Source organism: Triturus cristatus, chromosome 8 (genome assembly GCF_964204655.1).
Source record: "Triturus cristatus chromosome 8, aTriCri1.1, whole genome shotgun sequence".
Classification (NCBI taxonomy): Eukaryota; Metazoa; Chordata; class Amphibia; order Caudata; family Salamandridae; genus Triturus; species Triturus cristatus.
In genome coordinates, this window is record NC_140591.1 from 1,075,567,142 (window position 1) to 1,076,720,574 (window position 1,153,433).

Sequence of the window (1,153,433 nt, forward strand, 5' to 3'; positions counted from 1 at the left end):
CTAACTTGTTTCTGTGTAGGTTTATTTTGACATGTTTTATGCATGTGTATTGCATTTCTCTCCTGTTCTGCTGTACTTTTGACTGTCTTGTGTCTGTCCTTCCCAGGGTACTTTGCCTGTTGTTTGGTCAACACTGACCCCCAACACCCAGAATCCAACACCAGGTTAGAAGTTTTCAATTCCCATCAAGTGATGTACCACACACCCCTGGACTTCAATTCTCCGACACTTTGTGACAGTGTGTCCACTGAAACGTAGAATTACCTTGCAACTGTTGTGGAATAAACATGTTGCTGATGTGTAATGAACCTGTGCTACGCTTTGTTATGTGCGTTGTCTGTCTTCCCACATCTGACTGACATTTGCTTACCTCACCTGTGGGATTGTTACCACTGACTGTGGATAGGTGTGGTGTCTGTGCATTCCAATGTATTTCAGGTCCACATCATTGTGTGGGATGAGTTACATGGCCATGGTGAGTATGTGTTGTGGTGCCATAGTGGTGTGTCTCCCTCACATGTGTCACATCACCATGACTCACATAACAGTGATCACATTGCTGTAGTATTTGGCATGCACTGTGTTGTTTAGCAGATCAACATCTCCATGACACATAACTAGTTGGAATCACAACAGAGGCAAGTTTAGTGTACTGGTGAGTTTATATACAAACATTTGTGAGGATAGTGCACAGGATGGTGGGTGCTGTACATTGGGTTTGAATCTAAAGTTCACAGTAGAGTTGGAAGTGTTGGTAGCTGAAATGTCCAGAGTAAAGTCCACAGTCATCTGCTACATTGGACCAACATGAACCCTCCATGTCATGTAGGCGAGTTGTGTTAGATACGACAAGGTGAATGGTTTGCGCACAAAGAACATTTTCCAGAACAGGTTCTGAGGCCCTGGGGGATGTGCATGGACATCTGCGTCTCACTTGTCCTTCTTCGAATGACCCCTCTTCTTCTTCGGGGGGGGGACCGTCAGGTGCAGGCAACTGCGGTGCAGAGGACTCTCCGCCAGAGTCATCCTCCCTCCCTGTGGCACTGGCAGATCTTGCTTGTGGCCACACAGGGAGGTCTGGACATGTTGGGTGCTTATCTGGCGGAGGCATGTGAGTATGTCCCGATGCACCGCAGTAAGTGCATCCCACTTTGCCTCCATGCGGGCATGATGGGCAGCCTGTTCCTGTTGAATGTCCTTGAGGATTCGCACTACCTGGCCGAATCCCCTCCGGTGCTAGCCTGGTATGCATCTAGGATGCATGCCAGTGGGGGGTCATCATGCAGTCCAGACCCCTCTGCAAGCCGCGCCTTCTGCCTAACACCCCTCCCAGCACCCCTAGCCACACGGGCAGGACCTGCAGTGGCACACACAGGTGACACTGGGCCCCCTTGGGTTTTGTTACTGGTGGTGTTGTCCGTAGCTTCCTGGGTGTCCTGTTTCCCTGTGCTGTCGGTATTCTGTGTCTTTGGTCTGTCCGTGTTGGCGGGGGTGCCCTGTCTGTTGCCAGATGCTGGAGGCGTGGGTACAGGGGGTGCAGATGTTTGTACTGCTGGTGCTGCATGATGACTCACACCGGAGGTACCAGGTTGTTCTTCGTCATCCAAAGAGGACAGAGACGGATCCACACCAGAGAGCTGAGAGTTCACCAGAGTCTGGGACAGGGACTTCTCTTCATTTGCTGCTGTGCCCCCAGCACCACCTGTGTTCAGAAGAGACACACAATGTAAGTTATGTTTCTACAGGCATCAATGGTTCACATACATGAATTTTTTTTACTGTACGTCAGGATGCGTGCTTGTACACTGTTTTGTCCAAAGTTGTCACGGACAGAGATTGATATTGTTGTGGCACAATGCACAGCCAACATGAAACATTTCAATGTGCATGTCGAAGTGTGTGCATGCCCAGCTCATGTATAGATTTGGCTGTACATGGCCATTGCTACTCAAGGGCCATCACGATGCTGACTCAGGTGTGTCATCCCTGTAGACATTTGACCTTTAACAAGGACATATGTGCAATTCCACTGATGATATGTTGTAAGATTAGGGCATGTGTGGTAGCAGATTTTGCTAGTCTTTGTGTGTCACATTGGTGTATTGGTACGACATGGTCACAGTCCGGTATGCCTGTGATCTCTTGGGAGAAAGTGTTTTTTTACAGTGTTCCTAGTTCCCATCTCATTTCATACAAGTGATGATGTCACCATCGTTAATGAGTCTGGTGCTGAGTTTTGTACGTGCATATGTGATTTGACTTGTCAATGTTCTCCATGGTGACATGGATTTGGCAAGGAAGCACTCTGGCTTTTCAATGCTCATGACAGTGAGAGACGGTGGTGTGTGTGTTGCGGTTTGTCTGCTGTGAGTAGCATGTCTCCTCCAATGCAGTCCAGGTTAGACCTTGTGTCTACAGTGTCTATGTCAGTGAGTGGTGTGTTGTTTGAAGGATGCATATGTTGCAGCACGATATAGGAGTGGAATGCAGCTCACAACAGCACCAAGTGTGAATGAGACCATGCTATGGTGTCGGCTATATTGGTGTGTCCATTCCATTCACTGTCAGATGTCCCCTGTCAATGATGTATATGTGAGTTCCTGTGTGTTTTGTGCAATGTACTATATATGGATCTCCACACTTGTCATCTGCAAGACACACCTCCACAACCAGGCCAGGGGGCACCCCTGGACACTGCATCCCCAGACAGTGAGTTTGAACATATGGTTGCAATGGTTGTGTGTGCGACCGTGTTTGGGTTGGCCAGTGCATATGTGTGATTTTCATCCACATCATTTATCAGGCCCATGTGTCAGACATCTTGCCCAGGCATTATCTTTGTGAGTGACTGGTACCACGTGTGCAATGTGTTTTAGCATAGAAGGAGTGTGTATGGCCAGCATTGGTGTTATTTGTTTTCAAGTCAGGACCTCCTTCTCCCCCAGGCCAGTTAGCCCAACATGAAGAGTGCCACCATTGCAGTGGGTGCAGGTTAACGTTCAGGATGTCAGTCAGTGCAGTCCTGGTGTTTGTTGGTGCCCAGTTCCCAGCAGGGTCTTGTGCTCCCCACAACGGAGCCCAATGTCAGACATTTTGTCAGTCCATTCCCACTCCCTGTGAGGCGAGCATGGTTCAGTGTGAGCTTGCTGGGCCATGTGGGTGGGTGGGGAATGTCTGTGACTGCAACTCCCATCATGCTTTTGGCTACACCCCCCTTCCCAGCATGCCCATACTTCCTTCCTTTTGACTCTGCTTCCCTGTGAGGGAGTGTGACAGCAATGGCAAGATGACTGACTGTGCAGTCCTGGTGTTTTTTGGTGCCCAGTTCCCAGCAGGGCCTTGTGCTCCCCACAACAGAGCCCAGTATCAGACATCTTGTCAGTCGATTCCCACTCCCTGTGAGGCGAGCATGGTTCAGTGTGAGCTTGCTGGGCCATGTGGGTGGGGGGGAATGTCTGTGACTGCAACTCCCATCATGCTTTTGGCTACACCCCCTTCCCAGCATGCCCATACTTCCTTCCTTTTGGCTTCTCTGTGAGGGAGTGTGACAGCAATGGCAAGATGGCTGACTGTGAAGTCTTGGTGTTTGTTTGGCTACAAGTCCAAAGATTGCCCCTGTCCTTCACACGGCAGAACCCAGTGCGGTGTATCTTTGGGTGAAATTTCACTACAGTGTGAGTCAATGCATTATACCCAGTGAGTTGTGTGGAGTTTGTGTTGAGGGGTGTGTGTGTCTCCACATGCTGGTAAGTATGGTCAGAGGTGTCAGTCCTCCTTCCCACCCAGCCAGACAGCCCACCATGAAACGTGCTTCCATTGGAGGGCGCGCAAGTTGGCTTTCAGGATGTCAGGCAGTGGTGTCCTGCTTCTGATTTGCGCACAACCCCTACCAGCACCTTGTGCTCCCCACAGCAGGACCCAGTGTTAGCCATCTTGTCAGTCATTTTCCACTCCCTGTGATGTGGGCATGGTTCAGAGAGGTCTTGATGGGCCAATTGGGAGGGGGAGCATTATCTGTGACTACAAACCCCATCATGCTTTTGGATACACTCACATCACCTGCATACTCACTATTCCTTCCTGTCAGTCAGCTGCACTGTGAGGTAGTGTGTTTGTGTTGGCAAACTGTCTGACAGTGTTTATTTAGATTTGTGCCACTGCCTTGCTCTATTTGTTGGTAGGTTTGTCCATGTCATGACACAGTTACAAGTCACTATGAGATGGCAGGTATTGTGTTTGTCTGACTAGCATTCACATCTTGGGATGATTATCTATTGGTTACTGTGGCTTTGCTAATGTTGCATGGTTTCCCTGTCCCCTTGCCACACAATATTGTGTATATTGGTTGTGTACTCACAAGGCTCTGGTATATCTGATAGACCATGGACACTCTCTGGTGGTAGAATGTCCCGCACCTTTTCCTCCCAGGACCTGAAGTATACTGGTTTGGCAGGAGGGCCACCACCAGTGCGCTGACTCAAGGCGTGATCTTTCTCGATGAGTTTCTTGACCCTCCTGCCACGTCATACCACCTGTTCTGGATATCATCCTTTGTGCGCAACATTGGTGCTTGTGCGTTCACCTTGTCCACGATCCTCACCCACATCTTTGTTTTCTGTGTCATGGGGGTCCTTTGGACCAATGTACCAAACAAATGTGGCTCTACTCTGATAATCTTGTCTACCAGCACTTCTAACTCACTATCTGTGAACTTTGGATTCTTCTTTGGGGGCATAGTGATGGGTAGTGGTGGTGAGTGATGTGTATGTGAGGGTGCAAGTGAGGGTGGGTGAGTGTCAGTTTTGCTAGGTGTATGTGTGAGTGCTTTTGTTGAGGTGCTAATGGTGAGAAAGTTGTGTGATGGGTAAGTTGTGAGTGTGTCTGTGGTTGCTGTCTGATGGTGTTCTGTGCTGGCTGTTGTCTTGAATTTGCAAAGGATCATGGTAGTGATTGGTGTCCTTTATATAGGTGGAGCTGTGGGAGTGTCTTTGTTCAAAGTTTTTTTGGGGATATTTAATGAATTTGTCATTGATTGTTTGGTCCTTTTTTTTTATTTTTTCCTTTGGGTTTTCTAGGCATGAAGGAGACGTTCTTCTGATCGAGACGGACGCTGATGTTGGCTCGTGTGTGCTTCTCCGGGTCTTTCACGCTGACTTTCTTCTGTGTTTCATACGCGTCGGACGCGGAGATCTCTATTGCTTCAGGTCCCTGTTTTCTGTGCGTGTCGGTCATGCGGCTTGGGTCGGTCTGGTTTTACACGCATTGCATCGTACTGCGCGGATCGGACATCGCAGGTACGTGTCAGTCGGGTTCATTCCTGCTGCTTGTCGGTCGGTGCGAATCGCGTCCGGTTTCCGGGCGAATCATTGTTTTCCCTACGGCTCGGTCGTACTGCTTGTATTCCGTACGTGTCGGTTGTAATTCAAAGGCGTTGCATCGTACTGCACGGGTCGTACTGCACCGGTCCGTGTCGGTCGGTCTCCGTTCCAGGTCCGTGTTGGTCGGTACGTTTTGCGGCTGGATTCGGAATTGGCCCCTATGTAGAATAATTTCAAGAAATATATTGGAAGCATCATATATCACCTGAGGCGTCAGCTAATAGAAAGTAACCTAGAGGGACTGTAGTCTGTTTTCAAACCTTGGTACTATGAGAAAAAAAGAAAAAGCGTTCTCGCAAACTACTCAAAAATGCTTGTTTAGTCACCACAGTTGTATAATATGACAGCAATGGCACAGTGATGAGCGGCAATGGCTCAATTAATAGAACACTTTTGGACTACATCCATTGACATCGAAGAGCTTGTTCCTGACAAATTAAAGGTAATGAATAGTAATAAATTGCAAACATTTGCCATTATTAAAATGGAGAGGTATTATTGTCATCTTGCTCGGGTGTTAGGCCTGCAAAGTATTCCAATGGGGGTCTGTTTTAAATGGCTTAGTAGATTGACTGCATGGCTAGCTACTATACCAGAAGCCTCCGGCCGATAACTGCATTGCAGTCTCTGTTCCACTTGTAAAGCTGCACACAACAATTTCATGATCTCTATTAAAATGAGACCCTCAGTCTAACCCCAAAGTAGTCGGAGATCCGAATCTTGGGATAATTTCCCTCAACAGTAATTTGGCCACTGTAAGACTGTCAGATCTTCTTGTAGGATAGGCTTCTACTCACCGAAAAAATATGCACACCACCACCAAAATACACCTCTGTTCATTAAGAACAGGCATCTCAACAAAGTCCAATTGCATCCGAATAAACGGCCCTCCAGACCTTCCAATATGACTCAGAGTAACTGCGGTCCTTTTACCCATATTCAATAGCTGACAAGTCACACATCTGTGACACAACGCCTCAGCAATCACTCAAAATCTGAGCTTAAACCATGTATGCCTTAAAAACGTAACCATTGCATCCCTTCCCACATGTGTCAGTCCATGGATATGCCTAGCCATTGGATGTAACAAACTATTGGGCAACACTGGTCTCCCATCTTCAGATACACAAATGCCATCCTCCATCTATAGATATCCTTCCCTGATCCAGCCCGATTGTACTTCCTCAGCAACCTCCTCTTCAACCTCTTCACCTCATTCCAAGTATCAGCAACTGTCATTAACAGGTTGAGAACAGAGTCTTCGTTCTGTTCATTTGCATATTCCCCATTGAAACTGCAAGCAATCAGAGCACAATAACGTGCAATTCATCAGAGTATCCATTTCCAAGAGTGACAGAATAATTTCTTCTACATTGAGCTTAACACTTAACAATTGCAAACTCCCGCAGCAATTGTAAAGCCTCCAACAGCTTTCTCACACCCTACGCATTATGGATGGGGGATCCTGATGAGGTAATAAAACATCTATGGGACCATAACTACCCGAAGTCATGCACCGCACCAAAGTGGTAAGTAGACATAATATTGGGTTTTTATATTGATATGCATTAATATCGAGATTAGAATATCGAATGTACTAAATATTGATGTTAAGTATATCGATGTAAAAAATATCGATTTTTTGTGTAGTAAGAAATATCGTTGTGTGAAATATTGATTGTTAAAATATTGTTATGTTAAAATATCATTCTAGTATTTTATTTTTTGCTATATGTTTGTTTTTGGTATAATAATAGTTAATTAATGGTATACATTTTTGTATTGTAATATAATTTTTAGGAGCGGGATGTTGGGTTTATAGAGGGTGATGAGTGTTTTAAAAAAGTTGTTCAAAAATTAGAACAATTTAAAAAATTTGTAAATTTATTTAAAAATGTTGTTTCAGGAGCGTGATGTTGGGTATATAGGGGATAAGGGTGGGAGTGTTTTAAAAAATGTGTTTTAAAATATAAAAAATAAACAAAATAAATGTAAATTGTTGTTTTAGGAGTGGGATGTTGGGTTTATAGGGGAAAGGTTGGGGAGTGTTTTAAAATATTTTTAAGAATACTTAAGAAAATAGAAAGTTATTTAGAAATTTAAAAAAATAGTTTTTTAGGCGTGTTATGTTGTGTTTATATTGAATAAAGGTGTGGAATTTTATCTATTTTTTTGTTAAATAAAAAAATGTGCACAAATTTATATAAATGATTAAGTTGTAATTACACAATTTTTAAATCTTGTGTTAGGTGATGTTTGATTAATTTGTTTACGTTTTTTTATTTTAAAATATATATATTTCAAATTAAAAAATTGAAAATTTTTTAATAAATAAGAGATATTAATTTTTAAATTTTAATTATATGTGTGAAATTGAAAACAAGATTCAATTATTTATAATAATGTATAATTATTAAAAAAACAATTATTAATTGTGATTAAATATTATATATACAATTATGTTTTATGTTCTATAATTATTAAAAAATATTAGTTAGATGTAAAATATAGTAAACTTTTATTTTTTAATAATAATGTTACATTTTTTTATTTTCATTTTTATGAATATGATTTTTAAATTTGATATTGAATAACCTATTTACATATTGTATGATTTTGTAATTGTGAAATATTAAAACAAATATGTTTAGTGTCAAGCACATTTTCAGGTTTAATAATAATTGGAGAGGGAATAGTAAATTATATATGTTTAGTGTCCAGCATTTACCCTGATTTAATAGTAATTGGAGTAGGAATAGTTAATTAAATATGCTTAGTGGTAAACACCTTCCCTGATTTTTTAAATAATTGGAGTGGGAATAATAATTTATATATGTTTAATGTCCAGCACCTTCCCTGATTTAATACTAATTGGAGTGGGAATAGTAAATTATATATGTTTAGTGTCCAGCACCTACCCTGATTTGATAGTAACTGGAGTGGGAATAGTAAATTATATATGTTTAGTGTCCAGCACCTACTCTGATTTAATACTAATTGGAGTGGGAATAGTAAATTAGATATGTTTAGAGTCCTGCACCTTCCCTGATTCAATACTAATTGGAGTGGAAGTAGTAAATAAAATATTTTTAGTGTCCAGCACCTTCCCTGATTTTTTCTTTTTAATTGGAGTGTGAATAGTAAATTATATATTTTTAGTGCCCAGCACCTCCCCTGATTTAATAGTAATTGGAGTGGGAATAGTAAATTATGTATGTTTAGTGTCCAGCACCTTCCCTGATTTAATACTAATTGGAGTGGGAATAGTAAATTATATATGTTTAGTGCCCAGCACCTACCCTGATTTAATACTAATTGGAGTGTGAATAGTAAATTAGATATGTTTAGAGTCCAGCACCTTCCCTGATTTAATACTAATTGGAGTGGGAATAGCAAATAAAATATTTTTAGTGTCCAGCACCTTCCCTGATTTTTTCTTTTTAATTGGAGTGAGAATCAACATTGTGTCATACGCAAATGACACCCAACTCATCCTCTCCCTATCCAACGAACCCAACACCGCCAGACACAACTTTCGAGAAGGCATGGAAGCCGTCGCCAAATGGATGAAAAACAGCTGCCACAACTAAACACCCAAAAAAACGGAAGTGCTCATCATGGGCCCAAACCACCACACCTGGAACTACACCTGGTGGCCCCCCACCCTCGGAAGCCCGCCCACCCCCACGGACCATGCACGCAACCTGGTAATCATCCTGGACTCAGAGCTCGAAATGGACTGCCAGATCAACTCCGTCTCATCCTCCAGCTTCCACACCCTTCGCCTCCTACGTAAGACCTTCAAATGGACCCATCTCGAACACAGAAAGACCGTCACTCACACCCTGGTCACCAGCAGGCTTGACTACGGCAATGCACTCTATGCCGGAATAAACAAAAACCTCACCCGCAAGCTACAGAACATCCAAAACGCCACCGCAAGACTGGTCCTCAACCTGCCAAGATACTGTGGCATCTCCCAGCACCTGCTTACACTCCACTGGCTCCCCATCGAAGCTAGAGTCACTTTCAAGATGCTAACCCACGCTCACAAGGCCATTCATGACACCGGACCAGCATACCTGAACACCAACTCAAATTCTACGCACCTCAAAGGACCCTACGAACAGCCAAGCTCTCCTATGCCGTGGTCCTCCACACCAGAAAGAACAGATCAGGAGGCCGATCCTTCTCCTTCCGCGCGGCCAGAGCCTGGAACGACCTTCCGCTCCACCTCAGACAGACAACATCGCTCTCCATCTTCACAAGAAACCTCAAAACCTGGCTCTTCAATAGACCCCCTCCTTGATGGGCTGGAACCTGCGACCCCCCCCACCCCCCAGCACCTTGAGACCCTTACGGGTGAGTAGCCATGCTTAACAAACACCTGATTGATTGATTGATTGATTGAATTGTAAATTACATATTTTTAGTGTCCAGCACCTTCCCTGATTTAATAGTAATTGGAGTGGGAATAGAAAATTATGTATGTTTAGTGTCTAGCACCTTCCCTGATGTAATACCAATTGGAGTGGGAATAGTAAAATATGTATGTTTAGTGCCCAGCACCTTCCCTGATTTAATACTAATTGAAGTGGGAATAGTAATTGTGATTAAATTTTATATATAAAATTATGTTTTACATTCTATAATTATCAAAAATTTATTAGTTAGATGCAAAGTATAGTCAACGTTTATTTTTTAATAATAAAGTCAAATTTTTTGATTTTCATTTTTATGAATATGATTTTTAAATTTGATATTGAATAACCTATTTACATATTTTATGATTTTGTAATTGTGATAATTAAAATAAATTTGTTTAGTGTCAAGCACATTTTCAGATTTAATATTAATTGGAGTGCGAATAGTAAATTATATATGTTTAGTGCCCAGCACCTACCCTGCTTTAATACTAATTGGAGTGGGAATAGTAAATCATATATGTTTAGTGTCCATCACCTTCCCTGACTTAATATAAATTGGAGTGGGAGTAGTAAATTAGATATGTTGACAGTTTTTTTCAAATAAAATAATTAATGTAGTGTAGAGTGGGTATGTGTATAAATAATAACAGATTGAATTAATAAAAAATCCAAACATTATATAATTAATAAATAAATACTGAGATGTGTAATTTTTTAATTGATATTTTCTTTATTGTCAAACATATAGGGACCCATTAGGATGGAGGGCGGATCACCCCCGCTGGGCCAGCGGTAGACACCGCTAGCTCCGCGGGGGTGATCCACCCACCATCCACACTTCAAAGACCCCCCGCCATATTATGATGGCTGGGGGGGGGGTCCGCGGCAGACGGAAAGACCATCCGCTGCTTTTCCGACGGTCGACTTGTCAACCGGGCGGAAAACATGCATAATATGGTGCCATCCATATTATGATGATAGTAGAAATCAGTCCTTCCATGGCATGCGGTCTTCGCTGTTGGGGGCTCGTAGCGGGCACCCAGGGTGTTGGGGGTGGAGGGTGCACATGGGGTACCTAAGGTACCCCCCTGCATTGGCATGGGCAAAGTGGCAGGCACTGCACGGTGCCTGTCATCTTGTGCATGTCAATGCACAACGTGCATTGCCAGCATTGTGGCGGGTGGTGCTGTTAGCTCCACTCGCAACTATGATGGGAATGAGAGATGCCAATGCCACCGTGGCGGTGGCATCCTAATTGCAGGTGCAGGACTGCCGCACCCCTGGCGGACGGTCCCACATTCCATTAAACGTAATAGACCCCATAGTAATGAAAAAAGTAAAAAAAATGTGTATTAAGTATGTTTAATATATGTTGTTAGACATACAGAAAATGAATACCATCTTTATTTTTCAGACTTTATATATTTGACACATATGTATACTTTTATACATATTAATTATTACATTGAATTATTTAATATAAACATTTTTCATAACATGTATACATTTTATTAACATTTATTTCACTTATAAAATATTTGTTTGCATTGTAGAAAAAATATAACATCATTTTTCAAATGTAAGTAATAATTTGTAGTATATTTACATTTCTTTTTAGTAATGTATTCATCATGTTATAACAGTTTATTAAAGTAATAGATTATTCTTTATTGTTTAAAGCAGCCATACTTTGTTTATAACTTGTATTTTGTAACCGCTCGCATTTGTTTTAGGTCTTTTCTGAGGGGAGAAGCTCGCGGTCGGAAGCTGCGTCGCATCGGGGAAGGTAAGTTTAATTTTCTTTATTTAAAGTTTACTGTTAGATTAATTTGAAGGTGCTAGGTAGTGTGTCTAGTGTTAGGTTTTTGAAGGTTTGGTGAGTTTTATGTGTTAGTTATGCTTGTGGGATATGTCGTCAGTTTGTTTAGCGGCCTAGGTTAGAAATATCTAAATATGTGAAAATGAGTTTAAATATAATGTAAGTAATGTTTGTATTAGTATTATAGTTTATGTGTATGTCTGTGTTGGTGGGATTGTTAGATTTTTTTACAGGTTTTGGTTGTTTGAAGATGCGATTGGAAAAGATTGTGTTTTTTTTTAGTTAAGGAATGTGTATTAGTTCGGTCGCATCGTACTAGGAGGGCCGTAACCCACGACAGCATGTCAGTCGGTTACGGCTTCTGACCGATGTCGGATGGACCTGAGTCCATCCGACCTCGGAATCGGCCCCTTATTAGAATAGTATTTACTACATTTCTAGTTTACTTTCAGTCCAGTTTGTTTTTCCTGGGTATACACATAACCCGTGTAACATAGTAAAAATATTCCTTTTTGTAAAGGTATGAATTGGGCGCCTTCAGTCATTGTGATGTTTCTTATGTTAAGAAAAATGTATTTAAAAATTACTATAAATATTACTGTACTGTTTTATTTATTTATATATATATACATTGTTATTTATATACTTACAATGTTGAATTTGAAGTTGTTTTCAATGTTGATGCACTTTATTTGCTGTTTGATTTCAGTTGTGTTAATGATATTTCTGTTGATACAAAAAAAAGTAATTTTAATAATTTTGCACAAAGTGGGGGGGAAGTTGGGATAAAGTTGGACTTTAGTTGTGTATTTTAACTAATTGTTTTAGTATAATTTATTTTGATACTTACTTTATTTCCAAGTCGGTTTCTCACAGTGTTCTGTAGCAATTTGGATGTTTTCAGAATTGTCTGTAGAGGAGACATAGATTGAAAATATATATATTAATTATTTTGTTAGAATAAATATTTCTTTTAGAACATTAGCAGTAGCATCAGATTACAAATGTTATTTTACTTACTTTCTGTAGTAGGAAATAGTATTTTCTTTCATGAAGTCCTGTGTTCTGGCAGCAATCGGGCAGAGTTTCACCTTGTTGTTTCTTTTTGTTTGAGGTGTAGAATACTGATACATTTTTGTGTATTTATATAGTGTTTAATTAATAGTTTGTTTAATTTCATTGGTGTATTTTCATAGTGTGTGCATTTCATTGGTTGTCATTTATTGTTTTAATTGTTTTGGTTGTTGCATTTCATATATGGAAAAAGCTAATTAAGATTCAGTTATTGCATTTTTTTTACTGCTTTGCTCTAGTAAATGTGATTTATATTGTTTTAGATGTTAAATAATATGTGCTTTTTATTTAGGTATAATATTTATATAGTTATTGTGTGTTTTTAGTATATTTTATGATAATATTTTTAAATAATTTAAAAAAGGTTGTATTACATTTATTTTGTATGTTGTGTATGTTTATTGATAAATATATATTTTCGGGGTTACGTTTTGTATGTTTATAAATGTTTTCAACATGTTGATATTTTTTTTAACAATATTATTGCTGTCTATATTCTTGTTATCGATATTATTGATATATTGTAATTTTTTTAAACATGTTCGATATTTTTTATAACTATTTTTTAGTTCGATAATACTGATATCGACGTAAGTGTTTGATGATATTTTGGGTCGATATTAGTGGGTTTTCTTAAAAAAGTATAGGATGTCGATATTAGTGTGATCGATATTTTTGTGGCGATAATGTGGTAGGTCGAAATTGTGTCTTTCGATATTATGTCAGTGATTCCACCAAAGCCATACTTACTGTCAGTAAACATTGTCACTCTCAGTTCTGAGACACATCATGTGGTCCCAGGCCAATCAAAACAGCCACTTTTGTGGAGCATACTCCTTGAAGACAAGCAGCTTTTGCCCTGAAACAGTGCAGACAGCATAGGCAGCCCTCAGATTTCCTTTATAGTCCCTTAAACATGAGCCATCCACAAATTGGATTTGGTCAGACTCGGCTAATGGCTCGTCCGCAATGTCAGGACATGCTTTGGCGCATCGTTCAGAACACAAAGGCAGTCATGCTCGCCCTCGGTCTCTTTCCCCTCACAATCTGACAATGGTATCAATGTAGCAGGATTGAGTATAGTACATTACTTCAAAGTGACATTCCCAGCTGCCAATATGGCCTGCTCATAATGTGTAAGCACGTCTGGACTGAGAACAGAAACCAGCCCTGGCAATTCTGCCAAACTGGCCACCGGGGGGCGGGTGTTTGGCCGCTTTTGGTACAGGGGGACGAATTGCAGCACTGCTGCAAAATCGGCCCCAGTAACCAAACTGGCCTCCACGGGTCAAAAACCAGCCCCCACCCTTCCATTCCACCGGGAAAATGCCCCATGCCTGCTACAGCCAGATCGGCCCAGGGTGTAAGCCTGCTGTTCGTCATGTGTTGAGTTTGAGTGTGAGTTAGAAATGTAAACCGTAAGCAGATGACCCATCACAATGCCTTCGCATCTCTCTAAGCTGACACCAGATGCAACAACGGGTTTGAGACATCCAGGGGACGCAGATGCTTCTGGATCTAGAGCAGCTGACAAGTATGCAACTGGTCTACGGGCACCTCCATGGTACTCAGTCAACACTTAGAGAGCACAGCCCTCACTTTCACGGCAGAAGAGCGAAAACACTTTGTCGTAATCTGGCATTCCCAGTGCTGGAGCATGGCAGAGGCTGTCTCTCAACTCCAGGAATGCATTCAAACAAACTTTGTCCCAGGGCACTAAATCGGACACATCCTAGTGTGTCAAACTCTGGAGAGGTTTGGTCACTAGGGAAAACCTGGGTATCAACTGGCGACAGTAGCTCACCATTCCCAGAAACATCCTAACTTCCTTCTGTGTACATGGCGGATTAATTTGCATGATCGCCGATATTCTCTCTTGCAACACTTTTCTGACACCTTTCCAATTCACTGTCCTAAAATAAGACTTTGGTCAGACAGTACTGCAACTTACTTGGGGACAACTTATGATGGTTCTCAACCAGATGGATCAACAAAGCAATAGTATCGATTCTGCAAGCATCCTATATATTCGAGGCAACCAAGAGGTTGTCGATATACTGCGCCAGGACTGAATTACAAAGCATGGCCAGAGACAATGTAAGGGCTCTTTGTGTACCCTTGTGGGACATGACACCCCGTTAAAACACAGTCCCTCAAATGATCGATTATTCTCAAATTAAATGTGCCATGGTGTGGAAATGTCAATGCACCGTCTTTTTCTGTGATCTTATGCCAATTCGTAAGCCAAATTACACCGTGAAGCCCTATGTTTATCGCCATATAGTGAGCTGGCGTGTCCTCCAGGGATGCCTCTTCACCCATTCTAGTAGGAACATGTACATCTCCTCTAAAAAGCTCTCTTATCGCTTTAAAACACCTCATTATGCCTTCATCATTAGCATTCCACAATTAAACTTTATATTTAAATCATCGGAGTTCCAACAACAATACAATTTCAAATATTTGATCCAACCTCTCCCTGTGCAGCACACTCTGATGTCACTCTCACTCCTCACAGCAGCTCACCCTCCTTCTAAATTCCTTCACACATGCATTTCCTTTCAAACAACAATTGTCTGCTTCATTAAAAGAATCAATAGAATTCAATCATTCAAAGAATGCACACTCGCAAATGAAACCTAAATCAGTATAGTTTCCCTTCTGAGCAAAAAGGTCCATCACACTGTTCACAATTGTCCCATTCATCAAAGTTCCCTATCTCAGTTGGGGTCATCAACGTCGTCTCACAACAAACCCCCACAAAGAAAGCACAGTGGACAAATAAAACATGGTGTCTTCTGCACCTTACTATATGTCCCTGGATCTTAGGTCATGTCAGACCTGATAACAACTTCGAACACAAATTATCACCATAGTCACACAACTCTCACAAAATCTCTGCCAGACATCACACAACCAATTTTTCACCTCAATCTAGCATAACTGTAACACACGTAGAACCCTGCTAATACTCACTTGTCCTCTGCCACTGGGTTCACTGGAATTTTTCTTGTCCTCCAATACTCGATCGTAAGCTCTAGAGTAGAGACGATGGGGTAAGGATCTAAAGCTATTCTAGATTTATTTCCAAGTTGTCCCTTACTTCAAGTGCAGAAAAATCTTCTGTAACAACCACTTGGGAAAGCTGGAACCCGTACTCCTCAATGATCTGGTCCATGGTTCTTATTTTGCAGCATGAGCGGTTACGACACAATTCCTTTCACTACAGCTAAATTTGAAAGTATTCAATATACCAAGAACTCAGGTTGAGAACTAAATTCAACTTAGTTCATTTATTTCAAATTTTGAAACAGATTAATGTACATCAATCTAAGCATTATGGTGTAGAAATTCAAAGAAAATAAGAGGAAGCCAAATCCGGAACCGATTCACCCCATATAACAAAAAGAAAATGACGAACACGATCACCGCAACATATGTTATCAGAAAGCAAAAATGCACGTTGGATTGCATCAGAATTTCATGCAAAAGGCCCTACAAATCCCTAACTGTCCCTACACAACTTTAAAGTGGCAATCTTAACCTAAAGTAACCTTCAGTAGAGATGAGAAAAGGTGTTAGCCGTTAGAACCTCCTAAGAAGTTCTCCAACCAGGGTCATGTAGAATAAAGTCAGAAAGCCAAAGATGAGGTCTGTACCTCAAGGTTTCCTAAAGCTAGAGTGTCAGCTGTCCCTAACTATGCTACAACATAAGCAATTGCTGAATTAAGGCACCTCCCACAGTGTTACTGGTATTTTCCATTAATCCAGCATCTTCCTGCTGTCATTCTCTGCCCACGTGTTCACACGTTGGTTTACTACACACATACTTGGTGCCATCTTCTTCTCCCACAAGAACTCGCCCTCCATCTGTAATCGCATTTCTTCTTCTCAGGCCTCTCTATCTACTAGGAACAATAACTCTTTCTCTCAACTAACAAAGGCGTGTCCACCTGAAGAGGGAACAAATGACACATGCAAAATCCACGTTGGTAAGAAAATGTGAATTTAAATGTTAGATAAAAAATATATTGAGAATGCATTTCAGGCCTACAGTTAGGCTAAATTAATAATGCCGAGGTTACATTATTTGCGCCCTTTTTCAAGCAACTAAGCCATATTATATTTCAACAGTTCTAAATGGCACATCTTAAATTATTAGTGTCATGATGGTAATATTAAACAAATAAGTAAACATATGTAGTTTGTTGTCTTTTAACAATATATTTTTTAATGCACACATTTGTGAGTTACTTCTCTAAAGTACACATGAGATTTGCATTAATCATGAGGATAACTTTTACATCTCGTACTCCTCTTTCTTCTTTTTCATACATTAGTCACACAGAACATATGTGAGTGCAGTCTAACCATGCATCCTACTGCAAATTCAAAAAGGGGTCCAAAGCTACTTTCCTCCAGGGTCCTAGAGACAAGTGAGTTTAAAAAGAAGATGGCTCCACAGGAGTGAAGTGAGATTTTGTTTGATAGGATAGGGCATTTTCCAGGTGTGGAATTTTTTACCAAGCGATATATTACTGTAGTACTTTAGGAAGCAGAATACAGTGCCATGGTATTTGGGTAGAGGCATGTATCAAAGTGGTTTATAGTTTTTTCTATCTAATTTGATTTATCTTGTGAAACATCAGAGGGTGTAAGTTATTGCTTAAAGAATGAATATTTTGACACCAGATATAGAGGGAAAGAGGAGAATCTGTTTTTGTAAAAGTGTTGTGAGAAGTACGCATTTTAACTTCAATGGATAACTCTAAAGGAGGAATCAGCTTGATGTTTAAAGGGTCCATCTTAAACTAATAACTGTAAAACACCCTAATCTTTATGAGAGAACATGTTATTACCCTGTTTCAGAGGTACAAGGTTACTGTAACTTTATCTTACCTATGAGTTTCAATCTCCTAATAGACCCACATTTAGACAAGGCTGCTAAACTATCTTTTATACACCTCTCATGAGTTAGGCCTGGTATCAGATATTTGACTGAGGATCCAGAACTAGAAGATATCTGACATATTATCCATGAGGAAAGCAAATAATATATATTTTTCTGGTAAACATATGTGTAAGATAGTCTTTTCTCAAAGATAGATGTTTATGTATTGGGGTACAATTAGTGGGGAAATTAACATAATGAATAATTTCTGCTTTGTGCTGACTAGATTTAGAAGAGTTGACGGCTATATTGAAAGAAATTTGAAAGGTTAATGCAAGTTGAAGAAAGCAATAAATAGATTAAAGACCCTCTCAAAGTATGTGATTTTATATAGTGGAAGTACTTTTCACTTCTATATTGACATTTGATTTTTGGAACTGGTTAGGTATGACTAAGTTAGATAGAGACTTGGGGTGTTTTGGAATGCTGCAGTACAAAAGTGACATTTTTATTTGCGATGAAAGCAGAAGAATGGGAAGGCTGCTGGAACAACAAGATCCCAATCAAGATCAATACAATTTGTAGGGGTCCTGATTAGCTGTTTTTAAATATGCTTAACCACATCTTTCAGAAAGAGATTACACCTTGTGTTGGCAAAGAGGGTTAATAATTATAATCAAGACAAGGAAAGATCTTAAACAATGCTGCTCCAACTGCCTGATATAACTGCTGAATTTTGACATGAATATTTAGTCTCATAACATTGTAGACGGTAAACTACCTTCACCCCGCATCCGTGACCCCGCATGCTGTCACAACGCGGTCGTAACAACGACCGTGTTGTGACAACGCATACCATTACTCCGCAAGTCGTTACAACGACTTGCGGAGGGGGGAGAAGGTTTTGGATTTAAAATCCAACACCTTCCCTACAGTCCGCACAGACTGGAGTTGGAATAGTAAATTTTACAATTCCAACATCCAGCGCCCCCCCTCCGCAAATCGTTGTAACGACTTGCGGGGTAATGGTATGCGTTGTCACAACGCGGTCGTTGTTACGACCGCGTTGTGACAGCATGCGGTATAATGGTATGCGGAGTGAAGAGGCATATTCATTTTAGACATATCAAATGGAGAGGTGGTCTCCCTTGCACAAATAATTTAGCAGGGGATTACCTCATCTGCAAACTTGCTCCTTTTCACATTTAGTTCATGCTACAAATATTGTCACTTCATGGAGCAATTTTAAGAAATCTGCTTTATATGCATGGTAGCCCCAGATTCCACATCATTTTTTGGACTCTCTTTTGCTGTCTTGAGAACTCTGTACACTTTACTGCTGCTAACCAGGAATAAAGCACCTGCACTCTCCCTCTAAATATGGTTAAATTGGCTAATCCCTCATTGACTTATTTAACTTGCATATAAGTCCCTAATATATGGTAAAAGAAATGTACACAGGCCCTGGAAGTCAAATGCACCCTGTGGACTGCAGCACCTATTGTACCAGTTTTAACCCTGCAGCACACACTTGTCATTTTGACATGTAGAAAAACCACAATATGAAATATTAAAAGATAACCCTAAGACAACCTTGATGTAGGCCTGGGCAAAAATTTCGTTCCGGTCGCGGAAATTGCGATAATTTGACATTTTTGCGTTCCGCGGAGAGCGCGAAAATGTCAAAAATTCCGGTTTCCGCAGCTTGGCGATAATTTGTTTCTTGCTCGCGCTGTAAAATGATACATTCTCGCGCGCGCGCGATCGCCTTACCTGAATCCCTGCGTTCGCCGACAAGTTTTCTTGATCCGGTCGCGTTCTCCATGAGATGTTGTATTGTTTTTAGCCATTTGCGCTGTCTCGCGACAGTTCGCGCCCGCAGTGACGTCATGCGTCGCGCGATCACGTCTTTCTTCTCGCGATCATGCACCGCGAGAACAACTCAAAACAAGATGGCCGCGCCCGCAAGCAGCCACATGGGTAAGTTGGCGACCCGCAACCATGCAGAAAATCGCGCGAACATGCCGGAAAAAAACTTCCGCATCTTCGCGATATTTCTGCTTGTTTGCGATAATTTTAAACATTCTCGCGATAATTTGCGAAGGTTAATTCCGCAAATTCCGCCCACCCCTACCTTGATGGCCACAAGGTAGGGTGTATAATATTTATGAGTGGAACATGTATGATATTAGAAATGGCTTGTCTTCCCAGTGACTAGGCCAAAATGACATTGTCACTGGTCAGGCTGCAACTGGCACAAAGGGAACATCAAAGTATAGATTATACACTTTAATCTATGTTTGACCGTTACTAGTTATAGACTTCATTCAATTACTTATATTATATTTAATAAAATCCCAGTTTAATGGTGAAGTTCGATTTTTATAAAATGCACTGGCAGTGTAACTTTTAGTAAGTTGCCTTCACCCTACCTTATTTTGCTGGAAACTAATTTGCTTTAGCTGTCCAGCAACTGCCCAGCCTGTATTTGGCCTGAATAAGGTGTGAAAGAGGTGTGAAAACTGCTCCCAGAGCAGAGACCTGGATGTTGGGGTGATTTTCTTGCTGTTGCAGGCTGGCCATTTAGGGTGGAGTCAGGAACTGCATTAACTTCAAAAAGGCTTGCCCTATCACAACCAAATATTAGGTGGCACCAGGAAAGGTAAAGCCTTTGTCCCCCTAATCATGCTGACACCAAGCCCTATGGGATGAAAGCTAACCACAGCAACGGTTTTGAGTGATCACAGAGGATGGGACTGCTCATCACTCAGGCCACACCTCTGGAACAGAACAATAGGAGAAAGGTTTCTTGGGTTTTGAGAGTGAAGGGCACTTTGGGACTGTTTCCAGTATCGAAAACAGAAACTGATTAACAGGTGGATAGGGTTGCCCCTGGGAAGTTTTACCCCATTGGTTAAGGAGTGCACAGGAGTCGCCCCCACCTTCTAACTGATGCCAGGAATAAATGTTGCAGCCCAAGGCACATCCTTAGAATACTTACAGGATCTGGGGAAGATCAGAAAGAAGACTGTACCTGTTGTCTGTGACATTAAAGAAGTCCAGAAGGACTGGACCTGCTCCCTCTTGTGCTCAGTACAAAGAAGTGGATTCCAAGAGTCCGTTGGATGGCCATCTGTATGGCTACGGGGACACAACAAGCTACAAGATGCTTTTCCCTTAAGTGCCCAGCTGAACCGTGTCAACTGGATCTGAACTAGATTTTGCTTTTGCCACTGCCTGACACCCTGAGTATCTCTAAGGGCCTTCCCATGAGGTCCTGGGGGTCTTAAAAGTGTAACCCTGTGGTTGATTGGGCATCAGAAGAAAGTAGAGAAACTTTTGAAAACTTTTACTTCAGAGTTCAGACGATTCAGTGGAACCCAATGTAAAAAGTATTCTAATGGCAATTCCACACCATCTGATTGAATTTCAGCTTTGCCCCGCTCAAAGGTCTCTAAACATTTGAAAAATGATTACATTTCATTATGCATTGAGACATAGAAGAAATGTTCACGATTTTCTTCACAAAAGTGTCAAACTCACTTTCTGAAGTGATACTTAGATATTTTTTAATCTTTTTGACTTCCAGACATTCACTGGGATCAATCCACTTGACGTACCTGACCAAGGTTCCATATGGATGGGTCCAGTTGGCCTATGTCCCGGTCTTCTGCTTCTATAGAATATCATTGGCACTCAGTGCCTTTTCACACTATTTTTGCTTATAACTTTAAAAATTCATATCTCGACTTAGTGCTTTTTTGTATTGTTTTAGGTAAAACTTTGAACATATATATCTTCGGTTCGGTTTATAGATTTTACTCTATTTTTATAATCCAGTTTGGGATTTTTCTTGCTTGGTGTTTTGACTTTATTACTGTTTTGGTACTGCCTGAATACTTTACACATTGCCCAAAATTAATCCTGACTGCCCTGCACCATAGCTGCCAGCAGTTTAAGCTCATGTTAGTTTAATGTCACAAAGTAGACAGCTAGGAGATTCTCTCTGGCTGCTTCATTTTCTGGGCATCTTGCTCTGTACATTACTTAGTCTGTCAGCGGTATGGGCGCCCCCTTCCAGTAGCCTCAATGCCACTGACCCTAGTGGCACATAGTAGTTGGTGCCTTCCAGAAGGAGACACAAGGAGGGTAAAAGCCTAAAGGTATAAGCCTCTGAATGTGGCAAGTGAGACTGTAGAACTAGTCTGCAGCATTGCTATTTCAGCACATACAGCCTATTATTTTATCAAATCTCCCCTCCGCTTGGGACTCTGAGCTGCTCTTCAGGATCCCAATTTTTTTACTATTAGCTGTTTAACCAAAAGTAGAGTTAGGTCTATCACCTTGCAATGTGATTTATCATTTTCGCGTCATTAGACCCAACAGAAACATTTCTGGCATATATGTCGGTTATCCATCAGTAGCATGATTTGGTCTGTTACTTTTGTTGAAAACAACCTAATGTCATATACCTCCCCCCAAAATTAGATCCATCACTATAAAATGATATTCCTGGAACGTAAAGTGGGGAAGAATCGTAGACATATTATTAAAAATCATAACCTAACAGTCTATCCATTGTGGTAAGTTCACAGCCCGCCCCTTCAGATCCATAGCAGGGCTCTAGAGACACTGCCTGCCATGATGCCTGCATCCCAATGGTGAACCTGAACATATAGGTAAATAAAAGTGTCCCCCCCCAGCAAAGATTTGTGTTTGTTTGTCATAGATTCCATACTTGTTTCCACATTGCATATGTTTAACAACATTTCGTCTGCATGAGAGATATCAGGACCCGTCAAAAGCATTTAAAAACCACCTCTCATTCCAGATTTAAATGCCACCATCCCGACGTGTGCATCTACCATTAATCTACCATCTAACTCAAAATAAACAATTATAGAGTCTCTTTGTGTTCCTCTGAATCTGAATTGTGCAGTGCTTCTGCTTGTAATAGCCAGCTGACAACACATGCTGGTTCTCCCTTAGTCATGGACAGGGCCACTGGAATTATGTAATTCTTCGATTGAGGCATTTTTAGCATAACTATGGATTTGCCGCATTTGTCACATAATCCATCATCTGCTTCATAACCTGCTGATTTTAACAAACAAAAACGTTGTTTCTAGCTGAAACGGATCAAACGTTACTGAAAACGTGGCAACGTCTTGGCGGGCAGTGGAAGTCCCTCAGCAAAGCTTAGCTGGTCATCTTCCATTTGCTTATTTCTGTATTTGGCTGTAGACTGGTACTGATAAGGTGAAATCTTTTTCAACACAGTATTATCATGTGCAAAAATGACGAAATAATGAAATAATACTATCAAATAAGTGCTGCATAATGCTACACAATTTGCCTTTTATTGCCCCACAATTTAGTCAACACTGATGCCTAATTCAACTCCCACCCGCCATATAATTCTAGTGGCACTGCTCATGGCTATGAACAAGGGATTGTGGGCTGACATCTTTTTTACAGAAGCATTCAATGAATGTGTGGTCCATCATAAGGGCTTGCCAAGAATATTTTGCAACAACCCTTTCCCAGAGCTGTGGCAAAACATGATAAAACACAAACCAACTAAAAGAAACAAATGGACTGTTAATCGGTTCCCTTATAAGCTGGGAATATGCAAGGCAAAAGTAGAAAAAGAGGGAGGGTTAGTTAAGAGCTGATATCCCCACCCCGCCTTTTTTCACCATCGAGAATTCACACCTTAGCCAAAAATAACAGCATATATACCCGAAACCCTTATATAATGATACATTGCTTTCAAAGGAAAGCCTTGTTACAGACAATTTAGAATCAAATAAATACAAAGACTTTGAACATAAGCACAAAAAATACATATTTGGTAGACACAGATAAAATTGGGTGCCTGGGAGCTCAAGATGGCAAGCAATATATTAGCTTTAATTCAATGTACAGAGAATAAATAGAAGCCCAATAAAACACAAATATATAAAAATATATACAATCCCATTATAATTTATACAAGGAGATTTGGACAGAGTTTTAAATATAAACATGAGCTTGCTAGCTAAACAAGCTACACAGTATATGCAGATAGATGGTGATCATATAATACGTTTCAAATGATAGGAAGGATTACAGGCTACCCCAATCCATGCAAACAATTTAAAGATCCAGGGACTGCATCCGGTATCAGTAGATCAAAACCAGAAACGTGCTAAATTCACCTTTTATACAGCTACAGCAACATGCACAGCGATGATCAGAGGACCGAACCTAGCAAATATTTGTTTTGTGAATATGTGAGTTGATATGTAGCCTTTGTGTTCACTGACCTGTAGGAAGTAACTTCAATCAGTAGCAGTTGGAGATCATGCCCTTTATTTATTTATAAAAAGTTTCACATAGAGTGTGCGTGACCCTAGGGTATCAGCGCGCTATACAATACAAGAGAGCGGTCATTTATATAAAAGTGTTTTCAGACATTCTGTTACAGGCATTTCTCAGCATTTTATATCCATCCGTCAAGTTTGTTGTTCTGTTTCATTCTTTCTTGGGTTGATTGTTGGCGGGGTTATATGGTTGGACAGTCTTTGATGAGGCGATGGTTTCTTATATGCATATATAGGTCTGTCAGTGTATGGCCTCTATGTTATCCTTAGGTGAAAAGTTCCCTGGGGGTTCCTGGTTTTTACCAGTTGTTCTTTGAGTTGTGTAGCTTCATGGCAATAACACACACGGAGGAGTAGGGAAATGTAATCAAAAAGTGGAAATGTGATCCAAAGGTGGCACATGCTCTATGTGAAAATACTGCCTTCACCCACAAAACTGTGACATGTTTTATCATTAGGCTTGCTTCAGTACACCCCTGTGCAGACCAACGCCTGGGGTGAAGCAAAGGGGGGGAGACAATATAAATGTAAAAATATATATTTTGAGATTGTGATCACCGAAAGAAAAGTGCAGTGAAGGTTAAAACTAGCTCAGTGATGTCACCCTCAACAATTTATTCCTGGGCCCACCGACTAGGTCTAAAAACTTGAAGAATGGTGGTGATAGGAGAAGAAAAAGAGTTCCTTTACCCCTCCTTACTGCCAAAGTGTCAACATGTTTCAGGCCGTTTTCCAAGTGCCCACAGTGTTGGGTCACACCGGCATTCCTCAGGACCCTTCGGATCCCAAAAATGTGTTACCCACTATACCTGAGTTAGGTATCTCCAAGCATAGCGTACCCCTATGTAACTCACACTCGATAATCTCGATAATCTGTAGGGGAAGACACAGAAAAAGGTGGAATAAATGTATTTGTACATGGGTTCCTAACGAGTGTTCGTGCTCTGACACTTAACATCCCTACCCGTAAACTCTCATCTCTCAAAGCAGATGCGTACCACCAAATGAATTCCTATAACCAACTTGTTATGGAATGTTATCGCAATGTCCATGTTAGGACCCACCATTCAATCATGGAATAACTTTCCTGTCTCATTCGCAGGTAATCGACTTGTGTGAAGTATTCATGATCCAGTCTATGCCCAATAAAAAGAGAAAAGGTGAGAAAAACTACCCTGGCAGATTCTGGTATTCACTTGGAAGGCTACTGTGAGTTGTCCTCGTAAGAGTTCCTGCTGATTCTTATAAAGTTATCTGGCACACCGTAGTGGCGGAGGAATTTCCAAAGGGTTCCCTCTTTGTCCACGCTGTCAAATGACTTTTCATAGTCGATGATGTTGACATGGAGGGGGGGTTAATTCCATCAACTACTGAATGATAATGCACAGTGTTGCAATCTGGTCTGCGGAAGCCAGCTTGCCGGTCTTGCAACTGAATGTTGATGTGTTTTTTCATTCTGTTCAGGAGGACTCTGTTGAACAGTTTGCCTGGGGTTCTTGGAAGAGTTATCCCTCTGTTGTTTGTGCAGTTACTCAGGTCACCTTTCTTGCAGATCTAGATGAGATATCCCTCCTTCCAGTCTGATGGTACCTTTCCCTCTTTCCAGATCCTTCCAAACATGGGGTAGAGCATGTCAACTGATGTTTCAATGTTTGCCTTTAGTGCCTCTGCATGCATGTTGTCATGTCCTCCTGCCTTCCTATTTCGCAGATGTTAGATGGCTTACCGTATTTCTTCCTTGGTTGGTCAGCTGCAATTAGCAAGTCCTTGTCAGCTGGCTGTATGTCTAGTGGAGACTGCCACACAGGCTGGTTCAGCAGCTCTTCAAAGTGCTCCACCCATCTTCATTGTTGGCCTTCATTACCCATGACTGTCTTCCCAGCTTTGCATTTAACAGGTCTTGCTGGCATCCTGCATCTGCCGCAGAGATTGCTTGTTGTGTCATAGAGTTCTTTCAAGTTTCCATGTCTTGCTGCTTCCTGTGCGTCTATGGCAAGACCATCAATAAACCTTCACTTGTTTGCTCTTAAGCTTCTCCTGCCTTTCTTGTTGGTTTTGGTGCAATCGTCATGAGCTTTCACTTTTTCTGCTTGTGTTTGGCTGGTGTTGACAGCAGCTTCCTTTTTCTTTTTCTCTTGGATTTGCGGAGAGTCTCAGTAGGATTCTATTCTTTATGCTGGTATTTCTTCAGACCCAGTACTTCCTTGGAGGTTGATTTCCCTGTTTATTTGATCTTCTCCCACTGATTTTCTGCTGGGTCTCTGTCATCCTCTAGTTCTTGCAGGACTTGAAACTAGTTTCTGAAGGTGAATAAGTATTCACTCTGTTTCTGTGCATCTTTGAAGAGGGTGGTGTTATATCACTGGCAGTTCCATCCAAGCTTTCCTCAGCTTTATCTTTAGACTGTCCACGACAAGGTGATTGTCTGATGCCACGTCCATTCCTCTCATCACTCTCATACTCTGAAGGGACCTATGGAACTTTTTGCCAATTCAGACATGGTCGATATGATTCTCTGTTGAATGGTCTGGTGACTTGCATGTTGCTTTGTGTATTCTTTTGTGTGGGGAATACACTACCACCTCTGACCAGACTGCTCAGGGTACAGAGATCTGCAAGCCTTTGACCATTCTAGTTCATGTCATCAAGGCCATGGTTGTCCATGACTTCTTCCAACCCAGTGTTGTCACTACCAATCTTGGCATTGAGGGCCCCCATCAGTATGGTGATGTCTCTCTCAAGGCATCCCTCCAGGATGGATTGGAGTCTGTTGTAAAACTGTTATTTTCCTTTTCTTTGCTGTCATTTGTAGGTGCATAGCACTGGCTAACATTCATGTTGATCCTCTTTTTCTTTGTGTGGAAGGTCCCTGTGATGATTCTGGGGAGTGGACTTCCCAAACAATCAGCGATCTCTTGGATGCTGGCATTATCATCGGTGCAACTTCCTGAGTATGTTGGGGGGTTCTCTTTCTCGTGGCCAGAGTACAGCAGCATTCCACCTGGAGCTAATATTTTCTGTTCGTACTGTGTCCATCTGGTCTTGCTCATAACAAGCAGGGCCTGGTTGCATTGTTTTTTATTTCCTCTGCCACTTGGGCTGTCTTGCCTGTCTCGTTCATGGTCCTAAGGTTCCATGTCCCGATGCTGATGGTCTTATTCGAAAGCAGGTAGATGGGCTTTGTGGTTTCCAGGGATCTCTGGCTTTCACCACAATGTGTCATAGCTCTCTGTGAAGGAGATTTTACTCTTTCTCTTGGTCTTTTAGTTGAAGTTTCTGCAGCTAGAATCTTTTTTACAAGGTGGAGTAGCTAGCCCCAGCTAGACCAGTCCCAAGCTGGGTTTGGGACAGGTCATCGAGCAATTATTTGGCGGTACTTCTTATATTGTAGGTGATGTAAGGTGGAGACGAGTGGGTTGCATTGCTGGGGAAGTAAGTGATAGTGTTTTTATTTGGGTGTGAAATGGGTGAGGTGGTGTGTTCTGGGGTGCTTTGATAGTGATTTTGATTGGTGTGCATCAGCTCCCTTAGTGAGGAAAAGTATAGATCAAATTCATAGCAGTTGTGTTCAGTTACTTGCATCAGGATGTTGCCATTTTTCTATATTTATACAAATCCTCCTTTGAAGTTTCTTGATGGTGCTATTGTTAGCTGTGGACCATATGGTATTATATTTGAGTTGATAATGTGTATTTTGTATGTAAAGACTACTTTCAATTTTGCAGGCCTACACGTGTGGAAGATAAGGTCCATTTACTGACTGCCTTTTTGGGTACAGTAGTGGATGCCAGAGACTAGGTTCTTTGAAGTTCTTTTATCCGTTTATATTTCAGGGTTCTTTGCTGCATATTTGGAGAGATTTGGTGGTTGTTTGGTTTTGAATGCGTTAGGACTATTTTGATGTAGTCTTTTTGTCTGGGCTATGATCTAATAGGATTCACGTTGCATTTTTCCACTTTGTGTGTGTGTGTGTGTGTGTGTCAGGGTGCTTCTTATTTGGTGTTCATGCAGGGTTCAGTGTGATCTGTCTCTCTTTGAGTGATCAAATGTGATTGTCTCCTTAGTTGTTGTCCTGTGCAGTGCTTCTCTCTTCTTAGTCCTGGTTTGATGTTCATCTATTTTCTGAGGTTTCTGTCTACCCTGTTGTTGATATGTCTTGGATCAATCGATGAGTTTGTGTTAGATGCCTGGGTGTTAGTCTTTGCGATTGCTTGCCTTCTCTGTGGAGTCTTATCATTAATGTGCATGGTAGTTTGGGTGATAATTTTTCCCTCTTGAATGTCCTGTTTGGTGAGCCTTTTGTTGGTTGCTCGCTGTTATGTCATACTGTTGGTTTGAGTTCAGGCTTGTGAGTGGTTAAGGTGGGTCTGCCCTTTATAGGGGTCCTGAGAGCTATAAATGCACATTTAGGTACGTTTGTTTGATTGGCACCTTATTCTACGATCTTTTTTCGGTCCCCTCATGGATTATTGTTTAAATGCAAAGGCTGATGCCTTATGGCCTCTCAGTCTGTTGTGCCTGTTATAAATCTCTTCAGTCACCTCATGAGGTAGGGTAGAGGGTCCCAAGTTAGCTGTCTGTCTCTCTTCACTCAGACTTCCCCCACCAAAACATCGTTTACTTGAAACCAAGGAAGCAGGAAGGGAACACTGGACCCAAGTCAAGCCAAGCATCTCTGCACTGTGTCCTCTGCCAAATGACAGTGGTGCAACAGCATTTTCCATCACACAGGATCCTTCAAAGAAACCTGGGAAGAATATGGGCGTCCTACCATACCTCTCCAGCTTAATGACCACTAAGGAGAAATAGAACCTTGAGCAAGGCCCCTCTCCGAAGAATTCACAACTCTGTTTCCGGTAGACATCCCACGTTGCCTTCTCAGCCTTGATCTGGAGTACACTGATTAAGGCCTCACCCCATTCCGTGACTGGGCACCAGGAGCGGCTCCTCCACAAAGGCGGAGGAGCATCGCCCCACTGCTCTTTAAGCAGGAAAAATAAACGATAATACCTGAGTTATTATTGTTTTATTTCTCCCAGGATCTGGGCTGGATTAGGGCGGGACGGGGCTCGAGGCACAGAGGGAGAAGTGGTTTGCACACTCCAAGTGTGCCGATTATCCCGATCACCATATTAAAAGTGCCAAAAGATATAATGCAAATGTCAGTGGCGTAGCTCGCTCTCTTGTCGCCCGTGCCGGACCCTGCATTTGCTGATCCGCTGCTGCCTCATTGAGAAGCGTGGGGGGGCTTGCTGTTGCCGCCAAAGATGACAGTTGATAGCATGGGGGAGTCTGCTGCCCCAAAACTCATGCCACCCGGGGCGGACCGTCCCCTTCCCTCCCCGAGCTACGCCACTGGCAAATGTAATGCGCGGGCGAGATATTTGTGACAGAGTATCCCTTCTGCCAAGCCCTAAATCATGCCCCTACTTGCAATTTAGAATTCACACCAGAACTTCAGAATTACTCTTGAGAAACCGCCACTATTTCAGTTTTCCGGGAGTTAAAGGTCGACGTTTCAAGACTTTTGACACAAAACACTGGTGCCTCTTGTGGGCTACCACACCTCCTAAGAAGCGAATGTGCCAAACATTTGAGAAGGTTATTTTAGGTCATTTAAATGTAAATCCACTGGATACATTTCTAAGTCTTCCGCTAAACGTATTATGGTAAGGAACTGCCAAGTGTCATTGCGTGTTAGAATACAGCAGCGGATGGGCCCGCATTAGTTCCTCTCAGACGGTTTAATGTCTGAAAGGAATCATGCACATAATAGAAGCTACAGGATGCACATGGATTTTGAAAGGCTTTCAGCAAAGACTTAATTACTCGTGACTAGAGAAAGGACGCACGCGTTTGTTTTGTCTTACAGCATAAACGAATGTCATTTCAAACGACGTAACTGCACAAAGCGCAGGGGCCTTTCACTGGGCGAGCAGGTACCACAGCGTTAAAATATTATGTTATGGCGGCGACGTGAAAAACGTCAACCAGCTCGTGGAAAAACGAGGCTTGTGGAAGGGTTATTCACACCTTCCGTGATCATGCATTCATTAATAGTTCAGTTTAAATGTGTTATGTTTATTTTCTGTAATCCTCCTTATTCCGTAGCTTTTTAATGAACTGAGTCATTCTGGTCTTGTCTGTTGAATAATGTATTTTTTTTCTTATGGGACTGCAGTCTCTCTGGGGAGAATATTAGAAGAGATTTGCTGCCATGATGCACAGATGCTACGCAAATATATTCAGTACGGTTTCTGTGTTTATTTCAGTTTGCTAGAACAAATGAGGGAGTAACAAGTTAGGGGTATTTATTGAGATGAAAGGGATAATTTTTTTCGAAGTTTAAAATATACTTAACACAAGGCCCTAAAATAGGGTGAAATAGGTCTACTTTTAAAGTTGCATGGAAATGATGGGTTTACCGCAAAATGGTTACAGAGGGATAACGGAGCTACCATTACCATCGTGTCAAAAGTAAAAAAAAAAAAAAAAAGTGCATCGAAGGCCTTTGGAACAAACATCCCAGGGCATTTCTACCTGGTGCAATTTGCTCCTTTTTTGTGTGTATAAATTGTCCTAAAATGATGCCGATTGCACCTACAATAATACCCTGCAGTGGAAAAGATGTCATAATAAACTACTATACATAAATCAAAAGGGAACAGCATTTTCGTATGTTTATGAATATTTGTAAAGCATGCATCTCACCTGGGAGGGTATCCTGGCGCCTATAGGAAGGAGATGTGGTCCTGACTGAGGCCTATTATTAGAGCCAGGTTTGCAGTTTCTTACGAAGTTCAAGGAGTGAGTTGGCTGCTCTGATGTCTAAGGGAGTAGTTCCAAGCATTGGGGGCCAGGAACGAGGGCCGAGCTGTTTGGATGCAGGGAGTGTGGGTGAACAGGAGGCTAGCCAGGAGGAGGTTTCTTGTCAGAGCATAGAATCTAACACAGCTGTTCAAGTTACTGGGCCCATATATTGAGCAGGGTTTTGCATGTGTGTGTTAGGTGTGTGAAGAGTGCATGTTTTTGAACTTGATGCCAGTGAAGGTCTTTCAGTTGTGTGGAGATGTGAGTGTAGCATGGAAGGTTTTTATTTTTTTAATGTTGACAGTTATAATTTTATTTTATACATCTCTGACAGTGCATCCATATGGCATGGCATTAATAAACACACAATTATTTTAACCAGGACTAACCGTTTCATCTCTGGCCTCAGTTCAAGAAAAAACAGGTAACAGCTTAGTTAAAATAGTTAGACTAGACACTTAGGGGCATATTTACAATAACTGGCGCATCCCTGCATATCAGCAGGGATGCGCCAGTTATTGTGCGCCACAGCTCCGCCACCATGGATGCGCCGCATTTACAATGCGGCGCACCATGGGGCAAAAACGGCACAGATGCGTGACACATCTTTGATGTAAAAGTGGAGCATTGCTGGAGTTGCATCGCAAGCGCGATGCAGCTCTAGCAATGCTCTGGGGGGGCCCTATCTTGTGAATGCTGCGTGAATCCTTACGCCTGTTTCAAGCAGGCGCAGTGTTTTGACGCAGCATGGGCCGAAAAGTGACTGAGTGAAATCTTGTAGATTTCACTTGGCCACTTTTAGGAGGTGTTCCTGCGCCGGAACGCCCCCCCCTGCGCAGGAACGCCTACATGTGACGCAGGGCTTTACAACGTGACGCATCTCCCAGATGCGTCACGTTGTAAGTACCCTTCACCATGGCGCAGGATTTGCGCCGCCACTGCGTCACAAAAGTGACGCAGCGGCGGCGTAAAACAGGCGCAAGGGGCTTGTAAATCTGCCCCTTTAATCACAATTTAATTGGTTGCTCGACGTTTTCTGCCCGCACAGACCAACATGTGCCAAGCATCAAGGTTCAAGTTTGTAAACAACTCATAAATTGTGAAAAATATAGATATGTAATGAAACACAGAAAATAAGAAGTATTTCCCTATTTGACTGTGTAAAATATTGTGGGTGTCATTTTTTAGAGGCCGGTCTTTTCACAGTGAATAAATTAGAGATGTATTTATGTAGCATGAAAATTTTAATGTCAGTTGGGCAGCAGTGTTTTGGATGATGTGGAGTCTTTTGGTGAGGTGTGCAGAAATACTCCCAAAGAGAGTGTCCCCATAGGCCAGATTGCTGGAAAACAGGGCCTTCTCCACATGTTGAGTGGGAGCCATCTGAGGAGTTTGAGCGTGGGGAAGCAGGATGAGACGGCTGCATTGGTCTGGCTGGTTATTGAGAGTTCATTGTCCACCTCTATCCCGAGATTCCTAGCTTGGTTAGAAGTGTTGGGTTTTGACCTCAGTTCGGTAGGCCACCTGGCTAGTGTCCACAGCCAGGTGTCCTTATCGAAGAGGACCCCTTCTGTCTTGGTGGAGTTGAGCTTTAGTCAATTGGTCTTGAAAGTATGAATGAATCAATGTCATTTGTAAAGCACACAGCTGCTTCCCAAGAAGGATTCTGATGCTGAACATGCATATAGAGCATTACAGAAACTTAGAATTCCCTTAAAAAGTGTGTTTTTAAAGATGCCTTAAACGTATTTTCCAAATCTAGATCTCTCAGCGCTTTAGGAAGCAACTTCCGGTTTTAAGAGGCCAAATATGCAAAAGACCATCCACGTAGCCTGCCCTTATGTATCTTGGGAATACACACCAGTCCCAGGTTGGAGGAGCATAAAGTCCTACTAGTGTCATATTTCTGGAATCTCCTTGTAAAGAGAGGCCCAAATTGATGCAAAGCCCTATGCGTAACTGTCAAGGCTTTAAGCATTATCTTTTGTTTGCTCGGGAGCCAGTTAAAAGTCTTCAGATTTTGCCCAGTGGATTATCCTCTGGGACAATTCAAAATAAATTATGTGGTGGCACTTGAACCTGATATAATTTATTGCAGAGCCCAGCTGGTAATCCAAGGTACATCACATTCCCATAGTCCAGCTTCACAGTGATCACTGCTAGGTAGAAATAAGAATTTAGGAATCAGAGGTGGACCCATGTCATCCAGCCACAGCAATGTGGCAGAAGGAGAGCCAGTTAATCCAAAAAATCAAGATTTCGGATTTGGCCGAGTTTAACTTTAAGTGACTGTTTCATCCATTTCATAACAGCAGTCAGACAACTATGGGCATTTTGCATCACTGAGCTTTCCATTTGCTGAGAGGATAGCATCAGCCGGGTGTCATCAGAATAGGAAACAAGATTGAAACACCAATTCTCCACTTTCTTGCCCAGTGGCACCAAATAGATGGTGAATACAGTCATACTGTTAATAACTGCACCCTTACAACGCCCAGCAAGTTACGTAATTCCTCTGCTGAGTCCAGTCAGAACCACAAGCGTCCTAGCACACATAGTCTCCTGACACTACAAGGTCAAGTATTATAAAGGAGTAAAGTATCCTTTGATGTACTTCATAAGGATATTGAAGTCACCTTGGAGCTCCATGACCTTCTGCCTTTTTCCTCCATATGGTCATAGAACTTCTTTGTAATTTCCGTATGATGTGCTGCAGGGGACACTGCATCTCATATTTATATTCATATATTCCCTCATTCTTCTTTCAATTTATTACACATAAACTACAATCCATTATGCCAATTTGGGTGCCACCTACATACACAATCTATGGGCATGCATTTAGAATGAAGCAAACACAAGAAGATGATGGACGGAGCGCTGAAACGTTTCAGACTCCCCCAGTCACAGATCTGGGTGGAATCCATCATCGTTCTTTAGCTCACTCCATCACCCCAGGTCAGACCCAGCTATATGCAAATCAGTCTTGACCCTGTGCCTCATGAGAACAGTCCAGACCGAACTGCCAAGCCATGTCTTCCCTGGACCGGAAAAAAGCATCCTGGGACCGGTTTGGGGCTAACAGCCCTCGTCAGCCAGGATAGCTTGAACCCAGTGGCAAAGTGAGCAAAGGACCCACGTCTGGGCATACCCTGGCAACTTAGGGTGAATAAAGCAAACACAAGGAGATGATGGACGGAGAGCTGAAACTTTTCAGACACTTACCGCTCTGTCCATCATCTTCTTGTGTTTGCTTTGTTCGAAAAAGTTGTGTTTCTGATGTGGGTTTTCATTTCCCCATAAAGGTAAATGTCCACCCATAGGACAGACATGGAAAGGTTGTGGCAAACAAAACACTTCATAACAGTTTGCAAGGCAAAAGAGAAACCAACTGCATCATGGTGAGAAGAGAAAATGGATGCCAGAAGATTCCAGAAGTGTTCTAGCTATGCCCACAAGGCCAAAAAGCAGCAAACCAGACAAAGTCGATCATCATAAATTTCATTCTACAAAGGCTCTTCAACATTATTATTAATCGCCAGTGAAGAAGATAGATGTGTAATGATGATATTGACCGAAAAATGACATGCACATGCAGGTTTGACTGCTTGCAGAGAAGAACAAAGTTCAAAGGCAAACCAACAAACAAAACCACTGAATTTATTTAAACACCGACCCAAGATTACCATAAAGGTCAAAGGTGGCCCCATAACCTGTATCATGGACAGTGGTGTGTCAATTAAAATCTTGCAAGCTGAAAAGTTTAACAGCCTATCTCCTGTGCCATGCCTCAACCCGTCACACACAAAGTTTACACGTGGGCTGCCGCCAAATTGCTGCAGCGTCAAGGGACGTTCATAGCAACCATGCGACATAAAACAACATCAGTGCAAGCGCCAATTCACGTTCTTCAAGGAACTTCATCTAGTGCATACCTGCTCAATTTTGCTTCTGCTGTAGACATAGGACTGATATCCCTCAACTATTACCTCCATACTGAAATCTGAAATTGTGAGTTAGTTCCTGTCATTGTTTTATGGCCTGGGAAGGCATAAGAAAATGAATGTGTAACTTCATATCAACGAGGATGTTCACCCACTTGCCACGTGGCTATAGAGTCACTTTTCACTTGCAAGAAGTTGTTAAGAAGGAACTGAAAATGCTGTTGAAGGATGATATCATTGAGCACTCCATAAGTCCTACGCTCTGGGTCTCTCCCATAGTGGTGGTGCCAAAAAAGGACAATGGGGTGCAGTGCACATCGGTGTTGATATGTGCCAGGCAAGCAAAGCAATTGAAAAAGAAAGACATCCTATACCACACATAGCGGACATGATCATGCAGCTGAACTGAGCCAAAGTCTTCTCCCATCTTGACCTGAACAAAAGATACCATTAACTTGAACTAGAAGAGAACTGTAGGTACATTACTACTTTTTCAACTCATGGTGGTTTGTTCAGATAGAAAAGATTGAGTTTTGGAATGTTGTCGGCTGCAGAAATATTTCAGGATGTTATACGTCGAATACTTGAACCTGTTACACATTCTTTTACGTACAGTGATGACATACTGGTATTTAGGACAATGCAAGGAGCATGATAAGGCTCTTACACAAGTGTGCCAGCTACTTGCACATGCAGGTCTCACTCTGAACGCAGCAAAGTTTGAGTTTTACAAGAACAAACTTAAGTTCTTTCGGCATACATTCTTTGATGGGGGAATTAATCCTGATCCAGAAATAGTGCAAGCACTGTCAGCTACTTACCCCCCCACAAGATGTCAACATGCTGCTATCCTTCTTAAGGTAAATTTGAGACTTTGCTATGTGAGTACACCATTGAGAAACTTGAAAAATGAAATGTCCCTTTTCAGTGGTCTCCTGAATATGATCAAAGTTTCAAAAGGATAAAACATGCAATGGCCTATTTTGACCCCAAGTTATATACTGAGATACTAGTCGATACGAGCCCTGAGGGGCTGGGGGCCATCCTTAATCATCATAATTGTCATCCAAATGCTCAGAGATGGTAAGCAATTATTACAACGCATGAGATACAACGCTTGCAATTACAATGCAGTCACTACAACGACTGCGTTGTTACATCACCTACCATTAAAACGCAAGTCATTACAACAACTTGCTGTAGGGGACAGAAGGTGTTGGATTTAAAATCCAACACCTTCCCTACTGTTGCACAGGCTGACGTTGGAATAGTAAATTATACTTTTCCACAATCCAGTGCCCCCCCTACAGCAAGTCGTTGTAATGACTTGCGTTGTAATGGTATGCAACGCAATGGTTTTGCATATTCCTGACTTACGCTTTGCTCACTGTTATTCTCGCCTATTTTACAATGCTATCTGCTTTAGTGTGGTTTTCCCCTCGCTGTACTTCCATAGTTGTTTGGTTTTGCTTTTCACCTCTGTTCCCACCGCTACTGCCCCAGCGTCCCCGCCCCCGACTCAGCCGCTCCCGCCTCCCTGCCCCTGCTCCCGGCCCCCTCCCCTACATATGGCAACCGCTGTGGGGTCGCGCCGCTGGCATGCCGAAGGTGCGCCTAACGCAAGCCTGTCTGCGACCGTCCGCGACCCGACCACGACCAGCACCAGAAACCCTAGTTCACCTGGACCCCACCGCTATGACACAGCCACCCTGCATGCTCACAATCCTGGAAGACACGCCGACTGCGTAAGATCCTTGCGGACCATGACACATGGGCAGTTCTCGTGCAGGCACTGCCTCAGATCTTTCTCCATCGACAAAGCTCCCGCAGCCACAGAAGGACAGCCTGAAGCACGCACCGCCGAAACCCTAACATGCATCCTTCTCAACGTGCGCTCCCTGCACCCCCACGCCATCGAAATTTGGGACCTGATCGACACCCTCTCGCCCGATATCGCCTTCTTCTCAGAAACCTGGACCAGCGCCACCTCCGGCCCTGACTTTGCCACTGCCATCCCCGGTGGCTACAAGATCCAGAGAAAGGACCGCCCGCACCGCCCAGGAGGTGGACTCGCCATCGCACACAAGACCCCCCTCCGAATCTCCACATCCAGCACGTACGACCCCCCCTCAAACACAGTACACCTCCACTTCCAGATCCAGACCAGCCCCAGGACTCTTCTTCGTGGCACCCTCATCTACAGACCTCCAGGACCTCACACCCAGCCCACAACCACCATCGCCGAGCTCGCCGCACCCCATGCCATCACCTCCACCGACTACATTCTACTCAGGGACCAGAACTTTCACCTCGACAACAGCAACGACCCCGACTCTACCACTCTCCTCGACAACCTCGCCAACCTAGGACTGAAACAGCTCGTCAACACGCCCACCCACAGAGCGGGTCACAACCTCGACCCCATCTTCGCAGGAGGATCAAACATCAGTTTTAGCCACACCACCCAGCCCGCCTGGATGGAACACCACTGTGTCCATTTCACCTTCAACTCCTCCACCGCACCAAAGCCCGCCCCGCGCCCACCACGACGGAACTGGAGCAAGTTCACAGAGGAACACCTCAACTCCACCCTCCTCCAAGACCACCCTGCACCACCACTGTCACCAAGACCGCAGCCAGGGAATTTAATCGCTGGGTCTGCTGCTGTGCTGACAAACTGGCACCCCTCCGCCACCCTGCCAAACAGTGCCCCCTGAAGGCCGCCTGGTTCACTACTGAACTACAAGAAGCGAGACGCTCCTGCAGATGCCTAGAGAAAACCTGTTGAAACCAGAAAACCACGGAAGCACGGAACAACCACAAGAGCGCCCTGAAGGAATACCACCAGCGCATAATAGACACCAAACGGATCTTCATAAGAGACAAATTCCAGACCAACGGGACCAACGCCAAGGAACTGTTTAACTTCATTCAACAGTTCGCAAAAACCACCTGCGAGGCCACCGACATCACACCCTGAAGATCAAGGCCCTCTATGACAACTTCAGCGAACAAGCGCCAGTCAACAGCCCCCTACCTACCACCGCTGATAAGCCAACCATCACTTCCTGGAACCCCACCACCGTCGAGCACATCACCGCAACCATGAAGGAAACTCACTCAGGAGCCCCAACGGACCCCTGCCCACCCCATATCTTCCACAGGGCCACCGCTGCCATAGCGCCTGATCTAGGACAGACGATCAACACCTCCCTCAGATCCGGCACCTGCCCTGATGACTGGAAACAGGCCAAAGTGAAACCCCTCCTCAAGAAACCTACGGTAGACCCAACGGACCTGAAAAACTACTGACCCATCTCTCTCCTCCCCTTCGCAGCCAAAGTCACCGAGAGACTTGTGAACGCCCAGCTGACTGCCTTCATCGAAGAGAACTCCAACCTAGACACCTCCCAGTTGGGTTTCCGGAGCAACCACAGCACCGAGACCGCCCTGCTCGCTGCCACGGACGACATCCGCATGCTACTAGACCAGGGACACTCCGTGGCCCTCATCCTTCTAGACCTCTCCGCAGCCTTCAACACCGACTCACATTGCACGCTCTCAGCCAGACTCCACGACACAGGGATACAGGGAGCCACCCTCCAATGGATCCAATCCTTCCTCTCCGGTAGAACCCAGAGAATCAGACTCCCTTCCTTCCTCTCCGAACCCACTGACATCAACTGCGGAGTACTCCAAGGATCATCGCTCAGCCCGAAGCTCTTCAACATCTACATGGCCCCCCTTGCCACCATCGTCAGACAGCATGGACTCAGCATCATATCCTACGCCGACGATACCCAGCTCATCCTCTCACTCACAAAGAATCCCGAAGACACCAGACGCTGCTTCCATGAATGAAGAACGTGGCAGCCTGGATGAGGGACAGCTGCCTGAAGCTCAACTCAGAGAAGACCAAAATCATCATCCTCGGACCCTGCACCTCTGCTTGGGACAACACCTGGTGGCCCTCCGCCCTCGAGAACCCACCTACCTCGACAGATCATGCTCGGAACCTTAGAATCATCCTTGACTCCTCCCTCTCCATGACCCGCCAGATCAACGCCGTCGCAGCCACCAGTTTCAGCTGCCCTCGCATCCTCCGTAAGACTTTCAAATGGATCCCCCCAAATGCAGAAAGACTGTCACCCATGCACTCTTCTACACAAACTCCAAATCATCCAGATTGCCGCAGCCAGACTCGTACTTGGGACACCGCGTCACAAGCACATGACCCAACACCAACAAGGCCTCCACTGGCTACCCGTCGAAAAGAGGATCACCTTCAAACTCCTCACCCACACCTACAAATCCCTCAACAAAATCGGACCCAAATACCTCAATGACAGAGTATCATTCCATGTACCCAAGAGGAGCCTCCGCTCCGCCGACCTAGCCCTGGCAGAGGTCCCCTGCATTTGCAGACACAGAACTGGTGGGAGAGCCTTCTCTTACATCACAGCCAGGACCTTGAACGAGCTGCCTGTGAACATCAGGCACTCCCCGACCCTACACACGTTCAGGAAGGACCTCAAGACCAAGCTCTTCGACTGATCTGGAGCCGCCCCCCCTTCCCAGCGCCTTGAGTAGCGCCCTCTACAAACCCCTGATTGATTGATTGAATGTAGCAACGTGGTCGTTGTAATGACCATGTTACAATTGCATGCGTTGTAAACGTATGCGATGTAATATGGCCTATTCCTCAGAGACACATTGTGGTCTATGCCAGTCGAAGCCTGTCTGACACAGAATTTGCCTATTCTCAGCCAGAGAAGGAGAGTCTGGCTGTATTGTGGTCCTGAAAACTTTTTCATATGCTTCTATATTGAAAACGTTTCACTATCGTTATAGACCACCAAGCTTGGCTCATTATTTTTGTAGAACCAAAAGCCAAGGTGCCCTGTCGCATTGAGAGGTGGGGGTTGTGACTGCAAGAGTACGACTATGCAACTGTACACAAGCCAAGTAAAGATCAGAACCCTGCTGATTACGTTTCACGAGTACCGCTACATCATCACAGTTTGGCATCTAAAACGGCTGAGGAGTACATCAACTTCATTGTGAGGTCCACCATGCCAGCAGCCGTCTCAGTCAAACAGATTATCATTGCTGCCACTAATGCTGACAACAACATGCTTATCCTCAAAGACATTATTTCACCTCAGTCCTTAAAGAAAAGTACTCAACCTTTTGCTGATGATGTTGAAGTTCAAAAATTAAGAAATGTACAAGATGAACTGTCCTTTACCAGGGAAGGTGTTATGTTGAGAGGCTTGAGAATTGTCTTACCTGAGAGTCTAAGACAGCAAGTCATTGAACTAGCCCATGAAGAACATCATGGCACTGTAGCCACCAAAGTAGCCCTAAGAGACTTCATGTGGTTCCCGCACCTAGATAAGTGAGTTGAGAGGGAAAGAAAAGAGTGCCATCTTTGTAAATCCCTTTCCGAAAGTAACAGAGCATCCATTGACAATGTCCGACCTTCCTGCTGATGCCTTCGAAAAAGTTGCAGTTGATTTATTTTGGCCATAGGAAATGGGTATCAATCTTTGGTAGTCATTGATGAGTATTCTCGTTTTTCTTTAGTAGAGGAGTTATCATCAACAACCCATGGCAAGGTCATCAAGCAGCTGCACGATATGTGTGTAGCATGGGGTATCCCTCCATTCTAAAATCTGACAATGGTCCACCATTCAATAGCAAAGAAATCTAGGACTTATAGTCAGACTCAATGTCAAGCATCAAAAGAGTACACCTATGTGCCCCAAACCAATGGTGTTGTGGAACGATTCATGTGTACCCTTCAAAAGGGTAGTTCAACGAGCATCAATGGAGGGAATTGAATTAAATCAGGCCCTGTGTCAAGCCCTTATGCTTATCATTTAACTCCTCAATCCACAACTGGGGAGAGTCCTGCCCCTTTGCTATTTGGGAAAGCCATTGGAACCAAACTGCCACAGTGGATATCTGACCGATCCATGAATGCTGAAAAGGTTCATGTCACAGACACTTTCGAAAGTGCTAAATGAAAAAGTATACTGATCGGCATCAACAAGCTCAGGAAACAGTCTTCGATGAATGTGACTGGGTCCTTGTCAAGCAGAAATGAAAGCGGAAAACAGACACTCCGTGTACGGTCGATCCTCTGAGGGTTGTGACGTGCAAAGGACACGTGGTGATGGTGCATAGTCCCAGAAAGTCCATCACATGGAACTTGTCACACTTTAAGCACCTACCTCGACATTTGTCAGCTCCTGCAATCCTGAATGAGGTGACCCCGCCTGATAGACCAGATCAAGCACAAGAACCTGTGTCATCGGTGCCCAATCAGAGTGCACCTCAACTACATTATACAACTAGATTTGGCTGACTAGTGCCAGAGCCTGAATGATTTATTGAAGAACTAAGATGTGACTGTTGTTCATACTTTTTATTCAACAAAGGAGGAGATGAAGTGTCGTGAGACTATGTGTGCTAGGACCCTTATACTTGTGGGCAGACTCAACAGAGGAATTACATAACTTGATGGGAGATGTTAAGGTGTGGTTATTAACGGCTATGAGAATGGAGTTTGTGATTGTATGCAGAGGAATAAAGACTGTGTGGTTTATTCATTTTGCCTGCTCCTGGGCTGGGAAGGATGCTACAGACCACACCATCAGCCTTCCCACAAACTTATTTTATTCTTGATGTCACCCTCTTTCATATGAAAGAGATAGTATTGTTACAGATCTAAAGAATAAAAGCAGAACAAGTGGTTCAAAATAACCCACTAAAAAGCAATCAGTACTTTGTTGCAAAAAAGATATTAGAATCAGTTTGTGGAAATCAGATTACAATGATGTAACTTAGTATGAGTAATAACATGCAGAGGGATTGTATGTATCCTATAATGAACCAGAGTGTTAAAAAAGAAATAAACTTGTTGCATAAATATCTCCTTTCTGACCCACTGTTTATTCTAGAAAAACAGATCAGAAGGGAAAACCAATTTCTTTTTTACTTGCAGTGATGTTCCATTACCTGCCTTTCATCTTAGCTGCAGGCAGCAAGCATTATGATATCGCAACTTGAGCATCTACATTATTTTGTTTACTCCAGGAAGGTCACAATTCAACCGCAATAAGGAAAATAGAGACCAGGGGCCAGATGTACGACCATTTGATTTTGCGCCTCGCAATTTGCAAGGAATTGCGAGTCGCAAATTGCGAGGCACAAAATCAAATGTACAACAGTGTGTTTAAAACTGTTTGCGATTCCCAATGGGGTCTCAAATTGTGAGGCTCATTAATATTAATGAGCCTCTCTCAATTTGCGCGCCCATTGGGAATGACAGGCCCTCCCAGGGATGGTGGCCTGCTCAGCTTAGCAGACCACCATGTCTGGTACTGCTTTTAAATAAAGCAGTATTTTTTAATTAAATGCAGCCCGTTTTCCTTAAAGGAAAAAGGGATGCCTTTATAAAAAAAAAAGAAACATTTTCATTTCATTTTTTAAGGGCAGGCAGTGGTTCCTGGGACCACTGCCTGCCCTTAAAATATAATTTTGGATGCATTTGCAAAGGGTAAGAGGTCCCCTGGCACCTCTTCCTATCTGCGAATGCATTACCACCTACTTGAAGTAGGTGGTAATTGCGAGTGTTTTGCAAACGTAATTGCGGTCGCAAAACATTAGTACATGGGTTTGAGACTCGCTATTTGGAAGGGAACGCCCCTTCCAAATAACGAGTCGCAAAACCTATTTAGCGGGTCGCAAATAAATTGGGACTCGCTAAGTAGGCTTTGTAAATGGCCCATGATGTTTTTTGCATGCGAAAACGGGTTCACATACCCGTTTGCGCATGCAAAAACGGGTCGTACATCTGGCCCCAGATTTTTTATGTGGATTGCAGGCTACCATGTATAACATATTAGAATATAGATTGGTAACAGAGAATAACAGGGATATTTTTTAACAAGGGTTTCTGAGTGACATCAAAAAGACAACAAGAGTGAAGTTCAGGTTGTTTATGATGTCACTAAGAGCCCCAGGTGAAAAACAACCCCATAACTTACAGTATTACATAATGCCAACCTCATGCATGTACTCAAAACAAAGATCTGCTGAGTATGTAGTATCCAAGGCCACATGATCCCACTACTCAGTCCATTAAAAAAAGGCAAGGTTGCTTGGCCATGTAGGCACCATGAGCATATTTTGCTGTATAAAATATAAGGGCATGTTGTTCTGGTGAATTGAGTTCCGGACACATTTCCCTGCCTTTTTTATGGCTAGGGCAGTAGCACCATGTGGCTTTCATATACTACATCCTCAGCAGGTATTTGTATTGAAAATATGTATGTGGCTAGCATGACGGATGGCACTCTTCTGGACTAATAAGACCCATATGATTCTATAAGTGGTCAAAACATTGACATTTCCAAAGAGGGCTGTCCCATTAGGAATTCACACAAACAAGGATCAATGTACTCATTGCTCAATAATATATTGGAGCTAAGGGCCACTCCTTCTTGGATATATGATTATCATATTGTATCTCACCGCACCTTCACTATTGAGCACTGCACCATCTTCACTACTATCAATTGTTATACCAACCCATGAAAATAAAACTGATCTGCTTTCTGAAACTTCTTGATGGATTTTTTCATGATAGCAAAAAGGAAGTTCACACAAATGGAATAGACCTATATGAGAGTCTCAAGTTAATTTTCTATCTCTGTACCTCCATTTCTGTGAACCTTTCTTTGTCTCCTAGTCACGCTTTATATCTATGAGCCTCTTTGCTGTCTCTGCCACTACGCCTCTCTGAGCCTCCTACTCTGTGAGACCCTTCAGGATAATCCCAAGTCATGCCCTATGTGCACCTTCTCCATAGAAGCCATTCATCTCATCATAGGAAAGCATTCTTTGTAGCCATTCTTTTGCTGCTGAGCTCACAATAAACAGGGTGAGCTGTTGTTTTTTAAATATTACTTTTAAGTTTCAATACTTTTACTTCCAGATCAATAATAATGAGTACGACATGTAGCTCAGCACCAGAATGTTTCAGTACTAATGTATATCCCAGTACATTTCCCTTCGATACTTTCAGAAACCACTCTTTCTGGGGCAGTAAGTCAGAATCTAATCATTCATGGGCTAATACCCATCAAGAGCCAACAGTCGTTACCATAGCAATTTATGTGCGCATTTACAGGATCCTGACAAGTTGGTGTTTAACTTTATCCTATCACATTGAGATCTTTGCTAACTACTTCCACTAGTAACTCCTAGCAAGAATCAGTGCAGTCAACACCATATATCTTTAGGACATGAGGTTCATGGAACCAACTGTGCATAAATATCACCTGTGTCATTGCAGGGCTCCAGATCCCTCATCCATGGTTTAACTATGAGTACCGGTCCTGACCTCAAACATGAAGCCATGCTGTTCTTAGCCAGTAAAAGCACCAGTGCCATGAATAATTGGACCATCGTTGGAGCATTCATTTACATAATATAAAGAGTCAACAATTGGACAGGTTCCGGTTATATACCATCATGATAGCTAAAGTTGAGAACACAGCTTTCCAAAACTTTACAAGCCAAGGACAAGCAATAAATCAGAGTCTCCTAAAGTGGGTCTACTCACCCGTGAGGTGGGGAGGATCTGGTGCCAGGTCTTGAGGTCCTTCCTGAATTGTGGCAGTGATGGTGATTGCCTGAGTTGCAGAGGCATGGAGTTCCAAGTGTTCGCAGTGAGGTAGGAGAAGGCTCTTCCTCCAGCCATGGTTTTGTGGATCCTTGGGGCAGTGGCCCGGGCCAGTTGGGTGGAGCGGATATGTCTGGTTGGAGTGTAGAAGGAAAGGTGGTGAATCAATCAATCAGAGTACACGGCCATGCATAAGGCAGAAAATCTGTATCTGGGTAGTGACACCTGGTGCAACATGTAAGCACATCTAGCCAAATGTATTTCGATCTAACTGGAGTATAATAAACCCTATTGATAACTGTATAGTGCAGTGACCTCTGCGCAATGTTCAGTAAAACATCACCTTTCTGTAGGCAGCACAACAGCTACTATTCTTCAGTTAGCAGAGACCCTAGGTTTCCATCCCAGCATCAGCTGGCATGCTTTAGTAATCATAGTTATGGCATAAATTTGCACCACCAAAGGCAAGAACTACTGGCGGAAGCCCCTGTGAGAGCACCTAACTTATTGTTGGTTCCATTGAAAAGATGGGTGCTTTGCCAATAGCTCATTTATCATACTTAGGGGCCGATTCCGATTTCGGTCGGAGCACTTTACGACCGATTCGGATCATGTCGGACGGATTCCTTTCCGATCGAGTCATTCCGATGGGCTCGGTCGGAAAGGAATCCGACACGGATTTCAGGATTGTGGACAACAGCCTCGGAGAGCCCGTCCGCCGTCCGGAAATCTCCCAGTCCTCCCCCGGCCACCTCTTTCCGACGAGGGAGTACGATGGCAGTTTTTCACTGCCTTTTCGTGCCGGTTTTTCCGGCATGAAAAGGCAGTCGGAAACTGTCTTTGGGGGCCCCCAGTAGGGCCCCCATGGGTGCGAGGCTGCCGTATGGCGGCCTGGGGGCACCTATGGTGCCCCTCTGTGGATCCCTGCACCCGGTGGCAGGCACCTTGGGGTGCCACCCACATAGTGCAGGGATGAACTGCACCCCTGCTTGCCACGATGCAGGCATGCATTCTGCTCGGAATGCATGCTTGCATTGTGTTGTATACGAGTGCGACCTAACACTGTTCGGTCGCATCGTACTAGCAGGAAAGATTTTTTCGGGTCTAAGGTTTAGGAGATACAGATCAATGCCAGTGCTGGTAGACCTCACCCCATCCTTTGTGTCTAGTGTTCTATTTTCTCATTGGAAAGGGCAGAATGGGAAACCATCTTGCAATCTGCTCAACCTCCACAGGGCAAAAAGACTGTTTTTTTGTCTGGGGTGGGGGGTGTTGCCTATAGCCAGGACAAGCCTTCTCCACTTCAATGATAAAATATGGACCCCCAAAATATCCCCGTCTACAAATATAGAGTTATAAATATCAATGTCAAAAATATCGACATCCTATATTTATAATGGTAAATACAAAAATGTTGAAACAAATATATTGATGTCAAAAATATAGTTGTACAAAATATCGATTTTAATATATGTATAATAAATAATATTAAATATATTAAATAATAAAATTACCTTTAAAAAATAAACTAGTTTTAATATACATTTTAACAGATATAGTGTAATTTACATTTTTTAACATACACATATAAATGTAATATATATGTATTTACTTTAAAACAATGAATAAACTATTAATTGTAATATATTTTTTAACTGTACATACACCAATAAAATAAAATCTAATAAAAAAACATTATATTATAAATTAAAACAAACAACTATTTAAAAGTCTATAAACTTAATTTTTCAACTTCAGTGAGTGCAACAGTGTTGGATAGCGGAGTGGTAGAAACTACTATTCCCACTCCAGTGAGTGCAACTGTAGGGAAAGTGTTGGATAGCGGAAGAATAAAAATGATTATTCCCACTCCAGTCAGTGCAACAGTAGGCAAAGTGTTGGATAGCGGACGGGTACAAATTACTATTTCCATTCCAGTGAGTGCAACAGTAGCCAAAGTGTTAGCTAGAGGAGGGGTAAAAATTACTATTCCCACTCCAGTGAGTGCAACAGTAGGGAAAGTGTTGGATAGCGGAGGGGTAAAAGTTACTATTTCCAATCCAGTGATGCAACAGTAGGGAAAGTGTTGGATAGCGGAGGGGTAAAAATTACTATTTCCACTCCAGTGAGTGCAACAGTAGGGAAAGTGTTGGATAGCAGAGGGGTAAAAAATACACCGCACAATTCACAACACACATCTAAATTTTAAAAAAATGTACCTCCATAATTAACATAATTAATTATCAATTAAAGAAATATTATTAATTAAAAAAGAAATTAAAAGAGATACAAATTAATTTACTCCCCAAACCTTACCTCTATAAAACCAAAACTCACACACAAAAAACTGACACAATTAACATAATTAACAACCAATTAATAATTACTTAGTAAATTACTTCCTACAATTAGCACTCTAAAATCTAAATCAAATACACATTAAAACATTTTAAAAAATCAGTAATTTATGATAATTAAATTACTTCTCACCATTACTCATATAAACCCCACAACCCACTCCTAAAAAAATAACACAATTACCATAATTAATTACCAATTAATTAATTAATGATTGGCTCCTTACTGGAGTTACTGTCTGATGACCCCTGCCGGAAACACTTGCACTGTAAAAGTTAGACTTAACTTGAAAATACTTTGAGCTGCATTTCCAAGCACTCCCAAAGCGACGTGTTACTCTATGTTGATGAAGGACAATAATCGAGAAACATGTGCCCAGACATACAAAGCATTGGCTGCCCCAACAATAGCAAACACTTTAATAGCTGTGAGTAATGAAAGTGATTTCCCAAAAGGTGTCAGCACGTGTTCACCTCCTACGAAGTACACACACGTCAAATGGATCAAGTAGCATAAAGCCACAGAGCTCATTCTAAGATGCTCTCCTTCCTCAGTCAAAAGTTGAAGTCCTGCAAATCTGTCCCTGTGCCTAAAAAAAAAGACAAAGTTACACCTTTAACGGGTCACATGGTACATTATTATGTGAACACCTTCTTGAGTAACTTTGCACAAAGTCCAATTCATTTCACAGCCTTGTCCGTCGTCCTTGGTTCCCAAGTTTCACTAGGCACTGAAGGTGTCCTCCCTTCTCTTTGTCTGAGCCCTTCAAAGGCATTCCGTTCCTCCCATGTATCTCCTTAAATCTAAAATAACAAGGTCAAATTCCTGCATCTGCAGTAGGGGTGAAAAGAAAACTTTCAAGACAGATACATTTTAATTAGCTCCTGACCTAAGAGCAAGCAAAGAGAAATGAAACCTTAAGAAAAACGAAAGTTAGGCCTACAATTCTAGCTAACCTAAGAACGTCATTTAATATGCACTCGTTAGACAGGCCTTTATATGAATTTTATAACAGTGAATACATTAGGTTTACCTACTATATACTTGCACAATTACGATTTCTCTAAACACGTGTAAAATACTAATCAATCCTGCAAAAATGCCACAATTTCACTCTACAAATTCTAAAATGAGAATACATAAACTTTGTTTTAATAAGCACAAAGTTCAACAAAACATCAAATATATGAGTGCAGTTCGTACATGCGTATAATGCACCCATTACAAATTTCAGAGCGTCAAGCGCTCTATCAGTTCCCCCCTCTGATGACAAGTGTCATCAAACATAACACTTTTCACTGCCTTGTTCTCCTCGCAAAAAAGACTGACCTAAACAGAAGTTGTAGCCTGTATTTCCCTGCTTGAAATTTTCCAGATTTTAAGGTTCTGATAGTGACTGTCCTGTCTTCTCCTGTCCTGCCTTTATTGTCTTCTAATGGAACTCTCAGCCTGTCTTGCTCTGTGCCACTTAAAAGCTCTAAAGGCACCCAGGCACAAAGGCACCCAGCAATACAACAATACAAATCACAACTATTAGGTTTCTAAAATGTAACTAATAAATCCTTATCCCAAACTTACGAACCAACTTTCAACTCTTCCAAATCCTTTGCCAATTTTATCCCAAATCCCATCTGTTGCCAAATCATGTATGTTGTGATGTATCTCAGTGATATTACTTATATACTTCTTTAATCCTTTCTGTTGTCCGGTATTTAAGTACAGGACTGTTGAACACTCAATAATTTACAGACTACGCCTTTTTTTGCCATTAGAACATCTAACGCAAGACGGTTCTGAAGCACCGTAGCCCTTATAGAGACCATCTCCCCATCAACAAGCAATAAAGCTTGCGCTGTATTCACTGACAACTTGTCCACCAATGTTGACAACCGTCTAATCTTTACATCATTCAGAATCACTCCTAGACTGGGTATCATTGCACCAAACACATCACCAACAGCTTTTTCCTGCACTCATGCCACGTTTCTCTCTACACGCTTGTTTCCCTTCCAATGGCCACAAATCATCCACTTGGAATATTTTTGGAAATACCACTGCCAAATAACATGTTCCATACCAATTTGGAGGCAGTTGAACATATGCATTTTTTCCACATACAAAATACACATTGGGCACTATGGTCAATTTATCCAGTAGTGCCTTCTTTATGGATTCTTAAATCAGAAAGATGTGCTCACATTCACTTTCTCCTACAATACTTTATCATAATATGTCTGTGTCTGTCTAATACATAGTTTTCCTTTTTGCTGCAAATCTAAAGGTATTGGACTTGAACTTCCCTTTGTCTTATGATCCAATTCTTCTTGGGTTCATGGAACCACCTCATGTTTAGGGTCAGGCCTAAATAATGCCTGTCTGTGTCTATCCTCTATTTGATCTACAAATTTCTTTTCTATGTCGGATAACATACATGTCAAATTGTGTCTATTAGCATATGCTGTGTGTAGTATTACTGTGGGCACAAAATATTTTGACATCATGTCTTCTTTCTTAAAATAATCATACTTGTTTAAATATTTTAATACAGGAACTTCAGGGAGTACTACATCATAATTAGAGAAATAGTACTCAAAATGATCTTTGTCACAGAACATACTCAACAACACGCTACACGTGATGCCATAAGTCAGAGGTAAATTATGATATCTAATACCCTCTTCCACTGATGCTGGCAAATGCATACACACATAGCAATCCTTTGCTTCCATCGTGTCCACATACTAGTACCACAACCGTGCATATGCATTCAGAGTAAAGTCACCTTTAGAAAGGTCCACATGTAATAGACGACTAGTTTCTCTTATCATCTCCTCATCTGACTCTGATGCACCTTCCCATATCTCTGGTGCAGAAGGTGTAGGTATCCCTTGTTCCCCTTCTTCCACCACATTGGACTCAACTATGGATTTGATAATCACAACTGTAATAACTACGATTACCCCCATTATAAGTGTGCCTATCATGCATTTCTGCCTACGGCTCGAATTTCCAGACTCCATTGTGATTTGGTTCTCCAATTTAGTGCAGGAGTCATATAACAAAGTCTCTTTGTTTCTGCTTAAGAGTTTTTGTACACCAAGTTCTTAATCGACTCCCTTTGGATGTCTGTAATTCTTCTGTATTCAGTTTAACAACGATAGTCTATAGTTTGTGAATAGCCATCCCTCTCCATCTTTCTTCTTCTACTGATAAGTCCCTAAATGTATTCTTCTTCCACTCGGACCTAAGTTATCATATTTACAGTACAATTTCATAGACTTTCTTGTCCCTTATTCAGTTCAGTTTTCATTATAGATCATATCAGTGCCCAGAGCATCAACAACGAGTTCCAAGATTTCCATCAGAAACGCTGCCAATTCTTGAGCTGAAGGCTGGCAGCCAAACATTGGGAATGCAAGTTGGTTTAGGATCAGGAGTCTCAATCCACTCAGCCTTGAAGGATCAGGTACCGTCAGGGTCAAAAGCCAGAGAGCCTCAACTCCTGAAACCAAAAATTCAATTTCAATAATCAAGGTGGTCTCTCCGCGTATCACTCTCCCGGACCTCAGCCTCCTGGACCTCCCCGGTCTCTGCATCTGTAACTAGGTATGTCCATGCGGGAGCAGCGTACTATCGACATGGCACTCATTCTCTTTTTGATCTTCTTAGACCCTCTTTTATTCTTAGATGAGTGTCTTTGATCGAGGGGAGCTGTTTCCTCTGAGGGTGCTGGAACTCTGTGGGTGTGAAAGGCATGGATCCAATTCGGCAAGCCTCCACAATTCACAGTTGTACTGGTCTCTAAAATCACCTGGTAGGGTCTGCGCCAAAGTGCATCAAGGCAACTCTTCCTCACGTGCTTCTGTACCAACACCCAGTTCCTCCGGCTCAAGTCATGCAGAAGTTCTCTCGAGGTGGGTGCAGTCGCAGCCTCGACCTGGTAAGACACAGAATTAATCACATCAGCCAAGCCCTTGCAATAGTCAAGAACTAGATCATCGGTGATGTTTGTTTATCAATGCTGCCACTGGCACTGCAGGCAAATGCATCGCCCTCCCCATCAGTATCTCGTGGGGGGGTAGTCCTGTTCTATCTGGAGTGCTACGCAAACTCATCAGCACCAAGGGCAACACATCTTGCCATTTCAAAGACGTTGACGAGCAAACCTTTGCCACTCTCATCTTGATACTCCCATTTATCTGCTCCACTATGCCAGACGCCTCCAGTCTGTAGCTACAATGCAGTCTCTGATCCACTTGTAAGGCAGCACACAAAAGCTTCATGATCTCACTATGAAAGTGAGTTCCTCTGTCCGATTCCAAATGAGGTCGGAAATCTGAACTGTGGTATAACCTCTCCAAGCAACAATTTTGCCACTGTGAGACAGTCACACCTCCTGGTCGGGTATGCCTCTACACTCCGTGAAAAGACACACACCACCACCAAAACGTATCTCAGTCCATTGCACCTGGGCATTTCTATAAAGTCTAACTGCATCCGATTGAAAGGACCTCCCGACCTTCCAATGTGACTCAAAGCAACCAATGTCTTCTTTCCTGCATTCATCTGCTAACACGTAACACACCTATGACACACTGCCTCAGCATACACACGGAACCGTGGATTGAACCATGTCTGACGAATCACCCTCACCATGGCGTCTCTTCCTAGGTGAACTGCTCTATGTATATGCCTCACAATAGGACTTAATAAATAGTTAGGTAACACTGTTCTTTCATCTGTTGACACCCACATGCCATCGCCATCTTTTCTCACAACCTGCTCTAACCCATGCTGCTTCCTCCTCTTCAGGGAACTCTTCCTGCAGTCTCCTAATCTGATCCCAGGTATCGGCCATAGCCAACATCATGCTGAGCTCGGTCTTTTTTGTGCTCTCTCCCACATATTCTCCATTTAAAATACAAGCATGTATAGCACAAAAACGATCCACTTCGTCAGCATAGCGGTTTCCTTTGGTGATTAAATCCTCCCCCTTCCTGTGAGCTGCACATTTCACCACTGTTATTTCCTTCGGTTTCTGTAATGCTTCTAACAGTTGTCTCACACATTTCCCATTTCTGATAGGAGATCCTGATGACGTTAAGAACCCCTTTGTGACCATAACTGCCCGAAGTTGGTAACTACTCCGAACCCATACTGACTATCTGTGAAGATAGTCACTCGGACTCGGTCAGAGATGAGGCATGCACGTATCAGGGCAATAATTTCCACCAATTGTGCAGAGTATACTCCTTGTAAACAATCGGCTTCCACAACTCCAGAAATAGTACAAACAGCAAAAGCTGCTCTCGAACAACCTTCATTGTCTCTTAAACATGAACTATTAACAAAAAGGTTCATCGACAATGTCGGGTCTGGGTTAAGTTGAGAGCTCAGTAGCATCTAGGCAGTCATGCTCCTCACAATCTTCTCCTTCAATAAGTGGGTATGGCATCAACGTGACAGGGTTTAACAAAGAACATCTTTTCAACGTAACATTCTCAGATGCCAGTATAACTTGCTCATACTTGGTGAGCCTATTATTAGTCTTGTACTGAGTTTTGGTTCTCGTCATCAGGAGTGCCACTGAGTGTGGGACATATACCATAAGGAGATGACCCATCACAATGCTTTCACACCTCTCAATGCTGACACCTGTTGCAGCAACAGATCTGAGACATCCAGGCAACACAGAAGCCACTGGATCTAGGGTGGCTGAAAAATAGGCCACTGGTCTACGGGCACCCCCATGTGTCTGAATTAATACTGCCAATGCACACCCCTCCCTCTCATGGCAGAAAAGCAAAAAAGTTTTATTATAATCAGGCATTCCCAGAGCTGGAGCCCGACATAAGCTTTCCCTTAGCTCCCAGAAAACCCTTAAACAATCATCATCACAATGTACTGGATCACTACCATCCTTCAGTGTTAATCTTAACAAAGGTTTCACTTGCAGAGAAAAGTTTGGGATCCACTGTCGACAATAGCCGACCATCCCCAAAAATATTCAGACTTCCTTCTGTGTTTTTGGAGTGCCCATTTGCAAAATCGCCTCTATGTGATCTGGTGACACCTCAACCAAATACTGAACTTCAGACATACAGTACTGAAGTTTACCTGGGGACACCTTGTGTCCATTCATGTCAGGTGATTCATCAAAGCCACAGTATCTATCCTGCAAGCATCTTTTGTCTCTGTAGCAACCAGAAGGTCATATATATACTGGACGAGGACCAAATTCTGTGGCATTGTTAGACCCTCGAGATTCTTTTTGAGAATTTGGTTGAAAATAGACGGACTTTCGGTATACCCTTGTGGGATACGACACCATGTTAACACCGGGTTCTCCAGCCGGAAAGCAAACAAAAATTGCCTCTCCTCATGAAGAGATATCGAGAAGAATGCTTGACATAGGTCAATTACCTTAAACCATTCAGCTTCACAGGGTATTTGAAACTAGAACAGCTGGATTTGGTACCACAGGACAACATGGAATCACGATCTCATTAACCCGTCGCAAGTCCTGCACTATTCTATACTTGCCACTAGGTTTTTGCAGCCCCATTATGGGTTAATTACAGGGGCAATTCCACCTATGACACACAGGGAGAGGGAACTCCCTGTGTCTGAAGGGTCGAGAGGCTGCCTATAGTGGGAGTACGTCCTCCTGTGTATAAACACTTCTTCACAAAAAAGTACTCTACACTCTTATCACCAAAGTTCACGAATTCCTGAGGGTGACCCTGGTTAGTATGAGATGGGATGGACCTTCTTGATGTTATGAGCTGAACTCCACTAGAGAGTGGGGAAGGACGGACATTCTTATGTTTATATTACCCTCACACACCCTAGTGGTGTCATGCTTCATCATCGGTTCACCCTGATGCTTGAAAGACAGGGTGGGCTCGACCGTATTTCAGGGTGCTCTTAGATAGATATGGCCAGGGGGAATTAGAGATTAAAATCCGCTGTCAGACCCCAGTTTCCCTTTATTCGTGGATCTGACGTTGATATTAAAAAAAACAATTACTGGGGGTCAACCAGGAGATTTATGGTCCTATGACCCTAGTGCCAACATGTTTCAGTACTACCTTGGCCAAAACGGTCCTGGACTTTCTTCACGGCTTAGAGTACAATCCTCCCTGTGTAGTGCGGGAAAGGGGGGGGAAGTCCCTACCCTGTTTGTATATTTAGGGCAGATAGTTGCTCCTAAAACCATAACGTCAAGAAGGTCCGCCCCATCTCATACTAACCAGGGTCACCCTCAGGAATTCGTGAACTTTGGTCATAAGAGTGTAGAGTACTTTTTTGTGAAGAATTATTTACAGGGGCTTCCTCTAATCTCTTTTAGTATGCCCTGAGCAATCATAGATTCTATCACTGGCGTTATTCCTGCCACTGTCTCCGGTGTTAACTTGTACTGTGGTGTCCTTGGAAAGTCGTTTTCAACAACAGTGGTCCCCAGAAAGTGAAATGGAAACCAAAGTAATGAATATAGATTCAATCGTAGCTGTATTTAGTGGACTTGTCCAGCCGGACACAGGTCTGATATTTACTTGTAGGTTTAGGATATAATCATACAAAACAATACATAAAATGGGACACAGTCCTGTGTCCTACTTAGCCAGTAGAGTACATAAACAAGGGAGAAAACGAACAACAGGAGGCTCAGGCAAAGCTTTTGCGGTTGTTACACAAGGAGGATATACAGTGTTACAAGAACAAATCACTACAAAACACTATTTTGAAATTGTAAATTATATGTCATCATAACTCTGTTTATAAACTACAGGTCACTCTCCTCTATGCACAACCAACACTTCCAAAATGGCGTCTTCACCTTGTCTCTTGCACACGTCCTTCTTCTATTAACACTCATTGGGGTCTTGTCCCGTAGTCCCTTACCAGTTTCTAGTACCCTCCCACCTGACCCAATTGCTGCCATCACTGCTCCCGCAGGGTTAACAAAGTTGGTCATGTGATGCACGCTCTGGAATCACACCCGGAAGAATCCTGGTATTGAGCAACTTCCCTGCAACATACTGGTAAGCACTGACCCAGCTTCCCCCGTTTATACCTCCTAATTGCTGACTGCACACTAACTTGCCTCCCCTTCAATAGGCGACTGAGCCCCCGTATCCGAGCTGGAATTCATCATATCTGGTGAGTTTCTTTCCCTTCACTCGGTCCCTCAACCATGTAGATCCGCGTTAAAACTTAGTTTCTTCCTTTAGGAGCCACCATTATAGCAGCCCTCTTCTCCCCGCTCAAGTTCCCTCATTCTGGAATTGCGGTAAGACATGACTTCACGAGCCCTGGTGCATGCTTTTCTCCTCACGTTAGCGCCTCCCCCTCACTTCTGATCACTTCTGACCACGCCATCCCTTATACTTATGTACTGTACTCTATATGCACTGGCTATTCTCCATAATCCTATTGATGTTAATGTCCTCATCTCGAATTTATACTATACTGAAGTTCTTTATTTAGCACGTGATTGAGACTATATATGCAACTGGCTATTCTCCTTAATACAAGTGATTCTAATACCGCCATCTCGAATTTTCACCGTACTGAGGTTCTTTATTTAGTATATAACTGAGCCTATGTATGCAACTGTCAGAATGTTACAACCGTCCAATTGTTTCTGAATGACTGCCTATATGCTACCTGCGCACTATTTTACCCTCCCACACTCCTTGGTTAGACTCAACATCACCGCCAATACTATCGCACTAAGACGCTTGACTACTTATGGGACCAGGTCCTACTCAGCATTGCAGCCTCCAATGTTTAATTGAGTAGCCCCCACAGTTTAAGCATGTTCCACAACCCTCCACCCTCACGCGTCATGATTTTAACCTATTTGCAGCGATTGCATTGGCTTCGGTTGACACTACTGCATGCGCTTGTCTGTGCGCTTAACTATTTAGCATGGCTCATGATTTTAACCTATTTTGCAGCAATTGCACTCGCCTTGGTTGACACTCCTGCATATGCTTGTCTGTGCGCTTAACTATTTAGCATGGCTCAAAGACTTGTCTAACCCTTTGTCTCAATGCCCCATCGTGGCCTTACCTTACTAGGTTAACCACCACACCTTGTCTACACACCATATTATATACATGGTCCATATACCCCTTGAGCACACCAGCCTTTTTTCACGTCCCATACTACTCACCTACCTCTTCTTATGTTGCTCTCGTATCTTAATGCATGCTAATCAGAACTTTTAGAGTCTGAAATGCATGCTTTTGTCACTGCGTTGCCACTATTGAGTTTCCTAGTTATCTTTAATACTCCTAACTGTTTTCGCTTATGTATCTTCCTTCCCCCCTTGCTTCCCCAGGCTAATGAGGCTCTATTTAACAGGCATGTTATTAAAGTCCTGATGATGATCCGCTCATCCTTTAAACGGATCGAAATGCAGTCGACACCATAATACACCTTATACACAAAAAACCTTTAGTTCATTCCGCTGTAAAGGTGTTTTGTAGTGATTTGTTCTTGTTACACTGTATATCCTCCTTGTGTAACAAACCGGAAAAGCTTTACCTGACCCCCCCTGTTGTTCGTTTTCTCCCTTGTTTATGTACTCTACTGACTAAGTAGGACACAGGACTGTGTCCCATTTTATGTATTGCTTTGTACGATTATATCCTAAACCTACAAGTAAATATCAGACCTCTGTCCGGCTGTACAAATCCACTAAATATAGCTACGATTGAGTCTATATTCATTCCTTTGGTTTCCATTTCACTTTCTGGGGACCACTGTTGTTGAAAACAATTGTCTCCCAAGGTCCCTGGTCGACTTCTCTTGGGTTCCCTTGTGGTTGCAGAATATGTCCTTGGAAAGTCGGCATTCGGCTTGAACTATATTTTGACAGGATCGACTCCTCGCACTAAACCTATCTCTTCTCCCGTAAAATCCCACACAACGGGATTCACAGAGTGCCTCAAATCCATTAGTAATTCACTCTTTAGTTAGTACGATGAACATTTCTGCACACAAATTCCGACTTACCACCTTAAAGGCAGTATCGTCATCACAGGTCTATAATTCCACCCCCCTTAGAGTACAATAGATGGTACAATTTAATTTGCACAAGAAGTCACGTCCTAATAGACAAACCGGACTCGAATCACACACTACAAAATGGTGTTGGTCCTGGAAGGTTCCTAGTCTCATAGGTAGCTCATTGGTAAGAGGATTGGTCATCTGATTGGTGACTCCTACCACTTGGATCGATTGTCCAGAAAGGGACAAATTGGGAACTACTGCTGACCTCACAGTAGATCAGGATGCACCAGTATCAGTCAGAAACGTAATGGGATGACCATTGACATACCCTCCACAAATGGTCCCCGCTGATCTACCTCTAAGACTGCTCCTATAAGGCATTCCTCCCGCCCTCCCACTTTCCTTCTGATGAGTTCTGATCATAGCTGTCAGTCAATTCAATGAAAAGCATTTGCTGGTACACATAGGTGCCGATCACGATCCGGTAAAAACCGGGTACGAACCGTCGGACGGAGCATAATCTCCGCCCGACGCGTACCCGGTCGTCAATTTTTACAAACAAGGAATTACGATTCGCACGGGTACACCATTACCGTACGATTCGTAAAAAAGCCCGACCGAACAAAAAACACCTACCAATGCGATCCGGGAAAGCGCCGACCTGACGTCGGGACGCACGCAGCCAGCCATTCACGACCCAGGAATCACGATTCGCACCGACGTCACCCCGCACGGTGAATATTTTGCGGCAGCCAAAAACTGCCGGGAAATCAGGACGACGCGAACAAGGACCACCAGTACGCGACGGACAGACGACGCCGCGAACAAGGAGGACCAGTACGCGACGGACAGACATGGACCCGAACCTACGAGTCATCCCTGCCCTCATAGCAGTCCACCTCCTCTACAGGTTACGACGCAGACGCCGCAGAAGGTCAGAATAACTAAGGGAGGGGGGAAAGTGGGGTGGGGTGGGGGTGGCACGACCAGGGCAGGCCACAAAACAACCACATGAGTCACACACCACACATGGCCTGGACATACCTGACTCCCATGCCCTGGTCACCACGAGGGGGTGGGGGCGTGTCCTGATAAGCCAGCGACCGCCACAACGGAAGTCCGTCACCACGCGAACCGGCAACACAACCAGACAGGTACGTCCCGTACCCACGCCTGAAGAGCGTGGGTACGAGTCGGACCACGCCCACACACGTCACCCCAACAATGGCGGGACGGATCGCACCCACGTGGCAAAGGCCTGGGTACGGGCCGCGCAAACATCACATAGCGTGGGGACGGATATGTATGGACCCTACCCCCACCCCGTATGCAAGGAGCGTACCCCCCACCCCAACAGTGAAAGTACGACCCGTACCCCCACCCGCGTATGCATGGAGCGTACCCCCACCCCAACAGTGTAAGTTCGACCCGTACCCTCACCCGCGTATGCATGCAGCGTACCCCCCATGCCAACAGTGTAAGTACGACTCGAACCCCCACCCACGAATGCAAGGAGCGTACCCCCCAGCCCAACAGTGTAAGTACGACCCGTACCCCCACCCGCGTATGCATGGAGCGTACCCCCCATGCCAACAGTGTAAGTACGACTCGAACCCCCACCCACGAATGCAAGGAGCGTACCCCCCACCCCAACAGTGTAAGTACGACCCGTACCCCCACCCGCGAATGCAAGGAGCGTACCCCCCATGCCAACAGTGTAAGTACGACCCGTACCCCCACCCGCAAATGCAAGGAGCGTACCCCCCATGCCAACAGTGTAAGTACGACCCGTACCCCCACCCGCAAATGCAAGGAGTGTACCCCCCAGCCCAACAGTGCAAGTACGACCCGTACCCCCACCCGCGTATGCAAGGAGCGTACCCCCCATGCCAACAGTGTAAGAACGACCCGTACCCCCACCCGCGGACGTACGGAGCGTACCCCCCATGCCAACAGTGCAAGTACGACCCGTACCCCCACCCGCAAATGCAAGGAGCGTACCCCCCTGCCCAACAGTGCAAGTACGACCCGTACCCCCACCCGCGTATGCAAGGAGTGTACCCCCCATGCCAACAGTGTAAGAACGACCCGTACCCCCACCCGCGGACGTACGGAGCGTACCCCCACCACACCAGTGTCAGTAGACTCGTACCCTCACCTCGAATGCATTGTGCGTACCCCCACCGTGTATGTGCCAAGCGCACATATCCAGAAATCGGAGGTGTGTGTGCAGAGTCCACCCAGCAGTGCCCTGAGACAGGAGTGGTGGGTGTGGAGTCCTCCCAGCAGTGCCCTGAGACAGGAGGGGTGGGTGCAGAGTCCTCCCAGCAGTGCCCTGACACAGGAGGGGTGGGTGCCTATCACTCCCAGCAGTGCCCTGAGACAGGAGGGGTGGGTGTGGAGTCCCCCCAGCAGTGCCCTGACACAGGAGGGGTGGGTGCAGAGTCCTCCCAGCAGTGCCCTGAGACAGGAGGGGTGGGTGCCTATCACTCCCAGCAGTGCCCAGACACAGGAGGGGTGGGTGTGGAGTCCTCCCAGCAGTGCCCTGACACAGGAGGGGTGGGTGCAGAGTCCTCCCAGCAGTGCCCTGAGACAGGAGGGGTGGGTGTGGAGTCCCCCCAGCAGTGCCCTGACACAGGAGGGGTGGGTGCAGAGTCCTCCCAGCAGTGCCCTGAGACAGGAGGGGTGGGTGCCTATCACTCCCAGCAGTGCCCAGACACAGGAGGGGTGGGTGTGGAGTCCTCCCAGCAGTGCCCTGACACAGGAGGGGTGGGTGCAGAGTCCTCCCAGCAGTGCCCTGAGACAGGAGGGGTGGGTGTGGAGTCCTCCCAGCAGTGCCCAGACACAGGAGGGGTGGGTGTGGAGTCCTCCCAGCAGTGCCCTGACACAGGAGGGGTGGGTGCAGAGTCCTCCCAGCAGTGCCCTGAGACAGGAGGGGTGGGTGTGGAGTCCTCCCAGCAGTGCCCAGACACAGGAGGGGTGGGTGTGGAGTCCTCCCAGCAGTGCCCTGAGACAGGAGGGGTGGGTGCCTATCACTCCCAGCAGTGCCCAGAGACAGGAGGGGTGTGTGCAGAGTCCTCCCAGCAGTGCCCTGAGACAGGAGGGGTGGGTGCCCATCACTCCCAGCAGTGCCCTGACACAGGAGGGGTGGGTGTGGAGTCCTCCCAGCAGTGCCCTGACACAGGAGGGGTGGGTGCAGAGTCCTCCCAGCAGTGCCCTGAGACAGGAGGGGTGGGTGCCTATCACTCCCAGCAGTGCCCAGAGACAGGAGGGGTGTGTGCAGAGTCCTCCCAGCAGTGCCCTGAGACAGGAGGGGTGGGTGCCTATCACTCCCAGCAGTGCCCAGAGACAGGAGGGGTGTGTGCAGAGTCCTCCCAGCAGTGCCCTGAGACAGGAGGGGTGGGTGCCCATCACTCCCAGCAGTGCCCTGACACAGGAGGGGTGGGTGTGGAGTCCTCCCAGCAGTGCCCTGACACAGGAGGGGTGGGTGCAGAGTCCTCCCAGCAGTGCCCTGAGACAGGAGGGGTGGGTGCCTATCACTCCCAGCAGTGCACAGAGACAGGAGGGGTGTGTGCAGAGTCCTCCCAGCAGTGCCCTGAGACAGGAGGGGTGGGTGCCCATCACTCCCAGCAGTGCCCTGAGACTGGAGGGGTGTAACACATGTGTGTGAGGCCAGAATTATCCACATGCATACTGGCTACAAGGGAACATGTCCCCATGAACTCATGTCAACAGACTCCACACACAAGTACAGTGATCACCAAGGATGCCACGATTGTCGCAGGTGGAGACATGGCCCTGCATGCATGGCCAAAGTAGAAGGGCTCCGTCACACACACAGCTCATGTAGACACAGCTCTGCGCTAAACATTGGGAACACCCTGCAGGGAAGAAAGCTGGGTACACAGAGGAAGGAATACACCCTTGGACAAGTGCACCATGCAGTAACTGCCTACATGAACAAAGAAAGTTAGCCAACACCTTGTGATGGCACACAGATCACAGGGTCCCACCAATGAGCAGTACACTACTACATATCCCACACACCCAAACCCTTACACACCACCCAAAACCATGTAGCAGCCCCACCAACACCAATACCAGCATAGCAGTAGTGTGATAATGAAAACAAAATTAAGCTTTATTCAGCAGGAGCACAATGTCCGTGGATCGCAGGCAGTTCAATCTTCACAAAGCCCATAGGGCAGTCAATGATTCTCAGCTGGATGGGGGACACAGTGGGATGCGTGTCCCCTACCTTGCCTGCACAGTCAAATGGCATCGTCTTCCACACTGGTGAGGGCATCAGGGGGGGGGGGAGCAACAGGCACCGCAGGGACATCAGGGCAAAGGGGCGGCGTTGTGGGTGCAGGGATGGAGGAGTCCACCACAGGGGGTGGGTCAGTGCCAAAGGCGGAGGCCAGGATGGCACTACACACCTTTGCAAGGTCCTCCAGGGAGTCCCCTGCACCCGAAGGGACCTCAGGCCCCAAGGAGGGGGGGGGGTCAGAGGGATGGGTCGCAGCGCCACCGGGGGAGGGTGGAGACAGGGGGGGAGACTCAACCACCCTGACCGGGGACCTCCTTGACCGCTTGCGTGGTGGTGTAACTGTGGGGCTCAGGGACAGAGCGGCCATGAAGGAGTCCTTGGGGGAGATGTGGCCAGGAGAGCTGAGGGGAGGGGATTTGGAGGGAGTGGACTGGGTGGAATGCGGACTCCCACTATGGCTGCGTGTCACACGTTTGCCCCCCGACCCAGTGGGTGTGCCTACCTCACCCTGTGTGTGCGTGTCAGGAGGAGTGCGGTGGACCTTCCCTGCTGGTGTGGTGCCCGTGTCCGTTGATGTGGGTGCATGCCGACGTCTGGGTGTACGTGTGACAGGCATGGGAGTGGGAAGTGTGGATGGGGCAGGGGTAGGTGGGGGGAGGTCGCGCTGCAGGAGACCCACTGCTGCAGTCAGTGTGGAGTCGATGGACCTCAGCAAGTTGCGTTGGTCAGCCTGCGATGAATGAATGCCCTCCAAGAAAGCCTCGATGTTGGTGAGGGTTTTGCCGTGGGCATGGAGGACATTAAGGATCGCAGCCTGACCAACCTGCAGTTGCCGCTGGATGTCCACAGACTCAGCATTGGCGGCAGCAGTGGAGACAGGGGCAGGGGGTGCGGTGCCTGGCAGGAAGGAGACATGCTGTGACCGGGCACGCTGGGAAGGGACACGAGCAAGTGGGAGGCGGCTGGTGGAAACTGAGGGGGCGGTGCGAGGTGTTGTTCCGCTGTCAGCTGCTGGTGCAGCCTCCGCCCACTCGGAGACATCGTCCCCGGACCTGTCAGCTTCGTAGTCTGATGTGCCAGTCGACAGGTCCTCGGCCACACTCTCCTCCGCCTCTGTCCCACTCGATGTGCCAGACCCGATGTCACGGCTGGCACTGGTGCTCGGTCCCTCCGCCTGGTCTGTGTCCATGTCTCCCTCTGTGTCCCCCGACGATGCTGTGGGCAGGGTGGAGAGACAGAAATTATTCAGACACCTGTACACATCTGTCACATGAGTCCAATCTACATAGGTAACATTGCATGGCCTGAAAAGGAAGATCCCTAACATCTACTGAACAGGGTACCGATGTAGGGCATGAAACACACAGTTGGTTGAGCCACCATGCCACTGAAATACCATGGAGAGCATGAGACAATAGCTAAACACAGGAAAAGGAGTCTGACATAGCACCCAGGCCCTGGGGACAATCCAGCACTGCATCTGCACCACACAGCGTTGGCGAAAATACCGATGACCAGGGACCATATCCATGAACTTGAGACACATGCTGCATAGGTAATGCTGAAAACATGCACAACATGACTCGGTCACTGCACATTGCGTGTGTGTCCAGGCACATCACACACTGCCCAGACCCAGCAAGTGGTAATCAGGATTTAACACATAGGCATTGCCCGCCCCAACAAGACCCTACACGAGGCAAATTGTGGAGACACAGGTGGCACCAACATCTCATGGTCTGGGTGATACACACAGGGGCAGGCAAAAAGCAAGATTGGACGCCAAACAGCCAAGGTGCGCCTGTACAAATAATGAGGTACCAGTGCCCATCCTCAGATGAGTATAACAAGACACACAGGCACTGGCAACTGTGAGTATGAAGAAGGACAATCAGGTCAGGCTGCACAGTGGACACCTGTACAAATTAGCACGTCTATATACATGGTGACAGGGGACAATGGCACAGAGCACAACTTACGCTGTAGACACTGACAGTGGCCACGTTTATGATGACACATACACCACTGAGGAAAAGGTGCCCCAGGGGACAGTAGTGGGCACGCAACTACATGCTACTGAATGGTAATGACTGCAACACACGTCACCATCCCTGCACTATGTGTATCGCACACTCATGCACATCATGTCACAGGCCACTACATAGGACATGCGCGCTGTAAGGCATGACACATGAGAGACCAACTCCCATGTCTGGAGTCAGCATCAGTGCCAACTGACATGGAACCCACATGCAGTGAACTTGACAGTGCACAGGCAAGGTCCCACAACCTGTTACACACCACCCCCACACATGATGCTACAGACATTGTTCCCGTGGACAAAGCGCCAGCCTACATTACCCTGTGAAGGAGTGACTACACACAGACCAGGGAACACATTGCAAGGAGGGGAAGGGTGGCAGGGGCACAGCGCTATACTGGGGCAAACAGGATCTGCACAGCACCTTTAAACCCTGCCAGTGGATTCATGCTACTGTGCCCTTACAAATGCCGGTGACACACAACAAACACACATGTACCTACCCCCTTCCGGCTGCTGCATCGCCTGTAAGCGCCTCTCAAGGTCTGGAAAGACCACCGGCAGCACACGCCTGTGGAGGTGGCTCAGACGGCGGCGGCCGCGGTTCTTGTGGCTCTCAGGTGAGTCCCCCAGCAGGAGCCGTGCAATCCTCCGCGTCCAGCACCGGATATCCTGCCAGCGTTTCCTCACCTGGGGCAGGCTCCGCCTCCGACCATCCACACCCCTCACGGCACTGACGGCGGTCAGCCAGATCTGCTCCTTGGCAGTGGCGCCTACCTGTGAGGAGGAACAAGTGACACCACATCAATACACCAGCCACATGTCACAGAGAGACATATGGGTACAAATTAGCTGGTAACAACAAGGCATGTCATGCAGCCAACGCATTGCACCTTTGTCATAGGGACATCATCCCCTGGTGAGGGAAAAAGCACTACGTGCCACAGTGGGTACACAGGTGGAATGATGGCAATGTCACAATCAATGATCAAGGCTCACACTGTGCATCACACCCACCCCTCCTGGCTCAGGGCACTGCTGGGAGGACTCCACACCCACCCCTCCTGTCTCAGGGCACTGCTTGGAGGACTCTGCACCCACCCCTCCTGTGTCAGGGCACTGCTGGGAGGACTCCACACCCACCCCTCCTGTCTCAGGGCACTGCTGGGAGTGATGGGCACCCACCCCTCCTGTCTCAGGGCACTGCTGGGAGTGATGGGCACCCACCCCACCTGTCTCAGGGCACTGCTGGGAGGACTCCACACCCACCCCTCCTGTCTCAGGGCAATGCTGGGAGGACTCTGCACCCACCCCTCCTGTCTCAGGGCACTGCTGGGAGGACTCTGCACCCACCCCTCCTGTCTCAGGGCACTGCTGGGAGGACTCTGCACCCACCCCTCCTGTCTCAGGGCAATGCTGGGAGGACTCTGCACACACCCCTCCTGGCTCAGGGCACTGCTGTGAGTGATAGGCCCCCACCCCTCCTGTCTCAGGGCACTGCTGGGAGACATCAGGCACCCCCCCCTGGGACCCCCCCCGACAGTACATGGCATGTGTGTTACACCTGGACGCAATGGCAGAAGTCACAGTCACCACATAGGGACAGTCTGTGGCAGTGGCCTATGCACTCACCTGATAACCTGGTCGCCCATACAGCATGGAGTACTGTGGGAGGATCACATCCAGCAGAGCCATGTTCTCCTCCAGGGTGAATGGCTGTGTCCTCTCCACAGCCCTTGACATGGTTCCAGGGAATCAGTAGCAGCAGCTGGGTCGACGAATGCAAAGATGTGCAGGCAAGTGCTCCCTCATGGGACCTGGCTGCCTTATATGTGCCCTTCTGCCCAGTCTCATGCACAGGAGTACAGAGAGATTGGTCACTCACATTTGCATCCTATGTTTCCACCAATCCCTTCAAACCTAGCAGTCTGTGGGTTCTCGATCGGTTTCATTCTCCTGCATGATGTCAGCCCCACAAACACATTGCAACAAAGTAGACAAATCCCAACTGACTTCTGCTGTGCACCTTCCAGAACAATTTCGAATTTTGAACTTGGTCTCCATGACAACCAGCATGCATGTAGGCCTTAATACTTGTCCCCTATGTAATTTGGAGCATCACACACAGGTACGGTGCGTGTGGGGGCCCTAGGGCACCCCAAATGCATGGCAACGGCCCGTACATGCATGCCTACGCTCTCCATCACTTTTGGTCTGCACGCGTATGCGTACCCGTAGTGGTACGGACCGTACACTCGCATCTACGCTCTCCATCACTATGGGTCTGCACGCGTATGCGTACTCGTAGTGATAGTGAGCGTAGATGTGAGTGTACGGTCCGTACCACTACGGGTACGCATACGCGTGCAGACCCATAGTGATGGTGAGCGTAGATGCGAGTGTTCGGTCCGTACCACTACGGGTACGCATACGCGTGCAGACCCATAGTGATGGTGAGCGTAGATGCGAGTGTTCGGTCCGTACCACTACGGGTACGCATACGCGTGCAGACCCATAGTGATGGAGAGCGTAGATGCGAGTGTTCGGTCCGTACCACTACGGGTACGCATACGCGTGCAGACCCATAGTGATAGAGAGCGTAGATGCGAGTGTACGGCCCTATCACTATGGGTCTGCACGCGTATGCGTACCCGTAGTGGTACGGACCGAACACTCGCATCTACGCTCACTATCACTACGAGTACGCATACGCGTGCAGACCCATAGTGATAGTGAGCGTAGATGCGAGTGTACGGTCCGTACCACTACGGGTACGCATACGCGTGCAGACCCATAGTGATGGTGAGCGTAGATGCGAGTGTACGGTCCGTACCACTACGGGTACGCATACGCGTGCAGACCCATAGTGATGGTGAGCGTAGATGCGAGTGTTCGGTCCGTACCACTACGGGTACGCATACGCGTGCAGACCCATAGTGATGGTGAGCGTAGATGCGAGTGTTCGGTCCGTACCACTACGGGTACGCATACGCGTGCAGACCCATAGTGATAGAGAGCGTAGATGCGAGTGTTCGGTCCGTACCACTACGGGTACGCATACGCGTGCAGACCCATAGTGATGGTGAGCGTAGATGCGAGTGTTCGGTCCGTACCACTACGGGTACGCATACGCGTGCAGACCCATAGTGATAGAGAGCGTAGATGCGAGTGTACGGCCCTATCACTATGGGTCTGCACGCGTATGCGTACCCGTAGTGGTACGGACCGAACACTCGCATCTACGCTCACTATCACTACGAGTACGCATACGCGTGCAGACCCATAGTGTTAGTGAGCGTAGATGCGAGTGTACGGTCCGTACCACTACGGGTACGCATACGCGTGCAGACCCATAGTGATAGAGAGCGTAGATGCGAGTGTACGGTCCGTACCACTACTGGTACGCATACGCGTGCAGACCCATAGTGATAGGGCCGTACACTCGCATCTACGCTCTCTATCACTATGGGTCTGCACGCGTATGCGTACTCGTAGTGGTACGGACCGTACACTCGCATCTACGCTCGCCATCACGATGGGTACACATACGGCAGCACTCCCACAGTGATTTGGGAACATGCACAGGCCCTCTCAGCAGCAGTACGGCGGATTTTACACATCACTGTGGTGATAGGCGACACACATGTAGGAATAGGGCGGACATACTTGTCCATGGATGGACATACTTGTCCAGGAATGGACATCAAGGCATCGTCTGTGCATTACCACATGTGTGGGGCACAGGTGTCACAGGCTGTGATGTGGAACATGCCTCCTGAGTGGAGAAGGCACCAGATGTATGATGAGATGTGTACATGTGTACTGTGTGAGGGTGCAATGTGTGCCAGGCATGCCCTTGACTCCTTTGACATGTGTGCATGTGGGACTGCGCACTTGGGGTGAGCGTCACTGGCATGGCACGGACACCAACACACGGAAGTGTCCCATGATGCCCGGTACAGGGGTCATGACACATGACTCATCACTACCCACAGTGCACAATGTGACTATGCCATATATGTGTCCGGGATTTACATCGGGTTGATGTTGTAGCACCCTCAAAAGCTGCAGCCGTTGCAGCAACCAACATGTGGCTGTGTGTAGATTGTCATTGCACACTGTTCCCAACACCATGCCACATGTGTTATCGGATGTGAGGTGCACATGTATGCAAGGGACACGGAGTAGCGTGACAAGGCCATGTCAGCAAACTCACAAGGAATGTGTGGGGAGTCATGACATGTGCACCTTCATGGCAAGGTGTGTGGGCTGGACTAGTGTAATGTCATGTGACCTGTGGCTCAAGTGTTCCGCTGCCAGTCTCTGCAATCGGCATCACACTTCTGCTGATGTGTGGGTGTATGTCACTCCTGTCTTGCGTCGGGCAGTGCACTTGCACTGGGACACAGCTATTTTCATGGCGTGGCATGGGGAGGTTCTCAATCACCGTGTGTAGCTGGGTCTTGGAAGGAGTGTCACCTTGCATCCATACGTGTCCTGGGCATGTAGCACATGCCTGACTCCCTATGTGGCATGTGTGTATTGCCAGATTTACATGTGCTCAGTAGACATGAGTTGTTCTCGTAGTGCACTCACTCTTCCTTGACACTTCCAAATTACTGCAGAGCGCCTCCTGTTGCCCGAAGAATTCCAGACTTGGCCACCATGCAGGAGAATGACAGGATCCGGCTCTACCGCTTCACCCAACCGTTGATTCTGGAGCTGACGGCGAGACTGGCACCACACCTTCAACCGCAGCACAGGTATCCTACGGCACTGACACCCCAGCTGAAGGTAATGGCTGCCCTACATTTCCTTGCCACGGGTACCTTCCAATATACCATAGCTCATGTTGGTGGCATGTCCCAGAGCATGTTCAGCGGTGTGCTGCATGATTTCTTGGAGGCCATGTTGATTCACCTGGATGACTTCATCAAGTTCCCAACCCCTGAACAGATGACTGAGGTCAAGCGTGGTTTCTATGCCCTGGGAGGGATGCCCCATGTCATTGGGTCCATAGATGGGACACATGTAGGTTTGGTACCACCACACGCACGGGAGGTGGCGTACCGCAATCGGAAGCACTACCACTCCATCAATGCCCTTGTGGTGTGTCTGTCCAACATGGTGATTTCACATGTCTGTGCTCGTTTTCCAGGATCAGCACACGATGCCTACATCATGAGGCGTAGCGGGATGCCTGATATGATGATGCAGCTGCGCAACGAACGGGCATGTGTTGTTGGTGGGTACAGTCTGTCTGTCCTGTATTCTGTTTGGCCGAGCAGCACTACCGCTTCGCCAGTTCTAACGATATCCATGTGCTTTCCATTTAGGGGACGCTGGCTATCCCAACATGCCTTGGCTGCTGACACCTCTCCGCAACCCCATCTCGCCGGCCCAGCTCCGCTACAACACCGCCCATGGCCGGACAAGGCGAGTGATAGAGAGGACGTTTGGCATGCTGAAGAGCCGATTCAGGTGCCTCCACAAGACCGGCGGCGCACTCCCATATGCCCCGGCGAAGGTCTGCAAGATCTTCATGGTCTGCTGCATGCTGCACAACATGGCAGTTGAAAGAGCTGTGCCACTCATCCTGAATCAACATGACGAGGACCATCCACCCGTGGAGGATGAAGGGCTTGGCAATGGGGCTAGTGATGTGGAGGATGTGGAGCCGCAAGAGGACATCCGGACTCGGCTCATACGCGACTTCTTTGCTTAGTGGTGAGTACCAGTGTCTGAGTGTGCACGCCTTGGTCCCCGTGTGGCATGTGTTGTGATGCGTGTCTCCACCTGCATGTATGGCACGTGAGTCAGAGGTGTGTGTGGGTGTGTCACTGGAGTGATGGTGGCAGTGATGGTAGTATTTCCCCACTCATAATTGTGACCTAGCATGTTGTCATCCATACATGTGTCGAGTCAATGCACATGCAAGTGGCTGTGCTTTTTGTGGCTGACTTCTTGTGTGTCTCTCTTCCCCAGGTACCTGCGCATGCCGTCTTCTGGTTGCATTGTTGTGGCACTGCTATTCCTCATGGACATGGCATCGTGGGCTGACTCAGCGTTACAGGCACGGACACGTTTGGAAGTCTCCATGGGGTAAGGGATGCATCTGGGGTGTATTGGGTGTGGCAGTTGTTCACGATGTGTGCACACTGCCCCGGTCGGGGTTTGGTTCCTCTGCAGACATGTGGCATCCCCATGGGACACGACATGCAGCTGGGTACACCTGAATAGATGGGCTGCCTGGTTGTCAGTCATCAGTGATGGGATAGTGGATTGTGATGAAGGCATCAATGTGTGTGACACTGCCCTCGGACACATACGGTTAACATTGTCTTGACATGGCGTGGGACTTCCACATCAGCGGATGTATGGTGTATGGCAGTCTCTCCGTGAGCAGCTGTGGGTATTTAGCTGTTATCCGACACTTGTGTGCCAGTTCCATGGCTATCACGCATTTGTGCTGCAGAAGGGGGGTGCCAGTGTTGGAGCCACATGTTACTCCACATGATGTGTTCATGTGTACTTCAAGTTGCCTCTGCAATCCCAAAAACATGACTATTAAAGGTGTCCCTATGCCTCCAAGGTGCCTCTTCTCAGTCAATGCTGGTGTGTTGGCACGGTGCATCCTGCATGTCTGGCATGGTATTCCCTGATTGTGGCTATGTGTCAATGTGTCGAGTGGCAAGATGCAAGCTGTGTGTGTGTGCTGAGACTGTGTAATGGGCATGATGTCCATGACTGTGTGGGTATTGTGACATGTGCCATCCCCATGCATCCAACGTTGTCCATGACCCCATTCTCTGCATCCACCGGACTCAAGCTTGCAGGACATGGTTCTGCCACCTGTCTACACGTACCTGGGTGCCCCCCAGGACACGGGCCAGGATCCCTGACCTCTGCGCATGACTGTTGCTGTACTCAATGTGTCTGTCAGCACGGTTGTTCGGCCACCCCCTCAGCTGGTTCTGACCATCACGGGTGTGTATGGTGCTCCATGTCTGTCTTGCCTAGAAAACTGTGACCCATGTGTCCTGTGCCAGACTCAGGCCCCAGGGTGTGGATGGTTGAAGTGAACAGATGACTCAGGCATGTTTAGACTGTACAAGACACATGTTAGGTAATAATGCTACCAGCAGGCATCTACTCTTAATAGTGTGATTTATTATTGGGGGGGGGGGGCAAAGTGAGGGCCTTTCCGGGATTAGGGAATCCAAAGTTCAGTAGGGGAGTTGGTGTCCTTGCCATTGGAAATCCTCAGAGTCCATGCCACAGTCTTTGTCAACATTGGTCAGCCAGTGACCAGCAGGGCCATGTGGCAGAGAATGTCTCTTGATGCTGTGATGCTGTTGCTCCAGTGGGCCAGGTGCCAGGCCAGGTGTCCTGGGAGATGGTGATGTAGCAGCCACCCTCACGGTCCTTTCCGTGGACGACCCGGCTTCCTGCGGGGAACCTCAGCAGCAGGCCGTGACGACGTCTGGGATGCTCCGTCGGATGTTTCCTCCTCCTCCTCATGATCCCTCCCTGTGGGTGGTGATGTTCTCCGCCTTCTGGCACAGGGAGGGTCGGCCATGGTGTCGGCCATCCGACGGAGTTCAGCGTGAATCCCCTGGGACGCCGTCACTTGCTGAGCCTGTCTGTCCTCCATCCTCCGTTGGTGTAGCTGTAGACAGGCTATTAGCTCCGCATGTTGCTGGGCCTGCTGGACCTTGATCCCCTCGAGGACGGACACAACCTGGGCCATGCCCGTGGTGTCCTGCCGGTATGAGTCCAGGATGTTACGGACATGGGAAAATACTGGATCCCAAGCCAACTGGTCAGGCTCGCGCCTCCGCCGTCCTCCACTCCCACCACCCCTGCCCACTTGCGTCTGGCCTGCACTTGTGGGCACATCGGGTCTCCGGGACCCCTGAGGGGTGGCATTGGCGTTGTCGCCTGCCTCCTCCTGGGTGCCCGGGACACCGTGTCCCTCCTGGCGAGCCTGGCTGCATTGTGGTGTTGGGGCAGGGATCCTGGGTGTCTCCTGGGATGTGGCAGGAGTGGGGGTGGTGGTTGGCACGGTTGTACCTGACGCAGGTGCTGCAGGTGGTTGGACACCAGAGGGGCCAGGTCGGTCGGGGTCGTCCGCAGAGTGGTGAGAGTGGTCGCTGCCGGTGGGATCGGTCTCCTGCAGATCCGGGTCCTGTGAGTGTTCCCCCCCAGTGTTGGGGGGTGCAGCACGACGTTGACCTGTGTGTGAGAGAGACAATGTTAATTTTGATCCATGCAACATCCATGTTTCATCCGTTACAAAGTTGGCACATTTCCTCTTGGAATTAGGATCTGTCTTGCATTCCACTCACAGTGCACTTGTGCATGTGTGTGTCCCTTGGGCACCAATTTGGCCCCTTTAACTATGTGTGGCACAGTCTTACTTGCTGCGTCAAGTGTGACTGCAGTCAGCAGTGGAGTGTGCATGTGTGCCGAGCTATGCATTTGCGCCTTCCTTGTAGCACTGTACATGTGCACATGGAGTGGATCCACACACTTATATGATGCAGGTGGCTGTCCTTGTGCTCGTGTACAGGTTGTAACATGGCCCTGCGTTTTGCCATGATGAAGAGGGGGGGTTCTGGCACTGGCCACCCTTGTCTACATGCACGCAGTCCACCTGCTGACGAGCAGACATTCCCACACACCAAAGGACTGATTTGCTCTCCCTGTGTCTCCCTCCTTCTCTGTCCCCCTCTCCCTCCCTCTCTGTCCCCCTCTCCCTCCCTCTGTGTGTCAGCCTCCTCCCTGTGTCCATCTTCCTGTGTCTCCCTCTCTCTCTGTCCCCCTCTCCCTCCCTCTCTGTCCCCCTCTCCCTCCCTCTGTGTGTCAGCCTCCTCCCTCTGTCCGTCTCCCTCCCTCTCAGTCCCCCTCTCCCTCCCTCTCTGTCCCCCTCTCCCACCCTCTGTGTCCCCCTCTCCCTCCCTCCGTGTGTCAGCCTCCTCCCTCTGTCCGTCTCCCTCCCTCTCAGTCCCCCTCTCCCTCCCTCCCTGTCCCCCTCTCCCACCCTCTGTGTCCCCCTCTCCCTCCCTCCGTGTGTCAGCCTCCTCCCTCTGTCCGTCTCCCTCCCTCTCAGTCCCCCTCTCCCTCCCTCCCTGTCCCCCTCTCCCACCCTCTGTGTCCCCCTCTCCCTCCCTCCGTGTGTCAGCCTCCTCCCTCTGTCCGTCTCCCTCCCTCTCAGTCCCCCTCTCCCTCCCTCTCTGTCCCCCTCTCCCTCCCTCTCTGTCCCCCTCTCCCTCCCTCCGTGTGTCACCCTCTGTCACCTTGGCCCAGCTTCCTGGGCACACACTGTTAGCAGATCTTTGAGTGGCCCTTGGCCTGTTGATGTGAGTTTGTTTCTGATCTCCAGGCACCCATTTTGTCTGCTGTGTGTCTGTGCGCTGCTGCTGTGGTGGTGTGTGCTGCCACTCTTTCACACTGTTGGCTGTTCATTAGCTGCTGGCATGTGCAAAACAGTGCCTTCACCCCCATGTGTTGATGCAAGGCGTCCGCCATTTGCTGGCAAGTCATTCCTGTGTTGGGACACAGTGTTTGTCTGGCTGTGACCTAGGCCATATGGGCAGAGGGCATTGTTGTCTGCTTTGGAGTCGCACTATGTGATTCTTGGTGCCCAGCCTCCCGCCATCCGGGTTACCGTGTCATGTGTTGTTGTCTTCTGTGGCCTGTGACTTGACATTGTCCAGCTGGGTGCATGGGGCATGGTGGCAGCAGTGGCATGTGCCTGCTCATGGAGTGTGGTTGAGTAATGCGATGGCTTGTGGTGGTTGCGTGCCTGTTATTAATTTTGGTTGTGGTTGCAGTTCCCCCCATGTGAGGTGCGTTGTTTGTGTACTCACCCGGGTCTCGGAGTCCTTCTACTCCTTCAACTGCCTCCACCGGCAGTATGGCCATCACCCTCTCCTCCCAGGGATGGTACTGTACGGCTCTGCGGGAGGGCCCTCCTCCGGTGGCGTTGGCCTGGTCGTGTTCCTCCTGCCTCTTGGCTCTGACCCTCCTCCGCAGATCGTACCACCTGTTCTGGCAATCCTGCTTGGTCCTCCTGGTGTCCGCAACAGCATTCACAGCATCGACGATGGTCTGCCACATGGCTGTTTTGGCTGCCTGGCTGGTGCTTCTGACCAATGTTCCAAAGATCTGTGGCTCGACTCTGAGGATTTGATCAACAAGGACCTCCAACTCTCGGTGACTGAACTTTGGATTCTTGGTAGTGGGCATGGTGAGGGGTGTGGGTGGGGATGGTGTGGGTGTGGGGGGGGGTGTGGATGTTGGGGGGGGGGGGTGGATGGTTGTGTGTGTGTGTGAATGTGATGAGAGGGTGTTTGAGAGGGTGGTCGTGTGAAGGTGTGCAAGTGTAAGATGTGGTGTCGCTTGTAGTCTGGTTCTGTGGTGTCTGGCAGCAGTGGGTCTGTTGCAAAGGCTCATGGTTTGTGTGTGTGGGCCCTTTTCATTGGTCCATGGGTGGGTGTGGCAGTGTTTGAATTTTGGGTGGGTGTGTTATAAGGAGTGGTGGTGTATTGGCCCTCTGTTTGTTTTTGACAGTTGCAGGTCAGTGATTGTGTTATTTTAGTGGTTGTTGGCCATGTTTAGTGGCTGTGTGCCTTTCGAATGGTGTATTGTTGAGTTGTTTTGTTTTGTCCTTGTTGTGTACGTGCGTTTTGAGCGTGTGTACGGTGTGTACATGGGCCATTTGGTTGTACGATTTTGTCCTTGTGTGTGGCTTTGTAAGACTCGTACATGCGGTTGTGATGTTGGGGCATGGGGTGCGCTCCGTACTTAGGAGGTTGTGTTGGGGGTGCGCCAGGAACGTACTGGGGTGGGGGTACGACTGGAACGTACTGGGGTGTGGGTAGACGGGGCTACGACACGTCCAGGGGTGGGGGTACGACTGGAACGTACTGGGGTGTAGGTACAGGGGGGTACGACACGTCCAGGGGTGGGGGTACGACTGGAACGTACTGGGGTGTAGGTACAGGGGGGTACGACACGTACTGGGGTGGGGGTACGACTCGAACGTACTGGGGTGTAGGTTCACGGTGGTACGACACGTCCAGGGGTGGGGGTACGACTGGAACGTACTGGGGTGTAGGTACACGGGGGGTACGACACGTACAGGGGTGGGGGGTGTACATTGACGGTGGTACGATACGTACTGGGGTGGGGGGGTGTACATTGACGGTGGTACGACACGTACTGGGGTGGGGGTACGACTCGAACGTACTGGGGTGTAGGTTCACGGTGGTACGACACGTCCAGGGGTGGGGGTACGACTGGAACGTACTGGGGTGTAGGTACACGGGGGTACGACACGTACTGGGGTGGGGGGGTGTACATTGACGGTGGTACGACACGTACTGGGGTGGGGGGGTGTACATTGACGGTGGTACGACACGTACTGGGGTGGGGGTACGACTGGAACGTACTGGGGTGTACATGGACGGTGGTACGACACGTACAGGGGTGGGGGGTGTACATTGACGGTGGTACGACACGTACTGGGGTGGGGGTACGACTGGAACGTACTGGGGTGTAGGTACAGGGGGGTACGACACGTCCAGGGGTGGGGGTACGACTGGAACGTACTGGGGTGTAGGTACAGGGGGGTACGACACGTCCAGGGGTGGGGGTACGACTGGAACGTACTGGGGTGTAGGTACAGGGGGGTACGACACGTACTGGGGTGGGGGTACGACTCGAACGTACTGGGGTGTAGGTTCACGGTGGTACGACACGTCCAGGGGTGGGGGTACGACTGGAACGTACTGGGGTGTAGGTACACGGGGGGTACGACACGTACAGGGGTGGGGGGTGTACATTGACGGTGGTACGACACGTACTGGGGTGGGGGGGTGTACATTGACGGTGGTACGACACGTACTGGGGTGGGGGTACGACTCGAACGTACTGGGGTGTAGGTTCACGGTGGTACGACACGTCCAGGGGTGGGGGTACGACTGGAACGTACTGGGGTGTAGGTACACGGGGGGTACGACACGTACTGGGGTGGGGGGGTGTACATTGACGGTGGTACGACACGTACTGGGGTGGGGGGGTGTACATTGACGGTGGTACGACACGTCCAGGGGTGGGGGTACGACTGGAACGTACTGGGGTGTGGGTGGACGGGGCTATGACACGTACTGGGGTGGGGGTGTGGCTCAAACGTACTGGGGTGTAGGTACACTGGGGTACGACACGTACTGGGGTGGGGGTACGACTGGGACGTACTGGGGTGTAGGTAGACGGGGCTATGACACGTACTGGGGTGGGGGTTCGACTGGAACGTACTGGGGTGTACCTAGACGGGTGGGGGTATACATATACGGGGGGTACGTGTCGGACGTACGGGGGCTGGGGGGAGTGTTGGGCGCGTATGCGGGCACATGTCTCCATGGTTGCTGTAGGAGTTCGGTGCGGACGGTGTTTTTTCCATACGGTTGTAACCTCGGACGCACGGGATGGATCGTGATTCCTCGGTCGGACTTGGATTTTCACGTTTGTACGGTAAATCGTCCGAGGACGTGTCGGACACATTTTCCGACCCGAGGACGTGTGGGGAATGATTCCCAGTGCGGTTCGTATGGACTTTTTACCATGCGAATCGTGATTGCCAGTTCGTACGGCACTTGTACGATTCGTACGGTAAAAAGACCCGATACGAGTCGCACGGGGGAATTTTTTACCGGATCGTGATCGGCACCATAGTCTCCAGCAGCAATCCTTGGGGTTTGGAAAACCTGCACCTGAGGTTCTAAACCTCCCCCTAGGTCTAGTCACCTGCCCAGTTTCCTCATTTTGTATTTGATTGGCAGGATTTGAGTGACACTCGAGCTTCCAATGCTTGATTTTGTGAAAATAATGACAGACAGTGTTTCTCCTCGGGGTAACCCATTCTGTTCCTGTCCCTGCATCCATTCTCCATTCTTTTCCCTATCCTGGGGGAACCGTCATGTTTTGTCCCATTCCACGACCACTCCCTTGCTGTCGACCCATTGTACCTCCACTCCCCTGCATTAGGTCTGGCCTCTCAGCATTCCTCAACTGCACCATCATCAACTTATCCTTCAAGGGCATCTAAGCCACTATGCTTTTTAAAGGCCAATAAGAGTCTCTCGTAATAATTATGCACTGATTCCTGCGGCTCCTGGTTTGTACGATCAATCTTGAGCCAATCAATAGTTAGACTGGAGCAATGTGATAGCCTGTTCATATTTTTTCATTACTTCTGTCGATAGCCATGTGTTATGGGATCCCTAGCTGGTTCTGAAGTGGACCTCTCAAATGCAATCTTGCAAACCACCCACAAATACCCTGGAACCCCAATATCAAGTAGGGTATTCAAATCTATCAACAAAACCTCAGAGATTTTCACAAACTGATCAATTTGTTTGTACCATTCGTCAGGCTTCTCCCTCAGCTGAGGGAAATCATTTGTAAAGGACGCTAAGTCACCCCTGCCCCAAGCCACATGTACATACCCTCCATTCTGCACTTCCCATAGCTGGAAGTTTCCTACTCTCTCCGACCCCCCTCCGGGTGGCGGAGTATCTCCTATTCCTTTCTTTACATTCTTTTTCTTAGACCACTTCTCTTCCCACCAATCCAGTTCTCTCCATGCCCTCATTTCTATGACTAATTCTCGAATATGAGCTTTCAGCCGTACGATTCTCTTCACCTCCAATTCCAGATCTGTATAATTTAACCTGTGATTTCCCTGCAACATTTTCGTTTTCTGTCAAATCCACATCATACTTCTGCGCCAACTGAACCAATGCTTCATGTACTCTTTTCGTCTTCCTAGTGACATCCTTAGCCACAAATAGAAATTCATCTGGCTCATAGAGATAAATTCTTTCCACTGGCAGATTCCCATCGATCACCTCATCGACCACTGCCTTCAATTTCAGCACATCCAATAATTTTCCTTTCACTGCAACTTCAATTCTTCCTCGATTTGTCACATTACACAGTCCTTCTCTATCACAACTTTGACTTCTCCAACCCTCTTCCATCCCTTCAACTTGGATACTGAGCTGGCCTTCCTGTTCCCATCTCTTACTCCTCAATCGACTTTCCAATCCCACATTCGAGGCACCAGGTCGTGTTCTAAACGCCTCTTGTCTCATTCCCGTTTCAGCTGAACTCCTCATACTCTCCTGTACTGGTGTAACCCACATTGGTATTTCTGACCTAGAATTTGCCAGTGCTCCTGTTTGTCTGACTTCCGATCCTGTACTCACCCTTGAAGGTTCTGCCGTTGCTGCCAACAGGGTACTAGTTTCCACAGGCCCCACGGAAGCGCTTGTTCCCATTGTAAGACTTCCTCCTGAGATAGAGTCCTCACTCATTCCCTTTTGATGTTGACCCCCTCTCTCTCCCATACTTGTATTGTATATCAAGACTACAGGTCCAATGGTAACCGGCACCGTAAGGGCTTTTGGTAACCGTATGTCACATTTATTTTCCCTCATCTCAGTATTCCCTGCTTCTGATCCTAGTGAAATTTTTCCCACCACTCTCGAACTTACGCCAGTCGGGTCAGATCCCACTCCGTCTAGGCTTCCCTCTGCCAATCCTTGCCTTCCCTCCTCTGACTGAGGATTGTAAGGTGGAGGACGCTCTGCCAACAATCTGTTTAACAGGCTATCATCCGTGCCACTGTCATCTTCTGTATTTACTGTCCGTGCACTAGCTCCTTGTAGTAACAATGGATACAGCCTCTCTCCCTCTATGGTATATACCCTCCATTTCTTCAACTGCGCATCCCACCTAGCATCGTGATACGACTTCATTGCTTTTCTCATCCTTCCCTGAGAATTTTCTCTTTACCTAGCTTGTGTCGCCCGCATCCGTGCATCTAGTGCCACAAATAGTGTGGGTCTAGGTGGAGGTTTAAATGAAGACATCACCGTCTCAATTGATGCAGCACATCCAATCAAAATGACCCATATCGTGGAAAAGCCAATCCTCCTTCCTTTTCTGTAATCTTATGCCAATTTTGGAGCCACACTATGGTATGCAATCCTACATTCTTTGCCATATAGTACAACAGGGTATCCTCTGGCGGGGCTTCTTCCCCAACCCGAGTCACTACACCTGAATCTCCCCTACATAGGTCTCGCAATACCTTAAAACATCACATTTTTTAACTCAATCGTTACAAAACACAATTTTCTCCTTTTACAAAAGTTTGCCGAAAACCCTCCAATCCCAGCTCGGTGTTACACCAACCAGCCTATCACAGCGCGGCACTCTGTGATGTCACCGTTCCGTCTCCGCAGTGGTTCACCCTCCTTCACAATTTCACCTCGTACGTTTGCTCTCACATTCACATAACCAAGTAACTGATTACACAAAAAGGTACTTAACCAAGTAACTACCTATCAGGCAGCTACAGTAACTCACAGTTACATAAAACCAAGTAATCGTCTGTCATCTAAAAGATAGATAGTATGCACCCACTCAAGAACTCTTTCATTCCGTGACCCACGACCTGCGTCAGTCACGAGAATCGCTGTAGTCCACCCATGGCCTTAGGTTTTCCACATGCAACTCTATGAAATCCACTCACACAAAGTTCCCTACCCCAAGTAAGCTGTTGATAGCGCTCCACGACACCCAAATTAATGATCTGACAATTACAGTACAAAACTATCCCGGGATCTTGGACTTCTCCTGAGTCCGATCTCCATGTGTTCAGACCAGTAAACCAATAACCTCAAGTTCACTCGACTATCATTCCAACTCCGCAAGACATCACACAATCAATTCACTGCAATCTAACACACACACTATTCATACTCACACTACCGCTGTCTCCGCCACACCATCAGCTTCCGCCGATCGAGGTCAATGCCCGCCGTCCTCTGCTCTCAATCATGGGTTCTATTTTGGGCTCTGTAAGTCTAATTCCGTACTAAATTTTCTAAAATCTCCCCTCACTTCTAGAGGCAACCATTCTCGTTTGCTACCAATTGATGGTGCCAAATTTCCTCTTCCTAACTTTATTCAGAGATGTCCGGCCGATGGTCTTTGTTGCCTGCTAAGAAGTGTGAAGGGAAGAAAACAAGTTACCGATTATGCTTTTCCCTTCCCATCAACGTAAATAATTACCAACTCCGTATTCCAATTTTTGTTAGTGTATTACAAAGCCAGAAACAACAGAATATAGACACACCTCAAAATCAAGGCATAAATTTACATAAAGATTAATACAGAGCCCAATTTACAAATATAGTTCATACGGCACTATAGGCACAGAACAATGAATTCCAAAATCAGAACACAGCTGAGTATAGATACTGCGTCCAAATCCTTCATTTGTATTTCTGAATTACAGGATAATCTGTCCCTACTCTACTTTTAAAGTGACATCCCTTACTAATCTCCCAGAAGAATTTCCCAAACGGTGTCAGCACGTGTTGACTCCCTAAGAAGTACACTCACGTCAAACGGGTCATGTAGCGTAAAGCCACAGAGCTCGTTCTAAGATGCTCTCCTTCCTCAGTCAAAAGCAGCAGTCCTGCAAATCGGTCCCTGTGCCTAATATAAAAAGACAAAGTTACACCCCTAATGGGTCACATGGTACATTATTTCGTGAACACCTTCTTGAGTAACTTTCCACAAAGTCCAATTAATTTTACAGCCTTGTCCGCCGACCTTGGTTCCCAAGTTTCACCAGGCACTTATGGTGTCCTCCCTTCTCTTTGTCCGAGCTCTTCAAAGGCATTCCGTTCCTCCCATGTATCTCACTAAATCTAAAATAACTAGGTCAAATTCCTGCACCTGCAGTAAGGGTGAAAAGAAAACTTTCTCCCCAATACATTTTAATTAGCTCCTGACCTAAGAGCAAACGAGGAGAAATGAAACCTTAAGAAAAGCAAAATTTAGGCCTACAATTCTGGCTAACCTAAGAACGTCCTTTAATATGCACTTGTTATGCAGGCCTTTATATGAATCTTATAACAGTGAATACATTTGGTTTACCTACTAATCATTATATACGTGCACAATTACATGTTTTCTCTAAACACGTGTAAAATATTAATCAATCCTGCAAAAACGCCACAATTTCACTCTCGAGATTCTAACATGAGCATACATAAACTTTGTTTTAATATGCACAAATTTCAACAAAACATGGAATATATATGAGTGCAGTTCGTACATGAGTATAATGCACCCATTACAAATTTCAGAGCATCAAGCGCTCTATCACAGCTTTTTAGCCAATATATTTGAAAAATTGTGCAGGTGTCAGAAAGGCCCAAGGCTTAAAATATGTTGGGTGGGCTGAGGAGGTGGGCAGTGAAAGGGCCTACATTGCCCCAGCATTCTGGCAGGCTGCACACCAAACAACCTCTTTGTCTCTGGTGGTGTAGTCTTATAATCTGATAATTACTGCCCTTCCCTCAGGCTGCCAATTTGTTTCCATCACTTAAAGAACTCACACTGTCTTCTTTTTTCCAAGACTAATGGCGGTCTGTTGATAAATCATGTGGGTGTTTGTAAAACAGCTTTTCTAAGAAATGCTCATTTGCCTCTCCAAGGATAAGGGATTTTCTTTCGTCCGCGGCACCTGCAATGACATTTGTTCCAAATCCAACCCTGTCATCCTCTTGCTTGTATATATTACAGGCATCCAACAAAACATTTGAAAGTTTAAATATCAGTTATTTTGGTGTGTGAGCTTTGGTAGATTAGCAAAGTCATTTATGTTCTGTGTGTAATAAATGGCCTTTCTTGTAGCTTTTGCAGCTTTACATTTCTTCTTCTTAATTTTCTGCCACGATAAAACATCAAAGGATGATTATTTCTGGAAAAATTAGCATCAGTTTAACTGTATATGTGAACTTTGCTAAACACAAAAGGTAATAGTAAATCAGATCAGCAATGAGTAGCTTTTGCTGCAGCCAGTCACTTTAAAAGAAATAAAAATACACAGATTTCAAAGGTGTATGCCTACGTTGCCATGCATTTATGTGGGAGCAGAAAGTGGTTGGGGATAGGAATGGTGCTTCCCTGTCTTTTGTTTTTACATTTCTCACCAATTTGTAGTACAATGAAAATTTTCACAGGTCTTTTGTCCCTAGTCTCTATGGAACTGCCTTTTGGTATTGACACTGGGTTCCAGGCTCTTAGGGACTGCCTTGGAAACTCAACTTGGGATTGGTCTCTGGGATTTGACTCTTATCTAGAGTTTGACAGAACACGTGCTCTTCCTTAAAACGTTTAGGATGTTCTAGCTGATGTATTACAAGTACATTATAGCCACTGGAACTCTAATATGTCAGATGGTACACCTGCCTTGTTTTGGTTTGATTGGGTACCCTGCCCACCAAACCCTAAATAAAGCCACTGATATGTGATCACTTGCTTTGGGTCAGACCCCTCGTCCTACTGATCTTAGAGAACTGGCCTTTTTATAGAGTGACTTTGGAACTGGACGCAGTGCCAAGGACATTTTGAACTTCCCTTTCAACAGTGACCAATGCCACCGTCTGGTAACAGTGGGCTCTATAAATCCCCCTAACATTAACATTAACCTTGGAGCATAAATCTCCGGGAATTGACCTTAGGTTCCAGGTTTTTAGGTGTGTTCGGCACAACAATCTGAAATGACAAGCATCAGTCAAGACAGCTGACAAAGTTTGCAAAGTTTGGCCTATGATTTTTGGAAATTGACATCCTTAGAACACAAAATGTAGAACAGCTTGTATTCATGCTAGAGCAGATTGTATAGTGGTGGCAGGTACAGGGCTGAAAAATCCTCACAAAATGCACCCAAGATCGGTACAAAGAGAAATTAAACTGAGCCTCAAAATATGTAGGTCGAGAAAAAATACGGGGATATTTATGACATTTGTGACACAGTGCAAAGCAGCAAATCACCTTGCTGTGCTGCTCTGGGTCACAGGAAAAGGGCAGGAGTGCGCCATATTTATCCAATAAGGTTAATTCTTGTCATTTTCCCTTTCGCTGGTGCCATTTTAGCAGCCTAGCGCCAATGCAGGCATCCCTGCACCATGGTACAAGGGTGCCTGCGTTGCATGCAGGATTGTTTTTTATGTAGGAAGGGGCCCCTTCCTGCACAAAAACAATCCTGTAATGCTTTTTCCTCGATCTATGTGTGCTGCAAAATGCAGCACACATGGAAAGGGGAAAACACGAGGAGATGTAAAGATATTTCTCCTCATTATGCCTATCCTGGAGAGGCGTATCTATTTGGCACATTCCCAGGTTTACAAGTTCTTGTAAATTAGAGAATGTGTCAAAATACATGGATGTTGTGAGGGAACACCCATGCAACACTTACAGTCCCTGGTGCAGAGTAATGCAAAGCAGTAATTTGCTCGTGTTACTTTACTCGAGATTTATGAAGCCACACAAGGTGACCTTCTGCACTTTCATGAATCTCATTTTACATTGGCGTCACTCTTGCACCACATTGCTTGGTGCAAGAGCGACACAAAGGGGCTCACAAATATGCCCCTACAGGCATTAGGCATTCACGACTGGAGCGTACTACCGCCTCTGTTTGAAAAAGTATGATATAAAAGGCAATATTCTGAAACACTATTCACAAGCACTCAGCGCCACTGGAGCGTCACTCTTTTTTAGACGCTCCGTGATACTGTGTAATTTTCCATATTTACAAGGTAACACTAAGACACTTTGCAATGCTTTGCACCACTTGTAAATATGTCCCACTCTGCCTCAGTCCTCTGTGGCAAAAGGGCGTGCAATGGGTGTTGCAGTGGGCTTTCCACTGCAATACTCATTGCTGTTTGACGCTGTCACAGATTTACAAGACTGAGCAAGCACCAAAAACTAACACCATGGAATATCAGAAGTTAGAATGGCACAACTAGGAGAAAGTATTGATTTCTCCTCATTCTTTGATCTTCACATGTGTGCTGCATTCTGCAGCTAACATAGAAGGTGCAAATCGTCATTACTGATTGTTTATGTGCAGGAAGTTTCCCTTCCTAAACATATACAATTGTCCCTGCTGCGCAGACACCCTTGCCACATAGTGGCAGGGTGCATGAACTGGCAATATGCAGCTTTTTCTGCGCCAGCACTAGGGGAAACACAGGGGTGCGCCGTATTTTTGTGAATATGGCGCATCCCTGCATTTTGAAAATGTCGGGGCGCGATGCTGCAAAATTTGGCGCAGCTCCACGCTCTGACATTTTCTTGTGAAAATGCCCCACATTGTCATACATTTAACAAAAAGCTGCTAAAATGCTTCCAAACGAGGGCAATTTTGTCAATATTCCAGAGAGATTGTAAAGCTTTGCTAAACAGAAATTATAAATAGAAAGCAATGGTCGAAAGATGTATTTTTAGTACATGTATCCTTAAGTAGTTGTAAGGTATGGAATTCAAGTGTATATGTGACCTGGTGTACTATTACCATTCAAAAAGTAGTGCTGTGCAATTTGCATTCCTGTTGTGAATGGTTATACAATTTGCGATGTGGCCTATGTACTAATAGGTCTCTTTACAAATTGCATATTCTACTGGCATCGCAAAATAACCTGCGTAATGAATATTATTTGAGCAGGTCGCAGTTGAATACCCCTATGATGGGCTGCAAATGGCTGAAGTGCATGGATAGAGGTCTGCAAGGACAGCAGCCTGTCCCTCGCTGCACTTGCATACCCACATGGGAAAACATTTTGTTTTATAAATCAACCAATTAAGGGAGTGGTGCCGCTTTATAAAATCAGGGGCATATTAACAATGCCCCTGTGGCACTTTTATGCTACAGAAGCGTCACTTTTGCGAGGCGCAGTGAGCAGGCCCATATTTACAAGGCCAAGGAAAGCCACCCTGCATGGCTTTTCATGGCCTCGTAAATATGGCGTGAGCCAATGCTTTACTCTGCGTATAAGGGTCGTTCCATGGGTTTTGCTGTGGGTGGTCCCACTCAACATCCACGGTGTTTGACTCTGCCCCAGATTTACAACATTTAGAACACAACTAATACCTTTCAAAAGCAGGCGTAACAAGCAGAAATGTTGACATTTCTCCTCGTTTTTTCCTCTCTTCGTGTATGCTGAATTCTGCAGCACACATAGAACGAGGAAAATGCCTCCTTTGATTGTTTTTGTGCACAAAGGTGTCCCTTCCTGCACAAAACAATCATACAAGCAGCTCAGATATCTTTCACCATGATGCAAGGGTGCCAGCTTTGGCACTCGGCTGCAGTGCACTAGCAGAAAGGACAGGAATGTGCCGTATCTTGTAGATGCAGTACATTCCTGCCCTTTTCTTTTGACATAAGGCAGCACAGCCTAAAGGCTTGTGGCACTGCCCTACGCCAAAATATTGTAAATCTGCCCCTCAGTTTGTGAAGACAACAGAGAGTGTATGTAATGGTCCTTTTGACCACTGCATGCCTCCCTAAGACCACCATTCCCATTTCCTAAGGGGAAGATGTCCAACGGGGACAGCTTTCCCTTTGCAAATCAGATACCAGACCCTTTAAGGTGTCAGTATCTGACCAATAGTTTGGGACTGCAATGGCAGTAATACAATACTGATACTTTTCTCTTCAAATCGCAGATAGGAGCCGGTGCCCCTTTTGTGCCGTTTCCTATTTGCAATTCAGAAAGGAATGCAAAAGCCTTTTTACAAGGGGGACTCATGAAAGGAGTTTTGTAAATACTAAAGGTATAAAGTCACAAACCCTGTGAATTTATGAATTGCAGCACTTTCATAATATAGGTGCAAGATATTTAGCTGTCACTAAATATCTGTAATACTCAGCTTTTTAAAAAGATATAAACCTACAGTCTGAAAACATTCTGCTAGTCGGCCTTGATGCAAATTGAGTCCACCTCCAAACAGTTTCTGCCATAATCCAACCGTCTTCTTCGGGGTGTCATTCTCCTTTATTAAAGTCAATCATTGAGCCTGTATTTTACGTATATCTTCGATGGAAATATCTTGTAGCATTTGCTTGGCTAGCTAGTCCTACATGTGCTTATTTTAAAAATATAATCAAATCAGAATCAGAAAAACTTTATTCTGTAAACATAAAAGTTAACCATAAAAGTACAATACACAATCCAGCTAGTACATGAGCTTAATCTGATATACAAGTATGACTCTCGCATTTACACTAAAATGGTTTTACGATATTTAAAATTTTAAATTCATCATCTAAGGTTTGTAACGCTAAAAATATAATCAAATCATTGCAAGAAGGAAAAGACTAGACTTGATGCACTGTGTAAGACAAATACCTCCATATATTGGTGGTGCAAGTTACTCAAGTGGTGTTACTAGGATGCACTCATAGAAATCCCTGAGAGGATTTTTCTCATGGGTAGATCTAGTGGTGGAATTGATTCCTTACTGTTTATGATACCTAGGTAGAACTGGTTGGAAAAGTCATGTAAAAGCCATGGGGTGTATAAATACATGTAGTGGCAGAGCTACTCCATGGGGAAATGGGTTCCTTGTTGTGGCTTGATAACAGATAATGTACTACCTAATCAAAATGCCTTCCACTTGTAAGTAATTTGTTTCGGCCCTCATATCACGATGAAAGTTATTTCACAGCAAACTGCAACTTGTCCCAAAGCCTGTTTTTTTTTCTTTCAAACCTCAGATGGGAAGCCGTTTAGGGGTGTTTTGCCTGGAGTACTGGATGTGGGTTTAATCAGTAACCCATTCAAACTGGAAAAAAGGACTTTTATAAATCATATTTTGACTTGCAGCCCATGTTAGAATTGCACTTTAGAATTTGTTTAAAGTGCTTCAGAAATGTTTTCACATTAGAAAATGACACAAACAAAAATATGCCTGCTCTATATCATGAAAGAATACTTTTAAGATACATTATTAAGGCTGCAAACAATATATTAATTGCTCATGCATAGGAGAAGAAAGTGTTTACTAAAATGAATACTGAATAAATGTAAAATAATTTGTTTTGTACATGGCCATCATTCTTAAATGCTCCCCTTTGGTTAGGCCTAAAAGCCTTTTTCACTCGACTCATAGCTTAATAGACATTTATTCAGAACATTTTGCCTAGCACCAGCAACTCGCTTAAGACTGTGCTGACTTAAAACTGATGTTTCTTTAGCTTCATAACACCACATTAGGTTACCTACCCTTATACAAAGAGCTTTGCTGTAACTGTTGAATACATAATCATATAGATATATTTTATGAATGCTTCACAGAATATGATTGCTAGTTTCCCTTATCATATCTGACTTGATTTTGTATTCACAATGAACACAGCGTGCATCTTTTAGCTTAGGTATGAAGGTTCACATGAGAACTGTCCTCCGTGTAACAAAGCCATGAAACAATGTTTTACACTATATCTGCGTGAATGTTTAGCATGGGAATCGAGAGATGACGCATTCGAAGTTGACGACCATCAGATGAGCGGTCACTATTGGATGAAAGTAGCTAACGTCTAGCAAACTTTAATACATTATTGTGTGATTTTATATTAATGAGTGTTCCTAGCTAGTTAGAAGGAGACTCCCTCAGACTCTGATCCAGATCCCTTTCCCTGCCTTGCAACTCTTCTATCGAAGAGTTGTTCCTTTCTACTTTGTCACTGACAGCTATTGCTAAAGCTGACTTTATTCTTCTTCATCCAAAGACCCTTTTCTGATCAATGCTGCTGCAAATAATATTCTAATATTGATGGTTGCTGCAGTAGCTGTAAGGAACTTGGCTGAGTTTCTAGAACAACTCTTTATGAGAAGTTCTTTTTATATTCTAATTCTTGCTCTTCCCCAAAAAGGAACTCCTCATGGGTTCAATTAGAATAGGTTTGGATCCTTAGCTAGTTTAGTGAAAATGTCCTTTATGGAAGATTTTCATTTGATTTATGCTATCACTAATCAATCTTTTTATTGATCTTTTTGCAGTTCAACTAATCCGAATAAAGAAGACAAAGCAATACTATTGCTAAAGCTGACTTTATTCTTCTTCATCCAAAGACCCTTTTCTGATCAATGCTGCTGCAAATATCATTCTAATATTGATGGTTGCTGCAGTAGCTGTAAGGAACTTGGCTGAGTTTCTAGAACAACTCTTTATGAGAAGTTCTTTTTATATTCTAATTCTTGCTCTTCCCCAAAAAGGAACTCCTCATGGGTTCAATTAGAATAGGTTTGGCTCCTTAGCTAGTTTAGTGAAAATGTCCTTTATGGAAGATTTTCATTTGATTTATGCTATCACTAATCAATCTTTTTATTGATCTTTTTGCAGTTCAACTAATCCGAATAAAGAAGACAAAGCAATACTAATGCTTTAAGATAAATAAAGGTGTTGAAACTTTACCAACCTCTCATCATTGACTGAACATTAATATGCAAATCAATGATCAAAATATCTAAAAAAAAAGGTACTATTCATACAGAATTCAAAATGCTAAATGTGCAAATAAAGAATTTTATAAAATTCTCACCCAATTTGGTGAACCTAAATGCACAGAAGGAACTCTTCCCAATTTAAGCAAAGGAAAACCACCAGCACCAATCAATTTCCCCAAATTCCCTCCAAGAGTAGGCTTACCCAGCCTCTGCATACCTTCAAACAAATATCACAAAAATAGTTTATGGATCTGGTCAAAGCAAGGAGGCCTTCTGGCTGGCCTTCTGACCCTTGTTCGAACGTTTCGAGAACATTCTTTTATCTACCTTTGCTGCCACACCAGTAATAAGAATCATCAGTAATTATTTAACTATGGGAATCTTTCCAGAAGACCTAAAAACTTCATACATATGCCCATCATTAAATTAAAAAAACCTGGACCTGTATGACCCCAACAACTACTGACCAATTACAAGTGGACCTTTCCTGGGCGTACTGATTCAAAGAGCAGTATTTGCCCGATGTCACAATTCAGTGAAGATAACTCTATACTTTCAGACAACCAAACTGTATTCCACCCAGTAAGAGGCACAGAATCTGCCCTCATCGCCATCTTATATGACCTTAAAAACACAGTAGACTGGAACAGGGTTGTTGCACTACTTCTCTTGGACCTCTCAGCTGCCTTTGACATGGTGGACCATGACACCCTAATACAAAGACTCTACGAAGCTGGCATAGAGGGAACTGCTCTCCACTAGATCACATCCTACCTTCAAAACAAAAGAAATGTCATCCATACTCCCCCTGTCTCATCCAAACCATCCTTCACAAAAGCAGGGGTCCCTCAAGGCTCTATCATCTCACCGATGCTTTTCAACATCTACATGGAGTCATTACCGGCAATGAATTTCAGCTCACATGTTATAACTATGCAAATGACACACAAATTCCCCTTAAAGTGAAAGCCCCAAAGACATTGGAAACTGAAAAATCTTCAGTTGCCTCAGAATCTTTGATCAGTGGATGGCATGGAGCCATCTCAAATTGAATGAATATAGGTGCAAGATATTTAGCTGTCATTAAATAGCTGTAAGACTCATCTTTTTAAAAGGATATAAACCTACAGTCTGAAAACATTCTGCTAGTCGGCCTTGATGCACATTGAGTCCACCTCCAAACAGTTTCTGCCATAATTCAACCGTCTTCTTCGGGGTGTCATTCTCCTTTATTAAAGTCAATCATTGAGCCTGTATTTTACGTACATCTTCGATGGAAATATCTTGTAGCATTTGCTTGGCTAGCTAGTCCTACATGTGCTTATCTTAAAAATATAATCAAATCAGAATCAGAAAAACTTTATTCTGTAAACATAAAAGTTAACCATAAAAGTACAATACACAATCCAGCTAGTACATGAGCTTAATCTGATATACAAGTATGACTCTCGCATTTACACTAAAATGGTTTTACGATATTTAAAATTTTAAATTCATCATCTAAGGTTTGTAACGCTAAGAATATAATCAAATCATTGCAAGAACGGAAAGACTAGACTTGATGCACTGTGTAAGACAAATACCTCCATATATTGGTGGTGCAAGTTACTCAAGTGGTGTTACTAGGATGCACTCATAGAAATCCCTGAGAGGATTTTTCTCATGGGTAGATCTAGTGGTGGAATTGATTCCTTACTTTTTATGATACCTAGGTAGAACTGGTTGGAAAAGTCATGTAAAAGCCATGGGGTGTATAAATACATGTAGTGGCAGAGCTACTCCATGGGGAAATGGGTTCCTTGTTGTGGCTTGATAACAGATAATGTACTGCCTAATCAAAATGCCTTCCACTTGTAAGTAATTTGTTTCGGGCCTCATATCATGATGAAAGTTATTTCACAGCAAACTGCAACTTGTCCCAAAGCCTGTTTTTTTTTCTTTCAAACCTCAGATGGGAAGCCGTTTAGGGGTGTTTTGCCTGGAGTACTGGATGTGGGTTTAATCAGTAACCCATTCAAACTGGAAGAAAGGACTTTTATAAAACATATTTTGACTTGCAGCCCATGTTAGAATTGCACTTTAGAATTTGTTTAAAGCGCTTCAGAAATGTTTTCACATTAGAAAATGACACAAACAAAAATATGCCTGCTCTATATCATGAAAGAATACTTTTAAGATACATTATTAAGGATGCAAACAATATATTAATTGCTCATGCATAGGAGAAGAAAGTGTTTACTAAAATGAATACTGAATAAATATAAAATAATTTGTTTTGTACATGGCCATCATTCTTAAATGCTCCCCTTCGGTTAGGCCTAAAAGCCTTTTTCACTCGACTCATAGCTTAATAGACATTTATTCAGAACATTTTGCCTAGCACCAGCAACTCGCTTAAGAATGTGCTGACTTAAAACTGATGTTTCTTTAGCTTCATAACACCACATTGGGTTACCTACCCTTATACAAAGAGCTTTGCTGTAACTGTTGAATACATAATCATATAGATATATTTTATGAATGATTCACAGAATATGATTGCTAGTTTCCCTTATCATATCTGACTTGATTTTGTATTCACAATGAACATAGCGTGCATCTTTTAGCTTAGGTATGAAGGTTCACATGAGAACTGTCCTCCGTGTAACAAAGTACTGAAACAATGTTTTACACTATATCTGCGTGAATGTTTAGCATGGGAATTGAGAGATGACGCATTCGAAGTTGTCAACCATCAGATGAGCGGTCTCTATTGGATGAAAGTAGCTAACGTCTAGCAAGCTTTAATACATTATTGTGTAATTTTATATTAATGAGTGTTCCTAGCTAGTTAGGAGACTCCCTCAGACTCTGATCCAGATCCCTTTCCCTGCCTTGCAACTCTTCTATCGAAGAGTTGTTCCTTTCTACTTTGTTACTGACAGCTATTGCTAAAGCTGACTTTATTCTTCTTCATCCAAAGACCCTTTTCTGATCAATGCTGCTGCAAATATCATTCTATTATTGATGGTTGCTGCAGTAGCTGTAAGGAACTTGGCTGAGTTTCTAGAACAACTCTTTATGAGAAGTTCTTTTTATATTCTAATTCTTGCTCTTCCCCAAAAAGGAACTCCTCATGGGTTCAATTAGAATAGGTTTGGCTCCTTAGCTAGTTTAGTGAAAATTTCCTTTACGGAAGATTTTCATTTGATTTATGCTATCACTAATCAATCTTTTTATTGATCTTTTTGCAGTTCAACTAATCCGAATAAAGAAGACAAAGCAATACTAATGCTTTAAGATAAATAAAGGTGTTGAAACTTTACCAACCTCTCATCATTGACTGAACATTAATATGCAAATCAATGATCAAAAAATCTAAAAAAAAAGGTACTATTCATACAGAATTCAAAATGCCTCCAAGAGTAGGCTTACCCAGCCTCTGCATAGCTTCAAACAAATATCACAAAAATAGTTTATGGATCTGGTCAAAGCAAGGAGGCCTTCTGGATGGCCTTCTGACCCTTGTTCGAACGTTTCGAGAACATTCTTTTATCTACCTTTGCTGCCACACCAGTAATAAGAATCAGCAGTAATTATTCAACTATGGAAATCTTTCCAGAAGACCTAAAAACTTCATACATATGCCCATCATTAAATTAAAAAAACCTGGACCTGTATGACCCCAACAACTACTGACCAATTACAAATGGACCTTTCCTGGGCGAACTGATTCAAAGAGCAGTATTCGCCCGATGTCACAATTCAGTGAAGATAACTCTATGCTTTCAGACAACCAAACTGTATTCCACCCAGTAAGAGGCACAGAATCTGCCCTCATCACCATCTTATATGACCTTAAATGCACAGTAGACTGGAACAGGTTTGCTGCACTACTTCTCTTGGACCTCTCAGCTGCCTTCGACACGGTGGACCATGACACCCTAATACAAAGACTCTACGAAGCTGGCATAGAGGGAACTGCTCTCCACTGGATCACATCCTACCTTCAAAACAAAAGAAATGTCATCCATCCTCCCCCTGTCTCATCCAAACCATCCTTCACAAAAGCAGGGGTCCCTCAAGGCTCTATCATCTCACCGATGCTTTTCAACATCTACATGAAGTCATTACCGGCAATGAATTTCAGTTCACATGTTATAACTATGCAAATGACAAACAAATTCTTCTTAAAGTGAAAGCCCCAAAGACATTGGAAACTGAAAAATCTTCAGTTGCCTCAGAATCTTTGATCAGTGGATGGCATGGAGCCATCTCAAATTGAATGCTTCCAAAACTGAAATACTCACACGGGGCAATTGGAAAATTTATGACCCCTCTGCACCTGGCCTGACGATCTTGGGCCACCTCCTAAAGTGTCAAAGGAAGTAAAAAACCTTGAAATTACCATGGACAGCAAGTTATCAATGAATGCCCAAGTGGACAAATTAGCAAGATCAAGCTTCATTATTATGAAAATTCTGCGACGCATCTTCCCCCACCTGGGATTTCCACAAAAGGTCCAGGCCACTATCTCTCTTGCACTGTCTAAACTTGATTATGCCAATGGCCTCTACCATGGATCATGTTTATCATCTATGAAAAAACTACAACAAATTCAGAACTCTGCTTCCAGACTACTCCTACACGTAAAGCCACAAGCTAATTTTCATCAGGAATAAAATCACCAAAGACATTCAACAAAGGAACCTTCTATCAAGATTGGCACTTTTTCCTCAAAATCCCACCATACAAGAAAGAAACATAGGTGGTACATCTTTTTTTGTTCAAACAGCCAAACTGTGGAATTTATTACCCCCAAACATAAGATCAATGGATAACTATCTTATCATCAGAAGACTTCTCAATGTTGTCTCTTTCCTACATTACCAATATACTCAAGCACTAATGTACAGCATATCCCTGAATATGTAAACATTTATAATTTGATTATATGTATGCATCTAGATATGTGTATTTCTTTGTACAGATATGTATAATACTATGGTTTTTCAAATATAGAGATATCCTTTAGGTCTGCCTAACAAATGTATATATTACTTATGGTTTTATAACTATATATATCTATATTCACTTAAAAAACCATAGGTTTCACACATGTTATAGTTAGCTGTACATTTCACTCGTAAAAAACCAATGAAATTCCACGTTATAGTTAGATCAGGTAACTATAACTTGCGCGCCCACAATAAACTGCTGATGACGTCACATATTACATCACTCATGACATGGTCAGTGACATCACTCTTCACATCAATGATGACATCTGAAATGACACATTGTGGATTGCGGTCGCGCAAGTTATAGTTACCTGATCGAACTATAACGTGGAATTTCATTGGTTTTTTAAGAGTGAAATGTACAGCTAACTATAACATGTGTGAAACCTATGGTTTTTTAAGTGAATTTGCAAGGTTTTTTAAATGCTAATTCCTAACTATAACGTGTGTGAAACCTATGGTTTTTTCAGTGAATTTGTACGGTTTTTTAAATGCTAAGTTATGTATTTATTTTTTATTTTTTTTTCTGGTTTTTCACCGTGCGCACACCCTGCGCGGACGGTGCGCTTCGCGCACCGTGCGAGCGCTGTGGGCACTCGGTGCGCTTCGCGCACCGAGCGCCCACGTTGCACAGTTCATACCGTGCGCGCCTCGCCTTTTTTTACACAGTAACAATTTTTTTTTCTCCGTTGCGGGTCCTTCAATTTATTTAATAAATGTGATTGTTATTTCTTTTTTTTTAAAAAATTTTTTTTTTGCCGTGCGCGTACGGTAAGCTTACCGTACGCGCACTCCGCGATTTTATTTTAAAATTATTAAATGCATTTTTCGTACTTTTTGGTCCTTCGTGGACCCCCTGACAAACGCTAGGGGGTCTGCAACTCTCTTCGATGCCCCCTTTTCACGTTATCCACCTTTGTTTTTCAGTGCGAGAGACAGAAAATGGCGGCCGACACTTTCTGATTTCGACCGATTCGAATGTTTACAGTCATGTAACCACCAATCAGAATTGAGCTCGCGCACGGCACCGTACGCGTACGGTAACCTTACCGTAAGCGCACGGAGCGCGCTTACATATATATATATTGATTTAAATGCTATTTTCTCAGGACCTACTGAACAGATTTACACCAGACCTGCAAAAGGCACATCTCTGACCTGAGGACTACCTCTCTGCCAAATTTCAAGTAATTCTGTTCAGCCGTTCGGGCTGTAGCTCGGACTAAAGGTCCTATGGGAAAATGCATGGGGAAAATGCGTTTTGGGACCCCCCTTTTTTCTCAGCCCCCACTTGACGAATTCCCCCGAGACTTTCAGGGTAGGAGCGGAGCGGAGCGCCCCACCTATTTTGAAAATTTCGCGAGGATTCGTCAACCGGCGCCAAAGTTATTCCAAATAGAATGTTGCGGATTTCCTATGGAAACACGGTCCTAACTATAACTTTCTACTGGCGACCGCCAGTAGATAATATACATATATATATATATATATATATATATATATATATATATATATATATATATATTATTCAATGCTCAACAAATATGTTTATAGGTCACAGCATAGTTTATTTAATTTGATTGGATGCTGCTAATAGGTCTCTGTTTTATTGAACTTTCACAATATGTAAATATTATCATAACTATTTCATCTACAAGTGCCTTACTGTTAATATATTGATCAAAAGATAAACAATTTTAAAAAGAATTGAGTTATAAAAAATACACAAATATATCAGCTTCAAGTACAGCAACACTTGAAAGTCTGAATTTATACAATACAACTTTAAATCTCAATATGGTATCTTTCTTATACATGTATGCCTTTCTATGTAGTCATGTATCTACATATTTAATACTTTTCTCCTACTGCAGAACAAAGATAAAAACAAAAAAACATTTCCCTCTCTCCAATGCACTACTCTGTCTCACCCTATGCCTCTCTCAAAATATCCGCTACCTTTTCTCTCTGACTCATCCCAAAACGTATTCTACTACTATAATCTCCAAAATAACCCTTTCTAGACTCTTGCCTCCTCTATCCCTCCTGGCTCACCCCAAACCACATTTTACTACTATGATCTCCTTAATCCCTTTCTAGAGACTCTACCCTCTGCCATCTCTCCTTTTACTTATCCCAAACCTCATCTTGCTACTATGATCTCCCAAATAACACTTTCTAGACACTTCCCTCTTCTATTCTACCATTATCCTATTCAAGCCAACTAAGACTTACATGTTCACCTTTCATATATACTCATATTTCCCTATACTAATCCACCACTAATCCTTTTGGGTTCCAGAGCAGAGTGCTACTCTCCAAAAAGCACTTTGATGTCTCGTCTGGGCTAGTAAGCACTATATAAATAAAATTACAATTGCAACTATTCTCCACCCAGTCATCTGAGCTATGTTTGGGAAACAAATAGTTTTTTCTTATAGGATATTACTGCTTGGGGAGGATGCTGGAGAGTACCTGAAGTATTTTGGAGTGGGTCTATTTGCTTTGAATGTAGAGAAATGGAGTGGCAGGAGAAGTGATTTTGATTTCTACCTCTCCACTTAGAAATGGCAAGACTGCTGACCTGGAATGTAAGTGGTCTAATCTTCACATTGAAAAGGTTTAAACCCTGAATTTGGCGGTCACTCCTCCGCTAAGGTGGGGGAGTATCGCCAAACTGCTTTGCAGCATTGACATAAAGGAAAAATAAAATCATAATATTTCGACGTTATTATCATTTTAGTTTTTTCTGCTGCAGGGGTAGGAGTGGTGGGCACACTCTGTAAGTGTGCATGAATGTTTGGCTGGCCGTCTTGGACCAGCCAAACATTCATGAGCACTTTGTATGTTTTCCACCCAGGCTGCATTACAGCTGGGTGGAGAACATGCCCAGGCGCCCATTTCCTGGCTGAGCGCCGAACCATGGTGCTTAAACCAATCACAACACTGCATTGCAGTGTTTTGCTTTGCTTAGGGGAGACTGGGGGCTTTCTGTTCCGGCCTGACTCGGAGTAGAGCGGAAGAAAGAAGCGGCATTGAGGTAACATATATAGACATCCAGCTGATAGGTATAATGCCAGTGGCCTATCACATTTAGTGCAACAAAGGGTACTCAACATGGTATTGTGCAATGTATGGATGGAGGAACAGGCACCCAACAGAGAAGGACTATTCCTTTTTTTATAAAGTCATCTCACAGTCTCTAGGACTAACTTAATATGGAGTGTCAGTGACCGGCTGGATCTGATAGACAAGATAGATGTAAGTCTAATGGATATCTCAGACCATGCTCCTAATTTGGGATTGCCACCTGGGTGACACTCAAGAGATGGAGAGGTTGACAGCTTGACCCTATATAATTGAGGAAAAGAATAAACAAACAATAATTGAGGGAGCAAATAGGTAAATAATTTGCTCGGAATTAACTATATAGAATAACATAAAGTGTGTTGTGGGACGCCTTCAAGGTAATAATCGAAGCAGGTGTATCATAGTGAGCACTCACCAGAGATATAGAAGGTTGCTAATGCTTGAAAAGATCCAACTGCCTGCAGGAGGCGCAGCAGAAGTATAGATATTTGGCTCCTTTAAGACATTGAGGGAAATGGTCATGTTGAGGGGCCATATTAACATGATGCTATCAGAGATATCCAAAAGGGCTCTCCTTTGCATTAAACAAAATTTTGATAAAGAAGTTGTTAAATAAAACAGACTAGGTGCTGGCTGTCCGGATAAGAGCAGCAAAATAGGAAATTGAGGACCCCCATATACTGACAAATACAGCATTATTGTGAAAGACAGGAAAAGGGAAGATAGAGGACTTTGTTGAAGTATTTAGCAAATTACATACTAAGGCCCTGATTACGAGTTTAGGTGTTATTTATTGCACATGATAAATAACGATACCACGGGGTACGTTATACAAATACCACCTATCACAGGTTTGTGGGAAATGACATGCAGATTTTGTGTTTAATGCACTAAAATATGCATGGTATAGTAAATACCATACATTTACCCCTATTACATTTCAGAAAGGATTAACCAGCCAAATTGTAATGACAGCTGAGGTATTTAATGCATCCGATAATCACCGGATGCGTTAAATACAGTCAAACAGGGGTTTATGCATGGGTCGGCATTTACTGGCTCACTTGTAATCATGGCCTAAGAGTTTAATATGCCAACATATATAGATTACATTCTCCAGGCTCCCAGTTTACTATTTTTGGACTCTTGGAGAAAACAGTCTGGAGCAAAAAATCACAACAGAAGATGTACTTATGTGGGGCCATATTATCAAGGACGGCATTAAAATTATCGCCGCTTTAGCGGCAGGAAACTGCCGCTAAAGCGGCGATAATGGGCTTGATAATATGCCCTTGAGAATTCCCATAGAAGCCCAGGTTCACACCAGAACCTGGGCTTCTATGGGAATTCACAAGGGCATATTATCAAGCCCATTATTGCCACTTTAGCGGCAGTTTCCTACCGCTAAAGCGGCGATAATGTTATCGCCGTTCCTTGATAATATGGCCCTTATTTGCAGAGTTTTATGTAGCGCTGGCTAGACCCGGAGGTATCAGAGCGCTTTACATGAGGATCAGCGAGTTACAAGTTAAAAAATTACATCAGTTACAGGAGCCAAGTATAACATAGGAGAGAAACAGTGCATACACAATAACATGGGTTATTAGCGCATAGCAAAGCCAAGAGACACGTCTAATGGTCATAGAAGGAAGGGGGGGAAATGGTAAAAAGGGGTAAGGAATGCATAATCGGGTCAGGCAGACCAGCAAGAGGGAAAGAACTTACAAAAAAGTCACAGTAAAAGACATACAAACTGGCTAGGGACCAACAATCATAAACATCCCGTGAATCGGTAATAGTATAAGATGGGAGGTGAGTAAGAGACCAAAGGAGGGGGGAATTGAGGAAAAGAACAGACAGGCGTACAAGGGGCAGTCCAGCAACAATGAGGATTGGTCGAAACCGCCAAGATGAAGGACCCAGGCCATGGGAACCAACAGCATCATCCCAAAATGGCGGAACACACAAAAATCCATTTAGTCCTCTCCGGTTCGCAGTTCGGAAGCAAGGGCTTTCTCTGAGCCAACTCTCTTCCCTAATCCAGACGCTGCTCTCATGCTGTTAACCTGGATGAGAGCAGTGCCAGGATTGACCTAATCGGGTTGGTTTAGCTCTCCTAGAGGCACTGGAGGCCTGTGCCTGTTCTCTACCCAGTGGTCTGAGACAGCTCGGGTGGAGAGGTTGTTAGGCTGGCTGTTGCAAGACAGGCGGCCAAAGTGACATGGGCACTTTAAACTTTCGGTGTGCACCATTCCTCTTCCCCTGCTGCCAGTCAGCAGTGCTGGCCCCGCCCCAACACTTGAATCAGGCTGCACTGAAAAATCAAACGGTAATAAAACCATTTTATTACCATTTCAGCTTTCATGTTTGCTGCCCTGGCAGCAGGGAGGGCGATGCTCCTGCGCCTTAGCAGACGCACCGCCGCTGTCTACAAATAATTTTGCATGAAATTGGCCCATAGTCGGATTAAACTATGTAACTAATTTAGGGAATCAAAATCATCAACAGAAACTATGTTCGAAGTTGATATAGCATTAAGCTATAACTAGTAAAACCGAAAGCACCCTGTGCCTCCTTTAGGCCTACTTTATTTTTGAATACCACTTATATGATCCTTAACTTGGTAACAACTGGGTCATAAAATACTGGATACCAGATCTACACAAGATAAAATCAAGGAATAGAATTTCACATACATCAAGCAATGAAGCCCAAATAATGATATAACCGTGTATACGTTTCCAATTATAGAACTACGTACGCATTGAATTACCTATTTATTTGACGGGGTCATTTTAAACTGCATATGGCAAAGAAGGCATCACAATTCAAAAATATAACCCTCAAGAGTGAGACAATTTTATGTGAAATATACACAGATGCAAAAAAGAATCGGTATAATCAGAACGAGAACCCTAGCTTTAAATGTCATTAGGCCTTCTGGTGGAGCTACACCCTTTCTACCAGTTGAAAGCATAACTGGAACTAACATTGCACCGACTACGTGATTGAGATTTGAAGGAAATAACAGCAATATAAGATGGGACAAAATAGAACCACAATGAAAACTAAGATAAACATCCACACTCTACATGCTTTTTATTTTTAATGTCAATTTCCCCTTGTTTTCTGAGACTTAAGCCACATTGAGTGAGGCAAATGCACAGGTACACAGCAGACCATATCAGGCTCAAGACCAAGGCCACTGTGAAAATATGGATTTCCTCTTTTATGGATTTCGATTACACATGCCTGGTAACTGAGTGTTGTTTATCGCACCTGGAAAACAACAATACCATCTGGATTGTTATTGATCTGATGCTATAAATGACATATATCCCAAGTGTATGCATTTAAATGAGGAATATCATTAGGATTTAGGAGATTACTACACTAAAATGTGCATGTTCCTGCATTTACAAGGCATTTTTAACTAGTAAATGTCCGCAGATGTTACCTGCTGAAATTTATCAGAGGAAAAAATCTGACTGTCTGATTTTACTGACAAACTAATAATTCTTAAACTCATGCAAACAGTGATTGGCATGGACATTGTAAAATTACGATGGCCATAACAGAAATTCACATTGTTAATAAAGAAAGACACAGGGGAATATTCTCAAGGAGCTATCGCCAAGTTAACGGCACTTCAGCGCAGCCAAAGTCGCGATTAATCTTCCGCCACGTTCCCAAGCTGGTGCTAACAGCCGATATCACCAGTATTCCGGCGATAGCATCCTCAAAAAATATTGCCTCAGATGACCCCGGCAACTATCACTAATGAGATGCAAAGTAGGCATTCCCGTGCCAAAAGCCGCGACAACACCACACCGCAACATTCTCAGCGACCTGCCACATCTGTGATAAGATCACAAAACATGCGATAAGGCGCGTTAGCCCCAGGAAACTAACATCTGCTCAGACCTGGTGCAAAGTTGGACGACAGCCTGCACCACAAAAGCGAGCCCAGCCCTGAGCCACACCTGAAGAACAACAGATGCCATGGAGCCACTGAACATGCATGCCGGACACCCAAGAGGCCCACAACACCCATTGCCACCGCCCCAGGACCCCAACCCCCACCCAAAACCCCCCCGACCACCACAGAGGCAGCTCAGACAAAGACAGCGGAACCCCAGGAAATGCACCAGCCCCACAGACCCAACACCTGACAATGTCATCGCCCACTACAAGCTCAAAAGGACAACCATCCTACGCATCCTGACCATCATCGCCTAACAAGCCGACGGCACCAAACACAGCGGACAATCAACATCCAACCCCACACAAAGCTGCTGGCTGTGCTGCAACTGTTGGCCTTTGGTGCCCCCCAAACAACACCCGCCAGAGTCGGAGGAGTCACACAGCCAGCCACATCCAAGTCCCTCAAACCTGTTCTGGATGCCATCATCAGCCTGGTCCCCTGCTCAGCACTCCAGGTGCCACTAGCTCTGTGCACCATGAATCATCATCCATTACCGTTTTTGGTATGTGCTGTGGAGAGCTCACGCTGCAATGTCAGCTCAGGAAGTGTGGGAGACCTGTGACGACGATGAGGAAGATGATGCAGGTGTGACACCCCCCACTGCAGCTGCATCAGGAATTTCCAGAAGGGACACAATCGTAGACATTTTCTTCACATGAGCACGCTCAGTTCTGGTGCCCCAAACTGAGTGCACTGCAACTCACGGACACTTCTGTTTGCTCATTGTGTGTCCTCTGGACTTGCTCCGGCTACCTCCATGATGCTCAGCTGTTGACCCTGTAATGCTGGTGTTGTCTGTTTCTGTATTTATAGTGTTCACTGTTGTATTTGTTGCCAGCACCAACAACTCCCTGAGGGCTGGCTTGCACTCAACCCCACACACATCCAGCACAGGCGTCACTGTACATGTGGCCCTGCGAATAAAGGGTCCGGGCGCACGTGCCCGTAGCCAGTTCAACATGAGATCTGCGTGTGTCCCTGTGGTCTTGTTGTATGCATGAGGGCCCTTGGCACTACGACATTACATTGTGCTGTGTACAGCGGATGCTGACATGTCACCGCAGGCAGCGGGTTAGAGCTTGGACATGTAGCTTTGCCGTCACCCACTCAAATCATAAGGGAAGTGGACTGGGCCGTCGTACGCAGAGACAACGTGGGTGTGTGACTGATATATGCGTGCCCCTGGGCGTGGTTCTATACTGGGAATGTGCATCTGCATGTGTCTCTATGGCAGTGTGGGTCTCCTTTGTGGGGTGTAGGTGGTCCCTGAAGGGTGATGGACACTCACGTATGTTCTGCCACCTGGCATTGGGGTGCCATGTGTGGGTCGGTGAAGTGTTGTGTGCCAGCCTTGCTTGCAGGTGCTTCATGCTGTGTGGTCTGTTGCAGGGGCTGGGTTCCCCTCTAAGTAGCTTGTCTGCCCTGGTCCTGGTGGTGGGTTGCGTGGGATGTCCATGGGCTCTTATAGGGCGTCGGTGTCGAAGGTGTGGTGGTCGTCTCCGGCATCACTGATGGGTTGTCTGGTCTGAGCTGCTGGAGGTGTTGTATGTCCCTCTGCAATGTGAAGGAGAGTTGCATGTTGACATTATGTTGACATTTATGTTGGCGCATTGTTTGGTCGGTGCTGGCAATTTGAGTTGGGACAGTGGACATTTGGACTACATGAGGTTGTACCCGTACATATGCACAGTTCCCTGCTCTGTCCAATGTGATTGGCCTGTTTCTGCGCATGGGCGGACCCAGTTGTGTCCCCTGTTCTGCGGTGTGGGTGTTGCACTTTGTGCCACATTGTCAATGGATGTACTGTGATTGCTATGTGTGTGTGCTGCAGTGTGCCACGGGGATGGGGGACATGTACCTGGGTAATTGTGGTTGTGCAGTGTGCTACACATCGTTGTGCATGTGTGCCATTGTGCTCATCTCCCCCAGTCGCCACAGTCCATGTTAGTTATTCACCCTGTTGTTGTTGTGTCAGGTCCTCTCGAGCTGTGTCCGTACTCTCACCTCCTTGCACCGTCTCCACACTGATGACTGGCCTCAATTTCCTCCAGCTCCTCCTGTGGCGCAGGACTCCCACCTCCTGTCGCCATTGCTGCCTTCCTGTTGGCAGCGGCTCTGAGCCTGGTTTAGGTTTTCACATCATGCCAGTGCCTCTTGGCCTACTCCATTGGCCTCCTCGACACTCCGGCTGCCTTCACGGTAGTCTGGTTGTGGGTTAGTTGCTGGTAGTGTTCTGTCACTTCCGTGACGCTAGTCTTGTTTTCCTGCGGACTGCACCCCGTCTTCCTCTTCCTCTTCTCCTTGGCCTTCCCCGACCCCGTTGTTCCTTGCTGGTGGTCTGTGGGGCTTGTGAGGTTCGCGTTGGCCTCTGCGATGGGTCAGGGTGCATCCATGTTGCTATGCGCTTTGGTTTGTTTCTGGTGTATTGTTTTTGTTGCTTTCATAGTGCATTTTCCCGCCAGACATGTGGGATTTGCAGACCTGCCTCTGGTTTTCGCAGATTTTTGTATCACAATTGGCCTCATCGCAGCTTTATTGGCGTTTGTGTTTCGCATTTTTTCAACGCGGCGTTCATTTTATCGTGGACATTTGACGTGTTATCTGGGGACTATCGCACGGTGCTGCCGTGTTGTGAATACTTGGTTAAGTATTAGTACAGTGGTCCATAAACGCAACAGTTGAGTAAATAGGATAATTATAGACTTGAATCAGTACTATAATGCGAGTGTCCAGCCGGACAATCAATTTAATAAATCAAAAATGTCAAAGAACAAAATACAAACGTAGCAATTACATGGGACACAATCATGCATTCTCCATGAACACATGACAAATACATTTAGAACAAAAACATATCATTCAAGAAGGGGTAGCTTGTGGAATATTGAGCACAATTTCTAACGTTAGAGAAACAGTATCTGCACTTTTTTATCATGTGCGATTAACGTGCACACCGTTTACATTAGTCGATGACGTTTCGATCCTTTAAAAACAATAATAGGATCATCATCAGGACAGTTAAGGTGCAAGCCTGAATCAATGAAAATAGCCTGTGCAAAATGAGGAAAAGGGAAGGATGGAGATTAGGGAACGTCTAATACTGAGCTGTAAAACATTGTCCCAGCCGTGGGGCAGTCAAGGTGTGAAGCAAATGCAACACGCACGTGGTTAAGTGCACTCCGATCATGAAATGGCGAAAGGTTAGACTTAGGAAGGTGATGCACGGTGACAATTAATGGAGTGCCTATATAAAGGATAAAGGATAAAATCACCAGAATGCTTGCAGCAAAAGATATACAGCAAGCACATGGTACGTCTGCCAAGAAGGTGATGGACAGAGGGCTTTCTTGTGAGCGAGTGAACACCGCCAAGCGGGAAACGGAGAACTACAGACATAGCCCACACTACCTGTAGTTCTTCATTTCCTGCTTGACTGTGTTCACTCGCTCACAACCAAGCCCTCTGTCCATCAGCTACTCGTACCTTCTTGGGCAGGGAGCAGGGCTCACTCCAATTTGCTTGAGCTCACTAGATACCAGGGATTTCAAGTTTTTCTAGTTAGTTTTAATGTTTTACTTGGTTATAATAACCCTAAACATTTACACAGCAAATACACATAAAGATAACATTTTCATAATAACATAAACACAATTTTAAAGTAGTTCCACATCAAAAGAAAGCAGACTAGATCACAATGATCATAAAATACCAATAGGTTCTCAAATGCATTGAAACAGTGTGCAAAAATAGCTAGATTTTAAAATGGCCCCAAAACAAACAAAAATGATGGAGAGGCCTACCATGGCATTGAGCCATACTGCCACCCCAGAGGGGACAAAATAGTCTTTCTGACTAGTGGGGGGCAGATCAGTGGTTTATGCTGAATGGGAAGGGTACCCAAATCCACCCCCTCGGAGGGTATAAAGGCCAATTGACACCAACGACTTTGCAGTAGGGACAAAAGAAAGGGGTGTGGGCATCCCATCCTAGCATTGGGTCATAATCCATCCCAAAAGTATTTTTGACCCCTGGAGGGCAGAGAAGGGGTAGGCCCCAAATTTGCCCCTTGGAGAAGAAAGCATACTAGACACCAGGGATTTCAAAATGGCACCAAATCAAACAAAAGGATACGGGCTACATACCCTGACTTCAAAACAGATGACAATCCAAAAGGGTCATTAAAATCTTTCTGCTCCTCCCGTGGAAGTTTGTCCTGATTGGGTGGTTGCCCCAAATCTGCTCCAACGTGGGGTGTAGAAGGCCCACTATATCCCAATAGACACCAGGGATATTGCATCGGGGCAAAAGAAAGGGGTAGGGGCATGGAGTCATACCCCTGCTCCAAAAAGGGCAAATCAGTCTTTCTACCCCTTCTGTGGGGCAAAGAGGTGGTTGCTCCCAGTTTGCCCACTGGGTACGGGTAGAAATCTCACTGGATGCCAGGAATATTTGTTACATTAAATAATGTGGTGGTGTCTGGCCCATCCTGACTTCAGGCCGCACCCTCACCTCTAAAGCCTCAGCAATTTTCTGCTCTGCTGGGGACTAAAGCATCCCCATTCCAATGACAAGTGAAAGGAAATCTTAATTATTTTGGGTACTGTTTTTACATATGGGCCAGCAGAGTAGGGCTAAATCCCATAATCGTCCCACTTGCCATGTTGAACTGTAGCTCTTTTCGGGCTGGGGTCGGCTGCCACCTGAGAAAGCCTACGAAACCCAGATAGTTCAGAAAACGAAACACCCGGTGCAGTCTATGGTAGTGTGGCTCGAATAAATACTACATTGTTTGCTTACACACAATGCCCTGAAAACTTTGCGCAAAATGTACGCCAAAAACCAAAATGAAGTGAAATTGTATCTATTTTCTCATCTCCATCCTGGGGAAACCTTAGATGACTTTAGAATCCCCAGAACGTCGTGAAAAATTGTATGCCTATTTGACATATATACTTTTTATGGAAAAAAGTTAAGAAGGATTAAACACCAGGCACCCTCAACAGGCCAAAAAAGGGGGATGGAGAGGGGTCTGCTGGAGGAGTCCAGACATTAATGTGCCAAAAGCCAGCAGCACTACTGATTCAAAGATAATCAAAACATATGATATGGAATTTGTATTTATTTATTTCGAGTTTTATATAGCTCAAACATGACCCACGAGGGTATCAGAGTGCTTTACACATGAACAGGGTGAAGGAAGTAAGAAAAGTAGACAATGAATGCAATCATAATAGTAAAAAAAACAGTACATGAAGTCAATTAAATAATGGTACGTTGGCGGGGTGAAGAATTACCTCTAGACCCACTAAAAGACAGAAAAATATATAACACGCTATGGTGTCGAAATATATATCGCAAGTATAGCCAGTGTAAATAGTTAACCCGTTCATTGCGCCTGTCAGCCAATGGCCGTCGCAGCACTACCACGGTAGTGCTGCGCAAGTCCATTGGCCGACACGGCCCTGCCCACTCAATGGAATGCCCTGCTCCGCTGCAGAATTGCCACCGCGGTAAACGGGTTAAAGTCGATGAGTCGACGTCATGTGGGCTAGGGCAAGTATTTGTCCATCAATACCAATTTCACTTGTGTTTTGAAAGATGCAAGTGATGGATTAACTCTGATTTAAAAAAGTAGGGAATTCCAAATTCTTGGGGCAGTGCCAGAAAAGGCCTGATTGTAGGTTTTGTTCTTCTTAAATTTCTGTGGTTTCAATAGTAGAGCTGAAGTGCTTCTTGAGGATCTAGATCCACCAGATAGCTCCTGTTTTTGTACAACGTACCTCGGGGTGTCGGAGTTTAAGGCTTTGTGTGTCATGGAACCATTTTTAGTTGAATTCTTGCCTCAAGAGTGAGCCAGTTTAGAGATTTCAGGTTCAGTGTGATGTGGTTGTAGCATCTGGATCCAGTAATGAGCCTAGCAGCTGAATTAATTTAGGCCCTAAGGGAGACCAACTTTGATCTTGGAAGGCCAGAAAGGGTTGCATTTCCATAGTCCAGCCTGGAGATTACTAGGGCTTGAACAACTGACTTGAAATCCTTGAAGGGGAGGAAGGGTTTAATTTTTCTTTGGATGCTCATTTGGAAGTTAGCTGCTCTGGTAGCTAAGCTGATATGTTCCTGCATGTTCAAGTTCTTGTCAAGCATTATTCCCAGTGATTTTGTGGAGTCAATCACATGTGGAGTGCAATTGAGGGCTGTTAGATGTTTCAATCAATCCGCAATGTCGAGTGAAAGTTAGGGGGGTGCAATTAAGAGGAATTCTGTTTTGAGAGTGTTTAGTTTAAGGTGGTTGCAAGTCAACCAATTCTGAGTTTTTTGTAGAATAGCATTAAGAGATATTGGGCCAGATGTATGACCATTGTAAATTGCGAGTCGGAATTTGTGCTCGATTGCGAGTCGCAAATTGTGAGTCACAATTTCCAACGTACAACAGTGTCTGAGACACTGTTTGCGATTCTCAATGTGGGCGCAAATTGCATGCCTCATGAATATTAATGAGGCACTCGCAATTTGCGACCCCATTGAGAATGGCAGGCCCTCCTAGGTATGGTGGCCTGCTGGGCTCAGCAGACCTCCATGTCTGGGACTGCTTTTAAATAAAGCAGTTTTGTTTTTCAAATGCAGCCCGTTTTCCTGAAAGACAAATTAGATGCATTTTAAAAAAACAACAAAAAAACATTTTGTTTAATTTTTTAAGAGCAGGTAGTGGTCCCTAGGACCACTGACTGCCCCTAAAAAATATTTTCCCCCGCATTTGCAAAGGGGAAGGGATCCCCTGGGGACCATTACCCATTTGCGACTGCTTCACCACCCTCTTGAAGAGGGCGGTAAATTGCGAGTGTTTTGCAACCGCAATTTCGTTTGCAAAACATTCATACATAGGGCTGCGATTCGCTAAACACTATTTTTGCGACTCACAAAATAGTGTTAGTACATGGCCCACAGGGATTTTGCATGCACAAACATGTCGAAAACCCATTTGCACATGCAAACGTATATCTGGCCCTTTATGTCTTCAGGAGAGGAGATTTTCAGGGAAAGTTGGGTGTCATCCACCTACATATGATACTTGATGTTTGATGTTTTCAGAATTTCAGTTAATGGTTTCATGAACAGGTTAAAGAGAGTGGGCTAATATGTGGAACCCTGTGGAACACCTACTTTGACAGGCATGGGGTTAGATAGGGAATGATTAGTCTTTATTCTTTGTGATATATTGTGGAGGGAGGAGGCAAACCCGTCTAGGACAGAACCAGAAAGTCCCATCCTGCATTCCAATAATTGAATGTGTGTGACCGTATCGATTGCTGATGAGAGGTCAAGGAGGAATCACATCACAAATGACATCATATACCTACAAAAGCAGTCACTGCCAAAGGTTCTCATGTCTTTTGTTCTGGGAGGTAATCTGAATGAATAATCTGGTGAATAGGTGAGGAACATGAAACTGCAATATCGAAGATGAAGAACACAAGTTCAAGATCATGCTATGTCGCACAAGGAAGGTGGAAGGAGCTGCGAAGGAGTGTTTAGGAGATATAAACACATTAATTTTGGGTATACATGGGAAGGATAATATTAGCCTCTGTATCTTACTTAAAATTATGATTTCCTACTCAATAGGAGTGAAATCAGCATTTCAGTTTAAACCATGGAGACTAAATTGTAAATTTGAAACCTTTCAGTAACATTTGTGGTATCAACAATCAGTCAGGAGGAAAAGCTCTTAAGGTAGAAGCATAGGACCAGTCTGCAGCATTAAGTATATGTTGGAGACAACCACTTAAAATAAAGGTCTGTGAGAATATAGACTAGAGTCGAGTGTGTGAATGTGTGTCTCATATTAATCTAGGCTCATTTCGACCAATAAAAGAAGCACTGAATCCAGGGCGCCACATTAAATTGATAAATTACCCTAAATAGGGGGCAAAAGGAAATCACAAGTTGATGAGAAGACCTCAGGGTCTTCATAATCTATTTGGAGACCCAGGCGGACTGGCCGATGCACAATTCATGCTTGCCTAGAAATGATAAATAGAGGAAGGCAATATTATGTTTCGCCTTGTCAGAAAAAGAGCACATTAACATTCCAGACCTACAAGTGGGATAATCATGAAAGGATTCCTCTGGAGCATCCTGGTTGAGGGGTAAATGATAGTAGGTTAGTAGTAAGTAGGTTATTCCCACTCAACGATGAGAGCCATTGAAGTGGTGTAGAACACTATAATGGAGTGGGGCTGTAAAAGTGGCCTAAATGGGAAAGAGGGGCACCAATCTGTGAGCTTTCTCTCGGCAGAAAGAGAAAGGCTTTCATGCCTATGATGTGAACCATGCTAATATTTGCCAATTTGAAGGGATGAGATTTAGCTGGCACAAGACAGTATTGACTATGATGCCCAGGAACAATACATCAACAAGGATGGTCAACGTCTTGTAGCTGGCAAGGGTTCCAAGTAATTTGAGAAAGCAGATTACTCGATCAGGTGCAAAACAAAGATTACTGACAGGATTGAGCCTTAATCGACAACACAAGTGAAAAGCCAGGCAACAGGACAGTGCATCTCCTTATTAAAACACCACTGGGCTAATATGTTTTTGTTTTTGTTTTTTAATTAGTTTTTACCTATCGAAGAGCAATGACAAATTTGGATGTTTGGTTACTGAAAACCATTACAATAACACATTTGCAATCTAACAACACCAAAATAAAAACAATTTGATATACGCTGTTATTTCCTCATAGTCCAAAAACATTCAGTCAGTGATACCTTTTATCAAGTTTATATTTAATAGAACCTGACTGTATGCATGGGTAAAATACATCAGTATTGTTATGTTATGCTTATTTGTATAGCACACTAATTACTCCAGAAGATATCCTGGTGCTTGGGCAAAGTGTGTAGGTGTGTGGTCCCAAGGTGCTTATATGAAAATCCAGGCCTTCACCTTCTTGCAGAACTTAGTAAGTGAGGAGGAGTCTCTGATGTCTTGAGGGAGGTTGTGCCATGTCTTGGGTGTGTTGTAAGAGTTGAGCGTCATCCGGTTTTGCTTTTGTGGATGCGGGCATGTGTGCATGTGAGAGTGAGGCAGAGCAAAGGTGTCTAGTGGGTTGGCGAAAGTGTATGTGGCTGTTCAGCTATTCTGGACCTGGGTTGTGTAAGAATTTGTATGTGTGCCTGAGAAGTTTGAATTGCCTGTGCTTGTGAATGGTGAGCCAGTGAAGTTTCCAGTAGTGTGATGTCGGTGTGGCATGGGAGGTTGAGTATGAGTCTTGTGGCTGCGTTCTGGATGGCCTAGAGTCTGCGTAGAAGTCCTTTGGAGATTCAGGTGTAGAGGGTATTGCTGTAGTCCAGACTGCTAGTGATGAGTGCTTGTTCGATGGTCCGTCTGGTGTTCTGATGCAACTATTTGAAGATCTTTCACAGCGTCATTGGATGTGGAAGTAGAAGGTGCACACTGCATTGACTAGAGCCACCATGTTGAGCTGGTCACCTATAATGATCCCTAGATTTCTTGTGTGGTCTGTGGGTGGTGTTCCTAGCTCCGACGCCCACTAGATGGAATCCCATGGGGAGGACTTGTTGTCAAAGACCAGTATTTCCATCTTGTTGGAGTTGAGCTTCAGGTAATTGGTTCGCATCCAGTCTGCTGCATTGGTCATGCAGCTGGTGAAGTTGATTCTAGTGGTGTTTAAAGTATAAAAAAATGTGTACCTTATGGATACTTGTCAGAAATTACTATTCTTTCAATCGTCACACATACTCATATCCACACTTCCTCGACCCGCTTCGCTCTGAATATGTCTGAAGCACTTATCATGAAACCAATTTTTATCAAATATATCTGTATTTTAATAGTTAATGCAAATTCATAAAAAGTCTTTTATAAAAAACAAATCATACACAATTAAAATGATAAAATCGCAAAATATTTTTGCAGTTACTAAAATTACATATCACAGAAAGGAGAACACAAATGGACAAACAATGTGTCATACATATGTTAATTTGGATGTGCGAAAAGACAGTGTTAGACACAAGTCACTAATCCCTGTCTACCACTAACTAAAGCAAATTTAACCAACACAAAAACACAGGCGTCGACGCGTTTCGGTGCCGAAAACTCCACATAGGACCACCTTCTTCAGGACACAAGATATTTTCTCCTTAATGTATATATTCAAATATGGTGCCAAATTCACCGGTACTACAGTACTTCGGCAAGAGTGTACCCTCTCATAGGGAGTGCATCTAGCGTCCTTCACGGATAGCTGAAATCTTGCAATGAAAACTTACTCCTTATCACTTAGAGAATAGACAAAATAATCTTCAATCCTTGTATTGCTTCATCAATCATGTTAGTGGCCGGATTCAATCTCGGTCTTTCATTTATCTGGAACAGCATCTAGTCCCTCTAGATATTAAACCGTATAACTCGTTTCCTTATTACAACTAGGGGCGATCATACAGTTTATCGTCTCCCTGGATCATCGCTCGTCGGGGTCGCGTATCCGTCCCGCCGTTCGCGTCTGATCATGAAACTAGTGGTGTTTGCCTTGTCTTTCAGGGAGAGGATGAGTTGGGTGTCATTGGCATAGGTAATGATGGTGATGTCTTTTGATTGGTATGTTGAAAAGAGTGCTAGTGAGAGACAATCATGTGGGGCACCACATATCAGTTTCTTGGTCTCTGATGTGAAGGGTGGCAGCCTGGTGCTTTGGGTTCTTCTCATGGAGTCTTCTGATGAGGGTGTTGGGGGAGACAGTGTCGAAGGCCACAGAGAGGTCAAGCAGGATGATGGCTGCTGTTTCTCCTCAGGCAGAATGCTTTGAATGTCATCGGTGACTGAGATGAGTGCTTTAAGTGGAATAATAAGGAACTATTCCTAAACTGGACTGGGTAGTATTAGAGATGCATTAATATTCACATTAGAGTAGCAGGAAAATATTAGCAACTTAGCTGCCATAGATAGTATAAAGTGCATTGATTCAACATTTTCTGTGAAAAAGAAATAGTTAACATTTTTTTACATAACTGAAACAAGTCAAAACCATTTACAGGGGAGTTACATAAACCTGTGTAAAAAATTACAAGATGTGGCGTCAATGCAGATCTTTGTTTTCATGTAGTTGTAATGACTATTAAATGTTTTGATATACTGCATGGAGAAAATGTCTTTATGGTTTTATTTACACAATACACATATCACTTTATTTATTCCCAGTTATGTGTTTTTAATGTAGTTGTGATATTTTTTCTACCTTTTTTTTAGGTTTTGTGCAACTCTCTAGAACAGATCACTGGAGTCTTGCCCTAATATATTTATGAAATTGTCTGCGGTGCGAAAGGTGGAGATTATTGAACTATACCACTGAAATGCCCACAATACAGCAGAGACATTACAGTGCTGAACTTTTTAAAAAATTACTGTTTACACAATGCAGAGTATTTCTGGATGAATATGAAGGTCACTAATAAAATGTAACAACAAAATGTGTTTATTAATTTGTTTAATATTATTCATAAACTGGTATTTTCTGTATTTTATCAACATATTTTATATATTTCAAGACTTTTATGGAGTAATGCATTATATTATTTTTCAATTTCTGTGAATTCTGTGTCTTGTGTTATGCATTGTTTTCAATTTTTCTTTTCTTACAGGAGTTTCTGTTTTGAGGACATTGTTATAATGTTTTGTAGTTGATGCTAGTGTAGGAGCAAATGGATACCCCAAAATGGAGACACCTCTAAATTTACATCAATCGGATTTCCTGCATTTCACTGGGTTGAAGACAGTGTTAAACCTCATTTTCATGAGGCAATGTGTCCCCTTATTAAAGCACCCGCCAGAACGTCAAAAATCAGAAATATGCCTTTCTGTTCTTTGTCCGAACTGCTGTCATGAGTATGTTTCGGCTTCGAAAGAGGCTTGCCTCCAATGTCTTGCACTGCGGCATGAAAAAGTATGGCTCGATCGTAATGAAACAACTGGGAACACCAACGCAAACTCTTGTCAGCATACCAGAAAGCAAGTTAGAGATAGTCTGATTATCTGCAAACCTGAAATAGTTCACTCCCATGCCTGCTGCAAGAAGAACATGATTGCTCGCAGAAAGAGCAGGGACATGGGCATTGGTAAGAGAAAGAGAACTGCCAATGCGCATATGCCAGAGAAGCTCTCATGGATGAGGAGAATGAGAATCCTGTGCCGTCTTCTCCGCAGATACCGTGACTCCAAGAAGATTGACCAGCATATGTGCCACAGTCTTTATATGGAAGTCAAGGGTAATGTGTTAAAAAAGAAGCACATCCTAATAGAGTACATTCACAAGCTGAAGGCAGAAAAAGACTGCAAGAAGCTCTTGGCTGACCGGACTAAAGCTCGCAGTTCGAACACCAAGGAGGCTTGCAAGAGAAACAAAGAACTCTTACAAGCCAAGAAGAAAGAGATCATAAAGACATGCTCAAAGGAGGAAGAGACCAAGAAGTAGTCAGTCATACCAGTGTGTAAATAGTGATCTTCTATCAGTGTCAATAAAACATTCAATACTAAAAAATAGATCAGAAATAGAAGTTATTTGATAATAAGATTGATTAAGTGGACCTATTCAATAAATGAGCTCTAGATCAATGAAAAGTTATAGTGTTTTATTACAGAATTCATCAATAAGTGGTACAGTCAATGCAATGAAGGTACTCATACACAAAGTTATACAGATTATGTTAAAATAAGAAACTATCCTAAGTCCCAAACGGGCAGCAAAATCCAGGAAGAATTAGACAGCATCCCCAGAAAACTAGGAAAGTCCACTGGCTCACCTCGAGGACTTTTATATATTATTTTCAGTCATGAAATTATAAAAAAAAAACACTCTATGGTGTGAGCAGAAGTATCACTTCATCAGCAAATCAGAGCACATGAAAAATAAACGGCACATTGCCTAAGCAGTCAATTACTAACCCATTACATGAATAAATAATCCACAACCTCTATGCTAATGTAGCCTGGAGATGCTGGAACAAAACTAGATACATTAACAATAACATGTTTTATGAATGAATAGAGCACAGACGAGCAACAGAAAACCCTTGTGAATCTTAGTGGAACAGGGACAGTTCATCAAGAGTAGAATGTAATAACAGTGGAAATAAACCATTACATTTCAGCCTGACTGACTGCTGCAGATTTGTGGGGAAAGAAGGTGTGATGGGGTAAAAGAACAAGATGAGTGACAGAGATGACTTCCTTCTTGGACAAGATGGCGTTTGCCCTAAATTGTGGTCTATTTAACATAAACCGTAAAAACACACTTCTACATAAGTTAGAATATTTGTTTAAAATAATTTGCATTACATCAGTATAGAAAATCAGTGTAAAATCAATCATGAAATTTCACTCTTCTCTTTCTTAATATGCACAAAAAATTATAAACCCATAAAAATCTCGTACACTAGTGCCAGATAGTTATCAGAAGATAGTTACCTTTCAGATCCGTTCTTCTATTAGAGTCTCAGACGAAGTGAACACTTGCCATCTTCAACAGAGCCTAAGCAACCTATTAGCCTTGGACTTGTGGCTTGATAACTGGATGCATACATGCATTGTCTTTATGTTTAACAGAAAAGCAGTGTACAGCAATCCAGGAGCCTTCTGCTTACCTAGTCGTTTGTAATTGAGATGCTCTACTTTTCAGTCAACCATAGCTGATACTGTATATGTGTGTTTTTTGTTCTCCCTTTCTTTTTTTTACTATAATTTGAACACTGTCTAATTGATATGATCTGGATTGTTGTAGGAAATTGGATTACTGGTTGAGGGGGTGAAACCCTTTTCAAGAAGCAACCACAATTCTTAGGTTGAAGTCACAAGCACACCCTAAATTAATCGGTGCTCAAACCTTTGGTAGCTTGGCACAGACCAGTCAGGCTTAACTCAGTGCCAATGTATAAAAGTATTTGTGCAACACTTCAAACAGCAACACAGTGAAAACACACCACAAAAGGAGCTCACAACAGAGTTAGAAAAATAGAATATTTTTATTTAATAAAACAAAAACATGACAAAACCCCAATAAGTCGAACCGGACATATTCAGTTTTGAAGATTTTTGTGAAAATAGTGCCAAAAGGCATGTAGCGCCAACGGTGGATATCTGGTAGCGCTGAAATGGGACAAAGTCACAAGTTCAGGCCAACCGAGATGAAGTGCGGGCCAGCTACAGGGAGCCAGTTAGGGCCGCTGAATAAAGTACCTTCATTCCTGGTTTGGAGCGCACTACAAGGATCCGGGTCAAAGATGTGTTTCTGCTGCGGTAAAAGGTCCTGTTGGATCGTTGTGGAAGGTCCCATCAATGAGGGCTTGCAATGCAAAGTTCGGAGTCATTGATGCGTCACGCAGTCGGAGTGCCGCGTAAATTCTGAGCGGTACAAAAGGGGGTGGTGATGGACGGAGCATCAGAACCAATCAAACACTCACACCCAGTCAACAGATCTGGGTTTGATCCATCACCGTTCTTTAGCCCACTCTGCCACCCCAGTTCAGACATGGCCATATGCAAATCAGACTGACCCTGTGCCTCATGGGAACAGTCCAGCACGAACTGCCAAGCCATGCCTTCCCTGGACCGGAAACAAGCTTCCTAGGACCGATTTCTGGCATTTCAGCTGTCTTCAGCCAGGCTTGCTTGAATCCAGTGGCAAAGTGAGCAAGGGACTCACGTCTGAGCATACCCTGCCAACTTATGGCGAACAAAGCGGTACAAAAGGGGGTGGTGATGGACGGAGCATCAGAACCAATCAAACACTCACACCCAGTCAACAGATCTGGGTTTGATCCATCACCGTTCTTTAGCCCACTCTGCCACCCCAGTTCAGACATGGCCATATGCAAATCAGTCTGACCCTGTGCCTCATGGGAACAGTCCAGCACGAACTGCCAAGTCATGCCTTCCCTGGACCGGAAACAAGCTTCCTAGTACCGATTTCTGGCATTTCAGCTGTCTTCAGCCAGGCTTGCTTGAATCCAGTGGCAAAGTGAGCAAGGGACTCACGTCTGAGCATACCCTGCCAACTTATGGCAAACAAAGCGGTACAAAAGGGGGTGGTGATGGACGGAGCATCAGAACCAATCAAACACTCACACCCAGTCAACAGATCTGGGTTTGATCCATCACCGTTCTTTAGCCCACTCTGCCACCCCAGTTCAGACATGGCCATATGCAAATCAGTCTGACCCTGTGCCTCATGGGAACAGTCCAGCACGAACTGCCAAGCCATGCCTTCCCTGGACCGGAAACAAGCTTCCTAGGACCGATTTCTGGCATTTCAGCTGTCTTCAGCCAGGCTTGCTTGAATCCAGTGGCAAAGTGAGCAAGGGACTCACGTCTGAGCATACCCTGCCAACTTATGGCGAACAAAGCGGTACAAAAGGGGGTGGTGATGGACGGAGCATCAGAACCAATCAAACACTCACACCCAGTCAACAGATCTGGGTTTGATCCATCACCGTTCTTCAGCCCACTCTGCCACCCCAGTTCAGACATGGCCATATGCAAATCAGTCTGACCCTGTGCCTCATGGGAACAGTCCAGCACAAACTGCCAAGCCATGCCTTCCCTGGACCGGAAACAAGCTTCCTAGGACCGATTTCTGGCATTTCAGCTGTCTTCAGCCAGGCTTGCTTGAATCCAGTGGCAAAGTGAGCAAGGGACTCACGTCTGAGCATACCCTGCCAACTTCTGATGCTCCGTCCATCACCACCCCCTTTTGTACCGCTTTGTTCGCCAGAAGTTGGCAGGGTATGCTCAGACGTGAGTCCCTTGCTCACTTTGCCACTGGATTCAAGCAAGCCTGGCTGAAGACGGCTGAAATGCCAGAAACCGGTCCTAGGAAGCTTGTTTCCGGTCCAGGGAAGACATGGCTTGGCAGTTCGGGCTGGACTGTTCCCATGAGGCACAGGGTCAGGCTGATTTGCATATGGCCATGTCTGAACTGGGGTGGCAGAGTGGGCTAAAGAACGGTGATGGAACAAACCCAGATCTGTTGACTGGGTGTGAGTGTTTGATTGGTTCTGATGCTCCGTCCATCACCACCCCCTTTTGTACCGCTTTGTTCGCCATAAGTTGGCAGGGTATGCTCAGACGTGAGTCCCTTGCTCACTTTGCCACTGGATTCAAGCAAGCCTGGCTGAAGACGGCTGAAATGCCAGAAACCGGTCCTAGGAAGCTTGTTTCCGGTCCAGGGAAGACATGGCTTGGCAGTTCGGGCTGGACTGTTCCCATGAGGCACAAGGTCAGGCTGATTTGCATATGGCCATGTCTGAACTGGGGTGGCAGAGTGGGCTAAAGAACGGTGATGGAACAAACCCAGATCTGTTGACTGGGTGTGAGTGTTTGATTGGTTCTGATGCTCCGTCCATCACCACCCCCTTTTGTACCGCTTTGTTCGCCATGAGTTGGCAGGGTATGCTCAGACGTGAGTCCCTTGCTCACTTTGCCACTGGATTCAAGCAAGCCTGGCTGAAGACGGCTGAAATGCCAGAAACCGGTCCTAGGAAGCTTGTTTCCGGTCCAGGGAAGACATGGCTTGGCAGTTCGGGCTGGACTGTTCCCATGAGGCACAAGGTCAGGCTGATTTGCATATGGCCATGTCTGAACTGGGGTGGCAGAGTGGGCTAAAGAACGGTGATGGAACAAACCCAGATCTGTTGACTGGGTGTGAGTGTTTGATTGGTTCTGATGCTCCGTCCATCACCACCCCCTTTTGTACCGCTTTGTTCGCCATGAGTTGGCAGGGTATGCTCAGACGTGAGTCCCTTGCTCACTTTGCCACTGGATTCAAGCAAGCCTGGCTGAAGACGGCTGAAATGCCAGAAACCGGTCCTAGGAAGCTTGTTTCCGGTCCAGGGAAGACATGGCTTGACAGTTCGGGCTGGACTGTTCCCATGAGGCACAGGGTCAGGCTGATTTGCATATGGCCATGTCTGAACTGGGGTGGCAGAGTGGGCTAAAGAACGGTGATGGAACAAACCCAGATCTGTTGACTGGGTGTGAGTGTTTGATTGGTTCTGATGCTCCGTCCATCACCACCCCCTTTTGTACCGCTAAATTCTGAGCAGCTGCGAGTCTGGCATGCGGAGTCTGTCGTCATCGTCAAGGCTGAGAGAATAAGAGGAGTTGGCCTAACGACTATGGCGGTCGACCTCAAATCTGGGGTACTGGGTTCAAGTCTTGTCAATGACGCTGAACATCCTGTGATTCTGGGCAAATCACTTAATCTCCCCGTGCCTAACCAAAATGAATGTTTGTCTTCATGTAACGTAACTGGTGCTACGTAAAGCGCTCTGATACCCGATTCGGGTCAAGTTTGCGCTATATAAAACTCTGCAACATAGAAAAAAGGCTGCTGTTGATGAGAGATGCGAGGGCCTGCACCTCGGATGCAGTGCGGAGTGGCAGTTCTGATGCAGCGATGGGCTGCAATGCGATGCGGGTCTTTGTGGTGGTTCCAATCCATGCAGCAGTGGCAATGTGTTGGTTCTGCTCCGAGTTGCGTGATGCAACAGGAGATCAGTTGGTTCTGTTGGGTCCATAAAGGCTGACAGACCTCAGGCTCACTTCCAAGGGTCCAGGACTGAGGTGGCATCACTTGACGGGGTTGACTCAGGAATGGGGCAGAGTCCAGGTACAGTTTCAAGGTTGTTGGTGCCTTCTTTCCTCAAGGCTCAAGTCGGGAGGTCAGACAACGAGCCCTTGGAGTCACTCTGAAGTTCTGGATTCAGAGAAGTAGGTCCTGTCCTTCTCACCAAGGCAGCAGAGCAGCAGGTGACCACAGTAAAGCAGCAACACAGCAAGGCAGTGGTCTAGCAGAGTGCAGTACAGCAGAGTGGCAGTCCTTCATCAGTAAAGCAGCCCTTCTTCCTGGCAAAATATCCACAGGTACAGAAGTGAACTCTAGGGGTTGTGTCTGAGGTCCAGTATGTATGTGCGGTTGTGCCTTTAAAGTGGGGTAGATGCTTCTAGAGGTTTCCCTTTGAAGTCCTCAGTCATCCTGCCTCCCCTGCCCTGGCTTCAGGCTAACTACAGGTGGGTATGCTGCCCTTTGTGTGGAGGCAGGACACAGCTTTTTCAAATGTAAATGAATCTGTGCCCATCTCCTCCCTCCTATCCTGCCAGTGATCGCTCATCCAGGCACACCTAAGTCCCCTATTGTGTGGGACTGTCTAGGAGGAATACACAAAGCTAACATGTTAGATACATCCAGTCATGTGACCCACACACAGGCTACAGGCACTACATGGCTAAAGCAGAAAAATGCCACATTTCTAGAAGTGCAATTTTCAAAACTGTGATTTAAAATTTTACTTTGCCATAAGTTAGGATTTTAAATTAGGATTTCAGAAACACCAAACATGAACTGAGTATCTATTCCCATTTGTAAATTATGCTTACAAAATATAATAAGGTTACTGCAGTTTTATCCTATAGGAGATCACACATTGTGTCAGCAGTGCTAGGACTGTGACTGAAGTTCAAGGTGTTGGCAGTACATCTCCATCCACCTCCATCCTCTGTGTCACCCATTTACCTGCATCAGCAGTAGGCAAATATACTGAGAACACGTTCCTGCTCAGTGGTACTTATTTAATCAACTCTGAAATGGTGAAATGCGACATCTGAAACAACTGACGCCATGACCTACTGACTGTGCATGCCTCTACAGTAGGCGCATTATTCTGCAGAGCACTCTCACCGCCTTTAAAGGCTGGCCGGGTGAATCAAAGCACACAGGGCTGCCCGAGCACAAACTCTCCTTCTAATAGGAGCTGCCCAGGCACAGGTGGGAAGAGGAAGGATGGGTAGCTTCCCGGCTTTACACTCTGTGTGTACTGTCCTGGAGTTTCCACATGGATGAGTGCAAGACAACCTAAGCATGCAGTGAAACAGATTACATCAACCAGGCATTTGAACACATAGATTTACAACAAGCACCAGCCACTGCAACAAAAGGAAGCACTAGAGGAGGTGCATGTTTCCATTTGTGGGACTTTGTGTGCGCGCTGCCTAAGGGGGACTGTCTAGTGCTGTTGCGATCGATTTCCACAAAGCACGCAGAACTTGAATCACAAGGTCTCCACTGAGACCAGCGCACTGAGCCCACAACACTCTGGAGCACTGTTGTATCAAAGCAAGGATGTAGATTTTGGAATGACAGCAGGGGTGCTGACAGATTAAAGAAGTTCCACCAGAGCAAATGGAAACAATACTTTGGCCATGGGACACTGATAAGAGCAAACACAAGAGGAATAACAAGAAATGTATGCTACAGCCAATCTAACCAGTGGAAAATTAAGTAGCAAACACAGGAACCAATAATAAACCAAGGGGGCAGGATGTAAGCCCCCTTTTTTTCAGGCGAATTTTATTCAGCACATTTTTCATAAACAAATGAACAGAGGGAAAAAAAAGAACAATCAGAGGATACAAGGGTCCAATTTAAGGTATACAGTTCTGGTGCGTAGAGTCCTGGAGCGTTGATCATGACATGAGGGTCTAGATCACAGAGCAAAATCCAGGTAGCAGATGTTAAGTGAGAGCAAAACCACATATGGAGATTAGATAAACCCATAGGATGTGTGATATGGCATAAAATTAAGCAATAGAAGAAAAGTAAAAGAAGCAAGATGAAAGAGGAAAGAAGGGGCACTAGTAGGTATAGCTACAAAACACATGTTTCAGCGTGTAAAATCCAAGGAGGTTCTAATGAATATAAGTGCAGGTGCATTCCAAGTCATAAGCTCCACTCGACCCAAGAGTTCAGTTCAGGGTTTTGGAAGGAGGTGATATCAGTTCTGAATATCACTCTTATTTGTACCCATATTTGTAGCCATGTGAGAGAGGACAGATGTATAGGGGTATTGGGGGTGGAGAACAGAGAATCACGGTGGTTTGGAAGTGGCAAAATAGTTATCAAAAGAGTACCAGATAGATGTATTGCGTGTAATCCAAGGGGAGTTTTGTAATGAGATGTTATCTGCCCCTCTCAGAAAGGAGATCCAGTTTATCAAGGGGTGGTAGGAGGTGGCGGCTGTGTTTTTCCAGTTAGTTAAAATAGATTTGCAGGCAGCAGGAAGTAGGATATCAATTATTAGACTGTCATTGAGGGATCTGGTGTACGGGTCTAAAAATCCCTTGAGTAGTGTTAAAAACGAATGTTCCAGAGGGACTCTGCAGATAGAGAGAATAAAGTTAAACACTGAATCCCAAAATGGAGCGACCGCTCTGCAGTAAAAGAGAAGGTGAGAGAGATCCCCCACAGGGTCATTACAGTTCCAGCAACTTGGAGACTCTCTTAGGGAGAGTTTGCGGAAGTGTGCTGGGGTCCAGAAGGCCCTGTGTATAGTAACCAGAATTGTGTCTGTGCAAGGGAGGGGGAAATTTTATACGAGACTACTGACCTCCGGATCTGATTCCAAGATTGTCACAAAATCATTCCGTTGGGGTCCCATATAGCTTGGAGTCTAGAGGATGTGTTGAAGGACTTTGGTTGTATAAGATGGTAGAGCTTGGAGGACCGGTGGCCGGATTTATTAAAGGATAGGATGATCCTGATGAGGGAAGGGTCATTTTTTGAAAACTTTAGTTTAGAAAGTGCGACCTTAAACTTCCAAAAATCGTAAAAGTCTACATTTTGCAGGTTGAAGTGCTTTTGCAAGTCTCTAAAGGATAGCGGATTTTGGGAGGGCCCTTGGTCTTTTAGGAAGTGAATGCCCTTAGAGGCCCAGTGAGACGAGCAGGCTGGAGAGCTTTGGATTCTAATTTTAGAGTTGTTTCAAAGGGAGGTCATATTCGAGTTAGAAATTGGGATTTCTAGGCTTATATCAATTTTCAAGAGGGCCCTTTTGGTGTTTTGTAAAATATATTTACCCGAGGACGGGGGTTTGGGGTTACAGGATAGGAGAGAGATCGAGTGTAATTCTCCTAGAAGCTCCCTTTCTACCACTAACCACGTGGGGGTATAGTCTGGAGATTGAGTGAACCAAAAAAAGCCCTGTCTGGCCAGGAAGGCGGTTTGGTAGTTCTTGAAGTCCGCTAGATTAATAGTGCCGAGGTGAACTGGAATGCATAGTTTTTTTATCGAGATTCTTGGTCTTTTGTTTTGCCAAAGAAATGTATTTAGTAATTTGTTAATCTTTTGATGAAATTCCTCTGACAGCTAAACGGAAGCATATTTGAAAGGTAATTGACTATGGGGGTGATCATCATTTTAATGGTCTCAACTCGGCCCCACCACCTCAGGAATTTAGGGTTCCAGCCCTCGAGAAGGGAATCTATCTTTCTTAAATTATGTGCCTCATTATGTTTTAGGGATTCCAATAAGTCAGAGTTGAACTCCAACCCCAAATATTTTGCAAATCTAGGCTGCCAGGTAAGACCCATGGTGGTGTCACAGAGCCCTGGAACAGAGACTATTTAGAGCCAGGCTTTCAGATTTGTCTTTGTTAAGTTTATAGTTAGAGACTTGGGTGTATTCATCAATGGTTTGGAGTAGGGCAGGGATAGATTGGGTAGCCCTTTCTGACATTATTAAGATATCGTTCGCATATGCCGTGACTTTTACCATGAGATTATTGAAGGTGATACCATGAATGTGGGGATTGGATCTGATCTTGTGTAGTAAGGGTTGAAGACTTAGGATGAATAATGAAGGGGAGAGGAGGCAGCCTTGCCTTGTGCCTCTTTGTAGCTTAATTGCAGAGGAAAGTAAACCACCAAACCTGACCTTAGCAGACAGACCCCTGTATTGGACCATGATCATTTTGTGAAGGTATCCCCTACATTAAATTTCTTGAGAGCTTCACAGAGAAATGTCCATGCGCCCCTATTGAATGCTTTTTCAGCATCTAGGGTAATCGCTACTGTTTCAGAGGGGGACAATTTAGTCTTTTCAATAATATGGGTGAGGAGCCGGGTGTTATAATTGGAAAATCTATGTTTCATGAAGCCCACTTGTGAATTCCCATCTAGTCGAGGAATAAGAGGATCCGGTCTCTTATAGAGAATCTTAGCGTAAATCTTTGCATCCAAATTAATTAGGGATATTGGTCTGTAATTTTTTACTTGAGTTGGGTCTTTCCCTTCTTTGGGGATTACAATGATAGTGGCTTGACTGGTGGTGCCGGATATGGTTCCAGAGTTGGCAAAATGTTGAAAAAGAGACAAGAGAGTTGGTTTAAGTACATGGGTAAATGTCTTTAAAACATTGGCCATATAGCTATCTGGGCCAGGGGCTTTGTTAATTTTTAACGAGTGAATTGCTAAGTCTATCTCTTCCAGAGAAAAAGGAGAGCTTAGGCTAGCTTTTTTTTTTATCCGTGATGGGCGGGAGTGTGATGTCTCTAAGATAATCTGCACAGGCAGAAGAATCTATCTCAGAGTTGTCTGTGTAAAGGGACTGGTAAAAATCTTTTCGTTTTTCTAATATTTTCTGGGGTCTGGTGTGTGTGATGTTAGATGTATCCGTGAGGGAACCAATTCCCTTGTGGTTTTGTTTATGTTTTACGTAAGAGGCCAGAATTTTCCCAGCTCTGTTTGCATTGCACAGATTTAAGCTTTTGTATTTGTTGTCCCATATGCCCACTCTCTCACTCAGGATTTTGTTGAACTCATACTTTTTGTTGGTGAGTTTAGAAAGGGTTTGCAGACCCATGTCAGATCTGTGGGCAGCCTTCAGAGATTTAGTGCCTTGTTCCAGGGTTAGGAGCTCCTTGTTATGTTCTTTGCTGATCTTAGTTTGTATATTAATAAGGGTGCCCCTTACCGTGGCTTTCAGGGTTTCCCAGTGGGTGGGGGGATGGTGTCAGAGCAGATATTGTCTTCCAGGTAGTTTAAGATGGTTTTCTCGATCTTCTCTTTTGAGGCAGTGTTTCTGATCGAGTCATGATTGAATCTCCAGATCTTACTCAGGGTATTAGCATTGGTACCAGTGAGGGACAGAGTTATAGCTGAGTGGTCCGAGACTAACCCCATTAGTATATCTTTTTGGTCGATTAGATGTATATGAGGTTTGGATATCATTAGGTAGTCAATTCTGGAGTAGGATTTATGGGGGCAGGAAAAGAAGGTATAGTCTCTAGTGTCTGGGTTCGGGAGCCTCCAGGAGTCGTGTAAGCTTGGGCATAGTTTGTGTAGCGATTTGTGTGCCTTAGAGGGGTTAAAAATGGACCTGGATTGTCTATCTAGCATTACATCCATGGGGAGGTTAAAGCCGCCCCCCAAGATAATGAGGTCATTGTTGGGAATTTTACTTAGGGGTAGAGATAATGAATCCCACAATTCTGGGTCGTCTGTATTCAGGCCATATATATTGAAGACATGAAAGTGTCCTGTGTATTTAGGGAATTTAGATAGGACCCATCCGCTCTCATCAGCCACTGGGCGGGCTAATAATGTCAGTGATCCTGCTCATGCCAAAGTTCCTTAGCCCATCTTGAGACATCTTAGTTTCCTGTAACAGGATAACATCTGGTTTCATTTTAAAAAGGTAATTTTCTATTTTTGTTCGTTTGATCGGGTGGTTAGGGCCCTTCACATTTAGAGATACAATTTTAAAATTATCATCAAAAGGGGAATTGTTCATGTATTGGCGGGCAAATATGGCTAAATGAGTGTGAGGCTAGCCAGAGTTTTGAAATGGGAGAGAACCATTGGGAAGCATTATGGAAGAATTGTGAGGGAGGTATAAAGGCCCTGAACCCAGTGTTGATAAGAGTGGATGATACTGAGTGAGGGAAACAATACTTTTCAGGAGTTACCTTGGGATGTGAGTAAGCACCTGCGGTGGCGGTATACCTACAGTGGGAAGAGAATAGAATAAAAAAAGCAGGACATAAAAGTGAGAAAAAACAAGAGACAAAATGTAGACCCAGACTCCTAACCGCCTTAACCCTCTAACCCCCCCACCCCATCCACCCCAGCCACCCATCCAAAGCCTTAAAAGAGAGAGAGATGACAGCAGGCGAAGGCCGCCATGACTGGCAACAACAAGGTGCAAGCGAATAACAGTAACATGTAAACTTGCAAACGGATAATGAACGCAAGCCAAATAGGCTTATTAAGGATGACACAGAGGTGGGCCATAGGCCCAAAAACTTTAAAAATAGCTGCAGTAACACCTCACATAAGAGGAATCGCAGGTACAGCATCTATGAAAAGTATAGGTGAGGAGCCTAGGGAATTACAACTTATGTCGATTTGTTAAGTAGATTTGATGTGGTGCTGGAGTTATATGGTATCGTGATGCGATATGATATGATGTGGTATGATATGATGTGATGTGATGTAGTAGTATTCAGAAACAAGAAGGAGTGGAGAAACGGCATGATGTGATGTGAAGTGATGCGTTGTGGTGTGAAATGGTGTGAAGTGACATTATACGGTAGGATACGTGCTGTGTTGTGTTATTTTGTGTAATAAGCATTATGATAAATGTTCTGATATGATATGGTGTGTGTTAAGGTGAGTGTTAAGGTATGAAATGAAATGAGGAGCAGTGAAGTAAGGTAATATAAGGAAACATCAGAGGTAATATCAAGTAATATCAGGCACCCTCAGGAAACACCAGGTAACCTCAGAGGTAATATCAAGTAAAATCAGGTAACATCAGGTAACCTCAGAGGTAATATCAGAGTAAAGCTGCTTCTCAGGTTCTCCTTATAATCTGAGATTCTATAGATCAGACATTACACATTTTCCAGAGTCTGTACGGAGTACATTAGATAGAATCCGGATATGGCCTTTGAAAAGGATATAGCGTGGGAAGTTCTGTAGTAATATAGGTTCATGGATTTGCAAAGGCAGTACTGGCAGATGAAACAGATTTCACAAGCACAGCTCAAGCACTGTGCAGGCGAAATCTAAAAAAGAATACTGCTTGCTTTCCATGTAAAACCTGTTTTAAACCTTGTTCCCTTATTTTGTGGAACTGAATCATTGCATTCACATCATGCATAAAACGCAACATTAATTATGCCATTGATTTAATTTAGCATAGTGAAGGCTTCAATAACAGTCAAGAAATGTATTAGGGTGGCAGCAGTAGTGCAATCTTTTCTAACTCAACACAAAGTAGGTACAGATGGCTAGGCCTAGTCAATTTGTTTTTCATTCTATGATAAGTGGAAGCTGATGGTAGTGCAAATTAGTGAAATTTCCATTATCCAGTTCTGTTTTCCAGAAAAGAAACAGGGAGACAGAAAACAAACTGCCAACAAACGGTGAACTGCCTTTTTCGTATGCAGTTTTTGCAGTTGTTCCTTTCACGTGGTTCTGACTGGACCATATTTGGCTACAAGGGAGAACAACAAAACATTCATGCACGTCATAAAACACCTGACACCCACCAATATCTCTGGATCTCCTGCAGAGAGAATTTCATTAGTGGCTGGCAAGGAACTATAGTGAAGGGGAGGAAGGGTTTGGTACAAAATAAAAAAAAAACCTTACCACCTTGCAGCATCTCGAGCCCTCTCAGTCGTCTCTCCTCCGTCATCCCTCGTTGTCTCTCTGTGGCCGGAACCAGGAAGCACACAGGCTCCCTCCCCTAAGCCAATAACGACGCTGCATGCAGCATTGTGATTGGTCTGAGAACTGTGGCTCGGCACTCAGACGGGGAATGGGAGGCTGGGCATGTGCCCCACCAGGCTCTGTAATGCAGCCTGTTGGGGAAGTGTGCATGACGGTTTGGTCGGACCAATAGCGCCGGCCGAGCAGTCTTGCCCTCTTTGGAATGTAGCAACCACTCCTCCTCCCGGACGTCACAGAACTCAGCCCCGCCACGCCCAAACTGGCTGATACTAAAAATAAAATGATAACAGAAATAACTTCTGTTATTATCATTTTATTTTTGCTTTTGTGCTGCTCCAAGAGCAGTGAGGCAAAGCTCTTTTGTCTTAGCGGAGGAGCCGCCACTGTTAAATTTGGGAACTTTCATAGCATGCTTTCTCTCTGCAATTGGAAAGGAAAACGGGTGGCATTCACTCACTTTTTTCAGTTGGCAAATTGTTTTGCCCACCTCAGAAATGATACCAGAGGCGCTCCTTCAAATTGACACTAGGTTTCAATCAGTACTCCAATTTTCACAATTCCTCATAACTCCAATGGGCCTGGTAACTACTGTTACCGGCCTCATCAGAATTAAGTTCTCACTCATACTGTGGGCCTAAATGTTGATGCGGCAAGGGGCAGAGTAGCTATGTGTGAGCGGAAGAGAAAGGGAGCAGAGACAGCAGTGAGGGCTCACAAGACATGGAGCAAGGGCACAGTTTGTCAGCAGATGGGTAAGGGAGCAGAGAGATCAGTGTGCTAGTAGAAGAGGCAGGACGTGGAGATAGCGTAACAGACACAGCTGTCGACTTTGGAGCTGGGGAACCAGGTTGTAGTCTTCCTCTTGAGCTCAACATCAAGTGAAATCATGTAATCACCCCGTCTCTACTTATAATAAATGTGCCCTTGTGTAACGTAACTGGTGCTCATGTAAAGCACTTCAATACCTTGGAGCAGGGACGGCTCCTCCACTAGGGCGCAGGAGCATCGCCCCACTGCTTTCTCGCAGTGCAAGAAAGCCAAAACATAAAATAGCAATAACTAAATGTTTTTTCCATTTTATTTTTGCTTTGAGCATTGCAGGTGGGTGTGGCTGCTCTGCTCTTTGAGCAAGGCAGGGGAGGAGTGGCTTGACCACTACTGAGTACGCAAAGACTGTTTGGTCGGTCCTCTCGGGCCACCCAAACCAGTCATGCGCACTCTGCCCTTTTCCATGCAGGCTGCATGGAGAACATGGCCACCCCAATAGCCCCTGGCTGGGCGGCGTCCTGACCAATCACAACGCTGTTTGCAGCGTTGTGATTGGCTTATGGCAGGGAGCCTGGCTGGCTGCTTCCTGTTCCTGCCGGAGGCAGGAGAGCAGGAGCCGAGAAGACGTGGGACCCGGCAAAAAGGTAGGTTTAATTTAATTAGTATTATTTTTTTCATTTCCCTACGATCCACCCCTCTAGCGACACCCCCCGTAAATCCCTCCCCCCACCCCTCACGCCCGCCCCCCTACCCACAAGCAAAGCCGGCCCCTACTGCCTTAGGTTCGAGTTAGCGCTATATAAAACTGCAACAAAAGAAAACAATGTTAGTGAGGGCCCTGGAGGGATAACGATTAGAGGCCAGTGTAAGCAGTGTTTGAGTGCAGGGGTGGCCGTGTCTGAGCAGAGGGAGCAAGTAGCAAAGGGGTCCCTGTATTACCAGAAGGGAGAGGAAGACGAGAAGGCAGTGCATGTGCAGAGCGTGCAGTATTTGAGTAGAAGTACTAGGGAGCAGAGGACAGCCTGTACACAGACGGACCAATTACTGTGTGAGCCCTGCTCTGGAGTGAGTAACTCAATATAGTGCTCTCCCCCGTGGCGGGAGATTGATGTAAATCATGACTTCTGTCCAATTGCAAATTGCCAGTGATCTTTAAAGTTTAAAAAGCTTACAACATCAACTTAACAACATATGCCGACGACACCCAGTTGGTACTATCCATACATAAAAACGGTTCTCAGATAGCAGCAAACTTCAAAGATGGCATGAGGGCTATCAGCAGTTGGATGGCCTCCGACTGTCTAAAACTTAATTCATCAAAGACGGAGGTCATGCTTTTTGGTAAGATTGAGCCTCTGTGGTCTCCTCTATGGTGGCCGGAGGAAATGGGGACCCCACCCCAACCAGTCAGTAAAGTAAGAAACTTGGGAGTAATATTTGATGACAAACTCTCTTTCCATCATCATGTGAACGCTGTAGTTTCATCATCATTCAACATCTTAAGGAAAATAAAGAAACTTCTCCCATATCTTCCTACATCTACAGGAAAAACACTAATCTCTACATTGGTGTTTTCACGCACTGACTATTGTAATGCCCTCTTCCTCAATGCTAAAAAAAAAATCATTTCCAAACTTCAAATGATACAAAATGCTTCAGCCAGAGTTCTACTAGGCATTCCAAAATTTAGCTCTGTCTCAAGACATTTGGACCAGCTGCATTGGCTTCCGGTTAGAAGTCGGACGAAATTCAAGGCCCTTTGTATTGTCTACAAGGCAGTAAACAACATGGGACCAAAATTTCTTAGGACTTCACTTAAGCCTCTATCAACCTCCAGAACGCTTCGCTCCAACACTGCTCATCTGCTTCACATACCCAGAACAAGGAAAGTTAATTGGGGAGACAGATGCTTTACCATCGCAGCTGCAAAATTATGGAACTCCCTTCCTCTTAATATAAAATCCAGCCCTACGTTGATTATCTTTAGAAGGCAGCTAAAAACATGGCTGTTTTCTCAAAGAAACGATGGTTCTTAAATTATTCTAAAACTGCCCCAGAGTTCTACTTCATTGGTATCAGTCATAGCTCCTAGCGCCGAGACACCCATGGGTAATTGTAGCACTTTAAAAATCGCATAAATAAATAAATAAATAAATAAATAAATAACTCAAAGAGTCTTAAGGCACCAACAAAGAGAGTGAAATGAATTCGAAAAACTTTTAACAAGCCTGAAAGTACTGCTTATTTTTTTTATAATAGTTTTCAAACCTTCCCGCAAAGTCGATATTTTCCCCAGTATCATATTTTCAGGATAATGCACAGAAGGCTGAGTGTTTCCTACATTTATCATTTTCATATCCATACCCAAGTGAAAATGAATGTCGAAACAGCAGGGAAGCATCTAACCCTGCCATTTACAGTGATCTGATGACGTAGGGGATAATGTATTCAGCAGCTGGGTGGAACAGTATGCTGGCGCCGCTTGCATCTGGCAGCAGTGGGGGCAAGGACAAGCTACCGTGGAGCGCATCAGTCAAGCGATTACATCACGGGCGCAGTACAGGGAACAGATGTGGAAGATGTTCTGCGTCGTGATTGATTTCAGAAACTTTACACTTATTAAAAAATCTTTCCGACTGAAAAGCCAAGCAAATTACAGCCCAAAACTAACTTGGCTTCTGCATTCATATTTTGTTTTTATTTTAGATTATTTTCAATTTAGAGACATAATAGTCCTCTATGGTAGTCATTTATGTGTTCCCAGAGCGCTTGAAATTACTTTTCCTTCCGTAAAACGCAACCCCCCGAAGACAAACATGCGTTCCAGTGAAATTTGTACGTCTCCCTGTTCGGTTGTCTCATATGATGAGTTTTCTGTTTTCAGTGAAAATGAGAACATCCGAAACAATGAATGTCTGATGAACCGTGCACCGTTGTGAATGCCAGAAGTAAGCAGAAAACCGTTTTTCTAACAGGAAATAACTGTGTGCTATATAGCCACATAATGGAGCTGAGAGATGGTATTTTTTTTTCACACATGCAGACCAAAAAGCAAAATTTACGACTGTAAAAATTACTAACTTAAGTTTCTCCCAAAATGCAAAACGCATCAACAAGAATTAGATCAATGACAATAAGACGCTCAACGATGACCACCTTAGTTAACCACAGTCCTACACGCGGTGTTATCAAAACAAGGGGACACCTTTAAGCGGGCCGGTTCCTGCCAGTGCGCAGCACCAGCAGTTTTTAGGTCTCGCCTGAGCCAGCGCTTTAGCGCTGCTCTCGCGAGAGCTTTAGTAAACAGGGGGATTTGGAAGTGCAAACTAGTGCTTTCAGGCCTCCAAATACAGTGCATGTGCGCCGGGCGTGCGCACCATTTGGCAGCCTGCGTGATCATTTCGCGGCCGCTTTGATGTTCTCAGTGAGCAGCGCGGCCACTGAGAACATCAAAGCGGCCGCGAAAGTGCTCACCATTTGCCAGCCTGCGTGCCTCTCTCCCCTACCCCCTCCCTAATCCCACTTCCTTATAGCGCGAGGAGCTGTCTATCCCTAGCGCGCGCTTCAACGTTCCTCCCCACCACAGAGTGCAAATCGCGGCCGAGCGTCTTCCACAACTCCCGGGTTTGTTCTAGTACCCGTGCATATATTTCTCTGCTCTGTCCCTCTAAGTACCCCCAACCCATCCCTTCTGCGGCCACTGCTGCTGTGTGGAAGGGTATATATGTTTATAAACTGCTACTTTATCAATAATCTAGTCTTAGTAACAGTCGCAATAAACTAACCACCGAGACCTGGACTGAATATAAACTGAATACAACATATTGTCTGTGATCACTAACTGACACTCAGCAGCATTATCACAGGTATAGTGTATGGAACAGCAGCCCATGCTTTCTTCACACATACATGAGGCACACCACATGCAGGAGTTGTGCACGCTTTGTTTGGAGGCAGAACAGGTACAATACACCCAGCTGTGCCAAGAGTCAAACGGAACAGTTTCAGCCCAGCAGATGCAAAATGCTCTCCCAACTCAGAACAAACTTAGAAAGGGTAACAGTCAAAGCTTCTCTTACATGAAAATATGCATTTCACTGTCACAGAAATCTAGAGTAAAACTGTTAACGATGCAGAGACTCGAATCCCGTTCCCAACGTCCAAAGTCGGCAGCTCCGGAGGTTACTCCAGTCTCTCACCTGCTAGACATCAGTGTGTTTGGCTGCAACTTTCATATTGTTTTCCGCCCTCGCTTAAAGCGAGCTGTCGATGGAAAAGCCTGCTTTCGGGGCTGGCCTTGATTATCCTTCCAGCGCCATGCAGCCAATCTATCTTTTTACCTCCACCCAGACCTACTCCCCCCGCCGATATCCTGCTGTCCATACTAGGCGCCTTCATAGCAACATAGCGGTAGCTTAAGTCAAGAGCTCTCGTAGGCGGGAGGGTTCGAGGCTCACCACAATCCAGGGCAGCTCCCATGTGCGGGGGCCGCCCCCGAGACCACAGAGGCTGCTCTCACCTTGAGGTTGTGCCGTCAGAGAGCGCATAGATGGCTCTTGACTTTAAGAAAGCCCCATCCCTGTTAAGAGATCCGCAAATTCACCCCACAAGCCTCTGGTGGTTCGGAGGGTTTGTGAAGGCGGTGCATTTACTCACAAGGTAATGACTTTCACTCGCACCGCAACTGCACATTTTTACAGTTTGCGATATCTTTTGTACCACTAGTCACCTTAACTGGAGTTAATTTCAGCCACAGCTCCTGCCTCCTAGGGGCATGGATATTTAATTCATTCAGGTACCGCCGCCAGCGGCGAGTTGTGTAATGTTGCAATCTTCGCGTTGCGGAGCAATAATTTTCTAGCAGTTTAACTCGCCATCTTTGTTTATGCCACAGCTTCTGCCTTTATTAGGCACAGCTGTTTTGACCATTACGGTTGCAGTGGCTTATTTAAGCAGGACCCACGGAGCCTACTTCTTTCGTGCACTAGTTTTCACTTTGTGCCCGTGTGAATGGCTGGTGCCGAGGCAGTTTACTACTCCACTGCCTAGAGGTGATATGGAACTGATTTCTTCGCATGCAGTGATCATTAAAGAGGGGCATCAAATTATTTCCGTCTGGCTGCTAGAGCCACGGCAACGCTGAGCCGAGCTGGTGTGCTGCAACCCGCACCGCCTCAGCTGGCTCAACCCTTGACACTAACCCTTTAACAAGCATTGGCATAGCCAATAGGTCTCGCCTTTGGGACCTTATAAGTGTTTAGCCATGCAACAGTTGCATAACTAAATTCTTATAAGGTCCCAAAAGCGAGACCTATTGGCTATGCCAATGCTTGTTTAAAAGCTGATGCCCAGACGGTCCCCTATTGGGCTGTTCATTTTTACCTTCAGGGTGAAAAAAAACGTAACTGCAATAGTACAACCTGTCCCTGCCCTTGTTATACCTTCAGAGACTAGTTTTTCAGTTTTATATAGCAAACTTGGAGAGCTTTACATGAGCACCAGTAACTTTACACAAGGACATATTTATCTTTTGAACCACACAGGAGGTCAGGCTGGAACCTGCTTTCTGAGCTCAAAGGTCGGCTGCTCTAGCCTTAGGCCACAACTTCGCCCACAAGAGCGAATAGCATTTTCAATTATATATACAACAAAGTGATAGTTGTTTCTTATTTATCTTATGCAGCTTACAACTATTGAGAAAGCCAGTAGTCCTGGCTTGTTGTAGGTGTAATGTTACTTGTCGTTTTATATATCTGGATGAATGGACAGAAGCAGCAAAATACAAGTGGGGCAGCACACTATGCTAAGCACAGATTTTTAGCTTAAGTGTTTTAAGCCATGCCCTTAATTACAGCGGCCATGCCCCTAAGAGAGACCCCCCAGTTTTTTCATCCTACTTAAAGCCCTGGCGTCCTGATTGTGCTGGGTCTAGGCTGGGCATTAGTTTTCTTTGCACAGGGGCTGCTGTGCTGATGAGCGGCGTCTGGGCCACAATAGTGCCCCTGGGACTGGCCGTGTGAACAACTCTACAAGAACCTGTGACCCGGGCAAAAATCTGTTTCTCACAGGGGAGCTGCCATACTGTAGAGCGGCATCCTGACTGCGACAACACCTCTACCTCCAGCTGCGGACTGGCTGCGTGGCAACTTGGGACCTGAGTCAGACACTGCTCTCTACTGTGGGATCACCGTGCCGGTAAGCAGCGCCCCGATTGCAGCACCAGCTCTGCTTTAGGCCGCAGGAGTGGCTGCTCAGTGATTCGAGGCCTGGGCCTGACCCCACTACAGCGGTGCAGGCTATCTCCTGATATGTGCTGTGGCCCTGGATTGGGACGCTCTACATTAGCCTGCGGTGCTTGCGTTTTTCTCCCCAGGCCCGTTATTGACTGCAGCGGTGGGAGGTTAGTGCCTAGAGACGCCATATTGTGCTGGGGCCTACGGTGATTGCGACACTGCAGCATTCTCCTGTGGGCCCTCGTGTGCTGCTGGGATATATCAGGCTCCTTATAGTTATTGTGGAGATGGTAGCCCTACCCCCGCATTGACGTTAATCTATACAGTGACTGGTATACATGCTGGGGGAATGCAGGCCAGATAACAACAAGTGGTCGCTGGCTGCTAGAAGGAGAGTGGCATAACTGAAGGTTGCCTGATGGAGAGGCTCATTACAAGCAAGCGCTGGGATTGGTGCATGACAAGCTAGGTTGCTCTTGCGACTGGAGTGGCTTGCGGGAAGGCCGAGGCAAAGTTGGACTGGGAGGAGACCACACTTCGAGTGCACTCACTACAGGCCTGTGCCCTGTGTGAGCAACTACAACATGGGGAATCCTGACAAAACCCAATCAAACGTACAATTTGACCAGTGCAAATCCAACAGACTTCGAGAGGATGGTGCAGATACTGATCAAGTGGAGCTAGGGGCCACTGGTCCCGAACCGAGTGAAGATTTATGATGGATTCTGGAAGCCATGCAGCAGAGCCTCTCCAGAATAGATGGTAAGATAGATTCCCTCTTCTATCGCATGGATCGCATGTCGGAGGGGCTGGATAAACATGCTGAAAGAATTGACACCATGGAGAGACGTGTATCTGATATGGAGGACCAACAAGTAGAGTCCCCGGGCGCACATAAACAAGTGGCAAAGATTGTCAAGGCCCTACAGGCGAAAGACGAAGACCTTGAAGTGCGCTCCAGGCACAACAATCTGCGCATAGTGGGTCTTCCGGAGTACACCGCCACAGGAGTAATGGAACTCTATGTGGAGAATTTACTTACCACTCTTAAGTGGCAGGGAGGGCCCCCCTGGGCCCCTCCCTGCCCCATCATAGCCCACATACTTAATCAACAGGACAGGGAAGCCGCACTGCGGAGACGGAGACGGTTCTGTGTTGTCATTGTATCCAGACTTCACCCCGCAGGTTCAGGAGGCGCATAGATGTTTTGTGCCTGTCAAGCGCAAACTCAGAGAGATGAACATTGACTACGTCATGCTCTATCCCGCATGTCTGAAGATCACAGTAGGTGGGAAATCTAGGGTATATGCTGACCCGGGTAGTGCCCAGCAGGCACTGAAAGGCTACACTAAGGGGCAGAATAAAACTCAGGCAACTGAGGGTGCAGAAGAGGAACATCACTCCGGAAGTCCACTGGACCAGAACGATTGACACATGCACATGAGCGAGCTAAGTGCTACAGCATTGGGGATGTTCCCAGCAATGGGATTATTTGTTAAGCGCAGCTCCTTCTTCTTTATTGTTCCATTGCTCCGTAGATTTCGATGTTCTATACCACAACTCTTGAGGATGCTGTGCCTTTTTCTTGGAGTTGACGGGCGAGTTGGGTGGTGATGGGTGGAGGTCACATGCCTGGGATTGTATATCATTTTCCCAGTGGTAGTATGTATTGTTGTTAGACCGTCCTACTGGTTCATAGTCAACTTTTGATTGCTCTGTGGGCACTCAGTTAGAAATTAATACATGTAGCGGTTTTAGAGTTTACCATAGCTGGTTGGGCACTCCCGCCACACAATGTAATACACACAGTTCAATAGTGTTTTTTTATTTTGTTCTCTTGGGGGATTATTGTGAGATGTTGGCCTGGCATATGCTGGTCACTAGTTATAGTGGCCACCTTGCACCAGTCCAATTCGACTCTTATAGTAGATAGGTTTAAGACAACCTTTTAAAGAAAGCTATCCTAGTGGTAGCTGTGGAGAGCAGCCTTCAGGCTAAGTCTCAGAGGAATGTAAAGCAGCTTGTTTTACCTTATAATCTCTTGAATTACCAAATGAAAGGACACCACACAGGTATATATATCAAATATATATGTATTTATTTCTAGACACACTCTACTAATCTCTTTATGAGATTAGAAGCCAGGAACACATTGAAATATCAACATTTCACAATAAGTTAAGCACAAATATGGCTGGGGCCCTAGGGGCGTACCAGACCATGTACTAAATAAGAGGTGTAGGAAAGTCGACTTGCAGAATGACAAGGCTTAGGGCCTGTAGAATCGCTGGGGCTTCACTACTGCAATGAAAGCAGGTAAGTAACAGACCCACGGGAGACGCATGCAGTGTGTGAACACAGCCGCTGGTTCCCTATTGATTATAATGGAGCAAGTCGCGGTTTGATTTTTAAAGTTTTAAGGTACTTCAAGGAAGTCTACAAGCAAGCCACTTACAAGGTAAGTAATTCGAGGACCAACACACACTAGGGCACCAGAGTGCACGAGTTACCTCACCCAGGGAAGCCGGATGCATAGGTGTCTTTTGGTGTCGGGTCGCGTCGCTGTTTTCTATGGAGACCAAAGAAGACTTGCTGCTTGCGAAGACTGAAGAAATGTCCGGTGGAATCCAAGGCTCGATTCTAGATGCAGATGACCTGAAAATTGAAGGTACAGTGTTCACAGTCATTTGCCAGTGACCCGGGGCCAGGAAGATGGATGCCCACGGATGTTGGGTGATTTCAGGTGATCAAGGGTGTTTTGACTCTTTGCTCACGAGGTCCAGTAAGGATCGACGATGAGCAGCTGGATTCAGAGTATCCCAAAATGTCTGCAGCTGACTATGGTGTTGGCAATCGGATTGGAGTCAACAAGCCTTGGCAACAGCAAGTCTCGTGTAGAGTGAAGAAAGTCGATGGTGCAGATCAGCAAGGTCTGAGGGACTCACCCAGTGAGGGTGAGTGAGGGCAGGCCTGGAGCAACCGGGGGAGCCCTTTGAGTTGATCAGAAAGTCTTCGGGGGAACCCACAAGCCAATGGGCAAGGGGTCGCAAAGACGCCTCTTGAGGAAATGCTTCACAGGATCCCACGGTCACTCGAGATGGAGTAGGCCTCTGATATTCATTGCAAAACCAGCTGGAGGCTTGGGCCACAACTGGTCCAAAGCACAAGTTCTTAGAATATCGTGAATGGGTTGCACTTGACAATAGTGCATGGTACCTGGGTATTGCTGTTCCTCGTCACTCGTGGGGTCCACTCACCTCAGTTCTGCTGGGGACTCACAATGGCCATCGAGAAGTCAGGAAATCTACTTCTGGGGCTGCAGGGACTTCGAACTCCGGCGGGAGTGGGAAAGTTTGCAACCATTGATTAGAGTTTCTGGTGCCTGCCAAGCAGGGGAGTCACTCCTTGACTCCAAGGGAGATTCTTCTGTCTTCCAAAGGTAGTGGAACGTCGAAGGGCCAAGATTCTTCTTTGTAGAGCGTCGTCCAGGGTAATCTGTTTTGCAATGGCAAGGTTTCCTATCTTATACTGAAGATAGGGGAGGGACTTGCTCTAGGACCACTCCTCTGGGAGGGTCAGGGTAGGGGGTGGTTACACCCACTTCCCTTTGTCCAGTTTCACGCCAGAGCAGGGACAGGTAGCCCCTGAACCGGTTTGAGCTGGCATATGCACAGAGGAGCCTACTGCTCCCCAGTGCAGGACTTCAAAGCACTCTAGAAGTGCACCCACCCAGTCCCAATACACTAAATCCTGTCTGGAAGGTAGTGACACCTCCCTGTGACAGGATGCCTATTGTTGGGCCTCCTCCACTGCGAGTTTCAGTCAGCAGCAGGAGGGCAGCCCAGTGTCTGTGCTGGTGGCATCCACTTTGTGATGCCAGAGCTCTTTCAAATTTCTACCGTGTTACCATAGTAGGTACATGTCGTCCCCTCTAGAAGGGTGGGATCATACTCCCACACCAGTTACTGGTGTGGGGGTATGATTCCAAGTTGTTTGACAGCAAACACAACCTGTTTTGATGCAGTCATTCCAAAGTTAGCATTAACCGGGAGGTTATAATGCACTTAAGAGTATATGGTTTAACCGCATCCACAAACAGCCACAAGGAATAGACCCTGCCAGCTGCAGAGGGGCCCTGCTCAGGCAGAGGCACCCCCTCACATTGTAAACCAAGCACCCTGCCCTCAGGATTGATAGGGCCTGCCATAGGGGTGGCTGATAGGTTTATATGTGTGTGTATGGTGAGATATAGGAACCTATACCTCTGGGAGGAGTGCTAACACTACCTCACCCAGGCTGTAGTAGCAGGCCTGTGGTGTCAGATTTAGTCTGCTTGCCAGGGGGGCATAATACATGCTTCAGCCCCTGGTAGGCCTGTGAAGTACCTATGCCCTTGGTACCTAGGGTACCATGTACTAGGGGCTCATAAGGTACCACAGTATCCAATCACTAGTGCATCTAGTATGCACTCCAGTCATTTTAAGGGAGTAAGCAGATAGGCTGGGGTCCTGGATAGCAGGATCCCAGCCAGACTAGTCAAAAACCCTTCAAACAGCAGGAAAAAAGTGGGGGCAACCATGCATTCAGATTCCACCTTCCTATGATTATGTTGTCATGTCAAATGTTGGGGGACGCGACGTGGGTGGAGGTGGGAGGGAGAGAAACTCGTGCATTTGGATTCAGCGGCAGTGTTTATGTTGAGCAGTGTATTTATTCAGACAGTTATCGATTTCAGGTATATGGCATTTTAGCGTACAACTGAGTGTGTGTAGTCACTGCACAGACACTCAAGGGGATCACATACTCAGCTTTCTCACTTGGAACATCATGGGATTGAATTGTGAGAAGTTGGCCTGGTATATGCTGTCCACTAGTTCTAGTGGGCACCTTGCACCAGTCCAAACAACCCTTATTGATGATTAGGTTTAAGACAACCTTTATTGAAAGCTATCCTATTGGTAGCTATGGGGAGCAGCCTTCAGGCTAAGTCTTGAAGGAATGTAAAGCAGCTTGTTTTACCAGTCTATAATCTCTTGAGTGGCTAAATGAAAGGAGACCACACCAGGTATATATATAAAATATATGTATTTATTAGACACACCCTACTAGTCTCTTTATGAGGCTAGAGGTAAAAGCACAGAAGTTACACTTCAAATATTACAGTAAAATAGCACGATACACATTAGGTCCTAGGGGCGGACCAAACCATATACTAAGAAAGTGGTATAAGAACCACGACTTAAGTAGACACAAGGCCTAAAGCCTGTAGAATCGCTGGGACCCCAAGGAACCACCCAAGGTAGTGACACAGGGGACCCACGGGGGCCGTGTACAGTGTGAGAATACAGCCACGAGCTCCTGTTAGCTTCTATGGGGAAAGTCTTGGTTAGATTTTTAAAGTTAAAGGACACTTAGAAATGGACTAGGACCAAACCTTCTTGGACTTAGCCAGTTCTAGGGTCAACACCCACAGGAGCACTGGAGTACTCGAGTTACCTCACCCAGGGAAGCCTGGTGCATAGGTGTCAAATGGTGTCGGGTCGCGTCATCGTTTTCAATGGCAGCTTGCAGAGAAGTGCTGCTGCCGGGAAGATGCGCAGTGTCCCAAGAGATCCAAGCCTGGATCGGAGATGTGAAGAACCTGAAAGCAGAGGGGACAGAGTCTTGGTCACTTGTCAGTGACCACGGGCATGATAGACGAATGCCCACCGATGTCGGGTGTTTCAGGTGCGAAGAGGTGAAGCTTGACTCTTCAGCCACGAGGACCAGGAGATGTTGAGGACAACCAGGAGCTGGATTATAGCTGTCCCACAAAGGATGTCGAGTGCTGCAGCGACGGTGCCCGGATTGGACACAACAAGACTTGGCAACTGCAACCCATGCAGAAAGGAGAAAGATGCTTCGGTGCGGACCAGCAAGGTCCTGAGGACTCCCCAAGTGATGGAGAGTCAGGGCACGTCTGGGGCAACCAGGGAAGCCCTATTTAAGTAAGATTGCCTTCACAGGGACGGAACAGGGATCGCGAAGGGACCTCAAGAGGAATCACAAAAAGGTGGCCCACGGGTCACTCAGAGTGCGAAGGCCGACAATCTTCGGTGGATTCTCTGCTCGAGGTCTGGACTGCAAGTTTCCCAATGCACAGCCTCGAGAGACATTGGAAACCTGATGCACTTGCAAATGTGCACGGTGTCCAGGGGTTCTGGTTCCACAGTACCCACGAGGGCTACGGGTCTCTTTGCTGGGGTCTCGGTTCGGCCTCTGGGAAGTCTGGAAATCCACCTCTGGTGTTGCAAAGCCTTTGGCGTCCAGTGGGAGCTTCAGAGATGCAGACCGGGCAGATGCGTCTTTGGTGCCTGCCAAGCAGGGGAGTAACTCCTTTGCTCCAAAGGAGATTCTTCAGTCATCTTGTCAGAGCCCCCCAAGTCTTACCTTTCACTTGAGAGACGATTCTGCAGAGGCGACAAGAACCACCACCCCCGTCTCCCACCTCACCCTAGTAGGGTACAAATACTGACTAGGATAGAGGGGGTATCAGGGGTAGGAGCCAGACTAGGAACAAGTCAGGGGAAGGGGGGGGGGGTTCCACTACGTCTCGGAAGTCTTCCTCGACACCGGTCTGTGTGGGGAAGAAGGGAACACCGTTATCTTACTGCATACCCCACCTCTTCACCACTCTGTGTAGCACCAACCCACTGACCCTGGGATTACCTTGTGGGGGGTTTTGCGTTGCGGTATCCGTGGAACTTGACACCAGCACCCCTGTTCCAGTGCGATTTGTGGACCCCAAATAGGCGTCCGGGAAGTATTTCAGCGGGTGTGAACCAAAATAAGTAAAACGAAACCAGCGCTCCTGCGCAAATAATAAAGTAGACCTTCTGCGTAGCCACTCCACACACTCTGGTGTGCCGTGGCTAGGAACAGGGAATAGGACTTCCCCCAAAATGTTTCAGGCTTGTAAAACGCCTGCACAGTGTTACAAGTCCGGCCAGTCAGGAAAGAGAAAAAAAATCATAAAACCCGCGCTCCTGCGCAAATAATAAAGGAAGCAATAAGGAGCCCAGCCCACCGTACACTGGGGAACTAGGTAAGGCTTATGCTGGGCACCATTGGCGCGAGGCAAACAGCAGACGGGCATCCCAACGGCCCTCGAGAACGGTTCGCAGGTTTCGATACCTGAACGAGGCAGAGGTCCGGAGCAGCGTCTCTTCGTCGGCGGGGGCGAGAATCCAAAGTGCTGGAGCAGCCTGAGTTCTCGGCTGTTAAGCGCGTCCGCCCGGAAGTGAGTCAGTACGACTTCCGCTTCCGCCTCTTGGAGTCTAGACCGCTAACCCGAATTCCCTCGGGTAGCGGTACGGCACTCGGGATCATGACACATCTGGCGTTGAACAGATTGTCGAAGGTCAAGGATTCAGTTTCAGAGTTTCATCCAGGGATATCTAAAGTTCTGGTTACAAAGGTTCCTTCTTTATACCCAAGGAAGGGGTTAGATTAACTCAGGGGACCCACCTATGGGAGGGTTTGGAAAGAGGGGTGGCTACACCCATTTCCTTTGTCCAGTTTCACGCCAGAGCAGGGGCTAGTAGCCCCTGCAACCGGTTTGAGCTGGACTATGCACAGGGACACCAAATGTGCCCCAAGTGCAGGACTTCAAAGCAAGCCTGGAGTGCTCCCACTCAGCCCTAATCCACTAAGGCCTGTCTGGGAGGTGGTAACACCTCCCTGTGACAGGAAACCTATTGTCCAGGCCTCCCATGATGGAGTTTCGGTCAGCAGCAGGAGGCCAGACCTGTGTCTGTGGCTGCAGCATCCATTTTGTGATGCCAGGGCTCTTTTAAGCTGGTACCGGGTATACCGGTGCTGTCATGTCTCTCCCTCTAGAAGGGTGGGATCATACTCCCACACCATTTACTGGTGTGTGGGGATGATTCCAAGGTGTTTGACACCAAACACGACATGTTTCCGTGCAGCCAGTCCAAAGGTAGCATTTACCGTTTGGTTATAATGCACTTAAGAGTATATGGTCAGGATGCATCACAGACAACCCCGGAGAAGAGATTCCGAAGGCTGCAGAGGGGCTCTGCTCATGCAGGGGAACCCTCTCACACAAAACCAAACACCCTGCCTTCAGGATTGATAAGGCCTGCCATAGGGGTGACTGATAGGTTTATATGTGCAGTGATAAGTGAGATATAGGGAACCTATATCTCTGTAAGGGGTGCATGCACCACCTTACCCAGGCTGCAGTAGCAGACCTGTGGTATCATTTTGGAGGGCTTCCCAGGGGTGGTATATTACACGCTTCAGCCCCTTGTAGGCCTCTGGGGTACATATGCCCTGGGTACATAGTATACCATATTCTAGGGAGTTATAAGGGCACCCCAGAATCCAATCTGTTGTGTACCTAAGGTACTAGGAATCCATTTAGAGAGAAGCAGCTAGTCTGGGGTCCTGAATAGCAGGGCCCCAGCCAGACTAAAGTAAAAAAACAGTGTTACATCAGCAAAAAGTGGGGGTAACCATAAGAAGCAGCTCTTACTCTCCTACACCCTCGATATATAGTATAGGGCTGTTTCACTAACAACCCGGTAGAATGGACTCCGTAGGCTGCAAGGGTGTCCTGCTCATGCAGGGGCACCCTCTCACTTAGAACTAAGCACCCTGCTGTCAAGATTGGTAAGGCCTGCTATGGGGTGACTTATAGGTTTTAAGTGCATTCAGCTTAAGATATAGTAAACCTATATCTTTAGTAAGTGGTGCACACACCAACTTACACAGGCTTCAATGGCAGGCCTGCAGTTCCGTTTTGAATGTTCTCTCATGGGTGGCATAATACATGCTGCAGCCCATGGGAGACCTCAGGGGTACCTATGCCCTGGGTACATGGGTACCATATACTAGGGAATGACAAGGTTATCCCAGTATCCAATCTGGGGTGTAGCTAAGTATACAATACAACAGTTTAGGGAGAAAGCAGATAGACTGGGGTCTTGATTAGCAGGATCCCAGTCAGACTAGTCAAAAAACAATATAGCACCAGGCAAAAAGTGGAGGTAACCATGCAGAAGGAAGCTACTTTCCTATATAACCCCCAAATGAAAGGAGATAAGGCTAACCTTGCGCAGTTGAGACTTTATTTCCTACAAGACCATATAAGGAAGGTCCTTAGCTATCTTATGGACCACTGGGAATTTCCTCACCTGTAGGGTCTTGGATCTTCTCCAAAGGTTGGGATGACTAACTGTAGTCTGGTTGGCAAAGAAAGAGGCTGGTGAGGTGCCTGATTAGTGAAGTCAGGCTCTAATAGGATTGGTCTCAGCTTCCTAAGAGCACTGGCCACCATGAAGGCCCTTCTTTACATGACTGTCATATATATAACCCTAGGGGTCAACCACTGGCTGCCTACAGCTTTTGGTTGCACCCCTCTGCTTGGAACAATGGCGGGCCAGGGAAGATTTGGGACAGCCTTGTGCCAGGTTTTCCTTTACCCAACAGAGTCCATCTGTGGCAAGGATGATAGGGATCCCTCAGAGTGTTGAGGATTATCCACCTGGCTAATACTGCTAGACTGGGTGTCCATAATCTGATGATGAGGGGGTTCCTCTGGGCAGTGGGTCCCTAGGGGTCCACTGACATCCCTGAAGTTTGTAGCCCTAGGCTGACTGAGGCTGGGTAGAGAGGGGCAGGATACCTGCTCCAGACTTGGCAAGGGTCCCCTGCCCTCAGTGGTGGAGACAGTACAGGCCTGACCACCTCTGGGGCAGTTTCTTCACAAGGGATAGGGTCAGTTCCCTGAGGAAGCTGACCCTTACCTATAGTCTGGGGGGAAAATACTTTGCTTCCTCCCCTGTGCACTCTTGCACTCTGGTGGAGCAGAGCGGGCCATTCTTTCACGCTCCAGTATTTCCCTGGGGTTGAACTGGGACTCTAAGGGTCACACTAACTTTCTCAGGGAGGCCTAACATCTCTAGATGAGCCATCAGTTCTACTTCAGCCCAGGCTGAAGTTTCTAAATCATTGACCAAGAGGCAATCTACAGGCAAGTTTGGGGACACTGCCACTCTTTTTGGACCAGTGACCCCTCCCCAGCTGAGCTTGACTATTGCCATAGGATGATCTGTCCTAACACCATCAGTGTTGGTCACCTGGTGCTTGTACTTAGGTAAAAGCTGAAGTGAGAGCACTAGTTTTCCTGTCACCATGGTGACACTTGCCCCTGTGTCCCCATAGGCTACATCTTTCTGACCATTTATCAGAGGCTCCTGTCTGTACTTGCTCAAGAAATTGGGACTGGCAGTAAAAGTGGCAAACCCCATGCCACCATCACAGACTAAGGTGGCCTGTATGGGGGTCCTGGCAAAGCCAGTATCCACTCCAGTTCCCCATGAGAACCCAACTAAATATTTGGGTGTACTACCACCACCTGGGGGATTACTACTTGTAGTACCAGGGTAGTGGTAGTAGTGGTAGGAGGAACATTTTCCTTATTGCTGGCCTTAGGGCAATTGGCATCATTTTTCCTGGGGCCTTGTTTTTTACAGACAAAGCAATAAGGTTTCTTGTTAGGGAAGTAAGGAGTTTGGGACCCACCCCCAGAGGAGGACTTTTGGGGACCTTCAGAGGACTTCTCTTTAGACTTAACCCCACCTTTATCTTGGGTTGTGGAAGATTTTTTCTTCTGGTCACCACCACCCTGGTTCTTCTGTTTGATTCTGGTTCTGAGTCCCATTTATCTGCCTTCTTTCCCAATTCTTGGTGAGAAGTCAGATCTGAGTCCACCAGATACTGGTGCAAAAGTTGGGTTTGACAATTATTAAGGATATGCTAAGTAGTCATGCACTTTGCTGCCAAGTAGCCAACCTCCCAGAGCCTTTAGCACTATCTACAAAATCCTGATTCTGTGTCTTCTGGGTGTCTCAGAGCTTAGTCCTGTTCAGTTAAGGCAAACCCAACAATGAGAGCACTCTTCAAAATTGAGCAATTGTCAGCATCCTCTTCTCTAACAGTGAGGAACTTATCTCAACCTTTGTCAGCAAAGAAGAGCCACAAGATTGCTGCCCACTGCTCTGGAGGGACCCTTTGAACTTTACAGGCCCTCTCTAAAGCAGTTATCAATTTAAGGATGTCATCCCCAGCATGGTAGTGTGGGACAATCTTGCTCAGGTTCCTATTATCAAAGGAATGTTCCTTAACTCTAGGGACACTGTTGTTGCCACCATGGGACTCTAGTCCCAACTTTTTTCCAGGTCTCTGGACTTCTAGGGAATCATTGTCAAGGGCCAATAGTTCTTTCCTGAACCTAAGCCTAGCTTTCTCAAGTTCAAGCAGTTGGTATTCCCTATCAAAAGAGTGGCCCGTCTTGCTAGATATGCTGGGGCAGAGTTTTCTGTTGAAAATTTATCGAGTTTTAAGCTCCAGTTTCGTCTATATGTTATGATTTAAAATCACTAATTTGAAACGACTAATTAATAGTTTGTTTTGTCCGGATTAACCAACATTTACTAATGAGAGAAACTACACGTGGGTTGCATATATGTTGCTTAATAATAATGTGCAGGTTTATTAAATGAGTGCTGTAAGTGCTATTTGTTTTGTGTTTGTGCGTTTAAAATAACGTGTACTAATGCTTTATTGCGTTGCTGAAGGCTAGATAATTACATACACATGAGGGTATTAGTGGGGTTTAACACTGTACAATCATTATGATGTGGTAACGTTGTTTGTGTCTCTTTTAATTAAGATGGTCCGTTTTGGCCTAAAACAAGATGGCTGCAATTTACAGCTTGCACTCGAGTGATCGAATTTTGACGAGAGGCCTTGCTGAACATGGTCGAGAGTCACCTGACCGTAGCCTTTGCCTGGTTAGAAAGTTTTCCGTCAGGACAGCAGCTCCGGGAACGAATCCAACTGTCCTTGGACAAGGATAAAGCCACAATGAACAATGACCAGTCTGCGGTGGCTCTGCTAAGATATCAAGGAAGAGCATTTACGAAAGAAACATTTGCAAACTCGAGTTTCCTTCTTCCGTATTTTTTATTTTTGTGATTTTTCCTGAGCGGAGGTTTTCTAAATGTAACCAAGAGACTTCCTTTCCTGCTCGCTCTGCTCAGCGGCTCAACGGATATTCGACATTTGTTTGTAACTTTTATTTTGTTATTTTCCCTATAAAAATGTTAGACTAGAGAGGGTCCATGTTCATTGCGCTCTTTACATTCATCTCGTTCCTTGTGGTCATCGCGCTCTGGACTTCATGCTGAGGACGGCAGCTCGAGAGACTTTACTGAGAGACCAGTCCTGACCCATTTAGCTAGAATAGGTAATTATGAGAACAATGATTTTGCTAATTGACTTTCATTTTGACTAATTTAGATAAATAAGCATTTGTTCGAATATCTGTGTCTGGTGGTTATTTCTTTGTCATTTATTGAGCTTCAGATGTATTTCCTATGTTTTAAATCATGACTCAGGACAATGTCATTAAGGTCGCATTGACCTCATTGTATATGCAGATTGGTTTAGGTTTTCCTCTCCTATATTCAGTGTGGATAGAGTAATAGCGTGAATTTAGTGTCATGGGCCCTAGTGTATGATGAGTGATTGCGTGTGTGACTGTAGATTTACTCTATCTGTGGAAGCGGGGAGAATTTATATGCGCCGATCTGCAGCGGATACAGAGGTCCCTACATACTGTTCTGAGTGATTAGACTCTGCAGAGGGAGATATAGATCTCCTTGGTAAATGCTGCACTCTTCCAGGAGGAACAAAGAGGGGGCCCTCAAGGCCCTCTCCATTTATCTCTTGAAGATCGGAGTTGTCCAGGTGGGAGCCATCAGTTTCCCCCTGGTCAGGGTTAGATTCTAGGTAATAGAGGGGGCCCCCTCCTGTCCTATCCTCATTCCCTGCCCCACCCACTCTGTCCTGTTCATCTGACCCAGGGGTTTTCTTTACGTCATCTAACAGTAGCACCTCTACCAGGCGTTGAGTGTTGGCACCACTCTCTGTCTTCAGCTTCCTAGTGGCACACAGTGCTTTCACTTCCTGGAACGAAAGGATCACTGTATCTAGAAGGCAGAGAGCCACTGGCATCTCCTTTAGTAGACATACTAAGTGTGGTGTTGTTGTAAATAAAACAGCGATATGATTAAGCATTTACTGAAGACATGTGCTCTTCATGTCTGAAGTTACGTTTTCTGCCTTATATTGACCAATGTTCAGACTCCATTATGTATAGCTGTCCGCCATTTTGTATGACCATGAAACCATGTGCTTTGCACGAGAAGAGTCCTACCTCTTCGCCAGTCACTCCTGAGATCTGCCTAGCAACAGTCTATAAATAACCCCTTTGTGTGTTTGGCGCATGTCCAGAACTGATCACATCTGCCACTAATTAGGCCTTACTCCAATATGTTTTTACTGGTTTCAAGTAACTGTTAACTCCGCCCACATATTGATCATGCACTGAACATGTCCATATAAGGTCATAAATCTTGCTTCGTGTTGTATCCGCCTACTTATGAGCCCCTCTATTGTGTATAAAAGGGGACCATGTGCACAAGTTCTTTGCGCTACTCTGTGCAATACTGTAGAGTGTTGCGTAGGTTGTAGGACCACCTTTGAAGGTTAATAAACTTTGTCTTTGTATTTGCAGTTTCCGTGCCAACTTCCTTCTAGTATTTTGTACGCAGAAGGGCGAACCCTTTGTACTTGCGGGCCTAGCTGGGGCCTGTATTCATCAATTGGCGCCCGTCACGTGGGGCTCATCGGCGACTCGGATACTCGAAGGATTGGTCGTGACGAAGGAGTGGAACCTTGCCGGGGATGTGATCACTGCCAGCGGCGGTTTTAGTCCTGGCATCCCGAGGCTTTCTTCCTTCCCTTCCGAGCTGACCATCTGGGTGGCGCCGGTCCTCGACTGAGACCCCTTCTGTCGATCCTGCCGTGCAATGGCCGTTTGGGCGAATTTGGAACTTGGCAGTTGGAATCTTGGCGCTGTTGATTGGTAAGAACCGTTGTACGGTGCTTGCTGCAAGCTTTTTGAAGCCTGAGTGGACCAGGCTATTTGATTTGATTTGTGATGACCGGTCATGTTTTGAGATAAGTAATGTGGAAATATATGCGTTGCAACACATATAGGCAGGTAATGTGGAGATATTTCTCCGGGGGCGTTTGAATTTGAACGGCGCAACGTTTAAGTGCCATTTGTTTTGATAATATTGCATATTTTGCACTATTCTTGAACATGCCTGCTTTGAGCGCACTCCGTAAGTGGTGCTGCTGTTTTGGAAACCGATTAAGTCTTGAGGAATCTGAACCAGCCCCCCCAGAGGGGACTCCTAATAGGGACATGTATGTGAAATACGGTCTTTCCCCTATAATGTACAGCACATTGTGGAGGAAATATACCAAGAAGGTTCCTGAGTTGCAATGGCCTTTGTACGGATCGTTTGATATGCGTAAGATTGAGTATGTGGAGCAGTGTATATGTAAGCGGCGTGCGAGACAAGACATGTTTGAATGTATACGATTGTGGGCGAAAGAAGTACGTGAGCGCGAGAAAGGTGAAAAAGCGCTGAGTGACAAAGAACGACGGAAAAAGGATCATGTGATAGCACAGGAAGCGAGACAGCGTGAGGGAAAAGAACTGGCGGAAAAGCAGGAGAAAGAGCATAGGTTGCAGATATCGGGTCAATATGCTGTTCGGCAGCCTCTTTATCCTGTCCTTACTGATCTTGAAGATGATTTTTCTCTGTTAGATCGCTCTCCGCCACCTTATGTTGGCCCGTCCGCTCTGGGAGTCAAGGATCCTGGATTGCTTAAGGAACAGGTAGACACGCGGTCCATGTTATCAACTGATCGTATGGGTGAGCTTCGGAAAATTTATTTTCGTGCGCTTAAAGATAAGCTATCTCTTACTGAATTATTGGCATCTTTGAAAGGTTGGCAGGATAGGGAAAAGTTATACTTTGCTGAAACTTTTTCTGACGAAGTGGTTACTGCCTTTCGGAAATATTCTGATGTTCTTGAGTCTGATGATATAGTATTAGATTCTAAAGCGTTACGTAACGGTGTCTTTTCTCCCTCTACGGTACCCGATGCGGTTCGACGGCTGTTTGCGTTACGGGATGCGACGTTTGAATTCAAAGAGAAAGCGCGCCAAAAGAAAGGGGAGGAGGAGCAATCGAATCCAAATGCCGGCGGAAAACAGTCGTCTATCCTTAAGTCAGATAAGATTGAATTAGTGCATGCTAAGCCGGTGCGAGAGGCAGCGCCTCTGTACGTTCCTCCCAAAGGGGCAGGTACTAGTTCGGATATGTCTTCCCCTGATGCTCGAGGATATTTTGTGTACAATTGGGTTTATACTCATTGGCATAGGGCTGATGTTATGGCATTGAAGAAAGCGCTACCTGATCCCCGAAAGAATCCAGCCGCCTTTTACGAGGAAGTTGATTGGGCTTTAAATTCTTGTACTATGACCTTAGCGGACATAGATTTGTTCTTTGGGCTTATTTTACCACCGGATATGTGGAGATCCGTACGGAAAGTAGATGATCTGACTGTTTTCAAGGCGAAATGGTCTGACATAGAAGATGAGGATAGAGACAGAAAACCCGCGCAAAAGCCGCCTCAGCTTATTTTAGATCTTCCAACTGCTATTTTGACTAAGCTGAAAACGATTATCCCCCCTAAAAAGATTGATTGGAATATGTTAGCCTCATGTAAACAGAAGGTTGATGAATCCGTATCTGATTTCTTTACGCGCTTTGAGGAAACAATTCATGATTTTAGCGGTCAGTCACTTATGGATGATACGGGTCGCCATCTTTTTGTTGATAAATATGTGTCGAATTTATTACCAGGAGTAGCAGCTCGATTAAAAGCGAGTGAAAGCTCTTGGACCACATCGTCTCCGGCATCCCTCCTGACGATGGCTCAGTATTATGAGCGTCAGGAACAAGAAGCGAAGGGTAACGAAGAAAAGAAGTCGAAAGACTTAAAAACGAAGGTGATGCTAGCGCAAGTGTATGGTCCGCCTCGCCGGGGTGCTGAGAGAGGTGGAAGAGAATTTTATGGGCCCCCTTTTGGTCGCCCAGATGTAACTAAGGATCAATGTGCGTATTGTAAACAGTTGGGTCATTGGGCCCAGGATTGTCCGGTATTGCAGGCACAGTGCCAGGGGCGTGGCCAGGGGCCGATGAGAGGTAGAGGAGGTTTCTCGGGACCTAGAGGATATTTAACTGATCGTGCTCGATTTGACTCTAATATGCGGCCACGTGATGGGCCTAATGTGTTTGATCGACAAAACCAGTATCAAATGTCCGATTGTGACCGCCCTGGGTATCACGATTCACGGCATGCATAGGAGTGCGTAGGATGGGGAGAGGAATCAGTTGAAGTGCCAGTAGATCAGAGGGGTCCTTATTTTACAGCACGTGTGATGGGTTCTACTGATCGGTTTCTGGTTGATACAGGAGCTACTCGTAGCGCTTTGTCCAAACAATTGGTTCCGAGGGCTCCCCTGTCTGGCTTAACGGTTACATCGATAGGGTTCGATGGCACACCTTCACTTAGCCCATTATCACAACCCCTTGCATTTCATGTTAATAAGTTTTCTACACCTTGTCCGTTTTTGCTTTCCCCGAACACGCCTGATAACATTGTGGGTCTGGATATGCTTAAACATTTCAGAGCCACAATCCGTTGCTCCCCTGAAGGAGTGGGTGTGATTCTAAACGATAACTATCCGAGAGCCACAATCCGTTGCTCCCCTGAAGGAGTGCGTGTGATTCTAAACGATAACTATCCGAGGACAGGAAGGATGTGTGTGGTTGCGGAGGATACCGCATTGGCTTCGCTACCCCGCACTCTGTGGGCCACCTCGGATACTGATGTGGGACGGATGGTTATACCCCCGGTACACATTAGGGTAAAGGAGGGAGCTGTGTTACCACGCCTACCTCAATATCGTATTTCGCAGGAGGGGAAGGAGGCACTCACACTGATAGTGCAGGATCTCATTAAGGCGGGGGTAGTGGAGGAGGTTTCCTATAATGTATGCAATAGTCCTATCCTTCCGATTTTGAAAAAAGATACTGATACTCGGATTTATCGCTTCATTATTGATTTGAGGGAGGTGAATAAGATAGTGATACCCCAATACCCAGTGGTTTCTGACATTATGACATTACTTACTATGGTCCCGCCAACGGCCACCACGTTCTCTGTTATTGATTTGAAAAATGCCTTCTTTTTGATTCCCATTCATCCTGATAGCCGATATCTTTTCGGTTTCACTTTGAATAATCGTTCATATCGATTTTGTAGAGTTCCTCAAGGTTACACAGAAAGTCCTAGCATTTATAGTCAAGCATTGAAAAGACAGTTAGATTCCTTTGTTTTACCTGAAGGGGTGGCCCTCATACAATATGTCGATGACATCTTGTTGGCGGCCGATACTCATGAGCAATGTGAGACGTGCACATTATCCTTGCTTTCCTTTTTGGCATCGCACAATCACAAAGTATCGAAGAAAAAATTACAATTCTGTAGACCAAAGGTAACCTACCTAGGTCACCTTTTGTCTACGGAGGGGTGTGCACTCACATTAGATCGCATCCAAGCGATTTTGGACACTCCAGTACCTTCCACACAGAAAGACGTGCGTGCCTTTTTGGGACTCACTTCTTTCTGTAGGCAATGGATATTGGGTTTTTCACGCATAGTTAAACCATTGTGGGCACTTTTGACGAAAGACACTCCAACTCCCCTTCCCTGGTCAGACGAGTGTGGAAATGCTTTTCAACAATTACGACAAGCCCTTTGTTCAGCACCAGTGTTAGGCACCCCTGACTATACGAAGCCCTTTACATTGTATATACATGAAAGAGATGGATTTGCGTTATCAGTTTTAGTACAGATGCACGGTGACAAGCAGCGCCCTTGTGCATATTTTTCGGCAGTACTTGATCCTGTCGCCCGAGCACTGCCTGGATGTTTTCGCTCGGTTGCGGCGACAGCTGTGTCAATACGCCAAAGTGAAGGAATTGTGTTATCTCATAAGCTATTGGTGTTGGTTCCCCATGCTGTTGATGCTCTGCTGAATCAGACAAAGACGCAGCACTTAACTAATGCTCGTCTAACAGGATATGAACTAACATTGTTGGCTCCTCATATCACATTGAAGAGATGCGCAACACTAAATCCGGCCACATTATTGCCGTTTCCGGAGACTCAGTCTGAGGCACAGGAAACACATGATTGCATTTTCGTAACTGAGGAACAGACAAAGGGTCGTAATGATCTCCAGGATACGCCCTTTACGGATGTAGATGGAGAATTGTGGGTAGATGGGTCGTGCCTGAAGCTACCAGATGGTACGACCTCAGCAGCATATGCAATCACCACGCTACAAACAATAGTGGAGACAGCACGCATACCGCAGAAATCAGCTCAAGCAGCGGAACTGATAGCTTTAACACGAGCATGTGAGCTTAGTGCAGGATTGTGTGTAAATGTCTATACGGATAGCCGCTATGCCTTCGGGGTAGCGCATGACTTTGGGTTGCTCTGGAAGGAGAGAGGGTTTCTAACGTCACATGGAGCACAGATAATGCATGGAGAGTTAGTCCACAACCTCTTGACTGCATTAACATATCCAAAGAAGATTGCCATAGTTAAATGCAATGCACATAAGAAAGAGATAGATAGAGTGGGGTAAGGGAATGCTCTGGCGGATCGAGTAGCAAGAGATACTGCGATGCAGCCTGACACTACTGCAATGTATGTTGTGAAGTCGCAGGCAGAAAGATGGCACGATGCTAGGAGAGAAGTGTTAGAGATACAGAGGACAGCTTCCGACAAAGAACGGGAGCAATGGTCTACTGACGGAGAATTGGATGATGAAGGTTGTTGGAGAAATAAGCAAATGGATAAATGGAAGTTACCCATAGCTTTTGTACAACCTATGGTTCAGATGGCACATGGGCTAGCACATGTTGGTGCTTCCGCAATTGTAAAATTGCTCACCCAAGTTTGGGAGCATCCAGAGATTGCTAGCACGGCAAAGAGAGTGGTGCAAACTTGTATGATTTGCCTAAAGTACAATCCAGGAAAAGGGACACAAACTCCAGCAGGAGGATTTGCAACACCCGCTGCACCTTTTGAAGTTTTGCAAATGGATTATATTCAGCTTGAACGCTGTAATAATCTGAAGTATGTTCTAGTAGTGGTTTGTGCCTTCAGCAAGTGGATTGAGGCATACCCTACGAAAGACAATACTGCAATTACTACAGCTAAGGTGTTATTGAAGGAGTTCTTCCCTCGATATGGTGTTTGCAGATTGTTGTGGAGTGATAACGGACCTCATTTTATAGCGGACGTTATCAAATATGTCCTGAAAGGATTAGGAATTACGCAGACATTCCACGCAGTGTTTCACCCTCAGTCTGCGGGATTGGTTGAGAAGTATAATGGGATTTTGAAACTTAAATTAGCGAAGATACAAGCCTCCACTTACCTGACTTGGCCAGATGCTTTACCTCTGGCATTATTGTCAATCAGATCAGTGCCACATTCTCGCACCGGTCTCACGCCATATGAGATTGTGTCTGGGCGTCCGATGAATATTTGGGGTCCACCAAAACCGAAGTCAGTGTATGATGTACCTTGTGTAATGATGAGTGATTATTTGGCATAGTTAACTGATAAGTTGGTCTCTATTCATCAACAGGTTCGAGAAGCGCTCCCTGACCGGTCCACAGGTGAAGGCCACGATCTTCGGCCCGGCGATTTTGTTTTGATCAAAACTTTTGAAAGGACGAGCAGTTTAGAACCAAGATGGTGCGGTCCTGAGCAGGTTTTGCTTGCAACGAGAACTTCTGTCCGGGTCTCTAACTGCAAAAATTGGATTCACTCCATACATTGTCGTAGAGTGCCACCCGGATTGGTGGAGCCTGCTGTATTGACCGACCATCGAGACATCCTGACTGTGAAGAAAGGCCATGCTGTGGACCCGGACGACGCTGAGGAGCTCTTCCCGGACCAATCGACCCCTGGAGTAAGAAGATATCACCTCAGACCGAGGAAGTGAATTTCTGAAGTATTTAAATATGTTGTCAGAGCAGCCCCTAGGTTAGTGAAACGGAGAGCCAATGAGGCAAGGGGGGGGGATCAGCCCTGCATTAGTGTAGTGACACCCGTCTTGGCCCGATGGTGAAGAAATCAACCGCTGCCTAGGGGGAAGAGTTCTGACAACCTTTTCTAAGTTTCAGGAAGATATTGATATTTGTTTTGAAAATGAAGAAGAAGAACATTTTCTGTGTGATAGGTTTTGTTGCTGCTATAGCAATTGCTGCTACAACCACGTGGTTTGTTGAGGATGTAATTCCTGCCCGTGAGTTGCTTGTTGTGTCTACTTCAGTGCCTGAGGAGCACTATTTCTACACCCTTCCATATCAAGAATTGAAGCATCGGCAATCCTATCTGGATAATACTTTCATCCAGATGCTGCATCATACCCACGTTGCTACAAATGCTACCAATTGTTGGATATGCCGGCACATCAGAAGAAAGGGGGAACACCATTTATACCTCTCCCTTTCTCGCACAATGGCTCTTGTAGGGCATGGTATACTTTGCTTTTTGCCACACGCAAACCTACAGTGGGACGATTACTCTTCAGACTTAACAAAGAGTGTCATCCGGATAAAGAAGGCTATCCACATGCCAATGGAACAATATGGGAATGGGAAGAATACCGACCAGACAATGAATCAATTCCCTGTATCTTCACGAACACTAGAGACACTAATGGAAATGAGAAATTTGTAATTTCAGTGGCACAAGCCCAAGAAGACTTGTGTATCCAAAGTGTTGGTTATATTCCTGTTGGTGTTAGTGACTGCATAGTTGTGCTAAATATCGGCGGATTAAATAACAGTACCTTTCTGGCCTCCCACAATACTTATTTTGTGTGCGGCAATAAAGGTTACTATCGTTTGCCTGCCGGATGGTCCGGGGTATGCTATGTGGCCTTTTTATTACCCCATGTATTCTTAGCACCTGCGTCTTATCACAAAAACTTGAAGTTGTTAAACAATGTGACTGTAAACAGGTATAAACGCACTCTATCTGTTGATGATGTTGATTAGACGGATACCAGTTTGCAACAGTATATTGATTTTAATCTAGGACTGTTTTTCTTCGTTGGAGCTGCCTTGAATAGTAGGAAGGTTCGACGATTAACCAGGGTTGTTGAGGCTGTAACGAATCAAACTGCTGCTGCTCTCGGGAACATTACAGAAGAATTACAAATCACAAGAATTGTTGCATTACAGAATCGTATGGTCCTAGATGTTATGTTAGCAGATAGGGGTGGAGCCTGTAGAATTATAGGGAGTAGTTGTTGTGTATTCATCCTTGATCATACAGCATCAGTTTATCAAGCTATTAATAAATTGCATAAAATTGCTGCTGACCTTCATACAGAAAACGGTACTTGGACCTTTTCAGGATGGTTTTGGACTTTAATTACTACGTGGGGATGGAAAGTCCTTACTGGTCTATGCATTATTGTAGCAATATTGTTCACGTGTTGTATGTGTATTCAATGCGGTCCTATGATATGTACTCTATGTGTTTCATTCTGCATCCCCAATAAGAAAGCTGTTGCTGATGTTACCTATCAAAAGAGCATAAACAAAGAAATAACCGAGATGATGAGAATAGATATAAATGATGATTATCTCGACTATCCTAGTAGGCCGAGTGTCTTCAGCAAATGCTGAAAGGGTCGTCTGTTGTAAATAAAACAGCGATATGATTAAGCATTTACTGAAGACATGTGCTCTTCATGTCTGAAGTTACGTTTTCTGCCTTATATTGACCAATGTTCAGACTCCATTATGTATAGCTGTCCGCCATTTTGTATGACCATGAAACGATGTGCTTTGCACGAGAAGAGTCCTACCTCTTGGCCAGTCACTCCTGAGATCTGCCTAGCAACAGTCTATAAATAACCCCTTTGTGTGTTTGGCGCATGTCCAGAACTGATCACACCTGCCACTAATTAGGCCTTGCTCCAATATGTTTTAACGGGTTTCAAGTAACTGTTAACTCCGCCCACATATTGATCATGCACTGAACATGTCCATATAAGGTCATAAATCTTGCTTCGTGTTGTATCCGCCTACTTATGAGCCCCTCTATTGTGTATAAAAGGGGACCATGTGCACAAGTTCTTTGTGCTACTCTGTGCAATACTGTAGAGTGTTGCGTAGGTTGTAGGACCACCTTTGAAGGTAATAAACTTTGTCTTTGTATTTGCAGTTTCCGTGCCAACTTCCTTCTAGTATTTTGTACGCAGAAGGGCGAACCCTTTGTACTTGCGGGCCTAGCTGGGGCCCTGTATTCATCAGTGTGGTGTTACACCTACCTAACCTAGTGGGAGCTCAACTCTCTTAAGTTGGAGAAAGGGTGTGCTAGACCCTTAACTTACCCAACCCCAAGTTCAGTAGAACTTACTTATTCTAAGCTTGTATTACATGAGCCTAGTATTAGTGGTTTTTCAGTTAATCACTACAAAATGATTTATCTGGTAAACCTATGCAGGCTTGAATCTCAACCTCTGCACATTAATGTGAAAAGCTGGCAAGGTATTTGATGTCCGCTAATGTAAGTGGGCACCTTGCACAATCCAGACAACCCTTATGGTGATTTAAGAGGTCTCAGACAACCTTAGAAAACTATCTAAGTAGTAGCTGTGTAGAGCAGCCTCAGGCTTAGGCTTGAAGGAGTGTAAAGCAGCTTGTTTTACCAGAATGCAATCTTATGGTATAGATTAAATGAAAGAGAACCACACAGTAGTTATAAAAATATATATTTATTATATAACACTATCTAGTACATTACATTATCTCCTACACGGACACAGACACAAAGCACGCAATACTTTAGCAAAGAAATTACAGTAAATAGCACTAGTACACAATGGGCCCCAGGGGGGGACCAAACCATATACTAAGAATGAAGTTGAAGAACCACGACTCGAGTCAGGATGATGTTGAGAGGATGTAGAATTGTTAGGACCCCAAGGAACCACCCAAGGTGAGTAGATAGGGACCCCACGAGGACGTGTGCAGTGTGCGAGCACGACCACTTGCTCTGTACAACTCTATGTGAAAGATGCATTTGGAGTTTTAAAGATTAAGGACCCTTCAGAGTGGACCCTGAAGAAACCCTGTGGAAGACAAGGTTGGAGAGCCCTCCCACCTGTGGATGCCGTAGTACCCAATTACCTATCCTAGGGAAGCCGGGTGCATAGGTGGTAAACAGACATAATATCGAATAAAAAATATCGCCAGGACAGAATATGGAGTTTTTAATATAGAATGGACAGAATATCGAATTGCCAAAATATAGTGGTGAAGAATATCGAAAATCAGGTAAGACATATCGATTTAAATAATGTAGAAGTAAGTAATATCGACAGTCATAATAGAGTTGTTAAAAATATCTAATTATTTTATAGTGTTTTAAGTGTTAGTATATGTGTTAAAAGTATGTATTAATTTTGGAATGTATGTTTGAATATTTTTAAAGTAATTAATTTTATGTTATTAAATTTTTGTGTAATTTAATTCCGTAGCGGGTTGTGGGTTTATAGGGGATTAGGGTAGGAAGTAATTTAATTATAGTACATTAAATAATAATTTTTAGGAATTATTAATTATTTTTAATTTAATTTTGCGTTTTACTTCTGTAGCGGGTTGTGGGTTTATAGGAGAATAGGGTGGGAAGTACTTTAATTGGTATTAGGTAATTAATAATTGGTATTGAAAATTAATTGGTTGTTGATTAAATATTAATTGGTAAATAATTTGTATTAATTGGTAATTTGTATTAATTGTTTAATTGATAATTATGTTAATTGTATTAATTTATTATTTGTAGCGGGTTGTGGGTTTATAGGGAAATATGGCGGGAATTAATTTAATTGTGAATAATTAATTATTGAAATACTTTTAGTATATTGCTAATTAATGTATTATTAATTAATTATTAATTGGTATTATTTTATTTATTAATTTTTGGCATTGAAAATTAATTGGCTGTTAATTAATTACTAATAGGTAATTAATAATAAAAAAATTGGTATTTATAATTAATTAATTATTAAATATTGTGTGATTGGTAATTAATTTTAATACTTTTTTTGGTATTGATAATTTATTTATTTTTAATAAAATATTAAATTATTATTTTCCCTACTATTGCACTCACTGGAGTGGGAATAGTAATTTTTACCCCTATGCTCTCCAACGCTTTCCCTACTATTGCACTCACTGGAGTGGGAATAATAATTTTTACCCCTACGCTATCCAACGCTTTCCCTACTGTTGCACTCTTTGGAGTGGGAATAATAATTGTTACCCCTACGCTATCCAACGCTTTCCCTACAGTTGCACTCACTGGAGTGGGAATAGTAAATTTTACCCTCCCGCTATCCAACGCTTTCCCTACTGTTGTACTCTCTGGAGTGGGAATAGTAATTTTTACCCCTACACTATCCAACGCTTTCCCTACTGTTGCACTCTTTGGAGTGGGAATAGTAATTTTTACCCCTACACCATCTGACGTTTTCCCTACTGTTGCACTGACTGGAGTGGGAATAGTAAATGTTGCCCTCCCGCTATCCAACGCTTTCCCTACTGTTGCACTCTCTGGAGTGGGAATAGTAATTTTTACCCCTACGCTATCCAACGCTTTCCCTACTGTTGCACTCTCTGGAGAGGGAATAGTAAATTTTACCCCTACGCTATCCAACGCTTGCCCTACTGTTGCACTCTCTGGAGTGGAAATAGTAATTTTTACCCCTACGCTATCCAATGCTTTCCCTATTATTGCACTGTCTGGAGTGGGAATAGTAATTTTTACCCCTACGCTATCCAACGCTTTCCCTACTGTTGCACTCTCTGAAGTGGGAATAGTAATTTTTACCCTCCCGCTATCCAACGCTTTCCCTACTATTGCACTTACTGGAGTGGTAATAATAAATTTTACCCGCCCGCTATTCTACGCAAAAAATATTGCATATTTTTAATTAATATTACGTTAATATATATGTATTATTATTTTTTACTTACATTAATTATTTATTAATTTTAAAGTTATTTAAGTATTTTTAAGTATGTTTCAGTTAATTATATGTATTATTTCATGAATTTTACATTCATTTTAAGACATTTAAAAAATTCGATATTTTGACTAACTATATTTTTTACAACGATATTTTGGATTCTATATTTTTGTACTTACCTGTTTGGAGATAGGGCTTCGATATTTTGGCATTCTATATTTTTATCTCGATAATTTGTCAATTCGATATTCTCCTTCTCGATATTTCGTCAGTGATCCGCATAGGATATAAAGTGGCGTCGGAAACCGCCATCGAACCCAATGGAGGACTTCAGGAAAGTGCAGCTGCTGGAGGAGGAGAAAGTGTTGGTTAGAATCCAAATGTGGATTCTTGCCGAGGAGTACCTGAAAGCAGAGGGGACAGAGTCTGGGCCACTTGAGAGTGAACAGGGGCTCGGTAGACGAATGCCCACCAATGACGGATGCTTCAGGATAGTTGACGGTGACCTTGACTCTGCAGCTGCCGTGACCATACTATATTGAGGATGACCAGGAGTTGGGTGTGAGCTTTCCCACAAAGGATGACGAGTATTGAGGGGTCAGTGCACACACCAACTTACACAGGCTTCAATGGCAGGCCTGCAGTTCCGTTTTGAATGTTCTCTCATGGGTGGCATAATACATGCTGCAGCCCATGGGAGACCTCAGGGGTACCTATGCCCTGGGTACATGGGTACCATATACTAGGGAATGACAAGGTTATCCCAGTATCCAATCTGGGGTGTAGCTAAGTATACAATACAACAGTTTAGGGAGAAAGCAGATAGACTGGGGTCTTGATTAGCAGGATCCCAGTCAGACTAGTCAAAAAACAATATAGCACCAGGCAAAAAGTGGAGGTAACCATGCAGAAGGAAGCTACTTTCCTATATAACCCCCAAATGAAAGGAGATAAGGCTAACCTTGCGCAGTTGAGACTTTATTTCCTACAAGACCATATAAGGAAGGTCCTTAGCTATCTTATGGACCACTGGGAATTTCCTCACCTGTAGGGTCTTGGATCTTCTCCAAAGTTTGGGATGACTAACTGTAGTCTGGTTGGCAAAGAAAGAGGCTGGTGAGGTGCCTGATTAGTGAAGTCAGGCTCTAATAGGATTGGTCTCAGCTTCCTAAGAGCACTGGCCACCATGAAGGCCCTTCTTTACATGACTGTCATATATATAACCCTAGGGGTCAACCACTGGCTGCCTACAGCTTTTGGTTGCACCCCTCTGCTTGGAACAATGGCGGGCCAGGGAAGATTTGGGACAGCCTTGTGCCAGGTTTTCCTTTACCCAACAGAGTCCATCTGTGGCAAGGATGATAGGGATCCCTCAGAGTGTTGAGGATTATCCACCTGGCTAATACTGCTAGACTGGGTGTCCATAATCTGATGATGAGGGGGTTCCTCTGGGCAGTGGGTCCCTAGGGGTCCACTGACATCCCTGAAGTTTGTAGCCCTAGGCTGACTGAGGCTGGGTAGAGAGGGGCAGGATACCTGCTCCAGACTTGGCAAGGGTCCCCTGCCCTCAGTGGTGGAGACAGTACAGGCCTGACCACCTCTGGGGCAGTTTCTTCACAAGGGATAGGGTCAGTTCCCTGAGGAAGCTGACCCTTACCTATAGTCTGGGGGGAAAATACTTTGCTTCCTCCCCTGTGCACTCTTGCACTCTGGTGGAGCAGAGTGGGCCATTCTTTCACGCTCCAGTATTTCCCTGGGGTTGAACTGGGACTCTAAGGGTCACACTAACTTTCTCAGGGAGGCCTAACATCTCTAGATGAGCCATCAGTTCTACTTCAGCCCAGGCTGAAGTTTCTAAATCATTGACCAAGAGGCAATCTACAGGCAAGTTTGGGGACACTGCCACTCTTTTTGGACCAGTGACCCCTCCCCAGCTGAGCTTGACTATTGCCATAGGATGATCTGTCCTAACACCATCAGTGTTGGTCACCTGGTGCTTGTACTTAGGTAAAAGCTGAAGTGAGAGCACTAGTTTTCCTGTCACCATGGTGACACTTGCCCCTGTGTCCCCATAGGCTACATCTTTCTGACCATTTATCAGAGGCTCCTGTCTTTACTTGCTCAAGAAATTGGGACTGGCAGTAAAAGTGGCAAACCCCATGCCACCATCACAGACTAAGGTGGCCTGTATGGGGGTCCTGGCAAAGCCAGTATCCACTCCAGTTCCCCATGAGAACCCAACTAAATATTTGGGTGTACTACCACCACCTGGGGGATTACTACTTGTAGTACCAGGGTAGTGGTAGTAGTGGTAGGAGGAACATTTTCCTTATTGCTGGCCTTAGGGCAATTGGCATCATTTTTCCTGGGGCCTTGTTTTTTACAGACAAAGCAATAAGGTTTCTTGTTAGGGAAGTAAGGAGTTTGGGACCCACCCCCAGAGGAGGACTTTTGGGGACCTTCAGAGGACTTCTCTTTAGACTTAACCCCACCTTTATCTTGGGTTGTGGAAGATTTTTTCTTCTGGTCACCACCACCCTGGTTCTTCTGTTTGATTCTGGTTCTGAGTCCCATTTATCTGCCTTCTTTCCCAATTCTTGGTGAGAAGTCAGATCTGAGTCCACCAGATACTGGTGCAAAAGTTGGGTTTGACAATTATTAAGGATATGCTAAGTAGTCATGCACTTTGCTGCCAAGTAGCCAACCTCCCAGAGCCTTTAGCACTATCTACAAAATCCTGATTCTGTGTCTTCTGGGTGTCTCAGAGCTTAGTCCTGTTCAGTTAAGGCAAACCCAACAATGAGAGCACTCTTCAAAATTGAGCAATTGTCAGCATCCTCTTCTCTAACAGTGAGGAACTTATCTCAACCTTTGTCAGCAAAGAAGAGCCACAAGATTGCTGCCCACTGCTCTGGAGGGACCCTTTGAACTTTACAGGCCCTCTCTAAAGCAGTTATCAATTTAAGGATGTCATCCCCAGCATGGTAGTGTGGGACAATCTTGCTCAGGTTCCTATTATCAAAGGAATGTTCCTTAACTCTAGGGACACTGTTGTTGCCACCATGGGACTCTAGTCCCAACTTTTTTCCAGGTCTCTGGACTTCTAGGGAATCATTGTCAAGGGCCAATAGTTCTTTCCTGAACCTAAGCCTAGCTTTCTCAAGTTCAAGCAGTTGGTATTCCCTATCAAAAGAGTGGTCCGTCTTGCTAGATATGCTGGGGCAGAGTTTTCTGTTGAAAATTTATCGAGTTTTAAGCTCCAGTTTCGTCTATATGTTATGATTTAAAATCACTAATTTGAAACGACTAATTAATAGTTTGTTTTGTCCGGATTAACCAACATTTACTAATGAGAGAAACTACACGTGGGTTGCATATATGTTGCTTAATAATAATGTGCAGGTTTATTAAATGAGTGCTGTAAGTGCTATTTGTTTTGTGTTTGTGCGTTTAAAATAACGTGTACTAATGCTTTATTGCGTTGCTGAAGGCTAGATAATTACATACACATGAGGGTATTAGTGGGGTTTAACACTGTACAATCATTATGATGTGGTAACGTTGTTTGTGTCTCTTTTTAATTAAGATGGTCCGTTTTGGCCTAAAACAAGATGGCTGCAATTTACAGCTTGCACTCGAGTGATCGAATTTTGACGAGAGGCCTTGCTGAACATGGTCGAGAGTCACCTGACCGTAGCCTTTGCCTGGTTAGAAAGTTTTCCGTCAGGACAGCAGCTCCGGGAACGAATCCAACTGTCCTTGGACAAGGATAAAGCCACAATGAACAATGACCAGTCTGCGGTGGCTCTGCTAAGATATCAAGGAAGAGCATTTACGAAAGAAACATTTGCAAACTCGAGTTTCCTTCTTCCGTATTTTTTATTTTTGTGATTTTTCCTGAGCGGAGGTTTTCTAAATGTAACCAAGAGACTTCCTTTCCTGCTCGCTCTGCTCAGCGGCTCAACGGATATTCGACATTTGTTTGTAACTTTTATTTTGTTATTTTCCCTATAAAAATGTTAGACTAGAGAGGGTCCATGTTCATTGCGCTCTTTACATTCATCTCGTTCCTTGTGGTCATCGCGCTCTGGACTTCATGCTGAGGACGGCAGCTCGAGAGACTTTACTGAGAGACCAGTCCTGACCCATTTAGCTAGAATAGGTAATTATGAGAACAATGATTTTGCTAATTGACTTTCATTTTGACTAATTTAGATAAATAAGCATTTGTTCGAATATCTGTGTCTGGTGGTTATTTCTTTGTCATTTATTGAGCTTCAGATGTATTTCCTATGTTTTAAATCATGACTCAGGACAATGTCATTAAGGTCGCATTGACCTCATTGTATATGCAGATTGGTTTAGGTTTTCCTCTCCTATATTCAGTGTGGATAGAGTAATAGCGTGAATTTAGTGTCATGGGCCCTAGTGTATGATGAGTGATTGCGTGTGTGACTGTAGATTTACTCTATCTGTGGAAGCGGGGAGAATTTATATGCGCCGATCTGCAGCAGATACAGAGGTCCCTACATACTGTTCTGAGTGATTAGACTCTGCAGAGGGAGATATAGATCTCCTTGGTAAATGCTGCACTCTTCCAGGAGGAACAAAGAGGGGGCCCTCAAGGCCCTCTCCATTTATCTCTTGAAGATCGGAGTTGTCCAGGTGGGAGCCATCAGTTTCCCCCTGGTCAGGGTTAGATTCTAGGTAATAGAGGGGGCCCCCTCCTGTCCTATCCTCATTCCCTGCCCCACCCACTCTGTCCTGTTCATCTGACCCAGGGGTTTTCTTTACGTCATCTAACAGTAGCACCTCTACCAGGCGTTGAGTGTTGGCACCACTCTCTGTCTTCAGCTTCCTAGTGGCACACAGTGCTTTCACTTCCTGGAACGAAAGGATCACTGTATCTAGAAGGCAGAGAGCCACTGGCATCTCCTTTAGTAGACATACTAAGTGTGGTGTTGTTGTAAATAAAACAGCGATATGATTAAGCATTTACTGAAGACATGTGCTCTTCATGTCTGAAGTTACGTTTTCTGCCTTATATTGACCAATGTTCAGACTCCATTATGTATAGCTGTCCGCCATTTTGTATGACCATGAAACCATGTGCTTTGCACGAGAAGAGTCCTACCTCTTCGCCAGTCACTCCTGAGATCTGCCTAGCAACAGTCTATAAATAACCCCTTTGTGTGTTTGGCGCATGTCCAGAACTGATCACATCTGCCACTAATTAGGCCTTACTCCAATATGTTTTTACGGGTTTCAAGTAACTGTTAACTCCGCCCACATATTGATCATGCACTGAACATGTCCATATAAGGTCATAAATCTTGCTTCGTGTTGTATCCGCCTACTTATGAGCCCCTCTATTGTGTATAAAAGGGGACCATGTGCACAAGTTCTTTGCGCTACTCTGTGCAATACTGTAGAGTGTTGCGTAGGTTGTAGGACCACCTTTGAAGGTTAATAAACTTTGTCTTTGTATTTGCAGTTTCCGTGCCAACTTCCTTCTAGTATTTTGTACGCAGAAGGGCGAACCCTTTGTACTTGCGGGCCTAGCTGGGGCCTGTATTCATCAATTGGCGCCCGTCACGTGGGGCTCATCGGCGACTCGGATACTCGAAGGATTGGTCGTGACGAAGGAGTGGAACCTTGCCGGGGATGTGATCACTGCCAGCGGCGGTTTTAGTCCTGGCATCCCGAGGCTTTCTTCCTTCCCTTCCGAGCTGACCATCTGGGTGGCGCCGGTCCTTGACTGAGACCCCTTCTGTCGATCCTGCCGTGCAATGGCCGTTTGGGCGAATTTGGAACTTGGCAGTTGGAATCTTGGCGCTGTTGATTGGTAAGAACCGTTGTACGGTGCTTGCTGCAAGCTTTTTGAAGCCTGAGTGGACCAGGCTATTTGATTTGATTTGTGATGACCGGTCATGTTTTGAGATAAGTAATGTGGAAATATATGCGTTGCAACACATATAGGCAGGTAATGTGGAGATATTTCTCCGGGGGCGTTTGAATTTGAACGGCGCAACGTTTAAGTGCCATTTGTTTTGATAATATTGCATATTTTGCACTATTCTTGAACATGCCTGCTTTGAGCGCACTCCGTAAGTGGTGCTGCTGTTTTGGAAACCGATTAAGTCTTGAGGAATCTGAACCAGCCCCCCCAGAGGGGACTCCTAATAGGGACATGTATGTGAAATACGGTCTTTCCCCTATAATGTACAGCACATTGTGGAGGAAATATACCAAGAAGGTTCCTGAGTTGCGATGGCCTTTGTACGGATCGTTTGATATGCGTAAGATTGAGTATGTGGAGCAGTGTATATGTAAGCGGCGTGCGAGACAAGACATGTTTGAATGTATACGATTGTGGGCGAAAGAAGTACGTGAGCGCGAGAAAGGTGAAAAAGCGCTGAGTGACAAAGAACGACGGAAAAAGGATCATGTGATAGCACAGGAAGCGAGACAGCGTGAGGGAAAAGAACTGGCGGAAAAGCAGGAGAAAGAGCATAGGTTGCAGATATCGGGTCAATATGCTGTTCGGCAGCCTCTTTATCCTGTCCTTACTGATCTTGAAGATGATTTTTCTCTGTTAGATCGCTCTCCGCCACCTTATGTTGGCCCGTCCGCTCTGGGAGTCAAGGATCCTGGATTGCTTAAGGAACAGGTAGACACGCGGTCCATGTTATCAACTGATCGTATGGGTGAGCTTCGGAAAATTTATTTTCGTGCGCTTAAAGATAAGCTATCTCTTACTGAATTATTGGCATAATTGAAAGTTTGGCAGGATAGGGAAAAGTTATACTTTGCTGAAACTTTTTCTGACGAAGTGGTTACTGCCTTTCGGAAATATTCTGATGTTCTTGAGTCTGATGATATAGTATTAGATTCTAAAGCGTTACGTAACGGTGTCTTTTCTCCCTCTACGGTACCCGATGCGGTTCGACGGCTGTTTGCGTTACGGGATGCGACGTTTGAATTCAAAGAGAAAGCGCGCCAAAAGAAAGGGGAGGAGGAGCAATCGAATCCAAATGCCGGCGGAAAACAGTCGTCTATCCTTAAGTCAGATAAGATTGAATTAGTGCATGCTAAGCCGGTGCGAGAGGCAGCGCCTCTGTACGTTCCTCCCAAAGGGGCAGGTACTAGTTCGGATATGTCTTCCCCTGATGCTCGAGGATATTTTGTGTACAATTGGGTTTATACTCATTGGCATAGGGCTGATGTTATGGCATTGAAGAAAGCGCTACCTGATCCCCGAAAGAATCCAGCCGCCTTTTACGAGGAAGTTGATTGGGCTTTAAATTCTTGTACTATGACCTTAGCGGACATAGATTTGTTCTTTGGGCTTATTTTACCACCGGATATGTGGAGATCCGTACGGAAAGTAGATGATCTGACTGTTTTCAAGGCGAAATGGTCTGACATAGAAGATGAGGATAGAGACAGAAAACCCGCGCAAAAGCCGCCTCAGCTTATTTTAGATCTTCCAACTGCTATTTTGACTAAGCTGAAAACGATTATCCCCCCTAAAAAGATTGATTGGAATATGTTAGCCTCATGTAAACAGAAGGTTGATGAATCCGTATCTGATTTCTTTACGCGCTTTGAGGAAACAATTCATGATTTTAGCGGTCAGTCACTTATGGATGATACGGGTCGCCATCTTTTTGTTGATAAATATGTGTCGAATTTATTACCAGGAGTAGCAGCTCGATTAAAAGCGAGTGAAAGCTCTTGGACCACATCGTCTCCGGCATCCCTCCTGACGATGGCTCAGTATTATGAGCGTCAGGAACAAGAAGCGAAGGGTAACGAAGAAAAGAAGTCGAAAGACTTAAAAACGAAGGTGATGCTAGCGCAAGTGTATGGTCCGCCTCGCCGGGGTGCTGAGAGAGGTGGAAGAGAATTTTATGGGCCCCCTTTTGGTCGCCCAGATGTAACTAAGGATCAATGTGCGTATTGTAAACAGTTGGGTCATTGGGCCCAGGATTGTCCGGTATTGCAGGCACAGTGCCAGGGGCGTGGCCAGGGGCCGATGAGAGGTAGAGGAGGTTTCTCGGGACCTAGAGGATATTTAACTGATCGTGCTCGATTTGACTCTAATATGCGGCCACGTGATGGGCTTAATGTGTTTGATCGACAAAACCAGTATCAAATGTCCGATTGTGACCGCCCTGGGTATCACGATTCACGGCATGCATAGGAGTGCGTAGGATGGGGGGAGGAATCAGTTGAAGTGCCAGTAGATCAGAGGGGTCCTTATTTTACAGCACGTGTGATGGGTTCTACTGATCGGTTTCTGGTTGATACAGGAGCTACTCGTAGCGCTTTGTCCAAACAATTGGTTCCGAGGGCTCCCCTGTCTGGCTTAACGGTTACATCGATAGGGTTCGATGGCACACCTTCACTTAGCCCATTATCACAACCCCTTGCATTTCATGTTAATAAGTTTTCTACACCTTGTCCGTTTTTGCTTTCCCCGAACACGCCTGATAACATTGTGGGTCTGGATATGCTTAAACATTTCAGAGCCACAATCCGTTGCTCCCCTGAAGGAGTGGGTGTGATTCTAAACGATAACTATCCGAGAGCCACAATCCGTTGCTCCCCTGAAGGAGTGCGTGTGATTCTAAACGATAACTATCCGAGGACAGGAAGGATGTGTGTGGTTGCGGAGGATACCGCATTGGCTTCGCTACCCCGCACTCTGTGGGCCACCTCGGATACTGATGTGGGACGGATGGTTATACCCCCGGTACACATTAGGGTAAAGGAGGGAGCTGTGTTACCACGCCTACCTCAATATCGTATTTCGCAGGAGGGGAAGGAGGCACTCACACTGATAGTGCAGGATCTCATTAAGGCGGGGGTAGTGGAGGAGGTTTCCTATAATGTATGCAATAGTCCTATCCTTCCGATTTTGAAAAAAGATACTGATACTCGGATTTATCGCTTCATTATTGATTTGAGGGAGGTGAATAAGATAGTGATACCCCAATACCCAGTGGTTTCTGACATTATGACATTACTTACTATGGTCCCGCCAACGGCCACCACGTTCTCTGTTATTGATTTGAAAAATGCCTTCTTTTTGATTCCCATTCATCCTGATAGCCGATATCTTTTCGGTTTCACTTTGAATAATCGTTCATATCGATTTTGTAGAGTTCCTCAAGGTTACACAGAAAGTCCTAGCATTTATAGTCAAGCATTGAAAAGACAGTTAGATTCCTTTGTTTTACCTGAAGGGGTGGCCCTCATACAATATGTCGATGACATCTTGTTGGCGGCCGATACTCCTGAGCAATGTGAGACGTGCACATTATCCTTGCTTTCCTTTTTGGCATCGCACAATCACAAAGTATCGAAGAAAAAATTACAATTCTGTAGACCAAAGGTAACCTACCTAGGTCACCTTTTGTCTACGGAGGGGTGTGCACTCACATTAGATCGCATCCAAGCGATTTTGGACACTCCAGTACCTTCCACACAGAAAGACGTGCGTGCCTTTTTGGGACTCACTTCTTTCTGTAGGCAATGGATATTGGGTTTTTCACGCATAGTTAAACCATTGTTGGCACTTTTGACGAAAGACACTCCAACTCCCCTTCCCTGGTCAGACGAGTGTGGAAATGCTTTTCAACAATTACGACAAGCCCTTTGTTCAGCACCAGTGTTAGGCACCCCTGACTATACGAAGCCCTTTACATTGTATGTACATGAAAGAGATGGATTTGCGTTATCAGTTTTAGTACAGATGCACGGTGACAAGCAGCGCCCTTGTGCATATTTTTCGGCAGTACTTGATCCTGTCGCCCGAGCACTGCCTGGATGTTTTCGCTCGGTTGCGGCGACAGCTGTGTCAATACGCCAAAGTGAAGGAATTGTGTTATCTCATAAGCTATTGGTGTTGGTTCCCCATGCTGTTGATGCTCTGCTGAATCAGACAAAGACGCAGCACTTAACTAATGCTCGTCTAACAGGATATGAACTAACATTGTTGGCTCCTCATATCACATTGAAGAGATGCGCAACACTAAATCCGGCCACATTATTGCCGTTTCCGGAGACTCAGTCTGAGGCACAGGAAACACATGATTGCATTTTCGTAACTGAGGAACAGACAAAGGGTCGTAATGATCTCCAGGATACGCCCTTTACGGATGTAGATGGAGAATTGTGGGTAGATGGGTCGTGCCTGAAGCTACCAGATGGTACGACCTCAGCAGCATATGCAATCACCACGCTACAAACAATAGTGGAGACAGCACGCATACCGCAGAAATCAGCTCAAGCAGCGGAACTGATAGCTTTAACACGAGCATGTGAGCTTAGTGCAGGATTGTGTGTAAATGTCTATACGGATAGCCGCTATGCCTTCGGGGTAGCGCATGACTTTGGGTTGCTCTGGAAGGAGAGAGGGTTTCTAACGTCACATGGAGCACAGATAATGCATGGAGAGTTAGTCCACAACCTCTTGACTGCATTAACATATCCAAAGAAGATTGCCATAGTTAAATGCAATGCACATAAGAAAGAGATAGATAGAGTGGGGTAAGGGAATGCTCTGGCGGATCGAGTAGCAAGAGATACTGCGATGCAGCCTGACACTACTGCAATGTATGTTGTGAAGTCGCAGGCAGAAAGATGGCACGATGCTAGGAGAGAAGTGTTAGAGATACAGAGGACAGCTTCCGACAAAGAACGGGAGCAATGGTCTACTGACGGAGAATTGGATGATGAAGGTTGTTGGAGAAATAAGCAAATGGATAAATGGAAGTTACCCATAGCTTTTGTACAACCTATGGTTCAGATGGCACATGGGCTAGCACATGTTGGTGCTTCCGCAATTGTAAAATTGCTCACCCAAGTTTGGGAGCATCCAGAGATTGCTAGCACGGCAAAGAGAGTGGTGCAAACTTGTATGATTTGCCTAAAGTACAATCCAGGAAAAGGGACACGAACTCCAGCAGGAGGATTTGCAACACCCGCTGCACCTTTTGAAGTTTTGCAAATGGATTATATTCAGCTTGAACGCTGTAATAATCTGAAGTATGTTCTAGTAGTGGTTTGTGCCTTCAGCAAGTGGATTGAGGCATACCCTACGAAAGACAATACTGCAATTACTACAGCTAAGGTGTTATTGAAGGAGTTCTTCCCTCGATATGGTGTTTGCAGATTGTTGTGGAGTGATAACGGACCTCATTTTATAGCGGACGTTATCAAATATGTCCTGAAGGATTAGGAATTACGCAGAAATTCCACGCAGTGTTTCACCCTCAGTCTGCGGGATTGGTTGAGAAGTATAATGGGATTTTGAAACTTAAATTAGCGAAGATACAAGCCTCCACTTACCTGACTTGGCCAGATGCTTTACCTCTGGCATTATTGTCAATCAGATCAGTGCCACATTCTCGCACCGGTCTCACGCCATATGAGATTGTGTCTGGGCGTCCGATGAATATTTGGGGTCCACCAAAACCGAAGTCAGTGTATGATGTACCTTGTGTAATGATGAGTGATTATTTGGCACAGTTAACTGATAAGTTGGTCTCTATTCATCAACAGGTTCGAGAAGCGCTCCCTGACCGGTCCACAGGTGAAGGCCACGATCTTCGGCCCGGCGATTTTGTTTTGATCAAAACTTTTGAAAGGACGAGCAGTTTAGAACCAAGATGGTGCGGTCCTGAGCAGGTTTTGCTTGCAACGAGAACTTCTGTCCGGGTCTCTAACTGCAAAAATTGGATTCACTCCATACATTGTCGTAGAGTGCCACCCGGATTGGTGGAGCCTGCTGTATTGACCGACCATCGAGACATCCTGACTGTGAAGAAAGGCCATGCTGTGGACCCGGACGACGCTGAGGAGCTCTTCCCGGACCAATCGACCCCTGGAGTAAGAAGATATCACCTCAGACCGAGGAAGTGAATTTCTGAAGTATTTAAATATGTTGTCAGAGCAGCCCCTAGGTTAGTGAAACGGAGAGCCAATGAGGCAAGGGGGGGGGATCAGCCCTGCATTAGTGTAGTGACACCCGTCTTGGCCCGATGGTGAAGAAATCAACCGCTGCCTAGGGGGAAGAGTTCTGACAACCTTTTCTAAGTTTCAGGAAGATATTGATATTTGTTTTGAAAATGAAGAAGAAGAACATTTTCTGTGTGATAGGTTTTGTTGCTGCTATAGCAATTGCTGCTACAACCACGTGGTTTGTTGAGGATGTAATTCCTGCCCGTGAGTTGCTTGTTGTGTCTACTCCAGTGCCTGAGGAGCACTATTTCTACACCCTTCCATATCAAGAATTGAAGCATCGGCAATCCTATCTGGATAATACTTTCATCCAGATGCTGCATCATACCCACGTTGCTACAAATGCTACCAATTGTTGGATATGCCGGCACATCAGAAGAAAGGGGGAACACCATTTATACCTCTCCCTTTCTCGCACAATGGCTCTTGTAGGGCATGGTATACTTTGCTTTTTGCCACACGCAAACCTACAGTGGGACGATTACTCTTCAGACTTAACAAAGAGTGTCATCCGGATAAAGAAGGCTATCCACATGCCAATGGAACAAAATGGGAATGGGAAGAATACCGACCAGACAATGAATCAATTCCCTGTATCTTCACGAACACTAGAGACACTAATGGAAATTAGAAATTTGTAATTTCAGTGGCACAAGCCCAAGCAGACTTGTGTATCCAAAGTGTTGGTTATATTCCTGTTGGTGTTAGTGACTGCATTGTTGTGCTAAATATCGGCGGATTAAATAACAGTACCTTTCTGGCCTCCCACAATACTTATTTTGTGTGCGGCAATAAAGGTTACTATCGTTTGCCTGCCGGATGGTCCGGGGTATGCTATGTGGCCTTTTTATTACCCCATGTATTCTTAGCACCTGCGTCTTATCACAAAAACTTGAAGTTGTTAAACAATGTGACTGTAAACAGGTATAAACGCACTCTATCTGTTGATGATGTTGATCAGACGGATACCAGTTTGCAACAGTATATTGATTTTAATCTAGGACTGTTTTTCTTCGTTGGAGCTGCCTTGAATAGTAGGAAGGTTCGACGATTAACCAGGGTTGTTGAGGCTGTAACGAATCAAACTGCTGCTGCTCTCGGGAACATTACAGAAGAATTACAAATCACAAGAATTGTTGCATTACAGAATCGTATGGTCCTAGATGTTATGTTAGCAGATAGGGGTGGAGCCTGTAGAATTATAGGGAGTAGTTGTTGTGTATTCATCCTTGATCATACAGCATCAGTTTATCAAGCTATTAATAAATTGCATAAAATTGCTGCTGACCTTCATACAGAAAACGGTACTTGGACCTTTTCAGGATGGTTTTGGACTTTAATTACTACGTGGGGATGGAAAGTCCTTACTGGTCTATGCATTATTGTAGCAATATTGTTCACGTGTTGTATGTGTATTCAATGCGGTCCTATGATATGTACTCTATGTGTTTCATTCTGCATCCCCAATAAGAAAGCTGTTGCTGATGTTACCTATCAAAAGAGCATAAACAAAGAAATAACCGAGATGATGAGAATAGATATAAATGATGATTATCTCGACTATCCTAGTAGGCCGAGTGTCTTCAGCAAATGCTGAAAGGGTCGTCTGTTGTAAATAAAACAGCGATATGATTAAGCATTTACTGAAGACATGTGCTCTTCATGTCTGAAGTTACGTTTTCTGCCTTATATTGACCAATGTTCAGACTCCATTATGTATAGCTGTCCGCCATTTTGTATGACCATGAAACGATGTGCTTTGCACGAGAAGAGTCCTACCTCTTGGCCAGTCACTCCTGAGATCTGCCTAGCAACAGTCTATAAATAACCCCTTTGTGTGTTTGGCGCATGTCCAGAACTGATCACACCTGCCACTAATTAGGCCTTGCTCCAATATGTTTTAACGGGTTTCAAGTAACTGTTAACTCCGCCCACATATTGATCATGCACTGAACATGTCCATATAAGGTCATAAATCTTGCTTCGTGTTGTATCCGCCTACTTATGAGCCCCTCTATTGTGTATAAAAGGGGACCATGTGCACAAGTTCTTTGTGCTACTCTGTGCAATACTGTAGAGTGTTGCGTAGGTTGTAGGACCACCTTTGAAGGTAATAAACTTTGTCTTTGTATTTGCAGTTTCCGTGCCAACTTCCTTCTAGTATTTTGTACGCAGAAGGGCGAACCCTTTGTACTTGCGGGCCTAGCTGGGGCCCTGTATTCATCAGTGTGGTGTTACACCTACCTAACCTAGTGGGAGCTCAACTCTCTTAAGTTGGAGAAAGGGTGTGCTAGACCCTTAACTTACCCAACCCCAAGTTCAGTAGAACTTGCTTATTCTAAGCTTGTATTACATGAGCCTAGTATTAGTGGTTTTTCAGTTAATCACTACAAAATGATTTATCTGGTAAACCTATGCAGGCTTGAATCTCAACCTCTGCACATTAATGTGAAAAGCTGGCAAGGTATTTGATGTCCGCTAATGTAAGTGGGCACCTTGCACAATCCAGACAACCCTTATGGTGATTTAAGAGGTCTCAGACAACCTTAGAAAACTATCTAAGTAGTAGCTGTGTAGAGCAGCCTCAGGCTTAGGCTTGAAGGAGTGTAAAGCAGCTTGTTTTACCAGAATGCAATCTTATGGTATAGATTAAATGAAAGAGAACCACACAGTAGTTATAAAAATATATATTTATTATATAACACTATCTAGTACATTACATTATCTCCTACACGGACACAGACACAAAGCACGCAATACTTTAGCAAAGAAATTACAGTAAATAGCACTAGTACACAATGGGCCCCAGGGGGGGACCAAACCATATACTAAGAATGAAGTTGAAGAACCACGACTCGAGTCAGGATGATGTTGAGAGGATGTAGAATTGTTAGGACCCCAAGGAACCACCCAAGGTGAGTAGATAGGGACCCCACGAGGACGTGTGCAGTGTGCGAGCACGACCACTTGCTCTGTACAACTCTATGTGAAAGATGCATTTGGAGTTTTAAAGATTAAGGACCCTTCAGAGTGGACCCTGAAGAAACCCTGTGGAAGACAAGGTTGGAGAGCCCTCCCACCTGTGGATGCCGTAGTACCCAATTACCTATCCTAGGGAAGCCGGGTGCATAGGTGGTAAACAGACATAATATCGAATAAAAAATATCGCCAGGACAGAATATGGAGTTTTTAATATAGAATGGACAGAATATCGAATTGCCAAAATATAGTGGTGAAGAATATCGAAAATCAGGTAAGACATATCGATTTAAATAATGTAGAAGTAAGTAATATCGACAGTCATAATAGAGTTGTTAAAAATATCTAATTATTTTATAGTGTTTTAAGTGTTAGTATATGTGTTAAAAGTATGTATTAATTTTGGAATGTATGTTTGAATATTTTTAAAGTAATTAATTTTATGTTATTAAATTTTTGTGTAATTTAATTCCGTAGCGGGTTGTGGGTTTATAGGGGATTAGGGTAGGAAGTAATTTAATTATAGTACATTAAATAATAATTTTTAGGAATTATTAATTATTTTTAATTTAATTTTGCGTTTTACTTCTGTAGCGGGTTGTGGGTTTATAGGAGAATAGGGTGGGAAGTACTTTAATTGGTATTAGGTAATTAATAATTGGTATTGAAAATTAATTGGTTGTTGATTAAATATTAATTGGTAAATAATTTGTATTAATTGGTAATTTGTATTAATTGTTTAATTGATAATTATGTTAATTGTATTAATTTATTATTTGTAGCGGGTTGTGGGTTTATAGGGAAATATGGCGGGAATTAATTTAATTGTGAATAATTAATTATTGAAATACTTTTAGTATATTGCTAATTAATGTATTATTAATTAATTATTAATTGGTATTATTTTATTTATTAATTTTTGGCATTGAAAATTAATTGGCTGTTAATTAATTACTAATAGGTAATTAAAAATAAAAAATTGGTATTTATAATTAATTAATTATTAAATATTGTGTGATTGGTAATTAATTTTAATACTTTTTTTGGTATTGATAATTTATTTATTTTTAATAAAATATTAAATTATTATTTTCCCTACTATTGCACTCACTGGAGTGGGAATAGTAATTTTTACCCCTATGCTCTCCAACGCTTTCCCTACTATTGCACTCACTGGAGTGGGAATAATAATTTTTACCCCTACGCTATCCAACGCTTTCCCTACTGTTGCACTCTTTGGAGTGGGAATAATAATTTTTACCCCTACGCTATCCAACGCTTTCCCTACAGTTGCACTCACTGGAGTGGGAATAGTAAATTTTACCCTCCCGCTATCCAACGCTTTCCCTACTGTTGTACTCTCTGGAGTGGGAATAGTAATTTTTACCCCTACACTATCCAACGCTTTCCCTACTGTTGCACTCTTTGGAGTGGGAATAGTAATGTTTACCCCTACACCATCTGACGTTTTCCCTACTGTTGCACTGACTGGATTGGGAATAGTAAATGTTGCCCTCCCGCTATCCAACGCTTTCCCTACTGTTGCACTCTCTGGAGTGGGAATAGTAATTTTTACCCCTACGCTATCCAACGCTTTCCCTACTGTTGCACTCTCTGGAGAGGGAATAGTAAATTTTACCCCTACGCTATCCAACGCTTGCCCTACTGTTGCACTCTCTGGAGTGGAAATAGTAATTTTTACCCCTACGCTATCCAATGCTTTCCCTATTATTGCACTGTCTGGAGTGGGAATAGTAATTTTTACCCCTACGCTATCCAACGCTTTCCCTACTGTTGCACTCTCTGAAGTGGGAATAGTAATTTTTACCCTCCCGCTATCCAACGCTTTCCCTACTATTGCACTTACTGGAGTGGTAATAATAAATTTTACCCGCCCGCTATTCTACGCAAAAAATATTGCATATTTTTAATTAATATTACGTTAATATATATGTATTATTATTTTTTACTTACATTAATTATTTATTAATTTTAAAGTTATTTAAGTATTTTTAAGTATGTTTCAGTTAATTATATGTATTATTTCATGAATTTTACATTCATTTTAAGACATTTAAAAAATTCGATATTTTGACTAACTATATTTTTTACAACGATATTTTGGATTCTATATTTTTGTACTTACCTGTTTGGAGATAGGGCTTCGATATTTTGGCATTCTATATTTTTATCTCGATATTTTGTCAATTCGATATTCTCCTTCTCGATATTTCGTCAGTGATCCGCATAGGATATAAAGTGGCGTCGGAAACCGCCATCGAACCCAATGGAGGACTTCAGGAAAGTGCAGCTGCTGGAGGAGGAGAAAGTGTTGGTTAGAATCCAAATGTGGATTCTTGCCGAGGAGTACCTGAAAGCAGAGGGGACAGAGACAGTTGACGGTGACCTTGACTCTGCAGCTGCCGTGACCATACTATATTGAGGATGACCAGGAGTTGGGTGTGAGCTTTCCCACAAAGGATGACGAGTATTGAGGGGTCAGTGTCAGGCGGGAGCACCAACAAGCCTTGGCAAAAGCAATCCATGCAGAAGGTCAAGGAAGCGTACGGTTCGGACAGCAAGGTCGAGGAAACTCACCACAAGCAGGGCAGTCAGGGTAAGCCAGGAGCAACCAGGGAAGCCCAGGAAAAGCAAAGTTGCCCCTCAATTGGACTCACAGACTGGAGACACAGGAGTCACGAGAGGACATCAAGCAGCTTTACACAACAACAGGCCACTGAGCACTCGGTGCGAGGTGGTTGAAGATCTTTGTATGGAAAGGTGCCAGAGGTTGGGGCTACTCAAAGCCTAATGCACTTTTTGCTGCAGAATTTCCAACAAGCATATGCACTTGAAAAAGTATGTGGTGCACAGGGGTTCTAGTATTGCAGCCCCTACAAGGTCTTGTGACCTCAGACTTGTAAAGAGGGTAGCTCAGGCCTTGAGGGATGAAGAAACCTACCTCTTGTGTTGCTGAACCTTTTGGAGCCCGGAGCAGCTCGGGATCAGCAGACCTGTCAGGAGTGTTGTGGTGCCTGCGAATGCAGGGGAGTGACTTGTTAACTCCAATGGAGATTATCTTCCGGTGTCTTGGATGCTCCACAAGTCCTACACAGATCCTGTACAGTGCACAGGCACAGATGATGCAGTAGACAGAGAGGGAGACAAAGTCAGGCCCAAACGAAGTCCAGCAAAGTCGAGAGTGCCCACACTGTCGAAGTGTAGTGATTTCAGTTCTGAATCTTGTCCAAGTCGAATCATAGGTCCTACAGCCAGGTAAACCCTTAAGTACCCACGGGAGAGGGTTGGAAAGATTCAGGGGCCCCTTCCAGGGGACGGTATGGACATGGGAGAGGTTACCCCCATGTCTTTTGTCCAGTTTTGCGCCAATTCGGCGATGCAGCGAGCGCAAGGTAAATAGTTTTATTTATTTATTTACTTACCTTACTCCATGTCGTCGTATGTCCGACTCCACTACACCCCACCCTGCCCACCCCACTCCACTGCCCGCAGCACTCCCTCTGCGAGCCGCCACTGGATTTAACCAGATAACCTTTGGAGTAAGAGTCAGAGACCTTAACCACTGGTTCACAGTGACTCATGAGCACTTTGCACGAAAACCTATATATGACATTTGAATCAAATACTCCAGTGTATGAAGTGCCGTAGGTTAGAGTTCCCCTATATTGACATCATTGACAGTGTTAAATGGAAGGAATGAGGGAGAGAGAGAGAGAAAAAGAAAGAGCAACTGAGGGAGTGAGAAGATATGTATTCTTTGGGGTAAGACATACTTATTAAGAGAGATCTTCAAACAAGGAAAAAAAAAAACATTTTCCAAAGAAAGGGCCATTGCCTATACTTCTTAACACAGTGACTACAACCACTGAAACACCAAGATTTGAACATATAACCTTTGGAGTAAGAGTCAGTGACCTTAACCACTAGGCCACAGTAACTTAAGAGTAAATTGAAAGAAAACGTATAAATGACATTCAAATCAAACACTCCAGTGTATGCAGTGCTGTAGGTTAGAGTTCACCTATGTTGACATCATTGACAGTGTTGAATGAAAGGAAAGCCGGTGACAGAGAGAAAAAGAAAGCGTAAAAGAAGGAGAAAGAGGATTTGTATTCCTTGGGGTGAGACATACTTGTAAAGATAGATATTCAAACAAGGAGAAATGAAAAAATGTTTTCAACATCTATCAGAGAAGGTATCATTGCCTATAATTTTAGTTCAGAAACCACTCCCAAAAAAGTGGCCCATATTACACATCTGGTTAGTCTCACTGTAATCTGGCTAGTTATGTTTTTGTTATAGTTTTGTATAGGGTGAACTCAGCCCAAAGTCATAGGAGACAAGAGCACCAGTTACATTACACATGATCAAATTCATTTTCATTTTCAGTATGGAGATTAAGTGAAGATTAAGTGATGTGCCCAGATTAAAAGATTGTTGAGCTGGCGCTGGGACTCAAACCCAGTTTCAACGCCTGCAGCTCTGACCATGGTGCTACTTTCAATTAATGCAACCCTCTCCTCACCACCAGCAAGGCTTAAAAGACACTGGGGCTGAGGTGTCAGCAGGTGGCTGCTAAGGAGGCCTCTTGTCTAACCCCCTCCCCAGCGCATTATAGCCTCAGGGCATTTAGCTGGGAAGGGAGGTGTCAAAAAGCATATTGCTGCTGCTCAGGAGGGTGGGAGTAAGGGGGGTTAGGTGAGATTGGCCAAATATCACCTGCGCCCCCTGCGAGGCCCCTGCATACAACACATCCTCATTGCACCCCCCTATGTGATGGCCTGGCGGGAACACTGCTTCTTTTTGACACCTCCCTGCCAGCTAAATGCCCTGAGGCTATAATGGGCTGGGGAGGGGGTAAAGGAAGTGGACTCTGGCTGAGCACGCAAGGCAGTGCACCGAGGTGAGAATGCCCCTAAGGCTAAAGCAACACCTGGACCCCAGCCTCAGTTTACAGCATGTCAGGGGAGTGCTTTATGATGCTGGCATCAGATTAAAGTGGACTGGCAAGGAGTGGGGAAATGTCTTTTTTGCCCGCTTACAGAGGCCCCAAAACCGAACCTTAGGTGACCCTGAGGCACTGGCCCATCGAACAATGCCTGATTCCCAATCCGACCCTGCCTACACCTTCAAGTCTTACTACAGTAGGCAGAAGTGTGCAGTGGTGCATAAAAGGTGTAAGGACCTATCTAGCACATCCATTTTTATGGCAGCCTATAGCTGCCTTTATGTTGGAATTAGACAATGAAATAGGGCATATTCATTAATTTTGGGCTAAGCTTCCACCTAATCAGTCGTCAGGGATGCCGCGTGCATTAATGAGAAGTGTTCACATTGCATAGAACTTGTTCGCAATACATTGTTTATACTGAGCTCTTGTGCACAATGACTATGTGGTGCGCATGTGCAATTGGACATCGATAAAAGCGCACCATGCGTACCATATTGAGGCAACAGTTTCTGTTTTCTTGATTACCCTTCACTTTAGTTTTCTAACACATAACAGTGCATATGTGTTCATTCCCACACGTTTTGATATGATTATTGCCTGTTTTCTTTTTTCATACCTTGACAGGTTCATGTGAAGGAACTGGGTAGTCACATGTCTTTCTCCCTCTGTGGTTTTAAAAGCCATTTCACACAGCAGGGATTGTAGCTTTGAAACCAAAGATGTGTATGCACTTTTGTTTGAAAAACATACCCCAGCAAGAGTATCTCACGCAAGAGGTCTTTAAAACACATTGCATCTTCTCTCCGTTGTCTGTTCATGTTTCCTGCAACTTTTTATAGAAATTCTTCACCACTTATCTGCACAGGCAATTTGCTATCTGATTATTTTACTTGATCTTTTTTTGACCTCGTCTGATGAACTTTCTCGGTTATTATTTCACGGCTGTAGTATGCTCTTCTGTGGTAAATATTCTTTTACCTAGACTGAATTTCATACGGAATCTAAAATAAAGTAAAATAGCTCAGAATAATAAGAGGCAGAATCCGTGGTATAAGAGGTTTTCTGAATGGGCTTTATTCCAAAATGGCCGACTCGAGTGGCGGCCTTCAGGTTCCGTCACCACGAGGGTTCAGGAAGTGAAGTACAATACTTTATTGACAAGAAGTAACTTTTATAGGTCATACATTACAATGAAACGAATGTAGAAGGCGTAACAATTGATAAGAGAAATGACATAGTAAATATGTAATCGAAACTAGGCGTAATAAGGAGCAAAAAGAAACATGATTGGCTCTGATTATCATACATAGGTGGATCTATAAGATAATACTTAACATAGATGCGCGCGCAGCAGCATGACGTGTAATTGACGTGCAACTAGGGGGTGAAGGGGACTTGACATTTAGCTCTACATGTGGAGACGAAAAGTCTGGGGGGGTCAAGTCAACCTAATCCCAAATCATATCTAACATCCTATGTTTAGAGAACTATGTTATCCACAAGGAAGGACTCTCGGGCAGAATCTATTCTATACTGACTGTGCGTGTGTGTACAAGCGTCTAAGTGTCTACACTGAATGGCGAGAGGATGGGAATATTCCATGGTGACAGGGCTATGAATTACTTGCATGAGGACGGAAAGGCCGAGTCCTTTGCTTGGGAGCTAAAGGAAATGTTTACCTAAATCACTAGACAGGAATGCATCGGCTGAAAAGCAAAGTAGATAATTCGAAGGTGAAATACAGCTTCTTGGCAGGCAGGCGAAACTGGCCGAGGCAGGCACCGTTAGCTGCACAGGGAGTAGGACAAAGTTCATGGATACAGATGCGAGCTCAAGCTGAAGCTGTCAGAGACAGAAAGCAGGGAAAGGCTTTGAGGACAGAATCGGGCCTACTCTGCCTGAACTGTAAAAATAGAGTAACTTAGCCATATAAAGTCGGTGGCCTTTCATACTTAGGAATCGAATATCCAGCCCATTGATGGCGGATCTGACAGAGAACATGTTGACGGTGGACGCACATATGTTTGCGTCTTGGAAACTGGAATTGGAGGGAACATACATGTACTTGTAACATGCATATAGAACCGTTGGGGTCCAAGATAGGGGACATAACTGATCAGGAAAATCCACATTTCCACATTCCCTCCTTGTCCCCTACTTGCCCTTCAAGAGATATCAATCTTCATTATTCCATCGATTTGCTCATGGAGCATCATTTCTTCTTCCTTCTTCTTCCGGCATTTTGAACGAAAACCTTGATATGGAATGCACGATGTGGCACACAGACCACAAATTGCTGGTCCACATTGCAGGCATAAACAGCAACTGAAGAGCATAAGAAGGCCAATACCTAGGAATGATAGAACTCTCAATCCCCAGGCTGATATCACACTCCAAAACCACCCGGACCACGTCCAAGTGCCTGGATTCTCGTGTATCTGGCTCACAATCTTATGAAGGCGTGTTATAGCTTTATATACAGATGGCGAATTTTCTGGTATGAATATGCAGCAGCTGGATCCGATGACCCTGCAAGCTCCGCCCCTATCGGCCAGGATGACGTCAAGGACAAGACGATTCTGGAGAACAACAATTCTCATCACTGATTGTTCCTCTGTCAGATTGCCTAGGGCGGCTATAGTCTCGTTTACTACAGCTTCAAGAGTCTTGGTTAGTCTACGTATCAGCTTACTATTTGATATTGTACCTATATAGGGAAAGATACCTTTATTGAAATCTACATACTTGTCCCATGCCGTCTCAGTATAATCGACAACTGGGAGATCTCTTCGCTCTCTATTGTGTACTAAATGAACATTTCGATAATAATCAGGAGGAGCTAGGAAAACAGGTGGTAAAAGGAATGCTATGTAACAGGTACCATCCCAATCTAGAGGCAGACGCATATATGCCGTCTGACCACATATAAAGTAAGAATGGCGAGAAGCTCTAAATGAAGATTTACCTTGATCACTATATTCTACTGTAGTAACGCATTTGCTGTGGCCCATATGTATGGAACCAACTTTTCTTACACATAATTCACCCTTAACTGGAAATACTGACATAGTGGGCAGAATTAGTTCAACTTCGGATTTGACATTCAGAATCATAAGATTAGGTGTAAAATTACCTAATTTATACACTTCATTTTCTAGATCAGTTCCTGTTCTACTGGGGTGACCCTCCTTATTAGGGTGACAGACTTTGAATAAAACTAGATTCAGATTTCCCCATATCCAATGTTGTTGATAAACTGCTGTGTCTGGGTCTATGGAATTTAGTAAACTAAACCATGCTCCACAGGAGCCATTATGTGTGAACGGATGTGGAAAGAAAGGCAGAACTCCTTTGTTATTCTGATAGGGAGGGAGTCGGCCACACACCCAACAATTAGTGGCATTACTAGTCTGATGGGAATGATGTAACATACTAATGAAAGTGTTATTGCGCAGCGCAAGTCTATAAGATAATTCATGTGGCGGTAGGTCACTAAAAGAATGTTCAGCAGCAACATTATAAACATGTCTAGAAATAGGATAATATATGTGCAAAATCACACTCGTAATAATTATTAAAAAACTCAATAAAAACAGAATTAATAATGTCCTCATACAGTAGCTACGCAGTGATTTACAATACGCCTGTCGTTTCAACATTTCTCGGGTATTTTCTCTACTCAGGTCCAAGGGATACATGTCAGAGACAATTCAACCGCTTCACCTTGGAGAGGACTTAAACAATCAAATTGCTCGACTGTTTGGGCCTAAGCTTTAATTTATAGTTCTGAGAGTCATTCTGCTCAACAAAGGGAAGTTTTGAATCAGTCTGTGAGGGAGTGCAGGGCACAGTGTCTATATCCGAGGATAGTCCATGAAATTTCTTGATGTGGCTGGAATGTATCCAGCCCTTGCGGCCCTCAACTTTCACGGCTGTTCTTGTGGTCAGCAGGACTAGCTTCGGTGCTTTCCACCTGGGCTCCAACTGGGTCTTTCGATCGAAATTCCTCACAAACACCAGATCACCCGGAGCAACGTCATGGGGTTTCACCTCAGTGTTGTCAGGAAAGGCTGCAGCTACCTGTGAACGACAAGATTGTAGTGCAGACATCAAGGAAGCCAAGTAATCTGTCAGCATATTACAATTAACATCAGTTATTTTACGTGGTATAGGCGTCCCCCACATATTTGGTGGTCTTCCGAAGATCACCTCATACGGGGATAGCCCTGTTCGAGAGTGTGCTACCATTCTTATGTAAAATAGTGCAACTGGTAAGGCTACTATCCAGTCAACACCTTTCTCCTTACATATTTTAGACAATCTGATTTTCAAAATTTGATTATGTCGTTCCACGAGACCTGCTGCCTCGGGGTGTCGGACACAGTGGAATTTCCACTGATATCCCAACAAAAGTGAGACATGTTTCATTAATTCGGATGAGAAAGGCTGGCCGTTATCTGAATATACAACACGTGGTAAACCGTACCGTGGGAAGAATTCTCGAACTAACTGTTTGGCAGTAGTCGGGGCCGTGTAATCTGATACTGGGTACGCCTCAGTCCATCGGGAGAGAGCGCAGACAACTACAAGAACATATTTGAATCCTCGACATCGTTCCATCTGGATATAATCCATTTGGAGCACTTCAAAAGGATGATCAGGAGTCTGGAATCCACCCTGTTCTACGGGAACACTTTTTCCTGGGTTGAACTGACAACATATCATACAGGTACGGACTTTTTGTTTAGCTGCTGCTCGTAAATGTTTATTGAACCAAATGTGTTGAATGCTATCTAGCATGGCTTTCTCCCCTAAATGCGCCGGACTGTGAATTGTAGCTATAATGGCTTGGACCATAGAGTCAGGAAGAAACCATACAGATTTCTCCTTCGTCATCCATCCCTGATCTGTCTGGATCCCTCCTAGTTCAGTCCATTTCTTTAATTCTTCTGCAGTAGCATGTGTCTGTATGTCAATTACGTCAAGTGCGGGATCCTTAATTGTCATACACTGTGTTGGTGTCTGAACTATTGGCTTTGTCATGTCTAATGTACGAGTCTGAGCAGTCTGTTTAGCTGTTCTGTCAGCTAAATCATTGCCTTGAGAGATGATATCAGTAACCTTCGTGTGTGCTTTACATTTCATAATCGATATAGCAGTGGGTAGATGTATTGCGTCTAACAAGGCATGAATGAGGGGTCCGTGCTGAATGTGGGCACCATGGGAAGTTAAATAACCTCTCTCTCGCCACAGCACGCCGAAGTCGTGTACAACTCCGAATGCATAACGTGAGTCAGTGTATACATTAACTTTCTTATTTGTGGCTTGAATACAGGCTTGTGTTAGAGCAATAAGTTCTGCTGCTTGGGCTGACAAAATATCTATACAGTTTGTCTCAATAACTTCAGTGTCTGTTGTGACTGCATACGCGGCCACTAAATCTCCTGTACTTGTTCTCATGCACGATCCGTCTACATACAACGTCAAGTCTGGATCTAACAATGGAACGTCTGTCAAGTCTTGTCTAGGTTTCGTCTTTATTTCAATAATTTCAACACAATCATGAGCTAGTGGGTCTGTTCCAATTACAGGTAACAGTGTAGCAGGATTCAATGTATTACACCGTCGGATCTCTATGTGTGGCTGAAACAATGTCAGTTCATAACCGGTAAGTCTTGCTATGGTCAAGTGTTGTGTTTGTGTTCGGTTCACAAGAACTTCTACTGCATGTGGTACTTGTACTGTCAATGGATGTCCTAACACTATGGCATCGCTTTGTCTGATTGCTAAAGCTGTTGCTGCCACTGATTTCAGGCACGCAGGCAAAGCCTGAGCTACGGGATCTAATGTACTGGAAAAATAATCACATGGCTTGCGTGATCCTGCTTGTTCCTGAGTGAGTACTGACAAGGCAGTACCTTCGCGTTCTGTAACAAAGAGTGTAAAATGTTTGCTATAACATGGTGTTGCTAAAACAGGTGCTTGACATAAAGCTTTCTTTAAGCTTTCAAAAGCTTGTGTATGTTCCTGAGTCCAAGGGAGAACAGTCGATGTGGCTGCCTCCTGTGTGGTTAACTGAATGAGTGGTTTTGCTAGAAATGCGTACTGAGGGATCCACTGCCTACAATATGAAGTGAGGCCTATGAAAGCCCGCACCTCCTTTTGTGTCTGGGGTATTGACATGTTAGCAATTAACTGGATGCGATCTGGTGTAAGCTGCCTTCCCTCCTTGGACAGCGAGTGACCAAGATAAATAACTCGCTGGACACAGAATTGCAGCTTAGAAGGAGACACCTTGTGCCCCTTGTCGGCTAGAAAATGTAAAACTGTCAGAGAAGCCTTTTCGCATTCGGGTTCGCTTCTCGCGGTGATCAGCAGATCATCGACATATTGAAGTAGTGCAGTATTGACTGGCATGTGGATACTGTCAAGTTCTCGTTTCAGTGCTTGGCTGTAGATGCTGGGGCTTTCTGTGAATCCTTGGGGAGCGCGTGAGAATTTAAAGCTGCGCCCATTTAAACTGAATCCGAACAAATATTGGCTTTCCGGATCTATTGGGACGCTGAAAAAGGCATTCTTGAGATCAATTACAGTAAAGAATGTTGCTTCGGAATCAATTGCTGTCAATAATGATGATATATCGGGGACCACAGGAAATTGTGGCACAATGCACTTGTTTAGTTCACGCAAATCAATAACCAATCGGTATACTGGTGGAGCAGTAGGATCAGTTCGTTTAAGAATCGGAATTATCGGTGAATTACATACATTGGAGTCTGTTTCTACAACTACTCCTTGGACAATTAGCTCATCAATGATTTTCAGCAAAGCCACTACAGCATCTTGCGGTAACTTGTATTGTCGCATTCGTGGTAGTACCACTCCTGCTTTCAATGTGACTCGGTATGGTGTAATGTTCATGCAACCAACATCAGTAGGGCCTTGTGCCCATAGATGCGCTGGTAAAGTCTGTAGTCGGGGATCCATGTCTCTAGACACATAGTGACCTTTAAAATCACGTAAAAACAACCTTACTCCTTCCGGAGAACAACAGATAATAGCCCCTAGGGCTTTTAATGTCTTGATACCTAACAAGTTTTCTGGACAGGATTTGGTAAGTAATAAATCAGTAGTTCGTGTCAGGGGACCAATCGTAAGTGGAAGTGGCTGTGATACCTCATTAACGATAGGCTTTCCTGAAAAACCAAGGGAAACATTTTGGGAGCCTGAGAGGGGTGCCCCTGGAACTTCACTACGTTTTATAGTTGTTCGACTTGCCCCTGTATCGAGTAAGAATTTTCTATCTTGACCTAATAATTCACTATGTACATAAGGTCCTTCTTGATCTACAGGAATCTCGATAAGGGGTAAGTCAACTTCCCTCTCTAGGCTGGTTCATGCGTAACGCTGATACTCAGGATATTCATACTGTGCAGTCTGATACATTTGTCGTGTTGTGGTTTGTGTGGCAGTAGCAGGCAACGGTGGTGCAGCTGGCACAAACTGTATTGGCTGTTGTGCGGCTGGCATGGCCTGGGCATGCTGCATAGCTCCTTGTTCATTCTGATCCTGTCTGAGTGGCCGTTGTCTTTCCTGTGTTTTACCTATGGCGATATTATGTTTTAAAACTGGACAATCGTGTACGTAATGACCTGGCTTCTTACAATAATTGCATGTCCCTTTTACCGGTCCTGCTGAATCGGAATGTGTCATACCCTTTTTATGTCCTTCAGCTGGTACTGTCTGAGACACTAGCATTTTCATTTTTGTATCTTTCATACGTCTTTGTTCGTGTTCTTGTTCATCTCTAATTCTATTGTGATGATACTGTAACATTTGTAGCATTTGTGACGGAGTGTTACTTTGCCAGGTACTCTCGAATTTCAATATTCTATTCTTTACTGGAGGTAATGCATTTTCTACTAATTTTGTCACAAATAAATGTGGATACGACTCACTACTTGTTTTTATACCACTATTTATTCCAAAACATTTTTCAAATCGGGCATAATAATCACTTGTGTCTTCATCATGCTTTTGTTTACAGGCTGAGATTGCACCCCAATCTTCCTTTTTCGTAGTTAATAAACGTGGCAGTACTTGTACTAGTAAACCTGGTAATGCTTTAACTTTATCCCCGAGCCCTGAACCTGCAGTTCGGGCCTTTTCTTCCGTTTCTAATGCTGTCCAATCTATCTTTTGGTCTCCCACTTCCCACTCTTTTTCTTTCAGTTTTTCATAAATGCCAGCAGGCAAGAGCACCTTTAGTATCGTCATAATATCAGGATAGGTATACTCTCCCATCAGTAACATGTCCTTAATTTCTCGGTGGAAACCCGCTGGGTCTTTGTCATGACTGGGTACTACTTTCTTCATTTCTAACAATTCAATTTTTGTTATGGGTGTGTATACAAATACACGGTGAAACTGATTGTCTTCGCCTTTTATTGGGTGCACTTCTCGTAAGGGATTTTGTCTATCCATATAATACGGCGTTCTTTCTTTGCGGGGCAGCGAGAAAGAATCCGGACTTACAAAAAGAACATACTGTTTACGTGACACTAATATTTCTTTAATTAACTTGTTACTAGAACCTCTCCATCTGTTCGCGAGTAGTTCCGTTAATATATCAGGTAAAGGACCAGGGTCAGCATGTTGGCTCTTATATAATATAAGGAGTTGCTGAACCATATAGATTCCAGCTAAACGTTGTTCATCTGCACTGAGGTTAAAAAACGTGTGTGCTACGGTCTCATCACCGTATTTTTCAGGACTGTCAATCCAGTGAACGGCTGATCTGGCTAATTCTTGCTCATCCATGGAGTCGAGGAGGTGGTAACCCCTTCGTTCTCGTAGTATTTTATCTGCGGCTTGAAACAAATGTTCAGGAGATTTCAGATTTATTACAGGCGTCGGATACGTTCTGCTATTATTTGGACATACAGAGTGTATGGGATCAGAAAAACATCTAGTATTATTACAGGATCTTCCTCTGCCTACGTAGGCTATGGTCTCTGACTGTCTTGCGGAATTCCCTGATTCGGACACTTCATCTTGCTCGAACTCGTCTGTTTCCAATCTTTCTTCATGAATACGTTCTATTTCTTTACGGATTTTTCGGCACATGGCTATTATACAGTTTTTCTTATCGTGTCTCCCTTCTGATATATTCTGGCTCCATCTTGTAAGAATAAGCATTGCATTCGGGTCTACCCCCGGTCGGTCTTGATTTCTGATCATACAGTTTATGAGGAAACGTAACAGTTCCCCCTGTATCTCTACTTTCTGGAATTCCATAGCTCTGTTAATACATTCTGGGTCTCGCCCTGTTTGGACAAAATGATATATTTTATCTAGATGCGTAGTCATTCCTGGTAACCTCGCTAAATACTCTGCGGCTCGTCTGATACGTAATGATGCCAGGACCATTTCGTCCTCTTTACCGACCACCGGGTCATATCTACAATCTATAAGGAGTTCCTTAAGCGTACGTTCACTTACGAATTTGGGTGTACGTGAATGCGCTGACTCTTGAAAAACAAGTTTATTTATTCTAGGTGGCGTAAAAGTATTGCTAGCACCTCCCGTGGCCCCATCTGGGGCGTCGGGTGTGAATGGATTCGTCGAACGTGACACAGCAACTATAGGTGTCGATACCACTGTAGAATCGATTGCGGAGACAGTTGCGGAAACAGATGTGCTTGCCGGAGCTTGTGTCGGGACTTGCTGTTGCACGGGGACAGATACCTGATCCTGACGTTGAACCCCTCCGCCAGACGGTCTATGTGGTGCGGGGTTAGCATACTCGGGAGCTGCGTCATCTAGATATGAGGAAAGAAAAACATCTTCTGCGGTTCTGGGATGCCCTTTAGGATGTACCTTAATTGGAAATAATGGGGGTGGCAAGTCTTTTGGCATCTCTGGAACAGCCTTAGGTAGTCCTTCGGCTAGAAGGGGATACATACCATTCATAAGAGCATTTCTTTGTCTATCTACTTGTTCTGATTTCACTCGGATACCTTCCTCAATTAATAGATTTTCTTGAACTTTCTTTGAACTTTCTTTACTCCTCTCTTCTTGTCTACGTGCTTTTTCTGTACGTCTATGAGATTCTTTACGCCATAACTCAACAGCGTCTTTCTGTGACTGTCTGACTTTTCTTTTCCATAACTCTTCCTCCACTTTCATGATGCACTCTGCATCCCAGGTTCCCGCTGCGGGCCACCTTTGACTTTCTGGCAATCCCTTGGTATAATCTACCCATAAATCAAGAAATAATATGGCATCTAAGCCATGCTTGTGATACATAAAATGCCCTGGAGTGTCCCTAGGAGGAATAGGAACTGCTTCTTCAAGCACCCCTTTTCTGGTAGTAATCTGTCTTAACTTCGAGAAGAGCGGCATATTGACAACTGATCTGATACTTACTCTTGAACTCACTTAATACGAAAAAAACACAATAATGAACAGTGAACAATGAACAATCATTCATACCACAATATGCAAGACATTTGAACACTTTAAACATTAAACATTAAACATTTTAAAAATGACCGACAATGATGACAGTCTGCATAACTAATCACCAAGCTGAATTCTTGACAATAACTGAATACTTCGGAATACTTGATATACTGCTAAACAGTACATATACACTGCTAAACAGTGCAGACCGGATTTGTGTACCCAAATCCGTCTTGACCGGCACAACCTATGTGCGTGTCAACACGCCTCCCCGGCGATGGTACTCACCGAGTAGCTCCTTGAAACGGAAGGCCTCAGAGAATGGACGGGACTCGATGACTGCGGACAGCGGACCCTCTGGACATCGGGATTTCGGAAACCTGGTGGGCCTCTGTATACCTCGGATCTTGCTCTCTCAGCTAGGCTCTGGTCGGGATACTTCGCACTTCTCACCGCCTCGTCTGGGTTGATCGCAGCCTCAGTCGCCCCCGCTTGACCGGAGGGAGCTACAGGAAATCCTGCTGGTACGCGTTATGGTCCGTCCAGCTGTGGCAGGAGACCGGGCCTGCAACGCACCGCCGGCGCGTGAGATGAGAAAGTGTCCCTGTTCGGGCGCCATTATGTGGTAAATATTCTTTTACCTAGACTGAATTTCATACGGAATCTAAAATAAAGTAAAATAGCTCAGAATAATAAGAGGCAGAATCCGTGGTATAAGAGGTTTTCTGAATGGGCTTTATTCCAAAATGGCCGACTCGAGTGGCGGCCTTCAGGTTCCGTCACCACGAGGGTTCAGGAAGTGAAGTACAATACTTTATTGACAAGAAGTAACTTTTATAGGTCATACATTACAATGAAACGAATGTAGAAGGCGTAACAATTGATAAGAGAAATGACATAGTAAATATGTAATCGAAACTAGGCGTAATAAGGAGCAAAAAGAAACATGATTGGCTCTGATTATCATACATAGGTGGATCTATAAGATAATACTTAACATAGATGCGCGCGCAGCAGCATGACGTGTAATTGACGTGCAACTAGGGGGTGAAGGGGACTTGACATTTAGCTCTACATGTGGAGACGAAAAGTCTGGGGGGGTCAAGTCAACCTAATCCCAAATCATATCTAACATCCTATGTTTAGAGAACTATGTTATCCACAAGGAAGGACTCTCGGGCAGAATCTATTCTATACTGACTGTGCGTGTGTGTACAAGCGTCTAAGTGTCTACACTGAATGGCGAGAGGATGGGAATATTCCATGGTGACAGGGCTATGAATTACTTGCATGAGGACGGAAAGGCCGAGTCCTTTGCTTGGGAGCTAAAGGAAATGTTTACCTAAATCACTAGACAGGAATGCATCGGCTGAAAAGCAAAGTAGATAATTCGAAGGTGAAATACAGCTTCTTGGCAGGCAGGCGAAACTGGCCGAGGCAGGCACCGTTAGCTGCACAGGGAGTAGGACAAAGTTCATGGATACAGATGCGAGCTCAAGCTGAAGCTGTCAGAGACAGAAAGCAGGGAAAGGCTTTGAGGACAGAATCGGGCCTACTCTGCCTGAACTGTAAAAATAGAGTAACTTAGCCATATAAAGTCGGTGGCCTTTCATACTTAGGAATCGAATATCCAGCCCATTGATGGCGGATCTGACAGAGAACATGTTGACGGTGGACGCACATATGTTTGCGTCTTGGAAACTGGAATTGGAGGGAACATACATGTACTTGTAACATGCATATAGAACCGTTGGGGTCCAAGATAGGGGACATAACTGATCAGGAAAATCCACATTTCCACACTTCCATGGAAAGTTTCAGATATTTTATTCATTTCCTTAACTCTTAAAATCTGAATTTCTCACACATTGCGCTGTCTTTATATGCACATTGCATAACTCCATCCACTCGCGGAACTCCACAGAATTTGTCGGAGTTTCTCAGTAACTCCCTGAAATTCCACAGAGTGAAACTGCACAATCTCCACCCAGGCCTATCTATGAACACTCCTCTTTTCATTTATTTTTTACTACTCAGACTGTAGTGAAGACAGGGTTTTGCCTGCACACATTGCTCTGTTAGCATAAGCATTTTTAGAAGTTAAACGCCATCTTGCCAATTTGCTGCTTTTGCACACGACACTACAGGTAGTTGTTATTACAAGTAAAACTGTTTGCTTGCTTTTATTTCACATGAGAACGGTCTGTTGTTCACATCACTAGACGTGCACCGCGACCTTAGTCTGAACACTGTGTGCAAAAACCGTCAATGTCAAATAACAATGTATGCTGTTGAATTCAGGTTGATCGGCCCACACTCTAGACACAACAAGCACACAGCTGCAAGTATCTGAAACTCGGGTGCCTTTAATATTGCTTCTGCATGCATGATTCAGACATTTGGAGAAAACCTTTCCAGACATAGAGAGCAGAGCTGATCCTATGATGTGAGTCACCTAAGCTGATGTTTGAGGTATGGGGTTCCCCATTCAAACCTAGAAACCTTCTATTATTATATAAAACTAGCTTACTAGCCAGGGGAGGGTGGTGCACAAGGTATTATAGGACCTGCTTCCACTATCATTGATATATGATTTCTCCCTTCATTTTCAATGGAATTATAACAATGCTGATGGTTTTATTTTTGATCATTTGTCTGCTTATGTTAGCCAAAGTACTGCACCTTAGAGCACGTAGTTAAAAATAAACATTTTAAAGTTTTCTGTGTCTCTGATTACTCACGTTGTGGACTGATATGAGAATAACAACGAAAAGGTGTTTCTGATTCCCACCATTCCTGAAATTACTCTAAGTCGCTTGTTCTGGGTTGTCTAATCATTGGTAGCTTCAAGATGATACGGAGAACGAATGAGACACTGATGCTAGTCGGATAAGGGTTTCTGGGTACTGAGGTGAGTTTTTTGGTACACCACAATTCACTGAGGTCCTGGTTTCCTGCACATGGTTCTGTGCATGAGTAGAATCCCAGCAACATGGTGCACCTAACGTTTTGGTCTTATGATTGAGATGCCTCAGTAGTGCTTATATTTGTCCACAACACCCTCACTCTTGTTTCCGGATGACGGGAGTGACGGTTTAAACCTACCTATATAGTTAACTTATAGGTTCATTCAAGCTTGACAATTAAAAACGTTTCTTTTTGAACTACTGACCCTTTTTGTGCTATGGGTTAATATAGATTGTTTTTCTTCTCTGCGTCCTTATGGCTGAAGTTGCAATTGCAGTGCATAGTCGCGCACCTCTCCGGCGTCATTTGGCACTGTTCGGGGTCCCTGACGATGGAATGTCTATAATCTTTGTAGTGAGAGCCAATGTGTCGTTCCCCTATGAGCTTTTCTACTCTTGGGTTACTTTTCCGGAGGTGAATGCGGACGATAAGACGTTTCACGCATACACTCCTATGGCAGCTCCAGCTAATTACACGCCATATAGGACGCAGGAAATTCCTATTTCCGCTTGGCAGCATCGTATTTGGTTCAATGGCGCCCTCCCCCACACTGAAATCCCAGTTCAGTGAGGTCCCTTGTCCATTCCTGGGGCCACTTGGCCAGTCTTGGCCGGGTTCACACCACATCCACGATATTTGCACGCCCCGGTGGATGACTTACGTCAAATCCATACCGCCTTGATTGCGGTGCATCGGGCTTTAGTTCAATAAGTCTCTCACAATGTACAGGTGGGGGCACCTGGGGTTGCGATGCAACCAGCTGGCCCGGCCGGGATTACTATTAGTCCAGTCATCGTTAATTCGGTATTGGGCAAGCGCCCCCAGAATAAAGACGATATGCCTTATTGGCTTGCTGAGAAATTTGACCAGCTGGAAGCAGTGTTTCCTAACTCTACTCCTGTGGAAAAACACAGGATCCTTACCATTAGTTTGCAGAAAGACTTAGTCCCAGAGGTAACCGATTATGAGAACTGGGGTAAAGTGTTTGCAGCAGTCTAAGCGAAGTGCTTCGGCACACCATCTATGACTGTACTGCCCTCCGTGATCAAGCGTGTTCAGGATGAGCACGGTCCGGAGGCGGCGGTGGAGCTGGGAATGAGGCTTGTCGGCGTGTTCGATGTAGTTGCTGATCTCATCCTTGCTAACGTCAAGGGAGATGCAGTTAACTTTCAGGTGTCGAATAAGCTGTGCCTCGTCGCCGACGTCGATAAACCCCGGCAGTTACCAAGGATTATTGTGGAGGCATATAAGACCATTGGCCGCAATAGTTTGGGCGTTAAGCCTTTTGCTAAAACAGCAGCGCAACCGCAAACTCAGACGGTTAAGTCTACTAAAGACGACCATCCAGCTTTTCCTAAACAAAATTGGAAAACTAAGAAACAGGGGAAGCAGGAACAGAAACAGGGATCTCGTCCCGCGTCACCGGTACAAGTGACTACTGAACGCACTTATGAATTGCGCGAACGCACTAGAATTAGGTCTCCTGATAGATTTCAGGTTCCTGAACAATGTTCTCCTCGTTCTTCACAGGAAACATCAGTCTCACAATCCGGTGGAGGAGAACGTGACAAAGGTCGGGGTGCCCCTCAAGGACGCGAGCAGCCCCTCCCGGCTGATGGTAAAGGCAAGCAGGACGAATTTGCACGTCAACGACCCCCATTTCAGAAAAAGAAAGTTGCTGCACTAACAGCAAGGTATGCCACAGATAATGAGAACACAGCTTCAGAACCTGACATGAGCACTAATGCTGCTAGATAGCACAGCGGAGGTTACAGTAGTGCAGCAAGCACTGCGTCCATATCTGAAGGCGACAGCAACTGACACATTTGTTACTGTAGAAACTGCTGACACTAGAGTGGCTCCTCCTGACAGACTATATGACATAGTCCTTTTAATTGAAGGTGGCATACAACGTACCATAAAAGGGATTTTTTGGGAAAATCTGACCTCTACGTATGACATTTTACTAGCAGAGGTGGACTGGCCCCCAACTTTCGTTTTGGCCGGAGGAGGTAATCCTTCCATCTTTTGCGCACACTGTGCCGAAGGAGCAAGCTCAGAACTTTGCAGAAGAGTGGGCACAGGTGCTTGATCCGGCGTTGTACTGTACTCAGGCCGGGTGGGATAAATTATCACCAAGCCATGAGATTCCATTACGGTCTATGCCACAGCCACAACCCCAATATCCCATGCGCCGCGAAGCTAGATCTCACGTCGCAGAAATCCTTCAACAATTGGAGTATCAAGGTGTAATTGAAACATGTGTATCACCCATGAATAATCTTATTTTCACTTTTACCAAACCTGATATGTCGTACCGCCTAGTTTTGGATTATCAACATTTGAACTCTCATTGTTGGACGTGTGCGGTACAGAATACCCATAGTTCTGCCCTCGTTGATAGTCTCATGAGAAAAAGGTTTAAGACCACACTTGACATCTCCAATGGCTTTTATAGCCATAAACTGTCCTCTATTAGTAGTCAGTGGATAGCCTTTACTTCTGGCGGCAAAAAAAACAGTTTAAAAGCTTGGCCATGGGCTATAAAAACAGTTCTGGTGTCTTTGCCTCATGTGTAGTCTCTCTGTTGGAGAGCATTGACCCTGATGCATACTCGTATGTTGATGATATCTATCTCGCAGACGATGAATTATGGCTGCATCTGTGTCACTTTGACCGCATCATTGTCATGTTTGAGGACTTCGGTTACAAATTTAACTTTGCTAAATCACACATTGCAGAGTATACAGTGTTGTTTTTGGGCTATGAACTCAACAACGAGGGTCGAGATTTAGCACCTCACTTCCTGGAGAAATACACATGTTTGCGCGCTCCTACAACTCTGAAAAAACTACAATCTTTGCTGGGTTTTTAAAAATTTCGGGCGTACTTACATTCCCGATTATGCCCAGCGTATCAAGCCGCTATATGCCTTGGTACAACCAACTTTTTCCAAATCGAGCTGGCTGCCAGAACATTCAGCTATCCTGCAACCTTTGCAGGCTGATCTTCTTGCTTCTAAATACTTACTGACGTGTGATAACCACACAAACCTCATAATAAGAATTGTGCCTGGCGCAGTGGGTTTCACTTACTTTTAGTGAGGGAGACAGTCCCTATTGCTTACAAGTCACACTGCCGAAAAAGTTTTGACTGCAGTGCAGATAGCGATTCTAAAAGAGAGAGCGTTGTTGCAAGGGAAAAGCATGTTGGTTGTCACACCGTAACCTGCCATAGAGGCAGTGACGAAAGCCAACGCACCAAATTCTAAAGCTCTGCATCTGCGTTGAATACAATTGGCCACTTCTTTGACGTCTCCGGATGTCACTTTCATCTTTGATGCCTCATTGCAGACTCAGGAGTATTTACAGTATGAATTTGTTCATCCAGCTCCTCTGTCCTTGCGCACGCTCGAGGATTACCATTGTATCATTTACACTGACGGTTCGGTGCAACCGGCGATGGAGTCAAAGCATGCTTATTCAGCGGCCTGCGCAATAGTGGCTGGTACGTTTGTGAATGGAGAATTCAAGTCTGATGTCGTGCACACGCAGACATTGGGTGATTGTACCGCTCAGTTGGCAGAGCTTCGTGCTCTGGTGCTTGCACAGGAATTTGCTGATCCTCGAGTGACTACTATTATAGTGAGTGACTCTTTTTACTGTGTTCTGTCTTTCAACGACAATTTATTATTTTGTCTCAAAATGAGTATCGTGATTCCAAGGTAGCACAATCAAACATAAAATGCTTTGGGTTTGAGTCGCAGAACCTAAACAACGTCTGCCGCTCGTAAATGTAATTCACACTCTTGGTCACCAGCGCATTGGGGTACACGCTGTTGGCAACAGTTTAGCTGACCAAGCAGCGAAAACAGCAGTGGCAACATATCTAGTAGCAGTAGTGACAAGATCCAAAAGTAAGATTGATGATGACATCTTCAGAGCTATTGCTGCTATAGAGAAGGGTGATAATTACCCTCAAGGTTTCCCTTCTAAATACTCTCATCATTTAAGTCCTGATAAATTTCCCTATGTGAGAATTAACTACGTTGGTGACAGGTTGATTCCCAATGCGGACTGCAGACTTTCCTTGATAACAGCCGCTCACGAAGGTATGGCTTCTGCCCATACAGGCGTTTCAGCGACTGTTACTCTCTTACAACAACGTTACTGGTGACTCGGATTGTACGAACAGACTCGTGCTTATGTCCTTAATTGTGACATTTGCCAGCAGATTAAACCTTCGACTGCTACGCGGCCACCTCAAACACAGTTGTATATATCTAATAAACCGCTTGGGTGTGTTTATTTGGATCACTGCGGTCCTTTCTCCTCGGATACTGCGTACAAGTACATCTTAGTTGCAGTGGATTTGTGCACACATTTTCTATGGGTCTGGACACAAATGAGTGCTGATGCTTGAACTGTCATCAGGGATTTGCGTGTCTTTGTGGGAATTTTTGCATGTGGTACTCTCCATTCAGACCAGGGTCCAGCATTCGCCTCTAAGGCGTACAAGGATGCCATGAGGTCTTTGGGGGTCCAAGTCAAATTTTCGTCTCCATACCGGCCTGAGGGCAATAGTGTTGTGGAACGAATGAACCGTGACTTAAAGCAATCCTTGACAGCTAGGGTTTTAGGTACTGGCAGGAACTGGTTGGCCCATTTGTATAGCGCTCAACGTGCACTTAATATTCTCCCTAGAAGGTCTCTGGGTGGGCGGACCCCATACGAAATGCTCTTTGGCATAAAAATGTTTGTCCCAGACCTTGATGGTCTAGACATGGCGGCATCCGCCGCACCCTCTGACGTAGATGATCATTCTGCTATATTACAGAATCTACAAGAGACTCAAGACAGTCTTGCAAAGGAACACTTGCCTTCCACAACTGATGCTGCACTTCGGATTCCGGTAGTTGGCTGGCTACCTTGAGATGGAGGCCTGGTCCATGAGAAGGTGGAGAACAAGAAGGAGTTTGCCCCCTCTTATCGTGCACCGGTTCCAGTGCTTGACGTACAGGTACAAGAACAGTCATTTTACCACCACTTCCTGGTCACAAGGATAACAGGTACATCTCCATTGACAATGTCAAACTACAACGAGTGGCCTATTCTTCTTAGTATGACTCCAGCGGTCTCTTGTCCAGCAATTCTGTTTTGGCTCCGGCAAATACCAACAGGCCTGACATTGCCATCGAGATGCATACAGTTACTAATCCTTTATTGACTCCATCGGCTGGTAGTCTCCACGAAGATACTGAGTATGCCTATCCCACAGATGTGTTGTTGTCTGGTGTGCAATCAAGTGCAGTTGACCAGTCACGTTGTTCATTTGACACTAACTTTACAACATAGAATGCCCCATCGAAAATTTCTATTTTTTCTGTTTGGTTTAAAAGAAATTTTTTAATCCCCCCTTGGACTTACATTTGGCTGGTGCTCATATCTATTTTTTTGTTTATGTCGATTGGATTTGTGGTTGTATTTTTTCGTCTAGTGAATGGACACTATCTAACCGGAAGATCTGCAATTAATTGATGGAACTTTGGCACCCCACTCCTCATCACACATCATGATGAGAGACCAGACTTTTGTTAATATTACTGCCTGGCCTGTGTTAGATGGGATTGTATGGGATGCTGTAAAATTTCAAATTCATGGCCCCACAGAGGTGATTAATGTCCCCGATGTACTTCGTGTTTCTATGGGGGATGTTGTGAAACAAAACATACGCTCTGATGATTGGGAAGTCCAAGCCGTCGAGGCTCTTCTTTCTGATTTGAAATATTATGCTGCTTTTGATGCTGAAGATTTGTATTTAGACACAGCAAATTATGGAGAGTTGTTTTGCTACCGACATTATGGCAATCACTTCCTGCATAAAGCGAATACATTTAGAAATGTCGTTAATTATACACAATGGGAACATTGTCCAGCTCCCGTTGAAGGCAGCTCCAAAACTCTAGTGAAAACATTTACATATTTTACTGATTTCGGTGTATCCAAACCTGAAGCCTTTTATTTTAAAAAGACTGCTGAGTCAGCTTCAAAAGTTAGACTGACCCACACTAAATTACTGTATTCAAAGTCCTTTATGGATGAATTAACTATAGAGGGCTATGAGCTGTGGAAAGATACCATTGATCTTAACCCCTTCCATGCTGCGCAGATTCCGCCGCTGTGCTGACGGAATCTTGCGCGGGCGTGGTCATGACGGAACGGTTCCGTCATGAGCACAGCTCAACCGTGGCTCATGACGGAACCGTTCCGTCATGAGCACCGAAGGGGTTAAATCTGTTTGGGGTTCTAAAACTTGGCAGGTACAAGGTACAGAAGCACTGCATCGTGCATGCCTTATCCCTAACCACATGTTGTTTTTGAATTCCATTATTTTTCAGACCACCTGTTTTGGATTGGCTACTTCTAAAAAGATGAATTCCCCTTCAATTCCTGATTTGGGCGCTTATCCAACATGGGATAATCACACAGATCTATCCCTTGATGAATTGCAGTCATTCATTACTAATACATCCTTCAATATTTCCAACTTAGATCCCGAAGGATGGTTATTATGACAGAAAAGTTCTGATTCCTGTCAACATCGTTTTCTGGGTCTGCTCCCCGGGTATACACTGGTTAGAATAGACCCCCGATTTGAATATTCCCATTCTGTTACTACCTATTCTGTAGCAAAGTCATGTCAAAACTGGATGCAACATTCCCCCTTGGCATCTGTTAAACTTAATTTATCCAAATTAAATGACAAAGTAGATTTGAATGATTTTGTTAAGGGCCCTGTGGGTGGCAGGTCCAAAAGATGGGTGTATGCTGTTTACAACGAAGTTTGGAAATTATCTCAAATTGAAGCTGCATCAAGTTTAAGAGCTATTGATCAAGCAACTTTGGAAAAAGTGCTTTCTCTCATTGATAATAACATTAACACCCTTTCTTCAGGAATTTACACATTAGATAATATTTTTTCAGCTGTTGTGGACATTGTTCAGGATGATATGTCTGTTTTATACCATGGTCACAATCAGTTGCGTTCTATAATGCAATTATAGGTAAGTTAACATATAAATTATTAAAACAAATTTTGTTGCGTGCACTGCATCCCCAAATGCGATGCTGTGCACGCAACGAAATTTGTTTTATTAATTTATATGTTAACTTACCTGTAAACCTCCGTAATCCATAGTTTACTACCCCCCACCCTGGCCCTCCCCCTCCCCATGTCACCGCCCTGCAGTTACTCCTACTACCGACCGCGGCTGGTCCTATGTGTTTCCGACATATGTCCCTGCATACTTGAGTAGGAAATCGGCAGCCTTTGCATGCCCATGGAACAATGAATAATACACTGTCCAGGGCTTACTGTATTGATGTGGGTGAAACCACAACTTGACTTTGGTGCCTACTTTTTCATTGCAACAGGTGTTTCCATGCTGCCACCTCATTACTTCTTGCTGGAAAGCTCAATGATAAGGTTTGTCATTATCAGAGACTTGGCTGCTACTCCACCTAGTCCCAGGAGCTTTTAGGGGTGTCAAAATCTGAATTTTGTCCTTACATATCACTTTGAGGCATGCTGAAAACAAAAGCATGTATTGAATTTGCATTGCATGCAGTTTCTGTTTTACCTCCAGGAAGGAACGCTGCCTTTGCAGCACTTTAAAGTTGCCGTAAGGAAAGATCACAACTGGTCAGGAGCTGCAGAGCAATTTGCTCTGTTTGCAGACAGCTAGCTGGATAGTGTCCCTGTCTGCAAAGTTAAAGATTCAGGCTCTCTTGAGCCGCATTGGTGTCATCGGTGGCATAGGTGGCAGACGTGCGGCCAGAGATGGATGGGCCTTCTCAATTTTGAAACACAGTGACACTTCAGCCATTGGGGCCCATGACTTCAACCACATTGTGATGAATTGCATTGGAAGGGACCCCTCCAGCCCCTCTGGGATGCACTCGATCCTGATGTTATTTCTTCTAGAGGGCCCCTCAGTATCCTCAGATGGAGCCTCCAGCTGCTGGATCACTTTCTGGAGGCAGGGGATCTTGGTTTGGAATGTTTGAATAGAGTCTATGCTTTTTGGCCTCTGCAAGTCTGTCCACATTGTTTCTCAGTTAATGCTGGAGCAGGGAGAGATCCAGACACAGATCTCCAATCTGACTCTGAATCGATTGCCACGAGTCATGAATGCCCTGTAGGATGGGGCCGTAAATGCTGACCATCCATCATTCATTGACATTGCTGTTGTGGGTAACACCTGTGTACTTGGGGTGGAGGTTGGTTTCATGAACTTACCGATTTTCCCCTGTGAGATCTAAGGGGCATGTTTGTCCTTGTCCAAATCTGCAGTTAATTGAAACATTCATGATCACGGAGAGTGAGGATGTGAGAGTGTGCTCATCAGGGCAACAATTTAATCGTTATAATCCCCCCCCACACCCCTTTGATCATTTGCAGGATGATCAAATCTCCCTTAGACAATTCTCAGGGTGAGCAACTAGCTGTTTAAGTATCTTTCTCAGCTGATTATGATCTGACAACCAAGGCATCCACAACTCCAATGACAGGGTAGTCAAAATGAAGGTTGTCCCCAATCCTCCTCTATGCAGGGCCCCTTCTACATCCACAGTGGCCAAGGTAGTGTACTCATCACTTCAGGTGAGCTGCAATCCTCTGTGCTTCCAGCACACTAACCATAGAACTGTTCTCTACCTCTCTGCCCTGTTGTTTCTACTTCCAGTCCACAGTACAGCAGAGCTGCTTGCACAGAGCTGCAGTGCAGGCCAAAGTCACACCCCAAAACACCAGAGGGTGGGGGAGATGCCCAGGACGGTACCAGTGTCTCCCATGTTTTGTCCACCTAGTGTGGGACTATCCAGCCCAAGACAGTCATCTTGGTCACTCCTCAAATTACCATGCACTCCTCGCCATTACCTCCTTCTCACTGTCTGTGGTGCTCCGGGCTCTTCAGGGGCTCTCCTAGCTGTGGTCATGCATGGTCCACCCACCAAACCATAGGAGGCCTTGTCAGTCCAGGCAGCTCCATAGTTGGATTGCTGCAGTGAGTCCCTCAGTGGTCCAATGTAGTCAGCGGATTTTTTCTGCAACTTAACTACAGCCTAGAAAAAAGGCCTCACAACACTGCCCACACCTCAGGCAGCACTGATCACGTCTCCTCGCTGCATAATAGGCATTTCCGGGATCGACAGCACTGACAGTGAGCCCATAAGTGTTGTTAAATGCTGTCTGGGTCCGAGTACAGCCTTCAAGGGGTGAATGCACAGTTGTTCATGTCAGATTGGTCGGGGTTGAAGCGGTGCTCAAGAGAGAAGGCATGCCACCTTTGGATGCTCAGCCACGCCCCTCATTGCTAAAATCATTAACATGCGCAAAGCCTTTAGCAAGGTTTTGCAAACTGTGATTAATGATCGCAACTGGAAAGCTATAACACTTGTGAAATTTGATAGTGCATACTAAGGAAAAAAAACTAAAATGTACTTCAATCGAAAATATTCAGGATGTCTGTGGCAATATTTAGTCCATTCACTTGCATCTGAATCAGTCAATCAACTAACTTGCCCCCTTGGAGACTAAAATAGTAAAACATAAATATCTCCTTAATCCTTGGAACACAGAGACCCATAAAGAGGAAAAGAAACTGTTATAAACATGACATATTGACAATAATATATAATACTCTTAATAAACACTTTTACAACAAATGCGTAAGTACAACCACTTGGTTAGAAAAACAAAAACAATTTTAATATCAAGATCTTTCATGGCAAATTAAATTTTGAAGAATTTATTCAAAGTTTCTCATACTCTTATTCATGCCTAGCAATGATATCATTACAAAACAATGGGGAAACCCAGCAGACCATAGGACCTGGGTGAGATATGGTACAAAACACAGTTGGTACAACTGGAAATATTGAATTGTTTGTATACACTGTGTATATTGGCACTTGAATTTCCTATTCCTTTCTTATCTACTCACGAGCACTCTAATTACCACTTTCTTACCACTCACGAGCACTATAATTATCCCTTTCTTTCCACTCACTATGGAACAACTTTATTATATAATATATTGTATAATTTGATATTCAATACAAATAATTTAGAATTTAATTAATTGAAGTGTATGTCCTTCGTTATATTGGTTACAACTTATATGACTTAAACAATTCTTGTTGGACCAAATGTGTTTTGTACCACGGCAGTGATATCAAGCCACACAAACATTAGTAGACTCCCTTGCAAAGAATTACCACCCAAAATAAAAATAATTAGGGATTAACAGCACAAAGACTTGGCAACCACTACTTAGGGATGAGCAGCACAAAGACTTGGCAACCAATACTTCCAACATAGATCCTTCCCTCATATATACAATTACGGACAGTGCTATGATCTTATCAGCTCAAGCAAACTGTCCAACTCTGACATTTGCCCCGACCCGCAGCTTACAATATTTGGCTCTTATATATATAGTACGGTGATAGTTTCCATAAGAAGAGCGTTTTGTTTTTACCTAATAGCTTTGAGGCTGTTTGACAAATCTTTACGAAACTTTCCCAAAAAAGGTCATCTACCTCAGCATCTTCCTAGAAAGATTTGGGGTGATTCATCAAGTGGCGTTTGAGAAAAGGGGGGTTCTAAAACAGAGTTTTCTCACATTCATTCAAATAGGAAATTTTGGGAAGCAAAATAGAAAAGAACAGTTGAACGGATTTTCACTCCAAATTTGGCAGACAGTTATAAAATGCTTTTTAAAATTGATGTAAATCCATACAGCCATTTTTGAGAAATTTGCGAGAAACTTGTGCTTAAAGAGGTGCACGAGATGATCATGAAGAGGTTAAAACATTTGGTATATCATTACGCTGGCCAGGCCCTGTGACTAAACCCTGCCACACAGAGTCAAATGCCTTGCATGGGGGCGTTAGCCACCCATGGGGAGTTTGGTACAGGGCCAGGGCAAGCCCTTCGACCAACACTCTGCTGGGCATGGGCAAAGGAAACAGAAAACATATGGCTCCTGCCTGGAGGAAGCAAGTATATATAGCTGCTCCATCCGTGCAGGAGCAAAGATAGCTCCTGCACCATGCAGGGAGATGGCTGGTGTCAGGGGGGCCTCGGGTTCCCCTTGTCCCCTCAACGTCTTCATTGGTGGGTACCCTGGTGGACACCATGACACACACCTATAATTGATGCAGGCCCCAAGGGTGGGGTCTCCAAGCCCAAAATGGGCTTATGGAGGGGAGGCCATGCAGCCCCCCTCCCTCTTTAAATAAGATACAGCCCAGGGGATGGGTTCCCAGGGGTCTATAAATGGTCATGGAGTGGGACCACGCATGTCCTCCCCTTAGAATGTTGCTCTGGGGTATGTGGTCAAAGGCAATGCACATCATGAGTTGGCTGTCTGCGGCCAACCCCTGCTCGTTTGGCTGTGCACAGCATGAGGGTGGGTGCCTGTGGGGTTCATGGCCCCAAGGCGTGGCCTGCTGCAAGGTTCTGTGGCCAACCCCCCACTGCGCACGGCTGAAAGCCTTGCGCAACGTGGGGTTGGCTGCTTGCGGGGAGGTGTGGACAAAGGGCCTGGTCTATGCGACCAACCTTCCACCGTTCCAGGTCAAAGGTTGTGCACAGCGGGGGATGGGTTTACATACATTACTTAATTTTTTTTCAAAAACACACAGAGTGCGGTTGGCTGCCTGCTGGTTTTTTGCTTTGCGTATGGTAACAGAATATTACTGTATGTTAAAAAAAAAACTAGAAATTCACTGAAAAAAGCAATGGTTAACGTAACATGAGAGGTGAAATATTCAGTAGCAACATAATGTTTTAATCTAAAAAAATAAAACACAGAAAGTCAACAATTATTGTAATCTCAATTAACTATAGCTCGTGCTCTAAGGTAACTATAGCTTGTGCCCTCGCCATGTGCTGCTATCGACCCCACAAATTACATCACTCCTGACATCTTTTATGACATCATTGATAATATCACTGCGACATTTGCAATGAAATTATTGCTAAGAATAATGCACATGTAATTCAAGTAACGTAGATGTATGTGTGGGTAGGAATAGTAAAGCAATACTTCCCAATATGCACTTACCTTTTGATATTTTTCTCCTCGATACTCTTATACAACGATATTTTGGAGTTGATATTCAATGATGCAACCATGCACCCTGAAGATAATTGCAAAAAATTGATGCATCACATACCTGCATTGCACAGGACACTCTCTATTACACTCACAAAACATTGTGCCCCACAGGCGCAAATTGTCCTCAACTGCACAATCCGGAAGCTTCCAACAATTACTTTAAAAGCCACGTTTGCATTTAATGTATCTGCCTATATTTAATCCTGGAGCCAGGAAAACTATTCAACACAATCTGTTGATGTCTATTATTTTGCACCTCCCTCACCACTTGCTGTTTTATTAAGTTTTTTCGGTTTGATGAGAAAAATGCAGATAGCCGTGCATTTCATTATCTGGATAGTGCACGCTGCTAAAACTAATCTCCGGTGAAGCAGGGGAGCCATTTTCTCACCCTCTGCCAGTTTATTAGGTTTCAAAATAGGAAAACGCAAGCTCTTTTGCTTGCCAAGCACTGATGCATTAGATAATCCTGGAAGTCCTTGTTTGAATATACACTTAATAATGCGTGGCACAAAACAGTCCCCTTTTTGCGCGTATTAGCGACAAAGGTTTGGCTTGTAATCTTTTCCAGATAAATATTTTTGCTCCTACTGCCAAGAAACGAGACCCCGACATTTCTCCCCTTCAACTGAAGAGATGTCTCATCTAATTCGCTGAAACACAACAGCTCCAAGAAATATTGTTTCTGACAGTGCTGCACATCATTCTCTGCCAGTTATCTCCTTTCTGCTCTCCCTTAATTTCTCTCCATCTGCTTTAATTTCAGGCCTGCACAGCATTCACAGGCGTGATTGACGTTTCAGCTGAATTCCAGATGGATTTCCTTGTACTCTTTACCCTTTTTCTCTTCCTTTTAAAAAAAAATACTATTTAATTAAAACCATAAAGCTGCTGCACAAAGTATGACATGATGGCTCATTTTAACTGCAGTGAAAAATAAACTAGAATGCAACCTGTTTCATAAAATTGTTAAGGTTTGCAAGGCGTGTCCACATAGGCCAGGTCGGTTTATTTTATAAGACCACCTTTAAGAATAATTGCATTTTGTGACTGGTTGGCTCTGTCTCTTAAAAAAATTTACCATGTCTGCACCACAAAAAAAAAAAAAAAGGCAAATCATTTTGTAGTTTAATACTTTCTATTGAGATTAGTGGTATCACATCAGGTAAAAGAAAATGCATAACTAGCGACTAATATCAAATATCCTGGGTCATCCATCCTGAGGGGCTCCTCTCCCTTCCGAACTCCCGCCTTTGTAAAATGAATATATTTTCAATGGACCTAAAAATGAAATTATGGCAAAGCACGGTCAAACTCGTCCATCATATTGGCACAGATAAATCTATATTAAGGAGGCTCCTCTGTCACAAGACCAGATAGGAACCGTCTGCCTTCCTTGAGTAATGAGAAGGAACAGCTCTCTGTTCCACTGCAATATTATCTATGTTTCATTTACTCTAATTCTAGGTAGAGACAGAGGAAAAGCTAAAGAGCCCTGCTTACTGAAACACATCTTTGTCAGAAAAGTAAAAACGTGGAGTGGAATCTGGTGTGATCCGCTGGGCACGAGTCGACCTCCATCAATGATAACTCAGCATTTTCACCTTTATGGAGTCATTCCAGTAAATACTTATAAATGGCGTAATAGTAAGTATTTCAGTACTTACAAATGACGAACACAAATATGAAGCACTATATAAAAAATGTAGTGTGTGTCAGAAGATTCACAACTCTGTATAGGTACAGGGCAAGCAGGGGATTCTGGGATCCCAAAAGAGAAGTTTGAAAAAAAAGATTGTTTATGTACAGGAAGGGGGACCTTCCTGCACATAAACAATAATTTCCCCCAACGCAGACACCCGTGCACTATGGTGCAAGGGTGCCTGCATTGGCGCTCGGCAGCTGAACTCAGCACTTGGGGAAATGTGGGGGTGCGCCGCATTCTTGTGAATGCGTCGCATCCCTGCATTTTCAGAATGGAGAAGCATGGCGCTAGCAATGTTTGCTTAACTCCACGCTTCTCTATTCTGTTGTGAATATGCCCTACAGTGTTTTGTATACATTTCCTAATTCTACAGTGAATGCACTTCAATCATTAGGTCAAGTGCAACATTTCATATTAATGTCATAAGGTCACACAGAAAACATTTGCAAAGTACACGTTTAGGTTATGTATTTGTGACTTGTAAAGGCGGGGTCAAAATTACCCTTTATCAGTCTTCACCATGATAATTGCAGGTGGGCGACCTCATCTCTTTTTTGATGGTGCCAGGGAAGAGCCAGGTGTCAATCAGTGGCAATGCTGAGGAGGACATACTATAACTCTTAGGTCAGTACTTGCTATGTCCCACTGGTACAAGAGGGTTTTACTATTCTCAAAAGCCATGCTCTCTTGCTTCTCTTCAATACAGGGCATGTAGATTACAGGGATAGAGGGGCACCCATTCCAGCATTTAGGTCAGCTCCTTTGTTTCCCCTTGGTGAGTTGCCACTCCTAGGCAGGTCCCTCATCCCAGGCAGTGGTGCTGGGCTTCTCTTTTCAACAGTTCTCTGAGTTCAGAAACAGAAAGAGGCAAACATTGCTCAGTGTTACAGAGCTGTTCATCTCCAAAAATGAAGCTTTACCCCGGAGAAATATTGGGTTACATTATTTGACTTTATTCTGTGCATATTATTAGACCTGTCAGCCTTAGGGTGATCTTCCCCCAAATGTTTGCCCACACCCCTTCTACTTGCTGCTGATTTTTTTTCTGTTGACCTTAGGACACTGTGTACTTTACCACTGCTAACCACTGCTAAAGTGCATTTGCTGTCTTCTTTAAGAATGGTTACACTGGCTTACACCTGATTGGCATAGGTAATTTAATTTTAAGTCCCTTGTAGAGTGGAATACCATATACCCAGGGCCTGTAATTAAATGCTACTTGGTGGCCTGCAGCACTTATTGTGCCACCCACTTAACTAACCCTTTTAAACAAGCCCTAGGCCTGCCATTGCCACATAAATTCAGATTTAAACTTCCAATTCGATTTGACAATATGACCCCCTTGTCAAGCCTAAAACGCCCTTTTTTATTATATGTAGGTCACTCCTAATGTAGGCCCTAGGTAGCCCATAGGGATGCATTGTAATTAAGAGGTTGGGCAAGAATGTTTAAGTTTTGCATGACCTGGTATGAAAATCTCTTAAATTCATTTTTCACTACAGTGAGGCCAATCTCTCCCATAGGATAAACTTGGGTTGCCTTATTACATTTAATAAGTGCTAACTTTTGATTGGGGAAAGGTCAGCATCTCATGCTTGGTGTCTGAGAAATTGTAATAGAAAATCCTCTTAAGTGGTAAAGTCAGATTTTAAGTTACAATTTTGAAAATGCCACTTTTGGAAATTTGCAAAACGAGCAACTGATTGACAGAATGCTGAACAATGTCAAACATTCATTCCAGTGCAGAGATCTGGGCATAAATCAATTTTTTTGTTGCTCCCTATGCCATTCTAGTTTAGACCCTGCCATATGCAAATCAGTCTTGACCCTGCTCCCCATGGGAACAGTCCAGCCTGAATTGCCAGGCCAGGTCTTCCCTGGACCAGAAACAAGCATCCTGGGACCAATTTTGGGGTATCACCCCTTCTCAGCCAGGCTAGTTTGACTCCAGTGGCATGGAGAGCATGGGACCCACATCTGGGCATACCCAATCCACTCTGGGTGACAAATGCAAAAAGAACAATTGATGGACAGAATGCTCAAACATTTACCCCAGTTTAGAGATCTGTGCCTAAATCCATCATTTTATTGCTCCCCATGCCATTCCAGTTTAGACCCAGCCATATTCAAATCAGTCTGGGTCCCTGGTCTTAATGGCCCTAGTCCACCTGCTCCAGACCTGACAAGTTCTTCGAGTCCTCCTCCAACATGCCATGATACTCTTGGCATTGATCCGCTTACTCATTGTTATCCTGGACTAACTTGTCCTCTTTGCCCTAATCCTCTTTGTTAAAGTCATCCTGCTCTTATCCACCTGGCTTGGTCATCATGGCTAATGTCATCCTGCCTTTCCTTGTTGTGTTCCTCCTTTTTCTCCTTGTCCTGCTTGTCCTGATATGGCAGATCCTGATACCCTTGTGCCCCTGTGACTTGAGCTTCCTTTTACCCTTGGTTCTGGTCCCACTTGTCTTCCTTGTCCTCTTAGCACTTGTCCTGCTAACTCTGATTCTTCAGGTCCTGTTCTCCTAGTCTTCCTCACACTCAGCCTGGTTTGCATAGCAATGTTCTTCCTATTCCTGGTGCTCATAGTCTGAGTTCTCTATCTGGTTTTGTAGTCACTAGACTTGATCCTTTTGTTACTGGTTCTCCTTGTTTTGATATTGGTATGCCTAATCCTCTTGGCTCTGGTCATTCTGGCCATCCTCGTTCTTTCAGGTCCGTTTCCCTTAACTCTACCTTTTCTTTCCTGATACTCTTGACACTCATCCATTTCACCTGGTTCTTCTGATACTTCTCACCCTGTTCATCTGATTCCTAGTACATCCATTCCTGGTCTGGCTAGTTCCCCCAGTCTACCTGGCCTCTTGTGTCCTGAACCCCTTAGGCCTTACACTCTTAGCCCTTGCCTTCCTGGTTTGGATCACTCTTGTCCTCCTGGTCCTGAGACTTGTCCTCATGGTCCTCACTGCACCCAATAGTCTGTGCCCTCTTGGTCTTAGTTTTCTTTGTAGTTGGTCCTTCACAGCCTTTTCATTTTGGTCCTGGTCCTCTTGGACATCCATGTCCAGTCTCCACAGTCTTCTTGCCCTCCTGATCCTTTCACCTTGGCTCTGCTACCTACCCCCAGGTCCTGGTCTTTCAGCTCCACTTGATACTCTGGGCCCTGATCCCATGGTTTTGTCCCACTGCTACTTCTAGGACTATTACTGGTTGTCTTGGTGCTGATCTGTCTAATCCTCCTTGCTTTTGTCCTGGTCCTCCTGGCTGTGGTCCTCTTGATAATCTTGGTACTGCCTCCTAATTGTTCTTGCTTATTCTGGTTCTCTGGTCCTATTGGCCTTGATTGGGTCTTCCTGGATCTGGTCCTGATCCTTCTGGTCCTGGCCTACCTGCTCCTTATCCTTGTGCTTCTACACAAACTCATAATGGTCTCCATTTATCTGACTCTCCTCGGCCTAACCATCCTGTTGCTCATCTTCCTATTTCTGGCCCTGTGGCCTTGGCCTCCAGGCTATGATCATCCTGGTCCTGCTATCCCTAGTCCTGATTCTTCTTACCCAGGGCCTTCTGGTACTCAAGGTCCTGATTCTCTTTTCCCTAATCTTCCTGGTACCTTAGTCCCTTGTTTCCTGGTCTTCTTAGGACTTTTCCTTCTAGCTCGGGTTGCCTGTGACCCTGGACTAACCTCCATGACACTCTGGACCATGGTCATGCTATTCTTGTTTTTAATGGTTCTTATTTCTCTTCAGATTATGTGCCTGTTGGTCCTGACCCTCTTGTTACTGGTCCTTATAGTTTGGTTTCTCCTAGGCTTAGTTCTCATGGACCTGGTTCATCGACCATCCTAGCTTTGGTCTCCTTGGTCCTGGCTGTGTTGGTCCTTCTTGATCTATTGTGCTTGTTATCTTAAACCATTCACCTTAGCCGTCCAGGGGCAAATTTACAATGAATTGGCGTAGGGCAGCACCACAAGTCATTTTTCCGCACTGCATTACGCCAATGTGAAAGGACAGAAATGTACTGTATTTACAAGATACGGTGCATTTGTGTCCTTTTAGCCGGCGCACAAATTTCCCCTGTGAGCCAGTGCAGGCACCCTTGCACAATAGTGTCTGTGTTGTTGACATTACTGTTTTTGTGCAGGAAGTGGCACCTTCCTGTACAAAAACAATCAAGAGAGGCATTTTCCTCATTCTATGTGTGCTGTAGAATGTAGCACACGTGGAAAAGGGAAAAAACAATGTTATGCCTGCTCTGGAGAGGCGTACGTTTTTGGTGCTGCCCCAGATTCACTTTATGTTGTAAATCTGGGGCAGTGCCAATGACCATGTCATGAGTGATGTAATATGTAGGTCTTAAGCAGTGGATTGCAGCGGAGTGAGTTATAGTTAGCTCAATTAACTATAATTGCTTAATTCCCTTAGTTTTGTATGAGTGAAACTTGAGCCTAACTATAACGTCTCTGTAACCTTTTTTTTTTCAGTGAATATATATATATATATTCACTAAAAAACCATAGGTTTCACACATGTTATAGTTAGCGGAAATTTTACTGATAAAAAACCAATGAAATTCCCCCGTTATAGTTAGTGCAGGCAACTATAACTCACGCGACCGCAATCTTCTGCTGATGCTAATACTGTATTTAGACACTTATTTGCCCATGTCTTCTTCCATACATTTTTAGCTATACATATATTACAAATATTTTTTTTTCATAAAGACACATATGTCATCAGCAGAAGATTGCGGTCGCGTGAGTTATAGTTGCCTGCACTAACTATAACGGGGGAATTTCATTGGTTTTTTATCAGTAAAATTTCCGCTAACTATAACATGTGTGAAACCTATGGTTTTTTCGGTGAATTTGCAAGGTTTTTTAAATGCTAATTCCTAACTATAACGTGTGTGAAACCTATGGTTTTTTCAGTGAATTTGTACGGTTTTTTAAATGCTAAGTTACTTTACGCCATTCGTGGCGTGCGCGCCCACTTAACGCAGTTCGTTCCGTGCGCGCACGGTGCGCTTCGCGCACCGTGCGCGCACATTCAGCACGCGGTGCGCTTCGCGCACCGCGCGCCCACTTTACGCAGTTAGTGCCGTGCACGCACGGTGGGCACGCGGTGCACTACGCGCACCGCGTGCCCACGTTACGCTAGATGGCCATGTACGCACGATGCGCTTCGCGCACCGTGCGCACATGGAGGACATATGATGCACTTCGTTTTGAAAGGTAATATTTTAATTTTTCGTATATGTTATAAGCCATGCACAAATGGTGCCCTTCGGGCACCATTTGCACAAGGGGTGGAGAGAGTGTGGATCATTTTTTTTTTTATTATTATTTTTTTTAATATTTTAGTTTAACTCATCTTTAATAAGCCATGCACAATTGGTGCTCTTCGGGCACCAATTGCACACGGGGTGGGGAGAGTGTGGATAATTGTTTTTTTTTTCTAAATTTTTTTACCGTACGCGTACGGTAAGCGTAATCAGCGAAATTCGCGAAATAATAAAAATTCCGTTTTTGGCCTTGGGGGATCTTTGGGGACTCCCTCAACATTGCTATGTGTGTGGGAGATGTCTAAACAGCCCCTTTACATGTTTTTGTGCTTTATATTTTAAACATCACTCTCAGTGCAAGAGAGAAAATGGCGGCCGCCGCTTCCTGGTTTCGGCCGATTCGAATGTTTACTAAGATCTAAGAGCCAATCAGAATCGCGCTCGCGCACGCCACCGTACGCGTACGGTAAGCGTACCGTAAGCGCACCGTAAGCTGGCTCAGATATATATATTGATTTAAAGGCTATTTTCTCAGAATCTACTGAACAGATTTACACCAAATCTACAAAAGGCACTTCCTTGACCTGAGGACTACCTCTCTGCCAAATTTCTAGTAATTCTGTTCAGCTGTTCGGGCTGTAGCCCTGTCTAAAGGTCCTATGGAAAAATGCATGGGAAAAACGCGTTTTGGGACCCCCCTTTTATCTCAGCCCCCGCTTGACGAATCCCCCCGAGACTTTCAGGGTAGGAGCGGAGCGCAGCGCCCCACCTATTTTGAAAAATTTGCGAGGATTCGTCATCCGGCGCCAAAGTTATTCAAAATAGAATGTTGCGGATTTCCTATGGAAACGTGGTCCTAACTATAACTACCTACTGGCGACCGCCAGTAGGTAATATATATATATATATATATATATATATATATATATATATATATATATATATTCCTGCCCAGATTTCTTTGTTTCCACAAAGGTACGCGGTGCACTCACGAGTCGTTTTCAAAAGGTTTTACTGTTTCCAATCCACGATAGCTAACAAACGCATTTCGGCTGTCTTGCCTTTGTCAATGTCAGTGTGCTCCCCTTCTTTAACCCATTATGTACTTTGTGTGCATTTCATTTCAGTAGAAAACGGACTTGCCAAGTATTTCATTAACAACAATTCATTGATATTGAAAGTGGACTCATTGAAGATGCGGTAATCGTGGTGGCCATCTTTGAATGTGCATTTTTACAGATGAAACAACTTGTCGCAATTGTGCCATTCATTTGTTACTGTGCCAAATGGAATTCTTAAAAGCTCATCAAATGTTTTGGTTTGTTCTCACTGTCATCACAATTGTTATCATGCCCTGAATGGGCAGTCATCTCAATAATGTCATGATATAAAGTCCTGAATGGACAAATAATCTGTTTTCAGGGTTTCGTCGACCTCTCATGTCAACAGACACCTTATCATCTGTAATATTTCAGCACACATTTTCACAAATTCATTATTGTGTAAATTCTTATTTGATGTTTTCCTATAAAATCCAATGTAGTCCGTTAAAATAATACTTTAGCACATTCTCTCAACAATTCAGAAATTCAAAAATTCATGGTTTAGCAAAAATCAGTGGAGGGCATTATTCTGCTGCTTAGAGAAATGTACTTTTGTACCTTATATACAGAGAATTCTTCTTTATCCGACATGCACCCATAGCTCCTCTTCAGTGTTGAGGCCATATGGGGCTACTGTTCTTAATTATACAATGTATTTTGACTCTAATTGACGTAGGGTTTTAACTCTGTCACCTCTTCTTTCCTACACCTGTACCTGATCTATACAGAACAAACTCAGCAGTTTGCGATCACTTTGATGATATGTTGCGAAGTGTCTGGCAACTGGGTAGATTTAATATATGTTCGTTATCGCCCGCATATGTTCCAGAACTCTCTTCTTTGCCTGATGTACCGTGCCACCCACATATAGTAAGCTGCACGGACACATCAGACAATAAACCACAAATTCAGTATTTCAGTTTAGTAGTTTCAAAATCATTTTCTTGGATTTTCGTCCTGGAACTGAATATTCCTTTACTTTTACACTTTTCTTGCAGGCTTTGCAATTAAGGCAGGGATACAAGCCTCTTATTTCTGATGTATCCTTACACTTATTGTAAAAATGGCTGTGCACTAATAAATCTTTTAGGGATGTGTTCTTCCTATAGGTAATGCTCGGATGTTGTGGGAGTTTTTTACCAATTACCCCATCTGCTTTAAAGTTATGCCAGTGCGTTGTCACTATCCTGCAGATCTCAGTAGAGTCCGTAGAATATGTAAAAATTAACCTTGTTACTTCATCGTGTTTTCTATCAGCTCTCTCATTTAGGAGTTCTTCTCGGATCCTCTGATCAGCTCTGTCTGCTGCTATTCTTAAGGTTTTTTGGGGGTAGCCTCTTGCATTGAAGCGCTGGAGTGCCTCACTTTTTGCTACTTCATAGCTTTGCGCTAGTGGTGCTGTTACATTTAATTCGAAGTAGCTCCCCATAGGGGATACTGTTCACTAGGCATTTAAGATGTTGGCTTGTAGAGTGAAGGACCGCGTTGCCCGCAGTAGGCTTGCGATACAGTCTCGTCATCAGTTGTTTATCTTTCACATATACTAGCAAATCCAGGAACGCTACCTCAGAATCACTAATGTTGATTGTAAAATGCAAATTGTAGGGGTTGATATTCAGAATCCCTAGATATAGGTCAAATTCCCTCTTGGACCCTCGCCAGACGATAAAAATGTTGTCTATATACTGGGTCCAGATTGCAATTTTTTGTGCCCAAACTTCATTGGGCCCAGCCCAGGCCACGTGCTTCTCCCACCAGCCCACAAATAAATTCACGTAGCTAGGGGCGAAGCACGTGCCCATCGCTGTACCCTGTTTTTGGATGTTTAACTGGTCTCCAAATACAAAGATATTATTGTTCAAACAAAACAATATGAATTGCAGTCTCATGTGATTGTGTTCTGCATATTTCAAAGGTCTAGTTTTCAAAAATACATTCACTGCCTCCATGCCCTGTGTATGGTTGATACTTGTGTAGAGACTTGTAATATCAAGTGTAACCAAGAGAAACTCATCCTCCCATGGTATATCAGCAATTGATCTTATAAAATCTGTGCTGTCTTTAACATATGATACTAAGTCATACACAAATGGACTTAACACTGTATTAACCAATACAGACGTGTTCTCTAAAAGACTGCCTTTTGAGGACACAATCTGGCGTCCTGGGGGTTTGTTCTCGTCTTTGTGGAGTTTTGGGATATGGTAGAACGTGGGGGTTATTGGATGGTCTACCTTTACAAAGTCATGTTAATCCTGATGAAGTATCCCTCTGTCCTTTCACATAGTGATCATTTGATAGAAGGCCAAAATACTGTCATTGTACTCTCTCTTAGTGATTTTCATGTAGCCTGTCTTATCGTTTAATTGCCTCATCGCTTCCTTTTGGTAAGACAATTTATCCTGTACAACAACATTGCCACCTTTGTCAGATGGTTTGATTTCTATCGATGTGTCCTCTTGAAGAACCTTTATTGCTTCTCGTTGTTTCATAGTTATATTCTGTGGCATGACTTTTCTTTCAACTTGGGAGGTTCTTAGTTTGTCTAGGTCCTTGATGATGGCCTCATGGAAACTGTCGATCATATCGAAAGCTGTTTTGGGAAAATATTTCCTTTTGAGATTACTCGTAGCTCCTGCTTGAGGTAAGTCTATTTGTTCCAGAAATTCTAGTCCTTCTTCTAGTGTTTCCTCCTGCATCGGAGTTGCTTTGTCTCAGAGTTCATGTAAAGTTTTTAATGTTGTCAGATCTCCTACTGTTAAAATGTCTGTGGACATAGTTGGTCTGTCTGTACTTTCCATTGCCCTCTTAGATCTACCCGAGAACATTTTTTTCAATTTTAATTTACGAATGAAGTGATACATGTCTATTCTGGTCTGAACATAGTCCTATTCCGCTGTCGGACAAAAAGTAAGTCCTATTCTAAGAACTTGTTTTTCAACTATTGTGAGTTGCCTGTTTGAAAGATTTACAACTGTTAGGACCTTTACTAATTTCTGAAGGTGACTCTCTTGCTCCTCGTGACCCTGGGGATATATTATTGTTTTACTTCTTTTGTTGCTCTGTCTGGTTTTCCTTTTTCTTGTTCCGGAGGTTTGGTTCTGTGGGGATTTTACCGCCAGGACTGTTGTATGACTTGGTATTCTTGGGGAAAATTTATTCTGCCACCAAGATAGTCCGATGGTCTATATATTCACTGAAAAAAACCACAGGTTTCAGGGACGTTATAGTTAGTTGGACATTTCACTCGTATAAAACCAGAAAAATTTGGCCGTTATAGTTAGTAGAGCTAACTATAGCTCGCCCCCCCACAATGCTCTGCTGATGATGTCACATATTACATCACTCATGACATGGTCAGTGACATCACTCATGACATCACTGATGACATCTCAAATGACATCACTGATGACATCATCCAGTGAATGTGTGTTTCTTTAAAGTTTAAATATGTTTTATATATATATGTCAAGGTGTATTGAAGAATGAGTGGGTGTATAAGTGTCTGAATGGATGATTTAGTAGGTGAGTGAGTGATTGTATAAGTGACTGATTAAGCATATCTTACTGAAAGCATGGGTTAGTGAGTAAACTGTGTAAATGTCTGTATCAGTCTGTCAGTTGGTGTATAAGCGGCTGCTAGGTTGGTGAGTAGCTACATGACTGTCTATATGGGTTATTGATTGGTTGTCAGAGTATCTGTATGGGTGCCTGAGTGTCTGTGTGAGTGGGTGGGGGTGGGTGACTCTGTGCATAGATGTGCATAGATGTGTGAGTGGGTGAATCACTGGGTGTATGGGTGGGTGAGTGTGGTATGGGTGTATTGGTGAGTGAATGGATGTCTCTGTGGTATATGTGTGAGCAACTACATATGTGAAAGGCAGTATATGTGAGTGTTGGAGTATATAAATGACTACACGTGAGAGTGAGTGATTGTGAGAGTGGCTTAATGGATGAGTGTGTGCTTGTATCAGTGATTGTATAAGAGAGTAAGTATGTGTTAGTATTTGTATAATTGAGGTAGTATGTCTATAACTTTATTGGTGAGTAAATGGGTGTGACTGATTCTTTGCATGACTGAGTAGCTGTGTGAGTAAGTCTATGGATGAGTGGCGGTGTCTGAGTGTTTGTATAGGTTTATGAGTGCATATGATAGTGCTGTATTGATGAGTGACTGCATGTATGAGTGACTGTATGGGAATGAGTGGATGGGTGTGTGTAGACCTAGGAAACACTGAGCGGGTATTTACTAACTGCTATTGGTCTCTCTATGGTTTCGATATTGGCAGTCTGTATTTTAGAGTGGGTGTATAAAAGGTTTTATTAGGGTGTGAGGAGGTTTATCAGATTATCACATGGATGATGTCATCAGTGATGTCATTTGAAATGTCATCAGTGATATCATCAGTGATGTCACTGACCATGTCATGAGTGATATAATATGTGACACCATCAGCAGTGCATAGCGGGGGCGCAAGTTATAGTTAGCTCTACTAACTATAACGGCCAAATTTCTCTGGTTTTGTACGAGTTAAATGTCAACTAATTATAAGGTCCCTGAAACCTGTGTTTTTTTGCAGTGAATTTCTAAGGTTTTTCAAATGTTATTTTATAACTATAACGACCCTGAAACCTGTTTTTTTCAGTGAATTTCTATGGTTTTTTAAATGTGAATTTTGAACTATAATGTCCCTGAAACGTTTTGTTTTTTAAGTGAATTGTTAAGGCTTTTTAAATGCAAAATTCAAACTATAACGTCCCTAAAACCGATTAATTTTTCTGTGAATTTCTAAGGTTTTTTAAAGGCTAATTTCTAACTATAACGTCCCTATTAAGCCCCCTTGAATCCTGAGGGTCCCTGGGGGCCAACAAGCCCACCAGGTACCTCCAGTAAGCACCACAGAACTGCGTTGCAGAGAGATGTAAAAAGGGGCGTGGCCTCGGCCCACCTCTCTGCAATGTAGCTCTGTGGCACTTACTGGAGGTACCCGGTGGGCAAGTTGGCACCCAGGGACCCTTAGTATTGAAGGAGACTTAATCCCCAATTTACAACATGCCAGGGGGATGTTTGCACACTTGTTATGTCAGGCCCCGCCCCCTACCTGCACCACTGTGCAAATGTGGCCATAGCAAATGGCAATGTCCCGGGGTGGGCACCCCGGGACATTGCAGGAGCTGGCCCTGGGGGGTGGCGGTCCCCAGGGCCATCAAGGGCTCCAGGAGGGGGGCCGCATGGCCTCCCTCCCTTAAAGTACACAGCCCCAGGGAGGTGGTGGTCCCCGAGCCTTGGGGGTTCTATGAGGCCCCCATTAATAAAAATAAAAGCCCTGGGGAGGTGGTGTTCCCTGGGGTTTGGGGGGGCCTGCGAGGTCCTCATTAATAAAGAAAGCCCCGGGGTGGTGGCAGTCCCCGAGGCTTGGGAGGGCCCACAAGGCCCCCGCACTTATTTAGGCATGCCCCAGGGAGGTGGTGGTACCCGGGGCAGCGTGGGGGGCAGGAGACCCCCACGCTTTTTTCAAAACAAAGCCCCGGGGAGGTGGCTGTCCTCGGGGCTGTGGGGGCCCCCGTGGTCCCCCTTAATTAAATAGGCATTGCCCCTGGGACCTGGCCCACCCGGGGCTTAAGATTAACGAAGCACGGGAACCTGCGCTTCATTGTTTTTTTTTCTCGCCCGGATTCGCAAGCCCAGTGTGAATTCAGCTGATTTTTTAAAAACAAAAATGCTTTTTTGGCCCTGGGGGTACTTGTGGGACCCCCTGAGCAGGTCTAGGGGGTCAGGGTGTTAATTAAAATGGGGAAAATGCATTTTGGGACCCCCTTTTCTCTCAGCCCCCGCTACATGAATCACCCCAAAAATTTCAAGACCGGAGCTGACTGGAGCGGCCCACTAGTTATGAAAATTTCACAAAGATTCATCAACTGGAGCCAAAAATATTGGCAAGTGAAAAAATTGCTATTTGAATGGAAACGAGGTCCTAACTATAACTACCTACTGGCGTCCGCCAGTAGGTAATACATATATATATATATATACATATATACACACATATATATATATATATATATATATATATATATATATATATATATATATATATATATATATATTCACTGAAAAAACCATAGGTTTCACACACGTTATAGTTAGGAATTAGCATTTAAAAAACCTTAGAAATTCATTGAAAAAACCATAGGTTTCACACATGTTATAGTTAGCTGGACATTTTACTCGTAAAAAACCAATGAAATTGCCCCGTTATAGTTAGTTCAGCTAACTATAACTCACGCGCCCGCAATGCACTGCTGATGACGTCACATATTACATCACTCATGACATGGTCAGTGACATCACTCATGACATCACTGATGACATCTCAAATGACATCACTGATGACCTCACTGATGACATCATCCAGTGAATGTGTGTTTTTCTGAAAATTAAATATGTTTTATATATGTATATCTCAAGGTCGATGGAAGAATAAATGGGTATATAAGTGTCTAAATGGATGATTCGTTTTTAAAAAATTGATTGTGTAACTGACTGATTAAGTGTATCTCTCACTTTGTGTATAAGTGGCTGCATGGGTTGGTGAGTAGCTACATGGGTGTCTATATAGGTTAGTAGTTGTTTTTTTGAGTATCAGTCTGAGTGTCTGTATGGTTCGGTGGGGGGTATTACGTAGTGCATAGGTGCATGAATGAGTGACTCACTGTTCGTATGTGTTGAAGACAGCATGTGTGCAGGACTGTATGGGTGGATGAGTGTGTGTATGGGTGTGTTAGTGAGTGAATGACTGTCCCAAAAGTGTCTTCAGGAGTAACTACATATGTTTTAAACTAGTATATGTGACTATTGGTGTATATATGTGAGTATATGTGAGAGGGAGAGATTGAAAGAGTTCCTGTATGAATAAGTATGTGTTTCTATAAGTGATTGTTTAAAAGACTAAGTATGTGTAAGTTTCCGTAGAAGTAAGTGTGGTGGTGTGTGTATAACTGTATATGCAGGTGAATGTATGTTTGATTCTTTATTAGCATGAGTGACTATGTGTGTGAGTAACTCTATGGATGAGTGGCATTATGTAACAGGATGTATAGGTGTATGAGTACATATGATGAGTGAGTACATGTATGAGTGACTGTATAGGACTGTTGGTGAATGAGTGGATGTGTATGTGGATCTTAGAATTACTGAAGAGGTTGTTGTAACTGGTATTGGTATGTCCATTGTTTTGAAAATTTTAGTCTCTATTTTTGAATGTGTGTATCAAAGCTTATATTAAGGTGAGAGGAGGTCTGCCACTCTATCACAAGGATGATGTCATCAGTGATGTCATCAGTGATGTCATTTGAGATGTCATCAGTGATGTCATGAGTGATGTCACTGACCATGTCATGAGTGATGTAATATGTGACGTCATCAGCAGTGCATTGCGGGCGCGTGAGTTATAGTTAGCTGAACTAACTATAACGGGGCAATTTCATTGGTTTTTTACGAGTAAAATGTCCAGCTAACTATAACATGTGTGAAACCTATGGTTTTTTCAATGAATTTCTAAGGTTTTTTAAATGCTAATTCCTAACTATAACGTGTGTGAAACCTATGGTTTTTTCAGTGAATTTCTAAGGTTTTTTAAATGCTAATTCCTAACTATAACGTGTGTGAAACCCATGGTTTTTTCAGTGAATTTGCAAGGTTTTTTAAATGCTAATTCCTAACTATAACGTGTGTGTAACCCATGGTTTTTTCAGTGAATTTGCAAGGTTTTTTAAATGCTAATTTTTTTTTTTATTCTTCATTTTTTTCAAACATATTTTTAATTTAATTTTCTTTCATTTTATAAAGACTATGCTTAAATTTTTAAAATCCTTAAATATTTTTTTTTAATATATTTTTTAAAATAAACATGTAAAATTTATTACCAGATTTATTTATTTATTTATTTTTTTTTTTTTTATAGTACGCGTACCGTAAGCTCACGGTAAGCGTACGGTTTACGCAACGTCCGTAATCTATCTACGCTGCTTGCGTATAGTTACGCACTTTGCGTAGCCGCACGTACTGCGCGTGGGACGCGTGCGCGCTTACGCCACACGCGCACGTTACGCGGAAGTGCCGGGAAATGACTGTTATGCGCATGCGCGCAAGCGCGTGTCTTTTTTACGCGCACGCGTACTTTTTGCCGTAAGCGTACCGTAAGCGTACCGTAAGCGTACGGTAGGTCATGTGATCTTGAAACACAACTTTTGATTGGTTGAAACTACTTTCAGTTCTAGAACTCTCCTACACCACACCCATTCCCCTCATTTCTGCTTGTGATCCCTTGGGAGAAGGAGCTGGTTTGTCTTTGGGATACGATGGCAGAACAGCAGAGCTCTTCTGAGAGTGAGGCTAGCACCAGCAGCACTGTCTTGAGGCAGAGATCGAGGAAACAAAAGCCTTCTTATGTTTGGGATTATTTTACTTTTCCAGAAGGCCAGCAAAAGGTGAATGCACCCTTAGTTACTTGCAAGCTGTGTCAGCGTGTACTTTCTAGAGGTAATCCTAACAGGAAGTATTCCTTTGGGAATCACACCATGAAGAGACACCTCCAGGATGTACACAGAAGGACACATGGTCATCTTTTTGGAGGTAACTCTTCAGAAAGACGAGCCAGTACATCCACAGCAGCTCAGCCTGGACCATCATCTGCAGGGCTGACTCCTTCTTCTGCAGGTCAGGTGAGCCCTTCATCTGTGAGGGGAGAATCTCCTTTTGCTGGCCCTCTGGAAATGAACCTTCGATTTCGGAAGGTTGATATTCATTGCACATTTTGTAAAGGTCTAATTTGTCATAGGGAGACCAGTGTTTCCCTAGTGAACAACAAAATAGATCAGCACATTTGTAGCTTTGAATGATTTTCCCATGCTTCCTTTCCTCTGTCCCTGCATGAACACAACGGTTCTTTTAAGAGCCAACCTTATCTTTCATCTTTTTTTTACATATGTTTTTTAAAACTTTTTTTTTTTTTTTTACCGTACGCGTACGGTGCGCGTACCTTTTTTTTATTTTTTAAAAAAAACACTAAAAATCAATTATCATATTACAAGGTCCTTGAGAGACTACAATTATTATTATTGACTTACCATACTCACTCAAAAAAATATTTATTCATTTGTTTTTTTAAAAAATAGTTTTAAAAATGGTTGTAGTTTTCGAAAATTTTCTATATCGATCTGAAAAAAAAGAAAAAAGTATTAATATTTTTTTAACAATTTATAATACAGTATACATATTTACATTTTTTTCAAAAAAATATTTTTGCCTTATTTTTGCTGTTTTCAGAATATATTGCATTTCACTATAAATTACAATTCACTATAATTTTTTTTCTTTTATTTAAATGCACATGTCCAAGCTGTTTTTTCAGACCACCACCATGTGCATTCTCTGTGACTGCCTACACTCCAGCAAGGGCAACCAGCCTTAGTGATGCTGAATGTATTTGCATTACAGACTTAAACCTGAAAACCCCACTGGCTTCTAAATACTGTGCATGACTATACATGGCAAGCACATGGGTGTGTGCTAAGCCTCTGCTTCTTCCCCAAAAAATTCGCTCCCCCTTTCCATCTAATGCAACTGTGAAATCACCAGAGCAAGACGCAATAAATCTCTGCCTATAATTCCTCTATGCACACAGAGTCATGTTTTCACATTAGTCCCAAAACGAAATTTCTTTGCCATTTTGAAAGCACACTTACTGCTCTTTTTTTTTCGGGCCGAGTGAAAATCACTTTTACAGACTGACACATTATGAAACCTTTTTTAAAAATTTATTTAATTGCACATGTCCAAGCTGTTTTTTTTTCAGACCACCACCATGTGCATTCTCTGTGACTGCCTACACTCCACCAAGGGCAACCAGCCTTAGTGATGCTGAATGTATTTGCATTACAGACTTAAACCTGAAAACCCCACTGGCTTCTAAATACTGTGCATGACTATACATGGCAAGCACATGGGTGTGTGCTAAGCCTCTGCTTCTTCCCCAAAAAATTCGCTCCCCCTTTCCATCTAATGCAACTGTGAAATCACCAGAGCAAGACACAATAAATCTCTGCCTATAATTCTTCTATGCACACAGAGTCATGTTTTCACATTAGTCCCAAAACGAAATTTCTTTGCCAATTTGAAAGCACACTTACTGCTCTTTTTTTTTTCGGGGCAAGTGTAAATCACTTTTACACACTGTCACATTATGAAACCACCATGTGTAACTACAACAAAAACAATTCCCATTTCTATTATTCATTTCTTAAGTTACCACATACATCCCCTCTCAAACTCTAAACTCACCTTTAAAATTAGTTAGTTGTGAAAGAAATGTGACACTCAAACAGCAGATTATCAGAGCCAGGATCTCTGTTGTGTTCACCTCTCTCCTCTCAGCAGAACCAGATAATGGCAAACTTTCCCTCTATTTTTCCACACATATACATGTAAGTTTCAAATCTCAGTGCTTCCCCCTTTTTTTCAAATGTAATCACACATTTCTATTGGTTGAAAACCAACCCTTTTCCAAAAGTACCCTGCCCCCAACTTGACTTCTGCCTAGTACCCTTCCCCCAACTTGACTTCTGCCTGCTACCATAGCAACAGCTCATGGAACACTGCTGTGTGCAGTTAGGTCAGAAGTTCGACACACAATGTTTCAATTCCACAGAGCAAGAGTGCTTGACTTTTCAAACCTTACAGCAAATCCATAGTACTGTTCTTTGGTTACACATTTTTTTGTACCAATACAAAACATGCTTCTATTAATTTTCACATACAGCCTAGTTTTTATTCTAGAATGGTATGAAACAGCCAATCAGTTCTTTTTGTTTTAAAAAAATATGTATGCCTCCATTTCCAAACTGTCTTTCTTTTCATATTGCCATTCTACTGAAAGACACCTCCTGAGTGCATCCAGTTCTCCTTTGAAGATGTTCACAGTGTGGATTGTAGGGCACAGCTATGTCTTCTGGAGTGAAAAGTTTGCAGAGAAAACAGATATGGTGAGAGACCTTGCTTTGCCAAATGTAGACATTAAATGGATTGGTCAGAGAGGGTTAAAGTGGCACCAATTGATGCCATTGGTGAAATCCTTCATTCAAATCCAACACCCTGACCTCATAATAGTGCACTGTGGTGGCAATGACCTAGGCACTTTGACTGGGGTAGGTCTGGAAATGCTTATGAAGGACACCTTTGCACAACTGTTTACACTTTTCCCTAAAACTGCCTTTGTGTTTTCCAACATATGCCAAAGGCAAAAATGGAACTGGTCCAATCATTTCTGTCCACAGATTGACAAAGCAAGAAAGCACGTCAACAAATCTGTTTCTGCTTTCCTCCGTGACTATGGTATGGGTGCCATTTACCACAACAACTTGCGTTATGACATGCAAGACATTTATAGAGGAGATGGTGTGCACTTCAATGATGAAGGGAACAGAGTCTTCCTCTTGAACCTTAGACTCTGCATCGGTACTTACTTGTAGGTACCACTAAAAAAATGACTTCATAAACACAACAGCTCTTTTTAGAGCTCCCTAATTTCTAAACTCTTAAATCTGCTTTTCATTTATCTATTTTTATTTTTTTACCGTACGCTTACCGTAAGCTTACCGTACGCGTACCCCGTGATTTTTTTTAAAATCAATAAATGTTTTTTTTGTACTTTTCTGTCCTTCTTTGACCCCCTTACAAATGTTAGGGGGTCTGTAACTCTCCTCATTGCCCCCTTTCCTTGTTTTCACTCTTTTTTTTCAGAGTGAAATACACAAAATGGCGGCCGCCGCTTCCTGGTTTCGGCCGATTCGAATGTTTACTAAGATCTAACAGCCAATCAGAATCGCGCTCGCGCACGCCGCCGTACGCTTACCGTAAGCGTACGGTAAGCGTACCGTAAGCGGGCTCAGATATATATATTGATTTAAAGGCTATTTTCTCAGAATCTACTGAACAGATTTACACCAAACCTACAAAAGGCACTTCCTTGACCTAGGGACTACCTCTCTGCCAAATTTTGAGTAATTCTGTTCAGCCGTTCGGGCTGTAGCTCGTTCTAAAGGTCCTATGGAAAAATGCATGGGAAAAACGCGTTTTGGGACCCCCCTTTTATCTCAGCCCCCGCTTGACGGATCCCCCCGAGACTTTCAGGGTAGGAGCGGAGCGTAGCGCCCCACCTATTTTGAGAAATTCGCGAGGATTCGTCGACCGGCGCCAAAGTTATTCAAAATAGAATGTTGAGGTTTTCCTATGGAAACGTGGTCCTAACTATAACTACCTACTGGCGACCGCCAGTAGGTAATATATATATATATATATATATATATCCAGGCTCCAAGTCCCACCTTATTGCTGAACTCTTCAGGCGGGTGCTGTAGTTCGCGAGGTGGGGATCGCGATTAAATGTTCCAGCTCAGTCACAATGATGTGAAGCACTCACGGGGCAACAGGTAGGTTGTTAGGCATTTCTTTATTGAAAGACGCGTTTCGGCGGGATGCCTCATCAGTTTCACGAAATGCTCAATATTCCCGGTCTAATCGTTGGTATAAATATACTGTCCTTGATTCTCATTGGATATTGACGGGCCAATGGCAAAGCTGCTCTCACTGTCTTCAGCCAATGCAGCGATCTTTCTGTGCGTTGCCCTCTTGGCCCCTGGAATTGAACACCATGTCCCCCTCGCCAGCTGGTGCATCTGCGATATAGCCGCAGGCGTCGGTCGAATGGCTCGGCGTCATCAAGCTTGTATAGCTTACGACCTAAATGGTCGAAGGTGCACGCATTGCAGCAGCGGTTCAAGCAAGAATAAATCCAGGCTCCAAGTCCCACCTTATTGCTGAACTCTTCAGGCGGGTGCTGTAGTTCGCGAGGTGGGGATCGCGATTAAATGTTCCAGCTCAGTCACAAAGATGTGAAGCACTCACGGGGCAACAGGTAGGTTGTTAGGCATTTCTTTATTGAAAGACGCGTTTCGGCAGGATGCCTCATCAGTTTCACGAAATGCTCAATATTCCCGGTCTAATCGTTGGTATAAATATACTGTCCTTGATTCTCATTGGATATTGACGGGCCAATGGCAAAGCTGCTCTCACTGTCTTCAGCCAATGCAGCGATCTTTCTGTGCGTTGCCCTCTTGGCCCCTGGAATTGAACACCATGTACCCCTCGCCAGCTGGTGCATCTGCGATATAGCCGCAGGCGTCGGTCGAATGGCTCGGCGTCATCAAGCTTGTATAGCTTACGACCTAAATGGTCGACGGTGCACGCATTGCAGCAGCGGTTCAAGCAAGAATAAATCCAGGCTCCAAGTCCCACCTTATTGCTGAACTCTTCAGGCGGGTGCTGTAGATCGCGAGGTGGGGATCGCGATTAAATGTTCCAGCTCAGTCACAATGATGTGAAGCACTCACGGGGCAACAGGTAGGTTGTTAGGCATTTCTTTATTGAAAGACGCGTTTCGGCGGGATGCCTCATCAGTTTCACGAAATGCTCAATATTCCCGGTCTAATCGTTGGTATAAATATAATGTCCTTGATTCTCATTGGATATTGACGGGCCAATGGCAAAGCTGCTCTCACTGTCTTCAGCCAATGCAGCGATCTTTCTGTGCGTTGCCCTCTTGGCCCCTGGAATTGAACACCATGTCCCCCTCGCCAGCTGGTGCATCTGCGATATAGCCGCAGGCGTCGGTCGAATGGCTCGGCGTCATCAAGCTTGTATAGCTTACGACCTAAATGGTCGACGGTGCACGCATTGCAGCAGCGGTTCAAGCAAGAATAAATCCAGGCTCCAAGTCCCACCTTATTGCTGAACTCTTCAGGCGGGTGCTGTAGTTCACGAGGTGGGGATCGCGATTAAATGTTACAGCTCAGTCACAATGATGTGAAGCACTCACGGGGCAACAGGTAGGTTGTTAGGCATTTCTTTATTGAAAGACGCGTTTCGGCGGGATGCCTCATCAGTTTCACGAAATGCTCAATATTCCCGGTCTAATCGTTGGTATAAATATACTGTCCTTGATTCTCATTGGATATTGACGGGCCAATGGCAAAGCTGCTCTCACTGTCTTCAGCCAATGCAGCGATCTTTCTGTGCGTTGCCCTCTTGGCCCCTGGAATTGAACACCATGTCCCCCTCGCCAGCTGGTGCATCTGCGATATAGCCGCAGGCGTCGGTCGAATGGCTCGGCGTCATCAAGCTTGTATAGCTTACGACCTAAATGGTCGACGGTGCACGCATTGCAGCAGCGGTTCAAGCAAGAATAAATCCAGGCTCCAAGTCCCACCTTATTGCTGAACTCTTCAGGCGGGTGCTGTAGTTCGCGAGGTGGGGATCGCGATTAAATGTTCCAGCTCGGTCACAATGATGTGAAGCACTCACAGGGCAACAGGTAGGTTGTTAGGCATTTCTTTATTGAAAGACGCATTTCGGCGGGATGCCTCATCAGTTTCACGAAATGCTCAATATTCCCGGTCTAATCGTTGGTATAAATATACTGTCCTTGATTCTCATTGGATCGCTGCATTGGCTGAAGACAGTGAGAGCAGCTTTGCCATTGGCCCGTCAATATCCAATGAGAATCAAGGACAGTATATTTATACCAACGATTAGAACGGGAATATTGAGCATTTCGTGAAACTGATGAGGCATCCCGCCGAAATGCGTCTTTCAATAAAGAAATGCCTAACAACCTACCTGTTGCCCCGTGAGTGCTTCACATCATTGTGACTGAGCTGGAACATTTAATCGCGATCCCCACCTCGCGAACTACAGCACCCGCCTGAAGAGTTCAGCAATAAGGTGGGACTTGGAGCCTGGATTTATTCTTGCTTGAACCGCTGCTGCAATGCGTGCACCGTCGACCATTTAGGTCGTAAGCTATACAAGCTTGATGACGCCGAGCCATTCGACCGACGCCTGCGGCTATATCGCAGATGCACCAGCTGGCGAGGGGGACATGGTGTTCAATTCCAGGGGCCAAGAGGGCAACGCACAGAAAGATCGCTGCATTGGCTGAAGACAGTGAGAGCAGCTTTGCCATTGGCCCTTCAATATCCAATGAGAATCAAGGACAGTATATTTATACCAACGATTAGACCGGGAATATTGAGCATTTCGTGAAACTGATGAGGCATCCCGCCGAAACGCGTCTTTCAATAAAGAAATGCCTAACAACCTACCTGTTGCCCCGTGAGTGCTTCACATCATTGTGACTGAGCTGGAACATTTAATCGCGATCCCCACCTCGCGAACTACAGCACCCACCTGAAGAGTTCAGCAATAAGGTGGGACTTGGAGCCTGGATTTATTCTTGCTTGAACCGCTGCTGCAATGCGTGCACCGTCGACCATTTTGGTCGTAAGCTATACAAGCTTGATGACGCCGAGCCATTCGACCGACGCCTGCGGCTATATCGCAGATGCACCAGCTGGCGAGGGGGACATGGTGTTCAATTCCAGGGGCCAAGAGGGCAACGCACAGAAAGATCGCTGCATTGGCTGAAGACAGTGAGAGCAGCTTTGCCATTGGCCCGTCAATATCCAATGAGAATCAAGGACAGTATATTTATACCAACGATTAGACCGGGAATATTGAGCATTTCGTGAAACTGATGAGGCATCCCGCCGAAACGCGTCTTTCAATAAAGAAATGCCTAACAACCTACCTGTTGCCCCGTGAGTGCTTCACATCATTGTGACTGAGCTGGAACATTTAATCGCGATCCCCACCTCGCGAACTACAGCACCCGCCTGAAGAGTTCAGCAATAAGGTGGGACTTGGAGCCTGGATTTATTCTTGCTTGAACCGCTGCTGCAATGCGTGCACCGTCGACCATTTAGGTCGTAAGCTATACAAGCTTGATGACGCCGAGCCATTCGACCGACGCCTGCGGCTATATCGCAGATGCACCAGCTGGCGAGGGGGACATGGTGTTCAATTCCAGGGGCCAAGAGGGCAACACACAGAAAGATCGCTGCATTGGCTGAAGACAGTGAGAGCAGCTTTGCCATTGGCCCGTCAATATCCAATGAGAATCAAGGACAGTATATTTATACCAACGATTAGACCGGGAATATTGAGCATTTCGTGAAACTGATGAGGCATCCCGCCGAAACGCGTCTTTCAATAAAGAAATGCCTAACAACCTACCTGTTGCCCCGTGAGTGCTTCACATCATTGTGACTGAGCTGGAACATTTAATCGCGATCCCCACCTCGCGAACTACAGCACCCGCCTGAAAAGTTCAGCAATAAGGTGGGACTTGGAGCCTGGATTTATTCTTGCTTGAACCGCTGCTGCAATGCGTGCACCGTCGACCATTTAGGTCGTAAGCTATACAAGCTTGATGACGCCGAGCCATTCGACCGACGCCTGCGGCTATATCGCAGATGCACCAGCTGGCGAGGGGGACATGGTGTTCAATTCCAGGGGCCAAGAGGGCAACGCACAGAAAGATCGCTGCATTGGCTGAAGACAGTGAGAGCAGCTTTGCCATTGGCCCGTCAATATCCAATGAGAATCAAGGACAGTATATTTATACCAACGATTAGACTGGGAATATTGAGCATTTCGGGAAACTGATGAGGCATCCCGCCGAAACGCGTCTTTCAATAAAGAAATGCCTAACAACCTACCTGTTGCCCCGTGAGTGCTTCACATCATTGTGACTGAGCTGGAACATTTAATCGCGATCCCCACCTCGCGAACTACAGCACCCGCCTGAAGAGTTCAGCAATAAGGTGGGACTTGGAGCCTGGATTTATTCTTGCTTGAACCGCTGCTGCAATGCGTGCACCGTCGACCATTTAGGTCGTAAGCTATACAAGCTTGATGACGCCGAGCCATTCGACCGACGCCTGCGGCTATATCGCAGATGCACCAGCTGGCGAGGGGGACATGGGGTTCAATTCCAGGGGCCAAGAGGGCAACGCACAGAAAGATCGCTGCATTGGCTGAAGACAGTGAGAGCAGCTTTGCCATTGGCCCGTCAATATCCAATGAGAATCAAGGACAGTATATTTATACCAACGATTAGACCGGGAATATTGAGCATTTCGTGAAACTGATGAGGCATCCCGCCGAAACGCATCTTTCAATAAAGAAATGCCTAACAACCTACCTGTTGCCCCGTGAGTGCTTCACATCATTGTGACTGAGCTGGAACATTTAATCGCGATCCCCACCTCGCGAACTACAGCACCCGCCTGAAGAGTTCAGCAATAAGGTGGGACTTGGAGCCTGGATGTATTCTTGCTTGAACCGCTGCTGCAATGCGTGCACCGTCGACCATTTAGGTCGTAAGCTATACAAGCTTGGTGACGCCGAGCCATTCGACCGACGCCTGCGGCTATATCGCAGATGCACCAGCTGGCGAGGGGGACATGGTGTTCAATTCCAGGGGCCAAGAGGGCAACGCACAGAAAGATCGCTGTATTGGCTGAAGACAGTGAGAGCAGCTTTGCCATTGGCCCGTCAATATCCAATGAGAATCAAGGACAGTATATTTATACCAACGATTAGACCGGGAATATTGAGCATTTCGTGAAACTGATGAGGCATCCCGCCGAAACGCGTCTTTCAATAAAGAAATGCCTAACAACCTACCTGTTGCCCCGTGAGTGCTTCACATCATTGTGACTGAGCTGGAACATTTAATCGCGATCCCCACCTCGCGAACTACAGCACCCGCCTGAAGAGTTCAGCAATAAGGTGGGACTTGGAGCCTGGATTTATTCTTGCTTGAACCGCTGCTGCAATGCGTGCACCGTCGACCATTTAGGTCGTAAGCTATACAAGCTTGATGACGCCGAGCCATTCGACCGACGCCTGCGGCTATATCGCAGATGCACCAGCTGGCGAGGGGGACATGGTGTTCAATTCCAGGGGCCAAGAGGGCAACGCACAGAAAGATCGCTGCATTGGCTGAAGACAGTGAGAGCAGCTTTGCCATTGGCCCGTCAATATCCAATGAGAATCAAGGACAGTATATTTATACCAACGATTAGACCGGGAATATTGAGCATTTCGTGAAACTGATGAGGCATCCCGCCGAAACGCGTCTTTCAATAAAGAAATGCCTAACAACCTACCTGTTGCCCCGTGAGTGCTTCACATCATTGTGACTGAGCTGGAACATTTAATCGCGATCCCCACCTCGCGAACTACAGCACCCGCCTGAAGAGTTCAGCAATAAGGTGGGACTTGGAGCCTGGATTTATTCTTGCTTGAACCACTGCTGCAATGCGTGCACCGTCGACCATTTAGGTCGTAAGCTATACAAGCTTGATGACGCCGAGCCATTCGACCGACGCCTGCGGCTATATCGCAGATGCACCAGCTGGCGAGGGGGTCATGGTGTTCAATTCCAGGGGCCAAGAGGGCAACGCACAGAAAGATCGCTGCATTGGCTGAAGACAGTGAGAGCAGCTTTGCCATTGGCCCGTCAATATCCAATGAGAATCAAGGACAGTATATTTATACCAACGATTAGACCGGGAATATTGAGCATTTCGTGAAACTGATGAGGCATCCCGCCGAAACGCGTCTTTCAATAAAGAAATGCCTAACAACCTACCTGTTGCCCCGTGAGTGCTTCACATCATTGTGACTGAGCTGGAATATATATATATATATATAAATATCCCATCTTTCCGTTGCTGGCAGAATTTTCTTCAAAAGACGGACACAGACCCAGCATTGGTGCTTACGATGAAATTTTAATGCTTCTCACCAGTCGCCATGACGCGTTTCGGCTTCCTTGAGCCTTGATCACATGACAGTGGTAAGTTCAAACAACGCGATATTTAAAGTGCCAGTGCTACAACCAATAACTTCTCACGTGTGCCTCGCATTCCTAGACAGAAAAGACAGACTAAAAGCATTGCAAATCTCACTTTCATTTCGGATTAGTTCTCAATATATCCAAGTATATTTAGTCTCAGACAGTGAATATTACACAATTCTGACTGAGTACATATACGAATGGACCTGTGTACATTCTTCAATATTGAGATTGTAAAATCACAGTTGCATTACTGGCATTTTGGGTCCCTTCATTATCACGAGAATTGCTTTTACTTAGATTGTTTTGCCTAGTTTGAAAACCAAGGCTTTGAACTATCATACACGGGTTAAATCCCTATTAGTAAGTCTATTTTTCCTATGTTATATCTTTGAAAATGGCAACAATGTGAGTTGATACAACATAGTGCAAAGAAGAACCATAAAGTGCTAGTGTTGTGAAAAAAAAAATATATATAAAATAGACTAAACATATGTATAAATAATCAGTACAACTATCTATGTTGAGATCTATTTCAAAAACTCGGAATTGATATGCTGGTGGGGATTAATCGCATAATATTTACAACCAGTGATTTGTTGTGACAGGTATCCAAGATAAATAAATGAATAAATATATATATGAATTGATGATAATCTTAAACTAGAGATAAAGTTCACATAAGATTTTTCACATAAGATTTTTCACATTAGATTATTTTATTGCCACTCATCCGCTACTATCGAAAAAAAAGGGGCCCTAGTCTTGGCCACCTGTAAAATCTTTAAAAAATGCCAGATTATAAGATGTTTGATAAAAGGTTATTACAGTCTATATAAATACAATGGTCTTAATAAAAATAATAATAATGATGATGGTCTTGGTAATAAATACATAAATAAATAGATGAATAAATAAGTTGATTTATAGTTCCATTTATAACAGCCTAAATAGTTAAAAAGATGTTATTTTCTATAAATAGAAAAATAAAGAATAAAACAAGGTGTAAATCTTGTAAAATTCTAGTATAAAAAGAGAATTTGTGCTTAAATGGTGTAAATCCATTCAGTTGCTCCTGAGAAAATCAAAATCACATACATATCTGGGCGGAGCCTAACCACACATCTCATCATGAGATATGATTGGCTGTCAGCACTTCATCCAAGAAGTGTTGGCAGCCATCTTGGGACCAATACACATGATAGCACCTCATTAAAAAGCATTGCAGTTAATAGAAGGTTTTAAGACTTCAGTTACATTATAAATCATTTGTTGATGGTACCATACTCATTTTAGGAATTGTGGTGTGTTCCAAGGTGATTTTGTCATGTGAAAAAGCCTTCTGCTGGGATATCATGAATCATGTTTGAGAGAAAAAATATTTTCTCATGCTTTTTCCACAGAGGTTTGGAAGGTGATCTATAAGCTAAACTGAGATCATATTTTCTGTAAATTCACATTATCTTTCTCAGTCATGTGAGAATGAAGCCCGATATTCTCAGTAAAACATATACATCCAACAAGGGCAGAGACTGTCAGTTGATTCCTTTGTGTTCTACTGCACCTTCCCAGAGTGTTCTAAAGAACAACTAGAGCACTAACAGTCCTACTTATGACAAATGTATGGCACACCTGAAGGCATCTTGATTGGAATAAAGTGGTAACTCTTAAAACATTTAATTTAAAAAGGAACAACATGAGGGGGTTCATTTTGCCATAGAAAGTATGATTAGTGCTGCAGAAAGAAAAATTGGTGCACATTTTGAGTGACTTCTCAAATCCTCTTCTATTTCATTTAAAAATTCTGACATGCAGACTGAAGCATGCACTTTCAATACCAGCAGCAGACTTCCCTGGTGAGCAGTAGCTTTACTACAGTGATCTAATGAGCAACTAGACTGCTAACATTCTGAAATTATGGCAAATGTGTGAGACATCTGGAATGCCTTCTTGATGGAATCAAAGTAAAACACTGAAAGTATTCCTACTGAGGAGACTGTAGTAAATGAGGAAATTGGGAAATTTCATAACAAATAAGTCTCCCAAGATGGCCACCAGAGACAAAAGAGCCCAAATGTAGCACAAATATCACCCAGATGTAGCCCAAGTATAGCCCAATAACAGAATGTCCCAGAGTGTTCTAAAGAACAACTAGAGCGCTAACAGTCTTACCGATGACAAAAGTAGGGCACACCTGAAGCCATCTTGATTGGAATAAAGTGGTAACACTTAAAACATTTAATTTGCAAAGGAACCAAATGAGGGGGTTCATTTTGCCATAGAAATTATGATTAGTGCTGCAGAAAGAAGGGCACATTTTGACTTCTCAAATCCTCTTCTATTTCATAAAAAAATTCTGACATGCAGACTGAAACATGCACTTTGAATACCAGCAACAGACTTCCCTGGTGAGCAGTAGCTTTACTACAGTGATCTAATGAGCAACTAGAGTGCTAACATTCAGAATTTATGACAACTGTGTGACACATCTGAATGCCTTCTTGATGGAACCAAAGTAAACAAGCATTGAAAATGCAATAGGTCTCGCCCTCGTTTAAGTTAAAGCAATTCTGTTTGTAATTAGGTGGATTTTTAGCTTTACTTTTATTAGTGTTTTTCAAACTTTCATGTACATAACATGCATATGTATGCATATATGTGTATGTATATGTATGCATGCATTTATATTTGTATTTATATAGATATGCAGATTATATATATGTTTATATATGTATGTATATATATAAATTCACTTAAAAAACCATAGGTTTCACACATGTTATAGTTAGGAGGATATTTCACTCGTAAAAAACCAATGAAATTCCCCCGTTATAGTTAGTTGAGATAACTATAACTCGCGCGCCCGCAATCCTCTGCTCATGACGTCACATATTATATCACTCATGACATGGTCAGTGGCATCACTCATGACATCACTGATGACATCATCCTTGTGATAGAGTGGCGGTCGCGCGAGTTATAGTTATCTCAACTAACTATAACGGGGGAATTTCATTGGTTGGAGTGAAATATCAACCTAACTATAACATGTGTGAAACCTATGGTTTTTTAAGTGAATTTGCAAGGTTTTTTAAATGCTAATTCCTAACTATAACGTGTGTGAAACCTATGGTTTTTTCAGAGAATTTGTACGTTTTTTAAAATGCTAAGTTATGTATGTATTATAATTTTTTTATATATTTATTTTTCAAAAAAATACTTATACATTTTTTTTTATGGTTTTTCACCGTGCGCGCACAAAAAATTAAATGTTTATTTCTGCCTTCGGGGTCCTTCAGGGACCCCCTGACCAAGGCTAGGGGGTCAGGAACTCTCTACCCTGCCCCCTTTTCACGTTCGCCACCTTCCTTTTCCACTCTCGCACTGAAAACAAACAAAATGGCGGCCGACACTTCCTGATTTCGACCGATTCGAACGTTGACTGACATGTAACAACCAATCAGAATTACGCTCGCGCACGGTGCGCGCACGGCTATAGATATGTATGTGCTTTTAACTGCAATTTTCTCAGGAACTACTGAACAGATTGACTCCATATATGCAAAAGGCACATCCCTGACCTGAGGACTACCTCTCTGCCAAATTTCAAGTAATTCTGTTCAGCCGTTCGGGCTGTACCTTCGACTAAAGGTCCTATGGGAAAATTCATGGGAAAAATGCGTTTTGGGACCCCCCTTTATTCTCGGCCCCCGCTTGACGAATCCCCCCGAGACTTTCAGGGTAGGAGCTGAGCGGAGCGCCCCATTAGTTTTGAAAATTTCGCGAAGATTCGTCAACCGGCGCCAAAGTTATTCAAAATAGAATTTTGAGATTTCCTATGGAAACACGGTCCTAACTATAACTATCTACTGGCGACCGCCAGTAGATAATATACACATGCATATATATAAATGCATCAACCAACGACCACTCCGATAGAAAGAGATCAGAGGACACAGCGGGGCTTTTCCGGAAGATTCTTTATTGAAGGATGCAGGGCATAATGCATTTCGGCGTGTGTGTGCCTTCATCAGACGCCCTTCGCAAGACCAGGATTACACCAACCCCTTCCCCTTTGTACTGCTAAGGTCCTTCCCCCTGGGCGGGAAGTCAGCTGGCTCCTCCAGATTGTTTGCAGCTGTAGTCGAGTGGATGTAGACTACAGCACCCATCATGCAATGTAATGGTAAGTACCCATTGCGGAGTCCATGCTCGAATGAGCGCTGTAATACCTAGCAAAGGGGGGGCTTGTAGTCTTGGTGAATCCCAAATATGTCGATCCAAGTCTTCCTTAGGTCCCCAAACGTTCTGCCTCATACACCAGGTCGAAACCGGACCATACAACACGGATACAGTGATCCTGCTGTCACGTGAAGTCACGAGCTGCTGATAGCAGTGGCCTTTTGCCCGGCCTTGTTTCTGAGGCGGTTCTGCATTATCTGATACCTCGGAGGAGAAAAGACAGTGTTGCCACTGGAACCAGCAAAACGCAGTCCTCTTGTAGAACGGGTCCTCAACAAATGCGTTGCCAGCAGCCGTGTTTTTCACATCAACCAACGACCACTCCGATAGAAAGAGATCAGAGGACACAGCGGGGCTTTTCCGGAAGATTCTTTATTGAAGGATGCAGGGCATAATGCATTTCGGAGTGTGTGTGCCTTCATCAGACGCCCTTCGCAAGACCAGGATTACACCAACCCCTTCCCCTTTGTACTGCTAAGGTCCTCCCCCTGGGCGGGAAGTCAGCTGGCTCCTCCAGATTGTTTGCAGCTGTAGTCGAGTGGATGTAGACTACAGCACCCATCATGCAATGTAATGGTAAGTACCCATTGCGGAGTCCATGCTCGAATGAGCGCTGTAATACCTAGCAAAGGGGGGGCTTGTTGTCCTTGGTGAATCCCAAATATATAAATGCATATGCATATATATATGTGTCTATGTGTGCGTGAGAGGTAGAGAGAGGTAGAGAGGTAGAGGTGTAGAGGTAGAGGTGTAGAGGTAGAGGTAGAGAGGTAGTGAGTAGTAGAGAGAGAGGTAGAGAGAGGTAGAGAGGTAGAGAGTAGAGGATGAGTAATAGAGAGTAGAGAGTAGAGAGTGAGTAGTAGAGAGAGTAGCGGAGAGTGAGTAGTAGAGAGTAGTAGAGTGAGTAGTAGAGTGAGTAGTAGAGAGTAGTAGAGAGTGATTAGTAGAGAGTGAGTAGTAAAGAGTAGTAGAGAGTGAGTAGTAGAGAGTGAGTAGCAGAGAGAGAGAGAGAGTAGTAGAGAGTAGTAGAGAGTGAGTAGTAGACTGAGTAGTAGAGAGTAGTAGAGAGAGAGTAGTAGAGATAGAGTAGTAGAGAGTGAGTAGTATAGAGTGAGTAGTAGAGTGAGTAATAGAGAGTAGTAGAGAGTAGTAGAGAGAGAGTAGTAGAGAGTGAGTAGTAGAGAGAGAGTAAAAGAGAGTGAGTATTGGAGAGTGAGTATTAGAGAGAGAGTAGTAGGGAGTAGTAGAGAGTGAGTAGTAGAGGGTAGTGGAGTAGTGGAGAGTGAGTAGTAGAGAGTAGTAGAGAGTGAGTAGTAGAGTGTGTAGTAGGGAGTAGTAGAGAGTGAGTAGTAGAGAGTGAGTAGTAGAGAGAGAGTAGTAGAGAGTTAGTAGTAGAGAGTAGTAGAGAGTGAGTAGTAGAGTGAGTGAGTAACAGAGAGAGAGTAGTAGGGAGTAGTAGAGTAGTAGAGTAGTAGAGAGTGAGTAGTTCGAGAGTGAGTAGTAGAGGGTAGTGGAGTAGTAGAGAGTAGTAGAGAGTGAGTAGCAGAGTGTGTAGTAGGGAGTAGTAGAGAGTGAGTAGTAGAGTGAGTAGTAGAGAGTAGTACAGAGTGAGTAGTAGAGAGAGTAGTAGAGAGTGAGTGGTAGAGAGAATAGGAGAGAGTAGTAGAGAGTGAGTAGTAGAGTGAGTAGTCGAAAGTAGTAGAGAGCGAGTAGTAGAGACTGAGTAGTGGAGAGTGAGTAGTAGAGAGTAGTAGAGAGTGAGTAGTAGAGAGTGAGTAGTAGAGAGTGAGTAGTAGAGAGAGAGTAGTAGAGAGTGATTAGTAGAGAGTAGTAGAGTGAGTAGTAGAGAGTGAGTAGTAGAGAGAGAGTAGTAGAGAGTAGTAGAGAGAGTAGTACAGAGTGAGTAGTATAGAGTAGTAGAGTGAGTAGTAGAGAGTGAGTAGTAGAGAGAGAGTAGTAGAGAGTGAGTAGTAGAGTAGTAGAGAGTGAGTGGTAGAGAGTAGTAGAGTGAGTAGTAGAGAATAGTAGAGAGTGAGTAGTAGAGCGAGTAGTAGAGAGTAGTAGAGTAGTAGAGAGTGAGTAGTAGAGAGTGAGTAGCAGAGAGAGTAGTAGAGAGTAGTAGAGAGTGAGTAGTAGAGAGTGAGTAGTAGAGAGCGAGTAGTAGAGAGTGAGTAGTGGAGAGTAGTAGAGAGTAGTACAGTGAGTAGTAGAGAGTAGGAGAGTGAGTAGTAGAGAGTAGTAGAGAGAGAGTAGCAGAGAGAGTAGTAGAGAGTAGTGGAGTAGTAGAGAGTGAGTAGTAGAGAGTGAGTAGTAGAGAGTGAGTAGTAGAGAGAGTAGTAGAGTAGTAGAGAGTGAGTAGTAGAGAGTGAGTAGTAGAGAGTAGTAGAGAGCGAGTAGTAGAGAGTGAGTAGTGGAGAGTGAGTAGTAGAGAGTTGTAGAGAGAGAGTAGTAGAGAGTGAATAGTAGAGAGTGAGTAGTAGAGAGTGCGTAGTAGAGAGTAGTTGAGTGAGCAGTAGAGAGTGAGTAGTAGAGAGAGAGAGTAGTAGAGAGCGAGTAGTAGAGAGTGAGTAGTAGGGAGTGAGTAGTAGAGAGTAGTAGAGTGAGAAGTAGAGAGTGAGTAGTAGAGAGAGAGTAGAGAGTGAGTAGTAGAATAGTAAAGAGTAATAGAGTGAGTGGTAGAGTGTAGTAGAGAGTGAGTAGTAGAGAGTGAGTAGTAGAGAGTAGTAGCGAGTGAGTAGTAGAGAGTGAGTAGTAGAGAGAGTAGTAGAGAGTAGTAGAGAGTGAGTAGTAGAGAGTGAATAGTAGAGAGTAGTAGAGAGTAGTAGAGAGTGAGTAGTAGAGAGTGAATTGTAGAGAGTAGCAGAGAGTGAGTAGTAGAGAGAGAGTAGTAGAGCATAGTAGAGAGTGAGTAGTAGAGTAGTAGACAGTAGTCAGTCAGTGTCAGTCAGTCAGTGACAGTCAGTGTCAGTCAATCAGCGTCAGTCAGTGTCAGTCAGTCAGTGTCAGTCAATCAGTGTCAGTCAGTGTCAGTCAGTGTCGGTCAGTCAGTGTCAGTCAATCAGTGTCAGTCATTGTCAGTCAGTCAGTGTCAGTCAATCAGTGTCAGTCAGTGTCAGTCAGTGTCAGTCAGTGTCAGTCAATCAGTGTCAGTCAGTGTCAATCTGTCAGTGTCAGTCAGTCAGTCAGTGTCATCTAGAGCAGCTCTGCTGACCTGGTTCTCTGGCTCTAAAGCAGCCCTGCTGACCTGGTTCTCTCCCTCTAAAGCAGCTCTGCTGACCTGGTTTCTCTGGCTCTACAGCAGACCTGCTGACCTGGTTCTCTGGCTCTAGAGCAGCTCTACTGACATGGTTCTCTGGCTCTACAGCAGCTCTGCTGACCCGGTTCTATGGCTCTAAAGCAGTTCTGCTGACATGGTTCTCTGGCTCTAGAGCAGCTCTACTGACCTGGTTCTCTCCCTCTAGAGCAGCTCTGCTGACCTGGTTCTCTCCCTCTAAAGCAGCTCGACTGACCTGGTTTCTCTGGCTCTACAGCAGCTCTGCTGACCTGGTTCTCTGGCTCTAGAGCAGCTCTGCTGAGCTGGTTCTTAGGCTCTAGAGCAGCTCTGTTGCCCTGGTTCTCTGGCTCTAAAGCAGCTCTGCTGACCTGGTTCTATGGCTCTAAAGCATCTCTGCTGACTTGGTTCTCTGGCTCTAGAGCAGCTCTGTTGACCTAGTTCTTAGGCTACAGAGCAGCTCTGCTGATCTGGTTCTCTGGCTCTACAACAGCTCTGCTGAACTGATTCTCTGGCTCTAAAGCAGCTCTGCTGACCCGGTTCTATGGCTCTAAAGCAGTTCTGCCGACATGGTTCTCTGGCTCTAGAGCAGCTCTGCTGACCTGGTTCTTTCCCTCTAGAGCAGCTCTGCTGACCTGGTTCTCTTCCTCTAAAGCAGCTCTACTGACCTGGTTTCTCTGGCTCTACAGCAGCTCTGCTGACCTGGTTCTCTGGCTCTAGAGCAGCTCTGCTGACCTGGTTCTTAGGCTCTAGAGAAGCTCTGCCGACCTAGTTCTTAGGCTCTAGACCAGCTCTGCTGACCTGGTTCTATGGCTCTAAAGCAGCTCTGCTGACCCAGTTCTATGGCTCTAAAGCAGTTCTGCTGACCTGGTTCTCTGGCTCTAAAGCAGCTCTGCTGCCCTGCTCGCTTGGCTCTAAAGCAGCTCTGCTGACCTGGTTCTCTCCCTCTAAAGCAGCTCTGCTGACCTGGTTCTCTTGCTCTAAAGCAGCTCAACTGACCTGGTTTCTCTGTCTCTACAGCAGCTCTGCTGACCTGGTTCTCTGGCTCTAGAGCAGGTCTGCTGACCTGGTTTCTCTGGCTCTACAGCAGCTCTGCTGACCTGGTTCTCGGCCTCTAGAGCAGCTCTGCTGACCTGGTTCTCTGCCTCAAGAGCAGCTCTGCTGACCTGGTTCTATGGCTCTAAAGCAGCTCTGCTGACCTGGTTCTCTGGCTCTAGAGCAGCTCTGCTGACCTGGTTCTTGTCCTCTAGAGCAGCTCTGCTGACCTGGTTCTCTGGCTCTAAATCAGCTCTGCTGACCTCGTTCTCCGGCTCTAGAGCAGCTCTGCTGACCTGGTTCTCTGGCTCTAAAGCAGCTCTGCTGACCTGGTTCTCTCCCTCTAAAGAGCCCAGCTGACCTGGTTCTCTGGCTCTAAAGCAGTTCTGCTGACCTGGTTGTCTTCCTCTAGAGCAGCTCTGCTGACCTGGTTCTATGGCTCTAAAGCAGCTCTGCTGACCTGGTTCTCTGGCTCTAGAGCAGCTCTGCTGACCTGGTTCTCTGGCTCTAAAGCAGTTCTGCTGACCTGGTTCTCTCCCTCTAAAGCAGCTCTGCTGACCTGGTTTCTCTGGCTCTAGAGCAGCTCTGCTGACCTGGTTCTCGGCCTCTAGAGCTGCTCTGCTGATCTGGGTCTCTGGCTCTAGAGCAGCTTTGCTGACCTGGGTCTCTGGTTCTAGAGCAGCTCTGCTGACCTGCTTCTTAGGCTCTAGACCAGCTCTGCTGACCTGGTTCTCTGGCTCTACAACGGCTCTGCTGACCTGGTTTCTCTGGCTCTACAGCACCTCTGCTGACCTGGTTCTCTGCACTCACGATGCATGCACCCAACTTCGTGAAAATATATTTAAAAATAATATAAGTTTATTATAAGTACAAATGTTATTTTTATGAATATCTTAGATAATCTCTTGCCCTAATATGTATATTAAAGACACATACATATCATTTTGGAATATAATTTTTTTGGCGGGAGTCGCGCACCCAGCGCGCCCCAGCATGTATATGACTTCACACGGGACCCACTACCGCGCAAGCATCTCGTACCGTAATGCGCATGTGTCGTGAATGCGCGGGAGCAGGAGTCGCGGACTGGTCGCATACCAATCGCGCACATCACATAATATTAAATGTATATGATGCAACTGAAAAACACTCAGCCGTCGCACACCGTACGCGGATGCTTCACAACTTTTCTAAAATAGCAGCTAGAATCCATGCACCCACCTTGATGTGTACGCTTTGAGGTGCGCGACTCAAAATAATATAAATATATTAAAATAAAAAATGAAAACAAAAAAATTAATCAATATTTGAGTTTGAATTTGTTTTTTGTTTTTTTTCAATTTTCAGAAAAATATATAATGTTATTTAATGACTAACATATTTATAAATAAACAGTTAAAAAACTGTAGAAAATCAGTGCAAAAAATAGGTATAACTACTATCACTCTTAAAAATTAGCATTTAAAAAACCTTTGAAATTAACTGAAAAAACCATAGGTTTCAGAGATGTTATAGTTAGAAATTAGCATTTAAAAAAGCTTTGAAATTCACTGAAAAAAACATAGGTTTCAGAGATGTTATAGTTAGAAATTAGCATTTAAAAAACCTTAGAAATTCACAGAAAAAAACATTGGTTTCAGGGGTGTTATAGTTAGCTGGCCATTTCACTCATACAAAACCATAGAAATTCCTCCATTATTGTTAGTTCTGCTAACTATAACTCGCGAGTTCGCAATGCACTGCTGATGATGTCACATATTGCATCATTCATGACATGGTCAGTGACATCAGTGATGACATCACTGATGACATCTCAAATGACATCACTGATGAAATCACTGATGACATCATCCACGTGACAATCTGATACACCTCATCATACACTAGTATAACCTTTCATCACTCACTGTAAAATACAGAGTACCATATTTGAAACCATTGACATACCAATACCAGTTACTACATACCCACTCACTGATTCCTAAGTCTACACACACAACTACCCATTCAACAACAGAATCATTTATACATGCAGTCACTAATTAATAGAACACTATCAAATGCACTTATACACATATATAGAAATTGACACATCAGCAGTCATCTTAGTTGGTTATGCAGTCATCCTACTCACTCATGAAAAAGATTAATCACACTTACATTTACTCACTTACACAATTATCCAACAACACCTCATTTATTCAAACACATAGTAACTCATAGTTAATATGTTAAAAAAATCACCATTACAATTATACACTCATTTATATAGTTACTCTCACAATCACTGACTCTTACACATACTTATTTATATACACCAGCTCTCACATACAATGCCTTTTATTTTTTTACTTTGTTGAAGATGTACAACTAAAACAAATATTCGCTCAACAACACACAAATAAATACACTCAGTCACCCAAACAACTGTTTCCACATGCACTCTTAAACCTATACACCTAGTCAATCAACCATTCATACATCTATGCATACAGTTACACGCACCCCATCCAACCACACACAAACTCAGTGTCCCATACAAATACTCACCCAACTAATCAATAACTAATATATATATATACTCATGTAGTTAGTGACCAACTGATGCAGCATGTCATACAACAACAGAGACAGTGATGCACACATTCACATTGTTTAGTTACTAATCCATGTATTAAGTGAGACATTTTTAATTACTTACTTAAACAGACATTCAGACAGCTACTAAATCCTCCATCCAGACAGTTATATATCCACTCACCCTTAAATACAGATTGGTATATATATAATACATATTTAAATTTCAAACTAAAATACATTCACTGGATGATGTCATCAGTAATGTCATCAGTGATGTCATTTGATATGTCATCAGTGATTTCATCGGTGATGTCACTGACCATGTCATGAATGATGCAATATGGGACATCATCAGCAGTGCATTGCGGGCGGGCGAGTTATAGTTAGCAGAACTAACTATAACGGAGGAATTTTTATGGTTTTGTACGAGTAAAATAGCCCTAACTATAACACCCCTGAAACCTATGTTTTTTTCTGTATATTTCTAAGGTCTTTTAAATGCTAATTTCTCACTATAACGTCTCTGAAACCTATGTTTTTTCTGTGAACATACATATATGTACATATATATATATATATATATATATATATATATATCGCGCTTAGTCTCCAAAAGCAGCCCTGATTTTCACTGCCTCAAATCAGAGTGCGGACCACAAAATCCTTTACGCCATTAAAAGTTTTTATTCAGCCTCAGCTCACACGATCGACATGACGCGTTTCGGTCCCAAAAGGACCTTGATCACATCAGTGATGTCACTGACCATGTCTTGAATGATGTAATATGTGACGTCATCAGCAGTGCATTGCGGGGGCGTGAGTTATAGCTAGCTGAACTAAATATAACGGGGGAATTTCTCTGGTTCTGTATGAGTGAAATGTCCAACTAACTATAACGTCCCTGAAACCTATGGTTTTTTCAGTAAATTTCTAAGGTTTTTTAAATGCTAATTTCTAACTATAATGTGTCTGAAACCTATGGTTTTTTCAGAGAATTTCAAAGGTTTTTTTAAATGTTAATTTCGAATTAAAATGTTCATTAAAGCTATGGCTTTTTCAGTAATTTAGATTTTTTTGTGTGATATTTTGTAACTTTATTATTCCAAAAATAGTTTTTGTATTTTTTTTTTGTTTGTTAATAAAATAATATAAGGTCTGCTGTTTTCTTGAATATTAATATATATATATATTTTTTTTTTATTGAGAAAAAGTGGAGTCGCGCACCCATTGTGTACCTATCTCGCAGGGTGTGCGGATTCAAACCGCCATATTGGTAGAGTCCTGAAGGATGCATGTTTCAGCCAGCCCACTCCGCTTACGCTTACATGGAGGGAACTACAACGCTACATGTCCCAGGTCTTCCCTGTAGTGATCTGCTGAACACAGGTCTCGTTGTCAGCATGCCACAGCCACTCCCTCATGGCTGCTTTACACCCATACCACAACCATGCAGCACAGGCGTCACAGAACATTTGACCCTGCCAATAAAAATGGCCGGGCGCACGTGCTCGATGCCATTTCCACTCTCTATCTGGGTGTATCTGTGTGCTTATTATGTGGATGGCCTCTGAGGCACTTTGACCGACGCAGGCCTCCGGCAACCTCGCGATGAGTTGAGGTGCACAGAGATGGTGGCAGCCGAAGCACTTTGCAAGAAACTGGCCTCCTGCCACGTGACGATGACTTGAGGTGCACAGAGTTCGTGGCAGCCGAGGCATTTTGGCCGACATGGGCCTCCCGCCACATGGAGATGACTTGAGCTGCACTGAGTTAGTGCCACCAGAGCTGAGTGGGTGTGCAGCCTGCAATGATGCGCGGCCTCGATATGCTATCCTGGCAATCAAGACCCGATTTGAATTGTGAGCTCGGCTGATCACGTGCACGCCAAAGGCAGCTGGCTGTACAGACATGACTCCTCAGCGCAGTGCAGCAGGATGCGCTGGGGACCTGTGCTACGGAATCCAGCGACAGCTGAGGAGGTTGCTCAGGCACGTGGTGTGCCCTCTTGGAAACACGCCAGTGGTGCCAGGTGAGCATTGAGGTCTAGGTGCGTAGGGTCGGGCAGTCATTGCTCGGCGGCGGACTGGTCTGGGGACCAGGGCTGGGATGCTTGCGAAAGATGTAAGAATCATGCACAATGCCTGAGAATTTTGCGACGACGTTAGTGTACAGGCCCCGGTGGTCCAGTTTTGCCTGCACATTGTTGGAATGCGTGTGGTTTCTGTTGCGGTGATTGGGTGCAGTGTCGGCAGGGGGCACAAATAGTACATGTGTGCAGTCAATTGCGCCCAACACGAGCAGGAAGGCTGCTATGGCGTGGTTCCCTTGCTTGGCCTCCAGTTGTTTCTGCTCAGTTTAGGTGAAGTGAACATGCATGTGTATCAAGCTGAAATGAACCCTGATGATTACATGTGTGATAAATCCTGCATAATAAGACCGTAACAGAAGTTTGTGTGGTTGTAACATTCCTTTTCTGTCCTATTAAGGTTACGACCACACAAGCTTCTGTTACGGTCATTTTGTGTAGGATTGATCATACCTGTAAGCATTCCGGTTTGTCCAAGTGCAATACAGTGTACCATATTACTTTTGTGACCATACTAATGCTTGACCATTATCATCATCTATCCAACAGGTTTCTGAATACGTACTTTTGGGATTTCCAGGACGATCTACAGTTATTTCGATCCACAAGTTGATGTTCCCCGTTGGCAATGTCACTTGTTGTTTGATGTTTTTGTGTTGTTAATTTATGTTTTTCTAATAAAGTACTGTTTTCCCACTACTGTTGACTACTAGACTTCATGACCTGGCGCACCCCCATTTCAGTGACTACGATCTTGGATCTGGAGCACAGAGGCATCAAGCAACGGCTGGGGTTGGTTGTGCAGGAATACTCCAAATTGGGATGAGCGGGTGGTGCAGATGCAGGGGCCCTAAGTTGCTTTTGTAGACATGCATCAAGGACATGTGAGGAAGTTTAATATGGCTGGCTGTGAGACTCCTCTGACTCTCGTAGTTGTTAGTTGGAAGATACCAGAGGCCAACAGGTGCAGCACAGCCAGCAGCTTTGTCTGCGTAACAATGTTGATTGTCTGCTATGTTGGCACCATCAGCCTGTGGGCAATGTGGCAGTGTGCACCAACTTGAGAATGGGGCGGTGATTCTTTCGCCACTTTTGCTGCTCTAAATTGCCAATAACTCGGCGATGAGGCCCAACTGTTGGGTTATAGGGTGACTCTAAAACGAGCCCTGGTGTTTATTAGGACTTTGTTGTAGCTACATGCGAATCACAAGAAAAAAGATGAAAAAACAAAAATCCCCAGTGCCAAAAAATGATTACTACTTCTTTTATAAAAAAGCGGCTGGGTGCAAGAATCCGGACCAAAAAAAACAAACTATGGGGTGTATTCTCAAGAACTTATCGCTGAGTTATCGGCACTTTACCGCAGCAAAAAGAATTATCATCCCATTCTTAACCTGGTGAAAACTGCAGATATATTAAGGTTTACTTAACCGTCCGGTCACTTTGATTCTCCCGTCCCCGAGGAGTTTACATCTTTGCCGGAGTCTCGCGCTCTGACGGTGTTGCCTTTCCGCGTGACGTTCGTGCTATCAGGCTTTCAATTATTCGCCTCACTGAAATCTACCGCAGCAACCCGAGTTTGCTCCTGCTTTTTTCTTCTATTGTGGCATAAATCCCTGTTCCCCCAGGCATTGGGTTTTCCAGCTGCATCGGGGATCCTCATCTCACTATTATGCGGGCGAAAATTTATGATCAAAAAGATTCGACTCTGACGGTGAGTCTAAAACTCCCCCTACAGCAGGTTCTATTCAAGTGAACATTCTTGACCTCCGTTTTTCGCTCGAGATCAGAGATTCTTCTTGCCTATGTCCTCACTTGGACTTATTTGCCACACCTAGATTTCTCACAGGTCCCAGCAAAAACGCCAAAACCATTTCATTGTTAGCCCTGAGGAAGGTGGCACCTGCATTTCGGTGCGTTCACCGAAACGCGCGTCGGCGCTCCCAAGGGGTCCACTCAAGCCCTAAATCTTGTATTTTGAACATGTATTCTTTAGCACAGCATTGAATGCTCATATGCTTTTGCTTATATATTGATTAACGAGGCAATGCTTTGGACCCCCACTCGACTAGTGGCATTTTTATGAGTAGATGTATGAGTTTTGTTTTTAAGGTGTGATATGATACCGGTATAAGTTTGTGTGTTTGTGTGTGCGTGATTGTTATTGGGACCTATCTATCATCGTTATTTGTGTTTTGTTTCACAATATTGTTTGTTATTCCTATAAATTATTGCAAATTTCATTAATTTTTTGAATTCCTTTGTCTATAATTGACTAAAACAAAAAATACAAATATAAATGAATTTTTCTTTGACCATGTGCTGAAAGTTCTTTGCTCTGTATAGGTCTAGCTTAAGTGTCAGTATATTAATGACATGATACACTGTACATTTAGAAAAATATAGGTAGATTACCTTCCTTTCTCTATTGAAAACTGCAGATATTGCCAGTTTTCCAGCGATAGCTTCCTCAAAAAAACATTGCCACCAATGAGAGCGACAACTAACACTAAGGATATGCAGAATAGGCGTTGCCGTGCAAAGAAAAACATGAAAACACCACTTCTCGATATTTTCAACAACCAGCGAAATCTACGAATGCGATCCAAAAACAGGCGATAAGCAGTGTTAGCAGTAGGAATTTAACATCTGCCTTTTACTGGTGTAAATCAGGACGACTACCTACAGTATGAAAGGGAGCCCAGCCCAGAACCACATCTGAAGACCAACACATGTCATAGAGCTACTGACCATGCAACTCCGACACCCAAGAAGGCCACAACACCCACCGCCACCACCCCCAGGACCTCCCCCTCGGACCACCCTTCTACTTCCCCCGAGGCAGTGCAGAACAGAACAGCGGACCTTCCCAAAATGGCATGGCCCCTCAGCCACACAACAGCTGAATGTTGGGAGACGTGGGAACCAAGTATGTGTGAAGGAGGAGTCACCCATCAATAACAATGCACACAATGACAGGTGTAGCGGTAATCTCTGGACAGACCGCACTATACAGAGCACAGACCTCTCCATGTGTAGATATACTGCTAGTGCTTGTACTGTTGTGGACAGTGGGGAAGATCTCGGTCATGTAGCTCTGTCCCCCCCTGTAAGCGGAACCAGAAGCGGAGTTGGCTGGTCCAACGTACGCCACTCCAGCTTAGGAGTGTGAATAAATAGGCCGGGGCTCTGGGCGTGGTTCACTTCTGTGAAGGCTAACGCGTCTACCAGAGTGGCGGCCCTCACCCTGCCATGAGGCTGCCGCCGTGACCGCCAGCCTCCTCCACACAGGCCCCCTGCGAACTCAGCAGCACAGCACTGCAGAGTTATGTCTGTACAGACTACTGCCTTTGGTGTACACTGCAGACAGCAGGGCTCACAATTCAGATCGACTCGCGATTGCATATGACGCTGTCCAGTAGGCAAGAGACATTGCTCCCAGTGCGGCCTGCCCGGACCACGCATCATCACAGGCTGTGCACACACTGAGTGCTTCAGGTTCCACTAACTCAGTGCACCACAAGTCATCGCCAAGTTGCCTTATTAAGGCAGAATTCATTAGGCAAAAGACTTTGCTACCAGTGCGGCCCGCCCGAACCATGCATCCTTGCTGGCTGCGCACACACTGAGTGCTTCAGGTACCACTAACTCTGTGCAGCTCAAGTGAATGCCACGTGGCTGTTGGCCCTTCCTGTCCACTGCCTCCGGACTACAATGCGGTTAGCAGGGCTGACAATTCAGATAGAGTCGCAATTGCAGATGATGCAGTCCAGTAGGCAACAGACATTGCTACCAGTGCGGCCTGCCCAGACCACACATCATCGCTGGCTGCGCACACGCTGAGTGCTTCAGGTACCACTAAATCTGTGCAGCTCAAGTCAACGGCACATGTATGTGGGCCCTTGCTGACCGCTGCCTCCGGCCTACACTGTGGTCATCAGGGCTCACATTTAAAATTGAGTCTTGATTCATTAATTTCAGAGTCCAGTAGACAACTAACTATAACGTCCCTGAAACCTACATATTTCGACAATATATTCCATACATATTTGATCTTTTGTTCCATACGCCTACAATGTGGTCAGCAGGCCTCACAATTTGAATTCAGTCTTGATTTATTAATTGCAGAGAGAATTGTACTCTAGGTCCTCGGATTTTGTCAAGAAGAAGTGACAAAAAGCATTCCTCGATGTCTGTGCTGACTACTACCTTCCATCTACACTGCGGACAGCAGGGCTCACAATTCAGGTCAAGTTGCAATTGCAGATGACGCAGTCCAGTAGGCAACAGACATTGCACCCAGTGCGGCCCGTCCACACCATGTATCATCGCTGGCTGCGCACATGCTGAGTGCTTCAGGTGCCACTAACTCAGTGCACTGCAAGTCACCGCCACGTGGCCTTATTGACGCAGAATTCATTAGGCAAAAGACTTTGCTCCCTTTGTAGCCCGCCCCGACCACGCATCATCGCTGGCTGCGCATACAACGAGTGCTTCAGGTACTATTAACAGTGTGCAGCTCAAGTGAACGCCACATGGCTATTGGCCCTTCCTGTCCACTACCTCTGGCCTACACTGCGGTTAGTAGGGCTGACAATTCAGATAGAGTCGCGATTGCAGATGACGCCGTCCAGTAGGCATCAGACATTGCATCTAGTGCGCCCCGCCCGGACCACACATCATCGCTGGCTGTGCACACGCTAAGTGCTTCCGGTACCCCTAACTCTGTGCAGCTCAAGTCAATGCCACGTGGCTGTGGGCCCTTGCTGACCGCTGCCTCCAGACTACACTGCAGTCATCAGGGCTCACAATTCAAATTCCGTCTTGATTCATTCATTTTAGAGTCCAATAGGCAACTAACTATAACGTCCTTGAAACCTACATATTTCAACAATATATTCCATACATATTTCATCTTTTGTTCCATAAGCTTACACTGTGGTCAGCAGAGCTCAAAATTCGAATTCAATCTTGATTTATTAATTGCAGAGCCAAGTAGGCAACAGACATTACATCCACTGCTGCCTGCCCGCACAACGTATCATCGCTGGCTGCGCACACGGTGAGTGCTTCAGGTGCCACTAACTCTGTGCAGCTCGAGTCAACGTCACGTAGCTGTGGGCCTTTACTGACCGCTGCCTCCGGCCTACACTGCGGTTTGCAGGACTCACAATTCTGATCGAGTCGTGATTGCAGATGACGCAGTCCAGTAGGCAACAGACATTGCTCCCAGTGCGGCCCGCCCGAACTACGTATCATCGCTGGCTGCGCACACGCTGAGCGCCACGGTTGCCACTAACTCAATGCACCACAAGTCAACACCACATAGTTGTAGGCCCTTGCTGACCGTTGCCTCCGGCCTACGCTGCGGTCAGCAGGTCTCACACAATCTAATTCTGTCCTGCAAGGACACGCCATCATCTCTGGCTGCGCACACGCTGAGCTCTTCAGGTACCACTAACTCTGTGCATCACAACTCATGGACCCTTTATGATTGACTTTCGTGCTGTAGACACTGGACACATCAATGTCACCTCATGCAGCAGGAATATCCCAAAGGGACGTTCACAATTTCTTCACATCAGCTTGCTCATCCTTGGTGCCCCTACCTCAGTGCACCACAAGTCATGGACCCTTTACGATACAATCTTTTTGTGTGTGATTTAAGATCTGGTACCCCTACCTTAGTGCACCACAAGTCATGGACCCTTTATGATTGAATCTCTGTGTGTGATCCAATTATCACTGTTCTAGTTGTTGGCAGCACCAACCATTCCCTGAGGGCTGGCTTACACTCACCCCACTTAGCTCTTTATCATTACCCTCTTTATTTGAACCATTTAGTTGAGACACTATTTTGAATTTGTCTCTCATAAAGGTATATTTTCTGTTTCAGAATAGTCGTTCTTGAAATACTTTTTGAAATTCAACTATATCATAATAACAGCGTTTATCTTCACAACTACGCCCTCGAGTTATGGTTAGTCCGTTTTTTCCTTAAAATCGGTTATATGTATGAAGGTTAGTTATCTTAATTTTATGATAACTGCTTTCTTCTTCCTTAGAAATCCTGCTTCAATCTCGTATAATTCAGATAATTAAAGCACACAAGTATGCTGATTAGTGTTCAGTTCGGACCAGCGTTCTCCTTTTAACCAGAAGGGATATACAAAGGTAGTTTTTTCACGTCATCTGTAAACTATTTACATTAACATCAGTATCTATAACTATTATTAACAGAATATATAACTATGATGTTTTGATTTTAGAGTCTTTAACAAATTCGCGGCAAAATAAGGTTGCTCTTTAGAAGATTCCGTGATCCAATTATTCGTGGAAGTAAGTCATGTTATCGTAATATAGAATAATACTAAGTTCCATGAATATTTTGTGGAACTTTCTGTACTACCATAGTTTAGACCATAGGTATACGTATGCGTATATGAATAACAAGGCGTTTATGTCATTGTTATACTTACAGCAACTATCAAAATCGGAAAGACAACATCTGAAGTGCAGTCTTCCTTTAAATGACTGATTTATGATACTATAAGTAAGTCCTTCTTGCAATACTACTCACCCTATTCTATCTAGTTTCTTTTCTTTTGTCACTATTTATCTTTTCTTTCCCTTTTCGATTCTCCTCAGTTTCAATTCACAACAGAAATACTTTGTAGCTTTATGTAGATTAGCTTATATTAGCATTCTATTATTACAGACATTATATCTTGATATGAATAAATCTGCTCACATAGGGAATCTGAGAATAGAATTTAACTGAATGTGTTTATTATACAGAGATTGTAATAAGATGATTTTAAGAAAATGTTGATAAAATATAAATATTAGATTGTTATTTATGATTATATGTTTTTTAACTATTGTAGATACTTTTTGTGGCTACTCCTGATGAAGGCGTCGTGAACGCCGAAACGCGCGTCGATTACTCAAAATAAGCTGCCACCGATTTTATATTTTATGTTGTATGGGTTTTTACGATTGTTGATCCATCTCTTTTAACTAGAATTGTATGTAATGTGTGACATGATTCTCTTTTTTATCAAATGAACAATGAAAAAATAAAATTTATAATATTGACAATATATTTTTATGTAAAAATTCCTTTCTTGTTTCCCTATAACGAAATATGATAGATGTTCATTTATGATATGTAATTGCCTAGGAGTTTATTTCACTATACCAATATTACCCTGTCCTAGGAATGGAATTATTTACTGTTCAGGGGGTCCTTGTTTTTTCCTCTTGTTTAACCCACAGCTTGACTGTGTAGGGCTTGTGCTATGCATTTTGCGATTATCCATCAAACCTGTCTGTGATAATTTGAGTGTTTTTTAATTATCATTATACTCTGACTTACTATTCTCTATTTCTTTTTTTCTAACTAATTTCTTTTTCTTTTTCCATTTTCGCCATCTTTGATATTGAACCTCCCTAATATGGCTCAATTAAAAACTTTTGGCTTCTCAGATGAGGAGTTTGCGTTACTTGTAGGAACTAGTAATACCTTTGGTAATAGTTCTAAAGAAAGTATACATAATAACGAAGATTTACGGAAATTAATAGATCTAAAGAAGAAATTAAAACGAATGGAAGCACACGGAGAATTCATGTTGGAATACTTAAAAGCAGGTATTATTCCCACTGGTCTCCGTGTCCGCAACATCCCAGGGCTATTTGTCCACCACAAACCATTTCTAGAAAAGTGGAGTATGATAGCGAATAGGTGCTCTAGAGACTTCATGATATTAATAATTGAAACTGCTAAGGAACTTGCTGCTTCAGTTAAAATAGAGCTAGATGAACTAGAAGATAAAATTAAAAGAATGAACAGTATAGATGAGGCAAAGAAAAAATTGGAGGATTCAAATAAAGAGCTAGAATCCTTTGCCAACTATCTAAATAAACGCAAAACTGACAAGTTCATGAAAGATAAAAGATTTTGTTCACTAGAGAACACCTATCCTTACCTGGGAGATAATTTCTATAAACAAAATCACTATTTAGATGAAAATAGATCTAAGCAACAACGAGTAACCACCTTTTCTGATACTTCAGAATCAGAAGGAGAAGGAAGTGCCGAATATTATGAACCTGAAGAGAATTACAATTCTTTTGCAGCAAAACATAATACGCCACAAACTTTTTTAGCCAATCGAGGGTCACGCAGAGGACGATCGAGAGTAAGATTCCAGTCTCAAAACAGAGGCAATTATCAGCCCCAACACCATCAGCGTCAGGATGCTCAATATCTGTTGGAAACACGCAACAGACAATACTGGAAACAGGGGATATAATCCCCATATTTAATTTATCATCCCATAATTTAGATAGACATTGTGTTAATTTGCTATCTAAAGGTCTATCTTACGTGCCTCATACTAATGCTAATAAATTCGATTTATATCAAGACATCATTTCATTTTTTCGTAAAATTAGATTAAAAAAATATTTTGAACATGATACGAATATAAACTCTGATTATGTTACTATTAGATCTCTAGCCCTTCCATCTACCTTTTGTCCTTCTCTTGAACAATTAGGACCTGAAGTAGCAACATTTGAATTAGTTGTTCTACAAAGGTTAGAACAAGCACTGCATTTTATTCCAAAACCACTATACAATCTTGATAGAGATGAATTCTTAGCATTACATTCTCTAGCTCAAAATAAGGTTTTGATAATAAAAAGCTGCGACAAAGGAGGCGGTATAGTAGTCATTAATACTCATGATTATGAGCAAAAAATGGCTACCATGCTTAATGACAATGATTTTTACTGTAGAATATCGTCTAATCCCTCAGCTACAATATCTAAAAAGATCCAAACTCTAACCTATCATGCTCTGGTTGCAGGTGAAATCACAAATAAGGAATATGATTTTTTAAATTTTAATAAAAATAAAATAGCATGTATCTATGGGTTGCCCAAAATACATAAGAACACTAAAGATCCCCCCTATAGACCCATAGTTTCCACAATTGGAACCATTACTGAACCTCTATCTAAATTTGTTGACTCTAAATTACGTCCCTATATTCCGAGAATTATTTCTTATATTAAAGATACTAGGGATATGATTAATAAAATAAAAAAAATTAGATTTAATCCTCAGAGAGACATTTTAGTGACTCTTGACATAGAGTCATTATATAGCAATATCCCTTTAGATGGAGCTTTGAAAGCTACAAATTGGTTCATTGACGAATTTGCTATACCTTGTTCCAAAACATTTATTCTTGCATGTCTTGATATAATACTGACTGAAAACATCTTTGAATTTGGTGACACCTTATTTCGACAAGTGAAAGGCGTCAGTATGGGTGCATCGGTTGCACCATCGATAGCTAATATCTATATGGCCGCCTTTGAAACTAAATTCATATATAATGAAATTGCACCATTTTTTGAGTCTATCTCCCTTTGGTCCAGATATATAGATGATATCTTTTTTATCTGGAGTGATGGAGAAGACTCACTATCCGAATTTTTTAGATAAAAATCTAAGATTCACAGCTCAAAAGAGTATTGAAAAAGTAGAATTTTTGGACATTATAATAAGACATGCACAAGGTAAATTAGAAATAGATCTATTTGTAAAACCAACAGCAAGGAACACTTTGTTACATTTTAATAGTTTTCATCCGCGGAGCCAAAAACAAAGTATTCCGTTCTTCACAATTTTTGAGAGTTCGAAGAAACTGCACGAATTTGAATGATTTTGATAGACAGGCAGCTGTCATGAGAAATTTTATTTTAGATAGAGGCTATCCCCACCCTTTGGTAAGGGACTCTTACAAACGTGCAAGGTTTTATGATCGGGATCATCTCCTTAAATCTAGAGATAATAGTGAAAAAACACAACTGGTATGTATTACTAGACACTCACCTTTGGATTGTAAAGTAAAACAAATCATTAATGCCAATTGGCATATTCTTAATAGTAATCCTGAACATCAAAAATTAGCAAAACCTTTGTTCGCCCATAGACGAAATAAAAACATTAAGGATTTAATTGTCCATTCTAGGTTTGACAAAAAGTCACATAGCCCAGCTTTTATTCAGAAATCTATTGATGGCAACTTGCCTATTAAAGGAACAGTTAAATGTTTGTCATGTAAATCTTGTGACTCAATTCTAGATGGAGAAACATTTGTCCATAATGGTTTTACCATACAAGCGACAGAAATGTGGAATTGTAGAACACAGAATACTGTATATTTCATTCTCTGTCCATGTCATCTTGGATATGTCGGAGAAACATCTAGAGCCATCCATACTAGGATCACTGAACACCGCTCTGCCATTAGGACAGCTAAACTCACGGCACCTCTAGTGAAGCACTTCATTGAAATGAATCACAAACCAGAAGATCTCCGGTGGAGAATTTTGGAAAAAATCAGAACTCCTAATAATAAGGGTGGCGAGAAAATACGCAGAAAACGTGAGGTTTTTTGGATTTTTTCTCTTAACACCTTTAAGAAAGGATTAAATAATGAGATACCCTGGGAAAATGCCATCATTTAATAATTTCTTATTGATTATCTTCTTATTCAGAAAACTAGGTATTAATACATTGTTTACTTCTATCTCATTGTACACATTAGAGTTCGATAATGGATTTCTCAATAATATCGCTTCTCGGTTTGCTGAAATAACGATCTTCTGAGCTAACTATTGCGCGTGTGTATCTATAAAGTTTCTTGAAAAATTCGTAGATTCAGGTGAATAGTCCTTCTACGATTTTGCTTGCTCCCTCACTATTATAGCAAGGTTCTTTCCTCCAAAAACATGGTTGAACGCTCATAATAAATAGTTTGCTTTCTATATTTTCTTTTAGGGTTGGTGATCATTATTTTTCAGTCATAACCCTTATTTAAAATATGGAAGCATTGATAATTTAGCGTTTACCCTTATATATTAACCTTCATAGTTCTTTCTAAAGGATAAACATACGCTAGTAAAGAATGACACATGACTCGTCACATGATTTCACTACTAGTAAAAAAGAGGTATCACGTGATTCGTCACATGATATACCAACGAGTATTTATTCATATGGCCAGCTGGTATACCGTGTTATCCCGCCTTCCTTTCTGTGCGCGATACGCCGGAGGCCATTTTCAGCCTGACCAGAACAGAACCAGGTAAATTTAGCTCTTTATCATTACCCTCTTTACTTGAACCATTTAGTTGAGACACTATTTTGAATTTGTCTCTCATATACGTATATTTTGTGTTTCAGAATAGTCGTTCTTGAAATACTTTTTGAAATTCAACTATATCATAATAACAGCTTTTATCTTCACAACTACGCCCTCGAGTTATGGTTACTCCGTTTTTTCCTTAAAATCGGTTATATGTATGAAGGTTAGTTATCTTAATTTTATGATAACTGCTTTCTTCTTCCTTAGAAATCCTGCTTCAATCTCGTATAATTCAGATAATTAAAGCACACAAGTATGCTGATTAGTGTTCAGTTCGGACCAGCGTTCTCCTTTTAACCAGAAGGGATATACAAAGGTAGTTTTTTAACGTCATCTGTAAACTATTTACATTAACATCAGTATCTATAACTATTATTAACAGAATATATAACTATGATGTTTTGATTTTAGAGTCTTTAACAAATTCGCGGCAAAATAAGGTTGCTCTTTAGAAGATTCCGTGATCCAATTATTCGTGGAAGTAAGTCATGTTATCGTAATATAGAATAATACTAAGTTCCATGAATATTTTGTGGAACTTTCTGTACTACCATAGTTTAGACCATAGGTATACGTATGCGTATATGAATAACAAGGAGTTTATGTCATTGTTATACTTACAGCAACTATCAAAATCGGAAAGACAACATCTGAAGTGCAGTCTTCCTTAAATGACTGATTTATGATACTATAAGTAAGTCCTTCTTGCAATACTACTCACCCTATTCTATCTAGTTTCTTTTCTTTTGTCACTATTTATCTTTTCTTTCCCTTTTCGATTCTCCTCAGTTTCAATTCACAACAGAAATACTTTGTAGCTTTATGTAGATTAGCTTATATTAGCATTCTATTATTACAGACATTATATCTTGATATGAATAAATCTGCTCACATAGGGAATCTGAGAATAGAATTTAACTGAATGTGTTTATTATACAGAGATTGTAATAAGATGATTTTAAGAAAATGTTGATAAAATATAAATATTAGATTGTTATTTATGATTATATGTTTTTTTACTATTGTAGATACTTTTTGTGGCTACTCCTGATGAAGGCGTCGTGAACGCCGAAACGCGCGTCAATTACTCAAAATAAGCTGCCACCGATTTTATATTTTATGTTTTATGGGTTTTTACGATTGTTGATCCATCTCTTTTAACTAGAATTGTATGTAATGTGTGACATGATTCTCTTTTTTATCAAATGAACAATGAAAAAATAAAAATTATAATATTGACAATATATTTGTATGTAAAAATTCCTTTCTTGTTTCCCTATAAGGAAATACGATAGATGTTCATTTATGATATGTAATTGCCTAGGAGTTTATTTCACTATACCAATATTACCCTGTCCTAGGAATTGAACTATTTACTGTTCAGGGGGTCCTTGTTTTTTCCTCTTGTTTTACACTCACCCCACATGCATCCAGCACAGATGTCACTGGACATGTGACCCTGGTTATAAAAAGGGGCCGAACGCACGTGCCCGTAGCCAGTTCCACTATCTAGCTAACTGTGTCCGTGTGTTCATTATGTATGCATGATGGAACTGGTCCCTACCAAATTACATTGTGCTTTTGACTCCTCATGCAACCATGTTACCTCTGGCAGCGGGGAAGACCTTGGTTATGTAACTTTGTCTGGGTCATTCTATGAGTACATTGGTAGAGACTGGATGATTAGAGTACTGCAAGGAGAGTGTATAGTGAATTTATAAGTGCTTGGGGATTGGTGGAGTGACTGGATAAGTACATATGTTGGCGGAGCCTAACCCCCGAGCATGAGCTTGGCTCTAATTGGCTGCCAACCAGTGGCAACCCCGGCGGAGTGTCAGTACTGCAAACCAAGCCTCGGGAAAGGCCCAGAATCCTGTCTGCAAGATACTCCCAGCCCCACAGCTGGATCATTGACATAGATAGAATCTACGGAATTCTGTAAGCGTAAGCGGAGTGGGCTGAGCCGGCATATGCCAGTCTGGCGTGAAACTAGAGCCAAATTTTGGGGGAGGCTGATAAAAATGTCAGGGGGAGGGCTAATTGTGTCAGTCATAGGCAGAGTGTAGATGCAGGGGCTCTAAGAAGAGGTGAAATCACAACAAAGCCTCATATACAGGTAAATGGTCTTTTAAAGACCTGTGAATTACTCAGGGTGCCGCGCAGAGAGCTGCGCACCCAGCGCGTTCACACTAGGGTGTCGCGCTTAGTGCCATGCACCCAGCTCGTTCACACTAGGAGGCCATGCTGAAGCTGCCGTAGGATCGCCACTCCAAACTTTTCACACAAAAAAACAGTACACTTCCATTAATTTATATTCGCCCCGAGGACCCCATCCCCCAGGGCATGCCCAATTATTGAATGTTTTTATTAAACAATAGGAAGGGGGGCCGTGTGGTTCCCCCTCCCTTGTCCACTTCTGGCCCCGGGGACCCCATCCCTCGTGGCCTGGCCTCTTTGTTTGGGACCGCGGGGGGAGGTCCAATGCCCCCACGCTCCTGCAGGCTCCACATCTCCTGCGGGAATCGGCATTGCTTTTGGGCAAGGGGAGTTGCTAACATACAGCTACCCTTGCCCAAAAGCAATCCTATTTTGCTTCATTGAAGTGAGGGCAGGTTTTCCTTGTCTCGCTTCAATGAAGCTATGGCATGCTTCCACCCTGTCATAGCAAACAACAATGTCCCAGGGTGGGCTCCATGGGACATTGCATGAGCCGGCCGTGGGTGGTGGCTGTGCCCAGGGCCATCAAGGCCTCCTTCTACTTTCAAAGCCCCGGGGAGGTGGTGGTCTCCAGGGCTTTGGGGGGCCCGCGAGGCCCCCCTGCCTATTTAATAAAGCCCCAGGGGGTGGCGATCCCCGGGTCTTGGGTGGCCCTCGGAGGCCCCACAGCAGGACTAGGGGGTCAGGGTGTTTCTACCCTGCCCCCTTTTCTTCTTTTTTAATCTTTTTTGCATTGTTTTCCTACCGAGTCACAAGATGGGTGCCAACACTTCCTGGTTTGGAGTGTTGGCAGCCTATCACAGTGAAGCTCGTGGTCATGGCAGCCAATCACAGTGAAGCACATGGTGGGGAGGGTGCGCGAGCCCTCCGTTGTCCCTGATATCGATACTTTTATTTTTTTAGTTTCTCAGCAACTACTTAACAGATTTACACCATTTAAGAAAAAGTTGCTTTCTGAATCAAGCACTACCTTTTTGTCAAATTTGGTGTAAATCCGTTCAGCAGTTGTGCCTGTAGACTTAGCTAAAGTTTCCTATGGGCAATTGATTTTTTGACTTTTATTTTTTGAATTTCTCAGCAACTTCTGAATGGATTTACACCATTTAAAAAAAGTTTTTTTCTGAACCAAGCTCTATTTTTTTTCCAAATTTGGTGTAAATCCATTCAGCAGTTGGGCCTGTAGACTTAGCTAAAGTTTCCTATGGGAAATTGATTTTTTGACTTTTATTTTTTGAATTTCTCAGCAACTTCTGAATGGATTTACACCATTTAAAAAAAGGTTTTTTTCTGAACCAAGCTCTACCTTTTTTCCAAATTTGGTGTAATTCCGTTCAGCAGGTCGGGCTGTATCTTGTAATAAAATTTCCTATGGAGAAAACACTTTTTGGGACCCACCTTTTTTCTCAGCCCCCGCTTGACGAATCACCCCCAAACTTTCAGGATAGGAGCTGACCTGGATAGACCTTTTTTTTGAGAATTTCGCGAACATTCCTCAAACGATGACAAAGTTATTAGCAAATCAAAAAATGCTTTTCCTATGGAAACTAGGTTCTAACTATAACTACCTACTGGTGACCGCCAGTAGGTAACATATATATATATATATATATATATATATATATATATATATATATATATATATATATATATATATATATATATATATATATTCACTGAAAAAACCATAGGTTTCACACACGTTATAGTTACGAATTAGCATTTAAAAAACTTTGCAAATTCACTTAAAAAACCATAGGTTTGACACATGTTATAGTTAGCTGGACATTTCACTTGTAAAAAACCAATGAAATTCCCCCGTTATAGTTAGTGCAGGCAACTATAACTCACGCGACCGCAATCCTCTGCTGATGACGTCAGATATATGGTTTTTTCAGTGAATTTGTACGGTTTTTTAAATGCTAAGTTATGTATTTAATAATTTTTTTTTTTTCAGGTTTTTCACCGTGCGCGCACCGTGTGCGCGCTGTTCGCACGGTTCGCTGTGCGTGCCGTGCGCGCGCGGTGTGCGCACCTCGCGATTTAAAAAAAAAAATAATTATTTTTTTCTCCCTTGGGGGTCCTTCTGTGACCCCCTCACCAAGGCTAGGGGGTCAGGAACTGTCCACTCTGCCCCCTTTTCACGTTCTCCACCTTTTTTTTTCACCCCCTCAGACTGCGAGAGACAAAATGGCGGCCGACACTTCCTGGTTTCGACCGATTCGAATGTTTACCGACATCTAACAACCAATCAGAATTGCGCTCGCGCACGGCAGGGTGCGCGCACAGTGCGCGCATGGTGCGCGAGTATAGATATTGATATGCTTTTAAATGCGAATTTCTCAGGAAATACTGAACAGATTCACACCAGACCTGCAAAAGGCACTTCCTTGACCTTATGGCTACCTCTCTGCCAAATTTCACGTAATTCTGTTCAGCCGTTCGGGCTGTAGCTGCGACTAAAGGTCCTATGGAAAAATGCATGGGGAAAACGTGTTTTGAGACCCCCCCTTTTTCTCGGCCCCCGCTTGATGAATCACCCCGAGAATTTCAGGGTAGGAGCTGAACGGAGCGCCCCATTTGTTTTGAAAATTTCGCGAGGATTCGTCAACCGGCGCCAAAGTTATTCAAAATAGAATTTTGAGATTTCCTATGGAAACTAGGTTGTAACTATAACTATCTACTGGCGACCGCCAGTAGATAATATATATATATATATATATATATATATATATATATATATATATATATATATATATATATATATATATATATGAAAAACATCCTCCTCCAAACGAAGAAGCAGAGACCTCACAGGGGAACGTTTGGAAGACCTTTAATATAGCAGATAATTTGGGCATAATGCATTTCGGCTTACAAGCCTTCTTCAGATGCCGCCATGTTTAGGGTACTGCTCCACCCCACATTTAAATAGTACATGCCTCTCCCATAGGCGGTAGTCCGCTTGACCACAGGTCACATGGTAACAGCTTCGCCGGAGACTACAGTTCCCAGAAGGGAGCTGGATCAGGTAAGTGTTGCCTGGGGAGAGCTTTTCACGATGTTAACTCCTGTGGGCGTTGATGTCAACACAAAATGCGGAGTGTCCGATTAAAAGTCCCTGATGAAATATCAGCTGTCAGGCTTCCTCTGCTCCCCAAACGCTCAAGCCCCATATACAAAGTCCAGCCGTGCCGTAAATCAAAATTTAAGTAAACTTGATTACCCGTGAAGTCACGCGCTGCACAAGACAACCACCCATGGCTTGGTCTGCGTTGCGGGGCGGGCCGGAATCCTTCCGATCCCTCGGACAAAGCAAGAACTGCAGCAGCAGGTACCAGCATCGATCCGGCCTCAAATTGAACGGGGTCTCCAACGCGCCACTGGTAAGCGCGAAACTATGAAAAACATCCTCCTCCAAACGAAGAAGCAGAGACCTCACAGGGGAACTTTGGAAGACCTTTAATATAGCAGATAATTTGGGCATAATGCATTTCGGCTTACGAGCCTTCTTCAGATGCGCCATGTTTAGGGTACTGCTCCACCCCACATTTAAATAGTACATGCCTCTCCCATAGGCGGTAGTCCGCTTGACCACAGGTCACATGGTAACAGCTTCGCCGGAGTCTACAGTTCCCAGAAGGGAGCTGGATCAGGTAAGTGTTGCCTGGGGAGAGCTTTTCACGATGTTAACTGCTCTGGGCGTTGATGTCAACACAAAATGCGGAGTGTCCGATTAAAAGTCCCTGATGAAATATCAGCTGTCAGGCTTCCTCTGCTCCCCAAACGCTCAAGCCCCATATACAAAGTCCAGCCGGGCCGTAAATCAAAATTTAAGTAAACTTGATTACCCGTGAAGTCACGCGCTGCACAAGACAGCCACCCATGGCTTGGTCTGCGTTGCGGGGCGGGCCGGAATCCTTCCGATCCCTCGGACAAAGCAAGAACTGCAGCAGCAGGTACCAGCATCGATCCGGCCTCAAATTGAACGGGGTCTCCAACGCGCCACTGGTAAGCGCGAAACTGTGAAAAACATCCTCCTCCAAACGAAGAAGCAGAGACCTCACAGGGGAACGTTTTGAAGACCTTTAATATAGCAGATAATTTGGGCATAATGCATTTCGGCTTACGAGCCTTCTTCAGATGCCGCCATGTTTAGGGTATATGCATATGTATATATATGCATATAAATATATATTTATATATATATATATCAACAAACTCCTCGTAAGTCTCCTCGTCTCTTTGAGCAAAAAAAGGAGCGTAGACCACAGCAAATTGGCGGTAGAGTGCGTTTATTGTTCCTCCTTACAGCGATGTAGCAGCCATTACGCGTTTCAGCCCCGGAGGGCCTTGATCACATGACACGCTGGTCATTGGTCACATGCTTTTTAAACCATTTTTTCATTGCTGTTTTTTATAATTTAAAGTGCAAGTGTGCTTCAAAGTGACAGTGCTTTATACCACATAAATAAAGTGACAACAAAGCATTAGCTTACTGACATTATCCCAAATATTGAAAGCACTCACAAAATACGATATCCATAATGTGAATATCTTCTCAGGGGCAAGAAATATTAATTCAGTGCAAAATTCGCAATACAGTACAGTCAGGATAAATCCTTAGTGCAAATTACATGGAGTCAAACTGTGCAAACATTGCAAATTAAAAAACAAGTTGCCCACAAATAGTTACTTTACTTAAAATCATAGCATAAATGCCGTGTAAAGTAGCTAGTTAAAAACCCAACTTGGTGCGGTATTGGGAATCTAAGATGGATAGTAAAAATTGTAAAAGAGATGCAAATTAAACATACAGATTTCTAAAAGTGTTTGTTAAAAGAACTGTATTATAACGCATAGACAATTTTTATTATGTGCAATTGTTCTACGGGATTTGGTCTAAATCAATCGTCTATCTAGTGGTTGATTATGAATGGACGTAAACTTGTCAAAGTAATGCTGATCACCCAAATTAGAGTGTTAAGTGTTAAGTGCAAAGCAGCTATTTATTAAAAAATAAATAAATAGAATGCTAAAAGAGTAGTAAGTTTAAAAACATGTCATGATAAAATAATAACCTTAATGGTTTTATTTATCTAGGATCAAGGAGAACAGCTGTCAAAACGGCCTGTTCATGTGCTCATTTAAATGTTTGAGTGAGCAATGATTTTGGTATTTAGATTAAAAACAGGCCACTGTTGGAACTATAAAAATGTATGGAGGTCTTCAGTCATGTTAAGACCCCCTGGATGTTTACAATCTAGTTCCAAAATATATCTGGTTTCGAGTTTGCGTAGTGATTTTTCCCTGTCGCCACCTCTTCTAGAGATAGGGATTGCATCAATAATAAAAAAAGTTAAAAACTTTGGATCTGATTGATGCTTCTCCTTAAAGTGGCGAGCCACTGGGTAAGATTGATCAGCATGTTTAATTGCCCGAATATGTTGCAAGATTCTCTTGTGTCCCTGAAGTTTAGTGCTGCCCACATATCTTAGGCCGCATGGACACAGGAGAACATATATCACATGATCAGTTTTGCATGTGAGGGCTTTGTCAATCTTAATTGCCTGCGTCTTAAAGGGTGTGGTGTAAGATGTAGTGTTTACACCGTTTTGACATGCCTTGCAGGTTTTGCATTTGGTGAAGCCTAGTCTGCTGGAGAGCCAATTGGATGCTGGTTTGTCAACTGGGTTATTTTGAACCAAGATATCCTTCATTGAGGGTGCTTTGCTGTAAGTGATGGAAGGTTTCAAGGGCAACAGATGGCCTATTATTGGGTCATTTAATAAAATAGGCCAGTTCTTTTTAATAATCTGGTAGATTTCTTTTTCCTGATTACTGAAGCCCAGGATAATTCTGAAATCCTCTCTTAGGGGAGTAGTTTTAAGAGATAGGGGATCTGTTTCAGTAAGCTGTGATTTAGGTTGGAGCAATTGAGCCCTGGTTTGCTTCATGCTTTTCTGAATTGCTGTTTTGATGCAATTTTGGGAGTACCCCCTCTCTATGAACCTATCTTGACTTGCTTGTTGTGCCGCTGATAGGTCAGTTGGATTACTGCAAATTCTACGCAACCTAATCATCTCACCGTAAGGGATACTTTGGATTAGGTGTTGGGGGTGGGCATTAGAAGCGTGTAGTAGGGAATTTCCCGCTGTTGGTTTCCTATGCATTTTGGTTACCAATAACCCATCATTGATATAAACTTCAACATCCAGAAAAATGACTTTGTCAGAACTTATTTCAGCCGTGAATTCAAGATTAAGATCACTCTTATTCAAAGACTTGATAAATTCTTCAGCTTCGGTTTTAGTACCATCCCACACAACAAAGAGATCATCTATATATCTCAGCCAGAGTTTTACATTGTTACGGAGAGTGGACTCATGTTGGCTCTTGAGGACCAGCTCCTCCCACCAGCCCATGTGTAAACAGGCATAGCTTGGGGAGAAGCTGGCCCCCATAGCCACTCCGCGAATTTGCTGGAACAAGGCACTCTGAAAGAGAAAAATATTGTTGTGCAAGCAAAATTCAATCATTTGAACCAGCATTTTATTGTGTTGTTCTTGTTCCGGGGGTCTTTTGTTGAGATAGAATTGAACAGCTCTTAACCCATCTTGATGATTGATGCTGGTATATAGTGATGTAATGTCCATCGTTATAAGTAGAAATTGTTTTTGCCAGACAAAGTCATTGATTTTTAGAAGAAAGTCACTAGTGTCTCTGAGGTAGGAGGGTAGACCTTGCACGAATTCCTGTAAGAAGTAGTCTATGTACTGGGATGTCTTTTCCATCAGGCTGTTTCGAGCAGAAATTATGGGTCTTCCTGGAGGTCGAAATGGGTCTTTGTGTAGTTTAGGCAGAAAATAAATGACTGGTGTCGTGGGTGAATCATTTTTGAGGAATTTGTATTCATCCACTGAAACGAGTCCTGCACTTTTCCATGAAAGGAGCTTTGTGTAGTATACATTGTATGTTGTTTTCAGACTTAGATTATCACTGCGACCATAGCATTTGCGGTCTGAAAGTTGCCTCATGGCTTCCTCAATGTACTTTGTTTTCTCCCAGATCACCAAGTTTCCTCCTTTGTCAGCATTCCGAATGATCAGATCTGAATTAGATTTGAGTTTTTTCATTAGTTGATGGTATTGGATATCAGATTTATTCATTTTGTATTTGGATGTTTTCTGTAATTTGAAATTTAGCATTTTAATGCCCACTGTAATCTATTCGTTGAAGATGTCAATTGCATCTCGCAAAGCTATTGGGGTAAAGGTAGATCTTGGTTTGAATGGAGTTGTAGCCTTTAACTGGTTTCCAGCCGTGTTAACAGAGTCACTAGAGAAAGAGGTCATATTTGGTTGAGAAGGCGTTTGTGCCAGATCTTCCATAGCTCTCAGGATAGGCATGTCAGATCCTGTGAGATTGAAGGGAGGCGAGATTTGTTGATCCATTGTCATATTCTCTTCGTGTGGTGGTGTCTCAGATTTCTTGTTGATCAAATGAAATTTTTTGAGTTTCAATTTCCGAATTCCTTTAAAGAAATCTATTCTAGTAAAGGCGTAGTTGAAATTGTTTTTTGGACAGTATGAAAGCCCCAGAGACAGAATCCTTTTCTCCGATTCATTAAGATGGATATTGGAAAAGTTAACAACCGTGTTGTTGTTCGCACTTAGTTCTTTTGCGGTTTGCGCTTCCATTTCCTTTGATTCTGTCTTTTTAGATTTCCATTGTCTTGCTTTTCGCCTCTCCCTTCTTTTGATGGTATTTGTCTTTCCTGCTGTGTCTGTTGATGGTTCCGTGGGCGAAGTGTTTGACGTCGTTCTACGCATAAAAAACCAACCTCTTGTTCAAGAGTATGTTTAACTGCAGTCTGTGCCAGGCTGAGAGCTCTTGATTCTTGTTCTGTTTCGCTTTCAATAGCTGAGCTGAGGTCTGAAGTGGAAGAGTATTCCAGTGTAGATCGACTGGTGCTTGCCATTACTTTTGGTTTCACTGTTTGTGCACCCGTGTCCTTGGGATTTCTGAGGGAATCGTATTTTCGCACAAAGGTAAAAATGCGTCCGCATTCATAATCGACTTTGTCGCGATGGAATTTGAAAGTTTTGCGTTCCCTTATTTTTTCTTCTTCCTTACGAAGATGCTTCATCATTTCAGCTCGTAGTTTGGTTTCTTCTTCTTTGAGGTTCATTGATTCGATCTCTGTATTTAGTTGATCAATCTGTTCCTGCGCCTTGAGACGGTCACTTTCAGCGTACTTGACTAAAATTGTGACTAGCTTCCTTGAGGATTCAAGGTTGGTCTCTGCCCACTCCTTCATCATCCTGGGGTCAGGGGTCTCATAGCTGGGGGCTATTAAAATTCTCAATCCCCGTGGGACTCTTCCTACATCCAAATAGCTCTGGAGGGACTTGGCTTCCCACCATTTACTTTGTTCGCCTTTCATCAATTTTTCCAGATAACGCATTTTATCCTTTAAACCAGTTCCTGAAATGTTTGTGTCAGTATTTTGATTGATGGCTTGTGTTCTGGGATTATGTGCATCATTAAACATTTCAAGGGCAGCTGTCTCCCGATCATGGAGCATGTCGGCTGACATCTTTGCTGTTTGAGGATTCAAATAATAATAATTGGTTGGGACTTTAGAAGTGGCAGAGAGTTTGTAACCGGTTAGTTCAACACAAAGTATCTCCCTTCTCACTCGTCCCCGCTAAACTTCTCACCCAGCGCGTTCTGTTTGAACTGATCCTACCTTCACTCATGCGCATGCGTAGCTCCGCGTCCTCCGACCCGGTGACGCCGCACTTCGAGCTCGGCTTCGGATCCTTCGAATAGCGGCTGGGGGGCAAAACTGCAGAAAATCCTCCCGGATTGTAACATCAGTGTTCGAAAAACGGACGTTGTCTTCCTTGTCTGTGTGTTCGCCCTCGATGAGAAGGGGTCTACGTTGAGCCGGGGACGACAAAAACCGGCTCCATATATCAACAAACTCCTCGTAAGTCTCCTCGTCTCTTTGAGCAAAAAAAGGAGCGTAGACCACAGCAAATTGGCGGTAGAGTGCGTTTATTGTTCCTCCTTACAGCGATGTAGCAGCCATTACGCGTTTCAGCCCCGGAGGGCCTTGATCACATGACACGCTGGTCATTGGTCACATGCTTTTTAAACCATTTTTTCATTGCTGTTTTTTATAATTTAAAGTGCAAGTGTGCTTCAAAGTGACAGTGCTTTATACCACATAAATAAAGTGACAACAAAGCATTAGCTTACTGACATTATCCCAAATATTGAAAGCACTCACAAAATACGATATCCATAATGTGAATATCTTCTCAGGGGCAAGAAATATTAATTCAGTGCAAAATTCGCAATACAGTACAGTCAGGATAAATCCTTAGTGCAAATTACATGGAGTCAAACTGTGCAAACATTGCAAATTAAAAAACAAGTTGCCCACAAATAGTTACTTTACTTAAAATCATAGCATAAATGCCGTGTAAAGTAGCTAGTTAAAAACCCAACTTGGTGCGGTATTGGGAATCTAAGATGGATAGTAAAAATTGTAAAAGAGATGCAAATTAAACATACAGATTTCTAAAAGTGTTTGTTAAAAGAACTGTATTATAACGCATAGACAATTTTTATTATGTGCAGTTGTTCTACGGGATTTGGTCTAAATCAATCGTCTATCTAGTGGTTGATTATGGATGGACGTAAACTTGTCAAAGTAATGCTGATCACCCAAATTAGAGTGTTAAGTGTTAAGTGCAAAGCAGCTATTTATTAAAAAATATATATATTCAGTGAAAAAACCATAGGTTTCACACACGTTATAGTTAGCGGACATTTCACTCATAAAAAACCATTGAAATTCCCCCGTTATAGTTAGTTAAGCTAACTATAACTCGCGCACCCGCAATCCACTGCTGATGACGTAACATATTACATCACTCATGACATGGTCAGTGACATCACTCATGACATCACTGATGACATCTCAAATGACATCACTGATGACATCATCCAGTGAATGTGTGTTTTTCTGAAAATTAAATATGTTTTATGTATGTATATCTCAAGGTCGATGGAAGAATAAATGGGTATATAAGTGTCTAAAAGGATGATTTGTTTTTGAAAAATTGATTGTGTAACTGACTGATTAAGTGTATCTTAGTGAATACATGGCTTAATGAGTAATGTTTAAATATGTAAATATCTGTATCAGTCTCTCACTTTGTGTATAAGTGGCTGCATGGGTTGGTGAGTAGCTACATGGGTGTCTATATAGGTTATTAGTTGGTTTTTTGAGTATCAGTCTGAGTGTCTGCATGGTTCGGTGTGGGGTATTACGTAGTGCATAGGTGCATGAATGAGTGACTCACTGTTTGTATGTGTTGAAGACAGCATGTGCAGAAAGAGGCGTGGGTGGTGCACTGCATAAGCTAGGTGAAAGGTATTTTCGTTCAATAAGGTCTGGGTGCGCAATCAGGGTGGTGTTATCCGTCCTAACACCATCAATGAACAGCTGAGTAGTGTCTTGCAGAGATCTGCAAGTACATCCCCTGGGTAGGCACTCCAATGGGTAATCAAACTAAGTTGATTCATACAAAAGTGAATCCTTTTAAGATACGTGTTTTTAAATGCTTTTATTCAGCAAATTAGTTCAATTCGATATTGTTTGGCATATCAAATGTTCATTTGTAATCCATACTAGCAGATCTATGAATCTTGATCTCCTATGCATTTCAGGCTGGGACGCCCTTGGTCACGGAGCACTGTTGAGGAAGGGAGGGAGGGATGAGTCAGTGAGGGTATACCGCCTGGATTTACACGTGCTTAATGTGACTAAGTGCAACAATAACTAAAACGGGTGTGTTTGCTAACGTTTTAGTGACTGAGTGAAGGTACTGGGTAGTGCAATGGAAATTACTGCGTGTGTTGGTTGAATGCGCGCTGCGCAATGACATGCTGGGTTCTGTAGCGCTGTGGGCGAAGAACACTTACTTCATAGATACCGGTGGCAAAGCGTGCCGTCCATTGCTTAGTCGGGGGGTCTGCGTGTGGTACGGGCGGGTGCTCGTTATGTTTAAACACTCGGTGATGTGACGTGAAGAAACGTAAACATAAACAAAGGACTACTCACCAGAGAAGATAGCCTTTTGAAAAGCAATAGAGTGCAAGAACAACGTATGGTGATAGTATCCAAATACTCCACAGCCAGCCCCACATACAAGAAGATTATACGGAAGCACTGGCCCATCTTACAAAGTGAACCCGACTTCAAGGGCATTTTTGAGAAACCACCAATTTTTGCACACACAAGAAGCAGAAATTTCAAGGAAATTTTGTCTAAACCCACTGAAACCCACACACAACACCGTGGCACCATACGTTGCTTCAATTGCAATCACTGCAATAGTATCATCAAAGGCAACAGTATCCAGCACCCAATGAAAGGTCACAACATTAAACTTCAAGTTGATGCTACCTGTGACTCGATGAATTTGATATATGCTTTGAAATGTCCCTGTGGAAAGCTGTACATCGGTAAAACCGAACGGAAAATTAAAACTCGCCTCAACAAGCATAAATCTAACATCAGGCTGAAAGTTGAGAAATCCAACATCGCCATGCATTTTGCTGAGGCTCGGCATTCCATCGCCCAATTAAAATTCTTAGTACTTGAAACCCTCACCAAACGAGAAGGGATTGACAATCATAAACTCTTGTTAAAAAGAGAACTTGAATGGATTTATCTGTTACAGACTCTGAAGCCGCATGGTCTTAATGACCGTATTGAGTATAGTTGTTACCTGTAATACTAATATGATGCATTGCTTATTATGTTACTGTTTATTCACGTAATACTACTTCTGCTTTCTGACATTGTCTCTCTGCATTCTCCCCAGTTTGCATTACCTGCACTCTATCTCCCCACATTCTAAGATGGCCGCCACCGTGCATACTTCCGAGTAGTCCTTTGTTTATGTTTACGTTTCTTCACGTCACATCACCGAGTGTTTAAACATAACGAGCACCCGCCCGTACCACACGCAGACCCCCCGACTAAGCAATGGACGGCACGCTTTGCCACCGGTATCTATGAAGTAAGTGTTCTTCCCCCACAGCGCTACAGAACCCAGCATGTCATTGCGCAGCGCGCATTCAACCAACACACGCAGTAATTTCCATTGCACTACCCAGTACCTTCACTCAGTCACTAAAACGTTAGCAAACACACCCGTTTTAGTTATTGTTGCACTTAGTCACATTAAGCACGTGTAAATCCAGGCGGTATACCCTCACTGACTCATCCCTCCCTCCCTTCCTCAACAGTGCTCCGTGACCAAGGGCGTCCCAGCCCGAAATGCATAGGAGATCAAGATTCATAGATCTGCTAGTATGGATTACAAATGAACATTTGATATGCCAAACAATATCGAATTGAACTAATTTGCTGAATAAAAGCATTTAAAAACACGCATCTTAAAAGGATTCACTTTTGTATGAATCAACTTAGTTTGATTACCCATTGGAGTGCCTACCCAGGGGATGTACTTGCAGATCTCTGCAAGACACTACTCAGCTGAAGACAGCATGTGTGCATGACTGTATGGTTTGATGAGTGTGTGTATGGGTGTGTTAGTGAGTGAATGACTGTCTCAATAGTGTATTTATGAGTTACATAATATGTTTTAAAGAAGTATATTTGACTATTGTTGTATATAAGTGAGTATATGTGAGAGTGAGAGATTGAAATAGTTCCTGTATGAATAAGTATGTGTTTTTATTAGTGATTATTTAAAAGAGTAAGTATGTGTAAGTTTCTGTAGAAGTATGTGTTGAGGTGTGTGTATAACTGAATATGCAAGTAAATGGGTGTTTTATTGTTTATTAGCATGAGTGACTATGTGTGTGAGTAACTCTATGGATGAGTGGCAATGTGTAACAGGATGTATAGGTGTATGAGTACATATGATGAGTGAGTACATGTATGAGTGACTGTACAGGACTGTTGGTGAATGAGTGGATGTGTATGTGGATCTTAGAGTTACTGAATAGGTTGTTGTAACTGGTATTGGTATGTCCATTGTTTTCAAAATTGTAGTCTCTATTTTTGAATGTGTGTATCAAAGGTTATATTAGGGTCAGAGGAGGTCTACCACTCTGTCACAAGGATGATGTCATCAGTGATGTCATTTGAGATGTCATCAGTGATGTCACTGACCATGTCATGAGTGATGTAATATGTTACGTCATCAGCAGTGGATTGCGGGTGCGCGAGTTATAGTTAGCTTAACTAACTATAACGGGGGAATTTCAATGGTTTTTTATGAGTGAAATGTCCGCTAACTATAACGTGTGTGAAACCTATGTTTTTTTCACTGAATTTGCAAGGTTTTTTAAATGCTAAATCCTAACTATAACGTGTGTGAAACCTATGGTTTTTTCAGTGAATTTGCAAGGTTTTTTAAATGATAATTCCTAACTGTAACATGTGTGAAACCTATGGTTTTTTCAGTGAATTTGCAAGGTTTTTTAAATGCTAATTTCTAACTATAACGTGTGTGAAACCCATGGTTTTTTCAGTGAATTTGTATGGTTTTTTAAATGCTAATTCTTACCTATAACATATGTGATTCCCATGTTTTTTTTTTTGATTTTGTATGATTTTTTTATTATAAATTCTTATATTAAATATTAAATGTGTGTTTTTTTTTAAAAAAGCAAGTTTTTTTTTTTTAAACTTTATATTCTCTTAAAATACTATGTTTTTTTTAAAAAAAAAATCTGCAATATATTAATTTTTCTCTTTTTTTTTTTACCAAACAGGTAAGATATATTAGTATAACATACAAAATCTTTTTTTCTCTTATTTTTTTTTTTTTTAAGTGCGCGTCCTTGAGGAATTAATAACTAAATACTAAAAATCTGTTTGAGATAAAGTGGAAGAAAGGGACCATCTAATTTCTGACTTACCTGACCCACCCAACAATTTAATTTTTAATTAAAATGTAATTGAAATTACTTGAAAAAATGGTTGGTTTTTTTCGAAAATTTTATTTCACAATCTGAAAAAAAAGAAAAAAGTATTAATATTTAATAAATCATTATATAACACAGTACACGTATTTACATATTTTCCCCCAAAAATTTTTTGCCTTTTTTTTGCTGTTTTCAGAATATATTGCATTTCACTATAAATTGTGAAAGCAATTGCATTCATCACTTAACAGCGGGCAAAAAAAAAATAACAATCTCAAAGATTGTTTTAAAAAAGCCCAGAATCTCTTTTTACTTAAACATAACATTTTAGAAATGCATAATATTCTATAAAAATATCATCTAATAACAATAATTATTTCTTTAAAATACCGTCTGACAATTTTGCTTTCAGAAGCATAATCACAAAAATATTATATCTCAAATAACTCCACAATACATCTGGTTCCATTTGCTTTAGGCCAAATAGTAATTTTAAAATTCTTTTTTGATTAAATTTCCAATGGTAATCTAATAAAATTCCAAAATTTAAATTGTACAGATCTTACCGATTCTCTCTAACATTTTGGTTTCCGAAAGATTAATTCATATTTAAATAAGTCCACAATACAATTGGTTACCTTTCCTTATGGTCAAATAGTAATTTTAAAAATCTTTTTGGAATAAATTTCCAATGGTAATCCAATAAAATTCCAAAATTTAAATTGTGCAGATGTTACCGATTTTCTCTAAATTTTTGGTTTCCAAAAGATTCATTAAAAATTAAATAAGTCCACATTACAATTGGTTACCTTTCCATTAGGCCAAATGGTAATTTGAAAAATCTTTTTTTTTGAAAATTCCAATGGTAATCCAATAAAATGGTAAAATTGTTTTGTACAGATCTTGCCAAGTCTCTCTAAAATTTTGGTTTCAGGAAGATTAGATAGGAATTTGCTAAATCAAAAGGCAAACGTTGCTTGAAAATCAATTGGGAATCATTACACAGTGTCCAGCCTTTTTCACATTTAAGATAAACTGTGTAATGTCCAGAAGTAACAGTAGGTCCTTCATGGAAAATTATTGCAACTGTTACAAAAGTTTTTCCTGAAATTGATAATTGCTGTCCTATAAACTTCTTTATTAAAGTATCCAATTTTGAACCATCAGCTTTACATCGTTGCATCATTAAAATTACATACTGTCCGTATTCCTTTAAAATTAACGTTGAAAACATGTCAGATTTACACTCAATGCATTCCATGCTATGATTAGCATCTTTAACTAATTTAGCAAAAGTGACTGTTTTACTGTCTGGCAATGTTAAATAAATAAACCTTTCAGAATCAACATTAGAGCCACATGTATTGTAACAGTTTTCACAACTATGTTCCCATTTATAAGAGACACCAAACATATTTTCAATGGGAACCCCTTCTTCTTCCAGTACCTGAAGAAAATACATCAAGAATTCCTGTGCGTCTTGCTGTACATTTTGAGAAAACTGTGTTCGTCCTGAACATACATCTAAAAGTTTTCTAATTTCAGTAGCACTTTCTATTTGAGTTTTATCATTACTCAGCTTTTGAAAAAGGAGATTCAACTCAGAACAGAATCTTTTTCTCTGATTTACTTTTATCTGCTCTTGCAAACTTTCCAGATAAGATGCAACATTCAGCACTACATTAGCGTAGCAGTTGACACCAGAGCTATTTTCAAAATGACATCCTACAACCTCTTCTTCATTTTCCTTTTTCTTTTTGCTTGCAATTACATCACTCCTCTTTTTTTTCCTCCTCTCTACATCCTCATTACAGATATTCTCAATTCTCCTTTTACGAGAAACTACACGTTTCTCTAACACAGGATACTGACCTAAATGAGGAGCATAGGTTCTTCTTAATCTATTATACTCCTTTACACAGTTTGCATCAGCACTAACTTTTGAATCATCAAAGTCTATCATGAATAAACCAGATAATGTTTTCACTCGTGACAAAGCTACATAAGCCATACCTTCTTTGAACACAGTTGAACCAATGTTTACAAATGCACAATCTACAGTCAATCCTTGAGACTTATGAATAGTTACAGCATATGCTAGAGAAAACGGAAACTGTTTCCTTTGTACATATAAGTCTTTCACAAGCATGAAACGAACTGTACAACGACAAATGTCTATAACTTCTTCTATCTGATCAAATTTTATTTTTAAACATTCTATTCCATCTTTTTTCTGATAATTAATAAAACCCACAACTCTTCCCATAGCTCCATTAACTAAACCTTTTTCAACATCCAAATTTCTCCTTAAAAATACTCTACAGTTCATGCAAACATATAGATTTTTTTCTAATCCAGCAGTTTTGGAAATGTTCTTCTCTAGTGAATCCAATTTATTTTTCAGTTTGCCTGTTAATGTGATAGTAATTCTTCCATCCTGAATTTTGTCCACTGCTTCCAATTTCCTGATATCTTCCTTTTCCAATTTCAAAAGCTCCTCATTAAATATTGAGCATTCACGTAGAGTTGGCATTAAGCAGATGACACTTTTCTTTTCTGCAATGTTCTTGTATATCTTCTCTGCAACTATTTCTTCCTTTGGAAATAAATTATGTAGCAACCGACTCTGTAATGCTTTTGTGCCAGCTTCAGTCAGTAGTCCAATCCTGATATCTTTCAGAATACTTCCATATTCTTCATCGTTTGCTTGCCTCATATTAGTAGTAAGTTCCTTGTACTCAAAGAAGGACCAAATATTTGCATTACCAATGCTTCCCAATGACTTCTTTGTGTCTTCATGTGTCACAGTATTAAACACTGGTTGTCCTTTAACTGGAGTAAGCTGTAGAAGATCCCCAAAAACTATGACATGTTTTCCACCAAATAACACGTCATAGTCTGTCCTTAGAATTTGCTGCATTCTTAAATGCACAAAGGCAAGCATTTCGTTTGATACCATGCTCACCTCATCAATAATGAGAACTTGCATCTTCTTCAATACTCTTGAAACTTCCAAGCATGCTTCTCCAGTTAGCTTGTGGTATTGTATTTTGTTCTCATGCTCCACTGGTAACATTAGCAAACGATGTAAGGTGATTCCTTTTATGTTATATGCTGCTAACCCAGTTGGAGCAGTAACCACACAAGACAAAGTAGAATCCGTTTTTTGCTGTAGGTAGCTTCTGATGACTTTTATTAAGAAACTTTTTCCAGTTCCAGCTTGTCCGCTTACATACATCCTGATTGGATGAAATGATGTGCATGAGCACTCTTTTTTTTCATGTAGTAATCCGTGATCAATTTTGTTTCTGATCTCTTCATAAATTTGTTGCTGCTCTTCATTCAGTTGTCTTTCCAAATTTGGTAAGTCTATAAATTCTTCTTGAGCTTGATTCATAGCCGTTTCCACTTCATTCATGGCTATTGCAGCTTCATTTTCAACGATTGGTTGTCCTAGGGGATCTTGACTGAGTGTTCCTGAACTTTGGCTGTCTTGAGAACTGTCTCTAGCTACTTCAGCTGCAATTGTAGTTTCCTGTTCAATTTCTTCATTTAACATTTGCACATAAGTTGTGAATGTACTGCATTGTATGCTGTCTTTGCAAGCATTAAATGAATCTTCATAGCTTTGAAATTCTCCCAGTAGTTCATCCTCTGTACGCCATGGTTTAAACAGCTGTAAAAGAGCCAAGTAGTAAAATTCCTTTTTGTCAGTAGTGTCGCAACTCCGCTTCCTGTGATTTATCAAACTTCCTTTTGTTTGCTTCACCAAACATCCTTCCTCACCAATGACTTTATATTTTCCATTGTTGATGTCTTCTGCGGCTTTCCGTGAATAAATGTAGTTCTGCAGCACTTCATAGAGACACATGTTCTCCAGATGATGACTTCTCTTGGGATAATATGTGTCCAACATGTTTGATTTCAAAATATCTGTACTTTCTGGGTCATTCTCGGCCAAATATTCAATTTCTCCAACAGATTTCAGTACCCGATTTCTCATTGCTGCAAGGCCTAAACTTGCCCAAATTATTCTTCTTGATTTCGAGTAGAGACTTGCAGCAGATAACCTAGCTGAACATTCGTAGGATCCAATTTCTCGATGCGATAACATCTTTAAACTGAAACTGTACAGCTTCTTACTGACAGTCTTCTCGTGAGAAATCTCTTCCCACATTTCTTTCAATTCAGTTTTTTCAGATTTAGTAATGTAAGACGTTACATATCGAGCAACAGCAATGGAATTGTCAGCTACATACTGTATATCCATGTTAGCATTCCACATGGATAAAATGACTGGGTTGTAGTCATTTATATTTTTTGATTCTTCTTTTCTTTTAAGGTTGTAGGTATTCTTAGGTGATTTTCTTGTAATAGTGTGTCTCACAGATGACATAAAACTGTTTACTCTTCCATTTGAAAGAACAGGTCTAGGAAATCCAAATCGACATTTAGTGTAGTATTTATCTTTGCTCTTGTATTTCCGTCGACAGTATTTTCCACACCGATGACTTTGGAAACGTAAAACTTGCTTCTTTAACTTTTTCTCTTCTGTGCTTTTTGGTATAGCACATGTTGCATATTCTTCAATGAAAGATAACACTGCTTCATCAGTATCTGTTCCAAACTTTGGGGCATCCTTGATCCACAACAGCATATGAATATGAGGAGCACCTCTTGCCTGGTACTCTTTTCTCCAAAAGAAATCTTCTACTTCTCCAAGAGGTGGATTTTTTTTATTGCAGATGAAGGACATCATAGCCTCAAATCTATGATTGAAATATCTGCAAACATTAACCGGATCCAATGAGCACAGTTCTCCTGCTGCCTTGTATTCGATGTTTTTAATGTTTGAATTTGCCTCTCGTAGAAAATCCAGTAAATCATCCCAAGCGTACTCAGCACAGCTTAGGGTAAGGAACCATGTTGGTGTTCCTAAATTCCGTAACATGCATTTTAATTCACCATGGCGTCGGTACCAATATTCATTTGTCCCACGCTGACAAGCCATCAGATTGATCAGTTGTGTTTCCAAATGATCATCTCGGTGCTGCACTTTCTCCATAAAATCCTTAGCAGACACATTTTGTAAATGTACTCCACTTTTTAAAATGTGATTTACTGCATATGATAATGCAGACAAGTCGCTTTCAAATAAAAGATGGAACAAATGAGGAATACTTTGTCGAAATCTGGGATCTTCTGCATATAGTCTTGTAGTTCGATACTCAGAAGCTGGAATCTGTTCTGGACGTTCATCGTATCGTCCTCCTTTTCCTGTAGGAAACAGCTGGGGAAAACATCGAGCTTCCAAGCTCTCCTCCCATACACTCACGGGAGTTCCTTTTGCTTTCTTCATCTGAAACAGATCAATATTGTCTCCCATAACTTCTTTTGAATGAAGAGGATGTATGCTAAAATGTTCATAAATTTCTTCTTCCTTTGACTTGTCCACTTTTTCAATTTGTCCAGTTGGTGCTTCTGTGTCTTCTTGTAAATCTTCTTCTTCTTCTTCTATATAAATTGATTCATACCATTTGTTATTCCTTTTCAAATACAAATTTGCTCTTTGTACTTTCCGTACATCTACCAGCTCCTGCCAAATCTTCTTATTCTTTGTAGGTACACCATTAACCAGAATAACTAATGGTTCAGTTTCCAAAGTATCTGCATCAATAGTTTCCATATTTTTTTTCAAATCCAAGGGCAAATACACCACTCTTCCTTTTAAACCTCTCAGTAAATCTGAAGGAGGTAATTTACCAGTTTTGGGCTCCATACGTACTATGGTCTGGAACGGATGAACACATTGAATAAGTATTCGGCAGGAATAACATCCAATTCTAAATTATTATGTACAGCTCTGGTCGGCATTCTATTTTCCTCTAACTTGTTGTAACAGTATTTACAAATACGCTGATCTTCACCCAATTCAAAACAATTTTCAAGAAATATATATGTGGCAAAATCCTTCCACTTATAATTATCTTCATTTTCACTTTTTCTGTAGAGATCAACATTCCTGGTTTGTTTTCTATAATGAGTTCTGCGACAACAAATACAAGTAATATTTGGTCTTTCATTAGAGGTTATTGCAAATTTTCTTATGTGATCATTAAATGTCTTACTTACAGAGGGTTCTACATTCTCTTCCACTTCTTCCTCATTTACTGTGTCCTTTTCTGCACTGTCTTGTTCAGGACCTAAGTAACAAAACTGAATTTCATCAGTAACCTTCTCTACATCTGATACCGATCCACGGAACAGAGCCCTATTCAATTCATCTAACTTTATTGCTGGACTTTTAGCAAAATACAACCGTCTCACAAACTTTCTCATTTCAGTATGATGAACAGCCAGCATCCTAAAATGATGAAAAACACTTTTACACACTTTTCTAGATAGACAAGCCAGAGAATGACCCTGCAAACCAGTATTCTCTCTCACTCTGCATGGATCTAGACTTTGAAGCACCTTAATCTTCTGTTTAACACTTTTTTTACTATATTCTCTTAGAAACTCACGAAATTTATCAATAGATTCCTGACGCACAGTGCAAATACTACTACAATTCCAAGTGTACACTGGGGCTTTAGGACGTCTCCCCATAGCCTCATCCGCCATCACTTGTACCTCATCTCTTGGAACCATTTTCTCCTTCTCCATTATACAACCATTTTTCACTTCATAAGCACGACCTCTGGTGTCAACTGCATGCAGCAAACTATTACTTTGAAAATAGCTCTCTTCATTAAAAAAAGGTTCACTAATTGAACTATGCATCCATTTTCCTAAAAACACTTTACAAAAGTTTGTTCTGTTCACTACTCGCTTTTGAAATCCATTTCGTACCTGTTTTACGAAGGCTCGCCGTGAGGGGAACGGCTTCTTGAGGGGAGAGACGCTCTTTCGAACTCTTGCGAACTGGGACGCCGCCGTGAGGTAAACGGCTTCAAGACCACAAGCCCCAGCATCCTCAGCTCCGGGCGCCTGCCGCTGATGTCATCAGGCAGCGCCCGGGCTGCTCATAAACCCCCCAGGCTTCATGCAGCGCGGGACACGCTTTTGAAATCCATTTCGTACCTGTTTTACGAAGGCTCGCTGTGAGGGGAACGGCTTCTTGAGGGGAGAGACGCTCTTTCGAACTCTTGCGAACTGGGATGCCGCCGTGAGGTAAACGGCTTCAAGACCACAAGCCCCAGCATCCTCAGCTCCGGGCGCCTGCCGCTGACGTCATCAGGCAGCGCCCGGGCTGCTCATAAACCCCCCAGGCTTCACGCAGCGCGGGACGCGCTTTTGAAATCCATTTCGTACCTGTTTTACGAAGGCTCGCCGTGAGGGGAACGGCTTCTTGAGGGGAGAGACGCTCTTTCGAACTCTTGCGAACTGGGACGCCGCCGTGAGGTAAACGGCTTCAAGACCACAAGCCCCAGCATCCTCAGCTCCGGGCGCCTGCCGCTGACGTCATCAGGCAGCGCCCGGGCTGCTCATAAACCCCCCAGGCTTCACGTAGCGCGGGACGCGCTTTTGAAATCCATTTCGTACCTGTTTTATGAAGGCTCGCCGTGAGGGGAACGGCTTCTTGAGGGGAGAGACGCTCTTTCGAACTCTTGCGAACTGGGACGCCGCCGTGAGGTAAACGGCTTCAAGACCACAAGCCCCAGCATCCTCAGCTCCGGGCGCCTGCGGCTGACGTCATCAGGCAGCGCCCGGGCTGCTCATAAACCCCCCAGGCTTCACGCAGCGCGGGACGCGCTTTTGAAATCCATTTCGTACCTGTTTTACGAAGGCTCGCCGTGAGGGGAACGGCTTCTTGAGGGGAGAGACGCTCTTTCGAACTCTTGCGAACTGGGACTCTGCCGTGAGGTAAACGGCTTCAAGACCACAAGCCCCAGCATCCTCAGCTCCGGGCGCCTGCCGCTGACGTCATCAGGCAGCGCCCGGGCTGCTCATAAACCCCCCAGGCTTCACGCAGCGCGGGACGCGCTTTTGAAATCCATTTCGTACCTGTTTTACGAAGGCTCGCCGTGAGGGGAACGGCTTCTTGAGGGGAGAGACGCTCTTTCGAACTCTTGCGAACTGGGACGCCGCCGTGAGGTAAACGGCTTCAAGACCACAAGCCCCAGCATCCTCAGCTCCGGGCGCCTGCCGCTGACGTCATCAGGCAGCGCCCGGGCTGCTCATAAACCCCCCAGGCTTCACGCAGCGCGGGACGCGCTTTTGAAATCCATTTCGTACCTGTTTTACGAAGGCTCGCCGTGAGGGGAACGGCTTCTTGAGGGGAAAGACGCTCTTTTGAACTCTTGCGAACTGGGACGCCGCCGTGAGGTAAACGGCTTCAAGACCACAAGCCCCAGCATCCTCAGCTCCGGGTGCCTGCCGCTGACGTCATCAGGCAGCGCCCGGGCTGCTCATAAACCCCCCAGGCTTCACGCAGCGCGGGACGCGCTTTTGAAATCCATTTCGTACCTGTTTTACGAAGGCTCGCCGTGAGGGGAACGGCTTCTTGAGGGGAGAGACGCTCTTTCGAACTCTTGCGAACTGGGACGCCGCCGTGAGGTAAACGGCTTCAAGACCACAAGCCCCAGCATCCTCAGCTCCGGGCGCCTGCCGCTGACATCATCAGGCAGCGCCCGGGCTGCTCATAAACCCCCCAGGCTTCACGCAGCGCGGGACGCGCGCGGGCAGCGCCCGGGCGAAGCCTGGGCCAAGGGCGGGCCCGTCCTTGCCCGTCATCGCCAGTCGGAGCCAGGGCAGGGCCACCCCCCTTAACTTGTGTGTTCCTGGATTCTGCCCTTCCACTAGAACTGTTGACTAAGGTACTGTGATAATTTCTGTTGCCCCTCATTGTGGGAGCATTTTACACTCCTTTGTTCCCTCCTTTCTTTGCTTGTTGACATTAATTTCAGCTTCCTTTACGCTGTGTGGGCATTGCCTCATAGAGGGGCGCTTTTCTTTTCTTTTCTTTTCTTCTCTTCTTTGGTCGAAGCCGCTGTTGGGATATAACAGGGGTTGAGGGTTGAGGGCTGCGAGCAAGAGGGCTGGGACTCCATTCTCTAGGAGCCCCAGGTACCCGCGCCCGCTCCATCTGGGCTGCTCTCCCTCCTTCCCCACCCCCGCCCCCAAAGACCGGGTGAGCGAATACCGGCTTACCTCGTACTCTGTGGGACCTCGTAGCAAACCTGGTACTGCCATCTTGGATTCCTTGAGGTCACTTAACGCAATTCTGCCCACGCCTCGCGGAAACCGGAGTCCGGATTCCGCTGTGCAGAGGGGCGCTTTCCCCACTGGATTAAAGCTGCTGTTGGGGAAAAACAGGGGCAGAGGGCTGCGAGCAAGTGGGCTGTGACTCCATTCTCTAGGTGTCCCAGGTACCCACGCCCGCTCCATCTGGGCTGCTCTCCCTCTCCATCCCAGACTTCTCATTTTAAACTGTTTGATTGTAAGTTATAGTACTATTATTCATTTAGTTGTTTCCTAGAACCCATATGATGTCCTTGCGTTCAGGGAAGGGTAGACAGGTTACTGTAAAAACGAACAATGGGAAAGCCACTGGAACCTTAGACGATTTCATAACTCGGGCAACTGTTATCCTGGAAAAAGAAATAATCCTTACCGAAAAGCGCTTGTCCTTAGATCTAATAACAGGCAAACGCTCATCCTTGGGAGATATTGCCTTTAAAATTACACCCAATAAGGCACCCACTCCCGAGAAGAATGCTGATAGTGCAGATAGCAACCTAGAGGCTAGTCCAAATCTAGTGGCACTCTCTGACTCTCAGATAATCATGATAGCAGACCCAGGGGATTCCCAAATTGAAGCATCCACATCTACTCTTATACCTATTTCATCAGGTACTATGGGGGATAATGCCTTAGACGGCAATTTGAGCAGTAATGGGCCCATCCATATACAAGATCAAGTAGTAGACTGCGAGCGGGAATCAAACAATCTGAACAAACGTAAAAGAGGGGGAAACCATAGAAAAGGAACTAGAACTAAGTTAGCGAAGCCAGCGCCATCTAAAGTCCCGACAAATCCAACCAAACAAAAGGGCACTCACCCAGTTGATGCGGGACAGAAAATCTTCTCATTCAACACCAATAATAATGATCGTCTCTTGGGGGTAATTGCGAAATCGGTTCAGATGCTTTTGCTGCCTGTTTTAGAGAAAATTCAAATTGTTAATCTAAAATTAGACCAACTGGAACACCTTATCTCTCTTAATGCTAACTCCCTTGAAACTCTAGTAACTAAAAACAAATCACCCGAGGCGGGGGGTACTAATAACTATAATAAAAACAGTATCGCCAATAATAGTAATTCAAAGAAAGGGGGAGAGAATAAAAATGCCAGCAAATCACCCGATACATTTATTCCTGCTGACCCTAAGGCAGCATCGGTCCCCTTAGCACGAACAAAACCTGTTCCTTTAGCTCGTACCAAACCTGCAGTGGCGGGCATTGCGGGGCCCCCTAACCAAAATATGGGCTGCACAGCACTAACATCAGAAGTTCTTACTTCTAAACAGGGAACCACCCAAGGGTCAAAACAAACATCTCTGCAGGGGCCTGCAGGAAATAATGATAACGATAGAGCACTTAAAAGGAAACCACCACCTGTAAATTTGCCCCCAGATTCAGCTCCTTATATGGCAATACTCACAGGAGTACCCCCAGTTTTGTTTAACAAAATGGAATCAAACCAGGAACTAAAAAACAAAGTAATATACTGGCTCAATAATAACAGACCACTCCCTCCCGAATCTAAAACAAAAATACTTAGCGTACGCAGAGTTCCCTGGGTAGGCCCAAGTGATAAGGACCTAGAGGGGGACTGTATTCTGATTAACTTCAGTGATACTTGGGTAAAAAACATCATCTGCAGTAAACCAAGATTTGCTAGAGCTGGGGATATTCAATGCATAGGTCTAGAATATTTTTATCCAAATTTGTATCTTCCTCCCGCAACTTTGCTTTATAAAAACACTGGGCAGACATCAAACAGTGAAACACACCATGGGTGGGCCCGGAGAAATAGAGCCGATTGGCCAATCCAAAACAACTGGGGCCCCCGGCAACAGTGTGATGGTTTCTTTAGGGGATCAATTTATAACAATAACATCTCCTTGCAAACCCGGCATAATGATCTAAGACCACGATTCCAAGGGGAAGACTATCTAGGACGGTTTTCCAGTAATATCCCCCTAAGAAACCGTTTTGATGCACTTGCAGGGTTGGAAGAGATAGACTGACTATCATTAAGTTCTCCCGGCGACACAAATGCTCTGATATCAGGAGAGCCGAGCCAGAGGGAGAAGGGAGAAAACTGTGTTGATAATTCACGGGAAAATGTTTCTGTTGGTGACGATTGTACATCTAACCCCCAAGTCCCTGAGGCTGGCCACACTAAAGAAAGCGAATCAAGTCCAATCATCTTAAGGCATAATCCGGAAGTACTAATTGAATTAGGTAGACAAAATCAAAGCGCTGTAAGGATGCGCCTTATTTCCTGGAATATCGCTGGGCTCGCCTCAAGATTGGAGGACGAGGCATGGCTAGATTTTGTGGGTTACTATGACATCCTGTGCTTTCAGGAAACTTGGAGCCGATCCACTCAGAACATCGAGGGCTTTCAAGCTTTTAATACACTTGCGATACCCTCACAAGCGGGTAGGGCAAAAGGGGGCCTAATGATGGCAACATCCTTAAAACTATGTAAACTTGTAATTTCTAAGATAGTTGACTCCCCATGGTTTCAAGTGTTAATGTTGGTTAATTTGTTTCCTGAACCATTGCTGCTGATTAATTGGTATTACAACATCTTTGACAACAAAGAGACAAGTGTAATGTTGAATTTGGAGGAGGCCAGAGCCAGGGCACGCCTCGCGCAACCCCTACTATTTGTCATCTGGGTGGGCGATTTTAACTGCTCATTATGCACCTACGGGGACTCGAAGGCGTGTGGTTTAAGTGACTCCCATGACCAACCCCTGTTACACTTCAAACATACACCACAGGGGGACGCTTTAAACAACATCATTATCTTAAATGATCTATGTATAGTGGAACCCTGGGTTGGTCCAAATTCTGCTCCAATACCGACGTTTCAGGGAAGTAGAGGTATGATGAGTTTTATTGATTTTGTAATTGTTTCTAGTGGACACCTCCATCATGTTGATAAGCTGGAAGTAATCGCTAATGCTGCCAGTGATCACAATCCTCTAAATTTATCCTTGCTTTGTCCCGTTAAACCCAAACACTCTGTCTGGGAGCAACCTGTAAAGTATGATAGGAACAAAGGTATTACACTTAAATGGGGCAAAATAGATGCGGTAGGTCTTGAGGCTGAGATCCTAAATAGATATAGCTCTGAGTACGAGGCATGTTTAACACCTACAACCACACCTGAAAAGGTTATAGGGAATTTTGAATCTTTATGTGGGTATGTAGCCGAACGCCTCACAAAACCAATTGGTAAAAGCAAAATGCTTGGTCCTAGATGGTTTGACGCCGCATGTTCGGCAACACACAGATCCTTGAAAGCGGCATTAAAACAAAAACCCAGGGACACAGAAGTGGTTAGAGCATCTAGACTGGCATATAAAGAAGCCATAAGAACAAGGAAGCTGGACTTAAAAAAACAAGCTTTGGAAGATTTAGAGAAGGCCTCGGAATTGAAGGACAGCAGGCTCTTTTGGGAAGTTATTAATCGCCCCCTTTTTACAAGTAATGGCAAGGATAACATTGTGATGCAGATTGCATGTGAAACATGGGAATCACACTTTGGGAAGATCTTTAACCCACATGGTACTCTATCTAATGAACCTTCACTAGGAGACGTTAGGGATTTGATGGTCTCTCAGTCTTCCTTGTCCTTGAGCGCGTCGTTCACCTTACAGGAAGTGGAAGATGCTCTGTCGAAAGGCATACCATTAAAAGCACCCGGCCCTGATCTAGTGCCTTTGGACTTTTTTAAACATAACATTAAGGTTTGGGCCCCCCTGTTATTAAATGTTTTTAGAGCAGTCGTTATTAGCCGTATTCCGGCATCATGGAAGGAGGCAATAGTGGTGCCAATTTTTAAGAAGGGCGATAGATCAGATCCCCGATGCTATCGCCCAATTTCATTAATTGATGCATCATGTAAGATATTGGGTAGGGTCATTTTAGCTAGACTGGAAACTTGGGCAGATTCGGTGGGCCTTATTGTGGATTCCCAATATGGGTTCAGAAAAGGTAAAGGTACTGTAGAACAGTGCCTGAACCTGGCCCTGATCATAGGCAAATACATGAAGGCAAGGAAATCCTCCATCCACCTTGCCTTCATGGACCTTTCAAGTGCATTTGACACTGTGTGTCGGAGCAAGTTGTGGCAAATGATGGAGGTCATGGGCTTCGAGGAACCCTTGGTCACCTTGCTCCGTAGACTCCATGAATCAACTACTGTAGCCATAAGGTTTGGGCCAGGGGGAGAGAAAACTAAGTCTATCCTCTCAACTGAGGGCGTCCGACAAGGATGCATATTAGCTCCTTTTCTGTTTCTTGTGTACACCAATGGCCTGGAAAAATATCTGTTGGATAACTGTTATGACTTTCCAAAGGTCAACGGCAGGAGCATTCCAATGCTTTCTTACGCCGACGATACGGTACTTATGACACTCACAGGAAACAGTATGCAGCACTGTCTTGATGCCTTCCACAAATTCATGTTGGACCTAGACCTTAAGGTAAACTTTGCCAAATCCTTTGCCATGGTCGGTGGCCCAAAGGGCACTAAGACTAGAAAGTTTGTAGTTAACAACTCTACCATTGAAAAGGTTGAAAACTTTAATTATCTGGGTAACCTTTTCAACAACAAACTAAGTTGGGCCCCGTTAATGCAGACCCGAGTTCAAAGTGCTAGTCGCTCGATAGAGAGTCTGTTCCGTTTCTGTGGCAAATTAGGACAAAAACCTGTCATACATTTAAAAACTTTGTATAAAGCTAAATGTTTGTCGGTTGCTACTTATGGGGCAGGAGTTTGGGGGACTGAAAGCCCTGACTCACTACAGATTATGGAGAATAAATTTTTAAAGCGTGTATTGGCTACTCCATCAGGCTCCTCAAACAGATTTGTCCACAACGAATTAGGTCTAAATTATGTGAGTGACACCATTCGCCTTTCCCCTTTATTGTTATGGGGCAAAATATGGCAATCAGAGGACTTACAGCTTACTAGAGATATCCTCCGGGATTGTTTAAAGTTGGCAAACATGAAACATATCCCCTGGCTATCTTATGTAAATGAAATGTTTCATAAATTAGGCCTGGGTGACATTTTCGACAACCCCGAAAATATACAGGGAAACATCAAAGCTGTAATTAAAACAACTTATTGGAAATCACCGTTTGTGAATTCCCTGGTTAGCCCTCATGCTCCTAAGGCTACTTTGCTGCACCAGTTTTATTTATCTTTTACAAACCATGTGCAATGGCGATTCTACTTGACAAGGTTTAGGTTACACACCCTGCATTTTCTCTTTGCGTTTCCTAAACAGGGGGGTTGGTGTGAGAGACTGCCCCCCTGTCCTTGTAATGACAAAGATAGCCAAAGCACGATGCACATGGTTCTTTTCTGTTCCCTATACAAGGACCCGAGAATCAGGTTTATTAAGCCGATCCTTAAGGAAAAGCAACCATGCCATTATGAAGAGGGCTATGATCATTTACTATCCCTATCTTCACCTGGTGTTTGCTGTGCAATGCTAAATTTTATACGGATCTCACTTCTGATCAGGAAACGTTACGGCTAAATCTGGCACCATGAAGTTGACCCTTGATTATCTATATTGTATATCATTGCATCGTGATTTTCTGATTTTCTATTTGTTTTGACCGGCACTTTAATGTATGCCCTGGCATGAAGAACTAATGAAATTATCTAATTTGATTGGAAGTAACAGCTATGGGGTTTTATTTGTGATTATTTTAGCTAATGAATTTTAACAGTTTAGTGTTATAATTGTAAGAATGCTTTTTTAAAATGATTTTGAAATAATGTTTGTAAATGAAATTGTTTGACTTTTATGATTCCTTTGTTCTGAATCGAATAAAGTTTTGAAATGAACTGCATGCAGCAAACTATTACTTTGAAAATAACTCTCTTCATTAAAAAAAGGTTCACTACTTGAACTATGCATCCATTCTCCTAAAAACACTTTACAAAAGTTTGTTCTTTTCACTACTCTTTTCCTTTTGCTTTGTGATTTCAGTACATTAAACATTTTATCTAATGTACGCATCCTATTCAAAATTAAAATGAATAGTTTCCTTTTTAATTCTAATGCCTTTGCTGCAATGGCTTCAATTTCTTTTTTTCTCTTATAAAATTTAGCCTTTTGCTTATATTTCTTCACATCCTTTATCAAATTGGACATAACTCTTCTCTGAAACATTTTTCTACGTATCTCTTTAAACGCTGTTTTTCTGTTTAAGTTAATCTTTATTGTTTCTGAAGGTATATTTGCATTAACTAAATGCTCAATTTTTTCCTGTTGTTTTTTATTTAAAACATTCTTTCCAGTACAGACATTTTGTACATTTTTCCTTTTTTTGAAGATGTTCTTAAAAAATCTTTTGTCTGCTTACCAGAAGACTTTCTCTTTTTCCCAACATGAGCATCTCCAACTAACTTAGGTCCTCCAGTTGTCTTCAAATATAGTTTTTTTTTGTGGTTTTTCCTTAGTCTGGATTTTGTAGGCATCTTAAATTTTGTTCACTGCTCTTCAGCAATACCTGAAAAAAACAAAAAAAAAATTCCTTTATTTTATTTAAATATATTACTACATTTTTTATGATCTTTTCAAATCTTAAAATACTAAGTACCCCTTTCCTACAAGTGAAAATCACAATAACACCTTCACAAATTAAATATCAAAAAACAATTCCTGTGTGCACACAGAGTCATGGTTTGAAATTAGGCAGAAAACGAAATTTCTTTGCCAATTGGAAAGCACACTTACTACTCTTTTTTTTTGCAAGTGATAAGTACTTTTACAGTCTGACACATTTTGAATCCACTTTTCAGATTCTGAAAAAAGCACATGTCCAAACTGCTTTTTGAGACCAGCAACATCTTTAACCTGGGTGACTGACTACACTCCAGCAAGGGCAACCAGCCTTAGTGATGCTGAATGTATTTGCATTACTGACTGCAACCTCAAACCCCACTCAGTTGTGAATACTGTGTATGATTCCACAGGATAAGCAGCTGGGTGTGTGCTAAGAGTCTGCTTCTGCAGAAAAAAATAGCTCCCCCTTTCCATCTAATGCAAATGTAAAATCACCAGAGCAATACGCAATAAATCTCTGTCTATAATTCCTCTTTGCACACAGAGTCATGGTTTCATATTAGTCAGAAAACGAAATTTCTTTGCCAATTTGAAAGCACACTTACTACTCTTTTTTTTTGCAAGTGATAAGTACTTTTACAGTCTGACACATTTTGAATCCACTTTTCAGATTCTGAAAAAAGCACATGTCCAAACTGCTTTTTGAGACCAGCAACATCTGTAACCTGGGTGACTGACTACACTCCAGCAAGGGCAACCAGCCTTAGTGATGCTGAATGTATTTGCATTACTGACTGCAACCTCAAACCCCACTCGGTTGTGAATACTGTGCATGATTCCACAGGATAAGCAGCTGGGTGTGTGCTAAGAGTCTGCTTCTGCATAAAAAAATAGCTCCCCCTTTCCTACTAATGCAACTGTAAAATTACCAAAGTAATACACAATAAATCTCTGCCTGTAATTCCTCTTTGCACACAGAGTCATGTTTTCATATTAGTCAGAAAACGAAATTTCTTTGCCAATTTGAAAGCACACTTACTACTCTTTTTTTTGGCAAGTGATAAGTACTTTTACAGTCTGACACATTTCGAATCCACTTTTCAGATTCTTAAAAAAGCACATGTCCAAACAGCTTTTTCAGACCAGAAACATGTGTAACCTGGGTGACTGACTACACTCCAGCAAGGGCAACCAGCCTTAGTGATGCTGAATGTATTTGCATTACTGACTGCAACCTCAAACCCCACTCGGTTGTGAATACTGTGCATGATTCCACAGGATAAGCAGCTGGGTGTGTGCTAAGAGTCTGCTTCTGCAGAAAAATAGCTCCCCCTTTCCTACTAATGCAACTGTAAAATTACCAGAGTAATACGCAATAAATCTCTGTCTATAATTCCTCTTTGCACACAGAGTCATGTTTTCATGTTAGTCAGAAAACGAAATTTCTTTGCCAATTGGAAAGCACACTTACTACTCTTTTTTTTGGCAAGTGATAAGTACTTTTACAGTCTGACACATTTCGAATCCACTTTTCAGATTCTTAAAAAAGCACATGTCCAAACAGCTTTTTCAGACCAGCAACATGTGTAACCTGGGTGACTGACTACACTCCAGCAAGGGCAACCAGCCTTAGTGATGCTGAATGTATTTGAATTACTGACTGCAACCTCAAACCCCACTCGGTTGTGAATACTGTGCATGATTCCACAGGATAAGCAGCTGGCTGTGTGCTAAGAGTCTGCTTCTGCAGAAAAAAATAGCTCCCCCTTTCCTACTAATGCAACTGTAAAATTACCAGAGCAATACGCAATAAATCTCTGCCTGTAATTCCTCTTTGCACACAGAGTCATGTTTTCATATTAGTCAGAAAACGAAATTTCTTTGCCAATTTGAAAGCACACTTACTACTCTTTTTTTTGGCAAGTGATAAGTACTTTTACAGTCTGACACATTTTGAATCCACTTTTCAGATTCTTAAAAAAGCACATGTCCAAACAGCTTTTTGAGACCAGCAACATGTGTAACCTGGGTGACTGACTACACTCCAGCAAGGGCAACCAGCCTTAGTGATGCTGAATGTATTTGCATTACTGACTGCAACCTCAAACCCCACTCGGATGTGAATACTGTGCATGATTCCACAGGATAAGCAGCTGGCTGTGTGCTAAGAGTCTGCTTCTGCAGAAAAAAATAGCTCCCCCTTTCCATCTAATGCAAATGTAAAATCACCAGAACAATACGCAATAAATCTCTGTCTATAATTCCTCTTTGCACACAGAGTCATGGTTTCATATTAGTCAGAAAACGAAATTTCTTTGCCAATTTGAAAGCACACTTACTACTCTTTTTTTTTGCAAGTGATAAGTACTTTTACAGTCTGACACATTTTGAATCCACTTTTCAGAATCTTAAAAAAGCACATGTCCAAACAGCTTTTTGAGACCAGCAACATGTGTAACCTGGGTGACTGACTACACTCCAGCAAGGGCAACCAGCCTTAGTGATGCTGAATGTATTTGCATTACTGACTGCAACCTCAAACCCCACTCGGTTGTGAATACTGTGCATGATTCCACAGGATAAGCAGCTGGGTGTGTGCTAAGAGTCTGCTTCTGCAGAAAAATAGCTCCCCCTTTCCTACTAATGCAACTGTAAAATTACCAGAGTAATACGCAATAAATCTCTGTCTATAATTCCTCTTTGCACACAGAGTCATGTTTTCATATTAGTCAGAAAACGAAATTTCTTTGCCAATTTGAAAGCACACTTACTACTCTTTTTTTTTGCAAGTGATAAGTACTTTTACAGTCTGACACATTTTGAATCCACTTTTCAGATTCTTAAAAAAGCACATCTCCAAACAGCTTTTTGAGACCAGCAACATGTGTAACCTGGGTGACTCACTACACTCCAGCAAGGGCAACCAGCCTTAGTGATGCTGAATGTATTTGCATTACTGACTGCAACCTCAAACCACACTCGGTTGTGAATACTGTGCATGATTCCACAGGATAAGCAGCTGGGTGTGTGCTAAGAGTCTGTTTCTGCATAAAAAAATAGCTCCCCCTTTCCATCTAATGCAAATGTAAAATCACCAGAGCAATACGCAATAAATCTCTGTCTATAATTCCTCTTTGCACACAGAGTCATGGTTTCATATTAGTCAGAAAACGAAATTTCTTTGCCAATTTGAAAGCACACTTACTACTCTTTTTTTTTGCAAGTGATAAGTACTTTTACAGTCTGACACATTTTGAATCCACTTTTCAGATTCTTAAAAAAGCACATCTCCAAACAGCTTTTTGAGACCAGCAACATGTGTAACCTGGGTGACTCACTACACTCCAGCAAGGGCAACCAGCCTTAGTGATGCTGAATGTATTTGCATTACTGACTGCAACCTCAAACCACACTCGGTTGTGAATACTGTGCATGATTCCACAGGATAAGCAGCTGGGTGTGTGCTAAGAGTCTGTTTCTGCATAAAAAAATAGCTCCCCCTTTCCATCTAATGCAAATGTAAAATCACCAGAGCAATACGCAATAAATCTCTGTCTATAATTCCTCTTTGCACACAGAGTCATGGTTTCATATTAGTCAGAAAACGAAATTTCTTTGCCAATTTGAAAGCACACTTACTACTCTTTTTTTTTGCAAGTGATAAGTACTTTTACAGTCTGACACATTTTGAATCCACTTTTCAGATTCTGAAAAAAGCACATGTCCAAACTGCTTTTTGAGACCAGCAACATCTGTAACCTGGGTGACTGACTACACTCCAGCAAGGGCAACCAGCCTTAGTGATGCTGAATGTATTTGCATTACTGACTGCAACCTCAAACCCCACTCGGTTGTGAATACTGTGCATGATTCCACAGGATAAGCAGCTGGGTGTGTGCTAAGAGTCTGCTTCTGCATAAAAATAGCTCCCCCTTTCCTACTAATGCAACTGTAAAATTACCAGAGTAATACGCAATAAATCTCTGTCTATAATTCCTCTTTGCACACAGAGTCATGTTTTCATATTAGTCAGAAAACGAAATTTCTTTGCCAATTTGAAAGCACACTTACTACTCTTTTTTTTTGCAAGTGATAAGTACTTTTACAGTCTGACACATTTCGAATCCACTTTTCAGATTTTTAAAAAAGCACATGTCCAAACAGCTTTTTCAGACCAGAAACATGTGTAACCTGGGTGACTGACTACACTCCAGCAAGGGCAACCAGCCTTAGTGATGCTGAATGTATTTGCATTACTGACTGCAACCTCAAACCCCACTCGGTTGTGAATACTGTGCATGATTCCACAGGATAAGCAGCTGGGTGTGTGCTAAGAGTCTGCTTCTGCAGAAAAATAGCTCCCCCTTTCCTACTAATGCAACTGTAAAATTACCAGAGTAATACGCAATAAATCTCTGTCTATAATTCCTCTTTGCACACAGAGTCATGTTTTGATATTAGTCAGAAAACGAAATTTCTTTGCCAATTGGAAAGCACACTTACTACTCTTTTTTTTGGCAAGTGATAAGTACTTTTACAGTCTGACACATTTCGAATCCACTTTTCAGATTCTTAAAAAAGCACATGTCCAAACAGCTTTTTCAGACCAGCAACATGTGTAACCTGGGTGAATGACTACACTCCAGCAAGGGCAACCAGCCTTAGTGATGCTGAATGTATTTGCATTACTGACTGCAACCTCAAACCCCACTCGGTGTGAATACTGTGCATGATTCCACAGGATAAGCAGCTGGCTGTGTGCTAAGAGTCTGCTTCTGCAGAAACAAATAGCTCCCCCTTTCCATCTAATGCAAATGTAAAATCACCAGAACAATACGCAATAAATCTCTGTCTATAATTCCTCTTTGCACACAGAGTCATGGTTTCATATTAGTCAGAAAACGAAATTTCTTTGCCAATTTGAAAGCACACTTACTACTCTTTTTTTTTGCAAGTGATAAGTACTTTTACAGTCTGACACATTTTGAATCCACTTTTCAGAATCTTAAAAAAGCACATGTCCAAACAGCTTTTTGAGACCAGCAACATGTGTAACCTGGGTGACTGACTACACTCCAGCAAGGGCAACCAGCCTTAGTGATGCTGAATGTATTTGCATTACTGATTGCAACCTCAAACCCCACTCGGTTGTGAATACTGTGCATGATTCCACAGGATAAGCAGCTGGGTGTGTGCTAAGAGTCTGCTTCTGCAGAAAAATAGCTCCCCCTTTCCTACTAATGCAACTGTAAAATTACCAGAGTAATACGCAATAAATCTCTGTCTATAATTCCTCTTTGCACACAGAGTCATGTTTTCATATTAGTCAGAAAACGTAATTTCTTTGCCAATTTGAAAGCACACTTACTACTCTTTTTTTTTGCAAGTGATAAGTACTTTTACAGTCTGACACATTTTGAATCCACTTTTCAGATTCTGAAAAAAGCACATGTCCAAACTGCTTTTTGAGACCAGCAACATCTGTAACCTGGGTGACTGACTACACTCCAGCAAGGGCAACCAGCCTTAGTGATGCTGAATGTATTTGCATTACTGACTGCAACCTCAAACCCCACTCGGTTGTGAATACTGTGCATGATTCCACAGGATAAGCAGCTGGGTGTGTGCTAAGAGTCTGCTTCTGCATAAAAAAATAGCTCCCCCTTTCCTACTAATGCAACTGTAAAATTACCAAAGTAATACACAATAAATCTCTGCCTGTAATTCCTCTTTGCACACAGAGTCATGTTTTCATATTAGTCAGAAAACGAAATTTCTTTGCCAATTTGAAAGCACACTTACTACTCTTTTTTTGGCAAGTGATAAGTACTTTTACAGTCTGACACATTTTGAATCCACTTTTCAGATTCTTAAAAAAGCACATGTCCAAACAGCTTTTTGAGACCAGCAACATGTGTAACCTGGGTGACTGACTACACTCCAGCAAGGGCAACCAGCTAGTGATGCTGAATGTATTTGCATTACTGACTGCAACCTCAAACCCCACTCGGTTGTGAATACTGTGCATGATTCCACAGGATAAGCAGCTGGCTGTGTGCTAAGAGTCTGCTTCTGCAGAAAAAAATAGCTCCCCCTTTCCTACTAATGCAACTGTAAAATTACCAGAGTAATACGCAATAAATCTCTGTCTATAATTCCTCTTTGCACACAGAGTCATGTTTTCATATTAGTCAGAAAACGAAATTTCTTTGCCAATTTGAAAGCACACTTACTACTCTTTTTTTTTGCAAGTGATAAGTACTTTTACAGTCTGACACATTTTTGAATCCACTTTTCAGATTCTTAAAAAAGCACATCTCCAAACAGCTTTTTGAGACCAGCAACATGTGTAACCTGGGTGACTCACTACACTCCAGCAAGGGCAACCAGCCTTAGTGATGCTGAATGTATTTGCATTACTGACTGCAACCTCAAACCCCACTCGGTTGTGAATACTGTGCATGATTCCACAGGATAAGCAGCTGGGTGTGTGCTAAGAGTCTGCTTCTGCATAAAAAAATAGCTCCCCCTTTCCATCTAATGCAAATGTAAAATCACCAGAGCAATACGCAATAAATCTCTGTCTATAATTCCTCTTTGCACACAGAGTCATGGTTTCATATTAGTCAGAAAACGAAATTTCTTTGCCAATTTGAAAGCACACTTACTACTCTTTTTTTTTGCAAGTGATAAGTACTTTTGCATTCTGACACATTTCGAATCCACTTTTCAGATTCTTAAAAAAACACATGTCCAAACAGCTTTTTCAGACCAGAAACATGTGTAACCTGGGTGACTGACTACACTCCAGCAAGGGCAACCAGCCTTAGTGATGCTGAATGTATTTGCATTACTGACTGCAACCTCAAACCCCACTCGGTTGTGAATACTGTGCATGATTCCACAGGATAAGCAGCTGGGTGTGTGCTAAGAGTCTGCTTCTGCAGAAAAAAATAGCTCCCCCTTTCCATCTAATGCAAATGTAAAATCACCAGAGCAATACGCAATAAATCTCTGTCTATAATTCCTCTTTGCACACAGAGTCATGGTTTCATATTAGTCAGAAAACGACATTTCTTTGCCAATTTGAAAGCACACTTACTACTCTTTTTTTTTGCAAGTGATAAGTACTTTTACAGTCTGACACATTTTGAATCCACTTTTCAGATTCTCAAAAAAGTAAATGTCCAAACAGCTTTTTGAGACCAGCAACATGTGTAACCTGGGTGACTGACTACACTCCAGCAAGGGCAACCAGCCTTAGTGATGCTGAATGTATTTGCATTACTGACTGCAACCTCAAACCCCACTCGGTTGTGAATACTGTGCATGATTCCACAGGATAAGCAGCTGGGTGTGTGCTAAGAGTCTGCTTCTGCAGAAAAATAGCTCCCCCTTTCCCACTAATGCAACTGTAAAATTACCAGAGTAATACGCAATAAATCTCTGTCTATAATTCCTCTTTGCACACAGAGTCATGTTTTCATATTAGTCAGAAAACGAAATTTCTTTGCCAATTTGAAAGCACACTTACTACTCTTTTTTTTTGCAAGTGATAAGTACTTTTACAGTCTGACACATTTTGAATCCACTTTTCAGATTCTTAAAAAAGCACATCTCCAAACAGCTTTTTGAGACCAGCAACATGTGTAACCTGGGTGACTCACTACACTCCAGCAAGGGCAACCAGCCTTAGTGATGCTGAATGTATTTGCATTACTGACTGCAACCTCAAACCACACTCGGTTGTGAATACTGTGCATGATTCCACAGGATAAGCAGCTGGGTGTGTGCTAAGAGTCTGTTTCTGCATAAAAAAATAGCTCCCCCTTTCCATCTAATGCAAATGTAAAATCACCAGAGCAATACGCAATAAATCTCTGTCTATAATTCCTCTTTGCACACAGAGTCATGGTTTCATATTAGTCAGAAAACGTAATTTCTTTGCCAATTTGAAAGCACACTTACTACTCTTTTTTTTTGCAAGTGATAACTACTTTTACAGTCTGACACATTTTGAATCCACTTTTCAGATTCTAAAAAAAGCACATGTCCAAACTGCTTTTTGAGACCAGCAACATCTGTAACCTGGGTGACTGACTACACTCCAGCAAGGGCAACCAGCCTTAGTGATGCTGAATGTATTTGCATTACTGACTGCAACCTCAAACCCCACTCAGTTGTGAATACTGTGCATGATTCCACAGGATAAGCAGCTGGGTGTGTGCTAAGAGTCTGCTTCTGCAGAAAAATAGCTCCCCCTTTCCTACTAATGCAACTGTAAAATTACCAGAGTAATACGCAATAAATCTCTGTCTATAATTCCTCTTTGCACACAGAGTCATGTTTTCATATTAGTCAGAAAACGAAATTTCTTTGCCAATTGGAAAGCACACTTACTACTCTTTTTTTTGGCAAGTGATAAGTACTTTTACAGTCTGACACATTTCGAATCCACTTTTCAGATTCTTAAAAAAGCACATGTCCAAACAGCTTTTTCAGACCAGCAACATGTGTAACCTGGGTGACTGACTACACTCCAGCAAGGGCAACCAGCCTTAGTGATGCTGAATGTATTTGCATTACTGACTGCAACCTCAAACCCCACTCGGTTGTGAATACTGTGCATGATTCCACAGGATAAGCAGCTGGCTGTGTGCTAAGAGTCTGCTTCTGCAGAAAAATAGCTCCCCCTTTCCTACTAATGCAACTGTAAAATTACCAGAGTAATACGCAATAAATCTCTGTCTATAATTCCTCTTTGCACACAGAGTCATGTTTTCATATTAGTCAGAAAACGAAATTTCTTTGCCAATTTGAAAGCACACTTACTACTCTTTTTTTGGCAAGTGATAAGTACTTTTACAGTCTGACACATTTTGAATCCACTTTTCAGATTCTTAAAAAAGCACATCTCCAAACAGCTTTTTGAGACCAGCAACATGTGTAACCTGGGTGACTCACTACACTCCAGCAAGGGCAACCAGCCTTAGTGATGCTGAATGTATTTGCATTACTGACTGCAACCTCAAACCCCACTCGGTTGTGAATACTGTGCATGATTCCACAGGATAAGCAGCTGGGTGTGTGCTAAGAGTCTGCTTCTGCATAAAAAAATAGCTCCCCCTTTCCATCTAATGCAAATGTAAAATCACCAGAGCAATACGCAATAAATCTCTGTCTATAATTCCTCTTTGCACACAGAGTCATGGTTTCATATTAGTCAGAAAACGAAATTTCTTTGCCAATTTGAAAGCACACTTACTACTCTTTTTTTTTGCAAGTGATAAGTACTTTTACATTCTGACACATTTCGAATCCACTTTTCAGATTCTTAAAAAAACACATGTCCAAACAGCTTTTTCAGACCAGCAACATGTGTAACCTGGGTGACTGACTACACTCCAGCAAGGGCAACCAGCCTTAGTGATGCTGAATGTATTTGCATTACTGACTGCAACCTCAAACCCCACTCGGTTGTGAATACTGTGCATGATTCCACAGGATAAGCAGCTGGGTGTGTGCTAAGAGTCTGCTTCTGCAGAAAAATAGCTCACCCTTTCCTACTAATGCAACTGTAAAATTACCAGAGTAATACGCGATAAATCTCTGTCTATAATTCCTCTTTGCACACAGAGTCATGGTTTCATATTAGTCAGAAAACGAAATTTCTTTGCCAATTTGAAAGCACACTTACTACTCTTTTTTTTTGCAAGTGATAAGTACTTTTACAGTCTGACACATTTTGAATCCACTTTTCAGAATCTTAAAAAAGCACATGTCCAAACAGCTTTTTGAGACCAGCAACATGTGTAACCTGGGTGACTGACTACACTCCAGCAAGGGCAACCAGCCTTAGTGATGCTGAATGTATTTGCATTACTGACTGCAACCTCAAACCCCACTCGGTTGTGAATACTGTGCATGATTCCACAGGATAAGCAGCTGGCTGTGTGCTAAGAGTCTGCTTCTGCAGAAAAAAATAGCTCCCCCTTTCCATCTAATGCAAATGTAAAATCACCAGAACAATACGCAATAAATCTCTGTCTATAATTCCTCTTTGCACACAGAGTCATGGTTTCATATTAGTCAGAAAACGAAATTTCTTTGCCAATTTGAAAGCACACTTACTACTCTTTTTTTTTGCAAGTGATAAGTACTTTTACAGTCTGACACATTTTGAATCCACTTTTCAGAATCTTAAAAAAGCACATGTCCAAACAGCTTTTTGAGACCAGCAACATGTGTAACCTGGGTGACTGACTACACTCCAGCAAGGGCAACCAGCCTTAGTGATGCTGAATGTATTTGCATTACTGACTGCAACCTCAAACCCCACTCGGTTGTGAATACTGTGCATGATTCCACAGGATAAGCAGCTGGGTGTGTGCTAAGAGTCTGCTTCTGCATAAAAAAATAGCTCGCCCTTTCCATCTAATGCAAATGTAAAATCACCAGAGCAATACGCAATAAATCTCTGTCTATAATTCCTCTTTGCACACAGAGTCATGGTTTCATATTAGTCAGAAAACGGAATTTCTTTGCCAATTTGAAAGCACACTTACTACTCTTTTTTTTTGCAAGTGATAAGTACTTTTACATTCTGACACATTTCGAATCCACTTTTCAGATTCTTAAAAAAACACATGTCCAAACAGCTTTTTCAGACCAGAAACATGTGTAACCTGGGTGACTGACTACACTCCAGCAAGGGCAACCAGCCTTAGTGATGCTGAATGTATTTGCATTACTGACTGGAACCTCAAACCCTAAAAGTATTCCTCATTTATACCAGTACACCTTAATTTATGGTGAAAACATAGTCCATATTATTTTACATGTTCCTCACATTTAAATGTCTCCCAAAACACAAAATGATAAACACAACTTCAACAAAAGGAATTCCAATTCTATTATTCATTTCTTAATTTACCATATACATCCCCTCTCAAACTCTTAACTCACCTTTAAAATTAGTTAGTTGTGAAAGAAATGTGGCACTCAAACAGCAGATTATCAGAGCCAGGATCTCTGTTCTGTACACCTCTCTCCTCTCAGCAGAACCAGATAATGGCAATGTTTCCCTCTCTTTTTCCACACATATACATGTTAGTTTCAAATCTCAGTGCTTCCCCCTTTTATTCAAATGTAATCACACATTTCTATTGGTTGAAAACCAACTCTTTTCCAAAAGTACCCTTCCCCCAACTTGACTTAAGCCTAGTACCCTTCCCCCAACTTGACTTCTGCCTGCTACCATAGCAACTGCTCTTGAAACACTGCTGTGTAGAGTTAGGTCAGAAGTTCACCACACAATGTTTCATTTCCAAAGAGCAGGAGTGCTTAACTTTTCAAACCTAACAGCAAATCCATAGTACTGTTCTTTGGTAACACATTTTTCTATACCAATACAAAACATGCTTCTATAAATTTACACATACAGCCTAGTTTTTAGTGTAGAATGGTATGAAACAGCCAATCAGTTCTTTTTTAAAAAAAAAAAATATGTATGCCTCCATTTCCAAACTGTCTTTCATTTCTTTTTACCATTCTACTGAATTACACCTCCTGAGTGCATCCAGATCTCCTTGGAAGATGTTCACAGTGTAGATTGTAGGGCACAGCTATGTCTTCTGGAGTGAAAAGTATGCAGAGAAAACAGGTATGGTGAGAGACCTTGCTTTGCCAAATGTAGACATTAAATGGATTGGTCAGAGAGGGTTAAAGTGGCACCAATTGATGCCATTGGTGAAATCCTTCATGCAAATCCAACACCCTGACGTCATAATAGTGCACTGTGGTGGCAATGACCTAGGCACTTTGACTGGGGTAGGTCTGGAAATGCTTATGAAGGACACCTTTGCACAACTGTTTTCACTTTTCCCTAAAACTGCCTTTGTGTATTCTAACATATGCCAAAGGCAAAAATGGAACTGGTCCAACCAATTTTGTCCGCAGATTGACAAAGCAAGAAAGCACGTCAACAAATCTGTTTCTGCTTTCCTCCGAGACTATGGTATGGGTTCCATTTACCACAACAACTTGCGTTACGACATGCAAGACATTTATAGAGGAGATGGTGTACACTTCACTGATGAAGGGAACAGAGTCTTCCCCTTGAACCTTAGACTCTGCGTCGGTACTTACTTGTAGGTACCACTAAAAAATCAAATCACTTCATAAACACAACGGCTCTTTTTAGAGCCCCCTAATATCTAAACACTTAAATCTGATTTTTTTTTCTTTTTTTCTTTTTTTTTTCTTCCGTACGCGTATGGTAAGCTTACCGTAAGCTTACCATGCGCGTACCCCGTGATTTTTTTTTTAAATTAATAAATGTTTTTTTTGTACTTTTCTGTCCTTCTTTGACCCCCTTTCAAATGTTAGGGGGTCTGTAACTCTCTTCCTTGCCCCCTTTTCAAGTTATCACCCTTTTTTTTCTGAGTGAAACACACAAAATGGCGGCTGCCGCTTCCTGGTTTCGACCGATTCGAATGTTTACTAAGATCTAACAGCCAATCAGAATCGCGTTCGCGCACGTCACCGTACGCGTACGGTAAGCTTACCGTAAGCGCACGGTAAGCGCACCGTAAGCTGGCTCAGATATATATATTGATTTAAATGCTATTTTCTCAGGAACTACTGAACAGATTTACACCAGACCTACAAAAGGCACTTCCTTGACCTGAGGACTACCTCTCTACCAAATTTCAAGTAACTCTGTTCAGCCGTTCGGGCTGTAGCTGTGTCTAAATGTCCTATGGAAAAATGCATGGGAAAAACACGTTTTGGGACCCCCCTTTTTTCTCAGCCCCCGCTTGACGAATCCCCCCGAGACTTTCAGAGTAGGAGCGGAGCGTAGCGCCCCACCTATTTTGAAAATTTCGCGAGGATTCGTCGACCGGCGCCAAAGTTATTCCAAATAGAATGTTGCGGATTTCCTATGGAAACAGGGTCCTAACTATAACTACCTACTGGCGACCGCCAGTAGATAATAAATATATATATATATATATATATATATATATATATATATATTCACTTAAAAAACCATAGGTTTCACACATGTTATAGTTAGCTGGACATTTCACTCGTAAAAAACCAATGAAATTCCCCCGTTATAGTTAGTGCAGGCAACTATAACTCACGCGACCGCAATCCTCTGCTGATGACGTCACTGTATTTAGACACTTATTTACCCATGTCTTCTTCCATTAATCTTTAGCTATACATATATTACAAATATTTATTTTTCAGAAAGACACATATGTCATCAGTGATGTAATATCTGACGTCATCAGCAGAGGATTACGGTCGCGTGAGTTATAGTTGCCTGCACTAACTATAACGGGGGAATTTCATTGGTTTTTTACGAGTGAAATGTCCAGCTAACTATAACATGTGTGAAACCTATGGTTTTTTAAGTGAATTTGCAAGGTTTTCTAAATGCTAATTCGTAACTATAACGTGTGTGAAACCTATGGTTTTTTCAGTGAATTTTAAAGGTTTTTTAAATGCTAACTTTTAAGTGTGATAGTAGTTATATCTATTTTTTGTACTGATTTTCTACAGTTTAACTGTTTATTTATAAATATTTTATTCATTAAATAACATATATTTTTCTGAAAATTGCAAAAAAACATTTTTTAATTAAAACTGAAATATTGATTAATTTTCTTGCTTTCATTTTTTATTTTAATATATTTATATCATTTTCTTTAAAAAAATAATTCCAGTTTTTTTCGCAGTCGCGCACTCAAAGTGTACACATCACGGTGGGTGCGCGCATTCTAGCCGCCATTTTAGAAAAGTCATGAAGGATCCGCGTATGGTGTGCGACGGCTGCGTGTTTTTCAGTTACAACATATACATTTAATATCACGTGATATGCGCGATTGGTATGCGACCTGTCTGCGACTCCTGCTCCCGCGCATTCGCGACACATGCGCATTACGGTACAAGATGTTTGCGCGCTTGCGGGTCCCACGTGACATCATATACGTGCTGGGGCGCGCTGGGTGCGCGACTCCCGCAAAAAAAATGTATGTTCCAAAATGATATGTATGTGTCTTTAATATACATATTAAGGCAAGAGATTATGTAAGATATTCATCAAAATAATATATTTGTACTTATAAGAAACTTACATTATTTTTAAATATATTTTCGCGAAGTCGGGTGCGTGCGTCGTGAGTGCAGAAAACCAGGTCAGCAGAGCTGCTGTAGAGCCAGAGAACCAGGTCAGCAGAGCTGCTCTAGAGCCTAAGAACTAGGTCAGCAGAGCTGCTCTAGAGTCAGAGAACCAGGTCAGCAGAGCTGCTTTAGAGGGAGAGAACCAGGTCAGCAGAGCTGCTTTAGAGCCAGAGAACCAGGCCAGCAGAGCTGCTTTAGAGCCAGAGAACCAGGTTAGCAGAGCTGCTTTAGAGCCAGAGAACCAGGTCAGCAGAGCTACTCTAGAGCCAGAGAACCAAATCAGCAGAGCTGCTTTAGAGCCATAGAACCAGGTCAGCAGAGCTGCTTTAGAGCCAGAGAACCAGGTCAGTAGAGGTGCTCTAGAGCCTCAGAACCAGGTCAACAGAGCTGCTCTAGAGCCAGAGAACCAGGTCAGCAGAGCTGCTGCAGAGCCAGAGAAACCAGGTCAGTAGAGCTGCTTTAGAGGGAGAGAACCAGGTCAGAAGAGCTTCTATAGAGCCAGAGAACCATGTCAGCAGAACTGCTTCAGAGCCATAGAACTGGGTCAACGGAGCTGCTTTAGAGCCAGAGAACCAGGTCTGCAGAGCTATTGTACAGCCAGAGAACTAGATCAGCAGAGCTGCTCTGTAGCATACGAACTAGGTCAGCAGAGCTGCTCTAGAGCCAGAGAACCAGGTCAGCAGACCTGCTGTAGAGCCAGAGAAACCAGGTCAGCAGAGCTGCTTTAGAGAGAGAGAACCAGGTCAGCAGAGCTGCTTTAGAGCCAGAGAACCAGGTCAGCAGAGCTGCTCTAGCTGACACTGTCTGACTGACACTGACTGACTGACACTGACTGACTGACACTGACTGACACTGATTGACACTGACTGACACTGATTGACTGACACTGACTGACTGACACTGATTGAGTGACATTGACTGACACTGACTGACTACTCTCTACTACTCTACTACTGACTCTCTACTACTCTCTCTCTACTACTCTCTCTCTACTACTCGCTCTCTACTACTCACTCTCTACTACTCTACTACTCTCTACTACTCACTCTCTACTACTCACTCTCAACTACTCACTCTCAACTACTCGCTCTCTACTACTCTACTACTCACTCTCTACTACTCACTCGCTACTACTCTCTACTACTCACTCTCTACTACTCACGCTCTACTACTCTCTACTACTCACTCTCTACTACTCTCTACTATTCACTCTCTACTACTCACTCTACTACTTTCTACTACTCTCTACCACTCACTCTCTACTACTCTACTACTCACTCTCTACCACTCTCTACTACTCACTCGCTACTACTCTCTACTACTCACTCTCTACTACTCTCTCTCTCTACTACTCTCTACTACTACTCTCTACTATTCACTCTCTACTACTCACTCTCTACTTCTCTCTACTACTCACTCTACTACTCTCTGCTGCTCTCTAGCACTCACTCTCTACTACTCTACTACTCTCTCTCTACTACTCACTCTCTACTACTCACTCTCTACTACTCACTCTCTACTACTCTCTACTACTCACTCTCTACTACTCACTCTACTACTGTCTACTACTCTCTCTCTACTACTCACTCTCTACTATTCACTCTCTACTATTCACTCCCTACTACTCACTCTCTACTACTCGCTCTCTACTACTCTCTCTCCACTACTCACTCTCTACTACTCGCTCTCTACTACTCACTCTCTACTACTCACTCTCTACTACTCTCTACTACTCTCTCTGCTACTCACTCTCTACTACTCACTCTCTACTACTCTACTACTCTCTACTACTCGCTCTACTACTCACTCTCTACTATTCTCTACTACTCACTCTACTACTCTCTCCTACTCTCTACCACTCACTCTCTACTACTCTACTACTCACTCTCTACTACTCTCTCTCTACTACTCACTCTCTACTACTCACTCTACTACTCTATACTACTCACTCTGTACTACTCTCTCTACTACTCTCTACTACTACTCTCTACTATTCACTCTCTACTACTCATTCTCTACTTCTCTCTACTACTCACTCTACTACTCTCTGCTGCTCTCTAGCACTCACTCTCTACTACTCTACTACTCTCTCTCTACTACTGACGCTTTACTACTCTCTCTGTCTACTACTCTCTACTACTCACTCTACTACTCTCTACTACTCACTCTCTACTACTCTCTCTCTACTACTCACTCTCTACTATTCACTCTCTACTACTCACTCTCTACTACTCACTCTCCACTACTCACTCTCTACTACTCGCTCTCTACTACTCTCTACTACTCACTCTCTACTACTCACTCTCTACTACTCTCTACTACTCTCTCTGCTACTCACTCTCTACTACTCACTCTCTACTACTCACTCTACTACTCACTCTCTACTATTCTCTACTACTCACTCTACTACTCTCTCCTACTCTCTACCACTCACTCTCTGCTACTCAACTACTCACTCTCTACTACTCTCTCTCTACTCCTCAGTCTCTACTACTCACTCTCTACTACTCTCTACTGCTCACTCTCCACTACTGATTCTCTACTACTCGCTCTCAACTACTCTCTACTACTCACTCTACTACTCACTCTCTACTACTCTACTACTCTCTCTACTTCTCACTCTTTACTACTCTCTCTACTACTCACTCTCTACTACTCACTCTCCACTACTCACTCTCTACTACTCGCTCTCTACTACTCTCTACTACTCACTCTCTACTACTCACTCTCTACTACTCTCTACTACTCTCTCTGCTACTCACTCTCTACTACTCACTCTCTACTACTCACTCTACTACTCACTCTCTACTATTCTCTACTACTCACTCTACTACTCTCTCCTACTCTCTACCACTCACTCTCTGCTACTCAACTACTCACTCTCTACTACTCTCTCTCTACTCCTCACTCTCTACTACTCACTCTCTACTACTCTCTACTGCTCACTCTCCACTACTGATTCTCTGCTACTCGCTCTCAACTACTCTCTACTACTCACTCTACTACTCACTCTCTACTACTCTACTACTCTCTCTACTTCTCACTCTTTACTACTCTCTCTACTACTCACTCTCTACTACTCACTCTCTACTACACACTCTCTACTACTTGCTCTCTGCTACTCACTCTCTACTACTCTCTAGTACTCACTCTAATACTCACTCTCTACTACTCTCTACTACTCACTCTCTACTACTCCACTACCCTCTACTACTCTCTCTCTACTACTCACTCTCTACTACTCACTCTCTACTCACTCTCTACTACTCACTCTCTACTACTCTCTACTACTCACTCTCTACTACTCTCTACTACTCACTCTCTACTACTCTCTCTACCACTCTCTACTACTCACTCTCTACTACTCACTCTCTACTACTCACTCTCTACTACTCTCTACTACTCACTCTCTACTACTCTCTACTACTTTCTACTACTCACTCTCTACTACTCTCTACTACTCACTCTCTAATACTCACTCTCTACTACTCACTCTCTACTACTCACTCTACTACTCTCTACTACTCACTCTACTACTCTCTACTACTCACTCTCTGATACTTTCTCTACTACTCTCTACCACTCACTCTCTACTCTCTATTACTCGCTCTCTACTCTCTACCTCTCTACCTCTCTCTCTACTACTCTATACCTCTCTACCTCTACCTCTCTACCTCTACACCTCTACCTATACACCTCTACCTCTCTACCTCTCTGTACATGCACACATATGCACATATATATGCATATATATGCATATGCATTTATATATGTATGTGTGTATATATATATATATATATTCACTGAAAAAACCATAGGTTTCACACATGTTATAGTTAGGAATTAGCATTTAAAAAACCTTGCAAATTCAGTGAAAAAACCATAGGTTTCACACACGTTATAGTTAGGAATTAGCATTTAAAAAACCTTGCAAATTCAGTGAAAAAACCATAGGTTTCACACACGTTATAGTTAGCTGGACATTTCACTCGTAAAAAACCAATGAAATTTCCCCGTTATAGTTAGTTAAGCTAACTATAACTCGCGTGCCCGCAATGCACTGCTGATGACGTCACATATTACATCACTCATGACATGGTCAGTGACATCACTCATGACATCACTGATGACATCTCAAATGACATCACTGATGACATCACTGATGACATCATCCAGTGAATGTGTGTTTTTCTGAAAATTAAATATGTTTTATATATCTCAAGGTCGATGGAAGAATAAATGAGTATATAAGTGTCTAAATGGATGATTTGTTTTTGAAAAATTGATTGTATTACTGACTGATTAAGTGTATCTTATTGAATACATGGCTAAGTGAGTAATGTTTAAATGTGTAAATACCTGTATCAGTCTCTCACTTTGTGTATAAGTGGCTGCATGGGTTGGTGAGCAGCAACATGAGTGTCTATATAGGTTATTAGTTGGTTTTTTGAGTATCAGTATGAGTGTCTGAGTGTCTGTATGGTTCAGTGGGGGGTATTACGTAGTGCATAAGTGCATGAATGAGTGACTCACTGTTTGTATGTGTTGAAGACAGCATATGTGCAGGACTGCATGGGTGGAAGAGTGTGTGTATGGGTGTGTTAGTGAGTGAATGGCTGTCTCAATAGTGTCTTTATGAGTAACTACATATGTTTTAAACTAGTATATGTGACTATTGGTGTATATAAGTGAGTGTATGTGAGAGTGAGAGATTGAAAGAGTTCCTGTATGAATAAGTATGTGTTTCTATAAGTGATTGTTTAAAAGACTAAGTACGTGTAAGTTTCCGTAGAAGTAAGTGTGGTGGTGTGTGTATAACTGTATATGCGAATAAATGTATGTTTGATTCTTTATTAGCATGAGTAACTATGTGTGTGAGTAACTCTATGGATGAGAGGCATTGTGTTACAGGATGTATAGGTGTATGAGTACATATGATGTGTGAGTACACGAATGAGTGACTGTACAGGACTGTTGGTGAATAAGTGGATGTTTATGTGGATCTTAGAATTATTGAAGAGGTTGTTGTAATTGGTATTGGTATGTCCATTTTTTTGAAAATTTCAGTCTCTATTTTTGAATGTGTGTATCAAAGGTTATATTAGGGTGAGAGGAGGTCTGCCACTCTATCACATGGATGATGTCATCAGTGATGTCATCAGTGATGTCATTTGAGATGTCATCAGTGATGTCATGAGTGATGTCACTGACCATGTCATGAGTGATGTAATATGTGACGTCATCAGCAGTGCATTGCGGGCGCGCGAGTTATAGTTAGCTTAACTAACTATAACGGGGAAATTTCATTGGTTTTTTACGAGTGAAATGTCCAGCTAACTATAACGTGTGTGAAACCTATGGTTTTTTCACTGAATTTGCAAGGTTTTTTAAATGCTAATTCCTAACTATAACGTGTGTGAAACCTATGGTTTTTTCACTGAATTTGCAAGGTTTTTTAAATGCTAATTCCTAACTATAACATGTGTGAAACCTATGGTTTTTTCAGTGAATTTGCAAGGTTTTTTAAATGCTAATTTCTAACTATAACGTGTGTGAAACCCATGGTCTTTTCAGTGAATTTGTATGGTTTTTTAAATGCTAATTCTTAGCTATAACATATGTGATTCCCATATTTTTTTTTATTGATTTTTTATGATTTTTTTATTATAAATTCTTATATTAAATGTGTTTTTTTTAAAAAAAAAACAAGTTTTTTTTAAACTTTTTATTCTCTTAAAACACTATGTTTTTTTTCTAAAAAATCTGCAATATTTCAAGTTTTCTCTTTTTTTTTTACCAAACAGGTAAGATATATTATTATAACTTTGAAAATATTGTTTTTTTTCTTTTTTTTTTTTTTTAGTGCGCGTACGGTAAGCGTACGGTAAGCGTACGGTTTACGCAATGTCGGTAATTTATCTACTCTGTTTGCGTATAGTTACGCAATTTGCGTAGCCGCGCGTACTGCGCGTGGGGCGCATAGGCGTGTACGCTACATGCGCACGTTACGCGGAAGTGTTGGGGAGTGACTGTTATGCGCATGCGCGCGAGCGCGTGTCTTTTTTACGCGCATGCGTACTTTTGCCGTAAGCGCACCGTAAGCGCACCGTAAGCGTAACGTACGCGCACGGTGGGTCATGTGATCATGAAACACAACTTTTGATTGGTTGAAACTACTTTCAGTTCTAGAACTCTCCTACACCACACCCATTCCCCTCATTTCTGCTTGTGATCCCTTAGGAGAAGGAGCTGGGTTGTGTTTGTGATACGATGGCAGAACAGCACTCTTCCGCTGAGAGTGAGGCTAGCAGCACTACCTTGAGGCAGAGAAGGAGGAAACAAAAGACCTCTTTCATATGGGAGTATTTTACTTTTCCAGAGAACAAGAAAAAGGTAAATGCACCCTTAGTGACTTGTAAGCTGTGTGGCCGTGTACTTTCATGAGGGAATCCCAACAAGAAGTATTCCTTCGGGAATCACACCATGTTGAGACACCTTAAAGATGTACACAGAAGGACACATGCTCGACATACTGAAGGTAACCCTTCAGTAAGTCAACCAAGCACATCCACAGCAGCTCAGCCTGGTCCATCATCTGCAGGGCCGAGTCCATCTTCGGCAGGTCAGGTGAGCCCTTCTCTGTGGTGGGAGCATCTCCTTTTTCTTCTCCTCTGGAAACAAACCATCGGTTTGTGAGGGTTGAAATACGGTGCGCCACTTGTCATGATCTAATTTGTCATAGGGAGACCAGTGTTTCCCTAGTGAACAATAAAATAGATCAGCACATTTGTCGTACCGACTAATATTCCCATTCTTTCTTTCCTCTGTCCCTGCATGAACACAACGGCTCTTGTAAGAGCCAACCTTACCTTTCAACTATTTTTTAAATATGTTTTTAAAACTTTTTTTGATTTTTTTTTACCGTACGCGTACGGTACGCGTAATTTTTTTTTTTTTTTTTAAAAACACTAAAAATCAATTATCACATTACAAGGTCCTTGAGAGACTACAATGAAAAACTGAAAATGTGATTGTGGAGAAGTGGAAAAAAGGGACCATGAAATTTTTGACTTACCATACCCACTCAAAAAAATATTTATTAATTTAAATTTAATTTTAATTGCTTTAAAAATGGTTCTAGTTTTCGAAAATTTTCTATCTCAATCTGAAAAAAAAGAAAAAAGTATTAATATTTAATAAAACATTTTATGATACAGTACACATATTTACATATTTTTCCCAAAAATGTTTTGCCTTTTTTTTGCTGTTTTCAGAATATATTGCATTTCACTATAAATTGTGAAAGCAATTGCATTCATCATTTAACAGCGGGCAAAAAAAAAATTAACAATCTCAAAGATTGTTTTAAAAAAGCCCACAATCTCTTTTTGCATAAACATAACTTTATAGAAATGCATAATATTCTTAAAAAATATCATCTAATATCAATACTTATTTCTTTAAAATACCGTCTGACATTTTTGTTTCAGAAGTATAATCACAAAAATATATCTCAAATAACTCCACAATACATCTGGTTCCATTTCCTTTAGGCCAAATAGTAATTTTAAAATTCTTTTTTGATTAAATTTCCAATGGTAATCCAATAAAAATCTAAAGTTTAAATTGTACAGATCTCACCGATTGTCTGTAACATTTTGGTTTCCGAAAGATTAATTAATAATTAAATATGTCCACAATAGAATTGTTTACCTTCCCACATGGCCAAATAGTAATTTTAAAAATCTTTTTTGTATAAATTTCCAATGGCAATCCAATAACATTCCAAAATTTAAATTGTGCAGATGTTACCGATTTTGTCTAAATTTTTGGTTTTCCAAAGTTTCATTAAAAATTGTAAAAGTCCACATTACAATTGGTTACCTTTCCATTAGGCCAAATGATAATTTGTAAAATCATTTTTTTAAAAATTCCAATGGTAATCCAATAAAATGGTAACATTGTTTTGTACAGATGTTGCCAAATCTCTCTAAAATTTAGGTTTCAGGAAGATTAGATAGGAATTTGCTAAATCAAAAGGCAAACGTTGCTTAAAAATCAATTGGGAATCATTACACAGTGTCCAGCCTTTTTCACATTTAAGATAAACTGTGTAATGTCCAGAAGTTACAGTAGGTCCTTCATGGAAAATTATTGCAACTGTAACAAAAGTTTTTCCTGAAATTGATAATTGCTGTCCTGTAAACTTCTTTATTAAAGTATCTAATTTTGAACCAGCAGCTTTACAGCGTTGCATCATTAAAATTACATATTGTCCGTATTCCTTTAAAATTAACGTTGAAAACATATCAGATTGACACTCACTGCATTCCATGCTATGATTAGCATCTTTAACTAATTTAGCAAAAGTGACTGTTTTACTTTCTGGCAATGTTAAATAAATAAACCTTTCAGAATCAACATTAGAGCCACATATATTGTAACAGTTTTCACAACTATGTTCCCATTTATAAGAGAGACAAAATACATTTTCAATGGGAACCCCTTCTTCTTCCAGTACCTGAAGAAAAAACATCAAGAATTCCTGTGCGTCTTGCTGTACATTTTGAGAAAACTGTGTTCGTCCTGAACATACATCTAAAAGTTTTCTAATTTCAGTAGCACTTTCTATTTGAGTTTTATCATTACTCAGCTTTTGAAAAAGGAGACTCAACTCAGAACAGAATCTTTTTCCCTGATTTACTATTATCTGCTCTTGCACACTTTCCAGATAAAATGCAACATTCAGCACTACATTAGCGTAGCAGTTGACACCAGAGCTATTTTCAAAATGACATCCTACAACCTGTTCTTCATTTTCCTTTTTCTTTTTGTTTGCAATTACATCACTCCTCTTTTTTTTCCTCCTCTCTACATCTTCATTACAGACATTCTCATTTCTCCTTTTACGAGAAACTACATGTTTCTCCAACACAGGATACTGACCTAAATGAGGAGCATAGCTTCTTCTTAATCTATTATACTCCTTTACACAATTTGTATCAGCACTAACTTTTGAGTCATCAAAGTCTATCATGAATAAACCTGATAATGTTTTCACTCGTGACAAAGCAACATATGCCATACCTTCTTTGAACACAGTTGAACCAATGTTCACAAATGCACAATCTACAGTCAATCCTTGAGACTTGTGAATAGTTACAGCATATGCTAGAGAAAACGGAAACTGCTTCCTACGTACATATAAGTCTTTCACAAGCATGAAACGAACTGAACAACGACAAATGTCTTTAACTTCTTCTATCTGATCAAATTTTATTTTTAAACATTCAATTCCATCTTTTTTCTGATAATTAATAAAACCCACAACTCTTCCCATAGCTCCATTAACTAAACCTTTTTCAACATCCAAATTTCTCCTTAAAAATACTCTACAGTTCATGCAAACATATAGATTTTTTTCTAATCCAGCTGTTTTGGAAATGTTCTTCTCTAGTGAATCCAATTTATTTTTCAGTGTGCCTGTTAATGTGATAGTAATTCTTCCATCCTCAATTTTGTCCACTGCTTCCAATTTCCTGATATCTTCCTTTTCCAATTTCAAAAGCTCCTCATTGAATATTGAGCATTCACGTAGAGTTGGCATTAAGCAGATGACACTTTTCTTTTCTGCAATGTTCTTGTATATCTTCTCTGCAACTATTTCTTCCTTTGGAAATAAATTATGTAGCAACCGACTCTGTAATGCTTTTGTGCCTGCTTCAGTGAGTAGTCCAATCCTGATATCTTTCAGAATACTTCCATATTCTTCATCGTTTGCTTGCCTCATATTAGTAGTAAGTTCCTTGTACTCAAAGAAGGACCAAATATTTGCATTACCAATGCTTCCCAATGACTTCTTTGTGTCTTCATGTGTCACAGTATTAAACACTGGTTGTCCTTTAACTGGAGTAAGCTGTAGAAGATCCCCAAAAACTATGACATGTTTTCCACCAAATAACACGTCATAGTCTGTCCTTAGAATTTGCTGCATTCTTAAATGCACAAAGGCAAGCATTAAGTTTGATACCATGCTCATCTCATCAATAATGAGAACTTGCATCTTCTTCAATACTCTTGAAACTTCCAAGCATGCTTCTCCAGTTAGCTTGTTGTATTGTATTTTGTTCTCATGCTCCACTGGTAACATTAGCAAATGATGTAAGGTGATTCCTTTTATGTTATAGGCTGCTAACCCAGTTGGAGCAGTAACCACACAAGACAAAGTAGAATCCGTTTTTTGCTGTAGGTAGCTTCTGATGACTTTTATTAAGAAACTTTTTCCAGTTCCAGCTTGTCCACTTACATACATCCTGATTGGATGAAATGATGTGCATGAGCACTCTTTTTTTTCATGTTGAAATCCGTGATCAATTTTGCTTCTGATCTCTTCATAAATTTGTTGCTGCTCTTCATTCAGTTGTCTTTCCAAATTTTGTAAGTCTATAAATTCTTCTTGAGCTTGATTCATAGCCGTTTCCACTTCATTCATGGCTATTGATGCTTCATTTTCAACGATTGGTTGTCCTAGGGGATCTTGACTGAGTGTTCCTGAACTTTGGCTGTCCTGAGAACTGTCTCTAGCTACTTCTGCTGCAATTGTAGTTTCCTGTTCAATTTCTTCATTTAACATTTGCAGATAAGTTGAGAATGTACTGCATTGTATGCTGTCTTTGCAAGCATTAAAAGAATCTTCATAGCTTTGAAATTCTCCCAGTAGTTCATCCTCTGAACGCCATGGTTTAAACAGCTGTAAAAGAGCCAAGTAGTAAAATTCCTTTTTGTCAGTAGTGTCGCAACTCAGCTTCCTGTGATTTATCAAACTTCCTTTTGTTTGCTTCACCAAACATCCTTCCTCACCAATGACTTTATATTTTCCATTGTTGATGTCTTCTGCTGCTTTCCATGAATAAATGTAGTTCTGCAGCACTTCATAGAGACACATGTTCTCCAGATGATTACTTCTCTTGGGATAATATGTGTCCAACATGTTTGATTTCAAAATATCTGTACTTTCTGGGTCATTCTCGGCCAAATATTCAATTTCTCCAACAGATTTCAGTACCCGATTTCTAATTGCTGCAAGGCATAAACTTGCCCAAATTATTCTTCTTGATTTCGAGTAGAGACTTGCAGAAGATAACCTATCTGAACATTCGTAGGATCCAATTTCTCGATGCGATAACATCTTTAAACTGAAACTGTACAGCTTCTTACTGACAGTCTTCTCGTGAGAAATCTCTTCCCACATTTCTTTCAATTCAGTTTTTTCTGATTTAGTAATGTAAGACGTTACATATCGAGCAACAGCAATGGAATTGTCAGCTACATACTGTATATCCATGTTAGCATTCCACATGGATAAAATGACTAGGTTGTAGTCATTTATATTTTTTTATTCTTCTTTTCTTTTTAGGTTGTAGGTATTCTTAGGTGATTTTCTTGTGATAGTATGTCTCACAGATGACATAAAACTGTTTACTCTTCCATTTGAAAGAACAGGTCTAGGAAATCCAAATCGACATTTAGTGTAGTATTTATCTTTGCTCTTGTATTTCCGTCGACAGTATTTTCCACACCGATGACTTTGGAAACGTAAAACTTGCTCCTTTAACTTTTTCTCTTCTGTGCTTTTTGGTATAGCACATGTTGCATATTCTTCAATGTAAGATAACACTGCTTCATCAGCATCTGTTCCAAACTTTGGGGCATCCTTGATCCACAACAGCATATGAATATGAGGAGCACCTCTTGCCTGGTACTCTTTTCTCCAAAAGAAATCCACTACTTCTCCTAGAGGTGGATTTTTTTTATTGCAGATGAAGGACATCATAGCCTCAAATCTATGATTGAAATATCTGCAAACATTAAGCGGATCCAATGAGCACAGTTCTCCTTCTGTCTTGTATTCGCTGTTTTTAATGTTTGAATTTGCCTCTCGTAGAAAATCCAGTAAATCATCCCAAGCGTACTCAGCACAGCTTAGGGTAAGTAACCATGTTGGTGTTCCTAAATTCCGTAACATGCATTTTAATTCACCATGGCGTCGGTACCAATATTCATTTGTCCCACGCTGACAAGCCATCAGATTGATCAGTTGTGTTTCCAAATGATCATCTCGGTGCTGCACTTTCTCCATAAAATCCTTAGCAGACACATTTTGTAAATGTACTCCACTTTTTAAAATGTGATTTACTGCATAAGACAGTGCAGACAAGTCGCTTTCAAATAAAAGATGGAACAAATAAGGAATACTTTGTCGAAATTTGGGATCTTCAGCATATAGTCTTGTAGTCCGATACTCAGAAGCTGGAATCTGTTCTGGACGTTCATCGCATCGTCCTCCTTTTCCTTTAGGAAACAGCTGGGGAAAACATCGTGCTTTCAAGCTCTCCTCCCATACACTCACGGGAGTTCCTTTTGCTTTCTTCATCTGAAACAGATCAATATTGTCTCCCATAACTTCTTTTGAATGAAGAGGATGTATGCTAAAATGTTCATAAATTTCTTCTTCCTTTGACTTGTCCACTTTTTCAATTTGTCCAGTTGGTGTTTCTGTGTCTTCTTGTAAATCTTCTTCTTCTTCTTCTTCTATATAAATTGATTCATACCATTTGTTATTCCCTTTCAAATACAAATTTGCTCTTTGTACTTTCCGTACATCTACCAGCTCCTGCCAAATCTTCTTATTCTTTGTAGGTACACCATTAACCAGAATAACTAATGGTTCAGTTTCCAAAGTATCTGCATCAATAGTTTCCATATTTTTTTTCAAATCCAAGGGCAAATACACCACTCTACCTTTTAAACCTCTCAGTAAATCTGAAGGAGGTAATTTACCAGTTTTGGGCTCCATACGTACTATGGTCTGGAACGGATGAACACATTGAATAAGTATAGACTCATAAGTATTTAATTCAGAAAGTTCGGCAGGAATAACATCCAATTCTAAATTATTATGTACAGCTCTGGTCGGCATTCTATTTTCTTCTAATTTGTTGTAACAGTATTTACAAATACGCTGAACTTCACCCAATTCAAAATTTTTCAAGAAATATATATGTGGCAAAATCCTTCCACTTATAATTATCTTCATTTTCACTTTTTCTATAGAGATCAACATACCTGGTTTGTTTTCTATAATGAGTTCTGCGGCAACAAATACAAGTAATGTTTGGTCTTTCATTAGAGATTTTTTCAAATTTTGTTATGTGATCATTAAATGTCTTACTTACAAATGGTTCTACATTCTCTTCCACTTCTTCCTCATTTACTGTGTCCTTTTCTGCACTGTTTTGTTCAGGACCAAAGTAACAAAACTGAATTTCATCAACAACCTTCTCTACATCTGATACTGACCCACGGAACAGAGCCCTATTCAATTCCTCTAACTTTAGTGCTGGACTTTTAGCAAAATACAACCGTCTCACAAACTTTCTCATTTCAGTATGATGAACAGCCAGCATCCTAAAATGATGGAAAACACTATTACACACTTTTCTAGATAGACAAGCCAGAGAATGACCCTGCAAACCAGTATTCTCTCTCACTCTGCATGGATCTAGACTTTGAAGCACCTTAATCTTCTGTTTTACACTTTTTTTACTATATTCTCTTAGAAACTCACGAAATTTATCAATAGATTCCTGACGCACAGTGCAAATACTACTACAATTCCAAGTGTACACTGGGGCTTTAGGACGTCTCCCCATAGCCTCATCCGCCATCACTTGTACCTCATCTCTTGGAACCATTATCTCCTTCTCCATTATGCAACCATTTTTCACTTCGTAAGCACGACCTCTGGTGTCAACTGCATGCAGCAAACTATTACTTTGAAAATAGCTCTCTTCATTAAAAAAAGGTTCACTAATTGAACTATGCATCCATTTTCCTAAAAACACTTTACAAAAGTTTGTTCTGTTCACTACTCTTTTCCTTTTGCTTTGTGATTTCAGTACATTAACCATTTTATCTAATGTACGCATCCTATTCAAAATTAAAATGAATAGTTTCCTTTTTAATTCTAATGCCTTTGCTGCAATGGCTTCAATTTCTTTTTTTCTCTTGTAAAATTTTGCCTTTTGCTTATATTTCTTCACATCCTTTATCAAATTGGACATAACTCTTCTCTGAAACATTTTTCTACGTATCTCTTTAAACGCTGTTTTTCTGTTTAAGTTAATCTTTATATTTACAGAAGGTATATTTGCATTAACTAAATTCTCAATTTTTTCCTGTCCTTTTCTATTGAAAACATTCTTTCCAGTACAGACATTTTGTACATTTTTCCTTTTTTTGAATATGTTCTTTAAAAAATCTTTTGTCTGCTTACCAGAAGATTTTTTCTTTTTCCCAACATGAGCATCTCCAAATAACTTAGGTCCTCCAGTTGTCTTCAAATATAGGTTTTTTTTGTGGTCTTTCTTTAGTCTGGATTTTGTAGGCATCTTAAATTTTGTTCACTGCTCTTCAGCAATACCTGAAAAAAACTAAAAAAAAATTCCTTTATTTTATTTAAATATATTACTACATTTTTTATGTTCTTTAGAAATCTTAAAATACTGTAAACCCCTTTCCTATAAATGAAAATCACAATAACACCTTCACAAATTAAATATCTAAAAATAATTCCTGTGTGCACACAAAGTCATGCTTTGAAATTAGACAGAAAACGAAATTTCTTTGCCAGTTGCAAAGCATACTTTCTACTCTTTTTTTTGGCAAGTGATAAGTACTTTTACAGACTGACACATTTTGAATCCACTTTTCAGATTCTTAAAAAAGCACATGTCCAAACTGCTTTTTCAGACCAGCACCATGTGTAACCTGGGTGACTGACTACACTCCAGCAAGGGCAACCAGCCTTAGTGATGCTGAATGTATTTGCATTACTGACTGAAACCTCAAACCCCACTCGGTTGTGAATACTGTGCATGATTCCACAGGATAAGCAGCTGGGTGTGTGGTATGAGTCTGCTTCTGCACAAAAAAATGGCTCCCCCTTTCCATCTAATGCAACTGTGAAATCACCAGAGCAATACGCAATAAATCTCTGCCTGTAATTCCTCTTTGCACACAGAGTCATGTTTTCATATTAGTCACAAAACGAAATTTCTTTGCCAATTTGAAAGCGCACTTACTTTTCTTTTTTTGGCAAGTGATAAACACTTTTACAGACTGACACATCTTGAATCCACTTTTCAGATTCTGAAAACAGCACATGTCCAAACTGCTTTTTCAGACCAGCACCATGTGCAACATGAGTGACTGCCTACACTCCAGCAAGGGCAACCAGCCTTACTGATGCTGTATGTATTTGCATTACTGACTGCAACCTCAAACCCCACTCGGTTGTGAATACTGTCCATGATTCCAGAGGATAAGCAGCTGGGTGTGTGCTAAGAGTCTGCTTCTACTCAAAAAAATGGCTCCCCCTTTCCATCTAATGCAACTGTGAAATCACCAGAGCAATACGCAATAAATCTCTGCCTGTAATTCCTCTTTGCACACAGAGTCATGTTTTCACATTAGTCACAAAACGAAACTTCTTTGCCAATTTGAAAGCACACTCACTAGTCTTTTTTTTGGCAAGTGATAAGTACTTTTACAGACTGACACATTTTGAATCCACTTTTCAGATTCTTAAAAAAGCACATGTCCAAACTGCTTTTTCAGACCAGCACCATGTGTAACCTGGGTGACTCACTACACTCCAGCAAGGGCAACCAGCCCTAGTGATGCTGAATGTATTTGCATTACTGACTGAAACCTCAAACCCCACTCGGTTGTGAATACTGTGCATGATTCCACAGGATAAGCAGCTGGGTGTGTGGTATGAGTCTGCTTCTGCACAAAAAAATGGCTCCCCCTTTCCATCTAATGCAACTGTGAAATCACCAGAGCAATACGCAATACATCTCTGCCTGTAATTCCTCTTTGCACACAGTCATGTTTTCATATTAGTCACAAAACGAAATTTCTTTGCCAATTTGAAAGCACACTTACTACTCTTTTTTTTGGCAAGTGATAAACACTTTTACAGACTGACACATTTTGAATCCACTTTTTAGATTCTTAAAAAAGCACATGTCCAAACTGCTTTTTCAGACCAGCACCATGTGTAACCTGGGTGACTGACTACACTCCAGCAAGGGCAACCAGCCTTAGTGATGCTGAATGTATTTGCATTACTGACTGAAACCTCAAACCCCACTCGGTTGTTAATACTATGCATGATTCCAGAGGATAAGCAGCTGGGTGTGTGCTAAGAGTCTGCTTCTACACAAAAAAATGGCTCACCCTTTCCATCTAATGCAAATGTGAAATCTCCAGAGCAATACGCAATAAATCTCTGCCTGTAATTCCTATATGCACACAGAGTCATGTTTTCACATTAGTCACAAAACGAAATTTCTTTGCCAATTTGAAAGCACACTTACTAGTCTTTTTTTTGGCAAGTGATAAGTACTTTTACAGACTGACACATTTTGAATCCACTTTTCAGATTCTTAAAAAAGCACATGTCCAAACTGCTTTTTCAGACCAGCACCATGTGTAACCTGGGTGACTCACTACACTCCAGCAAGGGCAACCAGCCTTAGTGATGCTGAATGTATTTGCATTACTGACTGAAACCTCAAACCCCACTCGGTTGTGAATACTGTGCATGATTCCACAGGATAAGCAGCTGGGTGTGTGCTAAGAGTCTGCTTCTGCACAAAAAAATGGCTCCCCCTTTCCATCTAATGCAAATGTGAAATCTCCAGAGCAATACGCAATAAATCTATGCCTGTAATTCCTCTTTGCACACAGAGTCATGTTTTCATATTAGTCACAAAACGAAATTTCTTTGCCAATTTGAAAGCACACTTACTACTCTTTTTTTTGGCAAGTGATAAACACTTTTACAGACTGACACATTTTGAATCCACTTTTTAGATTCTTAAAAAAGCACATGTCCAAACTGCTTTTTCAGACCAGCACCATGTGTAACCTGGGTGACTGACTACACTCCAGCAAGGGCAACCAGCCTTACTGATGCTGTATGTATTTGCATTACTGACTGCAACCTCAAACCCCACTCGGTTGTGAATACTGTGCATGATACCAGAGGATAAGCAGCTGGGTGTGTGCTAAGAGTCTGCTTCTACACAAAAAAAATGGCTCACCCTTTCCATCTAATGCAACTGTGAAATCACCAGAGCAATACGCAATAAATCTCTGCCTGTAATTCCTCTTTGCACACAGAGTCATGTTTTCATATTAGTCACAAAACGAAATTTCTTTGCCAATTTGAAAGCACACTTACTTTTCTTTTTTTTGGCAAGTGATAAACACTTTTACAGACTGACACATTTTGAATCCACTTTTCAGATTCTTAAAAAAGCACATGTCCAAACTGCTTTTTCAGACCAGCACCATATGTAACCTGGGTGACTGACTACACTCCAGCAAGGGCAACCAGCCTTAGTGATGCTGAATGTATTTGCATTACTAACTGAAACCTCAAACCCCACTCGGTTGTGAATACTGTGCATGATACCAGAGGATAAGCAGCTGGGTGTGTGCTAAGAGTCTGCTTCTACACAAAAAAAATGGCTCCCCCTTTCCATCTAATGCAACTGTGAAATCACCAGAGCAATACGCAATAAATCTCTGCCTGTAATTCCTCTTTGCACACAGAGTCATGTTTTCACATTAGTCACAAAACGAAATTTCTTTGCCAATTTGAAAGCACACTTACTTTTCTTTTTTTTGGCAAGTGATAAGTACTTTTACAGACTGACACATTTTGAATCCACTTTTCAGATTCTGAAAACAGCACATGTCCAAACTGCTTTTTCAAACCAGCACCATTTGTAACCTGGGTGACTGCCTACACTCCAGCAAGGGCAACCAGCCTTACTGATGCTGTATGTATTTGCATTACTGAGTGCAACCTCAAACCCTTAAAGTATTCCTTATTTTTACCAGTACACCTTAATTTATCGTGAAAACATAGTCCATATTATTTTACATGTTCCTCACATTTAAATTTCTCCCAAAACAGAAAATGATAAACACAACTTCAACAAAAGGAATTCCATTTCTATTATTCATTTCTTAATTTACCATATACATCCCCTCTCAAACTCTAAACTCACCTTTAAAATTAGTTAGTTGTGAAAGAAATGTGGCACTCAAACAGCAGATTATCAGAGCCAGGATCTCTGTTCTTTACACCTCTCTCCTCTCAGCAGAACCAGATAATGGCAAACTTTCCCTCTCTTTTTCCACACATATACATGTTAATTTCAAATCTCAGTGCTTCCCCCTTTTTTTCAAATGTAATCACACATTTCTATTGGTTGAAAACCAACCCTTTTCCAAAAGTACCCTTCCCCCAACTTGACTTCTGCCTAGTACCCTTCCCCCAACTTGACTTCTGCCTGCTACCATAGCAACAGCTCATGGAACACTGCTGTGTGGAGTTAGGTCAGAAGTTCACCAAACAATGTTTCAATTCCACAGAGCAAGAGTGCTTGACTTTTCAAACCTAACAGCAAATCCATAGTACTGTTCTTTGGTAACACATTTTTCTGTACCAATACAAAACATGCTTCTATTAATTTACACATACAGCCTAGTTTTTATTCTAGAATGGTATGAAACAGCCAATCAGTTCTTTTTTTTATAAAAAAAATATGTATGCCCCCATTTCCAAACTGTCTTTCATTTCTTTTTACCATTCTACTGAATTTCACCTCCTGAGTGCATCCATTTCTCCTTTGAAGATGTTCACAGTGTGGATTGTAGGGCACAGCTATGTCTTCTGGAGTGAAAAGTATGCAGAGAAAACAGATATGGTGAGAGACCTTGCTTTGCCAAATGTAGACATTAAATGGATTGGTCAGAGAGGGTTAAAGTGGCACCAATTGATGCCATTGGTGAAATCCTTCATGCAAATCCAACACCCTGACCTCATAATAGTGCACTGTGGTGGCAATGACCTAGGCACTTTGACTGGGGTAGGTCTGGAAATGCTTATGAAGGACACCTTTGCACAACTGTTTTCACTTTTCCCTAAAACTACCTTTGTCTTTTCTAACATATGCCAAAGGCAAAAATGGAACTGGTCCAATCATTTTTGTCCGCAGATTGACAAAGCAAGAAAGCATGTCAACAAATCTGTTTCTGCTTTCCTCAGAGACTATGGTATGGGTTCCATTTACCACAACAACTTGCGTTACGACATGCAAGACATTTATAGAGGAGATGGTGTGCACTTCAATGATGAAGGGAACAGAGTCTTCCTCTTGAACCTTAGACTCTGCATCGGTACTTACTTGTAGGTACCACTAAAAAATCAAATCACTTCATAAACACAACGGCTCTTTTTAGAGCCCCCTAATATCTAAACTCTTAAATCTAAATTTCATTTCTTTTTTTTTCTTTTTTTTTCTACCGTACGCGTACGTTGAGCTTACCGTACGCGTACCCCACGTTTTTTTTTAAAATCAATAAATGTTTGCTTTGTACTTTTCTATCCTTCTTTGACCCCTTTACAAATGTTAGGGGGTCTGTAACTCTCTCCCTTGCCCCCTTTTCAAGATATCACCCTTTTCTTTCTGAGTGAAACACACGAAATGGCGGCCGCCGCTTCCTGGTTTCGACCGATTCGAATGTTTACTAAGATCTAACAGCCAATCAGAATCGCGCTCGCGCACGCCACCGTACGCGTACGGTAAGCGCACCGTAAGCGCACCGTAAGCTGGCTCAGATATATATATTGATTTAAAGGCTATTTTCTCAGAATCTACTGAACAGATTTACACCAAACCTACAAAAGGCACTTCCTTGACCTGAGGACTACCTCTCTGCCAAATTTCAAGTAATTCTGTTCAGCCGTTCGGGCTGTAGCTGTGTCTAAGGTCCTATGGAAAAATGCATGGGAAAAACGCGTTTTGGGACCCCCCTTTTATCTCAGCCCCCGCTTGACGAATCCCCCCGAGACTTTCAGGGTAGGAGCGGAGCGTAGCGCCCCACCTATTCAAAATAGAATGTTGCGGATTTCCTATGGAAACGTGGTCCTAACTATAACTACCTACTGGCGACCGCCAGTAGGTAATATATATATATATATATATATATATATATACATATACATATATAAACATATAATCTGCATATCTATATAAATATAAATTCATGCAAACATATACATATATGCATACATATGCATGGTATGTATATGAAATTTTGAAAAACACTAATAAAAGCAAAGCTAAAAAGCCACCTAATTATAAACAGAATTGCTTTAACTGAAACGAGTGCGAGACCTATTGCATTTTCAATGCTTGTTTACTTTGGTTCCATCAAGAAGGCATTCAGATGTGACACATTTGCCATAAATTCTGAATGGTAGCACTCTAGTTCCTCATTAGATCACTGTAGCAAAGCTACTGCTCACCATGGAAGTCTGCTGCTGGTATTCAAAGTGCATGTTTCAGTCTGCATGTCAGAACTTTTTAATGAAATAGAAGAGGATTTGAGAAGTCAAAATGTGCCCTAAGTTTTCTTTCTGCAGCACTAATCATAATTTCTATGGCAAAATGAACCCCCTCATTTTGTTCCTTTGCAAATTAAATGTTTTAAATGTTACCACTTTATTCCAATCAAGATGGCTTCAGGTGTGCCATACCTTTGTCATAAGTAAGACTGTTAGCGCTCTAGTTGTTCTTTAAAACACTCTGGGATTTCTGTCATTGGGCTATACTTGGGCTACATCTCGGTGATATTTGTGCTACATTTGGGCTCTTTTGTCTCTGGTGGCCATCTTGGGAACCTTGTTATGAAGATTCCTAATTTCCTCATTTACTGCAGTATCCTCAGTAGGCATACTGTCAGTTTTTTACTTTGATTCAATGAAGAAAGCATTCAGATGTGTCACACATTTGCCATAAATTCAGAATGTTAGCACTCTAGTCGCTCATTAGATCACTGTAGTAAAGCTACTGCTCACCAGGGAAGTCTGCTGCTGGTATTGAAAGTGCATGTTTCAGTCTGCATGTCAGAATTCTTTAATGAAATAGAAGAGGATTTGTGAAGTCACTCAAAATGTGCCCTAATTTTTCTTTCTGCAGCACTAATCATACATTCTATGGCAAAATGAACCCTCTCATTTTGTTCCTTTTTAAATTAAATGTTTTAAATGTTACCACTTTATTCCAATCAAGATGGCTTCAGGTGTGCCATACCTTTGTCATAAGTAAGACTGTTAGCGCTCTAGTTGTTCTTTGGAACACTCTGGGAAGCTGCAGTAGAACACAAAGGAATCAACTGACACTCTCTGCCTTTGTTGGATGTACATGTTTTACTGAGAATGTCAGACTTCATTCTCACATGACTGAGAAAGATGATGTGAATTTACAGAAAATATGCTCTCAGTTTAGCTTATAGATCACCTTCCAAACCTCTGTGGGAAAAGCATGTGAAAATAGTTTTCTCTCAAACATGATTCATGATATCCCAGCAGAAGGCTTTTTCACATGGTAAAATCACCTTAGAACATACCACAATTCCTAAAATGAGTATGGTACCATCAACAAATGATTTATAATGTAACTAAAGTCTTAAAACCTTCTATTAACTGCAATGCTTTTTAATGAGGTGTTATCATGTATATTGGTCCCAAGATGGCTGCCAACACTTCTTGGATGAAGTGCTGACAGCCAATCAGATCTCACAATGAGATGTGTGGTTAGGCTCCGCCCAGATATGTATATGATTTTACTTTTGATTTTCACAGGAACTACTGAACGGATTTACACCAGACCTGCAAAAGGCACTTCCTTGACCTTATGGCTACCTCTCTGCTAAATTCCACATAATTCTGTTCAGCCGTTCGGGCTGTAGCTGTGTCTAAAGGTCCTATGGAAAAATGCATGGGGAAAACACGTTTTGGGACTCCCCCTTTTTCTCGGCGCCCGCTTGACGAATCACCCCGAGACTTTAATTGGTAGGAGCTGAACGGAGCGCCCCATTAGTTTTGAAAATTTCGTGAGGATTCGTCAACCGGCGGAAACTAGGTTGTAACTGTAACTATAACTATCTACTGGCGACCGCCAGTAGATAATTTGTATATATATATATATATTCACTGGAAAAACCATAGGTTTCACACATGTTATAGTTAGCTGGACATTTCACTCGTTATAGTTAGTTCAGCTAACTATAACTCGCGCCCCCGCAATGCATGTTTATATATATGGGTGTTTATATATGTTATTAGTTGTTTTTTTTAGTATTAGTGTGAGTGTGTGTATGGTTCGGTGGGGGGTATTACGTACTGCATAGGTACATGAATGAGTGACTCACTGTTTGTATGTGTTGAAGACAGCATGTCTGCAGGACTGTATGGGTGGATGAGTGTGTGCATGGGTGTGTTAGTGAGTGAATGACTGTCTCAATAGTGTCTCTATGAGTAACTACATATGTTTTAAACTAGTATATGTGACTATTGGTGTATATAACTGAGTATATGTGAGAGTGAGAGATTGAAAGAGTTCCTGTATGAATAAGTATGTGTTTCTATAAGTGATTGTTTAAAAGACTAAGTATGTGTAAGTTCCCGTAGAAGTAAGTGTGGTGGTGTGTGTATAAATGTATATGCAAGTAAATGTATGTTTCTTTCTTTATTTTCATGAGTGACTATGTGTGTCAGTAACTCTGTGGATGAGTGGCATTGTGTAACAGGATGTATAGGTGTATGAGTACATATGATGAGTGAGTACATGTATGAGTGACTGTATAGGACTGTTGGTGAATGATTGGATGTGTATGTGGATCTTAGAATTACTCAAGAGGTTGTTGTAACTGTAATTGGTATGTCCATTGTTTTGAAAATTTTAGTCTCTATTTTTGAATGTGTGTATCAAAGGTTATATTAGGGTGAGAGGAGGTCTGCCACTCTGTCACAAGGATGATGTCATCAGTGATGTCATTTGAGATGTCATCAGTGATGTCATGAGTGATGTCACTGACCATGTCATGAGTGATGTAATATGTGACGTCATCAGCAGTGCATTGCGGGGGCGCGAGTTATAGTTAGCTGAACTAACTATAACGGGGGAATTTCATTGGTTTTTCACGAGTGAAATATCCAGCTAACTATAACATGTGTGAAACCTATGGTTTTTTCAGTGAATTTGCAAGGTTTTTAAAATGCTAATTCCTAACTATAACGAGTGTGAAACCTTTGGTTTTTTCAGTGAATTTGTACGGTTTTTTAAATGCTAATTTTTGTATTATTTAATTAAAAAAAAGAAATTTTATATTAAAAATAAAATTCCTATGTATTCATTTATATATTATCTGTATCTTTTTATTTGTTTTTGCTTTTTTTTAAAAATTTCAATTAGGATAAATTTGAACAGTTTTTTTAATTTTTGCAATTAATTTTTCTCCACTTTTTTTTTTTATATATAAATTCTTGGAGTGCGCGCTCTGAGCGCACTCCTAGTACAATTTCGTAAGTTTTTTATGAATACCGCCGTACGTTATTAACGTACGCAAATATACGTTATAGTGCGCGCTGGGAGCGCGCACCCAGTACGTATGCGTACGTACGTACGCATGCGTGCGTGCGTCCTACGCGCTCCACACGATTTACTTCCACATACGTTAAAATTACACGCAATACCGGTCGCGTATACGCGTGTTCAATGTATGCGCGCTACGTACGCGCATATGACGTATGCACATGCGCTCCTACGCGTTCGCGCATACGTAATCACGAGGTGCGCGCTCGGAGCTTGCGCAGTGCGCGCACCTCGGGTATATGCATAATAAAACAGCACTTCTTATTGGTTATCATTACTTTCAGTTTCTGATTGTTTCAACACCACACCCAATCCCCTCATGGCAAGTCATGTGATCAAGAATCATCACTTTTGATTGGTTTGATGTACTTTCAGTTCCAGATTCTTCCCAAGCCACACCTACTCCCCTCATTATTAGTTCTGATTCCTTTGGAGAAGGAGCTATTCTGTTGTTGAGATACAATGGCTGAACAGCAACCATCTTCAGACAGTGTCCAGGACACTCTTGAGAGGCAGAGGAGCAGGAAGCAGAAAGACAGCTTTATATGGCAGTTTTTCACTTTTCCAGAGGGACAAAAAAAGGTAAATGCACCTAAAGTTACATGTGTACTTTGTCAAAAAGTCTTGTCACGTGGGAATCCTAACAAGAAATATTCTTTTAGCATTCACACTATGTTGAGGCATGTTGACAAAATGCATCCAGTGACTTTTCGTCGAGCTTCTGGAGCAAACCCTCCACCTGCTCTACCGACAACATCTGCAGCAGCTCAGCCGAGCGCATCTTCGGCAGCTCAGCCGAGCACTTCTTCTGCAGTGGTGCCTTTGCCTTCTTCCACACCTCTCTTTGGACCACCTTGTTTGGCTAGGTTGTCCACACGCTGCACTGATTGCGGTAAACTTATTTCTGTGGGTGAGACCAGTCTTGATCTCATTCAGAGAAAATTTGATGCCCATGAGTGCAAGTAGGCCATAGATGTTTTTTCTTTTTTTTCGTTTTTCTCTTCCTGTTTCCCTCCATTAACTCAAGGGCTCTTTTAAGAGCCACTTATAAACTAAACCCCCAAAATTTTTTTTGAGGGATTTTTTTTGTATTTTTTTTGAGTTGCGCGCACCCTGCGCGCGCCCAAGGGGTTTTTACAAAAAAATTTTTAAAAAAAATGTAATGTTCATAAAGAGGTAAAGAAATGGAAGCATGAAAAGGGAGGATTGAGTAATACTAATATTTTTCACTTATTTTTTGAAAAAAATAAATTTTTTCTAAAAAATTTTTTTTAAAGTATTTTGCAAGGGAACAGAATTTTTTTTTTTTTTTTCTTTCCAGTTCTGCAAAAAAAGAAAAAAAGTATTAATATTCAATCATACATTACAAAAAGCATTACATGTTTTTACATATTTTACTAAGCAATTTTTTGCCCTTTTTTTGCTGTTTTCAGAATTTTTTATTTTTCACTTAAAATAGTGAAAACAATTGTATTCATCATTTAACAGCGGGCAAAAAAAAAACAATCTGAACGATTGCTTAAAAAAAGCCCTAAAACTTTCCTCACTAAAATATACCTTGTTAGAAATATTACATATATATTACAAGTACTTCTCTAGATGAATAAAAATTTTCTAGACAAACCGTCTTTAAACCTTGTCGCAAAAGCACACATGCCAAAATAATTTCTGTCAAAGTAGTCCACAATTGTTTTTATTACTTTTCCTTTAGGCCAAATAGTAATTTCAAAATCCTTCTTAAGTGATATCTTCAATTATAATCCTTTAAAAATACAAAAAATGCTTTCTTCAGATGCAGTTTTTAGTTTTCAAAATTTAGGTTTCAGAAAAATTAAGTAAGAATTGGGTAAATCATAAGGCAAACGTTGCTTGAAAATCAATTGGGAATCATTACACAGTGTCCAGCCTTCTTCACATTTAAGATAAACTGTGTAATGTCCAGAAGTTACAGTAGGTCCTTCATGAAAAATTATTGCAACTGTAACAAAAGTTTTTCCAGAAATTGATAATTGCTGTCCTGTAAACTTCTTTATTAAAGTGTCCAATTTTGAACCATCAGTTCTATAACGTTGCATCATTAAAATTACATACTGACCATATTTCTGTAAAAATAATCTAGAAAACATGTCCGATTTACATTCAGAACATTCCATGTTGTGATTGGCATCTTTAACTAATTTACTAAAAGTCACTGATTTACTTTGTGGTAATGGTAAAAATATGAACCTTTCTGAATCAACATTACTACTACATGTGTTCATACAGTTTTCACAGCAATGTTCCCATTTGTAAGAGACACCAAATAAGTTTTCTACTTCTACTCCTTCATCTTCTAGTACACTCAAAATATATATTAAGAATTCCTGAGCATCTTGCTGGACATTTTCTTTAAACTGTGTAGAACCACAACATACATCTAAAAGATTTCTAACATCAGTAGCACTTTCTATTTCAGTTTTATCATTACTCAGCTTCTCATAAAGGAGACTCAGCAGAGAACACAATCTTTTTCCATGATTTACTATTATCTGTTCTAGCAACTTTTCAAGATAAAATACAACATTCAGCACTACATTTGCATAGCAGTTGACACCAGAGCTATTTTCAAAATGGCAACCAACAACCTCTTCAACACTGTCCTTTTTCTTTTTCCTTGCTATCACATCACTGTCCTTTTTTTTTTGTTCTGTTCATCCACATTACAGATATTCTCAAATCTCCTTTTCCGACAAAAAACATGTTTTTCAATCACAGGATACTGACCTAAATGAGGAGCATAGGTTCTTCTTAATCTGTTATACTCCTTTACACAGTTTGTATCAGCACTAACTTTTGAGTCATCAAAGTCTATCATAAATAAACCAGATAATGTTTTCACTCGTGACAAAGCAACATATGCCATACCTTCTTTGAACACAGTAGAACCAATGTTTACAAAAGCACTATCTACAGTTAATCCTTGAGACTTGTGAATAGTTACAGCATATGCTAGAGAAAACGGAAACTGCTTCCTACCTACATATAAGTCTTTCACAAGCATGAAACGAACTGAACAACGACAAATGTCTTTAACTTCTTCTATCTGATCAAATTTTATTTTTAAACATTCAATTCCATCTTTTTTCTGGTAATTAATAAAACCCACAACTCTTCCCATAGCTCCATTCACTAAACCTTTTTCTACATCCAAATTTCTCCTTAAAATCACTCGACAATTCATGCAAACATATAGATTTTTTTCTAATCCAGCTGTTTTGGAAATATTCTTCTCTAGTGAATCCAATTTATTTTTCAGTTTGCCTGTTAATGTAAAAGTAATTCTTTCATGCTGAATTTTGTCCTCTGCTTCCATTTTCTTAATCTCTTCCTTTTCCAATTTCAAAAGTTCCTCATTGAATATTGAGCACTCACGTAGTGTTGGCATTAAGCAGATTACAGTATTTTTTTCTGCAATGTTCTGGTATATTTTCTCTGCAACTATTTCTTCATTTGGAAATAAGTTATGTAGAAACCGACTCTGTAATGCTTTTTTGCCAACTTCTGTGAGTAGTCCAATTTTGATATCTTTCAGAATACTTGCATAATCTTCGTCGTTTGCTTGTCTCATATTGGTAGTGAGTTCTTTGTACTCAAAGAACGACCAAATATTCGCATTACCAATGCTTCCTAATGACTTCTTCGTGTCTTCATGTGTCATAGTATTAAACACTGGTTGTCCTTTAACTGGAGTGAGCTGCAGAAGATCCCCCAAAACTATGACATGTTTTCCTCCAAATAACATGTCATAGTCTCTCTTAAGAATTTGTTGCATTCTTAAATGCACAAAGGCAAGCATTAAATTTGAAACCATGCTCACCTCATCAATAATGAGAACTTGCATCTTCTTCAACACTCTTGAAACTTCGAGGCATGCTTCTCCAGTTAGCTTGTGGTATTCTATTTTGTTCTCATGCTCCACTGGTAACATTAGCAAGCAATGTAAGGTAATTCCTTTTATGTTATAGGCTGCTAACCCAGTTGGAGCAGTTACCACACAAGACAAATTTGAAGCTGTTTTTTGCTGTAGGTAGCTTCTGATGACTGTTATTAAGAAACTTTTACCAGTTCCAGCTTGTCCACTCACATACATCCTGATTGGTTCAAATGATGTGCATGAGCACTCTTTCTTTTCATGTAGTAATCCATGATCAATTTTTTTGATGACTTCTTCATAAATTTCTTTTTGTTCTTCATTCAGTTGTTGTTCCAGATTTAGTAAGTCGATTGAATCTTCCTGTGCTTGATTCATAGCCGTTTCTACTTCAGTCATGGCTACTGCAGCTTCATTTTCTATGATTGGTTGTCCTAGGGGATCTTGACTAAGTGTTACTGAACTTTGGCTGTCTTGAGAACTGTCTCTAGCTACTTCAGCTGCAATTTTTGCTTCCTGTTCATTTTCTTCATTTAACATTTGGACATAAGTTGAGAAAGTACTGCATTCTATACTGTCTTTGCTAGCATTAAAAGAATCTTCATAGCTTTGAAATTCTCCCAGTAGTTCGTCCTCTGAATGCCATGGTTTAAATAGCTGTAAAAGAGCCAAGTAGTAAAATTCCTTTTTGTCAGTAGTTTCGCAACTGAGCTTCCTGTGATTTATCAAACTTCCTTTTGTTTGCTTCACCAAACATCCTTCCTCACCAATGACTTTATATTTTCCATTGTTGATGTCTTCTGTGGCTTTCCGTGAATAAATGTAGTTCTGCAGCACTTCATAGAGACACATGTTCTCAAGATGATGACTTCTCTTTGGGTAATATGTGTCCAACATGTTTGATTTCAAAATATCTGTACTTTCTGGGTCATTCTCGGCCAAATATTCAATTTCTCCAACAGATTTCAGTACCCGATTTCTCATTCCTGCAAGGCCTAAGCTTACCCAAATTATTCTTCTGGATTTCGAGTAAAGACTTGCAGATGATAACCTATCTGAGCATTCATAGGATCCAATTTCTCGATGCGATAACATCTTTAAACTGAAACTGTACAGCTTCTTACTGACAGTCTTCTCGTGAGAAATCTCTTCCCACATTCCCTTCAATTCCGTTTTCTCAGATTTAGTGATGTAAGATGTCACATACCGAGCAACAGCAATAGAATTGTCTGCCACATACTGAATATCCATGTTAGCATTCCACATGGATAAAATGACTGGGTTGAAGTCATTTATAAATTTTGACTCTTCATTTCTTTTTAGGTTGTAGGTATTTTTGGGAGATTTTCTGGTTATAGTATGTCGCACAGCTGACATAAAACTGTTGACTCTTCCTTTTGAAAGAACAGGTCTAGGAAATCCAAATCGACACTTTGTGTAGAATTTATCTTTCGTCTTGTACTTCCGTCGACAGTATTTTCCACACCGATGACTTTGGAAACGTAAAACTTGCTCTTTTAACTTTTTCTCTTCTGTGCTTTTAGGTATAGCACATGTTGCATATTCTTCAATGAAAGATAACACTGCTTCATCAGTATCTGTTCCAAACTTTGGGGCATCTTTGATCCACAACAGCATATGAATATGAGGAGCACCTCTTGCCTGGTACTCTTTTCTCCAAAAGAAATCCACTACTTCTCCAAGAGGTGGATTTTTTTTATTTCAGATGAAGGACATCATAGCCTCAAATCTATGATTGAAATATCTGCAAACATTAACTCGATCCAATGAGCACAGTTCTCCAGCTGTCTTGTATTCAATGTTTTTAATGTTTGAATTTGCCTCTCTTAGAAAATCCAGTAAATCATCCCAAGCGTACTCGGCACAGCTTAGGGTTAGAAACCATGTAGGAGTTCCTAAATTCCGTAACATGCATTTTAATTCACCATGGCGTCGGTACCAATATTCATTTGTCCCACGCTGACAAGCCATCAGATTGATCAGTTGTGTTTCCAAATGATCATCTCGGATCTGCACTTTCTCCATAAAATCCTTAGCAGACACATTTTGTAAATGTACTCCACTTTTTAAAATGTGATTTACTGCATAAGATAATGCAGACAAGTCGCTTTCAAATAAAAGATGGAACAAATAAGGAATACTTTGACGAAATCTTGGATCTTCTGCATATAGTCTTGTAGTCCGATACTCAGAAGCTGGAATCTGTTCTGGACGTTCATCGTATTGTCCTCCTTTTCCTGTAGGAAACAGCTGGGGAAAACATCGAGCTTCGAAGCTCTCCTCCCATACACTCACGGGAGTTCCTTTTGCTTTCTTCATCTGAAACAGATCAATAGTGTCTCCCATAACTTCTTTTGAATGAAGAGGATATATGCTAAAATGTTCATAAATTTCTTCTTCCTTTAAATTGTTCACTTTTTCAATTTGACCAGTTGGTGTTTCTGTGTCTTCTTGTAAATCTTCTTCTTCTTCTTCTTCTATATAAATTGATTCATACCATTTATTATTTTTTTTCAAATACAAATTTGCTCTTTGTACTTTTCGTACATCCACCAGCTCTTGCCAAATCTTCTTATTCTTTGTAGGTACACCATTAACCAGAATTACTAATGGTTCAGTTTCCAAAGTATCTGCATCAATAGTTTCCATATTTTTTTTCAAATCCAAGGGCAAATACACCACTCTTCCTTTTAAACCTCTCAGTAAATCAGAAGGAGGTAATTTACCAGTTTTGGCCTCCATACGTACTATGGTCTGGAACGGATGAACACATTGAATGAGTATAGACTCATATGTATTTCATTCAGAAAGTTCGGCAGGAATAGCATCCAATTCTAAATTATTATGTACAGCTCTGGTCGGCATTCTATTTTCTTCTAACTTATTATAACAGTATTTACAAATACGCTGATCTTCACCCAATTCAAAACAATTTTCAAGAAATATATATGTTGCAAAATCCTTCCACTTATAATTATCTTCATTTTCACTTTTTTTATACAGATCAACACTCCTTGCTTGAATTTTATAATGACTTCTGCGGCAACAAATACAAGTAATATTTGGTCTTTCATTAGAGGTGATAGTAAATGTTGTCATTTCATCCTCAAAATTTTTAGTCATAATGAGTTCTACATTCTGTTCCTCATTTTCCTCATTTACTGTGTCCTTTTCTGCACTTTCTTGTTCTGGACCAAAGTAACAAAACTGAATCTCATCAGTAACCTTCACTACATCTGAAACAGATCCACGGAACAGAGCACTATTCAACTCATTCAACTTTACTGCTGGACTTTTAGCAAAATACAATGTTCTCACAAACTTTCTCATTTCAGTATGATGAACAGCCAGCATCCTAAAATGATGAAAAACACTTTTACACACTTTTCTATATAGACAAGCCAGAGAATGTCCCTGCAAACCAGTATTTTCTCTCACTCGGCATGGATCTAGTGTTTGAAGCACCTTCATCTTCTGTTTTACACTCTTTTTACTATATTCTCTTAGAAAGTCACGTAATTTATCAATAGATTCCTGACGCACAGTACAAATACTACTACAGTTCCAAGTGTACACTGGGGCTTTTGGACGTCTCCCCATAGCCTCAGCAGCCATTACTTCTTCCTCATTTCTTGGGACCATTTTCTCTTTTTGCATCACACAACCATCCTTAACTTCATATGCTCTACCATTGGTGTCAACTGCATGCAACAAACTATTACTTTGAAGATAACTCTCTTCATGAAAAAATGGTTCAGTACTTGAACTGTGTTTCCATTCTCACAAGAACACTTTACAAAAGTTACTTTTTTTCACTTCTCTTTTCCTTTTGCTTTGTGACTTCATTGCATTCACTAATTTTTCTAATCTACGCATCCTATTCAAAATTAGAATAAAAAGTTTTCTTTTTATTTCCAAAGCCTTACTTACAATATTTTCTATAAAAAAAAATTTCTTAATAAATTTTGTTTTTTTCTTATATTTTTTCACATCCTTTAGCAAATTTAACATCACTCTTCTATGAAACATTTTTCGACGAATGTTTTTAAAATCTAATTTTCGTGTTAAATCAGTTTGACATACTTCTGATTGTACATTAGCTTTTTTTTTTGCTGTTGACTGTGTTGTTGCTTTGTACATAAAACTCTCTTTGTTTTACAGTTATTTTTGCCATTTTTTTGTTTTTTGAAAATCTTTTTTAAGAAATCTCTGCTCTGCTTACCAGTAGACTTTTTCTTTTTGCCATCACCAGCTTCTCCTGCTATTTTTTTTTTCCCAGTTTTGTCCAGATATACTTGTTGTTGCTTTTCTTTCCCTTTTCTTGTCCTTAAAGGCATTTTATTTTCACTGTTGCTCAGCAATACCTGCAAGGAACTAAAAAAAAATCCTTTTTGTAATTATAATTCATTAAAATATTTTTTTTTACTTTTCATTTATTTCAAATGTTTTTCCATTTGTCTCTCATTTGTGATTTACTAATTTGTGCACAGTACTAACCACCACAGTTGAAAAAAAACAAGCTGCCCCTTTCCTGCAAGTGCATTTTTTAACAGAACAACTGCAACACAAATTATATCTGTGGCCACAATTCCTGTGCGCACACAGCCTCATGGTGTGCTTCTAAGCAGAAAACAGAATTTGATTTGCAAATTCAAAGCACATTTACTACTCTGGTAGATCAAGTGATAATTGCTGTTACAGCCTTACACATTTTACCTGGAAAATCACAGAGGCAGAAAAGAGCACATTTCCTAACAGCTACTTCATACCATAAGTATCTGCAACCTGGGTGAGTGTTTAGAGTAGAGCAAAGAAAATGAGGCCTTGGTGACGTTGAATGTGTTTGCATTACACACAGACCTGAGTAGTACGCATGGGAGTGTTGGAGAAGCTGTTGCGTGTGTCCCAAGAGTGTGTTTCTGCAGACTATGTATTGTCAGCTGCAAGAGACATGAGCAAGGAGATTTCCAGAACTGCATGAAGACTACAGGGATGTACGTAACAGTGCATGTGTGCTAAGGGATAATTTGTGTAAACACAAAAGGCTGCCCCTTTCCTGGGACTGCAATTCTTACTGAACAACAACTTCACAAACTAAATCTCTGCCCACAATTCCTGTGCGCACACAGACTCATGCTATGTTTTTTGGAACAAAACAGTGTCCCTGAATAGTACCAAATTACTGTTACAGCCTGACACATTTCCCTTATCATTTACAGAAGCAAAAAACAGCACATGTCCTAACAGCTCCTTAAGACCATGACCATGTGTTACAGGGTGAGTGATTAGACTAGATCAATTTAAATGAGGCCTTCGTGACGTTGAATGTGTTTGCATTACACAGTGCTATCTGAAACAGTACACAGAGCTGAGTACTACACATGAGAGTGTTGGAGAAGTGCTGCGTGTGTGCCAAGAGTGTGTTTCTGAACACTGTGTATTGTATGGTGCAAGACAGATGAGCAAAGAGACTTCCAGAACTGCATGAAGACTGCAGGGATGTATGTAACAGTGCATGTGTGCTAAGGGATAATTTGTGTAAACACAACAGGCTGCCCCTTTCCTGGGACTGCAATTCTTACTGAACAACAACTTCACAAATTAAATCTCTGCCCACAATTCCTGTGCACACACAGACTCATGCCATCATTTTAGGCACATAACACAGGCTGCCCCTTTCCTGGGACTGCAATTCTTACTGAACAACAACTTCATAAATTAAATCTCTGCCCACAATTCCTGTGTGCACACAGACTCATATCGTCATTTTAGGCACATAACACAGGCTGCCCCTTTCCTGGGACTGCATTTCTTACTGAACAACATCTTCACAAATTAAATCTCTGCCCACAATTCCTGTGCGCACACAGACTCATGCCATCATTTTACACACATAACACAGGCTGCCCCTTTCCTGGGACTGCATTTCTTACTGAACAACAAATTCATAAATTAAATCTCTGCCCACAATTCCTGTGTGCACACAGACTCATGCCATCTTTTTACGCACATAACACAGGCTGCCACTTTCCTGGGACTGCATTTCTTACTGAACAACATCTTCACAAATTAAATCTCTGCCCACAATTCCTGTGCGCACACAGACTCATGCTATGTTTTTTGGAACAAAACAGTGTCCCTGAATAGTACCAAATTACTGTTACAGCCTGACACATTTCCCTTATCATTTACAGAAGCAAAAAACAGCACATGTCCTAACAGCTCCTTAAGACCATGACCATGTGTTACAGGGTGAGTGATTAGACTAGATCAATTTAAATGAGGCCTTCGTGACGTTGAATGTGTTTGCATTACACAGTGCTATCTGAAACAGTACACAGAGCTGAGTACTACACATGAGAGTGTTGGAGAAGCTGCTGCGTGTGTGCCAAGAGTGTGTTTCTGAACACTGTGTATTGTATGGTGCAAGACAGATGAGCAAAGAGACTTCCAGAACTGCATGAAGACTGCAGGGATGTATGTAACAGTGCATGTGTGCTAAGGGATAATTTGTGTAAACACAACAGGCTGCCCCTTTCCTGGGACTGCAATTCTTACTGAACAACAACTTCACAAATTAAATCTCTGCCCACAATTCCTGTGCACACACAGACTCATGCCATCATTTTAGGCACATAACACAGGCTGCCCCTTTCCTGGGACTGCAATTCTTACTGAACAACAACTTCATAAATTAAATCTCTGCCCACAATTCCTGTGTGCACACAGACTCATATCGTCATTTTAGGCACATAACACAGGCTGCCCCTTTCCTGGGACTGCATTTCTTACTGAACAACATCTTCACAAATTAAATCTCTGCCCACAATTCCTGTGCGCACACAGACTCATGCCATCATTTTACACACATAACACAGGCTGCCCCTTTCCTGGGACTGCATTTCTTACTGAACAACAAATTCATAAATTAAACTGCCCACAATTCCTGTGTGCACACAGACTCATGCCATCTTTTTACGCACATAACACAGGCTGCCCCTTTCCTGGGACTGCATTTCTTACTGAACAACATCTTCACAAATTAAATCTCTGCCCACAATTCCTGTGCGCACACAGACTCATGCTATGTTTTTTGGAACAAAACAGTGTCCCTGAATAGTACCAAATTACTGTTACAGCCTGATACATTTCCCTTATCATTTACAGAAGCAGAAAACAGCACATGTCCTAACAGCTCCTTAAGACCATGACCATGTGTTACAGGGTGAGTGATTAGACTAGATCAATTTAAATGAGGCCTTGGTGACGTTGAATGTGTTTGCATTACACAGTGCTATCTGAAACAGCACACAGAGCTGAGTACTACACATGAGAGTGTTGGAGAAGCTGATGCGTGTGTGCCAAGAGTGTGTTTCTGAACACTGTGTATTGTCTGGTGCAAGACAGATGAGCAAAGAGACTTCCAGAACTGCATGAAGACTGCAGGGATGTATGTAACAGTGCATGTGTGCTAAGGGATAATTTGTGTAAACACAACAGGCTGCCCCATTCCTGGGACTGCAATTCTTACTGAACAACAACTTCACAAATTAAATCTCTGCCCACAATTCCTGTGCACACACAAACTCATGCCATCATTTTAGGCACATAACACAGGCTGCCCCTTTCCTGGGACTGCAATTCTTACTGAACAACAACTTCATAAATTAAATCTCTGCCCACAATTCCTGTGTGCACACAGACTCATATCGTCATTTTAGGCACATAACACAGGCTGCCCCTTTCCTGGGACTGCATTTCTTACTGAACAACATCTTCACAAATTAAATCTCTGCCCACAATTCCTGTATGCACACAGACTCATGCCATCATTTTACACACATAACACAGGCTGCCCCTTTCCTGGGACTGCATTTCTTACTGAACAACAAATTCATAAATTAAATCTCTGCCCACAATTCCTGTGTGCACACAGACTCATGCCATCTTTTTACGCACATAACACAGGCTGCCCCTTTCCTGGGACTGCATTTCTTACTGAACAACATCTTCACAAATTAAATCTCTGCCCACAATTCCTGTGCGCACACAGACTCGTGCTATGTTTTTTGGAACAAAACAGTGTCCCTGAATAGTACCAAATTACTGTTACAGTCTGATACATTTCCCTTATCATTTACAGAAGCAGAAAACAGCACATGTCCTAACAGCTCCTTAAGACCATGACCATGTGTTACAGGGTGAGTGATTAGACTAGATCAATTTAAATGAGGCCTTGGTGACGTTGAATGTGTTTGCATTACACAGTGCTATCTGAAACAGCACACAGAGCTGAGTACTACACATGAGAGTGTTGGAGAAGCTGCTGCGTGTGTGCCAAGAGTGTGTTTCTGAACACTGTGTATTGTCTGGTGCAAGACAGATGAGCAAAGAGACTTCCAGAACTGCATGAAGACTGCAGGGATGTATGTAACAGTGCATGTGTGCTAAGGGATAATTTGTGTAAACACAACAGGCTGCCCCTTTCCTGGGACTGCATTTCTTACTGAACAACATCTTCACAAATTAAATCTCTGCCCACAATTCCTGTGCGCACACAGACTCATGCTATCATTTTACGCACATAACACAGGCTGCCCCTTTCCTGGGACTGCATTTCTTACTGAACAACAACTTCATAAATTAAATCTCTGCCCACATTTCCTGTGTGCACACAGAGTCATGCCATCATTTTAGGCACATAACACAGGCTGCCCCTTTCCTGGGACTACATTTCTTACTGAACAACAACTTCATAAATTAAATCTCTGCCCACATTTCCTGTGTGCACACAGAGTCATGCCATCATTTTAGGCACATAACACAGGCTGCCCCTTTCCTGGAACTGCATTTCTTACTGAACAACATCTTCACAAATTAAATCTCTGCCCACAATTCCTGTGTGCACACAGACTCATGCCATCATTTTAAGCACATAACACAGGCTGCCCCTTTCCTAGGACTGCATTTCTTACTGAACAACAACTTCACAAATTAAATCTCAGACAACAATTCCTATATACACACAGACTCATGCTGTGTTGGTAGGCACAAAACACAGGCTGCCCCTTTCCTGGGTTATCAATTCTTACAGAACTAATGCTTTTTTCAAATGTGCTGCCATTTTCCTCTCTTTTCTTTCAAAGTGATTTCTGCTAAATGCTAACCATCACAATTAAAAAGAAGCTGTACTTTTTTTTTAACTGCAAGTCTTACTTTTCAACAGCAACACAAATTAAAATCTCTGTCAACAATTCTTCTCTGCACACAGACTCATGGTTTGATGGTAGGCACAAAACAGTATTCCTCATTGTTACCAGTACACATTAACTTATGGTGAAAACATACTCCATAATATTTTACATATTCAAAACAGTTAAATATCTCCCAAAACAGAAAATGTAAATCACAACTTTAAACAAATAATCACAATTCTTTTTTTTATATCTAAATTAACCACAAACACCCCCTCTCAAACTCATAACTCACCTTTAAAATTAGTTAGTTGTGAAAGAAATGTGGTAGTCACACAGCAGTTTATCAGACCAGAATCTCTGAGCTGAACACCTCTCTCCTCTCAGCAGAACCAGTTAATGGCACAGTTTCCCTCTCTTTTTTCACACATATACATGTTAATTTCAAATCTCAGTGCTTCCCACATTTTTTCAAATGAAATCACACATTTCTATTGGTTGAAAACTTCAACCCCTTTCCAAATGTACCCTTCCCCCAGCTTGACTTCTGCCTGCTACCATAGCAACAGGTCATGGAACACAGGTGTGAGCAGAGAGGTCAGAAGTTCAGCAGACAATGTTTCATTTCCAAAGAGCAAGAGTGCTTGACTTTTCAAACCTAACAGCAAATCCAAACTAATGTTCTTTGTTCACACATTTTTCTGAACCAATACAAAACATGCTTTTTAAAATTTAAACATACAGCCTAGTTTTTAGTGTAGAATGGTTTGAAACAGCCAATGAGTTCTTTTTATAAAAAAAAGTATGTGTGCCCCCATTTTTCAACTGTCTTTCATTTCTTTTTGCCTTTCTACTGAAAGACACCTTCTGAGTGCATCCAGATCTCCTTTGAAGATGTTCACAGTGTGGATTGTAGGTCACAGCTATGTCTTCTGGAGAGAAAAATTTGCAGAAAAAAGAGGTATGGTGAGAGACCTTGCTTCGCCAAATGTAGACATTAAATGGATTGGTCAGAGAGGGTTAAAGTGGCACCAATTAATGCCTTTGGTGAAAACCTTTCTACATCTCCCACAGCCTAACCTTATTATTGTGCACTGTGGTGGAAATGACCTAGGCACTTTAACTGGAGTAGGTCTGGAAATGCTTATTAAGGACACCTTTGTGCAATTGATGTTGCTTTTTCCACAAACTGCCTTTGTATATTCTAACATATGCCAAAGGCAAAAGTGGAACTGGTCCAACCAATTTTGTCCGCAGATTGACAAAGCAAGGAAGCACGTCAACAAATCTATTTCTGCTTTCCTCAGAGACTATGGTATGGGTTCTATATACCACAACAACTTGCGTTACAACATGCAAGACATTTATAGAGGAGATGGTGTACACTTCAATGATGAAGGGAACAGAGTCTTCCTCTTGAACTTTAGACTCTGCATCGGTACTTACTTGTAGGTACCAAAAAACACACAATAAACACAAGGGCTCTTTTTAGAGCCACCTTATATCTTTTTACTTAATTGCGAATTTTTTAAAAAATTTTTGTTTTTAAAAATTTTTCGGGTGCGCGCTGGGTGCGCACACTCGGCGATATTTTTTTTCAAAATATAAATCTTTTTTTTTGCCCTACAAGGTCCTACTGTGACCCCCTTACAATGCCTAGTGGGTCAATATCTCCCCACTCTGCCCCCTTTTCAAGTTCTCCCCCTTTGTTTTTCACCCCCTCTTTATGCGAGAGACAAAATGGCAGCCGCCGCTTCCTGATTTCCACCGATTCGAATGTTTACTGACATCTAACAACCAATCAGAAGTGCGCACGCGCACGGCAAGGTGCGCGCACAGGACTTGCTCAGTGCGCGCACGGTACGCGCGTACAGATATATATATTGATTTAAATGCTAATTTCTCAGGAAATACTGAACAGATTTACACCAAACCTGCAAAAGGCACTTCGTGGACCTTATGGCTACATCTCTGCCAAATTTCACATAATTCTGTTCAGACGTTCGGGCTGTAGCTGCGACTAAAGTCCCTATGGAAAAATGCATGGGGAAAACGCGTTTTGGGACCCCCCTTTTTTCTCGGCCCCCGCTTGACGAATCACCCCGAAACTTTCAGGGTAGGAGCTGAGCAGAGCGCCCCATTAGTTTTGAAAATTTCGCGTGGATTTGTCTACCGGCGCCAAAGTTATTCAAAATAGAATTTTGAGATTTCCTATGGAAACACGGTCCTAACTATAACTACCTACTGGCGACCGCCAGTAGGTAATATATACAATAAAAGAAATAAATATTTGTATGTACAAATATATATTTTTGCTCTTATGAAACCCAACCCTTAACCCAAAACCACCCTAAACCCAGCAAATTCCCTTACCACCCAAAAACCCAAATCTACCTGAAACTCTACACATTCCCTTACCACCCAAAAATCTAAACCCGCCCTATACCCTAAAAATTCCCTTCCCACCCAAACAGCAAACCCACCCTAAACGCTTAAAATTACCTGTCATCCAAAACCCCAAACCCACCCTAAAAATTCCTTTTCCACACAAATCCCCAAACCCCCTAAACCCTAAAACTCCCTTGTAACCCAAAAACCTATACCCACCCTAAACCCTTAAAATACCCTTGACACCCAAATTCCCTACCCATCCCGAACACAAAAAATTATCTTTCCACCCAAAATCCCATAAATACCCTAAACCCTGAAAATCCCCTTGCCACCCAAAAACCTAAACCCACCATAAACCCTACAAAATCCCCTTGCCACCCTAAAACCCATACCCACCCGAAAGCCTAAAAATACCATTGCCACCCAAAAACCCATACCCACTCTAAAACCAAAAATTCCCCTGCCAACCAAAATCTCCTACGCAGCCTAAACCCAAAAAATTCCCTTGCCACCCAAAATACCATACCCACTCTAAACTTTCCATTGCTACCCAAAAAACCATGCCTACCCTAAACCCTAAAAATAGCCTTGCCACCCAAAATCCCTCACCCACCCTACACCCTCAAAATTCCCTTGTCACCAAAAATCCAACATCCACCATAACCCTAAAAACACCCTTCCCACTCAAAAACCCATACCCACCCTAAACCCTAAAAATCCCCATGCCTCCCAAAACCCCATGCCCACTCTAAACCATAAAAATGTGCTTTCAAACCAAATCCATACCTACCCTAAAGCCAAATAATATCCTTCCCCCACAGAAACCCATACATACACTAAACTCTAAGAAAACTCTTGCCACCCAAAAACTTACACCCACCCCAAACCCAAAAAATACCCCTGCCACCCAAAAATCCATACCCAACCTAAACTCTAAAAATGCCCTTGCAACCCAAAAACCCACACTCATCCTAACCACAAAAAATTCCCTTGCAAACCAAAATCCCATACCCACCCTAAACCCTAACAATTCCCCTCTCATCCAAAACCCCTCACCTACCCAAAATCCTAAAAACACCCCTGCCATACACACATATATATGTATATATAAAGACTTTGGACTTACCTGCGAAATGCTAACATTTTTCGTGGCAAGGGCATGCTTGGTAATTGCTTGTGTGATAAAGGCATAAGCCTAGAAAAGGCATATGCGTGGTAAAGACGTGCGTGGTAACGTTTTCGTTATTATGATATGCATGGTTCATGCCACATTTTAAATGCTGTTTCCCGCTCCAGTGGCGCAAGGGGCTTTTAAATATGCCCCTTACTCCTTTTTCTTCTCACCCTGAACCTCGTAGCCTTGGTACTACATGCCAATGCCCATCTGGTGTTTAACGTCCTGGCCCTTTTAGTCTTTGTCTTTCTGGCTTGGTTTGTTCTGGTCCTCCTCGATCTTTTTCTTGTCATTTTAGTCCTACTGGTGCAGCAGCTATTGATCCTGGAGCTCTTGATCCAGGGTCTCCTTGTTCAGGCTCTCCTGAAACTGGTAATTTTATTTCTGGTCCTCTTGGCTACTCCTGTCCTGTCCCCTCGATCTTCCAGATTTTGGTCGGCCTCTTTTTCTGATCCGCTTCACCTTGGTCATGCTACCTATAATGATTGCTCTGCCCCACTTGGTAATCTAAGGTCTGGTCCCCTAGGTCCTAATCTTCACGCCCTATTAGCCCTCTTTCCAGTCCTACTGGTCATGATCCTTTTAGTCCATCTAGTTCTCCTTGCACTGGTCTTCTAGAAGCCCTTGGTACTGGTCCCCTTGGTCTTCCTAGTCCCTGTAATGCTTATCCTGGTTTTGTGATACTACATTTCCCTCCATGTCCCGATCTTCGTAATTCTGATTCTCCTGGCCCTAGTCCTCCTGCTCCTTGTCCTCATCATTCAGCATGCTAACCTTGGAACTCATTGACCCTGTGATTCCCAGGTATGCCTGCATGTGTTCTTTTGCATTCTGGGTCACCTGTTTCACAGGCTCTGGTCCTCGACCTTTTCACCCCTTACCCCAATTCTCCTCCACATCAGTTCTCCTGGTCCTGCTTCCCTAATTTATCTGTTCACTTTTTTGCCTGTTCCTATTCCTTCTGCTCCTAGTTCTACTGGGGCGTGTAGTCCTGGTCTCAGTATGGTACTCCATTTTCTGGTCCTCATGTATTGGGTCTTCTGGTGTTGGTCCCAATGGTCTCCTGGTCCTCCAGCCCCATCCTAGACCTGCAAGTCCTTCTGGTCTTCTGATTTCCCTGCTCCACCTTATTCTTCTCAATCTGTTCCCGGTCCCCTCTATCATGGTCCACATAGTAATGGTACTCCTGGATCTGATCTTCCTCATTACTCTGGCCATCATAGTTCCCATGTTAAGGGTCACTCTGATTCATGTAGTCTTTGTCACCCTGGTATAGGAACCCCTGTGTCTGACCCTCATGGACTTCTGATCGTGGTTGCACTGGGTCTAGACTTCCTGGTCCTTTTCATCCCCCTGGTCATTCTAATCTAGAGTCTCAGGTCCTGCTTGCCCAGGTCCTTTCTGGTCACAGTCTTTCTAGTACTGGTCTATTCGCTTCTGACCCCTGGTTCTCCTTGATGTAATCTTTGTGGTCTTGGCCCTCCTGTCACTGGTACTTCTTTCTGTTTGTCTCCTGGTAGTGTTCCTCTTAGGTATTTCTATCTGGATCTGCTACTCCTGGCCCTGGTCATCCTCATTCCTCTGGTCTTGGTTGGTGCTCCTAGGCTCTCCTATCCCTCCTCATCATTATGGTCCTTGGCTGTCTGTTTCTTATGCCTCTGATGTTTCTGTTCAATTGGGTCCTTGTCCACTGAATCGAGATCCCCCTGTTTCACATTCTCCTGGCCCTCCTAACTCTTCTCCCTCCAGTCCATGTACCCCAGTCCTGTTTTTCCTTGTCCTTATCCTTATTGTCGATTTGTTCTTGTTCCCCTCTGACTTTGGTAACCTAGGGTCCTCATAGATTAGGTCTCCCTGGGCCTGGTTTTAATTGCCCTGGCCCTTGTGGCTCTGGCCGTCATAACCCTCCTAAAGATCCACCTTCTGACCCTTATTTTTCTACCTGTCATCACTCTTCTCCTACTGAGCCTACTCCCTCTTTCTCCAGACCCCCTGAACATTGGCTTTAGTCAGGTACAGCCTCTAATCCTGTGACATAGATTTTTAATTTTTTGGGTCTTAAAGATTTCTTTTGCTGAGACAGCACTGTCAAGGACAAAAAAGATGGCTAAGTAGAGGTATGACTTTGCCCACTTAAAGCACTGCTTAGCGTGTTAAAAATCAAAACTACCATTCCCATGGCACATTGTGCAGATGACTCACATTTCAGTGTGACTGAAGAGGCCACTCATGACATGGGACCAAAAAGCACCTATGCCTGAAACCCACTCTGCTGAGTGAATACTATAAACTTGAACAAGTGTGTTTCTTCACATGAGCATAGTGAAATCCTCCTGCGAATTAACCAGATGCGTTACTTACCTGTCTCCTGATTTCACTTCCGCATTTCACAGAAGCCCCATTACTCAATTTACCTCAAACAATTACGTAGTGTTTGTGTCCCTTCCTCTGCGGCCCAGATACCTGCATTCCCTGTTTTCTTATGCTTGTTGCCTGTTATTATGTTGCCAAGTTTGAAATACTGAGCAAGCACAACCCCCATAAAAAGCCCTCCAAAATCATCAAAAGAAGGATCATGAACATTAAAAAAGAAATATTCTCATGAGTGATTAAAACAGTTATGTAATATGTTTTAACTTTAAAACCATACTCATTTGTTTTGAGACAGCCAAATACTCCTAGGCTGCAATGCAAAATATCTGTATGTCATATCCTGAAGCTCCTGAAATAGAAGTTTGATTTCTACATTTTTTATCTGACTAATAAAATGACATAAAAGTTTTTATTCAAAATTGATGTTACTGTTTTTTCCATCTGTAACTAATTCATGCAATCTCTTTAAACAAACTATGGTACATGTGTAAATGCACTTATATTGAAATGCCTCTATCCCCATTAGAAGATGGCCACCATCTACCAATGATTGTTGTCTCTTTTCTTAATAGTCGGCTAAATAACGACATAGATAGATAGATAGATAGATAGATAGATAGATAGATAGATAGATAGATAGATAGATAGATAGATAGATAGATAGATAGATAGATAGATAGATAGATAGATAGATAGATAGATAGATAGATAGATAGATAGATAGATAACCTACTGTAGGTAGTTATATTTAGTTTCCATAGGCAAAGCGTTTTTTGTTTTGCCAATAACTTTGGTGCTGTTTGATGATTCTTCATGGAATTTTCAAAATTAGTACGGCACTCACTTTAGCTGTTCTCTTAAAAGTTTCAGGGTGATTTGTCAAGCTGGAGTTGAGAAGAAGGGATGTCCCAAAAAGCGTTTATCCCATGCAATTTCCCACAGGGATTTTGAACACAACTTCTGCCCGAACCGCAGGACGAAATTACACTGAATTTGGGAGAAAGCAAGCTCTTGGTCCAGGAAGTGTGCTTTTCTGTGATTTGGGGGAATTGTGTTTAATATAAATTTGGAAGGGGGGCACACTGAGGCTCTTTAGAGCACCAGGGACCTCCACCTCCCCAGCGCTTTATGTAATAATGGAGGGGGTTTGCGAGGACCCCCATCCTGAGGCTCCAAGAGCCCAAGGGACCACCACCTCCCTTCGGAAGCAAGTTCAGCTTCATACGCACCGATACACCCAGCCCTTTGGTTTCCTGGTCGCACCGACCCTGGGGAGACTACCTTACTTTTAATCCCGACGGCGTTCGATTTTTTTCGTTGACATTGTGCATCTGCCCTGAAGAGTCACAGTTTTCCACTGTTGACGAAACACGTGTCGGCTGGCGCTCTTTGTACTGATGAAAGACAACGTTTTGAATTAAAAAACATCTTTCCATTGTTCTTTGAACCCTGTTATCTTTTCTGTGATCAAATTTAATTATATTGTCACGTGTGCACAGGATTTGTTTGTAATTGTTCTGGTATGGGCTTTTGCCCATTCCATATACAGGGGTTTTGGGTATTCCCCTGACCTGTTTGCACCGTTAAGCATTGGTTCTTTGTACTTCTGACTCCATCTGTCCGTTCATCTGCCTTAGCGCCATTTATCCTGTCCACAAAACCCTCTCTGGTCTATACCTCCCTGAGGATTAAATGGTATATTGGAGGGGGGCCAAACTGACCACCCTCCTAAGGCTCTGACCCACCACCTCCCCAGGGCTTGAATAGTTAATTGGAGGGGGGCTGCAGGAACTCCCATCCTGAGCCCTGTAGGGCCCCTGGGACCACTACCTCCCCTTTGCCAGAAATATAAATTAAAGGAGCATGGCCCTCCCTCCTGGGCTGTATTCGAACCCATGGCCCACCACTTCCACGGGGCAGGCCAAGCAAATAGAAAGAATGGCGCTGGAGACCGCCATCCGCTAGGGCAGGCCTATCCCTGGGACATAACTGTTTGCCCTAACTTGGCGGGAGCTTTGACAGCTCTCACTAAGCGAGAGCAAACAGTAACACTGCTCCCAGTGGGCAGGAGTAGGAAAACTTCCCCCGATCGCTGGGAGTGGACTTTTAATCTGTTTTCCTGCCTGCTGCCAAGCAGATAGGAAAACAGATGAAAGAAATGCTCCCACGGAGGAACTCACAGACCCACACAGGCAATCACACAGCCACTCACAGACCCGCAAAGGCACTAACACACCCACTCACAGACCCACAGACACACTCACACATTCACTCACACATCCACTAAGGCCCCCACACCCACTCACAGACCCATATAGCTACTCACACACCCAGTCACCAACCCATACAGCTACTCACACACATGCTCACAGACCCATACAGACACTCACATATCCACTGACAGACCCATACATCCTCTCACTCACCCACTCACCAACCCACACAGCAAATCACACACCCACCAAAACACTCACACACTGACTCACAGGCCCATACGGCCACTCACACATTCACTCACTGACCTATACAGCCCCTCACACACTCACTCTCAAAGGTGACAGGTTACAGTTAGGAAGCAAAATGTAAAAAAAAATAGAAATTCACTAAAAAAACAAATGAATCAAGTTTAGTCATTTGAATTATGTTAAAGTCAATAATTAAATAGAAGCGCAATAAAAAATGCATTTAAGCCCATCCATAAAGTAAAGAATTCCTATTCTAAGAATATGGAGTAAGCAGTCAGTCTGAAACCATAAAGAGTTCTATATCAAGAGAGTAAGAGAAAGCATAAAGCTTCAGCAATAAATCAGTTCCTTAGATCAAAATATCAAAGCAGAACTTCACATAAAGAGAAGTTCAAGAAACTCAGTAAAGTCTCAGAGCAATGTGGTGTAGTGTCTGGATGAATAGAAAATTGTAGTAGCAAGTGTGGAATTGCAAGTGGCAAAAATAGAATGGCACCCTACTCTAGGAACAAACACTTATATAAACAACACATTTTATGGAAGTCAGTTACAATTGTTGCTTTAGTCTTTTTTCAGCCAATCAGCATTCAAAGTTTTCCTAGAAACAGGATCACTCCTCACTTTCTCACTGAGAATACAATAGTTCTTCAAACAGCAGTGTTGATTTGTATAGACTAATACTTAGTATCAGTCATTTTCTCATTTAGAGTCACTTTTCCAGTATACGAAGCAAGTATCTAATCAATGAGCTATGTAGAGTTATAATATAAGATTAAAAACACAGCATACTCGCTGCGAGTTGGATTTGAAACTGAATCGATGTACCGCAATGGGTACGAGTTCGGAGATGTTTCCATTTCATGGAGCCCTCTGCCAATAATATAGCGATGCCTTTGAAAACTTACATCAGGATTTGGATGGGCAGAATTGAAAGATTATAACTTATGATAAAGATAGCATATGACGGAATTGCAACAGAATGCAAGGAATATTTGAGAGAGGATTGGAGGTATCGTATGCTCTGCAGAAGTCATGGGATAGCTCCCCCAGAGTGACGAAACATGTGTTGGCTTGTTGAGGCTAATGGGATTTACAATTGGACGGAGGAACAATAAAGAATAATAAAAAAGAATACTACTGTTATTTTCTGTTTACTTTGTGACAGTATTTGTTGGTGTGTGCAAGGGGTCAACCTAGGTATTGTTATGTTTTCTTCGACTAACTATTAGGAAGCAGGGGGGTTCTCCCTACTTCATTAGCACCGCATTGCTATATAGCAGTCCATCTTACAGATAGGACTTGTGTATTTCTTTTAGGGGGCCACCTCCCTACAAATTACCACCTACCTTTGATTGAGTATAATGGGTTTTCAGACAAAATGTGAAAGATATGTACATCTATAATGATATATGTATTGTAAATTTTGCAATATATCATATCTATCGACCAGCATCCAATTAAGATGTGTATTCATCCTTTTATGAAAATTGTGCATCAGAAAATGTTAAAAAAGCTACACAAATTACTTTTATGAAACTCAGAATTCTTTCTACTTTTTGTAGATGTAGAAATTTCTGGGTTCCCACATGTTGTACCCCATCCATTACGGCCACTAATTGAAGGCATTTAAAAACAGAAAAGTTATGAAATTTGGATCACCAGCAAAACTAATGTTTAAACAATAAAACATAAATATATTTTCATGTATGTTTTAGAAGCTTCCAAGAGAATCATTTTAGACCAGACAATCTTTCATTATTAGAAATAACAATCACTTTTCTGCATAGTACTTTTCTACCCAAAAATTGACATTTTGCTGCATTTTAGTTATTTTCTCGGACTTTTCAAAAGAATTTGCAAAATCTGGATATTATTACAATCAAGTCAAGTCAAATAATCTTTATTTCGGAGAATATCTCCATAAAAGATGCATAGAATTATACTATTATAAAAATATTTAAAAACATGCATAGAATTAGTTAAAAAGTGGTTTAAAATATTTAAAACATTTAGAACACCAGGACATCTATATGGCCGCTCGTTACAACAGTCATATACAGTTTAAACCAGTACAAATTGAATCAGGTGAGCGTTTTCAGGTACCGTCTCCTTGTATGCCAGAAAGACCCCAGAAATTTGGCCACAGCAAACACAATATGGGCAGCCATTTCACTCTTGAGGATTCTAAAGGCTTCATGACACCTAGAAAAACCCAAGTTCCTGCAAATGGGGATGATCCATTTTCTCCGCGCCTCACTATAGCCCGGACAAAAGAGTATTATATGCAGTTCAGTTTCATCACTTACTCTGCATGCCGGGCAAGTGCTAGGTGCGGACTCAATCCAGTGACTAGTGAGTGCACGGATTGGCAGGGACCCATGCCTCCATTGCAGATACAGCTTCCTTATTAGTACTGGGTGTATATTGTCCAGGGCTGGTTCCAGGCTATAAGCATTTTTAATACAAATAAATTGCTCCGTGAGGGTCCCAGGGGTTGTGCAGGGGTGCAATGTGGGAGCCTTGGAGTCATAGTACATTTTAGTGAGGGCCTTTTTTGGAAGCCTGGGGCAAGCATCTAGAGGATCATTCCATAGGGTGTCAAGGCCTAGACCCACCAGACTACTCCTTACAAATTTGAGCCAACCAATGTTCCCCGAATTCGGAAGGCTAAGGACTTCCTGCAAGCCCTGCCTAAAATGGGTCAATTCGGGCACCGCCCACAATCTATGCCAGTAGATCAGAGGGCGGAGCGCCAGATCTTCTTCCAGGGGTCTAATACCTAAGTCAAGTCTTAGTGGCACTAAAGGTGTACTTGGAGGGAGGGCTACTAAGCACCTGAGAAACCTGTTCTCCTCCTTTGCCAAGCAAGACGAGACTTTGTGCCCCCATAATTCACTGCCATAAATAACGGCTCCTCTGGCTTGCGCCCTATAAATGTGGAGCGGAGGGCCTATGGGTTTAAGAGTTGACCTATTCTTCCCCAACAGCCTTAATATCCCACCCACATGTTGTACTAGTTTTAGCTTTGCTTTCTCCTGATGCGGACCCCACCCCATTTTCTCATTGAGGGTTACACCAAGATATTCAAAGGTGTTAACCCGTTCTAGCGTATTGTTCCCTATACGGGGAATGCAGTGAAACCTAGGCGGGGGATTGAAGGCCATAAATTTGGTCTTCGTGGTATTAATCTCCAGTCCGTGCTCTCTACAGAAGTCCACAAAGCCATCCAGAACACGCTGGATTCCCATCGGCGACTTGGAGAGGAGGAGGGTATCATCCGCAAACATAATTGCCGGAACCCTCCTTCCTGCCAGCTTTGGGACGTCAGAATTAGGGACCCCGTTGAGGTGGTCAATGACCCCATTGACAAAGAGGCAGAACAGGGTCGGTGCAAGTACGCACCCCTGTCTTACCCCTCTGCCAACGGGAAACTTGTTGGATAGGGCGCCCTGCTTACCACACCTCACTTGAGCATAGGTGTTGGTGTGAAGTCGAATAATCATCGACAATAGATCACTTGGTACCCCCACTCTAGCCAGCACTTCCCACAGCTTACCACGTGGAACCAGGTCGAAGGCCGCCCTCAGGTCCACAAATACAGTATAGAGGCTGCCACCCTCCAATTGTATTGTTTTCCAATATATGAGGGACAGCCTGAAGACCTGGTCTATGGTAGAGACCTTTTGTCGAAACCCAGCCTGAAGGGGGCTCAAGATTTCCCTATCTTCGATCCAGTCCGAAAGTCGATCCAACAGAAGCCTCGCGAAAAGCTTCTGGGGGACGTCTATCAGACTGATCGGTCTGTAGTTGGCTGGAAGCAGAGGAGAACCCCTTTTAAATATAGGGACAATCTCTGCCCCCAGCCAAGTAGAGGGAACCGCCATACCGTGGACAATGGCATTAAAAAGTACGAGGAAGTAGGGGGCCCAGATTCTGACCTCATGTTTTAAGAGGTCGCCTGGGAGCTTGTCAAGTCCTGGCGCTTTTCCCGAGGAAAGGCGAGCAATCGCCATTTCCAGATCCTCCAAGTTAAAATCTTCCATCATGGAAGAATTATCAGTGGTTAGGGACACTATCTCTCCAGCCTCGGTTCCCAGGTGATCCAGCCCAGCTACACTATAGAGGGATGAAAAATGTTCCTCCCACGCTTCGGGCGCAATATTTGCCTCTATAGCCAGAGCAGGCTCAGCAGAGCCATGTTTCACTATTTGCCAGAACTTCCTGGGATCTCTGACTTTGAGAGCAGATGTCATTTCTGACCAGTTCTCCCAGTCCCAATCTATTTTGGCATTTTCAAGGAGGAGCTTATAAGCGGCCCGCTTTTCCCTAATAACCAGATGGGCCTCCCTGTTTTTGAGTGTCTGGAGAAGGTCTGCCTTGGCTTTCCTGCAGCTGGCATTGAACCAGGAGGCTCTTTCTCTCCTCGCTTTCCTCTCCCGAACCACCGGGTTCAATACCTCAGCAAGGTTATTACACAGGGTCAGATGAATATCCCCCAAAGAACGGCATCCATCAGGCGAAGGCAATTATGGGAGAAGCCTTCCCACCTTTTCGAGGGCTGGGGCCACTAACTCATAAATCGCCCGGATACGAGTTGGGTTTTCCAAGAGTTTTTCCCACCTTATTCTTCGCCTATTACTGGATATAATTAAACTTGTCACCAATGCTCTGTTTTCTACCACAACAGCATTGAGGAATCCGTAGGCTGTTAAGGAGAGGGACAGGCCATTATGATCACTATCCGGCCTGGGGACTATTTTAAATTCTTTGACTAGTTTCCAATCCTGTAATCTAGTTAGTATTTAATCTATCCTGGACTCATGGCCTAGTCTATTAAAAGTTGGTCGCGGTGGTATGTCCCCTTTAAACCTGCCGTTGCAAGCTCTAAGTGAGTTTGCAAGGGTCATAGTTGTTATTTGGGATACAAGTGGTGAGCATGCCCTGACCGGGGGACCCGCAATAGTTGGAATATCCCAGAGATCATCCTCCTCACTACTGACCCCGTCTAGATAAGCCGGGAGTGGTTCGTACTGAGTGTTAAAGTCGCCTCCGACAAAGAGTGTTACTGAGCTTGAGACAGAGTCGAGAAATGTAGCCAGGTCCTCCATTGTCCCTGAAGTGCCCGCTACTCCAACCGGTCTGGAATATACATTTACCAGTGTTAGACCCATCCCAGTGGGCCAACACAAGGCCACACACAAACTATCCAGAGAGTTGGTTTCTACAATCTCGGCCTTGCAGCCAAGATGAGAACCAACCCATATTGACAGACCACCGGACGGGCGTCCCTTCCCTCCCCATGTGGCTAAAACATTAAAAGTTGCAAACCCAGCATAGCAGTGACTCTCTCTGGCCCATGTCTCCTGGAAAATACATATATCGTATTTTTTAATTACAATCCACAACAGGTGAACTCAGTTCCCTGGGTGTATATAATTTGTGACCAGATTCTGCAGGTATTGATATCATACTATCCTAAAACGAAACCATTGTTGCATTGTATTGTACCACTTGTATATCATGGCAGATTCAGGTCAAACCTTATAAACATTAGGCCTGGGCTAAAATTCCATTCCGCTCGCGGAAATTGCGATAATTTGACATTTTCGCGTTCTGCGGAAAGCGCGAAAATGGCAAAATTTCCGCAATCCGCATATTACCGGAAATTTTTTGCTTGCTCGCGCTGTAAAATAATACATTCTCGCGTGCGCGCGATCGCCTTACCTGAATCCCCGCGTTCGCCGACAAGTTTTCCCGATACGGTCGCGTTCTCCACGAGATGTTGGATTGTTGGTAGCCATTTGCGCTGTCTCGCGACAGTTCACGCTTGCAGTAATGTCATTCGTCGCGCGATCACATCTTTCTTCTCGCGATCATGCACCGCGAGACAAGTGAAAACAAGATGGCCGCGCCCGCGAGCAACTGCATGGGTAAGTTGACGAGCCGCGACCAAGCAGAAAATACCGCAAATGGGCGGGAAAAAAACTTCTGCATCTTCGCGATATTTCCGCGTGTTTGCGGAGATTTTTAACATTTTTGCGATAATTTGCGAAAGTGAATTTCGCAAATTCTGCCCACCCCTAATAGACATCCAGGGAACAAGGGTCCCTAGGTGTTTGTAAGGTCTGACCAGATTTTGCAGTTAGATGTAGCCTTTTCTGTGGAACATCCTATCCTGATACATACTACCCAAAACTGAAACCCTTGTTGCATTGTATTGTATCATTTGTATAGAACTTAGTACTGCTTTGTGGGGCGTTGAAGCACTTATCCACGAAAATAGCATACTACAAGTAATGGGGTGTGTGGTTGGGAGTGTGCTGTCTTTGTCTTGAGTCTATGTGGGAAGTGATTTCATGATGTGTTTAAGAACACAGAGAAGTGGTTATTGCCCTGCCTGGACCTGCCTGAGTGGTGCTGGTCTCTGCTGGATTGAGTTCCTGATCTCCAATAACTCTTGGCCGGCATCAGAGAAAACTCCTCCTGGCTTAACTGAAGGTTGAATCAAATCTACCATGAAGCAATGCAAAACCCCACAAAGCCTCACTACACAGGTGAAAGCTTCATCCAAACTTCAGCCTAGTGGTGCAAAACCCCGCAAAGCCTCGTCACACAGCTACAAGCTAAATCAGAACCTACCCAAAGCGATACAAAGTGCTTCAAAGCCTCATCGGACAGTTGCAAGCTTCATCAGCATAGACGCTGATCAACGCAAAGTCCTGCAGAGCATTGCTGCACAGCTTCATAGGAAATGATATCGGATGATGCCAAGCCTTGCAAAGTAGTACAGCGCCAACCACGCACCGATATAAGGTACAACCCCCAGTGAGCCAGCCAAACTTGGTTCTGTGCCTTGTCTCCATAGTGGTTGGCCTGAACTTCAATCACTGATCTTATAAAGCATGACTACTCACCTTTGAGGGTTTCAAGGCACTCAGTGGGGGTGGGGGTAGTCTACGGTTAAGTCGAAGAGCCAGCCTTGAGGTCCTTTCTTAATTGTGGAAGCAATGGTGATTGCCTGAGATGCAGTAGCAGGGAATTCCAGGTCTTTGCAGCAATTTAGGAGAAGGCTCTTCCTCCAGCCATGGTCTTGCAGATCCATGGGATGGTGGCCAGGGCCAGTTGGGTGGGGCAAAGATGTCTGGTGGGAGTGCAGAAGGAAAGGCAGAGGTTGAAGTATGCAGGTCCAGCTTTGTAGAGGGCTTTGTTGGTGTGCGTGAGGAGCTTGAAGGTGATTCTTTTGTTGACAGGTAGCCAGTGTAGGCCCCTCAGGTAGGCCGGTGATGTGGTTGTGGCGTGGGATATTCAGGATGAGTCTGGCGGAGGAGTTTTGGATGTTCTGCAGTTTCTTTTGGAGTTTCTGGGTAGTGCTGCGTAGAGTGTGTTACTGTACTCGGGTCTGCTGCTGACAAATGCATGGGTGACCGTTTTCTCGGACTTGGTGTGGAAAGGGAGCAGAAAGATGGGTCTGTGATTCTTGAGGTCCGACGGGTTGGCAGGTGGCTTATCAGCAGGGGGTTGATCTCTGTGTGCTTCCAGTCTTTTGGGAAGGTTGCAGACTCAATGGAGCAGTTGATGGTGCAGCAGAGTTCGGGTGCGATGGGGGTGCTGGCTCTATTGAAGATGTTGTGAGGGTAGAGATCTGAGGGGGCTCTGGAGTGGATGCTTTTCATGATCCTGAGGGTGTCATCAGACGTCAGGGTGGTCCAACTGGTTAAGGTCTGCTGTGGTTTGGAGCCATTGGGTGCAGTGGTTGCAGGTGGAGTGGATGGTTCTCGGGAAGCAAAACTGTCATAGATCTTCTTGATGTTGTGGTGGACGAAGGTGGCGAGTTCATCGCAGAGGTCTTGAGATGGGACAATGTCTGCTATCTCTGCTGTGTTTAGCAAATGGCAAAGAGTTCTTTGCTATTATTTGTGTTTGCATTGATGCACTCCTGGATGGCTGCTTTCTTTGCTGTCCTGATTAGGCGATGGCCTGCGGTGAAAGCAGATTTGAAGCCTTCAAGATGGAGGAGCATCAAGATCAAAGCAGACCACCCAGTCGCAAAGAGAAGAGAACCCCAGTGTGTTAGTGGGTATGTGAATGGCTATATGGGTGATTGGTTGTCTGATTACATATATAGTTGTCTGGGTGTCTGTGTTTGTGGCTGAGGAGGTATGTGACTGCCTATATGAAGCAGTGAGTGGGTGAGTCAGTGGCTGTACGGGGTACTCTTGCATGTGTGAAATATTATATGGGTGAGTGAGTGTCTCTATGGCTGTATCGGTGAATGAGTGCATGTATCAGTATGGTTAAGAATGTGAAAGGCAGTATACATGAGTGATGGGGTATATGAGTGACTGGATGTGTGAGTGAGTAAATGTGAGAGTGACTATATAGACGAGTGTATGCTTCTGTCAGTGATAGTATTGCTGAGTGAGTATGTGTTACTATTTGCATGTGTAAGTAAGTGGGTGGGTGTGTAACCGTTTGGGTGAGTAAGTGGCTGTATGATTGACTGTATGGGTGCGTGTCTAGGTGTCTGAGTAGTTCTATGGGTGACTCACTCAGTATGTAAGCATCTGTATGGCTGTATGAGTGGATATGTCAATGGCTGTATTAGTAAGTGAGTGGGTCTATGAGTGGCAGTATGGGTGTGTGAGTGGATGTATGTACAGGTCAATGAATCAGTGAGTGGGTGTGTAAGTGCTGTTATGGCTATGTGAGTGGGTTTGTGGGAGTGGCAGTCCGTCTATAAGATTCTATAGGGGTGTGAGTGGGTGTGTCAGAGATGCTATGGATAATGTCATCACTGAATTCATCAGTGATGTCATATGAGATATCATCAGTGATGTCACTGACCATGTTATGAGTGATGTAATATATGAGGCCATAGGCAATGCTATAACGGCTGAATTTCTCTGGTTTTGTACGAGAGAAATATCAGCCTAACTATAACGTCCTTGTAACCTTTGTTTTTCTCTGTGAATTTCTAAGGTTTTTTTAATGCTAAATTCTAACTGCAACGTCCCTGAAACCTGTGGGGGTTTTTTAAGCAAATTTCTAAGGTTTTTTAAACGCTGATTCCTAACTATAACATCCCTGAAACCTGTGTTTTTTTCAGGGAATTCCGATGTTTTTTTTATCTAGCAGTCTCATTTGCAGAATGGTGGAGAAAGGGGGCTGGGCCTCCAACAACGCTCAGGAATTCCACTGCATAGGACTTACAGGAGGTACCAGGAGAGCTTCTTGGCCTCCAAGGCCCCTCAGTAGTAAAGTGGACTTCATTCCCCAACCAGTAGTGCGCCAGGAGGTGTGTTTGCAGAGTGGTGGAGAAAGGGGACATGGCCTCCAAAGACCTCCTAGCAATCCCGCTGCATGGGACTTACTGGAGGTAACAGGAGGGGCTGTTGGGGGATGAAGTCCCCTTTGCTGCTGGGGATCCTTAGGGGCCACCTAGCCTATCTGTTACCTCCAATAATCCCCACACAGTGATATTGCTGAGAGGTGGTTGCAAGCCACGCCCCCTTTCTCTACCACTCCGCAAATGCACCTCCTGGCATGCCCTTGGTTGGGGGATGAAGTCTCTCAAGCCTCTCAAGGGTCCCTGGAGGCCAACTGGGGGCTTCCTTGTGCACTGCTGCTTGGGGGATGAAATGTACTTTACTCCTGAGGCCCTCAAGAGGCATGGGGACCTCATCACCCCACCAGCAGTGTGCCGAGAGGCGCATTTGCATAGTGGTGGGAAAAGGGGCATTGCCTCCAACCACCTCTCAGCAATCCAGCTGCGTGGGGCTTACTGGAGGTAACAGGTGGGCTAGTTGGCCCCTAATGACCCTCAGCAATGAAGGGGACTTCATCCTCCAACCAAGAGCATACCAGTAGGCATGTTTGCAGAGTAGTGAAGAAAGGGGCAGGCTTCTGCAAGTTGCCGGCTTCTGTTTTCTTGTTTTTAATTTTTTATTTTTCCCTTGATGCTTTTCGGCCCCGAGAACCCAATCCTCCGGGGCCTGACCCATTTTGTTTTTGGGTAATAAAATGGGAGGGGGGCCGTGCTGGCCAATCCCAAGGCTGATTTCTTCTCTGGGCACCCCATCCCCCATGGTCCGGCCTTTTTAAAGTATTTTTTTTTTTAAGGAAGGTGGGCTGCATTTCAATGCTCTTGTTTCCATGAAACGAAGCAGAGTTTGCTATAGCTTAAGCCATAGCAAACTGCAATGTCCCAGGGGTGGGCACCCTGGGACATTGCTGGAGCCGGCACTTGGAGGTGGCCCCTCTCCATCAATACTAAAGCCCCAGGTAGGTGGCTTCAACAACCTGACTGCCTCGACACCCACTGACACCTCAGACCCTACGGCCACCACCCACATCAACCCCCTGCTCACCTGGACCACCATAAACGACGAGGACACCATCAAAATCATAAACACCATCTACTCTGGCTCTCCCTCAGACCCATGCCCACACTACATCTTCAACAAAGCTAGCGCCACCATCGCACCCCATCCCGCAAGGCCATCAACATCTCCTTCGAGACTGCGACCTTCCCGGAGAGCTGGAAGCACGCCAAGATCAACGCCTTACTCAAGAAACCCAAGGTGGACCTCAAGAACTTCTGACCATTTCCCTGCTCCCGTTCCGGGCGAAGGTCCTCAAGAAAACCGTCAACAGACAGCTGACCCGCTACCTCGAGGAGAACAACATTCGGGACCTGTCCCAGTCCGGGTTCCGCAGCAACCACAGTTCCGAAACTGCCCTCATCGCCACCACAGAAAACATCGGGCCCTGCTGGACAATGGCAAAAGCGCGGCCCTCATCCTCCTGGACCTATCAGCCGCCTTTGACACTGTCTGCCACCGCACCCTACACACACGCCTCCACAACGCAGGGATCAGAGACAAGGCACTAGAATGGACCACCTCCTTCCTCTCCAGCAGAACCCAGAGCGTCCGCCTCTCCCCTTTCCGTTCCAAAGCATCCGAGATCATCTGTTGCGTACCCCAAGGATCATCCCTCAGCCCAACATTGTTCAACATCTACATGGCACCCTTCGCTCACGTCGCCCGACTGCACGACCTCAACATCATCTCTTATGCCGATGACACCCAGCTGATCCTCTCCCTCAACAAAGACCCCCTCACAGCCAAAACCAACCTCCACAAAGGAATGAAAGCTGTCACCGAATGGATGAAGAACAGCCGTCTGAGGCTGAACTCAGACAAAATGAAGGTCCTCATCCTCGGCCCCAACCCCTCAGCATGGGACGACTCCTGGTGGCCGACAGCACTGGGAGCAGCACCAACACCCACCGACCATGCACGCAACCTGGGGTTTATCCTCGACTCAACACTCTCCATGACCAAGCAAGTCAACACCGTCTCATCATCCTGCTTCAACACCCTCCGCATGCTCCACAAGATCTACAGGTGGATCCCCACTAAAACAAGAAGAACGGTCACCCTGGCCCTCGTCATCAGCAGGCTGGACTACGGAAACACCCTCTACGCAGGAACCCCGGCCAAGCTCCTGAAACGACTACAACTCATACAGAACACCTCTGAACGCCTGATCCTCGACATCCCTCGCCACAGCCACATCACATCCCACCTGAGAGACCTACACTGGCTTCCTGTCAACAAGAGGATCACCTTCAAGCTCCTCACCCATGCACTCCACTGACCTCGCCACCGTCCCCCGCATCCGAAGAGGGACCACCGGCAGCAGATGGTTCTCACACCTCGCCGCCAAGACCTGGAACACCCTCCCCATAATCCTACCACAGACCGAGGACCTACTATCCTTCAGAAGGCTACTCAAGACTTGGCTATTCGAGCAGTAGCAGCACCCCTCCCCCCAGCGCCTTGAGACCCTCATGGGTGAGCAGCATGCTTCACAAATTTCTTGATTGATTGATTGTTCTAGAGGCCTTGTGGTGGGGCTTGAGCCCCCCCACACTTTATTTCTTAATATAGCCCCGGGGAGGTGGTGGTCCCCAGAGCTAAGATGGGGGGACTGGAGCTCCCCCATGTATCTTTTCAATTTAGCAACGGGGAGGTGGTGGTCCTCGGGGCTGGGTGGGGGAGGCAGGAGCTGCTCCATGCATTTATGTAAGAAATAAAGCCCCGGGAAGGTGGTGGTCTCCGGGGCCGCAGGGGCCGTGTGGCCCCCACTTTCAATAAGCTTAGCACCCACACGTATTTTGATCACTGCCCCCGGGACCTGGCCCAGCCAGTGTCTAATTAAACAAAGCACAGGAGTAAGCCTAGGGGGTCAGGGTGTTTCTACCCTGCTCCCTTTTCTTGATTTTTAACCTTTTTTCACCTTCCTTCTTGTGACTTGGTTCAACGAGTCACAAGATGGCTGCCAAAACATCCTGGTTTGAAGTGTTTGCAGCCAATCAGATCTCAGGCACGAGATCGAAAGGGTTTGCGGATGCTCTGCGGCTATGTTTGTTTATCTGAGAAATGTTTAAATTTCTCAGGAACTACTGAACAGATTTACACCATTTAACAAAAAGAGTGCACTCTGGACCAAGAGCTATCTTTCTGCCATATTTGCTGTAATTCTGTTCAGCAATTCGGGCTGTAGCTGCGTCAACAGTTTCCTATGGAAAGTAACATGGAGAAAAAGCATTTTGGGCCCCCCCTTTTTCTCTGCCCCTGCATGACGGATCACCCCAAAATTTTCAAGAAAGCAACTAAAGTGAGTGAGCCATTATTTTTTTACATTTTGGGAAGATTCGTTTAACTGCACCAAAGATATTAGCAAAAGAAAAAAAATGTTTTGATTAGAAACAAGGTCGTAACTATAACTACTTAGGTTGTATATGTATACATATTCCACTGGCGGTCGCCAGTAGTTAGTTATAGTTAGGACCTATTATCCATAGGAAATCCGCAACATTATATTTAGAATAACTTTGGCGCCGGTTGACGAATCTTCGCAACATTTTTAAAACTCGTGGCCCGCTCCGGTCCGCTCCTATCCTGAAAGTCTTGGGGTGATTCATCAAGCGGGAGCCAAGAAAAAAGGGGGTCCCAAAACGTGTTTTCCCATGTAATTTTCCATAGGGACCGTTAGTCGCAGCTCCAGCCCGAATGCTGAACGGAATTACACCAAATTTGGCAGAAAGGTAGACCTTGGTTCACACTCATGCCTTCTGGTTAAATGGTGTAAATCCGTTCAGTAGTTGCTGAGAAAATCAAAAGTAAAATCATAGATATATCTATGGCCTCGGAGGATCTGCGCACCCTATGCGCACCCAGCGCGCACCCTCCCAATCACTAGCTGCATGCTAATTGGCTGTCAACTGACTGTAAACACTCCAAACCAGGAAGTGTTGGCAGCCATTTTGTGCCTCGGTAGAAGCGAGGCTTTAGAAATTAGTGGATGAAGTGTGCAAAACGTATAAAGGGGGCAGGGTAGAAATACACTGACCCTCTAGATCTGCTAAGGGGGCTCCACAAGGAACCCCAGGGCCCAATTTTGTTTTGTGTGAAAAAACGGCAAAATGCGCGCCGGCCGTAAAAACAAAAAAAACAAAGAGCGGGCTCCCGCGCTTCTTTAATAATTAGCACCCGGGAGGCCAAATCCCGGGGGAAAAAATGTAACATTTAATCGGGGGCCCAGGGGGGACCCACAGCCCCAGTGACCGCCACCCCCTGGGTCTACAAAATAAATGGTTGCGGGGGGCACAAAGACCCCCCAAACCCTGGGGACCACCATCCCCTGGGGCTTTTAATATTGTGGGAGGGGGGCCGTGTGGCCCCCCTCCTGGAGCCTGTCATGGCCCTGGGGAACACCACCCCCAGGGCCAGCTCCTGCAGTGTCTTGGGGTGCCTACCCCGGGGACACTGCTGTTTGCTATGGCAGGGCGTGAGCCGAGGCTCCCGCCCTGTCATAGCAAACTTGGTTTGGATTTTGAAGGAGAGAGCAGGAAACCTTCTCTCTCTTTCAAAATGCAAACCATATTGCTTTTCCTCATGGGGAGGTGCATGTTAGCAGCTCCCTGTGTGGAAATGCAATGCCGGCTCCGGAAGGACGCAGGGAGCCGTCTGGGACCGTGGGGGCATTGGGGCTCCCTCCATGGTCTCCAACATTGTATATAGGCCAAGGGGGATGGGGTCCCTGGGAAGAATAGAAATTAGTAATATGTGCTATTTTTTTTTATGGTAAAATTAGGAGTCGCGCATCCAGCGCGGCCCCCTGATGTGCACGCGTTGGGTGCACGACTCCTATCGCGTTGGGTGCATGATTTTGCTTGCAGTCCCTGGTGTGTATGTGCACAATTCCTCTTGCGTAGGGTGCGCCATTCCTAACGCATTGGGTGTGCGACTCCAAGCAAAAAAAGTGAAATATTTTTCAGATAAACATCAAGCTTATGTGTTTCGATCTTGAGTGGCTCTAAAAGAGTCTAAAGTTTTTGAGGAAGACTCTGTTACCCTCATCAGTAAAATGTACACCATCTCTCCTACAGATGCCTTGCATATTAAAACGCAGATTGTTGTTGTAAATGGACCCCATCCTATAATCTCTGAGATAAGCAGAAACAGATTTATTGACATGCTTTCTCAATCTGTGGACAAAATTGATTGGACCAGTTCCACTTCTGCCTTTGGCATATGTTAGAATAGACAAAGGCAGTTTGGGGGAAAGTGACACCAATTCTGCAAAGGTGTCCTTGATAAGCATTTCCAGACCTACCTCAGTCAAAGTGCCTAGGTCATTGCCACCACAGTGCACAATTATGAGGTCAGGGTGTTGAAGATGTAAAAAGGATTTAACCAATGGCATCAATTGGTGCCACTTTAACCCTCTCTGTCCAATCCATTTAATGTCTACATTTGGCAAAGCTAGGTCTTTGTCAATGCCTTTGGTTTCTGCATACCTTTAGCTCCAGAAAATATAGCTGTGTCCCACAATCCACACTCTAAGCATCTTGATAGGAGGTCTGGATGCACTGATATGTTCTCTGTTAATGAAATGGCAGTTTGAAAACTAAGATTTTTCTAAAATGGTGGATAAGATACAGTTTTGAAAAAGAAAAAGAAAAGATTGGTTGTTTGAGAACATTCTAGTCTGAAAACTAGGGTGCATGTTTCTCCTTTTCAAAAGCATGTTTCTTATTGGTTAACAAAAACTGTTTGAAAAGAACATCATATGGGATAAGCTGGTATAGTGAAAAGTCAAGCACACTTGCTGTTTTGATTAGCAACACTGTGTGCTGAACTTGTGACCTGTGTGCTCAGTTGAGAGTTCCATGAACTGTTACTATGGTAACAGGCAGAAGGCAGATTGGGTGTACGGTTCAAACTTATGTCAATTGGAAAGGGTTGAAATATGTAACCAATAGAAATGTGTGTTTGCATTTGAATTAATGTGGGAAGCAATGTGATTTGATATTTACAAGTATATGTGTGCAGAATGAGAGGGAAATTTTGCCATTCTTTGGTTTTCCTGAAAGCAGTATAATACAGAGATTCTGTATAAGAAAATCTGGTGTGTGACTGACATACTTTTTAATCTACAAAACAATTTGAAAGGTGAGTTATTCATTTGTGAGGGGATGTATGTGGTGCATTTTGTTTTTAATAAGAGTAATGTGTTTCTGCTGCTAAAAGTCCAGGGAGTATTTTTTCTTGTCTAGAATCACATGGTGAGTCTGTGTGCATTTGGGAACCATTGTGACAGAAAAATGTGGGTAGTTCATGTGTTTGCAGACAGATAACTGCTTAAAAACGTATCCTGTTTTCATGTTTTGGTAGAATTAGAAACCTGTCAGTGCTTATGTCTTTGCAAAATGAGTGAGGCTTCTACACTAATGTGCAGTAGTAAAATATGTGCAAAGTGTGCAGTCACCTTACCTCTTGTAGACTAGTAAATGTGTTTTGGAAAAATCCAAGGGATAGTGTTGCCAGTCTAGAATCACACTGTGAGTCTGTGTGCATTTGGGCAACCATTGTGAGAGAAGTATTTGGTTACATTGGGTATTTGCTGAGAGATAACGGCTTTAAAACCTGTCATGTTGTCAAGTTTTAGTAGCATTAGAAGCCAGTCATTGCTTATTCATTCAGAAAATGAGTCAGGCTTTCACAGTAGTGTGCAGTATTGAATTATGTAGAATGTGTGCAGCCACTATACCCCTTCCAGACTAGTGAATGTGTTTTGGGAAAGTGCAAGTAATAGTGTTGTTTGTCTAGAATCACACTGTGAGTCTCTGTGCATTTTGGAACCGTTGTGAGAGAAGGATTTGGGTATTTCATGTTTTTGCAGACACATAAGTGCTTAAAAAACTATCCTGTTCACACGTTTTGGTAGAATTAGAAACCAGTTAATGTTTATGTATTTTCAAAATGAGTCAGGCTTCAACACTAAAATGCAGTGCTAAAATATGTGAAATGTATGCACTTATCTTACCCCTTGTAGACTAGTAAATGTGTTTTGGTAAAAAGCAAAGGATAGTGTTGTTTGTCTAGAATCACACTATGAGTCTGTGTGCATTTGTGAATTATTCTGAGAGAAGCATTTGGATATTTCATTTGTTTGCAGACACATAACTGCTTAAAAACCTATCCTGTTCTCACGTTTTGGTAGAAATAGAAATTACGTATTGCTTATGTGTTTGCAAAATGAGTCAAGCTTATACACTAATGTGCAGTAGTAAAATATAAGGAATGAAAGCTTCATCCAAACTTCAGCCTAGTGGTGCAAAACCCCGCAAAGCCTCGTCACACAGCTACAAGCTAAATCAGAACCTACCCAAAGCGATACAAAGTGCTTCAAAGCCTCATCGGACAGTTGCAAGCTTCATCAGCATAGACGCTGATCAACGCAAAGTCCTGCAGAGCATTGCTGCACAGCTTCATAGGAAATGATATCGGATGATGCCAAGCCTTGCAAAGTAGTACAGCGCCAACCACGCACCGATATAAGGTACAACCCCCAGTGAGCCAGCCAAACTTGGTTCTGTGCCTTGTCTCCATAGTGGTTGGCCTGAACTTCAATCACTGATCTTATAAAGCATGACTACTCACCTTTGAGGGTTTCAAGGCACTCAGTGGGGGTGGGGGTAGTCTACGGTTAAGTCGAAGAGCCAGCCTTGAGGTCCTTTCTTAATTGTGGAAGCAATGGTGATTGCCTGAGATGCAGTAGCAGGGAATTCCAGGTCTTTGCAGCAATTTAGGAGAAGGCTCTTCCTCCAGCCATGGTCTTGCAGATCCATGGGATGGTGGCCAGGGCCAGTTGGGTGGAGCAAAGATGTCTGGTGGGAGTGCAGAAGGAAAGGCAGAGGTTGAAGTATGCAGGTCCAGCTTTGTAGAGGGCTTTGTTGGTGTGCGTGAGGAGCTTGAAGGTGATTCTTTTGTTGACAGGTAGCCAGTGTAGGCCCCTCAGGTAGGCCGGTGATGTGGTTGTGGCGTGGGATATTCAGGATGAGTCTGGCGGAGGAGTTTTGGATGTTCTGCAGTTTCTTTTGGAGTTTCTGGGTAGTGCTGCGTAGAGTGTGTTACTGTACTCGAGTCTGCTGCTGACAAGTGCATGGGTGACCGTTTTCCTGGACTTGGTGTGGAAAGGGAGCAGAAAGATGGGTCTGTGATTCTTGAGGTCCGACGGGTTGGCAGGTGGCTTCTTCAGCAGGGGGTTGATCTCTGTGTGCTTCCAGTCTTTTGGGAAGGTTGCAGACTCAATGGAGCAGTTGATGGTGCAGCAGAGTTCGGGTGCGATGGGGGTGCTGGCTCTATTGAAGATGTTGTGAGGGTAGAGATCTGAGGGGGCTCTGGAGTGGATGCTCTTCATGATCCTGAGGGTGTCATCAGACGTCAGGGTGGTCCAACTGGTTAAGGTCTGCTGTGGTTTGGAGCCATTGGGTGCAGTGGTTGCAGGTGGAGTGGATGGTTCTCGGGAAGCAAAACTGTCATAGATCTTCTTGATGTTCTGGTGGACGAAGGTGGCGAGTTCATCGCAGAGGTCTTGAGATGGGAAAATGTCTGCTATCTCTGCTGTGTTTAGCAAATGGCAAAGAGTTCTTTGCTATTATTTGTGTTTGCATTGATGCACTCCTGGATGGCTGCTTTCTTTGCTGTCTTGATTAGGCGATGGCCTGCGGTGAAAGCAGATTTGAAGCCTTCAAGATGGAGGAGCATCAAGATCAACGCAGACCACCCAGTCGCAAAGAGAAGAGAACCCCAGTGTGTTAGTGGGTATGTGAATGGCTATATGGGTGATTGGTTGTCTGATTACATATATAGTTGTCTGGGTGTCTGTGTTTGTGGCTGAGGAGGTATGTGACTGCCTATATGAAGCAGTGAGTGGGTGAGTCAGTGGCTGTACGGGGTACTCTTGCATGTGTGAAATATTATAAGGGTGAGTGAGTGTCTCTATGGCTGTATCGGTGAATGAGTGCATGTATCAGTATGGTTAAGAATGTGAAAGGCAGTATACATGAGTGATGGGGTATATGAGTGACTGGATGTGTGAGTGAGTAAATGTGAGAGTGACTATATAGACGAGTGTATGCTTCTGTCAGTGATAGTATTGCTGAGTGAGTATGTGTTACTATTTGCATGTGTAAGTAAGTGGGTGGGTGTGTAACCGTTTGGGTGAGTAAGTGGCTGTATGATTGACTGTATGGGTGCGTGTCTAGGTGTGTGAGTAGTTCTATGGGTGACTCACTCAGTATGTAAGCATCTGTATGGCTGTATGAGTGGATATGTCAATGGCTGTATTAGTAAGTGAGTGGGTCTATGAGTGGCAGTATGGGTGTATGAGTGGATGTATGTACAGGTCAATGAATCAGTGAGTGGGTGTGTAAGTGCTGTTATGGCTATGTGAGTGGGTTTGTGGGAGTGGCAGTCCATCTATAAGATTCTATAGGGGTGTGTGTGGGTGTGTCAGAGATGCTATGGATAATGTCATCACTGAATTCATCAGTGATGTCATATGAGATATCATCAGTGATGTCACTGACCATGTTATGAGTGATGTAATATATGAGGCCATAGGCAATGCTATAACGGCTGAATTTCTCTGGTTTTGTACGAGAGAAATATCAGCCTAACTATAACGTCCTTGTAACCTTTGTTTTTCTCTGTGAATTTCTAAGGTTTTTTTAATGCTAAATTCTAACTGCAACGTCCCTGAAACCTGTGGGGGTTTTTTAAGCAAATTTCTAAGGTTTTTTAAACGCTGATTCCTAACTATAACATCCCTGAAACCTGTGTTTTTTTCAGGGAATTCCGATGTTTTTTTTATCTAGCAGTCTCATTTGCAGAGTGGTGGAGAAAGGGGGCTGGGCCTCCAACAACGCTCAGGAATTCCACTGCATAGGACTTACAGGAGGTACCAGGAGAGCTTCTTGGCCTCCAAGGCCCCTCAGTAGTAAAGTGGACTTCATTCCCCAACCAGTAGTGCACCAGGAGGTGTGTTTGCAGAGTGGTGGAGAAAGGGGACATGGCCTCCAAAGACCTCCTAGCAATCCCGCTGCATGGGACTTACTGGAGGTAACAGGAGGGGCTGTTGGGGGATGAAGTCCCCTTTGCTGCTGGGGATCCTTAGGGGCCACCTAGCCTATCTGTTACCTCCAATAATCCCCACACAGTGATATTGCTGAGAGGTGGTTGCAAGCCACGCCCCCTTTCTCTACCACTCCGCAAATGCACCTCCTGGCATGCCCTTGGTTGGGGGATGAAGTCTCTCAAGCCTCTCAAGGGTCCCTGGGGGCCAACTGGGGGCTTCCTTGCGCACTGCTGCTTTGGGGATGAAAACTACTTTACTCCTGAGGCCCTCAAGAGGCATGGGGACCTCATCACCCCACCAGCAGTGTGCTGAGAGGTGCATTTGCATAGTGGTGGGAAAAGGGGCATTGCCTCCAACCACCTCTCAGCAATCCAGCTGCGTGGGGCTTACTGGAGGTAACAGGTGGGCTAGTTGGCCCCTAATGACCCTCAGCAATGAAGGGGACTTCATCCTCCAACCAAGAGCATACCAGTAGGCATGTTTGCAGAGTAGTGAAGAAAGGGGCAGGCTTCTGCAAGTTGCCGGCTTCTGTTTTCTTGTTTTTAATTTTTTATTTTTCCCTTGATGCTTTTCGGCCCCGAGAACCCAATCCTCCGGGGCCTGACCCATTTTGTTTTTGGGTAATAAAATGGGAGGGGGGCCGTGCTGGCCAATCCCAAGGCTGATTTCTTCCCTGGGCACCCCATCCCCCATGGTCCGGCCTTTTTAAAGTATTTATTTTTTTAAGGAAGGTGGGCTGCATTTCAATGCTCTTGTTTCCATGAAACGAAGCTGAGTTTGCTATAGCTTAAGCCATAGCAAACTGCAATGTCCCAGGGGTGGGCACCCTGGGACATTGCTGGAGCCGGCACTTGGAGGTGGCCCCTCTCCATCAATACTAAAGCCCCAGGTAGGTGGCTTCAACAACCTGACCGCCTCGACAGTCACTGACACCTCAGACCCTACGGCCACCACCCACATCAACCCCCTGCTCACCTGGACCACCATAAACGACGAGGACACCATCAAAATCATGAACACCATCTACTCTGGCTCTCCCTCAGACCCATGCCCACACTACATCTTCAACAAAGCTAGCGCCACCATCGCACCCCATCCCGCAAGGCCATCAACATCTCCTTCGAGACTGCGACCTTCCCGGAGAGCTGGAAGCACGCCAAGATCAACTCAAGAAACTCAAGGTGGACCTCAAGAACTTCTGACCATTTCCCTACTCCCGTTCCCGGTGAAGGTCCTCAAGAAAACCGTCAACAGACAGCTGACCCGCTACCTCGAGGAGAACAACATTCGGGACCTGTCCCAGTCCGGGTTCCGCAGCAACCACAGTTCCGAAACTGCCCTCATCGCCACCACAGATAACATCGGGCCCTGCTGGACAATGGCAAAAGCGCGGCCCTCATCCTCCTGGACCTATCAGCCGCCTTTGACACTGTCTGCCACCGCACTCTACGCACACGCCTCCACAAGGCAGGGATCAGAGACAAGGCTCTAGAATGGACCACCTCCTTCCTCTCCAGCAGAACCCAGAGCGTCCGCCTCTCCCCTTTCCGTTCCAAAGCATCCGAGATCATCTGTTGCGTACCCCAAGGATCATCCCTCAGCCCAACATTGTTCAACATCTACATGGCACCCTTCGCTCACGTCGCCCGACTGCACGACCTCAACATCATCTCTTACGCCGATGACACCCAGCTGATCCTCTCCCTCAACAAAGACCCCCTCACAGCCAAAACCAACCTCCACAAAGGAATGAAAGCTGTCACCGAATGGATGAAGAACAGCCGTCTGAGGCTGAACTCAGACAAAACGAAGGTCCTCATCCTCGGCCCCAACCCCTCAGCATGGGACGACTCCTGGTGGCCGACAGCACTGGGAGCAGCACCAACACCCACCGACCATGCACGCAACCTGGGGTTTATCCTCGACTCAACACTCTCCATGACCAAGCAAGTCAACACCGTCTCATCATCCTGCTTCAAGACCCTCCACATGCTCCACAAGATCTACAGGTGGATCCCCACTAAAACAAGAAGAACGGTCACCCTGGCCCTCGTCATCAGCAGGCTGGACTACGGAAACGCCCTCTACGCAGGAACCCCGGCCAAACTCCTGAAACGACTACAACTCATACAGAACACCTCTGAACGCCTGATCCTCGACATCCCTCGCCACAGCCACATCACATCCCACCTGAGAGACCTACACTGGCTTCCTGTCAACAAGAGGATCACCTTCAAGCTCCTCACCCATGCACTCCACTGACCTCGCCACCGTCCCCCGCATCCGAAGAGGGACCACCGGCAGCAGATGGTTCTCACACCTCGCCGCCAAGACCTGGAACACCCTCCCCATAATCCTACCACAGACCGAGGACCTACTATCCTTCAGAAGGCTACTCAAGACTTGGCTATTCGAGCAGTAGCAGCACCCCTCCCCCCAGCGCCTTGAGACCCTCATGGGTGAGCAGCATGCTTTACAAATTTCTTGATTGATTGATTGTTCTAGAGGCCTTGTGGTGGGGCTTGAGCCCCCCCACACTTTATTTCTTAATATAGCCCCGGGGAGGTGGTGGTCCCCAGAGCTAAGATGGGGGGACTGGAGCTCCCCCATGTATCTTTTCAATTTAGCAACGGGGAGGTGGTGGTCCTCGGGGCTGGGTGGGGGAGGCAGGAGCTGCTCCGTGCATTTATTTAAGAAATAAAGCCCCGGGAAGGTGGTGGTCTCTGGGGCCGCAGGGGCCGTGTGGCCCCCACTTTCAATAAGCTTAGCACCCACACGTATTTTGATCACTGCCCCCGGGACCTGGCCCAGCCAGTGTCTAATTAAACAAAGCACAGGAGTAAGCCTAGGGGGTCAGGGTGTTTCTACCCTGCTCCCTTTTCTTGATTTTTAACCTTTTTTCACCTTCCTTCTTGTGACTTGGTTCAACGAGTCACAAGATGGCTGCCAAAACATCCTGGTTTGAAGTGTTTGCAGCCAATCAGATCTCAGGCACGAGATCGAAAGGGTTTGCGGATGCTCTGCGGCTATGTTTGTTTATCTGAGAAATGTTTAAATTTCTCAGGAACTACAGAACAGATTTACACCATTTAACAAAAAGAGTGCACTCTGGACCAAGAGCTATCTTTCTGCCATATTTGCTGTAATTGTGTTCAGCAATTCGGGCTGTAGCTGCGTCAACAGTTTCCTATGGAAAGTAACATGGAGAAAAAGCATTTTGGGCCCCCCCTTTTTCTCGGCCCCTGCATGACGGATCACCCCAAAATTTTCAAGAAAGCAACTAAAGTGAGTGAGCCATTATTTTTTTTACATTTTGGGAAGATTCGTTTAACTGCACCAAAGATATTAGCAAAAGAAAAAAAATGTTTTGATTAGAAACAAGGTCGTAACTATAACTACTTAGGTTGTATATGTATACATATTCTACTGGCGGTCGCCAGTAGTTAGTTATAGTTAGGACCTATTATCCATAGGAAATCCGCAACATTATATTTAGAATAACTTTGGCGCCGGTTGACGAATCTTCGCAAAATTTTTAAAACTCGTGGCCCGCTCCGGTCCGCTCCTATCCTGAAAGTCTTGGGGTGATTCATCAAGCGGGAGCCAAGAAAAAAGGGGGTCCCAAAATGTGTTTTCCCATGTAATTTTCCATAGGGACCGTTAGTCGCAGCTCCAGCCCGAATGCTGAACGGAATTACACCAAATTTGGCAGAAAGGTAGACCTTGGTTCACACTCATGCCTTTTGGTTAAATGGTGTAAATCCGTTCAGTAGTTGCTGAGAAAATCAAAAGTAAAATCATAGATATATCTATGGCCTCGGAGGATCCGCGCACCCTATGCGCACCCAGCGCGCACCCTCCCAATCACTAGCTGCATGCTAATTGGCTGTCAACTGACTGTAAACACTCCAAACCAGGAAGTGTTGGCAGCCATTTTGTGCCTCGGTAGAAGCGAGGCTTTAGAGATTAGTGGATGAAGTGTGCAAAACGTATAAAGGGGGCAGGGTAGAAATACACTGACCCTCTAGATCTGCTAAGGGGGCTCCACAAGGAACCCCAGGGCCCAATTTTGTTTTGTGTGAAAAAACGGCAAAATGCGCGCCGGCCGTAAAAACAAAAAAAACAAAGAGAGGACTCCCGCGCTTCTTTAATAATTAGCACCCGGGGGGCCAAATCCCGGGGGAAAAAATGAAACATTTAATCGGGGGCCCAGGGGGGACCCACAGCCCCGGTGACCGCCACCCCCTGGGTCTACAAAATAAATGGTTGCGGGGGGCACAAAGACCCCCCAAACCCCGGGACCACCATCCCCTGGGGCTTTTAATATTGTGGGAGGGGGGCCGCGTGGCCCCCCTCCTGGAGCCTGTCATGGCCCTGGGGAATGCCACCCCCAGGGCCAGCTCCTGCAGTGTCTTGGGGTGCCTACCCCGGGGACACTGCTGTTTGCTATGGCAGGGCGTGAGCCGAGGCTCCCGCCCTGTCATAGCAAACTTGGTTTGGATTTTGAAGGAGAGAGCAGGAAACCTTCTCTCTCTTTCAAAATGCAAACCATATTGCTTTTCCTCATGGGGAGGTGCATGTTAGCAGCTCCCTGTGTGGAAATGCAATGCCGGCTCCGGAAGGACGCAGGGAGCCGTCTGGGACCGTGGGGGCATTGGGGCTCCCTCCATGGTCTCCAACGTTGTATATAGGCCCCGGGGGATGGGGTCCCTGGGGAGAATAGAAATTAGTAATATGTGCTATTTTTTTTTATGGTAAAATTAGGAGTCGCGCATCCAGCGCGGCCCCCTGATGTGCACGCGTTGGGTGCACGACTCCTATCGCGTTGGGTGCATGATTTTGCTTGCAGTCCCTGGTGTGTACGTGCACGATTCCTCTTGCGTAGGGTGCGCCATTCCTAACGCATTGGGTGCGCGACTCCAAGCAAAAAAAGTGAAATATTTTTCAGATAAACATCAAGCTTATGTGTTTCGATCTTGAGTGGCTCTAAAAGAGTCTAAAGTTTTTGAGGAAGACTCTGTTACCCTCATCAGTAAAATGTACACCATCTCTCCTACAGATGCCTTGCATATTAAAACGCAGATTGTTGTTGTAAATGGACCCCATCCTATAATCTCTGAGATAAGCAGAAACAGATTTATTGACATGCTTTCTCAATCTGTGGACAAAATTGATTGGACCAGTTCCACTTCTGCCTTTGGCATATGTTAGAATAGACAAAGGCAGTTTGGGGGAAAGTGACATCAATTCTGCAAAGGTGTCCTTGATAAGCATTTCCAGACCTACCTCAGTCAAAGTGCCTAGGTCATTGCCACCACAGTGCACAATTATGAGGTCAGGGTGTTGGAGATGTAAAAAGGATTTAACCAATGGCATCAATTGGTGCCACTTTAACCCTCTCTGTCCAATCCATTTAATGTCCACATTTGGCAAAGCTAGGTCTTTGTCAATGCCTTTGGTTTCTGCATACCTTTAGCTCCAGAAAATATAGCTGTGTCCCACAATCCACACTCTAAGCATCTTGATAGGAGGTCTGGATGCACTGAGATGTTCTCTGTTAATGAAATGGCAGTTTGAAAACTAAGATTTTTCTAAAATGGTGGATAAGATACAGTTTTGAAAAAGAAAAAGAAAAGATTGGTTGTTTGAGAACATTCTAGTCTGAAAACTAGGGTGCATGTTTCTCCTTTTCAAAAGCATGTTTCTTATTGGTTAACAAAAACTGTTTGAAAAGAACATCATATGGGATAAGCTGGTATAGTGAAAAGTCAAGCACACTTGCTGTTTTGATTAGCAACACTGTGTGCTGAACTTGTGACCTGTGTGCTCAGTTGAGAGTTCCATGAACTGTTACTATGGTAACAGGCAGAAGGCAGATTGGGTGTACGGTTCAAACTTATGTCAATTGGAAAGGGTTGAAATATGTAACCAATAGAAATGTGTGTTTGCATTTGAATTAATGTGGGAAGCAATGTGATTTGATATTTACAAGTATATGTGTGCAGAATGAGAGGGAAATTTTGCCATTCTTTGGTTTTCCTGAAAGCAGTATAATACAGAGATTCTGTATAAGAAAATCTGGTGTGTGACTGACATACTTTTTAATCTACAAAACAATTTGAAAGGTGAGTTATTCATTTGTGAGGGGATGTATGTGGTGCATTTTGTTTTTAATAAGAGTAATGTGTTTCTGCTGCTAAAAGTCCAGGGAGTAGTTTTTCTTGTCTAGAATCACATGGTGAGTCTGTGTGCATTTGGGAACCATTGTGACAGAAAAATGTGGGTAGTTCCTGTTTTCATGTTTTGGTAGAATTAGAAACCTGTCAGTGCTTATGTCTTTGCAAAATGAGTGAGGCTTCTACACTAATGTGCAGTAGTAAAATATGTGCAAAGTGTGCAGTCACCTTACCTCTTGTAGACTAGTAAATGTGTTTTGGAAAAATGCAAGGGATAGTGTTGCTAGTCTAGAATCACACTGTGAGTCTGTGTGCATTTGGGCAACCATTGTGAGAGAAGCATTTGGTTACATTGGGTATTTGCTGAGAGATAACGGCTTTAAAACCTGTCATGTTGTCAAGTTTTAGTAGCATTAGAAGCCAGTCATTGCTTATTCATTCAGAAAATGAGTCAGGCTTTCACAGTAGTATGCAGTATTGAAATATGTAGAATGTGTGCAGCCACTTTACCCCTTCCAGACTAGTGAATGTGTTTTGGGAAAGTGCAAGGAATAGTGTTGTTTGTCTAGAATCACACTGTGAGTCTCTGTGCATTTTGGAACCGTTGTGAGAGAAGGATTTGGGTATTTCATGTTTTTGCAGACACATAAGTGCTTAAAAAACTATCATGTTCACACGTTTTGGTAGAATTAGAAACCAGTTAATGTTTATGTATTTTCAAAATGAGTCAGGCTTCAACACTAAAATGCAGTGCTAAAATATGTGAAATGTATGCACTTATCTTACCCCTTGTAGACTAGTAAATGTGTTTTAGTAAAAAGCAAAGGATAGTGTTGTTTGTCTAGAATCACACTATGAGTCTGTGTGCATTTGTGAATTATTCTGAGAGAAGCATTTGGACATTTCATTTGTTTGCAGACACATAACTGCTTAAAAACCTATCCTGTTCTCACGTTTTGGTAGAAATAGAAATTACGTATTGCTTATGTGTTTGCAAAATGAGTCAAGCTTATACACTAATGTGCAGTAGTAAAATATGAGGAATGTGTGCAGTCACATTACCTCTTCAAGAATACTAAATGTGTTTTGGTAAAATACAAGGGATACTGTTTGTTTTCTAGAATCACACTGTGAGTCTGAGTGCATTTAGGAACTGTTCTGAGAGAAGGATTTGGGTATTGTATGTGTTTGCAGACACATAACTGCTTAAAAACCTATCCTGTTCTCACACTTTGGTAGAATTAGAAACCAGTCATTGCTTATGTATTTGTAAAATGAGTCAGGGTTCTACAATAATGTGCAGTAGTAAAATATGTGGATTGTGTGTACTCTGTTTACCCATTCCAGACAAGAAAATGTGTTTTGGTAATATGCAAGGGATAGTGTTTGTTGTCTAGAATCACACTGTGAGTCTGTATGCATTTAGGAACCATTCTGAGGGAAGGTTTTGGGTACTTCATGTCTTTGCATACACATAACTGGTTAAAAAACTCTAATCATTCTGTCAGAACCCAAGTACTCATGCACTGAGCCAGGCCTTAGCACATGGATTGATCCAAACGTCTATCCACTATGCATGCAGTCCTCTAACCACCTACACACTTGTCTTTCACACCTTCAATTCCCCAGTCAGTATCTATACACTCCAGCAAACACCCTGTTACTCCACTTGCACTCCTTCACTGATCCATTCAGCACCATGTACTAATCCAGTCACTGCACCAAAACCCAAACCCTTAAAAGATGCACCCAAGCACTCTCCTTGCAGTACTCTAATGATTTAGTCAGTACCCAGGTACTCATGCAGTGAGCCAGGCCTTAGCACATGTATTGATTCAAACGCCTATCCACTATGCATGCAGGCCTCTAACCACCTACACACTTTTCTTTCACACCTTGTATTCCCCAGTCAGTATCCATACACTTCCAGCAAACACCCTGTCACTCTCCTTGCACTCCTCTAGTGACTCATTCAGCACCATGTACTAATCCATTCACTGCGCCACAACCCAAACACTTATAAATTCACCCATGTACTCTCCTTGCAGTACTATAATCATTCAGTCAGTACCCAAGTACTCATGCAGTGAGCCAGGCCTCAGCACATGGATTGATTCAAATGCCTATCCACTATGCATGCAGGCCTCTAACCACCTACACAATTGTCTTTCACACCTTCAATTCCCCAGTCAGTATCCATACACTTCCAGCAAATACCCTGTCACTTTCCTTGTACTCCTCTAGTGACCCTTTCACCACCATGTACTAATCCATTCACTGCGCCAAAACCCAAACCATTAAAAGATTCATCCAGGCACTCTCCTTGCAGTACTCTAATGATTCAGTCAGTCAGCACCCAGGTACTCATGCAGTGACCCAGGCCTTAGCACATGGACTGCTTCAAACCCCTATCCACTATGCATGCAGTCCTGTTACCACCTGCACACTTGTCTTTCATACCTTCAATACCCCAGTCATTATCTATACACTCCAATAAATACCCTGTCACTCCCCTTACACTCCTCCAGTTACCCATTCAGCACCATGTGCTAATCTATTCACTGTGCCAAAACCCAAACACTTATAAATTCACTCAGGCACTCTCCTTGCAATACTCTAATCATTCAGTCAGTACACAAGTACTCATGCAGTGAGCCAGGTCCTAGCACATGGATTGATTCAAACACCTATCCACTATGCATGTAGGCCTCTAATCACCTACACACTTGTCTTTCACACCTTCAATACCCTAGTCAGTATTCATACAGTTCCCGCAAACACACTGTCACTCCCCTTACACTCCTCCAGTGACCCATTCAGCACCATCTACTAATCCATTCACTAAACCAAAACCCAAACACTTATAAATTCACCCTGGCACTCTCCTTGCAGTACTCTAATCATTCAGTCAGTACCAAGGTACTCAAGGAGTGAGCCAGGCCTTAGCACATGGACTGATTAAAACGCCTATCCACGATGCATGCAGGCCTCTAACCACATACACACTTCATACATTCAATTCCCCAGTGAGTATCCATACACTTCCAACAAACACACTTTCCCTCCCCTTACACTCTTCCAGTGACCCATTCAGCACCATGTCTTAATCCATTCACTGCGCCAAAACACAACCACTTATAAATTCACCCAGGTACTCTCCTTGCAGTACTCTAATCATTCAGTCAGTACCCAAGTACTCATACAGTGAGTCAGACCTAAGAACATGGAGTGCTTCAAACGCCTATCCACTATGCATGCAGTCCTCTAAGCACCTACACACTTGTCTTTCACACCTTCAATTCCCCAGTCAGTATCCATACACTTCCAGCAAACACCCTGTCACTCCCCTTGCACTCTTCTAGTGAACCATTCAGCACCATGTACTAATCTATTTACTGCACCAAAACCCAAACCCTTAAAAAATTCATCCAGGCACCCTCCTTGCAATACTCTACTGATTCAGTCAGTACCCAGGTACTCATGCAGTGACCCAGGCCTTAGCACATGGACTGCTTCAAACCCCTATCCACTATGCATGCAGATGTCGAACCAGCTACGCACTTGTCATTCACACCTTCAATACCCCAGTCAGTATCTTTACACTCCAATAAACACCCTGTCACTCCCCTTGCACTCTTCTAGTGACTCATTCAGCACCATTGTACTAATCTATTCACTGCGCCAAAACCCAAACACTTATAAATTTCCTGAGGCACTCTCCTTGCACTACTCTAATCATTCAGTCAGTACCCAGGTACTCATGCAGTGAGCCAGGCCTTTGCACATGGACCGCTTCAAATGCCTATCCACTATGCATGAAGGCTTCTAACCACCTACACACTTGTCTTTTACACCTTCTATTCCCCAGTCAGTATCGATACACTTCCAGCAAACACCCTGTCACTCCCCTTACACTCCTCCAGTGACCCATTCACCACCATGTAGTTATCCATTCACAGCGCCAAAACCCAAACACTTCTAAATTCACCGAGGCACTCTCCTTGCAGTACTGTAATCATCCAGTCAGTATCCAAGTACTCATGCAGTGAGCCAGGCCTTAGCACATGTATTGATTCAAACGCCTATCCATTATGCATGCAGGGCTCTAACCACCTACACAATTGTCTTTCACACCTTCAATTGCCCAGTCAGTATCCATACACTTCCAGCAAATACCCTGTCACTCCCCTTGTACTCTTTTAGTGACCCATTCAGCACCATGTACTAATCTATTCACTGCACCAAAACCCAAGCCCTTTAAAGATTCATCCAGGCACTCTCCTTGCAGTACTCTAATGATTTAGTCAGTACCCAGGTACTCATGCAGTGACCAAGGCCTTAGCACATGGACTGCTTCATACCCCTATCCACTACCACTATGCATGCAGATGTCGAACCAGCTACACACTTGTCTTTCACACCTTCAATACCCCAGTCAGTATCTATACAGTGCAATAAACACCCTGTCACTCCCCTTACACTCCTCCAGTGACCCATTCAGCACCATCTACTAATCCATTCACTGCGCCAAAACCCAAACACTTATAAATTCACCCAGGCACTCTCCTTGCAATACTCTAATCATTCAGTCAGTACCCAAGTACTCATGCAGTGAGCCAGGCCTTAGCACATAGATTGATTCAAACACCTATCCACTATGCATGCAGGCCTCTAACCACCTACACCCTTTTCTTTCACACCTTCAGTTGCCCAGTCAGTACCCATACACTTACAGCAAACACACGTTCACTCCCTTTACACTCTTCCAGTGACCCATTCAACACCATGTCTTAATTCATTCACTGCGTCAAAACACAACCACTTATAAATTCACCTAGGCACTCTCCTTGCATTTTTCTAATCATTAAGTCAGTACCCAAGTACTCATGCAGTGAGCCAGCCTTAGCACTTGGAGTGCTTCAAACGCCTATCCACTGCATGCAGTTCTATAAGCTCCTACACACTTGTCTTTCACACCTTCAATTCCCCAGTCAGTATCTATACACTCCAATAAACTCCCTGTCACTCTCTTTGCATTCCTCTAGTGACTCATTCAGCACCATGTACTAATCCATCCACTGTGCTAAAACCCAACCACTTATAAATTCACCCAGACACTCTCCTTGCACTACTCTAATCCTTCACTCAGTACCCAAGTACTCATGGCGTGTCCCAGGCCTTTGCACATGGACTGTTTCAAATGCCTATCCACTATGCATGCAGTCCTCTAACCATCTACCTACTTGTCTGTCACACTTTCAATTCTCCAGTCAGTATTTATATACTCCAATAAACACCCTGTCACTCCCGTTGCAGACCTCCAGTGACCCATTCAGCACCATGTACTAATCCATTCACTGTGCCAAAACCTAAACACTTATACATTTTCCCAGGCATTCTCCTTGCTCGACTGTAATCATTCAGTCAGTGAGTAAGTACTCATATAATGCCCCAGGGCATAACACAAGCACTGGTAGAAACCTTCGACCATTACACATGCTGGCCTGTAATCCTCTATTTAGTTATGTGTACACCTTAAATTACAATTTCAATTAGTGAAGAGAAAACATAGTGGTTAAATGGTTGTTATATAGAATGTATTTGTATGATAATTGAAAAGTTTAATTTATAAATGTATTAAATTACATTTATTTATGTTTACTTTTTACAGATATTGTTTATCATCATTAAAATAAAGTTATCATGCCTGAAAAATCCAAAAAGAGAAAAGGACAGAAAAAGGAAAAATATTCGAAGAAAATTCAACAACAAGTATTGGATGACCAACATCATGTGGCTAAAAAGAAGAAGTCTTCTGGTAAGACAACAAAGGAATTCATTAAAAAACTTTCAAAGCCTACAAACTGTGCAGAATGTGCAAACTAATGACAATGATTTGACTAGACAAAAGAAAAGCAGTAACAGGAAAAGAAAAAAAGATAATTTACATGCAAAAGATTGAAAGTATGGTAAAAGAAGGCAAAATCAGTACAAAGAAATACGTAAAACATTTTTTTACAAAAGAGTGGTTCTTAATTTGATGAAAGATATGAAAAAATATAGAAAAAGAGCACAATTTTATTAAAGAAGCATATTGAATCCATTGTTGAAAAGGCTTTTGCAGTAAAAAGGAAACTATTTATTTTAGTTTTAAACAGAATTTGATCACTAGATAAACCAATCCATTTAATGAAGGCCAAAAGTAAGAGTAAAAGAGTAATTAACAGAACTAATTTTTGTGATTTTATTTGGGTGAATGGAAACACATTTCAAGTTCTGAGCATTTCTTTAATGAAGAAAGTTATTTACAGACCAATAATTTGTTGCATGCAGTTGATACCAGTGGTCGAGCTTGTGAGGTTAGAAATGGTTGTCCAATTGAGAAAGAGAAAATGGTTACCAGAAATGCAGAGGAAGTGATAGGTGATGAAGTTCTAGGCAGACGTCCTAAAGCCCCAGTGTACACTTGTGATTGCAGTAGTATTTGTAGTGTACGACAAGAATCTATTGATATTTTACGCAATTTTTTTACGAGCATATAGTAAAAAATCTGTTAAACAAAAGATTAAAATATTGCAAGGACTAGACCCTTGCAGAGTGAGAAAAAATACTGGTTTGCAAGGTCATTCTCTGGCTTGTTTTTCTAAGAAAGTATGTCAAAGTATTTTTCACCATTTCAGGATGTTAGCTGTACACTATACTCAAATGCGGAAATTAGTCAGAAGATTGTATTATGCAAAAAGTCCAGCATTAATGTTACAAGAGTTGAACAGTGCTCTTTTGCGTGGATCAGTATCAGATGTGCAGAAGGTTTGTGATGACATTCAGTTTTGTTACTTTGGTCCTGAACAACAGAGTGCAGAAACTGATACATTAATAGAAGAAAATGTTGAAGAGAATGTTGAACATAGTAGTACAAAAAATGTTGAAGATCAAATTACAAAGTTTAAGGTGATTTCAGGTGAAAGGCCAAATTATTCTTGTATTTGTTGCCCGCGAACGAACTATAAAAATCAGACTAGGACTGTTGATCTGTATTTAAAAAGTGAAAGAGAAAATAATGATAAGTGGAAGGAATTTGCAACTTATTTGTTGGTAGAGAATTGTTTTGATTTGGGTTCTGACCAGCGTATTTTCAAATATTGTTATAACAAATTAGATGAGAATAAAATGCCCACTAGAGCTGTTCATAATAATCTAGAGTTGGTTGCTATTCCTCCAGAACTGATAGATTTAAATACCTATGAGTCTATTCTCATTCAATATGTGCACCCGTTTCAGGCTATCGTTCGTATAGAGCCTAAAACAGGTAAATTGCCTCCTTCAGATTTACAGAGAGGATTAAAAGGAAGAGTTGTATATTTACCTCTAGATTTAAAGAAAAATGTTGAAACTATTGGTGTAGAGAATGTAGAAAATTAACCACTAGTTATTCTAGTTAATGGCGTTCCTACTAAGAACTAGAAAATATGGCAAGAGTGGATGTTAGAAAAGTGCAAAAGGCAACATTGTATCTGATAAAAAATAATGAGTACTATAGAAATGTGTATGTAGGAGAAGAAGAAATAGATTTAGCAGAAGAAACTGAAACGTCAAGTGGACAAATTGAAAAAGTGAACATGTCCAGATGTGAAGAAATGTATGAACATTACAGTGCACATCCACTTCATTCCAAATAAGTGATGGGGAATACTATTGAGTTATTCCAAATGAAAAAAGCAAAGGGAAGTCCCATGAGTGTATGGGAAGAAAGTTTGGAAGCTCGTTGTTTTCCGCAGTTGTTCCCAACAGGAAAAGGTGGACGATATGATGAACGGCCTGTGCAGATTTCTGCATCTGAATATCGAACAACAAGATTGTATGCAGAAGATCCAAGATTTCGACAATATATCCCATATATATTTCATCTTTTGTTTGAGAGTGACTTGTCTGGACTTTCATATGCAGTGAATGACATATTGAAAACAGGAGTACATTTTCAAAATGTTTCTGTAAAGGAATTTATTGATAAAGTACATCAAAGAGATGATCATTTAGAATCTCAGCTGATTAATCTGATGGCATGTCAGCGTGAGTATTGGTACCTTCGTCATGGAGAACTTAAATGTATGCTAAGAAACTTAGGAACTCCTAAGTGGTTCCTTACCCTAAGCTGTGCTGAATACGCTTGGGATGATTTACTTGAATTTCTTCGTGAGGCAAATTCGAATATAAAAAATATTGAATACAAGACACCTGGAGAATTGTGCTCTTTGGATCCTGTTATTGTTTGCAAGAATTTCAATCATAGATTTGAAGCTATGATGTCTTTTATCTGTAATAAAAAGAATCCTCCTCTTGGAGAAGTTGTGGATTACTTATGGAGAAAGGAGTATCAAGCTCGAGGTGCTCCTCACATACATATGCTCATATGGATCAAAGATACCCCCAAATTCGGAACTGATTCTGATAATACTGTTTTGTCGTTCATTGAAGAATATGCCACATGTGCCATACCCAAAAGCACAGAAGAAAACAATTTAAGGCAACAAGTCTTACGATTCCAAAGTCATCGATGTGGAAAATACTGTTGATGAAAGTACAAGTCTAAGGAAAAGTTTTATAGCAAATGTCGTTTTGGATTTCCACGTCCTGTAATATCAAAAGGAAGAGTAAACAGTTTTATGTCAGCAGTGAGACATACTATCACTAGAAAGTCTCCCAAAAATTCCTACAATTTGAGAAGATGTGAAGAATCAAAATACATAAATGATTACAATCCGGTTATTCTCTCTATGTGGAATGCTAACATGGATATTCAGTACGTAGCAGATAATTCCATTGCTGTCGCTCAGTATGTAACATACTACATTACAAAATCAGAAAAGACCGAATTAAAAGAAATGTGGGAAGAGATTTCTCACGCGAAGAGTCTAAGTAAGAAATTATACAGTTTCAGTTTGAAGATGTTATCCCATCGAGAGATTGGAGCATATGAATGCTCAGATCGGTTATCAACTGCAAGTTTATACTCCAAATCTAGAAGAATCATTTGGGTGAGTCTAGGTCTTGCTGCAACATGAAATCGAGTTCTTAAATCTGTACAAGTAATTGAATATTTAGCATTAAATGAACCAGGAAGTACAGATATTCTGAAAACCAATTTTGGACACATATTATCCAAATAGAAGTCATCATCTTGAGAACATATGTCTCTATGAAGTGCTGCAAAACTACACTTTTAAACAGAATACTACAGAAAACATCAATGATGGAAAATATGCAGTTATTGGTTCCGAAGGATGTTTGGTGAAACAAAGGAAAGGAAATGTAATTAATCACAGGAAACTGAGTTGCGACACTCCTGATAAAAGGGAATTTTACTATTTAGCACTTTTGCAACTCTACAAACCATGTTGTTCAGAATTGGAATTACTTGGAGATTTTCACAGCTATGAAGATTCCTTCAATGCTTGTAAAGATACCATAAAATGTTCTGTTTTTGCAAATTGATCAAGAAGCTACTATTGAAGCTGATATTGCTAGGGACAGTTCTCAAGACAGTCAAAGCTCTGCTCCACTGAGTCAAGATCCACTAGGACAACCAATTGTTGAAAATGAAGCAGCAATCGCCATGAATGAGGTGGAAACAGCAATGCATCAATTTCAAGAAGATATTACGGACTTAGCCGACTTGGAAGAACAACTAATTGTTGAACAGAATGAAATATATCGGCAAGTCAAACAACAGATTGACCATGGACTTCTTCATGAAAAGAAAGAATGCACATGCACCTCATTTCAACCTATACAAATGTATGTGAGTGGACAAGCTGGGACAGGAAAAAGTTTCTTAATTAAATTCATCCCCAGTTATCTACAGAAAACAACGGACTCACATTTGTGTTGTAACTGCTCCAACTGGGTTGGCTGCACACAACATTAAAGGAATTACATTGCATCGTTTACTCATGCTACCTGTGGAGCATGAAAACAAATTGGAATATCACAAGCTATCTGGAGAAGCTTGTTTAGAAGTTTCAAGAGTACTAAAGAAAATGAAACTTCTGGTTATTGATGAGGTAAGCATGGTCTCAAATTTAATGCTTGCTTTTGTACATTTAAGAATGCAGCAAAGTCTTAAAACAGAGTATGATGTGTTATTTGGAGGAAAACCTGTCATAGTTTTGGGAGATCTACTGCAACTTACTCCCGTAAAAGGACAACCAGTATTTAAAACACTTGCACATGAAGACACCAAAAAGTCCTTTGGAAGTGTTGGAAATGTTAACATTTGGTCATATTTTGAGTACAATGAACTCACGAAAAATATGCGACAGGCAAATGATGCTGAATATGGAAGTATTCTTCAAGATATAAGAACTGGAGTACTGACAGAACATGGTAAACAAGCTTTTCAAAGTCGACTACTTACAAACTTGTTTCCAAATGAAAATATACTTCCAGAAAAAATATAATAAAAAGTTGCAGAAAAAATTCTATAATCTGCTTAATGCCAACAGTGCGTGAGTGCTCTATTTTCAGTGAAGAACTTTTGAAGCTAGAAAATGAACAAATAATTAAAATGGAAGCTATTGATAAAATAGAGCATGAAGGAATCACTATTATTTTGACGGACAAATTGAAAACAAAGTTGGATTCTTTAGAAAACTCTATTTCTAAAACTGCAGATTTAGAAAAGAATTTTGATGTATGTGTAAACTGTCGGGTTATATTGTGGCGTAATTTGGATGTTGAAAAAGGGTTAGTGAATGGAGCAATGGGAAAAGTTGTTGATTTTGTGAATTATTAAAAAAAAGATGGTATTGAATGTTTAAAAATTTAATTTGATCAGATTAAAGAAGTGAAACACATTGCTCGTTGTTCTGCTAGTTTTTTGCTTGTTAAAGATTTGTATGTACGTAGAAAACAGTTTCCTCTTTCTTTGGCATATGCAGTGACTATTCATAAATCTCAAGGATTAAGTGTAGACAGTGCTTTAGTGAACATTGCAAGTACTGTGTTTAAAGAGGGTATGGCATATGTTGCTTTGTCGCGAGTCAAAAGTTTATCTGGTTTGTTTTTGATTGATTTTGATGAGTCAAAGATTACTGCAGATGCAAACTGTGTAAAAGAATATAATAGGTTAAGAAGTGTGTATGCACCCCATTTAGGGCAATATCCTGTGTTTGAAAAGCATGTGGTAGTTCGAAAAAGAAGATATGAGAATATCTGTAGTGAAGTTTTAGAAAAGGAAAAAAATCATAATAATGTTGAGATCCCAAGTAAAAAGAAAAAGGATACTGTAGAACAGATTGTTGGTTATCACTTTGAAAATACTTCTGGTATCAACTGTTATGCTAATGTAGTGGTCAATGTTGTTTTTTTTCTTGAAAGATTGCAAGAGCAAATTGAGGAGAAACGGGAAAAAAGATTTTGTTCCTTGTTGCATTCTGTTTATGAAAAATTGAGAACAGATAAAACTAAAATGCAAAGCGTTTCTGATATTCGTAATCTTTTGGATAAATGTTCTGCTTGTACACAATTTACGCAGAATATCCAACAAGATGCTCAGGAATTTTTAATGTATATGCTTACTGTATTGGAAAATGAAGGCATAGAAATTGAAAATCTTTTTGTCCTTCGTTATAAATGGGAACATCAATGTGAAAATTGCATGTTCACATGTAGCACTGACATAGATACTGAAAGATTTATATATTTGACGTTACCAGACTGTAAATCAGTGTCTTTCAATAAACTAGTTAAATCAGCAAATCAGAACATGGACTGTAGCCAATGCAACTCAGAAATGTTATCAACATTATTTATACAAAGATATGGACAATATATCATTTTAATGATGCAACGTTGTACAGCTGATGGAAGAAAATTGGAAACTTTGATAACATTTTTTGTGGCAAGTCAACTATCAATTTCAGGAAGAACTTTTGTAGCAGTAGCAATAATTTTCCATGATGGTCCTTCTACAACATCTGGACATTACACTGCGTATTTAAAATGTGATAATGGATGGACATATTGTAATGATGCTCAATTGGATTTTAAACAATGTTTGCCTCGCGAATTACCAAATTCCTACCTAATATTTTTAAAGCCAAAGTTTTAGGAACATAATTCAGGGTATTAGGAATATGTTAAAATGTCTTAATATCATTACTATTGGAAAATTTCTGTTGAAAGGATTTCAGCAATACCATTTGGCCCTGAGGAAAGGTGTACATTTGAATTATGGACTTTTTGTTGCACATTCTCACAGCATATATTTTTTAAAACCTCATTTACAGTGTACAGAAATTACAAAAAGAATCCTTTATTAAATCATTATTTTAGTACTTTCAGATTCAAGTAAAAAAATTCGCTTAGAAGGAACCATTTTATATATGTGTGATTTGTATTATATGGTTTTTTATTGAGGATGTATGAGTAATAGTTTATCGTATTATTTGATTTCTTACATATTCAAGTAAGAAATTTCTCTTAGAAGAAAGCATTTTACATATGGGTGATGTGTATTATATGGTGTGTTATTGAGGATGTAGTCTTTGTGGAATATAAAAAAAAATGGATATATGATAAATATGTTAGATAGAATTTTCTTTTTTCAACAATCTAATTGATAGGTTTTTTTTGCCCGCTGTTATATGATGAGTACGATTGAAATCACTGTTTGTAGTGAAATTCAATTTATTCGGATAACTGCAAAAAAGGCAAAGAAAATAATTTAACAAAATGTTAAAATTATGCTTAGTTGTAAAAAATATATTATTATATATTATAACTGTATTTATTTTCTCTTTCACAGATACTAATTCTAACATTTGAAATCTTCTGAAATATAAATTATAAAAAACAACTGAAAAAAATGTGTTGCATTTTTTTTCTATTAATGTGAAGGTAAGATTAACTAAGTATTAATATGCACAATGGGCTGTGTTTGCACACTGGTGAAGAAAGGGGAGATGGATGGAGTAGATATGTCTGGAAAGATGCTTAGTGTGTGTTTTAAGTTACAGGATAAAGTTAACATGAATACTGAATGTCCCTGTGGCCAAGTAACACACCAGATATATGCAGATAGTGTCATAGACTTACATTTGGAGAGAGGTATAAAATGGGACATGGTTTGCCAAAACGTAAGTACTTATACACTTCTCTTGTTCTCTGTTTGCAGTACTAAAATTACTCTACTTATTACTTATATAGTTAAGGATTGGCCTAGCCATTAACTGTAGTACAAGAAAATTGTGTTATATACTTTGCAAAAAGAACTGTAAAAAGCATTAAAGTATTCATACAGTCTTCAAAACAGCAAGTTTAAATGTATGAAGGTTTGGAATCTCCTTGGCATAGTATATCATTTGACATGAAAAAAAAAGTTTGACTGGTTCATAATATTTCCCATTTTACCTATTGAAGGGCCGTAATGTTTTCGATCATTCTTCTTTGAGCATCTCTGGAGACAAAAGTCTGTGCTTAGCTCCTACCATTCTTGTTGAATTTTTAAAACAATGCACTACCAAAATGTTCTTATTATAATAATCTGCCAATCCCTAAGCACTTATAGGGCAATTTTAGAAGCATCCTATGCCAAAAATATGTCACTTTTTGTAACATACTTATAGCACAAGACACTCTTTCATATTTACAAAGAGAGGAAAAGGCACTCTGTGTACTTTTTCTTCTCCATGTAAATACGAATTTATTATACACACCACTTTGTGTTGAAAGGGCGTTCTATAGGTGTTGCTGTGCGTAATTGCACAGAACACTCATAGAACAAGACACATCTCCAGATTTATCATAAATCATAAATCTGGACATGTGTGTGAATGCTGCACCATCCTCCAATTGGTGTAGCAAGGCACAACAAGGAGAATTGTTTTCATTTCTCCTCATTTTTTATCTTTCAATATATGCTACAATGCTCAGTATTCATTGAAGGAGAAAAATGTCTTTACTGATTGTTTTTGTGCAGGAAGGTGTGTCTTCCTGCACAAAAACAAACTCCACACAACACAGATATCCTTGCACCATGGTGCAAGGGTGCCTGTATCACCACATGGCTGCAGTTTAAGCAGCCGTGCAGATGGAAGCATAGACTTGCAACATATTTATATACATATGTTGCATCCCTGTGCTTCGGAAGTACCACATCACACTGCAGTTAAAGAGCTTACTGTGTGATGCTGCAGCACTTCCTCATAGTTCTGCACTTATACATTCACCATACACTACTAATGCATTCGTTCAGTCAATTATGCACTAAACATGCATTCATCTATAGTTTCACACACTATCATACAAATATAGCTCTTTTTTTAACCAGAGAAGTTAGTTCTGATAAGAACTTTTTTTTTCTTCTTTTTTGTTTTATATATTTTTTTTGATTTTCTGAACAATTTTTTGATTTTTTTGGTTTTTCTTCAAAAATGAAAAAACAGAACTCAAGGAACAAAACAATGAACGTCAGGGGCAAAAAAAAATCCTCTAACACTGATGATTCTCTTGCAACCGGCAAATTAAATCAATGGACTGCTCTCCATAGCATAATAATTAATTGCACTTCATGCAGTGCACTTTCAGTGTTGCGAATTGAGGACGTAGATCCAGTTGTTCTGAGGGAGTTGTCCTAGAAGTACTTGGTGCTGAAGGTGCTGGAAGAACTCGCATTCTTCAACACTCTTCACGTGCCAGGTTCACCGGATGCAAAGTTTTCAGATGCTTCATCATACTGGCTGTACCACATGAGTATTTCTTTGTGGGATCACCACGTGACAGCACTCTCTGACAGATTTTACATGTCACTTTGGTGGCATTTGTCTTATTTTGACCCTCTGGGAATGTAAAAAATTTCCACACTACAGAAGTATATCTTTCAGGGTGTGGTGGTTCAACCAAAAATTAATCTTCTGAAGAATGTTGAGATGGGGCTGATGACTGCTGTCCTAAAGCCATTGTTTCTGTCAAAAAGTTTGTACTAAGTGTCCACATAGACAAGAAAAAGTTCTTCAAAGAACAGAGGTGCTCCTCCAAAGAAGGTCTAAGAAGAATGATTGAAATGGGTGGGGTCTTTCAATAGTTAGAATAGGAAGTCTAATGAACCAATCAAATCTCTTTTTTTCAGGTCACATGGGATCCGCGCACCCTGCGCATAGGCAGCACGCACCGAGAGCGACTTCGCGAAATTGCATTAAAAAGTAATATAGGTTTATTAAAAGTAAAAATACATTATTTTTATGAGTGTCTTGCCTTAATATTTATATTAAATACATATATATCTTTTTTTACATTAAAATATTAAGCGGGAATCGCGCACCCACCGCGCCAAATACGTATATGACGTCACGCCGAAGCGCGCGAGTGCCGCTTAACATACAACGTATGCGTCGTGTATGCGCTTGATGACGCTTATGGATCGCATAGCAATTGCGCAGGTAAATACGTATTCATCACACACCCTACGTGGATCCTGAACAATAGTGGTAAATTGACGGCTAGGTTCAGCGCATTGTTCGAGAATGGTACGCATTTGGTGCGCGACTTCCCCAAAAATATTTAAAAACAATAATAAAATATTAACAATATAGTTTAAAAAATATATTTAAAAAATAGTGTTACAACATTTTAAAAAATATTTTAAAAAATGTTTTCATTAAAAACATGTAATATTTTTTTTAAAAAAAGAAAAAAATGAACTTTAAACAATGAAGAAAAACAGCATAAGAAACGTAAATAAAGCAATTAATACACTTAAAAATAATGATTTAGAAAACCTATGAAATTCAGTAAAAAACCACAGGTTAGAGATAAGTTATTGATAGGAATTAGCATTTAAAAAACCTTTGAAATTCACTGAAAAAACCAACGGTTTCAGGTATATTATAGTTAGGAATTAGCATTTAAAAAACCTTAGAAATTCCCTGAAAAAAAACATAGGTTTCAAGTATGTTATAGTTAGGAATTAGCATTTAAAAAACCTTAGAAATTCACAGAAAAAAACATAGGTTTCAGGGGTGTTATAGTTAGCTTGACATTTCACTCATACAAAACCATCGATATTCTTCCGTTATCGTTAGTTCTACTAACTATAACTCGTGCACCCGCAATCCACTGCTGATGATGTCACATGTTACATCATTGATGACATGGTCAGTGACATCTCAAATGACATCACTAATGACATCATCCATGTGAAAATCAAGTAAACCTCATCATACACTAATATAACCTTTATCACTCACTGAAAAATAAAGAGTACCATATTTGACATTTACACACCAGTACAAGTTTCTAAAAACCCACTCAGTGATTCATAGATCTGCACACACATCTAATCACTTACCTATAGAGTCAGTCATATATGCTGTGAATGATGAATAGAACACTATCAAAAGTACTTATACACCTATATTGACATTGCACACCAGCACACAAACTATTCACTTATGCAGTCATCCTACTCACTTATGCAAACAATGGATCATATTTACATTTACTCAGTTACACAATTGTACAAACACCACTTCATTTATTCAGTAACTCATACTTAGTGTGTTATAAAATCACTATTACAAGTATACAGTTATCCATACCATCACTCATACAATTAGTGAGTCTTATGTATACTTATTTATATACAACAACTGTCACATACACTGCTTTTTAAATTTCTAGTTTGTTGGACATGTACCACTCGGAGATATATTTGCTTATCACAACACCAATAAAGATATCCACTCACCCAAAAAATGTAGTCTTAACCTGATATACCTAGAAAATCAAATATTCACACATCTTTTGGCAGTCACACCCCCCCCACTGAACCACACACACATTCACGCTCCCCTACAAATACTCAGTTAACTAATCAATAACTAATATAGACTTTAATGTAGCTACTAACCAAATGGTGCAGCATTTTACACAACAACTGACAAAGTGATTCAGATATTCACACAGTTTAGTCACTATACAATATATTTAGTGAGACACTATAAATAAGTCAAGTAAATAGTCAATAACACCGCTACTAAATCCTCCATCCAGATATTTATATTTATATATCCACTCATTCTTCAATGCAGATTGCTATATATATTTAATACATATTTAAATAACGAACCAAACCACATTCACTGGATGATGTCATCAGTGATGTCATTTGAGATGTCATCAGTGATGTCATCAGTGATGTCACTGACCATGTCATGAATGATGTAATATGTGACATCATCAGCAGTGGATTGCGGGTGCGCGAGTTATAGTTAGTAGATCTAACTATAAAGGAGGAATTTCTATGGTTTTGTACGAGTGAAATGTCAAGCTAACTATAACACCCCTATCTTTAGTGACAGAGACAACAAAATGTCTCTCCCCAATGGGCGTTGGCATTATGGTTATGGTAGTCCATTAAATAACTGCCATACTTGCAGTCCTGCTGTATAATCCCAAGTGGATTTAGCATACTCTGTACTGGCTAATTGTCAATAAAGATATGTATAAATTGATAAATGTCCCCAGTGGTAAAAGCAAAGAGGGAGCCAGCTGCACTGCTTCCAACATATGGCTCAGGTCCCTTCTGTCCTGCTTCCAATTCGCGGTTGCGAGCTTCAAGGGTCCGCCTCTCCGGCAGCGGGGTAACTCTGCGGCCGGACTAGCCGCTTAACATCACACGCAAAAGGTTTTCCCAATAGCGATGCCACTCACAGAAGGGTATGCACACAAATGCCACAGGCGCTTGCCTTGTCGGCACTTCCTTTCCTCTTGCTCCTTTCAAAAGCTCCTTTCAAGCGTTTTTTGATTTGCCAATATCTTTGGCGCCGTTTGACAAACCTTCTTAAAATGTTCAAAACTAATGGGGCGCTTCATCAGCTCCTGTCTTCAAAGTTTCGGGGTGATTTGTCAAGCGGGGGCCGAGAAAAAACGGGGGTCCCAAAACGTGTTTTCCCCATGTTAATTCCATAGGAAACTTTAGACATGGCTACAGCCCGAACTGCTGAACCGAATTACACCAAATTTGGCAAAAAGGTAGCTCTTGGTTCAGAAAGCCCCTATTCTTTTAAATGCTGTCAATCTATTCAGTAGTTCCTGAGAAATTTAAAAAAGAAAACTTTTGCTATCTGAGCACCGAGGAGGGTTCCCGGACACGAGCTTCATTTTGATTGGCTGCCAACACTCCAAACCAGGAACTGTTGGCAGCCATCTTGTGACTCGGTAACAGAGTTACAAGAAAACAGAGGAAAAAAAGGTTGAAAAGCAAGAAAAGGGGGCAGGGTAGAAACACCCTGACACCCAAGGCCTGCTCAGAGGGTCCCACAGGGACCCCCAGGCACAAAAAAGGATTTTTTTTAAATAATGATTTTGTCCGAATTCACGCTGTGTTCGCTCATCCGGACGAAATTATTTTAAAAAATGAAGTGTGGGCTCCTGCGCGTCGTTTGTTAAAAAGCCCACGGGTGGGCCAGGTCCCGGGGGCAATGCAAAGTTTATTAGCACCTGTGCAGGGGGGTATGGCTGCCCTTAGCTCCCCTGTGAGTGTGTACCGAGTGGCATGAATGGCCTGTGCCCTCACATCAAAGGGACATTATTGGCGTTATTGACCCGGTGCCGGATTTTAGGGCATGGCTGAAAAAAGGTGCTGTCAGTGGTGGGTACCTTTGTTATGCTGGTAATCGACGCTTCTGAAGGTGCAGTCTGGAGTACAGCTCACCTCGATCTCTTCAGGGAAGTACGAATCGGTGCCTGAGGGTGCCAAGGCGGGAGGGTGTGGAAGCAGCATGGCTGCAGGTCGGCCACCCTCAGTCATGGTGTCTGGTACCCTGTCCTCCTTGGGCGCCCTCTCCTGGGCCACCAGGGGGATGGGTCTGAGGCTCAGATAGCCCCTGGCATGCAGCTTGTCCCAGGGCTCCGGACTCAGTCTGTCCCCAGCCTCCTGGCCCGAGGACTTCAGCTGCCTGCTAGCTAGAGTGCTGAACTGACCTCCCTCTAGGAATCACAGCACTTCCTTCCTGCCATCCATGGAGAGTGGTGGCGGGTGCAGTGACGGTGCGGTTCCGGGAGTCGTGCGGGCAGAGATGGGCTGTGGTGCAGCCGGCCGGAGGGCAGGGGGTGGGGATGCTGCTGGTTCGAATGGTATCAAAGGGGTTGTTTGTGTATAATGTCTGCCTGGTCTGCTGTGCATGATTGGAGGTGTGTATATCATCGAGACATCTATTTAGGTGTATCCTTGTACCTGTGTTGTGTTAAGTGTGAGGGTTCTAGCCTGCTTGATATATGTGTGATTTGTGGTAGGTGGAACTGGTGGTATCTGCAGTATTCACTATGGTGGCTTCTACAGCACGTGACTACATTATATATGTGCTGTGGGTCCCACCTCTGCATGTATGATATTTGTTATTTGTATTAGTGTGTGGCATATGTAGTGTAAGCTGTGCGGTGATTTGTTGTGTGTATAATGAGTTTTGTAAGCAATTTATGGTCTCTGGAAAATCTACCCCGGTCTAATGAGTGTGATTGAACTGTGCTTTACCCACCATAAGCTTCATGTTGTCTGTATTCTCTGCTTTAGTTCCTGTGTTATGAGCGGTGCATGTGATGTGAACAATAGTATCTTGGTTTGATATAGCGCTTCAACCACACTTTTGGGGTTTCACTGGCTATGAATGATATCTAGTGTGTTGTGCTTTCAGTCGCACGTGTTACCTGAGATGCAGGAGTTGTGGTTGATCTGTGCGATCTGGGATGACTGTTGCCCGTATAACATTCTTGCGATGTATGTTCTGTGAGTTATCTGTAATGTGTGTCATTGTATGCATGTGGCGTGTGCCCACTGGTCGTTATTGTGCTGTGTATGTGCACGCAAATTCAATTGCGCTTTCAGAATTGTGTTAGCTGTAGTGTTTGTTTTCTGCACAATATATTTTTTGGAGTGGCATTCTGTGCCATTGTGGTGGCGTGTGAGGTTGGTGGTTTGCACGGTGTGTGGCACATATTGTCAACTCGATCCGTGAGGTGCGGTGCCTTCTCAGCACTGTTTGTGGTGTGTGGAGTGTTCTACAGCATGTGAGGGGCATGTGTGTGATCAGTACTGCCTGAGAGTTAACAGTCCAGGTGGGTTTACTGCCCCCAGGTTGTCGGTGTTAGTGTGAGGCAGTATTTGAAGTGCTAAGGAGGCATATTAAAGCTGTCAGTGCCTTGCTTCGATTTGAAGTTACAGCCTCTTGTGTCCGGCTCCTCCACGGATGCTGGTCTTCCGGTTTTGTTCATGCTATCTGCAGTTAGGCATTCCACCTGGGTTAGCTATGTTTGCTAGTTACAGTCAGTGGTTTGTCAACAGAAATAATATTTGAGTGTGATGTGGCAGCATGAATAGAAGTTACTGTTTTATACAATGACACTGTAAAGAAGCTGTTGGGGAGCGATGTATGCAAGTCTCCAAATTGAGGTTGGGCTGAGTAGTTGCCCGGTAATGGCTGTTTGTCTGGTCGGACCAGCTCGTCAAGATCAGACAGTCACCTCTGGAGAGGGCATAGCCGATGTGCCTGCTTCCTATGCCCAAAGCAGCCCTCCCTTGTAAAATGCAAATGAGAATTCTTGAACTCAACCACGATGGCCTGCAAGAGCTCGTGCACAGAGGGCAAGTGTGCCAGGCCCAGCTTGTGCCACAAAGGTGTGGAAGCATTCCAATCACAAAGCCACCAGCACACACACAGAAACACTCACATGCACAAAGCCCCTCACATACGCACACGGAGCCTCTCTGTCACACATGCACCAGGTACAAGTCTGACAGTCTCATACAATAACCTCTCTCTCATACCACCTCTCTCTCTCACACACACACACACACACACACGCACACCCAACCACACACACACACACACAGATTCACATGGAGGCTCTCTGTCACGTATGCACCAAGTCCAAGTAGCACTCTCTGACAATCTCATATGGATTACCTCTCTCTCATACCACCTCTCTCTCATACACATACGAACATACATACACACAGCCCCTCACAGATTCACGTGGTGCCCTCCACATGTACACCAGGTACATCTACTAGAAGCACTCTCTCACAGTTTCATGCGGATAATCTCTCTCTCATACCACACTGCCTCTCTCTCACATGCGCAAACATACACACAGCCCCTCACAGATTCACATGGAGCCTTTCAACACATGCACCAGGTACAAGTGGCACTCTCACACAGAAAGCCTCTCTCTCACACCAGACTGTCACACGCACACACATACATACTCACACATATCCTGGCTCTAATACACACAATGTACACCTATAAGTGGTAATACCTCACTTTCTAATACTTGAGCACACAACCTCTCTCACACACACACCCAGTCTCTTACACACTTAGGAAGTATACCTGTCAGTAGCAGCAGTCTCTCACATCCACGGGCACACATCCTCTCTCTCACACACCCAAGACAGACCAATGAGTAAGACTCTCTCACGTTGCCACACTTGCCACAATCTCTTTTACACACACGAGCAGCCTCTCACACCGGAGGTACATGTAAGTAGCACTGCCTCACAGTCTTAACATACACAGGCAGCCTCTCAAGCTCTCACACACCTACTTTCACCCAAAAATGTATCAGCAGTCACCCCTCAGAGGCTTAACGAACATTGGTGCATCAGGTGCAGTGACACCGAGCCCAGAGCCCTGGGGGGTCTATTGAACCCTGCTAAGTGCTATATGTTACTCCTCTAGAAGCAGTTAAAGGGTCTGTGTTCCTCGCTTGCACCAATGCCCATGGCATGCCTGCTATGCTATTGAGATCCCTCACAGGAGTATGCAGCCTCTCTTGCACTCACACTCAGTATTATAAGCAGCCCTCTCTCATAGTCTGTCACACACCGGATGCAGTCGCTGGCTAAAGCCTTCTCCCAGCACCGAGACGCCCTCTCTCTCCTCTCACCCAGTCCTGGCCCCCTACATCCCAGGCCCTCACTGATGGGTAACCATCGGAGCAGCCTGCAGGAGATGGATTTTCGTTGAATGCCGGGCAGGGACCCACAAGGTCCCCTCGAAGACCTGACGAGCGCCAACGAGAGGCCTCCACGGGACCCGATATTTCATTTCAACGGCGCAGGCAGAAGGTGAAGCTGAAAAACTGCTTCCCCTCCATCAACACAGCAAAATGTATGTTTTTTTCATAACAGAAAAAGAGTGCTCGTTCACCTGCTCTGTAATATTTCCATTTGTAAAAAATAAAAAACCCGAAATGCCCTGTCTGTGCTGATGTGTTTCATAAATCTGTTTAATACAAGTTAATCAACGCCTTTTCAGATCCACGCCATTTACAACAAGGCTAAATTACCATAGAAACACAAAGAAAATATAAATATATAGATGTATAAAATATTCTTATCAATATGAGGCACAGGTATGCGGCCAAGCACACACAGATAAGCACAAAGACGCATCATTTCATACGTAAAAACAATTTCATTCTTCAATAAGTATTTGCATTTCGTGTGCTTGTGACTTTAACACTCATTTCACAACGCCAGTAAACCCAGTGCTTACAAAATACACAACATAAATAAACGTCATCATGACCTTATGCCAATGACATGGATGGATGGATGGGTAGGCGAATGGGTGAGTGGGTGGGTGGGCGGATGGGTGAGTGGATGGATGGATGGACTTGTTTCCCAAACTAAGTGCACATTGACACAAGAACATTCTCTGTGTTATTGGTCACTGAATGCCGATGTGATTGTCGATTGCCCGTACAAATCGTGGTCTGGTCACTTTGGCTGTTGGTTTCTTCTTGTGAAAGGACTCAAGTTCTCGTCTGCAGCTGGGCTGGTGGTAAATGCCAAGCTGTGTGTGGCAGGGGTTTGCCAGGCACACACAGAGGAGCACCTGTGGACACAAGGACAAAATGAGACACTGAAAGTGAGAAAGGATACACCGCCGGGCTCCGGTTGCTCACCTGAACTTAGACCTGAAGCGAGGACGATGACTGTGCTCACAGGGCTCCCTCCCTCCATCAACCCTCAGCTGGGTGGGCCACTCCTGTGCGCTCACTTTAACACCACCATTAACTGTGCGCCCAGGGACAGGCGCTGGGAGGGTCTTCCCACCTCGGGCACTGTTCATTCATTTTTGATAAAGGGCCTCTGGTAACAGGCCAGTTAAAAGAACACTTCATCACAATTGATGTGACCCCGGGGGAGCCCGGGAGCACGTTCCACGGAGGGCACTGTCTCAAGGCAGAAAGAGAGCGTGTTCACCTCTTCCCGCCTTCTCCTCACTAGAGCTGAGGTGCAAAAACCGGGAGAGGCGTCCTCTATTGGCGGTTTTAACAGAGCCCCCAAGTGATGATACCTTGGTCATGGCAGCTGTCCGGGCTCTTAGCGGCACCCGAGCCATCGACTGCACAGAAAAGCCACAAGCAAGGCCTTAACTAACAGAAACAGCCCCACCACCTCTCTCAGCAACTAGCAGAACACTGGACTGCCGGCCGCACAATGAACCACTAGCAGAAGAGTAACTAAAAGGAGTAGTAGGCTGCTCGCTGCTCTCAGCAACAGCAACTAGCAATAGCATAGGCTGCCAGCAGCACACACAGCACTAGCAGAACCTTAACTAATAGCAGTATGGACCTCGCTGTTCTCAGCAACTAGCAACACCATAGACCACCGCATGGTAGACCACCAGAAGCAAACATAGTCAATACTAGAACATTTTCTAATAGCCACAGACACGAGGCACCTTGCCACTCTAGGCAACTAGCAACAACCATAGGCCACCAGCAGTAAACACACCACTAGCAGACCCTTAATAGGAGTAGGCAAATCACCACTCCCAGCTGCTAGCAACACCATAGCCCACCAGAAGACCACACATCACAAGCAGAACCTTAACTAATAACAGTAGGCATACCACAGCACTCAACCTCTAGCAACACCATGGAACTCATGCAGGACACACAGTTACTAGCAAGTCCTCAGCTCATAGCAGCAGTCTCAACGACGCTCTCAGCAGGTAGCAGGCCTACGGGCCATCGACAGCACACTGAGACAAAAGTAGCACCTGGAGGGGGAGGGAATGAACAGACAGCCCATCACCACTCTCAGCAACTAACTGCACTCAGGATCCCAGCCACGCACTTGTCTACTCGTAGGACCTTAGCTAATAGCAGCATCCACGTCATCAATTTGAGTCACTAGCGCACAGAGCCATCAGCATCACTCTGAGCCACTCTAAGGCCTTAGCTACATCACCCTTTCAGTCACTAGTAGCACCTCGGGCCACCAGCCTCACATGGAATAACTAGCAGCAAGGAGAGATACAAGCAGCAGCTACACCACGACTCTTAACAGGTAGCAGCAATGTGGGCCATACATTGAGCTATTGGAAGCCATGAAAACTGAAAGCAGAAATCACATGAACACCCACTAACAGCATTCTAATCACTAGATGCTCCCTGAGACATCTGCAACACACTGAGCCACTAACAACAAATTGATCTAACCCAAGCAGTCACCACTCTCACTAGCAGCAGCACGAGCCACCCGTAGAACATTGAGCAGCAAGACGAACTAATAGCAACATCAGCCAACTAGCAGCACCCTGAGTTAATAGTAGTAGCCCGGGGTATTAGTAACACCATGAACTGTTAGCAGAAGCAAGGACGGCTAGAGTCGTCCCTAGCATCTAGCACCTGTAGGACCAGTACCATGAGAAATAAGCAGCAGGCCAGGCTCCTAGCAGCAACGCCCTTGCACCCCAATCCCTTTACCAGGAGTCACAGCAGCATCACGTGAATTAGCAGCAACATAAAACTGCACCCATCCTGTTAGTTGCCTCACAGCAGCCCCCAGGTAATTAAAAGCAGCACGGCAGCTTCCAGGACAATCAGCAGTAACTGCAGCTAAGCCCTTGCTGTCAGCTGACACCACGGCAATACACTGGTTACTTACATGAGAACACATTGCAACCTGGCCATTCTCAGCAGCAATAAGTACATTAGAAGCAGCACAGAAAGCCCAAGGCACTTTGCATGGCAGTGCTCTATGGATGGACAGGAGCCTCAACAGCACCCTGGTCACGAGCAGTAACCGCTTCAGCTTCTTAGCAGAAACTCCCATGGTCATTATTTGCAGCTCCAAAGAAAAGAGCAGCTGTCACGCTAGCGCCATGATCATTTTTAGCAGCTCTAGCCCTTAGCAGCATACGCTGAGAGTTAGTCCCAGCCACAAAAATATATTGGGTGTGCTCAGAAGCCTGCTTGTTAGAAGGATTTTTGCAGCAGCACATCGTCAACATTAGATAACAGCAGCACCTTGTTCCATTGCTATCACTCATCGCAGCATGTAGGAAAATATCAACATAGCAGCACCCTTGGAATAAGCATCAGCACAGCAGCTCCCTCTCCCATTAGTAGAAACCACACAAATGCTTACACAACAACTGACAGACTAATACTGATATTTACACAGTTTAGTCACTAACTCATGCATTCAGTATGACACGTTTAATCGCTAATTTATACAGAGAGTTACGCACCTACTAAATCATCCATTCAGACACTTATCCACCCACTCTTTCTTCAAAGCACCTTGACGTATATATATATATTACCTACTGGCAGTCGCCAGTAGGTAGTTATAGTTAGGACCTATTTTCCATAGGAAATTCGCAACATTCTATTTGGAATAACGTTGGCGCCAATTGACGAATCTTCGTGAAATTTTCCAAACTTTTGGCCAGCTCCGGTCCGCTCCTGTCCTGAAAATGTCATGGTGATTTGTCAAGCGGGTGCAGAGAAAAAAGGGGGGTCCCAAAATGCGTTTTTCCCTTGCATTTTCCCATAGGACCTGTTGACTCAGCTACAGCCCGAACTGCTGAACGGAATTACACCAAATTTGGCAAAGAGGTAGTCCTCAGTTCAGACTCGTGCCGTTTGCTTAAATGGTGTAAATCTGTTCAGTAGTTCCTGAGAATATTAAAGTTAAAAAGATAGATATATCTGGGCGGAGCCTAACCACACATCTCATCGTGAGATCTGATTGGCTGTCAGTACTTCATCCAAGAAGTATTGGCAGCCATTTTGGGACCAATATACATGATAGCACCTCATTAAAAACATTACAGTTAATAGAAGGTTTTAAGACTTTAGTTACATTATAAATCATTTGTTGATGGTACCATACTCATTTTAGGAATTGTGGTGTGTTCTAAGGTGATTTTACCATGTGAAAAAGCCTCCTGCTGTGATATCATGAATCATGTTTGAGATAAAACTATTTTCTCATGCTTTTCCCACAGAGGTTTGGAAGGTGATCTATAAGCTAAACTGAGAGCATATTTTCTGTAAATTCACATTATCTTTCTCAGTCATGTGAGAATGAAGTCTGACATTCTCAGTAAAACATGTACATCCAATAAGGGCAGAGACTGTCCGTTGATTCCTTTGTGTTCTACTGCAGCTTCCCAGAGTGTTCTAAAGGACAACTAGAGCGCTAACAGTCCTACTTATTAAAGTATGGCACACCTGAAGCCATCTTGATTGGAATAAAGTGGTAACACTTAAAACATTTAATTTATAAAGGAACAAAATGAGGGAGTTTATTTTGCCATAGAAATTATGATTAGTGCTGCAGAAAGAAAAATTAGGGCACATTTTGACTTCTCAAATCCTCTTCTATTTCATAAAAAAATTCTGACATGCAGACTGAAACATGCACTTTGAATACCAGCAGCAGACTTCCCTGGTGAGCAGTAGATTTACTACAGTTATCTAATGAGCAACTAGAGTGCTAACATTCAGATTTTATGGCAAATTTGTGACACATCTGAATGCCTTCTTGATGGAACGAAAGTAAAAAACTGAAAGTATTTCCTACTGAGGAGACTGCAGTAAATGAGGAAATTATGAAACCTCATAACAAATAAATCTCCCAAGATGGCCACCATAGACAAAAGAGCCCAAATGTAGCCCAAATATCACCCAGATGTAGCCCCAAGTACAGCCCAATGACAGAATGTCCCAGAGTGTTCTTAAGAACAACTAGAGCGCTTACTGTCTTACTTATGACAAATGTATGGCACACCTGAACCCAGCTTGATTGGAATAAACTGGTTACACTTAAAACATTTAATTTAAAAAGGAACACAATGAGGGGGTTCATTTTGCCATTGAAATTATGATTAGTGCTGAAGAAAGAAAAATTAGGGCACATTTTGAGTGGCTTCTCAAATCCTCTTCTATTTCATTAAAAAATTCTGATATGCAGACTGAAACATGCACTTTTAATACCAGCAGCAGACTTCCGTGGTGAGCAGTAGCTTTACTACAGTGATCTAATGAGCAACTAGAGTGCTAACATTCTGAATTTATGGCAAATGTGTGACACATCTGAATACCTTCTTGATGGAATCAAAGTAAAAAACTGAAAGCATTTCCTACTGAGGAGCCTGCAGTAAATGAGGAAATTAGGAAACTTCATAACAAATAAATCTCCCAAGATGGCCACCAGAGACAAAAGAGCCCAAATGCAGCACAAATATCACTCAAATGTAGCCCACATGTAGCCCAATGACAGAAGTGTGCAAAACACTTATTTTTTGTGTATTTGCAGTTTTATATAGTGCAGACTTGTCAGGTATTGGAGTGCTTTACACGAGCAGTGGTTACATCACACAAGATCAAATTCATTTTGGTTGTAGACCTGGGGAGATTAAGTGATTTGACCAGAATCACAGAATGTTGAGCTGAAGCAGAAACTCCAACCTGGCTCCCCAGTTGCAAAGTCTGCAGCTCTGGAAGTAACACCACACCCTCTCCCCTAAGTGCAACATTTAATCAAGTGGTCAACTGGATAAAAAAACATAAAGATTACAAATAATTTAAAAGTTCTTTGTCGCTATTTGAAAACTCAGAAAATATGTCCTCATTTTAGTTTTTTAGAGCACTAACCATCATTTTGATGCAAATAAGACCCTCTCATATATGTCATTTCTACAGGAAATGCTCTAGGTATTACAGTTTTGATTACATCAAGATGACGTCAGGCGTTCCACACTTTTGTAATAAATATAGAATGTTAGCAATTTAGTTGTTCATTCAGATACTGTTGAGAGGCAGAGGCCAGGGGCATGGACTCTGAGAATTGAAGGCAGGTAGGAGAGTGCAGAGGCAACAATTTGACCACACTGGGCAGGCAGTGGCAGCACAACAGACTATGGAGGGCAGTGGAAAGGGGGGCAGGGGCAACAAACCAACAATACAGGACTGGCAAGAGAGGCTGTGGCAATATAATAGACAATTGTGGGCAGAAGGAAGAGGCAGTGGTAGTACAACCATACATGCCAACAGACCCGTTTCAGCCAGGAAACGTCCAATGTTTTTAAGCTCAAATGGGCTTTATTTGATCTGTCTCCTGTCTACAATCTCCACTTTTTCAATGTAACTCAAAGGGGAAAATCAATACCCCAGTTTTCTTTCAAAATCTCCCTCTTACCAAGTTCAAAATGTTCGCAAGTATGGTACATTGGATCATGGTAGGCAGGAGGAATTGGGGTAGGGACATGGACTCGGATAACAGAGGAGAGGAGGGACAAGGAGAGGTGCACCAAACTGACCCTACAGGGCAGGCATCAGGGTTTGCAGCAGCACAATACACCACACAGGGCATGCGGGACGGAAGTGCAGCACAACAATCCATAGAAAGCAATTGGGAGGGGACAGGACCATGCACATGGACAACAGAGAACAGAGGGGAAAGAGGCAATGGTAGCTAGCTGACCATAATGGACAGACAGGAGAGAAAGCTGCAGCATAACAGACCATGAAGGGCAGGAGGGACCAATATACATGATAGCACCTCATTAAAAACATTACAGTTAATAGAAGGTTTTAAGACTTTAGTTACATTATAAATCATTTGTTGATGGTACCATACTCATTTTAGGAATTGTGGTGTGTTCTAAGGTGATTTTACCATGTGAAAAAGCCTCCTGCTGTGATATCATGAATCATGTTTGAGATAAAACTATTTTCTCATGCTTTTCCCACAGAGGTTTGGAAGGTGATCTATAAGCTAAACTGAGAGCATATTTTCTGTAAATTCACATTATCTTTCTCAGTCATGTGAGAATGAAGTCTGACATTCTCAGTAAAACATGTACATCCAATAAGGGCAGAGACTGTCCGTTGATTCCTTTGTGTTCTACTGCAGCTTCCCAGAGTGTTCTAAAGGACAACTAGAGCGCTAACAGTCCTACTTATTAAAGTATGGCACACCTGAAGCCATCTTGATTGGAATAAAGTGGTAACACTTAAAACATTTAATTTATAAAGGAACAAAATGAGGGAGTTTATTTTGCCATAGAAATTATGATTAGTGCTGCAGAAAGAAAAATTAGGGCACATTTTGACTTCTCAAATCCTCTTCTATTTCATAAAAAAATTCGGACATGCAGACTGAAACATGCACTTTGAATACCAGCGGCAGACTTCCCTGGTGAGCAGTAGATTTACTACAGTTATCTAATGAGCAACTAGAGTGCTAACATTCAGATTTTATGGCAAATTTGTGACACATCTGAATGCCTTCTTGATGGAACGAAAGTAAAAAACTGAAAGTATTTCCTACTGAGGAGACTGCAGTAAATGAGGAAATTATGAAACCTCATAACAAATAAATCTCCCAAGATGGCCACCATAGACAAAAGAGCCCAAATGTAGCCCAAATATCACCCAGATGTAGCCCCAAGTACAGCCCAATGACAGAATGTCCCAGAGTGTTCTTAAGAACAACTAGAGCGCTTACTGTCTTACTTATGACAAATGTATGGCACACCTGAACCCAGCTTGATTGGAATAAACTGGTTACACTTAAAACATTTAATTTAAAAAGGAACACAATGAGGGGGTTCATTTTGCCATTGAAATTATGATTAGTGCTGAAGAAAGAAAAATTAGGGCACATTTTGAGTGGCTTCTCAAATCCTCTTCTATTTCATTAAAAAATTCTGATATGCAGACTGAAACATGCACTTTTAATACCAGCAGCAGACTTCCGTGGTGAGCTGTAGCTTTACTACAGTGATCTAATGAGCAACTAGAGTGCTAACATTCTGAATTTATGGCAAATGTGTGACACATCTGAATACCTTCTTGATGGAATCAAAGTAAAAAACTGAAAGCATTTCCTACTGAGGAGCCTGCAGTAAATGAGGAAATTAGGAAACTTCATAACAAATAAATCTCCCAAGATGGCCACCAGAGACAAAAGAGCCCAAATGCAGCACAAATATCACTCAAATGTAGCCCACATGTAGCCCAATGACAGAAGTGTGCAAAACACTTATTTTTTGTGTATTTGCAGTTTTATATAGTGCAGACTTGTCAGGTATTGGAGTGCTTTACATGAGCATTGGTTACATCACACAAGATCAAATTCATTTTAGTTGTAGACCTGGGGAGATTAAGTGATTTGACCAGAATCACAGAATGTTGAGCTGAAGCAGAAACTCCAACCTGGTTCCCCAGTTGCAAAGTCTGCAGCTCTGGAAGTAACACCACATCCTCTCCCCTAAGTGCAACATTTAATCAAGTGGTCAACTGGATAAAAAAACATAAAGATTACAAATAATTTAAAAGTTCTTTGTCGCTATTTGAAAACTCAGAAAATATGTCCTCATTTTAGTTTTTTAGAGCACTAACCATCATTTTGATGCAAATAAGACCCTCTCATATATGTCATTTCTACAGGAAATGCTCTAGGTATTACAGTTTTGATTACATCAAGATGACGTCAGGCGTTCCACACTTTTGTAATAAATATAGAATGTTAGCAATTTAGTTGTTCATTCAGATACTGTTGAGAGGCAGAGGCCAGGGGCATGGACTCTGAGAATTGAAGGCAGGTAGGAGAGTGCAGAGGCAACAATTTGACCACACTGGGCAGGCAGTGGCAGCACAACAGACTATGGAGGGCAGTGGAAAGGGGGGCAGGGGCAACAAACCAACAATACAGGACTGGCAAGAGAGGCTGTGGCAATATAATAGACCATTGTGGGCAGAAGGAAGAGGCAGTGGTAGTACAACCATACATGCCAACAGACCCGTTTCAGCCAGGAAACGTCCAATGTTTTTAAGCTCAAATGGGCTTTATTTGATCTGTCTCCTGTCTACAATCTCCACTTTTTCAATGTAACTCAAAGGGGAAAATCAATACCCCAGTTTTCTTTCAAAATCTCCCTCTTACCAAGTTCAAAATGTTCGCAAGTATGGTACATTGGATCATGGTAGGCAGGAGGAATTGGGGTAGGGACATGGACTCGGATAACAGAGGAGAGGAGGGACATGGAGAGGTGCACCAAACTGACCCTACAGGGCAGGCATCAGGGTTTGCAGCAGCACAATACACCACACAGGGCATGCGGGACGGAAGTGCAGCACAACAATCCATAGAAAGCAATTGGGAGGGGACAGGACCATGCACATGGACAACAGAGAACAGAGGGGAAAGAGGCAATGGTAGCTAGCTGACCATAATGGACAGACAGGAGAGAAAGCTGCAGCATAACAGACCATAAAGGGCAGGAGGGACGGATCAGGGGCATTAAAATGGAAAGCCAGGAGGGAGGGAAGAGGGGTCTGCACATGGAACCAGAGGGCTGGGGGCAAGGGGGCAGGGCAGGAGCAGCAAGATGACCATGGAGGTCAGGCAGGATGGGCACTAGAAACAAGACACACCATGGAGAGCAACAGTGAGACTATGATGGCATACACACAGACCATGGAGGGAAGGTGGGAGGGGGTCAGGGGCAGCTAGCTGACCACACAGGGAAGGTGGGAGGGGCCATGGCAGCACAGAAGACCATGCATGGCAAGCGGGAGGGTTAGTGACAGCACAATGGCTATGATGGGCAAGAAGGAGGGTGCAGGGGCATGCACAAAAGACCATGGAGGATAGAAGGGAAGGTCAGGACCTGGGCACAGACAAGAGAGTTCAGGGGAAGGGGCCTCACAACAGACCGTGCGGGGCAGGCAGGAGGAGCAGTTGCAGCACAACAGACCAGGGAGGGCAGAAGGGTGTGGCAGTAAAATGGACCATGGAGGACAGGAGGAAGGGGATAGGGGCATGGCATGTGGACAGGCAGGCTGGAGGTGGCAGGGACAGGTTACAGTCATCTGACAATGCTAGGCAAGTGGGAGGGGAGTGGCAGCTCAACAGAACACTCAGAGTAGATAGGAGTGGCAGGTCCATGGAACATGGTGGGCAAAAAGGATGGAGCAGGGGCATGCACAAAGACATCGGAGGGCAGGGGGAAGGAGAATAGGGGCAGCAAGCTAAGCACAGACGCTAAGCAGGAGGTCAATGATGGGCCATAGAATTGGGCAATGGAGGGCAGGAGGAGTGGACTGGTCCATCATGCTAAATGGAGGGCAGTGGCAGCACATCAGACCATGCATGGCAGGAGGGAGGAGGCTAGTCCATGGATTCAGACAACAGAGGCTAGGGAGGAGGTGGATGGGGCAGCAAGCTAACTGTTCAGAGAAGGTGGGTATTAGGAACTTTATTGTTTTTAAAATGTGTGTCTGTGCGAACTACTTAAAATATGAACAAGTATGCAGCATAATCTCACTTTTATTCAGGAAGAAGAGGACGTTTGTGACTGTGACTCCGGGCTCACTTGGCAGAAACACCCCCTGACCCTCCACCCCCATCGCAAAATGTAATGCCCATGAAAAGGGTAGGTGGACGCAGTGTTATATAGAACATTGTCCTGAGAGCACGATTGAAAATGAAAACTAGATATAGTATATGGTATAACCAACAAAAAGAATACCTGCCAGAATTGATTCAAGAAAGGCCCTAACAAGGGTCCTAATGATAATAATCACCCATCGTGGTAGATTGACACAAGAATTGAGAGAAAGACACAAATCCAACCAGGGTGAGATTTAATCAAACAAATAGATTGAATTTATTTTTCTATATTTTTAAACACCATTCTGTTGTATATACATATGTGTATTGCAATACATCATTCCACAATTCAAATAGGTATCATGTTTCTGTCCCACACATCTCATTCAGAAACAACAATCATACTGTCATACACTCCACAACAACATCATCTTATGTATCAAATCACACAAATATATTCATAAGATAAAAAGGGCATCAACATAATAAGTCTGCCACATATTGATTGTGATAACACAAAGGCAGTTGGCATCCAAAATATATAGGTAGTGAGGTTTCAGCTACCCAGTAGCCTTAAACAACACCTAAAGAAACACCCCCTGACCCTCCACCCCCATTGCAAAATGTAATGCCCATGAAAAGGGTAGGTGGACGCAGTGTTATATAGAACATTGTCCTGAGAGCACGATTGAAAATGAAAACTATATATAGTATATGGTATAAACTATGCACCAAAAAGTGTGATATAAGATGAACTGGGCGTGAAATATAATATGCAATACATTGTGTGCAATACAGATTCATTGGAGAGCGCGAGATAGCACAGTCACTAGCGCGTGCTATGCGATATGCGCCTTCGAGTGTAATATGCACAGGGCAGTGTTGTGTAACCTAACTAGTCTCTAAAGTTGTAATATAAAATATGTTCTGGGGAGCGTAACATTGCATATGCACTGTGACAAAGATATGGATCCCAGATTGTAATATGTATGGCATAGCGCTGTGCGCTATAACATAGGCATCGAGGAAGGCACGTTAGATGGGGCAATATAATCCGTGTGAAGGCAAGTGTCGCATGACATATTCACGGGGTGGTGTTACAGTACACATGGGCTAGAGAGTGTCATAGCATACGCACTAGCTGGTGGAATACAACACAGAGGTGTGTGGCACTCGGCGGGCACTGGTGGGTGTAACACAGCATTGGGCTCAGCCAGGAGCATGCTGTGACTCTCAAGTGAGGTTTGTCTCCTTTCCAGAGAGTAAAATAAAAAGTATTACACATCCGGCGGTGGATGTGTGTTTTATTAACCGTGAGGGGTTTTCTTGCATAGTTTGGTCGAATTTTTGTTGAATCCCCTTTGAATGGCTTGGTGTGCGTGTGTATTAAATGTGCCCGTCAATAGCTACCCATGTTTGTATAAATAAATGACAAGGGTGTCCACTTGGAGAGTACCCACCAGCGGAGGCACCAGGATTAGGCACGGTAGGGCGTCAGACACGTCTGAGCATCACTAGCGGTGTAAATACATTCAACGTGGATTCATTGTATGCATAGTCGCCTTTTAATGAATATCACACAAATCGTCATGGTGATAGGTACATACGGTTTGTCCAGCATGTCCTAGGTGTTTCTATCAATATATATTTTTTTAAAAATTAAAAAAACAAAGGCCGGTCCCGGGGGATGGGTTCCCAGGGGCCATAAGTGGCCTGAGGAGGGGGGCAACACAGCCCCCCTTCTAAATAATTTTTTTTTTTAAAAAGGCCATGACCCGGGGGTTGGGGTCCCCGGGGCCGATTAAGGCCTTGGGAGGGCAGCCACACAGCCCCCTTCCAAATTAAATTTTTCAACCAAAAAAATTAGGGTGCAGGCCCTGGGGGATGGGGTCCCCAGGGCCAATAAATTAGAAAAAGAAGGGGGCCACACAGCCCTCCTTCTTAAAAAAATTAAATAAATAAAAGACCGGCATCGCGCCGGAGGCCACGCCCCCTCCTTGCAGCACTCTGCAAACGCGCCCCCTGGCCAGTTGTAAGTTGGGGAATTAATTCCCCTTCAATACTGAGGGTCCCTGAGGGCCAACAAGCCCAACTGGTATCTCCAGTATGCGCCAGGGAGGCGCGTTGCAGACAGGTGTTCTGAGGCCACTCCCCTTTTTACACCTCTATGCAACGCAGCTCTGTGGCACTTACTGGAGGTACCTAGTGGGCTAGTTTGACCCTAGGGACCCTTAGGATTCAAGGGGACTTAATCTCTCAACTTAGAACGGCCACAGGGCGCGTTTACACAGTGGTGAAGGGAGGGGACGGGGCGTGAGGTGACTTGTGCAAACATGCCCTGTGGCGCGTTTTAAGTTGGGGAAATAATTCCCTTTCAATCCTGAGGGACCCTGGGGGCCAACTAGCCCACCAAGTGCTTCCAGTAAGCGCCACTGCTCTGCGTTGCAGAGAGGTGGTGCAGGCCATGCCCCTTTTTACACCTCTCTGCAATGGCGCTTACTGGACGTACCTAGTGGGCTATTTTGTCCCTAGGGACCCTCAGGATTCAAGGGGACTTAATCTCCCAACTTAAAACGGCCACAGGTCGTGTTTACACAGTGGGGAAGGGAGGGGACGGGGCCTTAGGTGACGTGTGCAAACACGCCCTATGGCGCGTTTTAAGTTGTGGAAATAATTCCCCTTCAATCCTGAGGGCTCCTGTGGGACCGGTGGTCCAGGCCGTGCTAATTTTTACACCTCTCTTTAATGCAGCTCTGTTGCGCTTACTGGAGGTACCTAGTGGTCTAGTTGGACCGTAGGAACCCTCAGGATTCAAGGGGACTTAATCTTCCATCTTAAACTGGCCACAGGGCGTGTTTACACAGTCGGGAAGGGAGGGGACGGGGCCTGATGTGACGTGTGCAAACACGCCCTATGGCGCTTTTTAAGAGGTGGTTTTAATCCCCTGCCCTTTTATATACTAGGGGCTTACAGAGGAGATCATGCTAATCACAGGCGGACCCCAATGCATAGTGTTCCCTATTGTATGTAGGTGTTTTCACTGTATTCTGAGTGTCTTTTAACATTGCACTGGCTCTAGGACTGGTTAGTCAGACTCAGTCACCACCAGTATCCGTCTGAAAAAGTTGAGGGTACAGGATGATTTTGCAACAAGGCTTCTTTCTGCTCTTCTGTTTGTTCTTTCTGCATGTTATCCTTCTTCCTGCACTTTTCTTCGTCTTTGAGGACTTCTGTTGCTTCTTTCTGCATTTCTTTTTTTTCTTCTGTGCGTTTTTTCTTCTTTCTTCACATGTCCTATCTCTGTAGGCATAGTTAGAAATTAGCATTTAAAAATCCTTTGAAATTCACTGAAAAAACCTTAGGTTTCAGGCATGTTATAGTTAGGAATTAGCATTTAAAAAACCTTAAAAATTCACTGAAAAAACCGTAGGTTTCAGGGGCGTTATAGTTAGCTGGACTTTTCACTCGTACCAAACCATTGAAATTCCCCCTTTATAGTTAGTTCAGCTAACTATAACTCGCGCGCCCGCAATGCACTGCTGATGACGTCACATATTACATCACTCATGACATGGTCAGTGACATCACTCATGACATCACTGATGACATGTCAAATGACATCACTGATGACATCACTCATGACATCATCCTTGTGATAGAGTGGCAGAACTCCTCTCCCCCTAATATAACCTTTGATACACACATTCAAAAATAGAAACTAAAATTTTCAAAACAATGGACGTACTAATACCAGTTACAACAACCTATTCAGTAATTCTAAGATCCACATACACATCCACTCATTCACCAACAGTCCTATACAGTCACTCATACATGTACTCACTCATCATATGTACTCATACACCTATACATCCTGTTACACAACGCCACTCATCCATAGAGGTACTCACACACATAGTTACTCATGCTAATAAAGAATAAAACATCCATTTACTTGCATATACAGTTATACACACACCACCACACTTACTTCTACAGAAACTTACACATACTTAGTCTTTCAAACAATCACTTATAGAAACACATACTTATTCATACAGGAACTCTTCCAATCTCTCACTCTCACATATACTCACTTATATACACCAATAGTCACATATACTAGTTTAAAACATACGTAGTTACTCATAAAAACACTATTGAGACAGTCATTCACTCACTAACACACCCATGCACACACTCATCCACCCATACAGTGCTGCACACATGCTGTCTCCAACATATACAAACAGTGAGTCACTGATTCATGCACCTATGCACTACGTAATACCCCCCACCGAACCATACAGACACTCAGACACTCATACTGATACTCAAAAAAATAACTAATAACCTATATAGACACTCATGCAGCTACTCACCAACCCATGCAGCCACTTATACACAAAGTGAGAGACTGTTACAGATATTTCCATATTTAAGCATTACTCACTAAGCCATGTATTCACTAAGATACACTTAATCAGTCAGTTATACAATCAATTTTTCAAAAACAAATCATCCATTTAGACACTTATATACCCATTTATTCTTCCATCGACCTTGGGATATAGATATATAAAACATATGTAATTTTCAGAAAAAGACACATTCACTGGGTGATGTCATCAGTGATGTCATCAGTGATGTCATTTGAGATGTCATCCGTGATGTCATCAATGATGTCACTGACCATGTTATGAGTGATGTAATATGTGACGTCATCAGCAGTGCATTGCGGGCGCGCAAGTTATAGTTAGCTGAACTAACTATAACGGGGGAATGTCAATGGTTTTGTACGAGTGAAAAGTCCAGCTAACTAGACCGCCCCTGAAACCTATGGTTTTTTCAGTGAATTTTTAAGGTTTTTTAAATGCTAATTCCTAACTATAACGTGCCTGAAACCTATGGTTTTTTCAGTGAATATATATATATTCACTGAAAAAACCATAGGTTTCACACATGTTATAGTTAGCGGAAATTTTACTGATAAAAAACCAATGAAATTCCCCCGTTATAGTTAGTGCAGGCAACTATAACTCACGCGACCGCAATCCTCTGCTGATGCTAATACTGTATTTAGACACTTATTTGCCCATGTCTTCTTCCATACATTTTTACCTATACATATATTACAAATATTTTTTTTTCATAAAGACACATATGTCATCAGCAGAAGATTGCGGTCGCGTGAGTTATAGTTGCCTGCACTAACTATAACGGGGGAATTTCATTGGTTTTTTATCAGTAAAATTTCCGCTAACTATAACATGTGTGAAACCTATGGTTTTTTCAGTGAATTTGCAAGGTTTTTTAAATGCTAATTCCTAACTATAACGTGTGTGAAACCTATGGTTTTTTCAGTGAATTTGTACGGTTTTTTAAATGCTAAGTTACTTTACGCCATTCGTGGCGTGCGCGCCCACTTAACGCAGTTCGTTCCGTGCGCGCGCGGTGCGCTTCGCGCACCGTGCGCGCACAGTGAGCACGCGGTGCGCTTCGCGCACCGCGTGCCCACTTTACGCAGTTAGTGCCGTGCACGCACGGTGGGCACGCGGTGCGATGACAAAGCAAGAAAGCACGTCAACAAATCTGTTTCTGCTTTCCTCCGTGACTATGGTATGGGTGCCATTTACCACAACAACTTGCGTTATGACAAGACATTTATAGAGGAGATGGTGTGCACTTCAATGATGAAGGGAACAGAGTCTTCCTCTTGAACCTTAGACTCTGCATCGGTACTTACTTGTAGGTACCACTAAAAAATCATTTCATAAACACAACAGCTCTTTTTAATATCTAAACACTTAAATCTGATTTTCATTTTTTTTTTTTTTCTACCGTACGCTTACCGTAAGCTTACCGTACGCGTACCCCGTGATTTTTTTTAAAATCAATAAATGTTTTCTTTGTACTTTACAGTCCTTCTTTGACCCCCTCACAAATGTAAGGGGGTCTGTAACTCTCCTCATTGCCCCCTTTCCTTGTTTTCACTCTTTTTTTTCAGAGTGAAATACACAAAATGGCGGCCGCCGCTTCCTGGTTTCGGCCGATTCGAATGTTTACTAAGATCTAAGAGCCAATCAGAATCGCGCTCGCGCACGCCACCGTACGCTTACCGTAAGCGTACGGTAAGCGTACCGTAAGCGGGCTCAGATATATATATTGATTTAAAGGCTATTTTCTCAGAATCTACTGAACAGATTTACACCAAACCTACAAAAGGCACTTCCTTGACCTAGGGACTACCTCTCTGCCAAATTTTGAGTAATTCTGTTCAGCCGTTCGGGCTGTAGCTCGTTCTAAAGGTCCTATGGAAAAATGCATGGGAAAAACGCGTTTTGGGACCCCCCTTTTATCTCAGCCCCCGCTTGACGGATCCCCCCGAGACTTTCAGGGTAGGAGCGGAGCGTAGCGCCCCACCTATTTTGAGAAATTCGCGAGGATTCGTCGACCGGCGCCAAAGTTATTCAAAATAGAATGTTGAGGTTTTCCTATGGAAACGTGGTCCTAACTATAACTACCTACTGGCGACCGCCAGTAGGTAATATATATATACATATATATATATATATATATTCACTGAAAAAACCATAGGTTTCACACACGTTATAGTTAGGAATTAGCATTTAAAAAACCTTGCAAATTCACTGAAAAAACCAGAGGTTTCACACACGTTATAGTTAGCTGGACATTTTACTCGTAAAAAACCAATGAAATTCCCCCGTTATAGTTAGTTCAGCTAACTATAACTCGCGCGCCCGCAATCCACTGCTGATGACGTCACATATTACATCACTCATGACATGGTCAGTGACATCACTGATGACATCACTGACGACATCTCAAATGACATCACTGATGACATCACTGATGACATCATCCAGTGAGTATGTGTTTTTGAAAAATTTCAATATGTTTAATATATATAGGGAAAGGCCTGTTTAAGAATGAGTGGGTGTACAAGTGTGTAAATGGATGATTTTCTGTGGTGCATAACATGATTCTTTAAGTGAGTCATTAAATGTATCTTACTGCAGACTAGTGACTAAACTGTGTAAATGTGTGTATGTGTCTGTATGTTTGTGTATAAGTGGCTGCATGGTTTTGAGAACAGCTATATAAGTCTCTATATGGGTAATTGATTGGTTGTCTAAGTATCTGTATGGGTTCATGAGTGTTTGTGTGGGTAGGGTGTGTGTCACTCTATGCATAGATGTGTGAGTGGGTGATTCTATGGGTGCATGGTTTTAAGACTGCATCTGTGATGGACTGTATGGTTGAGTGAGTGAATGTATGGGTGTGTTAGGGATTGAATGTATATCTCAGTGGTACATTTGTGACTAACTACATATGTGAAAGGCAGTATATATGCGTGTAAGAGTATATAAGTGGGTAGATGTGAGAGTGTGTGATTGTGAGAATGGCTGTATGGATGAGTGTGTGCTTGTATCAATGATTCTATAAGAGCGTAAGAATGTGATACTATTTTTATGAGTAAGTGAACTTGAGTGTGTTTCACTGCCTCGGTGAGTAAATTGGAGTGTGATTATTTGCATGACTGACTAGGTGTGAGAGTACCTCTATGGATGATTGGTGGTGTGTGAGTGTCTATATAGGTGTATAAATGCATATGATAGTTTTGTATGGAGTGACTGTAAGTATGAGTGACTGTACAGGTGAATGAGTGGAGGTGTATGTAGACCTAAGAGTTAATAATTGGGTATGTAGTTATTGGTATTGGAGTATGTATGGTTTTGAGAATGGAACTCTTAAATTTTTAGTCGGTGTATCAAAGGTTATATTAGAGTGTGAGAAGATGTGCTACTCTATCACAAGGATGATGTCATCAGTGATGTCATCAGTGATGTCATTTGAGATGTCATCAGTGATGTCATCAGTAATGTCACTGACCATGTCATGAGTGATGTAATATGTGACGTCATCAGCAGGGGATTGCGGGCGCGCGAGTTATAGTTAGCTGAACTAACTATAACGGGGGAATTTCATTGGTTTTTTACGAGTAAAATGTCCAGCTAACTATAACGTGTGTGAAACCTCTGTTTTTTTCAGTGAATTTGCAAGGTTTTTTAAATGCTAATTCCTACCTATAACGTGTGTGAAACCTATGGTTTTTTCAGTGAATTTGCAAGGTTTTTTAAATGCTAATTCCTAACTATAACGTGTGTGAAACCTATGGTTTTTTCATTGAATTTCAAAGGTTTTTTAAATGCTAATTTTTGTATTTTTTAATTATATTTATTAAATATTTCTTTTTCAAAAATTTCCCTATGTATACAATTATATATTATCTGTATCCTTTAATTTGGTGTGGCTCATTTTTTTTTTTAAGTTTTAATTAAGACAAAGTTGAACAGCTTAGTTAATATCTTCTATTAAGTTATGTCCACTTTTTTTTTTATAGAAATTCTTAGGGTGCGCGCTCAGAGCGCGCACCTAGTACGTTTGCGTAAATTTTTTATGAGTTCCGGCGTACGTTATTTACGTACGCATACATACGTTTTACTGCGCACACGGAGCGCGCACCTAGTACGCATGCGTACGTACGCATGCTTACGTGCGTCGTAAGTACTCCACGCGGTACACTTCCGTATACGCGTAGAGTACACGCGCTGACGTTCACGCATACGCGTGTGCTGCGTATGCACGCTACGTACGCGCACAACACTAATGCGCATGCGCGCGTACGCGTTCGCGCATGCGTAATTGCACCGTGCGCGCTGGGAGCTTGCTCCGTGCGCGCACCTCGGGGTATGTGATGAATAAAACAACACTTTTAATTGGTTTTCATTACTTTCAGTTTCAGATTGTTTCAACACCACACCCAATCCCCTCATGTCAAGTCATGTGATCCAGAAACATCACTTTTCATTGGTTCAAAGTACTTTTAGTTCCAGATTCTTACAAAATCACACCCACCCCCCTCATTGTTAGTTCTGATTCCCTAGGAGAAGGAGCTAATCTGTGTGTTGAGATACAATGGCAGAGCAGCAGCCATCTTCTGAGAGTGAACAGGACACTCTTGAGAGACAGAGGCAGAGGAAGCAGAAAGACTCCTTCATATGGCAGTTTTTCACTTTTCCAGAGGGACAAAAGAAGGTGAATGCACCAAAGGTCACCTGCAAACTGTGTCAGCGCGTCTTGTCACGTGGGAATCCTAACAAGAAGTACTCCTTTAGTATTCATACTATGACGAGGCACATCGAGGCAATGCATCCAGTGACTTTTCGTCGAGCTTCTGGAGCAAACCCTCCACCCGCTCAGCCGACGACATCTGCAGCAGCTCAGCCGAGCACATCTTCGGCAGCTCAGGCGAGCACTTATTCTGCAGTGGTGCCTTCACCTTCTTCCACACCTTTGGATATTCGTCCTTGTTTTGGGAGGATGAGTACACACTGCATGGATTGTGGTCTTATTTCTTTGGGTGAGAGCAGTATTGATCTCATTCAAAGAAAATTTGAGGAGCATCCTTGCGAAAGGCCATAATTTTCTTATTTTTTTTTTTTCGTTTTTCTCTTCCTCTGTCCCTACATTAACTCAAGGGCTCTTTTTAGAGCCACCTAAAATCAAGACACAAAAACTTGTTTTTTAGAATCTATTTCTTTTTTTTTTTTAGAGTGCGCGCACCCAGCGCGCACCCAATGGTTTTTTTTAAAAAAAAAAAATCATTTTTTTCACCTTTAGTAAACCTTCAGGGACTCCCTGAGAAAGAGAGGGGAGTGGCAAAGTAATTAAAAAAGAGATGGTGTACATTTCACAGATGAAGGGAAGAGAGTCTTCCTATTAAACTTTAAACTCTGCATCAGTATTTATGTATAGGTACCCAAAAAAATAATAGCTCATTTTAGTGCTGCATTAGAATTGCCTGTATTTACAAGGAGAGGAAAAGACACACAAAGAGGCTTATCCTCTCCTTGTAAATATGGAAAAGCACCCTGTGCAACTAGTTCGTCAAGAAAATTGACGTAGTGGTGGCGCAGGTGGCTTGTAAATGTGCCCCAGAGATGTTAAGGAAATTAAGGGTAAAACAGACAAACCAAGAGTGACAGATACAGACACAGAGAGCAAACAACTGAGAAGGAGTAAGGCAGTTAAAAAGACTAAGACATATGGATACAGAAAAAGAAACATGGATGAAAAATTAGTGATGGAGGTAGTAAAGGTAGGGGAGTAGTATAGAAGGAGTGAGGAAGTTACAAAAGAGTAGTAAAGCAGGAAGAGAGAGTGAGAAGAGAAATGAGAAAAGTAGAGTAAGGAGAGGTGAAGAAAAGGAAGCATGAAACGAAACCAGTGACACATACAGATATGTTAAACTTACCTGACCATCAAAATAAATAATTTAGAATTAAATGTTTTTACTTAATTGCAAAGAAAACTGAATTACATCTTCTAATTTTTCTTTCTAGTTCTGAAAAAAAGAAAAAAGTATTAATATTCAACAATACACTTTATTAAACAGTACATGTTTTTTCATATTTAGCATAGCAATTTTTTGCCCTTTTTTTTGCTGTTTTCAGAATGTTTTGATTTTCACTGAAAATAGTGAAATCAATTGTATTCATCATTTAACAGCGGGCAAAAAAAACAATCTGAAAGATTGTTTAAAAAAGCCCCAAACGTATCCTCACTAAAACATACCTTAATACAAATGTCAAAAATACCTTTTAAGAACAATAACAATTTTCAAGAAATAACGTCTGTAAACCTTGTTGCAAAAGAACATTTTCCAAAATAATATCTGTCAAAGAAGTCCACAATTGTTTGTTTTACCTTTCCTTGAGGCCAAATGGTAAGTTTAAAATCCCTTTTGAGTGAAATATCCAATTTTAATCCTTTTAAATTTTAATAATGCTTTCTTCCGATGATGATGTTAGTATTTAAAATTTGGGTTTCAGAAAAATTAAGTAACAATTGTGTAAATCATAAGGCAAACGTTGCTTGATAATCAATTGAGAATCATTACACAGTGTCCATCCTTTTTCACATTTAAGATAAACTGTGTAATGACCAGAAGTTATAGAAGGACCATCATGAAAAATTATTGCAACTGCTACAAAAGTTTTTCCAGATATAGATAATTGGTTGCCAACAAACTTCTTTAGTAAAGTTGTCGTACTTTAATATTCGGGACCGCGTAGGGGACAGGGCCCTACCCCTGTCTATCTTGGTATTAGCGAACCGCAAATAGTAAATGCGGCATGTACGAGTGCTTTATATATCGTTCTAGCTATGAATGCACTGTGTACACGTTATTCAGCTTCACTACGCGGGTTCCATTTTGGAAGCAGTGGCCATCTTGTCATTGCCCTCACATAGGCTATGATGGAGTTAATACGGGCCTCACAGTACATGGGCTTTCCCTCTGACTTCTCTGTGACCTGGGCAGCTGGCTCTGCTGCCCCGGGTCAAACCGGTCTCACGAGCTCCCCTTCCTCCGTCCACCTGTGATTAGCATCAGGGTTTGACCCGTCATAAAGCCCTTTCATTCTATACAATCCCCCGGCTAATCTCTTCCACACCTGCTTGTTCCTGCTTTATGACTTGTTTCCCAAAACAGGAGATGCTCATGTTTATTGGGGGGTCTCTTTACATCAAACGTGGGATCTGAACCTTACTGTGTAAATCATTGTGGGCTGGCCGAACTGGAATGTGGGATGGTCATCATGACTCTGCCTTTTCTTTGTAATGTACACTTGTATATTGCCGTATCATAAAACCTAGGAATGTATGCTTGAGGCAAGGAAAAGCGTATTTAAGATGAAGTCCGTTCCTATGATTTTCAGCAGTCTCCTGAGAACATACACGCTGTTGTACTTCTAGGATACCTGTCATTGGTCTGCAGCCAATAAACGAATCTTTGACTTCACCCAGAAGACTCTGTGTTTCTGTAGGTCCGGAACAGGGAGAACCCAGAAGTCATAGGGTGTGTGCCCCTGCACCGCTGGGACTAAAATACCCAGTACTTCAGTTTGGCGCCCAACTCGGGACGATTTCAGCGGTACCAGTCCAAGCCAGAGGTTCGTGAGGAGCTTCGTGTGGAAATTCTGGAGGAAGGCCGCCACTTCATCGACCCCTGCATGTCGACGTGGTCCGAAAGTCTTTTCTGCGAGGTTCTCCGCGTCCCGACGGCTACGAAGGACTGCTGCCCTGATTAATCGACCTGTTTTGGACCCTTGACGAGTTTGAGAGGGCGAAACAATCGAGAGAGTCTTCTGGTGACGCCATCGATCAGCAATATTCAGTTAAGTATAAGTGGAGCGTCTCCCATTTGTTTTGGTATCCTTCGGGATCATTTGAATTAGTACTTTGGAGTTTGCAAACGCCAAAACCAGAGGACTCGTGTATTCACGAGGCTATTGTAATCGATAATCCTTTGACGTTTGGATCTAGACTAGTGAGCGAAGATGCCTGGCTCTGGACTATTTGGTAGATTATTCTGTTTGGGTTGTGGAAAAGATTTCCAGCTAGAGGAATCATGTCCGGTTCCTCCGGTTGGAACTCCAACTTATGAGCTCTATGTGAAACATGGCGTAGGCCCCATTGCATATAACGAAGTGTGGATCCACTACACTAGGAAAGATGGTGTTTTAAAATGGCCCCAAAATGGTAGTTTTGATACTGATATTTTAGATAATTTGGAAATTAAATTATTTAAGAAGAAAGCCCGGCCGGCGATGTTTGACTCTTTCCGCTTATGGCGAAAGGAAGCCAAACAGAAGGAAATCAAGTTAGCGAAAAAGAATAAGAGAGAGAGAGGTATGTCAGTAATGCAAGCAGCTGTACAATTTAAAGACAATGAAGAGGAGCAGATGAATGAGCAATTGCACAGGCAGCGTAAGTTAGGGATTGACAAATGTTACCCAGCTTTGCCACATTCTAAGCAGAATGAGTCCGAAGAAAAGGAGAAAGATCCCCTGATGTCACATTTGTTGAGTTCGCCACCCCCGTATGCTCAAACTGCCACGGCGCCTCCCCAGCTTGTAAATATGCCGCCTCCAGTGCATGTACTGCAAGCCTTGCCGCAACCGCCAGTTGCTTTGCAACCAGTTCCTATTCCTGTAGCGCAGCCCTCTCAAGCGCCGCCAGTTGTGCTTCCAACTGCCCCAGCACTTCCTGCGACTTTGCCTAATCCAGTAACTGCCTCCCCTAACACTCTTCCTTCCACCACTCCAGTACCTGTCTCTACATCCTCTTTTCTTCCCTCTGTTTTTCCCCCTGTTCTCGCCTCAGCTTCTCCTTCGGCGCGACAGCGCTTAGCTAATGTGGTTACTACATTAATGTCTCCTCTCTTTGGGTCATCTGGTGCGACTCCTGGTTTACAGCGTAAGCAGTTGCGCAGCCAATTGCCTAACCCCGATGAGAAAAAGGTAATAGATCACATGGCGCGTAGATGGATCGTTTTTCCTTCACTGTATGATGTGGAATCAGTTGTTAACACTTTCCATCAATGGGATGCCCCGAAACAGAGATATGTGTTTGAGAAAATGTGCGAAATTCTCTGTGAAGAATTGGAGGATAGTGGTAGAAATCCGAACCCGCAGGAGTTGTGTAGAGTGAGGTTTGATTTTGGAACTGGTATAATTGTGGACCGCGAAGTAGATAAAGCAGTTGCGGTTGTATTGTCCTTAAGGAATGACGATTGCCAACAGTCATTGTTTGAACAAGAGGTCCTTGTGGGGAAAAAGGCAAAAGCGCGACAATACCCTATGAGAGAAGTTCCCCCGGTATGGAAGGAAGCGGTTGCAGCTGCCGGTGGTAACCCCGCTGTGGCAGCGCATTTCCAGCGTGTTTGGGTGCATGTTCCATGGAAGCGCTCTGAGGTGTTAGCGCTTAAGCAGTCCTTGCCTGATCCCCGTAAAAACCCAGCAGGTTATTATAAAGAGTTGTCACAGACGGCAGGGTCATGCATTATGAATCTGGCCGACATAGACATGTTGTTTGGTAATGTTGTTCCACAGCCTCTATGGGGATCAATTCGTAATGTAGATCACAATGCAGAACTAGGGGATACATGGACTAACATTGTTGCTGCTGATGCTAGACAAACTGGTGGTGCGAAACCAGAACCTTTAGTAGCTGAATTGCCTGGTAGAATCATCACGTATATGAAGACAATAATGCCGGCGATGCGCGTAAATTGGGATAAGTTATCTGCATGCAAGCAGAAGAAAGATGAGACAGTGTCAGACTTCTTTACTAGGTTTGAAGAAACGTTTATTGACCACAGTGGGCAAGATATGAGTACTGAGGGTGGCCAACGGCTGTTTGTGGATAAGTTTGTGCAGAATTTACTTCCTGACCTGTGTAAAAAGTTAAAAGATTCAGAAAGTTCTTGGGCTGTTTCTTCTTCAGCGCAAATACTGGCTACTGCACAGTATTATGAAAATAGAGATAAAGACGAGAAAGATAGAACGGAGAAGAAAACGAAGGAACTAAAGACAAAGGTCCTTTTACAGCAGGCCTATCCGCCACGTGGAGGTGGTAATAATTATAGGCAACCCCAAGGTGTCTATCACCAACCCCAACAGTTTCAGGCAAACCAGCAAATGAACGGGTATTACCAACCACGTGTCCCTGTAGGTCCCAACCAATGTTCATATTGTAAAGAGGAAGGTCATTATAAATATAGTTGCCCTAAATTAATGCAGCGGAACGGTAATGCGTATGGCGCAAGAGGTAGGGGTGGTCAGCAAGCTCCTAGAGGCCGAGGGCGTGGGAGTGTTCCCCAGAACGCGCGTCCTCTGCCGCCTCAAAGTACCATCAATAGCTTTGATCAGCAAGCTAACGCGACTAGTAATACGGCCCAGTATTATAATAATGATTATTATGCAGAGGACGGTGATGCGAAAAGTAATGATTACTAGGATAGCCATAGACAGAGAGTGGGAGTTGTTTCAGTACCAGTGGATCAGAGTGGACCGTATGTTGAGGTGACTACAGCAAATGTAACGGAGCCTTTTCTGCTAGACACTGGTGCTGCAAAGAGTTCAATTATGCATTCAAAACTCCCTGGCGCACCTTTGTCTGGCGATATAAATGTTTCAGTAGGTTTTTCTGGCGCCCCGGTTAGGAACCCGATTTCCAGTCCCATGTCACTTTCCGTTGGACCTTGCGAGCTGAAAGCGCCCCTGATCCTGACAACACGTTGTGGTGAGAATTTGCTGGGATTAGATTTGTTGAAAAGATTGCACGCTACACTGTATTGTTCTCCTTCAGGAGTACAACTTACATTAGGCAAGAAAGTGATTTCCCCAATGTATTTGTCTAAAAACACGATGCCACCTGAATTGTCATCCCTTCCGGATGCCCTTTGGGCTACTGGTCCCAATGATGTGGGCCTCTTGGAAATACCGCCATATGTGGTGACTCTAAAGGCTAATGTCAGACTGCCACGTATTCCCCAGTACAAGATCTCTAATGAAGGGCAGAAAGCATTGTTAGACATTGTCAGCGACTTGATTAATAAGGGTGTGATCGAGGAAACAAGAGGCAACGTTTGCAATAGTCCGATTTTACCTGTCTTAAAACGAACGGACCCTTCACAGCCACCTGTTTACAGATTTGTGATTGATCTTAGAGAAGTTAATAAGATTGTTGTGCCACAGTTTCCGGTTGTCCCCGATATAACTGCCTTGTTAACGATGATTCCAGCCTCTGCTGCATGGTTTTCAGTGATCGATTTAAAGAATGCTTTCTTTAGTATCCCAATTGCAGAAGAGAGCAGAGATATTTTTGGTTTTAGTCTGGGAGGCCGAAGCTTCCGCTTCAAACGCGCTCCCCAGGGCTACTGTGAGAGTCCATCCATATATAGTCAGGCTCTGAAAGCGCAGCTTGATGCACTTGTTTTACCTAGTGGCGCTATCCTGATTCAATATGTGGACGATTTACTGATCGCTGCGGATACTGAAAAGATCTGTAAAGAAGCCACATTGTCACTGTTGCGCCATTTATCCGCTTTCCATCACAAGGTGTCTCTCTCTAAGCTGCAATATTGTCGACAAGAAGTGACCTACTTAGGTCATCTCTTATCGAAGGAGGGAAGGAAACTGACCCCAGAAAGAATTCAAGCTATTGCACAGTTAAGTGTGCCGAAAACACAGAGAGAAGTGCGTGCTTTCTTGGGCATCACTTCATACTGTAGGCATTGGATCCCTAGTTTTTCCTTATTGGCAAAACCTTTGTTAGCCTTAACATGCAAAGACACACCGAATCCTATCCCATGGTCTGAAGAGTGCCAGAAAAGTTTTGTGGAATTGCGTAATGCATTATGTTCAGCACCTGTGTTGGGTACTCCCGACTACAGGAAGCCTTTTACATTGTATGTTCACGAGAAAGATGGATGTGCGTTGTCAGTGTTAACACAGCCTTTTGGCGACAGACCGCGCCCATGCGCATATTTTTCATCTACCTTGGACCCTGTAGCGAGGGCATTGCCAAGCTGTCTGAGAGCGACAGCTGCTGCAGCGATGTCTATCCGACAATCTGCTGGTTTGGTAATGGACAACACATTGATTGTCATGGTTCCACACGCTGTAGACACATTATTAAATAGAACCAAGACACAACACTTGACCAGTGCACGATTATCGGGCTACGAACTTACACTGTTAGCTAATCACATACACATAAAGAGATGCAATACGCTGAATCCAGCTACATTGTTGCCAATTCCGGCAGACTCAGATGAGATTGAGCAACATGATTGTCTGTTCAGAACAGAAGAAGAGACAAAAGGGAGAGTAGATCTAAAATATACTCCCCTGACTGAGTGTGATGGCACTTTATGGGTAGATGGGTCATGTTTCAAGCTCCCTAATGGTGACACGACTGCTGCATATGCTATCACGACTTTGCACACGGTCGTGGAAACTGCACGAGTGCCACATAATTCGGCCCAAGCAGCAGAATTAATCGCCCTCACGAGAGCATGTGTGTTGTCTGAAGGAATGAGAGTGAATATATACACAGATAGCCAGTACGCCTTTGGCGTGGCTCATAATTTTGGGCGACTGTGGAAGGAGCGTGGGTTCCTGACGTCGCATGGAGCTAAAATTCAGAATGGCAAGTTGGTGAATGATCTCCTTGAGTCACTGACCCTACCGTTGCAAGTTGCAATCATGAAATGCAGTGCGCACAGGAAAGTCACAGATGATGTTGGACGTGGGAATGCGTTTGCTGATGAGACCGCGAGAGAAACTGCACAGAATGTGAAGACTAGAATGTATGTTGCAGGCCCCGCAAGATGGGTTAATGATGTGGGAATGTGTGAGAACACAATAGAGAGTGTGAAGTCGCTTCAAGCTGAAGCCACAGAGGAAGAGTTAAGCAAGTGGAGAGAAAGTATGGGTAAGTTGGATGAGAATGGTTGTTGGATTGATCTGACAGAACATAGGCGATGGTTGTTGCCTGATGCATATGTGCTTCCAGTGGTTACTATGGCACATGGAATGGCACATATCAGTACGAAAGGTATATGCAAGTTGTTGGCTCCAGTATGGCAGAATGCTGGGATTCCCAAGTGTGCAGAGAACGTGGTTAAGAATTGCATAGTATGCTTGAAGTACAACCCTGGTAGGGGAACCCCAACTCCGGCTGGTCACTTTGCACCCCCATCATGTCCATTTGAAGTTTTGCAGCTACACTTTATTCACATGGAAAGATGCAACAACCTGAAATATGTATTGGTGGTTGTTTGTGCTTTCTCAAAATGGATTGAGGCTTATCCTCTGAAAGATAACACTGCCCTATCCACAGCCAAAGCCCTTGTGAAGGAGTTCTTCCCTAGGTTTGGGATGCCACGAATGGTGTGGTGTGATAACGGAAGTGAGTTTGTGGGTAAAGTGATGAAGAATGTATGTGAAGGGCTAGGGATAAAGCAAAAGTTCCACGCTGCAAATCACCCCCAATCAGCTGGATTAGTAGAACGCTACAATGGAGCCTTAAAGCTCAAACTGGCTAAAATCCAGGCGAGCACCGGTCTTAAATGGCCTGACGCTCTACCTCTAGCACTCCTGTCCACCAGAATGACCATACACTCACGAGTGGGACTTAGCCCTTATGAGGTCGTCTTTGGCCGCCCGGCTAATGTATGGGGCGTGCCAAGACCGGCGAAATTTACCGAAATAGAGCATCCAGTACTGCTCGATTACCTGTATGATTTGACTGTTAAACTGCGTGTTTTGCACCAACAGGTACATGATACCCTTCCCCAAGCCTCTGAACCTCCTGGACACCCTATCAACCCTGGTACGTGGGTCCTGGTCCGAAATTTCCAGCGCAAGAGCAACGACGAGCCTCGCTGGATCGGCCCTCATCTTGTTCTTCTTTCGACAAGATCAGCAGTGCGAGTGAAAGGGAAGAAGCACTGGATTCATGGTACTCACTGCAAAGTAGTCCCCTTGCCTCTGCCATATGACCAGTGGGTCAAGGAGGGTATCGTCGACTCAGAGACAGACATTGTACCTCGTTTTGTAACATTCAGTGACGCACGCTTAAGAGGCACAGTTTCAGACCAAGAGAGTGACAATATTCTGCAGGAAGCTGTGCCACCATCGAGTCGACTGGACACCACTGAGCCTGAACTTTTGTTTCAAGACCAAACAGCACCTGGCCGTCTCCGCTATAATTTGAGACCTAGGCCCATGGACAAATAAAGATTTCCTCATTATTTCCCTTTTGACATTTTTGCTCTCCCATCTGAAGGACTTTCTTGATTTTTGTTTTTCGAACCACCATCCGGGTTCTGCCGCAGGGTCGCGGTGCCAAGACTTTGGGGTACAGGCCGAAGACGCTAGGTCAACGGTTCTGGTTGGTCTAGGGCGTTTCCCTGGACTGACAGGCGTACTCCTTAGCAGAAGAAACTCATCCACCGCGAGCGGCCCGAGTAGAGGATGGAGTTTTTTAAGATGGAGAGACCGATTGAGGAAATGAACTTTAACGCAAGGATGTGTAGAATTGTAAAAAGTAAATGTTTTGTCTTTTTGTGCCTTTTTACACTGTGTAGCATAATAATGTTTATTGTAGGATTTGTGTTTTTCTCCGCTCAAAAGCCCATTGAACCCACTCAACAGCCTATATCTCTTTCTACTGCTTCCTCTCACTCTTTTCACCCTTTGCCTGAGCACGAACAGACCAGACGATCAGAGTTCGTAAATAACTCGTTTATCCAGCTCTTGCACCAGCACCAACTGGTAATGAATACGACCAATTGCTGGGTGTGTGGGTTAATGCCCCATACCATTAACAAGGGTATTCCCTACCTGGTGCTGCCGTACAGTTACAATGGATCGTCATGGGCATTCCAAACCATGTTTCTCTATGCTCTAGATACATACTCCCCTCGCCAACCGCGTTCCATCAGACCTATCACCAATAATAAGGCTTTGATGAAAGGAGTTGCCGATATGAGTAGGGATATCAATGCGTACTCATCTATTCCCAAAGAAGAGTTGAGACCTTATGTAGGATGGAACGCGACGGGGTATAGTATTAGTCTGGGTGAAAGACAGCGGAAAATCTCATCTCCAATCTGGGTCGTACCCCACATGGGTCGGTTCTGCTTACAGGGTAATGGTCAGAATCCTAGAGCTCAACTGGGAAGGAGTGACTGTACTGAAACGTACACCTTCCCGTCGCAGTTTTCCCCTGCGTTTTTGGCTGCTAAGGGCACATATTTCATCTGTCATGACCGAGCATATACGTGGCTGCCCCCTGATTTCTCGGGCACATGTTATATTGCGAATCTGCTACCGCCTACATTTACTGCTGCCTCTGACTATCACAAGACCAGAGTTGTGAGAGGTGTGATTAGTAAGGAGGACACTGCCGGTCAGGAAGCAGGAGACTTCTTCTTGGGTTTCCTGCCGTTTTGGGGACCTATGGTCAATAGTAGGAACCTGAGACAGCTGACTCGGGTGGTTGAATCCACTGTCAATGTAACGGCTGGTGCCCTTAGTAATCTGACAGCTGAGCTCCAAGCGGATCGCCTTATGACTTTGCAGAACCGCATGGTTCTAGACGTTATTCTTGCAGACCGCGGTGGGGTATGCAAGGTCATCCAATCCAGTTGCTGCATTTTCATACCAGATAATGCTCCAACAGTGTATCAAGCCATCTCCAAACTCCATAAAATATCTGAAGCCATACACGTGGATAAGGGAGATTGGTCACTGGTGGGGTGGTTCTGGGAATTGCTATCTGCCTGGGGATGGAAAGTTATGATGGTCATTGGAATGATCTTAGCCATTCTTTTCCTGTTCTGTCTCTGTATACAGTGTGCTCCCGCGATATGTGGTCTCTGTACTACCTTATGTGTAAGGAAACCTGTATCGAGGGACGAACTAAGTAATAGGATGATGCTACAGCAACATCTCCATGACTTCGTGAACATTGACCTAGACTCGGATTAAGATGAGTATAGTGATTGCCTATGTAAGGGCAAAAGGAGGGTCTGTCGTACTTTAATATTCGGGACCGCGTAGGGGACAGGGCCCTATCCCTGTCTATCTTGGCATTAGCGAACCGCAAATAGTAAATGCGGCATGTACGAGTGCTTTATATATCGTTCTAGCTATGAATGCACTGTGTACACGTTATTCAGCTTCACTACGCGGGTTCCATTTTGGAAGCAGTGGCCATCTTGTCATTGCCCTCACATAGGCTATGATGGAGTTAATACGGGCCTCACAGTACATGGGCTTTCCCTCTGACTTCTCTGTGACCTGGGCAGCTGGCTCTGCTGCCCCGGGTCAAACCGGTCTCACGAGCTCCCCTTCCTCCGTCCACCTGTGATTAGCATCAGGGTTTGACCCGTCATAAAGCCCTTTCATTCTATACAATCCCCCGGCTAATCTCTTCCACACCTGCTTGTTCCTGCTTTATGACTTGTTTCCCAAAACAGGAGATGCTCATGTTTATTGGGGGGTCTCTTTACATCAAACGTGGGATCTGAACCTTACTGTGTAAATCATTGTGGGCTGGCCGAACTGGAATGTGGGATGGTCATCATGACTCTGCCTTTTCTTTGTAATGTACACTTGTATATTGCCGTATCATAAAACCTAGGAATGTATGCTTGAGGCAAGGAAAAGCGTATTTAAGATGAAGTCCGTTCCTATGATTTTCAGCAGTCTCCTGAGAACATACACGCTGTTGTACTTCTAGGATACCTGTCATTGGTCTGCAGCCAATAAACGAATCTTTGACTTCACCCAGAAGACTCTGTGTTTCTGTAGGTCCGGAACAGGGAGAACCCAGAAGTCATAGGGTGTGTGCCCCTGCACCGCTGGGACTAAAATACCCAGTACTTCAAAGTTTCAAATTTTGTTCCATCAGCTCTACAACGTTGTACCATTAAAATTACATACTGTCCATATTTCTTTAAAAATAACGTTGACAACATTTCAGATTTACATTTAGAACATTCCATGTTGTGATTAGCATCTTTAACTAATTTACTAAAAGTCACTGTTTTACTTTCTGGTAATGGTAACTATATGAACCTTTCAGAATCTACATTACTACTGCTTGTGTTCATACAGTTATCACAACAATGTTCCCATGTATAAGAGACACCAAATAAATGTTCTACTTCTACTCCTTCAGCTTCCAGTACCATCAGGATATACATCAAGAATTCCTGTGCATCTTGCTGGACATTTTGTGTAAACTGTGGACATCCAGAAAATACATCTAAAAGATTTCTAACATCAGAAGCACTTTCTATTTTAGTTTTATCATTACTCAGCTTCTCATAAAGGAGACTCAGCAAAGAACAGAATCTTTTTTCATGATTTAGTATTATCTGCTCTTGCAAAGTTCCAAGATAAAATACAACATTCAGCACTACATTTGCGTAGCAGTTGACACCAGAGCTATTTTCAAAATGCCAACCAACAACCTCTTCCACACTGTCCTTTTTCTTTTTGCCTGCAGTCACATCACTATCTTTTTGTTTTCTCTTCTGTACATCCTCATTACAGATATTCTCAAATCTGCTTTTCCGACAAACAACACGTTTTTCAAACACAGGATACTGACCTAAATGAGGAGCATAGCTTTTTCTTAATCTATTATACTCCTTTACACAGTTTGCATCAGCACTTACTTTTGAGTCATCAAAGTCTATCATGAATAAACCAGATAATTTTTTCACGCGTGACAAAGCAACATATGCCATACCTTCTTTGAACACAGTAGACCCAATGTTTACAAAAGCACTATCAACAGTTAATCCTTGAGATTTGTGAATAGTTACAGCATATGCTAGAGAAATCGGAAACTGCTTCCTACGTACATATAAGTCTTTCACTAGCAAAAAACGAACTGAACAACGACTAATGACTTTAACCTCTTCAATCTGATCAAATTTTATTTTTAAGAATTCAATTCCATCTTTTTTCTGGTACTTTACAAAACCCACAACTTTACCCATAGCTCCATTCACTAAACCTTTTTCTACATCCAAATTGCGTCTTAAAATTACTCTACAGTTCATACACACATAAAGATTCTTTTCCAAACCAGCTGTTTTTGAAATGTTTTTCTCCAGAAAATCCAATTTAGTAGCCAATTTGCCTGTCAATATAATAGTTATTCGTTCATGTTGAATTTTAACCACAGCTTCCAGTTTTATGATCTCTTCATTTTCCAATTTCAAAAGTTCTTGATTGAATACAGAGCATTCATGTAGTGTTGGCATTAAGCAGATTACAGTATTTTTTTCAGCAATTTTCTTGTATATTTTCTCTGGAACTATTTCTTCTGTTGTAAACAAATTACTCAGCAATCGACTCTGTAATGCTTTTCTGCCATGTTCTGTGAGTAGTCCAATTCTTTTATCTTTCAGAATACTTGCATAGTCCTGATCATTCGCTTGCCTCATATTTGTAATGAGTTCCTTATACTCAAAATATGTCCAAATATTTACATTGCCTATACTTCCTAACGACTTTTTCGTGTCTTCATGTGTAAGAGTATGGAATACCGGTTGTCCTTTAACTGGAGTAAGTTGCAAAAGATCCCCAAAAACTATGACGTATTTTCCTCCAAATAACACGTCATACTCTGTCTTCAGAATTTGCTGCATTCTTAAATGCACAAAGGCAAGCATTAACTTTGATACCATGCTTACCTCATCAATAATGAGAACTTTCATTTTCTTCAACAGTCTTGAAACCGCAAAACATGCTTCTCCTGTTAGCTTGTGGTATTCTATTTTGTTTCATGCTCCACTGGTAACATTAGCAAACGATGTAAGGTAACTCCTTTTATGCTTTCACCCTGTCATAGCAAACAACAATGTCCCGGGGTGGGCTCCATGGGACATTGCATGAGCCGGCCCTGGGTGGTGGCTGTGCCCAGGGCCATCAAGGCCTCCTTCTACTTTCAAAGCCCCGGGGAGGTGGTGGTCTCCAGGGCTTTGGGGGGCCCCCCTGCCTATTTAATAAAGCCCCAGGGGGTGGCGATCCCCAGGACTTGGGTGGCCCTCGGAGGCCCCACAACAATTACAAAACAAGCCCTGGGGAGGTGGCGATCCCTACCTTTCCAAATCATAAAAATATCGTCCATAAATCTGCCCCAATAGATAATGTTATCGTCAAAGGTTGCACTAGATTTCCAGGCATGTTCCCTTTCGTAGTGACCCATGAAGAGATTAGCATACGAAGGTGCGAATCTCGCACCCATTGCGGTAACGGTTTTCTGATGAAAAAGAGCATCTCTATAGTAAAAAAAGTTGTTGGAAAGGACCAGGTTAAGTAGCTCCAATATCATGTTCGGATGTTGAAAATAACTGGCAGATTTAGTGTATAAAAAGTATTTAACTGCTTCAATTCCTTTCTTGTGTTTAATACATGTATATAAACTGTGGACATCCATGGTCACTAACAACATTCCACTCTCCCAGTTTATATTGCCAATTTGACGCAAAAAATCTTTGGTGTCTTTAATATAAGATGCAAGTGTTTGAACAAAAGGCATCAAAAACATATCAATATACTCTGATATGTGTTCCGTCATACTATCTATGCCCGATATTATGGGTCGACCAGGTGGTATTTTCCCCCCTTTATGTATTTTGGGTAGAAAGTAGATAATGGGTATCTTGGCTTTATCTACTAACAGATAGTTAAATTCATCCCTATCTAGTAGTTTTTTATCTAGATAGGTTCTAAGAGTCTTCTCAATAATCTGCTTGGCATTAGTGATTTGTACTGGCTTGGCTTTATCATAACTTTGACAGTCTCTAAGTTGTCTCAACACTTCTTTGTGATAGTCATTGTGGTTTAAAATCACAACCTTACCCCCTTTGTCTGCTTGTCGCACAATAATGCTTTTGTCATTGCACAGATTTTGTAGTGCTTTAAATTCATCTTTATTAAGATTATGTTTGCTTTGGTTCGGTGTTTTTTTATCAAAATCCTTCATAACAAGATTGGTGAATATATCAATAACATTCTCTCCTTTCATAGGAGGTGCAAACTTAGATTTTGGTTTTAAATTGCTAGGTATGCTGTAATCTGTTGTTATGTTCAAATCTAGTGCAATATCGTCTATATCACAGTTCGTCTCATCATCCAAGTCAACTAGACAACCAATATCACTCAGTTCCCTAATAGACATTTCACTAATGGTATTTTCTATACAAACAGTTTGTTTTGAATCTTTTTTACTTTGAATTTTTTTTTTCAGTTTCAGAGTTCTAGCAAATCTGTTTACATCCACTTTTGCTTGTAAGTCATCCCATTGGTGCGTAGGTGCAAAACTTAAACCTTTGTTGAGAACACAAATTTAATTTTCCGTAAGAATTTTGTGTGATAAATTAACAATAAGATTTACTGCTTTCTCATCACTGTTTCCCTCTGTTGTTGAGACCTGGTCCTTACTCCGTCTCTGTTTTTGTCTTCTGCGGAAGGTCCTGTTCCTCCCTCCTTTCCTCCCTCTGTTTCTCTCATATCCTGTTCTCGATCCCTCCCCCCTGTTTGAAATTGTACTTTCCGAATTCTTTTGAGTTCCTTTAAAAAAGACGAAGATCTAGCACCTGCTCCTGCTTCCTCTCTATTCGATTTGTCCAGGTCTGATTCGCTACTACTAAGACCTGTACTCGAGGTGTCCCCAAGTGTAATAATCCTAGATGTATCTTTAGTTAGATTTCTGTTGTTACGCTCATCGTTACGAATAGACCCATCAAATTTTCTTGCATAAGTATAAACTCTCCCATATTTATAATCTCTTTCGTCTCTGTCAAATTTAATTCTCTTTTTTTCTTTTAATTCAACTTGATAGGAGCCCATTATTTTGTCTAGAATCTCATAGTTCTTGGCTGTGTTATCTGGACAGTTAAGATTATCTATTTCTTTCTTGATGTTATCAATTTCAACTAGTAGTTTCTCTCTCTCTTCATCTGCAAATTCAATTAACATAATCATGAGGTCCTTAGAAGTTACTTTTAATCTTTCTTCCCATCTCTCAGCCTTCTGTTCATCAAGATCTTCTACCGCTGGGAATATATTAATCCTAAGGCCTCTAGGAGTCCTGTCGACATCTAAATATTTCCTCAGAGTCATGGCATCCCACCATTTAGCAGACTCTTTTTTCTGAAGTCTTTCTAGTTTCGTAAACAAATCTTTAAGACTCTTTTTATTAGTTTCTCTAGCAGCCCCATTTCCTGTCCCTAACACTCCTGAAAATAGGTCGTTTGCTAAACATTCCCGTTTATCAAAATGTTTAGCCATTCTAATCTTATACTTTCAAAATAGAAACAAATTATAAGAGAGCACCTTGCACCTGTTAATAACAATTTAGAAAAAAGATTGGGTTACAGGTAGACTGCCCGGCGCTCGAAAGTCTCAGACACTGGTCCCCACCAGTGTAATTTTAAAATATTCTACAAAAGTACATCTGAGAATAGAAAACATCCAGAGATTCCGTAATGCACAAAAGATTAGTCTTCTTGTTCTTTCATTTCGTGTTGTTTATTTTCATTTCTCAAGTGGTCACAGTTCACAAAATTATCTCAAAAGAGCCAACACGTGTTTCGCTCCATCTGCGCTTCTTCAGGGCTGTCATATAAACAAAATGATACACTTAGAATACATATATACATACGGGTTGCTTTGTACACTTCCATATATCTCTCCCATCTTTTCAAAAGCTTAAACAATGTAATACCCACCTTAAAATATTAGACTAAAAAGAAATTTAAAACGAAAAGAGAAAAAGAAAGAAGGGTGAAGAAGAAGAGAAAATAATTTAGAAAATGTACAAGAAGAAAAATATAGGAAAAAAGGAGGAAAGAAGAGAAAGGGACAAAAGGACAAAGATGGTAGAGAATGGGGCTGACACATTGGTGAACTTATTACAATACAATTCAACAATCTATACATCTAATACCAAGAGAATATTTGTTATAAAGTTAAAGCAGGGGCAGGGTTTGCCTCATCTTCCATACATAGTCTCTTTAGTGACAAAAAGTAACGACAGAATCTTCCCCAGTGATTAGGGTTCCCTATGTTTTGAAGCAGTTCCTGAAATTACAATCAATCAATAATTTATAGTTTAGTAATATTCATATCCTATTGACTTTAGTATACTTTCTTTGCTAATATCAAGTCTACCAATGACATACTCTCAAGAGTACTTACTAAACTATAAATTATCGAGCGCCGGGCAGTCTACCTGTAACCCAATCTTTTTTCTAAATATATATATATATATATATATATTATCTACTGGCGGTCGCCAGTAGATAGTTATAGTTAGGACCGTGTTTCCATAGGAAATCCGCAACATTCTATTTGGAATAACTTTGGCGCCGGTTGACGAATCCTCGCGAAATTTTCAAAATAGGTGGGGCGCTTCGCTCCGCTCCTACCCTGAAAGTCTCGGGGGGTTTCATGAAGCGGGGGCCGAGAAAAAAGGGGGTCCCAAAACATGTTTTCCCCCATGAAATTTTCCATAGAGACCTTTAGTCCAAGGTACAGCCCGAACGGCTGAACAGAATTACTTGAAATTTGGCAGAGAGGTAGTCCTCAGGTCAGGGAAGTGTCTTTTGCAGGTCTGGTGTCAATCTGTTCAGTAGTTCCTGAGAAAATCAAAAGTAAAATCATATATATGTGGGCGGAGCCTAACCACACATCTCATCCTGAGATCTGATTGGCTGTCAGCACTTCATCCAAGAAGTGTTGGCAGCCATCTTGGGACCAATATACATTATAGCACCTTATTAAAAAGCATTGCAGTTAATAGAAGGTTTTAAGACTTTAGTTACATTATAAATCATGTGTTGATGGTACCATACTCATTTTAGGAATTGTGGTATGTTCTAAGGTGATTTCACCATGTGAAAAAGCCTTCTGCTCTAATATCATGATTGAGAGAAAAATATTTTCTCATGCTTTTACCACAGAGGTTTCGAAAGGTGATCTATAAGCTAAACTGAGAGCTTATTTTCTGTAAATTCACATTATCTTTCTCAGTCATGTGAGAATGAAGTCTGACATTCTCAGTAAAACATGTACATCCAACAAGGGCAGAGACTGTCAGTTGATTCCTTTGTGTTCTACTGCAGCTTCCCAGAGTGTTCCAAAGAACAACTAGAGCGCTAACAGTCCTACTTATGATAAACGTATGGCACACCTGAAGCCATCTTGCTTGGATTAAAAGTGGTAACTCTTAAAACATTTAATTTAAAAAGGAACAAAATGAGGGGGTTCATTTTTCCATAAAAAGTATGATTAGTGCTGCAGAAAGAAAAATTGGGGCACATTTTGAGTGACTTCTCAAATCCTCTTCTATTTCATTAAAGAATTCTGACATGCAGACTGAAACATGCACTTTCAATACCAGCAGCAGTTTTCCCTGGTGAGCAGTAGCTTTACTACAGTGATCTAATGAGCAAAAAGAGTGCTAACATTCTGAATTTATGGCAAATGTGTGACACATCTGAATGCCTTCTTGATGGAATCAAAGTAAAAAACTGAAAGTATTTCCTACTGAGGAAACTGCAGTAAATGAGGAAATTAGGAAACTTCATAACAAATAAGTCTCCCAAGATGGCCACCAGAGACAAAAGAGCCCAAATGTAGCCAAATATCACCCAGATGTAGCCCAAGTATAGCCCAATGACAGAATGTCCCAGAGTGTTCTTAAAAACAACTAGAGCGCTTACTATCTTTATTATGACAAAAAGTATGGCACACCTGAAGCCATCTTGATTGGAATAAACTGGTAACACTTAAAACATTTAATTTAAAAAGGAACACAATGAGGGGGTTCATTTTGCCATAGAAATTATGATTAATGCTGAAGAAAGAAAATGAGGGCACATTTTGAGTGACTTCTCAAATACTCTTCTATTTCATTAAAAAATTCTGACATGCAGACTGAAACATGCACTTTTAATACCAGGAGCAGACTTCCATGGTGAACAGTAGTTTTACTACAGTGATCTAATGAGCAACTAGAGTGCTAACATTCAGAATTTATGGCAAATGTGTGACATATCTGAATACCTTCATGATGGAATCAAAGTAAAAAACTGAAAGCATTTCCCACTGAGGAGACTGCAGTACATGAGGAAATTAGGAAACTTCATAACAAATAAATCTCCCAATATGGCCACCGGAGACAAAAGAGCCCAAATGTAGCCCAAAATCACCCAGATGTAGCCCAAATATATAGCCCAATGACAGAAGTGTGCAAAACACTTATTATTTTGTGTTTTTGCAGTGTTATATAGTGCAGACTTGTCAGGTATTGGAGTGCTTTACATGAGCATTGGTTACATCACACAAGAACAAATTCATTTTGATTGTAGACATGGGGAGACTAAGTGATTTGACCAGAATCACAGAATGTCGAGCTGAAGCAGAAACTCCAACCTGGTTCCCCACTTGCAAAGTCTGCAGTTCTGGAAGTAACACCACATCCTCTCCCCTAAGTGCAACATTAAATCAAGTGGTCAACTGGATAAAAAACACATAAAGATAACAAATAATTTAAAAGTGCTTTGTCGCTATTTGAAAACTCAGAAAATATGTCCTTATTTTAGTCTTTTAGAGCACTACATATATGAGAGGGTCTTATTGGCATCCAAATTATGGTTAATTTCTAAAGGAAAGGCTCTAGGTATTACAGTTTTGATTACATCAAGATGACGACAGGCGTTCCACACTTTTATAATAAATATAGAATGTTAGCAATCTAGTTGTTCATTAGGATACTGTTGAGAGGCAGAGGCCAGGGGCACGGACTCTGAAAATTGAAGGCAGGTAGGAGGGTGCAAAGGCAACAATTTAACCACACTGAGCAGGCAGGAAGGGCCGTGGCAGCACAACAGACTATGGAGGGCAGTGGAAAGGGGGGCAGGGGCAACAAACCAACAATACAGGACTTGCAAGAGAGGCTGTGGCAATGTAATAGACCATTGTGGGCAGAAGGAAGAGGCAATGGTAGTACAACCATACATGCCAACAGACCCGATTCAGCCAGGAAACGTCCAATGTTTTTAAGCTCAAATGGGCTTTATTTGATCTGTCTCCTGTCTACAATCTCCTCTTTTTCAATGTAACTCAAAGGGGAAAATCAATACCCCAGTTTGTTTTCAAAATCTCCCTCTTACCAAGTTCAAAATGTTCGCAAGTATGGTACATTGGATCATGGAAGGAAATGGAGTAGGGACATGGACTTGGATAACAGAGGACAGGAGGGACATGGAGAGGTGCACCAAACTGACCCTGCAGGGCAGGCATCAGGGTTTGCAGCAGCACAATACACCACACAGGGCATGCGGGACAGGAGTGCAGCACAACAATCCATAGAAAGCAAGAGGGAGGGGACAGGACCATGCACATAGACAACAGAGAACAGAGGGGCAAGAGGCAATGGTAGCTAGCTGACCATAATGGACAGACAGGAGAGAAAGCTGCAGCATAACAGACCATAAAGGGCAGGAGGGACGGATCAGGGGCATTACAATGGAACAGACAAGCCAGGAGGGAGGGAGTAGGGGTCTGCACATGTAAACAGAGGGCTGGGGGCAAGGGGGCAGGGCAGGAGCAGCAAGATAGCCATGGAGGTCAGGCAGGATGGGCACTAGAAGCAAGACACACCATGAAGAGCAACAGTGAGACTGTGATGGCATACACACAGACCATGGAGGGAAGGTGGGAGGGGTTCAGGGGCAGCTCACTGACCACACAGGGAAGGTGGGAGGGGCCATGGCAGCACAGAACACCATGCATGGCAAGTGGGAGGGTTAGTGGCAGCACAATGGCTATGATGGGCAAGAAGGAGGGTGCAGGGGCATGCACAAAGGACGATGGAGGATAGAAGGGAGGGTCAGGACCTGTGCACAGACAAGAAAGTTCAAGGGAAGGGGCCTCACAACAGACCGCACGGGGCAGACAGGAGGAGCAGTTGCAGCACAACAGACCAGGGAGGGCAGAAGGGTGTGGCAGTACAATGGACCATGTAGGACAGGAGGAAGAGGATAGGGGCATGGCATGTGGACAGGCAGGGTGGAGGTGGCAGGGACAGGTTACAGTCATCTGACAATGCTAGGCAGGTGGGAGGGGAGTGGCAGCTCAACAGAACACTCAGAGTAGATAGGAGTGGCAGGTCCATGGAACATGGTGGGCAAAAAGGATGGAGCAGGGGCATGCACAAAGACATCGGAGGGCAGGGGGAAGGAGAATAGGGGCAGCAAGCTAAGCACAGAGTTTAAGCAGGAGGTCAATGATGGGGCATAGAATTGGGCAATGGAGGGCAGGAGGAGTGGACTGGTACATCATAATAAATTGAGGGCAGTGGCAGCACATCAGACCATGCATGGCAGGAGGGAGGAGGCTAGTCCATGGATTCACACAACAGAGGATAGGGAGAAGGGGGATGGGGCAGCAAGCTAACTGTTCAGAGAAGGCGGGTATTAGGAACTTTATTGTTTTTAAAACGTGTGTCTGTGCGAACTACTTAAAATATGAACAAGTATGCAGCATAATCTCACTTTTATTCAGAAAGAAGAGGACGTTTGTGACTGTGACTCCGGGCTCACTTGGCAGAAACACCCCCTGACCCTCCACCCCCTATCGCAAAATGTAATGCCCGTGAAAAGGGTAGGTGAACACAGTGTTATATAGAACATAGTCCTGAGAGCACGATTGAATATGAAAACTAGATATAGTGTATGGTATAAACTATGCACCAAAAAGGGTGATATAAGATGAACCAGGCGTGAAATATAATATGCAATACATTGTGCGCAATGACAGATTCATTGGAGAGCGCGAGATAGCACAGGCACTAGCACGTGCTATGCGATATGCGCCTTGGAGTGTAATATGCACAGGGCAGTGTTGTGTAACCTAACTAGTCTCTAAAGTTGTAATATAAAATATGTGCTGGGGAGTGTAACGTTGCATATGCACTGTGACAAAGATATGGATCCCAGATTGTAATATGTATGGCATAGCACTGTGCGTTATAACATAGGCATCGAGGAAGGCATGTTAGATGGGGCAATATAACCCGTGCGAAGACAAGTGTGGCATGACATATTCACGGGGTGGTGTTACAGTGCACATGGGCTAGAGAGTGTCATAGCATATGCACTAGCTGGTGGAATACAACACAGAGGTGTGTGGCACTCAGCAGGCAATGGTGGGTGTAACACAGCATTGGGCTCTGCCAGGAGCACTCTGTGACTCTCAACTGATGTTCGTCCCCTTTCCAGAGAGTAAAATAAAAAGTATTACACATCCGGCAGTGGATGTGTGTTTTATTAACCGTGAGGGGGGATTCTTGCATAGTTTTGGTCGAATTTTTGTCGAATCCCCTTTGAATGGCTTGGTGTGCATGTGTATTAAATGTGCCCGTCAATAGCTACCCATGTTTGTATAAATAAACGACAAGGGTGTCTACCGGGATTAGGCACGGTAGGGCATCAGACATGTCAGAGCTTCACTAGTGGTGTAAATACATTCCACGTGGATTCATTGTATGCATAGTCGCCTTTTAATGAATATCACGCAAATCGTCATGGTGATAGGTACGTACGGTTTGTCCAGCATGTCCTAAGTGTGTCTATAAATATATATTTTTTTAAAATAATAAAAAACAGTGGCCGGCTCTGGGGATTGGGGTCAAAAAAATATAATTAGGAGACAGGCCCTGGGGGATGGGGTCATCAGGGCCAATAAATTAGAATAAGAAGGGAAACCACACAGCCCCCCTTCTTAAAAAATTAAAATAAATAAAAGACTGGCATCGTGCCGGAGGCCACGCCCCCTCCTTGCAGCACTCTGCAAACGCGCCCCCTGGCGAGTTGTAAGTTCGGGAATTAATTCCTCTTCAATACTGAGGGTCCCTGAGGGCCAACTAGCCCAACAGGCATCTCCAGTATGCGCCAGGGAGCTGCGCTGCAGACAGGTGTTCTGAGGCCAAGCCCCTTTTTACACCTCTCTGCAACGCAGCTCTGTGGCGCTTACTGGAGGTACCTGGTGGTCTAGTTTGACCCTAGGGACCCTTAGGATTCAAGGGGACTTAATCTCTCAACTTAGAACAGCCACTGGTCCCCCATATCCGAATGGATTGCTGTGAGACCAGGGGAGGGAGAAGATCTGGCATTGTGAATGAATATTTACTTCTCCTTTTGTTTTATTTTATTTTCTGTTGGCCAAACTTATGTCCAGGTTAAGAATGTTTGTTGCTTTCTGTCCTTCTGTTCCTTCTGATTGTATCCAACTGCTTAATAAAAAATATTAAAAAAAAAAAAAAAAAAAGAACAGCCACTGGGTGCGTTTACACAGTGGTGAAGGGAGGGGACGGGGCCTGAGGTGACGTGTGCAAACACGCACTATGGCACGTTTTAAATTGGGGATATAATTTTACTTCAATACTGAGGGCCCCTGGGGGCTAACTAGCCCACCAAGTGCTTCCAGTAAGCGCCACTGAGCTGCATTGCAGAGAGGTGGTCCAGGCCGTGCCACTTTTTACACCTCTCTGCAATGCAGCTCTGTGGTACTTACTGGAGGTACCTAGTGGGCTAGTTGGACCCTAGGGACCCTCAGGATTCAAATGAACTTAATCTCCCAACTAAAAACGGACACAGGGCGTGTTTACACAGTGGTGAAGGGAGGGGACAGGGCCTGAGTTAACGTGTGCAAAAACACCCTGTGTCCTGTTTTAAGAGGTAGTTTTAATCCCCCTGCCCTATTATATACTAGGGGCTTACAGAGGAGGTCATGCTAATCACAGGGGGACCCCAACACATAATGTTCCCTAGTGTATATAGGTGTTTTCACTGTATTCTAAGTGTCTTTTAGCATAGCACTGGCTCTAGGACTGGTTAGCCAGACTCAGTTACCACCAGTATCCGTCTGAAAAAGTTGAGGGTACAGGATGATTTTGCAACAAGGCTTCTTTCTGCTCTTCTGTTTGTTCTTTCTGCATGTTATCCTTCTTCCTGCACTTTTCTTCGTCTTTGAGGACTTCTGTTGCTTCTTTCTGCACTTCTTTTTTTTCTTTCTGTGCATTTTTTCTTCTTTCTTCACATGTCCTATCTCTGTAGGCATAGTTAGAAATTAGCATTTAAAAAACCTTTGAAATTCACAGAAAAAACCATAGGTTTCAGGCACGTTATAGTTAGGAATTAGCATTTAAAAAACCTCAGAAATTCACTGAAAAAACCATAGGTTTCAGGGGTGTTATAGTTAGCTGGACTTTTCACTTGTACAAAACCATTGAAATTCCCCCGTTATAGTTAGTTCAGCAAACTATAACTTGCGCGCCCGCAATGCACTGCTGATGACGTCACATATTACATCACTCATGATATGGTCAGTGACATCACTCATGACATCACTGATGACATCTCAAATGACATCACTGATGACATCACTGATGACATCATCCTTGTGATAGAGTGGCAGACCTCCTCTCACCCTAATATATAACCTTTGATACACACATTCAAAAATAGAGACTAAACTTTTCAAAACAATGGACATACCAATACCAGTTACAACAACCTCTTCAGTTATTCTAAGATCCACATACACATCCACTCATTCACCAACAGTCCTATACAGTCACTCATACATGTACTCACTCATCATATGTACTCATACACCTATACATCCTGTTACACAATGCCACTCATCCATAGAGTTACTCACACACATAGTCACTCATGCTAATAAAGAATCAAACATACATTTACTTGCATATACAGTTATACACACACCACCACACTTACTTCTACGGAAACTGACACATACTTAGTCTTTTAAACAATCCCTTATAGAAACACATACTTATTCATACAGGAACTATTTCAATCTCTCACTCTCACATATACTCACTTATATACACCAATAGTCACATATACTAGTTTAAAACATATGTAGTTACTCATAAAGACACTATTGAGACAGTCATTCACTCACTAACACACCCATACACACACTCATCCACCCATACAGTCCTGCACACATGCTGTCTTCAACACATACAAACAGTGAGTCACTCATTCATGCACCTATGCACTACGTAATACCCCCCACCGAACCATGCAGACACTCAGACTGATACTCAAAAAACCAACTAATAACCTATATAGACACCCATGTAGCTACTCACCAACCCATGCAGCCACTTATACACAAAGTGAGAGACTGATACAGATATTTACATATTTAAACATTACTCACTAAGCCATGTATTCACTATGATACACTTAATCAGTCAGTTACACAATCAATTTTTCAAAAACAAATCATCCATTTAGACACTTATATACCCATTTATTCTTCCATCGACCTTGAGATATACATATATAAAACATATTTAATTTTCAGAAAAACACACATTCACTGGATGATGTCATCAGTGATGTCATTTGAGATGTCATCAGTGATGTCATGAGTGATGTCACTGACCATGTCATGAGTGATGTAATATGTGACGTCATCAGCAGTGCATTGCGGGCGCGCGAGTTATAGTTAGCTGAACTCACTATAACGGGGGAATTTCAATGGTTTTGTACAAGTGAAAAGTCCAGCTAACTATAACACCCCTGAAACCTATGGTTTTTTCAGTGAATTTCTGAGGTTTTTTAAATGCTAATTCCTAACTATAACGTGCCTGAAACCTATGGTTTTTTCTGTGAATATATATATATATATATATTACCTACTGGCAGTCTCCAGTAGGTAGTTATAGTTTGGACCAAGTTTCCATAGCAAGAGCATTTTTTGTTTTGCTTATAACTTTGGCGTCGTTTGATGAATATTCATGAAATTGTCCAACTAATTGTTTGGTCATATCAGCTCCTATGTGTTTTCTCCATGTTAATTTCCATAGGAAACTTTAGACAAGGCTACAGGTCGAACGGGTGAACGGAATTACCCCAAATTTGGCAGGGAGAAGGGTCTAGGTATAGAAAGCTCGCTTTTGTTTATTTGGTGTAAATATGTTCAGTAATTTTTGAGAAATATCAAAATTTACAGATATCAATATTTGGGAATTCTGCCATCTGATTGGCTGCGGCGTTACGAGCACAAGCTTGCTGCTTATTGGCTGTGAGCGGTGCGAGCGGTTGCAACTAGGAAGTGTTGGCCGCCATTTTGTGATTCCATTGAAACTAGTAAGGGGGAAAAAGGGCAAAAAAGTAGGAAAGGGGAGGGCAGGAGCACTGTAACATCTGTGGGGTGTTTAGGGTGGGCTATACAGGGAGTGTGAAGCAAAGTATTTAGTCCTACCGGTGTGAAAGTGCTATTTTGCCAAGAGTGAGTGGGTTCTGAGGTAAGGTGCTGGTACACTTGGGGATGAAAGCGTGCGCCTAAACCGTGAGCTGAGTGCTGTAAACTGATGTGCCGAAGTATTTATTCCTACCGGTGTGAAAGTGCTGTTTTGCGCAGAGTGAGATGGTGCTGAGGTGAGGTGCTGGTACACTCGAGGGATGAAAGCGTGCACCTAAATCGTGAGCTGAGTGTTGTAAACTGATGTGGTCTGGGCGCTGTAGCATACTGGCCGCTGTAGGATAGCTGTGCAGGTGGTATTGGTATGCGTTTAGAGTATAGCTGGAGTGGGAAGCAAACTACTCAATGGTACTGGTCTGAAGACTCTGGGATTAAAACGTGAGCATAAGTCGTGAGCTGATTGCTGTAAAGTGATGTGTGTGGGCGTTGTAGGATACTGGCCGCTTTAGCATATCTGTGTAAGCAGTGTTAGTATGCGTGTATACGATACAGGAAGTGGGAAGCAAACTACTCACCTCTACTTTCTGAAGACTCGAATGCAGTGTTTTAGGAAGCAGGAATAAAGAAATAATCCTGAAGAATATAATGCAGAATGTTGCAATGCCACAGAAGAGCAATGGTGAAATCAGGTGTGTCTACAAAAGTGGGTGTGTGTAATAGGAAGCAGGAATAAAGAAATAATCGTGATGAATATAATGCAGAATGTTGCAATGCCACAGAAGAGAAATGGTGAAATCAGGTGTGTCTAAGAAAGTGGCTGTGTGTAATAAAGCGATGGAGTCTGAAAGTTATATAAAGAGTGTCTTTATTTAAGTGCCATAAATGGATCCACTGGTGCAAGAGGTTAGGCATTCAGTTGAGGCAAATTCCAACCGGTTCTGCTATATTTAAACGTAAGCTCCTGCATCAGTGAATTCCACATTACATGTTACATTTCCATGTGACATAAACAATACCTATTACACTTGAATGACTCGAAATTCTATAATGAAAATAAAGGTAGGATACGATTAGCACATGTATCCTTTAAGAAAAGAAACAAAAAAAAAATTGCAAAGTGTAATCATCAAACTTCTTCGGTAACCTGGTACTCCTTTGTTGTAACACAAAATTATCAGCAGTAGAACAGTCAGCAATCTCTTGTACGGTAGATTCAATCTGGTGAGTGTCAGAATTGGTAATAGTTCTAGTCACATTGGAACGTTGAGGATGAACACAAAATTGTGCTTCTGAGAAGCACATTAAGTACCCTTCTCGTCAAACCATACATTATTGTCTTCAGCTCTTTAAAAAAAAATCCTTGTTCAAACAGGTAAGGCACCGAGCTGAGGCAAACTCCAAACGATTCTGTTATATTCAAATCTGAAGCTGCTGCATTAGTGAATTCCACATTACATGTAACAGTTCCATGTGACATAAACAATAGCTATTAAACATGAATGACTCAATTCTATAATGAAAGTAAAGGAAGGATACGATTAACACACTGGGCCAACCAGTTCCTAAACAATGTAGTATTTTTTGATGTTGATCGCCAGCTCGTGAGTAGAGGCTGAGGATGAGTACATTTGTGTGAAAGGGTTTCGTGGATTACAGGCAGGTAGAGAGACGTGTGCACAAAGAATAGAGATGGTTTCAAAATGGATGTCGCGTTTAGTTTAATTTAGAAAGCAATAGTGTATTTGGATAGGCCATACATCACCCATCCCTTGTTAGACTGGAGACGTAAGGGGCAATAATGAAAACAGAGTTCAAATGCCTGAGCATACTTAGAAAGTTATTATATGAAAATAGTTCAATTGAAGTGAATTAAAAAAATTGAAAGGAAAAACTCAAAAAAGTTGGTAAAAATCAATCAAAGAAGAACGTGAATTTTTTACAAGTCTTCGATATTGCAGTCCCGAAGTTCTTCAGCGGCTTGAGTTTACAAGTCTTGGAGATTGCAGTCCGGAAGTCCTTCAGCGGCTTGAGATGCGTAATGTTCCAAGAGGTCATTGTTACCATAGTGGAGAAAAATGAAGCAATCCAATTCATATCTTCGAAGGGACAGTAATGTTCCTTAAATGTTGGAGCGGCGATTTGAATTGGCAGGCAATCTGCCATGTTGTCAAAGGTCGTACGCTGCAGTAAATCTTTCGCGGCTGCGCCTAAATCCCATTCCGCCACGATACCTTTTTGCGTTGCATCCGCCATTGCTCTACTGCCTAAACAATCAAGTTCATGGATTTCAAGATGCTCCATTACCTTCTGGATATTGGGAGCAATTGTTGGGATGTTGGCAAGACATACATCCATTCGCAAGTCAAATGGGCAAGTTTTGCAATAGAAAGATGGTTGCACGCAGATTGTATATGTGTAAATAAATGTCATGTTGTAGCTGGCTCCGATAATAGATAGAGTCAGGCAGCCGAAAAGTTGTTCCATTTTTTCACGTTATTGATGTAGCTTCGCGTATTCTGTGGGAGATGCTTGTTACCACAGGGAACGCAGTCATTTTTTGCAAGCAAAAATAGTAGTAGGATGACCGCAAAGAGAGCGAGAATTTTGGGCACTGTTCCTGTTATTCCAGAGATGATCAAATAAATGAAGTGTGGTATTATACGAAAACGGTTTGAAAGGCTGTGAGAAGGCCGGAGGAGACCGTATTAAAAAAGTATGCTACACCTTGAGTGTGAGATGTGTTGAAAATTGGGTAACAATTCACAAAGTGTAATGGGAGGTTCGAATTTAAAAGGGAGTGTATTTTACTGGAAGTTCGTGCTATCTGCAGGCGATAAATATATTTTGCAGAAGTGAGGGACACTTCTGTTGTGATGAAAAGCGCTTTAGTTTGGTTAGTTTAATGAAATCTGTTTGCAAAGTAGGGATTCAAGACCAAGTTGAAGTTTGGGAGTTAGTTTGTGTGGGTGGGAGTAGACATTGCTACAGGAAGTTACTCGGTTTGAAACAGTAAGGACATACGGTATGCCACCTCACATTCCGTAGGAGTGCATGTTAATGAGAAGCAGATAACTGCCGTTTGAAAGCTGTGTGAATGTTGGTGTGATTGTGGGAGTTGGCGTGCTTTCAAGAAATCAGGCAAGATTGGGGGCTGTAAGCTTAGAAGTGTCATGCAGTTGGAAATGCTTGCATAGTAATGAATGACTGCCATTGTGGTCACAGTTTGCACTTGTGAGAAAAACTTCTGTATGCTCTTTAAGACAGCGATATGTAAATGGGAGAAACCACTGCTCGTGAATAAGCGCGCTACCTTATATAATCACATAAAACATGACAAACAACATGTACACCTATCACACACAATGACACTATGTACTGTGGGAACCGTGGCTCACCATGTACACAAACCGAACATGGCATAGCACCTCTTTCACACAATGCAGAATGCGGGGAGGGATGGGAGCAAAGTATGTGCAAGTGATTCTCGATTATAAAAGTATACAATGAAAAATGTTGAGGGGATGTGCCGGACAGACTTGAGTATGCAGAGCACACACATGTACATGTGAACATACACTGATGGTCTATTGAGTGAAGTAGATAGTGGACGGAACCATATTAGTACAGTCAGTAGGGAAGATTTCGAAAACATAGCGCGTACATGCCCTCCCCCCCAAATCTTTAGCGTAGTGGGCTGGCTCGGCGTACGTAAGGCTAGCGTAGGGGTATGAATAAAAGGCACGTTTCTCTGGGTGTGATTCTCTTCTGGAATGGCAAACGTGTCTGCCAGGTCCGCGCAGCTTACACCGCCACGAGGCTGATGCTGTGAGCGAAGGTGGCTGCGGGAATAATGCTCTCAGCCTGCTGGTACTCAGTAACCGTTGTGGCCGCTGCGATGCACATATGCCCCACAGTTCACCTTTCGCTACCGCATTATGTGAAAGAGGGCCCACGACGTGCCGGGGGAAGCTCCTGGGGCGAGGTCTGCGAGGTTGGAAGGTTCCTCAGATCAACTCTGGCTACCGCAACGCAGGCACACAGCGTTCAGTTTGAGGCCCAGCAGCGTGGAGTGCTCTGTATTCTACTAACACAGTAGTCGAACAGGTATCAACAGTGGAACGGTGTCTTGATCCCACAATGGACGATGTTAAAACTGCAAATGAGAGTGGAGATGAAGCAGGTGCAACCAACTGTAGGTCACAATAGTGGAACGGTGTATTGATTCCAGAATGGACGATGTCCGATATTACTTGCTAGTGGGTTTTCACAGAACTCCTTCTGTTCACGTGCATCAGACTCTGTGCTTCCGTAGGTAATTGCTGCACATGATTATTGGGCTTGGCTAACTGTAGTGTCTGGAGTATACCGCGCTATAGCAGGTCCGAACAGTGAAACGAGGTCTTGATCCCACAATGGACGATGTTAGAACTGCATCTCAGAGTGCAGATGAAGGTCCTCCCTTCGACCAGGTGTAACCAACTCTAGTTCCCAACAGTGGAACGGTGTCTTGATCCCACAATGGACGATGTTAGAACTGGATGTGAGACTGGAGATGAAGGTACTCCCTTCGACGAGTTGCAAGCAACTCTAGGTCCCAACAGTGAAACGGTGTCTTGATCCCAGAATGGACGATGTCCGATATTACCTGCTGCTGAGTTTTCAGAGAAATCCCTCTGTTGAGGTGCATCAGACTCTGTACTTCCATTGCTAATTGCTGCACATGATTATTTGGCTTGGCTGACTGTAGTGGCTGGAGTACACCGTGGAACAGCAGGTCCGAACAGTGAAATGGGGTCTTGATCCCACAATGGACGATGTAAGAACTGCATCTGAGAGTGGAGATAAAGGTACTCCCTTCGAACAGGTGCAATCAACTCTAGGTCCTAACAGTGGAACGGTGTCTTGATCCCACAATGGACGGTGTCCAATATTAACTGCTGCTTGCTTTTCACAGAACTGTTTCAGTTGAGGTGCATCAGTCAGTGTCTGTGCGTCCGTAGTTTAGTGCTGCACATGATTATTGGGCTTGGTTGACTGGAGTCTGAGGACTACACCGCGGTACAGAAGGTCCGAACAGTGAAACGGGGTCTTGATTTTATGACTGAGTATGTCAGAAGTTAAAGTCTGCAATGATTTCTTTGTACACCCTCCGACCAGGTGCAACCAACTCCGTGCATCCGAATCCAACAGCACGTGGCTGTGAGGTGTTAATGACTACTGCCTCTGGCTTACACTGCAGTCAGCAGGGCTCACAATTCTGATTGAGTTGTGATTGATAATTACAGAATTTAGTAGGCAACTAACTACAATGTTTTGAAATTTACCGAATATTCTTTTAGTATATTTGCTTGAAATTTTTTTTTTAGATGAGTTATATGTTTAGTACAATGGTGAAATTCATCTTGCAAGTTCAAAGGAACACTGAATAGTCTACACTGTGGACAGTAAAAATCGCAATTTGAATTGTTTCGATTTATTTATTGCAGAGTTTTCTGTAATTTATGTTGTTGTATTTTGGGAAGAGGAAGTGAGTAAAAGTATTAATGGATGTCTGTGTGACTAATGCCTTCAATTTACACTGCAGACAGCAGTGTTCACAATTCAGATCGAGTCGGTATTGTAGATGACGCAGTCCTGTAGAAAAAGACATTGCTGCAGTGCGCTCTGTCGGTACCATGCATACGCGTTATCGCAGGCTCCGCACACGCTTTTTCTTGCTTCGCGTACGACAAACTGTGTAGCTCAAGTCCACCTTACGTAGCTGTGGGTCTTTGCTGACCGCTCTCTCTGGCCTACACTGCAGAGAGCAGAGTTCACAATTGAGATCGAGTCGCTATTGCAGATGATGCAGAGTTGATAGCAACAGACATTGCTGCTAGTACGGCACGCTCACAGCTTCATCGCTGGCTGTGCACATGCAGAATGCTTTTGATGTGGCTATCTGAGTGCACTAGAACCGCTGGACCCTTTATGATACAATCTTTTTGTGTATTATTTCAGATCTACTGCCTGTATCTCAGTATACCACAAGTTATGGTTCTTTTACGATAGAATCTTTTCTGTATTATTTTACATTTACTGTCCGTACCTTACTGCAGCATATACTATTGACCCTTTTATTATTGAATCTCTGTGTGTGATCCAATGATTACTGTTGTAGTTGATGCTAGCAGCAACCATTCCCTGTGGGCTGGTTTACACTCACCGCACACGCATTCAGCACAGACGTCACTGGATATGTGACCATGGTAATAAAAAGGAGTCGAGCGCACGTGCCCATACCCACTTCACATATCTATCTGTGTCTGTGTGTTCATTATCTATGCATGATACTGCCCCTGGGCCGTACCACATTACATTGTGCTGTGGACAGCGTATGCAACCATGTTACCTCTGGCAGTGGGGAAAAGTTCTGTTATGTAGCTTTTAGATGCATGGCTATCACAGGTGGAAGGCTGCTTTACAGAGCATAAATATTGATGACGATGATGGCCGTATGTTGTGTGTACTGTCAGATATGTGTACATACAAAATGCTTTCAAAAAATCTCTGTAAGTAGAAGAGGAGTCACTCATCAAACGCTGTGGAGAGAATGGTGAAAATGGGTGGGGTCCTCCAACTGTTACAATGGGAAATGTTATGAACCAATCAAATGCTTTTCTTTAAGGTCACATGGGAATCGCGCAGCGAGTGCGCAAGGAGACCGCACCCAACGCGATTTTGAGAAAATATTACCATAATATACGTTTATTACAGTTGGAAAAAAACAAATGTTTAAAATATTGTAGATTATCGCTTGCTTTCATATACACCTTAAAGTTATGTAGATATAGTTTTGAGACATACAAAAAAAATGAGGGAATGGCATACCCGGCGGGGCACCATATGTCTATGACACAGGGCCTGGCAGCGTGCAGTCGTCGCATACGCAACGCGCAGCGGGCGCGACCCCATACGTACATGTTCTCATGTAGGACATGGTACCACAAACTCTTTGGATACGAAATGGGCATCATTTCAATATGGTGGACAGATTTGTGTGCTGATGGAGCTTGTTAGACTACCGGTACGGGACTCTAGTTTTCTCAGAAAAAAACATTATATAGATTATTTTTTTGAAGATATAAAACATTACATAATTTGTAAAATTAAAAAAAGGTTTATAGAGTTCGAAAATATTATTAAAAAATTTGAAAAAATATAGGTTTTATAGATATTAAAATATGAAATTAACATTTAAAAAACCTCGAAATTCACTGAAAAAACCATAGGTTTTACAGACGTTATAGTTAGGAATTAGCATTTAAAAAACCTTAGAAATTCACTGAAAAAAACATAGGGTTCAGGGACGTTATAGTTAGTTGGACATTTCACTCATAGAAAACCATAGAAATTCCCCTGTTATAATTAGTTGAGCTAACTATAACTTGCTCCCCCGCAATGCACTGCTGATGACGTCACATATTACATCATTCATGACATGGTCAGTGACATCACTGATGACATCATTAAAGACATCACTGATGACATCTCAAATGACATCACTGGTGACATCACTGATGACATCATCCACGTGAAAATCTGATGCACCTCATCAGACCCTAATGTAATAGTTGATACACCCACTCTAAAATAGAGACTATAATTTTCAAAACCTTGAACACACAAATACCAGTTAGTACATATCCACTCACTAATTCCTAGGTCTACACACACATCTATTCATTTACCCAAACAGTCACTCATACATACAGTCAGCCATCAATACAGCATTATCATATCTAGTCACATATCTATACAGACACTCACACGCCTCTCAATGATAGAGTTATTCACACATGTAGTCAGTAATGGAAGTAATCAATCACAGTTTTATTTACTCACCCGTACAGTTACGCATATACCACCTCACTTATTTAAACATATACTGACACATACTTCCACTCTAATGCAATAACTATTAGAAACACACACTGAACCATAGAGGCACTCTCACAATATAGTCATTTATACACTCCCAACACTAATATATACTGCCTTTCACATATGCAGTTAGTCGCATATGTACCACTGAGGCATCCATTCACTCACCAATGCACTCAGATATAGACTTGAACACATTTACACTCACACATCTATGCACAGAGTCACACCCCCACCCATCCACGCAGACACTCAGGCACCCATACAGATACTCAGACAACCAATCAATAGCCATATAAATCCTCATTTAGCTGCTAATCAACGCATGCAATCGCTTACACACCAACTGACAACCTAAACTGTGTGAATGTCTTTATCAGTCACTAACACATACATTAAGTAAGACACAATTAATCACTCACTTATACAGTCAGTTACACACCTACTTAATTATCCATCCTGACTCTTATACACCCATTCATTCTTCAATAAACCTTGGCATATATATATATATATAATTTTTTTTTTTACATTTTATAGAAACACATAGTCACTGGATGATGTCATCAGTGATGTCATCAGTGATGTCACCAGTGATGTCATTTGAGATGTCATCAGTGATGTCACTGACCATGTCATGAATGATGTAATATGTGACGTCATCAGCAGTGCATTGCGGGGGCGCGAGTCATAGTTAGCTCAACTAACTATGACAGGGGAATTTCTATGGTTTTCGGGAGTAAATGCCCATTCAGGGCGGTATAATTTGGTTACAATTGGTGTGACTATAACGATGGGGGGGAATTATACATGTACATAGGATACGAGTTACGATATAAATGTTATGAGACCCCAAAAATACCGTTCTTGTACTACATTGATATAATATATTACATGTATGAATATCACACGCAGCTGTCTATAATATCATGAGGATACAATGTATTACGTTGATTGATTATTTTTAAATCATGTTTTTTTTAATGGTGCTACAACAGACTTTAAGATGGCCGCCATGGAATTGAAACATTATACTTGAATTGGGCCATCTTTTATGTCTACCATTCGTTTAATGCACTTTTTTCACTTTAAAAATGGTGGTGTTTGAATTTTAAAACTGACATTGACAAAGCCAGAGCGGTGAAATGCGTCTGGCAGTGCTGAGGGGGGTTCTGCACGAATAAAAGAAGATTCTATCACGAATTCTAGAGTTTCTATAAGTGATTGCTTAAGAGAGTAAGTATGTGTAAGTTTCTGTACCAGTAAGTGTGGTGGTGTGTGTATAACTGTATATGCAATTTAATGGATGTTTGATACTTTGTTTGCATGTGTGACTATGTGTGTGAGTAACTCTATGGATGAGTGTCATTGTGTAACAGGATGTATAGGTGTATGAGTACATATGATGAGTGAGTACATCTATGAGTGACTGTATAGAACCATTGATGAATGAGTGGATGTGTGTGTAGATCTTGGAATTACTAAATAAGTGTGTTATAAGTGGTATTGGTATGTCCATTGTTTTGAAAATGTTAGTTTCAATTTTTGAGTGTGTGTATCAAAGGTCATATTAGGCTGAGAGGAGGTCTGCCACTCTATCACAAGGATGATGTCATCAGCGATGTCATCAGTGATGTCATTTGATATGCCATCAGTGATGTCATGAGTGATGTCACTGACCATGTCATGAGTGATGTAACATGTAACATCATCAGCAGTGCATTGTGGGCGCGCGAGTTATAGTTAGCTGAACTAACTATAACGGGGGAATTTCTATGGTTTTGTAAGAGTGAAATGTCCAACTGACTATAACGCCCCTGAAACCTATGTTTTTTTCAGTGAATTTCTAAGGTTTTTTAAATGCTAATTCCTAACTATATCGTGCCTGAAACCTATGGTTTTTTCAGTGAATTTCAAAGGTTTTTTAAATGCTAATTTGTAACTATAACGTGCCTGAAACTATGGTTTTTTCAGTTAATTTCTGAGGTTTTTTAAATGCTAGTTTCTAACTATGCCTACAGAGGTAGGACGTGTAAAGAAAGAAGAAAAAACACACAGAAAGAAGAAAAAGAAATGCAGAAAGAAGCAACAGAAGTCCTCAAAGACGAAGAAAAGTGCAGGAAGAAGGAAGACATGCAGAAAGAACAAACAGAGGAACAGAAAGAGGCCTTGTTGCAAAATCATCCTGTACCCTCAACTTTTTCAGATGGGTACTGGTGGTAACTGACTCTGACTAACCATTCCTAGAGCCAGTGCTATGCTAAGAGACACTTAGAATACCGTTAAAACACCTACATACACAAGGGAACACTATGCGTTGGGGTACCCCTGTGATAACCATGGCTTCCTCTGTAAGACCCTAGTACATAATGGGGCAGGGGGATTAAAACTACCGTTTAAAACACCAAACAGGGCGTGTTTGCACACTGGTGAAGGGAGGGGGAGCTGAGCTGACGTGTGCAAACACGCCCTGTGGCCGTTTTAATTTGGTGGATAAAGTCCCCTTGAATCCTGATTGTCCCTTGGTTACAACTAGCCCACTAGGTACTTCCAGTAAGCGCCACAGCGCTGTGTTGCAGAGAGGTGTAAAAAGGGGCATGGCCTGGACCACATCTCTGCAACACAGCGCAGTGGCGCTTACTGGAAGCACCTGGTGGGCTAGTTAGCCCCCGGGGCACTCAGGATTGAAGGGGAATTATTTCCCCAACTTAAAACGCGTCACAGGGTGTGTTTGTACACGTCACCTCAGACCTCGTCCCCTCCCTTCACCACTGTGTAAACGCGCCCTGTGGCCGTTTGAAGTGGGGAGATTAAGTCTCCTTGAATCCTGAGGGTCCCTAGGGTCAAACTAGCCCACTAGGTACCTCTAGTAAGTGCCACAGAGCTGCGTTGCAGAGAGGTGTAAAAAGGGTGCAGCCTAGACCACCTTTCTGCAACGCAGCGCAGTGGCCCTTACTGGAAGCACCTGGTGGGCTAGTTGGCCCCCAGGCGCCCTCAGGATTGAAGGGGAATTATTTCCCCAATTTAAAACGTGCCACAGGGCGTGTTTGCACACGTCACCTCAGGCCCCGTCCCCTCCCTTCACCACTGTGTAAACACGCTCTGTGGCCATTTTAAGTTGGGAGATTAAGTCTCCTTGAATCCTGAGGGTCCCTAGGGACAAACTAGCCCACTAGGTACCTCTAGTAAGTGCCACAGAGCTGCTTTTCAGAGAGGTGTAAAAAGGGGCGCAGCCTAGACCACCTCTCTGCAACGCAGCGCAGTGGCGCTTACTGGAAGCACCTGGTGGGCTAGTTGGCCCCCAGGGGCCCTCAGGATTGAAGGGGAATTATTTCCCCAATTTAAAACGTGCCACAGGGCGTGTTTGCACTCGTCACCTCAGGCCCGGTCCCCTCCCTTCACCACTTTGTAAACACGCTCTGCGGCCATTTTAAGTTGGGAGATTAAGTCCCCTTGAATCCTGAGGGTCCCTAGGGTCCAACTAGCCCACTAGGTACCTCCAGTAAGCACCACAGTGCTTCGTTGCAGAGAGGTGTAAAAAGGGGCACAGCCTAGACCACCTCTCTGCAACGCAGCGCAGTGGTGCTTACTGGAAGCACCTGGTGGGCTAGTTGGCCCCCAGGGGCCCTCAGGGGCCCTCAGGATTGAAGGTGAATTATTTCCCCAACTTAAAACGTGCCACAGTGCGTGTTTGCACACGTCACCTCAGGCCCCGTCCCCTCCCTTCACCACTGTGTAAACACGCCCTGTGGCCATTTTAATTTGGGAGATTAAGTCCCCTTGAATCCTGAGAGTTCCTAGGGTCCAACTAGCCCACTAGGCACCTCCAGTAAGCACCACAGAGCTGCGTTGCAGAGAGGATTAAAAAGAGGCATGGCCTCTGAACACCTGTCTGCAACGCAGCTCCCTGGCGCATACCGGAGATACCTGGTGGGCTAGTTGGCCCTCACGGACCCTCAGTATTGAAGGAGAATTAATTCCCCAACTTACAACTCGCCAGGGGGCGCGTTTGCACAATGGTGAAGGAAGGGGGCAGGGCCTGAGTGCAAACACACCCTGTGGTGTGTTTTAAATTGGGGATTAATTCCTCTTCAATCCTGAGGGTCCCTGGGGGCCAACTAGCCCACCAGGTACTTCCAGTATGCACAAGAGAGATCTGCGTTGCAGAGAGGAGTTCAGAGGCCACGCCCCTTTTTACAACACTCTTCAACACAGCTCCCGTGGCATTTACTGGAGGTACCTGGTGGACTAGTTGGCCCCCAGGGACCCTCAGGATTGAAGAGGAATTAATTCCCCAACTTAAAATGCGCCACAGGGTGTGTTTGCACACATGTTACCTCAGGCTCCGCCCCCTCCCTTCACCACTGCGCAAACGCACCCCGTGGCGCATTTTAAGTTGGGGGTTAACTCCCCTTGAATCCTGACGGTCCCTGGGGTGCAACTAGCCCACCAGGTACCTCCATTAAGCGCCATGGAGCTGCATTGCACAGAGGTGTTTAAAGGGGCGTGGCTTCAGAACACCTCTCTGCAACACAGCTCCCTGGCACATAATGGATGTTCCTGGTGGGCTAGTTGACCCCAAGGGACCCCCAGTATTCAAGGGGACTTAGTTCCCCATCTGCAAATGCACCAGGGGGCACGTTTTGCAGAGTGCTGCAGGGAGGGGGCAGGGCCTCCGGCGCGATGCCAGCCTTTTTTTTGTGTGTGTTTTTAAGAAGGGGGACTGTGTGGCCCCCCTGGAACCCCATCCCCCAGGGCCTGACCCCTATTGTTTTTTTTAATTTTTTTTATTTTGAAGGGGGCCGTGTAGCCCCCCTCCCGAGGCCATAATCCGCCTTACGGACCCCATCCCCGGGGCATGGCCTTTTTTTAAATTTTCATTTAATTGGAGGGGGGTTGCGTAGCCCCTCTCCTCAGGCCATTTATGGCCCCGGGGACCCCATCCCCCGGGGCTGGCCTTTCCTTTTATTTGTTTATTTATTTATTTGTTTTTATAATTTGGGAGGGGGGCCACGTGGCCCCGCTCCCGGGCCAACTATGGTTCCGGGGACCTCATCCCCCAGGCCAGCCCTATCCGTTGAGGACCGTGGGGGGGTCCCCAATCCCCCCACGGTCCCGTCGGCTCCCCGCCTCCTGCGGGAGCCGGCATTGCTTTTCCACACGGGGAGCTGCTAAGATGCAGCTCCCCGTGTGGAAAAGCAATCTGCTTTGGTATTTGGAAGAGAGAGCAAGTTTCCTGCTCTCTCTTCCAAATACCAAAGCAGAGTTTGCTATGGCAGGGCGGGAGCCGCAAGGCTGTGTCCCAGGGGTGGGCACCAGCCCAGAGGGGTGGCGGTCCCCAGGGCCATGACAAGGCTCCAGGAGGGGGGCCACGCGGCCCCCCCTCTCATCATTTACAAAGCCCCGGGGGTGGAGGTCCCTAGGGCTTGGGGGTCCGTCACGGACCCCCTATTTAAATATTTAGAGCCCCAGGCAGTTGGCTGTTCCTGGGGCGTGTGGGGGGGTTCAAGCCCCCCACACAGATTTTTTAAAAAGAAAAACAAGCCCCGGGGGATGGCGGTCCCCGGGGCTGCGGGGGGGCCTTGAGCCCCCCCAAATATTTAGATAAGCCCCGGGGGTGGCAGTCCCCGGGGCTTGGGGGGGCCTTTGAGCCTCCCTACATATTTCATTCCAAAGCCCTGGGGGTGGCGGTCCCCGGGGCTGGGGGGGCTGTGAGTCCCCCGACAATTATGTTTGAAAAGCCCCAGGGGGTGGTGGTCCCCGGGGGTGAGGGGGCCCCTTTTGGCCCCCCATCTCAATACTAATATTGCCCCTGGGATGTGGCCCACCCAGGGGTAAATATTAACATGGCGCGGGCTCGTTTAAAAAAAAAATTCGGCTGAAATGTGCGCAGGGTGCGCGAATCTCGACATTTTTTTTTCTTTTTAAATGCTTTTTTGGGCCCTGATGGTCCTTGTGGGACCCCCTGAGCAGGCCTAGGGGGTCAGGGTGTTTCTACCCTGCCCCCTTTTTGCGTTTTGCGCATTACTTTTTCTGTTTTGAGATGGCTGCCAACACTTCCTGGTTTGGAGTGTTGACAGACAATTAGCATAAAGCTTGTGATCGGGAGGGTGCGCGGATCCTGCGCAGCCATTGATATATATGTGTTTTTACTTTTGATTTTCTCAGCAACTACTGAATGGATTTACACCATTTAACAAAAAGGGTCCTTTCTGAACCAAGAACTACCTCTTTGCCAAATTTTGTGTAATTCCGTTCAGCAGTTAGGGCTGTAGCCGTGTCTAAAGTTTCCTATGCGAAATTGCATGGGGAAAACATGTTTTGGGACCACCCTTTTTTCTCAGCCCCCGCTTGCCGAATCACCCCAAAACTTTCAAGATAGGAGCAGACCGGAGCACCCCACAAGTTTTGAAAATTTCACGAAGATTATTGGAAATAGAATGTTGCGAATTTCCTATGGAAAATATGTCCTAACTATAACTATCTACTGGCGACCGCCAGTAGATAATATATATATATATATATATATATAAGCCATTACTAAAATGCAAACAAATATATATAAATTATATATATAAAAGAAAAAAATGGTTCACCACTATTGAATTGTAAATAAGTACACTTTATGCACTGTAAAAAGAATCACTTTTCACTATATGTACCACATTTCCACATTTCCTGTGATGCACCATAATGGCTATATGGGCAGTTGTGTATATATAGACTTTACTTGTGGAACACAGCTAACCGTGAGCAAGACCAGAGTGGTCGAAACGCATTGGTTTGATTAAGGAACTTGATGGTGTCAGGCTGTTTCAAATTTGGAGTAAAAAGTTCTTGATACCTACATCCTGGAGTGCGAGTACTTCTTCTTTTTTGGTGAAATTTTTTTTTTATATATATATATATATATATATATATATTAAACACCACACAGAGGCCCAATACTGGATTTGCAGGCACTTTATTCACAGGCACAGCAGCGCAAAAGGTTCCCCATGTCCTTACGCGTTTCGGCGTCGTTCTGCCTTGTTCACAGGTGGGGGTCATTAATTGCAAGTGCGTTTGTGCGCGCCTTTTAAGCTTTAAGAAATCACATGACTTCACATTAAAATACAGTTCCCAGGGTGCAGTTCACTGGTAATGAGAATGTATTTCCCAGAGTCTTAGTGAATCCGAGTTCTTTTACGATAAATTCGTTTTCCTCGTTCAGTTCAAGCACCCAAAATTCAAGTGGCTAAAGTTTACTCACGCCGTCATGTTGTAATATATATATATATATATATATATATATATATATATATATACATGCTGTGCAGGACCATCAGTTGTTCACAGCGGGATGTTGGCCACAGGGCCCCACAGCAGGATGTTGGCCACAGGGCCCTATGGCCAACCCCCACCAGGGAAACCAAGCTCATACTGCTTCGGTCCCTTGGTTGTTCATGGCGGGAGTTGGCCACAGGGCCTTGCCCTGGAGACTCGATCACCTAGGACATTTTCTTTTAAAGGGGAGGGGGAGCATGGCCCACCTTCCCAAACCTATCATGGCCCTGTAAACCCATTCACCAGGACCATATATATTTTAAAGGGTCAGGAGCTGTGCAGTCCTCCTTCCCAAGCCTCATTAGGCCCAGAGGATCCCATCCCCTGGGCCACTACTTAAAATAAAGGGGAGGGTGGCCGTGCAACCCCTCTCAATGAGCCTCGGGAAGACGCCCTCAGGGAACCCCTTACCCTTTGTAAGTGGCAGCAAAAATGTTTTTTGAAGATCAGGCTATTTAATTTCATTTTGAGGTCGCTATTTGCGAGTTGCAAAATTAAATATACTAATGTGTCTCAGACACATTAGCAATTCCCAAAGGGGACACAAATGACCTGTCTCATCAATATTCGGGAGGCAGGCAGCCAATTTGCGACCCATTCGGAATGGGCTATACCACAGGGAAGCTGGCTTGCTGGGGTAGCAGACCACCATGTCTGTGTTTGCTTTAAAATAAAGCAAAGATTTTTTTAAAATGTAGTCCATTTTCCTTAAAGGAAAACGGGATGCGTTTCAAAAAGAAAAATGAAACACTTCTGTTTCATTTTTTTAAGAGTATGAATTGATCTTTGGGACCACTGCCTGATCTTCAAAAAACATTTTTGCTGCCACTTACAAAGGGTAAGGGGTTCCCTGAGGACCTCTTCCCGTTTGCGACTGACTTACCACCTACTTGAAGTAGGTGGTAAACTGCAATTGATTTACGACTGCATTCCGGTCGCAAAGCAATTGTACATGCCCTTGCGACTCACTATTTGGAAGTGACACCTTTGGCATGCCCTTTCCTAATATGCACTCGCAAACCCTATTTTGCAAGTCTGTCATATATTACTAACTCGCAAAATAGGGTTAGTACATGCCAGAAGCCATTTTAGCTGTCGCAATTCTCTGTTTGCGACTGCTTAAAATTATTGTAAATTGCGATTCTCCTATTACCATGACTAGCGATCTAGATTTCATTAAAGACACGGAGGCTAACATTATGCATATTACTTTTAATGCGTCCCGAGCAGCAGCATACATCATAAAGAACAAAGGTTCCAGAACAGAACAAGAAACATACAAAAGGCATGAGGACATAACAATCAGCCTCTTTTAAAATGTGGTATAGAGTAGGATGAGTCCAATAAACTTTAGAGTCCAGGTAAATTCTTTAGACCGCCATGAAGTGATGGATGAAACGATGAAAGAACTCCTCCACAGATGAAGATCGTGAAGTTTAAGATAGGTTATCTGAAAAGAAAGTTATAAGAAGAACAAGAATGGTAAAAATTCAAAAGTGGAAGTAAAAAGGAGTGATTAAGCACAAGTAAGAGAGAAAACAAGTAAGCATTTATAATGAACATCAAAAATCATGCAATTAGACATTGAATAAAATAACAATATAATTGTGTCACAATGAAATAGCAATATAAGATCTGTATGCCAGAAATCAACCACCCAGGGGAAAGGGTGTGAGGGATAATGTTAGCCTCCGTGTCTTTAATGAAATCTAGATTCTCTAGTCATGGTAATAGGAGAATCGCAATTCCATTACAAGACCGGAGGCTACCATTATGCATGTTGGTAGCTTTGTAGGACAACATCAGACATATGAGTGATTGGCTTACAGTAATGCTTTGCAAAGGCAGTAGAATTAGACCAATCAGCAGCTTTAAGAATATCATCCAACTTACCACCTGAGTAGAAGGATTTACTGGCCATAGCGCCTCAGATGGAGTGAGGTTTAAATATATTCAGGTCAATACCTGCTAGTTTCATAAAGATTTTAACCCATCTAGCGATAGAAGCCGAGCTAATACCTTGGTGAGGTTTAACGAAGGAGATGAGTAACTGATTCACACCAGAAGGGCGGAGAGAACTCATTCTTTGGTCATATTCTTTCATACAGTCTACAACACAAAGTTTTGGGCAAAGGTCAAAGCGAGGGTAAAAAATAGAGTCAGACATAGTTTTGGTTCTTCTATACAAATCGAAATCGACTTCAAACATGTTATAGGATCTATATGAGATAGCAAGAGCTTTAACATCAGAGACTCTACGGCAGGAAACTAAGCAAAGCAGTGTTGCTAGTTTGATGGAGAGATTCTTTCTGTTCAAAAGGTTATTATCCGGCCAATTACAAAAGAGGTCAAGAATAACATTGACATCACATAGAGATTGGTATCTTGGTTTAGGAGGTCTCCTAAGTCTGATACTTTTGAGGACTCTACAAATAATGTTGTTTTTACCTATTGTTTTACCATTTATCAGAACATGGCCTGCAGAGATAGCTGATCTATAGCAATTGATAGTTCTATAAGTCCCCTTTCGAAATGATCGACAAGGAAATTAACTATGTGAACGATAGGAGCCTCCACGGGATCCAGGTTCCTTTCTAAGCACCAACGTAACCAAACCTTCCAGATGTTGTTATGTTGATGTTGTTATACTGGTAGTGTGTACCGGGGACCCAAGACTCACTGAGGAGAGTTGAAGCTGTTGATGAAAGTCCTGTGAGATGGTTGGATCTCCTGACACTCTCCAGGCAAGAAGGTTCAAATTCCCTGTTTGGACTAGAGGGTGAATATGACCGTCCACGTCTGAGAGTAGATCAGCGAAGGGGGGAATTAGGAAGGGGAGGTCGTAAGAAAGTTCAAGAGTAGTGGGAAACCAGGCTTGGGATGGCCAGAAGGGAGTCACTAGGACAATTGAAGCGCGTTGAAGCCTGACCTTCTGGAGGACTCTCTGTATCATGGCGAAGGGGGGAAAGGCGTAAGCGTTGATCCCTTTCCAGCATTGGAGAAATGCGTTCACTACTAGAGCAACCGGGTCAGGCATCCAGCTGTAGTAATTCACCAGTTGGAATGTTAGTCTGCTCGCAAAGAGATCTATTTGGAAAGAACCCCAAAAATTGTTGAGAGAATTGAAAACAGAGGTCTTGAGCTTCCAGTCGTTGTGATCTAAGAGGAACCTTGAGTTCCAATCTGCATATAGATTTGACTTTCCTGGGAGATATTCTGCTCTTAGGGATATCTTGTGTTCTAGACAGAACATCCAAAGTTTCTTTGCTAGATTCGAGAGATCTGCGGATTTTGTACCTCCCAGACGGTTTATTTAGGTAACAGCGGACATGTTGTCCATCTTTAGAATAACAGATCTCCCTTGAAGGGAGTGTTTGAAACTCATTAGAGCATAAAGACCGGCAGTGAGCTCTAGTAAGTTTATATGGAGAGAAGATTCTTCTTGAGACCTGACTCCTCCTGTGTTCTGATCCAGGAAACAGGCACCCCAGCCATGAAGGCTGGCATCTGATTCTAAGACAAAGTCTGGGGCTGAGCCAAAGATTGCTTGGCCATTCCAAGCGTCTGAGTTCTCTAACCACCAGTTCAGTTCCAACTTGGCTTCTTGGTTTAGAGAAACACGATCTCCGTACCACAGACCTGATTTCAGAGCCTTTGCTTTTATTCTTTGGAGGGCTCGATAGTTTAGAGGGCCTGGAAAGATAGCTTGGATAGAAGAGGAAAGGAGACCGAGAAGTCTGGCTAGTTCTCTCAAGGGTAGATTCTCTTGTTTGAGAACGTGTCTTATCTCTTTCCTGATTTTTTAAATGTTCTTTGAAGGAAGGAGGAGGAGACAATTTGTGGTGTCCACAGTGAAACCCAGGAATTCCAAAGTTTTGGAGGGGTATAGAATTGACTTTTCTTTGTTTATGATAAAACCCAGTGTTTCTAAGAGATTTATTAAAGAATTCAGGTCTTGAATGATTTGAGAATGATCCTGAGACAGGATCAGGATATCATCAAGGTATATGATAAGGCGAATACCCTTATCATATACTTCCCTCATCCCCTTGGTGAAACACCAAGGGGCTGAGGAGAGCTCGAAAGAAAGAGCTTGGAACTGAAAAAGATGATTTTTCCAGATAAATTGAAGAAAGGGTTGATGAGACTTGGCCATGGGAATTGTAAAATAAGCATCTTTTAGATCTAATTTGCTAGCCAATCTCCTTCTAGTAACAAGTCTCTCAAAAGATGGATTCCCTCCATCTTGAAGTGTCTGTAAACAAGGTTTTTTTTGAGTTCCCTTAAGTTTATGACGGGTCTCCAACCTTTGTCCTTTTTCTCTACCAGGAATAGTGTGCTCACAAATCTTAGCATGTGCATAGGGACTTCCACGGTTTCTCCTTTCAGAAGCATAGAGGAAATCTCTTCTTCTATAATTTTTTCTTGATCTAAGGTGAGGGGAATGTTTTTGTGAAGTGAAAATTGTGTCGGAATGTCTATAAAGTCTATCATAAACCCATTCACGGTATTCAGGACCCAAGGGTCTTGAGTAATTATTTTCCAGTTGTGAGAAAAGAATTTCAGTCTGCCTCCTACCTTTGGAGAGAGGGAGGAGGGAGTGGGAAGGATCATAGTACTCACTTTGAGGGTTGATATCACTGGATGCTCCTCTTCCTCTGAAATTTCTTGAGCAAAATCCTCTCCCTCTTGGGGGTAGAATTGAGGTATGTTTCAGGGTTGGTAACCTCTTCTACCGTAACCTCTGGATCTGGAGTATGGCCTGCGGTTGAAGTGGCCGGAAGATTGGCCACTTCTTCCGGGCCTGGCAAAAAGGTTATTGTTGTTGAAGACTCTCTTCATATTTTATTTGGCTTTGTCTAATGCGGTAAAGGTAGAGACGTATTTACCTATGGTCTTGATCATGTCTTCACCAGAAAGTAAACCTTTAGGATTGAGAGAGGGTTCTTTATCCGCTAGGTCGCTCAGTTTGGGACTAATTTTGGTGAGAACAACTCTTCTTCTCTCGGAGTTGATGCTGGCATTGGCGTTGCCCAATAAGACTAATGCACTTTGGCTCCACCCTCGAATTACATCAGTGTTCAATGTGGAACCATTGATATGGCTATCTTCTGCAGCATCGATGATTTTAGCAAGAGGTCCAACAATATCTAGGAGACGATCTTGGCAGATTTTAAGAGATCTTTCCATTCCTTTTCTGGGATCTTGCCCGAGTTTAAAAAGGTATTTGATCAGCTCTGGGTCAAGATTTGGGGTTTGGCAGACCTTACCCTCAATGAAGTGTCTGGAGCATTCGGATCTTTAAAGATTTTGTGTGTCTCTTTCCAGTGGGTTTCTTAACCATTTTGCGATACATTTGCAAACATGATCTTGCGGAACCCAATCAGTGCTCCTTGGGTGCTTAATATTAAGGGGAGAAAACATCTCTCCGCCAAATGGGTCTAAGATGGTGTCCTCGGAAGAGGAAGGTAGATCATCATCAAAGGGTAGAGAATTAAAGTCCTCATCGTCCTCATCTAGGTCGAGGATATATTCATTAGGAAGGTCAGAGGCATCATCATCATTAAAATCATCATCATCATCTTGATCCAAATGTGTATCAATGAAATGAGCACTTCAATAGTTTGTGCCGCAAGGGACACCCAAATGTTTTGTGCCGCTAGGGACACCTTTAAAAGTCGTGCCGCTATGGACACCTGAAGTATTTGAGGTGCAAAGACCTCCCATGAAATTTGAGGTGCTGTGACCTCCCATAGTGCTCTTGGGGATAAAATCGATGTTTTCAATTTTTTTTAGATCTTTTTCCCCTTATTTCAATGAGATCATCATCAGGAAGGGTATGTTGTATTTCGCTAATGTCATTCTCCTCAGGAGAGAGTGATCTTTTCGAAGTAATAACTTTAGTTAGAGTTGACAACATACAGGATCTCATTTCATCATGAATCATGCTTTTGATTGCCTCGTTCTCCATATTAGGGATGGGAGCGCTAGCCTCACCCGAGTTTATATCAGACATGGAGATTTAGGGGATAGAAGTTCAATAATGATAAATATAGATTTATCTAATCCCCTATATTCAAATATATAAATATTATTATGATTTTTTTGTAATATTGTTTTTAATGTTAATTTTATATATTTTTTAATAAATAAAGTAGAGAAACTCCCTTTTTTTAAATTTCTTTATGAATTATGGGAGTGAAAAGTATAGAATCTGCCTTTCTCTTATATACTTTTTTTTTTTAATGATATTATGGGGTAGTGGTGGGGCCAAGAATAGGTAAAGCTTAGGATTATAAGGAAGGGATAGTAAGCCAAAAGGTCTCCGAAGTTCTCTATTGGTTGAATGTTTGCTCGATGTGAACGAGGAACAGTTAATTAGCTCGAGCGTGGGATCGTTGCTAGGGATCGTAAATAGTTAGAGGAAAGTGCCTTGGCAACGCACAAACGTTGCGCGCGCGTTGCCACGGTACTTTCCTCCAAATTGCTACCGTTACAAAGAGGGCCTGACTACGATGGGGAATCGTGCGGGAGGACAAGGAAGCGTTTAGCGCAGGAATGGAAGCTCCCATGTGGATGCGAGGTGAAGAGCGCGGCCCATGTCGATGCGAGGTAAAGAGCGCTGAGCGAGTTGCGGGCAAAATTGAGTACGAGGTATGTGCAGATAGCCTCATTTTCAGGAAAAGAAGCGCGATTAAGGGAAAAAAATCAGGGGGAGACTAAAGACCATAAATTGGACATTGGTAGACCGGAGGGAGGGAGGGAGGGAGGGGAGATCGGAACCCCCAACAAAAGGTGTCAGCACATAAGGGGTATAATAAAGAGATCGTTGAGTGAGTAAATTGCATAGCAAGGAACAAAGAACATGGAATATAAATATATATTAAGCAAATCAATCTATTAAGAATCAATAATAAAGGCAGTAAGAGACGAGTAAAAGGCTGACTTATCTGCTTGGAGCCGCATTTAAAAGAGGCTGACTGTTATGTCCTCATGCCTTTTGTATGTTTCTTGTTGTTCTGTTCTGGAACCTTTCTTCTTTATGATGTATGTGGCTGCTTGGGGTCGCATTAAAAGTAATATGCATAATGGTAGCCTCCGGTCTTGTAATGAAATCTGGCCCTTGGTCCCCTTGTCCTTCTGTAGTTGTACAGTGATATTTTGTAGCGGTGTCACATGGTAAGACCCTTGTAAGTGTGGTAATGGTCAGTAGACGATTATTGTAATCTGTGGACATTGTGGTTGTTTCTATACTCTTGTTTTTTTTTGGTTGTATATTTTTATTGAGAAGTACATGTCAATTTACAATAAATCAAATTCTGGCCACACAATAAATTACTATGAAATGTTAACTGCTCAGATTTCTAAATACAAAAAAGATAATACAGACATCAAAAGATACAATATCTGAGATACTCATAAAAACTGGAAAGGAAAAAATAGGAAAGGTGGACTGGGGAGGAGATTATATAGATAGTATACAATATGTAGTAAACCATATATTATAAATAGTTGGAAGATAGTAGCGTAAATATCAAACAAATATAATATTTCAAGTGGAGATATTCCCACTAACTCAACAATTTCTAATAGGTAAACGGTAAGTCCTAATTCAAATAACAATGTAACTGGCTAAAACATCAACAGCCCAAATGATAACATCAACAGCATGAATATAAATAATGAAGGTAATGGATTAATGAGGAGATGAAAAAAGGAAGTGATTCCCTTATTGTAGTTCCTAATTAGAAGAACAATCAGAAATATTACCAGAAATAGAATAGAATTTTTTTTTTAGGGGCGAGGGAACATGGTGGCAGGCTGACGCTGGTCGCAGGAGCTACCTCCGCAGCGCGAGGCATCAAAGGAATGTAGCGGGGTTTACAGGAAGAAGTAGCCCATTTGAGATGTGAGACACAGCAGATAGGCAAAAATAACTAAAAGTTTCTAGATTACCTTTGAAAAGCGTAATTTCCAAAATTATCCTGTTGGACATATGAGTCAGGACGTGGCAGCTGAGCACGGGACCTAGAGGCAGTTGGCAGACCTCTGGAGGAAGACGAGGTCAATTGCAGCACTGATCGGCTTCCATGTCGGTGGGAGCAGCTTCAGAACAGTGCACTGGCTGGCAGGACTGGAGATGAAATCAGTGAAATCGAGCCAAGGAGGGCGGAGTGGTGAGGAGCTCAGCCCGGACTCGCAGACAGAGACAGAGTGGGTAAGACGTAGGAGCTGGGAAGGAGTGCAAATCAAAGAAACAGAGGCTTGGTCGATGGAAAGGGACTCTTCATTTTCAATTCAGAATCCTTATAAAGAGAGGGAGTGGTAAATAATTTAATTACCGGGACTTAATTTGATACAGAAACATAATAAAATAGCTCAGTAAATAAGAGACAGAATCCGTGGTATTAGAGGTTCGGAATGGGCTTTATTCCAATGGTCGATTATAATCGGTTGCTCCAAGTTCCATCACCACGAAGGTTCAGGAAGTGAAGTACATACGTTATTGACAATCAATTACTTTTATACAATAGGCATTACAGTGAAGCAAATACAAGAGGCGTAACAATTGATAATACGGATAATATATTCGTGCGTAGCAAAAATAGGCGTAACTGGGAGTGATGAAAGAACGTCATTAGATGTGATGTCATAATAGGGTGGTTCTATGAAAGAATTTCGCAATGTCAGCAGAAATGCTTGGCAGAAATGCGCGCGCAGCAGCATGACGTGTAATTGACGTGCGACTAGGGGGTGAAGGGGACTTGACATTTAGCTCTACATGTGGCGACAGAAGTCTGGAGGGTCAAGTCAACCTAATCCCAAATCATATCTAACATCCCATGTTTAAAGAACTACGTTATCCAAAAGAGAGGTCTCTTCGAGTAGAATCTTATTCTATACTGACTGTTAGTGCGTGTACAAGCGTCTAAGTGTCTATACTAGATGCGAGGGCGGAAATCTTCCATAGCAATAGGGCTATGAATTACTTGCATAAAGACAGAGAAGCCGGGCCTTTGCTCGGTAGCTGGAAGAATGTTTACTTAAACTGCTAGACAGGAATGCATCGGGCAGGGAACGGAGCAGATAATTTCGAAGGTGAAATACAGTTTTTGGCAGGCAGCAGGCTGATGTCAGGCTTCGTGAGCCGCGCAGAGAATGAGACAAAGTTCATGGTTACAGATGCAGGCTCAGACTGGAGCTTTCAGAGGCAGAAGGCAAGAAGAGTTCGATGACAGAATCAGGGCCTACTTGCCTGGACTGTAAAATGGCATAAGTGAACCATATAAAGCCGGTGGCCTTTCATACTTAGGAATAGAATATCCGGCCTATTCATGGCGGATCTGACAGAGGACATGTTGACGGTGGACGCACATGTGTTTGTGTCTTCATAACTGGAACTGGAGGGAACATACATGTACTTGTGATTCATACATGGAACCGTTGGGGTCCAAGATAGGGGACATAACTGATCAGAAAAATCCATATTTCCACATTCCCTCCTTGTCCCCTACTTGCCCGTTAAGAGATATCAATCTTCATCAATCCATTGATCTGTTCATATAGCATCATTTGTTCTTCTTTCTTCTTCCGTGATGAATGAAATCCTGGTGGTGGAATACACGATGTGGCACACAGACCACAGATCGCTGGTCCACATTGTAGACATAGACAGCAACTGAATAGTATGAGAAGGCCAATACCTAGGAAAGATAGGACCTTCCATCCAAAGGTAGATAATACACTCCAAAACCAACCGGACCAAGTCCAGGTGCCTGGGTTCTGGTGTATCTGGCTTACAATCTTATGAAGGCGAGTTATGGCTTTATATACAGATGGCGAATTTTCTGGTATGAAAATGCAACAGCTTGATCCGATGACCCTACAAGCTCCACCCCTATCGGCCAGGATGACGTCAAGGACAAGACGATTTTGAAGCACAACAATCCGCATAGCAGACTGCTCTTCTGTTAAATTGCCTAAGGCGGAAATAGTTTCGTTCACTACTGCTTCAAGGGTTCTAGTTAATCTACGTATCAGCTTACTATTAGTAACAGTACCTATATAGGGAAAGAGAACTTTATTGAAATCTGTGTATTTTTCCCATGCTGTTTCAGTGTAATCGACTATTGGGAGATCTCTCCTTACTCTATTATTTACTAAATGAGTGTTTCTGTGATAATCAGGAGGAGCTAGAAAAACAGGTGGCAAAAGGAATCCAATGTAGCAAGTACCATCCCAATCTAGAGGCAAACGTACATATGCCGTCTGACCACATATGAAATAGGAATGGCGAGAAGCTCTAAATGTAGACTTGCCTTGATCACTAAATTCTACTACAGTGGTGCATCTACTGTGGCCCATATGTATGGAACCATTCTTTCTTACACATAATTCACCTTTTACTGGAAATATTGGCATAGCGGGCAAAATTGGAGTAGTTTCGGATTCGACATTTAGGATCATAAGATTAAGCGTAAAATTACCTAATCCATACACTTCATTTTCTAGATCAGTTCCTGTTCTCTGGGGAAGTCCCTCCTTGTTAGGGTAGCAGACCTTAAGCAAAACTAAGTTCAAATTTCCCCATACCCAGTTATCTTGATAAACTGCAGAATCCGAATCTAGAGAATTAATTAAACTAAACCATGCTCCACAGGAGCCATTGTGTGTGAACGGGTATGGGAAGAGAGGTAAAATTCCTTTATAATTCTGATAGGGAGGGAGTCGGCCACATATCCAACAATTTGTAGCATTGCTAACCTGATGGGAATGATGTAACATACTAATAAACGTGTTATTGCGCAGCGCAAATCTATAAGACAACTCAAGCGGAGGTAATTCACTGAAAGAATGTTCAGCAGTAATATTATAAACATGTCTGAAAATAGGATAATATATGTGCAACAATATACTTGCAGTAATTATTAAAAGACTTAAGAAAAACAAAATTAATAACGTCACTATGCAATGACTACGCAGTGATTTACAGTACGCCTGTCGTTTCAACATTTTTCGGGTGCTTTCTCTATTCAGGTCCAAGGGATACATGTCAGAGACAATTCAACCGCTTCACCTTGGAGAGGACTTAAACAATCAAATTGCTTGACTGATTGGACCTGAGCTTTAGTTTATAATGTTCGGAATTACTTTTTTCAACAAAAGGAAGTTTTGAGTCAATGGGTGAAGACACACAAGGTGTGGTATTCACATCTGATTGTAGTCCATGAAATTTCTTGATATGACTTGAATGAATCCAACCTTTTCTGCCTTCGATCTTCACGGCTGTCCTCGTGGTGAGCAAGACCAGCTGAGGCGACTTCCACCTAGGTTCCAGCTGAGTCTTTCGATCAAAGTTCCTCACCAGGACCAAGTCCCCCGGGACTACGTCATGGGGTTTCACCTCAGTGTTGTCAGGAAAAGCTGCAGCTACCTGTGAACGACAAGATTGTAGTGCAGACATCAAGGAAGCCAAGTAATCCGTCAGCATATAACAGTCAATATCAGTTATTTTGCGTGGCATAGGCGTCCCCCACATATTTGGTGGTCTGCCGAAGATCACTTCATACGGGGATAGCCCTGTTCGAGAGTGTGCTACCATTCTTGTGTAAAAGAGTGCAACTGGTAATGCTACTACCCAGTCGACACCTTTCTCCCTGCATATTTTGGACAATCTAATTTTCAGGGTCTGATTATGTCTTTCTACGAGACCTGCTGCCTCGGGGTGTCGGACACAGTGGAATTTCCACTGATAGCCTAACAAAAGTGAAACGTGTTTCATTAATTCGGATGAGAACGGCTGGCCATTATCTGAGTGAACAACACGTGGTAAACCGTATCGTGGGAAGAATTCTCGAACCAACTGTTTGGCAGTAGTCGGGGCAGTGTAATCTGAAACCGGGTATGCCTCCGTCCAACGGGAAAGAGCACAAACAACGACGAGAACATATTTGAATCCTCGACATCGTTCCATCTGGATATAATCCATCTGGAGGACTTCAAAAGGGTGATCAGGAGGCTGAAATCCACCCTGTTCTACGGGGACGCTTTTTCCTGGGTTGAACTGGCAACAGATCATACAGGTACGAACTTTTTGTTTGGCTGCTGCTCGCAAATGTTTATTGAACCAAATGTGTTGAATGCTATCTAGCATAGCTTTTTCTCCTAGATGTGCTGGACTATGTATAGTGTTAATTATAACTTGGACCATTGAATCAGGAAGGAACCACACAGACTTTTCCTTCATCATCCATCCTTGATCCGTTTGGATCCCTCCTAATTCAGTCCATTTCTTTATTTAGTCTGGTGTAGCATGTGTCTGTATGTCAATTACGTCAAGAGTAGGATCTTTAACTGTCATACAATGTGTTGGCATCGGGACTATTGTCTTTGTCATGTCGGATGTTTGAGTTTGAGCAGTCTGTTTAGCTGTTCTGTCGGCTAGATCATTGCCTTGAGAAATAACATCAGTAACTTTCGTATGAGCCTTACATTTCATTATTGATATTGCAGTGGGTAGATGTATTGCATCTAATAAGGCATGGATGAGGGGTCCGTGCTGAATGTGGGCACCGTGGGAAGTTAAATAACCTCTCTCTCGCCACAGCACGCCGAAGTCATGTACAACTCCGAATGCATAACGTGAATCCGTGTATATGTTGACTTTTTTATTTGTGGCTTGAATACAGGCTTGTGTCAGAGCGATGAGCTCTGCGGCTTGAGCTGACAAGGTATTTATGCAATTTGTTTCAATGATTTCAGTGTCTGTTGTGACTGCGTAAGCGGCCACTAAGTCTCCTGTACTTGTTCTCATACATGAACCATCTACATACAACGTCAGGTCTGGGTCTGACAATGGGACATCGGTTAAGTCTTGTCTGGGTTTCGTCGTTATTGTAATAACTTCAATACAGTCATGGGCTAGTGGGTCTGTTCCGATTACTGGCAAAAGTGTGGCAGGATTCAATGTGTTACAACGTCTGATTTCTATATGTGGTTGAAACAATGTTAACTCGTACCCTGTAAGTCGCGCTATAGTCAAGTGTTGTGTTTGCGTTCTATTCACAAGAACCTCTACTGCATGTGGTACTTGAACTGTCAATGGATGTCCTAACACTATGGCATCGCTTTGTCTGATTGCTAAAGCTGTTGCTGCCACTGATTTCAGGCACGCAGGTAAAGCCTGAGCTACGGGATCTAATGTACTAGAAAAATAAGCACATGGTTTGTGTGCTCCTGCTTGTTCCTGTGTGAGTACTGACAAGGCAGTACCTTCGCGTTCTGTAACAAAGAGTGTAAACTGTTTTCTGTAACATGGCGTTGCTAAGACAGGTGCTTGACATAAAGCTTTCTTTAAGCTTTCAAAAGCTTGTGTATGTTCCTGAGTCCAAGGGAGAACAGTCGATGTGGCTGCCTCCTGTGTTGTCAACTGAATGAGTGGTTTAGCTAGAAATGCATACTGAGGGATCCACTGCCTACAATATGAAGTGAGGCCTATGAAAGCCCGCACCTCCTTTTGTGTCTTGGGTATTGGCATGTTAGCTATTAACTGAATGCGGTCGGGTGTAAGCTGCCTTCCCTCCTTGGACAGCGAGTGTCCAAGATAAACAACTCGCTGGACACAGAATTGCAGCTTAGAAGGGGACACCTTGTGCCCCTTTTCGGCTAGAAATTGTAAAACTGTCAGTGAGGCTTTCTCACATTCGGGTTCGCTTCTCGCGGTGATCAGCAGATCATCGACATATTGAAGCAGAGCAGTGTTAACTGGCATGTGGATACTGTCGAGTTCTCGTTTCAGTGCTTGGCTATAGATGCTGGGGCTTTCTGTGAATCCTTGAGGTGCGCGGGAGAATTTAAAGCTACGTCCATTTAAACTAAATCCGAACAAATATTGGCTTTCCGGATCTATTGGGACGCTGAAAAAGGCATTCTTGAGATCAATTACAGTAAAGAATGTTGCTTCGGAATCAATAGCTGTTAGTAATGACGAGATATCTGGGACCACAGGGAATTGTGGCACAATGCATTTGTTTAATTCGCGCAGATCAATAACCAATCGATATACTGGCGGGGCCTTCGGATCTGTTCGTTTAAGAATCGGAATTATCGGGGAATTACATACATTGGAGTCTGTTTCCACAACCACTCCTTGGGCAATGAGTTCATCAATGATTTGCAGTAAAGCCACTACAGCATCTGGTGGTAACTTGTATTGTCGCATTCGTGGTATTACCACTCCTGCCTTTAGTGTGACTCGATATGGTGTAATATTCATGCAACCAACATCAGTAGGGCCTTGTGCCCATAGATGTGTAGGTAAAGTCTGCAGTCGGGAATCCATGTCTCTAGACACATAGTGACCTTTAAAATCACGTAAAAACAATCTTTCTCCTTCCGGAGAACAACATATTATAGCTCCTAGAGCTTTCAGTGTTTTTATTCCTAACAAGTTTTCTGGACATGATTTAGTAAGCAATAAATCTGTAGTTCGGGTCAAAGGTCCTATCGTAAGTGGAAGAGGTTGTGACACTTCATTAACAATAGGTTTTCCTGAAAAACCAAGGGAAATATTCTGTGAGCCTGAGAGGGGTGCCCCTGGAACTTCACTATGTTTTATGGTTGTTCGACTTGCCCCTGTATCGAGTAAAAATTTTCTGTCTTGGCCTAATAATTCACTATGTACATAAGGTCCTTCTTGGTCTACTGGGATCTCGATAAGGGGTAGGTCAACTTCCCTCTCTAGGCTGGTTCATGCGTATCGCTGATAATCAGGATAGTCATACTGTGCGGTCTGGTACAGCTGTCGTGTCGTGGTTTGTGTGGCAGCAACAGGCAGCGCTGGTGCAGCTGGCACAAATTGTATAGACTGTGGTGGAGCTGGCATGGACTGTGCATGCTGCGGGGCTCCTTGTTCATTCTGATCCTGTCTAGGTGGCCGTGGTCTTTCTTTTGTATTACCTATGGCGATATTATGTTTTAAAACTGGACAATCGTGTACGTAATGACCTGGCTTTTTACAATAATTGCATGTCCCTTTTACAGGTCCTGTTGAATCACCGGAATGTGTCGTACCCTTTTTATGTCCTTCAGCTGGAACTGTCTGGGAAACTAGCATTTTCATTTTCGTGTCTTTCATGCGTCTTTGTTCATGTTCTTGTTCCTCTCTAATTCTATTGTGATGGTACTGTAACATTTGTAACATTTGTGATGGAGTGTTACCTTGCCATGTACTCTCGAATTTTAATACTCTATTCTTCACTTGAGGCAAGGCATTCTCTACTAATTTTGTCACAAACAGGTGTGGGTATGATTCGCTACTTGCTTTTATGCCACTATTTATACCAAAACATTTTTCAAATCGGGCATAGAAATCACTAGTGTCTTCATCTTGCTTCTGTTTACAGGCTGAAATTGTACCCCAATCTTCCTTTTTCGTAGTTAATAAACGTGGCAGTACCTGTACTAGTAAACCTGGTAGTGCTTTAGTTTTATCCCCAAGCCCTGCTCCTGCAGTTCGGGCCTTTTCCTCTGCTTCTAATGCTGACCATTCTATCTTTTGGTCTCCTACCTCCCACTCTTTTTCCCTGAGTTTTTCGTAAATGCCAGCAGGCATCAATACCTTTAATATTGTCATAATGTCGGGATAGGTATACTCTCCCATGAGTAACATGTCTTTAATTTCTCGGTGAAAACCCGCTGGGTCTTTGTCATGACTGGGTACCACTTTCTTCATTTCTAACAATTCTATTTTCGATATGGGCGTATATACAAATACACGTTTGAACTCATTGTCCTCGCCCTTTATTGGGTGTACTTCTCGTAAGGGATTCTGTCTGTCCATGTAATACGTGGTTCTTTCCTTGATGGGCAATGAGACATGCTCTGAGCATACAAAAAGAATGTACTGCTTTCTTGATTCTAGTATTTCTTTAATTAATTTAGTACCTGAACCTCTCCATCTATTCATGATTAATTCAGTCAATATATCAGGCAAGGGACCAGGGTCCGAATGCTGACTCTGATATAGTATAAGGAGTTGTTGAATCATATAAATCCCAGCTAAACGCTGTTCATCTGGGGTGAGATTCAAAAATGTGCGCGCTACTGTATCATCACCATACTTTCCGGGACTGTCAACCCAATGGACAGCTGACCTGGCTAATTCTTGTTCATCCATAGAATCGAGAAAATGATAACCCCTTCGTTCTCGGAGTAATTTGTCAGCGGCTTGGAACGAATGCTCGTTAGACCTTATATGAACTATAGGTGTTTGGAAATTCCTGTTATTATCTGGACATATCGGACGTGTCGGGTCAATAAGACATCTATTACTATTACAAGATCTTCCTCTACCTACATAAGCTATGGTGTCTGACTGTCCTGTGGGCAGTCCTGATCCTTCCTCCTCGTTTTGTTCGAACTGGTCTACCGCTAATCTTTCTTCGTGTAGGCGTTCTATTTCTTTACGGATCTTTCGGCACATGGCTATTATACAATTTTGCTTATCATGTCTCCCTTCTGATATATTCTGGCTCCATCTGGTAAGAATTTGCATTGCTTCCGGGTCTACCCCCGGTCGGTCTTGATTTCTGATCACACAATTTATGAGGAAACGTAACAGTTCCCCCTGTATCTCCACTTTCTGGTATTCCATAGCTCTGTTAATACATTCAGAATCTCGCCCTGTTTGGACAAAATGGTATATATTATCTAGATGCGTAGTCATTCCTGGTAACTTCCCTAAATACACTGCGGCTCGTCTGATACGTAATGATGCCATGATCATTTCGTCCTCTTTGCCGGGCACAGGGTCATATCTACAATCTACAAGAAGTTCCTTAAGCGTACGGGCATTTATGAGTTTGGGAGTACGTGAATGTGCTGACTCTTGAAAGGTAAGTTTATTTATTCTGGGTGGCGTAGAGAAAATGTTGCTAGCACCTCCCGTAGCCCCATCTGGGGTATCGGGCGTGAAAGGATTCGTTGAACGCGATACAGCAACTATAGGTGTGGACACAGCTATAGAAGTAGCTGTAGGAGCAGAGGTAGAAACAGATGTGCTTGCCGGAACTTGTGTCAGGACTTGTTGCTGTAGAGATACGGGTACTGGATCTTGGCGTTGAACCTCCCTGGCAGGCGGTCTATGTGGGGCGGAATTAGCATACTCGGGAGCTGCGTCATCTAAATATGAGGAAAGAAAAACGTCTTCTGCGGTTCTAGGATGCCCCTTAGGATGTACCTTTATTGGAAACAATGGGGGTGGCAAGTCTTTTGGTATCTCCGGAGTAGCCTTAGGTAATCCTTCGGCCAGAAGGGGATACATACCATTCATAAGGGCATTTCTTTGTCTGTCTACTTGTTCTGATTTCACTCGTGTACCTTCTTCAATTAATAGATTTTCTCGGACTTTATTTGAATTCTCTCTATTTTTCTCTTCCTGTCGGAGTGCTTTTTCTGTACGTCTATGAGATTCTTTACGCCATAACTCAACGGCGTCTTTCTGTGACTGTCTGACTTTCCTTTTCCATAACTCTTCCTCTACTTTCATGATGCACTCTGCATCCCAGGTCCCAGCTGCGGGCCACCTCTGACTTTCTGGTAATTCCTTGGTGTAGTCTACCCATAAATCAAGAAATAATATAGCGTCTAAGCCATGTTTATGATACATGAAGTACCCTGGAGTGTCCCTAGGAGGAATAGGAACGGCTTCTTCGAGTACCCCTTTTCTTGTTGTGATCTGTCTTAATTTCGAAAAGAGCGGCATATTGAAAACTGATCTGATACTTGATTTTGAACAAACTTAATACAGTAAACACGATAATGAACAGTCATTCACACCACAATATGCAGAACGTACTTAAAACATTTAACATTTAACATTTAACTGAGCAACAATGATGCTTATGGTCTAAGGAAAACTTAATCACTAAACATAATACTCGACATTAACTGAATTATTCTGAATTTATATACTTGATATACTAGATATACTGCTAAACAGTACAGATACACTGCTGAAACAGTGCAGACCGGATTTGTGTACCCAAACCCGTCTTGACCGGCACAACCTATGTGCACGTCAGAACGCCTCCCCAGTAATGGTACTCACCGGGTAGCTCGGAAACGGAAGGCCTCGGAAACTGAACTGAACTTGAACCGGACTGGACTCGACTCGACTCGAACACTTCGGAAACTGGACTCGACTCAGGACTTCGGAAACTGGTGGGCCTCTGTATACCTCGGATCTTGCTCTCTCAGCTAGGCTCTGGTCGGGATACTTCGCACTTCTCACCGCCTCGTCTGGGTGTTGATCGCAGCCTCAGTCGCCCCCGCTTGACCGGAGGGAGATACAGGAAATCCTGCTGGTACGCGTAATTGTCCGTCCAGCTGTGGCAGGAGACCGGGCCTGCAACTCACCGCCGGCGCGTGAGATGAGAAAGTGTCCCTATTCGGGCGCCATTCATGTGGTAAATAATTTAATTACCGGGACTTAATTTGATACAGAAACATAATAAAATAGCTCAGTAAATAAGAGACAGAATCCGTGGTATTAGAGGTTCGGAATGGGCTTTATTCCAATGGTCGATTATAATCGGTTGCTCCAAGTTCCATCACCACGAAGGTTCAGGAAGTGAAGTACATACGTTATTGACAATCAATTACTTTTATACAATAGGCATTACAGTGAAGCAAATACAAGAGGCGTAACAATTGATAATACGGATAATATATTCGTGCGTAGCAAAAATAGGCGTAACTGGGAGTGATGAAAGAACGTCATTAGATGTGATGTCATAATAGGGTGGTTCTATGAAAGAATTTCGCAATGTCAGCAGAAATGCTTGGCAGAAATGCGCGCGCAGCAGCATGACGTGTAATTGACGTGCGACTAGGGGGTGAAGGGGACTTGACATTTAGCTCTACATGTGGCGACAGAAGTCTGGAGGGTCAAGTCAACCTAATCCCAAATCATATCTAACATCCCATGTTTAAAGAACTACGTTATCCAAAAGAGAGGTCTCTTCGAGTAGAATCTTATTCTATACTGACTGTTAGTGCGTGTACAAGCGTCTAAGTGTCTATACTAGATGCGAGGGCGGAAATCTTCCATAGCAATAGGGCTATGAATTACTTGCATAAAGACAGAGAAGCCGGGCCTTTGCTCGGTAGCTGGAAGAATGTTTACTTAAACTGCTAGACAGGAATGCATCGGGCAGGGAACGGAGCAGATAATTTCGAAGGTGAAATACAGTTTTTGGCAGGCAGCAGGCTGATGTCAGGCTTCGTGAGCCGCGCAGAGAATGAGACAAAGTTCATGGTTACAGATGCAGGCTCAGACTGGAGCTTTCAGAGGCAGAAGGCAAGAAGAGTTCGATGACAGAATCAGGGCCTACTTGCCTGGACTGTAAAATGGCATAAGTGAACCATATAAAGCCGGTGGCCTTTCATACTTAGGAATAGAATATCCGGCCTATTCATGGCGGATCTGACAGAGGACATGTTGACGGTGGACGCACATGTGTTTGTGTCTTCATAACTGGAACTGGAGGGAACATACATGTACTTGTGATTCATACATGGAACCGTTGGGGTCCAAGATAGGGGACATAACTGATCAGAAAAATCCATATTTCCACAGGAGCAAGAGGGGGAAGGTGTTGTAGCTACAGAAAGAGTAAATGGTGTTCAATCTGGGGTGGAGGCACTAGGGGGGGCCAGATACCACAACTAAATCAGCCAATAAAGGAGCCCCCGTCTTTCAGACAAAAAATAGATACCAGCTGAGATCTCACCCGAGTTTAAAAACAGAGGGTGTAAAGTCAATACGGGGGGGGGGAAGGCGATCAGAGAGGTGGTACCAATTACACCTAAGGAAAAAGCTATAAAAGCATCAAAATCTTTAGAGAAGACAGAGGTGGAGTGGTGATAAGACCGCGCCAATATCAATAAAAACCGCTCCATCCCTAACCTCCTACTTTAAAATAATGGAGCAGGTTGCATCCCCTAAAGGAGAGGGAAAAAAGGTGCGCAGATAAACCCTGCCCAGATAAACTCTGTCCCTGTACAACTGGAAGATCGCTTTGCATTACTAGCTGATGAAAGAAGTGGGGAAGGTGGGGAAGACCAATGCAATGACCAGTCTGGGACTCAGGGAGCATTCAGACACTACATTCCCTCCATATTACAGCTATTTCTCCCATTGTAACATCTATGGCACCAGTCTTAGTTGTCAGCCCATCACAAGGTTGTGGCAGTACCTTGGAGGGGGAAAATACAGATTTAATACAAGGAGCAGAGGGGGGTAAGAGCCAGCTCGAAATGATGTTTTTGAGTCTAAGAAAAGACACATTCTTGAAAATTGAGATTTCTGAGATTAATCAGAAATATATACACAACAAATGTGATATCCTTGAAGAGAAGCTGGACAATATCGCCTCGCGAACTGGGCATTGGAGAGCGAGGTGAGGATTTTGTCCGAAACAGTGTCAGGAAATACCAAGGACATAGAAAAACTAAAAGCGCAAAATAAAATCTTGCAGGAGGATATGGAGAGACAGGAGATATATTGCAGGCGAGGTGGAACAATTTAAGAGTCCTTAAAGTTCCAGTGGGCGCAGAAGTTGGGTACATTAAGTCTTTCATGTGCAAAATGTTGAAAGAAGGAATCCTGAAGGATAGAACGGACATAGAACTAGAGAAAGAGATCCAGAGAGTCCACAGAGACCCCTTCAAGCTTAGTTCTGCAAGAAAGGCTCCTAGGAAAATATTAATTAATTTTCTTACGTACGCAGTCAAGGAGCTAATATTGGGGAGAGCCTTGAAAGAAACATTATTAGCACATGAGGCATTTACTTACCAAATCATATCAGATCCCGGTAAAAGAACGGCTCAGAGGCAGTGGGAATTCGGGACTAGAATGGGGGAACTGAGAAGGCGGGGTGCCCAGGTCCAAATGAAATTCCAAGCCATGCTCAAAATAATGTGGCAAAATAAGATGCATAATATTAGCAGTCCAGACGAAGTCGACATATTTCTGGCACAGATGCAGACATGAGCTTGACCGGGATAAAAGAGACCAGAAAGCTAGATTTTTGTTGGCAGGAATGATAAGGTGTACATATAATGGAAAAAATAAATGAATGAGGGAATAGATTTAACAGGTTTTTCTTCAACTTTTCTTTTGTGTTGATGCCTCCCGTGGCAATGGGAGGATCTCGAATGGCGGTACTAAACCGCCAAAGGAGATACAGGAGGGTTTGCTGGGGGTGTGGGGAGCAAGGGGGAAAAGGAATAAATAGTCCTCATATAAGCTTTAGATTAATGTTGGAAGAAGTTAGGAGGGTATAGAGACAAGAGCTTTAAAAATGAACAAATCCAATAAACTTAAACTATTAACCTGGAACGTGAATGGGCTGACGAGGAAGAGTAAGCTCTCTCGGGTTATAGAGTTTCTAAGGAGTACTGAAGCACACCACATCTTATTACAAGAAACTCACTTAGAAGCACATGAGTGTAAACAGAGTTTTAGCAAAGTAAGATGGGTACAGGAGGTCCTCTGCTCTGAGCAAAGAGGAAGTACAAGGGGAGCGACATTACTCATAAGATGCAATTTAGGTATAAAAGTAGTTAAGTATGAGACAGACCAGACAGGGAGATGGTTGGTGGCCACCATTACGATTCAGGATAGGCCCTTGGTCTGCGCAGTATATTATGGACCAAACAAAGATAATGCGGGTGCGTTCTCTAAACTTGAAGCTAGTATGCTAGACACTACAGCTCCAATCATAATGGGGGGCGATTTCAACCTGATTTTAAATAAGGAAATAGTCCTCACCTCTAAAGCAAAATAGCCCCCCTAAAACAGTTTCTAGCTTAAAAAATATGATGCGAGTGTTTAACTTGGTGGATATCTGGCGAAGTAAGAACGGGGAAATTAGAGATTTCACTTTTTATAGTAAAAAATACAGGCACCATTCACAAAGTGATTATTTTCTCATAGATCAAGAGTTGTTTACAGAGTTTGAGATGATAAAACATATTCCCGCCATATTATCAGACCACTCAGCAGTTGTTATGAATTTGATGTTGCAGCAAAAAGAGGCGCAGAGAAGGTGGACAGTAGATAGGACGATGTTATTAAATGAAGAAATGATTAGAGATCTAGGGGAAAAGACGGATGAGTATTTCAAATTCAACACAGGAACAGCTAAGGGCCTTTAAGGTGTAGTTAAGAGGGATAGTGAAGTCTATAACAGCGGGAAGAAGGAAAACCTTGAAGCAAGAGGAGGCAAGGAAAATAAATGAGATTAATGAAAAAGAGAGAGAATTACAGGCTGCATCAATGGAAGTACAATCTCAATATTAGCGAAAGAGTTGGAGAGCTTGCAGGCTGAGTTCCAGGCAAAAATAGATAAGAAGCTCTTAGATAGGTGGAAGGCAAGCAAGCTCCAACATTTTGAATATGGGGAGAAGTGCAGCTCTTTGTTGACATGGAAGGCCAAGGCAGGTAGGGCAAGGAATACGATTAAGAACTTGATAAAAAGAGGGTCAGGAGTAACTATACAAGTGGACCAAGAGATCCGCGAAGAGGCTTGAAGTTTCATGAGCGAATTGAATAGAGAGGTTATAAAGCCTGGACTAGAAAATATTCAGAAGTGGTTAAAACTGATAGCACTTCCCCAATTGATAGAGGAACAAAAGGCATGTTTGGCACACGGCATAACCGAGGAAGAAATACTGGCACAATGTAAAAAAATGGCAAGAGGAAAAGCCGCAGGCCCAGATGGGCAGCCAGTAGAGTTGTACTTGTGTATCTTGGATAAAGTGGTGCCAATTTTAAAAATCTTCTTCAATAAGATCTATATAGATGGGGAAAATCCACCTTGTTCATGGGCAGAAGCCACAGTTACATTGATTCTAAAACCAAACAAAGACCACCAGAGGATCGAGTCTTATAGACCCATATCCTTATTAAATACGGATTATAAGATCTTCTCAGGAATAGTTGCATCAAGGGTTGCAAAAGTAATAAAGGGGCTAGTCCATTCTGATCAAAGAGGCTTCATACCAGGGAGGCAGTTAAATGAACTAACCTTTCAGGTAATGGGGGCCATTGATTCGGCTGAAGTAACACATGCCCCATTAACTGTAGTGGCAATAGATGCTGCCAAAGCATTTGACCAGGTAAATTGGACATACTTGTGGGAGACCATAAAAAGTTTTGGTTTTCCAAATAATCTAGTTAAGACGGTGAAAAACCTATACCTTAGTCCTAAAGCAAAAGTGCTGGTAAATGGGGACTTGACAGATTGGTTGGTATTACAAGGGGCACTAGGCAGGGGTGTCCTATGTCCCCACTCCTGTTCAACCTATATATTGAGTCGTTTGGTAGCTGGCTTAGAGCATATACCTCAATATTGCCTTTCAGGCTTGGCGGGTTAGAAATCAAAATTGCATTATATGCAGATGATTTGCTTCTATATATGACCACTCCTCAAGAAGAAATTCCAAGGTTAATGGAGAAGGTGGAGAGATTTGGTGAGGTCTCGGGGTACAAAATCAATAGGGAAAAAACTGAAACTATGGAATGGAATCAGGAGGTGAGAAGCCAAGGGGTCCAAAATCAAATGAGATATTTAAGGATACCGCTCACCCAGAAACTGGAGGATATCCCTATAGTTAATTGGAAGAGAGTAAGCAAGGAGGTAATGGGTCTACTTCTACGATGGGAAAACTCTGTTTAAATATCTATGGGAGGGTTAACCTCGTGAAAATGATTATTCTACCAAAAAATCACTTTCCTATATAACTCTATCCCACTTTCTTTCAGGAAGGCAGACATAGCCAAGGTGCAAGGTAAAATAGGAAGCTTTATTTGGGCGAGGAAAGGCCCAAGAATAGCGTGGAAAAAACTTAGAAAAGGGCTCACTGTAGGCGGGTTGGCACTACCTGATTTACTAACCTACTGTTATGCCTTCCACTTCAAAAAATGTCAAATGTTGGCTAGTAAGACCGACAGCTCAGCATTAGGGCTATTGTTTGAGGCCATGCTAAAAGATGTGGAGCAAGGTCAGAATCGCTTTCTCTACAAATATGGAGATCCGAAGTTTTACAAGAAAGTAAGGCTAAAGATTTTAAGAGCTGCCTTAGAGACTTGGGTCTATATTAGGAAGAGAATGAAGATATAATACTACGCAGTACATGCCCCAATTTGGGACTCCCCAGGTACCCCTGAAAGTCTGAGGGATCAACTTAGTCAGCCGTTGAGAATGGGAGGTTTAAACAAATGGAGAGACTTAAAAAAGGAATCTAACCTAGTCAACTGGGAAGTGCGTAACAATCTCACAAGAGGAACTTTGACACGGTTTAAATATTATCACATATCCTCTTGGTGGGCATCACAGAGCTGGCCTCAGGAGGAGGAAAATCCAAAATGGGATCAAGTAACCAGAACAGACAAGTGGAAAAAAGAAATATCCTTTTGGTATCAGGCCCTAGTAGATGCAGAGGACAATCTGGAAAGTGAAATTTTGAATCTTTGGGGAAAAGAATACAGAAGTGAAGACATTAACAAATTCTGTCCTGATTCGTTTGTCATGCTACAGGCTGTGGTAAAGCCAGCAGCTCTCAAGAGGAATCACCTATACACCACCTATAGAGTATACTGGTCTCCACAAAAGTTATCTAAAGTTACAGGTAACGTGTATAACTGTCTAAGATGCAAGTATCCCGCAGCAGATGATATGCATATGTTTATGGAATGTCCAGAAATCAAACTCTACTGGCTGGGGGTATGTAACTTTCTGGAAGAAGTGCTGGGGTTACCAATAGATGTAAGTACCAATTTGATATTCTTTGGTCTTACGAATGACTACCACTTGAATTCACTTATTGCAAAGTTTACGTTTTATGTGATAATCTTAGCGAGACGAGAGATATGTAGGAAATGGAAGTCAGAAACTCCGCCAACCTTTGCAGAATGCTTAAAGAACATTATTTGCACTAGTGAATCTGACATGGCGTGTGACCAAAGAAGTAAAGCTACGATTTGGTCTGCATTGATAGATTGGAGGGAGAAAGCAAGTGAGTCTTATGATTAAGCTAAGCTTACTGTTGGTCCGGCCTCCTTAGTAGCATCCCGGAGCCCCCAAAGTGAACAGGAGTTGGGAATGGAAACAGTAATATCTTTGCGGGAAAGCTCTATCTTCTCCGAGGGTTGGCACAGGTCGAAAAGGAGAGACAGGAGGAATCCCAATAAGAGTGTTGGCAGTATGAGAACAAAAAAAAAGAAATAGAATATTTTTTTGCTAGAAAGGGGTTCCAAATTTTGATGAAAGTTCCAACATTGTCCTACAATCTATAAATGAGTTTTTCAAATGATGCTATTTTATACATTTGAATACGCCATTCATCATGATTAGGGCATTGTGGTGATCTCTAATGTCTTAATATACAAATGTTTCCTACAGTGAGTGCAATAGCTATCAATCGTCTTGTATGGTTTGGGAGATTTGGGAGATCAGTAACATCATGTAATATACCTAATTTTTCCCTTAAAGAAATGGACACTTGTATAGTTCTGTGTAGAGAGGCAGTTATGGAGGACCAATATTCCTTCAAAATTGGACATTGCAATAAAATGTTTAGTATATCGCAGTTCTCCTGTGGGCACCTCTAACAGGTAGATTGGTGTACTAAACCTGCTGTCTTGAATTTTTGTGGTGACCAGTACCAGTTATGAAGAATTCTATACTCTTGTTGACAGATGCATAAAGTCGAACATCCATCTATAGGTATATCTTGGGTCAAATGTACGGCCATTTCATTTTTCAACTCCCAAATTACGATTTTTTGTGACTCGCAATTAGCGATTCACAAAATGAAGTGTACAACAGTGTCTCAGACACTGTTTGAGATTCCCAAATGGGTCACAAGGGACCTTCCTGAGTAATATTCATGAGGCAAGTTGCAATTTGTGACCCATTGGGAATGGCCGGCACTCACGGAAATGGTGCCCTGTTGGGGTCAGCAGACCACCATGTCTGTGACAGCTTTTTCAATAAAGCAGTTTTTTTTAAATGCAGCCCATTTTCCGGGGTGCATTAAAAAAAGAAAAATCAAAATCAAAACTTTCTATTAAATTTTTTTAGGAGCAGGTAGTGGTCCGTGGGACCAAAGCCTGCTCTTAAAAAACGTTTTTTCTGCTAATAACATCGGGAAGGGGTCCCCTGTGGACCCCTTCTCTTTGCGACTGGCTTACCACCTACTTGTAGTAGGCGGTAAAGTTCAATTATTTTGCAACTGCATTCTGGTCGCAAAACAATCGTACATCTCCCTGCAACTTGCTGTTAGGAAGGGATGAGTTTGGCCCTTTCTCATAGGTACTCGCAAACCCTATTGTGCGAGTCAGTAAACAGGTTACCGACTCACAAAATAGGGTTGATACATGCTACAGGCCATTTTAGCGGTCACAAGCAGCCCGATTGGCTGTTTGCAACCACTAAAGTCACAACTGTGGCCCCTGGTGTCCTTGGTCTCAATCTTCAATGATGCAGAGTTTGCTCTTTGTGTGCATGTGTATTTGTGTGCATTTATGCGTTTTGTAATGTGTTAATTGGTTTTGTGGGTATTCGAGGCTGCCTGTGACGCAGAACATTGGAAGTCTCCCAAGGTTTCTTGCATATGTTGTTGCGCTGAGAGTTGAATCATGCAAACCAGAGCCTAGTTTTTTTGCCTTCTGGGCATGTTCTCAAGCCTATACAAGGATTGGTGTGAATAGTATGTATTTTATTTTACAAGGATGTCTTGGGTACGTTGATTTTTAAAAAAAATTATATCAGGACAGCGTTGGATTCATAGGTTTGCCTCTGTATATTGATTTTTGCCATTTGTGATTCTTGGTCTCTTATATGTCTTTCCACGTCAGATATGGCCTTGTGTGTACGTTGATGGATGTTTATTTTGACTGGTAGTGTGCGTCAAAGGGGGTGATGTCGGGTGTTGAGTGTCGTTGTTCTCGAAGAGATGCGCGTTATTTTGATCTTAACTTTTGGTTCGGTTGGACTTTGGATTTCTTATGTGTGCTCTTTTGGCACGCCAGTGGGTGTATTTTCTTGAAGCTATTTGACGAAGTTTATCTTTGTGTTTTTTTTATGGCACCTGACACTAATTTCTAGGCCTGGGCGAAAATTTCGTTCCGTTCGCGGAAATTGCGATAATTTGACATTTTCGCGTTCCGCGGATAGCGCGAAAATGTCAAAATTTCCGCTTTCCGCAGCTTGGCGATAATTTGTTTCTTGCTCGCGCTGTAAAATAATACATTCTCGCGTGCGCGCGATCGCCTTACCTGAATCCCTGCGTTCGCCGACAAGTTTTCTTGATCCGGTCGCGTTCTCCATGAGATGTTGTATTGTTTTTAGCCATTTGCGCTGTCTCGCGACAGTTCGCGCCCGCAGTGACGTCATGCGTCGCACGATCACGTCTTTCTTCTCGCGATCATGCACCGCGAGACAACTCAAAACAAGATGGCTGCGCCCGCGAGCAACCACATGGGTAAGTTGGCGACCCGCAACCATGCAGAAAATCTCGCAAACATGCGGGAAAAAAACTTCCGCATCTTCGCGATATCTCCGCTTGTTTGCGATAATTTTAAACATTTTCGCGAAAATTGGCGAAAGTGGATTTCGCAAATTCCGCCCACCCCTACTAATTTCTCGGCTTGCTTTATTGTACCCATAGTGTAATTGAATAAAATGAGTTCACATTTTTGCAAATAACTCGTGTTAAATAAAGTTTTAGGACAATGAAGCAAGTATATTTTCCATTCCATTTACACGCCTAAAATTCATTGAAATTGAATATCTCACCATTGTTCTGATTTGGAATAATCAACTTTCATTCAAGGTATTAAATGTAGTCGATTCCTCAAGAGTAAACTGACATTTTAAGCAAACATTTGACATTTTTTAGATCATTCTCTTTTAAATAATTTGAGAAAACATTAATTTGCTAGAAAACACCTTTGTTGGCAAGCCGACAGCATGCCCTGTCCTACATTAATGTGATCATTTTGTATTTACTTAAATTATGAAAATTTTAATTAGCAGACACAGAGGTAGAAGTATGTGCTTGTTGTTCTGCCTGACGAGCAGGAACAATGCCACATAGTAATTAGGCTTGTTTTGATCTCATATAAACAGATGGCATGGAAAATGTGGAATGCGCTTAGCCTTATATGTTCTGCTCACCGAGGAGGCCAATTTAAAAATTCAAAACATTAAATCTGCAAGACCAGAAAAACCTCCCAGGAATAAGATAATTCCAGGGCTTTGTAAAGTGTGTTTTCATGTGTTACTCACCGATTTAGCCTTCATAAAAATAATAGCAAATCAGCGGCGGCTGGAGGACTTTGAAAGTGGTGAGGACAAGACCAATTATTGAACTGTGACGTGCAAGCGAACATAGCAAGAGAGATGTACGTTTTCCAAGGGAATAAAAAGGATGGTCCCCAGAAAATCATTTTATTTGCGTAAAATGGTGCATTTTACTGAACAATTTCTATACTAAATTGTCCCAGTGTAATCTGCAGGCACCGGGGCACATTCAAACGGTAAGCACTTTGCTGTTCGGAGGAGCAACCTGCAAAGATTGGGGGGAGGGCTCATTTTCACTGTCAGCTGGTCCCAACACAAAGACATCCGTCAAAGAGCCATCACTGGTCCTTGTGTTTGCAGTCCATCCTGACAGGGAGGTATCTGGAGCCTAAAACCTGGATGCAGATGCCATGGATGGTAACAAAGGCACTTAGCTTGTTGTGACTTTGTTAGTGCTTAGGAGATGCTATGATTTGGAGGCATTTTTTGGCTTTATTCAACCCCAATATGTAAGTGATATGCACGCACCGTAAGAATGTCACGTGTATCTGAGTGCATTAGTAAAAACACTGATAATAATTTTATAGCACTTATTTTGAATTTCTTTTACACCGCTACTCATCCCAAAGTTGGGTGTCAGAGCGCTTTACATCATACAGATATTATACCGTGACAAGAAATCATATTCATGTGAAAGTCAATGTACAGGAAATGTTACAGGAACAATTTAGGTTACGAGGAGTCACATAACATCTACACTGATAGACATTATATGGTAAAAGTACTTGTCTGGTGAAAAACAAAGTAAGGAATTCAAATACAAATCAGTGGTTGGGGTTGTCTGTACTTATATAAGACGTTATTACTATCCAAAGGAACATTTTTCAGCAATCTTAGATTAAAGCAAGATTGAAAAAACAAAAACACATTCTAAACCTATTCCTTGCAGTCTGAATGCCTCTCCATGATGCCTATTCATATCTCACTTTGCTATATCTAAAGGATTGTAACTGACGACTCCTGAATAACTAAGGGCCTGATTACGTTAGTGGTGAATCCGCCACCGGCAGCCTGCTGGTGGCGGATTCACCTCCAACTTGCGGCCATTCTCCACCCGCCAAATTACGATAGCGGACAGTTTGCTGGCGGATGGGAAGACTGCACGGGTCCAATGCAGGCAATCGTTCCGATTACCTGGCGGACCCGTAAAGCATACCTAGAATGGTGGCGGTGCCTAGCAGGCACCGTCCGCCATATTAGGATGCTCCATCACTGCTAGCGGTGAATGGCAGTTCAACTGCCATTCACAGGCTGGCGGGGATTGCATTTGGGGGCCCGTTGTGGGCACCCCTTGTGTTGGGGGGAGGTGGGTGTGCACTGGGGAGTAGCTATGGTACCCCCTACATTTCCCTGCACCAGGTGGCAGGCACCGCGTGGTGCCTGCCACGTAGTGCAGAGAAATGCCAACAGTGCATTTTGGACATTGCAGTGGGTGTTGCAGCCAGCATTCGCTGCAATGTTAGAGATACATGATGCGACCGCCATAGTGGCGGTCGCATCATAATCTCATGTGCAGGACTGACGCCTTACAGGCGGCCGGTCCCAAACCCCGCGACGATGTGTCCGACCACCATCGAAATGACCCCCTAAATGCTTTCTGTGACAAAAACAGCATGCTGAGTGATCTAAATTACAAATCTGTGATCCAGTTTATTACATCCTGTGCTTTGCAGCAGGTACAGTAACGTTCTATGTTATTTAACCCCTTCCCTGCTCATGACGGAACCACTCCGTCATGAGCCACGGGTGCCGTGTGCTTATGACGGAGTGGTTCCGTCATGCTGCGGCCGTTGGCGGCCGCTCCGCCCACGCGGCACTGATTCCCCGCCTGTGCGGGCGACCAATGCAAGTGGGCGGAGTCGTGACGGAACCACTCCGTCATGAGCACAGTGTGCCCGTGGCTCATGATGGAGTGGTTCCGTCACGAGCATGGCGGCGCCTCGCTGACCCCGAACCCCCCCAGCGCTGCGGCGGAATTCGTGCCGCGGCGAAGTGGTTAATGGAGATTCAGGGCTGTGACTAGACAAAACACAGATCGTTCCAGCAAGTGCATTAACAACAACAATGATCTAAACATTACTATACCCTGGATATTGCTGAAGATACGATGGCTTAAAATAGAGCCTGGTGAAGACCAACTAAGTGAGCCAGAAGAGAGATACTGTCACATTTGTTCTTTTAGCAAATTTCTTTTTGGCTGAGTTAAAAAAAAGTTAAATGTGTAAGTTATTAAGTTGACCATCAATCTCCATTTGTTCTGACTACTCTCCCTTTCTGCAGCCAGAACTTGACCTTCAATTTGTGGGAGCCCAGGATAAATATTTTCCATTTCCTGCACTGCTTCATCATTGAATTTTAGAGCACCATAAAACACATCAGTTCAAGAAGGACATTGTACAACATCTTGACTTGCAAGTAGCTTATAGATCTGGCTTCTATATGTAGGCGATGGCGCAACATTCTTGTCTAATAGATGGGGCAATGCCACTCCAGCCTCAAATTCATGATATAGAGTGGAATTTTGGGCATCAAGACTAAAAAAGGATGAATTTTTGTACAGCACCCATCCTGATCTCATGCATTTCAAGTTGCTTTTATTTGTGCTAATGACTGATGTTGGCTATTTCGGTTGCTTGATTCATAAGGAATGAATAGTAAACATCAGTCATTTGTTGTACAGCGTGCAATCTGAGCTCATACACTTGAAGGCGCCTTTGAACTCAGGATATGTGTTGTATAACAAGGAATCCTTTTTGTACAGTGCATCGCCTGAGATCGTGTTTCAAAGGAAGCTGCTGGTATTTTCTGGTCCTGGTTCCTCCATGAAGAGGTGGTGGCAAAAAGAATTGATTACTTTACAGGCTGACATGGTAAGGGAAATCTTGTCCTCCAAGTGCAGTCCTTCAGATTCCGTGCCCTGTTCTGACCAGGCTGGTGTGCAGATGGCGGTACTGCAGATCAGTCCAAAGTGTTGAGGACAGGAAATGATGTATACAGATTGATGAGGAAAAACAGAAGCTTGTACAGTGACTGTATACAGCATGCATGGGAAGTTACGTCATGAGTTTGCTTGTAACTTCAATGTCATAACTCTTTGATGTCAAGTCACATGTTCACAGACTGGATTGAGCCAACCTTCCGGTACACAGGCAGCCTCCGTCCTGCTCCTGTGTAACCTCTTGCTTTCCCATCTCGTCACAGGTTATTGTGTGGTCAGTGATCCTTGATAACCCCATTCTACTTTATCTCAAGTTGGCAAAAGGTGGCTTATGATGAGACGCAGTATTGTAGCGACTGGATGAGTGACATCCACTCTCAGGAAATATAGGCCTGATACCCTGAGCACCCAAGGCTGCTTTAAAATGTGATACTGACACACATCATCAGTGTGTGCTTGAGAGATTTACAGGCTCACAGGCATGGGTATAAAAGAAACATGGATGGTTATTTATATTAAGAATTACTAATCACATAATTGACAAAATTGGAAGGGTGTGGCCCCAAAGTAAAGATTAAGCAGCCATCCCTGGTGAGTCCCCATCTCCCCTTTTCTTTGGTAGAGGGAGAGTATTTTCTGGAATTTGTGGAGGCCCCATGTCCAAAATGGAGGTTCCAAACCGGGCCTATTTTTCAACTATTGCTGTGCCTCAACTGCACTTGGGAAGTGCTGAGATTGGATGTTAAGGCAATGAAGGAGAGCACTGTTCAGTGCATCCATCCTGGATCAATAACCTAATATCATTGAAAACAATATTGATTTACAAAAACATTGCTAAAAATATATCATTTACAAAAATATTAACATTTTGTACATGACACATACAAAAATATTGATGACCAAAATATTATTGCTAAAAATATTGTTACCTTTAAATAACTATTTAAAATGTAATAAATATTGAAATATACTGACTACACTAATATCGCAAAAGCTAAAGCCAAATATTACAAAATACTATAATAACTCTATTTTACTTTAATCAAAAAATAAACTTAAATTTGACATAAATTAATAAATTGTCTAAATGCATTATTTTAATATTATAATATAAAAGTAAACTTTAAACACATAAAACAATATTAAAATACATTACAATACATAAAGTAATTCACAAATAGCACATGCCTAATACAATTAATGTACTATAAAAAAAAGTTAACAAATAAAATTGAACATAAAAAATATACACAATATGACACACAAAAACAGAAATAAATACTAACCATTAAATCACAAACACTTATTAGCATCCACCTTGAGAGGTAATAACTGATGAAAAAATTTCAAACTAAACGGCCACTAGCCGGTCAGGCCGTGAGAGAAATGCCACCAGGGGTCTGCAATCCCTAGAGCAGTGGTCTTCAGGCTCCAGTATGCTTAGCGGTGCTACTGTGGTACTGACAAGTATATTACAAGTTTCCTCACTGCGACCCTAACCACGGCGGTAAGCCCGCATTGGAAAGGGTGGCGGTGAGGAAACAAATGGGGCCCTACAGCTCCCCCTCTTTCCTCAGGCCCATGGGATGTATGCAGGGGGGCATATTGGGTGTCCCCCTGTCTGCATGCAAGCCCTTTCCTGCACAGCATGGATTTCACAGTCCATGCCGTGTGAGAACAGGCTTTGACATTCCCATTGAGCTGCCTTGTTGAAAGTCACTTCTGTGGAAATGCTAAAGGACCACCCACCATCCTACAAGGAAACTCATAATCTGGCAGGCAGTTTTGTTTGGTGGTGTGGGAGCAGGGCAGTGGCTCGGTGGCCCGCTCCCACACCGCAAAACTCTTCATCGGGCCTTAAAGCTTCAAGACAATGACACTCTGCCGGACTGAAAACCCCCAAAAGACTGTAAGAAAATTTAGAATTTACCTTCACCAGTAAGTAACATTTTTAAGTTAACATAACTGAAAGTAATTTTTTTTTAATGTTCAAGTACAAATAACTAACCAAATTCAGTATATCTATGTACCTAACACACTTTAGGTACTACAGAAAAAGTACAATACAATCTACAACTTACAGAACCACAATAACATGCTACATTGGAGCACCTGGAGAAAGGCACGTAATATGTAGGAAAAATCAAAGTATGTCTAAACATCAGCTACATTTTAAATATAAAAAAACCTAAAAGCCCTCAACCCATACGGACTACCCAAAAATAAATGTATAAAATATAACTAATGCAACTGTTTTCCCCAACAGAAAACAAACCACTTGATCCACATTGCAACAGCTTCAACAGAAAACTGAAAAAAGAACTGCATTTATGATCAACAATACATATGTAAGTATAAAAAACAAAACAATTGTCGTAATATTTTATGTAAATTAGCTAAGCAAAAGTAAAATTAGTACAATTTATTTACCAGTATTAATAAACTATTTTCAGACCAAATGGCAAAAAGTACAAGATATATCACCTAACAGAGAGATAAATAATTACTTTCGCAGATGGACTACACTTACAACCAAGAAAGCACAAGCACTGGGAGTGTTAAATGTTAATTGAAAATGTACAATATACTATGCTAATGCTTAATATAGGTGGGTTAACATGAACAATGATGTTGTTATTAAAATGAGAGAACACAGCCACCACCCAAATGTAACCAAAAATGAAGTAAGTCATGTATTTCATGATTTAAACGACACAAGTACCAGTTCCAAGGAGCCCACTACTAAAATTCTATAAGATATACTCCCTAAAGTACCTGGATACATCACAGGACACATACCCACTTTAAAACACTTAATAGCATGAACTAAGAAAGCCACCAGCGAATCTCCTGCTGCCCCATGAAAATACAAAGACATCCAAATTCCTGAATGCTTTACCACCACACATAATGATGAACCCTTTCTCCTGAATGACATCCTTAATAACAAACAAATTGTTATCTTTTGTAAGAAGATCATTTTTTAAGATAAGCCAATCTCAAACATGGATGATGGATAACACATGCAAAATGCGCCTTAAACTATTTACTCAGATGTACACCATACTTGGTGAATATCAAAACAATAACAATCCCCTCATATATGCCTTGCTACTTAATAAACAAAGTGCACTTACTATGAACTTCTAAAACACATTAAAATTAAAACAAACAGCTATTCCCCACATTAAATAATAATTGACTTTGAACAGGTCATGATACAAACAATCCTTAAACTATACCCCACACAGCCATTCAAAGCTGCGACTTTCATTTCAATCAGAGCATTTGGAGACACCTCCGACAATCTGCACTAAGTACAACAAACAGCTAGTTTGCCTTTGCATTAAAAAAAAAATGTGTACCAGCCTATGTCCCTTTAATAAAGCTACCTAACCACTGTAACCTACTTATAGAAAGTCCAAAATGAACATAAACTATGGGGCATATTTACAAGGAGCTAACGCAGACAGCGGCGGCACAGTAAGTGCTCCACACTTGTCCATAATTACAAACTGGTGCACTGGGCCCAATGCATCAGTTTGTAGAGGCCTGTGTCAAATTATACCTGAGGCAGGTATAATGTATCTAGGGTAGGTGTTCCAACGTTAAAAGCTACATAGAACTGATGCAGTGAAATTTACAACTTTTCACTGCATCACTCTACAATTTAACTGCGTCAAAATCCCTACGCCTTCTAAAACCAGGCATAAGGATTGATGCAGGGCTTTTGACATAGTACTTGCCTCTGTTTTCTGATGCATTGCTGAAGTTGCATCAGTTCTACGACCAAGCAATGCGTCAGTTTAGTTAAAAAAGATGCATCAGCATTTCTGATGCATCCGTGAATCCTTGTGCCATGGAGTACTGTATTATAAATACAGCGCATCCATGGCGTCAATAGTACTTTTGCGGCAGGCGCAAGAAATATGACTCATCAATGCTGATGCATCAGTTGTAAATATGCTCCTAGGTTCCCTAATGGACTACTTTGAAGACAGTTGGGTTGACATACTTCACCCCTCTGGATACAGACACCAACCCAAATTCCTACTACTATGGTGGAATGTCCACAACACCGCTATGGATCTAGAAGCCAAAACCAACAACATAGTAGAAGGATGGCACAATGCCTTCCAAGCCATACTAGGTAGAACTCAACCTATACTCTTCAAAAATATAGAAGCTCTGCAAAAAGATTACAGCTACCAACAACTAAGAATTGGGCAATCAGTAACACAAATAAAACCTAAAATAAGTAAACAAGTCAGTAGAATGTACAACATGCTACAATGTAAAGTTAGAATCTGTATCATAAAAGGAGTACACCACTTAGGATCAATATCAAATCCCTCATATAAAACACCTAGCTATCTACACACTAACCAACAAACCTTAACCAAGATAAACACCACCATAGAGCAACAATTTTCAACTAAATATTAAACAGATTATCTTTACATCAGAAAAACAACATATAAATAAAATAGAAAAGAAAACTGCTGAATACAAATAACATGTTTGATGATGAATTTATAATCAGCACATCAACAACCACAAAGTACGACATTAGAAAAAAACACAAAATTGAACCAAGTAAATCCAACGCATAGAAATGAGAAATAACACATAAATAACTAAATTTCATCTTACAATTCTGTAGCTTCAGGTCTTCATCCATATTGTCAAAATACGATCCAAGCCTGTCTCAACCCTGGCTCTCCCTCCTCCCAAAGATACTCAGCCACCGAGCTCTGAGCCCTGGACACCGAACACCACAACAACAACTGCTGTTACATCTCCCCACAATCAATTCTAGGACCTTTTACCTGCCGGCATTGTCTCTTCTCCTGCAACACTGGAACACTGGAGCATCTGCATGGGTGACAACCACCACCACATCAACCAAACCTGCCATGACTGCTTTGGAAAAACTCTACTGCCTCCTGCTCAATGTACAATCACTCTGAAAGCACGCCACTGAGATCTAGGACCTCATCACCTCCCTCACCTCAATGTTGTTTTCCTCACCGAAACCTGGCTCAACCCTGCAGCTGCTCCCGACATTGTGTCGGCAATACCAGATGGCTACAAGATAGCACACCTGGCCCGCACCAACAAACACAGAGGTGGGATCGCCATAATTCACAAAAAAGTGATCCACAGTGCAACCGCCACAGATGACACCACCACGAATGATGGAACACATCAACTTCTCAGAGGCACCCTTACCTACAGAACTCTAGGACCATGCACCAGTTTCGCGACACAATCCCCGAATTCATAGCCTCACTCGCCATTGACTCCAAACACTACATTTTCATCAGAAACATCAATTTTCACCACAACGACACCAACACCGCCAACCTCCTTCAAAGCATGAACAACATCAACGTCACCCAACTAGTCACCGACCCCACACACTATGCAGGACACACGCTCAACCCTATCTTCACAGTCAGTGACAGAATCAAGAACAGCTATGTCACTGAGCTACCGGCACAGACTACGCCATTGTCCATTTCACCATCACAGTGCTCCCAAACACCACTGTCAAACTGCCCAGCACTTCACACCAGAGCTGGAACAAAGTATCAGAGGACCAGTGGCCCAACAACCTCAACACCTCTCGACCATACACTGCAAACATCCTTCAACAGGCTGTCAAAAACTTCTCTGCCTGTATCACCAATTGGCCGACAGAATCACCCCCACTAAGCCCACCAAATTCAATGGACCCACCAAATAAGCCAGGTGGTAAACCACATAACTGGAACTGTGAAAAGCAACTGCAAGTGACTAGAAAGGAAATGGTGCACCAGAAAGGAGCCCTCAGACCAAGCCCCCTTCAAGTCGTCCTTCAACTAATACTATCATCTACTGAAAGAGACAAAAATAAATGACTTAGCCAACCTCAAGGAAGCCAGCTCTACCCACAGCAAAGAACTCTTCAAGATCGTCAGAGAGTTCTCAACCCCTGAGCCACCGAGAACATCATCACCCCCTCCCAGAAACTCTACAACTACCGGGCGGACTTCTTCCACAAGATCTACAAAAACTTTGAACCCCAATCCACCACCTCCAACACCTTCAGACCCCTTGCTCCAATAGATGATAACCCCGATGCAATATCCGACCATCTGCTCACTGCCTGAGACCAGCTCACCACTCAAAACACCACAGCCATCATGAAATCTGTCTATTGAGAAGCCCCAAGTGACCCATGCCCCCACTACATTTTCAACTCTGAAGCAAGATGATCAGCAGTCAACTCACTGCCATATTTAATGCATGCATGGCCACAACCTCCTTCTCCGAAGCATGTTAACACGCAGAAGTCAAACCACTTCTCAGGAAACCTTCACTCGACCTCAGCATACTCAAAAACTACCGCCCCATCTCGCTGGTCCTCTTTTTCACCAAAACCCTTAAAAAAGCCATCACCTGCTAACTCATGAAACAACTGGAAATCAATAAACTTTTTAACCCCTCACAATCCAGACTTTGCACCAACCACAGCACCAAAACTGCCCTGATCGCTACCACACCCGACATCGGAACCCTCCTCAACCAGGTAGAAGCAGCAGCCCTGATCTTCCTCAACCTCTCAGGAGCATTCAACACCATATCCCACTACACCCTTATCAACAGGCTTCATCATATTGGAATCCAAGGAATTCCCCTCAAATGGATCACCTCCTTCCTCACTGGCAGAACCCAGAGAGTCTGCTTACCACCTTTCACCTCAGAATCTTAGAACATTATTGGCAGTGTCCCTCAATGCCCATCTGTCAGCCCCATGCTGTTCAACAGCTACATGATGCCCTTGGCTGACACAGTCAGAACCCACGGATTGAACATCATTTCTTACACAGATGACACCCACCTCATTCTCTCACTATAAGAATACCCCTCCACCATGAAGGCCAACTTCCACCGTTGCATGACAGGCATTGCCGACTGAATGAAAAACAACTGTCTCAAACGCAATACCAACAAGACATAAGTGCTGATCTTTGGGAACAACACCTCCCCATGGAAGAACTCCTGGTGACCTTCAGAGCTAGGACTAGCACCCACTCTGACAGACTGTGCACGCAACCAGGGTATCATCCTGGACTGCAAGTTCTGCATGAAATACGGAACAACGCAGTCTCCTCCGGCTGCTTCCTCACTCTCTGCCTGCTCTGTAAAATCTTCAAATGGCTCCCTGTCAACACCAGATGACCCTTTACTCAAGCACTAATTAGCCACTGGCTGGCCTGCGGCAGTTTGCTTTATCATCATCACACACCTTCTGAGCAGACTACAGACCATGCGGCACTCATCAGTCAGACTTGTCCACGTCCTCCCCAAAACGACACACACTGCCCCCACCTCAAGAAGCTCCACTGACTTCCCATTCAGAAAAGATGTCAATTCAAGATGCTGATCCACAACTACATGGCTCTTCACAACCAATGACCAGCACATAAAAAACACTGTCTGAACTTCCACCAACCCTCCAGACCCCTGCACTCCACATCCCTCTCCCTTGTGCACACGTACTGCAACCGCCGAAGAAACAGTGGAGGATGCTCCTACTCCTACCTCGCAGCAAAAAGCCTGGAATGACCTCTCCCTTATCCTACAGACCTTCCTTCTTGAATTGAGGAAAGAACTCAAAACCTGGCTATTCAACTAAGCCCTTAGCAGCTATGCTCAACACCTGGATACCCTCACAGGTATATATAAATCCGATTTTGATTTGATCTAACCAAAAAGCAAAAATAAAGTCTGAAAAAAACTCAAAATGTAAAAATGAAATAGCCCAAGGAAAATCCATCAAAGTTATGCAAAGTCGTAAGGAACCCCCAAAAAAAGTTGAAAATTGAAAAAGAAAAATAGCTAAGGAAACCCACACAATCAAAGGGTAATAAAAATAATAATTTTGGTTTACTAAAAACAAATTAAGTTCCTTATAAAAAATAGTACAAAAAAACAGGTCAATGGTTGACTTTCTGGCCCATAAAAGCTGAAAAGAAATGTACAATGTACTCCCTCACAAAACCCTAAAATGTAAACATAACATACTGTAATAAACACAAAATATAACATGACTATATGTAAAACAACACAAGACAACTACCAACCTCTAAGTAGACCTAATTCATAACAATGCTAAACAATAGAAGACAAACTACGACTAAGTAACCTTCAAAATAAAAACCAACTCTATACCTAACCTTAACTAGCTATACCCACATCCCATCTACCGCCAAAAACAAGATATACCCACATCCCCTCTACCCCAAAAACAATATAGAAAATGTTTTTTAAAAAGTCTCGCCTCATCCAATGATCAGCAGAAGGTAACCACAACTCGCTCCCAGCAAAATCGACAAATAATTTACAGGTCTAGACTACAAAAGTACACTTAGGGGGCCGATTTCGAACTCGTTTGAAAGCCCTATGACCGACTCTGTCCCGTAAAGCTTTCCGACCGACTCGTGTTCTGGGACTCCGAGCGACAGAGTACGATGCGCTGCAGCACTGATGGACTCAGGTCACTCGGAGCCCCATTGAAGTCAATGGGAGCCTGTTGTACGTCGAGTACATAGGCTTCCATCGTGAAAAACGTACGTCTTGGAAAAGGGTGCCCCATGTCGCGTGTTCGCATCAGTGCCCTCCGCAATGTACAAGCATGGGTGAGGGGGACCCCTGGATCCCCCCGCTGTCCGAGTTGTAGGGCCCTGGGTAAAGGGGGTCTGGCATGGACCCCCGAAGTAGGCTTCCCGAGCTTTTTTAAACCGGAGGCTCTGACTTGCACTGGCTGCTCACAACACGCATCGTACTTGGCCGGCCGGAAATTGAACGCATTGCGCCGTACGCGTCGGACATTTTTGAATCGCTCGGGTAGCATCACTGATGGGTACGAGTCGGTCGGGCAGCGAGGCGATTACCGCATCGTACTTACTCGCTCATACAAGTACGAGTCGCACGGGAATCACGCGTTCGACTCGGACTCGCTACTGGCGAATGTTGCTAGGAGCCCTTCCGAGCGAGATAGGAATCGGCCCCTTAGCGTTAAAAAAATGGGTGCTAAACAAAAACAAAAAAAGGCTATCTCCATTAGTACGCAATGGAACGTAACGAAATGTAATTAAATGTGTATACCAAATACGTAACAATGTTATAAAATTTGTACAAAATGCCAATAAATGTAGTAAGAAAATATAAATAATTTAGGAAAGTATAATGTAAATAGTACTATAAAATCAACAAATAATATAATATAGCACTATTCATAATATACCTTAAAAAGTATACAAAACCTGTTTTAAAAATATATGTATGACAAATGTTCGTGGTTGAAAAACATGTAGCCATACTACAAAAATTCCAGTATGTGAAACAATATTTAAAAAAATATATTACAAATTTTATATTTCACAAAAGTATATCAAATGTTGCTAGAAAATAATGAAAATGTGTTCTATGTTATAAAAAATGTGATTAAAAAATGTAAAATCCTAAATAAAGAACAAAATATAAATGTTTAAATGTGCCACTTACTGTCTTTAAAAAAAAAAAGTTAATACTAATGATGTGTGTGAAAAATGCAATACTTACATTTTTCATCTAATACACTAATATAACATGTTAGAATAAACATGTTATACAGTAAAGTGGTTACATTTACTACTCCCACTTCTCTTGAAACATTTTGGGGTTATGTTGTACACTACAGAGTTCAAAATTACTGTTCTGACTTCAGTCTAAGGGCCTTATTATGAGGTTGGAGATGCAGGAGTAGGACGGCCCGCTCCCGCAACGTCAAACCCATGTTTGAACCGCCCACCAGATTAGGAGATTTCTGCTGTCTGGCAGGCTGTTCTTTGGTGTCTCCATGGCGGTGCCTTTGAAATACGCACTGCAATGGGAATGTCAAAATCAGTACCTGCATGGCATGTCTGCTGAGGTCCACGCTGTGCAGGTAATGGGGTGCATGTACACAGGGGGGTACATGTAGGGACCCCTTTATTTCCTCACTGCCACACTTTTCATGATGGCCGCACTGCCATAAAAAGTGTGGCAGTGAGGAAACTCGTAATATGCTTGGCGGACCATTGAGGCCTCAAGACTGCCACAGTTGCGGTGGTCCCAGGGAGGCCCAACCACCCTGGTCATAAAAGGGCGGTCAGAAGACCAACACTGCTTCAACCCCACACATCTGTTAGTCAGTGGACTGCCAGACTCGTAATAAGGCCCTTATCCATTAAGGGGCAGAAATATTTAAAAAAAAAAAAAAATGTAAATCACTACATAACGAATACGTTATTGAAATTTAACATCAACCCATAAGTAATTAATTTTAACAACAATATATTAAATAAGTCATGCTGTAAATCAAAATTTTATAAACAAAATATTATTCTAATTAAATTGCCATCATAAATTAAATAATACATACTTGTAATATTAAAAAATATATATCACATTTATCAAAAATATTAAGAAATATATCAATAAGAAAATATCAATATTACAAAACAAAAATGAAATAAAGTAAATGGTTTTAGAATATTTCAGCAAACATCTAATATATTAAATACAATTTTTTTTTTTAATTATTAACATATATTATCACTCATACAGCAAATGTTGCAAAAAAGTATTCAATACATATTTTAAAAATGTACCTACCCTTTTCTCCTATTACCCCAATATCCTGCTCTTATAACATAATATAACTTATAAATATATATAACTGTGATTAACAATTAAAAAAATAAGTCTAATATTTGCTTATTATATTAAATGAATTAGGAACAAAAGATGAACATAAAATTAACATACAAAACGAATGCCACAAAACGTGATAAAATAACCATAAAGCAATATAATATACACGATAATTTAGAAAACAATATTTTTACAATTATACTAAAAACAATACTTAAAACAATATTCTTACCTATTGTCCATGATACTTTGAATAGCAAAATATTCTTAACACAATATTTTATATTCAATATGGTGTTCAAAACCTCTATCTCACCTCAGACATGTGGACCAGTTGTCAAGCTACAGATTCCATGTGCATCACTTCACCGCTGCAACGCGGAAACACTAGAATACCTTGGAGTTTAAACTGAGGCACTTGGTACCATTAGTACAGATTCTTTTAAGGACATTTTAATCATGCAAGTGCAATGTTCTGCATGGAGAAAACCCACTCATCTGCCAACACCCTGAAGGAATACTGTATCAAAGTCTAAGGGGCTGATTATGATATTGTCTGGAAAGCATTCCTACCGAATCAGTCCCGGAATGCTTTCCGGACAACTCGGATTGGGTGAGTCTCACCAAGTGATTTGGATATATCCGGATGCTTCCGGATGCGATTTGGTCTTACTCCCATTGACAGTGATAGGAGCCTGTGCTCCGAACGAGAACACAGGCTCCCACTGAAGAAAGTAGTGGCTGGGGAAAACTTTGCACCCTGTGGTGGCCACCCCATGGTGCCTGCCACACTGGACATGGTTGGAAGGGGGGTCCCTTGGGTACCTCCACAGACCCAAATCGGAGGGCCCCTGGTAAAGGGAGGCCTGCCAAGGGACCCCAAAGACAGATTCCGGTAGCCGATTCATTCAGGAGAAACCAAATCAGAACACCGGTTGGAATCGGTCATCGCAACCATTTGCTTGGAAACCGAGTGTATAGAGCTGTACGATTCGGTTCCAAAAGACGCGACCTGTCCGAATGCCTATCGGAACTAATTTGGACAGCCCTACCAGTTTACAGGCATCGTAATCGGCCGTTGGGAACTGTGTACGATGCAGTCGGAAACAAGGGTTCTGAATCGGATCTGGCAAACCCGAACCTGATTCAGAGCCCCAGAGAACGGGATCGTAGTCGGCCTCTAAGTACGAGCTTCAATCGACAAGTCTCAGGACTGAACTCCTTCCTACTAACAGTGGCAGCAATATTCAAAACAATGACAGATTCAGGATACTTCAGAGTGCTGCGCCTTGTATCAATGGGTTGGTACAGAAATGGTCCTCAATTTACTAATCACTTGATGGAGGATTTCCATGCATGTCAGCCATTTCTTCAAAGCCCACAAGTGCCCGAGGGATCATTCAACATGCTAACAATGTCCCTGTAAAAGCCCCATGGAGTTTCTGACCCATTAGCAGGTTGCCTTCTATGTGATGTAATGCATATTTGAATAGTATTGCATGAATATGTGCAACAAAGGAATGGAGATGCTACTGCCAAAGCCAAGTAAATGGATGTTGACAAATGGGGTCTAGTGGAGTGCCTGGTCCAAATGCTCACACCCTTTGAGATTTTGACACAGCAGTATTTCAGCAAGGAAGATTTTCCAATGATAATGAAGAAGCAGCTAGTTTGGCCAAAACCGGAATATTTTGTAGTGATGCAATACCAGGCTGCAGTGTGAGATCATGGGGGCCGATTCACAGAACTAACTTAGGACAAAATCCTAAACTTACTACTCTTGGTATTCACAGAAGTTAGGATTTTGTCTTAAGTTTGTCTTAAGACAAACTTAAGACAGACTTAAGACAGTCTTAAGACAGACTTAAGACAGTCTTAAGACAGACTTAAGACAGACTTAAGACAGACTTAAGACAAAATCCTAACTTAAGTCTGTCTTAAGTCTGTCTTAAGTCTGTCTTAAGTTTGTCTTAAGTCTGTCTTAAGTCTGTCTTAAGACTGTCTTAAGTTTGTCTTAAGGTTGTCTTAAGACAAACTTAAGACAAAATCCTAACTTCTGTGAATACCAAAAGTAGTAAGTTTAGGATTTTGTCTTAAGTTAGTTCTGTGAATCGGGCCCATGATCTTTAAATGGAACATCTGTGCCAATATACTGGATCTAGTGTAAAAATATTTGCGATCTACTTTAATTTCTTTTTTCAGTGCCAGATGTCTGCTTTCATTCCATTTCAGTGCTGAATGTCTTTATTTACAAGAAATGGATCATCAAGACAACTTCTCAACTGAAGTATGAAAGATTGCAGTTTTGGGGGCAAAGAAGTGCTGTCTTCGCCAACCTCGCTGAGCAGGCTTGTGACTCTGCAGCATGTCACAAGATCAGACCCAACACCAGAAGCCTCAGTAAAACTATTCTCAAACCTTGGTTGGTTTTTGGTAGTTCCAGGACTTACCTTACATGAACTACACACGAAGAACACTCAGGGGCAGCGAAAGTCAACTATCACAATAGTAAAAGTGTTGCACGAGCACCTGCATGATAAAACAAGATTTACAGTATGTCAAGACCTATTGATCTTTTTGCACGTGAAAGTGGCTAGAATTCAGTAGACTAGCAACAAAATATCTAACATTTCATAAAGCAGTATATTTTCTGCGGTGATTTCAGTGCAGATGGGACAATTTTCACAATCAGAAGGTCCAATCTCACTCCTCAAAATGTGGAGAGATTCACCATAATCAACATTAACAACAAGAATTATCAGAATCCACAAGGAACAGTGGATGATGGCGATTTCTCAGACATATCAACTGTGGTAAGTGATTGCACCCCAGAGGAAGTTCCAAAATAGGAAGATAAACTATATATACAGAACAGAAAACTAACAAATAACACAATACAATGTTTGCAGTAAAAACGAAAAGAAACCCCTTACAGTCTATTGCATTCAATGCGGCAAGGAAAGTACATAAAGAAAAACTGGTGTGTGTGTGAAGCAGAGTTAAGTAATTAAGGACACTGTCATTTTAGATTGGTGTTTGGCTGATAACAAACAAAGATAGCTTTGGGGCCAACCACAGACTTTGCAATGAACAACAGTCTCTAGGTCTGCAAAGGGTGCTTCTATTTATTAAAAGAACAAGCTGCCACCCATGCTTACCTTTCACCATCATGCTTGGCTGTCAGTTAATATTGAAGGGATTGCACTGCTTATACATGTGGCTTCCATGGAAATTGAATGTAAAGGTGACACTGACTCAATCAATAATAAAGAGTTGCCTAGGTATGGACAAGTGGAAGAGGTCTAGGTGGCTTAGTTATGTTGAGTCAGCCCTAAGGGAGATTGGTCTCCATGAACTTTTTAAAAATCCTCTGGCTTGTAAGAAGGTCTCTAAACAGAAAGTTAGTGACATGTTCATGATGATGTCTGAGTTAGGGGTGGGCGGAATTTGCGAAATTAACTTTCGCAAATTATCGCGAAAATGTTTAAAATTATCGCAAACAAGCGGAAATATCGCGAAGATGCGGAAGTTTTTTTCCGGCATGTTCGCGAGATTTTCTGCATGGTTGCGGGTCGCCAACTTACCCATGTGGTTGCTTGCGGGCGCGGCCATCTTCTTTTGAGTTGTCTCGCGGTGCATGATCGCGAGAAGAAAGACGTGATCGCGCGACGCATGACGTCACTGCGGGCGCCAACTGTCGCGAGATAGCGCAAATGGCTAAAAACAATACAACATCTCATGGAGAACGCAACCGGATCAAGAAAACTTGTCGGCGAACGCAGGGATTCAGGTAAGGCGATCGCGCGCGCGCGAGAATGTATTATTTTACAGCGCGAGCAAGCAACAAATTATCGCCAAGCTGCGGAAACCGGAATTTTTGACATTTTCGCGCTCTCCGCGGAACGCGAAAATGTCAAATTATCGCAATTTCCGCGAACGGAACGAAATTTTCGCCCAGGCCTAGTCTGAGTACAAGCGTAAGGAATACCATAAAAAGAAACAGGCAGCCCGGGCATATTGCCTTAACCCACCATTAACTAAGGGAGGTTTCTCTTACCTAGCAAATGTAAATAGGATGCAACACAGATTTATTTTACTGAAGTTTCACACTAACCTGATTCCTCTCATGTTAGGTTTTCCTGAAAAAACATATAATCATTCTGATTTAAGTGTGTGCCCTAGTGATAATTTATCATTACAAACTGAATTGCATTTTGCAGGCTATACGAAAATGAAAGGAATGTCCACCTCAAACCAATTTTAAAGAAAATGCATTTTAAGCAGTGTCGGGTAGCACTATATTTCCTAAAAACACTACCTAACCCTTTGGTTTGCTATTCAGTTGTGTCATTCCTATGGGCCTGCATGAGGAAAAGGAAGGGGATGTCGCGCAGACTATTGAGGCCGCTAAATAACAATACAAGTACTTAGACTTAGCATATGAAATGATCTTTCTTTTTTAACGCTTTTTAATGTATTTTTTGTCTTTATTCTAAGAATTGTGCTGAAATATTTGTAATCTTAAAACTAGAATTTCCTAATAATTGTATGATGATGTATTTATGTGTGCTTTTATGATCATTTTAAATCTAATCGAATAAAGATGAAATTGATTGATTGAATCTAAAGGTAGATACCACACTGCTTTGGAGACAGGTGATTTGAAACAATTAGTGACTATCAAATGATTAATGGGTTGGATTTGAGAGTTTGAAATAAAGGTGCCGATTCCGATCCTGTAAAACCCGGGTACGAATGGTCGTACAGAGCGTATTCTCCATACGACTCGTACCCGGGAAATCCTCCTTACAAACCAGCAAGGACGATTCGTACAGAAATACCATTTCCGTCAAAATCGTAAAAAACTACGTGCGACGAAAAAATACCCACAATTCTGATCCGGGACATCGAGTACGTGACGTCCGGACGGAGTCAGGCAGCGTTCTACGGACCAGCAAGTACGATTCGTGCCTAAGTCACTCCGCACGGATCATTTTTTACGGCAGCCAAAAACTCCCGGGAAATTGAGGACGACGCGAAGAAGGAGCAGAGGTACGCGACGGACAGCCATGGACCCCATCCTACGTGTCATCCTGGCCCTCCTAGCCTACGACCTGGTGCACCAAAACCGCCGCGCACGCCGCAGAAGGTCAGCACAACACCCAGGGGCAAAGGGGGGGCGAGGGGCAGGAAACATAACCTCTACCGAATTTTAAAAATACCATATACTGGCCATACATTACCTCCAGGGTCTGGTCACTTCGGGGGGTGTGTCCACCAATCTCCGCGTACGCGTACCCATCACCACTACAATGGTGGTACGGCCCGTAACCACGCCCTCAAAGCGTGGGTACGGCCCGTACCACCATTGTAGTGGTGATGTAGGGGTACGCGTGGTACGGCCCGTACACACACTCTGAGTGCGTGGGTCCGGCGCGTACTCCTACATCACCACTACAATGGTGGTATGGGCCGTACCCACGCCCTCAGAGCGTGTGTACGGCCCGTACCACGCGTACCCCTACATCACCACTACAATGCTGGTACGGGCCATACCCACACCCTCAGAGCGTGGATACGGCCCATACCACACGTACCCCTACATCACCACTACAATGGTGGTACGGGCCATACCCACGCTTTGAGGGCGTGGGTACGGCCGAACCACCATTGTAGTGGTGATGTAGGGGTATGCATGGTACGGGCCGTACGCATGCTCTGAGGGTGTGGGTACGGCGCGTACTCCTACATCACCACTACAATGGTGGTACGGGCCGTACCCACGCCCTCAGAGCGTGGGTACGGCCCGTACCACGCGTACCCCTACATCCCCACTACAATGGTTGTACGGGCCATACCCACGCTTTGAGGGCGTGGGTACGGCCCGTACCACCATTGTAGTGGTGATGTAGGAGTATGCGCCGTACCCACGCCCTCAGAGCGTGTGTACGGCCCGTACCACACGTACCCCTACATCACCACTACAATGGTGGTATGGGCCGTACCCATGCCATCAGAGCGTGGGTACGGCCCGTACCACCATTGTAGTGGTGATGTAGGAGTACACGCCGTACCCACGCCCTCAGAGTGTGTGTACGGCCCGTACCAAGCGTACCCCTACATCACCACTACAATGGTGGTACGGGCCGTACCACACCCTCAGAGCGTGTGTACGGCCCATACCACGTGCTACCCCTACATCACCACTACAATGGTGGTATGGGCCGTAACCATGCTCTGAGGGCATGGGTACGGCGCATACTCCTACATCACCACTACAATGGTGGTATGGGCCATACCCACGCCCTCAGAGCGGGGGTACGGACCGCATCACCCGTACCTCTAGGGCACCAGTACATTAGTGATACAAGGCGTACACACGCCACGAATGTTGGCTTAGGGCCTGGTGAAGCATATAAAGAGTATATTGGGGTGTGTTCATGGCCAGGACAGCAGTGTACAGCACCAAGGGTGCGGGTGGATGGGTGGGTGTCTGCCTAGGAGTCCCAGCAGTGGACAGAGACATGTGAGGGGTGGGTGCATATCACTCCCAGCAGTGGACAGAGACATATGAGGGGTGGGTGCAAATCACTCCCAGCAGTGGACAGAGACATGTGAAGGGTGGGTGCAGAGGAATACCAGCAGTGGCCAGAGAAAAGAGAGGGGTGGGTGCATATCACTCCCAGCAGTGGACAGAGACATGTGAGGGGTGGGTGCATATCACTCCCAGCAGTGGACAGAGACATGTGAGGGGTGTGTGCATATCACTCCCAGCAGTGGACAGAGACATGTGAGGGGTGTGTGCATATCACTCCCAGCAGTTGCCAGAGACATGTGAGGGGTGGGTGCCTATCACTCCCAGCAGTGGACAGAGACATGTGAGGGGTGGGTGCAGAGGAATACCAGCAGTGGCCAGAGACATGTGAGGGGTGGGTGCATATCACTCCCAGCAGTGAACAGAGACATGTGAGGGGTGGGTGCCTATCACTCCCAGCAGTGGACAGAGGCATGTGAGGGGTGTGTGCATATCACTCCCAGCAGTGGACAGAGACATGTGAGGGGTGTGTGCATATCACTCCCAGTAGTGGAAAGAGACATGTGAGGGGTGGGTGCCTATAACTCCCAGAAGTGGACAGAGACATGTGAGGGGTGGGTGCAGAGGAATACCAGCAGTGGACAGAGACATGTGAGGGGTGGGTGCATATCACTCCCAGCAGTGGACAGAGACATGTGAGGGGTGAGTGCATATCACTCCCAGCAGTTGCCAGAGACATGTGAGGGATGGGTGCCTATCACTCCCAGCAGTGGCCAAAGACATGTGAGGGGTGGGTGCATATCACTCCCAGCAGTGGACAGAGAAATGTGAGGGGTGGGTGCAGAGGAATACCAGCAGTGGCCAGAGAAATGTGAGGGGTGTGTGCATATCACTCCCAGCAGTGGACAGAGACATGTAAGGGGTGTGTACATATCACTCCCATCAGTGGACAGAGACATGTGAGGGGTGTGTGCATATCACTCCCAGCAGTGGACAGAGACATGTGAGGGGTGGGTGCATATCTCTCCCAGCAGTAGACAGAGACATGTGAGGGGTGGGTGCAGAGGAATACCAGCAGTGGACAGAGACATGTGAGGGGTGGGTGCATATCACTCCCAGCAGTGGCCAGAGACATGTGAGGGGTGGGTGCCTATCACTCCCAGCAGTGGACAGAGACATGTGAGGGGTGGGTGCATATCACTCGCAGCAGATGCCAGAGACATGTGAGGGGTGGATGCCTATCACTCCCAGCAGTAGACAGAGACATGTGAGGGGTGGGTGCAGAGGAATACCAGCAGTGGCCAGAGACATGTGAGGGGTGGGTGCATATCACTCCCAGCAGTGGACAGAGACATGTGAGGGGTGGGTGCCTATCACTCCCAGCAGTGGACAGAGACATGTGAGGGGTGGGTGCATATCACTCCCAGCAGTGGCCAGAGACATGTGAGGGGTGTGTGCATATCACTCCCAGCAGTGGACAGAGACATGTGAGGGGTGTGTGCATATCACTCCCAGCAGTGGACAGAGACATGTGAGGGGTGGGTGCATATCACTCCCAGCAGTGGACAGAAACATGTGAGGGGTGGGTGCCTATCACTCCCAGAAATGGACAGAGACATGTGAGGGGTCGGTGTAGAGGAATACCAGCAGTGGCCAGAAAAAAGTGAGGGGTGTGTGCATATCACTCCCAGCAGTGGACAGAGACATGTGAGGGGTGTGTGCATATCACTCCCAGCAGAGGACAGAGACATGTGAGGGGTGGGTGCATATCTCTCCCAGCAGTGGACAGAGACATGTGAGGGGTGGGTGCAGAGGAATACCAGCAGTGGACAGAGACATGTGAGGGGTGGGTGCATATCCCTCCCAGCAGTGGACAAAGACATGTAAGGGGTGTGTACATATCACTCCCAGCAGTGGACAGAGACATGTGAGGGGTGTGTGCATATCACTCCCAGCAGTGGACAGAGACATGTGAGGGGTGGGTGCATATCTCTCCCAGCAGTAGACAGAGACATGTGAGGGGTGGGTGCAGAGGAATACCAGCAGTGGACAGAGACATGTGAGGGGTGGGTGCATATCACTCCCAGCAGTGGCCAGAGACATGTGAGGGGTGGGTGCCTATCACTCCCAGCAGTGGACAGAGACATGTGAGGGGTGGGTGCATATCACTCGCAGCAGATGCCAGAGACATGTGAGGGGTGGATGCCTATCACTCCCAGCAGTAGACAGAGACATGTGAGGGGTGGGTGCAGAGGAATACCAGCAGTGGCCAGAGACATGTGAGGGGTGGGTGCATATCACTCCCAGCAGTGGACAGAGACATGTGAGGGGTGGGTGCCTATCACTCCCAGCAGTGGACAGAGACATGTGAGGGGTGGGTGCATATCACTCCCAGCAGTGGCCAGAGACATGTGAGGGGTGTGTGCATATCACTCCCAGCAGTGGACAGAGACATGTGAGGGGTGTGTGCATATCACTCCCAGCAGTGGACAGAGACATGTGAGGGGTGGGTGCATATCACTCCCAGCAGTGGACAGAAACATGTGAGGGGTGGGTGCCTATCACTCCCAGAAATGGACAGAGACATGTGAGGGGTCGGTGTAGAGGAATACCAGCAGTGGCCAGAAAAAAGTGAGGGGTGTGTGCATATCACTCCCAGCAGTGGACAGAGACATGTGAGGGGTGTGTGCATATCACTCCCAGCAGAGGACAGAGACATGTGAGGGGTGGGTGCATATCTCTCCCAGCAGTGGACAGAGACATGTGAGGGGTGGGTGCAGAGGAATACCAGCAGTGGACAGAGACATGTGAGGGGTGGGTGCATATCCCTCCCAGCAGTGGACAGAGACATGTGAGGGGTGGGTGCAGAGGAATACCAGCAGTGGACAGAGACATGTGAGGGGTGGGTGCATATCACTCCCAGCAGTGGCCAGAGACATGTGAGGGGTGGGTGCCTATCACTCCCAGCAGTGGACAGAGACATGTGAGGGGTGTGTGCATATCACTCCCAGCAGTGGACAGAGACATGTGAGGGGTGGGTGCAGAGGAATACCAGCAGTGGCCAGAGACATGTGAGGGGTGGGTGCATAACACTCCCAGCAGTGGACAGAGACATGTGAGGGGTGGGTGCCTATCACTCCCAGCAGTGGACAGAGACATGTGAGGGGTGGGCGCATATCACTCCCAGCAGTGGCCAGAGACATGTGAGGGCTGGGTGCATATCACTCCCAGCAGATGCCAGAGACATGTGAGGGGTGGATGACTATCACTCCCAGCAGTGGACAGAGACATGTGAGGGGTGGGTGCAGAGGAATACCAGCAGTGGCCAGAGACATGCGAGGGGTGGGTGCATATCACTCCCAGCAGTGAACAGAGACATGTGAGGGGTGGGTGCCTATCACTCCCAGCAGTGGACAGAGACATGTGAGGGGTGGGTGCATATCACTCCCAGCAGTGGCCAGAGACATGTGAGGGGTGTGTGCATATCACTCCCAGCAGTGGACAGAGACATGTGAGGGGTGTGTGCATATCACTCCCAGCAGTGGACAGAGACATGTGAGGGGTGGGTGCATATCACTCCCAGCAGTGGACAGAAACATGTGAGGGGTGGGTGCCTATCACTCCCAGAAGTGGACAGAGACATGTGAGGGGTGGGTGCAGAGGAATACCAGCAGTGGACAGAGACATGTGAGGGGTGGGTGCATATCCCTCCCAGCAGTGGACAGAGACATGTGAGGGGTGGGTGCAGAGGAATACCAGCAGTGGACAGAGACATGTGAGGGGTGGGTGCATATCACTCCCAGCAGTGGCCAGAGACATGTGAGGGGTGGGTGCCTATCACTCCCAGCAGTGGACAGAGACATGTGAGGGGTGGGTGCATATCACTCCCAGCAGTGGCCAGAGACATGTGAGGGGTGTGTGCATATCACTCCCAGCAGTGGACAGAGACATGTGAGGGGTGTGTGCATATCACTCCCAGCAGTGGACAGAGACATGTGAGGGGTGGGTGCATATCACTCCCAGCAGTGGACAGAAACATGTGAGGGGTGGGTGCCTATCACTCCCAGAAATGGACAGAGACATGTGAGGGGTCGGTGTAGAGGAATACCAGCAGTGGCCAGAAAAAAGTGAGGGGTGTGTGCATATCACTCCCAGCAGTGGACAGAGACATGTGAGGGGTGTGTGCATATCACTCCCAGCAGAGGACAGAGACATGTGAGGGGTGGGTGCATATCTCTCCCAGCAGTGGACAGAGACATGTGAGGGGTGGGTGCAGAGGAATACCAGCAGTGGACAGAGACATGTGAGGGGTGGGTGCATATCCCTCCCAGCAGTGGACAGAGACATGTGAGGGGTGGGTGCAGAGGAATACCAGCAGTGGACAGAGACATGTGAGGGGTGGGTGCATATCACTCCCAGCAGTGGACAGAAACATGTGAGGGGTGGGTGCCTATCACTCCCAGAAGTGGACAGAGACATGTGAGGGGTGGGTGCAGAGGAATACCAGCAGTGGACAGAGACATGTGAGGGGTGGGTGCATATCCCTCCCAGCAGTGGACAGAGACATGTGAGGGGTGGGTGCAGAGGAATACCAGCAGTGGACAGAGACATGTGAGGGGTGGGTGCATATCACTCCCAGCAGTGGCCAGAGACATGTGAGGGGTGGGTGCCTATCACTCCCAGCAGTGGACAGAGACATGTGAGGGGTGGGTGCATATCACTCCCAGCAGTGGCCAGAGACATGTGAGGGGTGTGTGCATATCACTCCCAGCAGTGGACAGAGACATGTGAGGGGTGTGTGCATATCACTCCCAGCAGTGGACAGAGACATGTGAGGGGTGGGTGCATATCACTCCCAGCAGTGGACAGAAACATGTGAGGGGTGGGTGCCTATCACTCCCAGAAATGGACAGAGACATGTGAGGGGTCGGTGTAGAGGAATACCAGCAGTGGCCAGAAAAAAGTGAGGGGTGTGTGCATATCACTCCCAGCAGTGGACAGAGACATGTGAGGGGTGTGTGCATATCACTCCCAGCAGAGGACAGAGACATGTGAGGGGTGGGTGCATATCTCTCCCAGCAGTGGACAGAGACATGTGAGGGGTGGGTGCAGAGGAATACCAGCAGTGGACAGAGACATGTGAGGGGTGGGTGCATATCCCTCCCAGCAGTGGACAGAGACATGTGAGGGGTGGGTGCAGAAGAATACCAGCAGTGGACAGAGACATGTGAGGGGTGGGTGCATATCACGCCCAGCAGTGGCCAGAGACATGTGAGGGGTGGGTGCCTATCACTCCCAGCAGTGGACAGAGACATGTGAGGGGTGTGTGCATATCACTCCCAGCAGTTGCCAGAGACATGTGAGGGGTGGGTGCCTATCACTCCCAGCAGTGGACAGAGACATGTGAGGGGTGGGTGCAGAGGAATACCAGCAGTGGCCAGAGACATGTGAGGGGTGGGTGCATAACACTCCCAGCAGTGGACAGAGACATGTGAGGGGTGGGTGCCTATCACTCCCAGCAGTGGACAGAGACATGTGAGGGGTGGATGCATATCACTCCCAGCAGTGGCCAGAGACATGTGAGGGGTGTGTGCATATCACTCCCAGCAGTGGACAGAGACATGTGAGGGGTGTGTGCATATCACTCCCAGCAGTGGACAGAGACATGTGAGGGGTGTGTGCATATCACTCCCAGCAGTGGACAGAGACATGTGAGGGGTGGGTGCCTATCACTCCCAGAAGTGGACAGAGACATGTGAGGGGTGGGTGCAGAGGAATACCAGCAGTGGACAGAGACATGTGAGGGGTGGGCGCATATCACTCCCAGCAGTGGCCAGAGACATGTGAGGGCTGGGTGCATATCACTCCCAGCAGATGCCAGAGACATGTGAGGGGTGGATGACTATCACTCCCAGCAGTGGACAGAGACATGTGAGGGGTGGGTGCAGAGGAATACCAGCAGTGGCCAGAGACATGTGAGGGGTGGGTGCATATCACTCCCAGCAGTGAACAGAGACATGTGAGGGGTGGGTGCCTATCACTCCCAGCAGTGGACAGAGACATGTGAGGGGTGGGTGCATATCACTCCCAGCAGTGGCCAGAGACATGTGAGGGGTGTGTGCATATCACTCCCAGCAGTGGACAGAGACATGTGAGGGGTGTGTGCATATCACTCCCAGCAGTGGACAGAGACATGTGAGGGGTGGGTGCATATCACTCCCAGCAGTGGACAGAAACATGTGAGGGGTGGGTGCCTATCACTCCCAGAAGTGGACAGAGACATGTGAGGGGTGGGTGCAGAGGAATACCAGCAGTAGACAGAGACATGTGAGGGGTGGGTGCATATCCCTCCCAGCAGTGGACAGAGACATGTGAGGGGTGGGTGCAGAGGAATACCAGCAGTGGACAGAGACATGTGAGGGGTGGGTGCATATCACTCCCAGCAGTGGCCAGAGACATGTGAGGGGTGTGTGCATATCACTCCCAGCAGTTGCCAGAGACATGTGAGGGGTGGGTACCTATCACTCCCAGCAGTGGACAGAGACATGTGAGGGGTGGGTGCAGAGGAATACCAGCAGTGGCCAGAGACATGTGAGGGGTGGGTGCATATCACTCCCAGCAGTGGACAGAGACATGTGAGGGGTGTGTGCATATCACTCCCAGCAGTGGACAGAGACATGTGAGGGGTGTGTGCATATCACTCCCAGCAGTGGACAGAGACATGTGAGGGGTGGGTGCCTATCACTCCCAGAAGTGGACAGAGACATGTGAGGGGTGGGTGCAGAGGAATACCAGCAGTGGACAGAGACATGTGAGGGGTGGGTGCATATCACTCCCAGCAGTGGCCAGAGACATGTGAGGGGTGGGTGCCTATCACTCCCAGCAGTGGACAGAGACATGTGAGGGGTGGGTGCATATCACTCCCAGCAGATGCCAGAGACATGTGAGGGGTGGATGCCTATCACTCCCAGCAGTGGACAGAGACATGTGAGGGCTGGGTGCATATCACTCCCAGCAGATGCCAGAGACATGTGAGGGGTGGATGACTATCACTCCCAGCAGTGGACAGAGACATGTGAGGGGTGGGTGCAGAGGAATACCAGCAGTGGCCAGAGACATGTGAGGGGTGGGTGCATATCACTCCCAGCAGTGAACAGAGACATGTGAGGGGTGGGTGCCTATCACTCCCAGCAGTGGACAGAGACATGTGAGGGGTGGGTGCATATCACTCCCAGCAGTGGCCAGAGACATGTGAGGGGTGTGTGCATATCACTCCCAGCAGTGGACAGAGACATGTGAGGGGTGTGTGCATATCACTCCCAGCAGTGGACAGAGACATGTGAGGGGTGGGTGCATATCACTCCCAGCAGTGGACAGAAACATGTGAGGGGTGGGTGCCTATCACTCCCAGAAGTGGACAGAGACATGTGAGGGGTGGGTGCAGAGGAATACCAGCAGTGGACAGAGACATGTGAGGGGTGGGTGCATATCACTCCCAGCAGTGGCCAGAGACATGTGAGGGGTGGGTGCAGAGGAATACCAGCAGTGGACAGAGACATGTGAGGGGTGGGTGCATATCACTCCCAGCAGTGGCCAGAGACATGTGAGGGGTGGGTGCCTATCACTCCCAGCAGTGGACAGAGACATGTGAGGGGTGGGTGCCTATCACTCCCAGAAGTGGACAGAGACATGTGAGGGGTGGGTGCAGAGGAATACCAGCAGTGGCCAGAGACATGTGAGGGGTGGGTGCATATCACTCCCAGCAGTGAACAGAGACATGTGAGGGGTGGGTGCCTATCACTCCCAGCAGTGGACAGAGACATGTGAGGGGTGGGTGCATATCACTCCCAGCAGTGGCCAGAGACATGTGAGGGGTGTGTGCATATCACTCCCAGCAGTGGACAGAGACATGTGAGGGGTGTGTGCATATCACTCCCAGCAGTGGACAGAGACATGTGAGGGGTGGGTGCATATCACTCCCAGCAGTGGACAGAAACATGTGAGGGGTGGGTGCCTATCATTCCCAGAAGTGGACAGAGACATGTGAGGGGTGGGTGCAGAGGAATACCAGCAGTGGACAGAGACATGTGAGGGGTGGGTGCATATCCCTCCCAGCAGTGGACAGAGACATGTGAGGGGTGGGTGCAGAGGAATACCAGCAGTGGACAGAGACATGTGAGGGGTGGGTGCATATCACTCCCAGCAGTGGCCAGAGACATGTGAGGGGTGGGTGCCTATCACTCCCAGCAGTGGACAGAGACATGTGAGGGGTGTGTGCATATCACTCCCAGCAGTTGCCAGAGACATGTGAGGGGTGGGTACCTATCACTCCCAGCAGTGGACAGAGACATGTGAGGGGTGGGTGCAGATGAATACCAGCAGTGGCCAGAGACATGTGAGGGGTGGGTGCATATCACTCCCAGCAGTGGACAGAGACATGTGAGGGGTGGATGCATATCACTCCCAGCAGTGGCCAGACACATGTGAGGGGTGTGTGCATATCACTCCCAGCAGTGGACAGAGACATGTGAGGGGTGTGTGCATATCACTCCCAGCAGTGGACAAAGACATGTGAGGGGTGTGTGCATATCACTCCCAGCAGTGGACAGAGACATGTGAGGGGTGGGTGCCTATCACTCCCAGAAGTGGACAGAGACATGTGAGGGGTGGGTGCAGAGGAATACCAGCAGTGGACAGAGACATGTGAGGGGTGGGTGCATATCACTCCCAGCAGTGGCCAGAGACATGTGAGGGGTGGGTGCCTATCACTCCCAGCAGTGGACAGAGACATGTGAGGGGTGGGTGCATATCACTCCCAGCAGATGCCAGAGACATGTGAGGGGTGGATGCCTATCACTCCCAGCAGTGGACAGAGACATGTGAGGGGTGGGTGCAGAGGAATACCAGCAGTGGCCAGAGACATGTGAGGGGTGGGTGGATATCACTCCCAGCAGTGGACAGAGACATGTGAGGGGTGGGTGCCTATCACTCCCAGCAGTGGACAGAGACATGTGAGGGGTGGGTGCATATCACTCCCAGCAGTGGCCAGAGACATGTGAGGGGTGTGTGCATATCACTCCCAGCAGTGGACAGAGACATGTGAGGGGTGTGTGCATATCACTCCCAGCAGTGGACAGAGACATGTGAGGGGTGGGTGCATATCACTCCCAGCAGTGGACAGAAACATGTGAGGGGTGGGTGCCTATCACTCCCAGAAGTGGACAGAGACATGTGAGGGGTCGGTGTAGAGGAATACCAGCAGTGGCCAGAGAAAAGTGAGGGGTGTGTGCATATCACTCCCAGCAGTGGACAGAGACATGTGAGGGGTGTGTGCATATCACTCCCAGCAGTGGACAGAGACATGTGAGGGGTGGGTGCATATCTCTCCCAGCAGTGGACAGAGACATGTGAGGGGTGGGTGAAGAGGAATACCAGCAGTGGACAGAGACATGTGAGGGGTGGGTGCATATCCCTCCCAGCAGTGGACAGAGACATGTGAGGGGTGGGTGCAGAGGAATACCAGCAGTGGACAGAGACATGTGAGGGGTGGGTGCATATCACTCCCAGCAGTGGCCAGAGACATGTGAGGGGTGGGTGCCTATCACTCCCAGCAGTGGACAGAGACATGCGAGGGGTGTGTGCATATCACTCCCAGCAGTTGCAAGAGACATGTGAGGGGTGGGTGCCTATCACTCCCAGCAGTGGACAGAGACATGTGAGGGGTGGGTGCAGAGGAATACCAGCAGTGGCCAGAGACATGTGAGAGGTGGGTGCATATCACTCCCAGCAGTGGACAGAAACATGTGAGGGGTTGGTGCCTATCACTCCCAGCAGTGGACAGAGACATGTGAGGGGTGGATGCATATCACTCCCAGCAGTGGCCAGAGACATGTGAGGGGTGTGTGCATATCACTCCCAGCAGTGGTCAGAGACATGTGAGGGGTGTGTGCATATCACTCCCAGCAGTGGACAGAGACATGTGAGGGGTGGGTGCATATCACTCCCAGCAGTGGACAGAGACATGGGAGGGGTGTGTGCATTTCACTCCCAGCAGTGGACAGAAACATGTGAGGGGTGGGTGCCTATCACTCCCAGAAGTGGACAGAGACATGTGAGGGGTGGGTGCAGAGGAATACCAGCAGTGGCCAGAGACATGTGAGGGGTGGGTGCATATCACTCCCAGCAGTGGACAGAGACATGTGAGGGGTGGGTGCCTATCACTCCCAGCAGTGGACAGAGACATGTGAGGGGGGGATGCATATCACTCCCATCAGTGGAAAGAGACATGTGAGTGGTGGGTGCATATCACTCCCAGCAGTGGACTGAGACATGTGAGGGGTGTGTGCATATCACTCCCAGCAGTGGACAGAGACATGTGAGGGGTGGGTGCATATCACTCCCAGCAGTGGACAGAGACATGTGAGGGATGTGTGCATATCACTCCAAGCAGTGGACAGAGAAATGTGAGGGGTGGGTGCATATCACTCCCAGCAGTGGACAGAGACATGTGAGGGGTGGGTGAAGAGGAATACCAGCAGTGGACAGAGACATGTGAGGGGTGGGTGCATATCCCTCCCAGCAGTGGACAGAGACATGTGAGGGGTGGGTGCAGAGGAATACCAGCAGTGGACAGAGACATGTGAGGGGTGGGTGCATATCACTCCCAGCAGTGGCCAGAGACATGTGAGGGGTGGGTGCCTATCACTCCCAGCAGTGGACAGAGACATGCGAGGGGTGTGTGCATATCACTCCCAGCAGTTGCAAGAGACATGTGAGGGGTGGGTGCCTATCACTCCCAGCAGTGGACAGAGACATGTGAGGGGTGGGTGCAGAGGAATACCAGCAGTGGCCAGAGACATGTGAGAGGTGGGTGCATATCACTCCCAGCAGTGGACAGAAACATGTGAGGGGTTGGTGCCTATCACTCCCAGCAGTGGACAGAGACATGTGAGGGGTGGATGCATATCACTCCCAGCAGTGGCCAGAGACATGTGAGGGGTGTGTGCATATCACTCCCAGCAGTGGTCAGAGACATGTGAGGGGTGTGTGCATATCACTCCCAGCAGTGGACAGAGACATGTGAGGGGTGGGTGCATATCACTCCCAGCAGTGGACAGAGACATGGGAGGGGTGTGTGCATTTCACTCCCAGCAGTGGACAGAAACATGTGAGGGGTGGGTGCCTATCACTCCCAGAAGTGGACAGAGACATGTGAGGGGTGGGTGCAGAGGAATACCAGCAGTGGCCAGAGACATGTGAGGGGTGGGTGCATATCACTCCCAGCAGTGGACAGAGACATGTGAGGGGTGGGTGCCTATCACTCCCAGCAGTGGACAGAGACATGTGAGGGGTGGATGCATATCACTCCCATCAGTGGAAAGAGACATGTGAGTGGTGGGTGCATATCACTCCCAGCAGTGGACAGAGACATGTGAGGGGTGTGTGCATATCACTCCCAGCAGTGGACAGAGACATGTGAGGGGTGGGTGCATATCACTCCCAGCAGTGGACAGAGACATGTGAGGGATGTGTGCATATCACTCCAAGCAGTGGACAGAGAAATGTGAGGGGTGGGTGCATATCACTCCCAGCAGTGGACAGAGACATGTGAGGGGTGGGTGCAGAGGAATACCAGCAATGGACAGAGACATGTGAGGGGTGTGTGCATATTACTCCCAGCAGTGGACAGAGACATGTGAGGGGTGTGTGCATATCACTCCCAGCAGTGACCAGAGACATGTGAGGGGTGGATGCATATCACTCCCAGCAGTGGACAGAGACATGGGAGGGGTGTGTGCATATCACTCCCAGCAGTGGGCAGAAACATGTGAGGGGTGGGTGCCTATCACTCCCAGAAGTGGACAGAGACATGTGAGGGGTGGGTGCAGAGGAATACCAGCAGTGGCCAGAGACATGTGAGGGGTGGGTGCATATCACTCCCAGCAGTGGACAGAGACATGTGAGGGGTGGGTGCCTATCACTCCCAGCAGTGGACAGAGACATGTGAGGGGTGGGTGCATATCACTCCCATCAGTGGAAAGAGACATGTGAGGGGTGGGTGCATATCACTCCCAGCAGTGGACAGAGACATGTGAGGGGTGTGTGCATATCACTCCCAGCAGTGGACAGAGACATGTGAGGGGTGGGTGCATATCACTCCTGTTAGACGGCGACCTCAGAGGAGCCCGGAAAGGGGGTCCTGACTACCCTGAGACCCACCCTCAAAGTATCGTAGCCGGGTACTGGCGGGAGACTCCCCAGGGGGAGGAATCTCGCAGCTAGGATCGTACTTCTGGCGCCACACGACACAGAGTAATCACACCGGTTATTCTCAGAAACAATCTTTATCAAGTAGGCTATCACGGCAAATATGTACACGGTGTGCACGGATGCAAGAGTCTCGGAAAGGTAGGGGGGTAGCGGGACAGTCTTTGGCAAAAGTTCAAGCAGGGACGTATCCGGCGCACAGCTCACAATCCTCGAGCCGGGGGATACGGGGTCGTAGTCGGGGTCCGGCGGGGCCGTGAGAATCTGGGGGAGCCGCGAGTCTCTCAGCAGGCTTAGGCGCAAGTTCAGAGATGTTACGATCTTTCAGGAGCCGCGAGTCACTCAGCAGGCTTAGGCGCAAGTTCAGAGATGTTACGATCTTTCAGGAGCCGCGAGTCACTCAGCAGGCTTAGGCGCAAGTTCAGAGATGTTACGATCTTTCAGGAGCCGCGAGTCACTCAGCAGGCTTAGGCGCAAGTTCAGAGATGTTACGATCTTTCAGGAGCCGCGAGTCACTCAGCAGGCTTACGTTGTTCCAGCGTCGAATCTCCGGACCGGCCCGGAGCACCCCTTGTTATAGGTCGACCCCTCTTTGATGTCCGGGGTCGGTGGAGGCAGGGGTCTTGTCACCTGGGGGTCGCTTGTCGGGGTTTCCTGCTATTGTCTTTTGATCTCGTTCAGGGCCGGGCCGGGAGGAGTCCCAGACACCCAGCAGGCGTGGAGCCAGCTCTCAGGGAGGCCGGAGGGCCGATCGAAACCCATCGTCCCAGGGGAGTCCAGAGGTGCGATAGAAACTGCTCCTCCCTCTCTCATCCCCCGGGAAGTGTGATGTCCTCCAGCCGGAGTGGCGCCTCTAGGCCAGGGTCGCGCTGGGGCCGGGCGGCCATCTTGACGCATGAAGTGGGCATGCGGGCCCGGGGTGGCCGAAAGGAGGGAGGCCATGGACGGGGATGTCCGGGCCGGGTGCGGGTGTTCTGGTAGGAGGGGCCGGCTGGGCCGGGTGGTTGGGGCGGCAGGTACCAGGTTTCGGTGGTGCGGGTGCACGGAGGGCCGTTCTGCGAGGCCGGGTCCAACACGCGTCCCCCCCAGCTGAAAGCCGGAGAGAACTGCCCATCATCTTGGGGGGTTCTCTTCGCTGAGGCGGAAGAACCGGGAGAGGCCGTCGGCGTTGGCGTGGTCCGTACCAGGGCGGTGTTCTACGGTGAAATCCATCCCCTGGAGGGAGATTGACCACCGCAGTAGCTTGGGGTTTTCTCCTCGCATCTGCATGAGCCACCGCAAGGGCCGATGGTCAGTTTGGACTCTGAAATGCGTGCCGAACAGGTAGGGTCGTAGCTTCTTGAGTGCCCAGACCACGGCAAAGGCTTCGCGCTCTATGGTGCTCCACCTCTGCTCTCGGGGCAGCAGCCGCCGACTGAGGAAGGCGACGGGCTGGTCTAGGCCTTGGTCATTCACTTGGGACAGGACGGCCCCAATGCCATGTTCGGAGGCATCGGTCTGGACTAGGAACTCCTTGGCATAGTCGGGAGCCTGGAGGACGGGAGCAGTGCACATGGCCTTTTTTAGAGCATCGAAAGCCTCTTGGCAGGCAGCCGTCCACTGCACCTTCTTTGGCTGTTTTTTAGATGTGAGTTCGGTGAGAGGGCCGACCAGGCTGCCATATCCCCGAATGAAGCGTCGGTAGTATCCTGTGAGTCCCAGGAAGGCTCGGACCTCCGTCTGGGTGATGGGTGGTTCCCAGGCCAGGATGGCGTCGATCTTTGGTTGTAGAGGGGCTACCTGGCCGCTCCCGACCCGGTGCCCCAGGTAGACTACGGAGCCTTGCCCGATCTGGCACTTGCTAGCTTTTACTGTGAGGCCTGCCTGGCGCAGGGCGGTTAGCACCCTCCGGAGGTGCTGGAGATGCTCACTCCACTCCGAACTGAAGACGGCGATATCGTCTAGATATGCCGCGCTGAACTGTTCCAACCCGGCCAGGACCCTATTCACCAGTCGCTGGAAAGTTGCCGGGGCATTTTTCATCCCGAAGGGCATCACGCGGAAGCGGTAGTGCCCGTCGGGGGTGGAGAAAGCGGACCGCTCCTTGGCTCCTTCGGTGAGCGCAATCTGCCAGTATCCGCAGGTGAGGTCGAATGTGCTGAGGAACCGAGCTGCCCCTAGTCGGTCAATGAGTTCGTCGGCTCGTGGAATGGGGTGGGCATCGGCTCGGGTAACGTCATTGAGCCCCCGGTAATCCACGCAGAATCGGAGCTCGGGGGCGACACCGGGGGCCGCTGCCTTCGGGACCAGGACCACGGGGCTGGCCCAGGGACTGTCAGAGGGCTCAATCACCCCCAGGGTCAGCATCTTCGAGACCTCATCTTGAATGCAGGCCCGGACCCGGTCAGGAACCCGGTAGGCTCGGTGTCTCACCGGCGGGCTGTCCCCGGTGTCCACGTCATGAACACACCAGTTGGTGACCCGGGGGGTCAGAGAGAAGAGATCGGCAAATTGTCTTAGGAGCTGGCGGCAGTCCGCTTGTTGTTGGGCCGTGAGGGCTGGGGAAAGGTTCACTCCCTCCACGGAGCCATCCTGCTCCTTGACACACAGGAGGTCCGGGAGGGGATCCGACTCATCTTCGGCCCCGTCATCGGTGGCCAGCAGGAGGCTCAGTTCTGTCCGCACGAAGTGAGGCTTGAGTCGGTTCACATGCAGGACCCGGAGGGGGTCCCGGGGCGACTGGACGTCCACCAAGTACGTAACTGGACTCTTTCGCTCCACCACCTTGTACGGCCCAGTCCATCGGTCCTGGAGGGCGCCAGGCTTCACGGGGGCCATGACCCACACCTGCTGGCCCGGCTGGAACTCAACCAGAGTGGCATTCTGGTCGTACCAGCGTTTCATCTCTTCTTGACTCGCCTCCAGGTTGGCCTCGGCCAGTTCTCGGAACTTCCTGGTCTGGTTCCGGAGGGCCAAGACGTATGGGAACACATCTCGGGGGGTGGTCTGGGGTGCCGCCTCCCACTCTTCCTTTACCAAACTGAGGGGACCTCGGACGGGGTGCCCATAGAGTAACTCAAACGGGCTGAATCCTAGGGACTTCTGGGGGACCTCTCTATACGCGAACAATAGGCAAGGGAGCAGGACGTCCCACTTCCGCCGGAGGGGTTCGTCTAGGCCAGCGATCATCCCTTTCAAGGTCCTATTAAATCTTTCTACTAGGCCGTTTCCTTGGGGATGGTACGGGGTGGTGAACTTATAGGACACTCCACATTGTTGCCACAGGGACGTCATATACTTTGAGATAAAATTAGTGCCGCGATCGCTCACGACCTCGCGGGGAAACCCCACCCTGGAAAAGATCCCCATCAGGGCCCGGCCCACCACAGGGGCCGTAATGGTGCGCAGGGGGATAGCCTCTGGGTAGCGGGTGGCGTGGTCCACTAGGACCAAGATAAAACGGTGGCCTTGGGAGGTGGGGGGGTCCAGTGGTCCCACGATGTCGATCCCGACTCGTTCGAAGGGGGTACTGACGACCGGGAAGGGTTGGAGGGGAGCCTTGAGTTTCCCTCCACTCTTTCCACTAGCCTGGCACGTGGGGCAGGACTTGCAATGGGCCTCTACCGCTGCTCTCATCTTAGGCCAGTAAAAATGGGTCACAAGACGGTTGTACGTCTTGTCCTGTCCCAGGTGACCGGCGAGGGGGACGTCGTGGGCTAAACCCAGGAGGAAACCTCGGAAGCGGAGGGGTACCACCAGTACCCGTCCCGATCCCAGCTCCACCGACTTCTGCTCACTGTACAGGATGTTATTCTCCCAATAGATTTGGTGCGTCCCGGTCTGGTCACCTGCGGCTTGGCCCTCGGCTAGGCGCCGCAGCCCGACCAGGGACGGACAAGTGGCTTGCTCCCTGCAAAACTCCTCCCGAGTGGGTCCGCCCTCGTGGCGCCATTGGGCCAACTCGGGTAGATCGCCTAACTCAGGGACTGGGTCCGGGTCGGATGGTGTGGGTTCATCGCTAGCGACGGACCCTTCTGATGGGGGGACGGAAGGACCCTCGGCGGGGACTGTTCTGATCTCTTCGATCGGGATGCTCTCGACCTCCCTCTGGGGAGTGAGTCGGGCGGACATAGATCGGGTGGTGGCGCACACCCACTCGGGGAGTCCCATCATTCCCAGGTGGGCCTTACGCTCTACGTGCTTCCATGGGGAACTCTCTAGGTCGTTCCCTAAAAGGCAGTCGACCGGCTGGGAGGTTCTTACGGCCACCTTGAGTTTGCCTATCACCCCTCCCCACTCAAATGGCACCAGGGCTACCTGGCACATGCTCTCTCTATTGTCTGCGGATATCACAGGGCAAAAGACGTTGGGGAGGATCTGCTCTTCGGGGACTAGGTGCCTGAGGACACCGGTGATACTGGCCCCGGTGTCTCGCAGGGCCTCTACTTGGTGGCCATTGATTTTGACAAGCTGCCCATACTTCTGGGTGTTGGAGGGGAGGAGGCTACCAGGGACCATCTCCCTATCTCCCAGGGATACTAGGGCCATTGCCGCGGGTTCCCACTCTTCGGATTCCTCTACCCCCTCCCCCAGGGCTACGCTGGCTATCTGTCTCATCGGGGGGACTTGGGGGGCCATGGGGCACTCTGGGTCATTGGCGTAGTGCCCGGGTTTCTGGCAGCGAAAACATGTGACGGTCACCCGGTGTCCCCGTTTCCCAGGGGGCCCGGTTACTGGTGGAGGGGGCGCCGGGAAAGGTGGAGGTGGTGTCTTCGGGGGGCTAGGCTGGGACTCTCTCGGCCCTCCCTGGTTCCCTCCTCCTCTCTGGCGGGGTGGTCCCTGACTGGTTCGGGGGTACTCTCCTACCATGCCCCGGGAGACCCGGGTGTTGGTCCAGCGGTCGGCCTCCACAGCCAGCTTCCGGGGATCTGTGAGCTTACTGTCCAGCAGATGTTGACGTAGCTCTACGAAGCAGTTCGCAGCTAGATGTTCCCACAACATGAGATCAGTGAGTTCGGCCAGGGTGGTGACCTTGCTGCCCTTGGTCCACCCATCGAAGGCCCGACTGAAAAAGTTTACATATTCCACCCATGTGGTGCCCGGGATCTTCCTGCAGTCCCGGAACCGCTGACGGTACATTTCTGGGGTGAGGCCGTATCGTGTGAGTAGAGCCTCTTTCATGTGGCTGTAGGAGGTCTGCAGGGAGAGGGGTAGGTCGAGCAGGGTGTCCCTTCCTTCGCTCAGAAACCGCCCCCACAACCCCGCCCCCCAGTCCTTCTCCGGGATCCGATGGGAGGTCATGGCGACCTCATAGGCCCGAAACCATTGCTGAATGTCATCGTTTTTATAATATTCCTTGACCACATCCTTCGGGATGTGGACCTTTTGTTCCGCTGGGGAGACCGTCTCTCGGTTACTTGGGGGCCTCCCTTCCTCGTTTCGGGCCTTGAGCTCGAGTTCCTTTAAGCTGCGTTCGTGCTCCAGCTGGAGCTTCCTTCCTTCGTGCTCCCGTTGGAGCTTTTTCTCCTCCAGTTCGCCTTGTACACGCATTTGTTCTACCGCTAGTTTTTTTTCCGCTAACTTCAACTCGCCCTCAATTTTGAGTTTGGCTAGCTCTAGTTCATGATTGCGGCTTCTCTCTCTGTCCGCGAGTTCTTCTGGGGAGAAGCCCCCGTCTGGTACGCCTCCTCGCACCTGATTGCTGCTGCTTTCACTTTGGGGAGGTTCGGTTTCGTCGGGGCGCTCCCCCGTGCCTTCCGGGCGGGAGGCCCCGGTCTCCACCCAAGTTTTCAGTGCTTTCTGCAAATCTTCCTTCGTGTTGAGACCAGTGGTAGCGATTTTAAGTTCTTTGCAAAACTGCTTCAGCTCCTTGTGTGTATATTCTCCTAGATGCTCCACCTGGAACACCCTGTTGGCGTTGGTTTCTGCGGGGCTCATGGCGCTTCCTTCTGCCATCCTTGTCGGTGGTGCGTCCGTTGTTCACGGTACGATCTCTAGGTGATGGGCCCGAATCCCGTCGCTTGCCACCAATGTTAGACGGCGACCTCAGAGGAGCCCGGAAAGGGGGTCCTGACTACCCTGAGACCCACCCTCAAAGTATCGTAGCCGGGTACTGGCGGGAGACTCCCCAGGGGGAGGAATCTCGCAGCTAGGATCGTACTTCTGGCGCCACACGACACAGAGTAATCACACCGGTTATTCTCAGAAACAATCTTTATCAAGTAGGCTATCACGGCAAATATGTACACGGTGTGCACGGATGCAAGAGTCTCGGAAAGGTAGGGGGGTAGCGGGACAGTCTTTGGCAAAAGTTCAAGCAGGGACGTATCCGGCGCACAGCTCACAATCCTCGAGCCGGGGGATACGGGGTCGTAGTCGGGGTCCGGCGGGGCCGTGAGAATCTGGGGGAGCCGCGAGTCTCTCAGCAGGCTTAGGCGCAAGTTCAGAGATGTTACGATCTTTCAGGAGCCGCGAGTCACTCAGCAGGCTTAGGCGCAAGTTCAGAGATGTTACGATCTTTCAGGAGCCGCGAGTCACTCAGCAGGCTTAGGCGCAAGTTCAGAGATGTTACGATCTTTCAGGAGCCGCGAGTCACTCAGCAGGCTTAGGCGCAAGTTCAGAGATGTTACGATCTTTCAGGAGCCGCGAGTCACTCAGCAGGCTTACGTTGTTCCAGCGTCGAATCTCCGGACCGGCCCGGAGCACCCCTTGTTATAGGTCGACCCCTCTTTGATGTCCGGGGTCGGTGGAGGCAGGGGTCTTGTCACCTGGGGGTCGCTTGTCGGGGTTTCCTGCTATTGTCTTTTGATCTCGTTCAGGGCCGGGCCGGGAGGAGTCCCAGACACCCAGCAGGCGTGGAGCCAGCTCTCAGGGAGGCCGGAGGGCCGATCGAAACCCATCGTCCCAGGGGAGTCCAGAGGTGCGATAGAAACTGCTCCTCCCTCTCTCATCCCCCGGGAAGTGTGATGTCCTCCAGCCGGAGTGGCGCCTCTAGGCCAGGGTCGCGCTGGGGCCGGGCGGCCATCTTGACGCATGAAGTGGGCATGCGGGCCCGGGGTGGCCGAAAGGAGGGAGGCCATGGACGGGGATGTCCGGGCCGGGTGCGGGTGTTCTGGTAGGAGGGGCCGGCTGGGCCGGGTGGTTGGGGCGGCAGGTACCAGGTTTCGGTGGTGCGGGTGCACGGAGGGCCGTTCTGCGAGGCCGGGTCCAACAACTCCCAGCAGCTGACAGAGACATGTGAGGGGTGTGTGCATATCACTCCCAGCAGTGGACAGAGAAATGCGAGGGGTCGGTGCATATCACTCCCAGCAGTGGACAGAGACATGTGAGGGGTGGGTGCAGAGGAATACCAGCAATGGACAGAGACATGTGAGGGGTGGGTGCATATCACTCCTAGCAGTGGCCAGAGACATGTGAGGGTGGGTGCCTTTCACTCCCAGAAGTGGACAGAGACATGTAAGGGGTGGGTGCATATCACTCCCAGCAGTGGCCAGAGACATGTGAGGGGTGGGTGCCTATCACTCCCAGCAGTGGACAGAGACATGTGAGGGGTGGGTGCAGAGGAATACCAGCAGTGGACAGAGACATGTGAGGGGTGGGAGCATATTACTCCCAGCAGTGGCCAGAGACATGTGAGGGGTGGGTGACTATCACTCCCAGCAGTGGACAGAGACATGTGAGGGGTGGGTGCCTATCACTCCCAGCAGTGGACAGAGACATGTGAGGGGTGGGTGCCTATCACTTCCAGCAGTGGACAGAGACATGTGAGGGGTGGGTGCATATCACTTCCAGCAGTGGCCAGAGACATGTGAGGGGTGGGTGCCTATCACTCCCAGAAGTGGACAGAGACATGTGAGGGGTGGGTGCAGAGGAATACCAGCAGTGGCCAGAGACATGTGAGGGGTGGGTGCATATCACTCCCAGCAGTGGACAGAGACATGTGAGGGGTGGGTGCCTATCACTCCCAGCAGTGGACAGAGACATGTGAGGGGTTGGTGCATATCACTCCCATCAGTGGAAAGAGACATGTGAGGGGTGGGTGCATATCACTCCCAGCAGTGGACAGAGACATGTGAGGGGTGTGTGCATATCACTCCCAGCAGTGGACAGAGACATGTGAGGGGTGGGTGCATATCACTCCCAGCAGTGGACAGAGACATGTGAGGGGTGTGTGCATATCACTCCCAGCAGTGGACAGAGAAATGTGAGGGGTGGGGGCAAATCACTCCCAGAAGTGGACAGAGACATGTGAGGGGTGGGTGCAGAGGAATACCAGCAATGGACAGAGACATGTGAGGGGTGGGTGCATATCACTCCTAGCAGTGGCCAGAGACATGTGAGGGGTGGGTGCCTATCACTCCCAGAAGTGGACAGAGACATGTGAGGGGTGGGTGCATATCACTCCCAGCAGTGGACAGAGACATGTGAGGGGTGGGTGCAGAGGAATACCAGCCGTGGACAGAGACATGTGAGGGGTGGGTGCATATTACTCCCAGCAGTGGCCAGAGACATGTGAGGGGTGGGTGCCTATCACTCCCAGCAGTGGAAAGAGACATGTGAGGGGTGGGTGCCAATCACTCCCAGCAGTGGACAGAGACATGTGAGGGGTGGGTGCCTATCACTTCCAGCAGTGGACAGAGACATGTGAGGGGTGGGTGCATATCACTTCCAGCAGTGGCCAGAGACATGTGAGGGGTGGGTGCCTATCACTCCCAGAAGTGGACAGAGACATGTGAGGGGTGGGTGCAGAGGAATACCAGCAGTGGCCAGAGACATGTGAGGGGTGGGTGCATATCACTCCCAGCAGTGGACAGAGACATGTGAGGGGTGGGTGCCTATCACTCCCAGCAGTGGACAGAGACATGTGAGGGGTTGGTGCATATCACTCCCATCAGTGGAAAGAGACATGTGAGGGGTGGGTGCATATCACTCCCAGCAGTGGACAGAGACATGTGAGGGGTGTGTGCATATCACTCCCAGCAGTGGACAGAGACATGTGAGGGGTGGGTGCATATCACTCCCAGCAGTGGACAGAGACATGTGAGGGGTGTGTGCATATCACTCCCAGCAGTGGACAGAGAAATGTGAGGGGTGGGGGCAAATCACTCCCAGAAGTGGACAGAGACATGTGAGGGGTGGGTGCAGAGGAATACCAGCAATGGACAGAGACATGTGAGGGGTGGGTGCATATCACTCCTAGCAGTGGCCAGAGACATGTGAGGGGTGGGTGCCTATCACTCCCAGAAGTGGACAGAGACATGTGAGGGGTGGGTGCATATCACTCCCAGCAGTGGACAGAGACATGTGAGGGGTGGGTGCAGAGGAATACCAGCCGTGGACAGAGACATGTGAGGGGTGGGTGCATATTACTCCCAGCAGTGGCCAGAGACATGTGAGGGGTGGGTGCCTATCACTCCCAGCAGTGGAAAGAGACATGTGAGGGGTGGGTGCCAATCACTCCCAGCAGTGGACAGAGACATGTGAGGGGTGGGTGCCTATCACTTCCAGCAGTGGACAGAGACATGTGAGGGGTGGGTGCATATCACTTCCAGCAGTGGCCAGAGACATGTGAGGGGTGGGTGCCTATCACTCCCAGCAGTGGACAGAGACATGTGAGGGGTGGGTGCAGAGGAATACCAGCAGTGGACAGAGACATGTGAGGGGTGGGTGCATATCACTTCCATCAGTGGACAGAGACATGTGAGGGGTGGGTGCATATCACTCCCAGCAGTGGACAGAGACATGTGAGGGATGGGTGCAAATCACTCCCAGCAGTGGACAGAGACATGTGAGGGGTGGGTGCAGAGGAATACCAGCAGTGGCCAGAGAAAAGTGAGGGGTGGGTGCATATCACTCCCAGCAGTGGACAGAGACATGTGAGGGGTGGGTGCATATCACTCCCAGCAGTGGACAGAGACATTTGAGGGGTGTTTGCATATCACTCCCAGCAGTGGACAGAGACATGTGAGGGGTGTGTGCATATCACTCCCAGCAGTGGACAGAGACATGTGAGGGGTGTGTGCATATCACTCCCAGCAGTGGATAGAGACATGTGAGGGGTGGGTGCAGAGGAATACCAGCAGTGGACAGAGACATGTGAGGGGTGGGTGCATATCACTCCCAGCAGCGGCCAGAGACATGTGAGGGGTGGGTGCCTATCACTCCCAGCAGTGGACAGAGACATGCGAGGGGTGGGTGCATATCACTCCCAGCAGTTGCCAGAGACATGTGAGGGGTGGGTGCCTATCACTCCCAGCAGTGGCCAGAGACATATGAGGGGTGGGTGCATATCACTCCCAGCAGTGGACAGAGACATGTGAGGGGTGGGTGCAGAGGAATACCAGCAGTGGCCAGAGAAAAGGGAGGGGTGTGTGCATATCACTCCCAGCAGTGGACAGAGACATGTGAGGGGTGTGTGCATATCACTACCAGCAGTGGACAGAGACATGTGAGGGGTGTGTGTATATCACTCCTGTTGGACAGGCCACACGAAGGGCTTGCTCCCTCCCCGCACGACAGGGCCCAAGCCCCGGCCCGCCAGGCGTGACCCACAAGAATCACCCGCACCCCGTCCCCCGACGGAACTCCTGCCCCCGGACCTCCATGTATCACGGGACCGAGCCACCACCGGCTCCCCCGGCCGGGTCAAGCCGCCATCTTGGGCCCTGCACCACGAGGCCGCGTGGCCTCCACCCGACCCTAACCCTGGGCCTGGCCGGCCCCGACATCCCGGCACCACCATCCACCCAGGAGGTGAGCGGACCACTTGGCAGGTCAATGGGAGAACGAAGCGTCAAGGGCTCTCCCCCGCCAGGTGCCGATCGCCTCCAGCTCCCCCAGGCACTGGCTCCACCCCCTGCTGGGTGTCTGGACACCTTCATCCCGGGCCCTCCGACCTCCAAGTGCGAGGGTCTGGACATCAAAGGGCGCCAGACCTATAACTAGGGCAGCTCCGGAGCAGGACGACAGTTGTATCCTGGAGTCGAGAGACACCGAGAGAACTCAGCCTTGACGGACTACTGGCGCTGCCGTAGCCCTACCTTGTGAACTATCGCCCTGCCTGCTGGCGCTGCCGCGGCCTTCTGCAACATCCATCCTCGTCGGGACCTGCTGGCGCTGCCGCGGCCCGTTGTAACGACCATCTTCACCGGGACCTGCTGGCGCTGCCGCGGACCGTGTACCGACCCTCTTCACCGGGACCTGCTGGCGCTGCCGCGGACCGTGTATCGACCATCTTCACCGGGACCTGCTGGCGCTGCCGCGGTCCGTCCCAGCTAGAACACCGAGCTCGAGGATTTTGAGCTAACCACCATACCACCTCAACTACCAGACTGGTACCCAGACTGTCCCGCTACCCCCTTTCCCCACCTTGAGAGACTTGAATCGAGGGGACCCCTGAGTCCAGACCTCCTTGTACCATTTCATCGTACCGTAAGAAATTGCCTATAAAGAACGCTGAATCTTCTCCTTGTGTGGTGTCTGTCTGTGGGGGGGAAGTTATTTATCTGTACGATCGCTGGAGACGGCTCTCCCCGGAGACCTCTCCCATTGTCCTCGGCCGACCCTCCCGGTCCGTCTAACATTGGTGGCCAGCGGCGCGATCCGAATCAACGCGTAATCGTACAGAGAGTAGCTCAACCCACGACAAAACCACGATGTCAGCCAAAGATAGCGGTTCCACTGACAAGTTCCAAATGGATAAGTTGGAAGAATATAGCCACCGCGAACTTAAACAATTCTGCATGGAACTAGGCATTGCTACCACCGGCCTGAGTACCAAAGACGATTTGAAGCGCGCCCTTGAGTCGTGGGCAGAAACTGGGGTCACCGGATCACCCGACCAAAACAGTGTCGCACCAGAGGGGAACGCCACGGCTCCCGAGGAGCGGAGAACGGGCCTCTCGCAGGAGGAGATCCAAGAAAGAGAAAGAACCAGATTACATGAGTTGGAAATGGCACGACTCAAGATGGACGGTGAACTAAAGTTAGCCGAGCAGAAACTAAATCTAGAACATCTGCGGCTCCGAGAAGAACGAGAAGAAAAACAGAGACAGAGAGAGCTCGAGGAAAAAAGAATAACACTCGACCACGAGCGAAAACTGGCGGAAATAGAACTTCGGAAACAGAATAAAGAACCGGGGGTGCCTGAGCGACCGCACACCCCGGGAGCAACCGAGAAAAAAGTCCACATCCCCAAGGATGTTGTCCGAGAATATGTCCGAGAAGACGACATACTACAGTGGTTCAAAGCCTACGAGATCGCCATGACCTCCCACCGGATCGACCGGAGTGATTGGGGAGCCGGACTATGGGGGAGGTTCGTCAACGAAGGCCGCGATGCCCTATTGCAGCTCCCAGATCACCAGATGTCGTCCTACGACCACATGAAGGCTGCCCTCCTCACCCGCTACGGCCTCACGCCCGAGATGTACCGCCAGAGGTTCAGAGACTGCACCCGGATCCCGGGTACAACTTGGGTGGAGTACGTCAACTATTTCAGCCGAGCCTTCGAGGGTTGGATCAAGGGGAGCCATGTAACGACCTACGAGCAACTCTTTAACCTTATGGTATGGGAGCACCTGTCGAACAACTGTTTCGTCGAGCTCAGGCAGCACCTCCTCGACAGTAAGTTGACTGACCCCCGGCAACTCGCCGCCGAAGCTGACCGATGGGAAAGCACCCGAGTGGGCCGGAGAGGACCACACGAGCAAAACCGAAACAACCCAGGCCAGCACCGTCCCCGGGGAGGAGGAGGAGGCCAGGGGCGAGGGAGAGACACCATCCCGGCAACACCCGTGGCCAGCACCACGCCCCCGGCCGGCCGGGGCAACCCCCCGATGCGCCCGGGGTTCCGAGCCAACGTCACGTGCCACCGATGCCAGCGAGTCGGCCACTACGCCAATGACCCGAGCTGCCCGCAGAACCAAACACCAAAGCCCCGCCAGGTAGCTGCCGCCGCCCTGGGGGGAGAACGACTATCAGAGGAACAGGAAGAATATGAGCCGGCCCAGCAGGAGTGGGAACCGGCCGCCATGGTCCTAGCGTGCCTAGGGGGAAAAGACATGGTCCCGCGGGCTCCCCTACCCGCCAACACCCGGAAATATGGCCAGTGGGTGTGTTAGAAAAGGTAGACGGACCGGGAGGGTCGGCCGGGGTCAGGAGGAGAGGTCTCCGGGGAGAACCGTCTCCAGCGATCGTACAGACAAGTAACTTCCCCCCCACAGACAGATACCACACACGGATAAGGTTCAGTGTTCTTTATAAGCACTTCTTAAGGTACGGTTGAATGGTACAAGGAGGTCTGGACTCAGGGGTCCCCTCGATTCGAGTCTCGCAAGGTAGGAAAGGGGGTAGCGGGACAGTCTGTTTACCAGTCAGGTAGTTCGGATGAAATAATGAGCTCACAATCCTCGAGCTTGGTGGTTAGGTGGTACGGGCCGCGGCAGCGCCAGCAGGTCCCAGGAAGACGGTCGATGTACGGTCCGCGGCAGCGCCAGCAGGTCCCGGTGAAGATGGTTGTTACAACGGGCCGCGGCAGCGCCAGCAGGTCCCAGGAAGATGGTCGATGTACGGTCCGCGGCAGCGCCAGCAGGTCCCGGTGAAGATGGTAGTTACAACGGGCCGCGGCAGCGCCAGCAGGTCCCAGGAAGATGGACGATGTACGGTCCGCGGCAGCGCCAGCAGGTAGAACGATGGGTCACAAGAGCGGGCTACGGCAGCGCCAGTAGGCCGTCAAGGCTGAGTTCACTCGGTGTCTCTCGACTCCAGGATACAACTGCCTTCCTGCTCCGGAGCTGCCCCAGTTATAGGGCTGGTGCCCTTTGATGTCCGGACCCTCGCACTTGGAGGTCGGAGGGTCCGGGATGAAGGTGTCCAGACACCCAGCAGGGGGTGGAGCCAGTGCCTGGGGGAGCTGGAGGCGATCGGCACCTGGCGGGGGAAGAGCTCTTGACGCTTCGTTCTCCCATTGACCTGCCAAGTGGTCCGCTCACCTCCTGGGTGGATGGTGGTGCCGGAATGTCGGGGCCGGCCAGGCCCGGGGTTGGGGTCGGGGTGAGGCCACGCGGCCGCGTGGTGCAGGGCCCAAGATGGAGGCTTGACCCGGCCGGGGAAGCCGGTGGGCTGGACCCCGTGATGAGTAGTGGTCCGAGGGCAGAAGATCCGTCGGGAGACGGGGTACAGGTGCTTGTAGCGGGGGTATGCCTGGTGGGCCGGAGCTCGGGCCCTGTCGTGCGGGGAGGGAGCAAGCCCTCTGTGTGGCCTGTCCAACATGCGTCCCCCCCAGCTGAAGGCGGGGAGAGTCACCCATCTCCTTGGGGACTCTCTTCGTCGAGGCGGAAAAAGCGGGACAGGCCATCCGCGTTGGCGTGGTCTTGGCCTGGTCGGTGCTCCACGGTGAAGTCCATTCCCTGCAGGGAAATGGACCAGCGCAAGAGTTTTGGGTTCTCCCCCCGCATCTGCATCAGCCATTGCAGGGGTCGATGGTCGGTTTGTACCCGGAAGTGGGTACCGAAGAGATAGGGTCGGAGCTTTTTGAGGGCCCACACTACTGCAAATGCCTCCCTCTCGATGGTGCTCCAACGCTGTTCTCGGGCCAGGAGACGTCGACTGATGAAGGCCACCGGCTGGTCATGACCTTCGGGGTTCAACTGAGAGAGGACGGCCCCGATGCCGTGGTCGGAGGCGTCGGTCTGCACCACAAATTCCCGACTGTAATCGGGGGCCTGGAGCACAGGGGCGGTGCACAGGGCGGCCTTCAGCTTCTCGAAGGCCGCTTGACAATCAGGAGTCCAGTTAATCCGCTTCGGTTGGTTCTTGGACGTGAGACCCGTGAGGGGCCCCACGATGCTGCCGTAGTCCTTCACGAACCGCCGGTAGTAGCCGGTGAGCCCCAAGAAGGCTCGGACCTCGGTCTGGGTGATGGGGGGCTGCCAGGACTGGATGGCCGCAATCTTAAGTTGTAGGGGGGCCACCAGCCCGCTCCCCACTTGGTGCCCAAGGTAGGTCACAGACCCTTGGCCAATTTGGCACTTGCCGGCCTTAATGGTGAGGCCGGCCCGCTGGAGGGCTTGTAGGACCTCGTGGAGGTGACGGAGGTGGTCGGACCAGTGGCGGCTGTATACAGCGATATCGTCCAGGTAGGCAGCGCTGAATTCCTCGAGCCCCGCCAAGACCTGGTTCACAAGGCGTTGAAACGTGGCGGGGGCATTCTTCATGCCAAAGGGCATGACCTTGAATTGATAGTGGCCATCGGGGGTAGAGAAGGCTGACCGTTCCTGAGCCCTGGGTGTGAGGCCGATCTGCCAGTAGCCCGCTGTCAGGTCGAAGATACTAAGGTAGCGGGCGGCCCCCAGCCGGTCGATCAGCTCGTCTGCTCGGGGGATGGGATGAGCGTCGGTCCGGGTGACAGCGTTCAAGCCCCGGTAGTCGACGCAGAATCTTAGTTCAGGTGCGGTGCCGGGGGCAGCGGCTTTGGGAACCAATACAACCGGACTGGCCCAGGGACTGTCCGAGGGCTCGATGACCCCGATCGTGAGCATCTTGGCCACTTCCTCTTGTATGCAGGCCCGTACCCGATCTGGTACGCGGTAGGCCCGGTGTCGGACAGGGGGGCTGTCCCCGGTGTCTACGTCGTGCAAACACCAAGGGGTGACCCCGGGGGTGAGGGAGAACAGGGCAGCGAACTGCAGCAGGAGGTTCCGGCAGTCCTGGCGTTGCTCCGGAGTGAGGGCGTCAGAGAGCCGGACCCCGTCCACGGAGCCGTCCTTCTCCTGAGTCTTCAGAAGATCTGGGAGGGGTTCGGAGTCTTCCTCCGCCCCACTGTCCGTAGCCATCAGAAGGCTGAGTTCTGAGCGCACAAAGTGTGGTTTGAGTCGGTTGGTGTGGAGGACCCGAAGGGGGTTCCGGGAGGTCCCCATGTCGATGAGGTAAGTGACGGGGCTTTTGCGCTCGACCACTCTGAAGGGCCCCGTCCACTTATCTTGCAAGGCACATGGTTCGGTGGGGGACATCACCCATACCTGCTGACCAGGCTCGAATTCAACGGAGGAGGCATTGTGATCATACCACCTCTTCATGTCCTCCTGGCTGGCCTCGAGGTTCGCCTTGGCCATCACCCTGAAGCGCCGGGTCTGGTTTCGTAGGGCCAGGATGTATTTGAAGACATCTGGAGGGGTTGTTAGGGGGGCCATCTCCCAACCTTCCTTGACTAGGCTGAGGGGCCCTCGCACAGGGTGCCCGTACAGGAGTTCGAAAGGGCTAAAACCGAGGGACTTCTGGGGAACTTCCCGGTAGGCGAAGAGGAGGCACGGGAGTAGTACATCCCACTGGCGACGGAGGGGCTCTTCCAATCCCCCAATCATCCCCTTGAGAGTGCGGTTAAAACGCTCCACTAGTCCGTTCCCTTGGGGGTGATAGGGGGTCGTGAATCTGTAGGTAAACCCGCATTGTTGCCAGAGGGACTTCATGTATTTGGATATGAAATTTGTGCCTCGGTCGCTGACGACTTCTCGGGGGAAGCCTACCCGGGAGAAGATCCCCATTAGGGCCCGGCCAACCACCGGAGCTGTCACGGTCCGTAGGGGCACCGCCTCGGGGTAGCGGGTGGCATGGTCCACTAACACTAATATGAACCTGTGTCCTTGGGCCGTGCGGGGGTCCAGAGGCCCCACAATGTCTATCCCCACTCTCTCGAACGGGGTGGTGACCACAGGGAAGGGTTGCAGAGGGGCTTTCAGCTTCCGACCACTCTTCCCGCTGGCTTGGCATGTGGGGCAAGATCGGCAGTGGTTCAGGACGTCATTCCTCATTTTTGGCCAGAAAAAATGGGTCACTAGGCGACTGTACGTTTTGTCCTGGCCCAGGTGTCCAGCCAGGGGGACATCGTGGGCTAAGTTGAGCAGAAAGTCTCTGAAGCGGAGAGGTACCACCAGAACTCGACCGGCCCCCAGCTCGGCGATTCTTTGCTCGCTGTAGAGCAGGTCGTTATCCCAGTAGACCCAGTGAGTTCCGGTGGCGTCCCCTGCGCTTTGGGCGCTGGCTTGTTGGCGGAGTCCCTCGAGGGAGGGACAGGTCTGTTGTTCTTGGCGGAACTGTTCTTGGGTGGGCCCCCCTTCTTGACGCCACTGAGCCAGATCCGGAAGGTCCTGGGGTTGCGCGTCCTCTTCGGTCGTCGGGTCCGGGAGGCCGGCCTCGCCGTTGCCCTCTACTGGGGCGACCGGGGGCGGAGGTGCTGGCCATTCGGGTTCTTCTGATCGGGGGGCGGCACGGGCGGCCATGGACCGGGTGGTTATGCAGGCCCAGTCTGGGAGGCCCAGCATCCCCAGGTGCTCTCTTCTCTCGACGGTGGCCCACGGGGAACTCTCGAGATCATTCCCCAGGAGGCAGTCCACGGGGGCATCGTCCCTGACCGTCACTTTCAGCAGGCCGGAGACCCCTCCCCATTCGAATGGGACGCAGGCCATCTTACACATACTCTCAGAGTTATCTGCCGAGCGGACGGGGCAGAGAATGTTCGGCAGGATCTGCTCGGGCTTCACCAGGTGACAGCGGACGGCCGTCACACTGGCGCCGGTGTCACGCAGGGCCTCGGCCCTCTGTCCATTAATGGTCACCCACTGACCGTATTTCCTGGTGTTGGCGGGTAGGGGAGCCCGCGGGACCATGTCTCTTCCCCCTAAGCACGCCAGGACCATGGCGGCCGGTTCCCACCCTTGCTGGGCCGGCTCATACTCTTCGGGTTCCTCCGATAATCGCTCTTCCCCCAGGGCGGCGGCAGCTACCTGGCGGGGCTTGGGTGTTTGGTTTAGCGGGCAGCTCGGGTCATTGGCGTAGTGGCCTAGTCGCTGGCACCGGTGGCACGTGACGTTGGCTCGGAACCCGGGCCGCAACGGGGGGTTGCCCCGGCCGGCCGGAGGCGGGGTGCTGGCCACGGGTGTTGCTGGCAAGGCGTCTCTCCCTCGACCCTGGCCCCCTCCTCCTCCCCGAGGACGGTGCTGGCCTTGGCTGCTTCTGTTCTGGTCGTGTGGCCCCTTCCGGCCCACTCGGGTACTTTCCCATCGGTCAGCTTCGGCGGCGAGCTGCCGGGGGTCAGTCAGCTTACTGTCGAGGAGGTGCTGCCTGAGCTCGACAAAACAGTTGTTTGACAGGTGCTCCCATACCATAAGGTTGAAGAGTTGTTCGTAGGTGGTGACCTGACTCCCCTTGATCCAACCCTCGAAGGCACGGCTGAAATAGTTCACGTATTCTACCCAAGTTGTACCTGGGATCCGGGTGCAATCTCTGAACCTCTGGCGGTACATCTCGGGTGTGAGGCCGTAGCGGGTGAGGAGAGCAGCCTTCATGTGGTCGTATGACGACATTTGGTGATCTGGGAGCTGCAGTAGGGCATCGCGACCCTCGTTGATAAACCTCCCCCAAAGTCCGGCTCCCCAATCACTCCGGTCGATCCGGTGGGAGGTCATGGCGATCTCATAGGCTTTAAACCATTGCTGTATGTCGTCTTCTCGGACATACTCGCGGACAACATCCTTGGGGATATGGACTTTTTTCTCAATTGGCCCCGGGGTGTGTGGTCGCTCAGGCACCCCCAGTTCCTTATTCTGTTTTCGCAGTTCTATCTCCGCTAGTCGGCGCTCGTGCTCGAGCGTTATTTTTTTTTCCTCCAGCTCTCTCTGTCTCTGCTTCTCTTCTCGTTCATCTCGGAGCCGCATGTGCTCGAGGTTGAGTTTTTGTTCAGCTAACTTGAGTTCCCCATCCATCTTGAGTCGCGCCATCTCTAACTCGTGTAATCTGATTCTGTCTCTTTCTCGGATCTCCTCCTGTGAGAGGCCCGTTCCACGCTCCACGGGAGTCGTGTCGTTCCCCTCTGGTGTGACGCTGTTTTGGTCTGGTGTGACGCTGTTTTGGTCGGAGGGTCCTGCGACCCCAGTTTCTGTCCATGACTCAAGGGCGCGCTTTAGATCATCCTTGGTACTTAGGCCGGTGGTAGCAATGCCAAGTTCTATGCAAAATTGTCTCAGTTCGCGGTGGTTGTATTCTTCCAATTTCTCCATTTGGAATTTCTCGGTGGGGCTGCTATCTTTGGTCGACATCGTGTTTTTGTCGCGGGGTGGGCTACTCTCTGTACAATTACGCGTTGATTCGGATCGCGCCGCTGGCCACCAATGTTAGAAAAGGTAGACGGACCGGGAGGGTCGGCCGGGGTCAGGAGGAGAGGTCTCCGGGGAGAACCGTCTCCAGCGATCGTACAGACAAGTAACTTCCCCCCCACAGACAGATACCACACACGGATAAGGTTCAGTGTTCTTTATAAGCACTTCTTAAGGTACGGTTGAATGGTACAAGGAGGTCTGGACTCAGGGGTCCCCTCGATTCGAGTCTCGCAAGGTAGGAAAGGGGGTAGCGGGACAGTCTGTTTACCAGTCAGGTAGTTCGGATGAAATAATGAGCTCACAATCCTCGAGCTTGGTGGTTAGGTGGTACGGGCCGCGGCAGCGCCAGCAGGTCCCAGGAAGACAGTCGATGTACGGTCCGCGGCAGCGCCAGCAGGTCCCGGTGAAGATGGTTGTTACAACGGGCCGCGGCAGCGCCAGCAGGTCCCAGGAAGATGGTCGATGTACGGTCCGCGGCAGCGCCAGCAGGTCCCGGTGAAGATGGTAGTTACAACGGGCCGCGGCAGCGCCAGCAGGTCCCAGGAAGATGGACGATGTACGGTCCGCGGCAGCGCCAGCAGGTAGAACGATGGGTCACAAGAGCGGGCTACGGCAGCGCCAGTAGGCCGTCAAGGCTGAGTTCACTCGGTGTCTCTCGACTCCAGGATACAACTGCCTTCCTGCTCCGGAGCTGCCCCAGTTATAGGGCTGGTGCCCTTTGATGTCCGGACCCTCGCACTTGGAGGTCGGAGGGTCCGGGATGAAGGTGTCCAGACACCCAGCAGGGGGTGGAGCCAGTGCCTGGGGGAGCTGGAGGCGATCGGCACCTGGCGGGGGAAGAGCTCTTGACGCTTCGTTCTCCCATTGACCTGCCAAGTGGTCCGCTCACCTCCTGGGTGGATGGTGGTGCCGGAATGTCGGGGCCGGCCAGGCCCGGGGTTGGGGTCGGGGTGAGGCCACGCGGCCGCGTGGTGCAGGGCCCAAGATGGAGGCTTGACCCGGCCGGGGAAGCCGGTGGGCTGGACCCCGTGATGAGTAGTGGTCCGAGGGCAGAAGATCCGTCGGGAGACGGGGTACAGGTGCTTGTAGCGGGGGTATGCCTGGTGGGCTGGAGCTCGGGCCCTGTCGTGCGGGGAGGGAGCAAGCCCTCTGTGTGGCCTGTCCAACAGGGTGACCATTAATGGACGTCGGGCCGAGGCCTTACGTGACACAGGCGCCAGTGTGACGGCCGTCCGCTGTCACCTGGTGAAGCCCGAGCAGATCATTCCGAACATTCTCTGCCCCGTCCGCTCCGCCGACAATTCCGAAAGTCTGTGTCAGATGGCCTGCGTCCCCTTCGAATGGGGAGGGGTCTCCGGCCTGTTGAAGGTGACGGTCCGGGATGATGCCCCCGTGGACTGCCTCCTGGGGAATGACCTTGAGAGTTCCCCGTGGGCGACCGTCGAAAGAAGAGAGCACCTGGGGATGCTGGGCCTCCCGGACTGGGCCTGCGTAACCACCCGGTCCATGGCCGCCCGTGCCGTCCCCCGATCAGAAGAACCAGAATGGCCAGCACCTCCGCCCCCGGTCGCCCCAGTAGAGGACAACGACGAGGCCAACCCCCCAGAACCAACGGCCGAAGGGGTCGCGCAACCCCCGGACCTGCCCAGCCTGGCTCAGTGGCGTCAAGAAGGGGGGCCCACCCAAGAACAGTTCCGCCAGGAGCAAAAGACCTGCCCCTCCCTCGAGGGACTCCGCCGGCAAGCCAGCGCCCAGAGCGCAGGGGACTCCACCGGAACTCATTGGGTCTATTGGGATAACGATCTGCTATACAGCGAACAAAGAATCGCAGAGCTAGGGGCCAGTCGAGTGCTGGTGGTACCTCTCCGCTTCAGAGACTTCCTACTAACTCTGGCCCACGATGTCCCTCTGGCTGGACACCTGGGCCAGGACAAAACCTACAGTCGCCTAGTGACTCACTTTTTCTGGCCGAAGATGCGGAACGACGTCCTTAACCACTGCCGGTCCTGCCCCACGTGCCAGGCCAGTGGGAAGAGCGGCCGTAAGCTGAAAGCCCCTCTGCAACCCTTCCCAGTGGTCACCACCCCGTTCGAGAGGGTAGGAATAGACATTGTGGGGCCCCTGGACCCCCGCACGGCACAAGGACATAGGTTCATCCTGGTACTGGTGGACCACGCCACCCGCTACCCCGAGGCGGTGCCCCTACGAACTGTAACAGCTCAGGTGGTTGGCCGGGCCCTAATGGGGATCTTCTCCCGGGTGGGCTTCCCCCGAGAAGTCGTCAGCGACCGAGGCACGAACTTTATCTCAAAATATATGAAGTCCCTCTGGCAACAGTGCGGGGTCACCTACCGATTCACGACCCCCTATCACCCCCAAGGGAACGGACTAGTGGAGCGATTCAACCGCACCCTCAAGGGGATGATTGGGGGATTGGAAGAGCCCCTCCGTCGCCAGTGGGATGTACTACTCCCGTGCCTCCTCTTCGCCTATCGAGAAGTTCCCCAGAAGTCCCTCGGCTTTAGCCCTTTCGAACTCCTGTACGGGCACCCTGTGCGAGGGACCCTCAGCCTGGTCAAAGAAGGGTGGGAGATGGCCCCCCTAAAGACCCCTCCAGACGTCTTCAAGTACCTCCTGGCCCTACGCAATCAGACCCGGCGCTTCAGGGAGATGGCCAAGGCGAACCTCGAGGCCAGTCAGGAGGACATGAAAAAATGGTACGATCACAATGCCTCCTCCGTCGAGTTCGAACCTGGTCAACAAGTGTGGGTGATGTCCCCCACCGAACCATGTGCCTTACAAGATAAGTGGACGGGGCCCTTCAAAGTGGTCGAGCGCAAAAGCCCCGTCACTTACCTCATCGACATGGGGACCCCCCGGAACCCCCTCCGGGTCCTCCACACCAACAGACTCAAACCACACTTTGTGCACTCAGAACTCAGCCTCCTGATGGCTACGGACAGTGGGGCGGAAGAGGACTCCGAACCCCTCCCGGATCTCCTGAAGACTCAGGAGAACGACGGCTCCGTGAACGGGGTCCGGCTCTCCGATGCCCTCACCCCAGAGCAACGCCAGGGCTGCCGGGACCTCCTGCTGCGGTTCACTACACTGTTCTCCCTCACCCCCGGGATCACCCCTTGGTGCTTGCACGACGTGGACACCGGGGACAGTCCCCCTATCCGACACCGGGCCTACCGCGTGCCAGATCGGGTACGGGCCTGCATCCAAGAGGAAGTGGCCAAAATGCTCACGATCGGGGTCATCGAGCCCTCGGACAGCCCATGGGCCAGCCCGGTTGTACTGGTCCCCAAAGCCGCTGCCCCCGGCACCACACCTGAACTGAGATTCTGCGTCGACTACCGGGGCTTGAACGCTGTCACCCGGACCGGACGCTCATCCTATCCCCCGAGCGGATGAATTGATCGACCGGCTGGGGGCCGCCCGCTACCTCAGCATCTTCGACCTAACAGCGGGCTACTGGCAGATCGGTCTCACACCCCGGGCTCAGGAACGGTCCGCCTTCTCCACCCCCGATGGCCACTACCACTTCAAGGTCATGCCCTTCGGCATGAAGAATGCCCCCGCTACTTTTCAACATCTAGTGAACCAGGTCTTGGCGGGGCTCGAAGAGTTCAGCGCCGCCTACCTGGACGATATCGCTGTGTACAGCCGCCACTGGTCCGACCACCTCCTCCACCTCCAAGAGGTCCTGCAGGCCCTCCAGCGGGCCGGCCTCACGATTAAGGCCGGCAAATGCCAAATTGGTCAAGGGTCCGTGCCTTCTTGGGGCTCACCGGCTACTACCGGCGGTTCGTGAGGGACTACGGCAGCATTGTGGGGCCCCTCACGGGTCTCACGTCCAAAAACCAGCCGAAGCGGATTAACTGGACCCCCGACTGTCAAGCGGCCTTCGAAAAGCTGAAGGCCGCCCTGTGCACTGCCCCTGTGCTCCAGGCCCCCGATTACAGTCAGGAATTCATTGTACAGACAGACGCCTCCGACCACGGCATCGGAGCGGTTCTTTCCCAGCTGAACCCCGAGGGTCATGACCAGCCGGTGGCCTTCATCAGCAGACGTCTCCTAGCCCGAGAACAGCGCTGGAGCACAATCGAGAGGGAGGCCTTCGCAGTGGTGTGGGCCCTCAAAAAGCTCCGGCCCTATCTCTTCGGTACCCACTTCCGGGTACAAACTGACCATCGACCCCTGCAGTGGCTGATGCAGATGCGGGGGGAGAACCCAAAACTATTATTGCGCTGGTCCATCTCCCTGCAGGGAATGGACTTCACCGTGGAACATCGACCGGGCCAAGACCACGCCAACGCAGATGGCCTGTCACGCTTTTTCCGCCTCGACGAGGAGAGTCCCTAGGAAGATGGGTGACTCTCCCCGCCTTCAGCTGGGGGGGACGCATGTTGGACAGGCCACACGAAGGGCTTGCTCCCTCCCCGCACGACAGGGCCCAAGCCCCGGCCCGCCAGGCGTGACCCACAAGAATCACCCGCACCCCGTCCCCCGACGGAACTCCTGCCCCCGGACCTCCATGTATCACGGGACCGAGCCACCACCGGCTCCCCCGGCCGGCTCAAGCCGCCATCTTGGGCCCTGCACCACGAGGCCGCGTGGCCTCCACCCGACCCTAACCCTGGGCCTGGCGGGCCCCGATATCCCGGCACCACCATCCACCCAGGAGGTGAGCGGACCACTTGGCAGGTCAATGGGAGAACGAAGCGTCAAGGGCTCTCCCCCGCCAGGTGCCGATCGCCTCCAGCTCCCCCAGGCACTGGCTCCACCCCCTGCTGGGTGTCTGGACACCTTCATCCCGGGCCCTCCGACCTCCAAGTGCGAGGGTCCGGACATCAAAGGGCACCAGACCTATAACTAGGGCAGCTCCGGAGCAGGACGACAGTTGTATCCTGGAGTCGAGAGACACCGAGAGAACTCAGCCTTGACGGACTACTGGCGCTGCCGTAGCCCTACCTTGTGAACTATCGCCCTGCCTGCTGGCGCTGCCGCGGCCTTCTGCAACATCCATCCTCGCCGGGACCTGCTGGCGCTGCCGCGGCCCGTTGTAACGACCATCTTCACCGGGATGTGGTAAATAAAATACCGGACTGAATTTCATACGGGATCTTAAATAAAGTAAAATAGCTCAAAATAACAAGAGGCAGAATCCGTGGTATAAGAGGTTTTCTAATGGGCTTTATTCCATTCAAAATGGCCGACTCGAGTCGCGGCCTTCAGGTTCCGTCACCACGAGGGTTCAGGAAGTGAAGTACAATATTTTATTGACAGACATGTATTTTTATAATAAATGCATTACAATGAAACGAATGTAGAAGGCGTAACATTTGATAAGAAGAGTGACAAAACAGGTACGTAATCGAAACTAGGCGTAATAAGGAATAAAAGAAACATGATTGGTTTGCATTATCAGACATAGGTGGATCTATAAGATAATACTTGGCATAGATGCGCGCGCAGCAGCATGACGTGTAATTGACGTGCAACTAGGGGGTGAAGGGGACTTGACATTTAGCTCTACATGTGGAGACGAGAAGTCTGGGGGGTCAAGTCAACCTAATCCCAAATCATATCTACCATCCTATGTTTGGAGAACTATGTTATCCACAAGGAAGGACTCTCGGACAGAATCTATTCTATACTAACTGTGTGTGCGTGTACAAGCGTCTAAGTGTCTATATGAGATGCGAGGGGCAGAAAACTTTCCATGGCAGCAGGGCTATGAATCACTTGCAGGAGGACGGAAAGGCTGAGTCCTTTGCTTGTGAGCTAAAGGAAATGTTTACCTAAATCACTAGACAGGAATGCATCGGCTGAAGAGCAAAATAGATAATTCGAAGGTGAAATACAACTTCTTGGCAGGCATGCGAAAACTGGCCGAGGCAGGCACCGTTAGCTGCACAGGGAGTAGGACAAAGTTCATGGATACAGATGCGAGCTCAAGCTGAAGCTGTCAGAGACAGAGAGCAGGGAAAGGCTTTGAGGACAGAATCGGGCCTACTTGCCTGAGCTGTAAAAATGTAGTAACTTAGCCATATAAAGTCGGTGGCCTTTTATACTTATGAATCGAATATCCAGCCCTTTGATGGCGGATCTGACAGAGAACATGTTGACGGTAGACACACATATGTTTGCGTCTTAGAAACTGGAACTGGAGGGAACATACATGTACTTGTAACATGCATATAGAACCGTTGGGGTCCAAGATAGGGGACATAACTGATCAGGAAAATCCACATTTCCACATTCCCTCCTTGTCCCCTTCTTGCCCTTCACGAGACATCAATCTTCATCATTCCATTGATTTGCTCATGGAGCATCATTTCTTCTTCCTTCCGGCATTCTGAACGAGACCTGTGATATGGAATGCATGATGTGGCACACAGACCACAAATCGCTGGTCCACTTTGCAGGCATAAACAACAACTGAAGAGCATAAGAAGGCCAATACCTAGGAAGGATAAAACTCTCCATCCCCAGGCTGATATCACACTCCAAAACCACCCGGACCACGTCCAAGTGCCTGGATTTTCGTGTATCTGGCTTACAATCTTATGAAGGCGTGTTATAGCTTTATATACAGATGGCGAATTTTCTGGTATGAATATGCAGCAGCTGGATCCGATGACCCTGCAAGCTCCGCCCCTATCGGCCAGGATGACGTCAAGGACAAGACGATTCTGGAGAACAACAATTCTCATCACTGATTGTTCCTCTGTCAGATTGCCTAGGGCGGCTATAGTCTCGTTTACTACAGCTTCAAGAGTCTTGGTGAGTCTGCGTATCAGCTTACTATTTGATATAGTACCTATATAGGGAAAGATACCTTTATTGAAATCTACATACTTGTCCCATGCTGTCTCAGTATAATCGACAACTGGGAGATCTCTTCGCTCTCTATTGTGTACTAAATGAACATTTCGATAATAATCAGGGGGAGCTAGGAAAACAGGTGGCAAAAGGAATGCTATGTAACAGGTACCATCCCAATCTAGAGGCAGACGCATATATGCGGTCTGACCACATATGAAGTAAGAATGGCGAGAAGCTCTAAATGAAGATTTACCTTGATCACTATATTCTACTGTAGTAACGCATTGGCTATGGCCCATATGTATGGAACCAACTTTTCTCACACATAATTCACCCTTTACTGGAAATACTGACATAGTGGGCAGAATTAGTTCAACTTCGGATTTGACATTCAAAATCATAAGATTAGGCGTAAAATTACCTAATTTATACACTTCATTTTCTAGATCAGTTCCTGTTCTACTGGGGTGACCCTCCTTATTAGGGTGACAGACTTTGAATAAAACTAGATTCAGATTTCCCCATATCCAATGTTGTTGATAAACTGCTGTGTCTGGGTCTATGGAATTTAATAAACTAAACCATGCTCCACAGGAGCCATTGTGTGTGAATGGATGTGGAAAGAAAGGCAGAACTCCTTTGTTATTCTGATAGGGAGGAAGTCGGCCACACACCCAACAATTGGTCGCATTACTAGTCTGATGGGAATGATGTAACATACTAATGAAGGTGTTATTGCGCAGCGCAAGTCTATAAGATAATTCATGTGGCGGTAGGTCACTAAAAGAATGTTCTGCAGCAACATTATAAACATGTCTAGAGATAGGATGATATATGTGCAAAATCACACACGTAATAATTACTAAAATACTCAATAAAAACAAAATTAATAATGTCCTCATACAGTAGCTACGCAGTGATTTACAATACGCCTGTCGTTTCAACATTTCTCGGGTATTTTCTCTACTCAGGTCCAAGGGATACATGTCGGAGACAATTCAACCGCTTCACCTTGGAGAGGACTTAAACAATCAAATTGCTCGACTGTTTGGGCCTAAGCTTTAATTTATAGCACTGAGAGTCATTCTGTTCAACAAAAGGAAGTTTTGAATCAGTCTGTGAGGGAGTGCAGGGCACAGTGTCTATATCTGAAGGTAGTCCATGAAATTTTTTGATGTGACTTGAATGAATCCACCCTTTGCGTCCCTCGATCTTCACGGCTGTTCTTGTGGTCAACAGGACCAACTTGGGTGCTTTCCACCTGGGCTCCAGTTGATTTTTCCTGTCGAAATTTCTCACAAAGACAAGATTACCCGGAACAACGTCATGGGGTTTCGCCTCAGTGTTGTCGGGAAAGGCTGCAGCTACCTGTGAACGAGAAGATTGTAGTGCAGACATCAAGGAAGCCAAGTAATCTGTCAGCATGTTACAGTCAATGTCAGTTATTTTGCGTGGTATAGGCGTCCCCCACATATTCGGCGGTCTACCGAAGATCACCTCATACGGGGATAGCCCTGTTCTAGAGTGTGCTACCATTCTCATGTAAAAGAGTGCAACTGGTAATGCTACTATCCAGTCGACACCTTTCTCTCTACATATTTTGGACAGTCTGATTTTCAGTGTCTGGTTATGTCTTTCTACGAGACCTGCTGCCTCGGGGTGTCGGACACAGTGGAATTTCCACTGATATCCCAACAAGAGTGAGACATGTTTCATTAATTCGGATGAGAAAGGCTGACCGTTATCTGAATATACAACACGTGGTAAACCGTACCGTGGGAAGAATTCTCGAACTAGCTGCTTGGCAGTAGTCGGGGCAGTGTAATCTGATACGGGATACGCCTCTGTCCAACGGGAGAGAGCGCAGACAACTACGAGAACATATTTGAATCCTCGACAACGTTCCATCTGAATATAATCCATCTGGAGGACTTCAAAAGGATGGTCAGGAGGCTGAAATCCACCCTGCTCTACGGAAACACTCTTTCCTGGATTAAACTGACAACATATCATACAGGTACGAACTTTTTGTTTAGCTGCTGCTCGTAAATGTTTATTGAACCAAATGTGCTGAATGCTGTCTAGCATAGCCTTCTCTCCTAAATGTGCTGGACTGTGAACTGTAGCTATAATGGCTTGAACCATGGAATCAGGGAGAAACCATACAGATTTCTCCTTCGTCATCCATCCTTGATCTGTCTGGATCCCTCCTAGTTCAGTCCACTTCTTTATTTCTTCTGCTGTGGCATGTGTCTGTATGTCAATTACGTCAAGTGCGGGATCCTTAATTGTCATACACTGTGTTGGTGTCTGAACTATTGGCTTTGTCATGTCTAATGTGCGATTCTGAGCAGTCTGTTTAGCTGTTTTGTCAGCTAAATCATTGCCTTGAGAAATGGTATCAGTAACCTTCGTGTGTGCTTTACATTTCATAATCGATATAGCAGTGGGTAGATGTATTGCGTCTAACAAGGCATGAATGAGGGGTCCGTGCTGAATGTGGGCACCATGGGACGTTAGATAACCTCTCTCTCGCCACAGCACGCCGAAGTCGTGTACAACTCCGAATGCATAACGTGAGTCAGTGTATACATTAACTTTCTTATTTGTGGCTTGAATACAGGCTTGCGTTAGAGCAATAAGTTCTGCTGCTTGGGCTGACAAAGTATCTATACAATTTGTCTCAATAACTTCAGTGTCTGTTGTGACTGCATACGCGGCCACTAAATCTCCTGTACTTGCTCTCATGCATGATCCGTCTACATACAACGTCAGGTCTGGATCTAACAATGGAACGTCTGTCAAGTCTTGTCTAGGTTTCGTCTTTATTTCAATGATTTCAACACAATCATGAGCTAGTGGGTCTGTTCCAATTACAGGTAATAGTGTAGCAGGATTCAATGTATTACACCGTCGGATCTCTATGTGTGGTTGAAACAATGTCAGTTCATAACCGGTAAGTCTTGCTATGGTCAAGTGTTGTGTTTGTGTTCGGTTCACAAGAACCTCTACTGCATGTGGTACTTGAACTGTCAATGGGTGTCCTAATACTATGGCATCGCTTTGTCTGATTGCTAAAGCTGTCGCTGCCACTGATTTCAGGCATGCAGGCAAAGCCTGAGCTACGGGATCTAATGTACTGGAAAAATAAGCACATGGCTTGCGTGATCCTGCTTGATCCTGAGTGAGTACTGACAAGGCAGTACCTTCGCGTTCTGTAACAAAGAGTGTAAAATGTTTGCTATAACATGGTGTTGCTAAAACAGGTGCTTGACATAAAGCTTTCTTTAGGCTTTCAAAAGCTTGTGTATGTTCCTGAGTCCAAGGGAGAACAGTCGATGTGGCTGCCTCCTGTGTGGTTAACTGAATGAGTGGTTTTGCTAGAAATGCGTACTGAGGGATCCACTGCCTACAATATGAAGTGAGGCCTATGAAAGCTCGCACCTCCTTTTGTGTCTGGGGTATTGACATGTTAGCAATTAACTGGATGCGATCTGGTGTAAGCTGCCTTCCCTCCTTGGACAGCGAGTGACCAAGATAAATAACTCGCTGAACACAGAATTGCAGCTTAGAAGGGGACACCTTGTGCCCCTTGTCGGCTAGGAAATGTAAAACTGTCAGAGAAGCCTTTTCACATTCTGGCTCGCTTCTTGCGGTGATCAGCAGATCATCGACATATTGAAGCAGTGCAGTATTGACTGGCATGTGGATACTGTCAAGTTCTCGTTTCAGTGCTTGGCTGTAGATGCTGGGGCTTTCTGTGAATCCTTGGGGAGCGCGTGAGAATTTAAAACTGCGCCCATTTAAACTGAATCCGAACAAGTATTGGCTTTCCGGATCTATTGGGACGCTGAAAAAGGCATTCTTGAGATCGATTACAGTAAAGAATGTTGCTTCGGAATCAATTGCTGTCAACAATGATGATATATCAGGGACCACAGGAAATTGTGGTACAATACACTTGTTTAGTTCACGCAAATCAATAACCAATCGGTATACTGGCGGAGCAGTAGGATCAGTTCGTTTAAGAATCGGAATTATCGGTGAATTACATACATTGGAGTCTGTTTCTACAACTACTCCCTGGGCAATCAGCTCATCAATGATTTTCAGCAAAGCCACTACAGCATCATGCGGTAACTTGTATTGTCGCATTCGTGGTAGTACCACTCCTGCTTTCAATGTAACTCGATAGGGTGTAATGTTCATGCAGCCAACATCCGTAGGGCCTTGTGCCCATAGATGTACTGGTAAAGTCTGTAGTCGGGGATCCATGTCTCTAGACACATAGTGACCTTTAAAATCACGCAAAAACAACCTTACTCCTTCCGGAGAACAACATATTATGGCTCCTAGTGCTTTCAGAGTTTTAATTCCTAACAGATTTTCTGGGCATGATTTAGTAAGCAATAAATCTGTAGTTCGTGTCAAAGGTCCTATCGTAAGTGGTAGAGGCTGTGATACTTCATTAACAATAGGTTTTCCCGAAAAACCAAGGGAAACATTTTGAGAGCCTGAGAGGGGTGCCCCTGGAACTTCACTACGTTTTATAGTTGTTCGACTTGCCCCTGTATCGAGTAAGAATTTTCTATCTTGACCTAATAATTCACTATGTACATAAGGTCCTTCTTGATCTACAGGAATCTCGATAAGCGGTAAGTCAACTTCCCTCTCTAGGCTGGTTCATGCGTAGCGCTGATATTCAGGGTATTCATACTGTGCAGTCTGATACATTTGTCGTGTTGTGGTTTGTGTGGCAGTAGCAGGCAACGGTGGTGCAGCTGGCACAAACTGTATGGGTTGCTGTGAGGCTGGCATGGACTGTTGCTGAACTGGCATGGACTGTCCATGCTGCATAGCTCCTTGTTCATTCTGATCTTGTCTAACTAATCGTGGTCTCTCTTTTGCAATACCCGTAGCTATATTACGTTTCAGGACTGGACAATCATGTACATAATGGCCTAGTTGTTTACAGTAATTGCAGGTTCCTTTTACAGGAACTGCAGAATCACCAGAATGTGTCACACCCTTTTTGTGACCATCTGCTGGTACTGTCTGAGAAACTAGCATTTTCATTTTTGTATCCTTCATGCGTCTATGCTCGTGTTCTTGTTCATCCCTAATTCTATTGTGATGATACTGTAACATTTGTAGCATTTGCGACGGAGTGTTACTTTGCCAGGTACTCTCGAATTTCAATATTCTATTCTTTACTGGAGGCAATGCATTTTCCACTAATTTTGTCACAAATAGATGTGGATATGAGTCACTACTTGCTTTTATACCACTATTTATACCAAAACATTTTTCAAATCGAGCATAATAATCGCTTGTGTCTTCATCTTGCTTTTGTTTGCAGGCTGTGATTGCACCCCAATCTTCCTTTTTTGTAGTTAATAAACGTGGCAGTACCTGTACTAGTAAACCTGGTAACAGTTTAACTTTATCCCCGAGCCCTGAACCTGCAGTTCGGCTCCTTTCTTCCTCTGCTAATGCTGTCCAGTCTATCTTTTGGTCTCCTACTTCCCACTCTTTTTCTTTCAGTTTTTCATAAATGCCAGCAGGCAAAAGCACCTTTAATATCGTCATAATATCAGGAAAGGTGTACTCTCCCATCAGTAACATGTCTTTAATTTCTCGGTGGAAACCCGCTGGGTCTTTGTCATGACTAGGTACTACTTTCTTCATTTCTAATAATTCCATTTTTGATATGGGTGTGTAAACAAATACACGGTGAAACTCATTGTCTTCGCCTTTTATTGGGTGCACTTCTCGTAAAGGATTTTGTCTATCCATATAGTACGGCGTTCTTTCTCTGTGGGGCAGCGAGAGAGAATCCGGACTTACAAAAAGGACATACTGTTTACGTGACACTAATATCTCTTTAATTAGCTTGTTACTAGAACCTCTCCATCTGTTTGTGAGTAGTTCCGTTAATATATCAGGTAAAGGACCAGGGTCAGCATGTTGGCTCTTATATAATATGAGGAGTTGCTGAATCATATAGATTCCAGCTAAACGTTGTTCATCTGTACTGAGATTAAAAAACGTGTGTGCTACGGTCTCATCACCGTATTTTTCAGGACTGTCAATCCAGTGAACGGCTGATCTGGCTAATTCTTGCTCATCCATGGAATCGAGGAGGTGGTAACCTCTTCGTTCTCGTAGTATCTTGTCTGCGGCTTGAAACGAATGTTCAGGAGACTTCAGATTTATTACAGGCGTCGGATACGTTCTGCTATTATTTGGACATACAGAGTGTATGGGATCAGAAAAACATCTAGTATTTTCACAGGATCTTCCTCTGCCTACATAGGCTATGGTCTCTGACTGTCTTGCGGAATTCCCTGATTCGGACACTTGATCTTGCTCGAACTCGTCTGTTCCCAATCTCTCTTCATGAATACGCTCTATTTCTTTACGTATTTTTCGGCACATGGCTATTATACAATTTTGCTTATCGTGTCTCCCTTCTGATATATTCTGACTCCATCTTGTAAGAATAAGCATTGCATTCGGGTCTACCCCCGGACGGTCTTGATTTCTGATTACACAGTTTATGAGGAAACGTAACAGTTCCCCCTGTATCTCTACTTTCTGGAATTCCATAGCTCTGTTAATACATCCTGGATCTCGTCCTGTTTGAACAAAATGATATATGTTATCTAGATGCGTAATCATCCCTGGTAACCTCGCTAAATACTCTGCGGCTCGCCTGATACGTAATGATGCCAGGACCATTTCATCCTCTTTACCAACCACCGGGTCATATCTACAATTTACAAGGAGTTCTTTAAGCGTACGTTCACTTACGAATTTAGGTGTACGTGAATGCGCTGACTCTTGAAAGACAAGTTTATTTATTCTAGGTGGTGTAAAAGTACTGCTAGCACCTCCCGTGGCCCTATCTGGGGCGTCGGGTGTGAATGGGTTCGTTGAACGTGACACAGCAACTATGGGTGTCGATACCTCTGTAGAGTCGACTGCGGAGACAGATGCGGAAACAGATGTGCTTGCCGACGCTTGTGTCGGAACTTGCTGTTGCACGGGGACAGATACCTGATCCTGACGTTGAACCCCTCCGCCAGACGGTCTATGTGGTGCGGCGTTAGCATACTCGGGAGCTGCGTCATCTAGATATGAGGAAAGAAAAACATCTTCTGCGGTTCTGGGATGCCCTTTTGGATGTACCTTAATTGGAAATAATGGGGGTGGCAAGTCTTTTGGCATCTCTGGAGCAGCCTTAGGTAATCCTTCGGCTAGTAGGGGATACATACCATTCATAAGAGCATTTCTTTGTCTATTTACTTGTTCTGATCTCACTCGGATACCTTCCTCAATTAATAGATTTTCTTGAACTTTATTTGAACTTTCTTTACTCCTCTCTTCTTGTCTACGTGCTTTTTCTGTTCGTCTATGAGATTCTTTACGCCATAACTCAACAGCGTCTTTCTGTGACTGTCTGACCTTTCTTTTCCATAACTCTTCCTCCACTTTCATGATGCACTCTGCATCCCAGGTTCCCGCTATGGGCCACCTTTGACTTTCCGGTAATCCCTTGGTATAATCTACCCATAGATCAAGAAACAATATGGCATCTAAGCCATGTTTATGGTACATAAAATGCCCTGGAGTGTCCCTAGGAGGAATAGGAACTGCTTCTTCAAGCACCCCTTTTCTGGTAGTAATCTGTCTTAACTTCGAGAAGAGCGGCATATTTACAACTGATCTGATACTTACTCTTGAATTTACTTAATATGAAAAAAACACAATAATGAACGGTGAACAATGAACAATCATTCATACCACAATATGCAAGACATTTCTGAATACTTTAAACATTAAACATTAAACATTTTAACAATGATCGACAATGATGACAGTCTGCCTAACTAATCACCACGCTGAATTCTTGACAATAACTGGATACTTCGGAATACTTGATATACTGCTAAACAGTACATATACACTGCTAAACAGTGCAGACCGGATTTGTGTACCCAAATCCGTCTTGACCGGCACAACCTATGTGCGCGTCAACACGCCTCCCCGGCGATGGTACTCACCGAGTAGCTCCTTGAAACGGAAGGCCTCAGAGAATGGACAGGACTCGATAACTGCGGACAGCGGACCCTCTGGACATCGGGATTTCGGAAAACCTGGTGGGCCTCTGTATACCTCGGATCTTGCTCTCTCAGCTAGGCTCTGGTCGGGATACTTCGCACTTCTCACCGCCTCGTCTGGGTTGATCGCAGCCTCAGTCGCCCCCGCTTGACCGGAGGGAGCTTACAGGAAATCCTGCTGGTACGCGTTTATGGTCCGTCCAGCTGTGGCAGGAGACCGGGCCTGCAACGCACCGCCGGCGCGTGAGATGAGAAAGTGTCCCTGTTCGGGCGCCATTATGTGGTAAATAAAATACCGGACTGAATTTCATACGGGATCTTAAATAAAGTAAAATAGCTCAAAATAACAAGAGGCAGAATCCGTGGTATAAGAGGTTTTCTAATGGGCTTTATTCCATTCAAAATGGCCGACTCGAGTCGCGGCCTTCAGGTTCCGTCACCACGAGGGTTCAGGAAGTGAAGTACAATATTTTATTGACAGACATGTATTTTTATAATAAATGCATTACAATGAAACGAATGTAGAAGGCGTAACATTTGATAAGAAGAGTGACAAAACAGGTACGTAATCGAAACTAGGCGTAATAAGGAATAAAAGAAACATGATTGGTTTGCATTATCAGACATAGGTGGATCTATAAGATAATACTTGGCATAGATGCGCGCGCAGCAGCATGACGTGTAATTGACGTGCAACTAGGGGGTGAAGGGGACTTGACATTTAGCTCTACATGTGGAGACGAGAAGTCTGGGGGGTCAAGTCAACCTAATCCCAAATCATATCTACCATCCTATGTTTGGAGAACTATGTTATCCACAAGGAAGGACTCTCGGACAGAATCTATTCTATACTAACTGTGTGTGCGTGTACAAGCGTCTAAGTGTCTATATGAGATGCGAGGGGCAGAAAACTTTCCATGGCAGCAGGGCTATGAATCACTTGCAGGAGGACGGAAAGGCTGAGTCCTTTGCTTGTGAGCTAAAGGAAATGTTTACCTAAATCACTAGACAGGAATGCATCGGCTGAAGAGCAAAATAGATAATTCGAAGGTGAAATACAACTTCTTGGCAGGCATGCGAAAACTGGCCGAGGCAGGCACCGTTAGCTGCACAGGGAGTAGGACAAAGTTCATGGATACAGATGCGAGCTCAAGCTGAAGCTGTCAGAGACAGAGAGCAGGGAAAGGCTTTGAGGACAGAATCGGGCCTACTTGTCTGAGCTGTAAAAATGTAGTAACTTAGCCATATAAAGTCGGTGGCCTTTTATACTTATGAATCGAATATCCAGCCCTTTGATGGCGGATCTGACAGAGAACATGTTGACGGTAGACACACATATGTTTGCGTCTTAGAAACTGGAACTGGAGGGAACATACATGTACTTGTAACATGCATATAGAACCGTTGGGGTCCAAGATAGGGGACATAACTGATCAGGAAAATCCACATTTCCACAGGGACCTGCTGGCGCTGCCGCGGACCGTGTACCGACCCTCTTCACCGGGACCTGCTGGCGCTGCCGCGGACCGTGTATCGACCATCTTCACCGGGACCTGCTGGCGCTGCCGCGGTCCGTCCCAGCTAGAACACCGAGCTCGAGGATTGTGAGCTAACCACCATACAACCTCAACTACCAGACTGGTACCCAGACTGTCCCACTACCCCCTTTCCCCACCTTGAGAGACTTGAATCGAGGGGACCCCTGAGTCCAGACCTCCTTGTACCATTTCATCGTACCGTAAGAAATTGCCTATAAAGAACGCTGAATCTTCTCCTTGTGTGGTGTCTGTCTGTGGGGGGGAAGTTATTTATCTGTACGATCGCTGGAGACGGCTCTCCCCGGAGACCTCTCCCATTGTCCTCGGCCGACCCTTCCGGTCTGTCTAACAACTCCCAGCAGTGGACAGAGACATGTGAGGGGTGGGTGCATATCCCTCCCAGCAGTGGACAGAGACATGTGAGGGGTGGGTGCAGAGGAATATCAGCAGTGGACAGAGACATGTGAGGGGTGGGTGCATATCACTCCCAGCAGTGGCCAGAGACATGTGAGGGGTGGGTGCCTATCACTCCAAGCAGTGGACAGAGACATGTGAGGGGTGGGTGCATATCACTCCCAGCAGTTGCCAGAGACGTGAGGGGTGGGTGTCTATCACTCCCAGCAGTGGACAGAGACATGTGAGGGGTGGGTGCAGAGGAATACCAGCAGTGGCCAGAAACATGTGAGGGGTGGGTGCATATCACTCCCAGCAGCGGACAGAGACATGTGAGGGGTGGCTGCCTATCACTCCCAGCAGTGGACAGAGACATGTGAGAGGTGGGTGCATATCACTCCCAGCAGTGGCCAGAGACATGTGAGGGGTGTGTGCATATCACTCCCAGCACTGGACAGAGACATGTGAGGGGTGTGTGCATATCACTCCCAGCAGTGGACAGAGACATGTGAGGGGTGGGTGCATATCACTCCCAGCAGTGGACAGAGACATGTGATGGGTGTGTGCATATCACTCCCAGCAGTGGACAGAAACATGTGAGGGGTGGGTGCCTATCACTCCCAGAAGTGGACAGAGACATGTGAGGGGTGGGTGCAGAGGAATACCAGCAGTGGCCAGAGACATGTGAGTGGTGGGTGCATATCACTCCCAGCAGTGGACAGAGACATGTGAGGGGTGGGTGCCTATCACTCCCAGCAGTGGACAGAGACATGTGAGGGGCGGGTGCATATCACTCCCAGCAGTGGACAGAGACATGTGAGGGGTGGGTGCATATCACTCCCAGCAGTGGACAGAGACATGTGAGGGGTGTGTGCATATCACTCCCAGCAGTGGACAGAGACATGTGAGGGGTGGGTGCATATCACTCCCAGCAGTGGACAGAGACATGTGAGGGGTGTGTGCATATCACTCCCAGCAGTGGCCAGAGACATGTGAGGGGTGGGTGCCTATCACTCCCAGCAATGGACAGAGACATGTGAGGGGTGGGTGCATATCACTCCCAGCAGTGGCCAGAGACATGTGAGGAGTGGGTGCCTATCACTCCCAGCAGTGGACAGAGACATGTGAGGGGCGGGTGCAGAGGAATACCAGCAGTGGACAGAGACATGTGAGGGGTGGGTGCATATCACTCCCAGCAGTGGACAGAGACATGTGAGGGGTGGGTGCCTATCACTCCCAGCAGTGGACAGAGACATGTGAGGGGTGGGTGCCTATCACTCCCAGCAGTGGACAGAGACATGTGAGGGGTGGGTGCCTATCACTTCCAGCAGTGGACAGAGACATGTGAGGGGTGGGTGCATATCACTTCCAGCAGTGGCCAGAGACATGTGAGGGGTGGGTACCTATCACTCCCAGCAGTGGACAGAGACATGTGAGGGGTGGGTGCAGAGGAATACCAGCAGTAGACAGAGACATATGAGGGGTGGGTGCATATCACTTCCATCAGTGGACAGAGACATGTGAGGGGTGGGTGCATATCACTCCCAGCAGTGGACAGAGACATGTGAGGGGTGGGTGCATATCACTCCCAGCAGTGGACTGAGACATGTGAGGGGTGGGTGCATATCACTCCCAGCAGTGGCCAGAGACATGTGAGGGGTGGTTGCCTATCACTCCCAGCAGTGGACAGAGACATGTGAGGGGTGGGTGCATATCACTCCCAGCAGTGGCCAGAGACATGTGAGGGGTGGGTGCCTATCACTCCCAGCAGTGGACAGAGACATGTGAGGGGTGTGTGCATATCACTCCCAGCAGTGGACAGAAACATGTGAGGGGTGGGTGCCTATCACTCCCAGAAGTGGACAGAGACATGTGAGGGGTGGGTGCAGAGGAATACCAGCAGTGGCCAGAGACATGTGAGTGGTGGGTGCATATCACTCCCAGCAGTGGACAGAGACACGTGAGGGGTGGGTGCCTATCACTCCCAGCAGTGGACAGAGACATGTGAGGGGCGGGTGCATATCACTCCCAGCAGTGGACAGAGACATGTGAGGGGTGGGTGCATATCACTCCCAGCAATGGACAGAGACATGTGAGGGGTGGGTGCATATCACTCCTAGCAGTGGCCAGAGACATGTGAGGGGTGGGTGCCTATCACTCCCAGAAGTGGACAGAGACATGTGAGGGGTGGGTGCATATCACTCCCAGCAGTGGCCAGAGACATGTGAGGGGTGGGTGCCTATCACTCCCAGCAGTGGACAGAGACATGTGAGGGGCGGGTGCAGAGGAATACCAGCAGTGGACAGAGACATGTGAGGGGTGGGTGCATATCACTCCCAGCAGTGGACAGAGACATGTGAGGGGTGGGTGCCTATCACTCCCAGCAGTGGACAGAGACATGTGAGGGGTGGGTGCCTATCACTCCCAGCAGTGGACAGAGACATGTGAGGGGTGGGTGCCTATCACTCCCAGCAGTGGACAGAGACATGTGAGGGGTGGGTGCCTATCACTTCCAGCAGTGGGCAGAGACATGTGAGGGGTGGGTGCATATCACTTCCAGCAGTGGCCAGAGACATGTGAGGGGTGGGTGCCTATCACTCCCAGCAGTGAGGGGTGGGTGCAGAGGAATACCAGCAGTAGACAGAGACATGTGAGGGGTGGGTGCCTATCACTCCCAGCAGTGGACAGAGACATGAGAGGGGCGGGTGCAGAGGAATACCAGCAGTGGACAGAGACATGTGAGGGGTGGGTGCATATCACTCCCAGCAGTGGACAGAGACATGTGAGGGGTGGGTGCCTATCACTCCCAGCAGTGGACAGAGACATGTGAGGGGTGGGTGCATATCACTTCCATCAGTGGACAGAGACATGTGAGGGGTGGGTGCATATCACTCCCAGCAGTGGACAGAGACATGTGAGGGGTGGGTGCATATCACTCCCAGCAGTGGACTGAGACATGTGAGGGGTGGGTGCATATCACTCCCAGCAGTGGCCAGAGACATGTGAGGGGTGGTTGCCTATCACTCCCAGCAGTGGACAGAGACATGTGAGGGGTGGGTGCATATCACTCCCAGCAGTGGCCAGAGACATGTGAGGGGTGGGTGCCTATCACTCCCAGCAGTGGACAGAGACATGTGAGGGGTGGGTGCAGAGGAATACCAGGTGTGGACATCATGATCAGATGAGCACAACTCCATGGGTGTATGTACGCATCCCTAATGTTCGACTATGTTGATAGTGCCATAACAACACATCACTGACAGCAGTGTCCCACTCCCATGAAGATGGATGTCTTTCCCCCACTGCATGACACAACACATGTGGGTGTGAGGACAAATGACACATGCATACCCACACCTGGCGAATGCAGCACAATACACACACATAGATCATGCCACAAGACTGTATACTCATGTCAATGCCCACTAAACTAAGAGAGCCAAAGGGAACACACACTGTCACGCACATCCCAGGACTGATAGGAATGTACAGGTGCTGGGACAGCCACCAAGATGTTGCCTCTCATGGAAGGAATAGGGTGGAGTTCCCACAGATACAATGCAAACAATACTCAGTCAGGTGCCCAAATACCCTGCAGAACAAGTACCAATTGTGTGCTAGGCTGGGATAGTGGAGAAAATGGTGAATGTCGCCATTAAGGCATTACAACATACTCAATACACACGTACAGTGACTAGCAAGGATGGCACAGATGATGCAGCCGGAGACATTGTTGAGCAGGCATAGCCATAGTTGAAGGGATCCGTCACCAACAAAGGAAATGTAGACACAGGTCAGCACAACAAAAGTGCAACTCCCTGCAGGGAAGATGTCAGGTGCCACAGAGGAAGGAACACTCCTTGGGACAATGTCTCCAAACACAAATAGCACACACGAGCAAAGATATTTTGCAGAGACCTTGTTAGACCCGGCCCTCGTAACATAGCTAGACCTGGCCCCTGCACCTCACACCAGCCCCCAAACCCACGGCCTAGCCGATCCTTCCCACCAGAACTCACACGCACCCAACCCGGACTTCCCCGTCCGTGGCCTTCCACCCTTCGGCCACACCGGGCCCGCGTGCCCACTTCATGCATCAATATGGCCGCCCGGCCCCAGCGCGACCCGGGCCAAGAGGCGCCACTCCGGCTGGAGGACACCACGCTCCCCTTGGGATGAGAGAGGGAGGAGCAGTTTCTATCACACCTCTGCGCTTCCCTGGGACGGTGGGTTTCGATCGACCTGCCGGCCTCCCCGAGGGCTGGCTCCACGCCTGCTTGGCGTCTGGGACTCCTCCCGACCCAGCCCTGAAAGGATCAAAAGACAATGGCAGGAAACACCAACAAGCGACCCCCAGGTGACAAGACCCCTGCCTGCACAGACTCCGGACATCAAAGAGGAGTCGCCCTATAACAAGGGGTGCTCTGGGACTGTCCAGCAGATTCGCCTTGGAACACCTGAGCCCTGCTGAGTGACTCGCGGCTCCCTGAAGATCGTAAGACCTCCGAACTTGTGCTTGAGCCCTGCTGAGTGACTCGCGGCTCCCTGAAGATCGTAAGACCTCCGAACTTGTGCTTGAGCCCTGCTGAGTGACTCGCGGCTCCCTGAAGATCGTAAGACCTCCAAACTTGTGCTTAAGCCCTGCTGAGTGACTCGCGGCTCCTCGAAGATCGTAAGACCACCGAACTTGTAACCGAGCCCTGCTGAGTGACTCGCGGCTCCCACAGACTCTCTTGGTCCCGCCGGACCCCACGACGACAAGCGTATCCCCCAGCTCGAGGATTGTGAGCTGTGCGCCGGGTACGCTCCTGCATTTGATCCATATCCCCAAAGACTGTCCCGCTACCTCCTAACCCCCTCCAAGACTCTGTGAGCCCACGCTCTGCTTGTATATATTTGCCTGGCTGATCATAAAGATCCTACCACTTCGATCTGATAAAGATTTGCTCTTAAGAACTCCTCGTGTGGTGTCTCTCTGTCGTGTGGTGCCGAGTGTGCGATCCTAGATACGAGGTTCCTCCCCTGAGGAGTCTCCCGCCAGTGCCCGGCTACGATACCTCGAGGGTGGGTCTCAGGGCAGTCAGGGCCCCCTCCGGGCCCCTCTGAGGCGGCCTTCTAACATTGGTGGCAAGCGACGGGATTCGGGCCCATAATCTAGAGATCGTACCGTGAACGGCTGACGCACTACCGACAAAGATGGCAGAAGGAAACGCCGTGGTTCTCATAGAAAACGACGCCAGTACCGTGTTCCAGGTGGAACAGCTGGAAGAGTACACTCACAAGGAACTAAAACAATTCTGTAAGGAACTCAGAATCGCTACCACTGGTCTCAACACCAAAGAAGATATGCAAAAGGCACTGAAAGCTTGGGTGGATTCTGGAGCCTCCCGCCCAGAAGGAGCGGGGGAGCCCCACGACGAAGCGGGACCCTCCCAAGGAGAACGCAGCAGCAACCAGGTGCGAGGCTTCGTACCAGACGGAGGCCTATCCCCGGAGGAACTCGCAGACAGAGAAAAAAGTCGCCATCACGAGCTCGAATTAGCCAAACTCAAAATTGAGGGCGAGTTGAAATTAGCCGAGAAAAAGCTAGCAGTAGAACAGTTGCGAGTACAAGGAGAACTAGAAGAGAAGAAACTCCAACGAGAACACGAGGGAAGGAGATTTCAACTGGAACATGAACGCAGCCTGAAGGAAATAGAATTGAAAGCAAGAAGCGAAGAAACGCGGCCCCCGGGGAACCGGGAGGCGGCCGCCCCGACGGAGCAGAAGGTCCACATCCCCAAGGATGTGGTCAAAGAATATTACAAAAATGATGACATTCAGCAGTGGTTCCGGGCCTACGAGGTCGCCATGACCTCCCATCGGGTCCCGCAGAAGGATTGGGGGGCTGGGTTATGGGGACGATTCCTGAGCGAAGGAAGAGACACCCTGCTCGACCTACCCACCTCCTTGCAAACCTCCTATGAACACATGAAAGCGGTGTGAGAAGTTGGCCTGATATGTAGTGCTCACTATTCTAGTGATCACTGTGTATCATTCCAAACGACCCTTATTGATGATTGGTTGTAAGTCAACCTTATAGACCAGCTATCCTAGTAGCGTGGATACGAGCAGTCTTAGGCTAAACTATAGAGGGCGTGTTAAGCCAGCTGTTTACCATCACATATACCCCTTGAACACCAAGTGAAAGGACACCACACAAGTTGTTATGAAAAAAAAAGGATATTTATTTATAACAAGACTACCCTGGCTCTTTATGAGTCCGGGAGCTAAGCACACTACAAAACTCTTAGGAAAATACTTCAGTTGCACAATTTACACAAATGCCCGAGGGGCACGAGAACCCATCTACACTAACAGTGAAATGCGAATGGTTAGAGTCTGGAGGTACTGATTCCGGAGTGATCCGATCAGTGGGACTAAACGAAAAAGGAACTGGACACTTGTAGAGCGAACCTGCGATGGAGCACCGAGATGCTCGAGTTACCTAGCCCGCAGGCTGCGGCTGCGTGAAGTTCGGCAAGATGTCGGGAGTCCTCGTGTAGTCTCGGGAGCCTGAAAGAAGAAGTTGCTGGCAGGCGACCAGTGACGATGTTCAGAGCGATCCAAGCCTGGATCGGTGATGAAGGAAACCTGAAAGCAGAGGGGACTCAGTTCTCAACCGCTAGCCAGAGATCGTGTGGGTACCAGGAGGGTACCGGCTGAAGTCACCTCGACCAGGTGAGTGGGACTCGGCTGTTCCTCGGACCAGGAGGCGCGGCGGCGACCAGGATGGAGGGCGAGCTGTCCCACGAAGGTGTCTGCTGTCGATGATGCTGGGCCCAGGAAGGGCAGCGGATCTTGGCAGTGGCAACCCAAGCAGGGGAGTCAAGATGGCGTCGGGAGTGGACCAGGAGGGTCCGTGGTGCTCCTCTGTTGAAGGGGAGCAAGAGCCAGTCTGGAGCAACCAGACTAGTGATGAAACAATCGTGGTGCGTCGTGAAGAGGGCCACAAGCCGGTCGGCAAGTGGTCGAACAACGCGGTGAACAGCAAGGAGCGGAAGGGCCCCCACGCAGATCTCGGGGATGCTGGGGAGGCAGACTTCGATGCTGGAGCTGCTCAGGGTTAGGGTTTCTCAAACCCTAGGTGCACTCACTCGAGGGTCCCTCGGTGGGCGTGCTGGATAAGCGTCGTGCAGGTTCTGAAGATAGCCGGTCCCGCAGGTCTCGTCACACCTATGACTCTCAGCTGGGCTGATGAGGTAGGTAAAAGGTCAGAGATGGCAGGGAACTCGGGTCTCGTCGAGCTGGGCAGTCTTGATCCGTAGGAGAGACTTACAGCAAACCGCAAGCGCTTAGGTGGTGCCTGCTGGTGCAGGGTGGCTACTCCTTAGCCACAAGGGAGAGTCTTCAGAAATAGTCAAGAGTTCCTTTCGTGGAAAGTGGTTCGTGATTCGGAGTTATCCGATTATCTGATTATCCAATTTGGGAAGGGGACTCGCTCCTACCTTTATTCTAAGAAAAGGGGCTGGCCCGTGACTAGGTTCTACCTATGGGTGGAGCCAGGAGGGGGGTGGTTACACCCCTATCCTTTTGTCCGGCTTCGCGCCAGCTCAGGGGCTGGTGTGCCCCCGAAACTGGTTTGAGCCGGGCTATGCACAGTGAGCACCGGGGTGCCACTTGCAATCACCTTCCTTTCAGCCCTGCCTACCTGGGATACACAAACCCTGTCTGGGATGGTGCTAACACCGCCCTCGACAGGAAACCCTTTGTCCAAGCTCCCCTTGCTGGAAGGTCCCCCAGCAGCAGGAGGTCAGACTTGTGTCTGGTGGCAGCACCCATTTTGTGATGCTGAAGCTTGAGTCAACTTTAACCGGGGTTCAAGGTTACTTCCATGTCGTGCCCCTCTAAAAGGGGGGAATGCTAACCCCGTCACCAGGACTGGCGAGGGGTTCGTATTCCCATTCGTATGACACCTTACTCGACATGTGTAGGTGATGTGAGGCCAAAGTTAGCAAATAACCGCAAGGATTATAATGCATTAAAAGTAGTTGGCCCGCGTCACCATGGAACGGCTATTAGGACTTGGTTCCGCAAGCCGTCGACGGGCTCAGCTCGCGCCAGAGCACCGTCCCACATGATTCCCTGCACTCTGCCTTCAGGATTGATAAGGCCTGCTATAGGAGTGACTGATAGGAATCCATGCGTCCATTTTAGGGTTTAGGTGTAGGAATACTACACCTACAGCAACGGGTGATTACACCACGTGGCCCCAGCTGTCGTGCAGCCAGTTGTGTCAGATTTGGGCGGCCATTCCAGGGGTGGCATAATACATGCTTCAGCCCCTGGTAGGCCCTGGGTACACCGATGCCCTGGATACCTGTGGTATGCTGAGACAGGGACTGACAAGGCGGCCCAGTTCCAATTAGTGGATGCACCTAATGTACATGTGTGTTAATTTCGAGAGAGAACAGCTAGGCTGTGGGTCTGATTGGCAGGCCCACAGCCGGAGAAAGTCGTAAACCAATGAAGCAAAAGCAAAAAATCTGGGTGATCATAGGATTGCAGACCCTACTCTCCTACATGACCCCCCCCCAAACTTTGGGACAATAAGCTAACCTTGACCAGGTGAGTCTTCTTGCTCTAAGTGGAAATACCTGGAGAGCCCATCTGCATTGCCATGATCAGTGCCAGGTCTATGCTCCACTGTGAAGTCCATCCCCTGTAGGGAAATGGACCACCTAAGTAGTTTGGGGTTTTCACCCTTCATTTGATTTAGCCACAAGAGGGGCTTATGGTCGGTCTGAATCTTGAAGTGAGTGCCAAACAAGTATGGCCTCAACTTCTTCAGGGCCCAAACCACAGCAAAGGCCTCCCTCTCAATAGCTGACCAATTCTTCTCTCTGGGGGTCAGCCTCCTGCTAATAAAAGCTATGGGCTGGTCATGACCATCAAAATTCAGTTGCGATAGAACAGCTCCCACACCCAGCTCCGAAGCGTCTGTTTGGACAATGAATGGTTTGGAGTAGTCTGGACTCTTTAGGATAGGTGCTGTGCACATGGCCTGCTTTAGGTCATCGAATGCCTTCTGACAGCTTGCTGTCCACTGAACTTTTTTTGGCATCTTTTTACTTGTCAGGTCGTTTAGCGGGGTCACAATGGATCCATAATTTCTGACAAATTTCCGGTAATAACCAGTCAGGCCCAAGAAAGCTCGAACCTGAGTCTGGGTGGTTGGAGGAGCCCAGTCCTGGATGGCCTGTATTTTGCTCTCCAATGGTTGAACCTGGCCTCCACCTACAAGGTGGCCCAGGTATACAACCTGTGTCTGCCCTATCTGGCACTTGGTGGCCTTGATAGTGAGGCCTGCCTTCTGCAGGGCCTCTAACACTTTCCTCAGGTGGACCAGGTGATCCTCCCAGGTGGAGCTAAAGACAGCAATATCGTCCAGATACGCCGCACAGAAGTCGTCCAACCCAGTGAGAACTCGATTCACCAGCCTTTGGAAGGTGGCAGGTGCATTTTTCAAACCAAAGGGCATTACCACGAACTGATAATGCCCACCCGGGGTAGAAAATGCTGTTTTGGGCTTGGCCTCCTCAGCTAACCTGATTTGCCAATACCCAGCTGTCAGGTCAAACGTACTTAAGTAGTTGGCCGAGGCCAACCGGTCGATAAGTTCGTCTGCTCTTGGTATCGGGTGGGCGTCAGTCTTAGTGACCGCATTGAGACCTCTGTAGTCCACGCAAAACCTCATCTCTTTCTTACCGCCCTGGGTGTGAGGTTTCGGCACGAGCACTACGGGACTAGCCCAGGGGCTGTCCGAGGGTTCAATGACTCCCAGCTCCAACATTTTCTGCACCTCTGTCTTGATGCAGTCTCTGACATGATCAGGTTGCCGATAGATTTTACTCTTTACGGGCAGACTGTCCCCAGTGTCGACCTCATGGGTACACCACTTGGTCTGACTGGGTGTCAGAGAGAACATATGTCGAAAGGATTGAAGAACCTGTTTACAATCCTCTTGTTGATGTCCAGAGAGGCTGCCACAAAAGACAACACCATCTACTGATCCATCGTCAGGGTTCTGAGAGAGCAGGTCTGGGAGAGGGTCACTCTCCTCCTCCTGTCCCTCATCTGTGGCCATGAGCAAGCCCATGCCCTCCCTGTCGACATATGCCTTGAGCCTGTTTACATGGAGCACCCTGTGGGGGCTCCGGGGAGTTCCCAGGTCTACCAAGTAGGTGACCTCTCCCTTTTGCTCAATGATCGTGTGGGGCCCAGACCATTTGTCTTTGAGTGCTGCTGGGGCCACTGGCTCCAGCACCCACACCTTCTGTCCAGGCTGGTACACAGTCAGGACAGCCTTTTGGTCGTGCCAAGCTTTCTGTAATTCTTGGCTCGCCTCCAGGTTTTTAGACGCCTTTTCCATGTACTCCGCCATCCGCGAGCGGAGACCGAGCACATAGTCCACAATGTTTGATGCCGGCTTTCTGAGAGGTCTCTCCCATCCTTCCTTTACCAAACAAAGGGGTCCCCTTACAGGATGTCCGAACAGAAGCTCGAAAGGGCTGTAGCCAACCCCCTTCTGCGGGACCTCTCTGTAGGCGAACAAGAGGCAGGGTATCAGGACATCCCATCTCCGCCGAAGCTTTTCAGGTAGTCCGTGAATCATCCCTTTTAGGGTCCTGTTGAATCTCTCAACAAGCCCATTGCATTGTGGGTGATAGGGTGTGGTGAACTTGTAGTTGACACCACATTCCTTCCACATAGCAGTCAGATATCCCGACATGAATTTTGCACCTCTGTCTGAGACGACCTCCTTAGGGAAGCCCACTCTGGAGAACACTCCAAGGAGGGCCCGTGCCACCACAGGTGCTGTAGTGGTCCTAAGGGGAATAGCTTCAGGATACCTGGTGGCGTGGTCCACCACCACCAGTATAAACTTGTGCCCTGATGCTGTCTGGGGTTCCATTGGTCCGACAATGTCGATCCCCACTCGTTCAAAGGGTACCCCCACCACTGGTAGTGGTATGAGGGGGGCCTTTGTTGTGCCACCTGACTTACCACTGGCTTGGCAAGTGACACAGGAGCGGCAAAACTCCTTCGTATCTTCGGACATGTGGGGCCAGTGAAAGTGTGGAACAATTCTGTCCCAAGTCTTATTCTGGCCTAAGTGACCTGCAAGGGGAATCTCGTGGGCCAAGGTGAGAAGGAAACCTCTCAGAGACAAGGGGATGACCAGCCTCCTGGTCGCACCAGGTTTGGGGTCTCTTGCCTCGGAGTACAGGAGTCCATCGTCCCAGTACACTTTGTGGGTACCTGTGGCGTTCCCTGCAGCCTCAGCAGCGGCCTGCTGTCTGAGGGGTTCAAGTGAGGGGCAGTCTAACTGTGCCTTCCCCAGGTCTTCCCTGGAGGGTCCCCCTGAGCCCAGAAACTCAACCTGACCAGGTTCAAGCTCTTGCGGCTCAGTTTCCCTCAGTTCTTTAAGGTCAGCCTCCTCGGAGACTTGATCCACGACCTGGGGCAAGGGGGAAGGCGAAGCCTTACCCTTACTGCTCCTTTTCTTGGAAGGTGTCTGGTCCGTTCTTCCAGGATCCAGCACCTGTTCAGTGGGGCATCTTTTGGCCTGTGACCTGGTCACAGCAAGGACATGTGCTGACAAGCCTAACATCTCCATGTGAGTCCTCTGCTCCACTTCTGACCATTGTGACGTTTCCAAATCATTGCCCAACAGACATTCTACGGGGAGGTCTGAACTAACCACAACCTTTTTCGGGCCACTTACCCCTCCCCAGGAGAAATCAACAACTGCCATACTGTGATTGGTAGTGACGTTGCTGGCATTGGTCACTAGGTAACTGGTACCTAGCATGATCTGTCCAGGGTCCACGAAGTTAGGCGTCACCATGGTGACACTGGCACACGTGTCCCTGTAGGCCTGAGCCACTTTTCCATTTATCAAAGGTGTCTGTCTGTATTTGCCCAAAGTATTGGGACTGGCATCAGGGGACATATCCATATCCCCTGTACAGACAAGGACGGCCTGAGTGAGCGTGCCGACTAAGTCGTCACTCCCCTCGGTTCCCAAGGTTAACCCAACTAATGCCTTGGGAGGCGCACTACCACTGCTGACTGTACTAGGGGGCGCAGGTGCCTTAGGGGCTGCAGTGGCAGGAGTTTGCCCTCCTTTCCTGGTGCACTCACTAAACCAGTGAGTCTTACTTTTACAGTATTGGCACCACCTTTTTGACTGGCCTTCTTGAGTCTTCTTCTTCTGTGAAGCCTGACCCCCACCCTCTTTGGTTTGTTGGGGACCTGTCGAAGACTTCTGGTCATTTTGTTCGTTCTTGTTACCCTTTTGGTCTGCTTTCTTCTGACCACCCTGGTTCTGATTCTGGTTCTGCTTGACCCTTGTTCTGACCCATCTGTCTGCCTTCTTTCCCAATTCTTGGGGAGAGGTCAGATCCGAGTCGACAAGGTGCTGATGCAACAATTGGTTCTGACAGTTGTTTAAAATCTGTTCTCGCATGATAAGATTGTACAATCCTGTGTAATCAGTAACCTTGCTACCCAGCAACCAGCCTTCCAAAGCCTTAGTGGCACAATCGACAAAGTCAGCCCAATCCTGAGACTGAATCTTCTGGGTGTCCCGGAACAGCACCCGGTACTGTTCCGTGGTTAAGCCGAACCCATCAATCAGTGTGTTCTTCAGGACTTGGTAGTTGTTAGCATCCTCAGCTCTTGTAGTGAGGAGCTTGTCCCTTCCTTTACCTTCAAAGGAAAGCCACAGTATAGCTGCCCACTGACTTGGGGGGACGCACTGGACAGTGCAGGCCCTCTCCAAGGCAGTTATCCACTTGTGGATGTCGTCCCCTTGTTTAAAGGGGGGCACTATTTTACTCAGGTGTCTAGTGTCTATACCCCTGTCTTTCTCTCTATTGAGAATGCTGCCACCAGTGGGATCTAACCCACTTAATTTCTGCTCTCGGGCCAAGGCAAGTCTTTCTTTGGCGAGGGCAAGTTCTTCCCGCTCGATCCTCAGATTGACCTCCCGCATCTTCGCTTCATGCTCCCTCCTCTGAGGGGAAGTCATTCCTCTCTGAGAAGGTGCCTGAGAGACATGTGTATGAACCGATCTGCCAGAGCCTCTGGAGAGAGACCTAGCTCGTCCGTTCCCAAGGTTAAGCCTGCTTGAGCGTGGGCCCGGGGCTCCCCCAGTTCCATTCTCATGCCTGCTTAAGTTGGTCCTTGTAAGCCTGCCGACTACCACTGGACCTTTGTCTGCCTCGTCTCCCGATAACTCGTCCTCGTCCTCCTCCTCTGTGTGGAGGTCGAGGTCTGGGTCACCGAGGGTTCCCTCTAAGGGAGGCATGTTCCCATCTGCACTGGGGGGACCTGGGTTAGAGGACCTCCTAGCATCGTACGCCTCTAAGAGACCTATCAGTATTGCGATGGTAGGGTTAGAACCCTGGTTTAGCTTCCTGGAGGCACACAGTTGTCTCATCTCCTTGAAGCTAAGAGTTGCATATCGTGACACGACCTGTGGAGGGTCACTGACCACTAAGGGAGTCTGCGAAGACTCTCCGTGGACCGACATGCTTTTCTAGTGAGGTGTAAGTGATGCACCTACCTACACTATGTGTTTACCTACTGATCCCTTGCTAAGAGTTGTAGTCAGGGTGTGCTAAGCCCTGTTACACTACAACAGCCGGTTCAGTAGAACTCGGAGTATTCTAAGTTAAGTTATATGTACCTGGGTACTTATGTGATCTTTCACTGCGATATTCTTAGGATACGTGTGTGGTAAACCAACAGCAAGCTCAAAACCCAACCGCTGCTCACCAATGTGAGAAGTTGGCCTGATATGTAGTGCTCACTATTCTAGTGATCACTGTGTATCATTCCAAACGACCCTTATTGATGATTGGTTGTAAGTCAACCTTATAGACCAGCTATCCTAGTAGTGTGGATACGAGCAGTCTTAGGCTAAACTATAGAGGGCGTGTTAAGCCAGCTGTTTACCATCACATATACCCCTTGAACACCAAGTGAAAGGACACCACACAAGTTGTTATGAAAATAAAAGGATATTTATTTATAACAAGACTACCCTGGCTCTTTATGAGTCCGGGAGCTAAGCACACTACAAAACTCTTAGGAAAATACTTCAGTTGCACAATTTACACAAATGCCCGAGGGGCACGAGAACCCATCTACACTAACAGTGAAATGCGAATGGTTAGAGTCTGGAGGTACTGATTCCGGAGTGATCCGATCAGTGGGACTAAACGAAAAAGGAACTGGACACTTGTAGAGCGAACCTGCGATGGAGCACCGAGATGCTCGAGTTACCTAGCCCGGAGGCTGCGGCTGCGTGAAGTTCGGCAAGATGTCGGGAGTCCTCGTGTAGTCTCGGGAGCCTGAAAGAAGAAGTTGCTGGCAGGCGACCAGTGACGATGTTCAGAGCGATCCAAGCCTGGATCGGTGATGAAGGAAACCTGAAAGCAGAGGGGACTCAGTTCTCAACCGCTAGCCAGCGATCGTGTGGGTACCAGGAGGGTACCGGCTGAAGTCACCTCGACCAGGTGAGTGGGCGACGTCGGACTCGGCTGTTCCTCGGACCAGGAGGCGCGGCGGCGACCAGGATGGAGGGCGAGCTGTCCCACGAAGGTGTCTGCTGTCGATGATGCTGGGCCCAGGAAGGGCAGCGGATCTTGGCAGTGGCAACCCAAGCGGGGGAGTCAAGATGGCTTCGGGAGTGGACCAGGAGGGTCCGTGGTGCTCCTCTGTTGAAGGGGAGCAAGAGCCAGTCTGGAGCAACCAGACTAGTGATGAAACAATCGTGGTGCGTCGTGAAGAGGGCCACAAGCCGGTCGGCAAGTGGTCGAACAACGCGGTGAACAGCAAGGAGCGGAAGGGCCCCCACGCAGATCTCGGGGATGCTGGGGAGGCAGACTTCGATGCTGGAGCTGCTCAGGGTTAGGGTTTCTCAAACCCTAGGTGCACTCACTCGAGGGTCCCTCGGTGGGCGTGCTGGATAAGCGTCGTGCAGGTTCTGAAGATAGCCGGTCCCGCAGGTCTCGTCACACCTACGACTCTCAGCTGGGCTGATGAGGTAGGTAAAAGGTCAGAGATGGCAGGGAACTCGGGTCTCGTCGAGCTGGGCAGTCTTGATCCGTAGGAGAGACTTACAGCAAACCGCAAGCGCTTAGGTGGTGCCTGATGGTGCAGGGTGGCTACTCCTTAGCCACAAGGGAGAGTCTTCAGAAATAGTCAAGAGTTCCTTTCGTGGAAAGTGGTTCGTGATTCGGAGTTATCCGATTATCTGATTATCCAATTTGGGAAGGGGACTCGCTCCTACCTTTATTCTAAGAAAAGGGGCTGGCCCGTGACTAGGTTCTACCTATGGGTGGAGCCAGGAGGGGGGTGGTTACACCCCTATCCTTTTGTCCGGCTTCGCGCCAGCTCAGGGGCTGGTGTGCCCCCGAAACTGGTTTGAGCCGGGCTATGCACAGTGAGCACCGGGGTGCCACTTGCAATCACCTTCCTTTCAGCCCTGCCTACCTGGGATACACAAACCCTGTCTGGGATGGTGCTAACACTGCCCTCGACAGGAAACCCTTTGTCCAAGCTCCCCTTGCTGGAAGGTCCCCCAGCAGCAGGAGGTCAGACTTGTGTCTGGTGGCAGCACCCATTTTGTGATGCTGAGGCTTGAGTCAACTTTAACCGGGGTTCAAGGTTACTTCCATGTCGTGCCCCTCTAAAAGGGGGGAATGCTAACCCCGTCACCAGGACTGGCGAGGGGTTCGTATTCCCATTCGTATGACACCTTACTCGACATGTGTAGGTGATGTGAGGCCAAAGTTAGCAAATAACCGCAAGGATTATAATGCATTAAAAGTAGTTGGCCCGCGTCACCATGGAACGGCTATTAGGACTTGGTTCCGCAAGCCGTCGACGGGCTCAGCTCGCGCCAGAGCACCGTCCCACATGATTCCCTGCACTCTGCCTTCAGGATTGATAAGGCCTGCTATAGGAGTGACTGATAGGAATCCATGCGTCCATTTTAGGGTTTAGGTGTAGGAATACTACACCTACAGCAACGGGTGATTACACCACGTGGCCCCAGCTGTCGTGCAGCCAGTTGTGTCAGATTTGGGCGGCCATTCCAGGGGTGGCATAATACATGCTTCAGCCCCTGGTAGGCCCTGGGTACACCGATGCCCTGGATACCTGTGGTATGCTGAGACAGGGACTGACAAGGCGGCCCAGTTCCAATTAATGGATGCACCTAATGTACATGTGTGTTAATTTCGAGAGAGAACAGCTAGGCTGTGGGTCTGATTGGCAGGCCCACAGCCGGAGAAAGTCGTAAACCAATGAAGCAAAAGCAAAAAATCTGGGTGATCATAGGATTGCAGACCCTACTCTCCTACAAGCGGCCCTCCTCACAAGGTACGGCCTCACCCCGGAGATGTACCGCCAGCGGTTCCGGGACTGCAGGAAGATCCCGGGTACCACCTGGGTGGAATATGTGAATTTCTTCAGCCGCGCCTTCGATGGGTGGATCAAGGGCAGCAAGGTATCCACCATGGAAGAACTAACCGACCTTATGTTGTGGGAACACCTGGCGGCCAACTGCTTTGTGGAACTACGCCAGCATCTGCTCGACAGCAAGCTCACGGACCCAAGAAAGCTGGCTGTCGAGGCGGATCGCTGGACCAACACCCGGGTCTCCTGGGGCCCTGTAGGAGAGTACCCCCGAGCCAGTCAGGGACCACCCCGCCAGAGAGGGGGGGGAAACCAGGGAGTGCAGAGAGAGTCCCAAGCTAGTCCACCGAAGTCCCAACCTCCACCTTTCCCGGCACCCCCACCAGCTGTATCCGGCCCCCCCCTTAGACGGGGGCACCGGGTAACCATCACTTGTTTCCGTTGCCAGAAGGCAGGGCATTACGCCAACGACCCTGAATGCCCCATGGCCCCACGCACCACTCAGGCAGCACTCCCTGCTAGACAGATAGCCAATGTAGCCCTGGGGGAGGAGGTTGAGGAGGCCGAGAAGTGGGAACCCGCAGCTATGGCCCTAGTATCCTTAGGAGATAGGGAGATGGTCCCTGGGAGCCTCCTGCCCTCTAACACAAAGAAATATGGGCAGCTCGTAAAGATCAATGGCCACCAAGTAGAAGCCCTCCGTGACACCGGGGCCAGCATCACCGGTGTCCTCAGCCATTTAGTACACAAAGACCAGGTCCTCCCCAACGTCTTTTGACCTGTCATTTCAGCCGACAACACAGAAAGCCTATGTAAGGTAGCCCTGGTGCCCTTTGAGTGGGGAGTGGTGGTCGGTAAACAAAAGGTTGCAGTGAGAGCCTCCCAGCCCGTCGACTGTCTCCTGGGGAACGACCTGGAAAGTTCCCCCTGGGGACAAGTTGAGCGCAATACCCACCTAGGGATGATGGGCCTCCCTGAGTGGCATACCTGCGAGGTTCCTCTTGGTGATTTATCACCTTAATAAGATGGCAGAAAGCGAGACTCTTTCCTACACAGAGGAATATATCAATCAGTTGTTACAGGATCCTGCTAATCAATTCTTATCCTCAGACACCCCCAATATTGACTTTACTCTGAATGACAAGGTGGCACGTTTAGAACGTCTTGAGAAAAAACTAATACGTACCCGCCTACATGGCCATTTACTCAGCAAATACCTTCAGGCTAATGTGATACCTGTGGGACTCCAGATAAAAAACGAACCAGCAATTTTTGTTGACATACCGAAATTTAAGGAAGGCTTCAGTTTTGTTGCCAACAACGCTTCACGTCATTGGATGGTTCTGGGAGTTGAAACTGCAGCTGAACAGGTACAAACACTACTGAGAGAAATTGCTTCCCTCAAACAGGAGATCGCAGCGGATTCCACCTTAACCAATGCTAAAGAGGCCCTGGCCAACCTGACCAAAAGTTTAAAAGATTTTGAACTTACAACTCAGAGCAAGAAGTTGGATAAACTTGCTAAGGACATTCGTTTTTACGAGAAAAAGAACACTTACCCTTATCTTAACGAGGATTACTACAAGCAAGACACCCAAGGGAGATTCACAGGCAGGGGTAGAGGCTCGTACCGAGGCAGAAGAAATTTTACTACCTTCTCAAATTCTTCCATCAGCTCTGGAAGTGACAACGAGCAACCATCCACCAGCTCTGACCAGAGTTACCACGACAATTGGTATCCTCCACAAGGCTACTACCCTCCTTCTTTTTTAGAGGAAGGCCAATGGAGACCCCCCAGGGGACGAGGCACCTGGCAGAGGGGGCCACAGAGAGGCCGCCAATCCAACACTATGAACTGGGAGAGGGGCAGAGCATCCACAGGGAAGCAGGTTCGTTTCCAGACGGAGAACCACGGAGAAATATCAACGAGAAGGAAAGTATACAGATGGTAGAGAAGGAGAACCCATTGGTGAATATCTCATCGTACACACTCTCTGAAGACGAGGAACGCATTCTATCCAAGGGGCTTTCTTTCGTACCCACAGCCCATCCAAATGATTTTGACACCAGGGTCGAACTGCATGCCTTCTTCAGGAAGATCCGTTTGAGATACTTCTTTAAACAGTCCCTGTCTACTTTACCACATTCGGTCACAGGATTGAGGGTCCCTTCCACCTTTGTTCCACCCGCCAATGCAATGACCAGTAAAATCTTGGCATACGAGAGCATGGTACTAACTGATGTCATGAAATTACTAGCTACTCGCAAATACACCATCCCAAATACTGCCAAATTGGAAAGGGCGGCTCTTACCAAATTGAAGAACAACAGAGACATTGTCATAAAGGCCGCCGACAAAGGTGGAGCTATCGTTATCCAAGATACATCAGCATACAAAGATGAAATTTTGAGACAGCTCCAAGATGGAGTCAGTTATTCCAAACTACGATTCGACCCGACTAATGACCTCGCAGAGGAAATTCTAAAAATCACTACTGAAGCTTTTGGGCAAGGCTTTCTGAGCAAACTGGAGTTTGACTACCTTAACCAGAGACATCCCCGTTTACCTACCATATACACTTTGCCTAAAATACATAAAGATCTCCAGAAACCACCTGGACGTCCAATCGTTTCAGGATGTGGTTCCATCTTGGAACCCTTATGCAAATATGTGGATGTTTTTCTAAAACCACTGGCGGAAAACACGGAAGCTTACTTAAGGGACACGATGCAGACGATCAACCTGGTTGATCAATTAGCCTTTGATCCCAACGTCCAGCTATTGGTGACCTGTGACATCGTGTCCCTTTACACTAGTATTCCACAGATACCTGCTTTGGCTGTGATTAGTGAAGTTCTGGACACACGACCAACCCCGATGAGAGTTCCAACTGAGTTTATAATCTCACTCTTGACGATTGCTATGAATAAGAATTTCTTTGTTTTCCAAGGAGAATACTACGTCCAAACTAAGGGCGTAGCCATGGGAGCAGCCTTTGCTCCAGATTTAGCAATACTCTATATGGATCACTTTGAACGGTCGTTCATCTTCAATAACAATCCATTCTCTAACAAGATTGATTTGTGGAGACGTTGCATCGACGATATTCTCATGATTTGGAATGGGGATGCGGCTGATCTGGCGAACTTTCATGAGTGGCTTAATCATTGCAATGATAACATTCAGTTCACCATACACTCCGATGCTAATGAGCTTGCTTTCCTGGATATCAAGATTTACAGTGAGGACAATAAACTCCACACAACACTGTATCGCAAACCTGCCGAACGTAATTCCCTACTAAGATACAACAGCCATCATCCGCGTGGCTTGAGGGATAATTTACCTTTTGGAGAGTTCTTGAGGATCCGCAGAAATTGTACCAAAAAGGATGACTATTTCAAAGAATCTGAAGATCTCAGTAACCGATTAACCGCTAGGGGTTACCCAAGGAGGTTGATCAAGAAAGCACGCAAGAGGGCTTGGTACAACCCGAGAGAAACTCTCTTAACACCAAAGGTCAGACAAGACTCGTCTTTGCAGAGAATGATTTGTGTCACTACATTTTCAACACGAAGCAACGCAATCAAGAAAGTGATTAATCAACACTGGAAATTGGTAGCTGATGACATCGACCAACACACTCCACCTATGCATTCTTTCAAGAAAGCCAGAAGTGTGAAGGACTATGTAGTTCAGTCTTTCCTTGAAACAACTACAGCGCCAACCATCCAAGAACTTTGGAGCCTGCCACCAGTGATGGGGCATTTTAAGTGTGGTCATTGTAAGGCCTGTGAAACAACTGTTACTACAAAAATTTTCTGCTACAAAGAACATTCGATCACTTTGAGCTCGTTTACCAATTGTAACTCTACTCATGTAATCTATGGCATCAGTTGTCCATGTGGACTCCTCTACATTGGACAGACACAACAGAAAGTCAAGTCCCGCATTCTGCAACACCACAGCCGTATCCGGTGTAATGTAGTGGGTGCACCCCTTGTTGAACACTGTGTCATAAAGAATCACAAGCCTGATGATCTTAAATGGTTGGTGTTAGAAAAGGTGAAAGTGGGCCCCAGAGGCGGCAATCTCTCAGCTATTCTAAATGTAAGAGAATCCAAATGGATGACTAAATTGGACACTGTAATCAATGGATTAAATGAACTCGATGGTAGCTATGCCCAGTTAGCAGTCCTTAGAATTTAATTTCTTGGGTTTTCTTACGGATTTGTAACCTTTTCCTGTATCGCTTCAAAACCCCCCCCCCCCTTTTTTAATCATTGGTTGTCATCTAATACTAATGAGTACTTAGTTCATTTACTTTCTGTACGAACTATTGTCCTATGTGATATGACTATATGTAAAACTTTACTTGACATTTGCCAATGTTTGACTGTTATATATACATTGCCTATGGATAACTTATATTGTTTTCTGCCTTAACGAGTGTATATATACATTTAGTTCATCTTTGTTGGAACCATACTAGGTTATATTTTTTACCTTCTACGGTAACATGCCAACCACAGAACTGTGTCCACCGCTCCCGGTTATTCTTCCAACCAAAGTCTTTTTTCCATTACGTTAAGTCACCGGCATCTAGCGCCAGCACATTAACGGAGATCACGTGTTGATCTCGCGTCTTAAGTAAACCTACGATCACTCGGCTCACTTCCCCTTTCATCCTTCACACGGGACCGGAGAAGCAGGGTAAGAGCATCGTTGTAGCTTCCCTTAAACTGATTGTTGCTTTGCTTTGTACAGTTTGTCCGCTTAATTTCCTGACAACTGTACTGTTTTCCTTTAGTTGCTGTGTCGCCCTTAGACTTAAGCCGCTTTCTTTTACTTTTGATTAAATTCATTGATCAACACGGTCCTGTGTCTTACTATCCTCAGTGACCGGCCCCGTTTGGGTATTCTTTAACAAACTCAAGAACCCTCGGGGGCACCTTTTTTCAGATCACGATACCTTCGTGACTCTGTTGGCAACGCGCGCATTAAGGGCACGTTCCTTTCTCATTAGCTCCACGGAGCAAGACCCTGGTGCGTTCATTCATGCTTCGTGATTTATGCAGGTCCTGTCTGACGTCTGGTTGTTTAATCCTCTCCCCCCCTCCCTTCCTTTTTTAGATTAATTCCTTAGTGGTGAATCAGTGGTGACTAGTCCCCATTTGCCTTGTCCATAATGAATTGGATTTCCTTCCGGGAGTGCCGAACAATAGGAGCCTCCTGATGTAATTCGACAGAAAAGTTTTTCTGCGACTTAGTAAGTTTTGCGCTCAATCGTGGAGCGTACTTGTTTGGTAATTTATGTCCACTTTATCCACTAACTTACCTATTCGTTTTTAGGTGGATACCTCCTTTCCCGCTTCTATCATTACCCTCGAGGAGCTTGCCACCCTCCACCTTTGACGATCCTTCGACGTCTTAGAGTCCTGTCTTCTGACAGATAGGGTAACCTTCCTTTAAAACTATGCAATTAGTTTCTTTCCCGTTTTTATAGATCCATTAGCCTTACGCTCGTTTAATTTTGTTTTTTAGGTGCCCACACTTAACCCCCCCCCTTCCACTTGCACCCCAGTCCTGATGAAGACCCCATCCCGTAAGGTCGCAATGAGTACCTACATGCCTTAAGGGGTCGAAACGTCGACACAACATCTTTGCCAATATTATCACCAGTTCAGGATGTACTGTGATTTTCTTCATATATATGGCTTCTCTAAGAATTGTAGATATCTGAATCATGATTTGATCGGAATGTAAATACGGCACAGAGTTAATTTTGCCGATTAATTTGATTGTGTTCTTAATGTATCTAATTTTTGTATTCACTTCCTTCCAAATCCTACACTTTATCACTCACCTCCTGACTCCTCCTCCTCTTTTCTGGGCACTGTTATGATACTCAAATATTGTCTGTACTATGGAGCTCAGTAATAACAAATTATTAGTGTTCAATGTGATTAAATAGGCATTTGAACCCCTTTAAAAAGGTTTCTTGGTACATTGTTTTTCTAAATGTTTTGTATTGAATGATTCTGTATGCTGGGACCACTGTTCTCATACCACTCGATCCATGGCGGCTCGACTGACTCCCCTGAGGGAAGTCGACGACGCCCCGATCCCTGAAGATAGGATGGTCCCAGCCGAGGGTCCCCCCATTCCCCCACCAGAAGAGCCGATCGCCAGTGACGAACCCCCGCCTTCCGACTCCACCCCAGTCACCGAGGTAGGCGACCTGCCCGAATTAGCCCATTGGCGCCACGAGGGGGGCCCCTCCCGAGAAGAGTTCTGCCGAGAACAGGCTACCTGTCCCTCCCTGGTCGGGCCCCGGCAACAGGCAGAGGCCCAGGCCGCAGGCGACCAGACGGGGACGCACCGGGTGTATTGGGAGAATGACCTTCTGTACAGCGAACAGAAGTCGGTGGAGCTAGGGTCCGGCCGGGTGCTGGTGGTACCCCTACGCTTCCGAAACCTCCTCCTGGGCTTGGCCCACAATGTTCCCCTCGCAGGCCACTTGGGCCAGGACAAAACGTACAGTCGCCTCGTGACCCACTTCTACTGGCCCAGAATGAAAGCAGATGTAGGAGCCCACTGCAAGTCCTGTCCCACGTGCCAGGCCAGTGGGAAGAGCGGAGGAAAGAGCAAGGCTCCCCTCCAACCCTTCCCTGTCGTCAGAACCCCTTTTGAGCGGGTCGGGATCGACATTGTAGGGCCCCTGGACCCCCCAACTTCCCAAATGCACCGGTTCATCCTCGTCCTGGTGGACCATGCCACCCATTACCCTGAGGCCATCCCCCTGCGCACCATCACGGCCCCCGTGGTGGGCTGGGCGTTGATGGGAATCTTCTCCCGCATGGGTTTCCCCCGCGAGGTTGTGAGCGATCGCAGTACCAACTTTATCTCCCGATACATGAAGTCCTTATGGCAACAATGCGGGGTGTCCTATAAGTTCACCACCCCGTACCACCCCCAAGGAAACGGCCTGGTAGAGCGGTTTAACCGGACTCTGAAGGGGATGATCGCGGGCCTGGAAGAGCCCCTCCGGCGTAAGTGGGACATCCTGCTCCCCTGCCTCCTATTCGCATACCGCGAAGTTCCCCAGAAATCCTTGGGGTTCAGCCCCTTTGAGTTACTCTACGGGCACCCCGTCAGGGGGCCCCTCAGCCTGGTCAAGGAAGGTTGGGAGGCCGCGCCCCGAGGCCCCCCCCGAGATGTGTTCCGTTACGTCCTGACCCTCCGGAACCAGACTAGAAGGTTCCGAGAGATGGCCGAGGCCAACCTGGAGGCGAGTCAGGAGGAGATGAAGCTCTGGTACGACCAGAACGCCACTCTGGTCGAGTTTCAGCCGGGCCAGCAGGTATGGGTCATGGCCCCCGTGAAACCCTGCGCCCTCCAGGATAAATGGACCGGGCCCTTCAAGGTGGTTGAGCGGAAGAGCCAGGTCACGTACTTGGTGGACGTCCAGTCCCCCCGGGACCCCCTCAGGGTCCTCCACGTGAACCGCCTCAAGCCCCACTTTGTGCGAACGGAGCTGAGCCTCCTACTGGCCACGGATTATGGGTCCGAGGAGGAGTCAGATCCTCTCCCGGATCTCCTGTGCACCAAAGAGAAGGACGGCTCCGTAGAAGGAGTGAACCTCGCCCCGTCTCTCACTCCCCAGCAACGTGAAGATTGCCGCCAGCTCCTAGGGCAGTTTTCGGACCTCTTCTCCCTGGTCCCTAAGGTCACCGACTGGTGTGTCCATGAGGTGGATACCGGGGACAGTCCGCCAGTGAGACACCGGGCCTACCGAGTCCCTGATCGGGTCCGGTCCTGCATCCAAGCCGAAGTCTCGAAAATGTTGACCCTAGGCGTGATCGAACCCTCAGACAGCCCCTGGGCCAGCCCCGTGGTCCTGGTCCCGAAAGCAGCTGCCCCCGGGGTCGCACCAGAACTCCGCTTCTGCGTGGACTACCGGGGACTCAATGAAGTCACCCGAGCCGATGCCCACCCCATTCCCCGAGCTGACGAGCTCATTGACCGGCTCGGGGCTGCTCGGTTCCTCAGCACCTTCGATCTCACCTGCGGCTACTGGCAAATTGCGCTCACAGAAGGGGCCAAGGAGCAGTCCGCCTTCTCCACCCCGGATGGGCACTATCGCTTTCGCGTAATGCCCTTCGGGATGAAAAATGCCCCGGCCACCTTCCAGCGACTGGTAAATAGAGTCCTGGCCGGGCTGGAAAAATTCAGTGCCGCGTATCTCGACGATATCGCAGTTTTTAGCTCCGAGTGGAGTGAGCACCTCCAGCACCTTCGGAGGGTGCTGACCGCCCTGCGCCAGGCAGGCCTCACCGTGAAAGCCAGTAAGTGCCAGATTGGGCAAGGTTCGGTAACCTACCTGGGGCACCAGGTCGGAAGCGGGCGGATCGCCCCTCTACAGCCCAAAATCGACGCCATCCTAGCCTGGGAACCCCCCACTACCCAAACGGAGGTCCGAGCCTTTCTGGGCCTCACGGGCTACTACCGGAGATTCATCCGGAATTACAGCAGCCTGGTCGGTCCCCTCACGGGACTCACGTCCAAAAAGCAGCCCAAGAAGGTGCAATGGTCCCCTGCCTGCCAAGAGGCGGTCGAGGCCCTGAAAGCGGCCATGTGTACTGCCCCAGTCCTCCAGGCCCCCGACTACTCCAAAGAGTTTGTGGTACAGACTGATGCTTCCGAGCATGGCATCGGGGCAGTCCTCTCCCAGGTAAATGACCAAGGCCTAGACCAGCCCGTAGCCTTCCTCAGCCGAAGACTGTTGCCCAGGGAACAGAGATGGAGCACCATCGAGCGAGAGGCATTCGCCGTAGTCTGGGCCCTCAAGAAACTACGCCCTTACCTGTTCGGCACCCATTTCAAGGTCCAAACCGACCATCGCCCCTTGCGGTGGCTCATGCAGATGCGAGGGGAAAACCCCAAGCTGCTGCGGTGGTCAATCTCCCTCCAGGGGATGGATTTCACCGTGGAGCATCGCCCTGGGGCTGACCACGCCAACGCCGATGGCCTCTCCCGGTTCTTCTGCCTCAGCGAAGAGAACCCCCAAGAAGATGGGTAGTTCTCTCCGGCTTTCAGCTGGGGGGGACGCGTGTTAGACCCGGCCCTCTTAACATAGCTAGACCTGGCCCCTGCACCTCACACCAGCCCCCAAACCCATGGCCTAGCCGATCCTTCCCACCAGAACTCACACGCACCCAACCCGGACTTCCCCGTCCATGGCCTTCCTCCCTTCGGCCACACCGGGCCCGCGTGCCCACTTCATGCATCAAGATGGCCGCCCGGCCCCAGCGCGACCCGGGCCTAGAGGCGCCACTCCGGCTGGAGGACACCACGCTCCCCTTGGGATGAGAGAGGGAGGAGCAGTTTCTATCACATCTCTGCGCTTCCCTGGGACGGTGGGTTTCGATCGACCTGCCGGCCTCCCCGAGGGCTGGCTCCACGCCTGCTGGGCATCTGGGACTCCTCCCGACCCAGCCCTGAAAGGATCAAAAGACAATGGCAGGAAACCCCAACAAGCGACCCCCAGGTGACAAGACCCCTGCCTGCACAGACTCCGGACATCAAAGAGGAGTCGCCCTATAACAAGGGGTGCTCTGGGACTGTCCGGCAGATTCGCCTTGGAACACCTGAGCCCTGCTGAGTGACTCGCGGCTCCCTGAAGATCGTAAGACCTCCGAACTTGTGCTTGAGCCCTGCTGAGTGACTCGCGGCTCCCTGAAGATCGTAAGACCTCCGAACTTGTGCTTGAGCCCTGCTGAGTGACTCGCGGCTCCTCGAAGATCGTAAGACCACCGAACTTGTAACCGAGCCCTGCTGAGTGACTCGCGGCTCCCACAGACTCTCTTGGTCCCGCCGGACCCCACGACGACAAGCGTATCCCCCAGCTCGAGGATTGTGAGCTGTGCGCCCGGTACGCTCCTGCATTTGATCCATATCCCCAAAGACTGTCCCGCTACCTCCTAACCCCCTCCAAGACTCTGTGAGCCCACGCTCTGCTTGTATATATTTGCCTGGCTGATCATAAAGATCCTACCACTTCGATCTGATAAAGATTTGCTCTTAAGAACTCCTCGTGTGCTGTCTCTCTGTCGTGTGGTGCCGAGTGTGCGATCCTAGATACGAGGTTCCTCCCCTGAGGAGTCTCCCGCCAGTGCCCGGCTACGATACCTCGAGGGTGGGTCTCAGGGCAGTCAGGGCCCCCTCCGGGCCCCTCTGAGGCGGCCTTCTAACAGACCTTGTGATGGCACGCAGATACCATGGTCCTTCCCATGAGCATCAGACTACTACTTTTTCCTGAAACATAACACATTACCACAACCCCAACTCCGGGACCATCAGCACCCACATCAATACCTGAAATGCAATAGTGTTCAAAGTGAAAAGAAAATGTTTTATTCAGCATTAAATGAAAATTTAGAAAAGGACACTATTTACAAAGGCACATGGTCAGTCCAGATCAGAAGTCCTTGGGGGGAACACATGGCCACGCGTCTCCCCTAGCTTGCCTGCACATTAGAACCCTCAGGCTCGTCGACTGGGGGGGGCATCGTGTGGGGAAGGACCAGGCACCGCAGGTACAGGAGGTGTAAGGGTAGGTGTGGTGGGTGCAGGGACGGACGCCTTCACCACGGGGGGTGAGGCAGTGCCAAAGGTGGAGGTCAGCTCGGCGCTGCACACTGCTGCCAGGTCGTCCAGCGTATCCTCTGCACCCGAAGAAAACACAGGCTCAAAGGAGGCGGGGGTCAGAGTGATGGGGTGCAGCACTACTGGGGGAGGGGGTGGACATGGGGGAGGCTCAACTCCCCTACCCGTGGAGTGCCGTTCCCGTTTGCGGGCTGGAGAGCCAGAGGGGCTGAGGCCCAGCACAGCCAAGTAGGCCTCCTTGTCAGGTGGTGTGGTAGGGAGCCGAGGGGAGTGCCTTTGGAGGGACTGGGTAGTGCGGCATGCGGACTCGGACTGTGGCTGCGTGTATGCCTGTGTGCCCCAGACCCAGTGCGTGTGCCTTCATCCCCCTGAGTGTGCGTGCCAGGAGGAGTGCGCTTGCCCTTACGTGGTGGTGTGCTGCTTGTGTCTGGTGGGGTGCGTGCTTGGGAATGTCTGTGTGTGCTTGGGACAGGCATGGGAGTGGGAAGTGTGGATGGTGCAGGGGTAGAGGGGGACAAAGCGCTGCAGGAGACTCACTGCTGCCGTCAGTGAAGAGTCCATGGACCTTAGCAACATCCGTTGGTCAGACATCGCTGATGACATGCCCTCCATGTACGACACCATCTGTGTCATCATTCTGGTTTGGCCATGGAGGACATTCAGCATCGATGTCTGGCCAACCTGCAACTGCCGCAGAATGTCCACAGACTCTGCAGTGAGGGCAGCAGGGGGGACAGGGGAAGGAGGTGCGGTACCTGGCACGAAGGAGACACGGTGTTGCCTAGCACGGACAGAGGGGACCGGAGCAACTGGGAGGGTGGTGATGAGAATGGAGGGGGCGGTGACAGATGTAGTGCTGCTGCCAAGTGTTGTAGCAGCCTCCGCCCCCTTGAGGAGTTCAGCCTCGGACCCGTCAGCGTCGTAGTCGGTGTTGTCACTAGACAGGTCCTCAGCCTGACTCCCCTCTACCTCTGTGCCACTTGCTCCCACAGACTCGCCAGCAGTGGTGGCGGCGGTGCTGGATCCCTCCTCCACGTCCGTACAGGTGTCTCCCTCTGTGTCCTCCGATGATGCTGTTGGCAAGGTGAAGATACAGAAAATAATCAGTCACCTGTATACAACAGACACATGAGTCCAAACAAAAATGTCACAGTGCATATCAGGAAATGCATCATGAGTAACATCTAGTATAGTCCGCACATATGTAACCCTGCACTCCCCAGTTGGTTGACCCACCATGCCACTTGGAAACAATGGAGATTATGACACAACATCAAATAACTTGATATCGAATTATACTGAGAAGCTAGTGTCTGGGGACAGTTGAGCACAGCAAGACTGTGAAGGCATGCCACCTCTTGTTCACTGTGAACGAAACAGTATTGGTACATCCAAGGCCAAATAACACACCTCAATGCTGAAGGTGTCCCCACACTCTGAGACCTGTTAGTACTTTGGAAACCCTAACCAAAAACATTGCGATCCCTTGGGACTCACAACACTTTACACAATGTACGGGTTTAGAATGTGTGAATGTGCCACTTTGTGAACAGAAGACACATCTGCCTGTATGACAGAAGTCACACAATGAGGTGCACACAAAAATACATTTACACAGTCATTGTATGAGCTGCCAGCCGAATTGAAATAAGCCACTGTAAAGAAGAAATGGGGTATCAGTAAGTACATATACATGGCACCACGGTGGTCTGGATGACTTGACATTCGTAAGTTGGTATCAGCAACAACCAAGGACTTATCCAAATGCAAACACACTGTGTGAACATGGATATGTATAATCAGAAAACAAGTGGTAATCGAACTGTGCCTTTCTTTAAAATGTGCCAGCGTGTCCATGGAAAGTGTAAAAGTACTTTCTTTTGCACTTCCCTGGGAGACATCTGACATTATTGTCCTTCACAACAAACTAGCAAAATGAAGCATATGAAAAATTGAGACATGTTGACAAGTGTAGTGAGTGCCAAGGTACAATACTTTTTGACTAAACGCCTTGAATCATGCCACCTGTCACATGGCCATCCGTACCATGATGACACAGTTGGCAACACATCTGACCCACTGCCTGTCATGTGGAGTGGCACACATGTTCAAACACAGGACAATCCATTAGCTAATGGGCCTGCAATGTGCCTGGATAAGGAGCACCTGCACTGAGGAGACACCCTCATGGCAAGCTAGAATGTCCACACAGATGTCAGCACACACAGACCAAACTACGTAGCATCTCGACCACACACTGATGGCAGAAATGGATGAGCATGAGCCATGTATTTTGACACATGCTGCAAAGCACAAACATTAAACCCAGCACAACATGACTGGGTCACTGCATGTTGAGTGTCTGTCCAGACAATTATCACACACAGGTCAGACCTGGCAAGGAGACATAAGGTTTGGACATGTAGGCCTTGCCCGCACAAACCCCCCATACCTGAGACAATGTTATTGAGACAGATCAAGAAGTTACACCTCTTAATCTGGGTTAACCAAAATGTGCATCAAGAATTCCTAAATGTACTCCACATCACCTCGTGAGGCTGCCAACACATATTTGTGACAAACAACCATCAACAGATAGTTGTACATAGACACACAGGCACTGCCCAGTGTGAGGATGCACAAGCAAAATGGGGTCAGCCTGTACAATGGGCACATGTAGCACACTTTAGACAAATACAAATGAGGCCAGGAAACAATGCCACAGAGGCCAAACTATGCTGAACACACAGAGAATGGGCACAGTGTTGGATGACACACATGATTTCGAGGCAAGGGTGTCTTAGGGGACTGTAGTATGCACACTACTCCATGGTCCAGGAAATATCTGACTCTAACATGAGCTACGGTCCCCGCACTATGCATATCTCCCACGCATGCACATCATGTATGAGGCCACAACATCGGTCATGCATGCTGCAAGTCTGTTTATTTGAAAAATCACACTCCTATGTCGAGACTCAGCATCAGTGCCAACTAATATGGACCCCCAAATGACTGAACAGGACAGGGCACAGGCAAGGTAACGACACATGTCTCAGACCACCCCCCACATGATGCAGAAAGCAATGTGCACTTGGAGTAACTGCCAGCCTAGATGACCATGTGCAATAGTGATTACATACAGACCAGGGAACACATGTCAAGGAGGGGAAAGGAGGAAGAACAGCACTGTTTGACTTTGGGGAACAGGATATGCACTGCACAAATTAACCCTCGCAGTGTATCCAGGCGATTGAGCACTTCCAAAAGCTGGTGACACACAACAAACACACATGTACCTACCCCCTTCCTGCTGCTGCAACTCCTGTAACCGCCTATCCAAGTCAGGGAAGACCACCGCCAGGACACGCTTCTTCTGGTGGGTCAGGCATCGATGCCTGCCGTGCTTGCGTGGAGGTGAGTCCTTCAGCTGGCGCCGGGTGATCCTCCGGGTCCAGCACCGGATGTCCTGCCAGCGTTTCCTCACTTGGGCTAGGCGCCGACTGCGACCCTCCACTGATCTCACGGCCCTAACGGCCCGCTTCCATATCTCCCCCTTGGCATAGGCAGTTACCTGTGAGGATGACAAAGTAAGACAACATCACTACACCTGCTCCATGTCACAGAGACACACATTTGAACATCTTTGATATGTTGAACAGGGCATAGTATGCTGGCAACAAATAGCACCTTTGTCATAGGGACATTAGCATCTGTGGAAGCCCCAATGCACTAGATAGCATTGAAAGTACACAGGTGGCATGAGGGGTGCAACACACTCCCTGATCATGGCACATGCTGTGCATCACATGCAACACCAGGCTGATGGACAGCACCTCCAAGCAGTCACAAGCCCCAGGCCACTGACGCAACCTCAGCAGAGTACACAGACACACACAGGCACAGATCAATCACCTGCCATTGGCAACAGCGGATACAAACCTCACTCTGCACATGTGCCGCTTGCCTGTTGGGTGTCACAGGTGTGGTGCTAGCTCAGCAAGTCAGACACTCTGCACGGCTTACTTCTCACATCAGATGGGTGGAGCTGTTGCCTCCTCCATGCAGCTGTGGTACAACACTCCACATAGACACTCACCCACATGACAAGGAACATTCACACACATCAATGTCCAGGGGGCGTACACATCATTTGGACACTCTCACCACAGCTCCACTCAACTCACACACATCTGTGGGTACAGTCACCTGTCACACCGGGGGTGCCACTGAATCACCTCAGGACTATAGAACAAAAATGGCCCAAAGGATTGGGCAGGCTGAATGTGCCATGCACTATGCAGTGAATGTCACAGTAAGCACAATGCAAGTGAGGAGTGCACACAGGAACTACATCATGCTCTGCATGGGAGACATAAGCCATTCCCCCCCCTGGGACCCATTCTAAACAACATTGCATGTCTGTCACACCTGGACACAATGCCAGAAGTGACAGTCACAAAAAAGGTGCACAGTCAAAGGTAGTGGAGTCAGCACTCACCTGCTCCCCTGGTCTCCCATACAGGCTGGGGTACTGTGGGAGGATGATATCAAGCACTGCCTAATTCTCCTCTTGGGTGAAAGGCTGGGCCCTCTCCACAGACCTGGACATGGTGCCAGAGTGTTAGAAGGCCGCCTCAGAGGGGCCCGGAGGGGGCCCTGACTGCCCTGAGACCCACCCTCGAGGTATCGTAGCCGGGCACTGGCGGGAGACTCCTCAGGGGAGGAACCTCGTATCTTGGATCGCACACTCGGCACCACACGACAGAGAGACACCACACGAGGAGTTCTTAAGAGCAAATCTTTATCAGATCGAAGTGGTAGGATCTTTATGATCAGCCAGGCAAATATATACAAGCAGAGCGTAGGCTCACAGAGTCTTGGAGGGGGTTAGGAGGTAGCGGGACAGTCTTTGGGGATATGGATCAAATGCAGGAGCGTACCCGGCGCACAGCTCACAATCCTCGAGCTGGGGGATACGCTTGTCGTCGTGGGGTCCGGCGGGACCAAGAGAGTCTGTGGGAGCCGCGAGTCACTCAGCAGGGCTCGGTTACAAGTTTGGTGGTCTTACGATCTTCGAGGAGCCGCGAGTCCCTCAGCAGGGCTCAAGCACAAGTTCGGAGGTCTTACGATCTTCAGGGAGCCGCGAGTCACTCAGCAGGGCTCAAGCACAAGTTCGGAGGTCTTACGATCTTCAGGGAGCCGCGAGTCACTCAGCAGGGCTCAAGCACAAGTTCGGAGGTCTTACGATCTTCAGGGAGCCGCGAGTCACTCAGCAGGGCTCAGGTGTTCCAAGGCGAATCTGCCGGACAGTCCCAGAGCACCCCTTGTTATAGGGCGACTCCTCTTTGATGTCCGGAGTCTGTGCAGGCAGGGGTCTTGTCACCTGGGGGTCGCTTGTTCGGGTTTCCTGCCATTGTCTTTTGATCCTTTCAGGGCTGGGTCGGGAGGAGTCCCAGACGCCCAGCAGGCGTGGAGCCAGCCCTCGGGGAGGCCGGCAGGTCGATCGAAACCCACCGTCCCAGGGAAGCGCAGAGGTGTGATAGAAACTGCTCCTCCCTCTCTCATCCCAAGGAGAGCGTGGTGTCCTCCAGCCGGAGTGGCGCCTCTAGGCCCGGGTTGCGCTGGGGCCGGGCGGCCATCTTGATGCATGAAGTGGGCACGCGGGCCCGGTGTGGCCGAAGGGAGGAAGGCCACGGACGGGGAAGTCCGGGTTGGGTGCGTGTGAGTTCTGGTGGGAAGGATCGGCTAGGCCGTGGGTTTGGGGGCTGGTGTGAGGTGCAGGGGCCAGGTCTAGCTATGTTACGAGGGCCGGGTCTAACACGCGTCCCCCCCAGCTGAAAGCCGGAGAGAACTACCCATCTTCTTGGGGGTTCTCTTCGCTGAGGCGGAAGAACCGGGAGAGGCCATCGGCGTTGGCGTGGTCAGCCCCAGGGCGATGCTCCACGGTGAAATCCATCCCCTGGAGGGAGATTGACCACCGCAGCAGCTTGGGATTTTCCCCTCGCATCTGCATGAGCCACCGCAAGGGGCGATGGTCGGTTTGGACCTTGAAATGGGTGCCGAACAGGTAAGGGCGTAGTTTCTTGAGGGCCCAGACTACGGCGAATGCCTCTCGCTCGATGGTGCTCCATCTCTGTTCCCTGGGCAACAGTCTTCGGCTGAGGAAGGCTACGGGCTGGTCTAGGCCTTGGTCATTTACCTGGGAGAGGACTGCCCCGATGCCATGCTCGGAAGCATCAGTCTGTACCACAAACTCTTTGGAGTAGTCGGGGGCCTGGAGGACGGGGGCAGTACACATGGCCGCTTTCAGGGCCTCGAACGCCTCTTGGCAGGCAGGGGACCATTGCACCTTCTTGGGCTGCTTTTTGGACGTGAGTCCCGTGAGGGGACCGACCAGGCTGCCGTAATTCCGGATGAATCTCCGGTAGTAGCCCGTGAGGCCCAGAAAGGCTCGGACCTCCGTTTGGGTAGTGGGGGGTTCCCAGGCTAGGATGGCATCGATTTTGGGCTGTAGAGGGGCGACCTGCCCGCTTCCGACCTGGTGCCCCAGGTAGGTTACCGAACCTTGCCCAATCTGGCACTTACTGGCTTTCACGGTGAGGCCTGCCTGGCGCAGGGCGGTCAGCACCCTCCGAAGGTGCTGGAGGTGCTCACTCCACTCGGAGCTAAAAACTGCGATATCGTCGAGATACGCGGCACTGAATTTTTCCAGCCCGGCCAGGACTCTATTTACCAGTCGCTGGAAGGTGGCCGGGGCATTTTTCATCCCGAAGGGCATTACGCGAAAGCGATAGTGCCCATCCGGGGTGGAGAAGGCGGACCGGTCCTTGGCTCCTTCTGTGAGCGCAATTTGCCAGTAGCCGCAGGTGAGATCGAAGGTGCTGAGGAACCGAGCAGCCCCGAGCCGGTCAATGAGCTCGTCGGCTCGGGGAATGGGGTGGGCATCGGCTCGGGTGACTTCATTGAGTCCCCGGTAGTCCACGCAGAAGCGGAGTTCTGGTGCGACCCCGGGGGCAGCTGCTTTCGGGACCAGGACCACGGGGCTGGCCCAGGGGCTGTCTGAGGGTTCGATCACGCCTAGGGTCAACATTTTCGAGACTTCGGCTTGGATGCAGGACCGGACCCGATCAGGGACTCGGTAGGCCCGGTGTCTCACTGGCGGACTGTCCCCGGTATCCACGTCATGGACACACCAGTCGGTGACCTTAGGGACCAGGGAGAAGAGGTCCGAAAACTGCCCTAGGAGCTGGCGGCAATCTTCACGTTGCTGGGGAGTGAGAGACGGGGCGAGGTTCACTCCTTCTACGGAGCCGTCCTTCTCTTTGGTGCACAGGAGATCCGGGAGAGGATCTGACTCCTCCTCGGACCCATCATCCGTGGCCAGTAGGAGGCTCAGCTCCGTTCGCACAAAGTGGGGCTTGAGGCGGTTCACGTGGAGGACCCGGAGGGGGTCCCGGGAGGACTGGACGTCCACCAAGTACGTGACCTGGCTCTTCCGCTCAACCACCTTGAAGGGCCCGGTCCATTTATCCTGGAGGGCGCAGGGTTTCACGGGGGCCATGACCCATACCTGCTGGCCCGGCTGAAACTCGACCAGAGTGGCGTTCTGGTCGTACCAGCGCTTCATCTCCTCCTGACTCGCCTCCAGGTTGGCCTCGGCCATCTCTCGGAACCTTCTAGTCTGGTTCCGGAGGGTCAGGACGTAACGGAACACATCTCGGGGGGGGCCTCGGGGCGCGGCCTCCCAACCTTCCTTGACCAGGCTGAGGGGCCCCCTGATGGGGTGCCCGTAGAGTAACTCAAAGGGGCTGAACCCCAAGGATTTCTGGGGAACTTCGCGGTATGCGAATAGGAGGCAGGGGAGCAGGATGTCCCACTTACGCCGGAGGGGCTCTTCCAGGCCCACGATCATCCCCTTCAGAGTCCGGTTAAACCGCTCTACCAGGCCGTTTCCTTGGGGGTGGTACGGGGTGGTGAACTTATAGGACACCCCGCATTGTTGCCATAAGGACTTCATGTATCGGGAGATAAAGTTGGTACCGCGATCGCTCACGACCTCGCGGGGGAAACCCATGCGGGAGAAGATTCCCATCAACGCCCGGCCCACCACGGGGGCCGTGACGGTGCGCAGGGGGATGGCCTCAGGGTAACGGGTGGCATGGTCCACCAGGACGAGGATGAACCGGTGCCCTTGGGAAGTTGGGGGGTCCAGGGGCCCTACAATGTCGATCCCGACCCGCTCAAAAGGGGTACTGACGACAGGGAAGGGTTGGAGGGGAGCCTTGCTCTTCCCTCCGCTCTTCCCACTGGCCTGGCACGTGGGACAGGACTTGCAGTGGGCTCCTACATCTGCTTTCATTCTGGGCCAGTAGAAGTGGGTCACGAGGCGACTGTACGTTTTGTCCTGGCCCAAGTGGCCTGCGAGGGGAACATCATGGGCCAAGCCCAGGAGGAGGTTTCAGAAGCGTAGGGGTACCACCAGCACCCGGCCGGACCCTAGCTCCACCGACTTCTGTTCGCTGTACAGAAGGTCATTCTCCCAATACACCCGGTGCGTCCCCGTCTGGTCGCCTGCGGCCTGGGCCTCTGCCTGTTGCCGGCGCCCGACCAGGGAGGGACAGGTAGCCTGTTCTCGGCAGAACTCTTCTCGGGAGGGGCCCCCCTCGTGGCGCCAATGGGCTAATTCGGGCAGGTCGCCTACCTCGGTGACTGGGGTGGAGTCGGAAGGCGGGGGTTCGTCACTGGCGATCGGCTCTTCTGGTGGGGGAATGGGGGGACCCTCGGCTGGGACCATCCTATCTTCAGGGATCAGGGCGTCGTCGACTTCCCTCAGGGGGGTCAGTCGAGCCGCCATGGATCGAGTGGTGGCGCACACCCACTCAGGGAGGCCCATCATCCCTAGGTGGGTCTTGCGCTCAACTTGTCCCCAGGGGGAACTTTCCAGGTCGTTCCCCAGGAGACAGTCGACGGGCTGGGAGGTTCTCACTGCAACCTTTAGTTTACCGACCACCCCTCCCCACTCAAAGGGCACCAGGGCTACCTTACATAGGCTTTCTGTGTTATCGGCTGAAATGACAGGGCAAAAGACGTTGGGGAGGACCTATTCTTCGTGTACTAAATGGCTGAGGACACCGGTGATGCTGGCCCCGGTGTCACGGAGGGCTTCTACTTGGTGGCCATTGATCTTTACGAGCTGCCCATATTTCTTTGTGTTAGAGGGCAGGAGGCTCCCAGGGACCATCTCCCTATCTCCTAAGGATACTAGGGCCATAGCTGCGGGTTCCCACTCCTCGGCCTCCTCAACCTCCTCCCCCAGGGCTACATTGGCTATCTGTCTAGCAGGGAGTGCTGCCTGAGTGGTGCGTGGGGCCATGGGGCATTCAGGGTCGTTGGCGTAATGCCCGGACTTCTGGCAACGGAAACAAGTGATGGTTACCCGGTGCCCCCGTCTAAGGGGGGGGCCGGATACAGCTGGTGGGGGTGCCGGGAAAGGTGGAGGTTGGGACTTCGGTGGACTAGCTTGGGACTCTCTCTGCCCTCCCTGGTTTCCCCCCCCTCTCTGGCGGGGTGGTCCCTGACTGGCTCGGGGGTACTCTCCTACAGGGCCCAGGGAGACCCGGGTGTTGGTCCAGCGATCCGCCTCGACAGCCAGCTTTCTTGGGTCTGTGAGCTTGCTGTCGAGCAGATGCTGGCGTAGTTCCACAAAGCAGTTGGCCGCCAGGTGTTCCCACAACATAAGGTCGGTTAGTTCTTCCATGGTGGATACCTTGCTGCCCTTGATCCACCCATCGAAGGCGCGGCTGAAGAAATTCACATATTCCACCCAGGTGGTACCCGGGATATTCCTGCAGTCCCGGAACTGCTGGCGGTACATCTCCGGGGTGAGGCCGTACCTTGTGAGGAGGGCTGCTTTCATGTGTTCATAGGAGGTTTGCATGGAGGTGGGTAGGTCGAGCAGGGTGTCTCTTCCTTCGCTCAGGAATCGTCCCCATAACCCAGCCCCCCAATCCTTCTGCGGGACCCGATGGGAGGTCATGGCGACCTCGTAGGCCCGGAACCACTGCTGAATGTCATCATTTTTGTAATATTCTTTGACCACATCCTTGGGGATGTGGACCTTCTGCTCCGTCGGGGCGGCCGCCTCCCGGTTCCCCGGGGGCCGCGTTTCTTCGCTTCTTGCTTTCAATTCTATTTCCTTCAGGCTGCGTTCATGTTCCAGTTGAAGTCTCCTTCCCTCGTGTTCTCGTTGGAGTTTCTTCTCTTCTAGTTCTCCTTGTACTCGCAACTGTTCTACTGCTAGCTTTTTCTCGGCTAATTTCAACTCGCCCTCAATTTTGGCTAATTCGAGCTCGTGATGGCGACTTTTTTCTCTGTCTGCGAGTTCCTCCAGGGATAGGCCCCCGTCTGGTACGAAGCCTCGCACCTGGTTGCTGCGGCGTTCTCCTTGGGAGGGTCCAGCTTCGTCGTGGGGCTCCCCCGCTCCTTCTGGGCGGGAGGCTCCAGAATCCACCCAAGCTTTCAGTGCCTTTTGCATATCTTCTTTGGTGTTGAGACCAGTGGTAGCGATTCTGAGTTCCTTACAGAATTGTTTTAGTTCCTTGTGAGTGTACTCTTCCAGCTGTTCCACCTGGAACACGGTACTGGCGTCGTTTTCTATGAGAACCACGGCGTTTCCTTCTGCCATCTTTGTCGGTAGTGCGTCAGCCGTTCACGGTACGATCTCTAGATTATGGGCCCGAATCCCGTCGCTTGCCACCAATGTTAGAAGGCCGCCTCAGAGGGGCCCGGAGGGGGCCCTGACTGCCCTGAGACCCACCCTCGAGGTATCGTAGCCGGGCACTGGCGGGAGACTCCTCAGGGGAGGAACCTCGTATCTAGGATCGCACACTCGGCACCACACGACAGAGAGACACCACACGAGGAGTTCTTAAGAGCAAATCTTTATCAGATCGAAGTGGTAGGATCTTTATGATCAGCCAGGCAAATATATACAAGCAGAGCGTGGGCTCACAGAGTCTTGGAGGGGGTTAGGAGGTAGCGGGACAGTCTTTGGGGATATGGATCAAATGCAGGAGCGTACCCGGCGCACAGCTCACAATCCTCGAGCTGGGGGATACGCTTGTCGTCGTGGGGTCCGGCGGGACCAAGAGAGTCTGTGGGAGCCGCGAGTCACTCAGCAGGGCTCGGTTACAAGTTCGGTGGTCTTACGATCTTCGAGGAGCCGCGAGTCACTCAGCAGGGCTCAAGCACAAGTTCGGAGGTCTTACGATCTTCAGGGAGCCGCGAGTCACTCAGCAGGGCTCAAGCACAAGTTCGGAGGTCTTACAATCTTCTGGGAGCCGCTAGTCACTCAGCAGGGCTCAAGCACAAGTTCAGAGGTCTTACGATCTTCAGGGAGCCGCGAGTCACTCAGCAGGGCTCAGGTGTTCCAAGGCGAATCTGCCGGACAGTCCCAGAGCACCCCTTGTTATAGGGCGACTCCTCTTTGATGTCCGGAGTATGTGCAGGCAGGGGTCTTGTCACCTGGGGGTCGCTTGTTGGGGTTTCCTGCCATTGTCTTTTGATCCTTTCAGGGCTGGGTCGGGAGGAGTCCCAGACGCCCAGCAGGCGTGGAGCCAGCCCTCGGGGAGGCCGGCAGGTCGATCGAAACCCACCGTCCCAGGGAAGCGCAGAGGTGTGATAGAAACTGCTCCTCCCTCTCTCATCCCAAGGGGAGCGTGGTGTCCTCCAGCCGGAGTGGCGCCTCTAGGCCCGGGTTGCGCTGGGGCCGGGCGGCCATCTTGATGCATGAAGTGGGCACGCGGGCCCGGTGTGGCCGAAGGGAGGAAGGCCACGGACGGGGAAGTCCGGGTTGGGTGCGTGTGAGTTTTGGTGGGAAGGATCGGCTAGGCCGTGGGTTTGGGGGCTGGTGTGAGGTGCCGGGGCCAGGTCTAGCTATGTTACGAGGGCCGGGTCTAACACAGAGGAAGCACAGGCAGCAGCAGTGGTGTCGAGTGAAAGGTAGTGCAGGCAAGTGCCCTCTCATGGGTTCTGGCTGACTTATATCTGCCTTGCTGGGCTGTTTCATTTACAGGAGTACAGAGTGATTGGTCTGTCTCATTTGCATCCTACGGTTCCTCCAATCCCTTTAAACATACACCAGTAAGTGCCTTTGCATGGTTCAAAATTTGAGCATAATGTGAAGTCAACAACCACTTTGCAACATTGTATTTAGTTGCCAACTGCCTTTTACAGGCCACATGATGGAAAATGTCAACTTGAAATCGGTATCCATTACAACCAGCCTGCATTTAGGCCCTAATACTTGTCCCTCATGTGTCCCTATGTAATTTAGCAATCCACACACAGGTACGGTGCGTTTCACACATACCCCTATGGCACCAGTTGCACAGTGCGTTTGACACGTACGTGTACGACCAGTGTGGACACGTACGTGTACGACCAGTGTGTACACGTACGTGTACAACCAGTGTGTACACGTACGACCAGTGTGGACACGTACGTGTACTACAGCAGTGTACACACTGGTCGTACACGTACGTGTACGACCAGTGTGTACACGTACATGTACGATCAGTGTGTACACGTACGTGTACACGTACGTGTACAAGCAGTGTGTACAAGTAAATTTACTACGGTCGTACACGTACGTGTATGACCAGTGTGTACACGTACGTGTACGACCAGTGTGTACACGTACGTGTACGACGGTCGTACACGTACGTGTACAACTAGTGTGTACACGTACGTGTACTACAGCCATGTACACACTGGTCGTACACGTACGTGTACGACCAGTGTGTACACGTACGTGTACAACCAGTGTGTACACTGCCGTAGTACACGTACGTGTACACACTGGTCGTACACGTACGTGTATGACCAGTGTGTACACGTACGTGTACGAGCAGTGTGTACACGTACATGTACTATGGTCGTACACGTACGTGTACGAGCAGTGTGTACACGTACGTGTACTACGGCAGTGTACACACTGGTCACACACATACGTGTACACACTGGTCATACATGTACGTGTCCACGTACGTGTAAACACTGGTCGTACATGTACATGTCCACACTGGTCGTACATGTACGTGTCCACACTGGTCGTACACGTACGTGTCCACACTGGTCGTACACGTACATGTCCACACTGGTAGTACACGTACGTGTCCACACTGGTCGTACACGTACGTGTCCACACTGGTCGTACACGTACGTGTCCACACTGGTAGGACACGTACGTGTCCACACTGGTAGTACACGTACGTGTGTACGGTCCGTACAAACACCCGTACTCCGGCGGAAACACCAATGTGATGATACAGACCGTTCACACGCCCTCAGAGCGTGTGTACGGTGCGTTTCACAGCTTACACAGGTGATAGGAGGCGCACACGAATGGAATGGAGGTGTCAGACTCGTGCACGGCTGTACATCAAGTCATTGTCATTGCAGTCCTTCATGTGCAGGGCCTAGGTGTGTCAGGCAGTGATATGGCACATGTCTCCTCATGTTTTAGCACAATAGATGTGTGATGACCTGTGTACACATGTCATGTGTGATGGGGCAGTATGTGGCACACTTCCCCTTCCCACTTTGCACATGTGTGCATGTAGTACAAACGTGTCAAGCACTGCATCACTGGTATGGCACAGTCACCAACACCCGCAAATGTCCCCTGATGCCAGGGACAGGGACACTAACACCTGACATCTAAGTACCAGCGTGCCCCAATGTGACTATGTCCTGTGTGTGTCATGTGTTCCCATGAGCTTGCTGTTGGTGTTCCGTCAACTGCATCTGCTGTTGCTGCATCCAACATGTGTCTGTGTGTAGATGGGCATGGCACACATATACGCACACCATGCCACATGTGGATTCACACGTTACGTGTGTCTGTATGCTTCTAAGATGATTTTTGGACATGAGGACATATCTGCGCCGTATCCATGTCTGTGTTTTCGTTTTTCACGTGTACCCCTTCATCGCTATGTGTGTGATCTGTACATTTCCAATGACATGTGACCTGTGCGTCTAGCTTGCCGCCAGCAGTCTGTATGAGATGACATCCTTCAAATGCAGTTATTTGGATGTATGTCACTCCTGTGATGTCTCTGGCTGTTCACTTACACTGGCCCACAGCTAGTTTCGGGGCATGTCATGTAGAACTTGACTATCAACGGGTGTATCTGGCTTGTCGTAGGAGTATCACCTGGCTGGCATACGTGTCCTGGATGTATTGCACAGACCAGACTCTGTATTTAGCAGATGTGTAGTAGCAGTTGAGCATGTGCTCAGTTCATTGACATTGATGTTGTTATGTACTCACTCTTCGTTATTCCTTCCAATTTTCTGCAGGGCACCGCCTCTCCCCCGACCAATGCCAGACTTGGGTGCCATGAGGGAACGTGACTGCATAAGACGTTACCGCTTCTCGCAACAGTTGATTGAGAACATGACCGCAAAGCTTGAACAACACCTCCAACCGCGACGCAGGTATCCTACTGCGCTGACCCCCAAGATGAAGGTGATGGCAGCCCAACATTTTTTTGCCACCGGTACGTTTCAATTTACCATAGCTGATGTGGGTGGCATGTCACAGACCATGTTCAACCATTTCCTGCATGATTTTTTAGAAGCCATGTTGGAGCACCTGGATGAATTCATCCATTTTCCAACTCGTGAGCAGTTGACAGGTGTAAACTCATCATGGGGCACATGACATGTTGCATGACTCCCATGTATTGATAGTCACCCTTCGTAACAGTCATCTGTGATGGTACAGGGGATTCTGATGAAGGCATCAATGTGTGTACAACTTCCCTCTGAAACTTACCGGATGCTACGGGTGGACATAGTGTGGGACATCCCCATGAGAGGATAAATGGGGAATTGCAGCCCCTCCGTGTGCAGCAGGGGGTGTTTGGCTCACCCCCTTCACTTGTGTGCCAGTTCAATGGATTTACAGCATCTGTGTTGTGAAGGAGATGTCCAGTGTAGGTCCCACATGTTCAGCCAAATGACCTGTGAGTCTGTTCAGATTGATGCATTTCCCTAGGTCTGAACCTGAGTAATAAAGGTGTTCCTCACCCTCCAAGGTGCCTCCTCTCTGTCAATGCAGGTCTCTTGCCACTTTGCATGCGGTATCTCTGGCATAGTTGTCAAAGATTGTGCATATGAGTCAATGTGTAGTTTAGTAACATGCATGCAGTTCTTCAGGGATTTGAATATCTATTGTGCATGATGTCCATGGTTGTGTATGTATTTGGGCATGTTGGTGACCACAACAGGCCGTAAACACCTGCTGAGGGTGTGTATCCTGTGCGCAGCTCGTCCTTCAGTTTCATCATCCGGTGTCAGTCATCTTTGGTGATTGTACATCCATTGTCTCTGGGTGTGCCATGGGAAACCGGACACTCCTTCCTTTACATACGCCTGTTGCAGTAGTCCTTTCTGACATCCTTGTTTTTGTGTGCAACTATTGGCATAGTTTCCAGGACATGCCGCCTGCTGCTGCGGCCCCTGCAGCAAGGGCACACAAAGTTTACAGATTTGGCAACACACACACCTCAAAGATGCTCCTCCCCTCCTCCCTCCACCCATTAATTTGGCTGGCATCAGCTTGTCTGTGCCACTGTTGTGCCCACGCGGTGCCAAAGGCTGGACCGTCAGCGCATGCAGCGTGCACATTGCACGAGCCTCATGTCCTTACATGACCCACATCACACTACAGTCTGATGTTGCAGCCACCCTCCAAGGAGCTACCGCCTGCTCTCAGGCATACCCTATGCCCACACACAACACCTTTGCATGCTGAGTGTGCAACTCCAACTGCCTACACAGCGCTGCCCCGCCTTCCAGGCCCTGTCAAACCAACCAGGTCATGTCCCTCCTACTCCCCACTGGCTCCGTACACCAGCAAGGCCATGGGAGTGGGACTCAAGCCTTCAGCATGTAGTATAGTGGCATCCTCTGGCACATGGCCCAGGTATCATCTCTCAGCGTGTCAATCTTCAATGTGTCCAGGTCCCCCTCACTGGCATCACGTGCGCACAGCACCTCATCATCAGCTCGTATGCCATTGCAGCCAGGTGCTCCTCACCCTCACCAAAGACGCAGCCATTGCCAGTTCCAACATTCATGAGGAGAAGTGTGGCTCAATGATTAGAGCGGCAGACCCTGATGCAGAGATCTAGCCCGGGACCAGGGTTCAATTCCCCGCCTCAGCGGGTCTTGGGCTAAAAAATTCCACAGACCTGATAATTCTCGCCTCGGTGCCATTCCAATCATGGAGTCCCACTCTGCAACTCTGAGCAATAGCTTGCTTAATCTCCACAACGGCCCCCACAACGCTAAGGATGCCTGGCCTCCACCTTGGGGGTGCCCAGGAGTGGACGCCTCACAGGGAAAGCCAGGTCGGGTTCCACAGCGGTATTCGTACAAGCGCCTTGAGACCCTTGCGGGTGAGTAGTGCGCTATACAAGTAGCAATTTACATTTACATTTAGAAGGCATGAGATCCATTTATGAATGGCTGAACATCAGCCACCTGAGGCTGGACTTGTACAGGACTGAGGTAATCATCTGAGGATTGTCCCCATACAGGTGGGTGAACTGCTTGTGCACCCAGTGCCCATGCACACAAGATGGTGTGCATCATGGATTTGTCACTCACATTTGCCATGCTAATCACCAGCATCTGTACCTCAGGGTGCAACACCCTCTGCATGATGCACATGATCCACAGATAGATCCACTCCAGGGAAAGACAGACCATGCCCCAGGCCCACGACACCAGCCGTGTCAACTACTGCCCCGCCCTCTACGGAGCAAGTACATCCTAACTCCCGGGAAACTTGTCCACATCCAGGCTGCATGTGCACACCTCAGCTTCAACATCCCGTGCCCCAGCCACATCACCGTCCACCAGAGATAGCTGCAATGGATCACTGTGTGCTGCAGGATGACCTTCAGACTCCTCACCCACACTCAGGAGGCAGGCCACAACCCCAGACCCCAAACCAACCTTGGCTGTCTGTCATCCGAGACCCCGTTAGGCCAACTCCGTGCGTCCAACCTTGCCCTGGCCACCATTCTTCACATCCACCGTACTCTAGCATGCAGGACATAGTTCTCCCACCTGGCAAGACATACCTGCTACTCCCTCCCCGGCAACATCCACATGAGCCATGACCTCTACGCCTTCAGGATACTCTTCCCAATTGGACTGTCCGCACAGTAATGCATGCCCCCCCTCAGCAGCTTGAGGCCATCACGGGTGAGTATTGTGCTCCATGTCTGTATAGTATGATACATTGTGACCCATGTGTGTCCTGTCCCAGACTCAGATTCCAGGGTATGGATGGCTGGAGTTAGTCCAACACTCATGCATAGTTTGACATTTCCCCACACGTAGGTTGTGTACTCATGCAAAATGAATGCAACATGTAATTGTAGAAATTAAGATTTATTCTCGGTGGGGGGCCTGTTTAGTGTGGACAAATAGGTGCTAAACAGTGTGCATGGAATCCAAAGTTCACAGGGGGAGATGACATCCTTGTCACTTGGAGTCATCAGAGTCCAGACCACAGTGTTGGTCATCATTGGTCAGACTGTGACCAGCAAGTCCATGTGGCAGAGAATGTCATTGGATGAGGTGCTGCTGTTGCGCATGAGGGCCAGGTGACCTGGGAGATGTGGATGGTCCGCTGCCTCTCACGGTCTTTTCCGTGCAGGACCTACCTTCCTTGCGGGACCCTCAGATGCAGGCCTTGACGATGCTTGGGACGCTCCGTCCGATGAATCCTCCACCTCCTCCCTCCCTGTGGCTGCTGCTGGTCTTCGCCTGGTGGCACAGGGAGGGTTGCCCATGTTGTCGGCGATCCGACGGAGTGAACGGCTTATGTCCGTTTGCACCGCCAGGTGCTCAGCCAGTCTTGCCTCCATCCGTCCTTGGTGTTGTTGTTGACTGGCGTGTTGCTCGGCCTGCTGGTTCTTAATCTCATTGAGGGTCCCCACTACCTGGCTGATTGCCCTGGTGTCACGCCGGTATGTCTCCAAGATGTGGCGTATGTGTGACATACCGGTTACCTCAGCTGCCTGGTCAGGTTCACGCCTCCGCCTGCCTCCACTCCCACCACCCCTGCCCACACGAGCCTGGCCTGGCTTTGTGGGCACATCGGGTCTACGGGACCCCTGAGGGATGGCATTTGCAGGGTTGTCTGCCTCCTCCTGGGTGGCCGGAGAACCTTGTCCCTCCAGGTCAGACTCGCTCAGTTGTTCTGTGCGGGCAGGGCTCCTGGGTGTCTCCTGGGATGCGGCAAGAATGGGGGTGGTGGTTGGCACAGATGTACCTGACGCAGGTGCTGCAGGGGCTTGGGCACCAGAGCGTCCAGGTTGGTTGGGGTCATCCACAGAGTGCTGAGAGTCGTCGCTGCCGGTGGGTTCATCTTCCTGCCGAGCCTGGGCCTGTGATTGTTCCCCCCCCAGTGTTGGGGGGAGATCCATGACGTTTCCCTGTGTGTGAGAGAGAGACAATGTTAATGCTGTTTCATGCGACATCCATGTTTCATACATGTTCTGGTTGCCACAGTTCCTCAAGGTAGTTGTATGTGCCTAGCATTCACATCAATGTTCACTTGTGGATGGGTATGTTGCAGGGGACTAATTGAAATGTTATCCAGGGTCTTTGACATGTCGCATTTGGCCTTGGATGCTTTATTGGCTGTGGCTTGATCTTGCTGTGTCACATGTTCATTGTGAGAGTGTGTGACTCCATTGGCTGCCCCGGGGGTGTGTGCTTGTGTAAGGGGTGAGTGATCATCACTCAGCCCGACGCTGTTCAACATCCACATGGCCCTCCTCACACAAGTGGCCCGCCACCACAACCTCAAAGACATCTCCTACGCCGACGACACCCAGCTCATCCTCTCCCTCACCAAGGACCCTCACACCGCCAAGACAAACATCCACGAGGGTCTGAGGGCCATCGCCGACTGAATGCGGAGCGGCCATCTGAAACTGAACTCGGACAAGATGGAGGTCCTCATCTTGGGACCCACACCCTAACCCTGGGACGACTCCTGGTGGCCGATCGCTCTGGGGACATCACCGACACCCACCAAACACGCACGCAACCTAGGATTGATCCTCGCATCCTCCCTCTCCATGTCCAAGCAGGTCAACGGCGTCTCCTCCTCCTGCTACGACACCCTAAGCAGGCTCCGCCGGATCTACTGGTGGATCCTGACTTAAACAAGTAGAACAGTGACACAGGCCCTCGTCAGCAACTGACTGGACTACGCCACTGCACTCTACACAGGACTCCCATCCACACACCAACAGCGGCTATAATGCTTCTGAACCGCCTCGGCACAACTGATTGCCAACGCCCCCCGCCACAGCCACATCACCCCCCTCCTGAGAGACCTGCACTGGCTCCACATCGACAAAAGGATCACCTGTAGCCTCCTCAGCCACGCACACAAGGCACTCCACACCGCCGGACAAGCCTACCTGCACATCAGACTCAGCTTCTACACCCCAACCCGCCAGCTCCACTCCGGCATCCTTGCCCTCGCAGCTGTCCCCCGCATCCAACGTACGCCCGCCTGCAGCAGATCCTTCTCCTAGCTCGCCGCCAGGACCTAGAAGACCCTCCCAACCCACCTACGACTGACCCAAGACCTACTTGCCTTCAGGAGACTCCTCAAGACCTGGCTCTTCGAGCATTGGTGGAACCCCACCCCCCTCTGCGCCTTGAGAACCTGACAGGTAAATTGCGCACCTTACAAGTACCCTGATCGATTGTTGATTGATTGACGGTGCCTGCTGGTGGGTGTGGTGTGATTTGGCAGTGGGTCTCCCAGGTGATGTATCTGTCCCACCATGGCGCATGCTGCCATGTCAGTGTGTGTGAGTTCCTGCCCTAGATTTCTGAGCTTGTTGTGTTTGTGTTCGAGTTTGCAGTTGTCACAGGAGGACCTTGTGCTGCCTACAGCAGGGCCAAGTGTCAGCTACCTTGTCAGTACTTTGCCAGTCCCTGCGCATTGCACATGGTGCATGGGTATGTACCTGGGCCATAAGGGCTGAGGGCAATGGTGTCTGTTCCTGAGTTGTACAATTTGTTTAGTGATCCCCACCCTCCCAGCATCCCGGACATCCTGTCTTGGGTTTGTGGTTTGTGTAGGCTGGGACATGGCATGGCCTTGCTTTGTGAATGGGGCATACTCATGTTAGTAGCCTGAGCGTTGTTTAGAGTGTGGTTGTGTCAGGTGAGGGCTTGGGGGTAGGTGAGTGCATTTGTTGTAGTTGGGGTGTGAATGCCATTCCCCCATGTTATGTGAGTTGTTTGTGTACTCACCAGGCTCTCGAACTCCTTCGACTCCGTATACTCCCACCGGTGGAAGCAGGGCCATCACCTTCTCCTCCCAGGGATGGTAATGTACCGGTCTGCGGGGCAGCCCACCTCCTGTGATGTTACTCTGGGCGTATTGCTCGTTCATTTTGCGCTTGACTGCCCTGCGCAGATCGTACCACCTGGCTTGACATTCATTCCTGGTCCTTCTGATGGGCGCAACAGCATTCACCCGATCGACGATCCTCTGCCACAGGCTAGTTTTTTGGGATATGCTGGTCTGTCTGACCAATGTTCCAAAGAGCTGTGGCTCGACTCTGATGATTTCGTTGACAAGGATGTCCAGCTCCTCCCTTGTCAACTTTGGATTCTTGTCTGTGGGCATGGTGTGGGGTGTGGGTGGTTGTGGGTGTGTGGGTGTGAATGTGTAGGTGTGTGTGTATGTGTAGAGGGGGTCTGTGTGAAGGAGGTTGTGTGAAGGTGTGTAAGTTAAGGTGTATGGGTGCAGTTGTTTGTGTGTGATGTCTGTCAGCAGTGGGTTTGTTGCAAAGGCTCATGGTTTGTGATTGTGGGCCCTTTTTATTGGTCCATTTGTGGGTGTGGCTGGGTTTGAACTTTTGGTGGGTGTGTTATAAGAGGTGGTTGTGAGTTTGGGCCTCTGTTTGACTGTTTGGATGTGCCAGGTCAGTGTTTTAGTTGTTTTTTGTCCTGTAGACGTGTTTTGTGGTGTTGTGCGAGTCGAATTGACCCTCCTTGTGCTGTTTTACAGTGTCCTGGTTCAGTACGAGTCGTTTTCGCGTATGTAAGGTGCGTCCATGGCTATGTTGTTGTACAGTGATCACATATGCAATGGTGTTGTACGAACCGTACATATGCGATGCTGGGGTACAGTGCGTCCAAGTACGGGGCTGGGGTGGGGGGTACGGGCGTACATACGCGGGTGCTGTGGTGGGGGGTCCGGCACTTACATACGCTTGTGCTGGGGTACGGCGCGTACATTGCGGGTGCTGGGGTGGGGGGGTACGGCACGTACATACGCGTGTGCTGAGGTACGGCACCTACATACGCGGGTGCTGGGGTGGGGGGTACGGTGCGGACATACGCTGGTGCTGGGGTACGGCGCGTACATACGCGGGTGCTGGGGTGGGGGTACGGTGCGTACATGCACTGGTGCTGGGGTGGGGGGGTACGGTGCGTACATACGCGGGTGCTGGGGTACGGCGTGTACATGCGCACGTGCTGGGGTGGGGGGGTACGACCCGTACATACGTGGGTGCTGTGGTACGGCGCGTACAGGCGCGGGTGCTGGGGTGGGGTGGTCTGGCGCGTACATACGCGGGTGCTGGGATACGGCGCATACATTTGTGGGTGGGGTGGGGGGGCTGTACGACTTGTAGCACGGGCCCAAGTGTACCCGGGGTAGGGGTCGTACAAAGTTCATTCCATACTGGACATTTTCCATACGCTTGTGTATTCGGGACGCCGGTACGGATCGGACTTGTGCGCTCGGACTTCATTTTTACAACTCATACGTAAATCTGTCCGGGGACGTCTCGTAGACTTTTCCCGAAGCAATTCGTATGTATTTTTACGGTACGAATCGTACTTCGCCGTTTGTACGGGACTTGTACAACTCGTACGTAAAAAAATACGGATACGAGTCGTACGGGAAATAATTTTACCCGTACGGAATCGGCACCAAAATTGTTATTTTTATCATTTGGGTGAGCATTCTGGATGATCTTTCTATATGTCTCTTGGGGTGTTACTTGATTAGTTTTAATTAATTACACACTATCATATTGGTTCATCAGAGGCCTTCTGGATTACCTCATCTCCAAGGGCCTTGTTTGGATGTGGATGGAAGAAATCTTCTCTCAAAATATGGCAAATATCCCACCCTCTGTATTGCAAATGCTATAAACTATAATATGGTGGATGGGACAACTGTCATGTTTATGATGGAGTATCTTGTTCACCAAACGTCTGCAGGTCCCATCAGAAACAATCAGAGTTCATATTAGGCAATTTATTGCCATGGGAAAATACTAAAAAACTTCCATTCCTGTGAATTGAAAACAGATGAATATTTTGTAATAATGCTAACTAAGGGTTCAAGTAACAAACTGTAATATATGCCAGTCATTATGGGCATAGCTAAACTTGTACTTTTGTATTTTTTGGAAGTCACTCAAGATACATTATCTACATTTAACTCATTGTCAGATTGCCTGAAGTGGTAATATAATGGTCCTTAGTTATTGGTAATTGAACAGGATTATGATCCTCACTAGGAGACTTTGTTCTCCTTATTTTACTTCACCTCTCATATATTAAAATTGACTTTAACAGGTTTTCGCTCCTGTTAGGAACCTTCATGGCACTCCAGCTCTGTGGTCAATCCTTGCTCCCAAGATGGAAAATACCAGAATTCAATTATGCAATATTTATGCAGTATAATATTTACTTATTATATTTTTTTTAATTGTCTGTGTATCCCATATTTTATGAATAGTACGAAGGGATATAATATTAATCCGTACTTTGCCTATCACTAATATTACTTTAGGCTACTTTGTGTTAGAGTCATTTTTAATGCTTGATTTAGTAAAAGACTTTGTACACTATGTTGACTTATGTGAAGAACCAGAACCTTATGGGCCTGGAGGCGCAGGGTACGCCTTAATCTCCAGGGTTCTCCAGCTCAGCTACACAGAGACAGGGGACACTCTGTCAGGCGTAAAAGATCGGATTTATTAGCTGCAGCTAGTACAGTTGTCCTAGAAGTACACACGGCATGTTCTCAGGAGACTGCCACTTTACTCCGTGGCGCACAATCTTATATAGTACATAGGTGACATATACATTAACCAAGAACACACCTAAAACATATAAAAAGAGACAATGCGAGAAGTCGGAAAGCAGGACAGAACCAATAGGAAAGGTTTGAAAACAAAGTATCAAGTAACTCGAAGAGGCCTCTCCTCCAACTGTGTTTGTCACCCCTCCCCACAAGTTAATTAATCAACGGGTTTGTAACTGACTTGCAGGTGGCGAGACATGTTTGTATGTTTTAGAGGACAGTTGTGAAACGAGAGAATACGAGCAGAGGACAGTGAAGGCCAGACGATAAGATAAAGTCAGAAGAGAATAGTGTGAACCAACAGATAGTTGAGACAGGGATTAGGAAAACCAGACGGGGATTAGTGTACTCGGCCAGACCTAACACCAGCTTTGTAAATAGAGGCAGAAGGCTTATTTCGACACAGTGCTGCAGGAAAAGCAGAAAAGACTTTGTTCGCCGTGCTGCCTGAGTGAGGGCAACACAAAATGGCGGTGGAGCACAAAATGGCGGGTTGATTCGATTGTGATCGCAAATCGAAGTTCCTCGACCCTCCTTTTGCCAGAACTCAGGCAAGATACATAGACTCACGTTAATCTGAGTCAATGTCGATGGCCATGAGGTCATCGAGCTGTTGCTGTACCATCATTCTAATATTCTCTGTTCTTTGTGTCTTAGGGTCCGGGATGCACATAGTAGCACAAAGATCGCAGATGACGGGACCACAGTGTATACAAAGGCAACAAGAGAAAATGATGGCCAAAACTACTCCAAGAAATGTCAATACCTTCCAACCCCATTTGGACAGTAGTCCCCAAAACCACTCCAATAATGACCAATCTCTTTCGTCCTGATGAATCAACTCAGAGATTATATGTAACTTAGAGATAGCTTGGTATACTGTCGGAGCGTCATCAGGTATGAAAATACAGCAACTTGACCCGATAAATTTGCACACTCCACCAAGGTCCACAAGAACAAAGTCTAAGGCAACTCGGTTTTGTAAAGTCATAAGACGATCCGCCTGTAGTTCTGCCGTGATATTACTTAAGGCTCCTACAGTGATGTCGATAGTGGTTTCTACGACACAAACCAGTTGCCTTATATTTCTGCTGTTGGCCATTGGACCCCAAAAAGGAAGAAATCCTTTGAGGAAATCTCCTCCCTCTTGTCCTGCTGTGTCCTTGGAATCAATAATTCCTCTGCCATATCGATTGCGATGATGATTTGCAGAAGCGGCGTATGTTGGGGGAAGGAGAAAAGCAATATAACCGATACCAGAGAAATCAGTTGGCAACCACGAGTAAGCCCTATCGTGGCAGATAAAATACGTGCCTTGAGATGGTACTAGAGGCGGCGAGTTTTGAGAGGAGTAGACGTATGTGTGGGAACAGTTGTTTCTTTGTACGGTGTCAGTAGACTGACCATTTATTTGCAGACAGAAATGTCCCTGATGGGGAATAGTCCAAATCGGTGGAGATTTTCCTCGTTTAACCTTATCACTAAGGCGAGTGACATAATGGGTGACGTTCCAGTTAGTGTATGCTTTTCTTTCGTCAATGGAAATTTTACTATTTTCCATGATTTTAGCCATAGCTACCATTCCCTTTATCAATGAACTATGGCTGAAATCCGGACCACCAATATATGAACTAACGGGTCGTCTGAATTTGCTTTGATAAGCGTTGGAGAAGATAACAAAATAAGCCCAAGCGGAACCTTCATAAGAGAATGGAAGAACTAAATACGGCATTCCTTTTTCTGTGGTATGTGGCATAAGTCCACACACCCAACAGTCAGTTGTATTGATCACTAATTGGTGTTGATGTAATAACTGAACAAATGAATTATTATAATATTCAGTTTGTCTAATAAGTTCATGTTGGGGAAGTGTATGAAATAGATGTGGAGAGACAGTAGAGGAAGAAGAGATAGAAGGAGGGACAACTTTTTGCTGCATAGCATAAACACTCCAACTTATACATGCCAATAAAATACACAATAATATGATAATGTACAAAGTTATATTAAAACGACTGTACATTGATCTACAGGATTCTTTTCTCATCTTGTTCTTTCTTTCTCTTTCGCCTAATGTAGTTTCCATCTTTCTAAATGGATGCTCACGGCAATCTTCCTCAATCACTTGGTCACGATTGTCTGCTGTCCTATGACACTGGGTGTTTAGCCAAAATATCGAGTTTTAAATTTCGACCTACAATAATATCGTGTTTTTAATATCGTAGGTACAGAATATCGAAGTCAAGAATATCGATGGACAGAATATCGATCCCAAGGTAAGTAATATCGAAGTTAATAATATCGAAGTAATTCATATCGATGTAAGTAATATCGTAAGTAAAAATTTCGATGTCAATAATATCGATATTTATTTAGTGTAATGTCATTTAATATGTATTTTATTTGTATGTTAAAGATTATTGTAATGTATTTTAATATATTTAAAAATAAATGTTTAGAGATTAATAATTATTTTACATTTAATTTAGCGTTTTAGTATCAGAGCGGGTTGTGGGTTTATAGGGGAATAGGGTGGGAAGTAATTTAATTATAATTAATGAATTAATATGTATTGTTTAATTGGTATTTATGATTAATTAATTGGTAATTAATTAATAATTGGTAATTAATTGATTAATTAATTGTTAATTAATTATTAATTGTAAAATTATTTTATTAATTGGTTAATTATATACATTATAATTAGTTTATTATTAATATTTATTTATTGTTATTGTTAATTAATTAATTGGTGATTTAATTTTATTAAGTGATTAATTGATAATTAAATTAATTATGTGAATTTTTATGTGTAGTGGGTTGTGGGTTTATAGGGGAATAGGGTGGGAAGTAATGTAATTATAATTAATTAATTAATATGTATTGTTTAATTGGTATTTATGATTAATTAATTGGTAATTAATTAATAATTGGTAATTAATTTGATTAATAGATTAATTAATTTTTAATTAGTTATTAATTGTACAAATATTTTATTATTTGGTTAATTATATACATTATAATTAGTTTATTAATAATATTTATTTATTGTTATAGTTAATTAATTAATTGTTAATTAGTAATTAATTGGTGATTTAATTTTATTAAGTGATTAATTCATAATTAAATTAATTATGTGAATTTTTATGTGTAGTGGGTTGTGGGTTTATAGGGGAATAGGGTGGGATGTAATTAAAATAAAATAAATAATGATATATTTTATTTATTTGTAATTATTATTAAATAATTGTTATTAGTTAGTTAAATATAGTAAATATAAATAATTGATTATTGTATTTTATTTGTTGTTATTGCTAATTAATGTATTGTTAATTAATAATTAATAGGTGAATATTTGTAATTTCGTAGTTAATATGTATGAATTAGTCAATTAATAACTATATTAATTATAAAGAATGTATTATTAATTGTAAATAAGAGATAAATTGATATTTAAATCTATTGTGTATTTTGTATGTGTAGTGTGTTGTGTGTTAAAGGGGGAATAGTGTGGGATGTAATTTAAATTTATTTATTTAAATATTTATTTTACATAATTGGTATTTAATAATAATTTTTTTTTTAAAACATTGTTAACATGCAATTTTTTTATAAGAAATTATTGAATTGGTTATAATGTTCATAGAATCACTATGCTATCTAGTGCTTTCCCAACTGTTTTACTATCTGGAGTGGGAATAGTAATTTTTACCCCTACGCTATCCAGCGCTTTCCCTACTGTTGCACTCTCTGGAGTTGGAATAGTAATTTTTACCCCTACGCTATCCAGCGCTTTCCCTACTGTTGCACTCTTTGGAGTTGGAATAGTAATTTTTACCCCTACGCTATCCAACCTTTTCTCTACTGTTGCACTGTCTGGAGTGGGAATAGTAAATTTTACCCTTACGCTATCCAACACTTTCCCTACTATTGCACTCTCTGGAGTTGGAATAGTAATTTTTACCCTTACACTATCCAACACTTTCCCTACTATTGCATTCTCTGGAGTGGGAATAGTAAATTTTACCCTTACGCTATCCAACACTTTCCCTACTATTGCACTCTCTGGAGTTGGAATAGTAATTTTTACCCCTACGCTATACAACGTTTTCCCTACTGTTGCACTCTTTGGAGTTGGAATAGTTATTTTTACCCCTACGCTATCCAACGTTTTCTCTACTGTTGCACTGTCTGGAGTGGGAATAGTAATTTTTACCCTTACGCTATCCAACACTTTCCCTACTATTGCACTCTCTGGAGTGGGAATAGTAAATGTTACCCTTACGCTACCCAACACTTTCCCTACTATTGCACTCTCTGGAGTGGGAATAGTAATTTTTACCCCTACGCTATCCAACGTTTTCCCTACTGTTGCACTCTTTGGAGTTGGAATAGTTATTTGTACCCCTACGCTATCCAACGTTTTCCCTACTGTTGCACTGTCTGGAGTGGGAATAGTAATTTTTACCCTTACGCTATCCAACACTTTCCCTACTATTGCACTCTCTGGAGTGGGAATAGTAATTTTTACCATTACGCTAACCAACACTTTCCCTACTGTTGCACTCTCTGGAGTTGGAATAGTAATTTTTACCCCTACGCTATCCAACGCTTTCCCTACTGTTGCACTCTTTGGAGTTGGAATAGTAATTTTTACCCCTACGCTATCCAATGTTTTCCCTACTGTTGCACCCTCGGGAGTTGGAATAGTTATTTTTACCCCTACGCTATCCAACATTTTCCTTACTGTTGTTTTTGTTGAAGTTGGACTAGTAGTTTTATTGTGTCTGATATTTAATATGTTTTGTAATATTTTAGCTATTGTAATATATAATTAATAATAAAAATTATTCAAATTAAAAATATTGATTATTATTTGCTATATGTAATTATTTAATATTTATTAATGTTATTGTTTTATGTGTATAGATGTACTGGTAATTTAAATAAATATTTAATAATGTATATGTTACAGAAATTATTATTAAAAGTAATTATTAAGTAAGTGTATATATTATATATTATATTTATATGTTTAATTAAAGTTTCATTTAATTATATATATTTATTATACATTTTACATATTATAAAATATATTTAATTATGTTTCTTTGATTTATAAGTATTATTTGGTTTATTTTACATATATTTTTAAACTAAAAAAAAAACGATATTTTTGAATTACGATATTTTTGACATCGATATTAAATTATCGATATTTTTGTACTTACCATGTTGTAGATAGGATGTCGATATTCTTGACCACGATATTTTTGTTGCGATATTTTTGTAGGTCGAATTTTTGTCTTTCGAAATTATGTCATACAACCATGACACTGCAAGTCCTGCAGGCCTATTGCCACTACTCAGGTCGCAACGAAGACTCCTACCGTGACCCTGCAACCGGGATAGAATACTACATAGGAGAGAGAAAATCTTAACTGTTCTTTAGTCTAGGTCTTAGGTTATAGTGTTCTTTATCAGGTACAGTTTGGTCTCGGAACAATGTTCGTGGATTTGTCGTATTCAAGCGAAGACGTGATGTTATCGCTTCCTGAAGAATGTCATCGTCCTCTTTCTCAGACAATGTTCCATTCAGGCGTGCATCACTAAAAGGTACAAATCGTGGAATCTTCTCACTCTCAGAGTCACTAATACCCTTACGCACCCATTGATCGAAGGGCAGAGGCAAAGGCACTTTCTTACAATGCACGCTGTGAATCCAATTTTTCTTTCCTTCGACTTTTACTGCTGTTCTCGTCGTCAGGAGAACCAACCGGGGCACCTTCCACCTGGGCTCCAAATTTTTCGTTCATTTGGAAATTCTTTATGCAGACCCAGTCACCTGGTCGGATGGAATGACCTGGATCTGTGGAAGCCTCTGGCAAAGCACTTTGAACCTGTTGATGGCGAACACGTAATTTAGTTGTAAGGTCATGCAAATAATCAATCAACATTGGATATGGCAAGTCTGAATATTTCTTAGGGCGAGGAACTCCCCATATATTAGCTGGGCGCCCAAAAACCACTTCGTAAGGGCTAAGTCTCAAACGAGAGTGTACAGCAGTTCTGGTGGATAGAAGAGCCAATGGTAAAGCATCGGGCCAATTAAGTCCTGTACTAGCCTGTACTTTCGCTAGTTTAAGTTTCAAAGTTCCGTTGTAGCATTCCACTAAACCCGCTGACTGTGGATGGTTTGCCGCATGGAACTTTTGCTTGATACCAAGACCTGCACAAATTTTCTGCATGACTTGACCCACAAATTCGCTCCCATTGTCACTCCAGACAAAGCGCGGCAAACCAAACCTGGGAAAATATTCTTTTAGTAGAACTTTGGCTGTTGATAAGGCTGTATTGTCTTTTAGAGGGTATGCTTTTATCCACCTAGAAAAGGCGCATACTACCACCAGAACATATTTGAGGTTGTTGCATCGCTCCATATGAATTTAGTTAATCTGCAACACCTCAAATGGATATGTCGGAGGAGCAAAGTGACCCGCTGGAGTTGGGGTTCCCTTTCCTGGATTGTACATCAAACAAATAATACAATGTTTCACTACATTGTCTGCACACTTTGGAATTCCCTCATTTTGCCATACCGGAGCCAGAAGCTTGCATATTCCCTTCGCACTTAAATGGGCTGGACCATGCGCCATAGTAACTACTGGGAGTACATAGGCGTCTGGTAACAGCCAACGTTGATGTTCAGATAATTCCACCCAACATCCCATCTCATCTATCATTCCTGTACTTTCTTTCCACTTGCTCAATTCTTTCTCTGTAGCCTCTTCCTGAATCGACTTTACACTTTCTACTGTATCCTCATACATTCCTCTCTCTCTGACCCAATTCGCAGGACCCGCAACATACATTCGACTTGTAGCATCTCTCGCTGTCTTTTTAGCTACTTCATCTGCAAATGCATTTCCTCGACCAACATCATCTGCAATCTTCTTGTGTGCACTACACTTCACAATTGCTATCTGAGCAGGCAAAGCAAGTGACTCAAGAAGATCAGTCACCAACTGACCATGTTGTATTTTAGTGCCATGTGAAGTAAGGAATCCCTTCTCTTTCCAGAGACGCCCATAATTAAACGCTACACCAAAGGCATATTGGCTATCGGTGTACATGTTCACTCTTTTTCCTTTGGATAACACACATGCTCTCGTTAAAGCTATCAGTTCAGCTGCCTGGGCTGAATTGTGTCCGATACGAGCTGTTTCCACAACTGTATGTAAAGTAGTGACAGCATAGGTTGAAACTGTATCTCCATTAGGAAGCTTGAAACAAGAACCATCTACCCATAGAATTCCATCCGGATTTTCTAGCGGCATATCTTTCAAGTCAATTCTTCCTTTTGTCTCTTCCTCAGTATGGAGGAAACAATCATGTTGCTCTTGAACACCTTTCTCTTCTGGAAGAGGCAACAAAGTAGCTGGATTTAAAGTGTTACATCGTTTGATGTGCACATGACTAGCCAAGAGTGTCAGTTCATATCCAGACAAACGAGCACTCTTAAGATGCTGTGTTTTCGTTCGGTTTAGTAAGGTATCCACTGCATGCGGCACCATCACAATAAGTGTGTTATCTAACACTACTCCAGCAGACTGTCGAATAGAAATTGCTGCTGCTGCTGTCGCTTTAAGACAACTAGGCAATGTTTTGGCTACTGGATCTAACCTAGCTGAAAAATATGCACATGGTTGCTGTTTGTCTCCAAAACGCTGCGTTAAAACCGACAATGCACAACCCTCTCTCTCATGGACATAGAGCGTGAAAGGTTTACTGTAATCGGAAGTACCCAATACAGGAGCAGAGCATAGAGCAGCACGTAAGTCAGTGAAACTCTTTTGACATTCGTCAGTCCATGGAAGGGGCTGAGGCGTATCTTTCAAAGTGAGTGCCAACAGAGGTTTAGCCAACAGAGAGAAGTTAGGGATCCACTGTCTACAATAAGAAGTAATGCCCAAAAAGGCACGTACCTCTCTTTGTGTGGATGGCACAGACATTTGCGCAATACCTTGGATGCGTTCTGGGGTTAACCGCCGTCCCTCCTTTGATAGAAGATGACCCAAATAGGTAACCTCTCGACGAACGTATTGCAATTTGGAAGGTGAAACCTTGTGATTCAGATCAAACAAGTGACGTAGTAATGCAACAGTCACATTTTTGCAGATATCCTCTGAATCAGCAGCGATTAACAAGTCATCCATGTATTGAATGAGAGCAGCACCAGATGGTAAAGAAAACACATCAAGATGACATTTTAAAGCTTGGCTGTAAATAGAGGGACTTTCACAATAGCCTTGAGGTGCGCGCTTGAATCGGAAGCTTTGGCCTCCAAGAGAGAAGCCAAAAATATCTCTACTCTCTTCGGCAATGGGAATACTAAAGAAGGCATTCTTTAGATCGATAACAGAAAACCAAGTCGCTGTGGAAGGTATCATTGTCAACAGAGCAGTAATATCTGGGACAACAGGAAATTGTGGTACAACAATTTTGTTTACCTCTCGAAGATCAATTACAAAACGATATACAGGAGGCTGAGAAGGATCAGTGCGTTTAAGAACAGGAAGAATAGGACTATTTTTATATGTTTCCTCTCGTTTCCTCAACCACATCCTTCTGAATCAAATCATGAATGATTTCCAAAAGCGCTTTTTCACCTTCAGTGGAAATTCTATATTGTGGAATACGTGGCAATTCTACATTAGGCTTGAGAGTGACAACATAAGGTGGAATCTCAAGACAACCCACATCATTCAGACCTGTGGCCCAAAGCGTTGCAGGAAGAGAAAGCAATTCAGGTGGAAATTGATCTTTAGACAAATACATTGGCGAAATCAGTTTCTGTCCTAAAGTAAGATACACACCAGAAGGAGAACAATATATCGTAGCATGCATTCTTTTCAATAAGTCCAAACCCAACAGATTCTCACCGCAACCATTCGTCAAGAGTAGCGGAGCTTCCAGATCGTAAGGACCAATTGAAATCGGCAAAGGGCAAGAAACCGGATTACGAACAGGGGCGCCAGAAAATCCTACAGATACATTCGTTAAGCCAGACAAAGGTGCCCCAGGGAGTTTAGAATGAATGATAGAACTTCTCATCGCACCAGTATCTAAAAGAAATGGCTCTGAAACACCCATTGTAGTGACATTAACATAAGGTCCATTCTGATCTACTGGAATCGACACAACTCCCTTACTTTGTCCATGGCTGTCCTAGTTAACATGAAGACTTTCATTCTCGTCTTCAACATAACAATCCTCATTGTAGTACTGTGTAGACCGAACATTCTGCTGATCAAAATAATTCACTGAATTATGAGGAGGAAGGGAACGCTGTTATTGGGTCAACATACCTCGACCTCTACCTCTGTTTGCTGACTGGAGGCCAGCACGACCTCGTGGAGCAGATAGAGTCCCATTACGCTGCAATAAAACCGGACAACTATTCTTAAAATGACCTTCCTCTCTACAATAGGCACATTGATTAGGACCTAACAAAGGTCGCGGAATATATGGCTCAGGCTTTTGATACAACCTCTGAAACGTATTGGGCATGATTAGATTTCTGTTGCTGAATGTAGGAGGTTTGAAGCTGCATTGGAGGTGACCTGGTCAAATAAGGATAAAAAGAGCTAGAGAGAGAACAATGGAACTTTTTTGTTCTTAGGGATGAGACAGATTTGAGTTAGGCCTCTGCTGTTAGGTAGGTGAAGCTTCCATTATTTACTGGGGATGCCATACATATACAAGCAGTGGAATTAACAACTAAACTACTAAACGAAGAGACCGTTTGCATAAAATAAAATGTTTATTAAAAAAAATATCCATACAAACCACCTGCTACAGAGCCATAAAACACATAACTTAACACTACCCTCATCAGCTCATAACACCCACATGACTTGCAACAGACCAATTGTCTCCTAAAACCTGAAAAACTAAATAAATCCATGCTTCTCCAATTCATTCCACCCCCACCAACTGCAGCAGACCCCCCCTTCTTAAACCCTAAAAACCATGGGAATCTGTACTACCTCTTAACCAGCTCATCCCACTCACAACACCCACCACAGTCGCACAAACTAATGAAAAATACCTCTCTAATTTATCCAGCCAGTCCCTTAATTCTTTTGTACCATGGCCAGTGTCTCTAGGCCCTCCAACAGCTTGTGGAGGTGGACCTCTGATGATGTATGGAAGCGGGTTATGGACAGCTGCTTTGAAGGTGCAGGGATGGTATGGCTCAGTTACCTGCAGCCATTATATATAATGAGGTAACCCAAAAGAAAAGTCCACGGACCTGGGTATTGATTGGTATAGACCCTTGTCTCTTGCAAGCAAGACACGATCTACACGTGCGGCTCCTTCACAGCTCAATAAGATTGGCCTTGGGCAATTTGTTTACCCACAACTAAGGAGTTGACAGCCCACATTGACTATATGCGACTACATGCATTTTGGGGTTTATTAGGATGGCGGGCGGATTGCCACCACCCGTATAGCGGTAGCGATCCGCCCGCCATTTCCGTCCGCCCGCCCGCCTAACATTCCCCCCGCCATATTACGATGGCGGTGGGGACCCAGGCAGACGGAAAGACCGTCTGCCAGTTTTCTGCCGGTAGGCAATCTGCCCGATTGCCTACCGGGCGAAAAAGACCTGCAATATGGTGGCACCGCCATCCATATTACAATGAAGGCGGTCTCATGCCTTTCCATGGCAGAAACTCCACATGGAAAGGCATGCGTAGAATGCCTTTGGGGGCCTGTTGCGGGCCCCCAGGGGACTGGCGGGGCAGGTGGCCGCACTTGGGGGTACCCATGGTACCCCCCGACATTTGCATGCATAAGGTTGCAGGCACCACCTTTTAACATTGTGGCGGGTGCTGAATACAGCACCACCCGCCACAATGTCAAATATACAGGATGCGACCGGCATGGTGGTGGACGCATCCTAATTGGCACAGCGGGACCGCCGCACCACTGGCGGCTGGTCCCAGCACCACTAGGGTGGTGGGCAGACTGGTGTCTGCCCGCCATCCTAATAGCCCCTTAATGCACACATACTGCCAACCGTATGGGGGCAGTGACCGGACCATACCTTAATACACCGAGTATAGGTTGTCATTCTCTCCCCCTGTCCTGAGGAAAACCTGTGAGCTGAGGTGTCAAACTACCCTCTATGCATCAGGGTTGAAATGTCGACACTCGTCCCCCCTGTGGGCCTACACCCGTTATCATCCCTACCCCATCCATTTGACAGATGATGTTTCTCTGTGCACCTTTCTTGAAAGAAATATGAACAATATTTGGATAAATCCGCAAGGGGCAGGCCCTGATAAGGAACTTGTTTGACTACAAAACATAGCCAGTTCTTGTGTTGTACAAACTATTGTAATTTAACTCTATGTTGGATGTAATTCAAAAACCCCTTCTATTTTACTTTATCTATCTACACATGAGCAGACCTTCTTTTCCCTTCTCCCCTCTTAGAGCAACCGCTTTATGTATAGAATATATGACGATTTGTTCATCTAAGGAAAACTTGTGAATAAAACAGTTTCTTCTAATTTGATTTAGTGCCATTGTATTTATTGAGAGTGTGCATGTTTTTCTTGCTGAAGAGTATCTGTACTATGTGACTATATGCAAATGATATGCATTTATAATGTGTTTTTCGAATTAAGAATACATAACAATTCAATTGTATGATTAATTGGTCTAGGACCAACTGTTTTTCAGTTAACTGCAGCAGCAGAGGTTACTCGTTACCAGCTGTGAAGTTGTGGGAGCTGATACCACTGCTGCTGCCTTTTTGTCTTCCTCCAGATGTCACAGAAGAGTGCAGCAACGGCCTGAATTTTTCCACCCTCAGCTGAGAGGCTATCTGTGGCTGGATTGTAGTTCTAAATATTGGGTAAAAAACATACCAACCTAAAACATTGAAGTCAAAATGTGGACAACCATAATATTGACAAAAATATTACAAATAACAAAAGTATTTATCCAGAAAAATTAGCCTACAATATTAGCTACATTTGGAAAAATGTTATTGAACAAATATAGATTGTAGTTATATTGAGTTTTTACAACTAACATTAAAATTAACATTAAGAAGAATGTTGAAAACCAAAATATAGTGTAAAAATAATGACCATATAATTTTCCAAATAGTAAAGGTATTCCATTAAAATGTATTTTAAAATATGGAAATGTTTCAATCCTGTTTAAAAATATACTTTATATAATTTAAATAAATTATTTTTGTAATTATTCTTTAAAAAGTAAGTACATTTAGCTTTGAGTTAATCAAAGGATAATATAACTTTTCTACACTAAAATGGATTTAGTTTAGAAAACATAGATCAATTAAAAACATTTACATAATTTTTATGGACATTAATTTATCTAAAAATAAAAAACAACATTAAATATCTACAGAAATAAAAGCATTTTTGATTTTAAAAATATGGAAATAATTTCATATGAATCTACAAAAATAGAACACTTTTTATCATGAATTCAGATTTTTAGTAATGGAATATAAATTTGGGTAGTCAAATGTACTATCTTCATTCTGAAATATGCAATTTTGAGGAAAGTGATGAATTCTGGGGTAGTCAGATTTACTAACCCGACTCCAAAACAAGAATACTTGGGTGAAATCAATGTTGGAATCTGGCTGGGCAGATTTACTTATCCCTCACCAAACTGAGCAACACTCTGAAAAGCATTGGACTCTGATGGTCCATACTTATTATTGCCACTTTAAAATAAGAACACTGGGGAAGGTGTTGAACTCTGGGGGAGCAGTTTTACTATTCTCATGCTAAATTACTCATTGTTAAAGGAAACAAATGCACATAAATAAATATAAAAAAGGTATTACCTATTAAAGTAAAAAATAGTAGGATAATATTATTAATGAAATTAAACCTATCAATGTAATATAAGCAATATAAAAATATAATACTATTTGACATAAAATTGCATTAAAGAGACAAAAGCTGATGGTAGGAATGTTTGCAATTTGTGTGACTGGCAATCGATTATGGTAGCATTCCAACCGGTCATTTATTTCCTTATCGTGCCACCTCCGATTAGACCCCGCTGCATGCATATCAGTTTTGGTCCTGAAACAGAAGGAACAGTCCCACCTGAGCTGCCAAGCCAGGTGCTCTCTTACTGGAACAACCAAAGCCAAGGGCAATTTCACTCTGACTGAGCCTCTTGAAAAAAACGATGGGTTAGAATGCTATACTAAGTGATTCCCAGTGGTTAGACAATTTGCGAGCATTCCTCCCAATACCTTTTGTGTGTATGATCAAAATTAAGATTAACAAAATATTTGAATTCACAAAATTACATTTTAAATTCAAAGCAACTAACATTTTTTTTAAATAATTTTCTTTTTTTATTAAAAATGATATGCAAGCTTGTTAAATAAAACAAATTATTGTTTGTTACTAAACTAATACAACAATTAAAATATCTTAAACAAAAAATACTCAAATATGTAAAGAAAAAATATATATTATGCACCCTAAACCCCCATAAAACCCCAAACCTCAAAACATAAACCAAAATATACTTATTTCAATATTAAAAAGGAAAGAAATATAAAAAATGAAGTTAACCTACACAAAATCAAAAAAAATATTTTAAATAAACCCTACCCAAAATCCTTATAAAAGCCAATATATCCAGAAAGAACATTCAACTTTAAAACTATATATGTTTAGATATAGATAATAGTTATAGATATCTATGTGCAATAAAAACACAAGGTTCAGGATAAGTTCTAGTTAGGAAAACCTAATTTATTATTTCATTTAAACAAAAGATAAACTACGAAAACATCAGAAATCCTAAAGCAGAAATTCTATAGTTATACATTATATACATTATATATTTTGTACTCCACTCAAAACATAAAATAACTTGTGCACCTCCGCACACAGTGCTGTTAACTCGTTAGCCACAGCAAATGACCTCTAACTTGCCCTCTACCATGCACAGTGTTCTCATAAATTATGCCACTTCAGATGGCATGAGTTTTATTGTCAGTATTAATATTTAACATGCTATAAGTGATGTAATATGAAGGAGTATAACGAATGCATGGGGAAGCTGCAAGTTATAGGTCATTTACTGTGGCTAGCGAATTTACAATACTGTGTACGGAAGTGCATGACTTAAGGCAGGTTGCAAATATAGCTTAAAGTTATCACTAGAAATGTATAATTTCTAATGTTTGTTTAGTTTAAGTTGTTTTTTTCAAGAAACAATAAATTAAGTATTCCTAACCATAACTTATCCTGAACCTTTGGTTTTTTCATTACATTTGAATATTTTTTTTTTAAATTGTGTTTCAATTTGTGGAGTGGAGTGTCGTTGAGTGGAGCGTCGTTGAGTGATGTTTTGTGGAATAGAGTGTTGTAAAGTGCCATTGAATGAAGTAGAGTGTTGAAGAGTAGAGTAACATAGAGTAGAGTGTCATAAAGTGACTGTCCTTGATTGAAGAGTTGTAGAGTGGAGTGGAGTACAGTGGTGTATCATTGCGTGTTGTAGAGTGGAGTGTAGTAGAGTGGAGTAGAGTTTTGTTGAGTTTGGTAGAGTGGAGGGGCATACATTAACATAGAGTGGAGTGGTGTAGAGTGGAGTAGAGTGGACTAGTTTGTCCTAGTAGAATTTTACATAGATAAGAGTTCCGTGGAGTGTTGTAGATTGAAATAGAGTGTCATAGAGTGACATAGAGTAGAGAAGAGTGCTGTGATGTGGACTGGCATAGAGTGGAGTAGAGTATCATAGAGTGGAGGGGCATAGAATATCATAGAGTGGAGTAACGTGTCATACAGTAGAGTAGACTGGAGTGGCATAGAGTGGAGTAGAGTGTTCTTCACCTGAGTGGCATAGAATAGAGTGTTGTAGAGTGGACTGTGGTAAAGTGGAGTATCGTGTTGTAGAGTGTGGCAGAGTAGAGTGGCCTAGAGTGCTGGGTGACATACAATGTCATAGAGTGGATTTGCATAGACTAGCATAGACTGGAGTGGCGTAGAGTCATGTAGTGGACTAGAGTGGAGTAAAGTGGCTTGGAGCAGCATAAAGGGTGTTGCATAGAGTTTTGTAGAGTGTAGTACAGTGTGGTAGAGTATCATAGAGTGGAGTAGAGTGTTGTACAGTGGAGTGCCATAGAGTGGAATAGGGTGTTGTAGACTGGGGGGCATAGACTATGGTAAAGTGGAGGATAGTGTTGTAGAGTGGAGTGGCATTGATTTGAGTTGGGTAGAGTGTTGTCTCGGAGTGCGTTGTGTTGTGGAGAGTCATGTCGTGTCAAAGACAGTTGTGGGTTTCAGTGATGGGGCATAGAGTGGAGTGGCATGGAGTAGAGTGGCTGCCGTAGAGTACACTGGTGTCGCATAGAGTTCAGTTGCATCAAAGAGTGGCATATCATGCAGTGTCTTAGAGTGGAAGGGCTACAGCTGAGAGGCATAGACTGAACTGGCATATTGCAGAATGGAGTGGCATGTCATAGTAGTGGAGTAGATTGGGTAAGTTAGTCATTAAGTACAGTGGAGAAAGGTGGCATAGAGTGGTGGAGAAGGAGTTGCGTAGTGAGATCAGTGCCATAGAGTGGCATAGAATGGAGTAGAGTTCATAGAATGGCACAGAGTGGGAAGAGTGTTGTACAGTGATTTTGATTTGATTTGATTTGTGAATTTGTAGAGCGCATGAATGCCCAGGGTCATCTTGGCACTAAGTTACTGCAAAAGTCTGGAGCTGCTGGTGATATGATGTTCTAACTAGGAGGTAAAGAGCCAGGTTTTTACAGCCTTCCTGAATGATAGTAGCGAGGAGCTATTTTTTTATTGTAATAGGTAGTTGGTTCCAGGTTTTAGCTGTCTGCAGCAGGAAGCTTCTCCCCCCCACCTTACCTGCTTGAATTTAGGGACCTTAATCAGCTTTGCCTGACTAGATCTTAGGCTCCTGGGAGGCTCGTACTGTTTCAGATGAGTTTTTAAGAAGTGGGATCCTACCCCATGAAGGGCCTTGTAGTCGAGGCAGACTGACTTAAACCTTATCCTTTTCTCCATTGGCAACCAGCGGAGGGCTCTTAGTCTGTGGGAAACCGACTCAGATCTGGGAATGTCCAGCACCAACCTCGCTGTTGCGTTTTGTAGGCGCTGAAGTTTTGTTAGATGTTGAATTTGTATTCCAGCATACAGGGCGTTCCCGTAGTCCAACCTGGATAAGGCCAGTGCCGTTACTAGCGTTTTGCATGATTCTTGGGGAATAAAAGGCAGAAGTCTTTTTATCATTTTCAGAATGTACCACACATTTAAAGACAGTTTATTGATCTGAGCGTTAAACGACAGTTTATTGTCAAATACAACTCCCAGATTTCTAACTTTGTCCACTGGGGAGGGGCAGTCGCCTAAGCTATCTGGCCACCATAGGCGACCAAAAATTCAAATCTGTCCCTAGCAGCATAACTTCGGTTTTATCACTGTTTAATTGTAGACAGTTTAGCTGCATCCAGTGATTAACCTGTTTCATGCAGTTGCTAAATCTGTCTGCTGTTTACTCTAAGTTCTTTGAGACTGACACCACTATTTGAGTGTCATCTGCGTAGGAGATAGGTAGAAACCCAAAATTCCTTATACTAGTTGCTAGTGGGGCAACATATATATTAAAAAGGGTAGGGCTCAGGGAAGACCCCTGAGGTACCCCCCACGGTAGCCTAAAGGAATTAGATGTGGAATCTCCTAGTTTAACTGTAAAAGTTCTGTCGGTCAAATATGAGGATAACAGCTTGAGTGCTGTGTCATGAGCTCCTAGTTCTGCTAGTCGGGTCAGGAGTATATCATGGTTCACAGTGTCGAAGGCCGCCGAGAGAGCCAATAGGATCAGGGCAGCCTTCCCACCTGCATCCAGTACACTCCTGAGTTCCTCTACTGCCATGATCAAAGCTGTCTCGGTTCCATGTTCCTCCCTGAACCCATACTGTGATTGGTCTAGGGCGTATGCAGAGGCTAGAAATTCTGACAGTTGTTTGTTTAGTCATTTTTCCAGTACTTTTGCTGGGAAAGGTATTCTTGAGATTGGTCTGTAACTCGCAGGTTCATGTGGATCCAGATTGGGCTTTTTTAGTAAAGGGAGGACTGATGCAGTTTTCCAGGCATCTGGGAAACAACTCAACTGTATTATCTTTGTAAAAAACAGATTTAATTGTTCTCTAAGTAGGTCTGGGAACAGGTGCATCACCTTGGGTGGACAGGGGTCCGTTAAGCCTCCAGACTTAATTGTCATCATTACCTGTCTAATCTGTTCCACGGATGGGGGCAGAAAGCGGAAACCTAGATTGAAGTTTCCAGTGTGCCTGCTATGCTTGGGATGTATATGTGATTGGGAGGTGTCCGATTGGTCGATTGTCTTAAAAGATTTGTATATGATTTAACTTTATCCACGAAAAATTGTCCCAGTGTATTGCATAGTCCTGTGCTGCCTTCTATCTGTTTATTATTGGTGAGATTTGTTAATTTTTTAACCGTGGCAAATAGCTCTATACTGGAGTTCTTGGCCTAGTTTATTTTTCTTGCAAAATAAATGCTTTTTTCTTCTATTATTAGTTTTTTATATGTTGCCAGAGTTCTGCCGTATTCTTCTTTCATCTGTTCCTCATAGTTGGCCCTCCATTTTCTCTCTGCCCTTCTGCATGCTTGCTTTTGCGCCCTCAATTTGTCAGAGAACCATGATTCTGAGGGAGTTTTCCTCCTAGTGATTATCCTTTTCATGGGGGTAACAGTTTTGACCGTGGATTTGATCGATCTGGATACTTGGTTAGCGGCTGAGTTGCTATCTAAACCAAGTTCCGGAATGGTCATGGGAATCTGTTCCTGTAGTCTAGGTGTGTCAATCTTAGCCCAGTCCTAATAGGAGATGTACCTGGGCTGGGTAACCGTGGCTGTTTTAGCCTGCTCCATCTTCAAGGAGAATTTTATTACTTTATGGTCTGACCATGGGACAGGCATTATTTCTCCGATTTCAATGTTTGTATTTGAGGTATAGATCCCATCAAGCGTGTGCCCGGCCACATGTGTATCCTGCTGGGCGATCTGGTCCAGGGAAAAGCTGGAGTGTTATAGAGTGTCCTAAAGAAGAGAGGCGAAGGATGGAGGAGCATAGTTTGGAACATAGTGTTCTACCTTGGAGTGGCGTGTAATATCCTAGAGTTGAGTGGAGTAACATAGAGTGCAGTGGCATGTCATACAGTTGAGTGGCATGTCATAGAACGAAGATTGGAGTGGAGTGGTGTCCAGTAGAATGGCATAAAGTGGAGTAGGGTTGCATAGAGTGGGCTGGCATAGAGTGTGGAGTGGTGTGTCCTAGAGTAGAGTGGTGTGGCATAGAGTTGACTGAAGTATTGTAGAATGGAGTGTCATACAGTGGAGTGTCGTTGAGTAGAGTATCGTCAAGTGAAAATCATCTAGTGGAGTGTTGTGGAGTCAAGTACCATTGAGTAGAGTGGCATATTGTGGAGGAGAGTGTTCTACAGTGTGGAGTGGCATAAAGTGGAGTAGAGTGTGATAGAGTAGAGTAGAGTTTCGTAGAGTAAAGTAGAGTGTTGTAGACTGGAGTGGTATAGAGTGGGGTAGAGTGTTCTACACTGCAGTGGCATAGAGTGGATTATAGTGTTTTAGAGTGGAGTGGCGTAGAGTTGAGTGTCATAGATTGGAGTGACATGTTTTACAGCAGAGTGGCATGTCATAGTGTGGAGTGAAGTGCTGTAGTGTGTCATAAAGTTGAGTAGAGAGGTGTAGAGTGGAGGGGAAAACTTTGGAGTAGAGTATTCTAGAGTGGAGTGTCATAGAGAGTGAAGTGATGATAGGGAAAGGATGTAGTCAGACAGCTAGACTGCCGACTTTGGAGCTGGAAAACCAAGGTTCGAGCCTCGGGGTCGCATCCACATCCTGTGATTCTGGGAAAATCACCTAATCTCCCCGTGCCTACCAAAAAAAAAGGAACGCGTCCTTGTATAACGTATCTGGTGCTCATGTAAAGCGCACCAATACCTTCGGGTCGAGTTTGTTCTCTTTAAATCAGCAAAAAAACCAAAGTGGTTTGCTAAAGACTAGACTAGATTGGATTGGCATAGAGTGGAGTGTCGTAGAGTGGAGTGTTATAGAATGGAGTGTCATTGAGTGGAGTGTCGTCGAGTGGAGTATCATTGAGTGGCATGCTGTCAAGTTGAGTGTCATTGAGTAGAGTTTTGTAGAGTGGCATAGAGTGGAGTAGAGTGTTCTACAGTGGAGTGGCATTGAATGGAGTACAGTGTTATTGAGTAAAGTGAACTAGAGTGGCACAGAGGGAAGCAGAGTATTGTAGAGTGAAATGGCATAGAGTGGAGGGGCATAGAGTGTTGTAGAGTGGATAGATTGTTGTACAGTGGAGTAGAATAGAGTAGAGTAAGGTGTCAGAGTGGAGGGCCTAGAGTATCATAGAATGGAGTAGAGTGTCATACAGTGGAGAAGAGTGGAGTGACATGGAGTGGAGTGTCGTAGAATGTCATATAGCAGAGAGGCATAGAGTGAATGGGCCTAGAGTGGAACAGAGTGTTCTAAAGTGGAGTGGCATGGAGTGGCATAGAGTTGAGTGAAGTGTCGTATAGTTGAGTGGCATGTAGTACAGAGGAGTGGCTCGCCATAGAATGCAGTAGTGTGTCATAGATTGGAGTGGCGTAGAATGTGGTAGATTGTTATATCGTGGAGAAGAGTGGTGTAGAGTGGAGACACATACATTGGAGTAGAATATTCAAGAGTCAAGTGTCATAGACTGGAGTGGTGTGTTATAGAGTAGTGTAGAGGACATAGAAAGGAGTGGAGTGTCTTAGAGTGGAGTGACATTGAGTAGATTGTAATTGAGTGGAATGTTTCTGAGTCGAGTGCACATTTGTTGAGGGGTAAAGCTCTGGTAGACAATAAAGAAAATACAATGTTAAGGTCCTTCTTGGACAATCAGTTTGACATAGGTTTCCCTGCTCTTATTTATGGAGTGAACCAATTTTGTTCCCATTCTAAAGAATCTTAGGGCCATTTATTTAAGGGTGTCACTTCTCATTCTGGCGGACTATCAGAGCAAAATCTCCCTGGGCTCCTACAACCTAGTTCGTAATCCCTTTGTCTTGTAGCAAGCTTGTACCATGTTCAGGTGTGCCTGTGGTAGACCTTCTCATGACTCAGCATAAGTCTAGGTTGAATTATCTTGTTTATGGCTTCACTCTATTCCATTGATCCAGAGGGTCTTAGCAAAATCCAAAAGTAGTTAGCACAACTGATTTTGGTTCTAGTAGTTTTGGAAATGGGACTGTGTCTTGGCTCCTTAGGAGATTTGCATTATAATAGGAATATATGCTTCCATTGTTCCCTTCTTCTCTATTGTATCCTCAGCCACCTCTGAGCTCTCTAGGACTGTTTTTTTGGGGACTGAGAGAGAGAGCCAATTCAATAGCAGCCCTTCTCTTTCCGTTTCCACTTCTGTGCAAGTTTCCAGAGAGGAATACACTATTGGAGCTTATAGTCATCACTAGGCTTCTTTTGATTCTTTGTGCAGATAGACATCTTTTCTCTCTAGTGCAGACTTCAATTTATATAGGAGCTACCCTCACTTTACAGAGTTCCACAACCGTAGCATTCAAATCTCCTTGGAATGAGTTGTACTCTGCTGAGACTTCAGTATCTACTCTGTTTAGATGCTGTGTGCTTATCTGACTTAGGAGTTTAAATCCTTTTTTAACATAGGTTCTTCCTTTGTTCCTATGCTTTCTGCCAAGGACACCAGTTTAACCTTGGAGTCATCATCTGAGAAAGGGTTTTCTATCCTCAGAAACTTCTTCCTAGTTGTGATTACATTTGATGGGCGAATACCTGAATTAGGTGCTTTGACTTGTCTGCACCATTACCTTAGGGCCTTTGCAGATTGTGTAGTCCAACTTCTTGCTACTAACAATCGTCTTAAAGGAAGTTCCTTTTCTATAGGTGTTAAGAGATTCATTTTACTTTCTGTCCTTTACATAAATCCAGCAAAAAATTGTTTATTATTCTGTTTGTTGCAATATGGACTATTTACATCCATTTCAAGAGAGCGACAGTGTATAGGATCTAATTGATCTCCTCACTGGTTTTTGTGTTTCTCCTTATTAAAAGAAAAGCTACAGGATTGTGGTAAGGAGATCCTAGAAACACTAGAGACTCATTCTTGCTGAGCAATGGTCGCTGTCAGTTTAACTGGTTGTACCCGACACAGGTATATCATTTAGGTACATCAGGATCAGGGCCACCTGAGGATTATAAAAGAATATCATCTGGCCCTAGTCATTAGTTTTTCTTGGTGTATTCATTTGGCTGATAACGGGGTGTGTTGCCTTGGATATTTCTCAGCGATGAAGGAATAGGACGAGGAAGGAGATGAGGAGGTAATGCTCAGATATTTACTATTAATCTTCATTACTCCAATTCTTCCTTCCTCATTCCAGTACTTACAACACTTCCTCCCACCCTGCTTGCCTACATTAGCCTCTTTGCTGGGGGCTTGGTGGAGAACAGGCAGTACAAGGAGGAAGGAGGGGATTTATAGGTGGATACCTATGCTAGGGTTAGATATAGGAAGCAGCTTTAGGAAGTGGTGAGCAGTATTAGTGAATGGGCACATTCACTCGTCAAGTAAGTACTGGGAAGAGGAAGGAAGAATCAGAACATTGAAGATTACTGGTAAGTAACCCAAACATTATTCTATTTACACCAACCTTTGTGTATCCTTTCCGGGGCATTCTCTTTATAAATGCTTGCCTTCAAAAGCTTTGGTTAATTGTAGCAAATAAAGAATGCAACGCTGGGAATTCACTGATGAGTTACATGAAAAGTAAGGACCACTAACATGATTTTCAGTGTATAATGGGTAAACTAGCAAATATTATACTTACTTTTGTTTTCCTGTTTCAAAATTAAAGGTGTGGCATTATAGAAGATAAAAAAACAGGATAATACTGCAGATTAATTTTTCTATTTTGCTGTAACAAACAGACACTTGTTTTCAAGAAATTTTATGTTTGTTTTCCTGCTTTCTCATGAGATTAATGTGTTTGCGGTTTGCATCCACTGCACTACTAACTGCACTACCAACAGGAGGGAGCAGCTACTAATGCTGCTCCCTCCAGACAGGAGCAATGTTTTGATCTGTTTCCTTGCTCGTATTTCTGCAAGCAGGGAAACAGATCAAAAGTCTGCTCCCAGCCAGCAGGAACTTTTTCAAACTCCAACTGACCTGGAAAAGATATTGTGTTTGCTTCAATGTGACCAGAGTTTTGAAAATTTTTCCGTCAAGCGGGAGGAACACGTTTCCCTGCCTGCACCGGTGAGGGCAGTCAAACCAATAGGTCTCGGGGATGGGCTCCCCAGAAAATAGCTAGTGAGCCGGGCATGAGGGATGGGGTTGCCGGGGCAATTAATGGCTCAGGGAGGAGGGAACATGGCCTACCTCCCTTTTAATTAATTTCACGACCATGGGATTGTTAAAGGGATTCTGCGGGGAAGCAGAATTATGCCTTGGAATAACAGCATGTCCGAATGTAAGGACTGAGTTGCTTTACTACATCAGTACTTGCAGATCCAAATCTGACTAGCTCACAGTGCCTCACCTGAACTCCTAACCTTTCCAGAGTAGCAGGTGATTTTGGCAAACCTAGAACATGAACCTCTAGTCTCCAAAGGAACCATGGAAACAGATCATCACCTTTTGTTTCTCACTCATGTATGTCCATAGTAAACAAAAGACAGACACGAAGGAACTGAGCAATATATTTACTGAAACTATTGTAGTCTATTTTGAAGCATGTGTGCTGCGATAAGTAAACAAATCCAACAGAGTAACGTAATCAACATTACTAGCAAACTGTATAAAATGTGCGACTCAACCATGGCTACTAATATATCTACCTAGGCCTACACTCATTATGTGAGCCCATGGATATATTAGTGTTCTCTAGGATTATCAACAGACCCCATACCTGGTGTGTGTAGTTAGGTGGTCCACTTTATAGGTGTACACTCATTTTACACAAGGCTGTTGCCTCTGTTCCAGGACCGGTCTCTCTGCTGGAATTCTCCTCTCTGCCCCCCAAGGGGGGGAGACATAGTTCGCATGATCAGAATGACTGTGTTGGAAAACTGCAGCTGTTCTACCGTGTTATGTCTAAAACCATTAGGAGATGTTGCTGACTGGGCATATGAAAAAGTACACCATGCTGTTCAACTGTGTACAAGATATTCAGACTGAATCCCACAGAAATTCACTGACTGCGGCGGCTCCTCCCCTATGGTGAAGAAGTGTCGCCCCCACTGCTTTTGAGCATAAAACTTGTGTTATTATCATGTTATGCTTTGTGCTGCTTTGCGGGCGGGCGGCTGGGCAGGGCTGTTCTGCTCATGGAGCAGGGCAGGGGAGGAGTGGTTTCCTCACTCCTAAGTGTGCCATGACTGTTTGGTCAGCCCTCTCAGGCCGCCCAAACCAATCATCGGCACTTTCCCTGTTCTCCATTCAGGCTGCATTGCAGGCTGCATGGAGAACATGTCCACCTCTCCAGCCCCTGGCTGAGCACCCTGTCACGGCACTCAGACCAATCACAACACTGCATGTAGGGTTGTGATTCACCTGGTAAGCCTGGGTGCTTACCAATCACAATGCTGCGTTGCAGCATTGTGATTGGTCAATGGGGCATGGCTGTGTTTCCTGTTCCAAAATGAGGAGAGCAGGAGCAGATAAGCAGAACTGAAGGCAAGGTAAGTTTTTTTTTCTTTTTATTGGCACTGCACCTCCCGCGGGACTTCCCACCGCGAGACTACCCTCCCCGCCCAGTCACCCGCGCGCCATACCGGTCGCCACCGGTCACTGAATAACAAATAATATGTGAATCTAAAATATTATCATGTCACAAAAACAAATGTGCTATGTGTGGCTGTGCAAAGTAGTGGCAAACTAAAACAGCTAATATGTGCAACTAAGGAGAACCAAGCTGGACCCAAAAGGGAAATCACCAGAGGATGGGATCCCAGAGCCTTTAGATGCTCCAGGAGGAGGGTGGAGCAGCCGTCCGCCCCTTAACAAATATGCCAGGTCCTAGAAGATGGGGTACCGAGTCCAAAAATGGCCCTGGGAAGAGGGTTGCATGCCCCCTGCCTCAGAAAAACACACCCGGGGCAGGGGGATAGGGTCATCAGGGACGAAAATGGCCCAGGGAGGGGGACCGTGTGTCCCCTTCACCTCAAAAACATGCTGAGTCCCGGGAAACAGGGCACCCAGGACTGAAATCTGCACAGGGAAGGGGGCCATATGCCGCCCTTCCCCAACAAATAAACCCCTCTTCCCCTCAGGCCCTGGCCCACCCAGGGGACTTTTTAAAAACAAGCATAGGATATCACACTTGTTTTGTTCCCTAACGTTTGTCAAACTTATGGTAACATTTTTCTTTAAATGCAATTGTGGCCCAAGGGTATTCCCACCCTGCCCCTTTGTGTTATTTTAGGGCTTGGGACTGAGTCCCAAGTCCTAGGATGGCTACACTACATCTGTCATTTGAGATGTCATCAGTGATGTCATAAATGATGTCATAGAACATGTCATGTTTGAAGTAAAATGTGATATCATAAGCAGCGCATGGTGGGCACTAGTTATAGTTAGCTTTTCTAGCTATAATTGGTAAATTTCAGTGTTTTTTTATTGCAAAGCGTTAATGTTTTCACTGACAAATTCATCTAACTATAGCGTTACTTTAACCTTTGTTTTTTTCAGGGAATTTCTAAGGTTTTTTTTTAACAAAGCTATCACATTACAATAGCCTTCAACCCCCAACCGCCACAGGGCCTTATTATCCTACATGATGCCAACCCCCCCTGATGTGCGTGGTAGGGTATGGGAAGAAAATAGCCTCCGCTAAGACCCCTCTGTTAAACGACGGATGTGCATGGTACGGTGTGTCGAGAGGAACTGGTCACTCTACCGAGAACCTCTCTGTTGACCGACGGGTGTCTGCAGTAGGGTGTGTGGAGGGACTGGCCTCTCCTTCGATACCTCTCTCTCAGATGATGGGTGTGATTTTTTACTTCATTTCCACAACACCTTTAATTTTTCCCAGAAAATAGTAATGGCGGTTATTTTATTTCTAAACCTCCAACAGCCAGCCAATCAGAATGCTCACTCGCAGGAGTCTTTTGCTCCCACGGGAGCATGGAGGCTCATGGGAAAAACAGACCTTTCAATCAATCACAGGGCTCTATTTTTGCAGGCCTCTTGCAGGACTTTCGCTTACTCAACCATGTAGATAAAATATTATTTTTGAACCTTCATTTTTTAAAAACTACTTACATATTTACCCCAAAATGCACAATCTGTTGACCAAGAGCTAGATTCCTGCTAAATTTGGTGTAATAAATTTAGCAGTTTTTACTGTAGCCCATCTTAAAGAAGTCTATGGAAAATGCATGAGAATTCTGTGTTTTGGTACACCCTTTTTTTCTTGGCCCCTGCTTGATGGATTACCCGAAACTTTCTATGCACAAACTAGTGAAAATGTAGTACTTTTTTGGAAGGTTTTGTGGAGATTCGTCAAATGGTGCCAAAGTTATTAGCAACACAAACAAAGGATTTTCCTGTGGAACAGCTGACCTAACTATAACTACTTAGTGGCGACCACCACAAGGTAATATATATATATATTTATATATAATAATTCGACAATACACAAACAACTTTTATAGTATGCAATTTTTCAAAATAAATAGTAAAATAAATAAAAAACGTATAGGACGTTGTTAGAATTTGGGTTACTGGTTTACTGGGGTGTGAGCCCTGGTCAAGCAGCAACCACAATCCTTGTTTAGGTGAGGCACACACCAACCCTAAATTAACCTGTGCTCAACCCTCTGGTAGCTTAGTACAGAGTAGTCAGGCATAACTTAGAGGGAATGTGGAAAGTATCTGTGCAACACTTCAAACACTAATAAAGTGAAAAACACCACACAGAAATAAACCCACACCAATTTAGAAAAATAGTATTTTCTTAATAAATAAAAAAGACAAAAATGATAAAACTCCAATTAGTAGGACTGGAGAAATTCAAGTTTGAAGATTTTAGTATAAATAGTGCCTTAAAGCACAAAGTGCTAACTGTGATTATCTGGTCATGGACTGGCTGTAGGAACCCAGTTAGGCCCGTTGAAAAAAAGAACGATAAATCCTGGTTTGCGTAGCGTTGGAAAGATCTGCATCAAAGATGTGTTGTGCAGTCGAAGTGATGCATTGGTTCTGAGATGCAGTGAGGTGGCGATGCTAGGGCCTGCGTCGGCATCAAGGATCCCATTGATGGGACTTACGATGCGAAGTCCTGTGTCGAGGATGCAGCACACAATTTTGGCAATGCGTTGGTTACAAAGAGCTGTAAGACTGTGATGCAGAATCATAGTCGAGCCTGCCATCAATGAGGAATGCGAGGGCCTGCACAAATAATGCATTGCACAGCGGCGGTTCCGAAAGCATTGCGGAGTGCGGATGTGATGTGGGTCTTTGCGATGGGTCCAGATCCACACATCAGAGGAGATGTGTTGGTTCTGCTCAGGGTTGTGCAGCTCAGCAAAGGAGATGCTTCAGTTAAGTTGGATCCACAGACAGTGGCAAACACCCTAGGCCAACTTCCAAGGGTTCAGGACAGGGGTGAAACCACTTGGCAGGGTAGACTCACAGATGGCAAACTCTAGGTGCAAGGTTGTTGGAAGCCTGTTATGTCCCTGATGCTTCAGATCAGGAGGCCAGCCATCTAGCCCTTAGAGTCACTCCGGGTTCAAGAGATGCGGCTCCATTCCTTCTCATCTAGGCAAGAAGGCAGCAGGCAGAAGGTCAGTACATCAGGGTAGTATTTCCTTCAGAGTAGCAGGCCAGCAGAGTAGCATGCCATTCAGCAGAACAGCCGTCCTTCTTGGCAGAGCATCCACAGGTCCGGAAGTGTACTGAAGAGTTGGTGCTTGAGGTCCAGTATTTATACATAGTTATGCCTTTGAAGTGGGGAGAAGCTTCTAGAGGCTTGCCTTTGACGCGCACAGATGCCCTGCCTTCTTGGCCCTGGCTCAAGACTAACTATAAGGGATATGCAGCCCCTTGTGTAGAGACAGGACTCAGCCTATTCAGGGTTAATGGGGCTGAGCCCAGCTCCTTCCTCCATCCTACCAGTGATGACCCATTCAGTCACACCTAAGTTCCTCAGTGTGTATGGCTGTCTGGGAGGGATGAACAAAGTCCTATTGTGACCCAAACCCAGTCATGTGACCCAGAGACAGGCTGCAGGCATCAAATAGCTATGGCAAGAAAATGCCAACTTACTGAAAGCCATTATTATAGGCAATGTTCCAAAGGCAATTGGTTACAAAACCGTAACAGGTGGGTAGGCATAAAAGTTTCTACCAGCGACATATATGCAATGTGAGTAAATATGCAAAAACAGTTCACATTTATTGATTGGATTAGTCATATTCAAGAATCCACATATATTAATTCCGACAAATGACAAGGTGCTACTTGTGACGGCACAGTCCAGGTGAAGTCAAGTGAAGTGATCTGAATAAATATATACAGTGCACAAAACATAGAAATTAAAGTTCAGCCAACAGGACATGATTTCAGTCTGCAAGAATGCCAAATCTCGTCATAACATAGTTTTTTGTGGTCCTATCAACAAATATAAACACGAAAAAATGAGGGCCTTCTTCGAACCAAATAGCTGAAGAGAAACAACACAAAGGGGCAGATTTATGTTTCCTGGTGCATCCCTGCAAATCAGCAGGGATGCGCCAGGAAACTTGCGACACGCATCTCAATCCTTGCGCCACCACGGATGCGCTGCATTGTAAATGCGGCGCATCATGGTGCAGGGAAATGCAGATGCGTGTCGCATCTGCTGCCGTAAGGTTGGCGCAGTGCTGGAGTTGTGTCGCGGGCCCGACACAACTCCAGCACTGTGCCAACCCTGCTTATGTCTAACATGGTGCGTCAAGCCTTACGCCTGCTTCAAGCAGGCGCAAGGTTTTGACGCAGGGGGGTCGGAAAAGTGACTGAGTGAAATCTTGTAGATTTCACTCAGCCACTTTTCCGAGGCGTTCCTGCATCAGAACACCCCCCTGCGCCAAAACACCCACATGAAACCTGACGCAGGTTTCATGTGGCACAGGGCTTTACAACGTGATGCATCTCCCTAGATGCATCACGTTGTAAATACCCCGCAGCATGGCGCTGGCTTTACACCGCCGCTTCATCACAGAAGTGACGCAACGGTGGTGCAAAAGTGGCGTACGGGGCTTGTAAATCTGCCCCAAAGGTTGTAAAAAGCACTTTGCTTTTGTTAGTGAAACCCTCGCCCACAAGGGTTTCCCCAAGGTAACATGCTTCATCATAGGGTTCCTTCTGTTCCACTGCAGAACGGGACATGCTACTACCAGCGGAGACATGGGCGCACCTAAAGAGGTATGGTTAAAAAGGGGAAGAAACAATAAAACCATAGGTCATAATGCACCCGGTTTTTGTTTGGTTAACATATTTCAAACTAAACTCTCTGAATCCGCTGGGATCTGAATGACTCCGGTGGACTTCTTTAGGCTAGCAAGTCAGTATGTGACTTTGGAGTAAGTGTGACAACAGGTTCATCTTGCTACTCTCAGACCTATGGGACATTAATTATGTCCTATTTTTAAACCTACGCTGTATTTTACCAAGTAGGTGCTTATACTTATTTAAGCATGTGGAGTGTATGTATTGTTCACACCGTGCTAAATTAACTCAGGAGTAGATTCAGGAGGTTTAGTTCCTTGGTCCTGAAGATAGCAACTAGGAAGAGTAGCTTGAAACATGTTGACCATACACAAACCAGGTGCATTATAAGCTAGGGTTTTGTTGTTTCTTCCCCCTTTTAACCATACTGCTTGAAGGGCAGAATAAAACATTGTTTTTCAATATCAGGCAGGTAACATAACAGGGGTAAAGAACCTTCAGCCTAAATGGATGTTCACCAACATCCCCATCCAGGTGGGGCAGCACCTGTGTTTTCAGGGCCAAACGAGCCGGACCGGAACATGATGGGACACCCAGCTGCCAAGTTATTGTGTAATATGATATTGGTGAAGCTATTGTTAATATGTGCAAGGGGAAGGAGAAATACAATCTTTAGACCAAGCAATCCTAGGCACATACAGGAAGGCAGATCCCACAGAAAAGTAAGAGATTAAAGTCTTCTTGAGAACGGAGTGAGTTCTCCCCGGATGCTTTTAGATGTTCTCTATCTTGATTGTGCCAATGCCTGTTTGCCATTCTCCTGGCTTTTGGTGTAAGAAGCTTCTCCCAAGCTGATGATCAGCTGCATCAGTTGTAACTGGACGCCTCTGCAGTAGTTGCGGTATCTGGTAGTTCCAATATCTTTTGGACTACATCCAGGTGTTGAACTTCACAGCCTTTTCACTCAAACTTGAAGAAGAGCATGTGAGAATGACCGCATCAATAAGTTACTGATTTTTGACAGACTGTTGTAATGATATCAGTAAAAACGTTAGGGCTCATCAAAGTCACAGATGATAGATCTTTGTAGAGGTTGAGTGAATTGCCTTTAAATGCTTTCATGTTCCTGTCACTGCCATTATGCATTCTCTCAATTTGAGGAACTTAAACCTGGTAAAAACATCCAGAAGAAACCCTGGTGAGTCTGGTAGGCTGTAAAGAGCCAATGTGTCAGATCTAAAGTATGTCGCAACTCATAGTATCCGGGAGAAGGTGAAGTGTTGCTCAACACAGATGACTCTAATCCAGATATTGCTTTTCCAACTGTGCCAGTCTATAACTTCTCAAAAAATTAGGGTGTTCCGAGTTTCCATGGTGGTCACCCTGTCCACAAGGGTGTATTGTTCACAGGCCTATTCGGCAAATAGTGTTCCACGGGCTCTAGCCATTTCTCCAGCTGTTGCAGGTTCTTATCCAAATCAGATGAGGATTTTGTTGAATCTTGTCAGAGCATCAACAATTCTGATTAGAATTCATGAAGCAGAAGTTGTAAATCTACTCCTTCTGTTCTATGTCCACATTTAAAATAGGGGGTGAAAGGCGATGTTGATAATGTTAGGTCTATCAGATGCCTTTGGTACAGTCCCCCATTCAAGACTTCTGATGCGTCTCCAGGCTATTGGTGTAACATGAATAGCCTTGGAATGGCTGGTTTCCTCTCCGGCAGATCGAAAACAACAGATGTAGATTCCTCCTTTCTCCTCAAAACCATACGAACTGACAGTGGGAGTTCCCTAGGGCTCGGCATTACATCCCACCTTATTAAATCTGTATCTCACTCCTCGGGCCCAGATTGCTGAAGCCTTTGGGGAAAAAACTCTATCATATGGTGACGATCCACACCTGCTGTTTTCATGTGGCAAGGGAGAAGAGTTGCCAGGAGCTAAGATTAAAACCTGTTTGACTACTGTGGATTGGCCACACACCAACTCAAGTGTAATGCAGATAAAACGGAAATTCTGGTTTTTAGTAATACAGTGCTGTAATTTTGGAAAACCTTTTAGCCTGATGACACCACCCCTCAATGCTTACAAGAGGGCTCAGTTAAAATCCTAGGGATAAAATTTGATGATAATTTGTCTTTCAAACCTCAAATTAGATCAATAGTTGCCACTTGCTTTGGGGTGTTACATTCCTTGAAAACATTTTTACACTTCTTGTCCTTCTCAGCAAAAAAAGCTGGTGATTCAGGCTTTGATGACCTCCAAATTAGATCATGGTAAAGCCTTATACTTTGGATTACTAGGTCCAGCTTCTATAACCCACAGAAAAATTTGCAATCGGCTACTAAACTGGTAGCGGCAATTCCCAAAATTCAACAGGCCAGAGTGGGAAGAAGATCACCTGTGTATCAAGGAGCTGCTTCATGGATTAAAATACCCTTGGACCTTGGAGCTCTAACCAATACCGCAATGTGTAAAAAAAGGCTGAAAACGAGTTTTTGGGTGCAAAATTAAGATCTATATGTCAGACACTCTTAGGAGTAGCTGTGCAGGATATAGGTTGCATCATCATCACTCCTGTGTCCGGGTTTTGCTTGCTTGTGCATTAGCAGGCTCCAATAGGCGATGGTCTGCCTGTAAGGGGCTCAGAATATGCACCTTCCACCCTGTCTTTTCTATTGTTTTGCATCAAGTCTTTTATAGAAGGGTTTTTAGTCACCTTCAGTTTGGGGTTGCCATGATTCTGGACCGAGTATTGAGTCAGAGTCTCGAGTACTGACTCAGAATCTCGTTGTGGTGTGCAGGAAGGTAAGATTTGACTGCAAGGTTACCCCCACTTTTTGCCTGTTGTTTTGCTGGTTTTTGACTAGTCTGACTGGGATCCTCCTAATTCTCCTTAAAATGTTATGCATGTACTTTGGTACACTCCAGATTGGATACTGTGGTACCCTTGTCAGTCCCTAGTATATGGTACACATGTACCCAGGGCATAGGTACCCCAGAGGCCTCAAATGGGCTGAAGCATGTATTATGCCACCCATGAGAGGCCATGCAAAATGGAACTACATGCCTGCCTTTGCAGCCTGTGTAAGATGGTGCATGCACCACTTACAATAGATATAGGATTACTATATCTATAGGTCACTACAAATAAAAACCTTTAAGTCACCACTATAACAGGCCTTAACAATACTGAAGGCATTGTGCTGGGTTGTACATGAGATGGTGCCCCTGCATGAGCAGAGCCCCTCTGCAGCCTTCGGAGACCATTCTCCTGGGTTGTCTGTGGCACAGCTAGACATATAGGTAGAGGTGCATTATAACCTTGCGGTAAATGCTATCTCGAAAACGGCTGAAACAAAACATGTTGTGTTTTGTAGCAAACACCTTGGAATCATACCTCCACACCAGTATCCGGTGTGGGAGGTATGATTTCACCCTCCTGAAGCAAGCTTCATGGGTCCCTGGTCTTCCCGGTACCAGTGTTCTCCACCCGGACAGCACAAAATGGATGCTGCTGACCAGAGACACATTTCTGCCCTCCTGCTGCTGAGACAAGCTCGAGCAGAGGAAGGCAGCACAATAGGTATCCTGTCACAGGGAGGTGTGACCACCTCTTAGACAGGATTTAGTGTATTGGAGCTGGGTGGGTGCACTGCTAAAGTGCCTGAAAGTCTGCACGAGGGGCTCATTTGGTATCCCTGTGCATAGTCCAGCTCAAACCAGTTCTGGGAGCCGTTGGCTCCTGCTCTGGCGTGAAACTGGGCAAAGGACATGGGTGTAACCACACCCCTGTCCTGACCCTCCCGTGGGAGGGAGCCCTGAATCTGTCAAACCCTCTGCCATGGGTACAAAAGGGCTTACCTGTGTAGGACCCCAGATTCGATGTGGACAAAATTGTGAACAAGAAACCACTGACCTTTAACCATCTGTACACTCTGGACTTCGCCGAACTTCGACTGGGCCCAACTTCGTCTCCCTCTCCGTCCAAAGCATCATCTGTGCCCGTGCACCATACAGGCTCTGTGCAGGACCTGTAGAGCTTCAAGGATAACTGAAGTATCTCCCTTGGGGTGAAGGAGTCACTCCCTTGCATGTGCAGGCACTGTCTTGAAACTGGCAGGTCAGCTGATCCTGAGCTCCTGCGGACCCAAAAGGCTCCAGCAACACAGGAGGTGGGTTCCTACGTTCTGTGAGGTTGAGCTGCCCTTTCACTAAGTTTGAGGCCAGTATCCCTCGTGGGGACTGCATAACCTGAACGCCTATTCACTGCATACTTTTGCAATTGCATATGCTTGTTGGTGTTCCCCAACTTCATGCATTTGACTGTTGATAGCCCCCACCTCTGCGCACATTTTGTAATAAGGACTTTGGCCTCCTCACACTCTGTGCACTGCAAGCTGTGCTTTGGTGAAACTGCTAGAGGTCCCCACACGACTCCTGTGCCTTCGGCCAGTAGGCCCATTTGAGGGACAATCCTGATTTTCTTGGACTCCCCTTTCTGCTCCAGGCCTGCGCTGACTCCCCTTGCTGTGGTGAGTCCCCTGGTCCTTGCTGGACCAGACTGTAACCTATCTTGACCTTCTTTGTAGGTTGCCATTGCCAAGGCTTGTTGGTGCTCCAGACGGACACCGACCCCTCAGCGCTCGACATCCTTTGTGGGACAGCTCGTATGCAGCTCCAGGTCATCCTCGACGTCTCCTGGTCCCTGCAGCTGTAGAGTCAATGTCTCCTTCTTCGCACCTGAAACACCTGACATCAGTGGACATTCGTCTTCTGAGCCCCTGGTCACTCTTCAGTGACCCAGACTCTGTCCCCTCTGCTTTCAGGCTCCTTCCATCAAAAATCCACCTGCAGATTCCACCGGACACTTTTCTTCTTTTCAGCAGTGGCATTTCTTTGAAAACTCCCTTTGAGAACGATGGCGGTTTCAGATGCCACTTCAGATCTATGCACCCGGTTTCCCTGGGATAGGTAACTCTGGTACTTCGGTATACACGGGTGGGGTTGCTCTCCAACCTTCTATGTTCCAAGGGTTTCCTTGTAATCCACTGGGAAGGGTCCTTTAACTTAAAAACTGCTAGTGCGACTCTCCCATTGAATTGTAAGTAGCACGCGGTCGTGTTCTCACACAGCACCCGTCCTCTGTGGGGTCCCTACTTACTCACCTTGGGTGGTTCCTTGGAGTCCCAGCGATTCTACACATCCTAGACATTGTCTTGACTCGAGTTGTGGTTCTTATACCACTATTTTAGTATATGGTTTGGTCTCCTCCGGTAGCCCACTGTGTATTAGTGCTACTTACGATTGTTTCTGTGCTACAGTATTGTGTGTTTTGTGTTTATCTGCGTGTAGCAGATACTGTGAGGTATTTAAGGTGTTATAATAATAAATATATATTCTTATAACTACTGTGTGGATCTCCTTTCATTTAACCAATAAAATAAGGTTGCATTCTGGTAAAACAAGCTGCTTAACATTCCTTCAAGGCTAAGCCTGAAGGCTGTTCTCTGCAGCTACCACTTGAATAGCTTTCTAAGGTTATCTTTGACCTCTTAAATCACCATAAGGGTTGTTTGGACTGGTGCAAGGTGCCATTTTAATTAGTGGACATCATATACCAGGCCAACTTCTCACGTGGTGGCACAGTGGTCTGCAGAGGAGTAGGGGCGAAGCAGTCTATAAGAGTGCAGTGGGGCCTACCTCCTTGGAGTCCCTTAAGCTGGGCGATGTGGGGAGTAATGCCCCAGAAAATACTTGGGTGAAGTGAACAATATGCAACCGGGGCGGTCGTGAGGCCCACTTTAAGACAGGTCAGTTCTCGACCTGGTATTCACTATCAGCAGGAGCTAACAGAATAGGCTTGACTTTTGGGAACATTTTACCTTGAATGGGCTTCTCCCACCTATGTGTCCTTCTGTCCGCCTCCAGTGCCCTTCTCACCTTGGGCCATACAGTGCAGTATCGCTAATGCCTTTCTGGAGAGGCCTAATAATAATTTGCAGTAGTGGCCATCAACCACGGCACGTCACCTTGCCCTGCAGTTCAGTTGGGGACGCAGCACTGCATGGGACTCCCATGTCTTCCTGGCAGGGGCAGGCCTTGCTACAGCGAAGTGGATGTCAACATCTCCCCACTATGCTCATACCTTTTGCCATCTACAATATGTGGCAGAGGCATATATGCTCTTCGTGGATGTCATGTTTAAGGAGCAACTTGATCCAATGCATGGCAGGGGGATATGAGCACTGTGAGATCCGTGGCATGCTCCAACTTGAATTGCCTTGAGAGCCTTAAGTCACCATCCCTTAGGGCATGTGTGTGGGCCACATGTGCACACTTTCTGTTTTTTGGGGGTGCATCAGAGGGGCCTTAGCCCCCTAGCACCCTTGCAGTTGCATTCGCAATTTGCGATTAACTATTTGGTAATCGCAAATTGTGAATGCTTTCCCGTTCATTCCTAATGAATGGGAAAGCATTCTCTAATAGCGAATCATAATGTGCAATTCGCTATTAGGCAATGTGTAGGAATAGATATTTTTTTTGAAAATCTTACATACATTGCATTTTGCAATTTCAAAATAGCAAACCGGTAAAATTCGCTATTTCAGCATCGCAAAATGCATTCTTGATACATCTGGACCTATATGTTTATTGTTGATGTAATGATCATAATTTACTTTATCTAGTCTCAGCCGTTACACCATATAGCATGTAATGGGGCTTGCCTACTCAACTAAGCTTCACCAGAGAGTGAAGGAAACGTGTGAGGCACAGCTTTCAATTGTAAACAAAGTACCCTGTATCCTTGTTAGACAAGAATGCATGCAGTATCAACTTTCACATGGTTGAGTGGTCACTATATATTCATGGACCTGGGAACGACTGACACTTAGGAAAATGAATTTTCCCCATAAAGAAAATGAAAAAAATAATAATCCACTTCGCACATACAGAATTTTCCAACTAGTTGAAATTCCAAATGCATACCTTTAAAGCACTGCTTTCCTGAAAATCATCCATCCTGTACAATTTCCTAGCGTCACCAGGGCCATTTACGAAACACTTAATAATGAGAAATCTGCTCTAAACAGATGTTGGATGCTTGGAGAGCAGAGGTCTGACTTTTTGATCTGGAGCTTTATGAGTTACACCCTTGATGAGTTGCGTGGCACTTCGAGTGGGGCGCATGTAGTGGGACACCATCAATAACAAAACGACTGACACATGTGGGTGACTGCTTGTCGGAGGCTGCCTAGGGAAGGGAGGTTGATCATACAAATTCATGACAACTGGTCATTGAATCAATAGACCATGATACAAATCATAGGACACAGGGGTAACTACAACATGTCCTAAGAGGGCCTTACAACATAACATAACCAACGTTTGTAAATCGGGCGTTGAAATTTATTAACGTTAATTCAATTTTTATATACCTTCAAGACAACTTGGCAAAGTATTTTTTAAATCCTGTGAATTATCTGGTTGACAATCATCAATAACTGCTGTATTACTGCCACTCTTTGTCTTTAGGTCGAGCCTATGCAGCGCATGCGCTGCCCTGTGAGGCATGCTGTACTCGGGCATGGACATGAAGCTCCGCTCACTCTCCACTTATCATTTCAATTGGCTCCCGTTACTGTCCTTTCTACATGGTTGCTACTGATTCGTTGTCTGCATTTGTAAGCTCCCATGAGGACTGGACTTTTTACTTGGGTGGTTACACAGTATGTTTATTAAGTCCGTGAGCACAATTTTCTTTAATTATTTATGTCCTACTGCAGACACGACTTTCCTGCAAGAATTTTAAGATGTGCATGAGGCATCTTCAGGTTCAGCCACTTAATTATTTTGGTATGAGCGGATGCCGATATTAACACTAACTCACCAATGGGGCGCCCATGGCTCATAGCCCCTCACCTACTCTCACCCCAACCCCGGGTGCCATGCTTTACGTTTTCAGCATGGCTCCTGCTTCAAGATTGAGTAGGCGCCCCCGGCGCCTAGGGGAGGGGAGCCCTTAATCGCGCCACGGAGCAGAGCCTCCTCCTCCAGGGGGATGGTGTAAGGAGGTGAATCATTTTCTCCAATACGTAAGTGAAACTGAAACTTAACTGTAAGTTATTTAAGGCGGCGTCTCAGGGATCTCGTCCTCTTTGTCTCCTTGGATCCCTGGGAAGCCTCATGAGCGTCTTAAACCACCCACCCACCCGGCAGAAGAGCAAGACGGATCGCTGACAGATAACAGGAAGGGGGCAATCACAGCAATGGAGGATCAGTGACTGGATGGACCCGAGGAGGGAGTAGGATGGAAGTGTGCAGAGGGTAGCGGGGAGGGGACTGACCTGCTGGTGGTCCTGGACTCTACTGCCCTAACCCGCAACATATGGACTGAGTAGAATCTTGAGGAGGTTGCCTGTGTTCAGGTTCCCCCCATTGGCCGGTGCGCTATGCGGTGCCCTGTGATTTCAAGTGATGAACTGTTTGCTGTAGCGCGTTGGGGCCTGCTGGCACAATGTGTGCAGCTGAGTGAGTCGGCCAAATTCAAGCTATGCGGTGGCCTGGATTTCAAGTAATGAACTGTTTGCTGTAGCGCGTTGGGGCCTGGTGGCACAATGTGCGCAGCTGATTGGGTCGGCCGAGTAGGCCAAATTCAAGGGTTAGGACTCGTTGAAATTCATGTGTAATGTCGTGCCTAATTCCCTTACAGCCTTTGACGGGTGGATGTCGCTAAAAGTCTGGACCTGTGAATAATGATATCTCCAAGTAGAATGCTTTATTCTCGTAATATACAACTGTTTGCTGTAGCGCGTTGGGGCCTGCTGGCACAATGTGCGCAGCTGAGTGGGTTGGCCGAGTTGGCCAAATTCTAATTCAAGAGTAAGGCCAAGCTAAAGTTCAAATGTAATGTAATGCCTAATTTCCTTACTGCCTTTGACGTGTTGATGTCGCTAAAGTCTGATGCTGTGAAATAATGATTGATATCCAAATAGAATACTTTTACTCTCGTAATGGTTTGTGGTGAGTCACCTGATTTGATGTGAATAAAAAGTCTACGCCTTGGACAACATAACCTGATTCCGAAAGTTCTTGGGCCCAGTGGGGGCAAAAAGGGGTCAGAAGTGGGAGAGGAGTGAGTGTGACGTTGTGCGCGTACTATGACAACATGGGTGCCCCTTTCACATTAATACGATCGGTCGCCCACTTTATTTGCCACCAATACACATAACAAACATTTTCAACGCAACTTTGACCTATTGGCATGGTAAATGACTTTTATTATTGCAGATTTTTCAATAAAAAGGCATTGTTATTTACAATGCCAAAAGCTCAAAATCTCGCAAATGCGAGACCGATTTCATTGCTAACTTTGGCCGGTAAGGCCAGCCGGGGATTCAGGCTTCAAGCCATCTGTCCACACCTGGTTCTAGTCCGAGAGTCAGGGTTGGGTGAACACAGGTCGCGGCCCTCGCCTGACCTGTGGCGCAGTACACTTTACACCGAAGCAATGCTGTGCTATCCAGAAAATCCAACTTCCTCTTTCACGCATTTTACTTTGGAAACGGAAACATACAGCACAGCCAATGGTATATATATATATATATTATGAAATTTGACAACCCTAGGGAAATAGTACGGTGGTATTTAATCCAGAAGTATCCGATATCCAGGAGACCTGCCGTTTAGCCTGCTATCGATCCTTTCAGAAACTGCAGCATCGCGGTCTCGAGTGCACCAATTAACTTTCCTGGCACATCGTTTGTCCTAGTGTAGGTAGCAGCGTTTTTATTTTTGATACATTAAATGAAAATGGATGAAACCAACGATTGGCACCTACCGCACGCGCCAGCTATTAATAGCTTCAAAGAGACAGCGCCGAGCGATTGTGTGCTGAGGAGCAGTGTGTTGCTGAAGCATGAAAAGGCAAACTGAGAAGACAGACACTGGTCTCGGCAAGAAAGAGGGAGTGGGAATTACTTTAAATTCCCTTCAGGATAAACTGAAGCGTTTTCACAGTTTGTCAGCAGTTTTGGGATTCACTCAAGAGACTTTGCGCGGATACTTTTTCTAGTCCATCAACATCTACTCGGGGATTATTTATCTGAAAGCCACATAGCCACATTCAACATGGCGAAAAAATCACTACGCTGTAGGCAATTGGAGCTTGTTTAATCAATTAGGATGACCGGGCAATATTACAGTAAACAGAAAGTGGCAACATTTGACCACTCGCTCGACCTCCCAGACGCACTCGTATTTTATAAACACCTCCTGCTTAGCCTTTTCATTCGAGACGTTTGCACCTCCTGGATTATTAATTGCAAAAAATCAGTACTGGAGATGGTGGAATGTAAACTTCAAATGCTCAATGCGACTAGATTTTACTTACACAGGGGGAGGAGTTATTATTTCAGCACATTTTATGTAAAGTTTGCTTCTAAGGCACAAATTAAACTAACCCGCAGTGCACCATTTAGAATCAATGGGGCATATTATCAAGACAGGCGATAAAATTATCGCCGCTAAAACGGCGATAATGGGCTTGATAATATGCTTTATGGAATTCCAATTGAAGCTCAGGTTAGATGTCCTTCACATCTAACATGGGCTTCAATTGGAATTCCATAGAGCATATTATCAAGGCCACTATCGCCGTTTTAGCGGCAGTTTTCTGCCGCTTAAGCGGCAATAATTTTATCGTCTGTCTTGATAATATGCCCCTTTGGAGCATATCAGCAACACCCGGCGATAATTATCGCTCAGCGCTCTTAGTGTGAGGATAATTATCGCCGGGTAACATGGATTTTTATCGCTGAGATAGCGTGCTATTAGCAACGCTTATCTCCTCAGCAATATAAATCCTCACGCTAACTTCCTAACGTGAGATTATCGCTGGAAACCCAGCGATAATCTCACATAGTGTGGCGTTAGCTTGCTGATAGGGACTCACAAACTTAGCCATGATATCCGCATTCCATAGGATATCATGGCTAAGTCAGTCCTGAAGCAGGTGATAGGAAAGTGGCGATAACAGGGGTTATCGCTACTTTTCCTGCTGCTATGCTTCATAGCGTGGTGCTTGATGATAGGAGAAATGTCGCTTAGCGACATTTCTCCTGTCATGTTAGGTCAGGAACGCCCACTTTGCATCTCATTAGAGATGCAAAGCTGGGCGTTACAAATCCCCACGCTAAAGCAAGTTTTCACGCGTTAGCGTGGCCTTGCTAATTAGGCAATAAAACGATCGCCGCTTTTCGGCCAAAAACGGCCGCAAAAGCAGCGATAATTTTTTAGCGCCAGCTTGTAAATATGCCCCTTCGTTTGGTAGGGGGTGAGAAAAACGCCAGCAATCCTATCTGTATGTTTTCTCCACACAAAAAAACACAAAGATGAAAGATTTGGCACTAGGGGAATGGCTGCCTTTCAACTGACTTTCTGATCTCAGGGTTAAAAGAACTCAACTGTGTGCAGCGGGTCTGACCCCGGGGCAGTGATGAACCCTGGCAGTAAAGGATTCTGGTTGGGTATTGACATATTGAGCCATGGGCAGCAGTTCCATAGCAGTTCTAGGCACTGTTTGACAATGGTGAACAATAACTGAATGCAACGAGGAGAGCCGGTGAGCACTGGAACTGTATCCATCAGGAAAGACACGGGGCAACACTGAACCAATTAACACTGTGTAGAAAAGACGCTGGATACACTAAGAAGCAGAGCTTAATGTTTTTTTCTTTCAGTTTTATAGCCAAACTCGTTCCGAAGGTATCAGAGCGCTTTACACGATCATCACTTACATTATAGAGGGAAACATTCATTTTAGGCACGGGGATATTAAGAATCACAGGATACGTGAGCCTCCCGCCAGACTCAAACCTAGCTCAACAGCTTCAAAGTCGGCCGCTCTAGCCGTTAAGCCCCATCCTGTCTGAGCCTACTATGCTTCTCACATGGCCACTATAGTTTACATTACCTACCGTCCCTGCAAGCACAGCCAAATACCAGTACCTATAACACCTCTTTATCATTAAAGTCCTACAAATGTGACAATTTGGACTACACTAGGTGACCCAAACCAGTAAGGAATGCCTGAACACCCTGACGTGACTATTTTTAAAATGGTATTTTGGATTGTTGAACACTTTACTCTTATGCCTTTCTAATAAATAGACTGACAGCGCCACCATGTGGTGTACTGCTACACATATGGCCTTCTGATACAAAATAAGTGCCCCTGACTCACTAGCAAACACCGGCACAAATTAAGCACTGGATTAATCAAGAGCTCTGGTGAGCGCTATTAGAGGAAGCCATCATATACCCTAAAATACATTGGCAGTGTGTGCACTGAGGAGTGCTTAGGAGAACTCATATGGAGAACTTTACTGGATGTTCTGAGAGTTACTGGAAAGAGCAAACGTACTGAGGGACGCTGAAATCCTTTGGGTGCATTAAACGGTACAAGGGACTGGGTGGCTGTTACTGGGAACAGCAAGGGAAACCTGGGGGCATAAGGTGCACTGATAGACACAAGGGAGCACTGGGGTTTCCTGGCACTGAATAAATTGAATAAAGGACACTAGTAGCAGTGACACTTGATGAAAAGGGGGACAGCTGGGAGTATTGGAACTGCATGCATGTTGAGTTACTGGAGGCATCATCACTTGATGCTCTGAGCACTGGTCATTTGTTGGACCCGGCCTCGTAGAATGGCCCTCCGTGCCCCCGCACCACCGAAACCTGGTACCTACAGCCCAAGCCCACGGCCCAGCCGAACCTCCCCACCAGGACACACGCACCGACCCGGACATCCCCGTCCCTGGCCTCTCTCCTTTCGGCCACCCGGGCCCGCGTGCCCACTTCATGCACCAAGATGGCCGCCCGGCCCCAGCGCGACCCGGGCCTAGAGGCGCCACTCTGGCTGGAGGACATCACGCTTCCAGGGGATGAGAGAGGGAGGAGCCGTTTCTATCGCACCTCTGAACTCCCCCGGGACGATGGGTTTCGATCGGCCCTCCGGCCTCCCTGAGGGCTGGCTCCATGCCTGCTGGGTGTCTGGGACTCCTCCCGACCCGGCCCTGAAAAGATCAAAACACTATAGCAGGAAATCCCGACAAGCGACCCCCAGGTGACAAGACCCCTGCCTGCACAGACTCCGGACATCAAAGAGGGGTCGACCTATAACAAGGGGTGCTCTGGGTCTGTCCGGCAGATTCGACGCTGGAACAACGAGAGCCTGCCGACGTGGTCGCGGCTCCTGGAACTTGAACCCACCTGAGCCCTGCTGAGTGACTCGCGGCTCCCTGAAGATCGTAAGACCCCCGAACTTGTACCTGAGCCCTGCTGAGTGACTCGCGGCTCCCTGAAGATCGTAAGACCTCCGAACTTGTACCTGAGCCCTGCTGAGTGACTCGCGGCTCCCTGAAGATCGTAAGACCTCCGAACTTGTACCTGAGCCCTGCTGAGTGACTCGCGGCTCCCTGAAGATCGTAAGACCTCCGAACTTGTACCTGAGCCCGCTGAGTGACTCGCGGCTCCAACCGACTCTCACGGTCCCGCCGGACCCCGACTACAACATCGTATCCCCCAGCTCGAGGATTGTGAGCTGAGCGCCGGATACGTCCCTGCTTGAACCTTTACCAGAGACTGTCCCGCTACCCCCTACCCCTTCCGAGACTCTTGAGCCCGTGCTCACCTTGTACATATTTGCAGTGATAACCTACTTGATAAAGATTGTTTTCTCAGAATACCCGGTGTGGTCACTCTGTGTCGTGTGGTGCCAGAAGTACGATCCTAGATACGAGATTCCTCCCCCTGGGGAGTCTCCCGCCAGTGCCCGGCTACGATACCTTGAGGGTGGGACTCAGGGTAGTCAGGACCCCTTCCAGGCTCCCCTGAGGTCGCCGTCTAACATTGGTGGCAAGCGACGGGATTCGGGCCCATCACCTAGAGATCGTACCGTGAACAACGAAAGCACTACCGACAAAAATGGCAGAAGGGAGCACCGTGAGCCCTGCAGAAACCAGCGCCAACAGGGTGTTCCAGGTGGAGCAGCTAGGAGAATACACACACAAGGAGCTAAAGCAATTCTGCAAAGAACTCAAAATCGCTACCACTGGTCTCAACACGAAAGCACTGAAAACTTGGGTGGAGACCGGGGCCTCCCGCCCGGAAGGCACGGGGGAGCGCCCCGACGAAACCGAACCCCCCCAAAGTGGAAGCAATAGCAATCAGGTGCGAGGCATCGTACCGGACGGGGGCCTATCCCCAGAAGAGCTCGCGGACAGAGAGAGAAGCCGCAATCATGAACTCGAGTTAGCCAAACTCAAAATCGAGGGCGAATTGAAGTTAGCGGAAAAAAAGCTAGCAGTAGAGCAAATGCGTGTACAAGGCGATCTAGAAGAAAAGAAGCTCCAACGGGAGCACGAGGGAAGGAAGCTCCAATTAGAGCACGAACGCAGCTTGAAAGAAATCGAGCTCAAGGCCAGAAGCGAGGAAGGAAGGCCCCCGGGAAACCGAGAGACGGCCTCCCCAGCGGAACAGAAGGTCCACATCCCCAAGGATGTGGTCAAGGAATATTATAAAAACGATGACATTCAGCAATGGTTCACGGCCTACGAGTTCGCCATGACCTCCCATCGGATCCCACAGAAGGATTGGGGGGCGGGGTTGTGGGGGCGGTTTCTGAGCGAAGGAAGGGACACCCTGCTCGACCTACCCCTCTCCCTGCAGACCTCCTACAGCCACATGAAAGAGGCTCTACTCACAAGATACGGCCTCACCCCAGAAATGTACCGTCAGCGATTCCGGGACTGCCGGAAGATCCCGGGCACCACCTGGGTGGAGTATGTAAACTTTTTCAGTCGGGCCTTCGATGGGTGGATCAAGGGCAGCAAAGTCACCACCCTGGCCGAACTCACTGACCTCATGTTGTGGGAACATCTGGCTGCGAACTGCTTCATCGAACTACGTCAGCATCTGCTTGACAGCAAGCTCACAGATCCCCGGAAGCTGGCTGTGGAGGCCGACCGCTGGACCAACACCCGGGTCTCCCGGGGCATGGTAGGAGAGTACCCCCGAGCCGGTCAGGGACCACCCCGCCAGAGAGGGGGAGGGAACCAGGGAGGGCCGAGAGAGTCCCAGCCTAGCCCCCTGAAAACACAACCTCCACCTTTCCCGGCGCCCCCCCCACCGGTGACAGGGCCCCCTGGGAGACGGGGACACCGGGTGACCGTCACATGTTTCCGTTGCCAGAAACCCGGGCACTACGCCAATGACCCAGAGTGCCCCATGGCCACCCAAGTCTCCCCTACCACCCCTGCGAGACAGATAGCCAACGTAGCTCTGGGGGAGGAGGTTGAGGAAGCCGAGGAGTGGGAACCCGCAGCAATGGCCCTGGTATCCCTGGGAGATAGAGAGATGATCCCCGGTAGCCTCCTACCCTCCAACACACAGAAGTACGGGCAGCTCGTCAAAATCAATGGCCACCAGGTAGAGGCACTGCGGGACACCGGGGCCAGTATCACCGGTGTCCTCAGGCACCTAGTCCCCGAGGAGCAGATCCTCCCCAACGTCTTTTGCCCCGTAATCTCCGCAGACAATAGGGAAAGTATGTGTCAGGTAGCCCTGGTACCGTTTGAGTGGGGAGGGGTGATAGGTAAACTCAAGGTGGCCGTAAGAACCTCCCAGCCGGTCGACTGCCTCCTAGGGAACGACCTAGAGAGTTCTCCCTGGAAGCACGTCGAGCGCAAGGCTCACCTAGGGATGATGGGACTCCCCGAGTGGGTGTGCGCCACCACCCGATCTATGTCAGCCCGGCTCACTCCCCGGAGAGAAGTCGAGAACACCCCGATCGAAGAGACCAGTACAGTCCCCGCAGAGGGTCCTCCCGTCCCCCCAGCAGAAGGGTCCGTCGCCCACAACGAACCCGCACCATCCGACCCCGCCCCGGTCCCCGAGTTGGGAGATCTACCCGAGTTGGCACATTGGCGCCACGAGGGCGGGCCCACTCGGGAAGAGTTTTGCCGGGAACAAGCCACTTGTCCTTCCCTGGTCGGGCTGCGGCGCCAGGCCGAGGGCCAAGCCGCAGGTGACCAGACCGGGACACACCGAATCTATTGGGAAAATAGCATCTTGTACAGTGAGCAGAAGTCGGTGGAGTTGGGATCCGGACGGGTACTGGTGGTACCCCTCCGCTTCCTAGATTTCCTCCTGGGCTTAGCCCACGACGTCCCCCTCGCCGGCCACCTGGGTCAGGACAAGACCTACAGCCGACTCGTGACCCATTTTTACTGGCCTAGAATGAGAGCAGCGGTAGAGGCCCACTGCAAGTCCTGCCCCACGTGCCAGGCTAGTGGGAAGAGTGGGGGGAAGTGCAAGGCTCCCCTCCAACCCTTCCCGGTCGTCAGTACCCCTTTTGAACGAGTCGGAATCGACGTCGTGGGACCACTGGACCCCCCCACCTCCCAAGGCCACCGTTTCATCTTGGTCCTCGTGGACCACGCCACCCGCTATCCTGAGGCTATTCCCCTACGCACCATTACGGCCCCCGTGGTGGGCTGGGCCCTGATGGGAATCTTTTCCAGGGTGGGTTTTCCCCGCGAGGTCGTGAGCGATCGCGGCACTAATTTTATCTCGAAGTATATGACGTCCCTGTGGCAACAATGTGGGGTGTCCTATAAGTTCACCATCCCGTACCATCCCCAAGGGAACGGCCTAGTAGAAAGGTTTAATAGGACTTTGAAAGGGATGATCGCTGGCCTAGAAGAGCCCCTCCGGCGTAAGTGGGACGTCCTGCTCCCCTGCCTCTTGTTCGCTTACCGGGAGGTCCCCCAGAAATCCTTAGGGTTCAGCCCGTTTGAATTACTCTATGGACACCCCGTCCGAGGTCCCCTCAGTTTGGTTAAGGAAGGGTGGGAGGCAGCACCCCAGACCACCCCCCGAGATGTGTTCCAATACGTCCTGGCCCTCCGAACCCAGACCAGAAAGTTCCGAGAACTGGCCGAGGCCAACCTGGAGGCAAGTCAAGAAGAGATGAAGCGCTGGTACAACCAGAATGCCACTCTGGTCGAGTTCCAGCCGGGCCAGCAGGTGTGGGTCATGGCCCCCGTGAAGCCTGGCGCCCTCCAGGACCGATGGACTGGGCCCTACAAGGTGGTTGAGCGGAAGAGCGAAGTCACATACTTGGTGGACGTCCAGTCACCTCGGGATCCCCTCCGGGTCCTGCACGTGAACCGCCTCAAGCCTCACTTCCAGCGGACAGAACTGAGCCTCCTGCTGGCCACCGATGACGGGGCCGAAGATGAGTCGGATCCCCTCCCGGACCTCCTGTGTGTCAAGGAGCAGGATGGCTCCGTGGAAGGAGTGAACCTCTCCCCAGCCCTCACTGCCCAGCAACAAGCGGACTGCCGCCAGCTCCTGAGACAATTTTCCGACCTCTTCTCCCTGACCCCCCGGGTCACCAACTGGTGTGTTCATGACGTGGACACCGGGGACAGCCCGCCGGTGAGACACCGAGCCTACCGGGTTCCTGACCGGGTCCGGTCCTGCATTCAAGCGGAAGTCTCGAAGATGTTGACCCTGGGGGTGATCGAGCCCTCTGACAGTCCCTGGGCCAGCCCCGTGGTCCTGGTCCCGAAGGCAGCGGCCCCCGGTGTCGCCCCCGAGCTCCGATTCTACGTGGACTACCGGGGGCTCAATGACGTTACCCGAGCCGATGCCCACCCCATTCCACGAGCTGACGAACTCATTGACCGACTAGGGGCAGCCCGGTTCCTCAGCACATTCGACCTCACCTGCGGATACTGGCAGATTGCGCTCACCGAAGGGGCCAAGGAGCAGTCCGCTGTCTCCACCCCCGATGGGCACTACCGCTTCCGCGTAATGCCCTTCGGGATGAAGAATGCCCCAGCCACTTTCCAGCGACTGGTGAATAGGGTCCTGGCCGAGCTAGAACAGTTCAGCGCGGCATATCTGGACGACATCGCTGTCTTCAGTTCAGAGTGGAGTGAGCACCTCCAGCACCTCCGGAGGGTGCTAACCGCCCTGCGCCAGGCAGGCCTCACAGTAAAAGCCAGCAAGTGCCAGATCGGGCAAGGATCCGTGGTCTACTTGGGGCACCAGGTCGGGAGTGGCCAGGTCGCCCCTCTACAGCCAAAGATCGACGCCATCCTGGCCTGGGAACCACCCATCACCCAGACGGAGGTCCGAGCCTTTCTGGGACTCACGGGCTACTACCGAAGATTCATTCGGGGGTATGGCAGCCTTGTCGGCCCTCTCACAGAACTCACGTCTAAAAGACAGCCAAAGAAAGTGCAGTGGACGGCTGCCTGCCAGGAAGCTTTCGATGCCCTAAAGAAGGCCATGTGTACTGCCCCCGTCCTCCAGGCTCCCGACTACGCCAAGGAGTTCATAGTCCAGACCGATGCCTCCGAGCATGGCATTGGGGCCGTCCTGTCCCAAGTAAATGACCAAGGCCTAGACCAGCCCGTCGCCTTCCTCAGTCGGCGGCTGTTGCCCCGAGAACAGAGATGGAGCACCATAGAGCGCGAAGCCTTTGCCGTGGTCTGGGCACTCAAAAAGCTACGACCCTACCTGTTCGGCACCCATTTCAGAGTCCAAACTGACCATCGGCCCTTGCGATGGCTCATGCAGATGCGAGGAGAAAACCCCAAGCTACTGCGGTGGTCAATCTCCCTCCAGGGGATGGATTTCACCGTGGAACACCGCCCTGGTACGGACCACGCCAATGCTGACGGCCTCTCCCGGTTCTTCCGCCTCAGCGAAGAGAACCCCCCAAGCTGATGGGCAGTTCTCTCCGGCTTTCAGCTGGGGGGGACGCGTGTTGGACCCGGCCTCGTAGAATGGCCCTCCGTGCCCCCGCACCACCGAAACCTGGTACCTACAGCCCAAGCCCACGGCCCAGCCGAACCTCCCCACCAGGACACACGCACCGACCCGGACATCCCCGTCCCTGGCCTCTCTCCTTTCGGCCACCCCGGGCCCGCGTGCCCACTTCATGCACCAAGATGGCCGCCCGGCCCCAGCGCGACCCGGGCCTAGAGGCGCCACTCCGGCTGGAGGACATCACGCTTCCAGGGGATGAGAGAGGGAGGAGCCGTTTCTATCGCACCTCTGAACTCCCCCGGGACGATGGGTTTCGATCGGCCCTCCGGCCTCCCTGAGGGCTGGCTCCATGCCTGCTGGGTGTCTGGGACTCCTCCCGACCCGGCCCTGAAAAGATCAAAAGACTATAGCAGGAAATCCCGACAAGCGACCCCCAGGTGACAAGACCCCTGCCTGCACAGACTCCGGACATCAAAGAGGGGTCGACCTAAAACAAGGGGTGCTCTGGGTCTGTCCGGCAGATTTGACGCTGGAACAACGAGAGCCTGCCGACGTGGTCGCGGCTCCTGGAACTTGAACCCACCTGAGCCCTGCTGAGTGACTCGCGGCTCCCTGAAGATCGTAAGACCTCCGAACTTGTACCTGAGCCCTGCTGAGTGACTCGCGGCTCCCTGAAGATCGTAAGACCTCCGAACTTGTACCTGAGCCCTGCTGAGTGACTCGCGGCTCCCTGAAGATCGTAAGACCTCCGAACTTGTACCTGAGCCCTGCTGAGTGACTCGCGGCTCCCTGAAGATCGTAAGACCTCCGAACTTGTACCTGAGCCCTGCTGAGTGACTCGCGGCTCCCTGAAGATCGTAAGACCTCCGAACTTGTACCTGAGCCCGCTGAGTGACTCGCGGCTCCAACCGACTCTCACGGTCCCGCCGGACCCCGACTACAACATCGTATCCCCCAGCTCGAGGATTGTGAGCTGAGCGCCGGATACGTCCCTGCTTGAACCTTTACCAGAGACTGTCCCGCTACCCCCTACCCCTTCCGAGACTCTTGAGCCCGTGCTCACCTTGTACATATTTGCAGTGATAACCTACTTGATAAAGATTGTTTTCTCAGAATACCCGGTGTGGTCACTCTGTGTCGTGTGGTGCCAGAAGTACGATCCTAGATACGAGATTCCTCCCCCTGGGGAGTCTCCCGCCAGTGCCCGGCTACGATACCTTGAGGGTGAGACTCAGGGTAGTCAGGACCCCTTCCAGGCTCCCCTGAGGTCGCCGTCTAACACCATTGATACACCAACAGACACAGGTTGAGTCACTGGGGAGCACCACCAGTGAACACAGTGAGGGACAATGTGGAGCACTGAGTCCTTATGAGGTAGGCAGTGGACGCCCAGAGGGGCTTTTCGGATCAGTGGAGCACTGAGGCATGCTGGGAAGTACTGAATACGCTTTGGGACATTGGGAAGTAATATACATCGTTGTGGCTCTACATTTATCAAAAAGTGAAATTCAAGACACCATCCATTTAAAAAAAAAATTTGGGCTCAACTACAAATCGTTCCCTAAGAGGAGTGATTTTTCACAGAATAAAAATTATGTCTTTGTGTTTGAATATTTAGATGACTTATATTTTAAATATGTTTCCAGGAACTGAGGAAAGAAGTGTTGCTATTATGAAAATAAAATTAAAAATCAACGTTGCAAAGAAGTAACGATGGAGATCTTCGAAATGTAGATACTAAACCATCTGTTTGATTGCTTAAAACGTTTTTAGGTTCAGATTTTTGCATCAATTATGTTGCTTCGCTTTCCAGTGTGATAATGAGAAACGGTTTTCTGAGATGTTCATAAAGGGTTAATTAAGGGTGGAAAATGAAGGATTAAAAATGAAGTTGAGTGATGGTTTATGTACATGTAAACCTAGTTGTTTACTTTTTTTTAAAGGTCAGGCATATGTTTTTATACCCTCTTTTTAACGTTTAAATCGTTTTTATGGACCATAAGACATCGAATTACAATAAGATTTTCTAAATAATGCAGAGAACAAAAAGGAGCTTAAAGTTTTGGACATATCAGATATAAAAAATGCAACAAATAAGCAGCAGCAAAATATCTTAGTGCCCGATTTATATCTTGGCAGGAAGCAAACTCTGTCACAACTGCAACGGGATATGCTTACTGCAAGATGATGGTCTGCATGCCTGATTTAGTTGCGGGTGGCCCATAGGTTTAATCAGGGTGGAGACTTCTTCTTCTCCTTGGCTATGTAGAAATAATTGAACAAAGAAGGAAAGGGAAACTTCAAGACGGGAGAGAAAAGTAATGAAATGAGAAAAGAATCTCACAAGTTTGTCAAAGGGTTTCATAAAATATAGTTACATATTATATCATGTCAGTAAAGACAAGAGTCATATTTCAATATTATATAGCATTTGAGATACAAACCTGCAAGGAGGTTTCCAGACCTATTAGATAAACTGTAAGAAGTTTAAATTAAAAAGATGCCGGGTAACCATAATATGTCTTGTTTAATGAGCTGGGCCGAACAGTCACAGCTGGCATGGCTCACGGGTGGGGGAGCGGGCGCAGGGTGGGGGGAGTGTCGGGGGACGGGTGAGTGGTCACGAGGGAAGGGGGGGTCGCCCAGGGAGGCGAGGGGGGTTTAAGTAATATTTGTTTTAAAAACGTACCTCTTCCGGGTCCCGCGTCTTCACTGCTGGGTCTGCTCCTGCTTTCCTGCCTCCTTAGGAACAGGAAGCAGGCAGCCTCCCTCCCCTCCCCATAGCCAGTCACAATGCTGTAATGGTAGCGTTGTGATTGGTTGGGACGCATACCACACAGGCATCTATGCAGCCTACATGGAGAAAAGGGAGAGTGCGCATGACTGGTTTGGTTGGCCCTAGAGGGCCGACCAAACAGTCAGGGCCCGCAGCATTGGGCAAGCCACTCCTCCCCTGCCCCCAACCAAACCCTTCTGTTTTCTCGCAGTGCGAGAAGCAAAAACATAAAATGGTATTTATAATACCATTTTATGCTTCTCGCACTGCAAGAAAGCAGTGGGCAACGCTCCTCCACCCACATGGAGGAGCTGCCCCTGGGGCCGAATTAGTACTTACACTATCTAATGATTAGATTACTCTATCTACTGATCATAATCATAAATTAGATTCTAATTTATGATTATGATCAACCAAATTCCACTACGCCTTAAACAAGGCTTTCCCTGCAGGATTCCACTGAGTTGCAATTAATTGTATGGCAATAGCCCATAATATGTCAACTAAGTTGCCCTTAACCCCTTCAGTGCCACGCCCTTTCCCCGCCCTGTGCCGGGCGTTACATTAGCGGGCGGGGTTCATGACGAGATAGTCTCGTCATGGGCACAGCGCAATCGCGCTCCATGACAAGACCATCTCGTCATGGGCACTGAAGCGGTTAATAAAACAATTAGACCATACCTCATGAGAGTCACCCTGTCAGAAATCTCTTTGCCCTGACATAAGAACTCCGTAGGATCCAGGTGAAGTAATAAGGGATCCACCTCCTGACAACCCCAACTCTGAATATAAACACAGAGTGTTAGGGTGATCAGGAGAGGGAAGGATAAGAAAGGAACCGCAGGGGAAGGGAACCTGCAACACAAAGAACAATACCATAAATGAATGAACACATGAAAAGACTACTCTCATAGATTCTCGCTAGTTACTAACGAACCTTGCTCAGCTGACAATAGTCCTTCTCATTCTTATGCAACTGGATATATCTCTCTTGTCATAAACCAAATATCAACAAAGCAGAAGGCAACAAATTAATAGCATCAAGAAACAATCCTTCCTAAATAATACGTTTCTAGGCAAACCCCATACATACCAGTTCCTTCTCACTCATACGACAATGAGAAGACGTCCAATCCATAAATAAAGAAAAAAGCATAATATGCTGGTATATTTACAGAGTCTTTTCTCCAATATGGAAATAACAGAAGAAAATATCCAATTCCCAAAACTAGTCAGTTCTCAAAGGCAAAGTCATAAGAAACACAAAAAAGAAATGAAGACTTCACAAGGAAAGCACCTCTATTGTGCTACACAGAATCGGTAATGCGTGGTTGTGATTCACCACTGCATTCCGCTCTGGACATCCACTGCTATCACGGTTCACCGGGCTTTAAACGTAGACACGGTAATGCGTGGTTAAGATTTACCACTGCATTCCGCGCTGAACATCCACTTCGAACAAGGTTCACCGGGTTTTAAACGCAGACAAGGTAATGCATGGTTAAGACTCACCACTGCATTCCGCTCTGCTATTCCACTACTTTACCATGCCAAGCGAAGCAACGGAAAATTATCACAAGAGGACCAAACAGTGAGACAGCGGGAAACCAGAAGCAGCTGCTTGCCCCCCCCCCCGGAGTCACTTGTCAAACACCGGGAATCTGACCAAGAACCGGAATCCTGTTTTTTTACTCACCCAGAGCTACGTCTCCCGGCAACAGTCCTCTGGAAATCCGGGAACCCGCGATTCAATAAGTGCGAACAAGTAGAACACACGGAGCGGCTTCCAGCAGCCACGATTCTCTCTTGGCCGAGAGAGAACTAACAGGAAGCAAGAATTACGCACACCTGCATGTGTGCGTCAGCTGGTAAAAGGCCTCGCCTACAACCATCGGCCTCCTGGGAAGTGTAGTTCTGACCCAAGGCAATAAGGTAGGTGCTAGCCCGACCTACTTCCTGACAGTAGGCCCCCCTGCCAAGCGCATCCTAGAACCAGGCTTGGAGGGGTATCTCTGATGGAAAGAGCGGACAGCAGCGGGAGCATGTACATTCTAACAGGGCTCCCAGAAATCATCTTCCGCAGAATATCCTTTCCAAGAAACAAGATACCAAAGCCGGCCATCCTAAACTTGGAATCCAGAATGCCCCTGACCTCGTATTCCAGACCCCCGCCACAGGATATTGGCGGTGCTGCACGTCGCCTAGCCTTTGCAGCTGGCTTCAGATGGTGCCAATGGAACACATTCGGAGACGGCCAGGTAACTTCAGTTTGAATTCCACTGGGTTAATTTTCCTCGCTATGGTATACTGACCAATGTATCTGGAGTGGAACACATTGCGTAGCTTGAACTGAATGTTCTTCGTTGACAACCATACTCGCTCTCCCACTTGGTATTGATGTCCTTCTGCCCTATGAAGATTCTCCCACCTCTTGTAGACCTGTTTAGCGAGCATCAAATGCCCTCTTGCTTTCTTGTGAATAGCCTGCAACTTCCTTACATGTTCTTTAACCGTAGGTTGATTTGCTATATCCTCCGGAAGATTGATAGGCAACTTTTTGGCATTATACCCAAAGTTAGCCATAAACAACGATACTCCGGTCGAGCAATGCCAGACAGTATTGTAAGCCAGTTCAATAATCCACAACAGAGATACCTATGAATCTTGAGCCTCTTTAGCATAAAACCGGAGATACTTCCTAAGTGTCTGATTGAGTCTCTCCATTTGACCTTCAGTTTGCGAAAGGAAACTGTTTGATAAATTGAAATCGATCTGTAACGCCTTACACCACATGTTCCAGAATCTGGCAATGAATTGGGGTCCTCTGTCAGACGCAATCACTTCAGGCAATCCATGGAGACGTATAACATTACTCATTAGCAACTAAGCGGTTTGTCCTGAAGTAGGCAGATGTTTACATGGAAGAAAGTGACCTATTTTAGTGAGGCTGTCAATGACCACCAGAATGCCTGAACAACCCTGATCCAGGGGAAACCCTGTTATAAAATCCAGGCTGATATTCTGCCATGGTTGTTGTGGTGTAGGCATGGGCAAACGCTTCCCTTTCTTTCTTGAGTTTTCTCCGTTTGCTCTGGCACATTCTTTGCACTGAGTACCCACGAAGAGACATCTTTGCTTAATTTTTTCCCCCAAAAATGGCGTTGTACCAACTGAGTCGTTTTAAGTATTCCAGGATGTCCTGCCAAAGGTGATTCACGGAACCAGGCATAAGCTTTCTTTTGAAGTTGTGGAGTAGGCAAATACAGCTTGTCTCTATAGAAAGGCAGCCCTTGGGTCACAGTGCGTTCAGCTTCTTGCTCTGCCCACTTCTCCCATACAGAGGTAGTTCTATGTTGCCGTACTTCGTCAAGAAAGTTTTCCACCCTGATGGCACATAGCACCCTTGACGGATCAATGATTGCCTCCGTGTTTTTTCCAGTATTGATTCCCACTGATTCCTGTCTGGATAAGGAGTCAGCCTTGCGGTTCTCAGAACCAGGTCGGAAGGTAACTACAAAGTCATATTCCGCAAAAAAGAGCATCCACCTTATCTGTCTCTGTGAGATAAGCTGAGCCGTCTTCATATATTGAAGGTTCCGATGGTCTGTGCATACCGTAATGGGGAAACGAGCCCCGACAGGTACTGCCTCCATTCCTGAAGGGCTTTTTTAATCACCAGCATTCTTTTACAGCGATTTTGTAGTTCTTTTCTGCCGGGTTCAATTTCTTGGATAGATATGCCACTGGATGAAGCTGTCCAGTATATTGATCTCTTTGTAAGAGTATGGTGCCAATGGCCTCATCTGAGGCATCTGCTTCTACCACAAAAGGATACTCCAGTTTTGGATGCGTGAGAACAGGAGCCATGGTGAACGCTCTCTTTAGGAAAAGGAATGCGTAATCTGCCTCACAGGACCACAAAAAAGGGACTCCTTTTCTGAGCAGTCTTGAGATAGGGACTACCACTTGGGAAAAATGCAAAATGAACCTGCGATAATAGTTTGCAAATCCCAAAAAACATTGGACGTCTCTCACGTTTCTGGGGGTTGGCCAGTCTTGCACTGCCTGCAACTTATGCTCAGCCATGTGTAACCCTTCTGGACTCAGCATAACCCCTAAGAATTCCACTTCATGCACACCAAACTCACAATTGCTCAGTTTACAATGCAAGTGATGCTCACGTAATTTCTGCAACACTAAGATGACCTGTTCTCTGTGTACCTCGTTGGTAGTGGAGTAGATCAAGGTGTCATCAATGTAGACCACTACAGAGTGGCCCACATACTCTTTAAGAACGTCGTTCAAGAAATACTGAAATGCCACTGGGGCGTTGCAAAGCCCAAACGGCATTACAGTATACTTGTATAAACAATAACGAGTCTTAAATGCGGTCTTCCACTCATCCCCCTCCCGAATACGCACCAGGTGGTAGGCTCCTCTTAAATCCAACCTGGTGCTTACCGTGGCCTCCTGTACCTGATTCCACAATACCGAGATGAGCGGCAAAGGGTATCTGTTGCGTATGGTGTTTTTGTTCAACATGCGATAGTCAATACAGGCTCTCAGGTCACCATTTGCTTTGGCTATGAAAAAAAGCGGAGAGGTGACCGGGGAATGGGAAGGCCTAACAAACCCAATACCCAGCTAATGATCAAGGTATTCCCTCAAATGTTTGGTCTCTGGTTCCGACAATGCATACACTCTACATGCAGGGATATTGGCTTCTTCTACCAAATCTATCCGGCAATCATATTGGCTGTGCGGGGGAAGTTGTTCTGCTCTAGTCTCACTAAATACATCTGCAAACTGCTTATATTCAGTCGGCAACACCATTTCCTTCTAAGCCACAGTTGCCACAAAAAACGGGTACGTCAATGCAGCCACCTGAGTAGGCGTGTTCTGAACCAAATAATTTTGGCACTCCTCTGAGAGAAACCAAACTGTTTTGTTTCTCCAATCTATCATGGGGTTATGATGACATAACCAAGGCATCCCCAATATCACCTCGTATTGCGGGGCCTCGATGATGTTTAATGTCAGTTCTTCCACATGTTTTTGGTTAACATCCTTAACTGACAACAATAAGGTCTTGGTATGCACCGTAATGAGATCAGATTTCAAAGGCTTGCCATCTACTGCCAATACCTCTTCAGGTGTCTCACAAGGCACTCTATTTGTTGCCAGGTTTGATACCCAACCACTGTCAATGAAATTCCCCGTTGCCCAGGAGTCCAACATGACCAACACCTGATGAAGATGGTGATTACTCTCAAGACTCATAGAGAGCACAATGTGGGACTCTGTCTTTTAATGCAGTGATTGATAACGAGGGAATTCTCCAACCTTGGAATGCGTCACTTTCTACTCCATTCCCCCCCGGCTTCTCTGATTCTGGTCTTGTGACAGAGACAGCCACTTTCTTATTCCTGGACCAGGCCCCTGATATCTTGGGTTTAGAGGGGCATTCCCTTACGTAGTGTCCTTTTTTCCCGTAGTACATGCACAATCCCTGCACTCTTCGACTCTCTCTCTCTTCTCTAGTTAACGGGGATCTAATGGCCCCTATTTCCAGGGGCTCAGTCCCTGCTTCATTGCTTAATATAGCTCTACGAGGATTTTTATTGGACCGATAATAAGCTCTTTCCACTCTTTTTCTCTCACCTCCTCTTTCTGTCATCCGGCTATCCAGTCTCAATGTCAAGTTAATCAGGTAAGTGCAGTTGACAGGCTGGGGGTCGATTTGTGCCAAAACATCTTTCATGTCATCCCGCAAACCCTGATAAAAGAGAGACATCATCTTTTCCTCTGGCCACGCAGCTTCTGCCTCAAACAGGTTGAAGGACATAAGATAGGTTATCAAATCGTTTCTCCCTTGCTTCAGATCTAACAATTCACAATCAGCACTGAATTTGGTAGCTCTTCAATGACACACCCTCTTGAATTCGGCTTGGAGGGCAGCCCAATCCAATAACACAGGATCATTATCCCTAACCAACGGAACGGCCTAGTTAGCAGTATCACCTACTAAATACGAATTTGCAAATGCCACCCTAGAATGGTTGTTTGGGAAAGATGCAGGTTTGCATGAAAAGTGCAGCATTATCTGAGTCAGAAACACCGGTATTTTCTGAGGGTCCCCTACATACCTTTCCAGACTAGCCAATGGGTTGGGTGGTGGAACCGTGACCTGTATTTGTGAAGTAGAAGCCGAAACATCAAAGGGGTTTCTAGTTAACTTGTCCACTTTCTCTCTTAATGCTGCGGTCTCCGCTTTGGAAGATGCCAGTTCCTGTTGAACCAACACTAGGGCCTGAAGGACATCTTCCATGGACGCCATCTTATTGATACACCTGGAACGGCAAGAGTATGAATGATTTCGTGGGTGCATAATTCTGTCAGAAATCTCTTTGCTCTGAGATAAGAACTCCGCAGGATCCAGGTGAAGCAATAAGGGATCCACCTCCTGACATCCCCAAATCTGAATATAAACTCAGAGTGTTAGGGCGATCAGGCGAGGGAAGGATAGAAAAGGAACAGCGGGGAAAGGGAACCTGCAACATAAAGAACAATACCATAAATGAATGAACACATGACAAAACTACTCTCATAGATTCTCGCTAGTTGCTAACGAACCTTGCTCAGCTGACGATAGTCCTTCTCATTCTTATGCAACTGGGTATCTCTCTCTCGTCATAAAGCAAATATCTACAAAGCAGAAGGCAACAAATTAATAGCATCAATAAACACTCCTTCCTAAATAAGTTTCTAGGCAAACCCCATACATACCAGTTCATTCTCACTCATTCGACAATGAGAAGACGTCCAATGCATAAATAAAGAAAAAAGCATAATATGCTGGTATATGTACAGAGTCTTTTCTCCAATATGGAAATAACAGAAGAGAATATCCAATTCCCAAAACTAGTCAGTTCTCAAAGACAAAGTCATAAGCAACACAAAAAAGAAATGAAGACTTCACAGGGAAAGCACCTCTATTGTGCTACACAGAACCGGTAATGCGTGGTTGTAATTCACCACAGCATTCCGCTCTGGACATCCACTGCTGTCAAGGTTCACTGGGCTTTAAACGTAGGCATGGTAATGCGTGGTTAAGATTCACCACCACATTCCGCTCTGGACATCCACCGCTATCAAGGTTTACTGGGCTTTAAACGCTGACACTGTATTGCGTGGTTAAGACTCACCACTGCATTCTGCTCTGCAATTCCACTACTTCACCATGCCAAGCGAAGCAACTGAAAATTATCAAAAGAGGACCAAACGGCAAGACAGCAGAAAACCAGAAGCAGCTGCTTGCCCCCACCCCCGGAGTCACTTGTCAAACACCGGGAATCTGACCAAGAACCGGAATCCTGTTTTTTTACTCACCCAGAACTCCGTCTCCCGGCAACAGTCCTCGGGAGATCCGGGCACCCGCGCTTCAATAGGTGCAAACAAGTAGAACACACGGAGCGGCTTCCAGCAGCCGCGATTCTCCCTTGGCCGAGAGAGAACAAACAGGAAACAAGAATTACGCACACCTGCGTGTGTGCGTCAGCTGGTAAAAGGCCTCTCCTACAACCAACGGCCTCCTGGGAAGTGTAGTCCCGACCCAAGGCAATACAGTAGGTGCAAGCCCGACCTACTTCCTGACAGTAGGCCCCCCTGCCAAGCGCCTCCTAGAACCAGGCTTGGAGGGGTATCTCTGATGGAAAGAGCAGACAGCAGTGGAAGCATGCCCGACCTACTTCCTGACACACCCAAGAAGACGTGTGGAATGGAAATTGTAGAAGATTCTCCACAAATTTCATTATTTTGAACCCAAACAATTTACCAATTGTTTTAAGTTGAGAACATTCAGAAGAACACATTTAACAAGTCACCTTTAGTACTAGCGCACGACCAACATCTTTTATTCTCTTGTAGCTTCCTTATGCATAAAGTGGCCTGAGCCAAAAATATCCTGTTATAAAAAAAAATAACATTTAATTAGTATTCGTCACTCGGGTACTCTTGATTCTAATGTTTTCATAAGTATGAATTGAAAGTGTACTTTCACTATCATATTCCCATTTTATTTCAAATTTGTTTTCACACCTGAGCACACTGGAATCCTTCGGCAATTTATATATGAAACAGACCTTTATATCAGATATGTTTTGCTCTAAGGCAGTGGTTCTTAACGTTAAACCAATACACAGAAATACAGTTGCAAGCATTCATCAAACAAATACACAAATTATGAAATATTTTGTTTAATTCCCAATCAAATGTAAAAAAATCTAAATGTTCATTTGGATAGGAAATTTAGGGCTTTTTTAAATTCAGACACCCAAGAGTTGATAGGAGAAATGCTTCCAATTTGTCTAATCACCGGCAATCACTCAGGGTAGCATCCCAACTAGGCCTGGGCGGTGAACTTAGCTCTGTTCACGGAGTTTGCAGGGTTTTCTGCTCTCCGCACTCCGCGGAGCTCGCGGATTGCAGAAAACTCCGCTTCACGATGTGCAGCGGAGTTTTTCCCCCACTCGCGATCACAAATGGTAAGTTTGCGATCGCGAACGGTAAGTTTGCGAGTGCGAGCTGCTGCTCGGGTAGAATTTTACCCATGTGGCAGGAATACCAGCACAAACTGCAGTTTGCACTGCACTCGGCCACTCGTGAAACTTTGAGGAGTTTTTTTGAACTACGCCCAGGCCTGATCCCAACCCATCGTTTGTTTGTTCACCATACTACCTCAGTTTGTACACAGCCCTATGCAAATTAGTCTTGCTCCTGCTCAACATGGGAACAGTTCATCAAAAACTGCCATTTCAGGTCCTCTCTTAACCGAAACACAAGCAGCACAGCGATCAAGGGACCCACGTCTGGGCATACCCGTTCACTTGGAGATTCGCATTAACCACAGAAAAGTGATGGGAGGAATGCTTGTATTTTCTAAATGTAACTGAGGTCCCCCATTGTCTATACTATATTCTGTTTGAACAGAACTCAAGCGGTAGGGCTCCCGGCACTAGCGCACTAGGCGTATTCAAATGTTAAAAAAGTATTAAGGAAAATAGTGCTCACTTCTCGTGGTTTACCACTAAACACCCACACTAACAAATACTTAATCCAAAACTACATTGTTTGAAATACAGTACCTCTATTTTATACTGGCACAACATTTGAATGGATATAGGCAGAGTTATACTTTTATTAAGATCATGTTTTTTTAAAGTTTCGATTGAATAGTTATATTTGTTTTTTCTATTATTTCAGCCCTGATGACGTATTTTTAAGACGAAACGCGTTGGCTGACTTAAGTAGCGCAACAAAGAATGATCTGATATATACAACAAAGCTGCAAGTCTTTAATTTGAAAAATCGAATGACCATTTCTAAGAAAAAAATTGATTCGAATTACAGTAAAGAAGAATGGATCTCCATTATGAACTATTTGCCTTATGACTTCTTTCATTTTGAAGATTTGATTCTAATATAGACATTATTGTATTTAAATTGTGTTGCTCCTTCTTCTTGCAATTATATATTCTGTTTGATGCATTTGCACTGCTCCCATGAATCAATCTGAGGACACCACATTATTTTTTTGCCTCCAATTTCAGTCTTATCGTTTTGCTTCTTTATTTATATATATTATGTTAGTCTGTTAACATTATTTAATTTTCTATGTTGTCATGGACTCCCTGAGTCCATGACAACACCAGAGGTTGGCGGACCACAGATTAAGAATCCCTGCTCTATGGTATCGGGTGCAGACTTTAAATTAACCTGTGTATTGGAACACATAGTTTCCTACATTGCTCTTCAAACATATCTGGGACCACATCCCAAAACTTTGTTTTATTGCTCACCATGCCACCTCAGATAACAATGAGACATATAGAAATCAGGTTTGGACCTGCATCAATATCCTAAACTGCCAGACTAAGTCCCCTCTGAATGGGAACACAAGCACGGGTGTAACTTGAGTGCCAGGCACAGTGAGGATGAGACCCACGTCTGGGAAAAACCCTCACACTTGGGGCATCACCATAATAAAACAAAAAAATTATGAGTGGAATGCTTGAATTAATCTCAACCACTGGAAATTACCCGAGCTGCTTCCAAGTTTAATGTTTTTTTGCCTACTATGCCACCTGAGACAAGACCTAGCCATTTGAAAATCAGTCTCGGTACCGGTGCTGCTGCAATGGAAACATTCCATAACAAACTGCCAAACAAATTCTCCTCAGAATGAGATTAGAAGAAACCCAAGACCGATTTTGGCCTATTTGGGTCTCTTTGGTAGGGTACAGGTGGAGTCTTTTAACAGAGTTTTGATGTTGGTATAAAGGGGTAAAGGAAGCCTTCTTTGTTATGAGAAAGGTCACACATATAAACAACACTGAGATTAAGACGTCAACGCTGGCTATGGCTATCGTTAAGGGAATTGTAACCACTTGCTTTTGTTAAAAAAACCTCATTTTTTCAACTGCAGCAGGATTGTATTATTGTGATCGATTACCATTCTTCAAACACACCTTCTTTTGTCTCTTGTTTGCAAAACATATTGTCTCTGTAATTTTGTATATGTGTTTATCAGTTTCTTTCTACTTTCTTTCAATTTTTCAATTGCTCAAATATTTTTATAACACCAATTTCATAAATATGCTTTTGGATACATTATTAAAGATATACTATTTTTGTTTTTATACCCAGGCAACCTTTCTTTCCTTTGTTTCTGTTTATGCATGAATCATTCTATATTTAAGTACATTTCCTTTTGAAGCATTATGTTAAGATATTCCTGTCTGAGACGGTGGGCAAAAAATACAATAGACTGGGATGCTCCACTGACTAATTACGAATGGCTGAGTTTAATTCAAGCATACCGCACATCACTTTTTTTGTGTTGCTCGGTGTTTCAAAGTGGGAGCGGCAGAAAGCAGTTAAGATCTAGATATTTATGTACTCCTAACAAAATTGTTTAACGGAAAAAGGAAATTATTCAAATTCTTTGTATATTTCCATATTTTAGCCTTCCCTTCTGGATCCTCTGTAAGTGAATCCTAAATCTGAGTAAGTCTGAAAGAGAGTGATTTTTAATAATATCTGGGACTTTACTCCAACATTGAATTTCTGGAACTTAAGCCTTTCCAAAAAGATCCTTGCTTTCTTCCTATTCCATAAAAAATTTAGATAATAAACAGTCAGAATTAATTTCAGAGGGTCACAGAGAAAATTGTGGTTACTGGGCTCAGCCGTGGTGATTGAGGCCTTTTACTCTTGATGTCCCAGTGCCCTGTCGACTAAGGGCTCAGTGCAGTTGAGCTATGTACCCCTTCAGCACTTGACTCTCAGTAGTAGCGCCCCCACCTGGCATATGGGGGTTGCGGGCTGCACAAATACGGTGGTGACCCTCTTTCCGTAATGGAGCTGAATTGTGTGAAAGCCCTCATCTCACAGCATGGCACTAAAGACAGTAGCTCTTATTCTGCACCGCAGCCCCACTTGGCAAGGGAGTCACAGACTTTAACACAATCAATCAATCAATCAGGGAATTGTGAAGTGTGCTACTCACCCATGAGGGTCTCAAGGTGCCGAGGGCGGGGGTTGCAACTCCGAGTTAGCCGAAGATCCAGGTCTTGAGGCTCTTCCTGAAGGTGTGCAGAGTGGGGAAGCATCTGATGTTGGCCGGGAGCTGGTTCCAATATAGGAGAAGGCTCTTCCACCAGCTCTGGTTCTGCGGATGCACAGGGTTTCTGCTAGGGCGTGGTCGGCAGAGCGGAGGTTTATTCTTGGTATGTGGAAGGAGACTCTTTTGATAAAGTATTTGGGTCTGGTGCTGTGGAGGGATTTGTAGGCGTGTGTAGCTTGAACGTTACTCTCTTCTCGATGGGGAGCCAGTGGAGGTCAGCAACACAATTGGTGCACCGGTCCTGATGGAGAACCTCACACTCTGCTACATGATACATGCAAAGGGATCCCCACTAGAACTTGCTACCTTCAAATGCTCTCTTTCACCTCACAGGGACCATTGGTCTTGGGTCAGGCAAAAGCTGGTGAGACAGGCTCCAGACGAGTGTTCTTAATCCTCCCGTGTGATGTCTCACCCAGCATAGAAGCATAGCAGACCCTTAGACCCCAGTACTTGCAGCAACAGGCAGAACTCATACTAAACTTCTCTATGCTGATGGACAGCTTCAGGTTATAATTTTGGAGTCTCAAACTCCCATTTCTATAATCTATTTCCATACACACTTGAGATTTAGCATCTCAAACTGTGAAATGTTTGTTCTGGATGTTGCCCACTTTGTTGTGCTTTTGCTTCAGAGAGCAGTTTACTACAGCAAGACAGTCTCCAATCTTAAAAGCCCCAAACAGGCCAAGGAAGTGACTAGAGGTTCACACCTGGATATGAACCTCATTGATATGTGCATCAAAAGGTTACCAAAGGGCCCCAGCCATCCTTTTTATGATTTTCTTATCAGCCCCATCGTCTTCTTCAGATGTACCCTGGCCCCTTTGACAAGTGACCTCCTTTCAAAATCAAAGAGCCCCTATTTATGTGCACTGATTTGCTTGGCATTTCCTTCCTCCAATATGTGTCACACCCAGCTCTGGGGAATGCAGCAATCCACAAATCTGTCTGAGGAAATCTCTACCCCTCCTTGCTCTTCCAGCAATCTCTGGGTATTCCAAAATGGAACCTAGTGTCTTCCATGTGGTGTGATCCTCACTCAGCCCCACTCTGTTCAACACCTACATGAACCCACTCACCAGCACCATCCACACCCATGAAATCAACTTCACATCATATGCTGACAACACCTAGCTTGTAACTCTCCCTCTCTCACAAGACAACAAACACAAGGACCAATATATCCGCCTCCATGACAGGAGTTTTCAGATGGATGAAAACTATCTGCCTCAAGTTCAAAACAGACAAGACCGAAGTAGTAATCTTTGAAAAAGACACCTCCTTCTAGGACTCCACCTGATGGCCTACCAAACTTGTGCCCACACCCCACCCAGCAACCCAGGCAAAAAACCTTGGAATAGTAATTGATAACCAACTCATCTTGACCAGCCAAGTGAATGCAGTCTCTGTCTCCTGTTTCCACACACTTAAGTTGCTCAAGGAGATATTCACATGGCTCCCTACCAACACTCACAGAATCATCGCCTAAGCCCTCATCATCAGCAAATTGGACAACGGCAATGCACTCTACGCTGGTATCAACACTCAACTGATAAGCAGACTTCAGACCATATAAAACTAAGTCATCAGGCTCACTCTTACCTCCCACCCCACACTCACATCCCCCTGCACCTCAAAGAGCTCTACTGGGTCTCAATACACAAACAAACACTCTTCAAACTCCTTAAGCACACATGACAGAACTGACCCACATACCTCAACAACCGCATACACTTCCATAGACCTATTAAACAAGTCTGCTCAGCCGAACTCTTACTCACTCCTAAAGCCTGGCATGACTTCCCCCTGCGCATCATAGCCTCCTCCTCAGATCTTGAATTCCACAAGAAACTGAAGCCAGGCCCTACCATGGCTTGACACATATAGCTCCTGATTCAATAATAGGATTCTCTGCCGAGTGAATACAACACACCCACCATAGCATAAGATAACATTGCAAGTGCACACACATACCTCTGTGCACACATACACAAGTGATCAGTCTCCAATTGACTGTACCCCCACACGGGCATCCATATATCCCATCTTTGCTCACTCAATACTGCTCATTATATCCTACATGAGCTACCAGCTCTCAGGCCCAGATATACACCTTTGTGTACATGTAACTATGCATGCACATATATATCCCAATGTGTGCACGCAACCATGTTTGCTTTTTCTTGATGTACTGTACCTTCTCGCAGTCACACATGCAACCACACATGCCAATCCTTGAGGTACTGTTTCTTCCCACAGGCACACATACATTCCAGCGCTGCACCCAATCCAATGCAGGCCAAGGATGACTTAAGCATATAGCAGTAGAACCTTATCAGAGTGAACCACATGACACAGGCTAAAACGCCTGCCCCCTCTACTGATCACTAAAAACTAAAAACATGGTATGCTGCCACCACCGGGCTTGTGCTACTTAACTCCCGGTGAAGGCAGTAGCCTTCCACAACTTGAGGCTAGCAATTTGGGTGCTCCTCCTAGTCTAAACAGCCCTCAGTCCTGTAGATAGTCCTAGGTCATAGCGCACACGCATAAGGCCACAGAAGCAAATGGGGCAACCATACTCCCATAGTTTGCTGCAACATTTCTGTAATGCTCAGTGAGGCTTAAAAAGGTCCTCATTTCAGTCTGGGTGGTAGGTACTTCAAACTCCGTCACAGACTACATCTTGGCACTCAACAGGCTGATATTCCTGTTGCCCACCTCATGACCAAGGTATGCTTTAGTGCTCTGCCCCACCTGCCACTTGATTGCCTTGATGGTCAGTTTTTCCTCCTGGTTTCCTGCCGACACCTGTCCTAGGTGTCTCAGGCGCTCCTGCCATGAATTGCTGAACACACCAATGTCATCCAGGCATGTCTCACAGAACTCCTCCAGCCCTGCTAGAACATAGTTCACTAGGTCCCGAAAAGGGGTAGGAGCCTTTTTCAATCCACAGGGCATTGCTTTGGACTGATAAAGCCTCTTTGACATGGAAAATGCTGTTTTCTGTTGGGCACTTGCTGCTAAGGTGTTCCCCCAGTAGCCACTGATCAGATAAAAGGTGCTAAAGTACTTTGCAGCACCTAGCTCATTCACTAGCTCATCTGCTCTTGGGATTGGATGGGTGTCAGTCTTTGTCACCTTACTGAGGGCTCTACACAGAACCATAAGTCAGAAGACCTTTGCTCTGGCACTAGTACTAAGGAACTAGACTATGGACTATGACTAATAAGACACAAACTGTGCGACTGACAGCACAATTCGACGTCAGGGGGGAATCTCTGCACCTGTACCTGGGACCTTCCATATTAGACCTTATATTACACTAAGCGGAGGCAGAGGGGAGGAGATAACTTGCAACAGCATACAGTGGCCCCCGTGAGAAGCCAGTGGCTCTTTGCCGCTGCTACCACAAAGAGTGAAGTGCAGAAGGATTTGTACTTTGCACAGTTTCCAGAGCCATAATGGGAACGACTTCAGAGACAAATGACCCCAACCCCCACGGATGAGGCCCAGTATCCCCTCCATGCCCACCACCCCTCAAATGGGTTCTGACACAGTCAGATGGAGAATAATCAGAGTATGAAGTAAAAACCTCAACCGTTATTGGTTAAGAAAAGCCACCCGTTTTCCGCAGTTGCATCTGATCTCTGATACAACCGGAAATATTGAATTAAAATGTGACTAAATATTTTAGGAAAACATTCAATGAAAACAATAAGTCAATCTAGTTGTTTTTTTACATGTATTCCAAATCCACCATTAATGGTGGAAAAGGACTAAGAAAGCACAGATGTTTGCTAAAAATTATTCTTCATCATTATCGTACCATTGAACCGTACAAAACAGAAATCCACTGGAGTTGGTGGCCAATTTAGGGGCCAAATTATTGCACTTCCCCACATCCTTAGAATGATTACAATTCAGTAGAAAAATCTTGATGTTTCCAGTTTTCATTTGAAAACTTTTCATTTCCAAGGCCATAGGTCCCCCAACAGAGGTGGAGAACCATTTTTGGGAGTGTGGGAATGCCGGGTCACAGGATTTTTGTCCATCCACACAGAGTTCAGATATTTGCCACACAGAAACTTGAAAAAACTCTTTGTTTACCAACATTTTGCATATGCAGGGTGTTCTGAAGCAAAATAGTGTTGTCCATGCAAGCCACACTACACTGGACTCAACAAGAAATATCTGGGGTTGATGGATATCCTTGGGTGCTGCCAAATTCTGTGCCCAAATTACCTAAAATAACTGAAATTGAATGGGAAGAACTTTTCTTTTCCACTACACATTTCGGGAATTTTCAAGTTGTGCATGATAGACCCACTCACAGAAGTGGGTTATTATTCAAAAAAGAAGTGTGGGATAGAAATGTGACAGGACTTTTGACAATCCCCATAGATTTTGGAACTCTCCATCACAGAAACATGAGAAAGTTCTGAGATGTTAGTGAAGTTTAAAGTTGCAGTGCATTCTGGCAAATGAATACTAATACCAACACAGGTCCCACCACCCTGGACTCATCCAGCTATCTAGGTTTCAAAAAGGTTTAGGGTCATTAGGGTTCTCTGGGTACCAGCTGGCACAGCGACCAAATGTCACAGCTACCCACATCCTCAGAATGATTAGACCCACCAGCACAAGTAGGGTACTGTTTTTTTATCAGAAGGAGAGAGTTTAGGAAAAATATAGGATGTTTGTTTGGTCAATTTCCTTACATTTTGGGCACTGTGGTTGTAGCAATGGCATACTTTATTTTGTTTTACTCAGAACTGAGGTAGAACCAGTGTTTAGACTTGTTAAAACTTGGGTCTCGATTTTTCAATTTCTTGGCCTATCCCTTTGGCAACCCGTGCCAGGTAGACAATGCTTTTCAAAAAGCTGTCTCTATACAAATTGGACGGAAGCATCCATAACCTCTTGGAATAGGGCAGGTAAACTCTTGGTAGGAGTTCTGAACATCATCCCGTTGGAATCCTCTCTTGTTCTTGGCAAAATATTATCACTCCCAGAGCTCCGGCATTAGGGCCCATTTAAACTAACACCAAAAATGTTTAAATACTCAATAGATTAGATTACAGCTGGAATAATGGTATGGCAACTCGTAAATAGCATGAACTAGCCTGGCTGTTACTACAACACCAGCTTAATTACTGCCAGTTAATGCTATGAAATTGCAAAAAATTTTTTATAAAAAAACAATAAATGTTCCATGTATAGCACAGTACAGAAATTGTGGTGCAGCGGCACTATAGGAAAGTGTTATAGTTAGGATTTGCCAGCCAGAGCAGCAACAGCTAGAAACATCAGGTTGCTGGGAGAGAAGCAGCAAGGTGGGTTGAGCATGCAATATAGTTAGCAAGCAGAAATAAAAATAAAGGGCTAGGGTTTCATAAGTAAGAATATATCTGATTTGCTTAATTTCGGAAACGAAAATGGGTGTTACCTTAACTTCCTACTCACAACTATGAAATGTATAAAGTATTTTCTTAATCCATTAGCACCTGTTGAGCAGGCAGCATTAGCAGTCAACTGAATTGCATGACCAAGGCTCTCATCTGACCACCATCTTCATCAACATTTTATCAATTTAGGAGCACAGAGCTGGAGGGAGCCACAGGAATACTGATAGACTTTCCGGCTGGTTTTACCAATCTGACACCCTAAACTCTCCAGGTTAGGAGTTGCTTTGGGCTAGTGGTGTCTGTTGGGATGGATAAGTCCCATGCACGGTGACAGACGTGTACACCTGCCCTGAGTGCTCAAGCTGTGTCAATATCTGGATCCTTAATGATGATTGTTGGTTATGAGTAAACGTAGATTACGCATGTGCACTCGCTCATCTCCACTGCTTCTGGCTCTGACAACCAATATCTCATTCGGAGCCCCATAGGTTTCATGTCCACAAAAATTGTTTTAGTTAGTCTTTTTTTATAAAATAACATTCTGTGCTCCTGACCAACCAGGTAATATCTTTCATACTAACTTCAACATGAAAATAACGCTAAAAAATATTTTTCTGTGTCAGGACTACTTCAAATATTTGTGGAGCATAGTAAACTTTTTTGGTCTTCAATGCTGATAATTATTTTTATACCTGTTATTTACTCACATAACGAATGTATGAGGAACACAATTATATTTTGACACTAACATAGAGAGTATTTTTATTCATACCTATTTGCTACTCAGGTCCAATTGTGATGTATGTGATAATGGGCCCCTGCTTCACAAATATAAATCTATCAGTGCTAACAGACCACTCCGCTGGGAATATTGTTCCTCATGTAGGGAAATGTAGGGAGAGTTGTTATTAGGTATTACTGCCACAGATGCAGATTGTCTGCTGAGGAAAATAAATTAAAGCAAAGTGCCTCGGTACTAGATGCTCCCATCCTAAGGGATTGTCATCTGTGTTTTGAATGCTGCCAACAGCATCTTAATACTAGCAGCAGAAAATGACAATAGTCCAAACCAGTTACTGGGTAACTAACCAATCAACTAATTAATGAATGTACGCATTTAAGGCATTTGTTAAACTGCAGTTTCAAGTCACCTGAAAATTCTAATCGAGGAATAAAAAGTAAAAAGAGGAACAATCTCTTGACTCTAAATGATTTCAGCCATGGTCCATCATGGGAAAGTGAGGGAGTTCTTTCCTTAGTCATCAAGATATTCTCTCTTAGGAGTTTTTATAAGTTGCATAAGTCTTGAAGGTAGACATGAGGTCAACTAGACTGTGTTCTAGCCCGATTCCATGCCTGTTTAACAGGGTTTAGAAATCTTACTGGTGCAAGACAGGTTTAGTGTACTCCTTAGGCAAGTTTAGAGACATAGGGGTATATTCACAAGAACGTGTGATAACTACCGCAAGAGTAGCGTAACGCAACTTTCAATATCGCAGCCCATCGCAGGAAAATAACCCTGTGTCAATGTGGAATTCACAACAAGGTGGTAGCATGCGATAGACACCAGATAACGCGTCAAATGTCAGCGTCAAAATCGACGCCACGCCGTAAAAAGGCGAAACGCGAAAAATCATGCGATGAGGACAATCGCGGTACACAAATCAGCGAAGACCAGCCACAGGCCTGCAAATCCCACGCATCTGGCGGGAAAAAGCAACATAAAAGCAAAAAAAAAAAGCCTAAAAACAATTCAAAGTGCAGAGGACAAGCCGAACACCACAAGCCCCATGGAGGACCAGCCAGGAACCCGACGTTCATGGAAGGGCAAGGACAAGAGGAAGAGGAAGACGGGGTTCAGTCCGCAGGAAGACCGGATCCTCGTCACGGAGGTGACCGAACACCATCAACAGCTGTTCGGCACCTCCACTGCAGCACTGGCAACCCAAATCGAAATATGGCAGGCCATCGTTACCAACGTCAATGCAGTCGGAGTGTCGAGGAGGTCACTGGATGAGGTCAAAAGGCGCTGGCATGATCTGAAAAGGCAGACCAAACATAAGCTCGCTGCCAATGGGGAGGCAGCAACGGCGACTGGAGGTGGGCGTCCTGTGACACAGGAGGAGCTGGATGAGCTGGAGCAAATGGTGGTCACAGTTAGCACTGAGACGACGGTGGCAGGATTGGGGGGCCTGGACACAGCACGATACAACCTGACCCAACAGCAATAGGGTGAGTAACGACCAGGGACGAAGGGACAGGGGGAGATGGGTAGCACACTGCACACCCACAATGACCGTGGAACATGTCCCTGATTGCCTTGGCACACTGCAGCACACATAGAAACGCCAAGTAGGCCCCCATCCACAGTGTGCACAGAGGGCCCCCCCATCACCAATATCACAACCGACCCATGCACATGTGCCGAATCCAGCAAAGCAGCGGCTCTGTGACCCAAACTGACTATGCAAGTAACACTGCATGTCCGATAGCATGACAGCTGCCAAAAGAAATTACATGGCCCACGAATCGACATGGAGGCAGCCCAGTGAAGATCACATCTGTAAAGGAGCAGGTCACACCCTGACATATCCACGTGCACTCACAACCCATGCCTTACAATACACGCAAGTAGACGAACAATGCACCAGGTCACACAATCTGTCTGAGAGCACATATGACCCAAGTCAAAAGCAGATCAGGCCCCCAAAAGCACACAATTCAAAGGCACTCCGCCTCAAAGGGAGAAGGCAGCACGAAATCAGAGCTGCAGGGGCAACTCCCCCACAATGCAGACCACATAGCAATCACAGGACATCAACAACGATGGCAATGTGGTACAATGTGCAACACTAGCACCACAGGACAGAGCCCACAACAGGTTCCGCTTGTGTGTAGTAACTTTCCACTCACATCTGGCATTACCTGACACAGTGTGATGATAATGAACTGGTATCACCACACATCTGTCATGTATTCGGAAAACACACTGACTGCCATCGAATAGCCAGCTCCCCCAAAACAGTCATAATGCACATTGGCATGCAGTCTGAATGTAAACATATGCAAATCAACAACATACATGTGAAACGCTGTTAACCTGCATCTCCCCTTAACATTGCAGAGAGACAATCAACACTTACTGCAGAGCAGAACACAACCCCCATCATTGATGATGTAGAGGACAACCTGCACATATGTCAAGATACCCTCCAACGGATACTGGACAGCCTCTGCACCCCACCCCCAGGAGCAGGGCAGGCCAGCTGCCTCGAGGTGACCCCACCACCTGCACAGACCGCACAGCAGGAAACACACACCATTACAGCTGTCTTCCAGGACCCCCCGACCAATACATGGAGCACATACAATGTGTGTGGTCTTCCCAGGCGAAGTTGGCTGAACAACTGCGGGTGGGTTTCGAGCTCATGGCAGCCAAACTCGATGCCATATGTGGGTGTCTGAGTCCCATCATGGACCATGTACAGTCCCTATCGGACACCCCCTGTTTGCACCATACTCCGCCACAGACCTTGGCTGACCTCGCTGGTGCCAAGAATCGTACACAATAACTGTGTGGGCAGACAGGCACCAGCCATGACAGCACAGAGTTGGGACAGATGCACAGGTCAATGGAGACCATGGAACGGATGCAGGCTGGAAGGATGTCTGAAACGGATGGACACCAGCGAGTAGAGGCTGGGGACTTCAATGCCCTGCAGTACTTCATCTTGCCATTGCTGCCACTGAGCCGTTCCCAGATGACTGCATCGGGAATATCGATACACACAGCTCCGACCCCTGATGTGTCCGTGGCACACAGTGATGCTGCCCCATCACCTAAGCAGTCTGATGTGTCAGTGGCACACAGTGATGCAGCCATCCCCCTGCCACACACACCGGACACACTGGACACAGAATCTGTATCAGGGGAGTAAGAAGGGGATGTGAACTACTGTGTGAGGAAGGAGGCAGTAGCAGCCATCACCACCGTATGGCCTGTCCCTGCCTAGTTATGACTTATGCATCATGGCCTGGGAAACACCTCATAGTGGCCCCCGGAACACTCTGCGACTTTCACATGGACCCCGACACGGACTGCCATTTCTTCACCGCTCGGTAATTGCACAGCTATCCTGCTGCGGACTGCACTCTCCCTCTTCCCAATCACTGTGCAATCTCCATAGGACTCTGGTTGGCACACTACTGGGCTTCCATGTCATGTGGGCTTGGATGGCCATGTACAGCCCCAGCTCCCCGCATTCACCTGAATGTGAATAAAACATTCTAAATCACATAGATGTGTCATCACTATGTTCACTCACGTATGGAGGTATAGCTGGAAGCAGGTACAATGATTGCACTTGAAGGTACACCCTGGTAACTGACATCTATGCGCATGTGTATCCCTGAGACACATGGCCACTTGGATGACTGTGAAGGTGAGTACGAGCTGTGTCCCCATTGCACATCAACAACAATCTCACAACCCCCAACGTAGGCACACGTCCATGTATTGAATAGAGCTGTGACCCAAACAAAAGCAGGCCAGGAGTGGTGTCCTACAGCAAATGTGACACCAAAAGTTCACGTCGCATACATACTCACACACATCTGTGTGGACACATTCCGTTGTGATATATGACATTGTTCCACACGGTCAGAGGTTGGACACCATACTCACATTGTTGAAGTCACGTAAGAGCACATGGCATCCAACACCTATCCAATAACAATGTCGGGCTCACAGAGGTGGAGCTTGCCAAAGGGACACCCCCCCATTTAATATGCATCAGTCAGTTCCTCCCTGTGTAGGAACGATGCCCATTGTTGCGCACGAGTGGACAATCCAAACAACACACCTCATAGTTAGACACCAGTGGAGTTGCATAGACTTTATTGGCATGTGTGTGTCAGTATGGACGAGGCAACGGCCACAACAGGCAGGGACATGCTTATGACACACTGACACGCAGCATGGGTACATGTCGAAGTTCAGAAAATGTTGGGGCTAAAATGGGCAACATTTATCACGGATGGCAATGCTCTCAGCCCACCTTGCCTTGCTGGATGAGTCATGTGTTGTTTGGCGTCTGCCCATTGCCCTGTTTGAGGGTCCGACAGGTGCACATGCCTTGCTACATTGCCATGTGTGTGCTCTCCCTCAGCAGCATGTCCGAATCGGCAATGTTGCCAAACAACACTGTGTTGCACCGGGCATGGACCTGCATCACCTTGCACAGGTGTGTGTACACTCGCATTGCTCCAGGCACATGCATCCAGAGACTGGACGTAGGCAGACGTATCCTCTGTTGTGGTGGGATGTTTGAGCAATCCCCACGATGCAACAAGTTGTTGGGACTTGTGCTGTGGGTGACAATCAGATGTGGCTGCAGGAACTTAGTTACTCGTACATGAATGACCGTGCAGCTTCATGTGCAATGTGTTCCAATAGTACATCGTTGTCGTGTTCAAGGAACCCCAGGGTGAGCCAATCCATTAAGTGGTCCGGGCAGGTGTGCTCAGCCCATGCCGTTTCACCAATCCGCAACACAGCCCAATAGGGGAGTGCCTCGATGTGGTCACTGCACACGAGGAATTGTGCAATCTCCCATGCACAACTACCAATACATACGCAGTATGTCAGGGCATTCCATGCACGGCTGTCTCGGTTACACTCCTGTTCGTGATCTAACAGGGGGCGCAGACACAAGTCATAGTCCAATTCATCAACAGTTGTGTTGGATAGGCAGACATCCATGGGACACTCGAATGTGCATGTTCGGCAGTGGAACCAGGGCTGGACGCATGTGACGTAGGCAATGCAGACGCTGAGCTGGTAACCGTGATCCGCAGCACTACCAGTGGCACTGCGCTCAGTAAATGCAGCATACGTGCACGGTACTGTTCCACGTGATGGGGGTTGTGCATGTGGCCGGTATGGCCTGCCATTGCGTTGGTGCGTCTCGTGGAATCGGCACTCTTCTGAACTGTCTCAGTTGTGTGGAGGATATGCTACAGCTCTGAGCAATGATTTGAATGTGTGTGCAAAGTTTGGGAGAGTGGGTTGCTGTTTCCGTGAGTGTCAAGGGCATCCCATGCGGGTGTACCACAGGCAGGGGCTTCTGTGTGTGGGGTGTGGATGAGTCGGATAGTTCATTTACGGAATGCGTGGTGTGGGAGTCATCCCCATCTGCCAGGGCATCTCTCTCAGGGTGTTCCAGGCGCATTCTGGACCAAGGTCAGAGGTGCAGGTGTCCTCCCGCCTTCTGCATTGGAACAATGGAGCTTTCATCCCTGATGTTTGTCTGACTACTACTTGCGTTTTCGGAATGTGATGTGGCTTTGGCACTGAGATTGGGACACGGCCTTGGGCTCATGGTGTACAGATGGCGATACACACACACATGTTGGCATGTGGAGCCAGGTGCCTGAGGGGCCTTGCGCTGCTTGTGCAATCTCACTCTGTCTCTCTCCCTCGCTCTCTCCCTGTCTTCCCTTTGTTGGGCGCATGGCACACCTTCTTCTCTTGGATTTGGTCTTCCAGGCTGTGTACTACAGATTGTCCAGTGAGGAACCGCTATGATTCATCCTAAGAGTTGTCTCGGCTTTTGACTGTACGGTGTTTTGTGTTGGTGATTGCATTGCTGTTTGACTGAGTCTCCATTTTCTGGCCACGCATGTCTGTTGATTTTCCTGCTTGTGCAACATCAGGCAAAATGTTTGCATTGGGATTCGTGGTGTTGGTGTGCAGTTTCTTAGTCCGGGGTTGGTCCCGGGGGGGGGGGGGGGGCGGGCTGTTGCGGGCCTGGGTGGTGTCGGAGGGTGTTGTGGCCATCTTGGGTGTGTGGGCCGCATGATGGGTGGCTCCATGGCATCTGTTGCCCTTCCGATGTGGCCCTGGGCTGGTCTCCCATTGTGGTCCAGGCTGCCGTCCGACTTTACACCAGGTCTGAGCAGGTGTAGATTTCCTGGTGCTAACGCGCCTTATCGCCTGTTTTGTGTTTTTATCGCAGATCTGTCTGGTCGTTGAGAATGTTGAGATGTGATGTTGTTGCGGCTTTTGGCATAGGAACGCCCACTCAGCATCTTATTAGCGATAGTTGCGGGGGGCCTCTGTGGCGATGATTTTTCCGGCTGCTATCGCGGGTAAACTGGAGCTGTGGGCTGTTAGCACCAGCTTGGGAATGGGGAGGTAAATTTATCACAACTTTGGCTGTGATGAAGTGGCGTTTATTCGGCGATAGCTCCTTGTGAATATACCCCTTAGTGACTAAGCCGTAACAAGTCTGTAAATGCCAAGGAGATGCCCCTTTAAATCCCTGTCAGGAGTATCTTCCAATTGTAGATGCTTTAGGAAGGTGTTTCAAAAGGTTGTGTCTTAGACCTGCAATGAAGCTGCTGACATGCTCCTAGCTGGAAAGGAGGTCAAACCTACATTTTGGGCCGATTATAAAACAAGACCTTTGAGAAGAAATCTGTGGTACAGGCAAGCTGTGACTTATGTACTGGGCAAATCGTCTTGAATGAGAGTCCTGATTGGAGATGTTTCATATTGTTGCAACAATTTGATGGTCTTCAGTATGATGATGATATTTCTGAAGCAGTCCAGTCAAATGTTTTGCTGAGCAGCATCTCTCTGCGCTGTATCGAATTTATAGTGTGTATTCCTTTGTGGTCCCATATAAATGGCTTTGCAGACTACATTAAAGCAAATGTAAAAGTATTTATATTAAAGGAAAATTTAACAAAATGTGTAGATTGAGGAGTGCAATTAGAGAGACTTCAACTTTTGACATGTTCACTTCAAGTGTAATGGTTATGACCTAATTTTGTATAGATCACTCTGAATTTTTTTATTAAAAAGAGGCATAAAACACTCAAATCTTTATGGCAAACAATATAACTGGCATCTGTCAGAGAACCGTGCAAAGCTTATGAGATAGGCTACTTTAATTCAACCCAGAAACCAAAGGAAGATCAATTTGATGCCAGGCTCCACAGGTACAAAAAAAGGAAGTAGTATTGTTTGTGTTGGATTTTATGGAGCCAGAGATGATGAAGAATGCCTCTGCTGCTTCTGACTAACACTACCAAAAGAACCTCTCTTTCTCTGAGAACAAAATCCAGGCAAACATCTCAGACATCTGGATCACCATCTTGGAGGCCAGTTCATCCCACCAATATCCTATTTCATTATCTCTTGTACCTGTTTTACTCCCCACATATGTTTGTAAAGTATCCCGCACAGCCAACACAGGAATGTTAAACATCTCAACATTTGGCCTGGAGATGAAAAATGAAAAGTATTATAAATGTCTAGCTATAAGGAATTGTCCTCAGGCCTCTACATATGCTATCATCACTATGCAGTTAAAAATGCAATTGGCCAACCAGTTGGAACCCTGGGACTACAGACCCATCCTCAAATTACCCTCTATAAGTAACATTATGGAAGGTGAGTTTAAATGACAAACATAAGAACGCATAGAATCTATGTTGATTCAACATGACAGGTGATCTATTTTTAAACTTCAGAGATGGACTGAAATTACAATTGCTGTTCTTAAGGAAGGTATACTATCCTCCATGGATAGAGATCAATGAGAAATCTCAATCATCTTTGAGCTGGTCATGACTTCTAATACTGTGAACCACAACTTTATTGCAGTGAATAACGAAATAGCCTGTGATTTTATGAACAACTTTCAATGTTATCTCTGCTTGACAAGAAATGCACCCAGCAAATTAGAATTGGCTGTTTATTGTTGACTGGGAATGCCCTTTAATGTTGGGTTCCACACATAAACTCACTTTCTTCCCTTTTATTAAACATACATGAGTCCACCAGCCCAGTCTATCTATCTACCACCTACAAATTCCCTAATACTCTGCCAACTTCATATCTATGTAGGCAGTCATAATGTATATGTTTGAACCATGTTTAATGCTGGTTTAAGGAGAGAGTTTCCCTGCCTGAACAGGAGCAAATCAGAAATAGATACTCTGTGTTGAAGATACCTCTTGTGAGAGCTTTCCTTTCTACAGCATAAAGGTAGTAGGTGTCTTTCTGACTCCTAACAAACCAGTAAAAATCTCAACGCATGGCCTAATAAAGAACTGTCATTTGGCCATCATTTCATAGTGGAGATTAAAAAAAAAAAAAATACATTTTGATATCATGCTGCTGAGAATCCTTCTTCTACAACAGCTGCCTTGCCAAATTGAACTCACTAGTGCTTTGATCTTATCAAGACTGGATGCCGGGGAACAACCTTTACAACGCAACTTTTACAACGCACTGCCATTACAACGAAACTGTTACAACGCAAATGCATTGACAACGCATGCCATTACAACGCAAGTCTTTACATCGACTTGCACTAGATGGCGTGCTAACATTAAAAATAGTGTAGTTTACTATCCAAACACCTTCCCTACTGTTACGTGGACTGGAGTTAGAATAGTAAATTACACTTTTTTAATGTTAGCACGCCATCTAGTGCAAGTCGATGTAAAGACTTGCGTTGTAAAGACTTGTGTTGTCACTGCATTTGCGTTGTAAAAATTTCGTTGTAACAGCATGCGTTGTAAAAGCATGCGTTGTAACATCATACATCCCTGGATGCCTGTAATGATTCCATGTTCTGCCTTGCGCAGGTGCAAAAAGGGATCTATGGGCATCTTTTTGGAGTCTTTAACACAAACATTGACTTGGAAAATCTTTCTCCAAGTTAATGTATGTTTTTCTGACAGCAGAACTCGGAAAAACAGGGGGCCATATCATGAGTGGTTGCAATGGCTCATCATGTAGACGAGCACCTGTTTTTATGCGCCTCCAGTGTGTAAAGTGAGTTTATTTATTCCGATATTTCACAGAAAGGGCTTCATATTCAGACAGTAAATCTTGGAAACCGTTTGCAAGGTACGCCTCTTTCTGTTTTTAGGTAGCAATACCTTAAGGAACTCAAACAATTTTTGGGTTATTTCGCACTGCAGGTTCATAAAAATAGGTGCTCTTCTCGGCACCCAGCCAGCAAAACCAATCGTTATTCGGCCCAGAGTATTTTGAGTTTCCTAGCTCTGTTATCAGGAAAACATGCGTTAACATGCAGATTTATCAATCAGTGTGTGCATAGAACACGTCAGAAAGAAGGGCATAGACACCCTGTTCACCAGGGCAGTACAAAAAATGGCATCCTGATTTACGTTTGTCAGAGACAAGGTAAACTATGCTCTTTGTAAGTGACACATTCATGTGCCACATTTTAGGAACTGTTGGGCTTATTTATGAGCCCTTTGCGCCACTACTGCATCACGTTTTGTGATACTGCGACAGCGTTAAAAATGCACCACGTTGAGCCATATTTACAAAGTGACGCATCTAAGCAGACATTATACCTGCTTCAGGTATAATGTATGCAGGGTGGGCGTTCCCCCGCAATAAAGGCTTGGAGAAGTGACACTGCAACACTTCTAGGACCCCACTGCATCAAATCTTCACGCCTGGTTCACAGCAGGCGTAAGACTGACGCAGACACTTTCACATGTGGCTTGCCCCATGTGAAAGGTCACATTGCTGGAGCACTGTGTCACTTTTGCGCCTACAGATAAGTCAGGATTATTGACGTATCTGTAATTCCTTGCAACATGTAGCGCCATACAGTAAATACGGGGCATCCATAGTGTTGCAAGTAGGGCGCACTGAAAAGTGTTGCATTGCTGTTTTCACACAGCGATGCAACACTTCTCATAAATGAGGCCCTGTAGCTTTACTTTGATTTTATAAATTCAATTGGACTATGTTTATCAGTGGATGAATATGTTATCAAGGTGAAATTAAAAGCCCATTTGGTATGCACTTCTGTTGGCCCAATAACATCTTTGTGTCTATTTTGTGTTATTTTAACAGGAAATGTACAAAAAAAGACAATTCTTTAAATGTGCAATGCTCACTGTTCTTTTTAGGTATTCAAACCCGCATGATCCATATTAGTAGTATCGTGTGATATAATATTTCAGAAGCTTTTGGAATGGATAAAATATGTTCTCTTTTTAGACTTGCAAAAGTGATGTGAGAAACCTGACAGTACAGCTCTTACCTTTCGAAAAGACAGCTTGCATTAATAATTCAACAAGCCGAAGGGCAGGTTTCCTAGAAACCTGCAAATGCCAAGCACTCACGCTCCTCCAGTGTCTCACTAGCAGGTTTGCTGTCATAATCACTTAACTCTGCTATCCCTTGTGATAGAATTGACTCAGTCACTTCATTTAGGAAAAATACACTTTAGACAGATCCTCTTTTAAAAATATAGCCACATACAAGAGAGGCAGACACGGCAGATGGGAGTTCAAGATCTCATACTACTGTTTCTTTATATATTGGTATCTATCCAGGTTCTCAACATTATATTGCACAAGCGGGGAATTCATGTAGCCCTGTCCCACCTGAATAAACTCTGGCCCTTATTTATGAACGCTTGCAACACTTTTACGCCGCCTTTGCGTCACTTTTTGTGATATAGCGGCGGCACAAATAATGCGCAACGTTGTGCCATATTTACAAAGTGACGTATCTAAGCAGGAGCGTCACTTTGTAAATGCCTGCGCTCCATTATACCTGTGTCAGGTATAATGCATGCAGGGTGGGAGTTCCAATGTGAAAAAGCCTCATAAAAGTGGCGTAGTGAAATCTATCAGATTTCACTGCGCCACGTCTAGGACGCTACTGCATCACAACCTTATGCCTAGCTCACAGCAGGCGTAAGGGTAACACAGTGCAATGGGAATAGACTTCCCCCATGCATTGCTGGAGTTGCGTCATGCTTACGACTCCAACAATGTGTGGGTTTCGCGCCAACAGATGATGTATCTGTCATTCCTTGCGACATGGTGTGCCGTACAATAAATACTGCACATCCATTGTGTCGCAAGGAGGGCGCACGCTTTCACGCAGTGATGCAACACTTTTCATAAATGAGGCCCTCTGGATTTACAAAGATAGTTGTGCTGTAAGTTTTGATTGCACATGCAAATAGCCTTATGTATGAGTGAAAATCCACTTTTCAGGTTGAGGAAAGTTGGGTGTGCACTATTATAAGGATTTACCCACACAGATGTTTCTGTTTGAGTAAATTTACTTATGTGGGTGTGGATTGGGAATTTAGGGTGAGAATGGCCTTGAAGCTTAAGTAGTCATCAATCATTTTCTTTCCCCTTTGCACCCTCCTAGAAAAGGTGGGAGATTGCTCTTGTCGAGGGCAAGAGTGCATCCCTTTCCAGAGCAGGAAGGGAAAGAAAGCAGCTCCTAAACTTGGATTGGTGTAAGAGAATGAGGGGCATATTTACAAGCCCCTATCGCCACTCCCAGGAACGTCACTTTTTATTGCATTCCAAGCGATAAACCCTTCACCTTATTGGCAAGGCAGCATAAATATGTCCCCCTTTCACGCTACACTTAGGGCCTCATATGATGTCGAGAGGAAGCTTTCCGCCTAACACCATCTCGGATTTTGGAATCGACCGACTCGCGGTCCGTGGTTCCAAATGGCCGATTACGAAGTGACCAAACACTGTTCGATCGGAGTCCCATTGTTCCCTATGGGAGCCCGTGTTCCCCCCAACAACACAGGCTCCAATGGGGAAATAGGGTTTGTAAAACCCTTCACCCTATTGCCGGCACCCCACTTTACCAGCCACACAGTGCTGGGTTTTACAGGGAAGCCCCTTAGGTACTCCTTCCACCCCCAACCGGAGGACACAGGATGAAGGGGCCCTGCTAGGGGCTCCCAAAGTCACTTTCCGACAGCTTTTTCGTGTCGGACAGGCCGACTCGGAAAGGCTGTTGGAAATCAACATCATAATCAGTCAGTCAGAAACGCTGTTCGTAGAGCTGTATGATGCGATTCCGACTGACACGACTTCTCCGAGAGCTAGTCGGAACCAATTTGGAAGGACCTCACGGTTTACAATTCGACCGCAAACAGTGTAATCGGTCGGGCGGATTGTAAACCGCCCGACCGATTACACTGACCGAACCCCATCGGTCGATGGGGTTCCAACGCAATCTAGGAAATTCCGACTATCGGGCAGAGGCTTACCTCCTGACATCGTAATGAGACCCTTAGCGTGAAAGGGGCGTGCAATAGGTGTTGAAGTGGGTGTTCTGACGCAACACCCATTTTTTGTGATGCTGTCCCTATTTACAAGGGTGGCATAAATTGGAGAGTGTGCCAAAATTAAGATCATGGAAAATCTGGTCTTAACATGGAGAAAAGACGAAAAATGCTCAATTTCCCCTCGTTTTTCCATTTCTACGGAAACAGCAAATCGCCATGAATGATTGTTCATGTGCAGGAAGGTGTTCCTCTAGTTGCGCCTCTGATTGCAGGAGAATGATTTGAGGAAAGAATAGACTTTTTCTACTCGAACCCGTTTCTATTAAATATTCAGTTTGCTTATTTTACTCAAAGTAGGTTCTTGTGTAATCATTTCACCTAAGATACTGACAAACTTTCGAGGCTGTCGCGTAATTTCACCTAAGTTATTTTGAACACCCCTAAAAGTCTATCCTTATATAAATTGGAAGAGTACAATCTACGTTTCATTTAGGTTCTATTTAACATATTTGCGTTACATATTTGCAAGTAGCGTACTCCCTTCCGTGCTAATACTTGTGAATCGCGCCACTCTGCCACAGACATGGGTAACTATTTCTTTAAAAGTTTTATTACAAAATTAGCGACCCTGGCTGCACCCAATAAAGACACATATCTTCGGGTTAAATCACTGCCGTCCCGTTTTGGCTGAAATAATAACTGCAGAACCCACCACCACTGCAGCACACAACTGATGTCTGGGATCCCGACTGCAGAACCACAACATTAACACTTCCAACAAACCGAGACAGCTTTCCACTCTATAGAAAGAGGGAGAGAAAAAATATGCGGGCGAAAATGAACAATGATCATAAAATAATAATAAGAGGGTGAGGCTGACGTCAATGCCAGCTCCCCCCCCGCCCCCTGCCCGGACTTGTGCGTCGCGCCAGCTGATCATGCAGTGTTGCCTTTTTTTATGAACTTACTTTATTGTGACTGGACTCTGCCAGATTTCACAGGCGATGGGCAGGAAACAATGACGGGAACTGCAGCTCTTATTGGGAAAAGCAGGATTGCTGCATCCGGGACTGTTTTAGTGTTACAATTTATGAGGGAAACAGGAGTAGGGATGGATCACTGCCCTCATGTTTCTTTTCTCCCTTCTCCACCGGTCCCTTCTTGCTGTGCAGAGTGCGAGGTAAAACAAGCATTTCATTTACAATGCAATAGGTCTCGCATTTACGCGGGTTTAAGCTATCGGCATTATAAATGACAATGCCTATTTCTTTTGTTTTTTAAAACATGAATAAAAGGCATTGTCGTTTACAATGCCAATAGCTTAAACTCACGTAAATGCGAGACCTATTGCATTGCAAATGCTTGTTTGCTTTTATCTTTGTATGGCTGCCTGTTATCAAGTTGAGAGTGCTCTTTTGCAGTAACCAAAATGGATATTCACATTTAGTCAGAGTTATCTCGACAAATTCAATGTGCAAATATACTCATATACAAAAAATTGATATTGTGGCCTTAAAACAGCACTGACCCTGCAAAACAAACAAAGCAATTTGACACCCTGCTTAAAAATAAGTAACAGGGTTATAAATTGAACAAGCACTGGCAAAACCAATAGTTCTTCCCTTTGTGACCTTTTGGGTTTGTCAACATTTTTTAGCCATCATGCTCAACAATTCGTCATGTTGTTCAGCGAGGCTAAAGAAAAAAAAGCCTTAGGCGCGGCTGCTTGCCAATAAAACCTTTTTTTTGTTCATAGTTACCGCTTTGAGTTGGATTGGTAACTGAAGAGAAATGAAAACACGCGAAAGCTTTTTTTTAAGCAACAAGGCAAGGGGAGCAAAAGCAACACAATGAGGGTAAGGGAATGGCGATGCAACACAGGGAAGGGTAGGGGAGAGTGGTAAAGTAACATGGGAGGGGATTCGAAAGCAATTGGGGAAGGGTTGATGGGAACATGAAAGCAACAGGGGCAGGGAAAAATTGAAAGAAACACGGGTGTTTGGGGAAAACAACACAGAACAACACAGAAGGAGCTGGTGGGGAAGCAATGTGGAAAAGGACATGGGTGAGTGCAGCAGCAATCTGGCAACAGACAGGAGTGCAGGGGGAGAGACGTAGACGAGGAGGTCATCTTTAAAACACAAAAAAACAAAGACAGTCTTTTTTCAAAACATTTTTGTTTTATTATTATGTATTGTATATGTTTTTTTAATAAATAACATGGAAAAGTGTTTTTACCTGATATGGATGAATAATGAAGAACGCACTGGTTAATAAAATAGGTAAACATCTTATTCCTTTGCATCTGTGTAGTTGTTTCATTTGACTTTGTAATCACAAAGCATTGAATTACTTTATTATACATTTGGTAACCTGCATAAGACTCTATCGCACACTTAGACCCTTTTTCTCACGTTGAGAAAAGAGAGGCCCAGGAGGAGATAATATCTTCCTAATCACATCAACAGGAGAAGGGAACTTTTGTTTTTTTGAGTCCATTTACCCATCCCTTTTCCAAAGAAGGGTACCTCCCACATTACCTTTAGATCTTTAAAACAAACACATTCTAATGGAGTGCTTCACACTAAAGAAACAATTAGTGCTTGAAAGCAAGAAGTGGAAGCAGCAATGCTATCCAACATAAGAGAGTTTATAAAGGCGTACTGCTCCATGGGAGGCACAAGATTGACAAGCTGAGACAAAAATAAGAAGCAGGCAAATGAGAGTGACAAGGAAAGCCAACCAATGGTAAGCAATGGACTGGCTCCAATCCTTTATATGTTCTTGGTAAGCCATAATATGCTTCAAAACAGACTGTGTGGTGCCATGTGCCAGAGTCTAAGGAAAGCATCATCGTGTAGCTTAATAAGTTCAGTCCAAATGTAAATTAAAATGATGTGCATAATTGAAGAGTTTCAGGATCTAGAGACTCATAAGGAAGTCGATTGAGTGCTATATACAGGCCGAGAACACCAAGTTGGCATACAGAATGCTAAAACTTTGCGTAATTGACATGCACTATGCTTTATGATATTAAAATGACAATGTTATGGCGCTTTGATGCATTCAATAGGAACTTGTAAGTTAAAAAAAAGTTCTGATATAACTTTGGTGTTGAATTATGGGACTAGAAAATGGCCTGTACTTTTAACCACATTGTGGTGCAATGGCACAGTAAGGACGCTAGGGAGAGAATAGTTCAGCTGTATTAAGCAAACATCAAAGTATGCTTCACACAAGTGATTTCATTGTTGCAGTGCACACTGGGATAAACTGGCTGTTTTTTTTTTTTAGGTAAATTAGTGCTTTCCCTTTTGGGACATAGAACATTCATTATGAACATAGGCGCCTGTCCCATCGTCGTACTCCTATGTCAACAAACAGGGCTGGCTTTCGGGAAGTGTGACCGGTGCTGCCGCATTGGGCGCTGACCTGGAGGGGGGCACTGACCTTAGGGGAAGGTGCAGTGTTTAGCATAACTTAAGATTTAAAAGCAACTGCTGCAGAGTTCCTTGGGCGTCTAGCTTTCAGGCAGCAATAAAAAATGTCAAGATACCTCTTGTGATTAACGTTCCTGCTAGAGAAAGATATCGAAGTTTTGTCTAGTGGCAGTTTTAAATCTTCATAAAGTAGCGCAGAGGGTTAATGTGTCTGCTGCAAAGAACAGATCTGTATTTTATGTGGATATCTGAGTGGAATAGTAAAGCCAGCCTTTATCAGCACTTTAAAACAAATGAAATGTATGTGAGAGAGGGGCTATGAAGAGATGAAGGGCTCTTTTGCCAGGTGGTAGTGAGGGAATCCATGGTGGAGATCATGGGGGGGGCACAAAAGAAGGTTTATGTTGCACCGGGCGCCACCAATGCTAAAGGCGGCCCTGTCAACAACTTTGAAATATGCTATGAGAAGAGATGATCAGGTTGTGTAATTCACAGAAGGCTTGTGCGTATTGAGCAGCATACCATCAGCATCCTGAATATATGCAAGAGGGACTGGTAAAGCCTGAAGCCCATCATCTAGCTGCCATGTGTAGAGGATCAGCAGGATTCTGCTTTGACCTGGCCCCAGATGTAGGGGGACCCTGATCCACTAGTGAATGTAGTGTAAGAATGAGCCAGCAGGCAGGCTTTCAAATGAGCTCAATGCTTTACAATGCATGTAGTAGGTTGTCCTACCAGCTGGGCATGTGTGATCTTGGTCCCCTTTACCATCACCTGCTGCATAGTGCCTGCACAACTTCTGCATTCATATAAGCCATGGTAAAAGGAAGACCCCTCTGTCCGGAGTACAATGCCTGCTCTAAGCTCTTAGCTTTTCCAAGAGAAATATACATTTGCTTCTGCAACAAGTCTGCCAGCATTCAAGTGCAGCACCATACTTAACGCTGGTTGTTGAGAAAGATCAAAAGCACCCCTTAGCTTTCCCTGCTTGAGCGTTGGACTGACAAAGGTTTGGTGTGCTTGAAGGTCCCAATATGTTTTTATGAATTCTGATGTTAATGTAAGTGAAAGGCCCTAATATATAGCCACACAAATTTTATGTATTCATTTAACACAAGTTTGCTTTAGTTTGGGCACAAAGAGATTGCTATGCTTCCACCATCTCTATAGGGATACTATGGTGTATGAGATGTATAAGCTAGCCTCAATTAGTGGGGTGGTAGAGAAAGATGAAATTCTCTTAGACATACTATCAGAAGGAATACTACACTGAAGACGTATTGCAAGGCTTAGCCAGTAGGTACACAGGCAGCTATGCAGCATTACATCACAATACCAACAGAGGTTCCATTCACAAAAATGTTCCTGTGACTCATGGTTTACTCCCAATTTCCAAGAATAAGCACAGAGTATCCAAAGAGGAAATGAGCCATGATTTGCAGAATAGGCATTTAACACATCTAGGGCCTGATGTACGAAGGTTCCTTTTTGCATTTCCTAAATAGCGATTCTCAAGAAATCGCATTTAAGAAATGGAAATTGATATGTATATACCCTGCGATTCCCTAAAATCAATTCCTACTGAGTAGGAAAGGCCCATTGGTACGAATGCTTTTGCATTTCCTAAATTGCGATTTCCTAATAGAAAATTGCAATTAGGAAATTCAGACCCAAGAGGGCCTCTGGCCTTAAGGCCCCCCTGGAGGCACCCCGAAATTCGAATTGCAAATGTAAGAGCACACATGCCCTAGGGGCATATGTGCGCTTCATATCATATTAAAAATGCATTTTTAAATGCATTTTTTTATTTTGCACACGGTTACCATTGACTTTGTGTCATTGGTAACTATGAGTTGATTTGAGTTGATGCCCAACTCGCATTTAGGAAATGCTTTGTACATGTGCTTTAGGAATTGCAAATAGGTCATCCCTATTTGCGAATCCTAAATCTCGGTTGCAATTTGTGATTTCTACCAGGTAGAAATCGCACATTGCGACTGATTTCAGGCCTTTGTGCAAATGAAAAGGCCATTTAGCATTTCTTAGCGGTCCAAAATTGTGATTGGGCCCAATAAGAAATGCTAAATGGCTTTGTACATCTTGCCCTGAATTTCATATATTTAGCTTTTTTCGAAGGCGTTTCCTCTGATAAATTTAAACAGATTTGACCTGCTGGAATCTCTACGGGTAAAATTCATAATTGGAGTCCTATGCCAACTTCTGTTCGCATTGGTGTCAGAATAAGAATAAAAGAGCAGTGTTTACCAAATGCATGTGGTAACTGAGTCCTGGTCAGACAGGTGTGTATCCTAATGTTTTTACTATATTATATGTGCGTGGTACGCTGTAATATGTTGAGAGTGGAAAAATGTACCAGCAGCTGGACAAACAGAAGTCAATAATAAGTCCCCTGCTTGAAATATATAGAGTGCACGCGCGGTTGGCTTCACTATATGGGGGCAGAACTCTGGGGACATTGCCAAAAGCATGCATTGACCCTAACTGAAAATAAGTTAATTAGGCAAATCATGGCGCTTCCAGTAAGTACCCCGCTAGTTCCTCAGAGAATGGACTTGGGTATCCGCCCAGTGGTGGAACTGATTTCGAGTCGCCCATTGCTTTACTGGCGTCAACTATGGAGCACGCCTGAGCTGAGACACTACAGGGAGGGAACTCAAAGTGGTAATGCTTATACCGGGCGCTGTTAGAGGTATACCCTGGTTGTCTTTTGTGAGGGACTCTTTGCGCGACATGGGAAGGGGGCATCTATGGGATGCACCGGAAGAATCGTGTCTAACTACTTCCAAAAACTGTTTGGCAAGATCATTGAAAGAGTACCAGCTGAATAAACTAATTGGGGCCACCAGAGCAAATAGTCTAACCTATGCCTTCCTGGATTTGAAGCTAGATTACCAGTTTGAGCAGGTGTTAGACATAATACAGCCAGTGCTAGCCAAGAAGTTGTTCCTCCAATTTAGGTATGGAACCCTTCCACTTCTGGTAAAAACAAATAAGTGGGTAGGGGACATGCCTAGCCTTTGTCCTGGATGTCGCAGGGAGGAGGAATCAGAGATTCATGTATTATTCTTTTGTCCGGCATATATAAACAGTCTAGGTCTAAATGGATCCTACAACTCTGCAAAGATTTGGGAATAAGGGAATTTCGCCAATTTTATAGAATTCTCAAATCTGATATGAATCCACTTTTTGTTGTTGCAATTTCGAAATTCCTTTTGGCCATGTGGATTAAAAGAAAGTATCTGTTAAAAGTACAAAATAGTTAACATCGATATTTTATTTTGCCGCAATTATAGAGCGCAATGCTACTGTTGTAACTATTACATGTGAAATAGATCAAGCTCTTCCCACTGGCCACACTGGCAATCGAAAATACTTCCAACGAGGAATGGCTTAACGATATTTTAAAGTTTTTATATTAATTTATAGTATTCAATTCCTATTTGTAACTATTAGTAACAACGATAAAGTAGCTTTTATTCTGCCCCCCTGAAGCCCTGGCATCTATAACTATGTATATACAACCCTGTTGATACTATCCCTTTTTTACTTGATCGGAGTATGTTTTCTTAATGCTGTAAAACAAAATTCTGTACTTTTATGGCTGGAATAGCCGCAATAAAGTAATATTGATTTATTGATTGAAGTCAATAATTGTCCATACAATCTTGGTCCAAAAGTACTTTGATGGGAGTTGCCAGTCCAGTCAATCAGATGTGTACTTCTGCTTCCCAGAATATATCTGGGAAAGCAGCCAATAAGTCTATTATGCCTCAAGGTTTTTGGGTGCATAGTATTCTATTAAGAAATAGACTTATTGCTCCTATTTTGCCATTACAAGAAGAGAGTTAGCAATGCAGCCAGTAATGGAACAAAGCTGTAATTGGGGTGCGAATCAACTGTTACAAAGTGGGACTGGTTAATGTAAGTTAATGTAAGTAAAGGAGAGATCAAGAGCCCTGCGAGGTGCAAAGCACAGCATAGTCCACAACCAACAATGTATTAACAAACATGCAATGGGTCGAGTCACCTAGTTAGAGGGAAGTAAGGAGAAAATGAGTAATCTTCGGGCCTCTATGACCTGCTAATTCCAAATATTTTCTCTGCCGCAACGGAGCAACCATTGCACCTCAGATGTCAGGGCTGGGTACAGACCACGTATTCTGATAAAGATTGGTGCCAGTTACTGCAATCACATTATAAATCCTTCCTGAAGCAAGTATTACATTTTGCATTTTCAAGATTTTTGCATGATTGGCATTGGAGCCCGCATAACCTCCATTGTGCATGGATGGCCACTACAGATGAGTGCTGGGGATGCCATAGTCAAGGTGGAGGCACGTCCTTTTCACCTGTCCCCTTATTCAAACATATTGGTCACACACCTGAAAAACCACCAGTGGCACAAGAGGTTTATCATTTTCCCCCTCACAAGCATTGGTGCTCCTCAGTTATACAAGGAATATAACATGCTTGACTACAGTAAGAGAGGGATTGACTTTGCACTGGATCAATGGAAGAAGGCCACTCCTGCTCACACAGATTGGAGGAACGCTCTGCCCACGATGGCAAAGTATGAACAGATGATCTACATACTGAAAGGCCCAAATTGTTATTGAGCTCTGAGGTGCCTTTCTCTCCTGAGTCACGGATACCATTAGCCCTCTATTGTGGGCTTGCAGCACTGGTGAGGCACACTCAGACTGGTGGACGATCCCTGGCATCCTACTAAGACCCACCCAGTTGGACAGCACTGTCGCTCTTAACACACTCTAAGGCTTTAAAGCAGTGTGAAAAATGGGGGCTAGTTGGGAATGGTTTGCACCTGTGTTCAAGTAGGGACCCTTCTTCCTAGTCAGGGTAAGAGGATACACTTCTAAAATAATCCCTGCTTACCCCCTTTGTAGCTTGGCACGAGCATACAGGCTTATATCAGAGGCAGTGTGTAAAGCATTTGTGCACACCTACGGTAATACAGTGAAAACACTACAAATAGACACCACACCAATTTAGGAAAATAGGTAATCTTTAACTAAACCAAACAAGACCAAAACGACAAAAATCCACAATACAGAAATCAAAATATGACTTTTAAAAGGTAGAAACAGTTCTGTCCATGGCAAACTATAGATGCAAAACTTTCAACACAAAGTACCCTGGATGCATCAAAATCCTAAAAAAAACAGCTGCAGGGAAGGTGACGTGTCGGTTCCTTACTCCAGGGGAGGTGATGCGTCGGTTCCTTACTGCTGCGCAGGGGAGGTGATGCGTCGGTTCCTTACTGAAGGGGAGGTGATGCGTCAGTTTCTTACTGAGTGGGCAGGTGATGCATTGGTTTCTTTCTGCGGCCCCAGTATTCTGCAAACTTGGCGCCCCGGTGCGATGAGTGGGGATCGGGTATGCGTAGGTTCTCGATACGGCAGCAGCAACAGCGCTGTATTGGTTTCTCCAGCCACGGTCCCACAATTAATTGGTTTTTGCAGCTGCACAGCAGAGCCTGCGTCAGAATCGTTGCTGTGATCTTGGACTTCGGAGGTCACCACACGAGATTTGGCAAGTGACGATTTTCCAGCAGCTGGTAGGCGCTGCGTCGGTTTCATCAGCAATGTGTCGAAAACAGGTGCGGTTGCGTCGCGCTTCTCCTAGTTGCGTCTCTTTTCCATCTGCCAACAGCAAGAGCAACCTCCAGAGGCCCGACACAGCAACGGGCTCCCAGAAACGGAGTTCAGGGGAGCTGGTGGTGAAGTCTTTGTGTCCCTGAGACTTCAGACAGGAGGCAAGCTCTACTTCAAGCCCTTGGAGATCTTCTTCAAGCAGGATACACAGCACATAGCAAAGTATGTGTCCTCTCCTTAGCAGAAACAGCCACTGCAGGCCAACCCCAAACAGAACACAGCAAAGGGGCAGTACTCCTCCTTCAGCTTTCTCAGCTCTTCTCCTTGGCAGAGGTTCCTCTTGAGTTCAGAAGTAATCCAAACTTCTGGCATCTGGGCCCCAATATTTATTCAGCATTTTCCTTTGTTCTCTGATGGCAGAGACACTCTGTGCTGTGCTGTCAAAACCAGTTCCGCCCTCTCTGAGCCAGCTTCCCGGAAGGAGGTGGAGATAGCATTGTGTAAGGCAGACCAAGCCCATTCAGGTGCAAGGAAATCTCCTCCCCCTACTCTAAATGCAGACCATGTCTATTCAGCCCAGCCCTGACTCATTCAGGAAAGGCAGGACACACATCAATCCCCCAGTGGCTGTCTGAGAGAATGCACATCCCCAGCCCCTGTCACTCCAAATCCAGTCAATCAACAAACCAGGATGGCTCAAGAAGAAAATACCCACTTTCTAAAAGTGGTATTTTCAGACACATAAAATAAAAATCATCTTTACTAAAAGATGTATTTTTATATTTTGAGTTCAGGCATACTAAATTCCATCTTTCTATCTTGTCCCAATGGGAAGTTATATTTATAAGACGTTATAAATAGACTCTCATTCTATCCTATGGGACAAATAGCCATTCCATAGTGAAAAACGAAATACACTGTATTTCACTATCAGGACATGTCACACACACCAGTGCATGTCCTTACTTTCACATACACTGCACCCTGCCCACAGGGGTACCTATGGCCTATCTTAGGGGTGACTGACATGTAATAAAAAGGAAGGCTAGGGCCTGGCAAGTGGATGCACTTATCAGGTCGACAAGGCAGTAGAGACTGTGCGCAGACACTTCAGTGGCAGGTCTGAGAACCCTTTGAAAGGTTGCTTGTGTGGGTGGCACAATCAGTACTGCAGGCCCACTAGCAGCATTTGATTTAGAGGCCCTGGCCACATCCAGTGCACTGGACTAGTGTCTTAGTAGTTAATCAAGTAGGTCAATCATGGAAACACCAATCCATAAACACAATTTACAGGGAGAGCATATGCGCTTTAGCACTGATGAGCAGTGGTAAAGTGCCCAGAGTCATAAAATCAACAAAAACAGGTCAGAAACAGGAGGCCTAAAAGCAAAACATCTGGAGGTAAACCTACTGAAAAAGCCAGGTCTAACAAGCGGCATACTGTTTAAAGCGATTTTTGGTGGTTTTGTCTAGTATTGTAAATGTTGATGATTGTCTCATTCTTGCAATAGTAAACACTTGAGGTTGTGGTCTAACCAAGTGTCAGACTGCCCCCCTATTCTCTATATGTAATCAAATTGATGGACAAATGGAAATATACTTATTGCTGGAAATCCTTCATCCACTGATTTGGATATGTGCTTTTTTTTGGGTGGCTCTTTTTTTGAGTGTCTCTTTTTTGGGCAAGTCTGTATTTGAAGGCCCTGTATTTGACAGCTCTGTTTTTGATGGCTCTTTATTTGGCGGCTCTGTTTTTGGCAGTTCTGTTTTTGGTCAATCTGTTTTTGGCGGCTCTGTTTTTGACGGCTCTGTGTTTGATGGCTCTTTCTAGTATGGTGTATTTCTTTTGATGGACATCTTAATGCTGTCATTGCCAATAACTGTACCTTTATTATATTAACTGAATACTGCTGTCATGTCTCTGAATTAAGCCTGCCGGCGATTAAGGCTCTTGTACACACTGGTTTGTTATGTGTTGAAAAAATTTACTAAAAATATGTATTTTTGGAATCTTTGTTCAGCCAAATAGACTTAGAGAATAGTAATCCTTTTGACGAGGTGTTAGGCGCCCAAGCCACTTTAAGACACATGTTCATAAGGATTCTGAGTAAGGACTTTGATATGATTCTTTTGTACTTGTGTTATCTTATGGAATTTTACCCCCATTCGAAATCGAATTTTATTACTCAATATCTGCAAATTCAAGCCCACATATTGAATTGTACATTTAAATCTCAGGAAATGTTGCACAAAAATAACTGGAATGTCTTCACCAGGTTTCCCAAAAAATGACATGATGAAGTGGGTAGAGGAACAGTTAGAGCTATAGGAAGCCTCTAAAGAGGTTAAGAAACTGATGGAAGATTACTTTCAGGGGGGGTCAGCCGAAATGGTAGGACGCGTTGACCAAATGCCCATAACCTATAGCCCTTCAAGGTTAGCAGAGAAGTGCCCCACTTTCCCAAAAGGACATTGAAGCTTCAGCAATGTCAGAATTAGAACTGTAAATTTAAAAGCTACAAATAAAGCCATTGCAAGGAGGTTGGAGTTACTTTTTGGGCGGCATAGACACCTCCCACCACCTTCTCTTTATTTGGGTATATTATAATAGTTCTTGACCAATTATATTTCAAGCTATTCAGATATGTTGCACATTTATGACTACTACAAGCTGTGATGGCTTGTTTTTTTATGGGTGTTCTTGTCCTGTTAGTCCTGGCATCTTTGGCAAGGTTCTCCCCTAACTTTTTGCCTTCAATGCTCCTGTTTTTGGCGACTCTTTTTTTTTGGGCTCAGTATTTTGTGGCTCAGTATTTTGCGGCTCAGTATTTGGCGGCTCACTATTTGGCAGCTCTGAGTTAAGCCTGCCAGTGATTACGGTCTTCCACACTTTGCTTTGTTATGTGCTGAAAAAATGTAAGAAAAATATTTATTTAAAATCTTTTCTTTGTCAAACAGGCTTAGTCTGGTGATCCTGTCTGACAATGTGTTGGGCGTCTTTAAGCCACTTTAAGACCTATATTCATAAGGATCCTGGGTAAGAACGTTGTTAACAATCATGTTTACTTGTGTTATCTTAGGGAATTTTGCCTGCATTTGAAATCTGAATTTTATGATTCAATATCTGTAAATTCAATCCAACATATTGAACTGTATATTAAACTATCATAAAATGCCACTCAAAATTCACTATAATGTCTTGCCCAGAGTTCCAAAAAATTGATAAGGTGACAGTGGATAGAGCAACAGTTAGAGCTAGAGGTAGCCTGCTAATAGAAGTCAAGAAAATGATGAATGATCACTTTCCCTGTGGGTAGCTTAGAATCCACTATTTGGCAGTGGCTCGACATTTGATGGTGGCTCACTATTTGGCAGCAGCTCACTATTTGGTAGCAGCTCACTATTTGGCAAAGGCTCAGTATTTGGCAGCTCACTATTTGGTAGCGGCTCACTATTTGGTGGTGGCTAACTAATTGGCAGTGGCTCACTATTTGGCAGCAGCTCAATATTTGCTAGGTCACCATTTGGCAGAAGTTCACTATTTGGTGGAGGCTCACTATGTGGCAGCAGCTCACTATTTGATGATGGCTCACTTTTTGGTATTGGCTCACAATTTGGTAGGTCAATATTTGGCAGCGGCTCAGTATTTGGCACCTCACTATTAGGCATCAACTCACTATTTGGTTGCGGCTCACTAGTTGGCAGCGGCTCACTATTTGGCAGTGGCTCACTTTTTGGCAGCTCACTATTTTGCAGCAGCTCACTATTTGCTAGGTCACTATTTGGCGGCGGCTCACTATTTATTACTGTATACTGAATGCTCATTTGTGATAATACTATTAAACATATTCAAACACGAGAACATGAGCAATTCCTAGATAATCATGCGGAGTCCATACCCTAGTAAGGTAAAGGTAGTAATGACAACAAACGTGTACAATACTGAGCTAAACCTAATATGTAGGACATATGAAGGTAAATGCACCATTAGGACATTACTATACCTCTGAAGGTTACCTAGACATTTGGTGTGATACTTTGAGGAATCTCTGACCTTGCTTATAATGGTTAGGTTGTAGAGAACTATTTGTGCTAGAGTATAGACATGTCATACTCAGCGGCGGCCGGTGCTGGTAAACGCGGTGAGGTGAGAAGGGGTGGGTGGGTAGTTGACAGTCGATGGAATGGGTAAAATTAAATAAATAAATAAAACCTATTTCATCATCTGTCGACTTCCCCCCTGCCCCGCACCGCTCCACCACCTCACCGCACTAACCTGCACCGGCGGCAACTGGTCATACTGAGTCGAGACTTCGAGCGTTTTATGTGCCTTTCAGATGCTGAAGCTGATGATAATAGCTGAGTGGGTGAGAAAGCCAGCACATGTGTTCGAGAGCCGAAAAGGTGTCGGAACTGCATATCACCACTCTACCAGGATAGCCAATTTCAAATTATGTCCGTATATTGTAGCTGGTTTACATGGACATCTAGTAAAGTACACTATTGAAAAAATGTTTCAAAACATTTTACTTTGTGTGTTTCCAATAAACATGGCACTTAATCGATGTTTTGTTGAATGGGTGCCTTGTCCTTGATACTAAAGATCAACCTTCCTTGTCTTATTGCTCTGGTAAAGACAACTAGTTCATTAAAAGGTATCACAATTTAGTTCTGATAAATACTGCTTTATTGTTGTACCTACTGATGCCAGCTTCTTTCTTACACCCTCTAGGGGGACTTGTGATGCTTTACCTCAAATATTGAATGAATTTCTTTAATAACTGATGGAAAAATATATTCACATTCCAATTGCAATTTCAGGTGATTATATTCACTTCCGATTTGGTAAAGAAGAGGATGAAGTGGTCTATGTATGCAATAATTTATGGAGGATTGCCTGAATATTTAATAAAATAAGAAGTACTTTAAGGGGCAAATGGCCTTGCAAAGAATTAACGAGTCTTCAATTCAGGTCTCTAAATGGTGAATTTCAAATGGACTAGCCAGCTAACATTACATATATTTCTCCAATTGGCTTTAACCCTTTCGCTGCGGCGGGAATTCCGCCGCAGCGCTGGGGGGGGTTTGGGGGCAGCGCGGTGGCGCGGTGCTCATGACGGAACCGCTCCGTCATGAGCCGCGGTGGAGCTGTGCTCATGACGGAGTGGTTCCGTCATGACTCCGCCCACTGCGCTAATCGCCCGCACAGGCGGGGAATTAGCGTCGCGTGGGCAGCGCGGCCGCCAACAGCCGCAGCATGACGGAACCACTCCGTCATGAGCACACGGCGACCGTGGCTCATGACGGAGCGGTTCCGTCATGAGTGGGGAAGGGGTTAATGCAGTTTTGGAAATCCCCTGGGTGAGCGGATGGTTCTTAAATCAGTATTGTGACTTTTCTATAGTACAGAAGTTTGACAGCAAGCACCTTTCTCAACAAGTAGTACAATGATAAAAAAATAATTCACCTGATGTATCAGAAAGAAATGGGTCAAATTTGGAGATAAGTTATATATGTGGTCCACAGCCAGTTTGGATAAATCTCATGAGGGTCCAATTGCAGGGCCAAAGGAGACTTTTTTTATGAAGACAGGAATTTGGTCCACAAATTTGAACATATATGTAGCACAGTTCGTACTGTAGATGGCGGTTTAGGCAGAGTACATCAAGGCATTTGCTTTTATTGTTTTGCTGCATGCTCTTAATGCACGCATAGGTTTAAGACCGAGGATAAAAAAGGAAGAAGAATTGCACTGAAGTTGTCAATGCTCTAAACAAAATGCCTAATTCTGTGTTGTGAAGTCAGTATTTTTTCAGTTTAAATGGAAATATTATTATAATGTAGCAAATATAACGATGCAGTATAACAATAACAAAACAATGCTTAGAATAAATGCTATTATTAAGATAATGCATAATTAGTAATTGACATCAAAGGGACAAGAAGAGGAATGATTTAGGGCATATAACTACAAACATTTGTAAGACTATAAACATATAATAATAAACATTTTGATATCAATGTAAATTAGAATGATGATATTTTGTCATGGTAAGCAATTGGTTTCCAACAAAAAACTAGATCCACTAGACATACTGTCACACAAGCCCTTGTCACCAGCTGCCTGGACTATGGCAAAGGTCTTTATGCCAGAATCACATCAAACCTCCTGAAGAGACTTCAGACCATTCAGAACTCAGTGGCCAGACTCATCCTCAACCTCCCCAGACAGACCCACAACACCCCTCACCTAAAGAAATTCCACTGGCTCCTAGTACACAAATAATGCCAAGTTAAGATTCTGACGCACGCCTACAAAGCTCTTCACAGCCAAGGACCAGTGTACCTCAACAGCCTCCTGAGCTTCCACAGACCCTCGAGACTCCTGCGCTCTGCCTCCCTCTCCCTCGCTCACATCCACCGAATCCGTCACTGCAACAGTGGAGGTCGTTCCTTCTTCTACTTCACTGCAAACTCCTGGGACAGTCTCCTCATCTATCTGAGGACCACTCCCTCTCTCCGGGAATTCAGAAGGGGTGTCAAGACCTGGTTCTTTGACTGAAGCCCCTGAGATGCCTGGACCAGGTGCCTGGATACCTTCACGGGTGATTATCGTACTCTACAAATTGAAAAAGGCCGGAAGAGATGTTTGAGGATTTGATAGGTAGGATGTCATCAGGGTAAACTGCTAATTTTGCATGCTGTCCACAATATTGAAAACTATAGAGATCTAAATATTGCCTTAACCTGGATATGAAAGGTTCTAATGCTAGGCGAAAAGAAAATCGAAAGTGCACAACACTGCCTTACACCTGGAGATACTCCTTGAGCTAGTCTAAAATAAGAAGATGTAAAGCCATTATTGAAAATAGTGACACATGAAGAGGAATGTAAAAGAGAGATTAAAGTAATGATTTTATGACTGAATACAAAGCATTTGAGAATTTGAAAATTTTAAAGCCAGGCAACTCTATCAAAGGCTTTTTCAGTATCCAGTGTGATTGTCGCTAAATAATCTGTACTTTTTCTAAATTTGGATGAAATATTTTTTTTAAAAACTGGTATTATCACTGATATACCCCCTTTTAACAAAACCAGAGTGTTCCTTACCAAGTATTTTTGGTACAAAAGACTTTAGTCATAGTGCTAGAACATTTTCTAGTCTATGTTGACAAAGGAACTAGGTCTATAAATTTTACAATGTTGTAAGTCTCTTCCTTGCTTTGGAATGAGGCAAATTAATGCATCAAAAAAGGATCCACTAGAATTACCTGACTTTATAAATGATTGGAATAAGTCAAGATTTTTAAGTATAAGTGTGAGAAGTGTGAGAATAACTCATCCATAAATCCATAAGACCAGGGCATTGCCTCTTGTGAGTGAGTGAAGAGCTGTAATAGGATCAGCCATTGAGATGTCTGATTCTGGAGATGAAGATTTCATGTGTGCATCAGAGGATTTCTCTATGGTAGAAAAGTGCCATGTGATCTGTTGTGTAGGAGAATTTTCTGGAATATATACTTCCTTATAATATTGAACAAATTAAATATACCTGTATCTTTGTGAGAATCTATAATGGAATCAATTTTGACAGATTGTTAACCTTGAAATAATATGCTAAAAGCTTACCAGAATGTTCCTAGCTCCCCTAGTATCTGGCACTAGATTTCAGGATAATATATTATAGTGGAATTGTTAATTACTTAGTTCCTGTAGGCAATCTTTGGATTTAGAAGTATAATATTTATGTTCCAAGTGCTTAATGGTTTTGGAAATTGCTTTACATTTCTCATAATTCACTCTTTTTTTAGATATATAGTGAATCCGAGGATTTCTCTATGGTAGAAAAGTACCATGTGATCTGTTTTTGTGTAGGATAACTTTCTGGAATGTATAATTACTTATAATATTGAACACATTTGATATACCTGGAATTTTATGATAATCTGTAATGAAATCAATTTTGAGTGATTTTTGACCCTGAAATAATATGCTAAAAGCTTACCAGAATTTTCCTAACTGCCTTAGTATCTGGCACTAGATCTCAGGAGGTAAACTGCTGCATATTCAGTGGATAATATATTATAGTGGAATGTTTCATTAATTAGTTTCTATAGGCAATCTTTGGATTTAGAAGTATAATATTTATGTTCTAAGTGCTTAATGGTTTTGGAAATTTCTTTACATTTCTAATTATTCACTCTTTTTTTAGAAGTATACTGAATAATAAAATCTCTATCAGGAGTTTTAATCAATCAATCAATCAATCAGGAATTATAAAGTGCGCTTAATCACCTGATAGGGTATCTAGGCACCTGCTCTTAAAAGAATCCTATATAGTGCAAAAAGTAATGCCTTCTGAAGAATAATCTTGAAATAATTCATTAAAAAGAACTAAACGAAGAAAATCAAAGCACCTAATAATAGAGTGTTATTAAATCTTCATATATGTAGTCTAGTAGTCTCAAGTCTTTAAAAACCTTTAGTGGGCTCCTACCATCATCTGCCCAAAAGACAGTAATTCAACCTTTAGTCATCTTGCGGCTGGATTACTGCAATATCTTGTATTTGGGTGTCTCCCAGTCATGGCTGCTGAGACTTCAACAGGTTCAGAACGTGGCAGCTCGACTGCTATTAAATCTTCCAAAATGGGGTCATGGGCCCAGCACTTTTTAAGCTTCACTGGCTTCCAGTGAAGAAGGGTGTTGCTTTTAAAGCTCTCTGTTACTGCTACAGGATTTTCAGGAAGACTGGTGCAATTTACTTGCATCCTCTCATCACATATTATTCCCCTTTGAGGCATCCTGGATCCTCTGAGGCTTCATAAGCTAAGGGTGAAAAGAGATGGCATGGGAGGGAGCTCTTTGAGCTACCTTGTGAATAAGCTTTGGAGCTCTCTCCCTCTGCATTTAAGGCAATCTGAGACAGAATTACTGTTTTGCAAACATTTTCACACTTGCCTTTTCTCTAATTAGGTATCTGCTGTTCTTGTGCATCTGAGATCTCGGTTAGGAGCATGACCTTAGTGTTAGGACACTCCTATTGGAGTAGGTATGCGCTTTATAAGTCTCTTTGCTATTGTTTATTATTATTTGTAGTTTATGTAAAAGGTCTAGGTGTGCAATAACAGGTGCGTGATTGGAGATTAGGATTGAACTGATTTAAGAAAAAAATAAACTTTGTAGGTTATTTCGAATGTTTTGGTTTTCCAAATCTTCAATTTGCATTTGGAGATAATATAGTTCTGATTGCAAGTGTTTTACTTTAGATGTAATGTTTTGTAGAATAGAAACAAGTTGTTCATCCTCCAACACTCTTTCCTCCATTCAGACCATTTACCCTTGAGGCTTTGTAACCTTTTATTGACTTCCTCCATGTAGGGATACAATGCTCAGATTTCCTCTAGCATTAACTCCATGGATATAGGTGGAGTTGTTTTCGCTGGTGATGGAGGATATTTTTTAGTCTTTTAGTGGTTGGTTTGTGAAGATTTGTAGAGGTTTTAACCATAAGCAAATGATAATAAACGGAGTTTATTGAGGGTTTGTTTATTGTCCTAGAAGTAAGACCTTCTTGTATAAATACACCTGGATCATCCATTGTGTCTGCTTGCAACAAGCCTGCTATATCTATCAGTGGGATACTTAAAAATTAAATTTAGTTGCCTTGATTTTCCCATAAATAAGGATTCATTTGCAAATTATCAACAGCTGCATCCTTTTGAGAGCCAAATTATTTTAACAACTTAAGGTTTACTGCTTACGATAGAGAGTATGTCATATGATCCGCTAAGATAAGGAATTCAAGCAATGATCTAACTGAATGTTCCTAAATGTAGCAAATATTAGTTGTAAGAGAAAGAAAATATATTTTAAAAAATTTGAGAATAAGTTACGGCAAAAAAGATATGCTGGCAAGTTAAAAATAATTTCATGTAGAGATGTCAAATTAGAAAGAATAAGAGTCATTCCACCTCCCTCAGAATTTGAGACATAGGCATCAGCGTGAGGAAAATAGCGGCCGTACTGAGGAGGAAAGATACCATTAAGGTGGGAATGCTGAGCGACAACAGATCACGTTCATAGCTCAATAAGTGAAAGAGATAAGCAGTGCATGATGCTGACCTGTGTCCTCATGCTTTGCTGTGCAAACTAGAGACAGGGAGTTTGTGCGGTCATGCTTCTTCCCTTGGCTCCCGCAGAGCCTCAAGTGGGCACTGCTGTCTTTAATAGGTGTCATGCCATGCCCTAGTGCAAAGCCAGTTTCTCAGAAGCAAAAAACCTACACAGCCAGGGAAAGAAAGACAAAGAGTGACAAAGAGAGATTATCAGGGATGTATATGGGTACATTTATTGAAAATATGTAAAAGAAATTATGCTAAAACGAAAAACCACAAAGAGTTATTGAGCCAGAAGAGCATGAATAAATAGCATTAATCGCTGATTTATACAGGCATGCACCTTTGTCAGAACATAATCTGCTAACATTTATATTTTACTACATGCTTCTTAGTGGAGGCCTGTCTTGACTAGACAATTCAAATTATATTTTCCAATGAGCCACACTTTTCATAAAACTGCAAAGTGTTCATAACCCAACAATATGATAGCTGCTACATCCATGGGGTTGTATCCAAATGTTCTGTCTTCTAGACAGTCTGCAATGTCCATAGAGCCATTCAAGACCAGGGACAATTATTAATTTTAAAAAAGTTTCAAAGATATTTAAAGTACATAACGGTTTAGCCTGGACAAGCACCTAGGCATCACCTCTACAAGAGGAAGCACTTTGGAAGACCCCTTTACGCTGTAAAAGCTGCAAAATTATAAAATGCCCTCCCAGCATATATTAGCAGCATCCAAGAATACCAATCAAATGATGCACACTCACCGATCAACCAACACATTCTATCACCCACAAGAAATTATAGTAACACTACCCAAAAACAGAACCTTTGCTTGCAGAAGAATTGGAAACACAACCCCATGCCCAGCTCTCTATTTTATTGCACTCTGAGAATAAGAATAGCTGTACAATGACTGCAGTACGAGAAGCGCATTCCACTACACATCACTCACAAGAACCCAATACAACCTACATTGGACAGACTCATAACACTTACCCTTCCAATTGAACACCATGATAAAATAAATGAATATAAAACTCATGTATTCTAACCTTCACTCCTCCTTGCACCAGTACCTGATTAATAACAGATAACAAGGTTGGTAATGGGATAAGAACATGTAGTTACACTTTTGATGCCAAAATCTTTGACCACACTGCAAAAGAACATTTGTTGAACCAAACACTTTCTACAGTTCAGTGTAAAATCATTTGTCAAAATCATAGAAAATGAATTGGAAGTTCATGTTTACTTTTTATCAAAAATGTAATTCACTGGTGAAAGTGGGTTTATATTAGGTATAGTGGAAAAGTAACTTTTACAATGAGTTTTACATGAGGGCAAAATGGAATTGAAACCATTTTGGGTGGCTGCTAAATTCCAAAGACTGTAATTAGCATCCAAGTTTAAGGGCCTGATTAAGACTTAGGTGGTCTTACTGCCAGCCTGTCGCAGCGACAGCGATCCCAAAAAATGCTGCCATGCCGGCGGCATTCCACCTGCCATATTATGAGGGAGGGTCCTGGTGGGCTGGTAGTTTGTGGACAGTGGAGTCGTGGCGGTGGCACACTCCGGATCTGGTAATGAGCTGGAAGCCCATGCCAGCCATACTTCAGTGCTTGAAGCCAGTCGGGCTCACTGTTTCCTTGTATTCTGTTGTGCAAGTGAAACATTGTGTGCACCCGACCTGAAGCCATTGAACGACTCTACATGAGCAGCAGCTACATTACACATGGGCAATTTGACCTCGAACCATTAATTCGGCTCATTATCTGGCTTTCTGCTGACTCTCTCGTGGCGGTGTCCCCAACAACAGGTCGACGGAAAGGCAGGTCCTGATTGGGCTGGCAGTGAGCTGCACAGGACCCCCTCCATGAGTCGCCTCTTCTGCTGCGGGAGCAGAAATATCGGTGGAGGTGGCGGTCCTGAGGTGGTGTTAATGGTAACTTTCCTGATCGGGCAGTCAGACTGCCAGGGAAGCGGGCGGTAGGACTCCTGAAAATGCGACATCCGGACCGTTCACTGCGTCATCGTAATGAGGCCCTAAGTATGACTATCTGGCCACCTTGAGACAATTCAACCTTTCACCTTACCTCCTGTTCGCTGCTACTTAGACACAAAAAGCAAGGAAGAGCTCTATCCTGTATAGAAGATTCAACTAGCAGTTGTGAATGGACTGCTGATAGCCTTGACTGCAGAGATGTTTAGATTGAGAAACCTTTGCTGATGACCCGGGGGCAGTGGGAGAAACCCAGATTGGCTTTCCCAGCATCACCAACATTATGGTTCCTGGAGGTTGGGGAAAGCATGGGCAAAGTGGTGTGTCCTACCCTCTAACCTGCCACTGAAGTCCCTCTAATGAACCCCCAGGAAGGAAGACTGAAAGCAATGGCATTTACCAGCATCAACCTTACCGAATCTGCCGTGACCTTCTAACCTCCGTGAAACAGAACAGCTTCTGATGCAAGTTTTTGGGAACTGCACCATGGGCCTTTTCCAGTAAATTGCCAATCCTGCAAGAACATTTATTTCGCGAAAGGTCACAATTACAATAGGTGATATGTTTATCATACCAGGTAATTAAACATTGTAATAAAGTTCCCACCACCATGTTAAATGTCAGCAGGTAAAGCCTGACATAATGTAACACGAGAAAAATGCCTGGAAAATACAGGGACATGCATATTTTGATACGGCAAGCACAACACTTGGAATATGTGATATTTATTGCACCTGACATATTCCATATCATATTCATAATCAGGAGGATAGATAGACAATTACTTTTACACCTCCATTGTTTGTTTGGGCATTTTTATTTACCATTTTGCCTAAAAAATGAAAACAGATAATGTGTTTTAAACCCTATTTATGTCTTTTCTCTTATCATATTTTCCTTAATTTTTCTAAATTAGTTAGGTAATATTGTTTTGCTGTGTTCCCGTCAATGTTGTTTGGTACTGTCTGAAAACACGTTTCCCACTTACCCTGGGGAATAGCCTGGTGTTTGTGCTATAGCTACCCAAGGTTATCTAGAGATTCATGTTCAACTGTGTTGTGCGTGATTTTACCTGATTGTACTTATGAAGTTGATAAGGATACTCCCCAACAAATTAACAACCCACTATCTAACGTGCAGGATGATGAAAAGATAATTGGGAACAGAACTACAAGAAATCCCATTAGCAATATTTGCCCTGCATATTAACCAGCTTCATCATGCACAGAATTATTAAGCGATGACTGTGTGCTGATGTGAGAAACTGACAAACGCAAAGGGCTGAATGTAACTGTGGTAAATGTATCTTTTCCTATTGGAAAAATAATCTTTAATCCAGCACTCTGTGTGATGGTTGTAACAATACAAATTTGATATACCACATGTACTTGTTATTGTAGTGGAGGCAGCGTTTTAGATACATACATTGCTATGTTAGCATAAGCGCCTTAGATGTTAGAAACGCCATCTTGCCACTTTTGCTGCTTTGCACACGACACTGCAGATACATGTTATTATTTGAAAACTGCTTGCTTGCCTTTCTTCACATGAGAACTGTCTGTTGTTCACATCCCTAGACGTGCTCTGCGACCTTGGTCTGAACATTGTGTGCAGAAACAATCTGAGCCACCAAACAATGTATGTTTTTGAGTTCAGGTTGATCGGCCCACGCTCTAGCCATAACACGCACACAGCTGCAAATATCTGAAAGTCGAGAGTCTTTAATATTGCAGTTTGCATGCATTAGACACACATTCTGGAGAAGAACTTTTCCAGGCACAGAGCAAAGCTGATCCTGTGATGTGATTCACCTAAGCTGATCTTTATGGTATGGGGTTCCCCATTCAAACCTAGAGACCTTCTATTAGTATAATAATAGTAGCTTACTAGCGAAGGGAGGGTGGTTGTATTCCACTATCATTTGTAATATGATTTCTCCCTTCCTTTTCTATGGTATTCCAACAATGCTGATGGTTTTAATTTTAATCATTTGTCTGCTTATGTTAGCCAAAGTACTGCATCTTAGGACACGTAGTTTATAAAATAAACATTTTAAACTTTACCGTGTCTCTGATTACTCTTGTTGTGGACTGATATGAGAATAATAACGAACAGGTATTTCTGATTCCCACCATTCCTGAGAGTCCTCCAAGTCGCTTGTTCTGGGTTGTCTATGCATTGGTTGCTTCGAGAGGATACGGAGAACGAATGGGACACTGATGCTAGTCGGATTGGGGTTCTGGGTTCTGAGGTGAGTTTTTGGTACACCGCAATTCACTGAGGTCCTGGTTTCCTGCGCATAGTTGTGTGCATGAGCAGAATCCCTGCAACATTATCTTATTGTCCAGCTATAATATTGCTGATCACGTTAATGGACATTGTCTTGATACACAAAACAGGTGGAAATTGTGAATTTACAAAACTGATAAATGAAATGCAACATAATGATTCAAAGCTCTAAAACATATCAAATAGCTTGCATAAAAAGAATGATTCTGTAGGTAGTGCTTAATTTGTAATTGAATAAATGCTGGGCTCCGAGGTTTTGTTCCTAAGCCCAAAGATGACACTAAAGATTGTCGGGTTTATCAAATTCCAAAAATGTCTATTCTTAAATCAACTTCATGCTTCTTCCCTTTACCACCAGAATCTTCCTGCTCCATAAACCACGTATGATAGTTCTCCTTCATCCCTGCTCTGTCCCTTTGTTACTATTTTTCTTCTTTCTCTTCCTCCTTCTTTTCCCTTTTTGTGTTTTTACCTTGCTCTGGGTCAAACTTTGACGAAGAAAACTAGGTAAGGGTCCCCAAAAAGAAGTGGCCTCACCTGCAACCACCAGCTCAAAATAAGCACTGCCTGAAGGAAAGGTAATGAAGGCTTAAATGATGAATAAATCACTTTGACTTATTGATTATACATTCCTAATATGTATTAGGAAGTTTGGTTGATGACTTTGAAACTACTAAAAATGAAGAAATCATCCCCACCATGAGCTATCAGCTGGCACTACATGTCAGAATAATCTGGAAAAAAATTATGCATCATGTACAAAACAGTAGCAACCAAGAAATAATCATAGGTGAAAAAAATCTCTGGAGGCCAACCAAAGACATGAAGTCAGGAGATTGCCAGACTGGAACTCAAGAATGGAATTATAGAAAATGCCAGAAATAATCCTCAACAAATTCTGAAGCAAGGGCATGGAACAGCACTTTGCATGCTGCTAGAGATCTGTCATTCTTCTTACCTCGTACTCTTGAAAAATGGATCAAAACTTGGGGGGTGATTGCAAGTCTGGCTGTCTTCCGACCGCCAGACTCGCGGTAGCGCAGCAGTGGCGGTCCACTGTTTTGCTTATCGCAACGTTAACCATCGCATAGGCGGTGGACCACCGGCTATTCCAGGGAACAGTTCCCTGGCAGGTGCAGCAGCTGCGCCACAGCGCAATATGCTGATTGTGGACTTCTAACAGTCCTGCTCAGCACATTACTAGTTCCTGCACGGCAAGCCATTTCATGGCGGAGCCAAGCCATGAAAAGGCCAGCAGTGCGGGAACAAAGGGGGCCCTGTCCACCCCGCCATTGGGATACATGCTGTGCTGGAACCTTTTTTCCGGTCCCATTGCAGTGCCTGTTTTCCAGGCACTGCCATGAGAAGGGCAAAGGACCTCCCGCCGTATTATGAGTTGAACTCATTCAACTGGTAGTACGGCAGGTGGTCCTTGGGCTGGTTTGGCTCAGCTGTGCCGGGGGAGAGCCAGTGCAACTGCATCAAACTCATAATAGGGACCGAAATTTCTTCAAAAAAACATCTTGTATGTCATCATTAATGTTCAACAGATCATTTTGTGAAGGGAATCTCCCATTAAGTTGTACATGAGCATAAAACTCCCCAAAAACCTTTTCTGTACTATGCTCCATAGCTTCCAGGCTTGGTTTGTGCATTATCTTTCAGTATGTACATGCATACATAAATCACCAACTTTAGATAAAATATTGTTCTTGTGCACATACCTAAAGCTTAAATGTAGAGTTGTTATTATTTAATATACAATTAATTGATGAGATTAGACAGAAAAATATGTACAATATTTCAAACAAAAATCAGCATGTTTCTGCTGGTCAAAAAAAGTTGTTTGGATGCATGTAAAATAAGCACTGGTAAACCCAACGATCGTTGGCTGCCAAATTTTTTGTTTGGTCGGGACTAGCTTTGTCTTCTCGTAAAATGTGCACAACATGATTGTTTGCGAAGCTAGTATGCCCTAATCAGTCTAAAAAAATAATTAGTTAAAAGTAAAGCTATGTTTTGGTCTCAAAAAGTACACTTTGCCATTGTAGTCTCTGACACTGACGATAATTTGTGTGTGTGTGTATGCGTGTGCATGCGTGTGTATGTGTGTTTGTGTGTGTATGTACCCATTTAAACAATGAAATGTAGTCAGTCACAGTGAAGTTAGCCAATGGCTGAAGTGGGCTGAACCAGTGCCCCAAGCTGTATGCTGAAGTGGGTGGAAGAAAATGTGAATGACACAATAATAGAGCAATGTAAGAAGAGGGCTGGCTGGATGCACCATAAATTTGCATATCCTACATATAATCTTGGTAAAATCAAAATGTCTTGGCTAACTTCAGACCTAAAAAGTCAAGCCAGACATTTACCATTCATTTTTTTATACTAGAGACCACATAACAAGACTGGGGGTTGGGGTGAAACACTTTTGAGCACGGATTTTAAGCAACATGAAATGTACAACAAATGACATTTTTTTTTGTGATTCGACTTCTAGTTTGGGTTTATCAGGTTTCTATTGAAGTTTGTTTAATACAACATAAGGCTGAAAACCTTCACTCAATAAGGGAGAAATAGTGCTTTTAGAAGAACAAGTAAAACGCTTTAAAAATAAAATCAGGACAGCTGAAAGTTACAATGAAGGTCTCACTGAAGCAAATCTATTTGATTGAGCCAGAAAGGTTTTTTCGATATACTTGCTGCAAGCAGAAGGGAAGAGAGAGAAACAGTCTAATAAAGATTGCTCATCTGAGACCAAGGACAGGGGTTAGGAAATCACTATTTGTTAAATGGTTTGGGTTTCCAGGGCTTTTACAGCAAAGTAGAAAGATTGCAAGTTTTCTAAAACAGATTTGCTTGGAATGGTTGAGTGGAGATAATAGGAGAATCCCGGCGAGAATAGCGTGGCGGAGATTAAATAGAACACTTTCAGGAGGCAATGTACCTCTGGAAGCACCAGCACAGCTCAGCAGATCTGCAGCAGGGAGTACATTTTAGATGAGACTTTTATATTTGGATGAAATCCACACATTGACGTCCACGACAGATACCTGTACAAGAAAAGAGTATTACTCCACGTGTACAGCTGCGCCCACAATATAAGTTATCTATTGATCACACTACGCATGTTGGGGCATATTATCAAGCACGGCGTTAAAATTATCGGCGCTTTAGCTGCAGAGAATTCCAATAGAAGCCCATGTTGACACCAGAACCTGGGCTTCTATGGGAATTCTCAAGGGCATATTATCAAGCCCATTATCGCCGCTTTAGCGGCAGTTTTCTGCCGCTAAAGCGGCGATAATTTTAATGCAGTTTCTTGAAAATATGCCCCTAATATCGACAGCCCTACCAACTACCTCGCATCCAGGGTTAGAATGACGCAGTTGCAAACAAAATCTGCATCACCATAAGGCCTGATACATTTCACAGAAATCAGCACATCTCAATTAACAGCGTGTTTTTTTATGAGACAACTTTATTAACATTTTAAGATGTATAACAAATGTCACAAATCAGTAGCTGGTAATATATCCCTGATAGCGCATGGCCCCCCCTTCATGAAAGCCTTAATATAATCATCACAGGCCATCATCAACTCAGTGTTATCAATGAGACCAGTTACAGGTCTCTTGGCCCCGTTGAGAACATAGGGGCATATTCACAAGAAAATGTCAGAGCGCGGAGCAGCACCAAATTTGGCTGTGCCACGCTCCGACATTTGCAAAACACAGGGATGCCCCATATTCACAAGATCACGGGGCACCTCTGTGTTTCCCCTTCAGCTAAAAAAAAGCTGCCTAGCACCAGTGAAGGCCCCCTGCCGCCATGTTGCAAGCGTGCCTGGGCTGCAGGATGATTGTTTATGTGCAGGAAGGGACACCTGCCTGCACATAAATAATAAATAATGGCGATTTGCACTTTCTACCTGTGCTGCAGAATGCAGCACACATGGAAAGAGCAAAAAACGAGGAGAAAAAAATAACTTCTCGTTGTACCATTCTAACACTTGATATTCCATGACATTAGTTTTTGGTGCTGCCTCACCCTTGTAAATCTGGGGCAGCGTCAAAAAGCAATGGGTTTGCGGTGGAACACCCACAGCAACACCAATTGTATGCTCTTTTGCCACAGAGGACTGAAGAGGAAATGGGCATATTTACAAGGTGGCGTTAATCCATGTAAAGTGGCTTAGCGCCATCTTGTAAATATGGAAAATTACGCTGTGCCACCAGTGCGTCAAAAAAATGACGCTCTGGTGACACTAAGGGCTTGTAAATATGCCCCATATTTGTTCTATAAGTCTGCCAGTCGCCCAGATTTCTGAGTTCAGTCACGGAGTTCATACACTGGCAATTAAAGGTACATGCAGTGGTCTAAACCCCTCACCAAAGTGTCCATTGACAGGGAGCTGTGCCCTTCCAGTCACTTGACATCTTGCGTTTCGCAATCACTAGTCCCATGTTCAAAAAAGTGGTTTTGTACCATCTGGAGTCCATCCCCACCATGATATGGGGAAGGGTGAGTCATTGGGCGGGGGCCAACCCTGTATTCCTCCCAGGCTGGACAATATCCTCCTCCAGAAATGCTGTATCATCCGCTTGGCAGTTCAGGCTGGACTGTTCCCATGAGGCACACGGTCAGACTGATTTGCATATGGCCATGTCTGAACTGGGGTGGTGGAGTGCGCTAAAGAATGATGATGGATTAAACCCAGATCAGTTGACTGGGGGTGAGGGTTTGATTTGTCCAAATGCTCCGTCCATCATCCCCTTTGGTATCGCTTTGTTCGCACTAAGTTGCCAGGGTATGCCCAGCTTTATTCGCCCTAAGTTGGCAGGGTATGCCCAGACGTGGGTCCCTTGCTCACTTTGCCACTGGATTCAAGATAGCCTGGCTGATGAGGGTTATGAACCCGAAACCGGTCCCAGGATGCTTGTTTCCGGTCCAGGGAAGACATGGCTTGACAGTTCGGGCTGGACTGTTCCCATGAGGCACAGGGTCAGACTGATTTGCATATGGCCATGTCTGAACTGGGGTGGTGGAGTGAGCTAAAGAATGATGATGGATTAAACCCAGATCAGTTGACAGGGGGTGAGTGTTTGATTTGCTCAAACGCTCCGTCCATCATCCCCTTTGGTATTGGATCATCCGCAGGAGCAGACCGTGTGGAAAAAATCTCCAATAGCCTCTCAATCTCTGAGACTATGAGGAGAGGAGGTCCCTCAAACACACGAGAGCTTAAGGCAAGTGATATAGATCCTCTGAAGGAGCTTTAATTGTATCAGTCTGAATTGTGTACCCACTGCAATGAGCCTGGGGGTCATCCTGACCTCAGTCCAATCCTCATCCTTTTAGTCATCTACATGTTTTCCCAAAGCCAAGCGGAGTGAATGGAACACATCAGGGGAATTGTTGACTAAGGAGCCATTAAGCTTTGAAATCCGCATGGTGCTCACATCACCTGCCAACAGTTGAGCCTTGAGTGGGTTAAAGTCAAGATGGGCTACCAGATCTTTAATATATTTGCAAAGCGTATGGTGCAGCTGGAGAAAGTGGCCTAGAAAATGATATTTGGATGTCAGGGAAGGAGACCACATAGGACCCAGTCATGACGTCTTCCAAAGTGGAGATCCCAATTCTACACTAGTCTCTAGGCGGCCACCTTCCTGAGTATGGTATATTTCCACAAGTCTTTGTGATTAATTTATTATGCCCATCCAAACTTTTAAGTGTCTCATGTCAGATTTCCCAAACCATTTTTTTTCATGAAAGAGGGATGCCCCCTTATGTAGTGAAAAAAATGAACCCTTCCAAGTCCCCATCTTTCAGTGGTGAAGGCGGGGTCCATCTGCAGGAAGTGGAACCAGGAACTTACTACCAACACGTGTGCTGCTTTGTAGTATGAGTGCACATCAGCTGCTCCAATACTGCCATCAAATAGCGATTTGTAGCATTTGGACATTACTATTTGTGGAGTGCATCCACTCCACTGAAAACCCTTGTGCATTGATGTCAGGCATCTGAAGAAACCATTAGGAATTTTGTGTAGATAATGTTGGAGCTGATAGAGTAATCTTGGCAGTGACACCATCTTAAAGGTGGTCTTCCTGCCCAGGAGAGAAAGAGAGAGTGGGGACGAGTAAGACAGCTCCCTTTGCAATTTGGAAAGTAGGGGCATGGATTATATTTTTCCATGCCCTCTTCTCTCGGGTAATGTCGCAGGAGACTGAACACCTGCGGATAAGTGGCAACAGTTGCATTTTCAGTTACTTTATCTGCTCTCCCCCTCATAGCTTCTGCACCATAGAGTATAGAAGGAACTAGTTCTGTTGCCATAATTTGTAGAAGGGATTGGAGGGACAGGCTCTTTAAGGTATTGCTTATGGTGTAAAAATCAGACATTACTTTTTCTTTGAATCGAACGACAGTGCTTAGTGAATGAGCATCTTAAATCAAAGATTACCCCCAGATACTTGACACTGGTTCCAAGCGTGAGCCTTCCAGATGGAACGTTGTTGATGGACTTCTTCTTGTACTGACTAACATTGATTTTGTTTTGTTGAGGTTGACTTGAAGCCCATGCCCACATTGCTGTCACATTTATTGGCCTTTGCAGACAAACCGTTGTGTAGCTGCTTGGTACTATGTCGCCGGTATACAGCATGTGAAAGGAATTAAAACCGGACAGCGTTTTAGCATGCATAATTACTTTGTTAAGGGTTGTTGTTAGCCTTGCTAAGTACAAGTTGAATATGAACAGGGCAAGGACACAACCTTGTTTCAAGCCGTTGTTCATATATATTTTTCTTGAAACTGTTGTCTGAGTGCTCAGGTGGGCAACCAAGCAGCTATACAAGCAACACAAGCAAGTGGTCAGGTGCGCTGAAGCACCGGTGGGTTACTGGTGGGTCTCAAGTGTGACTCCTGCAGGCGGACTTACCCCTGAAGCTCTGTCCTTTGGAGCTTGTCCTGTCCCGCCAGCGCCTTGCAGCTCCGCGGGTGCCGTTCTGTGGAACCGGGACATTCCCAGTGGTGTTTGGGCGGAAAAACAAACTCAGCAAGTGCAGCAGGGGTGGAGCGCTGCAGGGACTCGCTAGTCCAGGAGTCCCTGCGAGACCTGTCTGACCCGGCCTGCGCCCCCTGCTAGCCACGCCCCTGCTCGTCACACGTTTTATAATTTTGGAGCGCATTTGGACTCTTAGACTCTGCCGTTTGCCTGAACATTGGTCTACTCCCGGTAAAAAACAGTATCCCTAAACCTAGTTCCCAATCTAGGGGTCTGATATTGGTTGTCGTATATTTTATAATTGTGTTTTTAAGTCATTTCATATTAAGTGCTATCCGGATTTAATATCTTTTTTTTTTTTTTTTTTTTTCTCTCTCATTTGGTAATATCTGTGCTGGTTATTTTGTACATTTGTACCTTTCTACCTTTCTTCAAGGCAACATGCCCAAGTCAGTCGGGAATTCCCGCCCCATTGTCTCTACACTTGACAACTACTTAGTTAAAGTAGTAGACAAGATTAATAAGGAACGAAGACTGTCCCTGGGTCTAGGAAGTGTCCCTGACCCCACGATCCAACTAGTCTCTGCTGAGATCCCTGTCCCTTTGCCTACCTCCCTGTTAATTCCCACCATTGATGACAGTTGTGTAGCGGTCTCTCCGGATTGTCCAACCAGGGAGGGTACCAACGAAATAGAGCCATCACAGGATATCCTTGACGTTGAGGACCCTCACAAGGAATCCGATGCAAACGAGTCCCATAATGACTCTGACGCCCCGGGTTCCGTGGCCCCCAAAACTCATAGAATGTTGAGGTCAGGGCGACATCTAAATAGACCTGTACTGTCTAAAAAGGGGGGTCGTAAAAGTAAAAAGAACACTGTCTCTGTATCAAATGGGGGCCCCATTGAGCTAAATTGTTTACATAATGACGTTAATTCCACCCACTTGAAACTAGCTCCGGATCAGCTTGAGCTGCTTATTGGTATGATTGATGCCAAGTTAGACAAAATTGTCCTTCCACTCCTGGATAAACTCGAGGCTGTTTCTAGGGAAGTGATTAGATTGGGTGTTTTGGTGCAATCCGGCTTGAAACTAAACAACAGTCCGCAACCAGCTGCTGTGGCCGCTGTGGCTGGGGGCAGGACTAGTAAGCCCGTGCAACCCAACAAAGGCACATCCAGTGTTGGAGTGGCCTGTGCAGGCTCTAGCATTCCTGCACAGCCAAACAGTAGTCCCATAACAGTTATCGAGCAGCAGGGCGTAACTGGCAAACCAAAACTACCGTCTACAGGGGACACTATTAATGTCATTACAGTAACACCTTTATGCTCTAATGATGTCCCTTCGAACCCCCCCACTACCCGTGTCCCGGGGAATCAGTTGAAAATTACCGAAAGGGGGAAGTCTAATAATTGTGGCCTCTCTCAACCGAACCTCCCACCGGACTGCGCACCCTATGTAGCAGTCCTGACCAACGTTACACCAATCAGGGAGGATGGGCTTCACCGCTCTATGGAATCACATGACTCCCTTAAATACAAAACTGTGGCGTGGCTCAATCGAGAGTGTGGCTTTCCAGTGGCTCTGGCAGACCAAATCTTGGCCACAACCAGAACCAACTGGATTGGCACGTCCTCGAAGAACATCTCTGGGGATTGCGTTATTATTAATTTCAGTAACCCACACCTTGCCACGACAGCTCTGATTCGAGCCACGTCTCGCCCCTGTAATGAGCAGGGCATTTCACTCCGTCCTTTGGGTTTTTTCTATAGACAACACACTAGCCATCATCCTAGTAACCACGGGGGGGAGAGAACGAGGGGAGAAGCTTTGCATAGCTTTGCAAACAGTTTCCAGGTGAACACCGTTAATCGTTTCCAATGCTTTAGTATCCCTTGAAACCTTGGAGAGACAGGCTCTGTCTGATATGGGACAAAGTGTTTGTATATCAGGGCCTATGGTTAACATTCCTGGGATAACTGTAGATTGTACGCCTATGGGCAAGGAGGGTGATCCAGTAGGTTGCCCGGAGTTATTATTGGATACTTCTAACATCGCTATTTTCCAGCAGGGTAGTAACTGTTCTCTCATGGGGTCAGGTGTCTCCGGTTTTTCCAGCTGTTATATTGCCAGTTGGAATATTGCGGGTATCAGGTCCAAATCAGATTGTCTGGGTTGGACTGAATTTTTAGCTCTCTTTGATATTATCTGTTTACAGGAAACCTGGTGTAGGGACTTTAAAGGATATAATGGTTTCGTCTCTTACCAGCTACCTGCTACCGGTTCCCTATCAGGTAGAGCTAAGGGGGGCCTTTTGATTTTGATTTCTGTCCAAACTCCTCTGCTGGTCAAAAAATACGTACAAGTTGGGGTTCATTCCCAGATTTTATGGCTGCACAAAACAGGAGGCAGGAATATTCTCTTAATATATTTTTATAACAACGTTTTTGATGATACTAGGGATCAGGTGGTTAGAGCACTATCAAGTGCATTGGATGACATCCTTAAGGATTCCAATGTAATCTTTGATTTGTTCTTGGCAGGGGATTTTAACGCCACTACCTGCCCACTCTCAGATGTCAATGTATGTGGGGCGGTGGACTGTCACGGAGATGGAGTCCCCCATTTTCAACATAACTATTATGGAGATGCCTTAAACAATCTCCTTGACTCACATAACATGTATATTATGGTTAACGAGAAAAATGAACAGGAGGAGATTTGCCCAACTTTCACAGGCCGGGGAGCGAATTCTGTTATTGATTTTATTTGTATCTCCTCGAGTCTTGAGGCCTGGACTATGGCACCTAAAGTTATAGACATCCAGCTTAGTGACCACAATTGCCTGATAGTAGAGGCCATGCTATGGGAAAACAAAGGGACCCGCATTCCGGGGTGTATTGTTAACAACATTGAGGCTGTGCGCCCTAATGGCACCAGACTCAGGTGGAAGGGGGATAAGGCTGAAATCATGTCTGATTCAATCATTACTAGTTGCCTGGCAGGTATTACAGGGATCTTAGAAGACAATCAAGGTACCACTGGCTCTATTGAGTATTTTATTGGTATTAATGCAGTCATTGACTCTAAGCTTACTAGTACACTCAAGTACAAGGAGGAACGCCTGCGGGGGTGGTTCAATTCAGCTTGTACCCTGGCCCTAAAGGAACTAAAGTCAGCTTTATCAGCTACGCCAAGAGATAAGGGTTTGGTTGTAGATCTTAGAGCCAGATACAAAGAAACCCTTAAACGGAGGAAATTGGAACTCCAACAGGAGGCATGGGATAACTTGACCATGGCTGCTGAATTGAATAATTGTACCCTGTTCTGGAAAACAGTAAATTCCCCATTCCTCAAAGATGATAAAATCCCTGAATTAACTTCCAACGTTATGAAGGAAGAGTGGGTTTCTCATTTTTCTAAAATTTTTGATTCGGACAGTGCGTCCAGGGATATAGGGGATAGGTGGCCGCATACGCCACTGAATATCACCGTCCAAGAGGTTTTAGATAGCATAAGGGTCAGTAAAGGAGGAAAAGCACAGGGTCCAGACGGGGTACCAATCGATGTTTATAAATTGGTCCCTGAAGTATGGGGGCCTTTGTTAACTAATATTTTCAACGCAGCAGTCCGTAATGAGGTGCCCCCTACCTGGGAAGAATCCATCCTAATCCCAATATTTAAGAAAGGAAATCGAGGGGACGTTAAGAACTATCGTCCAATCTCCTTGTTAGATTCTTCCATAAAAGTAATGAGTAGAGTGCTTCTAGTAAGGTTGGAAGAATGGGCGGAGGATAATGGCATTCTAGCAGAGAGCCAGTTTGGGTTCAGGAAGGGTCGTGGTACGATTGAGCAGTGTCTAAATTTAGACCTGCTCATCGGTAAATATACCTTGGTAAAGACCGGCACTATTTATCTCTGCTTTGCGGATTTGAGTAGTGCCTTCGACCTGGTGGACCATGGCATTCTCTGGGCAAAGCTAATTGAAATTGGGGCACCCGAGGGCATTGTGTTCTTTCTAGCACGTCTTTATGCCAAACTACGTGCTTGTGTCCGTTACGGTTCCAACGGGGAATGTACAACTAAGTTTGAGATCGGGCATGGAATTAGACAGGGATGTGTGTTGGCCCCACTGCTTTTTACCCTTTTCATCAATGAGATTGATTCTTTTCTCAAATCTCTGGCAGTGGATGCTCCCAAAATTAACGAGGACAACGTCCCTGTGTTACTGTACGCGGATGACGCGGTCCTAATTTCACGCACCCCAAACGGCCTTCAACGGCTGATGGACGGCTTTTCGCAATTCATTAAAAGCAGAAAGTTAGTGTTAAATAAATCTAAAACCTATGTTATGGAATGCGGGCGAAGGAACAGAAAGAAACAGTTCTCGTTTTTGATAGAGGGACAGAAGGTCCAGGCTGTTGACAATTTTTCGTACTTGGGGGTCACTTTTTCAAATAAAAACATTTGGGCCAATGAACATAAGAATGTCCGGGCTAAGATGGCGAGGAGTGCTCATGGATTTTCACAATGGCTACGAAACTGGGAGACAGGCGGGTCCATGACATGCTTAAAATTTTTCAGTCCCTTCGTGTCTCGATTGCCTTGTACGGAGCGGGCATTTGGGGACACGCCCCGGCAGGGTCTCTTCAGGTTGAGGAGAATGTATTCTTGAAGAGACTTTTGTGCCTGCCAAGCTCTGTTTCTAATGCTTTAGTGCACAATGAACTGGGTATTCACCATCTTGCCGACTTGATTCTCCTTAGGCCACTGATGCTATGGCGTTCCATTTGGATAAAAGAAGAGACCTCATTGTGCAGAGCCATTATTTTTGATTGCCTCTCTTTGGACCATCATTTAAAGATCCCATGGTTAAAGTATATTGTGGATAATTTTCGTGAGATCTTTAACATTAACATCATTGCGGATCGATGTGGGGCTACTGAGCTGTCTAAAATCGAACTTAAGCACTGTTTTTTACAACAGCTTTCCACCAGGAGGCATCAAAATAGCTCTGAACTCTCATCCTGTTTTTTTTATTATGATTTAAATGAATTTGTGGGTTTCCAACCGTATTTGTCACAAGTGACCTGGAAGGCACATCGGTTTGTGTTGGCTAGACTTAGAACCGGAGTAGTCCACAACCTTGTTGCTTTCCCCTCTCAGCATTTACATCCCGCTGGCCCTTGCCCGTGTGACAATACCACCTCCCAAAGCACTGTGCACTTTCTTTTGCTCTGTCAGCTGTACAAATACCTGCGGATTGCTTATTTGAAACCCCTGTTTGCTAAATGTGGAGTCAGGACAATACGAGACTGCATGAGCTTGCTTTTTAACTTACATCACCCTGACGTTTGTTGTTATACGGCTACCTTTCTCCTTAAATCAATTAATGTAAGGAAAAGTATGCTTTTTTAACCTTTTTAAACTGTTGTATCTCCTGCTTTTGACTGTTGTTTTATACTGTTGTCTTTTTAATGGTGTGCTTTTATGGACTTGTTTTTTGCTCTGAATAAAGCCTTATGAAATGAAATGAAATGAAATGAAATGAGTGCTCAGCTCTACCCATCTCCATGTGTTGGTGTATAGTATTTGGATGGCTCTGAGGAGTGTCAGAGAGAATCCCCACATCAGAAGCTTACTCCAAAGAATTTTGTGCTGGACTGCGTCAAAGACGGAGCAAATTTCCACAAAACAGAGGTGTAGATTCTTAGAGAGAAAACTAGCTTTGTCAACTAGTACGGTAAGCATTTAGATGTTTGTGCCTGTATTTTTAATGAGCCCTGTTTGGTTCACCAGGACCAGTGAGTCTTCCCCTGCCCATTTATATCGGCCAACAAGATTTTGGCAAAATACTTTTCCTCTCCTTCTAACAGAGCAATTAGCCGATAGTTTGATGGTATTGACTTATTTCCAGCTTTATAGATTAGGTGTCAGGGATGGCCTGGTGGAGAAGGATATGGTTGTAGAGGTGTCACAGGTGTTCAGCCCAATATTAAGGATTTTCTTTGAAAATGGCCTGTGGTAGGCCACTGGGGCCGGGGTCTCCATTGTGTCACCCTGAAAAAATTACTTCAATTACGCGATCCAGTAGGGTGGCTACATGTGTCTTTTAACCATCAAGTTTGTTGACTTTCTTTCGGGTTTCACCAATGCAGTCATGTTGCCCTTAAACATTTCCTGGAGATAAGCAATCCATGTTTCTTCCAAGATGCTAGAGGATGAGATGGGAGGCCTAGCTCCTGTAGATTGATTCACTAGTGTCCAAATTTCTCTGGCATCCTTTCTTCTAGTAGATATGAGAAGCTTTTGCGAGTATTGGTCTGTCTCCAACTTAGCAGATTCTCATGTTGCTTTTTTTCTATAGGGGTTTCAACTTAGATAAAGCAGACCTCTGTGTTGTATTGATCAGCAATATGGGCTGATAAGAGTCACAGCGGTCTGGGGGGGCATGCTTAGGGATCATTGTAATTGTCCATTCAGAGATTGTTTCATCCCCAACACCCTCGTCCAGCATCACCATAATTTCTGTAGTAGCGTGCTTGGCAATGAGGCTGAAGAATGCAGCCAATAGGCCATTGGTTAAAAAGCATGTTTTTTTTTTAAATCAATTAATTTACAGTTTCTTTGTGCCTTGCCAATAAGAAGGCGTTCAGGATTTTCCAGCCAGGCCCTAGCATAGTGTCTAGGGTAAATATCCTATTTCCGCCTGATCGCTTAGTTTTGGATTGGTTGGATAGTGTCTCAAACGTGTGCACATCCGTTCATATCTTTGTGCATGAGTGCAGAATTCAGAAGATTATGGTGAGAGATTAGGTGCCCTACAGAGCAGGGGGGAACTGTCTGCATTCCTCCAGGCAGGGGCTCCGTTTGTGAGCGGCTACCTTGAGGCCTAGAAAAATATATGAAAGAAATATGATCTCCGGACCCTGATGGCATCACAGTGAATTGAGCGGCAGCTGTGGACAAGTGCAGAGGCTGGCCTCAAATTATTATTCTGGAATTTCCTTTTTCCTGATTTGGGTATTAAGTGGGATGTATATGGGATGCTTAGGAAATGTCGGTTATTACCCAGTGTCAAAGATGATAATGTTGAGTAGGGAATATTATTCAGCACTGTTGGCTGCTTTCGTTATAAATGTAAATGTAAATTTGTAAAGTGCATTAAACCATAGGCATCAAAGCACTGTACCAGCAAGAGCATATGGGGTGACCAACAAAGGCAATTATAACTGTGGGAATAACCAAGTGTTCACATTCTTGCGAAATGCAGAGCATGAAGTAATACTATCAATTTGTACGGGGAAAGTGTTCCATAACCTAGAAGCTGCCACTATATAAAATATTATATAGCTTATATTCTTATAAATATATCACCGACAAAACGCAAGAGTAAAACCAGAGGTTTTCCAGGTTTCTGTATCAACACAAACACATGAGTGGAGGTCAAGTAGTTTAAAGGGCAGGGAAGAGTGTAGGTGCAGCATTGAACACACCAGCAGCGATGTGAGCGGTGAACAGCATAACACTAAAAAAGTCGTACTAGAATGGAGGGTCACAGCAGTTGCACTTCCATAGTTATTGAATGCAGGGCAAAAAAGTTCCTTGGGCGACAAGGGTCCTTGATAAAAACTGAGAGGCCATGGGTGGGTGTTTGTCTCAAAATGAGGCATCCTGGTGAGGGGACAGTCATACACTGTTAGTTGTTATGACTTGCTTAGACTGGGACATACTTAGGCCTGGCATGAAATTCTGCTCGACTCACTGAGTTTTTTTTCCACTCCCCATAGCACGCGGAGTTCCAAAAATCTCTGCAGAGTGGAGTTTTATTCTCACTCGTGCTCGCCAACGTTAAGTTGGTGAGTGAGGATAATCTTACTCCAGGCCATCTCCTGGTGAGATTCCTCAACGCGGGCGGTTGCAGATGGTCGCTACTGCTAGTGTTGAGAAACCTTTGTTCGCATTGAGGAAGTGCACTCTTCTGCTGCACGTGGTACCATGTGCACTGATTTTACAGAGCGGGACAAAATCCAGTGCTAAAAAGCAGCGCGAACCGCGTGACATAACGCACTCCACCGTTTGCGGAACGTCATGCAGCAAAGTTTTTCGGGACTTGTGTTGATTACCGACTGGGCCATTGGTGCTCCAGTGTTGATTACTGCTTTTTACAGCCTAGGCCCATTGATGCACAATGCTTCCTGGAGCCATTGATACTCATTGCTCCATTTAGGGGCCGATTCCGATCCGGGTCGGAAGGGAACCGAACGCGATCCGGCCGGAAAAACTACAAGCTGTATGTGTTTTTTCCGCCCGACTCGTACAGCTGTACGAGCAAGCAAGTACGATGCGAGCTACGTGAAATTCCCAGACCTAGTCGTTTCTTGGTCCGAACCGCTCCATACGTCTCAGTCGTAAGGTAACCGTGGCGTGCAATGGATGCGATTTACGATGGAGCCAGTACGATGCACACGTCGGACTCCAGGGTCCCCCAACACAGGCATGTACAATGCAGATCGCACTGACACGTACCCACTGTAGGGGGCGCCCTTATGCGAGACGTACCCATTCAGTCAATGGGAGCCCATGTACACGTCGTACGACCGGCTCCCACTGACTTCTATGGGAGTCTGACCGAACCGAGTCCGGCAGCATATGGCCGCATTCTACTCGCTCGGTTGGACTGCAGGACTCCGGCTCGGTCGGAAAACACTCCGGGTCCAGAGCGTTTTCCGACCTTGATCGGAATCGGCACCATAGTGTTAAATGCTATTTCGGTTTAAAATCGCTGCCACCATTGTTGTTATTACTGGCTCATGAGTGCTTTCTGGCTGTCTGGGGTGATATAATTTGCATATGTACTGTTGACGCCTTCATGCTTAACCAAGAAGTGACAATTTTGGTGAAGTGTGTGTTTTAGTGAGGTACTTGTCCTATTCTAAGTTTATCACTTTCACTTTCTCTAATGTCTTTGGAGATAAAGTTAGGCGGGGTGCCGCTCGCTTCTGACTTTGGGATACATCGCTGCTGGTCTGCTTTCTGCCCGTGATACCGGACCTGTGGGGAGTGCACGTCGTTCCTGATAGGGGCGCAGCGGAGGCTACAACACCGGGACTGCGAGGACCAGGGTGCCTGTCGTCCAGTTGATACTGCACACCTGTCTCCTCTTCCCGGCCCCGCCTCCCGTGACTACAATACTCCTCGCGGCCCCCACTTCGCGGGAGCCGCTCGCTTCTGACATTGGGATACATCGCTGCTGGTCTGCTTTCTGCCCGTGTTACCGGACCTGTGGGGAGTGCACGTCGTTCCTGATAGGGGCGCAGCGGAGGCTACAACACCGGGACTGCGAGGACCAGGGTGCCTGTCGTCCAGTTGATACTGCACACCTGTCTCCCCTTCCCGGCCCCGCTTCCCGTGACTACAATACTCCTCGCGGCCCCCGCTTCGCGGGAGCCGCTCGCTTCTGACTTTGGGATACATCGCTGCTGGTCTGCTTTCTGCCCGTGATACCGGACCTGTGGGGAGTGCACGTCGTTCCTGATAGGGGCGCAGCGGAGGCTACAACACCGGGACTGCGAGGACCAGGGTGCCTGTCGTCCAGTTGATACTGCACACCTGTCTCCTCTTCCCGGCCCCGCCTCCCGTGACTACAATACTCCTCGCGGCCCCCGCTTCGCGGGAGCCGCTCGCTTCTGACTTTGGGATACATCGCTGCTGGTCTGCTTTCTGCCCGTGATACCGGACCTGTGGGGAGTGCACGTCGTTCCTGATAGGGGCACAGCGGAGGCTACAACACCGGGACTGCGAGGACCAGGGTGCCTGTCGTCCAGTTGATACTGCACACCTGTCTCCTCTTCCCGGCCCCGCCTCCTCCCTGACCTCTTACTTCTTGAGGGCTCCGTTTCCACGCGTTAGTGGGACGCGCGTGGGGCGGAGCTCGGGGCGAAGACCGGGCAAAGAGCGGGCCCTCTAAGGCCCTCAGAGGCCGAACGAGGCCGGGCAGGGCCCGGTTATTGACATTGTAGTTACCGCGGTATATTACCATTGCAATGGCCTTGATTGAAAATAAAGTGTTAGGGGAAAAACCGGGGGGCGTGTTAAATGGCCCTTTAGATAGTTATTTCAAGAAGATCAGAATGGATGATGATAGGGGTATTTTAATGGCCGAGTGCAGAACTGAGCGTCGTCGCTCAGTCGAGAACATGAAACGTAGGGCTCCCGAGGACTCTATTTTCCAGGTCCAGGTGATTGTGGCAATTGTGGTACCCATGATGTCCCTTTTTCTCAAGATAGTGTTCCTTTATTACTACGTGATTGTTCTCCTATAAATTGTGCTCCTAGTGTTCATGTCATTAGCGATTCTCTCCCTCTAAATGACATAGAAAGCCCTAAGGTCTCTAAAACACGGCTCTTATGCCGTGGAAAACCAATAGGGAAAAAGGCCAAGAAATTGGTCAAGGGGAAAATTCATGGTCCTCCCCCTAGGAAAATAAGACGCAAGGAGGGGGAGCGCCAGGCTAAATCTAGGATTAACCATTCTGACTTTGGCCAACACACAAAGACTGTAAATGGAAATGCTTTGGGGTTGGCGATTGGGCCAGACATTAGGTTAAAACCGGCCTCTCTTCCCCTTTCTGTAGGCTCCGAATTAGTTGTGAATAACCTTGAGACCGATTTGTCCGCTGATGTCTCCCCGCAGCCGGCCGTTCTTTCTACTGCTCTCCAAACCAAACTGGGAGATTTGTTTAGTACCTTTATATTGCCCATTACTGACAGTTTGAGGAGGTTGGAGCACAGGTTAGAGGACATTGAATCCGCACTGAGTAATATGATTGCTGCGGATAAGGTCCAAGTGAATAGGGCAACTCCCCAGGCCCCGTTACCCTCTATTAATGCTTCTCAGGAAACTCCCCACTTTACTAAAAATGCACCACAGGTTCCTAATTACTTAGTGCTTGACCATCATAGGAAGGGGCCTTCAACAACTGTGAAACAATTAACTAGTAAGCCCGTCATCAACCCCATGGAAGGGTCTACCATTGCACCAATGGGGATTACACGACAGGAGCAGGGAAGCTCCAGTCGGAATGGGGGCCTAGGGAACCTTGGGCCACAGGTTGATTTACCTCCCGAAGCTGTGCCCTTGGTGGTGGTTTTGACGGGGGTTCCTACATTGGCTGATAATAAGAGAGAAGACTTTTATCAGCTGAAAAATAAAATTATACATTGGTTAAGTATATATAGACCTATTAATAAGAACTTTAATGGTGAGATATTGCATGTCAGACGTCTCCCTTGGCTTGGTGGTAGACGTAAAGATGTCGAGGGAGATATAGTTCTGATTAATTTTAGAGATCCAGAAGCGGTTGATTTTATATTGATTTGGCCTTTAGGTAATGGTAATAGCCGAATTAGCCCCCGAGCCTTGACTTACTTTTACCCCAGGTCCTTGGTGTTCCTTCCAATCCATGCCAGGAATAATGCTAGAGCTCACCCAGTTATTCCTACAGTATTACATGGCAAGAATTTGCGATCCGATCCCCAAGGTTGGAATATGATCCCTCCTAGAGCCACTAGGAATAGCAACCGGAGAATGGAGCATTTGAGGCCTTTTACGCCACTGGAGCTAGGGAATAGGTTTGATGTTTTTACGGGCATGGATGACTGCGATTGAAGTTTACAGTCCAGGAAGGGTAATTGGGGCAGCCCAAGTGCTGCCAGGCTAGCGGGGAACGTAACTGAGATCTCTCGTGAGGTCAATGAATCCCCTATCAGAGACAGGGTTCTTTTGGATCCTAAAAGTATGGTTGTTACTAGGTCCCTCACCATTACTCACTCACTACCTGTGGGAGGTAGTAGTGATGAAAGTGATTTTTTAAATCTTAAAGACCATTTTGAAACTTCCAATGAATCCAACCCAGGGGTATTGGATGGTGAAAATTGAGTTATTTCTGCTCCCCCCACTAGTGGCAAAGATGTTATCCGTCTGGTATCTTGGAACATAGCTGGGTTAGAAAAAAAATTGGCTCTCCCTGAATGGAACAACTTTATTGAAAAATGTGATATATGTATGTTCCAAGAAACTTGGAGCCTATTACCAGTATACAAAACTGGATATGCAACCTTTTGGGTACCCGCTTATAGTTGTGGTAAGGGCAGACCTTCTGGGGGTTTACATGTATAGATAAAAATAGATTTAAATTGGAACATTTCAACTCATGATTTGGAGTGTAGGGACATTCAACACCTTTCATTTGAAGGCCAGACGAAGGGTAGTAAGATTGAGTTATTTAATATTTATGCTAGAGGGACTTTGGGAGACAAAACGTCTTGTACTTTTACGTTTTTAGAACAGGCATTAGTTAATTGCCCCTCAAACTCTAAAATACTTGTGGGGGGTACTTCAATTGCACATTTGAACCCCTAAGTGGGGATGACCCCCTGGGTATAGAGGAGGAGGATGCTAGTTGGTCCATCCCTGCATTGTTATTACCCCCGATGAAAAAATGGTCAGCTAAGGCATTACAGATTAATGCTCTTACCGTGGATTTTAATTTAAGAGCAGTAAACGGTAGATCACTTTCTGATCGGGATGGAGCCATGACGTTTAATAGACTTAGCGGCCCGTCCCGAATTGATTATATCTTATTGGATGTCACTATGTGGCGTGACCTAGTTGATATGGAGGTGGTTCCCTCGCAGGATAGTGACCACAACCCCTTATGTTTGATGTTAGGGTGGAGCAACTTAAAAGGTGGTCCAAAACCAGCCCCATTGAGGTTAACAAAGGAGGTGGTCCCATATGATGGCAATCGAAGATTGAAATGGGACAAGGTTAGCTCTCATCCAGATAAATTGGTAAAGATCAAGATGCATATTGATGAGCTGACTAGAGAGTTGGCGGGATTAGCCTCGGGAACAGGGGTTGCTCAGGAGTCGCTTTTTCCTCAGATATACAAAAATGTTATTGAGGAAGTTGGTAAACATTTTTTAACCCAGAGCTCTAAAACAAAACCCCTTAAACCCAGTAATCCCTGGTACTCCGCAAAGTGCCGGGCTAAAAGACGGGAGCTAACTGTTGCCCTGCGCAAAAAGAATCAACCTTTAGTCAGAGTAGTCAGGAGGGAGTACGCGATTGAACAAGTGCGGGCTAAAAAAGAGTGGGAGGAACAGTACTGGCAGGACCTTAAATACGCATCTAAAATGAAAAATGCTTTGCTGTTTTGGGATTTGATTAATAAGGCCAGAAATTACAATAGGCCTTTATTGGCTAATCACATTACTAGCCAACAATGGTATTCCCATTTTTCAATTTTATACGGCGGACAAGATGCAACTGAATCTCCTTCTTATGATTCAGCCAATCGGGCCCCTCTTTTATCGACGCTTGAGGAGCCATTCGTGTTTTCGGAGGTAGTATTGGCCATAAGACATCTAACCCCGAAGAAGGCTGCTGGTCAAGATGGTATCCCGGGGGATCTTCTTTTGAAAGAACCCATAGCCTGGGCCACACTCATTGCATTAATAATGAATTTAATTTCCAAGGGACATCCTGTCCCAGACTCGTGGAAGGGTGTTGAGGTGATCACTGTTTATAAAAAGAGAGACAGGGACGACCCTGCCAACTACAGACCAATCAGTCTGATTGACGTGATTCAGAAAGTGGTTGGCAGGGTCATCATCTTGCGAGTTGGTGCATGGATGGAGGAGGAGCAGGTCCTCTCCCATTTCCAGGCCGGATTTCGGAAAAAAATGGGCACGATGGACCAGGTCTTCCGCTTCTTTGCGATCTATTGGAAAACTGTGTCAATTAACCATGGTAGTCTCTACCTGGCGTTCATAGATCTCAGGATGGCGTTCGACCTGGTCCCCCGAGCTAGGCTGTGGGATATTTTGGAGAAGATGGGCTTTCCGGGCCCCCTTTTGGACCTCATAGTGAAGCTCCACAAGGGTAATTATGCGAGAATCAGATGGGGTACCCAAGGCCAATTGACCGAGAGGGTGCCCGTGAGAAGGGGAGTTCGCCAGGGATGTGTTATGGCGCCGACTCTTTTTTCTTTATTTGTGAATGGTGTGGTGGACCATCTGAGGGAAGAGTCGGCGGATGCGCCATCCCTGGCAGGGGAAAAAACTCCAACCCTCCTCTTCGCGGACGATACCATTCTGATCTCGAAAACCCCAGTAGGCCTCCAAAAGTTATTGCATCGCTTCAGTGAGTTTTGTAATGACAGGGGACTCACAATTAACACCTCTAAAACCAAGCTTATGGCCCTTTCCCCTTCCAAAAGATTTAAGAATAATCTTACGCTTAATGGCGAGTCTTTGGAGATGGTGGACTCCTTTGACTACTTGGGTGTTAGGGTGAATAGCCGGATGCGCTGGAATGATCATCTGGCTAAAATGCTATTAAATTTTAAAAGAGTTGCAGGGGCGGTAATGCGAGAGCATAGGGCGTCTGCGAGTAAACCTGTGGCTCCTGCCCTCGCAATTTATGAAGGCCAAATATTACCAACTGCCCTGTATGGTTCTGAACTCTGGGGGTTCGAGAACATCCCCGACCTAATTACTTCAGAAAATAAGTTCTTGAGAGAATTGGTTGCCTTACCAGTTTCTACCCCATTAATACCCTTACGTTTAGATATGAGCAGGCGCCCTCTTAAAGAAATAGTGCGCCTTCGCCCTCTACTCTTTTGGGTCCGACTGAGAAGGACTGAGGAGCTCAAGAACTATGCAGCTGCTTTGGACGAACATATCTTGCTAGATAAAGGCAATAGGATTAAGTGGCTGAGTAATTTGAGGCAGCTGATTGGATATATAGGCCTAAGTGACCTTTGGAAGAGTCAATCCCCGCCACCTAAACTAGTTATTAAGAAGCTGTATTGGGAGTGGGTCCAGCAGGAGACTTCCTGTAGAGGTGTAGGGGGTTCTCTCACTGAGCGTTTCCTAGAGTTTAAGGGGTTTAGGTTATTTGAACCACTCCTTGACTTTATTGAGAAACCCCTGGACAGAGCACTATATTTAAAAGTCAGGTTTGGAATTCTTCCTGTAAATGCTTTTACTTCTGGGTGGAACATTCAAAGTGGCTTATCAAAGGCCTGTCCGTGTTGTGTAGCCCCTATTGAGTCTGTGGCGCACCTTATGTTTGCTTGCCCAGCTTATAAGGTGGCTAGGAGGATATGGCTAAAACCCCTATGCAAGGGCTTGGGCCTTAGATGCCATGTAATGTCCCTGCGTGTCCTCTGTACCGATACATCCTCTCCCTCGTTGGTGTGTGGTGTTGCCAAATTTATCGGAAGTGCTTGGATGATACGTATGAGAAGACTTAAGCCCCCACTCTCCTTGCAGGTTGGAGCACCTTCATGAAGGAATGCTCCTAGGGTCAGGTTAGTTGCCACAGACATTTATATAGCAGGGGAAATGTGTAGTTATGTTGTTTAATGCAGAGTAAGCCTGATGAGTTTAATTGCATCCCCTTGTATTGTGATGTATTATGATGTCTAAAGTAGAGCAAGTTTAATGACTTAATTGCATTCTTTTGTATTGTGATGTTTATATAGGTCATGATTATTGTATATTTACTTTTATGATGGAAATTTTTTTTATCGAATAAAGTATACAACAACAACAGCAATGTCAATACTTGTGATATCACTGATAATTCACACTATCACTCAGAAGAATTTTGAATATTATGATCTTTGGTCTAAGCCACAAAAGGAACAGTAGGCAGAGCCTCACATGGCACAACTTTATATATATATATATATTACCTACTGGCGGTCGCCAGTAGGTAGTTATAGTTAGGACCTATTTTCCATAGGAAATCTGCAACATTCTATTCCCAATAAGTATGGCGTCAGTTGACGAATCTTCGCGAAATTTTCCAAACTTTTGGCCAGCTCCGGTCCGGTCGTATCCTGAAAGTCTCGGGGTGATTCGTCAAGCGGGGGCCAAGAAAAAAGGGGGGTCCCAAAACGCGTTTTCCCCCTGCATTTTCCCATAGGACCTTTAGCCGCAGCTACAGCCCGAACTGCTAAACGGAATTACACCAAATTTGGCAAAGAGGTAGTCCTCAGATCAGACTCGTGCCTTTTGCTTAAATGGTGTTAATCTGTTGAGTAGTTCCTGAGAAAATTACAGTTAAAAGTACATATATATCTATGGCCTCGGAGGATCAGCGCACCCTATGCGCACCCTGAGCGCACCCTCTGCACACCGTGCGCGCACCCTCCTGATCACGTGCTGAATGCTAATTGGCTGTTAAGTGGTTGTCAACATTCGAAACCAGGAACTGTTGGCAGCCATTTTGTGCCTCTGTAGAAGCGAAGCTGAAGAAGTAAGGGGAATAAGTGAGTAAAACATATAAAGGGGGCAGGGAAGAAATGTTCTGACCCTCTAGACATGCTTAGGGGGTTCCAGAAGGACTCCCAGGACCCCTTTTAATTTGTTTGAAAAAAATTGCAAAATGCGCGCTGGGTTCGCGGATCAGGCCGTAAAAAAAAAAAATGAAGCGCGGGCTTCCGGGCTTCTTTAATAATTAGCCCCCGGAGGGGCCAAATCCCCGGGGCAAAAACTGTAAAATTTAATGGAGGGCCCAGGGGGGCCCCCCAGCCCTGGGGACCGCTACCCCCCCCGGGGCTGCAAAATAAATGGGTGGGGGTGCTGAACAGTCCCCCCAAGCCCCGGGGACCACCACCTCCCGGGGCTTTATTTATTGAGGGAGGGGGGCTGCGTGGCCCCCCTCCTGGAGCCCTCGGGGGCCCTGGGGACCGCCACCCCCCCAGGGCCAGCTCCTGCAGTGTCCTGGGGTGCCCACCTGCTCTCTCTTTCAAAATCCAAACCATATTGCTTTTCCACACGGGGAGCTACATGTCAGCAGCTCCCCATGTGGAAAAGCAATGCCGGATCCCGAAGGACGCGGGAGCCGGCTGGGGGTGTTGGGGCTCCCCCCACGGACCCCAAAGTTTTTTATAAGCCCAGGGGGATTGGGTCCCTGGGGATAATAAAAATGTATCGCGTTGGGTGCACGATTTCTCTTGCGTAGGGGGTGTGATTCCTAACGCGTTGGGTGCGGGACTCCAAGCAATAATTGAAAAAAATAAGAATAACAAAGTATTAAAAATATAGTTTAAAAAATATTAAAAAAATTAATAAAAAAATAGAGTTAAAAAAATTACAAATATTTTTTTTAAAATTAATTAAAAACGTAATATTGATTAATTTTTACAAAAATATGTAAAAAAAAATTAAAAAAGGTGAACAACAGTATAAAAACATAAATAAAGGAATTGATACACTGAAAAATAAAGATTTAGAAATCCTATGAAATTCATTAAAAATCATAGATTAGAGATAAGTTATAGATAGGAATTTGCATTTAAAAAACCTTTGAAATTCACTTAAAAAACCATAGGTTTCAGGTATGTTATAGTTAGGAATTATCATTTAAAAATCCTTTGAAATTCACTGAAAAAACCATAGGTTTCAGGCACGTTATAGTTAGGAATTAGCCTTTAAAAAAACGTAGAAATTCACTGAAAAAACCATAGGCTTCAGGGACGTTATAGTTAGCTGGACATTTCCCTTGTACAAAACCATTGAAATTCCCCCCTTATAGTTAGTTCAGCTAACTATAACTCGCGCCTATATATATATATATATATATATATATATATATGTATACAGCATGATTGACTGAAAAAATGCATTAGTAGTGTATGGTGAATTTATAGGTGAATATTTATGAGGAAGTACTGCAGCATGACACTGCAAGCTCTTTAGCTGCACTGCACTGTGGCACTTTTGAAGCACAGGGATGTGACATATGTACATGAATATGTTGCAACTTTGTGCTTCCCTCCGCACTGCTGCACAAACTGCAGCCATGCGGTGACACAGGCACCCTTGCACCATGGTGCAAGGATGTCCGTGTCGTGTGGAGATTGTTTTTGTGCAGGAAGGGACACCTTCCTGCGTACAAACAATCAGTAAAGGCATTTTCCTCTTTCAATGTATGCTGTGGAATGCAGCATGCATTGAAAGAGGAAAAAATGAGGAGAAATGAAAACAATTCTCCTCGTTGAGCCTTGCTACACCAACTCTAGGATGGCGCAACATTCACACACATCTCCAGTTTACGCTTTCTCATAAATCTGGAGATGTGTCTTGTTCCATGGGTGTTGCGTGTGAACACCCACAGCAACACCTATGGGACGCCCCTTCAACGCAAAGTTCTGTGTATGAAGGGGTCGTATTTACAAGGAGAGGAAAAACCACGCAGGGTGGCTTTTCCTCTCCTTGTAAATATGAAGGAGTGCCTGGCGCCATCACTACGTTACAAAAAGTGACATACTGGTGGCACAGGGTGCTTGTAAATATGCCCCATAAGTGCTTAGGTATTGGCAGACTGATACAATAAGAACATAGTGCTGGATGGGTTATTTAAGAATTGCATGAGACTGACAGGAGGTATTCTATGCTGCATGGGTACTACTTTAGTATTTAATGGAGTGGACCAATAGTATGTATCTGCTTATAGATTTGTAGGGATTATGCACAGAATATTCTATGTGTACTCGTGTTGGTGCCTAGGTCATTTTATAAGAATACCACTAGTAACTGGAATGATGAAAATGCTGCAAACAGAGTGAACACTTAAGTGCTTACGTATTGGTGGAGTGATAGGATAAGTAGATAGTGGTAGATAAGTGATTAAAGAAGTGCATGGGACAGACTGGACGATTCCTACACTGCATGAGTACTAACTGGGTATTTAGAAGAGTGTATCAATAGTATATAGCTAGTTAGAGGTCTGCTTGGATAGTGCACAAAATAGTATAGATGTACTTGTGTTAGTAGCTAGGCCATTCCATAAGTTCATGACTAGTAACTAGAATAATTACAGTATTACAAACAGAGTGTATAGTGAATTTATAAGTGCTTAGGTATTGGTGGACTAATAGGATAAGTAGATAGTGCTGGATGGGTGATTGGAGAAATGCATGGGACAGACAGGAGGATTCCCACACTGCATAGGTACTAACTGGGTATTTAGAAGACCGTATCACTAGTTTGTAGCTGGTTAGAGGTGTGTATGCATAGTGTACAAAATAGTGCTTAGGTATTGGCAGAGGGATAGCATACGTAGATAGTGCTGGAGGGTTGAATGGAGAAGTGCATGGGACAGACCGAAGGATTCCTAGACTGCATAGGTACTAACGGAGTATTTAAAAGACTGTACCAAAGCTATGCAGCTGATTTGAGGTCTGCATGCATAGTGCACAGAATATTGTAGCTGTACTAGTATTGGGGTGTCTATTGTTTCAAGAATGGTAGTCTGTATTTTAGGGTGTGAGGAGGTGCATCAGATGATCACGCAGATGATGTCATCAGTGATGTCCTTTGAGATGTTATCAGTGATGTCATGAGTGATGTCACTGACCATGTCATGAGTGATGTAATATGTGACGTCATCAGCAGTGCATTACTTTAATCCAAAAAGCTGGCGGCCATATTGGCTTGGTCACGATGTGAAAATTCAGGAATTGTTAAAATAAAGAAAAGAAAACAAGTGTTAATATGCACACAATGTCATTTCAGCATATCTTGCCCCGTGACGCCATACCTGTATGTTCGTCAACGTGACTTATTCATAATAAACATACTTAGAATTGCAAACATCAACATGAACAATGGACTACACATTACTTTAAAGTGAAAGGCTATCGGCCATATTAATCTGGGCACGTTGCGTATTGTAATGGTTCTTCCACGAAAGAAAAGGAAAAAAAGGTGTGTTAATATACACACACTATGCCTAAATAAAGTTCTAGCCATTATAGTTCCATTCCATTCACAGCTCATTAGAGATGTCATGAGGGATGTCATGAGTGATGTAACTGACCATGTCATGAATGATGTAATGTCTGAGGTCATTAGCAGTACATTGCGGGGGCGTAAGTTATAATTAGCTCAGGTAACTATAACTGCTGAATTTCACTGGTTGTGTATGAGTGAAATCTGAGTCTAACTATACCGTCCCTGTAATCTTTTTTTTTTCAGCAAATTTCTACGTTTTTTTTAACGTTAAGTAAGATGCTTATCACAATGGATGGTGGGGGGTTGGAAGCAGGGCCTGGCATTGTGCATACCCCCACCCAAGCTTGCTGCTCCTGCCTTCCCTCCTCTTAGCCATCCATTGTCCAAGTCCATGTCCCTGCTCCCTTATTACAGCCCTGTGTGGCCGTTGTTCTGCCACTGTCCTTTCCGCCTTCTCTGAACAGTTAGCTTGCTGCCCCATCCACCTCCTCCCTATCCTCTGTTGTCTGAATCCATGGACTAGCCTCCTCCCTCCTGCCATGCATGGTCTGATGTGCTGCCACTGCCCTCCATTTAGCGTGATGTACCAGTCCACTCCTCCTGCCCTCCATTGCCCAATTAGGATTTTTCTCAATTTAGTAGTCCTAAGTTTAGACTTAGGACTACTAAATTGAGAAAAATCCTAATTTTAAGACTTTCGGTATTCACAGAAGGCATTTAGGAGTCCTAAAGTTAGGAGTCCTAACTATACCACTACTAAACTGAGAAAAATCCTAATTTTAAGACTTTCGGTATTCACAGAAGGCATTTAGGAGTCCTAAAGTTAGGACTCCTAACTTCTGTGAATACCGAAATGAGTAAGTGCCTTCTGTGAATACCAAAATGGTAGTAAGTTTAGGATTTTGTCTTAAGTTAGTTCTGTGAATCGGGCCCAGAGTGCCCGGTTCCCAGCACAGAAGTATTTCATGGCCGGGCACCGAAGCCCCTGCTAGGAGCCGGGAACCTAATAAGTGGTAGCTGGCACCATCTTTCGCGGTGGCTGGGGAGTTCAAGCTCCCGCTAAAAATGCCACACTTTTAAGTACAGACATTTTAGTAACGTAAAGCCGTAAAAGTTCCTTTTGGGCAGCTCTCCTGTTGGTAGTGGTTCTCCGCTTGCACTTTAAGGGGACCCGAAGAGTGGTCCAGGGTAATGAAGACCCTTACAGAAGGTAGTAAGGTGTTGGAGGTGACAAGCATGTCAATTAGAAGTCGTAGCCAACCTATGTCCCAAATTTAACATTGTGTAATATCTGTTAGAAGTGCAGATGTGGCAATATCACAGTAATTTTAAGAGGTGCCGAGTCTTACCCTCCAGAGGAATGTGGGAAGTTATGTGTCCTCCAAGGAAACTTCAAAACAAGTTGAAAGTAGCACAGACATATATACATAATCAGGGCTTGTATATGTGGCCAATTAGAAGCCATAGCCAACCTATGTCCCAAAGTTAACATTGTGTAATATCTGTTAGAAGGTGCAGATTTGGTCTCAGCATTACCGGGAGCCGCGATTGTAATATCCCAGTATTTTAATAGTGTACCAAGTGTTACCCTCCAGAGGGGGGTTTCAGGAACTGTGTTTAGAGAAGTGGGTTTCGATACAACCCTCACCCCACTCTCACGAAGGTTGAAATTCTGCATTGGCGGCATTGACTTGGAGCGGCCTTACTCCACGGTCTGCGTTTTTTGGTTTTTTGTGTGGACTTTCTCCACAAAGATGGACACAATGTGCGCCGCTGGCACGCGTCAGAGCCATATCACCACCGCTCTCTCTACCGTTATGTGCGCCAGCACGGGCAGAGACAGCTTCCCGGGCTGGCGACCGTCTGATTGCAGCCAAACCCGAGTACTTCAAAGGTCTGTGAAAGACCATTTAATTGTTAACGAGACTACGCAGTGTTTTCACACCTTCTTAGAGCTCCTGCATCTCCGCTCTGATGGGAGCGGGGGAGCCGTGTTTGAGGCTCGGCCCCGGGGGCCAACATTCTCGGGGCTGGCTGTGCATGGGGGCTGGCACCTTAAAAAGCACTCAAGTGCCGCCCGCACTCCAGCGGCAAAACACTCTGGGACAGCCATAACCAGGAGACCCACGCTGTACCAACCTTGGTTAATTTTCATTTTAGGGGGGGTCTTCACGAAGCACCGCTCAATTACCTATGGCACATTGAACTATGGACGCTCGCAGCCCCGTCCCGGCTGCCTACGCCTTTTGTAGATTAACAGTGGCTTTAATGCGCCCCCACCCAGCTCAATTACTGTTATAGAAATCCCGGCCCATGCTCACCTTGTGATCGTGCCCTCTTCCTGGGGGGCACTGTCGCCCGCTCCGACCCGTCCCACGGTGTGTTATCAGGCCACCTTTTCATGAGGCCAGGCCAATTTTTCGCTTCCTGGCTGTGTCGCTTCCGATCCCTCAGACACCCGGGGCATGGCTTGCTGGCGCCACACACCGCCGTTCTGGCTTCAGGTGCTAGCGCCTTCCAGCCTCTATTCGTCGTCTCCTCGCCCATGTCCCTGCGTCTTCTCCAGCGCATCGATTTCTTCCTCGTTCTTTCTCCTCCCCCGGTGCGAAAACCCGCGCCTCCGGTGCTCTGTGGCGGGGAAAAGTGTGGGCATACTGCGGCGATGCTGGAGCTTCCGGGAGCCCTTTTTGATGTCGGCTTTCGAGCTCCGCCGCTTGGTCTCCGGGATCCAAGGCGAAAGCGGCTGTTCCGCCGCCCGGTCTCTTGCAGTCGTCCTTTCCGGCGGGGGTGGAGACTGCTTCCACACGCTGCTCCCGCCGATGTGGCCTCAGGTAAGGACATGCGTCCTCCGTCCGGCGGGAGTGGATCTCAATCCGCGCTGCTTCCGTCGTTTAGTTGATGCCTTCTTTTCTTCTTCTTTTGCAAGGAGGAGAATTGAAATGTGATTTTCTGGGCCTTTTCTTTTAGCCTCCTCCTTGCCTTCCTTGCTCACCCCCTGATTGAGGGGGGAGCTTACTTTGTTTGCGCGCCTATCCAGGCCCTCACCGGCCTAGCCAGGTTTTTAATTGCGGGGGCGCGGGGGTCCCGCCGCCGGCCGGTATTCTACCCGGGCCTCCATCGGGTCCGGCTTTGCCTTCCGCGGCCCGGGTCCTGATTCGCTGGCCTCTACCAGATCTTTAAATAGAATTTTAAGCACAACGAGGGAAGTGGAACATACGCTTTAAAGGAAATTATAAAAAGGTCCTTGTCCTGCTTTCACAAGAAAAGGAACATGTGAAAAAGAAAAAAATGTGTTTACCCTTTATACGTTCTCTTCACAGACAACCTTTTCTCATCTACTATATCAGTCACCAGGCAATGATTGATTTTGTGAAGATGAATACCTGCACTATGCCACAAATAAATTATCTACACAATGCAATAGTAAATCTCTTGGGGAAATTTTATTGTGCCCAAGGGAGTCCAGAGGCCCTTGTCTCTTTGGTATTTGAAACATTTCTTATCGCCCATAATTTATTAAAACTCGCTTCTCAGCAAAACATTTTGCGGGACAAATTTGCAGACCCGATTTCTAATACAATTAGTATGGATGTGAAAAACCCGCCATGATTGATTGGGCTGATTATCGCCGGACTCGTTATTCCATCACTGTAACTGTCAAGCCTTTGCGATAATATGAAGAATACACAGCTAGGATGCTTAAGAGACCATTACAGTGATTTACATGTAATTCAATGAAAACTTATTTTACAGATCACCCGCTTAAAACTCTGCAGAAGCAAGTCAGTGATGTATTGAAACTATACCTACAGACCACATTACACACTAGTGACGAACTTTACTAATCTCGTCACGGATTGAATAAAAATCTATCAGCGCCCTGGTTCAGCACCTTATTAAATACCCGAAGGAAAGGTTTGAAGTTTGAGTGTACATGATGGAGGTTTCGAGCTGGTCACGTCAGCCTTGCAGGAGCAAAATTGTGACAGCAGTAACAGGATTCCGCAATATTTATCAGTGGTGAAATGCAATACGTTTGCCTCTATTTTACATGTAAATTTGTGTGTAAGAATTAATATTTCCAAAAGTGGCATTGTCCGATATCTTTTTGAACTTGACATGTAGGTCTCGAGGGGGTTTACGAATTTATTTCTTGATACAATTGCCTGCAGCTCCTTCCTAAATTATGACTCTCAACTGGCATTAAACGGAGGTTTGGTCAGGTTGGACTCAATGGGAGGAATTAGGGGGCATATTATCAAGCACAGCGTTAAAATTATCGCCGCTTTAGCGATAATTTTTACGCCGTTTCTTGATAATATGCCCCTATATTCTTCATAAAACTGCATTCCAAATTTAAGTTAAAGAGAGGAAGACAGGAGAGAGTGGTGATGGAAAAGGAGAGGCGTGGAATTAGGATGCAAAGAGAGATTAAGAAGAGAAAATACTATTTTGGGGGCATATCAGCAACAACCGGCGATAATTATCGCTAAGCGCACATAGCGCTAGGATAATTATCGCTGGCTAGCATGGATTTTTATCGCTGAGATAGCGTGCTATAACGTGAGATTATCGCTGGAAAACCAGCGATAATCCCACGAAGTTTGGCGATAGCTTGCTGATAGGGCCTCACATACTTAGCCATGATATCCACCTTCCATAGGATATCATGGCTAAGTCAGTTTCAAAGCAGGCGTAAGGAAAGTAGAGATAACAGAGGTTATCGCTACTTTTCTTGTCGCTATGCTGCTTTGCGTGAGGATTGATAATACCGTTATCCCGGGGAGGAACGCCCACTTTGCATCTCATTAGAGATGCAAAGATGGGCGTTTGGAATTCAGGCGCTAAGGCAATGTTTCACGCGATAGCGTGACCTTGCTGATATAGCGATAAAATTATCGCCGCTTTTTGGCCGAAAGATATGCCCCTCTTCTTCTTTAAGTTTTGTTTAGATAAGACATCGCATTAGACTCTGCAGTGAGATATTGCATTAGGTCAGCGCCCCTGCTGCAGAAATCTGTGGGTGACATGCATGTCGCGTAGTCTAATGGAGGCAGGGGTTACTCAGCGTTACATAATTTGCAGTTAAATAAAATAAATGTTGAAGAAGCGGAAACACGTGCCAACTGTGCAAAGTCATGCCAGGCCCGCATTTCTCTAGATCTATTGCAGAGTCAAGTGCTAAAACGAGTTCAGTTAAGAAGATGCCTAGGAGATGTTGGCAGTGGGGTGTGGTGAACTGCCTCAGATCTCCAGACACCAAGCTCAGCTGGAGTAACCCCACTGAGTGCTCCTGCTCCTCGATTGCTGTTGGGGATGTCCAGTTTGGCTCTTGGAGGTTGGATCTTGGAGGTTACCTTAAGGTACGATGGGATCTTTGAGACAGTGCAGTTGGGCCCATGTTTTAGTGTGTGAGACCCAGCCTGTGGTCGCATGTGCGCACCATCTTGAAGCCTGCTATGACGTGCAGCGGCCAGGCAGCCTTGCATCTGACTGGAAACAGAGAGCTCAGCTGGTGTGGTGGTGTCCCGAATAGAGAGTAGAGCCTGGGCGATGGTGATGGTGAGGTCTCTTACAAGACGTTGTTGAGACTGCATTGACAAGCTTTAATCACTGGTTGTTGGTTGTGGGAGCTAGGGCCACCTTCCACCTAGATTCGATGCCAGATTCCGCATATGAAAGAGGAGATCACAGCAAAGGGGACCTGCCAGGGGTATGAATCTCTGCTTAGGGATAATAGGGATTGTGGTCAGAGATGGCCACTGTGCTCCTTGGAGACTGCCATGTTGCAATTTGTTCAATCCTGAATTTCATCCGCACTGATAACAGTTTTGTTATCTTGTCTACTCCATCATGGCTCCTGCTTGCTCTTGCATTTCTTTAGTTTTTGCTTTCGATTGGGAGTCTCCACATATCCACCTAGCTAAAGTTCCTAACTTTCTGCTGGAATTTATTTATGAGGCTATTTGTTGATTTAAGCTTATGTGACTGTACAAAACTTTCTTTTGTACTCAAACCCATGCAGCTTGTATGCAGTAGATCCTGTTCTATATGGCTCTTGTTCAAGTGATATAAAACTGAATAAAAACAAATAAACAAGGAAACATAAAAACAAACAAATACATAAATAATGAAAGTATACTGGGAGAGATTCCTTTTTCCCTCTTAAATAATTGATGGCATCACACTTAGGGCCTTATTTAGAGTTTAGTGGACAGGATGCTCCATCACAAAGGTGCTGATATCCAATCAGGCATATTACACGTACCATAGATTGCACTTGCAATTTAGAGTAAGTGAATATCTGCCATGTTTGTGATGGAGACGTCTGGCCACCAAACTCTAAACAGGGACATCATACAGTCCTGTCCATTTGGTCAGCAGGACTTTCCATTCTAGGATTTAAAAATCCTCACTTATAATATTAAATGGTAATCAACAAGCTCCAGATATGAATGTGTAATTTTCTAATATTTCAAGCCTAACAAAGGTGCTACAAATAGCGACTACGTGGAAACCGAGAAAAGGTCTGTACACATTACTCTCTTGAAGGGCTATCTCTTCGAAGGATATATGTTTTGTTAAAAAAAATAATCAAAATGTTTTCGTCTTATCACAGACAAACTGTCTCAGCACTAGATGCAAATGAATTGCTAGGGGTAGAAACTGTGAGGCCTTTTCACCCAATATTTTATAGAAACTTCGCAAGCGACAATTGTCGTGAAATTCTGTGCTCAAATCACAAATGTTTGGTGAGTTCAGCATTCCCTGAATATGACAACATTTTGGGGAATTGGAGCTTTGACCTAACTAATTTGTCCAAGCCTACCGGTGTAAGTTAAAGCTTCTATCACAGAAGGAAATAAGACCTCTGTACAACAATAAACATACTGAATGTAAGGGAGATACACTACCTTCTAAATTGCGCTATTAAGCTCTTCAAGATTGGAAATAATTAGTGCAAATTTACATGAGAGATGTTAGAAATGGGGGTCTCTAGTTGACCATGGCTGGTGCCAATGTCCAAATAGGGACCCTTCTTCCTAAGTCAGGGCAAGTGGGCTACCCCCTTTGATAACCCCTGCTCAACCCTGTGGTAACGTAGCACGAGCAGTTAGGCCTATCTCAGAGGCAGTGTGTGAAGCGTTTATGGCCACGTACAATAAGGCAGTAACGACACCACAAAAGGACACAACTCAGGTAGATATAGAAAAATAATATCTTTATCCAACAGTTTAACTCAAAGACTCTCAAAGCGTTTCAACAACTACAATTCCTGTCAACCCGTAGGGACTAAAAGAGACAACAACGTAATCACCCAAAGCGGTACACAGGCTGAGTTCAGGGCCGGGGCCTACGCGACCCATTGTGCACCAGGTACCTGTTGTTGAAAGAGACTACAGCACTCAGCTTCTGGAAGAAGCGGAGACGGGGGCAGGCGGACTCCCAGCGACCACAGGTCTTGGAGGCTGAGATCCGCAGCGTGCACCCACAGTGGTTCAGGCACTCAGGGGCAGGCGGGCGCTCAGTGGCAGCAGCGCGCGGCTGCGGCAGCCCAGGCTGGTGGTGGCGATGACTCTCGTCTTGCAGCTCCGTGGTGGGCTCACAGCGGCAGCAGTTCTCTCTTAGCTGCGGCTGCCCACAGAAAAAATCCCAAGGATGCAAAGTTGTCAATGGTGTGGGCACTCAGCGGTCACAGCTCTCTCTTAGCTGCGGCGGCCCGCGGGGCAAATTACGAGGATGAAAAATAGCACCACGGGTGGGCACTCAGGGACTACAGCTCTCTCTTCACTGCGGCGGCCCACTGGACAAATCACAATGATGCACAGTAGCAAAAGGGTGCGGGCACTCAGTGGCAGCAGCTCTCTCTTGGCTGCGACGTCCCACGGGACGAATCACGATGGTGCACAGTGGCAAAGGGTGCGGGCACTCAGCGGCAGCAGCTCTCTCTTGGCTGCGGCGGCCCACGGGATGAATCATGATGGTGCACAGTAGCAAAGGGTGCGGGCATTCAGCGGCAGCAGCTCTCTCTTGACGCGGCAGCCCATGGGACAAATCACGATGGTGCACGGTAGCAAAGGTTGCAAGCACTCAGCAGCAGCAGCTCTCTCTTGACTCGCGGTGGCCCACGGGACGAATCACGATGGTGCACAGTAGCAAAAGGGTGCAGGCACTCAGCAGCAGCAGCTCTCTCTTGGCTGTGGCGGCCCACGGGATGAATCACAATGGTGCACGGTAGCAAAGGGTGCGGGTCCTCAGCGGCAGCAGCTCGCTCTTGGCTGCGGCGGCCCACGGGTCAGACCATAATGGTGCACCATAGCAAAGGGTGTGGGCACTCAGCGGCAGCAGCTCTCTCTTAGCTGCGGCGGCGCATGGGACTATTTAGGGTCTCAACCAGGCGGGCACCATGGTGGACACTCAGTGGCCACAGCGCTCTCTCAACTGCAGCGGTCCACGCAGATTCAGCGGAAGGTCCGCTGGTGCCGATTCAGGTGGGCTCTCAGCGGCGGCAGCTCTCTCTTAGCTGCAGCAGCCCAGACGGATCCAGCGATAGGTTTGAAGATATAGATTTAAGCGGGCACTCAGCGGCGGCATTCATCTAAATCTATGCACATTGTACAGTTGCATGTGTAGTCCGATTGCACTATGCTTACACTGAGAATTATCTGTAGAGCAAATATTCCTCAAGATGCATTGTTGCAGAAATGTGCTTTAGCACATTTAACTTTTGTATTGTTTTTTCTCCACAAGAAACATGTTGTTCTTCAAATGAACCACACCTTTTTAGACCCTTATTTCATGGGTGTGTCTGGGGATATTCCATTACTAAGTAGCACACTTATGTCCTTGTGTAACGAAACTGGCAGTCATGTAAAGCGCTCTGATACCTGATATCTTTAGGTCGAGTTTGCACTATATAAAACTCCCCCCCCCCCAAAATAGAGGCTGATTACGATGTTGGTCGATAAAGACATTCGACCGCTAGTCGAAAGCTTTCCGACTGCGGTCAGAGGCTTTCTGACTGACACGGTTGGTTTCCGGTCTCACCATAATCCCCTATGGACTGCGTTTACACCGTCGGGATTACGATGTCAGTTTCCCAAAGCCTTTCTGTAATGGCCTTTTCGACATGGAAAGGCTTCCAGAAAGCAACTTTGGGCCCCTATCTGGGACCCCTTGCCTCCGTGACCTATGGTTGGTGGCCAAGCGGGTACCTAGGGTGCCCCCTAAAAATCCATGCACTGTGCGGCAGGCACCATAAGGTGCCTGCCACAGGGCGCAGTGTTTTACACACACACCTATTTCTTTATGGGAGCCTGTATTACTGCCGGTTTATGCCTGTAGCACAAGCTCCCATTGAGAAATGGGAGTATCTGACCGAACAGTGTTCAGTCGCATCGTAATCAGGTAGTCGGAGCAGCTGACTGGAGGTCGGTTGGTCCCTAGCCCGAGACGGTGTCGGTCAGAGGCAACTCCGACTGACATCCTAAGAGGCCCTAACTTCACTGTTCCTTGGAACTATAATAAAGGGCAAATTGAGGAGCATTTGTGAATATTCTCATTTTCTGACTTTTTCAGACACCCTGACAATCCTGATGACCCACCTATCAAGCTCCCCTTGGAGCAGCAATACCCTCCCCCACCTACAACTTTGTAAAAGTGATCATAATATTGGATTTCCCCCATTAGTGTGTGGAACTTGTGGACAGGAAGTTGTGTCGGTTTTTAAATCTGTGATGCAGCATTTGGCTATTATGTCCCCTAATTCATTGAGGTTATGTTGCAAGTTACACTTTTGATCACAAAGGTTGTTTTGGATCGAGCCAGTATCCCTAAAATCAAATCCAGGGCTGACAAATATGTGCTTAGTTTCAAATCCAACCAAAAATGTGTATTTGTCAATTAGTACCAAGAATCAGAGTACTGATGTCCACAGCCAATGGTTTTTTACTCCGGCTGAAAAAAAATAATGCAGCTTTGCAAGTAACCTTGCATGGTAAATCCTTGGAGTTTACTCTGGGTATAGTGTTCCACCCCCTTATGTCAAAAATTTGGTAAAATTTGCTTCTTTGTGCACAAATTGAAAAGCCACATTCCGTCCACAGTGTCAAACCTTCGTGCCCCGACTTCTTCTTTTGAGTATAACAATAAAGACAGCCACATTTCTGATAAAAAAAACATTACCAAGGAGACTTTTCTGATGCCCCTAGGTTGGTGAAACTCCATTTTAGAGAAAATTCGAAATAAGGATAATTCTTTGTCTCAAAACTGTGAGTGAATTGGTGAGCAAACACCAGAAAAGGTGGCAAGAAAACTGTTAAGTAGAAAAAATGAGGCACAGTGGCGTAGCCAGGGGGGCAAGGGGAGGGCGGTCCGCCCAAAGCGCCACAAGTTTTGGGGGCGCTGGACTCCCTTCCCCCACACTCTTCCATGCGTTTTCTGCAGGGCGGCACTTGCGGGAATATCGCCTGCACCCCCACCGCTCTTCCATGTGGCCACCATAGGGTGGCAAAGGCAGGGACTGCTTGGGCGGCAAAGTGGCCAGTAATGGAGAGAGGTGGTGTGAAGAGGTACTATGGTCTAAGTAGTGGTAGAGGCACTATATTGTAGGTTGGGGTATATAGTACTCAAACATAGGTTCTGAAAGAGGTACTGGGGTATAGATTGACTAAAAGGAACAGTGTGTAGATAGTGATAGATGTACTACAGTATACATAGGCATAGGGGTACTCTTGTGTCTATTGTATAAGCATGACTTGAGGTAATAGGGTAAAGGCAAATGTCGAATTGATAGGAAACATATATGGATAGATGTAGTAGAAGTATGGCAAAGGTAATAGTCTAAGTTACAGACATGTTATTGGTCTTAAAGTATAGGCAGGAGACAGGGGAGAAGTACTAGGGACTTGGGAGGCAGATATAGAGATACTAAGGTATATGCTGCATGTAAACAGGGATAGACATAGTAGAGTATAGCTAGAGAAACCAGGTACGGATACGGGTATAGATGATACGATTTTTTGACAACTGTCAAGAAAGAAGAGGGGCAGAAAAAATGATGAGGAGGAGAGAGAAATGGTGAGGGGATGGACATCCCCCTCAAACTAAACAAAGTGATTGTGGATCTGGGTGAGTAGGAAGGAAAGTACAGGGCGTCCCCCTATAAAAGGGATCTAAGTGAGTCTAAAAACAGACATGACTGCAAGGAAATAATTCATCATGATGGTCATTCATCCTGATGGATTGACACCCCGGGAATGCAATTTTTATTTTAGGGGCTCTTTAAAGTGGAAACATGACCGAAGGGTATCAGAGCACTGTACAAAGCACAACAGCAATTGCATGGAGAAGCTGTAGTGAAAACAAGCAAAACAAACATATGGTAAATGCATTAGGTTTCGCTTATGTGATTAATAATACGTTGTTTAAGTATGTATATTTTAGCTTGGTGAGCAGTTGTGCAATATAAGTTACTGAAACTTAATATAAGAGTTATGACTTGTTTATTGAGAAAGGCAATTTGTGCAGTAAAGGCATTTTTCACACATTTATGGATTTGCTGCATTTTCGACATAACACATTATCAGATGCATAATCTGCAGATTTTAACAAAACAGAAAAAGTTTCTAGCCAAAACGGTTCTAAAGTTACTGGAAATACAAGGATGTGTGTTTCCGCGCAGTGGAATGCCCTTTGCAAAGGTTGACTAGTTATCTTTCTGCAGCTTATTGCTATATTTGGGTGCTGAACCGATACTAATGAGATGCGACCGATTCCTAGACAGTGCTAACAAGTGTAACATGCAACATGAGGGACGAGGGTGTGAAACATAACAGAGAGAGTGGGAGGAGCGTTGAGCAGCCGCGGTCGGTAGAAGGAGTAACTGCAGGGCGGTGACGTGGGGAGGGGGAGGGGCAGGGTGGGGGGTAGTAAACTATGGATTACGGAGGTTTACAGGTAAATTAACATATAAATTAAGAAAAAAAATATTCCTCATGTAACCATAAAGGCTGAGAAAAATAAGACGCAACTCTTTTGTAGAAATAAGATCTGGGGCATTTTCGAGCTTCCTATTCTAGAATATCCTCCTTTATAACAGGTACAGTTAACAAAATAAAAATAGTAAGCTGGAATGTCAATGGATTAAGGGAAAGTAGGAAACTCTTTAGAATTTGCGAATTTCTAAATAAATCAAAGGCCGACATCTGTCTCCTCGAAGAAACTCATTTGGAGTCACAAGAATGTAAGAGAGCATTCAGGAATCAAAGGTGGATCCAGGACCTTCTCTGTTCTAACCAGAGAGGAAACACCAGGGGAGTGGCAATCATAGTCCGGGCAAACAGCAGGATTAGGGTAGAGAAGTTTGAGACTGATTGTTCAGGTAGATGGCTGACCGCATCCCTAGTGGTAGACAGCTCACGATTTACATGCGCAGTTTACTACGGGCCCAATTTAGACGCTCCAGGGGCTTTATTTAGTCTAAAAACGAGTCTCCTGAACTATGAAACACCTATTATTATAGGAGGGGACTTCAACTTGATCTTTAATGAAACTTTGGACCGTACTTCCAGGGCCAAATTTACCCCTCCACGTAAATCACAAATTGAGCTCAAAAATATCATGAAAGATTTTAACTTGCTTGACATCTGGAGGGTCAGAAATGACAGTGGCAGGGATTATTCTTTTTACAGTCGCAGATATAGACATCATTCCAGAATAGACTTTTTTCTTTTAGACCAAACACTACTTCCTGGGGTGGATACCGTATCCTATATCCCAGCCACACTTTCGGACCATTCTATAGTGGAATTAAAGATCAAGTTTAAGCAAGGAGAGCAATCAAGAAGGTGGACTCTGGATAGATCAATACTCTTAAAAGAGGAAGTGAAAGCGGACCTAGAGGTTGAGGTAGCTGAGTACTCAGGATAAATAGTGGTACTGCGACGGATCAAATGGTATTGGAGGCCTTTAAGGCCTGTCTGAGAGGGCATTTAACCACTTTAATGATCAGGAGAAATAAAGCGAGAAGAAGAGAGGAAGAAGACCGCCTCACTAAAATAAAACAGAAAGAACAACAGTTGCAGAAGGCCTTGTTAGATCAGCAGGCTAATCTAGCCACCATACAGAATGAGCTGGACTCCTTGAGAGTCGAATATCAGGTCCATATTGATAAAATAGTCAAAAATAGATGGGATGCAAGTAAACTGCAAAACTTTTCCTACGGGAGAAATGTGGTCGACTACTTGCCTGGAAGGTTAGGTCTGATAGGGCCAGAAATCTGATCAAGGGTTTATCTATACGTGACACAGGGGCCATTTCCCACGAGAATGTTCTGATCTCTGGGGAGGCAAAACAATTTATGCAGGATCTCTATGCAGAAGAAACAAGTCCTCCAATTCAAGGTGCAGAAGAATGGTTAAATCAGCTCGAATTACCACAGTTCTCAGAGGCAGATAGAGATTACCTGAGCTCAGAAATACAAGAGGGTGAAGTCCATAACCAGATAAAAAAAATGGCAAAAGGGAAGGCAGCTGGACCAGATGGACTCCCTGCAGAGATCTACCAAATCGGCCTAGATAAAGTTGCCCCCGCTCTCACGACTCTGTTTAATAAGATACACATGTTAGGTGAGACAACTCCACAAACTTGGTCAGAAGCCACAGTTACCCTGATTTTGAAACCGGATAAGGACCCCGTAACAATTGAGTCTTATAGGCCAATCTCACTGCTGAACACAGACTATAAGATCTTTGCTGGAGTTCTGGCGGCGAGATTGGCAAAAGTTATAAAATCTATAGTACACAGAGATCAGAGAGGCTTTATTCCAGGCAGGCAGTTAAATGAATTAACTTTTCAGGTTATTGCTGCCATAGATGTTGCTATCGATAAAAAACTTCCTTTGACTATTGTAGCCATCGATGCAGCTAAGGCTTTCGACCAAGTCAATTGGACATATCTATGGTTGGCACTGTCTGGTTCTGGAATTCCAGAAAATTTTATAACATCAATTAGATTACTCTATTGCACTCCTAGGGCAAAAATTCTGATAAATGGTCTCCTCACAGACTGGGTTTATATTTCGCGTGGAACAAGGCAGGGGTGTCCTCTTTCCCCGCTATTGTTCAATCTATACATTGAACCTTTTGTTTGCCAGTTAAGATTAGACCCTGTCATTAAATCCTTCAACATTGCAGATATCACTTTAAAATTCGCTTTATATGCTGATGATCTCTTAATGTTCACCTCTAATCCGGAAGAAGCTATTCCCAGGTTATTCGAGCAGGCAGAGTCCTTTGGGAAAACATCAGGCTACAAGATTAATAAGGAAAAAACTGAGATCATGCAATGGAATCAGGAGGTGGCGGCTCCGGGGTTAAAATTACGCATGAGGTACCTTGGAATACATCTGGCTCAGGATATCTCAGAGATACCCAAAGTAAACTTAAATAGAGTCTATAAGGATGTATGTAGCCTCCTGCAACGCTGGTCAGGCCTCCCGTTGAACATCTTTGGGAGAGTAAATCTACTTAAGATGATTATTTTACCCAAGATCACTTTCTTATTTAATTCCATTCCACTAATGTTCAGTCCATCTGACATAGCCAAAGTTCAGGGGAAAATTGGTTCGTTTATATGGAATACAAAGACATCGAGAATCTCCTGGAAGAAGATGAGGAGAAATCTGAAAACTGGAGGGTTAGCTTTACCGGACTTAATTATATATTGCCACTCCTTCCATTTCAAAAACTTTAGACTCTTGGCAGATAAGACGGACGCATCCTCCTTAGGTTTACTGTTCCAGGCACTTCTCCATGGTATCCCACAAGGGCAGGAATACTTTCTGTTTCAATACGGTGATTCTAAGTTCTATAAAAGGGTGAGATTAAAAGTTTTAGGCACGGCCCTGAAAAATTGGATGTATATCAGGAAAAGGCTGGGAATTCCCTACTACGCCCCCAAGGCCCCTATATGGGACTCCCCGGGGACACCAGATTGCCTTAAGGATCAGCTTTCACGCCCCCTTAAATCAGCAGGATTAACACATTGGAGCGACTTGCAAAGGGATTCAGCACTTTTAGATTGGGAATCCCTTTCTAGTCTGACTGGGGGAACTCTTACTAGATTTAAGTATTACCAGCTCTCAGGATGGTGGACTACCATATCATGGGATGCTAATGTTTCTAATCCGAAGTTTGATCTAGTAAGTAGAAAGGGAAGATGGAAAAAAGAGCTATCATTTTGGTATTGGGCTTTGATTGAGGTAGAGGGAGTGACAGAATTTGAACTTCAAAGGCTGTGGGGTGATGTTATAGATCCAGACTTTAACAATTTAAAGGAACTGTGGGTGGACTCCTTTACCATGCTCCATACAGTGGTTAAGTCTGCCCCTCTCAAAAGAAATCACCTATTTACTATGTACAGAGTGTATATATCACCAAAAAAACTAGTTAAAATCACAAGTATAGCACATTTGTAGAATGTCCAAAGTTAAAAAATTATTGGTCTAAAATACAAGATTTTCTGGCTGAGGTACTAGACACACAATTAGTGGTTACTACCGGGATGATTTTGTTTGGATTAACTATAGATCTCCATCTTAACGACATGGCGTCCAAATTTATTTTCTATGTTATCATCCTGGCAAGGCGAGAAATATGTAGGGCCTGGAAAAATGAGAAAGCCCCCAATTTCTCAGAGTGTCTGAAACATCTCATATACATAAGTGAATCTGATATGGCCTGTGATAGTACTAGCTATGATAAGATCTGGGCGGCCCTTATGGCATGGCGGAACAGATGAGAGTATTCCAATGATTTCACCTGGGTACTGTTGGTTCTTTGTCTCCAAACCATCGAAGGGTCATGAAGATTGAATGGATTGGAGTGGAGCAAGAAAACAGTTGCTACTAGAGGGTTTTTTCCCTCCCATCTCTCCTCAGGTCTTAAACAACAGAGCCGGAACATCATGGGTAGAGGAGAGAGGGCGGGATTCTCCATCTAGAATGCTCATATTGGTATATCAGGAATACAAAAAATAGAAAAAAAACATATGAATTAATAAAACAAATTTCGTTGCGTGCACAGCATTGCATTTGGGGATGCAGTGCACGCAACGAAATTCGTTTTATTAATTTATATGTTAACTTACCTGTAAACCTCCGTAATCCATAGTTTACTACCCCCCACCCTGCCCCTCCCCCTCCCCCTACCCACGTCACCGCCCTGCAGTTACTCCTACTACCGACCGCGGCTGGCGTTGAGGGCTTGCGAACTCACTCTGGGGGATCCCTGCTTGCTCCCTGGGGGTACTAGATAGTGCGTGCTTCATTCGGAGTGGGGAAAAGAAATAAAAGGCATGTCAGGTATCTCTATAGAGATAAAAACAGTGCGCTAAGCCCACGCCACTCGGGCAGCGCTGTAACTGTGAAGCAAGGTGTAGCTCTTGTAGTGACAGCAAGGGTGCTGACAGCTTGAAAGAAGTCTCAGCAAAATGCATTGAAACAGTAAATTGGCCATGGGAAACTGATAGGAGAAGCAGAGGAGGAAGTACAGGAAACAGTTTTCTGCAGCCAATAGAAACTGAAGAAAAGTAAGTTGCAAACACAGAAACCTATCAAAAGCAAGGAGGCTGGATGAAGCCCCTTTTAAATTTAATATTGAATACAATAGATTTCTTGTGCTGTGCAAGTGAACCCTGAAAAAGCATCAAGGGGCATATCAGCAACAACCGGCGATAATTATCGCTAAGCGCACTTAGCGCTAGGATAATTATCGTCGGCTAACGTGGATTTTTATCACTGCGATAGCGTGCGATTAGCAACGCTTATCTTAAAAGCGATAAAAATCCTAGCGCTAACTGCCTAACGTAAGATTATTGCTGGAAACCCAGCGATAATCTCACGAAATGTGGTGTTAGCTTGTTGATAGGGCCTGACAAACTTAGCCATGATATCCACCTTCCATAGGATATCATGGCTAAGTCAGTCATGAAGCAGGCGTAAGGAAAGTAGCAATAACAGGGGTTATCGCTACTTTTCTTGCCGCTATGCTTCATAGCGTGGGGCTTAATGATAGGAGAAATGTCGCTTAGCGACATTCCTCCTGTCATGTCAGGTCAGGAACGCCCACTTTGCATCTCATTAGAGATGCAAAGCTGGGCGTTAGGAATCCTGACGCTAAAGCAAGGTTTCACGCGTTAGCTTGACCTTGCTAATTAGGCGATAACATTTTTGCCGCTTATCGGCCGAAAACGGCCGCTAAAGCGGCGATAATTTTCTGTCGCCGTCTTGTAGATATGCCCCTTAGAAAGAGACCGGATAAAAGCAACACCTTGAAGTGGAGCAAGTAGGGAAGTACAACAGCTGTAATAAATCATTTGAAAAAATAGGCGCGGGAGTAGGTTAGTAGATATTTTCCAAAATAGATCTTCTCGAGCACTTTTTTCTCCTGAATCACGTGCAATCGGCAGCAACAAGACAACTACCCTGGCTCTCTTGAAACCAGTTCTGTTCACAGTGGAGTAATGAGTTTTGAATACCGACATACACATCAACCTAAATATACCGGTTGCGCATGCCCCCATAGCACCACACCACATTATTTCAAAGATGATGCCCCTCGCTGGCAGCTTAAGAACTAAATGCAGCCAAGACGAAGACATACCTGGACTCCACGTTTAACAGTAAAATAAAAGAGACTATGTTAAACGATGGGCTTTTAGGTATTCGATTTAGTTGTGGAATTCTATGCCAGTCCTTGTGAAAACCAAACCTACAGTTGTACAAATACACGCATGTTAAACTATGGATATGTGCATCTATCCGACGGCTCCCACATTGCAAATATTCTGTTAAATATCCATTGTATGCACTTCCAGAAAAGTGGCTACTTTACAAAATAATAAAATACAAGAAAGCCCAGCAAAAGATATTTTTCCCGCGAAAATATTTTTCAGATGAAACTTTACCTGCATGTACCTAGCCTGCTAAGACACAAATCTCAGGCTTTTGCACTTCAGAAGGTAGAGAAACTTCGGATTTTTAAGCAAGCTTTCCTTTCGGAATTTTACTTTCAGACACCCCCAGTTAGCACCCGGTTCTTCCTCTTGTAACAACTAAAAAGTGCCCTCGTTTTCGATTTGTTGACTACAATTTTAAGATGATCTCGGAATGATAATTTATAGAGCTATTTTAAGTTGTTTACACTTCATTCTATATTCGTAATTGATACAACAGTTGTAAAGTATATTCATGTCCACTGATTTAGTATGCATTTCAGAAAGCCACATTAAATATACACATATCGCGTATCCTGAATTCTTCCCTTCAATTACAATCACATTCGTGCATAAATTCAATATAACTGGAAGAAAAAAGATGTTTGAAATTAACTGCCTTCAAATTTCCCTGATTTTATCAATTCAATAATGGGCAGCCATACAATTATACTGCTTTTGGGCAAACACATTGACTAACTTCCCTGGGATGTGTGGCCAACATTTACTGACCTTAACTACAGTTGCTATGGTTGAAACTGAATGAACGTCCCCATGGTAAGTTGTGAACCAGAGACCAAAGGCAATGACTCACAAACGTCTGAGAAATGGAATTTAACGAACTATTAGTTCATGCTAACAATATATTTACAACATACAGTGCTCTTGTAGTCATATTTGGATTCATTGAAAGCCAGTACTTCCAGCTTGTAACACGTTAATAAGGCACTGTACAAAAGTGAGGTATTAGAGGCGAAGAATGTGAGTCTTTGTCAAGCAATAATTTCATTATGTTCCATCCACTGGAAACTAAGGGCCTCATTATGATGCCAGTCGGACCAACATCCGCTGCCATGTCGGCGTCAGTCAGACCGCTGCAATCTCGTCCGAAGCTGTTGTACCAACCACCGAATTACGATGCATGCTAAATGCGGTCTGACTGACTGCTGGAAAACGGCCAACTCCAACAGCCTTTCTCCAACTGCTGAGATGGCAGTTCGAGAAAAGCAGCTGACATAGAGCTGTACAGGGAGTTCTGACCGCTGCTGTCCGTATTACGATGTGCATTTCCGACGAGCCAACTGTGGCGGTCCCACCGGCTGCCTCGAGTCATCCGAAACTACAAATTTGGGGTGCATACTCACCCAATTCAGCTTCTCCCTGACAGTCTCAGGCATGGATCCCTTTCTCCAGGTCCCCCTTACACTGCAGCAGCTGAACCCCGAAGACTACAAGCCTGTGGGCCCCAGAATGCAGGAATGTCCGTAGGTGGTATGTATCCCCATTGACTGGACTGTGCACAGATAGCCACATTCCACCAGTGGGGTCCATGCAGCACAAGTCATATTCCCACATATGTCATGAATGTGTGTACATATCCAGGTTTCCTCCTGAGTTTGTATGCACTTGCAGGGACATATACAGGGAGATGTGCATCGCCGTAAATGAGACTACTGCAGTAGCAGGGGTTGTATGGCAATATGGCAGGGGTAGCTTTCCCTGTCTCAGTGGTTGGAATGGGATTGCGGACGCGGCTGTCGTATGGCCTGTCCAACTGGCATTGAAATGAGGCCCTAAGTAGTCCAGTGTAGCACTTGAAGTGCCCCTAGAACCTGGGTTTCCTGGAAATGGTTCCTATATGAGCTTGGTGGCTTTTCTTTTTTTTGCTTCTGTCCTAGAAACTGAGAGACCCTGGGGATGGAGCAGTGAGGCAGTGTTCATCCTGTTCCTTATTTTTCTCTCTAGTCTTTGCACTAGCCCCCAGGTGATGCGGATCCCTGGACACAAAACAAATGTAAGGGGTAACGCCACATACTTCCCTTGTCTGTTTTTCTCCTTTGGGTCTTGGACCTCCAAAGGGAGTTTTGAGAGATTAAGGAGTGCAATGTCATACTCACCTGGACCTGGTTGATCCTCCAGGAGACAAAGATTATTTCTTTGTTTTCTTTGGGTGTTGTGCTATTTTAGACAAACCTCTTCTTAATTTAATCCCTGAGGCATACTCGAGCCACTGAGATGAGTCTTTTCAAACCTTGGGTCCTAAAAATGTTGTATCCATGCAGAAGATTGGTTATTTGCACGTGAGCTCCTTGCTCAGGGCCTGAACTCTGTCCAGTGACTGGTATTGTCGAGTCCCAAGCGTAATTCCATAATCTCAGTAATCACAGTAATTCTGTTGGGTTCTATTGCTTGCCTATGATGCCCAGGAATGTTCACTGTAGATTCCATATTCTTGAATGGAATGCATGTCTTTGAGATGTGGCCAGTTGGTTCCTTGTGTTGCAATGAAAATACATGTATAAACGTCTTCCGCTGATTTACATACATTATTGTGTGTGTTGTTCTGTAACCACACCCAAATAACTTCCATAATTTTGGGGGCAATCTTCTACTAACCTACTAGCAAATCATGTCATACAGGACAGAGATTGACTTTTAATGGAACTGTCAAATGTAATAGCAGCTGCGGCTTGCTCTACATTATTGAGACCAACTCATGCTCAAAGGTATGCAGCTGTGTTAGCAGTAAAACGATGTGTGGAGTTACTCAGTAGATGCTGGATTTGAGGCAATTTTGGCCGCAAGCTTGAAGGTCGGAAGCAGGCCGTGTGGCATTTGGGATGTCAGGCGAGTGACTGTTCCCAAGCAAAATTGGGCAAAGGTTTTGGGAGCAAAGTGATTTGTCAAATTATGGCACTACATTTTGAGGAAACATTAAAAAATGTACATTACATGCTGTGAATAATGTTTTCCGTTATTGAAAATGCGATTAGCTGGTGCGCGAGGTCCATGCATGACCGCATGAGCACAAAGAGAAGTTCGGCACATTTGAGGCAGCTTGTGGAGTCCATGCACGATGGTGCACGTCCACAGAGAGTGCATGAAGAATTTGTGGTCAGCAGCATGGCTGTCTGTGATGTGCACAATTGGTCTAGGAGACTGGTAAGACAATTTCAGCTAAAAGGAGGGGCGCGCAGTATGCGGCAAAGAAGTGGGTTCAGTGATGCACACATTTGTTTACGATAGTTCCATAGATTTGTGATTGTCATCTTATAAGTGATGACAAGGAAGAAGTGAGCTTGCAGTGATGCGCACACTTGTTTAAGATTGTTCCAAGTATTGATGATTTTAGTGATGCGCACAGTATTAGAGTGACAGATATTTTAAGTGATGTGCACACTTGTTTACAATCATTGCAAGTAGTCCCTTGTGATCTCAATGATGTGCACATTAGAACAACAGTATTTGCGCATTTGTAAAAAATCAGAAGCAATTGGTGTTTTCAGTGAAGCGCACACTATTAGAGTAACACATCTGTAAGCATTGATTTTGAATATGATCTCTACGATTCACACGCTTCTTATAAAAAAGTGTAACAACATATTTTAACAATACATATTAGTTATACATGTTATATCCATCAGGTGAGGGAACGTTTGAGGCAAGGGCTGCCATGCAGCGTGTGAATGCACCTCTGCCACTTTTGCAGGTGACTGGTAATCCACCCATCAAGTGGAAAACATGGTATAGAGCATTTACAAAATATCTGGATGCTATTGGGGGCAATACGTATTGTCCTGAAAGAAAGAGGTGTTTTTTGAGAAATAATTTGGGATGTGACCGGCAGGCAATTTATGAACGCTTGCCGCCTGCAGTACATGACAGTTCTGATGAGGAAAATGAGTTGGATCTGTACCAGGAGGCTGTGCGTAAATTAGAAAAACAGTTTGGCACGTAATCTAGTAGACAGTTAACAGGCATACATTTTTCACTCATGAGTAGCACCAGGAAGAATCAATTGCTGCTTATGTTGCAGCTTTACATATTCTAGCTGCAGCCTGTGAATTTGGGGAATTCACATCTCAATTGCTAAGAGATCAGATTGTAGTCAAGTGTTGGGACAAGTAGGTCCAAGGGAAAACACTCATGTTAAAAAATCCATCTTTAGCGGTTGATATTGATATTGTGATTGATATTGTTAAATGTATTGAGATCTTGCATAAAGCATCGAAGGACCAGTAAGAAAAGAAAACTTACGATTACGAGTGATATCAGAAAAACTCTCTAGAGAGCATAGTGCGTTAAAAAAGTTCTAAAAAAAAAAACAAGATAGCTACAAATGGAGAAAAATCAAATCCATTTGTCAAGCAGCAAAATGCTTGTTTTCAGTGGGGTTCCGAAATCACACACCCACTGGTCAGCAATGTCCAGTGAAAAGTGCAAATTGTCAGAATTGTTGCAAAGTTAGTCATTTTGCCAGGGTTTGTCAAAATAACAAGAACAGAGGGGTGCTTTGACAGAGAATCAAAGGGATGAAGAGTGGAACCAGCTGTGTGAGAAGACAAAGGAAATGGTTTTGATTGTACAGGAAGGTGAAGAGTTGGAATTTATTGTTCCATATGCAGAGATTGTTGTTGATTGAAAAAATTTAATTTGTTAGGTGATTCAGGCACCAGGATGACAATCATTACCAAGGATTTGTTTTCTAACAATTGGGAGTGGAGGGGGGGAGAAGAAGCTTCTACCGCCAGATTGGTACCCAGTATCTTTTGAACGAAAAAAAAGTCAATTTAGTGGGTTATTTTGAGAGTTCCTTACAGTGTAAAGGGTATTGTTGGTAAGCTGTATGTGGCAAGAGAGGGATTGAATATTTTGGGGGGTATCACCAAGACTTATTCAGGATCACATTGACACCTGGAAGGAAAGTTCAGGTGTCACTTGTGAACAATGAAGAACATATACCCCCCATGGATTGAGTCAAGAAAACTATGTGTTGATAAAACAATTAAAGGCGTATTTAAGTGTTGTTTGGGGAAGATCAAAGGTTTAAGCACAAGATCCAGGTTAAGGAAGGGGCGGTACCTGTTAATCACAAGATGAAAAATGTTCCTTTCAGCATCAGAGAGGAAGTGGCAGAGATGTTGAGGAACATTACCATGGATGGTGTCATTGAACCTGTGGAGTACACACTATAGTTATCCCTTTGGTTATTGCAAAGAAGAAGAATGGAGAGCTACAAATTTGCATTGAATTAAGAAGTGTAAATAAGGTTTTATGGGTAGAATCTTATCCCCTACCGCTCATTGATTATATTGTTACAAGTTTTTCAGGAGCCATAGTTTTTAATAAGATTGATTTAGAATTGGTCTACTATCAGGTTGAGTTAGAGCAGGCAAGCAGACATCTTATGGAAATAATTTCTCCAATCAGAAAGTGCAATTCAGGAGGATGCTGTTCGGTTTGGTTTTGGCCGCATCCGTTTTTCAAAGGATCATGGAATCAGTATTGCAGGTAACCAAAGGTGTGGTCACATTTCAGGATGATATAGTAATAGCACATAGACGCATCCAAGATGATTAAAAAGTGATACAAACGGTGCTGGAAAGACTGGACAAACAGGTATAATTGTGAATATCAAAAAGTGTGTTTTTGCTAGGCCAAGCATGGAATATCTGGACATGTGATTTCAGAGAAGGGTGTGGAACCACGACCAGGGCTGCTGGATGTCATCAGACAAGATCCTGTCCCAGAAACTAAGGAACATGTCTCTTCATTTCTAGGAGTTTTACTCAAGGTTTATCAGAGGCTTTTCTGACAAAACAGAAAATGTACGGATGTAGCTCAACATGAATAAGGAGTGTTGCAATGCAGAATTTGAGACATTGAAACAAGAAATTGGGTCTGCAAAAGTTTTAGTGCCTTTCGATCTGAATTGTGAGTGTTTGATCATGGTGGTTACGGGCAACGCTGTCATAATAGAGTAAAAAGGTAAAAGGTGAAAGGACAATTGGATTGGCATCAAGATAATTGAGGGGCAATGAAAAGATGTTCTCTGTCATAAAAAAAGAACTACTGTCATGATTTGGGTGGTAGAATGTTTCAAGAGTTTTGTGTGGGTAAGTAAATTTCCCTTAATGACAGATCACAAGTCCTTAGCGAACATTCTGAGTGGTTGCGTTATGAAGGATCTAACACCAAGAATAGCTAGATTAATTTCTAAGTTAATCCAATACCAGTTTGACATCTAACACATATCGAGTGGACGAAATGTGAGGGCAGACTATCTGTCAAGAGCACCTCAGGGGGGTGACATATTACCTGTATCGCAAAATGGAGAGGATGATGAGGAATGTCTCATTGCTGCCATAGACATCTGTTATGAGGTTGATTTCAAGGAAAGTGAGTGGTTTGAGTGTATGAAGGCAGATGGAAATCTCAGGCTTGTCCAGAAATATGTGGCAGAGGGATGACCGAAAGAGAGGGCATTACATCCAGATTTGCAACCATATTTAAAGATGGCTGATTAGTGGACTCCTGAAAAAAGGAATATGGTGATGAGAGGGGAGAAGTTCGTACCACCTAGACATTTACGCCCCAGGATTATACACGCTGGGCATGAAGGTCCTTTGGGCCAGACAATAACAAAAAGAAAGATCCGCTCAGTGTACTGATGGCACAGTATGGACATAGAAATTATTCACACAGCCAGTGAGTGTGTAATATGTACCACCAGTGGCAAGTATTTCAAGAAAAGTATATCGCTACTTCATGCTGTCAAACTACCAGAAGGTCCTTGGTCAAGGCTGGCCATAGAATTCATTTGGTCAATTAGGGTTCTTCCTCAAAGTTTAAAATGTGTTATTGTCCATTACAGTAAATGGTGGGAGGTTGAGTTCATGCAGGAGTCAAACACTAAAGCTGTAACATCTTTTCTACAATTTATTTGATCAGACAGCGATTCCCTGAAGAATTAGCGTCAGACAATGGGTTACAGTTTGTGTCAAGCAAAATGAAAGAGTTTTTGACAACATATTGTGTTATTCACAAACGGGTGTCATTGTATCACCCACAAGCTAACAGTCTTGTTGAGAAAACGAACTGTACCTGGTGGAGTGTGTGCAATGGGCAGTCAAAAATGGGGTCAATGTATGCAAAGCAGTTGACATTATGTTGTTTTCCCACTGTATGACTATTAATTAGGGGTGGGCGGAATTTGCATAATTGCGTTACGCAAATCTCCGCGAAACGGTAAAAAATCTCCGCGAACACGCAGAAATTCCGCGAACACGCGGAATTGCTTGTTCGCGATACTTTTTTCCTGTTCGCGATCGCTGATTGCGTGCTCGGGGTGAAATATCTCGCGAACACGCATATTGAGAACGCGAACAAGCAAAAAATTTCGCGAAGTCGCGGAATGCAGATTTTTGGGCAATTTCGCGTTCTCCACGGAACGCGAAATTACCCAAATTCCGCAAATTCCGCGAACGGAACGGAATTTACCGCCCAGGCCTACTATTAATTGTGAAACGGACCTTCCGAAGTCATGAGGAGCTGTTTACCTGCCCTTGTGATGTGTCTATCATGGTTGAAGGGTTGGAGGGCTAGGTCTGAGTGTGAACAACTCACAGATGTGGAAATTCGATCAAAGGTGGAAAGATATCAGATAAAGATGAAAGAGTATTTCAGCAAAACTGATAGTAGAATTCAAGTGGGGGAATGGATTCACGTAAAATAACCTGTACATGTGCAAAAGGGTCATCAAAGTTTAGAGATCCTGTTGTGGTAGATAGAGGCAGTCAAAGGAATTGTGGTCAGAGTGAAAGGACACGAGTGGTAGAATCTCATCATAGTTGTGAAAGAGAAACTAGAAGGTAACATGGTGTCACCAAATCAGAAATCGGCAAGGTAAAGCAAAGGTTATCTGGGAAACACCAGGGAAAAGAGGACGATTAGGAAACCTGTGAGGTTTCATACGTAGCATTTAATATTAATATGATGTGATATTAGAAGCAATATCTGTGTCTATATTATCAGAAAAAGATTATAAATGTAAATAAAACATCTTATGTTTTAGTTTTCTATATACAGTTTACTGTATATTAGATTTTAGCATTTTAAGATTTGTATTTATAGTTTGTTGTGTATTGTAGGATTATACTTAAACGTGGTGGGTTATTCCTAGTATATCATGTATAAGGGGGGAGATGTTGCTGTGATCTAAAGATTGCCTATGATGCCCAGGAATGTTCACTGTGCATTCCATATTCTTGTATGGAATGTATGTCTTTGAAATGTGGGCAGTTGGTTCCTGGTGCTGCAATGACAATTCATAAAAACACATCTTCCCCTGATTTACATACCTTATTGTGTATGTAGTGCTGTGACTACACCCAATTGACGTCCACAAATTCTGCAGTACTCAGTGATACAGAATTATACTTGCATAATTTAGAGTAATTTGGGGGAAAACAATCCTTCAGCAGGAGCACATTTAGCGAATGCAAGCAGCCACTCATGCTCGCTATTCCTGTTCTGCTGCATTTAAAGCTATTCATGATCACAAAGGGGACATTTTGCACAAAACAATAGCGTGAAATGCCAGGAGTAAGTTGGGGGAAAATCCTACCCCAAGGGCTACTTTTGGTGAGTGCAAGCAGCTGTTCGCCCCTTCCATTCATATTCTGTTGCATTTATCACTATATATTAGTGCAAAATGCATTCTAACTCCTATTTGAATGCAAGTGGGAATTTTTGTGCTAAGAAATATCATTAAATGCAGAATTACTCACCTCACTTAGGGCCTGATTACGATGTCGGCCGAACTGCATTCCATGGCCTTGTCGGATGCGGTCAGACAGCTGAAGGTCTCGTTGGAAGTGGTCAGTCCGACTGCCGGATTATGATGCATTAAGCCTGTACTCCAATGAACCACTGACAGACCGCCAACTCCGAAAGCCTGCCTCCGCCTGCCGAGTTGGCATTCGGAGAGGAACAGCAACCATAAGGCAGTACAGGGAGATCCGACCACCATCTGGATTATGATGTGGGTTTCCGATGACCCGAACCTGGTGGTCCAACCGCCTGCCTTGAGTTGCAGAAGTAAAGAAAAAGGGGTGAATACTAAGCAGAGTCCCTGTCTTCCTTGTGGACTCAGTCATGGATCCCTTCATCCAGGTCCCCTCCTACATCTCAGCAGCTGCACCCTGAAGTGGACTGTCCTGTGGGTGGCGGAATCTGGGTAAGTCCTCATGGGGCATGTATCTCCACTGAGTGGACTGTGCACATATCACCACACTCCAGCAATTGGGTACATGGTGCACAAGGCATGTCCCCACATGTGGCATGCATGTGTGTACAATTGCACAGATTTCCTGCGCATTTGTACCCACTTGCAGTGACATGTCCAGGGAGTTGGACACCGCAGAGGATGAGCCCTCCTTGGTAGTAGCAGTTGCATTGTAATATGGCGGGCAGAGCTTTCACAGCCTTAGTGGCCAGAATCACCATGGCCACGGCAGTTGTACAGGTGGTCCCACATGAATCGTAATCAGGCCCTTAATTATGTGCAATTTTGTGGCAATCTTGGGTAGTTCCATGTGATTACCCTACACTGAATTACGAAAGTTACGCCCACCTCTTGTATTCTCCTCAGCCTTGGGTCACTAACATTAACACGTGCAGCCCTCAAGGTGGAATTACCTCCCTACCTGAATTCTTCAGGCCCCTAGAGCCTCATTTGACCACTTACCTGTCCCATGATGTTCCATCACCCCACACAGGGATCCGGTCTCTTGACGGGTCCTGTAAAATTAATCTTCTCTCTCTCCTCCTCTCCCCTGTGCAGTGTTTTTTAAGGGGTGATTGAAAGTTCCAGAAGAAAGGCACCTCCATCCAACCTTGGGTGACACATCACCACTCCACACCTGTCCCAAGCCTCCTGTACAGCATTTTTGGAAGTTCGAAGATGACAACTTGAAGTGATCTGTGGAAAGACCACTCTGAGAGCCTGAAACGATGTCCTTAACTACCAGAAGTGCCTGATCCCCTCCCTCTAAAACTTCAAAGGGGCACACCACCTGTAATTGACTCCAGAGGTCTAACCTTTCCCACTTTGTTCTCCTTGGGATGAGCTTTCTCGGGCCTAGTGTAGTGTAAAAAGTAATAAGCACTTGCAGGTTCGCTCCTCACCCTTTCATCTCCAAGGAACAGGCCCAATCACTGGCAAATGACCCTATAGAGTGGGGAAGCCTTTGGCTGACCATCGAAGTAATAAACTTGGTCCGCAGTGGGAACAAAAGCCAGAAATCTAATAAGGAGCAGAGTCAGAGAAATACAGCAAATTCTAAAGTGCCAGAGTGAATATAACTAAAGAGACATTAAGGGCCTGATTACTACTTTGTTGGTCTTCCTGCAGGCCACCACTCCAATGCCCAGCGGGAGGACCACCAAAGCCGAACTCACACCACCCGCTGCATTATGATTGTAATCCTTGGCTGGCGGGCGGTGCTACAACAGTGTCACGGCAGTGGCTGTCTAAAGGCCCATAGATGAGCCTCAGACTGGCACCACTGTGACACCACTGCAGCACATTCCTGCATGGTGCGGCATGCACCATGTGGTGCATGCTGCAACATGCAGGAAATGGGATGCAAATCTACAGGGGGCACAACATGTGCCCCCCTACATGCACACCCAGGCCCAGAGAGGGCCCCCTTTTTTGCCTTACCTACAGCCTTTCCATGGCAGGCTCACCACTAAGGAAATGCTGGTGGTGAGGCAACTCGTAATATGCTCGGCGGTGCAGCAGCAGAACCACCAGCATATTACTCAGCTTGACCGCTGCACCACCATCACAGGATCCAGGATCCCGTGCAGACACAGCAGTCCAGTGGCAGCCCAACCACCAAATTTAAAATACAGCAGGCGGACCGCCAGTCTTATGGTTAGTGGAACGCCACCATGGGTTTGGCTGTCCTATGGACCATGGAACTCGTAATCAGCCCCTAAATCTGCACTTGGAATCCATGTTTATCATAAAATTGGGGCACCATCTAAGTGTCTAGGCCGAACTATGACAAAATAGTGCTTTGAGGCATAATGCGGCCTCTAACCAGCACGCCACCTCCAGGGAATCGCGGTTCCCAGGTGGTAGTCCCAGGGCGGTCCGACCTCCCAACTCGCAATGAGACGGTCAGGCTGCCGGTGCGGCGGTGGCTGGACTGCCACTGCCACTCCACCACAAGTCTGTTTGTTGGGCTGCATTGCGTGAATGGAAGAGAGCAGACTTGTGCTGGTTTATAAAGCAATGGTGCAGTTCTGCTTACGCCAAATGCTGGTGCACCTGTGGCTGCCTAGCATCAACGCAAGCAACCATGCGTCATATCTGAGGTTAAGGTCATAATAGTGTTTGTGCCGTAAGCTATACTTTGATACCTAAAAACTATTCTTTGAGGCTTGTTTGTCTTTGTATGTGTGCTGCATTCTGCAGCACACATGCAAAAAGGCAGTAATGAGGAGAAAGAAAGCTATACGTCCTTGTTACACCAGCCTCGGGTAGGTGCACCATTTTGCTGCAAACCCATGTTTATCAGCCGTTAGTAAATATGGGGTTGCATCAAAATACATGGGTGGACGCATGAGAATGCCCAAACTCCACCCATGTAACGCCTACCTGACTCAAGGTAACGCAAAGCAGTGCTATGCATTGCCATACTTACTTTTTTTTTTTTACAAAGCCAAACAAATGGGCTTTATGAGGCCAAATAAATACCAGAATAGATTTTGCATCTGGGCTACCACAAAAAATGAGCAGCTGGACAAAAAATCTTAGTAAATCTGGGCCTTTGTGAGGTATCTGTAATTGTACCTAATATTTGAAAAGTGTAAATGAGATTAACTCCAGTGTTACATGGGATACCGTAGTCAGGCTGCATACTTTTAAAATTGTACAATTGCTAAAACATGTTTTTCTATAACTGAAGTTAGTGGAATAAATAGAAAGTTTATCTTTCATTCACATAAGTAAATACGAAAAATAAATGTGAGGACTGTATATGTTTATGCACAAATTGCATGCAATGCATCACATATTATTAATTATTTTAGAAATGGAAATGAAGAAAAGAGAAAGGTTGTGCACACGCTGCACGGTCAAAGTTCTGGTCTGACATAATAGTCCATTTGAAGTACTCATCCATACTTTATGAGGTCAGGAACCTGTTAGGGGAATAATGGCAGTAAATTCAATCTTTATTCATCTGCTTTCTGGCAAAAAAGATGTAGATTATTTTACAGCATTCTCTAATTATGTCAAAGCTGCAAGTTTTTTGTACAGGTTTAAGATGCATAGAAATTGCTTGATCAAGCTAATCAAGAATAAGTATCTCTAGAGAAGGAATATGCTCTCAGTTTGAATGCTGTGCAGCTGTGATCTGGCTTAAAGGCTGCATTTTAGCAGAATTTTCAATCTGTTTTAATTTAACCTCATTTTCCAGTAGCAGAAATGCAATCTTATTCCTGGTATAAAGTCAATATTTTCTTTTAAAACAAAGCCAAAATACATATTGTGTGATAAACTGATCACTCGTTCATACCTGTACATATATACGTTGCGTCATTAGTTTCTATAGAAAATTACTGCTGGTTTTCTCTTTTACCCTGTGTTGTCATAATTTGACATGTATACAAAGTGAAGGTTGAATACACCAATATAAAGCAGATGTTGATTTGTATTTTATTTGATATATTTTGTCACTGTTGCTTCTCAGTGGCGGCTGGTGACATTTGAAAGTGGTGAGCATAATAGTTGTTGATGTGTGTTGCGTCGCAAGCGAAGCAAGTAAGCGCAACCATCATAAGAAGGGGGATCTCACCCGAGAAAATTTAACAAAAAGAATGGGAAATTCGTGCATTTTAAAGTAAATTTGATGAAGCAAGATGGTTTATAAAGTGATTGTGATAGTGTAGACGAAATATTTAAACACATGAAAAATACTCCATATTTTTCAGAATTAAAATTGTTTAGTTACTGTGGTGTGCAGACTTTACAGTGCAACAAGAAGCTTTGTTATTATCTTAAATGAACAAACGGTTGTCTTGTCTGTCTACTGTCTGCAGTGCACCTGTCTGCCATTTTCTTTTTTACAGTCTTGGTATGACGTTAATAAAGGCAGTTAAAAATAACGACATCGCTGCCCTATTCTGTGACTAGAGAACTTTATAATGGACTTGAGATAACAGTGCTTAGTAATACCTCACAAATTTGTTTATATAAATACCTTTACAAATAAAATCTACAAAGAAAATATCAGCTATTGTGATTTGTCAGACTAGATGCAATGCAACAGAAATATATAAACCTTAAAGGGCAGCCTCTAAAACATTTCACGTCTTGGTCAGGAGATAAAGAACTATGATCACACCACCCCCTTCCTGACCTCCATTAGCTCCCAGCCCTTGCTGGTCCACTACAAGCAACAGCTGAATTCCAAACACGGTAAATGATGCAGCTGATTGTCTTCAAGTAGTATGCCAACAAAGTTGCCATGACCAGCAGAGCCCCTCTTATCTTGGGGACAAGCTCACCATCTCTGGTGGCTCTCGCAATCCATCAGCCAGGACACCATCACTGCAGACTAAGAAGCATAAGAAAGAAAGAAAGAAGGCTCTAGACCTTTTCTATCTGTGCACCCTGGCTCATGAACAACATCTATATATCCATCAACCTCAGCCATAACACTGTCTGCTGCAATGTAGGAAAGATTTGAACACAATATTACAATGCAGTAAGAAGCTACAACCTGGCCACCAGTCCTATCACTCATTGACTATAAGTCTGCTTGCCTTTCCTTGACCTGACCAGAACTTCTCTATTTTTTTGGCCCGATCCTATCTATACAAGTCAAGGAAAGCTTTATTCGGCTGCTATATAAAACCGTCATAAAAGCACAGAGATTAAAAACACAGCATATTATTTACATATAAAAATAATACAGAAAATTTTACAGTTAAAAAGAGGAGAAACATAATACATACATTGCTATTCCAGTAAGATACTTTTCCTTATATAAAGTGCAGCTTTTAAGAACTGAGGTACCCTCCATGCTATATGCTCATTCTCTAGTAATTGGAGTAAAAGCATTGCTTGGCAACACTGCCTGAGCCCAAGTTTTATTAAAAAAGGAATAATCCAAGCTTTCCTTTGCTCTCGATAAAATTTGCAAAACAGGACTAAATGCATGGTAGATTGGGTAGAGATGTTATCGCAAGGGCACAGTATTAGAATACGAGACCAATCCTTCATTTTTGGGAATGTCATCAACCTGTGAATAATACCCAATCTTAACCTAGAAAGAAGAAATCTGTCAAAGGTTCCTGGCACAAAAGATAGGTAGGGCTCCATCCCTATGGTAGTACGTAACAGTTGATGGGATCTCACAGTTATTTTTGCTATAGATTCTCCATGCAATCTTTTAGATTTTAAAAACTGGATGCCCTCTTTCTTTAATGACTTTCTTGGGATCTCCATCATTGAAGATGGGGTTAAAAAATATTCAGGATGGCCCAATTCATTCATAAAGTCACGTACAAATTTAATCCAAGGGATTGTAAGGGCCCCGTCTAGTCTTAGGGTATCTTTTAAAATCTCTCTATACAATCTATACAAATAGTGCATCTATATATACATGCATAAATGTTATAACCAGCATGCTACTGTCTACAATAATACATCTTGATAAATGCTACTTTGCAGTATATTCACATCTTGTAAGCACCACTTGCTAAAACCAGAGTATAACTGCATCAAACAGTAGAGAAGCAGAACAAAGTAATCAAAAATGAAATGGGTATTTGTAATCAGTGGCAGCTCGTGTATTTTGAAATTGGTGAGGTGAAAAATTAGTACCCTAGTACAATGTGCGAGCAAAAGAGGGTGGGGGGGGGGGGGTTTCGCAACGCAAGAACATTTTGCAAAAAATTGATTCAAATGGTGGCTTTTACATCACATATTTAATGCAAATTGTTGCAAAAACGGGATCCAAATATAGCATTTTAAAGCACAAGTGTGAAGAAAACATTACAAAACATATAACAAATGTGCCCAATCCTCTAACTGGTCTGCTTGCAAAATGACCCCCAAGCCAAGCACACACAGCCAATGGGAACAGGCCCTCTAAGTCTTTTCTACCTGTAACACATGTCTTCCTCTTTACTGTATTGGTTAAGGAAGTCATCAAGGCTCACACCATTGGTAACACCGTACATTGCAAATACTTTGAAAATTAGATGGCGAAAGAGATCCATCCCAGGATTCCAGTTCATCCTTGATTTTTTTTAAGATTAGCCAGACAAACAGAAATTATATTCCAGCAAAATGTGTTTAGTTTGTAAAATATAGCATTTATATACTATAAATGTACACTGACAGAAGGTCCACATAACTGAAATTGAGGGGCAAAACATACAAACCTGACGACAAGATTTTGGGTGGAAAGCAAAGATATACTGAAAAAGAAAGATATGGTTTATAAAGTGTTTCAAAAATTACAATAGAGAAAAAGGAGTTAACAAAATAAGTGTAATTTTTAAATTGAAACATAAATAATAAAACATAAATGTAGAGCATTACAAGAAAAAAAATCGAAATCAGTGACGAAAGTAGTTTGCATTTAGGGCCTCATTTATGAGGTTTTGCTGTAAGGCAGAACAGTAAGCCTTCCTGCTGCTCTGCCCTACTGCAAAAGAAAAGGGCATGAATGTACCATATCTATCACGAGATACAGCGCATTCCTGTCCTTTTCCTAAGCACCAGCACACAATGAGCTGCTGTGCACCAATGCAGGCACTGTTGCACCATGGTGCAGTGGTGCCAGCATTGCGGGCAATCACAAGGGGCTTTTTCCTCTTTCCCTGTGTGCTGCAGAAGGCAACATGCATAGAAAAAAGAAAAATGAGGAGAAATAAAGATATTGTGCCTCTGTAAATTTTTGGTGCTGTCTCAGATTACCGATTTCTCGTAAATCTGGGGCAGTGTCAAAAAGCCATGGATGTTGCTGGGAACGCCCCCAGCAACACCCATTGCATGCAGAAAACTGCGTTAAAGGGGAACATATTTACGAGGCAGCATTAAGCCAAAAAAAGTGGCTTAGTGCTGCCTCCTAAATATGGAGCAGGCTCCTGCACCACGGAACATCACAAAACGTGACATTCCGGCAGCGCAAGGGGCCTCATAAATGAGGCCAGTAATGTACAAAAGAAAAGCGAAGTATAAAATGTAAACTTTAATTTGGCATTAACAAATAAATAAAAACACAAAGTGGTCAACATAATATTGTTAAATAAACACAAATATGTTAAAGTGACAAAGCTTGGTTTCCACTTCTTATATTTGAATAATACTAGTAAACGAGTAACAGTAATTTAAAAATTTTTAACTTTTAAGCAGCATCGGCAAATAAAGACCACACACACAGAAAAAGAACTATGCAAACCCAAAAGACAGAAAAATGAAAAGTGCTCAAATCTTTTTGAGGAATACAAAAAGCATATAGCAGCTACTGATTTTGATTTGTAAAGCACTTGGAAAATGCTTAAAATGTGTCATTGTGATTTAGCTGTATGAGTCAAACCCCCCCCCCCAAAAAGGTTATTGGGTGTCGACCATGTTCACTTTCTGAACAGATATTTTGCACGGCGATCTTTAAGAGTGACAAACTTCTCTATTGTGCGCTTATTAAAGTCTGGAATGTCTCTGATAAGTTCCTTTTCCATAGACAACATGGCCAATGCATTCAGACTAGTCTCTATCATAGTGTTCCTTAAGAATGTTTATATTCTCTTTAGAGTTGAAAAACACAGCTCGGACTCTGCTGTGGTCATGGGTGTGGTGATCAGAATCTTCAACAACTTCATAGTCTCTGAAAATGGTTCTTGTAGATTGTTTTCAACAAATAAACCTATTAAGGGAATGGCACCAGTAGCTCTTCGAAATTCATGCCTCCCATATATGATTGATAGTTCAGAGTTCAATTTTTCTTTGTTTAGCATTGGATATACCTTTATAGTTTCATTGAGTATTTGATTTGGAAATGATTTGTCATGTCCGTCAAAGTGGTCACTTTGGAGTAAAGTAGCACTGACAAGATGTTTGGTAAATTCAAAGCGTTCTTTGGCGTGGACAATGATAGTATCACAAACTTCTTTGGCAACTTGGACCAAGACCTTTAAATCAGTTCTGTGGCTTGAAAACACAGATTCCACCGGCAATCTAGCATCAAGATTGTCAACAGATGCCCTTGCATGGGTGATGTGGGTGACAAAATCAGTTGTTTTTGTTTGCACATATAAGGCATCTATGTCCCTCTCTTGTAGCTGGTTATACAAAATGTCCACATGGCGCATTATGTCAAGAAATAAAAAAAGGAAGAAAAGAAACTCCCTGTCTTCCAATGTTCTGATGAATCCATGGGCCTCGCGTACAGCAATTGATTCAAAATGACCGCTACTTTCAATGGCCCTAAAGCATTTTTTCAAGTCTTCTCTATACTCATAGATCATATTGACAGTGCGTATGTGGAAATTCCAGCGAGTTGTAGCCCCTTTTGGGAGTCTTTGAGAAACTATGTCCTAGAGAACTTCAGATCTTTTTGGAGATCGTGAGAAAAAAGCAGGAAAGCCACCCAGAATAGCAAAAAAATGTTTTACTTTTGAGATCCTTGATACTGCTTGCTCCATAATCAAATCAGGTTGATGAGCATAGAAATGCACATAATGCGCATTGGGGTAAACATCTCTAACTTTTTTCTGGACTCCCCCAGAGCCGCCACTCATCACACTAGCTCCATCATAGTTTTGAGCAATGACTTTCTTTTGTCACTGGTCTCTGGGAAAATATTATTAAGTTCCTGAAGCAAAGTTGTGGCAATTGTATGAGCAGATGAATCTTTTAGTTGATTAAAACAATAGAATCTCTCAACAACTTCATTGCTGGCATCAACATAGCGGAAAACCAGTACGGACTGAGTCTGTGTGGATACATCAGTAGTATCATCCGCCTGAATAGCCACAAATTTAGAGCTTCGTAGCTGCTGTATTATGACGTCTCTTGTTACTTCCAACATACAGTCCAAGAGTTCGTTCTGGATGGTTTTTGAGTGTCCATTGCACTGTCTAAGCTGGCAACAAAATCAACTAGGCCTCTAAAGACTTCTTTATTTGAAGAGCCTTCCTGCTCATCGTGACCACGTAATGCCAATTCAAAAGCACCAGAAAAAAGCACACAGTCAATCAATTCAGATAAAATTTACCTGTTTTTATCAACTTCTAGGTTATGATTCCTTATTCCAATGCGATAGCTGTCATCCAGATGTGAAGCAATATTCATTCTTCCAAACATGGCAAGCTTTATTGAGCTATCTAGATGAGATTTACATGACTCATGCTTCTTTATTTTTTCAGAGAGATGCTTCAAATCCTTAACTTCTGTTTTTGTCCATGGTACTTCACCACTAAACAGTAAGCAGGGAAAGCAGAACCGCGAATTTCTGTAGTGCTAGCAGTAAGCCACATTTTCTTTGTATACCATGTAGTAGTGAATTTCCTAGTGTAATCTTTTCCACGATATTTTGTAGACTGTTCAAGCTTGATTTCAGGCTTACCAGGTCCTAAACTTTTGATCTGCATTTTCTCTTCTTCTTTCAGCCTAAAAAATGGTGTGAGGAGTAGCTGGTCAACTGTATTCATTTTTTAAATGATCTAGTGATTCAAGTGGTGTAATTGAGTAGGGCAGTGCTTTGAGTCTTGTAGGTAGTGATGCTGGCTGGACTTTCTGCCAGTTACTGGGTCAATCGAGGGCCCTGTGAATAAGTAAAAAGTAGCTGTAAATTTGGACACTAGAAATATAAACCATGTTAATGCATTTACATGCCATATTTTAGACGATGAACGAAATATTAGGCAATAGACATGACGGCTGGAATTACTCATGTAAAGAAACCTGTGTTACATACATAATGTTTTAGTTGTGGTTGAATACTAATGCTTCATTTTAGTTTGATAATCCGCATTAGCAGAATTATAATGTAGTTGTGCTAAACTAAATTTATCTAACATGAATGGTTGAAATACTTTCTTATGTTATCTCAAGTTGTAGGCCTGAAATACCACTCCTTGGTAGTTCTCTTTCTGAAATAACGTTAAATTTCATGTGCACTGTGGATTTGTACTTTCTCACGTTTTCTTTGCAGGTGGAGAAGCTTTCTCGTAGGAATAGTAATGTCTTTGTTTTAGCAGCTAGTCAAGGAAAGGAGAAGTTAGAATTGTATGCCGTAAGGTGATAAGGGGCAATACTCGGGAGTCAGTTTCGCACAGAAAAAGGCATGGGAAACAAGGGCAAAATATATGTTGCCGAAGAGGAACCTGGAGAACACCGTGGAAAAGTCCATTCTAGGGTGTGTGACCATCATTGGAGTATGTGAATGAAGGGAATTATGGGAAAGGGGTGCCTACAATAATTTGTTTTTTTTTCCCCTCTGTACCTTTATACCCTTGTACTGAGATGCGTTTATGTCCTACTGTTTTTTGGCATTGTAATAAATCTAACTAACCTGTTCCAGTTGTCTGTGAGTTATTAAGTATTGAGGTGAGTTACCTTGAATTGGTCTGTTGACTCAATTGATTTTCTCCCCATCACACGTTCATGCTGTTTAAAAGATTTATCAGTTGGCATTTATAGAAAGATCCAGTACAAATGGGCCCTCCCCTTTCACTACCATGAGGCTTACAGTATCTTTGCTAGATACAAATGATAGCCAGCAAGTAGTTAATATGAAGTAGGGAACAATGCAGCTAGAAATCCTGACTTGAAACAGCAGCGCCATAGACAGACCCAATCTCCAAGATCCAGCCCTCTCACATGGTGAAGACCAGTCCTGGTGAAGACATTTTCTGAGTTGGCAGGCCTGAGTGACGTTCCACTTCATTGGTATGCATACTCTGTAAGGGTTAGTGTTTCTGCATTGGAAGCGATTAACTGCAAGGGCGTGTGATGACAGCAATAAATCTCACTAATGAGTCAGGCCAGGCCCTGATAATGTTCTGTACTGGGAACCGAAGCACACGAGTACCATCTAACCCTCATATGTCCACTACACAGTTCCCAGGCATGCGGCGGGTATGACCTTTGGCCTTGCTTTTAATCTGTCACAAACCACTTCATCCTCTACCTCCTTCCCTTCTGTTGATTTACCCCCCCCCACTGCTTTTCTCCCCACTTTTGGTTGTTCCAAAAAAAACACATTAGGTCAATTGTCAAAGCAAATTATCCTACAAATAATCACAATAAGTTGCTAAGCCTCTCTAAAGCAAGCTTGCTCACGGCTCCTTTCAATTCAAAAATAAAAGTAGCACCTCCTGAATTTTGAACTATGTTTCTCCAGGAGTGTGGGTGGGTTAAGCAGTTAGTTAGTGGTCAGGGTGAACCCAAAAAAGAAATTCTGCATGTTGTGTTGACGTAAACTACTTATCTTATGGTTGGCAGTGGCAGTCATGGCAAATGTCTGTATTGTCTAATGGTGTGTGCTACCGCTGGGTGCCACAGTGAATCTTCAGTCTGGACTAGGCGTTTAACTCAAGCGGCTTTGCATGCTGGGACTCTTGCACCCAGGCAGGCAATTACAGTCAACATACATGTGTTAATAGTGTTTCATACAATCAGGTAACTTATTTGGCTGCAGGTGTCAGGTATAATATCAGTAAAGTGTCTCATAAAGTGCAGGGGAAGACTAAGAATTCAAATCACTGGAAAAAATCCTCAAGAAAATGTGTCCCAAAAAGTTAAGTCAATGGAAAAGACCTCCAGGGGTCTAAATTATACACTGCCTCCTTCCTTGCTATAATTTGAAATCACTCAACTTCCGTGGTTCAACACTTTAAAAAGCAAGTGCCAATTAAAGCCTTTCAGGACATTACTCACATTTCCTGGCAACTAAAAAACGGAATCAAGACGAAAATAACTCCTTTGGTAGATATTACACATTTTCCCTCCTTTTTCTCTTCCATATGATGCTATTAATTACATATTGTGCATATCTACTAAGTTAAAAAATAAAGCCCCAGACTTGAAGTTATTAGCTTAAAACAATTATGCATTAAAGAAATAGACAATTTTAGAAAGAATTCTGAAGGTGCACGAATTGTGTTTCCCCCTGGCATTCTCAGCCTTTGAGCCAAGCCCTGCCTGCCGGCACACAATGATAGGATATTAAAAGCTAAAGGTGGTGAAGCATGCAAGTATGCAAACCTTTCATCGTGTATTTTAAAAGCAAACCTTCCATTGTGTATTTTAAACTATAAAAAGTACGGGAGAATTTCTCTGTACTTTTATTAGTTCAAAATACACAATGAAAGGTTTTCATGCCAGGACTGTTGCATGCTTGCACTGGAGTCCCCTCCCCTTTACTTATTTTTTTAACCTAAGTGCTTCGCCCTGCCCATTTATAGTTAATAATGTTCTTTGGCAATGTACTGGTTTAGAACACACCCAGGAAGTCTGTCGCCATACGGTGCAAGGTTGACTTCACCCTATGTATAAGAGCCCCAGCAACTCAGAACTGGGCTCTAATCGGCCAGCACGGTCCGCTTTCCAGAAGGGGCCCTTTACAGGAAGCAGTAGTGCCAGCAGGGCAGCTGTACCTTTATTACGACTGTACAGGAACTTCAGTGGGACTGATGGACTTTTGATGGTACAGTACCGGTTGCTACTTCTCAGCAATGCTGATGCATATTTAATAGTACAGTGTCCACGCTTCTCAGCACTGTTAATGAGTCAGCACTAGAATTCCAATACCGGTCTGCTGAATTTTTAATGACACCGTATCTTTCAGTATCTTTACTTGTTCTCAGTAGATAGTTTAGCAGGGATGCTGTCCTTTAAATTGAACAGTGACTGCCCGTCGGAAGTAGGGCTGTTGAACTTTTATGGGCGCCGTTTTTGCACTTCTTGGAGTTAGAGTTGGTGTACTTCCTCAGCTAGCACTGGCACTTTTCATCGAGTCTGCTATGTTTTTAATAGATAGAATAAGCACTTCTCAGCCTGAATGCTGTTCTTCTAATGGGATGTTATCAGCACTTCAGGGAAGAGATACTATACTTGTATGGGACCAGCCCTGCCCCTCCGAGCAGCTATACTTTTAAATGACAGCACTAGCACTTCAATAGGGCTGATGCACTTTAAATGGGACAGTATAAGCACTTCAAAGTACGGCGGCAATTCTTTTAATGAAGTAGCAGTTCGGGCTGGACTGTTCCCATTGTGCGCAGGGTCAAGACTGATTTGCATATGGCTGGGTCCAAACTGGAATGGCATGGTGAGCAGAGAAACAATGGATTTAGGCCCAGATGGCTGTACTGGGGTGAATGTATGACATTGTTCTGCATTCTGTCCATCACTTGTTCTTTTTGCATTTAATGAAGTAGCGGCAGCACTTCTGAGCAGTGATGCTGTAGCTTTAAATGTCACATAGTACTTGTAATGGATCAATGTCAACCCTTCTCACCAGCGTTGTTATATTTAGAAGGGGGCACTGCCAGCAGTTCTTCGCAGGCTGCTATATTTTAATGTGTCAGCGTCAGCACTTCTCATCAGCCCTGCTATACTTTTAAAGTGGAAGTAATGCACTTTTCACCAGGCTGCTATATTGTAATGAGACAGTACCAGCCCAGCACTTCTCATCAGATGACTATACTTTAATGAGGCGGTGCCAGGATTCTCATGTGTTAATTTTAATAGGACAATATCAACCTTTTTTTTTAAATCTGGGCTCTTATAAATTGAATGCAACAGTACCATCACTTCCCATCAGCACAGCTATTCTTTTATTAGGACAGTATCATCACTTCTCACGAGCCCAGCCTGCTATATTTTAAGGGCACAGTATCAGCACTTCTCATCAGGGCTGACATACTTTGAATGGGACTATAGTATACCAGTATTTGATGCCAGCACGGGTACACTTTCAGTAGGACAGTGCCGGCACTTCTCATCGTAATTTGACAAGTGACTACACTCCCCCATCCCAATAGGACTTTCAAGGGCACCAGCACAGCAGGGAACCAACTCGGACCCCAGCTGGTGTTGTGAGTCAAGTTCCCAAGAAAGGTTTGACTAACATTAAGAAAACAAACATCAAGTACGCCACTGGCCTCCTTTCTGGCAAGCTTGAGCTGTCAAAGCTGACATTTGCATTTAATCATACCGCATCTTTTGTATCTCAGCCCAGGGGTTAACCCTTCACCTTTGAGGGGCGAGGTATAGCCAAAGAACAGTTTAGAAAGGGTAGGGTGAGTTCATGAGTCAGTCAGTGAGGTGAGTTCACAAGTCAGCAATGGAAGTGGAGCCTGAAGGTCACGAGCTTGACTCTACGGTAGGCGAGCCTCTGCTTTTCATCCTTCAGAGTTTGTAAAGATAAGCATGGGTGTGGTCGTGGAGATGCTTATTGGTAAAAACGCTACGTCACGCCACTGCGCCAGCATGCCCACTAAGTTCAGCATAGTCACTCACGTTACTGGGTCTTTGTACAGAGTTGTGTAGTGTAGGCTCTGATTCCTGATGAGAGCGGGAAGAAGCAGGCGAGGGAAACTCGGGAGTACAGGTGGAGACAAGAAGGCATAATGGAAACAAACATGTTGTGTTCTATAGCATGTCAAAGTCATGTGCCAGACACTGCATTCATGCATTGCTCTTTGGGGCACTGTAAACATGCTTCATTTTTACAAAACAGACAATTGAAGCAATACAGAAAGTCATCACAAATGCCGCGCATCCAGCCAATTAGTCTAACACTGTCACATACATTTTGATCGCTCGTGCCACCCAGTTGGTGAATGCAGTTTTGTGCACAGAAAAAAATCACATGGTTTAAAGCAAATGAGTACGACAAAAGAGTAAACTAAACAAAACAGTTTCCAATAGCCTTCCAAGAATTACTCCCCGCAGTGCACTACATATAACAGTGAACAGTCTGATCATTCACCTAAAGGGACCCTCTGTGAATGATGTGCTGTCACTGCAGTCCAGTAACTAAACTGGCCGCCTGCTGTGGTGACGATTATCTCTTGTTCCTGTGTTAGCAACAACGAGCCTTGCGTTGCAGCAAATTAGTATTCATGTATCCATGGTAAAATAATATCTTTTTTACCAACTGTCAGAGTTCACAAATAATCAAAGGCTTTCAAATATAGGCGAACATCCCAGCGGGCGTCTACTGAATGCTAGGATAACAGAAATCATGCTATTTTATTTTTTCAATTTAAAATGTTAGGATACTCCAATATGTATAGACTTTGGGGGTGCAGAGTTCTTTATTTTATTATTAGAACTGCAAGGAGATCCATGCCACGCGCCCTCTTCAATTATAGCTTAAGTTTGGGCAATTACAAAAAACTTATAAACGTATTAGGTAGTAACGTACAACGTTATTTGTACGCGTAAATTAATCTCCATTGTTGTTCTTCTAGTGAACCTTGGATTTACTCATCCCACTCCTTTTCTTGGGTAAGTATTTGATAAGCCATTTGCCACGAGGAATCAGCCTCTGCTTTTGAGGACTGTCAACTTTGTAAGCATGCCATGGGTGTCAATCATTGTCGCTTGCTCTAATTTGTTAGCATTCCCATGGAATCATTGTGCATCGTGAAGCCAGGCGATGAGAAGTTGTCGACCTAAGGAGCAGGGCAATAGCCAGACCCTGGCCGAACATCTGCAGCTGACACGGTGCAACACTTCCCTTACCTAGAGGCACTGCCATGTTAAGTGTTTACATTAACAAACGCAGTTCTTGCAGGCCTCAGGCCTGTTAAAATTGCGAAGCCCACTTATACCAACAGGTGTGAAAAATCATGTCCAATATGGGATTAAATGAGGTAAAAGGTAATAGGGCTCAACATCAAACCAACTGCGTCTTTAAGTAGACGCTTGAAAGACAAACTGAAAATGCTGCTTATTTGTTTGGTTAAACATTGAGAACGGTGTTTACTCATCCTTCTACCTTTACGAATGGCATTCATAAAGGTAGAAGGACGAGTAAAAACACCAATCTCCATGTAAACCGAAACGAATAAGCAGCAGTTTCAGTGAATGGAATTGTTAAGAATGGCACACGGAGGCGCGCAGGGGACAGGGGCCTCACTCAAACTGTCTCTGCTGCCCATTGCCCAACAAATGCAACCAAAACGAAAAGTTACCAACAAGTTGCACAAGTACAACAATGTACATATGCCACCAGGGCAAGGCCTCTAAGACACCCCCAATCCCCTCCCCCCGCAACTACCGCCACAGAATCAAAGAAGTCACCCTGCCGGCCGGGCCCCCAGGCGTTAGTAAAGTTAATTATCGGCGCTGTGACAAAAGTAAAAACAACACTTAAACAGTCTTCTGAAGTTCAGGCATGCATGTTTTAGTCTGCTCTGAGCCAGGGAATGCACGTTTCCTTTCCGCTTGTGCCTGGGCCCCTGTCTGCAGTTGAGTCCGCTCCAACCTGCGCCACGGCGTGTGTATGTAATGTAGCACTAGTAACATACACTAAGTCAAGTGACAGTCACTAACAAGCGCCAAGGCCTAAAGCCACCCTCCCCCACCACCCCCCAACTACCGCCACAGAATCAAAGTCAGTAGTCACACTGCCGGCCTCGCCCGCAGGCGGCAGTAAAGTACATTTTTAATATTGGATTCGCAGGCATGCCCGAACTTCCGAAGACTGTTTAAGTGTTTTAATTTTTTAACACTGTCTGCTGCAATTCGCAGCAGACAGTGATAAAAAATTTAAAACAACACTTAAACAGTCTTCGGAAGTTTGGGCATGCGTGTTTTAGTCTAGGAGCCAGGAATGCATGTTTTTTCCTTACCGCTTGTGCCTGGGCCCCTGTCTGCAGTTGAGTCCGCTCCGAGTCCGACCTGTGCCGCGGCGTGTGTATGTAACAACATACACTAACTCACTAACAAGAGCCAAGGCCTCTAAGCCAGTAGCCAGTGCACCCTCCCCTACCACCCCCCAACTACCGCCACAGATTCCAGAATCAAAGTCAGTCAGTCACCCTGCCGGCCGGGCCCGCAGGCAGCAGTAAAGTAAATTATCGGATTTGCAGCAGAGTAGACAGTGATACAAATTAAAAACAACAGTTAAACAGTGCAGTGCCCCTATAATTAAGAGGTTATTGTGGGTGGTGGTGGGTCGCTTCTCACTTTCACTGACTTACCCCCGTGTGTTGCCGACGTGATGATGACCTGCTCAATCGATGTTCTGAAGCCGGGCTCCTCGTCGTGACCAAGAGGACTGCAGTGCACAGCATGGCAATATCAATGAGAGCATGGACAAGCCACGATGAAACAAGCCCAAACTGGAAAATTCTGGATTTGGTCTTTCGACTCCTCCCCCAGACCCCAGCAAACCAATCACTTGAAACAACAACAACTGTTGCTGGGTCTGATGGAGGAGGCAAAGGCCACTGCCACACCCCCACAAACTCTAAGCCTGCCGGACTGCTCCGCCCTCGGCCATTGGAATTAATTGAGGGCCTCCAGCTCTGCCCTGGGCCAAGAGAATAACGCCCAAAATCGAAATGCTATTCTGCTAGTTAGACACAGACTGCACCCACCAGTGTGTGGTCACTGCCCTGCTTTCTGGCTCTAGGTTGAAGAAATCTTGGCCCAGCCAAAAGCATGTGCAGACACTGCAAAGCAAAGGCCATACCCCCACACCCCATAAAGAAACCCCCAAATTTGTACATGTTTGTTCACTGAGCATGAGCAGCCAGCACAATTTATTGCTAGCTGCTCAGTGTTTTCCATCAGGCATTTTTTTAGTCCCCCAGGGTGGCAGGGCGATGCCCATCTCGCCCGTGTACACCAGCCGCCCCTGTTTGTAATCACATAGCAATTTCAAAGAAAGCTGTATCAGCCTACACAACATAAGGAGATAGATACTGCTAAACATAAAATAAAGAACTTTGATATGTCTCAAATGCTTATTATTCAGCAGAGCATACATATGGTAAAATATATACACATTCAATTCTGCCATACACCACTGATTTATTTAACTGACTCCAACTTTACACAATAGATAAGGAATGAATGCACATGTCACAAACCACCAGCAGTCTCAAAATGTTAGGTTTATGAATTTTATTGTTCACTTCTTGTAGACAAAATTAGCATGTCTGTCTTTAATAGCTGCAAACTTTTCAATGACTTGACCCTGTCCTCAGGTAGGTCGCCCCCCAGCCGCCACACGGTCCTCCCGTGACTCTGCCCTCACTGCTCGCTGGCTAGACCGCCTGCTCCTGCTTGCCTGTGAGTCCGCCACTGTTTCTGCCCTTTGTGCCTCCGTGTCCCTCTCCCCCGTTTTGCCTTCTGTACCCCTTCTCATTGTTGCCTTGTTTTGACCTTTGTGCCCCGTATCCCTCTCCCTGTTTTGCCTTCTGTGCCCCTTCTCATTGTTGCCTTGTTTTGACCTTTGTGCCCCGTATCCCTCTCCCCGTTTTGCCTTCCGTGCCCCTTCGCATTGTTGCCTTGTTTTGACCTTTGTGCCCCGTATCCCTCTCCCCCATTTTGCCTTCTGTACCCCTTCTCATTGTTGCCTTGTTTTGACCTTTGTGCCCCGTATCCCTCTCCCCGTTTTGCCTTCTGTGCCCTTCTCATTATTGCCTTGTTTTGACCTTTGTGCCCCGTATCCCTCTCCCCGTTTTGCCTTCAATGCCCCTTCTCATTGTTGCCTTGTTTTGACCTTTGTGCCCCGTATCCCTCTCCCCGTTTTGCCTTCTTTGCCCCTCACTCATTGTTGCCTTGTTTTTGCCCTTTGTGCCCCGTAACCCTCTCCCCCGTTTTGCCTTCTGTACCCCTTACCCCCTTTCCCCGCTCGCCTCGGTGTCCATTCCCGCCACTGGGTCCCTGCGGCCCCGCCCCTCGCTGTCCCATTCGCCACCCCGCTCCCGCCTCCCAGCTGCTCCTCCCTCCCACAGCCCCTCATATGGAGGCCGCGTAGCAGCCGCGTAGAAGCCGCGCCGCTGGCGCGCCGAAGGCGCGCCTAAGGCAAGCCCGTCTGCACCTGTCCGTGCCTGGACCACACCCAGCGCCAGAACCCCTGGCCCCCGCTGCACCTAGAGGACCCGACTGAGATACAACTCCGCCGCCCTCAACACACTCAACTCCAAACGAAAACACCCGACTGCTACCAAGCCACCCCGAAGCGCACCCACGGACCCTTCAGCTGCCAAACCTGCAAATTCACCTGCCTCCGAACCTGCACCTCGCCCTCCAGAACAGGCGCCAACAACAACCACCTCCAGTGCATCCTGCTCAACACCCGCTCCGTCCACAAGCACGCCGTCGAACTATGGGACCTCCTCGACACAACAGCGCCGGACGTCGCCTTCCTCACGGAAACCTGGATGAACGCCTCCTCAGCGCCCTACATCGCCATAGCCATCCCTGACAGCTATAAGATCACCCGGAGGGACCGCGCCAACCGAGCCGGAGGCGGCATCGCCATTATCTACAGAAACACCATACGCATCACGACCAACACCGATGACACCCTCACCGCCGCCGAGCTCCTTCACGTCCAGATACACACCGACCCCATGACCACCCTCAGAGGCACCCTCATCTACAGACCCCCGGGACCACACACACAATTCAGCGAAGCCATCGCAGACTGCATCAGTCCGCTCGCCCTCGCCTCCTCCAACTATATCCTACTAGGAGACCTCAACTTCCACCTGGAGAACACCAAGGACAACAACACCACCACCCTGCTAGACAACCTCGCCAACCTCGGACTCAAGCAACTGGTCAACACCCCCACCCACTATGCCGGCCACACGCTTGACCCCATCTTCTCCTCCAGCAACCACATCTCCTTCAGCCACACCACCGGACTTCACTGGACCGATCACAGCTGCGTCCACTTCAACTTCAGGAAAACCACGACCCACCACCGCCCGCAGCAAGCTCCGCGCAGATGCTGGAGCAAGATCACCACTGACCAGCTCACCACCTCCCTGAGCCAAAACCAACCTGCCAACACCACAGACCCCAACGAAGCAGCCCACAACCTCACGCAGTGGATCACCAACTGCGCCAACGCCCTTGCTCCACTGAAAAACCCCCCCAAGCAACCCCGACAGCAAAAAAGCCTCATGGTTCACTGACGATCTCAAAAACTCCAAGAAATCCTGCCGTACCCTCGAAAAAGCCTGGCGCCACGACCAATCAACAGAAAACATGACAGCCCTCAAGAACGCCATCCGCCAACACCACCAACTGATCCGCACCACCAAAAAAACATCTTTCAGAGACCGACTGGACAACAATGCCCACAACAGCAAGGAACTCTTCAGCATCGTCAAAGAGCTCTCCAACCCCGGCGCCAGCAACAACGACATCACGCCATCGCAAGACCTCTGCGACTCCCTCGCCATTTTCTTCCACCGCAAGATCGCCGATCTACACGACAGCTTCGGTGCCCAGACTACGCACCCATCCACCGAACCAACGCCCCCCACCACCACCCTCTGCACCTGGAACCCCGTCAGCACGGATGACACCACCCACATGATGAACACCATCCACTCCGGCTCCCCAGCCGACCCCTGCCCACACCACATCTTTAACAAAGCCGACTCCATCATCGCACCCCAACTCCGGGACATCATTAACAACTCCTTCGCAGCCGCCACATTCCCGGAGAGCTGGAAGCATGCGGAGATCAGCACCCTCCTGAAGAAACCCACCGCGGACCCCACTGACCTCAAGAACTTCCGCCCCATCTCGCTCCTCCACTTCCCCGCTAAGGTCATCGAGAAAACCGTCAACAAGTAGCTGACCACCTTCCTCGAGTCAAACAGCTCCCTCGACCCATCACAGTCCGGATTTCGAGCAAACCACAGCACCGAGACCACCCTCATCGCAGCCACCGACAACATCAGGACCCTGCTTGACAACGGTGAAACTGCCGCCCTCATCCTCCTAGACCTGTCGGCCACATTCGACACTGTCTGCCACCGCACCCTGACAACCCGCCTCCACCACGCCGGGATCCAAGGAAAGGCCCTGGAATGGATCACCTCGTTCCTCTCCGACTGAACTCAGAGAGTCCGGCTCCCGCCCTTCCGCGCAGCGGCCACCAAGATCATCTGCGGCGTACCCCAAGGATCCTCCCTCAGCCCTACCCTCTTCAATGTCTACATGAGCCCCCTCGCAGCCATCGCACGCAAAGACAACCTCATCTCCTACGCCGACGACACCCAGCTGATCCTCTCCCTCACCAACGAACCCGCCACCACCAAAGCCAGCCTCCAGGAAGGAATGAAAGATGTCGCAGAATGGATGAAGCTCAGCCGGCTGAAACTGAACTCAGACAAGACAGAAGTCCTCATCCTCGGACCTTCCCCCTCCGCCCGGGACGACTCCTGGTGGCCCCCCCCCTGGGCACCGCCCCCAAGCCCACGGACCACGCACGCAACCTGGGTTTCATCCTTGACTCCTCCCTCACGATGTCCAAGCACGTCAAGGCTGTCACTTCCTCCTGCTTCAACACCCTCCGCATGCTTAGAAAGATCTTCCGGTGGATCCCCACTGGAACCAGGAAGACGGTCACCCAGGCCCTCGTCACCAGCTGACTGGACTACGGGAATGGCCTATACGCTGGGACCACCGCCAAACTACAGAAAAGACTCCAGCGCATACAGAACGCATCGGCACGCCTCCTCCTGGACATTCCCCAACACAGCCACATCTCGGCTCACCTGAGAGACCTGCACTGGCTCCCCGTCAACAAGAGGATCACGTTCAGACTCCTCACCCACGCACACAAGGCTCTCCACGACATGGGCCCCGAATACCTCAACACCCGCCTCACGTTCTACACACCCACCCGCCAGCTCCGCTCCGCCAGCCTTGCCCTCGCCACCGTCCCACGGATTCGCAGAACCACCACCGGAGGAAGGTCCTTCTCCTACCTGGCGGCCAAGACGTGGAACTCCCTCCCCACCCACCTACGTCTGACCCAGGACCATCTCTCCTTCAGGAAGCTCATCAAGACCTGACTCTTCGAGCAGTAGCGACTCCCCCCCCCCCCCACAGCGCCTTGAGACCCTCGCGGGTGAGTAGCGCGCTTTATAAATGTTCTTGATTGATTGATTGATTGATTGAACATTAAAGTCTGGAATCCTCTTAATAAGGTCTCTCTCTATAGAGAGCATTGCTAAAGTATTTAGTCTTTCCTCAGTCATGGTGTTCCTCAAGAATGTCTTAATTCTGTTCAAAGTTGAAAAACATTGTTCAGACTCTGCTGCTGTCATAGGAGTAGTTATGAGTATCTTTAATAAAGCCAGTATCTCTGTAAGCGATTTCTCCATATTAAGCGTTTGAATTAAAGTGAGCAAAGAAGTGGAACCAGAAGCCTGTCGTCATACAAGTATTCTGTACAGTGCAGTTAACTCAGTTCTCAGTGTCTCTTTGTTGAGCATAGGATACGCTCCTACAGCCTGATTCAGTGCTTGTTCAGAGAAGGTAATATCATGATATGCAAAGTGGTCACTTTGCAGAAATGTGGCACACAGTAAATGCTTGGTAAACAAAAAACATTCCTTTGCATGCACAACTATTGTGGCACATATTTCCTTGGCAGTTTGGATGAGGCTGCTTATGTTTTTCCTACGGTTTGAAATACAAAAGTCTTTCGGCAGTCTGCTATCGAAATTGCCAATGCCTTCCCTGACTTTGTTCATGCAGGTGATAAACTCAATTGTAGCTTTTGTACAAATAAAGTATTTATTTCTCATTTTTGTACCTGGTTATATAGTATGTCAACACAAGGCATTATTTAATGGAACAAAAACGGAAAAAACTGGAACTCCCTGTCTTGTAGTGTTCTTACAGAGCAAAGAGCCTCATTTCAACTTTTGCATTTAAAGTCAATACTGGCTTCTATGGTGTTGAAACATTTCTCAAGATCAACCCTATATTTGTACATGAGGTTGACTGTGCGTATGTGAGAGTTCCAACAAGCTGCAGATCCCCTTTGGAATCCTCTGGTCACAATGTCCTGAAGTATTTTGGCTCTTTTTGATGAACGTTAGAAGAATGTCGCCATGCCTGCTACATTCAAAAAGAAAATGTAGGCCTCCAAGATTTTTCCTACTGCTTGTTGCATAATATTGTTGCATAATAAGATTAAGCTGTTGAGCATACCAGTGCACATAATGGGCATTAGGATAGACATTCAAATTCTTTTTTGTACTCCCCCAACAATCCCACTCAATTCAATTCAATAGTTCTTTATTCGATGGTTAAAAATCATCATAAAAGATTACACAATTATACATTTAAGACAATATTAAATCAATTCATAGAACATTGAATGATACTATATGTATGCAAATATATCATTGGACACATACCAATCACAGACGTGGGTTGCCTATAACTAACACATTGCCCCTTCTACAGGCTTCCTAGATGGGGCTACCCTCTAGAGACTCTGAGTCTAAATGCAAATTTTAGGAAACTTATCACTGCACATAAAGTCAATGGGTCACTAGCCCTTTGTAGAAAAGTCAAGGCCTCCTTTGCCCGAGTGAATCTTTCCTTTTTCAAAATGCCTATCAAAAATCTGCGTCTAGGGAGGCTAAACATAGGACATAAAAGTACAAAATGAAGGGTGTCCTGCGGAGACCTATTGTCGCAGCCGCAGGGACCCTTCTGCTCAATAGAACTGTTAAAACCAGCTGGTTCAGCCAATAAATAAGGTAAAAAATTGAGCCTAAAACGTGCCATTAAAAACCTCTCTTGGGCATTATAAAGGACACACAGATATGGTTCCAACCCACTAGTCGTTACAAGCAAGTTATGGGCGCTCACCGAGGGTTTAGTCTCTTCTAATGTACTCCTATCTGCTGCTCTAAGTTCCAAGAAGCTTCTCTTTAGTTTTAACTTATCCTGTGCTGTGATCGATGAAGGGTTAAGGAACATCTCTGAATAACCCATGTTTTCCAAGGTATTCTTGATATAGCTAATCCATGGGATTTTGAAATATTTGTCTCTTCCCCGACAGTCTTGCATGATCGTCCTACTTAGTGCTGCTTCAGGATTCGTCCATAATTTCAGCCAGGCCAAAATAGGTCTGAACTTGATCAGATCCTCTATATAGGGTCTTCCAAGTTCTTTGTGGGCAATAACAGCTGGCGTACAGTTGGGGGCGTTCAATATCGAACGAAATATTTTGTTTTCTTCCCTTTGTATACCGTCCAAGTTTATAAAACCCCAGACTTCTGAGCCATACATAGTTTTAGGGCAACACATTGAGCCGTACAAATTAGTTGTTTGTTCTGGGCTCCAACGGCCAACTTTTCTCCCATAACCGGAGATTGCCCCAAAGGATGCAACCAATTTTCCACTTCTTTCTTGTGCAAGGGGTGTAAATTTTAAGGAATCATCAAATAGCACCCCTAAATAAGAGAATGTTTGCACCCTTTCAAGAGTATGGGTCCCAATCCAATAGGTAAAGCCGGTCAATGGCCTATGGCCTGCTGTCATAACATATGATTTTTTTAAATTGACAGACAGGTCAATTGTCTCCATGAATTTAACGAACCCATCGATGAGGATCTGCAGACTCTTAGGAGTCCGTGCCAGCAGAACCGCATCGTCTGCATACAGCAGCACTGGGATATTACGGGTCCCAACCCTTGGGCAATCTACTTTTAAATTATTGAGGGATTGTTCCAGGTTATTAATGTACAGCGAAAACAAAAAAGGGGCTAAGATGCATCCCTGCCTCACTCCACTTGTGCATCCAAAGGATTCAGTCAGGCCCCCATCTTTGTTATACCGTACCCTAGCCGAGGTATCACTATGTAATTCCCTTAAAATGTGTATTAACCCCGGGTCAATTCCAAACTGACTCATCATGGCCCATAACTTCTTCCTGTTGACATGGTCAAATGCAGCGGCCACGTCCATGAACCCCAGGTACATAGCTTCATTGCTGGTCTTGGTGTATTTTGCTACCAGCATATATAGGTTCAGGCATTGGTCGGTGGTTGACCTGCCAGTCCTGAATCCGTACTGGACATCTGAGATTATATTATTGTCCTCAGCCCACTCGGTCAATCGGGTCAAGACTACCCTACCCAAAATTTTAGCAGTAACGTCTATTAAAGATATAGGCTGATAGCATTGAGGGTCATCCTTACTCCCTTTTTTAAAAATAGGGACTATAATGGCCGTTGACCATGAACGTGGCAAAACGGTCATAATAGCAGCGTTCAGCACTCTAGTAACAATGGGGGCCCACAGATCCACTTGACTTAAAAATAAATCTGGGGGGATCCCATCTGGGCCCGGGGCTTTTTTCTTGGTAAGTCCCTCAATACCCAATCTAATCTCTTCCAGAGAGAATACCACTTGGTTACTCGTAATGATCGTCCCCTTCTCCTGTAGTGGAGTATCTTGCCCATGGTTGTATAGCCCCTCAAAATGGGTGATCCATTGTTCAGGGAGGATATTTGGGGCATTATTGTCTTGAAAACAAGGAGAGTTTATTAATCTCCAAAATTCGGTGATATCCCTGTTTTCAGATGCCTCCCTGAGAGCCGCCCAAGCATCCACCTGGAGCGTGACTTTCCGTCTTTTTAGCTCCTTCTTATAAGCTAGCCTACATGTTTTAACTACATCCTGGTCCCTCGGATTGCTACTCAAGGCCATTTTTAAATTCTTCAGTGCTCGTGTGCAACCCCTATCAAACCATTTTGGTGAATCTGAATGGGGTTTCTTAGGGGCCTTGGCCAACAATAGTTCGTTCACCAGACGCGTTATTTGGTCGAACGCTTTTATAAGGCAGGCCCCATGCACCAGTGGATCTAAGCACTCGTCGATGAAAGACTTGCCTTTTTCCATCAGAGTATTATAGAATCTGGGCCCATCTATTTTTGCCCACTTAAGCCTTCTGCCCTGTGCCGTCACAGTTTCCATAAAAGTGCCATCCACTGGCTTAGTTTTTTGCTGAACTTGGAGCAGAAGATCCATTACCAGCGGATTGTGGTCGCTAAAAGGGCTCCACTCGATGTCTACCTTGATAATGCGACTTTTTAGGCCTCTCGAAACAAATATGTAATCTATATAGGACGAACACCCTCTCCCCTTAAAAGTCGGGGGGATAGTTCCATCCGGTCCTGGAGTGATCCTGTCGACTGTATGCTCAAGATCGAAGGAGTGGATAAGCTTTCCCCATTCCAGGCCAGTTGACGAGTGGCTAAAGTGGGGTCCCTTTTCTATGGGGCAGTTAGACCAATTAGCATTAAAGGGGAACAGGCCAGGACATAGGTGGCAATTCAAGTCACCCATTACTAATAACAGGGGGGCCAAGGCACCCTGTGCGATGGCAAGTTCGTATTTCAACCTGGCATCCAACTCCTTCAGAGTAGAGAGATCACTTTCCGAGGCGTTGGCATTGTACACATTGAACAAAACAAGGCCCAGCCCTTTGTTTCTAAACCTAAGGGCCTGTATGTTCCATGTGAACCAATCCACCTTAGACCATTTGCCTTCTATGTTTAGGTCAATATATGTGAGCAGGCCTCCCTTGGCCCTGCCTGATGGGGTTTTCTGGGCGGGTACAAAGAAACATTTGTAACCGGCTATTTGGTAGTGAGTGTTATCAGTGGGCCAGGTTTCCTGCAGACAGATGATATGGAAAGGCGTCATAAACTGCTGCCATTCCTTGTTGTTAAATTTTCCTGCAATACCTGCAATATTCCACGAAATAATTCTCAAGCCCTCTTTTTCAATAATAACGGGCCCTACCACTGCCAGTTCTTGATTAATGATAAGTCCCCCCCCCAGTTTCCCTTCCAAGGGATTGGATCTGTAAGTCACTAGCTTGGTTGCTTCGCTTGGTCACTAGAGTGACTGACTCGGGGGGTGTGTATACGCCACCCACACCCTGAGTGTCTAATGCTCATTGGGTTTTTGCTAAGATCCTAGACCTCTCCCCACCAAGTGCTAGATGCCCTTCTTCCGCGGGTGACCCATATCCCGAAAAGACTTCATCCAGCAGGCCATCCATGTCAACCTGTACTAAAGAGGAGTGAGGATTACACAGTCAATCAATCTCCTCTAGTGACCTTAAAGGGGCGAACCTGTTTACCCAGGACTGGTGTCCTCCATCCCAGACCCCCGTAGCTTGATGGGCGAAATTCAGACCTCTGTTTGACCCAGGGTGTCGTCCCTCGGCCTGTCTCCACCCATGGTGCAGTCCCTCATTCAGTACCTGTTGCTTTGAATAAAAGGAGCTAAGTGGCAAGGGCCTTATACTTGTCATACTTCTCGAGGGTCCCAAACTCAAAATATGCTCCACCACCCTGCAGTCCCTAAAATTGGCAATGATGCAGTTTCCCTCGATAGTTTTCGGGCTCCTCCCTACCCAGTTCACTCGTCTAACCAAAAGGATTTCCCCAACCTGGTTGTTGGCAATAGGTTTATTCTGGTTAAGCCAGAAGATGAGTTTATTTTTTAGCTCCTCTTGGGATTCTTTCTGTGTTTCTTTGAGTTCTGGGACCCCTGCAAACACAACGACCAACGGACAAGCCTCGGGTGGAAGGTTAATCGTGGGGAATTGCTTATATGTAGGGGAAGGACTCTTTTCGTAGGCAGCTACATCATTTATGGGACCGGCCAAAGTCTCAGACTGTACGTCTGGATTCTGTTTTCCTGGTCCTTTATCCGGGCGCCGGGTGCTCTCACTAGCAATGTCATTACTAGCCACCTGTCCGTGGGAGATGGAAGGCTCATGAATTTGTGCTAAAATTGTGTGTGTATTCCTACTCTCATTAGCATTAGTCACCTTTTTAGTGACTAAGTGGGTCACTCGGGGGCTAGTGTGGGTACTCGGGGCACCTGCCAGGGGGTCTTTAGACACTCTGTTTTTTATCTCACTTAGGGCCTCATGTAGGTAGCATACCAGTTACCACTTCTAAAATACCGAACGATACCGAATCGGTATTTTAGAAGTGGTAACTCGTATGTAGGTAATGAGTCGGTATTTTTTACCGATTCGTTACTATTCGGTAATTACCGAATCGGTATTTACCGATTCGGTAATGAGGCATACCTTCCCATTGATGGGAAGGTATGCCTCATTACCGAATCGGTAAATACCGATTCGGTAATGGGGGGAACACTTGCATGGGTGGCAGGGTGTCACATTGACACCCTGTTGCACCCCTGATTCGGCCATGTGTGCACATGTGGCACACATACATGCCCTAAGGGCATGTATGTATGCCACATTGCACACTGCTACGCGCGTAAATATGCATAAATACATACTTTAATTATTTACCACCAACTAAAAGTTGGTGGTAAATACCGACTCTAAAACACACCCACACACTCCCCCTACATCTCGATTTTGGTGTCGGAATTTACCGAATCGGTAAAATTACCGATTCGGAAAAGTTACCGATTCGGTAACATTACCGATTCGGTATTATTACCGATTCGGTAATTTTAACGATTCGGTAAAGTCCGACACCAAAAATTGTCCCCCTACATACCATTAGCCAAAATACCGGTCGGTAACGGTAAAATTACCGAAAATCGGCCGTTACCGACCGGTATTTGGCTACCTACATGAGGCCCTTAATATTTTATCTAGTCTACTTGTGACCGGCTTTAATAAATTAACAATCAATAATTCAATCTGGGCCTGAAGGTCTAACATGATCTTATTTAACCAAATTGGAGCATCTGTCTGGGGGCTTGTCTGGGAGGCACGCTCGAACCCGCAGGAGTTTCTATTAGTGGGGTTAGTGGATGGGGCTACACTATTAGTGATCTTTCGCTTTTTAGGGGCGCACTTATTTTTTATGCGTGTAGCAGTGCGTTTGATATGACCTGCCTCCTTCTTCTTACTGGTGAACGTGGGTTGGGCACATGGGAAGTCCCTCTCACTGGTGTCTATAGTGCTGGGGGGTGAAATGAGTAAAATCTCCTGCTCCCGGTCTCGTATTCTTTCAACAAGGTCAGGGTCAGCGTCAGGGGTTAAAGAGAGACGCCTCTCGGTTCGCTCGATTTCACTGGATACAGCCCCCAGCGCTCTTTTTAGCATACGATCAATAGCCGTGGGCTGCATTATGACTGGAAAAACCGAGCTATTGGCTTCTTTCTGTACCTGGGAGGCATTGGGAATACAACGCTTAGATCTTAATAACCGTGTCTGACTTTTATCAGCCATAATACGGGTCAGTCACTTGTACAAGTATTATGGATAGTTTTAGTCTCCCGCCTTTTGCAGCACTAACTTTGAGTCACACTTAATATTCACAAGTCCTGCTGCCCACCCCGGGCGCTGAAAGAGTCACAGTGAAAAAGGTTATATTATGACCAGCAATGTTCACAGTGTCTCGAATGGTATTACTCACAATGAGATGTCCAGGGCGAATGATAAATAGGGTGGCCCAGCCCGGCCTCTTCCGTCCCCTGACGGCCACAGACGGCCCGCCCTCTGCCCGGGCTCAGCCCGGCGACGCCCGCGCGCGTCCCGCGACGCGGGGGGAGCCTCGGCTGAAGTAGCGCCTCCGGGCGCGCTTTCCGCCGGATGTGGGCGGGTCACTGAGAGGCTGCTGGGGGCTGTAGTCCTCCTCCACGGCGGCCTCGGTGCAACAAGAGGCGGCGAGGGTGACTACCGGCGACTCTGCCCCCCAGCCCTGGAGCCAGGTAAGACTGCTGCGTGGCGCTGCTTTGGCTGTTACTCAAGGTTTGGTCCCCCCGCTCCACCGAGGGAGCCTCGGCTGAAGTAGCGCCTCCGGGCGTGCTTTCCGCCGGATGTGGGCGGGTCACTGAGAGGCTGCTGGGGGCTGTAGTCCTCCTCCACGGCGGCCTCGGTGCAACAAGAGGTGGCGAGGGTGACTACCGGCGACTCTGCCCCCCAGCCCTGGAGCCAGGTAAGACTGCTGCGTGGCGCTGCTTTGGCTGTTACTCAAGGTTTGGTCCAATTTAAATCACTCAATTCAATTCATCTTTATTCTGCTGTGATGCAGTGCATTAGACTCAGCTTTAACTCTTACAATTTAAAAGTTGAGACCATACTTGCTTAAGCAATGAGAAAAAGCAGTTTAATGAGGGCACATTGATAGTCTAGAGCATGGTTTACTCACAAACTTTTTCTCAGGGGCCAAAAGTACAATCTGGTTTGTGGCCGAGAGCCGCACCGATAGGCGGGTGGGGGCGGAGTCAGAGGCGGTGGGTCTTCTAGAGTAAAAAAAAATCACCACCTTTTCAAATCATTACTAGACAAATACAGTATTCACCTGCAAACACACATGCAGAGACAAGAGGAATGCTTGTCACCTGTGAACAGAGACAGGGAGGCCTATAAAAAGACCTGAAAAATTATAAAAATAGACGTGCAGTGAAATGGGGGTGTGAGAGACAGAGTCAAAGTTAGTGGCAGTTGCCAGTTCTAGGGTCTGGGAGGGCAGGAGGGATGGAAATAGAGGGCAGGAGGAAAAGAAAAAAAGTTCACTTACCTGGCTGCGCTCCTTGCTCCTGTCCCGATCTTCTCCTAAACTGCAGCATGGGCCCAGCCAGCTCCCTTAATCAATCCTGGTGCCACTCTCATACTCTAAGAGCAGTCACAGGATTGGATGGGACGACCTGGCTGGACGCTTCTTCAGACCCTGTAAGCCTGTGGTTGGTTTCCACCCAACAGTCTAAGACAGCTAGGTGGGGAGCTTCAAAGAGCACATGTCACTTTGGCCGTCTCAAGACAGCAGGCCAAAGTGACATGCACACTGTGGAGTATCCAGCCAGACACTGCTACTGACATCTCCTGCTGACACGCCCGCATGTGTCTGGGATTAGTAAAGGCTGGATGCTGCAGTGTGGTGAGTGCGGCCGTTGGAAAAACAAAATGGCAATGAAATCTTTTCATTGCCATTTTATTTTTACTCAAGGCTGGCAGGGAGGCAACACTCCCCTGCCCAAGCGATTAAGCTGCCGCTGGTCAAACTGGGACCCAAAATAGGCCCCAGTACCCAAATAAGAGTGGACGCTTTTAGTAAATTAGAAAACTAAAAAAGAGACCCATGTTAGGAAATTGGGACATTTTTTATCTTGTAAAGACATGTACGTTTTTTGCATGTTATGGAAGACTGCATTGATTTGAGCCAGTTTTAATATCAGGAAAATCAACAGTAAAATCTGGCCCAGCAGACTGTAAAACAGGCCTACAAGCAGCCAAAAACACAGTCCATCACTGACCTGAAGAAGGACCTGCGAAGAAGGCAGGCTGGTGTGAGCAGGCTGGCATAGGAGCTGGCCTGCCTGCAGCTAATAAGGAAACATACTGGGCCGATCCAGAAGACGTCCCCTGCAGAAGTCCTCAGTGGGCTGAGAGTTTGGACGAGATCAGGCTACAGATGACAACATTGTCGGCAAGGGCAGCAGGATACTCTTGGAACGGCCAATAAAAGTCAGCTATGAAAGCTTAACAGCTGACTTTTAAAGGGCCTTTGCTTCCTGCCAGAGCCAGTTACCTGGTGCATGACATCACTGAGGCTATGAGTAAACACAAAATAGAGCCGCTGGAGCATGAGCATTGAAGCTGTTATTGCGCTTGCTCCAGTGGCCCTATTTTGTGTTTAACAAGAGCCTAGGGAGTCTGCTACAAATGGAGCAGCTGTGTTGTGGTTTCATGCAAAAGGTCAGAGATCTGCAGGCCGCCATGGAAGGTCTGCCGGGCCACTGTAGGGCCGCAGGCCGTACTTTGAGTGCCACAGGTCTAGAGCATACAGGAGCTGTTAAGAATAGGCTAACATAAAAGCATGTTTCATCATCATAGAGTTGTTTCAGAAAGAGCAATGACTATATACAATATGAGTTAAGTTTCTGGATTTGATCAAAGGCATTAAAAATATTTTGGTGTATTTCTGACAAAAAGCACAGAAAAGGTGAAATGCAACATCAACTGTTTAAAAATAATATTACAAGGGTAAACAAGGGATACAAAATTGTGTTGAAAACCAAGGGAAAACAAAGTAAATGTTTTATTGGGTCTGCCCGGAAGCGAAACATCAAAGAGCATTCCCATTGCCCTCTCCCATGACGCAAATAATTACTAAGGGTATTGTCATGATTCAGGAAGAGGTAAGCCACAATTGAGGTGTTTAGTAACTCTGGGGCATATTATCAAGAAACGGAGGTAAAATTATCGCCGCTTTAGCAGCAGAAAACTGCAGCTAAAGCGGCGATAAGGGGCTTGATAATATGCCCTTGTGAATTCCCATAGAAGCCCATGTTCTGGTGTCAACATGGGCTTCTATTGGAATTCTCACCGGCATATTATCAAGCCCATTATCGTCGCTTTAGCGGCGATAATTTTAACGATGTGCTTGATAATATGCCCCTCTGTGCTTAACCTTTTTTCTTGACCATGGCTTAACAATAGAGATCGAACTCACTTCCTGGACAATGTTATACAGGTTTTCACATCAGTGAATGCTTAATGAAGGCTAATGGCACTTAAATATTTTTCTACAAATGCAAGCCACGGAATGTCAAGTCCTTTATCACAAGCTAAATAAACTTTTATAAGTTGTCTCGTTAACGTCGCCTCTTCATTTTTCCAGTTTGAAAGCCATAGCAAAAGGGAGCAGATTTGAACTAAGTCACATATGTAGCTTAATCCCAGCTCATTATGGCAGACAAAGAGTGATCTGGATGGAGGAATGGACAAGAGTTTATGCAGAAGCAGTTTTATTCAGTTTGTAGCACTGATATATCTCTGGCACCCCAAACTCCTGCCCCATAGGTGGCAACAGATACGTATGGCATAGAATAGATTTGGAACAAAGGGGCAAATAGTCGACTGCCTGGGGGGGACAGTAAGCTGAAAAGATAACCAATTGCCCTAGATAACTTGGTTGTCCGCTCAATAAAGTTTGGTACCAAGGAACCAGTAGAGCTAAAAACTACCCCCAAATATGTGTTAGTACTAACTAGATGGTAAATCCAACCCCAACACTTGGGAGGAGTAACGTTTCAGGCCACAAGCCATAATAAAAGATTTTGTGAAATTGGTCAGCATATCAAGGGATCCCATAAGTTCCACAAATTAGTTGACCTGTGATCTCAGGGCTCTTGGGGTGCGTACCATTAAAACTGCATCATCTGCATGTAACAAAAAAGGGTATGGATTGCCAAGGTCCGTAGGAACGTCTGGTGTACCTGATGTTAGATGGGTGCCAAGTTTGTTTATATATAGAACGAACAGTAAAGGCGCGAGCACACATCCCTGGTGAACGCCATGCCCAATGTTAATCTCTCCCGTAAGCTCACCCCCTTGACCAAACCTCACCTTGGCCTGTGTATTCATGTGCATAGAAGCCAGAAGATGCACAAGTGGTTCCTCCATCCCCATTTCTAATAATATTTGCCAAAGCCTTAATCGATTAATGCAATCAAAGGCCATAGTTAGATCCATGAATGCTAGTTACACAGGATGCACCTAGCTACAGTGTACTTGCCCACTACTAAGCTGAGATTCAGGCACTGCTCCAGTGTTCCAATGTGTTTACGAAAACCATACTGGCAAGGCTTTCAAATCTTATTAACCTCTACCCACTTGATGATCTTGTTGTGTAAGAACCTCCAAAAGATTTTAGCTGGAATATCTATGAGAGATATTGGACAGTAACAGGTTGGAGAAAATCAGTCACCCTTATTTATTGATTGTGGAGGTTGCCCTTGAGACTGTTAAGGATGCCTAATCCAGTTTGTTGTAAATGTTGGTCAACAGAGGTGCACCTAGGATAACATTGCATTTTATCAGGTTGATGGGAATGCCATCCAGGCCCGGTGCCTTTCCCTCTACACTTTACTTTATTGAGGCAGAAACTTCAAGTAGGGCCACAGTCACTTGGGTTGTTTCACAGCCAGCTAACTTGCACATGTGGCTTGAGGCACCACTGCATTGATTATGGAAAAGTGTGCCTCCCATGCTTCACTGCTAATGTGACATTGGCTGACCTCAAGGCTGAGACAGATTCAGAGAAGCACTTGCTGTTCTTGGTCAAGGCTGAATACGCTAAGCAGTCCCATTGCTGGGTAATCACCTCCACCTTCCACCTTCCTACTTTAAACTGCTACTTATATCTTTTTCACAAACTAGTCACCACTACAGAATCCCTGGGAAAAGCAGTTAAGGCCGAGCACTCGTGATCAAACCATCTTGGTGTAGGATTAACATTGAAATAGCATTTTTACCAGCTCTTTTAATGTTTGAGCAAAAATCCACAAATGAACTAACTATAGTCACTTCCCCACTACAACCATCAACAATTAGACAGCCCAAAGTTAAATCTAGATTCCTCTGTTTGTGAATGTTTGGAAGTTTGCAGTAAACTTTTAGGTTATTCTTTGGAAGCCTGCAGGTTACCAAGATCCGGTTGTCTTTTGGGGTCTACTGGTGATGCCATAAGCAAGTCAATTACAATGGGGTTGTGATTTCCAAATTCCAATTGTACAATTGCCCCTGACATCAACTGTTCTGAATGATTATTAGAGGTGAAAATGTAATCAATAATGAAAGAACAATTCCTGCCCCAGAAGGTTGGCAAACCAGCTTCACCCACGCCTGCCACCTCAAGTGCATTATGGAGATCCAGTGATACCAGGAAAGTCTCCAGTTCTTTGTCCCTCTGGTTGGGCCCCAAAGAGACAGCATGTGATTACCTTGCTCAGGACACTTTAATGTAGTAGTTCAATCTCCTGTTCAACACAAATAAACTGGACACGCCTCATCCATTATGGATCTCACAAGGGACTCAATAAAACTGATCAATTCAGGGAATCTATAATTTGAGGTATTTGTAAAGTTGCTATTGTAGAAATTGACAAAATACGTTGTAGGGTTTCCCTTGTAAAGCACAGCCTGATAGTTGCTTCCAATGGTATCTTTCACTTCAGCATTTCCTCCTAAAAAGAGGTGTATCCAGGTAATTAAACCCCCTGAAGCACAAACTGAACTAGATGGAATATCTGGTGTGGTAAAACAGGAGTATCCATCGAGCATAGTAGGGCCTGTGGCCTATATTTCCTGCAACATAATTATGTCATAGCCACGTGTTAAGGATAGCCAGACAGGGAGAAGCATTTTAGATTGTAAGCCTGCAATATTCTAATTCATAGCATTCATCATGTACCCCTTATCTCTGCGAGTAAAACTAGAAATGGCATTACACCGTAAAGTTGACAAAGTTACAGTCTCTCTCTGATATGTTTCAGCTGGCGGCTGTTCTGACACTGGGGTGAGGATTGCTGCTACAGTAGAAACAGGGGCGGATTGAATGATATTGAGTCAGTCACACGATTCAAGATTGCTCAACAGAGCAAACCTGTTACCCAGGGGCAGCATTCAATTTACATGTGGGGCCTGGAAAGGGAGATCACTGCGGGTTAGTCTGCTTTGTACAGGAATTCATGGGGACTGGCAGACAATCTCTGGTCTATATAAATATCCCAGTGGGTAGGCCTGGATGCCATTTAATCTAGCCGATAAGGTGGTCCCAAAGGGATGCATGAGTCGTGCAGCAATAATGGGGTTGTTAAAACTAACTATCATACATTCCCTTGGCCACCTCTTAATGTCCGGACCAAGTAAGATGACCCTTCTTACCATGATAATTTAATTATATGTTTCCATGTCAATGCTAATATTTGATTTAAACCAATGTACCACCTTGTTTTTCAGCACCCCAAATGTTTCTGATCTAGACTCAGTGTGAGGGGCTACATTCCCAAGGACTGTTACATATGGGGTTGGCTCAGGAGGGTGGTTAATGACCTTATTTACACTGATGAAAGAGAACTGAGTCACTGTGGGGGGGCGTTTGGGATGTAAAGCATCTAGAAGTACAGAAGAAGTAGAAGTTACAAGCGGGCAGTTGAAGACGTCCTAGAGGGTTGTGTGGAAGTCGATGCCTACTCGGAAGAATTGGTGATTGTGAACTGAACATGTACTGGGTCAGTATCGAAGTTTGTAGTTGTGTTAATATTAATATTTATGGCATTCCCCCAAGCTACATGCTGTTTATCTTGCTGCAGTGTGGCTAGATTATTCACCTGAGCCGATAATTGTGCGACATGTTCTACTAACTGCTCTAATCTAATAATGATCAGGTCAAGGTTAGAGTGCACACCACTATTCATCCCCAGGGAAGGAGTGATTATTGGGTGATCGGGAAAAGAATCTGTCTGTACTCACACTGAGAGTGAGTAGCTCTTCCTCTTTAGAGCAGCCACACGTCTCCTCCGCTTATTTCTAGGACTGCTAGTGGGGCTGAGCTGGTTGTTCGTCAAACTAGTACCTTTCTCTAAATTCCCACTACTTGTTTGTGGGGGAAGGGCCGTCTGATACATGGCATGGGCATCTCCATGGATATCCGCTGTGGATGAAGATCCCAAGTCTAAGCTGGAAGCCTCCGTTGGACTGAGGGCTCGGGATCTGTCAACTGGAGATCCTCCCAAGTAAGTGAAAGCCTTCTCTCGGCTAAGATGATCTCCTCTGAGGCCATAGAAACTGCATTGGACAAAAACCCTTTAATACTAGACACCTTTATAATGCCCTGAGGAGATTTTTGAGTTCCAGTGGCTGCCTTTCTCTTCCCCATGTTTTAACCAGTCATGCCACTGACTTGTGTGAACTGCTATGGAGCTTGAAAATATGCCCTCAGCTATACTGAGCATGTTGCATGAATCCTGTTACCTAGCGGGGGAAAGGTTATCATGAGGAATGCTAGAGATATAAAAGGGCACTTATCAGGAAAGACCAAAGGCAGCTGGGAGCAATGTAGTTAAGTTTGGGCATTAGATGTTACTCAAGGCTGTCCAAAAGATCAGTAAACAACAGTTCACTAATTTCACCAGTATAGCCCAGCATCACACAATCTTAAAAATCAATTAAGAAACACGCTCACAGAAAACCTAAAATGCCAAAACTTTACTCACAGTTAGCACCATATGTCGCCGTATAAAAAAGGGCAGGGGGAAGTCACTCCAACAGGGAATTTTTGATTCAACGGTAGAGTCAAGAACAAGGTGTCCATGGGAGGAAAAATAAACCAAGTTTGAGGACAACACTCAGTGCCAGCTAAGAGACTCAGTCGCGTGGGCGACAAAATCCACTATGCCTTTAAAGAGTTAATTAGCCAGTGGGGCCCCAGATTAGGGGAAGAAAGTGATTTAAATTCAAATTGGATTAGATAATAAGCTTCTGTGGGTGTGTTCAAGTGAATCTTGTAATGCTCTCTAAGGTCTCTAAAATATTAAACACCGAGTGCATTCCCTTGGCTGTCCTTGCGTGCCGATGGTACATCTCATCTATAGTTGCAGATAAAGGAGCTTCATCGCCCTTGTGCTAGAGGTGTGGGCTTAGAGGCAAAAACTAGACAGATTAAAGTCGACCAAGGGCTTTATTTAAAAAACTAGATTCCAGCTCAAGTAAAGTGTAAAGATGCAATTAGAACTCCAGCAGATGTTTCTTTCCAGCCAGGCAATTCCTTTCTTATGGGCAAAGTGGGATGACCCTGCCCTGCCTCTTCTTGGTGTTGACAGGTTCAGGACAGGCCCAACCTTGGCATAGGCTTTTCCTGGGCTCAGCCCGTGCACGTCCCATGCAGCTGTGTGACGGATGCACTTTATTGCACATGGTGTGTGGCAAGGGGTTGTGGACTATGTAGCCCAAGTGGCTTAAATGCAGCGGCTACCTCCTTGGCAAACGTTCAGGCACATCAGCCCCTGAGGCAGTGGGGTGAGGGAGGTGCATTATAGGCATGATGCTTGATGTGTGGCAAGGGGTTGTGCACTATGCAGTCCCAACAGCTTCTTTGCAGCGGCTACCTGCTGGGCAAAAGTTCAGGCACAGCAGTCCCCGAGGCAGCGGGGCGACGGAGGCGCTTTAAAGCGCATGATGCATGATGTGTGGCAAGCGGTTGTGAACTATGTAGTCCCCAGTGCTTCAATGCAGTGTCTAACTCTTCCGCAAAAGTTCAGGCACAGCAAATCCCACACATAACTGAAGCACCATCATAGCTCTGAGCAATTAGTTCCTGTTTTTGAGTGTGCTCTGGAAGCATTAAACAGAGTTCGCGGAGACTAGCTGCACCTATGCTATGCACTAGAGTCTCTCAAATGTGTTAATCCGAAGAATCTTTCCACCACTTTACGGTCATTGTCAATATACCAAAAGATTAATATGTACTGCATTTTAGTGGCCACATTAGTGGTGTCATCATCCTGAATAGCTACAAAGTCTGTGATTTTGAACGGTTGGACAATGCAGCTTCTCATAATCTCCAGCAAACAATCAAGAAGTACATTGTGTATGGTTTTAGTGGTGCCCTTGAAGACTGTAGCACTTGCTAAATGTGCTTCCATTTCACAAGGCCTCTGAATATATCAGGACTTGAGAAACTTTCAGATTCATTGTGGCCTTGTAACGCCAGTCCAAAAGCACCACAGAAACTAATACAATCAAATATTTTTGACAGTATGGGGCCTATTAGGATGGCGGGCGGACGCGGTGCTGGGACCGGCCGCCAGTGGTGCGGCAGTCCCGCCCCGGCAATTAGGATGCCACCGCCACTGTGGCGGTGGCATGCCCTATTCCCAGCATTGTGGTGGGCGGAGCTCACAGCACCGCCCGCCACAAAGCTGGGAATGCACGTTATGCATTGGCATGCACAAGGTGACAGGCACCGTGCGGTGCCTGCCACTTTGTCCGTACCAATGCAGGGGGGTACCATAGGTACCCCCCATGTGCACCCCCCACCCACCTGGGGGCCCGCTACGGGCCGCCATAGGCAAAGACCACTTGCCTTTCCATGGCGGCACTTCTCCGCCTGCATGCTAATATGGATGGAGGTGTCTTGCAGACACCGCCACCACATTAGACCCCTTTTCTGCCCGGTCTCCTGTGAGACCGGCGGGAAACCGGCAGACGGTCTTTCCGTCCGCCAGGGTTCCCCCCGCCATCCTAATATGGCAGGGGGGAAATGGGATGCGGGTGGAGAATAATGGCGGGTGGATCGCCACTGCCATACAGGCGGTGGCGATCCGCCCGCCATTATAATAGGCCCATATGTGTCTATTCCTGTCAACAGCTTCATTGTGTTTCCTTATTGCTTTTCAGTATGCATCACTTATGTGAGTTTCAATGGTTGTGTCACCCAACATTCCCAGTCTTGCCATTTTTTCCAAATGAATTCATAAGTGTGCATGCTTCTTTTTTATCTGACAAATGCTTCAAGGCTGTTACTTCCTTTTTTATCCATGGAATGTCACCACCAAAAAGCAAGGAAGGAAAACAGAAAAGAGAATTTGTATAAGTGCTCCCTGTATGCCTGTAAACTTTTGTGTACCAGGAGTTTTAGCATATACGTTTATGTGTCTTCCCCCTGTCTTGGGCGTTTTTTGGGAGTTTTAGGTCTGCCTGTTCAGGTCCTTATTGTTTTACAATTAGTGGCTCTCATGACTCAACTCAAGGAATGGCTGTGCAAGTAGCTGTTCTACTGTATTCATGGTTGCTTACCAATATCAGAAATACCTGTTAAGAATAAAATATCAATGCTTAAGATTTGGTGCAAACTTAACCCATGTTTCTGTGTACATTCAAATCTTGCATTTCAGTAATATACCTCCAACATAGTCCCTTTGCACAACACAATGAATGTGTCTGTCTGCAATGCAACTGGTGCTCATGTAAAGTGCTCTGATACCTTAGGGTCAACTTTGTGCTGTATAAAACACGAAAAAAACAACCTGCGATAGCATCAGTTTGCGTACCTTAAAACCCGGGATTGAGGAGGTGCAAGACAGCTGATGTACCTTGGACATAACTTGGATTTCAGCAAGACCAGCATTGGAGGCTGGGTTCTGTCCAGGACCTCTCGTTCTTTGGAAAAGAAAAGCAAATGCTGAAAAGAAAAATACCATCTAATTAGCGGTGCCAACCAGGCACAAATTATACATTAAAGCCAAATTCATTCATACAATGCTGTGAAAAGCACTAAGAGAAAAATGGATTCCTTTAAAGAGCTTCCCTAATTTGAGTGTTGGCCAATAGATGGTAGGCAAAAATTACCAGGATGGAGTTCAGAATGTAAATTTTGCAATAAAGAGGCTGTAACTTTTTTTTTAATCCTGGTACATGTGCTTGATTTACTGGGGTGGTCGAAGAGAGATGTGAAAAGGTACAAGGTAGTCCAGGATTGGCTTGGTTAGGTGAACCAAGCATTCATTAGTAGTCTAGGGGGTCTTCATCTGTGACACTCTAGCTCTCTGATTGCGCAGGGTGAGAGGCCTCTAGACTCCTGTTTGCATGTCAAGCTGGTCACCGATAGGCAGCAGGCAAATCTGACATGCACACTTGTGTGCAATTCCCATTCATGACTACTATAGATATATATTAGTGCTGAGGTAATGTCACTTGTTAAACCCCACACCCGTACGCCTTGTGAACACCTCACTCTCCTATTGCAACCAGGCCCAACCGCAGCTGGAAAAAAAATGCTGCCCATGATCCGAAACACAAATTGTAAATTATTTTACATTTTATTAAGGGGGGCACTACAGGGGTTAGAGGGGCAAAATAAATAGAGGAACAATGCCCCAGCGCCCCAATAGAGGAACTGCCACTATTGCTTCTGTTGCAGAATGAGTTGTTTGAAACTTTGCAATACATTCTGCAGAGAAGATAATATTGATAGCACTCTATTTTAACAGCTAAAAATGATTTCACATTTTGAAAACATCTATTATTAAAGCCTTTAATGCAATTGACTATTAGCACAAATTTAACAGTTGGCCAAACTCAGACTGAGATTTCAATTAAAGAAGCTGGACAACTTTAGACAATTAATTATGTTAGACTGACAAAAGTATTATTTGATAAGTAGAACATGTGCTCACTGGGCTAAATTTCCATTCCGCTCGTGGAAATTGCGATAATTTGACATTTTCGCGTTCCGCGGAGAGCGCGAAAATGTCAAATTTTCCGCATTCCGCAGCTTAGCGATAATTTGTTTCTTGCTCGCGCTGTAAAATAATACATTCTCGCGCACGCGCGATCGCCTTACCTGAATCCCCGCGTTTGCCGACAAGTTTTCCCTATCCGGTCGCGTTCTCCACGAGATGTTGGATTGTTGGTAGCCATTTGCGCTGTCTCGCGACAGTTCGCGCCCGCAGTAATGTCATTGGTCGCGCAATCACGTCTTTCTTCTCGCGATCATGCACCGCGATAAGAGTGAAAACAAGATGGCCGCGCCCGCGAGCAACCGCATGGGTAAGTTGGCGAGCCGCAACCACGCAGAAAATACCGCGAACGGCGGGAAAAAAAATTCCGCATCTTCGCGAAATTTCCGCGTGTTTGCGGAGATTTTTTAACATTTTCGCGATAATTTGCGAAAGTCACTTTCGCAAATTCCGCCCACCCCTAGTGCTCACATAAGGTATTGGCAAACTTTGAGTACATTTCTCACGTTTCAGAAATGTCTGAAAAATCACCAGGAACTAGTGGGAAAATGTGACAGATGCAGATTCCTAGGTGTACTTATTATACACATAAAATGCTCATGAGCGAGTCCATTTTAGGTATACCTTTATTTTTATTGACATACTGCAGCAAAGAGAAAACATACACCTCTAGTAGAACCGTCCTTAGTCGCGTTTCTACCTCCCACCCCATAACCTACATTTAAACACTTTGCGTCTTCTGTGCGGGTGCAGTCCAGTATAGTCCCTCCAACTTTGTGAGGCGCTTCTTTGAGGAGATATGTGTTACGATATAACTCAAAGTCACAAAAACTCAACAATGTCAAAAAGATTTTGAAACTCTCCCCTCCCTTCCCTCCCACGAACTGGTGTGCCGAAGGCCCATCCCAGCTTTGGAACAGTGTGCATAGCAAAGACGAGAGTTCAAATCAGGATTCAGTGTTGGATTCATCCGGAGCTGTGAGTCGAAACAGATGAAGGTGCTTTGGGCATGTGATTTCGTTCTTTTCGGGTGTCAAGAGAGACACTATTGGCCGCCAAACTTCTCTGAACCCCTTTGTGGAATTAGTAAGAGAAGCCTGTATCCGCTCCATCCATAAGATGTTTCATAGTCTATGTAAACACCCCATATGCATCGGTAGTGTCTGCGTCCCCCAGTGCGATAAGATGTTTTGGAGGGCTGCCTCTAAGTTGATAGTTAAAAAACAAATTTTCCCTCTGGAAATGTTATTTCATTCATCACCATTCATATGTCTAATATTCCACCCACACGTCAATTATTCATTTAAAAATTAAACATAAAATCTCTACTCAGAGTGAATGAGCACTTGTGTGCATATTTAATAAGTGTTGGAAATACCCCCCACTCCCACACCGGTAAGGGTTGGTGGTAACGGAGTATATTCCGGGAACACACAGTGGTAGCTTGGCTCGAGTGGTCAGGAATCAGGCACCGTGCTAAGCATACGACATACCCATACAATAACCATGCGTGCCTCCGTTCCAAAAACGACTCTACACCGTAAAAATTATGAAAAATATCTTTCTTTATCTTCTTTTTCTCTTAGTTGCTGATTAGATAAATAAATAACAATCACAATATACAAACTTTTTAAATAGTGCAGGTCAAATAAATACTGGCTTAATGATTCAATAAATAGGGGTGATCATAAATAATGAAGGCATAAATATAAGTGCAATACATACAGGCAATTAAATATTCTGAGGCAATAAATACTGTAAACCAATAAATATTGTGCATCAATAAATACTGTGGACCAATAAATACAGTGAAGCAATAAATAGGTTAAATACAATAAATACAGTGCCTCCAATAAATAATTAAAAGCTGACAGCGACATTCATAGAATCAGATCACATTTGAGGTTACTATGGGCTAATTTGGCCCAGGCACAGCTTGTGGGGATGTGGAAGGCTTGAGGGTGTCTACTCCCTGGCTTGGACAAGGCTGAGGCCTAAACTGAGGTAGATCAAGGGGGGAATACCAGAGACCTGGCCCTCTCACTCTACACAACCCCTCTAAATTAATCTCAGCTCACCCCTGGCACAGTCCAGCTGGTTCCAGCACCTCTCTAACCCCTAGAGTAGTCTCTTAGGATTCCACAGGGCCTTTGGCGCCCTCTATTCCACTTAATGCCCTTTTTCTGAAGTTCCGACGCCGCTTGAGTCGTGTCGACGCCGTGCGGCGGATCCGGTTCGATGTCGGCGGCCTAGGCACAATGTCAGTTCCTGACGATGCCGGTAGGCGGCTCCGGTTCGATGTCGGCGGCCTCGGCTCGATCTCGACCTCCAATTCGATGGCGTCGGGCAGTCTTGACTCGATGTCGACTTCGGGTGGCTCCGGTCCGATGGCGACCTCAGCTTCGATGACGTCAGCCGGCCTTGGCTCGATGTCGACTTCCGGCGACTCCGGAGTGCGATCCTCACTCCCGACCTCCGGTGCTCCACTCCTCAGGTTTCCGGCGACTCCGGAGTGCGACCTCCACTCCCGACCTCCGGCACGATTCTCTCAGGTTCCGGCGACTCCGGAGTGCGATCTCCACTCCCGACCTCCGGTACACTTCACCTCGGTCTCCGGCGACTCCGGAGGGCGGACTTCACTCCCCCGTCGACACCGCTCACTCGACCTTGGTTAACTTCCTCCTCGACCTCTGGTACACCTCACGTCCTCCGTCGGCGCCCTCTCACGATCTCTGGCGGCTCTGGGCACGACGTCTGCTCTTCCAGTCAGCGCCGCTTCTCCACCTCAGGCTCCAGGTCTCCAGGCTACTCGACGTCCGGCTCCAGGGAAACCAGTATCCAGGTCAGGATCTTGCTGTTCTTGGTTCCTAAGGCCTGTTCCTGCTGTCCAGGTCCTTAAGATGGTTTTTCTTACTTCTTCCCACACAGGGCTCCAGGCCGGGCTCAGTCAGTAGGGACTAGTATCAAGGGTGGGTTTATGGACCCCACTCCAGGCACAAGTTTCCACCCCTGCTGCCTCACTCCTTCCTCCTTCAGGTTTCTGCTGCTCTCTCTTCACCAGTCAGGTGCCAACTGCCAGCTCCAACTGCCAACTCTCTGTCTTAGCTTCCCAACATTCTAAACCGCCTCCAACGGTCACAGGGTTCTGGAATGTTCTGGAAGATGCTGGTAGGTTCCAGCGAATGCTGGTGATGTCACAGGTGGCCACCATTTTGTGCTCCAGGCCCTCAGACAGAAGTTTCAGGGGTAGATAAAATGGCTCCCTGAATCCGCAGCAACACGAAAAAGTCTGGTGGTTCCCAAAAAGGAAAAATTCAAACAGGGTTTGAGGCAAAAGTGGGACAAAATAAATAATGATGAGGAGGGACCACCCAAAGGGCTGACAGGTCTAACACGCGTCCCCCCCAGCTGAAAGTGGGGAGAGCTACCCAACCCCTTGGGAGTTCTCATCACTAAGGCGGAAATACCTTGAGAGACCGTCTGCATTGGCGTGGTCCACTCCAGGCCGATGTTCCACCTGAAAGTCCATTCCCTGTAGGGAAATAGACCACCTCAACAACTTGGGATTCTCCCCCTTCATTTGCATCAGCCAACGAAGGGGTCTGTGGTCGGTCTGAACCAGGAAGTGCGAGCCAAACAGGTATGGCCGCAACTTCTTCAGAGCCCATACCACTGCAAAGGCTTCACGCTCTATTGCACTCCACTTCTGTTCCCTGGGAAGTAGTCTCCGGGATAGGAAGACCACGGGTTGATCCAGACCCTCTTCGTTGAGTTGCGATAACACTGCCCCAATGCCATGTTCTGATGCATCTGTCTGGACAATGAACTCCTTGGAAAAGTCTGGGGCCCTTAAGACCGGGGCCTCGCACCTGGCTTTCTTCAATCTCACAAAGGCCTGCTGACAAGCCTCCGTCCAGACTACCCGTCGAGGTTGTTTTTTGGACGTGAGCTCCGTGAGGGGGGCTACGATGGTACCGTACCCCTTCACGAAGCGGCGGTAGTATCCCGTGAGGCCCAGAAAAGCTCGGACCTCAGTCTGTGTCTTGGGGGGTTCCCAGGCCATGATGGCCTCTATCTTCGCCTGGAGGGGTTGCACCGCTCCCCTACCCACCAAGTGTCCAAGGTACACTACCGACCCCTGCCCGATCTGGCACTTGCTGGCCTTGATCGTCAATCCAGCTTGTCTCAGGGCCTGGAGAACAGCTTGCAGGTGACGCAAGTGATCCTCCCAGCTGTTACTGAAGACGGCTATGTCATCCAGATAAGCAGCAGAGAAACTCTCCATTCCGGTGAGGATCTGGTTTACCAGGCGCTGAAACGTGGCAGGTGCGTTCTTGAGCCCAAAGGGCATCACACAGAACTGGTAGTGGCCATTGGGCGTGGAGAAGGCTGACCTTTCCCTTGCTCCATCAGTCAAAGAGATCTGCCAGTACCCAGAAGTAAGGTCAAAGGTACTTAGATATTGGGCAGCTCCCAGACGGTCAATCAATTCATCCGCCCTAGGGATCGGATGAGCATCAGTTTTGGTCACTGAATTCAGTCCCCGATAGTCCACACAGAACCTCAGTTCTGGTTGGGCACCCGGTGGTGCAGCTTTTGGTACTAACACCACCGGACTGGACCAGGGGCTGCTAGAAGGTTCGATCACTCCTAGCTCCAGCATCTTAGTGACTTCACTATGAATGCTGGCCTTCACCTTGTCTGACATCCGGTAGATCTTGGACTTCACAGATGGGCTGTCTCCTGTGTCCACGTCATGGACGCACAGGTGAGTCCTACCCGGGACAAGGGAGAACAACGAAGAGTACTGCCCCAGGACCTGGCGACAGTCCTCCTGCTGTTCAGGAGTTAGAGATGGGGAGAGAATCACTCCCTCCACCGACCCATCCTTTTCTTGAGACGCAAACAGATCAGGGAGAGGCTCGCTTTCCACGTCCTCTCCTCCGTCAGTCACCATCATCAAGATGACTTCGGGCCTCTCGTGGTGGGGTTTGAGGCGGTTGGCATGCAGCACCCGCAGGGGCTGACGAGGGGTCTTCAGGTCCACCAAGTAGGTAGCCTTACCCTTCTTCTCCAACACCTCAAAGGGTCCTGACCAGCGATCCTGGAGGGCACTAAGCTCTCCTGGTTCGATCACCCACACCTTCTGGCCAGGCTCCAACTCCACCGGGTGAGCATTGTGGTCATACCACGCCTTCATCACTGCTTGGCTGGCTTCCAAGTTGTCAGAAGCTTGCTTCCACAACTTAGCCATTTGGCTCCGGAAGGCCAGCATGTAGCTCACCACATCCTGGGGAAGCTTTCTGGGAGTTCTTTCCCATCCGTCTCTCACCAGGTTGAGAGGTCCACGTACAGGGTGCCCATACAGAAGCTCGAAGGGGCTGAAGCCCACTCCCTTCTGTGGCACTTCCCTGTAAGAAAAGAGTAAACAGGGTAGGAGGACGTCCCATTTCCTCCGCAGGCTTTCAGGCAGACTTCTGATCATGCCTTTCAAGGTTTTGTTAAACCTCTCCACCAGACCATTGGTCTGGGGGTGGTAAGGAGTTGTGAACCGGTAGGTCACTCCACACTCCTTCCACATCGCCCGCATGTACGCTGACATGAAGTTGGTCCCCCTGTCGGACACAACTTCCTTGGGAAAACCCACTCGGGTAAAGATTCCCTTCAGGGCCCTAGCCACCACAGGTGCTGTTATGGTCCTCAGAGGTATTGCCTCTGGGTACCGTGTGGCATGATCCACCAGAACCAGGATAAACCTGTGACCAGCTGATGTTGGCGGATCTAACGGACCCACAATGTCGATGCCCACCCTTTCAAAGGGGGTGCTAACGACAGGGAGTGGTTCCAGGGGAGCTTTCAGCTTCACCCCTGTTTTCCCACTGGCTTGGCAAGACACACATGTCCGGCAGTAGGTATCGGACGACACTTTCATTTGAGGCCAATAAAAGTGTGGGACAAGACGGGCGAAGGTCTTGTCTTGCCCCAGGTGTCCTGCCAATGGGATCTCGTGAGCCAATTCCAGAAGGAAGGCTCGATAACGTTGAGGGACTACCAAGGCTCGTGACGATCCATGTAGGGGTGCCTTGGGTTCACTGTAGAGGAGGCCATCCTCCCAGTAAACACTGTAGTTCCCTTCAACGTTCCCTGCTGCCTGGGCTTCGGCCTGTCGCCTCAGCCCCTCAAGGGTAGGGCACTCCCTCAGGCCCTGGCAGAATTCCTCCCTGGACGGGCCTCCCTCCACGTGCCACTCGGCCGGGATGGGTAGGTCCTCCAGGTTGGTGACGTCCCCCACCGCAGACTCCTGGTCCACCACCTCCGGTGGCCTATCCGTCCTACGGGGTGTGGACGCCGAGGCAGGCTCCTCCTGTCCTCGGTTCTTCCCTTGACCGGCAGCTGGCTGGGCCTTTGTTCCAGGCTCCAGCCGAAACGAACTCCCTCTTCGGGTAGTCGCGGACCTTGTGCTAACACAGGCCCAATCAGGTGTACCCAGCATCTCAGTGTGAGTCCGGTATTCCACCTCCTTCCAAGCGTTGTGCTCTATGTCATTCCCCAGCAGACAATCGACTGGCACGGCAGGGCTTACGGCAACTCGAAGTGAACCTGCCACCCCCCCCCATTCAAAGGGAACCTCGGCCACGGGATAGTGGCCTGTTCTGCCGTCAGCCATCGCGGCTGGGTGGAGTACATCGGGAATTACCTGCTCTGGAGACACCAGTTGGCTACGCACCATAGTCATACTGGCTCCTGTGTCTCTCAGAGCCTCCCCTCTTTGGCCGTTGATGGTGACCCACTGCCCATACTTTGCGGTATTTGCGGGCACCTGGATCTTAGGAACCATCTCCCGTTCTCCCAGGGACACTAAAGTGACACCCGCCCACTCCCTTCCCTTAGTTAAGGGCATCTCCTCCCCGAGCACTACACTAGCTACTCCGGGGGTCTTTCCTCCAATGGGAGGGGGTGGTCGTTTCAGGCACTTCGGATCTCCTTTATAGTGTCCAACGCCACCGCACTCGTAGCAATGGACAACCCTTGGCTGCTGACTCTGGCCAGGATTAGGGTTTCTGGGTGGGTTAGCCCTAGGGGTGAATCCTGTTCCCTTCCCTTGGAAGTTATTTTGGGGGCCTTTGGAGAACTCCTTTTTCTTTTCCCCTCCCTCTTTCTTCTGGGGGGCGCCCTGTCCGGCCTTTTGAGTATCCCCTCCAGTCCCCCTTGTGGACACCCGGGTACTAGCCCAAATGTCCGCCTCCTCAGCAAGCTTCCGGGGACTGGTCAGCTTGCTATCCACCAGGTGTTGCCGCAGTTCAGGGAAACATTTCTCGAGCAGGTGTTCCTTCAGTACTAGGTCACACAACCCCTCGTAGTTCCTCACTTCACTGCCCTGAATCCAACCCTCTAGTGCCTTCTTTGCATAGTCCAGGAAGTCCACCCAATTCTGTGTGCCCAGTTTGTGACTACCCCTGAACTTCTGTCTGTACTTTTCGGGTGTTAGTCCAAACTTCCTTATGAGCGCCAGTTTCATGGTGGGGTAGTGGGTCTGCTCATCCTCTTCGAGGGCCAATAAAGCATCCCTACCAGCTGGAGGCATGTACTTGTACAATCCCCCTCCCCAGTACTTCTCTGGAACCCCATGGGCCCTTAACGAGACCTCATAGGCCGCTAGCCACTTGGCGATATCGTCACCCACCCCATAGCTAGCTACTATGTCCTTTGGCAGGTAGGGTTTGGGTTCCCCGGTGTACTCTCGTTCTTCGCTGCCACCGTTAGGTACAGGGTGTGCCCCGACTCTCAGGATCTGAAGATCTATCTCTTTCAGCCTTATCTCATGAGCCATCCTCTGTTCCTCTTTCTCCTTCTCCAGCCTTGCTAAGTCCCATGTGAGCTGTCTTTTCTCTCTCCGGTCTGTTAACTCCACTTCAGACAAGCCACCGCTAGAGGCACTGCTGCCCTTCCTGGAAAGTGTCCTAGGCCCCGCTGACAGGTTCCCCACCTCCGGTTGGTACAAACCAGCTCCCTCTGTCGGGCTCTCTATCCCTGTCCTCCTCCTCAGCCTTGCTTTCTCGGCGTGCCTCCCACCAAGCCCTTAAGCTGGTTTGGAGTGCACCCTTCTTTGCTCCTGGGGGACAATACACCCCCTCCCGCTGGCAAAACTCCCTGAGTTGGGCCACAGTGTACGTTTCTAAATTCTCCAGTACAAACTCCATCTCGCCCACTCAGGTCAGAGGACAGTTATTTGCAGTAACAATGCAGGGGGGTACCTTTAATAATACCTCCTCCCACCACCAGAGTAAATTTGGAAAAAACAAAAACCCACAATTAGGAAGGCCGCTTTGAGAAAACTCCCGGTGTAGGCCTATGGACTACCCACAGTTATTGTTGAGTATACGTATGCACAGCTCTATCCCACCGCTGCCACCAATTAATGTTGGAAATACCCCCCACTCCCACACCGGTAAGGGTTGGTGGTAACGGAGTATATTCCGGGAACACACAGTGGTAGCTTGGCTCGAGTGGTCAGGAATCAGGCACCGTGCTAAGCATACGACATACCCATACAATAACCATGCGTGCATCCGTTCCAAAAACGACTCTACACCGTAAAAATTATGAAAAATATCTTTCTTTATCTTCTTTTTCTCTTAGTTGCTGATTAGATAAATAAATAACAATCACAATATACAAACTTTTTAAATAGTGCAGGTCAAATAAATACTGGCTTAATGATTCAATAAATAGGGGTGATCATAAATAATGAAGGCATAAATATAAGTGCAATACATACAGGCAATTAAATATTCTGAGGCAATAAATACTGTAAACCAATAAATATTGTGCATCAATAAATACTGTGGACCAATAAATACAGTGAAGCAATAAATAGGTTAAATACAATAAATACAGTGCCTCCAATAAATAATTAAAAGCTGACAGCGACATTCATAGAATCAGATCACATTTGAGATTACTATGGGCTAATTTGGCCCAGGCACAGCTTGTGGGGCTGTGGAAGGCTTGAGGGTGTCTACTCCCTGGCTTGGACAAGGCTGAGGCCTAAACTGAGGTAGATCAAGGGGGGAATACCAGAGACCTGGCCCTCTCACTCTACACAACCCCTCTAAATTAATCTCAGCTCACCCCTGGCACAGTCCAGCTGGTTCCAGCACCTCTCTAACCCCTAGAGTAGTCTCTTAGGATTCCACAGGGCCTTTGGCGCCCTCTATTCCACTTACTGCCCTTTTTCTGAAGTTCCGACGCCGCTTGAGTCGTGTCGACGCCGTGCGGCGGATCCGGTTCGATGTCGGCTGCCTCGGCACAATGTCAGTTCCTGACGACGCCGGTAGGCGGCTCCGGTTCGATGTCGGCGGCCTCGGCTCGATCTCGACCTCCAATTCGATGGCGTCGGGCAGTCTTGACTCGATGTCGACTTCGGGCGGCTCCGGTCCGATGGCGACCTCAGCTTCGATGACGTCGGCCGGCCTTGGCTCGATGTCGACTTCCGGCGACTCCGGAGTGCGATCCTCACTCCCGACCTCCGGTGCTCCTCTCCTCAGGTTTCCGGCGACTCCGGAGTGCGACCTCCACTCCCGACCTCCGGCACGATTCTCTCAGGTTCCGGCGACTCCGGAGTGCGATCTCCACTGCCGACCTCCGGTACACTTCACCTCGGTCTCCGGCGACTCCGGAGGGCGGACTTCACTCCCCCGTCGACACCGCTCACTCGACCTTGGTTAACTTCCTCCTCGACCTCTGGTACACCTCACGTCCTCCGTCGGCGCCCTCTCACGATCTCTGGCGGCTCTGGGCACGACGTCTGCTCTTCCAGTCAGCGCCGCTTCTCCACCTCAGGCTCCAGGTCTCCAGGCTACTCGACGTCCGGCTCCAGGGAAACCAGTATCCAGGTCAGGATCTTGCTGTTCTTGGTTCCTAAGGCCTGTTCCTGCTGTCCAGGTCCTTAAGATGGTTTTTCTTACTTCTTCCCACACAGGGCTCCAGGCCGGACTCAGTCAGTAGGGACTAGTATCAAGGGTGGGTTTATGGACCCCACTCCAGGCACAAGTTTCCACCCCTGCTGCCTCACTCCTTCCTCCTTCAGGTTTCTGCTGCTCTCTCTTCACCAGTCAGGTGCCAACTGCCAGCTCCAACTGCCAACTCTCTGTCTTAGCTTCCCAACATTCTAAACCGCCTCCAACGGTCACAGGGTTCTGGAATGTTCTGGAAGATGCTGGTAGGTTCCAGTGGATGCTGGTGATGTCACAGGTGGCCACCATTTTGTGCTCCAGGCCCTCAGACAGAAGTTTCAGGGGTAGATAAAATGGCTCCCTGAATCCGCAGCAACACGAAAAAGTCTGGTGGTTCCCAAAAAGGAAAAATTCAAACAGGGTTTGAGGCAAAAGTGTGACAAAATAAATAATGATGAGGAGGGACCACCCAAAGGGCTGACAGGTGTAACAATAAGTCATATAAAAAATTCAATAAAAACATATATCTAGGGCTGCTATGATATCGTCCACGCAGAGGCTTATTGTATGTCCCTCCCCACCAAAGGGGATGCCCAGGATGTTGGGGTTATCCCGTATTCTCTGTGCCAGCTGCTCAATGTATAAGGCAAAGAGAAGGGGCAACAACGGGCACCCTTGCATTGTCCCTCTTTGGATCGCAAAGGGGCTGGACGAAAGCCCGTTCACTCTCATCGCTGTGGGTGCGCTATAGCAGCTTGACACCCATGCCCTGAATCAGTCCCCCAAACCAAAATGTCTAAAAAAGCCCAGTCCACCCGATCAAACGCCTTCTCGGCTTCTACCGACAACAGTAGGGCGTCCATATGCGTGCGGTGAGCCTTATCTACCAGATGGAGAATTTGTTTGGTATTATTGCTACTTTGGGGGTTTTGGATAAATCCCGACTGGTCGGGCTCGATAATGCCCGGCATCAAGGGGCCCAGCCTTGCCGCTAAAATGCTGTTGAACAACTTCAAGTCGATGTTGTGAAGGGACACCGGGTGATAAGAGCCGCAGAGGGATTTATCCTTCCCTGGTGTGGGAAGTACCACTATCGAACCTGCCATCATATCAGAAGGGATCGTTCCTGGCCCTGTAAAGGAATTAAAGAGCCGCGTCATGAGCTGGGGCTAAGATATGGCAAAAAGATTTATAGAAAACCGCCGAGAAGCCGTCCGGTCCCAATGATTTCATGAGCTTGAGGAGCTTCTAACAACTCTGCCTGCCCCTGAGCTAGTGCCGTCGTGTTCGACCCCTGCAGGTACGTTGTTATGTGAGAGTCTGGGGGGATCTCTCTTCGATATAGGTCCGAATAGAATTCCTGAAAGACCCTGGCGATCTTCCCATCTCTTTCGACCACCTCCCTCCTAGAATTCTTGAGCGACTGGACTGGACCTTCGTCAGCTGGGTGCGGGGCCTAAGCTTGCTCGCCAGCATGCGCCCCGTCTTTCCCCTCAGATATAGTAGGGGTGCTTAAGGCAGAGTACTGCATATTCAGACCTATCGATGTCAAGCCCCGCAAGTTGAGCCCTCGCCACCTTCAACTGGCGCCAGACCCTGCTGTGCACCCTTTCTAACTCTACCACTTGGGCAGTGAGGTGCTATTCTAATAGCGATTCCTTAATATTCCTTATTACCGAATCGGTAATACCGAATCGGTAATAAGGAATACCTACCCATTCATTCCTATGGGCTATGAGGCCCATAGGAATGAATGTAAAGCCAGTCTGTATTAGCGATTCGGTATTACCAAATCGCTAATAGCGGGAGCACTTTCAAGGGTGCCAGGGTGTCAAAAGGACACCCTGTTGCACCCCTGAAAATGATATGTGCACATATGTTGCACACACACATGCTCTAAGGGCATGTGTGTGCGCAACATGAAACTTTGAAAAATGCACAAAAGTGCATTTTTCAAAGTTTTTGCAAATTACCATGCAGTTCATCTTCATGGTAATTTGCTCCCCCTATTAGCGAAATCGCTAATTTTTTAACTTTGATGCATTGCATTTAAGGAATCTCACTTTGGGATTCCTTAAATGCAATCGCTATTTAAGGAATCGGTATTTAAGGAATCCCTATTTAAAGAATCGCTATTTAAGGATTCCTTAAATAGCGATTTCTGCTTTTGGGTTGATGCATTGGGATTGGGTATTTTTTACTTAATACCGGGAGCTATTACCGAATCGGTATTTTACCGACTGGATTTTGGGTTGATGCATGAGGCTGTAAATGTCTAAAGTCAAAAAATGCCAACTTTCTAAAATTGCCATTTTCAGAATTGTAGTTTAAAACCCAGCTGCACCATAAGTTAGGATTCTAAATTTGGATTTCAGAGGCCTTGCAGTAGTGAAAAACGACTTTGGGGTTTTTCACTACTAGGAGATGTAAATATTAAAAGTACATGTCCTGCCTTTTAAATATATTGCACCCTGCTCTCAGGGTTGCCCAGGGCCTACCTTAGGTGTGACATATGCATAAAAAGGGAAAGTATAGGCCCGGCTAAAGGTTTATTTGTCAGATCGACATGGCAGTGTAAACTGCACAAACAGGTTCTGCAATTGCAAGCCTGAGGCATGGTTAGAGGGCTACTTATGTGGATGGCACAATCAGAGCTGCAGGCCCACTCGTAGCTTGTAATTTACAGAGCTTGGGCACATGTAGTGCACTTTTCTAGGGACTTCTAAGTAAATTAAATATGACAATTGGGTATTGTTGGAAAAGGGCCCTCTCTGAAGGGTCACCTCAAACATTTTGCCTTCCTCCTCCGCCATTTCTGACCTTTATTTTGTTGGCTTTAGGACTCTGGGCACTTTACCACTTCTAACCAGTGCTAAAGTGCATGTGCTTCTCCCCTAAACATGGTCTCATTGACCTATCCACAATTGGTATATTTAATTTATCTGTAAGTCCCTAGTAGAGTACACTACATGTGCCCAGGGCCTATAAATTAAATGTTATTAGTAGACCTGCAGCAGTGATTGTACCACCTTAAAAAGTAGCAATTTAGAACATGTCTCAGGCCTGCCACTGCAGAGCCTATGTGTGCAGGTTCACTGCCATGTCGACTTAGCATTTAAAACCCCTTGCCCAGCCTTAAACTCCCCTTTTTACTGTATATGTTACCGCTAATGTAGGCCATATGTCGCCCATAGGGCAAGGTGCTGTGTAAGTACAAGGTTGGACATATACTTTTAAGTTTTATATGTCCTGGTGGTGAAAAACACCTAAATTAGTTTTTCACTACCGTGAGGCAGGGATACAACCTTTACAACGCAGTCATTACATTGCACTACATTTACAACGCAGTCATTACATCGCAACATCCTTCACAACGCATGTCACTACAACGCAGGCATTACATTGCATGTCATTACAACGCATACCATTTCAACGCATAGTACCCCTACACTTTCCGACACTTACCCTACTGTTGCACCCCCTAGAGTTAGAATAGTAATTTTTACCCCTACACTATCCAACACTTACCTTAAATGCAATGTAATGGTATGCGTTGTAATGGTATGCGTTGTAAAGGTATGATGCGATGTTTGGAATGCATTGTAAGTGTAGCTTTAAAAAATTCGGTGTAGTGGCATGCGATGTAAATGTGTGTGTTGTAAAGGATGTTGCAATACAAAAACTGCATTGTAAAGGCATGCGTTGTAAATATATGCGGTGTAACGTCATACATTCCGTGAGGCATACCCCTCTCATAGGTTAACTTTGAGAATCCCTTAAGACACATTTATGCTGTAATTCCTCATTGAAAAGAAGTAGATCTGCTATGTTACGTACCATTAGAATGGTAATGATAAATCCTCTTTCCTGGGAACGTTAGATATAACATCGATATTTTAGAAATTCCACTTTTTCAAAGATGGCATTTCTCTGCTCTTAAAGCTTTGTGTGCCTGCAGCCTGCCTTCAATACACATTTGGGGTAGGTGACAGCTGGACTTTGTGCATTCCCTCTAGACCGCCACACACAAAGGAAAGCCAGGTGTGACTGAGTGCCCATCTACATCCTGATGGTTCATCCTGAGCAGGAAGGGAGAGAGGAGCTGGCACTTACACCTGAATGGGCAGTGCTCTGTCCCCACACAAAGGGTTGCATACCCCACTGTAATGAGTCTGGAGCCAGGGCTGGGAAGATCGGCCTCTGTGCATTTGAAAGCCCCGCTTTGAATACACCTCCATAAAAAAATGAATGTGTCCTTATGTAATGCAACTGGTGCTATGTAAAGCGTGCTCTTATACCCGATTTAGGTCAAGTTCGCGCTATATAAAACTCTGTAAATAAAAATAAACAAAGAAGGTACAACTGGGAAAAAGTTTTGAGTCTCTGACCCCACCAAATCAGGGACCTCTGAACCTGTGAAGAAACTCCACCAGGAACAAGAACTGCTGTGCTAAGGACTGCCCCTCTGCTGGACTGTCACTCTGGAAGAACTGCTTTTCTGCTGTGCTGCCCTGCTGCCTGCTACCATCTGCCCCTGCTGAGGAAGAACTGGACTCTTGCTTGAACCAAGAATGAATTCCAAAGGCATGCTGGCTTGCCTCCTGTTTTGAGACCCTGGGATGTCAAAGTCTCACCTCCTGCTATGATGCCTGGTCATTGGAAGTGGATCCAGGTGCTTGTTCTAGGGGAACTGACGCATCCTCTACTTTGTGAAGCAGAATCAATGCATCACCGCTGTTACAGGAACAAGAAAAGGCGCACCGCACTTGGAACTAGCACATTGCTTCAAGAACTGACGCACTGAAACTGCAGCATCACTGCTGCTGCAATGTGAGAAGATCGAAGCCTCCCCTCGACCATGTGGAGAAACCCAGGGCATCGGCTTTGGAACCAACACTGCTCAGCGTTGGCTCTTGGTCTTCGGAACTGGTGCATCACAATCATTGCATGGAGATAATTGATGCATCACCTTTACTGCAGGGATCGACACTTACACATCGCTCGGCTGCGCCCTGCATATCACCATGACCAGGATCAAGGTACTTTGTTTCATGGTTCCTGTACCCAGCCTGCTCTCCATCACAGTCAGTCTGAACTCTTGACTTGCCCCAGTCCAGCACGAAAAAATAACCCCCTTAGGCTCTTATTGCGTCTATGCAATATTTTTACATTTAATCTTTAAAAATTCGTATCTCTATTCTACTGCTCTGAGTCAAGCTACCAGAGGGTGAGCACAGGCTAATTTATGGTGTGTTTCTGACTTACCCTGACAAGGATTGTAGTTCCTGCTGCAACAGGGTGCTTACCACTGTCAACCAGAAACCCAATTTCTACCAGGTATGAGCAAATGTTACCATGCTTTAAGGAGAAATCAGAAGCACTTTAACACTGGTTGGCAGTGGTAAGGTGCACATAGTTTTAAAGCCAACAGAAACAAAGTAAAAAAAAGTGGAGGAGGAAGCCAAAGAGTTTGGGGGTGACACGGTAAAAGGTCTATTTACAACAAGAAACTGTAGCCTATATGCTAATTTCAAGGTTGAAATCATGCCCCCTGACCTTTATTAATGACATTTTGAGCAATTGCATGTGGAGTTTATAGGGACACCTACTAACAACTTGAGGCATTACAGCATTACAAAGCATTGAAGAGGTTAGCTTCGACTTCACAGACATCTAGTTACAACTTGTGATTCTACAGCTTTATGAAGACTTGAAACAGTTTGGTTGAACTTGAAAGGGACAGCTAGAAGTACTTAAAGTACTCTAGGTTTTTGAAAAGCATCAGACTTCTACATCTGCCTCAAGGGGAACATCTTGAACATCTAGAAGCAACTCATCAAAGTCAACTTTTCTGAAATAATTCCTAGTAAAAATTTATGTATAAATAAATATAAGAAAAATAAATGTCCTTTTATTTTTTATCCATTGATTTTCTCAACTGACCTTCCTATTTTGTAACAGGACACAGCCTAGTTTTACTAAAAGTACCTGCAATTTATTGGCACACCTGAAAATCACAACAGTGTATTATGGATACATTTGAAGCTAATTGATCACATTAGCTACTGCTAGTATCTATTTTAGGGTGTCATCACACATTCTGCATAAAGATGTTTATTGAAAGTTGTAACATTGACTAATCATCATAAACCAGAATTAGCTTTTTTTTATCTGATAGAAAACAAGTTCAAATCATTAGAGTAACAATAATACATATGCACATTTCTAGGGTAAGTTCATATTCATTCAGATTTATGAAGAACATTAGATAAAGGAGCATGTGTGCGTGTTCAACAACAGCTTTTTAAAGAGTTCAACAGTAGGGTCTGACTTGAAAGTAATCACTTGAAGTACTGCAATTTTGTGAAAATCTTTTGAATCTTTTAGGTACTTCTTCAATTGAGGGATTATGAAAACATGTTTTATTAGCATACATATCTAAAACAATTGTTATGGGTAACCAAAGAAAGTCTCGCTTGATAGCAGGGGAAACCAGAAAAACATCTGTGATTGTAACATACTCCATACTACCAAGCTTGGTAAGAGACATTAGTAGAATCCTTCAATACCCTAGTGATCTGTTGGAAAGCAACTGCAAGAACCAAATCTATTATATGAAAAATGCTAGAGTGAGATATCAAATCCTCAGAAACAGTACATCTGAAAATAATAACAAAATTAAAAGGAATTTATGCTCGAAAAATGTCATTTATTTGTTGCCAGACTTGTATCCAAAAATTATGAATATGAGGACATTCAAAACCCATATGTTTAGACCTGTCGGAGTTGCATTACATGACCAACAAGAAGAAGTAAGAGTAGGGTTTATATTGTGTAATGAAACAGGAGTGAGCAAAAGCCTATTGTAAATGAAAAATAATGTTTGAGTAGTATTAGCTGCTGTAGAAGATTTCCTTATTTTAGTCAAAATCCTTTTCCAAACAGAATTAGAAATACCAAGAAAGTTCCACATCTGTTTTGTTTTGAGTAGCTAGAAAGGATGTCAAATGTTTATACTATTGAGATGTTGAAGGAGAATTAGCCAGGACTGAAAGTATACTAGGAGTTGAAGAAGTAGAGGTTGGAGTATGTGAAAGTTGGTTATAAGTTGATTAAATCACCAAAATTTGAGATGTATATTTAGGCTCATAGGAGAAAGGTATGGAAAAACATGTTTGAGCAATCATAAAAGGTGTACAAGTTTCACCATGGAAAAGTTGATAAATCCAATAAAGTTCTTTAGCATGCCATTCCTTATAGAAAATGGTTTTATTATTAATTTTAAGATATTTAATGTACCATATTGATGACTGCAAAAATAAATTGATCTTTAGCATTTTGATAAAAATAAAAACAGGTTGCAGAAATGTGAATGTATTATTAGAAATTGGATAATGACAGAGATGTATATGTGTAAGCGATAAAAATTATTTAAAAGAAAAGTGCTGAATAAAAGATTTTTTAATATTTGTCTATAAAGGTAGATTTGACACATAATTTTCTTGTAGTAACAAAGAAGAGTGTTTGAGGGAAGATACTATATGATAGGTATGAAAATCCGTAAAATGTAACTCCCCTCAAATGTTTATGTTGTTTGAGTTTATGGAGAGAAATGCAAGATTTTTTGTTATTCAACAGAAATTTAGATAAAATAAATTAGAGTATCTTATATTGAGAGTTATGGATACTTATAGAAATATTAGAAAGATAAAAAAAGTATTAAAGGAACTAGGATCGCACAAAAATAAGGGATTCCATCTGGACGTAAGAGATTTCAATGTTGCCTGAAGTTCTTTCAAGTTAAGTAATACAGTTTTGCTAATAGAAGATTTAAACCATAAATAATCATATTTGATTTTATCCGAATTCCAATGAAAATTAGAAGAAATATAATCTGCAGAAAAACATCATTTATTTAACGGGAGAATTTCACACTTATCAGCATTTAATTTGTAACCTGACACAAAGGCGAAAAGATTGACCGCAGATAAGAAAGCTGGTAATGAAGTCTGTGGTTGTGAAATAAAGAGTAAAATATCATCAGCATAAACTCAAAGATGTAATTGACTAGCTAGGGTTTCAGTCAAATTTGTATCAAAAAGGGTTCAAGGGCAAGGATGAATAGAAGAGCAGAAAGAGGGCAGCCTTGTATAGGACCTCCATATAGACAAAATTATGGAGAGATGAGACCGTTAGCTAAAATATAGGATGCAAGAGAGGAATACAGCAGAGAGTCATAATTAAAAAAAGTGGAACCAAAACCACACCAGGATAGAGTAGAAAAGATAAAAGGCCAGCTAACATGATCAAACACCTATTCAGCATCTAACAAGATAGCTGCTAAAGGGTAGTTATAAGATTTGGACTTGCTAAGGACATTGAAAAATAACCTAGTGTTGTCTGAAATATGTCTGCCCTTAATAAAACCACATTGTTCCTGTCCAATTAATTGAGGTAATGATGATTCTGAACAGAGAGCTAACATTTTCGCAAATATTTAGTAATCTAAATTAATAAAAAATGAGCCAATCTTTTTTATATAGTATTTGATCCTTATTATCCTTGGGAAGAAGACATATTAAAGGATCCTGAAAAAACCCACTGGATTTTTGAGAAAACATAAAAAAGAGTAATAGTTGATGTAGTTTAGGAATAAGAATCTTAGAGAATTGAGAATAAAATTCAATAGTAAAACCATCAGGTCCTGGCGCTGTACCATGTTTAATAGTACGTATAGCAGTAAGAATATCCCGTCTTTGAATACCATCATCTAACACTGTAAAATCTTTATTAAAATGGGAAGGTAAGTAATATAAGATAAATATTTATGAACATCTTCTTGAAGGACAAGAGAATCCGGAGTATAGAGATTCTGAAATAAATTGATAAATTCTGATAGTATATCCTCATTTTTATAAGCCATACGATTAGTAGAAGTAAGGATAGAATCAATTTTAGTACGTTACACTTTTACTTTAAGGTAGGTAGCCAGATGTTTCCCAGCTTTATTTTGACCTTCATAATACTCAGCAGAAGTTTTAAGTAAAAATGAAGTGGTGTTTTCTGTGGATATTTTATTGAAAGCAAATTTGGATTGAATAGGTTCCTCTAGGCAAGTTTTAGAATTTGTATGATAATAGGTATGTTCTAATTGTTTAATACGTGCTGTAAGTAACTTTAAATAATTTAAAGAGACTTTCTTTTTATGAGATACAGAAGAAATAATGAAATCTCTAGAGGCAGCTTTAAAAGTGTCCCATATAATACGGGGAGAAATGTTCAGGCTCTTGTTTTCAAGAAAAAAGTAGTGGCAAAAGAATCAATACTTTGAGTAAATTTGGGTTCCAAAATGAGAGAATTACTGAATCTCCACCTCCTAGTATCTTGAGCAGGCCGAAAATTATCCAAATCCAAAGTAACAGGAGCATGATCCAAGATTAATATGGAGTCTATATCAGAATGTGTAATATGTTGTGCAAGTGATTTAGAAAGAAACATATAATCTAATTGAGATTGGAAAGAATGTACAGGGGAGAAAACGTTATTTTCTAAAAGCGTAGGATTATTTATTTGCCAAGCATCCACTAGAGATCTTTGCTGAATAGTAGATGGAAACTGAGAGTGCAAAGGATGGGAATTAATTTAGATTTAGAGTTACAGGGTAAAAAACCATATTACAATTTCCACCTATTGACAAATAATCACCTATGTAGGACATCAATTTAGACAATACTGTGGGCCAAAGAGCATTGTCTGGAGAAGTAGGTGCATAGAGATTAAAAATAGTCTAGGAATGGAATTAACCAACAAATAAACAGAAACCCATGTACCCATATACCCAATACATCAGTATCTTGTGTAAGGAACTGTATGCCAAGACGTTTGTGACATAAATTACATTTTCCAGTGACAGGAGAAGCAAAAACATGGCTAACCCATTGTCATTTAAGTTTAAATACTTCTTTGTCCAAAATATGAATTTCTTACATTAAACCAATATCACAGTTTAAATTAAACAAATGTGTTAGTACTCTCTGGCGTTTTATAGGAGAGCCTAAACCCATAACATTCTAAGGGATAATATTTAAAGCCACTTATAATGCAGTAAATTTCATAAACATGTGAGAGAAAAAAACCACAGCAGTTGAAATATAACAATATCATATGAGTAATAAAAATTAACAAAGAACATGCATATATATACCAGCAAAATTGATTAGCATATAAAAAGAAAGAAATAGTCCAGAATGAGGAAAAAGTAGAAAGTGAATAAAACGCTAGATAAGAGAGAGGAAGAATATGGAAGGTACAAAAAAGGGAAACAGGTTTAATAGAGAAAATAGATTGTCAGAAAAGAGTCAGGAGGAAGACGAAGATAAAACAAAGTATGTTCAAAAAGGAAAAACAAAAACCATATTTGCAAAGAACAAACTAACATACCAAAAGTGACATAGAAAAATAAGGATGGTGAAGCCACATAAGGAAGACGACACAACCGACAGATGACCCAGGGCTCATCACGAGGGAAGGACATACCATCCAGATGGACCAGTAATCACAATGATAAATACACGAAAAACGCACCTAACAAAAATAAGAAAAAATGAATGATAAATAACACGTATCAGCCAAAAACCAAAACATGTAGTTAAAACATGCAATTAGGAGAAAAGCAATTAAAGCATATTGCAACTGATCAGACTGTATAAAGCCTGTTAACATCCATATCTTCTTGTCTACAATTGTCTAAAAAACATTGTAATAAAGCAGGATCCTCACAATTCACAGTTTTATTTTTATATGTTACTTTAAAGAGACATGTATGGTGGAGGCCAAATCTGGCGTTGAGACTTCGAAGTGCTGGCCTCATGTCCAGAAATGTCTTTCTCCTATCCACTGTTTCTTTAGCTTGGTCTTGAGAAAAGAAAAGAGTAGATTCTTTCAATGAAATACGCCCCTTAAGTTTGGCTGTTTGCAAAACCTTAAATAAGTCAGTATATTCTAAAAAGTACATGATAACACCTCCTGTTTTGACAGATGATGATGCAACACTTGGACTATGACCCAGGTGGTTTGCTCTTTGAATATTCAGAAAGGGTGTCAGGAATACCAAAAACCTGTGGAATAAATGACATAAAAATGAGATAGGATCCAGTACCTCCAAACCTTCTGCCAAACCATAATAGGCGCAAATTGCTACGCCTGTTGCGATTTTGAAGATTTTCCATTTGTTTTTTAAGGTGAGTAATTTCCATTTACATAGAGGGAACCAGGTTTACCACAGCTTGAAAAGAGTCCACACAATGCTTTATTTCTACAACTTTATTCTCCATGCATGACCACGTATCATCTAAGGTTTGAAGAAGCTTAAATGGCAAGCCCGTCTGCGCCCGTCCGCGAACTGTCTGCGCACAGCGCCAGCCATCATGCTGATTTTGGGGTAAATCGCTCTGCTGCTCCTGCTCTCAGACAACTGAGTGTTTCTCCCCAGGTAATGGGTAAGAAGGAGGAGGCTGAGAGGGATGCTCAATCAGCAATCCCGGTAGGGGTAGGGACAGTAGCTGACTTGACTAGACACACTCCATGAGATGTGGCTTGCTTAATGTTAGGTCCCTTTGCAAACATTATTTAGAGACACAGATGCTGTTAGAGTCCCATGACTTGGATGTCCTGGTAGTGACGGAGACTTGGACCCATCTGGATTCGGATTTAGAACTGGGCTGAGCCTGCCCTCAGGGCTACAAAGCTTTTCATAAACTACGTCCATGCGGTAGAGGTGGAGGGGTCGGGATCTTTTTTAAGGAGGTTTGGAACTTCTCACCTGTGGATATCGATATGGTCGAAGGGTTGAGCTATTGGGCTTTGCTCTAAACATTCTTGGGCACCAGGTGCTGACAGGTATAATCTGTTATAGGCCGCCAGGAGTGGCCAGCCTCCTTCAACAGAAAAACCTGATTGAGGTGTTTAGTAATATGGCTCTCTCACATGCCAGGCTCCTTATATTGGGGGATTTTAATTTATGGGCTAACAGGAGCATGGGTTCAGGATATAACAATCTCCTACAATCATGTATGGCTTTGTCCCTTACTCAATGGGTGGTAGAGCCTACACATACGGGGGGACATACCTTGGACCTGATATTCGCCAGGGAAGACTCATTGGAAGTTGTGAATGTGTTTCCCATTGGTTGGTCTGATCACCACCTGATACAATTTGATGTGTTTAATATCAATCAAAATGATGCTGTTAGGAAGGAGACAAGATGCTTTCTTAGCAGGGACTGGAAAGGCCTGCTGAGGAAAACTAGCTCCTCCCCTGTATTCCATCTGGAAGGTTTGTTTGATCCAGGGAAACAGGTGGAGGATAACTATATTACCTTCTGCTCACACATCAATAACCATCTTGATCCGATCGCCCCGCAAAAAATGATCAGAAGAGGTGGTAAACCCTCAGTGCCCTGGTATAACACTGCTCTGAAAAATTTAAAACTGGGCTGTAGACAGGTAGAGCGAAAATGGAGGAAGGGGTACGCTGATACAGACAAAGTTATCTGGAAAGAGAACATTTCTAGCTATAAGAAAAGTATTGCCTCTACCAAAGCTGAGTACTTTGCAGATGTAATTTTGAAGGCCCCTAATAGCTCTAAGAGCATTTTCAAAATATTGAACGATATTGCCAACCCAGCGTGTACTAAAAATAAGGTCCTCCCCACGCAGGAACTTTGTGATAGCCTAGCTGCCTTCTTTGACAATAAGATTAGTAAAATTATTGAAGGGTTGGAAGAGAACAGCATGGCTGATAAGACTACTGGCCCCACACAGGATGGGCAGGAGGACCCGGGAGTGATGAGGAAGGCCTCGGCTCAGATGCCTTTCTTAGATCATTTTGATATACTCTCTACTGAGGTGTTTGAGCAAATCGCTACTGGGGTCTCTTCCGGCTCATCTTTAGATCCTTTTCCACAGAGGGTCTGGAAAGCGTTTGGATCTGAACTGTTTCCTTCACTTAGACAGCTGTGTAATCAATCCCTGGATAGTGGGATGGTTCCCTACTGCTGGAAGCAAGCCGTTGTTTCCCCCCTATTGAAGAAGCCCTCACTTGACCCGGCGTTTCTTAAAAATGACAGGCCTATTTCACTCCTTCCATACCCAGTAAAGATCATCGAGCGCCATGTGAGCAGGGTACTTTCCCAGTTCCTAAAGGCAAATGATCTACTGGATGAGGTTCCGCTTGGATTCCGCTGGGGACATGGGACAGAGACTGCCCTGTTGACCGTGTTGGATGATCTTCGTTTGCGTGCAGACAAGGGTCAACATGCAATCTTGATCCTATTAAACCTGTCTGCTGCATTCGACGCGGTCAATCATAAGGTCCTCCTGGAGCGGTTGGAGGCAGTAGGGGTAGTTGGTCTGGCACAGAAATGGCTACATTCATATCTATCTGATAGATGTCAGGCCGTGGCTCTCCCTCCTTTTCAGTCCAAGTTCACCAAAGTCCATCATGGTGTGCCGCAGGGCTCTGCAATAAGCCCCATTCTGTTTAATGTCTACATGCGTCTCCTGGTGGATATTATTAAATCTTATGGCATAGGCCTGATAAACTATGCAGATGACACCCAGTTGATCTTATCACTGGAGGGAGAACAGTCATCTTCCTTGGAGAACGTTCATGTATGTATACAGAATGTGGTTTATTGGTTAAGAAACAACCCTCTGCAATTTAATGCAGACAAAACTGAAATCCTCTGTACTGAGGGACGGAGAGTGCCCTATTCCCTTCCGGTCAACTTCTGGCCCATACCTGCTGACCCCCCATTGTGACCATCTAAGGCAGTACGGAATTTGGGAATTACATTTAATGAGAAACTGACCTTGGAAACACACATCAATAAAATTATGGGGACCTGTTTCTCTCTTGTTAGGATTCTGAGGAAGATTCTTCCTCAGCTCCCTGCTCAAACACGCCACTTGGTAGTTAGGAGCGTGATTTTGAGCAGGTTGGCTTATTGTAATTCATTACTGCTGGAATCCCCTAAGTTTCTGACTGGGAGACTGCAGAGAATTCAGAATATGGCAGCCAAGTTGGCTCTGACGTGCCCCCGTCAATCTTCTTCCTCTCAGGCCCTTGTGGAGTTGCACTGGCTTCCCATAGCACAGAGGATCCACTTTAAATCCCTCTGTGTTGTGTTTAAGGCACTGCATGGTTTGGGTCCCATACCACTGCAGAGTAAATTCTGCTGGTATGCCCCCCCCCGCTGCCTTCGGTCCTCTACAGCCTACTGGGTGAAAGTACCCCGGACTAGAAGAGCTAAGCTGGGGGAACAAGCTTTCAGTGTTGCCGCTGCAAGACTTTGGAACAAACTACCCCTAGAGTTGCGACAGATGAAGGATCTTTTATCTTTTCGTAAACAAATTAAAACCTGGCTCTTTCCCAGAGTTTAACATCTTCCTGCTCATGTCATTGCTACTGTCTTTTCCCTCTTTTAGCGCCAGGATGCTCGATGGGTTGCAGTGCGCTCTATAAATTCTTCTTACATTACATTACATTACGTTTCTTCCATATAAGATTGAAGAGTTCGAATCTCCTCAAGAAGTAACTCAGTGGAACTTGGTGGAGGAGATATAACAAGCGATGATGGGTCTTTTTTATTACTTTTACCAGATGAGAGTGTGGATTAAGTAACCAATTTAGAAGAATGTTTGTTAGTGGGAAGCAGAATATTGAACGACAGAGCTGTTGTGTCCACTGGAGGAGGTAAAGTATTGCATTCAGACACCTCCATGTCTTTTTAAAGGATATTAAATGGATTGCAATCCGCCAAAGATGATGACGATGGAGAGGTAGTGGAAGTGCAATGCACAGACTTTCTTTTTCCATAAAACCAAAAGGGCTACTTCAACCAGAACTCTTATAATGATGAAAGTATAGCAACACTAAAACAAGAGGATTGCAATTTAAGAACACCTGGTGCCAAATCATGAGGGAAACTCAGAGAAAGTAATAAAGATGCATGTTGGCCTGCATATTTGTAATAAAACATTAAACGAGGTGGAACGTGCCAGCTGTGTCAAGTGAGTAAAAAGAAGAGTGACGCTCACTGGCACCACGAAAACTGCATATTCAACATCAGGAGTCCTTCGTACCTTGAAGGACTCTACTCCAGAGCCGAACACGGTACCTGAGTCTATGAGGAGGCCAATACCCTTCCGAGCCGCTGAGGAGCTCCTCTACCGAGCAGCCATCTTCTCTGGCATCAAGCCATGTCCCCTATACAATGTGTACTCTTGAAAAATGTTAAGGTTTGCATACCAAGGGCCTTAATTACTATATTTTGATGCACAGCAGCGCAGCAAGACTTCCTACTGCACTGCTGTGTGTCAAAATAAATGGGCATGACTGTGCCATATCTACAAGATACAGCGCATTCCTCTCCTTCTCCCCTGCACCGGCACACAAACAGCAGTTGTGCTCCGACGCAGACAACCTTGCGTCAAGTTGCAAAGGTGCCTGCAATTGCGGGGAGGATTGATTTTGTGCAGGAAGGGACACCAACACAAAAACAATCATAATGGAGCACACATAGAAAAAGGAAAAAACAAGGAGAAATAAAAGTATTTCTCCCCGTTAGGCCACTCCTAAGCCTCCCCTAGGGAGGCATATGATTCTGACACGTTCCCAGTTTTACAAAATGTTGTAAATCTGGGAATGCATCAGTTTCCATGGATGTTGCTTGGGAACACCCACAGTAACACCCCTGGAACATCCCTTCCACACAGAGTAATGCGTGAAAGGGGCCCATATTTAATACATTATTTACAAGGGTATGAAAATTCACGCATGGTGACTTTACATGGCCTTGTAAATATAGGCAAGCCCATAGCGCTGTGGGTATGTAAAAAAAAAGTGACTCACCGGTGGTGCAATGGGCTTGTAAATGAGACCCCAAGTCTATTGAAGTCACTAGATGGACTATATATAGTACACAATGTCCATTCAAGATGAGTCAAAACATCACACATGCCTTCCACAATAAAGGACACATATGTTCTTGTATACATAGTGGGCCTCCAGATTTTATAGATAGCGTGGAGTCACTGGAAGGTTCACCGCAGTCCACGTCATCCCTTATGCTGTGTAAAAAAGAATTCACTGAGGGATTTGCTTATTTCATCATCATGTGTACCCTCTGAACAGGTTAGAATAGAGTGCATTTAGAAGTGGGCACACATGCTCAGGCCATCAATCATTTTAACAGAAAAGGTACCTCTCAGACCATAGATCAATGAGTGTTTTCCACAACGGAAATCCCCTAACGTCATCTCCTTGAATGTTCAATTAATGAACCTTACTTATTTATGTGATTCACGTACCATCTTACATGGCATTTTTGCCTTTCTCTTGAATTTAGGATAGGCAACTCATATGACTTGTACTAAATCTTTACTCATATGCCACATAAATTGGCTATTTCAAGCATTGTGTCATTACAAGGAACAATAAAATAACACAGTGACATATTTACATGAAAAACAGAGACACTTGGTGCATTGTTAGAAACAAACTAGAATGTAAATCTAGAGATTAATCTAATACATTCAAGGAACAGGACACATAGCAATGAATACATTCTAGACATGGGACTCACTAGACATTACATACATATCTTGGACACTGCAAATATTAAGTGTTCTAATTGTCCTATGGACTAAGCCAATTGTTTTGTATGGTAGATCTTCTATGTCCTACTGTACTATCGGGACCTATCTACTTTATCTCCTCAATATTGGTTTAGTATAGGGTCCTGCAGAGGTTAGAGTGAAAGTGTATTAATTCTAGTCTAGGCCATCTTAATTACACTTAGACTATCAGTCCTTTAGCATGATTTTTAAAGATGGCCACTCTTGGCCTCTGGAAAATATGTGCTAACGCGTTTCGACCTTCATGGTGGGACCGGGAACTATTTGGTGGAAGGTCTTCCTCAGGGCTGGGGAAACTTTTGTAGGACACTGAAATTACATAAGGGAATATTACGTAATGTGAATTAGTAACTCTCAGCTGTGCTGAATCTTGTTAATGTTCCTAGAAAAATATATACATACCGAAAATATGCCTCAATCGTTCTGGGGCATATGTTCGGGAGGAAGGTCCGTCCGTCAAGGGGTTGCGGTGTCTTCGCGCTCCTTTATTTTTGTCACCTTTATTTTTAGCTGTTCTGGGGGTTACATAGTTGGTGTAAAAATTAGTACCTAATTCAACTTGGGCACTAGGAAACTTTGCTTTGTGTTTCGTGCATTATTGGTACTCTTGTGCATTGTTGCTAGTCAATAAGGCTGCATGCCCTTCAGAAAATGGGCGTGGCTAAGGTGAATGAAGTTGTAATGCATTTGTCATATTTTTTTTAAATAAAAGGATACTTGGCAGGACATGCGGTATTCGTTATGTGACGAAAGTTTACTGCGAGGGCATGCAGTGTTAAAAGTGAATTAAATGGAACCCCTCTGCGTGCACGTTGTGCTGTGAGTTATGTCCGATTCGTTTGTGCCTTTCAACAGGCCATCAATCATGATACAAGACACAACGGTGAACGTTAATTTGACAATTTAAACAAACGTGAAATTATAAAAATATAAGGTAATATGAATCTTTGAACATGATTGGTCTTGCAGCTGCAGATTTACCATACCTAAATGGAGTGACGAACTGTTATTAACTGTTTTGTGCACTAATTACAGAAATGCCAAAAGGTGGTTTAACACTTTTGCCAAGTATCCTTTATCACAGATGGTGGTCCTAAACTGTTTACAGATGCTTGAACAAGAGGACATTTCTATTAATTGGATATACTGGGCTTCTAGAAAACCTTTTGTGAATTCTAAATGTGAGACTTACAGGGTCAGAGTTTGTGTGAGACACATTATCCCATGATATCTAAAAAAACATGTTTGAATACAAAGAACAATGGTTGTGTTGGTCAAATAAAATGGCTCATCATACAAGAGAAATATTGAGCAATTCAGTTGCTGTGATTCGTACTCTTCTATTAAGTACAATCATTTAACTGAAGTGTTGGGTGTGCACAAATACATTATAGCATAACCAGTTAGGAACTTGATTGCATTTCTCTGGTTCCTCAGAAAGACTTATGGACCAGAAAATCATTTAAACTACAAACAACTTGATAATTGGTGGGCTGTGGTTCACCCCAATGACTTCAAAATCAATTTTGCATAGGATGCTAAAATGTGTTTTTGGGACCACGTCTTCGATCCACCTTCATCCAGTATATTCAGGCTTTAGTTTCTGCAGCTGATGGTGAGTTATCACCAGGGATAATACACAAATTTAGAGCTTGATCTTTCATATACCAATGGACTGTTGGACCTAAGTTCTGAGAAATGCAACTTATGTTAGAGACCAGAGCTTTAAGTGACCTCAGATGATTTAAATTTGATGTATTTCAATACACCTTGTCTATAAAGCATTTGGTTTACGGCATAGGATATAAACATCAATCGAACATAAAACAAATGATCACTGGGGTAGGGGAATTGACATCAAATGGTGACTGGACTAATAACAGATGGTCAGAGTTTGGAGAACAAAAGACCAGCATGATGACAACAGTACACCCAATATGATCAAACTCATCGTCATGAAATTGGGAATGTGCTTTAGGCAAGCCCAGATAAACAATACCCAAACGAAAGGGAAATAAAACCGTTTTAGACATGTTCACGTTTCTACTGTGAAGTAGCTTAGCATCGTCTATGTTTTTTTTCCTTCTTTTGTATTTTGGCAACAGTCTTGGGTTCTAGATTAATTACAATCATTTCCACTTGAGAGCCTGAGCAGTCGAAAGAGTTATTGCTTTTCCAGTACCTAACAACTTCAGGCTTTTTTTGCCCCTTCCCTGTTTGAAGCTCTTTTAGCACCTTGAAGCCTCACAATTAATCAGTTCCCATTTTGGCACACTCACTGCAAATCTTGTTTTTAAGGGACTTCCGGGGTTCATAGCATTGCACTATATGAACACGACTCACTTTAAAATTGTGATGGTCTCCTATAAGGAGTTGTATCTTATTGTTCATCATTGCGGTTCACAAGATAATCTCTCTTACCACTGGAACTTGCTTTACTTGTGGATAGAGTAACCTCAAACGCCCTCAGGATAAGCAGTTGGTAAGCTCTGGGAAGAATTATTTTCCTTCGCACTATGGGGTAAAACTACTGTACACTCCCAGTGATTTTGATGTTGATGCCTTCCAGACACAATAGTTTTCCCATCTTCCTCTCTGGTGCCTAGCTTGCTTATCTTGATTTTTTAAAACTTGGCTGAATTTTATGGGACTGGACTGCATTAGGGCAGTTTTTGTATGTATTGTAATTGGCGGATATATTCTTTTCATTCGAAGGAAACAAGCTGTTTTTCTTTGCAACTCCTGCGGCAGAAATGCCATAAGTGAAATGGTTCACATCTGGACATTTTGATATTAGTTACTGTATTAATTGAGGTTTAATGACTGACACACAAATAGGTTAAGAGGTTTTTCATTGACGTCTTATTTTGAGGAGTCTTAGGGGGGCTGGCTGGAGAACTGGAAGATGTAGTGGCCCTTCTTTACTTCTCTTTACACATAACCTGTGCATTTGGATGATGGATTTTGCTTTGCCAAATGTGGGGGAATCAAGGTGACAAGTTGTCCATGATCTGCAGTCATTGCCAAGTTGCTTGAAAGCTGACATTGATATTTCATAGGGTCTTTTTACCTCTAGTCCATTTGGGTGCCCTTTGCAACTTTGCATCTGACTTTGCTGAAATTCACAACTTGAGAAATGAGAAAGGAATACATGTCAGAATATATTTTAGGCAAAGGAGGTAGGTGCAGATGACTTGCAGCATGATACTAATTATCAAACATGAGGATCAAGTGGGGCAGGAATCAGTACTGATCTCGTATTTCAGTGAGAGTAATGCACTCCTTCCAAGTTTTAAAGGGTTGTTATTCTAACCTTATACATTGATGTAGCCATAAGCCATAAGATAACGTTGCCAGGTTTTGAAAAGAAACAGTTTACATTTTCTGAATTTTCAGTAGAACTTTCTCTTGATTCATTTTGTTCTGTTTTGTTTTTTAGACTGCTCATTTGATCTCACGTTTTCATTCTCAGGTGGCAAGTATCTCACCACCTGGTCAGTGTATTTGTTACACTGCATAATTGTAGGAAGCTGGGTTTCTGTTGCAGTAACCTCCCCCCCCCACTTTTTGCCAGACTACTGATGCACTTTGTCTTGATGTTCCCTGTGTCCCTGACAATCAGGTTTCCAGGGCCTGTGTTCTTTCCCAAAAACCGGACCTTGTACCCCCAATTTGCACCTCTCTGGCCACCTGTCTGTCCCTTGTAAAAGGTACCATGGGTACCAAGGGCACCGTGGCCAGGGACGGCCTCTAAGGGCTACAGCACTCATTGTGCCATCTTAGAGGCCCTGTGCCTTTACACACACACACACACACTGCCATTGCCGGCTGCATGTTTTGGTGCAGAACAAAGTGAATAGTCGACATTGCACACATCCCTGTGTGCCATGCCTACAACCCAGTGCCCAGGCATAAGTCAGCCACCCCTCTAGCTGGGTGCACTATACCAGTGGTGAGGGTATAGGTCCATGAGCCCTGTGCCCCTACAGTGTCTAGACCGATTCGTAGACATTGTAAGTGCAGTGATGCCATTAAGAGTATATGGTGCTAGGAGTTTGTCATTACGAATTCCACAGCACCATAATGGCTTTACTGAAAACTGGGAAGTTTGGTATCAAACTTCTCAGCATACTAAACCCACACTGATGCCAGTGTGGGATTTAAAGAAAAATGCACTCAGAGGGCATCTTAGAGATGCCCCCTGAAAAACGACCAGCCTCTGGTGGGTTCCTTGACTGGTACACACCAGCCTGCCACCACGAGACATGTTTCTGGACCCCTGGGAGCCCAGAAACAAAGCCTTTCCTGGGAGGAGGTGGTCACACCTCCCCCAGGCCAGGAACAGCCATCTGTGGAAGGGGAGCTTCAAAGTCCTTGCAGCCTTTGTAACGCGACCCCCAGCCTCTCTTGCTATCAGGAGCAGGCACCCTTCCTGTCTGCCCTCCTTTTTGGCGGGAAGTCAGGTAGGAAAAATTAGCCAGCCCAGAAGGTGTGCCCACCTCTGACAACCCCACCCCTCAGGTAGGCAATGTGAAGCCCACTCCTCAGTGCTCGCCATCTTACAGATGGCAGGCACTCCCCAATCAGGATTAGGGATTGTGATCACTCCCCCACCTGGTGTGAGTATAACAAGGGTGTAATCACCCTAAGGTCAGTAGCCCATTTGCTACTGACCTCGATACCCCTAAAATGCCCCCTAAATACAGTATTTAGGGGGCAGCCCTGAACCAGGAATACAGATTCCTGCAACCTAAGAAGAAGAAGGACGAAAGAAGACACCCAGCAGAGGAGACTGCAGAGAAGAACTGAGTTGTCCCCAGCCCTACTTGCCTGTCTGCAGTTTCCAGAGATTCTGCACCAAAAGTCGCATTGTCCTGCAGCCAGCGACCTCCAGAACCCTTTGAGGATTGACTGCCTTCAACAAACAATGGATCTCCTGTGAACAGCAGGTCTGTTCAAAAGAAACTCCGAAAACAGACTCTGAGCCTGCTGAGGACAAAGAAACCCAACACCGGGATCCACCTCTGCACCCGACGCCTACTGCCCGAATCCGTGTGGCCCACCCACCGGTCCCATCGAGGTCCCCCAGTGCTTCAGAGTCTGAGTCCACCTTGGGTTGACCCCTCCAGGACTCTCCGATGTCGCCTGCAGCCTCTGAGTTGCCCGGTAGGGTGAAATCCGACCTCAAAAGACACCTTTGCATTCAGCCACCCTACGCCCTGGAGAAGAGAAACTGAGGTGCACGTACGTCTCCAAGCCCTCCAACCTACCTGCCCAGCTGTTGGTTCCTCCCGGAAGTCTTCCTGGACCGAGCCTGCAGCTAGAAAGCTAAACCAAAAATTCCCATTGAAAACAACAGGGCACCCGACGCCAAAACAGCAGCCTGCAGCCAGCCGCCCCTGCGCCGCTGTGGGTGTGCTTTGTGTGCTAAACCGGATCTCCCTTGGCCCTGAGCCTAACACCAGGAGCTTTACTCCCACAACCTTGTGGCCTGCCCGTGAGCAGCCACAAACCGGAGGCTCCTATCCCCCATTGGATAACATTGGGCTTCAGCACTCTGCACCCAGCCACCCTAGTGCAGCTGAGGGTGTTTTGAGAGTGCATTGTCGACCCTGGGGGAACCCTTGTTCTAACCCCAGAAACTCAACCCCAAAGACCGAGTACTTACCGGTTAACTGATAACTTAATTTCTCTCCATATGAATATATTGACTGTTTTCCAGTGAAAAATGTTGTGTGTGGAGTTGACTTGTATGAAAACCTGAAAAACATCCACTGTGCAAAACTGATTTTACTTACCTTTTATATAGGAAATGTCCCAGTGTGATATCTAGGCATATCACACTGAGGGGCCGATTCCGATCCGGGTTGGAAGGGCACCGAACGCGATCCGGCCGGAAAAAATACGAGCAGTACACGAGTTTTCCAGACGACTCATAAAGCTGTACGAGCGAGCAAGTACGATGCGAGCTACATGAAATTCACCGACCGAGTCGTTTCCGGGTCCGAACCGCTCCGTACATCTCGTAAGCTAACCGTGGCGTGCAATGGATGCGATTGACGACCGAGCCAGTACGATGCACGCGTCGGACAGCCTGTGCGAGCTGGAGTGTCCGGCTGACAAATCGTCCGGGTGGTTGCCTTTGGGGATCCGCATCAGACCCCCTATCACCCACAGCCCTACGACTCGGACACAGGGGGAGACCCATGGGTCTCCCCAACACAGGCATTTATGGTGTGGATGGCACCGACGCGTACCCACTGTAGGGGGCGCACTTGTCCGCGACAAACCCATTCAGTCAATGGGAGCCCATTTACGCGTCGTATGACCGGCTCCCATTGACTTCTATGGGAGTCCGACCGAACAGAGTCCAGCAGCATATGGCCGCATCGTACTCGCTCGGTCGGACTGCAGGACTCTGGCTCGGTCGGAAAACACTCCAGATCCGGCTCGGTCGGAGCGCTTTCCGACTTGGATCGGAATCGGCCCCTGTGTAGAAAAAGTAACTTAAAAAGTAATCTGAAAAGTAACTGAAAAGTAATTCCGACATTTTAACTTACCTGTATTTCAATGAATTGCATTTGAACCTGCATTAAATTGTAAAACATTGCATAAAATTTAGCAAATCATTTATTTCACTGCCAGGCTTGGCTTGGATCTAGAAATAAAATAACTGAATAATATTTTATACAAACAAAATTGGTTCAGTCTTTGTGTGTGTGACATCATTTGCTGATTGAGTGTGTACAACAGATGCTTAACACTACCCTCTGATAAAGCATTACTGCTCGCCCACACTACCACAAATAAAGAGTAAGGTGCTATCTACTTTTACCTCTGCCTACCTTTGGGGTTCCACTGGACTCTGTGCACACTATGCATCATTTTGGTAAGGTATATACGGTGCGCAGTCAAAATATCGATTTTTTAATATCGACCTCCCTTAATATCGAGTTTTTAATATCGTAGGGACAGAATATCGAAGCCAAGAATATCGTTGACCAGAATATCGACCTTAACCCCTTGCATGCTCTTGACGGAACCACTCCGTCATGAGCCATGGGCGCCGTGTGCTCATGACGGAGTGGTTTCGTCATGCCGCGGCCGTTGGCGGCCGCTCCTCCCACGCGGCGCTAATTCCCCGCCTGTGCGGGCGATTAGCGCAAGTGGGTGGAGTCATGACGGAACCACGCCGTCATGAGCACAGCTCGCCCGTGACTCATGACGGCGTGGTTCCGTCATGGGCATAGCGGCGCCGCAAACCCCTCAAACCCCCCCAGCGCTGCGGCGGAATTCACGCCGCAGCGAAGGGGTTAAGGTAAGTAATCTTGTTTTTTTTAATATCGAAGTAAGTTATATTGAAGTAGGTAATATCATTAGCAAAAATATTGTAGTCAATAATATCGATATTTTTATTAGTGTAATGTATTTTAGTATGTATTTTATATGCATGTTTAACATTTTTTAAATGTATTTTCATTATTTTTGAATATATGTATTAAATGTTTAGAAATTAGTAATTTTTTTAAAGTACATTTTGCGTTTTAGTATCAGAGCTGGTTCTGGGTTTATAGGGGAATATGGTGGGAAGTAATTTAATTATAATTAATTAATTAATATGTTTTTATTTATTGATATTGATTATTAATTTGTTGTTAATGAATTCAAATATTCTTTATTCGATGAGATTCATCATAAAAGAGCAGTTAATAACACAATACAGTATAAAATTCGGAACAAAAGATTGATAAAACACAATTGACATTAGACCATTAAGGGTAAGCACAGTCGCAACCCAACATGATGAGCATCCTAACAAAATACTCTTAACTAATAAGTGGTTCAGAACTAATAAATAGTTCAGAATGGGTTTTACAGCACCTCATGCGGGAGCGCCAAGCGTTGCCCAAAAATTTTGCGACTCCACAGACCATGGCAATCGAAGAGGTATCGGTGGTAAGTATCTGCAAGGCCGATGCGTGGCATCTAACACCCATATTCTTACATAGTGGCTTTAGCCAGATCCTCCTAGCAACCCTATATGCTGGGCAAGCAAAAAAGAAATGTGCCACTGACTCAGTAGGGGCTGCACAGCCAGGACATGAGCTCATTTTGCCGACATTATTTTTCCACCCCGAGGTATAATCATTTACTGGGAGGATCCCGAATCTAACCTTCAGGTAAAGAGATCGATCTAAGGGCTGCTCAATGTAATCCAAGAAGGGTTCAAAGCACCATGACCACTTAAAGGACAAGAAGCGCTCAGTAAGTGAGCCCACAGAACTACTAGAGAGTGTCTCCTGCTGTACTAGATTCCAGTAGAGATTTTTAATCACCATCTTGGGCGGAGGTGATTGGTTTGCCCATGAGTCGCTCAAACCCAGGAGCACCACCATCCGCTTCAAGTTGCTCAGCCACTTAATCCTATTATTGGTGTTTAGCTGGATTAATTCATCCAGGGCAGCAGCGTAATCCAGGAGCTCCCTTGTCCTGCGCAAACGAACCCAGAAGAGTAACGGGCGTAAGCGCACTAAATCCTTAAGGGGGCGCCTGCCCATGTCAGCCCTTAGAGGAATTAGGGGAGTGGAGACTGGGAGGGCTACTGCGTCTCTCAAAAACTTATTTTCAGCCCTATCCAGCTCTGCAGTATTTTCAAACCCCCATAATTCTGAGCCATATAGAGCGGACGGGAGAACTTGGCCTTCGTAAATGGTTAGGAGCGGTGAAAGGGGCTTGCTGTTAGATTTGCGATATTCACTCATAACCGCCCCAGATGTTCTTTTATAATTTAACATCATTTTAGCCAAGTGATCCTTCCAGCTCATGCGACTATTAACCCTGATGCCCAAATAGTCATATGAGTCTACCTGCTCCAAGGGCTCTCCATTAAGTAAAAGGTTATTTCTAAATCGGGGTGAAGGTGCTAGAGCCATGAGCTTAGTTTTTAGAGTATTGATAGTGAGACCTCTATCAGAGCAGAATGCACTAAATCGGTTCAAGAGCTTTTGTAAGCCAGACGGCGACTTAGAGATTAAAATAGTGTCGTCGGCGAAGAGGAGTGTGGGGATTTTGACTCCTGCCAGGGATGGAGCGTCAGCCGATTCTTCTCTTAAATAATCCACCACTCCATTCACAAAAAGAGAGAACAGCGTAGGGGCCATGACACATCCCTGGCGTACACCCCTCTTCACGGGGATCTTTTCAGTTAATTCCCCTTGGGTACCCCACCTGATCCTGGCATAATTCCCCTCATGGAGATGCACAATTAAACTTAAGAGGGGGCCAGGAAACCCCATATTCTTCAAGACCTCCCACAGCCTCTCACGTGGTACCAGGTCAAAGGCCATCCGAAGATCTATGAACGCCAGGTATAAACTACCTTTATTGATAGTAACCGACTTCCAATAGATCGCGGAAAAGCGAAAGACCTGGTCCATCGTGCCCACCTTTTGCCGGAACCCTGCTTGGAGATGTGACAACACATGAAATTCTTCCATCCAGGTGCCGACCCTAGATATAATTACCCTGCCAACCACCTTCTGTAACACGTCAATCAAGCTGATTGGTCTGTAGTTGGCAGGGTCGTCTCTGGCACCCTTCTTAAAGACGGTGATTACCTCCGCTCCCTTCCACGAAGCTGGGACAGGGTAACCATGGGAGATGAGGTTCATTATTTTTGCAATGAGGATGGCCCATAACTCTGGGGCCTCCATAAGGAGATCACCAGGTATCCCATCTGGGCCTGCTGCTTTCTTAGGGGTAAGATGACTAATAGCTAGCAGCACCTCAGATGTCAAAAAGGGTTCCCTGACCGGGAGCATCGGGTGGGCACTGTGGGCATAAACAGTGGGGGTATTGGTAGTTTCTGGCCCACCGTAAATTGAAGAAAAATGGGAATGCCATTGCTGACCTGTTATATGGTTATCTAAGGGGCGAGAGCTATTCAACCTGGCTTTGTTAATCAGATCCCAAAACAGCGAGGAATTCTTTCCATTGGAAGCTGTCTTGAGGTCTTGCCAGTGTTGTTCTTCCCATACACGTTTTGCTTGCTCCAAGGCCCTGGCGTATTCTTTCCTGGCTACACTAACCCGGAGTTGGTTCTTTTCACGCAAGGCAATTCTAATCTCATTTCTTGAAGCTTTGCAGTGCGCCGTGTACCAGGGATTATTCGATATAGCTTTGTTGTTAACCCTGCCACCACTCTTGACCTTATTATTACCTTTTACGAGAAAGAATTCCCCAACTTTCTCTGTTAAACTATTGTACGCCTGGGCAAAAAACGTGCCCTGTGCAGGCGCTAGGTCCGGTTCAAACACTCCCATTTCTATACTCAGGTCTTCGACAAGCGTCCTGATTTTTATCAAATTGTGAGCCTGCGACTGAACCTTCTCCCACTTAAGTCTTCGATTTCCCTGGAAAGGTATCACCTCCTTAGTAGACCTCGGGTGCAATATCCTCTCTATGGTATTCCGCCTCCCCCATATTATCGACATGCATAGGGGATTGTGGTCACTGTCCTGTGAAGGAGTCACCACCATATCTACTAGGTCACACCATAATTCCACGTCTAATAAGATGTAATCAATTCTTGACGGGCTGCTTAACCTATTAAAGGTCATTGCCCCGTCAAGGTCAGAAGGAGTCCTACCATTAAGAGCCCTGAGGTTATGTTCTACGGTAAGGGAGTTAATCTGTATAACCCTAGGAGACCATTTCTTGATTGTGGGCAAAGACAGGGTCGGGATACCCCATCTGGAGTCCACTTCCTCTATACCCAAGGGATCGTCACCATCTAGTGGTTCGAAGGTGCAATTAAAATCCCCTCCCACTATAATTTTAGAGGAGGGGGGGCAAGTTGCTAACGCCTGATCTAAAATAGATAAAGTACTTGAGTTTGTGTCCCCTGTGGTGCCTCTTGCATAGACATTAAATAGGTCAATCCTACTAATTCCCCCCTCAAAGGAGATATGTTGGATGTCGCAACATCCGGAGTCATGGATAGATATTTTAAGGTTCAGGGCGATCTTGATCCATACATGCAGACCCCCAGCTGGTCTACCCCTGCCCTTACTCAGGGCCGGTATGAAAAAAGTGGTGTATCCCGATTTATATAATGGAGAAACACTCCATGTTTCCTGAAATATGCATACATCGAATTGTTCGATGAAGACATTCCATTCAGGCAAAACCAACTTTCTTTGTAGACCCGCCACGTTCCAAGAAACTAGGTGTAGAGCTTCATTATCTTTCAATTTTAAAACTGAGGGGGTAGCTGCAGGCCTATCCATGTCCAACATGGTTTGAATACCTATAGGTTCTGGTTGGACTAGGTGGTCTATCATCAAGGGGATTACAGTACTGTTGACCAAGGGGGTAGAGAGAGGGGTGGGTACGTTCCCGCCACTAGCAAGTCCACTTATAGTTGTAAGTCCTGTAATAACAGGATCAGCTCCGTGGACTTCCATACTCCTCTCACAAACGACGTTCTTAAGGCAAGATAATCCTGTTGGTCCCCCACCGCCCCGATGGGGCTTTAACCTTCAATCACAATCAGCCAGACTAGAGAAGGCTTCAAACCTGTTCGACAACACTAAAGGATTAGAAGGCTTCACTCTCACACCTCCTCTGTTAGAATTCCTATTAAAACTAGGAGGGATGTAGTGCCACCCAAAAGGATCAGTAATTTGTTGGGTGTGTGAGGGGCCCAAAAAATGGTTCGGCCTATATGTGCCTGGTGGAATGGGCAATAGGGAGGGTTGCTTAGATGGAGCAGAGAGGGGAAACACCGATGATCTAGGGTAAAAATAGGTTAGTGCACGGGGAACAATGCCAATACTACCTATTTCAGGAGGCCACTCCAAAATGTACTTAACTACACGAGGGTCTCTGAAATTTACTACCACGATGTCACCCACAATGTTTTTCGTCGTACTGCCCACCCAAGGGAGACGTCTCACATGTAAAATCTCACCATTAAATTTCTCCTCGATAGGTCTATAACTATTGAGCCAGAACATGGTTTTGTTTTTTAGCTCGCTAAACCCTTCTCTTTTATCAACTGGTAAAGGCGGAACCCCCGTCAAGACAACCACCAGGGGTACAGCTTCGGGGGGCAGGTCAACTTGTGGCACGTACTTAGGTGCAAGCAAACCATTACTAGGGCATTCCCTATTATCCCGCAAAGTAATTGGGACAAGATTAATCCCCCCACCCTCTTTGTCGTCTCGTGTGTACACACTCTGAGGACCCCCACTTGACGACGGCACAGGCACACACTGAGACACCGCCAACAAATTAGACGGCTCTCCCGTATCCTGGGGTAGAGTGGAGAGGTGAGGGTGACAATTAGGTACCACCGCTGTAGCATCGGTACCACTACCAATACCCGCCTTTCCCTGCCCTGTTGTTGGATTTGTTTTTAAGTTTATTATAGCTTCCAGGTCCACAAGTTTTTTCTCCACTCTTAATAAGCCTTCGATTAGTGGTGAAATAAGGGACTTAATCACCTGGACCAGGACATCCTGGCAAGCAACCGAAGGAGAGGGGGATAACAAAGGGACGACAGGGATGAAGCCTGAAGTTAAGGAAGGCAAATCAGGTTCTAAAACAACAGGTGTCAATGGAGGAGCAGGGTTGGGAGTGTTTGTTGGTTCGACTCCTGGCCCTTTAGATAAGTTTAAACCTTTCAGTTCGTGCTTCCCAAACTCAGAGTAATTATACTTGGGTTTAACTGTAACTCCCCCTTTCTTGCATCTTCTTTTAATGGGGGGTGGCCCAAATGACTTAGCCACTTTAAGTGGCTTATTGACCTTCTTTACCTGTTTACCAAGTACTTGCACACTTCTAATTACATCTATAGGGGGGTCGGGATGAACGCTTGCAAGTTTCTCTTGTATGGGCAACTCTAAGGGTGATGAAACTGAGATATGAGCAGATTCCTTTTGCAAGCAGGGATCACGCGGTGGTGTAGGAGAGTCACCTACGGCACCACCACTATCCACTGACCGGGGAGGGACCTGCGACATCGTGTTATCAGAAGACCTAAGCTTCAAGCTTTCTATTGAGCGACGACGCTCTGATCTCCTTTTGTCCAAGCTGTTAACTAATTCATCCACTCTTAGCGCCTTTTTAAAATAAGTGTCCAGAGGGCCAGCTGGCAACACTTTCGTCTTCTCCTCGTCGATGCAATTGGGGGTATCAGCCATATTAGCCATTTTGATTATTACGCGTTAAGCGCACACGAGTACAAGTGCTACCACAACCACCTGATCAGTAGCCAGGCCCAGCCCGGTCTCACTCGGCCTCTGAGGGCCTAAGAGGGCCCACCCTTTGCCCAGGCTTAGCCCCGGGCTATGTCCCGCGCGCGTCCCGCTTGCGCGTGGAACAGGTTCGCAGCTTTATGGGCGGAGAATGTTGAGGGGGAGGGGCCGGGAAGAGGAGACAGCTGGTGCGGCCGCCAAGCAGCCTGGTCCTCGCAGTCCCGGAGTAGAAGTTCAAAGGTTAAAAAGCACCCCCACTCAGCACGGCGTCTTAAGTGTCCGTGAAATCCTTGTAATCCAGAGCCCAGGTAAGGTGAAGTTGATTGCGAGCCTCCGAGCGGCTCCCGCGAAGCGGGGGCCGCGAGGCGTTATGTACCTGCAGGGGGAGGGGCCGGGAAGAGGAGACAGCTGGTGCGGCCGCCAAGCAGCCTGGTCCTCGCAGTCCCGGAGTAGAAGTTCAAAGGTTAAAAAGCACCCCCACTCAGCACGGCGTCTTAAGTGTCCGTGAAATCCTTGTAATCCAGAGCCCAGGTAAGGTGAAGTTGATTGCGAGCCTCCGAGCGGCTCCCGCGAAGCGGGGGCCGCGAGGCGTTATGTACCTGCAGGAGGAGGGGCCGGGAAGAGGAGACAGCTGGTGCGGCCGCCAAGCAGCCTGGTCCTCGCAGTCCCGGAGTAGAAGTTCAAAGGTTAAAAAGCACCCCCACTCAGCACGGCGTCTTAAGTGTCCGTGAAATCCTTGTAATCCAGAGCCCAGGTAAGGTGAAGTTGATTGCGAGCCTCCGAGCGGCACCCCTCTCAATTTTCCCTACAGCCTTTTCAGTTTGCATGCAAGGCCACACATAATTCCAGTTTTGCTGTCTCCTTCATACCGGGTGTCTCGGGTTTATGCCGGTTGCCTGCATATTTTATTACTTCTCATACTTCTGCGTAGGGTGTGGTAGTTAATTGGCAGAGGTGATTTCCTTGAGATTAAGTTCCCAGTCTGTGTGCTCGGCACCACAGGTACCGCTTCCCGCAGTGCCCTGATGTGTACACCCCCGCCTGTGCCTGGCTCAGTTAAATGCCAATTGCGGCGCTTCTCTGTTTTCTGTATCTGTGCGCGCTGTTGTCTCCGTGCACGAGTGTGTTGGGCCCACGGTGACCGCACCCCGGTTTCCCACCTTCTCACAGTCTGGATTTTGATACGTAGCTCTGTTCCCGAGAGCGGTTCCAGCCGCCGGGACTCGGCCCCTTTTTCCCTCGGCTGCCTCCGTGCCTGCTTACAGCCCTCACACAGAGCAGGGGGGAGTCGCACTGGTCGTTATGTGTTCGCGGGCCGCAATCTCGAACTGGCCTCTGGTCCGGACCCCCTGGACGGCCGCCTGCTGCTGTATGGCCGGGGGGGGGGGGGGGGCAGCGTTCTGTGTCCGATGTGACTGTCTTCTACTTTTTGACTGCTGCAGTCCGGAGCGCAGTCCCGTCGAGTCCACAGGTGCGCGCACCACAGGCCCCACCTTGGCTGCACGGTCTCAATCAGTGTTTCGGCTCCTCTCAGTCGTTCCGACCAGCAACAGATAGCTTCACATGAGGGTGCTAATTAATTATTCATTGGTAAATGATTTTTATTAATTGGTTAATTTATAATTTAATTAATTATGTAATGGGTTGTGGGTTTATAGGGGAATAGGGTGGGAAGTAATTTAATTATAATTAATCAATTAATATATTTTTATTTATTGTTATTGATTATTAATTTATTGCTAATTCATTTGTATTAATTGATAATTACATTAATGTAGTTTTTTTATGTGTAGCATGTTGTGTGTTTATGGGGGAATAGTCTGGGAAGTGATTTAATGTTATTTGAGTAAATATTAATTTGATTGTATTGGTATTTATTAATAATGTTTTTGCTAATTCATTATTAATATGTAATTTATTTTACAAAAATGATTTAATTCATAAGTATCTTAATTTAATCCCTACGCTATCCTACATTTTCCACACTGTTACACTCAGTGGAGTTGGAAAAGTAGTTTTAACCTCTACGCTATCCAACACTTTCCCTACTGTTGCACTCACTGGAGTGGGAATAGTAATTTTTACCCCTACGCTAGCCAACACTTTCCCTACTGTTGCACTCACTGGAGTGGGAATAGTAATTTTTACCCCTACGCTATCCAACACTTTCCCTACTGTTGCACTCACTGGAGTGGGAATAGTAATTTTTACCCCTACACTATCCAACACTTTCCCTACTGTTGCACTCACTGGAGTCGGAATAGTAATTTTTACCCCTACCCTATCCAACACTTTCCCTACTGTTGCACTCACTGGAGTGGGAATCGTCATTTTTACCCCTATGCTATCCAACACTTTCCCTACTATTGACTCATTGGTGTGGGAATAGTAATTTTAACCGCTACACTATCCAACACTTTCCCTAAAGTTGCACTGTTTTGGAGTTGGAATAGTAATTTTATTCCCTCCGCTATCTAATATTTTTTGTATTATTTTAGGTAATGTAGTATATAATTCATTTTAAAAAAGATTAAAAATAATGTTAATGTTTCAAATGTGTTACATATATATATTTAATTTTTATTTATATCATTGTTTTATGTGTATAGATGAATTTATAATTTATAAGATTTTTTTAAACAATTTATAAGTTATTAAAATATTTATTAAAACATATTAAGTAAGTGTATATTATATATTATATATTATATGTAAATGTTTAATGTATTTTTAAATTATATATACTACTTATAATTTTTAAACATTTTAAAATATTTGAACTGTTTATTTTAATTATATGTATTATTTACTTTATTTTACATTATTTGTTTAACTTAAAAAAACGATATTTTCAACAACGATATTTTTGACATAGATTTTTTTTTCTATATTTTTGTACTTACCATAATGTAGATAGTATGTCGATATTCTTGCTGCGATATTTCTGTAGGTTGATATTCTGACTTTCTAAATTCTGTCAGTGATTCAGTATATACAGAGCCAGCTTCCTACAACAACCAAATCATTTCAAGTCTTAAGGGCAACACACTTGAATACAGCAATTTCTTGTGGTTGTTGCATTGCTTCCAACAAATCAAGAATATGTGAAACATTCCAGATGGGAGTATCACAGGATGTCATAAAACTCCTTTGGGATCATAACTGACTAAAATCAAGGGCCACTCTAAACCCATTCTGGCTACCTGTAAGAACTATCACATTCAGATCATTTGCAAGGCAACAAGCTTGTCAGTTCAATCAACTCTGCAACTTGTGCTGAAGTTATGATGATTCAACAACTCAAAAATGGAGCATACTACATAGGCAGCTCTCAGTGCTCCATGATGGTCTCTTAAACAAGAACCATCCACAAATAAAATGAGATAAGCCATTTCGAAAGGCATTTCTTTGATATCTGGTCTTGGTTTGGTATATAAATCTGTTACATTCATACCATCATATTCAGATTCATCATCGTCACAGGGTCAAGAATGATTTGCATATGGCTGGGCTCAAACTGGAATGGCATGGTGAGCAAAAATACGATGAATTTAGGCCCAGATATCTGTACTGGGGTGAATTTATGACATTGTTCTGCATTCTGTCCATCAACTGTTGTTTTTGCTTTTGTCACCCGAGTGGGACGGGTATGCTCAGACGTGAGTCCCGTGCTCTCCATGCCACTGGAATCAAGCTATCCTGGCTGAAGAGGGGTGAAACCCCGAAACCGGTCCTAGGATGCTTGTTTCCAGTCCAGGGAGGACCTGGCTTGGCAGTTTGGGCTTGACTGTTCCCATGAGGCACAGGGTCAAGACTTATTTGCATATGGCTGGGTTCAAACTGGAATGGCATGGTGAGCAAAAAAACGATGGATTTAGGCTCAGATCTCTGTTGCTGGGGTGAATGTATGACATTGTTCTGCATTCTGTCCATCAAATGTTGTTTTTGCATTTGTCACCCCGAGTGGGACAGGAATGCTCAGACGTGAGTCCCGTGCTCTCCATGCCACTGGAATCAAGCTATCCTGGCTGAAGAGGGTTGAAACCCCGAAACCGGTCCTAGGATACTTGTTTCCAGTCCAGGGAGGACTTGGCTTGGCAGTTCTGGCTGGACTGTTCCCATGAGGCACAGGGTCAAGACTGATTTGCATATGGCAGGGTTCAAACTGGAATGGCATGGTGAGTAAAAAAACTATGGATTTAGGCCCAGATCTCTGTACTGGGGTGAATGTATGACATTGTTCTGCATTCTGTCCATCAACTGTTGTTTTTGCATTTGTCACCCCGAGTGGGACGAGTATGCTCAGACGTGAGTCCCTTGCTCTCCATGCCACTGTAATCAAGCTATCCTGGCTGAAGATGGGTGAAACCCAGAAACCGGTCCTAGGATGCTTGTTTCCAGTCCAGGGAGGACCTGGCTTGGCAGTTTGGGCTGGACTGTTCCCATGAGGCACAGGGTCAAGACTGATTTGCATATGGCTGGGTTCAAACTGGAATGGCATGGTGAGCAAAAAAATTATGTATTTAGGCCCATATCTCTGTACTGGGGTGAATGTATGACATTGTTCTGCATTCTGTCCATCAACTGTTGTTTTTGCGTTCATCATCGTCATTGCCATCATTTCTGTCTGTGTCTTCATTTCTGTCTGAGACAGCAAGCAGTGTTGCAAGCTTCAGTAAACTACGTCTTCTGATAGAGATGTATTCAGTTGCCAGTATGACTTGCTCATATCAGGTAAGGGGACTGTTTCTGATGTGCTGAACCTGGGTATGGGTCCACAAATTCTCAACTGATTGAAGAACAAATGCAATTAGTTTATGCCCCATTACAATCCATTCCCTTTGTTCAATTGCAATGCAAACAGCTGCAACTAATTTCTGACAACAAGGAAGAGGTACAGCTACTGGATCCAACACAGAAGAGAGGTATGCACCTGGTCTCATGATCCTCCCATGTCTTTGGGTCAACACTGAAAAAACACACAAACCTCTTTCATGAAAAAATATGCAGAACTCTTTATCATAATCAGGTATTCCAAGGCCGAGTGCATTCCATAACATTTTATTTTAAATCATAGCAGGCCTTTATACATTTGTCATCAAATGGTACAGGATCATTGATTTCACTGTGAGTTACCGTTATTAAAGGCTTCACAGTCAGGGAAACGTTTGGAATCCACTGGTGACAATAGCCAACAATTCCCAAGAATATTCTCCCTCCCAGGGACATCCTCCCTTCATCTGGGTGGTTAAAGGACCTTTTTTCAGAATTAAAAAACTCCTTCTTTGGAGACTTTCCTTGCTCCCTTCTCAATATAATGACCAAGATAAATCACTTATCTACAGTATTGCATTTTTGAGAGGGAAAGCTTGAGACCATTGTCATCTAAATGATTCATTAGTGTAATAGTATCCAACTTACAGTCCTCTTTTGTCTTTGATGCCACAAGTAGGCTCTCAATATATTGTACCAGAACTGAGTTATGGGGCAACTGCAACTTCTCCAAATCTTTCTTCAGAATCTGACTAAAAATCAATGGACTTTCAGTATTCCCCTCTGGAATTTGACACCAAACGAAGACTTAATTTATAACTGAAATACAAAAAGAAATTGAGTATCCTCATGCACAGGAATGGGCAAGAATGTTTGGCATAAGTCAATGACTGTATGCCATTCTGCATCTACAGGAATCTGGAACAATATTATTGCAGGATTTGGTACCACAGGACATCATTGTCACCATTTTATTTAATTTTCTTAAATCCCGAACTTTTATCCATTTATCACTTGTTTTTGTAATGCCTATTGTGGAAGAGTTACAAGGACTACCAAACACTTATCACAAAATGCCTTGTTCTATCATTGGTTCAATAATGGTCTTTATTGCCCCTTCTGTTTCATTGGGAAGTTTGTATTGCCTAATTCCAGAGAAGACTGCATTGGGTTTGACATTAATCCTGACAAGGTTTGCACTATTTATAAATCCTATCTCCTTATCTGTGAAATCCCATACCTCTTCTTGACAGTATGTTTTAACTCCAGAGGCAAACATCTTTAGTAAAAAATATTAACAACTCAACTCTTGAATCCAGAGATATCATTTTAAATACTGAATCTTCATCTTGAGTTTCAATTCCATGACCACCCAGTGTGCAATATATCATGCAGTTCATCTTGCAAAGCAAGTCTCTGCCCAACAGATTACCAGGACTTGAATCACATAATATGAATTTAGGATTGATCTTCTTGTATCCTATTTTAACAGTTAATTCTACCGTAATGTGGTTAACAGTCTGTACATGGCTATTACCTACAACTTGAACTTTGTTTCCCGAGAGGGGTTGGTTTGCTACGCTGATCTAAACGTAGAGGAGGTAGCACCATTGTCTATTCAAAATAATACAGGGTGGCCATTCACCTTACCAGCTACATTAAGGGTCACTCTGGTCTACCTGCAGGACAGCAGCAAACATGCAATTCTTCGTCCCCTTCAGACACCATCATTAGGAATTAGCCTCTGGGAAAACTGAGGAAAATCATTATTCAGAATGAATGGATTCTGCTGGTACCTTGAAATGTAAGGATTTTGTTTCTTGGGTTTGTAACTACAGGCATATGGAGCTGCCCTTGATTTTGCACATTTTGCACAGGAGTCAGTAGGGCTGGGGTCACTAACTGGGCCTGCATCTGATTTGCATTCCGCTACATCTGGGAAACAAAATCACTCCAGATTCAATCTGAATTCTGTCTGCATTTGCCTTTTCACTTCCTGATTTTGCTACAGAAAAGACAAACAGTGCTCTTCTTCAGCATATTAACTCAAAGGTTATTCAAAACTCCTTTACCATGACCTTGCATCTGCACCATCTTATTCCCATTCTGACACCATGTATGAGATACACTCCATTTGTTCCGAAATTATCAGGCAGCACAAATCCAAATCAGAACCTATCATCTGTTTCTTGCCAATTCTCTGAATTTACTCTGCCTGTGCAATTATCAACTTCTCCTCAATCTTTTCTGATTCACATCAATTGCTACTGTACTTGGCATACTTCATGAATTCATCAATATTCTTAGTCTGCCAACACATTACATCTCTTGAATATGCAAACTAAGCTCAGGACTCAAATCCATAATAAAACCCAATATGAAACCACTAGCCCCTTATTTCTCAGGATCTTTAACTCTGTTGTGCTTACTATAAATCTGCATAAGAATCTCATAGTAAGCATGCACCAACTCCTCCTTCGACTCTTGTGTAGCTCTCAGAGTCTTTTCCCAATTCTCCTTTTCTCACAGTTTTGATAGGGATTCTCTATAGGGATTGATCTGCACCGATTGTTACAACTCAACAACAAGATTCCTCCAATATTAGAAAACATACATTTTTGTATAAGTCATGCAAATTTGATTTGCTACAATTCATTTTAGGATTGTCATACCTTTGTAATACACAAAGCAACAATGAACAAAAACGGAAAACTAAAACATCTCAAGAAACACTCAAGTCCTCATCAAAATATATTGATGTCTTGCATTCTCTGTGTGCTGATTCAATGTGGATGTCTCTCTAAAGATTTTCTAGGTGAGTCCACCCAAATGATCGTCTCCCAAGGGCATCTTGGTCAGGCCCTATAAACAGTCAATGGACTTCTATCTTTCCTTTGGGTGCTTAGTCAATGTCCATATTCTTTAAATATTTGGCTTATTGGGAAACTCCATATGTTTCAGCAAATTTGCCGTGTTTTGGCCATCCTAATTTGGACATCCTCAGGACAAACACAAGGTTTTATGCTGTACAGGAAATTTACCTAAGGACAAATGAACAAACATGTATACAGATTGAGCAAATATATTAAGACATAAAAAAATCTCATAAACAATCTTCTCATGTGTGTGTGTGATCTCTTTGGCTTATATACAATAGTGGGAAAAACATGCAAGATCTGTGTGAATAAATATAGGGCATACTGCCTGGTGGTATTTACATAAATTGTTTATCTCATGCCACATGTTGCCATGGGTACTTAGAAAGAAACCAGGTGTATACCATACATGTGTGTTCACATATACTTACAGAGAGGCTACACTGGGTGAGACTTGGAAAAGACTAGTTAGCACAGGAAGCAAGTTATTTACTGAGCCGTTTCCTAGAAATATAAATTGTTGCTGTATTCAAGAATGCCTCCTGCAACTGAAAGGTACATAAAATAAGCCAGAGAAAATTAGACCCATCTGGGTCAGTACATATTTGTCAAACTTTTGCTTTTTACCCTGGGGATGAAATCTCCCATTGCGGTGCTCATTCGTGCCCACCACCATGTTTAATGCTGAAGCTCTGTTTTGGCTGCATTGTAGAGCATTCAAAATTGAACAGGGACACCTTGTCCACTGATTGGCTAGCACGTGCAGGTTTCCTGCAGGCTTGTTTGGCTGTGCCATCTTAGGTGTATGGACTTCATTTCAAGGCACCCTTAGACACTTGAGCATGTACAGTCAGTAACGAATGTATAGAATGGATACGATCATTAAATCATTTGTGGTTATATTATCAATAACTTGTCTCACTAAGGGGAGTGGGAAGCAAAATATCTAGGACTCCCTCAGCTTCCCAATCAATACAACTCCTATCAAGGTGAGAGGGTTTTCCTCTATCATTCATCCCCAGAAACATATGGGTGGTGAATAGTGGGACCCTGGAATCTATTAGATTTTATAAAAGGATACTCACCAACAGGTACCACCTGTGGCATACTTCATAATTGGATCCTCACCCACAGCACCTATTGTGAGTGGCTGTGCTTGATGCAAATTGTAAGCGGAGTTCTTACTATGAAGGGATCTCAAATTAAAAGTGCCTGCAGTTTCCTCTGATCTATTGTTTATTATGGATACCTTTGGCAAGATTAAAAACAGTTATAAAATGATGTTATTGGGGCATATCATAACTCAAACATCAGAGGTTGACATGTTTCAGCCCTATTTCTTGCCCTTCGGGGTCACTGGGTATTCTTTGCAACCAGTTTCGCTTTTGATCCCTGTTCTCAGTGGCATTTTGCCATTCTACATCATAGCATGAGGGTGTGAAATGATCACACTCAGAATACTTGCACATACATACAAACTATAGATAGCACATCATAAAATGCGAGGCTCGAAGGGCCCAAAACAGGTATCCCACAGGGTGAGAACTCTTGGTGAAAGTTTGACTACAGGGTCTGCCCTCACCCAAGACCCTATGGAGCCATAAAATATACTTGGGCAGTATAAATGCGGGAAGGCCCCAATCTATGGAATGTACGATTGTGCAGCATTCTTCATTCATCATCTTCGAGTATCCTCTTTCCATTTTTTTGTTGCTTAGAGTGTTTGGGTTTTGAAAGTAATCTTACTCTACTGTCAAATTTCTGCCTATTCATAGAAATTGTCCTAATTCAAGAGAATGGGGATGTGCACTCAAGAAGTGTAACAAAAGTATTTTTCTTGGTGGGTTTTGTGTATAGATTAACCATAAGCTTTCCATTTTTGTATTGTATCCATAGATCTAAAAAATGTAACTTATTTTTCTTGGTGGGTTTTGTATATAGATTAACCATACCTTTTCCATTGCTGTGTTATATCCATAGATCTAAAACATTAAGCTTATGTCTATCATAATGCCTTGTGAGAGAAAGGTCATTAGACCTTTCCATATTGGGATGATATCATTGATATAGCGATGCCCCTGTTTGAGGCTTCCTTGGTACAGATTTTCATCATTGCAGATCTACTTATCTTCAAAATAAGCCATGTAAATATTTGCGATCTCCTGATCAAAATTTCACCCCACAGCAATTCCTGGATTTGCATTGGATTATACGGACTCACCCCTTTCTGTGTGATATATACATTTCTCCTTCTCTGGCACATTCTTTTTCAAAAGTTCTATCACTGCTCTATATGTATCAGTAACTACCTTTGATATAGTATTATTAGTTGCACCTATAGCTGGTACTTCAGTCAGCCAAACAACAGCAGTCTTACACTTTGTCTATAGATCACTAGGAACAGTAGTCTCAAATAATGTACCCAAATCAGTCCAAATCATTAGTGAAGTCATCACCAATCTATGAACCTCCTTGTACCACTTATCAGATTTCTCCCACTATTTTGGAAAATAATCTGTTGTAAATGCATAAAGATTACATCTAGTCCAAGGTACATGAGCATCATTCACTCCATGCTTTTCCCATAAGAGAAATTCTGAAACTGTCTCTAGTTCTGAATCAATAACAGACCCCTTTGTTTTCTTTCTTGGCTCCGTACCTTTCTTCTCAGTAGCAAGTTTATTTCTCCACCTATCCCTGTACTACTTCAAATCCCTCCACCCTTTAGTTTTCTTAACTGCATGTTTAATATGAGTTTATAAAGTCACCAAGCCGATATTTCTGTTTCCTCTATTGTCAAATGCCTTTTATCATTTCTCTGTACGCCCCACCTCTTATGCGCATTATACAATATCAGTCTATTTAAATCAGCTTCCCCCTGAAATATGTCCCTCCATTTAATCTTTAAAAGGCCAATAATAATTTATCTCCCTAAAGAAGATTGAGCAGGTACAGTAGCAGATATGTTATAGACACTAGAGAGACAACAGTAGTATCTCTGGTAGTATATTGCAAAGTTATCAATGTATCTACAGCAAAGGCACTTGCTGGTGCATCCACTACTGCAAGAGCAGTCCATCCCTGTATTTGTATACTCGTACCTTCTCCTGCCACATCCATATCAGGTACTGTGGTGACCTGCACCTGCCTAAGCATCCCATCAGTGAATGGAGAAGGAATAGAATTCAAAAGATCATTTAAAAAGATATCTTTGTCATCTGAACACTGTTCTCGTATCTGTTTCCCCTGTATCCCTCATCAATGTTGTTGTTGTCTGCTATTTCCTTGACTATTGGAGGGCAAACTCAAACACTTTCTACCATATCCTCTCGCCAATACATCTCTTGGTTGTCCTACTTGCTTTCTCACCACTGTCTGATTGAACATTTTACCTGATTTATCATTTTCTTCCTCTCCTTCTCTGTAGCCATTTGATCCCACTCATTCAATACCTCAAACTGTGTAAGTCTATACAATGGCTTTCTTTTATTCATTGTCTGTCTCAAGAACTCTATCTTTCTAATGTAAAGCACAGGGATTGATGGAAGCTCAGGATAACAAGAGGGCGGGGCTTTAATGTCAATTGATCAGGGGAGGCGATTGCGGTGGTCACAGGAGGATATTAACCTTCTTAATAGTTCCCTTTTTAAATTAAGACAAAAAGAAATTATGAAGTGCCCCGAACCACCCCCCTCTAACGAGAATGTAACTAGTTCCTTTGTCGTCATTGCCCAGTCTGTGGTAGGCTTGTTAAATGTGCCTGCCGTTTCTTCCTGTTCAGATAATCCAAGATGGATTGACAGTGGGTGCTCTAAGGCGCTAAGGAATCTAAAAGCAGCTCTGAAAGAGATCCTGCGTAATAAAGATAGGGTAGCTCTTTGGCCTCAAAAGTATATAAATGCGCTTAAAGAGCGAAGGGCATCGTTACAGAAACAGGCCTGGGGTGAGCTAGTGAAAGCTAGTGAATTAAAGGACAGTTCACTCTTCTGGAAGGTCATCAATAGTCCATGTTTCTCTGAACCAGACAAACCACCAAGTATGGTACATCATATAACCCCGGGCAGATGAAAGGCACACTTCTAGATTGTCTATAATCATGGTGAAGGAGAACAAGATATTGCTGATCAGGTGTCCATCCAAAGAGATGTGCAGATTAGTGTCCTCTTGGAGGAGGTGAAATCTTCAATCAAGGGACTGCTGTGTAATAAAGGCCCCAGGTCTGGATGGGATCCCCCCTCACCTGTTAAGGAACAACATAGACGTATGGGCCCCGATTTTAACCAGGGTTCTTAATGCAGCAGCACCGACGTCAATGCCCTACTCATGGTCATTCGTCATCATTGTCACCATCTATAGGAAGGGTGACAGGGACAACCCACAGTGTTACCGCCCGATATCCCCGATAGATTCCACTGTTAAGGTTATGGGTATGGTTCTTTTAAATAGGTTATCAGAATGGGCAGATATCAACTGGATTATTTCAGACACGCAATATGGTTTTAGACTAGGTAAGACAACAGTGGGACAATGTCTGAATCTTTACCTGTTGATATCAAAATATACAATCGCCAAGAAGGTTTGATTTGTCTGGGGTTTATGGACCTTACTGCGGCGTTTGATAGAGTGAACCGTAGTAAATTGGGGGCTCTACTTTCCGAGATAGGTGTCGAGCATACAATAATAAAAGTTTTAATGTCACTATATGCTAACACAACAGCTGTAGTTTGTTTTACTCAGGATGGAGGGATTTCTGATAATTTTAGGTGTTCAAGAGGTGTGTGTCAAGGGTGCATTATTGCCCCTTTTTTATTCACACTGTTTATTAATGGGCTAGAATCCCATCTGATTTCATTACAAGTGGACACCCCGAGAATAGGCATTAGAGCAGTCCCAGTCCTGTTATATGCGGACGACAGGGTGCTTATAGTTCGAACACCCATAGCACTGCAAGTGTTAATTGATGGATTTGTCTCCTTCATGAACAAGTTTGATTTATCACCCAATTTTACTCAATCATTTGTTATGTAAATAGGGTGCCGGGGGGACTAGTACAAAAACCTATAAGGCAGGCACTGCTAATTTAGCCAAAGACCTGACTTTTAGCTATTTGGGTGTTTTATTTGATGATAAATTAAATTGGAATAGTCTGAAGGAGGAAAAGGTAAAAGACATGATTGAGGCCGTGGGAGCTATTGCTAATTATGCACATAAACTAGGCACATGGCCTCCGGGGGTGATCATAAATTATACCAGGCATTTTGTATTTCCAAAGCCACAGATGGAAGTGACATCTGGAGTTATAAGGCAATTGAAAAATTACAAACCACTTAAATAAATTTTTATGACGGATTCTGAAAGAGCCACAGGGAACACCCACATACGCTGTACACGAGGAACTGGGGGTCAAATATATCACAGACTTAGTTGCAGTTAAGCTCCGCTCAGCTGGGTAAATATATGGTCCAACGAAGAGGCTTTTTTTAATCATGCAGTAATGGTGGGTTGTCTTTCCATGGATCATTCATTGAAAATCCCTTGGTTTAGCTATATTAAAGGTTCATTTAGTCCACTTGGAAGACCAGATATATTAACTAATTATGAGAAAGTGAAGAGGGTGGAAAAAAAGTTAGTTATAGATCTATTTTTTAGAACAAACAGTGTTGAGCGTGAAGGTAATGAACTTAAAAAGCCTACGTTAAGAGCTCACACGCTATTTAAATCAAAGCCACTTATGGATGCTTACCTCTCAATTTTAACCAATCCTCAGGAGCGTTTTTTATTTACCCGTTTTAGATTTAATATGCTTCACTACTTAGTTGCCTCTACTTCTGGTTTTGTAGCACGCACTGAGGACAGGGGGCCCTGTGGCTGCGACAATAGGTCTCCACAAGATATTTTACATTTTGTCTTTTTATGCAAATATTTTTCCCATCCTAGACGACATTTTGGGCACGTCTTGCCCTTTTCTACGTGCAAATATTGCAAACTGATCGTACAGTTTATGTTGTTACGCAATTTTTAAGTGCTCTATTAAGATCTAGGAAATCCAGATTTGACTAAGATGGACAGGGCTACCATGGATTTATGTAAGAACGATAGTTAAAGCAAATGCACAGGAAAATTTTAAGATTTTATGACTGTATCTATGCAATAGGAATCTATGTAATCATTTAATGCTGTTTCAAACTACTGTTAAGAGCTATTTAAAGATTGAGACTGTTTTGATTACCAGGAGACTGATAGTGACTTAGGAATGATTATTGCACGATGAATTAACATGCTTCTTTAATGTATTTGATAATGTTCTTAATTTACCATCGCTGTTATGGCGGAGTTACTGCAGAATGAAATTTTGTGTAATAATAAATTCAATGCAAAAACAACAGGTGATGTACAGAATGCAGAACAATGTCATACAGGAGGGAGGTGGCATTGCCATTATATACAAACGGACTTACTCATGTAAGTGGGAAGATTTAGCCATACCCAACTGCGAAGCTGGTTGCTTCAAAATATTATTGAATCCTAACTACACCCTGTCGGGCGTTTTACTCTATCGTCCTCCGGGCGCTGCTGGCACATGGGCCTCTTCTTTATCGGAAAATATAGCTCCTCTATTGATGCAAACCTCGAACTTTCTTCTCCTTGGCGATCTTAATATCCACTTTAACAACACACTCTGCCCTATCTGTACACACCTTCTTCAAGATTTGGCCGCTCTTAATCTACATCTTCACAACACTGGCCCTACACACAAGGCAGGTAATCTACTTGACCCCATCTTTTCGAACCTTGACGTCATCACCTGCCTCCCTTCCAAACCTATTACCTGGTCCGACCACTACATTGTCGAATTTAACATCTTGACTAGTGCTATTGTCGGTCCACAAGTTCACATTCAGACCCTCAGACCGAATAGAAACTGGAAAAAACTCAATCTGCCACAACTGAATCGCCAGCTTGTCACAACCCTACCCTCTCTACCCAACAATATCACTACCAAAGATGAAAGTTTAATTAACACATGGCTTTCTTCAGCCATTGACATCTGTCTCCCGGCCCGAAATGGAAAACAAAACTTTACCCACCCCCCGGCCCCCTGGTTTAATGACCAACTCAAATGCGCCAAATCCAAGTGCAAGAAACTTGAACGCATATGGAGATCTGAGTATTCCCCCAATGATAAAGAAATTTATAAAACAGAACTTCGATACTACCACTCCCTGTGCAAATCTGCCAGGGCAAACTATGTAAACACCTCTATTCTATCAGCCCAAAACCGTCCAAAAGCTCTTTTTAGAGCAGTCCAATAACTTTCTGGACAATCAAACTCGCCAAAAGTCCCCTGTTTGGACACAGTCCAATGCAATACACTTGCTGAATTTTTCACGGAGAAAATAGGCCGCATCTATGCCGGTTTTGATGCCTCCCCACGAGCATTGGACAACTCCCCCAGTACAGATCCTGACACCACCTTCCCCCAGGATACTACTACCCTTGCCCCTCACACTTCCATTGACAAATGGGATCCGATCTCTTTAGAACTCTTCTTTAAACTCATGGCTAAAATCAAATCTGGCTCCCCACTTGATGCCATGCTCCCTCAAATTCTAAGCACCCTTGACACTCCCGCTCTTTTACCCATCCTAGCCCTCCTGAACGCATCTCTGTCGGAAGCCACCGTTCCTGCAGTTTAGAAACACGCCATGGTGGTTCCCCTTCTTAAAAAAACTAACGCCGATCCCAACAACCCTTCTAATTTCCGACCCATATCTCTACTCCCTTGCCTGTCCAAGGTATTAGAAAAACACATCAACCTCTGCCTCTCCTCTCACATTGAGGACACGAAATTCCTACACCCATCCCAGTCTGGCTTCAGGGCTGGATTCTCCACCGAATCCACCCTTTTAGGTGTCACAGAGGCTATCAGACAGCAGGTGGACAGAGGGGAGACGGTGGCGCTTATCCTGTTGGACTTAAGCGCTGCGTTCGACACCGTCTCCCATGACATCCTCCTCTCCACCCTAAAGGCCGCTGGTATCCATGGCACTGCTCTAGCCTGGATCGCCAGTTTTCTGTCATCACGCACTTTTCAGGTCTTTTCCTCCACTTCTGCCTCCACTGCCCTCCCGTCCCCACACGGTGTACCCCAGGGCTCTATCTTGAGCCCCCTTTTCTTCAATATTTATGTCAGTCCTCTCGCCTCTCTGGCAGAACAATCTTGTCTCTCTATATTTTCATACGCGGACGACACCCAAATCATTTTTTCTCTCTCTTCTAATAAACACGCCCCCATTTCATCTCTCCGATCTGGGCTCATTAATATTGCCAACTGGATGCAGACCAATAAACTAAAACTAAACGGCAGCAAAACCGAACTCCTTCTATTCGGTCCTGACACCTCTCTCTGGGGCCCTAAGCATTGGCCTCAGCAAATGGGTCCCCTGCCGGTTCCATCCACCAAGGCTCGCAACCTGGGAGTTACATTTGACAACCAACTGTCCATGAAGCAGCATGTTGTGAAAGTCTCAGCCACCTGTACTAATATCATGCGGTGGCTGAGAAAAATAGCATGGATGCTTCCGCCAGACACCCAAAGAACTGTGGTCCAGGCTTTAGTAACCTCCAGGTTAGACTACGGTAACGTGCTCCTCCTTGGGGCTAGCAAGGAGGCAACACGTAAATTACAGGTGGTGCAAAACATGGCAGCTCGCCTGCTCTGCAACCTGCCCAGAACTGCCTCTGCCACCGTTTCCCTGCGCAGCCTTCACTGGCTGCGCATCGAATCAAGAGCAAAATTCAAAGCCCTCTGCTATATGCACCGGATTAAAACAGGCAACTCCCCCCCCTACCTTTCCATTTTGGTTCAACCGTACTGTCCAGTGCGCACCCTCAGATCCTCCTCTTTTGGCACCTTCTCCGTGCCCCGTTTCAAACGCACCAGAGTTGGTGGTCGCTCCTTCTCCTATCTGGCGCCATCACTCTGGAACACACTCCCCATTTCTTTGCGCTTTGAAACTTGCTACCTGAAATTCAGGAAAGGCCTGAAAACCTGGCTTTTCTCTGCTTAATCTTCTCCCATCTTTTGTCTCCCTGCTTCTTTTCCTCTGTCAGCACCGGGAAACCCCTGGGTATCTGTGCGCTTTACAAACCCAAATATAATAATAATAATAATAAATTCACCCCAGTACAGAGATCTGGGCCTAAATCCATCGTTTTTTACTCACCATGCCTTTCCTGTTTGAACCCAGCCACATGCAAATCAGTCTTGACCCTGTGCCTCATGGGAGCAGTCCAGCCCGAACTGCCAAGCCAGTTCCTCCCTGGACTGGAAACAAGCATCCTAAGACAGGTTTCGGGGTTTCATCCCTCTTCAGCCAGGATAGCTTGATTCCAGTGGCATGGAGAGCACGGGACCCACGTCTTGGCATATCCGTCCCACTCGAGGTGACAAATGCCAAAACAACAGTTGGTGGATATAATGCAGAACAATGTCATACATTCACCCTGGTACAGAGATCTGGGCCTAAATCCATCGTTTTTTTTTTATCACCATGATATTCCAGTTTGAACCCAGCCATATGCAAATCAGTCTTGACCATGTGACTCATGGAAACAGTCCAGCCCGAACTGCCAATCCAGGTCCTCCCTGGACTGAAATCAAGCATCCTAGGACCGGTTTCGGGGTTTCACTCCTCTTCAGCCAGGATAGCTTGATTCCAGTAGCATGGAGAGCAGGGGACCCACGTCTGGCTATACCCGTCCCACTCGGGGTGACAAATGCAAAAACAACAGTTGATGGACAGAATGCAGAACAATGTCATACATTCACCCTGGTACAGAGATCTGGGCCTAAATCCATCGTTTTTTTTTGATCACCATGATATTCCAGTTTGAACCCAGCCATATGCAAATCAGTCTTGACCCTGTGCCTCATGGAAACAATCCAGCCCGAACTGCCAAGCCAGGTCCTACCTGGACTAGAAACAAGCATCCTAGAACCGGTTTCGGGGTGTCAGCCCTCTTCAGCTAGGATAGCTTGATTCCAGTGGCATGGAGAGCACGGGACCGACGTCTGGGTATACCCTTCCCACTCGGGGTGACAAATGCAAAAACAACAGTTGATGGACAGAATGCAGAACAATGTCATACATTCACCCCAGTACAGAGATCTGGGCTTAAATCCATCGTTTTTTTGGTCACCATGCCATCACAGTTTGAACCCAGCCATATGCAAATCAGTCTTGACCCTGTGCCTCATGGGAACAGTCCAGCCCTAACTGCCAACCCAGGTCCTCCCTGGACTGTAAACAAGCATCCTAGGAACGGTTTTGGGGTTTCGCACCTCTTCAGCCAGGGTAGCTTGATTCGAGTGGCAAGGAGAGCACCGGACCCACGTCTGGGCATACCCATACCACTCGGGGTGACAATTGCAAAAACAACAGTTGATGGACAGAATGCAGAGCAATGTCATACGTTCACCCCAGTACAGAGATCTGGGTCTAAATCCATAGTTTTTTTGATCACCATGCCATTCCAGTTTGAACCCAGCCAAATGCAAATCAGTCTAGACCCCGCGCCTCATGGGAACAGTCCAGCCCAAACTGCCAAGTCAGGTCCTCCCTGGACTGGAAACAAGCATCCTGGAACTGGTTTCGGGGTTTCATCCCTCTTCAGCCAGGATAGCTTGATTCCAGTGGTATGGAGAGCACGGGACCCACGTCTAGGCATACCCGACCCACTCGAGGTGACAAATGCAAAAACAACAGTTGATGGACAGAATGCAGAACAATGTCATACATTCACCCCAGTACAGAGATCTCGGCCTAAATCCATCGTTTTTGTAATCACCATGCCATTCCAGTTTGAACCCAGCCATATGCAAATCAGTCTTGACCGTGTGACTCATGGGAACAGTCCAGCCCGAACTACCAAGCCAGGTCCTCCCTGGACTGGAAACAAGCATCCTAGGACCGGTTTCGGGGTGTCAGCCCTCTTCAGCCAGGATAGCTTGATTCCAGTGGCATGGAGAGCACGGGACCCACGTCTGGCTATACCCGTCCCACTCAGGGTGACAAATGGAAAACAACAGTTGATGGACAGAATGCAGAGCAATGTCATACGTTCACCCCAGTACAGAGATCTGGGTCTAAATCCATCGTTTTTTTGATCACCATGCCATTCCAGTTTGAACCCAGCCATATGCAAATCAGTCTTGACCCCGCGCCTCATGGGAACATTCCAGCCCAAACTACCAAGTCAGGTCCTCCCTGGACTGTAAACAAGCATCCTAGGACTGGTTTCGGGGTTTCACCCCTCTTCAGCCAGGATAGCTTGATTCCAGTGGCATGGAGAGCACGGGACCCACGTCTGGGCATACACGTCCCACTCGGGGGTGACAAAAGCAAAAACAACAGTTGATGGAGAGAAGGCAGAACAATGTCATAAATTCACCCCAGTACAGAGATCTGGGCCTAAATCCATCGTTTTTTTGATCACCATGCCATTCCAGTTTGAACCCAACCATATGCAAATCAGTCTTGACCCCGTGCCTCATGGGAACAGTCCAGCCCGAACTGCCAAGCAAGGTCCTCCCTGGACTGGAAACAAGCATCCTAGGACCGGTTCTGGGGTTTCACCCCTCTTCTGCCCGGATTGCTTGATTCCAGTGGCAAGGAGAGCACAGGACCCACGTCTAGGCATACCCCTCCCAATCGGGGTGACAAATGCCAAAACAACAGTTGATGGACAGAATGCAGAACAATGTCATACATTCACCCCAGGACAGATATCTGGGCCTAAATCCATCGTTTTTGGCTCACCAAGCCATTCCAGTTTGAACCCAGCCATATGCAAATCAGTCTTGATCCTGGGCCTCATGGAAACATTCCAGCCGAACTGCCAATCCAGGTCCTTCCTGGACTGGAAACAAACATCCTAGAACCGGTTTCGGGGTTTCAGCCCTCTTCAGCCAGGAAAGCTTAATTCCAGTGGCATGGAGAGCACGGGACCCACGTCTGAGCATACCCATCCAAATCGGGGTCACAAATGCAAAAACAACAGTTGATGGACAGAATGCAAAACAATGTCATACATTCACTCCAGTACAGAAATCTGGGCCTAAATCTATCGTTTTTTTGATCACCATGCCATTCCAGTTTGAACCCAGCCATATGCAAATCAGTCTTGACCCCGCGCCTCATGGGAACAGTCCAGCCCAAACTGCCAAGTCAGGTCCTCCCTGGACTGGAAACAAGCATCCTAGGACTAGTTTCGGGGTTTCACTCCTCTTCAGCCAGGATAGCTTGATTCCAGTGGCATGGAGAGCGCAGGACCCACGTCTGGGCATACCCGTCCCACTCGGGGTGACAAAAGCAAAAACAACAGTTGATGGACAGAGAGCAGAACAATGTCATACATTCACCCCAGTACAGAGATCTCGGCCTAAATCCATCGTTTTTTTGATCACCATGCCATTCCAGTTTGAACCCAGCCATATGCAAATCAGTCTTGACCCTGTGCCTCATGGGAACAGTCCAGCCCTAACTGCCAAGCCAGGTCCTCCCTGGACTGGAAACAAGCATCCTAGGAACGGTTCCAGGGTTTCACCCCTCTTCAGCCAGGATAGCTTGATTCCAGTGGCATGGAGAGCAAGGGACCCACGTCTGGGCATACCCGTCTCACTCGGGGTGACAAATGTAAAAACAACAGTTGATGGACAGAATGCAGAACAATGTCATACATTCGCCCCAGTACAGAGATCTGGGCCTAAATCCATCGTTTTTTTGCTCACCATGCCATCACAATTAAACCCATCCATATGCAAATCAGTCTTGAACCTGGGCCTCATGGGAACAGTCCAGCCCTAACTGCCAACCCAGATCCTCCCTGGCCTGGAAACAAGCATCCTAGGAACGGTTTCGGGGTTTCACCCCTCTTCAGTCAGGATATCTTGATTCTAGTGGCATGGAGAGCACGGGACCCACGTCTGGGCATACCCGTACCACTCGTGGTGACAATTGCAAAAAAACAGTTGATGGACAGAATTCAGAACAATGTCATAAATTCACCCCAGTACAGAGATCTCAGCCTAAATCCATCGTTTTTTTAATCACCATGCCATTCCAATTTGAACCCAGCCATATGCAAATCAGTCTTGACCGTGTGAATCATGGGAACACTCCAGCCCGAACTGCCAAGCCAGGTCCTCCCTGGACTGGAAACAAGCATCCTAGGACCGGTTTCGGGGTGTCAGCCTTCTTCAGCCAGAATAGCTTGATTCCAGTGGCATGGAGAGCACGGGACCCACGTCTGGCTATACCCGTCCCACTGGGGTGACAAATGAAAAACAACAGTTGATGGACAGAATGCAGAACAATGTCATACTTTCACCCCAGTACAGAGATCTGGGTCTAAATCCATCGTTTTTTTGATCACCATGCCATTCCAGTTTGAACCCAACCATATGCAAATCAGTCTTGACCCCGTGCCTCATGGGAACAGTCCAGCCCGAACTGCCAAGCCAGGTCCTCCCTGGACTGGAAACAAGCATCCTAGGACCGGTTTCGGGGTTTCACCCCTCTTCAGCCAGGATAGATTGATTCCAGTGGCATGAAGAGCAGAGGACCCACGTCTGGGCACATCCGTCCCACTGGGGTGACAAATGCAAAAACAACAGTTGATGGACAGAAGGCAGAACAATGTCATAAATTCACCCCAGTACAGAGATCTGGGCCTAAATCCATCGTTTTTTTGATCACCATGCCTTTCCAGTTTGAACCCAACCATATGCAAATCAGTCTTGACCCCGTGCCTCATGGGAACAGTCCAGCCCGAACTGCCAAGCAAGTTCCTCCCTGGACTGGAAACAAGCATCCTAGGACCGGTTTTGGGGTTTCACCCCTCTTCTGCCCGGATAGCTTGATTCCAGTGGCAAGGAGAGCACAGGACCCACGTCTAGGCATACCCCTCCCACTCGGGGTGACAAATGCAAAAACAACAGTTGATGGACAGAAGGCAGAACAATTTCATACATTCACCCCAGTACAGAGATCTGGGCCTAAATCCATCGTTTTTTTGCTCACCATGACATTCCAGTTTGAACCCAACCATATGCAAATCAGTCTTGACCCCGTGCCTCATGGGAACAGTCCAGCCCGAACTGCCAAGCAAGGTTATCCCTGGACGGGAAACAAGCATCCAAAGACCGGTTTCGGGGTTTCACCCCTCTTTAGCAAGGATAGATTGATTCCAGTGGCAAGGAGAGCACGGGACCCACATCTGGGCATACCCGTCCCACTCGGGGTGACAAAAGCAAAAACAACAGTTGATGGACAGAATGCAGAACAATGTCATACGTTCACCCCAGTACAGAGACCTGGGACTAAATCCCTTGTTTTTTTGCTCACCATGCCATTCCAGTTTGAACTCAACCATAGGAAATCAGTCTTGACCCTATGCCTCATGGGAACAGTCCAGCCCTAACTCCCAAGCAAGGTCCTCTCTGGACTGGAAACAAGCATCCTAGGGCCAGTTTCGGGGTTTCACCCCTTTTCTACCCAGATAGCTTGATTCCAGTGGCACGGAGAGCACAGGACCCACGTCTAGGCATACCCCTCACAATCGGGGTGACAAATGCCAAAACAACAGTTGATGGACAGAATGCAGAACAATGTCATACATTCACCCCAGGACAGAGATCTGGGCCTAAATCCATCGTTTTTGGCTCACCAAGCCATTCCAGTTTGGACCCAGCCATATGCAAATCATTCTTGACCCTGGGCCTCATGGAAACATTCCAGCCCGAACTGCCAAGCCAGGTCCTCCCTGGACTGGAAACAAGCATCCTAGAAACGGTTTCAAAGTTTGAGCACTCTTCAGCCAGGATAGCTTGATTCCAGTGGCATGGAGAGCAAGGGACCCACGTCTGGACATACCTGTCCAAATCGGGGTCACAAATGCAAAAACAACAGTTGATGGACAGAATGCAGAACAATGTCATACATTCACTCCAATACAGAGATCTGGGCTTAAATCCATCGTTTTTTTTGATCACCATGCCATTCCAGTTTGAACCCAGCCATATGCAAATCAGTCTTGACCCTGTGCATCATGGGAACAGTCCAGCCCTAACTGCCAAGCCAGGTCCTCCCTGGACTGGAAACAAGCATCCTAGAAATGGTTTCGGGGTTTGAGCCCTCTTCAGCCAGGATAGCTCGATTCCAGTGGCATGGAGAGCACGGGACCCACATCTGGGCATTCCCGTACCACTCGGGGTGACAATTTCAAAAACAACAGTTGATGGACAGAATGCAGAACAATATCATACTTTCACCCCAGTACAGAGATCTGGGCCAAAATCCATTGTTTTTTAGCTGTGTCATACGTTCACCCCAGTACAGAGATCTGGGCCTAAATCCATCCTTTTTTTGATCACCATGCCATTCCAGTTTGAACCCAGCCATATGCAAATCAGTCTTGACCCCGCACCTCATGGGAACAGTGCAGCCCAAACTGTCAAGGCAGGTCCTCCCTGGACTGAAAACAAGCATCCTAGGACTGGTTTCGAGGTTCCACTCCTCTTCAGCCAGGATAGCTTGATTCCAGTGGCATGGAGAGCGTGGGACCCACGTTGGGGCATACCCGTCCCACTCGGGGTGACAAAAGCAAAAACAACATTTGATGGACAGAATGCAGAACAATGTCATACATTCACCCCAGTACAGAGATCTGGGCCTAAATCCATCGTTTTTTTGCTCACAATGCCATTCCAGTTTGAATTGAACCATATGCAAATCAGTCTTGACCCCGCGCCTCATGTGATCAGTCCAGCCCGAACTGCCAAACAAGGTCCTCCCTGGACTGGAAACAAGCATCCTAAGACCGGTTTCAGGGTTTCACCCCTCTTCAGCCAGGATAGATTGATTGCAATGGCATGGAGAGCACGGGACCCACGTCTGGGCATACCTGTCCCACTCGGGTGACAAATGTAAAAACAACAGTTGATCGACAGAATGCAGAGCAATGTTATACATTCAGCCCAGTACAGAGATCTGGGCCTAAATCCTTTTTTTTTTTGCTCACCATGCCATCCCAGCTTGAACCCAGCCATATGCAAATCAGTCTTGACCATGTGCCTCATGGGAACAGTCATCCCGAACTCCCAAGCCAGGTCCTTCCTGGACTGGAAACAAGCATCCTAGGACCGGTGTCGGGGTATCACCCCTCTTCAGCCAGGATAGATTGATTACAGTGGCATGGAGAGCAGAGGACCCACGTCTGGGCATACCCGTCCCACTGGGGTGACAAATGCAAAAACAACAGTTGATGGACAGAATGCAGAACAATGTCATACATTCACCCCAGTACAGTGATCTGGACCTAAATCCATCGTTTTTTTGCTCACCATGCCATTACAGTTTGAATTCAGCCATATGCAAATCAGTCTTGACCCTGTGCCTCATGGGAACAGTCCAGCCCGAACTGCCAAGCAAGGTCCTCCCTGGACTGGAAACAAGCATCCTAGGACCGGTGTCGGGGTTTCAGCCCTCTTCAGCCAGGATAGCTTTATTTCATTGGCATGGAGAGCGTGGGACCCACGTCTGGGCATACCCGTCCCACTCGGGTGACAAAAGCAAAAACAACATTTGATGGACAGAATGCCGAACAATGTCATACATTCACCCCAGTACAGAGATCTGGGCCTAAATCCATCGTTTTTTTGCTCAAAATGCCATTCCAGTTTGAACTGAACCATATGCAAACCAGTCTTGACCCCGCGCCTCATGGGATCAGTCCAGCCCGAACTGCCAAACGAGGTCCTCCCTGAACTGGAAACAAGCATCCTAAGACCGGTTTCAGGGTTTCACCCCTCTTCAGCCAGGATAGCTTGATTCCAGTGGCATGGAGAGCACGGGACACATGTCTGGGCATACCCGTCCCAATCGGGGTCATAAATGCAAAAACAACAGTTGATGGACAGAATGCAGAACAATGTCATACATTGACCCCAGGACAGAGATCTGGGCCTAAATCCATCGTTTTTGGCTCACCAAGCCATTCCATTTTTAACCCAGCCATTTGCAAATCAGTCGTGACCCTGGGCCTCATGGGAACAGTCCAGCCCTATCTGTCAAGCCAGGTCCTCCATGGACTGGAAACAAGCATCATAGAAACGGTTTCGGGGTTTGAACCCTCTTCAGCCAGGATAGCTTGATTCCAGTGGCATGGAGAGCACGGAACCCACATCTGGGCATACCCGTACCACTCGGGGTGACAATTGCAAAAACAACAGTTGATGGACCATGCTCACCATGCCATTACAGTTTGAACCCAGCCATATGCAAATCAGTTTTGACCCTGTGCCTCATGGGAACAGTCCAGCCCGAACTGCCTAGCAAGGTCCTCCCTGGACTGGAAACAAGCATCCTAGGACCGGTGTCGGGGTTCCAGCCCTCTTCAGCCAGGATAGCTTGATTCCAGTTGCATGGAGAGCACGGGACCCACGTTGGGGCATACCCGTCCCACTCGGGGTGCAAAATGCAAAAACAACAGTTGATGGACAGAATGCAGAACAATGTCATACATTCACCCCAGTACAGAGATCTGGGCCTAAATCCATCGTTTTTTTGCTCACCATGCCATCACAGTTTGAACCCAGCCATATGCAAATCAGTCTTGACCCTGTGCCTCATGGGAACAGTCCAGCCCGAACTGCCAAGCCAGGTCCTCCCTGGACTGGAAACAAGCATCATAAGACTGGTTTCGGAAATTCATCCCTCTGCAGCCAGGATAGCTTGATTCCAGTGGCATTGAGAGCATGGGACCCACGTCTGGGCATACCCGTCCCTCTCGAGGTGACAAATGCAAAAAGAACAGTTGGTGGACAGATTCAGAACAATGTCTTACATTCACCCCGGTACAGAGATCTGGGCCTAAATCCATCATTTTTTTGATCACCATGCCATTCCAGTTTGAACCCAGCCATATGCAAATCAGTCTTGACCCCGCGCCTCATGGCAACAGTCCAGCCCAAACTGCCAAGTCAGGTCCTCCCTGGACTGGAAACAAGCGTCCTAGGACTGTTTTCGGGGTTTCACCCCTCATCAGCCAGGATAGCTTGATTCCAGTGGCATGGAGAGCACGGGACCCACGTCTGGGCATACACGTCCCACTCGGGGTGACAAAGCAAAAACAACAGTTGATGGACAGAAGGCAGAACAATGTCATACATTCACCCCAGTACAGAGATCTGGGCCTAAATCCATTGTTTTTTTGCTCACCATGCCATTCCAGTTTGAACCCAACCATATGCAAATCAGTCTTGACCCCGTGCCTCATGGGAACAGTCCAGCCCGAACTGCCAAGCAAGGTCCTCCCTGGACTGAAAACAAGCATCCAAAGACCGGTTTCGGGGTTTCACCCCTCTTCAGCAAGGATAGCTTGATTCCAGTGGCATGGAGAGCATGGGACCCACGTCTGGGCATACCCGTCCTGAAGTACTGGGTATTTTAGACCCAGCGGTGCAGGGGCACACACCCTATGACTTCTGGGTTCACCCTGTTCCAGACCTACAGAAACACAGAGTCTTCTGGGTGAAGTCAAAGATTCATTTATTGGCTGCAGACCAATTACAGGTATCCTAGAAGTACAACAGCGTGTATGTTCTCAGGAGACTGCTGAAAATCATAGGAATGGACTTCACCTTAAATACCCTTTTTCTTGCCTCAAGCATACATTCCTAGGTTTATGATATGGCCATTACAAGTATACATTACAAACGAAAAAGCAGAGTCATGATGACCATCCCACATTCCAGTTCGGCCAGCCCACAATGATTTACACAGTAAGGTTCAGATCCCACATCGGATGTCAATAGACCCCCCAATAAACATGAGCATCTCCTGTTTTGGGAAACAAGTCATAAAGCAGGAACAAGCAGGTGTGAAAGAGATTAGCCGGAGGATTGTGTAGAATGAAAGGGTTTTATGATGGGTCAAGCCCTGATGCTAATCACAGGTGGACGGAGGAAGGGGAGCTCGTGAGACCGGTTTGACCTGGGGCAGCAGAGCCAGCTGCCCAGGTCACAGAGAAGTCAGAGGAGAAGCCCATGTACTGTGAGGCCCGTATTTACTCCATTATAGCCTATGTGAGGGCAATGACAAGATGGCCACTGCTTCCAAAATGGAACCCGCGTAGTGAAGCAGAATAACGTGTACACAGTGCATTCATAGCTAGAACGATATATAAAGCACTCGTACATGCCGCATTTACCATTTGCGGTTTGCTAATACCAAGATAGACAGGGGTAGGGCCCTGTTCCCTACGCGGTAACAAAGATTAAAGTACGACAGACCCTCCTTTTGCCCTTACATAGGCAATCACTATACTCATCTTAATCCGAGTCTAGGTCAATGTTCACGAAGTCATGGAGATGTTGCTGTAGCATCATCCTATTACTTAGCTCGTCCCTCGATACAGGTTTCCTTATACATAAGGTAGCACAGAGACCACATATCGCAGGAGCACACTGTATGCACAGACAGAACAGGAAAAGAATGGCTAAGATCATTCCAATGGCCATCAGAACTTTCCAACCCCAGGCTGATATCAATTCCCAGAACCACCCCACCAGTGACCAGTCTCCCTTATCCACGTGTATGGATTCAGATATTTTATGGAGTTTGGAGATGGCTTGATACACTGTTGGAGCATTATCTGGTATGAAAATGCAGCAACTGGATTGGATGACCTTGCATACCCCACCGCGGTCTGCAAGAATAACGTCTAGAACCATGCGGTTCTGCAAAGTCATAAGGCGATCCGCTTGGAGCTCAGCTGTCAGATTACCAAGGGCACCAGCCGTTACATTGACAGTGGATTCAACCACACGAGTCAGCTGTCTCAGGTTCCTACTATTGACCATAGGTCCCCAAAACGGCAGGAAACCCAAGAAGAAGTCTCCCGCTTCCTGACCCGCAGTGTCCTCCTTACTAATCACGCCTCTCACAACTCTGGTCTTGTGATAGTCGGAGGCGGCAGTAAATGTTGGCGGTAGCAAGTTCGCAATATAACATGTGCCCGAGAAATCAGGGGGCAACCATGTATATGCTCGATCATTACAGATGAAATATGTGCCCTTGGCAGCCAAAAACGCAGGGGAAAACTGTGACGGGAAAGTGTACGTTTCAGTACAGTCACTTCTTCCCAGTTGAGCTCTAGGATTCTGACCATTACCTTGTAAGCAGAACCGACCTATGTGGGGTACGACCCAGATTGGAGATGAGATTTTTCGCTGTCTTTCACCCAGACTAATACTATACCCCGTCGCGTTCCATCCTACATAAGGTCTCAACTCTTCTTTGGGAATGGATGAGTATGCATCAATATCCCTACTCATATCGGCAACTCCTTTCATCAAAGCCTTATTATTGGTGATAGGTCTGATGGAACGCGGTTGGCGAGGGGAGTACGTATCTAGAGCATAGAGAAACATGGTCTGGAATGCCCATGACGATCCATTGTAACTGTACGGCAGCACCAGGTAGGGAATACCCTTGTTAATGGTATGTGGCATTAACCCACACACCCAGCAATTGGTCGTGTTCATTACCAGTTGGTGCTGGTGCAAGAGCTGGATAAACGAGTTATTTACAAACTCTGATCGTCTGGTCTGTTCCTGCTCAGGCAAAGGGTGAAAGGAGTGAGAGGAGGCGGTAGAAAGAGGTATAGGCTGTTCAGTGGGTGTAATGGGCTTTTGAGCGGAGAAAAACACAAATTCTACGATGAACATCATTATGCTACACAGTGTAAAAAGGCACAAAAATACAAAACATTTACTTTTTACAATTCTACACATCCTTGCGTTAAAGTTCATTTCCTCAATCGGTCTCTCCATCTTAAAAAACTCCATCCTCTACTCGGGCCGCTCGCGGCGGATGAGTGTCTTCTGCTAAGGGGCACGCCTGTCAGTCCAGGGAAACGCCCTAGACCAACCAGAACCGTTGACCTAGCGTCTTCGGCCTGTACCCCAAAGTCTTAGCACCGCGACCCTGCGGCAGAACCCGGATGGTGGTTCGAAAAACAAAAATTAAGAAAGTCCTTCAGATGGGAGAGCAAAAATGTCAAAAAGGAAATAGTAAGGAAATCTTTATTTGTCCATGGGCCTTGGTCTCAAATTATAGCGGAGACGGCCAGGTGCTGTTTGGTCTTGAAACAAAAGTTCAGGCTCAGTGGTGTCCAGTCGATTTGATGGTGGCACAGCTTCCTGCAGAATATTGTCACTCTCTTGGTTTGAAACTGTGTCTTTTAGGCGTGCGTCACTGAATGGTACAAAACGAGGCACAGTGTCTGTCTCAGAGTCGGCGATACCCTCCTTGACCCACTGGTCATATGGCAGAGGCAAAGGGACTACTTTGCAGTGGGTACCATGGATCCAGTGCTTCTTCCCTTTTACTCGCACCGCTGACCTTGTCGACAGAAGTACAAGGTGAGGGCCGATCCAGCGAGGCTCGTCGTTGCTCTTACGCTGGAAATTTCGGATCAGGACCCACGAGCCAGGGTTGATAGGGTGTCCAGGAGGTTCAGAAGCTTGGGGAAGAGTATCATGTACCTGTTGGTGCAAAACACGTAGTTTAACAGTCAAATCATACAGGTAATCGAGTAGTACTGGATGCTCAATCTCACTAAACTTCGTAGGCCTCGGTACACCCCATACGTTGGCCGGGCGGCCAAAAACGACCTCGTAAGGGCTAAGTCCCACTCGTGAGTGTATGGTCATTCTGGTGGACAGGAGTGCTAAAGGCAGAGCGTCAGACCATTTAAGACCGGTGCTCGCCTGAATTTTGGCCAGCTTAAGCTTTAAGGCTCCATTGTAGCGTTCTACTAGTCCAGCTGATTGGGGGTGATTTGCAGCGTGGAACTTTTGCTTTATGCCTAAACCTTCACATACATTCTTCATCACTTTACCCACGAACTCACTTCCATTATCACACCACACCATTCTTGGCATTCCAAACCTAGGGAAAAATTCCTTCACAAGGGCTTTGGCTGTGGATAGGGCAGTGTTATCTTTCAGAGGATAAGCCTCTATCCATTTTGAGAAAGCACAAACAACCACCAGTACATATTTCAGGTTGTTGCATCTTTCCATGTGAATAAAGTCCAGCTGCAAAACTTCGAATGGACATGATGGGGGTGCAAAGTGACCAGCTGGAGTTGGGGTTCCCCTACCAGGGTTGTACTTCAAGCATACCATGCAATTCTTGACCACATTCTCTGCACACTTGGGAATCCCAGCATTCTGCCATACTGGAGCCAACAACTTGCATATACCTTTCGTACTGATATGTGCCATTCCATGTGCCATAGTAACCACTGGAAGCACATATGCATCAGGTAACAACCATCGCCTATGTTCTGTCAGATCAATCCAACAACCATTCTCATCCAACTTACCCATACTTTCTCTCCACTTGCTTAACTCTTTCTCTGTGGCTTCAGCTTGAAGCGACTTCACACTCTCTATTGTGTTTTCACACATCCCAACATCGTCAACCCATCTTGCGGGGCCTGCAACATACATTCTAGTCTTCACATTCTGTGCTGTTTCTTTCGCCATCTCATCAGCAAACGCATTCCCACGTCCAACATCATCTGTGACTTTCCTGTGCGCACTGCATTTCATGATCGCAACTTGCAACGGTAGGGTCAGTGACTCAAGGAGATCATTCACCAACTTGCCATTCTGAATTTTAGCCCCATGCGACGTCAGGAACCCACGCTCCTTCCACAAACGCCCAAAATTATGAGCCACGCCAAAGGCGTACTGGCTATCTGTGTATATATTTACTCTCATTCCTTCAGACAACACGCATGCTCTCGTGAGGGCGATTAATTCTGCTGCTTGGGCCGAATTATGTGGCACTCGTGCAGTTTCCACGACCGTGTGTAAAGTCGTGATAGCATATGCAGCAGTCGTGTCACCATTAGGGAGTTTGAAACACGAGCCATCCACCCATAAAGTACCATCACATTCAGTCAGGGGAGTATCTTTTAGATCTACTCTCCCTTTCGTCTCTTCTTCTGTTCTGAACAGACAGTCATGTTGCTCAATCTCATCTGAGTCTGCTGGAATTGGCAACAATGTAGCTGGATTCAGCGTATTGCATCTCTTTATGTGTATGTGATTTGCTAACAGTGTAAGCTCATAGCCTGATAATCGCGCACTAGTCAAGTGTTGTGTCTTGGTCCTATTTAATAATGTGTCTACAGCGTGTGGAACCATAACAATCAATGTGTTGTCCATTACCAAACCAGCAGATTGTCGGATAGACATTGCTGCAGCAGCTGTCGCTCTCAGACAGCTTGGCAATGCCCTCGCTACAGGGTCCAAGGTTGATGAAAAATATGCGCATGGGCGCGGTCTGTCGCCAAAAGGCTGTGTTAACACTGACAACGCACAACCATCTTTCTCGTGAACATACAATGTAAAAGGCTTACTGTAGTCAGGGGTACCCAACACAGGAGCTGAGCATAATGCATTACGCAATTCCACAAAACTTTTCTGGCACTCTTCAGACCATGGGATAGGATTCGGTGTGTCTTTGCATGTTAAGGCTACTAAAGGTTTTGCCAACAAAGAAAAACTAGGGATCCAATGCCTACAGTATGAAGTGATGCCCAAGAAAGCACGCACTTCTCTCTGTGTTTTCGGCACACTCAACTGTGCAATGGCTTGAATTCTTTCTGGGGTCAGTTTCCTTCCCTCCTTCGATAAGAGATGACCTAAGTAGGTCACTTCTTGTCGACAATATTGCAGCTTAGAGAGAGACACCTTGTGATGGAAAGCGGATAAATGGCGCAACAGTGACAATGTGGCGTCTTTACAGATCTTCTCAGTATCCGCGGCAATTAGTAAATCGTCCACGTACTGAATCAGGATAGCGCCACTAGGTAAAACAAGTGCATCAAGCTGTGCTTTCAAAGCTTGACTGTATATTGATGGACTTTCACAGTAGCCCTGGGGAGCGCGTTTGAAGCGGAAGCTTCGGCCTCCCAGACTAAAACCAAAAATGTCTCTGCTCTCTTCTGCAATTGGGATGCTAAAGAAAGCATTCTTTAAATCAATCACTGAAAACCATGCAGCAGAGGCTGGAATCATCGTTAACAAGGCAGTTATATCAGGGACAACCGGAAACTGTGGCACAACAATCTTATAAACCTCTCTAAGATCAATCACAAATCTGTAAACAGGTGGCTGTGAAGGGTCCGTTCGTTTTAAAACAGGTAAAATCGGACTATTGCAAACGTTGCCTCTTGTCTCTTCAATCACACCCTTATTAATCAAGTCGCTGACAATGTCTAACAATGCTTTCTGGCCTTCATTAGAGATCTTGTACTGGGGAATACGTGGCAGTCTGACATTAGCCTTTAAAGTCACCACATATGGCGGTATCTCCAAGAGGCCCACATCATTGGGACCAGTAGCCCAAAGGGCATCCGGAAGGGATGATAATTCAGGCGGCATTGTGTTTTTAGACAAGTACATTGGGGAAATCACTTTTTGCCTAATGTAAGTTGTACTCCTGAAGGAGAACAATACAGTGTAGCATGCAATCTTTTCAACAAATCTAATCCCAGTAAATTCTCACCACAACCTGTTGTCAGAATCAGGGGTGCTTTCAGCTCGCAAGGTCCAACAGAAAGTGACATGGGACTAGAAATCGGGTTCCTAACTGGGGCGCCAGAAAAACCTACTGAAACATTTATATCGCCAGACAAAGGTGCGCCAGGGAGTTTTGAATGCATGATTGAACTCTTTGCAGCACCAGTGTCTAGCAGAAAAGGCTCCGTTACATTTGCTGTAGTCACCTCAACATACGGTCCACTCTGATCCACTGGCACTGAAACAACTCCCTCTCTCTGTCTATGGCTGTCCTAATAATCATTATTTTCTGCATCGCCATCCTCTGCATAATAATCATTATTATAATACTGGGCCGTATTACTAGTCGCGTTAGCTTGCTGATCAAAGCTATTGATGGTATTTTGAGGCGGCAGAGGACGCGCGTTCTGGGGAGCATTTCCACACCCTCTGCCTCTAGGAGCTTGCTGACCACCCCTACCTCTTGCTCCATACGCATTACCGTTCCGCTGCATTAATTTAGGGCAACTATATTTATAATGACCTTCCTCTTTGCAGTATGAACATTGGTTGGGACCTACAGGGACACGTGGTTGATAATACCCGTTCATTTGCTGATTGTTCTGAAACTGTTGGGGTTGGTGATAGACACCTTGGGGTTGCCTATAATTATTCTGACCTCCACGTGGCGGATAGGCCTGCTGTAAAAGGACCTTTGTCTTTAATTCCTTCGTTTTCTTTTCTGTTCTATCTTTCTCGTCTTTATCTCTATTTTCATAATACTGTGCAGTAGCCAGTATTTGCGCTGAAGAAGAAACAGCCCAAGAACTTTCTGAATCTTTTAACTTTTTACACAGGTCAGGAAGTAGATTCTGCACAAACGTATCCACAAATAACCGTTGGCCACCCTCAGTACTCATATCCTGCCCACTGTGGTCAATAAATGTTTCTTCAAACCTAGTAAAGAAGTCTGACACTGTCTCATCTTTCTTCTGCTTGCATGCAGATAACTTGTCCCAATTTACGCGCATCGCAGGCATTATTGTCTTCATATACGTGATGATTCTACCAGGCAGTTCAGCTACTAAAGGTTCTGGTTTCGCGCCACCAGTTTGTCTAGCATCAGCAGCAATAATGTTAGCCCATGTATCCCCTAGTTCTGCATCGTGATCTACATTACGAATTGACCCCCATAGAGGCTGTGGAACAACATTACCAAACAACATGTCTATGTCGGCCAGATTCATAACGCATGACCCTGCCGTCTGTAACAACTCTTTATAATAACCTGCTGGGTTTTTACGGGGATCAGGTAAGGACTGCTTAAGTGCCAACACCTCTGAGTGCTTCCATGGAACATGCACCCAAACACGCTGGAAATGCGCTGGCACAGCGGCGATACCGGCACCGGCATCAGCTGCAACTGCTTCCTTCCATACCGGGGGAACTTCTCTCATGGGGTATTGTCGCGCTTTTACCTTTTTCCCCACAAGGACATCTTGTTCAAACAATGACTGTTGACAATCATCATTCCTGAAGGACAATACAACCGCAACTGCTTTATCTACTTCGCGGTCCACAATTATACCAGTTCCAAAATCAAACCTCACTCTACACAATTCCTGCGGGCTCGGATTTTTACCACTATCCTCCAATTCTTCACAGAGAATTTCGCACATTTTCTCGAACACATATCTCTGTTTTGGGGCATCCCACTGATGGAAAACGTTGACAACTGATTCCACATCATACAATGAAGGGAAAACAATCCATCTACGCGCCATGCTGTCTATTACCTTTTTCTCATCAGGGTTAGGCAATTGGCTACGCAATTGCTTACGCTGTAAACCAGGAGTCGCACCAGACGAATCAAAGAGAGGCGACATTAACGTAGTAACCACATTAGCTAAGCGCTGTCGCGCTGAAGGAGAAGCTGAGGCGGAAACAGGGGGAAAAACAGAGGGAAGAAAAGAGGATGTAGAAACAGGTACTGGAGTGGTGCAAGGAAAAGTGTCAGAAGAGGCAGCTGCTGTATTAGGCAAAGTCGCAGGAAGTGCGGGGGCAGTTGGAAGCACAACTGGCGGCCCTTGAGAGGGCTGCGCTACATGGATAAGAGCCGGCTGCAAAGCAGCTGGCGGTTGCGGCAAGGCTTGCAGTATATTCACTGGAGGTGGCATATTCACAAGCTGGGGAGGTGCCGTGGCATTTTGAGCATACGGGGGTGGCGAACTCAACAAATGTGACATCAGGGGATCTTTCTCCTTTTTTTCTAACTCATTCTGCTTAGAATGTGGTAAAGCTGGGTAACATTTGTCAATCCCTAACTTGCGCTGCCTGTGCAATTGCTCACTCATCTGCTCCTCCTCATTGTCTTTAAATTGTACAGCTGCTTGCATTACTGTCATACCTTTCTCTCTCTTATTCTTTTTCGCTAGCTTAATTTCCTTTTGTTTGGCTTCCTTTCGCCATAAGCGGAAAGAGTCAAACATCGCCGGCCGGGCTTTCTTCTTAAACAATTTAATTTCCAAATTATCTAAAATATCGGTATCAAAACTACCATTTTGGGGCCATTTTAAAACACCGTCTTTCCTAGTGTAGTGGATCCACACTTCGTTATATGCAATAGGGCCTACGCCATGTTTTACATAGAGCTCATAAGTTGGAGTTCCAACCGGAGGAACCGGACATGATTCCTCTAGCTGGAAATCTTTTCCACAACCCAAACAGAATAATCTACCAAATAGTCCAGAACCAGGCATCTTCGCTCACTAGTCTAGATCCTAACATCAAAGGATTATCGATTACGATATTCTCGTGAATACACGAGTCCTCTGGCTTTGGCGTTTGCAAACTCCAAATTACCAAATTACCAAATCAAACGATCCCGAAGGATACCAAAAACAAATGGGAGACGCTCCACTTATACTTAACTGAATATTGCTGATCGATGGCGTCACCAGAAGACTCTCTCGATTGTTTCGCTCTCTCAAATTCGTCAAGGGTCCAAAACAGGTCGATTAATCAGGGCAGCAGTCCTTCGTAGCCGTCGGGACGCGGAGAACCTCGCAGAAAAGACTTTCGGACCACGTCGACATGCAGGGGTCGATGAACTGGCGGCCTTCCTCCAGAATTTCCACACGAAGCTCCTCACGAACCTCTGGCTTGGACTGGTACCGCTGAAATCGCCCCACGTCTGGGCGCCAAACTGAAGTACTGGGTATTTTAGACCCAGCGGTGCAGGGGCACACACCCTATGACTTCTGGGTTCACCCTGTTCCAGACCTACAGAAACACAGAGTCTTCTGGGTGAAGTCAAAGATTCATTTATTGGCTGCAGACCAATTACAGGTATCCTAGAAGTACAACAGCGTGTATGTTCTCAGGAATGGACTTCACCTTAAATACCCTTTTTCTTGCCTCAAGCATACATTCCTAGGTTTATGATATGGCCATTACAAGTATACATTACAAACGAAAAAGCAGAGTCATGATGACCATCCCACATTCCAGTTCGGCCAGCCCACAATGATTTACACAGTAAGGTTCAGATCCCACATCGGATGTCAATAGACCCCCCAATAAACATGAGCATCTCCTGTTTTGGGAAACAAGTCATAAAGCAGGAACAAGCAGGTGTGAAAGAGATTAGCCGGAGGATTGTGTAGAATGAAAGGGTTTTATGATGGGTCAAGCCCTGATGCTAATCACAGGTGGACGGAGGAAGGGGAGCTCGTGAGACCGGTTTGACCTGGGGCAGCAGAGCCAGCTGCCCAGGTCACAGAGAAGTCAGAGGAGAAGCCCATGTACTGTGAGGCCCGTATTTACTCCATTATAGCCTATGTGAGGGCAATGACAAGATGGCCACTGCTTCCAAAATGGAACCCGCGTAGTGAAGCAGAATAACGTGTACACAGTGCATTCATAGCTAGAACGATATATAAAGCACTCGTACATGCCGCATTTACCATTTGCGGTTTGCTAATACCAAGATAGACAGGGGTAGGGCCCTGTTCCCTACGCGGTAACAAAGATTAAAGTACGACAGTCCCACTCGGGATGACAAAAGCAAAAACAACAGTGGATGGACAGAATGCAGAACAATGTCATACATTCACCCCAGTACAGAGACCTGGGACTAAATCCATTGTTTTTTTGCTCACCATGCCATTGCAGTTTGAACCCAACCATAGGCAAATCAGTCTTGACCCTGTGCCTCATGGGAACAGTCCAGCCCTAACTCCCAAGCAAGGTCCTCTCTGGACTGGAAACAAGCATCCTAGGACCGGTTTCGGGGTTTCACCCCTCTTCTTCCCGGATAGCTTGATTCCAGTGGCAAGGAGAGCACAGGACCCACGTCTTGGCATAACCCTCCCAATCGGGGTGACAAATGCCAAAACAACAGTTAATGGACAGAGTGCAGAACAATGTCATACATTCACCCCAGGACAGAGATCTGGGCCTAAATCCATCGTTTTTTGCTCACCCAGCCATTCCAGTTTGAACCCAGCCATATGCAAATCAGTCTTGACCCTGGGCCTCATGGAAACATTCCCGCCCGAACTGCCAAGCCAGGTCCTCCCTGGACTGGAAACAAGCATCCTAGAACCGGTTTTGGCCCTCTTCAGCCAGGATAGATTGATTCCAGTGGCATGGAGAGCAGAGGACCCACGTCTGGGCATACCCGTCCCAATCGGGGTCACAAATGCAAAAACAACAGTTGATGGACAGAATGCACAACAATGTCATACATTCACCCCAGTACAGAGATCTGGGCCTAAATCCATCGTTTTTTTGCTCACCGTGCCATTCCAGTTTGAACTGAACCATATGCAAATCAGTCTTGACCCCGCGCCTCATGGGATCAGTCCAGCCCGAACTGCCAAACGAGGTCCTGCCTGGACTGGAAACAAGCATCCTAAGACCGGTTTCAGGGTTTCACCCCTCTTCAGCCAGGATAGATTGATTGCAATGGCATGGAGAGCACGGGACCTTCGTCCGGGCATACTTGTCCCACTCGGGGTGACAAATGTAAAAACAACAGTTGATCGACAGAATGCAGAGCAATGGTATACATTCACCCCAGTACAGAGATGTGGCCCTAAATCCTTAGTTTTTTTGCTCACCATGCCATTCCAGCTTGAACCCAGCCATATGCAAATCAGTCTTGACCCTGTGCCTCATGGGAACAGTCATCCCGAACTCCCAAGCCAGGTCCTCCCTGGACTGGAAACAAGCATCCTAGGACCGGTTTCGGGGTTTCACCCTTCTTCAGCCAGGATAGATTGATTCCAGTGGCATGGAGAGCAGAGGACCCACGTCTGGGCACATCCGTCCCACTGGGGTGACAAATGCAAAAACAACAGTTGATGGACAGAATGCAGAACAATGTCATACATTCACCCCAGGACAGTGATCTGGACCTAAATCCATAGTTTTTTTGCTCACCATGCCATTACAGTTTGAACCCAGCCATATGCAAATCAGTCTTGACCCTGTGCCTCATGGGAATAGTGCAGCCCGAACTGCCTAGCAAGATCCTCCCTGGTCTGGAAACAAGCATCCTAGGACCGGTGTCGGGGTTCCAGCCCTCTTCAGCCAGGATAGCTTGATTCCAGTGGCATGGAGAGCACGGGACCCACGTCTGGGCATACCCGTCCCACTCGGGTGACAAAAGCAAATACAACAGTTGATGGACAGAATGCAGAACAATGTCATACATTCACCCCAGGACAGAGATCTGGGCCTAAATCCATCGTTTTTGGCTCACCAAGCCATTCCATTTTGAACCCAGCCATATGCAAAGCAGTCTTGACCCTGGGCCTCATGGAAACATTCCAGCCCGAACTGCCAAGCCAGGTCCTCCCTGGACTGGAAACAAGCATCCTAGAAACGGTTTTGGGGTTTCAGCCCTCTTCAGCCAGGATAGCTTGATTCCAGTGGCATGGAGAGCACGGGACCCACGTCTGGACATACCCGTCCCAGTCGGGGTCACAAATGCAAAAACAACAGTTGATGGACAGAATGCAGAAAAATGTCATACATTCACTCCAGTACAGAGATCTGGGCCTACATCCATCCTTTTTTTGATCACCATGCCATTCCAGTTTGAACCCAGCCATATGCAAATCAGTCTTGACCCTGTGCCTCATGGGAACAGTCCAGACCTAACTGCCAAGCCAGGTCCTCCCTGGACTGGAAACAAGCATCCGAGAAATGGTTTCGGGGTTTGAGCCCTCTTCAGCCAGGATAGCTTGATTCCAGTGGCATGGAGAGCACGAGACCCACATCTGGACATACCCGTACCACTCGGGATGACAATTGCAAAAACAACAGTTGATGGACAGAATGCAGAACAATGTCATACTTTCACCCCAGTACAGAGATCTGGGCCAAAATCCATCGTTTTTTAGCAGTGTCATACGTTCACCCCAGTACAGATCTCTGGGCCTAAATCCATTCTTTTTTTGATCACCATGCCATTCCAGTTTGAACCCACCCATTTGCAAATCAGTCTTGACCCCGCACGTCATGGAAACATTCCAGCCCAAACTGCCAAGCCAGGTCCTCCCTGGTCTGGAAACAAGCATCCTAGGAAAGGTGTCGGGGTTTCACCCCTCTTCAGCCAGGATAGCTTGATTCCAGTGGCATGGAGAGCACGGGACACACGTCTGGGCATACCCGTCCCACTGGGGTCACAAATGCAAAAACAATAGTTGATGGACAGAATGCATAACAATGTCATACATTCACCCCAGTATAGAGATCTGGACCTAAATCCATCGTTTTTTTGCTCACCATGCCATTACAGTTTGAACACAGCCATATGCAAATCAGTCTTGACCCTGTGCCTCATGGGAACAGTCCAGCCTGAACTGCCAAGCAAGGTCCTCCCTGGACTGGAAACAAGCATCCTAGGACCGGTGTCGGGGTTTCAGCCCTCTTCAGCCAGGACAGCTTGATTTCAGTGGCGTGGAGAGCACCGGATTCACGTCTGGGCATACCCGTCCTACTCGGGGTGAAAAATGCAAAAACAACAGTTGATGGACAGAATGCAGAACAATGTCATACATTCACCCCAGTACAGAGATCTGGGCCTAAATCCATCTTTTGTTTGCACACCAAGCCATTCCAGTTTGAACCCAGCCACATGCAAGTCAGTCTTGACCCTGTGCCTCATGGGAATAGTCCAGCTCAAACTGCCAAGCCAGGTCCTCCCTGGACTGGAAACAAGCATCATAAGACTGGTTTCCGAAATTCATCCCTCATCAGCCAGGATAGCTTGATTCCAGTGGCATGGAGAGCACGAAACCCACGTCTGGGCATACCCTTCCCACTCGGGGTGAAAAATGCAAAAACAACAGTTGATGGACAGAATGCAGAACAATGTCATACATTCACCCCAGTACAGAGATCTGGGCCTAAATCCATCTTTTTTTTGCTCACCATGCCATCACAGTTTGAACCCGGCCATATGCAAATCAGTCTTGACCCTGTGCCTCATGGGAACAGTCCAGCCCTAACTACCAAGCCAGGTCCTCCCTGAACTGGAAACAAGCATCCTAGGAAAGGTGTCGGGGTTTCACCCCTCTTCAGCCAGGATAGCTTGATTCCAGTGGCATGGAGACCACGGGACACACGTCTGGGCATACCCGTCCCACTGGGGTCACAAATGCAAAAACAATAGTTGATGGACAGAATGCAGAACAATGTCATACATTCACCCCAGTATAGAGATCTGGACCTAAATCCATCGTTTTTTTGCTCACCATGCCATTACAGTTTGAACTCAGCCATATGCAAATCAGTCTTGACCCTGTGCCTCATGGGAACAGTCCAGCCCGAACTGCCAAGCAAGGTCCTCCCTGGACTGGAAACAAGCATTCTAGGACCGGTGTCGGGGTTTCAGCCCTCTGGGCATACCCGTCCCACTGGGGTCACAAATGCAAAAACAATAGTTGATGGACAGAATGCAGAACAATGTCATACATTCACCCCAGTATAGAGATCTGGACCTAAATCCATCGTTTTTTTGCTCACCATGCCATTACAGTTTCAACTCAGCCATATGCAAATCAGTCTTGACCCTGTGCCTCATGGGAACAGTCCAGCCCGAACTGCAAAGCAAGGTGCTCCCTGGACTGGAAACAAGCATCCTAGGACCGGTGTCGGGGTTTCAGCCCTCTTCAGCCAGGATAGCTTGATTTCAGTGGCATGGAGAGCACGGGACCCACGTCTGGGCATACCCGTCCCACTCGGGGTGAAAAATGCAAAAACAACAGTTGATGGACAGAATGCAGAACAATGTCATACATTCACCCCAGTATAGAGATCTGGACCTAAATCCATTGTTTTTTTGCTCACCATGCCATTACAGTTTCAACTCAGCCATATGCAAATCAGTCTTGACCCTGTGCCTCATGGGAACAGTCCAGCCCGAACTGCAAAGCAAGGTCCTCCCTGGACTGGAAACAAGCATCCTAGGACCGGTGTCGGGGTTTCAGCCCTCTTCAGCCAGGATAGCTTGATTTCAGTGGCATGGAGAGCACGGGACCCACGTCTGGGCATACCCGTCCCACTCGGGGTGAAAAATGCAAAAACAACAGTTGATGGACAGAATGCAGAACAATGTCATACATTCACCCCAGTACAGAGATCTGGGCCTAAATCCATCGTTTTTTTGCGCACCATGCCATTCCAGTTTGAACCCAGCCACATGCAAGTCAGTCTTGACCCTGTGCCTCATGGGAACAGTCCAGCCCGAACTGCCAAGCCAGGGCCTCCCTGGACTGGAAACAAGCATCATAAGACTGGTTTCCGAAATTCATCCCTCTTCAGCCAGGATAGCTTGATTCCAGTGGCATGGAGAGCATGGGACCCACGTCTGGGCATATCCGTCCCTCTCGAGGTGACAAATGCAAAAAGAACAGTTGGTGGACAGATTCAGAACAATGTCTTACATTCACCCCGGTACAGAGATCTGGGCCTAAATCCATTGTTTTTTTGATCACCATGCCATTCCAGTTTGAACCCAGTCATATGCAAATCAGTCTTGACCCCGAGCCTCATGGGAGCAGTCCAGCCCAAACTGCCAAGTCAGGTCCTCCCTGGACTGGAAACAAGCGTCCTAGGACTGGTTCCGGGGTTTCACCCCTCTTCAGCCAGGATAGCTTGATTCCAGTGGCATGGAGAGCATGGGACCCACGTCTGGGCATACCCGTCCCACTCGGGGTGACAAAAGCAAAAACAACATTTGATCGACAGAATGCAGAACAATGTCATACATTCACCCCAGTACAGAGATCTGGGCCTAAATCCATCTTTTTTTTGCTCACCATGCCATCACAGTTTGAACCCAGCCATATGCAAATCAGTCTTGACCCTGTGCCTCATGGGAACAATCCAGCCCTAACTACCAAGCCAGGTCCTCCCTGGACTGGAAACAAGCATCCTAGGAAAGGTGTCGGGGTTTCACCCCTCTTCCGCCAGGATAGCTTGATTCCAGTGGCATGGAGAGCACAGGACACACGTCTGGGCATACCCGTCCCACTCGGGGTGACAAAAGCAAAAACAACAGTTGATGGACAGAATGCAGAAGAATGTCATACATTCACCCCAGTACAGAGATCTGGGCCTAAATCCATAGTTTTTTTGCTCACCGTCCCATTCCAGTTTGAACCCAACCATATGCAAATCAGTCTTTACCCCACGCCTCATGGGATCAGTCCAGCCCGAACTGTCAAGCCAGGTCCTCCCTGGACTGGAAACACGCATCCTAAGACCGGTTTCAGGGTTTTACCCCTCTTCAGACAGGATAGATTGATTGCAATGGCATGGAGAGCACTGGACACACGTCTGGGCATACCTGTCCCACTCAGGGTGACAAATGTAAAAACAACAGTTGATCGACAGAATGCAGAGCAATGTTACACATTCACCCCAGTACAGATATCTGGGCCTAAATCCATCGTTTTTTTGCTCACCATGCCATTACAGTTTGAACCCAGCCATATGCAAATCAGTCTTGACCCTGTGCCTCATGGGAACAGTCCAGCCCGATCTCCCAAGCCAGGTCCTCCCTGGACTGGAAACAAGCATCATAAGACTGGTTTTGGAAATTCATCCCTCTTCAGCCAGGATAGCTTGATTCCAGTGGCATGGAGAGCATGGGACTCACGTCTGGGCATACCCGTCCCTCTCGAGGTGACAAATGCAAAAAGAACAATTGGTGGACAGATTCAGAACAATGTCTTACATTCACCCCGGTAAAGAGATCTGGGCCTAAATCCATCTTTTTTCGGCTCACCAAACCATTCCAGTTTGAACCCAGCCATATGCAAATCAGTCTTGACCCTGGGCCTCATGGAAACATTCCAGCCCGAACTGCCAAGCCAGGTCCTCCCTGGAATGGAAACAAGCATCCTAGAACCGGTTTAGGGGTTTCAACCCTCTTCAGCCAGGATAGCTTGATTTCAGTGGCATGGAGAGCACGGGACCCACGTCTGGGCATACCCTTCCCACTCGGGGTGAAAAATGCAAAAATAACAGTTGATGGATAGAAGGCAGAACAATGTCATACATTCACCCCAGTATAGAGATCTGGACCTAAATCCATCGTTTTTTTGCTCACCATGCCATTACAGTTTCAACTCAGCCATATGCAAATCAGTCTTGACCCTGTGCCTCATGGGAACAGTCCAGCCCGAACTGCAAAGCAAGGTCCTCCCTGGACTGGAAACAAGCATCCTAGTACCGGTGTCGGGGTTTCAGCCCTCTTCAGCCAGGATAGCTTGATTTCAGTGGCATGGAGAGCACGGGACCCACGTCTGGGCATACCCGTCCCACTCGGGTTGAAAAATGCAAAAACAACAGTTGATGGACAGAATGCAGAACAATGTCATACATTCACCCCAGTACAGAGATCTGGGCCTAAATCCATCGTTTTTTTGCGCACCATGCCATTCCAGTTTGAACCCAGCCACATGCAAGTCAGTCTTGACCCTGTGCCTCATGGGAACAGTCCAGCCCGAACTGCCAAGCCAGGTCCTCCCTGGACTGGAAACAAGCATCATAAGACTGGTTTCCGAAATTCATCCCTCTTCAGCCAGGATAGCTTGATTCCAGTGGCATGGAGAGCATGGGACCCACGTCTGGGCATATCCGTCCCTCTCGAGGTGACAAATGCAAAAAGAACAGTTGGTGGACAGATTCAGAACAATGTCTTACATTCACCCCGGTACAGAGATCTGGGCCTAAATCCATTGTTTTTTTGATCACCATGCCATTCCAGTTTGAACCCAGTCATATGCAAATCAGTCTTGACCCCGAGCCTCATGGGAGCAGTCCAGCCCAAACTGCCAAGTCAGGTCCTCCCTGGACTGGAAACAAGCGTCCTAGGACTGGTTCCGGGGTTTCACCCCTCTTCAGCCAGGATAGCTTGATTCCAGTGGCATGGAGAGCATGGGACCCACGTCTGGGCATACCCGTCCCACTCGGGGTGACAAAAGCAAAAACAACAGTTGATCGACAGAATGCAGAACAATGTCATACATTCACCCCAGTACAGAGATCTGGGCCTAAATCCATCTTTTTTTTGCTCACCATGCCATCACAGTTTGAACCCAGCCATATGCAAATCAGTCTTGACCCTGTGCCTCATGGGAACAGTCCAGCCCTAACTACCAAGCCAGGTCCTCCCTGGACTGGAAACAAGCATCCTAGGAAAGGTGTCGGGGTTTCACCCCTCTTCAGCCAGGATAGCTTGATTCCAGTGGCATGGAGAGCACAGGACACACGTCTGGGCATACCCGTCCCACTCGGGGTGACAAAAGCAAAAACAACAGTTGATGGACAGAATGCAGAAGAATGTCATACATTCACCCCAGTACAGAGATCTGGGCCTAAATCCATAGTTTTTTTGCTCACCATCCCATTCCAGTTTGAACCCAACCATATGCAAATCAGTCTTGACCCCACGCCTCATGGGATCAGTCCAGCCCGAACTGTCAAGCCAGGTCCTCCCTGGACTGGAAACAAGCATCCTAAGACCGGTTTCAGGGTTTTACCCCTCTTCAGACAGGATAGATTGATTGCAATGGCATGGAGAGCACTGGACACACGTCTGGGCATACCTGTCCCACTCAGGGTGACAAATGTAAAAACAACAGTTGATCGACAGAATGCAGAGCAATGTTACACATTCACCCCAGTACAGATATCTGGGCCTAAATCCATCGTTTTTTTGCTCACCATGCCATTACAGTTTGAACCCAGCCATATGCAAATCAGTCTTGACCCTGTGCCTCATGGGAACAGTCCAGCCCGATCTCCCAAGCCAGGTCCTCCCTGGACTGGAAACAAGCATCATAAGACTGGTTTTGGAAATTCATCCCTCTTCAGCCAGGATAGCTTGATTCCAGTGGCATGGAGAGCATGGGACTCACGTCTGGGCATACCCGTCCCACTCGAGGTGACAAATGCAAAAAGAACAATTGGTGGACAGATTCAGAACAATGTCTTACATTCACCCCGGTACAGAGATCTGGGCCTAAATCCATCTTTTTTCGGCTCACCAAACCATTCCAGTTTGAACCCAGCCATATGCAAATCAGTCTTGACCCTGGGCCTCATGGAAACATTCCAGCCCGAACTGCCAAGCCAGGTCCTCCCTGGAATGGAAACAAGCATCCTAGAACCGGTTTAGGGGTTTCAACCCTCTTCAGCCAGGATAGATTGATTCCAGTGGCATGGAGAACAGAGGACCCACGTCTGGGCATACCCGTCCCAATCGGGGTCACAAATGCAAAAACAACAGTTGATGGACAGAATGCACAACAATGTCATACATTCACCCCAGTACAGAGATCTGGGCCTAAATCCATCGTTTTTTTGCTCACCATGCCATTACAGTTTGAACTGAACCATATGCAAATCAGTCTTCACCCCGCGCCTCATGGGATCAGTCCAGCCCGAACTGCCAAACGAGGTCCTGCCTGGACTGGAAACAAGCATCCTAGGACCGGTTTCAGGGTTTCACCCCTCTTCAGCCAGGATAGATTGATTGCAATGGCATGGAGAGCACGGGACCCACGTCCGGGCATACTTGTCCCACTCGGGGTGACAAATGTAAAAACAACAGTTGATCGACAGAATGCAGAGCAATGTTATACATTCACCCCAGTACAGAGATGTGGCCCTAAATCCTTTGTTTTTTTGCTCACCATGCCATTCCAGCTTGAACCCAGCCATATGCAAATCAGTCTTGACCCTGTGCCTCATGGGAACAGTCATCCCGAACTCCCAAGCCAGGTCCTCCCTGGACTGGAAACAAGCATCCTAGGACCGGTTTCGGGGTTTCACCCTTCTTCAGCCAGGATAGATTGATTCCAGTGGCATGGAGAGCAGAGGACCCACGTCTGGGCACATCCGTCCCACTGGGGTGACAAATGCAAAAACAACAGTTGATGGACAGAATGCAGAACAATGTCATACATTCACCCCAGGACAGTGATCTGGACCTAAATCCATAGTTTTTTTGCTCACCATGCCATTACAGTTTGAACCCAGCCATATGCAAATCAGTCTTGACCCTGTGCCTCATGGGAACAGTGCAGCCCGAACTGCCTAGCAAAATCCTCCCTGGACTGGAAACAAGCATCCTAGGACCGGTGTCGGGGTTCCAGCCCTCTTCAGCCAGGATAGCTTGATTCCAGTGGCATGGAGAGCACGGGACCCACGTCTGGGGATACCCGTCCCACTCGGGGTGACAAAAGCAAATACAACAGTTGATGGACAGAATGCAGAACAATGTCATACATTCACCCCAGTACAGAGACCTGGAACTAAATCCATTGTTTTTTTGCTCACCATGCCATTCCAGTTTGAACCCAACCATAGGCAAATCAGTCTTGACCCTGTGCCTCATGGGAACAGTCCAGCCCTAACTACCAAGCCAGGTCCTCCCTGGACTGGAAACAAGCATCCTAGAAAAGGTGTCGGGGTTTCACCCCTCTTCAGCCAGGAAAGCTTGATTCCAGTGGCATAGAGAGCACGGGACACACGTCTGGGCATACCCGTCCCACTGGGGTCACAAATGCAAAAACAATAGTTGATGGACAGAATGCAGAACAATGTCATACATTCACCCCAGTATAGAGATCTGGACCTAAATCCATCGTTTTTTTGCTCACCATGCCATTACAGTTTCAACTCAGCCATATGCAAATCAGTCTTGACCCTGTGCCTCATGGGAACAGTCCAGCCCGAACTGCAAAGCAAGGTCCTCCCTGGACTGGAAACAAGCATCCTAGGACCGGTGTCGGGGTTTCAGCCCTCTTCAGCCAGGATAGCTTGATTTGAGTGGCATGGAGAGCACGGGACCCACGTCTGGGCATACCCGTCCCACTCGGGGTGAAAAATGCAAAAACAACAGTTGATGGACAGAATGCAGAACAATGTCATACATTCACCCCAGTACAGAGATCTGGGCCTAAATCCATCGTTTTTTTGCGCACCATGCCATTCCAGTTTGAACCCAGCCACATGCAAGTCAGTCTTGACCCTGTGCCTCATGGGAACAGTTCAGCCCGAACTGCCAAGCCAGGTCCTCCCTGGACTGGAAACAAGCATCATAAGACTGGTTTCCGAAATTCATCCCTCTTCAGCCAGGATAGCTTGATTCCAGTGGCATGGAGAGCATGGGACCCACGTCTGGGCATACCCGTCCCTCTCGAGGTGACAAATGCAAAAAGAACAGTTGGTGGACAGATTCAGAACAATGTCTTACATTCACCCCGGTACAGAGATCTGGGCCTAAATCCATTGTTTTTTTGATCACCATGCCATTCCACTTTGAACCCAGTCATATGCAAATCAGTCTTGACCCCGAGCCTCATGGGAGCAGTCCAGCCTAAACTGCCAAGTCAGGTCCTCCCTGGACTGGAAACAAGCGTCCTAGGACTGGTTCCGGGGTTTCACCCCTCTTCAGCCAGGATAGCTTGATTCCAGTGGCATGGAGAGCATGGGACCCACGTCTGGGCATACCCGTCCCACTCGGGGTGACAAAAGCAAAAACAACAGTTGATCGACAGAATGCAGAACAATGTCATACATTCACCCCAGTACAGAGATCTGGGCCTAAATCCATTGTTTTTTTGCTCACCATCCCATTCCAATTTGAACCCAACCATATGCAAATCAGTCTTGACCCCGTGCCTCATGGGATCAGTCCAGCCCGAACTGCCAAGCCAGGTCCTCCCTGGACTGGAAACAAGCATCCTAAGACCGGTTTCAGGGTTTCACCCCTCTTCAGCCAGGATAGATTGATTGCAATGGCATGGAGAGCACGGGACCCACGTCCGGGCATACCTGTCCCACTCGGGGTGACAAATGTAAAAACAACAGTTGATCGACAGAATGCAGAGCAATGTTATACATTCACCCCAGTACAGAGATGTGGGCCTAAATCTTTAGTTTTTTTGCTCACCATGCCATTCCAGCTTGAACCCAGCCATATGCAAATCAGTCTTGACCCTGTGCCTCATGGGAACAGTCATCCTGAACTCCCAAGCCAGGTCCTCCCTGGACTGGAAACAAGCATCCTAGGACCGGTTTCGGGGTTTCACCCCTCTTCAGCCAGGATAGATTGATTCCAGTGGCATGGAGAGCAGAGGACCCACGTCTGGGCATATCCGTCCCACTGGGGTGACAAATGCAAAAACAACAGTTGATGGACAGAATGCAGAACAATGTCATACATTCACCCCAGTACAGTGATCAGGACCTAAATCCATCGTTTTTTTGCTCACCATGCCATTAGAGTTTGAACCCAGCCTTATGCAAATCAGTCTTGACCCTGTGCCTCATGGGAACAGTGCAGCCCGAACTGCCTAGCAAGGTCCTCCCTGGACTGGAAACAAGCATCCTAGGACCGGTGTCGGGGTTCCAGCCCTCTTCAGCCAGGATAGCTTGATTCCAGTGGCATGGAGAGCACGGGACCCACGTCTGGGCATACCCGTCCCACTCGGGGTGACAAAAGCAAATACAACAGTTGATGGACAGAATGCAGAACAATGTCATACATTCACCCCAGTACAGAGACCTGGGACTAAATCCATTGTTTTTTTGCTCACCATGCCATTCCAGTTTGAAAACAACCATATGCAAATCAGTCTTGACCCTGTGCCTCATGGGAACAGTCCAGCCCGAACTGCCAAGCAAGGTCCTCCCTGGACTGGAAACAAGCATCCTAGGACTGGTGTCGGGGTTTCAGCCCTCTTCAGCCAGGATAGCTTGATTTCAGTGGCATGGAGAGCACGGGACCCACGTCTGGGCATACCCGTCCCACTCGGGGTGAAAAATGCAAAAACAACAGTTGATGGACAGAATGCAGAACAATGTCATACATTCACCCCAGTACAGAGATCTGGGCCTAAATCCATCGTTTTTTTGCGCACCATGCCATTCCAGTTTGAACCCAGCCACATGCAAGTCAGTCTTGACCCTGTCCCTCATGGGAACAGTCCATCCCGAACTGCCAAGCCAGGTCCTCCCTGGACTGGAAACAAGCATCATAAGACTGGTTTCCGAAATTCATCCCTCTTCAGCCAGGATAGCTTGATTCCAGTGGCATGGAGAGCATGGGACCCACGTCTGGACATACCCGTCCCTCTCGAGGTGACAAATGCAAAAAGAACAGTTGGTGGACAGATTCAGAACAATGTCTTACATTCACCCCGGTACAGAGATCTGGGCCTAAATCCATCGTTTTTTTGATCGCCATTCCAGTTTGAACCCAGTCACATGCAAATCAGTCTTGACCCCGCGCCTCATGGGAGCAGTCCAGCCCAAACTGCCAAGTCAGGTCCTCCCTGGACTGGAAACAAGCGTCCTAGGACTGGTTTCGGGGTTTCACCCCTCTTCAGCCAGGATAGCTTGATTACAGTGGCATGGAGAGCATGGGACCCACATCTGGGCATACCCGTCCCACTCGGGGTGACAAAAGCAAAAACAACAGTTGATGGACAGAATGCAGAACAATGTCATACATTCACCCCAGTACAGAGATCTGGGCCTAAATCCATCATTTTTTTGCTCACCATCCCATTCCAGTTTGAACCCAACCATATGCAAATCAGTCTTGACCCCGCGCCTCATGGGATCAGTCCAGCCCGAACTGCCAAGCCAGGTCCTCCCTGGACTGGAAACAAGCATCCTAAGACCGGTTTCAGGGTTTCACCCCTCTTCAGCCAGGATAGATTGATTGCAATGGCATGGAGAGCACGGGACCCACGTCTGGGCATACCTGTCCCACTCGGGGTGACAAATGTAAAAAAAACAGTTGATCGACAGAATGCAGAGCAATGTTATACATTCACCCCACTACAGAGGTCTGGGCCTAAATCCTTTGTTTTTTTGCTCACCATGCCATTCCAGCTTGAACCCAGCCATATGCAAATCAGTCTTTACCCTGTGCCTCATGGGAACAGTCCAGCCCGATCTCCCAAGCCAGGTCCTCCCTGGACTGGAAACAAGCATCCTAGGACCGGTTTCGGGGTTTCACCCCTCTTCAGCCAGGATAGCTTGATTCCAGTGGCATGGAGAGCACGGGACCCAAGTCTGGGCATACCCGTGCCACTGGGATGACAAATGCAAAAACAACAGTTGATGGACAGAATGCAGAACAATGTCATACATTCACCCCTGTACAGAGATCTGGACCTAAATCCATCGTTTTTTTGCTCACCATGCCATTCCAGTTTGAACCCAACCATATGCAAATCAGTCTTGACCCTGTGCCTCATGGGAACAGTCCAGCCGAACTGCCAAGCCAGGTCCTCCCTGGACTGGAAACAAGCATCCTAGGACCGGTTTCGGGGTTTCACCCCTCTTCAGCCAGGATAGCTTGATTCCAGAGGCATGGAGAGCACAGGACCCACAGCTGGGCATACCCGTCCCACTCGGACGGGTATGCCTCACACTGTGTACGTCTAGGCAATGGCTTTCTTTTAGTCATTGTCTGTCTTAAGAACTCTATCGTTCTAATGTAAAATGTACCCCGCAAAGTGAATTGGAAAGCCTTGATCCAAGAGATATATTCATGGCAATCGTAAATGCAGGTACACCTATAAAGCCCAACATTCATCAACATCTTTTACACAGGTGAACTCTCTGGAGGTATTTTCTGTCCCTCCATAGGACATACACTATGGACTTTAGGTTTTTTCAAAACAGCACCCATTATTTTCGATCAAAATAATAAAAGAAACACGAAAACAAGCTAGCATATAGTAACCAATTGCAGCATGGCTATGACAAAGAGCAACCAATGACAGTACAACTTTGATAGCAACCAACCAATGATATCATTACTCTGTTGTGATGTCTCACTAATCCCAGCACGATTCCTTGGCTGACGAACCAATCACAGCACAGCTATCTGCATGAAATAGGAAACAAAAGCACAGCCTTTCTCAGTGAATCATACTAATAAAATAAATTTTGTCTGCTTAACCTAAAAAAAAGAAAATCAGCAAATTAGAACTAAATAAATTTCAAAAACAGTAGAAGGGAGACTAGTACCTCCGTGGCACTTGTTAAGCTCAATTCATACTAAAGCAGACTCTTGTACAGTGGCAAACCATGTCCAGCTAGTGTGCTTACTCCTGTGCACTAAAGAGCGAATAACACTAACCTAATTAGACACACAAACGCTAGGAAAGAAACTTTCTACTTTAGAAAAGTCCCTATCTGTGTGGATGCAGAACCTCACAAAGCACACTGCCTTTTCTACAGAAAAGTACAACAACAATATCTAGAGATCTTGGATTACGACTAATCCAATTACCAAACCAACCAATAATAAAAACTAAGGGGTATATCAACAAGCGGCAGCGATAATTATCGCTGCCCGCTCTTAGCGTGAGATTACATATCGCTGGAAATTATCGCCATGCTAGCGGTGTATCAACAACGCATAGCGCAATGGCGATAATTATTCCAGTGGTAGCGTTTTTTCCATGGAACAGTGCTGGTTTTCCAGCGATGTTCCATGGAAAACGGCGATATCCTTGGTGATAGGGCCTCTGGTCTTAGCCACACAATCCACCCCCATGTTAGGAATGCCTTAGTCAGGAATTTAACAGATGTTAAATTCCTGCGCTAAGGCATACTTAACGCGATTTCAAACATCGCTAACCCTCATTGTTAATATGATGAAGCTGGGTTATCGATATTTTCCCATGGTGTTTTGTCAGGCACGCCTCCTTTGCATCTCGTTAGTGATGCGATGGGAAGCGTGCTGACAAGTGCCGCTAATGTAAGGAAAGAGGCGCTTGCATGTCCTTGTTGATAATGCGATAATATTATCGCCACCCCTTGATATGCCCCTAAACTTCTTTGACACAAATCACATGTAAGAAAAGTACATCTATATTGTAGTGATAAAACCATCAATTGAACCGTGAATCAACATTTCATATCCAAACACTTCACATACAGCATAACAATCCTTCACACAACATAGACCGGAACTCTTCAATAACACACCATCACACTCTCAAAGACAATAATCATTCTGCCCTATTCATACTCCTAAAGCTCTTTGCTCAGGAACAGCTCTGCAAGTCAGGAACTCAGCAAATAATCCCCAGGAAAATCCACCAAGACATAGGACAGGGCAAAAAGAGATCCCTAAACCAAAAAGAAGATGCTATTATCTCACTACCATCCGATGCTACCAAAAAAATATTGTGGGCACGGGGAACCCCTAAAATTTTATACCCTGAAATATTACCTCCACATCATGCTCACCAGTGAATGAATCAGTGACTGTGTCAGAAAATCAGATGGCAGCTTTATGAAACATCATATTGCCTTAGAATCTAAGCACTTTCCCGCTACATGAATATTGATTGTGCCTACTCTACGCTGTCATTCTGAGAGGGCAGGACAATTAGTTACATGAAAAACAGTAAATTATTATAAATGTTTAGGGCACAATGAGCTACCAGAAGATGCTTGAGAAAATAAACATTATTATGACCATGCTGGAAAGTTTGCTTTGAGAACTGCAAGAACAACGTCTATGGAAATAAACAACTATGAATATGCTTGACTGTCTAGGTCTCAATAAAATCCATAAAAAAGGAGCAGTATACAATATATATATATATTCAATTCAATTCAAAAATCTTTATTCGGATACGGATATATCCATAAAAGCACAAGTCACATAGCAGCAAAATAGTACTCAAATCGTATTAATCATAAAAACCATAGGATAAAATCAGTTCAAATTCAAATATCATAAAAAGACGATCTTCCAATTAGAGCCCTCTTGGTTTACGCTTAATATAATCATAGTGAGGGGTTGAAAAGCTAGATTTATAAAAAGTATCAACATATTTTATACTAATTATAATTACAACATAAATATAAAATCAGTAAAAACAACCATCATAAAGTGCACATTGTTTTATATAAATTTCATTAGCCTTACCTGGGATTGCCAATAATAGATAAACATCATATTGATTCAGTGAAGACACAGCTAAACCACAAAGTTAGGGATAAAGTGCATTGTTCAGACTAAGAAAATAAAAACTACATCACCAGACTATGAGAATGTAATCATTTTCCTACTAGATTTCATAATCAAACTGCAGAGGAAATACATGTATAAACTATTTGGCATATATATTCTGTTTTCAAGAGCTGAAGGTAATGGAGGACCGGTCAACATTTTCTGATGTTCAGAGCCCTTATTTATATGATAATAAAATATCTCTACGGTTTGGAATATAATTGACAAAAGAAAAGGAAATGAACCATGTTCTAATGTGACACATAGTTACAAGTACACAAATGAAGCTCAGAGTCACAATATGCTTTACCCGAATAAGATGTGGTATGCAGAACCTAAATCTAACAAGATAAAACCTTTCTGAATGACTAAAGGGAAACAATAAATAAGGCTCTAGACGTTCAGTGCAAACCAGCTGCAGATATTCCACTACTCTCTTCATTACCAACTCCATGCCTTTATCTTGAACATGGCTAAAAATTTGCTCTTCAGATGTAGTTTCAGGATTTTCTGCAATCAATTGCAGGGTACTAAAACATATACCAGGCATATACGTTGACAAGCTGTCGGGACGTGGGACAGCAGTGAGGACGTAACATGGTCCTATGACTGACTATCCGTTTACTTGAAAACGGTTCTGGACGTACAAGCTAGGATTGATGGTGATTGGCTCTGGCACCACGTGTATCATATTTTATATTTGAATCCTAAAGGCATGTTCTTAATAAGGACAAATGTTCTACAGAAGATTGACTAATTATATCCAAAAAAAGAATTATTAATTCCAAAAGCCTTGAGGAAGCCCTGCCAGGCAAAACGTGTGTCGGCTGCTGTATGGATTTGAAATAAAGGCTGACTATTGAAATCTCGACGTGGATTTGGATCACTTTGTGGAGCTGGTTGTGTCATTGTTTTCTGTTAAGATATTATTACAATTGTAAAATATCTCACACATTTCATTGTTTCTATAGGCGATGAGCTCAGTATTCCAAAATTTAAGTTAAAAACATTATAAAAAATTTCCAAAGATTTTCAATTATTCGTATGAAGGATTAAAAAGTAGTTGAACCTTCATCCTTACATTCTAGTCTCTTAGCGATCTTCACAGAAGAAGGTTACAAAACCACCATAGTATTACAATCGAGGGAGTCTAAGTCAAATTGTTTTCTACACTTGATTGTTTTCTTCAGAAACGAGGCAACATTGCTTATTAAACATTCATTATCTAAAAATTGGAGTGCAATGAAGGCTGAGCGGCATTGTTGCAGACCCCATATTTTTAATATGGGTTTTATCCACTTTTTTCTTAAATCCTGATAAAAATTACAAAATAACACCACATGTATCGTCGATTGCGAAGGCAAATTATCACACGGACAGTTCAATAAATGTTTGGACCAATCGTTAACCATTGGAAAACTGACCAACCTATGAAAAACATTTAACCTGGAGCGGGTAAGGACAAATCTGTCATACCCTTTTAAGGTATATTGAAGGTATGGTTGAATATTGAAAGATACGGTTATCAATTGATTTGATTGAACTGTAGGTTTTAATGCCTCATTCGCAAATCTAATACTCTCCATGTGCTGCATACTCTGTTTTTTAAATTCTTTTCCTGAAATAGCACAAATTGTCAAGGGGTTGTAATAATATCCAAGATCAGTCAAAAAATCCCTTATGTACCTCATCAATCCTATCTCTAGGGTATGTTCTTGTTTTAGGCTTTCTTGTAGTACCAACTGATTAAATGTATTTTTCTGTGACTTGCAAATCCGATGCCATAGGACGACCGGTTGCACCTTTATAATATCTGGAATGTTGGGCAAACCTAATTCGGTATGACAAATAAAAGTAGATGTAGTTCTAGGCACTGCCAATAGATACCTAAGAAACACATTCTCCACTTTCTGTATTTCCAATACATTTCAATGGCCCCATAGCCCTGGCCCATATGTTGCTACAGTTATACATTTAGCTTTATAGATCTTAATTAATTCAGTTGGGGGCCTCTTGCCCAATTTTTGTGAAAAATGTACAAGAGCCGTCGTGGTTGTCATAAACAGAAACTTCCTAATATTAATAGCTTGACCCCAAGAACCCTTATCGTCAATTAATATCCCTAAATAGGGGTAGGTAGAAGTAGTCACCAGCTTCTTCCCATTTAAAAAAATATCCTTCTGCTTCTTGCCAACCCTACCGCAATTCATTACATAGGTTTTTGTTACATTTATTTCCAAATTTAATTTCTTCATGAAAGCATTGTAGTATTCTAGTGCCTGTTGCAACGCCAATGGGGTCCTAGCCATAATAAACGGCTGGATCCTGCCTATCTCCTTTTTATAAATGAGGACCATGATAGAGTCAGACCATGTTTCAATTAGTCCCCTCGTGGTGGCGGCGCTTAGGACGCGGGTTAGCAATGGAGCCCAAAGATCTGGGCTGTGATTATATATGTCCACAGGGACACCATCAGGCCCAGAGGCCTTACTTCCCTTACTCGTGCATAATGCTGATTGAACTTCCTTTAAGGTGAAGAGGACATCTATCGGGTAGTTTACTACTTCATTAGCCATTAACAACCTCTGCCTGTCCAAAAAATTTTGAAAAATGCTCCACCCACTGACTTTCATCAATTGCTTTTTCGATTGAAGGCTTTCCGTCTGTACTAAAAAAAAGGAGATCTGACCACTCGCCAGAAAGCCCTACTGTCTTTTGTTAAGCTAGCCCTATGCTTATCCTCCTAAGTGGATTCTTTTATTTCTTTTTTCCGCAATTTTACCGCTTGGGTATAGGCCTTCCTGCTCCGCATTATATCTGTCTTATCTTTGTTCTTATTATGAATTGCTTTTTTGAGTGCAGAATGGGCTTTCGTGCAATCCGTGTTAAACCACCCCTTTTCCTTTACTGTCCCCCTTTTTATCTCTACTTTCAGGCAGTTTTTTATTATTTCTGGTATATGTAAAAACTTTTAAGCACCGTCTCCTGTGATGTATTTTTGTTTAAACAATTCATTATTAAACCCAATGCCTTCCCAACCACTGACCTTGTTATTTTGTCTGGGTCGACCTTTTCCCACTTCAGTGAATAACCATTGACTTTATCAATCTCCAAATTAATAATAGTTTGGACCCGTTCTTTGTTAAAATTCTGATTTGACTTTTTACACAGTGTCGTCACAGTTAGTGGGAAATGATCACTAATAGCTATTTTATGCACTTTTATATCCTGTTATACAATGTGGAAAACGATTTGAGAACAAAATAAAATCTATATTAGAGCTCAAACCTCTCCCGTTAAAAGTCTGTGAAAATGGGATAGCGAGTGAAACTAATGCATTAACGAAACCCAAATCTAACATGAATAGGCTCTCGTTTAAGGTATTTCCATAAACATTTTGTGGGAAATGAAATAAATTACAATTTTCCTCATCCACCAATCCACATGTTGTATCGTTATTATGTGGACATATAGTGGTATTAAAATCCCCGCCCCCTACAATCTGAGCATTCCCCGAGTTTGAGTTCTGATTTTTTTGCACTACATGTCTTATTTGATTCACAGTATCTTCCACCTTTTCCTTTGCAACGTTGTTGTAAAAATTTACAATAATTACAGAATTTTAATTGTCCATATTTAATGTCATAATTTGATAATTTAGTTCTGACGCTATGAAGGAGATTTTTTTATCAACAACATGTTTGAAATGTATATACTTAAGCCACCCTTTGGCCTCCCAAAATTTGATGGGGTGGCAGATGTATGATAGGTTTTAAACCTGTATATATGCATTTCTCTAAGAGCCCATGTCTCTTGCAAACAGAGGATATCAGTTTTCCTGATAAAATCTAAAAAGAGATCGTTAGAGAGTTTAGATGATAGGCCCGCTATATTCCAAAAGGTGATTTTAAGATTCTCATCATTAACTGTTGCTATTCTTTGGGTAGGCCACTCGTTGTTTTCTTCCACTCATATATCGATGCATCTGCGCTAAGAAGTGGACAAGGGATGCATCTATATCCATGTCTAACATATCCCGCCACAGCTGCCCTCTCTTCACCCAATCAAAAGCAGATGTTAAATCCATAAATCCCAAGTAGAGGGTTCTTTTATTGGCTATTGTGTAATTGCTTATAAGCAGGTGAAGATTAAAGTACTGTTTGACAGTGCCCAAACCTCTTCTAAAGCCGTATTGGATGTCAGAGAGTGTCCCTCTTTCATCTACCCAAGATTCTAAGCGATCCAATATAACCCTGCCCATTAACTTGAATACGCAGTCAATCAACGAAATTGGGCGGTAGACAGAGAAAAGACAAGACAGCCTGCTACACCACAAAACAAAGGGGATTATTCTACTACATCCACCCAACCATCACACACAGCTCCTTTAACATTTAACTCCCCGGCCAGCTGGAGCTCTCCATCTAATCTAATAAATCTCCCAATAGGACTCTTACAGGGCAGAAGTAACACTAGAGGCGGAAACAAGGCTGATCCTAAGATAACCATCACTGAGATAACAGACAGTGAATTACCAAACAATCAAACCTCAAGTCAACTGATCCCATGCCACCTGCATCAACAGGGGCTCCAGAATCTCTAATTCCACATTCCAGCAACCCACTCCAGACCATCACCACAGCTATGCTCGATCTGAAGCATATTGCGCGCCTCTCGGAAAATTCACTATCCAAAATCAAGACTATTTAAGGGGTAGTACTCTCACTAGAGTGCAAAGCAAAAATGACACTAATGCCGATATCAAAGAGACAACATCTGCCATGTAAACACCCTAATTATCTATCCGATGTGGAGATGCAAGCCCTACTTCAGTCCTACGATCCAACTCAGACTGCATCCCATCTACCTATCAAGTGCAATTAAAAGTTAAGCAGCTCATTCCCAATCAACACCTTCAGAGAACGCAAACCCAGTAACAGAAAGCTAAACATGTATAACCTGAGGAGTATTACGCTATCCATCCTGAATCTTGCCTCTATCCCGATCACAGAACTACTAATCAACTGCCGCTCAGCAGTGAAACATGCGTCTGACATTGCCGATCTTATCCTGAGTCAGGAAATAGATGTAGCGATGCTAACAGAAACTTGGCAGACAGAATCATCCTCGCCATGTCTGGACCTATTATTGCCCCTAACTATAACTATAACATTATGAGACTAGGGGGGGTATTGTATACATTTATCGCTCTAACCTTGTGGTTACTCCATTACTGGCCGACCCTCTTGAATCACGCTAATACCTTGCAATTTCCATAAAACACATAGAAACAAGTATACAAGAACCATGCATTTTATCACCCACCGGGCAAGAATAAACCTTTTATCTACCACTTAATGGAGATCATCACAACAAACTCCTTCCCTCACTCCAATGACATATTCCTAGGGGACTTCAACCTCCACAGGAACGACACTAGCGACTCCCAGGTCAACATCATTAAAGATTTCCTAGCAGATCAAAACCTAGCCCAACCCTAAGCCTGCACTCTGCCAACTCACATGAAAGGCTCCAATCCAGAATGGATCATCGCCAAAGAAAAAGCAGTGAACCTAACCTCAATCATTCCATGTGACTGGTCTGACCATCACCTAATAACTTTCCAAATACCAAGAATATTAAAGAAAACCTACTCAATCAATCAAACCCAAACAATGGATAAGGGACACAAAGGATGTGGACAACAAGAAGCTACCATCACTGTGCAGGAAGGATCTTCCCCCTCCAAGAAATATGACAAAGTTTAGCGAGCCTACGGAGCACTACAATGCAGAGATGTCAGAGATAATGGACACCATAGCCCCGTTAAAACTAAAACGAATTCCGAACAGAGAAAAAAGAAACTGGTTTAGCGGAGCACTAAACGAAGAAAGGCGTAATATGAGACTAGCAGAATGGAAATGGAGACAATTACCATCTTCCCCACAGTTAAAACTGCTAAGTAAAACCAGAAATGCCTACAACAAAAATATTCTCAAATCAAAAAATAATTCTTCAGGACGGAATTGGAGAACACTAAAAACAGACCTAGGAAACTCTGTGAATTGGTAAAACATCAATCGAACAAAATGGCCCAAACCACAATAGAAACAACAAAATCTCACATCAGCATTGAAGAATTCTCTACTTTTTTCACAACAAAGGCAAATACCATGGAAAGTGGGCTTAGGACAGCAGGTGCTACATTGTAGGTATCGCATCAAATCGATTCAACAATAGTCCATCAGTCAGTACCCAAAAATAAAGCTCATTGGTCCACCTTCAAATTATATGACCACAATGACATCTTCCAAACCACGTCGGCCATAAAAGCAAACAACCATTACAACGATCCACTCCCAGCAAAATTTGTGTCGGCCATCGACCAGTCTATCATCCCCAGTTGGACATCGATAGTCATGCTTCCCTATCTCAAGGATCTTTTCCAGAATGCCTAAAGATGGGCCAAGTCATACCCATCATTAAAAAAAACAACAGAGAATCCTGCAAACCCTAACAACTTTTGTCCGGTATCAAACATTCCCCTATTAGCAAACGTGATAGAAAAGTGTGTGCAGCAACAACTAAGCCAACACATATCCAGATTAATCTACTAGACGTCTGCCAATCAGGATTTAGACCAAATCATAGTACTACACATAGTAGACAATGCATTACTCGCCCTTGACCAGAACAAAACGTCTTTTAATCCTTCTTGACCTATCATCAGCATTCGACACAGTCAACCACGAGCTGTTGCTAGAACGTCTGGAAAACAGGATGGGCTTTTCAGGGAAAGTTCTAGAATGGTTCAAGTTCTTCTTGAGGAACAGAACACAGAGATTTATGGTAAATCAAAACCCATCAGCTTCTTCCCCCACTCACATCAGAGTTCCACAATGCTCAACCCTCTCCCTATCACTATTCAACCTATATATGGAACCACTAACAGATATACTCCGCCTTGCCAACATCTCTTTCCACATGTACGCTGATGACACTCAGATTTACATTACAATTTCTTCTTTGGAGGAGATCAAGTCAATGAATGAGGCTTTAAGGCCAACGATGCTATGGTTAACTAGTAATCCGCTCAAACTAAACACGCAAAAACTAGAGTTCCTCCTAATATCCCCCACCAAAAATGTGCCCACTGTAAAAGAATGGACCAACTCTATCACCGCACTTAACTGCACCCCAAACATTGTGGATTCAACCAAATCACTAGGAATTATAATTGATCAGAGCCTAAACATTCAAGCCCACATCAACTCGTTAGCTAAGAATGCACGTTTTCATTGTTGAAACCATTTATTGAACAGCAGACCTCAAAATGGGAGTCCAGGCATTAGTAATCTCGAGGATTGAATACAGATTAACTACACTTTTAGGGCTTCCCAAGACTACAACAGCTCCTCTAAAAGCCTGCCTCAATGCAGCAACAAGGCTTATAACAGGTTCAAAAACATTCAACCACATCTCTCCTCACCTGATGGCCCTGAACTGGCTACCATACGAAATCAGAATTCAACTCAAAATAGCATGTATCACACACACAGTGTTACACCTCCATACACCAAGGTATCTAGCTCAGAAATTGTTGATTTCCAGTGAATCAGCTCTTCCAGGAATGCCAGAGGTCTACTGCTGAAGCCCCTGATGTTGCAGGAGAAATAAATGTGTGACAGAGCATTCTCCGGAGCGGCACCAAGAATCTGTAACTTGCCACCTCCAAGCCTCAGAGATTACCAAACGCCACAAGAAAGAAACCAAGATCTTTCTAATGAGCAAATTCCTTCTGTAACCTTTTTTGTTTAAACTCGCAGTCTCACCTATAAACTCTCACTAAATCTACCCAAGAGCATCTCTTACCAAGGTCCCATCTCACCTATTATTTATATGTGTTTACATCCCATGGTGCTAACAAACTAATATGCAATATTGGATCCGCTAGACTTACATTCTGTGAATGTGCATAAGTCTATGTTGCTGAATGAAGTTACTGTTACTGTTTTTAATTGGCTATAAGTGATAAATGTTTACAAGCAAAAGGTACTATAGAAATTAAGTATATACAGCTTTAATCGGCTTTAACGTGAAGCACTCTGATATCCTACGGGGTCAAGATCATGCTATATAAAACAATAAAATAAATATATATGTATTCATATTACAGCTCCACACTGCCAATCGGTAATCATACCGGAACACAGACGACAACTCGCCTTTCTCGATGCTTAACATCGAGAAAGGCGAGTTGCCGAAACGCGTCTGTTATGAGCGCCCAGAGTTCCTAATAAATCATCACTTGGAACTCTCCCCCGTGAGTGCTGTCGTCTGTGTTCCGGTATGATTACCGATTGGCAGTGTGGAGCTGTATTTTGAAGGCGGGAGCACCCCCGCCGTGACGAGCACCGTTCATGTGTGCACTGGGCTGGTGCCTAACTCAGGAGCGATTTATGTATTCATATTAATACATTTAGAATATTAAAAAATAATATAGTATAAAATAAATGTTTTTATGTAACTATAGAGGAAGAGGGAAGAGGTCGGGGAAACGTAGAAACCGTCGAAAAAGAATACAGCAGCGATGGCAGAAGAGGCAGAGCAAGGGGCGGCATGGGAATCAACAATACACGCTCCAGAAGTGCCCATTGATGGACAGTGACACGGTAAATAAGGCCATCATCAATCTATCCAAGAGGGTGATAAATGAAACCGAGAAAAGGACTTTATGTTTAGGACTTTCCTTTTGTCCCTCTAAATCATTTAGCTATACTGATGCCAGAATAGATCTTTTTAAGTTCATTAGAAAACTGAAACTTAAAAAATGGCATAAATTGAAGAGATTAGGGGAGACTAGAAAAACTAGGACACACACGCCCAGGGACTTTGAAAACATCAATGTGGGCGATATTGACACCCTCATTGATATGATTCAATTAAATCAGAATGAGACCATAGACACCACTAAGCAACTTACTCAGACTTGTGAGCATACAGGCCTTGTAACTGACTGCAGTTCTTCTTCAGGTTTTAGACCTATATCTACATTTTTTCCCACATTACCTTATGACACCATTGACACTTTCCATGAAAGTGTCGGTAAGGCTTTATGCAACTTTAGGGATAGGAGTAAGGGTCACACCTCTTCCAGGAACCACCTTTCATTCTCTCAAAAACAGGCACTTAAGTCTCTTATGGATGATACCGACATTGTCATCCGCCCAGCAGACAAGGGTGGTAATGTCGTAATCATGGATAGGGACAAGTATATTGCTGAAGCACACAGGCAACTCAATGATGTCAGATATTATGAGGCCATCAGCAGTGAAGGTTATAATAATAGCATTACTGAACTGTGGGATAAACTCACCATCTGGAAAGACAAGGGCATCCTCGAATGGGAGGAATTTTGTTACTTGAAGAATGACTTTCCTATCCTGCCAGCCCTATATCTGCTCCCCAAACTTCACAAGGATTCCATCAATCCCCCAGGACGTCCCATTGTGTTCCCCAGAGGGAGCGTATCAGAACACATATCCAAATATGTGGATCACTTCCTTAGGGACAATGTCATTCGTCTTCCCAGTTACAGCAGGGACACTAAAGATTTTCTTAACAAAATAGACGGTCTTGAATGGGATGAGGAGTTTCTCATGATTACTCTGGATGTACAATCTTTGTACACCATTATTGATCACCAGCAAGGACTGGAAGCCTGAGACCACTTCCTTAAATCCAGACCTGCCCATTTTAGAGAACACAACAAGATGATATTGGAAATGATTAAATATTGTCTTTCCAACAACATCTTTCTTTTCAATGGTGTTCTGTACCGACAGACTGTCGGTACAGCGATGGGTTTGTGCTTCGCTCCCAGTTTTGCGAACCTATTTATGGGGTACTGGGAGGAAGAGATTTTTACCAATCCTGAGTGGAATGTTTATCTTGGTCATGTCTGTATCTGGATGCGATACATCGATGACCTGTTCATTGTGTGGAAAGGAGATCAACAGGAAGCGATCCAGTTTATTGACAGGCTCAACATCAACAATAGGAACATTGTTCTCACAAGTAACATCAGCAAAACTCATGCTGAGTATCTTGATGTCAGTTTGGACATAAAAAACAAGAAAATCAACACTACTCTTTTTAGGAAGAACACAGCAGGGAACAGTGTTTTACATGCCCTCAGCAGCCACCCTGAGACACTCAAATGGAGTATCCCCTACGGGGAGTTACTGAGGGCCAGGAGGAACTGCAACACGGAAGGGGCGTATCAACTAGAGAGTAAGGAAATGCTGGCCAGATTTAAAATCAGAGGGTATCCCAACTGGGTATTGCAAAAAGCCAAAAAAAGAGCAGATGCAATGCCCAGAGCTCTCTCTATAAGTGAAAGGGAGACTGAATCCCCCGACAGCGATGACGACAACACCCGTTTGATCTTGACCTACAATTCTGATTCCAATAACATCAGGAAAATATTGGCCAAGAATTGGGACATTCTCAAATGTGACCACACGATTGGCAAACTCATGTCTGATAGGCCCACCATAACGTACAGGAAGGGTAAGAGCATCAGGGACATGTTGATCCGCAGTGATGTCACCATCTATCCCAATAGACATGAGCATGGCCTACAGGGATTTTTTCCTTGTGGACACTGCAAGGCATGCAAGAATAGCATGTTTGTTAAGAACATTTCTTACAATGGTGTCACCAAAGAAATTGCACAATTCCTTACTTGTAGCACCACTTTTGTTATCTATGTTATTGAGTGGCCATGCAAACTTTGGTACATAGGGAGTACCACCCTGTTGGCTAAGAAACGTGTACTGGAACACTATCGAGCCATTACACACAATGACGATAAGTATCCAGTGGCCCGTCATTTTAGGGATGCACATTTCTCGAATCCAGCCCTTTTGAGATTCTTTGTCTTAGAACAGATTACTATCAATCCCAGGGGTGGTAACAGGGTACTTAAATTGAGACAAAGGGAGTCTAAGTACATTGTGGACTTTCAGACTAAGGTACCTGGTGGTCTGAATCAGGATGAGGAGCTGGCGATACATCTTAGAGAATAGCAGATGATCCAGCATGTTCCCTGTATGCTTTGTCCGATAAGCCTCCCTAATCTTTGAGCAGTTACAATGTATTTGTGATGTATTCTTCTAACGTGTAATTCATGATTTCTCTCCATGTGGCAGATATGTGCTTTAGTGAATATTAGCATGTTGTTTATTTCGTATATACATACATTTTCTCATTATTCTATCACTTTTTCTTTTTACAGGAGGAAAGGAAGGGCCCCAGACACTGGCATGTGCACTTCACTGGCAACCTACCCTTTTCCCCTTTTCCTCACTGAGCACCATGACTGGAAGGCTTCTGAGAGCATGCATGAAGTACTACTCGGCACTAGCCATTATATATACTTTGAGTTATTTGACCAGCTCTCATCAGTTGTATTATGTTGTGGTTTGAACCTCTTACATATTGGCATGTGGAGAAGAGTACTGTGATTTTTAACAGTATGTGACCAGACATGGGGACACTTGTCCTCTGAGTGTAGTTCTCACGTGCAGAGTGCCTTGAGAGATGTGGCACCGGTGACTATCGACATATGCATATTTTATGCATACACGCATTCAATGTTTTTCCGCTTTACAGTTGCGCATTGAATACGATCTTATGACCAGTATTTTTCTAGTACTGTGATTGTCTTATATCTGCATTCACTCATTCATGTTTTTACAATGTGTAACTATCACACTATCACTTGCTGGCATTTATTCAATAGTTTTGCCAGCATATCACGCCTATGCCAATAGATGCGATCACTTCACATATCGAGGAGGTGTGTTCAATTATGTCAGTAGAAACAGACAAGCATTTTCAAATGCTTGGCTACACTATGTAGCAATTCACCATCGTAAGATGTCTGCCGTTTATGTTTTTGTGGTGATAACATGCTTTTATTGGGGTTGATACCATGGAGTTCACTTGATATTACAATTCAGTTGAGCCACTTAACATGACGCGCGACATGACTTTAACATTGATGTCAATATATGGCGTTATTTTTATATTAACTCTGGCCATACACATTGGTGAAGTTTAACCATTCAAAGATGTCCACTGTCAGTAACACATTATGGCAGCTGTTGTCCTTTGTCCATGCCTAGCTTTTGTAGGTTTATCAGTCATGTGTTTTTCAATACACTGTTGTATTACGTGAGCAAGGCTTCTCTGTAAGTCGAAACGCGTCGTAATTAAACACCCTTGGATCCTTTGGAGTGTCCTGTTGTCCGTTTACTGAGAGCGCACTACCAGTGACTTCTTTGAAATTTTATATATATATATATATATATATATATATATATATATATATATATATATATATATATATATATATATATATATATATATTACCTACTGGCGGTCGCCAGTAGGTAGTTATAGTTAGGACCCTGTTTCCATAGGAAATCCGCAACATTCTATTTGGAATAACTTTGGCGCCGGTCGACGAATCCTCGCGAAATTTTCAAAATAGGTGGGGCGCTACGCTCCGCTCCTACCCTGAAAGTCTCGGGGGGATTCGTCAAGCAGGGGCCGAGAAAAAAGGGGGGTCCCAAAACGCGTTTTCCCCATGCATTTTTCCATAGGACCTTTAGACACAGCTACAGTTCGAACGGCTGAACAGAATTACTTGAAATTTGGCAGAGAGGTAGCCATAAGGTCAAGGAAGTGCCTTTTGCAGGTCTGGTGTAAATCTGTTCAGTATTTCCTGAGAGAATAGCATTTAAAAGCATATATATATGTGGGCGGAGCCTAACCACACATCTCATCCTGAGATCTGATTGGCTGTCAGCACTTCATCCAAGAAGTGTTAGCAGCCATCTTGGGACCAATATACATGATAGCACCTCATTAAAAAGCATTGCAGTTAATAGAAGGTTTTAAGACTTTAGTTACATTATAAATCATTTGTTGATGGTACCATACTCATTTTAGGAATTGTGGTATGTTCTAAGGTGATTTCACCATGTGAAAAAGCCTTCTGCTGGGATATCATGATTGAGAGAAAAATATTTTCTCATGCTTTTACCACAGAGGTTTGGAAGGTGATCTATAGGCTAAACTGAGAGCTTATTTTCTGTAAATTCACATTATCTTTCTCAGTCATGTGAGAATGAAGTCTGACATTCTCAGTAAAACATGTACATCCAACAAGGGCAGAGACTGTCAGTTGATTCCTTTGTGTTCTACTGCAGCTTCCCAGAGTGTTCCAAAGAACTACTAGAGCGCTAACAGTCCTACTTATGATAAACGTATGGCAAACCTGAAGCCATCTTGCTTGGATTAAAGTGGTAACTCTTAAAACATTTAATTTAAAAAGGAACAAAATGAGGGGGTTCATTTTTCCATAAAAAGTATGATTAGTGCTGCAGAAAGAAAAATTAGGGCACATTTTGAGTGACTTCTCAAATCCTCTTCTATTTCATTAAAAAATTCTGACATGCAGACTGAAACATGCACTTTCAATACCAGCAGCAGTTTTCCCTGGTGAGCAGTAGCTTTACTACAGTGATCTAATGAGCAAAAAGAGTGCTAACATTCTGAATTTATGGCAAATGTGTGACACATCTGAATGCCTTCTTGATGGAATCAAAGTAAAAAACTGAAAGTATTTCCTACTGAGGAGACTGCAGTAAATGAGAAAATTAGGAAACTTCATAACAAATAAGTCTCCCAAGATGGCCACCAGAGACAAAAGAGCCCAAATGTAGCCCAAATATCACCCTGATGTAGCCCAAGTATAGCCCAATGACAGAATGTCCCAGAATGTTCTTAAAAACAACTAGAGCGCTTACTGTCTTCATTATGACAAAAGTATGGCACACCTGAAGCCATCTTGATTGGAATAAACTGGTAACACTTAAAACATTTAATTTAAAAAGAAACACAATGAGGAGGTTCATTTTGCCATAGAAATTATGATTAATGCTGAAGAAAGAAAATGAGGGCACATTTTGAGTGACTTCTCAAATCCTCTTCTATTTCATTAAAAAATTCTGACATGCAGACTGAAACATGCACTTTTAATACCAGGAGCAGACTTCCACGGTGCAGTAGTTTTACTACAGTGATCTAATGAGCAACTAGAGTGCTAACATTCAGAATTTATGGCAAATGTGTGACATATCTGAATACCTTCATGATGGAATCAAAGTAAAAAACTGAAAGCATTTCCTACTGAGGAGACTGCAGTACATGAGGAAATTAGGAAACTTCATAACAAATAAATCTCCCAAGATGGCCACCGGAGACAAAAGAGCCCAAATGTAGCCCAAAATCACCCAGATGTAGCCCAAATATAGCCCAATGACAGAAGTGTGCAAAACACTTATTATTTTGTGTTTTTGCAGTGTTATATAGTGCAGACTTGTCAGGTATTGGAGTGCTTTACATGAGCATTGGTTACATCACACAAGAACAAATTCATTTTGGTTGTAGACATGGGGAGACTAAGTGATTTGACCAGAATCACAGAATGTCGAGCTGAAGCAGAAACTTCAACCTGGTTCCCCAGTTGCAAAGTCTGCAGTTCTGGAAGTAACACCACATCCTCTACCCTAAGTGCAACATTTAATCAAGTGGTCAACTGGATAAAAAAACATAAAGATAACAAATAATTTAAAAGTGCTTTGTCGCTATTTGAAAACTCAGAAAATATGTCCTTATTTTAGTCTTTTAGAGCACTAACCATAATTTTGATGCCAATAAGACCCTCTCATATATGTAATTTCTAAAGGAAATGCTCTAGGTATTACAGTTTTGATTACATCAAGATGATGTCAGGCGTTCCACACTTTTGTAATAAATATAGAATGTTAGCAATCTAGTTGTTCATTAGGATACTGTTGAGAGGCAGAGGCCAGGGGCACGGACTCTGAAAATTGAAGGCAGGTAGGAGGGTGCAAAGGCAACAATTTAACCACACTGAGCAGGCAGGAAGGGCCGTGGAAGCACAACAGACTATGGAGGGCAGTGGAAAGGGGGGCAGGGGCAACAAACCAACAATACAGGACTTGCAAGAGAGGCTGTTGGAGGGAAGATCTATTACGGGTCAAGGAAGCTAGGGGCGGTCCCCAGATCCCCGGGAGCCACCACAGAACTGAGCAGGAGAGTGAGTCAGGGACAAAAGGGGCACCTTAATTTGAGCCGGGGTGCCTAGGAACGCTTGCTCCAAAAATGAAGAAAACAGACATATGAGACATGGAATTGGAGGCAGAATACAATGGCAGTTTAATGAGAAGATGCAACTTCAAAGAAACCGCAGAATAGAGACATAAAGTACAAAATACAGAATCCAGATAATCATACAGCTGTCATAATATTCTCTGTATCTCAATTAATGTACTGACAGAGAGAGAGAGAAAACACATCTATAAATGCATCATGGGAAACAAGTTACACCAAGGAAAATGTTACCTAGGAACACTCACGTTTACTCTTAGAGCAAGCATTCCTGCAATTACAATACAAAATCTTTTAAATGCAAAAGTAAAGAGAACAATGGTTAAACATAACATGACATTTCATATAGGTAAAATAGAATAAGATACTTCAAGCAAAGCAGAGCAAGACATTTTAAGCAAAGGAAGACAAGAGCTCCCAGCTCTTGGGGAAAACCTGCACTGCCTGTTAACCTACATACAGACGGCGAGGTAGTCCGTCGATATCTGTGGGTGCTCCCTTTTTATATCATTTTGTGGGCTCCTTTGCACGCTACATCTACCTACGTATGCTACCCAAAAGCTTCGTCTGCAGATTTTACCAGACATTTCGTCATTTACCCACTTAATGCTGACAATGGACTGGGTGAAAAGGTCAGTCTCTCAGGCCAATCGCTTATCGTAAGTTCCATAGAGCAAGCAGAAAATAATGGGTATTGTACGGGAATTCAATATATTCATGTATAAAATCTCCTCAGTTCTCCTAACTTGACGCTCTGCGGTTGCCACTTCCTTAACCCCTTCGATGCTCATGACGGAACGGTTCCGTCATGAGCATCGGTTGAGCTGTGCTCATGACGGAACCGTTCTGTCATGACCACGCCCGCGCTAGAACCCTTCAGCACCGCGGGGGAATCCGCGCAGCGCTGAAGGGGTTAAAAGCGGGAAACCTGCCCAGGAAGCAAGTACCAGTCCAGGATGCAGCCTACTGTATGTCGACAGCTTCAGGGGGATGTTGAACTTTGATACCGAGCACGGAGCACTCGGGTAGGGTGGGGGTTACTAGTTTGGATCAGAAGGCCTCGCAGACCTGCCTTCAGACTGCTATACACTAAAATTGCAGAGCTATGGTCAATTTAACAAAGAGGCCTACATATTGAACAGAAGGGCCTACACAGGGGTTTTATGCTGGCTGAGTGGTAAGGATGTCTCAGGATAATTATATAGCAACACAGGACCCGCTGGTCACTTTAATACGGCCTACAAATGCAGCTGGCAGGGCAAGGACAAGGGCCTCATACTTCAGGTGTGGACAGAACGGGCCAGGGGCCCCCTGTGATACAAAATCTACCCTCCTTCAAGGCTGTGGCAATGTAATAGACCATTGTGGGCAGAAGGAAGAGGCAATGGTAGTAAAACCATACATGCCAACAGACCCGATTCAGCCAGGAAACGTCCAATGTTTTTAAGCTCAAATGGCCTTTATTTGATCTGTCTCCTGTCTACAATATCCTCTTTTTCAATGTAACTCAAAGGGGAAAATCAATACCCCAGTTTTTTTTCAAAATCTCCCTCTTACCAAGTTCAAAATGTTCGCAAGTATGGTACATTGGATCATGGAAGGAAATGGGATAGGGACATGGACTTGGATAACAGAGGACAGGAGGGACATGGAGAGGTGCACCAAACTGACCCTGCAGGGCAGGCATCAGGGTTTGCAGCAGCACAATACACCACACAGGGCATGCAGGACGGGAGTGCAGCACAACAATCCATAGAAAGCAAGAGGGAGGGGACAGGACCATGCACATGGACAACAGAGAACAGAGGGGCAAGAGGCAATGGTAGCTAGCTGACCATAATGGACAGACAGGAGAGAAAGCTGCAGCATAACAGACCATAAAGGGCAGGAGGGACGGATCAGGGGCATTACAATGGAACAGACAAGCCAGGAGGGAGGGAGTAGGGCTGGGGGCAAGGGGGCAGGGCAGGAGCAGCAAGATAGCCATGGAGGTCAGGCAGGATGGGCACTAGAAGCAAGACACACCATAAAGAGCAACAGTGAGACTGTGATGGCATACACACAGACCATGGAGGGAAGGTGGGAGGGGGTCAGGGGCAGCTAACTGACCACACAGGGAAGGTGGGAGGGGCCATGGCAGCACAGAAGACCATGCATGGCAAGTGGGAGGGTTAGTGGCAGCACAATGGCTATGATGGGCAAGAAGGAGGGTGGAGGGGCATGCACAAAGGACGATGGAGGATAGAAGGGAGGGTCAGGACCTGTGCACAGACAAGAAAGTTCAGGGGAAGGGACCTCACAACAGACCACACGGGGCAGGCAGGAGGAGCAGTTGCAGCACAACAGACCAGGGAGGGCAGAAGGGTGTGGCAGTACAATGGACCATGTAGGACAGGAGGAAGAGGATAGGGGCATGGCATGTGGACAGGCAGGGTGGAGGTGGCAGGGACAGGTTACAGTCATCTGACAATGCTAGGCAGGTGGGAGGGGAGTGGCAGCTCAACAGAACACTCAGAGTAGATAGGAGTGGCAGGTCCATGGGACATGGTGGGCAAAAAGGATGGAGCAGGGGCATGCACAAAGACATCGGAGGGCAGGGGGAAGGAGAATAGGGGCAGCAAGCTAAGCACAAAGTTTAAGCAGGAGGTCAATGATGGGGCATAGAATTGGGCAATGGAGGGCAGGAGGAGGGGACTGGTACATCATACTAAATTGAGGGCAGTGGCAGCACATCAGACCATGCATGGCAGGAGGGAGGAGGCTAGTCCATGGATTCACACAACAGAGGATAGGGAGGAAGGGGATGGGGCAGCAAGCTAACTGTTCAGAGAAGGCGGGTATTAGGAACTTTATTGTTTTTAAAACATTGTGTCTGTGCGAACTACTTAAAATATGAACAAGTATGCAGCATAATCTCACTTTTATTCAGGAAGAAGAGGACGTTTGTGACTGTGACTCCGGGCTCACTTGGCAGAAACACCCCCTGACCCTCCACCCCCTATCGCAAAATGTAATGCCAGTGAAAAGGGTAGGTGAACACAGTGTTATATAGAACATAGTCCTGAGAGCACGATTGAAAATGAAAACTAGATATAGTGTATGGTATAAACTATGCACCAAAAAGTGTGATATAAGATGAACCGGGCGTGAAATATAATATGCAATACATTGTGCGCAATGACAGATTCATTGGAGAGCGCGAGATAGCACAGGCACTAGCGCGTGCTATGCGATATGCGCCTTGGAGTGTAATATGCACAGGGCAGTGTTGTGTAACCTAACTAGTCTCTAAAGTTGTAATATAAAATATGTGCTGGGGAGTGTAACGTTGCATATGCACTGTGACAAAGATATGGATCCCAGATTGTAATATGTATGGCATAGCACTGTGCGTTATAACATAGGCATCGAGAAAGGCACGTTAGATGGGGCAATATAACCCGTGCGAAGACAAGTGTGGCATGACATATTCACGGGGTGGTGTTACAGTGCACATGGGCTAGAGAGTGTCATAGCATATGCACTAGCTAGTGGAATACAACACAGAGGTGTGTGGCACTCAGCAGACAATGGTGGGTGTAACACAGCATTGGGCTCTGTCAGGAGCACGCTGTGACTCTCAAGTGATGTTCGTCCCCTTTCCAGAGAGTAAAATAAAAAGTATTACACATCCAGCAGTGGATGTGTGTTTTATTAACCGTGAGGGGGGTTTCTTGCATAGTTTTGGTCGAATTTTTGTTGAATCCCCTTTGAATGGCTTGGTGTGCATGTGTATTAAATGTGCCCATCAATAGCTACCCATGTTTGTATAAATAAACGACAAGGGTGTCTACCAGGATTAGGCACGGTAGGGCATCAGACATGTCAGAGCTTCACTAGTGGTGTAAATACATTCCACGTGGATTCATTGCATGCATAGTCGCCTTTTAATGAATATCACGCAAATCGTCATGGTGATAGGTACGTACGGTTTGTCCAGCATGTCCTAGGTGTGTCTATAAATATATATTTTTTAAAAATAATAAAAAACAGTGGCCGGCCCTGGGGATTGGGGTCAAAAAAATATAATTAGGAGACCTGGGGGATGGGGTCATCAGGGCCAATAAATTAGAATAAGAAGGGGAACCAAACAGCCCCCCTTCTTAAAAAACTAAAATAAATAAAAGACTGGCATCGTGCCGGAGGCCATGCCCCCTCCGTGCAGCACTCTGCAAACGCGCCCCCAACAGGCATCTCCAGTATGCGCCAGGGAGCTGCGCTGCAGCCAGGTGTTCTGAGGCCAAGCCCCTTTTTACACCTCTCTGCAACGCAGCTTTGTGGCGCTTACTGGAGGTACCTAGTGGTCTAGTTTGACCCTAGGGACCCTTAGGATTCAAGGGGACTTAATCTCTCAACTTAGAACAGCCACAGGGCGCGTTTACACAGTGGTGAAGGGAGGGGACGGGGCCTGAGGTGACGTGTGCAAACACGCACTATGGCACGTTTTAAATTGGGGATATAATTTCCCTTCAATACTGAGGGCCCCTGGGGGCTAACTAGCCCACCAAGTGCTTCCAGTAAGCGCCACTGAGCTGCATTGCAGAGAGGTGGTCCAGGCCGTGCCACTTTTTACACCTCTCTGCAACGCAGCTCTGTGGCACTTACTGGAGGTACCTAGTGGGCTAGTTGGACCCTAGGGACCCTCAGGATTCAAATGAACTTAATCTCCCAACTAAAAATGGACACAGGGCGTGTTTACACAGTGGTGAATGGAGGGGACGGGGCCTGAGTTAACGTGTGCAAAAACGCCCTGTGGCCTGTTTTAAGAGGTAGTTTTAATCTCCATGCCCTATTATATACTAGGGGCTTACAGAGGAGGTCATGCTAATCACAGGGGGACCCCAACGCATAATGTTCCCTAGTGTATGTAGGTGTTTTCACTGTATTCTAAGTGTCTTTTAACATAGCACTGGCTCTAGGACTGGTTAGTCAGACTCAGTTACCACCAGTATCCGTCTGAAAAAGTTGAGGGTACAGGATGATTTTGCAACAAGGCTTCTTTCTGCTCTTCTTTTTGTTCTTTCTGCACGTTATCCTTCTTCCTGCACTTATCTTCGTATTTGAGGACTTCTGTTGCTTCTTTCTGCACTTCTTTTGTTTCTTTCTGTGCATTTTTTCTTCTTTCTTCACATGTCCTATCTCTGTAGGCATAGTTAGAAATTAGCATTTAAAAAACCTTTGAAATTCACAGAAAAAACCATAGGTTTCAGGCACGTTATAGTTAGGAATTAGCATTTAAAAAACCTCAGAAATTCACTGAAAAAACCATAGGTTTCAGGGGTGTTATAGTTAGCTGGACTTTTCACTTGTACAAAACCATTGAAATTCCCCCGTTATAGTTAGTTCAGCTAACTATAACTCGCGCGCCCGCAATGCACTGCTGATGACGTCACATATTACATCACTCATGACATGGTCAGTGACATCACTGATGACATCACTGATGACATCTCAAATGACATCACTGATGACATCATCCTTGTGATAGAGTGGCAGACCTCCTCTCACCCTAATATAACCTTTGATACACACATTCAAAAATAGAGACTAAAATTTTCAAAACAATGGACATACCAATACCAGTTACAACAACCTCTTCAGTAATTCTAAGATCCACATACACATCCACTCATTCACCAACAGTCCTATACAGTCACTCATACATGTACTCACTCATCATATGTACTCATACACCTATACATCCTGTTACACAATGCCACTCATCCATAGAGTTACTCACACACATAGTCACTCATGCTAATAAAGAATCAAACATACATTTACTTGCATATACAGTTATACACACACCACCATACTTACTTCTACGGAAACTTACACATACTTATTCTTTTAAACAATCACTTATAGAAACACATACTTATTCATACAGGAACTCTTTCAATCTCTCACTCTCACATATACTGACATATATACACCAATAGTCACATATACTAGTTTAAAACATATGTAGTTACTCATAAAGACACTATTGAGACAGTCATTCACTCACTAACACACCCATACACACACTCATCCACCCATACAGTCCTGCACACATGCTGTGTTCAACACATACAAACAGTGAGTCACTCATTCATGCACCTATGCACTACGTAATACCCCCCACCGAACCATGCAGACACTCAGACTGATACTCAAAAAACCAACTAATAACCTATATAGACACCCATGTAGCTACTCACCAACCCATGCAGCCACTTATACACAAAGTGAGAGACTGATACAGATATTTACATATTTAAACATTACTCACTAAGCCATGTATTCACTATGATACACTTAATCAGTCAGTTACACAATCAATTTTTCAAAAACAAATCATCCATTTAGACACTTATATACCCATTTATTCTTCCATCGACCTTGAGATATACATATATAAAACATATTTAATTTTCAGAAAAACACACATTCACTGGATGATGTCATCAGTGATGTCATTTGAGATGTCATCAGTGATGTCATGAGTGATGTCACTGACCATGTCATGAGTGATGTAATATGTGACGTCATCAGCAGTGCATTGCGGGCGCGCGAGTTATAGTTAGCTGAACTAACTATAACGGGGGAATTTCAATGGTTTTGTACAAGTGAAAAGTCCAGCTAACTATAACACCCCTGAAACCTATGGTTTTTTCAGTGAATTTCTGAGGTTTTTTAAATGCTAATTCCTAACTATAACGTGCCTGAAACCTATGGTTTTTTTCTGTGAATATATATATATATATATCCAAATCCCAAAACAAAAATTATATATATATTTATACACACACAAACTCACTTGGCCGTAGTGCTAGGCCTGCCTTCTCCAGCACAGGGTGCAGTGCGGGCCTGGTAATCCATTGTTGTTCCAAGTGTTCAATCTGTGTCCAACGCAGAGAGAGTTACCTCTGTGCTTTATAGCACCATTGCTTAACCTCTTCCAGCACAGGGTTCAGTCATGGAGCTAGCAGTCTAATGTCGGCCCCAGTGCCTAATCTTTATCCTGCACATCAAGAGTTAAACATGCGCTTTATAGCACCACGGCTCCACCTCCTCAAGCCCACCACTACGACATGTCAATAAAACCATCAAGGAGGGTATTCACTTAGCAAGAATGAATAGATTGAATTGGAAAGAGGAAACACCGGACAGAATATTGGTGTTTACTATGTCACATTGTAAACCATTAGAAAGACACCATTTGACCTATATAGGGAAAGTGAACTGGATACTGAATTGACTTTAATGTTGATGAACTTGTATATGTTCTGTGGAAGTATTCATAAATGATGACTGAGGTTAAGAGAATTCTTCATATAAAAGAGTAGGAAAATATATTATTATAAAAGGAAAAAAGGAAGAGTACCAAAGGTCAGTGAGCGTTAGGGAAGTTGGTGGACAAAGCAACTGGTGGTGCACAAAATTACTCCAAGTTCACTTAGCCGTTCTAAGTCACCAAGCTTTCAGTAAGGTGGTGAAGACGAAGGAGTCGGCAGAATTTGGGACTTGTGTCTAGTGTCAATGTGGTGTGTGGTGCACAACAATGATGGGTTGATGTTAGAGAAAAAACAGAATTCTAGGGATTGTTTACTCAGATTGGGTCATCAAGGAAACATTGACTTCCGGGAAGCTTCAGCAGGCGTTACAAGAAGAGAGTGTCCACGACGCCTGGCTACTCTCAAGATTAAAGGTCAAATAAAAAAGTTTGGTGAATGTGTTATTCAGTAAAAAATGGGACGGATATCCCTTTCTGCCTCATTACAAGTGTGTTATATCCTATGGCACTTGTAATAGGGAGGATGGGGTATCCTTCATGTTTGTGAAGGAGTGCCCGTGTACTAAACCCAAAATCAGGCCCTATATTTCATTCCGAACTCCCAAATATTTTATTATTGCTTCATTTCTTATTCTGTGTCTTTCGTCTTTATATTGTTTACTCTCATTTTCTATTAAATTTCTTTTGTACACATTTGTAGCTTTATTTCTCTCTATATTTAGAAAGGGAAGGTGTGTGTAATCTTACATCCATGTGCAGTAGATAATTCTATTCTAGAATATAGTAAGAGAAAGAAATTGCTTAGATTCATTTGGTTACCGTTGGAGTACGGTTTGGGGCTGCGTCTGGGGTGCTTCATAATAACTATTATTCATTTCACGGCTCTCAAGCCCAGTTTCATTAATTCGACAAAAACATATTGCTCATGCAAATACAGATTTTGCTTCTCCTAATGACCGTCTAACCTGCTTTATTCAAAATCCGCCTGATGAGCAGTAGACCATCACAGAAGGCGTCATGCTGGGGAGAAAGAAGGCAACTAGAGTTCAAAGCAATCTGGTTCGAATGCTATTTCCTAATTATCACACTGGGGAATTTAATGTATTCTTTCCCATGCTAAAAGAACGATAATGGTCAGTTGATGAACTGCCTGAAAACAAACATCATTAGATTAATAAATGTCCTTTTCCTCCTAGTTTTTAGGTGAAGTCTATTCATTACATTTTCAATCCTGAATTGGTCTAAAATGTTATGTGAGGTCTGCAAAACCAGACAGATTATCTACGCATTCCGTTATTAAAGTATCTCAAAATCGTAACAAGAAAATATTCCGGCGTCTGCGAAATGACGCAGGTTTCCCGCTCTCCATTTTACCAAGTGTTCTTCACAATGACAAATGTCAGCTTCTGAGTGCTTGAGAGGGTGTGTGAGGTCTATTAGCCTTTTGGCACCATATTTAAGCTATATGCGCGGTGCTTATTCTAATTCAAATGAACCATAAAAAGGTTAAGCGATGATAAATACAGAATCTGTGTCAAGTGGATCTTGAAAGTTTAAATTTCCCCAAACGTCCATCACCGATAATAGCCTCCAGCCATTCCCGCGGTAACGGTGCCCTTGAGAGCGCCGGGCTGCTACAGAGAGAGCCGCGCATTTAGCTTCGTTTCTTCCTCCGCAGGACGCGCCCATTGAACTGAAGTCATTGAAGAAGCCGACGAAAGATATATTGGGCTGTTTTTCTGACCCCAAAAAAATGCACACTTTAGATTATTGGATTAATAACAAATGTCTTGTTCTCACATTTGCAGACTGCAAGTGCTGCTTCCAATACTTTATTAACGACCTTGGCGTGTCATTTGTCTCCGAGATGTGCTGCGGAATGCTAAGTCTGAGGAAAAGATCTCGTGTGTGTAGATTTTAAGCACTGCATCGCAGGATATTTTTAACTGAAAAGCACCACGAGCAGAAAACAGTGAAAAAGGGCACGAGATTTGGAAGTAACTGTTGCTCAACATTGCCCTATGCCCTGCCCTGCCTCTTGTGAGCCACCACGTGATGCCTTTTGCCTCTGCACTGCCATTATTTTGCCTATAAGTGCTCATGAAAACATAGCTTTTGTGTTTTTAGGATCACTACCTGTGTGCAGGTCAACCTTCTGAGCCTCTCCAGGTTCTTGATGACAGAAATAATGGGTAGGGGGCCTGAGGAGACTGAGGGGCATATGTACAAGCCCCTATCGCCACACGAACATCACTTTTTCTGACATTCCTGTGGCAATAGTGGATTTGCCTTATTTACAAGGCAGCATTAAGTCACTTAACTGGCTTAACACTGCCTTGTAAATAAGGCCCCCTTTCATGCTATGCTTAGCGTGAAAGGGGTGGGCAGTGGGTGTTGCGGTGGGCGTTCCACCACAACACCCATTGATTTTGATGCTGCCCCCTATTTACAAGGGTGGCGTAAATACGAGGCAGCACCAAAATTAAGACCAAGAAAACTTGGTCTTCACTTGGCGAAATAGGGAGAAATTATTTCTTCTTGTTTTTGTTTTTTCCATGTGTGCTTCCTTGTGCAGCACACATGGAAAAAGCAAAACGCCTCTGATTGTTTATGTCTGGAAGATGCCCCTTCCTGCACATAAACAATCTTTAAAAAAAAAAAAAAAACATTTTGTAACTTGCACATAGAATTGACAAAACAGTATTTAAAAATTTCAAACAAAAGCACAGGTGCACCATACCACATCAATCAGGCCAATTCGGATAGCTATACGGTCCAAATCCAGTCAATAAAAAGGAGAGAGTTCCTTGATATTATCTCTTTATTCCATTTTCTTGTTACGTGATAATAGAAACACAACACAGCCGACGCGTTTCGTCCTGATACAGGACTTCTTCAGGGCGTTAGATACGAGAGTCAAAGAGCCTCCATAAGTGGTGAAGGGTATAAAGAAGATAGTGTCATTAGGATCATAATCCCCGTCTGGAGAAATAAATGAGCAGAGATTATAAAACCTTCCGGTTGTAAGTTATCGGCAGATCTAAATTCCACCCTGTGAATCCATAGGTGTTACTTCCAAATTCTCCACCATAAAATGATTTGAGCAGGCAGTGCTATCAGTTCTCCAGAGAGTAAGATATACGTCAAGGTCTCGATGGGATCATCAAGTTCATAAAATGAATATATAAATGTATTTAAAAATAATATCACCGGACCTATAATCCATATCCAGATAGCCAGAATAATTGGTAATAATAACCTTCAATGAATCGAGTAGGGCAGAACAACCAAAATCGTAATACGGTGGTCATGATCGGTACGGGACGATCGTGACCACCGTATTACGATCTTGGATGCCCCTAGCTGGTATATGGTTTGAGGTGGGCTCCACTTAGTTTATCCTGGTGCTGCTGCTTTGCCTAGCTCCTCATTTCCAGTTCAAAAATCATGCCAACCTGGTTCCTATGTCCATTGATATGTGTCAATGAGTGAAAGTGAGGGAGATTGTGATAGTAAATGAGTGAGAGTATGATGGAGAATGAGGAAGAAAAAGCAAGGGAGTGTGAGTAAGATAGTGTGACTGAGGCAGAGTGAGTGTGAGTGATAGAGAGTTTGGCTGTGTAAGAGTCAGTGAGTGTGAACGTGTTAGTGTGTGTATCTGAGTGACAATCAGTGACTAAGAATTATTGGGTTGAGAATGATTGAGTGAGAGTGAGTAAGGGAGTATGCATGAGGGACAGAAGTGTTTGTGAGTTACAATGAGTGGGAGGGAGTGAGATGGAGGAAGTCCATGTTTTGAGTGTGAGAGTTAAAAAAAAATGAGGGCGGCGTAAGTGAGCATGAATGAGTGAGGGACAGTGTTTGTGTGCATATGTGTAAGATTGTGAGTGTGCAGCAGGCCATAACATACGGAGGGCAACTCTTGACTTATGAAGGCACCCATGGCAACCTTGTGGTATTAGCATAATTGAAGCACTCTGTAGCATAATGCCAGGACCTCCATCTTTGGTAAAAGGCAGGTCCTGGCATACTGGAGGCAATTCTTGATACCTGGGACACCTATGGCAAAATGCTGGCACTGGTATATTTGAGTGGATTCTTTGTCTTAAGGAAGGTAACCATGGCATATGAGGGTGGAGCTAACCATGGCCCTGATATACAGGAGGTAATTGACATATGGGTCTGCCATGGAGCATTCATGAGAAAATTGTGATACTGACATATTGTACATTATTCTAAGCATAACAGGACACCAAAGACATACTTGATACCCATGCCAAAAGACAAAACGCTGGCAGGTCCACAGTGAGGGTGATTACTAACACAGGGGCAGGGCAAATTTTGATAATAAAAATGGGGTGAGCTTCTGTTAAAGAGGTAAATAGTGGACTTCATTGATAGACCGAGAAAGTACTGAAATATATCATAAGTGCTCCTTGAATTTCAAAAATGTTTTGTGAAGATTTTGGTTTAAAATTCCCTATTTGGTCTTATTTGTTTCAAACTTTCGTCACAGGATGGATATACTTCCCATCACACCCTTACCTGTAGAAGTGAGTCTTACTTTGCTTACTCACTGAAATTCAGGTCAAGTATTATGGCCATCACATAAGGATCACCAGTTGCCTCAAAATTGTAGTCAGGGGTGTAGCTATCAATGCATCAGGGCAATAGCAGCATGCTCCACACCTGGGAAGGGTTCAATGCACCCAAGAAATAGGTGTATTTCACTAAACAATCAAGATTTTAGGGAGCTGCCTACCTTAATTGTGTCAGGCATAGCTCTTAACTCACATGCCTTTGTCAGATGAAATCTTCCAGTCATGGTCTCACATTCGCTCACCCCACAGCCGGCCTTCCTCACCTGACTTGCTGATTCATGATAAAGACTCTGGCTCGAGTTCTGAACATCAGCATTTTATCCAGACTTCCTTCTGACAGTTTGACAACTAGCAGATAAAAATGCAGCCTGATACAGTTCAAGTATCAACAATGCTACTCTTTTACAATATGACATCATACTCGTTACAATCCTGATTGTATCATGCAAACAAATACAAAGATTAATCCATGATGTACATGCAAGAACTATTTTGCCAACATACCATCGCAGTACATAGGGGTTCAATTATTACGTTTGCCTATTGTTGGCAGCTGCCTTTGCATAACGCTTGTGACTGTACAGTGTTTTTGATTTGTGTTTGTGATAAAAGGGTGGTGTAGAAAATAAAAGCTGTGGAAATGTAACTTTTCTGATTAATTTGCATTGTAGTGCAGGCAATATTATTTGGCTAAAAGATAATATGTGGTTTTCGGTGAAAAAATCTTGAGTCTCCAAGCTAACCTGAGAGCGCCAGCATGCACTAAACACCACGTCCTTGCATTTCGCCCACCATGCTCTGGCAAAAGGCTAAGAATTATGTCTAAGGCCCATGGCAACCACTGCTGTGCGCTAGTTGCAGTGATTCTAATAGGTATAATGACCAAGTTTCCCCACCTCAGGGGAGCCGCATGCATGGCGTTTTCGCCAGCCCAGGTTCACCGTAGGGGAGGGGTCGAAAGCACTTTGTACTGCCTCCCAGAAGCATCAAGGGTGGTGATTAGCTGCAGGCAGGGTTGAGACCCTGGAAGTCATAGGTTTAGCTTCCGGGCACAAGTCCAATCGGATCTCATAGCCCTGCCCATAAAAGAGGGCGAAAGGTTTTGCCTGGGTCTTTTTGTTCCCGATTGCCACCTTGCAAGGACCCCACCCTTACTACTCCTTCCCGCCGCAACTGGCCAGCAGAATCTTCATTATTTTTCCCCCTTTTCTCCCCTCCTGTTTTTCAGGCTTTTGTTTTTCATGTCCAGTCCAGGTTCCGCAGGGTTTTGAGCCTAGCTCACCTGAGCCAGGCGTTTTTGCACTCAGTGGCGGCTCTGGCTGGGGGCCGCTGTTTTTGCAGGTGAGGAGGGCTGTGGTGGTGGTGGCATCGTGTGGGGCATTACTGGGGTGTTTTGGCACTACAGGCCTGGGGCTGTTGCTCTGTGGGCACATTGTGGGCAGTCTTTTGTGTGGAATATTCTATGTTCTGCGTGTAGCTGCCTGGCACTAGCAGGGACCAGCATGTTAGGGGAGCTAGTTGGAGAGACAATTTGTCTTTGATTGCATGTTGGTTTAGGTGAAGGGCATTTATTGCAGCGTCTAGTGCGCTGATTTTGTGGTGTAGAATTTAGAGCTGTTTTCTCACAAATCGTAGGTGTTTTACCTTGTTTACGGCAGTTCTTTGACAGCAATTGGCCAGTACGCTTAGAGGGCCTAGGCCAGTATGTTTCTGTTAGCTGGAAAGCTGGGTTTGTGGCCACGCTTGGTGGGCGGGGTTTATTGTGGCATTGTGGTGATGGTATTTTAGGTTTCTGGGCCCGCAGGCGATTCGGGGCAGGATATTGGAGTGTTCAGGGTGGGCCTGAGTAGTAGTTATACCTAGTTGGTAAGTGGTATTCTGAGCAGGGGTATAGTTTCTTGAGAGACCATTATGTTGGGAATGTGGAAAGGTGTGAAGCTCTCCACCTGGTCCCAAAGATAGGTGGGTGCCGGGTAAGCACAGGGGAGCGGGGCAGCTTCAGGCAGTGACTGCCATTGAGTCATGGAGAGCTGCAAACCCCACCGTGTTGGGGGTCCCACTGTGGGGCTGGGCCTAGTGAGTGTGACCAAATTACAGCGCAGGGGGCGGCCACAGTGATAATAAGTGTGGCAGCAGGTAGGGCTATTGTTCAGAATGGGGCTAGTTGAACAGCAGTCTGGGCTACGCCGGTTGCAGGACCTGCGCAGTCTGAATTGGTGAATGATTTGACAAGTGAGTTTCCGTAGTTCTCAAGTATTGGAATGTTGTCTGCCCCTGTGGTAGGGGGTCCCTGGCAGGCACTAGCGAGGTGGATTATTTAGAAAAGACCAGGCGTTCAGTAGCTCACTTGGGTCTTGAGATTCAGGTGAATCAGGAGCGTAAGTACGTTGCGAGGGGTGTGGTGTGGCAGAAGCAGTGGCAAGGCTGCAGCTGCTGCAGCTCCATCTATGGGTATTCATGGGTCCACAATGGGTGCCATGAATGGATTCGGGGGTGGGGCCCCCACAGATGGCCGGCCAGGTGCTTTCTGCGGTGGGCTCTACACTGGGGGTAAACAGGTCCATCAGCTCTGTAGCACGGCGATCATTCCCCCAGCTCAGGCTGCAGTTCATTCTGGTATGGGGGCTGTTTTACAGCCCATCGATTTGGGTGAAGTGTGGTTGGAGCATGAGTAGGTGGGCAGGCACATTTCAATGGAGGTCAAGGAAACAATTTGGAAAGAGATCTATGTGGATATCTTTGATTTATTGGTAGACAAATCGGATAGGGAAGAGGTCAAGTGGTGCAAGAACTGTTCGCACTCTAGGTAATGTAATCACTGGTCGCACAAGAAGAAGGTCAAGAAGACATTAGGGAATTGAATTAAAGGCTTTTCAATTTATTAGACCATTTTGGTGGAGCGTGTTGGCAATCTAGGTGCCCAACTCGGTTGTTACTAGAATAGGATTGTGTGTGCGCATGATGAGTATGGTGGGGTGGGATAGAAGGAGTATGACAAGGAATTTAGGAGGGCTAAGGCTTCCAACCCGGCATTGGCATGGAATCAGATTGTGCTGATCACATGGCTCCAACACATGAAGCATTCTCGGGCAGACATGGGCATCAATCAGTCCTTTTGAACAGGGGCAGGGTCCACTAGCAGCACAGCAGGATGGGTGAATAATAGGGCCTGTTGGGATTTCAATTGGCACACCTCTACCAGGCCAGGGGGACTTGTAGGTTTAAGAACTGCTGCTCCTTCTGTGGTTTGGCGTTGCACCCCGAATCTAAGTGCTTTAAGAAATCTAGAAACAGTTGTGTCAAGAAGCTGGATTGATCATCTGGTCTTGAAGAAAGCATCCTCACCTGCTATCTTGTCAGCAATGATTCCGTGGCTCAATAGGTACAATACTAAAGTGGCAGCATAGATATTGTTTGAGGGCTTCAAGGAAGGTTTCAGGTTCCCTGAAGTGGGTTATATGGGTTCCATCTAATGTAAAAATCACCAGTCACTCAAAGCTAACCCAGAGGGGGCCAGGGCAAAAGTCCTGAAGTAGTTGATTCTTGGCTAGGTGAGATGCCATTCGAGGCCATCCGCTTGGATGGCTTCATCAGCTCCCCACTTGGGGATATTCCTGAGAAAGAGCCAGGAGAGTATAGGCTTATCCATAGCCTGTCAGCACCTAGGGGGCAGTCTGTAAATGAGGCTATCGATGAGACATTGGGCCCGATTCACAGAACTGACTTAAGACAAAATCCTAAACTTGCTACTTTTGGTATTCACAGAAGGCATTTAGTAGTAGTAAAGTTAGGATTTTGTCTTAAGTCTGTCTTAAGTCTGTCCTAAGTCTGTCTTAAGTCTGTCTTAAGTCTGTCTTAAGTCTGTCTTAAGTCTGTCTTAAGTCTGTCTTAAGTCTGTCTTAAGTTTGTCTTAAGTTTGTCTTAAGTCTGTCCTAAGTTTGTCTTAAGTCTGTCTTACGTCTGTCCTAAGTCTGTCTTAAGTGTGTCTTAAGTCTGTCCTACTACTTTTGGTATTCACAGAAGGCATTTAGTAGTAGTAAAGTTAGGATTTTGTCTTAAGTTTGACTTAAGACAGACTTAAGACAGACTTAAGACAAACTTAAGACAAACTTAAGACAAACTTAAGACAAACTTAGGACAGACTTAAGACAGACTTAAGACAAAATCCTAACTTTACTACTACTAAATGCCTTCTGTGAATAACAAAAGTAGTAAGTTTAGGATTTTGCCTTAAGTTAGTTCTGTGAATCGGGCCCTCTATGCTCAATCAAATACGTCTCTCTCGAGCAGGCAATTCAGAAGCTGCAAGAGCTGGGACCTGGGACTTTGCTAGTTAAATCTGACATTGAATCCACATTCTGCTTGCGGCCAATGCATCCATAGGATTTCCACCTGCTGGATTTCCAATTCGAGGGTGCCTTCTATTTTGACAAATGCATTCCCATGGGCTGCTCAGTTTCCTCCTCCTACTTTGAGAAATTCAGCACCTTTCTGAAGTGGGTCTTCCAGCACAGATGGGGCCATAGTTGAGTGCTGCAATACCACAATGATTTCCTCTTCTTGGGGCCTCCTGGGTTGGGGTACTGCATGGAGGCACTGCGGAATTTCCAAGAGCTGATTCGCAAGTTTGGGGCTCCTTTGGTGCTGGGCAAGACAATGAGGGCTACCACCACTATTGAGTTCCAAGAAATAGAGTTGGATTCAGTGGCGGGGTCTTGAGGATTCCGATGGAGAAGTCAACGCTTCCTCCCAAGCCTTAGGGCTGAACATCACCCTCCAGATCATAGCTATGGGCCGCCCCTTTTCTCGGTCCATCTCCCAGGCCATGTCTGGCCTAAAGGTTAAGAATCATCATACCAGGCTGTCTAGTGAGATCAGGCAGAACCTGGAGTTATTTCTGCAGGACTTCAATGGGTTGGTGGTGTGGATAGTGCGACCCATAAGCAGTGAGGAGCTAGGTCTGTTCACCGAAGCAGCAGGGAGTGAGAGTACTTTTGAAGCCGTCTTAGGTCTAGCTTGGTGTGCGCAGGGATGGCCCAGGGAGTAGGTGCAATTGGGGCTGGTCAGCAACATAGGCTGCCTTGAGTCGGCCCCTATTTTGGTAGCACTCTCTATTTGGCTGGATCAATTCTGCAGCCAGTCAGTCATGTTCTGGACTGATAATATTACTGTAGTTGAGTGCAATAATCTGCAATCTGTGAGGTGCAAGATGATTCCAAGGTTGTTAAAGGAGATTGTGTTGGCACGCCTGAAACTGAATGTGCCTCTTGGAGCCCAGCATGTGTCAGGTGTCTTAAACAACGCAGCAGATGTATTATCTTGTTTGAAGATGCAGACTTTCAGGTTCTATCACCCAGGAGCAGAAGTTTCACCTATGTCCTTCCCGGACAGACTGTGGCAGATTGGTAACCCAGCCTACCAGACCTTGTGGCAGCCAGCTTAGTTCCCAGAATCAGACAAGCTTATGAAGGGGCATTCCGCGCTTACTGCACCATCTTGAGGCAGGAAGGGGTAGGTCTTGGTTTACCTCCTCATCGGTTATGGGCTTCCTGGGGGCTCTGAGGGGCGAAGGGTACTTGGTGGCTGCCGCCAGGCACCACGCAGTGGCTATTTCTTATCTCTTAAAAGATTCAGGGGTACCCGGCGGGAACAGGTCCTTCCTGGTCCAGAGGGCTTTGAGGAGACAGAGCGCCTGGAGGGCTCTAAGCCAGATACAAGGTGTCCCATTGACGGAGGCAAATTATGAGCAATACTGGGTCACTTGTGGCAAAATGTAGGACCCTAGTGGAGGTCAGTCTATTTAAGGTAGCATTTACCCTCGCCTTCTATGGTGCTTTACAGGTGGGCAAGTTAGTAGCCAGGAGCAAGAAGGACATTGGAGGTGGGTAGTAACTTGTGGATGTCCACCGGTTGGATGAGTACGGGTCCTTGGTGATTGATAGCCCCAGGACCAAGAATGACTAAACAGGCAGCGTGACCACATCTTACTGTCGAGGGCCCCAGGTAATGTATGCTGCCCAGTTGAAAATCTGATGGTGTTCTTGGCTGGCCACATTCAGGGTGTGGGGGGCCTTTACTTGTCCATGCTGATGGGACCACTCTAACCAGGTACCAATTTTGTAGAATCCTTAACAAGGCCCTGCAGGTTGTGGGCTATGATCCTTCGGAGTTTGGGTCTCGCTCCTTTAAAATTGGGGTGGCTTCAGCGGTGGCGGCAGTGGGGCTTCCTAACGCGGCAGTGCAGAGGATTGACAGATGGTGTTCAGATTGCTAGAAGCGCTAAGTGAGGCTGCATATGTTGTAACGGCAGTGCCAGTTTCCTGATTGCTCTCTCCACCTTTCCTACATGTTCAGGTTGTTGGAGTGGCATGCTGAACAAGCAGGTGGATGTCTTGGTAGCCCTTGTCTACACGAAGGAGAACGGGATGATAGATGTTTGGGCCTGAAGCCATTCCTATGTCTGTCGTGCTAAGGAGGGATGTTTTGTAGGTGACTTTTGGTCCAGAGTGCAGCGAGCAGGTTAGCATCTGCAAATTTACGGCCCAGGGGGATTGCAGCTGGCCCAACTGAGTGCTGCCTTGGACACAATATTTCCTAAAGGGGAAACGCCCCACGGGAACATCATAATGCATTTAGGTGGCAACGACTTGGTGCATTCTAGTCATTGGCAGCTGCTGGAGATGTTGAAAACTGAACTAAGTCGGCTGGCATGGAAGTTCACGCAGACGGTGCTGGCATGGTCACACAATATGTGATAGTTTATTCAATACATTAGCATGTGGCGATGCACAGAATGATGTGAGATCCGATGCTCAATAGAACCCAGCTATTGAACATCGGATCTCACATCATTCTATGCATCGCCACATGCTAATTTATTGAATATACTATCACGTATTTGCTGAAAAACGCCTGAATATCTTCACCACCTTATCCGCAGAAGCATCATAACTGCGGCTCCGGCCCCTCCTGAGTCCGCGTACGGCTATCCTTTTCCCACAAGCCCTATCCAGGCTATTTTCATTGATTCAGGCTTGCACCTTAACTGTCCTGATGATGATCCTATTATTGTTTTTAAAGGATCGAAACGTCGTCGACTAATGTAAACAGTTTGCACGTTAATCTCACATGATAAAAAAAGTGCAGTTACTGTTTCTCTAAGCTTGTCAGAAATTGTGCTCAATATTCCACAAGCTACCCCGTCTTGCCTGATATGTTTTTGTTCTAAATGTATTTGTCATGTGTTCATGTAGGATGCAGGATTGTGTCCCATGTAATTGCTACATTTGTATTTTTGTTCTTTGACATTTTTGATTTATTAAATTGATTGTCCGGCTGGACACTCGCATTATAGTACTGATTCAAGTCTATAACTATCCTATTTACTCAACTGTTGCATTTAAGGACCACTGTTCTAATACTAAACTGTTACCCAAGGTCCTTATCAACCTTCTGGGTTCCCTTGTTTTTGTAAAAGCGAGGTAGGTATGCTAGCAGGCAGATGGGCCCATTGCACATGCACATCCCTGAAGGGGTATGTGATGTAGGTGTGTGGGGTCCTCCCCTACAGAGCCACAGGTCATTGGGCAGAAAGGCTGGGCTTTGACCAGGGAGATATCACGAGAACCAATCGTGATCTCACTCAAGGCATAAATTGGGATACACAGGAACATGTCTAGATAGTGATAGGAAGATGATATCTAGCTTCTCTTTTAAGGTTAGGAACGCATCTCCTGGTGTAAATAATGTTGTAAACATGAAGGGTTACTTTGTTTGCAAAAGGGGAAATGCTGTGTTCTTTGTTGTAAAACTATTTGTAATAAAATACGGCTGAGGTTTATGACCCCTAGTGCAAAAGAATCATATAGTTTGTGTTTTCAGCGGGGGTGGGGGATGAGTGGACTTGGCTGGTAGTGGTTTTGGAGCTGAAGGCCTCGGCGATGCCAGGCCATGTGGCTGAGGCTCCCCCACCTCGGGGGAGCCACAAACATACCAGTTTCGCCGGGCCTAGCGCACCATTGGGGAGTGGGTCAGCAGCGCTTTACGCTGCCGCCCCGCAGCATCAAGGGCAGCGATTGGCTCTAAGTGAGGCTGAGACCCTGTAAGTAGCAGGTTTGGCTTCGGGGGCACACGTCCGATCAGACCTCATAACCCTGCACATAAATGGGGTGCAAGGCAACGGTCGGGTCTTTTTGTTCCTAATCACCGCCTCTCAAGGGCCCCTTCCTTGCTACTCCCTCCTGCCACACCTGCCCAGGGACATCTTTGTTGTCACACCCACCATCTCCACAGCAAATAAGGTTAAGTTGTGCACAAGTATGGTACTAGAATTGCTTGTTTTATTGGTTAACTAACATGTTTTCTTTTCCAGGTCAAGTGCTTTTGTTGTTGCAATGGGCTTGCCTAGCACTGGGCCTTGGTGGAGAGAAGTGATGGGTGTAGGGGTGACCGAGGTAGGTATGCTAGCGGGCAGATGGGCTCCCTGCACAGACACACCCCTAAAGAGGGCTCCGATGTGGGTGTGTGAGGTCCTCCCATAAGGAGGGACCTACCACAGGTCATTGGGCAGAAAAGCTGGGCCTGGACCGGGGAGATATCACGAGAACCAATCATGATCTCACTCGAGGCATAAATTGGGATGCGCAGGAGCATGTCTAAATAGTGACAGGAAGATGATGTCTAGCGCCTATGTTAAGGTTAGGAACGTATTGCCTGGTATAAATAATGCTGTAAATATGAAGGGTTACTGCGTATGCAAAGGGGGGAATGCTGTGTGTTTTTTTTCAATAATGTTTGTAATAAAATACTGCTGGGGTTAATGACCCTAATCCAAAAGAATTGTGTAGTTTGTGTTTCCAGTGAGGGGGGACGAGTGGACGTGGCTGGTTGAGGTTTTGGAGCCGAAGGCATCAGCGATGCCAGAGAATGTTAGAGTAATGAACACTACAAATCAAGCTCACCGTAGTAGTAAAAGGCGATATAATTACCCAGCTGAATATGCTCATTTGATTTATATCAGATTAGACATAACATCATGACGCAAATACGTGACCTTTTCGTTATTCACTCTTCGTTAACAAATGAATTAACACACTTTACAGTCTGGCAATGTTGATTTTATTGAATATGTTTTGCAAACACTGCTACTTAAAAAAAATGAAATGGCAATTAATTAATGGTTTTTTGTGGAGTTAGTGCTGTTTAATGTCAATACCCATTCAGATTGCCAGTTTTCAGTGGTTAAATGTTAAAAGTTTATGAAAGCGGTGGACAAAATGGCTCATATAATCGATTGTTCAGGGATTGCCTAAAATTTCTCAGAACAGTTTCTTTTCTGCTAGACTTTTTAAGCTGGTCTCCATTCTTTTCTTACTAAGAACACATTTCATCCTTGATGAATGCAGCATGAATTTTCCTTGATTTTGCTCCCTGATGTTATGATGCTCCTAGTTAAATAATTATTTCTCAACTTGGCTTGGATATTTTATTCCTCATTAGCAAACGTGTCTTTTTTTGCACTGACTCATTGCTAAGCACACTGAGGGGCATATTCACAAGGACCCATCTCCGATTTATCCCCACATTAACGCACCAAAAGTGGAAATAGAATTTACACCCCATTCACAATCCGGTGCAAACTGCAGTCATCGCCAGTATTCATGCGATAACGGCCCCAAAAATTTAACACCACGGTGGACACCACCAACTAACACTAATGAGATGCAGAGTAGGCGTTCCTGTGCAAAAACACAAGAAAAAACCACAACACCACTTTCCCAACGAACTGACAGATCCGCAACGCGAGTCAAAACCACACAATAAGCTGGGGTAGCCGCTGGTATTTAACACCTGCCTCAAGCAGGTGTAAATACGGACGACTCCCTGCAGTAGGCAACGGAGCCCCGCACACAGCCACACCCGAAGAACAAACAACGCCATGGAGCTACTCATCATGCAGCTCAACGCCCCAACAGGGCCACAACACCCACCACCACCACCTGCAGGACCTCAGGACCTCAACCACCCCTGGACCCGGACCCGCCCCCCGGGACCACCACAGAGCCAGTGCAGTGTAAGACAGCGGACCTACCGAAAACGCACCACTCTCACAGACCTAATGCCTGCGGAAGTCATTGCCCACTACTGGCTCAAAAGGGCAACCATCCTCGGCATCCTGACCCACATTGCCCACAGGCTGACGGTACCAACACAGAGGACAACCAACAATCCTCCGCAGACAAAGCTGCTGGCTGTGCTGCATCTGTTGGCCTCTGGTACCTTCCAACCAACAACTGCCAGAGTCGGAGTGGTCTCACAGCCAGCCCTATCAAAGTTCATCACACCTGTCCTGGATGCCATCCTCAGATTCACACCCCAGTACCTTCACTTCCCCAACACTGCTCAGGAACAGCTGGAGACAAAGCAAGGCTTCTACGCCATAGCCAGATTCCCGGCCGTGTTGGGCGCAATCGACTGCACACATGTCCCACTTGTGCCCCCTGCGGATACTGCACACCACTACCGCAACAGAAAGCATCAGCCTTCCATCAATGTGCAGGCAATAGTGGACCACTGGGAACTCTTCACCAATGTCGTCGCCAACTACCCAGGCAGTGTGCATGATTCCTTCATCTTCCGACAGTCCATCATCAACCAGCGCTTCCAGGATGGCACATATGGAACAGGACTGCTTGTTGATAAGTGCCAAATCAACACATCACACACCCCAAAGCCATCAACACACAACGCACAACTGTGGCAATGCACACGTGACTAAAGCACATACAACATATCAAACTACACGACCACCTACCAGATACGACAACACCACTCTATGGTCATCCTGGGCTACCCCTGCACCCAATATAGACATTACATGGCACCAAAGCCACACAACAGCTGAACGCGTGGAGATGCGGAATGCAGCCATGTGCGAGGAAGCATGTGACTCGTGAATGAGAATGTACACAACGAGAAGTGAGACATGGATGTGCATGACAGACATGGCTATGCAAACCACAGACATGTCCATGCAGACCCCAACTGCTGGTGACTGGAGAGTAGTGAGCAGTAGAAGCAACAATGTCACCACGGCCGTGGAACAGATAGCTGATGTGTCGCATGCTGCATCCCCCCCTGTGTGCGTGAGCGTAGTGGATTGGCCCTGAGTACGCCAGTGCTGCGCAGGGGTGAGGTGACAAACCCCATTGCGCAGGGCATGGTCCACTCCCAGGAAGGCCAACGTCACTGACAGTGCGGCGCCGTGTGGCCTGTAACAAGGCTGATGCCGTGGGCAGCAGGGCCTGCAACCCTGTGCACCTGCTGCACCCCAGGATGCTGATGCTCAAACCAGGCCTGCCCACCCCAGCGCACCACGGCCACACTGCTGAGCTGCCGACACCGTCGTGTGTAGAAGAGGGCCCAACACGTGCCAGTGTAAGCTCTAGACCCCAGTCACGCGAGCTCATCAACCTCCGCAGTCCATCCCTGGCCCACCCGATGCTGGCCCACATCACACCTTACTTATTGACATGCTCCACCGGCGTCCTCTTCGGACCAGTAGGTCCCACATGGAGAACAGTGTCCTGAGTTCTGAATGGCAGTGACCCCAAGTCCGTGGCAGCAGCCACAGCACCAGAATCCCTTCGATCAGTGTGGCATGATTCCATTAAGCAGACCTGCGACACATGATGCCACTAACCCTGTGCGCCATGAGTGTCCGTCATCCGCCGGCAGAACATTGTTGGTGTCTGAGCCTGTGGCATGGGGGTTTTCATCAGCAACGGGCAGGTACGGAGTGGTGTCGGGCCTGGGTCTGTGGCATTCGTATGCGCCATGCTAAAATTCGATTTTCGATCGTGATCGAATCGACCCGCCATTTTGTGCTCCGCCGCCATTTTGCGTTGCCCTCACTCAGGCAGCGCGGCAAACAAAGTCTTTTCTGCTTTTCCTGCAGCATCGTGTCAAAATAAGCCTTCTGCCTCTATTTACAAAGCTGGTGTTAGGACTGGCCGAGTACACTAATCCCCGTCTGGTTTTTCTAATCCCTGTCTCAACTATCTGTTGGTTCACACTATTCTCTTCTGACTTTATCTTATCGTCTGACCTTCGCTGTCCTCTGCTAGTATTCTCTTGTTTCACAACTGTCCTCCAAAACACACAAACGTATCTTGCCGCCTGCGAGTCGGTTACAAACCTGTTAATGAATTAGTTTGTGGGGAGGGGTGACAAACACAGTTGGAGGAGAGGCTTCTTCGAGTTCCTTGATACTTTATTTTCAAACCTTTCCTATTGGTTCTGTTCTGTTTTCCATCTTTCTTATTGGCTCTTTTTATATGTTTTAGGTGTGTCTTTGGTTAATGTATATTTCACCTATGTACTATATAAGATTGTGCGCCACGGAGTGAAGTGGCAGTCTCCTGAGAACATACCGTGTGTACTTCTAGGACAACTGTACTAGCTGCAGCTAATAAAATCTGATCTTTTACGCCGGCAGAGTGTCCCCGTGTCTCTGTAAGCTGAAGCAGGAGAACCCAGGAGATTAAGGCGTACCCTGCGCCGCCAGACCCAAAAGGTTCTGGTTCTTCAACTGGCGCCCAACGATGGGCGGCTTCAGAGGTAGTGGTTCTGCCTGAAGGATCGTGAGGAACCCCGCAAGAAAATTCTGGAGGAATCGCGAGCCACGTTAAGCGACCCCTGTATGTCGAAAGTGGTCCGAAGGTCTTTTGCAGCGTGGTTACTCCTTCCTGACGGCTACTGATGACTGCTGCCCTGACTGCCGCCCTGCCTTAGCCCTCTTTCGATGATGCATGGTAAAGCGAGACAATAGACGGGGCCTCTGTTGGCGTAAGAAGACATCCTTAGTTAAGTATTTGGTGGCTCGCTCCCACAATTTTGGTTCTTTGTTTCTTTGTTCCTTTGTTTCTTTGGTCCTTAGATTCGACTATTGCAATAGCCGAAGCCGAGGGGGTAAGTGCATTTGTGCTGCGTAAACTGAGTTTACCCCCTTGATGTTTGTGAACAGTCCGGTGAAATCACGAGATGCCTGGTCTGACTAAGTTTGGAAAACTTTGTTGCTTTGGTTGTAATAGGGATTCCCGGCTTGAGGACTCTTGTCCGATTCCTTCGGTTGGAATTCCCACTTATGAGCTCTATTCTAAACATGTTGTTGGCCCCATTACCTTTAATAAGGCATGGATCCGATACACGAAGAATGATGGTGTTTTAAAATGGCCAGAAAATGGTAGTTTTGAACCTGACATACTTGATAATTTGGCAGCAGTTTTATTCAAAAGAAAAGCCCGGCCGGCAATGTTTGACTCTTTCCGCCTTTGGAGTAAGGAAGCCAAACACAGGAAAATTAAGCAAGAAAAACGAGATAAGAAAGCACAGGGTATGACCATTATACAGGCTGCTCAGCAATTTAAAGATGATGAAGTCGATAATGCGATGGAAATTTCAGAGAGACAGCATCGTATGGCGATAGATATGGCCAGCTTCCCCCTCTGATAAAAGAAAGGATTTAGAGGAGGATTCTTTGATGTCTCACCTATTGATATTGCCTCCGCCCTATGCACAAGGTGCTAATGCACCCCAGTTGTTACAGCCTGTTCAGCCGCCAGTTGCGCCTCCACCTGCTCCGGCTCTTCCACATTTGCCCCCTCAAGTATTGCCGCCTCTACCAGCTTTGCCTTCGACCTCTTTACCTTCATCTTCTTTGCCCTCTGCTCCTCCGGTAATTACCGACTCCTTTTCAATTAGTTCGCCTAATACTTTGTCCCCTATTCTTATGTCCAATTCTCCGTCTATGCGTAAACGACTCACAGATACGGTTTCTGGTCTTTTATCACCTTTCTTTGAGGCGTTAAATGTGTCTCCGGCATTTTCTCGAAGACAGTCTCGTAGTCAGTTCCCAGCTTCCGAAGAACGAGAAATGTTAGACTCTCTTGCTCGTAAATGAATTGAGAAGGGTCCTCGGTATAGTGTACCTGACATTATGCCTACCTTCTCACAGTGGAGTGCGCCTACGCAGAGATATGTTTTCAATGCTATGTGTGATACTCTTATTAAAGGATGGGAGGATATGGACTTGGGTTCGGTTCCTCAGGGTCTGTTAGACATTCAGACTAATTTTGATAAGGGACTCATTGTGGGTTCTAAGGTTGAGGACGCTGTAAAGACACTTGTTACCTTTAGAACCTTATTTACCTCACAGACTTTTCTAGATTCCGATCCCTCAGTTAGGTTAACACTGAAAAATTATCCAATGAGAGAGGTTCCTCTGGTATGGAGAGAAGAGGTTCCAGCAGCAGGTAACGTTCCACTTATTCCTGCTCACTTCCAACGAATATGGGTACATGTCCCCTGGAAAAGATCTGAAGTTTTAGCCCTTAAACAGACTCTACCGGATCCTCGTAAGAACCCTGCAGGTTATTATCAAGAGTTGTCACAAACTGTTCATGCCTGCATCATGAATTTTGCAGATATTGATATGTTGATGGGGAATGTAGTTCCACAAGCATTATGGGCTAGGATTAGTAAAGAAAATCATGCCCAAGAATTAGGTGGAGACTGGGATGCTATAATTGCCGCAGACAGAAACCAAGTGGGTGGTGCGAAGACTGATGCTTTGATTTCAGAACTCCCTGGTAGGATTATTACATTAATGAAAACGATGATGCCTGCCTTGAGAGTTAACTGGGATAAACTAGCCGCGTGTAAACAGAAGAAAGATGAGAGTGTCTCTGATTTCTTCACTCGTTTCGAGGAGACATTCATTGATCACAGTGGTCAGGACATGACTACGGAGGGTGGACAGCGGTTATTTGTAGATAAGTTCGTATTTAATTTACTTCCTGAGCTGTCATATAAGTTGAAAGACTCCAAAAGTTCATGGGCTGTTTCCTCTTCAGCCCAGATATTGGCTACTGCTCAATATTATGAAAATAGAGATAAAGAAGAAAGAGATAAGCAAGAGAAAAAGACTAAAGAATTAAAAACGAAGGTTCTCTTGCAACAGGCGTATCCACCTCGTTATGCTCAGCCCCAATTTCAACAGCCTCCGCAGTTTCAGAGGGTGTATCAAAAGCCTGAGCCATATATTCCGCGACCTTTGTTAGGTTCTAATCAATGTGCCTATTGTAGAGAGGAAGGTCATTTCAACAATAGTTGTCCGGTTTTATTGCAGCGAAATGGGACACTATCTGCTCCACGAGGTCGTGCTGGCCTCCAGTCAGCAAACAGAGGTAGAGGTCGAGGTATGTTGACCCAAGAACAGCGTTCCCTTCCTCCTCCTAATTCCGTGAATTACTTTGATCAGCAAAACGTTCGGTCTACACAGTATTACAATGAGGATTGTTATGTTGAAGACGGGAATAAAAGTCTTCATGCTAACTAGGACAGCCATGGACAAAGTAAGGGAGTTGTGTCGATTCCAGTAGATCAGAATGGACCTTATGTTAATGTCACTACAATGGGTGTTTCAGAGCCATTTCTTTTAGATACTGGTGCGATGAGAAGTTCTATCATTCATTCTAAACTCCCTGGGGCACGTTTGTCTGGCTTAACGAATGTATCTGTAGGATTTTCTGGCGCCCCTGTTCGTAATCCGGTTTCTTGCCCTTTGCCTATTTCAATTGGCCCTTATGATTTGGAAGCTCCGCTTCTTTTGACGAATGGTTGCGGTGAGAATCTGTTGGGTTTGGACTTATTGAAAAGAATGCATGCTACGATATATTGTTCTCCTTCTCGTGTACATCTTACTTTAGGACAGAAACTGACTTCTCCAATGTATTTGTCCAAAGATCAGTTTCCACCTGAATTGCTTTCCCTTCCGGCAACGCTTTGGGCCACGGGTCCGAACGATGTGGGCTGTCTTGAGATTCCACCTTATGTTGTCACTCTCAAGCCCAATGCTGAATTGCCACGTATTCCGCAGTATAGAATTTCCACTGAAGGTGAAAAAGCGCTTTTGGAAATCATTCATGATTTGATTCAGAAGGGTGTGGTTGAAGAAACGAGAGGAAACATATGCAATAGTCCTATTCTTCCTGTTCTTAAACGCACTGATCCTTCTCAGCCTCCTGTATATCGTTTCGTAATTGATCTTTGGGAGGTAAACAAATTTGTTGTACCACAATTTCCTGTTGTCCCAGATATCACTGCTCTGTTGACAATGATACCTTCCACAGCTACTTGGTTTTCTGTTATCGATCTAAAGAATGCCTTCATTAGTATTCCCATTGCAGAAGAGAGTAGGGATATTTTTGCCTTCTCTCTTGGAGGCCGAAGCTTCCGGTTCAAGCGCGCACCTCAGGTCTATTGTGAAAGTTCCTCTATTTACAGCCAAGCTTTAAAATGTCATCTTGATACTTTTCATTTGCCGTCTGGTGCTGCTCTTCTTCAGTACATGGACGACTTGTTAATCGCTGCTGATTCAGAAGATATTTGCAAAAATGTGACTGTTGCATTGTTACGCCATTTGTTTAATCTGAATCATAAGGTTTCACCTTCCAAACTACAATATGTTCATCGAGAGGTTACCTATTTGGGTCATCTCCTATCAAAGGAGGGACGACGATTAACCCCAGAACGAATTCAGGCGATTGCGCAAATGTCTGTGCCATCCACACAAAGGGAGGTACGTGCCTTTCTGGGTATTACTTCTTATTGTAGGCAGTGGATTCCGAACTTTTCTTTGTTAGCTAAACCTCTTTTGGCACTCACTGTGAAAGATACGCCTCAGCCCCTTCCATGGACTGACGAATGTCAGAAGAGTTTCACTGACTTACGTGCTGCGCTATGTTCTGCTCCTGTATTGGGTACTCCCGATTACAGTAAGCCGTTCACGCTCTATGTCCATGAGAGAGAGGGTTGTGCGTTGTCAGTTTTAACGCAGCGTTTTGGAGACAAACAGCGACCATGTGCATATTTTTCAGCTACGTTAGATCCAGTAGCCAAAGCATTGCCTAGTTGTCTTAAAGCGACAGCAGCAGCAGCAATTTCTATTCGACAGTCTGCTGGAGTAGTGTTAGATAACACACTTATTGTTATGGTGCCGCATGCAGTGGATACCTTACTAAACCGAATGAAAACACAGCATCTTACGAGTGCTCGTTTGTCTGGATATGAGCTGACACTTTTGGGTAGTCATGTGCACATCAAACGATGTAACACTTTAAATCCAGCTACTTTGTTGCCTCTTCCAGTAGATAAAGAAGTTCAAAACCAACATGATTGTTTCCTCCGTACTGAGGAAGAGACAAAAGGAAGAATTGACTTGAAAGATACGCCGCTAGAAAATCCGGATGGAATTCTATGAGTAGATGGTTCTTGTTTTAAGCTTCCTAATGGAGATGCAGTTTCAGCCTATGCTGTTACTACTTTACATACAGTTGTGGAAACAGCTCGTATCAAACACAATTCAGCTCAAGCAGCTGAACTGATAGCGTTAACGGGAGCATGTGTGTTGTCAAAAGGAAAAAGAGTGAACGTGTACATCGATAGCCCCTTACGAAGTGGTTTTTGGGCGCCCAGCTAATATATGGGGAGTCCCTCGCCCTAAGAAATACTCAGACTTGCCATATCCAATGTTGATTGATTACTTGCATGAACTTACAACTAAATTGCGTGTTCTCCATCAACAGGTTCAGAGTGCTTTGCCGGAGGCTTCCACAGACCCAGGTCATTCCATCCGACCAGGAGACTGGGTTTGCATAAAGAATTTCCAAAGGACGAAAAATTTGGAGCCCAGGTGGAGGGAGCCTCGGTTGGTTCTCCTAGCAACGAGAACAGCAGTAAAAGTTGAAGGAAAGAAAAATTGGATTAACGGCGTGCATTGTAAGAAAGTGCCTTTGCCTCTACCCTTCGATCAATGGGTGCGTAAGGGCATTAGTGACTCTGAGAGTGAGAAGGTTCCACGATTTTTACCTTTTAGTGATGCACGCCTGAATGGAACATTGTCTGAGAAAGAGGACGACGACATTCTTCAGGAAGCGATAACACCACATCGTCGCTTGAATACGACAAATCCGCGAACATTGTTCAGAGACCAAACTGTACCTGATAAAGAACACTATAACCTAAGACCTAGACTAAAGAACACTTAAGATTTTCTCAGAACACTATAACCTAAGACCTAGACTAAAGAACACTTAAGATTTTCTCTCTCCTATATATTCTATCCCGGTTGCAGGGTCACAGTAGGAGTTTTGATTGTGACCTGAGTAGTGGCAATAGGCCTGTAGGACTTGCAGTGTCATAGGACGGCAGATAATCATAATTAAGTGATTGAGGAAGATTGCCGTGAGCATCCATTTAGAAAGATGGAAACTACATTAGGAAAAAGAGAGAGAAAGGATATAATGAAAAAAGAATCCTGTAGATTAATGCACAGTTGTTTTAGTATAGCCTTATGTATTATTATATTATTGTGTATTCTTTTGGCGTGTATAAGTTGGATTATTTATGCTCTGCAGCAAAAAGTTGTCTTTCCTTCTACCTCTTCGTCTTCTTCTACTGTCTCTCCACATCTATTTCATACCCTTCCTCAACATGAACTCATTAGAAGAACCGAATATTACAACAATTCATTTGTCCAGTTATTACATCAACACCAATTAGTGATCAATACAACTGACTGTTGGGTGTGGGACTTACGCCACTTACCACAGAAAAAGGAATGCCGTATTTAGTTCTTCAGTTTTCTTATGAGGGTTCTGCTTGGGCTTATTTTGTTATCTTCTCCAATGCCTATCAAAGCAAATTCAAACGATCCGTTAGTTCATATATTGGTGGTCCGGATTTCAGTCATAGTTCATTGATAAAGGGAATGGTAGCTATGGCTAAAATCATGGAAAATAGTAAAATTTCCGTTGACGAAAGAAAAGCGTACACTAACTGGAACGTCACCCATTATGTCACTAGCCTTAGTGATAAAGTTAAAATAGGAAAATCTTCACCAATTTGGACTATACCACATCAGGGCAATTTCTGTCTACAGATAAATGGTCAGTCTGCTGACACCGTACAAAGAAACAACTGTTCCCACACATACGTCTACTCCTCTCAGAACTCGCCGCCTCTAGTACCATCTCAAGGCACGTATTTTATCTGCCACAATAGGGCTTACAGGTGGTTGCCAACTGGTTTTTCTGGTACCTGTTATATAGCTTTCCTTCTTCCCCCTACATACACCGCTTCGGCAAATCATCATCGAAACAGATATGGCAAAGGGATTATTGACTCTAAAGACACAGCAGGACAAGAGGGAGGAGATTTCCTCAAAGGATTTCTTCCTTTTTGGGGTCCAATGGCCAACAGTAGAAATTTAAGGCAACTGGTTCATGTCGTAGAAACCACTATAGACATCACTGTAGGAGCCTTAAGTAATATCACGGCAGAACTACAGGCGGATCGTCTTATGACTTTACAAAACCGAGTTGCCTTAGACTTTGTTCTTGCAGACCGTGGTGGAGTGTGCAAATTGATCGGGTCAAGTTGCTGTATTTTCATACCTGATGACGCTCCGACAGTATACCAAGCTATCTCTAAGTTACATATAATCTCTGAGTCGATTCATCAGGACGAAGGAGATTGGTCATTATTGGAGTGGTTTTGGGGACTACTGTCCAAATGGGGTTGGAAGGTATTGACATTCCTTGGAGTAGTTTTGACCATCATTTTCTCTTGTTGCCTTTGTATGCACTGTGGTCCCGCCGTCTGCGACCTTTGTGCTACTATGTGCATCCCTAAACCCGAATCACAAAGAACAGAGAATATTAGAATGATGCTACAGCAACAGCTTGATGACCTCATGGCCATCGACATTGACTCAGATTAACGTGAGTCTATGTATCTTGCCTGAGTTCTGGCAAAAGGAGGGTCTGAGAAAATTCGATTTTCGATCGTGATCGAATCGACCCGCCATTTTGTGCTCCACCGCCATTTTGTGTTGCCCTCACTCAGGCAGCGCGGCGAACAAAGTCTTTTCTGCTTTTCCTGCAGCATCGTGTCAAAATAAGCCTTCTGCCTCTATTTACAAAGCTGGTGTTAGGACTGGCCGAGTACACTAATCCCCATCTGGTTTTTCTAATCCCTGTCTCAACTATCTGTTGGTTCACACTATTCTCTTCTGACTTTATCTTATCGTCTGGCCTTCGCTGTCCTCTGCTAGTATTCTCTTGTTTCACAACTGTCCTCCAAAACACACAAACGTATCTCGCCACCTGCGAGTCGGTTACAAACCTGTTAATGAATTTGTTCGTGGGGAGGGGTGACAAACACAGTTGGAGGAAAGGCTTCTTCGAGTTACTTGATACTTTATTTTCAAACCTTTCCTTTTGGTTCTGTTCTGTTTTCCAACCTTTCTTATTGGCTCTTTTTATATGTTTTAGATGTGTCTTTGGTTAATGTATATTTCACCTATGTACTATATAAGATTGTGCGCCACGGAGTGAAGTGGCAGTCTCCTGAGAACATACCGTGTGTACTTCTAGGACAACTGTACTAGCTGCAGCTAATAAAATCTGATCTTTTACGCCGGCAGAGTGTCCCCGTGTCTCTGTAAGCTGAAGCAGGAGAACCAAGGAGATTAAGGTGTACCCTGCGCCGCCAGACCCAAAAGGTTCTGGTTCTTCAGCCATGTTGCCGGACACAGCTGGCATGTGCCCTCTGCATCATACCCTTGGTGTAGGCCCCCCATTCTCCCCCGTGACACTCCACGGAAGGCACATATGACACATACGAGACTCTGCTATGCCCTCATGACCCTACCTCAGTCTCCGGCAGGTCAGCATCCCGTGTCGGTGGGCCCGTGTCGGCCGCTGTGCAACTGGGGCCACTAGCCCTGTGCGACTCGAGTCATTCCCCCTTGTTGTAGTGACATTGCATTACTGAGTGCCTGATGACTGTTGGAGATGTTGCCAGCACCAGCTACTCCCTGAGGGCTGGCTTACACTCACCCCACACACATCCAGCAAAGGAATCACTGTATTGGTGGGCCTGCCACCACGTCCTGCTGAACCAAGTATTGACTCTTTTCTCCCTGCACTGTCACAGGTGATCAAGGATATGCACTCTGCCCATGGATGATGACACCCCTCCGAGACCCGAACACACCCACCCAGAGGCAGTACAATGCGGCCCACATACGCACCAGGAGCCTCATTGAACGCACATTTGGCGTGTTGTAGTCACGTTTCAGGCGGCTGGACGTCACAGGTGGGAAGCTCCTGTACTGCCCGGACATCATGTGCAAGATGATCGCTGCATGTTGCACAACGTCTGTGTTCACACCGATGCCCCATGGATCCCAGTTCCAGAGGTACCGGACGATGATGGTGACAATGGGGCAGGTGGCCCACATCCCACTGCAGCTGCAGCAGGAATGGCCCATAGGAACTCCATCATTGACACTTACTCCTCATGAGCACGTCACATTGTGGCCGTCCATGGCAATCGTGGGACAATTGAGGATGTCCAATAGCACTGCATGTGTGATTAACACATATTTGCAGGTTATAGGTTGTACTTATACATTGTCATGTTCCATATTCCTGCGGATTCAGATGTGATTTGCCATGGTGTGCGCATTTGCGGAACCTGTAGTGTCATGTGTTCTGTTGTGGAGGTGTTGCTGTTTGTACCGGGATGTTGTCAATGTCGAGGTGCACTTCTGCTTATGTGCGTATGCTGCACGGTGGGCGAGTCGCTCCTGCGGCTCTGATTTGTCTGCCACTGGTCTTTTTCATGCGGTGTGCCTGTTCTTTCTGTTCATCCATGGTGCTTGGATGTTGTGGTGTACATGTTGTCCTCTGCAGTCAGTCAGGGTGCATCCGTGGTACTCCGCTGTTGGTGTTTTTTTCTGTGGCATTTTCCGTATGCTGTTCTTGTGCTTTTTTCCACATTAAGTGTGTGTATTGCTGCCCTCACGCTGGGTGTCACTGTTTTCTTTTCGCGCTTTGGCCCATCGCTGGTTTTTGGGTGTTGTGGTTTGTGTTTTTATCTTCATTGAGGTGGTTGTATCGCGGACATTGTCCGCAGTTCCGGCAGACTATCGCATGGTACCGCCTTGTTGTGAATTCCACATTGACACAGGGTTATTTTCCCATGATGGGCTGCGATGTGTAAAGTTGCGTTAACATTTTTTGGTGATGTTTAGCACACGTTCTTGTGAATATACCCCAAAGAATTTTGTGAATCCCCCAAAAAATTGCAAATCTATCAAATTAGCAAGAGCTTTTACAGATCATTATTTTAGGATTGCTATTTAAAGGTTTGTGAATCTTGCCTAAAACAATGCATTCTTTTAACAGCATATCTTTCAGAATTGTTAATCTGGTTACCTCCAACTCCTCCCACAGATTATGTTTTGAGTTTAGTAGTGCTACTCAAGGGTAAAACAAGATTTTAAGAGATTTTTGTTTCCAGAGTGTATCTAGCATCTTGTTGAAGTTTAGTCAGATTACATAATAAAGTCAGATAGCATTCTCATCTCTCAGACTGTAATGAAGATTACATAACAAGTTAAGGTCTCTCATAACTACTTCCTATTATACTTGGACTAAAGAAATCGTATGGAAATTGTCATTGTGAATCCCTGATGAAGAAATTCAGTGATGACAACCTCAGCTGGAAAGTGCTATGAACAGTAAGCAGTGTTGAGGATTGGATATTCTTAATTCCAATGTCAGTCAAGATACTATCGGGCAGATTTATGTTTCCTGGCGCATCCCTGCAAATCAGCAGGGATGCGCCAGGAAAGATGCGTCACAAAAGTTTACCCTTGCGCCACAACAGATGCGCCGCATTTACAATGCAGCGCATCGTGGCGCAAGGATAAACAGATGCGTGACGCATCTGATGGCGGAAGGTTGGCGCATTGCTGGAGTTGCGTCGCAAGCGCGACGAGGCTCCAGCAAGGCTCGGGGTGCCCTATCGTTACAATGCTGCGTCAATCCTTACGCCTGGCCGGAAAAGTGACTGAGTGAAATCTTGTAGATTTCACTCAGCCACTTTTCGGAGGCGTTCCTGCACCGGAAGGCCCCCCCCCCCCCCTGTGCAGGTACGCCCACATGTGGCGCAAGCTTTAAAACGTGACGCATCTCCCTAGATGCGTCACGTTGTAAATGGGGCGCAACATGGCGCAGGGTTTACGCCGCCGCTGCGTCACAAAAGTGACGCAATGGCGGCGTAAAAGTGGCACAAGTCCGATATAACTCTGCTCCTATATTTATAGACAGATGTATGACAACAAAACCCTGTGACACATTTTTTTATACAATACAATAGCATTTAACAAAAATTGGAAGGTAATGAAGCATCAGCGATATCTTTGGGAATGGCTTCAGGGGCTATAAGTTACAACTGGACCACAAATATGTAGTGAACTGTGAAACATGTGGAGGCCTAAAACCAATAGATGTTACCATCTGTTACATTGATACTGTTACATGATTTAGGATCTGATTTAGAGCCACCATGAATGTCCTTCCATCAGATATAGAGTATGGCTGGTTGAAGGATAAAGTCTGTCAACTGTCTGTGGTCTATGCCGCATTTTTTCTAATCATCTAAATAATACCTAAACATGATGGGCGGAGGAACGAAAAAGCCACTACTCCGCCCTCTGTATAATTTATGCTCATGGAAACATGGCAGTTTTTCCTTAGCACCTGCTTTGGAGGAAAAAGAGCATAATAGTAAAATCCTGCTCACAACACCCCCAAACCTACTCTATCAACATGTCCTTGCTACTCGGAGGGCTAGGGCTCTTTCTGGCAGTGTTGTATGAAACACAACATAATTTGCAACAATAGAGAAGGTAAGTACATTGTGTAAAACTGTTTTAGATGCACTATTTAACTATCAATGGCATTAAATTAATTGTATTTACAGTGCATCAAATTTAAAAGCAATTTACCTAGTTTCTCTGTCTGGCTACATGCCCCTTACTACATACCTATATTAAATATTCACCTAATGCAATTTTATTAAAATCAAGTCAATGCACATTTGTAACACATCTACATTGTCACTCAAACGTATGTAGCTATAATTAAGTTGTTTTAAATGTTTAATAAAATAAGGTGTTTAACATAACCACACAACAGATCGAAGACTATCATCCCAATTTACCCACATACCACACACTCCTCCATCATGTGATACAACCATGTACCCAAAGCAGTATCCAGTCGATGACATGTTGCATCTTCAACATTGTCACATAATATCAAGTCTTGGACCCACACAAACATTCCAGGCATTGTACTCATACCCTTAACGTAGGTATAGGCATAGATAATGTAGGGCATGGACTACATGTGAACCCCAACTTCTCAAGTTATTCCTCCACTTCATTACAAACATACTTGAGTTAACTGTAGTCATACACACTGCCGCTCTGAATGCCATTATCAGTAGGCCCTCACAACAACACTACTTTATTTAACACATGTATAATAGGGAATGAACTCTATCTCCTACAATGCAATAGATTGGAAATCCCAATAGCAAGAAATGGAAGTAAACAGTTAATGTATGCAACATATTGAAATACACAATCACATATGACAAATATGTAACTTTTTAAAAACTATATAAAGGTATAAAAGGTTTCATTAGAACAAAAGTATTCTTCTTCTGAGTCATCAAATGTCTTCAAAACAAAAATTAATGAAAAAAGAATAGACTCTAGCTGAAGGGGGGTTTGGCAGAGAGAGAAAGAGAGAGTGAGAGAGAGATAGAGAGAGAAACAGAACAAGACGTTGAAACGGGAGACCCTCCTTTGGCTTCTGGCATCATACACTCCACCAGCCTTTTGCTTGTTCAGACTGGATAGTGCTTTTCTCCTTCCACGGCCGGACTGGGAACCACAACCGGCCCTGGCGAAGTGCTCGGGGGGGGGGTGATTGTGCCGCCGAGCTCTTTGCCTGGGACGGTTTTCGGACGATTTTGTTACAGGGCCGATTTTGCAAAACTGGCACCCACCCACACGGCGCCCCAGGGGATTGTCTGGTGCCCGCTACGGCCAGTCCAGCCCTGTCTCCTTCTGTGGGAAAGTGCCACTCGGTTCTAGTGTTCACTCCTTGTCAAAGAAGATGCAAGATTTAACAATAATCTCAAATTAGTTACATGTTCTAAAGAGCGGAGTTATTGTTCTCCAAAACCAATCTAGTCACCCAAACCTATTCTCTTATTTTTGTCTTGGGTTGAACACAACTCAGGTTATCTCTAAGCACAGAATTTGTTTTCTATGGGCTTCAGAACAGCGCTCCCTTGATTCATCACCTTAACTAAAACACACAACAGTTACATAGTTCATACATCACTATTTGAACCAGATTTCTGATTAAGTACTTTCCTACCCACCTTAATCTAAGAAACTGGGCATCAGAGAAGAGTTCGTAGGAAAGAGTCTCTTCTCTTTGACACGTAAAGTCGATGGCCATGCCCCTGTGTATTTGTGCCAAGTCTTTAATGTGTCACAAAACTCTTAGACAAATCAAGAGTCAATTGTGAAGATTGCTCCGTGCACTAACCTTTCACCTTGTTTTTCTGGCCTCTGAAAGTGAGATAGTATGTCTTACTGCACTGAGCTGAGAGCTCCAGCTTTCTTTAAAAAATAGTCTTCTTTTCTTTTCAGGTGATTCGGGAGTCGGATGTTGTGGATCCAAGATGGCAAGGAGGGTAACTGCTGACACTTGATTGGAAGCTGGAATCTATTGGATCAGGTAAGGGCGCTGAGCTGGTTCTTCTTTCTCTGAAGTCTCATACCAAGCAAGGTTACAGGCTTGGCTGCACTATTTATACTACTGCTCCCAAGATAGCTGCTATTCCCTAAATCTTGCAAGATTTTGGCAAAGGTGCTGAAATTCCAGAACAGCCTTTTCCTGGAAGAGGTAGGTGGGAAAAAAAGATATGTGGTCATCAGTAGGAACAATGTGAATGGGACAAATGAGATGGCAGATGGATGAAGGATACCAAGTAGATGAAGAGCAGGATTCCACAGCCAGCTATGCAGTCTTCTGGACAACATGCTGTGCATTCTACCCGCTTCTTAACAGTAATAATAAATAGGGCCTAATTCACAAAGGCAAGCGTACTCTTTTGTGTAAGTTTACGACTGCTTGCTATTCACAAAGGAAGTCTTGAGTAGTATCATCATAATTTCATCTTTATTCATTTAAAAAAAAAAAAAAAACTTAAAAGACGTGTAGTACATCATCTGCAATAACAAAATAAAAACAATAGCCATGGCATCATAAACATTTTAAAGTGAGGTAATATGCGTGCTGCACAGACAGATAATAGAGCAGCGAGGCCTCTTTAACAATAATCCAAAATCCATAAAACTGATTTTTAAGACAAAATGCCTGCAAGGAATCTGACAATAATGCTACCAACATAATCAATTCTAAAATGTATGAAGTAAAGTGCTTGCTATCTGGCCGGTGGTAGTGCAACAAGGCCTATGGCTCAAAAATCCAAGCTCCATAAAAACGCATTTTTAAAGCAAGATGCAATGGATAAATCCACCAATAATGATAGCAATAGGCAGCGGGGTCAAATATACAGAGCCAAGTGGTGAACAAAAACTAATCTTCACATAAGACCTTTGTTTTTCTGTGCGGGGGCTCCGTATTCATAAATATACTGCTCCTAAATCCCTTTGTGAATAGCAAACAATCATAACCGTACACTAAAGTGTAAGTTTACTGTTGTGAAGTAGGCCCTTGGTGTCCTGTCACAGTCTACATACTGTTGCCTCCAGGCATTGTGCTTGGCTCTCAACATTTGCATTGTCCTCATCAAGGGGTGATCCATTTTCCTGGAGCAGATGGATGTTTGAGCACCTATGTTTTGGGATGGGATGGACGGTTAGAATGTTGTTTAGCAGGTACAGGGCAAGCGGTTTCTTGGAGGGATGACAATAAGAATGGTGGGGGGTTGGGGTATGAAAGTGTTTTGGGGTACATGAATGTTAAGTGTGTTTGGGGTGTTGTCGGGAAATGTGGAATGGTGGAGATATTGGGTCAGATAGGGCAATTTAGGTGGCCTGTGGAACAGAGTAAGGTCTTTGAGTGGTTTCAGGAGAATAGGGCAGAAGGAGGGATAGGGGCAGGTGTGCTAGAAGCACTGGTGTTGGCTTAGCCACTAGGTGAGAGACAACCACTCTGTAAGACAAACAGTACAAAATGCGGACCTTCCAGGATGTAAGTCATTCATGTGTGGCTAGCTGACACCCTGGGCAGCATAAAACAATGCCATCTGTCCCAAAGAACAGCTCCTAAGAATTTCCAGAGCCTCCCCTGACACCACCCCAGGTGGGATGGAGGCTGGGAAAGAGATGCCCTGAGTGACAGAGTTAAGGAGGCCCGAGCCCATTTTGGTTCGGTTGTGTAGCCTGTCTTTGATCACATTACTGGGTATAGTTAGCCATTGGGCTTTGTGTGTTCCGCCTAGACAGCCACACACAAATGGGGCTTAGGTGAGTCTCAATGTGCCATCTGTGGCAGGATGGGATGGAGGAGCTTGGCACAGCCTCACTTACATCATACAAAGGGCTGAATACCCACTGTAGTTAGTCTGGAGCCAGGGTTCGAAGGCAGGACATCTTTACACTTTAAAATTCTGTCTTTGAAGTCTCTCCCACTTCAAAGGCATCACTGGAAATAAGTACTGGACCTCAGACACCACCACTTCAGTACATTTCTGTACCTGTGGAAATTTTGCCAGGAAGAAGGATTGCTGTGCTGTTGAAGGACTACCACACTGCTGGACTGCAGTCTGCTGGATTCCTGTTACTATGCTGATCTGCACCCTGCTGCCCCCTTGTCTGAGTGAGAAGGACTGGACCTGCTTATCTTGAACCCAGAACCCAGAGTGACTGCAAGGGCTAGTTGCCGGCCTTCCTGATTTGAAGCCTCAGGGACATAAAATGCTTCCAAGGCCTGCACCTGGGTCTGCCATCTGTGAGTCTTCCCTGCTAAATGGAGCAACTCCAGTCCTGGACCCTTGGAAGTGGGCCTACAGTGTTTGCCAGTGGAACCGATGCGTCTTCTCTGCTGAGCGACACAACTCCAAGCAGAACCGCCACATCTCCTCAGCTGAGCAATGCATCCCGAGCAGAACAGACAGCTGCTGCATGGATTCGACCCATCACTGCCACATCCTACATCTTGGGACTGAAGGATTCCCTTTGAAACCGCTGCTGCGTGATGCTTTTCCCAGCGCACGCCCATCCCAACCCTCATCAATGGCAGCCTTGACAACAACACTGAAACTATGCATCGCAGCTTCACCACTTGTTAAAAATTGGGTTTCTAGTTGGCAGAGGAATGCACCTTGTCCAAACCGGAACCACAATTCAGGATAAGTCAGATACATATCTTAAATTAACCTATGCTCTCCCTTTGGTAGCTTGGCAAAGAGAAGTCAGGCTTAACTTAAGAGGTAATGTGTAAGTATTTGTGCAACACTTAAAAAAGTAAAACAGTGAAAACACCACACAGAAATGTACCACACCTGGATGGACAAAAGAGGTTAATTTATTTTTTAACAAAATAAGACCAAAATGACAAAATTCCAATAAGTATAATGGGGTGGTGTCGGTGTCGAGGGCGAGGAGCAGTCAGAGGCTATGCCTCGGTGTTGATACTTAGGATGTAGGCAATGCATCGGTTCCGAGCCCTGCATCATCATCGAGTCCTGTGATGTAGACAATATGTCATTGTTGAGCCGTGCAGTAGGTGATGCGATGTCATCAATCCTGGCAGCAGCGGTGATGTGTCGGCATCAAAGGAGATGCACCAGCTCTGAGCCGCACAACAATGACCATGCATGGGTTTTTTCAGTTTCCGCATTTTAAACCCACTTTCAAGGGCACAGAACTGGATTGGCACCACATGGGAGGGCAAGACTCTCAGATGGCAGGGTTCAGGTGCTGGTTGTGCAGTGGATTGAAGTCTTGGCTGTCCCAGAGACCTCCAATGTGAGGCAAGAAGGCAAGCCTTTTAAGAAACTTTGGGTTTAATTGGTGTAGGTCCAGTCCTTCTCACCCAGGCAAGGATGGCAGCAGGCAGGTCAGCACAACAGATAAGCAGTTGCTCCTGAGCAGCAGGCGAGCAGAGTGGCAGTTCTTTATCAGCACAGCAGTTCTTCTTTCTGGCAGAGTATCCACAGGTCCACAAACGTACTGAGTTGGTGGTGTCAGGGGTTCAGCACTTATACCCAGTTGTGCCTCTGAAGTACAGGACACTTGAAAGAGTGGCCTTTGAATTGTCCAGAGTCCCTGTCCTTCCTACCCTGGCTCCAGAATCACTACAGGGGGTTAAGCACTCCTTTGTGTGTGGAGAGGACACAGCCCATTCAGGTGTGAGGTTGTGCCTAGCTCCATCCTCCCATGTTACCCAGGACTGCCCATCAGGTTGTGGACGGCACATCAGTCACACCTAAGCTTCCTTTGTGTGTGGCTGTCTATAGAAATGCACAAGGCCCAGCTTTGACCCTCCCCAGACGTGCATTGGAGACAGGCAGTAGGCAGAAAGGGCTTAAGAGCAGAAAAATGCAATGTTTCTGAAGGTTGTATTTTCAAAGTTGTAAGTTGTAATCATAAATACAATTTTGCCATTAAAGAGGATTTATTTTTACAATTCCATAAGTTTCGAACATGCCAGGTCTACTACCTTTCAATCAGGAATTATAACTTATGAGATGTAATAAGAAATCCACAATGTTAACCTATGAAAAGGGTCGGTCTCACAGTATTGAAAAACTAATTTGATTTGATTTTAGCGCCGGATTGCCCAAGGGTGGCTTGGTGCTAACTTAATTTACCCCAACTGGTATCAAAGAGAAAAGCACTGAAAAAGTATAACAGAAGTGAGGACAGCCAGGTTTTCAACTGCTTATGAAAAGAAAGAAAATGTACTTGAATTTTAAGATGCAGGGCCAGTTTATTCCATAGATTGCAAGTTGTGTTAACAAAACTCCAACCGCTCTATGCAGTTCTCTTGTTTCTCAGAGTAGTCATTGAACTAAGGGAGGCTGATCGTAGTAATCTTTTAGGAGTGTACTACCTAAATTTGCTTTTAAAGTACTCAGGAGCTGATCCATACAGCGCTGTATAAGCAAGGCATAGGGCCTTAAAGGCAATTGTTTTCATGTCCGGAAACCAGTGAAGCTCTGCCAGAGCATTCGTTATCGATTTCAATTTTAGGATTTTCTTAATTAGCTGATAAGCTGTGTTTTGCAACATCTGTAGTTTATTCAAAGGTTTTTATTTCATTCCCAAATAAAGAGAGTTGCAGTAGTCAAACCTAGATAAGACTATTGAGATAACAACTGATTTTTGCAAGTCTGTGTAGATAATGCGAGGTAAATTCCTCAACATTCTTATAATAAAAGAACAGGATGATGTCATTTTGTTAGTCCGCTCGACAAATGACAGCTCAGCATCAAATAACACACCTACATTTTTCTACTTTAGATGCTGAAGGAGGAGGGGGACCAAGTGACTGAGGCCACCACGATTCATCTCAAAACAAAACATCTTTGCTGAATAGAAGAACCTCTGTTTTTTGGTAATTCAGCCTAAAGCAGTTCCCACTCATCCAGCTGACAATGGTTGTCATACACCTGTTAAACTGATCAGCAACGTACTCTACATTACTAGAGATTGACACAACAATCTGAGTATCGTCAGCATATGCTACTGTGGCAAATCTGAATGAATGAATTAACTCTGCTAAAAGGACTGCATAAATACTAAACATATTAAATTTGGGAGTCTTTCATGACCAGAACATGTAAAACTTAAAAGTATACGTCCTATCTCTTAGTCACATAACACCCTGCCCTATAGGCCACCTAGGGTCTACCTTAGGGGTGACCCATGACCCATATGTAATAAAAGGGGAGTTTAAGGTCTGGCAAGGGATTCTAAATTCCAAGTCAACATGGTAATGTAAACTGCATACACAGGCTATGCAGTGGAAGGCATGGAACATGTTTTAAGGGCCTACTTGAGTGGGTATCAAGATCAGTGCTGCAGGCCCACTGGTAGATTTTCCTTTACAGGCCCTGGACACATTTTGTGCACTTGTCTAGGGACTTAACACTAAATTTAGGGAGACATCCATTACCACGCGGGCATTGCATCGCAATGCCTTTACATCGTGGGTATTACAACGCAAGTTGTTACGACGACTTGCACTGGATGGGTCTCTAACCTAAGGTATAGTATGATTTACTATTCCAACACCTTCCCTACTGTACGTAGACTGGTGTTGGAATAGTAAATCATACTATTCCTAAGTCCAGTGCCCTCCAGCACAAGTCGTTCTAAAAACTGCGATGTAACGTACCGCGATCATTTTGATTGCGTTGTAACATCACATATTCCTAAATTTATTATACCAATTGTGGATAAACCAACGTTACCGTGTTTACGGAGAAAGCACATGCACTTTAGCATTGGTAAGTAGTGGGAAAGTGCCCAGAGTGCTAACGTCAACAAAGACAGATCAGCAATAGTGAGGCAAGCAGGCAAAAAGTTTGGTGGAATACCACCCTAAGGCTGACAGGTCTAACACCGCTCATTGGAACCGACGCATTGCTTCGGTTGCGCCTCACATCCTCGACAATGGACTTTGCATCGCAAGCCCTGTAGACAGGATCCTCAAAGTGATGCATCAGGAACTTGCACCGCAGCCTCACTGCATCTGGGAAATGACAAATTGCCTTGGCTGCGCGATGCATCTTTGATGTGGATCCACACACCACAACCAGTATTTAAGGTACTCTGTTCAGCGGGCCTTACGGGATCCCTGTAGCTGACCTGTTCTCCATCGTGGGTGGCCTGAACTGGCGACATTGAATGGTCCATCAAGACCAGATACCCCCAATAGAGCAGTGTACTTTTTGATGCTATTTTTCACTATAAACGTTAAAAAACAATGTATCCAGTTCTATTAATTTGATTTTAGTTGTTTTGGTCTTGCTTCATTTATTAAAATCAAATCTATTTTTTTAAATTTGTGTGGAATCATTTTGTGTGGAGTTGTCACTGATTTCCTGTTTGGAGTGTTGCACAAATAGTTTACACACTGCCTTCAAGTTAAGCCTGCCTGCTCAGTGCCAAGCTACCAAAGTGTGAGCACAGGTTAACTTAGGGTAGGCTTGCCCCTTACCCTGACTAGCATTGTGGTTGGTGCTTGACCAGAGCTTACACACCAGTCATCCAACAGCCCTGTTTATAACACTATCCAAATGTAGTGTTTCTTAGCAACCCTTGTTAGTGGACTACCTTATATCCTAATTATAGTTATACTATATTAAAACAAATATTACACAGAACCAAAATTATTTTCAAGTCATATATATTTGTAATAAAATAATACAGCTACACTTTTGATCATGCATTGTTTGTATTATTTAAAGCCTAAAAGCTGAGCGGGCGCCCATGGTGCTCTATTCTTTTAATTTATTTGATACAATTATGATTAATCTAACCAGTAAATTTATTTTTGGGACACACAAGGTAAAAATAAAATGTGGTTTTGCAGTAACTTGCATGTAATTCACAAATTGGGAAACAAGATATGGACTGTTCCAGCACTGCACTCCAATTTAATTCAGTGTAGCTTGTGTTTAATTCATTTTTGGCGTGCAATCAATCCATGGTGTGTACACTGTCCCTGTACACATAGAAAATGTCAGAACACAGCTATTCTCAAATGTGTGCATTCTCCAAACCTGGAACCTCAAGTTACTGATGTGTTTATACTTATTGCAATATGTGGCCTTGCTGGATTTCTTATCATGATTTCTAATGTTGGTTTTGCACTCAGATATGCGTATTTTGATTTTCTTTTCTGTTTTTGCAACATAAAGTAGTTCCTGATGACATTTTAATGTATCATGATATATTTTTTGCTGTCAAATGTTGAGAAATTTTAAAAAGTGATCTTATGGCCTTTTGTTGCGTGTAGCACTGTGTTACCAGATATTATATTGTTTCATTGAATGCAGTTATTGCATTTCCACTGTACCATGGCTCGGTTGTGATTTTAAGAAATAAAGCCATGATATTATGTTACAAATTATACAGATAATGTGTGATATTCACTCAAAATGCTTTTGTGTACATGTACAATGGAATCATTTGGTGGAAACCTGTAAGCACCAAAAAAGGTAACCACATAAATCTAACAAATTTACAAATTGGCACATCTTAGGGTTGTGAAACTTTAAAGTTATGGCAAAAGTACCAATTAAAACATTTTGGTTAAGTGTTAAGACACTCACAATTTTCTTTAATACATACCTGAATATAAATGTAAGTGCATTTCATTTAAGGAGCCAAACTGACTCTTTGCTGGCTCATATATTTGTAGTAGTAGATTAGGGCCCCCTGCTCAAGAATATCTAACTCCTCAGGAATGAGGCTTCACCTTCAGCAGGTCCTAGGAGAGGAAAATGAGCAGAGACTTTTGCGGAAGTCTGATATACTTAATGGTTGAGGCAAGTGACATAATGGCCTTACATTTACATACTGCAGATAAAAAGTTGCCTAGACAATGCATTCTATTAGTTAAGAATTATTTAACCATTGCAGGACCATGAACTCCAGAAAAGGTAGGCAATGACTGCACTAAGTAGCCCATCATAAACTAACATTGTCGGCATAAGGTATGTCTGATTATACGTCAGACCGGTAATGTGTTTATTGACTGGCTCATCTGTCATCCTTTGATGCTGCTTTCATCAATAACTACTAGAAAGTCCACAAATGTGACCATACATACATGAATGGAAATTAAATTTGTGATTTATTCAAGCACAAATTATTTTTCATTTTCAAAACTTTGGTGATTTTTAATAAACTGTAGCATTGACAAAACATGTGCATGTTTGTATATATAATAGCACCCAATGTAGGGCCCGATTCACAAAGGTAAACTTAGACGAAAGTCTAACCTTACGGCCTTCAGTATTCACAAAGTACATTTACGAGTAGTAAAGTTTGACCAGGAGCAAGTGAACCGCATTATGAAAAAAAAATTCTCTTTCAAAGTGCAGGAGGTTTGCATAGAGATGGCTACATCACCTGTGTATGCGAAAGATGTCCATGTTCCACCCATTAATCACTAGTGCTACACACCAGCTCCATACCACAACAGATGTCACATATTGCACCATGGAGAGCCAGGCTTGTTGGTAAGTGTAAAAAAAGTGTCTTGAAATTCTATTTTGCCAAACAATTGTATTCTTTCAAACATAAGTTCACTTATGTTTGCTTTTGCAAATATATTTTTCATGAGACTCAGTTTATCCCAGTAGTACATTGTTTTTAACACCACAGAGAAACCCAGCAATCCCAGGAAAAATCCACGCCAATGAGAGCGAACATGTGAGAACAAGGAGTCCTGAGAAGCAGCTTTTGGGCTCCTGAAGGACCATTCCGGTGCCTGAACAAGACTAAACGTGTTCTCTTCAACCGTCCTGGAAAAGTCTTTAAGATTGTTGTGTTACGTTGTACGCTTCACAACATTACCCTGCTGAAAAATATACTATTGGTCCCTGAAGATAATTACCAGTGGGAACTGCAGCGTGATCCTAGTGAGATTCATTAGCAAAAAGGTGACTGTGATGAGTGTGAAGGCAGTGGCCTTGTGCATTCAATCGATGAAAGCATTTTTGCCTGATGGTAAGTGGCTTTAGGGAAAATTTCATTGTGCTTAATTCCCTATTGACATAATCTCTTTTACAATGTATGCTAATAATACGCTATTCTTAGATTTTTCGTATTATTGTCAAAGTGTGTTTGTTTTTTAAATATGATTAGTAAGAACAATAATATGTTGCCAAAATCTTATGTATGATGAGGATGCTATATGAAAATTTATTTTTTATAGCCCTTGAAGTTGAGTCTCAAAAAACGGTTACATATTTAGTTCAAATTTTAATAAGTTAGTCATACTCATTTCTGCTTAGTTCTTCCTAGGTATTGTCACCCTCTGATCTACTGTGGCACTAGCAAGTCATAGGTTGATACTTCGGAAAGCTGGCTACATAAATACTGGTTATGGGGAAAAATAGAGTGCAAGTTTCATGAGTATTAGGGGAATGTTTCTGGAAAATAGTGGTTCACTTCCTTTCAGTCATGGAGTGATACCAATGCAAAGAGTTTCATGTAAGTTATCTAACACATGTTGTGTGTGTGTCAAAGGCTAGATCTCCGACTTGATGAAGTCAACTTTAGTGTATCTGTAGAAATGCTGAGTAGTTTATGAGCATAATACCTGAAACAAACATGAACATAGCTCAACGTGTTGCCGAAAATTGCCATTTGTGTTGCTCATATATGTGGATAAAAGTTGCATACAAATTGTAACACTGACTACATATCTTCACAGTAGCTAATTTAAGTATCTACATTGTTATGTAAAAGTAATATTTTATTTTATATCATGCCACACAATGCATTTGTATGGATTCTGTACTTTCTAATGTTGTGTCTTCTCTTCATGGTTTCTATGTAGAAAATATTTGTACACATTTTTGACGTATCCTTCTCCATTGCTGGGCTTTTTGACATATAAAAATTTTCCATTCAACCTAACCTAAAATGTAGCAAAGCCCTATAGGTGTAGATGGATATACTGAATTGACAGTAATTTAACATTTGTAATATGATAAAATGTGTATTGTGTGGCTGTAATATATGTTTGGAAAATATTTATTATTTGTCAAGTATGTATGCTTTTATTCTACTGCAATGTAACAATTGATTCATTTTATCTAAAGAAGGATATAACACAATATTTGTATTCATTTTTTATAATTTCATAGAGTAAAACACAAAAGCACATTTCATATCCTCTGAAGAATCAGTTACCCTCTTTTTGGATAAGAAATGAAAGATAAGCCAACAGTTGCTTAGAGTACTTTTCCAGACAACAGTCCACTAATAAATTGTCAAGATTCACACATTAGGCCATCACTTTTTGTGCCTCATGCTGGTGGGTTCTTTAGGGTTGTCTTCAACAGAGCCAAATGAACAGTCCCTCCTGAAGTGGCCTGAGTGTCAACAAGGGAGGAACCGGGGAGTTTGCAATTTCTTGTGCAACAGTATTCTATTTTCCATGGAGCTAGCAGTTGCAGATGTTTCTGGGACTGAGCTGGCACCAGATGATGCTTGACTACATAAAGCAGCAGCTAAATGAGCATCCTGCAGTACTCTCGAATGTAAAGAGTGGACATTCAGGTGGTGCTCTGGTACCTAAGTCTGAGACCTCATGAGATCATTCTGGGCTCTTAAAAAGTATAATCATCTGACCTGGCTGTTCCTCTCATGCACACATAAGGCCTCTATTAATGGTGTTGACTTTGGTGACAGCACTCTGAGCCTCCATCTTTGCAGCTAAATGAGCATCCTGAGGATTCTTCTCAGTTTAGGAGTAGTAAAGTTAGGACTCCTAACTTTACTACTCCTAAACTGAGAAAAATCCTAACTTTAAGACTTTCGGTATTCACAGAAGGCATTTAGGAGTCTTAAAGTTAGAAGTCCTAACTTTACTACTCCTAAACCGAGAAGAATCCTAACTTTAAGACTTTTGGTATTCATAGAAGGCATTTAGGAGTCCCAAAGTTAGGAGTCCTAACTTTACTTCTCCTAAACTGAGAAAAATCTTAACTTTAAGACTTTCGGTATTCACAAAAGTCATTTAGGAGTCCTACAGTTAGGACTCCTAACTTCTGTGAGTACCGAAATGAGTAAGTGCCTTCTGTGAATAGCAAAATGAGTAAGTGCCTTCTGTGAATACCAAAATGGTAGTAAGTTTAGGATTTTGTCTTAAGTTAGTTCTGTGAATCGGGCCCCATTTCAAAAGTAAGTAAGACTTGAGTGAGACAGCTGTAGCACTTTGGTCAGTAGATATACATTATTTTGCAGTTCTTGGAGTGACTTATAAATACATCAATCTTGTAAGAAAGTGGATTCTTATTTGGGGTGTACTGTTTCAATGTAATAACAAGAAAGAAATAAAATCAAAACACCAGGCAATAATCCAAAAGTGAATTAAAAAAATAAAATATAATAAACAAAATAAATAAGGGAACCCAGATATATGAATTTTAACATTTTAAAATAATAATAGCTCCAAAAAGCACTATCAATCAATATCAATCAATCAGGGTTTTTTTAGGGCGCTACTCACCAGTGAGGGTCTCAAGGCACTGGGGGTGGAGGTGCAGCTCTGGGTCAACCAAAAAGCCAGGTCTTGAGGCTCTTCCTGAAGGTGTGCAGGGTAGGGGAGCATCTGATGCTGGCTAGGAGCTTGTTCCAGGCTTTGGCTGTGATGTAAGAGAAGGCTCTTCCTCTAGCACTGGTTCTGCGGATGCACGGTGTTGCTGTCAGAGCGAGGTCAGCAGAGTGGAGGTTTTGGGTGCGTGGAAAGAGATTCTTTTGTTGAGGTATTTGGATCCAATGTTGTGGGGGGATTTGTAGGCCTGGGTGAGTAGTTTGAAAGTTACTCTCTTCTCGACAGGGAGCCAGTGGAGGTCTCTCAGGTGTTGGGTCATGTGCTCATGTCGTGGGGTGCCGAGGACGAGTCTGGCAGCAGAGTTGTGGATGGTCTGGAGTTTGTGTAGCAGGGATATGTTGATTCCCCCATAGAGGGCGTTTTCGTAGTACAGTCTGCTAATAATGAGTGCCTGGCTGACAGTCTTCCTGGCTCCGGGGGGGATCCACTTGAACGTCTTGCAGAGGACGTGGAGGGAGTTGAAACAGGTGGAGGTGACAAGTTGATCTGGCGAGTCATGTGGAGGGGGGATTCAAGAATAATGCAGAGGTTCTGTGCGTGGTCTGTTGGGATTTGTGGGTTTCTGAGGGCGGAGGGCCACCAGAAGCTATCCCAAGCAGTGAGGGAGGGTCCATGGACGAGACCTCTGTCTTCTCCAAGTTCAGTTTTAGGCAGCTATTGCTCATCCAGGCTGCAACATCTTGCATTCCTTCCTGGAAGCTGAGTCTGGTGTTTTTGGGGTTCTTCCTGAGGGAGAGGATTAGTTGGGTGTCGTCGGTGTAGGATACTATGCTGAGCCTATGCTGTCTCACAATGAAGGCGAGGGAGGCCATGTAGATGTTGAAGAGCGTGGGGCTGAGCGATGATCCTTGGGATCCTACTCTGCAGTTGATCTCTGTGGGTTCAGAGAGGGAGGGTGGGAGTCTGATCCTTTGGGTTCTGCCGGTGAGAAAGGAGTGGATCCAGTCGAGGGCTGATCCCCGTATGCAAGGGTCGTGGAGTCTGGCTGCAACAGTAGCATGCGGATGTCGTTGGTGGAGGAGAGGAGGGCGGTCTTGGTGCTGTGCCTATATGATAGTCTATGGAAGTGGTGGACTGGGACCTAGATCCAATTTCAAGCTGACCGTGATGGAGACCAGGTCGGATACACCTAGTGGATTGGTCTCCATTCAGAAAAGGATCTTTGACACTTTTTATGAATAAAAGCATTAAAATATCTTCGAAGTCCAAATGCAGAAAGGATCTTCATCCCTTTTTGAGAAGAAATTCCTACCAGCGCTGGTCCCCACTGATATTGTGGTAGTGGAAGCAAAAACCGGATTCCTGAAGCAGGTCCCAATGTAGAATGTGACTTTGTCATTTCTTTGGAGGTCTGAAGAATCCCATGTGGGACAAAGCTTAAATTCAATCCGACTCTGTGGAGCTGCTTGTTGGATACTTTTACTGGCAGGTCCTGGTGGGTCCTGCTTAAGCTTTGGAGGTAAAGTTTTCAGTTTTTCTTCTTGTGCCGAAATAACCACAAGATTATACATTTATGGCCCTTAGGACCTCAGGGTGAAGGCACTTAGAGGCTCACAAAGTTTGAGTCAAGGGCCAATGGCAAAGTCAATTCCAGCTCCCATTGCCGCTTATCACATGGATAATTTGGCAGAATAGGCCTCTAGCAGTTTATTATTCCACTGCAGTCACACAGGAGGTCAGACAACTTGTCCTTGGAGTTAACTTCTTTTTCCTGGGCATAAGAGGGAGCAGGTCCAGTCCTTCAGGGCTCCTCACAGGCCACAGACAACTGGTCCATTCCTCTTCTGGTCTACCGCAGGTCCAGAAAGTGTTCTGAGAATGGTACCTTGCGGTGCTGCATGTATGCCTGCAAAAACAGCAGTTGATGGACAGAACACAGAACAATGTCATACATTCACCTCAGTACAGAGATCTGGGCCTAAATCCATCGTTTTTTTGCTCACCATGCCATTCCAGTTTGAACCCAGCCATATGCAAATCAGTCTTGACCCTGTGCCTCATGGGAACAGTCCAGCCCGAACTGCCAAGCCAGGTCCTCCCTGGACTGGAAACAAGCATCCTAGGACCAGAAAGTGGGTGGGGTTGTTGGTTGTCTCTTTCCTAACCAATGTAGTAATTGTTCCCAGGAACAATCCTACACACTTTTGAAGCAGTTCCTTTTTATATTCCCTACTGGATATAATACCACACTGCACCTTATTCCAAAATCCAAGATGGGGAAACCCTTATCCCCATGTGTAGAGCCTGTGGGCCCTCCCAGAGGTGTGGCAAGAGTCATGAACAGTCCACTCCTCTGAGATCACTCAAAACCTGGTCTAGGGTAAGCTTCCCTCAGTTTAGTGCCAGTCTGACTAGGAAGACAATGGTTGCTTTCTCCAGGTCCCACCTTAATTTACTTGTGAAAGGACAGACCCCCTTGCAAGATAACTACCTTCCTAGGCCCACCCTAATTGGTGTTCCTCTCAGAGGAGGAAAAACACTTCCACACACCCAAGCTTGCAGGGCTAAAGTGCACAGAGTTCTAAATCCAACAAAAAAGGTCCAGAAAAAGCAAAATATCTAGGGGAACCATGTGAAAAGGGTATATTTCCTACAACTCATTTTCATCTTCTATACAGCCATGGATGTGTGTTTGAATAAAAATGAGAAGTCCTTGCACTTTCCAAGGAACAACTAATGGAATGTAAAATGTATGATGATAATTATGTAAAACGTGAATGAAGAGTGTTACTTATCATACAAAATGGCTAACCTTTAGATTTAGCTTTTAGATATAATTAAAATGGGTTCAGCACAAAGACGGGCCTTCTACCCAACTGTTTAAAGTATCCAATATGTCACCGCTGTGACTTTGCTGGTATCACCTGCAATATAGTGACTCCCCAATGTGTGTAACATGTGGCTAATTGGATTCATTTTCATTAGGGCAGGCACTTACATGATAATTACCACACTTCAGGCTAGTGGTTCTTTAATCAAGGGTGCTGTGTTTGGCATTGATATGATTGATGACCTGAGCCCATCTGCAGGACACCAACCCGTAATAAATGTCTCTCCTTCCATGAGCAAAGTTTTTGTTGACTCTTACCAAAGTCATGATCAGGCAAAGAGGGACCTCTTTTATAATCTCAGCTACTTACTGATATAGAGATTCTCCATGTTATATATTTATTTATTTAGAGGTTTAGAACTGGCTGGACCCTGAGGTATCAGACCGCTTTACATGATAGAGGTAGTTACCGTAGGAGACAAATAGCAACATCAAGAAATAGCAAAAACATCGAAGTGGTTAACATGACTGAGATACATACAGTTAAAACAAAATTAAAACTTCATGGAATAACAGCAGGTGAAACAGAGAGGTTATACATATCATGTAAACAGATAGTCATAGAAAAGAGTTAAATACCTATAAGATATGGAAGATCGAGTTTAATTCGCAGGTAGAGACCTTCAATATTTATTGAGGAGGTGAATTTTGAGGTCTTTTTTAAAGCTGGTTTAGGAGGGGTTGCATCGTAGGTCTTTGAGGAGGGCATTCCAGATGTAAGGGGCATTTCCGGAGAAGGAACGGGATTAAGTGGATTTCTTTTTTAGCAAGGGTGGGACAAGGAGGAGAGCGTTAGTGCTTCTTAGAGGTTGTGTGCTACCTGCTTTGCACAGTTTATTGGCGAGGTAAGGTGGTGCATTAAGATGGAGGAGTTTGTGTGTGATGCGTGTGTTTTTGTAGGCAGATCTGCCTTAGATGGGGAGCCATTTAAGAGTTTTGAAGGCTGGGGAATGTGGTTGAACGGTTTGCAGTTGGTGATGAGCCTGGCAGCAAGGTTGAATACAGATTTAAGTGGAGCTTAGTGGACCTTGGGGATTCCGGTGAGGATGGCATTTCCGTAATCAAATCATGAGAGGACAATGGATTGAACTATTAATTTAAAATCTTCAGTTGGGAGAAAGGGTTTGATTTTCTTGAGATGACGGAGAGTGAAGAGGGCTCCTTCAGCTGAATTTTTGATGTGGACATGGAGGTTAAGACTGGTATTGATGGAGATACCAAGAGATTTTACTGAGTTGGACAAGGAGAGAGAGCAGTTGAGAGCATTGAGGTCAGAGATCCAGGTTTGGATGGGGAGAGAGTTATTTTTGGGGGAGAAGAGGATGAGTTCAGTTTTTCTGAGGTTGAGTTTGAGATGATTAAAATGGAACCAGGATTGGATTTTAGCGAGGGTGTTAAGGTGTTCGATATCAGCGGGGGATTTGATCTTATATTGTGATGCACTCCTCAATTTCTAGTAAGTACTTAGACTTAGTAGGTCTTTTGTTCAAAACTTGTGCGGCCACAGATGGTCCAACTAAAAGACTCTTACTTCCTAGTCACTGAATTTACAGTGTGTCCTAACAATTGCTCTTTTCCCGAATGAGGCCCACAGGCTATTGAAAAACACATAGTCAAAGAGACTATATGGAACCCATCACCCAGTTGTTCCCATTATTGGGTATATAATGTGCACTGTAGAATGACCACCTTGGTTGTTGCCAAACACTCAACTATAATATTCATTCAACATGGGATTCAGGACAATTAGTATATAGCACATTATGACTTCATTGTGATATTGCCTACCACACACTATGGAAAAACAACGAGCCAGTTGTGTGACTTTGTATTTGGGCACCTACATACATGAGTGTGCAGAGACGCAGGCCCCCTCAAGAGTATAACCCTTCAATGAAATCTGGTTTGAAGGACCTCGGATTCTCCTGGGTGGCACCCAGAAAACTGATTGACAACAAAACACAGACTGTGGAAATGTGAAAACAGGGAGTGCATAGGGGGAACATGCCCACCTGGATACGGAAAGCCACCACTCTATAGCAGTGGTCATGGTTGACACCCATGGTTCGCCTGGTTCCCACAGATGACTGTTTCATATGCTGACCCACCCAGTCACCCTTTTCAATGGTATAGGTAGTAAGCACCCCATCCAATCGGGCAATTGCTTGTTGCTCGTGGTGCTGATAAGAAATGAGCGTGCTTATACAAAGTTTTGGCCTCAAATAAGCCTATGCGATGGGGACAACAATCAATAAAGATAGCAGCCTTACCTCTCCTGATATGTTGCGAATAAAGCATGTGCCGGCACCAACCAGACTTGCTTGCTGTGCGATCACAAACCACAGGCAAGTGACCCAGCTTGCCCCTACCAGATTGGCCATGTCAGGGTGCCTTTTGCTTGAAAATGATTTCACCTGAACATTAAGCAGCATCCAGTCACATCGTTCTTGTTTGCCTACTCCAACATCTCCTTTGCAAACTCATCTAGCTTGCTTTTTCCCCATAAAGAAGATACATCTGAACAAGGAGGTGATATGTCCATTACTACTAGCAGTCGGACTATTGCACCAGGTGGGTCAAGGCCCGATCTACACTGCTTCTCTGAGACAAGGCTGCATCCTTATGAAGAATGTCTCTCACAGTGTGAGCGACTGCCACCCTGTCTTAGCATTGTACTTTGAAGTGCACTATATCCTCTGACAGCCCACCAGGAGGACCACCACCCTTGCTTACCTGGGAGAACTACTTGCTTTATCTGAAAAAACTGTATCTATTACACTTATTAGCAGTGTCCCAAATGCATTGAATACCCTCTAACTGCTTGCCAGACTAAACATCATGGGCCTGAGATTTTAGTTAAGGGTTAAGGGCTGAATCTTTTGTATTGGAATTGTGTCTGTAAACCCATGTCTACCCATTTTTATACAGATAGTTTCAATTTCCCATGGACTCCAGACCCCATCGACTATATAATATAGGTTTGATGAGGCGGGCTGCAACTCCACGTTCATTTGGTGCCGGGCATTCAAATGTAATCACAGGCCTGTCATAGGCCACCCGATAAACTGCATGCGTCTTTCAGCTGATTGTTGGCTTCGATTCACTATCCGTGGATTGTTGGGGTTGATTTTTAAAGCTTATTGGTGACTGTTAGAAATGGGGATTCTGGTTGACTATGGTATGCACCTCAGCTAGGTAGAAACCACCACTCTCGTCAGGGTAAGTCAAATACACATCAAGATAATCTGTGCTCACCCTCTGGTAGCTTGGGGCAGAGCAGGGAGACCGATCTACAGAGGCAATGTGTAAAGCATTTGTGCAACACATTCACACAGTAACACAATGAATACACCACAAAAGAAACTCCACACAGGGTTATATAAAAATAGGTACTATATTGTACATAACACAAGAATACCAAAGCAGCATGAAACACATAAGTACTTTTGCGAGTAATGCATTATTTTTAGAGACAATCACATAACTTGCAGGGAAATTGTAAATAATTGCATCACAAAACAAATATAGGTCAACTAACAGAGAGAGATTTTAATACTTGTATGTAGTCTGAAAAGTAGATTGAAAATGAGAGTTTATGGGGAGCAGTTTCTAAATCAAGCAGAGAAAAGAGTTCAAAACACCCAACGCTCTAATATATTGGTTAACAAAGTGAAAAGCAGTCAGTCTGAAAGACTCAACTTTGTTTCTACTTTTAGTGAAAATCATTCATTTATCTACAAAACGTTGTGCCAGAATTGGTCTCTATTAAGGGGTGTTCCAGGACTGATAGACAGTATACATGAGAGACCAAACATTACATTCAGAAAATGACCGACCATTGGGGATAAAATCATGAGAAATTATCTGAGACCTGTGGATTCCCCTAATAGAAGATGGTTACCAGCACAACAAATGGGATTTGTTACATGTGGTAATTGCATAGCTTGTAATTTTGGTTTGAACAAAATGAAAATGTTTTCGCAGAACATGAGTAGCACTTGCTAAATCTAACAGTTCATTAATTGTAATCCAGATTTGTTGTTTATGTGATTACGTCTAACTGTTCTAAGATTTATGTAGGAAGTACAAAAAGACAGTTGAAACTGAGAATCCAAGAACATCGCAGATTGGTTTGTAATGATGAACGATCACGCTTAGCCCAACATACAAAGGAGAGTCATCTGAACAATCGTAGTTTTCAAATTCCATGGCATTTAAAGAGTAGATAAGGATGAAAGAGGAGGGGATAGGATTTTGAAACTCCGACAAGAAGAGACCAAATGGATTAGCCGTTTGAGAAAATTCCAGCTAGGAGTGAACGTTGAAAATGAGTTTCACTACTTTCTCTGATCAGCGGTATACAAGTGTATTTCTTTGGTCTGATTATAATACAGATACTTTTTGGTAATTGTATATTTCCATAGATTTTAGTTGATAACTCGACGGGTCGTTCACTATTGATTTATAGGTATATATGATATTCTGATTGGTCACAAGGCGGGATGAGGAAAAGGTGGTTTCTTTAAAACATTGTTTCATCATTGGTTAAAAAGTTAAGTAGGACTTTCTGATTGGTTGCTTGACAGGATGATGGGACTGTATATTTTGGTGATACAGCTACTCCGAGAACACTTAGGATACGTTATCGTAATCTATTTTTCTTAACCTTCCGTAAGCTTTCCTTTTCTCTGAGTTAACATATTTATGTGATTAGACTATAAGTAGTAGGTTGATATTTAGATGGTTAAGAATGGGAGGCAAAATTAGTTGATAAATGTTTTGGACCAGATTGAGAACTTTTACATAGATTAACTTTTCCTCTGGAATGAAAAATTAATGTGAAAATTGTTAGTAGCCCATTTACTGACCAATACATATGATATTCTGATTAGTCACAAGGTGGGATGAGGAAAAGGTGGCTTCTTTTAAACATTGTTTCATCATTGGTTAAAAAGGTAAATATGACTTTCTAATTGGTTGCTCGACAGGACGATGGGGCCCGCGATTGTGGTGATACAGCTACTTCTAGAACACTTAGGATACGTCATCATGATCCATTTTTCTTAATCTTCCATAAACTTTCCTTTTTTCGTAGCTAACATATTTATGTGATTAAACTATAAGTGATAGGGGACATTTAGATGGGTAAGAATGGGAGGCAACAATAGTTGATAATTGTTTTGGACCAGATTGAGAACTTTTTTCATAGATTAACTTTTCCTCTGGAATGATAATGGAACGCAAAAACGGTTAGTACTGGAGGCAAGGGTACGGAAAGTTTTACATTGATATTAAGGATTGAGTCACATTGCATACATGCCGTTATGAAATAACTTTGATAGGATATTTAAATTTAAATCAACATCTTTGTGTTCTAGAGCTTGTTTCGAGTGCTCAAAATTATTGGCCTATTTACTGCCCAGTTGGCAGCTTTGACTCTGCAGAGGGTCAAGAGGAATTCTGTTGACATTAATAGCAAGTACTTGATAGATGGATTGGTTTGGTGGACCGAAGTGAGAAATTCACACGAACTCTGTAAAACTTTGATGTGATATTTAGATTTGAATTGACACTGATAAGATCCAGAGCTTGTCTTTTTGTGCTCGGATTATGATTGGCCCACTTATGACCGATTGGTTGCTTTCACTCTACATCGGGTCAAGACGAACTCTGTTGACATTAGTGGCTATCACTTGATAGGGGTATAATTTAGGAGGACCAGAGTGAAAAAATCATATGTACTCATTTTGTTAAAAGAGAGCCCATTGGTTATTCTCTATCCTTGAATTTCATTGGCCAGGTAACAGGCTTTAAAGAATGCTGATATGCCTTTGACGTGTCTGATTTTGGCAAATGATAAAATGGTGGTTGGATTTTTGTTTAGTTTGTTATATAGCGTATAAATAGGGGAATTAATTTTGGTGTCGAATTGACAAATATTTAATATTGTTTATAAAGGTGCCAGCAGCTAATGGTGTGTGCAAACAAAGACACATTTTCTGTACTCTTTTGAGTAGGGATGGCCATTCTTAGCTTTTGGGTGATACACAAAAATGTTGTTTCCACAAGCTAGCTATTGATAACAGCTTGCTATAAGTGTTATGTAGGTAGTTTGGTGTGTATAATGTTTAATCAATGGGTGTTGCGCATAGGTTATGTCTCATTTTGCATTAACATGTTTTTTTTAGTTGATCAAAATTAATTTGTTTCCGATTTGGAGGATGGAGGGTTGGAATGCATAAATTGTAGCTGAACATATATTAATTGATGACTCATTTTTGATGTAAGTAGCTCATACATGTTAGGACTTTATTTGATCACAATACGATTGTAATAATATTGTGGGGATCCTTAAATATTATGTTCTATATTTTATACAGACTTTTATCTGTGAATCAATTCATTAAAACTGCACGGCTAAACTAGAGATGATACTTCTGGTTTTGCGCATTTACTTACAAGTGAGTTTTAAGGGAAATGATTATACTATTTTGGGCCTTGAAAATTGATTAACTGATGACAGGTGTTGCCCGCAATATAATGAAAATCTTTTCCATTTTTTGGAAATTGAATCATATTGATTCTCGTAAAATCCTACTTTTTGATATTGGTGGCATTTATTGGGCAGACATGAGTGGTTAACCACAATTAACCGTAATTAAGAAATTTGTGGTGATCAACCAATCATGGAAAACGAATCTGAATTTCATGAATTCATTCAAGTCACATTTTCTTGATGTGTATCAATTTCTTTATACGTTTAATGTAAACTTCATTGGAACAAACCTATCTAAATTGTGTCTTCAATATGTATCAGTGTTCCTTAGAATTGTTTAATGTAGGTATTTGACCCTGTACATATGTACATTCGACCTAGTGGTGTAGGTGGAGTCGCGGTCTGTTTGTATTGATTATTTGTTTGTTAATGTATGAAAATGATGTAGGTGACTAAGATTGTAAATATGTATATATATAACAAATAACTGAACAAAAGAATTTTGTATATGTTTTTATTTTTTCAGCTCTGATGAAGTCCGCAACAACGAAACACGTTGGCTGGGCTGACTGTATGTTTGCATCTACAAAAGAATCGAAATAAATCAAGATTTTTGGCATCAAGTTTCCGCGACTCCTGTGTATCACTAATGTACATTCCCGTAATTACAGGTTGAATAATTTGTACACTTGGTCTATATCAGTCATGCTGTTTGTACATTATTAATGATGGAAATGTGAAGTAGAAAAGTGATTAAGGATACTATGATATAGCTCTTTACTATCAATGAGAACACAAGTTTAGATAATAGACGCTCCTTTCCTCTATGTGCACACGAGCTCCTGCGCTCCTACTAAACCTTATACCGTAATTTTAGGCGGACTCCCGAAGAGACGGGTTTCTAGTTAGGCATTGCAGTGCACACGGCAGTTACATACATTATAAACACTGCTTGTGGTGCTATTGGTTCACAGGCAATAACATAGAACAGCATTGCATTGCGTAGCATAAAATAATATCAAAACATAGCATGGCATTAAATTGATTTGCATACCAGAACTTGGTGACATATCAAAACATTGCTTGGCACAGCATTGTATGTCATGGCATACCTAATACAACATAAAATAAAATAAGAGCATCATTTGTAACTGTTCATTAGATATTTTCACTGAAAAACAAAATAACACATTTCTCTTCACATACTTCCCAAACCAAGCACTTTAGTGAACTAGAAGAAAGTTTAATTTAACTAACAAAATAACAAGATGTCTTTTCATTGAAGACCAATGAAGATTACACGATACTGCTCTGATAACAGTGATTCGGCATAAACATATGTGTAAAACAAATACAAATAGTGATTTGTCACGAGTTAAAGTCCTAGGAGGTATGAAACAGTTGTTATGCTGATTGGTCAATCTGAAAGGGCTATTCTGTTTTTGTCTAAGGAGACTCTTTTGCAAATTTTGAAGGCCTGTGTGCAGTAACATTCAAACCTTTTTATAGTTCATCAGACAAAATCACTAGCAGATTTGTCTGTGTCATCTTCAGATTTTTGGCTAAAGTCCAGAGAATTTAAGTAAATGTTCACGGAGAGCATTTATGTCTAATAAGTATCTCTCAGAAGCAGGAGAAGAATTAATGTTCAAATGGCTCACTTCATGAACAAAATCAAATGTTTCACTGCTAGCGAGTTGCGTCCCTGTACATGGGGTTACAATTAAAAAAACAAAAAAGAAATTGCTAGAAGGGCGACTTTCTTATTTTCACGCGTTAGTTTAAAGACCCCATAGCTGCTCACATTTTAAGAGAAAACAAACCCATGTATACAGAAAATATTTGCTGTGTTCCACCTCTTGTTTCTGACATTCAAATATCGAATTAATTTAAACATAATTACATAATTATAAAGATTAAGGGTGTATGGAATCACAAATACTCGCAATGCCAAGAATATTGAATGGCTATGAACAAAATGCATTGGCTTGTAACTAGAAAGCATATTTATGAATCACAATGATTTCCAATCAGGCAATGACCAGTCATTTCTAAGTACTAATCTGCCAGCCGTTAGTGGCAGCTATTAACAGAGCTATGCTCAAGGTCAGGGGTCATATTTTGCACATCATCACAATTAACTGGGCAAAACAACCATTGCATACTTGAGGTAATATACAATTGCCAGTTTGATTAAGTGAGTGGTAGTGCGACCTTGTAGAAATACCAATTGAAAGGCATCCTCTCATGCACTGCCCAAGGACAGCTATAACAAATAAACCAACTAGTTGAGGCAGTCTGAAAAGAGAAAACTATTCACTAAAAAGGTGGGGGCATATTATCAATGGCCAGCGATAATTATCTCTGGCCGTGCTTAGCGAAAATAATATTATCGCAGGCTATCTCTGGAATTTATCGCCCTGGTAGCGCGTTATTAAAAACGTGTTTCTCCAGGGCGATAAAAATTTCAGAGATAGCGAGGTAATCGCCCTTTTGCAGGGAACATCACTGCTTTTCCAGCGGTTTTCCCTTCAAAACGGCGATAACCTTGCTGATACGACCCACATGGTTGTATCAGCATAATTCACCCCCTATGTTAGGGATGGCTAAGTCAGGATTTTAGCAGACGTTAGATTTTGGCGAAAACAGGCGTTTTTGCCAAAATCTAACGACTGCTAAAATCATGCGGGCTGCCTTGTAAATATCGCAATGTAAACTTCAGTGATATTTGCAAGGTAGTCCATCCGGGGTACGCCCAGAAATGCCCAATTTGCATCTCATCGGAGATGCAAAGGGAGGCGTTGGGAAAAAGGGTGCTAACATGCGATTATGCATGTTAGCACCCTCTTGTAAATAGGGCGCTGGTTTTATTTCCGCTTTTTTGGCTTTGTAAATATGCCCCATGAAGGGCAAATCTACTCTGCATTCTACTAGAACACAAATGGAAACACCATTGTCTTGCATAACAACACAATTGATTCATGTGCATGTTCCTTTATATATAACTGAGAAGTTATATATAAATTACCCGAGAATTGTTCATTGGACCTGACATGTTTGCATGTCTAGAAAATGTTCAAATGAAATACGTATCGAATGGTACTGAGTATTCTAATATCGACCAGGTCTGTGGTAGTTTTTGAGGCAATGTGCTGTTCTGTATTTCTTTACACATTTCCCTTTAGTTCTATTAATTTGATCTGACCATTTTTTCATCCCTTTTAACTGGTCAAATTTCAGCAACTCTTCTTCCATTCATCCTATGTCTCTCATCCTGATTAAATGCACCTTTGGTAAGGTGAACAAGGCAGATACTGCATAGGAGCAAGCAATATGGAAATTTTAAACTCTGAAGACTCTTCTTTCATCTCAGATACCTAAGATCATGTCTACACAATTCTATTCTTCACCAGAGCCATGGGCAAATGCTAAACTTGTCTAAACTGCTGGTCTTCATTCGATTAAAAAATTGAGTAAATTGAGGCAGTAGAACATGCTAAATACTACTTTCTTGACACATATTAGCTAATAGTCACAACTTCACTCCCAGAAATCCTGTTCGCAATACTGAAAAATCAAGGTTAGCAATTCAAATTTACACTCAAGGAATTGCACTAATGGATTGCTTACCATTGTCAAGAACTTCTCTAACCTTCTTTTACTCCCACAATAAGTCCTTTCAGGAGTTTTGTGTCAATGTAACCATGGTGCTATTCATTTTTTCTGCCTGGATTTCTCTGAATGCAATATCCATCTAAACATTGGAACAATGGCATGCCTCATCTCTGTTCTTCCTTGTATCATGTAAGATGAGACTCTCCAACTCCATAAATCCAATAAATGATGACCCTTACCTAGTTAGTGTCCTTTATAGTCTCCCTTTATGTTCTGTTTACATTGTCTTCAGAATGGCTTTCAAACTAGCATGATAGAGCGCAGGTCAGATACGCCAAGCGTGTTCATCCTGTCAAAAATGTTACCTTCTAACTTGGCCTCTGAAATGAAAATTGAAATCCTCCAGTGGGGCAAGATTGCATACTGTGGGCCATATTTACAAGCCCTTGTTGCCATGGGAACGCCACTTTTTCCGACGTTCCTGTGGCGATAGGGGCTTCGCCTTATTTACAAGGCAGCATTAAGCTGCTGCCTTGTAAATAAGGCCCCCTTTCACGCTATGCTTAGCATGAAAGGGTAGGGCAATGGGTGCTGCAGTGGACGTTCCACCGCAACACCCATTGATACTGACACTGCCCCCTATTTACAAGCAAGGTGTAAATAGGAGGCAACGTCAGAATTAAGACCAGGAATTACCTGATCTTACCCTGGCGCAACGAGGAGACATTTTTATTTCTCCTCGTTTTTGCTGTTTTCACGTGTGCTGCATTGTGCAGCACACATGAAAACAGCAAAAGGCCAATGATTGTTTATGTACAGGAAGGTCTCCCTTCCTGCACATCATTTTTTTTTTAAATGCCATTTTGCAACTTCTATGTGTGCTGCATTAAGCAGCACACATAGTAGTTACAAAGCGGCATTTCAAGATTGTTTATGCGCAGGAAGGGGGGCCTTCCTGCACATAAACAATCTTCCCCTGCACGCAGACACCCTTGCACTATGGAGCAAGGGGGCCTGCGTTGAAGCTAGGCTGCTAAGTGTAGCGCCAGTGCAGAGGGAAACACAGTGCTACACCATTTTCTTGTAAATATGGTGCAGCTCAGCGTTTCTGAAGTGGCGGAGTGAGGCGTTAACTCTGACAGGCTTTGGAAGAGGTTTCAAGGAAGCTCTTGGTTTTAGATGGATTAGCTGCGAGCAGGAAAGGTTCACATTTCATGTTGAAGTCAGACGTCTCGTCAGTTGGATACTTTTGACTCCTTGATCCAGACAAGATTTCTATGTTCGGACTAAGGTCCTCATGTAGGAAGCCAAATACCGGTCGGTAACGGCCGATTTTCGGTAATTATACCGTTACCGACCGGTATTTTGGCTTTTGAGATGTAGGGGGCTCATTTCTGTATTCGGTAATTTACCGAATCGGTAAAATTACCGATTCGGTAATTTTACCGATTCGGTAAATTCCGAATACAGAAATGAGATGTAGGGGGAGTGTGTGGGTGTTGTTTGGAGTCGGTATTTACCACCAACTAATAGTTGGTGGTAAATAAAGTATGGATGTGTAAAAGCATTTTATAGCGCTTAGAAGTGTGCAATGTGGCAGACATACATGCCCTTAGGACATGTTTGTGTGCCACATGTGCACACATGGCCGAATCAGGGGTGCAACAGGGTGTCAATGTGACACCCTGCCACCCTTGCATGTGCTCCCCCATTACCGAATCGGTATTTACCGATTCGGTAATGAGGCATACCTTCCCATCAATGGGAAGGTATGCCTCATTACCGAATCGGTAAATACCGATTCGGTAATTACCGACTCACTCCGATTCGGTAACATTTACCGAATTTTTACCTACATACACTTTACCGATTCTTAAATACCGAATCGGTATGATTCGGTATTTTAGAATCGGTAAAGTGTATGCCACCTACATGAGGCCCTTAGTCTCTTTTTTGGAGCTCAGAAACCTACAACAGGACAAGGCTGCAGACTGTATCCGGGAAGGTTGCACCAAAGTTGGAGAGACTCTGCGGCAAGGGTCATATGAGCAGGTCTTGGAGCAGTAATAAGCTACGAGTTTCTCCCACCATTAGATGAATAATTAATGTTCAAAGGAAAAATCAAATGACACTGTACCAGCGAGTTACAGTGATCCTTGCACACTGGAGTGCAAGTAAAAAAATCATTTAGCTCCAAGGGCGAGGTATTTCTCCCTACCAGGCTATTAACTGTGTTACTTTAAAGACAGTCAGGCTACTCACATTCAAAGAGAAAACGAACCACGAGTACACAGAAAAAAATGATTGTGCTACAGCGATTGTTTCTGATATTCAAATATTGATTTTACAGAGATAAATATAAAGGGTAAGGTTGTATTGAATCACAAATGCTCGTAGTGCCAAGAATATTGAATGGCTATTAGCAAATTGCATTGACTTGTTCTTAGAAAGCGTATGGAATCGTTATTAGTGAATCACAAATCTTTGCAAACAGACAATGATCAGTCATTTCTTTGTAATGAACTGCCCGCCTTTTCTGTTTCAGTTACAGATCTATGCTCAAGGTCAGAGGCCAGAATCAGCACATTCCCGCAATTGACAAGGCAACATAGGCATTGCAATTACCAGGGCAAAACAAGCATTTCATGAAAAGGTTAATGTACCAATATCAGTGTGCTTAGCAGCAGTGCGACCTTGGAAGAATGCAAATTAAAAAGGCATTAGCTCATGCGCTGCCCAAGGACACCCATAAGGGATAAATGCATTTGCTGAGGAAGTCTGAAAGGGAAAACTGTTCACTAAAAAGGTGAAGCGAATAGCTATGCTGCATTCCACTAGAACACAAACGACAGCACCTGTCACAAGAATGTCAACACGATTCATTCATACACATGTCCCTTTGTGGTATAACTGGAAAGTAATAGATACCTTTACTCAGAATTGCTGATTGAACCTGGAATGCTTACATTACTGAAAAATGTACAAATGAAATACATTTCCAAAGGTATTGAGTATGCTAGCCTTGAGCAGGCCTTTGGTAGTTTTCAAGGCACTCTCAGGCACATGCATCAATGTAAAAACCGGTCGCAAACGGGCAGATTCTCAGAATCTGCCCCTTTGCGACTGGTATTTTTGCATTTGGGATGCATCATCCCAAATGCAAAAATCGCAATTTAAGGAATCTCTAAATTGCGATTCCTTAAATTGCGATTGCATTTAAGGAATCCCAAAATAAGATTCCTTAAATGCAATGCATGAAAGTGAAAAAATTAGCGATTTCGCTAATAGGGGGAGCAAATTACCATGAAGTTGAACTTCATGGTAATTTGCAAAAACTTTGAAAAATGCCCTTTTGCGCATTTTTCAAAGTTTCATGTTGCGCACACACATGCCCTTAGAGCATGTGTGTGTGCAACATATGTGCACAGATCAATTTCAGGGGTGCAATAGGGTGTCATTTTGACACCCTTGCACCCTTGAAATTGCATGAGCAATTTGCGAGTACCTACTGGTACTCGCAAATTGCTCATGCAATCTCCTATTCATTCCTATGGGCCTGGAGGCCCATAGGAATGAATGGGACGGCTTTCCTTAATTGCGACTCGCAATTTGCGAGTCGCAATTAAGGAATTTGTAGGAATCGCTATTTTTATAGCGATTCCTACATGCATAGGCTTTTGCAATTCCTTAATTGCGATACCTTAAAAATCGCAATTAAGGAATCGCAAAAGTCTTTGTTGATGCATGTGCCAGTCTGTATTTATTTACATTTTCCATTCATTTGGTCTGACTCTTTTGCTATCCCGCTTAGCGGGGCTAATTTCAGAAACTCTTCTTCCTTTGCTCCCATGTTTTTCATATGGACCAAATGCATATGGGGGAAGATGAAAAAGGAACTCTACTAAAGTATTTTTTGACATTGTTCAACCTTTCGATAACCTTAATCTTTCACTCCCAAGATAAGATAAGTTGATAAGAAGCCTGGCACTATTCATTTTTGCCACCTGGATCTTTTCTGACCGCATTATCTATCTTACCACTGTGTAACTAGTGTGCTTAACTGCTATTCTTCCTCATGGTGGAAGATGACTCTCCCCAACTTCATAAATCCAATAAATGAGTGTCTCAAGATAAACCCTTCTCAGTTAGGGTCCATCATAACCTAGCTTCAGGTGATGGTTGCATTCTCTTCAGAATGGCTTCCAAACTAGCATGATGTCTGATGCAATGAAGGAGGCAGTCATACCCCCTGTCTTAAACGAGATGTATCTGCTAGCTGGTGACCTGCTTAAATATAAACCCATCGACAAGCTCCTGGCTTGCTCACAGGTTAGATGAGAGGTTGTTGCCTAAGTCGTTAGTCAAACATCTTAAGACTGCTGACTTTTTTGAGTCTCAACAAATAGTCTCCCACAAGCTTTAAGGCATAGAGCCGGTGCTAGTAGCACTTTTAGGATCTATGCACCATATCCAGGACACTGGCGTCCCAATGGTTTATACCTTCTTTAAAGCCATTGTGCTCAACAACCTTTTACCATCAATTGCAGGGTACACAAGGTATACTCCCTGTCTCTGATTTTATTTAACATTTACATGCAGACATTTTCAAAATTCAAGGTATCATAATGTTTTAAGTTCTATTCAAATGGTCATATTTTTCTGCATCTGGAACAAGACCTGGCAGGCCATCAGACTGGGAACAGAAAGTACCTTAAAAACACTTCAGAGCATGGGCAAGAACATTCATGGAAATTAAGTCTTGCTCATTGGCATTGAGTTCTCTTGGAACTCCACCTTATGGCCGCCTCATTGGTCAAGAAATTAGACTTCTTGACAGCAATCTTACTATGGAAAAATAAATAAAATCTGCGACTTCTAACTGCTCTTTCTACCAGTCTCGCTCCCATTGATTTTTCTGACTTGCTCATCTTCTTATGCAATGCCTTCAGCTCTTCGAGGCTTTGCACTGTCTGCCTATTTTCAGCAGAGCACAACAGTTTAACAATTCTATATACACTAAATGATAAGAAAAGTAGTGCATCCAGGATGTTAGAACTGGCATTTTGCATCAGTGGCAGGGGCATTGGGGAGGAGAGGGTGAAAGCTGCAGTGGCATTCTAAGTGGTATCTTGGGCCGCGGAACACAAGTTTGTAGAAATTAAGCACTGATGGAAATGCATCATATATTCTAGACACAAAGCCTTTCTGGTTGAATATTGCTGCAGATTCAGAATCTTGCATTGCAAAGGATTAGTGTTTGGCCCAAATGCATTTTAACATAGGTTGGAGAATAAGACTTTTTTTAACTTGCTCTCAGTTTCACATTGCATTAAATTTAACTCCCTCTAAAAGCCTCAGCACAGCTATTATGGAATACCTACATAATAGGAAGAACATTAGCAGTGAGTTGGTTACATTACTTTTATTTAATTAATCACACTACAGAGAAATCAGAAGGGCATAGTTTTAGTAGAACCTCTGTATAAACCACTCACAGTCCAAATAGTCCACTTAAATAGGTAGTGGGTTTATAACCTCCCATTCAAATAACACTGAATATCAAGGAAGAAATTAGGTAAGCACAAAGACATTTAGGAGAAGATTATAAGGGAGAGACCACAGTTTTATTCCACTTAAGGATGATCATATTTCAACATTTCAATTACTAGTGAAAATAGCGCTCAGTGCCTACAGAGAACTTCAACAAGCAAAAGAATCTCTATTACCATAGACTAGACATATCTGGAAATCAGAGGTCTGCACACAACTCAGGGGGCTAGCATGTGTAGCATTGTGAGGAATATACATTGAGAGTGACTTTTCTCATGATAGTGTGTGATCTGGTGGCAATTAATTCATTGAAACATGTTGATACCCTGCTGAAGAGTGCATACCCATGGCTTTAGTTCTTTTAATCTTATGAGTTTTTTGGCTCAATAAAATAAACAGTAATCCCCATCCTCTCTAAAATTTTACCATACCTTGTCCATCACATCATCCAATGCCACATCAAAAATAAGCCAAAGAGAAACACGGTAATTGCAACGAAAATAGTGATTCATAGTCATATAGCCAAATGCCTTGTTTACAGCTTATTAAAGTTGGGATTCAGAATTATGTAAGTGAAGCCCTATCGTTTATTATCATGTGAAGCACCTAAAGCATATCTGAGGAGCCACTGAGAGTGTTGGTGTTGGCAGGAAGCTAATGGTTATCTCCTACCCACATTCACTGGCTCAAAGTATCTTAAAAAAAGACAGGGACCTGAATTTCTGTTGGCAACCAAGTAAAGCTTAAGACAATTCCAAAGTGTGAGAAGATGTGCATCAAGTCCAAGTAAGTAAATGTTTATTGCATATAGTTAATTAAAACCATTCCAATTTTGCATTAAAATCATAAAATTGACAAAGATTTCTAAAAAGAAGACGAACACGGAGCAAAAGTAAGATTTCATGTTTACAAGTTCAGCATTGACCAACTACCAGTTGATTATAAATCAGCTATACCTAAGTTATTCCTCAATCTAAGCCATCCTTGTTCTTTGTAGTTAAAATCATGTGCAAATACAAATGTCTACTGGGTACTGCAGATCCTCTGCTTTATGGCTAAAATCAAGAACAAAAGCAATTCGAAGTATACAAAATCACACTAGTTTTTAGATAAGCATCAAATTTCATACTTTGCATTGTGCGAATATACCTTGCAAGCTATCTGCAAAAATAAAAAAACTGGACATCACAGATCCACAATTTTCTGTCCAAAACCATGTGCAAAATCTGCAATATAAATTATTAACCTAATTCACGTTTAAAGCGTAAATGTACACTAGATATTTCGGAACGTGCATCCGGATACATATGCAAAAATGCAATTTGAACCATAAACCAGTAGATTAATCAAAGTTAATGGTCCTCAATCTCATAACTAAAATCATGTGCAAGGATGCGAGTATGGGTATCTCTGTAACAATGATGGTATCTAAAATGCGCATAGCAGCATGGTATATAGGATGTTTTGATAGTTAAATAGTTTGCAATCACTGTGTGTATGGTGTTACTTTCAAACCTTGAAATATATGGTATATTTCATTTTAATCTCAAGTGAACGCTGTGGGTCTCTGCTGAGCCTTTTGCATCCTTCTATATCCACCACCAGAGTTCCAAATGTGCTAAGTATGCAAGTAGGATGTGATTATATAAGCTCTGACTTGATGAGTGCATAATTCATGAAGTAAATAATATCGTCTCAAATTGTTCACGGCTGGGCAAATGCATAGTAGATGAATCAGAGTCTCTTCAGCCTGGCCGCAAAGTCTGCAACGCAAGGTTGGCCATGTTTGTTTCCACTTTGGGACTTGATCTTTTGAACTAAAAGATCCCAACCGGATCCAAAGTAGAAATGTCTGGATTGATAGAGTTATGTGTTGGACAAGATACGGTTGAGGTGACTGAATCTCATATAATGATAAAACCATCCAGTCATGTTTTTTTCTTTACTAGGGCTGGTTTGTCCATTACCCAAGCTTTTTGCTTTGCAGCATTGTTGGCTATTTTTTGGAATGCGGTGAAACTGTAAATGGTGTTCCAAGCATCATGCATGTTGAGAGTTGTTAAAGCTTGTTCAGGTACTGTAAGCCAGTCTTTTTTTCCCAATTGCTTGACTCTTCATTTCTTTCCAGCAATACCCCAGCAAAGATTCCTCTTCTGCTGCTTTTAATTTCACAACACATTTTTATTATTGCTGCTTGCCTAACTGGATGTTGGTTTGATAACACAAATTCCAGTAACACTTATGCTTGTGATGCAAACTGCGGTATCCGAAAAATTTGTTTGAACAGGCCTGATTGTTGGAGATTCAGGAAGTTTGCATCTTGACCTTTGAATAATTCAGAGCCATAAGTGAGGGTTGGGAGAAACTTGGCAGCAATAACGTTTAGTAGATGGGAATTTTATTGACACTTTAATTTTGATTTTAACATGTTTAAAGCGAATCGTAATTTATTTGCTTGAGCTTTTCTGTTTGTTAAGTGATCTTTAAGTGTGAACCTCGAATCAACCACTACTCCCAGATATTTATAGGATGCACTCTGCTCTATGATGTTTCCTGCTGCATACCACTTGTGTTTGTTTCTGTTTTGCCCGGTGTTCGCTGAGAAACAGATGACCTTTGTTTTGTTGTAGTTAAGAAACAAACCAAGCTCCTTGGTGTAATCCAGTGGCTTTGTAATCAGGCGCTGTAAGCCCACTGGAGTCTGACTGCATAGAATAATGTCATCAGAGTACTGCATGCTTCCTATTTTGCAGTGTGCTATCTTTGGAGGATCACTTTGGACTTCTGATAGCCTCTTAGCTAGGTCTGCGGTGAAGATGTTGAAAAGACTAGGGGCCAGCACACATCCCTGCTTTAACCTGGTATGCGTTGGCATCCTTGCTGTGGTTCTTTCACCAATCCCTAGTTTTATCTTGGCCAAAGTAGATGTGTACAAGCTGACAATGTACAAACCATAAAGATCCACCCTCAGAACAGGTTCAAAAAGAATATTTTCATGTCCTCCCGTGTAATGTGTGTTTCCTACAATACCAAAAGGGCCCTTGGTGTCATGCTTCATCATAGGGGTCCTCCCGCCCCTCTACGGGATGGGGCGTGCTACAACCTACGATTACGTGGGAGCACCTTTTGGTTGTGAAAACAATGTGTTTTGTAGGGGAGTGAGTGCAAGGGTCAGGAGTGGATGGGTGGGTGAGGTTAAAAAATACCTGGCTCGTCGATTTAAAAAAAATCTTTAATATACCTGTGAGCTGGTATTAATAAAAATGGGGCGGAGGTAAATATGCCTCAATGAGCTGTGCCTCTTAGGTGTGTCAACATGTTTTGAAGGTCCCCAAGCTTCTTCGTCAGGACTAGTGCGATCCCTATTTACACTCACGAGATTATGTGGATTGCAGAATTACACTAATAGTCACAAGAATTTCAGTGCATGTCTGTTGGAAACGGCCCTTTTTGCAGGGTTATCCCCAAACTTTTTGCTTCTTCCTCCTTTATTTTTTCTAAACCGTGGTTGTTGGCAATAGGACTCTGGGCACTTTACCACTGCTGATCAGTGCTAAAGTGCATATGCTCTCTGTATAAATTGTTATATTGATTGGTTATCCATGATTGGTAAATTTGTTTCACCTGTTAGACCCTAGTAAAGTGCACTGAGTGTGCCAGGGCTGGTGATTCAAATGCTACTAGTGGGCTGCAGCACTGATTGTGCCACCCACAGGAGTAGCGCTAAAATGATGTCTTAGGCCTGCTTGCAGTGCCTATGTGCAGTCCAGGGCTGCCATGTCGACCTGGCCAGTGCACCCACTGACCAGGCCTTATCCTTCCCTTTCTGTACATGTCAGGCATCCCTATGGTGGCCCTAGGTACCCCCCTGGGCTGGGTGCTGTGTATCTGAAAGGTAGGGCATGTACTGAGGTGTGTAACATGCCCTGGTAGTGAATTACAGCCATTTTCGTTTTTCACTGCTGAGAGGCTATCTTGCCCATAGGATAGAATGGGGAAGGCTGTTTACATGCCTATCTTCCCATAAGGGCAAGATAGAAAATCCAAGTTTGGTATCTTTGTGTTCAGAATTTAATTATACATCTTTTTAGCAAGATGGTTTTTAAATTCACTGTGTGAGAATAGCACTTTTTAGAAAGTAGCTATTCTCCTGTTTAACCTTCCTGTGTGCCTGTGTGCTGGTTAGCTGACTGGTGTCATGTGATGGGCTAGGTGGCTCCAGGAGCCTGGATGAGTCAGCAGCAGGGTGAATAGGGAGATCTGCTTTAGATGGGTGGGAGGAGTAGTCCCTGGGTTTGAATAGGGCTGCCCCTGCCAGCACAATGCTGGCTCCACCCCCTGCTGGCCAGGCTGAGGACTCTGCCTCTGCTGGCACAAAGAAGGCTCCACCTCCTGCTGAGCGTCTAACGACCCTGCCCCTCACTCTGAAAGGAACCAGGTGCTCCAGGGCAGAGCACACCCAGGAACCAGTTTGAGCAGGGGAATCCCCCCACTGAAACACAGAGAGACAAAGACTTGGAGGGGTATAAGAAGAGGACCCCAGACACCTAAAACTTTAGATCACTTTGGAACTAAGAAGAAACCTCTGCCAAGGAGAAAGCTGAAAAGAACTGAAGAGGAGAAGACTGCCTGCTTGCTGTTTTGCTTTGCTGACAAGGAGAGCGGAAGGACTTTGCTGTGTCCCCTTCTTTTGATTCTGATCTCCAAGGGCCTGAGAAGAGCTGGCTCCCTGTTAAGAAGTCCCAGGAACAAAAGGACTTCACCACCAGCTCCCCTGGAACTCTGCTGAAGGAGTTCTGACCTGCCTTGGAGTGCTTGCCCAGTCTTGGGGCCTCAGGTGGTCGTTTTGCTGTGTTTTGGGAGCTTGGAAGCTGAAAAAGAGTAACTGGTACCCAACGCATCATCCGATTGCGTGTCGCAAGAACGAGAGTGCAAGGAGAATTTCATCGCGGCGTCATCGCAGCACCTGGTGTCCCCGCATCGCCGAGTGCGTCGAGCATCGATCCGGTGCGAGAAGATTCCTGACGCTGCGAGGGTCATCGCAGAACCAGTTTGCGGGCCGCACCACAGCCAGTGCGTGAAAGTATCCAGTCGCTGCGTGCGTCGACGCAGAGTCCCGTTCCGTGGCGCATCGAGAGTTGCGGCGCCGGAAGTCAACGCTGCGCCGCGCATCGTGCCACGGCGAAGAGTGTCGCATCGAACCTGTGCGTGAAGCTTCCCCCTAAGAAACCTACGCAACGAAAGCCAAAGTCATCGCATCCTCCCCCTACAGATCGGAGCCGGCGCATCCACCTCTGCTGCGTGAAGCAGGGCTGCTGCAAAGCCTCCCCAAGATCTCAGGAGTATCGCATCGCCTTTGCCATCTTGCTTGTAATAGCTTTTGGGAACCTTATCGCAACTACAGGTACTGTTGGGCACGAGAGTGTCGCATTTTGTGCATGGAGAGTCGCACTGTGCAGGACACTGACTTTTACTTCCTGGAGTACATTCTGCAAACTCTTGAACTATCTTTAAAGTAATCTTTTTAATTGTATGTTGGTTTTTCTGCAGTATTTGGTCTTGTGAAGTTTTTAGTAAAGATACCTTATTTTTCTAAAACTGGTGTGGAGTAAATCTGTGGTGTTTTCACTGTGTTATTGTGAGTGTTGGTACAAATACTTTACACATTGCCTTTGATAGCCTAGACTGCTCAGGCCAAGCTACCTAGAGGGTGAGCAGGGGTTATCTTAACAGTGTATCCCCCTTTTCCTGACTAGAAGCAAGGGTCCCTACTTGGACAGTGGTACCTACCCTGCCAACTAGAGACCCCCAGATCTAACATTGGTGGTCAGCGGTGAGGATTGAACTTGTATTTGTACTTGACCCACAGTAATTGGTGTACATCACTAGTTTAAGTGCAGACCAATACGCAACCACATACTGTATTTTTTTATTCTATTTTTGAGTAACTCTTCAAGAGCATCATGTCTCAGGTGGCAACAAGTGAGAGGGCAGAATTGGAGTTTTCCATTGCGGATTTATATTCATACAAAGTTGAGGAGCTCAGGCAATTCTGCAAAGACCTTGGTTGCCCTGTGAAAAGCGGATCTAGAAAGGATGTGCTACAAAGATTCTTGAAGGCCTGTTGGGAGGCCCAAGAGGAAGATGATGCAGATGAAGAGAATGGTTTTGTTCCCCCAGATCTGCCCGTGGTCGGACCAGTCTCAAGGGCTGGCAGCTCCCATTCCAGTAGGAGTCTCACTCCAGAGGAGTTGGAGGAGAATCAAAGGGTTAGAGATCATGAGTTCGAAGTCATGAGGCTTGAGTTGAAGATGATGGAAATAGAAACCCAGAACAAAGTAGAAGAGAGCAAGAAGATGTATGCCTTGGAAGAATTGAAATTGACCTTGGCACATGAATTAAGAATGAGGGAGCTTGATTTGGAGCTCGAGAGGCTTGAGGCCATGAGTGTCTCAGCTGAAGAAGAATGGTTAGCTCAAGAAGTGAGCTTTGCTGAGTTGGAGGTGGAGTCCAGCTCAGATGGTGGCAGCAAGATTGTAATATCCAGTGCTGAGGGAGAGGTACAAACACCCAGAGATGTGGCGCCTAACTTGAGGGAGGGGGTTGACATACACCAGGGTTTCAAGTTTATGACGTAGTTCCAGTGGGGTGCAGTGTCCCTGAAGTAGATTGGGGAACTGGCACAGGGGACCATATTCCTAGGGGTGGGAGGGACACTCTACTGACCCTAGATGAGAGGTACAGGGAGAGGGGTTCCCCCATGGTAGAAACCTTGGTGTGTGAGTGTGAAGACCACCCAGAAGAGTGTGAGTTGTGTGACAGAGACAGTCAGGTACTGTCTTGCCAATCTCAGGAGAGTGGTGTGAGGTAACTGTGTGAGGCACTGGAGGGTGAGGCGAACAGTAGCTTGGTTAACAACTGTGGGGGGCTGTGTGATTCATTTGTTGGAGAGCATATTTTAAGTCCCTGTTTTCCAGAGCTATGCCAACACCCGGTGGAGTGTGAGTTCTCTGGTTCCAGAGAGCTTGCGTTGGAGGCAGACCTTTGGTTGGATGTCAAAAGGTCTGGAGAGGCATTGGGGAGTGATCCCAAAAGGAGTGGCCCGGATATCTTCCAGACCTGTGAGGTGGAAGTGGTTCAGTGTAGCCCAGTTAGGTCCCAGTGTAGTGGGAGGGGTGTAGGGGCTCACGTCCTGTCTCAGTGGAGAAGGGGTGAGTGTGGGACTGTGGGTCCCAAGGTGCCCGAAACTCAGTCTCAGGGCCTGGTGGGTTCCTTAAGGGAACACCAGGTTGGGGGCCTAGACAGTGCTAGTAGGCCATTTGAGGAGGATCTCCTAGTGTCAGGAGAAGCTGGAGCCTCTGTAAACAGAGCTCCAGTGGTTCTTGTGTCTGGCGGTACCGCTCCAGTTGGGAGGGTACAGAAGTCCGGACTAAGGGGTGAGAGGGGGATGTGTTCCCCAGTGGGAGAACCAGTGGGTCAGGGACCAGCCAGAAGGGCTGAGTCCCCTAGGAGTGACCATGGTGACGCCACTTCTGTCCTGGGGGATCTTCGCGCACTGTCAGGTGGACAGGGGCCGGGAGATCTGCGCCAGGCAGACTGTCACGAGACACATGAGTCATGTGTCACCCTCGGGGAGATACTGTGTGAGTCCCCAGATGTCCTGGCATGCCAGGCAGGTGTGCAACCGCAGGGTTTAGTCCCTGGGTTGGGAGGCCAGGTTCAGGATTTGCCTGACCTGGAGGGAAGGACATCTGTAATCTGTATCCTGACCGGTTTGGCTTCCAGGGGTACCACTCCAGTGGGGAGGGTGCAGCACTCTGGAAGTGGGTGCAGAGGGAGGGAGTCCTCGCCTCTGACCCCGGTTCACCTGGAGGGTGTAGACCCTAGGTTGGAGGGACAGGTCTGGGGTGTCCCCCCTGACCTGGGATCCCAGTTGCAGGATGGAACCCCTGAACTGGTGGGCGAATGGTGCAGGACACCTGCCACAGGTGCCCTGACTATTCCAGAAGGGGGTACCGCTCCAGGTGGGAGGGTACAGATCCCCAAGGAAGAGGAGGACCGGGTATGGGACAGCCCACCCCAGCCTCCTGTCCAGCCACCGGATACAGGCCCGGGGCTGGTGGGTCAGTGCCAGGTTGTCAGACCAGACCTGACAGGAAAGGAAGTGGACAAAGGGTGCCCAGCACCTGGGGCTACTGCCCCCACCTTCTGATGCCACAGGGGTTTAAGGGCCCTGAGAGGCATAAGGCCTGGGTCTCATCCCTGACCACTGCCACTGGTCACTGCGGCATGCTGTCTGTCTGTTGGGACACACCTGTGAGCAAGTTAAGGCTAGGTGCTGCACAGGTGGTGTCCACAGGTGAAGAGAAGGGTTCCACATGGGTTGGCGTAGTGGACCCTGAGAGTATGGCTGGAGAGATCCAACCGGGTTCAGGAAGGCGTAGAACAGGAATAGTACCCTGATGTTTGGGCCAGTTTCCGTGTTCTATCGCCCTAAGCAGGGAATCCCATCGAGGTATCGCTTGGTCTACCCTGGCTTTAGGCTGGAAGGGGGTTGTGTTGGAAACGGCCCTTTTTGCAGGGTTATCCCCAAACTTTTTGCTTCTTCCTCCTTTATTTTTTCTAAACTGTGGTTGTTGGCAAAAGGACTCTGGGCACTTTACCACTGCTGATCAGTGCTAAAGTGCATATGCTCTCTGTATAAATTGTTATATTGATTGGTTATCCATAATTGGTATATTCGTTTCACCTGTTAGCCCCTAGTAAAGTGCACTGAGTGTGCCAGGGCTGGTGATTCAAATGCTACTAGTGGGCTGCAGCACTGATTGTGCCACCCACAGGAGTATCGCTAAAATGATGTCTTAGGCCTGCTTGCAGTGCCTATGTGCAGTCCAGGACTGCCATGTCGACCTGGCCAGTGCACCCACTGACCAGGCTTTATCCTTCCCTTTCTGTACATGTCAGGCATCCCTATGGTGTCCCTAGGTACCCCCCTGGGCTGGGTGCTGTGTATCTGAAAGGTAGGGCATGTACTGAGGTGTGTAACATGCCCTGGTAGTGAATTACAGCCATTTTCGTTTTTCACTGCTGAGAGGCTATCTTGCCCATAGGATAGAATGGGGAAGGCTGTTTACATGCCTATCTTCCCATAAGGGCAAGATAGAAAATCCAAGTTTGGTAACTTTGTGTTCAGAATTTAATTATACATCTTTTTAGCAAGATGGTTTTTAAATTCACTGTGTGAGAATAGCACTTTTTAGAAAGTAGCTATTCTCCTGTTTAACCTTCCTGTGTGCCTGTGTGCTGGTTGGCTGACTGGTGTCATGCGATGGGCTAGGTGGCTCCAGGAGCCTGGATAAGTCAGCAGCAGGGGGAATAGGGAGATCTGCTTTAGATGGGTGGGAGGAGTAGTCCCTGGGTTTGAATAGGGCTGCCCCTGCCAGCATAATGCTGCCTCCACCCCCTGCTGGCCAGGCTGAGGACTCTGCCTCTGCTGGCACAAAGAAGGCTCCACCTTCTGCTGAGCGTCTAACGACTCTGCCCCTCACTCTGAAAGGAACCAGGTGCTCCAGGGCAGAGCACACCCAGGAACCGGTTTGAGCAGGGGAATCCCCCCACTGAAACACAGAGAGACAAAGACTTGGAGGGGTATAAGAAGAGGACCCCAGACACCTAAAACTTTAGATCACTTTGGAACTAAGAAGAAACCTCTGCCAAGGAGAAAGCTGAAAAGAACTGAAGAGGAGAAGACTGCCTGCTTGCTGTTTTGCTTTGCTGCCAAGGAGAGGGGAAGGACTTTGCTGTGTCCCCTTCTTTTGATTCTGATCTCCAAGGGCCTGAGAAGAGCTGGCTCCCTGTTAAGAAGTCCCAGGAACAAAAGGACTTCACCACCAGCTCCCCTGGAGCTCTGCTGAAGGAGTTCTGACCTGCCTTGGAGTGCTTGCCCAGTCTTGGGGCCTCAGGAGGTCGTTTTGCTGTGTTTTGGGAGCTGGGAAGCAGAAGCGTGAAAAAGAGTAACTGGTACCCAACGCATCATCCGATTGCGTGTCGCAAGAACGAGAGTGCGAGGAGAATTTCATCGCGGCGTCATCGCAGCACCCGGAGTCCCCGCATCGCCGAGTGCGTCGAGCATCGATCCGGTGCGAGAAGATTCCTGACGCTGCGAGGGTCGTCGCAGAACCAGTTTGCGGGCCGCACCACTGCCGGTGCGTGAAAGTATCCAGTCGCTGCGCGCGTCGACGCAGAGTCCTGTTCCGTGGCGCATCGAGAGTTGCGGCGCCGGAAGTCAACGCCGCGCATCGTGCCACGGTGAAGAGTGTCGCATCGAACCTGTGCGTGAAGCTTCCCCCTAAGAAACCTACGCAACGAAAGCCAACGTCATCGCATCCTCCCCCTACAGATCGGAGCCGGCGCATCCACCTCTGCTGCGTGAAGCAGGGCTGCTGCAAAGCCTCCACAAGATCTCAGGAGTATCGCATCGCCTTTGCCATCTTCCTTGTGATAGCTTTTGGGAACCTTATCGCAACTACAGGTACTGTTGGGCACGAGAGTGTCGCATTTTGTGCATTGAGAGTCGCACTGTGCAGGACATTGACTTTTACATCCTGGAGTACTTTCTGCAAACTCTTGAACTATCTTTAAAGTAATCTTTTTAATTGTATGTTGGTCTTTCTGCAGTATTTGTTCTTGTGAAGTTTTTAGTAAAGATACCTTATTTTTCTAAAACTGGTGTGGAGTAAATCTGTGGTGTTTTCACTGTGTTACTGTGAGTGTTGGTACAAATACTTTACACATTGCCTTTGATAGCCTAGACTGCTCAGGCCAAGCTACCTAGAGGGTGAGCAGGGGTTATCTTAACAGTGTATCCCCCTTTCCCTGACTAGAAGCAAGGGTCCCTACTTGGACAGTGGTACCTATACTGCCAACTAGAGACCCCCAGATCTAACAATGTCGATTCCCAATGCACGTGTAAGATACCTGATTAGGGATAGTGAATCAGTTCATCTGAAATAAAGAAAGGAGGTACATGTATCATAATGCGCGACCTACGGTATAGCCAGCCATGGTGAATGTATAATATACCTGCAACAAGGAAGTGAGATGAGTGACCATGTATTTCCTCATTATTAATCATAGTGCAGTTGGATGGTGGCGTGTGCCGCTGAAATAGTAGGAAGAAAAAGAGACAGACAAGGACTTACGCACATAAAACATAAAGCACACACACTATATCAAGGGATCAGGTCTAGCGATCCAGATGGTAGGGTTCTGTAATGCCTTAACAATACTGTGTGTTTTTTCCCACCATTGTAGGAAACACACATTACCCGGGAGGACATGAAAATATTTTTTTTCTTTATTTTTTTTCTTTATTTTTTTTGAAACCCTTTATTACAAAACTCAAAAAATATACAAAGATGGGCCTACAACCTTCCGGCCGGCCGCTAGTAGACAAAAGGAGCACATGATACACATTGTAGAGCGTGCGTTGCGGCTGAGGAAGATGCACAGGAGTTAGCAGCGTTGATAGCCACCCCATCCGGACCGCACTGTACGGTTTCATTTTAAACTGAAAAAACAACCAGAAAAAACAAACCCACAAGGCAATCCACAATCCGAAATAGCAGCATGTGCTCCCCTGAGAGGGGGACCCTACCAGTCCATAGGAGTATCAATAAGGGGAAGAGATCAGGACTAGGGCTGGGTAAACTCAATGTCCGGAACAAGGAAGATGGGTCGGCTAAGGAGATGGGGCAGGCGACGGATCGGGCAATAACGGCGGAGCACAAATTCCCCCTCGGTAGGCGTTCCAGGGGCCCCATACTTTCACCCATGTCCCAGGCTTACCTCTCGCCACATACACCACCTTTTCCCGAAACATGCACCAATCCATATGTTCCTTCCAGGCAGAGACAGTCGGGGACCTCTGGGATCCCCACAGTTGAGCAATATCACGCTTGGCCACCATATATCCCAGAGTCACCCACCACGTCTGTGGCGCCGAATAGTCGGCAGGTTCCCACACATTCAATAGGCATCTCCTCGCTTCGGGTAGCAGCACCACATGCGTAACCACACGCAGGACGAGAGACTACCATGGGCCCCCGAATGGAAGGTATACTGTAACTGCGTGGGATGTTTTAAACACCAGCAATCCACCAATCCCAAGGTATCCAATAGACCAGATAGCCACGCTTGGGCCCGGGGGAGGTTCCTAGGGGGGTGACGATCCACAGTCCCGGAAACCACCGCATTGAAATCCCCCCCCACCACCAGAATCTCCCCCGGAAGGTCAAGGAGGAGGCGCCCCAGGTCCGCAAAGGTAGTCGACTGCAGCCCCGGCGGGACGTATACTGACACAAAAACGACCACTTTGCCCTCCATCCTTCCCACCAAGACCGCATAACGTCCCCTGTCGTCATGGAGCACCTCATCAATCTCCAACGGGAGCGAGTTCTTAACCATGATGCCCACACCCCTTGAGCCAGACGTGAAGCCCGAATGGGCCACTAGGCGATAGCCACGCCGATTCATGGCGCAGAAGGAGTTGCCAATGAGGTGTGTCTCCTGCAGAAAAACTACATCGGGCGAGATTCGCTTCAAGAACTGCAGGACCACACCTCGTTTTATCCTGTCCCCCAGTCCATTCGCGTTCCAGGATAACAAAGTTAGTTCCCTACCCCCCATCGTAGACAGAAGCCACCATTTGTCCCCCGGAGAGCACTATAGAGCTAGCACAATAATACTTTTGCCTTGTGGTAAAAACAAACAACACCCCCCCATCCCTGCCCACCCGCCCCAACAAAACTCCCCCCTCCCTGCACCCCTGCATGAGCCCGAACAGCCCCCCCAACGTGCAGTGTGCCTGTCGCCCCATGTATATAGCAAAAAACTAGCTAAACCCCCTAGAGGAGGAAGGAGAACCCCCAGTAGACCCCACACAACCTCAATAGGAGGGGAAATTATACAGACAAACGCTTAATCGAGAGCGGCATCATTTTTGTCCAGAGTGAAGCAGAATATTACCTCCTCAGTCCCGATCCAGTGTGCCGTCTCCCCCCGCCGCCCCCCCCCCGCCTCCCAGATCACGATCCCCAGACAGAGTGTCCAGCCAGTCTCCGGCCGCTTCGGGACGGTCAAAAAAGTGCGTGCGACCCTCTACCTCCACTCGCAGCTTGGCTGGGAAGAGCATAGCGTATTTAAGGTTCAGGTCCCGAAGACGGCGCTTGACGCCTTGGAAGCTCAGTCTCTGCTTCTGGACCGCTGGGGTGAAATCAGGATAAAAGTTCACCTCCATATTGTCAAGCTTAACCGGCCCATGCAGTCTGGAGGCTTGCAGGATAGCGTCTCTGTCCCGAAAGTTGAAAATCCGGGCAATGAGGGGCCGCGGAGGGGCTCCGACCTTCGGCCGTCCCCCGGGAACCCTGTGGGCCCGCTCCACCGCGAAGAATTTACTGAGCCCCCGTGGCTGGAGATGGGTAGCGATCAGGTCCTCCACAAATAGGTCCGCCGCTGCTTCCTCCCGTCCCTCGGGCACCCCGATGATGCAAATGTTGTTCCTCCGGGCCCGACTCTCGGAGTCCTCCAGGCGCCGATCCATAAGGGCGCTCGCCTGACTATGCCGGCGCACCTCCTTTTGTAGTGCCGCCACCTCAGTAGTAAGGCCCGATGCGGTGTGGGCCAAAGAATCAACTCGGTCGTTGGTCTTGGAAAGGTCGGCCCTCACCAGGCCAACATCCACGAGGACCGAGTCGATCTTCTGTGCCAGTGTGTCGAACCGCTAGCCCACCGAGGCCTTCATCTCGGCAATGGCGCCCATGACATCACGCAGAGTCAGATCCGTGGGCAGGTCCGGGGCATCAGGAGGGCCCTCAGGGGATTTGTGCGGTCCGCCAGGAGATCCCTTCTGGAGAGTATAGCGGTCCATACTGTTGGCCTGATGGGTGGTGCCACGCCGGGTCGATTTGGTCTTTGCCCGGTCTCCATCTTGCTTCGTGGCCATGGCCACCAGTCCCCCGATCGCACCAGCCACGACGTGAAGAGCAGGCAATCAGGGCCACAAGCTCCGGGGGGGGCCACCTCAGATCGGCGGGGTGGGTCACAGCCGGCGGGCAGGCCGAGTCTCCCCACGAGACCACACCAACACAAAGAGCCCCGCGACCCAACCCTGCAAAGACAGCAAGGGGGTGCGAAAGTGAAAGCGAAAGTGCGGGGTACGCGACTCGCCAGGCCCGGCCCGCCGCTGTTGTTCACTTTGTCACTGGGTCACCCCTCAGCGCAAATCCGGGGTCTGGCGAGGAGAAGGCCGCAGACTTCAATCGGTGCTCACTCCGGTGTCTGAGGTCCGATTTGACAACGGGAAACGGGTGCCACCTCAGCTCAGGCTCACCAACACATTCCCCTCGTCCGAGACAGGATAAATTCAGGATAGTCGTAGGAGGTTGCGGAGGTCCTCGGGAGCCTCGCTCCTACGCGGCCATCTTGGTTGCGCGCTAGGCTCCTCCTCCGAAAATATTATTTTTGAACCTGTTCTGAGGGTGGATCTTTATGGTTTGTAAGTTACTAAAGGAGGACGTATCCACCTCCACTACTTTTGATAAGTAGTTCCTCTCCACTCCCCCCTTGTTTTTTTCATACAAGTTGACAATGGCCTGCAATAGCAGTGATGGAATGCCCCAATTTGCCATCTTTTGCCACAAGAGTTCTCTCAGTACCATGTCTAAAGCTGCTTTTAGATCGACAAAGCAGGTGTACAATTTGGTTGATTTAGCCTTTGATTTTTCGACAAGAAGGTTCAAGGCCAGAATATTGCACATCGTACTTGTACCTGGTCTAAAGCCTGTCTGTGTGACTGGGAGAATCTTGGTGGAAGTGACCCATTCGTCTAGTGCTATCAGAAGATTTGACGCGTATATTTTGGCCTCTAGATCGATTAAAGCTGTTAACCTGTAATTCGCCGGGTCCGATCTAGTGCCAGCTTTAAATATCGGATGTAAGACGCTGCCTCTCCATGATGCTGGAACGCGCTTTGATTGGAAAGCTTGGTTGAACAATTTAGTAAGAAATTCAGCCCAGAGTGATGTATCTTATTTAAAAACCCATTTGGCAAGCCATTTGGGCTTGGGCTCCACTAGATCTTAATTTTTTTATGACCGTTTGGACCTGCTTGTTTTGAATCCAATTTCCTTCAAACGCGTTGTCTGGATGATCGTTTTTTGATACAGAACAATGTGATCTGTATTCATTACTTGATTTTTGGTATTATTAATTTGGTTTTTTAGCTAAATGGACTATCCAGTCTGCCTCTAGTATGTTTACGTTATGTTGGCGGAAGGATCCGTTTGCTATGTTGCTGATTTCCGCCCAGAATTTCTTATTGTTATTTGATTTCCTTGCTTCCAGTAATTTTAGCCAGATTTCAGTTTGTTGTGTTTTCTTTGCTGTCCACACCTCTTTTTGTATGTGTGCCTCAGTTGATGGATTCGCTGCTTTACACCTTTGCTCGTGCTCAGGGCATTGCCACGTAGTTTTCCTATTTCCCGATTTAATTACCTTTTTTTACCTGATAGTGAGCTAAGGAACACTGTTGTTATTGTCCTGGGTTTGCTTCCGCTATGCTTATTCTGTGATGTAAATTTGGAAATAAGCATCGTGATCATATTTTCCCAATTTGCCCAGGGCTGTTCCAAACTTAGTTCTTCTCTAGTTACTGGTAGATTTTTTAGAAAATTCATTTTTTCACTAGCTTTTTTGCCATTCCACGCAAGTCTTTATAGATTGTATGGACTTGGGATTTACAATAAATCATTGCTAGAGGCTGCTCTTGAAATTTTGATACACAAGTCGATTGACTGCGGACTGTGATCACTTTCTAGTCTGTGAATGATTTGATAACTAGAGATCATTTGCAGTAGCTTCATGTCCACTATTGTGTAGTCTAGAATGGAGTATGCCTGGTTAACCATTCTAGTTGGTGCCACTGGTTGATCTTGCGGAAGGCGTCCATTTAGAGTTATCATCCCTATTTCATCCAATATTGAAGCACATAATTGACCATGACGATCTTTTTACGGTGATTTTTAACTACACGGGGGATTGTTTTCCCTTTAAATGTGTTTTGCTGTTTATTTTGTATTTGATCTGCTTGCAATAGGAACATATTGAAATAACCTGACAATACGATTCCTGCTTGTGGAAAGGTGGATTGTAATGATTTAAGCAGCGCTATAAGAATTGCAATTTTCTCCTGTTTTGCCTTTGATGCTGGATGAATGTAACTGTTACATATTAATAGTGATTTTTCCTCGTGGTTGCTTGACGAACCATTGATGCAATTTTGTGGTAATACGATTTTTATACATTGAATCCAAGTTTGTCCTAGCCCAATCTGTTCATAGGACCATGGGATGCTCGTGCTAAGATAAATTGATAAACCACCAGATGCTCGGCAGGATGATTTGTGTTTGATGGCGTGTTGTTGGAATTCTTTAAAACCATTCATCAGTACAGGTGATGTCGACGAGGTTTCTTGAAATAATAAAATATCGAATTTCTTTAGGAAGATTAGGAGATCCGCATCCTCTGTCTTACTGCCAAAACCATTGATTGTTGTGGCCGTGACTCCTCAGGATTGTACGTTGCTCAGAATGGTCCACCTCTCGACACCACCATGATCTGAAGATAGGTCAACACAGACTCCATGGAGTGGTCAAGCGGGGGAAGGGAAGGAAGGGGACAGCAGGGAGGGAGACCTGGAAAGACAATAATAGCAAGATAAATCACCAAAGCTTGTGTACCGTTCCTTCCTATTCTACCCGGGTCCCACTGTAACTTCACCCCACATTCCACCTGTAATACCTGTAAGGAAAGAAACACCGCCTTGTCTATTCTGCAAGGATACACGCTGTTGCTCTCTAGAACTCAACCTAGTGAAGAAATATCATAGTCAGCAATCTGTGCCATAGCCTGTAACATTAACCATGAGGTGTCACCCCGGCTCCTACCACGTACCATGGAACAATCCTGAAGAGCGTGACAGGGGTGTGGAAGAGCGGTTCTCTGCTCCCTCTCAATACCCCTGCTGCAGGACACATAAAGAGATCACATGATATTCACAAGTAGCACAGAATCAGCAATAGTGGCACCTTTGCCCGGCCCCCATCCCCAATACGTCTTGGGTAGAGGCAGTATTCACATGCATATACAATCTATAGTATAAACACCATGCACCGGGGCGTCTATCCCTTAATATACCAAGGATAGTTCCCCTCTCTCTTTCCAGGGGTGAATTAGGTTTGTTCCTCACAATCACCATCCAATGCTGGTAAACGATAAAGTATCAGGACCGCCAATAAAGCTTGGCAGTGATAAAGCGGTAAAATAAAACCATAAACGTTTTCCCTGCGTGAACAGGAGCAGTTCGCCAACAGGGAAGGAATGCGTAAGGTCTCCCCTGCAAGAGCCGAAGGCGGCTCGCCAACAGGGAAATCAATTAGAACCACTGTTTGTCTCACTTTCACCAATCAGGGATGATGAAGTAAGCACACAATCCAGGTAACCCCAATGTCATGAGTTTAAGTCTGTTAGAGGAATCACCGCGAACTGGGACCTGCTATAGGATGTTGCCCCATCTAGAACCGGCACTTGGTCCCACCAACGGAGCACTCGCAAAGCCAAGAGCGGACCTCTCAGACCGCCACACAGCAAGATTGAGCAATGTACTGAATAAGGTAGGACTTGAAACGCGGTGCACTCGGCACCCTTACCCGCCTCTGGATCTCAGCACAGCTCCTCAGGGATGGAGTAAGCGGCAGCGTTCTGCTGCCCCGGAAGCATTTTCAATACTCGCCTCGGGCGCGTCTTGATGTCGTTACGTCAGCGCACCGAGACTTCAGGGTAATGTAATTTTGATATGGTGCTCACGGACGGTTATGTGTCCGTGCGCGCAGAGACAGTGTTCCTCGAGCCCCCCTCCTGTGATCCGCAACAGTACATCTCTCTCCCGATGAACACTGGCAAAGGCATGGCTTTCTCGGGAACCGTTTGTGGAACTGCCGGACATAACGAGGGGCATGTACTCCCGTTTCAGGTTCCCATGAGTTCTCTTCATCCCCGTATCCTTTCCAAGCTAACAGGTACCATAATCTGGAACGGTGTATCTTGGAATCCAGGATACCCCTCACTTCATATTCCTGTTCCTCATTCGCTAACACCGGGGGTAACCCTTTTTTGGCCGGTGAACGAACGGGTTTCAGTAAGGAGACATGAAAGGATGGATGAATCCTAAGCGAGGAGGGCAAAGCTACTCTGACTGCCACAGGATTTATAAGCTTCACTACCTTATATGGGCCTATGAATTTAGGATTAAAGATACTGTATCTTTTGAACCTCATGTTCCTAGTGGACACCCATACATAATCCCCCAACTTATATACGGGCCCTGCACGTCGGTGTCTATCTGCGTATGCCTTGTACACCCTTTTGGCCTTTCTCAACTCATCCTGTGTTTGTTTCAAGGTGTTTTGAATGTGTAGCACCCTCTGTTTCACTTCTGGCAAGGCCTCAGTTCTAACTGGGTGCAGAAAAGGTATGAATCTGGGGTGGAACCCATAAGAGCAAAAGAAAGGGGAATATTTGGTGGAGCTATGTGTAGCGCTGTTGTAAGCGATCTCGGCCAACCATAAGCTATCCACCCAGGCTTCGGTGGTGTTGTCCACATAGCACCTTAAATATTGTTTCAAGGTTTGGTTTACCCTCTCTGTTTGCCCATCGGTTTGAGGGTGGAAGCTTGTCGACAGGTTAGGCGTTATCCTGAGGGCTGTGCACCATGCCTTCCAAAACCTGGCCGTGAATTGGGGACCCCTATCCGAAACCACTACTTGTGGTAATCCATGTAACCGCACCACGTGGACCAACAGCAGTTGAGCCAACTGACTGGCTGTGGGCATGGCTTTACAGGCTATGAAGTGTGCCATCTTTGAAAGGTAATCCATCACTACCAAAATCGTTGTATGTCCCTTATCCGGTGGCATGCCTACTATAAAGTCCAAGGAGATGAATTCCCACGGCTGTTCTGGAGTGGGCAAAGGCTGTAAGAGTCCTGCTTGTTTGGTGTGGGAGGTTTTCATTTGGTTACATATTACACATTCCTTAACCCAGGTGCAGATATCTGTTCTGACGGTAGGCCACCAGAATAGGCGCAATATTCTCTCTGTGGTTTTTTCTACCCCATTGTGACCAACGCTGGGAAGGGTATGACACCAGGTGAAAACCTGTTTTCGCAGAGGGCTGAGGGGGAGCAGCAATTGCTTTCCTCGTATTGGAAGACCATCTTTTAGGATCCATTCCGGGTGTTCTTTCAGCCACTTTTTCCAACTTTGTGTCTGCATGCCCTGTGCCACGCTTTTAAGGAAGGGTTCCGTGACGGTGGCACAAATTACTCTTTCAGGATTGAGTATGGCTTTTTCTTCCTGTTTTTCCTGAGTCGGGTTATTCGTTTGCCGGGTTAAGGTGTCTGCCTTTTTATTGTCCCTACCAGGTTGATAAGTGACTACGAAGTTATATTCGGCAAATAACAGGGTCCATCGTAGTTGCCGAGGGGATAGGTGGCGGGCAGCAGTCATGAACTGTAAATTCCGGTGGTCCGTATATACGGTAAACATCTGTCTGGCACCTTGGAGTAAATGTCTCCACTCCTGGAAGGCATTCCTGATTGCCAAGAGTTCCTTTTCGGCTATCATGTAGTTTCTCTCTGCTGGGTTGAGCTTGTTCGAATGGTATGCCACCGGGTGAAGTTGGCCTGTGGTGACATGGCGTTGCGACAGAACCGCTCCTACCGCATGTTCTGATGCATCTGCTTCCACGATGTATGGTTGGTCAGGATCCGCGTGCACCAAAACGGGAGCAGAGGTAAATGCGTCTTTCAATGCTTCAAACCCTTTTTGGGTTTCTTCGGTCCACAAAAAAGGGGTCTTCTTCTGTAATACCCGGGTGAGAGGAGTCGCCAATGATGAAAACTGGCTGATAAATCGGCGATAAAAGTTGGCGAAACCTAAAAAGCACTGGATGTCTCGGACATTGACAGGGACAGGCCATTCTTTTACCGCTGCTATCTTCCTTTCTGCCATTTCTTGCCCCCGGGGTGTTAACATTACCCCCAGAAATTCCACCGTGGTGACTCGGAACTCACACTTGCTGATCTTGCAATAGAGATGGTGTTTTTGCAGAGTCTGTAAGATGGTACGTACATGACCTGTATGACTCTCGAAGGTGGGTGAGTATATCAGTATATCATCGATATACACAGCGACGAAGTGGTCCAGATATTCGCGCAGCACATCGTTCAGGAAGAACTGAAAAGCAGCCGGCGCATTGCATAATCCGAAGGGCATGACGAGGTACTCGAATAAGCTGTACCGCGTTTTGAAGGCCGTCTTCCATTCATCTCCCTCTCGCATGCGCACCAGGCGATAGGCCCCCTTCAGATCTAATCGTGTATAAACAACGGCCTTTTTTACTTGCTCTAGTAAGACCGGGATCAGAGGTAAAGGATATCTATTCTTTACCGTAATGGCGTTGACCGCCCTGAAGTCAATACAGGCTCTCAATTCCCCATTGGCCTTCGGAATAAAGAAGAGTGGGGAAGCAGCCGGAGACATAGAATTACGGATAAACCCTAACGCCAAATACTTATCCAGATATGCTCGCAAGTGCGTGTTTTCTGGCTCCATCAGGACGTATACCCGTCCTGTGGGAACAACTGCCCCTGGTATCAAGTCGATCTGACAGTCATACTGTCGGTGGGGCGGAAGTATCTCTGCCTTCACATCGTTAAATACTTCGGCGTAGTCTTGGTATTCCTGGGGTAACGTGACCGACTGTTCTGCTGCAGTGGCTATGTGATGCAACGTTGCCATCACTTGAGATGGACTCCACGATGAGGGAACACAAAGAGAAGCACAATAGTCCGAGGTGAACTGTAAGTTTTTCTCCACCCAATCTATCCTGGGATTGTGTAAGTTAACCAGGGTAACCCCAAAATGATCCCGTACTGGGGGGCTTGTATCACGTCAAAGGCAAGCCTTTGCCAATGGTCTAGGCCCTGGCGAACGTCCAGGACCTCTGTTTGGAGCCGGATTGGTCCTGTTTCCAAACATCTCCCATCCACCCCGAAGACGGCCTCCGGTGTGTCCTTGGTTTGCAGCATCAAGCCCAGTTCGGCAGCTTGTTTTCGGTCCATGAAACATCCTGTTGCACCTGAATCCACCATGGCCGATACCCGTTGCCACTCCCCTTGCACGAGCAGGCACAGATCAATAAAGAAGTGTTGTCTGGTGCCTGGGGTTTCGCTTCTCAGAGAAGGGATATAAGCAGGGCTTGAGGAATACCCCTCATCCTTCCTCAAGCAGTGTTGTTTCCCGATACCTCCTCTGAGGTAGCAGCCACTTGTTTGCGAGGGTACTTCATCCTCAGGGAAGACTCCTGGATGAAATGGCCTTTCTTCCCGCAGTAAATGCAAAGGCCGTTCTTGCGCCTATAGTACCTTTCTTCGCGGGTAAGGGAGGAACGGACCGTTCCTATCTCCATGGGCTCCGCTTTGGAAGCAACTGAGTGGTCAGAGGTCTTGGTGGGGTCTGGCCGCCAGGACGGGTGGTCTCTTCGCTTGTTTACTCCTCGTCTTTCGCTGAGACGATGATCCAGACAGAGGACTAGACGTATCAATTCCTCGCAATTGGTGGGTTGAGGGTCGATCTGGGCCAACACATCCTTCATCTCTTCTTTGAGGCCCCTATAAAAGATAGCGGTCTGTTTCTCCTCGGGCCATTCGGTCTCCGTAACCAGCCTACGGAAATCGTTCAAATAGGCTATGAGGTCCTGATTCCCTTGACGTAGCTCCAACAGGTCTTTATCTGCTGAGAGCGAGTCGGTTCGACGGTTGAATGTTCTTTCAAAGACTTTTATGAATGCATCCCAATCATACAATAGGGGATCATCTCTTTTGACTAGAGGAACTGCCCACTGCGCCGCATCCCCTGCTAGATAAGAGATCAAGAAGGCAACCCTAGCATGATTGGTGCTGAAAGCCTTAGGTTTGCATGAAAAGTGTAACAACACCTGAGTGAGGAAAACCTGCACCTTACTACTCTCTCCGTGAAATCGCTCAGGGGTGGCTAACGGGACAGGGATAGGTATCTCTACTACCAGAGGGAGAGACTGGGAGGTCAGCGGGGCCCCTACACTAAAGGGGTTTCTTTGCATCCTCTCTACCGTAGCTTGCAAGGCAGCGGTTTCTGCTCTAGAAGCCGCTAACTCAGTCTGAACTATGTGCAGTGCTGCAACTACATCCTCTAAGGTGGCCATAGCGAAACGTACGACCGGGAGGGAGATTATTCTTGGGCCGCTTACTCTGTTGTGGCCGTGACTCCTCAGGATCGTACATTGCTCAGAATGGTCCACCTCTCGACACCACCATGGTCTGAAGGGAAGGAAGGGGACAGCAGGGAGGGAGACCTGGAAAGACAATAACAGCAAGATAAATCACCAAAGCTTGTGTACCGTTCCTTCCTATTCTACCCGGGTCCCACTGTAACTTCACCCCACATTCTACCTGTAATACCTGTAAGGAAAGAAACACCGCCTCGTCTATTCTGCAAGGATACAGGCTTTGCTCTCTAGAACTCAACCTAGTGAAGAAACATCATAGTCAGCAATCTGTGCCACAGCCTGTAACATCAACCATGAGGTGTCACCCCGGCTCCTACCACGTACCATGGAACAATCCTGAAGAGCGTGACAGGGGTGCGGAAGAGCGGTCCTCTGCTCCCTCTCAATACCCCTGCTGCAGGACACATAAAGAGATCACATGATATTCACAAGTAGCACAGTATCAGCAATAGTGGCACCTTTTCCGGGCCCCCATCCCCAATATGTCTTGGGTAGAGGCAATATTCACATGCATATACAATCTATAGTATAAACACCATGCACCGGGGCGTCTATCCCTTAATTCACCAAGGATAGTTCCCCTCTCTCTTTCCAGGGGTGAATTAGGTTTGTTCCTCACAATCACCATCCAATGCTGGTAAACGATAAAGTATCAGGTACGCCAATAAAGCTTGGCCGTGATAAAGCTGTAAAATAAAACCATAAACATTTTCCCTGCAAGAACCGGAGCGGTTCGCCAACAGGGAAGGAATGCATAAGGTCTCCCCTGCAAGAGCCGAAGGCGGCTCGCCAACAGGGAAATCAAATAGAACCACTGTTTTTCTCACGTTCACCAATCAGGGATGATGAAGTAAGCACACAATCCAGGTAACCCCAATGTCATGAGTTTAAGTCTGTTAGAGGAATCACTGGGACCCGGGACCTGCTATAGGATGTTGCCCCGCCTAGAATCGGCACTTGGTACCACCAACGGAGCACTCGCAAAGCCAAGAGCGGACCTCTCAGACCACCACACAGGAAGATTGAGCAATGTACTGAATAAGGTAGGACTTGAAACACGGTGCACTCGGCACCTTACCCGCCTCTGGATCTCAGCACGGCTCCTCAGGGATGGAGTAAGCGGCAGCGTTCTGCTGCCCCGGAAGCATTTTCAATACTCGCCTCGGGCGCATCTTGACGTCGTTACGTCAGCGCACTGAGACTTCTGGGTAATGTAGTTTTGATATGGCGCTCACGGACGGTTACGTGTCCCTGCACGCCAAGACAGTGTTCCTCGAGCCCCCCTCCTGTGATCCGTAACATTGATGTTCCAAGAGCACAATTTCAAATTACTTTTTCATGCCTCATTTTGCTTATTCTCTATACCACGTGTGGTTGAAAGGAGAACTTTCGTACTTGAGTGGCTGCTTCTGGTGCTGCTTGATGTGTAATATGTAAAATAGACCAGCCCTCCTGGGCACTTGCGGTGGATTCTACTGCACTCCGAAGTAATACACTGTTCATTACTGATCTTGACTCCGCTATTGGACATAGCGGACCGGGATATCGTTCTATTTCCGTTATTCTTATTTCAATTCCCCATTTGTTGAAACATTCTCTATGATATAACACAGAGAAATCCTGAGGTCTAATGGTAAAGAGAAAAGGTGGTATGTAAGATGAGGAAGAGAGGCCTAATGTACGTAGTGGAAGGGAAAAACTCCAAAACTATGGTCATACAATCACCGTGGGTAACTAACCCCATCACATGGGATTTTCATCCCAAAGAAAATCTCAGAATCTCAAGGGGCAGCAGGGCCCTTTAGCGAGAAGTGAGAGTTTTGTTCTGTAAGTATTATGCACCAAGAAAGGGAATGAATCCACAAATGGACATGAAGTGAGTGGGGGTTGCAGTGCTGGTGTGGTAGTAGTGAAAAAAAGGGAGTGTGTTAAAACTAGTGACGGGACGGCCAGGAGACTTCTGTTGAACAATGCCGTACCGATGCTAGATTAAAAGAGGTGGAGGCAACACTAGTCCGGTTTGATCAGTGAAGCAACATATGAGATAGTGGTCGACTGTTTTGCAAAAAATAAAATATTTTTTGCTGGTTGATTTCTTCTCCCGGTGTGCACAGCTTGCACACATTTTTACTTATCTTGCTGTGGGTTCTCTCTTCTGACTCCCTGGTTGAGACTTCCTTTACTTTGTTTGCACTTAACTCACTCACTTGCACAATCATGGCAGAACGCCTTGGTTTAACGTTTGACGACACAATAGCTCAAGCCATTCTCGATACACCCAGTATCATGGATACCTTCCAAGGTCCCCCAATCAGCGCGGAGGTTGACTGGACTAAGGTTCTAACCCTAAAAAAATCACACTCTCGAATATATATTCACGGGGCTATTATGACCGAATATTTGAGAGCCAATTGTGCCCCTACGGGACTAATTGTGACAAATGCTCCCAGATTATTTCTGGACGATAAAACTTTTCTCAATGATTGGTCCCTCATAGCGTGGAAATGCACCAGAGATTGGCTTATTCTTATTATAAATACTGCCAAACGAGTTGCCGACGCTGTGTTAATTGAGATCCAGGCTTTGGAATCACAAATAAAAGTGACACTGACTGGTGCGCTATTCAAAAAACAACAAGAGGAATCCAGTAAACATAATAAAGAATTTAAGGATTCGGTACTAATGACCAAGATTACTAAATTCAAAAAAGATCTGGCACGTTTTTCATTAGAGAAAGTGTACCAATACACGAGTGCTGACTACGCGCCTATACAATTCAATCGACAGGGCCGTAGGTATGGGTCCAACTACTCCACATCGGGCAGTGATGACTGGTCCAGTGGGTCAGACACTGCTTCAGGTGACGAGTCCTCACTGAGAGGGAATAAAAGGAGAGGTGGTGTAAACAGGAGAAACCAGAGGGGTACACCTGTAGGAGGTTTAACACACTCCCTTTTTTTCACTACTACCACACCAGCACTGCAACCCCCACTCACTTCATGTCCATTTGTGGATTCATTCCCTTTCTTGGTGCATAATACTTACAGAACAAAACTCTCACTTCTCGCTAAAGGGCCCTGCTGCCCCTTGAGATTCTGAGATTTTCTTTGGGATGAAAATCCCATGTGATGGGGTTAGTTACCCACGGTGATTGTATGACCATAGTTTTGGAGTTTTTCCCTTCCACTACGTACATTAGGCCTCTCTTCCTCGTCTTACATACCACCTTTTCTCTTTACCATTAGACCTCAGGATTTCTCTGTGTTATATGTACTTCGATGGGGGAACCAATCCTGCGCGGTCTCTAAACTTGCTCCCTCTGACCCTCCGGTGTCTAACCGTCTTGTATTACATTCTCTATGATGCCAAAAGTCCTTTACGATTTTTGGGTTGCTCCAAGTTACAGCCCTCATTTCTCCCCCTTTTGCTCCTGGGAGTGTTTTGAATTCAATACTATCAATATGGTTTGTGTTTAAATATTTCAATAATTCAATGGAATTTGCAAGCTTAAAGATTGCACTATGATCGAGAATATCATGATTTCCTCTTGAGGTGTAATGCAGGATCATTTCTTACATTACAAAACCTTCTGGAGAGTTTTGTCCATCATTACTTTGTAGGTTTGAGGTTCCGCTATATTTGGCCTCTCCTACGTACTTTTTCTCTTCGGGTGTGTTTTGAAAGCAAGTTGTTTTTATCATGACTAGCTTAGTCTGATCTACTTTTGTTTTCTGAAGTTTTGCCTGCTCTCCTAATAATGAAAACTGATCAGTCTGTGTTTCCTGCTAAAGTATCGTTTTCGGAAATTGCTGCTGTTTGGCCATGGTTTTTCTGTTTTGAACCTTCGATAATTTGTGGAAGTATTGGGATATAATTGATTGCTCTCCCCGGGTAATGTGCGATGATTGACCCTCTTCATGTTGTTCTTTAGTGGAGGGAGATAAATTCCGAGAGTCTTGTTGGCTGCTTATCTGCTGTGTTGTTGAATCTGTTGAGGGAATATTTGTTCCACGATGATCCGATTAATGTCTGAATTCTGTTGGCTTTTCGGAAAGGCACATGTTTGCCTTATTTTCCTCGATCCCAGTTCCAGGAATTATTTCATGCAGATTAGCATGGTGACCACTTACACTAGATGACTCCTGGTCCTGGTTTTGGAAAGTGTGTCCTGAGCCTTGACTACATTTTTGCTTGTTTTGCCTTGACTTTCTCAATCTATTATGTTCGAGTTTAGATAATGGGTTACAAGATTTTTGTTGCTGTTGTTTTAAAGCTACTGCAACAGGCGATGGTTCATCAAGTTTGTGTGTGCTTTGTTGGTTGATTTGCACTAACGTGTTATTCGATGTTTGTGTCTGCATGTCTGGACTGAGAACTCTTGATGTACCCTCCGTCGCCTCCGCACTTTCTGAATTGTCCGGTGGAATTGCGAGTTCTGTTGATTTGAAACTTTTTCCTTGGGAGTGCTAACAACGGTTTTGACAGTGGCCATTGGATTTTTACTTTTACCAGAATGTTTGTTAAGATTGCCGGGACGGACTGCAGTCGATTCATTGTGCTGGAAAATTGGCATTCATGGTATGTTATGTGGGGGTCTTTCTGCACCCGCTCGATTATGGAATTTAGTGCTTGAATTTTTCTTTCTATGCTAGAGACATGTGATGCCAAGACTTGCAAGAGATCGACTTGCTTCTCCAGTTTTTCTGAATGTTGAAATAATGCTAAGGAAATAGTTTCCATAATATTGATAAATCAAGGCCATAGTGGGGCCTGCAAGGGTGAAAAATGGTCTGTCTGGTTGGCATCCATTCGCTGGCTTGAGAGAGTATCCTCTCCTGGTTTGCTCGTAAATGTTGTCAATGAATTCTCCTTTCGGACATGTACCTGGTTGAGTTTTTGTTAATTGGTCAATTTTTGTGTGAGAGTTGAGACCGGTCCCTGGTCGAGTCTTTATTGGCGAAAGTATAGTGTTGTAGCCATGGAGGAGCCCTGTTAGTGATTTTTCGTTTGGGGTAAAGGTAGATGTTTCTGCCCTTTGGGCTTCCTGTGCTGGCTCGAATAAACTTATGAAACTGTCCTGAGTTTCCAGAACAATCTTGGGCGGGGCCAGTAACTGACCCCCTAAGATATTTTCATCTTTTGATTTGATGTCCGATCTGGGGGGTCGCTAACTGACCCCCCAAGATGTTTTCATCTTTTGATTCGATGCCCGGCCTGGCCTTGCTAGCCCTGGGGGGAAAAAAAAACTTGACCTGGACCGGTTTTAGTCCAGAGGCTGCAAGAAGACGAGCCAAGACTTATGGATCGTCGCTTTATGTTTACCTCTGGCACCACTAATACTGCTTAAATTGCATTTGCTTGTGATGGTTGAAATGTTTCACTTACGTTTATTTGAGCAGTCACGATTAATCTATTCCCAGTTGTTTTCAAAATCCTTGGGGTACTACAAATATCTTCCAATGGGATACCAATCTGTGCGTACACTATGTTGGGTGTGGATCCGACTGAGAATGACATTCCTATTTTTGGATCCTGAAGACCGGTTGATGGTAGTTAGGCTCATAAAACTGGTGAGATTAGAAAGTCAGTGATGTTTTAGTTCCTGCCTGCTGATTTTTTTATTGGCGTTGGTAACACTGTTGTTGACTCTGTTTTAGGAGATTCCAGTGTTTTCACTTCCATGAGTGGAACACTGATTCCTTCACTTATCTTCCCACTGTTGTGGCGATCTTTTCTCTTTGGCTTGGTCTCAGTTTTAGTTGCCTTACGGGCTCCTTCTTCCTTCTCTCTCACTCCTTTTTTTTTCTCTCACTCCTTTTGTTTATTTGCTTTGTACTTCCTTTGCTTCTTTTGCTTCCTTCTGTCCCTTCTCTTCTTTTGATCTTCTGTGGGTCTAATGACCTGTTGGCCTGTTTGCACACAATGCTTACTGTTTTGCTGTTTGGCTGTTTTGACTATTGGCTTTCAATTCTTGCACGTTTGCACGTTTAGGCTGTTTCCCCCTATGCTCGCTGTTGGGCTGTGGATCTGGTGATCTATTGGTTCTTGGACGCTGCACACTGTGGGTCTTGTCCTGTTTGCCTATTTTGCCTGTTTTGCACCCTTTGCTTCCTATAGGGCTGTTGGTCCAATTAATCCAATTATCCTTATGCTCCTGCCCCTGCACTCACTGATGGCTATTGTTCCTTGCGTGCTGGGAGCTGGGCTGGGCTGAAGCTCCGGGCTGCCCTCCCCTGCGGCCTCCCAACCCTTTTCGCCACAAAAAGGGGCAAGGAGGCGATTGGGGGGGTGGGAGGAGCACAGGGAGCATGGGGGTTTTTACACAAAAAGTGCCTCTGTGATGTACACTGACAGAGTGACCCCCCTCCGTGCCAGGCGTGCCCTGAGCTGCCCTCACCCTCACTTACCTGCACTCACTGGATGCCTTTGGGTGCCTTTAAGTGCCTCAAAATGCCCTGAGGGTCCTCAACTGGGCTGTGGCGCTATGAACTTGAGGCTGTGGAGACTGTAGGGAGAAGGAGAACGCCGACAACCTTCAAATTCTGCAGATCCACTCTGCTCTGTTGAGGTTCAATAGGACCGGCAATGCCGGTAATGCCGGCAGTGCCAGAATGCCGAAATGCAGATGACTGCAAGTGGGGGCTCGCCGGGGGACCACAAACCTCACTCAGTCTAAACGAGCTGTCTCTGCGGGCCCCCCGGGCCCACGCTTCCACAGCAGCCTGTTACAACTGCTGGACTTGCTGCCGGACTTGCTACTGGTCTTACAGGAGGTTTTTTTTTTCTAGGAGTGTGTGCGGAGAAGTGGCGGCGGCAGGGAGACACACTTAGCGCCGCTACTAAAACGCGGCACAGCCTCGCCGACTCAGCTTCAGCTCCACTTCTCGACATGCCGCACCGCACCCGGCTGGATACCAACGCCTTTGGTGCCTCTGGTGCTGGCCCCGGGGACCCGCTATTTGCGGCTTAGCTCAACTCCTCTGCAGCCTAGCCCCCCGCTTCGGCTTTGGCTTTGGCTTCGTGCAACAAACCGGATGTGATGCAAGTATCACGCATATGCAGTAACTCAAAAATGACTGTCAGATTAAAAGGTCATTATCCTGATGAGAAAGCTGTGTGAGTGGATTTCTTTTAGTGGGAAGACTTACATAAATCCCCTTGAATATAAGGAGTATGAGGGAAAACTCGTTTTAGTAGCGGCGCTAAGTGTGTCTCCCTGCCGCCGCCACTTCTCCGCACACACTCCTAGAAAAAAAAACCTCCTGTAAGACCAGTAGCAAGTCCGGCAGCAAGTGCAGCAGTTGTAACAGGCTGCTGTGGAAGCGTGGGCCCGGGGGGCCCGCAGAGACAGCTCGGTTAGACTGAGTGAGGTTTGTGGTCCCCCGGCGAGCCCCCACTTGCAGTCATCTGCATTTCGGCATTCTGGCACTGCCGGCATTACCGGCATTGCCGGTCCTATTGAACCTCAACAGAGCAGAGTGGATCTGCAGAATTTGAAGGTTGTCGGCGTTCTCCTTCTCCCTACAGTCTCCACAGCCTCAAGTTCATAGCGCCACAGCCCAGTTGAGGACCCTCAGGGCATTTTGAGGCACTTAAAGGCACCCAAAGGCATCCAGTGAGTGCAGGTAAGTGAGGGTGAGGGCAGCTCAGGGCACACCTGGCACGGAGGGGGGTCACTCTGTCAGTGTACATCACAGAGGCACTTTTTGTGTAAAAACCCCCATGCTCCCTGTGCTCCTCCCACCCCCCCAATCGCCTCCTTGCCCCTTTTTGTGGCGAAAAGGGTTGGGAGGCCGCAGGGGAGGGCAGCCCGGAGCTTCAGCCCAGCCCAGCTCCCAGCACGCAAGGAACAATAGCCATCAGTGAGTGCAGGGGCAGGAGCATAAGGATAATTGGATTAATTGGACCAACAGCCCTATAGGAAGCAAAGGGTGCAAAACAGGCAAAATAGGCAAACAGGACAAGACCCACAGTGTGCAGCGTCCAAGAACCAATAGATCACCAGATCCACAGCCCAACAGCGAGCATAGGGGGAAACAGCCTAAACGTGCAAACGTGCAAGAATTGAAAGCCAATAGTCAAAACAGCCAAACAGCAAAACAGTAAGCATTGTGTGCAAACAGGCCAACAGGTCATTAGACCAGGTTTTCTGGAATAAAAATTGAGGAAACAATTAAGAGCATAAAAATCGGCGCGATTAAGCAAAAATTCTGAATGAACTACAGAAGGCTTCTCCTACACTTAAAGCAACCAAAGAAAAATATTTTACCAATACTTTGGAGAAAGGTGTTATTCATAAAGAATGTATGGATTAACCCATTATTGTTTTTCAAGGGGATAGTTCTTGTATTTGTTAATTGTATAGCCAAAGAAGTGGCCAGAAAAATAACATTTCCCCCACTTTGTACAACATTCCGAATGGCATAGAATGAGCGACTGAGGCATAGAAGCCTGGCACATGTTTGGTTTCAACCTTGAGGGAAGCTGAAAACAACATGGACAAATGATGCCTTTTACACCTCAGTTCCCAACAAACTTGGCCATCCAATCATCCTGCCCTGCAGCTTTCCTTCATTTATTCTCTCCAACCATCCTTCCCCTCTTCATCCATCTGTCCTTCCATCCACCCATCCACCCACCCATCCACCCATACACCCACCCATACACCCATCCACCCATCCATCCATCCATCCATCCATCCATCCATCCATCCATCCATCCATCCATCCATCCATCTGTTGGTCCATCCATCCATCCATCTTTATGTCCATTGACCCAGCTTTCTGTCCATCCATCCATCCTGTCCATCTATCCCTCTATCCAACTATTTCTCCATTCATCCATCTTTCCAACTTTCCTTCCATCTTGTCTTTTTCACTAGCTACCTCTTCATTGTGCTCTCAGCCTTCGTTTCATCCATACTTCCATCCATCCAACTATCCCATCCATTTCTCCATACATCATGCCACTATGCAGGTTGCTAGGTGTTTGAAATTGAGTCTCTAGTTGTGGAAGAATGCACCCCGTCTAAGTAGGGACCACAATCCTAATCAGGGTAAGTCAGATACACACACTAAATTAACCTGTGATCAGCCTCTTGTAGCTTGGTACAGAGCAGCCAGGCTTAACTTAAGAATCAATGTGTAAAATGTTTGTGCAACCCTTAATACAGTAAAACAGTGAAACCAAAACACAATAATAATCCATACCAGGGCAGAATAATAGAGCTTATTTAATTAATGGAACAAGACCAAAACGACAAAAAATCTAATAAGTAGAACCAGAGTTATGAATTTGAAAAAAAATCTTGAAATATAGAGCTTAGAAACATGAAGCGTCAACCTGGGATACCTGATCGCATGGCCCGGGGTTCAAATCTGAAAAATGATCCTGACTGTGATGGAGTGTGGATTGGATACAGGAGCCATGCAGGGCCCGCTGCAAACAGTACCTTCACGGAGGAAGCATCAACGGCATAAGATGATAGGTTCAGTTGGAGGTGATGCATCTGTGTCAAACCTTAGGATTGCATGCGATGCATGGGTTCCAAGTTGCGCAGTTGGGATATGAAACATTGTTGAATTCCTTATGCGGCAGGTGGTGAGTCGCTGTCAAGTGGTGCTGCTTGTGCTATGATGTCCTCGAAGCAGCGATGCTTTGGCTTCCAAGGGAATGCGTCAGTTCGACTTGTGCAAAGTCGATGATGCATGGATTTTAGCAGAGACAGCCCAAAAAACCCTCAGGAATGGATTGGCACCACTTGTCAGGGCAGGACTCACAGTTATCAGACTACAGAGGCTGTAGCAGGAATGAATGACGTTTTGAAGTCCCTGAGATTTCAGAACAGAAGGCAAGCCAGCAAGCCCTTGAAGTCACTTTTCTGGGGATGTAGGGATGCAGGTCCAGTTCTTCTGACTACCCGGCAAGGAGGGCAGCACGGCAGTCACAGCAGAGCAGGAGTCCTGCAGAGTCCAGCCAAAGGACAATTCTTTCAGCAGCACAACAGTCTTTCTTCTTGGCAGAATGTCTTCAGGTCCAGAAGTTTAATGAGTTGGTGGTGTCAGGGGTCCAGAACGTATAGGCAGGTGTGCCTTTGTAGTGGGGAGACTTCAAAGAGAGGCCTTTGAAGTGCACAAGGACCCTCCCCTTCCTGCCCTCGTTTAGACTCACTACAGGGGGTATGCAGCTCTTTGTGTGGGGACAGGCACAGGTGCAAGTGTAATCTCTTCCCTCCCATCCTGCCCAGGATGGCCCATAAGCCTGGTGATGGCCAATCAGAATGTAAATGGCCCATCAAGCACACCTAAGCTCACTTTCTGTGTGGCTGTCTAGAGTAAATGCAAAAAGCCTAGCTGTCACCAACCTCAGACGTGGTATCAGACACATGCAGAGGCACAACATGGTTAAAGTAAGAAAATGACAGCTTTCTAAAAGCCGCATTTTCAGACTTACAACTTAAAATCTAACTTTTACCATAAGTTGTGATTTTTGAATTGTGAGTCCAGCTGCACCAAATTCGAAATATCCATCTTTCCCCATTTGGAAGTTACACTTATAAAAGGTTGTAAGGTAATCCCAATGTTAACCTATGGAAGAGACAGGTCTTGCCGTTGTGAAAATTAATTTAATAGTTTTTTACTCTCAGAATACGTAAAACTTAAAAGTACCGAAAAACTCCTACTGCCGTGGATTCTCCAGGTAACATGCTGGACACTTTTTAGCCCACTTTTAGAACTTTTAGAGGTTTTTATTTTAAATGATTTTACTTGTCTAAGCAGGAGGATGCTGTGTTGTTTAGGAACCTACTGGATGTCTATATATGTGTCAGTTATCTTTGCATATATCAATATATGGAATTTTAACATGTATTTGATCTGCACTTTGCACTTTTATGGTCATTTGAGAGAAATAAAGTTATTACTACTACTACTTGTCCTAATTTCTAAATACACTACACCCGGCCCATGGGGCTGTCGCGGGCCTATCTTGGGGGTGACCTATATGTATTAAAAAGAAAGGCCTGGGCCTGGCAAGAGGGTTACTTGCCAGGTCGAAATAGCAGTTTAAAACTACACATACAGGCTCGGCCATGGCGGGCCTGAGACATGTCTAAAGGGCCATTTTAGTGGGTGGAACAATCAATGCTGCAGGCACTCTATTAGCATTTAATGTGCAGGCCCTGGGCACATGTAGTACACTTTATTAGGGACTTATAAGTAAATTAATTAGGACTATTGTAGATATGCTAATGTTACCATGTTTTAGAGAAAGATCACATGTACTTTAGCACTGATTAGCAGTGGAAAAGTGCCCAGAATACTAAGGCCAGCAAAAATGAAGTCAGCAAAAGAGGTTGTCAGAAGGCCAAAAAGTCAGGGGAAAACACGCCAAGGATGCCAGGTCTAATAGTAGGAATTATGATCCTATTCTGTTTCTCTTATAAAGGATAGCTCTTATAATTGTTCAGGTATTATGAGGGGTCAAGCATGGCTCTTGGCAGACTAATTGTGGCATTGAGGGTTGACAGATGTGACTACCAGAACCAATTCAGCTACAGAGAACTAAATTATCCATAAAGCAATATAGCCTGGAGTTGGTCTACCCATGAGAATCCCAGAGTCTTGCAGGATCACTAGCTCTTGCACGTCATCGTGGATGAATTTATTACAAATATTATACATTTTTCCCAAGTGCCCTCATAGGCAATCAATAGTTCGGAGAATAGCATGAGCCTTCATACTCACCTGAATCTTTGAAGCAGGCTTCTGCACTTGATGAGCATTAGTCGTAGCCAGGGAAATCGAATATTCAGCAAAATCTGTTCTTGAAGAGAGAACAACTATATTTAGATATTATGTCCCAGATGTCTGTGCACGTATCTATAAGATTCTAACAAGTAATTCAACCATCAATAATCTAGAAAGCAACGTTATTCAGTGTGGTAATTAGTGTAATTCTAGCACTCAGGTAAAAAATAAAGACGGGGGTCATTTAGAGTTTGGTGGAGCTAGAGCACCACCATGACATCGGTGGTGCTCCCACCTGCAAAATCTGCAGTTCTGCTGCTCTTTTCAGAATTGGGGAAGCACTGGTTTAGATGGGTGGAGCTTCTGCTGACTCAACCAGTGTACTGCACTGAACTGACAGGGAGTTCATTACAGACCATCAGGCAAAAGTAAAGACAACACACCTTATTTATAGTGGGGTGACTATGCATAAGGAAATGCACAATGGCAGTCAGGTACAGGAAGAAAACTCCCTGAGAATTAGGGCCATTGCTATTTTGTTTTCTGAAAACAAACTCCTGCTTTGCTTGTTTTCAGAAAATCAACAATCATGGAGAGAGGGCACATCAAAACATCATGGGAGCTGCTGCAGCAGTGGGTCCACTGAAGATATAGAAATTACCTCTAGATGAGGATCTCTAGCTGTGGCAGGTGGTCTTCCATCAGGTGACCAGGGGCCATATCTTCCATTGACCTTATGACCTAGCGGGACATCAGTGCTTACAATGTCCCATTAATATGTACACCCACTCTGACATTCATGCAGTGCACTAATCAGAATTAATTAAATTCCACATTCCTTGAAAACTGACTGAGACCTAAAGACTTAAATCATTTAATTTAGAACTAGAATTAAAATTTGAATCGAATCAGTGAGTGAACAAGCATTTGAAATTAGCCAAAAAACACAAGAAACAGTAATATTAAAATCGCAATGGAAGTAACAGGTTGAAGGTCAGTTTGAAGACTGGTATTTATCTTTAGCCGGTAAAGTACTTAAGAGCATTTTGCATGCTTTGGTAAGAAGGCCTTTTGTAGAAACATTTGCAGAACTAATATACCTCATCTTGTTTTAGGACACATTGAGTTAATGAACAATAGACATCTGAAGCAAAAAATGCAAGTGTTTATTTTGAAGGAAATGTGTAAGTTAGAGCTATTTGTACAACATTCAAAGGAAGAGGTTAATTTAAATTGCTTTTTAATCCCACTGATTATTTTGTACTTGCCTCAAGGAAATTGACACAGAGAAGGAATTGCGCTGAAATTCCTAGCAGTTACATGAACCTCAACCAGTTTTATTTTTTCTCTTCACATGGGATCCATTAATCTGTATGTAGTCATTAATCAATATGATATTTACTCAGTGATGGTCTGTTAGTGGTTAAGGATGAGGCACCATCGCTCTTGTGAGAAAAGCATATTCATGTTAATGCATGTTACAGGGAATGATTTGATTATTTCCGCTAATTTACTAATAAACTCACTGCACCCAACTGCAGGGGGATCTCTGTTCCCTCTTTAAAGTGCAGGCGGCTGCTGCCTGCACAGTGAAACACAGAGCAACTTGGAAGGAGTGGCTCCTTCTTTTACTGAATGCGCTGTCCCCAGGGCAGCCGCGAGCTCTCAGCAACCCGGAGGTATCACATTCATGATAATGGGGCACACTGTACCAGTCTGCACCAGGTACCACACCTTCTGAAAGGGCAGGCTTTCTGTTCTCCAATCATTGTCCATATGTCTTTAAATATGATTAGAAGAAAAATACCACAATGTGTAACAAAGGACTGCCATGACAGTTCTGTTTTCTGATAAACAAATGTCAATAAAATGGATATACCAATATTTTAATGTAATTATACTGGACAATTCTACAGAAAAAATATTCAGTTGTTAGCAAAAATTGTAAAAACTGAAGCCCATCGGCAGAGGTAAATGTCTGGATAGACTAGGAGAAAAATGCTTATTTGTTGTAGCTTGGTAGTGTGAAAAAAGGAGCTCATAAATTATAATTCATTGTGTTTGGAAAATAGATTTCTAATGGCCATTTGCAGTATTATACATGCATAATAATAGAACACCATTGTACTAAGCAAATTAAATAAACTTTTTGTCTAAGTATTTACTACAGTTGTTTCACTCACAACTTGCTGCAATGCAAATTAAGTTTACTAAATTAAAAGAAAAGCAGTGCATCAAAACATTATTAGTTATCTTTCTAATTCATTTAAATTAAAGTGCTACATTTTTAAAGTAATGTTTGAGTCAAACTATTTAAATTAATGTATCCATCAGTTTTTAGACAATCAATGGTTTACTTAATTTCATGATAGTTTGTTGAGAGGCCAACAAATAATTTGAGCCTGTGCTTTCCAGTCGTGTGGTAAATTCAACTTTGTACTTTCTGTTGACTACCCTACATGTAATAACAACCCCACAGAATTTCAGACTACATCCTAGAAAATTTACCCTTTTCAATCAGCCGAATTAAACTATCTGCTCCAATAATGAAGCTCAATCTAACCTCCATGGATTATTATTTAAATTCTCAGTAACTCTTCTAAGGACCAAGCACTTATTTATATTTAAGGTACGATTTAAAATAACAGTATGTGTGGCATTTGAACATATGCAATGCAGTGTTCTGGAGATATATGCAATTATAGATGGGTAACAGTGAATAACGGATGTTTTTCATCAAGAGTTTCTGAGTTTTTTCAAACAGACAATGAGAGAGAAGCTCAAGCTGTCTATGTTATCAACTGTTACAATTTTAGCCCTGATTTCAATGGATAAGCACAGAAGAGGAGTAATTGGGGTGGCCATATGTAACAGCGACGAAACACGTGTTGGCTTGTGGCTGTTTTGAATAACTGAGAAGACTTGCTAAGTAATAAAAGAACAACCAAGAAGAAGAAAAGAAAAATTTATTTCTTTTGTCTTTCTGTTTGAAGCTTATGTGGAGACACACCTTATGTATGGACATTGATAAATTATAACGTGTGCTAAGGATTGCTATTACATATGTAACATCTACCTGTTTCAAGTAACATAGACAATATATGGCCTCCTGCTCCCCACACCTAGCGCTAACTGTATGGTCTATCATTGCTCACTAGAGTTGCTCTGGAAAGGCCCTCCCAAACCCCACTGGAATGAAATTATGATTTAGCAACAAAGGATAACAACTTCAGGTACGCTCTGTATTACATCACAGCAGTGACTTTCTGGATTTAGAACCCAGTTATTCATGCTGTATGAGGCCCATACATAATAAACAATTAGTCCAGTCTTGCTTGACTATTATGTTGTCTGCAGATGCATGTAAGCCCCCCGAGAGATTGATGCCCTACCTACGGAACATCCCATTGTGCAACCAGGTGGAGGTAGGCTTGGGTGGCTGTGTAGTGAGTCCACTCCTGGCTGCCTTGCCGTCTCCCCAATCGCGTGCACTTCTGGTGCAGCACGTGGGAACCCTTATTTTTGTTGTTGCTCCTGCCATGATAGCAGTTTGTTTCCCACTCCCACCTGGAGTGGGAGCAGCACTTTTTAGCTCAACTACCTACTACACTCCCCAGACAGACACGGGTAGCAGGGAGGTGGTGCACAAATTCTTTCCTGGTTTTTTGTCTTGGGTCCCAGGGATGGGGGTCACAAGATATACCACATCTATGCAAGTCTTGAAGAACTTCAGTTGTGCTGGATCAGCCCGGCAGGGCTTTTTTTGTTTTCATTGCCCTTGGGGAGTTGGAAGCCCCTTGGGGAGATAAGCATTTGGGGGAGAGAGCTCCAGGTACGTCTGCTTCCCCAGGTGATTAAATAATAAAGAGTACACCGACCCCAAAAGGCTTGGCTCGCCCCTGGGCATAAGTTTAGAAACAGCAATGGACTGCCATGTGCTCCATATCTCTCCTTGGTCATAGGTTGAACCACTAAAATGAGCTTAACTCAGTCCAAACTGGGCCAATCTTAAACAGCTTCAGCTTGTTTTGCTCCCGGTGGTACGTTCTAGCCACCAGGAATATTTTTCAGTGGCCTCATTGTCTCCCTGTGCCAGTCTTCTTCTCTTCTGGCTCCTGGTGCTCCTGAGGGTATCTTGCACAGCCCCTCTATGACAAGCCAGCAGGGCACCCTCCTGACCATCATCCCAAGCACCAGAGCCCCCAGGCTGTCTTGCAGGGCACTTGGAGAGGCCTTGGAGTCCAGATCTTCCTCGAAGTGGTCCTCAGGGAGCAAAAGGCATCCAGCTTCACTGGCCCAGGTGAGACTAATCTGATCCAGGGGTCAGATGCAGGTAATGTCCTTAGTCCTTGTGTGCAAGGCATCAAGTAAATTGTCCGTAAATGTTTTTCATGATTCTGGTGTTGGTGCCTTCCAGGTCCAGTGGCTTGTTTACTGTCTCTCCCTTATACTTGCTTACTTATGATTGAAAATAATAGTATGTGGTAGTTGAACATATGCAATGCAGTGTTATTGAGATATATGCAATTATAGATGTGTAACAGTGAATAACGGGGTTGGTTTTCATCAAGAGTTTCTGAGTAACATCAAACAGACAAGAGAGGGAAGCTCAAGCTGACTATGGTATCACTCCAAACTCCGTGGTCTAAAACCTGTTGTTACTGATCTATGATTGTATGTTATCTATGGCCCCCATAATCATCTAGCCTTGATTTAAACTGATAAGCACAGCAGAAGATTAATTGGAGGTGGGGAGCATATATAACATGGCTTCTTCCACCTGTTTTAAATATAAAAAGGCAATATCTGGCCTCCTGCTTCCCCCCTCTACCATTCATTGTACTGCCCATTATTGCTTACTAGCGTTGCTCTGACAGGCTCTGAGCCCTCCTAAACCAACCTGGAAATACTTTATGACTTAGCAACAAAGGATAACAAGTTCAGTTGACCTCTCTTACTACATCATAGCAGTACGTACCCTCCAGGGATGTAGGCCATGAACCAGTACTCTCCAGCCACCTCTAATCAGGGCTTTTCATTCAATATGACTCCAGGTGTAACCTATCTCCTTGTAGACCTTGAGACCTTGAGGCCTCAGCACAAGGTGTTTCTTGGCCTTCCTCTTTTCCTTTTCTATTGAGGGTTCTAGGTCAGTGCATTCCAGTTGGTGTTTTATGCAGGTTTGTAAACGGTGTGACCTACCCAGCCCCCGTATCTATTCAAAATTTCTACATGAGCAGGGAGATGGAATGCCTGGTGACATATGTCCTTGTTGCTGATGGTTTTTGGCCTGCGAATTGGAGGGAATTCCCTCAAACAGGTGTTGATGAAGATCTGGACTTTGTTGGTGGTGGTCAAGGCTGTCCACCAATTTTCTGCTCCATACCGAAGGGCCAATTTTACGTTGGTGTTAAAAGGCCAGATATTGGTTAGGAGCGTTAGGTCCTTGGAGCTACAGATCTTCTTTAGCTGAATGAAGGCAGCCCTTGCTTTGTCAATTCTTGCACTGATGTTGGTTCCTGTGTCACCCTGCTTCTCTACAACACTGCCCAGGTAGGTGAAGGCCTCAACCTCTTACAGAGCATCACCTGCAAGAGTGACTGCAGTTATGCTGGCCATGTTAGTCTTTAGGATCTTGATTTTTCCCTAATGAAAGTTGATGCGCAGTAGTGCTGATGTGGCTGCCACCTTGACTGTTTTCTCTTGCATCTGCAGATGGGTATTGGAGCCTAGAGTCAGGTCCTCTGCAAAGTCCAGGTCATTAAGTTGCATTCAAGGTGTCCACTTAATTCCATTTCTTTTCCTGGTCGTGGGTGTCATCATGATCCAGTCTATGGCCAGGAAAAAGAGAAAAGGTGAATGCAAATAACACATTCCTTCGTAGGAGTTCCTGATGATTTGTATGAGTTTATCTGGCACACCATAGTGGTTGACAAATTTCTAAAGGGTCTCTCTGTCCATGCTGTTGAATGTCTTCTGATAGTCGATGAAGTTGACATGGGGTGGGGAGTTTCATTCAATTGACTGGTCATTGATGATGCGCAGTGTTGCAATCTGATCTGTACATGATCTATCTTTGTGTAAGACAGGTTGTTGATCTAGCATCTGAGCATCGACTTGTTCCTTCATTCTGTTCAGGATGAAACTGTTAAACAATTTGTCTAGAGTTGATAGAAGAGTGACCACTTTGTAGTTTGCGCAATTACACTTGATGAAATAACTCTCTGGGTGATAAGAGCGCTCTACAAATAAGTGATTGATTGATTGAACCCTCCTTCCATTCTGACGGCACCATTTCCTCTTCCCAGATCTTGGAATAGAGTATGTCTACTGATGTTTCAATGTCTGCCTTCAGTGACTCCGGAATGTTGTCAGGTCCTGCTGCTTTCCCATTTCTCAGGTGCTTAATGACTTGCTGTATTTCTTCCTTGGTTGGTCTGCTGCAGTCGATTGGCAAGTCCTTGTCAGCTGTCAGTAGGTCTGGTGGAGACTGCGGCACTGGCTGGATCAGCCGTTCTTCAAAGTGCTCCACCCATCTTCATTGTTGGCCTTCATTACCCATGACTGTCCTTCAAGCTTTGTCTTTCACAGGTCTTTTTGGCTTGCTCCCTCAGCCCTACGCTCTTCAACGTCTACATTGCTCCACTAGCCCCCATCGTCAGAACCTACGGACTCAACATTGTGTCATAAGCAGACAACACCGAACTCATACTCGCCCTATCCAACTAACCCAACACCGCCAGACACAGCTGTTGAGAAGGCATGGAAGCCGTTGCCAAATGGATAAAAAACAGCTGCCTTCAAATAAACACCAACAAAACAGAAGTACTCATCATGGGCCCAAACCCCGATGCCTGGAACGAGACCTGGTGGACCCCCACCCTCGGAAGCCCACCCCCATGGACCATGCAGCACCCTGGGAATCATCCTGGACTCCGAACTCAAAATGGACCGCCAGATGAACTCTGTCTCGTCCTCCTGCTTCCACACCCTCTGCCTCCTATGTAAGACCTTCAAATGGATCCCCCTCAAACACTGGAAGACCATCACTCATGCCCTGGTCACCAGCAGACTCGACTAGGGCAATGCACTCTACCCTGGAATAAACAAATACCTCACCTGCAAGCTACAAAACATCCAGAACGCCGCCGCAAGACTGGTCCTCAACCTGCCAAGACACTGCCACATCTCCCAGCACTTGCGCAGACTCCACTGGCTCCCCATCATGGCTAGAGTCACCTTCAAGATGCTCATCCACGCACACAAGGCCCTCCACGACACCAGACCAGCTTACCTGAACAGCCGACTCAAATTCCACGCACCACAAAGGACCCTACGATCAGCCCAGCTATCCTACACCGTGGTCCCCAGCACCAGAAACACCAGATCGGGAGGCCACTCCTTCTCCTTCGTTGCGGCCAGAGCCTGGAATGCCCTTCTACTCCACCTCAGACAGACAACATCGCTCCCCATATGCGCAAGAAACCTCAAAACCTGGCTCTTCGACAAACCCCCTCCTTGATGGACTGGAACCTGCACCCCCCTCCACCCCCAGCTCCTTGAGACCCTTACGGGTGAGAAGTCGCGCTTAACAAAAGCCTGATTGATTTGATTGATTGCTATATGTACTGGAGAGTTTCATTGTTATGTTGTAGAGTTCTTTCAAGTTTCCAAGGCTTGCTGCATCCTGGGCTTCTGTGGCAAGACAATCAATGGATGTTTGCTTGTCTGCTCATAAACTTCTATTTTCTTCCTTGTTGGTTTTGATGTAATCGCCTTGAGATTTTGCTTTTTCTGCTCTTTTTTGCCTGGTGTTAACTGCAGCTTTCTTTCCTTTCTCTCTTTGATTTTGTGGAGAATCTTGTTGATATTTACGTTGCCTAGTGCATTCTTTTGTGTGGGAATTCACTATGGCCTATCACCAGACTATTCAGGGCACAGAGATCTGCAAGCCTTTCACCAATCTTGTTTATGTTGCCAAGGCCATAGTTGTTCATGACTTTTTTGTACCCAGTGTTGTTGCTTCCAATCTTGGCATTGAGGTCCCCCCAATGGTATGCTGATGTCTCTCTCAAGGCATTTCTCTAGGATGGACTGGAGTCTGTTGTAAAATGGTTATTTTTCCACTTTGCTGTCCTTTGTAGGTGCATAGCACTGCATAACATTCACTGTGAGGCTCTTTTTATTTGATCCTTTGTGTGGAAGGTCACTGAGGTGATTCTGGAACACAGGCCTCCCACCCAATTAGAGCTCAGTAGACTGCTGGCTTTAGCATCAGTGTTACTCCCTGAGTATGTGGAGTGTTCTCTTACATGTTTCCAGAATGCAGCAGCATTTCTCCTGGAGACAGTCTTCTTTCCAGACTGTGTCCAACTGTTTGCGCTGATGCCAAGAAGGTCCAGGTGGTATTTTTTCATTTCCACTAACACTTGGTTTGTCTTGTCTCTCTAGTATATGGTCCTCAGGTTCCATGTCCCAGTGGTGATGGTATTGGTTGAAAGCAAGTGAATTGGCTACGTGGTTAACAGGGATCTCTGGCTTGCACCAAACGGTGTCATTGCCCTCCATGAAGGAGATTCCTTTCTCCCCAAGGCTGGGATGTCTTTTGGTTGATGTTTCTATAGCTATTTTTTTTTTATTGATAAAGTTTTGTATAGCTCGAACATGACCCTAGAGGGTATTAGAAAGCTTTACATTAGAAGAAGGCAGGATATGGTTGTGGAAATAAAAACGTGTCCCATAGTAAGACTGATATCTGTAGCGGAACATCAATGTAGTAATCATACAGTGTATCGGAGTGGAAGGAAGGTATATATACAATGAGACATAGTGTGTTATCAATAGAGCATAAGGTGATATTCTTAGGGCGTAAACTTGTTAATTAGAAGACTTTCCACCTCTTTTTTGAAGGAGGAGGTAGATGAGATTGTGCGGACATCTGGTAGCAAAGAGTTCCATATCTTCGGTGCGATTCCAGAAAAGGCTCTGCAGCATGTTCTCTTTTTGTGGAAAATCTGTGGTTTCAGTAGTAGTGAGACCGCACTTTGTGGAGATCTGCATCCTCCTGATAACTCTAGCTTTTGTGCCAAGTAACTGGGGGCTTAAAATGAAGGGCTTTATGAGTCATGCAGGCAATCTTTAGCTGTATTCTTGCCTCACAAGGGAGCCAGTTCAGTGCTTTTAGGGCCGGGGATATGTGAATATTTCTTTTTGTTCCGGGGACCAGTTTGACCCCAACATTAAGAGAGGCCCTTAGTGGGGCCATATTGCATTAAGGAACCCGCATAGAGTGGTGCTTCCAAAGACCAATCTAGGCAATACAAGAGCTTGGCCCCCCAGCTTTAAGTCGTCCTGTGGTAGGACCGGTTTAAGTTTCCTTAGGATACTAATCTCGTGGTTAGCTACTTTGGTGACTTTGATGATATGATTCTACATATTCAAGTGTTTGTCTAAAGTAATTACCTGGGATTTAGTGGAATCAATAATGTGAGGAGAACAGTTGAGGTACTGTTAGATGTTTCATCCAGAGGTCTTTCTGGGCAAATGGTTAGGGGGAGAGATGAGGAGGAGTTCCGTTTTGGTGGTGTTGAGCTTGAGGTGGTTGCCAGTGAGCCGGCTTTGAGTGTTCGGCATAGTGGAGTTGAGGGAAGTGATGTCTTCTGGGGAGGAGAATTTCATATGCAATTGAGTGTCATCTGCATACATGTGATAAAGAATGTTTGAGGAATCCAGTGCATCTGCCAGAGGTTCCAGGCACAGGTTGTAAAGAATGGGTGATAGGGCTGACCTTTGTGGAACCCCTAGAGTGACCACAGCCAGATGAGAGAGGGATTGATTCTCCTTGACTCTTTGGGTTCTGTTGTGGAGGAATGAAGTCAACCATTGGAGCAGGTCCTGAAAGGCCCCTCCTTCATTCCAGTAGGGACAGTAAACTGTCGTGTTTAACAGTATCAAAAGCAGAGGATATGTCAAGTAGTATCAAAAGATATGATTCATTTTGGGCTAGCATTTTTAATATGTCATCCATGATGGATGTGAGTGAGGGCTGATTCTGTGCTGTGCTTTTGAGGAAAACTGGATTTATGTTGATCCAAGAGATTAAAGCTCTCTATGTGGTTGCAGAGTTGAATTTGCACACATTTTTCGAGCAGTTTCGCCAAAGTGGGGATGTTGGAGGAAGGGAGGAAGTTGTTAAGATCTGAACAGACTGCGTTGGGTTTTGTTTTTAAAATGGGGCTTACCTGCCCTACTTTTAGACAGTCATGGATAGTGTCTTGCAGAAGTGAGGCATTAACAATCTTGGACCATAAGGGGAGAATAGCAGCTTTTATCTCTTTGAATATTGATGGTGGTAGCTGATCGCTGAAGTGGTTGGATGGGTTAATCGATAGCAGAATGTTATAGATGTCACTTTCATTGAGAAGGGTGAAACTGTGCTAGGTGGCATTGTTTTTTGGGTATATCCTGGGGGGACCAAACCGATATGCGGCATTGGAGGTGAGTGGAAAAGCGAACCCTGTAGCTGGAGGCGGTGCCCTCTTTGATTGTAGGTCAATTTCAATGGGTTTTTTTCCTCCAAGAAGAAATCGGCCAATTCCTTACAGTTAGTTGGAGTGGTGTCTCCCTGTTCCAGCAGGTTTGAGGTGTTAGGCGACTGTTGCTTGACAATTTCAAACAGTTTTTTTGGTTGAGTTTTGGCTTGGTTAAGCTGACTTCTAAAGAAGTCGGCTTTTACATTTAAAATGTTCCTGTTGTATGTGTTTCTCACTGATCAAAGGTGTTTTAGGTGATCAGTGGAGGGTACGGATCTCCGGGTTCTTTCTGCTTAACTTAGATTGTGCCATGCAGAGTTCAGATTTTCATTTTCAACATTAACTTTTAAATGTCCTACTTTTAAATACCATGCACACTGCCTATATGACCAATAAGGCCACCTTCGGGTGACTTATTAACATTTTGGGACTGATTATGATGTCGTTAGGAAGGGCTCCGGATGGAATTTGGTATTGCAGAATCCAATTTGGAACCCTTGTTCCCGAACAAATTGTACAGATTTCCCAACTAGTGATTACGATGCCCGGAAACCATTCGAGCAGTCCGAATCAGTTCCGAAATGCATTGGGAGAGTCCGAGCTTTTCGAGCCGAATCGTACAGCTCAATGGACACGGTTTCCGGACGAGGGATTATGATGGCTGATTCAGACAGCCATTCCGAATCGGTTTGTTCGAGACTAAATGGCTGCCAGAATCAGTCTTTAGGGGCCTGTTGCGGGCCCCCCTTCATCCGGAGACATACGGATGTAGCCCGTAGGGGTACACATGGGACCCCTCTTCCCAACCATGCACAATGTGGCAGGCACCAATGGGTGCCCGCCAGAGGGTGCAAGGTTTTCCCTGACCACCCCTTTTTTCAATGGGAGCCTTTGTTCTCGTTTTGAAGACAGGCTCCAATTGAAGTCACAGCGATTCCGACTGAACAATGTTGGGAAGCATCGTAATCGGTCTTCCAGACTCACAGGACCCGATTTGTTTGGAAACTACTCGGACCCAATTTGTTCGGGACAGTTTCCAAACAATATCGTAATCGGGCCCTTAAGAGGAATTTTTAGGCCTTTCAAAAGAGGTTATTTTGGTAGGTCTAATTTGCAGTTTAAAGCTGCCACAGGCTTGTACCCTATGCATAGCTTCCAGGATGTACACCACAGTAGTCTCTCGAGTGCAGCCCACACCTGTACACACACGCATGTGCACACATATTCACATGTAACCAGCCTAGTGCCCTTTACTTTAGCTGCTCTGAAGTGATCATTTTTTAAAAGGCAGACACTGGTGGTAAACATGCTCAGTTCAATTACCATGATTTGACTGTGAGTGGGACTCATGTAGTGAGACTTACCCACAGTACAGTTCTAACTACTGGGTGATACAAAGCAAAAAATCCCAGCCTACTAAATGAGTGGTCAAAATAAAGGGTAAACCCATATAAAGTCACTGGGACCTGGTTATAGAGCAGTATGAGAAAAGTGGTCCCAGCATACAGAATCATTCAATACAAAACATTTAGAAAAACAATGTACCAAGAAACCTTTTTAAAGGGGTTCAAATGCCTATTTAATCACATTGAACACTAGTAATTTGTTATTACTGAGCTCCATAGTACAGACAATATTTGAGTATTATAACAGTGCCCAGAAAAGAGGAGGAGGAGTCAGGAGGTGAGTGATAAAGTGTAGGATTTGGAAGGAAGTGAATACAAAAATTAGATACATTCAAGAACACAATCAAATTAATCGGCAAAATTAACTCTCTGCCGTATTTACATTCCGATCAAATCATGATTCAGATATCTACAATTCTTAGAGAAGCCATATGAAGACAATCACAGTACATCCTGAACTGGTGATAGTATTGGCAAAGATGTTGTGTCGACGTTTCGACCCCTTAAGGCATGTAGGTACTCATTGCGACCTTACGGGATGGGGTCTTCATCAGGACTGGGGTGCAAGTGGAAGGGGGGGGTTTGGTTGTGGGCACCTAAAAAACAAAATTAAACGAGCGTAAGGCTAATGGATCTATAAAAACGCAAAAGAAACTAATTGCATAGTTTTAAAAGAAGGTTACCCTATCTGTCAGAAGACAGGACTCTAAGACGTCAAAAGATCGTCAAAGGTGGAGGGTAGCAAGCTCCTCGAGGGTAATAACAGAAGCGGGAAAGGAGGTATCCACCTAAAAACGAATAGGTAAATTAGTGGATAAAGTGGAGATAAATTACCAAACAAATACGCTCCACGATTGAGCGCATAACTTACTGAGTCGCAGAAAAACTTTTCTGTCGAGTTACATCAGGAGGCTCCTATTATTCGGCACTCCCGGAAAGAAATCCAATTCAGTATGAACAAGGCAAATGGGGACTAGTCACCACTGATTCACCACCAGGGAATTAATCTAAAAAGAAAGGGAGGGAGGGAGAGGATTAAACAACCAGACGTCAGACAGGACCTGCATAAATCACAAAGCATGAATGAACGCACCAGGGTCTTGCTCCGTGGAGCTAGTGAAAAAAGACCGTGCCCTTGATACGCGTGTTGACAACAGAATCACGAAGGTATCGTGATCTGAAACGTGTGACCCCAAGGGTTCTTGAGTTTGTTAAAGAATACCCAAACGGGGCCAGTCACTAAGGATAGTAGGACATAGGACCGTGTTGATCAATGAATTAATCAAAAGTATAAGAAAGCGGCTTAAGTCTAGGGGCGACACCGCAACTAAAGGAAAACAGTACAGTTGTCAGGAAATTAAACGGACAAACTGTACAGAGTAATACAACAAATAGTTAAAGGGAAGCTACAACGGTGCTCTTACCCTGCTTCTCCGGTCCCGTGTGAAGGATGAAAGGGGAAGCGGGCCGAGTGAACGTAGGTTTACTTAAGACGCGAGATCAACACGTGATCTCCGTTACTGTGCTGGCGCTAGATGCCGGTGACTTAACGTAATGGAAAAAAGACTTTGGTTGGAAAAATTACCGGGAGCGGTGGACACAGTTCTGTGGTTGGCATGTTAATCTAGAAGGTAAACAATAACCAAGTATGGTTCCAACATAAATGAACTAAATATATATATACACTCGTTACGGCAGAAAACAATATATGTTATCCATAGACAGTGTATATGTAACAGTCAAACATTGACAAATGTCAAGTAAAGTTTTTCATATAGTCATATCACATAGGACAATAGTTCGTACAGAAAGTAAATGAACTAAGTATTCATTAGTATTAGATGACAACCAATGATTAAAAAAGGAAGGGGGGGGGTTTAGGAAGCGATTCAGGAAAAGGTTACAAATTTGTAAGGAAACCCAAGAGGTTAAATTCTAAGGACTGCTAACTGGGCATAGCTACCATCGAGTTCGTTTAATCCATTGATTACAGTGTCCAATTTAGTCATCCATTTGGATTCTCTTACATTTAAAATAGCTGAGAGATTGCCGCCTCTAGGGCCCACTTTTACCTTTTCTAACACCAACCATTTAAGATCATCAGGCTTGTGATTCTTTATGACACAGTGTTCAACAAGGGGTGCACCCACTACATTTCACCGGATACGGCTGTGGTGTTGCAGAATGCGGGACTTGACTTTCTGTTGTGTCTGTCCAATGTAGAGGAGTCCGCATGGACAGCTGATGCCATAGATTACATGAGTAGAGTTACAATTGGTAAACGAGCTCAAAGTGATCGAATGTTCTTTGTAGCAGAAATTTTTTGTAGTAACAGTAGTTTCACAGGCCTTACAATGACCACACTTAAAATGCCCCATCACTGGTGGTAGGCTCCAAAGTTCTTGGATGGTTGGCGCTGTAGTTGTTTCAAGGAAAGACTGAACTACATAGTCCTTCACACTTCTGGCTTTCTTGAAAGAATGCATAGGTGGAGTGTGTTGGTCGATGTCATCAGCTACCAATTTCCAGTGTTGATTGATCACTTTCTTGATTGCGTTGCTTCGTGTTGAAAATGTAGTTACACAAATCATTCTCTGCAAAGACGAGTCTTGTCTGACCTTGGGTGTTAGGAGAGTTTCTCTCGGGTTGTACCAAGCCCTCTTGCGTGCTTTCTTGATCAACCTCCTCGGGTAACCCCTAACGGTTAATCGGTTACTGAGATCTTCAGATTCTTTGAAATAGTCATCCTTTTTGGTACAGTTTCTGCGGATCCTCAAGAACTGACCAAATGGTAGATTATCCCTTAAGCCACGCGGATGATGGCTGTTGTATCTTAGTAGGGAATTTCGTTCGGCAGGTTTTCGATAAAGTGTTGTGTGGAGTTTATTGTCCTCACTGTAAATCTTGATATCCAGGAAAGCAAGCTCATTTGCATCGGAGTTTATGGTGAACTGAATGTTATCATTACAATGATTAAGCCAACCATGAAAATTCGCCAGATCAGCCGCATCCCCATTCCAAATCATGAGAATATCGTCGATGTAACGTCTCCACAAATCAATCTTGTTAGAGAATGGATTGTTATTGAAGATGAACGACCGTTCAAAGTGATCCATATAGAGTATTGCTAAATCTGGAGCAAAGGCTGCTCCCATGGCTACGCCCTTGGTTTGGACGTAGTATTCTCCTTGGAAAACAAAGAAATTTTTATTCATAGCAATCGTCAAGAGTGAGATTATAAACTCAGTTGGAACTCTCATCGGGGTTGGTCGTGTGTCCAGAACTTCACTAATCACAGCCAAAGCAGGTATCTGTGGAATACTAGTGTAGAGGGACACGATGTCACAGGTCACCAATAGCTGGACGTTGGGATCAAAGGCTAATTGATCAACCAGGTTGATCGTCTGCATCGTGTCCCTTAAGTAAGCTTCCGTGTTTTCCGCCAGTGGTTTTAGAAAAACATCCACATATTTGCATAAAGGTTCCAAGATGGAGCCACATCCTGACACGATTGGACGTCCAGGTGGTTTCTGGAGATCTTTATGTATTTTAGGCAAAGTGTATATGGTAGGTAAACGGGGATGTCTCTGGTTAAGGTAGTCAAACTCCAGTTTGCTCAGAATACCTTGCCCAAAAGCTTCAGTGGTGACTTTTAGAATTTCCTCTGCGAGGTCCTGAGTCGGGTCGGATCGTAGTTTGCAATAACTGACTCCATCTTGGAGCTGTCTCAAAATTTCATCTTTGTATGCTGATGTATCTTGGATAACGATGGCTCCACCTTTGTCGGCGGCCTTTATGACAATGTCTCTATTGCTCTTCAATTTGGTAAGAGCCGCCCTTTCCAGTTTGGTAGGATTTGGGATGGTGTATTTTCGAGTAGCTAGTAATTTCATGACATCCGTTAGTACCATGCTCTCGTATGCCAAGATTTTACTGGTCATTGCATTGGCAGGTGGAACAAAGGTGGAAGGGACCCTCAATCCTGTAACTGAATGTGGTAAAGTAGACAGGGACTGTTTAAAGAAGTATCTCAAACGGATCTTCCTGAAGAAGGCATGCAGTTCGACCCTGGTGTCAAAATCATTTGGATGGGCTGTGGGTATGAAAGAAAGCCCCTTGGATAGAATGCGTTCCTCGTCTTCAGAGAGTGTGTATGATGAGATATTCACCAATGGGTTCTCCTTCTCTACCATCTGTATACTTTCCTTCTCGTTGATATTTCTCCGTGGTTCTCCGTCTGGAAACGAACCTGCTTCCCTGCGGATGCTCTGCCCCTCTCCCAGTTCATAGTGTTGGATTGGCGGCCTCTCTGTGGCCCCCTCTGCCAGGTGCCTCGTCCCCTGGGGGGTCTCCATTGGCCTTCCTCTAAAAAAGAAGGAGGGTAGTAGCCTTGTGGAGGATACCAATTGTCGTGGTAACTTTGGTCGGAGCTGGTGGATGGTTGCTCGTTGTCACTTCCAGAGCTGATGGAAGAGTTTGAGAAGGTAGTAAAATTTCTTCTGCCTCGGTACGAGCCTCTACCCCTGCCTGTGAATCTCCCTTGGGTGTCCTGCTTGTAGTAATCCTCGTTAAGATAAGGGTAAGTGTTCTTTTTCTCGTAAAAACGAATGTCCTTAGCAAGTTTATCCAATTTCTTGCTCTGAGTTGTAAGTTCAAAATCTTTTAAACTTTTGGTCAGGTTGGCCAGGGCCTCTTTAGCATTGGTTAAGGTGGAATCCGCTGCAATCTCCTGTTTGAGGGAAGCAATTTCTCTCAAGAGTGTTTGTACCTGTTCAGCTGCAGTTTCAACTCCCAGAACCATCCAATGACGTGAAGCGTTGTTGGCAACAAAACTGAAGCCTTCCTTAAATTTCGGTATGTCAACAAAAATTGCTGGTTCGTTTTTTATCTGGAGTCCCACAGGTATCACATTAGCCTGAAGGTATTTGCTGAGTAAATGGCCATGAAGGCGAGTACGTATTAGTTTTTTCTCAAGATGTTCTAAACGTGCCACCTTGTCGTTCAGAGTAAAGTCAATATTGGGGGTGTCTGAGGATAGGAATTGATTAGCAGGATCCTGTAACAACTGGTTGATATATTCCTCTGTGTAGGAAAGAGTCTCGCTTTCTGCCATCTTATTAAGGTGATAAATCACCGAGAGGAACCTCGCAGGTATGTACCTGCTCTGAAGTAGTCAAAATAAAGGGTAAACCCATATAAAGTCACTGGGACCTGGGTATAGAGCAGTATGAGAAAAGTGGTCCCAGCATACAGAATCATTCAATACAAAACATTTAGAAAAACAATGTACCAAGAAACCTTTTTAAAGGGGTTCAAATGCCTATTTAATCACATTGAACACTAGTAATTTGTTATTACTGAGCTCCATAGTACAGACAATATTTGAGTATTTTAACAGTGCCCAGAAAAGAGGAGGAGGAGTCAGGAGGTGAGTGATAAAGTGTAGGATTTGGAAGGAAGTGAATACAAAAATTAGATACATTCAAGAACACAATCAAATTAATCGGCAAAATTAACTCTCTGCCGTATTTACATTCCGATCAAATCATGATTCAGATATCTACAATTCTTAGAGAAGCCATATGAAGACAATCACAGTACATCCTGAACTGGTGATAGTATTGGCAAAGATGTTGTGTCGACGTTTCGACCCCTTAAGGCATGTAGGTACTCATTGCGACCTTACGGGATGGGGTCTTCATCAGGACTGGGGTGCAAGTGGAAGGGGGGGGTTTGGTTGTGGGCACCTAAAAAACAAAATTAAACGAGCGTAAGGCTAATGGATCTATAAAATCGCAAAAGAAACTAATTGCATAGTTTTAAAAGAAGGTTACCCTATCTGTCAGAAGACAGGACTCTAAGACGTCAAAAGATCGTCAAAGGTGGAGGGTAGCAAGCTCCTCGAGGGTAATAACAGAAGCGGGAAAGGAGGTATCCACCTAAAAACGAATAGGTAAATTAGTGGATAAAGTGGAGATAAATTACCAAACAAATACGCTCCACGATTAAGCGCATAACTTACTGAGTCGCAGAAAAACTTTTCTGTCGAGTTACATCAGGAGGCTCCTATTATTCGGCACTCCCGGAAAGAAATCCAATTCAGTATGAACAAGGCAAATGGGGACTAGTCACCACTGATTCACCACCAGGGAATTAATCTAAAAAGAAAGGGAGGGAGGGAGAGGATTAAACAACCAGACGTCAGACAGGACCTGCATAAATCACAAAGCATGAATGAACGCACCAGGGTCTTGCTCCGTGGAGCTAGTGAAAAAAGACCGTGCCCTTGATACGCGCGTAAACAACAGAATCACGAAGGTATCGTGATCTGAAACGTGTGACCCCAAGGGTTCTTGAGTTTGTTAAAGAATACCCAAACGGGGCCAGTCACTAAGGATAGTAGGACATAGGACCGTGTTGATCAATGAATTAATCAAAAGTATAAGAAAGCGGCTTAAGTCTAGGGGCGACACCACAACTAAAGGAAAACAGTACAGTTGTCAGGAAATTAAACGGACAAACTGTACAGAGTAATACAACAAATAGTTAAAGGGAAGCTACAACGGTGCTCTTACCCTGCTTCTCCGGTCCCGTGTGAAGGATGAAAGGGGAAGCGGGCCGAGTGAACGTAGGTTTACTTAAGACGCGAGATCAACACGTGATCTCCGTTACTGTGCTGGCGCTAGATGCCGGTGACTTAACGTAATGGAAAAAAGACTTTGGTTGGAAAAATTACCGGGAGCGGTGGACACAGTTCTGTGGTTGGCATGTTAATCTAGAAGGTAAACAATAACCAAGTATGGTTCCAACATAAATGAACTAAATATATATATACACTCGTTACGGTAGAAAACAATATATGTTATCCATAGACAGTGTATATGTAACAGTCAAACATTGACAAATGTCAAGTAAAGTTTTTCATATAGTCATATCACATAGGACAATAGTTCGTACAGAAAGTAAATGAACTAAGTATTCATTAGTATTAGATGACAACCAATGATTAAAAAAGGAAGGGGGGGTTTAGGAAGCGATTCAGGAAAAGGTTACAAATTTGTAAGGAAACCCAAGAGGTTAAATTCTAAGGACTGCTAACTGGGCATAGCTACCATCGAGTTCGTTTAATCCATTGATTACAGTGTCCAATTTAGTCATCCATTTGGATTCTCTTACATTTAGAATAGCTGAGAGATTGCCGCCTCTAGGGCCCACTTTTACCTGCCGAACGAAATTCCCTACTAAGATACAACAGCCATCATCCGCGTGGCTTAAGGGATAATCTACCATTTGGTCAGTTCTTGAGGATCCGCAGAAACTGTACCAAAAAGGATGACTATTTCAAAGAATCTGAAGATCTCAGTAACCGATTAACCGTTAGGGGTTACCCGAGGAGGTTGATCAAGAAAGCACGCAAGAGGGCTTGGTACAACCCGAGAGAAACTCTCCTAACACCCAAGGTCAGACAAGACTCGTCTTTGCAGAGAATGATTTGTGTAACTACATTTTCAACACGAAACAACGCAATCAAGAAAGTGATCAATCAACACTGGAAATTGGTAGCTGATGACATCGACCAACACACTCCACCTATGCATTCTTTCAAGAAAGCCAGAAGTGTGAAGGACTATGTAGTTCAGTCTTTCCTTGAAACAACTACAGCGCCAACCATCCAAGAACTTTGGAGCCTACCACCAGTGATGGGGCATTTTAAGTGTGGTCATTGTAAGGCCTGTGAAACTACTGTTACTACAAACATTTTCTGCTACAAAGAACATTCGATCACTTTGAGCTCGTTTACCAATTGTAACTCTACTCATGTAATCTATGGCATCAGCTGTCCATGCGGACTCCTCTACATTGGACAGACACAACAGAAAGTCAAGTCCCGCATTCTGCAACACCACAGCCGTATCCGGTGTAATGTAGTGGGTGCACCCCTTGTTGAACACTGTGTCATAAAGAATCACAAGCCTGATGATCTTAAATGGTTGGTGTTAGAAAAGGTAAAAGTGGGCCCTAGAGGCGGCAATCTCTCAGCTATTCTAAATGTAAGAGAATCCAAATGGATGACTAAATTGGACACTGTAATCAATGGATTAAACGAACTCGATGGTAGCTATGCCCAGTTAGCAGTCCTTAGAATTTAACCTCTTGGGTTTCCTTACAAATTTGTAACCTTTTCCTGAATCGCTTCCTAAACCCCCCCTTCCTTTTTTAATCATTGGTTGTCATCTAATACTAATGAATACTTAGTTCATTTACTTTCTGTACGAACTATTGTCCTATGTGATATGACTATATGAAAAACTTTACTTGACATTTGTCAATGTTTGACTGTTACATATACACTGTCTATGGATAACATATATTGTTTTCTGCCGTAACGAGTGTATATATATATTTAGTTCATTTATGTTGGAACCATACTTGGTTATTGTTTACCTTCTAGATTAACATGCCAACCACAGAACTGTGTCCACCGCTCCCGGTAATTTTTCCAACCAAAGTCTTTTTTCCATTACGTTAAGTCACCGGCATCTAGCGCCAGCACAGTAACGGAGATCACGTGTTGATCTCGCGTCTTAAGTAAACCTACGTTCACTCGGCCCGCTTCCCCTTTCATCCTTCACACGGGACCGGAGAAGCAGGGTAAGAGCACCGTTGTAGCTTCCCTTTAACTATTTGTTGTATTACTCTGTACAGTTTGTCCGTTTAATTTCCTGACAACTGTACTGTTTTCCTTTAGTTGCGGTGTCGCCCCTAGACTTAAGCCGCTTTCTTATACTTTTGATTAATTCATTGATCAACACGGTCCTATGTCCTACTATCCTTAGTGACTGGCCCCGTTTGGGTATTCTTTAACAAACTCAAGAACCCTTGGGGTCACACGTTTCAGATCACGATACCTTCGTGATTCTGTTGTCAACGCGCGTATCAAGGGCACGGTCTTTTTTCACTAGCTCCACGGAGCAAGACCCTGGTGCGTTCATTCATGCTTTGTGATTTATGCAGGTCCTGTCTGACGTCTGGTTGTTTAATCCTCACCCTCCCTCCCTTTCTTTTTAGATTAATTCCCTGGTGGTGAATCAGTGGTGACTAGTCCCCATTTGCCTTGTTCATACTGAATTGGATTTCTTTCCGGGAGTGCCGAATAATAGGAGCCTCCTGATGTAACTCGACAGAAAAGTTTTTCTGCGACTCAGTAAGTTATGCGCTCAATCGTGGAGCGTATTTGTTTGGTAATTTATCTCCACTTTATCCACTAATTTACCTATTCGTTTTTAGGTGGATACCTCCTTTCCCGCTTCTGTTATTACCCTCGAGGAGCTTGCTACCCTCCACCTTTGACGATCTTTTGACGTCTTAGAGTCCTGTCTTCTGACAGATAGGGTAACCTTCTTTTAAAACTATGCAATTAGTTTCTTTTGCGTTTTTATAGATCCATTAGCCTTACGCTCGTTTAATTTTGTTTTTTAGGTGCCCACAACCAAACCCCCCCCTTCCACTTGCACCCCAGTCCTGATGAAGACCCCATCCCGTAAGGTCGCAATGAGTACCTACATGCCTTAAGGGGTCGAAACGTCGACACAACATCTTTGCCAATACTATCACCAGTTCAGGATGTACTGTGATTGTCTTCATATGGCTTCTCTAAGAATTGTAGATATCTGAATCATGATTTGATCGGAATGTAAATACGGCAGAGAGTTAATTTTGCCGATTAATTTGATTGTGTTCTTGAATGTATCTAATTTTTGTATTCACTTCCTTCCAAATCCTACACTTTATCACTCACCTCCTGACTCCTCCTCCTCTTTTCTGGGCACTGTTATAATACTCAAATATTGTCTGTACTATGGAGCTCAGTAATAACAAATTACTAGTGTTCAATGTGATTAAATAGGCATTTGAACCCCTTTAAAAACGTTTCTTGGTACATTGTTTTTCTAAATGTTTTGTATTGAATGATTCTGTATGCTGGGACCACTTTTCTCATACTACTAAATGAGTGGGACCCATTTGCAACAAACATGCCCCTACATTGATAAGGCCCAAAACACTGGTTTCATTGTGGCAGGCCTAGCTGTCCTATGGAGAAAACCATAGTGCAGAAAATATTAAAGCTGTATCTCTGGAATAGGACCAGATACAAAAATATTTAAACTAATATTTTTAATAGTTATTAAAAACCCAGTTCAATGACGAAGTCATATTTTTAATAAATATCAAGGTAAAGCAACTTTTAGAAAATTACATTTGCCCTGCCTGGAGGTCCTAGAGGCTAACATGCATTAACTCTCCAGCAGCTCCCAGCCTGTAGCTGGTCAGTAAATGAGGTGTAAACAAGAAGGGAAATTCTTTTCCAGGAGATACACAATTGGTCAACTTGATTGACAGGTCAACCTAAATGGACAGGGAGGACTCCTTTAAGCTTAGCGGAATATTCATAGTGGGGGCTGTGGGATCATGTTGGCACAAAAGTGTCAAATCCTGCCGAACAGGTCTTTCTGGAACACGTGTAAAACATTTGCACTCTAACAGGGATCAAACAAGACAAGGGAACATTTATTGTGTATCTCATGTCTGGGCAATGAGGAACTCTGCTTTGTTTCACTAGACCTCTGTCTCCTGGTTTGTTGTGAGTTCAGGGCCAGCTTTAAACTGGATTTTAGTGTTAGAATTAGGAAGACAATGGTGACCACTCTATGACACCCTCATACAGCCCCAAGCTAGGAGTCAGCCCCACCCACTAGCAATTGTCAACAATACATTTTGCACATCAAGGCTCCTCTTTTGAACACTCTCTAAATCTATGGAATAACAGAAGAAAAACTGCACCAGTTGCTTGAGACCTCTAAGGGGACCTGAATGGCTGGACCTGGTCCCATTTGTACCAATGTCAAAGGAGTTGGACCACAAGGGTGAGTTGGTCGACTTCCTTTGTAGTTACAGGGAAACAACACGCTACAGGAGGCCTTTTCCCTAAAGTGCCCAGCTGGCTAGTAGCAACTGGACGATTTTGTTACCCTCTACTTGACACACTGAGTGCCTCTAAGTGCCTCTCTAAGGAGAAGGGGCTTTAGAATTGTATGCCTGTGGATGTGGGTGCACCAGAAGAACGTTTGGAATCTTATTCAAATTTTTTAACTTCCAGATTTAGTAGGGATCTGCAAAAGTTTTTTTTCCTTCACAAAGATGACAACTCAGATTGGAATGCGAGTGCCTGTCACGAAGAAGAAATGCTGTGCACTGTTTGCTGAAACCTATATTGTTAAAAAATATTATGTCAATTCATTTTAAATGGAAACAAATCTATTATCGTATTTGTGAGCTGGTATATATTAGAAATATTTTAAAACACAGTAGGTTTCATTAACAAATGAGGATTTTTTTGCAAATGTGTTGGTAAAAGGATCTACATTTAGAGCAGACATTATCAAAATCAATTGTTGAGTCCTATGTCACAAGCCTTTCAAAACATCAGTAGTTTCTCTTATTTCACAACAATAGAAGTTGCATAAATGCCAAGCTACAAAGCATTGGAAAAGTAACAAGCATTTGCACAGCAATTAGGTCTCAGTTACCAATGCTTTTATTTAAATCCAAGAAACTCGAAGCAAATGTGCATGCCTCAACTACAGCCATCTTGGAATGGGTTTGTAAAATAAAATAAAAATGCAGTAAGAGACAGTCCCCAAAAATGCGCTGAGATCCATGGCGACCATCCTTGAATGAATTGTGTCATGTTTTATGTCAAAATAAAACAAATTCCATTTTGGAGGACTTTTACTAGACCCCAAACAACTATAGATTTCAGTTATTTTTTTCGTAGAAGTAGATTTCTCTCAAAATTGCATGACTAGCAACATTTAGGGTCAGATGTACAACAGTTGTTATCGGGTCGCAAACGGAGAATCGGGTCTTTGTGACTGCTAAAAGGGATTTTGCAGTGTACTAACTCTATTTTACAGGTCGATAACCTGTAGCCAACTCGCAAAATAGGGTATGTGGGCTGCTGTTAGGATCGGGCTATTTAAAGGCATCCCTTCCTTGTAGGGAGTCATAGTGGTATGTATGAAAGTTTTACGACTGGATTGTGGTCCCAAAACATTGAGGGCCATATTCTCAAGGAGCTATCTCCGAGTTAATGGCACTTTAGTGCAGCCAAAGTCGCGATAAACTTACCACCCCATTCATAATCTGGTGCTAACAGCCGATATCACCAGTTTTCCAGCGAAAACATCCGTAAAACACATTGCCACAGATGACCCCGGCAACTATTGCAAATGAGATGCAGAGTAGGCGTTACCGAGCAAAAAGCCGCGACAGTACCACTCCGCAACATTCTCAACGATCATACAGATCTGCGAAAAGACCACAAAACATGCGGTAAGGCATGTTGGCTGCAGGAAAATAACACCTGCTCCGACCTGGTGCAAAGTTGGACGGCAGCCTGCACCACAAAAGGGAGCCCAGGCCACAGCCACACCTGAGGAACAACAGATGCCATGGAGCCACTGAACATGCGTGCCTGACACCCAAGAGGGCCACAACACCCAACACCCCATGACCACCGACACCCTCACCCCCCAGACACCCACCACCCCCCCGACCAACACTGAGGCAGCGCAGACAAAGACAGCGACTCTCCAAAAATGCACCAACCTCACAGACCCAACACCAGAGAATGTCATTGCCCACTACAGGCTTAAAGGGACAACCCTCCTCCTCATCCTGACCACCATTTCCCATGGGCTGACTGTACCAACACAGCGGACAACCAACATCCTCCCTCAGACCAAACTGATGGCCTTGCTGCACATGTTTGCTACTGGTACCCTCCAAACAATATCCGCCTGAGACGGAGGAGTCACACAGCCAGGCCAATACAAGTCCCTCACAACGGCCATGGATGACACCATCAGCTTGTTATCCCACCATCTATACTTCACACACACTGCGCAGGAACCGCCTAAGACCAAGCATGGCATGTACGCCACAGCTGGCTGCCCGCACGTGTCAGGGGGCAATTGACTGAACACATGTCCCACTGGGGGCCCCTGGCAACACTGCACACAATAAGCGCAACAGAAAGCCCACGTGTCCCACCAATGTCCAGGCAATAGTGGACCACCTGGGAATCCCCGCCAACGCCGCCGCAAACCACCCAGGCAGTGTTCATGATTCCCACACCTTCCGACAGCCCATCATCAAAATGCGCCACCAGGATGGCATCTACGGTAATGCACTGTTCGTTGGCCAATACCAAATACACAAACCACACACCTCAACTCTACAATCATGCAACACAAGACACAGGAAATGCACACATCACAAGCACACATAGAACATGCACACCCACCTGACACGACAGCACAGGTCACTGTGGGAACCTGGGCCAGCCATCTACATTAGCCATCAACGGGATGGCACCTTGGCCACACCATAGCAGATAGTATTAAGAGGTGGGCACCAGGCATGTGTGAAGGAGTAAAGTGACCCATGAATGAGTATGTGCACAATGCCAAGTGTGGCGTGGATGTGCTGGACAGACTGGAGTATGCAGACCACACACATATCCATGTCGACATACACCACTGGTGTATTGAGTGTATTGGACAGTGGACGCCACCATGTCACCACAGCCAGGGGGGAAGATAGCAGAAATGTAGCCTGTTACGCCCCCCTTGTAAACGTGAGCGGAGTGGGCTAGCCCTGCGTACACCAGGCCAGCGTAGGGGTGTGAATAAAAAGCACGTAGCCCTGGGCGTGGCCCTCTTTCGGTATGCCCAACGTCTCTGCAGGGCGGCGTCTCTCACCCCGCCACTAGGCCTACGCCATCATCCTGAGCTTAGTTTCCTGCGATCCGGTGCACCTGCTGTACCCGGGGCCGCTGGTCCCCAATCCCGTCTTGCCTGCTCCGGCGAAGCCAGGCCTCACTGCTCACCTGCCGACACCGGCGTGTGTCAAGGAGGGCCCACCGCATGTCGAGGCAACCTCCAAGCCCGAGGTTCGTGACCTTGTCAGCCTGCTCAGACCATCACGGACCTCCCCGAGCAAGGCCCTGAGTCCTCCTTTCTCGTTGACATACTCCACCGGCATACACAGTGGACAAGTGGGTCACACATTTGGAACTGATTCTTGATTTAGTTATTTCAGAGTGTGTACAATTGTATGCAAGGGGAGGAGTAAGACGAAGACGCAGTTCAGTCCGTAGGAAGAAAGGATCATCGTTACGGATGTGATCAAACACTACCAACAACTGCTCTTGTGCCACTTACTCTGCGCATAGCAAGCCAACGACACATGGCTGTGGGCCCCTGCTGATCCCTGGCTCTGGACTGCACTGCGGACAAGTAGGTCACACATGTGGAACTGAGACATGATTTATTTATGGCAGATTCTATCCCATTGTACATGCATTGTCGTAGACTGCATCCCCTTTCAGCACTGGTGCCACTTACTCTATGCCCCGTAATCCATGTACACTCCCTGGTTGAGCTTTGGTGGTGTGTGAGACTATGGCCTGGGTGCTGTCATCATCATCATGTAGCCGATACTAATTTGCTGTCAAGTATGTGTCTGTAGCATTCATCTCCTACATATTGCCTGTGTCTGCTTGGTTCAGCCATCTGCATCAGGCCCTGGAAGAACACCTTCCGCTGTCCTCTGAAACACTCCGCGTCATTCACGTTGAACATCGACGAGGACACGCTCAGCTCTGGTGTCCCTACCCCACTGCACTGTAAATCACCGTCCCGTGGTGGTGTGCCTGTGCCGGCTGCACTGCATCCGGGGCCAGTAATTCTGTGCACCACAACTCATGGACCTGTTCTGATTGAGAACTGTGCTGTGGACAGTGCAGCAGGGCTATCCCGAAGGGACACAATCCGAGACAATATCTCACATGAGCGTGCTCAGCCCTGGTGCCCCTACCTCAGTGCACTGCAACTCACGGAACCTCCTGACTGAATTTTGGGTGACCTCTGTACTTGCTCCGGCTCCACTCATGTTGTTCAGCAGTTGACTCTGTAATGCTGGTGTTTTCAGTTTCCATTGCACTGGTGTCCACTGTTCAAGTTGTTGTCAGCACCAAGCACTCCATGCGGGCCGGCTTATACTCACCCCACACACATCCAGCTCAGGCGTCAGTGTACATGTGGCCCTGCCAATAAAGGGGCAGGATGCACGTGCCCATGGCCAGTTCAACATGGTATCTGCGTGTGTTCCTGTGGTCTTGTTGTATGCATGAGGGCCCTGGGCCCTACGACATTACATTGTGCTGTGTACAGTGGACGCAGACATGTCACCACAGGCAGCGGGTTGGGCTTGGACATTTAGCTTTGTCGTCACCCACTCAATTTGTAAGGGGAGTGGACTGGGCCATCGTACACAGAGCCAAAGTGTGTGTGTGACTGATGTGTGCGTGCCCCTGGGCGTGGTTCTGTACTGGGAAGGTGCATCTGCATGTGTCTCTATGGCTGTGGGGGTCACCTTTGTGGGGTGTAGGTTGTCCCTGATGGGTGATAGACACCCACGTATGTGGCCTAGCTCGCCTTCAATGGGTTTGGACCACACCCGCACCTGTTGGGCCACCTCCTTTTAGCATTCTGACACCTGGCATTGGGGTGCCATGTGTGGGTCGTTGGGGTGTTGTGAGCCAGCCTTGCTTGCGGGTGCTTCATGCTGTGTGGTCTGCTGCAGGGGCTGGGTTCTCCTCTAAGTAGCTTGGCTGTCCTGGTGGTGGGTTGCGTGGGATGTCCACGGCCTGTTGTAGGGCGTTGGTGTACGAAGGTGTGGTGGTCCTCTCTGGCATCACTGATTTGGGGTCTTCTGTGCTCTGCTGAAGGTGTTGTGTGTCCCTCTGCTATGTGCAGGGGAGATGCATGTTGATATTGTGTTGTCATGTATGTTGGGGCATTTTTCTTGGTTACATGCCGACCGCCATCTTGGGTGGGTGTAGTTGACGCGCCCAGGACGTTTCTGGGGTCAGCGTTCTAGTGGCGGCACAAACCTTCTGCCACACACTATTTAGGGGGCAGTATGCAAGCGCGCAGCGCACGCGCGCAGCGTCGCGCCGGAGGAGCGCCAGAGGAAAGCCCGTCTGTGCCCGTCCGGGCCCGGACGAGCCCAGGGCCGGCCATTATGTCCGGCACGTCACACTGGCAAGGTAGTCGCTACAGGTATGACACGACTGCTCTCCTCACATTACGACCACCGAAATCGGATACATGTAGTTTTGTCGTGAAGGATGGTCAACCTTTCATAAGTTGTAAGGTGTGTAGCTCGGGGTTTGGGGCCTATAAGTCCAGAAAAAATTTAGAATTTGGCCTGTTGAACTGTAGGTCACTTCCTCGCCACTCCACGGAAATTAATTCATTAATCGTGGACTATGACCTTGATATTTTATTTTTAACAGAGACATGGATCACGCCCACTTCCAGCCCTGACATGGTCCAAGCCCTCCCGCCGGGATTTGTTATTTTCCATCTGGATAGACCCATAGGGCGGGGAGGAGGTTTGGCTATTTTGTATAGGGATACGCTCAGTTGCAAAGCACAAGAAGCAGGGATTAAGGACTGTGAAAGTTGTCAATTTACCCTTCAACTGTCCCCTACGGTTGTCATTTCAGGGCTCCTGGTGTACCGCCCCCCTGGGGCAGTGGCCAGCTTCACCGATTCACTAATGGAATCCGTCACCTGTCTTGCCTCCTCAACTATGAACTTTATCGTGCTAGGAGACTTGAACCTTCATTTTGAAGACGCAACGGATCTGGCGGCTTCTGACCTGCAGTCTGACATGGGTGCTATGCAGTTGAAAAGAATCAACTCAGGTGCGACCCATGGAAAGGGTCACCTGCTTGATCCTATTCTTTCCAATATGGAGCAACTAACCGCCCTACCTCCCCTTGCTCTTCCATGGTCGGACCATTATCTAGTTTTAGCTAGCTGGTCGCCGGTGGGCTGGGATTCTTCCACACCTAGGACATTCAGGATAGATAGAGCTTGGTCGAGGCTCCCTATGGATAAATGGACGGCCTATCTGGAGTCCACATGCCCCCAAGGGGGGTCTGACCCGGAGGAGGCGGACGCCATCTGGGAGAGCTGGTTGAGTAGGTCCTTAGATGCCATGCTCCCAATGAAAAAGATGCTCATCAGGGAGAAGAGAGTGGGCTCAGCCCCCTGGTACTCTCCTGAATTAAGGGCACTTAGAAAGAGCTGCAAAAGGTCAGAACGGGCGTGGAGGAAGGACTGGGGGACAATAAGTAGGAGCAAGTATCGCCTAGCCATGAGACTGTATAAGAACGCGATAAGGGAGGCTAAGATCAAATATTTTGACAAAAGAATTTGTAAAGCCACCTGTTCCTCGAGAGAGTCCTTCAAAGTAATGAAAGAGTTGCTAAAAACGCCCGACCCACCGGTTATTCACGATAATGCACAAGGGAAATGTTTGGAGCTGGCTACTTACTTCAGCTCCAAAATTGAGACCATCCTACGCTCACTCCCCCAGCTAACCGCAGTGGCAGCGTCAACGGCTCCGTATAGGGCAGGTACACCGGAGCTCGACCTGTTTGGCCCTGTGACGGCGGAAGAGGTACTGAGTGTGCTTGGGAAATTGAAGAGTGGCTCCCCTAAAGACCCTGTCCCGATGCGATTTTTAAAGCAGGCTGCGCCGACCATTGTGGCCCCAGTGACCGAGTTAATTAATCTGTCTCTGTCACAGGGAGTAGTGCCACCTGGATGGAAAGGAGCAGTCGTCAAAGCCCTCCTGAAGAAGCCAAGCCTTGACCCCTCTGATCTGGCTAATTTTAGGCCGATTTCTTTGCTCCCGGGTGTAAGCAAGATTGCGGAAAGACTAGTTAACCACCAACTATCTAATTTCTTGGAGACCAATGGCCGGCTACGGGATTCCCAGACGGGATTCCGCCCTGGACAGGGTACCGACACCGCTCTTCTGGCCGTGGTGGAGGAAGCCAGGTGCATTCTGGATTCAGGAGGGTCAGTGGCAGTGATCCTCCTGGACCTGAGTGCGGCTTTTGATACCGTGAACCACCAGGTATTACTCCAACGGTTGGAGGGGCTGGGTGTCACAGGGATGGCTCTGAGATGGCTTGCCTCCTTTTTAGGAGGATGGTCATTCGAAGTGTGGGAAGGAAATGAGAAATCTCCCCCCTTTGCCCTCCAGTGTGGGGTCCCTCAGGGCTCGTCGCTGAGCCCTACTTTATTCAACGTTTATATGGCCCCCCTGGAGGATGTGGTGTCTCCGTTCGGCTTTAACATCATTAGCTACGCGGATGACACGCAGTTGGTTGTTGGGCTCTCTCAATTAGAGAAGCAACCTGCGGTACTTCATTCTTGCTTGGAGGAAGTATTTAGGTGGATGTCGATTTCATCCCTTAAACTCAATGGCTCAAAAACTGAGCTTATGATCTTAGGCCAAACGTCTTTTGCTCTGTCTCCCAGTAGCTGGCCTGATTGCATGGGAGTCCCTCCCAGCCCGAAGAAGGAGATCAAGAGCCTGGGGGTGTGGCTGGAGCAGGATCTGACATTTAAAACACACGCCAAAAAGACCGCGGGTGTATGTTTCGGTATGCTCCGGTCAGCCCGCAAGATTCTGTCACTCCTCCCTGACACCTCCCGTAAATTGCTTATACAGGGGCTTGTCATTTCGAGGCTGGATTACAGCAATGTACTCTTCCTGGGAGCGCCGGAATCCACGTTCAAGAAATTGCAGCAGGTGCAAAATGCCGCGGCCAGACTGCTGACTAATGTCCCCAGAAGGCAGTCCGCCAAACCAGCACTAAAGGAGCTTCACTGGCTTCCGGTATGGGAAAGAGTAACCTTCAAAGCACTCTGCATGGCTCAGAAGAGCCTGCAGGGGAAGGGTCCTGCGATCCTAAGAAATATGATCCAACCGTATAAAGCAGCAAGGGCCCTCCGTTCGGATCATAAATTCTTCCTTCAGGCTCCTAGAGTCAGACGAGCCCGTACTGGAGGGAGAAGGTTCTCAGTGAACACGGCCTCCGCTTGGAACTCGCTTCCTCTGGCTCTGCGGGCAGAGACCAGTACTCGGCGTTTCCGCAAACTACTAAAAACCCATCTTTTTCCAGACTAGTGGGTCACGTGTTAGCTTCGGTCGGTCTATGGATAGCGCTGGGATGCTCTAGGGTAACCGTGCGCGATATAAAACTCCAAATAATAATAATAATAATAACTGTGTGACAATGTACATTGTGACTGTTTAGGTGGTGCAGCACTTAGATGAGGGACAGTGTACATTTGGACTACATGATGGGTGTGAGGTTTTACGGCTACATTTCCATTTGACAGTTTCCAGCTCTGTCAGATTTAGTGGGCCTGTTTCTGCGCATGTGCAGAGCCAGTTGTGTCCTCTGTTCTGCAGTGTCAGGGTTGCACATTGTGCCACATTGTCGTTAATGTGGATACGCTGTTATTGCTATGTGTGTGTGCTGCAGTGTGCCACGGGGATGAGGGACATGATCCAGGGTCATTGTGGGTGTGCAGTGTGCGACACCTCGTTGTGCATGTGTGTCATTGTGTCCATCTCCTCCCGTCCCCCCAGTCCCTGGTCCTTACTCACCCTGTTGATGCTGTGTCCGGTCCTCTCGAGCTGTGTCCGTACTCCCTACTCCTAGCACCGTCTCCATACTGATGACTGTGGCCTAGGTTTCCTCCAGCTCCTCCTGTGGCACTGGACTGCCACCTCCTGTCCCCGTTGCAGCCTTCCTGTTTGCAGCGGGTTTGCGCCTGATTTAGGTTGTCACATCATGCCAGCACCTCTTGGCCTCCTCGGCACTCCGACTGCATTCCAGGTGGTCTACTTGTGGGTCAGTTGATGGTTGTGTTCTGTCACGTCCGTGACGCTGATCTGGTTTTGCTGCTGTCTGCACCCAGTCTTCCTCTTCCTCTTCTCCTCGGCCGTCCCGGTCTCCGTTGTTCCTTGCTGGTGGTCTGTGGGTGTTGTGGGGTTCGCATTGGCCTCTGTGTTGGGTCAGGGTGCATCCATGGTGCTGCGCACTTTGGATTGTTTCTGGTGTGTTTTTCTTGTTCCGCTTTTATAGTGCATTTTCCCACCAGACGCGTGGAGTTTGGAGGCCTGTGGCTGGTTTTGGCAGCTTTTTATATCGCGCTTGGCCTCATCGCAGCATTTTTTGTGTTCGTGTTTCGCATTTTTGCGACATGGCATTGTTTTTAATGCAGACATTTTACGGGTTATCTGTTGACTATCACATGGTACTGCCGTGTTGTGAATACTTGGTTAGCACAGTGTAAATTTCCCGCAATGGACTGCGATGATGTAGGTTGCATTAAGTTACTTTTGCGATGATTATCACATGGTCTTGATAATATGCCCCTCATTCTTTACAGACTCTGTGACGGAGGTGGTAACCCATTCGCAAAAGAGAAGGAGGTCCCCAAGGTAATGTGATTGTGGGTGCCACAGACCACTGCAGACTCTTAAAAAACTGAAAAGGTAGCTTTCTATTTTTATTTTTGAAATGCATCCCATTAAGGAAAATGGGCTTCATTACAAAAAAAAATTGCTTTAATTAAAAAGAAATCACGGACATGTGTGCAGGCCATTCTCAATGGGTCGCAAATTGCAACCTGCCTCATGAATATGGATGAGGCAGGTCTTTTATGACCCCATTGGTAATCACTAAATAAGTCTGAGAGACATTAGTTCATTTCATTTAATGAGTCTCTAATTGCGAGTCCGAAAAAAATCGTAATTAGCGACTCACAAAATAAAATGGCTGTGTTAGAAATGGGATTTCTGGTTGGCTAGGGCTTGCGCCAAAGCCAGGCAGAAACCACCACTCTAAGTCAGGGCTGGGGAGTTACACGCCAAAGATAACCCCTGCTCACCCCCTTGGATGCTTGGCACGAGCAGTCAGGCTTATCCCGGAGGCAATGTGTACAGCGTTTGCGCGTGCACCCAGCAACAACACCCCAGGCCCACCACAAAAGAAACTCCACAAAAGGTTATATATAAAAATAGCCTTTGTATTATACGAAAACACATTAGATAATAGTCACTCGATTTACACTGTGCCAACTGGCACTGGCAGAATTTACAGGGGACTATTTACACAAGACAGGGCCACATGGACCACTGTCAGAATTAGCGCAAATCACTAATTGTAGATGTAAAAAATATATCAACTGTACACAAATTATAACTGTAGAGCACAACCAGTAACTACTGGTAAAAGGTAAGTACACCCTACGCAATCCTAAACACCTTAGGCATATATCACGCAGGGAACCATGAACTTCACTAGCACAACCTATACTAGGAAAAACACTCTCCTACGCACAGACACAGTCAGAAATACAAATAAGCATAACGGCAATGCACATTAAATGTAGAACAAATCAGAAATGTAGCACACAACCAGTAACTACTGATAAAAGTTTAGGAGCACACTATGCGATCACAATCACATTAGACATAAAACATATTAGACCTAAAACACAGGAAAACTGTCCCCAGGCCAACTAGGCCTCTCAGGGACTCAAACGCCCTTTGTCCAAAATGTCAGGGCTGGGCTGCTAAAGTAGCATAAGCAACAGCGCACAGGGGCACAACCTAAATGTTGCAGCTGCCCACTAATTGCTGGGCAGCTGTGAAGAACGAGTCTGGGCACCAGCGTGCCCCCTGAGCCCCCACTGGGGCTTTAGAAACAATATGCAACCAGAAGAAATTAGCGCAGGCACCACTGTGCCAGCGAAGCACCTCTGGGAATCTTAACCAAATAAAAGTGCCCCCAAATGTTGCAGCTGCCTGCGTTCTCGCAGGGCAGCGGGGGAAGATGGCCAGTGAACAAGCTCTGGCACTATAGTGCCTCTGGGCCCCGCTCTGGGGCTCCAACTGAAAATGCCCCCTACGTTGGAGCACAAGGGCTCTCCCTAAACAAATATGCACCTCTCTGGGCACTAACTGTGCCTTGATTCCCCCAATTACTCTTGCCAGAATTTCACCACTGTGCCCCAAGGGGCACGACCACACAGGGAGCGAAGGGCACCATTTTGTTTGAATGCCCCCGCAGTATCTAAAAATCGCTGCGAGGACGCTCCTCAAATCTCGCTGTTGCACCAGCCTGCTCACAGCCCCCCCACCGGCTCTTCACCCGCTCCCGGCCTCGCATCAACAAAGCGCGGCCGGGCACGCTTTACCTGGGGAGTAGCTCGCGAAGCTTCTTCTTCCTTGGTAGGCGTCTGGTGGTACTGGAGCCCTTCTCGTCCGGTACGGTCTCTGTGGAGCCAGGACTTCCGGGCGACCCGCGATGCACTGCATGCTTCCCCCACCGAAGGAGGAAACGGAACTGGAACGGACCAGGCCCCGCCCACAGTCAGGTGGCGCGGGCCTGACTTCCTCAGTATTCACGGGCACTGAAGCGCGGGGTAGGCTCCCGTCCGCTTCCTCGGTTTGATTTTGGTACTGAAGCGCGGGGTAGGCTCCCGTCTGCTCCTTCTCTGTTCACGGGGCTCCCTTGACACCACGGGAGCCCCTGTCAGCCAGCAATACCTCTGCCTCACTTCCGACGCCATCTGTGTCCCAACACAGGGTGCCTGAGTAAGAGGTGGGCGGAATTTGCGAAATCCACTTTTGCAAATGATCGCGAAAATGTTAAAAATTATCGCAAACACGCGGAAATATCGCGAAGATGCGGAAGTTTTTTTCCCGCATGTTCGCGAGATTTTCTGCATGGTTGCGGCTCGCCAATTACCCATGCAGTTGCTCGCGGGCGCGGCCATCTTGTTTTCAGTTGTCTCGCGGTGCATGATAGCGAGAAGAAAGACGTGATCGCGCGATGCATGACATCACTGCGGGCGCAAACTGTCGCGAGACAGGGCAAATGGCTAAAAACAATACAACATCTCATGGAGAACGTGATCGGATCAAGAAAACTTGTCAGCAAACGCAGGGATTCAGGTAAGGCGATCACGCGCACGAGAATGTATTATTTTACAGCGCGAGCTGCGGAATGCGGAAATTTTGACATTTTCGCGCTTTCCGCGGAATGCGAAAATGTAAAATTATCGCAATTTCTGCGAACGGAACGAAATTTTAGCCCAGGCCTATGCAGCCTGATGTCCGGTTTTCGTGGCGGTGCTTTCTCTCGGTGCCGCGGCGGTGATTTCTATGGCGGTGATGCGGGGTGGGCACCCGCCAGAATAATAAATCAGATAAGTGGGGTGGGCACCCGCCCTCTCTCTCTCCCAAACTGCAGGGTGGGCACCCTCTGTGTGGGTTCCCAGGCAGCAGCCCAGCGCTGCAAATGAAGGACAGGAGCACACTTAAAAATAATAGTATAGCGCTCTCCCAAATGCAAAATAAGTTGCTCACAGGCACTATAGTCCAAAGTCAGCCCTCTTAGGATGAAAAGGGGGGGCAAGGGGCTGGGCCCAGGCAGGCCAGCTCACAGGGTCCTCCAGCAGGGAGGCAGTCCCTAGTGGCGGTTCCTCCTGGAGCCCAGCAGCAGCAGCAGCAAGCCCCCTCCTCAAGTCAGGAACAGCACACCAGAACATAAATAAAATCTGACGTGTTTATTTCTCACTCCACTTTAACTGCAGGAAGAATCACAGAAAGTGTAAATGAAGAGGACTGCAGTCAAGCTGAACTTCCCAGTGATGCACTCTGGACAACAAAATCATAAAAAGCTGTATAATTAAATCTTGAAAGTTAGCTAAGCAAGGAAGATTCCATTTCTCATAACGCTAGACGTAGGAGAAGTTCACTCATGTGGTTGAACTGTACACAGATTGATGAGAAAATCTAGGCCCAAATACCAGCCTCCCCACTAAGTCAACTTTTGTGAGATTGGGCAAATTAATGTGCTTACTTTATATGACTTACAAAATGTAGAGCATCTTCAAGTTATGCAGCTCATAGTACACTATATGAAACAGTAAATTTAAACATAGTTAAATTGAGCACAATGACACAGCAATTACACTACACCATCCTGTACTCCCCTGGTGTCTAGTATACAAAAATATCTACAGTTGTTACAGTTTCCGAACAGACATGTACATCTTGGCAGAGAAAAAAATAAACAACAAATAATACTGCACAACCATATATTCCTCAAGTACACACACATACTGGTTGAATTTGGCACGATGGTGAGAGAAAGGTTCAATATGTGATTTTTATTAACAAGAGATTTCACAAAAATGAAATATACTGTTAATAATTGATAGGAAAAAAATTGAACCAATGTCTCACAGCTCATGAGCTGTAAAGCCGCAATAAGGCACAAACCACTTTACAGGCCATTCACACACCTTTCATGCGTGACACACACACCATTCACACTGCCAGCCGGGGGCCCAGCACATTACAACACTTATATCAACAGTTAGTGCCAAACAAGGGCCCATCACTTTCATATACCCACATGACTGACACAGCAATCACACCGGCTGGTGGGTGACAAAGTGTGTGGATTGGTGTTTGGCTGGCAATTTGTGTAGTAACCAGTAGCAAGTCACTACACACATACCACTAGTCAAATGGTAACTCACACACACCACCAGTCAAGCACCAGTCCATGCACTCCGCCTGCCAGGTGCCAGGCCAAGCATGCCACCAGGCAAACACCAATCCACACCCACCACCAAACAAGAGCCATCCAAGTACACCACCAGCCAGATGCCATCCTCACACACTGCCAGCCAAGCACTAGTTCACACATACCGCCAGCCCACGCACACTGCTGCCAAGTACCAGTCCACACACACTGCCAGTTAAGTGCCAGTCCACACACACCACCAGTCTAGCACCAGTCCAAACACACCACCAGCCAGGCTCCACTCCACACACATCACCAACTAATTTTTAGCAACAAAAAAAACTAATTTGAAGAAGATGTAAAGCCTACTATGATCTCAACCACCACAATGGGTCTAACTAAATACATCAAACTACTGCCATCCGTGAAACTCAACAAACAACATTAAATGATACAGACCCGTCAGTTTACTTTTATGCTCACGTTTGCTCCCAATAATTCAGTTGCATGTGATAAAATTTAAAACATGCAGGCACACATAGCCCAGGCTTAGAAGGATACTCAAGGGAGTACATACAACTCTCCTTCCTCACGCCTCTTTGGAAACAGACTCGCCATCTCCTACTGGGAACATTTTGATGGACTGTGGATGGAATGTAATCAAGAAAGAGGGGATCTTTCAGTCTATCCACATCCTACACCACTCCAAACCCAGGAACACTTGCCTGCTTCACTACAACAAGACTGCATATCACAGCCCGCTGAAACTGAATAAAAGTCATCTTTGAATCGGAAGAACACTCCTTGAATACAACAAAAGCCTTGACTGGTGCCAAATGAAACAGATGGACTGTCAACTTCTTATACCACATGTATGACATACAAACAGCACTGTAAGGCTCCAACCTCTGGTCTACTCTAGCTACACCACCCATGTGCTTATTGCAGTCTAAAATATACACAGGTTCACCCACTTATGCAACTTGAACCCAAACAGTCACAGGTGAAGTACTTTCTTCATGAATCGTAGTCAGCATGTAGACATTTCTCCTGTCTGAACATTTCACAGCTAGAAGTTCATCACTACGCAAAGCATTGCACTGTCCTCTCTTACCTTTTTTACAAACAAGCTCTCTATGGTAGCCTTTAGGGTTAGATCGGATTGTGCCACGTGCACCAGTGTCCACTTTGAATAATTCCTTGAACAATTGCACACCAGTGTAGAAGTTATCCATGTATAAATGTTGGCCTTTGTTAAAATATCCTCTACCAAGTTCCCACACACACAGTTTTAACAATGTCTCCAAAAGTGGACAGACAACCAGGGTGTCAATAGTGGAACCCCTACTGGTGTACACCCTGAAATATTAGACATACCCAGCACTACTCTCAGACAGCATATAAACTTAATTGCATATTGTGCCCTAATGCAAAGAATGTACTGCGTAAAATCCAAACAGCCCTTGAACATCGCCAAAGACTTATCCACAGCTATTACTTTCCCTAGAACATAGATCTCTGAAAAGCGATTTACTAAATGATCAGGTACAGGACAAATCTTGAAGAGACGGTCTCAATCAGGGTGATCCTGTGGCAATGTTGAGGCATTATCAATGGTATGCAGCATCCGAAGCAGGAGCAAATCCTGATCATGACTTATGGTTGAAGTAAATATAGCGATTGCCATCAAGGGACTAGTAGGCCAATATGAAGCAAGTGATAGCTTTTTTATCAATACCATCAAAAAAGATAAATCCCAGAACTTCTTCAGCTCAAGCAGATTTGAGGGAGTCCATCGGGTAGATCAAGAGTAGGGCTTAAGTCTAGCACTGCTGTCCCTCAAATACTGTTCAGCATGCAAATTAGTCTGTTCAACAATCTCATCCAAAAATATATCACACATAAACAACTGAAATTAATTGATAGACAAAAGGTTTTCAGTATTGATTCTACACCCTGCAACACCACTAATGACAGGCAACACCAGCTGCAGCATTTTTGGGGCAACCCAGAGTTCAGCACTTTCAATGGCAAGTCTTTCATCACCTGGCTGCAATCCAGATCCCTCTTGCTGCACCTCTAAAGAGGCATTTCAGCTGCTCTGAGCATGGCTTCATAATCAGATGATTCCTTTCGGACAGAAAAATCACTGCCAGAATCTTAGACTTACTCCTCTGCCTCTGATGCAGAGTCAGTCTCACAACCATGGTCAGAGGGAGATTCAATCAGCCAGCTAGCACCTGTGGAGAGGTGATCGTAGGGTTAGCCTTAATCCTTACTAATAAAAGTAACACAACAAATAAGTCAACAATAAACAGCACTGTGTAAAATAAGTAATATACAAACTGTGGGGTCGATTCACAGAACAAATCTGAGACAAAATCCTAAACTTACTACTTTTGGTATTCACAGAAGGCATTTAGTAGTAGTAAAGTTAGGATTTTGTCTTAAATTAGGATTTTGCCTTAAATTAGGATTTTGTCTTTAAGTTAGGATTTTGTCTTAAAACCAAAATTTAAGACAAACTTAAGTTTAACCTAAGTTTAACTTAAGACAAAATCCTAACTTAAGACAAAATCCTAACTTTACTACTACTAAATGGCTTCTGTGAATACCAAAAGTAGTATTTTAGGATTTTGTCTCAGATTAGTTCTGTGAATCGGCCCTGACACTTTAACAAACATAAAGTAAAACTACTTGAATACAGTAATCAGTAAGAAAAAGTCAATCAATAAAAACCACATGAAGACCTATATACTCAAAATCTATACCACTCACTTGCCAGAGGACACTTGACTGAGGATCACCTGAACTGCTCGACACAGACACAGCAAGCACCAATGATAACACACTAGAAAGGAAAAACAAAAAAGAAAATAACATATAAGATAACAAAATACACATCTTGCACACATCCAAGGAGATTTTGCTACACAATAAAACGGAAGCTAAATATGCTGCTATTATTACAGCATTTACAAAAAAACATGCATGCAGGGCAATGATACTCATTTGGAGTAAACATTAAAAAAAGCTGAAATAAATGACTGATCTACATCCCAGGGGGGCTTAAACATAGATGAATGATTTTTCCCCATGAGGAGCGACCCTTGCTCAAAGAGTCACTCCCCCAACACAAAAGAAACCCCTGGTGGGCTAGTGGTAGGATTCCTGCTCCACAATAGCAACCCTCATTGTGTTCATGGAGCAGGAATACACTCCATACAGGCACATGGGGAAAGGAAAAACGATTTCCCTCCTCCCTTTGTTTGTTTTCCTCAAAACAAACCCCTACCCCCGGAGAAGGCTTCATCAGAAAGATACCCTCTCTCTCGCTTTGTGCATTTGATGACGTTGGCATGCCATGCGTGTGCTGACATCATCAGATCGCCAACAGGGGTATTGGGGTGGCAGCAGAAGCACTTCCTCTGCCATTGCTGCTGGGAGGCTTTAGAGGGGTGGCCCACGGGGGGAGCGCCAGTGCTTCTCCCGTGTGTGGGTGTGAGGACAGCTCCAAGCCAGACTGGTGTGCATTGATTTGTGGTCCAAAACAAGTGGCATAGTTTGAACATCATTGTGCCGATTCCGATCCTGTAAAACCCGGGTATGAATCGTCGTACGGAACGTATTCTCCGTTCGACTCGTACCCGGAAAATCCACCGTACAATCTAGAAAATACGATTCATACAGAAATACCATTTCCGTATGATTCGTAAAAAACACCGTACGGCTAAAAAATACCTACTATTCTGATCCTGGACAGCACGTATGCGATGTCCGTATGGAGTCTGGCAGTGTTTTACGGACCAGCAAGTACGATTCGTCCCTACGTCATTCCGCACAGCAATTTTTTTACGGCAGCTAAAAAACCCCAGAAACCTGAGTCCGATGCAAAAACGGAGCCCCGGTACATGACGGACAGCCATGGACCCCATCCTACGTGTCATCGTGGCCCTCTTAGCCTATGACCTGGTGCACCGAACCCGACGCACACGCCGCAGAAGGTGAGAACAACACCCAGGGGTCAAGGGGGGGTGAGGGGCAGGAAACATACCCCCTACCCAAATTAAAACCTACAATATTGAGGACATACATTACCTCCAGGGTCTGGTCACTTCGGGAGGCGTGTCCACCAATCCCTGTGTACCGCAACAACGGAAGTGGACATGTACGTGTACCCCTACGGCAACACTACAATAGTGATATGCACCGTACTCACACATCCATAGCGTGGGTACGGTGCGTATCACGATTGTAGTGGTGCCATAGGAGTATGCATGGTATGGACCATACACACGCTCTCAGAGCGTGTGTACGGTGCATATCACGATTGTAGTGGTGCCGTAGGGGTACGCGTGGTAAAGACCGTACACACACGGTCCGTATCACGATTGTAGTGGTGCCGTAGGGGTATGCATGGTACGGACCGTACACACGCTCTCAGAGCATGTGTACAGTGCGTATCACGATTGTAGTGGTGCCATACCACGTGTACTCCTACGGCACCACTACTATAGTGATACGGACCGTACACACGATGTGTGTACAGTCCGTACCACGCGTACCCCTACGGCACCACTACAATCGTGATATGGTAGATAGAGGCATGCAGTGACCCAGGCACTTCTTAGACAATGGACGGCAGGAACGCTGGCTCTCAAGGAACATCACCGTGCTTCCCTAGCCAGCTAATGTCATGGCCCAGGGATCATCTCTCAGCATGTCAATCTTCAATGTGTCCAGAACCCCCTCTCCACCATCACATGCACACACAACCTCATCATCATCTCGTATGCCGTTGACAGCCAGCTGCTCCTCACCCTCACCAAAGATGCAGCCATTGCCAGTTCCAACCTTCAAGAAGTCATGAGGTCCGTTGACGAATGGCTGAACATCAGCCACCTGAGGCTGGACTTGTACAGGACTGAGGTAATCATCTGAGGATTGTCCCCTTACAGCTGGGTCAACTCCTTGTGTCCCACCCACCAGGGCACTGCACCACCACCCAGTGGCCAGGCACACAAGATGGTGTGCATCATGGACTCGTTGCTCACAATTGCCATGCAACTCACCAGCATCTGTACCTCATGCCGCAACACCCTCCGCATGATGCACATGATCCACAGATAGATCCACTCCAAGGCAAGACAGACCGTCCCCCAGGTCCACAACACCAGCCGTGTCAACTACAGCCTCGCCCTCTACGGAGCAAGTACAGCCAAACTCCCGGAAAACTTGTACACATCCAGGGTGCATCTGCACACCTCAGCTGCAACATCCTGCGACCCAGCCACATCACCGTACACCTGAGATAGCTGCAATGGATCACTGTCTGCTGCAGAATGACCTTGAGACTCCTCACACACACTCAGGAGGCAGTCCACAACCCCAGACCCCAAACCAACCTTGGACGTCTGTCATCCGAGACCCCGTTGGGCCAACTCCGTGCATCCAACCTTGCCCTGGCCACCATTCTTCACATCCACTGAACTCCAGCATGCAGGACATAGTTCTCCCACCTGGCCAAACATACCTGGGACTCCCTCCCCAGGAACCTCCACATGAGCCATGACCTCTATGCCTTAATGATGCTCTTCCAAATTGATCTGTCCGCACAGTATTGCAAGCCCCCCCTCAGCAGCTTGAGGCCATCACGGGTGAGTATTGTGCTCCATGTCTGTATTGGATGATACATTGTGACCCATGTGTGTCCTGTACCGGACTCAGATCCCAGGGTATGGATGGCTGGAGTTAGTTCAACACTCAGGCATAGTTTGACATTTCCCCACATGTATGTTGTGGACTCATGCAAAATGACTACAACATCTAATTAAAGAAATTTAGTTTTATTCTCGTGGGGGGTGTGTTTGGTGGGAAAAAATAGGTGCTATACAGTGTGCATAGAATCCAGAGTCCAGACCACAGTGTTTGTCATCATTAGTCAGACTGTGACCAGCAAGTCAATGTGGCAGAGAATATCAGGGAATGAGGTGCTGCTGTTGCGCATGAAGGCCAGGTGCCAGGCCAGGTGACCTGGGAGATGTGGATGGTCCGCTGCCTCTCACAGTCTTTTCGGTGGACGACCCACCTTCCTCGCGGGACCCTCAGATGCAGGCCCTGATGATGCTTGGGACGCTCCGTCGGACGAATCCTCCTCCTCCTCCCTCTCTGTGGCTGGTGGTGGTCTTCGCCTGGTGGCACAGGGAGGGTTGGCCATGTTGTCGGCGATCCGACAGAGTGAACGGCTTATGTCCGTTTGCACCGCCAGGAGCTCAGCCAGTCTTGCCTCTATCCATCCTTGGTGTTGTTGTTGACTGGCGTGTTGCTCGGCCTGCTGGTTCTTAATCTCTGTGAGGGTCTTCACTACCTGGCTGATGGCCCTGGTGTCACGCCGGTATGCCTCCATGATGTTGCGTATGTATGACATACCGGTCCCTTCAGCTGGCTGGTCAGGTTCTCGCCTCCGCCTTCCTCCACTCCCACCACTCCTGCCCACACGAGCCTGGCCTGCCGTTGTGGGCACATCGGGTCTACGGGACCCCTGAGGGATGGCAGTTTCGGGGCTGTCTGCCTCCTCCTGGGTGCCCGGAAAACCTTGTCCCTCCAGGTCAGACCGGCTCAGTTGTTCTGTGCGGGCAGGGCTCCTGGGTGTCTCCTGGGATGTGGCAGTAATGGGGGTGGTGGTTGGCACAGATGTAACTGAAGTAGGTGCTGCAGGGGCTTGGGCACCAGAGGGTCCAGGTGGGTTGGGGTCATCCGCGGAGTGTTGAGAGGTGTCGTTGCCAGTGGGATCAGGTTCCTCCCGAGCCTGGGACTGGGATTCTTCCCCCCCATTGTTGGGGGAAAATCCATGACGTTGCCCTGTGTGTGAGAGAGAGACAATGTTGATGCTGTTTCATGCGACATCCATGTTTCATACATATTCAAGTTGGCACAGTTCCTCCAGGTAGTTGTATGTGCCTAGCATTCCCCTAAATGTTCACTTGTGGATGGGTATGTTGCGGGGAACAGATTGATATGTTCTCCTGAGTGTTTGACATGTATAATTTTTGCTTGGATGCTTCTTTGGCTATGGATTGATCTTGTTGTGCCACATGTCCATTGTGAGAGTGGGTAAATCCATTGCCTGCCCCGGGGTGGTGTGCTTGTGTAAGGGGTGTGTGTGACAGGGCCTGCTGGTGGGTGTAGTGTGATTTGGCATTGGGTCTCCCAGGTGATGTATCTGTCCCCTCATGGAGCATGCTGCCATGAGAGTGAGTGTGAGTTCCTGTCCTAGATATCTGAGCTTGTGGTGTTGGTGTTTGAGTTTACAGTGGTCACAGGAGGGCCTTGTGCTGCCTACAGCAGGGCCAAGTGTCAGCTACCTTGTCAGTACTTAGCCAGTCCCTGTGCATTGAGCATGGTGCATGGGTATGTACCTGGGCCATATGGGCTGAGGGAAATGGTGTCTGCTACTGAGTTGAACAATGTGTTTTGTGAGCCCCACCCTCCCAGCATCCCGGACATCCAGTCTTGTGTTTGTGGTTCGTGTAGCCTGGGACATGGCATGGCCTTGCTTTGTGAACGGGGCATACACATGTTAGTGGCATGAGCGTTGTTTTTGAGTGTGGTTGTGTCCGGTGAGGGCTTGGGGGTAGTTGCGTGCATTTTAGGGTAGTTGGGGTGTGGATGCCATTTCCCCCATGTTACGTAAGTTGTTTGTGTACTCACCAGGCTCTGCAACTCCTTTGACTCCGTGTACTCCCACTGGCAGAAGCAGGGCCATCACCTTCTCCTCCCAGGGATGGTAATGTACCGGTCTGCAGGGCAGCCCACCTCCAGTGATGTTGCTCTGGGCGTAGTCCTCGTTCATTTTCGCTTGACTGCCCTCCGCAGATCGTACACCTGGCATTCATTCATGGTCCTTCTGATGGGCGCAACAGCATTCACCCTATCGACGATCCTCTGCCACAGGCATGATTTTTCGGCTATGCTGGTCTGTCTGACCAATGTTCCAAAGAGCTGTGGCTCGACTCTGATGACTTTGTTGACAAGGATGTCCAGCTCCTTCCTTGTGAACTTTGGATTCTTGTCTGTGGGCATGGTGTGGGGTGAGGGTGTGGATGGTTGTGGGTATGTGGGTGTGAATGTGAAGGTGTGTGTGGGAATGTGAAGAGGGGGTATGTGTGAAGGAGTGTGTGTGAAGGTGTATATGTTAAGGTGTATGGGTGCAGTTGTTGGATTATGCTCTGTAGCTGCAGTGAGTCTGTTGCAAAGGCTCATTGTTTGTGGGTGTGGGCCCTTTTTATCGGTCCATTTGTGGGTGTGCCTGAGTTTGAAAATTTGGTGGGTGTGTTATAAGAGGTGGTTGTGAGTTTGGGCCTCTGCTTGCCTGTTTGGATGTGCCAGGTCAGTCATTTAGATGTATTTTCTACTGTAGACGTGTTTTGTGGTGTTGTGCGAGTCGAATTGACCCTTCTTGTGCTGTTTTACAGTGTCCTGGTTCAATACGAGTCGTTTTCGTGTATGTAAGGTGCGTACATACGCGATGTTGTTGTACCGTGCTCGCATATGCAATGTTTTTGTAAGGTCCGTACAGACGCGATGCTGGGGGACGGGGCAGGGGTACGGTGTGTCCAAGTACGGTGCTGGGGTACGGTGCATCCAAGTACGGGGCTGGGGTACGGTGCTGGGGTATGGTGCATACAAGTACGGGGCTGGGGTACGGTGCGTCCAAGTACGGGGCTGGGGTACGGTGCGTACAAGTACGGGGCTGGGGTACGGGGCTGGGGTACGGTGGTGGGGTACGGTGCGTCCAAGTACGCGGCTGGGGTACGGGGCTGGGGTACGGTGCGCACAAGTACGGGGCTGGGTACGGTGGTGGGGTACGGTGGTGTGGTACGGTGTGTCCAAGTACAGGGCTGGGGTACGGTGCTGGGGTACGGTGCGTCCAAGTACGGGGCTCGGGTACGGTGCGTCCAAGTATGGGGCTGGGGATGGGGCTGGGGTACGGTGTGTACAAGTGCGGGGCTGGGGTACGGTGGTGGGGTACGGTGCGTACAAGTACAGGGCTGGGGTTCGGTGCTGCGGTATGGTGCGCACAAGTATGGGGCTGGGGTACGGTGGGGGGTATGGTGCGTCCAAGTACGGGGCTGGGGTACACTGGTGGGTACGGTGCGTACAAGTACTGGGCTGGTGTACGGTGCTGGGGTATGGTGCATACAAGTATGGGGCTGGGGTACGGTGCGGACATGGGGGGGTACGGTGCTGACATACGGGGGGTACGGTGCTGACATACGGGGATACGTGCAGACATACGTGGGGGGAGGGGGGGCTGTATGACTTGTATCCCGGGCACAAGTTTACCCGGATACGAGTGGTACGGAGTTTGCTCCGTACGGGACGTTTTCCATACGCTTGTGTATTCTGAAGGGCGGTACGGATCGTACTTGTGCGCTCGTACTTCAGTTTTACGATTTGTACGTAAAACTGTCCGGGTACGTCTCGTAGACCTTTTCCCGATACGATTCGTATGTATTTTTCACGTACGAATCGTACTTCACCGGTGGGACGGGACTTGTACTATTCGTACGTAAAAATATACAGATACGAGTCGTACGGGAATTTTTTTTACCCGATCGGAATCGGCACCCATGTGTGCAATTATTTGTAACTTTGGACATTTTACAAACCACATTCAACAAACATATAGGCACCATCTTTAAATTTGTGTTAGTTATGTTCAGTAAATAGAAGAAGTACAGCCTCGTGAAGAAAACTAGGGTCAGTTATGTGCATTGTCAGCCATTAAATAACAGTAAAGGATTAATTAGAAGATTGGACAAAATGTGTTTATTGCTGATGGTTGTGTCCTTTCTAGGGTCAGGTTTCAATCATTAACACTAACAATTTTGCTCCCTTCATACTGAGACATGGATAAAACGTACATGGTAAAATTAGTCTCTTCACTTAGGGAAGGCTTTACTGATGTGTGTTGCTGCTCTAGTGCAGGCTTGTGGTAGAGGATTGGCTGAGATAAGTAAAATCACACTTAATCGATGACTGATGAAGTTCTAGAATCTACAGTATTTGGTGTTTAAGTGCATTCCTCATTAAATTGTGATATGTACTTCACACTGTTTGGGCATTACTCCCAATATGCACCAATAACACTTGTGAGTCTTCAATATTCCACTCGTATGGTGGAATGTCATATTTTGCTAGGTACTGTGTTTGTGCCTCCCTTTTTATTGAGGAACTCCGTGAACCTGCATTTCATTAGTGTATTATTCAACAGTTCCACTTCATTTTGAGTCAGTTACTTGGTGGAGACATGAACGTGCAGTGCTGTACTCACACATTCCATAGTGACTTCTCTATACACAGGTATTAAGACAAAGTCTGTTTGGATAGTATTCCTTGTCAGAGCATTGTCTTTATCCCCAGTGACCATATTTGGTGCTTCTTCGCACACTGGTTTCGCTTTCCAAGTTTACCTGAAGCTATTTCAACCTCTTGAACCATATTTGTATTCTCATCTGAAAGATCTGCATGCAGGGTTTGCTCTAAGAAAGTTCGACATAATATTGACAAGAAGCCACAGTGATATGAAGAAGAGTAGTATCGTTGTTTTCATTGTAAATTTGACTGCATTGTGTCAGCTTAGCATCCTATCCATCTGTGTAAACAATGCTTTGAAAACCATCAACAGTCCCAATATCTTTTGTTGCAAACATCTTCTCTTATATAGGTATCTATTCAATATTAGAAGGAGATCCCTGCCTGTCCTGCAACTGTGCTTGTTAATTCCCACTATTATCTCTTTAATACAGCTTTTCATATCAGTTAATTTCTCCTGGCAATCCTCCTTTCATGCTGGCCACTACACTAACATTCAGCAGAATATTAACCAAGAGTTTATTTTTGACTGACAATGGGAAAGTGTGTGGTTACGGAGTCGGGCCCGGGGAACTTTTACAGGCGGCAGGAGTTGCAACAAGCATTCCAGCACCAAGAGGGAGCTTGAAAGTACTGTGCCAGCTCGCGCAGTGTGGGACGGGTATGGGACATGCCAGGGCATGTGCCCGGGCAAAGACCCGGCTAAGAATGGGCCCATCCACGGCTGGACTAGGCTGTACTGGTCCAGCACTAGTGGGTTTACCACAGAATTCTTTTCTTTACCTACAGCCGTGGACACACTGATATTCTTTTTCTGCTGTGCTCTGTAATAAGACTCTTTTGTTATTTCTTCCACGCATTTGGGTCTATTGGATGGGCGGTAGTAATTTAGAACGCAATATTCTTTGGACAAAATCTTTTGCTGGTTACTGCTTTGGCTAACTGACCCTACCTGCACATTATGGGTAAGAGCAGCATAATATAGTCTCCGTGGGTGGCGCTGGAACATTGGCAATTTTTCAATCAGGTGCTTTGAGAGATCTGAGTAAAGAGAATTGCAACGCCGAGGCTAATATCAAGGCAACCAATAAATCAGTATCTTCATTGGTTGATCTCCAGAGTGAGCTTCCTATTGCTTCGGATTCAGTAGTAAAAACTGAGGATTCCTTGAATATACATGGAACGGTTGTGCAGAATCCACTTTTTCCAGTTCCAAACCGCCCAGGTCCCTGGCCCACCCCCAAAAAAGAGACGTAAACCACAGATGATACAAACCCAATCCACAAAGCAGCTTAATACTTCTGGCAGTGCTAGCCTGGAGACTTTGATTAACCTAGAACTTCTGACCCTTCAAAATGCGGTTACTATGCAATTCACGTCCCCGGTCTCACCAATGGAGCAGCGCAGGGTTTACTGACAGAATATCGACACCTAAAATATCGCCATACCACAATATTGAGTTATAGGTATCGATGTCAAAAATTTCAACATCCTATATTTATAATGGTAAGTACAAAAATATCGGGAAAAAAACATCCATGTCATAAATATAGTTGTACAAAATATCATTTTGTGTTTATATTTAAAATAAAAGAAAAATATTAAATATATTTAATAATAATATTAATTTAAAAACAGATCGATTAAATATACATTTTAAGAAATATAACAAATAAACTTAATTTCAAAAAGTTAAACACACACAACATTAATATATAAAACCACAGAATGCTGCTGCTTGATACCTCAGCCCAAGTCAGGTGGTGCGTAATGCCGGCGGAGCCAGCCGACGTTATATGAAGCACAAAATCCAAGGTAGAACGCATACTCAGGAAATGCCAAGTAAAGAATTTAGTCAGTACAGGTAAAGCATTTAGACAGAGTTGCTGTCTTGATGACACAGTGAGTATACAGGGCAGATTCATTTACATAGCCTTATGTTAAAAATAAAGAGCAGACCAATTCATGTACATCAGTGATAATCACAAGTAAACATGTCGGACATTTTTGAAAGGATAAATAAACCAGAACATAGTCACAGATTGCAAACTTGTACGTGTACAATGAACATAGGAAATTCATTAATCAATAACAAAACACATGCTAGGAATACAGTGGTACATTGGATACCATACACCCATGTAGATGTATATTATGGTCCTAATTAAGTAAATGCCAGTTAGGTACGTATTACCGGGTGGCCAGGTCTCGGTGAAAAAGCATAGTGCGGGGACATTCTTGGGAAGCCTAACCAATGTCGCTTCTCCAAAGTGGAGAACTGTAAGTAGTCTATGCATAAGTGCATGCATGCAGTCACCTTAGTGGTGAGATGTCTATGTGTGTGGGTATTTGTAGATCGCACTGTTACTCAACAGAGCATCCTGGAGATGGCAGGAAAAGCTCAACTAGACGAGGACCTTGGTGACACATAATTAGAATGTGTAAGCATGTGAGCGAGTTAGTATAAGCAGCAAAGTGGTGAAAAGGCACGGGAGAGTAAAACCACATTGGAATCTGCAAAAGGCCTCTCTAGTAAATGTCTGAAGCTAGTGATGTGAAGGTACAATCGCCACATTGGCGTGCGAGACAACTTACCAAGGTAGAGCAAAGTGAGGCTTGCTTGTGTGGCCGCATCCACAAGGGTGAAAATCAGAGTGCAAGCTAGTGAGAGTACTGTTCATGTTGTGGTTAGCGGGCAAGAGGTATGATAAGACAGGTACAGGCTGTCCCACAAGTTTCAATACAAGACGCCTAGCGGTCTTGTGCAGTGTAAGTGCTGGGTGGACCTCCTGTAATGATAGCAGTATGTAATTTACGCCTATAGATATCACCATAGTGGTGTAGCACGATGTACAAAACTTACCATAAGGAAATACATGAGGCGAAGAAGGGCATACAGCACACATAAGTGCTGGCAGACAAAATGGGTACATGTGGCCTAGTATCACATAAACAGCTGTGACAATGTCATAATTACAGACATGAAAAAAATGGCTAAGAATACTTAATTCAAAGGAAGAGGCAAGTGATAAAGTGAAAGTAGTCTTATCTCAGGTGAAGAGAGCCCAGAAGTGGAGAAGAAAAGGGTAGGGAGCCCGTGGAAGCTGTGTTCGTCCCAAGGCGGTGGGTCCCTTCCTTTCCTCCTGTGAAAATTAGAAAGAAATATAAAGGTTAAAATCTATAATATCATATGGTATTAAAACATCAATAGAATTTCAAATGTGACACATCAAGGAGATGGTAGAAGACAAACAAAAAAAAAACAGAACATAAATATACATTGATTATTCATGTAAATGTGTGATAAGTTCTTCATCATGGTTGTGTCCCCCAGGATATTTGGTCTCGAGTTCTAGAATCCATTTAGATTCACGTTTGTGCAGCTTCAGGACTTTATTGCCTCCTCTTGGGCCTGTGTGTATCTGTTCAATGATGAAAAAACTTAAGAGAGAGCTGTTGAAGAGATGGTACTCTTGAATATGTCTATCCACCGGGGAAAGGTATATCTCTGTTATTTGTGGCACGCATATGTTCAAGTACCCTCTTTATCACCATGAAAGTGGTACTGCCTCTGTATTTTAGCCCACATGGGCATTCCAGGGCATTTACCACAAAAGGCGTGCTGCAGGTTAAAAATTGTGTTATCGGTTTCTTTTTAGTTCTTCCCGGTATGGGGAATTCTTTGATCATGGAACTGTTGCAACAAGCCTGCGCAATGTCAGCAAGGAAAGAAGCCTTTAAGGTCATGGTCTCCTTGGTGTTAACTTTGAGTTATGTCGTTATGGACTAACATGTCCCTCATGCTTCGACTTTTTTTGTAGGTGATTTTAGGTTGGGTGTGTATGTGTTGTTGATAACAGGGTCACTCGTGAGAATCGCCCAATTATGGCAAAATCTTCTGTATTTGTTGAGAGTTCCTATTGTAAGTCAAGATAACTCTAGTGTCTTGCTGTTCTGTGTCATCATTGTCTTTGTTAGGTCCCTCCAGGATTTGTGCTCTATTGACCTTACTGACTTTGTCCAGAGCCCGTTTTAAAGCCCATTTAGGGTAACCCCTGTTCTGGAATCTTGTAATCATGTTATTCTGTTCTGTGATGAAGGCTTCCTCAGTGCTGCAGGTCCTTTTTGCTCTCAGCAGTTCCACTTAAGATTGTCAGGGTGACTGCTGAGAGCATGAAGGAGAGTGTTACCTGCAGTTGTTTTGCTGAAAAGACTAGTCTGAAAGGTGTCTTGATTGGCAGTGACTAGTATGTCTAAATATTTGATATGCTCTCTACTCATATTAGATGTGAGTTTAATGTTATAGCAATTATTATTTAGTTTGCTATGAATCTGGTGGCATCATTTTCAGCACCATTCCAGATTACAAAGAGATCAGCAATGTAGCATAGCCACAGTCTAACTTTTGAGAAGTCTGATTTCATGGTAACGTCCTCCCTGATTTCTTCTTCCCAAAGGCCCAGGAACAGAGTGGCAAAGCTTGGGGCAAAGCACGGCCCCATTGCAGTGCCAAGGATCTGCCTGTAGAGGGTACCGTTGAACATGAAAATGTTGTTTAGCAAGCATTGGTTCATCATGTCAAGGATCATGTTGGTGTGGTCTAAATAACCGATAGGTTTCATTTTAAGTCAAAACATGCTTTGATGCCTTGTGCATGGTCAATTATCGTATAGAGAGAGTTGATGACAAGGGTTACCGTCAAGAACCTCTTCTCCCAGGTCATACCTTCAACTTTAGATCTTTAGTGTCCCTGACATGAGAAGGAAGAGAGGTAAAATAATCACAGAGAAAATGGTCAACCACTTGCTGAGTGTGCGTACTACCTTGGATTTTGTGCTTCATATATTATTCTATATACATATATATATTTACTTTAAAACAATTATTAAACTAATATATTTTAATCTATTTTATAATTTTAAAATTATGTAACAAATACATACACATATATATACATATAACAATAACATAAAAGCTATAAAAAAAACACTCTAACTAAATTAAAATATTGAACTATTTAAAAAAAATTAAACTTAGTTAAAAAAATTCCAATAAAAAAATATTAGTAATTTAAAATATTATAATTTAAAATAAATAAAAGCTAATAATATAAATTATAAAAATACAAAAGTAATTATAACATTTAATACACATACTATTCCAACTACAATTTAAATAAAATCATGCAAATTATTAAAGTAAATACATAAACAATTTACCACCGCTATTTTGCACAACACATAAATAGTAGTACTGGATAAAAATACAATTTACAAATCTCCCTACAACAAATGCAACAGTAGTAAAGGAGATAAATTACACATAGAAAATATTTACTGAACCCATTCCAGCCAATACAACACCAAGGAAACTGTTAAAGAGCAGAGGGGTAATATGTATTATTCCCACTCCACTTAGTGCAACAATAAGGAAAGTGTTGGATAGCGGAGGGGTAAAAATTACTATTCCCACTCCAGTGAGTGCAACAGTACGGAAGTTTTGGATAGCGGAAGGATAAAATGTACTATTCCACTCCATTCAGTGCAACAGTAGGCAAAGTGTTGGATTATGGAGGGGTAAAATGTACGATTCCCAGTCAGTTCAGAATTAAAAACAAATAAAATATCATCAACAAAATAAAAATATTTAAAGAAAAATATATAAATATGTTAAAAATAAAAATATATTTTATATTTAAAAAAACATATTATAATGCTAAATACATATCACAAATACTTACACATATTAAATTAAATAAAATAACATAATACTTTTCATACAAACATGTTTTTGATCTAGAAAATATTTATTAACAAAAGCATTAATTATAACATGAATTTAGTTTACTTTCTTTCTACCCTATAACACCACAAAACTCACAACCCACATTAAAAAAATATAAATTTGCATGATTAATATAAATATTCATCAACCAAAAAAATACTATTAATAAAATAAATTAAAACACATACAAACGTATTAACTTCCCACCCTTCACCCCTATAATCCTCACAACCCACACCAAAAACAAATAATTAAACAATTACCCAAAGTAATTATCAATAAATTAATTAATTAATATTAATTATTAATTCATTAAAAATAAATTACTTCCCACCCTTTACCCTAAAAACCCCACAACTAAAATGTATTTAACAATTTCCCTATCTAATTGTCAATGAATGAATAAATATTGATTAACAAATAATTATTAATTAATTATTAATTAATTAAAATAAATAACTTCCTACCTTTTACCCTATAAACCCAAACCCCCTTCCGAAAATATAATTAAACAATCAACACAATTAATTATCAAGTATTTATTAATAATTATCAACTAATTATTACTAAATTAAAAATAAATTACTTCCACCCTTTACCCCTATATCCTCCCCAACTTGCCCCTAAAATTAATTACACAATTACCATAATTAATTATCAATTTAATAAGTAATTATAATTAGCTACTAATTTATTAATTAAAAATAAATTACTTCTCACCTTATACCCATATAAACCCCACAACCCACACATAAAATTTAACCCCAAAAATTAAAATCATAATTAACATTATAAAATATCAATAAATTATTTTTTTTATTAAATAAAAAATATTCATTCATTTATTATAATTAAATTACTTCCCACCTTATCACTCTATAAACCCACAAGCGCTACCAAACAAAAGAATGCAAAATTTAATTAGAATAAAATTAATAAGTACTTAAAATGTAATATATAAATTAAAAAATACATCACATACATTTAAAATATATTCTAAAATACATAACACTAATTAAAAAATCGATATTGCAAACGATATTCATGACTTCTATATTTTTTAAATCAATATTTCTTACCTTAAATTCGATATTCTTGATCACGATATACTTGCTGTTGATTTTTCTGTGCCACAATATTTAAAACTTGATATTTGTGTAAGTAGATAGTAGATAGTAGTAGTGTAAGTAGATATTTCCAACTCGATATTTTGACTGAATACCACAGCACATTACATCTCATCTAACCTCCATTGTTGCAAGACTGTTCTCTGCTGAATCTCTATTAGAGCCTAGTGCAGGATCTCTGGGACTCTTGAATGAGGTGGAACCCCCTAAACCCCGCAAGTGCTTGATTTCAACTTGAATTCAAACTGAGGACTTGGCCAGTGGACAAGTTATTAAGTATGCTCAGACGAGAAATGAAACCTATACGCCAAACGTTAATGCTCTGGATCGTTCTCGACAGCCTATAGATCAAGCAATCTGTAACACAGGGCTAGAGCCCCTTCAGACTCTCCTAGACAACCTCACTTAGGGGCCTATTAGCATGGTGGGCAGATCACCACTGATCCGCCCACCAAAACACCCGGCCGGACGGCCCCCAGCCACATTTGCATGGTGGGGGTGCCGCGACAGACGGAAAGACCGTCCACCGCTTTTCCGCCGGTAGGCAATCATCACGTTTGCCTACCGGGCAGTAAAGGCCCATAATATGGTGGCAGTGCCTTGCAGGCACGCCATCCACATTATGATGTGTGTGGTAAAATGCCTTTCCATGGCGTAGACTCCGCCATGGAAAGGCATGCGGTTTTTACTTTGGGGGCCCAGTGTGGGCCCCTGGGAGGGTGGGGGCTGCACTTGGGGGGTACCCATGGTACCCCCCTACATTGGCATGCACAAGGTGGCAGGCACAACATGCATATTCAACATTGTGGCGGGTGCTGCTTACAGCACCGCCCGCGTCAATGTTGAATATGCGGGATGCGACCGCCATGGTGGGGGTCGCATCCTAATTGGTGGTGCGGGTTAGCCACACCACTGGCAGCCGGTCCCAGCACCGCTAGGGTGGCAGGCGGACTGAAGTCCTACCATCCTAATGGACCCCAAAGTGTCCACCGACTATTCCGCAACTCCCTGAGAAAACACAAGAAACATGGAGGGAGCTCAAAAGCAGATGTATAAAATGGTTGGGATGCACTGTGGGTCTAAGAATTGTTACGTTTCAAAATGTGATTATGATTAGACAGGTACATTGGGTGGGCAGAGGAGAGAAGAGACATGTAGGGGGTTGTATAGTCATTAATTTCCAACGGGCTCTACTGGCAGAGAAGATCTTCCACACTTGCTCTAATACCCACATTCTGTCTATGTCTATTATGGTCGTACCATTACGATTTTTTTTACAGACCCACTATGATGACTACATCCTATAAGATTTAACACCCTCACAGTTCAATGATAGTTCCTACCCACAAAATGTTAATTACTGGAGATGTGGTAATAGATTTGGTTGTTTAAGCGATCTTAATGGCCAGGACTGACTACCTTTAAATAGGTTGCAGTGTAACTGTATTTCCCTTGGTACTGAGCATGTAAACTGTGATTAATCTTTTTTACCAATACCTATTGATCCTAGTGTGACTGATGTGGTGTTAACCTCTAGATTAACCAACATCAATATAAAAAACATAGTGCTATGATGGATTCAAACGTAGTGGGTCTTTTATTGTGAAACATAGCTGAGTTAAGGAAACCTACTGGAGAGAATATATTGATACATTTCATATCCTCTGTTTTGAAGAAACATGGGTGTTGCAAGGAGGTTATATTGATGGTGACTTGGTGTACTCTACACCAGCCCAGCCTTCTCGTTCAGGAAGAGCCAAGCAACATATTTTATAAATACTTTCCCTGGGAAGCTGGTAAAGCTTTTTAATTTTTCCACATTTTTTTATTTACTTATGTTTGAATTGCAGAGAGTGAGATATGATCATAGTTAATTTTTATGATAACTGTTTTGATTCTAAAATTAGTCAGGTGGTGGCTGATTTTCTTCTAACAATTTTCAATGAGCACCCTAAGACATTGCGAGTATTCTGCGTAGAAGGTTTTAATGCTCACCATTGTAAATTGCCAGCTAAGTCGGTGTGTTAATTGGTAGATTCAAATGGGGAGCACCGAATACATTGAACATCCTGTTAGTAAAGTCAAATGTAATTATGGCCAATGATTTGGGCTCAGTATCCCCAAATCTAGCTCCTACTTTTCTAAGCAATCAGTGTACGTCCACTATTGATTTATTTTGGTCTCTGAAACCGTGAGTAACTGCATTAGTGACTTTAAACCTAAGTTCTCCTGTCATAGCGAACATGATGCTTTAACCCTAAGGATGTGAATTGCGGCTCTGTCTAAAACCCAGCCTATAATCAGCCATAAGCCTGCCTTGTCTCTCAAAAATGGTTTACCTTATAATCGGCAACGGTTGATTCCAATTATTTGCATACATCTATTATCCAACAAAAGCATGTAGAGGTAGCTCCCTGCCTTGACACCAAAGTGGAGGCCAATGAGGTCAGGTCTGCATTTATTGAAATTTCGGCCAACATTAGGCAGTCTCTAATAAGCTCTAGAAAAAAAAAACATCCATGTAAGCCTTGTGTGTGGTTTGACTGTGTCTGCACCAAGCCCATATGGCCCTTCACACTGCACTACATATTAGACCACAAGATGTGGAGTCAATCAGGAATGCATGGGCAGTTTATAAATCTGCCTTGGCAGCTAGGAAAAAAACAGATGAAGGATAATGCATGAAATGTCCTGCATTTGGCTAGTGTGCACAAGGATAGTGCTGCTTTTGGCAGGTGACTAATGCCCCCAATTTAAGCGATACATTGGGGCCCTCAACTGAAGTCCATATTTCACAACATCAGTGGGTGGATTACTTTTCTAACATCTATACCACCCAGGATTCTCTGGATGGTCAAATAGAGGATGGTCAAAGCAAACCTATAGAATCTACTAAGCCCTACCTGGTTATTGAGATTGCGGGGGTATGTAGGGCACTGATTGAAAGCAAGACGGGGACGGCCCCAGGTCCGGATGGGGTCCCACCAGATGTTTCTACTGACAGGTCTGATCGGTGGGCTCCCTTGCTGACTAATATATTCAACGCAATAGTTAAGGTAGGGCCCCTTTAGAAATGGAATAGTTAAAAAATTATACCCCTTTATCAAAAAGTGGATAAAGCCCAACAAATGAATTACAGGCCCATATGCCTCCTAGATTCTGCGGTTAATGTCACAGGTTGTATTTTGTTACATAGGCTGGAGAACTGAGCAGCTGAGAATTACATCTTAACCAACACCCAATATGGTTTTAAGAAAGGTCTAGGCACTGCAGATCAATGCCTAAACCTGAGTCTAGTAACAAAAGGACAAGGGCACCCAAAGCAATTGGTCAGGGACCTTGGGAAGTTACGTATTATAAGAGACAATGGTCCCTGAAAACAAAGAAGTATAACAAGCAATAATCAATATAGCCACAATAGGTACTATATTAGAGCCTATGTCCAGCCGGACAAGGCAGCTTTAATAAGCAAAATGTTTTTTCAATGATCAAACAAGATGTAAGCAAAGCATTGGTGGGACACAAGCCTGTATCCTATGGCTTACATATCAAGAGGACATGAGTTTTTGAAAAAACACACACAGGCAATTGAAGCGATGTTTCTATAACAAGAATAGCAGATAGTGAAACATCCTAGTCACCTTCACGACATTTTATACACATAAGTAGTAATAGTGTAAGGTGAACAACATTGACATAGGCTCTAATATAGTACCTATTGTGGCTATATTGATTATTGCTTGTTATACTTCTTTGTTTTCAGGGACCATTGTCTCTTATAAACCTGAGTCTAGTCATCGGCAAGTACACAGTTGCCAAGAAGGGTACTACATATCTGTCCTTAAAGGACCTTACAGCAGCTTTTGACTGCATTTCACACTCTAAATTATTGTCCATTAGAAACGAGCTAGGTGTGGAGAAGGGCATAATCATGTTTGTCAGACAATTACATAAGTATGCCGCTGTCTGTGTCCGATATGGTAAGGATGGAGAATACACTGACACTTTTAGTATTGAAAGGGGAGTAAGACAAGGGTGCATTTTTGCCTCATTTTTATTCTCCCTGTATATTAATAGAGTTGAAAATGTTTTTAAGTTGAGAGCAAAGGACATACCTTATATTGGGGTCCACCCGCTCCCCATTCTTTTACACTCAGATGATGCAGTCTTAGTCACCAGAACAGGAAGAGGACTTCAAAGCTTAATTGATGATTTTATTGTATTTATGATGGAGCTTGATTTGCAAGCTAATGAGAGGATGAAGTTTACTATGATTTGTGGGAATAGAGCGGTCCAAAAATGTGCTCATGTAATTAATAACTGCAAGGTTTTGGTGGTGGCTTCCTTCTCTTACTTAGGTATTCTGTTTGACGATAAATACAAATGTAAGCCAATGTTATCTAATAGGAAAGTCCTTTTTGAAAAATCCATCATAGACTTGCATGTTTTTTTAAGAAGTTGGGCTCAACACCAGTGAAAGAGGTTTCTTTAATATATTCAAGCAATTATCGTGGCAATTGCATCCTATGGGGCAGGCATCTGGGGAATTATAGACGCAAAATTAATTCAACAAGTTAAAAACACCTTTTTGAAATATCTATTGGCAGTCCTTCAAAGTTGTGCTAATGCCAACTGTCAGGGGGAATTAGGTATTCCCTATATTGAGGATACAATCAGGTTTTCACCCCTCTTATGGCACTCTATATGGGTAAGGTAGGGGACAGTAGTTAACAAGCTTGTTATTAAGAATTGCTTATGACTCCACTCTGCCATAGATATTCCATGGCTCGCAAATGTGAAGTCTGAATGCAAGTTGATCAAGCAACTGAACTTATTTGCCATTCCAGATTCTTGCCACCACCTCGGAAAAGGTACCTACAGTGTGTGTGTACAATCTGGTGCACTATCATGAGGGACTACAACAGTATCTCTTGTTTATTCATAATAGACAGCAACGTTTTGTCCTCACAAGGTATTGCTTTAATGTATTAACTTTCCTGGTGGGGTTCCCTGCAAATAGTTGCACTTTATCAGATCTTTGTTTTTGCCCTTGCAAAGGGAAGTCTCTCCAGATGATCCTACGTATAGTGTTCTTTTGCTCCTTTTATCTGTTCCCTAGAAGGAAGTTTTTATTGCTAATTTTTTAAGATTTTACATTTCATTGATGCAAACCAGCTCTGTTATTTTTACAACAGTTACATGGGAAACACCCTGTACCACGCAGTTGGAACCACGCAGCGCCTTTAAAATGGAGACTCTACAATGAACGTGTCATTACCATGCATTTCTTTAGCTCGCAATGACTTGCTTTAGGGAACGCGTTGTTGGAGTGATGTTGGATTTTAAGCCCAACGCCTTTCCTACTGTTACACAGACGGGAGTTGGAATAGTAAACTATACTCTTCCAAAGTCCATCGCTTCTCTAAGGCAATTCGTTGTAATGACTTGTGTGCTAAAGGAACGCATTGTAATGAAGCGTTTGTTGTATTGTCCTCGTTGTAAAGGCATGTGGTAAAAGCTTGCGTGGTTCCATCATACAACCCAGTTACATACCTCTCTGACCTGCTGCTTGTTTGCCTATTTTATTTGGCATATATTAAAAAACAAAAAATTTGCAATATTGTAATTTTTCTATTCTGTATGTAGTTGTATTATTGTAACAAGATGGACTGTTTTTATTCTCTTTGATTGTACTGTGTTTTAATCTTTTATGCCACTGAAATATGGCAAATAAAGATATAATGGGTCACCAAAAAGTACCGGCTCACCCCTGGTAAATGTTGCTTTTCTCTGACCTGCTGAGGGTAAATAGAATAAAAACTTTCTTTATGCAGATGATCCAGCGCAGAGTGCAAAATCCCTTTCCACTGCCACGGACTACAAGATCTCACATACACACACTATCTATACATTCACTGGTGGGGCCCATAACACCAACGCACACTTACCATTAGTCCGTGCGAGAGGCGATTTATCCTTCCAAGCGCTTGATAAAATGATGGAGGAAGATACCACTTTACCCTAATGAGCAACACACCTATAAACGCTTCTAATACTCATTAGGCCCTAGTCTTCCACATTTGGTATTATCCTCCCAAAGACCGGGATGGATCTATTAGTTGCTGTATTAGTGAAATCCTAATTCCCTAATCAATCTTTACATTAACACATTTCAATGAATAAACAACCCGACTCATTTCTGAAGTTATTCAAATCCAGATTTATATTAATATTGCAGATTAAATCATTCATTTGATCAAGTTGCCATTCACATTTACCTATTCTTGCTAAAGTCGTCCTCTATGTCAAATCTGGCAGTCTCGCAAATCTATGCCCATCAATTTGGCAGGTAAAGTTCATCAGGAATTTGGGCATTAATTCAGTCCATCAGAGAATTGGGCTAACAGCTGTCCTGCAGTGTCACCGTCCTCTCCGTCAGCATATCATCAGGAAATCAAAGAAGCGACCGTCGGAATCTAATTACCGCTCTATTCTACCATAATTTATAGTAAAATTGATGATAAAAAGTAAAAAAATTTGAACATCCGAGTTCGCTGATTGGAAAATCGGGGATCATCCTCTCTGTTCCCATAAGGTTTAGTCCATGAGGTCAGCGTACTTGCTGGTTCTGGTTCTTTTGTTTGTAACGTTGGCACCGCTCCCAGTGGCCTTGATAAGTACATCTTGCCTGGGGTCAGGACGGGGCCATTGTTGCTCATCTTTAGTGCAGGCGCACTTCACCCAAGCCTTGTTCAGCGTTGGCAGTCAGGTTAGGCACCACAAGCAGCCCTCTGGACAAAATGGACAACTTAAGTAAAGAAAACGCAAAACGTAATTAATACATAGAAATGACTAATTAAATGTTATTCCCTCGCTAATACCCATATGTGTGTGTATTTATCTAGCAAAAGCAACACTCATTGCGAGTTATACTTACAAAATAAAGCACGAATCACAATTACGTCACTAAAGCAACATATAACATGCAACATTCTAAATATCTATCATTAGTATGCGTACGGAATTTAGTTCACGTAATTAATTAAGCCATGCAGATGCAAATCCCACGTGTATTTTGGTCATTAATAAGGTTGGTTAGTTATTTTCACATCACTCCAAACCATGACTACGATTATAATTAATTAATTAATCAAATTAATAAAATGACATGCAAAATGGGGTGGGTATACAACATTTTGCATTACCCGCTCCAGCACAGACACAGAAGCAGAAGTCAGGAATTGATGTGTTATATTTCTCTTTTTTTCATATACATTTATAATTTCCATCATAAGGTTGCTTTCGATGGAAGCCTAATTACAAGAGCAAGAATTCTACTGCAAAACGCAATAATAATACGAATGTAGGGTAAAGCGTAGTTAGCACGTATTGGGAAATTAGACAGTAACAGCACACTTCTGACAAAATGTAACACTCACTGACATTCCTTGAATTCTTAAATCACTCACTGCAATAAAAAGAGAAAACTCACCATTCGTGATTGTTGTAGAGTTAGCTCTGGATTTTCAGATTCCATAGCTGGTGTTGCACAAAAGCACAAGATTAGACATGTGATTTCGAAAGTTCACGACTCAAAAACATTATGACCACAAAACCTTATTACTGTCGATACATATACAGAGGAGTTAATGCCCAGTGTTTGTGACTCCAATACAAAAGTACTATGAAACCTAGGTCCTCAAGTATCAACGCACTTCCCAATAGACAAAGAAGGGTAAAATGCTTCCATGTATCAGGTCCATAGACACCAAGGGCCAGATTTACTAACCTTTCATGCTTCGCATCGCAGGCCGAAAACTTGCTGCTCTGCGTTTTATGAATGGGAGAGAGCTGAACTGCCCAATATTTACAAAGATATGGCTCTGTTCAGCTCTCTGCCTACCCTGCGTACTTGTGGCTGCCTAGCAACGATGCCATGGAGCAAGGGTGCCGGCGTTGTGGACAAGATCGTTTTTGAGCAGGAAGGACACCGTACTGCACAAAAAAATTCTTAGATGCTTATTTCTCTTAGTATGTGTGCTGCGAAATGCAGCACATTTGAGAAGAGGAAGTGACAAGGAGAAATGAAGATATTTCTCCGAGTTTCCACCAAGGTTAGGTAGGGGCACAATTTTAGCACAAACCCCATTTTAATGACTTTAGTAAACCTGGGTTTGTGTCAAAATGCATTAGTGAATTCATAAGAATGCCTATGTTCCACCCATTTCTTTTTGCAGATTTATATAGCGCGAACTCGACACAAAGGTATTGGCGCGCTTTAAATGAACACCGGTTATGTTACACAAGGACACATTTTTTTTTTTTTTTTTTTAGGCACGGGGAGATTACGTTATTTGCCCAAAATCACAGGATGTGGACGCGACGTCCAAAAAAACTCTTTGAACTAGTGAAACAACAAACTAATGGAAAGCGTAAATCCTCCACATTTGACACTACAACCCTACCTAATTGTCAAACATTTTCCTCCTTTTTGTCTGATAAAACTAAATCAATTGACAATGAGCTCCGCATTTCTGTGAAGTGTTTACCGCCTGAAACCCATTCACAATGCACCTCCACCTCACAGGAAATTTGTCCTAGCAACCTTCTCTTTAAACCTAAAAACAATGCCTCGTGGTCCATCTTTCAGACATTTGAGGACACTGGCATCTCAAAACTGCTGTCTTCCTCTAAACTTTCCAACCACTTCAATGACCCTCTCCCCTCCAAATTCCTCAAGAAAACTTCACACCTCCTGATAGCCCTATGGACCAGAATTATCAATGCCTCTCTTACGCAAGGCACCATGCCAGAATGTCTAAAAAGTGAACAAGTCACACCTATACTAAAAAAGCCAGACGCGAACCTCTCTGATCCCAACAGTTTTCACCCCATTTCGAGCATCCCAACCTTAGCCAAGCTCCTGGAAGAATGTGTTTATCAACCACTCTGCAATCACATTGACCATCACCAACTCCTCGACCATTGCCAATCTGGTTTCAGACCAGGTCACAGTACTGAAACCGCCATGGTCCACATTGTCGATGATGCTTTATGCTTTCTCGATCATAATGAATCCTGTCTTTTAATCCTTCTTGACCTATCATCAGCGTTTGACACAGTCAAACATGAAACCCTCCTGAACCTCTTAGAATTTAGGATGGGACTCTCTGGTACTGTCTTTAAATGGTTCTGCTCATTCCTACAAAACAGATCTCAACGAGTCCTAATCAATCATGACTTATCCGATCAGACACCGGTCACTATCGGCATTCCCCAAGGTTCTTCACTTTCGCCCACCCTGTTTAATCCTTACATGGAACCCCTGACTGAAATCCTCAAACCCTACAACATCTCCTACCATATGTACGCTGATGATACGCAATTGTACATGAAGATTACCCCTCCTAACGACATTAGCACTCTCAATAACATCTTGAACAAAACTCAACACTGGTTAACATTTAACCACCTCAAACTTAACGGCCTCAAAACTGAATTCCTAATAATCCCGGCTCCCAACACCACCTCTAATATCAAAGACAGGCTCCCACTACTGACCGCCTTGAACTGTACCCCACATATTGTTGATTCAGCCAAATCCCTAGGAATAACACTAGACAACAACCTCTCCTTGATGAATCACATGAGATCGACAACCAGAACGGCCAATTTCCATCTCCACATCTTAAGAAAACTAAAGCCTCTCGTGCCCAATGCAGATCTCAAGATGGCGGTTTAGGCACTTGTGATCTCCAAACTTGACTATGGGAATGCTACCTTTGTTGGCCTACCGAATATAAAACTAGCACCGTTGAGGGCTACCCTCCATGCTGCTGCACGGCTCATCACAGGCGTAAAGAAAATTATCACATCACCCCAGCCCTCCACTATCTGAACTGGCTACCTTATGAATGTAGGATCCACCTAAAAATAGCATGCATGACATACAAGGCCATCCACCACAACACTCCTCGCTACCTGGCTCAGAAACTGGTGCTATCGGGAAGGAATAGAGCTTCTCGTAGTACGTGCTCCCTACTGCTAAAATCCCCAAAATTTCACAAAAAGAAAACCTATAAGAGATCTTTCTCTGGAATTGCCCCAAGAATTTGCAACTGTCTTGCCCCAGAGATCATGACCATCCCTTCATTTGTTCATTTAAAAAACAAAGTAAAAATTAGACTACTGAATAATCTCCTTCCTATCTGAGGCGACTATCCATGCCAATATGATTTCTTTGCTGGTGTTTTCACTATGTCTCTTTGTATTATCTTTTCATGCTGTATTTTCTATATTTTGCTCCTTGTATATTTAATGCTATTTATTATGTTGTACAGCGCTCTGACACCAACATTTTGGTCATGTTCGCGCTTTATAAAACTTTATAAATAAAATAAATAAATAAATGGAACCTTGGTTTCCAGCACCAAAGTCGGCGGCTCTAGCCGTCAGACCACATCCTCTCCCCATGGAACACCCCGGTGATGCAGGGTCACGCAAGACAGTGCGCGGCACTGCCTTTCATTACTGTGCAGGTGAAAAGTGACGGAAGGCCACACCAATATCGATTCACTTGACCTTGTAAATCTCAATGATGACATTGCAAAGATTTAATAATAAAATTCTGAAAGTAGCTGAAATAAAGCCTTTTCAGTAATCTGAAATTTGTTGCAATAGGACCAACAATCGGGAGGGATATTAGCAAGCTCTTAGGTGTACCTTAAATTTGTGTTTGGTTTTTGCACATCAAACCATGTGAGCCATTGGGAAATTCAGTTCACAGGGTAATGAAAGACCTTTGTGTGAAACAAGTACATCTCAGGTTTGGGGCTGATTAACCTCTTCCCCTTTCAAAACTGATAAGTTCCATGCAGTATGAGAATAACACGATCAATTATCACCACCCTAATTTGTGGTGCTTTATTGCACGCAGCATCCATTATTGTCAATATTTTGTAGTTCCTCCTTTTGCCAGAGCCTCTCCACAAACAAGGTGCTGAATGCTAAAACCAGGTCCATTATTCAGAAGTCAAGTCTTTGCATCCAATTTCTCTGCTCTAATTTGAAAGGCAAGACAGCAAGAGTCTCCTTGAGCATGAATGTGTCCTTCTTATTTCCTGGAATTATCCAGAATTCATAGGGGATCTTTTAATGCCCATAAGCTCATCAGTGGCATAGCACAAGGTGATGGGGACCCCTGCTCAGTGTAAGAGGGGTCTTTGAGTCTCCCATAACCCCCAGATAAGCATTGGCCTTCGACTGACAGAGGGTCCCCTGAAGAGTTGGGGCCCTGAAGGGTTGGGGGCACTCCAGTGCGACAGGTACTGCAGGAGCCTGAGTTATGCTCCAGGAGCTCATCACATGGAGCCAGCGTGGGTACCCACTAACTGCTGTGGAAGTGCAGTGCATTGTTTATACTTATTGCAAAGATGGGTGGCCAAGATACTCATGAAGTCTCTATGGTTGGATGTATTATAATATGATTACAATAATCTATTTTGTTGTGGTATTTTGCTTAGTAACATAGTGCTCATGGGCCATTAAATGTGAATTTCCCACATTGACATGCTATTAAGGATGATATCCGACTGAGTCCACATTGTTAGGGACATTTTATGTCCTTTTATTTTCAATTTAGAAAACATCCTTTGCTGAAATTTATTGTTCAAGTGGTGAAATTATAAAAAGAAGACATAATGCATTGTATAGCACTTGGTTTGTGGGTTTTGTGGTTCTGTGGCACCGTCAATAACATTTGTTGGTGCCATCCTTCTACACCCCAAGTAAACTGCAGTCATTTTTATCAGGGATAGAGGGATGAAAGGCTTAATGGAAATCCCTTTTGCCTGCAGTGATCTGTAAGACACACATTTGTTGCCTTCTACAAGATGCACTCCATGGTGTACAAGCACGGACACCACTGAACTGCCTCGGTTTCATGAGTGCTACTAATTGGAAAACAGGTGCTTTTATGGAGAAGTTTGAATTGCTGTTACACACTTTCAATTAAAATTTCATAGAAATTAGGTATTTGAACAGAATCACATATATTGGCTAAGTGGGGAAGCTGTATCAAAAAAAAAAGAAGAATCGGGTTTGCTTAACTCACCTCCCGTCACCTGGGCAGAGAAGTACTCAAAACAAACAAAAAGGCGGTATACCGTAGGAATAAATGATAGAAAAGCATTCATGCCACAATTAAATAATGAATTTCCATGCCGCCAAAGCACACCACGAAGCAACATTGAGTCGAATCTACGATGCAGGCGATAAAGCTGGCAGGCTGCTAGCCGGGCTGGATCGTCGGGATAGAGCCCAGCGTGTTGTGGTCGCAATCGAAACGGACATGCAAGCCCACTTAACTGAACCACAGGATATTGCAGATGCTTTTGGACAATATTATCAGTCACTATACACGTCCCGTGCCCCACACACGGAGGAGGAGGCCTCCTCTCTCCTGTTTGACATTTCAATGCCATCACTCACTAGGGAGGAATGCTCCGATCTCGACCTGGACATTACGGTGGCCGAGGTTGAGAAAGCTATTCAGGATCTACAAGGAGGGAAGGCGTCGGGCCCCAGTGGTATTCCTATCAAATTGTTTAAATTAACAGCGAGCAAAACGGCGTCCTTCCTCACCGAAATGTATCGAGAAAGTAAGGGAGTGGGTATCCTTTCTGAAGACCAGAGATTGGCCAACATAGTTGTCATCCACAAAGCGGGTAATCCAGTGTTCATCCTATAGGCCCATCTTGTTACTCAACTGTGAAGCGAAAATACTCTCTACAGTTCTTGCCACTCGTTTGCTGAGGGTCATATCCCATCTGATACACTCGGATCAATCGGGTTTATGCCCGCAAGGAATACCTCCCTCAACCTTCGCAGGCTCCATGGTGTCCTGTCTAGGGTGGACACAATTCGTGAAGTTGCTGTGGTGGTGTCACTAGACGCAGCCTCAGCATTCGACACCGTCGAATGGCCCTATATGTTTGCTGCGCTCCGTAAATTTGGTTTTGGATCTGCCTCTATTGAACGGGTGCGACTTTTGTATCACCAGCCACTTGCACAAGTTATTGTCAATAATAGGAAGTCCCCCGTCTTTGTTCTTGGCAGAGGCACGAGGCAGGGTTGCCCCTTGTCGCCGCTCCTCTTCGCCCTGGCCTTGGAGCCGTTAGCAATGTGGATTTGACAAGACCCCATTGTAAGAGGCCTTAAGTGGACATTGGGTTGGGAAGATTGTAGCTCGTTGTATGTGGACGACATTCTGCTTTACTTGGCCTCCCCGGCTGCATCCCTAAACTTGATTCTAGATATCTTTCATGCGTTCGGCACATTCGTGGGTTATACAATAAATTGGTCCAAATTATTGCTTTAAATCCTTTCTGGCAGCCAGCCTTCGCTACCCCGGGGCTGCCCACCAATGGTAGACGTTGATGGCTTCAAGCATTTGGGGATCTGGGTCTCCAGAGATCTTGCTAGTTTTCATGAAAAAAATCTCCCCCCTCCTCTACTGCGTCTAAAAGCGAATGTCCAGCACTGGAAGTCACTTCCATTCACTCTCCTCGGGCGAGCCGCCCTATTCAAGATGATGTTCCTCCCTAGACTCTTGTATGTATTGCAGAACACCCCAATCCCAGTTACTGCCTCGTACTTTAAGGAAATCGACGGCGTCGTTCGAGACCTATTGTGGGAGTGTAAACCACCACATATTGCGACACACAAACTCACGCTGGGATGGTATAACGGGGGTATAGGGCTCCCAGATATCAAGAGATACTACTGGGCCTCACAACTCGCTGCCATCAACCAATGTACGTATAGATCGCAGGATAACCCGGCCTTCCGAATGGATAGGTGGCTCCTCCCGGGGGTGGCTTTGAGGGAGCTCTATACACGCGAGACTTGAGATCTACCCTGACAGGCCCAACCGGCCATGCAGTGCATGTATGGAAGACGGCTAATAGGAATTTAGGTTGGGAAGGGAAGCTCACACAAGCTACGCCACTTTTTTGACCGGTTGGGAAGATTGATCCATTTGAAGGGATTTGAAAAGTGGGACCTTATAGGTATTTCTAAGGTGGGAGATTTATGGAAAGCAGATGGGATGATTTCCTTCCACCGATTGCACCAGGAGTACGAGTTAGTCCAAACCGAACATTTCAGATATCTGCAAACCAGTCACGCCCTGTTTGCTGTCATCCCCAGGGGCGAGGTTCCTCCTGAGTCCTCCCCGCTTGAGGACAGAATACTTGATGGGGATCTCCCCGAAAAAGCCATATCCCTCATCTACAAAAAGCTAATTAATAATGTAGCGGATCCCCTGACCCGCCTACGAGCCAAATGGGACCACGACGTTGCAAGTCTTAATGATGAGGAGTGGCAGATGGCGGTGGCCTCTCCTCTTGAGGTGGCCATCTCCTCTCGACTCTGCCTGGTCCAGCTGAAACTTCTCCATATAGTATACTTGTCGAGTTCGCTCTTAGTCAGTATGGGATACACTAGCGATGGTAGCTGTGTTCCGAACTGCAGACAGGAGGGCACTTTTATCCACATTCTCTGTGAATCTGCAGTGATACAGAACTATTGGGATCAGGTGGTGCGCAAGATGGAGGCTGCACTAAGGCAGCAGACTCCTTGCAACATTAAATTAGCGCTGTTGAACATTTGTGATCCTACAGACTTAAACTCCAAGGAACGCACGTGGGTCACATTGGGGCTCATGGTAGCCAAAAGAAATATTGTACGAATGTGGAGGGCTCAACAATCACCGAAAGTAGCGGACTGGGCCAATGAAATGGACTGGTGTATGGGGACTGAAAAATCTATTTACGAAGCCAGAAGATGCCCGAATAAATGGTCACAAATATGGGAACATTGGAATGCCTATAGGGGGGATCTGTGCGCCACCAAGGAGCATGAGCGAGCTATTAAAAGATGTTAACGATGTATGATGTATATTGCTGCCTCAAAAATGTAATACGAACATGCCAGAATGCCAATTAATGTATGAGCCACTTTGAGAGGTTGCCCACCAATGCCTTACTAATGTCACATGCCTTTTTTCTTTTTCAATAAAAAGAGTTAATAAAAAAAATGTTTAAAAATGAATTTCCACTGGGATTTAGATTCAATCAAATATATTTTCTTTTATCAATTAATTGCATGAGTCTGTCTGTGCATTTATTAACATTCCATCATATTTGTGGGTCTCTGGTACAAACAAATCAGACAACAAAACAAATCAATTTAAAGTATACAAAGACAAACCATCATCACTCCTACATTAGTGTAAATACTCATAAGCTACGGGAATGTTCATTGTCCATTTACTTATTTCTCTTTGTTTCCATATTATTGTACGCACAAAGTGGCTACCTATTCAGTCCAGCTTGCATTCCACTAGGAGGTAATCATCCAGTCAAAGTGAGTACTGCGGCAATGACCCCTTACAATTCTCCTTGTGACCATCCTATTCAAGGCACATTCTAATTTGTAACACTCCTCCAATTATAAAGTTGATGCATTTCGGCTATAATTATTAAAGGCCTCCTCAGGACTAGGAAGCCCGGAGAACCTAAACATAAAATGGAACATTCCACATTTCAAACAAATAAACAAGGTATTTATGTGAAGGACACAAAAAACTGATATAATTTAAACAATAGATTAAAAATGCCATATGCCACATACATCCTGTACTTCAAAAATGTATATCCAATGCCTGGAAATGTTGAAACTTGTGATGGAAACCTTTTCCATGCCAGAGATAGCATGCTTGTTGATACTGCTATGCAAAGCATCACTGTAACTAAATGCATGCAAGTGTAATGTAGACCTCATATTTGGCCCAATGCAAATGCCAGCTGTCGTGGTCAACTGCATATTAACCATGTGCATAAGACACTGTGAGGTGAAGGACCGTGATATATCTGAGTGTGCCCACATTATAAGTAACAAAATAAAGCAGCTACCCCACCACTGCACAAACAAGCCATAAGTGACTCTCAAGATCAACTCAAATATCTCAGTGTATGCATGAGACAACATGTAGGTGCATAGCTATAAATATACCTGTATATTACCAGTCCTGAAAGTAACAAGTCTGAGCAGCAGCACAGCTGTTCAAAACTCTGCAAAGTGAGAGAAAGAATCCAAAAAATCAGGTGAATATTGATGCAGATATCCAAAACATTGCTGTGTTAATCAAAGTGGAAAACATGGGTTACCGAAATGAGGATGGAATCCCAATCGAATGTATGGTTCACCTAGGTAAAAAGCACAACAACGATTCTCAGTACAGAAAAGTGTAATCAATGACGCCAGAGCAAAAAATACAAAAATACACACCTTAATGGGACACAGGACAAATCTGTATTCCTACCATATATGAGCAGTTAATCTACCATGCAGGTAGTGCTCCGATTTTAAATGTCTTGTGCAGGGTGTAATAATGTTGGATCATTACAAAAAGATGAATCACTCTCAAAATGATTTATGCTGGTCTATTATTTTGGATGCACAGCACAACTACAGAGGTGGTTGCATTTCCCCAATTTTGGCCAAAATGGAGGCAAAAATGATTCATAAACATCACTCAGCCATATGTGACCTAAATTATTTGGATGAAATTTGGTCTCTGATATGATTGGTGGTTAGAGACTTTTTCAAGGTAAGGACCTTCCCATGGGAATGACTTTAGCCAGGCATGGATCCCATAGTAACCTATGTGGTTTATAACTCTGATAGGTCATTTTATTTGTACCAGAACTAGAATTTCAAAATACTTTTTATGTCTTACATGGAACCATTGATATACAATTGTCAGTCTTCCACCTTACCCAAGGTACACCCTTGTATTTGTTCACTTACTATAAGGTCTTTTAAGAAATTTTAAAAATCACTTTCTTTCTTTTTTCATAAAAACTACCCAGTTATAGCGCAATTTTGCATATTAGATGCAAAGACTTGATTACATAAATTGTTTGTTGTTATGGAGTCAGTAATTGCTATATACAGGCAATGCCTTGAAATGCCTGACCCTAGGGCTCATCTTAAACTTTATTATGGTACTTGCCTTGTAATCCTGTACACAAAGTGGCTTTAGGCTAATGTGAAATCCACCCTCCTGGGTCCATGTAATATAACTTGCCTGGGAAGATACATTGCACAATCTAAGATGGTGTCCGCTGCCGGTTCACATCTTGTCAGATGACCCAATCCCAGCATGCTTAGTTCAAGGCGCACTGGTAGGGCCTGTCGAAATTGCGGTGCTCGCAGAAGGGTTTGGCACACCTGGTCGTATGACCAACCGGAGCACTACCGATATGGGAAAATTAACTACTCACATACTGTAGGAACACATATTTGTCCTGTGTCCCAACATGATGTGAACTTTTTGCAGAAAATTGTTGTGCTTATTACCTAGGTGAACCATACATTTGATTAGGTTTCCATCCTCTATTCGGTAACCCATCTTTTTCACATTGATTAACACAGTGGAGTTTTTGTATACTGGCAGCAATATTCACATCATATTTCTGGATGCTTTTTTCCAGTATTCAGAGCTTTAAACAGCGATGCTGCCACTAAGACTTGTTACTTTCAGTACTGGTAATATACAGGTATAAATATAGCTATCCACCTGCATGTTGTCTCATGCGTGCATGGAGATATTTGAGTTGGCCACGAGAGTCGCTTTTGGCTTGCATGTGCATTGGCAGAGCAGCTGCTTTATATGGTTACTTATCATGTAGGCAATCTCAGGTGCATCACAGCCCTTCGCCTCATGGTGTCCCATACATGTATGGATATTATATAGTTGACCACGATGGCTGGCAAGTGCATTTGGACTTAAAACTGCAACATCATATGGGTAAAGCTAGCTAAGTGGGGGACAGATACCAAGTAACTTGGCGAATGCAGTAATCGCTCTATACACGGACACTTGGGTCCAAATCTAACAGACCCAAGCCCATGCCTCCCCAAAATTAACATATAAAAGCTTAAAACACACTCATGCTGTTCAATCCCTACACTGCTGAGCTAGGGCCAGCAATATACAAAGGGAACTAGTTCTCTCCATAAATCGGATATCTAAAACTACCGGTCCTACAATATGCAGATGACCTTGTCATCCTGGGTCACACCCGTATTGGGATGCAGAGGGATGTAAGTATACACTCATCCTATAACATCAAGAACTGCTTAAGAGCGAACACGGCAAATACCAAGGTTCTGATCTTTGGGCAGTGTTAAAACAAATATCAATAGCAATGGAACCTTGGGTCGCGGAACATAATAGTAAATAGAACTAACTGTGTGTTTGGCTATCTGACACAAGTAAATCATTCTTACAGTCCAGGGCAAAAAAGGAAAAGGCAGCAAAAACAACATATGCATTGGTAAAACTCCTCTGAAACCCACACAGTCCAACCACAGAAGAAATATCTTTAGGCATTTGGGCTAAATTGCTACCAGCAATAAATTATGGGCATCTTGACTTTCCTGGGATGCTATTGACTGTCCTTGAGCAGCGCCAATACGCAGCCTACAGGAAACTTAATGGACCACTGAAATACACACAATGTACCCTGCTGCGATTAGAGTTTGGCCTGGTAGGCTAAGAAATAGAGTGCAAAATGGGCATTGTAAAATACTACTACCTCTGCCTTAGATTGTTCGATGAAAAGCACACGACAGGCCTTTTAGAAAGCAGAGTCAAGACCTGGTTAGATTATCTGCAGAATGCTTTTAGCTCCCTGAATCTTAATTTCAGACTTCCTATTCACACAGTGGTAACTTATCAACTGTTGAAGTGCATTTTAAAAACTCATGGAAGGCAACCGTCCTGAGTGCTTGAGCTGCAGGAAGTTCTGCCCACTTTTGCTTCAATCACATAAGGGTGTAGCTCTTCAGCCTTACCTGAAGGCCCCCTTGGGCAGGGCCGCCTTAAAAAATATACTCAAGATTGCTGGCTTTATCCATGTGGGAATTTCAAGCACATTGGAAGTCTAAAAGCGTCAAGCAGCAACATTATCATCTGTCTATGTATAAAACTGAGGGGGATATTCTCAAGAACGTGCGATAAACATCGCCAAAATAGGTTAATGCAATTTCACATATCGCCGTCTATTGCGGGAAAATAACTCTGTGTTAACATCGTATTCTCAACACGGGGGTAATATGCAATAGTATCCCGAGAACCCGTCAACTGTCCGCAATAAAAGTCCCGGGACGGCGATAAATATAAAAACCCAAATGCGAAAAAAGTTGCGATGGGCCCAACCGCGATGAGAAAATCAGCGATAAGCTGTGCCAGGCCTGCAATTCGCACACGTCAAGTGGGAAAAATCACTATAAAAGCAGAAAAAAAAATCACAAACAAAAACAAAACAGCTGCAAAGCACAATGGAGGTAGCCGGAGCAGGAACAGAGGACAATCAGAACCCCACAAGCCCCCCAGAGGACCAGGCCAGGACCTCAGGGTCAGGGAAGGGCAAGGACAAGAAGAAGAGGAAGACTCTGTCCAGTATGCAGGAAAACAGAATCCAGATAACGGAGGTGTTGAAATACCATCAACAACTGTTTGTCACCTCCAATCAGCGGCGTCACTATGGGGGTGCGGGGGGTGCGGACCGCACCGGGTGACACCCTCAGTGGGGTGACACCAACAGGGCCCGTCAGGGGCCGGCTTTAGGGCGGTGCGACCGGGTGCTGGCTTCCTGGGGGCGCCGTGTTTGAAAGTTTATTACGCTTTTGAAGCACCTGCTGCAGCGTTTCTTTCCGCCAGCAATTACCAGGCCTCACATAAATGTCAAAATAACTGGTGTGATTAATTATCTTCCTGGAGAGAGATCAGTGTTTTGTAAAGTTGAGGTTTTGACTTAGGTGAAGTTAGTGCAGAGGGTTAATATGCCTGCTGCAAAGAACGTGTGCCAAGTAGATTACAGAGTGCAGATCAGCAGGTTACTGCTTTCAAAAGAGACATCCTTTTGTTGCAATTTATAACTTAAAGTCCTAATATTCAACAGTGAGCTATTAACTTTCATCCTAGAACTGCATACACACCTCAAAATATACATTATTAGAACATTGATTAATGTTGCAAAAAGGGTTAATTTGGCTAGAAATAGATTCTTATTATTAAAGAAAACTCCCAACTATGCTGTTTCTTTTTCGACTCTGCGTTTGTGCTTCTCCACACAAGCACTATACTGCCTACCAGTATGGATGATATGTGACTCCTACACTTTCAGTCCTTTGGTTTATGTATCATTTCCTATACACGGATTTACACACCTATGATTGATTGTCTCTGTGTAATGTGTGTGTGATGCAAAGTGCTCGGACACCCTACACTGGTATGAGTGGCGCTATATAACTAATTCAATGCATCTGAGAGAGTGTGGTTATGGTGACTTGGTCACTGTTAAAGGGTGCTAGTGAGAAAATCCGTGGTGGAGGTGGTCATTGGGGGGGCGCCAACAAACATTGTCGCACAGGGCGCCACCAGCGCTAAAGCCGGCTCTGGGGCCCGTGTGCGCAGAGCAACCTAACCTTTTAGGAAGAGGACGTGCCTGTGCGCAGTGCACACTGTCTCCTCTCCTTTCTTTTATTTGCTTCCCTGTGAAATGGATCCAAAAAAGAAAATTACTTTTGCTGGAAATCAATGTCGTATTTTTCTGACATTTAATTCCAAAATGCAGCATCAGGAATAAAAGTTTAAAAATATGAAAAATAAATAACTAAATAAAGTAAGACAGAGTGGTAGCAAACTGTCCAGATTGATTTTTATTCACACCCAAACACATTAGCGCCACTTTTACAGAGTTTGCCAGTGAAGCGCTATTTTTTTTGTCTTGGCTTTGTTTTCCCTGGGCTTGGAACTAGTGCACCAATCCTGGAGGTACTGCAATGTGAGGATTGAAAAACAAAATTTGTACTGCTGCTCTGTATCTAGGGATGTTGTCTTTTTTTACCATACTGCTTACGTTTTGTAAGGATATAAGCAATGGCCATTGAAATGGGTCCATTCAGGGCCCTGTTGTCATGTCCTTAACTTTTCAGGCAAAAGCACTCACTGATTTCTGAACAGTGAGTGTAAAAGTGTTAAGGTAACCATGTTGTTCCTGCTTACATTTCACATGGTTTGCAAAATGTTGCTTTTTCCAGGATGCGGTCACTTTTTTTTGTAGGCCACATATTGCTCTTGCCCAGTGCGTAATTTAAATTGAGCCGCATCCAGGTGTTTATAGCTGGCAACAATTGGGTTGTAGTTGAAGGCAGTCTGAGTTTTTCTCAGTGGGGCAGTATGGTGTTCAGTGGGGGAGAGGATGTGGCACTATGGCCAGAGCTGCTGAATTTGGAACTGGGGAACCAGGTTCAGCCTTAATAACCAGTCCGCCAGACCACTCTCCTGAGAGAGCACTATCTCATGCTAGACCTTAGACGGCTTCGCAAGACATTAGAAGCCCCGGTGTCGTAGCACCAGCAGGTGGACCCTAGCATGACAAGTGTAGGTTAACCTTCAAGGCTTGTCCACCACTATTCATACTGAAGTTCACCTCCAGTTTTGCGGCAGGCCTATGAAGCAGTACACCCTAGAACAGTGACCCTGTCACTGAGATCACAGGACCCTTGAGAAGTGCCAGCTCTAGGGCGGTGAAACCGGTGTGACCGCACGAGGTGCTCACTTTCGGTGGAGGCATCATTTTTGCAAGTATATTACGGTTTTAAAAGCGCTTGCTGCCTCCTTCCTGGCCTCCAGTAATTTTCGGTAACAATAAAAATGTCATGATGACTCTGGTGATTAATGTTCTTCCTAGAGAGAGATCGGAATTTTGTCTTATGGAAGATTTGACTCATGGAAAGGTAGCTCAGAGGGTTAATGTACCTGCTGCAAAGAACATGTACCATGCAGATCACAAAGTGCACATAATGTAAATAGGCCAGTGGGCTACTGCTTTTGTCAGAGAGATCCTTTTGTTACTTGCAGTTTATAAGTTAAAATCCTAACATAGAACAGTGAGCTATTAACTGTCATCTACTCCGCAGCAACACAAGTCAAATTTTTTACTAACTTTTGATACGTTTGAGCAACAAACAATTTATTAGTTTAAATGGTGAGATCATGCTGCAGATCTTGCATTATGAGGCAAATATGGCAGAGCCATTATTATTTAGAAAACATTTGCAAACTAGGATTTTTAGCCATTCATGTTTGAACTGCTGTTTTGGTAAAGGGAGAAGTGCTGATGACAGAAACTCCATGGCTCGGAGACAAATGGCTTGTGCTTCCACATTTTATTGTATTTGGGGACATTCTGTGATTAGAAGCATATCCCACTTTGTGAACACATTTTACTGTCAATAACTCATTATAACCTTAAATAATCATGTGTATCCATTGGTTGATAAAACTGGGCAGTGAAACCAAACAAATACAAAAAATTGGGATGTTTGCGCATTCTGGCCACGCCTCTGGCTCTGCCCACTGATCCAATCCTTGGGTTATTCCCGCCCTTTGATTCTCCGCCCACAGTTCCCCTACTTTTTTTCCCCCACTTCGACCACTGATATATCGTGTTGATGGATAGTGGGAACACCACACCAGTAAAAAGTACCATACCTATGATATTATAAATTCCAATAAACTGTTGACTAGCAGGTAGCCCACTGTACAACCTGATTAATGAATCATTATCACACTGTTGTTAACAGGCACATTTTGTAAATATAGGACCTACATTTACAAACGTTACTAAGGATTCTGTATGGTCCCGTTATTTGCCAACTGTGTCCACTGGCGGACTCGGGGCGGAGGAGGTCCATGCATTAAGTCGTGAGGGGGTGACACCATGAGTTACCCGCACCGGGTGACACCAACCCTAGTGACGCCACTGCCTCCAATGTGTCATTGGCGTCAGAAAATGGAATATGGCAGTTCATCGTGGACAAGGTGAATGCAGTCGGAGTGCTGAGGAGGACAATGGAAGAGGTCAAGAGGTGCTGGAATGATGTGAAGCGCAAAACCAAGCAGAAACTCGGCAACAATGCAGACTGGAGGTGGGAGTCCAGAGGCACAGGAGGAGCTGGACGAGATGGAGGAAATGATGTCCACAGTCATCAGTGTGGAGACGGTGGCAGGAGTTGGGGGACCGGACACTCCTCGACAGGAGCCGACACAACAGCAACAGGGTGAGTAATCAGGGACTGGGGGATGGGGGAGATGGGCACAATGGCACACATGCACAATTAAGCATAGCACAGTGCACACCCACAATGACTCTGGAGCATGTCACTGATCCCCTTGGCACACCTAGAAACTGCAAGTAGGCTCCCGTCGACTATGTGCCCAGAGGGGGCCCTCCCCACACATCACCAATCCCACAACAAACCCATGCACATGTGCTGAACCCAGCAAAGCTGAGGGTCCATGACCCACACTGACAATGCAAGTGACACTGCATGAGAATTAGCATGGCTGCAGTCAAATTATCATGACATGGTGCACGCCACAACACTGAGGTGGCTGAGTGTGGACCACATACACAAAGTAGCAGGTCACACTCTGACACATCCACGTACACCAACAATCCCTGACATCAACAACACATCTGCGGACAAACCATGCCCAAGAGTCCCAACTCCCACCAGGAGCCCAATTTACCCAAGTCTGCAACATCTCAGCATTGTATAAGCACAGAATTGAAAGGCACACCACCTGAAAGGGATAAGGGCCAGCAAAATCAGAGCTGCAGGGGCGACTTTCCCACAATGCAGCACACACACATAAGAAGCAGAGCACATCAACATTGACAACAATGTGGTACAAGCTGCAACACGTCCACAACAGAACAAAGGACACAACTGCTGCCGCTTGTGTGTAGAAACTGACCAATCACATTTGGCCTAGCAGGGAAATGTGAGATGATCATGTACAAGTACAAACACACATCTGTGATGTTGCCGAAATGTCCACTGTCCCGCATCAAATAGGCAGCTCCTCCCAAACAGTCACAATTTACATTGTCTTGCAGTCTGTATTTAACCTTGTGCAATGTGTCAACATACATGTGAACACAATGTTAAACTGCATCTGCCCTTCACATTGGAGAGAGACAATCAACACCTCCTGCAGAGCAGACCCAACAACTCTTCACTGATGACAAAGAAGACCTCCCCCACCTTAGTCACCAATGCCCTCCAACAGCTCATGGACACTCTCAGCACCACACCCCCAGGAGCAGGGCAGCCCAGATGCATCAAGGAGACCTCACCCCCTGCACAGACCACACAGCAGGAAGCACCAACCACCACGGCTGTCTCCCAGGACCCACACGAACAACACAAGGCCTTCCAACGACATATGTTAGGGTGCCAGGAGAAGATGGCTGATCAGGTGCGGGTGGGGTTCGACCTCATGGCAGCCAAACTAGATGCCATACGTGGGTATCTAAGTCCCATCAGGGACCACTTAAATTCCCTAATGGACACCCACAGTCCGCTTCATGCTCTCAAACGATCCATGGATGACATCGCTGGAGTCCTGACTCTGAGACAAGGACAACTGTCTAGTCAGAGTGGCTCCAGCAGTGTCATCTGGGAGTTGAAACACATGTGGAGGACCATGAGGAACATGGAGCGGATGCCGGTGGACAGAATGGCTGCCACGGCTGTACACAAGCATGATGTCGCTGGGATCTTCCATGCCCTGCAGATCCTCGTCATGGCATTGCTGCCACAAGGCCTGGCGCAGATGAATGCTGCTGCTGCTTTGAGATCCACATCTCCGCCCCCTGATGTGTCAGGGCCACCCAGTGCTGGAGACAGAACACCACCACCCACATGTGAGGCACATGAAAAATCAGAGGACAAAGACGCGGATGATTCTGACTTACTGGTAAGAAGGAAGCAGTAGCCTTCATCTCCGCCACATGGCCTGTTTCTGCTTGGTTCTGCCCTCTGCATCATCACCTTCCACTGTCCCCTGATGCACTCTGCGACACTCACCTTGGACCTCGACATGGACTGCCATATTCTGTTTGGTCACCAATGACACAGCTATCAGACTGCGGACTGAACTTTTCCTCTTCCGATGTACTTGTCATTCCCTGAAGGACTCTGGCTGGCCCTCCACGGGCCAAGAATGTAAAGTGGGGTTTGCATGGCCCTGTACTGCTCCAGCTACAACACTCCACTGAATGTGCATTAAACATTCAAATTCACACAGATGTGTCATGTTTCTGATCATTCAAGTATGAAGGTATGGATGAATGTAGGCTCAGTGATTCCCCCTTTACGTTCATGTTGCTCATGTTGTGGGACTTGAGTCACAGGGTGCAATATTACCGATAGCTGTCTGGGTGGTGCTGACACTACAACAGAGACACATGCATTAGTCACTTCCTTGTCCAGCCCAGAACGGAATCACGCACAGAGCCCCGAGGTCATTGTTCACACCCCTACATTGGATTGGCATACGCCAGGCCAGCCCACTCCACTTACGCTTACAGGGGGGTTGACAACACTACATGTCCCAGGTCTTCCCTTTAGGGATCTGCTGATCACAGGTCTAGTTGCCAGCATGCCTTAGCCACTCCCTAAGGGCTGGTTTACACCCACACCACACCCATCCAGCACAGGTGTCACAGGACATGTGACCCTGCCAATAAAATGGGCCAGGCGCACTTGCTCGAGGCCATTTCCACTATCTATCTGAGTGTGTCCGTGTGGTCATTATTTATGCATGAGGGCCTAGGGCCCTACCACATCACATTCCCCACTGCCGGAGGTGACATGATGGCGTCCGCACCACGAGACTCAATCATAAGGGGCACAGAGTTGGTGGCAGCTGGGGCACTTTGGCCGGCACTGGCCTACCGCCACGAGACGGTGACTTGCAGTGCACAGAGTTGGTGGCAGCTGAGGCACTTTGGCCAGCACGGGCCTTCCGCCACAAGTCGGTGACTTGCGGTGCACTGAGTTAGTGGCACCAGAGCTGAGCGGGTGTGCAGCCTGCGATGATGTGTAGGCCTCGATACGCCGTCCTGCCAATCAAGATTCAATTTGAATTGTGATCCCAGTTGGACCGCAGTGTACGCCGAGGGCAGCAGGGTGCACAGACATGACTCTGCGGCATGGCGCAGCAGGGTGCGCTGGGGGCCTGTGGCACAAAATCCAGTGATCGGCTGAGGAGGTTGCACCGGCATGTGGTGGGCCCTCTTGGAGTCATGCTGGTGGCGGCAGGTGAGCATTGAGGCCTGGGTGCGCAGGGGCGGGCAGTCATTGCTGCGTGGCAGGCCAGTCTGGGGACCAGGGTTGGGGTGCAGCAGGCGCACAGAAACGCGTAAGCACCACGGGTCACGGTGGCACCCTTGTGGCTGGGTGGGGGGAGTAAAGGTGCATTGGTATCAAGCTGATACAAACCGTGATGCTTACAGGTATGAGAAATCCTGCATCATGAGACCGTAACAGAAGTTCGTGTGACCCAAACCTTCATTTTCTTTCCTACGAAGACTATACACCGTACCAGATTAGGTTTGTGGCTATATGGACGCTTGACCATTTGTCCAACAGGTTCCTGGATACTGACTTCCGGAGTATGGATTTGTATTGAGGAGTTCCAGTAGCATATGCAGTTACTTGAATCCACACGTTGCCCTGATGAGTTCCCCGTTGGTCGTTGGCTGTGCTTTTCGTGTTGTTTATCTGTGTATTTGTAATAAAGGACTGTTTTTGCACTACTGTTGACTACTGGACTTCATGAACGTGCGCAACCCCATTTCAGTTACTACGATCTTGGATCTAGGGCACAGAAGCTTCTGGCAATGGCTGGCGTTGGGGTTGGTTGTGCAGGAACACTATGAATTGGAACTGTTGTGTGGTGCGGATACAGGGGCCCGCTGTTATTTATTGTGGACATGCCTCCAAGACATGTGTGAGGAAGTTTGATAGGGCTGGCCGTGAGACTCCTCCGACTCTGGCAGTTGTTGGTTGGGAGGTCCCAGGGGCCAACAGATGCAGCACACCCAGCAGCTTTGTCTGTGGAGGGATGTTGGTTGTCTGCTGTGTTGGTACCGTCAGCCTGTGGGTAATGTGGGTCGGGATGCGGAGCATGGTTGTCCTTTTGTGCCTGTAGTGGGCAATAACTTCCTCTGGCGTTCAGTCTCTGAGGCTGGTGCATGTTAGGAACGTCCGCTGTCCTGTTCTGCGCTGCTTCGGTGGTAGTCCGGGCAGGGGGTTGGTCCAGGGGGGCATGGGGGTGGTGGCGGTGGGTGTTGTGGACCTCTTGCATCTCCGAGCTGCATGATCAGTGTCTCCATGACATGTGTTGGTCTTCAGCTGTGGCTCTGGGCTGGGCTCCCTTTCATACTGAAGGTAGTCATCCTGCTTTACACCAGTAAAAGGCAGGTGTTAAATCCCTGCTGCTAACACGCCTTATCGCCTGTTTTTGGATCGCATCGCAGGTCTGGCTAGTCATTGAGATAATCGCGAAGTGGTGTTTTCGTGTGTTTTTGCACAGCGGGTTGGTCCGGGGAGGGGCATGGGGGTGGTGGCAGTGGGTGTTGTGGACCTCTTGGGTCTCCAAGCTGCATGATCAGTGTCTCCATGACATGTGGTGGTCTTCAGATGTGGCTCTGGGCTGGGCTCCCTTTCATACTGAAGGTAGTAGTCCTGCTTTACACCATTAAAAGGCAAATGTTAAATCCCTGCTGCTACTGCACCTTATTGCCTGTTTTTGGATCCCATCGCAGGTCGTTGAGAATATCGCAAAGTGGTGTTTTTGTGTGTTTTTGCACGGTAACGTCTACTCTAAATATCATTAGTGTTAGTTGTCGCTCTCATCCATGGCAATGTTTTTTGCGGGAGCTATCGCTGGGAAACTTGGGATATCTGCAGTTTGCACCAGCTTGAGAATGGGGTGATAATTCTTTAGCCAAGAATGCTGCGCTAAAGTGCCGATAACTTGGTGATAAGTCCTTGATAATATGCCCCTGAGTCTCTCTGCCACCTGTTATGCTACTGCCCTGCATTGACAACTGACAGCCGTTGATTTTAAATATGATCTAAGAACTTGCAGGGACGCAGTTGCTTATGCCTGTACATGTGAGATTCCAATGGAGCTAACAAGAATGACAAAATGTTTTTCCATACAAGGGGATTGGCTAAGGGTAAGCAATACCTGAAGTGCACCAATTACTATAACACCTACTACTAGAATTTCATGACTGGAATCAACTACATTATGGCACTTTATATTCTGGAGCTTGAACTTGAAATACTGTTATCCCACTTACTGTCAAAACCTCAGAACCACTTCCAACAAGGATCCCTCAATGCTGGTTTGAACTTGAAATACCATTGTATCACTTGTATTTTATATTTAACTTTGCACCTCGTTTTGTTCTACGGCACATTAGCTGATATGAAACTGGTGGTTGCCATAACACCTGCATTTTAGAACTAACTTCGCACTTTGTTGTAATCCCAGACCTGCATCAAGTGAGATGGTATAGTTGGCTATAGAAAAGGCGCTGGTTTATCCATCATACCTTCGGCATGCTGCACCTTGGTCGGTTGAGTTTCTGTATCCTAGGCACAAACCACCTTGGCTTGAGCTTGAAATGTTTCCATAACACTTGCATTTTAGGTTTAACATTGTATTTTTTACTTTCTTACCTTGCACTAAATGGTACGGATATGGTGATTGAACCTGACATGCTGCTATAACCCCGGTAACTGAGAGCTAATTTTGAACTTTATCTCTTTTACATATTTTGCATTCAGTGAATGTGATGTTATCATTTTTAACCATATCATAGTTTTAAAGTATTTATGACATTGTGATATTTTTCATTATTGTGAAGATTTTAAATAATCTTACAATAAAGCATTTACCATTTGCCATGTGCATTAGGACCAATATGAGGGCTACAGTTACAGTTGCATGCATTTAGTAACAGTTATATTAAGCATGGTGGGAACACAAGCCTGTTATCTCTGGCAAAGAAAAGGGTTTATATCATGTGTTAGAAAAGTTTCAGGCATTGGATATATATTTATGAAGTTCTGGATGTAAAAGATAGAAGGCATTTTTAATCTCTGGTTTAAATTGTGTTTGTTGTGTCCTTGACGTACATATCTTGCATTTTATGTGTAGGTTCTCTGGTTTTCCTCATCCTGAGGAGGACTTTAATAAGTATGGCTGAAACGCATCAACTTTATGATTAAAGGAGTTTCTCAAAATAGAATTTGCCTTGAATTATAAGGAACAATTGTCCCAGTAATCATTTTTTCTGGATGACCACCTCCTAGTGGAATGCAAGGTGGACTGAATAAGCATTCACTTTGTGCATACAATATTAAGGAAGCAAGAAGACATGAGTAAATGGACAATGAACTTTCCCGTAGTTTATTGGTATTTGCACTAATGTAGGAGTGAGTAATGATGGTTTGTCTTTGTATACTTTAAAGTTTTGTTTGTTGTCTGATTATTTTGTACCTGAGACCCACAACAATGATGGGATGCTAACAGATGCACAGACAGACTTATGCAATTAATTGATAAAAAAAGAAAAGATATTTGATTGAATCTAAATCCAAGTAAAAATGAATTATTTCACTGTGTCACAAGTGGGGAATCTGGGCAATAAGTCACGGCTTCTTCCGCCACCCAACCTACAGTGAAGTGTATTTATTTAATTAAAAACTTCCTGGAATTCATCATTTTTTGTGAACATTTTCATTACTTTTATTACAATTTGAGCACTTGGTTAATGTAAGAATGTGGGTTGTTAGTTGACAGGGGTGAGGCCCTGGTCAAGCAATAGCCACAATCCCTTTCAGTGTGAACCACAATAAGTCACTAAATAAACTGTGTTTAACCATTGGTAGCTTGGCATAACAAGCAGTCAGGCTTAACTTAGAGGCAATCTGTAAAGTATTTATGCAGCACACAAACTGTAATAAAGTGAAAATACAACACAAGAAAAATTCCAAACCAAATTCAGAAAGATAGAGTAATTTCTAATAAATTATATGACACCAATATGACTAAAATCTAGTCAGTAGAACTGGAGTTATGATTTTTTTAAAGTTTTTAGTGGAAACTAGCACCTAAAAGATCAACATGTCAATCGTGGACATCTAGCAGCAGCGAAGATTTCTATATTAACACTTAGGGCCTTATTTAGATTTAGATTTTGTGAAGGAGTATTCCCCGCCGCCAAGATCTAAATTAGGCCCTTAGTCTCTGAAATGGAACTTGAAAATCTCCAGCGGGAGCAGCAAGAGGACTGTAGCTTAAGACAGTTCTATGAGGTCGGATAACCCTTTGGTCAAGGACCGCTAAAGAGGATATGCTGCTGGAAAGAAGATTGTAGCGGGAGAAGCCGCAAAGTTAATCGGACCGGCGCTGCACCTCAGGCGGAAAAGCGGGTAGGTTGGTCCTGATCTCCTGCTGGTTTTCAGAACAGTTTTTAACCAAAACATTTTTGTATTTTGGCTCTCTGGGTATCTTTAACAGCACTTTCAAAGGTCGAGGACTGGAGGGACACCACTTGGAGGGTCAGGGCTCACTCAGGCTGGGTCCAGGTGCGGCCTCCAGATGGTAGAAGTTGTTTTTGCCCTTGTGGCTCTGAACAGATGGCAAGCAAACAAGCCCTTGTGAGTCACTCTGGAGGTCCTGGGACAGTTGAAAACCTAGTCCTTGTCCCCAGGCAGAAAGTAGCAGTGCAGCAGGACAAGCAGGGCAGCAAACCAGCAAGCTAGCAGTCTTTTAGAGCAGCAATCCGGCAGAGTAGCAGTCCTTTAAGTAGCACTGCAGCCCTTCTTCATGGCAGAGTATCCACAGGGCAAGCTGTGTATTGAAGAGTTGGTGTCTGAGTTCTTACATTTATACCCTGGTGCCCTGGTTCTGGAAGGTAGGAGAAGCTTCTTGACAGTGGCTTTAATGTGCCTGGAAGTACCTAACTCCCCTGTTTTGTCTCCCAGCTGGCTGCAGTGACAATGCACGTTCTTAAGGCCCATTTTGTGAAGGCAGAGCACAGGCTAGTCAGATGTAATTGGGGATGTGCTCAGCTCCACCCCCATCCTGCAAGCAGATGGGCCATTGAGGCACACCTAACCCCTCTATTGCGCGACTGTCTGGGAAGAATTCACAAAGTCTTACTGTCAATTACATCCAGTCATGTGACCCAGGCCAGGCTATAGGCACAAAAGGGCTAAGAGCAGAAAAATGCAGACTTTCTAAAAGTCAATTTTTAAAATTGTGATAAAAACCTATCTTTACCATTAAATATGGCTCTTTCTCACAATTCCAAAGATACCAAACATGAGATTGCTACCAGCTCGGAATTGGAAATTACAGCCTATTAAATGTAATAAGGAATCCCCAATGTTATCCTATGGGAGGTGTGGGCCTCACAGTATTGAAAATTGAATTTAGGACTTTTTCACCAGCAACACATATAAAACTTAAAAGTACATGTCCAACGTTTTAACTGCACAGCACCCTGCCCTATTGGCTGCCTTGGGCCTACCTTAGGAGTGACTTATAGGTAATAAAAGTTGAGTTTCAGGCTTGGCAAGGGGATTTAAATAACTAATCAACATAGCAGTTTAAGCCTGTATTCAGGCTGCAGTGGACATGCTTTAGGGTGTAACTTAAGTGGGTGACACAATCAGTGCTATAGGCCCACTGGTAGCATTTGATTTACAGGCCCTGGGCATATGTATCCCACTCTACAATGGACTTACAAGTAAATCAAATATGCCACTTTGGTATAAGCCAATGTAATCAGATTTTAGGGGAGGAGCACAATCACTTTAGCACTGGTTAGCAGTGGCAAAGTGCACAGAGGCCTAAGGCCAACAAAAAGAAGTGCAGCAAAAATTGGAGGTGGTGAGGCATAAAGTTTAGGGGAAGCACTCCCTAAGGCTGGCAGGTCTAACCATTAACCTGAAGATTTAAGTAGTAAACTCAATACAAATATTTTAAAAATAATGAGTGAATATCCCAGTTGTAAGGTTGTTCTTTACAGACCATGAAAGCTAGCAGCAAATAATTATTTCTGCGACCAAAGTTGAAGTGCCTGACTGAGGAGGCTCTTTTACTTTCTATAGCTCGAAAGACAGGAAACAGTCTCCACACAAAGGGAGATAGCATAAGCCATCACCCCACAGCATTTCCATTTACAAAGGTATACGGAGGAGCAGCAACAGAAGTGTGGAGACAGGATCAGGGAGCACCATGGAGCTGAAAGTACAGGTGCCATGCAGAGTGGATTGGGACAGATGACAGAGTTGAGTGGGAGGCAGAGGGAGAGAACTGACAATAGTGTCCTGCATGTTTGGGTGTCTGAGGGTGAGAAAAAAGGGACAGCAGGGCAACAACGGTGGTGGAAGATCATCTCGGCAAGGGAGGAGAGAGAGAGACAGACAGACAGATAGAGAGACAGAGAGGAGTTGACCCAAAGTCCACTCTAATTAAATGTAATGTACTGGAAAACATAGGCCATATCAACAATTTGTAGATGAGACCTAAAAATGCGAGCTGATGCCTTAATTGAATGTATGTATAAGTGGTGTGTTATACATTATTAATCTTGCCTAGGTATGTCTCTTATAACTAGGAGACAAAGCTTATTTTAGCTGAAAATGTCTCAGGCAGCTAGGGAAAAACTATTGTGAATTAAATGGTATCAAAGAGTGTTGAGGATTTTTCACTTTCACATTAATGGTATGGGTATGTATATCTGATACTCTTCAGAAATGGTAAAACAAAAAAACAAATGAAATATTTTACTATCACTTGGCCAATATTTCCATGTTATCATTACTAATGGTCCAGGGTATAGCAGGTATAATTGCGTGAGATGGGGCCAGTAGGAGATGGCTGTCAAACCTGCAGTTCTCAAAACATACAAAATTCGCTTTTATAAGTTTCAGAGTTTACATCTATGAATCAACAGCTATTCTTAGACTGAAAAAGACCCTCTTTCCACATCTTTGCAGTGTTGGTCTCCTTCTCATACCAATGAACACAGCATGAGTCTTCTGCACAACAATTTTGCTTGCCCTTTGCTAAAGTCATTGTCAAAGCAGGGTGTGATCGCCTGTTGATGTGTTGGGGTCCCTGTCTTAGTTCTGTTTAATACAGGGCCTCTTTGTGTACCTATTTTAATTGTTTTCTTAGTGCAAGGCAGCTTGTGGGGTTTCCCTGCCCCTGACTCACAATCCACAGCACTGGGTCCAGGCTGATCTCCAGCAGGGCTCCTTCCACCAGGTGCCTGTAAATTATAATACAGTCTCTGTGGTGCTCCATAAGTAATGCCTGCTTCCTTCCATGTGTATCCAACCACCCTCTCTTTACCTTCTCCACACACATATGTTCCACTTGACATAACCATGAACTTGGGTGCTGAAATATAGGCCTTTTCACATGCAAAAATTAGACATATTATTTGACCACACAGGACAGTAGTAGATCTGTTTCTCTGCATCAGGACCAGCGGCCTCACTATGGGGGTGCGGGGGGTGCGGACCGCACCGGGTGACACCCTCAGTGGGGTGACACCAACAGGGCCCGTCAGGGGCCGGCTTTAGGGCGGTGCGACCGGGTGCTGGCTTCCTGGGGGCGCCGTGTTTGAAAGTTTATTACGCTTTTGAAGCACCTGCTGCAGCGTTTCTTTCCGCCAGCAATTACCAGGCCTCACATAAATGTCAAAATAACTGGTGTGATTAATTATCTTCCTGGAGAGAGATCAGTGTTTTGTAAAGTTGAGGTTTTGACTTAGGTGAAGTTAGTGCAGAGGGTTAATATGCCTGCTGCAAAGAACGTGTGCCAAGTAGATTACAGAGTGCAGATCAGCAGGTTACTGCTTTCAAAAGAGACATCCTTTTGTTGCAATTTATAACTTAAAGTCCTAATATTCAACAGTGAGCTATTAACTTTCATCCTAGAACTGCATACACACCTCAAAATATACATTATTAGAACATTGATTAATGTTGCAAAAAGGGTTAATTTGGCTAGAAATAGATTCTTATTATTAAAGAAAACTCCCAACTATGCTGTTTCTTTTTCGACTCTGCGTTTGTGCTTCTCCACACAAGCACTATACTGCCTACCAGTATGGATGATATGTGACTCCTACACTTTCAGTCCTTTGGTTTATGTATCATTTCCTATACACGGATTTACACACCTATGATTGATTGTCTCTGTGTAATGTGTGTGTGATGCAAAGTGCTCGGACACCCTACACTGGTATGAGTGGCGCTATATAACTAATTCAATGCATCTGAGAGAGTGTGGTTATGGTGACTTGGTCACTGTTAAAGGGTGCTAGTGAGAAAATCCGTGGTGGAGGTGGTCATTGGGGGGGCGCCAACAAACATTGTCGCATAGGGCGCCACCAGCGCTAAAGCCGGCTCTGGGGCCCGTGTGCGCAGAGCAACCTAACCTTTTAGGGAGAGGACGTGCCTGTGCGCAGTGCACACTGTCTCCTCTCCTTTCTTTTATTTGCTTCCCTGTGAAATGGATCCAAAAAAGAAAATTACTTTTGCTGGAAATCAATGTCGTATTTTTCTGACATTTAATTCCAAAATGCAGCATCAAGAATAAAAGTTTAAAAATATGAAAAATAAATAACTAAATAAAGTAAGACAGAGTGGTAGCAAACTGTCCAGATTGATTTTTATTCACACCCAAACACATTAGCGCCACTTTTACAGAGTTTGCCAGTGAAGCGCTATTTTTTTTGTCTTGGCTTTGTTTTCCCTGGGCTTGGAACTAGTGCACCAATCCTGGAGGTACTGCAATGTGAGGATTGAAAAACAAAATTTGTACTGCTGCTCTGTATCTAGGGATGTTGTCTTTTTTTACCATACTGCTTACGTTTTGTAAGGATATAAGCAATGGCCATTGAAATGGGTCCATTCAGGGCCCTGTTGTCATGTCCTTAACTTTTCAGGCAAAAGCACTCACTGATTTCTGAACAGTGAGTGTAAAAGTGTTAAGGTAACCATGTTGTTCCTGCTTACATTTCACATGGTTTGCAAAATGTTGCTTTTTCCAGGATGCGGTCACTTTTTTTTGTAGGCCACATATTGCTCTTGCCCAGTGCGTAATTTAAATTGAGCCGCATCCAGGTAATTATAGCTGGCAACAATTGGGTTGTAGTTGAAGGCAGTCTGAGTTTTTCTCAGTGGGGCAGTATGGTGTTCAGTGGGGGAGAGGATGTGGCACTATGGCCAGAGCTGCTGAATTTGGAACTGGGGAACCAGGTTCAGCCTTAATAACCAGTCCGCCAGACCACTCTCCTGAGAGAGCACTATCTCATGCTAGACCTTAGAAGGCTTCGCAAGACATTCAAAGCCCCGGTGTCGTAGCACCAGCAGGTGGACCCTAGCATGACAAGTGTAGGTTAACCTTCAAGGCTTGTCCACCACTATTCATACTGAAGTTCACCTCCAGTTTTGCGGCAGGCCTATGAAGCAGTACACCCTAGAACAGTGACCCTGTCACTGAGATCACAGGACCCTTGAGAAGGGCCAGCTCTAGGGCGGTGCAACCGGTGTGACCGCACGAGGTGCTCACTTTCGGTGGAGGCATCATTTTTGCAAGTATATTACGGTTTTAAAATCGCTTGCTGCCTCCTTCCTGGCCTCCAGTAATTTTCGGTAACAATAAAAATGTCAGGATGACTCTGGTGATTAATGTTCTTCCTAGAGAGAGATCGGAATTTTGTCTTATGGAAGATTTGACTCATGGAAAGGTAGCTCAGAGGGTTAATGTACCTGCTGCAAAGAACATGTACCATGCAGATGACAAAGTGCACATAATGTAAATAGGCCAGTGGGCTACTGCTTTTGTCAGAGAGATCCTTTTGTTACTTGCAGTTTATAAGTTAAAATCCTAACATAGAACAGTGAGCTATTAACTGTCATCTACTCCGCAGCAACACAAGTCAAATTTTTTATTAACTTTTGATACGTTTGAGCAACAAACAATTTATTAGTTTAAATGGTGAGATCATGCTGCAGATCTTGCATTATGAGGCAAATATGGCAGAGCCATTATTATTTAGAAAACATTTGCAAACTAGGATTTTTAGCCATTCATGTTTGAACTGCTGTTTTGGTAAAGGGAGAAGTGCTGATGACAGAAACTCCATGGCTCGGAGACAAATGGCTTGTGCTTCCACATTTTATCGTATTTGGGGACATTCTGTGATTAGAAGCATATCCCACTTTGTGAACACATTTTACTGTCAATAACTCATTATAACCTTAAATAATCATGTGTATCCATTGGTTGATAAAACTGGGCAGTGAAACCAAACAAATACAAAAAATTGGGATGTTTGCGCATTCTGGCCACGCCTCTGGCTCTGCCCACTGATCCAATCCTTGGGTTATTCCCGCCCTTTGATTCTCCGCCCACAGTTCCCCTACTTTTTTTCCCCCACTTCGACCACTGATATATCGTGTTGATGGATAGTGGGAACACCACACCAGTAAAAAGTACCATACCTATGATATTATAAATTCCAATAAACTGTTGACTAGCAGGTAGCCCACTGTACAACCTGATTAATGAATCATTATCACACTGTTGTTAACAGGCACATTTTGTAAATATAGGACCTACATTTACAAACGTTACTAAGGATTCTGTATGGTCCCGTTATTTGCCAACTGTGTCCACTGGCGGACTCGGGGCGGACTCGGTCCATGCATTAAGTCGTGAGGGGGTGACACCATGAGTTACCCGCACCGGGTGACACCAACCCTAGTGACGCCACTGATCAGGACCTCCCTATCAGTACCTTACTCTCTCTTGATATAGGATTCTTGATATAGGATATAGTATTCCCACTTGCTCGCTTGAATCTGATGCTCAATTAGAGACTATTGGATTCCGTACCTGTATGTCAGTGCAGCAGTGGTAAAGTACAGTTAAAGTCCGAGATTAATAAAAACAGAGCAACAGTGTAACAAGAGAGGGTAAATTTGGAAAGCATGAAATGCCTATGAGGACAAAGCAGGGAGGGAATGGGTGGAAAGGACTTAGCTGTGGTCTAATTCTATTTTCCTGCCTTGAAATCTCCTTCATGGTCTGTGACTGAAGCTTCACCAATCCTACTGGCCTGTTGAGTACTTCCTGATTATCCCTTTGGGCTGGCGGCTGTGATGGTGATTTTTCTAACAACCATGTTTCCATGTCAGTTCTGTCTTTAGAACACTAACACAGTTAGTATTGTGGCTACTTGGGACCATGCAAGACTCTGGTGTCAATTTAGGTAAAATAAGAATGTTAATGCTGTGTAATTGGCTCTGTGAATGTAATAGCTGCTTCCAGGGTGGACTGTATTTATTGTTATATAAAAGGCAAGTTATGAGTCTGTCTCTAAGCATACGAGTGAAAGGGTCAGTTGTATAACTAAGTGACTTACTTTGAACTTGGTGGACAGGGTACTCTGCCACAAATGTGAAGGAGTACCTGTAAGCCAAACTGTTTGGTCCTTCCACTCTATTAGGAGTCAGGTGAACCTCCATGTTCTCTGCTGGTGAAAAGCATTGACCTACGGCTCATCAGATAGTGGGCTGTTACTCATTAGATATCAAACTGCATAGTTTTTAGGTCTGGCCTAAAGACAGATTTAGCTGTCTTGAAAGTCCTGTAGTTTTTAAAAAATACATGCAAATCGAAGGCTTTTAGTCAATCATCTTTATCCATTGGGCAAGTAGCCCAATGGATCAAATTATACTCCCTCACACCACAACACACATTATAAAACAATGGATCAGTCTATTTAAGCCATTGAATATCTTTACTGTAGATGAATGTGTTTTGCTGGTGCACAAGTAAACATACACATGAAAAAACACATTTGTAGGCAATAGTATGCACAAATGAGTGCCAGCATCTATGTATGGTACGATGCCATCACTTAGTTCGATAAAAATGAAGACATTTATAGAAATGGAATTCGAAACAAGAACTGCATATTAAAGTAGCAAAAGTTTGTACACAAACTTATATGCTGAAGCCACACTCCCTCAGCTTTGTGAAGACAGCCTCTCAAAAACCAGGTTGCTAAGAATATGTCTGAAGGCACACAAATCTGCTTGTACATATGTATACTAGGACTTCATCACGTGTCATAGTAGTAATAATAATACCAGTATTTGTAAAGAGCGAACAATTACCCGAGGGTGTCAAGGCACTTGTGGGCCATCAGGAAGATCATGCGAGCTATTTCTCAGAGTCACATGGTGCTGGGCTAACCCTCTGCCATGGATCGAACTGTGAGCCCCTGTGTTCGGGACTCAGCCGCCCTGGCCGCAGCACCACACCACACCTCTTCCTTCTTAGTAATAAAGATATTTATTGAAAGTTGCCAGTTTCAAGTTTTACTTAAAAAATCATGATAAATTATAAATATGAAAGGGATCTAGTCCCCCATTTTTATATATTGTCACTTTAATTATGCTCTCCCCACCACAGTACACAAAATAAGTCAATCAACTGCCACTGGATGCCCTCTATTTGAATGACATAGCGATACCAAAGGGGATGACGGACTGAGCGCTTGAGCAAATTAAAAACTCGCCCCCAGTTAACTGATCTGTGTTTAATCTATCATCATTCATTCTTTAGCTCACTCCACCACCCCAGTTCAGACATGGCCATAAGCAAATCAGTCTCACCATGTGCCTCATGGGAACAGTCCAGCTCGAACTGCCAAGCCATGTCTTCCCTGGACCGGAAACAAGCATCCTGGAACCGGTTTCGGGTTCATAACCCTCATCAGCCAGGCTATCTTGAATCCAGTGGCAAAGTGAGCATGGGACCCACGTCTGGGCATACCCTGCCAACTTAGGGCGAACAAAGCGATACCAAAGGGGATGACGGACGGAGTGCTTGAGCAAATCAAACACTCACCCCCAGTCAACTGATCTGGGTTTAATCCATCATCATTCTTTAGCTCACTCCACCACCCCAGTTCAGACATGGCCATGTGCAAATCAGTCTGACCATGTGCCTCATGGGAACAGTCCAGCCTGAACTGCCAAGCCATGTCTTCCCTGGACCGGAAACAAACATCCTGGGACCGGTTTCGGGTTCATAACCCTCATCAGGCAGGCTATCTAGAATCCAGTGGCAAAGTGAGCATTTTGTTTGTGCTCTTTTTAAATTAAAAACAAATACTTTATTAGCATTTTTTGTGCATTTGATACAAGACACATGGTCCCAGAGTGTGGTGTACATTTAACCTTGCCAGAAGAGTGCAAACAGACGCACATTATTGGTAATTTCCCTTTCGATAAACTCAGATTTATTCATTAAAAGCCATTCAAAGGTATTTAAATCATAATGACTTTGAACCAATTGCATTACGGGTGGTTCTTATTAACTCACATTTATGAGGTACTAAAAGTTAGTCAGACTGTGAACCATTCCTTTCTGGATGGTCCTAAGAAATGTTTAAAAGCCATTTAGACCAAGATATATGTTCCACAATTCCGCTGTTTGTGTGTTGCCAGTATTCTGTACTTCTACACATACACGTATTATAAGTTTGTCCAACCATTGGTTTATACAGTCATTGGTGTCTAGTATCTTGTGTAAAAATCATAAGCAGGTTTTCTTGAAATCCAGAGTTTATTTTCCCATGCTCTGGATTTTTTTTCGTATTCTTCTAATATATCCTGCTCATACAAAACGTGGTTACGTGACCTTTGGATTGTGAGTTATTTCAGTGTTTTACCAAGCTATATACGGACAAATTGTCTGTAGGTACAGTCCCATGGTAGACTGATTCTTCTCTTGGATATTCAACGCAAGGGAATCTTGCAGTTCTAAACACCCTCTATGATGCTGGCACTGTCTTTCTTATAAGGAGACAGAAGTGAGCTGCAATGTCTTTTATTCATTAGTGAGTTCCATCAGACCCACTTGTTGCCAAACCTTTGAAGCTCTGGTTTCTGGAAAGCTGTTCAGCCAGATGGTTTTCAGTATGTAAATCAGATCTCTCACTGGCTGCTTTCCTGCATCTCTCCAATGATGTTCTGTGAAATTAGGAAGGGTTCCAATCGCATACACATTGCTTTAAAAATTCAGATAAAAAGGCTTTGCATTAAAAGAAAAGAGACTGAACATGTAGAAAAGACAACAAGCATAACATATAACATAGTATGCAACTTTAGTGGATTTTTCTTATAGATAGTTGTAGCACAGCATAAATTATGCAGAGAAAAGGGAGCCCTCTATGTCTGACGTGTTTCTCCCTCCTTTGTCATGGGATTTATACCCAATATGTCTTTTCAGATTTTTCCTTTGTAGCTCCACAAGAAAGTAAATAGCAGTTTGTTGAAAGTCTGAGTGCGTTAGGGGCATATCATCAACGAGGCGATAAAACATTATCGCCGCTTTTGCGTCCGTTTTCGGACGAAAAGCGGCGATAATTTTATCGCCTAATCAGCAAGGTCATGCTATCGCATGAAACCTTGCATTAGCGCCTGTATTCGGAACGCCCAGCTTTGCATCTCTAATGAGATGCAAAGTGGGCGTTCCTGCCCTGACATAACTGGAGAAATGTCACTGAGCGACATTTCTCCAATTATCAATGGGCACGCTAACCTGCAGAGCGACGAGCAAAGTAGCGATAACCTCTGTTATTGCTACTTTCCTTACGCCTACTTCAAGACTGACTTAGCCATGATATCCTATGTAAGGTGGACATCATGACTAAATCTGCCCTGCCCTATCAACAAGCTATCGCCAAACTTTGTGAGATTATCGCTGGATTTCCAGCAATAATCTCACATTTGGTAGTTAGCACTTGGAATTTTATCGCTTTTGAGATAAGCGATGCTAATAGCACGCTATCTCAGAGATAAAATTCCTCGTTGCCCGGCGATAATTATCCTAACGCTAAGAGCACTTAGCGATAATTATCGCCGGGCCTTGATGATATGCCCCTTAGTTGTTGGACGGAAAACTACCATCAGACATAGCAGGATGGGGAATATCACAGTTTTAGTAACTCGGACGTCTCCCTCCATAGTCAGTTTTCTTTCTCTCCATAAAGCTATTGGGCTTTTTATCTTTTTTTCTGTGTTCTCCCTTTCTCACCTGATGTGTCATTGAAAAACATACTTGTAGGTTGTGTTGTTTATTTTTATTAGTATTTTGGCCAGGTGATCTTGCTTTCCAATTGTGTGACAGGAGCTAATATCTTGATTTAAAATTAGGCCTCAGGCTTAACCGAAGGCCTGTACATGGAATATTGCCCTTCGCACCACCTGTGGGGTTTCACAGATGATAGTGAGGCCATCCATGTAGGTGACACATTTCACCTCTACTCCATTTGCTCGTGGGATAAAACCTACCTTTTTCATTTTCCCTTTCTTTTTATTACTTAGTATGCCTTTGATGGTGCAGATGAAAAATGCTAGTGAGAGTGGGCAGTCTTGAGTCAACCCTGCTGGAATCTGAAAATTGTCTGAAATAGAACCATTAATTATCACACTGCTGGTAGAATGTTTGTATAAAACGGCGACTGTTTGCACACATTTGGGGGAAGCCCATCTTCTGTAACATATGGAAAAGAAAATTGGGTGACTATTTCAAATGCTTTGTTAATGACTAGGGCTAAAATCCCAATTGTTTCTTTCCTCTCCAGATTATGTCTATGATGGTTATTACGCTTTCCCTGGTGTGCCTGCACCTGGGATGGCGCATGCTTGGCCTTCGTATATGATGGAACTAAAAACCTTTTTGATTCTGTTTGCTTTGACTTTAATCAACAATTTATAATCCACATTTAAGTGGATGTCAGTGTCCAGTTTTTATGTCTTTGTCCTCCCCCTTCTTGTGGATTATTGTAATTATGCAATGACAGATGTGGTGGAGGCGGAAATCTTCAGGAGGGAGGGGGGCAGACGGGACACATATGCACATGTACACATACACACTCACAGCCATGCATTCACACACCTGCACACCTGCACACACACACACACACACACACACACACACATCCATTCACAACACTCATTACCAAACATTCATACATACATGCAAGCACGCACCAAGCATTAATTAAAAAAAAACACACACACACACACACACACTTACCTGCAGCTCTGACTCGGAGGTCCCAGGAGACTTGGGACTGTTGTCTTCTTGGCTGACCTAAGGCAGCAGTCCCAACATCATCACAGAGTGGGATGGGGTCAGTGAGACTGCTTACCCCACCCCACTCTGTGATGAAGTGTCACTGATTGACACTCGACCCTGGATGCTTCAGGGCCTAAAACTGAAGCTCCCAGGTGCGAGGCAATCAGTGATGATACCCCTCATCACTGAGGGGAGGGCCTCAAGGACTTTGCTGAGCTGAGGAGGTGATGCCCACAGGAACTGTGACTTTCTCAGCCCAGCAAATTTCAGCTCAGGCAGCCAGGACCCTGCGCATGTAGCGCATATCTGGCTCCTGGCTGCTTGACCTGAAAATGAACAGTGTCTGTCAGGCAGTCCTTTGCTCAGCCTGACAGAGACTGATCGTGAGGGGCAAAAGGTGGGGCGGGGTGTGGCCCCTCAGCCCCAATGGACTGGCCACGGCTGGACAGATATTTTGGGTCTGTATGTTATTTGGTTGTATGTTGTAACCATGCAGGCATTAATCACGCCTGCCTTAATAACGCGGTCCGAACAATGAATGCGTCTATACAAAACATACTGCTATCACATAAGTTGTTACAACAACTTACTTTAGGGAAAGCATTGGATCTGGAGTAGTATAATTTACTATTCCAACTCCAGTCTGTACAACAGTAGGGAAAGTGTTGGCTTTAAAGTCCAACATCAATCGAACAAGACTTTCCTTAAGGCAAGTCGTTATAATAACTTGCCTGGTAAAGGAATGTGTTGTAAGACACATCTGTGGTTCGGACAGCCCTGTTAAGGTGCAGCGTGGTTTGAGCTGCAGTGTAAAGGGTGTTTCCCATGTTAGTTGTAATACCCTGCATACATATTTCAACAAAATCTGAATATAAGTATGCCAAAATACTCTATAGGGATCACATAATAGATCATCTGACACTGGGACTCACAGTTAGACTTATTTTTATAGAGCTTGTAGAAACTCTTATTCTGTGAGATTTACCTGCAATAAAAGTCTTGGTTAGGGTTTATGTGGTATTATCAATCTGCCGTAGGAAGTTTTGCATTAGACCTCATAACTTTGTTTGTATAGTTTTGAGAAACTAATTCTCACAATCTTTTTACAATATTTAGAGTCTTTGTAAATGATATCAGATTCACCCCTTAATTCAACAATACTGTTTTGCATTTGCATTGTTTTACTGTAATGGGTTACATTTTTCATTCTTTTCAAGTTTAACTCTGGAGTTACAAATAGTCTGTTTTCTCTTTTCATTTACCATTAATTCGAAGAATTCTGTGCTTTTTGCTTCTCTTTTTAAACCTTTATTCCTACTGTTCTGTTGCTTACAGTGGCCTTCCAGTGTTTGAAATAAAACTGTCTTAAAATCAATGAGAACAGTTCTTATACCTTTTACTTGTGCTCTAACATACATTCAATAAACAAGAAAAAATCCACACCATGCTAGATGTGTAAAGGCACTTTTATCTGCTGTGACCAAATTAAAATAGCAAAAGTGTGTATGCAAATGTATATTTTGAGGCCACACTTCCTCAGCATTGAGGGTGCCATTTGAACACTTGCATCTGACTCAAGAGGGACATCTAGTGACCACTGGTAGCCCTGCAGCTGCATGAAAGAATTTCCAGGCTTTGGTAGCTGTCTCTAGTAACCACTTGAAGAACTGCAGCTTGGTGAAAGAATGTTGAAGATCCTGCATCTGACTTAACAGGGGCCTCTAGCAACAACTTGAGGTTTGTGAATGTTTTGCCAGCTTTGTGAAAAATCCACGGTAAAATACAGTGAGATTTAGCTTTTTCCTGACACAGTGTACATCATAGTGGGCTTTAATATAAGTAACTGTGATCAGTGGCCTCTTGTAGGGTGCCCCTCAAAAAACAGTTTGCTAAGAATAAGGTGAAGGTAATTGAGTTTACCAGTTATTGCTAGCATGCATGCATACTAGGATGTCATCCATTGTTATAAAGACATTTCTTTTCCCCCAGATTTTATTGAGCTTTTCAGTAATTGCTCTTATACATCAATGGAGCAGTGCACGGTCTTTTTAACTCCATTCATACATGTCTGGTTCCAGAATACCAAAACATTAACTATTGTAACTCCCCCTCCCTCCTCCTCACGTCCCTCGAGCCGCAGCCGCGTCTTAGGTCCAGTCGGAATGGTGTGTGTTTATGTAATGGAGCACCTCCATGGTCGTCTTCTCTATTGCTTTGTCATCTAGCTGGGGTGGGGGTGTGCTGAGATAGTATTGATCTTTATGTTATCAATTGTAGTTCATTTCCTTCTCGTGTCAGGGGGGCTAATGAGGGGTTAATCTCCTCTGTTTCACGGTTGTCCTCCCTCAATGCGTCAACCAGTCATCCCCATGCCCTTGCCTTATCTAATGTGCCTATGCCCCTTCTTCCTTCTAGTAAAAGGGTTCTCCCCTCCAAGCTTGCCCACTTGTCGAATTCTTTTTGCCATACCCCTATCCTCGGCCCTCTAGGTGACTTCCAATTTCTAGTGATCTCTCGCTTCGCTAGGACATTAGCAAGATCCTGAAATTTCCCCGTCACTTTTGTCTTGGCCGTGTGTGGGAACCAACCCAGTATGCAGTGTACCATGTTTTGTGGAATCTCCTTCTCTATGACGGTTGTCACTATGCCTATGACCTCCTCCAGAATTTGCTCAGGGTGGGGCATTCCAAACACTTATGCATTTTATGCACTTTCCTTCCCCCATATTTGAGGCAGGCTGTCACCTCATCCTGAAAATATCTTCTAATTCTCATTGAGGTAAGGTATGCCCTGTGCAGAACATAATAATTTATTTAAATCATGCATTTCTGGAAACCTTTGGGGTCCTCTCCACTATGGCCCCCCAGTCTGCTTCAGAAAATGGTTTTCCCAGGTCCTCCTCCCACTGCAGGCGCAGTCGCTTAAGGGGTTTCTGAACATCAAGACGTATCGTCCCATAGAGGCAAGAGATCGTTTTACGCCTGCCTGCTGATAGCGCTACATAACGACAGCAAACTAATGCTCATGGTTCTGTGTACCCCGAGCCCCAGTGCTTTCTCATTGCAAAGGTACGTGCTCTGAGTACCCTTGAGGGAGGTGAAATTCAGTCTGTAGGTCGTCAAAGGAAAGCATTGCAGCAACTCGATAGAGGTCTCCCACCTCTATTACTCCTGCTTCTTCCCAGTCCTCTAGGCCCACCCAGTTCCCCCGTGTGGCAATTGCCGAAGCAAGGGTATAGGTAAGTACGGAGAATACGAGGCTTTGCAGTCAATTCGGTCTAAGTATCTGGCCCAACATTTAATCACTACCTTAGTTTCGGATGTATCACCTTCCGTCCTCCTCCGTATGAGTCGCAGTATTTTCACAAGGTCTGAGTACATAGGGGCAATTAAGGGTTGCATTCTGTTGGGGTCTCTCCTGGCCACCAGCCATTGGAGCAGCCAGTTAAGCTGCACCACTATGTAGTATGCTTCTAAATCTGGGACTGCCAGTACACCCGTCGCTACGGAGCGCTGCATTGTGGCCAATGCTATTCGCCTGCCACCTGCTCCACATACAAATGAAGTAGTCAGCGAGTCCAAATCCTTGAACATCGTCCTGGAAATCCAAAGCGGGAGTATCCTGAAAACGTACAGCAGGTGTGACAGCGCAGTCATCTTTAGGAGGGTCTCCCTGCCGGCGACTGAAAGTGGTAGTGTCTTCCAGAACTCTATCATGGAGCAAAGGTAGCGTATAGCTCTACCTAAATTGCCCTCCAGGAGCTCTGCAGACCCATGGTATATTTTTGCCCCTAAGTACGCCAAGCAGTTGGGCTCCCACTGGAGGCTCCCCAGCTTGGCCGGTAGGGGTCTATCCGGCATCATCGGAAAACGTTTTGACTTTTGGCAGTTGACTCACAGGCTGGAGAGTCTCCCAAACGTCTCCAACATGTTTTGTGCCCCATCAGGTCCTCCCCGTGTCTTGTATAAATGTCAGGAGGTCATCAGGGTATAGGGCTATGGCTCCCACTGTCATTCCCATGTAATCGCAGCCCGTTCTTGCCAAACTGGCTAAAGGCTCCATGGCCAGTGTGAATAGCAGTGGGGAAAGAGGGCAGCCCTACCTCGTGCCCCGTTCCCACCACTCAACCGGCTGTCGGGTTTTTGGTATAATAGCTTTACCTATGTGGAGAAGCCTCCCTCAAGGCCCACAGCGCACAGCACGTCATGTAAGAAAGGCCATTTGAGGCTATCAAAGGCCTTCTCAATGTTGACTGCAAACACGTGCGCTTCGGTTTGGTTATAGTCCCATATGTCCATGATGGTGAGGAGCTTTCCTTATGTTTGTTGGGGTATTTCGTCCGGGGATAAACCCAGCTTGGTCCTGGTGAACTAGTTTTGGCATGTGTGGGAATAATCATTTCGCTAAAATCATGCTCAATATTTTGTAATCTATATTAAGAATTTAAAAGTTCCCTGAGCCTGCTTTCAGCCTGCTCTACTTCTCGCAGGAGTGTGCATCTAACCCCCTTGCTTTCTGCTATACCCTGCCCTCTCATAACCACCTTAAAGGCGTCCCACTCCATCAGCATAGAAGTGCCTGTCCCTTCATTTTCTCCAAAGTACTGAGTTATCCTCCCTCTTAATACCTGTCTAAACACCGGGTCCTCCAGTGCTTCAGGGCGGAGCCTCCAAGTAGAGATTGCAGGTCTAGGGGCCGTACACCTAAGGCCTAAGAGGGCCGGGTTTTGATCAGAGACCGTAAAGGAGAGGAATTCAACTATGCCTACCAAACGCTGTACATCTGCTGTACAAAGGTAGGTATCTAGATGCCCATGTACTTGATGTATTATAGAGAAGAAGGAGTAATCGTGGACATTGGGGTGGAGATTCTCCAGGAGTCCAGCAACTCCCAGTGATGCTGCCAGTCACTAAATGCCCGTGCCGCCCTGGTTGTTGGTGAGTCCCGCAGAGGTGGGTGGAATCTGTCTGCATATACATCAGCGACGCTGTTGAAGTCTCCCCCCATCAGCATGGCATTGGTCAGGTATGTGGCCAAACAATGAGATATGTGTGCAAAGAAAGCAGGCTGGTCAATGTTAGGGGCATATAGGCTTGCTATATTCAGTTCTCTCCCCTCTAAGCATCCTCTGACTAGTACAAAGTGGCCCTCTGGGCCTATCAGGGAGTCTATTAGTTGGAAGGGGACCCCTGCTTGTTTCCATATCAGGACTCCCCTCGCATATGCTGAGTAAGTGGCGTAGTAGGCTTGTCCTCTCCAGTGTCTCTACAGTGCCACCCCTTCTTTTTTGGTGAGGAGGGTTTCTTGCAAGAGGATGATTTGTACACCTACCTTTTTAATTAGGAAAATACCATATATCTCTTTGACATTGTGTGCATCAGTTGTATGCTCCAGGTCATGCATTAACATGTCTGCGCTCCCATCACTTAGTGTTGCGTCATTGGGTGTGCATCCCTTCTCCCCTTCTTCTCTTTCACACCCGCCAGCCATGGGCAGTCCCTAATGAGAAGACATGTGCTCTGTACGGTGCGGCTCAAAACTCCCCAACAATTGCGAAAACAAATACATTTCCAAACCCCTGTATCCAAGGACAGGAAGGTGGTCACCTCCCATCCAAACCATAGTGTCAATTCTGCCATCTAAGAGCTCACAGTTCAGTCAGTCAGAGGGGAGGGCAGCCCAGTGCTCGTCCAGCCTTTGTGCCTGCCATCCAGCTCAGTGACACCAGAGGGTTTTGTTGGGTCTAACCCCTCAATTTGTCTCTATATCCCCTCGCAAGCTCCACGGTCTCCTACTGTCTCTCAGCCTCCTCATTCCTTAAGATCTCTGTTGGGTCTTACAGCTGATTTCTTTGGCTTTTTGTAGTGTCACCTCCAGGAGCTCTATATTCTGGGCATCAGATTCACACGATCCCTGGTCAGAGTCGGACTCCATCGTTGTTCCGCTATTTTCCAGTAGCGGCTGGTCTGTCTCTTTTCCGCTTATCAGAGCCACCACCTTAATTGCATTTTGCCGCTTTTTTTGCTCTTCTTCTTGCATGGGGCTAACATATCTTTCTTGACCAGCCTGTTACGGGATTTGCCACTGAGTGTTCTCCGCCTCTTGGCTTCCGGTGGCGGAGCTTTGCCACAACAGCGTTCCGGCCAGTCCGAAGCGCCTTGTGAATCGGGGAAGAACTCATTTCCTTCAGGGGTAGACACACGGAGCCTAGCAGTGTAGATCATGGCATACTTATAATTTAGCTGGCGGAGTTTCTGCATCACGCTCTGGAATGATCCTTGCTGCTTCTGTACTGCTCTGGAGAAATCCGGGTAGACGCGCACCACCGCGTTGTTGACTCTGAGACCTCCCTTCCTTCTAGCCTGTGCCAGTATGTGGTCCCTTACTGTGTAGTGCAGGAGCCTCACTACCACCACTCTGGGGGGACTCTGGGGACACCGGATAGCTGCTGCTGTACCTGCACTTAGTTCGCCCTTTCTATAGCATAAAACCCCAACAGTCCTTCTTAGTGCCACATCTGTTCATAGCCAGTCTACCAAGTAGTGTACCATGCTGGTTCCTTCCACCTTCTAAGGGAGTCCCAGGACCCTAATATTATTCCTGCAGGACCTATTTTCAGCATCCTCTGCTCGCATCTCTAGTGTGTGCACTCTCGTTTCCAGTGGCGCGATCTGTTTTTCCATTTGAGTTACTGCGGGGGTGGTCTTGGATAGCTGACGTTCACTTGCCGAACTCTGGGGGGTACACAAGGCTGATCAGTTATCCCGCTCAGAGAGCAAATTCCTAAAAGATTTAATGGGGCTCACCTATAGTACCCCAACCCTCCCACTGCTCTTAGACATGGGTACTCGATCAATTAGTGATCAGGCTAGGCTTCGCCCCCTTCTTTTATGGGCGAGAATTTGGAGAGTCCCAGAAATGTCTAGCTACGCAGATGGCCTAACCAATGTGTTGGGGTCACCCGGCTGGTCCAAGATCCATTGGTTGAGGGAAGTCAAGCGTCTTCTTATGAACTTGGGCCTTGGCGATGCTTGGGACAATAGAACTGCTCCCCCTAAGTCCGTACTGAAGAAAATATACTGGAGTTGGGTAGCTGATGGCAGGAGTAGAAATGCTAACTTGTGCAGGACCACCTTGGATTTCCTTTTGGTAAAAGACATGCCCTTTGGTAAACCATATCTGGATATTATTACAAAGCGTAGGGACAGGGCTTTGTACTTCCAATTTAGGATAGGACTACTCCCCGTCGGGGATCTAACCTCTAGATGGAAGGCCCCGGCCCAAACAATTTCTTCTTGTCCGTTCTGTGAAGACAGGATAGAGTCAGTCCCGCATTTGTTTTTTGTATGTCCGGCCTACGTAGCTCCCCGTAACAGATGGCTTAAACCACTCTGTAGAGAACTTGGAACAAAATATCACAAGGAGGCCCTACGTATACTGAAAAACGACCCTCGGCCTCTCTTTGCTTGCGGTTTAGCCAAGTTCCTAGGATGGGCTTGGCGCATTAGATCAGTTAGGCTTTCCTATCTTGGTTAATTTGCTTTTTAAAGTATTTTTACCTAACTTATTGGGGCCATGCGTAGTATGAATTGTATGGTTACTTTCTATGTATTGGCTCCTTTTATTGTTTTATTGTTCTTATGTCTTGTACTGCTTTTTAAGATATTTGTCATATCGAAATAAAGCCTAATGATGATGATGATACTCATTCTGCTAAGCTTCTATGATCATCTCATAATACCCCCATGTCCGTGCCTATGGTGTCTATCTTAGCCTTTAATCGCTCACTAGAGGCATTGATTGCCTGCAGGATGTCCTACAATGTCGGGTCTTGAGAACGCTCCATTGAGTGGGAGGGATCTCAGTTTCTTCTTGTGTGCTTTCCACCGCGGCACCTTCATTTTCTTACCTCTTCTGTATTTTCCCCATGGCGCTGCTCTCACCTAGTAGAAGTCACCTCATGCACCCCTTGGGAAGCCTCCCGTCCGTTCCTTTCGACCCTTCTGTGATAGTTCCCAGTCTCTCCAGCACTACACAGGATCCTCGTGCTAGGGTTGGGGACTTCTTATCCAACAGTGGTATCGCAATGGGCTTGATTCCCGCCTCTACCTGCTTTATCCTCAACGTTCATGTTTTGATGACTCTGCAGGGAGCCAGCAGCAAATGTGGGTGATCAGGGTCTACCTCCCAGGTCTATATGTCCCCCTGAATGCTCTCAGAGCTTAGTGTCCATTCAATTTCTCTGTGCTCTCACCTCGTCCTCAGTTCTCTGCCTCTCCATAATGGGCTGTTCTCTCTTCATGTTTCTATTGTGGGCTCTAGATCAGTCTCCTGCAGTCACTTGCTCCCTCGAGAAAGCGTCTCTTCAGTGGGGCTTGTTCTGCTGCCAGGCGAGGTCGGCCATCCCTTCCGCCTTTGTCTAGTTAGGCCTCATCTTGGGCTCATGCATTGTGTATCCACCCAAGGGGCTCCGATCAGGGTCAGCTCAGCCATAGCTCAGCGTTGCGCACTCCGACTCCTTTTGGGGCCGGTCACTAGCTCCATCTCTCGCAGGCCCTCTCCTCCTCCCTGCTCAGACAGGCCTTCATCGTTGCTGTCGACCTTGCCCTTTGAGCAGCGCTGCCACCTCCTACCCTCAGCCTGCGTAGGGAGCTGTTCCAGTCTGATTCCCCTTGAAGTTGCCCAGCTCAGGTTGTAAACCTATTAGACTCTACTCTTGAGGTCCCGGTGTCACTTTGGTTCCTCTCCTGTTTGCCGTAATCATCAGGATCTGCCACAGTACTTAATAAAGAGTTCTGCCTCTCCACGCATTGCCGCGCATTTCCCAGGTCGTTTCCCTCTGCTCTCGATTGTCTTTCACTTCCCTCTAAGGCCTAGGGGCTGATCTCATCCTCCCCACCTGTCAGCGCCTCTGGGCAGCCATTTTACGATCAGGGGAGGCCCGCTTCTTCATCTGCTCTTCTCTGCACTGCAGATCCCCCTTTTGGTGCGCCGTCAAGGAAGTATAGTTTTTCTCCTGCTGGGTGCCCCCCACGAGCTCCGAAGCAACAGTTCCGTTTCCCCCTGCTCTCTACACCGCTATCTATACCTTGGAGTCTGCCTGGGAGTTTTTATGCTGCTGGGCACCACCATCTTGATTAGTTTGAGGGAGATGAAGATCAATCCTCCCGCTGCGTCTCGCACTGTTCCAGCTTGTCGCTAGATCATCTCCGATTAGCCCTCCTCAGTTGGGCCACATGGGGGTGACCGTCATGGGCCTGTGTTTCACCCAGGATGAGCCAGGATGGAGCCATATGGTGGCCAGTCAGTCTGAGCTCCCAAGCAGTGCTGCTCACTCCATTGGCGTCAGGACCCCCCCCCCCCTTTGTTCCATAGTTATAAAGACATTTAATGAAAGTTATCGGCCTCATGTGCCCAAAAAGTTGGAAATACAAAATATATGGATGCTAGGAGCTTTAAATCAAATATTGTTATCCATTGGGCTGCATAATTGTAACTCAAATTATGATCCCTCTCACCACAGACCACTGAATAGGTTAATTGGTCAGTCTACTTCAACCTTTGGATATAATTAATTTGAGCAACTTTATTTGTATTGTACATATTCATACATTCAACTAAATAGCAAATTGTTATGTTAAATCCACAGCTTTCCGAAGTAGATTTGAAGCAAATGCATCTGACTTAAGAAAGACACCTGGAAAGTCTTAGGGGCAGATTTACTAAGGTTGTACATCCCGGTTGAGTTTTCTGGTGCAGCCCCAACTCAAAATCTTTTTCAGCATTTACTGAGACACTTGAAGCCACTATGTGTGGCATTTCCTGGTTTAGTCAATTCTAATTAAAGCACTGCAGTGCATAGCATAGCCCTGGTTTGCGTTTCTTTGCATCTAGGAGCTATTTCACCGGGTAGAGCATGGGTGTTCGCATGAATCCACCCATGGATTTTAGCACATTTCCAGATTTACTAAAGCTAGTGAACCTTGAATTGTGTCAAAAAGCTATGCCTTCCCTGAAGCAGGCATAACTAGGAGAAATATCTTTATTTCTCCACGTTACTTGCTCTTACTCTGCGTGTTGCTTTCTGGGAGGATGCTCCCTGAGGCCTGTCACCGTTAGTTGTCCTGGAGAGGGTGGATAGGATCCAAGTGAGACTGACACCACCTGGGGCATTTCCCAGTGGTTGCCCACTTACTGCATTACAGGGATAGAGACATAATGCTGCAGAAAGTTCGGAAAGCCTGAAAATTCCAACTTGAGAAGGCAGAGGTGGCTATTTTCCCAGACAATATAATGGCAGTTTAGCAGCACAGAGAGCATCTTTTATCATTGTTAAGTAACAACTGAGAGAAACAGGTATCCGCTCAATGCTCCTGTTCCCTGCATGCCTCAAAATCATAGTTGAGGATCGCACAATGATTTTTAATGACACTCAAGCTGCTTGAGACTGGCTGGAAACCTACAAGACTAGCTCAGACCACGGTCAGGGTCTTAGACCAACGAGACAGAAATGCTACCCACACGACAGACAGAGAAAAAAAGAGCTACATCGATTGATACAGCATGCTCTTTGAGGGCTTCACCAAGATAGTTCCCTGAGGAAAACCATATTGCCTCTTCCTCTAAAAGTGTTGACTCCAAGACCCTGCCTGAGGACATCGCCTCTGGACTCCAGATAACTCTCAGGATAGCAGATGTCCTTTAACTCCAAATTTGGGTTAGCCCTTCCCGCTCTTTAATGAACCTCCTTGATTGGGTAGGGGCGAGGTCCTGATCTGGGATATCTCCTCTCAGGTGGATGGAATGACCTATGGGCCTGCCTAAGATGCCATTTTGCCTAGGTGAGGGCGATCCTCTAGCATACTGCTATGAGGAAGTCAGAGAAAATGCGGCCTCTACTGTAGGTGTTGGGGCAGCCAACCCTCACCAGAAAACCTAATTGCGATGTCATTGTATTGAGGGTTTGGTTCTTGCATACTTGTTTAGTTGTTTGTTTTGGCCAGAGGGCCATTGCCACTCTGACCTGGGGAGAGGAAGTTGGGCATTGTTAGATTTTTTATACACAGTTTTGGTGAATGAAGCACTGCCGTGCAGCTCCTGAGGTGGCCAGGGGTGAGAGTTGGACTGCGGCAGCACTACGATGGAGAGGCTGAAACAATATTCTTACCTGACCTGGAATGCCCATGAGTTTGGCTCCGTTTGCAAACAATTCAAAACCTTAGCCCACTTGAAGCATATTGGCATGGACATAGCTTACTTCAGGAGATACATTTGAAGAGAGCTGAGGCCCCCAAGCTAGAGAAACACTGAAGAGGGCAGATTTATTGTACAGGGTGTTCTGCTTTGGCTAGTGGGGTGCGGAATTGGGTCAGCCAGGGGTCCCCATGGGCATGGAAAAACGTACATTGATGAAGAGGGCAGCTATTTCATATTAGAGGGGAGACTTAACGGACTTCAACTGTTAGTTGGTAGCATCTGCGCCCGAATGGAGGGCAACTGCTCTCTTCTGAGTCCTTTTATATGATCCTGACATACCAAAACTACTGGAGTATTGCAGATATCTCCCAAAATCTTTACAGCTCACTATAAGACCTTATATGAGACTGGTGATCTTCTGCCAGGGGAAGCCTTAGGCATCTTCATGAACATAGTGACCTTGCCAGGGCGGTGGAGAGGCCTTAGGCCCCTCCTAATAACAACCCGAAATTAGAGAAGCCATTAAGAGTAAGGCTCGAGGCAAGTTGCCCAAGATGTATGGCCTACTGGCTGACTTTTACTAGACCTGCACCTTGTAGCTGGTCCAGAGACTAGCTAAAATGTACAGAGGTGCCTTAGACTGCAGTCACCTCTCTGACACGACCAGGGAATCACTAATAGTGGCCTTATAAACCCCTATGTATGATAAATTGAGATTTTAGATTTCTCAGTAAGGTCCTGGCTTGTTGGCTCCAGCTCCATCTCCATGGACCAGTGCATGAGGACCAAAATGTTTTTGCCCTAAGCATAATATCTCTCACAATATCCAGGGATTTTTTTACCATGTCCTAGCTGCCATGGTTCAGACACAATTTCCTGAGGCACTCATCCTCTCCATAATCATGGATATCCTCTGCTGGGACTATTTGTGAGTGATCATGCCTGGGATGTACTCGGGGAATATGCAATGTTACATCGCATGGGGTACTAATCATGCAATTTCAAGGCGGTCGTTACAATGGCCTTGTTGTTACAACGCACACCATTACATCGCAAGTCATTTCTAAGACTTGCTGTAGGAGGCGTGCTGGACTTAGGAATAGTACCATTTACTATCCCAACTCCAGTGTGCGCAACAGTAGGGAAGGTGTTGGAATAGTAAATTATACTATTTCTTAGTTTAGAGCGCCCCTACAGAAAGTCGTAGAAATGACTTTCGTTGTAATGGTTGGCGTTGTAACAACACGGTCGTTATAACAACCACATTGTATTCGCATGCGTTGTACCGCATGCAATGTAAACACCGCTTCCCGTCCTCGGGTGCCAATTGGAATAAATGTGTCACTCTGCTTTATGCGAAGGGATGAGCATGGGTGCATGTGGGTGGTTGTATCTCTGACTCATTCAAGACTGGCCGAAGCACACTGCAGGTATGCCCATTTTCCCCCATGTTTTTGCATTAGCAAACAAACTGTTTGTCTGTGTGTTGTGCCAGGAAGGCTAGGCAAAACGAATTCAGCTTCAGGGCAGGGAATATGTGGTCTCACTATATGAGGATGACATGCTCACCTACTTTTGGGATTCCCAACCTGGAGTCCCGTCGAGTGTGTACTTATTGAAGGATTTCAGATGGGACTTAGACCTATGTGTCAACTAATTGAGGTCATCTGATTCTCCTGTGTCGGTGTGGTTTGCTGGGCCACGAACATCAGTGACGAGCTTTGTGTATTCCAATGGGATCTCAGAGCTCTTAAGTACTTGGGGTCCAAATATACAATGCTGACACGAATATACAGGAGGACAACCTCAGAGGCATAATGCATGGCCTGAGAAATAGTGTAGCCTTTAGGCAGACTTTACAGCTGCCCACCATGGGTCAGATAACGTTGACTAAAACAGTGATACTACCTAGATTCCTTTATCATTTTGTGATCTCCCCATCTGGATACAGAGAGCTTGGTCCAGAACCCTCAAAATTCTGCTCAAGGAATTGATATGGGACAGACGACACCCTGGAGTGCCGCTGCACATACTCCAGAGACCGTCAGCCACAGGAGGCCTAAGTGTTCTTGATTATGAATTATATTACCTAACAGCTCAGCTGTAATAGATGGCCAGTTGGCTGGCAGGACTTCATCTAACAGAACTAGCTGAGTTTGGAGACCCACACAGGGAATGAGCATTGCTGACTCTGTTAGTGGGGATTAAGCTCACCCCGAATCATAAGATGAGACTTCTCCGCATTGTCCTTAGGTGGTGGAGGGGCTCCTTGTCGAACAGGGCCGGCCATCCTCTATGCCCCAGAGGGATGTATGACGTTACAACGCACACTTTTACAACGCATGCACTTACAACGCATTTTTTACAACGCATAATCCATTACAACGCATGACATTACAACGCATGACACTACAACGCATTTTTAAAAAATACCTTTACAACGCATTTCCATTACAACGCATACTACCTTTACAACGCATACCATTACAAGGCATAATATTAAATTACATTTAAGGTAAGTATTAGATAGTATAGGGGTAAAAGTTACTTTTCTAACTCCAGGGGGTGCAACAGTAGGGTAAGTGTTGGATAGTATAGGGGTAAAAATTACTATTCTAACTCCAGGGGGTGCAACAGTGGGGTAAGTGTTGGATAGTATAGGGGTAAAAATTACTATTCTAACTCTAGGGGGTGCAACAGTAGGGTAAGTGTTGGATAGTATAGGGGTAAAAATTACTATTCTAACTCCAGGGGGTGCAACAGTAGGGTAAGTGTTGGATAGTATAGGGGTAAAAATTACTATTCTAACTCCAGGGGGTGCAACAGTAGGGTAAGTGTTGGATAGTATAGGGGTAACACTTACTATTCTAACTCCAGGGGGTGCAACAGTAGGGTAAGTGTTGGATAGTATAGGGGTAAAAATTACTATTCTAACTCCAGGGGGTGCAACAGTGGGGTAAGTGTTGGATAGTATAGGGGTAAAAATTACTATTCTAACTCCAGGGGGTGCAACAGTAGGGTAAGTGTTGGATAGTATAGGGGTAAAAATTACTATTCTAACTCCAGGGGGTGCAACAGTAGGGTAAGTGTTGGATAGTATAGGGGTAAAAATTACTATTCTAACTCCAGGGGGTGCAACAGTAGGGTAAGTGTTGGATAGTATAGGGGTAAAAATTACTATTCTAACTCCAGGGGGTGCAACAGTAGGGTAAGTGTTGGATAGTATAGGGGTAAAAATTACTATTCTAACTCCAGGGGGTGCAACAGTAGGGTAAGTGTTGGATAGTATAGGGGTAACACTTACTATTCTAACTCCAGGGGGTGCAACAGTAGGGTAAGTGTTGGATAGTATAGGGGTAAAAATTACTATTCTAACTCCAGGGGGTGCATCAGTAGGGTAAGTGTTGGATAGTATAGGGGTAAAAATTACTATTCTAACTCCAGGGGGTGCAACAGTAGGGTAAGTGTTGGATAGTATAGGGGTAAAAATTACTATTCTAACTCCAGGGGGTGCAACAGTAGGGTAAGTGTTGGATAGTGTAGTGTAATATTATGCGTTGTAATGGTATGCGTTGTAATGGTAGTATGCGTTGTAATGGAATGCGTTGTAAAGGTAGTTTTTAAAAATGCGTTGTAGTGTCATGCGTTGTAATGTCATGCGTTGTAATGGATTATGCGTTGTAAAAAATGCGTTGTAAAGGTAGTGCGTTGTAAAAGTTGCGTTGTAAAGGTTGTTCACCGCCCCAGAGGCACCATTGGCAGGTTGGCTGCCTGTTCAAGGTGGCCTTTTCACTGCCCAGTGAATGCTGCCGTGGACAGAAGCTGGAGTGGGAACTGTGGGGGAGGGACTGTTACTTAGAAGGCTTATTCCGGTCATTCAAGGAGATAATAACCAAAGAAAGATTACCTGGTACCAGTCCCCCTCTCACGACCTCTTGCAGACCATATTGATGTTTGACTGGGGTAGACACCTGGTCTGCTGGCTGTTTAAATCTGCACTGAATATGAGGAAGGATGACTTACTGACTCTGAGAGCAAGATGGGAGAAATATATTGGCAGGCCCTTCACCGGAAAGGAATGGGCTCGAACACTTGAATGAATTTAGGGGCATATTAGCAAGGGCAATATCGGCGCTTTAGCGGGACCTTTTCCTGCTAAAGCGGTGATAATTCTATCGCCCTATCAGCAAGCTGTCGCTAACAGGAGTTAGCTACAGCTTTCTGACGAAAGGGACCGGTTTGGGTGCCACTTTGCATTTCAGCGATATTTATCGCTAATGACATGCAAAGTAGGCGTTCCCGACCAACAGACCTGGTAAACAGCCGCTAACTGGCCTATCGCCTATTAGCAAGGAGGCCCTGGCCCCGGTTAGCGACGTGAAAAGTCACGCTAACCGGGGTAATCGTCGGTTTTTTAACACCTGCTATTTTCCTGACTTATCCATATCTGACATGGGGGTGGATTATGCTGATACGACCACAGGGTCATATTAGCAAGGTTTCCCTCTTCCCCATGCAACATCGCTGGTTTTGTCATGATGTTGATCCTTCCCTTCCGCTATCGCTTGAATATTTATCGCCATAGCGCTAATTGTTGCTAATACAGCGTTAGCGTGGCGATATATTCCATTGATAGCTGGCGATAAAAAATTTCACGCTAAGCGCGCTCTGCAATATTTATCGCAGTTTGTTGCTAATATGCCCTTACTGCTTCACTTGCAACACTAGATTCAAGTATACACAATTTAACCATTTGCATTGCAGTACCTCACACTCCTCAGATTAAATGTCAGGCTACACATTACCGATTTGAGCTGCGCCAGGTGCGCGCACAGTGATGCAGATTTTCTCCATATGGTTTGCAACTTTCCTGTCAGAGGAGACTTCTGGATACAAGTCACAATGGACTTGGAGTGCACACTGGATCACAGGCAGTTGAACACAGCAGAGAAAAGTCTCCATGGGTTGTATAAAAGGATTCCTGAGTGAAAATTGGGCAATAGATTCTTAGACTCTGCCTTGGAGATAGCCTGCAGCGATATTGCCAGGCACTGGAAGTCCCTCAGTGGCCCTCCTCATAGTTGGTGGCATGGATAGGTGAGAAGTTAGGCCACAGCTGACGGAGCGGCTCTGCATGCTGAAGACTGCAGAGAACTGCATGGATGACCCATATGGGACTTGTAGGGGGAGGTGGTTGCTAGATTCTTGGAACTTGAGTCTTAGCACAATGCTCATTTGGGATGGGAGGTAATCTACTCCCTTTTGTGCTTGACGTTTAGATACTTCAGAGCTTGGGGCCGGCTTTGCCATGTATCCGAGATGTGGCAGTGCACACCAGTTGCCCGAGTAACCCTTGAGCGTCCTCTTCCCTTGCCCTCGTTACCGTGTGTCCCATGCCCCGGTTCCTGGATCACCTGAGAGGGCTGCTGAAGTAGAGCTTAATGATAGATGCTACAGCTACAAGCAAAACTGGGTAGCTTTCTGTTGGAAGTTGTAATATTCCTTCACTAATCTTTACATAGTTGGTGTAATCCTGGGCTCGTGCCGCTGCGCTATGTGCAGCTGTTTGGACTCTTGGATCTCCGCTTGATTGCAACAAGTAGCTCGAGACAGACTTGGGGATGCAAATGCTGTACATGAATAACCTGAATATGACACCAACACTGCATTTGTGGGTCTGAAACCTCCGTTTTTTTGTGTCATGTCATTTAATGTGTATCCCTAAATGTTTGCTAAAATGTGCAAACACCAATAAAGATAATGCTAAAAAGGAAAAAGTGTCCAAGAGACTGTACAGCTAAAGGCCCAGGTGGGGGAGTATCCCATTGACTAAAGTAGATGCTGAGTTAGGGAGTGTGTGTGTGAATGCCTGAAAACCCATATCCGAGTAAATGCCTGAGTGGAAGTGAGTGGCTGAGTACTATTTGATTGAGTGGTATTGAATGTCTGGTTGATAAATGTAAATGAGTGAAGGAGTACCTTAGTTAATAGTGTCTCAGAGACTGTGTGAGTAGGCGAGTGTCTGAATGATCAAAGTACTTTCAACTTGAACAAAAGTTCTTATAAATAAATGAATGAATGAATAGATTTTTGCGTACAACCATCTATGAACTTGCAAACATTCCAAGCGCATTTTTGCAACTTCTTAAACGTATTTATTTGCCATATTTGTAAAATGGTGTTTAAAGTACAGACAACATTTCAGAATGCTGCAAAATGCATAAATATACTAAAACAAATATAGGAAGGATAATCGAGATGACAGTCAAAACATCGGAGATTTTTATGGCACAGCATAATACAAAGCAAGGTTGACTGTTAGCAATAAAAGCAGGAAAAGGTAAGTGTTGAATTGAACAACATTAACTAATGTGTCTCTTTCGAGTTGGTGCAAAATCCACCACCAAACCACTCTTTAGCAAATACGTAGCCAAAAAGAAACCTAAGTCATCAAGGAATGGTGAAGTCACTAAACTGTTGGGTACTTGTGTAAGGTCTCCCACTCACTACTTGTTATATCTGTGATTTGAAAGTTCTTTTTTAACAAAGTGATATGAACGTCCTGATTTTGGATCCCAGCAACACTTACTCAGCCTGCCATCCTTCCGACGTTGATTAATGGAGTACCACTTGCTCTACTGGACTGCATGTGTGACATTCTATAAACGGAGGCATCAGGAGGAGGGACCACTAAGCGTTAGAGCTGTAGGCATCAGATTTGAAGGGGGAGGTCCAGTGGCGCAACGAAACTTGAGGGGGGCACCAGGCAAAGTACATGCAGGGGCCAAGGGGACCCCAAGCTTAGGGCCCAGCCTGAAGCTCTCAGACCTGGGGCCTGCCAGTGCCGGAGGGGACCCATCATCTGAGAAGGCAGGGGTTGCTGTGGGAGGAGAAACTCTAATGGCTGAGCTGTTGGGGACATATTTGGAGGGGGTACTCTGCATGCGGAGGATCTGAAGGTAAATGCAGAAGGGGCATCTTTCTGGACCAGAACTGCAGGAGTGTAGCAAATGGATTGGCAAGACCTGTGTCTTAGGAAGACACATCAGGAAGATAGAGTTATGATAGTTGAGGCTCCATGGATCACAAAAGGAGGGCTTGTGTTCTGGGAGTTAAAACAATGGAGGCCACAACAAGAGGTTAGGTTCTGGGAGTTGAGGATGAGAGGTACAGTGACCAGATTCTGAGAAGCAAATAACAGAGCAGGCCAGACAAAGAAGTAGGACTAAAGTATAACCATGGTTAAGGTGTATCTATCTATCTATCTATCTATCTATCTATCTATCTATCTATCTATCTATCTATCTATCTATCTATCTATCTATCTATCTATCTATCTATCTATCTATCTATCTATCTATCTATCTATCTATCTATCTATCTATCTATCTATCTATCTATCTATCTATCTATCTATCTATCTATCTATCTATCTATCTATCTATCTATCTATCTATCTATCTATCTATCTATCTATCTACACACTCACACACACACACACACACACACACATTTGTATATGTATATAGTCACTGAAAAAACTAAGATTAAAGGTCAAATAATAGGTAGCAATGTCAGTCACAGTATTATGTCTGAAACCCAATAAACACTGAAATTCGCCAGATATACTTCAGTGAGCTTACTATAACTTGCACCCCCGCCATGCTCTGCTTATGACTTCACATATTTCATCATTCATGCACTGGCGGCTCCTCAGCTATCGTCGCCCCACTGTTTTCAAGCAGTGCGAGAAGGGAAACATAAAAGGGGTATTCACAAGAACGTGTGAAAACTACCGCAAGAGTAGCTTAACGCAACTCTCAACATCGCAGCTTATCGCAGGAAAATAACGCCGTGCCAACCAAGTATTCACAAAGCGGCGATAGCATGCGATAGTCACCAGATAACGCATCAAATGGCCACGCAAAAATCAACGTCACGCCATAAAAAATCATGCGATGAGGCCAATCACGGTACAAAAAGTAGTGAAAACCAGCCACAGGCTTGCAAATCCAACACGTCTGGTGGGAAAATGCACCATATAAACCACAGAAACAACACACCAGAAACAAGCTGAAGCACGTAGCAACATGGATGCACCCTGACCCAGCGCAGAGGCCAACCTGAACCCCACAGACCACCAGCAAGGAGGAACGGGGACGGCCGAGAAGAGGGAGAGGAAGACGGGGTGCAGTCCGCAGCAAAACCAGATCAGCGTCACGGAGGTGACAGAACACTACCAGCAACTGACCCACAGGTAGACCACCTGGAATGCAGTCGGAGTGCTGAGGAGGCCAATCGAGGAGGCCAAGAGGCGCTGGCATGATGTGACAACCTAAACCAGGCACAAACCCGCTGCCAGCAGGACGGCTGCAACGGCGACAGGAGGTGGCAGTCCTGCGCCACAGGCGGAGCTGGAGGAAACCGAGGCCACAGTAATCAGTGTGGAGACGGTGCAAGAAGTAGGGAGTACGAACACAGCTCGAGAGGACCTGACACAACATCAACAGGGTGAGCAACGACCAGGGACTGGGGGGACGGGGGGAGATGGGCACAATGGCACACATGCACAGCGAGGTGTAGCACACTGCACACCCACAATTACCCAGGATTATGTGCCTCATCCCCTTGGCACACTGCAGCACACACACATAGCAAGAACAGCACACCTACATTGACGAGAACGTGGTACAATGCGCAAAGCCGACACTGCAGAACAGAGCACACAACTGGCTCCGCACATGCACAGAAACATGCCTACTACAACTGACAGAGCAGGAAACCGTGAAATGGAAATGTATGCATACGACCTCACATCCTTCATGTAGTCCAAATGCACATGTCCTGCAGCAGTAGTCAGCACCTCCCAAACAGTCACAATGTATATTATCATACAGTCTGCATGTAAGCCAGAACAATGGGCAAACATACATGTCAACACAATGTCAACATGCATCTCCCCTTCACATTGCAGAGGGGCACACAACACCTCTAGCAGAGCACAGAAGACAACACATCTGTGAGGACCACCACACCTTCGACACCGATGCCCTACAACAGCCGATGGACATCTCACGCAACCCACCACCAGGACCAGGGCAGCCAAGCTACTTGGAGGAGAACATAGAGCTTGCAACAGGCCACACAGCAGAAAGCAACCGCAAGCACAGCAGGATCGCGACACTTCACCCACCCACACATGGCACCCCAATGTCATGTGTCAGCTCGCCAAAAGGAGGTGGCCCAACAGGTGTGTGTGGGGTCCCAACCCATGGAAGGCAAACTAGATCACATATGTTGGTGTCTATTACCCTTCAGAGACCACCTACACCCCACAAAGGAGACCCACACTGCCATAGGGACACATGCAGATGCACATTCACAGTACACAACCATGCCCAGGGGCACGCACATATCAGTCACACACCCACGTTGGCCCTGCGTACGACGGCCCAGGCCAATCCTCTTACGAACTGAGTGGGTGACAACAAAGCTACATGTCCAAGCTCAAACCCAATGCCTGCGGTGTCATGCCTGCATCTGCTGTACACAGCACAAGGTAATGTCGTAGGGCCCTGGGCCCCCATGCATACAACAAGACCACAGGGACACACGCAGGCATTATGTTGAACTGGCTACGGGCACGTGCGCCCGGCCTCTTTATTGGCAGGGCCACATGTTAAGTGACGCCTGTGCTAGATGTGTGTGGGGTGGGTGCAAGCCAGCCCGCAGGGAGTTGTTGGTGCTGGCAACAAATACAACAGTTAACACAATGAATACGTAAACAGACAACACCAGCATCACAGGGACAACTGTGGAGGATCATGGAGGTAGCCTGAGCAAGGCCAGAGGGCACACAATGAGCAAACAGAAGTGTCCGTGAGTTGCAGCGCACTGAGGTCTGGGCACTACAGCTGAGCGTGCCTGTTAGAACTGGGATTTCTGGTTGGCTAAGGCTTGCGCAAAGCCAGGCAGAAACCACCACTCTAGTCAGGGCAAGGAAGTTACACGCCAAAGATAACCCCTGCCCACCCCCTTGGTAGCTTGGCACGAGCAGTCATGCTTATCCCGGAGGCAATGTGTAAAGCGTTTGCGCGCGCACACAGCAACAACAACCTAGACCCATCACAAAAGAAACTCCACACAAGGTTATATATAAAAATAGCCTTTGTATTATAATAAGCACATTAGATAATAATCACACAATTTACACTGTGCCAACTGGCACTAGGCAGAATTTACAGGGGACTATTTACACAAGACAGGGCCAATGGACCACCGTCAGAATCATCACAAATCGCCAATTGTAAATGTAGCACAAATAGTAAATGTAGCGCACAACCAGTAACTACTGGTTAAGTTAGGAACTTAGCATTAGATTCTGCAACGTAAAACAAAGGATGCATAAATCACCTTGCGCAGGAATCACATTAGACATCAAACCACATTATGCGCCAACTTCATAAACATAACTCCCATGAGGTAATAAGCATCACCGGTATAAACAGATTGGGCCTCACATTAGGGCCTTGCGCCCTACCAACACTCCACTGACCCCCCTGGCCAACTGGCCTTCCTATGGGGCTCAAATGCCCTTTGTCCAGAAATGTGAGAGCGTAACCAGAGGACCTCTCACTGGCCCTCGGGCTGCCTCAGCAGCGAAAGCACTGGGCACAAAGCACTGTGACCGTTGGAGTCCCACTCTGGGACTCTGAGAACAAACTGTGCCCAAAATGTAGCAGTCGCTTGCGTTCCCCCACGGCAACGGGAAATTAAGCAACACAAGCTCTGGCACTGTGGTGCCTCTGGGGCTCTTCACAAAAATTTCCCCCCTCGGAGCAGCTGGAAAATTAGGTGACACCCAGATGTCGCATCTGCATGCTACGGCGGTGCAGCTGGACCAACAAGCACCGGCACCCTCTGTGCCTCGGGAGGGCGTCCCCAGGGGGGAGGCACCGACAATGTGCCTCGATCGCACCCCCCAGATACACAACACAGCCCCATTCACCGGCTGTTCAGGATGCTTCTGCTCTCCCCTGATGCCGCCTCTGTCACTCTTCAGCGTCGTGGGGCCTGTGCCTGCAGCCGGCAGACTCTTCACCTCCGTCGTCGCCTGGCCGGTTGGCAGCGCTGGGTAGGCTCCCGCCTGGCTTCAGTTGCCGATGAGAGGCTCTCACTGGCACGGGAGCCTCCCTGGGTCCCCGCACGTCCCAGCGCGGGGTAGGCTCCCGCCTGGGTCATCTGGCTTCCTGGAATACAGGCACGACTCCGTCTGTGTTCGGACCGGCGCTTTCCTTCCGGACCGCTGGCCTTCACGGGCACACACAGGAGCGCGGGATAGGCTCCCGTCTGCTTCCTGCTTCCTGGCTATGCCCTGCCCACGTCCTAACACAGGTTGCCTGGGTTCCTGTCCGAGGCGGGCTGTGGCAGTGAGTTCGGCAATTACTTTTCTGCGGTGCAATACAGGATGCAGGGGGGGCAAAGGATGGGCCCAGGGGCCAGCTCACAGGGTCCTCCAGCAGAGAGGCAGTCCCCAGTGGTGGTATCTCCTGGCGCCCAGCAGCAGCAGGTCCCCCTCAAGTTAGGAACACAGAGAGAGAACATTTTTCATGGGGTCACAGCCCCTTTTTATACACAGGTTTCCTTTGTCACCAAGGTGCAGGGCAAGGGAAAAACCAGATGCAACTGGTTCTGGAGCACTTTGTTTTGCTCAGCCCCTCTCCCTATTCACAGGACAGGCTAGGGACATCATACGCACCGCAGGGGGTGGAGCCAGCATTGTGGAGGGAAGGCACAGCCCTATTCAGGTCCCAGGTGCAACTCCTCCCTCCCAGCTAGCTGCTGATCTCCCTATTCACCACTGGGCTGACTCACCCTGGCTCCTGGAATTCCCCACACCATCCAGCACCTGTCAATCACAAGCCAGACATGCACTCCACATCAGGCAGGCAGACAACACAGCACACAGAAGTGCCAACTTCTAGAAGTGGCACTTCTCCCATAGTTATAATAAATCCGCGCACATCATTGCGGAGCATTTATCCTTACGAGTTCGCACATACTAAACTTGACCCCGCACTCCTCTCACATCAGGAATTACCATGGACACACATATCCCCCATGCATTCCTATGGGAGGGCAGGCCAGTCTCACTAAATGTAACACAGAGGGCCCGCACTTTACACTGGGACACAGTGTAAAAGGGCCTAGAGGCCTAAAACAACTAACATCAGGTCATATTAAAAGGCAAAAGGTTTAGGGGTGAACCTGCCAGAAGGGCCAAGTCCAACAGCGCCCATGTGAAGGAAAAGTCTTGAATTGTGTTCCTTCGAGATATTCCTGATGCAGATGCAGTGGGGTGTGTTACACCTGCATCATCTTCCTCATCAACGTCCCCGGTCTCCCACACTGCTTGTGATGTCATCGCTGCGCAACCTATCCACAGCACAAAACTCAATCAGTAACGGACGATGGCTTGCGGTGCACTCAGTCAGTGGTACCTGGAGTGCCTAGCAGGGAATCAGTCTGATGATGGCATCCACGACAGGTGTGAGCAACTCCGTAAGTCTGTCAGGACCACCGTTTCAACTCTGGCAGATGGCGGTTGGAGGTGGTCTTGGCGGTGGTGGCTTGTGCCTCCAGCGATGATGCGACGTCCGGTCTGTTGAGGACTCGATTTGGAGTTTAAGCCCTGGTGGACCACAGTTAAGGCCGGAGGCAGTGGACAGCGCAAGGCCACAGACACATGGCGTCGATGACCCTATGGCCATCGCCTCAGAGGCCATCCAATATCTCAGAAGGAGGGGTCCCGGACTTGACCAGCACAGAATTAGTGGCCCCGGATGCACAGAGGCCGGCACAGGCACCCTGCCATGGGACGGTGACTTCCGGTGCACAGAGGTAGGTGCACGCGCAGTGAGCGGGTCCTCATCGATGTCGAATTTGAATGTGGCAGAGGGCTATGGAGGCCAGAGGAAGGTGTCCTCCAGGGAATCCTGCGGAAGGTCTGATGTTATCCGGAAGCAGCAAATGGTGGAGTGGAAAGCAACAGCCTCATTTTCACCACCAATTCGGTATCAGCTACATGAGGATGAAAACTGGCCCCTAGTCCATAGACTCAGATGCCACAAATGTATGACCAGAGAGTGTCAATGGATGTCGGGGAACAGACTCAGTGGCACCGGTGCTGAGAGGGGATGCAGTCTGCAATGATGCCGGTACACTGATATGAACTCCGCCATCGCTAAATCAAGGCTGTGACCTACTGGACCATATTGTAGGCCGGAGGCAGCGGTCAGCAGTGGCCCACCGCCACCTGTCATTGGCTCGCAATGCACAGAGTTAGTGACACCAGTGGTCGGTAGTATTTGCTCACCTCCGTAACGATGATCCTATTCCCTCCGGACTGCAACACATCGTCCACTCACGCCTCGCATGCGATGATATGTTTTCTGCCTTTGGATAATCGATGTTCAGTTCCAATTCTGTGACCTACTCTTGCGCAGCATTGGCCAAGGGCAGTAGTCCGTGTAGGCCCACAGACATGTGTGGTTGTAATGCTATGCACAGACTTGGTGACACCACATCGAAGGGAGTATAGTGACATAAACTCTGCCTTAAATAATGTTGACTGCCATGGTGTAATCAAGACTCAATTCCAAATGTGTGACCTACTTTACCGTAGTGAAGGCTGGAAGCGGCAGTAGAGTACGTCAATGAGAAAGGTCTAAAGCAGGCCTGTGTCGTGGATGCCGTGATGGTCTGAGAGGCTGCCAAGGTCACAGGCCTTGGGTTTGGAGCTCGCGCAGGCACGTGGTAGGCCCTCCTTGACACACGCCAGTGTCGGAAGGTGATCAATTTGTAGAAGTAGACCTCATCAAGGCCTACCAGTGCTAGGGGTTCACCCTTCTGTGCGCACTAGTCCTCAGACCAATAAGTAGAGATTGGCACGGAAGCTGTAATATCAAGAAAGCAGTTTATTAAACCTCATGAGTGGAACTACATCTATACAAAACCCTCAGGCAGTGTATGAGGTAGCACAAGGAGTAGAAGAACTGTGGGTCTTTCATACCCACACAGGAGCTCAAAAAGAGGCGGTACAAGTACACATAGGAAGAGTTACACACATAGATGGTAATACAGAGAATGCACAGTCAACAAAGATGGAGGAGTAATGAGTTGCTGACATCAGTTAAAACAGCCTGACAGTTACAGACTAAGACAGGTGCAAGAGCAGCTACAGACTTTTCTGAGCATGCTCAGTGCTGCAGGAGTTAAGTATAGATAGTTTTCTAGTAAAGCACAAGGGTAGGCAACAGCAAAGAAGGAAGGAGCACATGGCGAGCACATGGTCAATCAAAATGGCTGCCAAAAACAAAATGGCTTCACGTCATGCAAACAGCGATCTCTGCCAAATTCCCACAGACGACCCTTTTAGCATTAGCTGAAGACATCTATAATCTGGAAGAGTCTAAGTATACATCATGTGCATCTATTTGCATCATTTCATCTACTTCTTTGTCTAGTACACGTTGGGCATTCATTTGTTTAATATCACGTCTGGCAGGTGTACAAGCAGAGATACAGAAGGAGCAAAGCATCGGTCCACATTGTATACATAGGCAGCTGGTCATCAGAATCGCAAACAATATACATAATATCGTCAACAGTTTCCAGCCCCAAATAGTAAACAACGTCCATAGCCAGCTGGCCAAAGTCCATGTTCCAGTATCAGGGTGAATCTCAGCAGCTATTTTATGTAGTTTGGATATTGCATCAAAAACTGAAGAGGCATGATCAGGGATACACAACAACTGCTCTCAATGATGCGACATGCACCACCTCGATCAGCCAGAACAACGTCCAGGACCATACAATTTTGGAGTGCCACAATCCTCGCAATCTGCAGCTCTTCAGTGATGTTCCCAAGTGCCATAGCTGTCTAGTTGGTCACAGCTTCTACGACACATGTCAAACGCCTGATCTTTCTGCTGTTCAAGGCATCACTGACAAAGAAGAACAACCCCAAATTGAAATCAACGTATTGCTGTAGCGTAGTATCAGTCTGATCCACCTCATCATGATTTGTAGTCCTCTTAAATCTGTTTTTGGAAATGTCATTGAACAGTTTGTACTCCTTGTGATATGATACAGGAGCCAAAAACCCAGGTGGTAACAAAAAGGACACAAAACAAGTACCGGACCAGCCAATGGGTAAATTATAATATCCCTTGTTTCCACATATAAAATAGGTATTATGCGATGACGTAAAACTGCTGTTATTTACTCCAGTAATATTTAAAATCAGAGTACAATCGCTTTTTCCCACGGGAATTTTGCCAACACTGTTCACACACAAGTCTGCTCGAGCCCTAGTAACAGCTATAACGAGAGGTCCATTACCCTTAGCAGTTCGAGTATTTGGGAAAACATAGTGTGTAGAGGAATTTCCTCGGCGATACTCCTCCATTTCCCATACAGTTCCTTTAGCCTGCGGATCTCCTTCCTCATTAGGATAGCACACTTTATTCAGCTGATAGTTCAATCTTCCTACATCATATGCAGTGAAATTAGCAACATGGGTAGCCCAGAGTAATGCAAACCAGGCCCTACAAGAACCATTGAGAATGGCAGAGGAATAAAAAGTGTTCCTGCCTTTTTCTGATGAGCATGCATCATCCCACACACCCAACAGTCGGTAATGTTCATAGCATTATGTGTGTGGTGTAACATCTGGATGAACGTGTTGTTAAAATAAGACTGTCTATGCTTCTGCTCATGATAAGGGAGGGTGAAGTAGTGGTGCTCAATAGGTGCTGGAGTTGTGGCAGTCAGTGTTCGTCGAGCAGGAGCCACTTCCTCTACAACCCAAGTTATTACTGCCATAATTATCACAGTGACAGTAAACCCAGCAATGCACATAGTCTTCTTGTTGCAAATTCTTGCAGCAGTCAATGTCTTTTCCCTAGGCATGTTTATCTTGACATTGAAATAACAAAGCAGATGGAGCTCTAAAGTCCTGGGCAGCCGTAGGTTTCTTCACTGAGTTTGAGACGGGTGTCATAATAGATCCCACCCCCCTTTGCAGCTTAGTCTTTTACTAACCCAGGACGGTTGCTCAACCAGTCTTTTTCAGCAATGCAGTTTCTCTCCGGGGCCGCAGCTGATATCGAGATGCACCAGGGATCGTGTGGTCTGGGAAGACTTCCTCAGGTTCTTCAGGTGATAGGGCTTGGCCTCTCTCTGTTTCCAGGATGTCTCGATGGTCGGTAAGTGCAGCAGGTTCCACCAGGGCAGACTGCACCTTCTTACAGTGCGTGGAGTGAATCCAATTCTTCCGATTGGTCACTCGGACTGGAGTTCTCGTCGCAAGGAGCACTTGCTCGGGTCTGCGCCACCTGGGCTCTAGGCTGTTCGACCTCTGGAAGACCTTGACCATTACATGGTCACCGGGCCAGAGGTGATGGCTGTCACCATGTGACCTGTCAGGAAGAGCTTCTCGAACCTGTTGATGAATAGAAAGCAAGTTATCAGTCAACTGTGATAGATAGTCACTCATCAGAACACAAGGTACATCATGTATTGGGCGTGGCTTAGGAATTCCCCAATTATTCATAGGCCTTTTAAATACCACCTCATACGGTGTAAGGCCAGATTGTGTATGTGGTACTGATCTACGCCAAAGGTAGTGCATCAGGCCATTTCAGTGATGTGCAAGCCTGGATCTTAGCTAATCTAAGCTTGAGGGTAGAATTGTACTGTTCCACTAGCCCTGCTGATTGTGGGTGGAAGGCAGTATGATACTTCTGCTTAATCCCCAATCCTTTCAAGACATACTCAACAACTTGCCCAATAAAATGGGGTCCGTTGTCACTCCACAAAAGTCTGCAAACACCAAATCTGGGAAAGAATTCTTTGAGAAGCACCTTTGCTGTAGTAAGAGATGTATTCTCTTTCGTAGGGTATGCCTCTATCCACTTACTGAAGGCACATACCACCACTAGGACATATTTTAGATTATTACAGCGTTCAAACTGGATGTAATCCATCTACAACCTCAAAAGGTGCAGTCGGTGTAGCTAACCCTCCTGTAGGAGTTGGTGTCCCTTTTCCAGGATTATACTGAAGACAAATCAAGTAGGACTGCACTATCTTTTTAGCTGTGCCGGCAATTTCTGAATGATCCCAAACTTGCGTAAGCAACTTCGCTATTGAGGAAGCTCCAACATGTGCCGGCCCATGTGCCATGTGAATCATAGGATGTAAATAGGCTGTGGGCAGTCTCCATTTAGTCATGTCTTTATTTCTCCAACAGCCCTCATCATCTAATATTCCCTCCTTGGACCATTTCTCTAGCTCATCAACAGAGGCAAATCGCTGCATATCCAGCACTTCTTGCCTGGCATCATGCCAACGTTCAGCCTGAGACTTAACCACATACATAGATGTAGTGCTTCGCTGCATTGCAATCTCACGGGCTATGTGATCTGCGAAAGTATTGCCTTGCCCTATTTTATCAGTCACTTTCTTGCGTGCGCGACACTTAACAATCGCTATCTTCTTCGGATAGGTAGTAAGGAGATTATGCACTAGTTCTCCATGCACTCTCTGTGTCCCATGTGATGTAAGAAAGCCTCTTTCCTTACAAAGTAACCCAAAATCGTGAGCCACTCCAAAAGCATAGCAGCTATCCATGTAGATATTAACAGACAAGTCAGTACTAAGTTCACACGCCCTTGTTAATGCTATCAACTCAGCTGCCTGAGCTAACTTCTGTGGAATGCGAGCTGTCTCAACTACCGTCTGAAGTGTGTGCATATGCAGCTGATGTCGTGCCATCCGGTAATTTCAAGCAGGACCCATCAAGCCATAATTCTCCATCAATATTCAAAAGGGGCGTATCTTGTAGGTCAACACGACCCTTTGTCTGTTCCTCAGTAAGGAAAGGGCAAGCATGAGGCTCTTGTGACTGGGATTGAGTAACAGGATATGGCAACAGAGTAGCTGAATTCAGAGTTGAACATTTTTTCAGAGTGATATGAGCGGCCAAAAGTGTCAATTCATAACCTGCACCAACAAGCACTAGTTAAATGCTGCGTTTTGGTCTGGTTCAAAAGGGCATCAACTGCATGGGGTACTAACACAAGCAATCTATGTGACAAGACTATCCCCTCACTCTGACGTATGGACACAGCTGCCGCTGCAACAGAGCAAATACACCCAGGCAACGTACGAGCGACTGGATCAAGGACAGCTGAAAAATATGCACAAGGACGCTGCTTGTCACCGTGTGTCGGTACTAAAACAGAGAGTGCACAACCATCCCTCTCGTGTACATAGAGTGTAAAAACCTTAGTGTAGTCTGGAGTGCCTAATACTGGTGCAGAACAGAGAGTTTGACGCAACTGTTGGAAAGCATTCTGACATTCAGTAGTCCATGGAAGGGGCATTGGAGTGTCTTTGGTCAAGGGGGCCAACAAAGGTTTAACAATATGTGAGAAACTAAGGATCCATTGCCTACAAAAAGAAGTAAGACCAATGAATGCACGAACATCTTTCTGAGTATGGGGCACAGGCGTGTCTTTTCTGAGCATGCACAGTGCTGCAGGAGCTAAGTATAGATAGTTATTCTAGTAAAACACAAGGGTAGGCAACAGCGAAGAAGGAAGGAGCACATGGCGAGCACATGGTCAGTCAAAATGGCTGCCAAAAACAAAATGGCTTCAGCTCATGCTAACAGCGATCTCTGCCAAATTCCAACAAGTGTGGCCTGGCTGCGTAGGGGTGGTCCTGACGGGTTCGGGGCCAGCGAGGTGGGGTACGGCAGGCACACAGGATCACAGGCAACTCCACTCATGTGGACGGCGTCGGCCTCGTGGCATGGTGAGAGGCGCCACCCTGGCAGAGACGTTGGGCTTTCCGAAGGAGGACCACGCCCAGGGCTATGTGCTTTTTATTCACACCCCTACGCTGGCCTGGCATACGTCAGACCATCCCACTCCCCTCACATTTACAGGGGGGCGTAACAGGCAACGTTTCCACGAACTTCCCCGCTGGCTGGGGTGATATGGTTGCGTCCACTGTCCACTACACTCCATACACCAGATGTGTATGTCGCCATGGATATGGGTGTGTTCTGCATGCTGCGGTCTGTCCAGCAAATCTCTGCCACTATTGGCATTGTGTGCTTTCCCAGCCATGGTTCTCCTGCCTCCTTCACACATGCCTGGTTGCCACCTCTCCCCACATTGGGCTAGTGTGTGGCAGAGGTGCCATGCTGTTGATGGCTCATGTTCACGGCTTGCCCAGGTTACCATTGTGAGTTGTTCTGTCGTGTCTGGTGGGTGGGCATGTTGTTTAGCATCTTGTTTTTGATTTTGTGACGTGTGCATTGCCAGAGTTGTGGTTGCATGGTTGTGGAGTTGAGGTGAGTGGGGTGTTCATTTCAAACTAGCCAAGGGACTGTGCATTTCCCTTGGTGCCATCCTGGGGACGCTGGTTGCTGATAGACTGTTGGAGGATGGAGGAATTGTGCACACTGGCTGGGTATTTGGAGGCAAGATTGGTGGAGGTTCCAAGGTTTTCGGTTGTTGCCTGCACATTGATGTGAGACTTGTTCTTTCTGTTGCGGTGGTTGTGTACTGTGTCAGCAGGGGGCACAGGTATGACACGTGTGCTGTGGTTGCCCCCAACACATGCGTGCATCCAGCTATGGCGTATGGGCCTTGCTTGGTGTCCAGCGGATCCTGCGCATTGTGTTGGACGTATAGGGACTGGGGTAACGGGCTGATGTTGATGTCCAGGTCAGGTGTGAGGGACTTGGATGTGGCTGGCTGTGTGACTCCTCTGACTGTGGTGGGTGTTGGTTGGGGGTACCAGGGGCCAACAGATGCAGCACAGCCAGAAGCTTTGTGTGGGGTGGGATGTTAGTTGTCCGCTGTGTTAGTGCCTTCAGCCTTTTGGGCGTTGTTGGTCAGGATGCGTAGGATGGTTGTCCTTTTGAGCCGGTGTTGGATCTGTGTGGCTGGTGCGTTTCTTGGGGGTCCGCTGTCTTTGTCTGTGCTGCCTCTGTGCTGGTCCGGGGGGTGTTCCGGGTGGGTGTTGGGGTCCTGGGGTGGTGGTGGTGGGTGTTGTGGCCCTCTTGGGTGTCCGGGCTGCATGACCAGTGGCTCCAATCATCTGTTGCCCTTCCGATGTGGCTGTGGGCTGTGCTCCCTTTTGTGGTGCAGGCTGTGGTCCGACTTAGCACCAGGTCAGAGCAGGTGTTATTTTCCTGCTGCTAACGCACCTTATCACCTGTTTTGTGTTCTTCTCGCAGTTCTGGCTGGTCGTTGTGAATGTTGTGCAGTGGTGTTGTCGCGGCTTTGGGCACGGGAACGCCTACTCTACATCTCATTAGCGATGGTTGCGGGGGTCTTCTGTGGCAATGTTTTTTGCGGCTGCTATCGCGGGTAAACTGGTGCTGTGGGCTGTTAACACCAACTTGTGAATGGGGCGATACATTTATCACAACTTTGGCTGCGATAAAGTGCTGTTAACTCGGCGATAGCTCCTTGTGAATATCCACAATTGTGCTGCTTTGCGGGTAGGTGGGACTGCCCTGCACTCGGAACAGGGGAGGAGTGGTTTGCCCACTCCTAAGTGCACAATGACTGTTTGGTCTCCCCTTTGGGGCTGCACAAACCAGTCATGTGCACTTTCCCCGTTTTCCATGCAGGTGGCATTACAGCCTGCGTGGAGAACATACCCAGGCCCACATTAGGATGCTCAAAACCAATCACAGCACTGCATTGCAGTGGTGTGATTGATCAGGGGAGCCTGGGTGCCTACCAATCATAACGCTGCATTGCAGTGATGTGATTGGTCAGTGGGGCCTGGCTGTGCTTCCTGTTTCTTGAGGAGAGCAGGAGCGGAGACGCAGGACCCAACAGGAAGGTAAGTTAAAAAAAAAATATTATGCACATCCTCACATGCCCCCCCACTGCAACCCCCTGCGCTCGCGGCCTCCAGCGTACCTGCCCTACCAGCTGTGAGCCCTGCTGGCCGCCACTGCATTCATGACATGTTCAATGACAATCCTAGTATGCTGCTGTTTCTACGTTAAAGTTATTCAAGATGTTGCCATTCACGTTATTCAAGATGTTGCCATGCACTGAATTAAAAAAACTTTAGATCAGACAGCTAGAGATAGCCTTTTACTGTGATTTAAGGTCTTACGCAAGGAATGTGCTAATCCTAGGCATAGGAATCTTAGATATCTGCAGCTGAGTGAAGTTTTTACAATATTTGCCAGCTAAAGAGAAAGGCTTAAGATATAATGAATTATTGGACCTTTTATCAAGACTCCCAGATGGGGTTTGATTCGTATTTTCTACCAGTTTTTGAATAATGAGAAAGATAACTTTGAGTTTTTAACTGCTAAATGATAAAGGATATGGAAACTATCCTATCAGAAGGTACATTAGAATTTGTAATCGGGGGATAGCTTCAGGGGATGTTTGGGCTGTTACACCCCCCTTATAATTGTATTTTCTGATAAATAGTTGGCTACAGATGCTTTCAGTCGAGTATTGCGAGATGTCAGTCGGATGTTTACATACACACAGACAAAAATGCACACACAATCCCTGTTTTGAAAGTCCTCAAAATATTGTGCTTTTTGTCTTAGTACTCCTACCAAGCCATATTCATCTCCCTTGTCATTACCCCTTAGGACCCTCTCATGCACCCTGCCTGTTGTATAATGATGTATTGAAACTTTATATGGAAGCCTGATTGGAAAATCTGAAGCACATACCACCCCAACCTTACAGACCAAGCTACGCCCCTGGTAGTAATTAGCATGCACAAACGACATTCTCAATGTCTTTTGCCTTAAAGTTCACTATTTGAAAAAAATACTTAACGGTTTTTATTATACTCCTCACAGACAGTACAAATGGGGGCTCAGAGATACTTCAAACTGCTTTCACTGTACCTATAATGCAGACACCACCCATATGTTCGTGTTTTTTCGTAATATTATACCCTATTGGTCTGAGGTATTTTACCAGCTTAGGGGCATATTTACAAGGGCTTTATCTCCGCTTTTTTGGCTTACAAAGCCAAAAAAGCGGAGATAAAACCAGCGCCCTATTTACAAGAGGGTGCTAACATGCATAATCGCACGGCTGAACAGAATTACATGAAATTTGGCAAAGAGGTAGTCCTCCGGTCAGGCATGTGCCTTTTGCATATATGGTGTCAATCTGTTCAGTAGTTCCTGAGAAAATTGCAGTTAAAAGTACATAAATATCTATATGCGCGCGCACCAAATGTCCGTGAGCGTAATTCTGATTGGTGGTTAGATGTCAGTCAACATTCCAATCGGTCGAAATCAGGAAGTGTCGGACGCCATTTTGTGTGTGACAGTGAAAAAGAAAGGTGGAGAACGTGAAAAGGGGGCAGGGTAGAGAGTTCCTGACCCCCTAGCCTTTGTCAGGGGGCCCCTGAAGGACCCCAAAGGGTGAAAAAACATTTTTTTTTTGTTTCAAAAAATCGCGGGGTGCGTGCACTGTGAAAAACCCTTAAAAAAAACAAAACATTTTAAACTGTTTATAAGTTTATAGAAGATATTAACTATGCTGTTCAACTTTATCCAAATTCAAAATAAAAGAGCTGAGCCATTCCATATTCAAGGATACAGTCAATCTATAACTATATACATAGGTAGTTTATTGTAAAATAAATATATAAAAAATATAATAATACATACATAAATTAGCATTTAACCCCTTCTGTGCCCATGACGAGCTGGACTCGTCATGGGCCGCGGTTGCGCTGTGCCCATGACGAGTCCAGCTCGTCATAAACCCCGCCCGCTAATGCAACGGCCGGCACAGGGGAAAGGGTGTGGCACACAAGCGGTTAAAAAACCTTACAAATTCACTACAAAAACCATAGGTTTCACACATGTTATAGTTAGGAATTAGCATTTAAAAATCCTTGCAAATTCACTGAAAAAAACATAGGTTTCACACATGTTATAGTTAGGTGGACATTTCACTCGTACAAAACCATTGAAATTCCCCCGTTATAGTTAGTTCAGCTAACTATAACTTGCGCGACCGCAATCCACTGCTGATGACGTCACATATTACATCACTCATGACATGGTCAGTGACATCACTCATGACATATGTAATATGTGACGTCATCAGCAGTGGATTGCGGTCGCGCGAGTTATAGTTAGCTGAACTAACTATAACGGGGGAATTTCAATGGTTTTGTACGAGTGAAATGTCCAGCTAACTATAACATGTGTGAAACCTATGTTTTTTTCAGTGAATATATATATATATATAAAACCTACTGGCAGTCGCCAGTAGGTAGTTATAGTTAGGACCTATTTTCCATAGGAAATCCGCAACATTCTATTCCCAATAACTTTTGCGCGTATTGACGAATCTTCGCGAAATTTTCAAAACCTTTGGCCAGCTCTGGTCCGCTCCTATCCTGAAGGTCTCGGGATGATTTGTGTAGCGGGGGACGAGAAAAAAGGGCGGTCCCAAAATTTGTTTTTCCCATGCAATTTCCCATAGGACCTTTAGCCGCAGCAAAACCCGAACTGCTGAATGGAATTACACCAAATTTGGCAAAGAGGTAGTCCTCAGTTCAGACTCATGCATTTTGCTTAAATGGTGTCAATCTGTTCAGTAGTTCCTGAGCAAATTACAGTTAAAAGTACATATATATCAATGGCCGCGCTGGAGCCGCGCACCCTGAGCGCACCCTCCCGATCACGCGCTGAATGCTAATTGGCTGTCAAGTGGTTGTCAACATTCGAAACCAGGAACTGTTGGCAGCCATTTTGTGCCTCTGTAGAAGCGAGGCTGAAGAAGTCTGTGGAAGAAGTGTGCAAAACATATAAAGTGGGTAGGGTAGAAATACCTTGACCCTCTAGACCTGCTCAGGCAGTCCCAGAAGGACTCCCAGGGCCCCCCCAATTTATTTATTCATTATTTTAAACCGCAAAGTTTGCGCAGGATGCGCAAATCCTGCCGTAAAAAAAAAAGTAATAAAACTGAGCTTTTTTTATCATTAGCCCCCGGGGGGCCCAAATCCTGGGGGCAAACTTATTAAATTTAAAGGGGGCCCAGAGGGGCTCCCCATCCCCGGGGACCGCCACCCCCCTGGGGCTACAAAATAAATTGAGAGGGGCTCGAAAGCCCCTCCCAGTATAAATTGTGGAGGGGGCTCAATAGTCCCTCAAGCCCCGGGGACCACCACCCCCCGGGGCTTTATGTATTGAGGGAGGGGGGCTGCGTGGCCCCCCTCCTGGAGCCCTCAAGGGCCCTGGGGACCGCCACCCCCAGGGCCAGCTCCTGCATTGTCCTGGGGTGCCCACCCCCAGGACACAGTTGTTTGCTATGAGAGGGTGGGAGTCTCCCGCCCTCCCATAGCAAACTTGGTTTGGATTTTGAAAGAGAGAGCAGGGAAACCTGCTCTCTCTTTCAAAATCCAAACCATAATGCTTTTCCACACGGGGAGCTGCATGTCAGCAGCTCCCCATGTGGAAAAGCATTGCCAGCTCCCGAAGGACGATGGGAGCCGGCTGGAACCGTGGGGGCGCTGGGGCTCCCCCCACGGTCCCCAACATTTTATATAAGCCCTGGGGGATGGGGTCCCCGTGGATAATAAAAATTAGTGATAGGGGTTTTTTTTTTTTACAGTAAAATTAGGAGTCGCGCATCCAGTCGTGCACACGTTGGATGCACGACTACTAACCTGTAGGGTGCGCGACTCCAGCGCGTTTGGTGCACGACTTCTACGCATCGGATGCATGATTCTAACGCGTTGGGTGCGCGACTCCAAGCAAAAAAATAAATAATATAAGTATATTTAAAAAAATATAAAATAATCAAAAAATATATATATATATTTTTTTAAAATATTTTTTTTAAATATGTGTAGTGTAATAAAAAAAATATATAAAAATAATTAGATTAAAAAAATGTAGTTAAAGAATATAAAAAAAATTTGAACAAGAAATACATTTAAAAAATATCATTTAAAAAACCTTTGAAATTCACTGAAAAAGTCATGAGTTTCAGACATGTTATACTTAAGAATTAGCATTTAAAAAACCTTTGAAAATCCCTGATTATAAAAAAAATTAGAACAAGAAATACATTTTAAAAATATCATTTAAAAAACCTTTGAAATTCACTAAAAAAAACATAAGTTTCAGACATGTTATACTTAAGAATTAGCATTAAAAAAACCTTTGAAATTCACTGAAAAAACCATAGGTTTCAGACATGTTATAGTTAGGAATTAGCATTTTTAAAGCCTTTGAAATTCACAGAAAAAGCCATGGGTTTTAGGGGTGTTATAGTTAGCTGGACATTTCACTCGTACAAAACCATTGAAATTCCTCCGTTATAGTTTGTTCAGCTAACTATAACTTGCGCACCTGCAATCCACTACTGATGATGTCACATATAAAATTATTCATTACATGGTCAGTGACATCACTGATGACATCACTGATGACAACTCAAATGACATCACTGATGACATCATCTAGTAGATGTAATATGTGATGTCATCAGCAGTGGATTGCGGGCGCGCGAGTTATAGTTAGCTGAACTAACTATAACAGAGGAATTTCAATGGTTTTGTACGAGTGAAATGTCCAGCTAACTATAACACCCCTAAAACCTATGTTTTTTAGTGAATATCTCTCTCTCTCTCTCTCTCTCTCTCTCTCTCTCTCTATATATATATATATATATATGCAGCTACCAAGTTACACCGGATGAGCCATGGCACTCGCAGGCGGGTGCTATCACGCGGCGGTGTCCCGCGTTGTCAATATCAGCGCTTCCCAACAAAGTCCTTGCAACAAAGTTCAGTGCTCACGGGGAGGTTCCGTATCAGTTAGTCTTTAATCAGCAGATAGACCAAACAGCAAACAGACGTGTTTCGGAAATTCCTTCTTCAGTGTCTAATTACAGGCGCCGCGCGCGGACATTTTTAAAAGTCAAATTCATTGACATCATTTCCGCCGTACCAAAACAAAACAAATGACGGGCATGCGTGCCTCAGTGAAATACTGTTTCTGCGGCGGCCATTTTATAACGGTGTAAACAACATATTAGTTGCTGACATTTTAACATAATATTGCATTCATCGGAATTCGGACAGCGTGTTTCCCTCAATGATATCGATCTTATCATAACAGCGAATATGAAACCAATATATCCATATAGCAACATATCCACATCACCTTCTATAGGTATGTACATGTCAGTTACCACGTGTTCCTTAAACTGCATAACAGCCCTACTAATCGTAGTACATCAGTCCTTGCAAATTCTGCCGTGTATCGGCAGTTGATAAAGAATCTCGCCATCTATTGGCGCCATTTATATTTAGTCTATTCTCATAAATATTTAATATGAGGGGATTGGTTGCTGTTTGTCTGCACACTGGCAGAGGATATCTCCCATATTACACCGTGTATCGGCATTTAATTGTCCTCATCACAACATGTATTAAATTTAATTCTTCAATGATGTGCTGTCATGAATGCATATTGTGAGGCAATATATCGCTGTCAGAATAAAAGGTCAAAATTTCCGCAAAATTAAAAAAATTAAAAAAATTCAAAGGTGACAGACATATAGCAGTGGGTAAAAAAGTGACAAATGGCTCAGTGATGCAGGGAGAACGAATTAGATGAGTCCTGGTTTATCTTCCAAGATGCACAGCCAATTCTTCTCCACTATTAATACCATGCGGCGCTTTAGTATGTAAATCTATGATATATATATATGATGTATATATATATATATTATCTACTGGCGGTCACCAGTAGATAGTTATAGTTAGGACCGTGTTTCCATAGGAAATCTGAAAATTCTATTTTGAATAACTTTGGCGCCCGTTGACGAATCCTCACGAAATTTTCAAAACTAATGGGGCGCTCCGCTCAGCTCCTACCCTGAAAGTCTCGGGGTGATTCATCAAGCGGGAACCGAGAAAAAAGGGGGGTCCCAAAACGCGTTTTCCCCATGCATTTTTTCATAGGACCTTTAGTCGAAGGTACAGCCCGAACGGCTGAACAGAATTACTTGAAATTTGGCAGAGAGGTAGTCCTCAGATCAGGCATGTGCCTTTTGCATGTATGGAGTAAATCTGTTCAGTATTTCCTGAGAAAATTGCAGTTAAAGCACATAAATATCTACAGTGTGCGCACGGTGTGCGCACCCTAACGTGCGCGAGCGTAATTCTGATTGGTGGTTATATGTCAGTCAACGTTCGAATCGGTCGAAATCAGGAAGTGTCGGCCGTCATTTTGTTTGTTGTGGGCGCGAGAGTGAAAAATAGAGGTGGCGAACGTGAAAAGGGGGCAGGGTAGAGAGTTCCTGACCCCCTAGCCTTTGTCAGGGGGTCCCTAAAGGACCCCGAAGGGTGAAAAAACATTTTATTTTATTTTTTTTTTAAATCGCGGGGTGCGCGCACCGTGTGCGCACCGTGCGTGCACGGTGAAAAACCTTAAAAAAAAAAAACATACATAATTTAGCATTTAAAAAAATGTACAAATTCACTTAAAAAACCATAGGTTTCACACACGTTATAGTTAGGAATTAGCATTTAAAAAACCTTGCAAATTCACTTAAAAAACCATAGGTTTCACACATGTTATAGTTAGGTGGACATTTCACTCGTAAAAAACCAATGAAATTCCCCCGTTATAGTTAGGTCAGATAACTATAACTCGCGGGACCGCCACTCTATCACAAGGATGATGTCATCAGTGATGTCATGAGTGATGCCACTGACCATGTCATGAGTGATGTAATATGTGACGTCATGAGCACAGGATTGCGGGCGCGCGAGTTATAGTTATCTGACCTAACTATAACGGAGGAATATATATATATATATATATATATATGCTACAGCAACAACTGCTGAACGGAATTACACCAAATTCGGCAGGAACTCTGCAGGAAGCTAGATCTTGGTCCTAAAACTGTGCTTTTTGTGATTTTGTGTAAATCCATTTAGCAGTTTTTGAGAAATTGAGGGTTAAACATGATTGTATATTTCTGCATTTGGGCTTGTGATATTTTCCGAGACACCTGCGGGAGTGCCAATTTAAGAATTAATATACATAAGCAACATCAAGTGTTTAGCCTCTCTTTGACCAGTCCTACATTAACACATTAACACTCAGTGGATAGTTCACTTTTATAATGTATAATGTATTGTGTGTTGCACTGGGTCGCTGGCTTTGAATTTTGTCAACGGGAGAGTAGTTACAATTCTGAGTCTCTCTCAGACACTATTACTGCGAAAGTTCTTTCCCCAATAGCATGGGTCAACGTGTTTCAAGCCCCTAACTGTTCCAGGGGTTCTCCTCAGGACCTGGACTCGGTCATTTCTATAGTCGTGTCAGAATGGTATCTTCCAATGTCGGGTTTCACCAAAGCGGGTAATTGTGGGAAAATGAGTTCCTTGTAATTGAGGGCAAACTGTTCTTCTGCCTTTGTCTTTTACTTTTGCCTTTAAGCCTCCCTTGTTCTAATGAAAGCCTTCAATGCTTCTTGCAGTTCCATCCATTCCTTACACATGCCTGTGAATGCAGGGAAACCTGCGTTTGCTGTGACCACGTGGGAGAAAACACCATGTCCACTCCCAGCAAGCTGTGTTTCCCTGCCCTCAGTGAAGAGGGCAGAGTAACAAAAGAAAAGATTGCTCCCGCATGCAGGGAGCAGCATTATTAGCTGCTCATTTAATATGTCATCAGTGATGTTATCAATGATGTCATAGAACATGTAATGAGTGATATCACTGGAGGGGTGGGCAAGTCATAGTTGTGCCGCTAATTATAACTGGAGAATTTGTGTGCTTTCTTTACTTCAAAACTCACAGCAGAGTCCTGGGAGAAGGGGTCCACAGGACACTGTTTCTATCAGGCTCCAAGGACGGGGTCTCTGGAACTTGTCTACGGTTCTGGGATGGGGTCCCCGGGTCTTTCTGAGGCTTGATAAGGAGGGCTGCATATTCTCTACCCTAACTGAAAATCAGTCCCAGTGGATTGGGTCCCCAGGGCCTTTCTATGCCTAAGGGAGTGGGGCCACATGCTCTCTCTCCATTTTAAAAAGCACTTCAGCACTGGGATATGGGGTCCCTTGGTCCTCAAAAAGCTCAGGGAGGGGGGGGCCTAATGTTCTCCTCCCCATTATAAATTTACCGGCCCAGGGCCCAGAATGTTGGGGCCTTTGAAAGGCTCAAGGAGAGGAGTTACATGTCCCCCTTCTCATAATTATCCAATCAGCCCAGGGGATCCCTGGCAACTTTATGAAGGGTCTGGGGGAGGGGGCAGCATGGCCCGCTTCCCTAAAAAATATAACTAAAATACCCCAAGCCATGGCCCTCCCCAGAGGGCTTATTTTTGCAATAGTGGGAGACTGTGTTTTCTTAGCTGTGATACGGATCAACAGATTCTCTGCATGAAGCATTATTTCCTATTTTTGTTCGCAGGGTGTCCCACAGGTACCCCCTACACCAGGCTTTGTGGGACAGGATATTTCTACCCTATCCACCTATGTTTTCTTCACTTTTTCACAGAACAGGGGGCTGAGTCCCTTAGTACTCAAATGGCTTCTGCCACATCTTTGTTAATGTGGTTGCAGCCAATCAATCAAATGTTTTAATCTGTTGGATCCGCCAATCCTTTGCGGGATGATACAGGTATACATTTTAGATGTTATATTTCTCAAAAACTGCTGAACGGATTTACACCAAATCACAAAAGGACACATTCTGGACCAAGATCTAGCTTTCTGCCACATTTGGTGCTATTCCATTTGGTAGTTTTTGCGGTACCACTGTTCGATTTTTCAATTAAAAATTGCATGGAGAGAATTTGTTTTTGGTCCCCTCGCTAGACGGATCAGCCCAAAAAATTCCAAGAAGAAGCTGAGGTGGATACATTTTTTTAAGGGACATTTTTCGTGAAGATTCATCAAACAGCAGCAAAATTACAAGCAAATCTAAAAATGCTTTTCATTTGGAAACGTGGGACCAACTATAACTACCCAGTGGCTTTTGCCCAAATAGCTTTATTGATTTGCTTCTTTCTACCACTACCCATAGCATAAGGCAATGGGCACTTTACTGGCACACAAATATAGTGCTACTCAAAAAACTGTTTGCTAAGAAAACATTTGACGACACTTGAAATAACCAGTTTTTGCTTGTATCTATATACCAGGTTGCCTTCACAAGTGTTCCGTAGTATTAACCCCTTCGGTGTATGGGAGCCGTCTGATGCACCAGTGCTCATGTGCGTCTGACTGCCCCTGGCCGTCTGATCACATGGCACAGGGAATCCCTCTGGTGTGGGCACCAGAGGGATTCCCTTTTCCCCCAACAGCCTTAGGAGCTGATGAAGATCTTCCCAAGCTCCTGAGGCTATTCCCCCCTGGTTTCTGTGCAATGACGTTCAGCACGCACATCGCTCTGACGTCATTGCACGGAAACCGAAACAGAAATGAGCAGAAAGGCTCATTTCAGTTTCACTTTCTACGTAGAAAGTCAGGAGAGGTATCATTGGAAAGGGGAGAATCTCAAGCAGGGATCCACCCACTAGCCATCAGGGAGAGGGAAGCGGGAAAGGGCCTTTGCTCCCCCAATTATTAATTGACATATTCAGTCTTTCTTCCCCCCAGAGGGCCAGATGGGGGCAATGGCCCTCAATCTGCACCCCTCGGGGGCAGAAAGCCCACTAGATACCAGGGATTTTTATTTTGTGGAATGTAGGGGTGGGTGCTGCCCAAGATGGGCATGCCAATGCCCCCATCACCCCCAAAAAATTACAGCCCCCTCGGGGGGGAGATGGGGCAGTAGCTTCCAATCTGCTGCTGGGGGTAGAAAGCCCACCTAGATGCCAGGGATTTGTTTTCATTAAATTTAGGGATGGGTTGCCCAAGATGGGCATGCCTATACCCCCACTATCCCCAACAAAATTGCAGTCTTTCTGCCCTCCAAGGGGGGCAGATGGAAGCAGTAGCCCCTAATCTGCCCCTCCTGGGGGGCAGATAGCAACAGTAGCCCCTAGTCTGCCCCCCGGAAAGCCTCCTAGATGCCAGGGATTTTTTCCATTAAAATTTAGGGGTGGGAGCTGCCCAAGATGGCATGCAAATGCCCCCACCCCTCCCACAAAATTCCAGTTGTTCTGCCCCCCGGAGGCAGATGGGGGAAGTATCCTCTGACCTGCCCCCTCCCAGGAGGGGAGACAGCCCACTAGGTGCCAGGGATTATTATTATTATTATTATTATTATTATTTTATGGGTGGGGGCTGCCCCCCAAAAAACTGTAGTTTTTCTGCCTCCCCCGAAGGCAGATGGCGTCAATAGCCCCTGATCTTCCTCCCGTGGGGGGGGGGGGTAGAAATCCCACTAGGGACCTAGGATTTTTTTTATACGTAGGAGTGGGGCCTGCCTTAAATGGACAAGCCAATGCCCCCATCCCCAAACAAAATTCCACAGGCAGATGGGGGCAATAGCACACTATGCACCAGGGATTTTTGTTTGTGTTTATAGGGGTGGGGGCTGCCCAACATGGGCATACCAATGTCCCCACCCCCCAAAAACAAAATTGTCATTACCTTTCTGCCTCCCCGGGAGGTAGATGGGGCAATAGTCTCTAATCTGCCCCGCGGGGGACTGAAAGGCCACTAGGCACCAGGGATTTTGCTGGGATTTTTTAGACATAGGGGTGGTGGCTGCCGAGAATGGGCATGCAAATGCCCAATCACCAAAAAAGCTTTCTCCCTCCCACGCAGGGGCATAACAAACACCCCCGCAGCCCCCTCAGTGCAGAGGGGCCCCCAGTCTTCAGTATGTGAAGGGGGCCCCCTCAGCTCATCTGTAGAGAGCTGTGAGAGACTTGCTCTAAAGCAGCTGCAGTGTGCAGCCTGCTCTAAGCTCCTCATGCTGACCCAGGACTGAAGAGAAACAAAGTAACAAGTTACATTGTTTCTCTTCACTCAGAGCAAGGCCCGGAAAAAGGATGGGGGCCCTTAGAGAGAGCATTCTCCTCAGGGCACTACTCCTCTGAGAAGGGATGAGGCCAGGGCTGTAGTCAGGGGGGAGGGTCTACACAACTTTTCAGCATTTTAAAAGCATGCTTACTTTTTCTGAAATCCTTGAGCTGGCTCGACTACGCATGTCTAACATGCGTGCTGGAGCTGGGAAAGTGAAAGCGTTGTTCACACCCCTCTTGAGTGGGCCTCGGTAAATGTGGAGAGCTGGCTTACCGGCATGTGGAGAGGGCGCAGTGTTCTGCTGTGTACCTTGTGGACGGGTTGGCCCACGGTGAATGGTAATTATTAGAAAGAACGCTCCAGATGGAGAAGCACTTCCTCAGCCACCAAGTTTTGGACAAGGAACGGAACCGTGAGTTAGTTTCTTTTTATTGTTGAAAGGTGAAACAGAGCTCTCCGTCGAATGGGATAAGGGGCCGGCAAGTAAAGGAATGTTATCTCTGTTCAGTCAGCCTGTAGGTCCTTTTTTCGGCAGACGTGTCTGTGTAATATAGCTTGTAATCACTGTGACATTTTTCAGAACTTTTGATTTTTCCTGTTTCATAATAGAAATTGTGTTTTGCGACACAAGTCATGGTTCTTTTAAACAAAATAACCTTTAATTGCTTGGTTTATCGTAGTCAGTTTCACGCTCACTCTGATATCTGTTTAAGACCTTCAAGTCATTTGTTATTCTCTCGGCGTACCATGTCAACCTTCCCTCTGAGTTTGCGTAGGCTGAGTTACAGTGACAATCGTTATGTACAGCACATAGAGGTGTCAAAATTCCAGCTGTTGAAACATTAATTTTATTGTGAGAGAAAAGCATCCTCATTAAATCATGAATGCATGTGAGGGTGATGTGAGTGTTGATGTGCTCTCTGCTCACCCTTCTTTGGGCGATATATTGTTGACAGTTCTTAGGGGCAGATTTACAATGCGGCGCACCGTGGCACTCGGATGGGCAGATGCGTGACGCATTTCCTGTCGGAAAGGCGGTGCATTCCTGGAGTTGCGTCGCAAGCGCGACACAGCTCCTGCAAGGCTCGGGGGTGCCCTATCCCTTACATGCTGCGTCAATCCTTATGCCTGCTTCAAGCAGGCGCAGGGTTTTGACGCAGCATGGCCTTAAAAGTGACTGAGTGAAATCTTGTAGATTTCACTCAGCCACTTTTAGGAGGCGTTCCTGCGCCGGAACGTCCCCCCCCTGCTCCAGAATGCCTACATGTGGCGCAGGGCTTTACAACGTGACGCATCTGCCAGATGCGTCACGTTGTAAATACCCCGCAGCATGGCGCAGGATTTGCGCCGCCGCTGCGTCACAAAAGTGACGCAACGGCGGCGTAAATGAGGCGCAAGGGGCTCATAAATCTGCCCCTTAGTATTTAGTGTGTATCCGTGGCTTGGGATGGTGGGACTTTCCTTGTATGGCCGGAGTACATGTGGAAGCTGGATGAAAACTGCAAACTGATAGTGGAGCACCAGCCATGCCTTTACTCAAAATTAAAAGCTTGTCTATCAGGTCAAAATTATTTTGTTTGAAGAAAGTGATCAGATTACGTTTTGGAGAATTATGTTTATTATTTTAAAACTATAAACTTGTGTTAGCACTATTCTTGAATTTTCTTGAATTGTAAACCTGCTGTTTTGTCACAAAGTGAATAAGTGTCTGTGTGTACACAAAAACACAAACAGACATAAACACATATTTGTGGGATAATCAGTCTGCAGCTCTGCTTTCTTTTGCTTGACATTGACAGATTTGTGTATTTTGGTATTTCCTTACTATGCACTTTCAAAGGAGAATTCCACTTACAGCATGTGACTTAGAATCTACCTAGAAGGGGTAGGAAGGCAAAGTGTCAGGAATTAAAAATGCAGAAGGGAAGAATGTTGCCATGTGAAAGTCCTTTTACTGAATTGTCTGTATTATGTGTGGCATTTTAAATCTTAGAGAAATTGTGCTGTAAAAACACCACTTTATCAACAATACCGTGTAAAATTCTGGAGTGGGGGGTGAACCCGGAATATCCCTTGGATAGGTCAGCCTTCTTTGTCATACTAGGAAAGTAGTGAAATATTTCAGGAGTCCACCATCAGAACCTGTCGTGTTGTTGCCATGTATTTGAGAATAGTGTTGTAAAAACTCCATTGGCCTAATGTTTTCTAACCTTTCTGAGTGGAAGAACATCTTCATATACTCCAGTAGAATTCAGGCTTGCTTGCACTCTCAGTCAGTCCAATTCAGGGTTGATATTTACCTCCAAAAACGTTTTAAAAATAACCAGCCGCCACTGATTAGAGGCGATCCCCCAAATACTCCAGATGGCATTGGATTCACTTGCTCTGTGCAGTGTACGGATGGTATAAGAATTTTTACTGCGGATGGTTTTAGTTCCCAGTCTGGCCCTGCCTTCACCTTCTGGAGACTGCTGAGTGGCCAGGTCATGGTGCGATGGTATGCTTGTCAAGTCAGCTAGGGGCACAGGTAGGCAGGAAGCTCCCTTTGGACAGGAAAGAAAACTGACAAGAGTGAAAGGTGGAAGCTGAGTGCAAAGCAAGTGCCTGCCTGGACAAGCACCAACTCCCCTCTACAGACAGAGTTATCATCTATCATCAGTAGAGAGGCTGCTAAAGCTCCATGCCCATGCCCAAGATGGAGCTGTGCACATAATTTCACTGTTTGGGTGTCATCAGATTCTTTTTTGCCTCTGCAGCTACTGCAATTTGGTGATGCTGCAGCTAATGCAGTAAGCTTTCAGTTGCACTGATGCAGCATGCACTACCACCTACCAGTGTCTCATGACTCAATCTTGAAGCTTGTTTAAGCCAATGTCATCCCTCTGCAGAGATGCCAATGTTACCCGTTTGTGGGTCCAGGGGCTGACAGCTACAATCGCCCCTGACCAGAGTCTCTGTGCTCTGCACCGTTATTACACCATGTGCAGTCCACAGTGATCAACACAGGTTTACATTCTCTGCTTTTAGCCATCCAGGCCAACAGCATAGCAGGAGATACCCAAGGGCCTATAGTCAGGCAACTCACAAAGCCTAACCACCACCGCCCAACGAAGGGGCAGCTGAAACCTAAGGTTGCCCTTCCTGCTTGCAGTTGAGTTCATATATCTGAGACTTGAGTTGGAATAACTGTCACTCTCCAATACATGCAGGCAGGACTGAAGACCACCATGTAGTAAGTGATGTGACCCAGTAACTGCTGCCCACACCCAGACCAGGTAAAGCTGCAAGTAAATACCCGTGAAGTAATTCCTCACTATTTTCCTACTACATTTGGCCTAATTTTGGTTCTCAGAATCCAGCTATGGTCTGTTTTCTCCTCCATCCCTTTCCTGATGCTGCATTGGATTTAACCTACTAGGAAGTTTTTCAAGCTAGCCAATTAACATGATTCTGCTGTTTGTGTGT

General features: G+C 44.9%; 1 long non-coding RNA gene and 1 pseudogene across 1 annotated transcript; one reads left to right on the plus strand and one right to left on the minus strand.

The window, feature by feature from the left end:
- Nucleotides 1-111,461: 111,461 nt before the first annotated feature.
- On the plus strand, nt 111,462-112,051 carry LOC146805403 (large ribosomal subunit protein eL19 pseudogene; annotated as a pseudogene).
- A 219,867-nt stretch (nt 112,052-331,918) lies between these two features.
- Nucleotides 331,919-338,831, minus strand: LOC146805404 (uncharacterized). The gene is made up of 2 exons (XR_014967456.1): nt 335,890-338,831; nt 331,919-333,085 (listed from the first exon to the last, which is right to left on the minus strand). It is a non-coding gene; the product is annotated as an uncharacterized LOC146805404 (long non-coding RNA).
- Nucleotides 338,832-1,153,433: the final 814,602 nt, after the last annotated feature.